This window comes from Melopsittacus undulatus, chromosome 3 (genome assembly GCF_012275295.1).
Source record: "Melopsittacus undulatus isolate bMelUnd1 chromosome 3, bMelUnd1.mat.Z, whole genome shotgun sequence".
In the NCBI taxonomy this organism is placed as follows: Eukaryota; Metazoa; Chordata; class Aves; order Psittaciformes; family Psittaculidae; genus Melopsittacus; species Melopsittacus undulatus.
This window is the reverse complement of record NC_047529.1, coordinates 82,931,605-83,973,890: the sequence shown is the minus strand read 5'-3', so window position 1 is coordinate 83,973,890 and position 1,042,286 is coordinate 82,931,605. Positions and strand designations below refer to the sequence as shown.

Genomic DNA, 1,042,286 nt, shown 5'->3' with positions numbered 1-1,042,286 from the left:
TGCTCAGGTCACAGAAGCAAACAATACCAAGAATGATGCAGGTTTTGCAAATTTATTTAGTAGAAGCCCAGGGGAGTGTGAAACCATTAGTGGGAATGTTGTTCTTTGCCAAATACGTTTATGTAAACCAGATACAATTAATTCTTTCCAATCAATTTTTTTTTATTTTTGTGATGCACTGTGTGTGAGTATTGTTGGACTGAAAATCAACTTTTAACACAAAATGTAGCCAATTATGTTAGAAGTTTTCCATTAAAAGAAATAAAAAATGGAAATGTGCAGCTATATTCCCAGAATTCAGAGTGCCACTACAAAGGTTGGTTTGAAGATAATTAGCAGGCAAGCTTTAATTATACAGTTGTCAGTTGTTTCACTATACATGATTTCTCCCTTCTGAACTACAGTGTGTGATATCTTGCAAAGTGTTTGAATTTAAGAGGATTTGATAATCATAAAGTTACTAAATTTTAGTATGGTAAATTATGATCTTTAAAATGTAATATTTCAGTTTCCAAATGTTGTACCTTAGGCCTCTCCCATCCTTTGTATTCTGATCAGTGCAAAAGAAGTAAAAAAAAAACAGATGACCTTACAAAATAAGGATAGAAGTTCATCATTCTTATCTCTACATAGAATAATTCATCAGCACTTTCTTGTACATTTTTTTTTATGCAGGACAAGATGAGGAATTCATTGCTGTGTATTTTTTTGAGGCAGACTTATTATGTTGTATTGCTTTTCCCAATAAACATGTTTATGTCTATATTAGTATTGTGAAAGCTTGACCCAGGAAAAATGGTAGCACAGAAGTTGTACTTTGAGGTGTAATAATGTCATGAAATAGCTATTAAAAGACAAGGGATGAATCATTGGAGTTCTCGCCAGCCATTAGCGAAATACTATATTTGAGTTCAGTGATCTTAAGGGTAGAAATTAATGAACAATTAATTGTGAGACTGGCTTTTATTTAATACTCTTCAGCTATTTGTGTGGTGGTAGCTGGTATTTGTGCTGTTAAACATGCATCTCTTCTGAATAAGGCAGTCTGATTAATGAATTCTTATGAATTCAGCTACAAGATTGCCGTAAATAACTTGTCACAATTATAATGCATTAAGTACATGATAGCTTTACATAGTACATTTCAGTGATGACTTCCTTTACAATGGCAACATGCTTATCATGGTTAAGCCACAAAATCTTCAATTCCTTCTAAATATATCACAACGTCTTCAAAAAGAAGTGGCATTGTAAATTATATGCTTCAGGGAAATGAACCATGTTAACTGTTTTTCTGCTGTGTAATCTCCAAGCAGTTACAGTAAATTTTTACAGCAAAAGCTCTGTCTTGGACTTTGGAAACCTTTGAGGCTGTTTGCAGAAATTAGTGCATCTCTTCATGCTAACAGTCTCAATGGAGGAAAGTTTTTAAACTTTAAAATAGTTTAAAACTTCCATCCTCTCTGGTGACCTGTGAAATTGTGATATTATATGCCATTATTTTTTTCTCCATTTATCTTTGGGGTGTGGTGTGGGAAAGAGTGACACACACGCACATCGAAAAGGAATGATGGAACATTGCATACAATTTTTAACCCACACCTCTCAGCTTTATTCCAGTTGTGATTGTTAAGGAAGACTGATGGTTTCCTATACTTTGCTGATTTGAGCTGAGTTGAAATGATGAGAGGAAGCTGGTTATCAAATCAATGATCTCAAGGAGTTTATTTTCTATATATGCCAGAAGTTCTTTCATTATGTAGTATTTGTCCCTATAGCATAGATCTTTTGGTAAGAAAATAGCAAATATTTTCGTGTGCGTTATTATATGCTTTTGGAAATTCTTTTGACATTGTCTCGTGATTTGAGGTCACAGTTCATCTTTGCCTCCAAGCTCTAAACCTAAACGCCTTTACTGGGAAGCCACACAATCCTCACATGAGTGTATTAAAGAAAAGCATTTAAAAGTTGATTTGATTTATTGTTTAAGAGCTTCAGAAGCTGGTAAAGATGAATGAAGATGTTAATTGAGGAAGGAGCTTGTCATTCGATGGCAGTTTAAAGGACAGCAAGGTTATACTGTATTAATGTGCAGGAAATGGAAGCAAAGCTTTTTAGAGAGTAGTTGCCATCAAAAGGTGTTGGTTGTGCTGTTATTTGTGGAGGTGATATGAGTAATACATTTGTTATCAAAAGAGTTAGACATCCTCGTTTGCTTTTAGTTTATCTGTGAAAACTTATTCATGTGATTACAAATGTCTGAATTTTTTTGGTGTACTACCTAAAACAGTAGACATACATACTAAGCTTGCTTATGATGGCATAGATGAGCACTGAAGCAAATTAACTTATGTTTGCATTTTTTTTGTGGTACATTAAATCACAAAAAGACAAATAAAGCAAACTTGTTTATGCAGAAAAGATACACTTGATTTTGTCCATCACTGTTTTGATGACCAATATGAGGATTACTTTGTTAAAAGAGTGAGGCTTTTCTGCATGATGACATAGTTCCACTACTTCCTTTGCTATGTTTTTCCAATATTTTCCTATTGTTTATGTTGCCATTTTCTATATGTTTTATTCAGCATTTCTAAATATTTTGCTTAGTGGTGAATTTCCCCTCTTAGTTTATTGATTTCCCTGGTAAATTCAGGCAATAGAACTGTATTGTGTCAGACCTAATACATCAGACTTTATAAATTTAAGTGTATAGAGTAAAGGACATTTAGTTAAATTCAATAGAGTAAGAATCACAAGAAATTCAAACATCTGGGCTTTTCAAGATGACTGAGCTATTTCTCTAAGACACCCTATCTATCATTGGAAACATTAGCACTGCTTGAATTTTTTACTTCAGTGTTTAGCTGCTTTTTGTCTTGGACATTTTCTGTGTGCTTTTTTTTCTCTTTTAAACATGCCAATCCTGTAACTTTCTGACTATGTGCTTGGAGGTCATGGAAAAACTATTTTCCATTTTCTTCACTGGTGTTAAATAAAAGGACTGGATGATGGAAACAAAAGTTGTTAATATTGAACATCATATTACATCTCTGGCATATGGTTCTTATTTCAATTTATTTTTTTTATGAGATTAAATATTTTGGTACATTTATGTTTGCATTTCTTCTCTTTTGTGAGACAGTGTCCTCTGTGGAATACTTTCAGTGGAAGCATATGTTCAGGTCTTCAAAGTAATTATGCTATTACTAAAACCTTCATAATCAGATTACTGAAACTAAATGTAGAAAAAATTTGATTTTCTTTTATCCAATCATATCAATTTCATTTCAGTCTGCTGTCAGGCTGATTGAAGAAACATGGCAGGTCAAAGTCAACGACTGTTGAGAATGTCTGCCTGGTACCAGAGGCTAAAGAAGAAAAGGGAGCTTAGAGCAATTTTAGTCTGAGAGGGCAAGATTAAAGACATATATATATATATATGTATGTGTGTGTGTGTATATATATATATATATATATATATATATATCCCATTTAAATGTAAACTTTTGGCTGTAGGTACCCGTGCTTGGCAAACTGGAGGGGAATAACTGAAGCATAAGGTTGTCCCTGTATGATAATTGACCCTCTTTCTCTGAAGTAATAGGCTTAGTATGTCTATGAGCTAGTTTGTTTACGAAATACTACATTTATTAGCTTTATTTTTTTCATTCTGTAAGCATAAATTTGCTGTTGTGATCAAATGGTTGTAACCTACGATACAAAAGCTGTTGATCACCAGGAACAGTTTTCAGATCTGCATTCCAAGATACTGATTAAAAAATTTAAAAAAACCCACCTTTTCATTTTGCTCTGGCAGAGTTAGGGCAGAAGACTTTAAAAATTTAGTCAGATTTACAAGAAGACATCAAGAGCAGGAAATATACCTAATCTCCCTTCTGTATTTTTTGCAGCTCAGCTGGAAAATACGGAGTCTTTTAAGAACATGAAACATCCTCTTAATGGTCTTGAATCAAAAGGTGTCTGTAATGGTCTTACCAGGCCCTGGTGTAGCAGTCTGTTGATATGCTACATATTTTTATTTCAAGCTGTGTGAAGTTACAGGAAGCTTTGTGTTGAGTACTTTTATTTACTGTACATCATTTTAAGGTATTTTATTGATACTAACCCTTACTATTGTTTGAGGTCTAGCTTTAGCCTGGTGCATGCCTTATGTAAGCAGATGGAGTTTTGAGGCAGATAAATTCTAAAATTGGTTAATGATTAATGTGAATTTTTAAATTTTCTGAGTGTTTCTTTTCATAAGTCTACTTTTCATTCTTTTTGCCCGCATTGTACACAATAAAATAGCAGATGAAGCTGAAAAGTTTCTTTTACAGTACTTTTAACAATTCCCAGTAGAATTCTCTTGTTGGAATCAAATATCCCATCTGGTTTACTCTTTAACACAGCAAAACTACTTAGTGAGTTGTGTGGTGAAGCCTAGCTGAATTCCACACAATGAGGCTCTTGGCCCTAAGCAAGATGAGCACAATCTGTTTCCCATATTTCTAATAAAGGAAAAGGAGAGTTTCTTCATTTGCTTCTTTGTTGCATTATGTTTACATTTTATGCCTTCCTTTCTTAGAATAGCTGCTTTCCTGCTGTTCTCCATTCTTTCCCCCTTTCTCCCCCCTCACTACAGGTAAAACAAAAATGCGTTACAGCTTCATAAAAGTACCAAATGCTGCTCTGAAAAAACATTAAAACCCCAGTTTTTAAAGTGTAGCACTCTGCTTTGGCCACATCAGTTTCATTAAAGATCTGAAGCTTAAGGGATGCACTTCAAGAGCAACAGAAACATTCTGTTGCCTTACTTGTTCTGCAAATAAATACCAGACTTGAGTAACCTGCATGAAAATCAGTGGGAACTGCGCAGCTGATCCCAGCATTGCTCTGAAAGTTTACCTGTGCTCTCTGAATTCAGTTGATTGCTTCAGTCCATAACTTTATTCTTCTGTTTGTACCTGAAGATTCCTAAGAATTATGTATACTTACTGCAGGCTGATTTGACCGTAGTGTTTGTTCTTAGGTGTTATAAAACTGCACCTCTGAATTAATCTCTGAATTAAGTTTACTATTTTTTGTTATTAATATGAAGATTAGAATAATTGCACATTAGAAAGTAAGTATCAGATACTAAAATTCTCATTGTCATCACAGAGTTAATGTAACATTATATCAAATTGGTGAACACATGCTGTATGCTCACATACTTTGGGTTCTTCTCCAGGTGCCCTGACCGAAGAACATGTAACCTCCATTAAAGTGAGCAGGTTGTTTTGTGATACGAGCTTTGTAAAATCATGTCACAAACACATTTAGGATTTATTATTTATATAAGGGTTTGCATTCAAAATGCCAGGTAATACTCAAATACTAGTAAATAACACATCCGTCAACATCGGACACTGTATCCCCTGCATACCGGAGAATAGTAATGCATGTCATGTGTTTCAATGGTTTGTTCTTTTGTCTGGGAAAGTAATCTGGCAAATGAAGTGCTCAGCCCTTTGTCCCTCCATACAGTACAGAAGAAACCATCTTTCATGCACTGCTGTGGCACAAAGTAAGCTTTGTCTTGTTAAATAAAAGAACGCGGACTTGCTTTCAATTGTTTCTAGGTATTTGATCAAGGTTTTACGGGATCAGAAGTCAACATCAATGGACATCTGACTATCTGCAGAAACATAACTCAGAAGTCTGAAGATTTGGGTATGATTAGCAGGTCTAGTTATCACTCCAAAGAAAAACCCACCCATGTGCTACAAAAGCAGCCTTCACACTGGATCGTTGTCATAGACTTGTGAGCCTTAGAGCAAGCAGCATGTCCTCATTTGTGGTGAGAATGTTGTTCACTTGCTTTGCTGAAGACACAAAATAGGGAAGATTCAGATTAGACATTATGAAGAAGCTCTTTACTGTGAGGGTGGTGAGGCACTGGAACAGGTTACCTCAAAAGTTGTGGCTGCCCCATTCTTGGCAGTGTTCAAGGCCAGGCTGGATGGGGCTTTGAGCAACCTGGACTTCAGATGTTTCTCATAATGCATTCCGCTTCTGAAAGCCTGGCATTTCCCTACTTTTATCTGACAGTGATAATAGTTTCAACACATGGTTTCCATACCCGATATTCCAATAGCAAGAAATCGGCATTTCTCTTTTTTGTAGGTAAAATGGAAAAAAATTAAGCACTCTCCATGGGCAATAGAGGAACTATTGCTATAATTCTGTTAAGGAGCTAATATATCCTTGCATATCACTATGTGAAATGAGTATTTGGTATCAATTTCCATTTAATTTAAAATCTGTTATTTTAGAACTGTTCATATAATCAGTTTCCTAAACTCAGGGAGAGCAGACGGCCAGCTGTAAACCATTTTAGGATGCAATTGCCACACACACACACACACACACAAATCATATAGTTGATTTCATATGAATACAGCTTTTAAAAGTTTATTCCATTTCTAGACATGAATATGATTAAGGCAGCCCTTTGAGGACAAAGAGCTGTGTGCACAAGGAGGAATTTTGATTTACTTTGCCATTTATGCAAATGTGGGGGTTGAGATACCAAATCAAGAAATGTTTGTTTTCTTTGTTCATTTTATCTACATGAAACTGTTGTGCACATCACTTGCTGTGTATCATTACTAGGGAAGTAGACTTTTTTAACAGTGATGGCATAGTTAAGTAAGACAATGCTGACTTCAGAAGGAAAGTTTGGGTTGCTTTTATTGGTTCTTAGCTGGATTTAAACATCAAGGAGAAATAAGTAACTTCTTGAGAAGGCTTGGCAACTGTTTGTACCATAAGACAGTAATGAAATCTTGTTTGGCCTTGGGGTTTAGTGTCAGGAAGGACAACCTTCTTAGGCTAATACCCTGCTGAACAGGGAGGGAATAAGAAACATCAGGGAAATATGTATTGTGTAGATAGCCTAAACCTCCTTGTTTTCTGCAGTATAATCGGAACAGATTTGTTTAAAATTTGCTTTGCTAGTATATAGGTAATGTGTATGTAGAATGATTGATACAGGCAATACAGATAGTCTTTTCTTGTACGTCAAAAGCATAGCAGGAAAACAATTAGTCCACTGTACTCTGAGGCTTTGTCCTTTTAGCCTTTATTTGTGCTAGACACTGATTGTTATAGCAAGTTTCAAATACTGTAACTACTTCTCCATATAGTCAGACCCAATTATTTGAGAGTTATAATGACAGATGAGGAAGGCCAAATCAAAGCCTATTTAAGCCTAGAGATGAGGATGGGTCGAAACTGTTTGCTGGAGGTGAAAAGCAGTAACAAGCTTCCTGGTGCTTTCTAGCTTTCTTTTCATTCACCGTTCATGCCAGTTTGATAGTGGTATTTAAAAGAATAAACTTTCTCCTGCCTGCTTTTTCCTATTTCCAGCACTTTTCCATAGGCTGTGTGGCCATTGTGGCTGTTCTTTGTGTTTATTAGAATTAAGTGATGAAGGTCTGGATGGGTTGGAGCTTCCTGTGAAGGCTTATGGGGGTCCGATGTTTTACATAAAATTAGTACAGTTGAGCATTTTGAGTTCTCAAAGGTGTATATTTACAAGAATTTTACATAAGCAATGGCTCTGCCATCCTTTTGTGGCAGCATAGGGGTTTATAGCTTCTTATGAAGGAGTAAACTCATATGAAGATATTAATCAGTTATAATTCATGCATAGCAGACAGGTCTGTGCTTCTTTTGAACCCAATGTAATTAGGAGTTTTGCATTTAGCTATGTCTGAAGTGCAGCTTCTTTCTAAAAATCGCATGTTAAAATTTTTTACAGTATTTCCGAAACTTAAACAGATGACTGAGAAGGTGCAGTCTCTGATGCTGCATGACCTACAGTATTGATGACATATAATTGGGACTTTTGTCTGTTTCTCAAACTGTCCTAGATGAAAAATTCTCAATAAGTATTTCAGTAATATGTGCTTCTGAAAATCAGTATTTGAAGTTATTAGTTAGAAACCTGAAGTTGGTATCGACTTTTTTTTTTTTGTCAATTGGGTTTTTTTTTGCTTTAACTTACAGCTTTTCTTGGTTTGTTTTTTTTTTTTTTTTTTTTTTTTAACCCTTCCTTTAGAGGATTAAATTGCCCAAATGTGTGTGAGTACAATGCTCTTCAGCAATTACCAGTCACACTGATTGGTCTCCTCAGTTCTTCAATCAGAACACCCTGTTTTATTTTTTTCATTCATATCTACAGGTGTGGGCCAGATGGGAGAATATTGAATGTACTAGGTATTTGACTTCAAAGCCCAGAAGATAAGTTTTGTAGGAAAACAACAAAATAATCAAAACTCATTAACAAGTACTTGTATTAAACCATCTCCCCACCCCCTATATGAACACAAATAAATACGAGCTGTCGTAAAGCTGAGCATACAGACAGTTCTTTCCATGCTGTGGATTAGGTTTTTCTCCTATCCAACTGGTTCCAAGGTTGTCTTTTGTCATTTCCTTTGTAACATCAGTGTAAAAGATAGCATAAAGCCTACATTAAGTAGCATTATTGCTCATACAAGTTAAATTCTGCAGTAGTGTAGCAGCAGATTAAAAAAAGTGTTGGGGGAAGGAGGGAAGAAGGCATTTGAAACAGTAACAGTGTTTTCTCTTGTTACTTAAAAGAATCAAAGATGGATTTCTAACTTGCATGCAACTAAAAGTTTTTAATGTCTAGGTCGTTGATTTACTCAAGGAGCAGACTAAGCTGTTGGAGTGCACTTGCCTTCCTTCCACACCAGAATTAACGAACTCTGTAAGGATAAATGGGGCTTTTTCCATGGTGCTTTACTGAAGTGTCAAAATTAATTTTATTTCATTGAGTAAATAAAAAAAACATATAGTTCGGGTGTCTAATCCCTACCTTAATGTACTTATATGGAATGCCATTTTTTTCTGAATCTATCTAGTGTTGTGTACTATAGTCAAACATGTTAGTAATTGCTACAATCCTATATGAGCCATCTAGTCTGTGACCATGATGAAGACTTGTGTTCTTTATTTATGAAACTGGTGTTGATTGTAGCTACTTTACTGGTATTTTTTTTTACCTATAGTATTCTAATTCATAAAGTTTTTCATCATAGATATGTTTCATGTGATATGCTTTGCTTTACTTAATCCTTAATTAAAATATTCTTGTTAAAGGGGTCTGTATCAGTATGATGAGAGCATTAATACCTTTGTGGTATAGCTAAATGTGTGGAAATTTGACATTTAAAATCTGCATATAACCCAAATCTCAGGAGATAAAAGGAATTTTGTCAGTTTTACTGATCTATTAAATTGAGTTTTAGAAATGGGTGTAGAATGCTGGACTTAGCCTGAAAATCATAAGATTTGAAATTCTTTAGGGCTTTGCATGTCCCCAGGTTCATGGTAGGCTTATTTTCATGTTCATGGTAACACTGTTTATCTGACTTTCCCTGTTAACGTTGTTTAAATAAGCATGATGCCTTAAGAGTAATGCCCCTGTAGTGAACTAAGGAAGTTGACATGAATTATTAATAACAAGCTGAGTTTAATGTGGTTTTATAGCCCCTGAAGGAGTTGGAATTGTGTACTCTGTAAAACTATTCAGTTCACCTGATCTTGACAAACTGGAAGCATCAAAACATACTCCTACTTGTTAACACTAAAGTGGGGAAAGGTGACTTGGGAATGCATCGATATTTAGCCTTCTTGTAGAATTTGAACATTATAATGGTGAATAGTGTTCCATAAATAACTGTCTCTTATCTTTGTGCTTTAATGCAGTCAGCTAATACTTTTCTGTGAAGTTAACCTTTGCAGCCTCATTTCTATTTCACTGAAAAGAAAAATGGCAAGTATGTGATACTGAATCTATTGTTTATGCTGATGATATGCTATGAGTTAAAAATGTTCTGTGTAGCAATATAAGAGGTAGCGAAAAAACCCCAATGAGTTAAAAAACCCATATTGTCTTAACAGTAGATAAACTAAACTAAATTTGTTTTATAAATGCATTAAGAGTTCCAGAATTGGTGGCATATACAAAATTTGTGTTGACATTTTAAAGACCTGATAAAAAATGCTTGTTTCTAGAACATTACCTTTGAAATGACTGTTCAAAATGAGATTTGTAGTATATTAATATTTAGAAATAAGTTCATCTTTCTCAATTTTGTTTATTTTTATTCATTTTTACATTAACTACTTATTTTAAAAGCATAATTATCTTTAATATCCAGGCTGAATTTGTCTAGTTTACCACTGGTCACCAGAAAACGTAACTGAAGAATCTGTGTATTCAGCAGTATCTTTCTTTTAGCATATACAGCCTTGCCTGAAGTGGAGATGGTACTGGGCAGTGCCCATCCTAACAGTTTAGTTTCCTCATAAGAAGCAGAATGTTTTACTTATGTGCATTGGTTAATGTTACTTGTAGTGATTGTTGACTGTAAATTACCATTCTTACAGCTATGCTGTGAATGTAATAGTGATTTTACTTCAAGAGTTCTCTTCTTAAACTACCTAAATTTTGATCATTTAAGATGAAGTAGTTTATAAATCTTTTCAGAGTGAGCAGTTAATTCACCAGCCTTGCTGGGATTTCTTTTCTGTCTGGTTATAATACCATGCAATTTCTGGTTCTCAAAAGCTGTATTAATTTTCCATTGACTTGAAATTACTCCTGTATTTACAAACATGCTGAAACTTGTAAGATACAAATCAACAGCAGTTGAAACAGAGGAAAGTAATTAATTGAAAAAATAAGTCACCCTTTATATAGTATGGTAGTTTTTCTTAGTTTTTCTGTCTTGATCACTTTTTAGGCTTTTACTACAAGAATTTTCTTTCGGTAAACTGATGTATGAAGCATCTCTATACAATTCCACTTTTGTACTTTCAGCATGTACATTTGTTCTTACGTGTTGCTGTCTGGCTTAGTTTGACTTTGTTTTTAGGTTGAGTAAATTCTAATGTAATTCATTTGTTATTACGTGTTGTTGTAATAATTTGCAAAATAGCTGTAGATCTTAAGACTTCTCAGCTGCTTTCATTACTGTTAATTTGTCTAATTGGAGCAAAATACATGCCAGTCCATTTCAGTACAAAAGAAATTTCCTGTTTTCTGCAGCTGGGGTTTTAGACTTCTCTCCTGGCTCTGGCAGATGAGATCTGGCCAACAGTGTTGCACGTCAGAGGTTAGTTACTCCATGCAGCAATCAACAATGTCCTTCTGCCAGGGGCTACTGCCCTCGAGCATAGTCAGCAGAACAAGTAGCATGTTTAAAGGCTCTCCCAGCCACTCCAATCCATGGATGGGCATCACCTAGAGGATTATCTCCTCTGAGTTCAAGTGGTCCATGACAACATGTGGAAAATGTGGCACGAGTAGCAAGGAGCTCCTGGTGAAACACTAAAACACAGGGAAGTATGCAAGAGCTGGAAACAGGGACAGGTGATACAGGATGAATAGCAACACTGTCTGAACATGCAAGGAAAGCTTTAAGAAAACAGAAGCCTAGCTGGGGTTCAATCTGTCCGGGATATGAAGGGTAAAAAGATGGGAGTCTGCAGGTGTATCAACCAAAGAAGAAAATCTATGGGAAAGGAGGGTGCAAAAATGCATGTCCTCTGTTAACCATTGCATGGTATTGATGCTTATCAAAGAAACGAAATAGCTCCAAGAAAGTAGTGTCTTAAATGTACCTGTGTGCTCAATAAATGCAAATCATATCTCTTATCCAAGCAAGTAATTGTAGACGCAGGAGTCACAGACAATGCGGAAACAATCAATGTGATCAAGCAGTTGCCAAAATTTATTTGGAAGCAGTGCTTTTTTTATACCCTTACATTATGTAACAGCCTCGGATAGCAAGATATGATTGGTTAATCTAGAGGTTATTACAGTTTACAAAGCTAAACTAATATTTATGATATGTCATAATTGTGGCTAATTAGCCTGTTCCAGAAGATACATTGGAGAACTACAACCTTGGCGGAAACCAACATCCGCACGTCCTTGGTGAAGAGTTACAGAGATACATCATGAATAACAAGACAACTGGCCTTGGCTATGTTGGGCAGAAATACAGAGGATCATAGGTCTGGTTACTGGCATCCTTACTGGAAAATTACAGAGACACACTGAGGTTTAGGGTACTGGGATCGCTCACCGGGTGGCCCTGGTCCTTTAGGAACCCCACAAGTAATTTTGTATTTCTCTGTACCAAGAGGAGTACCTTAGAACAGGTCACTTCACTCATTCTTTTTTCCCTCTCTTCCACCCTCTCCTCCACACTGCCTTTATTGAGAGCAATGCAGGTACCCTGTTAACTTGGAAACTTTTGGAAAAAAAAAGGTCTCCATAAATTATGCTGAAAACTTGCAAAATCAGCTAGCATGGTGAACTTCAGAAAATACTGCAATGCATTTCCAGAAAATTTTGCATCCTTCTTCATGCAGGGTGGTTTGCTTTTTGCCACTTGCTGTAGAGAATAAAGGACAGTTTCAAAGTGCCTGAGTAGTGCTGAACAAGACGCATTTTAATATTCTGTGGCCTATTATTGAAAACACTTTTGCATATGAAAAATGCCTCTGAAGATGAGGTATTGTACTCTAGGATAATTTGTAATTATTAAGCTAAACCAAGAGTTGTTGCACACATCTGTGTGTGATATGAGGGGATATTTCAGGTTGAATTTGCCATTACTTACAAGCCTGATTTCCTAGAATAAAACTTTTAATTCCACTTTTATGTGATGGGGAATATTATCCTAGTAAAGGCAGTTTTGATATTTATTCTTTGTATAAATAATGACCATTCAGCAGCTGTCAGCTAACTAGAAACAATATTTCTTTTCCTTTACCATTAGTACTATTTAAAAAAGAGAACAGAATGTGAGAAACATAATGCATGGTAAAAGTCATTACCCTGTTTTAGCAGAAAACTGTTACTTAAATTTCAACTGTTTAGATTTTTTTAAATTCAATCCAAGATTTCAGTTGAAATAATAAAAGGTGCTTTGGAGGAAATATGTTACACTGAACTACAATAGTTGTAGAGCTAGTACACATGATATCTCTGCTTTCTTTCTAAGGAGAAAGGTAGCTTCTGGCTGAAGATGAGGTCTGCAGAGATGAGCAGAAATATCTCAAGTCTGCCATCTAAGTGATATGGGACAGTCTTGAAAGTATTTCTCTGAGATAATGCAGGAGAGAGAGAATTGTCCGGCTGGAGAATCCATTGGATTGTGGATTTTGTTTCCTTCTGTAAATAACTATTATCCTAAGAGTAGTTCTTTATTTTATCATGGTTATTTTCGTTGTATGATTTCCAATGTATGCAGAATGGCATGCCTTGTGTCATATGTTCCACAGATAGTCGATAGATTTGAGAAGAATCTCAAATACTTTTAATGTTTTTTTTCCAAGAGGCTTATAAACTTGTTAGCTGGATTTGAAAGAGTACAAGTTGATGTACCTGCTTGCCATTTTTCAGTAGACACATTGATTTCAGCAAGGCAAATGCTGTAACTATTCAAATATCATCTGTTTCAGAGTTTCAAAAAGGATAAAAAATTTCGAAAATTGTCTTTCAGTTGCAATAGCATTAGAAAGTATACCAAAACCAAATAGTACATTAAAATTAACCATTGTTGTAGGTTAATGTTGTTTTAACTGAGTAAGTTTGTAACAGAGCAGTGCTTAAAGTCAAATCATAAATTGTCTCTCTCACACACACACACACACACACACATATATGTTGGAGTAGATGAGGCCCTATATAAAGCTTCTCTTATCAGACAACAGACACTAATAAAATGTAATATTTTCAGAATATTAACTAATTAGAACACTTGATTTTGGAAGTCAATGTGACAGAGTGTAGCCTCTTTAAAATGGCAATGCGGGGCTGCAGTAAATAATTTTAATTCTCAGTCTTTTATTCCTGAAGAAAAGAGATGATTTTGAAGTGGTAGAATTGACATGTGAAAACTAAAAATACACACAACCTTTTATTTCTTCCCTCTTGTTTTTTCTTGGTCCCATATGAAGACAGGCTGAGAAAGTTGGGGCTGTTGAGCCTGGAGAAGAGAAGGCTGCGTGGAGACCTCATAGCAGCCTTCCAGTATTTGAAAGGGGGCTACAGTGTTTCTGGTGAGGGACTATTCATTAGGGACTGTAGTGATAGGACAAGGGGTAACGGGTTGGAACTTAAACAGCAGAGGTTTAGATTGGATATAAGGAAGAAATTCTTTACTGTTGGGGTGGTGAAGTACTGGAATGGGTTGCCCAGGGGAGGTTGTGAATGTTCCATCCCTGGCAGTGTTCAAGGCCAGGTTGGATGAAGCCTTGGGTGACATGGTTTAGTGTGAGGTGTCCCTGCTCATGGCAGGGGGGTTGGAACTAGATGATCTTAAAGTCCTTTCTGACCCTAACTATTCTATGATTCCATGATTCTCATGCATTCTTCCATTTACTGTGAATCTACAGCAAGGAGAGTAGTAGATGGCCAGCAGATAAAATAAATATGGCAAAATATTAAACCAATATTGCCTCAGTCACATTAATTCCAAACATCAGATGTTAATTTCTTCCCACATTTCAAATTTATGATTAGATCAGGAAATGGATTAATAAATTATTTAACATAACAAATCTTTTACTGGACAGGTTGGTGAAATGAAATGTACTCAGCAGTGATTTTAATTAAGACTCTTTATAAAGAGGAACTTTGTTAGGGTAGTAACATTCATATGTGGTGTGCATATATACTTCTGTGTGTATAAGGAGTACCACTCGGATTTCGGCTTGTACTGAGTTTTGAAATATACAAAAACAATACATAGACCAAATTAATATTTGGTCCTATTTGTACTTACGCAAAACTACTTTAAATCAATTTGTTGATGCAAAGGTCCCTGAAAATTAACATAAATATGTTTACTCTTGATTTTTGGAGTAAAAAATAGAAATCAGGTAACAGTTTATAATGTGGTGGCTAATGTGTTGCAAAGCACCTGAAAGGAACTCTGAAACTCTGGCTTGTGTTTTGCAGTAAGGGTCACCAATAGAACACATGGTTCAGGGTTATAGCCAAACTTTACTTTCTACATGTACTTGGCATCTGTACAAGGATTTTAGATGAACACTAAGCTGGTCACCATAGGGGTGTTGTCCGAATGACTTTTTGAGGGTCTGTTCTAAACTTAGATCTTCACTTGTTAAGTACTTTGAAGCTTTCTTAGCACCTTTTAGCAGTCTTCTATGCTATCACAGCTGTTTTATGCAATATTAGGGTATTCCTGTTTCTATATGAATTAACTCATTTTGTCTGCTTTGTGGTCTGATCATGCTCGTTGAAGCCAATGGCAAAACTCCAGCTGACTTCTCAAGGATCTGAATGAGTCCCTTAGTCATGCTATGGAATTCTCACTCTTGGACATGTCTGTGATTAACATAGGAGCAGATTTGGATTTTAGATGTTTTGTAAACTTGGTCCTGAAAAAGACATTGTGTGTAAATCCTTTATGGGATATTGGCTTTAAGTTCTTTGAGTTTTGCTGGTACAAAACTAACAGTATTCGCCAGGCACTGTGGTACTCATTGATCTGGCGTTCACTGCTCTGTGCCCTCTTGTTACCTAAAGACCTATTGAATCCTAAAGCTCCAGAGCATTTCCATAGAATAATTTCTTTTAGCACAATAGAACTATTCTTGAAAGTGTTAAAGCTTATCTCGCTTGTCAGAGCTTTACTGGGAGATGCTTCAAAGCCACAGAAGAATTTCTGGAATGACTTAAACCCATCTCAATTTCTGCTTTGTGTGCCTAGCACTAGGTGTAGTTAGCAATGCATTCACTGACACCTGCAGAAAATAGCAATTGTAAAATGAGTAAGTAGTAAATTAAATGAAATGCATTTCTTGGGGAATACAAATGGAGCAATAAAGAATCACTGCTGATTTTTGCTGTTGCTTTGTTGATTCATATCCTCTTTAATTTTTTTGTGAGATTTTTATTTCTAACCTTTTTTTATCTTGGGAGTTGGTTTTTCTGGTTTTTTTTTTTTTTTTTTTTTTTTTTTTTTTTTTTTGCATGAGGCTAATAAGATCCTGCATAGGATTGAATGAGTGTCCAGCATAGGTCCTGATGAGACAGCCATATGCCAACAGTCTGATTTCAGATACCTATTATGCTTATTAAATGCTTTTTAAAAAACCCTACAGATTTCAATTAAATAATTGAATAATAACTTTTGTTTAGACTGTCTTTTCTCTTTCCTGACTTCTGGCTCTCACAGTAGCAGACTTCCCATTTCTTGTGGCTGTGTTTCACAGTAAAAGGAAGTCCTGTGGCTTCATTTCCATGTCTAGTCCTACCTTCTTTCCAGGCATCTCTTATCGAAAGCACTTTGTGTACTATGTGACTGTTATCCGAGAATTAGAACTCTGTAGCTTTCTTACCTTTTCAGTTTATGACTCAATATAAAATTCAGTTTATTTTGTTGCTTTTCTTTCACAATAGTGGCTGTTGGGTTTCCTGCATTTTGCACCTGATTTCCAAAATCATTACTAGAGTTTCTTCCTAACATTGATTCGGAGTGCTCTTTGATTAGACAAGTATATCTGTCTAAATATCTTATGTGAATAAACAGTATTGGTATGTCCTCGATTTTTCTCAAGCAGTCATGTAAAATCCACTCAGATTTTTCTTTTTCCTAAAGTATTAACCTAAAGTCTTTTAGATTTTTTTTCCTTTTTAATTATTATTTATTCCCTCTTGGAAAAAAATGACAAATCTGACCTGGCTGATGATGATAATACTTATGAGATGTATTAAATTTAGATATTTTTATTGTGTTTTTCAAGTTACAGCAATTTTTCAGTTTAGAGTGGAAAATTGCTTCATGAAAAAAAATTGCTTCAACTGTCCGTGGTGAGAACTGGAGGAATAGAAGGTAGATTTTCTTCTCTGAATGATATAATCCCTGCTTTGCATTCAGCTTGTACCTGTGTTTGTTCTTGTTGATAAAAACTGCCACAGAAGAAATTGTGGACTCCTTTAAATCAGGACTTGATGCCTTTCAAGCTAGTGATGCTTCTTGGACCTGTTATGTGTGAATCCATGGAAATGGGTATTTCTAAAGAGAAACAGAATTGGTGTTGGGAGTGGGTGGTTGGGATGGTGGTGGTGAAAATTTCTCTGCTGTACAAGCTTACACAGTATCCAGCAGTGAACACAATTAGGTATGCAAAGGTACAAGCATATTTAAATACTATTACCTGAAAAAAGTCAATTTTACACATGTACTTATGGGCACCAGTTGTTAACTGAGCATATCTTCATATTCAACAAACTGAATGTGTTTGAAACTTGATAAAAATCCCTGTGATGATGATATGCTTCATGCTATGAACAGTTGAAAGAGACTGGCTACTGTGTAATGGCACAGGAATTGATTTCTTAGTATTGGCTACAAATTGTGATGATTTTGAAAGAAATATATCTGAATATTCTTGACTATTTTGAATATTCTGACATGCTCAGTAGCATTGTGAGGAATATGATTTTTAAAGCCTCCTAGTTTCAAGAAATGAAGAAATACCTATAATGTTGCCAAGGTTTGAAGTTCCAGCATCTTTTTCCCACTTTTTCTTCTTGGATTTCCCTTTTATTGCATGGGAAAACAAAATTTTCCAATAAAAAAAGTAAAAAGACATGCCATGCCTTTCTCTTAGCTCTCACTCAGCACTCTAGCTGGTTGGAGTACAGGAACTTGACCCCTTTGTGTTGGTTGGCTTGCGTGTTTTATGAAGCCAGCATAGCTAAGCAGTTCTGTAGGTTTGCAGTGTAGTAGCAAGACTATTTTGTGACCATGTTCTGAAGGCAGACTGGAGGTGACAGTATTATTTACTTGTGTTGCTTGGGGTCCAAAGAGAGAATAAATTGCTATTGATTTTTGAGACATTACAGTGAAGTGTTTGAATGCCTGCAGAGTAGCTGGGTGGTAGGATAGTCAGTCTGCATGGAGACTGCTTTTGAAATGAAAAATCATTTTCTTGTGTGGGGCTTTTTTGTTTCCAGAAGCAGTTGTTAGAAAACTTTGTGGTGGGTGCCATGTTTATTGTGAACACATTTTCTCTCTCCAAAGAACAGAATTCAACAGCCATTATAAAATTGTTATAAAACAATCTGAAGTAGATGGAGTTTGGTATACAGCCATCTGTGTACATTACTGTTAAGAAGGGAATGCTGAGTCTTTGCGTTGAATTAACCACTTCATTAGAGGCATCTCTTCCAGAGGTATAATATTTTATAAGTAGAAAATTAGCTGTATGAAGGTGGTAATGGTGCACAAAGTTGAATTCTGCAGATTATTCAGGTTTGACATAATTAGTCTAGAGGGGTGGCTTTTATTCTCGTTTGGGGGTGGGAAAACCCAGCTGCTTTTCTGTTTGTTACTTCAGGGTTTTCTAGCAGTGCTACATCGGGGTGACATCTGCTGGGAGAGACCTAAACGAAACATCTGAAACGATGGCTGCTGCCTGTCAGCTCTTTTCCGTGAGTCAATGGTGTGTGCCCGTGGTGGCAGTCCGGGGTGACTCATGGCTTGTGGCTCCCCTGGAAGGCATCTGCTGTCATTCTTTTCCGAGGAGCCTGACTCCCCCGCCACATTTACTGAGCCTCAGAAACTCGCTAGAATGTCATTATACATTCAGATCTCCCAGCTAGGACTTCAGTGCGCAGCACCAAAGAGCCTAGGTGGATGTGTAAAGTAATGATGGAAGCTGTTCAGAATGGTGCATCACAGGAATTCATCTTCTCTGCTAAGGGAGGCATATATCAAACCAAGATTTCTCTGTATTTAATTGGTCTGCATTTGTGCATTTACCATTCTGCTGTGATAATTCATGACTGGATTCATACCTGTTTGGCTGTTTACCGTAGAAAGATTTTCCTGTATGATGAAGCTTCTCATGACTGTTTTCCAAATGTAAACTAACAGGAGCTGATTGCTTCTTCAGCTGAAATAGTATAAGGGAAGCTACAGCTTCTCTCACCCCCAAGCTGAATAGAGTGAAATTTCCAAGACTGCTACCAAGTTATTACTTTCAGTTCTACAATTATGTGGAGAGCTGTGAAACTTGAAAATATTTTTTGACAAAAGAAAGAAGCAGTGGTATCATTCCCTTGTTCCTGGGCTTCTGTAGTCCTATTTTGCTCACATCTAGCACAGTTCTCTGATTTGTAGTTCTGATGTATATGTCTTGAGATTTGCCTCAAAACAAGCTGGATACTCAAGCTTGAGAAATACCTGAAACTCAGGTTATTTCAGTCCTGGGTATTGCCTCTCAGAGACTTTGTGAAGATTTATGCAAAGCGGTTCTCTGGACAAGGCCTTGGTCTGTTCTTAAAGCTACAGAAACCTATTTTTCCTCTTCAAATTCTATGCAGTTGTTTCTCCATCTGATTCCAAAAGTTCTCAGAAGTGACACCAGAATTCTGGGTATTTCAAATAGCTACCTGTTTTCCCCCCTGCCCTTGTTCTGAGGGCTGTGTCCTGATGCAGTGTGATAATTGTGGGTGAAGTTGTATTTCCATTGATACCAGGGCCAGAATTTTTCTCCCTATGTCTAGGTATACATATTGTCCACCCATAAAATCTCTGTGATGTTCAAGATTTAGTTATTGCCGTAGACAAAGAAAATACATTTTCTGGCTTCTAAGCAGTATAGCTCTGGAAAAGATGAAAAACCTTGAAATTACCTCCCTTTATCTTTCCTAAGTAAGAGCTACTTTTATTTCCTAGACTGACGAACATTAAGCTAGCAGCCTCTCCATAACAGTGAAGCAGTGCAACAGTGAGGCTGTGCCAACAAAGATCAATAACTGACACTTAGTTGAAGGGTAACAGTCTGTTCGTACCTCAACCAGTAGTTTGCCCGTGACAAATAACCCTTGAAGATAATCAGATCACACCACTTGATTTAATTTACTTCCTACAGCAGGAGTATTTGTTCAATGGACCACAAAACCTCTGGTTTAGCATAGCTTCATATATATATTTGTTCGTTCATCTTATTCCAGACTATTACATTTTGTTTCTGTTTCTTATAACTAAAGTTTCTTGCTGTGTAGTATTAAAAATGCTAAAATTAAAACATTCCCTGTTTCAACTCCTCGAGGCAGCTCTCTAGCCAAGAATCACCAGCTTCCGAAGAGATAAAATACGTTTGGATGTTTTCATTTAGTATCATCTGGTGTGACTAGGGGTGGTCTGTCTGCTCCATTTCTGCTGCTTCTGGCAGACTCCAGGAAATCTTTTCAGTTGAGTTTGTGTGGAAGCTACTAGACTTTCTTGCCCTGTATTTTCTTGAGACCCAAGAGAAGGCTTAATCTGTGGGAGCCAGGCCAGCCTGTCTTCCTTACACTGATACTCTGTTGTGGCCCCTAGATTCATCATGGTTGGATAATGGGCTTGTAAACTCATGTAATGGTGCTTGATCTTTATGCTTGTACTTATTTATTGAATGAACGGTTTGCTTTTTAATATTTAACTTATGAAACAGCACAATGAATTTTATATGTCTTAAGTATAGTATTATCATTGTTTGTGTAGGTTATCATCCCTTACAACATACTGCCTGGTATTAAATGGGTTAATGCTGTCAATTTGAAGAGGAACTTTTTTTTATGACAAAAAAATTTTGAAAAAATGTAGTTTAATGAAATCCCATTTAAAGGGTAAAATTATGTTATTGATTATGATCAAAATGTCCCAGACACTGATGAATTCATCAGTTCCTGTTTTAGATGTGTTATAAATCTTTTAGTGGAGGCAGGGAAATGTGAATGAGATGAATATTTTCAAATTATAGTGGCATATTACTTTTTATATGTAAGTTCATTGCAATGTACCTGTGAATTGAAACGGCTTTTTAAAAGCTGCTCTAGAAAAATAAAACACAATGTTACACAGCCTACATTATAAATCAGGCTGAAATCAAAGTGGTTTATGCCAATAAAAAGTATGTTTAAAAAATTATGACAGACTGTTTCAAAGCTTGCTGAAAAGTTATTTCAGCAGTTGCTGTGCCAGAGGTAAAAACGTGGAGTAAATAAGTATAAAAGATTTAGCTTTCAAGTACAGTGAAGAATTAGACCGATATTTAGGTACTGTAAGTTGAAACATCTTTCATTCAAGTTTCCAGGTCATGATTCATACAGCAATATTTATTTTCTGCATTAATTTGAAGATTACGTATGGTGGATCTGTACTGTAGACCTATAGCATTGTTATTTGTGGTGATGAAAAAGTCTCAAGAATAGTAACTACTCACCAGTAATATTTTCCAGGATGTACAGCACGTTACTATAGGTGGGAGATCTTTGTTTTTTTCTGCAGGGAGGATGTGGATCATAAATTGCATGCATTTTGGAAGGTTACCTTACCTCCACCTAAATTCCTGGAATAATTGTGCTTCTTGGGCAGGCTCTGAGCATAGCTAATTGTCTTGGCATCATTTTCAATTCAAAACACTTCTGTGACGCCGACCTTTTATACAGGCAGTGGGTGTTTAGAAAGCATCAGCAGAAGTCCATAGATAGAGAAACAGTCTACATGTATAGTTCACTGTTTCCATAAATGTGTTCCAAGTTCCTAGCCAAGCCAGGACAGGGAAATGGGCCATCGTTACAGATGAAGCTGGGACCTTTTGTAGTAGTATGAGTTTCATGAGGCAATGGAGATGGCATCTTTAAGTTCTGAGGTTGATGTGATTTGTGTGCCTGGGGGTGATCCCTTTGTGTGCATGGTGAAACAGATGCTGTGGTGAGAGTGGAAGAACCCCCCTCCTGGCCATCTCTATGGCTGAAAGCTTTTTCCTAGAAAGAAGCTGTGGCTTCAAGGTGAATGTGGCTGCAAATCGGCACTTCTGCAGATGAGTGCTCTAATCACTGTACTATTGTACAAAAGGAGGAATCTTTTCTAACTGCAGTGCAACCAGTATCAGTGTGCTGTTAGCACAGTTTTGCATGGTCATTTTTAAACTATTGAGTTTTTTATGTTCAAATACTACTTAAAAAACTTACTGAGCTATGAGGATTGTTTCTTTGTGAACAGAGGATGAAATGCTTTAGGCCTCATGATGGAAGGTGCCTACTTAAGATATTGCCATTGTTTCTTATGCTGCTTGTTATCCCCAGATTGGTCTATTGTCTCTCTGTTGTAAGGTTTTTATAACTGTGCTGTATAAACTGCACTGAGACACTGCTGATGTTTTGAGAAAGTTTTTTTACAAGTTTGTGTTGTTTGTTTGTTTGTTTTAAATTAATCAGTTCTTTGCATCATAACCATGAGACAATCTTCTGCTGCAGCAGTGTGGAGAGTGGCAACTTCAGAATGTGATATATTAATCAGTGTTTGTATCATGAAGCTACAGGCAGACTGCTTTTTGTAATGGTGTCCATTATGATGGAATGTCTACAGCACTAAAATACTAAGCACACCTTTTTGCCTTCTACAGATATTTGGTGCATTTGAGTAAAGCTAAGTATACTGCAGGATGTGCTATTTAAGGAGGTGTCTGACTAACTAGAGGAGGGGGTGTGCATTCTTCACTGCCAGGATACAGGGAAGAGAAGGGAAATACAAAGAATTTAGTTCTTTCCTATTTTACTTGTGGCTGTTGGAGTTCACCTCCCAAGCCCCAGCATTTAGCTATGGGCCTTGTAAAGGTATTTGCTGTGCAATTCTTAAAATAATAAATTGTAAAAAATAATATTCCTGTGGGGGGAAAGCATTATAATTATTCTAATCTTAGTGAGAAAATTAGCTTCAAATTAGGGGAGTGTTTATAAATAAAGGAGTTTAAGATGAGTTCATGAGCAATAGATGTTCTAGGCATGTTGAAGGCACCAGTAATACAACTTGTAGATATTCTGTAATCATCTGAATAGATTGTGATACAGCTTATGAACAACCAGAAAATTAATCGTTTAGTACATCAGTTTTCATAGCCTGTTATGAACTATTTATAACATCAGTCTTGGAGTGTATACAGACATGTGAGTTCCTGAAGAATGAAAAAAGTAGTGTGACAACGTCCTAATTGTCAAAGATGGAGACTAATCAATAGTTTTGGACAAGAGCATCCGTTTGTTTAAACCACCTCTCTCAAGGAAGGGGCCAGAAACCTCCTCTGTTCTAGGAATTAGAGCTCCTCCTGAGTTTTGAGTTTCAGGCTGAAGAATTTAAGTTTCATTATTTAAAAAGTCATCTCCAGAAAAATGCATGTTCTCAGTCTTCTGAGCGCGCAAATCCTCGTCTTAGTCTTCTAGATTCTGCAGCAATTCTGTCTGCATGTGGCTGTCCACATCAATCTATTAGTTATGTTAGTGATACTTAGGAATGTCATAGAGCTCATAGTAACAGACTAAAAGTATTTGGCTACTGAAGTTTAAATTAGGAATGAAGTCAAATCTGGAGTTTGAAACTCCATAACTAAAAATATTGATAGCTTCCTTAATCTAATTGGAAATAAAACTTAGGTCTTACAAAACAGGATGCATTTTAGTAAAGGAATGCTGCTACCAGATATGTGGCTTCAAATGTGTATGTGCATGAAGGTTTAGCTGGCAGCCGTATCAGAAGTACTGTTCAGGCTTTACTTTTGCAATCAAACCAAGTTATCTTTTCTCTGCCAAAAGCAGAGTTCACAGTCTACTTACAGCTCTTGTAATCTTCAAAGATGTAAAACTGCCAAAGAAATGCTTTTTTTTTTTCACCTTTCTCAGGAAATGTTATGCTAGAAGTCCAAGGCAGCGTGTGTGGCCACAGAAGCTACCCTTTGGTGCAGGCTCTGAGAATCTGTTGTAGAGATTAGAAATCTTTGAGATCATGAGCAAGATTTCACTCATCTAAACAGTGAGAAGGGAGAGACCACAGCTAGCAAATTTTTGTACTTAATCTATTTTCTGCTGTGGCCTAGAGGATAACAAGCTGAAGAGAATCTTTATAATAGCCTTTATTTTAGTAGCCTCCATCAATATGTGTTTTCTTCCATGGAGGTAAGTATTTTCCCTGATTACTTCTGCATTAGAGTTACTGACTCTTCTAGTATTCTGATTATTTTAGACCAGGGTTGCCATTACTCAGGGACTGGCTGGGCATCGATTGCCTGGTGATGAACATTTGGGAGAGGGAATTTTTACATCATTTGGTTTTTGTTTTTTTGGGGGGAGGTTTGGGGTTTGTTTATTTGTTTGTTTTACTTATAAAAATGTCTTTATCTCAACCCATGAATTTTCTGACTTTGCTCTCCAGATTCTCTTTCCCATCCTGCTTGAGATGAGCAAGTAGCTGTGTGGGGTTTAGCTGCCTACCTCAGTTAACCTTACAGGAGTAAGTTTTTGTCTGTAGTCCCCATCAGCCAAAACAGAGTCAATATTGCCTTTGCAGTGATAATTGTACATAATGCATGAGACCATGTGGTTTTAAACTTTCTTGACCTACAAAGTAGCAAATTATTGGACAGCAAAGGTTAAGTCTGCCACATGATAGTTATCCAAATGTATTTTTCCTTTTCAACTAGTATTGTAATTCAGTCAGATCTGTCCAAACTGTGAACAAACTAGCAAACAGGAACACATGCATAAATTAAACTGAAATGAAAACAAATACTACTCTCTTACCATCAAAAAAAAAACCCCACACTTAACATCAGTTGGTGTTTTCAAAGAGCTGTATTGTCTCCTGATTTTCTGCTTCAACAGCAAAGCACAGCTTTGTGGGGTTTGGGGTTGGTTTTTTTTTCATTTGGTTTGTTTTGGGTTTTTTTTTGTGTTGGGGTTTTCCTGTGAGAATCAAAGAAAACGTTCAAAATTTCTCTTTTGAGTATGATCCCGGCTGAAAGAAGAAACACTATACGTGATTTTGTGGTCTTTGTGTGTTATTTACAGACTGTACTTTTGGACAGCTTGGATTGTAATCTGTTAAAAGGGTAAAACCAGTATTCTTGGAGAGGAATTACATAGAAAAATTACATTATTGAAAAGGAATTATCGAGATTGTAGTCACAGGCAGCACAAAGGTCACATGAGAAGTATTGGGAGCTTCATTAAGCTTTGCTCAGGGACTGGCAAAACAAAGTTCTGATGTTATAAAGCAGCAAAGGTATGTTTTAGTAGAGCTTAAAATTAGGTTTTTTACTAATACAACAGTAACAACTTTTAGTCATTATTGACTTGGATGGTGTCTGTAGCAGTGATCTAAAGGTGAAAGGCTCCACATCTCATTTCCAACCCTCTGAGCCATGTAGTCCTCCATAATTTAATTTGATGCAAAGCAATTATCAGCCAATTGATTTTCATTGATTGCCCTGTAGAACAGAAATATTCTTGTTGCAGGAGACAAGAACTTTTTCTGGGACAGCTTTCCCTCCCATTCAGAGTACACAGAGAAATGTTTAAAGCTATCTAATTGTAGCTCTTAATGATCTCAGACATCAGTATATAGAATGTTTCTTGCTTTACTTTTTGTGTCAGTGTATTCCCTATGACCATTCTTAAGCAGTACTTTGTCCTTTTGCTGTCCCTTTCATGTTCTTTCTTTTTGTTTGTTTTAACACTTGATTACTTTCTCTTTCCCACAACTCTGTACTTATTGAATGTTTTATAGTATCTCCCCCTTCCCCATCACAATATTTGCAATTGACTGATGACTTTTCAGTCTTCCTCTTACGCAAACTTCCTATCTCTCTGTATTAATTTCAGTCATATTTGATGACCCTGTATTGCTGTTCTCCCTGCACCTCTGTTCTCTAGTCTTTTGTCTTATGATTCTCTGCTTCTTTCTTGCTGCTTCTATTGGGATTTACTTCTCTGCTTCAGCAGTTGTCATCTCAGATGATGCTAAGAATTTCAACTCCTTTGTAAACCTGAGTTGCACCTGAAGAGCTCTCCTTAGAAAACTACATGTCTGATTGCACCATTTGACCCAGGTGTGTAGTTGCTTTTACAGGGGAGATGCTTTATCTAAAAAGCATTGAACTGAGAGTTATTCAGATAGTTTCAGATAAAAAAAACCACATTAATTTATAGCACAGTTGCTTGTCTTTTCCAACTAGCTTGTTAAGAACAAGAATATGTACCAGAAGATTCAGTGCTGGGATATAATATCTGACAATTTCAATATTGTGTGTAGGAAGCGATGTAACATAGATTTAAGAGTTTAAAACAAGGGGAGGAAAGAAACTTGGAGAGTTCTAATCTATTCTGAATAGTTAGAACTACACTTGTAAAACACTATTTTTTGTGGTTATCGTAAACACCAAAGTATCTTTGAGTGTATTCACTGTGCCTTGGTAGGTGATTTTCATTCCAGATTTTTATTTACATAAATTCCTATATGTTCATGTTATTCTACTTGGAGGTCGTTTAATTGTCATAGGGCCAATAAAGTAACTTGAGAATGAATTATAGCTCCTCATAAAATGAAAACAAAACAGTGAAAAGGTTTTTATCTGAGGACTTCCAATAAAAGGTTTATTCTGTGTAATTGTTTTGGTCTATAGCTCTTTGACAGCATTGTCAATGAAACTGGTTTGTTTTACTGTTGCTCTCTGATACAGGTGACTGAGAAATTCAGGTCACTGGTTTCAGTATGAGCAGTAGATGACGCATGGGCTACTTGTGGGAATTGATAAAGTTTTTCGAAAAGCTTTGGGAAATCTTTCCACTGAAGACGCTTCTGCTTAGAACATTCCCTTGCTGATTTTTGTAGATTGCTTAATTCCTTACCATTCAAAGCACACCTAAAATGTACTCTAAGGTAATACTGGCCAAATATTGTTATAAGGCTGACAGAGTTTCATTCTGCCATCACAGTTTTAGGGAAACAGATGTTTAAACATTATTGTGGTTGTCCCTTTAAATGTGTAGTACTGTTCTATGTTATAGTAGCTTTCTTTGGTAAATTTTCTGTGTATTAATAAAAGCTACTTAAAATCCTTTTAGAGCAATTTGAAGCAATGTCCTCTAGTTGTCAGAGTCCTGTAAAGAGTTTTGTATCTATAGTCTGGAGTTGTGGTATGGGAAAGGAGAAGAAATGATCACTAAGGATGTTAAATAGATTCTTGACCTGCAGATTTCAACACTGTGGTGTAATAGAGATTTCCATCCTCCATTTCAGTAGAGTATCTGCTAAAACAGTGCTAGCACCTTTATCTGTTCTTTTCCTTAACAAATGTTTACTCCTGGGCAGCATGATGTTAAACAGGATAATTCTATTGCTTTGTTGCTCTTCCCCAGGCATGTGTTTGTTTTTTTTTTTTCTTTTCTCTGTTATTTAATTTATTGTCTGTCTCTTTCTTAACCTTAAAGAAAGTGGCAAAGTGAGATTTTTTTTTTTGTTTTCCTTTCTCCTTTCTCTATTCTTTTAACCTTTGAAGGATGGACTAAAAGTAGTTCAGGTCTGAAAGAGAAAACACTTACTGAAGAGTCTTTTCACATGCCCCATAATAATTGGGTTTTGGGTTAGCTGTTTTAGATTTGTAATATTCTATTCGACTAAATAGGGTAACTATGGATTGGCTTTTGCCAATCTTTTGGATTTACAATATTTTTACACATACTTTGCATGGTATTAGAGCCAAGGGATTTATAAATCTTTCACTTGTATTTTCAAAAATAATTTAATGGCAGAGCTTGCTTTTTTCTCAGAAACTATTTGCATTTATAGTGTGCATTAATAATTTACAGTTGTCAATATATTTAAAATTATCTATAAATGTAAAGAATAAGACATTCCTGTGACTTATCTCCTTGGTGGTATAATAATGCAGGTGGTAACTAATGATATTAGATGGGTTCATTTTCTTTTTTTGTTTCATTGTTTTTTTTTCTAAGATTAAGTTACAAGCCTTGAAAAGGGGAAAACAAAGGCACACAGATTTTCTGTGAAGTACATGTTTCATGTAGTCCTAGAATAATTCAGATTGGAAGTGAACTCAGGCAGTCATCTAGCCTGGTAAAAATACAGTCAGTCAATTCAGACTGGGTTGCTGAGTTATTGAGTCCAGCCAGGTCTTGATAATCTTCAAGAATGGCTTTACTGCAGCCTCTTTGGGTAACCTGTTCCAAGGGTTGATTGTTCCCTTTTAGTAAGAAACACATCAAAAGAAAAAGGGTTGGATATGAAGACAAGCACTTCAATGTTAACCCATTTGGATGGTTCATTTCTTGCTTCTAAAAATTTATGATTTAACTGAGAATTGTGACTATTCTGTATGTAATGTTGTGATAAAATAAGTATACTCATACCATCCTCCTTGTTTGGCTGTTTTAGAAGACTTAATGGTAAATATTTTGTGACCATAACACCAGCTTCAGTTTGCCCATGTTCTGTCTCTAATTGAACTTGATGGTCTCTTCAGAAGTCAGTGAGCACTTTGACGTTATTCTTCCCAATGTCCCATTCTAGTCCATCTTTATTTAGTTGTAATCACTGTAGTTCTGCCCCTTGCTGTATTCCAAGAGTTTTCTGTTTTCAGTGTAAAAGGTAGCTGGACGTCATTTTGGAAGGACATTAGAACAAGGCATATGTTCAGTGATTTCTCAGTCTTTCCCTGCAGTTCAGGATTTTTTGAAGCCAGAGTTTGAAGCTGCACTTTTATTTGCTAGGCGTTGATAGAGGGTTTTCCCTTGTACTTGTCTAATTACCTTCTGACTCCTTGTGTAGATACAGAAAGGATTGATTGGGGGAGATCACGGTCATCAGAAACATGAGAAGGAGACTGTTCTGTATAAGCAATGGCAGCAGGGCACAGTTAAGAAAATCTTGATGTCAAGGGGGAATAAAAAGGTAAAGCAAATAACTCATGAAGAGATTTTAAGGAGAGATGTAGAAACTTCAAATGAAAATGTTAAATTCAGAAACTAATAATGTTTACCAACTTATTCACAGGAAAGTAAATGTTGGGTATAATTGTTTAAGAAGGATATAGCATTCAATGCTTCATGCTTCTGAGCTCCATACTGAAACCTTGAGAAACTGGGCCTTATATGTATAAATCAGGGCTAATGCATAATTAGTATAACATTTGGGTTTTCATTAGTTTTATTTATGATCAGCAGCACATCCAGCAAGTTAGAATCACTTTTCTGCTGTTTGAGCACGCAGAACTATTTCTCTGTGAAGCACAAGTGTACAATATTGGAAAGAACAGGAATGTCTGATTTAGTACCTAAAAATATATGTAGTTTTAGAGTATTATACAATTAAAACGGCAAAGGTGACAGCTATTTTATAAATTAAATATTGGATATCATAGAGACAGATGAAACTCAGTAAAGTAAGAATAACATTAAAACTATTAAAATAATCCTCCTTGACCTAGTAGATAAAAGGAAAAGTGATTGTAGAATCATAGTATGATTAGGTTTGGAAAGGACTTTAAGGTCGTCTAGTTCCGACCTCCCTGCTATGGGCAGGAACACCTCCTGCTAGACCGTGTCACCCAAGCCTCTGTCCAACCTTGAACACTGCCAGGGATGGAGCATTTACCACTTCTTTGGGCAACCTGTACCAATGCCTCACCACCATCATAGTGAAGAACTTCTTCATATGTAGTCTAAATCTCCCCTCTTTCAGTTTAAAACCATTCCCTCTTGTCCTATCACTACGTGCCCTTGTAAAAAGTCCCTCTCCAGATTTCTTGTAGTCCCCCTTTAGATACTGAAAGACTATTCTAGGCTGAACAAGCCCAGCCCTCTCAGCCTGTCTTAAATTAAACTCAAGTTGCAGAATTTAGCTTCTGCAGATAGATGCATTTAATTAAAAAAAAAATAAAAATAATCTGTTCTAAAAACCCAGTGAGGCTATGGCATATAAAAATATTCTACATCGTCAGTTTCCTTTGAACGCATGGCTTTTGAGAGTGCCCAGCAACCCAGGGGCATATCACAGAACTGAAATCCTATTTAGTTGTCTTGATCAGTCATATTAGGTGTTTAAAAAACAATCAAATCAAACAAAACAAGGCATGGTATTCACTAAAGATGGATTTTTTTGCCTGCTCACTGATTGCAGCAGAGCCATAAGAAAGGATGCAGTGTTTGCCACCCGGCATATTCTTACTAATGAGTTCTTGTAAGTAGAGCAAGGAATTAGTCACCTCAGTTAATGCCACATGTAGAATTTTAAAACTATCAGTAGCTGGCAAATCTTGCTATTTGATAAAAACTTTGTAAAACAGTTTCCAAAGGAAGACAGCATGATATTGGATAAAATATTTTGACTTTTATATTATTTTCCTAGTTTAATAGCATTCTTTCATCCAGAGGCTTCTGTCTAGTGAATCTTTAGGAAGCCTGTTTTTAGGTTAGGGGTTTTGAAATTCCATACTAAGAGTCCTAAGCAGTAGTGTGCAATGAAGAACTTAATTTGCAATAATTTGGGAGCAGAATGACAGATCAATGGCAAGATCAGTTAAGTGTGTAGGAGAGAAATTGATCTATAACAGATAAGTCACTTCTTGTTAATGAATTAATTAAATAGCCTAGATAATTCCTTAAATTATTTCTAGAATACAGTGCATTAATTGACAGTACTGTGATTTTTGTTGAGTTGTCATTTCTTTTTCTTATGTATTTGAAATAGAAAACTGCTTCATACGTAAGCAGAATTTAGTTTTATTGGTAGTTTATTGGTCAGTGAAGTTCAAGATACAAAGATTACGAGCATTAAACAATAGATCATAGAAATGAAATTGCAACATTGTTCTTGTCTAGCTTCCAGTTTTCAGTCATCATTAACATCAAATCATAGTCATCATTCCACATGCAGTTTAAAGTGTATTACTTTAGTATGTTAATATATTACATGCTAACTAATGTATCTGTGGGCTTTTTGCAGTATTATACCAGTCGGGTACAACTATGGCTTCAGGTGACAGCGGCTAACTTTCACAGTTTGCATACCCACACGTAAGGATCTGAATATGTAAGAAGAAAGAATTGCTGGTTTGCATACAAGTAGTAGGATCATAAAAACAAATTATAGGTTGTTTAGGATAGTGAAGAATTTACCCTTAAAAAGATATAAACCGTAAAACATAGAAAAGGACTTTTTTAGATGCTAAATGTATTTCAACAATAAACAGAATTCACTGTTACATAAAGTAGTATTTTAAAAAAGAATGATCAGTACCTTTCCAAGGCAATGTTAAAGATGCTTGTTTTGAGTTCTTCAGTTTCCCAAAAAGATAAATCTGGATTTCCACATAGGTTTAATGTCCAACTACAAATCACTTCAAATGAACCAATCCATTCCACAAGATTGTTTTCAAACTGTTCCTAGTTAATTTTGTCACATTTTCATAGGTTTGTATGATAGCGGTGATTCACATAAATGTTTGATACAAGTAGCTACCTGTTAATAATTAATTTTTGTTTTTCATTCTTGTTCCAAGTATTTATTTTGGAAGAATATGCACATAAACAACTTCCTGTGGCTCATATTTGTATAGTATGTTAGGAATAAATGACTAAAATTAATAGGACAATGGTGCTGTAAAGTTGTGTGAGTCAGATTCACTCTGTGAAAGTACAGCTAACTTGTAATATCATCACAGTATTTTTCTATATATATTTATTAATCTTTATGGAATTAAAACATATCTTAAGCACTCTTATTTACATATTTGCCCTATAATAATATATTGCTATTAGGGATCTTGCATAAATAGATGTATTCAGAAATTCTAATTTTTGTGCAAGTTCAGTTTTGCCAGTGAACACTAGGCAGACAATGAAAGTATTCCTAAGGTTAACATTTGCTTTTATTCAATTAATGAATAATTATGAGAGAGCTTACTTTGCTTCCTTAAATGCAGTTATCTCCTCATTCATTATGTTTCAAAATGAATAATAATACAAGCTGAGGAATAAATGCCATTTGGGATTACAGTTGATGATGACCCCCAGTCTGGCTGATCATTTCCAATATTTCTGTCTTGTGGTTCTAAAGATTTTCAAAGTAATTGAATCTTTCTTTTTTGTGACTGAACTCCAAAGAGGCTTTTTCAATTCCCCTGTTTTCTATTATAACCATAAAATTAAATTTTTTATCCCAGGGCCTCTATGTTAGTAAAATTTCTTTAGACACAAATTAAATATGAAAGCCTTCTAACTGGAAAGAAAAGAGATTTAGCTTTGCTTTACTAATTGGGTCTGATAAAAAGCAGCTCTTATAAAATTGTAGGCAAGGAAAGAAATTTGTGGATTTTCTGTTTAGAAAATAAAAATGAGCAAACCACAACAAAACAAATCTGCAGTTCAAACTAAAGGAAGCATTGTTGAGAGTACTCTGCTTGTATTTCTTAAAATGAGATCTCCTCTGAAGGTCTTAGAAGTTCTATAGGAATATCCAACTGTGATAAGTTGGGGAGGGGGTTTTACCTCTAAGGCAGCAGTTCTGAATTGAAAATATGTTCTCTGAATCATACTCTTCAATTTTTCAAGTCAGTTTGGTCTAGCCCTATCTGTCAGAAATGGCAAAAGAGACCACATTTCCTGAGTTTCTCAGAGAGTACTCCCAGTTCAGATACCTTGTGTAACTGTGCAGCACTCTAATAATACCTGATAGCACACACTGAGGTGAGGGCTCGTTTGAAGCATCTGAGTTAGAGTTCTTCGGGGCGTATCTCATTCGTTGGTGCTAGAGAACAATGAAGGAATATCTGAAGGAAAGGAGAAACAATTTTTCTTTTGCTGTCTTAAAGTAGAAGGTGCTTATGATGGACATTTGACAGAAATGGACTACTAAACCTAGATAGCTGAATATTTATTAGTAGAATATGCAAAAGAAGTCCTTATTTTAGATCAATCAATTTACTGACAGACTTATGACTCAACAAAATAGACTTCTGAAGGCCTTTTCTTCAGCTAGATTGTATAAAATTGTGGCTTTGGGGATTTTTCCACTTAGGGTGGTTTTTAGTTTTTGGTTTGATTTGGGGGTTTTTTTTTTAGCTTTTGTTAGTTTGTTTGTTTGTGCATGAGGCACTTCCTTGATGCCAATGAATGGAGGCCTGCTGTTGCCACAGCCCAGCACACAGATTTTCTTGTAACAAATTTATGGATATTAATACTTGAAGTAAATTTTCAGATGTGCATGATAAAATTAGTATTTCTGAGTTAGCCCTAATCTGCGCAGCCTTGAGATCATATTATCTTAAGCAATGTCAGTCTCTGCAACTTGACTTCAGTTAAGGTGATTTTGGTTCCCAATTTTTTCTTAATACAGTTTGAATTTTATGTATTTTTTCTTGGGCTTTTGAAATCGTGTTTCAGAGAAGTACTACATCAGCATTACACCTCAAATCATATGATGAGCTTTTGCCTCTCCAAGTTAATGTGAGAGCCATATTTAGCTCAGTGTTTCTGTAATGATTTATTTTAATATGAAAATGAACAGTGAGTGTCAATATCGGGATAGTATAAAATACTAGGGCTAATTCAGAGTAATGACTTGTGTAATGGTTAAGTCTTGTTTTTCTATATATATATTGTCCTTCTGACCTTTCAGTTCAGAAATCAGTTTTTTAATAATCCATTGGTCAAGCAAGCAATGCCAGGTGAAGAAGTGGGTATTAACTTGGTGGCAATGTGATGCTAATTTTAAAGGAACCAATTAACTTGAAGTGTTGAGCTTTGTAATGCAATATGGCAGGTGCAAGAATATGCACAAACTAATAATGATCTGATGCGTGTACATCTGGAAGGAGTATCCAGAAAGAATAATGATTATCGGACAGCTTTCATAACAATGTTCTGCTTTATAGCAGCCTTTTCAAAATAGGAGCCTGATGATTCCATTCGTTACAGGTTGTGCTGTGAAGACTGAGAGCCTGGAAGTTGCAAGGCTGCCGTTTCAGTTGCTTTAAAATACCTTCCCTCTAAAAGAAAAGATTAAGTGTATTTGTGAACTTCAATATTGTAAACATCAATTTTGTGCTTTTTCATCCCTTATTCTCATGTTCTTCTGTCATGATCCTTATGTCTTGTGTTGGCTGCTCATCACCACTGCCACTCATTTTCTCTAGGAACCAATGCATAGGATACAGCTGTCTGGCAGTCCACAGATGTGCTTCATAATTGCACTTTACTAGTGGGTTTCCGATGCAGGGAACAGATACTCTAATGTGAAACAGTTTGGTATCACAGCCCCCTTGTAGACATGGGGGTGAATCATAGAATAGTTAGGGTCAGAAATGACCTTAAGATCATCCAGTTCCAGCCCCCCTGCCATGGGCAGGGACACCTCATACTAAACCATATCACCCAAGGCTTCATCCAGCCTGGCCTTGAACACTGCCAGGGATGGAGCATTCACAACCTCCCCGGGCAACCCATTTCCAGTACCTCACCACCCTAACAGTAAAGAATTTCTTCCTTATATCCAATCTAAAGCTCTGCTGTTTAGGTTTTAACCCATTGCCCCTTGTCCTATCACTGCAGTCCCTAATGAATAGTCCCTCCCTAGCATGCTTATAGGCCCCCTTCAAATACTGAAAGGCTGCTATGAGGTCTCTACGCAGCCTTCTCTTCTCCAGGCTGAACAGCCCCAACTTTCTCAGCCTGTCTTCATAGGGGAGGTGCTCCAGTCCCCTGATCATCCTCGTGGCCCTCCTCTGCACTTGTTCCACCAGCTCCATGTCCTTTTTTATGTTGAGGACACCAGAACTGCACACAATACTCCAATTGAGGTATCACGAGAGCAGAGTAGAGGGGCAGGATCACCTCCTTCGACCTGCTGGTCATGCTCCTTTTGATGCAGCCCAGAAGAAGTAATCAAGATAGATGGTATCAAAATGCTTGAGTTTATAGAATCCATGATGTATGAGAAGGACAAAACAGGCTGTATTCGATCTTAGGAAGACAAGGCTAAGAGGTTTTACTGCTGTTCAGAACTATTTAGTGGGACATATGCAGTGAAACGGAGCTCTTTTCCCATGTGCACAGTGATAGGGCAAGAGGTAACAGGCAAAATAAAAGTTATACAACTAATATATATATCGCTATATGTCCCTAATATTAGGGGGAAAAAAATCGTGACAGTACTCAAACATTGGAACAGGCTGCCTGGAGAGGCTGTGGAATCTGCTTCCTTGATGTTTATACCTTAACACAGCCCGGAGCACTCTAGTATAATTGGGTCTGCTTTAGGGAGTGGTGTGGACCAGATGACCCCCATATGAAGGTCTCTTCCAGAGTTAATAACTCTGTGATTCTGTGACTCAGTCCTGTGTCCCTATCAGTGATGCACATACTAGGTGTCTATCACACTGTCAGACTGTTTTTTCCCCTTGTCTCTCTCTGATACTGGTCTCCCATGCATTTCAGAAAGTTGGCCTGGAGACTAGTGCAAGACTAATCTATTGATTCATACTTAAATTTCAAATGAAAAGGAATCGGGAATTCAATGGAAGTGAGGATGTCTGTGTGTTAGTTCAATCTTTCTGATGCACAAATGTATTTCAGAGGACCAGGCATAAAGCACACCATTTTAGTTGTTGATAACACTTGCATTTGTATCTTGGAAAGCGTAATGTATTCTGGGCAGTGGCTTTGTCACAGCCAGATACCTAACTCCAGTAAATGGGTTTTCTGAAGAAGCAGGTGCAGCAAAGGCTACTATGGAAAAAAGCAAAATCCTCTAAGTGGCCCTGCTTTGCAGAGATGACAGCCATTGTTGTCAAGGTCTTTACTCAGGCATCATTCTTTAAGATGAAAGCTAGTAGGTAACACTAAAGCCGGTTCCCTGGTTCCCCATACTAAGTTGAATGTTAGCTAATGCTGCACAGCAGAGCTGTGTTTAAGCTGTGTGAGAGGCTGCACACTGCTGAGTTGTGAGAGGCGACAGCCCTGTATCAAAGCCAACACTCTGAAGGCCAACGTGAAACTGAAATCTCTTGACAGTAACAGATACTGTCAGTAACAAGTCTGTAAGACAGGATCTACAGCTGAATGCTGCATCAATGTAAGTGTACAATTTTAGAAGACTTTTCCATTAATTCACGAAAACTGTCTTGTGTTGGTTTCTAAATAGATTAAACTGAAAAAGTGTGTCTTTTGTGTGTGGAAAGGCTGGGGGTTGGGAAAGTATAAGGCAACGAAACACATCTTGCTTCACGTAAGACCAAATCATGGCATTCTCAAAAGCCATTGGGACCTAGTGGTTATAAACACAGTTTTCAAATACTTATCTACAATAGTAAAACACTTGTTTTGGAGTGCTTTGTTGCATGAATTTCTTTGAAGCCAAAAGGCTATTCATGCTCTTGAGCACTGTACTCTTTAGAAGATGTTTACAAGATTGGGGTTTTATGAATACAGTCTTCATAAATACAGCTTTCATAATTTAAGTCTGAAAGCACTCTCTCAGAAGGGTGATGACTTTGAACAGTAGCCCTTGCGACGTGTGCTATGCAAGGAACAAAGTCGGAATACAATCTGCTTCTAACCTCTTGGCAGCAGCTGTTCAAATATTGTTTCTCTGCTTCCATCCCTGCAGAGAATTGGGCTTACAAATCTAAACATTGTTAAGTCTGTAGATCATCTTATTGGTTAAAAGTAACAACTGCTAATAGGTAGTAAGACTGTGTACTATTCTTTTTCCAACCGATTACTGTAATGTTTTCAGGGGGGCAATTGTCAAAACAAGTGCTACCTTGTTTTGTTACTCAATCTTAACTTTTTCTGTGGTTATTTACAAAGTGAAATTACTTTTGTGGTGAGACTTACTGGAGTTGGCTGCTGCAAATAGTGATAGGAGAGCTGGCTTGCAGGCTACAGGATCAGTTACTATGTTGTAAAACATTTTTCCTATGTACTTGGTGAAATGTTGACAAGAAAAAAGAAACCTGCCACTTTGGTATATATGTGCTGCTGTGTACACAGGAACTAATCAGCTACAATAATACAAAATAATTCAGATTAAACAAAATGGACTGCAAAGTAGCAAGGTTTAAAGGACCCTGGGAAACACCTTTGTCTTTAAATAACTTAAAACATACAAAATGAATATTCATGATCAAAATTAATATTCATATAAAGCATTTATGGCATGAAATGGGGGCAAACATAAAAAATTTATTATCTTCATGTAAGCCATGTCAATGGCTAGAAAGTAGTCAGTTGGCTGATTAACAATTAAAGACCTTAGAAGCAAGGCAATGTACACAAGGGTGTAAAAGCCTCTTTTTACATTCCATAGTTCTTTACCTTATTCAGCGAGTTACAAAACAAGTCTGCAGAATGGGTTTTTGATACATTTTTTTCCATGTTACATTCCAATAAAGTATTTTTCTTTTTTTGTTTTTTTTTTTTTTCTTTTTTTAATATGTCTGCTGCTAAGGGTTTGCAGCCATTCACTTGGAAGGTAGTTTGGAAGTCTAATATTACCAGTAGTTTGCGAATTCAGGATCTGAAATATTTGGAACGGGGATTTCTGAAAATTTCTTCTTGAATTGTTCTCATGTCATGTTGTCCTGGGTTCATCAGTAGAAGTAATTTTTCTCCTTCTTGGTAGCTGATGCAGTGCTGTGTTTTTGGCTTTCGACCTGGGAACAGTGCTGATAATACCAATGTTTTTAGTTGCTGTTCAGTAATGTTTAGTCTGGCCAGGGACTTTCTGAGTCTCATGCTCTGCCAGGGAGGAGGGGAAGCCGGGAGGAAGCAGAGACAGGACACCTGACCCCAAACTAGCCAAAGAGGTATTCCATACCACAGCACGTCATGTCCAAGTTGTAAACTGGGGTCAGTTACGCGGAAGGGCTAGTTCACTGCTGGGGTCGGGCTGGTATCAATCAGAGGATGGTGAGCAGTTGTATTCCCTTCACTTGTTATTTCCCTTCTCATTATTATTATTGGTGGTAGCAGCAGTGGTTTTGTGTTATACCTTAGTTACTGGACTGCTCTTATCTCAGCCCACGGGAGTTACATTCTTTTGATTCTCCTCCCCATCCCTTTGGGAGCAGGAGAAGTGAAGTGGGGAGGAGTGAGAGAGTGCGTGATTTACGGCTGAGCTTAAACCACAACACCTGTAAAACATACAATAGTGAAACTGTGAGTAAAGAGCTGTAATTAAAATTAACATTCACAGAGCAGGAATCTTCATGTTAGGAAACCTTGTGCTGATGGCCACACTGAAATATGAAGCAAATCGTATTATAGCTGGTTGTAGTTCGGAGCAGGCCTTGAAATCTGCTGTCACAGTGTTATTTTTCAGTACAGTAAACTGGATTGCAGATTGTGGCTAAACTATCAAATTTTCTTCTTTGGCATGGATTTTGCTTCCTCTTTCCCCCTCCCCCAGATCTGCAGTTCTCAGGGGTTTGTTTTTAAGTGATTGTCTGCAATTGAGGTAATCAATAGTAAATACAGTGAAACCAAACATTTATTTCATGTGTTACATATCTCCTTATCACATCCCTCAGCTACTGCTCTAGACACAAAGCCACAGATTACTGCGCTGTAAAGAAAAAAGAGGGAGGGGGTGGGGGTGAAAGCGTTTCCTCAGGGACACGTCAGTGCCTTTAGTAATTGAGAAACATGGTCAAACTTCTGCTTTCCTAGCGAGATGGTCATGAGCTATATTTGAGGGAACCCTCAAATACCAAAAATCTTAGAACATTTACACTGAGTATGAGTTTCAGTTCAGGTCCCTGGAAGTGCAGGTCTAAGAAATTCCTTGAACGCTCATTCTGAAAGCTTCAGACGGAATAATGCAGCAGGCTAAAGCTTTGTACAATATATCTGCAGGACACATTTATCTAGAGTCATAGATATACATATAAGTGTTTGAGATTTACTTTCTAAGAGACTGGGATTATTTATTAATTCACAAAATCTATATATCAGGAGAGTATTTAAATGCATGTTTACAATCCCAAGTAGAGATGTTCTTACTAAACAAAATGTACAAGCAGTGTAATTCAGGCTAGATGTTTGTGTAATGCTTGGCTGGAGATAGAAGTGCTGTATATCTGAGAATCCCAAGTCTGCAGTGTATTAAAATTTGAGCTCTAATTGATTTTGTTTTTTAAATACAGAGGTACACTGCATTTTCAACTTATATCTAAATGTGAAAAATTATAACATTAATGCTCCTAAAAATTCTGCAGCTTAATACAGAAAGCAAATATAGTCTAAACCTTAAAAACTAGTGTCCACATAAAGACACACTTAACATAAGAGATTTCATAGCCTTTACTTGCCTGATGCAGTGGAACGTGTATCTCCCTTTCACAAGAAACACCTTTGGTTTTAGTTAGCCATGTGGCAAATAGCGTTAGAACTGCAAACAATATACATAAACCTGCAGGCATAAATTAAGACTGCTGAGATGCACTTCCATCAAGTGATTTTATTTTAGAAATGAAAAAGTTTTATATTTTAATAATCTAAAATCAAGGAATCAAGAAATCAAAAGCATATTTTAGGCACTTGCCAACTAGTATGTAGCGTATGATTATTGGTTAATTAAACTTTACTTTGAAAACATTAAGAAAACTAATTTACTGGAGTTAGAAGTCTGGCTGTTGGTCAGAGCTGCTGCCCAGAATAGATTATGCTTCCTAAGATATGCTAACAGGTGTTATCAAGGGCTAAAATACTGTGCTCTATGCCCAGTCCTCTGAAATAATATATTTCGGATCATAATATAAGGGTAGTATGTCCCAACATTTTAATGAATAAAACCTGACTATTTTAAAGGTAGCTGTCAAGCGATTGTGTGCAGTATCTTAAAGGTAAATATTGTTTTACTTGTTTTTTGTTTCCTTTAGACTCTGGGTTTCCATAAAATTTTCCTTTTTATGTTCAGGAATCACTGTTATTCACTTCATCCCTTCAAATCTGATTATAGGGCTCCAGGGCTGTGATACGATGCAGCGAGGATGTTTCTAGCATTTTACAATAAAGACTAACTTTAATATATTACTTCTCATAGAATTGTACCCAAAGACCCTTCAAAGTATGACAGATTATAGGCCATAAAACAGTCTGTGGTATAAATCATGGGAAAGACTTGTGCAAATTCATTGGCTGGTGAACAAATTGAAACACTCATTGTATGTGGCCAATCACATTTTCATATATTAAACAGTTACGGTGTTTATTTCTATAGCACTAAAGCCTGCCAAGAGTGTGTTGCTTTTAGCAATGAAAGGTGACAGTATATCTGCTTCTCTGAAATAATTAGCATATTCATCAGAGCATATTAAGAAATTCCAAATTATGTTTTCTTGTAGAGCATTTTTTGTTTGTAGTACAACTGAGAATCAGCAAACTCATAAATCACATAGACAGCGGAATGCGCTGAGTGCCAGCCAAATAGGAGCAAACATTTCCTACATTAAAGTAATGAAAACAAATAGCATTTTGTTAAGTAAAATAGGGAAGCATTAATAAAAAAATAAAAGCATGATAGAAAGCTGTACTGTCAGAATGCGTTTGAGATAGATTATAAAAATGACATTGCTGGACAAGAATGGTCCGTAAACTCACAAGTTTGGTCCTATAGCCAGTTCTGTACCTCTTTCAAGAAATGCGTTTCTAATTGTATTAATGGGTTTACCCCCAGAGGGCCAATATTACTACACTTGATTTGAGTCTTATAAAGTCTAATTTTCTTCCTCATGGAATAAGAAAATAAGAAGAAGGGACAGGAGGAGGGGAAAAACAAACAAAACACCTATTTAATAAAAGCTTGATTACATTGTAAATTTGTAGGTTGCTCAGTGAAACAAATATTAGCTCCTACTTTAAGTTAAAGCTGCTGGAGATCATTTAGTCCAACTCACTGCTTAAACTGGAGTCAGGTTGCTCAGAGTTTTGAATCGCTCCAAGGATAGAAAATACACAATCCCTTTTAGCAACCTTATTCCAGTGTTTCACCACCCTTAGTGTGCAAATTTTTTCCCTTTCCCCTAATTAGAACTTTCTGTCCTTCAGCCTGTTGCCTCTTGTGTCATCCTTGGACACCAGTGAGGAGAGTGTCATTGCCTTGTATCTGTGCCCTCTGGTCCAGAAGCCAAAACACAGGAAGATCTCTCCTCAGCCTCTTTTGAAGTTGAATGGAACTAGTGCTCTCAACTTCATCTTTAAATAGTGTCTTTTACCGGTTTGCTTCTGTATGTCAAGTCTTTTACAAGGCTGGAAAGACCAAAACTGGTCAGAAAATTCCAGATACAGTCTCACAAATTCTAGAGAGAGTGGGGAATAATCACTTTTCCACCTTCTGCTTAGGCCATTGCTAATGCAGTCCACTATGCCACTGGGTTTCTGGATTTTGAAGAGCACACTGCTGACTCATGTTCAATCACTGTGCACCAGAACCCCCAGGACCTTTCTAGCCAGCTTGCTCACAGACTCCACTGTAATTGGGTTATTCCAGCCCCGGTGCAGGGTTTTTTTTACCTGCAGTACTACTGTCATGTGAGCTATGCTTCCACATTCCTCTAATCCAATGAGATCATAGCTCTACAGCAACGGACACATTTCTCATTCATCCTGGTTTTTACCCCATGTTTGTGTAGAGGTGCTTGAGATAACTCTCAGTCAACCTTGCTTTGAAAAGAGAAAATGTGAGAGTGAGTCTCCCTTGTTACATTGTCCTCTGGTTTCTTTCTCATTGAGATGATAAACTTTCTCCAGCATACTGGTTTAAAGACCTTCTTATCAGGTCAGTAAATCTATTTGTTCTCCTTTTCTCTTGCAGCAGATCCTCAAATACTGCAAAATGACATAACCATGCTGAAAGAGACTTGTACTATTTTTCAGCACAAAAGAAAATGATTGTTTCATTTTCAAGGTTCATATTCCCTGTGTTATTATCTTAAGGTGTAATTCAGCAATTGCATTAATCTGATTTTATTCCAGACCTAAAGTATAGAGCTCAGGATTAGCAATGCTTTGAATTTGGGTTTGAGTAGTGTTGATAGAGACAGGAACAAAATGACTACTTAGTGCTGCTAATGCAACCAATCTGTGCAGTGTGTTATTTCACTATAACTGCCCTCTCCTGAGCTAAGTTCACTCAGGAAGTAAGAACTCTCATGAAAATTAGTTCAGCTTGTTGTAGTGAAGCTTCATGCTTAGTCTTTTTTAATCTACTCATGCAATGTTTTCAGTTTCGCATGTGGGTGGTAGACCTTCCTTCCACTTTTTAAGCTGCCTTTATCCTGCATGTAAGCATTAAGAAAATATAGCATGGAGGTGGCTCTTTCAATTAAAAAAAAAGTAATTTATATACATTATATTTTATAGTTTTGTTTTAGGTTTTTGAATTCTTTTTGTTTGTTTTGTTTTGTTTTCCATAGAAAAGGACTCAAACTAGTTCAAGTTTATCACCTCTTTGACGGGAAATTTATTTCAAAACATGAATCAGGATTATGATCCCTTTTCAGTGATAGTCCCATACTTCATAATGAGGCCATCCCAAAACTGTTAATTTAAATAAAGTGATTTTATTCCCCCCAGCACATTGCTAATTAACCTAATTTTGGTCATGCTGTGGGAAAGAAGTAAAGCAGACACAAGAAAGATAATGCTTCCTCATTAATTGGCTCATGCCACAGAAGGCCTTTTGCAATGAAGTCAGACTTGGCTGTTTCAGACTGGCACTGCTGAACCCATCTGAGACACAGAAGCAGTCAGTTGGAGAAGTGAGTAAAAGAAGAAAGCTGTCACTACTCTTGGGGCTAAGGCACTACTAGTAGAAATATTTCATCTGGATTCTTTACTCTGCTCAACCAAAGACGTGGCTTTGGATTAGATTTGTTGAAATTAGTATCCACGCCATAAATATGTTCTTATTTTGAAGGATTTCTCTGTCACCTTAACAACTGGTACTGGAAGTGGTGGAGAAAAGGTACCTAATAATACTTAGGTAAGCTGTATTTTGGCAGTGGGAGCCATGTAAATAACCGAAACAATAGGTGTCAGGAAGGTGTTGGAAATTCTAAGCACATTTTGTCAGAATGCTGTGGAAAAACACTTGGGTTCACTGACATTAAGAACTGGTAGGGAAAGGGAACCTGTTTGGAAACAGGGAACAGAACACGGAGGTATAAAGCTGTAATATGGGAGAAGAAAAGATTAGAGAACATCTGGTTGATGAAGAGCAGATGTCTTTTTGTCAGAAATCATTTGCCACTTGAATTTGAATCATGTTTTTTTTCCTAGGCTCTGCTGGAATTTATGGTCAAAATATAATGGTAAATACTAACCCTATCCCAGGAAAATATCCATAAGTGTAATGTTCCCTTCTTTGCCTCTTGCAGACAACAAACTTAAATATTGTTATAATTTCCCATATTGAATGCATATGTTTAACTATTACATTATTATTTGTATTTCTGTCCTCCTTCACTCTTTTTCTAGCCTGAAAATTTTGAGCAAAGCATTTCTGAAATCTTGGACTTTTGCAACATGCAAATCTGTCTTCTGGTCATTTCAGTCAAGCACTAAATACTGGAGACAGATGGTAGGAAATAAAAGTGAATAGTAAAAATTAAAATAAGACAAAGCTCCGCCTTGAAGATTGTAAAGATCTTCAAGGCAACTTAATATGAAAGGTGATGTGATGCCAGAGTAAATATTTAGGTGATTGGAGGTGATATTTGGAGAACTGCAGCAGATACAATTTTAGTTGCAATAGCTTAGGTATCACAGAACTGTTGAGGTTCAAAAGGATGTCTCAAGGTCTTGTCCAACCACCCTGTGCAAGCAGGGCTGCCTAGGACCATGTACAGTTCACTGTACCTCCACAGATGGAAACTCTACAATCTCTCTGGGAAGCTGATGCCAGTGCTTGATCACCCCCGCCACTGTCTGGGTCTGGCCCTTCAGCCAGTTTTCAGTCCACCTCACCATCTCTTCATCCAGCCCTTACTTCATCAGCTTGTTGATGAAGACCTTATGGAAGGCAGTGTCAAAAGCCTTAGTGAAGTCAAGTAAGATACTTGACTGAAGTGCCTTCACAGTTAAGATACAAAAGAGAAGTCATAAAGTCCATCACTAACTGTGATGGTAGTAGAAGTAGGTAGAATTGTATTATAGAATTATAACTAGTAGTTTGCTTATGGTAATTTGCATTCCTCACTTAACCCCAGTATCTATAGGTTACTTTCTAGAAATAAAAAAAGAATAAATATTTGCAGATCTAGAAGTTAGTATCAGACAACTGGTTTATCAGTGCACTGCTGATGTGATCAAGTGGACTTCAAACAACTAAACAAAAGAAGTGTAAAGATATTACTGGCTTTTGACTTTATTTGAAACTTACCAATTAGTACAATTTATGAAAGTGAAGAAAAATTACGATGTGTTTTTTTTTTCTGGAAACCAAGGATTTTTATGATGATGCATTAGTTACACTGCTAAATGTAAAGTATCATAAAATCATAAAGTTTTGGTGCATGCATATCTAAAGGAAAAGATGTGCTATATAATACGGAGATGTTCCTTTTGGGAATGATTTAAAGCAGTGTTTTCAAATCATTGTCTTCTACTTAGCAATTTTGCCAAGCTAAAACCCTAGAAGTACAACTGATACACATGTGTTTAATAGTACATCAAAACTGTTTGGTTTTGGGTTGATTTTTTTTTTTTTCTGTGCTGATGTTTGCAGGACAGCTACGAGAGGAACATCTGAATAATATTGATCTTGGAAAATTGATTTCTTTCTTGAACAATATAAACATATGAAGGAGCAAAAAAAGTCTGTGCATAATCTAAATAAGCTAGGCAGAATCATTTATTCTTAGGTGTTTGGATTGTAATCTGAATTTACATAATTAGTTGTTAATCAAAGAGTGGAACTTCAAGGCTCTTCTGGGCTGTGGGGTGGTTGAAAAAGGATTTTATGTATCCCTTTAGTTTTGTCTAGTTGGCAAGAATGCCCCAGCTGTGTTTTGCGAGTGATTGTAGTTTCCATAATCGATAGTTATGTTAGAATTCTTACATTGCAAAAGCAATAATTAAGATTTAAACTCTAATACAGCGATGGTGAAGTATCGTTAGAAGCAGATGCCCTATATTAGACATGGCTTCTACAGAATGGATCATTAAAAAATGCTAATTGCTTTCTATATAAAAAATCATTACTGCATCGTTTTAATGCTTGTCAGAGTATATGCCCAGGGCTACATTGTTTTTACACAGCCAGAGAAAATTCTGATGCAAATATGACTGTGTTCAATATTTTGAACTTTCAGTTTTAAAGAAGTACAACATAGCTTTTGTTCAGTCAGCTTTTTTGTTTGGGAGGTGTCTCTTCTTTACAGAATTCAATTGTAGAAGGTATCATTTGCAGTTCAGTCCAATAAGCAGTGTGAATACTAAATGCATTCTCCCTGGTGAGGTTGAAAAGATGTGAAAGAGAAGAACAATACTCAAGAGAAAACATGCTCCAGTTAATAAAAACTAGCAGCGAAAAAAATTGGTACAGCAATTTGTAGGTAATTACCCAACAGGACAAAAAGACCATATGGTCAGGCATTATGCATTACTTAATTATCTGCAAAAAAATTCTTACAGACTAGGCCTTTTGTCTAATTAACTTAGCATTATTATTACTGTTTATGCAATATATTTAATACTAAAGTAAATTGTAGTTTATAAATTAATGTAAATATGTCAACATTTTTTGGTTATTTTTGGCTGTATTTTTGCTTCCAGATGGAAAAGATGGTGTAACTTCATTCTTGCATCTGATTTTAAGTAGCAGAAGACGTGTAGAAGTACAATTTTAGGTTTGTTTCTAATATATTGCCATTGACTAGAGACGTAGATCTGCATATTACCATTCTAATTTAAAGATTGGAAGTATTACATTCACAGTATATATCCACAGTATATATTCAATATATATTCACAATTTTACAGCTGAATTTAAAAATTTTAGGCAATTGCAGTGTAACTGCTGATCAGGTCTAAAGGAGAAGTGTAATGTCAGAAAAATGTATAAGCTTTCAATGGAGATAATATATAAGAATAAATCACTGTCAGATAATTGCATTACAATAATGGCAGTAAGAAGTGTTTCTCAAACATCTACTTGGTAGGTATATTTCATAGAGCCTTCTATTTATGGAGCCTCTGGGGTCATTTGGTGTTTCTGTGTCAGCTTTGCTGCTATAAAATCTGCAGGCTAGATATGTGAGAAGCTGTAGCTTATGTGAGCCAGAATAGAAGAAGAGCAGCTATGCATGTGTAACTACAGGACCAGGTCTCTTGTAGGTCATCAGCTGCTGGCATGCTGTCCTCTTCCAGTCATTACTGTCTGATTAAAAAAAACCCACAGAAGACCCACCTCCCTGCTTCACATGAGATTTCATAGAATCATAGAATAATTAGGATTGGAAATGACTTTAAGTTCATCTAGTTCCACCTTCTCTTGTTTAAGTTTTAACCGGTTACCCCTTGTCCTATCACTACAGTCCCTGATGAAGAGTCCCTCACCAGCATCCTTATAGGCCCCCTTCAGATACTGGAAGGCTGCTATGAGGTCTCCATGCAGCCTTCCCTTCTCCAGGCTAAAAAGCCCCAACTTTCTCAGCCTATCTTCATACAGGAGGTTCTCCAGCCCCCTGATCATCCTCATGGCCCTCCTCTGCACTTGTTCCAACAGCTCCATATCCTTTTTATGTTGAGGACACCAGAACTGCACACAATTGCCAAGTGAGGTCTCATGAGAGCAGAGTAGAGGGGCAGGATCACCTCCTTCGACCTGCTGGTCACGTTCCTTTTGATGCAGCCCAGTATACAGTTGGCATTCCTTCCCTCCAGTGTTATCAACCGAACCACACAGCTTGGTATCATTGACAAACTTGCTGAGGGCACACTCAATCCCACTGTCCAGGTCACCGACAAAGATGTTGAACAAGACCCTTCCCAACACCGATCCCTGAGTGACACCACTCATTACAGGTCTCCACCTGGACATTGAGCCATTTACCACAACTTTTTGCATGCAGCCATCCAGGCAGTTCTTCATCCACTGAGTGGTCTGTCTATCAAATTGATGTCTTTCCAATTTAGAGACAACATATTTCAACTCATCCTGCCACATAATCAGCTCTGGCTCATCTCCAGATGTGTGTGTGTGAGGTCCAAAGTGGTGTGAGGTCCAAGTGGTATGAGGTTCAAAGAGCCAGTGTTGCAGTGTCCTCAGGAGGACTAAGTATGTTGGGTGCCAACTTTATGCTGACAAGACTGTACTGTTCCATCTTCAAAGCTGGTTTGGACTTCCCATCTGTTCTGTTGCACTGTGTAGCAGAGACATTATGAGTTCAGGCACACTGACCTGCTAGCTGTTAATATTCCTCTCCAGTAGTAAATAATACATAATGTAGCTTTTCATAGAATGATTTGGGTTGGAAGGGATCTTAAAGATCATCTAGTTCCAACCCCCCTGCCATGCACAGGAACACCTCCCACTAGACCAGTATGTTCAAAGCCCCACCCACCCTGGCCCTGAACACTTCCAGGGACAGAGCATTTACAGCTTCTTTGGGCAACTTCTGCCAGTACCTCACCACCCTCACAGTGAAGAGCTTCTTCCTAGTATCTAACCTAATCTCCCCTCTTTCAGCTTAAAGCCATTCCCCGTTGCCCTATTACTACATGCTCTTTTGTGTACTTTCAGCTCTCTGAGATCAAGAGCAGTTGTTTGGCAGGATTTTTAATAGAAGAGGGATCATGTTCTTAAAAATTCATGAAGGGAGTTGATTTTTGTCTAAACCTCTTGTTTATGAAAAAAGAAACAAGAATCGTATTTTTTGTGTGTATGTAATTAATTTCTACGACTTTTGTCTTAGTAGCAGAGCAGCGATCATACTAATAGGAAGGTATTTGATCCAGAATGTTTACCTGCTTCACAAATAGCTGCATGCTTGTGGTATTTACATGTATGAATATACTCATGTATCTGGTGATGGAGTGACCTATTTAATAGATCACAATAAATAGCAAAGAATTAAAGCCCTGTTCCAAAGAGATTGGAGGTACTTAAACAAAATGTTAGATTTTCTTTGCAATAAATATACCCATCTTTCTGGTAGAGAAAAAATGCAAGAAAAAAAAAATCTTTTTCTGCTTCCAAGAGAGATTTTGTAATCAAGAAGGAAAGGAACCATGAGTGAGAAACATGCAAATGTATGTGAAGAAATTCAAAAGGTTTTGTGGAATATCTGTGACTTGATGCCTGTATAAGTATCTTATTGTTTCTTCTGCCTTCTGACAGGCAAAGAGGTAACACTTTTGTGGATGATACAGAATACCCTGTGTATCGCTGGCCAGAAGAGTTTACAGTCTGAAAGACCTATATGTGTATCACTTGAATGTAGGCAATTGACCTTTTTTAAGCTTTGACTATAGCAACAACTATTTTAACTACTTCTCTGTGTGTAGTGTAAAGCCTCAGAGAAAATACTCTAATATTATTTTAACACTGTAAATTAAATCCTAAATCAAAAGTAGTTTGGCCCTACTGAAGTTGTCCATTTATCACACTCAGATGAGATGTCCATTTCTGAGATTGTGTATAGCAAGGATTGTCTCACCGAGACTCTGTCTGTGCATAATTAAATGTTTTATTTAAAACTCTTGATAGCATGCATTTTATAACTTAGCTTAAATGTATTGAGAGAAGTAAGATTATTATGAGCTACTGGAGATAAAGCTATATGCCAGCATGGTTTTAATAAGCTTTTAGTCAAACAAAACTAAAGAAAATTGTCCTAATGTTATCTAAAATATTTGAGTTCTGAAGACTGACCCTATTTGTATTTAACCCCACAAAGAGTGCAAATTGTAGGTTAGGACTCAATGTTACAAACAACAGTTACAGAAATGAGCATTCAGTTCTTCTGAAAAACTAAGATGAGCTTTCTCTGAAAAAGTAAGATGAGTTCCCCAGTCATACAGAACAAAAAATTCATATTGCATTGTTTTAGTGTATTTTATATAGTCTGTAAATATTTTGTAAAGTTTGAGCCTCAGGCAATAAGGTAACATTCAGCACTGCTGTCCTAGAGTTGGGAATATTAAAAAAATCACTACAGGTGCATTTGTTAATCAGTGTTCAAACCTCAGAGAGCAAACTTGAAGAGAAAAACATGAGTAAATATTACAGTATCTAAGAGATGTATTCTATATATTAGGCATAACAAAAGGTGGTAAAGGTAATATTTTTATCATCAGTTGCAAATTTATCTTAAGCAAATACCAAGGAATCCTAATAACAAAATATAGTTCATAAAGAAATATAAGAAGACAGCTATAAGAAAAGCTATAAGTGGAATTTATCTAGAGCAAGTTATGACATAATTGCAGAAATTACTTCTAGGTCTCTGGAGACGCCATCTATTCCCCTTCATTAATCAGAGATTCCAGGAAAGGGTAATCTGAAGGGGGCCTACAAGTATGTGGGAGAGAGACTCTTCATTAGGGACTGTAGTGATAGGACAAGGGGTAACGGGTTCAAACTTCAACTGGGGAAGTTTAGGTTAGATAGAAGGAAGAAGTTCCTTACTGTGAGGGTGATGAGGCACTGGAATGTGTTTCCCAAGGAAGCTGTGAATGCTCCATCCCTGGCAGTGTTCAAGGCCAGGTTGGATGGAGTCTTGGGTGACATGGTTTAGTGTGTGTTGTCCCTGCCAATGGCAGTGAGGTTGGAACTAGATAATCTTAATATCCTTTCCAACCCTAGCTATTCTGTGATTCTGTAATAATTACACTGTTTGCTTTTCTTTATTAATTTCTTTAATAATTTAAGAAAACTTTCATTTCATCATAGAGCAACACATATAGCATGACAAAATTATTAATACCACCTTTAGGGGGCTTACAAATGAGAGAAAGTGAATATTTACAGTTCACGTAGCAAATATTCTTGCACTGCTGCACTTATGAAAGCTGACAGGATACTTTTGGATGATCAAATCATACTCTATTAAAATAACATGTAGCAGGAAAAAAACAGCAGGCAGTATATGCTGAATTATGTTGAAATTGAAACATAGCTTTCTATAAAGTGATATTAAGTGTATAAATGTGTGTAGATGTAAGATACGTGCAGTCTCTCAAAAGTAAGTAATTTATAATATAGTTATATGGCTATGTCTATGACTAATGTGTTTAAGGTAATTATACAATTATCTGTGATGGTACTTCTGCTATGGAAAATGAATTCACATAATTTTATCTTATGGAAATATGTTCTTTATAATCAAAAATCTTTCTTTTAAAATATACAGTGGAATCCTTTATATGGGAAGCACCATTAGGCCCTCACCTGAAAAAATTGCTTAAGATTTCATGTAATTCTCAGCTAGAGGAGGCTTTTAAAATTAATTTGGTACAGGAGGCAATCAACAGCTTAACAGTTCAAATCAAATAGAACTTATTCTATGATTTTATTGAGTATCTTCTGGAAAGTAATGGTTGTAGATGATACTAGATTAAGAGTACTTCTCACAAATAAGCTTTGCAGAGGAGTTGGTCAAACAATGGCATTGCAGCAGGGTGTTGACCAGTATGTATGTCTTCACTTCTTAGTCTTCAACATGGACCTGTTTTTGAGTCTGAGATTGATACAGGCAGTCTATAAATTCAATAACTGAAAAAAAATCAGTTAAATAAGTTACCTAACATATATACTGTTTCCTCTGTTCTTCAAAATCTTTTCCTGCTTTTGATGCTTTCAATCCTTAATATGAAAGGCTAAAACAAATTTTCAATATAGCATTCTCAAATACAAAGAACATTGATCTGTATATGACAGCCAATGTATTGGAACTGCCAAAACCGTGAATCGGTGCTCTTTATGTTTTGTAAGTATTGAAATGTCTTGGAAGTGATGTACTTCATTATTTTGAAAGCATGACTTTTATAAACCAGGTTTCTCTTTCAGATCTAATCAATTGTTTGAGTTGTTTGAAAAGACAGTGAAAGCAGACATGTATTCTCAGAATACAGAAAGCACTGGAAAGGGAAATATACAAGTCTTTGAATTTTGAAATGCTCTCTTTGAAAACTTGAATAAGTATTAGGCAAAAATGCATGTTGAGGTTATGAATCAAGTAACATTGAATTGTGGCCAGAGACAAATTTTCTTATCAGGAGAGCAGGTAATTGAAATAAGTGTTCAAGTGTGATCCCACTGCTCCGTTGTTTCTCCCAGTTTGTTACAGTATTCTTTGTTATATTAAAATTTTGCAGGGTACAAACAGGAAATAGTTTATAACAATTTTCCCTATCAGTACATTACTTTTAGTTTGTCTGAGATTAGATGTAGCCAAAGTTGCAATCCACTAAATGAATGTCTGTTTCTGCTCAGTAACTCTAATAGCAAAGCATCCATAGTTTAAGTGATGCAGAACTTTAATAAATTTCTTCCTTTATTAAAAAAATAAGGTGAAAAAATCATAGCTGTCATCCTTTTGGCAAAGTCAATGGAATAGTAAAATAATTCAAATTGAGATAGTCACCTTTTCATGAGGTAGCAGCTGCTTTTTGAGAAAGATTTAGAAGAATGTACACAGGCTGTTGAAGACAGATAAGAACTTGCTTCAGACTAGCTCAAACTGTGGAAGATGAATAGGATATAGACCATCACATCATAATGTTAGTGGTAACTTTTGCCTCTCAGTTGATTGTTGTAGCAGATGAGTTCAGATGTTTTATAGACTTCTTTTTTCTCACATTCTTTTGTTAAGACTCAACTGGGATCAGTAGGTGCTACAATTATAAGAGTCACCTTTGACTAGCTCTTTAAAATTATCTCATGAATATTCAGAAGTCCAAAAGGCAAGCAGACTACATCTAAGCGTTATGCTTCTGTCTTGCGCTTAATTTCCTTCCCTCCATTTTCCTTCTCTAGCTCTGTCCTCTCTGTGCTCTCCACTGGCTTTTGTAGACCTTCAGCCCAGGATCTATGTCCTTCATATTCTTTAAGGACTCTGGTGTACTGTTTGTTGGCTTCCAGGTGCCACACACTAAGGCTTCATCTCCTTTATTTAGATTGCTGGCTTAGAACAGAAACAATGATACTTATGAACATAATAGTGTGAGGAAATTTGATTTGTGAGTTATGTGTTATTGATTAGATGGATAAAAGAAGAAGATTCTTCAACCATGGAGATCTGGCCTTTCTTATGTGGTGTTCTTAATAAACAAACTCATGCTTGTGAAAGACACTGAGCTATCCTGGCAAGTGCTCTCTAAGTCAGGTCCAAAGTTGGGTTATATCACTGTTGCTTGATTGTCATCATTGTAGTTATGTTGATCTATATTGGTTTTAGATGATGCGTTTTGTGACTGAAGAACTAAAATGGAGCTGTACAGGAAATAGACCATTACAGCTCTAGGAGTAGATTGAGGAAATCAAGAATAGTCTTTCCTGTCACTTTTGAGTCAGTCTAGATAGATGATGATCTACAGTTTCATCCAAAAGCACTTAGCATTTATTGTGTCTGGGTATAGCAGACTCTTTTGGGGTTTCTGATTTAAGAAAAAAATTATCATTCTTTACAGATGACACTGCCTGATTACATTGTCTTGGTGGCAGTCTGAGCAGAGAGCAAAGTGATACAAATAAAGGTGGTCATGCCAAGTAATCTGTCCTTCAGAATTGTAGCTAGTAGACTGGTGCTAAGAGGTCTGTACTGCCAATTCTGAATCCATTCACAGGCATGGAAGAGTTGAGTCCCCAGATTTTTTTTTCCTTTGATATCATTCATATCCAACAATAAGAATAAAAGCCAAATAGAAAGCTATTTTACCTGTCGGTAATATTTACTTTTCATTTACTATGCATCAGCCACAAAAGATATTTTGAGTGCTGTGCAGTTCAGGGAGCAATATATTACAATTGTTACAGTAACTGTGTTCTGCCCCATAAAAAGGGAAAATATGGCTGAATGACTTGAGGCAACAAAGAAAAGCATGTAGAAGAGCAACAAGAAAAATAAACCACAGCACAACTCTACTCAGTTTATAAATATACTACATGCAGTGCTTGTTTTCTTAGGCTGTTTTGCCAAATTGTTACCTGGAATTCAGAATCTCTTGATGTTTCTCAACAGATCTTTCTCAAAGGCTCATCACTAGGCAGATATAGTCATCATTACAATGCTATTTGCAATTTGAAAGGTTGCTTGACATTAAAGAATTATAAAACTAAACAATATTTCATTCAAGAAAATGCATTCTTTTTGAAATATGCTTTATAATATTCTTAATGACTATATGCTGAAAACAGTTTCTTGTATAAACCTCAGATATCTAATATAAAATAATACTCATCACAGTTCATTGTGGTCAACTAATTTTTCAGATCCAACATTTTACTGTGATAGTAATTTCCAAATTTCTTCATTTGACAGAATATTGCTTCCAGTAAGGCAATGATTTTTTATTTTACTTTATTTTTAGTGATGAATGCTGGCATTCATTCCTCACTAGATATTTGAAGACACATTCTTTTTTATTCTTAGTTGGCTCACGTCAGCATTTCTGTGAATTTACAATAACAACATGAATTCTTCCATGAAATTGTGCATTAATTCAGGATATGACTTTAAAAGGAGGGTGATCCAAAATACTTTGGATTTTATTTTTTATTTTTTAAATAAAAATGTGGGGTTTTTTTTTGTCCCACCCGAGATGAAATTTAAGAACCTCTGACTTTTAACTGCATGAGGATGCTAGCAGATTTGGTACAGAATAAAGCCCAAATCTCAGTCCTATGCTGCTGTTTTTTCTTAAATGGAGACAAGTTTGCTATTATTCTTCTTCCTGTAAATAATTTGGAAAATCTCCATCCCTTTTTGTCACTAGAATCTACATTCTATGTTTCTGTTTGTAGCAGTGTTAGTGCTTGTGTTTCCAGAAGACTTTTTCCTCCATTCAGGTGACAGAGTGCCTATTTATAGCATTATGTTATCCATTGTGCTAATTGTTACTTTGAATTCAAGAGGTATCTTATCCTGTAAGACCAAGCTGTGTTTTTGCTATAGATTAAGGAAAAAAATAACAAGAAGTATAATAAAAGTAAATCTAAGTGGTTGAATCTTGGTCTGTTGTTGTGACTGAAAATAGAGGCTGGTAAGTGAAGATCATTCATCCAGATTTTATCATGCAACACAGTGCAATGAAGATTTAACTAAACATATTTAATGAGTACAAACAAATGAACAGGAACAATGAACAGAAAATTAAATAAATTGGTGTAGTTGAACCGAATACAAATTTAAAATGGCTAACACAATCCCAAAGCATGTTTGTCTTGGATCTGTTCAGCTTTTCTCTCTCCTTTTGAGCCAAACCTCTTACACGAAAAGCTGTATTTGTTCTAAGACCATGATGCCAATGAAAATGATGGTCAGCCACTCTGTAACACCTCTGTTTCCTTTCCTTGTCACCTTTGAGCCACTTCAAGGTGAATTCGATGTTACAGACCCCACTAAAACCTAATTTTGCAAAATAGGGGAAAAAAGACACTTTATTTTTCTGTGAATCAGCTTACGCTGTCCATGAAACCTATAGGAAACTTGGACTCTTTAGATGTCCAAACCAAAGTTAAGCCACTTTGCTTTTACAGCTAATAACTTGAAATGTAAGTTTAGAAATCCACCACATTATTACTTCCTTTGTCCACATTTCAGTGCAAATATGTTCTAATATTTAAAGATGATTTAGGAGTTAGACTTCCTAGTTTACCAGTCCTGAATTGGTTAAATGAAATTCGGCAACACTCATTTGCTCATGAGACTTACTCCATTTGTTTCTATATTGTAGTTAACTGTTAAATTGTTCATCATTTTCCATAATTTATCTAAAATTGTCACTGCCATGGAACTTTTTTTTTAACAAATATATTCATTGTTTTTAGAAAAATAGAAAAATTATATAAGCAAGTATGCCAGGTCTTGTAAATAATTGTTATGGCTCTTACTTGCTTATAATTAGCATTGGTAGTTAGAATTTAAGACTACCAAGTGGATTAACAGACGGGAGCTGGGCAGAAAAGAATATGTGTTTTATGATGAATTCGATTTATTAGGAATGAAAACACCTATGGGTCTGTCAAATTCTAGTTCTGCTGAATGCACTGTGGTTAATAAATTACTGTAGCCTTTTAAAACTATAATAAAACAGCCCTTATTTCATTTTCATGTGCTGTTTTCCTTTTAAGCCTGCCTTAAGATTTATGAAGTTTACAAGCTCACAGAGAATTCTTATTTGTGGTTTTAGAGGGTATTTTGTAAGGTCTTTTACTGAGATTGCTGTGTTAACAATACCAGCATCCATCATGGTTTTAATTTTTTGTTTGGTTTGGTTGTTTATTTTTACTTAAGCATTATGCATAAAGAATGCTTGGTTATGCTTATATTGGATATAAAGAGCTGAGAAAACTGACGACCCTTTGTTGAGGAAAGAGATACATTTACTTTAGAAACAGCTTGTTCTCAGCTGGTGTAAATCAAGCAATTTGTTGGCTTGAAGAGAATTGTGCTATTTAACAACAGCGAAGAGGTGTTACAAATTTTTACTATTTCCCAAGTCTGTATGAGTTTTCTTAAGTCACAGGAAGAAATAAGGAGGAAATAATAATTTTTTTCTCTCATTGGGTACACGTTCAGGTGCATGCATTTCTCAGTGTTAGGTTGTCACTGGGGCATGGACAAAAATATGACTCTTCAGGTGACTCCTCAAATTTAAGTAGGCAAATCATCAGTGAGCAAATCAAGTCTTTCTGTAAGAATGTGTCTCTGACACTGAGGGAGCTTTTCAAAAGCACAGCTACTGTCTTGCACCTTCAAACTGCTCTTTTTTTCTCCATGCCTTGAACTTGATGTCATGGTTGGAGTTCAGCCACTCAGTCATTTCCCTCTTCTCCCAGGACACTTGAGTTGTCACACAATTTAACATCTGGTTAAGCCAGTTCTCAGGTAGTAGCAGTAAGGAAGAGGCATTAAATCAGAATATTGCATTTAAATTCAGACCTACATGTCTTTAAACTTGTACTAAGTACTTACCCTGAGGTATACTCATTACAGAATGTAATCTTTTGACATAGACACCATATGTTCTTAGTATTTAGTGTTTTAGATTTCTGACTGGAGTTCATTATTTTATTCATAAAATGGAGTGATCACTCCAGGCCAAATATATTTCATCTTCTGATGGAAGTCTTTAGCTGAGATCTGTGGAGATGCTCCAGTGAGGATCTCAGGGTATATACAATATAGCTGCAAGCAGTTTTTCCTGAAGAACTATTTCTTTGAAGAACTACTGTACTGTTATCCCAGAATTGCTTGCATCACCTGCCTTGGTATGTGTGCTGTTAAGCTTACTTGACAAAAAATAAATGTACATATTTTCTAGGTCTTCCAATTTTGTAATGTATTACATTCTAAACCAAGAAATAACCATTTCCTAATATCAGTCTGTCTTTATCTCACTGAGACTTCTTCCAAGTTAATTCAAGTCATTTTCAAGACTTGTGAAGAAATTATTATACCTTTGCTTCAAGTGAACATTGGATGTTCATCATTCTATAGTTCTTTATATTTTAGAATATAGTAGTCACAAAACTTAAAAAAGAAGATGCATATCTTACTGATGGACAAGAGATTAATTTTTCTTTGAGGGGAGAAGAAAGTAAAGAGCAATAAAAGACATCTTTCAAGGTTTTGAAATATATGTTTTTAAAATTCATAGACAAATAATACAGCTTTGCGTTTGTGATGCCAATGATATATATCAGTACTTTTGTAATAAAGCTAAGGGATATATAAATCTGCATTAAAAATCCCCCAGAATGTCTTGATATTATTTAGATTCCTAACTCTAGGGGAACAAATATATAACATAGGAGAAATAAATTTTTATTTATTCTTTAAAATATATTTCATGTTTACATCTTTTAATTATAGTCACATAGAACTTTCAGTATGTGAACACATGACTGTTTAAAATGCAAATGCTGTAGGCTAAAGGAGAAAGGGCAGTAAGTTCTTAATGTATAATACTGGAAGCAGGAGAGGAAAGTTTTACCGGGACACTAGATCCTGGATAATCTAGGCTTTCCTCCCCTTCTCCCTTTAGTTTAGGGGATATCTTTAGAATATTTGCTAAGGTCACTTCTGAAAGTGTTACGAATAGTGGATTTGTACATTAAAACTTTGTGTTACGGCTTACATGTGGCCATAAAGAAGTGACAATTTCATAGCTTGCCTGTTGAAGTCCATTTTGAAAGACCCACTTTATATTTTATGTCCTTTTCATTTGTGGTTTAGTGCTGCTAAGTTGCCACTTAATGTTGCAATGGTGTATAAGCACACAATATATTCTCTACCAAGCACCTACAGCCAAGTACCTACAGGGTACTTGTAAGGGCTAAAAAAGGTTGTATGCTTTACTCTTCTATTGGAAACATCAGTTAAAATTTCTCTCTATGGAAAATTAAACCAATTTTCTAGGGAAGTGAGACTTGTTCAAGATCACTATCAGTCCCTTTTTCAGCTCTCTCCTTTTCCTCCCTGCCTCTCCATTTCCTGATTGATTTTTGAACATTCCGGCCATGAAGGCGTCTGATAGATTTTGGAGTAACTTCTTGATACAGTACTAGCTAGGTCAAGCAGGAGTGATGCACAGCTGGATCCTGCTATTCACTAACAAGGAAAGAAATGGTTGTGATAACACGATAATCAGTGACACCCTTGGATGCAATGGCCATAAAATAGAGTTTGAAAGCCTGAGGGGAGTGAGCAAGGAGAGTAGCAGAACGTTGATCCTGGTATACAAGCAAGCAGACTTTGTCTTTCTTGGGAAACTGTACTTGGGATCCAATGGGAAACAGCTCTGAAGGGTAAATGAATTCAGGAAATGGTCAGGTTTTTAAGGACAGCATCCTTCAAGTTAAAAAATAGTCCCTGTCATGGTTTAAACCAAGTCCACACACAGCTCATTCACTTGCTCCCCTCCCCTCGCTCCCCAACTCCCGGAAAGTTAGGAAGGAGAATCCAAAGAATGTAGACCCCATGGGTTGAGATAAGAATGGTTTAATTGCTAAAGTATAACACAAATCACTACTGCCACTACTACTACAAATAATAATGATAAAGCCAATAACAAGTGAAGAGAATACAACACCCCACCAGCCACCGACCCATAACTCACCCCACCCTGCCCAACCGAGCACCGACCGATACCTCCTCCATCCCCCCAGAGCTCCAGCCCTCTCTCCCGGTTACATCCTGGGCATGACGTGCTATGTATGGAATACCTCATTGGCTAGCCTGGGTCAGGTGTCCTGTCTCTCCTTCCTCCCGGCCTCCCCTCCTCCCTGGCAGAGCATGAGCTCAGAAAAAAAAGGCCTCGGACAAACCAAACATTTGAGCAGTAACTCAAAACATACTTGCTATCAGCAACCGTTCTCAGCTCAAAAGTCAAAACACAGCACTGCATCAGCTACCAAGAAGGAGAAAAATGCAGTACTGCTGAACCCATGACAGTCCCTCTCATCCCTGCAGACATAAGGCTAAGGTAATCGTTGTATTCTTTACCCTAATCTTTACTAACAAGGTTTCCCAGGCTTGTGTGCTTAGTGACTCAGTTTGGGGAGAACTACCAGTAGTGGACATGGATCAAGTCCCACCTAAATCCAGGGAACCCAGTGGCCTGTGTCCAGTGATGCTGAGAAAATGGGTCATACAGCATCTGTTTGCAGTATTTTATAAGGACAACCTACATCTGAAAGTAATCAGAATGACTGATTATGCATATGTGGGTATTGAGGTATATGTGTACCTATATGTACATGTGTAGTTTTAAATGTGCAGAATTATGTCAGTTACCTTACAGTTAGTCAGGAAGTGCCTTCTGCAGGTTTCTTTCTGCCACAGACATTTTTATTAGATTTTTATTAGATATTCCTGCATGGAATGTCTAACTTTATAAAGCACTATATTTTAGTTTAATATTTTTAATAGACTTAAGGAAAAAATAAACCAACAATCTAAGAAGCACTTATGGATCTGGAGGGGTACAGCAGTGTTTTCATAGATGCATAATCTAATATTATGTTTTGTTGATGTTGCTGACTTTAGACAATATGGCCAAAGTAGAAGAATTACAATAGTAGTAATAGTTGGACATGCCATTAGGCCAAACTCAGGTAGGTACCTGAGTCACTTTGGATATGCAATTCTTCAAGCTTAATATTTTCAGCAGTTGTATCAGTGTAAGCATTGGTTTTGAAACATTTCTTTCAAAACCTCTAGCATACCTGTTTACAAGGTAAAAAAATGGTATAAATTTCAGATTTGAGCATAACCTTATTTATAGTGCATCCTTTAAATGCCAGACATTGGGAAGCACAGATTAATAAAATATTTAGCAATTACTTGTAGAAATAATATCAGAAAAACACCTATAAATAATTTTAAAAGTAGTCCAATATTTTAAAGTATTAGTGAGGGCTTTAACATGAGGAATATGTGTATCTTAGATAATTTACAACTACGTAATTGAAGACTTTAGAGTTAGCCGCAAATAATATATTAGAATAGGACATGAAATATTGATGGTGATTCCCTGAATCTGTTAAAATACCTTGCAAGAATTGAATTTGGTTTTTTGGTTTATTCTCCTCATTAAGGCATAATGATGTTGCACTGTCATACCAGATAGCCTGTTAATAGGCTAGAATAAAACAAAAATCTATCAGGGGCATATATTAGGGTTGATTAAGCACTGCATTGCTCCGGTTTTACCATAGTGTGAATCCACTGAATGCAATTGAAGGATGCAGATAGACAAATATAATAATGCAGTGGTGAACTATGTTTTGACTATGCTTTGGTTATTGAAGAGTGAAGGAGCACCTGCTCTAAAGAAAGTTTCCAGTGCAGTGAATCATATTCTGAGAATTTTCTCATACTCTGAGAATCATACATCTGAAGGATGCAAATAGACAAATATAATAATGCAGTGGTGAACTATGTTTTAACTATGCTTTGGTTATGAAGAGTGAAGGAGCACCTGCTCTAAAGAAAGTGTTCCAGTGCAGTGAATCATACTCTGAGCACTGTACCCAAGACATTCAATTTGAGAAATAAACAAGCTTAATACAACTTCTTCACCATTTGGTTTAAGTTTGAGTTTTAAAATTGAATTGCCTGTCATACACTGAATGAAAGTTTAGTCTTTGTAGATGTATGTATTTATTAAAAAATAATCTAAAATCTTAGAAGACTGATACAGAAATATTTCCAGAAGACGTATATAGAAAGGTGGCAGTCATAAGACCCAAGAAAATGTTCTAGTAAAAAGTTATGTCATGAAAGAAGATCAGTGGATCAAAGAATACGAAAGAGAAGACTAGGGAGGAAAGAAAAAAAGAAAGGCAGTATGAAATTATAAGTGTCAAAGGGAAGACTTTCTCATCATGATGAGGATAAAATGTGCATTCATTGGTTAAACATGAATATGTTTGCAGGTGTCTTCTTTTTCTGAATTATAAAGGACACTGTCTTTTCATGTTCTTTAAAAAAAATAAAGATATTTCAGGAATATGACTGTATACAAGAGAACAGTATTCTGGGAAAGATTTTTGTTTCTAGAGAACTGGAGCAGAATTAGTGGCCCTAAACACAAGCAGAAGAGGAGTTTTTGCTGTGAAGAGTATGCCACATGAAAGAGAGAGGAGCAGGGCTGAGCATCACCTGCTGTGAATAGCACTGTGCTGTCAAGATTTCTGTCTGTGTATCCTCTATCTAATCACTGTCATAAAATATTCAAATGATGCCACTCATGAGTAGCCAGGACACGGCCAGTAGATGCTGACATGGAACGAAGGAGAAATCCTTATGTCGTATCTAGAGTATGTAATCCATCTGATGTGGACTAGTGTCTTGTTTCCTGACAGTTAATTTTTTTGTATGCTTACATATGTGCAACTGTACTACTCAAAGTACTCACCACCTAGGTATGCAGCAGTGGTACCATCTGTATGCCCCCTACTGCATACCTAAACCAGTTACGGGTTTTAAAATCAGATATTCCACTTCAAAGCAGCAGAAATCCTTGGACCATGCGTAATACATGTAGTAGCAGAACAGATTTTCAGCACATCAGTCACAGTAATTGTTCTGTCCACCACTTAGATCATAACATGGAGGTTACAGCATTTAATCAATAACCATGGTTGTAAGCATGCTTCAGCTAGTAGTAGTGGTAGCAGTAACCTTTTTGAGCACTGGCCACTTCTTGGCCACTGGGGTAGAGATGTGACTGTCATGGCAGAGACTGTCAAGCGGAAGAAAGGACATGGCACAACAAGAAATAGCAGAGTTGTGGGGTTGCTTTGGCCTTGTGATGTGTGTTCCCTGTTCTCAATGCTGTTCGTGTTTTATGTAAAAACCTTTTAATCTTTTGCCTCCAGATCTGTTACAGAAACTTAGACTCTGATGAACACCCTCTCCCCCTGTTGCTAAGCCTTTCTATGTTGTGCCATGCAGCACTGTGTAAAGATACTCTACCTGTACCAGTGCAGCACTGAACAGAGATAGTTTAGTTTATATTCTGGAAATTACATACCTTCAGTAGCTCAGCTTAATGCTTAGGCCAGTTAGCCCCGCATTTTGCAGAACTCTTCAGTTCTGGTAAACTGAGAAGTTTAACACGGCTTCTTTCGATTTCAAGTCTGGACACTTTTTAGTAATTGGTAGATCCTGTGTCTACATGGCATTGTATAACTCACGAACTACATGCTCTTAGTGTGTATGTCAGGAGGATTTCTACTTTTCATCCTAGGTATGAATGCTGTTTTCAGACTCTAAGCTTTCCTTATATAGGACATTTGCATGCTTAGCCTAGATTGTAAATTCCATCTTGAGATCAGGTGCCTCAGATATGAGATTCTACATCTAGTGGGACCAGGGCTTGAAATATGAATAGAGAAGTGACACACAGAAAAAAGGGAAAAGGGTGAAATATTGCTCAGAGATCAGAAAGCAGGACTGTGGCAAAGTATAGAATCCAGGTACCCTCAGTCATGGCCAGGGTCTTGATCTGTATTTTGCATAACAATTTGAAAGCGTATCTGCCTGTAGACACAGACACAGCAAGTATCTGTGAACATTGAAGGCAACTTGAGTTAGGGTTGAATTCTTTCCTCAGGCTTTCAGAGGACAGCTTAAGGCTAAAACCAGCTCCTTTTACTTAAATGTTTAACAAAAAATTGAGCTGTAAAGTTACTGAGACATTGTGGGTCTCTGATAATTTCTTAACTGATGCATTTTCCTTGGCTAATGGGATTTTATTAAATGTGATATGTAGCTGTAAGATCACATTTATCTGGGTAATGTTTCTTTATATCTGTATTAGAAATAAGTAGACAGACCAGTGAGTCAAGAATTATAGTGGGAGATAATTGCATAATGTGATAAAAAGTAACCAACAGTAGCCTATTATGCCCAAAGTAAAAGACATAGCTGTGTAAATCAGTAAAATCATTCCCTAAGAGGTTTTGTTACTAAGAAACTACTATATAATAATAATGCCATTTCATCCAACATTTTTCCACTACTCAGAGTTTTTCAGTGATAACTCTTTACTGATAGACTCCAGACATGGTTATGATGGTAAAAATGCAGTTTCTGAAGTAAGCCCGGCTGTACAAAACCATTTTTTTTTATTTTTAACATAAGTAGTAGTTTATTTTTAGTGCTTTGAGGAAGTGTTGTGAACTACTTTTAGAGTATTATCTTAGAAATGAAATGCTACAATGCTCAATGTGAATTTCAGTCATTTTATGCATATATGTGCTAAGACTTTGCTTTATTTCCTATTAGTAGAACTGGTATAAATTTTCAGTTCTACTAGAAACAAATCCCCTTTGAATATGTTTTTTTTTCCTTGCAATAAATGAATTTCCATGAGCTCTAAAAACATTGTTCTTATCATTTCTCTATGAAAAAGTCAAAATAATTCATAACTAACATGGAGTGTTATTAGGAGTTCTGTACTGATCATACTTAAAATAAGTGCTTGTGCATTCAGCACAGATCATAAAAAACTGCAGTCTTCCATCTTACTGAGTGCTTTGCTGTTCTGAATATGAGTAACTGCTCCAAGCTGCACGTGCTTCTGGAAGAGCAGAATTTTATAAACAGTATTCCTTTTCCTTCTGTTTTGACATTAATAGGGCGTATAAGAAACTGAAATAGAAGGTGGAAGGCCCATATCAGAAGGGCTTGTTTTGCCAGACTTTTCTGCACATTTTGTTGGGAAGTTTGGCATAATTTAAAATAAAAAGACAAAGAAAAAATCATAATGGTAGTATAAAAAAAATGTGATAATGCTGAAATACTTACTGGGTTGGCTACTAGTGAGAGATCTCTTGCTCCCTTCATGTACCCATAGAGTGATTTGATTGCTAAATAGTTCAGAGATTTTTGTTATGTAGTGTTTGCTGTTTTTCCAAGCTCAGTCTTCTGGGAGTCTCAGTAATTCATTTGGGTGAATTTCTCTTTCTTTTCATGGAAATGGTATATTGCTTTTTATAAAATTATGAAGAATGCACAGCAATGATATGAGCCACAAGGTTCACCTCTAGCATCATGTTACTCCATTAGGGGTGTACCCCTAAGCTACAGCTTCCAACACGTATTAAAGTTCAAGCAAGAATGTAAGGGAATTAACTATACCAGTTACCATTTCTAAAGATGGTTTATGGCTATCTTTTGTTATCAAACCATGTTTGTAATAATCTCATAATTGGAGAATATAGCTTACATAAAAATTAAGTAGGAGATATACTGAAACAAATTCAAAGATTAAATCTGACACAAGGATGTTCAATATTATATCTCGAATTAGCAAAATTAGCTACTGTTTTGTCTTCTTTATTTCAAGAAATTGTTGAGACAGGTCTTTCCTCTCAGAAAGAATTAAACACCTACTTCCTGTAAATACCTCCTAGGTCTTGGCAATGAATATTTAATTGCCTGTCAGAATCTGAGACATATGAAGTTAGTACGCACCTTAAACATAAGCCAATGCAATTAATATTAAGGTTTTATTAATTAAATCTTAATTTAAAAACTTTCAGTCTGCAGTTCTAGTGAAATTCCAGACATCTCCATTCTGCCATCGAGGGCTTAGCCGTGCCATTTCTCTTTTAAAAGAAATGAAGTGAGAGTTGCTTGATCTACTTTTTACCATCTTTATATTCACTATATATTAACACTATTTGACATTACTTCAAATTTTCCTATACTTTGTGTGCCTTTTTCTATTGTAAATTGCACTATAATTTGTATTTATTTGGAGTTTATGTACTGCATTAGATTAAGCTTCACCACAGGCTTTGTCCTTTCAACCAGTATTAAACTAGAATTTAAAGCATGTCATGGTGAGCTAACAGTGTCACTATACTCTGAAACAAATAAAGGCTTAATGTAGTTCTTGAAATTAATTGGAAGACTCACATTAACTTTCACCATGCATCAGATTGTCCCTAATTATTCATCATGAAGTTTGTTAATAGTGGAAGCAGGATATGGTATGACCTCGCGCACCTGAATGAATGTTGTATGGAGCCTAGACAGTTTGGTGGATCTTGGTTTTAACTTTCTGCTTTTTGCATATAAAGTCACAGCAACGCAGTGGGGCTTTTTAGTTCTTTTTTTTCTTTCAGTCTGTGAGCCATGAAAAATAAGGTGTGTGAGCATGGCTTTAAAGAGAGACATTTGATGTGTATTTCTTGTATCAATGTATGATACCGATAGAAATACCCAGTATATTTTATGTGGAATACAGAGGTGATTCAGAAATTACAAATGTCATAGTAAGGCTATATTCTTAGCATCAGCAGCTATTCAGTACTCGTGCAAAAATTAATTGCACTATTTTCTTAATTTGTTTCTTTTTGAAGCAAATTTGATAATTCAGCAAACTGCATTGCCTGACATTGCTATTCCATGTACACAAGGAATAGAAGAACTGTCTGTTAATGGAGACCGTAGTATTGTCATTTTCCAGCAGCAGAATATGGATGGATTTGAAGAAGAGGGAATATTTCCTGATTCCCAGTGCTTTAGCTGCAGGCTGATAAATAGTGTGGTTTGGAATCAATTTCAGCATTGATCTGAAAGATAATCCTCTTCACAACAACCACGTCCTGAGGATTTTACTGTCAGGTGTGAAAATGAATGTTAGGTTATAAATAAATAAATAAATAGAAATAGAAAAGTGAATGAGACCTACAGGGAGAGGGGTAGTTATTTGTCTGTCACACATGAGGTAATACTCTGCAGACATTTACTTAGAAAAAAAGCGAGCTGTACATGGAAAGCGTATTTATTTTCTTAATTGCCAAAACTATGCTCTGAAATTGAAGAATCAATCATGTTTATTGTTATATGTGGGAAATTAAAAATATACAGTATACGGTAATTTAACTTGCAGCGCAAGGAATCCATAGTGCACTTCTAATCAATATTCTGTACTTCATGCTAGCTTGGTCATGTAGGGCACTGGGAGGGGAAGAAAGAGCTATGGATGTAGCCTCAGCTGTTCAGCTTGGAATGATTTTATACTACAAACGCTTCGCAACAAATAAGGATTGCAAGAGGTATCTGAGATAATACATGTTACTGTTTGGAGTTAGAATATGTTTACTGCAGTCTCCAAGCATTTCTGGGAATCAGAAATGGTTTCAACTTTCCAGTTAAAGAAAGAAAAGATTTTACTGTCCTGTCAGGAGATGAAAAGCTCATCCTGTCCCATAGGCCCCAGCGAAATGGAGTGAAGGCACTCCATTCTACCTAAACCCTTCCCGTCTCCCTTAGTTTGTCTCATCATCATATTTGGTTGAAATATAGGGCACTTCTGAGTGACAATCAAGTGAATTACACTTCCAACAAGCTGTTTCTCCGTGATACAGAGTGTTTCCACACTGCAGTCTTTAGATGCTCTTTGATCTTAATGTCACAGCATGAACTAGTTAGCTGACATGAGAATTCAGGGACATCTGATGCCTAACTGTAGTTTTACTACCCTTATATAAAATTTCCCCAAGATTTTGAAATATTGTATATCTGCATACAAACAATTTAATTTCTTTCAGTCTCAGCAAATACTACTGAAATGTATCTAGTCAGGACAGATAGCTCATTACAATATATATATCTTTGTTATATATTGTGAAATTTTCTTTCTTGCATAATATAAAACACTTCAGAATCGAACAGTGATGATATTGCAAATGTCATGCAGCCATCTGAGTTTGTCCATCACCAAAATGAATTTGATGTCACATCTGAGGTACTGCATCAACATTCTGCCAGCACAGGTTGCCAGTATTGTACTGGCTGTAAATGTTCACATTTAAGGCTCTCCTGCTTCCCTGCACTTTTCAGGTGATCTTTTCACATATCATTCTACTTTCTAAAATGATTATTTCCACGTGATCCAGCTTCTGTTTAGTAGAATATCTTAATTGTAGACAAAAACTTGGCTTCTGTGAAATGAATGGGAATTTTGAATGGGAATTTTGTCACAAAGTAATGGCTATGATCTCACTACCTTTCCTACCTTTAAAGAGGATCCACTATGACAGAGAGAAAGGACAAAAGTACACAATTTTTTTTCTGATGCAGGTCTCAGATTTATTTCAGAGCATCCCACAAAGCCTGTAACAGTTGAAACTGCCATACTTCCTGAGATACTTTTCAGTAAAGCTAAGCATAGTGGATAAAACCTAGGTGATGATATGCATTGTTTGTACCATTAGAAATGTTTCTACCCAATCTTTTAATTAATACTTGCAGGGTATTACAAAATCAGTAAAGAAAGGGTAAAGTTAAGAACAGTACTGACTAGTGAAAATTATCTTTTTTGAAGTGAAACTGGAATATAGGAAACATTTGAGTTGTGCTGGATATGGGGCATAAATAAGGCAAGACAAACTGCTGAGGGATTTTTAGGTAGCAAGAAGACAATTATATCTTTGCAGTTTGGCCAGGATGAAAATCCTGGGAGTGATATTCTTACAAGGCACCATTAATTCTTCTGTGTTTCATAGTCTTCAGGACCTAATTTTTATAACCTCCAGCAGCAACATGCTCTTTCCGTTTTGGGAATATTAGATTTCTAAAATATCCAAATAAAGTTGCTACTGCTAAAGCCTAAAAGAGATGTATTTGGTATAGAAGATATATCTGCAAATACAGGGTTATTTCATTTGGCTGTAAACAAGAACTATTCCTCATCTATGTACCATACATATGAAATTGGTTAATAAGCTGCTGTTTAATAATGATATCTGAAGGAAGCAATTGCTTTCTGTAAGTATGAATTTATTGTTTTATTTTGATTTCTGTTGGAAAGTGCTGACTTTTGTTGGTGAGTGAAGTAGTTCATAAATGCCAAATTTTACTAATCCCACATAAGCCTCTCTGCAAACATTACTAAATCAAAATGTACGTTGGCATAAATAAAATAATGTCATTTCAGTAGTTACTTTCAAGGTGAAGTATACTGAAAACAATTTTATTGTTGCAAGAATTAATAGGAATCTATTGTGCTTTTGATTTTCAGTTCACTTGACTGTATTAGCGAAAAAGCTCATGAAAGGAAAGCAAAGGTAATTGTAGTTCAAATAATCTATGAGTAGTGCTGGCCAAAAAAACATTTTATTAGCCGCTTAACTTCTGTCTGGGTTTAGATGATGATATTGGCTTTTAGATACTGATGCAAATCCGGATTAATATTGCTGGGTTTATTGATTTAATTAGTCATGTGAACCTTCAATCCCATTAATGTTTTTTATTGACTAAATTGATACAAATTATGTCAGTGCTTCAAAGCATTAATATCAAATTCTAGGTCTTCTGCTAACACTTGACTTCAGGGATTATACAGAGGAAATAATTCATTTTTTTTTGAGATTTTTTTAGGAACTTTTCTTTCCTTCTGTGAAGGAAGTTACTTGTTTATTCAAAAATTCCCTTCTACAATAGGAACCATTTCTGAGTATAATGCTCTCAGCCTGCTATTTCAGATCAAAAAAACTCTAATTATTTTGAAGTGTTTCCAGTTAAGATTGTGTCTGAATTTTAATAATGTTTAGAAGAGGGGGGAAAAAAAAAAAGGAAGAGAAGTGGCAGTGTGGTGGAATGGAAACATAAGTTAAGAAAAAAGAATAATAAGAATGATGAAAATGTGCCAAGTAAGGTCATTACTTGAAAATACAATGAAGGTACTTGTTACTTAATATATTTTCATGGACACTAATGTTATATTGTTGATCCACCTCAATCTTTGCCAATTGCTTGAAGATTTCAGTGAGTTGCAGTGAACAATGTAGACAAAATTACAATCAAATTTAGACATGACTATTTAATAAAGACATAATAACATAAGACTGGAATAGTGATTTAAAGTAGGGCAATGTACAGCAAGTGCTGAGAAGTCATTCACCTAAATAAAAATTCCTGGACACCTTTGTTCGTGATTCACAGTGCCTTTGGAAGACTTCAAGAAGGGTAGTTTACATTAAAGAGAGTGAAGCAAACTCCTCTATTATTCACAAGCCTCTTCATTGTGCTTTGGAGAGGAGCATGAGCAGAGTCTCCAATACTCCCTTGTCTTTGCTATAAAGCTTAATAAAGCATATCGGAGACAGATTAGCTTAACAGAATTCACATGCTTTGTACAGTTCTTGCACACTTGCTCATTTCATCTGTAAGACAATAGGAGTGATACTAATACAACTAAAATGGAACTGTATATTTTTGCTGCACAGGTATACTATTATAAAGGTGTTTAAAAATAGAAAATTGACAAAGTCTTTTTGGAGTTATTAAAATTATAAGGGTTCATCTTTGTGTTTGGTCCTTGAACTGAATATTTCTAAGACAATACATTTGGAACAATTCACTCTTTAAAAGTCATTTTGTTGAGAGTCTTCGGCAGAACTGTGTTGTACAACAGCCAGAATTCCATGAATCTAATCCTGAGTTGACTTGCTTGCAGCAGTCACTTAAATGTAAAAGCTAACCTAGTCAGCTGATAAAGTTATTTCTTCTGGGTCAACTGTGGAATCACTTCTTTTATAGCTTGATAGTAAAAAAAATAAAGTTTTGCAGAATTGCCTTTTGGAAGAGAAGCAGCATGGAAAGCACGAACCAGTGTTAGCCATTAACAAACCCATCACTTTTTGAAACAAGGGCTTAAAACTCTAAGAAAGGTGTCAAATTCAAACTGTATCTATACTAAGGAAGTTCATTTACATTCTAGGATAAATTGTGACTGGCTAGGCAAGACAACAATGTCTCGAGACCTTCCCTCTGCTGTGTAACAGTTGTTCTCTGAACAGTGGCTTCAAGCCCACTGGATCTTTCAGCTTTTCTTGGGAGGAATATTTGTATTTCCTCTCTCCATGTCTAACAAGCCACCCAAGTGGCAGAGGAAGGGTAAGATACAACCTGAAAAGGCTGTACATATTTACATGAGAACAGACTGGGTGACTTCCAGAGGTCTCTTGCAGTCTATGGTTAAATGAATGAGCTTTCATGGCAGGTTGTTATGGCTGCTTTAGCAGATGTGTAGCATCTTGTGAGTATAGAAATAACTGTGGCTATCACAGACATACTTTAACTTATAACTCATCTTGAAAAAAATGGATAATTTCCAATAATGAAATATTGGGAGAAAGAAGGAAACAAGGGATATAACCCATACAAAAGAGTAATGAAAGTATTTTATTGGCATAGTTTCATTCATTATTTATTTATTTACTAGTTATTAATTTAATTTATTTTATTTTATTCAATGCCACTTCATTTTCTCAAGTCAGTCTTAAGAGTCCAGCCAATGGCTTGTTGGGATAAGCTCACACAATGCTTACTTATTGCCTGCTGCCTTTGGTCTGAAGGAGGTACAAAATACTTGTCTGAGAAGTTCAGAAACAACTGACCAGTTTCTTTTGCATATTGTTGGATCAGAGTTTTTAGCTGCCCCTATATCATAACACGCAAATACCACTGCTGCCACTTACAGGCACTTGCCAGGCAATTGGAACACTGAGCCACAGGCCACCTGACTGTCAAGGTAAACCAGTTTACAGGTTACCAGGACAGTAGCATAACATTTGTCAATATGAAAAAAAAATAAATATGACAAACACAAAATATTTTTATATGTATTAACTATATTAAATACATATTTATAGGCTTTGAGGCTATTTTTTGATTTACATAAGTTAAGTGAAAACTCTGGCTTCTCAGTTTTAATTACTGTCAGATTCCCAGCTGTCTTTGGTCTTGATATTATAGGAATGCTTTCAGTAAAAGAGGAGCAATAAACCAATGTGCACTTGATGTTACTTGGAAATATCATTGGTTATTTCCGTATTGGCAGCTGGCCTCCTGGACAGGATTCACAGCTTATGAATATGCCAAGACTGATTTTGCACTTCATATGGCTTACTGTTTTATTACAACAGAGCAAATAACCTTGGATATTTCTGTATGAAAACAAAATGTTCGGTGTAACTGATGAAACTGTTCAGATTTTAGGACTGCAGCTATCAACAGGTGCAAGTACGTTTTTCATTTAGACTCTAATATACTTAAACACATTTTTGCAAGACCTAACAACATATTGTACAACTTACAGCATTGCCTTCTCCTGTTCTGTAATATAAAATCTAGTTTAAGTGACTGTCTAATGCTGCTCTTATCTCGCTGTTATGAATAACATTCCCTTTCTATTAACTGAAAATAATTTTTAGAAGAGCAATTTATTCAAAGAAGTACATAGTGGAAACAATCATTTTCCTCTAACATCTTTGAATTTTTCATGAAGTTTAATGCATCTTTAATAGCCATATCAGTAATGTTCTAGAATAACTTCTTGTGATTCATCTGTGTAAGTACCACTGGCTATTCGCAAAAGAAAGATTTTTATTTTAACTCATTGAATGTACCCCCTAACATGTGCTTCAAGTCCGTTTGGAGAAATCTTTGTTTCCACAGTTGCACTGTACCTCCTGGGTATTTGTTTGAAAGCCTGTTGCCCCAGGTCTCTTCTTTAGCATGATCTCCCTGGCTAGACTGTATTTGCTGTTAGTTACACAGAATTATATAACTGGATGGATCATCAGATGCTGATCAGAAAAATTGTGTCAGGTCACACATGGTACAAGGTGTGGTCTTTCAGCAAGCTCAGTGTGTGTAAATGTGTTTGTAAATAAGTGAATGAAAGACACTCTGTTACGTGATGTTTCCGCTTATTCACCTGAAATAAAATCCTTGATTTGGATGGAGCTGACTCAAACCCAAAGATTTCATTTTGACTTTCCAAATGGAAAAATCACATTCTCTCATCAAAATGAATTTTCTTGAGGTAAGATTTATGATTATTGCACTTCCTATCAAGCAAATGTGACTGCAAGTTACAAGACAGCTCAACCCCTGATTGCAAGCAGGCACTAGATTCTCTGTCTCTGAGTAGGGCTTCAAGAGGTCTATCCCAGGCTCCAAGCTCAATAATCCCGTGTGGCTGATAAACTCTTATGACAAACTCTGTTACAGTCTCTGAAGATTTTGCTCACTGTTTATATTAATTTAATGAAATTCACTTTTCAGCTTTCCTGTTCTCGTCAAACAGCTTGGTAGATAATGTAGAATAGGCAGTTGTGTAATTGCTAAATCATTAATAGTTATCAACTATAGCAGTTTGCGATACAGTCCTATAAAATACATGATCTAACTTCTTTATCACTGTGGTTAGAAAATGGAGAACTATGCTGGACAGCTTGTAGTTCTAAAGTGTAATATCTTTTAATTTTTGAGTCCAGATACTCTTCAGAGAGCAAATACATTCACTTTACACTGACGAGTTGCTTCATGTTGGATTGGTAAAGACCTCTTGAGCTGGAGTTGAAGGAGAGGTGCTGAGATGAAAGCTGTACCTAACATACTTACCTGACAGACAAAAATATAAGGAAATAAAAAATGAAATGCAGCATTTATGTTGTAAACCTGTGAGCTTCCTAGCTGATTTGTGTTTCAACAAAGCTTGAAACAATTGCCTGGTGGCTTGGATCTTGGCATATATATAGGTTACATATCTGCTTTTGTAGTGTTGGGATAACTATATACATCTGGGGCAGGCAGCATAGATGAGAGTGGCAGCTACCAGCTCATCCAACAAATTGTGTACTTGAAACAGTAAATTGCAGAGATTGCTGATCGTCTCCAGCAGCGCGTATATTTTTAGAAATCCTTTTCTCTTCAATTGCTCAGTTCTTTGTGTAAGTTGAAGGTTCTGGTCTCAGTTTTTGGACTGTAGAAGGAGCATATTTCTCATAACATTTTCAATAGAATTTTCTATTTTTGATTGGATGCACAAAATCAGAAGGTCAGCTGTATTTGTGGTTTCACATGTGGGGCTATTCCACTGGGTAGCTTGTGTATCCTGTTCTTATTTTTCTCTGCCAGTGGTTTCAACGAATCTGTATACTTACTAAATGAACACTGGCCTTATTGCATTTGCCTGTCAGTGTTGACATGAATCTGTTTTATTGTTTTATCTGCATTTGTTTTAAGCCTTTTGGGGCAGCTATTGTAGAAGTTGGTTATTCACTTGTTTAGCACTTAATGCAAGAAGGCTGAGAGCACTAAGCAAAGCTAAGGCACCATCAGGTTTAATAGCTACTGTTCTGCCATTAGCTGCAACAAGTATTTACACTGCAGTTACTGAGCAGCACTTGAGAAAAGCTGTTTGTTACTTGGTTCCTTCTTACAGTATATCAAAAAGATGCTGGTTTTCTTTCCAAAGAAAAGCCACCAAAAAGTGGAAGCTCCAAAAATGGAAGCAGCCACTGACACAAAAAAATGCATCACAGAAGGACAAAACAGAATGAGGCCTGGAATATCCAAGACACCATATGAAGTAAATCCTTTTAGCATCTTTCTCTGTTTTACCTGTAATAGATTCTCATTGTTTCCATAGCTGCAGGGATAATAAGATCATATCCATCTCCTGATTGATTTATAGGTCAGACTGTCTTCTAAGCCATCCATAGTGACAAAAGACTTATTTTATGGCACAGCTTATTTCATGATAAAGCATTAGTTGTTACCATAGAAGATGAGTTTTTAAGGCTTTGTTAACATTACTTTCACATTTTCTTTTTTTATGTTTTGTTTTTCCATCTGTTATTGTAAACTTTCAAAATGCAAATGGCAAAGCAGAAATTTTGGTAAGTTCACAGAAGCATAGTGCCCTTGCTTTATCTCAGTTAAATTCTACTTAATTGCTCTGAGAGAAGTCCACCTTTTCCCATTTAGTAGATTATACTGACTAATCATGTTGCAGAGTTTTGTGAGCTTCCTCCTTTCACCCAGTACTTATCTATTCCTAATACTCTCTAAATAGACTGTACAACTAGAGAGAACTCTCTAGCTGGCCTCTGTCCTTCAAAACTGTGATCTCTTTTTTATCACTTAGTCAAAATAGGGACTTCACGAGATCATAAGTGCTTTTCTGTACCAGACAAGTCTACAGTGAACATGAGAAAGCAACATGTACTGGTATTACAGTCAGTATGTCTACTCTGATTCTGAGATCAAAGACACAAAGTTTTTCATTTGACGTTGCATGTACTTTGTGATATCATGACACTGAGAATAAAAAGGTTTTATTTTCCGCAAAAGGACAAAAATCATGCCCCTGGATCTTCTCAAGTAGAAAATATAAACTTAAGGAAAATAACTACAGATTAGAAAAGGAAAAATACAGTCGGTTTTATTTGTGCTATGTCTAATACTTTGGGTATTGGAATCATAAAAGCCTGGTGGTGTACATATCAGTCACTTTTTCCTTTTATTTTTCATTTGTTTCCTCTTACGTTCTTTTTAGGGGAAAACCAGTCTAATTACCTTATTTTATATTCACTTTGTTTTATTTATAGTATACTACCCACTTCTTTCAAAATAAAAAATACAATTTAAACAAACAGCATTTGCTCTCCAGTGTTTTGTTTTTTTTATTTTTCCTGGAGCATTATGCTCTTCTGTGCACATAAGTGAACAGGTGCTTAAAATGGTTACCTAGGAAAACCAGCACAGGAACATTTCAAAAAGGGAATTATCAAGATGAAGAGAAGAAATAAAAGCAAGCAAGAAATGAGAATATTATTACTGTAAAAAATTAAGAACTTTTTTCTTAATACACACGCACCTGGCTGAAAACATTCATATGAAGATAAGCAGCTGTGTGTTTATAAGAATAAGATCCAAACAAAAAAAAGGACATTCGAAAAAGTTGATCAGAATATTTTGAAGAATGAAAAATGTCAGTATAAAATTACTCATTAGTTGAGGAAGATGTTGGAAAGCCATCTGCTATCCCAGTACTTGAGCTCATGTTACCAAATTTGAGGCAACTGTGTAATTTTTAGTTTTCAGGAGCTGGAGTAAACAAACAGGTAAATAAAAAAAAAAAATTATAGTCTCTGTCAGAACTCCTTCTGGGAATGCCTCTGAGCTTTGAAGACATTGTTCTTGTGGGTCAGGATTCTTCCCCAAGAGTAAAACTTTTGGAGAACAATTAGAGAATACCCTCTTTTATTGTGTTCCTCTGCTCTTTGGGCATGTCATTTTGTATGGATATTATTTTATATTAAGAAAAATATACTTCAGCATCCTCTGGGTATAGATAATTAGATGGTATATTGAAGTTGTCTGGAAAAACAGGCCCTCATCTAACCAGCATTTATAGAACAGCATCTGTTGACTTCAGCTGCAGCTGTGTTCCATCCCTGTCTTCCCCATCCTAGGACCTAAATTAAGCATTAAAAGAAGAGTAACACAGAATTCCAAACCACCTCATAAAGTGTTGTCAAAGAGCATCTAGAGCACACAGTTCTAGAATAATTCAGTCGGAAGTGGATGTCAGATATAGAGTATGTATGCCTATGTATTTAAAAGTTTAGGAAAGCTATAGGAAGAGAACAGGACAGTAAAAAGGAAAGTGATGAGCAGACCCTCTGTCAGATGTAGTTTCTTTTCTCACTATTGACCCACTCTGTGGCTGAATTATCAGCTTAAGTGAAATTTGACATGAATTCACAATGCTCTCCATTTCACCCTCCTTGTTCACTGTCGCTCCAGCATTTGGCATGTTATGTGTCAAACTTCCCACAGTTCAGTAGATTTGAATGACTCTGGGTCATATGTTCATTAATTGTGATTTTCTCTCTGGAACCCATAGTGTAATTAGAAATCTACTTAATGTGATGACAACTATTAAAGTCAAGCCATTTGATCACTTCACTCTTGTTATAAAATTGTATAATTCTAAACTATGCATGCAGAACACTCAAAATTACTATTAAGTTAATTTAATTAAAGTTTAATTTATGCTTGCAGCAGTTTCTAGGGCCTAAAAGCTAAAAGAACAGTTTATATTGAAAATATTTTACAAGTTTAAGTGTTTCGTTTTCCTACTAGAAAAAAAACCCACAGATTATGTTGCATAGAACCTGATTATATTTTTTTTTTATAACTTAGGAAACACACAAAATTAAAGTAGCCAAAATTATATTTAAATGCTTATATTTGCAGCAGTATTGAGCAACAGACTGGTGCCCTTTGTGCTCAAGCATGGTGTGGAGAAAAACATTTCTTAATGGTTAAGTGTTTTGGAGTTTTGGAACTTTTTCTTGGCTGTGATGTTGACTTATGCTGTGTAGTTTAAGTAACTCTTCTGTGCTTCTGCATCAGTAAAGTGATCAAACCTGCAGATAATTAGTATTTGCAAAATCCCTTGGCGTCATTTGTGATCTCAATAGAGAAGTGTGTTGGTAAGTCTGTTGAAGATATATTCACTGTTTTTGGAAATCTGCCTTTTCTAGACAATGTATGTCTTTACACATCAGGCATGACTTTTGAATTGAAAGAGCTCTTAAAAATCTGATCCTAAATTGTTATTTGATATGTGCATTATACATGGAAGTAATATGGGTTGCTAGGTATATAAATAAGTCATGGCAGGAAAAAAACTGCTTGTTTTGAGAAGCAGCATTTAAGCATGCAATTCATAATGTATCGTAATGAATCCATGCTAATTTTTTTCATCCCACCAGGAAGTCCTTTCATATAAAACCTTTTCCTTAAAAGATGTGGGGAATGTGTGAATTTATTTTGTGAATAAATCTTCTTACAGCACTGAAAAGTATTTGAGTGCCAAACTGCTCTTTGCTGGAAAACTCAGTGCAGAGTGTACAGAAATGAAAGACTGTAAAACATTTACTTCCTAGAATAGTTGATGATGTGGAAATAGGAATAAGTTTTTAGTTTTCTCTTCTGCCCAGCAGCCAAGTGTGCTGTTATGTCAATATGACAATTTGTACTGTGTACTACATCTATATACATGTGTATATAGATATATATACATGTGTAATACATCTACTTTGCAGCACTACTGAAAATTTGTTGTATTTTGTGTTTAATTTCCCTCATTCTCAACTGTAGATGTCTTTGTCTTTGAAAGACTTGTCTTGGATTTTTTTCTTTTTTCATGATTCTTGAAACTGTGAAAAAGAGGATTTAATTGATTGGCATTAACATGATTTAATCTTCTGACCTTGATAAATGTTTTGTTTAATTTTGAGATGCCATCACAAAAAAACTTGTGATGTTCGGAGATTTTGTGTTTCCCATTGGCTTGAATTTCCATTTCAATTCATATTTCAGTGTGAATTTTTTTATGACAGTCCCTATTCATCCTGTGAATAGAACACTTGCAGAATCAGCCCTGATAGCTTTTGAGATTTCCTTTTAAAGTGCGTAAAGCAAAAGAGATGATTTCATTTTTATCTTGATTTGCACCAAGAATTTGAGAGTGGAAAGACTGTGAGCAAGATCAGCAAATGCTTTGAAAATTGCTTTTCTCAGTCACTAGTTTTAAAATTTTTCAGGTTTTCCCAATGAAGAGAATGGTAGCCATGCAGATACTATCAGTGATACAAAATTAAACAAGAATTTTTACTTGTTTTTTTTGCTCTTAGTCCTTACGGTAACATCACTTTGTAAGGAAAAAGGTACCTGCTTTGCGCAAATTGTCACTAACCTTTGCCATTTTTGATAATCAGATATCTGATAAGCACCTTTTCAAAGGGAAGTAGAGTTTGTTGTTGCTAGTATTTAAATTACATCCCTTTAGTATTCTTTAGGAGTTTGAGTAACAATAAGCTACCTAAAAAGAGATTCTTTGCATCGTAATGACAGACATCTCAATAAAAATATAATGGCTCTGCCATATGGACTTCCTCAAAGCAAATTAATTTAAGCAGACTTTCTAGAAGTTTGATAGAATAGGATCTGCTTGACAGTAATGCTATGAAATGCTGTGTAGTATTGTTCCTTTGTGCTAGTTAAAGGCTGCCTGCATTCATTAAAGAGAAAATTGTTATATTTCAGCATGAACTATAGGGCAGTTTCCATTCTGATTAACAAAGTGCAATCCTTACTCCTCAGAAGAAATTCCATCATTACAAAATGAAGGATAAAAGTCAATGAACACAAGGAGTCAGATGAAGATAAGAAACTGCATATTAATTTCACTATATTGATTCCATGGTATCCACAGTTTAGAAAGAATAAAAGAACACTGAAGAAAACATCAAGGAAGCAAGCAGAATTTATAAAGGCTTTTTCAAAGACACATGTGTGACAAAAGAAACTAAATTAGTCTAGCAGAGAATTGAGCATATCAAAATCTGAAAAGATAACTATTCATCTTCTAAAGTCAAGCAGTAGCCTGAAGCTGACAAATGAAAGTTTAGGTGAGTTATTAAGAGTAGGAACATAATATCTGAGTAGTAGAATAACCTACTGAAAGGAATGGTTCTACCACATAAATGTAGGTACTTAATAACAAGCTGGAAAGAGTTAAGTATTTGACAAATACTGGTGATCCAGGACCTGATCCAATGCGTATTGCAGTCATCATCTTTTTCAGATGCTGGATTAAATATGCGGTGTATCACAGCACATAAAGTACTTCTTTTTACTTTGATTAGATAATACTTCCATATGATTTTATTTATTTAATCATATGTAATTCAGATGTAAAACAGAGATCCAAGGAAACACTGCTACACAGGTCAGCATAGGCTGGAGCCCTGTGAAAGTCAAATGCATTCAAATTAAACACCATCTGAAATGCTTACCTAATTTGGATCCCAATTTTGCCCACTTTAAGATTTCACCTTGAACTATCTCTGCTAACTATCGTTCTGTAATATGTCAGTTGTGTAGAAATATTTGGCATCCAGCATATCTTTAGTTATGTTGTGTTTAATAAGTATTCCTTTTCTAATTTTAATGTTAGTCATAAACTGTAATTTGCATGTTAAGACATTTGTAAATGTATATATAAGAATTAGTCATGGTAAAGTTTGAATCACATAAAAATCACATTAATACATTAATTTCCAATCTATTAACTATTTTCATTTTGCTCTATGCGTCATATATATAGTTATATATATATAGTTCACCAGAACTAATAGGTAGTTACCATATTTAATTACTCAATTACCACACTTACTCGCCTCCCAATCCCCTGCAAAGCAAAGAAAGGTGCCATTTTGTAGTATGATGATCTAGGATCAAACAGAAAAGCTAACATGGAAATAGGATAAGGGTCATCTGTTCAGGATCATTCTGGAACATCCTCATATTTATATTATGTCTTCACTTCTGCAAGTTGCTCTTCTGCCATGGTTGTGTCCTGTGCACACAGTGCAAGGGATAACTTGGACCAAATTAATTCATATTGTAATGACGAAAGCATGCCATTTAGGTAAAAAGTTTTTCTTTTTTGCATCAGAATTGACAACAGAAAAGTCCATAACACTTGTCACTTTCCCAGAAAACTTTGTTATACAGCTGGAAGTGCTTTGTTGATTGTAGCTACACAAGAATTGTGTGGGGCCTGAGCCAAAGGGTGTTACCATGTGTCAGCTGAAGTTATTGACTACAGTGTAGACCTGAAACCACTTCAAAAGATGCTACAGTTAACCTGGCTAAGTTACAATGAAATGCACTTGCATTATCGGTGGTAACTAAGACAGAATTTAAGAAGCTTTTTGTATAAGTCTTTCAGTTCAGTTTTATTGTTCCTGCCTTCTTGAAGAGGACTTCTAGGGATGTATGAGAATGAGGAAAGGGGAAAGAATCTGTGCTGATGTTAACTGTTGAAGTTCAGACACATCCACAGATCACATTATGTGCTGTCAGGTTACTTTATTAAGATCTTCTGTTTACTTGCTTTGGTGTGGATTTTGTCTTCTGTAAGATAACAAATATATGACAACTGTCTTGGCATTCAGAAGAGAAACAAATTGTTTTAGTTTTATCATAGTTGTGGCATATCTTCTTGTATTTTATCCAGGTAGTCTTCACCGTATGTTTGTACAAGCAGGCCTCTGCCTGTCCAAAGGAGTGCATAATACCCACCTTCTGCTTGACTTTTTCCTGAGAAAGTAATGATTTAATGCTTTCTGATCCACACATCTTTCAGGTTTCTTTAAACTTCAGTTTGTTTTGTTTTTTTTTTTTTTTTTTATTTCTACTCTTCTTGTGAAAATAACTTGAAAATCAAAGAACTCAAGAGTTACTAGAGGGAAGAAAGTGCAAAAATTGTATTAATTTGTTTCCCTAAGAAATCAAACTAAACATTTTTACATGTGCTTAAATTATTCCTTTCATAGTCCTAGTGACTTACTTGCTTTTGCAGTCTGAATTTTCTAGTTAATATCACTAATGCAAGAGTAGCTGTCAATGGAAATGGCCAATACTGGTTTTGTCAATTTTTCATCATGATTTATAAACTCTGAAAGAAAAAAAAACCAGCTATTTTTTTAATTGGAATTGATCTGCCAATATGTTAAATATGCACCTCCAGACCAGCTCTGTCCCTGAAAGTTCTACAAAATGCCTAATTGTAGAGCAGTGCTAGCACACGTTTGCATCCTCTCTTTTGATTCAAGTTTAGTTTTAGTACATCAAAACTTTGTGTGAACTAATGAAGCTCAGAAAAAAATAAAAAAGTTAAATACATTTCTCTGTATAAAATAATCAGCAGCTCCGTTCTGCTGTCAATAATGTAGGCTTCTTTTTTTTATATTTTTACTTTTCAACAACTTGGGAATGCAAGTGGAAAATAGAATTCCATGTGCAGGAAAGAAACACTTTCTTCTAGCAAGCTAAGGAAAAAAGATGAATATAAAAGAACATGACCCATGTAAAGGTGAACAGTCTGGTCACCTCCAGGTGCAGAACAGAGAGATGATCAATATGAAGACAGAAGAATGTGAAAACCATTCTCTGGAAGACTTATGAATAGAAAAGCTACCTACTTAATCAGGCAGCTAAGTAGCAAACTGTAATGATTTGAGGGTTTTACAGTTTCCTTTCCAGATTTTAGAGGATTGTTTGCATATCTACCTTGACTTAAATAAGGGAATTTTTCTCAGAGTTCATAGATTTTGACACATGCAGTGAGGGATAATGCTTAAGAATGGTTTCCCCAGCAAGGAAGTTTGTGCTTTGTGAAGTCCAGACTTTGCTCTGTAGTCATTAGTAACTGTAAAGTGATACAGACAATACAAAATGGCAAAAAAAAAAAAAAAGAATTGGAAAAGAAAATATGTCAATTATACATTCAGAGAAGAAAAACATGTTCCGAATTCCATGATCACTGATCTATATTAACTTCTATTAGCATGGTTGATGGGTTTGAATGGAAGGAGATTGTAGGACAAAGCTATTGGCTTTGTTAGAACTGATGAATTAGTTCAATTACTGCAGCTGGAATTCAAATAGAAAGCCCTTTTTTCTGCTTCTAGGCTGGTAAATGGAAGAGTGATGTAGTTGAAGCAAGATTAATTTCAAACACTGAATGACAGCATGTAAAAAAGACACCAAGTAATGCATTGAGGTCTCTTAGATAGGAACCTTCATACTTCTTCCTTAGTACTCTCAAACAATGCAGAAAGTTAAATTCTGCTCTCCAGGTACACAACAGTTCCATGCTGCTAGGGATCTTATTTGATGTAAAGTCTTGCAAATCTTAGTGCAATTTCTCTTCCTGTGTATAATTCTCTGGAGTATTTGTACTGACCTCACTGTTTCCTTTTATGACGGTACCCAAACTCATCTTTATGGAGAAGAGCTGTCAATACCACTGATAGGTAACTTTTAACTTGTCTGTTGGAGAAGGTATTTTTGTTTCTTGGAAATGATTTTTTTTTCCCCCAAAGGAGGTAAATATTAATTTATATTCTGAATGATAGCAAGAAAATTAATTTTGGCACTAATGGAACAGAGTTGGATATCATTAGCTGGAATCACGCACATAGTATGTACTCATTATGCCTACTGTAAGTTCTTCCAAATGACTCCCTGAAGACTTGGCTGTATTGGAATATTATTTCAGATTAACTTTAATGCATTCAACTTGGTATTACCTGGCAGCCGCTCAAATCTTTTTAAAAAGTGAGTTATTTTGTTTCCTAGTGAGTAATCTTAGGTACAGCATGCCTCCTATAGTGAGTTTGTGTCCTTAAGATTTCCTGGCAGTCCCACAAATGTCTTGCTTTGCACCATGACTGGCATGTTTGTGTACTTATATGTATTGAGGACAGCTTGACCAGATGTCACTTCATTCACATGCTGACAGTCATACAAGTGTTCATTTTTCAAAACTAGGAAGTTTATATTATAACAACTGGGCCTTTAGTGAGATCCTTTATTGATCACTACAAGCTTGAAGTGTAGATTATCTTTTTGAAAACAGCTGGTAAAATAGGAGGTGCATTTTTGCATCAAGAAAGGTCACTAGAATGTAAAAGTACAGAATACAAGATAGTATACAAGGAAGAGCAGCTGTTCCTGAACTAGAATAAATCATAACTCAGAGTGAAGGGATGCAATTATAACAAATGCTGGTTTATTCATCTGCTAAGGAATTAGCCTGCTGACATTTTTCTGTAGATCTTCCAAGTGACATAGTTAAACATCCAGAGCATTGGCAAAAATGTATACTGTTGATGTGCAACTTAGAGGGCAACTAATTACAGCCAGCAACTAAGCACTACACAGCTTCTTACTCTGCACCCCTACTAGGTTGGGGAAGAGAATCAGAAGACTAAAAGTGAGAAAACTCATGGGTTGAGATGAAGACAGTTTAATAAGTAAAGCAAAAGATACCATATAAGCAAAATGCAATAAAAAATTCATTCAGTACTTCCCATCGGTTCAGCCATCTCCAGGAAAGCAGGACTCAATCACATGTGACGGTTACAAACAGCATCACTCAGGACACCCTCTCTTCCTTCCTCCTCCAGCTTTACATGCTGAGCATGACACCATATTGTGGGATACACCTTTGGTCAGTTGGGATCAGCTGTTCAGGCTGTGTCCTCTCCCAGCTCCTTGTGCACCTCCAGGCTTCTTGCTGGTGGGGCAGAGTGAGAGGCAGAAAAATCTTTTGCTCTGTGTGAGCACTGCTCAGCAGTAATGAAAACATCCTGGAATAATTGAAAACTCTGTTTTCAGCACAAATACAAAACAGCTCCATACTAGCTACGGTAGCTCTATCCCAGCCAAAGCAAGCACAATTACCCAACTGCACGTTCTTTGGAAATCAAGCTGAAAGGACTGGCTGTGTGGCCAGGCACTGTGTAACCTGTGAGATTACTAAACCTGTGGAAATTATGCAAAAAACCCCGCTGTTTAAATAGTCAATGTGACAGCACGGTGAAGTAAAACTACATTCATATTTTATGTTGAAAGAGCTGGGAGGAAAAAATCAATGGTGTGGAGCTGCATAATCAGTTTTAATAGCTGGGTTTCTCCTGACCCATTCAGTTGTAACTAAAATGGATAGGGAAAGACCAAGTCAGCAGTTTAATGGGAGATCAGATGAAATAGTCAGGATGATTCCTTTGACAAGTGAATGGTGAAACCACTGGGAATGGGGTACAATACACACACAGGAAAAGGAATAATCTCCTTTGCTGGGACACTTTGTTATGTGAGAACACAATAATCAATTATGTTAGCTGTAGAGGGCAAAATCTGCAGTGTGGGTGACAAAGCTCTGGATCAGGTTGCTCAGGGAGTTTGTGGAATCTCCATCTGTGGGCAGAGCCCTGAGCAACCTGCTTGGACTTTGAAGTTAGCCCTGCTTTGAGGTGGGCATTTTACTGCATGACCCCTGGGAGTCATGTCCAAACTAATTTATGAGTTGATTATTCTGTATTGCTGGAGTCAGTTACCAAACAACTAGAAGAGGCTGATTTTCTTTCATGGAACTGATTGAAAGGCAAATGGGACCATCAAAAAGGCCAAGTGGCCAGGGCTGGGGACATTGTATTTCCTGCTCATGGACAGATTAGCTGTGAGCAAGTGGAATAATAATATTACTGAAGAGGAAATCTATTCATATGTTCTGCTGTCTTTAGTTTCAGGGAGAAAAATAAATATCTTCAACCCCCTGAAGTTAAGAACTGAGTACTTAAAAAAAATTATTCCTAACTTCTCTAATATTTTTGTGCTCTATAATTCATGGGACTGTATTATAATAAAATTCATGTGACTATATTATAATACCAAACCAATTAGCATATCAGTATCTGTCATTATAGGAAGTTTCCTTGCAGAGCTACTGACTTGCCCTGTTACCTGTGTGAGTTGAGGTTATACCCTGCAGTCTTTTGATCTAGGATTTTTATAATAGCTGTACTGAAGGTGAGAGTTATTAGAACAAGGAGAGAATTTAATATTTCTTTGTGGAAATTATGCATGGAGAGGTAAGAATATGCCACTTCATCCCTTATTTCAACTCAAACCAACTGTGAAAAATCAATGGGAGAATTATTGGTACTTTGGCTGGTAGAAAGGATTTGATTGATAGACACTTTATTTTTCTTCATGTTTTTAGTTATTTTTTTCTAACTGTTGAAAAATAGTTTGGTTTGTTTTTTTGTTTTGGTTTGTTTGTTTATCTTTTCTTCATCTGGCTAGGAACCTCTCTTAGAGGTGTCACTTGTCTGATTTACACCAATGAAATGGATAAAAATGCAATTTCCAGGAAGGGCAAAAATGTCCTACCAAGTTAGTGCTCTAATAGTTATTGGTACTTGACAATTAGAGTGACTTTTGTTTAGACAGAAATCTTGCTGATGACCATATCAATGCATTTCATTTCAGATATCAATATGGTGTTACTTTACAACACCTAAAGGCTGATTGCCTGAAGTGAGTCAATGAGCAACTTAATGCTTAGTGATTACACTGTAAAAGAAATCCAAACTAACATTTCAACAGGTGACTAGGTATTTAAATTACTGTACTAAGCAAATTTAGTTATTGCATTAAAAATCAATGCTGTTTCTTAAAGAATTTATTTTGATGTGTTTGGTCCCTTGAAACTGTTTGAAAGATTGAATTACTCACCATAGCATACAAGAGACCTGATGAAATCGTATAAACCATAGTTCCACATAAATTAAATTTCCAGCACATAGGGATGCAATGTTAGAATCATAATGAGTTATTTAACATATGTGAACCATGACCTGTTCTTATAATTAAAGAGCTTATCTAGCCTGAAAATATAGCACATGTAGCTGTGCACATGTATGCATCCTTAATTACAGCATTTCCTGTGTGAATTATGTATACTTAATTTTGTAGGAAAACCTCATCTGTAGGTTCAGGAAGGGCTAAGCTGGTCTAAATATCCACTGGAATGTGTATGCTACTGATCATATGCCCCAGGTGATTTAGCTAGAGGCAGAACCGGGGGAGCCAGACCAATAATACAGGAAACTGCAGGTGGCTTCCTTAGTTTTATTTAGAAATCTGTCAGTGGGAGAGTGCTCCTAGCTTGCAAGGGTAGAAGAAATGGGCCTTGCCAGGTACTTCAGATGAAGGTTCATTCCCACTTGTCTTAGAAAGCAGATGGCAGGCCTCAGCTTACGCATATATATGTACTACTATTGGCCTAGCATGTGAGACATCTTTTTTTAAGCCTGAGCAGTTTTAGAAGTTGCTCTGCCCTTGATTTAATTACAGGATCAGCTTAAGTTGCAGACTGAGAAACATAGATTTTATTTTTTTTTTGAGCCTGGAAAATGGAATTCCCATAAAGAGAAAGGAGTTAGTGACAAGTGATAGAGGTAAGGCAGTCAGAAGAGGAGAGTCATCACTCTGGATCATGAAATATATTAGAAAGAGTAAATGGTAAAGTGGAGAGCCATTTAAAATGCATAGATTTTAATAAAAGGATTATTAGTGATCTTCAGGCTTGATCAATTGAGCAGAGGTCAGAGGGCTGCTTACTAGTTTCTGGTTTATACCCAAGCCTTCTATCAGGACTTCTTCAAGACAGTTGTCTGGTCATAATTTAAGGGCTTCAAATCATGGATTATCCCTGCATACCCTGGGTAAATTATTTCAGTGGTTAATTGTACTTAGCAGAAAAAAAAAGTCTTTAATCTTTATTCATTGGCAGTTGAGTAAATTTTAACCTCTTCAGGGATAAAAAAAAAAATAGATTGCAGTTTTGTTGTCTGTTCATGTTGGAGTTTATTTCTAATTTTTAATCATTCATACAGCTTATTCTTTCCATTTTTTTCAGTCTCCTTTTTAAAAGAATAACAGCAAAAATAATTATGGCATTGCAGCATTGATCTTTCTTATTTTGTATATTGCAGTTATAAGGTAGAAATAGAGGGAGTTATATTTGCCTGCTTATATGTTCAAGATAGAAATATGAATTCTACACATTGACAGGCTGGATTGAAACTGAACAGTTACACAGAGCTACAGTTAGCTGAATGGTATTTTCCCTCCAGTTTCTTATGTAAGACTAAATGGCCTTGTAACAAAGAATACTTCAGGGCATGATGATTCCTGATGTGAAGCCATCAGTTAACCAGTTGTATATATTGTATAAAATTGTAATTCTCTTTTGAATATGTTAGATTGTTAAGATAGATTTATGTAGGATAAATAAATTTTCATAATGGTTTGTTAAAAAATGGAGAGTACCAGCTAACAGGGCTTAACATTAGATTCTCCTGTGCTTATTTTCAGGTTTTTGTGTGGCAGTATCAGTCATTTTAAATCTCTGTTCTGTTAAAGATGAACCATTCTTCCTAATGAATAAAAAGTATTAAGGCTCTCATAGTATTATATTTTTTGCCTTCTTACCATTTCCAAGTCTCAGTAGAAAACTTATTTCATTCCTTTTTTTGTCATAAATCTTCTTCAAAGTCTAGCAAACGATATCTTTATGATGTATTATGCATCATCTTAGTAGTCAAGGCTGCAAAATAATGGGCCTAATTTTCCCTTTGCTCTGGTGCAAATCTCTCAAACTTCGTAGTTTCACATTTTTGTACCTCTGTGAATTTTAATTAGTTGCAAAGTTTTGCAAAATAGCGATTATCATGCAGTTATTCCAGGATGAAATCTTCTGTATTTAATGTTACTGTTTTGTATTCATTTGTAGATACTCAGTTTTAATTTGGCCAGATGCTGTTTATGATGGTGAGGGCTGCAGGGTCCGTGATGTATGTCTCGTTCAAAGCAATGTCATTTGCACTATGAAATAATGGTCAGACACTAATTTTGCACCACTTGTGGGGCATCAACCTTAACAACTTGTAGCAGAGTTGGATGAATTTCTTTTAGGCTTTACCTGAAGACTGCTCAGACAATAAAATGCTGATGAATTTATCCTCGAGAATACTAAACTGTCTGTCTTCTTCACGGAAACTCGTGTTTCCCACATTGGTTTTAGGGACCTGGAATAGAGATGTGCAATTGAGAGGATGAATCCCATTATCAATAAAAGTAATAGTATGAAAAGCCTCAGAGAACACATTTATCTGCTTTTTTAAAAAATTTCCTCTTATGATAAGAAAGTTCACACCATAGATCACTTTTAAGTGGCCTTAATCGACCAACCCACCTTTTTCCTCCAGCACTGGAAAGGTAAATTATCCATAAAATAATGAATATCAGAGGAAAAGCTTGGGTATGAAGGGCAGTCTAGCTTTTTTTTTTTTTTTTTCCTTTAAATCATTTACAGGTCAAAGGGGGGAAATGGTTGTATATTAATGTGATCACATCTGAAATTTTATTCGATATCTTCTGAGTGTGTTGTCCCATGATATTTCTGGATTTTGTTATAAAAAAACTGACACTGATACATCTCAAAAGCATCAACATACAGGTTATGTCAGTGGAATCAACATGGGTTTTATTTACACAAGATTTGTCCAACTCTGTTCTGATTTTTCTTTTTATACTCAATGTAGAAAGAAACTATATAAATAAAAACTTCAGAGTAGACCAAAGATGCACTTCTAAGTAATTGGATGTTGCATTAAAATGTCCCTGGGTTTCTTTTTTAGTGGTGCTTCTGCTTAGAATTGAGCCAATCTGTCTTCATATTTCCTCTTCTCTACCATTATAATTGATCTGGCAGTTCGCCACACTTAGACCCAGACAGTAATCACTTGGCATAGAGGATATTCTGCCTCCCTAATTTGACTGACAGAATAAATCCTGTTTTTAAACTGCTGTCATGTGGTTTTTATCAGTAAATAACACACATTTTACTATGGCATGTGTACATTGAGATAGACAGCTATGTCTTTTTAATGTGCCTACCCAGCAGCAGAGGAGGAGTCATGAAAAGCAATCATATTTTCATCAACTCTGCTGTAAAAACACAAACCTTGAAAGTGATTCTTAGGGAAAAAAAAAACAACCCTAAAGCTTGAAGACATCTGTTAAGTTTTCTTTTAGAGGAAGTCATATGTGTGTTATACAGTCTAAGAGGCTGAGGAAAATAGGCTTTACATGTACAGGATATTTCCCTATATAAAACATTGCAGATTTTATATATTTTTTAATATTCCATATTATAATGCAGATACAATAGCTGAAAAACATTACTCATTTTGGGAAACATAGCTGTGCATGTATAAATGATTCATCTATTAGTAGTAGTAAAGCTAGTATTGTACTCTGTTCAAGTTACATCCAGTTGTAGTTTGCCTGGATTGGACAAACTACTTGGATGGCATGTGTACTGTTTTCAGTTATGTTCAGAGAAATAATTGTCTGGTAATGAATAATCTGCTATCAATAAACAACAAAGTCACCACTGCCAACAAACATTATGCTAAGTGGAATCACTGTACAAACAAAATGTCTTCTAGAAGCTCAAACTGAACCTTGTCAACGCTGTTTGGGAATTAGTACTGCAAAAAATCAAAGAAAGGCAAAGGAGTTGTGACATGATTGCATGCGAAACCATCTTATAAGCATCAATTTTGTTTAAAACAGAAATATGTCATTGCAGTAGTAGAAATAAGTATATTCTGGAAAGCAGGGCAACACTAAAATGCATACATTTTTCAACAAATGCAAAAGATTTGGGTTTTCCAAGAATAAAATATGAAATTAATCACATCCTCCAGGGCATTTAAAAGAAGTCTTCTAAACCTACTGGAGTCAGAATCTACTGAATTTACTGGATTTTTGTTACAGTGCCTTAAACCTTGTTTGCCATTTGAGCTATACTTTTCAACCTAAATGACACATTAGAATTCAGCCTTAAATTTACAGCACGTTTATCAAGGAAGGCTGAGCCCAAAACTTCATTAAAAGTGATTTCTTTAAATTGCAGACTTGCAAACTGCTAATTCTCTGATGGTTCTGTCTTCTGTACTAACACATGCAAGCCTACTGGTACAGGGGTTCTGTTGGGTTTGTCTGCTGTGAGGTATTTTAGACATTCAGGCAGATTGCCATAACAATTCTGAATATCTGGAGGCATAATGTGCTGTTGCTCCATTGAATTAAGAACTTCTGTGAAAAGCTGGACTGTGAGAAATAGGAGGGGGAGGAAAGCGAGACACATTCATGATGACTGTATTGCTAAGAAATTGACACAGTGAATTTTGTTCCTGTTGGATTTCTTTCATCATGTGTTTTTTGGTTGGTTGATTTTTAAACGAAAAGTACAAAAGGTTGCCTTATCTGAGCTTAGAAATTGTGAATGTTTGGATATTGTAGGTTACTTTGTGAATAATGAATGAGAAGTTCATATAATTATTGAATAAGGGTAGAGAAGAGTGAGCCATAGATATTTTCAAGACTTTGAGATAGAGAAACAGTTTCCAAGTCTAAGGCTGGGTATTACTTGCATTACTCTATAGTCCATGTCTTCAACCTTAAAGTCATTAAAAATAAGACATCTGGTTTGGGTGGAAAGGTGTACAAGTGTAAGTGTAATACTAACAGAAACACTATTAGGTTTTTTGCTTTACTCATGTTCAGGTTTTCTTCCATTAAAGTGTTGTCACTTTGCACTCTGAGACAAGTCTGTGTTATGCATTATGATCAATTAATTACATAATTCCTTTTTGCAGAGCATCCCAGTGTTCAGATACTGGTGTGCGTCACCTGAGCAGTCAAATGTACTTGATGTGTATCTTGGTCTCTGAAAATCTGGCTGAATTTATCAGTGAGCAAAAGAGAATAAAATCAGAATCTCCAGTACAGGGCAGGATTCCCCAAATTCAGGAGGTCCCTAACACAATAATTTTATCAGCATTACCAAACTATTAGACAAATATAAGCTTCCCTTTACAGAGAGAAACCAGGAGATACCTGTGTTTAGCCAGATCTTCTCTAGTAATTATGAAATTAAGCTTTATTCTGAGACTCATTGAGTAGTATTTCCCCCTTATTGTCTTCTGTTCTTCTCACAGGTGGGGTGAGGTGGGTTGTAAACATGTATACTACTGGACACACATATATATGTCTTTATTTACTTATTTATTTATAAGAGGGCTATCACTATCACCAGAAGGTAATCAATTACATTCCCTTACCTAAAACCAGAATCAGTAATACCTGTTCATCAACATTGTCTGTAGATATAAATTTGAAAGCCTCCTGAAGCTTTGATCCAAACTGAAATGCGCCGTTTATTAGATTGTGTATAATTTGAGTATATAGAAAGCTAACTAAATTTGAACACCTTGTTTAGTAGAAAGAAGGCAGGAGACCTTCATTTTATTTTTCTAGCTTTATGGTTGTAGAATTCAGATTTCTAATGAACCCAAGAATAATTGAATTTCTGGAAGTGTCAGATCTCCCAAATATTACTTAGTAGTGATTTTGTAAAATATTACCTTATGTTTTTTGAGTTTTAGATATAGATATATCTATAGGATAGATATAATGATTCAGGATAGATATAATGATGACATGTGTGGTCAGGCAAATGTCAGAGCTGTACAGTCATTTTATCACAAAGAAAAGCATTGCTTCTGTAGCAGCAGTGAGTACTACTGCAAGTTCCGAAGTCCTTTGGGAAAACTGTGTATTCAACAATTCTGATATTCTTTTCTTTATGATAGCTTTAAATTACTAAAATAAATACATCAAAAGAATACCAGTAAAAATAGCTCTTAATGTGTTTGTTTCTTATTTGATCACAATTGATGACAAGTATTGCTACTTACTTTGCATGCTGATAGCAGCCATCTATATGGTGCTTTTTGTAGTATTGTCCATAGTTGGCAACCGTTGATAAAAACTTTATCTTAAAAAGAAAAGCCATAAAATAATTGTTTTCTCAATTTGTAATTATAAAGCTAAAATACTTTTCCTCAGAAATAATTTCTGTCTGGTTTTGATTGAAACTGTTTGAGTTTGTTTCTCAGGTGTATGTAATTTTATTTTAAAGAAAAACAGTGAGTAAGAAAAATTGATTTGTTAATCAGCTCAAGGTTTGTCATCATTTATCAAATCCTTAATATTTAATCTGAGAAACTGTATTACTCTGAGAAAATAGCATTTTGAAAGTTGCAAGGTTATTTTTCAGGCATTCAGCTCAGATGATAACTGAGAGCATCATAATGTGAGATTTTTCTTGACTGCATTCTGTGTGGATGATTGTATTTACTATACTATGGAAAAAAATGATGATGTTACACACTATTGTATGTCTTTCTTTGCCCTGAAGAAACACATAATTTCTAGTAAAAAATAAAAAAAGATTTCAGAAGCTTTAGAGCTGTTGCTTTTGTATCACATCAAATGTGTTTTCCATTGTAAATTATTATAGCAGGTCATATTTCTACTTTCTTTTTATTTTTGAATTTGTGCCTGATGTCATAACCTAAAGAAAAGCAGAATACAAAAAATATCTATGCATTTTTTTCGTAACCCAGCAATTTACAGGAAAAGGAGTGTACCTCTTCCAAGGTGATTTACACAAAGAATCAAAATTCTTTAATCAAAATAAGCCTTTATTGTAAAACCTGGATAAAAGAAATCTAGTTTGTTTAGTAGAGTTTAGCTTGTATGTTTTAGCTTCTTATACTGAGGTACAATTAGGACACAAATGATTGACAGTAAAGACAGAAATGTCCTTTGGTATTGATAATAGAGCTTTGCAGGATATGAAACCAAAAGCACATTGACTTAACTGTATTAAAATTGGATGCCGGAGAGGGACTTCTCATCAGTGACTGTAGTGATAGGACAAGGGATGATGGGTTTAAACTTAAACAGGGAAAGTTCAGGTTAGATGTAAGGAAGAAGTTCTTTACTAAAAGGGTGGTGAGGCCCTGGAACAGGTTGCCAAAAGAATTGGTGAATGCTCCATCCCTGGCAGTGTTCAAGGCCAGGTTGGATGGAGTCTTGGATGACATGGTCTAAAGTGAGGTGTCCCTGCCCCTGGCAGGGGAGTAGGAACTAGATGATCTTAAGGTCCTTTCCAACCCTAATGATTCTATGATCCTATGAGAATGCTGCTTCTATAAACAGTAAAATTGAATGAGTAGCATATTCCTTTTACAAGAATATCAGTACCAGAGTATGTTTCTAAATATATTTCTTAAGTAGGTTAGAAGCATGTCAATACATGCAATGAATATCTTTGACCAGAAAATGGTATTTAGCTTCTGGAAGTTTGGGAACTGATGCTGACAATACAATCTTCTGGCTTGTTTAAAGCAAAGCTAAGACTCTGTCTAGAGAACAGCATACTGCAGATTACATTTCCATCTCCCTCAAACCTGAAGAAAATGCCCTTTATCAGGAAACTAACTTAATACTGCACAACAAATATGTTATTTGCATTCTAATTCTTAAAAGAGTTATTAATAAGATCCAAAAAATAATTTTTTTGTCTTTTTTTTAAATCTCTTGGTTATAATAGCCCATAAATGACATTTCCGCTGTCCTCACTAGAGGTGAAAAGTTTGTGGGTTTGGAGAAACTGTAAATGCCTGAAAATATATGAAAATATATATTGGATGATTACGTATTTTTAAATAACATTCCTCTAAATTTTTCTTGTGATCTAGTAAGTTTTGAAGTTGTAGCTGTTAGAACTGTGTACAAGGAAATGGCTCTATCACTTGTGCTAACTGTCTCTCAACTATTCTACAGAAGGATTAAATATGAGGGGGTGGGGGCGAAATCTCATAGGTGTCTACAAATGCATGAAATATGAGACCTCTCATGATAAAACCACTTCTTAGCAGAGGCTGCCATATGCGTTCTGCAATAAAGATGAGGCATTTTCCCTGTCTTTACTCAAACTTGCCTGTACATTCAAAGCTGCTGAGCTGATAGTTTCTTCATTTAATGTAGTTTGACTATAAAGCCATTTGAAACAACCGGAGGAGCAGATGGTGGGATTTCTGTTACAAAAGTTGGGTCAGTAATCCTGGCTGTTCGTGCCATCTGCACAGAAGAAAGGGAGGTGGGAGTGATCAGGAACTCTGAATGCTATTAACAAACCCCTTCAATTTTCAAAGTGCCAGACAGTTTACCATAACCCCCCACAGCTAGTGAAATAAAAATAAAATGAAAAAAGGTTGAGGGTGGAGGTGGGAAGACAAGTGAAAGTGGGGTTGGTTGAGTGTCCCACATAGCCACAGCAATGGCAGGGCTCAGGCCAGGACAACACACCTCTGAGGGTGCATGGACATAGATGGACCTCTCACAGCTGTCTCACGCAGCTCAGTCTGGTCTTTCTGTGTTATCCTTCCCTGTGTTATATTCCCTTACACTGACTTTGGCTGGTAACCTGGAGTTACAGGTTTCCTTTTACTGACACACGTGGCTTATAAGAGCTCTTTGAGCGTTAGAGTATCTGCAATATCTTTGGGATGGTGTGCTTCAATCTCTTGCTCTGTGTTACTCTGCTGGGCATTCTGCTGCTTCTGGAAATCCAATCACATGGCCAAGGACACAGTGGTAGGAACAAAGACTATTTAAGACATGAAGATATATGGTATTTCTGATAGAAAATGTATTTTCAGGACTGAAGACATAGTCAGGATGTCACTTTCCAAACAAAAGAAGAATACTGCTGGATCTGTTTACTGTGAATTACTGACTTGATCCATCAGCTAGTTTGCTAAACAGTTTTCTCTTGGAATATTGCATCTGTTTGAGGTAATAAGAATACAGGAGCCTTGGTTGTATGGAAAAAATGGAGAATGTGTCCGGGGGAGAAGGTGTGGATGTTACAGTTGGTTTGAGGCAAAAAAAACTCCAGAGACACAGCAATTGCCCCATTATAGATCTGGATTAGTTGCACCTTCCTTTATTTTGTAGGTAAAATAAGTTGTAGGTATTTATGCTTTACCTTTTTTTTTTTATTTTTTTTTTTCTGTCTTGTATTATTCCACTAGAGAAAACAATACTTTGGTGATTTATCACAGTTCCCAGAGAAAGGAACTGCAGGTCCCAAATCCAGCAGGATGCATGAAGTGAAAAAGTTCATACATAAACTACTCTAGCCTGTGAAGCTCATTTAGGATTTAAAGGTAGAATTGCAAGCACCAGAAGTTTGACAGTTATGAATACCAGAAAGCCAGGATGTAGTTGTCTGTGAATGGCAAGAGGTGCCAGCTATGACCTAGGCTTATGTGTTCTTGCATGCACAGTTCTCACTATCGACAGATATATTGCCAGCTTCAACACTGTATCAATAATTCTACCACCTCTTCTGACTGTAAGGCTCATTTCTTTATGTCTCAAAGAACAAATAAAATCCATTCAGTTTTCCTATACTCTTTAAAATAACAGTCAAATATAGAATCATAGAATCATAGAATAGTTAGGATTGGAAAGAACCTTAAGATCCTAGTTCCAACCCCCCTGCCATGGGCAGGGACACCTTACACTAAACCATATCACCCAAGGCTTCATCCAACCTGCCCTTGAACACTGCCAGGGATGGAGCATTCACAACCTCCCTGGGCAACCCATTCCAGTACCTCACCACCCTAACAGTAAAGAATTTCTTCCTTATATCCAGTCTAAACCTCTGCTGTTTAAGTTTCAACCCATTACCCCTTGTCCTATCACTACAGTCCCTAATGAATAGTCCCTCCCCAGCATCCCTGTAGGCCACCTTCAGATACTGGAAGGCTGCTATGAGGTCTCCACACAGCCTTCTCTTCTCCAGGCTGAACAGCCTCAACTTTCTCAGCCTGTCTTCATAGGGGAGGTGCTCCAGTCCCCTGATAAATACAGATAACTGTATAGAATAATTCACTAGGTTTTAGTCTAATCCAAGTAAGAGATAGTGTAGTGGGCTGTACAGACCATGCTTTGCGGTGATGTTCAGTGTTCGATGGAGTCAGCATAGTGCATGAAGTTTTCATGGCAGATTCTAGATATATTATGAAGGAAAACATAGGATGTGCTCTGTTTGGTCTTGTCCATTTCCTTTGATTCTTCCATTTGTAACATCTAAATTTGTTTTATGCACCATATGGATACCTTTGGTTTTAGGAGACAAGCTAGGAAAATAACGTATTAATATACTTTGGACAGCAGAAATTGTTTTTAATAATTCTGGTGTTAAAAACAGTAAACTTAACAGTTTCAGAACAAATTCTAAGTGCTTTCATTTCACCCTGTCACACTTTTTTGTAGCTAAAACCCAATCTCTCAGTGTGCTGGGGAGGCTGAACCAGGGATTTTAGGTTTGCAGAGTTTATTAGGAATGGATGTTTTTATATTCTCTTAATAGCTACATCAACAACATCTGAAAACTGCAATTTTCTCTAAGTGTATCTCTTGGAGGGGAGTTTTCTTTCCCTCTATCCACTCTTTTTGTTTGGTTTGATTATGGACCAGTAAGGGAGTATAAGATTTTTCTCTTTGGTTCTTATTTGAATGTATTTAAGTACACAGAGCACTATATGTGTTTCTGTTACACATGAATATGAAACTTTTAATGAATATTTGAATAAGCACCTCCTCAGCTGGATGCATTATCAGCAAGTTTCTATCACCAGGAGTCTCTTTTTATTTCCCAAAGGAAACCCAGGCAGTGTGGTTGCTCGTCACCTAAGTGTTATCTGCCCCAAAGAAAGCATCAAAAAACAGAGCTGAGACTTCAGCATACCATCTAATTCCCTTTCACATCCTCTGTCTCTGTTCAGCTAACTCTACAAATGTGTTTCTTCATAGATTTTCTTTAATCTCTCAGTTGAATTTCTATGTTCACCTGAGTTTATCTAGTCCAGTAGCACTCCTCTACCCTTCCCATTTCTGATAATGTTCCCTAATGTCTAACCTAACCATTTCTTGCTACAGTTAAGCTCCTTTACACCTTGCTGGATACCCCATGGACATGGAGAACCGATTAGGCCTTTCTCTTTGCAACAACAGTCTTTCACAAACTGCCAGACTCTATAGCAGGGTTTCCAATGAACAACAGGTTCAAGGGCAGTGCTCTCTTGTGTTTGTGTTCTGTTGGGAAGCAGATCTTCTCTGAGAGGCAAAGGAAAGGAATCCTTAGGGGCAAGATCTTTCACGCTGGTTTACTGGAACAGAGATATAATCTATCTCCTGCTGAAAAAAAAGTGCTATCACTTAATTTTTCCAGTTTTCTAGGCCGAGAGCTCACTGCCTCAGTTAGTTCTCCTTTTGTCATTCTCCCCCACCACAAAATAGGTAGCTAAAAAAGATGGATTAAAAATTAAGATGCTGAATGAGTTACATTCAAATTCAGTTCTTTTGTTCACACAGATTTAGATAAACCATGTTGCCTAAACTCAGGAAGGGATTTTCTTAAGGTTTGTTTAAGGAAATATATGAGTGCTTAATTTCAAAAGAAAGCTATTGGCTGGTAAACCTTCATGGATATCAGTACTTTTGCTTCTGCATGGACTCAGAGGGGCTGCTTCTTTGAGAGCTTCAGGATGTGCTTTTGTAACTGCTTTTCTTTCCAGGTGTTTTGGAATTCATGAACTGGTAGATTGCCCCTGTCTATGTCCCTGGAAAAAAAAAAAAACAAACAAACCAATCTAATAAACATGCTCTGAGTATCTCTTGTCAGGGAGCGGCAAGGACAGGTTGCTTCCAAAGGCAAGAAAGATGAGAGCTCAGCACCATAGTGTGGAAGGCAGAAACTGTGGCTTTACTGGCAAGGGAGCAGTGCCACAGTACTCAAACAGGAAGCTTAGAGCAGCTCCAGCAACAGTAACTGTGGCTCAACTGGCTGACAAGGTCACAAGAAGATCATAGTCCATTTACAATTCAAAACTTCTCCTTTGCTTCTCCAAATACTAGCAATAACACCCAAGTGAACAGCACACTGAGCTAAAATTTTCCTGAAGACTACCTGTGCAGCTAACCAAACCTAGCAGTGACCCTGATGATGTTATATGGACAGTATTTTCTGCAGAGCGCATTATTACTGGGCACAGACAATGATTTATTTCTAACTTCAGGCATGCAAACAAAAGTGAATTGTTTTTTCACCTTCAGAAGACTTCCCACAGTACCTCTCCCCATTCCTCAGTGATCCACTACCATATAGATAGTGATGCATTAGACTGTCTAGCCCTGATGCTCACATCTGTTTCAGAAGTGAGCCATGATTTAGTCAGTAAGGCAGCTGCTTGACTTTCTTAGAACAGATTATGTCTGCTTTCATAGGAATTACAGCAAAATGGAATAGCCTCATTGCAGGGAAGAACTGCTGAACACATATTTTAAATCAAATCAGTATGGAAGAGTTTGTTGGTTTATTAATAACATGTAATTAACTGGCAGTCAGTAAACTATACTTGCAGGATTAATGTCAGCAATACATCAGATAAGCCACAATACTAGACACCTTGTGACTGTAAATATATTCTTACAGTTTGCTAAACACACTTCTGTACTCATTCTGAGGAAGTTCTTATCTCACCATACACAAACTCACAGCTGGATGCAGGCAACCTGCAGGCAGTGTTACTTGCAGGTACCTCCTTTTCTATGAGTGCCAGTTCCTATAATTATACACATCCCCTGTGTGCCTACCTTGCTCCCTACAATCAATTTCCTAGTGAGAAACCAGCCCCAGAGTCCCTTCTTGTCACACTCCCTACTGATAAACCCTCTCACTGGAGGGCAGTTCATGGATGGCAATTACCGGCAGATGTTGCAGTGCCAGTGGAGCAACTTTGGGAATACCAGACCCTGTGTGGCAGCTGCTGATACCAAGGTCTATACCCAGTCAGGAATTTTCATGCTTTTTTTGTAGTTCCTTCCAAAATCATTCCTCTTTTTATGCTCTTGATAAGCCTTGGCTACTGTTTAATCCCACTGGTGGTCAACTTAAGCACAATGTCACTCTTAATTTCATTTTAGTATTATCAGATTTGGGGCAAATACCCTCCCAGCTGTGACAGTTGTGAAAAACCTTTTCACACACACTGGCTGCACTCACACACTTTTCACATCACTTGCAGTTATCCAGGTCATGTTAACAAGAGCAGACTGTATAGACTCCACTACACCATTTCCAAGAAATGTTGGTCCAAAAGTGCTTTATTTCACAGAAATAAATGTGGAAGGAAAAAAAAAAGTGTGTAGAATCATACAGTGGCCAGGTAATCATGATATAAATACAGGACTGGTAAATATGGATTTAAGGACATACAGTAATGATTCCCAGATTTTAATACTGGCCTCTTAGCTACAGATTGTAATACTTCCTATAATGTGTTTGTTTATTAATATCTTTCCATGGTTTTAAGGTATGTGTGTAACTAAATACATCTCCAGCCTGATGCATGTTTCATTTAATGAGTTTTTTGATTTTGGCCTTTTTGAATGCTTAAGGTGGATTTTCTCCTCCCAGTATGTGATTAGAGATGTGAGGATACACGCTATAGTTTTTCATGTAAGGGTGTCTCATGATAAATGAGGACATACAAGAATTGTGAGGCTATAGTATTGCAAGCATTCAAATAAACAGATTTTTCAAAGTATATTTCTCTTTACTGTTCTGTTAATCCAACCTGGTTGCTGGCTACACCTTTAATGAATCTGAGCAGTATAATTCAATGATGAATTATGAATGCTTGAGTTACTCTTTTCCACTAGATATTCCCATTTCAGGCTTTGGGTTTCACTGTGCTGTCTTCCCAAGGCTTAGTGAGCATGTGTATCACCACACTGATGAAAGGTCCTGTGTTTTCTCTTGATGAATACTTTGGAAAAAAAACAAAAGGTGCTAAAATTACAACCTACATAATGATCAGTAGGAGGTTCTTTCCTGTGATTCCTGTAGGTGAGCCCAATAAGTTAAAATATTAGGGCATAGTTAATGCAGAAACTGTCATTTGAAATAAAGAATAGGGAGCTATGCAGGTTTTCCATTAGAGTATTTCAGTGTGCTGGGCAGAAGTAAAAGTTAACATTGAAATTTCTTGTTAGCCATCCTTCTTATTATCAACTTAATTGAAAACGAAAAGGACATTTAGAGCTTTTACTGGACTCTAACCTGTCATGGTTAGACATAATTATTGTGGTGTTTTTTTTCAACCTAAAGCAAACTGTGTGTCTCACATTATTCATCTGTATGTAAGTACAGTACATGGGTGGGGTGGAGAAAGAAAAATGGTAACTTTTTAAAAATTCAGATGCAGGGGCCTTTCAGATGTTTGTTATTAATTTTGCATAATTTCTTAAATTTACCATTAGTGTTTTACAGTTGGATGTTGTAGTCTTTATTTTGCTTAGAAAGAGAATTGTGCCTGTTCCCAGCCAAGATCTGTTGGCATGCAGAGAGTCTTGGATTTCCAGTTTTGCTGTTTTATATTCTGTTTACTTTAGATTATGAACATTTAATGGCAGAGACTGTCTATGTCCTTTTATATTTATACAGTGTTTCACATAATAGGAACCCAGTCCTAACTGGAGGCAGCTAGGGAAAGTACCATTCTTGAAGGGTTATGTAATTTATGTTGCACCATTTTCCCACCTGAAAATGGTAAGGTTTGAGATAAGCAGAATTAATACAAATTGTTTGCTTAATAAAGACAAGAGAAATACATTTCCAAGGGTATGTTACCTTCATGACTGTGGATTCGAAAAATGAATAATAGATGTAAGGGCCCTTTTTATTGCCTACCTAATACCTCCAACATAAAACTGTAATTGAGCATAAAAGCATAAATTCTCCTAGCACAAAACATTTCTTATTAAGATAAACCTGTCAGTATGATGATACAAGCAATAACCCTGGATTACAGAATGTGGGATAGAAATCTTTATAATTAATCTCACAAAAATCCTCCCTTATTGACTTATATTTTAAGAATCAATTGCTTCAGATTTTCATTGGATTGAGAAAATGGTTGAAAAAAGCCATAATAAAATGTATACAAAATACCCTTATTCCTGCTTTCTCAAAACCTCAATCGTCAAGTTTTAGTACAGGAATGACTACTTACTGATTTGGTCTTTTATTTTTTTTTTCCATAGCACTCATGCATCCAAGTGCACCTGAAAAGAACCAAAAAAAAATGGTCTCAGCCCAATTACAGATTTGCATCTGAAATTCTGCATTTGTAAATTTAGTATTTTCTACTCTCTTTGCAGTCTTCCTTGTAATTTACCGTTTAAGATACTAACATCATATATATAAAAGTAAATATCTGGTGCCATAATATTTTCATCACATGGATTCATTCACTTTTCTGAATGAAACGGTGGCTGGTTTGCTATTTTTTATATATACTGCATTACAGATAGACAAAGAGAAGTCCTAGTAGAACCATAGAATGGTTTGGGTTGGAAGGGACCTCTAAGATCATCTAGTTCCAACCCCCTCCAATGGACAAAGACAGCTTCCAGTAGGCCAGGTTGGTCAAAGCTGCAACCAGCCTAGCCATGAACACTGCCAGGGATGGGGCATCCACAGCTTCTTTGGGTAACCTCTTCCAGTGTCTCACCACCCTCACAGTAAAGAACTTCTTCCTGACATATAATGTGCATAGTAAGAGGCTATATTTTGAAAAAAGGTGGATTCAAGGTCTGTCTCTTCTGGTACTTAGAGTTCTATATAATGACAGGCTGGTAAGTTCTATATAACACAGTAAGAATAGAGACATGCGGTATGTTGGCCCTTGTTTCCATGTTACTGTATATGTGCTTATGTTTTTATTGCCTGCTTCTTGAAAGTAAAAACAGAATTTGTTTTTCATAAAATAGCAAAAATTCTAGCTACTATCATGTAAAACCAGAAAAGGGATATTTTAAATTTTAGATTTGTTATTGAAACATTTCAATTTAACTGTAATTTCCTGAAAGCAGAATTTTTAAGCACCTAAATTTATAGCTTGATTTTCTTTGAAAGTGCTCCTTAGTGAAACGGAGTCATTAGTTAGAAGTATGTAATGCAATTAAAGTCAAAGAAGGGTTGCAGCATTTTAATTGGAAAGATTCAGTTTGTATTAGAGACAATGTTTGGACTCTAAATCTTTTTTGTTGTGAGTTTAGTTGCTTGAAAAAATTTTAGCATATATATATTAATGTAATATATAATATATTAATGTAATCTATTAAGAAAAATATATGGCCTAGTCATTCAGACACAGGCTAAAAGATAATTCTACATTTTCTTTTGACCTACAGTATGTACATGTAAACAGTAAGATAAAAATTAGTACGTCTTTTTTGTTAAAGGCATATTCTTCAAAATTATCTCAGTCAGGTTAATCCTCTGTCTTGATATTTTGACAGTGAAAAAGCTTCCTCAAGGCTGTCCCACAAAAATACACTTTATCCTTGTTCTAAATGAGTTGCATTATAGAACAAGGAAGCTCAGCTCCAAACTTACAGAACCTTTGTGTTCTCTGTATTCCAGATTTTCACTAATAATAGATAGATATGTTAGTCTTGAAGTAAGCATTTAAATGCTTATTATGAAAAGGGCTGTTACTTTGTGTGTCTTGTCTATATAAAAATGCAAACCACTAGTAGCTCATTCCATTAATTAATTAATAGGGATCCCACTGCAGGTCACAAGTCTGAATAAAACTATATACTCTTTTCTTTCTCAGTGTCATAGAGAAATAATGTGATAGATCAGTGCATGCAGTATTCTTCATGTGTAACATTGGTTTTCCACATGTTACTATTTGAGTTTTGTACTCAAAGTACATGGCATGTCTAATAAAAATATAATGCTTGAGCCATACTTCAGAAATTATATTGTTAAAAAAACATAGAAATTAGGTTTCCTCCTGTAAGAGGTTTGAATTTCCCTCTTGTGTAAAACAGTGAAAACTTTATTTAAGTAGAAACTTAAGCATACAGCAAGTGTCAGGGTGTTCTTTTGCTCCTCTTGCCTGTTTAACCTGACAGTGGCTGTGAGCAAATAAAGAAGGTACTATGGGAAACTCTGCAACCCACTAAAAAAAAAAATAAAATAAATCATCATGTGATTCAATTCCAAATCAAAGCAAAAATGTTGCAGTTTGGGAAATTTTCTTCCATTTCTAATCTATGTGACTTTTTTTCCTTCTGTGATTTGATAGTTTTTTGTGTGAAGTTGCTGAGGCAGTTGCCTTTCCTTTTTAGTCTCAGAGCTCTCTGACTTGAAGTCATGCAGTCATGGCCATAAAGTTCCAGTGTTTCTCATGTTGCAGATTTCATGGCTCGCTTCAATATACTGAATTCATATGTATGGAATTAATTAGCAGGAGGGTATCAACATTTTAATTCCCCATCCACCAGTTCAGTGCTAGTCACAATTTAAATCTAGGTAAGAAAAAAATCTGTGTTACTTGGTAGGGAAGGACTTGTACTAGGTGGTGAATAGATAATGAGACTGCAGGTTCTGCTGGATAGCAACTGTTCCTTACATTTGTTTGATGTTAAACACACCATGCCCCTGTTCATGCAACAAAAATTAAGTTCAACTAAAATCCTCTTAAACCTTGTATCTGTTGAATTCAGTGGTCATTATGCTGCAGACAGCAGTGATGACAAGAGTAAATCCCCACTTACAAGCACAAGCCACTAATGTTTATGGAAGATTCTATAAAAAGTGTGGGGGTTTTAATATAAATATGGCTAATGATTCAGAGAAAACTCCAGGAACAAACTTGCCAACAAAGTTTTCAAGCTGACAAGCAGGTATTCTTTATTGCAGCGACAGGAGACACAGGGGATAGCTCCTCCTAACATGTGTCTCTCCTATTGCTACACAAGCCATCCTTATATAGTCCCTGGGCATACATACATATTCATGAGGCTACGTATGGATTTCATTATTTTCCAGAAAGTTCCCGCATGCGTACAGAATTGTGGTGGTGGTCTCTGAGGGTCGTTTACTTCTTCCAACAATCTTCATCACTTCTGGCAGCCTTTGAAACAAGCTCAGTAGATGCTTATACCAGTTTAATTGGTTCGTTAGCACCAGAGTCATAATCCTCCTATCCTCCTACTTATCAGTTAGTTTACCCGTAGCCTATCCTGGACACCTGCTATTCCCGGATACTTGTTATCCCTGTGTCCTGTTCTGCTAGACTGTTTTTCTTAAAACAATGTCAACTATAACGATTTATCTTGTACAAGAATTCTCAGTATGTTCTCTAGCTGTACTCTATTATTTTTCTATGTATTATGCATCTCAGTAATTTTCCATTGCTACTGTTACAAAGCCATCAAACTTAACATTGCTTAAAACTAATTCTAAAGGTTTATATATTCCATTTAGTGATTTGGTGCCCCCCTTGTTTCACTAATGAAAGAGAAACAATCAAAGTGAAAAGAAACAAATATTTTGAGAGGATCGGTGGTCATGAAGATGGTAGTACCAAAGTTTCTCACGGTGTCACAGCATCATTTACTGCATTTTTCTGAAATACCAGTTAAGAATAAAAGAAAGATTTGCCCTAGATTTTTCTACCAGTGTGTCACTGAATGTTTACGTTATAAGCTGAAAATAGCTTGCTAAGTAGTCAGAATTTAAGAGCAATTTAGATTAAACATATTCATGCTCATTTGTGCAATGCCTCTGGTCTTTTAGCAGTATAAAAAGATTTTCTTGGCTTCCAAGGATTGGATCAGCATGATTTTGACATCCTTAATCTCTCTTTAAGAGCATTAGATTTATTTTTTATTTTTATTTTAAAATCTGAGTGTTAAAAGGTAGAAAAAAGTAATTTTCTAGAAATAGTGCATTTTAAAAAGTTATGTCAGCAAACACTGTCTATGAGAAATGACTGAATTCTAAGCTAACGGTGCCAAAGATAGTACAGACAGAGTTTGTAAGGTGTAAGGATATGATTTTCTATAAAACGGATAGCCTTGAGCTAAGTAGTCCACATATGTATGTGTAAGGAATTCAGCCTCAAGCTAAGAATCCTTATTTCAAGGAAAGACAGTTCCAGAAGAAGTAGTATTTAGTGATCTGTGGCATGTTAACTCACAACTAAACCCATAATCTACTCAGTAGTAGTATTCCTGGTGCAAGAAAACTGTTACCAGTGTGGGAACTGTTCTTCAGTTGTGTGTCTTTTAGGTCCGTGACTCACATGTTCATTAGTTAATTATTAATATGTATTCCGCTGAATAAATGAATGACACTTTTGGAATTTTAGCAGGAGTTAAAGGTGCCTTCAGTTCCATCATTTAGCTATTGGTAGCACTCAGGAGCATGCAAGACTATGTTTTAGTGATGATGAGAGATAAAATTAGTTGATGAAATCTTCAAACATTGACATTGGTGAGGGGAGAAAGTTACATAGCTATAGTGAAGCAGTTCTACAAGGTGATCAGGATGTTGCATTAACATTGGCTAATTTGACCAAGATCTGTTTAAACAAAAATTAATACAAGGTCATATGTCCATGAAACAAAGACTGTGCCTCTTTTACAAGATGGTGACTTGGAAATCAGTCAAAGAACATCATAAAAGATCTGTTCAATTGAACATGAGCTCCAGTGTGATGTGGTGGCTAATAAGGCAAATATAATTCCTGTACACAGAGAACCATCAGTTGTAATTACTCCTGTATATTGCATTTAGAGGCCATTACTGGGATGCTGTGTTCATTTCTGGTATCTGTATTTTGAGAAGAAAGTTGATAATTTGATAAGAACTTCAAAACTAACAAATTTAAGTATCTGTAAAGTCTAAGTAAAAGAATTCTAATTATTAATCCCAAAGCAAATTCTTGGGAAACTCTAATAATAATTTATTCTTGCATACTTAATTGTTTTCTCCTTTTTTAGCTTTTAAGATTTTACATTAGAGAGAGTAATAAAAGTTCTATGCTTTCATTGCCATGTGTTAGCTCCACTGAACTCCAGACCAATTAAATATTTGTTTTCCAATTGTAAAGAAAAAAAAACAAACAAAACCTGCTTCATAGAAAGACACATATTTATCTTGGCACAGAGCTTTCAAACTTTGGAAACTTTTGCCTTTTATCTCATTTTTAATTTGCCTTTATGGGTTTAATTGTACTTTCCTTCAAAATGTCTTCTAAAGCCTTTTCAGCTACTAAGGTAAGATTAATTGAGCCTATAATTTCCAAGATCATTTTTATCTGTTTCTTAAATATATACATGGCACTTGCTACTCTGCAGCTATATGCTGTTTTCTTGGTTTTGTTAGATTTTTTTAGCAATACTTGGTCTTGGATTTCTGTTTTCATCTTCTAATTTGCCAGAGATTGGAGATGATCCTGTCCTACTGGGATATTAAACTCTTCAGGTACTATAACTTGCTGATATGTTGTATTCTATACACTCACTGAAACGAATCCAGAGGGCCACAGAGATGCTCAGAGGGCTGGAGCACCTCTCCTATGAAGACATGCTGAGAGAGTTGGAGTTGTTTAGCTTGGAGAAAAGAAGGCTCGGGGGAGACCTTACAACAGCCTTCCAATACCTAGAGGGCCTGAAAAAAAACCTGGTAGAACGACTCTTTAGGGGGGGCTTATAGTAACAGGACAAGGGGAAATGGCTTTAAACTGAAGGAGGGGACATTTAAATTAGACTTTATGAAGAAATTTTTCCATGTGAGGGTGGTGAGACCCTGCAACAGGTTGCCCAGAGAACTTGATGCCCTATACCTGGGAAGTGTTCAGGACTGGATTGGATGGGACTTTGAGTAACCTGGTCCAATGGAGTGTGTTCCTGCTCATGGCAGAGGTTTGGAACTGGATGATCCTAAGGGTCCCTTCCAACCCAAACTATTCTATGATTAATCTATTCTGTAAATCATCTATGATTCTTATTACTGATGCATATAGGTATCATTCTGATCATTCATATTCAAGACTAGTGGATGATGAAACAAGAAAGAAAAGACTTTTTGGCACTTCTGGGCTACTAGCTAGGATTAAGTCAGACCCAGTTCAACTGTCTGCCAAGTTGAACTGGATCTAGGAAGATTTAAATACTTAAGATGTATTTGTCTGGGCACCTTAAGGAGTGCTTGGCTGCCTGTACTCCTGTTCATGTCACTGGACTGCACAGACAGTGCAGTTTTGAGGGCTTAGAGGAGCAGAGAGGAGATGGTGACTGTGGCCCCAAAAGCAGGTTGCTGGGGCAGGATTCTGCTTCCTATACCATCTCATGTTATTCCATTCAAGGTCATCTTCTGTTTCTTACCTGGCCTCCAGGTGTCACCACCTGGTCAAGTGAATGGTCTCCCATGCGTTCGTTCTGTGCCTTGTTTGCAAGCCCCACATGCAAGTCTGACATCATCGTGCATTTCAAATGACGCAGGGTACCTACCCTAAAGGAAAAGAAGTACGTTTCAGTGAGTAACAATACTGTACATTAGAGCATATGCCTTCATACTAGGAGATGTCTGTCTCTTTGCAGTCTACAGACTTTTTGGCTTATGCATCTCTCTTCTTTAAAATTCTCCAAAAGTAGTATATTTGCTTGATGGCAACCATGAGATTGTGACAGCAAAAGTTAGGGTACCTCTTAAGCTTCCCCAGCTATTGATGAATGAAGTCTACCATAGATGCAAGATAATAAACTGTCTAAAGAGCAAAAAGAAGGGAAGGACAGGGTTAAATGCATTTCCTTATGTATGGAGAAGGAGGGTGTGAAAAGGAAGGCCAGAACAATATATTCAGCATGTTTTTGGGGTTTTTTTTGGCAGCTGTATCCTTTACATATTAGAGACATTAATTAATTTTCACTATTTTTGTTTTCCCAATAATTGTTTAATTCCATAATTCATTCATTGCATATGTACTTATTGATGTGACTGGTTCACTCCATTACTGATTATCTATGTTATTGATTCATAATACTTTATTTCTCTCTGTATCTGTTTCATACAATACTCAATTCATCATATAATTACTTCACAGCTTAATTGAATCATTGCACTATTGAGCAGTTCCACAGTAATTGCTTTCAAGATAATTGGTTACTTGTCAGTGTGACCGATCACAACTCACCTGTCATTCTTTACGGTCCACTTTGTATTTCTTCTTTCTTCCTCAAAGGTCCTTTTGTCCTCCTCGTTCTGTGGTTCCCATTAACTCTATGTATCCTTCTTTTCAGTATCTGCCAATTAGTTCTCCATTTCTTTCCCTTTTGGTTAGTTATCTCCTTCAGCATGTGCTTGATTTCCTGTTATCCCACTCCAGCTGCATTCTCTTCAGTCTGACATTTGCTTTTTCCAGCTTCCTGATGGCAGTATAATGCTAGAATCTCAAAAGGAGCAGACAGGGTAATTTCTCAGAGCCCCCAAGTAATTTTTCCTACCCTCCATCTGGATTTGGTTTTGTTGATCATATTAGCTTGGTGAAAAATCTTACCATGTATTAGCTTTAATGCTCTCGAGTCCTATTTTTTCTTGCAATCATTTCTTTGCTAGTTTGCTTTATATTCTCTATTCCATTTCTGGTCATACAAGCATCTATCAGTATCTCTTCTATTTGCACTTTGTATTTCAGTGATCATATCAATTTCTGATTTCAAATGTCAGATTTCAACTTGCCATTAAGTCTGCCAATTTTGCCCTGGTCTGTTTGCCTCTCTATGCTCTCAAATTGCACTGTTCCTTAAATTCAAATAACCTTATGCTTCACCATTTAACTCTTTTTGACTTTTTAAATTTTTTTTGAGAGCCGGGATACATTTATTCTGAGCTTGAGCTTTTAAACACTCCACTGATGCCGATGCTTCATTCTTTAGCTCTTCCTTTTAATTTCCTTTACTGAAAAATATTTTCTTATGGTTCCTTGGATTTTTTATTCTATTGTGTAATAGTAAAGGGATGATTTTGTTTAAGTTTTGTGCATTCTGATCACAGTTTGTATTTCAACCAGCAGGACTCCTTGGCACTCAGGATTAGAAATGGTCACTAAAGGTATCCAAAATTTAGGCATGACAGTCCTCCCATGTCTGAGACTATATTTACTAAGAGGATTCTCCCATTAATGTGTATTTTTTTTTCTCTTGCATCTCAATGATCTTTTTTTACAAACTCAGTCACTGTTGTTATTTTAGTCAGATAATTGAGTACTCGTCAAGCTATATTCTAGCTTTTTTAGCCACTCAGTTTCAACCTCTAGAAATCTGGTTCCTTAATGAACTTCATTAGTCTCAAGACTTTCTTGAACATATGTTAACAATTCTTCACAGATGCATCTTGCAGTCCATTTTAATATAACTCATTCTTTGGTTTTACCAGTCTCCTGCTTACTATCTTCTTTCAATTATGGCAGATATGCCTTTTCAGTTAATATCGTCAGTTAGAGCCATGCATTCCATTTTATTCCTTTATCTTTTTGGTGTCTGAGTAGAAACACACTGATTTTTGATCTTGGTTTGCTCAGATGTTTTAACTGGTATTTAAACTTCAGTTGATGAGATTGCTCTTCACTGTTTAATCCCTCGATGTTATCAGCTTTTCTTGAAGATGTTTTAATGCCTTCTGTCCTGAAGAATGTGTTGTTCTGAACTTGACTGTTCTGTACCAGCCTGCATTCCCCTTAGTTTATATCACTGTTCTTTCATCTGGAATACTTGAGTGCAAACAACTCAGTTTCCTTTTTGGTTCAGCTGAAGTTCATTCTTTCCATACCTGCTCTTTATATTCTAGAAATTCCCCAATTCTTAATAATTGTAAATTTGCTTCAGTTGCTCAGTTGTGCATTCTGGCCTCCAGCATGCAGGCGTCTCAGAAAATGCTGCTGTGACCTCTAATGTCTTAGAAAAGAGCTTCAATGTTCCCTCTGTCCTTTTTCTGCTTTGCGAGGTTGTCTATGTTTCTTTGCTTTAATCTCCAGCAGTCAAGTCACAGGCATTATATACCCAACTATACATTTAGTAGTCTTTTTCTATTATTTGAGATCCCGTCTTCCCAGAGGGATATACTAGATGCAGAATGACATGAAGCAATCACTTAAGGGAAAAGTCCTATTGATTGGTTTGTTTCCCCCTTTTAGATAAATGCACTTCTGCTTCAAGGTGTTCTCTCATCTCATCAACATGGAGTCTATGGAGGATCTGCAGTGTAGTCTTGGGAGCTTTTTACAGACTGAAACAGAGTTAATTCTTTCTTCAAAGCAGTTACTTTCTCTAATAGTTTTAATTTTATTGGTAAAGTTGTCGTATGATTGCAAGGATATAATATAATACTAATAGCAAGAAAACTATAAGAAAAAAGGTACTTCATTAAACAAAAGCATAATATTTCTAGCACAGAAAATAGATGGTCATGAGCAAAGGTACTGAAATGCTCAAACAACTTCCCTGTGTAAGAAAGTGCAGGTTCAAAGCCACTAGAAACACAAAGAACATTTGGGACCATGCTTCTGATTTGGCCACTTAACATTTGTTTGACTTAGTCCAGTTCTGGAAGATAGATCAATAGATGCATATCTATTAATTTGAAATCTTTTTAGGTCAAAGTGAGGCCTTTATGAACATGAAAGAATTTCTGTTTTTAGGTAAAGTTCTCCTCATAAGCATTTGTTAATGAACTCAGAGGAAGGCTGAGTATTAACAAAGGGAAGGCAGAGAAGTGCAGTGGAGTTTATTTTAATTGTGTGTTAAGGTGGATTGCTTCTTTCCAGTTAGAATTTTCTTATTTGTTTTCGGCACACACCACCACTGGTTTAGCAATGATGAATTTATATTTATTGAACACTCTTCATCTAAGTAAAACCCCAAAGGATTTAATAAATTTACTAAGAGCTAGATCTAACTGTAGATAGTTTAAAAATAGAGGTGCTTAAGCTAGCATGGAATTTAGTTACCCAAAAGGTGAGCAGTAAAATAAATAGTAGCTTAGGTGAGTGTGATGTACACACAGCTGTCTTTGAAAAATGTGCCAGACAACATCTGTATTTTTTATTCCTCTGGTTTGGTGTTTCACATCAGTGCTGTAGAAGCCCCATAATACTTTCTGGTGAAAAGATCATGTCCATTCTGTATGTCGGTGTTGAATGCTGGTGCGATTAATCTGTACCCTGGTCTGTGCTCTCGAGCTGTGCACTGTGTGAAGTCAGGCTGATCATGGGACAGTAACACTGAGGCAAAACAAAGGCTGTACCTTCAGAGCAGTATCACCAGCAAAAGTACCAGTAATGCAGGTTTGTTGATGAGCATGTACAAACTTCACTTGCTTAAGTGCTTGCATCAATCATTTTGTAACATTCCCACTGCTTTTTTTTTTTAATAGAAATGATGGTCCCATGAGCGAAGCTGTGAACTGGGACCCAGAGGTTCTGTGCTCACACTGAGTACAGACAAGCTTCCCAAAGGACCTTTTATAACTCATGGAATTTGTCCTATGCTTCCATTCTTTCTCTGTGACAATGAGTTGGCATTTATACTATGAGAAAATCATTGTGGTTTCGTGGGAATAAAACTGCTGATAGCTAAGGGCTATACATAAAAAGCAGACTATGCTGGAATGAAGCAAAGAGGGATATTGTTAGGAAAAATATCACCCTGTACATTTAATTTATTGATGGAATACTGTCTAGTGCTTTCCATCTAATAGTAAAATGCTTACATTAACATTGGAGGTCTTTTCATGAGAAAGTCTGTAGAAAGGTCAGCAACTGTCATCAGCTTATTTTGTTGATATACTGGTAACTGAAGCTTACTAGATGCTTATCTTTCTACTGAACCATATGCTTAGTAAGTGGCTTATACCTTATATTGAATATTTAGAAAGTAGCATCAAATTAACTTAGACATTTTGATTACTAAAGTTGTCTTTTAGGGTGGAGATAATATTTCTCTAAATAGACTGGAGATAGAGACTGATAATACATGCAGCAGATCCAAGCACACATAGGTTAGTATGTGAATGAGATGCAGTCAGTGAAGTGCCATTAACCCAAACATTGTGGTTTATACCTTGTGCCATTAAGATGAATTGAACCCTGTGACAGCATTCACAAAGATGATTCCTGTAATGTGTCACATAATCTGAAGATGCCTTTGTATTTAATTCCCAAAATTTTTTCAAATATCACTTCCCAGTATGAAGGATCTATGAGATGTATCTGTGGCCAACCTTAGTGGATTCAGAGGCATGAATGAAATACTATGCAGGATTTCAGGAAATGCTTACCAAGGGTAGTATTGATATCAAAACAGTTTTTTAAATTGAAAGAATTGAGTCACTTTGATAGACTCATTCATCCTACCAGTTTATCTCCATTGACTACAGATGTAGCCTGGGTGACTGTTGTGTTTGTGGTAGTTTAAATGCATCAAATACTTCCATGGATAAATGATTAAAGTTTTACATGGCTAAAACTAATCAACTACTTAGGACCGCGTTAGCTGTCACTTTTGCCAATAACCTTTACACTGCTAATACAATTTGCTCTAATTTATACCTAGACCTTTTAGGTGGGTCAAGGTCATCAAAATACATTCATCACTGTCAACTTCCATGTAGCTTCAAAGGCTGCAGCTGGTATTTCTGACCTGAGGAAGTGCTTCTGTGCCTGCAAGCCTTTCTCTTCTTTATCTGTCTATAGTAGCCTATAGGTATCCTGTCTCCTTAAAACTGTGTCATGATCATGTCTTTAGGCTATCAGCTTACTATAAGTGCATTGCTGTTACAGAAGGCCAACCTATTTGTCTGGGTTCCTGCTATAGCTAGTGGGGTGGATGCTTGCAGGTTCTAAACTCTCTGTTGATCTGAAAAGGAATTTAGAGAACTAATTTAGCTTACATGTGTTACTTTTATATCTGTAAAGTGACAAAAATACAGTAAGAAAATACTGTACATTTTAGTACTAAACTTCTACAGCAATCAAGGATAGTAATTTCCAAGACAATATGAGCATGCATGTTGATTTTTAGCATTCAAAACATGTCTATAAATCAGAAGCTCATCTCAGTTCAACTGTGATGGCACTCCACTAATTCAAACTGAAAAAATATGTAGTGTTTACATACAAGACTCATATATATATATATCTGTAAATAATAATCAGCTACATCCTGTATATGCATGCTAGTTACATGAAAATACATATTAGTTTTCTGGTCAGATGTTAGTTATGCATATTCTTTTTTTTTATTGTATGCATTATTCATAAGAAAAATCCTGTTTGGCTATTGAGTAAATTTATATTGTTACATGCATGATAATTTCTAAATCCTACGTTATTTACTGGATAGACCTGATAGACTGCTCCACTGAATAAATAGAAATCTTGGCACAGTCAACAATTTTGCCGATGCACGTTATTTACATAAACATTTTCACAGAAGTATATTTCAAGATGTGTTTGTGCATAGTGTTAATTAGAAAGGCAATTTATCTTCTAATGGACCCTAAAAGTGATTATGGTCTCCTCAATGTTTTTTTTTCTTTGTTTACAGATTGTGGCTCAAGAGGTTTCTGGGAATATCTCTTTTGTCAGTGTAGGTGTAGTGCTAAATGTCCATGCATGTTGTTTTCTAGGGTGTTAAATCATGTTTCCTCCACTTTAAAGATCTGTATTCCGTTAGTTTCAATATGAAAAAAATTTTGATATAAGTACATTGTGGAAATTTTTGAGAGGGCTGCTTCCCTATTCCCCCTCATTCTTTCAGTTATTTCTGTGACAAATGTGGATGTTAAATCTCAGACTTCTGGAAAAGTTTCATCTTGAGATATACCTCACAAAATGCAGATTTGTGTAATTCAGCTGTTGATTAATGAAGCTATGATATTTGGGACTAAAATAAGATTCTTTGATACTCAACAGTATGCAAGCTTTTTGGTTTTATTTTTTCCTTCTCTATCATGCAGTCTTTTTTCTGCCTTGCACCATAGCGATGAAAGTCTACATGAAATGACTGTAAAATACAGTGACTATTAATTTAATGTAATATATATTTTAAGTTTGGATAGGTTTTAGTTTCTGTATGAGGAGAAAAAAAAGGAAAAACAAAAGGAAACAAAAGCAGGTGGTGACATTAGTTTGCCACCTGTACTTGCACCTATATTTGGATCTGATTCGAGAAGGGGAAACTTGCTTTCAGGGTTCTGGTTCTGCCTTGCTTTCTCCTTGGCAGCTTGTTGGAGGAACGCAGAATCAAGTGGATGACTCAATATGAGTTGCACATCTTGTTCCACTTTATTGATCTCGATCACCTATTTATACCTATATTTATACAGTTACTGATAGCCCATGCACTACTAAACACTCTTTCATTGGTTACATTAGTTTGTCCACCTGCCTATCTATACATAGCTATTGGCTAAGCTAGAATTTCCATGTTAGTCTCAGCATCTGCTTACAATAGCTCAGTGTATTATACTTTGATACATACACAATAACTGGCTGTATTAAGATTGGATACATAATCAATAGCTTGCTGTATTAGTGGATACATGTACAGTGTAGCACACAGCAACTAAGATACAATTGGTTACATTAAGCGTATGAGAGCCTAGTCTCCAAAACTTGCTAACAGTTCACTATTGTGTCTTAACACATCCCAGTTTCTTCTTATCTTGCTTGCACTGCTACTTTTGCTTCTTTATCCACAGCTTTCTTCACCCTCGGTTCATGTCAAGCTCCACGTAGGCACTTGCTGCCTTAGGATTGTGGCCTGCACTCTCCATAAACATCATTTTCTAATGCTAAGACATCAGGATTGGGCACAAGATGCCCACTGCTTTGCAGCCAGTCCACAGCAGTTCACTGTCATTCACTCAGTTTCAAGCCTGGGTTGTGCAAGTCAAAATCAGGGATTATTCAGCCCTTCATAATTTGTGTGCCCACGCTCCATCAGCCATTGTTCCACAGCAGCTGAATGTGCTTACTAGTAGGAGTCAGTGAGGAGTGAGGCATGAACAAGAAGCCTGCACATTTATGCAGATTGCCTAAGGATAAACTTTTAGTGATTGCTGTCACCCTGTTGTTATCTGAGAGGATGATCATTCCGAAAGAGACAATTGCTGCCCCAACATTTCTGTTAACATGAAGATTGTTTCTGCCCTTAGGCATGATTTTGAGGTCTCTATGGAAGTCCTGAAGCTTTTTCTTTTCCCTTTTAGATACTTGCTTTGCTTCTTTCATGCTTGGCATTAGTAAATGTATTTCAAAACACAGGAATTAAAATTGTAGACAAAGGTGTTGCTACATACGGTATTTCTTCAGATTGACCTTACATGGAGCCAATGTGTGGGTATATTTTCAGAGAAAGGCTACAGGGAACAAGTACTAGTTGTGGCCTTCAAGTAGGAAATACTGTTGCCATCACTGCAGGTTATTAGCAGAGGGACATGTATTTTTAGATGGGAAAGATTCTAGAACAGGATCTTTTTTAGTATGTGGTTGGTTGTTTTTTATATGATAAAGGATAAACTTCCCAAGGTTATACATTAGTCCTTAGATAATCAGAACACTGGGAATTATTTGTACGACAGCTAAAGAAAACATCTGTAATCCCTTCTGACAACCTCAGTTATTTAGTATTTTTGAAATGAATTCTATGCTTCTGATTATAATCATCTTCAGAAATTCCTAGCACAAACCAAATCTGGAAGAATTCTGTAGTAGCTTATTATTTATTATATCTAGCTTCTCCATAGTAGAGGTTTTAAGGTTTTGTAAAAGAAGCTGGATGCTAGTGCCAGAGGCCAGCAGATAAGGACATGACTTATTCCACAACTAGAAGGGATTATTAGAAAAATTAATTTTTAAGATGTCAAATGCAGTAGATATGCAGTTAAAATTAACAAAAAGATGGCATGTCATTTCTGCTTTTTTTTTTTTTGCTGTGATTTATTTCTGCAAACAATAGTTGCTTGAAAAAAATGCAGTTACTCCCTGAGTTGTGACAATGATTGAGAGCTGGCTGGGCATCCACCTGCTTGAGTAGGCCTGTTTTGTCACCAAATGCATGCTTCTGTAGTCTACAAACCAAATGTGAGACAGTGGAATTTATTCAAGCGAGAAATACAAATTTACCTCTCGCTGGTCAGGATTCCCACCAATTCATCATTTTAATGTATGCTTTGCCTCAGCACAAAACCTTACTTACAGGGCTTTGACTTATTCTGATATGACATGTTAAACAAAGTAACACTACTTGGAGAACAAGTTCTGTTGCAGTCAGCACCACAGTTAACCTCATGAATTCTAATGATTAAAATAATTTACTGAAAATGACCTGTCAGAGTATCACCTATTCAATGAAGAGACAGGGGAGAGTGAAATCCACCTCATGGCACAGCTGCACAACCGAACAAAGGTCACAGGGTCACATTTCAATATTGATCTTGTCTTAATGTGCGTTCTTTGTAGTCTATGATCTTCTGACTTTGTTTTTAGTATGCTCAATATATTGAGTAGTAAAGGTTTTATTAGTTCACAGCACTGGAAAAGTAAGGCTAGAAATAAGCACCTCCTGTTTCTTACTTGCCATATTAAAAATAATCCATTAGACACAGTTTGTTATTGTTCACTTCCTTACAGCAGGGAAAGACAAACTAGATCTTCAAAGTTGATTTGGTATGAGTACAAAAATGGATATGATGTCAAGCATGTGAGAGTATTTGTTCCTGTTGGAGCCAATACTTTCTGACCATCTTCTTTGAGGTATTTCAGGTGTGGAAGGTTTAGTGATTAATGACAAATTTACTTATCTGAAGTTATATGCTGTTACAGAGGTGTTGCGGTTTAAACCCAGCCACGCAGTCTCTCTCACCACCCCTTTCTTGCCCTCCTCCTGCTCCCGGAGGGATGGGGAGGAGAATCAAAAGAACACAACTCCCACGGGTTGAGATAAGAACAATTTAGTAACTAAGGTATAACACAAAACACTACTGCTACCACCAATAATAATAATAATGATAAAGGAAATAGCATGGGAAGAGAATACAACACCTTACCACCCACTGACCGATAACTCACCCCACCGAGCCCTGATAGCTCTTCCAACCCCGCAGTGCACTAGCCCTTCTGGGTAACTCCCAGTTACATCCTGGGCATGACGTGCTCTGGTACGGAATACATCTTTGGCTAGTTTCGGTCAGGTGTCCTGTCTCTGTTTTCTGCCGGCTTCCCCTCCTCCCTGGTAGAAAATGAGACCCAGAAAGTCCTTGGTCAGACTAAACATTTGAGCAGGAACTAAAAACATTGCTGTTATCTGCGCTGTTCCCAGGCCGAAAGTCAAAAACACAGCACTGCACCAGCCACTAAGAGGGAGAAAAAATGACTGCTACTGCTGAACCCAGGACAATGGGATTTGAGTTAGCACAGCAATACAACAATACACACAAATCATAATGTCAGGACAAATTACACTTTGCAGTGTATAACAGTTTTAATATACAGTTGAATCATGACATAAATGTGCTGCTTCTTAGCAGTCTGCATAATGTGCTCACTGATGTGATTGGCTGTCCCCAGTAGTGAGGAAGGAATACATGGAATAAGAAATCAGCTCAAACCCATTGCTGTTCAGCATTCTTTTTGTACATTGTTCTCTTATTTTATACTCTATGTTTGGCAGAGGTGTGTATAAACCACCCTGTGCTAGTCTGACGCATGCAGGAAGACATTTGCTCAGTTTTGACTGATTCAGGGATGAACATTACACAACTGGTTGGTTGTTGTTGACATAACCAGTTGATCCAATAAACTTTTAGCAGCTGGCTGTTCCACTCAGCTGATAAAGCCATTTATCTAGATGAAAGCCACCCTCTGGGCCTCTTTGTACGGCACTAAGTTCAGTTCTTTTTGCAGCAGCTGTCACCACTCACTCCCTACATCCTTCCATGAGCCTTAGGACCACATTGCCCTTGGCCATCCCCTCTGAGCCTTCTTTCTTGTATTGTAGGGGTTCAATGATCACTGTTGCTCAAAATGGTACACAATTAAAATCTAGTATCTGTCTACCACCTTAGGAAATTCTTAGTGGCACCTTTGCAAGAAATCTTCTCTTCTGCAAGTAAGTTAAGCTGAATCCCTGGTTCTGCTGATGGTTCTCTGCACAGAAGAACACGATGGTGTCTCATGCAGTGAATTGCAGTGCTTGTTTCCTATATTAAAAACTCTTCAGGCAAGCTGGTCCTAAATATCAGGATGACAGCAATCACTGTGGATACCAATGCTGAGCGTAACACAGATCAGACTAAAAAGAGATAGTAATTTTTTCTGAGTAAATATTACATTCAAGAAAATAATAGATTAATAATATCATAATAAGTGAATAAAAAGCCACATTTAGAAGCTTAATTCAGGTCAGTCTGCCAACTTAGTTAGAAGGTTTTTCTTCTACATTCATTAAACCAGCAAGAAGGTTCCTGTTTTCTGTGTATCTAAAAACAGGTACAGAACTTAACTCAAGATACAGTACAGTCAGGTGTATATTTCCGCTTGTTTGATTTTATTGTTCGGTTGATGCATATTTGGACTAACAAATGCTTTGTGAAGTAGTAAAGGTGAATTCAGATTTTTGTCCTAGTTTCATCTCAGTTTTCATTGACAGTAAAAAAAAAAAGGCATGTTTTGACTTTTTTTGGTAGCATACTTACTTATTTATTGGAGCAGAACCTTGAAAAGGTTTTTTTGTATCACAGGTTAATATTACAGATACTCAAACAACAGTTAAGCATGAATTGTTTGAAGTTTTGTTTCAATGAATGACAAAATTCACCAGTGAGCTGGAGTGTATCCTATCTTGAAAAGCTCAATGGACTGATGAATAGAGCTCCTGAACAGTCCTTGAAATCTGTGTTTTCTCACATCTTTGAGTAATGTCCTACCTAAGCACCAAAAAGCAGATCCTTCCACCATTTTCAAAAACGATACTTAAGTCTATCATTCTACTTTCACTGCTTTGCATTTATAAACAGCAGCAGGAGAGAAGTAAAGTACTTCAAGTGCAACAAAACCGGACAGATGCACTTCCCTTATGCTAGACCATTTTTAGGTTTCAGAAGGCTAATTGTTTTGACAGTTACATATTATGTTTCCAGTCTGTATATTAAATATTATTCTATTACTTGGACTGACTAATAGCTATATATATATATATATATATATACATTATTATATCTGATATTCCTATGAATTACAGTATCAGTAATATTCTGTATGGTTTTATATCCACAGTATTTTTTTAACAAGTACCTATTTGTACTTACAGAAATATATATCCTTATCAAAGCCACAATATAATAAAATCTGGTTTAATATGCTGATATTTTCCTGAAAACATATAAACGTGTAGTTGGTGACAGACTTGGGAAAAGATAAATGTTAGAAAATTATATCAAAAGTACACAGAAGGGATAATTTTTAGTAACTTAATAGGCTAACAATCCTTTTTTAAAAAAAGTTGAGATTTCATGCTTATAAATATTTATGATCTGTGAGCCAAATATTTATTTGATAGATTCTAAAATATTCAAAGTTCTGTACTCTCAACCAGATGGCAATAATATACCCGCAGCATTTTATACTTTTAAAACCTATTTTAGGAGTATGTTACTGGAACACACTTTTATACCAAACACAAAAATATTCATTTTTTTTAATTGATCTGTATTCATTCTTTGGTTGACTTCAAATGAAAAAAATCTGTTCTATTGTAATATATATGTATATATATATGTGTGTATATATATATATTTATATATATATAAAATGCATTTTCTTTCTTGAAGAAGAATCGTGTACAGTCCTGGACCTCTTGTCTGAAATTTTGGCCAGGCTCTCTTCCAGTGTACCTTATTTGTCAGTCATGATAGTCCAGGCATAGCCGATCTGAGGCACTTTTGAGCCAGATGCCACTTGGAAGTTGAAGGCAGCATTTGTAGTAGGCCTGTGGCACATGATGGATTGGAGATATGCAGTTGCATGGGGGCTCCTGGATAATCCCTTGCTGTGGAAAATGAGAGGGTAAAAACTAGAGAGGCTTTCTGTAAGTACATAGGAATGTATTTATACATCCTACTCCATCCTGTCTTTCAGTGAAGAGATAGGAATCCCTGGAAAGCCCTTCTGATGTCCTGCCTCTGGACTGCAGCACACCTAGTGCAACCCCTGTGTCTCTCTCTTCAGCATGTGTAGTACGAATCTTGTGGCTCTCCATCCTTTTGTATTTTTGTAGTGTGGTTTATGGGGTCAGGATTATTGATACTATATCAGCTATATTGTTTTTGGTTTCAGTTTTTAAAACAATGCTTTCTCATTTAATCTTTCTCTGATGCACTGCTTCTTAAATTGTGTGGTTTAATGGAAATGTCAAAATGTTCAAAACAGTTTTCTCTTTATATTACTTAGTGACACAGAATCATCTAGCACTGGTGATATAATGAACTACATACAGGGCTAGACTAATCTGGTTGTTCTCCATATCACCAAAAGTCTTCAGAAAAGGTTATTTAGATATTTGGAGTTTAATTCCTCAAATCATGGCACTGACTGTAGGTCCTCCCTCCTCTTCCTGGAGAAGCATTTCCTTCCTCTGAACTCTTTCTTTTCCATTTTCAAACTTTTCTGTCTTAGCTTCATTATTTTCATTGTTTCCCTTCTGCCTTGCTTTGTTGGCACTGAAATTTATTTACTATGTTTTCCCAGTAATCTTCTATGGGTCACTAGAGTAATTATCTGGTGTTTTCTGGATACAGGCCTCAGGCTTTTGAGGTCTTCTGGGTTTTTCTGGTGTTTCACACTTTGTTAAAACATGGTGTTTGGTGCTCCCTTCTGTTTTACAACACATCCCTTTCTACATTAGTCCTAGTTATTTTTGTTATGAAAGGGCTTACCAGTATTTCATGGACCGACATCACTTTTGAAGATCCAAGGTTGCCTGAGTCCACCAATTGCTAAGAATTAAGGTCAGTATTAAGATACTATTTTGTACCATGTGCTGTGTTTCCATTGGTCCTGATGTCTGGAGCGTATGCTATGAAAAAATTTACCTATTTACAGTTACAAAACTGCTGATGCCCAGACCACTCTGAATTGGGTGGGAAGAAAAATTGTGATCAGGAGGACTTGGCAGGCTTCTACTCTATCTGAAAACACCATACAGTTTGTAATGTGAATATACTGCAAAGGAATGCTATGTTAAAATCCTTCCTTTGTATTTCTAAAAGCCTTGTGTAAAGTATACTATAGTCAGACCTAGTATTTGTGTTCAACTGATGTCTCGCTTCCACCATCTGCTTTTACAAAACTATTTTTACCTTAACAAGTATCCGTGGCTGCCGCTGAGTGGCCCTTTGATGTTCAGTCAGTCACAGACAAGAATAAAATTGCATAATAGACTATAATTTCTTGTCTGATCATAATCTCAGCCTTGTGTGCTAGGTGATTTCCTTCAAACTAATTGAAAAAAGCACTGGCACAGGGAGTGCTTGGCTGCAGCTGTGTGCCTGTTTTGTCAGAAAGACAGAATGAAAAGAAATCTTGAGAAGTATTGAGGTGTTTGTGAAATGGAGATGGATCTTCTGGGAATATTCATAAAATGAGGAACTTAGGTTTTGTTTTAGTTTGATTTTTTGTTGTTTTTTTTTTAGCAAAAAAGACTGCATATGCTTACAGGTCTCAAATCAGGTTTTGAAAATGAGCAAATCCCATAGAAGACTATGTTGCTCTTCTAGCATCATTCCTCCTGACCTCATGAACAATGGAAACACAGCACATGGCCCAAAATAATAACTTACACCAGCCTCCCACGTTTTCTTCAGAGAGCTGAAAGATGTCAGCACAGTCAGCATTAAAAACCAAAAAATGTTAAAACAGATTCTGCTGTTCCAAACTGCATTGTGCTTCATGTGCCTCACATAAATGATGATTCATTTGTCTTCCGCCCATGGATGTGAGGTATGCAAAATGGAATTTTTGCACGAGAATTTGTGCAACTTTGCTATGTAAGTACATTTTGGTAGCAGCGTGACCCACTACCAAAGGTTACGCACAACCTGTGTTTGCTTTCTCTCACTAAGCTTCAGCTTTCCCAATGTAAAGCAAAAAACAGGCCGTATATAGAGAATTACATTTAATCAAACACAGATTTATTGTTCTGCTTGTGCAGAAATTTTAACTTCATGCCTTGCTATTTTTAATGAAAATTCTGAGCTTCTGTTTTTTTTGGAAAAAGTATGAATTTTGATCTAAGAAAAACAATTTTTTTTAAATTTTTTTTTCCCATAAGCTTTCACTACAGCAAGAAGGAACCAATTCACCCCATCATCATCAGTTCAGCTGTTCTCATTTTAATTTATGTGGCTCTTGCTTTTGTCAAAGCAAATCTTTAAAATTATTTTCTTTATCTGATGTCAGAGGTATTTTGATCTATCATGGTGACAAGCTAAAACTTCAGATCGTGAGGCCTTCTTATATAGCCTCATAATATTATATAGCCTCACAATATAGCCATATTAATCCTTAATAAAAAAAATAATATTTTTTTTACCTTTAGTAAAATACACTGAGAAATTGTAAGCCTTCAGGCCTTGAAATGATAGAATGATTTGGGTTGGAAAGGACCTTAAGGTCATCTAGTTCCAGCCCTAGACCATGTCACCCAAGGCTCTGTTCAGCCTGGCCTTGAACACTGCCAGGGATGGAGCATTTGCCACTTCTTTGGCCAGCCCATGCCAGTGCCTTACCACCCTCACAGTAAAGAACTTCAGCCTTATATCTAACCTGAACTTCTGTTTAAGCTGAAATATCTAACTTCATGTCATCTATGGACCTAGATCTAACAAAGAGAAACAATTTACTATGTCATCTTTTTCAAAGTTGCTGATGTATGGGGCAGTAAAGTTAAATCCAGAAAAATAGATTGGCAGTGGTAAAGTGGCAAGAAAGGCATACAGTAAATATGTGGCACAGTATAGCTCCACATGGTTTTCACTGGTGTTCAGATCTGTAATATATACATGCCTTGGCTCTGCTTAGTATTGTTTAAAAAAACCCAACAAAACAGAAGCAAAGTTGCTTGTAGAGTATCAGAAATGTTTCACAACTTTTATTCCATCGTATTCAACTGATGTACTATATCCATCACCCTTTATCAGTCTAAGGCCTCCTGCTCTATTTTGGCATTTCATTATGATTTGGCATTTCTAATTTTTCATATTTGAGTAGTATTTGAGTCATGTTCACAGTAAGTATTTTTGTGTCCCTACTCTCATCGTGCCTAGCAAGTTCCTGTCTACATCTGCTTGGTGAATAAGGATTTCACTTTGTACTGAAATAACTACATTCTGAGTTGGGGATTTTATTCATACATATGTATCTCTCTCTATGTGTACACACCCACTTTTATGCATTTGACATAATTAAAGGGTGATTGTAAATGACTACATTGTATATATTTTAAATAGATCCAATTAATTTTTATGTGTTCAGAGAATATAGTGAATTCATAGAATTCTGGTGTGACATTGGGATATTTGAAACTGTGTTACTTTTTTTCCAAATGACTAGCAATTTTAAAGTGGGAATAATAGACTGGTTTTGGCAGTCAGTTCTGGCCATATGTTTTTGCCTGGCACAAGTGGCTGCTGTGTATTTTCTTGTGTCAGGTTCTTAGAGGTATTTAGTGCGGGAGTGTTTGTATTTGTTTTGTGGGATAGCAAAAGTAGATGTTGAAAAAAACCCAGCTGGCAGCTCTCTGCCTCACACACATACGCACACCCTCTCTGACACTTATGATTTATAGCATGTTTTTATACTGGTGGATTTGCTGTTTTTGAAGAGATGTTACATTTCCTCTTGCCTCCCTCTTGCCTTTTCCACAAGTGGCAATGGAACAAGTGGCAGCTGGGCCAGGGCTGGGCCTGGTGAACAGCTCTGCAGCCCGGAGCCCTGAAGCAGGCAGGGCAAGGCTGGGCATGTGATCATGAGGTAAGCAGGGATGGATCCACCTCCAGGTCAGCACGAAGTGGCACATCAAGTCATGTCCATGTAAGAAGCCCAGGCAGGAACAGCAACAAGCTGGTGTGGTCACAGACTCTGCTGTGCTGTCGCTGAGGCAGGGGCTGACAGACCCCAGGGCTGACTAATATGCTCCCTGGGCCCAGTGGGGAGCCCCCAGGGAAGCCAGGTATGGACAGTCAGAGCTGTGTGCCCCCAGTGCTCTCAATGTCTCTTTAGGCCATTCTGCAGAGCACTCACTCTCCTAAGTCTGCTCTGCTGTTACAGTAAATTTACTGTCAGGATGACAGGTCACAGGGAGGAGATATCCTGCCCACATTTCAAAGGTGAAGGGCAAGGATATGGCCATCCCAGAATATTGAAGCTTATTTTTCTGCTAGTAGAGAAAACATCAGTAACACAAGTAAATTGTAAAGATGCTAAAGAGACTGCAGCATGTAGCCTTAAATTAGATTGCTTAGTGATGAAATACAATAATTAGGGGGCTGGAGCACCTCCCATATGAAGCCAGGCTGAGAAGCTGGGGCTGTTCAGCCTGGAGAAGAGAAGGCTGCATGGAGACCTCATAGCAGCCTTCGTATCTGAAGGGGGCCTATAAGGATGTGGAGAGGGACCGTAGTGACAGGACAAGGGGTAACGGGCTCAAGCTTAAAGAGGGGAAGTTCAGGTTGGATATAAGGAAGAAGTTCTTTACTGTGATGATGGTGAGGCATTGGAATGGGTTGCCCAAAGAAGGGATAAATGCTCCATCACTGGCAGTGTTCAAGGCCAGGTTGGACATAACCTAGGGCAACATTGTCTAGTAGAGGTTGTCCCTGCCCATGGCAAGGAGATGATCTTAAAGTCCGTTCCAACTCTAACCATTCTATAATTCTATAATTTCACTTGCGCATTTTGTGTTTCAAAGCAAATTGGAACATGATTGTAATGATACATGGATCGCCTCAAATGGGACAAATAAAAGCAAATTAACTTAGACATTCAAAACCTAACATTAGACCTGTAAACACCAAGGAGAGAAGCCCTATTATGTGTCTGTTCTCTGGAAAAGCTGGTTTCATTCTCTTCCTTCAGGCAGTGCACGTGGCTGTACTGCATAGAGCCATCTAATTGGGCTAGCACTGTCCTGTGCTATAACAGTGTTCATTCCCTTGAGTTCTGGTTTGTTTTTATTTCTAGTAGCTCTTGTAGAAATTAAACAATGTGAAAACAAAGATTTCCATGTCAGTAGATGGGTAAGTAGGTTTTCTCTGAGACTTCTGGGTTTTCTATATGTGAAACTAATCGTTTCTACACAGCCATTCCAATGGCATTCCAGCATTTTAATTCATGCTCTGATATGAATTGTATAAAGTTTTATACATGTTTGCTGTATACTGAACAACTAACAAACTTCATGAAGTTAGAAAGCTCCTTCCTTAGTCAAGTCTGACAGCTGCTTTATTCAATTGTAGATTTGTTTGAGTGAATTGTCAGGTATCTACTAATGCTTCTACTACTTAGCAGAATGTAGAGGCCATGAGAATTATGTGATAAATATCCTGAGGAACTGCAAATGAGCGTAACTGTTGAAATAGTGGAATCTCACTATTGCAGTCTTCACCTTGCAGTCCCTTTTCTAGCCTTAAACCTGTTGCAGTAGTTCTACTTGAGATTTTCTGACCCTACAAATTTTATTTAACTCATGCAGTCCTTGCAAAAATACTGACTCATTCTTCCACAGGATGGGGGTAATTTAAAAGCTGCAATAATATACATTTTATTTTTAAATCTAATACTTCTTATTAATACAGAAAGCTGTAACATCTAGCTGGAAACATGTAGAGTTTAAAGCTGCCTTTACCAGTATCTGAGCACATTAAGGAATGGCGTAAGTCTGTTTTTAAATGAAACACAATTTTAGCTTAATTCTATATCAGGGAAGTTCAAGGCAGCTTTGTGCTGACATAAGCAGCCAGTAAATCAAGATAAAAATAGCTAGAAAAATAGCATTTTCAAGAGACTTTTAAAGGAAATGCCAACATAATTGTAGTGTTGGGTTAGCTAGCTTTGCATTCCTCTATAGAGAATTTGGGTATAGTAAAACTGAATGAATTATTCACAGGAAGTAATTCACAAATTTAGCTTCTGTCTTGGATTAAGAGGCATACTTCCTAGAACAAAATTAGGTTACTGTGAGAGTTGCTGAGTTTACAATGTGCCTTACTGCAATATAAGAAAGCAACTGCATGTACATGCATATTCCTGGAGGAAAAGTACTGCTGCACTCTCATCTTTTTCATTTGCCTCTGTTCTTGGTTTGGATTACTTGGTAGCAAGGAAGAGTCAGGAGGAAACTGTTAACCTGACTATTTGCTGAATTTTACTGTGTTACATTCAGGTAACACCGGTTGAAGTGCTTGTATGGAAATACAAACCCAGGATATCTACAAAGGAGCTGCCATAGTTGTTCGGAACAAAAGTTTGTTTAACCCCAGGTATTACTTTCATCAGCAACAACCTTAAGCAGACTGACCCTTCTGAAGAAGGATAACAGGGCAGGCATAGATGATATTTCTCCCTGATGTTCTTACAGCTATCTTTAATTAAATGACATGAGCTTTAAAATGTATTTCCCTAAGAATGGGAAAAGAAAATCTTGTGACAGTATCTGTTAATTTTAATGTCCTTGCAGTGATAAACTTCTCTTTGGCTCAGCATGTGACTTGAAGACATAGCATTCCTAAACTCAAAACCTATATATAAACTATTTATTTCATAACAATGTATATTATCCTGTCCTTTTCAGTAGGGAGATTACTGGGCTGACTATGCAGTAACTGCCAGTCTCTTTTCTCCCCATCAGCTGAAGTTATTAGTCCTCCATCTACCACTTCTCTGGCAGAGCTTTCCCAAAGCTCTGTTGCTTGTACTGTCAGCAAACATCTAATTTTTTACCTTTTTTGAACCTAGTTCCCATAAGCTTAATATGATGCCCCCTAAATCTTGCAGTGGAAGTGAGTGCCCAGCTCCTGCTCAACCTTTCCATGCTCCTCATGACTTGTATAAAACTGTCATCAGTATTTATAGCATTTATGAGTACTACTATATTGCTTTCCATAAACAGTTGTTTGAATAAAAGTCAATCATGATTGATACCCAATCTTAAAATTTCAGTTAATAATCAAGGAACATTTTTTATGATACTCATTTAGTGTCAGCTAGAACTAAAGATGTTTCCATCAGAGAGTTTATTCCCTGCTAAGGAGAGAAATAACTTCACCAAGGATGGGGTTTTATAGACATTGTTTATGTCAGATTACTACATTGCTCTCTATGTGTGACTACATCATAAAATCGTTTGTTAGGTGAAGGTAATTTACAAATGATCAGAAGCAAGCAAATTACTCTAGCTTAATGAGTTGCCAGTGTAGGCTCTTTTTCTGCTGCGGCTGTGAAGTTGGCTTACATTAATGTGCATTAATTTTATTGCACAAATGCAGCAATTGGGGAGGCCTAATGCTGCCAGTTATCATGGCTCAGCAGTGAGTGGTAACTCATTAAGTTGTGCTTAACTTCATGGCATATACCTCTCAGTCTGGACCTGGTGCAAAATACACAGCAGGTCATTTTGCCAGGAAAGCATCATACCAGTGCATCAACATCTGCAGTGGCAACTCATCTCAGCACAGTGTTTAGAACTGTTGATTTTCAGCCATACAGACTGTGTGAAATCATTATCTCTGAGATACTATCTTACTCCTTGTGTTGACAGCAGAGATTCTGCAGTTGGATTTCACTCTTTATAGAAGACGGGAATTGTTGACAGGATGTTCAGTGCAAAGGCATCAAGACTGGGGATCTTGTTATCTCAACGTTGCTCCAATTTGTCTTAATTTGGCAGCTTTTTTGATGAAAAGTCATCAGAGAGCTTTTTTGGAGACAGTTGAGGGTATTTTAGCTAATTGATGAAAGGGCTATATGAATACCACATGGGACTGCTTATTCTAATGCTGGTGAGATTCTATTTTATCACATATATATGTCAAGAAAAATATCAGGCAAGCCAGCTGATGAGAACTTCGGACAGCCTCCAAAGTTGGACTTGATGCAGTGGAAGCAGGGTAGAATGGAGCTGACTGAATCATCCTGCTTTCCAGTGCTCCTGGGAGCAAAAAGGGTTGGGAAGGTGTCCTGTTCTAATGGAGAACCTAGATACACAAATCTGTGAAAAAAAAGACTGCAACCAGTTCCAGGCTGCTGGAGCTGCTGTGGAAAGACACTTCAAAGAACTTTGCACAATGTTGTTTAACCATTTAATTGGACTTTCAATAACATGTGCTGACTGAATGTTTTATAAAAGCCTTCCACAGCTCTGAACTATTCTTTAGAGACTTGACCTCAGCTTGCAGAGTCTCCCCATCTCATCTTTTTTGTTCCTATTTAATCTTTTTCTTTACTTCTTTCCCTTTTTGCAATTCCCTTGACACACAGAAAACCAGGAAATAACAATAAAAAGTTGTGGCACAAGATTTACTGTCATTACATTATACTGTGTTCTGCTACTAGTTTCTTGTGCTACATATATCCTACAGTTATGTTTCTACAATTTAAGTTTATAGGAATTCCAGGCAGCAACTGATTTTCACTTGGGGCTTATAAAGTGCCTTCAAATGTACCTTATGTTCATTAAATATAAAGTTTAAAATAATAGAACAGTATCTCGCCATTAGATAGAGTATGCAAGAACCCCATGCATCTGAAAAGTATGTTCTTATTTTATTATTGAAGCAGAAAAGATACTTGCAACAGCTGCCTCCAGCCTGTTCCTTGAGTGGTGATGTGCAGTCATGCCATAATGAAGGGACTTACAGAACATTTCACAGTACTCTAGCAGGTAGCTAACGATTTTACGTTACCTTAATTTGTACTTCTCTTCCTTTAGCCTTTCTGTGCATTTTCCTGTTTTTAATCTGCACTACATTGGTTCATTTTACTGGATAAGTTATTAATAACAGATTATGAGAAAAAAATTATATTGAGAAGGGACAGTACTTTCTAGTGTGAAATAGTTTGGCTATGGGATTTTGAGCAGAGAAGAACTGTGTTCTGAAGTCATGTGCTGAGCCAAAGAGGCACTGATCATCACAGACAGATACTGTCACAGGACTTTTTTTCCCAGTGTTAGGAAAAGACGTTTCAAAGGTCTTGTCATCTGACTTCAGTAGGCAAAAAGGTTTTAAAAATAATAGAAAAAATTACACATTTTTCACACCATCCTTGCGTTAATCTTTGCTTATATTCTTTTTGTCTCTAGGAAGAATGGGGAATAAAAAGTACCTGAAGCAGCCATAATTATCATGGACACAATACAACTGCTCAGCAATAAGATCTCAAATATGTACATTCTTTTGCAACAGATCATAAATTGTAGGTTATAGCTTTGTTTTGCAGTGAAGCAAGATTGTCTGATTTTTTAAGAAGAAAAAAATTGAGTAGTTTCTGTCAAATCTAAAAAATGACATTTGTGTTTTGTATGTAGCAGTGTAAAAACATCAACAACTGTGCATTATTGGCACAGTTGTTTTGGTTCTATGTATTGGGTTTGTGCCTTCACAGTTTGTTCACAAGTAAGGCCTAAGCTTCTTCAAAATTTGATATTTGTCTTCTTGATTCAGAACTAGAAAACCTGTCAGATTGATCACAATGGGGGTTAAAGTGTTGTCACTTTTGGTATGAATTCCGAAGAAAAAAGGCTGCTGAATGCCAGGGCTCTGAGAAATGGCCTATTGAGATCCAACAGCTTTCTCCAGCCTTCACATGAAATTCTGCAGCTCCCCTACAACTTGCCCCATGTACTTCCGTCTGAGTTTAACCAGTTTGTCTCTACCTTTACTTAAATTTCAGTTGTGTTGGTACTAACATGCTGACTTGCTAATAGGCACAGCTGTTTCAGTATCCCAGTTACATGTGTAGCAACTTCCAGTGTAAGGGATCACAGAATCACAGAATCCCAAGGGTTGGAAGGGACCTCGAAAGATCATCTAGTCCAACCCCCCTGCAAGAGCAGGGTAACCTAGAGTGCATCACGCAGGAACTTGTCCAGGCGATGGACCAATAGCCAAGGCCAGTATTGTCTTGAACTAAAGATTGTCTTGAACCTAAGATTTTACTCACAATCATCCTCACTTATTTTCCCTTCACTAACAATCCTTGTGTTACTTCATGGGGAAAAGTTATTAATCATATTGTATCCTAAGTGATTGAATTGTGCTGCTGACTCAGTTTTAGTAGTGGGTAGGAACTGGAAAATTCACCTGAAAATATTCAAAACTTACTAAACTACAAGCATTCGCTTATGTAGCACTTGCTGATCCTTCCAAACAGGAGATTATTACTGTCCAACTGTTAAATGTAAAATAAAAATCATTGCATGAAGATGGTACACCCTACGTATCTGAAAGATGTAGTGAAATCTTTACATATTTCTTTTTTATTTGCTCTTTCATTTATACTGCTTTCCTCCATTCAGTACTGTGCTTAACATGTGGACTTGAAAGTGAGATTTTAAAGGTATATAGAGATTCAAGTAGATGCAAGAGAGATTTACAAAAGCACCTAGCTGCATCTTGGTCCCAGTGGGAATCAGATCTTTGTGATATTTACAGAGATTATCATTTGACATGACAGTTAAGTCTTGCAAAGTCTCTTTTATCAGACAAGCTTTATTGCTTGTCACCTCTTACAGATGTGGGAGTAGGGGGACTGATCCAAATGGACCCTCCTTTCTTCAGCTTTGTTTAGCTACTTCTTAATTTTAGTAATTTAATTTATTTCTTTTGGATTTCAGTCAGCAATTTAGGTCTCATCTTCTGTTAAACTAATACTAATTTCCAGTGGACTAACTTTAAATTCTAAGTCTTTTCAAAATATGTATTCTTTGGAAGAGGTCTCAAATGTCTGCATAACTTCACCTGTGATCTCTTGAATAACATGTTCTGTTAAATTTATCAACTTGATAGTGATTATTCGATTGAGGTGAAATGTCAAAAAGAAAGTAAGTTTCTTTTACTTAAAAAGAAGCTCAAAATATTATATTAATTAAATTTAGTTATATTCCACAGACTGAGGTTTTGTGTTTAATCATTTTATGCTCTGTGCAAGTAAGCAAAGGTCTCTTCTGTTCTTTTACATTAAAGAGACTTTGTGGATTTCCGACTTTATAATAGAATAAACGTGTTTAAGGGCAAAATATTTGCGAATTAGAACTTTCCAGGAAGCAAAGTTTGACATTCTAGCATTTTTCTGAGTTAGCTCTTCAGCCTTATAAGACAGTATTGTAATTTTTGCTGTGGTGTGCAAAGTGTTGGACTCACACACTCGTTTTCCACATTTGCTTGTGGTTACAATTGTGAGACTCAAACTTCCGCTACCTGGTACAGGCTGGGAAAAGGAAACTGTATCTGTTGGAAGTGGATAAAAATAAACTTATTCAAGGAAAGGGATGGGAATTGTTGATGATGAACATGAATTATGCTTGTGGTAAATGTGTTGGATTTATACTGCCCTTAAAAATAAGTACTGCTTTATAATCAATTTAAATGACACTTGTTTGTGCTTCTTTTGTGAAGCACTTTCCTTTTGCTAACATATTTGATTTGCAGTCAGTGCACTTGCTAACTATTTTTCATTTCCAAAACCAATAGCAGTGGATTTTGTAAGACTAAAGAAGATTATTTATTAGGAAGAAACCTTTGGAGATGCACATTGTGCATTTTATGTGTGTATGTGAACATATCTATATAAATGTCTAAATGTATGCATTTGTGCCATAGTCAGATAGTCAAAGCTTAGCATATTAAAAAAGTTTATTATTCTCCATTGATTTAACTATATATTTTGCTACTGGCCCAGATAATGTTATTTACAGCTGAGCATTATGAGCATTCCTGGAAAAGATGGGAACTGTTCAGTTCCCATTAGCTGGAACTTGTTTTTGTCATATAAATCCTCCTTACCTTTCTAAACCACAATTAAATAAAATCCAAATTCTGCTGATTTTACTCAACTGTCTGAATATAAAGCTTTTCACAGTTTAGCTATTTTCAGAACAGCTTTAAATAGAAAATCATAACAAGTAACTCAATGTACTACAGGAGACTGTGTAGCACACTGCAGGGCATATGTACTGCGACCTGCCTGACACAATATTATGCAATCTTACCCTCCACTTTGTCTATTAAGATGGTATTTTCAAGTGCTAAACTTAAAATGTTGTGTTAAACTTTACTGGCATATGGCCTTGTCCCTTAGAGATTAGACAAATCTGAATTGAAGATGTGAAATTGCAAATATTTACAACCTTCATTGCTCGGCAAGACAATGGCAGCATTCTCAGCCATACTGAAATGGTCTTAAAATATCTGATTTTGGAGTGCTTGGTGTCGTGGTTTAAACCAAGTCCCCCAACTCCCGGAGAGTTAGGAAGGAGAATCCAAAGAATGTAGCCCCCACGGATTGAGATAAGAACGGTTTAATTGCTAAGGCATAACACAAAACCCCTACTGCCATTTACTACTACAAATAATAATGATACAGCAAACAGCAAGTGAAGAGAATACAACACCCCACCAGCCACCGACCCATAACTCACTCCACCCTGCCTGGCCAAACACCATGTGCTCCCTCCTCCATTTTCCTCTAGAGCTCTCACTCTCCAGCTTTCTCTTTCCCAGTATGCATCCTGGGCATCACGTGCTATGGTATGGAATACTTCATTGCCTAGCCTGGGTCAGGTGCCCTGGCTCTCCTTCCTCCCGGACTCCCCTCTTCCACCTGGCTGGGAAAAAAACCTTGAACAAAAACACCCTCAAAACATGCTCAAACCATGACACTTGGGTAAACAGTGTGCTTAAAAACTCACAAGAAATACAGTTTTCAGTTTTAAAAAGTGTTGTATCTTGAAAGACTATAAATACTTTTGAGCTTATGCTTCTGTCAATCATCAAAAATGCAAAGGAATAACATCTTCAGCTAAAGGATTGCAGTGGGAACAGGAAATAAATCTTTAAGACTGGTTGTTACAATCAATACCCAAGTTGTTTAGGTGACAGGTACCCACTGTCTAATTGATATAAATGATTTTTTGTTTTATACTGAGTTTTGCTAATTCCTTTGCTTCCTACCAGTGGAGCTATTGGTTGAAGCAGTCCTTGAGGGACACGTCTGCTGTTCATACAGTCTCTGTAACTGATATGGATGTAATGTTTTTTTTTCCCCCTTTCATAGTTCCTGTATTAATTCCCCTGACCATGGTCTCAATGAGCACTTTCAGACTCCTTATGAAAAACACCTCTGCCATCTGAATGTCAGGAAGCTTGTGAGTTTGTTTGCCAGACTTCACTGGCTGCATAAACCAGTTGCTGCAGCTCTAAAAATGATATGACTGGTGCAGTAGTGATTTTCTGCACTGAAGGTGGATGCCAGCAGGAGTTATGTACTGCAGATATTTTAGTGAACTCTGAAAAGACCATGCTGTAATACAACACTCCCAAACATTTCTGCTAGCATGTGATTTTCTCTCCGTCATTATCTTCTGTAGAATTATATCTGTGGGAAGCCAGTTTGTATGACTGTGCTTTACTGTGTAACAAGGAATTGTTTTTCCCTTGTATTATTTAGTATTTATTTGGCTCTAAAGCTTACCTCAGTTCCCTGCAATCTTTTGTTATATGCAGTGGGCAAGAGCATGAGGGGGCACAGAAATTGTGTGTGGGCCATGCCCACTGATGTTAGGACTGAACCGAAATGTGTTTTACCAGTTAGCAACTAGTTAGACAGCTATCTAGCTGGGTCTTTTTTGATTCTGACTGTTCTCTGTCATTACTAACACTGCCAAGGGGTTAGAAAACGTGGTTTTTATTTATTGATCACGAACTGTGCTGTGATGGGTTTCAGAATGGTATACTGGAGTATAAATAGCTTTTCTCTGAAAGTAGTACATGCTCCCTGAAATAGAAGAGTAAGCCTCTTGTAGTCATTAGTACAAACTTGTCATGAGAAATGTTTGCTTTAAAAGGTGTTTTACTCTTCTTCAGTGTTCGTCAGGTTCAACTCCAGCCATGGTTTCCCCGTGGAGGTTGGTTCAGATGCCAGCATCCTCCAGCTGAAGGAGGTGGTTGCCCAGCGACAGGGAGTTCCAGCTGACCAGCTGCGGGTGATTTTTGCAGGGAGGGAGCTCAGCAATGCCTTGACACTGCAGGTAAGTCTCCCTTGGTAGCTTTTCTTCTGGACTGCTGCCAGCTACACTGCTCTGCCTCTAATGCTGCCAATCTGGCATTCATGCCTGAGATCTAATAGAATAAATAGTGCCTGGGGATTCCTTGAACTTTACTCCACACTGCTTCATTAATTCTGACCTTCTTAATTATGCATTAAAACAGCAAGCAGGGAGGATAGGGGAAGAGAGAGAATACGAGAGAGAGAACATGAGAGAGAGCTGTGCCTAGTGAATAAATGTTTACTGACTACAGAAGTAAGCCATGCACAATTTCTGTATCTGTTCAATTTCTATCTTACTTATTCCATTTGAATCTTAATGAAGAAGGATGTGAATAAATTGCTCTAAATCAGGCTGCACAGTCATCACATTTTATAGAATTTGTAACCCAATTGTGACCCCTGGAGGATAGCAACAGGGCTGCTGCTTCATGTGCGGCTGCGCCTTGGAGGTGAGTGTGCTGCTGCTGTGGGGATGGTTCCAGATCAGAGATCCCACAGAACTACTGAACTCAAAAACTCTATGAAGCTAAGAGAGGAGCAGAGAGCATGGAAAAGCGGCTATAAGTAGGTATCTGAATTTCAGCTCCTGAAGATCAGCTAATTGTTATCTTCCATAAATGCAGTGGGGTGTTCAGCTGTAGTAAGCAGTAGTAAGCATGGAAAGATAGGTTTAGCTTTCTCTTCCTCCGTTACCTTTGTTACTATTGCCAGTGCTGCAGCAGTTGCTTTATAAATATTTTTGTTTATCCTGTATGTTGGTTTTGGAGTTCACTCACATAGCCAGGGCTTAGCATAAGGTCACACATTTAAGACATTTGGGGAACTTGGGGAAACCTACTGGCCTCTCAGCGAAAGTACAGATACTGATTTAATGAAATAGTTGTCCTTCTGCAGTGGTATCAAAACCCTGCAGATGCAGTCTGTAGTAGTGCAGGTGATTATATAAACAATCCCCCACAGGCAGAATTATTAATTGGTGCTCATATTTCAGAAGTGCTGCTGTACTCAGAATGGCTGCTAAGCCTGGGTATAGAAGGTCACTACTGTATTGATGACCTATCACTGTTTCTCCTCGAGTATGGTATTTATTACTTTGCAAAGGGTTTTAGGGAGTTCCAACACACAAAGGAAGGTATGGAAATGTGAATTGTTGTCAATCTCCAATACATCACCTGTGGATAATATTGATACACATATTCATGGCATAAATAGCATTGTGCCTTCAATTACTTATATGTGAAAGCATATATGTGAAAATGCAAGAAAAAATAATGTGAATTCCAGAAATTGTCATTTGCTAAATTTAATGTCTGTGTTGTTCTGTCAGAAGCTTCTGAACCATGTAACATTTCCTGGAAGCTGTAGGCATTGCTGTTACTGCCATTTTATGTCAGCATGAAACAGATTTTGAGCCTACTTTTACACTTGCAACCAAGTTTGTTGTCAGCTACAACATACAGTCTGTTGTCAGGGTAAATTAAAAATTGCTTTTCAAGTATAAAAGTCTGCTGATGATTTAATTAATTTAATTTGAATGTCAGAATTACCATGTGTAGCCAGGAATTTTTATTACTTAGGAAACTGAACCTAGACCCATTGCTTTGACTTTCGGCTTCTAAAGCAGCTTTGAAGTTCAGAAGCTGTTTCAGATGGTATAATCCAAACACCTTTATTTAAATGTCTTCAATATTGCAAGCATTAATATAATCAGTGGCGTATCAACTGTGTTTTTATTCTTGATATTTAATGAAGTGTATTTTACTCTGCTTCTGTGTTTGCAGTTTTTTCTGTCATATCTCTGTGTATGTGTAGTTCTTTATTGTGGAAGTGTGTCTGCCTAAAAAAACAGTTGAGGGCTTGAGGTGTTTGAGTTCCTATGCTGGGCTGTTTGGGGCTTTTTGCATGAGAAGCTGAATGCTAGTAAAACTTGAGTGCTACTGAAACACTAACTGCTGGCATTTATGTTGCATCTGTAATTTCAGAGTGAACATCACGTATGAACAAATTAATTAGCTCTTGTTTTCTAGGCTTAGGGAATTGTATGCAGAATAAAACAAAACAAAACATAGATTTGTACTGAGTTGACACTTTTAAGTTATTTCATTTTATGGTAATGTAGAATTTCTAGTAAATCCATTTTATCCTTCCATTTTTCATAAATTACTTTTGAACTTATTTGACTGAGATACTGTGGGAGAATGTAGAGGTCAGGAAGGAGAACTGAAGGAATATTACAGATAATGAGATTATATAGGACATGGGAAAAGCTTGCAGGATAATTGCAGGATTATGGGGCAGGGATATAGGAAATACTCCAGGATAGCAAACTTTATTGGTTTCACAGCTCACAGAACAAGTAGATTTGGACTGTCAGCTACTTTGGGATCTCAGGCAGCTGATGCAAAACATAACTGAGAATGTAAAAGCTGTGTTTGTTTCTCTGTTTGGAGAGAAGGAAAAATCTTTCATGGTAGCTGAAACCTGTAAAAACAAACAGAAAAAGAAGCTGAAATGGAAAAACATTACAGGGAAATTATTATAAAAAAAGAAAGTTGAGGTCTTAAATAGGTAATTTGATACTAACAACAGCAGTAGAAAAACTATAGGAAGAAGCGTGGAGACAGTTAATTTGGTTCCTCAGATAAGTGTTTTGTCCTTGAAAAATGAGAGGAAGATTAGACACTGATTCAGCTCTGCACAGGGGAAATCAGTGTCTTAGCTAGTGACTAAGGGGCAAGTAGTGAAATTAGAGCCACGGTAAGGAAAGATTGGTAATGACTGGATGAAGAATGAGGCCTGCAAATTTGGATCTCATAAGAAGGAATTAGAGCAATAAGCTGCTTCCTAAAAGCACAGCAAATGGTGTCACTGTAAGGGTGCTAAATATTCTGAAAAATGCTGTAGAGCTCCCTGCTGATTACAGTTCACTTTGTCATGAAAAGAAGTAATTAATTAATATATGCCCAAAATAGGAATTCTTTCAGGCAGCTCTCAAGAGTATATGAGAACAGTGGTAAGATCTTCTTGTGCCAGTCATAAGGGCAAAAGAAGAACAGAGCCGTAACAGTCACCAAAGGGATGAACAGGTGGTAGTTGCATATCAGGAACACTGTAGTGTTGCAACAGAAGGTGACTGCTTATAATAATATTGTCCTTGCCTCCAAGAATAGCAAAATTAGTAACAAGCCTTCTGGAAGCAAAGTATATTGATTGATAATTTTGCTCAATGTGCACAATTTAGTACTGGTAATAGAAGCAGTATTATATTAATACAGGCTTCCCCTTTCTTGGAGAGCTCAAAATTCCTTTGTGTGAAGAAGCTCTTTGCAAACAGTTTGTCAGAGATATTCCCTGCCTTGCAGAGCTTACAGTCTAAATGAATAAGGCAGACAAATGATGTGATGAGAATCAGTAGCCTGGCTTATTCACAATCAGTAGCAAAGTAGAGAGGATAGAATTATGTGTTCTGTTTCCTAGTCCATTACCATTTCTTTTTGATGATGTTTCTGGTGTCCTCAGTCTCCACTGGGACAGCTTCTAAATCAGAGTTAGCTTACATTTGACTGGAGCATAGGCTCGAGGCTTGGAGCTTAGACTTCACCTGAATTTGTCTTTGACTGCATCCATCCATATATGTGCTTTCCTGAAATTATTTATACACACATTCATGAAACAAACAAACATGACTAGAAGCATTGGTAAACACTGGCATGTGAGCTGATGGGTGTAACTGGAAATGAGTGAAAAGGAATGGCATAACTGAAGTGGCGACATAGATTATAATCTCTAGAGAGAAGGGAAAAGAGCAGTGGTGGGGAAGAAATCACACTATAAGTAATGTTAGTGGGCTACATTTTGAAAGTGATTTGGCAAGAGTATACTTTGTTGTGGAAGGATTTCTGAATAGTAAATGTTAGAGGTCAGTCCAGAGAGTGCCTGGTTCTACTGAAAGCACTTTCTGCTGCTGTTGTGTGAAAAGCTCAAGGACAGAGAGGGCACTTTGTGACATCAGGTCTCAGTTTATATCTCTCACATTATAAATATTTATGAAAATAGGGTATCATTAATACCATTGTTCTCAGTGAACAACTTTTTTAGCAGGAACAGGTATTTGAACAATAGAGCATTGCATTTTATTGAAGAAGGACCTTGTGTACCTAAGTGTGTGGCACCTTTCTTACTCTAAGCATATCTCATTGTAATAGAGCTTCTAGAAGTTCTTGTATTTCCCTGTTTCTGTTTACTGAAGGTTCAACGGAGAAACCAGGTGAGACAGTGCAAAATATGTCCTTAAGCAACAAAAAAACACCCCTCCGTGTGCTTGAGTTTAGTTATAAACCCATGAATACTAAGATTAGAATGGGTCTTCTGGCATACACAAGTAGTGCTTTTTGTTATGACCTACAGTTTCATATGTAGGATACCAGATCACTCACAGAATGTCTTTGATATTTGGCAGTTTTATAAGATATGGAATACAGTTGAATCAACATTTGCTTATGTAAATGCTGTTTGGAGAGATTTGCTCACAGAATCAATCATCATATGTGAAATTCAAAGAGAAAAAAAAATACTTTGTGTGTGTTTAAGTCAGTATTTTTGATCAATATTTGATTGACCTGTGTATCTTTTCTTATTTGCAAAATTGGAAGAGATGTATATTGTACTTCGAAACAGAAAAAGCTAGCTGAAGAATATTTAGCTATGTTATAGTAATAAAGGAAATCTAGAGATGTCATATGCGTTGCCAGGTAATATGGACTTGGTTAAAAGTGTAGAGAACAGTAATACTCATTCCTGTCTTTTGATAGCTGCAGACTCACTGTGTGTGACAACAGAGACTCTGTGTGTTGACAATTTTTTCAAGATTTGCATTGGGCCTTTTGGTATTATATGTCCATAGTGAATATGGACAGATTTCTTATGTGTGTTAGTTGGTCTGCTGATGGTTGAGGAGGATGTGTGATAGGATTTTCTTTGCAAACATTTTGCAGTGTGCACTCTCTACAGATTTGTATTTAATTTCTAGAAGGGTTTGGTACCTAAGTGAATTCTGTGTTATCTGCTAAATCTGGTGCATTGTTCCCTGGAATAGGATTGTTGGTGCTAGTGTGCTTACAGGAGTCTTACTGACTCATAGTATTTATGAATGACCGGTGTTGCCCTTTTAGAATCAATTCCAAATCTCTAAATGAGTTTCTTTTATTTTCCACTTTGCTGGAGTTTCAGTAAGTTGGGAGTCTATTATGATTTCCATTCCATCTATGGTTGTTATTACTTTCTTATATGTGAAAACATGTTCAGGCAGCAGATGAATTTTATTTTTTTTTTTTAGCTTCATTTCTCTTAGGCAGTTAAAACTCACTGCATTGAGGCCATTAAGTGAATTTTACAAAATCCATTTCTGAAAAAAACAGTTGCTTTGCATGGGACTGATAGAGAAACTGCAATACTATTTGCATGAAATACAGTATGTTGATGAGAAGCTCCTCCAGCAAATCACTGTAGTTCTCAAGATATATAAAATGTTTCAGAATGAAATTATCTTGAAAATGGCACTAATGTTAGATGTTCTTTCATTTTGTACCTGAATACTTGTGTCAGACTAGCACTTTTTGAACTTTTTTTTCCTCATCATGAGTATAATCCAATTCATACGTTTACAGTACTGTAAATTTTTTGATTTGGAGCCCACTTTAGGTAAACAGAGGGATAACATGTGTGTAAGATAAAACTTCAAAAAGCTGTAGTTGTTGGAGTTGTGGCAGTGAGTAATAACTTCTGAGTTTGTTAATCATGACAGTAAAAGAAAGGTCAGCCCAAATCTTTCATGCATCACATTTCTAAATGTCTCTGATGTAAAAGTTCTTAGCATATTGCACAGCATTACCAAAAACTGTAGTTGAATTAGCAGAAGTTCAAGGGTAAGGGGGTATTTCCTTTCATCTTCCTCCCTTTTCCTCAAAAGAAAAACGTTGTGTTAACTGTTCTGGTAGACTACATTCGTAAAGATCGATAGATACTATTTATTTTCTAATTCATCACTGTATAGAGCAGTCACTGACAAACATTTCTATTGTGTTAAAAACAAAGCAAAAGCAGGATTTGTTTAACACATTACATACTGATAATACTGGGTTAAGAAATGAGAAAATGGGGCAGAGTATCTGTGAATTATTTTTTAACACTGATAATTTTGTGTCTGGAAAACAAAAGTATAAAAGAAGAATGGAAACTTCAGTGTAGGAAATATATTTAAAATAGCAGGTAGCATCCCAAATATGCCTCTTCAATATAAAAATGGAATGTAGTCGCTTGGCATTGTAATTTCTTTGCTTTAGTTTTAATTTTACTAATTTAGATTTTTACAGCTCTGCTCATCTGAGATATCATCTGTAATACTATAAATATTTGTGATTATCAAGGTCACACAGCTATTGTAGTGACAGAATTATAGAATCATACAATACCAGGTTGGAAGGGACCTCAGGGATGAGCTGGTCCAACCTTTCTTAGCAAAGCATGACCTAGACTACATGTCCCAGGACCGTGTCTTCAATCTTCAAGATGTCCAACACTGGAGAATCTGCTACCTCCCTGGGAAGATTATTCCAATGGCTGATCTCATTTTGAAAAATTTTCCTCTTCTGTCCAGTGGGAATCTTCTCTGGAAGTAACTTGTGCCAATTACCCCTTTTCTTTCCCATGGGACTCCTTGTAAAAAGGGAGTTAATCTTTGTAGTCACCCTTTAAATACTGGAACATAGTGATAAAATCTCCACCACGCCTTCTTTTCTCTAGGTTCAACAAACAAAGCTTTCTCAGCCTTTCCTTATATGGCAGGCTTCCCCGCAGTATTCCAGGTGTGGCTCCATTAGAACTGAGTAGAGTGGCATCTTTATCTCTGGTGGTGATGCTCTTGCTGTAACCCAGCATTCTGTTAGCTTTCTTGCGTCCTGTTGGCTTCTTTAAGCCCATTCTGGGTTTCCTTCTTGGTTTTTTTTTTTTTGTTTTTCAAGTTTTCTCACTCATTTTAATTGAAAATGTGGGAGGGAAAATAAAAGCTTCATAGCTGGCTCCAGTTTTCATCATAGATGAACCTTCATGCACTAGGAGACACATAATTATTCCTGTTATGAGTGGTTTTGATGGAGGGGGTAGGGAGAGAAGAAGAAATCAAAAGGACAGATTTTTTGCATTTTGACAGCAAAAACACAATGAAAGAAAATAACATTGGTCATCCTAAAAAAATAGCACCACCACAGGCTTAAAGAGAAAGAATACAATTATTTTAGGAGTTATTGAAGCAAAACTAGGCATATATTTCCTTATATATCTTTTTCATTGGAGCAACTCTCAATGAATTTACAATTCCTAGAAGCTTTCTTATGAATTCTAAAAGCCTGGTGAAGAAATAAATGTGAAGTGTTAAAAAAAAATAAAAAAAACCCAGCAATGAGTGGAACAAAACAATACAATTTTCTCTCCTCATTTAGACTAAATAAAGCAGGAAAAAGTATCTGTTCCACAAATGAAATAATTTTCACTTTCCTCATAATACATAGCGAGTTGTTCATTTTGTCAGGTAAAACATTGGCTCTATTGATTTAGTGAAAGTGATTCCATTGACTTTCTATGAGCCAGCATTCTCCCTCTCATTCTCTCTTCTTCTCATTTTATCTCCCACTCATTCTCTCCCTCTTCTTTCTTCCTTTGTCTCTTACACACATATGCTGTACCTTCCACTCATAGAAGTATGGATGTGACTCCTGCTGAGTCCGGTTTCCAGTGCTTTTCCTGAATGAGTTGATCATGGCTTTCCTCACTTGTATTGCTTTCCTTGTGATTAGTTTCTCATAGATTAAGTAATTTTTCTTGCTTCCATTTCTGCATCTTCCAATCAATTCCCGCTCTTCAAAATACTGTTCCCATCCAACATCTGTTGCCCATTGAGGTGTTAAACCAGCTTAGGATAGTAATTGTTCTTTCTAATTTTTCCCTCCCCAAGTCTATGAAATAAAGACGAGGGAGAAAATGAAAAAAAAAAATTGTCTTGCAGATCTGCTCTACCTGTTGACATTTTCTTCTACTTATGGTTTCTGTCCCTCGCTGGATGATGTGCTTCTGCACTAGCTGTTGACCTCCTTGTTTTCTGGTCTTCTTTATCTCACCATGAAGCTGATAGATCGGAAGGAGCCTATAGAGCTACAAGATAATCTGTAGGCAGGCCTGCAGGCTTTGTGGGAAATCTCGTGAGAATTGTTTTAGAGAGCTGTTTTCCCAGCAGGAAAACATCTAGGTCCTCTTGTGAGATACTGGAGTTAATGCATATCTTCATATCAGTTTATATGTATATGTGTGATAGTGCTTAAAAGATTATCACCATATTTCATGCTATCTTGAAGAAGTATGTAAATTTGGTATTTTTTTTGGTTGATGAGGTTGTATGTCTCATGAAAAGACTTTTACATGATACCACAGTTGCTAGTTTTATGGTAGAATTAATATAAAAAAGGTACCAATGATGAAACATCTTTAAACTTCAAAAACATTTCTAATACAGTTTTTCTCTATTAACTATTTGATATAAAACAGCATGATGGAAACATATAAAAGTTTTATTGCTGTATATTTGGTATGTGGGATATACCAGAGCTCTGACTTTGTGATTTGCTTCTTATACAGCTCATCCCAAATTATCCTATAAAATACTTTTACTGTACTACGTTAGCATCTTTAACATAGCAATCTATTCATTTATGTCTTTCACAGTATGCAGCACATTGAAAGTACAAAACGGGCAAATGTGTGCAAGTATGTTTAAGTGCAGGAAATAATAGCTACTTCCCTCTTTAACCAAGATCATATAACCTTTATTCCTGCCTTATATTTGTTACCCTAGAGGGTGATTTGGGGTCTTTGTTTACCATTTATCTTACAGCAGTGTGTTTATTACTGGTCTTAAGCACATGTAGTTTAAAGTGTCTGAACTTCAGGAAAAGAAGAATCAATCCAATTTTAAAACATCTTAATGTTTTTACTGTCAGAATTTTATAGCATAAATGTTTCAATGACAATAAATAAATTAAAATGACCAATCGGATATATAGCATTTGAAACTTTATTCTTTGTGTCTGTGTTCCCTTTTTCTTTGTTAATAGTGAAAACAGTAGTGCCTTTCTCCTGAATGTACTAAGATGCTGAGCGTTAGCATATGGGTTTTTTATGTAATGTTTTATGTAATGTTTGTTTCTGGGCAGCAAGTAGTAGTGGAAATTCTGTTAGCTTTCTCAAAATGATTTTATAAATGTTTTTGCTTTCTCTATGACAAACACAGGAAGAGAGGAAGTGGTGCAACAATGCAGCAGAATAACAAGGGGAAGAAAGGATGCATGTAGAAATAAATGCCATGCTGATAAAAAGATTTCAAGACTGAGTATCAGAAAGCTGGAAGGATTGTGGGCATTTGAGATAAAATGGGTTCAGGTAGACCTGAAAGGTTTGATGGACAGTGTTATTCTTAATTATATGGCATTTACTAAATGTGAGGGAGATTAGATAAGCAACCAAAGAAAAGTCTATTATACACCAGAGTTTGAGAAGCATCTCAGGCTTTCCTGTCAGGCAGGAAACCAAGACATAAAGTGAATGTTACAATATACTAGAGATGGCTGAAAAAGCAAGGGAACCCAAAATATTAGATTGCAAAAGCATACGAATTGATGGTAAGCCCACATCTAAAAAATTTCCGCTAACTAGTGGAAGGGGAAATTTTCTGTGTTTTAATATAATTTGCAGTGTAAGGCTACTACATAAAGAACTACATTCAAGGTCTGACACCTAAAATAACAGAAGTAAACAGGTTATTGACTTAAAAAGAGGTGTGGATTGCATTAAAGAAATCTACCTAAAGTGGCAGAAACACTCAGTGGGTCACCAGACCCAAGTGATTCCTGAAATATGTCATTAGGTGAGATTGAAGACTTCACCCTTGCAAAATAAGTGGGTATTTTTGTTGTTTTTTTTTTTAATGTTTTATTTTCTTTTAATTAAAAAGTCCAGGATTTTTTTGGTACATTTTAAAGCAGTGAAAAAAAAATCCAAACTGAAGAACAGTAATCCATGCAAGTCTATTGTCTGGGAAACCAATTTAGGAAATGCTCCAGCTCATTTACCTGACTTGAGCTATGTGGTGAATGCAACAATATATTGAAACAAAATATTACACTTAAACTTGCTCAGCATACTCAGTATTCCTATTTAGGATGAAGGCAGATACTGAAAATTGTATATATATCCTGTAATTCAGCAAGGCAGCTGAAGAATTTCTCAATGCAGATGTGTATGCAATTCTAAATACAATATAGGGAACAAGATTTGGGGAGGTTGAACTGGTAACCATTGTTGATGTGGTGGAATATATTTCAAACAGAAATGCTAGCCGTGTAAGCACTATTCAGCCAGGTAGGCACTTAGCCTTATTATAAATTAGAGCTATGAGTTTTAATTCTGATTTCAGAAGAGTGGAGAAACTGGCTGCAGTAACACGTAACTACCCATATGCCTGAAATGATTTGTGCACTTGCTTTTCAAAGGTCTATTCTGTAAATGCCATCCTTTATCACTGCAAAGGTAATAAAAGCAGCATCCCCAGAAGTGTTCATTTCTCATGGAATTCGTTGCTGATCTCATCTATTTAGGTGAATGCAAATGAGAGTTCTCTCTTCTGTTTCTAGGAAGGATTGATGCATTTCTAACTGGTGAGCTCTGCACAGTGTCAGTCTCCAGAAACAAATGGAGGAAGACTGACACAGAGTGGGTTCATACTTCAAGTAGCCACAGGATTTAATCTCCTTGCATCTCTGGGTGTGTATGTGTCAGTCATAAAGCAGAATGTGAATTACTTATCTCCTGACATAATTCAAAGCTTTCGGAAATGTTATTTTTCTGTTAAAAAGAAGGATTGACTTTGCAAGGTCCCTGTGGGCTACAGAAAATATTGAAAAAAATGTTATTGGTAAATAAATGAAATATAGAATTGGAGAGAAAGTTCACTTTGTTCGCATTCATGGAGACTTTCATATGTTCTGTTGCTTCACTGCATTAGGAGACAAGGTGCTTCCACTGTAAGGTAATTTAATGTGATATATTGTGTGTTTACAGTTAAAACTAAAAAATGAACTTTTTCCAGCAGCAGAGAACAGCAATAGCCCTGCAGGATATACACTAGCTCACAGTAAGGCTCATATCTGCAGTTTTGGAGTTGCACTGTTTTGGAACTATAAGTCAGCACCGGGGTTTCTAGTGCTCCTTACATGAGAGCAATTGCATCAGAGCTTAGAAAATAGAGGATTTGAGAGAGAAATAATCTTTCCTTTAAATGAGAAAAAGGTGAGATTTCCTTTTGAGGCTTGCTTTGTCATTGCCTGCTTTGAAATCTCTTTGTGGTACCTATGTTCAGTTGTTTTAAAAATGTCATTGGCATGCTGACATTTCCAAAGGTGCATTCCAGAAACAGTGTGTGAGGTCTTGTTGCTGAAGATGTTGCTGTGTGATGTCCTGACTTTGTATTGAAATCCCCATAATTCAGGCAGAAATGGTTAGCGATCTCCTGCTCCGCTATGGAAATATACAAGTCAAGAGGGGCTAATCAGTTATTGGAACAAGCTTCCCGGGAAAGTGGTGGAATCACTGTCCCTGGAAGTGTTCAGAAACTGTGTAGATAAGGCCCTCACTGATATGGTTTAGTGGTGGTCTTGTCAGTCCTGTGGTAATGGTTGGACTTGAATATCATAAAGGCCCTTTCCGACTTAGCTGATTCATTACAGTACTGGGAGGAGGCTGAAATATGTATTTTAAACTACCATTTAGAACTGTGGGCTTTGATGTTTTTTTTATCGTGTACTTTACCTCTCTGCAATTTATTACACTTTTATGTAAGAAAAGTCAAATGCTGCAATTAAAGCAATGTTTATGTTTTAATTTGAATGTTCTGTGGAAGAACTGAGGTGCTATACTCCTCCCTCTTGCCTACAACAATCTTTTTAGTTCAGTGGTAAGATGTGTATTCAGTCATTCAGCTTATTTTGAGGTATTAGTTTTGAAGCAGTAAAACAATGGGAAAATGAAATCATACGTTAATGATGATCGTATATGCTAAGATGCCCGTAAGCATTTGTGAAAATTAACATAAATATGAAAGTTAAAATTACTTTAAATCTACTCTGAGAAAAACAAGCACTTTTTTTCCTGCCAATGCCAAAAAAAGACACTCTTGACAGTTTTGGAATTGAAAGTTACTTTTGAACTATCATATTTTATAACTGATTCTACTTACCTCCATTCTGTGTTTCCTGTCTGCCCTAACTCATGAACACCAAAAATCTCCACAGAGAAATAAATAACTGTGTTTCTTACTTGTACAGTAAGGAAACTATCTGAAAATATCTTATTACAGTGTTGCAGAAAAATACATTGACATAGTATTGTAAAAGAATGTTTAATTGTAACTGTGGACATGATTGGTTTCTTTCATATAACAGTTACAGTTGGTAACTCTTTATAGTTTTCTTTAGAGGATGCCATACATTCAAAATGGTGTATATATGTGTCCAGAGAGTATATATAGAATATCTATATATTCTGAGCATTGTGCTGTGTAGTTCATTTGCATTTTGTTTTTTAAGGCAAATTAGCAAATTTGATAACCATGAGCAATTTTTACATCTGGTATAGTCTGCCCTGGTTGAATGTACAGTGTAACTATGACTTTCTTGTCTTTCTAGCTCCCAGTGAAAACTTAGGCCAAAGTCACTTTCATTTGCCGTGTTGTAGGTATTTGGAAGATTTGGGAGGGAACTTTCATTGCAAGTCATCAATTCTTGGTTGTGTTTTTATTCACAGTAAACTGCATCTCTTACATGATTTCAAATTTTGAATAATTTTCAATATGCATCAGTGTTGACAAAATGCTTTCCCAAATGGTTGCACATGTGCTTATGTTTTTGCTAGGGAGTTTCTGCACAACTGAAAAAGACTGGGGAGGCAAGTGCCTGACTCGTCTTGAACATTTGAAATCACATTAACCAAAACCAAAATAACCTAGGAAGAAATTGCTGCTGTGTTTATGAATGAACTCTGCTTGCAGACTTAGAAGGAGGGAGCAAACAATAATAATTAATGAGTTTAAGCAAAATATAAAAACAAGCAAATACTCTAAGTTTATTGATCCCTATTGCGAAGGGATCTCTCTGACACAGGAAATCCCTTTGCAAAGCCAAAAACTACAGGTTAAGAACTGTTTTCAGTCAGCATTCTTTTAGCTGTTTTCCTGTGGTCATAGTAGAAGTGTAAGCTTAAGAAAAAAAAAGTAGGACATTTTATATTATTATTCATAAAATTTTCTTGTTTTGTTTTAAGTTTTCTTATGTATTACAGAATCTGATAATTTCAAGCTTAGTTGTTTCAATTTGGATTCATGTCATGTTTCAGAAACTAATGGTGTTCAAATTCTAGATGAGCAGAAAAAATAAAGCTTTTAGATAGGAGTTGCATTGCTTGAAATTGAAAGCAATCATTTCCCCATCCTTCCCTTTTATGCTGATTTTCAATTGCTAACAGTTTTCAAGACAAGAAGACATGGAATCAATCTGTAGAATATAATACCCTGTCTTATTCTAAGTTTTGTCGCATAGCTGAGCACCAAATGAACGAAGTCTCTGTATTCTCCAGTCTTAAGTAACATGGAATTAATTTGGGAGCAGCTATATTTGCTCAAAATTTTACTTGAAATATTGTTTTAACAGAACACTGCAATTGTTCAAAATATATCTATCCAGACACAGGATAATCTAGGAATATCTGGAATGCTAAGTACTTAATGCCTGAGCTGTCAGGTAGCTCATGCTTCTGTCATATTAGAACAGCAGCAGAAAGTCATAATGGAACAGTGGTATCTCCTTCCATGCCCTGGAAAGCCTAGGAACCTCTAACAGATGTACCTTGTAGAGATAATTGCTGCCAGAGATGGAGAGAGGGAAGAAAACATCAAACCATGCACTGATTTATCACATTTTTGGTAATAGAGCGATTGCTGTTATAATGTAAAGTGTGTAATAGCTAATAGTATATTTTGCCTGCTAACTACAGCCATAAAATTAAAAATAAATTTTAATTTAAGGAATTTTAAATAGCTTTAACTGGAATTAATCAGGCAAAAGCGTGTGCATATTTAGCTTGAAAAGTCATTTTTTTTCCCAAAAAACATGCCTAATTAATTGACAGTTTCTGGATGTAAAAATTGTTATTTTAGCCAATTTCAGGTACTGCAAGCAAATGATATTTTAGCATGTTTTACTGCAAATTTCTAATGCAGAAGAACATAAACTTGGTAAATGCCAGGAAAAGAGTAGTTCAGAAAATAGTGAAATTCATGAAATATAGATGAGACCTGTATGTCTCTATTACAAGCAAACAAAAATACAATTTGTTGCTGCATGTTTTTTGCTGATTCTTTCCTGAACTAATAAATATCAGCTAAATTGCTGGTCTCAGTCCCTTGTTCCATATTCCAGCCACCATGCACACACAGAAACTCTTCAATTGCTCATTACTTCTTTCCATATTCATTGTCAGGATATGATGTATTACTTTACATTTAGTTACTAAGTCATTGAACTTGTTAATTTCAGACAAATATTATCTCAACTCCAGGTTGGCAGAATACTTGCATAATTTACACTATTTATTTTAGTTCTGCAGCTTCTGGAGGCTATGTTGGAAGTACTGGGTGACTTTTTTGCATCAGTTCATTGACAGGAGTGAATAGGAGAAACATGCAGACTTTAGGAAGTCTTTAAAGAACCTATAAAATCATCTGGGTAGCTGTGAAAGCTATTGTAATATTATGTTTAAGTCAATATACATACTATAAGTTTTATCTCAATGTCAGTTTTTCAGGTAAAGTTATGCCATTGCTTGTGACAACTTTGCTATTTTGCTTCAGGATAGAAAACAGGAACCTTCAAGTCAAAAGTGCCTTTTAGGAAACAGATGAAAAGTCCTGCTTGTTCCTTCTCAAAAGGTCTTTATTTTTATTTTTTCTATAAAATACCTACCAATCACTGAACACATTGGGTTTGTCTCCATTAGGTATTTCCCTGCAGAAAGTAAACATGTATTTTTTTTGTTTTAAATCCTGCTACCACACTTGGTCAGTTAAGCATATCAAAGAAAGGAATACATACTTAGATATTAATTTATACCTGGATGTGATTTGAAAGCAATAGAATTTAACAGGTAGTATACTCATTACTGCTATATGCTAAGTTAATACCCTTCTTCCAGTGGAAGAAAGTGTTGTTTTGGTTTTGCTTGTCTCACTTTTGAGATGGTTGACAGGTAGCTATAAAACCTTAGAAGCTTGAATAATTGAATTTGACTTGTTGTTAGCTTATTTGGTTGAATTTTTCTGAGTAGATAAACACTTAGACAGTTTTATCAAAATTTGAATCCTTTAGAGCAAAATGCCAAAGCTTAGGATCTGGTGCGAAGACCAAGATAAGCCTTGAGTTGAAAGTGATGGGGAAGATGGAAGATAACTAAAATTTGCACTCCTTTCTGTGATCCATTTGTGCCCTTTTTCTGTGTTAAATCCAGACAAAAAAAAAAAAATCCCATGCGACAGCATTTCTAAAGAAGGTCACAGTAGATTTCTGTTTATTTCAGACACTTTTGTGGCATATACTCATCACTCTTAAAGTATGCCCTCTGCTGATTATGAATAACTGAATAAGGATTTTATTTTTATACTCGCTTAGAGAGGCTATTATTTTCTTTATCCAGTATTAAAATCTAACCTCCTGAATAACGTCTCTTCAGCAGTGCTTGTTCCCTTTTCAATCAATAGCAGAAATACAACAAATAAAAAAGGAACAAAGTAGTTTTTCCCACACTAAACTCTGTGGTTGCTTTCAAAACAAACATGGGCACACATGTGCATATTCTGCTTCACTGAAAAGAAGTATTCTTCAGACTGCAATCCCCAGGCCCAGAAAGGCAAAATATGAGCTAAGGTTTTAGTAAGCTAACAAGTGCTTTCATTCTTCTCAGTAGATAACGAAATGCAAGAGCTAAAAATAGATGAAAATAATTTTACTGGGGCTGTACTGGGAGCACTTTGGCCACTTCAGCAGACTTAGGGCTTAGGAATTCCCCCAGTAAGCCCTGGTCTCTGGAGCTCATGTTCCCTCCTTTCTCTGGGTCCTCATTCCCCTGGCTTGCCTTAGTTGGCCTCTTCGCTCTTCAGCCTGGCCTTGTCTTAAGACACTTGCTATTCTTATGTCCTCTCTGTTCTCCTTGTTCCTACAGTATGTGGATTGCTGGCAAATATTTTGCCAGTTTGTCACAATAAATGTGTTTATGTTTAGTACTTTCTGATTCACCATAAACTATCCCTCATTAGACAATCATTAGAAGGTGTACATAAAAATTTATTTTTAGTAGGTGCTAAATGACTGGCTATTCTGTGTATCACATAATGCTGTTATTTAGTCTGTGATTTCTAGTAGCAGGCATTAATACTGATTAGTATAAACTACTTTTTTATTACGAGCAAATGTCATAGAATCATAGAACGGTTAGGGTTGGAAAGGACCTTAAGATCATCTAGTTTCAACTCCCCTGCCGTAGGGACGGACACCTCACACTAGACCATGTTGCCCAAGGTTCTGTTCAACCTGGCCTTGAACACTGACAGGGATGGAGCATTCATATTCCAGTGCCTCACCAACCTCTCAATGAAGAACTTCTTCTTTATATCTAACCTGACCTTTCCCTGTTTAACTTTAAACCCATTACCCCTTGTTCTGTTGCTACAGTCCCTGATGAAGAGTCACTGTCCAGCATCCCTATAGCCCCCTTCAGATACTAGAAGGCTGCTATGAGGTCTCCATGCAGCCTTCCCTTCTCCAGGCTGAATAACCCCAACTTTCTCAGCCTGTCTTCATATGGAAGGTGCTCCAGTCCCCTGATCATCCTCGTGGCCCTCCTCTGGACTTGTTCCAACAGTTCCGTGTTCTTCTTATGTTGAGGACACCACTGCACACAATACTCCAAGTGAGGTCTCACGAGAGCAGAGTAGAGGGGCAGGATCAAGTCCTTCAACCTGCTGGTCACGCTCCTTTTGCTGCAGCCCAAGATACATTGACTTTCTGAACTGCGAGTGCGCGCTGACACCTCATGTTAAGTTTCTCATCAACTAGCACCCCCGGTCAGGGAATGGAAATGTATTCCTTAGTGAACCCCAGTAAGATAAATTGTAATGCATGGAAAATTGCTATTATACAAAGAATTTTAAAATTCCATATATATTTTCAGTGGAAAGTCTTTGCCAGTATATCTGGTTAGTTTCATAATGACTTTGACTGTTTATGCAAGGTTCTGACATTGCATATTGAATACTACACTTTAACAGACATGCATTAATTGTGCAGTTTGCCACACATGCATCTTGCTGATTTCAAGGACTGGCACTTCTTGACTACAGTATGACTTCAATTTGCAGTGGACGTCACTTGGCATCTTTACATGTTGAGAACATAGAGCAGCCTCCTTCTTTTTCTAGATCAGTTAGGACCTTTTGAGCAAACAAACAGCCTAATGATGTCTGTGGCTGCCAGCCAAGTATCCTGTGTTAAATGAGAGGAAAAAGACAACTGTGTCCTGTGCCAAATGTGCTACATGTATGAGCTGTAGGAAGGCTGCCAGTAAATAAAACTTCAGAAACAGGGCATGAAGAAAGAGCCACTGGAAAATGACCACAGTTTACTTGCCAGACTGTTCAATTTATACTGTCCTGTTTTGTTCTCCACCTTTATTCTGTAATTGAGTATTCTACCTAGAGCCAGTTTCTTCTTTCCTTGAGCCAAGGAAAGCCAAGTTGAACATGATCAAGTTTGTGAGCTGCTAAAGTCCTTCCTGGATTTTAAGTACTAGTATTAGTAATGCAGTGTTTTGTTTCTTCTTTCCCAATTGTCACATCACTTGAATTTAAATTTGAAAAGAAAAAATCATTGCCTGAAGAACTTTTCTAAACTGTTGATTTTTGTTTGGTTTGGGGTTTTTGTTTCCCCATTAAAAGTTAAGATAGGACATAGGATGATATTCGAGTTGCTGAGCCACCTATTTGACAGTATTATTTCAGTTAAATGAAATTTCTTCTCAACTCTACAGTATTTGGTTTATTACATTAGTGTTTCTTCCAAGCTGCTCTATCACACAGCACAAGTTCCATTTTCTATCACAATTACCTATTATCAATTACATTATCTATCTGTTCTATATTATTGCATTGATGGGCCTGTGATTACTGCTTTTTGTTATTAATTATAAGAAGGACAAGAATTTGCTTCTTATTCCTGTCTTGTTCCTGAAGGAGTAAATCCCTGGAACCCTGTACAATTAGTAACCTTAACACTGGTGAGAAGAATAAGAGAAAAGCCCTTTTCCTCACTCTCTGTTGGTTATGTAGCCTCTTAGGAAGCCAAGTTAATGGATTCTTAGAAATGAGATTTCATATTCACTATCTTCAAGGAAGAAAGTTTGTTTAGGATGTAAATTGGTAAAAGCAATCTGTACTGAAATGTTACTCCAGACCTTCTATATGTGAAAGCCTGTCAAATGACTAGAGATTATGAAGTGATGGCAAGCCTCCTGTGACCACAGTCCTGCTTTACTAATAAGGAATCCCTTTTCTATCTTTACTGCTATTCCTTCTCATGCAAATTAGCTGGCCCCATCATCTGTTGTCTGTGACATTTCAAACATAAATTGTTTTTGAAACTCTTACCTATCACTAGCATTTTCCTACACTGTCCATACAGGCATTGTGAAAGTTTTCAACACACAATTTAAACCCCATTTCTTCATTAAAAAAAACTCTTTAAACCAACAGTCTTTTGGGGATCAACTGTTGAATTGCTGTCTAAAACAGCAGTAATCCAATTAAACAGGCCTCAACACGGATATTCAGCCAAGCTTCCCTGTTTCTTTCCAAGTACTTTTCTCATAAGAACCTGAGTAATTGGCAGGTGCTTGTCTGAGTAGCTCCTACAAAGCTACTACTAAGAGGAAGAAAGGTGATTAGAGCCCCATTTGAAAAATGTGTGTTGTTTTTTGGAAATTTATGGATGGTGACCCTGTGCATCAGGAGAACCCCTGCTTGAGGAAGAAGGTTGATTTGTGCTGTGAACCTGTAAAAGGGCTCACTTCTGAGACACGCAGCAGGAATACTACATCTCTTTAGTGTATGCCAAAAATGTGGAATTTATTGGACCTTTCTTTGACTATTCAGCCAATATGGTGATTGGAACAAGAGATTTTTTTTAATTAGCATATATTTACTTTTAGTGTTCAGCCTGGGTTATTTTGAACTACTGGATTAGTAATGGCAGGGTGGGATATCACTGCAAGAGTCCTTTTCCAGGACACATCTGCCACTTTGACACTTTCAGAAAAAGTCCATTTTCTGTTTCAGTTTTCCTGTCAAATACATTTTTGATTCCCTAGTGATTTTGCTAAAACTTGTTTCTCAGGTGCCTTCTCTGCCAGCACTCTACACAGTGTAAGGAAACATTCAGTTTGATTATGCTATTCCCAGATGACCAAGACATTTTTGTTAGCAAGATCTAGATCCTTGCCTCTTTATGTAAAAATGCTGAAAGGCCATCTTCTTCCCTCAGCCTCTACTTTCCTGGACAGCTTTGAAGACTAGACTACTCTTGCCAGTCCCCAGTCAGGAAAGACATGATTAATAGCAGGAAAAATTCCACTGGGTAAATCCAGATTGTTGGTGTAGTGTGTGTGTCTGTCAGTGTCCCCTTTTCATTCAGATTTGCTATTCTGCATTGGTTATCATGGTTGCAGCAGCATTTCTCACAAAATATGTTATCTAGCTGTATCTAGATATATCCTATACACTGGGGATTTATTCTTTGTCTACCCTAAGATCCCTTTCGGATTTGTTTGGAGGCTCCTCTTCTGTGCATTTCTTCCCTTGTACTGGTAATAAAAGACCCAGTCCTACTGTGGAACATTAATCTAGCTCTTGCATCATTAATGTACCCGCCCTTTGAATCTATGGTCAGGACAGGATCTCTATTACAATCTCCTTTAGAGCCTCAGAGTGTTGTTTAAATTTCAGTGAAGTCATGAAATTAACTACCAGCTTTTTCTGCTTAGCTGTATGCTTGCAGAGCTGAGACATCTCCTCACATTTAAGGTATCAGGCTCTCTTTTTGTTTGTCGACAGAAGAGTCCCTTCTAGAAGGCTCTTTTTCTGTTCACATCTGCAATCAGGAAAGCTAGAAAATGAGCACTTTCACCATGGGTGTTACTTCTCTGTCTAAATATCTAAGAAACAGTTGTAAACCTAAAAAACATTGTTCTGTTTCTGGCTACCAGTCCACTTTCCATGGAGTTTAAGAAGAAGGCTGACTATTTTTGTAGAGTATCACTTCCTCTGAGAACTGCAGAGCTGGTACTGGGGTCTTTACACTCAGGAAAGTCTAAAGCAGAGAAAAGCTGCAGCATACACTATCTTATATTTCAGTGAAAACTACACACATAGGGCAGATCCAGCGAGTATTGTTAAAGAAAAAGATGTATAAAGTAAATAAGAATGCACTAACAGCAACAACAACAACAAAAAAGTATGCACACAGAGAATACAAGTGAAAAACCAACCTTCCTTTATTCTTTTTCTTGGCCTAGAAAAAGGCTTGACCCTAGAACATTTCACCTTAAAGGTGAACCAAATGTTTTTATGGTTTACTTTAAAATTTTAGCAATTTTGTCCTTTTTTTTGTTCTGTTGTGGATTTCTTTAGGGGAGGAGAGCTTGAAATTACGCAGTCTGTTATCCTCAAGGAGCGGTTTTCCATTCAAATGAGCAGTGTCAAAGTATTTCTTATTCTAAGTTGTGTTTTATTATTATTATGATGGCTTAAGGAGTTTCAGTGTCTAAAGTAAATCAGTTGTGATTTCCAGGGAAAGAATGAACAGGTCAAGAAGACTCTGTACTTTTGGAAAAAAATAATTATCAGTAGAATTTCTGCAGTCTCCAAATAGGCTTGTCTCTATCAGAAAAAAATATAACCCAATAAGAAAATCAGCAAGAATTTATTCTTTGCAGGTCATCTCTGTAGCAGAAAAAAAAACATTTTTTTTTCTCTTATGAGAAGTCTGTATTCACACAGCTATCAAGTGGGAGATTTGTTAGAGTAGTTCATGAAAAAACAAAGGCTGGATTATGCAGTAACCTTATTTTCATTGATAATGTATTTTGCCATGTGTGCTGGCTCAATGAAAGCTGCTCAACTGAGAACTTGTTTTCAGTTATGAAATTAAGATTAGTTTATTTCTTCTTTTACAGTATGTATAATGCATACACCTTGTAAAAAGAAAATTCAGCCATGCTTTCTTGCTCTCTCAGAACTGAACTGTGTATATTAAATCCTTGATTCTGCTTGGGTGGATTAGTTTTGAGATGTCCTTATACAGCTAAATGTAAAATATATGTTTTTATTGGATTATTGCATGAAAAATTCATTGATTGGTGTGCATTTTTAGTGGTACTGTGAAGCAGACAATGTAATAGACTTAAATGAACAGAAACAATTGAGTATTCATTTGACAACAGTGAAGCTGTAAGTGTAAAACAGCAAGAAACTGTGTATTCCTGTGTAGACTTATGAACAGCTAGGATGCTGCAACTGCATCTACAAGATCTTGAACCTAGCATTTAAGATTACATGTGAGACTGCCTCACTAGAGCCAATTACACATTCAGACTTCTGCAAGATGGTTTGCAAGGCTTCACAGATCTTTTTTATTCAGTCAGCTAAAATTATGCTTTAAATGAAATTGCTAATACATACATACACACACACACACACACATATATATATATATATATGTAAAAGTACAGATTGCCTTTGAATTGTTGTTTTAACTCTGGTGTCCAAGTTTTAACTCTTGTCTCTAAGCCTATAAATTCCAGGTTCTTTCTCTTATCTTTCCTTATCCCTCTGGTGTTTCTTTAGCCTTTTTTTGTGAACATATATGTGATACTGAGTCACAGTTTGTGTATAAATGTTGCATTGTCATGTGTAGGCTCCTAAATCATTCATTCACCCACGGAGCTCTTCCATTTTTAGGCAAAACATGTCCTGTATTTGATCATTGTCTGAAGTGGTTTCTGACTGGCATATTCCAGGAGGGGTAGAGGAGGGTCATTTTAAGCACAAAAGGAAGAACCTTAAAGTTACATAGGAATAAGGCTACAACAGAGTCTTTTGCTGTCTAAAGCACTGTTTGACTCCTATGTACTGTGGCCTGTGTAAGATTGAGGGAGATCCTATGTGGTCATCTAGTTTTTTCGGTTAATCTGTTTCAGACTGTTACTGCTTTTTGAAGAGTTTTAGCTACAGTTTGTAAATTCCTATAAATCAGACTAATACCGCTACGGAAAGACTGAATAATAATCTTAGCAAGAATGTTTAGAAGCTGCTTTTCAAAAACCACTCTTTTTTTTTTTTGTTTGTTTGTTTTTTAAAGACACTGTTCAATTTTTTCAGTTATCGTTGGCATTAAGTATTGCAGCAAATTATTTTGGGCATGAAAGGCAGGGGAGTTTTTTGGTTTAGATTGGAGTACGAAATTGCAAGAGCCTCAGAAATCACTCTTCCTGATACTGGTCTTAACCTGCTGTTCTCTGGTTGAAGACACTGTTCAATTCCAGCACAGAAATGCTTACAGAAAGCAACATAATTTATTAGCATCATGCCACCTCATTCCTCCAAATGAAGAGGGTCCTGTAACAATGTGTGTAGTATGGTAGAGGATCCTTACTATTGCCAAGCTCTTTTCAGGCTCCAACTGCATTAGCAGTTGCTTTTGCATTCTGTACTTCACCAACATCTTACATGTCCAAGCGCCAATAACAACCATTCTTAGCAGCTGGGGAAAAGACATGTTTTAGGAACATCCCACCCAGAAGCCTGCATTTGCTATGTAAGGATGGGGCAGTGACACCCAGAGCCACTAGTGGCTCACTTTTGGGAGCATGGGAGTAGACACACTATATTGAATGGTGAATACTCTGCACATTTGGTTTGAGATTTTAATGTGTAGCAATCTTCAGATGAAACATCTGCTATAATGAACTTGACATTTGCAGTAATGACAGGATCAGTTTACTTAATGTCCTGCATAAAATTTGCTTCCCGTAAGAGTTGTCCTTTTGCAAAGAGAAGGATGAATTTACTATATGTGGTTTTACTAGCAGTGGAGGAAGTGGCCTGCTAACCATGTGACTGATGGCTGGCAGTGGGGTTGGACTCTGGGAAGTAGAACAGGAAGCTGTGGGATTGGCTGAGGAGAAATACACATAGGGGTGATGAGATCAAACTGAAACAGGGGAAGTTTAGATTGGATATAAGGAAGAAGTTCTTTACTGTGAGTGTGGTGAGGCACTGGAATGGGTTGCCCAAGGAAGTTGTGAATGCTCCATCCCAGTCAGTGTTCAAGACCAGGTTGGACAGAGCCTTGGGTGATATGGTTTAGTGTGAGATGTCCCTGCCCATGGCAGGGGGGTTGGAACTAGATGATCTTAAGGTCCTTTCTAACCCTAACTCTTCTATGATTCTACGATTTGGTGCTGACAGGGCAAAACTGTGAATTCAAGGAGCAGCAGTGCATGGAAGCAAGTAATGAAGACTGACTTCAGTCTCGAGTGCTTTGGATTGATTTTTTTTTTTGTTTTAATAAGGCTTGGAAGATGGGACAATTTATTAAAAACAGGAGTAGAATGACTGTATATAATTTAGTTCTATTTCTAATGAATAAACAGCTGCTTGTTTAGAAATTCCTGCTGGCTTTGTAGTCTGTTTGAAAACATCTCTCAGAGCAAGTTCTTATTTCACATGATTGTATCTCTAGGTATCTACTTGATTATTATTTATTTATTCTTAATCAATCTTTTTGTGTGTAGTAGAACTTGTGAGATTAAAAGTATCCATGGCAAGAGTGAAAAAAAAAAAGGTCTCAGTTACTGAGCTCTGTTCTCTGAAGGGAAATGTTTGAAGCAGAAGTCAGTGCTATATATGTAAAACTACAGCAGAGCAGTGAGGATTTGTTTTCCAAATGAGAGCCTTTTTATTTACATTTCTGTAATGTTTTTGTATGGAAGTACAGTTAATCACAGCATAATACATCATAGTAAGAAATGATGAGACGAAATGAGCTACAACTGATGTGACATCAGTTATGTGGCCTTGAATTTGGCAGAAATGTGTAAATTGGGGAAAACATTAGAATCATTCTGTGAATAAGCAAGAAAATACCATTTAAAAAACTCATTTAACCTGAAATAGCAATTTTAGTCTGGTAGTGATTATTCTAGCCATAGCTGATTTTTGCAAATAAAAGCATGAAAATGCAAACTAAATATAGCCTCAATTTTCCAGATGACTGACTATGCCATAGGGCTGGAGCTTTTGACTTTAGTGCATCTCTTGGGTCAGTTTCTGGTTCTTTTTCAGTTGTATCTTTTATATACAGATATTTTTGTAGAATCAATATTTTCCCCTTTCAGAATATGCTAAACTTGAAGGATAAGCAGTACATTTTATTGCTTACCAGTTTTCCTTTTTGGTCTTTATTATCTTTGTTATGCTTCAGTTTCTGAAGATTATCTTGGAAGGGTTAAGGTCACAAGTAATAATGCTGTGGGGTTTTTAAAGGTTTTGAAATTCTGAATTATGATGATGACTTTGTGAAGTATATTCAACCATGTAGATATTAACACCTCCTATTTTTATTAATTGCATTGATGCCATTCATACATAAATAATTCATCTCTCTCTTGCTGTATTCCTTCAAATCTATGTGTGTTTATAAAATTCAAATTTTATTCAGATTTGTGTCAAAAGAATGTAACTTCGGTTGCAAAGTCAAGAACTTGCAAATTAAAACCTCTATTTTTATGACTGTCAGTGCAATGTTAATTTAGCTCCCTTTTGCATTCATCTGGTGGGCTGAGTGATGTCCTGTGATAAAAATCGTATCCAATAGGGTAATTAAAATTTATCTCTTGATGCAAAGATATGAATGTAGTGAGGGAAGAATTCAGTTTATACAGGAAACTGGATAAGTCCAGCATTTCCCACTTGCAATGTGCTTATAAAGTATGCTATTGCAGACAATTCCTCATTTCTTTTAAGAGGCAAAAGAAGGAAGCTGTGATAGACTGTCCTACTGCAAACCCCTCATCTCACAGTGTCTTTATCCATGTTAAAGACTTGAATTCTTAGACTAGACAGCTGGCCCTCCGAGCTCTTGTACTCTCAGTGTATTAGTTTGCTGCTAATGCCGAAGGTGGAAGAGAGTGTATTGATACAGATTTCGTATTGACTAATCAGACTCTAGTCCTGTGTCCAAAGGAATGGATTTCTGCTGTGTTGGAAGGACAGAGTAAGTGCTGACTTATAATCAAGTGAAAATGGAACTACCTAATTGGCAGGCTTAATTAGGTTGTATTTCTACTTACTTACATAATACGTGGTAGGAATATCTTTAATGCATAAAGCAATAAATGCAGCACCCAAAGAAATTAGATTCTATCAGTGTGCAGAGTTTAAAGGTAGTTTTAGGCACAAAATTAAGAAACCCTGTACCCAACTGAAGTGAAAAAGATGTCTGTAAGGAATACATGGTCACACTGGGGTTTCAATTTGTGTATTCATTATTCTCAAAGTTCATTTAAGTTTCATGCCTGTTCTAATCTGAAAAACTCATTCATTTCTTTCATACCATGAATGTAATGATACCTTTTTTTTAATAAGCTTGACTATGTGAAGAAGGGTTAATTGTTGGTTTATAGGACACTAATTTCTGTCTGCATCATAACAAACAAGTTAGTACTGCTACTGTGGTGTGGTAATTTGCTATTGTTGTGGTTATTTTTTTTCTGAAGTTTAAAATAATAAATTAAGTTGGAGGTACCAGAAATTGTCCTCCTGAAGAAAAGTGTGAATTCTGTATATGCATCTATACTTACATATATACTGTCAATACATTGTCATGCACATAGAAAATGGAAATATTTATTTAATTTCTAGTAGAAAACAGAAAGCTGTGTAGTTCATGTATACCAGGGAACATTTGGGAGTGTTGAATGATTCCAGTATCTAAGGAGGCTGATTGGCAGTGGTTCTAAAACATTTTGGAACAACTACCTTGCATATCCTCATGATGCCTTCACTTGGCTCAGTATTTTCTTTGTAATTATCTTTCTTTTTTTTTTGTTAATTCTGTTCCCGTTTTATGTTCTTTTAAGCCATAACTATCGCACAGAATAATTTGCCAATACATATACACTGAGGTTTGCTCTGCTTTTAGAAATTCTAAGGGATAGCTGTGTAGGTTAAAAGTGGATAAAAGTATGAGTGATTCAGCAGGGCTGGTGAAGTCCTGATGGAGACACAAGTCTTCTGGGAGAAGAGAAAATAGTTCTTTTATTGATATTCCATTCAGAGAATTGTTTCAGTGTGGTATCGCCAAGAGTTTTTTCACCAACATAAGACACTTCTGTGTATTTGCTACAACTCTGCAAAGACTTATCAGAGTTGTCTTTTCCATTCACTAGGAGTCTAGAAAACAGCCTTTAATAGAAAATCTGAACATTCATGAGTAAACATGAGAAAACTCTTCTTTTTTTTTCAGTACAAATTCCACAAAGCATTTTCCATCTGCACATATATGTGCCATCCAACAGTCTTTCATTGAATTTGTATGCGCTGTTTCCACTGTGAACTTTTCCAAAGTTAGTTTTGTTTAAAATGTGCCAAACTATTTTCTTGTTTCCTTTTGTTTTCATAAGACAAAGTAGATTTTGCTGGTAATAGTGAGTGGAAGGGAATGTGAGGCAGGGCCTGAATCTGAGTCTTCCTCAGCTGACTGGCATAACCCTTAAGCTTTAGAAACAATCATAACATAGTTAATTGGTATATTAAAGCTTTGGGCATCTACTGCAAAGTGCCCCAGTGCAGCACTAGGCAGCTGGCTGGGACCTGCAGACAGATGCAGGCTCTGATTTGGGTGGGGATGTAAGAGCCTGGGCTTCCAGGGTGGCACATGGATCAATCTCATTTATTTCTTTCTTGACTGAAGAAACCTTTCCCTAGAAATGAATCATTGAAACTGTCATGCTACTGCAGTTTCTGTTTTTACAGAGTGACGTCCTCTAATAAAATGCATAGCTGAAAAATGCCTGGGAAAGCCTGTGTAGACCTTGTTGTCCTGTTTGGCATATAATGGTTACTTGATATGATATTCTAGTTTTGTAACTTACACTGTTTTATGCATACACTCTTCAAACAACCAAAGCATTTAGTGATGCTGGATGTCATTATTCACTATTGACTTGTATAACAATAAATAGTGTATTTTATTCCATCTTTTAAAAAAATAGCAATTTGTTTGCAGTAGCATGAGGAGCCACTGTGAATGTGGACCCTGACATATAAAACTGAAATTAAAAATATGTATACTGTATGTGTGAGGAGGTTTATTTTCTTCCAGTGATTTTCATTATAAATGAATTAGTTTTTCTTTTTAAGAACACATTTGCAATTTAATTTTTTCCAGCTATCAAGCATTAGACACTTGATTAGCTTAAACTAAGAGGATTCGAGGAAAATTCTTCATGCGTGATTTTCAGCTTCAAGTAAGATGTAATAGAATAAAATAGATGTTAATTAAGTACCTCTGGTGCTGTCGTGAGGTTATGCAGGGAGAAAATTGGAAGGGCCAAAGCCCAACTAGAACTTAATCTGTCTACTGTCATAAAACGCAATAAAAAATGTCTCTATAAATACATTATCAACAAAAGAAGGTCTAAGAATTTTCACCCTCTATTGGATGCAGGGGGAAACAGTGACAAAGGATGTGGAAAAGGCTGAGGTATTTGATGCCTTCTTTTCCCCCATCTTTAAAAGTAAGATCAGTTGTTCTTGAGGTACCCAGCAGTGAGCAGAGTGAAGCCCCATAAACCAAGGAGAAATGGTCAGTTATTTGCTACACTGCTTAGACACACACAAGCCTCTGGGGCCAGATGGGATTCACCCAAGGGTATTTAGGGAGCTGGCGGAACTGCTCACCAAATAATTTATCAGCAGTCCTGGCTAACTGAAGAGGTCCTAGTCAACTGGAAGTTAAGAAATGTGGCATCCATAGGGATTTAAAATTTTGAATAGAAAAAAAACCATTTGGTTCAGCTACAAATACAAAAATTATAACTGTAAAGTAAAGAGTGGTAAATTCAAATATTCATGGCTGTTCACAAGTAGTAGTTACATTTCTTCCATCAAAAGCATCCTAAGGGCCTCTGAGAGTCTCTTCATTAATCTCAGTTGAAAATAAGGCATACGAAAGCACATGACTGTCTAGAGTGTAGGGTATGATGCTCTGCTGAACTTACGGAGGCCTTAGTGGAACTTTTTTGTAATTTCCCTAGAATAACGGTAGTGTAGACCCATTTCCTAAAAGGTATGTATGTAGGTGAAGCAGGGCTGGTATTTTTCCCTACTTCTACTCAAATCCTGTTGTCATCCAGGTGGTGGAAAGTCCTTCTATTAGTGTTTGAGTTTAATTAGCTTTCTGTATTTCTTTAATTAGAACAAATTTTAAGTGAGTGTTTATCTAACTGTCTTGCAGTGTGGGAATGAGAAAGCAGGGGCTGATCAGACAATGACATGCTTGGGAAAGGCAGTTAAAGAAGATAAGAGGGGCTCCAAGAAATGTTTCTTTGGCTGAGTCCCCAGTCCTTTTTTACCTTACAACATGTTTGCACTGTTATAAAAGCATCATTTTTTTCAGCCAGTCTGTTGGAGGTAGATAGTCCATGCCTCTGGTACCAGTAACTCTGGTACTCAAGAGAGCCCATGCACTATGATCATCTCAGAGGCACTGATGGGTCTTGGCACTGGCAACTCCTTTCCCATTTAGTTTTTGTTCTGTGGTGCTGCTCTTCTGGGGTATTGAGCAGGGAGGTACCAAAGAGATGAGTATACCTGATCACTGCAAAAGAAAATTAAAGCTTTGTATACTCTCTCACCTTCTTTTCATTAGTACAGCCAAATATTGCATAACATCATGCATTTTCCATTGTTATCGTGGCTTAGGACTTTTTTTTCCAATTTTCCATTCATATTGCACGCTGATAGCCATGAAAGAGCATATACAGCCTGCAATAGCTCCTTGCTGATATTTGTCAGAGGATGTATTTAGCTGAATTGTATCCTGGAGGAAAGCAGAAGGGCAAAGATGCAAATTTGCCATTTTACTGTCATCCTATTACAGCTTGAGGGTGAGTTCTTGATACACAGTGCTACCTTTATGGTCAAATCCCAGGAGCTAGCTGTCTCTGGCATTTATCACTGACAAACGTTTAGCCATAAAAAGCTGGCTGTGTCAGCAATACAAAACATTGGCCAGAAGCCTACTAGAGCAACACTTTGACTGGTTAAGAGAAATACTCGTGCTGGAAGGATTTACTGATCGCTCAGTTTAATTGGTGTGCACAAAGGCACCAGTGGCAGAGTTGTTTAAACAGGAGGCAGAAGTGAATCTTTTTTGTTTGCTTGCTTGCTTATTTACCAGTATAGTGTTGTAATTCACTGTAGGCTCCTGTAAAACCTGAGCTTGTTGGATTGCATTTTTTTCTTTGCAAGTGTGCCAATATTTTCAGATGAGCATAAGAATAAAGTCAATTACACTGCATTGACTTCAAATACCAGATAACAGTATCAAACAGCACCTCTTACAAATACTTTTAATTGTAAAATTGGAAAAGTTTTTTAGTCTTTTGTTTGGATTTTTTAATATTCAGTGAGAAGTAAAGCCTGTTCTAGTAGAGATCTCTGAAAGGGAAGCGTCAATAACAATTAATTGTGTCTGGATTTCTTTATTTTTGTCATGCCTGGAAATAAAAAAACACCCTATATAATAGGTATTCTATAGTGGGGTTTTGTTATTGTTTCTACCCCTAGATCTGCCCAGGCACTTATTTTTTTCCATCTTTGATTTTTTCTTCATATGAGATACCCAGCATTTCCAGGCAAGAAATGGGATTCATTAACAAACATGAATGTGCTGTGAAACTGAAGGAGATATCTTAATGTTCCTCTGAAGCTGCGGAGCACAGGCATATCGTAACATGTTTCTGCACAATTTTATTGAAGCTATGTTTGATAAGAAGGACGTTTAAAAGTAATTATTAAGCATGACATTTCAATTTTTTTTTTAATACAGATAAATATGGAGCACCTACTGATTGATATCTGCATGTAATCCTGCTTACCGGGTTTAACTAAATCTCTCTTTGAAGTGTTGTTAGACTGAAATGAGATGCTTTCATGAAATTTCACATTAGATGGTAGTGGATTTTTCTTTTTCTAGTGTGTTATCTGTTGAATAAAATGTGTAAACTTAAACTCCTTAAAATATAAATGGAAATGGTAAAAAATGCACTCTATTGCTTATACTCAGTTTTTGATGACATCATTCTATACATGGTTTGAGAGTTCTTTATTTTAGCTTCTTAAGTGAGCAAATGTTTGCAAAATTAGAGTTTAATCAATGTACTGAGCTGGTTTTATAGATTTTGGCTTGTCTTTCTGTATTTTTCATGTTAACTTTTTTCCCCCTGCTTTTCACAGTGTTTTCTAGCCTTGTTTGTTATTTTTTACTTTACTTTCTGTTGATTAGTACATGAATAACTCTGTTGGCACCACACTCTGTTGGCACTATCTTTCCACTACATTTCTGATTCATGATTTGTTTACTTCTTTGCTTTTGAATAAAATTTTGCCTTCATAGTGTTTACCTATCACGTATAATTGTAATGATGGATTTCAGTTGATAAGACATTAAATCATAATCACTGAATATGTATTCTGTGTATCAGCTGAATCAATGCTTGACATCATCATTTCATTTCGCATAGTTGACTTTTAGTGTTGTGTATTTATTTTACTCATCTTCATTCATTGTCATTTTAGCTGGGCAGTTTTTAACCACCTCATTGATAATTCAGTCAAAATAAAATGGCTACTGAAGAGAAAATATACCCCAAAATATCTCCAAACTCTATGGATTTATTGATGCCTTTATGAAACATTAGATTGACCTGGCATTTCGAGTTAGAGATGTCAGCTTCTTCTGGCAAACTATTTGGAAACACAGTACATTAGCTAACAGCCGTTTCTGGTGGCTTTTCTGAAGCCCCATTATAAAGAAATGAAGCATATGTTTGCACATTATCTGGGTTACTATGCTAGTAGCATCTGGAGCCATAGCCTGTGTCTGGCTAGGGTGGATGATAGTCGCAATGTTAATTCTGCACGGGCAGAGGCTTCAGTGTGGGCAGAAGCTTGCCTGAGCAAATGGGCAGTACAAAACCATAGGCCTCTACAATTCTATTGTGATTGTTACCTGAGATAGATGCAATTAAAATGCATTTCAGGTATGGCTACATGTGTTACCCTTTTCTGGATGTAAATTTGAAATTCCCAGAGGCACTTAAGTGGATAGAGACTGAGTCCTGTGGAACAGCAGGAGAAATATTACCAAGAAATAAGCATTTTTTAAAAATATGAAGTCGGTAGGGTTGCTTCTGTGACAGAAGTATTTAAGAAGAAAATAGATGTGGAAAGCAGAGACTTTATGAATGCACTGAGAGCACAGTGGGCATTGAAACAGTACCTGTAATTGTACAAGAAGATAATAAGCTGGTGCCTATAGTGGCAGTAGCAAAGTGAAATAAGAGATGGGTTTTGCCCTTTGTGTTACTCAAAGAACTACTGGTTGAAAAACATTAACTGCTAGGAAGTAAAATTTGGTGAAAATGAGAAGCAAGAGCTAAAGTACGGTACATTCAAGTAGCAGCAGTTGACAGGTACATAGGAACAGTAAAAGATAAGAGACAAAATAATTGTTCTGACAATTATTTCAGGTAAATTAAATGCACTTTTGCAAAGAAGGAAAAAGAAAAAAAAGGAGGAAAAGAAGTCCAGTAATAAAGGAGGTGAGGAATGGAACTGCTGAATCCTTCTGTTTTCCTTCAGAAACTGATTCTGCCTTGCTGCTTTTTCAGAAGAAACAGCTACTTTTTATTTTTATCCACTTGCTGTCCCTGTTATAGCAAAGGAAATCGTTTCATATTTCTAGTTACTTATATTGTCAAGGATAATTTATTAAAGATTATAGTACTGCTCATCTTTCCCTACCTACACAGGTGAAGGCAAAAGCACTGCATACTGTTTTTCATCTCAGTGCCTCTCAAATTGCACTCAGCTGTGAGACCAGAGCTGTGGCTGGATGGAGGCCACATGGTAGACACACTGCCTTGTGTCTCTCTGAAAGCAAAGCACACTGAGCTTCACCTGCTATGGGAATCCAGAGTCATAGCTGCAGGCACTGTGTCTACCACATATACCTTCTTATAATCTCTGCTCAAACTGCCTTCCACCTTACTGATTCTTTGGAAACACTGTAAATCATAATAAATTTTATGAATTTCAAGATCTTTAATCTCAGAAAACTTTAGCCTGAGACTTCACAGGGTGAGATATACCTATACCTCTGATGGGAACATTTTAGCCCTTACTAGGTGGGATTTGATTAATTCACACTGCCAATATTTTGCGCTGGGTGTTTTCATTAGGTAGTTATCACACAATAGCTAATATGCCAGTGAGTTACTGTCAGGGTGCAGTGAGGCAGCTACCCCTGTGCTGTGCCAAACACCACGAGGTGAGCAGGTCAGCCTCATGGCAGAAGCCAGGGACAGCCACATTATGCAAGTCCCGACAGTGGGGCAGGTCGAGGTGGAGCCAGGACCTCAAGCTGTGGTCTAGGAGACCTATGGTCAGACACAACATAGCTGCAGCCCCTCAGGCCCGGATGAAGGGCAGCTTCCAAGAGAGCGTGGCTGGCCCTGCTCTTCACAGCAGCAGCCTGATCCACTTGTGTGCTGTGCTGTCTGATGTTAGCCACTGGGTCTGTCCTCCCAGGGTCCTTCTTACTGCCTGCTGATTTTTCAGATGCAAGGAGCTATGATTGTAGTCTCAAGGGAAGAGCTTTGTTAGCAGAAGAAGATATAAAATTTTCACTGTACAAGCAATAAAGATTGAAGAGGGTACAGTGGTTTTGCTCAGCTTCCCCATGTGTGCCTGTGCTGTCTCCACATCTTCAAGCTTTCACTGTTGTAGATGAGTTGCAAAATTCTCTGTTGCTTGCTGCAAATTGGCCCTGAAGTGCCACCACATCCCAGGAGCTTTGTTTATATCTCATCGGTCAAAACTAAATAGGCCTGATACATCTAGTTATTTTGAACAGTGATGAAATGCAGTAAATAAATATTACCCTTGATGCTAGTAGCAGTAATACAAGAATATTTGATAGGCATCTGCTGTGTATTCTGAAATGCTATCTAAGTTTAAGATAAGTTGAAAATTTAAAATACCACACAGGGATTTTTATGCTAAATATACAAGTGAAACAGTTCCAAGTAGTAGAATGGAAATGTTATGATATTGTGTAAGTGCTATCATGGCTTGATTAACAATGCTCAGAACATCCTTAGTTCAGAATTGTTCGAGTGAGATTTGATATCAATCTAAGTTCAGCAGTATGCTTGTATGTTTTCTAAGGCCCTGCATAGCTGTTGTCTGCATTAACAAATAATTGAGTGAAACGGGAAGGGATCAGTAAGTGAAGCATTTTGTATTGACATACCAACATCTTAAAATGTGTGGTTGAGGCGTTTTATTTTGGCCTAGATTTGGTCTGGTACATGGACTGAGGTGGTCTATACCACAAATATAATTTAAAAACTGTCCAAGGGACTGCTTCCCCTTAGGGAGTGAAGTGCATTTCGTGCACACCTTGTTCAGTTTTCTTCACAAGGATCAAAAATGTGCACCAAAACTGCTCTGGAAATCTGACCCATGTACTGAAAAAGAGAGAAATGAGGTGATTATTTTCAGGACTACTTTAGTACTGTGAGCCAAAATTCTAATGTAAATACAGTTTACATGTTCACTGTATCTGAATGTTTGAAAAATAATAAGGCTTATCTTCTGTAACATAAGACTTGTGATTAATGATAGCACTGCATTGGTAATAGAAACTCTGAGACTGTTTTCAAATATCATATTATCCAAATCCAAGTCCAATTTTGTCTTCAGAATGTAATTGATACATGTTTTAATGTTTATTTTAGTTCTATATTTAGTATCAAGGGGAATTGGAAACAACTGGCCTGGCTACTTGCTTTAATTAAAAACCATTAGAAAAAAAACTAATTATCTGGTGAAACATTATTCCAGCCTTTTTTCCCCAATAGGTTATTTTGGTTTTAGAGCATCACAGATAGTTTCATCTGTATATGGACTGTGTTGCAATCTAAAGTGAATATAGTGTTCCAGGCAATGGTGGTGGAACAGCAATATATCAGCAGTAAGAGAAGAAATTGGGCTTTGGACTAACAGGAAGTTGATGCTGAGAGGAAGGCAGTGTATCTTTAATATCCTTAAATAGAAGAACCTTTTGTTTTCTTAAATCTCTAGAACAGCTGCAAGTTTTCCACACCTGTTGAGGATTCAATAGGTACAATATACATAAATCATTGATAGCTAGTTGTTTTCAGCATAAGAAATGTTTTAGTTCTGTAAGACAGAAAAACTGGCTGACAGATCTGCTCTACACTCTCCACCTGTGGTCTATAAATAGAGGATAGCAACAGTTACTGCTTTTAAATACATCTTTTAAATCTTTGTCATTTTCTGTAAACTTCTTGTTGCCAGGCAGAACAGGATATTTGGGACTGGGGAAAACAAAATATCTGGAAGAATCTGCCTGTTCATATTGGTAAAATGAGCAAATCCATGGGGGTAGGATTTTAGAGAAACAAAGGAGATAAAGGAGCTGGAAGCTGCATTCTGCCCTGCCCTATTTGATGGAGTGTGTTGTGTTGCATGCTGTAAATTGGCAGCTGTCTCTCATCATTCCTTTGAAAGTCAAATGGCTTTAAATCAGAGGTTCTGTTATGTTGGAAGACATTTAAGCCTTTTTCTTTTCCTTCCATCATTCATGCAGCCATTTTCTGTTACAAATTTGAGACCTCTTCAGAGAGGGGCTGATTTCCCTCCATGTTAACATAATCCTGTAAAGGTCACCGTCTAACCAATGTGAGCTTCCAAGATAAGGTACTAAGAGTGAGTATTTTTTTATTATGCAGTCGGGTATTTGAGAGCTTGCTTTGAAGTTTGCAATTCCTTTGCCAGCTGGTCCCCAGTTTACCAAAGCTTGCTGAGTAACACATAGCAGGTAACTTCTGAGTTTGTGTTAATTACAGAAGCACTGGAACAAACGTCCTAAGCTTGTTATGTCTTAGTCAGACATTAGCTTAAACTCTGAGAGGAAAATTAATTGCCTGAAATATTTCAGATCCAGCTGTTTGTCTGACAAGTGGATGGCTGCTCTTTATGTTTTCTAAGAGGCCAATGGAGTTACCAGGCTTTGCTGGGATTTACGTTCTCCCTTAGCACTTAAGACTGTAAGCCAATAAAGGTGTGGATTTGGCTTTGTTACATTACTTTCAGAAATGAATAAGGGTAAAGAACATGAATTATATTGATTTCTCATTTAATAAGTGAAAAGCAAGCTCATATTTCGGTTTCCTGTTGGTACTTTTAGCATAAATTGCCACAGAGACTATTTGCTGCTCCAAAGCAGTTAGTTATCCTTACTTGGTGTCTGCAACAACTGCTATGACTGGATTTATTTAATTCCTTTGTGTTAACCTGTAATTTATTTGAACACCTGGCATTATTCTTGATTTGTGTTTAATTTATGTACATTGTACATTTAGAAAGAAAGGATTATTTGATTTTAAAGAGTATTTCTCTATGTCTCATTTCCTATTTTAATTTACAGGCAATCATAGAATCGTAGAATAATTAGGATTGGAAATGACCTTAAGTTCATCTAGTTCCAATCCCCTGCCATGGGGACGGACACCTCACACTAAACCATGACACCCAAGGCTCTGTCCAGCCCAGCCTTGAACACTGCCAGGGATGGAGCATTCACAGCTTCCTTGGGAAACACATTCCAGTGCCTCATCACCCTCACAGTAAGGAACTTCTTCCTTATATCTAACTATAATTTCCCCTGTTTAAGTTTAAGCCCATTACCCCTTGTCTTATCACTACAGTCCCTAATGAGGAGTCCCTCCCCAGAATCCTTATATGCCCCCTTCAGATACTGGAAGGCTGCTATGAGGTCTCCACTCAGCCTTCCCTTTTCCAGGCTGAACAGCCCCAACTTTCTCAGCCTGTCTTCATATGGGAGGTGCTCCAGCCCCCTGGTCATCCTCGTGTCCCTCCTCTGGACTTGTTCCAACAGTTCCATGTCCTTTTTATGTTGAGGACACCAGAACTGCACACAATACTCCAAGTGAGGTCTCACGAGAGCAGAGTAGAGGGGCAGGATCACCTCCTTTGACCTGCTGGTCACGCTCCTTTTGATGCAGCCCAGGATACGGTTGGCTTTCTGGGCTGCGAGCACACACTGAAGCTGTCTCATGTTCATTTTCTCATTGACCAACACCCCCAAGTCCTTTCCCACAGGGCTGCTCTGAAACTTTTCTCTACCCAACCTGTAGCTGTGCCTGGGATTGTTCTGACCCAGGTATAGGACCTTGCACTTTGCATTGTTGGTCTTTAGAACACTGGCATCTGCCCACCTCACAAGCTTGTCAAGGTCCCTCTGGATGGCATTCCTTCCCTCCAGCGTATCAATGGAACCATACAGCTTGGTGTCATCAGCAAACTTGCTGAGGGTGCACTCAATCCCACTGTCCATGTCGCTGACAAGGATATTGAACAGGATCTGCCCCAACACCAACCACTGAGGGACACCACTCATTACCCATCTCTAATTGGACATTGAGCCATTGACCACAACTCTTTGCGTGCGGCCATCCAGCCAGTTCTTTATCCACCGAGTGGTCCACCTATCAAACTGTTGTCTCTCCAATTTAGAGACAAGGATGTTGTGTGGGACAGTGTCGAATGCTTTGTACAAGTCCATGTAGATGACGTCAACTGCTCTTACGCTGTCCATCATTTCGGTAGCCCCATCATAGAAGGCCACCAAATTGGTCAGGCAGGATTTCCCCTTAGTGAAACCATGCTGGCTGTCACCAAGCACCTTGTTGTTCTTCATGTGCCCTAGCATGCCTTCCAGGAGAATCTGCTCCAAGATTTTGCCAGGCACAGAGGTGAGACTGACTGGACTGTACTTTCCCGGGTCATCCATTTTCCCCTTCTTGAAAATGGGGGTTATATTTCCCTTTTTCCAGTCATCAGCAGCTTCATCTGCTTGCCATGATTTTTCAAATATGATGGACAGTCGTTTAGCACCTTCATCCTCCAGCTCCTTCAGGACCCGTGAATGGATTTTATCAGGTCTCATGAACCTTTGCACATTCAGGTTCTTAAGATGGTGTTGAACTTGATCCTCTCCTACAGTGGTCTTATGGTCTTCATTCTCACAATTGCTGTGTCTGCCTTCCAAAACTTCAGTGACATGGCTAGAGCACTTGCTGGTGAAGACTGGGGCAATGAAGTCGTTGAGAATCTCAGCCCTCTCCTAATCCAGAGTAGCCGGTCCTCCCTTTTTCTTCCAGAGAGATCCCACATTATCCCTAGTCTATCTTTTATTTGCTATATACCTATAGAAGCCCTTCCTGTTATCTTTGACATCCCTGGCCAGACTCAATTCTAACTGGGCCTTAGCTTTCCTGACCTGATCCCTAGCTTCCCAGACGTTTCTGTATTCTTCCAAGGTCACCTGTTCTCACTTCCACCTTCTATAAGCTTCCTTTCTTGCTAATGAGTTTTCTTAGCAGCTCCTTATCCATCCGTGGATGTCTAAGTGTGCCCATTCGGCACTGTATCTTTTGATCCTTAGGAATGGTATCTCTTACTTTTTGCCACATTGCCCTAGGTAGTCTGTGTGTGGTGCTGACCTATCTGTTCATCAGCTATTACTTCATGCTGGAAGAAAGAGAAACTTTGCTTATCAGATTGATTTTGACATCAATTCCCTGGTCAAAAACCAGTCTCGAATTTCTTTGAACAGCTGTGGACAGAAAAACACCTGCCACACTAACATGAAAAACTTGTGAAGACAACTCCACAACTCTGCATATATTCTGAAGGTGAGCAAGGTGGTCTTTGCCTGCCAAATTCTAATGCAGCCTACAATCACTACATGCACATTAAATTCAATATTGTTTTCACTCTTTCAAAGCATCTGACATGGTAAATATTTATGCTAGACGGACTTTCAGGTGGATACGGATGTTCAAGATCAGACATCTCATTGGCTCTAGTATTGACTCTGCTGAAATATTGTGAAAAAAGTTAATCTAGTCATAAATCAAAATTTCTTTCCTGCATGTTTTTCTGATCTGAGTGAATTTTTTTTTCCTGCTGTTTTTTGCTTAGTCAGTGTTCCAGAAATACAAAATAGAAGAGGAAATGTTTTGAGCTGCCAGTAATGTTTAAATATCTTTCCATCTGAATCCCAAGTACTAAAAGACCCCATTTGTCTTGAACTGCGGTAACTTCAATACTGCTTGAGTATCTCATTAATAATAACTGTGTAAGTAAATTTGTAGGTAGTCAATTCAAATTCATTCAGTGGTGGCACCACAATCTTCTTGTAAGGAATGTATTCAAGTACTGCAAGAAGGAATTTAGTTTAAAAATAGAGATACAATAATTGAAATACTATAAGGATATTTTTGTACAGGTTTAAAAGATTGCATTGAAAAAATAACATGGCATTGACTAATACTGCACTGAATGCAGCACCATAGAATTACATATTCCTATGTAAGGAATGATATGACAGTTATGTATTTTAAGAAATAATAAATTATCTAGAAAACCTATTTTTTAACAATTTAATTTTTAATAATCTTCTCTGGAATGCTTCATGTTTTATTTTGATTTTTTTTTCTGAGCCTTTAGTTTTATTATAGAATAGTGTAATATCAGCTCTGGATGTGATTTCAGCAATTAATTTGGTAACATTTTCTGTGTATAAAAATGGTACTTGAACCCTAATTTAATATTAGTTCTCATTTTACCTCCTTTTTATGTGCTTACGTTCCATTTACCTTCAAAGTGTAACCTTGGTACTTAACCTTAATGCTCACATAGACATGAGCAATAGAAGAAAATAGTAGATTTTGGTGTAATAGTCTTCATCTATGTACACTTGGTCCAATGTTTAATAGGAGACTTTTGACTGATTGCTCCACAAATAGTCAATCAATGTATGTCATCACTTCATCACTGCTGGCTAAAAAGGTTAGCTCTGGAATTAAAGAATGCTCTTTAATGTCTCTAAACAAGTTAAACATACTTTTTTCATCTTCGATGTAGTAAGTACAAAGCCAGCGTACATAGTAAAAATGCAAACATTTCAAATTGACTGATGTTTGCATGCAATAGTTTCACCACTCTTTAAAGAGCATTCCTACCTAGCTATTAAGATGAATTGTCTTGTTTTACAGGCAACTTCAAAGGTACTGTATGAGATGCCAGAGTTTCTGATGAAAATATATCAGTTGTGATGAAAGGCTCTTTTAAAATGTTGGTCTTTCTTTTCCCCTTCTAATTTTCACTAAAACTCAAAACTGTCAAACTATTTCATTGTAAAAGTTGGCATTTATTTACCTTCTCAGGAAGACCAACTTCCAGTCTTTGAAAAAGGTGGAATAGCTTGTGAGTGGGAAAAGGAAAGATGAAAATAATATTGATGATTAGAATCAGGATATCATCCTACCAGGCTTATTTTATACTTTCAAAAAGTACCTTTGATTATTTTTCGTAAGTAAAGGTTAAAACCTGAAGTTGGACATCTAAAAAAATGTTACAGATTTTCATGGTCTGATTTCTTTCCTGCAATGTGTTTTACTCTAGTGCCTCCTGAGATCCCTTTTAATTTTCATGGCATTACAGCTTTCTCACTGATCTAAATGGATGTTGACATTTGAAGTTTGTTGATTTACAAAATGTCAGATAATTATAAGGAGAAAATGAATTACATCCTAGTTTCTCCAAATGAATGTTAGTATCATGAACTAACCTGGGATTATGAAAATGTTAGTTATAACTGGTGTGTTATAAAACAGTATCTTATTATGATCCTGTAAGTCTTCCTGTAGTCTTATGGGGAAAGCTACAATTTTATGTAATTCTTTTCCTTTTGCGTTTTATATATAAGTACAGCTGCTGGTAGTTTTTTAAGGAAACTTCCTTGTAATGCTTCAAAATAAGTAGGATTGGAAAAGTTTATGGTATTCATTCTGAAGAAAATCTTCAAAAACCTGTGGAAATTAATATTGTTGCAATGATAGGCTTAACAAGAGTAAAAGTGATTGGTTTTATCTCCCCCTTCCTGTTCACAACATGCTAAATGTATTATTACTTGGAGTGACTTCCCTTGCAGTTGATTTTTTACTGACCATTTTGTTCTGATCACTTGAGCCCTTTGCTGAATATGGTAGATGCGATACCTGATGCAATAATGTTTCCTTTTTTTGTTTCCACCTGGCTTTGCTTAGTGAACCACTCTGTGTATTTGACATTCTGTAGGATTGTTTTCAGCACTAATTTCATTCTTTATGTTAAAATGATATATGCATTTCTCTGACCACAGGCCATGCAACTGCAAAGCTGCAGATCTGCTGTAGTGTTCTCCCATCATAGCAGGGTGCGATAGGCTCTAAACATTCATTTCAAAATTTCCCGCTGCTCCAAAAATAACTTTTCATACTGTGGGAAGAATATAAGTAGGAGCTATGGTTGTGTACTGCTGTCCTTCAGATCATTCAGGCAGCCTGAAATACTATTTCTGAGATGGAGGGAGGGGGAATTCCTTATTTATAGGTAGTCATATGAACTGTGAATCCAAACTGTTGTCTTTGGAATGTAAAGATTATCCTTTTAAAATGGGGGAAGTAGCATGGACATGAGAATAGTAATGTGATCTAGGAGAGCTGGAAATTCACTTTGCCATTTGCCTTTTGTTGCTGTTGTCTGTGCCGTGTATTTTCTTATCACTCATGTATTGCAGGTTCTTTGTATCATTTTTTTTCCCTCTGATCACAGTCTAGTAAAAAGTAGCCCCAGTTTCAGCTGCATTGGTTAGGCAAAAATGTTAGGTGAATTCTTCAGAAGAAGAGCTGCCTCCCATCCAGAGCACCCCCTCCCAAGTTCACACTGGAAAGAAAAAGAGACATTACCTCTTTACAGCCTTGGTCTCTTAAGTGTCTAAGCTACATATCATCACTTGTTGGTAGCCAGATATCCAGCTGCACCCCTCCTGGCTGCCAAAATCTCCAGCTTCAAACCTGACAACTTGTACACTTATTCATAGGTTTGAATTTTTCTGTCTGTGACCTTTTGAAAATTTGTGGCAGCATGAAATGCAATTAGTTACCCATCTAAGTGAATAACAGAAGGGATTGTAAAGGGTTTATAAATGTAACTTGTTGGGTGTTATTTCTTTTTCTTTTTTTCTTGTTTGTCTCAGTATACTTGAAGGTGGGATGGCTGGAAACATCATTGTGTGTGTGTGTGTGTGGAACAGTGTTTGAATTTTATCATTTTACATGGAAAGTCCATGCAAAACAACTGGATATCAACCACATCAGTTCGTCCTGACGTGTTAAGTTTCAGATATCAGTATGACAGCTGTTACATGCTGACAGCAAACAACAAAGTGACTTGACGATACTTTTAAAGCATTGCTTTTTTGTTTTCTGTTGCATTTGTTGAATATCAAAAAAGATATCATTTGCAATTATTCCTTTTTTGGCTGGTGCCAAAACACTGTACATACATAAAATCTTAAAGCATTGTTTCCAGAAACGGTGCCCTTTTTCAGAGAATAAAACCAGGAGTTCAGCAGAAGGCTTGAAGCTTTTCAAATATGAGTTCATTTCTACAGCCTCTCCTGCTGGGAAACATATGGTGGTGTTAGCAGTGAAACGGGTTTTCACCAACTAGATTTATATGCTATACTAAAGGATCAAGCAAAACCAGAATGTTTTCATTCATCTTCTTCTGGGAAGTTGGTCGAGACCTGAAATAGCAAAAGCTTTCAGGTACTTCACTATTGGACGTTTTTGCAGAACATGAGGTGGCATTACCTGATGGTCAGGTGATAGGATTAGGTACTGAACACTTTAGGAAAGCTTTGCTATTGCTCATGGCATGATTTTATTCTTTCAGCAGGTTTTATTTTAGGAATGGCTCCTTTAAAAGTTCAAAAAATACCTCAGTGACAAAAATGTTGACTGGATATTTCTTTTCCATTGTAATATAAGAATAGTCTGTGAAAGCGACTAATTTTTTAAAAAATTAAAAACAAACAAACAAACAACCCAAAACAGCAAGTATTTCAAAATTAACAGCCAATCTGCATTTCCAGTAGGTCTGCACACAAACAGGAGAAGATAAAGGAAAATAAATCAGAAACAGATCTGTAAGGACAACTTTGAAATACACTTTAGGATTTTGAACACAGAGAACTAAGGAAAGTTATTAGTTTTGTCATTGTATTAAGAAAGGATAGGGACTAATGTGATATACAGTGTTTATACCTAATGTTTAAGATACTGATTTAAAAATTCCATTTGACAAATGTCTTTGACAATTACTATGGTTATTCCTTTGGCATTTAAAGCAGATTAGTTCTTCAGTAGATATACAGGTAATATGTTGTTGATTTGTTGGGTTTATTTTAATATTTGTATTCCTTTCTGTACAGCATTTTACTTACCAGTCCATTGTACTTCTTCACTTTGAAAATTCTTATCAGAGTTCTGTGAGATGAATACTCATGCACCTTCATCATTAAATAAGAGAAAAAACAGAATGACTGTAACAAAGATTATTCTTTGTTATTTGATTCTTCTCCCAGAAAGTATGATCTAGAAATTCTGGCATTTAGCTTCATGCTGAAACTACAATCAAACCAAAATAACTAAAAGTGGTTTCATACTAATAAAAGACCATTTTTTTTTCTAGTTAAACTAACAAGTTATTTTGTATTTCTGAGATTTTTGTTGTGTCTTTGCCTCTTTATTTATCTTAAAAAACTCTATATATCCAGTTATTCTATGTCAATTTGATGTTTATTAGTTGATAGTTGCTGTTAATATAGGTAATAATCTTGACATCATGTCCCCAGAACTTACTAGAGTAATTGAAGATCCATCTTTTAGCCAGATAAAATGCAAAAGAACATATCTTGCTATAACTGAGCATGAAAATCCTATTGAGTTTTATAACTTTCCTTGAATAGCAAGTTTCTCATCTTCATCTGTAAATAGAAGATTCAGTTTTGATAGAAGATTAAGACTACTTTCAGAGTACATAATGAAACAATTGGTAATTCTTAATGTCTTCTTAGTTCTATAATAAGCAGCTTCTAATCTAAGCTTTTTGATGTCAGTTTAACGTCTTCCAAATTATATTTACTGTCATTTGATAAAATGTAACATCTTTTACCAGAAAAAAAAAATAAATTAATGCAAGCACCAATGTTTTGGGGCAATGACATCAAAGACAATGGTACCCTGTTTCTGTGCAATCAAGGATGAATACCCAACACAACAATCTGTTGTGCAGCAGTAAAATGACAGACATTTGCTCATTCTAAACCAAGGGAAAAGGAGTGAAATATGGAATGATTCACTATTGCAGTTATTCCTAGGAGCCCTGATAATTTTAGTAAGTTATTTAATTTTTGCTTTATGAACTCTGAAGGAGAAATTCTGTTGATCACAACACATGCTTCACATTTTTTTCTCAGTTATTGTTAAAAAATAAAGGGAGAAGAGAGTGATCATGAGAAGTATAAGCAATATAATTAATACCAATGAATCTTTGGTTTGCATGCTGTACTCTTAAAAGTCTACTTTATTTCCTACTGATTTAGTAGTTGGCTTCACAGGCTGTTGAAATACAGGTCTTTGCTAATTCCCTAGTTTTCCAGATTCCCTCATTTGGTTCAGGGTTTTTAGGTTTGTTTCACATTCAGTAACTTGTCAAGCAATTAGATTTCTGGTTATAAAACATTTTTTGAGTTATTTTATGCTCTGGTACTATGACTCAGAAAAGTAAGAACAAACTGTCTTATGTAGAGATTGTAAGGCTTAATAAATGTCATAAAGAGAGAGTATTTCTTATGATTTAGAAACTTTCTATGGCAGGATTTGTACTTAACTGTATTCCATTCCCATGCTATTTCTGTGATGTTTATAATACTCCTAACAAAGTCAGATTTCTCGACTAACATACACTGACTTATTTCTCACTCTTTTTGCATAATAGTACCCACTCTGCACTCCCAAAACCCTGAAGCTGTATATTGGTTAAGATTGCTACACATCTGGTGGACCTAGTGCATTTGCTCAAGCATTTTGCTATATAGTTCTTTTGCTCCTTGCTTCTTTACCAACCTAGAATTGTTCCTTATCTGAGGAGAGCTTAATTCAGCCCTGACTAATATAAGAAGTGTTTTTTTTTCAAAAAATAATATTAAATTAGGCTTTTATTTCTACCCTTTTCCTCTTCCAGTCAATGCTGGGATGTATGTACACATTTGAGAGAAAAAATTCAGACTCATTCAACCTTGCCTACTGTCTACTTCCATTGGAATTTAGAGTAAAAGTTAGTGAGAACAGTATTCAACTGAAAGCAGAATTTCTAAGAATTCCAGGTTTGAGCTAAACATGTTTATTTTGTAAGAAGTAAAGGAGGTGCAAAGTTGCAGAGTTTAGCATCCTAACAACTTAAAATTTGGTTTTAGCTGGTCTATTTAGTTAAAGACTGTGTAATGCCAGTCCCTATTAAAAGTACCATTTTCCAAATTATTACTCCTTATTAAAGGCAGATTGAAAATATCATGCTTTTTATTGAACCTCTTCCTGTTTGGAGAAGAAGTCTCTTAGCTTTTACTTAAAGAGATGTGCATTAATACTGTTCCTAATAATTTTGTTTGATATCATGCTTGGAAATCAGACTCTCCTGAATCACATAGTTTCTTCCAGATAACTTAATCAGCAATATTCTACCACTATTCTGTGATACATAATCAATTAGTGAAGAAAATTAGGAAGCATAAGGCATGAGTACAAGCACTGGAAATATATCCTGGCACATCACAGATCTAGTTCAAGTTGGTGTGCATGCCTAAACCACAGAATAGTACCTACAAATGGATAGTGATTTTCTTAAAGCTATTTCCTAAAACTGTGGGAACAAACACCCCCAAGACATTACTGAAGGGTAAACTCAAAAAGACATTGCCTTAACATAGAGAAGATAAGACATTTGGTCAGAATCTGTGATGTCCCAAAACCCTTATGAGCCTGTTGAGTCTGCACCAGATTCTAGATACCATACTCGGGAATGCACATTGAAGCTTACACTTCAAGAATGAAAACAACAAGACAGATTTTTTTATTATTTTATTTTAGTATTTTTTAGCATTTTTACAGCTGAGTAATTATATTGGAAATAATAAGGAAAGTAAGCACACAAATTAAAATCTGTATGTGGGGAACATGTCCCTGAATGATGGAAAACTATATCCTCAGTATGCCTAAACATTTTGGGTTTTCTACCACATGCATTATTCTCATTCAGTGGTGGATTCATATTTAAATAGGGCTAGCCTTTCCAGTGGTGCTTGCTGATTCTCACTGTCTTGTTATAAAAATTGGAGAAGCACAAGCAATACCTTATTCACAGCAAGCCAAGAAAACCAGAAATGCTACAGAAATTTCCATAGAGCAGACATGGCAGAAGTTAAACTACAGGTACTGAGTATGGTAAAGAAGTTTCCTAAGAAGGAGTAAAAACCATTTTATTACTGAAACAGGCCAAAGTCAAAATGTTGCATTGATTGAAAGGGATACATGCATAGAACTGGTAAAAATAAATAGAAGAAATGCTGCAGATCTCATTGTAATAAATTTTGCTATATGATTTGAAATCCAGGTTTTCAGTTGAATGAGTTTACAGTATTGAATTTCCCTTCAGATACTAACTGAAATAATTTCATACAACCTCCACTATTTATTGAGTAGAAAGGTCATAAATTTTAACAGATCTGTTATATAAATGGTGCAACTGAGATGAGCAGAGTAGAAATACCTTTATAAATGAACAGATGTGGCTGTGCTTTAGATAGCATGGGATTGTTTTGTGTGAGGGAAGCTTCACCACTACCACTTTGCAACTAGTGATATCATGCACAGTATGAACTGTGAAGCCTAGAAAATGTGTACAACAGCATTTCCACCTATCTGTAATGAAACACTGATTAGTGTCACTGATTAGCACAAATTAGCACCTCAGTTCCACAGATTCAATTTTCTTCTATTGCCTGGATTCCAACTATTGTTTTAGGGACTGAATAAATGTTCTTGATTTTTTTTAATTGTATCTATGTTAGATAGCAGGTACCGCCTCAACCTCATTCTGTTTTGTTTATCAGCATAGTTTTTAATGAATTTATTTAGAAATGTTACATTTCTATATCCTTTTTATGGATCTTTATATATTGAGCCATGAAAGTCTTCAGGGGAAGCAGTTTTTGTTTTGGGAAACTGCTGTATCAGTAAATTAAAGCTATATAAGGAACATGGTTATTTTTCAAATTGTATCCATCAAAAAGTTAGATGTCTAACCTGAGCCAATTGTCTGTTTCTGATAAATGGAGTTTATTAGATGTCTCCAAAAGAAGACTTGCCTATCTTAGAAAACAGTCTTAGTGATTTTTTTTCTTCTTTAGTACAATATCTTGATGTCACATCTGAGTTTACTCTGAGTCTATGCTGCAATGTCAATCACCTTGTAGTGTAGTGTGGGAGGATGGAGCAGGAAATAGAAGCATACATGAGAACATGCATGCATGCATGCACACAAAACCTGCTTCTTACAATGTTGTTTACTTAACTCACTTATGTAGTAACAATATTCTTATATATGATTACAGAGTCCACAGGAGCAAAGTTTGGTGATCAGCAGCTGAAAAGTGATGGTCTTTTTCCATGAAAGTGGGAGAGGAGAAATACACCTTGCTGTTAGTGAAGTTGCAAAGTGGTCAGGTGCCGTGTCCTTAATCAGAGAGATAATGATGAAACAATATTTCTCTTGCTGTCTCCTTTTTCCTGTTTGGGTTGTCACTGTCTTATACCTCCTGTTACGTCCTTTGTGTTCTGAATGTGTATGGTGTAGTTTATCTGGTTTGGATATATGTTTTTTTTTTGTTCTCTTTCCTAGGTGTTAAATCCTAGTGACTGTAATTTTCCATTTGCAATTTGTACTTTTGGACCTTGATACCATCCTGTACTTTGTACTTTCAGGGCACGTGCTGTCATCCTGTGCATGTACGCATGGAGGCTTCTGCTATGGAAAAAAAGCTTGTTAGAACTTCACTCTTAAATGAAGTTAAATTAGATATTTGAGATAGAATTAGTTGATGTCTTTACCTAAATTAGCTAAAATGTCTTTTTATCTGAGGAAATGTCACATCCTTAGTAAGTGTTTTAACATTAAAGCTCTTAAAAGTGAATTTAAAAACTGGGAAAGCATGTTTCAGGTCTGTTTTCTTTCCTTTTTATTTAGATTATAAACTGAGATTGGCTTTAAATCCAATTACAGCAATTTCATAGATAATGTTCCAGCTAGAATGTTCCCTGTCAACCTCATCTTGATCAATTCTTGTGTCTTTACATTTATAGTTTCTGTGCTAGATCTGCATAAGGCTGTATCACTTAAATTTTCATGTGAAAAGTAACACTTCTCTTGACATGTGAAAACTGCAACCCCAGCTAGTGCTTCTATAAAAAGAGGTGAAGTTTATGCAAAGAAATACTTTTCTGAAGACACCTCAGTCTGACTTCAATACTTCAGCCAAGTCCTGTTGAGTCTTCTGTAACCACGTGCATCATAGCTGCATACAGAGATAATGTATGTTAGCAAAGCAGTGGCAGTGTTGGTACTGCTGTTTTAGCAAGCCACGTTCAGAGAGTCAGTACTGATCACCTACCTTGTGTATTTACAAGTGAATGAAACAGGGCAATGGCAAGGACTCATTCCTTTTTGTTGCTAGCATACTCTCTGGCATAGATTTGATCTGCTCCAGCCTAGCAAACTCCCAGACAGTTTTTAGGAGTGGCTTGAGTCAACAGCATATGCTAGGATCTATTTCCAATAAGCACTTTAGATGATATTGTACTATTTTGAAGATAAAATGATTCTGGCAAGTGAAGAAAATGGCAGTGTTGCCAGCCTAAGAACCAGAGATTAATCCCTAGCCCATTTTATTTACTATTTTCTTTCTCTAGGCCAATGTCAATCTCAAAAGTATCAAGGATTTAGTTGGAAGTGATATAATTTACCTGTGGGGCTTTTTGAGTCTGGTAGCTGTGTGATATATACAGGACATTACTCTTGTCATTTTGATTTGCTGAGACTATGTAGTGCCTTGAGATCCTTCACAGTTTGGTCAAATGGTATCCTTTATCTGAACAGGGCATTCCGTGACCAGAGATCCATCACTGAGAGCATTCTCATATTAATATATTTATATAATAGAAGTAGGTTTTATATTTAGGTCCATTTAGGTCAAATGGAGATCTTGAGAGTGAGCATATGGTTTTAGACTCCTTATCCTTAGAGGATCCCTTTGGTCCCAGTGGAGTTCCCAAACTACTGCAGGAGATGCATCTTTCACATTTCCTCAAAGAGTCCATCCATTACTCCTCTCTGAGATCTAGTTCCTGTTCAAGAACCTGAAAGATATAACAAGACTTAATGTTTTTTAAAACTTGGCTTTCAAACCAAGAAGAAAAGTAGCTCAAGGAAATGTGGAAATACCAAGAAATTAAAATAAAAGGTGGTGATGTTTGGAAGAGAGCAGAAAGCTACACACATATATTAAGATGTGCTAAAAAATCCATCATTTTCATAGAAGTTTTCATACAATCAGTTGATTATAAAAGAAAAACGTTTAAGATCATCAAGTCCAACTGTTACCGCAGGACTGCCAGAACCACCAGTAAGGGCCTCAGCTACACAGTTTTTAAACACTTCCAGGGTTGGTGATTCTACCATTTTTCTGGGAAGCCTGTTCCAACACCAGAGTACCCTTTTAGTGAAGAAATGTTTCCGAATATCCAGTCCAAATCTGCCCTGGTGTTGCTTGAGCCCATTTCCTCTTGTCCTACTGCTTGTTACTTTGAAAAAGAGACCGACCTCCAACTCACTCCACCTTCCTTTCAGGTAGTTGTTGAGAGTGATAAGGTCGCCCCTAAGTCTTCTGTTCTCCAGACTAAATCTTAGTTCCCTCAGCTGTTCCTCATAGGATTTGTGCTCCAGGCCCTTCACTAGCTTCACTGCCCTTCTCTGGGTGCTCTCCAGTAACTCAGGATCTCGCTTGTAGTGAGAGGTCCAGAACTGAACACAGGCTTCAAGCTACAGTCTCACCAGTGCTGAGTACAAGATGCATGATCACTACCCTAGTCCTGCTGGTCACACAATTTCTGATACAGAAATGGTTACCTGGGCACACTGCTGGCTTGTGTTCAGCCGGCTGTCAATCAGCAAACCCAGGTTCCATTGTAGGAACATGTTCTCCATCTGATAAACTTGAGTATAATTAATACGATAAAATGAATCAGCATATATTGCATAGACCAGTTTGTGCATCATCAGCTTATCTGCAAATACTATGTGATTGTAAAGAACCTAAGGATGAATATGTCTGGTTGTGGTAATGCAAATAAAACAATTCCTGTCCTCTGCAATGAGTCCTAATGAAACATGCTACTGAGATGTCTAAGCATAGTTGTGGATCAGTGGATTTGACAGCAAATGTAACAGACCAGGTAGCACACAAACTGTGGCACTCAGGCGGCCTGAAAACTAATTCAAAATCTGTAAAGATGCGGAGTTTTTTGAGAAGTAAAAGGAAATTTGTGTCCCTGTATGGATACAAAGCAAAAAATCCCTGCCTTACTGAGAAGTTTATATGAAATGGGTTGCTCTAAAGCTCACAGAACAAAGTTGCTGAAGATAGGCAGCATGAGTTTTGTTTCAAGGGAAGACTTGGCTTCAGAGCAACAGCCTGAATGGGAACTTTATATAATTGCCATTTCTAAATCTTGCAAGAAAGTAGTCATTTTCCTCATTAAATTGTGCATTGCTAATCAACTCTTAGGGGAATTAAATGTTGAAATAACAGGTAAAAAAGACAAAGACAGACAGAAACAATAATACCAAAGCAAAATGAACAGATAACTCAGAAGTTAAACCGAAAAAAAAAAAAAAAAAGCTAAGGCAATATGCACTGAAATTTCCTTCCTTTAGTTTAAAGTGTCAGACTTGTTCTGGTATCGATGGGTAATAGAGGGTGGCAATGCAAACTATGTGTATCTTTATAATTTAGTGTTTCTGAAGTGATAACACGGGAAATTCACAAAAAATGCTTTTCAAGAGTTCATAGCACATCTTGCTTTTAGTTGCATCTAATCCAAATCTTGTCCCTGTTGTAATTACAAAGCATTTTCTCACCTCCTATCTTCTGTCCTAAATGTCTTGCAAAGGAACTTCGTTGCTAGTATTATGTTAACATACATTTGTGAATTTTAAATGCACTGCCGTTGTTCAAGTGGTCAGTCATCAAGTATGGGAAAATGAAATGATAGAACAGAAACATGCTGCAGTTGTGATGCTTCATTAAGGTTTTCTGAAATAAGAACGTTCATAAGAATTTGACTTTAAGTCCTTATCCATAAAGGTGTTTTTCAGAAATACTGGCAGGACAAACTGATCTAGACAAGCCAAACTCTTTTAAGGCATAATAAAACATAAGAGTATTTTTCTGAACAGCTGTGCCAGCTTCCATAGGACTTAACAAGTTACGTAAACAGGATGTAGACAGGAGCTGGTATAAATTTGGATACCTTATCAGCCCTGTCATGTGCACTGCTACTTACAGTTATCAAAAAAAATAAACAACAGACTAGTGGAAGAAAAACATAGAAGGACAATTAGTTTTGTATCAGGATCTTGCCTAAAAATCAAAGTAGAAGATGTGCTTAAATGCACAATACCATTGCATCTGAGTGGCACTTTTATTATAAGCATCTCTCTACAGACACACATGACTTGCTGAAAAATTCTTTTAGCTGAAGTCTGACATGCTTATTTTCATCAGAGGTGATTTGTTTTTTCAAATTTATGAAAACTGATTTCATACATGAGTTGTGAGCTTAAGAAAGGATACCTCATCAGATGAGACCTTTTCCAATTTTTTTTTTTTATACACTTTGGGATAAATTACTGAGAATTTTTATATATATATATATATATATATATTTTAATGTACTTGGCATGCCACATTGGACGAAGTCTTGACTGACACAGGCTCATAGAATAGTTAGGGTTGGAAAGGACCTTAAGGTCATCTAGTTGCAACCCCCTGCCATGGGCATGGACACCTCACAGTAAACCATATCACCCAAGGCTTCATCCAGCCTGGCCTTGAACACTGCCAGGGATGGAGCATTCACAACCTCCCTGGGCAGCCCATTCCAGTACCTCACCACCCTCACAAGTAAAGAACTTCTTCCTTATATCCAATCTAAACTTCCCCTGTTTAGGTTTTAACCCATTACCCCTTGTCCTATCACTACAGTCCCTAATGAATAGTTCCTCCCTAGCATCCCTGTAGGCCCCCTTCAAATACTGGAAGGCTGCTATGAGGTGTCCACGCAGCCTTCTCTTCTCCAGGCTGAACAGCCCCAACTTTCTCAGCCTGTCTTCATATGGGAGGTGCTCCAATCCCCTGATCATCCTCGTGGTTCTCCTCTGGACTGGTTCTAACAGTTCCATGTCCTTTTTATGTTGAGGGCACCAGAACTGCACACAATACTCCAAGTGAGGTCTCACAAGAGCAGAGTAGAGGGGCAGGATCACCTCCTTTGACCTGCTGGTCACGCTCCTTTTGATGCAGCCCAGGATACAGTTGGCTTTCTGGGCTGCAAGCACACACTGAAGCTGTATCATGTTCATTTTCTCATTGACCAACACCCCCAAGTCCTTCTCCTCAGGGTTGCTCTGAATCTCTTGTCTGCCCAACCTGTAGCTGTGCCTGGGATTGCTCCCACCCAGGTGTAGGACCTTGCACTTGTAATGGTTAAACTTCATGAGGTTGGCATCAGCCCACCTCACAAGTGTGTCAAGGTCCCTCTGGATGGCATTCCTTCCCTCCAGCGTATCAACGGAACCATACAGCTTGGTGTCATCAGCAAACTTGCTGAGGGCGCACTCAATCCCACTGTCCATGTCAGTGGCAAAGATGTTGAACAAGACCCAACACCGATCCCTGAGGTACATCACTCGTTACTGGTTTCTAGCCGGACATTGAACTGTTGACCACAACTCTTTGCGTGCAGCCATCCATCCAGTTCTTTATCCACCGAGTGGTCCACCTATCAAATTGATGTCTCTCCAATTTAGAGACAAGGGTGTCATGTGGGACAGTATAGTTTAGTATGTGGTGTCCTTGCCCATGGCAGGGAGATTGGAACCAGATGATCTTAAGGTCCTTTCCAACCCAAACCATTCTATGGTTCTATGTTGAAAATATGTTTTTCATACAATGAAATATTTTCATTCAGATGCACCAGCATCATATAGTAAGAGTTAGTGTGGAGTGAGTAAGGATGTTGGTCTTTTGTCTGTGAGATTGCATATTAGGATTTCAAAAGAAGAGAACCAATTAACTGAAATAGAGAGGATAACTGGTAACGTTTGTTTGCAATACCGTTATGTCTAAAATCTCTCAGAAAAAAACTCTGGAGTGATTTATTTTAGTCTCCTAAGAGGAGAGAGAAAATGGAAATAGTGTAGGAAGGTAGGAAATCATGCTTGAAAATTTGAAATCCAACAGATAAATTCCTCCCCGAAGTAATAAATATGTTAAAAGTAAGTTAACTGAACAAAAAATTCTTTGAAGCTTTAAGTTGTGTTTCTACTTTCTCTCTGTTCTCCTTCTAAGTTACATATTTGAAATTTTACAGTTTACAGGGAGATTGTAATTGCTGTCTCTGAAGACACAGCCTGAGGCTGGATCTTTAAGCTTGTATTTTCTATATATTAGCATTCAGAAAGTTGGAGAGACAAAACCCACCATTTTCAAGTCTACATTCAATGCTACATATGTGATTCCTTTGCTATCTGCTGGTTTGCATAGTTTTGGTTTACTGGCAAGTGATCAGTCAAAATCATAATGCACAAAAGAAGCAGAGAATATTTTCTGCTTTTTTATACCTGTGCTGTAATTAACACTTCAAAAACTTTGAAAACCTACAAAAACACTTTTGCAACTTTATTCAGTGAGGTGCACAAGTCAGTCTTAGAGATGTAGGAAAGCATCTTTTTTTTTTTTTTTGGTCCTGATGGTCCTGAGTGGAAAGGTGTTCTAAATATACTGCTCACCAGTGTTGACTATTCTGTAAAGCTCTCATAATTTGTTTTGCACTGGTATTCTTAAACGATGCACAAGTTTCTACTCTACAATGATATCCCTGCATTCAATTGCACAACCACCTCATTTATTAAATGGTGAGAAAAGCTTTGTACTTTAGACTGTGAAATGATGGTAATTAAGTGACAAGGATACAGGAGAAAGTTTATGTTTGTATCTCTACTTTCTACCTTCTTCATAGAGCAAATAATTGAAATTTAGAGCCTAGTTGTATAAAAAAATGAACAACATTTGTTGCTTTCTGCACTCCTAATAAGAATGCATTGAAATACCAGTAACTCATTTTATATAGCTGAGGTATTAGCCACTTCTTAGAGTGTATTAAAATAAAACACTTCAAGTAGTTTGTGCTCTATTTTGCAGTCAAAAGATAACATTCTGCATTGTTGATTAATAGGCTGGGATACAACTATACAATTTGAAACATATTTCTTTAATAAAAAATGCAATTTTTTTTTGTGTGACAAGAAAATCAATGAGAGACACTGACTGAAAAAGCAAAATAGATGTATTTTCTTTCATCAGATCTGACAGGACAAGGTAGGTCTAAAGCAAGTGTATAAAGCCCAAGAAGCTGATGCTGTGCAACTTACTTGGTTCCAGAACCCATTTCCTTATGTATTTTTGTTTTATTTATAAATAGTACTTCATATTTTTCTGTGAGCAATACTACATCTGCATAGGGCAATTAGATTGCCTAGCATTGTCATCTCCACTGAAAAGCTTTGGTTTTTATTTTTAATGTGTTTTGTAACATTCTGTTACCTAAATGGGCACTGCTATGCTTTTGATAGTGAAGGGGACATTGCAGTGGTGTAGAATTTTCATCAGATGACGTGTAAACCAAGAAGAATGCCTTTCCAAAAGGTATTATTTACTTGCTACAATTCAGAGGTTGCATGCAGAAATTACTCTGTGGCCTGTGCTAAATCTGGAGCCAGATCTAAGAATCATAACAGTCTCCACAGACTAAAAGCTGTGACATTCATTTAATACAAGTCATGTACACTTTAACACCTGATGACATCTTTATCTTTTCTGCCTGCCACTGAATTTGAACTTATAACCTGGAAGTAAAGGCCCTGTTGTCCAATGCCTATATCCTGTATTCTACAACTTGGTATGAAATTAGATATTTTACTTCAATTTTTATATGATACATATAAAACCTTTATATAGAATGCTACTTTTTCCAAATATGCCCTGAAGAGCCTAAGAATAATCAAGTGTAAATAGTTTTTAAATTGAAATACCAATAATAGGAAAAATACAGATATAATAGAGATTTTAATAGTAACTAGAAACTGTGGTGATTAAAACTGACGTGACCTGAAGGTATCTATACAAATTTATTTCAATTCACAGTATTTTCTAATACTGTTTTGCCAGGGAATTAGAAAAATTCTACTAGAGAATGATCCAACATTTGCAGCTCTTGAATGCTAAGGATTATTTTTAAGAAAACTGTGGCAAATGAGATTCTGTATAAATCTGCACCTGCACATATGCTATTGTATGATACTTTAACAGTGTTGGTTTAATTATGGAAATTTGGCTTCATACTTATTTGACATTAAGGCATGATCATATCTTGAAAGTGAGAAATGTTTGGATGAGATTAATAAATTTGTCACTATTTAGAAAAAGATTAAGATAAAATGGGAACATACCATAATGAGAATGGTGTTGTCACTAGGTTCATTTGATCTGAGGCAGTTAAATTACAATGTGCCTTTCTTTATGAGGCAGTTTTGCCAAGACAGATACTGTTAGTTTAGAATGATTTGTGTGGAAATTTAAACACGTTGATCTTTGTTTTGAAATTAAACTACTGCTGCTTTTAACAACAGAATAAGGTATATTTTAAAAGCAGAGTGTATGGAAATAGTGCTAAAGCAAAATAATCATATCTGGTTTTATATTTTCCCTTGGAAAATGCTAATTTTACATCATAGAAATGTTTCTTAAGACTACAGATTCTGTCAAAATCATCAATGGAAGTCATGCAATCAGTAGTAATAGCAAAAATTCAGAAATTCCATTTTGTAAAAGTATGGATGTTTGGATAGCTGATAAAATTCAAATGTTTTAATGAAACATCAGCACAGTATTTGAGACAGAATTACATCTTTGTAGCATTTCATGTGGTACCAAAATCAGTCTTCCATGAGTACCCTAATAACAGCTATTGGCTCAGTTGGAGTGAGTCAGGCTCAGGCTCTGTCCTCTTCCATCTCATTCTAAGTTTTTGGAGGATTAAATTTCCTTTGCTTACCCAACTGTAAAAATATAATGTATGGTTTTATGGTTTTATATCCTCTAATAGTATATAAACTCAACCTCCACCTTAAAATAAGCACCTCCCATATGAAGACAGACTGAGAAAGCTGGGCCTGTGTAGCCTGTTCACACCTCATAGCAGCCTTCCAGCATCTGGAGGGGGGCCTACAAGGATGCTGGAGAGGGACCCTTCTCTGTAGTGGGACTGTAGTGGTAGCACAAGGGGTAATGAGTCTAAGCTTAAACAGGGGAAGTTCAGATTAGATATAAAGAATTTCTTTACTGTGAAGGTGATGAGGTACTGGAATGGGTTCCCCAAGGAAGCTGTGAATGCTCTGTCCCTGACAATGTTCAAGGCCACTTTGGATGGAGTCTTGGATGACATGGTTTAGTTTGAGGTGTCCTTGCCCATGGCAGGGGGGTTGGAACTGGATGATCTGAAGGTCTTTTCCGACCCTAACCATTCTATGATTCTATGAAAATAAACCATGCACGTTGGTTGTCATGTTACCATGGTCACCAAAATGATTATTATAATTTCCCTGATACATTGCCTCTTGGACAAACCATTCTCTGTTCCAAGATTCAACATTTTGTCTCTTCTCCTTTATGAGCTTCAGGAATACACTGAAACTTCAGGCTCTAGCATCAAACCACTATCCAGATCCTCATTTTCATAGTTGGTGGGAGGAAGGGCAGGGAGGGCGAAATATTGTCTCTTGACATTTTCTAATCCAAGGCAAACTTTCGCTTACTTAATTTTTACATATTTTAACAATATGATTCTATAATAAGAAAAAATTCTTACTCATATCTGACCAAAAGAAAAAGTTGTCATTTCTAGACAAAAGTATTGATTTTCTGCTTTTTCTCTTCCTCTTCATTTCTGGAAATTTTGAGTCATAAATGTGATAACCATTTGAAAATTTCATAGTCCAGTGGATTATGTTTTTTTAATAGAATTTTCTTACCAGAAGCTTTACCATTCAGTGATTATCACTTTCTGTAACTCTTAGAACTGCAGCACTCTGGCTGTGTGCCAATATATAAAATTGAAGTGGCCACAGTTCACTAGTTTTTCTATGTAGGAAATAGATGTAGATGTGATAAATATTGCTCAGTAATGGATTACACTGTATAAACCAAACAATAATTGGTTTATGGCAGTTTTTCAGATGTTCTTTAAGTCTGTGCCTAGAATCAAAGTTGAAATGGTTAATTATTTTAAAATTTGATGAAATTTACCCTTTGTAATTTAAACAAATTCCTGCTTCTTGACGGAGTACTTGAAGTTTGATGAAAATATTCTAAAAATAATAATATAATATAAACCTACCTTGAGGATAATAGCATGAAATAAATTATATCTATATGGGGACAGTTTGTTCACTGTAATCCTACAGAAACATGGGTTTTTTTTCTTCAGAGTTTTAAGTCAACATTTTCTTCTTCTAAGGAATAATCACAGGAATTTTTTTAAAGCTTTTCTTTTAAAATTTTCATGGTATCCATATTAGATGCTGCATTTCTTCCTTGCATGTTCTGTTAATGTCCCAGAAGGAATGTAGTTCTGCTATCACCCCATAATATTTGGAAGTTTTGGGGTAATTGTTGTCATCTCATACATCTCCTACAATTTTTTTTAGTTAAAGCTTGAATTTATTTTAAAGTTGTTCACCGTATTTTCCCATGTTTTATAGCACTTTATGTGAGTAGGAACATACGACTTTATAAGAAGAGTATGGATGGGGAGTGGTTGTAACTTGAGGCTCCTTCTGACATAATTTGCAAACATTTATGAACATTCATAGAAACAATGTGAGAGGCGACATTTGGAGGACAGGCAACTGGCAAACTGTGAGATATTGTGTAGTCTAGATGTAGTTCTCCTTCAGTGCAGCGGGGCCAAAGCAGCTCTGATGGGATATTGACATATATCCCGTATGGCTTTTCAGGTGACTGTGAGAGCAGCACAGATGTTCTCGAGATGGCAGCACGCACTATAAAGAACTAATGTTTTTGGAACTGTTAGAGAACATAGAATCACAGACAAACTTTGCCTCTGTGCAGGCCTGGATGATTCAGCATAGGGTGGTTTTAACAGGTTATGAATGTAAATCCATTATTAATTGTACTCAAAAGACTCATTTTAATAAATGTCCACTTTTAGAAATGTCCACTAATGTTTCAGGGATCTTGACATGGTTTTCCGTTGGGACTTTCAGTAGAAACTCAGTCATGTGGAATGCATATTTTTTTTATTTATTTAAATACATTGCAATTACCATGAGAATGTCAGAAGCTGTGATAAGGCTTACATTCTCAGTTACAAGTACTAATTATTTGATCCCGGACTCAAGTGGCACAGCAACAGTCATCATCAAACCCAGCAACTAATGATATAGGTGAAAACCTGCTGATCTTCCAGCTGCCAGTGATGAAGAGAGAAGGGAGAGTAGCAATTTTTTGTTTAAGACTGCATTGTACTAGGAATATTATCTTCATGGCTTTTCACAGCTATTATTATTATTATTTCAAAATCTATACCTTAAATATACATTATATAAATTTTTAATCTACAAACTTCATAACACAGAGGTCTCACATACTGTACAATCAAAAATGAACACTTAGAAAAGTTTGCTATAAAATTTTCTGTTGAGAAAAGGACTGCCAGGAGAGATGCCCTTTTGGCCAGCTGACTTTATATTCTGATTTAAAGAAAGACTAGGACAGTGCATATCAGCGGTTAATATTTTGAGACTGATTCTTAATGTTTATATTAAGCACTTGGCCAGCATATTTGTAAGATAAAAATAAATCAAGCAGACTCTTCACTGATCTGCAGCTGGAAAATTCTAGTTGTTTTAGACATGAATTATGGCTTTTTGAAAATCACATTCCAATGTTTTTGTCACATTGAGACTGAAAAGAGAAAAATGAAGAAATGATGAATATTTTTATTTTTATATATTTTTCTTCTTTTTTTTTTTACAAGAAGAGGGAACAAGAGCAACATCAAATCTTCACCTGTAACCATCTTCCTTAGGGCCTTCAGGGTGCTTCATGTCTTTTGAGCTTAGACCTCTGTTCTTCTTCGAACGTGGATTCTGTATGCTTACAGGATCGGCTGTATTATTAAAGGTCACTAAATGTTTAGTTTTGTCTTACACTTGGCAAAGAGTTGTTTCAATGTGCCTATCTCAAAGTACTTTAACAAGAGAGGAAGACAAGTAAAAAAAGGTGACAATTGAAACCAGCTGTCTAGAGTTGCTGTTAAACACTCACTGTATCATACTGTTACATTCTTTCATGCAACCTTTTCCTGGATAAAATAAATCACTCAATAGAAGGTTTTTATAATAAGGACAGTTAATAATTTAATAACACTGATATGCTATATAATTATCTTAATAAGATAGAAGAAATAGCTCATCAAAGAATCTGTGAGTAGTGTCAGGTCTTCTTGGAGACTGGGAGTGTCAGAGGCTCCCCATGGTGGTGTGGTTGGGAGGGTCTGGCATCCAGGGCCTGTTCCACCATCCTGCTCCCCAGCCAGGAGCCAGCAGCTGGGGATGCCCAGGCAGTCCCAGCCTGTGCACTCGGTACCTCCCAGGGAATGGGCTGAATACAGGCTGGAACATGGGGCTGTGGTTAAGCCAGGGTAGACCGGACCATGTCTGGCCAAGGCTGTGGAGAGCTGGTGACTGGCCCTGCTGTGGCATGGCTGAGGCAGGGGCTAATGGCCCCAGGGTCTGACACTGGGTCCTGAACAATGGGGGAGCCTTGGGGAGCTGAGCAGGGACAGTTGGGGCTGGTGATGCTATCAGGGTACCAGCTTTAATAGACAGTTTTATAGATTTATAGAATTCAAACTCCCAGACAGACCTTTAAAATGTCGCTTGATATCATAAGATGCTGTTCTGGAGATTCAAATACATCTTTTCACTTAATTGAACTTGCCACTTCTAAAGCAGGAGCAAGTTTTAGTACATTCATTTTAACACCAGCCAGATATTTCAGTGAACAGTCTTTGAAGGAGGGAATGATTTGACTTGGGTTTTGTGGAACTACTCATAAAATGAGCCGGAAAGCTGAAGTAGCTGCCAAATTCCTTACACACTTCCTGAAAATGTTGGCTTGGCATTATTTGAATAATTGACTTCAGTTAAGAGTAGGGGATGCTGTCGATTATGCAAGCTTCAATCATTTTCACATTTTAATAGCCTCCATATTCATTCTACTGTTCTCATGCAAAACATTAAGAGAATTAGCATTTTGTCATGAGCTTCTATCAGTTCAATGCTTAACAGTTGGCACCAAGTTATGTGCCAGATGGGTGGCTTTAACTTTTAGAACAGGAATGGATATTTGGTTAAGCTGTCCTGCATGTCATAAACACACCATTGAAACATCAGAGGACTTGAGCTTTAAAAGGGTTGAAATACAAAGCAGGGACTAGAAAAAGAATACATTGAAACATGTACATCCAATGGAAACTTTAGTTCAGTCTTTAAGAGCTGGTCACATGTTGTTTCATATGACTATCTACAGCAATGAGAGATTGGTCTAATCCTGAAGCTCTTTGTAAAAGGGCAGACAATAAATAGCTTTTTAAATAAAATTCTGTAAGAACACCATATTTATGTATGGTTTTCTTTTCTTTTTTTTTTTTTGCATTTGTATCTCTTCATCTTAGGGTAGGTCCAGGCCATGTTGACGTAAAAGTCAAAACATCTTTTTGACTTTGGTGAGATAGTGGTTTCACCTGTATTGAGCTTTTACAATATAGTGAATACTCCAAGAGATAGAGCCTGGAAATGTAGTATTTAAAAAGACCTAATCTGAGGGCACAACAATTTCTCTTGGAGAAATTTATGGAGAGCTCCCTTGATTTTATCTGTTATTGTAATGCAACTTACCCTCTGTTGATCTTCTCACTTTTTGAAATGTGTATTTATTGCAAATGTAAAAGCTAATACAATTACAATTCTAAATTCTTCCTTCTATGCAGTTACGAGAGTTTGTGATCTATTTTTTTTTTCTTTGAGTGATCACTCAAGTACTGAAAATCCACAAAGGAGGCACGTAATGCTATCTGCTGTGTAATTATGGAGAGGGGTTTTAAAAAACACAATGAGGTTGTGGAAAATGTTTTTGAAGAGTTGTGGAGGCAAAGAAGGAAAATTATTTCATGATGGAATACCTGGAACAAATTGAAAAGTTTATATGGCAGAATAGGTGCAGTCCTGAGATTAGAGATATTAGCATTAGATGTGCAGCTGCAGCTGATAAATTTATCGATATTCCTTAGACATAACTAAAGAAAATACCGATCGTTGTGCATGTGTAACATATCTATATTGCATTTAAATAATCTCATTGTTCAAAGTTCTGCTGGTTCTACTGAAGAGAATAGAAGAAAAAAAGTGTTGCATTTTTATGTATGATACAAGTTCAAGGTGGTTTTCATTTTGTTTTGGTCACAGACAGAAATGGGGTACTGGCTCTTAGAAATATCTCGGGAGTAGTGCTTGTTTACTATGTCTTGGGAATGTGCATTGGGTTGATCCTGGCTGGATGCCAGGTGACCACTGAAGCTGCTCTATCACTGCTTTCTGCAAGATGCACAGAGGAAAGAAAATACAACAAAAGGCTCCTAGGTCGAGATAAGGACGGGGAGGGATCGCTCACCAGTTACTGTCACAAGCAAAACAGACTTGACTTGGGGAAATCAGTTTAATTTATTACCCATTAAATCAGAGTAAGACAATGAGAAATGAAAACAAAGCTTAAAAACACCTTCTCCCCGCACGTCCCTTTTCTGGGCTCAACTTTGCTCCTGATTTTCTCTACCTCCTCCTCCATGGCAGTACAGGGGGACAGGAAATAGGGGTCAGTTCATCCCACATTGTCTCTGCCACTCCTTCCTCCTCTGGGGAAGGACTTCTCAAATTCTTCCTGTGCTCCAGGGTGGGTGCCTCCAATGGGACACATTCCTCCATGAACTTCTTCAGTATGAGTCCTTCCCACAGGCTACAGATGTTCACAGACTGCGCCTTCTTGGGTTCCCATGGGGTCACAAGTCCTGCAACAAACGTGCTCCAGCATGGGCTCCTCCTTCTGTGAGGCCATGGGTCCTGGCAGGAGCATCCTCCAGCACCAGTTTCTCACTGGTCACAGCCTCCTTTGAGCATCCCCCTGCTCCAGCATGGGGCCCTCCATGGGGTGCTTGTGGATTTCTCGCTCCACTGTGGCCCTCCATGGGCTGCAAGGGGACAGCCTGCCTTACCGTGGTCTTCCCCACATACTGCAGGGGAATCTCTGCTCCAGTCTCTGGAGCACCTCATTTCCCTCCTTCTTCACTGACCTTGGTGTCTGCAGAGCAGTTTCTTTTACGTATTCTCAAATATTCTCTCTGTCTGGAGCTTCTGCCACACAGGAACTTTTCCATGTTCTTAAATACATTATTCCAGATGTGCTGCCACTGTCACTAATGAGCTTGGCCTTGGCCGGTGGTGGGTCCATCTTGGAGCCATCTGGCATTGGCTCCATCGGACATGGGAGGACCTTTCAGCAGCTTCTCATAAAGACACCTCTGTAGCCCCCCAGCTACCAAAACCTTGCCACAAACCCAATACAGCACTTACAGATGACTGAGGTGAAGTTTTCATTCATGTTTTAGTTTAGATGTAAGAGATTTTCTGGTCTTCACTTGTAGCGTGGTTTAGTTCTTGTCATTGAATCACTCAGCTTCCTCTGCCTGTTAAATTCCCTTCTGGTGCAGTCATAGAACAACTGTATTTTCCATTATTTTTTGGTCCTCTTTTTTCTTTAATTTATTAGTATTGATACTTCTATTTCAGGTTTGTTTGTGGAATAATGCATTGAGGAAGAGTTCTTACTTTCAACATTGAAGGGCAAAGTAGCTTTTTCTAGTGTACGCTTCTGGATAAATATATGTTGTATGGTAGTCTGTTAAGGTGAGGGACTGCATTTGATAATCAGTTAATGCCAAATAACAAATGCTGCCAAATAACTCAGTTGGAAGTTTTAAATCTCTTGCAACTATTCAGTTAGTTAGCTTTATCTAAGTGACACTGAATATGTAGAAGTACTTCACCAATTTTGTTGATATATTTTTCAGTAGAGTGTTAACCATGCCTGAAGGAATCTGGTAAAATATATTGAAATTACACAGCATAATCACATCTGTGAAATTCTTGACAAAATAAAACTTCCCAGAGAGCAGTTGTCAACCTTGTACTATCCCCTGGCATATTTTGAAAAAGGCTTCAACCTGATGAATAATGTTCACGGTACAAGTTATGCTTCTTTGCAGCTTTTGAGCTTGTCATATTTGATTCTCATAAAACGTGTTGGTTCTCCACTGGAAATATTCTCACCACCTTTTTCTGATAACTTAGCAGCATATCTGCAGTTTAAATTCCCTTAAGATGATGGAATCATAACTGCAAATCTGTTGGGGAAACTCTGTGATTATTTCTGTCATCTTTAGTCTTTGTCCATCAATTTTTTTAAAAGATTTTCAGCAAAATTGAATGTAAATGTATTTTTGTGATGTGAATATTTGTCTCTAAGAAACTGCAGAAGCATAAACTGTGGCAATCCAAAGGTTTTTGTTCCCCTGTCATTTGAAGACTAAACAATGTGGTTTTTCTTGTGATCTGACTTGTTCTTTTCCTTCTTTGTAGAAAGAATATATTTGCAGGTTTGGCGAAAAAATGTATAAAGCATTTATAATTAAAATATGAATACTCAATTAATATGTCTATTCAATATAGATCTGCCATAGGAAAACCAAATATATATGACAAATGAAATAATAATTTAGCCTACATATAAGAAGTAAATATGGAAAAATCTGCTAGGCATGGTAATTTTTTTTTTTTTTTTTTTGCAGAATAGTCAAACTAAGGATATATAGAAAAAATTCTATAAGTCTTTCATTCTGTAATAAAGCCTAACTGCATGTACTTTTTGCCATGTCGATTGATACAATAAGCTAGACTAAATGAATGACCAGTTATCGTAAATGGGCTCCAAGTATAATTAAAAGCTTACATGACATTCTTTGAACAATTATCAGAGCCAAGTCATGAATGGCTTCTCATGGCAATGGTAAGAAAATGAAAAAATAATAATAAAAAAAGAAGCAAATTAAATCTACAGAGCTCTTGTGTTCTGTTTAAAACAAAATATTTGTAAAAGTAAATTCAACAAAACTCACTAATTAATTATGACTTGGAAACCCACTGTGGAATATGCAGTTTTTCATATTAACCAAATCAAAGATACTACATCACAAAATGTACTTTGTTCTTTCTTCTGACAAGTTAGTTTAATTTTAATTATATTTACTGCACTGAATCACAGTAAATGTGCTCTAGAGTATCTTGATGATACTTAACTGAAGATTTAAAGTCTTCTCCAGTTCATGCTGAAAGAGTAGGAATTATTCTGAGTCCATAAGGAATTGGTAGGTTTTGCTTCGCAAAGGTTACTGTGTTTACTGCTGAATGTGTGGTGACACCCAGGTTGGTTAAAAGGTGATTAAAAAGGATTTCCCTACATCATTTTCTGTAGTTATGTGTCTGAAGGGCAAAGTCTTTTAAACTCAGCAGTCCTCAGCCCCACAATAACTACTCCACACTCCAGGTTTTTATTAGCTTATAATCAAGATCAGCTTTTTAAATTATGAAAAATCAAGCTGGTCAGATAAAAAGGAATAAAAATAACAGCATATTATAAACATCTTTGCTCTTTCCAAACTGTTCTTTTTGAATTCAATTTAGTGTCAGCCAACTCAGTTTTCTAAGTGACAGGAATATGGATTTTCCTTCATCATGTCTAGAGCTTTCAACTCTCTTCTTTTAGCGGTCTCTTTCCTTGTTCTTCTCTTACTCTTTCATCTCCGTGACACACCTCACAGTTTAGTCTCTTCTAGCTTTCCTCCTGGAGCATCCCAAGCTCGCCTCCAAGCAGGAGCATTCTTCTTACCCTTCTGATGGGGCTCACTCATTCCAACCTGGGCTAAGTTAAGCAGATACCTGAATAGTATCTTGAATTGTGGCATAAACATTTCCTGTGCATGTGTCTAAGTAAAATCCTATGTTCTCTAGCTTTCTCCACAGCTGCAGCTGTGCAATTGCTTCTTCTTGTGGTTTAAATGCAACTGGTAGCTAAGCAACCACACAGCCACTTGGCATTATTGTGACTAAAGGAAAAAAACACAGCACCGTACCAGCTAGTGGGAAGAAAATGAACCCTTCCCCAGCTGAAATCAGGACACTTCTGAAGCCATTCTGTAAACTGAATTGCTAAGATGATTAAAAGTTCATTGCAGAAATTAGTGGCTTAGTTTGGACCATTCCAGTCATGCTGTTGCAGTGAAGGAGGTGGGCAAACTGCCCCACTAGCACAGGAATCATAGAATCATAGAATAGTTAGGGTTGAAAAGGACCTTGAGATCATCTAGTTCCCATCCCCCTGCCATGGGAAGGGGCACCTCACACTAACCATGTCACCCAAGCCTCTGCCAAACCCAGCCTTGAACAATGCCAGGGATGGACCATTCAGAACTTCCTTGGGCAACACATTCCAGTACCTCACTGCCCTCACAGTAAAGAACTTCTTCCTTATACCAATCTAAACTTCCTCTGTTTAAGTTTTAATCCATTACCTCTTGTCCTATCACTACAGTCCCTAATGAATAGTCCATCCTCAGAATCCCTATAGCCCCCCTTCAGATACTGGAAGGCTGCTATGAGGTCTCCACGCAGCCTTCTCTTCTCCAAGTTGAACAGCCCCAACTTTCTCAGCCTGTCTTCATACGGGAGATGCTCCATCCCCATGATCATCCTCGTGGTTCTCCTCTAAACAGTTCTATGTCCTTTTTATGTTGAGGACACCAGAACTGCACACAATACTCCAAGTGAGGTCTCATGAGAGCAGAGTAGAGGGACAGGATCACTTCTTTGGACCTGCTGGTCACGCTTCTTTTGATGCAGCCCAGGATACGGTTGGCTTTCTGGGCTGCGAGCACACACTGAAGCCAGCTCATGTTCATTTTCTCATTGACCAACACCCCAAGTCCTTCTCCGCAGGGCTGCTCTGAAACTTTTCTCTGCCCAACCTGTAGCTGTGCCTGGAATGAGGGCTATTTACATGATGGCCAGGACTTATGCAGGCAACAGTGTAACTGAAGTATAAGGATTCTGGACAGTTCAGAGGAAATAACCTGGAAGATACTAGGCTGATGAAAAAAAAAGACATGTATTTTTCATTATTAATTATTTAATTATTTATTCTATTATAGACCTGTAAGATTTAAGTCTCCAAGGAGAGCCCAAACAGAGAGGTACCTATCAGTCATGACTTTCAATACAGCCAACCATCAGGCAGAGCTGTGAGTGCTAGCTGTTTTTTTGACTGCAGACCGGCTTATAATAGATGTAAGCAGGAGCATTTCTGATATGCATCTTGGTTTGCAGTTTGAATGTGGAGGGAATTTCGGGCTACTTTGCTCCCAGTGCCATGCTTGATTTAATGAACTTCTACATCTGCTGAGTCTGCTTTCTTCCTCAGCAAACTCCAAATTTTTTCCTCATTGGGTACTTTAACCTCAGAAGATGTTATTTTTGAATTGTGAAATCCCACAAGTGATCATAATTTCTAGAGCTACTCACCCTCCTGTACTACCTGCTTCTACCATCACGTCATGACTATTTGTGTCTTCTGACCCTACAACACATGTAATTTGCAAAAAAGTCAGTGCGCAGGTACATTCCAAAATTGATAAAAAGTGTCAATTATTTCTGGCTATTTTTAAATTGCATCCTTGGATTTTTTAATCCAGTTTCAAACCAATTTTGTCTCTTAAAGAGTAGCTGAGGGGAAATTTTTCCAATTTAAGGATAGTTTGACAAAGTACAAAGAAGATACTTATCTGCTCTGTGTTACCCAATGGGTCTACCCCATTGGTTTAATAACAGTCTTGGAGAAAGCAAAAATAGGTGGACACATATACTACTTAAAAGAAACTTTTCAATTTTCTGTGAATTAGTGTACTTACTTTGCTGTCCTTACAAATGTGATTATGTGCACAGAAGTCTCTGCTCACTTGACTGTTGTATTTCAGCAGAGCTCCGCAGTCACAGTTTCTGAATCTTGTAGCATAGAGAGAATGGCTGATGTTTCAAATGAGGGCATTTTTTTAACAGAGGAACATCATTATTTTTCAAGTTCTTTACTGTCATTTTTCTTTTTCCTAAAAGCTGGGGTTGTTTTATATCAAAGAAAAGTTAAATGGTTTGGAGAGCTAGTTTTAATCTCTTGAAGTTTGAGTAGTAAGGACCTCAGGCAAGAACACTTCTCACTGTTAAGTAAAAGATTAGAGTCAAGGTTCAAGATTTGCATAATGTAAAAAGGTGTACATCATTTTAAGTATCATTAATATTTTTGAGTCCTTTTGCAATTAATAAAAAGACAACTTTAGAATTTGCATTTCGGTAATATCTTTTAACATAACAACATATAAAAAATATTATTTGTTTAATTATATTTGTCATACGTTTCCTAGTTATTTTTGGTTGTTTGTTTCCTGAGAGGAATTATCAAACCATCTAAATAGATTTTGGTGGCAAGGGTAATGTTTCCATAAAGGACATAAAATAAATAGTTCTAATCTTCAGTATCACCAGGCAGATAATATATAAATATTTATTTTTCTCTTGCAAAACATGCAAGATTTGGAGGCAGCCTGTGAAGCTGCAGATTGATAGCACTTCATTGTGACCCTCAGCATGACCCTTGATGAAAGGAATCTTTATCTGTTTGTATCTCAGTAAGCTCCAGATGGTTGTTTCCTTGTGTCTCGAAGACCAAATTCGCCCATTTCTATTTGATTTTGTTATAAAAATGAAATTAAAGAAACCTCATACTTCTTAAATCATGGGTCAATGGTCATAACGTTACAAAAGTTTTGCAAATCTGCCCACACATTTGTCCAGGCAAATGGGAGTGTAGTGGCATTTGGTTTTTGGGGGGATGGGGGGGAGGGTTAAGTGTGAAGTGGGAAACAAGAAAGGAGCAGAGGGATAAGTGGAATATTATTTTGTCTACCTCAGTTGGTATGATACAATTCAGGTGAGTCAATTTTATGCATAGACTTCAGTTTTCCTTGGCAACAGGGTTGAAATCACAATGCCTGATCATTTTGAAATTAAACATTGTGATTTCTAAAGCATTCCTGCCTTGCATAGATGTGCTGTGAAATAGGCTAAAATTATGGAATATGGAATATTAAAGTCGTAAATGGTGTTTCGTGCTGATACTAAGGAAACACACTATCACAGAAACCAAAATAAATAATTGAAGGCTGATTTTATTATATCCTGTAAATGAGAACCTAAACATCTTAATTGCTACCCCAGGTCTTAATCAAAGACTGGGCTAAACTTCTGACGTATTGGAGGGAGAATTTTGCTCTATTTTAATGTGTGTTATAGTCTTTATTTATGTAGTTGTAGTTCTGTCTTCAACTGATGCCACATTTTGTTTCAGACTATTGGCAGTAATCTTCAGAGAAGACAGAAAAGAGGAGATCTGAAAGTTAGGATGATTAAGGTTTTTTTTTGACACGCTTGAGAACATGTTTCTATATCCTGGTTCAGTTCTAGGGAGAATAATTGTGCTCTGTTGACTTCAGTTTTCTGTGGTTGTAACTAGATTAGGTTTTGTCCTTTTTTGTTCCTAACCTGCTGAGTCTGTCACAATAGTTGCCAGATTATAGCCCAGGTTTCACAGTACTTTGATGGCAAAAAGACATGAATTGTGCATATATTTTATGTATACTCTGACTTTAGGTACCTGAGCAAGTCTCCAGTAAGACCACCCAGAGATGTTACATCTTTTAGCAGTGCGTGACTCTGATGATAGTCTTTGAGACTCAAGGACAGAAGAGACTCTAATCGGCCCCTCTCAAACTGCTGTTTGGCTTATCTATTCTGACAGGCATCTCCTGAATTTGTGGGGATGAATTGTTCTATAATGTTTACAGTATGTGAATATTGATCTAGATGTCTGTAGATGTATGTTTTTTTAATAAGCACTGTTCAGGATCATGTTTTGATAAGGCCACTGCAACCTAGAAAAAAACATGTAAAATATTTTCCAACATAACATTGTGGGAAGAAAGAAGAAAGTGTGGAACAGGGTTCAAAGCCAGGAGGTAAGCTGGTTCACATACCACTGTATTCTTTTGTGTTTTACCCGCTTGTTTATCTTCCATCCTGTATGGTCTGGGAGGACCCATGTTGACCAAATTGGTTTTGCTTGAACAAGAGGATCTCACCATGTTAGAGAATGGGTAGAACACCCTGTGGATCCCTGCTTAAATAGTGTCCACAGATGTTAGAGAATTGTTGCAGTTCAGCCAGAAAGGTACCTGCACTATCTTTGGACTGTTTTGGGTGGGACTACTAGTATAGCTGTGGCAGCAAAGATAGAGCTTAGGGTGGGACTAACTTACTTCTAATGTTATCAGTAAGAACAAACACTGTATATGAAAACACATGCTATAGAGTCAGAGCCTTCTGCTCTTTCGCAGTGTCAAGGAGACCTCCAGCCAGAGAAAGCCCTTGGGATCATTTTGTCTCACAGTGTTAAATTGCTGTGTGTTAATGTAATTATCTATATAGGGAGCAAATTGAGGGTAAGTGCTGAATCATGCTGAGTGCAAATGTCAGGGGATTAGCCAGGAGCGTGGAAATGTTTTTCAGTTACAAAGTTCTATTTATATGTTACTCTTACACAAAATGTACAACTCTTAATTCCAAGAAAACAGTTAAAAATATTGGGGTAGCAGGATGGGTGATACAGAATGATTCAGGAAGTAGCTAATAAATATATAGGTCCTCTCTAATCAGTCTATTGTTAATAGGGACAAAAATATCGCTATAGTTTCTCATACAGCTAGAGTCTTGAATTTTATATATATACATATATATATATATGCATATATATATATATAAAGGTTCCAGATTTTTTTTTCTTTGCTTGTAATTGCTGTATTTTGCTGGTGGCTTATGGTTCTTACAATTTGTAATCAGATCCTAGTTTATACCTCCAATTCAAGATGGATAGAGCACATCACATAATACTGAAAAAAAATCCAGTTATTTTATTGCTGTATTTATGCTGGTTTAAAGAGCTTAGACAAGCAATAGTGTAACTGCTGACATCAGATTGTTCTCCGATCTTTACAAAATTGTAAACCTAGTTAATGGATTTGTATGTATTAAGCACCATTATTCAGTTTAATGAAAGAACTACATAAGGCTCTTTTATGCAGTGAGGTTGGTAAAAAATTCCTGTCCAGCGTTCAGAAGCTAAGTCTGACAGATCAAGAAACTGCTTGTTTGCAAACTCAAGAGAGGTTGCTTGGCAGGTTGCTTGAGTGGGAGAAAGAGAAAGCTGGTAGCATATGTGTAAGAAACAGCAGTTAAATGGCTTGACTGAGTTAGTCTAACTTCTTGTGACCAGCTGGGATCTAGCCAATTCCCTTCACCAAGTATACCCCGATGTTTTCCCTGCTCATAGTAGCCACATGCTTCCACTGCTCAACTCTTGAGCAAGTTGAACTTCTCTGCCATCTGGTGTAACACTGTAATCCAGAAGAAATTACTCCTTTTACTGTCATGTTCGTTTTCTGCTGGTTCTCTGAGGATGCACATCTCTGTGTGTCCTCAGCGTGGAGTCCAGAGAGGACCACAGCAGTGCAAGGGAGGGGCATAGGAGCATCTATTATTAAGGATTCCTCCTGCAATTGCATTGGGCTGATCGTTCAGAAAAATAGGGCTACAATGCATGAGATTTTGTTTGTTAGCATTACCAAACCAAATTACAGCAGTTTGGCCATGTTGAAAGATCATGAAAATAGGAATTGCTGTCAATCAGCAAGTTAGAAAAGCACAGCTGTGCAGCACTGACTAAAGAAAACTTTAAACTCTTGACACTTTTATAGAGGTATCCATCTAATTTTCTTTTGGTGGCAATTAGCAGCATTATGGGGACCTATAAAATATTAAAATGTTTCTGGCTTTATTAAAAAAGATAAGTAATAAAAAAAAATCATATGAGCTTTTGTTGCTCATGTACGTAACAGGTGTACTTACATTCCTTATTTAAAATCAATCTTTCCTTTAAAAGAAAGACAGTTCAACAAATTATGGTGGCATTTATATCTTTTCTCCTTAACAGCTTAGCAGGATTTCCTATGGACCTGTTTTTTAAAATTTGTATTATCAGGCATTCACCAGTGTTGACAATTCCATAAATGTCACTGAAGCAAACAGCAGTGTAAATGTAATGTAAGATTAAAAGGAGCCTTTCATTTTTACAGCCTGGCTCCTAACTTCTTTACAAAGTGGCTTATAAGACACAGAACCAGTTGATGTTAGAACCATTAGTTTTCTTTCTCTTGTTAAGCTCCATGGCTAGAATGACTTTTCAACAAATTCTGCATTTGCTATTTCTACTTTATACAACCAAGTCATATAGCAGTTTTGTTTTGAAGAGTTCAACAGATTGAACTCTGTCTTCTTTTAAGTTGTAGTTATTTCCACTAGTTGAGCCTTTTTATGCCTCTCCCTTGCATCCTTCCTATATTTCATTATCATAACAATAATTAAGAATAAGTCTGTACACATCAGATAATGATTGTCTACTTATTCGCATACTATTGATTTAAAACTGTTGCAGCACAACAGGTTTAGTACCAGTGACTGTGGAAGAACTCTTAAAAGAGCTCCATTTGACAATGAATCCTTACAACAACATTTTGTTGCCATAGATCAGCTAGATGGTAGTTCCATGAAATGGAGGCATTTGTGGCAATTTTAGGTCAAAGGAATGTACCTTTTCACCTTCAGTCTCTCATTTCTACACTTGCCATGATCTGAGCCTTTCATTAAAGTTTATGTAAATATCATTGAACTGGAGAAGGAAGTGTGGCAGAGCTTATAATTGAGATAGACGGTGTTATTTCAGATGTGGATAGAGTCTCTCCTGTTCACAGGGCAGCTCTGTAGGTTGTACTGGAACAGCAGCTGGGGTGCTGGAACAGCTCTGCAGCAGGGTAAGGAGAAGAGGCAACTTCTTAAGTTAGTGTTGCTGGCAAAGAATGAGCTTCTTCTCAGCCAAGCTGCTCATTTCCATGTTAACAAATGAAACGTGTTGTTCGGCAAGACCTACTTTTCCATATAGTTTTGTTGGCCCACATGAATAGGCCCACATATATTTTTAAAGTTTAATTTAAAGTACATCTTTTGTAATTATTTGAGTTTCTTTTTATCCACATTGAATTCCAGCTACCTTTCTTATACTGGAGAAAGCAGTTTATCTTGCTTGCTCGTTTTCAGCATTTCAAAAGCATGTCTCACACTTAAGCACAAATTAGCATAAGGAAGTCAGAGATCTTCACTGTCTGCTTCATTAGAATCCTTGAGTCTGGGCTATCCAAGTCTTTTGATATTAGAAATTGCTTATAGATGTTTCAACATGTCCTAGGTTTAGCAGTAGCAGTCAGTTTTCCTCCTTCTTAGTAGCTAGTGCAGCTCTGTGTTTTGACTTTCAGCCTGGGAACAGAGCTGACTACACCAATGTTTTTAGTTGTTGCTAAGTAATGTTTACTCTGACCAAGGACTTCCTGAGCCTCATGCTCTGCCAGGGAGGAGGGGAAGCAGGGAGGAAGCAGAGACAGGACACTTGACCCAAACTAGCCAAAGAGGTATTCCATACCACAGCACATCATGCCCGGGGAGGTAACTGGGGTTACCTGGAAGGGCATGCTCTTTTCTAGGTCGGGCTCATTTTGACGGGTGGTATCATATTCTCTTCTCTTGTTATTTCTCTTCTCATTATTTTATTGATGGTAGCAGTAGTGATTTGTGTTATAACTTAGTTACTGGACTGTTCTTATCACAACCTGTTGGAGTTACATTCTTTCAATTCTCCTTCCCATCCCTCTTGGAGCGGGGAGGGAGGGGGGAAGGAAACGTGAGGGGGGGGGTGTGTAAGAGAGAGACTGTGTGGTTGTGTTTAAATCACGACACATCATCCTTCTTGGATGGTAATAGGATAGAAACTACTTCATCCTTATATGATATGGTTGCCTCTTCATCTGTATAAATGGAGAGAAAAAATATTTTGTGAAGTTCTTTTGCATCATCAGTATTTTTTTGGTCTGCATCTGTAGGTGGGCTATGTCACTCTTAAAATTCCTTTTTTATCCCAAAATAGTTTTTAAACCCTTTGCTTATTTCCTCATGAAAAAACATTTCATTTTATATTTTTGGCATCTTTCATTGCTGTTTACATCAATATAAAGTGCTATTTGTCTAAATTTTTGCCCACTTCATTTTCAAGTCCTGTTGTCATTTCACTGCTGAGTAAGGTAATATACTTCAAACAATGTGAATATTCCTCTTCACTGTGAAATCCTCTGATAAACTTTTATTGAAGGAATACTACAGGTAAAGCTTTTGCAAAACATTCAAACCACCTGAAATCCATAGTAGTTTGCTAATGCATGACAGATACATTCATTTGATAATATTTACTAATTAATTTGCAGTGTGTGCAGCTGAAAATCTTTCCTTATTTATCTTTGAACACATGGGTTTTGAAATGTGTTAGATCAGAAATCAGAAGAGGCATCAAGGTAATTTTTTAGTGAATCCTCCTTCAAAGACTAAATTGTGGAGGTAGCATCATGCATCTATAAAGTATGCTTACCTGCACAAAACATGCTCACTTTGTATGAATAATATATAAATTAGATTGCAAATGCTTTTAAAAAATACATTAATTATTCCATCCAATTGTATAACTTATCTGATTATAGGCTAGAACATGGATGTGGAAATAGAAATTATTTCCTTATTTCTCATGTCCTCAGAGCAGTCATGGCAGTCTCAGAGCAGATTTGACTGAGAAACAGACTATTTTGGCCAATCATTTTCAATAATCTATTTCAGGAATTCCCATTCTGATATATTTGCCAGCAGAGTTTGAAACAAGAATTTATTAATTGGAAGTACATTTTGATCTAGTATCTCCATGTTGTATTCAGTTATATTTAGCCTGATTATAAATTGGAGAAATAATATATTGAAATTATAAATGCTATATATCACTAATACAGTCCTGGATATAGCTGGCAAAACCTATTAGTTGGTCCAGGAACTGAAAATTCCTCTGTTGGTTCTATAAATTTACTTGATCTTTCTTGAGTAGTCGATCAAGCATTTGATTTACATCAGGGACTGGAAAACTTAATAGCGCTCTTAGGTGCCTATGTCTATATCTGCATATAATTGTATGCAAAAAATATTTCAACTAGTACCAGTACTAATTTACATTGCTCACATTGCAGTGACATTTGGTGTATACAAGTACATGTATACTGTTTGTGTTCCTCAGCAAATATCCATGTGAAGTTACATTTCTCTTTGCGGATCCTGCACTGGGACATGCAGAGCTGAAGATAATCAGTCTTGAAGCACACAGAAAACTGAATAACACTAATTAAGATGAAAGTGTTTAATTTCCTCAAAAAAAACCAAACCAAAACAAGAAAGAGGGAGGCGATCACAAAGAGGGGCTGATTTGATTAACGCTACAATTACAAAAAGTCTTTAAATGTGAATGTCAGCAAAATTCAGATTGCCCAAAATACATATCCAAATCCACAGTGAACTGTTAGGTCAGCTAGTTACGCCAATTTTATGTGATGCTATCTTTTAGAACCACAGGAATTAAGGAAGATGGCAAAATTCAGATTTTCAGCAGTGAAAAGAAGAAATGGAAAGCAGGTGAACCATGAACAAAAGAGGAATTAAAAATACTGGGGAAAGAAGTTTGTGGATTAATTGAAGAATGGGAATGCTGTTTCCAAAGAGGAGGAACAGAATTTTTTTGTATGATTATAAAAAGATAATGGGTAGATAATGGGAGTGGGTAGACCTGTGTTATTTATACAGAGAGAAGGTATTGCGTCTAAGACCAGTTGGTGTGTATTGGCTCAGATGCATGACACCAATGTGGCAGAAACCCGGGTGCTGCCATGCTGTATACTGCTCAGCTTGAACATCTGCTGAGATTAAGCTTCTGCCCCCTGTCTCTTTGGCATAATTATGATTTTATGTCAGCTTGTTACATCAGAGTGTCTAAAATAATGAAAAGGCTGTGTCATGACCTTCCAAAGTAGTGATTTTGTAGCACAATACCTACAGCCTGCTAGGTTTTCATTTAGTCAGTCATGTCTCTTTCTACTTTGTCCATTCATTTCCCATTTGCACTACATACTTATAAAGTTTTTATCCCTTATCTCTTACTGCATTTTCTTGCAAAACTACACTTTGACCTTTGTGAGTTTTCCTTTTTTTAAAATATCTGTATCAATTTTTGTGACATATATTTATGATCTCTTGGATGTTCTTTATAATTATTTTTAAATATTCCATCCTCTTTTCCTCTATACACTGACTTTCATAATTCTTTAAACTCTAATTATTTAAAAGAACTGTTCTCTCAACACATGTGTGACTTAGATTTAAAGACTGACAAAATGAGCATCAAAACTGACCACTGAACTCAATTATGTCTCCAGTATCAGCTGTTTCTTTGCAAGATCATGATCCAGAATTACTTTTTCCCTTCTTGGACTGTGTATTCTTCATATAATACATTTAAGTAACCCAGAATTGTATGAACAGGAAGATAGTGAAGCTATTATAAAACTGAAGCATACAGAAATATATGTTTATCTGATTGTGTATCTTTCTATGCTGAGACAAAAAATCTACTGTGCTTGTGTGTAAAAATCAGGTAGCTGTTCATTCAAATAACTAAAGACCTCACCGGGGTCATGATAATATCTAAGAGATAAACTTCCCTATGGAAATGCCGTTAATAACCTTCCAACAGTTTTTTTTCAATCTTAGATTACAGTGAAAACTCTTTCTTAAGTGATATCCATGCTTCTTCCCTCTTTCTCCCTCACTCTGTATATCAAAGCAGCCGTGAGCAACTTTGTCGCTGCTGAAAACTGCTAATGCAACATTTGAATAAATGAACATTTTTTAAATTTGCTCAAACAACTGGTCACATCTTGAGCTAAGAATGCTCTTTTTTGTTAGATCTTGCTAGCTAGAATATTAGATTTTTAAATATAAGAATAACATAGTTTTGCTGATTTTACGCTTGATATAGAGAAACAATAACTTGTGTCAAGGAGAACAAAAAATGAAATAGATGTTGCTATACATAAACCAAGATATGAAAAAAAAACAGATAGGACCCCTTATATTGAAGTGTCTCTATTCCAGTCTTAAATAATACTAGCATTGGGCAAGTAATAGGAAAAAGTTTGTGTATGGGATGGCTGCAACAGGAGGAAATAGTACCTGCAAACGTCAGTGTGACAGACCCAACACTTGTGTCTCCAGATTGGATCGTGCTACCAAGAAAATTATTAGGAGATATTAAACAATATATACTGTGTGTTGGTAGACAGGTCAATGTATGCTGGGTAAATCTGGCCTGCTACTTTACCTTGTTTCACTTTTCTGTATCATCTGGGTATAAGACATATGCTGTTCAGCTCCAGGAGGTAGTTCTGACATGACTTCAGAATCAGTAGAGGCATACAAAAACAGAAGAACAGCAAAGTCAACTGACATTACCGTAAAAGTAAATGTAATTTATGGTGCAATACATCTGTGTGGTGACTACAGCTGCCCTTGTGTATACAGACAAGCATACAGAATGCATCAGCTTACCCCTGGGCTAAAGTCGTGTATCCTCAACAAAAGGATGCATTCCGTGGACATGATTTTAGTTTTGGAGCTAGAGGAGGGGCTTCTGCCCAGGTATGACATTCATTCCCACACAGGCATTGCATAAGTCCCCCTAGCATAAAGCAGTGTCTAATAGCTCAGGGATTTACCAGACTTTCTAAACTGTATATATTATGCATCAGCACAAGGCTAGATTATTGCATTCTTTAATCTTCTAAGTTTTTTTTTTTATCTAGTATTCATTAACTGGTTATAGATTACCCCATAAGATCTTCTATTGGTTTTGGGAAGGTCACAGTAAGCATAAGAAAATGCAATTATTCACTGTTTGACACAGAAAAATATATAAAAACATCACATTGTGGAGCATGGTGTCATAATTAGAGAACTGGCAAACACTTGACCTACCAAATTAAGACACCCAGCTGTTACAATGAAAAGTGCAATCAGTCACTAATATCCCTAAAAATATCTTTAAAAAAAGCAGTAGGCCCTCCTGTTTCCTCCTTAGCTACTGTTGAAGATAAATTACAGGTTTGCTGACGTTGGACTATAATTTTTAGGCTTGTTTTCTAAGGAAGTGCAGTTTATTGTTATCTCATTACCTTTGTGTAATGCCTATGCAACTGCCTGTCTGCTTTCCTGTTAACTTTCTAAACGGATGGGCAGTATCAGCCACACTTGACAGGAAGATAAAATTCTCAGGGATTAAATGCAAATTCATGGTTTTTTTTGGTAGAGGAGAAAAAAATAAGTACATGTCCCCACTGAGGAGAGGACAGGCAGAGCTCAGCTGCCATCCGCTCCTTCTGGCAGCAGGATCAGCTGGTCAACCTGTGTAGCTCAGAGGCATCCATGGCATATTCTGCCAACTGGTGGGGTCAGAGGATGTGTGAGTGAGCTCAGAGGAATGCAGCAAGATCTGTGGATGTGATTGACCTGGCATTGTGGAAGACAAGTGGAGAAAGCCATCACAGGAATGCACATAATAGTTATTAAAATCATAGTTATTAAAGTAGGATCAGTGGGATGTGGAACCAAAATCCTTAGGAAATCAGGTTTTATTCATTCTTTTCTTCATAGTGCAGGTTGGTTTAATTGTTGTGTTTGTTGCATTAAAAAAAAAAAAAAGTTTTAGGAATTTCTTAATAATTAAAACTCTCAAAAAGATGTCAGAGACAAAAGTAATCATTTCTATGTAAATAGAACTATAGTTCAGAACAAGATTTTATTTCTATAATATTCTGAAGGTTCTCATGGTGAATTGAGTTTAGCCAACTGCATGTTGTCTCTTTTGTTTACTCTGGATATGTGGAGATACGACCTTTTTTTGCTACCGATGAAGTTTGTGATTTGTATGTTAATCTGTGTCCAATTCCATAACAATCTGGTAACAGCTGATAAAAGAACATCCTTCTAAATGTGACCAATTCACAAATAAATATCATAAATAACCCAGATAACTCTGATGCAGCAAAACCCAGCTTTTTCTTATGTCTGGCAAAGTATCTTAAATGATCTTTTTTTTCAGATCTCCTTAACAAACAGATGAAAGTTGCAATTGCCACTGTCTTAAACACAAACAGGAAAGTGTCCATCATACCTGTTCCCCCAAATAAGCTATTTTTACTGTCCTTCATTCAAACATTAAAAACACTCTTGCCTCTCTGTTCTCAGTGAGGGACAGCCAAGTAATGTAGAAGGAAAGGAAGACATTATTTCTGTCAAGTTTCATTTGTCTTGGAATAAAGAATGAACAGAACAATGTGCTATAACCTGGTAAGGTTCAGAGGAAAACTAGATTTTTAGCTCTCCTTGTAGATAGTCCACATGGTTTATGATATAACCTTTAACACAGCCAGACTGCTGTTTCCTACAGGATAGTTATGGTTTTGTAAGGGTCAGCTCTTCATTTTTTTCCAACTTGCTGCACAATTATTTTATTTCCAAGAGGTATTTTTTACGCAGTATTTTAGTCTCAAGATAAACACATAGAAAATTTGGAGCAACCAATTAAAGAACACCTCTGAAATGTAAGTTAACTTGCTCACCATGACACATGTCTTTTTCATAGAATCGTAGAATGGTTTGGGTTGGAAAGAACCTTAAGATCATCTAGTTCCAACCCCCTGCCACGGGAAGGAACACCTCACACTTGATATATTTTCTTTTACATTACTAACACCTCACCTAGGAAGAAAAGTATCAGATCTGCCAACCTCTCCTGTAGGCATCCTGTCAGATATAGGAATAGTTAAAAAGAATGCCAGGAATAAATATAAATAGCATAACAGGAAAGGGTTTTTGCACAGTGCTGTTTTTAAGAGAAATGATCTGTCTAATTACCTGTCTGCTGACCTTCTAACCTGCAAACACACATCCCACAATCTCCCTGCACCTTGAGAGAAGGCAGCTACACATAAATAAAATATAAATTTCCATAAATAACAGCCTTCATCTTATACCTGGCATTTTCATTGTATGCTTCCTTATTATTTAAGAGTGAATAATCATTCTATGATTCCTTCACCTTCCATGTGCCACTCATTACTATATAGCCCTCCCTGTCTCTGGAATCTTTCATTCCAGGGTCAACACTGACAAATCATCAGCTTTTCTCCAGCGTTCTCTTGATATGCCACAAGTTTGCCACTTTTCTGCTGAGTGGGATCAAGTTAAAACATGTTCCTAAACCCCAGCAGTGCTTATATATGTATTGCCTGTGTGAAAAGACATCATGACAAGGTGGGGATCCATGATGATGGATCCTTAGCAGCCGAGAACCTGGTTGGGGCAGCTTGGGTATAGTCTGTCTCTACATCCCTAAATTTCATTATGGATTCATCTAAAAGAAGCACTTCATCTCTTTAGTGCTACTGTGTCTGTGATAGTCAAGGCAAGATTCTGAGAGGCAGGAGCAACATGATGCGCATACATACCTATAAAGTAAACAACTACATAGCACAAGACTCCAGACACCCATGAATTTAATTTCATTTGAAACATTTTTCCTTATTCTCTTAAGGTGTTTTCATTTATGGTTATTCTGGTTTTTTCTTCTCAGGAGTCAGAAATGGGGAACGTTGGAGCCTCCTCCTCTTTACCATGGAAATCATTATATATTCAAACTTTTATCACTGCTGCAGTTCACTTTGTTCTGGAGCTCTGTCACTGTGTGGTGGCCTTGGTGTATTGTGAGTCTTTTGGTATGACATTTATCTGTACAAATTGAGGATCCATCCAGATATATTCAAACCTTGGTCGCTGTCCAGGTTTAGCAGCAGAAAACAGATGGTATTTTTTCAGAATGTTTCCTTCCCCACAGTCCTAGATGTTTGAAACAAGCCTTCAGACTGAATAGCTCTCAGCATATTATGGGCTTAAGGAGGTTGAGCAAGTCTTGCAGGCAAAACATTCTGGACTTGGAATTTTTACTAAATATATTTTATTGTCAATCAACACAAGCATCTTATCACTGAATTGAGTTTTTAGTAAAAAATAAAACATAAACTCACCTCCCCTTTCCTCATCTGAAATCCCCTTATTTTCAGCTCAGGTTATGCTCAGTCCCTCCCGGTCTCTTTGGTGAGGCAATGGTCAGGGCAGGCAATTGGAGCCAAGTGTGTAATGGTTTCTGTCTGACACGCCTTCCTAGTTTTTCTTTGCCTCTCCTTCTTTCTTGGTGTCCCTGCCTGGCATGGTTCACCTGTGGGCTTCACTCCCTGAGAGGTGTCTCTCCCTGGTATGGGGTGCTCATGGGTTTTAGTCCATTAGGGTTCTCCTCACCCTGGCATGGCTTACCTGTGACCTGAATTCCCCAGTGAATAACTCCTTTTGCCATGGGGTCCTTCCTTCAAAGCAGGCCTCTGGTTCTGTTTCCACCATCGGCTCCAGAGGTGGCTGGGTTCAATTGTGAATGGAGAGGGCAGCTCATGGCCTCTTCCTTCAGAGCTCCCCACCATAGGTCACACTACCTAACCCTGCCATGTGTGTCCCACATGACAGGACTGAAAGCCCAAGCTCTGTGCTGTACTGGTGTTTTGATAATGTGTATTCTCTTTCAAGCTTGATGAACATATCAGGAAGGTATCTAGAAATCAAGTCCTTTGTTAAATCTTAATTTTCTCTTCTTAGAAACATTTGGCAATGGAAGCATTCCTTGGGAATAGGATTATATGCACAGTCCCGTGGACATGCATGCATGCTTTCCTCCTTTGTCACTATCAGGCACAGTGGAATTGTTACATACGTTTCTGTTGTTTGGAGTTCTGCAGGGTCATGACATATCCTTCAGCCTGATTTTTCATTTCCTCATTGATGGAGTTGCAGCCACAATCAAGTGTAAAATGATATTCATGTACTTCTGCCAAGAAAGGAAAAAACCAGAAAAAAACAACAAAAGAGGTAAAGTTTTTTTTCTGATAAGACTGAAATCAGAACAAATTTGCTTTTGATTGATGAAGAGGCATTCACTGCTTGCAGGAGGAAACATTTGTGAAAACAATTGATATTGGAAGCTTTTGATAAGACATGCAAAAAAAATAATTTTAACATTTATTGCTTGCTGCGAAATAGATCAGCAGCTTCTGTATGATGAGGTCATGAAATATGAGATTGGTTCAGGCAAATTCATTACTTTTGGGTTTGTTTTTTTTTCTGTTTTGATATTAGTTTGCCTTTTCCCAAATTTATATAATGTAATTTTTCTGTCATCTTTTATAAAATACTTGCGTGCCCATCTGGTGTGAGAGTAGGCATAAAAATATCTTTCAGAGCAAAGAGGGCCTAAGTTACCACACTAAGAATAAGTATTTGTAAACCATATTAGAGACAAGCTCAGTAGGATCAATCCTCTTTTATGGATTTGTGTTAAATTACATCAACTGGTGCCAGGGCAGTCTGCCCTATTTGGTTCTTCTGAAATCCAGTAAATAGACCTTAAGGGTTTAAATCAATAAAAGGAATTACTTATGAAGGTATTCTGCAATATTCTTGTAGAATTCTTGTGTCATGTGGGACTTGATTTTATGTCTAATTTAAACAAACAGGAAAATAAATACGAACTGCAAAAGCAGGGGAAGAAAAGGACTTCATGAAGCAGAGGTGTATCATCCATTAAAATTTCATCACACTGTATTACTGTTTAGTCTAGACTTTAGCAGTGCAGATGCTGTCACTAGTGCTAGAGACAACTTTTCTGTAAGAGGAGAGACTGAAAAGACTCGAACTGCTTATGCAAGAGACAAAATCAGTAAGGTCATAATAAATATATCTAACATAATAGCTGTAGAATGACTGTAGACTAGAAATTTTCATTCAGATGTTTTGTGTGTGTGATGTTGTGGGAGTTTGTAGTATGAGTGCTATAATTTGAGGACAAACATCACTACAGATATCATGTTGACAGGCCCACTGGAAACAAATGCAGTAGGATTTCCTAGAGGTTTTCCATATGTGTTATAAAACTATGCATCTGTGTACAAATAATAAAAATACCTTGAAAGATTAGGAAATAAATGGATCCTCACACTAATATTGCAGGTGTTAGGTAAAAAGGCTTTCCATCAGCAAATTTTGATGTAATTGCCTTCTGCAGAGTTTCTTACAATTTTCCCTGGAAGCAATTGATAGTTATCAAGATAGACTCTTATGGGTCTGTCACCCAGTGTGTGATCCACTGTAGCAATTCCTCTCTTCTCATCATAACACTGTTACAGAGCACACCAGTTATTTAATTGAAATTCATGTCATAATCCTCCTTGCTGCCCCAAAAGTCTTTCTGTGTACATATAATATTGTAGTATTCTTTAAAATTACAAAAACAGTGATAAGCAAAAGGATGTAAGCTAAAAATGATCGCTTCTTACAACTAAAAACACTATAGAGTGAAAATCATTGCACTTACTTTGATGGGGAAGGTTTTTGAAAATCCTGTTTTGTGGCTTGGAGGGGAAAGACCTTGCACAGGATGTTAGGAATTTATGAAATTAATTAGTGATGTTTTGCTGGATACTGGATTAATTTTTGGCTCAATGTCCGGCTGGAGACCAGTAATGAGTGGCGTTCCTCAGGGATAAGTGTTTGACCAGTCTTATTCAATATCTTTGTTGGTGACATGGACAGTGCTGTGTGGTTCAGTTGATACACTAGAGGGAAGGAATGCCATGCAGAGGGATCTTGACACGCCGTGAGTTGGGCTGATGCCAACCTCATGAAGTTTAACCATGCCAAGTGCAAGGTCCTACACCTGGGTCAGAGCAATCCCAGGCACAGCTACAGGTTGGGCAGACAAGAGATTCAGAGCAGCTCTGAGGAGAAGGACTTAGGGTGTTGGTTAATGAGAAAATGGACATGAGCCAGCAGTGTGCACTCGCAGCCCAGAAAGCCAATCGTATCCTGGGCTGCATCAAAAGAAGCGTGACCAGCAGGTCAAAGGAGGTGATCCTGCCCCTCTACTCTGCTCTCCTGAGACCTCACTTGGAGTATTGTTTTTTTGTTGTTTTTTTTTTTTTGTTGTTGTTTTGTTTTGTTTTTTTTGTGTTTGGTTTAGGGTTTGTTTTGTTTTTTTTTGTTTTTTCCTCAGGTACATAGGGAGAATTGTCACTGGTCAGTGCTGTCAGAAAATGAGAGCACAGGCTGACAGTTTTGGTAGTCTCATCTTTGAGAACACTGACCCCCTATAGTAGAATCTGTAAGATTTTTCAGGATTTTTGGAAGTTTTTTTTACACATAAGGCTTTATAGAGTAGAATTCCCCAATTTTTATGAGTGCCTTGTAGCTGTATCTTTGAAGGTGATAAATAACAACAATTTTGTATATAAAAGCTTTAAACATAAACTGTTGCTAATTAATACAGAAAAGAAAATCAGGTACAATTAATATGGTTACGCTTAATTAATACATATGGTTGCCTTACCAGTTGTCTTAATTATGCAGTGATTTTTACATGTTCCTTTTGCAGAGTTCTGCTAGCATATTACATGTATGCATAGGTGACCACAGATAGTTGAATGTCCAGATTCAAGACTGACAATTGAGCTGTGCTCATGTCCCTTGCTCAGTCTCCTTATGAACTAACATGTAAGATTAAATCTTCCAGATAATTTAACTCTTCGGAGTTAACTCTAGGGAAAATGCATAATTTTGTGTAGAGGGAGGCACATGCTGGCAAACCTCTGCTGTTTTGTGATCAGCTGCCTGCCTGTGGTCAAAGTGCAGATGCAGTCAAGGGACTGCTGATCACATCAGAGCAGCAAGACAGTATGTGACTTGTCCAAGCAAGAGACTGTAAGTGCACATAGAGCTGTGACAGTGGGTATGTGTGTGAGCCCCAAACCAGTTCTGGTCTGTTTGCTACTGGCAGGTAAGAAAAGAGGAGTCATGAACTGTGTGGGTCTGCAGTAGAGGTACTGTACCCAGTGTATCCTTGGATGTGTTTTTTGTTCATCTTTATGCTAGTGGGTTAACAAGTTACCAAGGAAGCCCACACAGGATGCCCAGCAGGCTTTATTTATGGCTGCTCTCACAGCAGCTGCACAAATTGATACATAGATGCATGCAGTGGGATTAGTAGAAGACTGAAGTGCTCTTTGTTTGGGATGTATATCAGGTGCTGGTCATAAAGCATGAAAAATACACCTGTAAATGACTAGTTGAAGTAATTGAAATAAATACTTATAGATGTTAAACTTTTGATGCACTAGGCAATAAATTAGTGTGGAAGTTCTCTTTCCACGATGGAGTATTAACTATGAGTAGGAATTCTTTCAGAAGTCTATAAAAGAAGGAAATTTCCCAAATTCCCTTCTGCAGCCCTACAGCTGCAAATGTAGTCCCCCCACCCCCTGAGGGATCACTGAAGTCTTCAGGACATTTTCAGAGTTCTGCTATATCTCATTTATGTCCTGGCATCTATTAGGTGTCACTTTGAGGCCACTTCCTCACATACCTGTTCTTCACATGCTCTCTAATGCTTAATGTATGTGTTAAGTAAAGACAGAACCATGATCAGACCGGCAGCTTCTACATGGGTGAGAAATGTTAAATAATTTAAAGAGAATTAAAAATTAAATCTCATGTTAATCAAACAACATACAGTCTGCAGTCCTGAGGCCCCACTGCAGACTGCTAACAGTGATGGCTTATGAGACCTATTAAGAGCTTAGTACCTTTTCTCACATTTTAACCCGGACAAAATACGTCCAAAATATACTTAATTCAAGCACTTTACAGCATAGACTTTTTACTTGTGCTTTTTTTGGTGTGGCTTGAGAAGAAATCAGAGAAATGGAAAATATGATTCATTCCTGGTAAATAATAAGTTCTCTTATTTTATGTTTACAGCTGGAGATAACATGTTTAGAGGGAGTAAGTTCTATCAGGGGTTTCAGTGCAGAAGATGGAATAATGAAGTACACTCAACTGCATTTAGAAGGCGAGCAAACAGTCAAATATACCTGTATTCATTTTTAATAAATCAGTATTATAAACTTTTCATTGATCTTTTACTTTCTATACAGAGATAATAAATTGCAATTTTAGAGGTTGTTCTTAGTGCACAGTACATGAAATTACAAGAAGGAGAAAAATGTTCATTTACTGAGGAGAAAAGTTGCATGTGAATTTAGTGTTTGAGTATTTCTCTTCCATTTTATATCAGCATGATATATTCTTAATGTCACTGTTGAGATCCTAATAGCTTTGTAAACATAGTATTAAAGTTTGCCTGCAGTTTTGCAGTTCGTTATGTGAAGTTTTAAAGGGAATGCCAATAATTAAGCAGGTATTTTAATGTTGCAAACTATCTCATATGCTGCCAATAAAACATTTTTATTTAGCTTAAAGAGTAATTCATCTTTTGGTAGTTTGTGCTAGAAGGCCTACATCCAGGTAATATTATCATATTAATAATGTTGTGATATTAGTAATGCCACTTGGAAATATGTATATAACATTGCTAAGGTCTTAGATTGTGTACAAAGAATAATAACCCTGCAACATGACTAAATAAGAATTATGTCTGCGATCATTCCAGTGAGCTAGAAATTAACATTAAAGTTTTGTGTCTTATAATATGAAAAGGATGAAAATGTAGCACAATATGATTTGTAAGTGAAGGAAGATGGGGAATTTTGATTTACTTTAAATTTAGTGTGAGAAAGCTTAAATGCTATTGGTTGAATACATTTCCATTTCCAGCAAATTATTAAGTCATTAAGGGACTAGTTGGTATAGAATTGTAAGTCTGGTAATTCTCTTTAAAGAGTATCATTCAAAGCAGAACCTTTTTAATATAGGACCTATTCTGTTATGATGTAAATCAGAGAATTTTATTTTTGTAAAGGCTAATCAAGGCATCCTGCTACACAGAGGGACATTAGCTGCAGAAGCTATAGTAAGTCACACAGTATCTACTCATTGCTTCTTGTCCAACTTCCATTGTTCTCTTTGCTGAAAAAAAAATTGGAATCTTAATTTGAAAGTGCATATATTAACATTTTGTATGGCATGACATAAAAAAATACCCAATAGAAGTTAAGTAGCAGGCAGTTCTTGTAGTGAGTATATCATGTTCCACATGGGAATTCAAAGTAGTGTTAAGATTTATGTTTTTAAGTAAATGTCTGAGGGCCTTTATCTTTCCTTACAAAGCATTGATGGATTTTCTCCCTCGCACCTGGCACTTGCATATGGGACAGTCTTTACGAAGCTCTTCAGAAAGTTCTGTCTCACAGGAAGAGAAAATATATAGCATTTTATACCAGTATTCCTCCTATACTTGCTGTTTGCTCTAATCCTGAATTATCAATTAGCAAACACAATTTACCATCTTATAGATCATATAAGATTTACATCAGAATGCACTGTTCTGCATTCTGAGCTGATGTATGATGCAGAGTTAGGAGGCACCTGTTAGCTAACCTGAACTAACCACTCCACGAAACCCACTTAGAAATCTTTTGTTTGTTCTCTTCTGTAGTCAGTTTGTCATCATACACCACACAATCACTAATTTAATGAAACAGATACTTTTTCTAGTGCATTATTGAAACTGTAGCTGCAATTAATAACTTAATTATTCACATTATTATTTGAATAGATTTGAAAGGATTCTTTCTAAAATATTTTTGTCTTAATAAATGACTGCTTAATTTTCCAGATGGAAGAGAGTTGAGAAAATATATTGTGTTCATTTCATACCTGTAAGGCTCTGAAGTTTCTAACCTTTAGAAAATTTGAGCCGATACGTTGTAATTACAAATTCTTGTCCTTTATATAGATATAATGGATCTGATTATCTTTTCAAAAGGAGAAAATCTGAGCACCTTGGCAGTTTCTAGTCTATTTTATTTGTGTAGCAGGAAACATGAATTAATAGCAATGAACAATCATTGGCAGAGATACCCTGATGCTCAAACAGAGTTGCAGTGGAGTTACTGATTTTTAATAACTTGTCTTTTGTTCGTGTTCCCCAGGAGGGCAGTGAGTGGGGGATGTCTTAAGGAATAGGTGTGGTATGGTCTGGTGGTTTGCTGGGATCATTGTAGTCAATGTTATAATGAAAATCCTGTCATAAATTTCTTATATTGGTATTTGGGGTGCTCCAAAAAAGTGCTTTTGCAACTGAAAACTAGACTGAGAATTGGAGGAGTCTCATGAAGAGATGATCCAGAGAAGTATACCTGTGTTTAAAAGAAGTTTACTGATTATTTTCAATTCAAAACTATGATCTTCATAACGCCCAGTGAGGCAGCATAAGATCTTGCCACCTCAAACAGCTGAAGGTGATAAGGTAACACACAGGTCAAATACCTCTCCAGTGGCTCCCATCTAAGTGCCATACTTTATATAAGCTTCATCTCCTCCCAAAATGTCTGCAAGTAACAAAACTCTCAGACTTTGCTCCAGATTTTTTCAGAAGTTACTTTTACCTGAATAAATAGTTTGAGACTTGCCACTCCCTAGTTAGCCCTGGATTTGCTAATGGGATAACAAAAAAGATATAGAAACACAATTAAAAATGTAAAGGGGGTGAGAAGGAGGAGGGGGAGATTAAACACCCCCTCATAATGCAATGAAGCCACTATGAATGCGGCTTATCTGGGAAACCGTAAGTTTATGTTGCTGTTTAGTGTGTCCACCTTTATTACCTGTCATTGCAGAAGTTTTAACCGTGATATCACTGTAAGAATGTTGTATCCTTATTTTAAAGTTGTTTTGAAGATATATTCAATACCCTGTTAAAACAAGGCAATTTATTATATCCCAACATCTTAATACTCTAAAGACCTGCCTCCCATCCACTGGTGTTTGCTGCTGGTTGTGTTAAAATTTCGTGATTCTATGTCACTTATTTGCATCTGGTTACTTTCAGCTTCACTGTTACCTGCTGAACTGAAAACTGAAAACTCCCATGCACTCATTCCTTCATTTGCAGCAGTAGTCTTCTTTTGGAACTCTAATAGTAGTCCTTAAAATGATACTAGGGTTTACATTTAGAAAGCAATGAATCCTTTTTCATAGAACATTTTTTGTATCTGTCCTTTTATTCTTTTTCTTTGGCACAGTCAATATTTAAACTATTTGAAGTACTGAATAGGAAGAGATTATAAAAATCAGGGTAAAATATTCTGCTAAGTTAAGGGTTTTTTGCCTATTCATCACATTTATTTGAATACCTGGTATTTTCAGCAATGCATTTTTTTTCCTTCTATTTCTATATGTTGCTTAGCACCCACAATAGTCTGAATACCAGACAAGTACTGTAATGTATAACTCTGAAAGTGTTGAATAGGTGAACTGAAGTCAAATATTAGGTGTATTCTACAGCATTATAAAATAGCAAATAGTTTCTGATTGCTGGACTATAGCTGCTAAGTGTCTGTGTAATTTAGGCTCACTGATGCGCTGGTTTTTTTTTGCTTTACCCATGTGGAGCAATATTTAGCTCAATGCCACTCAGCAGCCAAAATTCACACAAATGGATGGCAATATCAGATCAGGGTGCTGATTTGCTTTATAATTTTAACAGTGGATAATTTTCCCTTCAGATTTACCTGTGCCATGACCTGTGGAAGAGTCTCTGACCCTAAAGCTTATTTGGGTTTTCTTTCTGTATCAGCTGGTTAAATGAAAGATGTTAAATCTTCTTGCAAATATCGCTTCCCATTTCTTAAACTGTCATGGCCTAACTGAATGTTAATACCGTGTCTGTATTTTTTTTTCTTTTAGTTAATCTCTATTTGCAATTTCATTGATGTTTCAGCATTTCCTTCGTATGTAGAATCATAGAATAGTTAGGATTGGAAAGGACCTCAAGATCATCTAGTTCCAACCCCCCTGCCATGGGCAGGGACACCTCACACTAAACCATATCACCCAAGGCTTCATCCAACCTGGCCTTGAACACTGCCAGGGATGGAGCATTCACAACCTCCCTGGGCAACCCATTCCAGTACCTCACCACCCTCACAGTAAAGAATTTCTTCCTTAGATCTAATCTAAACCTCTGCTGTTTAAGTTTCAACCCATTACCCCTTGTCCTATCACTACAGTCCTTAATGAATAGTTCCTCCCCAGCATCCCTGTAGGCCCCCTTCAGATACTGGAAGGCTGCTATGAGGTGTCCACGCAGCCTTCTCTTCTCCAGGCTGAACAGCCCCAACTTTCTCAGCCTGTCTTCATATGGGAGGTGCTCCAATCCCCTGATCATCCTCGTGGTTCTCCTCTGGACTGGTTCTAACAGTTCCATGTCCTTTTTATGTTGAGGGCACCAGAACTGCACACAATACTCCAAGTGAGGTCTCACAAGAGCAGAGTAGAGGGGCAGGATCACCTCCTTTGACCTGCTGGTCACGCTCCTTTTGATGCAGCCCAGGATACAGTTGGCTTTCTGGGCTGCAAGCACACACTGAAGCTGTCTCATGTTCATTTTCTCATTGACCAACACCCCCAAGTCCTTCTCCTCAGGGTTGCTCTGAATCTCTTGTCTGCCCAACCTGTAGCTGTGCCTGGGATTGCTCTGACCCAGGTGTAGGACCTTGCACTTGTCATGTTTAAACTTCATGAGGTTGGCATCAGCCCACCTCACAAGTGTGTCAAGGTCCCTCTGAATGGCATTCCTTCCCTCTAGCGTATCAACAGAAGAGAGGTTATTTTTCTGTTGCTGCTTTCTTCTGCTTACTTTTTTGAGTCATTGGTCTGTGATCAGGGAATGAAAATTGCATGGTTCTTCCAGTTGATTTTCTTTCTGTATCTGCTGCTTTTGAGGCTTGGTCTCTGTTCTTGGATTGTTAGAGAATTATAGCAATAATAAAGAGAGGTTTGGTGTTTCTTCTGGGAACTCCTTCTGCTGCTTTTTGTATTTTTCTTTTTAGCAGTTCACCTTTAATATTTCTTTAGACTATTTGTGGAAAAAGACTTTTCCTGTTAGTAAAAAGCTGCTCATGGGAAAAGACTTCCATGGATAGTGGGTGTGCCATCTCCACTTTTACACGGGTCCTTTTGGTTTGAAGAGGTGTATGGTGCCATAGGTACTCTGGAGAGCTTTTTTATTATTTCATTAATTCTGCAGATTAATGAGAAAAAAGTGTTCCACTTATTTTCCCATCTGATACTGAAAAACAGCACAGTTAAGAAAAAGCCTAACTGGAAAGCCAACATTTTCATTCTTATTGATCATTCCTGGAAGTTTAAAATACCTTTTCTGGAGCATTTACCTTCTGTGAATCTCTTTCTGAGTGTCACCAGGCAGTCTATTATCTGCTTAATCTAACTAGGCAGCAATTAGGCAAACTGTTATTGTTTCCACTCTATAGGCCCCAGGGATTCATGGGCAAAGATGTGGTTCTCCAGATAATAACAACGGTTAGAACTGGATCTTAGGTAGTGGAATGTGAAAAATTGCTTTTGAGATGATAGGTGATAGAAAAAACCAAACATCTAACAAATACCAACTGATGGTTAGAATGGAATGAAAATATTTCATATTCCCTTTCAAGAGAAAATACCACAAGAAATTACCTTTTTTACATTCAAATCCATATCCTCAAATTCAGACTATTCTCTGTTGTAGTGTTTCTTTAAATAAAATGTTTCAAAATAAAGTGTGTTGCATATCAGAAAATATAATATGACTTCTCAAGTGAGCTGTATGTTTGTTAGATGGAGAACACTCAGTATTGACATATCAAAATAAGTTGTCAAGATATCAAGCAGAAATCAGTCAGAACAAGAGGGTTTCAGTTACTGAAACAGAGTCATCTTCTCCCTCTTCACAGTTTAGCTCAGTCTTTCAAAGTGATCTTACAGTTATCCCACTGCTGGCAGAACCAAAGGATATTAATAGACTCATAGAATAGTTAGGGTTGGAAGGGACCTTAAGATCATTTGTTCCAACTGCCCTGCCATGGGTGGGAATGCCGCACCCTAGACCATGACATGGTCACACCATGACTTGGTGACACCCAAGTCTTTGTCCAAACTGGCCTTGAACACTGCCAGGGATATCGTTATGAAAAAAAAAAAAAAAAAAAAGCCACCTTGAATGAAAAAAGTTTGTTTCACCTGCCACAAATTCATTGTTCCAAGTCAGCCAAAACCCATGCTCCGTAAATACCTAGTCCCTAATACTGGGTTTCATCAACTCTGGATCTTCTCAGCTCCCTTTGGTCCAGTACAAGGACATACTTCCTAATCTACACCATGTACACTTGCAGTATTTCCCTTTGAAATATGGGTCACAGGAATTAATTTGGATCAAGAGCTAAAACAGTAAAATATCTCTAGAGTAATTAATAATAGATACTCTCAAAAGAAATGTTTCCTGAGGCTTAAAACAAATATATGAATTGAACGTGACACTGACATAAACAATTGTATTTAGATTTGTGTTACAGTAGTAACCTAAGGCAAAATCTAAACATTTACAGAAATAGCTTGAATTCTACCTTTTTTTCCTCAGAGAAAAAAGCTGCAGATCTAGCCCACCTCCTGCCTACGAAGTATAGTCTGCTATAAAACATTACTCACCCTAATTCCATATGAAATATACGCATTGTACAAATCAAAGATGTTGTTTGGTTTTCCAAGCTGCTATCTTTAAAAAGTTATCCTGGAATCTTCTAATTAAGCTTTTCTGTGCCTATAATCTACATTATCGTCACTAGTAATGATGTTTAATGTTCTGAAGCTTGTTCCTGGTTTTGATAAAGACATACAAGAAAGCAGAGATAAAATACATTCATCTGCTCTTTTAAAATAAAACTTTTATTAAGTGAAATCCAGTAATATGTTATTTCTGTTATCATCTGGATGTATAATTGCCCAAAGTGCAAATTTCATATCTTCTTTTGAAATATGTGGCTCTTGACATGATTGTAGAGAGAATAGTAGATAAGATGGGGCTCTGTTTTGTCAGCCCTCTCTTTGTTCCTAAACTAGCCACATACCCTCCAGCCAGCAAAAAGAATTGGAAAGGAACTTGTACATTTTAAGAATCAATCAATTTAAACCATACATCTAACTGTGGACAACAGTCAAGATCAAGCAAGAGTGGTTGAAAAAAGTTGTTATTTTGTGAGGGTATTTTGTTTGATTTAAGCAGCCCTTTCCATCCCTCTTATTCTCTCTTCCTCACCATCCCCTCAATGTGGCTGTAGCACAGCATTAAGCTGCAAACTGTATCAGGGAACTGATGCAAAGGTTAAAAGGAAACAAACTGAGAAGAGTAATAGATGGTCACAAAAAATGAAGGGCAGAGGAGGGCCTGCTTAAGCAAGCAAAATTGCCAGAAGAGATGTTTATTAAAACACAGCTTGATGGACAGTTGATTACGAGTTTCCAAGGTTGTGAGTTATTACACATACATCTGTTTCCCTTTGTAATTCTAGTTGTATAGGGCAAATCACTTCTGAGTTCCTCATTTACCTAATTTATTAATAATATATTTTAGGTTATTACCTTCTTAATGGTATGCAGTATTCTCAGTTGGAGAAGTTTTAGAGTGACAGCGTGTTTTGGATTTTGTATTAATGAAGGACATTATTGAGCTATTTAAATGGATCTTGTTAAAATGTTATGGGTAAAAAGCTGTATGGAAAAAATGAGACCTTTAATATAAACATAACGTTTTAAAGTTGAAATCTAATAACTGCTTTGTCTGAATATTAAAAGTGCAGTGTCCTTGCACTGACAAATCTCTTCTGCCTGATTACTGCTTCACTAAGAAAAAAACTGTGTTATTAAAAATTCCATTTAAAAAACAAAGCCAAAACATATTTTTGTTTTTTAAAACTGCAATGCATAAGACAGAAATGGTGGAGGGGGAAGCATTAGAAAGAGAATGGAATGAAACCACTTTAAAATATGAGAGCAGAGGAGAAGAAGTGTTAAAAGAGAGAGAAAGGGATAATAACAAGAGTATATAACAGCACTAAAATATCTTTAAATTATTCTTTTTCGATTAAAAGTGCATATACTAATTGCAAATGCAAACTGAATGTTTTGAACATTGCATAGATGCTGAGACAAATGCTTCTGAATTCTCTTTCTGTTCCTCCCAAATGTAATTGACAGTCCTCCTTGACATTTCAGGACAGGTATGTCCAATGTAACGATGCTGCAAAGAGTTTTCTTGAAGGAAATGCAAGCAACTTCTTTGTTTCTAGGCTGATGTTTGCACAGGGCTCATTTGTGACACTGAAGAACTAGGTGTGGATCTTCTGGACGTACTACCCCCAAACAGTTTTTGTTGCATGGTACTGTGGAAGGATCAGTAATGAAAGTCTTGAAAGCCCTTCATTAATTATAAACCATCCAAAGTCTCTGTAGCTTCTAGTTCTGATGCAATATTTTTGTTTCCTAGTCTATTAGGAAAACAGTGAGCAAAATGTGAATTCTATCTCTATTTATGATGGATAAACCTTTTATAAGATACTTATTCAGCCTACTTTTTTCTTAGACCCAAGGTCTGGTAAGACTGTCTAATGCTACTGATGCTGAGAAAGGAAGTTATTTATGTAATATGTGAGAACTCTTGGGGCAAAGTGGGTAGGAAATGGTCTGTTTTACTATTGAAGACTATAGCAGTCATGGGATCTTTCACAAGCTTTCTCTAATTCTGAAGTCAATAGTTAAATATCACCTTTGGAAAGAACAGGAAACTCATCATAGTGAGTGTGCATCTAAACCCAGATTGAGATTGAAAACTACATTAGGGACAAGAAATAAGTATCAATCTTCATTGGTAGCATCATCTTCACCATTTCTGTTTACAAAGATGCGTTGGAGTAGCTTGCTCGTGAACTCTCTGTGATTGTCAAATTTGACCCTAAATTGCTACAACGAAGAGTGTGTATCAGCATTATCTGTGTAAATGCCTGTTAAGTGTTGAATATTAGCACTTGGTTTAGTGTTCCCTCTGGAGTTTTTACTTAGTGCCAATAAACTAGACTCAGAGATGTTGGCTTTGGTCCACCATTTCCTTGCTAAATGCTTAGAATTTGTAGGTGTTGTGACCCTTTTGCCAATGCAAGTAATTCCAATTCCAGCAATTTACACTTGTCACTTTGCTTTAAACTACATTACTGCACACTGAAATTCTACACAAGATGGCTTGGATACCGTTGCATGCATACCAAACTGGAGATAGAGGGATTTTGTCCTTTATGTCATAACTAATTATTTATTGAGATTTTGCTTTTGTGTTGCAGAACTGTGACCTAGCCCAGCAGAGTATCGTTCATATTGTTCAGAGTCCAGAGAAGAACAGTCCAAACAAGGATGAGACAGGAGATAGCTGTGCTGGAGGTATTCTAAAAGCCTTGGAAAAAGAAACTGAAAGTCTAACTCGCATAGACCTCAGTACCAGCATCCTCCCATCACTCTCTTCAGGATTGGCTGTTATTCTGGATACTACAAAACCCAGTGTTTCTCTTCCCTCAGAAAAATCAGGTAAATTTCTGATTTGGTACATTTCAATATATAGACCTGAATATTTTTCTGTTTCTTTTGTAGAGTGAACAGTTCTAAACCACAGGGAAAAGAAAAAAAAAAGAAAAAAGAAAATAAACCAACCAATCAACCAAACCAGCATATTTTTTTTATATTTATACTATTATTTATAATAATTTATTTATTTTAATATTTTTATAAATTTTTAGAAGCTGTCAAAAACCCCAGAGGTCTGTGGGAAGGCAAAACATAGTCTCTGTAAAATTTCCATTACAGAAGTTTCCTTAACTAGAATGTTGAGCATCTAATGCCTTGCAGATTTGCTTAATTCTGAATCTGTTGTGATGTTTTCATACCCATACATTTTGTAAAAAAATATTTCTATACAATAGATTAATTATTTATAAAAACATAGGTGGCACAAATTATCATGATGATTCATACTACAAATTATTGCTGAGAAGTATATTCTTGTCATCATGAAAAATCATCTGAGACACAAGTTGTTACTGCAAATAGATTGTGCTGTAATATTTAAAATTGTTCATGAGAGAAAAGCTGAAGCCAGAAGGAAATTAAGAACTTTTTAGCTATTACATGAATCTTTTCAGAGTAACCCCCTCCTCACACAGTCAAGCTAATCCTTCCTGACAACTGTGTTTCTCCCCAGTAAAGAGACCTAATTCTCTGCAATACCAGATTCTGCTGTGAATTATCATATTAGTATATCAGATATATCTTTTTAGAAAGAACAGTACACAAATACCCTTTATATACAATACAGAAGTTCATACAAACATATAGGTTCAGAACACAGAGGACAATTTGTGAATATGACAGAGATAACTCTTGTGACTGATCTGACCATGGAAATCATCATGCTTAACAAAATGGCTACTAAAACCATTAAAGTAACTCATGCAGAAAATATACAATTTGTGGGAGGGTCACAGAAGTATTCCACAACTGACTTGATCAACCTCTTACTGCCAACTAATGATGAATGAGTACAGTTTAGGAACAAATTAGTACCCAGTTTAATGATGCACATCTCCCAATCTGAATGAATAATGAGTTAAGGGGGGTATATGCTGATTTAAATCTAGAGATGTTAAACTAAAGACAGGGTTTCAGGCTGGGCTTATTATTGAAACCAAGGCAGTGGTTTGACCTTTTTAATGCTACTCCTTGTCTATCTTTTCGCTACTGCATGGCCAGGTTGGATGGGGCAACCTGGTCTAGTGGAAGGTATCCCTGCACATGGTGGGGGGCTTGGAACTAAATGATCTTTAAGGTCCCATCCAACCCAAACCATTCTATGGTTCTATGATACATACAGGGCTTTAATTGTTGCAATTGACTTTACAAAATAGTTTACACATATGTAAGGCCTTTTAAAATTTGTCATGTGATATGTTTTTCCACAGACTACAAACTCTGTGAAGCCAAGTACATGATGAGAGGTGTCTTCTATTGCTGCAAATATTTTCATGGCAGAGTGACAGCTAGGAAGAAAATGTATTGAGAATATATGTGCATGAGTGTTATCCTTGATTAAGTTAAATGTATTTTTTATCATAACAAAAAAGGAAGACTCAATCTAATGACTGACAGTTCCACCTGGGATGATGTTAGTAACAAGTACTTTTTAAAGGCCTGTTATCTTTTCCTTGTCTCTTTTTGACTCTCACTATGAAAAGTTGTCGTTGTGTGTCTTCAGTCCCACCACTTTTGTTCAATATGGAGAATTTTGATGTCTTTGTTATTAGGGTTAGGGGCGGGTTATTTTGTAGTCAGAATTCACTGAGTTAAGGAGTAGTCTGGATTAAAAATAGTGCATCCTGAATACAAGAAAAAAAAAAAAGATAAATCCAGAGATCAGTTTTCCAGTAAACTTTACTGTGTAGTGTGGATTTTCTTTTGCACAGCTGAGTGGGAATGAGTGGCTGAAGGTTTTATATGCCACTACTGCTGCTTGAAATTATACTTGTCAAGCTATTGTCTTAGAAGGTGGATAATTGCTGTGGTGGTGAGGGTACAGTAGACACCTGTACAGTTGAAGCAAATATGATCTTTTTTTTTTTCCGTGTGTGAGAGGTTGCAAACAATGAGTAGAGGATAAATTTAAAGTTACAATTTAGAGTCAGAGTATTCCTTCATTATTGTTTAGTCTAACATGTTACACAGCTATTCCATAACTGTAGCAGTAAACATTTGATCTCTTTCTGAAGCCCAAGTTTTTCCTCTTTGTTACCAGAGGATGCTGCCCCTATGTTCCTGCCCTGCTTTTATTTTATTTGCCCTCCTTTGAATTCTGATGAAAAATGTTTGTTGTAACTTTTGTATCACAAAAGGTTTTACCAGGAGCTTTTGCAGCATTTGACTGCAAAAGTAGTATCATTGAAGTATTGACTTGAATGTTTGAAGGTCAAACTGTCGAATGTTACCAGACAATTCAGGAGACAGACAGCTTTTGACCCTTGCATAACAAAATCTGGAATATCATGCACCATTTTAATGTCTAAATTTGAAGAAAGCTGCTGAAAAAAACATGTTAGAAGTTGCAGGAGAAGAGTCACAAGGATTGTGGAAAAGTGCAGTTCATGATTGGCTTATGTATGTTGTTGTAATCTTGTGACGTTTATGGGAGTGGAGATCTTACAAACTGTTTCAGGATTTAAGCTTTCATTGTCTAGAAGCTGAAAGCCAACAAATATAAATATAACATACGGAGATTTTAATTTGCCAGGAAATCAACAACTGACATGTTATCCAGGCTTATAAGAATTATCTGTATTTGGCCATTTAAAAATAAATATAGGACATTTTTCTGAAACACTTGTCCAGCAAAAAAGGTTGGACTATGGCCTAGAAGTAGTGTAGACTATGCTAGGCAGGAGATCAGACTACAGAATCACATTGCTTCCCTCTTTAAACATATTTATCATAGAATAGTTACGGTTGGACAGGACCTTAAGATCATCTAGTTCCAACCCCCCTGCCATGGACAGGGAACCAAATATCAATGTCAAGCAAATTTGTGGTCTAAAAAAAAAAAGTGTAGTTAGACAGTAGTTTGATGGCATTTGTTTTCTGTAAGCTAATAATAATGTTTTTTTTAGTGTATTTAATTCCTAGTTTAATCCATTATCAGATGTTTTATTTTTTTATCTGAATTGATTAGATGTGGTCATGATTACCTTAGGTCTTTTTCTTTACAACGTTTAAAATATGTTTTTCTGGTGAGTTCCCTAGACTATCCTGATGTTCTTCAGCTAGCCTTTTAGAAATGCTTGTGTACAAATTGCTTCTGTCTTGTTATCTTTCCATGTTTTTCTTTTCTTAGAAGAGGAAATAAGGTACTGGTATATATTGACTTAGGTGTGTCAAGCTATAAATTCTAGCAAAAAGAGGGATTGACTCTTTTTTACCTAGTTAGGAAATGCTCTACTGAAACTTAATATATGTTAAAACCTCCTGTCCTTACAAATGGCACAACTATGAATTAGGCAAGGTAAAATTGTCATTACTGAAACCTCAGTGCTTAAAAGCATAAAGTGATAAGCTGGTTCCCAGTCTATATTTGATATATGAAAGACACAGGCAAAAACTTTTAGAAGGAAAAGCCACAATTTAAGGTTTGGGTACTCAAAACTGTTCATACTTCCAAGAGAAGCTCTAATGAATTAAAAAAATCCAGCAAATCAGTTTAATTGGGGATATTGCAGACACTGTACAAACACTTTTTGAAAAGTGTTTTGTTGACTGTGTGTTTAAATTCCTGTGCTCTGTAATTGATATTACATTTTATTATTATTCTTTTAATGAAAAAGCCTAAAAGGATCAGACTTTTTGTGTCAGGTACGTTTGAAGTAAATGAGTAGTCTAAACTCTTGAAGTATTTCAAAATCATTTCACAGTTTTGTAAAACATAAAATGTCAAATTAATTACAGATCGTGCAATGGTATGGTTTGCATCTCTACCTCCCCATTTTTATGTGGTGTATTATGCTCAGTATCCCTACCCAGTACCAAGCTGAGCAGAACTGCAGGTTTTTTTCATCACTTTTTTGAGACTGCCATCAAAACGTGAACACTGATTGATCAAAAATGTCCTGAAGCACTGCAAGAACATCTCTGCTGTTACTCTGAGACATGAAGCTCTGTAAGTGTTCAGCAACTGCACCAGGCATATCTAAGACAATAATGAAGTTATTTTTCTCATCACCTAATATTCCTTTGCTACATCACAAAATTAATTATCTAAGAATTTACTATTTCCTTAGAAAAGATTCTTAAAATTTCTCTGCTATCATTTGGGTTCATGTTTACATGGGAAATGGATCAGTAAAAGGCTTTGTTTCCCTTGGTATCTATACAAATAATTTGTGGATTAATTCCCCTGTGACAGAAGTGCATGAGGGAGCACTGCACACCATCCAGGGATTTCAGGGCTTTTTCAGAATGTGGGTCATTTTTTGATTCTCCAGACATAAAGGAAAATATCCCTTAGAACCAGTTCTCCTTCCCTGAAAATGTTTCTTTCCTGAAGAATCAATAGGTGATGCTGCAAGTAAGATGCTTATGAGTTTGAGGACAGCTATGCTTTTGTTCCTGTTTAGCTGTGGTATCTTCATCTTGGATTGACCGAATGTTGACTAGACTGGGAGTTGGGCTCAATGATCCCTTCCAACTTGAATATTTTATGATTCTATTCTGTAAATTAATTAATTAAATGCACTTTAGGTCCACAATATTGTAAATCAGTAGTCTAAGAGGGGAAACGGGAGAGGGAAATCAATATTCTGTGCAATTTGCATTTAGTATTTAGGACATTTTTCTGGAGTTATCAACATTTTGTTCTAAAACCAACTGATCAGAGTACTTATACTGACCTTTCTTAAATGTCTTGAAATATTAGTACATGATTTAATGGTGGCTGCATTGTTCTTATAGTAGTTCTTTTTTGACAGACATTTATCTGAATAAGATTCAGACTGCTGTACAAGGAAAAGTGATAAATTTCTTAATATGCAACCAATGTATTGTTTGAGAGGACACGTTCAAATGTCAAGCTAGATTACTATGGTATTTTCAGATTTCATGCACTGACAATTTACTTTTCTATTAGGATTAAACCACTTTTAATTTAAATGAAAATGCGTTATGTACCATGCTGTGATTTAGTCTACATCTGATTCAGATTTTTTATAATGCATTATTTTACAGCCTTTAAAATATGAAATGCAATATCAATTTGAGAATCAGTCTGCATCCAGAAAAGGGAAGGTACTAATTTAGCTTTTTTAGAAAAGCAGAATAAAGTAACAACTCAGCAATAATATACTAGTCCTGATTTTGGCAAATACTTTTTAGGAAGCATGGCTGCATTTGTCTTCATTGCTCACTGTATAAATTTGCTGTATGGAAAATTGTGTTTTAAACTATAAAATAAAACTTCTTCAAAAATTTCTGAAACGAAATAAAACCCCTGCAGTAACAGCTTTCTGTGCAAATGTTTAGCTCCTGCACATTGCTAATCATTTTCACTATGCATTGATTACCTACATACACAAAACTGTTAGACAAAACTGTTAGAGCTTTTAACCTAAATTTGCTGTGAGTGCTCGATACCACAGAGCTGTAGCCGTGTTGCTTGCGCTGATGCATTGTAGTGACAGAAATTGTGTTGATCAGGCCTTAGAGTTCTTTGACAAGAGAAACTGGTACAGAACCAGACTTGTCCTCTTTCTTCTTCATTTTCCCTTTTCTTGCTTGGTATTTTCATACTACCTGCCCCATCCCAAAAGGGGATCATCATGTCCAACAGTTAACCTAGCATTTCCAGTCCACCCTAACTGCCACATCTATATGTCTTTAAATACCTCCAGGGAGGTATTAAAATACCACTTCTCTTGGCAGCCTGTTCATATCAGTATATGTTAAATTATCCCTCTGGATTAGTTGCCTTAGTTTCATATGTTATGGATGTTTAGAGGTAAGGGAAGGCGTGTCAACAATGCTTCCCGTTAGAAGTGATTCGTAGTATGAGTGTATTTCTGAAACAATGCTCTATTTTTCGATGCACTCCAAAAAAAAGACTTTTTCTGGATACAAGTCACATTTCAGTCACAAAAAAGCTATTATACAAGATAAAAACAATTGCCTATCTAAGTCCAGTTCTCTTTTTTATTACTTAACTGGTTTGTATCCAGTATTTCAAAAGAAAGAAAACACTCTTATTATATAATGTTATATTTAGTGAAGTATTCATTTTTGCAAGTAATCACCTCTGTCTCGTTATCCTTCCTGTCTGCTGTATGGGCAGGTTGAAAAGAATGATAATGGCATTCTTTGATCTGACCTTCACTGAAATACCACTTGCTAAACAATCTCCAGTGACAATTAAAGGGTTAATTGGGAATCAGGGGGAGAATTTTTAGCCCAGCAGTTAACTATTGCTAATTTTTTTTTTTTAAGAAAAATATTCTGGTTATTCTGTTTCCAGTAGGGTTATGAAACTTTGTCATTACAAAGTCCTTGGAAGTTTGCTTTTATGTATATTGTATCTTCTGTTAGGGTTATTAACCCTTGACAACTCACTGCTGCAATACTTCTAAGTTCTATATATAAAAATTGATATCCCCTCTTCACCTTCCAGCAACAGCAAAAAGTGATTTTATAGGACATTAGCATAATGGAACAACAATAAAATGATAAATTGAGCCCATTTCAGAAAACAGAACGCGCACTTGGTAATTTATTGCAGTCAGTGCCATGCTGAAGACCTCATTTGTATCATATGCTTTTAACACTGATGAGAATAGTGCCATTTCCCCACACCTTCCTGTCTGTGAAATTCATTTAAGAGGAGAAATGTTCCTTTCTAATAAAGCCAAAAGCACTTCTGGGAATGCTTATCTTTACATGACATAATTATCTCTCATGAATGTTTCTAATTTATTTTTTTAAAGGCCCTTTTCATGTTAATTGAAGTCAGGAACATTTGCTAGCTCCTCTGTATCAAGGGGTGGGGTGGGAGCACTATTGTGTCCTTGGAATATATTTTGATTGTTTATGGGTGACAGCATGGATGGATTTTCTTCTGCAAATGCATTGCTCTCGTCTTTATGACACCAGCTGAAGGTGGCATTTGTAGGTGGAAAATGTTCTGTTTTGGTTAAACAAAACTATACATGCTATGTCTTGCAAAATAATTGTTGGCATGAATTAATTACTGATGCCACTGGGGAAAAAAGGAAAGTACCACTTAGGAAAGTTCCCTTAGGTGTAAAGGCACAACAATAGGGGGATTTGGTGATTATTTTTTAACAGCAAGAGTCCAATTATGAGGCACAAGTAAGAAGAAAGCTTGTTTAACGTTCATCAGAAAAACAGTAGTTGTTGCGACTATGCAGCTTAGTGCTTGCAATGTATGGTTTATGCTATGGGCTGTTAGCACTTAAAATGACATGAGACATTCTCTCAAGTCACATGCTTGAGATTCATTAATGTCATTGGGAGTTCTGTACACACAGCAAGGACATTGGGAGAACAGATCTATTAGAAAAGCTTGATCTACAAAAAGTAATTACATGGAACAGATAGTTCAATAAATTCAGTTCACACTAGAAAATAAAACATAGTCATACAAAACATATCCTGCTCTCTCTTTATAAAGTCAAGTAGCTTCAATGGGACTAAACTTTAACTTCTATGGAAAAAAAAAACGTTTGTTGCATTTGGCATGGGAAGACAAATTTTTGGGTTTGTTTTTTTTTCCTTTTTTAAGAAAAAAATGGTTGTGATAGGAAAACGGAGAGTTAATTTAATTCAAAAGATCTAATTCAAATTCACAGAAAACCAGAATTGAAGTGAGTGCATGCTCTTCTGTGTCAAAAGTCTTTAGAATTTTGCAATTAGCTTTGTTTCGGTGAAGGTTTCACATTTTCACTGCTACCTGGGTTACTATTGTTAGAGATGCCAAGTTAGTGCCCTTTATGTCCATTCAGGTTTCCCTTCAGAGACTGCCAGCAAGGGTTGCAGTTTTGCTCATCTTTTGTGCCTCAGTTGTTTTTTGTTGTCCTTTTGTTTCCTTTTCTCTTTTAGAGAATACATTGGAACCAAGATTCTGCATCAGCTTTAGAGGATTTAAAAAATCCCTCAGTGTAGTGTTTATTTCCCATGCTCTGAGGTACACTGAACCTTATGCTTAAAACTCACTCATTGTTACATGTTCTTCATGAGACAGCACTACCGACATTATGCCCAGCAACAAAGATTTTATCCAGTTGGAACAAAATGAAGATCCATGCTGTGCAAACAACCATTGTCCTTTCTAATTATTAAATATTTGCTACAAGGTTCTGTAATGTTGATACTCTGTGGATCTATTGGCACTGGGCAGAAAGCTGGACTTTGGTGGGATTACAGCATTTGTGATCAAACTGAAAGGAAAAGAAATGAAGAAATCTCTTCCTTGATCTGCTTTTCATTTATGAGACAGAATGGTAAAGTGGACTGCAAATGAAACTGTCTGGAATATTTCTGAGCTGGATTAGGCGTGCTGTGGCACCATTTTTTGTACACCTACTATGTCAGAATTATAGTTTCCTTAGTGAGGCATCCTGGGTCTGGAAATCCCTATTTAATGGTTAACATTAAGATTCAAAACTAGCATTTTTGCATTCTAGTTAAAAAAGAAAACAAGCCAAAACAAAACAGGAATCTTTTTATTCACTAGTACACCTGAAAATGTACCTTATCTGTACTTCTGGCATCTATTTTGGTATTCTGTCTTAGGTTTTTGACCTTAAGAACATGTCAGATTTTGATTTGGTAGTTACATCCAACTGCTGCTGTAACTGGTATTTGCAGATGAATGCTTCAGATTTAGTATTGTCAGTCTATCTACCTGAAATAATTTGTGCATTTCTGAAGTAGAATATCTGTAACTTACTTTCCACTTAAAATGCAAGCCCATCTTGTAATACTTTTTTTCTTTAATATGTATATATATTCATATATTTTAACTACCCTTCTATCCAGCAAAACAAAGATTGAAAAAACAAAGGTGGCAGCTACATCCTGCTGCGAAGTGTCCCAGAGGACTCTGAAAGCCAACACATCTGCTGAGCACCAACACTCTCTTTCTGAGCTACTGTGATGCCTACTGGTGCCACAGTCAATTTTGTGGGTCTTGGTACTTACCTGTGAAAAGACAGACACAGAGAAAAAGAAATATTTGGGAACAGGGACTTGAAGTGGAGAGGAGGTGGAACACCAGGATATCATGCTCCTTGTTCAGCCTGTTCACCATGTACTGTTCAGTTTCATGGGACACTGCAGACCTTGCCAAGGATTTAATGATGAATGCTGGTGTCCTGGTTTCCAGTACTGGCTGACATTATTTTATTGCATATTTGCTGTGAAGATATAACAAACATGTAATAATGATCAAAAGTTCACTTGAGCAACCAAAGTACCGGGAACCCCCATCCCTCTTTTTGTTCACCACAATTTTCTTTTTAGTTTTGTCACACAAGAAAAACTCAATCCATATGTATCCTGGGTTCAGCAGCAGCAGCCATTTTTCTCCTTATTAGTAGCTGGTGCAGTGCTGTGTTTTTTGACTCTCAGCCTGGGAGCAGCACTGATAACACAGATGTTTTTAGTTGCTGCTCAGTAATGTTTACTCTGACCAAGGACTTTGTGAGTCTCATGCTCTGCCAGGAAGGAGGGGAAGCAGGGAGGAAGCAGAGACAGGACACCTGACACAAGTAGCCAAAGAGGTATTCCATACCATAGCACATCATGCCCAGTATATAAAATGGGGGCAATTACCCAAAAGGGCTAGATCACTGCTTGGGTCTGGCTGAGTATTGGTCAGCGGGTGGTGAGCGGTTGTATTCTCTTCTCTTGTTATTTCCCTTACCGTTATTTTTATTGGTGGTAGCAGTAGTGGTCTGTGTTATACGTCAGTTACTGGACTGTTCTTGTCTTGACCCATGGGCATTACATTCTTTTAATTCTCCTCCCTATCCCTCTGGGAGAGGGGGAGAAAGGGGGATGGGAGTGAGCTAGCGGCTGCATGATTCTGGGTTGCCAGCTGAGCTTAAACCATGACAATATGACTGGAAAAAAAAACTCTACTGGTGACAATCAGTTGGTTTCTTATTTAAAGTTATACCACTTGGCAACTGAGTTTTTATCAATTACAACTTTTCTCAGCCTCCAGAAATTATTTCTTAATTAGCTGAATCATAACTTCAATAATGTTTTAAACAAAGTCTGAACTGTAGATACGGCCAGAATGAATTGAGCCCTGAGACCTGGAACCTCAGAGTTCTGCTAGCCCTGTTAGTTCTGTTAGTTAGCATTAACTAACAGAATTCCCCATGTGCAGGTTAGCTGAGAAGCAGCAAGATTTATTGTGTTAAAGTTAATTGCACAGAAAATAGAATCATAGTAATCCTCACTGACGTATTTACATGTACAGACTACTAAGCATCTACATCTGTTATTTGATAATGGAAAAAATAGTCATCTTTGAAACAGTGATTAGACTAATCCTACCCTTGCAACTTCCACAATTCCCTCAACACATGTAAAAGTTCCCTATAGTGCTACTTGCCATCTAGTGAGCTGTCTTGCTTTGTCAAGATACATGATTCCACCTATGGAATCTTTGAGCTTCAGCTCATAACCATTCCACACTGGAATTTGAGGAAGCCCTTCACGGGTTCTCCATCCAGGAAACCTTCTGGCTTCATCTATCATCTTCATAAACAACAAAACTCACACTTTATTTTCCAGAAGGAATACAATAGCTAATCCATCAAAAGGAATTAAGCTAATGTTACTTAAAATAACTCCAGATGAAGTTCCTAAGATTATAACTAGATATGTCACTATAACTCTTTGATTTCCCCTTTCCCCATAAAGCAGACCCATGAACAAAGCAGTAATATGTAGGTCCTGTAGGACTATCAATAGATATACCAGATGTTTCATTTATAAATATGTTCCCTGATTCATCAGTTATTTTATATTTTTGATACTATATGTACAGTATCTTTAAATGTGGTATTTGTATTAAATGTTCATTGCATTTTAGAGACTAAAGTACATAGCAATTAATTTAAACTGAGTCTTACTATGATCCTTCAACCTGTCAGTTTAGGAAATCACTCTCTGCCCCACATTAGCGTTTCTATCCCATGAACTGTTGAGACTCCATTCTGCCACACTAGTTACAGAACAGAGCTTTAGCAGCTGGTTGCTGCTTTACAGCCGATTAGTGTGATGCTGAGCCAGTGGCTGACAGCTTAACTCTCAGTTGTTCCTATAGTGTCTCACCAATCAATTAATCCAATTGATTTTGGAGAATAGTTCTGTTGAAGTTAAACAGAAATGCTTAAAGACTATTTTGTACCTTCAACTTGAGAAGTACTTCATACCTCTTAATCTCTTCAGAGGCCTGTCCTCTTTCTCCCATCTCACATGAACTTAAGAAAGCTTTTTTTTTTTTTTTTTTTTTTTTTTTTATTTGTCATACAATTCTTTTGACATTTTCACAGTTGTATGTGCCGGGGGAATCTCCTTTCTAGTGCTGAATTCCCAAGTCATACTGTAAGTGAGAAGACATTTCTGAAACCTCTAAAGAGACATGATTTCATGTAGATGCCTCCACTTCCTTCCTCAGTAGCCATTGATTTCTAGGTGATTCTCATGTGCTATGCAATGAAGGATCCAAATAGTCTGTGAAACTATGAAAAGATTTGTATCTACATCTCCAGTACTTATCCTAGATTCCTGATCTGTTATGTATCTGTGCAGGAGGTGATCAACCCCGCAGTTGTGTCATGTTTATAGTATATTTTTAAGCCATTCAGTCAGAGAAAGAGATTTCATTACCTGGACACTAGGGGACTACAGGAGAATAGGACAAATTCAAATTCTTGCTAAATGATAGATGGGGAGTTTGAGTTATTTTGAGATTTTCAGATCTCAGGGAGATCTCTAATCTGTCAGTACAATTTTTATAGCTAGCAAAAGTGCTTTTACAGATGCTAATTTTTTAAAGTGGAAAGGTGTTTATGAGAAGTAACCTGTGTTGAAGTTAATTTCCATTGTCTTTATTACAGTATTTGTGTTGAAGCATATAATTGCTAATGTGAACTTTCTCTGGGGCCACTCCCAAATAAAGTTCTTTTGTTATGCTGGAATGTTCTAAGGTTTGATGCCAAGGTATAATCTTGCCTTACCTTATTTCCCTTAGTCTAAAAAAAATTGATTTCTATTTTGTGGAAGTGAGATGATAGCATTCAAACTCGGAGCTCCTTGCCAGTGCAGCTATCCATATAGTACCTATATAGAGTGACATACTTAGCTTTTCACCATTTTGTTGTAAATACGGAATACCATTATTCTTACTAAATGTATATACAGTTAGGAATGAGATGAATGATTAAGATGAAAGCATTACTTCTTCAAAGACCTCATCAACGGCAGGTAAATGTGTAATACTGTTTATCATGTTCTCTGGTCAAACCCTCAGACTGCTGTCATCTAGTATGCAGCAGGCCACATGAAATGACAAACACTTTTTTACATTTTTAATCACTCTGTTGCAGCATCCTTATTGAAAATTGCCAGTACTTCTGTTCTCTGTCAGTTCTGTCTTTTGTTGCTCATCTTTGATATAATGCAGCTGTTCAGCCTCATATGTCCTGTCAGGGAGAATATTCCTTTCCCTCATCATTCTTCCTTTATTGTGTGCCTTTTTTTGGAGTTAAAACATAAGTGATATCTTCATTGTTAATTTTCTCTACTTTTTTTATATTTCTTTGATCAAGTCTCTGGCTCTCATCTCCAACACTCAGCTACTTTGCTTATGCAAAATACTTCTTTGATAGTATGTCTGTTACTCTGTCATCCTGTTCAAAATCAGCAAATGACAGTGCTGCTGCCTGATTCTTCTTCTATATTATGAAAGGAGCTGTTTGAGTAGCAACTTCCTATGTTTATTGTACTGCTACTACTACTGTTCCCAATTGTTTAATTTATCTGTAGCAATCTGTAAAATTTTCCACCTGTTGTCCCTGGCAGCATCTCTTCACATGTAAGACTTTAATATTTTAATTTTGCTCGGTTAATATAATAATTTAAAAATGCTTGCCCTTGCAATTTTTTACCTACGCAACGTTGTTTACTCACTAAGGTTTAGTTCTGTGTCTTTCTTTCCCCTTTTCCTGCTGCTTCCATTTCCCTAGTGTTTCCTTGTTTTAATTTAAAAATAGCAGAAAATGAGGCAGAACAGAATATACAGCTGAATTAATTTATTGCAGATATGAGAAGGCATCTACATAACTAGTGAATATCAGGATGTAACTGTCATGGAGTTGATCTGCCAGTGGTCTATATTAGCTGACTCCTTGGCAGAGCATCATTTACATTTTCCTACCTGTGTGCGGTCTGATGTGCAACTCTGAACAAGAAATGGCTTTCCAAGTCTTCCCAGAGGTAGCAGTTATTCCAAAGTTTTTTCTCATTTCCTCTGTGTGTAGACATAGGGCAGTGGAATCATCAATTCATATAAATGTATAAAACTTAAAGTGTTAAATACCGTATTTTCTAACAGTTGTTAAAGCATATTACATTTTGCTTTTACAGTTACAGTGCTTTTGAACCTGAAAAAGTTCACGAGGAACGCTAAGTTGCTGCAAAATTACTAATGTTCTGTACGCTCAACCATCAGAATTGTCCATTACTACCATGTGATTTGGTATATGTTTCTGTACATCAGGTAGAATCTCTTTGAAAGTGTCTTTGAGTATAAAAAAAGTTAATAAAATAATAGCATTTCTTTATAAAAGTAAAACAAAAAAATAAAAATAGCTGGAAAGATCTTACTCTTTTGAATGCACAAGGGATTAGAACTAAGAAAAAGACTGAAAGCATTAGCAAAAGAACTGAAAATAAAGCACACTTTTATAAACAACATAGGTGTACAAGTTAAGTTATGATCATTTTGTAATAGATTAAGACAATACTTTAAAGATTATTACTGTTGGAAAAACACTCTTAATAAGATTAAGGTGCAGGGCAGGACACAAACAGTTTTTAAAGCTTAAGATAACAACTTGAAATTCAAAAACAGGCAAGGAGGTTCAAAGAAAATACATGAAGACTTACAATCTAGTTCAAACTGATCTAGTTCAAACTGTTGTCCTTTAAGCACTAAAGCATCTGCTACAACAGAGCTAAATATCTCAGTATTTGTAGATTCTTATAGAGAAAACCAAGAGCATAAATATATATCCTTTAAAAGAAAATTTTGAAAGTAATTTAGTAAAGACTTGTGGGTAAGGATCTTTTCATGAGCAGGAATGCCTCCCACCGGGGGCATGGTCTGGGGTAGCCAAGAAGCAGGACTGTCCCGTGTGTTCACCATTGCAGCCTGGAGGTCAAAATAGGCTGGACCACTGCATCTGTAACTACAGATCCACACTACAGTCTTTCTGAGGGCACACATCAGCACAATGAAATATAGTATCAGATTACTTCTGTTGCTTTCTCACGTGAAAAATGGCAGTGGCTATACCAGCTCAGATCAAAGATTCATTTAGCGTAGTATCCTATTTGCAGTCCATAGCTTCTGTCAGTAGCTTGTATAAATCAGTCTTGTAATGATATTTTCCAGGCTGCTGTCCTATTCCTGGTCACTTTCTCTATGCATCTTATGATTTGGTAGACCTCTGTGATACTCTCTTTTAAATGTTGATTTTCTTTTTTTTTTTTTTGTATGTTGAAGTGTTTCTGACATGGGTGCTATTGATTATCCATTCTCTCTTTCTTTGTATGTTTTCAGTTCTACCATATTCTGCTCTGAGATGGAAGGGTAGAATTGCACCTGCTATTGAAAATTAAGCACACCATGGATTTTTATAGCATTTGTACAGCACTGTTTTCTGTGGGGGGGGTTTGTTCTATTCATCTGTTAATAATTCTTAGCATTCAATTTATTTTTGTGATTGCTACTGAGCATTGAGTTGACATTTTCATAGAACTATCTAATATAACCCCAAGATCTTGTTTCCGTGTGGTAATAACTAGTCAAGACCATCACCGTTCATGTAAAATTATTTTCCCCATGTACATTACCTTACATTTATCTACAATGAATTTCATTTTTCGTTTTATTAGTAGTCACTCAGCATCCTGCAGTCTTCAATGTTTTTTCCAGTTGGCCTTCATTTTCACTTCCCTAAATAAAATCATATCACCAGCCAACTTTGTTATTTCACTGTTCATTTCTCTTCTTCTGACAGTGAATACTCAAGTCCTAGCACAATTTCGTTTTGGGACTGCACTGAGAAAACTGATCATTTATTTGTGACCTTTGTTTCCTGTGTTTTAACCAGTTACTTGTACACAAGGGAAATTTCCTTTTTATTCAGTAACAATGTAATTTCTATTAAGAAACTGCTGGAGAGCTTTTTTAATGTTTTAGTACATGGAATAATTAAATTATCTTCCATAAACCTTGCCATCTCATTACTTATTCCTTGGGTGCTCTAAAAAATCAACTTTTCCAGAATGTTTTGTAATAGGGTAGCAAAGCTAACAGTAATACTGTTGTTGCTGTTTGTTACCAGCCTGGTAGCTTACCTGTATCTGGATGGCAGTATTTGAGTAGAACTGGTGTATTTGGACACTAGAAGCAATAGAGAGCTAACACAAAGAATAAGCTCAGTAGGAAGAACCATTATTTTGGCTGAGGGTAGGCTGTTACTTGAACTTTCAGTCAAAAGAAACATATCTAATTAGATACTGTGATTGCGCACTAACACTAGGAATGCAATTTCAATCTAACCAAGAAAGCAAAATTTAATTTTACATTCTGTATTGTCAAAAAGGTGGCTGCCTAAATTGTGCATGATCCCCTATATAAATGAACCTTTGTGAAATGTCTTATATTGGAAATTATAAATAAACTGGTATGATTTCATCTTCAATTTGCAAATGAAGGCATCCATTCTATAAACTTAAACATAATTTCTTTTAATTCTTTTCCTAAATTCAGTGGTTCATTCTCCATTAAGGAGCTGATGATTTCCTGATATTTTACCATTTCCATGATCTGTCACTACTTCATTTTGTGTTGTACACAACACAGGTATCATGTGGTATATCACATGCTTGGTGTGAAGGCACCAAAGGCTCTGCAACTTCTTCAACTTCACTCCCTCTTTTGAAGTTTAACTGGTTGTGTCAAAGGCAGGCTGTGAAATGGGGCAGTTCTGTAACCTTGGATCAGACTTCTGTGAGAAGAGCTGTATGAGAAAGAGCTGCAGGAAGCCTTGACAGAAGTCACCATCTCACCCATCCTTGATTGGTTCATTGACTTGGGAGCTGCTTTTAAGTTCAAGTCCTTACCTTTGTTCTGTCTCTGGGTCATGTTTTTGGGTATGCTGTGTCTGGTTGTATAACTTCTTGAACCTGACCTTGACTTGGCAACTTGATTTCCTGGCCTGACCTGGGACCAGTGTCATCCTTACGAATTGCTTGGTGACCACTGGTCTGTGGGTTACCATCGCTATACCTACCCTGCTCACCTTACTCAGGTGCGGTGGGTCTGAGCCCCTCTTGGTCAGACCATGGGTGCTGTTTCCTGTAACATCCCCATTGACTTTTTGCTTTCCTGTCCTTCCCCTGCTGTTCTGTGCTCTGGTACCAGAGTACTCAAGATTTCTCGGTATTGAGCTGTCCAGTCGTGTCTATTTCCCAAGGCATGCTGCTTTTCACACAGAAATCTCAAGCAAGTGTTCACATTCTCCAATTCCACTAGGTTAGATAGATCAGAGCCATGCTGGAGCTGATCAGTACAACTGACTTTTAATTTGTAAACATTTCTTAGATTGTTTGCTGAAGTAGTGCTCAACTGGACCTGCTGCTCTTCCGGAAGCCTATGCTGCAGGATCTTTGCCACCCAAGCTTGGTTTTTGGGAGCAGCTTTTCTTCCCCTTATGTGTTTAGGCTTAAACGCAGATGTCCCTGCCTTCAGCTACAAATAAGCCAGTTCCAGCCAGCTGTTATTACTGCAGGTCACATTCAGTTCCTTTAATGGGGCAAAAAGCAGCCCATGGTGGGATTTTGCTGGGGATGTTGTGTTTAGTGTCTAGTGGTTTCCCTATGCACAAGGAGTACATATTCAGGGAGACCTTTTGCTATCCCTAACCTTGAACTCTGATGCTGTACAACATATCACTGTCTCCCATGTATCACTTGCTAAGCTTTCAGCAGTCTCATTAAATTATCTTTTTTCCTTTTTTTTTTTTTTCCTCTCTATGTTTTGCTGCCTGGCAGAATCATCACAATTGTTTTTAGCTCTTTTTTGCCGACTTCACTCCTTATTGTTAATATGAACTATGCTAGCTTGAATGTTTTTCTCCTTTGTCTGAAAATCAGAGAGCAAACCAAAGGAGAGAAGAGTATATTGTGAGAATTCAGAAAAGGGTGAAGTTTATGTAGAGGTCAGGAGAGGGAACATGAAGGGGGAAAGGTAATTACAGAAGTTAGCTGGGTAGCAAGATAATGAAGGGAGAATTTGGGTGAAATAAGAAAGCATGTGAATGTTAATGATGCTAGAGCTCAGAAAAAGGAAACAGAAGATTCTTTCATGATAAATCTTGAAAGAGAAAGCCTAATAAACATTGTTCCTACTCCATTCCAAATTAAAGACATTTAAAATAGATCAAATGGAATTTTTTTTTGCATTTTTAAAATTTTTAATTAGTAGAAGCCTCCTGGCTTTTTTGCACAGAAATGTTTTTCACTGAGAAGGAAGGAGTTAAAAAGATAAGTGTCCTGTCTGTCATCTTTGTTGAGTACTTTGATATTCTAGCTCTTGCAAAGGTATTACAGTAAAATGACAACTCTTAATATCCTCTCTTACTTTCATCTGTAGTCCTTGTTACAGTGGCAAGTCAATTTCTTTTTCTAAACAGCTGAGTCTTCCGTATACTTTAATTACCTGAGATCCATAGACACTTTGCAAATAGTATTTGAGTATCAATAAAAGGGTTTATTTTTTTTAAGGTTTAGTGTATTTAATATTGTTATCCATAGTGCAAAATACTGCAGCTGTTTGTCATGAGATCTTGTGCACATCATCACCAAGTGGGATTCATCTGACCTTATTTTAGAGGCTTGCAATATAGATGTCTCTAGCAAACCTAGTATTCCTAAATTCCCAAAACAGAGAGAAACAGACTCTTTTAGGCACAATTTATCTGACATATTTATATCTTTTTATATCTACTTTAGGATGAATTGAATCAAACCATAAAATTTCCCATTTTTCTTACTAGAATATAACACAACCTGTTTAGATGAGTCTAGCTGTCAAATAAATGCCATTTTCATGATCTAAATTAGATAGGCGTAATAAAGAATAAGTACCATCGTGATCAGGTAGAAAAATTTTATAAATGCGTGCATCTCCATATATGTGTCTGGGGAGGAAAGCAATGTGCTTTGTGAAATCTTTGCAGGTAAAGATGGACAGTTAAAAAAGGAAAGCTAAAGACAGAGCATACCAGTTTTATTTTTGGAAAGTAAACAGGATCTTTTAAGTCACATCTCTTTTTTTAGACACAGAAGTGCAACCTCCCCACTTTGAAAAAGAAAAGAAAATTTAGCTCTTGTCCTGGGTTCAGCAGTAGCAGTCATTTTTCTCCTTCTTGGTAGCTGGTGCAGTGCTATGTTTTGACTTTCGGGCTGGGAACAGTTGCTGATAGCAAGCATGTTTTGAGTTACTGCTCAAATGTTTGGTTTGTCCAAGGCCTTTTTCTGAGCTCATGCTCTGCAGGGGAAGGAGGGAGGCTGGGAGGAAGGAGAGACAGGACACCTGACCCAGGCTAGCCAAAGAGGTATTCCATACCATAGCATGTCATAACCCAGGATGTAACTGGGAGACCCGGAAGGACTGGAGCTCTGGGGAGAAGGAGGAGGTATCGGTCGGTGCTCAGTTGGGCAGGGAGGGGTGAGTTATGGGTTGGTGGCTGGTGAGGTGTTGTATTCTCTTCACTTCACTTGTTATTGGCTTTATCATTATTATTTGTAGTAGTAATGGCAGTAATGATTGTGTTATACCTTAGCTATTAAACCGTTCTCATCTCAACCCGTGGGGGCTGCATTCTTTGGATTCTCCTTCCTAACTCTCTGGTAGTTGGGGGAGCGAGGGGGGGAGTGAATGAATGAGCTGTGTGTGGACTTGATTTAAACCACGACAGCTCTATATGGAAATTTTTCACTACTTTGAGATTCCCGGGCTTATATTGCAGATGTTTTCCCTCCTACTGTGTTGAATCAAGCAAAGTCCTTAAAGTGAAGATAGTTAGAAAAATACTTTTTTCTTCACTTCTATGTATTTTTCATTATGTGGCTGCAAATTGCTAAAATGGTCTGAGGGGTCTGTGACAGTCAGTCTCCGTTTTACAAATCATAACTAGTCTAAATGTAAATATAATGGAATTTGAAACAATGTTAGCTTTATGTAATTTTCAATCTGTTGAAAGACTCCTGTAGCTGTGTCTGCTTTTAAATAGCTGAGTTAGAGGAAAGACTCTGTAATTGTTATCATCTATATGAAAATGTAGTTCAAATGAAAACGGTAGGTTAGCTCCTAATATCCCTATTCAGATTTCATTCACTTAAACAGTCGTGTGGATAATAATGGGTGTTTTGACTGAAGAGAGATTTCGGTATCAGGTCTATAGTAATTATGACTAATGTTTTCTGATTAACTAGTCATGCATATCAAAATAATTGGTCTGTGCTATCACTAACATGTATAAAGCTCCCACAGCATGTTCATCATTAACAATACATTTAAAAAAAAGGAGGTAATTCAGGTCTTAAGGAGCTTAACAACCTAAATGGGGAGACAGTACAAAAACCTGGGATACACATCAGAAAAGCTGCTTTCTCTTTTTATATAAAACACTGAGGGGAGAGAACAGCTAGTTTTTGTGACGGGATATTTGTGAAGAAATTAGCTTTGACGAGGTAGAAAAAAAGAGAGGGTGTCTCACTGGGGTGAGAAGACAGTTCCCAGCAGAGATCATAAATGAGCAGCCTTTGGCATTCACATCCTTTCCTTTCCTTTCCTTTCCTTTCCTTTCCTTTCCTTTCCTTTCCTTTCCTTTCCTTTCCTTTCCTTTCCTTTCCTTTCCTTTCCTTTCCTTTCCTTTCCTTTCCTTTCCTTTCCTTTCCTTTCCTTTCCTTTCCTTTCCTTTCCTTTCTTCTTTCCTTTCTTCTTTTCTTCTCTTTTCTTCTCTTTTCTTCTCTTTTCTTCTCTTCTCTTCTCTTCTCTTCTCTTCTCTTCTCTTCTCTTCTCTTCTCTTCTCTTCTCTTCTCTTCTCTTCTCTTCTCTTCTCTTCTCTTCTCTTCTCTTCTCTTCTCTTCTCTTCTCTTCTCTTCTCTTCTCTTCTCTTCTTCTTTCTTTCCCTTCCCTTCCCTTCCCTTCCCTTCCCTTCCCTTCCCTTCCCTTCCCTTCCCTTCCCTTCCCTTCCCTTCCCTTCCCTTCCCTTCCCTTCCCTTCCCTTCCCTTCCCTTCCCTTCCCTTCCCTTCCCTTCCCTTCCCTTCCCTTCCCTTCCCTTCCCTTCCCTTCCCTTCCCTTCCCTTCCCTTCCCTTCCCTTCCCTTCCCTTCCCTTCCCTTCCCTTCCCTTCCCTTCCCTTCCCTTCCCTTCCCTTCCCTTCCCTTCCCTTCCCTCTTTTTGGCCACTGAAAGCAACATAATTAAATAAACTTGATAGAGAAAAACACGAAGCATTTTCTTAAAACTAGCCTGTAATAAATGGCTTTATCTGATTATATTTAAAAGTGAAAAATGCAAAATAGGGATTGTTTTCTGAATTCTTATTAAATTTTTAAAGTTATATACCAACAAATTGTGTGCCTCATGCATTTACAATATACATACGTGTGTATAATTCACATATGTACAAGTATGTATATGTTCATACATATTAGTGATACATATCAGCTTGGTCCCTGTTAAATGTACTATGTTTAAAAATTAGTGGACATGTTTGAGGTATAAAATGCTGAATAAATTGTTTTTGAAAGTGGACAACAGATTTTGTCTATCAAGCAGTCCCACTCCTGCTTTTAAACTAGGAAAATTCTATCTCAGGCTTCTGATATTAAGTTTTGGGTAATTTATTGGATGCATCTCTAAAACTAAACAGGAGAAAGCGGTTGGTTTGTTCTCACACAACCTGCAGCGCGGCTTTTTCAAACCCTCCTAATTTCTTTTCTATGGATAATTTGAAAGTCTACATCAACAAATAGCTAATACAGAAAATACACTGAAGAGAAAAGCAGAATCTGAACTAACAGCAAAAATACAAAGATTCTAATGGAGACCAATGTGACCACATGAATTCTGTAATATGTGTGTCATGGATCATTAAAACTGTAAGCTTTCAACATACAGCATCAGATGGAATAACACCCTCATTTTTTTCCCTAGAGATTTTATAACTACCTGTGTTAGTATTTTTCCCCTTTAATTTTTGACTTGGTGACTTGTGGCTCCATCTCCACAACCACTTCTCTCTGCCATTTTACTTTTATCCTTCTACAAACTTTTTCACAGCTCTTTCTCATTAATTGATCATTTCCTTAGGAGGATAAGCCAAGGTTATAATGGTGGGCCGTGTATCTTTGACATACCTGAACATAAGTCTGAGGTGGAAATGTCAGGGAAAAAATCCTTACAAAGGACCTTGTGGAGAGGTGGCTACAATACTTAGGATATTTTTTGTTTCTCTTGATACTTTGTCTTGCTCCAACAGTTTTCTCTTGATTTTTCTGCCATTTTCTTACTCTAGTATTTCTCTCAGACATACTTTAGGTATTTCCAGGTGGGAAGACATCAAGTTTCTCCAACTGCTGCAAGCTTCACTCAAGTGAGAACATCGGTAGAAAAAAGTGGCAATTAGCACCATGGCACAATTTTAATTACATTATGTTCATAATGAGTATTATTGGGAATTATTTCTTATTTAGCACAAAAAATAGTAGAGAAAAAAAAACATTGTTTTTCTTGATCTGTCATCCATTCTTGACTGACAGAGATGCTGTCTCTTGGCACTGAAGGATATTAAATTTATCCTTAACCCCACCTCTGGTGATTTTGTTTGAGTAATTCAGTTTACACAGGGCTTAAACTCGGGTTTTTAAAAACATTATTTCTTAATGTATTGAAAAGAAGATGTGATGAATTTTGTTTAAAATGTCACTTTATCTCTTCTGTCCTGTTACTTGATGGTTACTATAGATAATAAAAATTTAAATGATTTATTTCTAATACTGTAGCTCGACCTGAGGCAATAGCTTATTACCGGAGTTATCTTAGTAGGTTAGCCTATGCATACTTCTGCTTTGAGTTCTGGAAAGTCTTGGAGCCTTCAGTAGCTGCTCTTGATCAATTAATTTCTGCTTTATGTTTTATTGCATTTTTTTGTTAGGAAATTTTGTTAGGAAAATATCAGTACTACAAATTTCTTGTAGTTTAAAAACAGATTCAGAAGCAAAACAAGAAAAAACCTTGAACAACTCAGACTTATTTTCTGTTTGCTCCCACATGGATGATTCTAAATTTGCTACTATGATGTGAGACATTAGTATAATTTGTATTCCTTAAAAGTAAATGGCCTCCTTATTAAATGGAATAACAAAACTATTGAAGTAACTTGTAGAACTGGGAGGGAATGAATAATAGGAAGAACAGAGTGGGGTATTTGAGGATATTTTTAAAAAGTAAAAGGAAATTTTACTTTTATTTTAGAAGTAAAAGGAAAAGTCTAGGAATTTTAAACCTAAAAGTTTAATTGAAGTTTCCAATAATGCTTGGAGGAAAAATCTAACACTTGCAAGTATCTGAAAGAATCCAAGAACAAGAGTAACAACTAGCAATTTGTCGAAAAATAGATCATATTTAACTGTGGAGAGAAGGAAGCAATAGATATATTAATCTCTGTAAGGATTTTCATAATTTAGCATGATACTGTCATTAACAAAATGGGAGTCCAGATATAGATAAAAATATACTAGGGCTGCTGTGGACTTGGTCTACTAACCTGTACCTGGGGAATAGTTATTAGTAGTTCATCATCAAAAAGGAGGGATGGAATAGTCGCAATACTTATTAAAGAGGCCACGAGGATGATCAGGGGGCTGGAGCACCTCCCGTATGAAGACAGCCTGAGAAAGTTGGGTCTGTTCAGCCTGGAGAAGAGAAGGCTGCGTGGAGACCTCATAGCAGCCTTCCAGTATCTGAAGGGGGCCTACAGGGATGCTGGGGAGGAACTATTCATTAGGGACTGTAGTGATAGGACAAGGGGTAACGGGTTGAAACTTAAACAGGGGAAGCTTAGACTGGATATAAGGAAGAAATTCTTTACTGCTAGGGTGGTGAGGTACTGGAATGGGTTGCCCAGGGAGGTTGTGAATGCTCCATCCCTGACAGTGTTCAAGATCAGGTTGGATGAAGCCTTGGGTGATATGGTTTAGTGTGAGGTGTCCCTGCCCATGGCAGGGGGGTTGGAACTAGATGATCTTAATGTCCTTTTCAACCCTAACTATTCTATGATTCTATGATTCTAAGATGTAGTCATCACCAAGCTAGGAGGGAATGGAGATAAACAGGAACACAGCCTGGGATTGTAAAATGATTACCAGTTTGAAACATAGTCTAGAAAAAAACATCATTTTGCCCAGAAGAGGCCAGCGTAGGTTATTGCACTTGGCTGGCAGTATTCAGCAACACAAATACAGAATGGACTACAGGTAAAAGTAGACAGGGGTTTGAAGGTTAATTTTAGACCATAGGCTGAACAGTAACCAGAAAGTTAAGCCTATAATGCTAAGCAAAATATTATACAGAAACAGATAAACAGAAATATAACCTTCAAGATATTTAAAAAAAAAAAAAAAAGAAAAGAAAAAAAAAGGATGGAGACCAAGAAACCTGTTGTGCTTCAGCATGGCAAAGGCTTCAGCTGGAAAATTATGACAAGCTTAGGGAGCTGCACCTAGCACGATTTAAAGAAATTTCTGAGTGGAATATTTTGATCTCTATGGAATATTACATGTAAGAATTGAATGACTCTATTAAGGTTGAGTAACCTATGCAAAAATGTATCTAATATATAAAGATATATCTGTGCAATACAAAAGCCTGCTTCCATATCTGTGGTGGAAAATAGAGAATGCAATTGTTAAATTTCAGCACAGAAAATTAGAAGTAAAAATACCTTCTTATAGATACAGATATTAAAATACTAATGCAGATGACCTGAGGAGGAAGGTTGTGAATTCTCTGTGACTGCAGGTGAGAGAGGCATTTCTCTTCAGACAGGAGACATTCACTTGCTTTCCCTGAAAGATTCAGTTCCATCAGTGTTGTCACCAAATGCAAAGAGTAGTTAAGGCAGACCAGTATCGCCAGGTTGTTGTGCATTAAATGTGTTTTGCTATATTGAAACAAGTTTTGAGAGGAAGTCAACAATGCAGATGGAAATTATTTATTTGGCTGCTAATTCATCAAGTGTCAGTGAAATGAAAGAGATTTTATTTCTGTGTTTCCAAGTCAGATTTATATGAAGCTTGACATATGGGAGATGGCTTCTTAAAAAGCTGATGATCATGTGTTGAAAATGGTTTTGGACCTATGAGAATCTCAGGTTTGTAAGGTCAAATTTTTCATGGCATCTTTTTCAGTTTACTCCAAAAAAGACTAGTAGTTATAATTTAATATATTTATGGCGTTAATGCTCATGTTCAGTATCAGAATCAGCATTTATAAAGGGAATTCTCTTTTTTCAACTTGTAATTTGCTTTGTCTGCACATTCTTGCTGAGTGCAAATATTATAAAATATTAATGGAAAGCTTCATGAAATCTTATAAACCATGACTGAGTGAGGAAATACAAGGTTCTAAGGTTGGTTATGTAGCAATTTCAGTGATTCCTGGCATGGTGCCATAGTTACATTTCTTGTTGATATTTCTGTGTCAGACCTGATGCATAAAGCATATTTCTTTGTTCCTGTTTCTTTCAGTTCCCCTCTGAAACGGGATTTAAGGGGATGAAATCGCAGCCAAGGGCCATGCTAAAATACAAAGTAACGTTAACAAGTTAGTAAAGGCTTTAATGCTGGCCATCAGTATAGTACTGTATGCTGACTTTCAGCATTTGCATTATTAATTCAGTATTTACTACTCCTGGTGATGCTGCTTGGGATATACACCTAATGATGTAACTGCATTTTGTGAGAATGAAATCAGCATATCTTCATAAAATGGTGAATGATTTGTTGAAAATCTCCATTTACACCTTCCTGCTAAAGTCTGGGGCACTTCTTCATGAAAAAAAAATGTCTGGGGAAAAAAAAAGTGCTAGGAAAAATGAGTATTGAGCTAACATAGTCTGTTTTTGCATGGAGTAAATATCAAGTTAATGCATATGATTTATCCTTTATAGTAAATCGGCAATATGACTCATTTTAGGCATCTCCTATGACTGCTGTTTTTTACTGCAGTATTCAGTCATGCTGATTTATGCCACGCTATCCTATAAATATTTTGCAGAGTATTATCAATAATATAATTCTATCTCTTGGCCCAGATGGAATGAATTTAGAGCACAAAGCAGGCAGAAAGCGTGATTCCTTCCTCAAGTAGTTTACTGCTTGAAATAAACTTGGTATAAAATGTGAGACAGGGTGCAAGACATCAGTGGTTGAGAGCCTGGATCTGGAAAAGTGAAAGCTCAACTAACAAAATATTTTATTCTGTACGGGCTTATGTACTCGATAACATGGTTCTGTTTGACTGGACGGATCATTAGGGTCATGGCAGGTGAGCAGGGCCAAATTAGAACAGTGAGTACTGGCAGACAGATCTACTCAGGTTAATACAAGCAGACATCTCATCAGTCTCATTAGACTGCCCATATAAGAAATTGCAGCAATGGGAGAGGACTGGTGATACTAAAATAGGAAAAGGGCTCTGGTCTCACTGCACTTGAGACCGAGTCAGGAATAATTGGCTGAAATAATCTTATTTATTGTAGGTCTCTACTAGAAATAGCATTCTTGCTTAAGGGGGGCTATAGGGATACCGGGGATGGACTATTCATTAGGGACTGTAGTGACAGGACAAGGGGTAATGGGTCAAAACTTAAACAGGGGAAGTTTAGATTGGATATAAGGAAGAAATTCTTTACTGTTAGGGTGGTGAGGCACTGGAATGTGTTGCCCAGGGAGGTTGTTAATGCTCCATTCCTGGTGGTGTTCAAGGCCAGCTTGAATGAAGCCTTGGGTGATATGGTTTAGTGTGAGGTGTCCCTGCCCGTGGCAGGAGGGTTGGAACTAGATGACCTTAATGTCCTTTCCAACCCTAACTATTCTACGATTCTATATAGCATTTCCTTTGAACTGTGCTATGGGTACTGCCCTTTTGTTTTATTGACTGACCTGCTTATCCTGCATATAAGAACCATCAAAGATAAAATTCAGTCATTTGCGAGTGTACTTGTCCTCATTTGCAGTCCTGTAGCTTACTTTTTTGTTCTGGATTCTAGCAGGATAGAGTCTAATCTAGATGTGCAATAAATCCTGTTTTTAGGATCCTCAGGCAAAATATGAATGACTAGAGATCCAAATGTCCGAAATGTTGTCATCTTTTGTTTGTATTCACCTCTCAACATTGTACCATATATTAAATAGTTTAGCGTAACTATTTTAATCTAAAAACTGTGGTTTTGACTGCTTTGAGAAGTGTGCTCTCAACCTTTTGAGTTGTACTTAGTTGAAAAGTTTAGATATGTGAATGTATACACATATTTTAATTTTCCACAAAACCTGAATTCACTTTAAATTCTGTTATGTTTTATGTTCTGCTGTGATCATTAATAATCCCCAGGGAGGCCTAGTGAAAACACTTGATGGATCAGTTAACTAAGTTAATATTGGATACATCACTGATGTACTCCTATGTAACTTACATTTCCAAATACTTGAAGTGTTATTTCTTCTTTCAGCGATGTGCATCTTCTTTGAAGACACTTACATACTTTTTCTTAGGAAAAAAAAGTTTTTTGGATGAGATGTTTCTCTGAAGTTGAGTTTTGGAAACTAGTTGCACATTTGTTCTGGCACAACTATGAAGAGGTGAAACATGAAATTGATAGGTATTTTCTGTGACAAAACGCAGGGTTGGACCCTTATCATGTGAAGAACATGTAAAAATAAAGCAAGTCAGTCATGTTTTAAACTAGTATTCCACATCTATTGTGGTAACATCTTAGGATTCAAATATACACTAAAAGTATGTTGCTGATAAATATAGGGAGAAGTAGGAGAATGGGGAAGAAGACAGTGAAAAACCTTTGATCTCTAAAGGGATGCTGTTGATTATGAAGTTCACCAATCTGCATGTATCAAATCTCCACAACCATTTCTTTTGATATGGGGTAAAATTTGTTGAAAGTTTTATTCTGGTCTCAGGTCAAGTTCAGGTAATAAACTTGAATCTCTGAACTCGGAAATGTCTAGTCTAGATTAAAACCATGAAGAGAATCTCTGTCGTTTTCTAATGGCACTAGCCATTCTAAAAATTATTTACTCAAAGCAGTGATCAGGATTGCATGTGAAATTAAATTCATTAGCATTGCCCCAGGCTTACACAATTCTCTGCATATCATCTTCTGTTCCGTAGTTTCAGAGAACAGAATGTGTTTCATTTAATTTTCCTTGAGAATTTAGTTGGCCTAATATCTTGGCAGCAGTTTACAAACTTTGCTAGGTTATACGGCTGCCAGGAAGAATAAAGAAATGGTTTCCAGTCTTCCATTAATAAAACTAAGTTTCCTAAATTAAGTACTTGTTTTCTTGCTGTGATAACAGTCAAACCGATCTCTTAAACTTTGTCAAAGGAAATTTTCATGCTACTTGAACTCAGTAAAATTTGCAGCTAGACAAATTTAGACTAGAAGGAAGATGCAAATTATGGGGAGCTGAGATAATTAATCTCATACATGACTTGCCAAAGATTATTGTTGGTGCTCATCAGTGATAAGCTCAAACTCAAGACAGGATGCATTTTCTAGGAGTTACAGTGTAGTTAACCCGTAACTACTGATCAAGAAGCAGGAGTTACTGAAGGTGTTAAGAACTAGACCAGCAAGATATGATCACAAAGCTGTTTTCAGGCCTGAAAATTAGTCGACTTTTTCTAATTTTACTTATCACTTACGAATCAAATAGAAACGTCTCAGAACAGCTTGTTGCTGATTTTCAGTATATATCAAAATCTTAGTTCATTTTTTTGTTGTTTTTTTTTCCTTCCTGACAGGTGTGTCTACTTACAACAGCTTCTATGTTTTTTGCAAGAGTATCTGCCAATCTGTGAAACCTGGGAAACTCAGGGTCCGCTGCAGTGAGTGTAAACAAGGAACACTGACATTGGCAAGGGTAAGATTTTGTGTGTGTTTGTTTGTTTCAAGGTTTTGGAGTATACGGAAATGATACATCTATTGTTACCTATTTACATACATGCGGCTATGTACATATACATTTCTATTTTTTTCCTTGCTCATCATAACTCAGAAGAGTAATTCAAAGGATCGTGAAAATTTTACTCACTTATCTCCATTATTTGCAGCTCACATAAGGAACGAATTGCAGACTAGAGCTCCAATACTCTTAGCTTTAAATTTTAAGAACATAATGATTAACCTGGTAATATGTACCACGTGTGCAAATACATGTATGTTAAAGAGTTGTAATTAGAGATGCTTAAAAAAAAGCTTGGAGCAGTTGTTAAGGCCACAGAAAGACCTCAGTTCATATCTTGATTGTGAATATTACGGAATGAGACAAGGAGGGATTAAGTGGCTGTGCAGTTGGGAATTTTAATCTCTCCAGCCTAGCTGCTGCATATGAAGTCAAGGGAAAGTTATTGTGCAGGGGCAGAAAGTTACTAGTTCTGTCAAGTTTGGTTTTCATTCTAGAATGGGAGAATTTTGTTTGACTTGAATATACAGTAGTGTTATGTTTTGGAGAAATGTTTCACTCTGTTGCTGAAGTTCACTGGTTGTACTACTGGGGAATGAGAGTCCTTTCTCTCTCATAAATCAGTGTTTGTCAACCAGGTTTGATTTGTGAGAGGCTTAAGTTTTGTAGGAGACTGAGCTTTACCATCTTATAGGTTGGGGGTAGACTTTCAAATTTGGCACATGTTTAAGTGTTTAAATTTGTCTTTTCAAGGTGGTTTTCAGTGGTTAATTACAGCTTCATGCCCTTGATGTAGCTCAGTGCTTCAGTGTCGTTACATGTAATAGCACGTGAGGGTTTAAAAAGACAGCTCCTATATTCTCACTGAAAAAATAAACTGTAGAAGAGGAGAAGTTTCCACTAACGCACATTTCCAATGGTATTATAATCAGGATGGATAAAATTACAGATGACATTGTATACAGCTTGAATACTAGCAGTGAGTGCTCCTGAAAGACATTGCTGTTATCATTAGGTGAGTTTGAAATTTATGTGTTGCACTGACAGCACAAAATATGTCTTTTGCTAGATAGTGGCTTTCTACAGCATGCTCACTTTTGGAAATTATTACTATCTAACTTGTGTCTTTTGGTTTGTAATCATTATATTCCTTGTATCAAGTAGATTCAATAAATTTCTAAACTTTGAAGTTTTTGCAGTATCTGCTCAATAATGTTCTTCATTTTGGAGACTTAATACAAAAGTCAAATCTCTTCACTGTCTTCCAAGAATCCCTCATAGCTTTATCATAAAACTCTATTATAAAAAGTTCCTGTATGGCATATTCTAAATACACTTTTTGTATCTTATTGTCTGGAATGTATGGGGGTCTACATACTTTTGGCAAACACAGAGCCAATAACACAATGAATATACACAAGCTGTTCATTTCTATTGAATGAGCAGAGTACAGCTACTTACTTTTTTCTATTAGCATATTTTACAGTAGCTGCGAAAAGAAAGTAACTGGAAACTTGTAGTGGAATCACTGATGATTTTGCAGATTGATTCAAAAAATCCCAGGTTTCAGAAGATTTTAGAAAGTACTTCAGCATAAGAGTACAAAAGAGAAAAAGGAAATATCTTTTAGAGATTATCAGATGGTGATTTTTGTCTGGTTTAGTTTTTAAATGATTGTCTACAGAAATAATTTTTACTAAAGGTTCTTGTTACTTTCTCCCCAGAACAAAGAAAATATTTTATTCTTTGTTTCCTATTTAATTGAAGTAAAGCACAGTACTAAGGACAGTGGATGTGCCATTCCAGCACTTTGGGCTGGCAGTCCTCAGGTCTTCCAAAGTGCAGTATTTACAATATGAGCACACTTACTATTGCGAATGTGCTATGTAACAGTCAGTTTGTTTTATAAACACATACCATCTACTTCAGTCCTGTGGTTATGAAATTGCATGCAGATTTGACATATCCCTGGCCCTTGTGACCTGTTTTCTTCTCACTTTCTGGTTCATCTTCCAAGGAGACAGAAAATATTTCCAGCTAGGGAAGCTTGAAATATGTACTAAGTCCTATTTATTTTTTTGCTAATGGTGTAGAGACCTCTCTGCATTAATTTTTCCCCAGTTCTCTGTGAACTGTACCCGACCTTTACATGTCAACACAGCAGTGTTCTTGATAAGCTCTCTTGTGCCATAAGCAGCAAAGCACCTTGTAAACCAGCACTGGTTACACTAATTCTTTTATTGAGATGAAAGTGAATACCTGTGTAAAACCCACACAAAGATTTGGACAGCCTTAACTTACTTTACATGCTAATCCTTTTCCTACCTAAGCCACAAATGACCAACCTGATTAAACTGAGCTTTCTTTTTTCATGGTGTGTTGACTGACATGTTAAATTATTACCTATTCATTTAAACAGCCTTATGCTAAAACCTTATTTAATTGTCATGCCTATTTGTATAGCATTATTTTAATATATGATGCTCAGAGTAAATTTATGATACTACATTTCTGTGAAGTTAAAAAGCCCAGTGTTTTTATTTTTACCAAAGACATCCATCTAAATATTAAATTTGTAATTTTAATTAATTTGTAATTTTCCAGTAGACGCTTAGGTTGTTTTTTATGAACATTTCATGAACTAATGCTTTATGGGAGATATATACCAGGTTGATTTAATTATAAGAGAACATCAATCACTGCAAAATTACCACCTCTCCATAGTTTCTCTAATTAATCAAGCACGAAAGAATGGAAAGACTGGGATGTGGGAGTCTTTTGTAGACCACCAACAAGCCTGTCAGCAACTTTGTTCAAAGAGTTTGAAAATGTTAGTCATTAGTTTCACGCTATTTTTGTTTTGTTGTTGCTTTTAAGCTTTTAAATTATTTACTTTATATATATGCAAGGCTGCAGTTTGTTTCAGAAACCATGATTCAGAAGATTAAGATGTTCCTTTTTCCAGAAACAAACTTAACCACAAAAAAATACTGATTATAGAGATCACATTTTCAATACTTTTTTTTTTGAACCATAGCAGTGTTAACATTCACAGTGTTTACTCTATAATGAAAATGCATATCTGCAAATAAAAGGCCTGATTCTGCAAACTGTTACACACCAAGCTATACACATAAAGCACACTTTTCAGTGTAACATACTCCTGGTATAGAAGACAGTAAAATTTGACTGATTTGTCAGGTATTCAGCCAGAGTAAGAATCTGGATTGAAGTGCAGAAAATAGACTTTAGGTCTCCATACTCAGCCACAGGTACTAAAGTGGGGCCATTTGTACTGAGGGGGACTCAAGATTCATTACTTGAAATCTTCATTGTGTCCTTGGTAGTACTGGTTGAGTTTTCAGTATATCCTCTATTGCAAGGACCAAAGGAGTTTTGTGCATCTCCTTCTATAGTTTTCAAGTGTTCTTTACAGCTCACATCATTATTTCAGCTCTTCTTAGACATGAGGAGCTATATTCAGATCTGATTTAACTTCTTGCAGCAGATATAAGACTTAGTTTCTGGAATTTGCAGCACATATGGATTTTATTCAGCAGTTGGTGCTGACAGTCCTGTAGCTGTCCCTGCCATCTGAGCTCCAGAGGAGCTTCTTGAGTTCATGGGTTTTGTTAAACCATCTCTGAGGCAGAACTGCTCTTTCAGTGTTTGTGATATTAGGGATATGGCTTTCATTTATGGCTTTTAATCTTAAAACTAAAGAGAAATTGACATTTACTGGTTTTTGTTTCTCTGACATTGTGAAAAGCTTGTCATTTAAGTACCTTGTCAGTCAGTGTGGGCTGTATGGTACATTGCAGCTGTGCAAGGGAAAAGTTGCTAGTCTTTTGAGTGCCTTTCAAGTGACTGACAAATAACAGGTCAAAGTAGTTTAAGTGGTCTTCCTAATAGATGGTAGTGTAGTATTTCAATTTTCCTACTTTCAGATTTTATAGGAGAAGAAAGATTTTTAATACAGTAATTTTCTTCAAGTTCTTACTTCCTGTTTTAATTGAGTTATATAAGTAGGGTGGTTTCTTTTTAATGAGTATAAACTTAGCAGAGATATTCAGCAATATAAAATAAAAAGGCAGTTTACTTCTGAGCTCTCTTTCTTTAATATATCACTGTGAAACTCCATTCCACAGTGCATGACCTCTCACCACTGCTCATTTCTGATCACATACTTTTTCTGGAATTAATTAGTTGTATCCTGCCTTGGTGACAGAGAAAGAAAGGAGTACTACTCACTGCATCCAATCAAGGCTGACTGAAAAAGAGAAAGGGACAAGTGGTCCCTCTGCAATTATGATGCCCTTGCTGCTGAGGCAGCTTCTCCCTACTGCTGCTTACCATTGCTGGGGTAATATTGCAAGCAGGTTACAAAAAATCAATTTGGCATTTGAAGCTAAACTGTAAAATAAACATCCAGTGGAGTGCAATGTGATAAAGAGTGATCTCATTAAAAAGCTGGGGAGATATTAAAAATGTGATTGAATTTTTGAGACTGGATGACATAGTTATTTGTCTCTCTAAAATACCATGTTTGCTGTGAGGATAAAAATAGTTTTGATATATTTTAGCTAACACATAAACTCTATGTGTTAAAATACTTTTCTTGAGTTCTGTGCATAAGAAAGGTACCACTGGAATATGTGCTCCTTTGTCAAACTAACAAATATGAAGCAACCATTTATTGTTGGGTTACGGCTAATTAATGTGTTTGTCAGTACAAAAATAGCTTAATTTCCCTGCACTAGGCCTACAAAGGCAGTACTTGCAAGAAATTATATGTATTTAACGTATATGCTTCTTTCTACATAAATAAAGAAAAATGTCTCAATTCTGACATCTAAACTATCACCACTGGGCACTGGTATTACTGCCATTTTGAGAAGACCAGTGCAGAGAAAAATGGCTCTTGGACCTCTTCTTTTCCAGGATGTCAACAGATTGAAGATATCCTTCTGCATTAGTTATATTAAGTCAACATAATCATAAGCCTTTTTTTTTTTCCATTGAAACAGTGTTTTTTGAGAGTCAGTGAACATCTGAAGATGCAGATAAGTTATTTTGTTGTGTAGCCCAAGCCCAGGTGTGCCAGGATACCAGAGAGAAATCAGACATATTCTGATCCCTTCCCTACCCGAATAACACAGGAAACTGTATTTTTTATGCACTTCTTTCTCTCATGACCAGATCTGACAGTGAAAGGCTTGCAGAATATGAACTGCTGCGATCTAGTGCAGGACTGTAGTATGATAGTAAGTCTTGCCTCCTAGTGGTGTTAGTAGTTCATATCCAGTTCCATGGTAAAGTAGAAACAAAACCTCTGTTATGTCTATTAGATAGTTTAAGCAGTTTCCAGTAACAAAATCTGTCCCAGAAATAGATATTTTTTCCATCATGGAAGAGTGTAACACTAATTGGCCTGACCAAGGAGGCCATTTTTTATAATATTTCTGCTGTAGTTCCACAGGTGCTATCCTCATGAGGAGTTTGTCATCCACTCTTCCTTATTCTCCTATTGCTTGCAGTGACCTGGTGAAGGGTATCAGTATTAAATAAATTTAGTCCTGAGCTGACACAGAATCCAGAATTTCTGGTGGAGCTTTCCTAAGAACAATCCTGTGGGGTCTACACATCTTATTCTGCCATTGCTCAGCCAGCGTCTCCATTGCTTTTAGTAATACGAGTATCAGAAGAGAAAAAAAGAAAAAAAAAAGAACCAAAACCCAAACAAAACCCTACATTTCTACCTTCAAAATCTGTCTTGTTTGGTAATATGTTAGAATCTGCAAAATCCTGCCACACCATGGAGAGTCTGCTCCAACAAATGTTCCTAGGGCCTTTCTAAAATACTGTGGCAGTAATTATAGGAATAAGAAAGCTCAATATTGGGTAACTGCAACATTATTTTATGGCCATTTTATTCTTTCTTCTACTCTTCTTTCTTTGGCTGCAAGTCTCACTTTACACTGGACACCTTAAAGGACATCCTCACTCTTGCACTTGCCTTACATAGTGACACTGCCATTGAGGCAGTCCTCCAAAGTGCTAGGCTCCATCTGAAGAGAACAGTTGGGAGGATTCAGAAAACTTGGTATAATTTTATTCGAGCTTTTGGCTGCCTCTTTGATTTCGCTTTCTAATATCCCTTGAGACAAATTTCACTGCATTGGACATCAATTGTTTAATTTATGTATATCCAGTAAATGAAAATCAATACATACTTTATTTATGAAGATTATTCCAACCATTCCAAAAGACAAAAACAGCATTTTTTTGATTCTGAATAAACTTTGCAAAGGAAACAGTTTTGCCTCTGTGTTGGAAAAATGGCATAGGTTTTTAATTCACTTTAATGGGGAAAAAAGTATATTTTAACTTCTAATTCTATTAGAATCATCAAGTTATCTGTGCATCATTTATAATATGTATTACAGTATGTGTTTTCAGTGAGATTACACATTATAAAGTGTCTTAAAAGCTGGTAAAAAAAATTTACCAATTATTGGAAAGAATGAAAATTACTTCAGTGCTGTGTATCACTTCAAGTCATGCTGTGAAATAAAACTGGCCTTTAATGCAGAGCCTGAAGTGAGTTACTCCAGCCTGGGTGACAACAGTCATAAATGAAAAGTAAAACAGTTACCAAGTTTACTTTCAGAGAAATTTTGCATTAGTTTCTGAATCAAATGTCTTATGAATCCTTTGTGCCAGAGAAGATAGATATATGCCTAGAAATACAGATGGTGTTCAGTATATCTTATCCTCTCAGTTGCAGTGATATCACAGAAGCAGAAACTCACAGACTGGTTAAGGTTGAAAGGGACCTCTGGAGGTCACCTGGTCCAGCTCCTCCCTGGTCAGGCAGGGCTATTTGGAGCTGATTGCCCAGGACCATGTGCTTTTGAATATCTCTGAGGATGGAGACTCCACAGCCTCTGTGCAGCCTGCATTAGCACCCAGTTACCCTCACAGTAAAAAAGGTTTTTCCTCATATTCAAGGCAACAGATTCTGTGGTTCAGTTTATACCCATTACCTCTGGTATTGTCAGTGGACACCTCTGAAAGGAGCCGTGGACTAGTAAAAAAATACCGTGCTCAGAGTAACACTTGTTTTGTCCAAAGTACTAGTTATGTTTGAATTGGTTTTGTGTAACATTGCATATTCTCTGAATTGTGATCAGGGATCCTTCAATAAATAGATCCTGTATTTCATAACTCCTGCTGCTCCTGAAATTCTTAGGAATTTGGAGCACTTAACATAGGGTGACATAGGATTATGTATACCTATAGATGAGAGTGTGGACTTTATCTGTCTCATTCCTTTATGAGGCTTGTGCTATTTCTATTTGTATTTCTTACATCTTTGTTTACATGTATACCTTCTGGAAAAAAAGAAAAGAAATGGGGGAGGGGGGAAGTACCAACAGATGTGATGAGTAAAATTTAATCAGCTTTAGTTTGGGCTGCTCTTGGGGGCAGAAATGTAACCAGAGAGTGACCACTCTTTCCCTCTGTTGGCGTATGTGCAGACAGGATGACAGCAAAAGTTATTTTGGCTAGGGAAGTTAAAAAATAGCATATCTTTAGGTTACATCTTCTGACATATTGATTATTGGCAGCTCTGCTGTCATTGTCTTACCAAGATGTAACAAGAGCGTTCTCTCTATGCAGTAACTCCTCCCTCACAAAGAAACACCCTCTCTCTGAAGTGTCTTTGCCTTTTCTGTTGAAAGGGGTTACAATGGCTGTTGATAGGCATTTTAAACATTAAAGGGATACCTACTCTGTTGACATCTTAAGCTGTATTTGTAAGTAAATCCTTCTCAGTCCCCCCTTCTCAGATCTCTCTCACTCATCCCTTTTTCTACTCAGTAAGACCATGATGTGTTATGCATGTGTTACTGGGATGTATTATAGTACAAATGAATCTTGGACTGTGTCAGTGATGTTTTTTTAATATGGCATCTGCCACTGAAATTCAGATATCCCAGTGTGTAACTCTCCTAATTTGCTTTCTTTATTAAAGTACAGCCCAACTTCTGTCTTCCCAGTACTATTCCTTGGGTAGCTGGTAATACAGAGAGATCATGCTCACAATACATTATTTCAACTTTTTTCATAATGATGAATATTAAACAATTCTAAATGCTCAGGATTTTTTTTGCCAGATTTTAAAGTGCTTGAACATCCGATGCACCAGCTGGCTCAGGAGGAAAAAAATAACTATATTTACCTAAGGTATTGTAGTACCAGAAGTAGCAAATACCAGACCACTTTCTCAAATGTGTAGCTTAATCTCTGTTAAGAAGATGATGTAATTTATATTTTATTATTAATTATAGTATTTTAATATTCTTGACAACTAAGATGACTAATTAAAAACATATTAAAGTAACAGTTTAGCTCTACAAACTTATAAACAGGTTCTTACATCATTTGGAATAAACCCCTCCAAATCTGTACATTTTTGCCTCATGTCTGAAGTTATGGTTTTTTTTCTTAGGTTTGGACTAAATTAATAAAAAAAGGTTTAGGTTACTATAATCTAATATAAATAAAAACTCAGACTTCTATACCCAAAAAACCAGCTTATTTTAAGTTACATTGTTTAGACTTGGTTGGATACGGTTGTGATCTAAAGGTATTAAGGACAAACTCATTAAACTGTTCCTCAGAGCTTTGTTAGTGTAATATATGATGGAAATCTCAGCAAATTTGACAGTGACACCAAGGTGTGTAGTGCAGTAGACATGCTGGAGGGAAGGGATGTCATCCAGAGGGATACTGACATGATTGAATGGTGGGCCAACACAAATCTCATGAAGTTGAACAATGTCAAGTGCAAGGACCTACACCTGGGTCAGGGCAATCCCAAGTACACATACAGGCTGACAGAGAATGGATTGAGAGCAGCCCAGAGGAGAAGGATGTGGGAGTGTTGGTTGATGAAAAGCTCAATATGACCAAGCAGTGTGTGTTTGCAGCCCAGAAAGCCAGATGTTTGCTGGGCTGCATCAAAAAGAGTGTGTCCAGCAGCTTGAGGGAGGTGATTCTTCCTCTCTACTCCACTCTTGTGAGAATTTACCTGCAGTACTGTGTTCACCTGTGGGGCCCACAGAACAAGAAGAATACGACCTGCTTGAGCAGGACTCCTCTGGACTTCAGAGAACACCAAATATGATCAGTGTGCTGAAGCACTGCTTTTCTGCCAATGGCTCAGGATCCTGTAAATAACTTTCTTCCATCTAGCTATGCACATAACCTGCCAGCTGAAAATGCTGCTGTCCCATCCTTACCCAGGAGCATTGCCAAGAATAATGTCCATAATTTTGAAAAAAAAAACAAAAACTAACACAGGCTAGTGTTATTTGTCTGATACCAATAGAGATGTCATAGATGGTAGGGCACGTTCTCAGAATATCAAGAAATTTTCGCTGAACTATGTTGGGCTGCGGTTTGGCTTCCTGCTCACCCACTACCACCTGTGCAGCTAAGAGGATGTACAATTTTGCAGTGTCTTCACCTGAACAACACTTTTGTTCAGGGTGTTAATACTCTTTTTATATTTTGATTTGCTAGCTTTAAAAAAAAAATTCTGATGAAAAAATATAAATAATAATTTCCCTGAAGTTAGGGGAAGCTTTCAATTCCTTTCATGTCTGATCGCTTTCTTTCTTCTCAACTAACAAGCTCTGGCAAATGCTCAAGAATGTGCTTAATGCAAACTTTGCCTGGTGTTTTTTACGGTGCTGAAGGGTGGGAGAATAATTTTCAATCCCTTCTGGATCTGTAAATATATCTACTTTAGCTCAAATCCAAAACTTCCAAGCTCCTTCTAAATGCAGTTAGGAATAATTTCACACCATTTTGTCAAAGCAATCACCAAACTGAAAGACTGTCTGTTTACTTGCATGAGTCTTGAGCCTCATAGAGCTTTCTGTCGACATCAAGTCACCAGATTAAACCTCTGCCTGAAGCATGACAGTATTTCTGGTGAGAAGCAAAATAGATTTAAACCAGTGCAGTCAGGTGCCACCAGAAGGAACAGTTTATATATCTCCTGCCTTATAGGATATAAACCAGTTCAGTCAATTGTAAGATGACAGGTTGAGGGTTGGTTTTATTCTGGGCTAATAGGATTGGATATGTAAGTGCTCTGTACTTTTGTGTACTAATAAAAATCCTTAAAAAGAAACCCAAGTAAACCTGAAAATACCAACTCATATGTGAAAATGTGCTTCGACTGTGCAGCAGTTATAATTTATCCTCTAGAATCTCACTTTTTGCTTACATTTTAAGTAAGTTATTTATTATGTGGAGCCCTACACATTTTTTTTTTGGTAAAAAACTATGTTGGAAAATCCCATCAATTCTTGATGTTAATGCACAGCATTACTTGTTGAGGATGGATTTTAAAAATAACAAGTGTTGCCTCAGTCTCAGGAGTTTTGAACAGTGACAAGAGAGCTTTTTTTTTATTTTTCTCTTAATTTGCCTGCAGGTCTTGACCTCATGATAATAATTCCTTAATGTGCATTCATAATTATTCAGCTGATGTTATAGTACATTAGACCTAGTTTCACCCTATCCCTGTGGCTAACCCAATTAAGAGGAATGCAGGAAGAGGCTGTTCAGGTTCTAGGCTGTGATCAGAAACAGGAGCCAGCAGGTCACCTCTTTGGTTCTGCTGTCCCCTTCTGCCTCACTGCTGCATTTTTGCTAATGTAAAAAGCTGTTTCCTGAAATTCAAGCCCAGTGTTGAAGGTTAAGATTGCTGTCTTTGTCAGAGCACTAATTTAAAAAGGAAATTAAAATTCATAGGCTTCATTTATTGAAACAATACCTAGAAAAAGGTTCTTCTAACCTACAAACTAATTTTAACTCTACAAATTGTGTAGTTTTATTTAAAATATTTGTACTTGGAAAACTTTTCCTTCAGTGTGACTCTTAAGTTTCTCTTCCACTTTTATGGCTTTGTCGGATATCTTAATTTGTAATTCCATTAAAGATAATTGACATTTCATAGCTTTCTTATTTAAAATATAACTGATATAATTGAATCTTAAGAATGTGCAGTAAGCAGAATCTTCCTGTATACATCAGGGGTGTCACGTCATTAGCAATAATTCCATTTTTGCTATGTATTTTCTGATAAAATGAATTAGGGGGCCTGAGTGTGTCTGTCTTCAGTAAGAAGGGAGGGAGGAGGTGGAAGAGTAAATAATAAATGGTTTACTTTTTGCCAGTACAGCTACTCATTTCTTGCTGCCTGGCTCTCTTTCTGCATGAACAGTAACACGTCACAAGAAAATGAAGGTAAAATTGGGTATGAGTCCCGTTATATTCTGATAAAATCATGACTATTCTTTCCTAATGCTAAATTTGTTGAATGCCAGCTCGTCCATAACTACAGTAAAACCAGATAATGCATAAATGAATTCTGCCAATTTTAAATAAAATTTTAAAACCTGATATGACAGGGAAGAATGCTAAGAGGTAACCAAGTGTGTAAACACTAAATGAAGGATTATCCTTATTTGCGAAAAATCCATTCCAGCAAGAAATTGAATTGGGGGCTTCTCTGAAAAAAGAAGGGCTACTGTAGCTAGTGAGCCAAATCAGCCCTTGATTTTATTCCTTTTGCAGTAATAAGGTTATGTGAGATCCATAAATGATATACTAATGAGAATAAATGTAATGGAGTACTCTCTGCTCCCTGCTTTTTAAAGATTCTTCTCCAAAGTACTAATTACGCCAAACTTTTAAACCTGGATGTGATCAAGCATGTTAGGAGTGATGCACTTCATTTGTTAGAGCATATTGCATGAACAGCTTCACCTCTTGCCTGGTATTTTTACTTCTCAGCAAGGATTTTCTGTACATCGCGTGAATCATCTATGCATAAAGTGACTAACAAGTATAAAACAGTAGATTCTGTATTTATTACTCTTTCAACTGAAGAAAAGAAGATTTTACCTGATCAGTGAAAACAGCTGGTCCAGAACCTGGTCTTTGTCAGTATTTTAAGTGACACAGAGGTTAATGATAAAGAAAAGATCACCAATCTTCGTGCCACTGATGCTGACTTTTAATGGGTCTCAGCAATGTGTAGCAAGCAATTTCAGAAACTAGACCTGTATAGATTGCGACATTCTTGTCACTAGTTTACTGTATATAGATGCGTCCCACTTAGAAAATCCATTTATATTAGACTTACCTGTCTGTATGTACTTTAATTATACATAAACATTCTCCAATTATATAGTGTGCATAAATCCAAAAAACTGCTGGTGAAGCTAGTAGATTAACATCTGAGACAGGTTCTTTTTAATAAGTAGACCCTAAGCTTCCTGTACTGTCAGGAATTTAATCTGTCTCAGTGTACAAAGTGCTCCCCCAAATGCTTTGTCTTATGCAAAAAAGACAAGTTTTGTAGCAAGGAAGAAATTCTTTACTGTTAGGGTGGTGAGGTACTGGAATGGGTTGCCCAGGGAGGTTGTGAATGCTCCATCCCTGGCGGTGTTCAAGGCCAGGTTGGATGAAGCCTTGGGTGACATGGTTTAGTGTGAGGTGTCCCTGCCCATGGCAGGGGTGTTGGAACTAGATGATCTTAAGGCCCTTTCCAACCCTAACTATTCTATGATTCTATGATTCGATGATTCGATTCTATGATTCTATGAACTGGTACAGGGCATGGCAAAAAAACAAAAGGGGAGGTACGGGGGAGAAAGAGAAGGAATAAAACATATGGATTTGCTCCTTTTCAAATGCAAATTGTTGAGGCTGGAAGTCTACCACTTAGCCACTGTGTTCTCCATTTGACCATATATGATTAGTGCAATGATAGAAAAACCCTAGTTCTCCTCCTGAAAACAAAATGCAGTAGAATAAAGTGCAAAAGGCAAAGTATTTTATTAATCCTTGCTGTTATACAATTTTGAATATGTTTTAAGGGGCTTTGTTATTTTGTGGAATCTATCTCTTGGTATTTGTATTGATTACTGTCTTTGTTCCTGAAATATATGGAATGAAATCAGTATGCCCCCTAAATTTAAGATGGAATTACAAGGATTTTTCTACCTAGTTCCAGTACTTTCATAGCTGTACTCCATACACAACTGAAACTCAGCAGAATGCAACACACCTACTAACAAGGTGTCTCATATTTGTGCAGAAATTTGAAGCACACAGGTGGAAAAAGGTTATTTTGTGATCCAGTACAACCTCATGTCAACCTCAGCTGTGCTGTTAAAATTCTGATTAATTTCTTGGTAATCAGTCTCCATATGAAATGAAAAAGGATAGGACTGTAGCAACTTCTTGGCTATGCTCCTACTCTTACTCTGCAAACAAGACTCAAGAGAGAAAGGATAATGCAGACACACATGAGGACTTTTTGAGAGAGGTGGGGGAAGATTTGATTTAGTGTGCCTGTAAAATCCCTTTCACATAGGGATCATGAAAGAAGAAAGAGGTCTTTTGATCTGCCTCCACTGTCACCATGTCTACATCAGAATAAAATTTCAGCTTTGGAGTATTTGGAGAGAATCATGTCGGGATGGTGTCTTTTGGACAAATATCAACAGATACGCAAACCAGATTTAAAAGAGCACTTTACTTAGGTTCAGCTGTGGTATTTTGCAGTTACAGTCTAATTTTAGTATAGTGTAAAATCATGTAATAAGATCCATGCAGTGCAACTTCAGTCTGCAGGAAGTCCCACTGGTTAAGGATCTCCTCAGGCGCCAATCTCATTGTGTGATATTGGGAACACTGATATGGAGAGACTTACAACCTGTTTACAGGGATGTTGTATAATAAACAAGTACATTGTTCTATATTTTAACAGATTATGTCTGTTCATGGTATGAAAATCACTATTACTGTGCATAGGCTCTTTTGAAGTATACATAAATATACAGTATTTCTTCATGGTTTGTTAAATATGTACTGTAAAAAATATGAGAGTAACACATTCATTCTCGCCTTTATTAATTTAATAGAAGGTATATATAGAGTTTGAAAGCTGGTGAAAGAAAGAGGGCCTTATTCTCCATCACTTATATCTATTTTACGTTACAGTAAAACTTTTAGATCTGTAATAAATTGACTTGAGTGATGTTATACCTCACCCTCACACATAAAATGGACAGAAAGATTAATCCTTCATGAAAATTTAATGTTCAAAAGTTTTACACTCCTCTTCATGGCCTTTTGAAACTATTTTTGGTGAAGGAACCCTTTCCTGCCTTTGCATTGTGTTAGAATCTTTTCACCATGATTTTGTATCTTTGTAATAGGGTTTAGAAAATTTGCTGCAGCAGTTACTCAGCACCATAACAAAGCCACGAAGTAGAGACAACTGCTTCTGTGACTGCTTTATCAGAGAAACTTACATGGAACAGTTAAAGAGCAGACCCCATTGGTTAAATTGTCCTGTTTGCTACACAATTTTTTCAGTCCAGGTGCCAGTAACAAGGATGGGATTGAAAATGTTTCACCTGAGAAAAGCAAATCTAGCATTAACTATGCCAAGAAATTTACAAAAATAGTAAAATTCCTAGATTTAGATTCCTGTTGCCACCTGCCTGCTTGGATTTTTATTTTCTTGCCTGTTGTTTTCCAGTGAGATGGTCCTCATGTATTATAGAACAGAGTAGAACTTTGTCCCAGTTTGGTGGTTATCACTGAGTTCCTAACCCCTGTGATGCATGCCAGCATTTTCTTCAACCTTGGTACTGAAGGGTCAGCTGTAAAGCACTTTCAAAGCATGCTGTAAAAGCCACAGTGAAGTATATCTGTTATCTATCTACCCCCTGCCCTCCACCCCCCAGCCCCAGGACCAAGCGTATGACTTTCAGAATATATGGTTTCCCTCAACAGATAAGGTACCATAATCCCAAAGTTACTTCTGTTCCTTCTGTATTACCGGTTCTGCTCTTCAGCCCATCAGGAACTTGTATTTCCTGTATTTGTGATTTAGGGATTTAAGGAGAGAGTCTATTTATTTATTTAAGAAAACTCTTTTTTCTTTCTCTGTGAGATAGTAGTGAAATTCTTGATAAGTTACCTAGTCTTTACATTTGCACAATATTTTTCTTTCAGAAGGAGAAGAAAATGTTTTATACTCTGGATGTCTTTATAAGGATACAATAAGCATACATGGGGAGAGAAAATCAAACTCAAATATTGAAATCAGTTGTGGGATGAGGGAAAGAAATCTTAACCAGGCTCCGTACACTTCTTCACTGAAGACGGCAATGTAGGGTAGATATACCAGTGTGGCCTTTAAACTTGCTAACCTGGACCACAGAAGCAGGTCAGGTACTCAGTACTGGCAAGCCAACTCCTCTGATATGTTTGTAACTGCTGTTGAGCTACCGCTTGCTCTGTCTGAACTTCTACCAGTACCTAACATAGCCCTTTTAAAGGTCTGTATTCTTACATCTAAAGGCCTGCTTATAGGAATAAAGCCTATTTTTTACGAAAAATAGAGTAGGATCTTCAGCATCCTGTTACTAAGGATAAGCAGGCAGTTCTTTCCTGATTAGAGTCTCAATTAAAAGTTAATCAATTAATTAAATGCACTTTATTGAATTTAACTACATTATCTCTGAGAGATGGAGACCAAGGAGATTTACAGATTCAGGGGAAATAGAGTTAGAGGATGTGGCTCAGTCCTTAAGCTTAGGCTTTTCACCCATCTTCATCAGGAAAGGAAGGAGCTGGTCCTTGGTTCCTCAGTAGTAAAACCCAATTTCCTCCCTTGTTAGGAACTGAGGCACTTACCTCAGAAGCAGAGTTTCTGTATTTGATGTCTTTACCTAGAGGCAAGGTGTGTAAGCAAAGAGACAATAGGAAATTTGGAATTACAAGAAGTAAAGCTGTTGATAGGTGCAAATAAAAATTAAATGCCCTCTCTTCTCCCCTCCTTTCCCCATTCCTTTCTCTCCCCACTGGTGAATTCTGAGGTATCATTTGTCTGTTCTTTGTGCTCTGCCAGCTGTCTGCATGTTATTTACAGGCATGGTGAACCATCTCCATTTCCTCGCACTGATTTTGCTTTTGCTTGACTGTCAAAATATAATCTGGCTAACCATGTAAGTTCACAAAGGAATATGCAATTTACACATGTTGTAATACCATCCCTGCCAGTGATGGGTATGTGATAACTACTAAAGAAGTTAACATTTTACAAAAAATACCCAAAATATTTATATTTAACAACAAACAAACTGGCAGTGAAGTCACTATCCTGTATTCAGAACCACAGCTTTTATAAGTAAGCAGCCCTTGCACATCCAGATTTCTAAAAATAAGGCTATTTAGTCAGAAAATTTTAGCTGTAACACATTATACAAAAGCATGCACAGGAGAGTAACAAAACAGATTTGTTTCTTGGATTGTGCTAAAAATGTCTATCTATCTCCTACCTTTATTTTGTCTCAGGTTTTAATGTGTAGTTGTAATTGGGGAGGAAAGGAGTACTAACGTACTAAAGGAAAGGAATGGTAGCAAAGACTTCTCAAGTGAGCTTATTGCTTTTTAATTAGTGCCTGTGGGAAGATGCTTTGCTATATCAGTGCTATTTGTACTAATACTGTCTTGAAACAGCAATGTGCAAAATTTCTCCCACATCTCCCACCATCTTGTCTAGTCCCAGAGCAGATATACAGAAATAAGTAATGGAAAGCCACAAAGCAGATTCAGTTATGCCTGTTTTGCTGATGCCTGATTAAGGAAAAAAATAAATGGAGGGACAGCACAGAGGAAGATGAAGAGTATACACTTCATAAATTCACTGTAACAGCTGTTGTATGAAATGCTGGGATTTGCTATTCCACACAGCACAGGATGAAGGCAAAACTTGCAAGGGTATATTTCTTTGTGTAATGAGGCAGGCAGCCATGCGATTACATTATTTGCTTTCTTTGGGACACTGCTGGGTTCTTTGCCATTGCATTTAACTGCTCTCAGGTACCAGACTGTCATTCTCACCTTCTTGATTACAATTTTTCCGCTTTTGCTTCCCAGTAAATGTGAAATTTTACAGTGGAGCAGCTGTTGGCAAAAATGTTATCCTAAAATAAAGCAAACACTTGGTTGAAGTCGCTTCAAACTTCTGGCTACAAGAAAACAAGAGGCAGTGGGACAACAACTCTTTGTTCAGGAACTGTTACAGAAAATCTTATTAGGGTTGTGAATGACTATTGCCAAATTAGTTTTTCTGTTAACCCAGCTGGATTGCCAAAGATAATCTTAACTATTTTGTGGAAAGCAGAGTAGAGCATTGAGAAAAGAATATTCTCGCTGAATTAAGTCTTGACAGCAGTAAAAAGTATACCTAGAATAATTTAAATGCTTTAAGATTTTACAGAGAAGTAAAAAAAGTTTGTCTTTTTTAAATATTGAATCAAATCACTAGTAAAATCTTAGTTTGATATTTATATTTGTGAGTTCTGAAAAAAAATCATCAGTATAACATCAATTTTATTTTAAAAATAAATAAACTCATTTGTTATATTTTCCAATGTGTCTTTGGCTGAAATATGACAACTTGAAAAATACGGAATCAACAGCCTTGTAAGGTGTCATAGACCTGAAAGATAACTGTAGCATGTCAAGTTCAGTGCAAAGTCTTGATTTAAGCCTTTTAGTTCAAATTGTGGTGTCACATCTGCTTGTTGAAACTATTTAAGATTCTAAGAATGTTTCTTTTATTCCTAACCATGGCAATTAAATTTAGTTCCTGAAAATCAGGAATCCAAAATAATCTGTGCTCTGTTGTTGCTGTGACTCAGTGTTGACCTCATTCCCTTCATGGAGATTTTCAAATAGAGACAGTAAACAAAGCCAGTCAAATACACAGGGGAAAAAATCTGACTGCCATTGTGGTTCCCCTGACAAGCATGTTTGCTCCATGTCTTCAGGTGTATTTAATGTGGAGTGCAGAATGTAAGAAACTGAATGATCCCCTCAGAGTGTTTATAATTAAATATTATTTACCCAAAAGGCCATACTCTGATCATTTGTTTAAATATGTACTTAGGGAGGTTTGTTCATATATTAAAAATCTCTGTGGACCAAATCTGGCAGATTTTATCTGTCTTTTGCAATGGAAATCTTTTCTATTGATGTTGTTTTGTATTGATCAGTTTTGACTAACCATCACATTATTCAGCTTTTTTAATTATATTAAACTCTTCAAGTGTGGATTCTCTATTTTATCAAATGCATATATTGATATATTTTAATTTTTTTTTACAAGGTACATATTTTAGTGATTGGATTGTTATAACCCAGGGATAGCAAAGGAGTATAAGAAAGCTTTTAAACTTCCAAATGAAGAGGGAAGCATATTAATCAAGTACTTCAGAGAAATAGCAGTAGATTTTGGAGTATTATTATACCATACCTTTTGTTAATCATAGAATGGTTTGGGTTGGAAAGCACCTTTAAAACTCAACTAGTTACAACCCCCTGCTGCAGGCAGGGACAACTTTCACTAAACCAGCTTGCTCCAAGCCGTGTCCAACCTGACCTTGAGCACTGCCCCAGGGGTGGGGCAGCCACAGCTTTGCTGGGTAACCTGTGCCAGGTTGCCCCAACCCCAACCCAGGTGTATGACCTTGCACTTGGTAAATATGTGATGTTTATAAATTCCCCTCCATACTTATTGTATGTGAAATATTTCTTAAAAATTGAATAAAAATGTGTGTGACTTAAAAGGATCTTTAGATCCTTTAAGAAATGTTTCTTTTTTTCCTCTGGAGGCAGATTCAATAAAGTCTTGGCATTTGGGCTGAGATGTCTAAGGCTCAGGAAAAATAGCATGCTTTATATCACCTCTGAAAATGCAGGTTTATAATGGAAGTTCTGATGGATCAATAACTGTGGCATCATAATAGCTATAGCATGATACTGAGGGAGATAAAATCACAGTTTTCATGTTAGTTCTGTGTTGCCAGAGCTATTAATAACTGAAAACCTTTTCCTGCTTTTCTGTAACTCTGTAAGCTCCTCAAAAACTGCCTCAATCTTTTCGGAAAACTGCTTGAGAAAAATGTGTGAGTTCTCTGGAATGTATTTTCATGAATGTCGTCAACTCCTGAGGGCTTCTAAACCATGACAGAATTTGCCACACAACACAGAAACATCACTTACTGTGTTTATTAATGTAGGTCTGTTTAACCTGGGGCAAAGACCTTCAGAAAATGCAGGCAATGTTGTGGAGTGAAATAGAATTTATTAGAGATGGGGGGTGTTATGTTTTCCACTGGTACATTTTCACTTGTTTCTGAACACTTTAGAAAGTGCCTGACAACATGTAGCTTCCTGTGAAACTGTGGGGTTTGAATTCTAATATATTTTGTCCTCTGATCTTTTGCTATATCTGAGGTAATGCCATTAGTATCCTATGCAAAGCTTTGGTGAGGTGTAGAATCTGCTGATGTCTACCTCTCAGATTTCCAGCTCAGGCCACCTACCAGAGCTTCTCATTCCTTTAGTTTAATATCCTGACATTCTCTGTTGTGCAGTGAAATACACCAGATAAAGTTGAGACCATGCTCTGAATGTTTCCACTGGTATTTTTGAAACAAAGGAAAAAAAACCTTTTGCTAATTGGTAACTTCAGTGGAAATTATAATAATGTGTTACACTCAGGGATCCAAAATCTTTTTCCTATACAGACCCTCTGCAAGAGCTCAAGGGAAAGCCTTAAGGGCCTTTCTTGAAGGGCATGTAGTGACAGAACAAGAGGAAATGGCTTTAAGCTGACAGAGGGCACATTTAGATTCGGTATCAGGAAGAAATTCTTTACTATGAGATTGGTGTGAAACACCGCAAGTTGCCCACAAAAGTTATGAATGCCCATCCCTGGCAGTATTAAAGTCAGGTTGAATGGGGTTTTGAGCAACCTGGTCTAGTGGGAGGGGTTCCCTGCCCATGGCAGAGGTGTTGGAACTAGATGAGTTTTAAGGTCCCTTCAACTCAAACCATTCTGTGATTCTATGATTCTGTGTTCAGTTTTCTTATGCCTGCTGGTGGTCCAGCAGTCAGCATGGCAAATTAATGTATTCCTTAGCATACGCTGCCTAGAGCATTCTTCCAGTACAGAAACAGAGGCAGAAGGAATCTTCTATATCAAAAGATTCACTGTGGTGGCATTTCCAACAGGAGAAGCCACTCCTCCAGCTCTGTTCCAGATTGACTGAACATATTCTTATTTTATTGTTTAGAATTAAATACTCATGAATGAAATAAACTATTGTTCATCTAAAGGTGCTATCTTCATGTTCTCAGTATACAAGAACCGTAGAAGTCTAGAATACCAGGTTGGAAGGGACGTCAAAAATTAGCTTGGCAAAGCATGATCTGGACTAGGTGTTCCAGCACCCTGTCCAGCCAAACCTCAAAAGTGTCCAATGCTTGGGAATCCACCACCACCCTGAGGAGATTATTCCAACAACTTTTCTTAAAGCTATTCTAAGCAGAATATCAAGTTAGAATAACTCAATTTGGACTTCCTTATGGAAAAAGAACCTCCTGATTATGCCATCTGAATATTTTCTTAGCAACTTCAGAAAGATTACGGCAAACTATGGGTGATTGCAAACCTCACATTTTCCAGGTACTCCTCACAAGGAACTCACATACCTTGACTGCCAGGTTTCTAAGCAGAGGGCTAGATGTTACTACTGATAGAAACAACCAGTTGAAGAAACTTCTTCTGAGTAACACAAAAGTCTTTTCTATTTGTCTGGAGCATGTGGACTTTGAGATGTGAAGAGGACTGAGAAATGAACCTAATCTTTCCTTAGTTTGTTCAGCATAAAGTCAAAATATGAATGCATACACCCTCAAAAATGTGCTTTTAAAAATGTTTTGGGGAGTCTTGTGTTCTCTTTTAGACAATTATGAAATTAGGCTTACTGTCAGCATGGACTCTTGCAAGGCAACATATCATTGCATGCACATAGGTATCCACTGGTTGATGCTTTTTGTTGTGAATGCACATCCCCATTCATTTGTGCACATATTGTCTGTTCATTTTCTACACAATTAGCCTGGAAAATGTTTAAGTATGTGCCAATGTTAATAGAGAGATGCATTTGCTGGTTAGTAAGATTAATAAGATCTGCAACTCACTGTGGGTGACAGTAATAAGTAGAAGCTACAGTGCCTAATGGAATTCGGTCTCTCATTCACAGAGGGCTTTATGGTGGCAGCACTACTGGACTAAATGTGTTTTTTGGAAGTATCACACTGTTTTATGGAGCTGCTTAGGAATGCACAACGTGCTATACTCATTTTCTGAGTTATTCGCTAGTTTAAAACCATTAGAATTTTTCTTAGCCTATTTGTGTAGTCAACTGAAGCACGATTTCTGGGTTTTATCAATCTTCAACTGCAGAAGATACTAGCTCTACTGCTTTCCTTCCACCTTACTTCTGTCAGCCTGGAACTCAAAGTCATTTAAGTTTTGTGTATATCTGCTAGTGGATATCGATTTTAAAACAGTTACTTAAGCTACAGAAAAAATGTGGGATATATAGTCAAAGTGGTAGTCATTAGGAAAATGTTGTAGGAGCTTGTGGCAGTTTTAAATGCTGAATTTGATTAATGAGAAAAAGCAGCATTTACAGCAGCAGGTTTTCAGCAAATATTTACTTCCTATGCAGATAAAAGGAGGCTTTTTCAAACTGGCAAACATTCAAATAACTTTTATCAGTAAATATACCTAAACACAAGCTTCTTCACTGTTGTGTATGTACATTTCCTAATTGCCTCGGCAATTTTCACTACTCTTAGTAGGTGTTTGGACCTTTGCCTTTTCCTCTCCTACTGCTAGCAAGCAACAGGTGTGGTTTTCTGCAATATCACCACCAACAAGAAAACAGTTTAATATTTGAGCACCCTGGAGGTGAAAAATTACAGATGCAATGTACCCAGCTCTGGACCTACTGGTCCCTTTGAACATCTAGAGTACGTGCTCTGCTTTTTTACATTGACTTTTCTCTGAGCATAGAGTCATGTTTGAAGTCTCTAATAGATAGTAGATAATTAACAGCTTTTATCTAAGAAACTGTTGTGATTCCATCTTTCATAGCAACACTGTGAATATACCATGCAGATCTTGACTTCACTTTTCAAGAATGCTTGAAATATACAAAGTCATTGTTTAGTGTATCTTGGTGAAAGCCAGCTGGTACATGGCAAAATATTTTTAGCACTGTCAATAATAGGCAATTTTATGTGTCAGTCTCGTTAGAGTTACAAAAATCCTGTTGTTTATTGTGAAGGAGTCTGTATGCTTGCACCTGACAAGATTTTGGAAGAAAATGAACCTTGGATTTTTAAGCTCTACTTTGACTAGCTAGATAGGTAAAAATTTGTTACTGATAAGCATAAAACTGGTAATAGATCAAAAGGAATGAAGAGATAGTCTTCATATTGGATTGGACAAAGTAACTTTGATGGAAGATTCTGGGATTCATGAGACCAGGCACTTTTTCAGCACTGCTTCTTGACATCTTATGTCAGTTCCTTGTGCACCAGTGCTCTGTGTTTCATTCAGGTTATGTGATTTCAAAAGTTCAGATTGGTCCTGAAATCCAAATTTAAAATAAACTAAGGACTCCATTGTAAGGTTGTAGAGCATAGTGCATCCCTTCTGAAAACTGGGAGTGGTTTAAGCTGTCTGTATAGGCAGAAGGTGTAGAGGAGGTAGGTGGTGAAACATAAAGTAGTGAAAGCTATCACATGGGACCGTTTCAGAATTAAATGCAGGACAAATTTCTTAAACAAATTCTTTTCTTTTTCTCATACAGATTCAAAAAGGTCTAGAAACAAATCAATTTTTTTCTCCTATGCATGAAAGAAAGCAGAAAAAAGATAGCCATTTTTTATCTATTTTTCAATGTTTGCAAAGTGTTCAGTACAGTGGTAATGGGGACTATGAAAGATGAATAGTTATGTGTCACTCAATTTTTCATTCAACCGAAACCTTCAGCAAAGACATTATGATTGATTTTTGACAGGACATTCAGTTATTGGTAAAGCAAAAAGAAAGTTCTTTAGAGTTTCAATCTGAAGCACTGTGTAGACTATAAGGAGGGATATTCCTGCTTGAAGTTAAGTATTTTCAACAGCTCCAGAGAATACACTGATGTCTTCTGATAAAACAAAAAGATAAGGTGTTTTTTTTTCTGCTTTTCACTAAGACTGAAGATTTTTAAAGGAAACTCAGTAAAGTGGAGAATTAAGTTCTCAGCAATATTTTCTAGTTTCTAAAAAGTTCTTAAGAAGTACTTTTATATGTAGCATCACTGGCACTGTGAATGTGATTTTTTTCTCATATTTTAATAAAATCAGGTTTTATTGAAACTCTTGTATTATATTAGTTTATGCAACCAACCAGCCTTGTTTAATTGTTTTGGGTAAACAAAGTAAAGAATATAAGCAAGAAACAAAAATGGTAAATAAAATTTGGGATACAATATTTATAGAGAGCCAGGATTTCACAGTGCCCTTTCTAAATTAGGGAATAAATTTACAAATTTAGTTTTTCCTGGGAGCAGTTAAGCTGACCAAAAGCCCAAACTAAGCAGGAGCCTGTGAAGCGGGAATAAGGGTCAGTCTGCTCATGATATTTTAAATGTCTTGTTACTCAGCAGTAAGAGACTGTCTCTTTTTGAAAGAGAAACACCATCACATCATTCAGAAGCAGTTTGTTCCAGTGTCACTGTCCTTTCCAGGCAATCCAAGACAGTGCAACCATAACAGAAAGGAAGAGGCACAAAGATCGGTGCTGTTAGAAAGTCCTTCATCAGGGAAGTACCATGGCTTTTATGACAGGAGATTGCTTTATGACATTAAGCTTCAGCTTTAATTATAAGACATTTTTTTATTTTTGCATTTACAATAACAGGAACTAAAATATTGCTCTTAGCATAGCAGCTATAAATTTATTTTTGGAAAGCCTCAGAGCAGAACTGCCTAAATAGATATTTAAAAAAATATTTTAGTCGTTTGTTAGTTTTGCAGTAAGTAGAGTTCTTTTGTTACTATTTGGCTACCCTGAAATAGCCCATTCTAATTTACTAAATAAAACAGTTCACCTAGTCTTTATTTTTTCTGCACTAGTTATTTATTTCAACAATCTGAACTATTCCGTAATCATATTAAAATATATTTCAAAACAAGAGAATTGGTTTTGCTTTTAAGGATGTATTAAGTCCAGGTCTCATGCTTTTTCCTTACTTTGCTTTTGAAGCTTTTAGTGCCTTCATTCCTGCTTGTACATTCTTCTAATGTATTCTGATTTTATCAAGCAAAAGATATTTCCTATACCTAACAGACATTTTGTGCGATTAAAATAGTCTGTTGTTTTATTGTAGTGTCAGTTTTACTGCACGTACTTGATGGAGCCCAAATGTTGGGCTGGAATGTGGAAATACAGTCACTATAATGTGGGGAGACCAAACCAGGATACCACTCCTGTTCTGAGAAATGGAGTATATTGATTATTTTACTTCTGGTTGAACTGTCCTGTAATTTTCCCGCTTGACAGAAGAGACATTTTGGGTGGAAGAACCATATAGAAAAGACATTTTTTTTCCCTGTTGGATCCATTCAAAGGACCCGAACAGAAAACATCACACAATTTAGCCTCAATAAAAAAACAACAACAACAAATCAAGTGTGCTCAGGGGATAAGGAAAAGTAGGATCTCAAAGTCTTTCTTCTTTAGGACAGTGTTTAATAATAGCATTATTAACGGCAGCATATTGAAAAAATACTGGTTAGAATTAAGTTTTGTTGAATTTATAGTATTAGAGGCTAGACCAATATTTTGGCTTCTTTGCCTTGTGACTGAATTAGGTCTAGTAATTCAGATCATTTTTCTTTTCTCTGTATGACATTCGTAGGTAAAAGAACTGTAGCTTGGGAAAAAAGCACCTCAGGTGCTGAAGCAAATCCATGGTGTGTCAACTTGCTATGTGATGAGAGAAAGTATTCTTCACCTTTTACCTTAATTTGTTAAACCCCCTGTGTTACAGTGCATGCAGGTTCTTCTTTCAGTGTCTGCATCTTAGTACTTTTCAAAGGCAGCCTGAAGGAAATAATCCATGTCTGTAACCAAGGAGAACCTCCCAGGATTGCTAAAGTTTTGCAGTGTAATCTGAAGTAAACTACAACAGGGATTTTTTTAATGAGGCTACTGAGAGGATGAAGGCAGTGGTTAGGCTATGTGACACTGTCAGAATGTTACTAAGCTTTAGAGTGAAATAATTCTAATAGGCAACATCCTCATTAATCATAGCTAATGTTAATGATAGCTCCCTGTAGTGACTCATGAAGAGGTGATGGCCTTAGTGAAAGCTGCCTTAGAGGCAAACAGATGGTAGTTGAATTTCAGTATTTTAAATACACAATTTTTCCATTCCTTTATATAAGTTGACTTCTTTTTTTTCCTGCTGAATAATACTGTGATAAACTGGGTATTCAGTCCTACTCTTTACTGATTTTTTTTTTTAATTGAGTACATAATAGGAGCAAAAGGAAAATATTACAGCATGCTTTGTAAATTCAGATACATTCATACAGGTTAAACATGTTTTCTGATCTATGTTTAATACTATAGATGTGATTATGAATGTACCGAATAACATAAGAGTGTTTACTGTTATATATAAGAAATATTGACTAAGATGTGGGAAAAAAACTCTGTGATAGTCTGCTGCTTCATTTCTCTGCTAACGGTTGATATTCAGTTTTTACAAGTGCTGCTAATCCCCTGGTCATGTTTATGAGTTCCTTTGGCTTCTGCTGCTCTTTTTGGGAGCTTAATGAATAGAAGGAAAAGCAGTCTTAGCTAAGGCATTGAGTTAGAACCTCTGAGAACTTCAAATTTTGGCTCTCCTAGCATTTCAGTCATGAGCCTGAATATGTAAGGTCTCTAGTCTTGAATGAGTAAGATACTTGTAGTTCAGTTAGAAAATTGGAATTAGTCAAGTGCTTAAACTTAATACTTAAGTAAACACTGAACTGAAACCCAATACTTATATTCTCTAACAGCAAAAGAGAAATAATACATCCCTATTTCACTAGAGTATTTGAGGATTAATATATTAATACTTGTTAAACACACATACTTTAAAACAACAAGAATAAAACTTTTAAAGGAATCTTCAGAAAAAGTTTTTTTTCATAATTTGCATTTCTCCTGCTTACCAAGTTACTCTTAGGTGCTTCTTTTTTCTGTTTAATCACCATCTTTCTGTAGCAAGGTACATCCTTACAATGTGTCAACGTTTGTTACCATGGTTGTTGAATGCATATTTGTCAGTAATATTCTGGAAACAGAATTAAGCAAAGGTGCTGTCATGGAAGAGCTAAGTAAGAAATGCATTTTATCATTCTTTCCAGTGACAGAATGCCTTTTGTGAACATAGTTGAAACGTATATTAACCCTTTTTATTTCTATTGCATGCTCATCTCCACATCATCAATTGCCATGCATCGTATCACATCAGGTCTTTCAGCATTGTCTTTGTCTCTGAAAGGGTGGGTGTCAGAAAAGATTCCTTAGAATATCATTTAGATAGGTTTCAAGGTCCATTGCATTTTATTGTTTTGTTCCCAGACATCTTTTAAGTGCCAGCGCTTCCTCCCAGTTTATTATATACACAAATGCCAATTTTTGAGCATTTAAAGTAGAACTTTAAAGAGAAATTCTCCACTTGACTGTATCAATAGCTTGTACTATGTTGAACTGAGGCCAGCCTCAAGTCAATTCACCTTCTTTATGTACTGGCACCTTCTTTATATACCTTTCAGTACTCTGTTGCTGTCACCTCTACTTGTCATTTTACAACCAGCTTCCAAACATGCCAGTGAGAAAGCAAAGCTTTTTTATATTTGCATGGAAATTTTCTGAGATGTTGTGTCAGAACTTTATAATTTAATGTCAAGGGACCTGTTGATTAAGAAATACTGTATGGAGTTACTTAGGCCTCTGAACATTCCTATCACTTGTTGAGCATCAGTACATCAATAATGCGATATTTATGCAGTAAAGAAAATACTAAAAGTACTGTAAAATACTGCTGTATTTGAATTCTCTTACTTTCTGAACAATTAAAGTATTTAGGGTTTGTTTAAGGATACAGTGTTTTGGCATAAGGACAAGATAAACCATAGTGCCTTGAGTTAATTCAGTGGAAAATCTGCAGGTTTTCTAATGATGTGAGCAAACTTCATTGCAAGCTTTATCTCTTTCTGTATGATTCCCTTTTGTCCTACCTCCTAATTTTCCTGCCATCACAGCACACTTTCAGAAAAGTTGAATTCTTCCCAGGTTATGGACTTAATTTTTATTGCTCTATTTTGGGGAATTTTCATATGAGAAAGTCAGACATCCCAAAAAGCTGCGGGGCTGAAGGTAAAGGGTCACTCTTATTTGTTTTCTTCCATCCTACATTTTTTTCCAATTGTCAGCTCCCATGAGAACACTGATATCTGAAGTAAAAAATGTGGCCTTCCCTATATGTAATCATATACTGGAAAACGGTGTAGGGGACAAAATGTCAAATATTAGAGGTCATTGGGATGGAGGGAGTGGCCACTTCTGTGGAAACACAGCATGTTAAAATCTTCTGTGGAGGAATTACAAGCTGAACTGGTGAGACAGAAAAATAGATTTAAAAGAGGAAAACAAAGGGCATTCATCATCCAGACAGATAGCAGCCTTAATTGTATTCCCTTTTAATTTGGTCTGTTCAATAACTCATCATGTTAGTCATCTACTTGCACCTTACTGTGTTGCACTGCTCCAGGTACGAAAGTTTGTTGTGCCTAGTCAAACAATAACAACGCAGTTCCAAGACAGGCAGTTGATGAAGCACTGAAATAATAAATTGTAACTTCCAAGTAAAAATTACAGATAAAAAAGCACACTGCAAAGGAAGGCCATTGGCTAAAATTAAGCCAGCTAAGGTTCTTTCCAGGGAGTCTCATATAACATCTTTTGAAGCTGTTTCCATTGTGACATCTAAGGATAATTTTTTGTGCCTCATACAAATTGGTAAGATACGTGGTTTGTATTACATTTCGAAATTAAAAAAGTAATAGTACTCTTTGGGAATGGTTTTGTTTCATAGAATCATAGAATAGTTAGGGTTGGAAAGGACCTTAAGATCATCTAGTTCCAACCCCCCTGCCATGGGCAGGGACACCTCACACTAAACCGTATCACCCAAGGCTCTGTCCAACCTGGCCTTGAACACTGTCAGGGATGGAACATTCACAGCTTCCCTGGGCAACCCATTCCAGCACCTCACCACCCTAATAGTAAAGAACTTCCTTATACCAAATCTAAACTTTTCCTGTTTAAGCTGTTACCCTTTGCCCTATCACTACAGTCCCTAATGAAGATTCCTTTCCCAGAATCCTTATATAGGCCCCCTTCAGATACTGGAAGGCTGCTATGAAATCTCCACACAGCCTTCTCTTCTCCAGGCTCAACAGCCCCAACTTTCTCAGCCTGTCTTCATATGGGAGGTGCTCCAGTCCCCTGATCATCCTCGTGGCCCTTCTCTGGACTTGTTCCAACAGTTCCATGTCCTTTTTATGTTGAGGGCACCAGAACTGAACATAATACTCTAAGTGAGGTCTCATGAGAGCAGAGTAGAGGGGCAGGATCACCTCCTTGGACCGGTTGGTCACGCTTCTTTTGATACAGCCCAGAATACGGTTGGCTTTCTGGGCTGTAAGCACACACTGAAGCTGGCTCATGTTCATTTTCTCATTGACCAACATCCTCAAGTCCTTCTCCGCAGGGCTGCTCTGAATCTCTTCTCTGCCCAACCTGTAGCTGTGCCTGGGATTGCTCCGACCCAAGTGTAGGACCTTGCACTTGGCATGGTTAAACTTCATAAGGTTGGCATCAGCCCACCTCACAAGTGTGTCAAGGTCCCTCTGGATGGCATTCCTTCCCTCCAGCGTATCAACAGAACCACACAGCTTGGTGTAATCGGCAAAGTTGCTGAGGGCACACTCAATCCCACTGTCCGTGTCACCGGCAAAGATGTTGAACAAGACTGGTTCCAACACCGATCCCTGAGGGACACCACTTGTTACTGGTCTCCAGCTGGACATTGAGCTATTGACCACAACTCTTTGAGTGCGACCATCCAGCCAGTTCTTTATCCACCAAGTGGTCCACCTATCAAATTGATGTCTCTCCAATTTAAAGACAAGGATGTTGTGTGGGACAGTGTCGAATGCTTTGTACAAGTCCATGTAGATGACGTCAACTGCTCTACCCCTGTCCATCAGTTCCACAGCCCCATCATAGAAGGCCACCAAATTGGTCAGGCAGGATTTTCCCTTAGTGAAGCCATGCTGGCTGTCACCAAGCACCTTGTTGTTTTTCATGTGCCTTAGCATGCCTTCCAGGAGAATCTGCTCCCAGATTTTGCCAGGCACAGAGGTGAGACTGACTGGTCTGTAATTCCCTGGGTCATCCATTTTCCCCTTCTTGAAAATGGGGGTTATATTTCCTTTTTTCCAGTCATCAGGAACTTCACCTGACTGCCATGATTTTTCAAATATGATGGCCAGTGGCTTTGCAACTTCATTCGCCAGCTCCTTCAGGACCCACAGATGGATTTCATCAGGGCCCATGGACTTGTGTACATTCAGATTCTTAAGATTTTTTTGAACCAGATCCTCTCCTACAATGGGCCTAAGGTCTTTATTCTCACAATTGCTGTGTCTGCCTTCCAAGACTTGGGTGGTGTGGTCAGAGCATTTGCCAGTGAAGACTGAGGCAAAGAAGCCATTCAGAACCTCAGCCTTCTCCAAATTCAGGGTAGGAACTTAAATAAATATTTGTGCTACCTTATACCACAATATGTACATATAGCAGCATGACGATACTGTCCTGCCATACTAATAGAGAAATGGGAATCAATAGATCTTATTTAATTTTCCATATGGCTTAGACTTAAATTATTATACCAGTACTAATAATTTTCCCTGCTGTTTCTCAAATTCCTTGAAATCAGAGATATTTTGTTTCTTTCATGAGTGGATCAGCCTTCTTCAAAACTCTTTCCAAATATTCCGGGAAGGTAGATTTTGCTTTATTAAATCTTCAATATTGAATCACTAATGAAGGCATATGGCAAATTTCAATCACCTCCCTTCCAATGCTCACTTGACAATCACATTCCTTCCTTTTATGTTCCAGACATGATTTCCTCATTCTGAGATAACATTCTTCAAGATGGTGTTATTGCTTAGGTTTCATGTTTCAATCCGTCATTTGATAAGCTGACAGTGGTACTGCCATTAATTTCATTGGATTTGAGTCAGGTCTTAACAGCAGGCCATGACTGACCCTAAATCAAATCATGTTCTCTGGTCTGCTAGAAGTTGGAAGGACTTCTTCAATCATGCCAGCCACAGGGCTATCCACCATATTTATTTTTTTAAGGGGTTTATTGGTTTCTGTCATTGTTACTGAGGTTTCACAATACTTCTGTAGTTAAGACATTTCATTGTTTCATTGGCTGTTCTCATGGAGACATAGCTTACCTTCCACAAATTATTCCTTTTCTTGAACACAGAATGAATTTTAAGGAAGTCTGTAAGCATGTCTGTTTAAAAATTAAATTCATTTATGCTGGCAGATTAAGAAATTTGGTATTCTTCATATTCTTCTTTTCTAGAAGTATTCAGAGTGCAGAATGCAATGCTTTTAAGTTGTTAAATGCATGTACTGTACTGTCAGTAATAATGGTACTAATTGTAAGAGAGAAAACCATACTTAATAAAGGGAAGATTATTTTACTGTATGTTTGTTTCCAAAATACTACCTAGTAAAGTCAGATCTAGGCAAAATTAATGTCTGTAGGTTTATAGAATTATAAGATCTTTCTTTGTAGATTTTTTTCAGATCTTTTTCTAAGCCACATTTTTAATCAGATTCAGTTTGTGGCTTTGGTTTTTCTTTTGGTTGCATCCAAATACATAAATATTTTTTTTCCTTGTTAAGTTTTTTGAGTTCTTGTTCTTTCTTGGTTTTATGTTCTGCTTGTATCTCTTGCCATGTCATTAAAAGTGCTCCTCAGAGTTAGATAAAAGCTCTTTCACTGACTGCGGAGCTGTTTTAATCCTTTGATATTGTTACAGTCTGCTCTTCAGTAGCATCTACTTTAGCATGAACTTTTGTGAGACTTAAAGCATATGTTATACTATTATATTCATTTTTATTCTAGTTGGTGTTAGATATTAACTAAATGTTCCTTCCATCAAATAGTCTGAGATACTTTTACAGGGAGCATAAAATGGAAACTACTAGAAGAGTTGTCTCAAAAGTTACTCTATACTGTTTTAAAACCAAAGCTCGTTCTTCTCTAGATTAAATGTTTAAAACATATGAAAAGATTCATAAGCTACAGATTTAGTATTATTATATATAGTGAAGGGCAAAATTCTCAGCAATGGTTCTATAGAAAGGAATCAGATCAATTCACATTTTGATAGTTTACATGTCTGAAGTGTGCTTCCTGCAGTACGGCAGTGCCAAAGACGTCATTTCTTTCTAGTGTTATGTAGTATAATGAATTGAAGTGATGTCAGAGGACAACATTAAATACCTTCTAGTTCCTCTAGTTCCTCACTAGTTCCTAACAGTTCCTTCTAGTTCCTCACTAGTTCCTCTAGTTCCTCCTTCTAGTTCACTTTAAGAGACAAAGCAAGCATTTGTTTCATTTGTGTGGCTATTGAACAAGTTACAATTATTATGTCTTCTGAGCAATTTGATTTCAAGGTTTGGATATCACTGACTTTGTTGAGATCAGTTGCATTTACCAGTCTGTTTTCTCTCTAAATGCTGTGCAGAATAACATCAACAGTAAAGGAAGGAACAGCGAAAGCTAATTTTGTCAAATCATCCTGAATAAAAACAAACAATCAAAACCAATGAGCCCTCTTAGGCAGAACATCCATGAAATTAAAAGGAAATTTGAATCATATGTTGCTTATTATGCATGACTGCTACAGTTTGATGTCTGTCTGATGGTAAAAATCAATAATCTATTTTTCTTTTCTGGCTTGTTCATCCCATCCCTCTTCTCTCCTGGCTCATTCATCTTGCTTATAGCATAAGACTGTGAATACCTCTCAGTTATTTCAAATACCCAAGTATTAATTTTTCTTCTCCCCTTTCATTCCTATAGAGAAAGTGATTCTTTTCTTTTTTTCTGCTACAAGGACAAAAGATTTAAAAATTAGGTACCCATTTGTAATTTCAGTCCCTTTGGAGACAGAGGTATTTTTCTTTGGGTTTCCAAAAATAATCACACTGTGAAAGATAATAAAGTATCTGTCCAGATACATTTAATTAATTCTTTTACTCTTTGGTGTGAGATGCCCTAAACATGATTTATACACAGATCTTACCTGTGACATAATTAAACCATATTAATCACCTTGGCAAGCAATGATGTTTTGTTTTTTGTTTTGTTTTTTTTTTCTATTAGAATGATAATCTGTCACTTGAATTCTTACATTTATTTTTCCTGCTTGTGCATGTTATTTGCCTTCCTATTTATTATCTAATTAAAAAGCTGACCAGAATAGATTGGCACTATGTTAATCTGATGCCATTCTGTGTTCTGCATGCATTTTCCCTGGACTCAGTCTCTTGTTGAGTCATAAGGTATTCGGAATTCCCATATAAGCAAAATTAATGAGAAATTTTGTCAGTACAGCAATGGCATAGTTTGCTAGAGAGAAAGTTGTTTGGTAAGCACAGCTGAACCATGTTTGCTAGAGCTAGGTTAGATACATGACAAAAACACAGTTGCATCAGTAGAGTAACAAGGCCTTGCTTTGGTTAAGATGTTGTCGTTGTAAAATGTAGGCTGTATTTCAGTGGCTGGTTTTATATTTTCAGAAGTCTTTAATTCTTTTCATTTTAACTTAGAAGCAAATGCACATTGTTTGGGTTTTGTTTGTTTGTTTGGGTTTTGGTTGCTTGGGTTTTATGTTTTTGTTTTTTTCCAAAGCGTATGAATATCTTTCTGGCATTCTTATGCTGACAGTTAGACAAGCTTGTTTGGGTTTTCTTTTTTTCTGTTAGGGAACCAGATTTAAACTGATGTGCTTGAAGGACTAGCAAAGCACAAGTAGAAGGATAAGACTCATATTGCTTTGTCTCATTTACTTCTATGATTGCAGCTCCAAAGAAGTCAGTAAAAAGAGGAACTGAGTGAAAAGGAGCCCTGTGAGGAGTCTGTGCTGCAGGCATGAGCTGTAGCATAGGTCCTGGTGAGGAAAGCTCACACTGCCACTCACAGTACTGCTTCTGGCCTATCAGTATCTCAGCCTCTAACTGCCAATCCAAAAGTTTATACAAGCTTGCAACTTAGTAAGAAATACTGAAAAAGTTATGAGGAACACCTTGACAGTGACCTTCTAAGATAAATATCTATATTACAGATTACACACATGAGTTATAAGTCAGATGAATATTTTCATTTCCACCATGTTTTGGTTATTTTCTGAATATCCATCTGTTTCCATGTTTAATTTATACTTTACCTACTAGCACAAATTTGGCTTATACACTCAAAAATAGGCTGTCTGCAGTGCGGTTTCTAGAACGCTTATGCCATCTCCCCCTGCCTAGCCCCTGCAAGCCAATCTGTGAACAGACTTTGAGGCATGTGTAAGATTCTATTTGAGACTTACCTCTGTGGTGGCCTCCAAGAACTCAGTCAGAAAGGAACGCAGCACTCTGTTTCATGCATCTGATAGATCCATGGCACATGACCTGCTGCAAAACTGGAAACAGCCTTTTGGAAACTTTTCATTTCTCCAGCAGTACCAGGGAATTGCTGGAGGCAGGCTTAGTGTTTGAGTAAAGTTTGGATGATCCTTAGTAGATTACAGAAGAAGTCAACTGAAAGAAGTCAGGAAGAAGCTGCTTCATTTTAAAATGGCTGTTGTTGGACGTCTGTCTAGATCCATACAGATCCCTACAGATCCTTACAGACAGGAGGACAGAACTGTAAATTTGGCTACAAGGTGTAGTGGTTCCAAGATTGTATCCTTTTGCTGTAACACTCTCTCTTCCATCTTACTTTAATTGCATTAATTATTAAACTTTGCATTAATGAAAGAAGACCACGAAGAAAAAAATGAAAATGTAATTTTCATAAAACAGTTTATCATAGATAAAAAAAAGTGTTTTGCTTAACATGATTAAATGGAATATTGGATGAAAATGTGTAGATATTTTAAAGATATTTGGTGGTAAGATTTGTAAATTGTTGTCTTTAATTATTGACATAATTAAAGGCATTAATCCGCTGAGGCATAAGCACACATTCAAATATATTGTTGAAAAGGCTAGGTTCAAGTACAAACCAAACTTTGCGTAAGCACTTTAATATTGGTTTTAGTAGTAGACATCTGAATCAATGTCTTTTTTTTTTCTTTCTTCATCATTAATACAAAGGCAAAAATTGATTGGGATTTTGTTTTTTCTTTTTTGTTTGGGGTTTGGGGGGAGTTGGGGGTTAAGCTTTAGGGAAAGTTTTTTGTCTTTTCAAATAGCAAGAAAAGGTTTGCTTTTCATTGTACTGGAAGGGCTTCCAATGCACCACTGAAGAATCTCAACTATGTCTTGTGTCAAGGGTTTATTACTCATGGAGGTCTCCATCTGTAGTGTATTGTACATATGTAGAACAATACTGGTCAAGGAAAACACAACTGCTGCTTACAGCCAATTTTTCAAATATTTGTATTGCACAATGTTGTACTTTATGAGAATTTATTATAAGTATTTTATTCCTTGGTTAACCTGTTTTCAGAAACAGAAAATCATCTCATATAAACATTGACAATAATCTGTTACCATTGGTGACATTTCTGTGTGTAGTTTGTAAATTTGTGGAAAATAGGGTGGAGTGAAATAGGCAGATTTACATTTTTTTTTTATAAAATGTGTTATATTTGGTATATTGTCAAGCTTTTTTGATGTGTTTAAACTCATAAAAACAAGCTTTTAAGTATAACACAGATTTAAAATTGAGAATGAAGACAACAGTTTTATTTGTGAGGTAAATTGTGATGATGGTGTAGCACTCCACACAAAGTTACCTTCTTTTCCTCATAGTTTTCTTGTGAAATTCACACTTCCCAATTTACTTTTCTCAGAATGTTTACAATACAGCCTCTGAGTCTAGGAAAAAAACAAACAAAATTCTTGTAGCAATAAATTTTTACTGACATAATTCATCTGTGTGTGCTGGGCTAAATTGCTTTCTTTTGGAAATGCTTGAGGTTGTTTGGTACCTTTCATAAATGCAGTAGTTGTCACTTTTCTTCCATTGGCAAAACTGGTTTTTAAAGGATGCAGGAAAGCTAACATAACAGTCTCTTGCTTAAAGTAAGGCTAGAAAAAGTAAACAGCTTTTACATTCTCATCTCTCTCTCTCTCTGCCCCCATACTGCGCTTTATTTTTCAGTTGTCATGATTGTTTTTCTTCACTGTGTGGCACAGAGCACCTTTGAAGCCAAGCACAATTTATATTGCCAAGACAGATGCTATAAAATGAAGCTGAACATGGCAGATGTTGAAAGAGTTGTATGTTTGCAAATGATTACCTGTCATAATATGTTTCTCTGATTCTTTGTTTTTTTCTGAAACACTGGACTAGAAAAGAAAGCAAGGTGGCCTCATCTTTCAGTACATGACTTGATGCCAAGGAAGAGTTTAGTTCCTCATTTTTAGACTAGAAGAAATAACTGATATCATTCCGAGTAGCATGTTGACAATAAACATGATGAAAAATCTTTCACATCTTTGAGCAAGGATCTTGTATTTCTTTAATGTAAATGAACTTTACCTACCTGAAAGTGACTCTGAAGGTCTGGTTAGAGAAAATCAATATGAAAATCTGAAATTGTTGTTATAGAGCCGTATACTGCATGAGCTCAGATTACAAGATACCTTTAGTTTGGTAATTTTGCTTAGCTAACTGAAAGTTTCCTGGGGAGCAAAAAATGGAAGGATGGGTTTCCACTGCACTCTCTAAGAATAAGTAAGTCTCAAGAAATGGAAGATAATGTTTGAAATTTATGTGAGACATTTAAAGCTTCTTTGAAGAGATTTCAGAAATTGAAATTGTTCGGTGATCCATTTTGTAGTTCAGCTGGGTGTTTTCTTTTGAAATAATGTGAGCAATTAATGCTGAGGAACCTGTGCTTCACCATGTCTAATATTCTCTTGATGGTGGAAAGTCTGTTCAGAGCAATGTTACAACTTGAGAAGTAAACTCAAAGCTCCACACTAACATCGCCCTCAGAAACAGATGATTCTCCTAAGAGAAAAGGAAGACTTGAGGGTGCTGGCTTTTTGTAAAAATTCATCCTCCAGACTCTCCTTCACAGTAAGGCATTTCTACTGTCAGTAACTTTTTCAGTGCTCCCCTGGAAGTCAGTATCTCCTTGGTACAGGTGGATGCAATTTGCATCTCACTTTGCCAACTGTTGTGAGGAAGAGAAGCTGGAAAATCGATTTTATTTTTATTAGTGCTAGCTGCATCATATTCAGTACAACCAGCAATATTGTTCTATTGTTTGTGACTAGTTTCAATGCAAAAATTGATAAGCAATTCAACATTGCAGAAAAACAACACATATAAGAAGTAATATAGCAGAACTGTATTCCTTTTTTTTTTTTGGTAGTTTTTCTGGGTTATTAAGGAGAAAGATTTTAGAAAGTTAGAAAAAATAGAAAAATAATTTTGGAAAATATTTTATTTTATGTGATCCCCTGTAGTGACACATTTTATCCCCAGAGAAAATAATGCACTCAGTCATCCTAGGTGATGCTAAGTACAGCTTACTTTGTGTAGTTTGTGCTTCTTGAACCGATTACTGGTGTCATTTCTTAGCTGGCTAGCCACTGGAACTTATTTACATTCTCACTATGTTGTGATTTTTCCTAGGGGAAGATGAATACGTTAATACACAGTATTTCTTACAGTAGAGATATCAAAGTTAATCAACAGGTAATCAACTTGAAAGAAAAAGTACTTTTTAGCCATAAGAACAGTGGCGTAAATGGTATTTACACCATAAAGAGATCTAAGGAGATATGGGAATAAGAGCAACTAAGGTTAAAAGAAAAAAATAGGGAAACAAGAACACACAAAGAAATGAAGGAATGAGTGAAGTTCAGAGCAATAATCAAAGTGTCTTTCTCTTCTAATAATTGGAGAATATATATAAAGGGTTTCAGTGTTTAAACTTGTAAATAAGACCCACAGGAATTATTTTAGTTGCATGCTTAGAGCATACTATGCAAAGGTGGATTTGAACAAGTAAGTAGTAATATAGCCTTCGCAGAACAGACAGATTTTGGGTCTTTTTGCTTTTTGTTCCCAAAATACCCTCTTGACAACCCAAGTATCTATGCCTGACCATGAAGCTCACTGCACAGGGTTTTTATCACCTCATTTCCTTTCAGTTTCAAGTTTAGTCAAATTTATCTGCATAATTCTTATTGTGTCCCACCATCAATATGAAGGAACAGGTATTTTGGAAAAAAAAACAACTGTAATTCAATAATAGAAACAACCTATAACAATAAAAGGTGAATTTAGTACAAACAAGTGTCTGTACTTGTCAGTCTTAATCCAAATACTCCACTAATGTTAAGTGGGCTTCAGTCAGCTTCCAGGCAGACTTTGATTTTCTGTCCTTCTCTCCTTTTGGGACCTTTTTCTCACTATTCTCAGGATCTCTCATTTATTTATTTATGGTTTGTTTGGCTTTTTTCCTCCCATAATTTCCTACCAGGCTTTTTCCTGTCTTGCACAATTGCAATATTGGTCTCTTCATGGCCTGAGCAAACAGCACTTGCACAGTTTACTGAGGGTGAGAGGATGGGGCTTTTGGAAGTAGTTATCTCCTTTCTTGTCTGCTAGCAATTAGCTCCTGTTGGAATTAAATCCTTGCACAGCAAACACCACCATAATGATCAAAGAAATGAGTGGATCATGTAACTTATTAAAGTATTATAGGCAAGTTCCAGATGTTTCAGGGTTGCCTTACCATATATATTAAGATAGCAGAAGCACAGACAAGATCAGGGATAGGTTGTGTAAGCAGGCAGAATAAGATCTTACTCTTAAAGAAAAAAAAAAAAAAGTAGTATGTGCTTATACACAGAAAACTTTTCTTAACTAAAAATATATTAAACTGTGTTTGATTTTGAGATTTTTAAACTACCTCACTGAACTCATTTGTTCTTATGAAAATTCAGAAACACTGACTTCTGAAAATACTAATTCCGAAAGGATCTTTCCTTAAAACAAGCTTCTCTCCAGGAGAATATTTTATAGCTTTGCATGGTCAAAGGACCAGTCTTTGCCATACAAAGATGCCACCACAAATACATTGTAGACTAAAATGTGAATTGAAAGACTGGATTTGTTGTTTTTTTATCTCCCTGTATTTTTTTCTTGTAAGTTCTTTTTCTCATTATATTTGAAGTTTTCTTGACGAGAAAGGATTGCAGAAATTAAATATGATTCTTTGACATACATATATCCTTTTCTTGTATTTTTTACACACTATGGTGACCTTTTCATCTTTCTGTCAAATACCTCAAATAGCTTCCCAGATATGATGTGGGTTTTTTAATCATTGCTCAGTGCTTAACTCAGATTGTGTACTCTTGTAATCATGCTGTGAAATAGAAATTGTTATCCTGTATTTTTTGCAGATGGTTAAGCTAAGGTGCAGAGAAATAAAGACCCTTTACTTTAAAGAACTGTCAGGCATGACTTTTCCCATCATAGAGAAGTGCCTGATTCATAGGTCAGAGAGCTGCAAACAGACAGAGAAATGGTGCATGAAACTCATTACTGCAGTTGGGACAGAGGAACAATTACATAAACTGGTGCAACTGCGTTTTATTGCTTTTTTTAAAAAAAGAAAAAAGTGTTGATTATAAAATCAAAGGCATGCTGAATGCTCCTAAGTGCCACATTACTGAGTGTCTTTGTAAAGGCATAAGGTAATAATTTTGCACATACAAATTGTGCAGACCTTCCTTGGTGTGCACACTAACTCAAAACTGGACTAACTTGTTTTTTTAAAGGTGCTGAGCAAGTGTAATTCCTTTTAAGTCTTTAAGAGTTTCTTGTGCTCAGTGCTCTTGATCATTACCAGCTTTTAATATTTTATCTGAAAGGTGCTTTTTGTAGCAAATTGCATGGAACACACTTCACCTTCTAGGTATAATGGGCTGAGACACCCTTGATGAAGTTTTAAGTGTTAAAAAAATGAATATGAGGTGAGGAGAAGTGGATGGAAAGCATTTCAGGTAACTTTTCTGGATTTTTCTGTTTCATATGTGTTTTTGTAGAATTTTATGTACCGTATACAAAGGAATTATGTTGAGGTCGTAGGACATATCATTATGTAGATTAGCAAATTATTTATAGGGTCATTCTCTATACTATATTTTATAATTTACTTTTTAAGTCTTATTGTTTACCTGTTCTTTGTAACTGTCTACTAAAAGATTACGTGGGATTTACCTGCCTCTTCTGGCTCTCCTTAAGCTTTTCCTTTCAGAACTCCTTAGGCAGCCCATAAATGTAGATGAAAACAGCCTCTGTGCTATGCATCAACAGCTAGCCCTTGTATCAGACCATTTCTTCTCCTCACTTGGAGGAGCAGCAAAAAATATGTCCAAGAATCATCTACACCTTGTTCCACTGTCTCCAGCAGTTCTTCTGATAAAATGTGAAAAACAGCTGAGTTCTTTGCAGGGTAATTAGGCAGCTGCCACATTTGCACTGCTCCACTGCCTCCCCCAAGCAGCTCCTGGGCCCCTCACTGCTCACCTGCCAGTAAACCCTCAAAAATCCTCTTTTGAAGGGATGCCTTGCATTTCTGTGGGAGATCTACGTGTGGTTGTGTCAGAGATTTGTTTTGCCTTATCCTGCAAGTGGGTCTTAATCGTGACAGAGCTCATTACCACAGAAAGGTTTCTGACATGCAGTGTCTGCCATTTCTCTGTTCTGTCCCTAAAAGGAACTGATGAAATCTTGTGGAGCTGTGGAAAATAATAGTCCCAGTTGAGGAGATAAGAAAGGAGAGCAGTGAGTGAAATTCGGGAGAGGAGGGTATTGGCTGTGCAGAAGAGGGAGAATACCTTTTCAGTGAGAAAGTGTGAGAGGACAGAGACAGAGAAAACTGATACAGTACCATCCAAGACAGAAGGGGAAGAAAAGAAGTAAGGTTTGGTGGGAGAAACAGAATGTGGAACAACGATTGTTGTGCAAGGAAGGGAGGAAGGGCAGGCAGTGAAGATTCAGCCACACTGGAGGGGGTGAAACAGATAGCAAACTGTGGGAAAAGGAGACCACTGTAAAGCATTGTTGTGGGAAGCAAGTGAAATAGTAAAACAGCAAGAGGACATATAGGAACAGAAAGATGAATATGAAAATACTGTAATAAAAATCACTGTAATGTTAGTGTTTAGCATTCAAATAATGTGTGTAAATATCTGATGGGATGGAATGAATAAGACATAGGTGTGTTTTTTTCAATGGTGTCCAATGACAACACTCGATATACTTTGAAACTGGCTGCCTGGAGAGCTTGTAGAATCTCTGAACTTAGGGACAGTCAAAACCCAGCTTAACAGGGCCCTGATCAACAAGCTACAGCTGATCCTACTTAGAGCAGGGGGCTTGAACTAGACCATCTATAGAGATTGCTTCCTGTTTCAGAACTTCTGTGGTTGTATGGATATTTTCAAGGAGTTATGAAGAAGGTGGAATTATTTCCACCTTCTGTATTATTTTTCTTTGCAACACATTCGATTTTATTAATATAATGCTTTTGGGGTTTCTGCTAATAATCTGCAAGGGCTTCTAAGGATATTTGAATTGTTGCAGTTGTCTTCCTCTTAAGAATATGCATAGTGGAAAAAGCTACACCTGGGTAAAAAAATGTATACAGTTGCTTTCTTTTATAATAAAATCTCTCACTTTGCCTATGTGATATATCCCACTCATGTGCTTGGAGGTAAAGTCATTGCCAGCTCCTGTGTTACAATATGGTTGTGGCTTTCCCTGGTTTTGGGGGTTTTGATGTTTGTTTTTTTGTTGTTTTTTTTATTATTTTGTTTTGTTTGGTTTGTTTTTTTGGTTTTTTTTTTGCTTTTTTTTTTACTGCACATCTTATGTTTGTTTTAGGACACCAAAGATATTTGTTGTTCATGGTCTGATAGCATGCAGAGTACATATTTTATGGATAGCTTTGAATATGACAATTTTTACGGAGATTTGCTGTTGCAGAGAACTGACTTTGCAATTCATTTGGTCCCTTTGCTGTCCTTTGTTTTTATTTCAGCAAGGAGATAATTTAAAGGAAATAAATAGGAAGGGATCCTTGTCATTTATGAGGGAAAAAATGTCTTTTCATATGCAGACATTTTTGGAAACACATTTTATGTGTGTAGGAAACAAATAACAGTGTGTGGTGATACATTTCTGCTGTGGATTTCAAACTGTCTCCATTCAACCATGTTTTTTACTCTGAGAACTCAGCAACAATGGTTATCAACTTGCTTGTTTTAAATAGTATAAGTCTTTGTTTTATAAATAGTATAAGCTCTTTGTTTTATTGTTGACTTTACCACAGTATTTGAGAAGCTACACAAATATTTTCATTAAAATACATTTAGGTGGAAGTTTATATGTTATAGGATAGACTTCCACCTTATTTTAATTACTTTAATGACCAAGTAGAAAGCTACTATAATGCAATTACAGATAAAACAAAAATAAAAATGGGAATTAATTAATTAATTAGTCTCCACTATGACTCTGAGTTATCCCTGGAAAACATAAATATTAAAGGATTAGTGAAAGCATTCTGAGACAAACTGGTATAAATAAAACAACTTACTTGGGGAGAAAAACAGAAACAATAGACCAGATGAATTCAGAGTAAATTTGTTAGGTCAGATTTTGATCTTTTGAGGAAATACTCCACCTGATTGCAGATCAGATTCTGTTAATTGTTGACATTGCTTTTTAATGTATCATAAATCATTACATCAGATTCTTTTTCCTTTGTTGGAATATATAAAAAAATTCATTTCCCATATTAGCTACATGGACTTCATATCGCCTTCAGTGAACTAGCATCCCTCACAGGTTCAGAGAAATGATAGAAGACACAGTGCTGTGGATGTTAGGATCCACAACATAGCTTACTGTGTATTTTTCTTATATCAGTGATATCTTGAAATGTGCAACAGATATGTAAGTTCCAGAATGTGAGTAATAATCACTAAACATAATTGGCTTAAGCCCATGTGCAGCAAACCTCATTATTTCAATAGAGAATGTTTTATGTTTGAAAGTTAACCCTGTGCTTGAGTTGCTGGGTTAAAGCTTTTAAGGATATACCAGTTATATGAAGAATGGCTTGCATTAGAGTTAATATATTGGTTGACAGTGCGAATGGTTGTCCAGGCTTTTGTGTGTATTATTTTGATAACTATGGAGTTACAGATCTAAACTATTTACCTTGAAAAAGCAAAATGAGATATGGGTTTATCTTTGGTACATGGTAACCCTTAGTTTTGACATACTATTACCCATTTTAGTAATGTTAATAATGATATCTTGAATTTACAGTCTATCATAGCATCTTGTGGTTATATATGTCTTGTTAAGAACAGACTGATTTGCATACTTAGCTTTTGTAAAATCTTACTTTGTGACAGTTTATGAATCACTACCCAATAACAGGATTATGGTTTCAACTATGTATTGGTAAATATACTGTTATACTTCTGAAGCTACTATGATTAGGTAATAGTTCCTTTTTCTTGAAGGCTGTCAGGTGTTCCTTTGTAAGCCATCACTACCATTTGACCTAGTCCTCCTGTATTTCTTGCATTAGTCATGAGCTGGTGTAAGAAGCAGTAGGTAGTTAAAGGGATCACTGTATTTTCATAGGTATTACTTTTTACCTTATTCCACTGAGGGTTGTTTTGGTTTTCTCTTTTGTAAAAGAAAACACAAACAAAACCAACATTATTTGAGTGTGAGAATTTTAGATATTATAAAAGCCCCTGGATGACTGAAAGAGAAACTTCTAAATAAAAGGGAGGTTGGCAAGACAGGAGAAGGAAAATTGAGAAGTGGTAACACGATTGCAAACCTTATTGTCTAGACTGTATCAGCTTAATCTTTTTAATTTGTTTGCTTCTTTGTTTGTCAATTATTTTTTCATTAGAAAACCTAGATAGATATAGTTTTAACAGATTAATTTTTGTTATGTATTAATAACACATCATTGAATAATTAACATTTCAATCTTATGAAACAGAAACTGATGAAATATTGTTTGCATGTTTCCAGAAACTAAGATTCTGGATAACTCTTTTTTGCTTGCTTTTGTTAGAGTTTTAGTCACAAGTTATATTAGGATGATACTGGGAAGATGCAGCCATTGACAGTTGTTTCATGTTTTCTTTACATATGTGCATTTTAAATTATATTCAGTTTTCAGCATATATTTGCCCAGTCAGTGGGACTAATCTTGAATATTCACTTGAATACTTCGCTAAATCGGGGCCATTTTCAGGGCACATGTTCCTCTGAAATGGCTTTATTCCACTTCGTTTTCAGGGCAGTTCTAATAGTACTAATTCTTCACAGGTGGACTATTTTTCTTCCACTCAAGTAACTTAAAACAAAGAGAAAACATGAACTGATCAAATTCCTCTCACTTCTTATTAGGAGTTAAAATTATTTATAATATTAAGGAATTTTACTGTAGGAGAAGGAAACAAAAAACTAGCAGATTGCAGCTACATTTCTAGATATGTAAACAAAAATGGAAAATGAGATTGACTTTTGCAAAGCGTCTGCTCACCCACTGACTTACCTTCTGCAAAATCAGATCCTTTTCATTAAGATAAGTAAACATATATGTTGATTCTAAGTGTTCAATATCTTAAGTCTGTTTTCTAGGACCAGCTAATCACAATTATTTTTGAATAGCTATTTGTAGTTAGCTTGTTTTGTAGTATCAAGCAACCGTGAAAGTCAGGATTCTAAAAATGAGTTTCAGACTAAGAAATTCGCCAAGTATCAGAGAGAACATTAGCTCTAAAGCTGGGTGTAGAAATTAGAGGTTTTGCCTTATGACCATGCCCATTGCTCCATAATGGGATCATCAAGATCCAGAAACATTGCAGCTGGAATTCTTACTCTAGTCACCTCACATTCTCCTCTAGTATGATTGTGTGTGACATAAATGTTCTTTTAGACAGTTTGCTATTGTCATGCTGCTCCCCTCCAGCATGCAAAGATAGCCAAAATTATCTCTTGAAACCTTTGAAATACTTTATTTTCTAATTTATAATTACATTCTCTAGTTAGCTATCTTGTATGAAATTCTTTGCAGAAATTACTTTTGGTAGTATATAATTTGTATTTATGTTAATCTTGAAGTAAAGATTTACAATCTATTTAAATTACTACCAAAGGATACCCAAAACCCATTTCATTGTCTTACACTGGCTTTTTCTCTTTAAAAGCTTTTTTGGTAGCTGTACGCTAATGTTATTTAATAATTTTCTCTCTACTATTAATGTTGGGCTATGAAAAGAGGGATTTTTTTTTTTCAAATCCCAGTCACTCTCCCATCACTATGTATTGCAAAACAAAGTCCTATCTCCTTGTCTTCTCCTAAAGTAACAGAAGATGGCTGGGTGAAGCGCCTGTTCACATCTGGCAGTAAACAAAACGGTGTCTGAGTACTGAAGCCAGAAGTAGTTGATGTGTTGAAAACAGGGTTTCACAAATTAATTTTTATGGATATCCACACTGAAGTGTTGTCTATAAGCATCTGTGAAGGGGAGTTATTTGGGGAAAAGATAATTTCATTCGTGTGATAAACAGTTTTTGGCATTTATTTCCCACAGTGCTAACTTAAGCATTCCCTCTCCCGTTACTTAGCCCATGCCCTTTTCTGGCTTTGTATCAAACATCGTTAAAGGCTGTTGATTCTCAAAAGAGTCTTTGAAGTGGCTATCTTCTGAAGAGCAGGCAAGGATATTTTTCTATAACCTTTAAGAAGTAAATAGAGGGGAGTGATGATCATGCATAGAGAGAAAAACATAGCTGCAGACTGACAGAAAGTAATGCTAAAGCAAGTTATAAGAAATTGTATTTATTTATGATAAACCTACCTTGACAAAACAAATACTAGGGGTAATACTAAAGTTTTTACATATTGTGTGAAGTGACTCTTCTTGTTGAATTTGTGATTACGAGCTTTGAAACAGCATAGGGATGGGCAGTTTTGAATGTAACTTTGCTATCAGTTATACTGTATGCAGATATAAATGGTACAAATGAAAGTATCATATCTCTTCCTGTTTAGTTTAATAGAAAGAGCTCTAAGAAATAACTGTAGATCATAATGTTGACTTTACAGCAAAGGCAACATTACATTCTAATGAAAAATCTGCCATGAATCATTTGTAATTTGCTCAATAATAATTTACACATGGCTGCACTTTATTGTGTTGAACAGAATGTAATCTGGCTTGATGACCTTTACGTCCTCTTTTAAGTTAGGTATCTAAAAATGTGATCTGCACTCAGCAAGGTCCCAGGATTGCATTTTGTACAGGCTTTTGAAATAAAAAGCTCTGCAAAGACACAATTCATATTCAGTGTGTGGCATGGCAGTACATTTTAACATTTATTCTCAGCTTTGTGCATAACTCTGATTTGTATTTTGTTCATGTCAAATTGTAATGTATTGTATTAGTGACTAAGAAGATGGTGCAGCCTGGAGCCAGAAATGACGGAGAGAAGAACACAAAATGTCTCTCCAAGAAAAAGATTTTAATAATTTAATAAATTAAATTATTAATATAATTTAATAATATTAATAATTTTAATATTAAAGAGTTTTAATTAATAATTATTAATTAAAAATAATAAGTAGAATATCAACAATGTGTGAGCTGCTTGGTAAAATACATTAGCAATATACCACCTTCATTTCTAGAAAAGGATATTTTCAGATAAAGTATGTTCTGCTGTTGAAAATGGCAAGCTATTTTGAAAGCAAAAACCTATGCTCCTATCTGTGTTGTCAAAAAGGCAGGGATCCTTGTAGTTTTGGTTTTGTTTTTTTCTAACAGCCGTGGACTCTAATATGTAACTGGAAAAGAGTACAATTTAACTCACCGTACTTCTTTGGGGTAAAGCATAATCTTAAGCCTCTGGTATAGTTAGAATCAGTGACAGCTTTGCTAACAGCAAAAGGCAACGATTACAAGTATTAAATTTAATTTTTCTCATCAGAAGCTTTTTCTAGGATACCTTAACCATCCTTCTACAAAGGCGTTCTATTTCTTTGCTTCTTACTTGTGAAAAAAACTAATGGGGCTGAATTTTGCCTTTCTCATCTCCTCTAAAAGCTTAATTTCTTCCCCGACATGCCACAGCAATATGTTCTGACTTGGTTAAGCAGCTGGACTGCTGTGACAGCAGGTTGCTGAGCCAGTGTTACCTCTCACAGGAATTCTCTGGATGTTTCACTATTAATATTAAATACATACACCTGTGCAAATAAAGAGGTATTGCCATGGCATTACGGACATGTAACTTAAGGCTCGAGAAAAATAGGAGTGCATATTGGTGCATAAAAGTTATTAACCATAAGCCAGATTCACTGTAGTCCCCTACCTTCCCGCATGGGAAGCCATATATATCTAGGCGAAAGAGGAAAGTGCACCTTTGCTCAAAACCATTCCTGTTGTCCAGGGCATGCTAGGATCCACTTGTTAATTATTTCAGTTCTGGTTTATGTGCGTTATACTATTAACTAATATAAGTGCATTGGCCACCTAACAGCTTGATAGATGATTGTGCTACCCTGACATTTGGTGTATTCATCAATTTGACTTATAGTATGTTGGCATGCAATTGCATACAAGACAGCCCAAACATTACATCCCTTTTTAATTTTGTTCAGAATATTGTTATGAATTAAAAGGCCAGGGTTTTGTCATCTTTAATAAAAAAAAATTATCATCATCTGTTCTGGGTTCAGCAGTAGCAGTCATTTTTCTCCTTCTTAGTAGCTGATGCAGTGCTGTGTTTTTGACTTTCAGCCTGGGAGCAATGCTGATAACAGCAATGTTTTTAGTTCTTGCTAAGCAATGCTTACTCTGACCAAGGACTTTGTGAGTCTCATGCTCTGCCAGGGAGGAGGGGAAGCCAGGAGGAAGCAGAGACAGCACACCTGACCCAAACTAACCAAAGAGATATTCCATACCACTGCACATCATGCCCAGGATGTAGAACAGGGGGCAGTTACCCAGAAGGGCTAGATCGCTGCCCGGTCGGGCCGGGTATCAGTCTGCGGGTGGTGACTGGTTGTATTCTCTTCGTTATTTCTCTTATCATTATTATTATTGATGGTAGCAGCAGTGGTTTGTGTTATACCTTAGTTACTAGACTGTTCTTATCTCAACCCATGGGAGTTACATTCTTTCGATTCTCCTCCCTATCCCTCTGGGAGCAGGGGGAGGAAAGGGTGGGGGGAGTGAGCCTGCAGCTATGTGGTTCTGGGAGGCTGGCTGGGCTTAAACCACGACATCATCAAATTAAAATGCAAGCCAGATAGGAAAGTGAAAATGGAAATAATTTTCAGATAATAAATTTTCAGATTTTTTTTAAGATACAACATCTGAGATGTTATAAAATAGAGGTTCTTTCAGCCTTAACTGGGTGCTCAATAATAGTTGTAATAAATTCATAAGTTTTGTATCTTTACTATGCTATGCCACGCAGATGACAAAGGTATTCTGTGGTTTAATATATAGTGACAATCTTACAATCAGTAAACTGACTGTTCTGTACTAGCTAGGTTTTGTCATGTTTTAATTGTAGTAAGACTAAAGATGAGTCACCTGCCTCACTGGCACAGAGTCATTTCCCTCTTGCTGACTACCCCTGTGGATTTAACTTCATTTGGATTGCATAGGCACAATGTCCTTTTTTACTGAAAGGCACCTAAATGAGCCATAAACACATCCTTGACTCTTTAACTGCAAACAGAAAGTGCATCCTCAGCATTTTTTGAGTAATTTTCTGACAACTGGTTTAGCGAGTTTAGGTGTGTGCACTCTGGGCATGGTTGAGGGTATAGTGCTTCCTAGACATACCACCAGAAAAGAATGTGCCTGTGCATCGAAGCAGAAATGATATTCATAGCCTCCCAATATCTGGTTAGAAAGTATAGATATGACTAACCTCAGTATATTACCCATATTCCCTATTCTCTAGCAGAAAGGCCTCCTTGGAACTTAGTCTCGCTAGTTGGGTTAAGGACAACAGAAAGGGCTTCACGAATAAACCTAACACAAGAGGCAATATAGGCCCACTGTTGAACGAGGTGGGTGCCCTGGAGACAGAGGATACAAAGAAGGCAGAAGTGCTGAATGCTTTGTTTGCCTCTATCTTTACTCCTGCAGACTCTCCCCAGGGGCCCCAGATTCCTGTAGCCCCAGAAGGAGTCAGGACAAAGGAGTATTTTGCATTGGTAGATGAAGATTGGGTTAGGGATCAGCTATGCAATCTGGAAATCTACAAATCAATGGGTCCGGATGGAATGCACCCACGGGTGCTGAGGGAGCTGGCGGAGGTCATTGCTAGGCCACTCTCCATCATCTTTGGTAAATCGTGGGAAAGGGGAGAGGTGCCTGAGGAAGATGGCAAATGTCACACCAGTCTATGAGAAGGGCAAGAAGGAGGACCCCAGGTAATTATACATCGGTCAACCTTACCTCCATTCCTGGAAAGGTGATGGAACAACTTATTCTTGACTCCATCTCTAGGCATATCAAGGATGAGGGGGTTATTAAGAACAGCCAACATGGTTTTATGAAGGGGAAGTCATGTTTGACCAACCTTACAGCTTTCTATGGGGAGGTAACAGGTGGAGGGATGATGGTAGAGCAGTAGATGTGTTTTTTCTTGATTTCAGTAAGGCATTTGATACTGTCTCCCACAGCATTCTCATAGGTAAGCTAAGAAAGTGTGGGCTTGACGATCAGGTAGTGAGGTGGATCAAGAACTGGTTGAAAGGAAGAAGGCAGAGAGTTGTGGTCAGTGGGGCAGAATCTAGCTGGAGGTCTGTGACTAGTGGAGTCCCTCAGGGGTCGGTGCTGGGACCAGTGCTGTTTAATATTTTCATCAACGACCTGGATGAGGGAACTGAGTGTACCCTCAGCAAGTTTGCTGATGACACTAAACTGGGAGGAGTGGCTGACACACCAGGAGGCTGTGTTGCCATTCAGCGAGACCTGGACAGGCTGGAGAGTTGGGTGGGGAGAAACCTGATGAAATTCAACAAGGGCAAGTGTAGAGTCTTGCATTTGGGGAAGAACAACCCCATGTTCCAGTACAGGTTGGGGGTTGACCTGCTGGAAAGGAGTGAAGGGGAAAGGGACCTGGGGGTCCTGGTGGACAGGAGGATGACCATGAGCCAGCAATGTGCCCTTGTGGCCAAGAAGGCAAATGGCATCCTAGGGTGCATTAGAAAGGGTGTGGTTAGTAGGGCAAGAGAGGTTCTCCTCCCCCTCTACTCTGCCTTGGAAGGTCATATCTGGAATATTGCGTCCAGTTCTGGGCCCCTCAGTTCAAGAAGGACAGGGAATTGCTTGAAAGAGTCCAGCGCAGAGCCACAGAGATGATTAAGGGAGTGGAACACCTCCCTTATGAGGAGAGGCTGAGGGAGCTGGGTCTCTTTAGCTTGGAGAAGAGGAGACTGAGGGGTGACCTCATCAGTGTTTACAAATATGTAAAGGGTGGGTGTCAGGATGATGGAGCTAGGCTTTTTTCAGTGATATCCAGTGATAGGACAAAGGAAAATGGGTGTAAACTGTAGCATAGGAGGTTTCATGTGAACAACAGGAAGAACTTCTTTACTGTAAGAGTGACAGAGCACTAGAATAGGTTGCCCAGGGAGGTTGTGGAGTCTCCTACGTTGGAGATATTCAAGGCCTGCCTGCACAAGTTCCTGTGTGATGTACTCTAGGTTACCCTGCTCTTGCAGGGGGGTTGGACTAGATGATATTTTGAGGTCCCTTCCAACCCTCAGGATTCTGTGATTCTGTGACCTAAGTATAGCCATTAGCATTTGCAGAGACCCGAGCTCCTATATCCAGTTCTAGATTGCCTCAGTCTTTCCCTGGATTAGCCTATTTGCAAGGGAGCCCAGGTGCTGCCACAGCACACGTGGTCAAGGCTTTATCCTCCAGTTGCACCTCATCTCAGCCCTCACCTAGGGCCCACCACTTGCCCTGGCACTGGTCCAGTGCCCCCAGCTGCCAGTCTCCCTTCTGATTTGATAACTCAGCTGCAGCTGATATAAACCATCAGTGATGAGCCTGCTCACCTGTTTATAAGGTGATCCTCAGAGTTTGGTTTGTAATAGTTTTTGGTGGTATGCTTTTGAGTGAAGCTCAGGGAGAACTTTATTTGTGTTATGCTATGCTATGATAAATATTTGAAGGTGGATTTCTGTGTCTTCCAAAGGCTTTTTGGGGTCAGTTTCTTGTCCTGGAAAGAAGAGAGGTGTGTTTCTGGTAGGTGATTGTCTTACCTGTCTCTCTCTAGTGTTTGAACAGATTGAACTTTAACGGATTGGAATTACAAAATCTAGACACTTAAATGTTTCTTCTTTTTTCCTACTTGGGTCTTTCAAAATCTGTTGGAACAAATTTCTTTCTAATGCTGGTGATTTCTGTGGGAATTAACTCTCTTCACTTAGACCCTTCTTGTTCTCTTTCTCTTGTTTTCCTCTAAACTTCTCCTTTCTCTGAGAAAACAAAATGCAATAACAGGAAAGCCTGAAGTAAATAAATCAGTGAAGAGAGTACTTTCCAGGATTATGCTGGGTTTTTTTTGGTTTTTGTTTTTTTTTTTTTTTTCCCTTAATTTGCACAGGAATTTCTCATTAGTAATTTACAGTATTTTAAGAAATTATTTCCTTTTTCCTCCATTTGTCTGAAAGGAATACTTGGGAATTATATCTTCAGTTCATTAAAATGAATATTGCATGATGAGTAGAAACTAAATGTTATAACAAGTTGACTTGAACTACTCCCTTTCAGCTTAACTACTTTCTTTTGGGTGAAACTACTTAACATGAGACATGCTGCGGAGTTACCTGATTTGAGGGAGTTTTAGTACAACTGATATCTAATACATATTTCTTCTCCCCCATGGTGTATTTCTGTGTCTGTTTGTATGTTTCACCAGAAATAAGAGCACTCAGGTAGATAGAGTACAGCTACTAAGTAGCTGATTCGTACAGTACTTAAAGTGGAAGTTCAGCCAGTAAATATCTGTGATGCTTTCAGCAGGAACCAGGCAACTGGAATTGCTGATAGGAGTGAAGGGGGAAAGTGAGTTTAAATAATTTGTAGATATTTACACCTTTGCTGTGTTTTTTCTTGTTTTTCCTTTTTTTTTTAATTCTATGATATGAAGGCATTAGCAAAAGTGACAGAAACGAGTTATGAGCCATTTACTTGGGCTATCTGGAGGGATTTAATCTCACTTGGGTCATGGAGTTGAATTCTCTGGGAATTGGTGTTACTGTGATAGGCTCTATCTGAAGGCCTGGAGTGTAGAGATAAGACTTTTAAGTCCAGCTGGAATTAAAAGCAATAGAATTAACTGGATTGTAATGCTGTAAACCTTTTGGTTCAGATTCTGAAATGCCTCTGGATGGTAGTTCAAATCTCTTTCAGATGGAGGTTTGGCTCTGGGACCTGTATGCATGACAAACATTAGCAATGTCAAGGACTTTTTTTGGAGCATGCACAGTGAAATCAGCCTTGCATGGTTCAGTATGCTTTTTGTTGCTTGGTCTTATGGTTTTCTTAATATGGTGAGGAGGATGGTTTACTTGTTACAGAAGACTAATTTTCCAGTTCACTGTCACTCACGTCTGTGGAATTATTTTTTGTTTTTCTTTTAAAGGAAGACTAGGAGGGTGCTTGAAAGGTTATTGCTTCTATAATAAATGGGGCAAGGCTGAATATAGCTGGCATATGCATAAATTTGAGATAACAGGGATTGCTATAATGAAAACCATAAACCAGCTATAAAGCAGCTATTAAGAGCTGGGGTGTTTTGGTTTGGTGTGCTAGGTTTGGTTTTTTGTTGTTGCCAAAGCTCCCCTTTGAGTTAGCTTTCCAAGAAAATGCTTTAAAATAGTAGGTGCATGGAGACCTATCAAACAAATGTATATCTTCCATTATGTAGTGTGCATTGTCAATTTCATCTAATTATACTGTATTATCACAGAAAATACGTGTTGATAGTTTGCAATGAACTTCTTATCTTTGAAGTAAATATAGAATTAATCTAACTTCTGCTTAAGTGCTTGTAAAAGCTTATTTGTTCTGATCTTAAAGTCAAGTGCTTTCCCACTTGGAGGAATATTGGTAGGAAGTAGAAGGAAGGTAGCATAACACTGATGGGTATAATGGCACTCTTATTAGTCTATATTACAGTTCTATGTATTTATAATATAACATATTGCTGATCTTGGTTGCTACTGACATTCTAAATTAATGAAGCTGTGAGAAGAAGCATTAGATCCTGGTTTAACTTCCTGACAAAAAAAAAAAAAAAATTCTGTGCAATTGTTTTATAGCTTTATTTTTGGGTACAGACAAGTAAAGAACCTCATAACTTGAGAGGTAGGGGCAAAGAAGCTGTATGAAGAGGACCAATTACTTGGTTTTCCTCTCATCCTGAAAGGGTTCATTGTATTCAAACCTTTTGGTTTTCATCAGAGGTGTTCAGGGTGTAGTAGCTGCTACCAGATTTTGCAACAAGGGGATACTCGGACTACATCGTAGCAAAGAAAATTGACTCAAATTTAAATTATCCTGTTTTCAGAGTTGAAATCTGGAGCTGCTCTGCAGATCAGTGTTTGTTCAGGCCAGAACAGACCAAAAATTGAGATAAAGAGCATAAAATAATAATGAAGAACAACTTGTGCCTAATATGGAAACTGAGTCTTGGAGAAATGTATGACATGGAATGGTGGGGATACAGTTACAAAGAACAGTTGTATAGAACTGAATGGCTGGGCTAGTGTTTGTGTTTGAGGAAGTTCAGCACATTTTCGTTAATATACAGTGTGATGTACTGCACATCTATATTGTGATTAAAGTGACAGTTCTGGGTCCTTTTCATTATAGCTAAATTTGTTATAGCAAAGCCTGTCTGATAAATAAAAAGTACTGATTAAACCACTGCCATAGGCACTGAACCGTGAGTTAGTCATAATACTAATTCTAGTTAATCACTTCAATTTTATTTGTTGTCACGATTTACAGTGAGCCATAAGCAAGGAAAACAACATCACAGTGATAGTTAGGATGTTTGTATTGCATTGTAAAATGCCAAGCATTCAAATAATGTATCTGTTGTCTTTCCTTGTGACAAAAGAAATGGATATTAAAAGAGATTGCAATAAAAGAAAAGGAAACTCGTTCTTCAGAATAAAATGTGATGAAGTGTGTGGAAATGCAGATTAGATTGCATTGATTGTCAGGCCAATGTGGACGTACCTTGGTTTTATGTCTGAGGGCCTATTTTTTAAAATTAAAATGCTTGGCAGGAATGGTTTGCAATAGTCTTAGACTGAAATGGGTTTGGTAATTTGAATGCAAGTTATAATCTCCATAAATGAAATGCAGATATCATGTCTAGAAAACTTTGATTTGCCCTGTTCAGAATTCAGTGGGAATTGAAAGTTTACCATGAAATTGATTTTTTTTTTTTTATTGTAGGTTCTTGATGTTCTATCTTGAGTTTTAAACTTCAAAATATCTTGATAGCTGTTATCTTTTAAGGTAACCTATTTCTACACATTCTAATGTTGGTGAAGTGATTTCAGACATGGCATCTACATGTGACTATAGTTACTGATTTTGTACCAGCAAGTATCTTCCTCTACTGAGTAGGAGGAAACCAAAAGCTTAATCTAGAAAAGCACTGATGAGCTTGAGGCAGGGTTGATGCAGAGTGGAATTATCCAAGTGATGTCTTGCTCAGCTGCTTTTTAAAATTTGCAGGTGTCTGTCTTTTCAGAACACTGGAACATAGGGAAATTCAATGCTAAAGCTTAAAATTCCTCTTATTTAAGCAATCAGCTCCTGGAATTAAATGAGTGATTCAAAGCAGTTATAAAGAAATGAGGCATTTCTCCAACTTTATATTCTTCAAAGACTGGTCCATAAGACATTCACAGAGATAACTTTGTACAGGACAAAATTGAGTTGGCACAAAATTCGGTCGGTAGCAGTGATGTTTGCATTTTATGAATTGGCCCCTACAAAACCTTCTGCCAGAAAATGGGAAAGTTGTGTTCAAATGCCCCTTTAGCCTGAGTTGGTTCACCTTTCCTTGATTTGCATGAAAACCATAAGGATTGACTTGAAGCATTTACTGTTGTGCCAATGTGTAGAAAAATAAAAATTAATTAAAAATAATTCAAAATTCATGCACAGAGATGTGGAGATTAAAAAAGGCTGAGCTAGTCATTAAAGCATTGCTTTAGAAGTAATCTTGGAATTTGATACTAGATTTTAAGAATATGCCTCTGTTATTAAATCATGTTATGCCACAAAAATGATCAGGGGAATGTAAAACTTCTATGAGGAAAGGCTGGGAGAGTTTAGGTTGTTCAGTCTGAGGAAGAGAAGGCTCCGGGGTGACCTTATAGCAGCTTTTTGGTTTTACTGTAAGAAAGATGGGGACAGACTTCTTATTAGGGTCTGTTGCAACAGGCCAAGCGGTAATGATTTTAAATTAAAGGATAGTAGATTTAGATTAGACATAAGGAAGACTCATTTTATGATTGGGGTGGTGAAACACTGGAACAAGTTAACCAGAGGGGTTGTAGATGCCCTATCCCTGGAAACATTCAAGGTCAGGTTAGATGGGGCTCTGAGCAGCCTATTTTGGTTGATGATGTCCCTGCAACTGCAGGGAGGGTTGAACTCTATGACTGTAAGAGTTCCCTTCCAAACCAAATCATTCTATGATTTAGTGACTCTTTGGATCAACTGCTCCTTGTACAAAGCAGTAAGATGATGGCAAAGGCAAGATACTGAACTTTGCTTTTGTGTCAAACTTCTGGAGGTCAGACCTCTAGAATTTACTGGGTAGCTGTATAAAGTTGGCTTTGTGTGTGGGTTTGCTTTTTATTTAATCAGTGCTTGTATTCAAGAGATTTAGCATAGAAGATAAGATTAAGAAAAAAATCATGTACCATAATCCGAAACAGGTTTTTAGCTGAAGGATTTTGTACTGTGAGAAGAGATCCTGTGCTGTCATGCAACACCAGAACAGCAGTTTTATTTTACAGGGGTGAGGGCTCCTTTGTCTTATTTTTTTTTTCTGTGTATGCGTTTTGGTCCTTTTTCCTTGTTTTTTTTTAGTTTGTTTCTAGGCTGTCATACTAACCGCTCCCACTAGCATTTATATGCTCAGATTTCTGCCTGCCAGCCAGAGGCTCTGTGTGATGCATGCGATCTCTCATAAAGCTTTTACTGACCTGCCTGGCACAATCTTAATTCTTCAGCAATAGCTCTGTGCTTGTGTAAAATGCTTAGTGAATCATTGTTTTATTTTCTTTGTATATTAGCGGGATCATGCTGGGTGAGGAAATACTGAAACCAAACACTAAAAGCATCGCGCTTGCAACATAACCTTAAATGAATCTTGAATGAATCTGAATAATCCACCTGATGCAGAGTTTCCTGGTTTTTTGATTAATTGTAATAAAAACGCATTCACCTGTGAATGCTATGATGGGTACGTGAAGTTTGTAGGAATTGCAGCACTTGAATAGCGATGACTGCAATGCTGTTTAATTTGGGGTTTGGTGTTTGTGGTTTTATTTTTGTTTTTTGTTTTGGTTTTATTTTATTTAAGAAGTCTTTGATAGCCTCTTAGCTTTCTTTTTGGAACATAAGAATATTATTGCTGAAGTTGGTATAGTTTTGTCTTTCAAGGTTTCTGATTATGTGTAAAATCAAAAATGGGCTATATAGCAATCTAATTTCTTCAGATACTATAGTGTGTAATCTTGATTTTACAGTTGTATATAACTGCAGTAACTGAAAAAATTGCTTGAATGCCTTATGAACTTAGTTTCTTGCTAGTTGCCCTTCTGCTTTAGACCTGTGTGGATTAGTTGAGATTTGCTCATAGTAAAATTGTGGAATGAATTTTTTTTGTTTTCTTCATTAATATATCTAGTATCCTCAGAGCATGGGTCTTTCCACAGGAATGGAAAGGTGACCATTTGGACAAAGTAAAAGTGGTGGAAATAAGGGTGCAGTGGATGATAGCTCAGAGAGGGAAAGGAAAGAGCAAGAACTTTTAGAACTCAATTCAATTTCTCAGTTACAGTTACTGTACTTGAATTTGGTTTTGTGGGGAAGTTCCACTGAAATAGCTGTCAAAAAGCAAATTAAGAATCACTGTGTAAAAGTTGTTTGCACTAGCAACACAATGTGCATTATAAAACACTGTTGCTCCTAGAAGTGGCTTCTGCAGGTCTGTGTAAACTGTGGATAAGCTTTAATTACCTCTGCTTTTGTGATAAGTTTTGTGGCTAAGCAGAGGATTTTAGTTATGAAGGTTGCTAGTCTGTCAGGTTTAACCTCCATTAGATCATTTAGTGTAATAAATTTTAAAATATTGTAAATGGAACATCCATAGAATCCAGCAAGCATTCCCAAGCTAAATCAGTAGTAATCTCTTTTATAGACTTTATTTTTACCTAATGGTGGATGCTGTTCGGCTGTGCTTGGGGAATTTGGAGAAATGTTTTTTGTACTAAACTGGATACTGATTTTCAGAGTCCTACTTTGGAACAAAATCATAACCTCTATATGATATTCTAGCATTCAGTAGAAGCATAGCAAGTACCTTATTTGATAACATAGCCTAGTTGTATTCATAATTGTCAAGATAAAGAATGCTGAAATATATATGGAACTTTGCATTAATGTTATGATGCAAATAGATTTATTTCTTAACTGAAATGAGATCCCCAATCTCTTTGCTATTAAGGAAGTGCCATATGAATTTTCTCTGCTGAGTGTAATTGAGTATTGCTTGCCTAACAGCTAGATTTTTCTTAGTAAGTGCTTCAAAAGATTATCAGATTGCTCTCCTAAATTAAGCTTGTTAAAAACTTATAAAATGTGGATTGGTGCATCAAAGTCTTAATTTTTCATCTCCATTACTGCACTAATAAAATAGGATGACAGCTTTTATTTCAATGTGTCATATCCATACTATGCTCAGAAGAAACAATTTAGCATTTAGAAATGCTGCTTTAATGACAAATGTGGAATGTGAAGAACAAATCATGTTCTGGGTTAGGGATGCTGGGGGAAAAAAAGTAAGAATGTATTGGTCTACTAATAGTAACATCCTGCTTAACTAATAGTATTTTGTCTGTCCAAGAAAAGCCCTATTTCTTCCTCCTCACAGGCTCTAGGCTTTGTCTAGTTCTTCTGAGGTTTACTAGCTGCTGACCCTTCCCCAGACTTACCTATCTGTTTCAAGGCATTCATGAGCCTCCAGGATCTGACTATTTGTAGCTGTCTTGCAAGTCTCTTGCTTTGTTATATTATAGAGCTACCTCTATCATGATAATACCATGATAAGAATAAGTCTTGGAAGGTGCTACATTTTAGAGAAGCGTACAAGCTTTAATCAGGTGATACTGAGAAGCAGCTCTGATTATTTATTAAAAATGTCTATGCAGTTGTAGGAAAATGAGTTTCCTTATGAAATTATTTTACTAGGCTGAAGTTTTTATTGTGAAAGGGAGCTCAAACTTGTACAGAAGAGTAGAACAAAACAACACAACAAAAAGATTGTATGATCTCCATAAAGGTGGGTTAGGTCTGTGACAGTAGGCAAGATCTAATTCTGTTCTTGTAATGTTAATTGCTTGTGTTAATGTGTTTGCATATATATATATATATATTTACTGCCAGAATACATTTTGATTCCTACTACATCTGGGGGGCAGAGTTGTCTGTATGGGCATGGGAAGCAGTGAACTGCAGTAGCTTGGTGTGGATGCTCATTATACTGCAAAAAGCAAGTCAGTTTTTATTAGGTAACCTTAACATTTTGGGAACTTTGCCTTGTTGCCTCAGGATACTAAAATAATGCTGAAGGGTCACCATATAATGGTTAGGTCTGCAAATACTCTCATGTAGACAGGTCAATAGTCATCATTTTAAAGAGGAGTCTGAGTGCTTGCATGTTTTACATTAGATTTAGCACTTTTCCTGTAGCTTATATGCTAATTTTTAAACCCTCTCAAGTACCTGAAGTTATTTTTTACATAATTTTAAAAATCCTTGTGCATTAATACTTATCCCTTGGTTGGGTCATTTGCTCAACATCTTAATGATTTATGTTTCTCATGTAGATATTAGGAGGTACAAAGATGTGTTTTAATGATATTCTGCTGCATGTTGTTCACTGGGGTTGAATATAAAACAGGGAAAATACAAAGTATTGAATACATGGATAGCTTCCAGCCTTTTAAATGATTCAGAGTCTTTCTGTTGCTGACCTCTGCTTCTGACCTTTCCCTGACTTCACAGGTCAACAATTATGTCAGCAACTGCATTTTGAATAATTTTCATGTGGCATCTCAAGGCAATATTTCTGCTCTTGAAGGTTTGTTTTTTTTTTTTTTTCTTGAGTGGTCATTGACCAAAATTCAGTTGTAGTCCTTCAATACAAAATCAGATCTTGGCTACTGCGTGGAAAGTACTCTGAGAGTAGAGGAGCAGAGTATATTGTCCACTGCACTGGGTACCGGTACAATATACTGGTGGAATGTGCATGGGTTTCTGGTACTTCCCTCATACATTAAAAAAAATCACATCAATCAACCCTGTTCCTTATATGGTGTATAGGAGCTTCATTTCAAATGTAATATGTCATTTACCGGCTCTTTCTCTGGTCTTCCCCCTGGAAAGCATAAGGAACAACTGCCATACATCCAAATAATACAAATTTCCATACCTGCTTATTTGGGCAATACACAGCTGTGTTTGACATGGCTTTTTCTGTTCAGTGATATACTGCTGTTCTATTTCTTTATTTATTCTGTCATTTTCCCCTTTGTACACTGGAAAATTCCTTTTTGCTAAATCCATTTTAATGCATAGCTTTCTCTGTGAGCCATTTGGCTGTGTACCAGAGGGGCAAGTTACTTTAATCTCGCAATCAGAGGGCTTTGTTCTTCTCACAGTTTGTTCTTGATTAATGCAAAGTAATAATTGCAAACACTACAGCTTGCAGTGTTACAACACCACGAGTGATTGGCTGGCCTGCAGCTTGACAAGCTTTTCTTAGACTCAAGAAAGAACGATGCCAAAATTGCCTTTCAAATTATTTATCTCACCAGAATTCCTAATTTTATTTTGATGCAATTATAGCAATGGCATTTAGTGCTGTTACTAAAGAAACATTAACATTTAGCGTACACAGTTTTTTGGGTTTTGTTGTTTGTTTTTTTTCCAGGGCAAATGCCTTTTTTGCCGCTTTTTTTGTTTTGTTTATATTTTTGTTTGAAGGTGGAAAACTAAAATTCTCAAGCATGTTGAAACTTTTGGAAGTGCATTACTTTATCAGTAGTGATAAAATATGGCCCTGAAGAATGCCGAGCACAGACATGGGGGAAAAAAAAAGACTTGCTCCTTCTTAAAACTTTGGAAAGTGAAGCATTAAGTTTTGTAGGTTTGGGGATTATTTTTTTTGTTTGGTGGTTTGGTTTCGTTTTTTTGAGGTGGGGGTGTGTTGTTTTATTACTCTTTTCCCTCAACTGCTCACTGCCAGGCAGGCACAAACTCAAGGTGCTCTGCCAGTCCACCTTGGACTTTTCCTGCTGAATTAATTTGTCCCATAAGAACTTTAACACTTGCTAGAACAAAGAGAAAATGCTGTTGACTTAAGGTGTCTCTGGTGTACTTTCTTATGGGGTTTATGCCCATCATAATAGTTAATGTAAAGATATGCTGGATAGGGTGGGTTTCCTGTAAAGGTAAAAATGAGTTGTTAGCTACAGCATGAATGAACAGCTGAGTAATCCCTGACAGTGTGGAACTGTGCTACTAGCTCCCTGTGTGTGTGTGTGCTTTTAGCATGACTTAAGTGGAAGATGACATATTCCTATTTTAAACAGATGCTTTATGCAAAAAGTACCCTTCTGTGCCTGAGAAGTGTCATGAGGAAACTGTTGCAGAGTGAGAGTGCTAGAAGTTTAGGTCTTACAGCACACTAGATTTCCTTCATAGATAAGACCTTGAGGTGACCACAAAATTCATACTATTGTTGTTACTATTAATAAATATATAGCTATATTAAGCATATTTGGACCTGATCTTTCACTAATTGTAGTTGAATTTTAGCAGTCAATATTGCATCAATTCCTTTCTGTTCTGGTTTCTTTAAGGATGCTTTTCTGATTCTCTTATGCGAGCCAGCGGCCTGTTTCTCAACTGTTATAAGACTGTAGCTTACTCAACATAGTGATGCAGTATCAAATCTGTTTTCAATGTGCACTTCTATAGACTCTCATTCAACCTTGTGAATGGTTCTACATGTGTTTTCTTTCTTGCAAAAGAATTACTGTGCTTTTTTACTTGCAAACTACTGAACACTTGGGATTTTTTCTCCTGAAATAAATTCAGTGAAATTGAACGATTAATTTTGTTAAAAAGGTAAGGTTGAAATACTTCCATCTTATGAAATCAACATAAATATTATAAGGGTTGATAACACAACAGGTGGAACTGCTTCTACAAGACATTTAAATTATTTTGGTGTGTAGCAATCTTGTGACTTTTTGTGTGTATATTGACATAGTGTCATTAAGTGTGTATTAATTGCACAAAGATGAAATAACAGGAAGATTTACTGCTTATGTTGTCATGACCAGGACTAAAGCGGTTGTGCTTGGGGTTTGGGTAGATTTTGTTTGGGACATTTGTGTCTTTTTAGCTTTAGGGTTTGTTTTTAGCTTGTTTGGATTTTAATGAGTGTTTCCTTCTGTGCCTGTCCCCTCCCTGACCCTGAATTTTATAAAGCATGCTCAATTTTTATTTCTCATCCTTTTTTTTTTTTTTTAGTGTCCTCTTTCCAAGTATGGGAAAGAAGGAAACTGTAAGGATTATCCAAATATACACAAACCTACTGATTTCCTCTAAACTGAAAAAAAAAAAGTTCTAATAAGTGTTTACTGACAAACTTGTATATGAAGGAAGAGGGATAGATCTTAAGGAAATATTAACTTGTTAGTCTTGCTTTTCTTTAGCAAGTCAGTGAGTTACACAGTATCCTTATGGAGCAAAAATCTGAATAGAACAATTAGGGTTGGAAATAGTATCATAGAATAGTTAGGGTTAAAAAGGACCTTAAGATCATCTAGTTCCAACCCCCCTGATATGGGTAGGAACACCTCACACTAAACCTTGTCACCCAAAGCTCTGTCCAACCTGGACTTGAACACTCCCAGGGTTGGAGTAAATAAAAAAACAATATGTTGGACTCCCATTAACAGCCACTTGATCAGATGATGGCAGTGACTCTAAAACTGCAGAAAAGTAAAAGCTTGAAAATGTAAGAAAAAAATTATAGTGGCATATTTGAATTGCTTGCATGTAAATTATTTAAGTATCGTGGCAAACCATCATCCCAAGAGTGAATTTTTTTAGTTTCTATCAGGTTGTATTATGGAAGTTGATCAAAGAACTTGCAAGAGAAGGTGATTCAGAGGACCTGGTTTCTAATGTTAATAACAAAGGCCCAGTCTTTTAGAATGACTGTAGTATATTTACATTCAGCAACTTCCCAGAATCTGAGAAAGGCACAAGTATTGTGCTTCATTTGTAGAAAGATACATATAAGTAAAGAGTGCTTGCTAAGAAGAAGCTAGAAAGGGCAGCTAAAGAGTTAAAACTCTGGAGGAGATGTGGGAGTTTTATTGGAATCAAAGATTATGAGCACAAAAACTTAAAAAGAACTGAACATGGCTAAATTATAGGAGTAGAAAAAAAGGATGGGGAAATGTTATTAGAATCAAGGATGCATCTTTCAGAAAATGAGTAATGAGAAATTTAAAATAGAACACAAGAAAACCTAGAGAGAAGAAAACAAAAACCCCACAAAAAACCATACCCACCCCAAAAAAAAACCTAACAACATAAGCACTTAATACCAGCACCTTCAATGTAAAAATGCAATTAGGCAAGCAGAAAGCTTATAACTTGTCAACACATGAAAATTGTTACTGAGCTCTTTTAAAGTATAAAAGGGGCAGAAAGCGTATGTGTCCTCTAGATTATTCCTATATAACAGAAACACTTGGTGAGGATGGAGTATACAGCTGGTTCATCCTTGTGAACAAACAGATGGGCTCAGTATGGGGAAGCCTAGGAAGCATCTATGAGAAGACCCTCTGTGGACTTTGGTATGCAGACTTCATCTGGTGTCAAAGTGGCAGATGGAATTTAATGTATGTTAATATTAAGGGATATGCACTGGGAAGATAAACTTGAATTTTATATGCACATGATGGATTTTGTGATAACTATTACATTCAGGAATGACATATAGCAGCTATTATAAATAATTTACCAAAATGCTGCCTCTGTGCTAGGTAACCACCAACAAATTGCATTTTAATAATTATAAAAAAAATTATCAAAAGAACAAATAAATCCAGTGACTGTTTTCCTATTTACTAGTCCAGCATGTAATTAAGTCTTGTATACTGTGTCATGTTTCTTGTCTAAATGTCAAGAGTAAAATGTTAGTCAATCTGCTTTTATCCATATGAGGAATGGAAAGGAAACTGCTTGAGAGGTATGCTAGAGATCTACGCAACATTTGGTAGCATGGGGAAAAAACAAATAAATGGGGGTGTGTTGAATTAAGCCTTTGGCTACTGAGTTGAAAACAAGAAAAAGTACATTACACAATACCTGAAGGAGGCTCTGCTCTTCTTCCTGTGAAGTCTCAACTTTGCAAGAGGTCAAAATCCACTGGAACAACTGGTGGGAAACTTGATTTGTATAAATGTTTTGAATAATTCAATGCAATTTTGGGTTGGAAAAGAAATTGATTTGGATTTTTTTGTTTGTTTGTGGTGGCTATTTTTTTTGGGGAGGGAGGGAATTTGTGGTTTTGTTGTGGTGTTTTTTGATGGGGTTTATTTCCCACAATTTCAAGTATTCTTACTTTTTACTAGCTGTACTATACTGTAGCTGTTTTTCTCCCAAGACAAATCTAACAGTAGTCACTGCTGTGTTTGTCTGCAATACAATTTACAGATGTTCAAGCTCTTTTTTACTATTCTCAAATGCCAGGACTTCAGCTATGACAGTAGCAAGGAGAGCTGTTTTACCTGGTTTTTAGGTAGGCTGGATCTATCTTTCTATAGCCAAGTTTATATTACTAGCTTAGTTCAAACCTATCTCACACATATCTGCACTATGCTGAGAAAATGCCTCATACAGAAGTATGAACAAGATGGATCTAGATATGGTACTAGATTACTTTGTAATCCAAACATGGTTTAAGCAGGGATTAATTTCACTAATGCAATTAAATGTCTTGACTGCCATATAATTTCTCTTCTGGGTAAAGTTTTCATTTTATTCCTGAGTAGTGACACTATCCTAACCACTGAGTAATCCAAGTAGCAAATATTTTTTTAGTTGTCCATATCTGCTATGTATATGGATATCCGTAGCTTAGTATTTCTTTCTCTGATTAATTTTTATTTTCTATTAATTAAATATTAGCTGGTATGAGATTACTATTAAGAATTTCTAGCATATTTTAAAATGTTTGTGCTGGGTAATATTTTAATAGATGTTCCTATCTATGCCATAGATATATTTAAATATTCCTCTTTGATAAATTATCCTGTTAACCATATTGTTTGCAATTCTGAATAATTAATCTTTACTCTGTGTTTTGTAATACACACATAAATTCTTTATATTCAAGAAGTGGAAGCAAAGTTTGCTTAAAGATTTTCTATTTTTTTTTTTTATTGTGTTTTAGGGACATGGGGGAAGTTATTATTAACAGTGACAAATCTTGATACTAATGTAAATGTCCAGTAATCTGCTAAGAATTTTCACTGCACACTTTCATTATGTTGTATTAGGGTTAGGTAAAGGCTTTATCTGGTGACAAAAAGTCTAATTCATTTACTAAGAGCATTATCAACATTGATGAAAATGAATGCAGCAGCCCATGAAAACAGAAACAGATTTCAGTGAAATTAGAGCCATTAAATACTTAGACTAGGTTAGCTTTTCTGTGCTTTGTTGTTTCTGTGTTATGCTTCAGTCTTTTTAACTGTGTATTCTACTTCCAATTATTGTATTTTTTCCCTTTTTCCCTCCCTACTCTGCTGCAGACCAAAGTGCAGACAATGTTGAACCAGGAGATGAGTCTTTGTAGTGGTTGGTTTGTTGTTTTGTGGGTTTTTTTTTTTTTTCAGTCAGAATTAAGTCAGTCCCTGTCTTAAGATGGAAAAAGATATATCTGCTGTTTCAGCCTCAGGATGGAGACGTAGTAGGTTTCATCGGTGACTGAGGTTTACTGATGAATATTGTCGTGTAATCTGATGGGGCTTTTTTCAGCATAAACATAATAAAATTGTCTAGCTGAAGTTTAAAATAATTAGGGCTACGAAAAGTGGCAATAAACCAACTTTTATATGTTTTCTTGTTATGTGGGTTAAAGCCTTTGCTTTATATATGCTTTGGTTTTATTTTGAAGGGTCCATCTTGCTGGGATGATGTGCTGATACCCAATAGGATAAGAGGTGTTTGCCAGTCCCAGAGGTGCAACGGAAATGTAGCGGTAAGATTTTGTCATATTTATGCAAGTATTGTGGCACTTACAAGTATAAGTATTTGTAGGAATTCTAACCATTTTAGAATTGCAGAAGTAGATGTAAACTGAGATGTATGGTACACTTCTGAAGAGCTGTTTGGCATCAGATAACATATCTCAAATGTTTAGCAAAAGGGAGGAACTTGGTCAGTTGCTGCTTGGAATGAAGGAGAAAATCATTGTGTATCATCTGTTTCACTGAATTAGAACTCTTAGATATTCGAGTATGCATAGATTAAATGCAGAATGTAATACTTAAACATTTATGTCCATGGTTATTTTATAAATATTGTAGAAATTTGAAGCTTTCAGGGCACAGATAATATACACACCTTCTTGCATATCAAATCTTTCAAATCAGATTTTCAGGCTTTGCCCACAGAAGTAGATTCTTCTCACCAGTTATTTTACAACCTGTTCTCCTACATGCTTATCATTGTTTCCTTTGCTTCTTGAAGTGACATCGATAAAAACCTAAGTAAGAAGCAACATAGGTAGCTCAAATTCTTAAGGAACATTTTTCAAAGAATTATTTCAGTAAACTTATATCTGTTAATGCATTAGATATTGTTTAATGCTAAAGAGGTCTTAAAGGTATTTCCTTATCAGAAAAAAGCCTAATTTGAAGTGATTGTTCTTGATGTAGCTTTTAGAGATAAGCCCAAAACTTTGTATGTATGAAAGGATTCTGTTCATCCAATATTTGCAGATTGAGGTGATGAGTGCCTTTTCACAGGCACTCATTTGATCTGGCGCAATCTTCTCTGTCTTCCCAGCAAAACAGTTGTGAAGTAACACATCTATGCAGGTTCATAGGTGTCTCCTGCTTGGCCGTGTTTTAACAGCATGTGATTTATGGTAGTCTCCATACATGGCCAAAAAACTGAAGTCTTGCAGTTGTCAGGCTTCTTCTTTTCAGTGTGCTCCATATAGTAGTTGCTCATGTAGCTCAACCACTCTTGAAAGTGGCAGGTAGTAGGCATACATATGCTATTCTCTCAGCAATACTCTGCTAGGTATGTAAGAGAAAGCACCACTTTGCCTTGGGGCAGATTGGCTGTATCTGCCTGTTATGCTTCAGGAACTACTCTATTTGTAAGAGCTGATTGCCTGATCACCTTTTGCTACTTGTTCATTGTCACTGTGCTACTGCCGTCACCGGGGAGAAGTCCTTCCTGTTTTCTTTAAAGACACAGGAAAGTTAAAATGATAAAGTGTGCTTTTGGCAAGGACAGGAGTTTCTTTGACAGGTATTCAGTTTGAACCCTTGTACACAAAAGCACATAATCAAGATTCTCAGTCTTGTCACATCCTGGGATTCCCAGAACACATCTGACTACTTACAGTGGGTTTTGTTTTTTTTTTTTTGATGTGGTATGGTGTTTTTTTTTTTTGCTTGTGATTTTGTTTGGGTTTTTTGTTTGTTTTTTTCTTTTTCTTAAATCAATCTCTGTGAAAAAAGATATTGAAATAATGCCATTTGGCAACCTTGGTTCTTGAGCTACAACACATTCCCTCGCAGAATCATTGTGTTTGGTTGGTTTTGTGTTTTCCCCTGAAAAGCAGAAACTGGAGCAACTTATCATCCTGGCTTTGTGGAAGGGTGGGAGAACCCAGGAAACACTGACCATAAAACTGCAATCTTAACTATCTAATGCTGTGGCAAACAAGCGATAGCCAGTCAACTAAGTCTCATGACTCCAGTTGCTGTCAATGCCTCTGACAAGTTGCATACTTAACAGAGCCAAGGATCAGTGTTATCTTTCAGTAAGGCATCACTGAGCAAAAATCAAGAGACAACCTGTTTTAGGCATGTGTTGCAAATACAGCTTCAGACCATCCAAACTACAGGTGTGAGGCTGTTATTGGAGAAATAATACCTAGCAAAAAGATTCAGAGCACCAGCAGTGCTCCAGGCTCTGGGTTTTCAGAAGTGCTTGTTTGCTTTTTCTTATAATTCTCTGTATTCTTTGGAAAGGGCAACTCAAAGGCCATGGAAACAGGCATGGTTCTCTGAAATTCCAGATACTGCTTTTACACAAGCATGATTTAGTTACAGCTTAAATCATAGAATCATTTAGGTTGGAGAAGACCTGTAAGATCATCAGGTCCAACTGTTAACCTAGTACTGCCAAGTCCACCACTAAATCATGTTCCCAAGTCCCACATCTGTATGTCTTTTAAATACCTCCAGGGAAGGTAACTCAACCACTTCCCTGGACAGCCTGTTCCAATACTTGCCAACTCTTTTGGTGAAGATGTTTTCCCTAATATCCAGTCTAAATCTCCCCTGCTGCGACCTGAGGCCATTTACTCTCATCCTATTTCTAAATAAACAAATCCCCCAAATAGGGGAAGAAAGTTTGATGTAGACAGAGGGAGATGAAATCTTGTTCTATAGATGAAGAGCCATTTTTTCCCTCCTACAGGAATGTAGTTCTAATTTCAGTGTCACAAAATTGTGAAGAACTGAAACAACAGGTATTTATTGTCCTCTTTTTTAATTATTGGCTATTTTCTAAAACGATAGAATTCTTTAAAGGAGGAAACTTAACTCTCCATTTTTGTCAGCCAGCATATTCTTTGACTAGAAACATTTCCAAATGGCTGCATAACCAAAGAGCAAAGTTTACTGCTATGTTTAAAGAAAGGAGTCATGTGAACAAGCTCCTATTCTTCTCCCCTAAAAAGAGAGAAATGAACTTATTCTCTTTGCACTAAAGGAGAACTGGGTTTGTAAAGGTGATCCAGTGGAGTATTTGAAGTAATTCATCAAAATTTTCCATTTTTGTTTGCTATCTGTAAGACTTTCAAATAATGTTGGAACTGTTTTATGTAATTTCTCCGTCCAAATCAATGCTTAAATTGTAATAGTGAGATCACAGTGCATTTTCCAAGATAAAAAGAAAAATCTTTGCAAAATATCACTAATGTAGAATTCAATGTCCATTGAATTAATTGTAAAAAGAATAGTTTCTTCTACTTCTGTGTGTAAAAATGCTATTACATTTTCCTTCTCTTCGTAAGCTCATGCTATTCAAAAGTCATCAAGAGTCACAGAAATAATATAGCTCTTTTGTAGGCAGGCAGAGACAGAGCTGTAGCACCACTGTAAACCACTGAAGTAGTGATTTCACAGAAATGAGCTCCACATCAGACTTGCACTCAAGTGAGCATATGTGAGTTTCTGAAACAGTGTAATGTCTCCAATGCAAAATATAGGGTAAATTGTTTTGAACTTCATGAACCTGTGAAATGTTCTTCAGATTCTCGGTTGGTGTGCAGAAGGAGTTGTAGACATTAAAATCTAAGAAACAATAATGGAAGGATTAAACAGGCCTATAAGTCATATATGGCTTAAGCCATTGTGAATAAGGAAAAATTAAAATTATTTTAATGGAAATAAAAATGTACTTCTATCCCAGGTTATGTCTCAGTACTGTTACCTTGATTTATTTATTCCTGGTGAAGACTGCCTCAACTGTCTATCATTATAACCGAATAGCATTTTTCTCTTTTTCAGTCCCCAAAAGATATTAGTTTTCAGCAAAGTGTTTCTAAAAGGAGCAACATAACTTCTATGACCTTATCGATCACCTCTAAGGACTGGGTTTCCTTAAATATCGGTATACTCTTCTGAACAAGCTCTATAGCAATCTCCTGTGTCCACAGCAACGATTTTTTCCTGTGCAGTCACTCATCTTAAAAACACATACGATTAGTATATAGTCATCATACAGGGTTTTAAGCAGTTGGATTCTACTGTAAAGTAGCCTCACTGTTCACTGTTCCAGTGTATGTTTGGAGTTAGTGTTTGCAAAGGAAGCATGTTATGTTTTGTGTTTTGGTGTTGGTTTTTTTTTTTGGTGATTTGTTGTGGGTTTTTTAAATTTTTTTTTTATTCATTATGTCTCTTTTCCTGTTATTTTTCCACATTCCTCCTGTGATTTGAATCTTGCAATTTTATTATACTGAAATTTTTGAACATGTCATGTTTCCTTCTCCTGTGAGTTTGCCATCATTAGGTTTAGCACTGAGGGCAGCAGTATTATGTAAGCTTTTCATAGCCAGCCTGTTCCACAGGGAGTCTGTGCTCATCTGGAATAGGTCGGACTAAGCAATCAAGGGAATAGCATTCAACTGGATTATTTAAATATACAGTTTACCAAATAATTTCTTTTTCCCTTTCGAGCATCCAAAGTTGTTGTTCTCAAATATCACTGTTCAGATAAAATATACTTCATTTTTTTTAAATCTCATTTTGCTTTGATCAGCTCAGACCTCATTTTATGTTGAGAAATAAATTCTGTTTTATAGCAGAGATTCTCTTTTGTAGCAGAGTATCAAAAGTAGAGTAAATTCAGTGATTTTTATCAGAATGCAATTGTAGCTGACTAAAGACCTATAATCTCATTATAGGAAGGCTTTGATACATTGCTATATTATATATTGTTGGGGTTTTTTTGTGTGCACAGTGATGTTGTTTGCTGCTTGTGAAATGAACCATACCATGTCTGTCTGTCCTTGGCCCCTATTTTCAAGGTCATAATATTGCTATGAGTAAGTCCAAGAATCCTGAAATATTTATTAATACCAAGAAACTCTGTGACTTTCTTTTATTTTCTTGCTGTCTATATTAGTTTGCCTTTGCATTACAGATCAGATACCACATGCTTAAAAAAACCCCACAACCTCTCCCCCCAAAAAACCCAACAAACAAAAAAGTGAATAAATAATGCCAAAAGTCTAAACCCCACAAAACCACGAATAAAGTAAAATATCAGTGAGTATCAGTTGTCTTTTATTCCTCCTTTATTTCCATGTTGAGCAGTTGCATCCCAAATATAATTTGTTACGGCAGTCTAGTATGTGCACTAGCATTTCAAGATCCTCTTTGGTCCTATGCAATTGTTTAGGAATTGCTGAGATACAAAGTATGAAGCCCAAAACACCCTCTGAGGCAATTTTTTGCAACACAGATTTCTAAGTGTGTAATTGGCAGGCATGTGTGAGAAGTGATTAATGGATATAGTATTGTATAATGGTTAGGGCAGGAAAGGACCTTAAGATCATCTACTTCCAACCTACCTGCCATATGCAGGGATGCCTCACGCTAGACCATGTCACCCAAGGTTCTGTTGTAACCTGGCCTTGAACACTGCCAGGGATGGAGCATTTACCACTTCTTTGGTCAACCTGTTCCAGTGCCTCACCAATCTCATGGTCAAATTCCTCCTTATATGTAACCTGAATATCCCCTGTTTTAGTGTAAACCTAATACCCCTTGTTCTAATGCTAAGGAACATTCTGATGACTTTGCCTAATGTCCTGTATAACAAAAGTTAGGAGCCTTTCCCGAAGTAATAGTTTTTAGGGTTTTTTTTTGTTTTGTTTTGGTTCATTTTTTTTTGTTTGTTTGGGGGGGTGGTTTGATTGTTTTTGAGTAAGAATATGTAATCTAGGAAAACCTATCTCCTTGACTTAAAGCTAGTGGAGAATTAAACAAGAAAACTCTCCCTTGATTTATGTGACTAATTAATTACCTTGCCTGTCTAAAATGCATATTAATAGTTAAAATGTACAAATTTTAGAAGCTGAAACTAGGAAAAAAAACGTACTATGTAATCTCCTTTATGAAAACTCCTCTGTTTCTCATGTTGGTATCCATAGACTGAAGTTTGGATATACCTTATCCATTCCTTTAATGTTCAGAAACTTAAGCAGAAAAACTTCATTTTACCAGTCCTTACTCATTCATTCAGCTATCTGCTGTACTTCTACCAATTTTCAACATTTTCACACATCAGGGTAAGGTGCAGTTATAACAGTAGTGCTATCAGTGGCAATTACAGGGATGCTACAGTCTGCTTACCTGTGTTGATATCCAGTGTTTTTATTACATAGTTTAACTGTAATGCAATTCCTGAGGGTTAAAGTTCATCCTCCAAAAAACCTCAGTCACTTAAAATTGCTGTCTCCATGGACAGATTCCCTCCTGTATGCATGACCCTTGCTTCTATAGATGTGACTATTTTTGGCTGTTTTAAAATGTACATTATGTGTTTGATCTCAGCTAAGTAAGCTGTTCATGTGGCTTTGTGTGTGAATCTCCCAGATTTTTTTGCCATCTGGAAACTTTGAGGAAATAGTTTGCTTTCTTCCAGATCATTAAAAAAATGTTTTCAATAGCATGGGTCTAGAAGGTGATCACTGCAAGACCACCTTGAAAAGAAGACAGTTGGTGATTCAATTACATATTGAACCATATCAGTTAAACCTAAGACTGATCTCATAATGTTCTAGTTTCTTAATCGAAATGTCAGTGCTGTATCAAATGCAACACACATCAGGGTAAGTTGCAGCATGCTATTATGTTGTTCCACTAAATTTGTGATCTCATAAAAGTGTTGGGTTAGTTTAATGGGGTTTAGTTACCATAAATCCTTGTTGATTGACATTAATTACACATCCTTCTTTTATTAATCAAGTATCATATTAGCTATTTATGTTATCAAGGGTTGGTATCAGCCTTATATGCCTGTGATTATCTAGATTACCTCATATAAAGCTGCCCTAAATGATGGTGTGATGTGGTTTTGTTCATGTAAATCTCTATATTAAATTATCTCTAAATGTGAGTGTTTTCGTTTAGCTACCAATGCATTTTTCTAAGAAGGAATGAGGAGGGGGAACAGCACTGAAAACAATACCTGTGGGACTTAGGAATAGTGTGCAATGGTAATGTGATTATACTATGGTAATTTTTGCTGGGCCTTTAAATTGAGGTACTTAATCACAATTAAAAATTAAAAATACCTCAAATGTTTGATTAGTGGGGAAAAAAAAACCCAAGCCCTAGGTGGTTGACTTCTCTTAGCATTTAAATTTCTTTAACATATTTTGGGGTTCTTCACACTAGTTACAAATCATCTCAAGTCTACATTTCTATTCAGTTACCTCTTTTGGAAACTATAGTTAGACTTTTTTTTTTTTTAACAGTTGTTCCCAAAGCAACCTTATTCTGGAATAGATAAATTTTTCCTTTATAAATTCGGCTATTCCACTTCTCAGTACAGAAAAGTCAATAATAGGCTAAAAACCCAATTCCAAAATAGAATTATTTCTATATAAGGACAAAAATACTAAATTATTTATCTTGGAAATAAAAAATAAAGCTTTTAAAATTAAGATTTATCCACTCTTTTTGAAGTGAACACATAGTCACTCTTTCCCAGCATAGAAATAGAATATTGCCACAGTATATTAGACATTTTCTGATGGTTCACAGTGTTGGCATCAAAACTCACCACTGGCAAACAATAAATATCATTCAGAAGATTTGGTTATCTATAAATTATTTTTTTAGCTGTTTCTTTAAGAGTTTTTTTTTAACCAATGCATTATTTTTGGCACCATAAAAATTTTAAACCTAAGATAAAGCCAGGTCTTTGGAATTGCTTGTGAGTTTTCTGATCTCACCAGTGGAGTAAAGAGTTGCTAGTAGCCTTTCATGAGCTGGAATTTGCATAGGTTCTCAGAAACCCAGAGGAACTCATTTGTTTGTACTGTGTCTTGGGAAGCTTAGGTCATCTTGCGTGTATTGCTACCACTGTTTCTGTTTACATGTCTGGAAATGTCACTAATTTGTATAAGATCCTACAAAGTATGCTGAATATTATAACGCTTTCTTCAAACAAATCCTCTGCTCTTTGATGTTCTTCTGTTGCTAACACTGCCACTGAAGTGGGTAGGGTATGGGGCGAATAAAACTCATTTGCTTGGTTTTTGCATCTGTTGTTCGGTTCTAGAAAACCTAATATTGTGAACATGAGTATTAATCATGCTTTTAGGTGAAAGTGGTGTCATTGTTTTATTCTGTCTTACATGAGCAGTTACTTAGCATGGTTGTGCTCAGCTGCTAGGTTTTGCCTGCTCCTTAAAAATTGCATTTTAAGAATAAGCAGTTGTTTCGTACACAACTTCACATTTCCCTCAATGAAAATTTTTTCAGATAGTGTAGATGCCTCATTGTTGGTGAGAGGCAGTTTCAGGTCAGTTGAAGATTTGTTCTGTAACAGGAATCGGTGAGTTTTGGCAAGACAAATACCTTCTGTGAACAAGTCAACAGTTTTTCAATTTTTTTTTTTTTTTATGCCCTGGATTCACTTAGGAAGCAGTTAATGTTTTATAAATGATCATTTCTGTATCATCCTTTAGATTCTCAGTGTTGAGGCTCTGATGTTATGGAAAGTGAGTAGAGCACAGTTTGTGTTCATCTGACCAAATCCTAGATCATTTACAGCTCTGGTAATAATTCCATTGACCGTGATGAAAAGTAGATAGTATTTGCAAATCAAAACTGAACGTAAAAGCCCCTCTAAAATTTTAACAGCGTTAGCTTCCAGAAATGTCTGTAAAACATATTGATGATGCACTGCAGTAAGGGATTAATTTGGTACCTGTGCTGAGTTAGCTGTCATTAAAGGCTTAACAACATTGTAAGATATAATGTACCTATTTTGGCCTGATACTGTGTCCTTTTTCAGTTATTGTAATATTCAAAACAACCACAAGGAGATTCCTCTTTGTATGGCACATAATTAAACTGCAGAAGTCTTTAACACAATACATGGTGGAAATTACAATGCATTCAAAAAATGGCAAACCAATGGAAGAAAAAAACGAAAACAAAACACCAAACAACAAAACCTTGAAAACTGTTAACTGGGAAGATACTCCTGGTTTAGGAAGTCTGAATAACAAGTTGCTGGAGATTATGAACATGTTCTGGGCAGGTACTATTTTGTTTTGTTCTCTGGTGGTTTTTGGTTTGAAGTCTTGTTTTGTTCACACACATCCTAAGCAGCTACTCTTAACTTCCTATTAGAGATGAGAGATTTGGCTGGATGGCTTGTTCTTTGATCTGGTGTGGTGAAATGGCCAGATGTTACCAGAACAGCTTTCTTAAGAAAGACAGATTTATCAGACTGCGATATAAAGGGTAAATAAGACCAATATATGTATTTGTTAAGCCTTAGTTACACCAAGCAAGATTGCAAAGGAAGGAGGAATCCCAGTTCAGTATATTGTATTCTTATAACAGGGAGGAATGTGGGAAGGTGTCACTCTGGCTGCGATGTTACTACCATAATATAGTCTGGAGTCTAGTAGTGAGACCAGCGTTACAGTTCTGTTGTATGTTGCTCAACAAGTCATTTCTACATATTATTTGGAGGTGATTATACTGTTCATGTATTCGATCTATTAGAATTTTAGAAAATATGCAGGCACTCAGGGATCTTAATCAAACTGGCAAGCAGTAATTGAAACCTATGAATGAAAAAAAACCTCAAGAAGATACACTAGAGTCAGTTCCAACCCCTAACGTTGTGCTTACTCTGCTCCTTGTTTCACAAATCAAACTGCATTTTCTTTCAAATACAGCTTGTTTGCTATGTTGTTTTGCATGCGCTGTGGCAGTACATCTGATGTGTTCAGGGATAGCTTTTTATAATTCAATGAATTTCAGTAACGCTTTCACTGAATCTTTTATTGTTCACTGCATGACATATAAACAATATGCTCCTCTCTGAAGCTGTTGCAAATTCATTACTGATGATTGAAACATTGGATTTCCACTCAAGCATGCAACATGTTCTTGCAATCATCTATCAGCAATCAAACCAGATGAAGGTGATTTTGCTAGGGTACAGTATGGTTATATAGGAGTCTCTCCTCAAATGTCAGGCAACATTTATATGGAAGAACACAATTCACATCTGGTAAGTACTGTTATTGAGTGTTTAATAACTGTGTCATTTTGCAGGCTGACACATTGTGTGAAATATTCTGTTAAATCTAAAAACTGCTATAAAATTTACCCTGGCATAAAATCTGTTTCCCACCTATGGTTTCCATGCTCAATGTTCTGGTCTGAGATTCTAAAATGTGAAGGTGTTAGGTTTTATTTAACAATTGCCTTCTCTGCCTTTGGTCTAGTTATTTCAAGGGAATTGTGCCTGTAACTGGTTTGGGATCTGTTTGTAAGCTCTTTGTCTTCTGTGTGGGCAGCTTATGAAATAAGCCCATATTTACAAATCAGAACTAAATTTAAAATAAGTATGCAGTGATTATAAGATGTGCTGGTATTAGATAATGTGGTGCCATCACTTGTAAGCTGGTCTCACCAGGGGCTGCAAGGTAGTTTGTGTTGGAAATGTTGCTACAGATCTACAGATGCTACAGGGCTCTGTCTCATGCTAATATGGTGGGGCAGCTTTTGAATAACTGCTGCCAGAAATTCCTGGATTCTAATAGCAGTATATTTAAATGAGGCCAAGCGAATGTGGTTGTCTTCAGTATACAACATATTTTTCTAGCTCAGAAGAGTCAGGTATTAATAAAATGTTGTTTTGACTGATTGAGTCTAGAAAGTTTAAATTGTGTTAATGAATGTCAATGATTTTGTTTTGTGTCTTAATAGCACGACTAAGGAAGATACTTAAACTATATATGTAGCTTCAAATATACAAATAGTCTGCTGAAGTTAACAGTGCTCTACGCTTTAAGTACGTCCCCCATTGGGACATTAATTTTAATTAATATTAATTAACTATATAAATAAAACTGGCTTAGTGAAGCTTGTAGTGTCATTAGAAATACTCAGCATTTCAATGTGTTTGCTGGGAGGATGTATAGAAGTAAGGTATTCCTCTTGCTTCAGGACAATGGAGGGTTAGAAATACAGTTTAAAAAAAACCAAAACAACAAATTTCCAACAGCTTAAAAGCGTATTATCCATGGTTTTGACATTATGTGTTGTAGGAGTTCTCTTTCACGTCTTTGTAAAATCTCATGTCTCTGAATAATAAGTCTGCTGATCAGTTGTACAATATATCATAGCAGCTCTTTTGGGACTTCAGTAAATGTTTGAGGCATTCTGAAATCAAATGCTTCAGTTCTTCCATCATGCTACTGAAGTGTATATGCACAACACAAAACAATAAAAATTAAATTAAAAATTGCAGTTAAAAAAGTTGTAGTTGAAAATTACATTTAAAAGCTGCTAGGGCTTAAGCTGTCCCTAGGAGAAGGAGAAAGAATGCTCTAGTGAAAAGTGGCATTTGTTCTTTTGATGCATAAAGCTGTTTGTGCTCCTGCTATCTCACCATTGTGACATCACAGCTGGCACAGGAGTCTTCAGATTTCATCAATGTTTTAGTGCCTTCTGCTTTTAAGAAAGTCATATACTTCTGGTGTCTGTGTGGTAATTACCAAGAAATAACTTCTCAGCAAGCACCCATGTTACACTGCTGTTAGGAGAAGCTGTGTGTATCTGTTTTTTTTTTTTTTTCAAACAAAAATATTGGCCCCATGTGAATTTGAGGTTCTAAAGAGGGAAAAGAACAAAATTCACTGTGGAGATATCTAATAAAGGTGCTGCGACTTTTATGTCTGTTGAAAGTGGCACCCACAAACAGATTGATTTCTGGAAGCTTTATCTTAAACACCGGTAGGCAATAATGCATTGCTTGCAGGATTGCTAACCTGTCAATAAGGATTTGCTGTGGTAACTTAATTCTTGTAATTCACAGTTTTTTCTGAAGTGTATATATATAGCTGGAACTCTGTAAGAATCCTCTACAACAGGTTTTTCTAACTGAGAAAGCTGACCTAATAAATCCGGGCAGTTAAGTTAAACTTCAATTTAAAATGCATAGCTTTTGAAGCAGCTGTAAAAGTCATGATTATTCTTTTGAAAATATATAGAAATAAATATTCAAAATATATGGAGAACCACCATGCTGGAAAATATTGAGTCTGTATTATACCACCCCCCACCACCTTCTCTCTCTCTCTCATTCTTGCTCTCTCTCTCTCTCAAAAGAAAAAAGGGCTAACAACAGACACAAAACCAACTCAACCCAACTTCTTCTCACCATTCCCCCCCCCCCAAAAAAAAAAATGGCAAAAATTAGAAGACTGTTAGAACCTCTTAAAAACAAGTAACCTATGTGCATTAGTGTAATGCTTGCCACTGCAATTAAAGTAACACTTTCTCCTGTTGCTACATGTGGTGCCTTTATTTTAAAGGCTACAAACTGTGTGTCAGATGATAATTTTGAATATATTAACTTGTGTCCTGGAACATACCTCTTGAGGGCTTGTTTCTCACTTTGTTTTCAGGAAAGATGCTGTGATTGGGGGAGTCTCAGAATAGAGAAGCGCGGGTTACCTAGGAGATGGCATATTGTAGTGAAAATATCTCTTAAGGGGAAAAAAAGCTTATTCTTGCATGAAGTTGTGTTCTGTATTGATTTTTTACATATTGCTCATGCTTGTAGAGAAGGTCAGATTGTTCTTAGCAACATTAGGTTGGATATGCTGCCTGTCTGGGTTTGGACTGGGGAGTTTCAGGGTACCTGTCAGGAATCTTTAGCTAGAGCCTGATTCAGGTCCCCAGGTATACAAGACTGACAGCTATTTCTACTGGTAGAAATCTACTTAATGAATCCTGGGAGTAGGAAGTGTTCTACCATGGAGAAAGGTAGAGGTGTCCCGTCCATAGTCAACTGTCTGGTCAGAAGGCTATTGGAAATCAGAGCAGGAAATACTGCCACCTAGAAAGAAAATGTGTTTCTGGTATTAGAAGGAGATACAAACCATGCCCTGCTTACTGTTCTTAGCCAGACCCCAACATCACATGAGCTGGTAAAATTCCTCATGTCTGAAAGCTAGATAGGACACAGCGTAGCTTATCTATAGCTAGTAGTTTTGGCAGTACCCTAAACAGGGAGGCCAGCCACACACTGTGAAATGTGCCTGAGTGTGCCTGCTCCTTAACAATGCCTGTGAGAAATGGCTCCAGCCATAACATATCAGGGACCTTTGCTAACACTGCAGCTGTATGGATTACTCTGCTCAGTCCCCCAGAAACGCTCTTGGATATTCTTTAACAATAAGCTGTTTGTTAGTGTGGATGTAGCTGTATTCTCCCTGGACATAATTTTTTAAATTGGGGAAAAAAACAATACTTTGGGGTTTGTGCTACTTGTTTTTACAATGCAGGCAGTGTAAATAGATAGTGGCTTGCTGCGAAAATGAGATTAATTCACTTTAGTGAAAATGGTGTATTAAGACACCATCAGCATTGTGTTAAACCTGTGCAAACAGCCATCTGCACTAGATAATGTCTATTTATTAAATCATCTCAGAAATAATGTCCATATTTTTCTGCTTGTAATAACAGAAAATGGATTTTCAGATCGGGTAGTGTGTTGTCAATTAATGGTAGATGTTGGCCACTTCTGTACTGCTATGCACATGAAATAAGTTTAAATGACTTTTTTTTTTTACCTTCTGCATTTTTTTTCAGATTTCTTATGCTAGAAAGTATAGATAAGAGTGCAATGCAAATGCTGGGGTTTTGGCTTGGTTTTGTTTTAGTTTTTGTTTTTTTTCCTAACAAGTATAGAGGAGACAATGGAATTCCCACTGAGACTTGTGTTCTTACATTCTTCTAGGTCATCTTACATGTATGTTGTATCTAGCTCATCTGTATATACTGAATACATATATAAAGAACACTAAATGCCAGAGAACAAATTTGGTTTATGGCTAAGATTTCAGTGAGTTTTGCAGTGTGATATTAGCAAAAAGGAAGAGGTTTTTTTAGTGTTTTTTGATGTAGTGTTTTTGTAGATTTTGGTTGGTTGTCACCTCAGCTCACTTCATTTACTGCAGCCATCTATAACTTTCAAGAACATCTAGAACCTGTAAGAACCTCCAAGGGACAAAATAACGCTTTTGCTATACTCTCCCTCTTCTCCTTTCGTTGTTTCCAATGTAGCTGGGCAGTGTCTTGCCTCGTTTGTCTTCATTCGTATTCTGATCTATGGCAGGCATAGAAAAAAAATGACAGAACAAGCCATTAAATTTTTCAGAGGTGAGATACAGAGATGAGACAAAGAGCCACTCCTGTAATATTGCAGCCTAATTCTGTCTGCCCAGCATCCTCATGTAAATACTAATGCTCCACCTGAGGCAGCCTTAGTGCTAAATGAAAGGTGTCTCACTATTTCCTTTCAGCTACATTACAGACTTGTAGATCATCTATATGGTTAACAGATAGATGTGAAGCTCTAAGACATTGATGATGTTAGCTGAAGGCTGAAAACCTAGAACTAAAAGTAACTTAAGATGGCTGTTGGGTTGAAAATACTTTTTTAACTATTATTATTTATTTTAAGCTTGGAACCTGACCAGTTCCTTTAATATTAAGAGATGGACAAAATTTAAATGTTTCAGCTCTAATAAGATTAGATGGATGTGAATCTACTGTATATACAGCAGAAACTCAGCAATATTTACAGACTAGACCATGGCAATGGTGTCATGCAGAATACTCGTGAAAAGTAACATTCAATTAAAGAACTTATGTAGTTATGTAGAACTTAAACATTTTGTGATTTGTTAATTCTGTGGGATTTTCTCTGAAGCTTGAGGTTCTCCTCTATGGGAGACCTTACAACGTAACGTCACCTGTGCAATGTTTACAGATCAAGCATGGAGTCCTGTTTCTTAGGCATTTCAAATTTATCCTCTAGTCATTTTGAGTACTTGCCATGATCTTTACCCCAAGTGCTTGTTAAAATGGTTGGAAACAAAACGAGTCAATCTAACCTGTAATTGCAAACAACTTTTTGGGCCATAAGAAATACAGCCTGAGGATCTGATATCAGATAGTATTTGAGTTTCTTGTCTCCTTGAACCCTTCTTGTGGTTTACATTCACATAAAAGTTCAAGTCTGATTGCCAGAGGAAATTAAGCTCAAAAGACTGATTCTCTACAGGAAACACTTGGTAACAAATTTAGGCAGTTGAATTCTACCTTAAAAGAGGCTTACTGGAAAGTTTAAGTCCTAGAAATCAGCACTAATGTTCAGGATATGATTACTATAATACATCCTAAGTAGCTACTCTGAAATTGAGATTTCTGTGTCTCAAGTAATTCAAAAGAGCTTTTCCAAACCAAAATGTTTTATAAATGTTAAAACCTGGTGAACAAATTCAACAGAACAGTTTAGGCTGGGCTCTGGAGGCTGGGCTAGGTAATTTAATCTTCCTGACAACTGCAGTCTTGGTTCACCCCAGAAGTTAGTGTTGATCAGAAATTGTACTTCTAAACAAAAAACTGATAAAATAAGTTAGGAGCAAAGAGAGGGAAGGATGGTGAACATCCAGGGTAAGGAAGTTGAACATTTTTCAGGTTATTTTATATGAAAGCATAGCCATTCTCACTGAGAAGTTGTTTGCTTACAATGATTTTACTGTATCTTTGTACACCACAGACATTATAGTACCTGTGATGTTAGTTAAGGAGTTCTGGTGATTGGCTAAATGTCTATAGGGCCTTTGATTCCACTACAGGGTAACATTCTAGGCAAAGAGTAATTTTCTAATGAGCCCTGATGCCATACAGCCTTCATATTTCTTTATCTATACTATGAGAAAATGGGTGCTAGAAGAGCTAGATCATGCTGGGGAGTCCTGTTCAATCTATGTTATGAAAATATTGCTATTTGAAGGAATGGCAGCAGAACTAGTGACAGGATTGTTTGAGACTGAGCCACTGCTTGCAGAGAAATGAAGCAAGTATGGTGTGTGGCTGCCTTTAGACAAGGAAAACAAACGACAAATGCTGCTGTAAAGTCACTTTCAGATGGAGTCCTTTCCTGGGTGGTTGAGGTAGCACTGTGTGGGCAGCAGCTGCAAAGAGATTCCCAAGGCAGTTGTGCACTGTCTTGTCTAGTAGACAATGAAAGAATAACACAATAGGCAGTGTGTTTCTCGCTACCTTTTTTTAATCACAGAAGTCCTACAAAACTATAATTGCACGTTGCATCAGAGGCCAGATGTTGCAGCTTTTTATAGTTAATAGCCCATCATGGCAGTTATTTGAACTTAACTTTATTTGGTTGGTTTTGTGGTTTTGGGTTTTTTTTCTTTTTTTTTAGGTTTGAATACAAATTATTAACTGAAAAGTAATACTTGTTAGGTTTTTTTTGTAGTGGAGATGATATGTAAGCTGTATGCAACATTGTACAAAAGCAACCAGGTTGGTATAAATCACATATAAGAACTTATGGCTCCTTCAGAAACAGATAGCAAATGCTTTTCAACCATTATTATAATCTTGGTTATGTTGAATTAGTCTGAATATTAAAACTGAGTTGTAGCTATGGCTGTCCTGTTACTAATTTTTTAATAATAGTTCTGTTATTCTTCCAGTGAATTCTGGAAAAAATGAAACATAGAAATATTTCCTTTGCAAAAGGAATAAATATGCAAACAAAGGATTGTTTCTTTTTTCCTTGCTTGTGAGTTGTTTGGTGGGGGGTGTTTTGGGGTTTTTTTCTTGTTTTTTTTTTTTGTTGTTTTGGTTAGATGTTTTTGGGGGGTGTTGTTTTATGGCTTTTGTTTGTTTTGGGTGGTTATTTGTTGGGTTTATTGCTGTTGTTTTTTTAAGAATATGGATAAGTATGAGGTATGGGTAGGGTGAGAATAGAGGTTGTATCTATTTTGTAGCCTTTAAAAATGTATTAAAATCATTTACCATGAGTGTTTAAATATATTAGGTGCTTAAAACTTGATTTTAAGTGACTTGGACAGGATGAAAAAATTAGGTTTTATAAGGAATTTTGAATAGCATGTACATTCCCCATTCCATAATCTCACTAAACTCAAAATGCTTGCTATATCATAAGCTATCTCTGCGGATATTTTCTGTGCAACAAGTTGGTTTTTATATCCTCAAATGAATGGTGAATATGTTTTGACTCTGAGAAAAAGAAACAAAACTGTATAGTTCTATAAGTTTTTCTTGCATGAACTTTAAATAATGTTGGCTAAGAATAAAAAAGAGATATTGTAAAGATATGTTGATATTTCTCTAAAATACTGTGTGTATTTTAGTCACTTGGACACATTTAGATTGCAATTGTTACTGTTGAACAGAAAAGAAAGTTTGGAAAAATGCAGGAGAGGAACATTTCTGCCCCAAAACTGGTGTTTGTCTCAAAAATGTAATAATTTAAACTGTTTATTCCCTCCCCTGTTATTCATACAGGTCAAAGTTAATGTATTGACTGAGACCAAGCCTACTCTGAGAGCCTCAGTGAAGAGCTGGCAAAGCATAATCATCCTAAAGAGCTTTCCTCATGAGTAACAGATCTTTATTCTTTTTAGCCAGAGGCATTTTGAGAAGGGCAGTGGGGTTTGGTCAGAAAGCAGACTTTTAGAGAGATGCTCATATTTCTTCTACATTTTTATGCTGCTTTAGTCTCTTGCCAGATTAAATATATGCTTATAAACTGACATGTAATGTATCAGCACTACACTGTCATTCTTCACATCAAAAGGTGTTTCAACTTATTTTTGAGGTCAGCTTAATTATCAATAGTTTTTTTAACAAGGCTTACTCTGACATTTGATCTGTCCTGGGGTATCTGTTTTTCTCCTTGCATCCCATAAAGGCACTTATTTCAAAGTTCACGCTTCTGATGACATCTGTGAGCTGCCACGCTGGCCTTCTGCAGAGATTCTGTGGATTTTGAAGTGTAAGGGTGGGGAAACTTAGGTAGAAATGTATATAAAATATACTGGTATTGGTGGCATCATTTTCTTTCATTCTTGTTGATTATTCTAACGCAGTTCTGAGTATGTAGGTCTGAGATCAGGTGCTGAGTTTTCCATGGGATCTTCTCTTTCAAATAGAAAAACTACTTCAAGAATTATTTTTTCTTTTTTTTTAATATATATATGGCCAAAAATATTGTCTGCATGTAGTGATTCTGCTTTTGAAAGATTCCTGTTAGCACTGGTAACAGTTGAACAGTTGAAGTGACCAACATTTTAAAGGTTTTCATGCTTAGGGAAGTCAGCTGCACTTTGGAAGAGTGTTTATGTATTGATATCATGATCAAGCATAGAGTTTATGAATTGCAGGAGATCCAGAGAGGTTTGATTGTGTTGGGGACCTAAAGTAGAAAAGAAATATTCTTGAATGGAGATCATCTTAACAGAAAGGAGTGCCAATGACAGGAGCAGAGCCTAGGGTTAGTTTCTCAGCTACAAATGTTACAATAACCGCTGGGCATGAACTTTAAGTATAAAAAGAAACAGAAGACTGCTCTCTGACATTTAGGTAGCAGTAGGAATGCTTTTGTTGTATTTATGTGGTTTTTGGACTCCAAATCCAATTATATTGCAAATATTTGAATTATGGTTAAAAATTTCTTCCTTTGAGCTTAACAGCTGTTTAGGTTTTGGAGCACTAGGTTAGTAGAAACAAACCATGCAGGGAAGCATTCACTAAGTAATTAGTCCTAGGTGATGCTCTCAATGTTTAATACCTGATCCAATGTTCTTGGCAGTGTATGCTGAGCCGCATAAGGGAACTGGGAATTTGGTAGTGCATGCCAGTATTTTGAGGAAGATGTCTTCCAGTAACTAGAGGTAGTCAAAGTATCATTGACACACAAAATTGGAGCAGTCTTGTGAGTAAAACACATTCCTGGGTCTATCACAAAGTTATTTCAGACTTGATTGCTGTAATGTCACAGAATTAATTTTTTGGCTGTACAACCTTCCTCATATTAGTCAGTTCAATTCAAGCAGCTTTTATAACACTTATTACTTATCTAACTTTAAAAGCAGTGCCTGTTATATATGCGAGATATTCCTGCTATGGAGATATTCCTATTCCTGAAAAGACACTGTCTGCAGTTCTCCTGGGATGTGGGAACTTTAAGGTGTCTCTGCTCAGAGTTGAACCTAGCCTTTTCCAGGACATCTCGGAAGAAATATTTGATTTTAGAAGTGTTCTGAAATGGATTTCTTTCAACCTGTCCTCTGACTCACTGAATATTAAATTTTTAATCTGGCTAGTAAAATGAAGCATCATCTGAGCAGTGTGCCACAATGGTGTTGATGTTTTCTCTCTTTCAGGGGAATTATTATGGTGATACAGGTGAAAGGAGATTTAAGAGTGTTAATCATTTGAAAAATGAAAACTACACCTTTAATGGCTCTGGTGTATTTATAAATGACTTTGCCTATCAATCCTAAATAAATACAAGTGTGTCATTTGGAGAAAAAAAGGTGTAGGGTCCCCACCTTGTTAAGAAAAGGCAATGAGAAATTCCAAGCCTGAGTTACTTAGGATCTTTTACAGGAGTGAATGAGAAACAGGGGTAGGAACCTGTAGCTTCATGTATATATGTTGTGTATCAGCAGAGTTGCAGACTGTCTTGGTACTTGTTAGCAAAGAGCATTGTTTTTTCTGACAGTGTAGTAAACTAGACTGGGGAACATGTATCAAAAGGGTAAAATTTCTTCTGGGCCTTACTCTGTTTCAGACCCAGGCTCTTCACTTTACGTATGACTGGTCTTTCTCTAATGTTAATTCCTTGGCTATATAGAAGTTCACTTGTCGGCAGGTAGGGGCATGCAAATTCCTGTTTATTTGAAAGGGCAGACTGTAGGGATATTTTTGGTAAAACATCAGAGAAGGTTTGGGTTGGGTTTGTGGTGTTTTGGGGGGGGGATGGGGGGCTTGGTTTTGGTTTTTATATTTTTGAGCATTTTCTTCTTGAGCTTCATAAAAAGTAGCTAGGACTGGCCATATGTCTTTGAACCTGTTCTTCCCCCTTGCACATTTTATGATGCTGTATGACACAAAAGTGATAACAGGAGTGAAGGATATGACAAAGTATGGAAGACCAATGCCTGCTCCCTTCTCTGAACAACAATCTATCAGGTACACTGCCAAAAGGAAGACATTCATAGTGTTTAATAGAATGTTCACAATTTCATGGGACCTGTGCCTTTAGGCAAGAAAGTGATCTAAAGGTATTTACTGCACTAGAAGGTGACCATAAAACTACTCCCTTTCAGAACTAAGAAAAGCAATAAATTTTGTCTTGGCTTTTGCAGTAATTTCTTGATGTTCTTACACATTGTGGAACAGAAATACTGAACACAACCTCCCCACACACATGTTTATCAGAATTTTTTTGTACCAAATGAGAGAACACAAGTGCAGAAAGGAGGAATAATGTGATTTGTTCTATTTTTAAATATTTCAGAAGCGATCAGATAGTGACAAACTGCATGAGTTTTTGCCTGTCTCTTTTAGGTTGACTATAATGACCCTGTAAAGGTCTTTTACTATAAGGTTAAAATTCTGAAGGTATTGTCTCAGATAGCATAATAGAGGACAAATATAGAGAGACATTTTGATGTCAAGCTTAAGCGACAACTGTTTGTATGACTGACTGTAGTAAAATTAGAAGGTTAGTCTTAAATTGGCTGGCTCCGCTGTCTCTCTGCTTGTTTGGAGATTAACCTTGGAATGTAAATGACTAGGATTAAATGATCCAGCACTTTTTCCTCCTTAGGCTATCTTACATTGGGTGGAAGACTAAAAGAATAGATGCACTTACACTGCCTGTTGGCATGCATGGCTGGAGAGTGAGAAGTGACAAAACTCTTCCCCCCCTTATATTTTTTTTCACCAAATCCATTGCTGAAAGATGTTAGATAACCCAGCTTGTGCTGATGGGTTGTCTTTCTTTATAACTTCATATGTATATGCCTTGCCATAAAAAAAAGTTGTGTTTGCATTACAAGAAGTATGTTAAGTCTCTGGGAAAATACTTGTGGATTTTTCATTTACATAATGTGTAAAACCAGGCCACATAAATCTTTATTTGCAACTGGAAACTTAATTGAGTTCAGGACTTTTAAAAAAGCCTTTGAACAATCAGAATGTTTATTACTGTGACTTACTAGAAAAGCAACCAATGTTATTTCAGAACTGTCAGGCACTCGGCATAAGGAGCTTTTCAGATTCCGGTCTCCACCTGTATTTCTGAATTCCCATCACAGCACTGATGTCTCAGGCCTGCAGATGAAGACAGTTATGTTGGTATTGCAGAACTGCACATTTTGTGAAATGCTCACCCTTGCAAAAAGAAAAGGTATCATTTTATAAGCTGGTTAGTTTTACTGTACTGCTAGTCTCAACACATTTGTTAAAAATGACCTTTTTTTATTCTTTAATCTTGAAGATTTCTTCTGAACAAATACCTGAAATAGTGTTGAGGGATTATTTTTTTTCCCTATGATTTTAATGAACTCTCTGTTCTGTTTGCATTCAATATTAAAATTTTGCTATTTCTTTAATCACAGCTTATTCAAACAGGGAGTTCAGTGAATAGTTTTGGAGAAGACAGTGTTTTTTCTTTTGTTATAGTATTTTCAAATTACTATTTTTATTATTTATTTATATTATTTTCAAGTTCTATAATGTCTCCCATTCAACAACACCAAAGCACGTTGTAAATTAAGGCATTTTCCAGCCTGATAAACAAAAGTATAGAGAAGTAATTTTCCTAACACTACAGAGAAAATATTTTGGTATTATAGCACAAGTCTCTTGAATTTCCTCCCTTTTTTCTTCGTTCCCTTCTGAGTTTTAGGCAATATCCCATATATCTTTGAGTATGGAATAAGAAATGTATTGCTTTATTTCCCTTTCATCTTCATTAAACAGGCTCCATGATGACAAACTTACAGCCATTGTTAGGTATTATCAAAAACAATTAAAATCAGAAACAGGTGCTTTATAGTGAAAATAAAAGTCTAAAGCTATTTGTAGTGTTTTATAACTCAGTTCCTCTATTATTCTCTTTGCTTTTGACCCAAAGGAAGTTTTATTATAGTGGATAACTAATTTTAAAGAAACATATTATTCTTTCGTATGCTTCCTTGACCATATTTTCTCTGCTCTGAAACAGTGAGTTGTCAATATCCTCTTACTTGTATGCAGAAGTAATAGTGAAGCAAGGAGATATTTTCAAGACTTCTGCATTGAAATAATTCCTTCTTACCATTTAATTCAAATAAAAGTAAAATCAAACTAAAAGGCAAAGAAAACCCAAGATCCAAGACCCATTAGTAAATAATGTAAGGATTACTGGATATATTTTTAAAGGTTGAAAATAAATTAAAGTTACAGATTTTTGTAAAGTTTTCAAGTACTCTGGGTGAAGGTGTAGTTCCACTGACTCATTCTTAACTACTGAAATGCTTCAAGTTGAGCTGATATTTAAAGTGTGTGTAACTGGGTCTTGAACAAAAGAAAAACCACGGAAAGTCTAATGTCTTGCCTAAGGGTATGTTCAAGAGTGTTTTCTTGTCTGGGACTAGTTCCTGATGTTAGAAAACTGGACAGAAAGACACTTCAGTTACTTGCCTTTAAACTCTACCATGACCCCTTAGTTCCCTTAAACTGCTACCACACATGCCTCAGACAGTGAGTCCTTAACTTATAGTGGAGTTTGAATATTGTGTGTCAAATGTATATTTTGGTGCTGAGGAGGGTTGACTTAAGAGGAAAGCTATATTAATACACTTCTCATATCTCAGTTACCAGTTTTCACCTCAGAGGTATTACTGCATAGTACTATATTTGTCTTATGTGGAAATACACGATATCTCTAAATGGTCATCACTGAGAAGAAACAGTGGTTGACAGCTGTTTTGCAGATGAAGAACTTTCTACTGTGGAGCTCAAGGCAATGGACTGATTTTAGTACAGTATTGTCATGGAATCTCAGTGCAAGTCAGTATAGAAGGGAAGGTAATTTTTGTATTAAAACACATTTCTTTCTGCTACACTCATTCCCTTGCTTTCATTATACTACCAAGCACCAAAATATGTGTCCAGGTAATCTAGCTAGGAACTTGGAGTGATGCTGGGAAACACTGCCAAACAAGTATTTTTGTACAGCTTTTAAGTTGTTAATGCTGAGTTTTGAATGTGACTTTTGCACCCTAAAGAAGTTGACAGTGATGGTAATTTTTTCCTTCTGTCCCGCCACTGTGAGTCACTTGAAAATGCTGCCGATTTTATTCGCTGTCACTGTGTCTTTCTCTTTTGCTGCACTTTATTATTTCCCCTTAAGATTCCTCTCCTTTTCCCTTCCCCTTCCTTCCCTCTGCCTGTTTTGTTTGTCCTGAGAATCACCTGTGATCTTAATATCTTGATGCCATCAACACCTGTCAGAAATTTATGCCACTTTCTTGTCATTTCTTCTGATGCTTTTATACCCTTACCTTCCAATTCACACTTCATTTATTCCAGGCTTAAAGTTTTCATTTCAAACCTCCACAGTTTGATACTGGGAAAAAAAGTCTTATAGGAACAAAGACTGCAGACTGTAATCTGTGGCTCCTACTGCAAATAACATGTCTTCAGACTGCCTTTATTTACATATGCATAGAGTGATTTGGACATTTAAAACAATCTCTTATAACAAAAGCTTATCAAAGCACAGCATGTTTGGTATGGCTCTCCCTGGGGTGCAGTGGAAAAGAGAACAAAACATGCAGTTGTGTAGAAAGGATTATGCTAATGGAAACAGTCTTAAGAGGCTATATAAAGAAGTATGGACTAAAGCAAGTTAATTCAAACACAATATAATATGTAATTGCAATGTAATATGAGTTCCCTTGAATGTAACAGTAAAAATTGTATAGATTTCTAACATCACAAAAGCAAGGCCAGACACTACTTACAGCTATAATTCTGTGATTTAGAGTTAAAAAATAGGTAACATCTGTAACAAAGAAACTGTGGCAGTATTTATATTTAATGCCGATGCTTAGTATTCTGGTCTTGACTAAATTTGCTTTCTATAAATCCAGAAAATCGTAGAATGTGCCACACTGATCCCAAATTAGTACGCAAGTACATCTTTTCTAGGGAAATCACTGAGCAAGATACTCACCTAGACTGGTATTATTGCAAAGAATTCCTTCTAAGTCTTTCCTAATGATTGTCCTTTTTCCGTTGGCAGCGGTGATTTGTCTGTTGTCTCATATGTCAGTTAGCCTAAGATAAAGAAAGGACATGAGCAGCAAGTGTGTGATCTTCTCTTTATCTCTCCTTCAATATTTCAGGAGTTTTACTTTAAATGTGGAGCACACCCAACCAGTGACAGTGAAACATCTGTGTCTTTGAACCTCGTTACAACAAACAGTCGCTGTATCACATGTATAACATGCACAGATATTAGGTAAGTACAACAAAAATTGTCAGAGATGCACAGTCTTGGTGCTTCAGACTACTCATCAATTTCAAGGAGCTTTTTTCCTCTGCTGTTTTTCCTTCTAAGCATTTGTTTTCCCTGGTATCATGGTGAATATGAGCCACATTTTAAGGTGTGTCTTTTTTATTTTGCTGGCATGATTACAATTTATATTTTTGTACCTTAATTGAGTAGCACATGGAGATATAACTGCTTAAATTCCTACAACCTCAGGTGCTCAAGATAGTAGTGTGCATAGACCTTTGATACTAATCTGTATTTAAGAGCCAATGAAAGAAAGCCTGAATCTTGAGGGGGACAAACTGTTCCTGTGGAAAGGAACTTTTTGGTGTTTGCTTTATAAATCAAAGTAAAGTGCATCTGTTCTCATCTTCATGTTTGCTGCAGTTTTAAATACTGTAATCCATCTTATCATATGGTATTTGGGCACATACTTTCAAGAGCACGGTTACTTGCAAATGCATGGATTAGAAACTAATTGCCCAAGAAAGACAGCTACCATTGCTGTGAAGAATTACTTGAAACACTTTTATCTCCTGAATAGGAGATGTTTTGGGGTGGAATTTCAAAACTAATAACACCATGTTATATACCCTACTGCTATTGTATTTTGCATTAGAAGGAATTCGGAAAAATGTTATAGGATAGCAGGAAGCGTGATTGAAATTGGTAGCAGATATCGTGTGGGGGAAGAAAAGTGGGGCTCCTGGGGGTAAACTTCCTGTTGAAAGTAATAGACTGTTCTGATTCTGTCACAGAGGTAGTATAATTATATTGTGCTTGCATGTTACTGTGCTGATAACAGCTGATTGCTTGCTGACATTATTTGGTTCAAGAAAATGATTGCTTGCTGACATTATTTGGTTCAAGAAAAAGATTAAAAGATAATTAGGCAGTACAGAAGAGTACATTGTCCATCACTTCCCGTATACACAGCATTTACAGCACTGCCGTACAGAGACTACCTTGCAGGCAGGACATGCAGAATTAGTTTAGATAGCTTGTCCCCAGTAGTTAAGTATGCAGCAGCATTAACCTCACTGTAATTAAGGATAATATGAAGTTCCCGTTCTGAGCCCAGCTTTCACTTTTTCCCAGGAGTACAAGGGAAGAATATCAGCCATAAATATACTTAGTTAGGCTTGAGATCTGGTTGTAATTATTTCTATAAGATTTGAAATGGTTATGTTGGCATTTTCCTGAATTGATATATCCAGTACAGACCTATTCACTCATATTCATGAAGTTGTAATTTTACCTCCTTTTTGTGGCAAAATCCTAAAGGGAAGAAAAAGATAAGACTTATTTTAATAGATTTGTTTAGCTGAACAGCTCCTGGAGCTGCTATTGGTTTTCAAAAATATATTAGTAAAGTTTAGTGATATTGTTGACATGTCACAAAATCATATCAATTCTCATTATTTTAAGGCATCAAATAACTATGGGAGACCTAAGTTTCAGTAGATTTCTAGCTCAGCACACGATCTGGGAGTATTTATTTATGAACAAATTTACTGGATTTATACACTGAACAGGGAAGGAAGACGCATCTTCCTGTTGGCCTCATGCTATTCACATTCTTTCTAGCTTACAGGACCCCTTCTGAGATGCCATTAAGTGATCTTGAAGTATTATATTTCTAAAAGTTTGTAGGAGATCTGCCTTAATACTCTAAGAAACAGGGTAGAATGTGGGCACCTGAGCATCTGACAAGCACCTGCAATTTCTAGTTACCTATCTATGATGCAGACAACAGTTTTTTTTGAAGTTATTCCTACACATAACAAGTCCTTCAGTCTTGTGTTTATATTATATAGCAGATTGAGTTGTTCATAAATAGGTTTGTCTTCCATTACAGAGCATAGCGATACTTTTTAGGTAATAAAAGTTCAGTTTAGTTTTCTGAATGACTGACAGATTTTATTTGATTGTAGCAGGATCTCAGAAGCCCGTGACATAAGAGGAATAGATGGCAGGTATCATACAACTGCTCTGTAGGCTGTCTTTATCCCTCTCAATCTCCATAAAGTCAGGAGAATATTCTGACTCAGTATGTCTTGTTGGCTGTGGAATTAATTGGTTGGCAGGCAGCAGTGAAATCAGTTATCCCAAGAGTGGGCAGGAGAGTAATCTAACAGCCTTCTTGCAGTTTTAATGGTTGTAAATGAACTCACGCATTGATGTATTCAGAATTTGACTTCTTATACTTCCTGGAGCTATAGGTGTAGGTTTCTCTTTTGTTCCTCAGGTGATGCAGTGAAATGAAGATGAGGGTGATGTCTCTTCTGCCTTATGGAATATTCCGTAAGATTTTGTGGATAGCCTTTATTCTCCTGGATACCTCCTAATCTCTTACTCATAAGCAGATGTTTTGTACTGTGGAACTAAACAAAATTAAGAAAGTAGGCAATATTATTTCAGTTATTTCTTTTTCATGGTTAACTAACATTAAACTCTTGTATCTTGATGCCATTGTAGTGCAGGTAGCACTGTTCCTTGCATGAAAATGCATGACAAAGAGAATTGTAAAGTAGTTGTTGGTCAAAATTAAAGTAGCAAGCCATGCGTGAACTCAGAATTGATTCTTATAAAGTGTCTTCTGGAAAGAGCTGATTTAAGCACTGTCTTCTTTGGTATATTTACGGAGGCTGGGTTCTAGGTACAGGTTAAAGGCCAAATTGGTACCTCAGCATTTTGCAGCAAGGATGCAGAATAAACTACTTAAAAGTGTCTAGTTCTCCTGTGCCTCCTAACAATTCCTTGGGCAAAAGGAATGGTTTGCCTTACTGCAGTGCAGAGCCCTGGTATGCATCTGTCCTGCTAAATGAAAGAGGGACAGCAGCTGATCCTGATTCCAAGCCAAATGGCAATGACTTACAGATATCCTACGCAGTACTGTGATAGGTAGCCTGGCTATTCATCACAGCCATCTTGGGATAACCTTAAAGCTGAAAATGTAAAGGCTCGTTGCAGAAACTTCTTACCCTAGTGGTAAAATGGCATGCAAAAGGATTATTCATGTAATAATATTCCATGTGCGGGGCTTGGAAAGCATCAAGACATGTCAACAAAAACTGTGAGTACAATGAAGGGGTAAAATTGCTGAACTAACAACCAAACTTTCTGGGATAAAGAATATCTCTCTCCAGGACCTGTGTCCACTAGCTTCTCAAGTACTTTAAGTATTTCTAGACTGCAGGAAAAGTCATCTGTTGCAGACAACTTACTGTGTTTTTCTTAAGCTCTCCTCTCTATTAAAAAAAAAATAATTCTATAAACACTTTCTCTAGGCCATGTTACAGTAAGTAAAATAGAAGAAAATCTATCTCACAGTGTCGAAATATTGATACGCATTTCCATCTTCCTAGAGTTGGAAATGAGAGTTTCATTTTGCTAGTGGTGAGAATTAGAAGTGTGTATGCCCAAGAGTAACTAAATATTTGAGAGTGTATCCATGCATTAAATGTTAATTATCTTTCAGAAGCTTGATTTTTTTTCTTTTTCTTTTTTTTTAAAAAGCTACAAGTCTATTATACAGTTTTGTGTGATATTAAACACTTGCAGGCAATACCAAGAATGGAGGTACCAAGAGGACCATATTATCTTTTGGTTTTGTTTTATATGCAAATCTTGTGAGTTTCTAAACTTCGCCTTTATGTTTAGTAAGTTCAATTATTTTCCAATTAAAGCTGTAAAAGAAATTAGTTAGTTTCAGTTTCTGGTTTGTGTGTGTGTTTGTTTTTTTTTTTCCTTTTGCAAGGATGGTCAAAGATAAGTCTATTTTGAAAAGAGCTAGATATTGAACAATGAAATAATTTATCAGTACTGCACAAAGGTCATTGTAGATTCTTGGGCTATTTATGAAATCTGCTGTACTTTAAGCTTCCAGTTCTTCAACCTAGTGTTTTTGGAATATTTATATATAACTTACATAAATTGCGCAAATACCCATAACCTTTTTACTTCAGTTAAAAATTTAAGTGACTGTCTCTAGTTGTGCTGGTGATTACTTTCTAATACTTCTATGCAATTGAAAAGTAGCAACCAGGACACTCTGGAGTTTGTAGCATTTTCTGAAACCTACTGTTGTCATTCTCTAGCATTCAGGTGCAGAAGGGGAAGAACTGTATTGGGTATATTAACTATTACTTTGTATTACCTTCACTACAGTAAAATAAAAAAAAAGTCAGTGTCTTCAAAATACTTTTTTCTTTTTGCCAACAAAATTTGTATCAGAAAAGATGACAACCAGGTACTATTTATGTATTTCTTAAGTATTGCTTGCAGCAAGATATACAGTTTCTCTAATTGTTTCTGTCCATTTATCATGGACAGTTAGTCCACCACAAGCAGAGCAATTAAGCTCCAAGATTCTTGGCATGGCTTTTGTATGGTTTCAGCAAGGTTTGCAGAGCTCATAAAAATTGAATTAAAGCAGTAGTATACTCCATGGTATATAGAAAAAACAGAAAGTGGAGGCAATGTTTATGTCTATTGCCAGTTTTTATTCTCAAGTTTACATTAGGCATGCTTCCTGTTTGCCTTTAGTTTATATTCAATATGAATATTTTAATACAGCTTAGACCAATGGAGTGAAATACTTCAGAGCCAAATACCCTTACAGGGTTATGCTAAATCCATAGGCAGTATTCCATGTAGTGTAATGCCTTCCAATGTATGCTGCTTATCTACAGCAGAGTTAGTGTGAATTGGCAGCCTTTATGCATTTATTTTTTTCCGTAGCATTCAAGGTGATGGGTTGCTCTTTTGTGCCTTTGAAGAAGCACTTAATAGGTTGAGCAAATGGCTGAAAGTTGAAACAAACACCAAGACTGTGCGATCCTCAAGGGGAGATCTGCTTTTGTCAACTGTTTCCAGTAGAAATAACATCAAAAGGGGTTAGGAGTACCCCAGGGTACCGATAAATCAGTCTCGGGAATAATAGCAATGTTAAGCAGTGTAAAAATAAAATGTGCAGAACAGAAGTGCCTCACATCATCTTTCATAAACTAGGTAGGCTACAATTCCTACAGGCACCATTATTTTTAGCTTCCAAGAGAATACAGATAAATGTAAAAGATAAATGGAGCTTGCTGTCACTGAATAGGTAGAAAGAATTCTCCAGAAGTAGTAGTATTTTCTGGTCTATTATTAGAATTACTTATCAAATAAAACCCTACTTCATAATCTTTGGGGGGAAAAATTATTTAGCCAATGGAATTTTGTAATGCATTATTCTACTATTTGGTCTTGCTAACACTGGAGTTGGAACTGAGAGCTTCATTTTGCTAGTGGTGAGAATTAGAAGTGTGTATGCTTCATGTTCAAGGGTAACTGCGATGTAAGGTCTGTCTTAATTCTTTTCAGCCAAACGAATTCAGACTGTGATCACCTTAGACTGCGTAGGCAGAAGAGTATTGGAAAATGTCAGTACTTGGAGGGAAAAACTCAAAGTGTACTGTAGGAAGTGCTGTTATAAATTCAGTAGGCAGTTTTCCTTCAGTCAATAAAGGATGAATGACTATACATGTCATTAGGGATAGCTATGCATTAATCTTTTTCTGGTGGGACTGCTTTGAGCTTTCCAAGCGTCTCCCCAGCTCTTAAATTGGCTTTTTTTTGGGGGGTGTTTTTTTTTTCTTGTGCCATCCACCTATTGCTCCTGCTCACTCATGTCCACTACTATATATCGTAGAGTTGAGACTGAGACTCATGTGGTTTTTTTTTTGGGGGGGTAATATTTCCAAAGTGACAGGGGATAGAATCATTTGCTTTGCAGTAAATATATATGAGAATGATTTTCAGTTTTGGACTTTTTCCATGAATTTCACCTGATGAAGATTCCAGCTCATTATGGGATTTAGGTATTTTATAATGTAGTAACTTGTGTTTTGATGTTTATGACTATTGTTGATATAGGTGTGACAAGTTCCTTTTTGATCTCTGTATGCTGTTCCATATTGCTCATTAATGTTGTACATTGATTTGAAGTAAAAATGTAATAACTAAAAATATTTTCGAAGTGAAGTTGTCCTACAAATTGATTCAGGTCAGTTTTGGTGTTATTTGAAGAAGAGTTTTACCAGGAGCTTCCTGTTCCCTTCGAGATCAAAATGCACATGGTGTCCATTAAAAGACATTACCCATGTGCTGTTTTTTTTTCAGAAAAGTAAATAGCACGTTATTCTTGACTTCTAATTGCTATTTCTCTTTGCTTCTGAGATATGGGATCCTAAAATTACCCTTTGGGCCCTTATAATCCAGGCAATTTATTAAATCTTTATTTAGCTCATCTTTTTAAAGAGCATTTTCCCTTGCTGTGGCCTGTGTTGATAATGTGGTCTCTGCTCCAAATCTCTGGCTGTTACATTCTATTGTCTTTATATACCTTGAGTAGTTCAAAGAGGAGTGGGAAAAGATTATGTTAAGAATTAAATCTACTTTGTCTAAGTACTATGACCATCAGGGAAAATGTGTTCTGCTTTTTCTCCTAATGTTCCTGAAATTAATGGGATTTCTTAAGAATCACTTATTTAAAGTAAGAAATTAATCAAATCTCAAACTAAGAACTGTTACTAATGGATTTAGAGCTTTTTTGCTTTTCCCCACTAAGGTAGTCTACAGAGTACTGATTGTTACGGCTGTAATAATTGAGTTGTCATACAAGCAAGAACACGTGAAGAAAACATTTTGTTGGCACTTTTGTTCGTATTTTAAAAAGTGAACAAAATCTAATAATACCCAGAATTACTATTACTATTATGCACCACTTCTTTCTTTAGTGGTGCATATGGTGGGTTTTAGACTCAAAAACTTGTACCATGGGCTTCTGGAACATATGCCTTATGCATGAAATCCAGTAGCCTTAACTTTTACATTGAATTTAACCACTAGTATACAGCAGCCACCTATGGCAGTTACAGGACAGCATTGCAATTCTTACTGGTTTACCTCTGAGTCTATTAAGATCTGCATTTCAACCGCATCTCAGTAAGAGAACTTATAGCTTCTACATGTTTGTGAAAAATAGATTTGTGAAGCTATTGTGCAATATGCTTCAATACAGTACATGTCCTTTGACAGGGGACAAAGGACAAGGATTTTATACAAACTCACTCATCAAATTTGCTAAACATAAAGCATTATCTTTGCTCTCCACCTAGGAGAACAAAGCATGCCTACTTTCCCTCCTTTTTGGTGCAGAAGTTTTTCTACCTTAGAATCATAGAACAGTTAGGGTTGGAAAAGACCTTAAGATCATCTAGTGACCAAAACCCCTGCCATGGGCAGGGGCACCTCACAATAAATAATGTGGCCCAAGGCTCTGTCCAACCTGGCCTTGATCACTGCCAGGGATGGAGCATTCACAACTTCCTTTGGTAACCCATTGCAGTGCCTGACCACCCTCACAGTAAAGAATTTCTTCCTTATATCTAATCTAAACTTTCCTTGTTTAAGTTTTAACCCATTACCCCTTCTCCTATAATGACATTCCCTAATAAAGAAGCCCTCCCCACCATCAGATACTGGAAGGCTGCTATGAGGTCTCCATGCAGCCTTCTCTTCTCCAGGCTCAACAGCCCCAACTTTCTCAGCCCGTCTTCATATGGGAGGTGCTCCAGTTCCCTGATCATCCTCGTGGCCCTCCTCTGGACTTGTTCCAACAGCTCCATGTCCTTTTTATGTTGAGGGCACCAGAACTGCACACAATACTCCAAGTGAGGTCTCACGAGAGCAGAGCAGAGGGGCAGGATCACCTCCTTTCACCTGCTGGTCACGCTCCTTTTGATGCAGCCCAGGATACGGTTGGCTTTCTGGGCTGTAAGTGCACACTGAAGCTGGCTCATGTTCATTTTCTCATCAATGAACACCCCCAAGTCCTTCTCTGCAGGCTGCTCTGAATCTCTTCTCTGCCCAACCTGTGGCTGTGCCTGGGATTGCTCTGACCCAGGTGTAGGACCTTGCACTTGGCATGGTTAAACTTCATGAGGTTGGCATCAGCCCACCTCACAAGCATGTCAAGGTCCCTCTGGATAACGTTTGCTTGGCATTTTGTGTTAGTGTACAGTTGACAGGAAGGGTAACTGAAAAGGAGAATCTTGACTACCTGCTGATTTGAATATAAATCTACATGACTTGTAGTATGCTTGCATGCTTTTGAAACAACTACTGCTAAGAATTTTTAAGGTAGTCAAGTGAATTTTATTTCTAATGTAAATTTGCATTTATTTCAGTAACGTGAGTCTCCAGTTTCATATGGGGTGCAATACATATAATCAATTTTATTTTTCATTTGATGTTTCATTCAAAGCCTGCAGATTGCAGATTATTACCAGTAGGCTCCATATTAGTTGTGTCTTCTCTGTGATTCTTAGCTATGGCATGATTAATACAGTAGGCTGGTTTTGCAGATTTCTTTGCTTATATATTTTAATGCATGTTGCAAGACACAAACTTAACAGTTTAAATATTTTTGGGTGAATTAATAGTTCTAAAACTGAAATGTGTCAGCAATCCAAGTATATACCATGTGCAAAATTTGGTAGACCTTACTTCATAATATTTTGTGGAAGCCTTAGATTATGTCTGCTTGCATACGAGCAATGAATGAAAATGTTAGCTAATGAATGTATATATATATTGTGCAAGTGCTGTAAATTTGAGTATTAAAGTTGAGAATTCATTTGCAATGTCTAAGAAAAGCAGAGTAGCAGATGTTTGTGAAATGTTCAAAGAGACATTTTTGAAACTTGCAAGCCAACAGTATGTTTCTCCTTCATAGGTATTTTCAGGTGTTGATGACTTTAATTTCTTACTTTTCAAAATTAATTACTTTACACACAGGACAAAACTATCAACTATGGTTGGTTTTGCTCCAGGCAAGGTTAGTAATAGCTGAACATTACACATTTCTACTAGAAATATAATGACCTATGAGAAATGTTATTGGAGGTTATAATCCAGCTGTCTTTGGAGATAAATTCACATTTCAAAGCCTTATCATCACAGGTGAAGCTAATTAGCAAGCTTAATAATTTTAAGAGAGACCTGAGGTCTGCAGGAACAAGAGGCACAAATAGCAGATACATATTCCTTTCATATCTCATCTGAGGTATTATGGGAAGGTTCTTGGGAGGAACTTCAGCTGTTGCTGTCTGCTGAGCATCTGTCAATTTGGCTAATCTTATAATTCAGTAAGCTGAGAGTTGTTGGACCATCACTTTTTGCTATTTCTAACTTTCTTTTATAATATTTTAAAAATGGGTAACAATAAATTTAATATAAATATGACAGCTGAAGAAAATTTAACAATATCTGGTGTAACAATGAGAACTCTGCCCTTTTAAGAAAAAGAAGCTGCTTTCATAGTTTTAATGAAATGATATTTAGTAATCAATGTTCAATGTGTCATTAATGAATCATTGATGGAAGATGGGAGACAGATAAATATTCGTCAGAAACAAAGTACAGAGTAATAATATGTCTGTGTGAAAATTTAAGTAGAGTTCAGATAGAGTGTTGATTTTGTGTACATATGCACAAAATGTGTATGTGCACATGGATTGATGGCATGTATCAAAAAAATGAACATATCTTTTAAACTTACATATATATGAATTTATTTCCTTAGAAGGTGATTTTATTAAGATGTTGCTCTGTTTCTATTTTATGTTTGTGTTTTTTCTACTGTATTGAGACAGATCTGAAATCTAAGACATATAGTGCATCTTCCCAGTTTCATTTCTCCAATTTCAGTTTTATCCAACACTTTTTGTTTTGTCCTTTACTGTCAGTGTCTTAGAGAGAATATATACAGAACAGATTATTTTAGTTGCTACTAATGAGTATCTATTTAATTGAGTTAGTTTTGAGAAATTTTTTAATGCATTATCATCAATTCTTCAGGAAGGAAGTGCATTCCACTAAGAAAAAAGTTTAGAAGATATAGACAACTCAGTGAACTGAAAAAGATGTAGAGAGCATAGTCTGTCACTGAAGCAGAAGTCAATAAGTAAATTCCTAAACACTCCTATAAAGAGCACTGAAAAATTATGAACACTAAATTGATCAAAACATAATTTTTGAAAGATAACTTAGACAATTGTTTAAAGTAAAAGAAGCAGAGCTATTAAATCTAACGAAGTCATAGAGTTGGTGATTAGCATTTGCATTGATAATTGAATAATCCTTTTAGGCTGCTATGTCTTCAATAAAATTTACAAGAATAAATGTGATTTAGTTTTAGATATATAGAAAAAAATATTCCTCATATTTAGATTTATAAAACTCTGTTTTGAAAAAAAAAAAAAGGAACCTGAACATTTGCTTTCCAGTGTTTTTCTAGGTCATTTTTGAGTCATAAAAATTATTGACATCTGCTATAGCAGTAGTGTCAAACTCTTATTATTGTAATTTAACAACAGTTGGGAAGAATAAAACGTATTTGTGGAAGATGTGTTTGGTATTTACAGCATGGAGAAACGAAAGTGCAAATATTAGAGATAGAATGTGGTAGCAAGGCAGAAAAAAAATAAATATGCACATTGCAAAATAATCTTAATTTGCAGAAACTTTGCAGAACTTGAGAACAGCTGCATGAGGCAAAAGTACCAGTATGTAATTTCTGAAATCAAACACATGAAGGACTACTTGTAAGACAGAGAACCTATTGTAATATGTCTAAATATGTCATATTTAATATTAAAAGTTGCTTGACACTTCACAGAGTTACTTAAGATTTAATATGGAACAGTAACTGTTGTCATAGGTTATGTTTTAAATAACAATTTAATTCCTCAGCTTACCAGGGATCATTATCAGATTTTAGAAAGGCCTAATTCAAACCAACATTTTAGGAGAATGTATGAAATTTGATAGGATGTGTATACATATGGCTTGCAATCTGGGGCAAGGTACTAATACAAATTCTAGAATCTGGAATATTTTTGATGTGCAGTAGTTTAAGGGGCATAGGGGTACAGAGTTTTGTCTGGGAAAACAAGAAGGGATAGAGAAATACATTTGAGAAATGTTATGAATCAGAGAACAGTTGGATTTAGAAGGGACCTTCAAAGCTCATCTAGTCCAGCCCACCTGCAATGAGCAGGTACATCTTCAACTACATCAGGTTGCCCAGAACCACATCCAGCCTGCCCTTGAATGTCTCCAGGGATTGTGTATCTACCATCTCTCTAGGCAACAAGTGCCAGTGTTTCACCATCCTCATTGTAAAGAATTTTTTTTCCTTATGTCCAACCTGAATCTTCCCTCATTTAGTTTAAAACCTGTTACCCCTTGTTCTACGGGAACAGGCCCTGATAAAATGTCTCTTAAAGGCCTCTTTAAGATATTTGAAAGCTGCTCTGAGGTGGCTGCTTGTGCCCTGCAGCTGAGGGGGGGAAGTTTTTTCTCCCTCCATAGTGGGTTTGCAAGTGTCTGTGGGGTTTTTGTTCCTTCCTCTACGGAACAGAGCACAGCCCCTTGATAGAGCATCACTGAGCCATTTGCTGCTTCTGCTCTGCTGTTTAGATTATGTATCTGCTGCTTAGCTTGTGTATTTGCTGCTCCCCTCTGCACCTCTGCACCTCTGCAACTTGCCTTTGCCAAGCTGCAAGGGATGGGTTTTTTTCAAGCTAAATTGAAGAATTCATCAGCCTACTCCTGGCTGTGATGTGTGCATTGTGTTTATGCTTGTATCAGCTCTGAAATGGATTAGGAAAAACAAAACAAAAAAAACCCCATGAAAACAACAACTAAAACACATGCGCATGCACACACACACAAACCAAACCAAATGAACAAACAAAAAATCAAACCAAAACCAAATTCCATCAAACAAAACCACAAGAAAAAAAGGACAACCCACAAACAAAAAGAAACACACAAAAAACCACAACAATCCAATACCATTTAAAACAAAACCACAAAGAGCAAGAACAAAAAATAAAAACAGAGAAACACCACCAACAAAAAGCACAACTAACCAAAACCAAACAAGAGACAACATTAAAACAAACAATAAACCCCAAGAAAAATCCCCTGCCAGCCCAAAACAAAGGTAAAAAAGAGGGGAAAAATAGGTATGTATAATGGGCACACACTTATTTCTCTCTATAACAGTGGTGTGGAATAGGCTGCTATAGGACTGGTTTCAGTTGACAATCAGTGTAAGGAAAATAGTTTGCATTGGTGGTTATAAACAACTGAGTGTACATTACAGTTTTGTAATTGTTCAGAAGTGATTGGTGTAATTTTAGTGGAAGCATTAGCTAGAAATATTTTTTTCTTATCAGCTCATTCAGAGCTGTTTCTTCTTCTCCCCCATTTTCTGGATGTTATTAAAGGTTGACTCTGAAGACAAGGCAGTTTCTGAAGCCAGTCTCTGCTCTTTAGTTTCTTCTATAAGAGAAACCCAGTAGTGTTCTAAGTTTCTTAGCTCTTTGGCAGAGAAATCCCTTCTTCCTCCAAATGATTGTATTTGCATAAAACTTCATTTAATGTACTTAAATACATATTTACTTTAAAACTTAGCAATTTTCAGATACTAAGTGATACAGAAATGGTATTTCTATATAATGATAAATGACAATAAGCATTTTAGTGAAAAATGTAATCTTACAGACTCAAGATTGTTATCAACAAAAATAGCAACAAAACTAAATTTTCCTTAAAGGGAAAATCCAGACCAAGGTGAGGTAGGGACAGTGAAAATAAATTCAGTCCCCTGGTGGAGCTTGAAACACCCATGTGGTTTGAAAATGACAAGAAATAAATCATAGGGATTTTCTTGTTACATTCCACCAATGTTTGTGACACCTTGAGGGAGCTGCATGAAGACATTTGAAGACTGATGACAATGGAGACCATTAAGAGAATGATCATTTTCCCAGTACAAGTTCATTCTTAGTAGTGATACTGTACTAGCAAGTCAATGTAAGAATACTACAAGAAAAAAATGACACCAATGAAAACGTGTTTTTATATCAGTACAAAGAAATTTAATAGTAATTCCTTACTAGTGGAACTGAAATGCAGTAAGCAGGATGGAAAAAGTAACTGTGCATCAAAATTTTTCATAGTTTTTAAGAAATAATTTCTCCCATTACACTCTAACTTCCTCTTGCAGAGAGGACCTGTTTTACATTTGATCCCTGGAGATCAACTGAGGCTCTGGTTGGAAATACTAACAAAAAAACTCACTATTTTAATCACTATTCGTTAATACTAAGCAAGTGTACATTGCTAGAAAGGAAGATAAGAGAAAAAATGGTGCCTATTCTGCTGCCTGCGTGAATTGGCATACGTGCAGCTTCTTTGTGTATAGATTTCAGGTCTTCCTCAGAGTTTTCCTAAAACTGTAAATTTCAATGAAAACTTACCTGAGTCAGTTTCAGTTCTGTGTCACTCTCAAATGTGTGTATGCCTACAGATTTATTAAGCAAAATAGAGTGGTGAAATTTTTTGTAGTTATTTACATATAATGCATATGCATACATATGTGAATATATGCACATATAAATACGTATATGTGCGTACTTTTCTTTCTTTGGCTTGCTTTCTTCTCTATAAGCAATCTTTAGTTATTTGAAACATTTTAAAACATTTTTCCTCCCCACTAATTACCCTATTCTTATTTTACTTTGCACAGAAGGCAAGTCTGTCCGTATTTCTGGTGAAATTAGAAACCAGAGACAGTGCTCTTTTGGCACGCAAATGCTATTTGCATTTTTCAGATTGAAAATTCAGTTCGTCTTTTTCCTTGCTTTGTTCGCAGCAACAAAAAGAACAGTCAAACCTCTTCCCATAAGGTACGTTCTCTGTGACCACTGAAGTCAGTAGCATACAAACAGCTGCCAAGAAATCCAGGGCCAGCCTCTTGAGATACCCTGTACTGCAAGGCTGACTGCACTCAGAGATGTTACCTTTATGAATCTGGCCAGCCTCTTCTTGCAAACGGATTGACAATGCTGATGTCAATCTTGAGCTATACTCATGAGCAAGGCTATGTCTTTGCTCCCCTACAGAGCCTCCAAACTGGCTGACTTGTATTGAATTTTCTAACAAAAGAAGTTATATTTATTCACTTCTGGCATATGTGCTTGAAAAGGAATCGGACCATGTCCTGATCAGAAGCATGTGGTGAAAGTGAAGCTACAGTATGATTCAGTCTGGTTATATAAAGATAAAACCGTTTCAAAAAGTCATTTATTCAGTTCAATGCATTTGTAATCTAATCCTATGTTTAAAGTAAAATACCAAAGTAAGGAGAGAGAAAAGACATTTCACAGATTTCTGTCACTGAGTTTTCAAAAAAGTAGTTCTTTTTCTTTCTTATATTTCAACTACTGGCTGAAATGATGGATATATAGTTGTTATATTTTTGTAGGAGCATATTCTTGTCTATCTGTTAAAGTAATTGTTTTAAAAAGAAATAAACATCCTGCAGTAGTTATTAAATCAAACTTGATTTTTCTGAAGAGCTTTTACTTCTTCACCATCTTTGAGAGGTAAGTATGATGGTCCCTAGGAGTAGAGGAATTTTTGACTAGGCATTCTGACTCTTAAGTGTTTGTGGCCTCTATGGCTAATGAAGAATGGTCATGATAATGTAGCTAGATACCAAGTATCCCTACCACGTCCTTCAGTTGTGAATGGCAAAGCTGTTAAGCTCCTTTCCAGGAAGAACTGATTACTGTCTTATGCCTTGGTCACTCTATTGGTTACCTTCTTGTATTGGAACTCTTCATCTCTTTTTTTGGAGTAACTGCTGAAACCTATGGACTCTTTCTTTTTTTTTCTTCCCTGAATTGCCCTCCCATAGAAATTCTGTGAGCATCATTAGGTATTAAAGGCTGTGTTGGTATTAATAGTCACTTAAAGCACCAGTAAAGTTTCCTCATTTTACTCACTCTTGGGAGCCAACAGGCTCTCAAGTAATGCCAAGTAATTCTCTCCCCTTCTTTCTTTATCAGCTAGGCTATGTGATCCATTTTTATTTCAGCTGCTTGTTTCATTATATTTCATTGATTGGCAGTTTTCTTCAAACAAAACCAAGAAAGCTGTTCATTGTTTGCTTGGTTGGTTTGTTCTGGCTTTGTTTGTTTTGTTTTTTTTTTTTTTTCTTTAATACAGCATTTTGTTCACTATTTTAATTTGGTTTACAATTATTCCACTATTTTTATAATGCCTGTATTTTCTTATTAGAACTTTATTTTTTGAAATCTAATATTTTTACTATCTGGCATATATTGATACCTAATAATGTGTTATGGTTCACTTTGCAAAATATAAGTCTCCTCAAAGATTCTCTGTAAAGGTGCTGTTCTAGGATTAATGGAGAAGCAGAACTGCTCAGAGCTGCAGTTTGCTTCCTGCTGTGTCCTCTTGGCTAGTTTCTCTTCCTTCTCCCACCTCTTCCTTTAATCGTAGAGGAAGCTGTACTGGACAACATAAGGGAGGAAGAAGAGAATAAAGCTGTATCTCTTACCATTCTTCACCTCGTTCTACCTATCCCATAGTTACCCAGATTTGAGTGGGAATGTCACAATGCTATGGACAGTGTACTTCCTTTTACCTTCAGCATTTTCTCCTGTCAGCTGGATACCCTGTAATGGGTGTGCAGGCACCTTGAACATCTCTCATTTGACCCTTTAGACTTCGATTTTGCAAACAGTTTTGTGGTGGTTTTTTTTTTTTATTTTTAATGATGTCAATGGGGATAAGTGTTTGCAGGTTTGGACTTCTGTGCTGCATAACAGTGTATCATTTTCACATAAATAGAAGTATAATTTTTCCAGAAATAATTATCTTCTACAGATGCACAACCAGGCTCTCTTGTGTTCAGCTGTGACCTTGAGAACTGATTAACAACATTGTACTCTAAGGGCATGCAAGGCTTCACATAAAGCAAGTGACGCATGTACAGGCCCTTGAGGGGTACCTACATTATCTCATACACTCTAGTGGTCATTCCTTTCTCTTTAATGCTATTAAGTGATTCTGGCTTATGGCCATCTGTAATACTTTTATCTTTATTTAATTTTTGTGCTACGGATTTTATGAATTATCCTATTACAATCCCTCTTTTGTGTTTTAAATGCAAAGTGCTCTATATGTCTGATCTGCTTAATATCTTCTCCAGCTATTACAATATTTTGGTTTACTTTTCTAATTTTACAATATTGTAAACTTTGCACAGTAAGAGGATGAAAAGTTAGAGTTATGATTAGCCAAACTCAAAAATTAAGTAGTGCTTGTGAAAAACATGCAGAGTGCTCTCAGTACAGAATACTAAGAGGAGAAAAACATTACTTTCAACTCACTGGCATTTCTTCCATTTTAATGCAGTAAGTTCTAGATACTATTGTTAAATACTAAAGAAAAAAACCCAAACAAACAAAAAAAAAACCTCAGGAAATATTCTGGGTACTATGTGTATGGCTTTTGATGAAAATCAGAATACTACAAAAGCCTAGCTTTTTTTCACTGATTCAAATAAGAAGATCAAGAATATGATGTGCTTGCTTGATAATAAAGGCACAGGAATTGTCTTCCACTCAATGTGGGGTCTATACATAAGTCAGGCAGCACTTTAATAGGCCTCCTCCCAGTATGAGATGTTCAGATTGGCCTACATTAGCAACAGAATAAGTGCTCTTCCACATCTGTCCTCTGAAAGGCCAAAATGAGTTCTTTGGTCAGAGGGAGAATAATTAATTTCTTGTTTCAGAATTTAGATATTCCATTATGTCTGGGTCAGAACTAGGGTGTCTTCACTTTACAAGAGTATCTGTGTTTGAAAAGATGTGTTACAGAACCCGGGTGTCTGAATTAAGTAACATGACCTTCATAACACTAAAAATTTGTTGTTCCTTCATTTAAATAAAATTGTTATTTTGTTTTGCTTATTTTTAAGCAGGCAAGTAAATTGATCTAGAAAGTATTTGTAGAGAGCAAAGGGGCTAGAGCTCTCTGTTCCTGCTAAAATGTCTCATCCTAAAACCAGAAAAATGCAGTTTCTGTTTTGATTAAAAGAAAGAAAAAGGGAAGTGTGTGGATATTGGAAATTAAATGAGTGTCATTCATCTAAAAGCTCATCTCAACAGTTTGCAGTCTGAGCCACTGGTGTCATCTCTGACCTAGCGTTAGTCTTCCTTGATAGGCCACATTTCACAGAATCATAGAATTGTCAATTGGTGGAGGTTGAAAGTGGCCTCTGGAGGTCGTGTGACCTCAAGCAAGGTCAGCTACAGCAGAATGCCTGGACCAGACAGTTTTGCAAGTATGAAATCCTCACTTAAAGACTTCTTTTGGGATGTTCAGTGTCCAGCCACAAAAGAAAAAGGGTGAGACTGTAAACACTTATTTTCAAACATTTTGGTATACGAGTCCAAAGAGAGTTATTTAAGACATTAAGAGCATCTAGGTAGCTATATTCAGTTAGCTAAATTATCAGAATAGTTAACAGCATACATTATGTTTAATTTAAGACCTCATTTCTTTCTCACACTATTTGAAAATAGCTAATTTGCTACATGCAAAAGTAGTACATTTATTATTATTTAGTGACAGTGGTAAGCTGTGAAAATCTTGTTCCAAAATTAACTTGTTATTTAGAGGGTCATGAATTATTGCATCTTTGGCTTTCTACTTCTGTTTGTATTTAGATTATGTTTTGCTTGATGAAACATCACTTTCTAGAAATCTGAGCAATTTAAAATAATGATTTAAAGCATTCTACACATCCCTCTCAATCTTATTCCCAGGTTTTGTGTCTTTGAAGTCAAATTTGTGTTACACAAACAGGGAAGCAAGCAATTATTTTAAGAAATCGTTAAAATTACAGATGATACTCAGTTTTTGAGAAAGTGACAAAAGGTTGAAGACAAGACTGAACAGTAGCTGTGTCTTGAAGACACTGTGATGTGCCAAGGTACAGGAAGTATTAGATAGAGTACTCCTCCTGCCTTATCTCTGCTTTTTATTCCTTGCTATCAAAAAGCCCAAGAACCAAAACCTAAGACTTGAAGGGCTTTTTGTCTGTCAGAATTAAGGTATTCCAGTGTTCCTGGATCTAGAAAGAATGGGGACAAAAAACATAAATGTGTTAGAAGTGATGTGCCCCTATGTGAGGTGATTGCTTCACGTGCCACTGTGGCAATGTGGCCACTTCTGCTCTGGTTGTAGTGCATCTCCCTATCCTGGGAAAAATAACAGAAATTGAATCTGAGAAAGAATTTTCTTTTCTCTGATGGCTTTCATTTAATACAAGGTTTAGCATTACCTCTCTATTTCTATAGAGGTGTCTGCAATATGCTGTTAGGGTCTCCATGGTTGTTTAAGGTTCTGTAGAACTTCTAGACCTAAACTGTGGCCTCAGCTCAGTAAGCAGTTAAACCTGTGTTTAGTTTATTGCATCTGAATAATCTCATCAAAATCAGCAGGATTTAAATGCAGGTGTGTGTGCTTTGCTCAGTCAGGGCCTAGACTCATCTGACCTGATCCTTTTACATTTTCTGAATGCTATCCTCACATCCAAAAATAGTACTGGAATATGGTTAACGAGTTTGGTTGTTTTTTTGTTTTTAATAAATAATTTAGCTAGTTTAGAATGTGAAGGGGCAATTGTGTTATATGACCTCATGCTTTGGGGAGGTATTGTTAATTTGATGAGATGTTTAAAGTGATCATTTAGTTCCGAATAAATGTATACCTTTTTGCCTCTGCAGACATACTAGTGTATTTGCTCTGTATCTGTGGAGTTAGTCGCCTGGAAACTCAGCTCAGATGTTTAGATAGAATGTGTTTGTGTTGACTTATTATAGTGTGGGAAGAAGAAAACCTAATGCCTACTTTGGGAATCATTTAGACTTCATATCACCTTGAAGCCTAAAATTACATCATTGCCTGCATTTCAGTAGTATGAAAGTGTTTTATTAGGCTGTTATATAAATGCCACCTTTGAAAAACATGCATGCTGTCCAAAATTGGTAATAATTTCATGGCTGCTTTTTGCACAGCATTAGTTTCCCCTCTCCTCTACTGCATGGAATTTGAGTGGTTTCTGCATAGCAGTGGCACAATTTGAACTCAAATTCTTTTTTGGAATTAGACCAACTAAGTGAGGTAGAAGACAAAATCCTAATAGCTTTCAAAGTTGACCTATATTGCTCTCACATGCTGATAGAATACTGGGAAGATTATCTTCTCAGTCTCTGCCAGCAGATTTGCTCAGGATTCATTCTGACTCCTGACTGATGCAGAAACAAAGGGTTTTGCATGGGTTACCTAATGTTGCCCTTCGATAAGCTGGTTTTGTACTTCTATTAATTTTGAATCAAACCTGTGTGTTTTCTCCTCTCCAGAAGCAACTGTATGTTCTGTCCTTCAGCTGACATCTATGCAACTTGCAAAACAAAGTTGTATTTATAAATGTCATTTTGATATATAACTTTCCCAGAAGACATTGCTGCATTAGAGGTGACAGCAATCTGTGCCACCAACTATGCTTTCTAGGATATCTCTGAAGAAACCTTTAAGGAGGCCACTGTGATTAGATTAAAATTGCACCTAAGCTACTTCATTTCTTCCTTATTAACTTACATCTTTTCTACCTGTTTCTGTTCTGTTAAAATTTGTTATAGTATTTCCCTCAGTGTGTATTGTTTTCCTTTTAAAGTGAAAGGTTTAGTTTTGAGGTTGTTACCATGAAAAAAACACCAGAATAATAGTTGGCTGTTCAGGGTACCATCTTTGTCACTGCGGTGTTATACTCTTTCTATGCAAAATTTCAGACCTTTATAGCAGTTTTGGTTCAAGTGATAGTATTTCGCTTAGTTTGCTTCACTGCTGTCAAATTTTTGATGCTTTGTTGTCTAAGTATATTTACCCTCACTGTACCAAGTGCCTCTGTCTCATTATATGCTGAAAACCCTGACTTAATCTCTTTTGAGGTCTGCAAGTTTTTCCTTTTTCCAGCACCCCGGCACTGCAGCTTATTTGTATTTGATTGGCAACCTTCAGTTTTGATTGTTTGATTTAAAAAAACACAATTAGAAAGGCTTACAGAGTGAAATATTTTATATGCTGATTTTATGAGTATAGCTATATTATTGTCATGATTTTAAATGGCAATGACATGATTTTTCTGTGCTGGGTGAGATATTAAAACGTTCTCAACTCCTGCCTTCAGAATAATCTTTCTTTTTAAGTTTTTTTTCCTACTTTTCTAAATCTCTTTTAATGATGCCTTCTAGGTAAGGAGATAATTTCATGGGACTTCTGAAAACACAGTTTTGTGGCTGAAGCTTTGCTCACTTTGTAAGCTACATGTATATTTTGACAATCAAGGATGTTTCATGACTACTGACATACTTTTGCCTTTCAAGAGGTTAAAATAAATAATTCACAAAGCTTATCTTTACCAAATACAAAAATAGAGAGATATTTGTCTCGGAATGTAAAGGTTTTTTAAATTCAGTGCTTAATAGTTGACTCAAATACAAAGTGATAGTCTTGTACCTCTTGGATGCTGCTAAGTAGTGGGGGTAATGCTTGACAAGGTTCCCGCACAAAGAAGGAATGAAGCAGATTGATTTACTGCTCTGTACTTCTTTACGTTTATTGCTGATGGATCATTTTCCTGACCATAATTACAACAAGGTTAGTGTCAATTACAGAATTCTACAACTTATTTTGTGTCCACTTTTGTTTCCTAAACTTGACCTTTCCATAATGTCACATATACTAAGCTTAGCTACATTTTGCTCAGAAAAGGAAAAAGAAACATACAAGCTCCCAAAACCCCATAAAACTGTTAAGGTTAGCAAGGTTATCTTTACTGTGTAAGACTGCTCTGTAAGAAAGCTCCTAAGATTTTGTCTAGATTGAATAGAATTTGAGAACAGGACTTGTAGAATATCCAGTTTAAGCTTATATTCTCCAGCTTTGAGGGATGCATGTTTTTCGTTGTTTATGCTGAATTTGCATTTCACCTGCTTATTTCCGTTTTATTATGTAATGTTTAACCCTTAATATTTCTTCCTTGTGTGCTTTACAACTTCAGTGTTTCAAAAACACTCTGTTCTTTCAGTACTCAATGTTATACTACCATATAAAGCAGAAGACAAGTGTCAGGCCTATCACTGAAGATGATGGTGTTTTACTTCTTCCAAAATCATTAAGTATTGAGGAAGAAGTGAGCAGTTAAACTTCAGTGTGTTTTACAGGCCATATCTGTCTGGTATAGATATATCCTAGGGTGGGAGAGAAACCATAACAATGTGCAATTAAAATGCCTCCTAATATCAGTCAGCTGCAGAAAAATACTTTTTAGAATTGGTGATTCTCAGTCCCATTTTCCAAACATGCTTTCTTTTTAAAGTATAATCTGTTATTTTTTCATCCCTTCTGTTTCTTATTTACTTCTCTAGGCTGAATTGTCTTCTTTTTATTTATTGTCATCCTAGACTTATTTTCTCAATTTATTTTCTTATTTCTTGAATTTTACATTAAACTTACGTTGTTCAAAGTGATTGGAATCTGAAGTATAATGCTTTGAATCTAAAATTTGGTCCCAGGTGTGGTTTATTTACTGCCTGTAGCTCTATTTACCCTGAGTGCATAAAAGTTCTTTCCACATGTATCTCCTTTGGCATGTAATATTTCGGTGCGGGGCTAAATTTGACCAACTGAAAGGTAACAACTTCTGACAAAAAAAAATGTTCATATTTCATTTTTTAGGTCCACAAAATTGTTTTTATCTCCAATAAACACCTTCTGGGAGATTGTGCACAATCTAGCTTCTGCTCACGTTTTGATAATTCATTCCACCAGGATGTTTTTGTTTTCTTTGACAGATTTCTTCTGCCCCATTTTCAGTTGAAATTCATTGCCGTGACTGACTGTTCCTTTCAGAAATTAAGTTACTAACAATTAAATTACCATATGTCCTATCTGAACTTTCTGTTCTTTACCGCTTCCAAGTTTCTGCAATAATCTTTCTCTAAATAGTTGATACTGTTGGATAGTGATTCTGAAAGCTCAGTTCTGTGACAATTTGGTATTAGAAGTGTGACCAATAAAAATAGCAGAGTTTTATGCTTGAGCAGTGAAAGGCAGGAGCTTTCATCTCTGTAATTCTGTGGGAAAGTACCATGCACAGTGAGTGAAAGTAGGAAACAGAAAATGCAGGTTGAATCATGAGGGACAACTTGAGTTATCTGTATCTCTCTGAGAGAAGGCTAGTTGCTTTGGATGGATAACCTGTCACACGGGAGCATATCAAAAAAGCTATCCAAAGTATAAGGAAATAATACAGTGAAAAAGAATCTTTGCCATGGCCTGAACAACATTTTATGAGGTTATCCCATATACATATATAAGCAATAAGAAAAATAGTTCTTTTTCAGCCTATTTAGGTTTAATGTTCCAAAATTTAAGCACAAAAGACTTCTTAAGCAGTGTTATCTTTTTTGTGATTCAACTTGAATGTGTGCAGTTTTAACTTAGTATACAGGAGAGGACTGAATGAGTATGGACATGAAACTACTATGTGTGTACATATGTATTTTTATTTATTTTTTTAATTATATATCCCTGTCGTGGATTAAAGTCTGTCGGCAAGTCAGCCACGCAGTCTAGACACACATATGCACACACACACCCCCCAGCTCCTGGAAAGATGGGGATGATAATTGAAAGAATGTATAACACAAATCACTACTGCTACCACCAATAATAATAATGATAGGAGAAATAACAAGGGAAGAGAATATGATACCACCGACCAAAAAAGAGCCTGACCGAGCAGAGAGAGTGCCCTTCTGTGTAACTCCCAGTAACATCCCGGGATGATATGGTGTGGTATGGAATACCTCTTGGCTAGTTTGGGTCAGGTGTCCTGTCTCCTTTCTCCCGGCTTCCACTCCTCCCTGGCAGAGCAGGAGACTCACAAAGTCCTTAGTCAGTCTAAACTTTAACTACTTTTTGTTCTTTCTAAAAAAAATTAAAGACTTCAAGAGAATCCCTCACCTCTCTCCCCCCTTAATGCTGTAGCCGTGAAACTTAATTTCCAACCTCATTCAAAGTTTGGCCTCAAATAATAGTAATATCCCCCCAAATGTTACTACTGTCATAGTAACTTCAGAAGTTGGGTGCCTTACTTGCTTCAGTCATTGATTTTTTTACTGAATTATTTTTAGGCTCTTTTTTATTTAGTTATTTATTTTTCATTATTTTTGTGTGTGTGTTCTTCTTATTGCTCTTTTCTAAAATACCTTCCACATGTGTTCTCCTGAAAACTAGTCACAGTTCAGTTCATTATCAGTGCAGGATATGTTATGATCCCATTAAGTGCAATGAGGCAGTCTCACTGACTAAGCAGCTATGCTAGTGCTGGCAATATCTGAAGAAAAATAATTTCTGTGTTACGTGCACAAGTCCATGGGACCTGATGAAATCCATCTGTGGGTCCTGAAGGAGCTGGCGAATGAAGTTGCAAAGCCACTGGCTGTCATATTTGAAAAATCATGGCAGTCAGGTGAAGTTCCTGATGACTGAAAAAAGGGAAATATAACCCCCATTTTCAAGAAGGGGAAAATGGATGAGCCAGGGGACTACAGACCAGTCAGTCTCATTTCTGTGCCAGCAAAATCTTGGAGCAGATTCTCCTGGAAGGCATGCTAGGGCACATGAAAAACAACAAGGTGCTTGGTGACAGCCAGCATGGCTTCACTAAGGGGAAATCCTGCCTGACCAATTTGGTAGCCTTTTTGATGGGGCTATGGAACTGATGGACAGGGATAGAGCAGTTGATGTCATCTACCTTAATTTGTGCAAAGTGTTCGACACTGTCCCACACGACATCCTTGTCTCTAAATTGGAGAGACATCAGTTTGATAGATGGACCACTCGGTGGATAAAGAACTGGATGGATGGCTGCACTCAAAGAGTTGTGGTCAATGGCTCAGTGTCCAGCTGGAGACCAGTAATGAGTGGTGTCCCTCAGGGATCGGTGTTGGGACCGGTCTTGTTCAACATCTTTGTCAGTGATGTGGACACTGGGATTGAGTGCATCCTCAGCAAGTTTGCTGATGACACCAAGCTGTGTGGTTTGGTTGATATGCTGGAGGGAAGGAATGCCATCCAGAGGGACCTTGACACGCTTGTGAAGGTGGGCTGATGCCAGCCTGATGAAGTTTAACCATGCCAAGTGCAAGGTCCTACACCTGGGTCAGAGCAATCCCAGGCACAGCTACAGGTTGGGCAGAGAAGAGATTCAGAGCAGTCCTGTGGAGAAGGACTTAGGGGTGTTGGTCAATGAGAAAATGAACATGAATCAGCTTCAGTGTGCACTCACAGCCCAGAAAGCCAACCATGTCCTGGGCCGCATCAAAAGAAGCATGACCAGCAGGTCGAAGGAGGTGATCCTGCCTCTCTGCTCTGTGCTCACTTGGAGTACTGTGTGCAGTTCTGGTGTCCTCAACATAAAAAGGACATGGAACTGTTAGAACAAGTCCAGAGGAGGGCCACGAGGATGATCAGGGGACTGGAGCACCTCCCATATGAAGGCAGGCTGAGGAAGTTGGGGCTGTTCATACTGGAGAAGAGAAGGCTGCGTGGAGACCTCATAGCAGCCTTCCAATATCTGAAGGGGGCTATAAGGATGCTGGGGAGGGACATTTCATTAGGGACTGCAGTGATAAGACAAGGGGTAATGGGTTAAAATTCAAACAGAGGAAGTTTAGATTGGCTATATGGAAGAAGTTCTTTATTGTGAGGGTGGCAATTCACTGGAATGTGTTACCCAAGGAAAAAGTGAATGCTTCATCCCTGGCGAGGTTCAAGGCCAGTTGGACAGTGCCTTGGGTGATATGGTTTAGTGTGAGGTGCTCCTGCCCATGGCAGGGGGGTTGGAACTTGATGATATTAAGGTCTTTTCCATGCCTAGCTATTATACAATTCTACTCTCTATGGTGCCAGAGTTGTTGAGTATGCACATATAGGCATAAACCCTGAAGCAAGACTTTCAGCATGTACTTTTCCAATTTCAAGGAGGAATGTCTCAGTTTCTCATTAGGGAAGCTGACTGCTCAGACTTCCTGTGCGCTTTGCAGTGTTCTACAGCTCCGTCCAGTATCTAGAGGTTCTTCGGATCCAAAGCCTACATAAATTGTTCCTGGTGTCATCCTTGGAAGATGACAGAACTCCCTACTTTGCCATGACATTTCCAGACTTTCTGTCCTTGACTTAGAATTCTGCTTGCTGTGAGGGAATGGGTCCATACTGGAAATACTGTGTTATAAGAATTTCAGTTGATGCTCACAATAATTTTTTTTCTGGTGTTTTATACTTGTACACTTTAGTAAATTAACATGGAATAGGTGCTTTTGAAAAAATAATAGTAGAAGAAGAAACTAAAATATTCACCATGAAAACAAACAGTGACTGTGACATGTCTCAGTTTAGCTATGAATAAATTGCCTTTAATGTGGAATTCAAGAGTTTTTTGGCCACTGTACAACTGTGTAGTTGTTTTAGGTGCAGCCTACAGCAAGCATAAGAACAATTGGATAGTGACTATTCATTTGCTGAGGCAAAAGCAGGTTTAAACAGCTGTTACTCTGACAGTGCTACAGGCAATGGTGTATCAACTAGACCATCTAATTTCTTTGTAAGTAGAAACATTCCCATAACAACCTTGTGTTGGGAAGTGTTAAAAATATCCCTCTCTGAAGAAGTAATTTCTGCTTTTCATTTTTTTTCCTAACCAGCTTGCAAATCAGTGTAAGGTTAATTCACACTCTATGTGAGTAGTTTTACACCATTGTTTCGTGGACATGCGAAGCAAGTTAAGTCTGCCTAATCCTCTCTTTAAGGTGAATTGCTGATTGTGAGCAGGCACATTCTGAAGTCTACATGTATGCCATTTTCTTTACATTAGTAGAAAATTAAGGAAACATAGGAATAGGGAGAATTAGGGTCTTTTCCACTAGGAATGAAGGATGCAGTCCTGTGCGACACTTTGCCTTCATCAGACAAAACACTGAAGGAGAGGCAGTGCCAATGAAGTTGGTTTTTCTGTGCTTTGCTTTTTCAGTAGGAAAATGGGGAGACAGCAAGCCCTCAAAAGGAAAAGCAGTAGACTGATTATATTTGCTCTCCCAGAGTCCATGGTTGCATTTGTTTCAGAAGTCTGTAAGACTAGAAGCGAACATAAAAAAAAACAGAAAAAAAAAAGTCAAAAAGCCCGAACAAACAAAAAAACCTCAGGTGAGTCTGGCAGTGGTGCTTTTCAGTATAGAAGGTTGAAACTGGTCTCGTTCCTTTTCATGACAGATGTGTTTGATGACCAATGTGGAAGGCCAGAATGGTCGAAGAGATGCATATCTTGCATATTTAGTTATACTTCCCTTGTGCTTTTCTTAATGATTTACTGTTAATTATGATGGGAAACAATAATGCATTAACAAAACATAAGTAACTCAGATTAATCATCTGTTTCGAAGGCAGACACTTCCTGAGTTCCCTGGGGTTTCTATCAGCAAATTGTAGTAATGATGCTGATTTGCACAGAGCTATTGTTTCAGCTGTAAATACCTGAATTGATTACCCAGGAGCCCTGGTCTCACTGTAGCATTGTTTTGCTTTGTTCTTTATTATGTTAGGTATCCTGCATAGCAGGGGGCCTGTAACCACGGCAGAGTCACCTTGGGACTTCAAGTATGGTAATCGAAATGAATTCTTTGTTGCTGTAAATTACAAACAGAACAACAGCAGCCTGCTCCCACTCTTATAAATATGCATGGTTTCCCTGCCAATGAAATTATGGTGAGGGATAGATCAAAGTGAATTAGTACCTGTCAAACAAATGTGATAGGTCATTTTGTACTTTAATTTTATTCCTTTTTCTCTGTACTGTGACACAATTACATAATTAACTGTTCTACTCTCTTTATAGCAAAGGCTGTTGACCATGCTAAATATTGTTTGTGGAAAATGCAGCACTGACAAATGATTCTTCTGTATAGACCAGCTTGATACCACATCTGGTGCATATGCGAAGTGCCCACAGCGGTGGCATGTGCTGATGATGTATGAACTCTGTCATCTTGTGTACATCTGAAAGAGTGCTAGCTGTTTCTGTGTAACAGGAAGTGTTTGATCTCCTCTAGTTCTTGTTATAGGATTGCCTTTTTGCGTGTGTGTATGTGCTTCCTGTCAGATAAAATGCTAGTCCTGTTGTGCCTGTGGTCACAATCATCATCATATTGCTGAATATTTCCCTGAGTATATGCATGCTCATGTGTGCACCCTCTCCCTCCCCCACCTCCTTTTCTCTCTTCTTTGTAAAGTAGGAATTATTGGATCAGCCTTGTTTTAAAGTGGCTGAAATATTCCAAGAAACTATCAACATTTCTTTCTTGCCATTTCCAGTTTCAGCCTTTAATTATCACCAAATGAGACAACTTCATAGCAGGTGGCATCTCTTCACTTTAAAATGGTCTCTCAGACAATAAATGGTCTACCAGACAAAGCAATTATTTTCTGCTGTTCCCACATGCCTAACAAAGATCTGAAGCAGGCACTTTAAAAGAAGCATTCATGTGAAGATCAGAGATGAGATTAAAGAAAACCCGTCTACATTTGGTAGGGACAGCCATGCCTCGCAAACAACTTTTTTACTTTGCTAATCCTGATATGCAGATACATCCTAAAGATCTATGCCAGCAAAGGGGGACTCTTTCCAGGAGAAGCAGCATAAGACTGGATAAATCAGATGAACTGGGACAAAATAGCAGGAGTTTCCTATTGCTTTTTTCCTTTGTATACTCTGAGGCTAGAATTCACTTGTCTGAAGATAAAATGAATGAAAAAAAGGAAACGTTATTCCTTATTGCTGGTATTGTTTTGCCAAAGCATTTAAATATTTCTATACATGCTTCCTAAGAAACAACATTCCTTTGAAATTAATTTTAATAAAACATGAATGGCTCTGTGATGGGTACATTACTCAACCCTACAGTAATAAATTAAGGACACACCCCAAGGTGAAGTCCTGCCCAAAATAATCATGATCCCACAGAGTAGAAGTCTAAGAAGACACTAGAACATTGATAGTGTGAGAAATCCCCTGTGGCAGGGGGGTTGGAACTAGATGATTTTAAGGTCCTTTCCAACCCTAACTATTTTATGATTCCATGAAATTGGAGCCTGATTCTACAAGCATATGTTAGCAAAATTAGTGCAAGTACTCTCTAGTAGCTTTAACGGATTAACTGCTTATCTACTATAGAAAGGCACACAGTCATGTCCTCTGTAGATATTTTTCCAGATCTAGCTCCTGATGAATTACTGGCTTTTTCAGAATAGCTGACTGTCCTCACCACATGCCCCACAATGTATTTTGGATGTGGAAGGTGTGCTTACTTTTGCCTACCTTCAAAGTATGATATGTTCTGTTATGCTGCCATTATTTTTTATTCAAATGTGTTGTGATAGTTGATACAAACCAACTACCGTGCCACCTGAGTATCAAATGCATCCATTTTACAGCAAGATAATTGTGAAACTAGTACATCCAAAGCTATGGACTTGCAAAGCAACACTGAAATAAGCAGCATGTTTGATATATGCTGAACTCTCACTCTCGAGGAACTTAGATATTTTCACAACCTTTATTAGTAAGATTATTTGTCAAGTTAACAAAAATACTAATCTTTATGCATTTATGTTTATAGCTACTAGTTCAGAGAACTTTAGATGATGCAGTGAATTGCAGAGTAGTAGCAAATGTCTTCTCTTGTACTCTTGGTTCTGCTGGCAACAGGATTCAGGAATGCTTCCTGCTGTGATGCACTGTTGGGCTTCCATGGTGGTGTGCTGCCAGGCCAGCTGCAGGGCAGCTCCTGTGGTCAGCAGATGGGAAAGAGATCCAAACCTCAGGATGCTCATATCTTTCATCCTGCTGTAGTCTAGTTCTTCAGCTCCTCAAGAGTAATATCATCTGTGCCTCTGCCTTTGATTTTATCTAGAGCAGCCATGTACCTCCCTAACTGAAGCATCCGGTTACTACAACACTATAAATAATAATTACATTAACATAGGTGTGTTCTGGTTTTCTTATACACCTCCTGTGGCCAAGGAAGGAGTTACAGGAATTTAAAATAAATAAATAAAATCTAGGGCTGTTTAATCCAGCTGTATATACTGTTCTGTCTACAGCTAAATGTTAGGCAGCAGGAATAAAGAATGCTAATACTGCAGCTCAAAATAACCCAGTAAATTAAACCGCGCTTACTTCAGATGTATTTTCTGTGGTCAAGTTACTTTTGTCAGGCTTTGGCCAGGATGGATCACAGGCATATGTTCTTTAGTGCTTTTTACTCCAGTAGTATGAAAAAATTCTTGCTTTCCAAAAGGTGATACTGTTTTCATAATTGGTACAGGCTTATGTATAGTTAGAATCAAAATGGTTTTGTAGGAAAGTTGTTTGGGATTTCAGTTTAAGAGTAAAATGGGAAGATTGCAGTGTTTGGGCATCTTCCTGCTAGTGTATATTAGAAAGGTTTGGTCCAGATTCTTCTCTGGTGTAATTTTGCCAAGCTCCAGTGATTAGACAAGAATTACTTTGGCCTACTGAGTCTGTATGATCTAGAAGTCAGTTTTCTGTGGGAAAACAAAAAAGTGGCTATAGCAGTTAAAAAAATATTTACTTTGACATTGAAAAAGGGATTTAAATATGCTTTTGAAGTTTAGGTTTGTTAAATGATGTTGGGAAGACAATCTTATTTTTAAAAGAAGAAGAATTATTTATATTATTTGTGTTCATTGGAAGAGCTACACGTCATCCTGAAATGGAGGTCAGGGAGTCTACTATTTTAACAGGAAAGAAAATAATTCTCTGAAGGGAAATCCCATGTGACTGTACTATATGGTCTGATTCATCAGTTAATGTGCCAGGTTAGGCTTGGCTGCCTACCCTATTATCATGGTTGTTCCTGTCTCTGCTGCTTCAGTGGGGCTGTGTTCTCTGGTCGTCCACAGCTGAGGAGTTGTAAACAGCAGCACAAGGACAGGGAAGTTGTATTATAAATGTCTGTTTACTAATTAGTGTCTAAAAATATTCTCTTCCAACCAACCAGGATTGCAGGTGGACAGATGATATTCCAATAACCACAGTGCATGAGACTGAGGCAAGTTTTCTGGATGTAATAAGTTAGCAGATGGCAAGGGAAGCAATTGGCTTCTTAAACTTAATGAACTCAATAGCTTATTTGCTCAAGAAGTGTGGGAGTGTTGGATTAGGGTTTTTTTGAGATACCTTGTAGCACAATGATGTGTTTCGTTAGGAGCTGGGGAGTTGAATCTGCATGTGAGGCTTTAGGCTGATGGAATCTGTGCTTGATGTAGAGGATATATATATATACTGCTAAGCCATTACACCTATGCTTGGCACATAGCATCCTCTACAGGTGTAGGCTGATGTATACCATGGCAGAATAATAAACTATGAAGTCATGTCTAATTTTATGATAGTGTTCTGACTTATTTGCATTTAGGATTGTATGACATAATTGTTTCTTTCATTAGCTGGATCATTTTAATGCTGGTTTCTGGTTTTGTACATTTTTAAGATTGCCTTTTTCATAACTGTTATTTTGTATATGAGACACTTGGGAAAAAATAGAAGCCATCAAACCCATATAAGAATCTTTGCAATAATGCTTGCTATAGTCAGTAAGTGTTGAGATGTCTGTGCTTTCCTGACCTTGCTGGTGGCAGAAATCTGCTGTGATACCAGATGTCAGGCTAAAATAGGAAGAGAGACAGACAGTATTAGAACAGAAATTGCTTCTTTTTTACTGCTAGCATTTAATTTAAAATACACTATGTAGGCTTATCTCTGAGATGCACACTCTGAGATTCTGGAGTGTATATTAGAACTTGAAATTTTGTGCTTAAAATTTTCAGGATTAAAACTGTTTTGTGTTATGCATACTCACAATCACATTTGTGCTCCAGTTTGGAAAGGTTGAGAATTTTGTTTAAGAATATAAACTAATAATGCTAGAACTTACAGTGTCACTTGATTCATGGGTGAAATTCTGATCACTTCTTTTAACTATATTGCTAAAATTCTTAATGTCTGTAGAAAAATCCACATGACTCTCCATCATCCCTAGACTAAAAGAAAGCAAAGAGACTTCATAGAATAGAATCATAGAATAGCTAAGGTTGGAAAGGACCTTAAGATAATCTAGTTCCAACCCCCCTGCCATGGGCAGGAGCACCTCACGCTAAACCATGTCGCCCAAGGCTCTGTTCAACCTGGCCTTGAACTCTGCCAGGGATGGAGCATTCACTACCTCCCTGGGCAACCCATTCCAGTGCCCCACCACCCTAACAGTAAAGAAATTCCTCCTTGAATCCAATCTAAACTTCCCCTGTGTAAGTTTTAACCTGTTACCCCTTCTTCTATCACTGCAGTCCCTAATGAAGATTCCTTCCCCAGCATCCTTATAGCCCCCTTTCAGATACTGGAAGGCTGCTATGAGGTCTCCACTCAGCCTTCCCTTCTCCAGGCTGAACAGACCCAACTTTCTCAGCCTGTCTTCATATGGGAGGTGCTCCAGCCCCGTGATCATCCTCGTGGCCCTCCTCTGGACTTGTTCCAACAGTTCCATGTCCTTCTTATGTTGAGGACACCAGAACTGCACACAATACTCCAAGTGAGGTCTCACGAGAGCAGAGCAGAGGGGCAGGATCACCTCCTTGGACCGGTTGGTCACGCTTCTTTTGATGCAGCTCAGGATACGGTTGGCTTTCTGGGCTGTGAATGCACACTGAAGCTGGCTCATGTTCATTTTCTCATCAATGAACACCCCCAAGTCCTTCTCTGCAGGCTGCTCTGAATCTCTTCTCTGCCCAACCTGTAGCTGTGCCTGGGATTGCTCCGACCCAGGCTGGAAGTGTTCTGTATCTGAAGATCTGAAAAATCTGAGATTTTTAATGCATATCTAATTTAAATATCATATTTTTCTCTGAATTCTCTTAATTAACTGCAAAGTCAGCCTTTTCTATTTCTACACCTTTTAGGTCATTTGTCTAAAGTTCTAGATGGAACCTTGCTTCCCTTTCTATAGTTACTGTTCATTTCTTACTGTAATAATTGTGCTAACCGAATAACTGTGTAAAAACAATACATTTTGCTCTTCTGTGGCTGCATATTTAAACAGTGTCTGTGCTTGCAAACAAAGGCAGGTGCAGTTGGCCATCTTTACATGTGTGGATGTATAGATGTTTATACTTCTATGTAGAAGTATGCATATCTGTATAAATTTATGACTGAAATTCTGTGATAGGGTGCTATAAATTTAAACTGTCTGGATTTGTTCCTCTTTGCTTTTGTTTTAAAATACACAGCAAAGAATGTTCATATTCTTTTACCTGTAAATTTCCTTCCAATCTCTGAATTAATTGGAAGATTGGATTACTTTGTTTTCTAATGCTAATCACAGTGTCTCTGTCCTTTACAATAGGAAGGTTAAGGCAGTGTAAAAGAAAACAAATATGATACATGATTGAAGGTTACAGCAGCCAAGAGTAGATGAGGTGGCCGCAGAACACTAAAAGATTAGAAGAGGGTAAAAGGCTAAGGAAGACCAGCTGGCTCCGTAACATATTGCTGTTCAGAGTGCATTGCTGCTAAATTGAAAAACAGGTTCAAGCTGCAGGTTTCCAGGATGCTGCAGAATGGAACACATACCAAATGTGGTTACTTCAGCCTGGGTAAAAAGCAGTGGAACATGAACTATTGAATGTTATTGGCACTGTTAGCAGCTGTTTACTCTTTCTGTGGGCGATAGGTTAAGGACAGGGACAAAACACAAAAATCAAGAGAAGGAGAGTGGATAAAACCAAATAGACTTTGGAGACACTGTAATCCCTTATCAGCTGCAAAGTAGGAATGATGTATCTCCCTTTTTCTTTTTTTCAAAGTTGTTGATTTTATATATATGCTACCAGAATGAACCTACAGGTCATTTACAGATTTTTGGTTGTTTTGTTGTTGTTTTTTTAACATTTACTGAAAAGTTGATTCAGTCTAGAAACAGAGATCTGTGGCTTCAGCCCCTCTCATTATCACAAACGTCTCTGTAACCTAGAGCCCATCTGTAGCCCACTGCCATGGATGTTGTAATTAATGTCAACAAGGAGAGGCAGAAAAATAATGATGCTGAAGTCACCAATCTAAATCTAGACAACCCCATATTTATGTTCCCTTCCCAATACAGACTTCTGTGACCTTCAGGAACTTGCATTGTCTCATCCAAAGCAAAGGTCCCCGTGAGCAGAATAGTACTGTCAGTCTGTAATAGTATTGTGAAGGTATCTGGCCCACGTACTTTGAGAAGACATTTTTAATAGAATTTATGGCTAGACAAACACATTTTCTTTGTTTTCTGGGGTACTTCTGTAATTACATATCAGTAGACAGAATAATAAAACAAAACAAACAAAATGAAATGAAACAAAAACAGAGCCCCACAGAACCCATGCAAAACAACTGTCAATTGGAAATAGTTTGTAAAGATCTGTTTCATAACTGTGAAATGTTTGCCAGTGTTTCCGCACACCTAGCAAAAGCAAGAGATCTTTCGTAAATTAGGATTTATATAGTTGTGGTTATTTTTTTCTGCATCCATTAAATGAAATTGAAAAAAGGTTAATTTCGAATCAAATCGGCTTTTTCTGTTTCAGACTTCACTTTCCTCTGTAGGTCCTTGCATGAATAACTACCATTTTGTGATGGTAAAAAAATTAGGTTGTATCCCTAGTTGGACACTTAGCACTTATTTTATGTTCCCTAAGAAAATTTATTACTTCTGATTATGTATTAAGACACTAGTAAGTCCGATTTTTAAAAATGTATTAAAAAAGAGAAAATATCCGCTATTTTCTTTTTATTTATGTGCTTTGGTGTAAATTGGCCTTCCATTCTTCCTGTGATTATATCAAACATTGCTGGAAAAAGACATCCTTTTATACTGGCACAATGGGTTCAAAGCCAGTTCCCCAGAAAAGCATCTTTAGTTGAATATGTATTTTGTGTGTTACAGCAAAACATCTGTTTGGCTTCTTCAGCAGCAATGTGGAAAGAGCACATTGAGTTTAATTATTTACACCTTGCATCATGTGAGGCTCAGCTACAAGTTCCTTTTCCTAGTTTTGTTTCCAACAAAGACTCCAATTATATATCCTAAATAAAATGGCTAGTGGATTAAGAAGGGGAATTCGTAATACCTTCTTTGCCTTAACCTGTTTATTTCCTGCAATGAATTAATCCTTAGAAGTTTTTTTTCCCTAAAACAATACTCACTTGTTATCATGTTTGTATATGCAGGAAAATCTTTTGAGCCGTTATTTGGAAACAGTTGTGAATTGCGAAATATTTTTGATCAAGAAGATCCTGTGTGCTGGAGGAATAATGAAGATAGAGTTATACTCAAAACAGATCTTATCACTCTGATAGAGTAACATAAAATCATGGTGACTTTACTACTGCAGGATATAGTGATTTACATGACTGCTGTATAGTTTTCTAAAAGACAAAAATAAAAGTAATACTGCAGGAGAAAAAATATTTGGTCATCTGCTCTGTTAAAAATCAGATTGCATGTTAATACACTTTTAATGCATTAATTGCCTTCCAAAATATCTGTCAGAGGAGCTAAATAAAAAAAACATCTCCAAAGCTAAAGTTCAAGAAGGCAAAACACTTTAAAATTAAACACAGCATTTAAAAATCACAGTACTAAATATTAAGTAACAAATTTCAAACAGATTAAAAAATAGTTTACTACTAATGTCTACTTATCTTACAAACATATTGTGCAACATTTTTAATGCCAGCTCTGTGAACACTTTGAAACTGAAGAGAAATTATAGCAGTTGTCTATGAAATTTTATCTGTTTACTGAAGTTGCAGCTTATTAGGGTAAGTAAATTGTCACTTATGAGAGGCTGATCTTGTAACCTAAATTAAAAAAAAATAAAGATCTGTATTATAGATTTTTTTTTCAAAGGTATTATCTTGTAAGTATTCTTTAAGTACTAGAAAGCTGTGTGGGTTTTATTATTCTGTATTGCAAAGTATATATACTTTTTATAATTGTAGCTTTTATGAGTTACTGTGCCTCACAGCCATGACAGGCACAACTGGCAATGTGATATCTTTGGTCTAGTATTTGAATGCAGGGTGCTGCACTGAAAGCAGTGCATTGATAGTTAGAGATAAGGTTAGGGTACAGAAAAAAAGAAAGGCCAGCTGAGACTTACTGGGCACAAAAAAAAGGGAAAGGCCAGCTGAGACTTACTGAGCCTCTTCTTTACCCAGAGTCTTTAGCATCTGTTTCAGTCTGCATGGGAAGATCTCTTCTGGCATCATTGTGTCTGATCTCGTCTTGCCATTTCTAAGATTGTTTTTATGCCTGTTTATTAGACTATACACACTGAATGATGGCAGATAGGTGGGAGTAAAGAGCAGCTGGCAATGCATTCTGGTCCCTTTGCGCCTAGCTCTTTTAACACAGTCTTTCAATGAATTAAAAAAAGGGGTGAAGGGGGTGGGTGGAACTAACTTTTATGTCATTTTTTCTGAGCAGCTGAAGCAACTCCCAGTAGTCCCTTCGGGTGTTCAGGAGCACAGTTGTGATGTTGTCAACAAAGGAAAAATAGCATAGCAAAGCGAATGCAGTGCTCTGCTCATCTGTGCCTGGGCTGATGCAGCATTGGAGCAGCACCTGCTGCCTTTTCCCAGCAGTGAGTTCAGCACTTCTGAGTGTGGGTAGCCCTGAAATTCCCTTGTTATCCCTTTAAAGAACACCATTTTTTAGAAATAAACTGATTGTGCTTTTTTTATTTTCAGTGTTAAACTGTAAGCACCTTAGGGTCCAAGTGAGTTGGAGCTGGGAAGTATAATGAGATTTCTGTTCCTAAAAATTGTTTCTGTTTGATTTCCTGAGATGTGGTCAACCTGACCTGCTGCTTGATTTCCAGCTAAACTCGTGACCATGAGCTAATGAATAAATTTAAGGCAGAAAAATGTGACAATAGAGAACAAGGAGAAAGGTTAAGTTTAAGTTGTGGAAGAAAAGGTACAGATAATCAGCTTTCCTTATGTTGTGGGCTTGAGGAAAACACGAAGATGGTTACAGTAATAGGGAGAACATAAAGAGATATTTAGAGCTAGAGGTGCTGGATAATTTGTAGAATCATAGGATGTTTAGGGTCGAAAAGGATCTTAATGATCACCTGGTTCCAACCCCCCTACCCTGCTATTTAATCCCACCCCCCACCAAGAAAAAACAGGAGAAAGAAAGCTCATGGGTCAAGATAAAGACAGGAAGATCCCTTACCAATTACTGTCATGGGCAAAAGTGACTCAGTTTAGGGAAAATTAACTTGGTTAAATATTTATTTTAATTAGCAATAAACTAACAAAGGCAAGAATCTGTCACAATCCGTCTTCATAGTGCTGCCTGCTCTTCAGATAAAGTGTATTTACCTGCTGCTGCGGACAAATATTTTCCTTTCTGTCACATGTAGCAATTAGCTTACCCCTGAGATTTGGCAGAAAACAGAGAGCAAATTTTCAGAAACAGCGATTGCATTCATGTGAAGAGTTAAAAATAAAAGCGCACGTATATTCTGAAGACATGATGAATGGACTGAAGCTGTTAAGAAGCAAGGGTAGGGAGAGATATTTTGTTATAATAGGCTGCAGAGGTTCAGCATAACTTCAAGAAGTAAATAATTCTAATTCTTGCCGAGTTTGCCCTTGCTGCTGGGTAGCTGTTGTATTCTCAGGACTGTGCTAGTAGTAGCACTGGCTGCTTTAACTCCATTAATTTCCCAGATTTACACCCAGCTGTAGAAGCTACAGTGGCCATTCTGAATGACTGCTGTTGCAAGCAGAGGTGCTTTTGCTACTTGATGCATCTCTTCATATTGGTATATGAGGACTGACCTTGGCAAGTATTGTAATCTTCCAGATTTTTCTCACCTGCCATCTGCCTTGGAAGCAGACTTATCTCAAATATCACTTCACAGCTGCAGATTTCTGGATGTCTCAATAATGATTAGCAGCTTCACTGAGTGGGAAACTTAGCTGTTTTCAGTGCTTGGCTGGAGCTATTAAATTCTTTTATATAATGATATTTTCAAGTATGAATGATTTCAGTATAATTTTTTTCAGATATATGTGCTTAATACTTGAAATCATTGTTCTATAAAAGGTGTAGAGTTCAATCTAATTATATTATGTACATGTATGTATATAATTCCAGATAACTAAGAAGGTAAATCGCATGTTCATGTTAGCGTATAAATTACTGTAACTGAAACCTGTCTTGTATAGAACAGCCTGAGATACCTCACAAGGGGTAATATACAGATGATGTCTTCCTGTTTTCATCATAAGACTATGAAGATTAAAGAGTCAAGCACTCCAAAACTGGAAAGTAACAAGACTGAAAGCAGGCTGGCCACAGTTTTTTCCGTTAACAACCTGTCATGAACTGTGACACATCCTTTGCAAAGTAATTTCAGTTTTCACAAATTTCAAGTAACTGTTATCTGTACATTTCTTGTTCTCATTAAAAATGAAGGATTCAAAATATTTTATCTGATAAATTCTTAAAAAAAAATCTCTTAAGAAATGTCGGTACAGTGCCTTGTGGAAGCAGAAAGTTTCTTCGCCTATTATCACTGTTGCTCTCTATTGGTTTAGAGCTGTCTTTCACAGGAGGCTGTAGTCCATCATGCAAGCATCAGTGTAATCATGAAGCTAGTGAATGCTTTTTTTGGGGCATAATAGTTGAATGTGGTGTTGTAGCAAAATCAACTGTTATTTACAGTGTAATCAAGCAGAAGTATTTGGTGTATTTGGTCTGAGTGAAAGTATCAGACTATGCTCTTGCTTAACTGACACCTGAGCTTCCATTTGAGCTCTACTTGAAGTAGCTTTTTTGCTACCTTTTATTTTACTTCCTAAATTGGAAAGATTAACGAAATCTGACAGGATTAATTTGCAAACAGAAGACCCAATACTGCTGACACCAGTTGTAATATTGGAAACTCCTATTTTTTTATTACTAAAAGCAAATATGTGTTTGTGTTCTGAGTAGTGTTTATCTTAGAAAAATACAGGGGAAAAAAAAAAGAAAAAGGAAAGCAAGGATTCTGTCTCCAGCAAAGAAACAGCAAGTAAACCACCATCTTGTGTGAACCCTTGTAATGGCATTTGGCATTCTTCTAGAAATGGAAAAGTCAGTGTAGGAGAAAAGTGAACAGCTGTTTAGCTGCACAACATAATGATAGTACTTTACGCTTTCTGTTTTTGCATGCATTTTAAAGAGATATGGAGTTACTAATGCAAGCTGGGCACTTTATGCTTGCCTCAATGAACTCACGGTGAATTTCAAACTGCAAAAAGTGGCAATTGCAAATAAATTGTAACTAAGAAAAACATTTTGGAAGATGAAATTTCACCTTGAATCCAAACGCAATATTACAGTACATTACAAGAACTTCTAGAGATGTTTGTCTACTTTGTATCAGTTTCAGATGCTTTAAAGTATCTTCAAAGGTTTTCCTTAATCTAAATGTAGTTTACTCATAGCAAGACATCTGGGACAAGTATGAAGCCTATTCCACTTCAATTAGAGCAGCTGTGCATATCTACTGTCTCAGTGTACAAATTAAGCAAGAGTTCTCTCAACAAAGATTGCAAAATATTTTAGTCCAGACTTTCACTTGTTCTTTTTAACAGTTTCCGACCCCATCCATGTTTTACCTTGTTCAGTATGTCCCACATCACAGAATCTTTCATCAGGTTGATTTCTTCAGTATTAGACATCTCAAATAAAGCCTTTCCGTTGTGATTACTGCCCACAGTACATTTCATTATTTGAACCGCATTCACCTGAAATCTGTCTTGTAATCTGTGTTAAGAATGCTACTCATCCCTTAACAATGTCTTGTATATTAATTTTAACACCTACTAGCACCAATTTTATTGTTGTTAGAAAATACATGAACTAGACATCAGATATGGATGAAGTCTGTGTTATTTCAAAATAAGGAAGGCCCAGTCATATCCTGATGCCCCTGTGGTAAACTGTTCAACAGATAAATTAAAAGCATCTCATTAGTTTCAGATATTTCATTCAGATCCTTTTCACCAATCAAGAGCGGTGCTTATTTTGCATTATAAAATATCTTCCCCTGAAAAGTTCTCCCATTTAAAATTCTTAGAGTGGCAATCTTTCTCTAAAATGGAGATAAATTTCATTCTGATGTAACAGTAACATCCATGAATACTTAAAATGTATTTCATATTTCATTTTGTAGGAAACACATACAACATAAACATAATTTCAAATATGTATTTCTGATCCAGCTTTGGCTTTGGAATTGTATCTCAGTATGGGGATTAAAATACCTGCTAAGTTGCATTTCCTGTCATATCTTTAGGGTTCCTGTGTGTGTTTGAAATGTATGTTTCCCAGATTGCATAAAGATACTCAGTTTGATCCAGCTCTCTACCCCAGACAGATCCAAGCCGTTCAGCTTGCTTACAAGTCCAGATACCTGGACTATTCAGTTTGGCCTCCTTATGTTTTGTTTCCTTTCCTTGATTGGATGAGCTATTTTTTAGAGACATTTCAAAGCAGATGACAAATTAGTACAGCTAGAAACAGTAGCATCCTTGCAGCAATTCTGGTGACTTTGTTGCAGTAATAGTGACCTGCACTCCCTAGTCAACCAAGGTGATTGGGATTAGATAGAAATAAGTATTACCACACCTAAACCCATGATTTGTGAAAATACTCACTGAAAAAACTGTGCCTCTTACTGGACCTCCCAGCTGCCTTGTTACGTCTCTTTGAATCCTGAAATACAATTAAATCTGTGTGATTCAACAGGTAGCTACAGAAGAGTTTTTATACATAAAGTAGGAATATTCTTTCTGTGGTAGACCAGCCCATAGTCATACTTTAGGATTATACATATGAGTCTGGACAAAGGTTTTAACAGTATCAGGATACAAGGAAAGAAATCCAGTAACATTTTTCTTTCTAAACTCTAAAAATTCTTCTGTTACAATGCATAATCCATTCAGGAATAGTAAAGGAATGCCTTCACAATTTCTCTCAGGTAAAAGTTCAAAAGGGAATTGAATTTCCATGAAATATGCTTGCTGTTCTGGGAATTTGCTAAGCATATTTTTACTGAATAAGTATCTTTTTGAATGAGTTTGAGTAACACAGAAAAATTTTGGCTTTGCTGTCTTCACCAAGGCAATGATTTCTGTTTATATAGATATGTTACTAGAACACCATGTCATGAGGGGCTTCCCCGTGAATCGTAAATCAGAAGTATTACCAGTACTGGTGGCAGGGCTACAAGCTCAGTTTCTCTGCTGTTCAGTTCAATAGATATTTTTCCATGGATTTAATGAGGAAAAGATTGAGTCCTTGTGATAAAGTAGAGAATAAAATGACAGAATAAAAATTACAGGGAATAAAACCATATCATTGACTTGTGTGGTCAGATCCTTGGTTTTGCAAGATGAAAGGAAGCTTAACAATGAGCATTTTGCCTTATTGAAAAGAATACCTTATAAAATTAGAGTGTCCTTGAGATAAAACTGAGGAATTTAATTTTCGGACATTATTTGCATGGTATATGCCTCCCTATGTATGTAACTACCACATCTGACAATTGAGCAAATAAGTCTAAAAGATCTTTTGCTAGCCATTGAGGTGAGTGAAGAAACTTTGGTCTAACTACTTTCAAGTGAACTGAGAGATGACTCTCTTGAGAAAATAGCAGAGGCAGGACCTTAGTGTTGTATTTTTGTTTGACCTGTGAGTTCAGGAGCTGTACGTTTTGTGTCTCTTTTGGAGTTCAGTTTCCTGTAAAGTGCTAAAGCAATAAAATGATTTAAGTTTTTCCTAGACCTTGCTGCTTTGCAGATTATTCTGTAAAAGAAAAAGTAGACGTCAGTAGTCCATATATTTTACTTAGCCATTGAAAACAGGTCACCATTAGGAAGACTTTCAGCAGGGTCTCAAATTGAAGAAGTAAACCAGAATATGGAAGCACCATCTATTTCAGGAATTTTGCTTGAAAAACAACAGCATGAATGGAAATACATGTTTATGCAAGAGTGGGATTTTAACCCTGGGATTTTAGCCTTGATGATATAGCAAAATTACCACTTCTAACACAACTTTGAATTAAAGATGTTTGACTTTCAATTTATGCAGTTAATCTGGAGGAAGGAGTGGCATTGTGTTTACACATCAGAATTCAGCTGTTCAGCAGTGATCATATCCCTGAGTTCTACATTTACATGCTGTGTCAATTAATTTTAAACCATATTAACTCCAACAAAGTTAAATTGTATAAATTCCTTCTAGTATGATTATTATGGTACCTATGAAGAACTCCACCCAAACATAAAATGTCAGGTATCATAGGATAAGTTTTTGTGTGGGCAGTGATACCAGTTATTCTTGTTGCAGAACATTTTTTACTTAGTTTTGCTTTGAATTTACAGCGAAAATTGTGGTCTTAACTCTGAAGGTGCAATAATGCATTATCATCTCTTTTTTACTTAGCAAAAAACATGGAAAGGGAAATATTGTAGCCTGTCCTGAACACCAAGGGGAAAACATACATGAGATTATACATGCTAATTTAATTGAATCCAGTACAACATATTTTTCTGTAGTTTTTGAGAAGTTTGACTACTTGATACTAACTCAAGCTAAAAGAAGACAGGAGTGGGGAAAACACAACAAAGATGTACATTTCATTGTGTGTGGCAATTCTTGCATTGTGTAATGTTATTCCTCAGAAAGGAGCAGTGGAAGATGTTTGAAAGAAAGCTGTAAAAAAACCTATAAGGCACTTAGTTGTGTAATACTGTACCACAGGGAGAAATTTCTTTCTAACATACAATTTTCATCCTCTTGAATGTGACTGCAGATACTGTCCTTACTCATCTAAAGTGTCATAGCAGTACTTCCTAGGGACAATATAGTACTGTACAAACATTCACCTAGGGCTACAACAGTTAATTACTATTGTCTGGAAAAGTAAAGATCAGGATAAATAGGCATTTATCTCTTCGCCTGCAGCAGCAACTCTACATCTAGTACTGGTACTATGAGCCTCCCTGTAAATGAGTATTAGTGTCAGTACGTTATTTTTCTGTGTGCAACAGCTGTGAGTAGTCTACTCCTAAAATCTGACCTAGAACTAACAAAAATAAAGCTAAAACATCTGTGCCATTTATGCACAGCTGTGTCTGTGGATATATCTGCAGAGCATTTGGTATGATAGTTGCCCGTTTTCTGTGCCCTGTTTAAAAGAATATTAATTCATAGGAGGCAACAGCTCAATTAAAAGTAAAATTTGGCAAATCAGTTAATGTTTTATTACATCTTTTCTGTTTCCAATGATTTGTCTCGCTCTTCCAGATTTCCATACTTCATTTATAACAGAATACCCATTCAGGCAACTTTGGCAGTAAGTAAACAAGCCAAAGTGTTTGATGAGAGCAGCCCTGTGTGCCAGGGAAGCTGTCTTATCACTCCACTCCTTCTTCAGTTCAGCAGAATGTTACTCAGTCCTGTTCAGGCAAGCAGCTGAGCATACCTAACAAGAACTTTGAGTATTCTCATTTCCTGTTGTGTTTCACCTGGATCTACATTTAGTCTACATCTATGCATCAAGTGATGTAAACTTGGACCAGAACACCTAGTCTGAATTCCCTTTTACTTGCAATGAATTTCGGATCCCAGCCTTGAATTTTTTAACACTGCTTCTTTATCATCACTTTTCAAGAAGTCTGAAATCCCCTTCAAAAGTTTTTGTGGGAACTTACTGAGGATACCAAATCCTGGTATACCTCATGTCATCATTACGTCTATGGGCCAGTGTAAGCTAGAGGCATAGCCATTATAATAAACTTTGAGCAAGTCTCCCATTTTATATTCCACTTCCATCCTCTTTTAAATTTTATTTAAAAACGCTGTTTAGGTTGATCACAGCATTTTTTCCCCGTTCAGTCACCTATGATACGTGCATCTAACAATTCTCATTTTCTGATAGTATGTAGTAATGCCTATTTAATATCCAGATTAATTCTCCAATCCTCTCAGCTATGTTAACACATGGATATCTGTATTGCTTCTGCTACCATTTTTCACTACACTTGTTGCAGATTCTGAATGACAGGGAAAGAAAAACCTGAACACAAAAGATAAAAAATTAACACAGTTCAACCTGAAGCAACCCCTGGAGTTGCTTTAAATGGCAATGATATCCTTATTGCCTTCTTTAGCCCTTGTAGCAAACAAAAATAGCACGTTTTTTTTTGCTAATAAATACTTCAGTATGTCTCAGACAAAAACTTCGACTCTTCCTCTGTTATTCTGGAACTATTCATAACAGACCTGTTCCATGTCTGCTGTAGACATTCTGCTTGGTGCCTTCCAAGTTTTTTGCAGTTTATTTAAATCAAAACTGATCTTCAAGATTTCCTAGATCAGTGTTGTACTTGAATCAAATTTAGAGTTTATTAATTTTATTGAAATTCATTATAGAAAATCAGGGAACAAAATACTTTAACTCTGAAGAAAAAACTAAACTTATTAATTTGGCAAAATAAAAAGCAATTTCACATAGGCTGGCCATGAATAAATTTTAAGCTAGAAATTCAGAGACTCCAGCCATGAGAGGAGAGCTTCTGAGGAAGAAAGATGCTGGGAGCCCTACCCCATCCTTAACTAATTTTAGGTTGGAGCTTGATTACTAGTGGGATAATATAATGTAATTTTTTGAGTAATATAACATATTTTATATAGTAAAAGATGGATTTTGACTGCGCTCTACAGACATATTTATGGAAAACCTAGATGTATAAATTAGATGTTCTACAGGGAAAGATTGTGTGACTTGTTTGTTAGATTTATGTTGATAAAGATCCTTTTCATGGCTTGCTTTGTGCTTCTCTGACCACCATGAAGGTACTGATAAGTCCTTGAACTTACACCTTCAGAATCAGTCTTTGTTTCTGTTGCTCTGAGAAGTGAACTTCCTCCTTGGTTTCTGCATAGATAAACCCAAGCAAGAACTTGCACAGAATCTGACATTGAATGTGACAGTAAAATGTTTAGTCTTTAATGAGAAAAAAAGCATACTTCCAAATGTACTTAAAGCATGGTTTTCCAAAATCAGCCCATTTCCCTTTACTTATTGCTTAAATTAATAATTATCTGACATGCAGTCATACAAAGTTGCTACACCTACTGTGCATGGACTGTGCTGAGAGACAGTCTCTGTGCTGGGACAGAATTTCTTCACCTCCACCTTTTGAGATAGCTCAGAGAATAATTGTCTTCATTTTTTTTTTTGGATGGTGCTGAAGTACATATGTATTGAGAATGAATGAAGATCAAAGGAGTTGTTTTAGGTTAGTGAATAAAGTGTATAGTATGAATATCTGTAAATATGTAGTATCAGTTGTGCTGAATCCTGATTTTTACTGCCTATTGTAATCAGCCTGGAGAAAAAGCTGTTACATGAATCACATAAAGGAATCATACATGCAAGAATCATATGTTCGATTTTACCTGTCTTTAAAATAACTTTTGTATATATTGTAGCACTTCTCTGTTCACTCTTAATAACACAGGATACATCATTTTAATAACTCAGATAAGTGAGTTTAACAAAGCTGAAACTGTTTACAGCCTAGGTGGCTGGAAAGTGGAGTTTTCAGTCAGTCACTTGAACATCTCAATATTCTTATTAAACTTTAAAAGTAAAAATCAATTTAAATAATTTCTATTGCATATTTGATATTATGCACATCTTCTTTGATAATAGCCTCAAAATGTCATAGTTTAATGACTTTTAGTATCAAACTGTCACAAGCACGGATTTGTCTGTTTTAACAAACTATTGACAAGTTGCCAAAGTCTGTGCAAACACAGAATTAGAATATACTGTTTATAAACTTAATCCAAACCAAATTTATAGCTGAAAAAAATAGATAAACTTCTGTTCTTCATGTTATTCCTCATGTATTAGGTTTGGTTCTAATTATTCTTGTAAAAGTTGTCGTGGTCAAATTTAATGGGAGTTATGGGGGCAAGTGTGGCTTGTTTCAAACAGACCAATTCTCATTCATACCAGTTATTATGACCTTGCTTTTTTTAATGCATCTGCCCAGCTTCATGGGTTAGTGAAATACATTTAGTGTTCTTAATTATTGAGGTTGGAGAGCATGATTGAAATTGTCTTTGAAAAAGTTTTTTTAGGGCTTCTTCATTGGTTGCTAATGTTCCCTCTTCTAGTTAATTTTCTTCACTGCTTATAGAAAAGATTATGATCATATAATGAAGGCATCTGGATGACAGAAGAACAAATGGAAGATGCTAATCAAAGATTTGATATAAAGTACTATTAGAACAGAATCTTTGATAAAAACAAGAGCGTCTACCTCAATTTCTGTTTAGTTGTCTAATGTTTACCTCCAAATTGCATCAATATTAACAGTTTTACAAGTTTCTGTGAAAAAATGAGGCATGTTTCATGAACAAAGTGAAATAATATTTGAAATAATTAAGCCGTTGTATGAAGGATCTCTTCATAGGGAGCTCAATCTGATTTTTCTGTCTCTATTTTAAGAAGTCTGATTTTTTCAGGAGTTGAAATCTCAAGTTGCTGGAACACAATTTCAAGGTGAAGTAATATGAACCTGTTCCCCTTTTGGTGCAGAGTTTATGTTGTTTATAGTTTTTAATTTTTGATTAATTACCTACTAGCCCTTAATAATAGATGTCATCTGTACATTGCATTAGTTCCCAACAACTGTGTCATTTACTTCCACACTCAGAGAGAACTACTTGAATGCTCAAATCATCTGAAAATACCAAAGATGGTTAACTTTTTGCAAGCACAGGGGATTTTTAACACATTACTGTTAGAAAGGGAAAAATAGAGTAAAACCTGAGTGAGTCTGCAGGGAGATAATGAACTAAAAAGTTATGGCTTCATTTGAGTAACAAAAATCAGAACGAAGACTGTTACAGAAATACAGAAGTAGATATACCTCATGAGACTACCTAATCAAACCTCTCATCCATGCCAGGATCAAATATGCTGAAATTAATCCAGGCTGATATTTATCTAGCTTACTCCTAAAAACCTCTGAGGATGGAGATATTGTACCGTTCAAGCAGTCTTTTCCATGGAATTTCTGTCCTTTACTCTGAGAAAGGATGTCTTGTCTGCTCTGGTAGGCATTTTTAGTCTCAATTTGATCTTCTGAAATTGCTCTGTTTCCTTTATCTGGTTCATTTGGGGCTATCTTCTCATCTCTCATCTTGTCCCTTCCTTTGGCATTTTAATCTTTCCAAAGGTAGTGTTAAAGGTGACAGGTATGTCATCTATTCAGTCCTACAAGATGTTTTTCAAAACGTTGAATAGATGAAGATTCTAGGCCTGATACTGATGATTGCTCTGAACAGAAGCATTAATTGATGTGTACACATCGTCACAGAGATTTTACCTGGACTGTGTTTTCCCAACTTGGTTGTGAGAATGTTGTAGAGGACACTGTTAAGAAAATACCTCATTTCTAAGCTACCCAGACTAGATTATGAATCCAACAGGCAATATTTCCTGGCAATAAATGTCTACAACCTTAATCAATTTTTAAGCTGTATGGTATGCTAGATGGATAACTATGGCTAAGCAGCATGTGAGTTCTGGGCTAAATATAGAACAGAACACAGGAAAAGAAACAACATAATTTATTTAGAAGAAAGAAAATAAATTTCAGGAGTTTTTAAGACTTGAAAGAATGGATGTTGAGATTCCATCCTAAATGAGACCAAGGAAACACTGTGGCTGCATTGTTTAGATGGATTGTTGGCTTTCCCTGGTTCCGGCTGTGTTGTCCTAGTATTCTGTGTTTAATGTTGTATCCCTGGAGATTTGTATTCTTGACGAGCTCACACGGGTGCTAAGCTTCTTTCTTTGTCTGACTATGCAAGAAAATATATATCGAGTAGAAAGCCTTTTTCATTTGATAATGATATCCACCAAAAGATTTAGAGCTTGCTTACAAAATCATGTGTTCTTTTTTGAAATCAAAATGATCAAAAACAGAGAAAGGAAATATACCAGAAAAACAAACAAAACCCAGAAAACCCACTAAGAACAAACCAACCCACCCCCCCCAAAAAAAAAACAAAACAAAAACAAAAAAACCAAACCAAAACAACAACAAAAATCCCCAACAAAAACAAAAGAATTCTTGTTTGATTTGTTTCTTGGTGTTTTGGGTGGTTCATCTACCAGGTAAATTGAGTTTGATCCATCCAAGGACTAAAGAGGCAGGCTAACCCATAAAAACCAGAGCACTATTCAACAACATTAATTTAATGAATGCAACAGATCTATGTGTAAAATTTAAGATACTTTAACATTTCAGAGGCCCACTATGGCCTGAGTTCCATTAACATCGATACCTATCAGCAGAGGTTAGAATAAAATGCTGTAAAAGAAACAAATCCTCAAAAGCAAAGGCAAAGATCACCAGGGTGACTTTATGGTGACCATACAGTTTCCCCTTCTAAGCTCATATAACCCTGTAAGGCTGTACTAGTTAACAGGCTGAGACTTCTGTTACATCTAATTCAGAAAATTGTAGTTAAAGCATGAGGGAAAATTTGGTTAAATAATATGTTGAGTAATTAGCTTGAGACTCTTTCTCAAAGGAGACGTGGGACTAGGAAAGGGGACTGCCAGCTCATACAGTCTGTAATTAGCAGTTTCTTTTTGCCCTGAAAGACTATGAGAGACTATGTTTTTTATCATACAAACTTCTATAGTATTATACTTTTAAAAGATACTGCAAATTTTTCTTGACCGTATTTGATATTATTTTTCTCATCATCCCACTGTAGCTGAATTTGAGCACATAAGCTACTTGCCCAGATAAAGGAGAATAAGGATAAAGGAAAACTGTTCCACAAAAAGATCTGGAAGTCTCCTCATAGGTATGGAATGCAAAATGCTGTAGTGTTATATGAAGATTTTTTCCACAGTTAATTTTGAATTTATTTAACAGTATGCATTCCCTCCAACCCACTTAGCCAGATCTTAAAACATACAAATTGCATATAGAGAAGGCTAATCATGCTTATTTTTCCTAGTGTTACCAGGCTCACGCTGATTTTATACCATAGGATTCATCAAGGAATTAAAAAAAATATGGTTGTGGCCCAATTAGCTACCACACTATTATTTATAGGCTTATCTAGTGCTATTTACAGGATACAGAAGAGTTGGACAATAAAAAAGTGCAACTCTGATTATATTACACCATGAAATACAGCATGTCAGCCTGTTACAGGCTAAAACAGTGTGAATCTCGGGCATCATCAATTCCTCTCTAAATGTTTTTTTTCTCATTATAATAAGGCACTGATGCTGGATAATTTATATTCTGCTTTCATTTTTTATCTTTTACTGGCTTCAGAATTTAGGTATGATAGTCATGTTCCACAAATCATTGATGGAGTTCAGGATTTGTTCTTAAATACAGAATCCATATGCTTTCAAAGAATCAAATTGGAGCAATTACCTTGTGGTCCATGGTTTATAAGATTTAGGGTAGTATTTGTAAATGGCTTATGCAAAATTAATCATACCTTGCAAACTGCATGAGGGGAATCGTTCACAGCAATGCAACATAATCCAGTAGATGAAGCACAAGTCTAAGGCAAGAGCAAGAGTGGTGCAAAATGCTTCTTGCTATTCCTCTTCTGTGTGCTATCATATAAACACTGTCATGTCCCCAAGTTATTCTTTTTTTAGCCATTTCTTACATTACATGGATTTTGGAAGAGGAATTGTCGTATAACAATGTTAAAGGCACCTAAGGCAGGTGCAGTGTCATAGCTAAAGGGATGTATAAACTCATGATTGGGATAGCTCACTGGAAATGAATGACAATTCAATGCAAATAGGTGGAAGCAACAGGATGGCTGCAGTCTTTTGGTTACATACCAATGAAGAATACTGCTGTGAAACACCATAGCAGCTTGATTCTCTAGTAGCAACAGGGGATAGAGTATTCCCAAATTGCAAATGTGGGTAATAAGTAGGCACAGTCTCAGAAAAAGGGTCATGTATAATTTTGACATTAACTCTGATATTTTCTGCCACTCTGCTGGTATCACATCCGTTTCCCTGGGATTCAGTTTTACCAGCTAGTCTTCAGCGATATGCTTTACTCTTGACCACGTGTTCTGTAAAATATTTGGCAGCATTTTCTGGGTTAGATGGAGAAAGGGGCTATGCAGCTGCTACCCAGCATTATGCAGAGATTATGAATAGCTTTGCATCCTCACTGTATCTTTTAGCACCCAGATATTCGTTCATGTTTGTCAATAGTGAGGAAAAAGCAGAAATCTTGTAGCATTTTATATAATAAAATTATTAGGAACAACTGACAGTTCTCTTTGGCAATAGTAAATACAAAATGATCAGAGTCCTTTAAAGAACAGCCGTGTTTCTTCCCAATATACAGTTTGTATTTGGAAATGTTGGGTTGGTGAAGGTGTTCCTTAATTTGGGACTGATGTTATCATCCTTAGAAAATACTAGAAACATTTCTTGTGCAAGAAATGCCATGAATTCAACCCTCAAAATCCTTGAAAGGGTCTTTTTTAGGCACTGCCAAATCTAGGATATTCAAAATCATCAGCTCCTTTCTAGAAAAAAGAGTGCTTCTTAATTGACAACAGTGAAAACAGTTGAAAGATTTGATGTTAGTATAGGTATCTGTCTTCGTCTGTGATGTCTTATCCTTGTCTAAAAATTTGCAAAAGGATAAAATAATTGTTTTAATATGCAGTGTTCATAAACTGTTCAGCAGTTTATTTCTTTAAAATTCTACGTTTGACTCTGTGAGAGAAAAGTTTGAGTCCAACACCGTTTTAGGTTAGACTCATTTTCCTTGTATAAACATTTGTGTGGCAAAGCATTACAGCATGAGTAGCTTCTTTTGTGGAAAGCACTTCTCTTGTGCTTGAAATAATTCATGGGTGCTTGTGCTAATAGCTTTAGGAAGAAATAACTAAATTATGAAGTATTACCTGTTATCTGTTTCACCAGGAATAAAAAATAAGTATTTTTTGTGAGCAAATTGGGTAATTAAATATGCAAAAAGGTCAAAGAGTTTTACCTGAGCTGCATATATAGATACACATTCTAAACTTACATATATGTGCACATTTAGACTAGACTGTTTAAATAGTGCTTGCCCATGTTTATAACAAATACATACGAACATGTTTCAGGAAAATGTTCCTGAGGTATGAATATATTTATATATTTTCAAATTTTTAATGAAGAGAATTGTGCAGACTGTGAAATGAAAGACCTGAATATTAATAAATGCTGAACAGAAGTGAATTCTTAATAGGTTCCACCTCCCATTGATAAGTTGGCTTCTGTACTTTTTGTTTGTTCTTGCTTAGGTTACGAATTACACTATTTGAGATACCAGTATCTTAGTTCTGCTGTTTGATCACTGAATAGTAGAGATAACCAGGGAAATAAAGATTCAGTGTTGTCAGCACTGGAAAATTATTTTCTGATTTTCAATATGTGCTTCCACGCTTTTCATTGAAAGAGAATTCCATATTCTTTGTATGATATTTCTACTGTGAAAATTGAGTATCCTTTTGGGATAAACGTGTCAACAGAAAGGCACATCACAAAAATAAATGGAATAATTGCAAGCAAACAATTTTCAGCTTGTGTTCTCAGGACTCTTTTATTTTTATTGATGTTTCACACACTCTGGGAATCTTTCTTGGTAATGTAATCTTGATAACAGTTTGGTTCTTCTCTGACCTTTGCATTCAGAAACATTTGTTGACGTGATTTTGCATGCAGGGTTTTTTCCCCTAAGGTGTTGCAGGAAATTCTGATCAGGGACAGTTTCACTGAAGTGTAAAATGGCTCTACGCAAGACTACAGTTTCAAAGGAGGCACACGGGACATCCTTCACGTTTTTCATACAACTACCTCAGTTTTATTATTCTGGCACTTTTGCATCTGTCTACCACTGTAAATTAAGAAATATAATAGCAACAAGGATGCACCATCAAAGAAAGGACATTTGGATTTAGTTTATCTCCAAGGCTACCACATCTTTTATGTTTGGATCAGTATATCTGTGTTCTAGATCCTTAAAGCCAGTTTGCCTTATATCATCAGAAAAACTGGAAGCTGATTTTACTTGCTTTTGTTAACTGCTAGGCATGAAAAGATAAGCTCAGTTCTTGTTAGAAACATGGAATAACAAACCTGGTTGCTTTTATAACTCACTTGTGGGCTTGAGGGCTCCAGGGAGGTGTTAGCACAACTCGGATTTTGGTCGCTTCTTTGCCCTATGTCACTTTCCAGGTCTGTCTGCACACTGGGGCTGCAGCAGCCTCACTTTTTTTGACCTGAGACTGGAGCTGAGCTGCCCAGCTGCCTCTTCCATTTCAGTTGAGGTAGTGCATCAGCTCTCTAACTCTTTAGCTTTTTTTCCTTTTACCTTACTTTTCTGGCAACGTAGTCTGAGCTACTTACTAGTAATGCCACCTTAGCATATAAATCACTTAGTGTTTCTAGGTCATTTCATCCAAAATGCCAAACAGCAAAAAAATAAAGGGGTCTTGAAACCAATTGTGTAGCTCTGGCATTTAAGTAGAAAAACTCTTTCTTCATGTTAGAATGATTCAGAGCTTTTTCCTCTATTAAAAAATAAATAATATCCTCCTGACACTTGCAATGGCTCCTCACATGACAAGTGTATTTTAATTAATTAGAATCAAGAACCTATTCTAGCAGAGGAAACAAAAAAGGATGAGTTAGCACTTCACCTTGTTATCTTTATCAAGTGTTTCCCAATACAAAGCTTTGAGAACAAACTGTCGTAAGTAAAAGTTTAAAACCCTTACTAACAAGGATAGTCAAGCCTTTTAATGACAAAGTCTTTACAAAGTCACTGCACAAAATTATGATTATGATTAATGTCCTTAGGGGCTGCATGACCGACAGCGACTGAAGCTGGCTATCACACAGCCATAAATTGAGATGTGGTTAAGTTGCACTGTTTGCTAACCAGAGGCAAAAAATACAGACTGGCATGTTGAACTGCACAGGACATACTGTATTTTTTTAAGTGTTTTGTGTTACCAAACTAGACAAACAGGGCAGGATTAAATCTTCAGTGTTTTTGCCCCAAACTCTTTCTGGCCTTTTGCTGTGTTCTCTAGTACATTTGACATTCCAGAGGAAGATGCAAAGCAGCACAGGAAACATTTTCAAGGTTTTCTGTAAGGAAAATAATACAAGTTATCCTGAGTCCAAGCTGATATTCTGTTCTGCCATTTGTATTTGTTGTCTCAGTTGCATAAATAGGCAGCCAAGTGGTTTAGTCAGACTTCAGTTTCTTCTTTCAAGTAAGGGCAGCTTAGACCTATCAGTCCTTTTTGGCCTTCCCTTGTCAAGCTACTATCAGAAAAGATAAGGCCAGCATGCATCTGTCAAGATGCAAGTGACAGGAACTTCTCATCTCTCTTCTGAGCCACTCAGCATTTGGTGTTCTGAAAAAGCTTCTTTAATATATGCCTTTAAGAACAGGACTGAAGCACCATGCATACCGTAAAAACAAGTCCTTTCTTCACAATTTTATTTCTTGTGCTTGGTTTGGGCTTGGGAATCCAGGGTAGGATTTTCTAAAGATGTCTAACATAACACATAATGAAAACGTCCAAGATTTTGAAATAATGTCTGAATCTTCATAGGAGCTCTATATAATGAAAAGTCTTCTTTTAGAGTGCTTAGGGACAAGCCCATCTGCAACAAGGATCTGAGTTGCCTGAAACAAAGACCTTTTCTTAAAAAAGGTGCAAGAAATAAAACCTAAGGAAGAGTTGCATTTCACAGCTGCAAAACACCTCCCTATCATCCATCATACATTCACTGTAAGCTAGAGAAAATGTTATAATATTTTTTTATTATTTTTTTGAAAGTAGGCTTCTTTTGTTTGTCTTTAAAAGAATATAGTGATTTTGGAGCCCAGGCAATGATTAACTTTCAGTGGGATTTTGATCATATATTACTTGAACCTTTTTGAAAATCCCATCCTCAGTCATTGCTGGGGCTGTGCTGCCGTTGTAGCTAGTCCTCTTTGCAGCATTAGGTGCCTTCACGCAGAGGAAGCAACCTGCTTGACAAAGAGGTGTCAAACCACAGCAGGATGGCTGGCCTGTTGTGGAACAGCAGCTGTCAGAAGAAAAGAAAAAGAGTTTGAGTCTTTCTTCCCTTTGTCACAGGTGACAGCTGAGGGAAATGGAGATAGATTTTAATGCTGGAAATAGGTTTTAGTTTAGAAACCCAATTGTGTTCCTTTTTTCCCCTACTATATTCTGTGCCAAAAATGTTACAGGTAGCCCATGGAATAAAACACTGTCAGACTTTCTAATTTTTATTTATGCAAAAATATTATATTTTTTTTCTGAAGGCTTTTGCCTTGAGTTAGTTTGCAATAATAAATTTATTGTAAAGACCAGTGTGCACACTGTTAGTATTTTTACTTTAATTCCTTCTCTTTAGGATGTAACCCCAGCAGAAAAAAGGTTTTATAGGGAAGTTGTGTACTGTAAAAATATTTTAAATGCTATCAACCCAGAATGAGAGTTACAAACTTCCATCAGTAATAAATCTCTGACACTTTTCCTTCAGTAACTGCCTATTGATAATTTCTGTTCAGACAATAATCTGACCCGGGCTAATCCGACCAGAGCTAATCTGACCCGGGCTAATCCCACCTGCGCTAATCCAACCCGTGCTAATCTGACCCGTGCTAATACGACCCGGGCTAATCCGACCTGTGCTAATCTGACCCGCGCTAATCCGACCCGCGCTAATCTGACCCGGGCTAATCCGACCCGGGCTAATACGACCCATGCTAGTCCGACCCATGTGTCGTGGTTTAAACCAAGTCCCCCAACTCCTGGAGAGTTAGGAAGGAGAATCCAAAGAATGTAGCCCCCACGGATTGAGATAAGAACGGTTTAATAGCTAAGGCATAACACAATGATAATGATACAGCCAATAACAAGCGAAAAGAATACAACACCCCACCAGCCACCGACCCATAACTCACTCCACCCTGCCCGGCTGAGCACCGCGTGCTCCCTCCTCCATCATTCTCCAGAGCTCCACCCCTCCTGCTCTCTCTCTCCCAGTTACCTCCTGGGCATCACGTGCTATGGTATGGAATACCTCATTGGCTAGCCTGGGTCAGGTGTCCTGTCTCTCCTTCCTCCCAGCCTCCTCTCCTCCCCAGCAGAACACATGCCTTAAACAAAAGGCACTTGAACAAAAACAAAGGCCTCGAACAAAAACACCCCCAAAACATGCTCACTATCAAGCAACTACTCCCAGCCCAGAAGTCAAAACACAGCACTGCACCAGCTACAAGAAGGAGAAAAATTACTGCCATGGCTGAACCCATGACACCCGTGCTAATCTGACCCGTGCTAATACGACCCGCGCTAATCCGACCCGGGCTAATCTGATCCGTGCTAATCCGACCCGGGCTAATCCGACCCATGCTAATCTGACCCGGGCTAATCTGACCCGTGCTAATCTGACCCGGGATGATCTGACCCAGGATAATCTGACACGGGCTAATCTGACCCGGGATGATCTGACCTAGGATAAAATGACCCAGGATAATCTCGCCTGGGCTAATCTGAACTTGGACAATCTCACCCGAGTCAGTCTCCCTCGGGTCAATCTCACCCAGGCTAATCACTCGGCTTAATTTCACCCCAGCTAATCTCACCCTGGATGGAGACTATGCTAGATTTCCCCAGGCTAGGTTACCCAGGCTAGGCTTCCCCAGGCTAGACTAAGCCACCTGGCCCTGGTAAACTAACCCAGGCTATGCTAGGCTAACCCAGGGTAACCCAGGATAGGCTAAACCGGGCTAACCCAGGATAGGATGGGCTAGGCTCACCCAGATTAAACAAGGCTAACCCAAGCTATGCTAGGCTAGGCTAACCCAGGCTAGACTAGTCTCACCTAGGCTAGGATAGGCTAGGCTACGCTAACCCAGGCTAGGCTGGGCTAGGCTGTGCTGGGCCAGGCCAGGCTAGGCAGGGCAAAACCTGTAAGAGGTCAATGGTGAATTTTAAAATGGAGACTGAGGTGCTTGTGAAATTTCTCCCCAAAGTGAAACATTCAGGCTGACTTGCGTGGCTAATTGAGGCAAAAAAAAAAACAAGCCTAAGCTTAGTTAACTGAAAGGCACGACTAAGCAATTGCTCACACTGCATAATACTGTTTCCATGCAGCCACCCACACATTTTACTTATCCCAAACACAATTGTAATGCCATTCTGTCTCCTTTTGAAATGAATAAAGAGAGACCTTTTAGAAGTATGACTTCATGGCATCCCCCCATCAGGAAATAATATGCTGCTCAAGAAAAACTTATTTCAAGATCCTTGAAATTCAGCTGAATTGTGATGGAGGGAACAATTATTTCTTATGTAATACTACAGTGGTTATGATTAATTATTTTCGATACTAACTACTTGTTAAACAGAAAGTGAATGGCCAGAGTGTTTTTAATTCTTGTAACAGTTTAAGTAACTCTTCAGTAAGTGATGTAGCTCTCCCTTGTACTGGATGGTCACTCTGCTAATATTTTTTTTACCTAACTTGCTACTGGGAGATGAATTGAGATAGTGAAGTGAGAAGTCAGCCATGATTTACAAAATCTGTTTGTTCTTCCTTGCGCAGAGTTAAATAAGGAACAAGTACTGAAAGTAGTGAGCATTACATAAGGATCAACTGGTTGTAAATGAAAGAAGAATCAGGCCACAGGGATTTAACTGGAATCCTTGCACTTCACAATGGGTCTGTGTGAAATTTTGTTGTAAATTGTAGGCAGCCTGCTTGAAAAGTTATTTCCTGTAACTTAGCCTTTCAAGGGCTGTGTCATGATGCTACCTGTAATGAACACTATAGTCTCTGGATAAATAGAAATTTATCCTAGGATGGTGATTTACAGTCTTGACAGAACTCAGTGGTAGATGTACATTAACCTGACTATCCATTAACCACCTTCCTGCCTCAAAAAGGCCTGATTTTAAGAGCTTCTTTGACTCTCACTGGTTTTGTAGTATTTGATAGAATGATAGAAATCAGCACAACTGCTAGCAGATGTTAATCATGTAGCTTAATGCACTGCTGGAGGGCATTCGCATTATGCTGGTGAGCATAGTGTATGTACCTGTACAGAACAGATTAGACCATGTTGCCCTCTGTGTTTTCAACAGATGCCATGCTCTCCACTCCAGAGAACCTGCTTGCAATGAAGCCATCAACTACTTTTTCCTGGCTTGGTGTCAGTGTTTTACTCTACCCTAAATTCATATAAACTTTTACCTGGTTCTCTCTTTCTGGGCTTCTTCTTTTTCACCTTCCTTGGCACCTTTATTCTGTAGCTCTCATGGGAGCACTCTGTTGGCTCTTCTGTCACTCCCTCCATTTCTTTAGTGGCTGTTCTTGAAGATTTTCCCATAGAAGTCCTCTTCCTTGGCATGCTTTAAGATTTTGCTCTCAGTGACTTTTGTTGCCTTATTTTCTATTTTCACCTGTGGGGGTCCTTGCTAATTAATTACAAACCTGCTTCTTCATTCTAAATCTGTCTCCTATGGGAGAAGCCCACAGTGTCTAGCTGACCTGAAATTTTTCTGTTTTCTCACATATAACATGGGTCCAAAGTAATTCAGATTCTTGCTTTCCCAGTTGCCCAGTTTATTCACCAGTTTTGCTGACAGTGCTTCCACTCCAACACCCTGGGCTTGAATCAGTCAGCCAATGGAACTTGCCCCAAAATGGAGGTAAAATCAAATTTGTCAAAAGTTCCACTGAGGAAACAATGTGTAGTAGAACAGTTCAATACTACAAAAAATAAGCATTTCACATAGGTATCTTTATTTTTTCAATTAGTTTTAGTGAACAGTCCCCCTGAACACAGGGAGGGATTTTTTCCTGTCTTGTAATGACAGGGAAGGACACAGTAACTTATGTAAGACTGTACAGTGTAGCAGCTTATACCTGAGCTAGGCAATTTTAGTGAGTCAGGCTAGCTGTGCTGTGAAACTTGTGTTAAAACCTAACAAGGTTATTCTTGAAATCTCCTCTGACAGCTATTTAATGCCTAACAAGTGCTGAGGCTATAAAAATGCATTTTGCAGCAGCATAAATATCATGAAGAGTTTAAAGTCACTGGTTTGTCTTTACAACTTCATGCTGTAACAACAGTTAGAGTTAACCTTAAGCCAGTTCTTTTTTTTGTTTAAACAGACTCAAGTTTAACCTGCATGATACAATATTCACAGTATCTTTTAGAAAACAACTGTGAAAAAATTATTATGCAGAACATGAATATAGCCAAGAGGAGTATTTAAGGAATATCACTGCTCCTCAACAGGTACTGTTCTGTTTGCACTACTAAAGTTTTTATTTTATTTAATTATGTTTTGCACCTGTGGTTTGGAACTATTGATTAAGAAAGAGAGAAAAAGATGCAGGCTTTCTTGTTTGGTTAAAATTTTCAGTGGAATGTTAGACTGTATTTAAAGTGCTTTGCTTTTTGAAAAGTTGGGAAATAGAAAAATTTGGCAATAATGAATACAGTTGAATTCTTTACTTATTGAGTGTGGTTTTAACCTAATTCATTAGTTTTTCAGCATGTATCTAAAACTAGGTGATTCCTCCCATGGGTGAATTTTCTATTACCTTGCATATAGGCAAAGTCTCTCCTTCCTGTACAGCTTTTCTTCCAAATTCTGTGCAACAAAATATATAATCTACTTAACTTGAACATCAGGGTGGTCCTTCATCTTCAGTGTATTTTCAGATCTGTACTGTATATCTTTATTATATAATGCAAATATGGTGGTCTTTGATTTTTCTTATTGCATATATACAAGGGTATTTGGCTGAGGCGTGCCTACCTTGATGGAGACAGTTTATTGTATGTCCATGAGTGACTCTTGATACCCCACAGTGTTTTTTAACTTTGCACAAACTTAAGGACTTTCCCTCAAAGCATTCTGACTGCTTCCACTGTCAAGCAGATATGCAGTGTAGCTCAGAAAATCTCCCCTCAGTGCCCAGGACTATATATTGTATTTTCTGGGGGAAAGAAGACATCCTCTGTAGCTCTATCTAAATAATGTAATTAATACAGTTATCAGCTTTCATTTTCATTTTCTATAACTTCATCCGGCAATACACAAATGTTAGAAAATTATCTGTATTATTATTCAGAATATTAACATTCCTGAGGAAGTAATTGAAGCTTTTACTTCAAAAATAAACAAACATAATCCCCTCAAAAAAGAAACAGAAAAAGAGAAAAATGTAGGTTCATTTGCATTTGAAAACTGGCAGCATTCTTGGTTACCTGAACTGCAGCCATAAATACCTTTATAACTGTAATTCAATGCCATGTATAAAGAGTTGAATTCAGAGGAACCAGTGAAGTAGAATTGAGGCATGAAAGAGGAAAGATGACAAATGCTGGCAAAAATATATAGTCTATTTTGTATAGTTAGTTAAAGTATAATAATATTGAAAAATAATCTGCATTAAAAAATTTTAAAGTCTGATCTGGTTAGAATCAATCCTTGCCTTTTTCTTCTTTCCTCCTGTCAGATTTCTGATGCATTTGACAGTGCTACCAGGCTGTTTATTGCTGCTACAGATATCAGAGCCCCGGAAGCTTCCATCTTCTACTCTTCTTTGAGCAGAAAGCCTATGCAAACAAAAAGAAATCTTTGTCATAAAAAGTTTAAAAAACCAAATCATAAGAACATTCCTTTAGGTTTTATAAACATCACCCTTGTATCACTACAGCAAATTCCATTGATAAATGTTTTATATCATGCCCACCCTCCTAGAAGTTTTCAGTCCTTAGCTTCTAAAATAGTGCAGTGATACAATGAAGTGTGATGTATTTCATGCAGTTTAAAGCAGTGATTTACTTTTAGAAAGTGAAAAGCTGGGGTTTAATGCTGTACCTTTCAGTTGATTCTAAGTAAGCAGCAGAAGTTGTACATACAATATCCTTTACTTCACTGTTTTCTTTATTACTTAAAATTCTTTATATTGGGTTCATTACTAAGGGAATTAAAACACACAATCTTTAATGTATATACCCTGCTTTTTGAGGGAGAAGAATATTTGCTTCAGCTGTTCATCTGTAAAATGTGGATAAGTGATGTTAAAGGCTTATTTGCAACAAGGGATTTAAGTGGAAAGGCTATTATAATAACTGCTGCAATCTACATGTCTTGCTGAATTTCTAAGCAAGAGCATATTTTTCTAGAACAGAATATCTGCACAATGCAGTCACTTCAAACATGGTAACTATATCAAGATATTTACTGTGGGATACTTGTTCCTGAGTATCTCTTCTAGTTGCCTGTGTAGAAAAGAACCTCCCTCCACGCATATCCAGAAAGTGTCTGACAGAAGATTGTCTGCATACCTCTTCCAAACCTTAAGCTTCTGCTTAGGTGCAGGAACACCATTCTTTTTATGAAAATTCTTACATGGTAGCTATTTAACCCTAACATATTGATATTTATCTATTTTACTGAGGAGTGTGGGTTTTTTTCTGTCTGGGAAAAATAATAGCTGTAAAGGTACAAGTTATTGCACTTTGTTGGCATAATTACTGTGATTGTCAGCTACATTCTGATTGCTTGTTTTCTCTTACTGGCATGATTATCAAAGACAGAAGTGCTGGGAGTTTTGGGTTCCCACATGGCTTGAAGAACCAGAAATTTAAAAACATCTTCTCGTTGACAGGTAATCTGAATATACTTGATAGGCAGTCATTAGAGAATAAAGCTGGGATTTACAGTCTCATTTTGTAGGCTCTCTATTCAACAGCATTATGTTAACAAAAGTCCTGTTGACAGAATATGAGTATGTTGAAAATGAAGGACTGTGAGCCCAAAGTGAGACATAAAGCAGTTGTGAGCTTCAAAAGTTTTCATCTGCTCTCTGGCAAGCTCTTTTATGCTGATCAACTTCCCACCTATTCAGAATTCAGGTCTTCAATGTGGAGCACAAACAAAAAAGGCTTCTCATCGTAATGAACTGTGGGGGTTTTGCTGTGCCTCACAAGGGAGCTGGTTAAACATTAATAAACTATTTTCATTAGTGACCTAAGCTACTGTCTGAAAAATACTCAAAGGTTTAATGGTGTAAAATCACACTGACATCATGGTTTCACTTCATTTTCTGTTTTCTGCTGACAGCTGTTTATCTGAAGATTTTCAAAGCCTTTTTTTTTCTTTAACAGTTGAATCTGATTTTCTATTTAGTAAATGCTACTTTTCTCAGAAAAACACTCTTCAAAGGTTTATATCTGAGTTCAGTTTCCCTCTGGTATGTGAACCCAGAGGAACCAGGAACCATTCAAAGGAAGCTTATGTAGGATCGTTTTCCTCCACTCACCATTCCTGTCTGATATTGGTGCAGATCTGTCTGTTGATAAAGATGGCTGTCTAATGAGATTTCCTTCTGCCTGTCTTCTCAAGAAATTAGTAAATTTTTAACATTTGAATGTTACTGAGAAAGGAAGATAGAGATTCCATTGCCTGAACTTGTGACAGTGGTAATCATGGTAATTGTAGGCTCTGGTTATTTTTCTCAATTTGAGTTTAATGTTTTGATTTAGACTGATTCTGAAAGACACTTGGTCTGTTCTCTCAGTGATGCTGTGAGGCACAGACATCACTCATTCTGATTCAGGACATCCATGTGCTGTCTCTGTTGTTCACTTGGTAAAAATGTGCCTGTTATTCAAGGCAAGTAATTTTATTTCCTTATGCTTTTATACCTCCTTTGTTTATTTAGATTCTTATCTTTGCTAAGTGAGGAACTGTATTTCATTCTATATTTTATATTGTGCCCAGCACAATGAGGTATCAATCTTCCTTGTGTCTTTTGGTATGACTATAATTCAAATAATGAAAAATAATCCTCTTTTTCTTTAAGCATCTTGCAGATAAATGGCATTTTCATCAGCTGAGAATTCAGAGAAGCTTCATGAGTACCTTACTTCTGTTGTAAATGAACAGTTTGATTTATCTTATTTTAATGTAGGTGATTTATACATTTAGGACTGCAAAATCCTGAAAAACTTTGGAACTCGGAAACCATCTTTGCCAGTGGTTTTTTGGTGGCCTTAGCACAGAGGATCACTGAATCCATTCAAAGACATGTTTCTGAGTTTAATGTCAGATTTCCTCTGAAGACAGCAAGCATATTATATTACTGTGCTTAACCAGAGACCATAGTATGGCTTCATGTACTGTTTCAGGATTATGGTGATTCATGATTGATGCAATCCAGGTGAAAATACCCTGTATAAGGACCACCTTTGTTATCCTTTTCCTCTTTTCTTATATATGTTGTTTGCATTGAATACACCTCTGTTCAAAAAAATGTGGACTCCAAAAAAGATATTTGAGATAAATAACAGATGAAATAAAAACTGGAAAGGTAATCTCAGCAAAATATAAACTGTAATCCTGAGCAAAATGAGTTCTTGGGCTCTAGGAGGAGTTTTGTGTACCTGTTATGAATTTTTTAGAGGAATTTAATTCACAAAAAAAGCCTTTTTTTTTGCTGATGGTGAGTTTAATAGAACAGCAGAAGTCTCCAGAAGTTTTGTCAAATGATTTAGCAACATGTAAAGGTAAGAGAAGAGAGGCAAGGTGCACATAATACAAAGGAGGTGAGAGAAGTGCGTATTAGAATCTATGCTCCATAAAAATTATGTCTGGCAGAGGCGGGCCATTTCTTACTAACTTCGCCTCTACAACAAACATGTAAGATATGCTCTGATGTTGGTATACCAAACTTTTCTTACATTGTTTTAATGCTTCTTTGGCTTTTCTGTAATTTACTTTAGTAATCTAGATGCCGCTCAAGGAGATTTCCATGTACAAGGTGGTTAGGAACCCTTGAGCTGACACTAAGAGACTTGGCAACCTTCACATTTTCCAGCTTCTTTCTATGCCTTTTCTTTCCCTTGTGGCTTATCTGGCATGCAGTGTTTCATAGTCCAAAACATGCTAAAAACACCTCCCACAAACTTCTACTTAATCAAGCTGTACGTAAATAGTGCTCTGATTTTCCTTGTGGAATTTACATCTTAATTAATTATGTTTAAAGTGTGTAATGTTTTGAGAACAAACACCTTTGTCTGTTTCCTGACTTGTGTTTAATTTCTTCACATTTCAGGTTATGTTTGGTATATTAGTTTTTCTCTACCATGACATTAAACACAATGGAGAAAAGATATAAAAAAAAAAAAAAAGGCAAGACCTTGCTAATTCCAGTACCTGCTTGAATCAGTATGCACATCAGATCCAGTCTAATTTATCAAGCGAAGCTCCTACCTCTACTCTTTTCATGGCAGTTTAGATTTTTTTGTAGTTCTTTTCTTTTAACCATGGATGTAGACAAGCTGAAGTAGATACTCAGTGAGAAAGCAAGAACCAATGAAGCTACTATGAAATAGTCATAAATAGCCTTCTTTTATTATGTATTTGGTATTTTCATTCTTTCCAGAGGATAAAAGATATTAGGAATGTGTGTGTGTGCCAACCTTAAAGTACTTCAAGCTTGGTACTGTTCAGTATTGCAACAGGAGATCCTTCAGTAAGGGTGGAATGTGTGTACATAGATAAATATATTTAATAACACAGTGAGCTAGAAAACTACCTCATACTTTCACTATCTTTTACAAACCAAATGTTGTTGTTGTTATTATCAGCATCATCTGATACAGTGACATAACAATTCCAGGAAAAATAAAAAAACAAAACAAAAAACATAACATTTATTTTTTGTTTTTAGAACAAGCAACTGAAACCTTTGGGGAGGTAGGAAGGCTCTGCAAATGCTTAAATTGAAACTTCTATTCTACAGCACTTGTAAGGAGACTTTTTCTGAACCAAGGAGTAGTGAAGAACTTTTTTTTTTTTTATTACAAACAGTTAAAAATCCTACCATAAGAAATTATTTCAAATATCTTTGTTTTGATACCACAGGGATTGGTACTAAGGGGTTTATTGTTTGTTTTGGTGGGATTTTTATGTGTAGATCGGTTTAGGTACAAAGATTCATTAATGGGAAAACCTAAAGACAGGAATCAAAGAAAAAGAATGAGAATACTCAGTACTAAACCTTCTAATTCCAGAGCTGAAACTGGGGAGTTAGTTTCTGATTTCAGTTCTGTAGGAGCTCTATGGTGTAACCTTGATTTGAAATAGGAAGTAAGAAAGCATATAATTTTTGACATTTTGGAGAATATTATATGTTTTCATAGAATTTCTGGTTTAGAATAAATTCAGGGCTTACTATGGGATGGGTGTTGTTAAGGGTCTTTCTATTTGATGGAAATATCAGATTTTCCATCTCTGAAATACATTTCCTGAGGACTGCAGTTGCACTCCTTGCTGTACTGAAGATGATGCATTTCATTTGAGAAGATAACTGACAAGCTGTCAAGCTTATTTTGGCAGAAAATTTAACATTCAACCTCAATGGTTTCAATTGCAGAAGTAGTTTGCAGATTACAATGGTGAAAAGGGAAATAAAATGAAATGTTAATGTAAACTCCCTTTCAGCTATTATCGTTGCTTCTAGTAAAATACATTTGCACAAAGGGAGATGAACACAGGAACCAGCTTAATTTTCAGTTGATCAGAAGTGTAGACATTTTTATTTCAATACATAGGTATTAATACAAAAAATATACGTTTTCTGAATGCCCAAACATTAGGCCAGATTAACTGGCCTAAAACCACTTCCTCATGAAATTACTGGTAGCTATGGCTGTTAATTATGGCTTCTTTTAAACATTTCCTTACCGTTAAAAAAATTGATCCGTGAACCTGTCATAAGAGTAAGCATCTTGACACTGTATTTTTCTTGGGTTTGGCTGCTGCATGTAGCCTGCTCCCTGGATAATCAGACAGACATGCTTCAGCTGCTGGTTTCCAGTTGTTGCAATAATGTGCTAACATGCTGGTCCCCTGAAACAGCCTACTTATTAACTGTGATGCCCAAATGCCATCTGGAGTGTTATTCAGACATCTATAATTATTCTGTCTAGTTCTGTTTGATTGCTTTGTTCTACTATGCATGCTCTTTATTCCTTTTCATTTTTTTCTTTCTTTTTCTTTTTTATTTAGCATGGAATCATTTCATCTTTTCATACAGCAGTACTGCTAACTCATCTATAAATTTCCTTTACGGAAAGGTGAATGTTCAAATTTCTAGAACTAGTTCTAGGAAGCAAACTGCAGAATCTCACTGTCTTCAAGTTAAAATGGAAAGAAATAGCATAAAAATCACTTTGACAGTAGCTAGTAATCATAGAGGACTGAATTCTTTTCTTCCTGTTTTTGTCCACTTACATAGTACATAATGAATGTAAAAAAAAAAAATCCAACTCTTATGACAATGAGTTGCACTCTCAGTGTAAATGGAAATGACTTAAGGGTGTAGGTCAGTACAGGATGTGTCCCTGAAGCAATCAAGTGGAAATGGACCTGTAAATATTCAAAGTAATTTTTTATCTGTTTCTATCATCACTGCTCATACTAGTATGTGAGATCACTCTTTCAATCTTTCTAAAATCACAAAGAATTCATTAAATTATTTTATTTGGGTATTAAACATGTTTTCTAGGTATTTGCTTTGGCTTTTCAATATGTAATGCTCATTGGCTGCAAACAGCTAGAACAAGTGGGAAGCTGAAAATAGAAAATAATATGAAAGAGAAGTTGCATGGCAATAAATGTGAAAGATGTTATGTGCCATGTAAGTTAAGCAGAAAAATTAAAATATGCTTCCCCTAGGTGTTTTCTACATTATTATATCTTGTTGAAATATCTCGGTGTAGGATTTCATGACACAATTGTCCCTGCATCACTTGCTGGCTGCTGCTAAGCTGAAAGCATCCAGAGCTTTCTCCAAGCAGTTGTTAGCTCTTCCTTTTTCTGTCTAGTTTTATGAGATTAGAAAATAGCTCTTATTTTATGGTAGAAAAGGGATCAGAGAGAGTTAAAGATTCTAATATGATCACTGCCGTGTGCCAGCCTAGGCCAAAGAAATATGTATGAAGGATGAGGGGTTAATAAATGGGCAGGAGATTAATAAATAGTCAGTATTTAATTTCAGTTTCTTGAGCTCGGTGAATTGAACTTGTATTCCCAGTGCAGCGATTTGTGGACAGTAGCCCCATCTAGGGGTATGTCTGAAGATTTGTGCTGTCTGGAGGCTCCCTTAATGGGGGAAGGGAGACTTTGGGAAATACCCAGATTCAGTCTGAGATACAGTTTCAGAACAGAAGCAAGTACAAGCAAAGCATGATGTCTTTGTTAGTAGGATGTGGTAGAAAAAGCTGCTTAAAGCAAGAATTTGAAACATCAAGAGGAATTCTAAACTTGCAAATATTGCAGTTCTGTGGTCCCATGGCACAATCAAAAGTAGCTAGTGAGACCGGTGTTCTGCCTTGCCAGCACCCAGCGGGTGATCTGCAGCAACAGGGAAAACAAGCAATTCACACTTTGGGTTATCAGCAAGGCAGAAGCAAGAAAGCAGAGCAGGGTGTTTGTAAAAAGCCAGCCGTTTCTCTGCAAAATGCAAGAGGGTATCTTCTGCTTTTTAAGTATCTTCCTTAGTATTAATTTTAAGTTTTAGCTGTTCCCTTTAGCTCAGCTCATGTAGGGGCCTATGGTGAGAAGAACACAAGACCTGAGCTATCACTTAGGCTAGATAACCTCATTTCCTTTGTGAAAATGGTTTTACAGAGGAAGGCTGAGGTCACAGGCAGGACTGTATGGAAAAGCTTGCATTAATGCCATATAAATAGTGCCTGATGTGGAGAGAGGAGCTTTTTTGCTTGTAGTCCCTTAACTTTCATGAGCTGCTTTACTCACATTTTTCTTATTGTTGTTGCTGTTTTTTCTTGCCTTTTTTCTATAAAAAATGCTTTGTGTGAAAATGCGTCTTTGGAGCTGAAAATATATACACAGCAAGGCAGTTAGAAAACAGTCTGTCGTGTTATTGAGTTGACCTTGTTGCCTTCTTTTTTATTCCATCCTTTTTTTTTTTCCTGAAATAAAATTATTTGAACAAGATAACCTCTTTGTATCTTTATAGAAGAATGTGACCTGCTCAGTCAGTTGCCTTTGTAGGGCTTTCTTAGCTTGGGGAGAGAGAAAAGGAAAAATGACTGTGTGTAAGACTCTAGATTTAAGGTCAGCTATTCCAGCTGATGAATTTAACAGAACATTTCCTCTCTCCACATTACCCCCCCCCCCCCCCCCCCCCCCCTCCTTGATCAAGTGAACCTGAGTAGAAGGAATAACCATATTCGGGCTTCAGTGTGACTGCATAAATGAGCCTGTATGTGCAACTGGAATGAACAGCTGAGGATTGGCAAAGCTCCAAAGACCCTAAATCAAAAATCAGAGAGAGAGACATAGAGGCTGGCATGAATACTGTATTCAGATACAAGATATTGGACAAATATTTGCACAGTTGTGTCACTGTGGGATATTTATGATAAAATAATCCCATTTAGCTATCCCACCCTAATAACTTTGCACAAGTTGTAATAACACAAACACTTGACTAAACTTTATATATATATATATTTTTTTTTTTTTTAGAAAAAGATATTGTCTCAGTACAGCAGAAAATTTCTAGGGCCTTTTGAAATAATAAGCATATTTTCCACATTAACACACAGAAAATATACTGCTGTATAGGAAAGCCAAAGTCCAAGCAAGTCTTCTTTCACCCATTAGTATTAGTAATAAAACTTCTGAGCTGTGTTGCTGGTTTTATGTGCACGTGTGCAGTGTGGCAGCCCATGTATGCATTTTCCACTGTGCTGGGGTTTACATCACTGTCGTATTAGTCTAAGCAGAATAGAGCAGATTGTTTATTTTGGTTTAGCTCTGCTTCAGGCTGTAACATCAGATGTAGCTCCTATAGTGACAAATTCCAATTGCAGTATCACAGATTAAACAAGGGTACAGAGGAGCCCTGCAAGCAGTTTTGTTTCTCATGGGAGGGAAAGGATACTGTGCTTGCTAAAATTAGTATATACGATGCCAACATGAACAAAATAAAACAATCTCCTCCCATAACTTTCTTCTGTTTAACCAGTATGTTGTCTAGAATCCCTCATGCACACTGTTCAGTTTGGGATTGCAGTCTGATTCCACCTTCTGTATGCTTCTTTTTTATGTCTGAGTTTTACTATGAGCTCAGGTTCATCAGTGCAGGCCTTCTGAGATTTTTTGCCTGACTTTCAGCATTGGGGTGGACCACTCTTCAGTTTGGAAGAGATGATCCTTGAATATTAACCAGTTTCTTGGACCCCTCTTCCCTCCAGGGCCTTATGCCACGGGACTCTTGCAAGCAGGTCCTTGAAGAGGACGAAGTCTGCTCTACTGAAGTCCAGGGTTATAATCTTGTGGTTTGCTCTGCTTCCTTCTCTCAGGGTCCAGAATTCCATCATCTCATAGGCACTGCTGCCAAGGCTGCCTTCAGCCCTTACATCTCCAAAAGCCCCTGATTTCAGAACATCTCATAGCTTTTCTACCCCTTTGGTCAAGAAGTTACACATTCATACATTTCACTTAGCAACCATATATTGCACTGCACATGGTTGGTCTTCAGGTTGATTAAGTATAGTCTCTATTATGGAGCATTATGGAGAGCCTTCGAAGAACATTTGAAGGCACTTTCTTCCCTGAAACAGGCACATTAGCTTCATCTTAGCTAGACTTTTCAGAAATATCCATCACAGACAGCGATAATGACATTTTATAATAAGAAAGCTATCCAAATAACTGTAACAAATACCAAAAGAAAAATAAATAACATGGTTTAAATGGCTAGGGATTCATTTATCAAACTTATCAAGTGGCTTGTTTGCTCAATTTGAAGACAAGGATTTTTATAATAGGCCTCCTTTTGTTTTATCTTTGAAATATGCACTGCTGTTACCTGTAACCACCAACTTTTAAGGTTTTGGTCTCTTTAAGACTGTTCCATTAACTTTATTTATTGAAGTGACATTTTTACTGCAATTTCCCCATTGTTCTGATTATGACCCATTATCGAAGAAATACTGCAAAGAGTTACAAGTATCTGGTTTTCCACAAAATTTTGTTCTTCCACTTTTTTTTACAGTTGACCAGTTTTACTGTCCTCAGCGTATAGTCAGTTCTGATTAATGCAGGACTAAGCAAGATTAAAATTAGGCCCCATCCTCTGAGTACAGATAAGAATCTTGACAAGGTTGCTGAAGCTCTTCACCTTTCAAGGTACAAAACAAATGCCTCCATACAATTAACAGCATGTGCAGGATTGGGAAGAGCATGTGTGGCTTTTAAAGAACAACAGCTCTTTAAAAGCATGCATTTAAAGCATAATAAACCCTATCATCCAGCTATTCGGTGAATGAAAGGTCTTCATATAACTTCTCAAATATTGAACATTAAAAGATCAAAAGCTTCTTGGTAGTTAATTGAATGTAAAATTAAGATGTGAGTAATGCTAAGAAAAAATCCTTTGGCAATGTACAATGTGCTGTGTTTTTCATAAATTAATCTATAGCTGTTACCTCTGTTTCTAGAAACTGGAGTTTGTACAGTAAATATAGAATGCAGACTTAGGCTAACGGGAAAAATGTCATGTAGCATCACTTTCATGGGAGGGTCATCTCTTTCCTTGCACTAGATTCCTAGCCCCACTGGAACCCAGGGTGGCTACACCAGCCTTGATATGGAAACGATAACTGTAGGTTGAACTAGAGGCATCTTGAATAAGGCATCTTGAGGCCAGAGAGAGGAAAAACAGTAGTAGGGAATTAATTCTGGAGCAAAGGAGCTGCTGCAGGGAGTGCTCTGTTTATTTAAATGATGGAAGAACTAGCTGCTGAAAGTGGTGTATCTGTTAATGGACGATGAAGGAAGATACATTTTAAAAGAAAATAGCTACAAATATATGAAATAAGCTACTGAGCTGTTTTTTTTTAGCTCTCTGGGATGTCTCTGTAAAGTAGAATAGGCAGTTGTACAGACATAGAAAGAGAAGACAGAGCTGTATCTGGGGGCATTAAAATAAAATTCCTCATGCTTTATTTATATATATGTATAATTGTGGAATGTATATATATATATAATTGTGTAGTTCATGATTATGTATTTTCATGCCTCTCTCTGTTACAAATAGTTGATGTTAAGAAAATCAGAATGCCTCAGCAGAGGTCAGAGATATTTTTTCAGTTGTCAGCTGACATGTCAAGGTGGTTTTTTTAGCTGTTATGTTCACAAAGTGCAGGACACAGATATTTCTACACTTCTGTCACTTCATGTTTAACTTTAAAAGGAATATGTGAAGCAGAATTGGAAGATATATAAGCAGCTGACATGTCATACGCACTTGGAAATGTGTCCTGAATACTAACAGTGTTGCTTCTAATCCGATAAACTTCACCCCTTGTAACAAGGCTGTCTGTAGCGAGGCCAACCCTCAAATAAAAAGGTCCTTTGCGCAAGTACACTGAAACCCTGTGTAGACACTGTTTATAAAACCTGAGTGGCTGCATTGTAAACTCAGCACATGTAATGTGGTGATTCAGAGCTCCAGGAGACTGCTAGCTTCCTGATGGCACATGACAATCACACTTTGCCAAAGCAGGTTGGGGTTCAAGGGCCGCTGTCTTCTATAGCTTGTGTTTAGAAGCAGAAGGCAAACCTGATGAATCACGCATGGCTGAACAGGTCAATGTCAGGTTAGCTAATGTAAGAGAGAATGGGAAGCATAACTGGTATGTTGTACAAGTGGGAAATGTGAGAGCCGGTTTAGATAAGAATTGGCCTGAACTTTCTTTGGAGGATCTATCATGCTCACGGGGTTGGTAGTTTCTGGAAGAATTTTGAACTGAATCCAGACACTTGGATTGTTGAGTATTTCTAATAGCTGTCATTTCAAGGGTTACATTGTTTTGGTTTGTTTTTTTTTTTTCTTTTTCCTTCCCAGTCTGTGCATTGCCAAGGGATGATTATGAAATTGCCACAAAGGAGGAATGAGGCAGACAGCTCCAGTACCTATGCAGCCAAAGATGTAACTGTTGGAAAGCCCAGCGTAGGTAGTAGCTTGAGCCATCATTAAAATGGTGCCTTATTGCACTTCCAGCTTTAATTAGGCTGATGAACTTTGTTCTCCGTGATTCTGAGTGCTAAATCAGGTCAGGTAGAGCATAGCACTGAGGCATACTGGCCTTAGCCAGTCCTTCAAATTCCTGAATAAGTGATGAACAAGGTGGAAAGCTTCTATTTTGACAGAAAAGGACATTCTAGTTAAGCTTTTATCTGATTTATTTCAGAACTGAACTTTCTGTCTTCTTCCACTTAAAAATACAAAGATGTCCAATGAATGCTAAAGCAGAATGTTTTCCAGGTAAAATTAAGCAGGTGTACAGATGCCAACAAATTTTCTGTGTACGCTGCTGCACAATTAGATTTTTTCGATGTCATTTAAACACCTGATCTGCCCCTGTCAGTTTCAGATGATATTATTTTTCACATTGAATTATATCTTTGTATTTATTCAAAAAAGTGTAAGTCTAAACTTTCGTTAGCTCAAGTCAGTGACAATTTAGCTGTTGATTATAATGAAAACAGAAGAACCAGACCTAGGAAAGAAGTGCAAGTCTTAACTTTTCTGTTAGCCATTTTGGGAACTTCCCCGTCAGTGACCTGTGTGCGTTTTTGTTGCTGTAATATTAGTTACTACTTTGCAGACTTCAGCCAAATGCATTTCTGTAGTATCTTCAGAGAAGCAACACTAGATTCCTATCAGCTTCAGTCATTGCTTTCATGCTAATCAAAGTGTGCGCTGTGTCCATCTGTATAGAAATGAGTGGGGCTGAGCACAATACAGCACTCTTTCTCTTGAAGAAATAATTAATCCCTTGCATGAACTACTTTCAAAGACATGAAATGACATTGAGAGCAGGATGTATGACTTCAGACAAGTTTGTACTCCTAGTAGCCCTACTTGTTAATGTAATTTGTACAGCTGCATTTTCTATGAGCCCTCCATTTCTCATCACTGAATTTCAAGGCTCTCTTCATCATTGCCAGAGAAGTTTCTGTCTTCATGAGACTAGAATTTGGCAGAGAAATCATATATATATTCTAGAAAACAGATGGATTAGAAATATTTGAAAATTAGATATCAATCATCTATTGACATTTTATTTCTGAGTATTGTTACATGTGAACTTGATAGCAGTGTAATTGAGTAATGTTTTACATGATTCATTATGAGCTTAGATTTTTTTGTAACAGAATAAAGAAGTGAGACTCCCTAATTTAAAAACATTTTTTTCACATAGCATTTCTCAAGGTTTTCTACTTGAAGATAGTGCGGTGCAGAGATTTGAGGCAGGGAATCTGCATTTCTCTGTTCCTTCTTTTTTCCCCTTATTTTATCTGATAGTATCTGTAGACTGCAATCTAGTTGATGCACTTTTCTCTTGATTACTAACATCCTAAAAAAAGTTTATTTCTTTACCATGCACAATCTTAATCCCAGAGGTTATTTCTACATAGCATCTAAATTAAAAACCAAAATCCGATCAAGCCATTCCCCTGTATCCTGGTTTGTTGTTTTCTGGTTGTGGTTTGTTGCTAGTTCAGGGTTTTTTTCTTATGAAAGAAAGTAGGTGCATTTCAGTAGGTCCTGTCTTTTTTTTAAAAAACACGAACTTAAACCCTTATGAGTGTAAAAACTTCAAGTAAAACTTTAGAGTAAATTTTAAGGCTAAAAAAATGTAGTCCAGAGTACTGTTTTCTTATATAATTTTTCAGATGATTAGAAAAAAGTACAATAGTTTGAATGTTTCACTGAGAAGAAAGAGATTGATGAGTGATCTAATTTCCAATGATTATTAGTAAATACCATTTAAAATAAGATAGCATTGCCATTTATTTCAGGTGCTGTTCTGTGATTTGAAACAGAAAATGAAGTAGCTTCAGATAGATTTCTTTTGAGAAATGTTTGTTGTTTTGTCTTACATTTTTAATTAAGTGATGCTCACTTGTTCATTTTATCAATATGTTTTGAGTAATGATGTATCTCTCTTTGTTCCCTGAACAAAACAAGGAGCAGAAAGCGGTTTGTCACAGAGTCCAAATGTGTTCCTTGGACACCTTTCAGTGGTGTACAGATTCTTAGGGCTAAACCAGCTTTTGGACTCCTGTACAAATACATTATCTTTGCCATTGTAATGGAAGAAATCCACCATTTGTAATGAAAGATTTGTCTATTATAGTTTATGCCTTAATCAGCCTGTGAATGAATGTAGGCAGACCATGAAATGAAGTAGTGATGATATCCATGATGATTGCAAGACATCAAGATATTCTGTCACATGTTAAATGTGTTTGAGTATGTTAAAAATGTTGTATTGCTTCTTTTCCATTCTGTTTTCTTGTTCTTTTTACACCTCCTTTTTTTCCTGATAGCTAGACTGTAATGCAGACCCTAGGTCATATGCAGTAAGTATGGCATGTTGACAGATGTGTCAAAAGGAAATTGAAGGCAGAGGAAACCTTAGTAAATGCCTGTTAATATTTCTAAATTTGTTTAGAATTAGTTTTTATGGATCAAGTTTCTACCTATATCCTGTCCTCCCTACTGAGACCAGGTTACTACTTCTAACAGAGAGTGTAACAGAGGAGTATGATAAATCTCACATGTGCCTATTTATTGTTTTTCACTCTTCTCTTTGCATCATTTGAGTATCAAGATCTGGAATTGAACGGTCCTACAAAGCCAGAAAGTTATATTTGGATGAATGTCAGTCTTCTTAGGTGTTGCACAGATTATTAGGTCAGGTGGATAAATGGGAAAAGATTTTTCCTGAACATTTCTCTGCAAAGAACAGTAAATTATCTGAGTTCTGATATATCCTGTAATTCCTTGAAAGAACAGACACAAAGAGGACAAGCCAGCCTCTAAGCAGGCGGTACAAAATGTACAAAATGAAAATGTACACTGAGATTAAACAGGAAATAGGCACATAAAATTATTTGCGCTTCCAGAATCTTCTTCTGAGTTGAGTTTAATCTCTAGAAATTAAAAAATCTTGAATTTTGTGCAAAATTTTGTTTTGGTTTAGGTTTTTTTTCTCAATTAAAAATTCAGAATTGATACTTCTCAAACCTTGTAATAATGCCTGTTTTTTACCTGTGTGGTTTTTTCTTTTTTTGGGGGGGGTTCTTATTGGAAAGTTGGTTCCATTTACTCTTTTGTGCAATTAATGGAAGTTGATATGTAGGGATAAAGACGGAGAAGGCAAATGAAATTTAAGCATAGAGCTGTATGGGTGCTGGGCATTTAAATTCCACACTTGTGGCAAGGGCCATAGAAAGATCAGAAAAAAAGAAAAATCACAATATGAATATCTTATGATAGTTTTTGTAAGCAGTATAGAAAAATAGCATAACCAAGGCATTCTCACTGTTAGAACAATTTTCTGGTGGACATTGTAAACCATTTCCTTTAGACTAATAAGGGGAATTAACTGCTTTGTACACTTAAAAAGTCAAAATGCATTCAGTAAGATTTGCTAGCCCAAAGCGTGTTCTTCTTCCCTTTGACTGGAGGTGCTGATGTAGAAAGTGTTCTCAGATAACTGCATCTTGACATTTATGGTAAGGTATTTGCCTTGAGGAAGAAAGGGTAAATGTTATCTGTAAATTATGATGATAATAAGTTGGAAAAGGGGGGTTTCTATAAAGAAATAAAACAGTAACTTGAGGGTGTTTTTGTTTCTAAGATAAAAATAATATTTTTGGTTGAGACTGAAGAGTCATTTAATGGGAAGCACCCTCAAGCTATTGTTTGGATGAACATATAAACTGAATATTCATATTTGACAAGGAAGATGAGGAAAACCATAAAACAAGGTGGTAAAAGATAATTCTCTAGGAGAAAATAGAAGTGACACAGCTGGTGTATCTCCTTCTCCTCTTGCATCTTTCCTTTTTCTTCCTCTTCCCTCCCCTTCTCTACCTTATCTTGTTTTCCAGTCATCTGTTCTTCTATACATGTTAAGAAACACATTCTAAAGGGATAACTGAAGTTTACACAGTGAAAGATGCTGTGTCCAACAGTCATAGTCCCTCCTGGAGCCCCAGGGAACAAAGAGGATAATGTGACAGCATCCGTTAAGATGATACCCAATATTTTTTTCCACTTTTGTCTTTTCAGGGATTTCAGCATCCACAAGAAATCTGAAAGATGTCATGATTCTGTCTTGTCTTTTGTGTTGGGAAACTTTTCTTCTGTGCAGTGTGTTTACATACAGGGTAATTTTCACAGGCAGTCTTAAAAGGTTTGGTTTGTAAATGGAGGAGTGAATCTAAAATCAAGAAAGAGAATAATTCAGTAAGTTTCGGGGTTAAGAGAAGTGTCCCAGAATAAAGCTCTTCTACTGTAAATTTGTACTATTAAACTCTCTTAGTTTTTAAAGCAGGGTGGCCACATGCAGCTTACTGTTGCCTGTTGGAGACAGCACATGGTAAACCCTGGACTGTGCCCAGAAGCTGTTTGGGACTAGCAATTTGGCAAGCTTAAAACCATGCTGGGACCCATTTTAACAATTTAAGAACATAGACAACTGAATCCCAGTGGCATAAAAACATTTGCTGACAAATTTAATTTTACTAACATAGATGTAGGGACTAAGACTAAATAAAGTTTAAGTCCTTGAAAGAAATCAATGGGATCCTCAGCAACCAGTCAGGGAAATAAGAGGTCAGTAGGGTGCAAAGGCATTTTGGCTTCATTCATTTTTAATTACTGAAGAATTGCATGGTAGTGCTTGTGCAGATGCAATTAGACCTTCCTCCTCCTGTTGTGATATCACATCATTCTCCCAACTTCATTGGTTACCTCGCTAATGGTTTTGGGTTTTGGGGGTTTTATGGTTTTGGTTTCCTTTTCTGAAAACCAAACTAGGCTGACTTCTTACTGCATGTCTCTAGTATGTATAAGTTGAGTATCTCTAAACAGTAAATTAGGAGCCTGTGAAAGGGAGGCTCTGGGCAAAATGGAGTGTGTGGCTGGTGTGGACTGCCCATAATAGCAGTTTTGCCTGTGATGCTGAAGGCGGGGTGCTGCCTCAGGGGAGAGGAAAGTCTGCTGTGAGCCAACTGAAATCCATGGGAGGGTGAAAGAAGTATTTGCCACCTTTTGGTGACAAAGGCTTTAGTAGATCACTGCATGCTAAAGAGCCAGTATTGATGGATCCATTCACAGTAAGCTGGTGCTCAGCAAGCTATAAAGGTTCTGAGTTAACATTTATGGAGGCTGCTCTGCTGTGTTCTTACTGATAATTACAGTCTTATTGCTGGTGTTCTACTGAGTGCAGTTATATATGTGTGGAAAAAAAAGCATGAGCCCTATGCCAGGGCAATCCTTGAGCTCCCAGAGGATTGCAGGGAGGAATAGAGTGGACCAATATCCAAGGACCAGTAAGCACTGAAGAGTCACATCCATGCAAAGTCCTCCACGCTCTATGAAAAACAAAGACTTTCCACACTTAGGTTGGTCCTATTAGTTGTTCTTGTATTTCCACTGTCAACTGGCATTGGGGCTTGGGTTAGGACAATTTAATGAGCTGCTTCATTTGTCATCATTTCTTTCCATTACTGAGGTCTTTCCTTTTCTCTCCAATGGAGCATTACATTGGTTTTAAAAGCACAGATGAAGGGAAAGGAGCAGGTTCTTCTGATCTCCTTTCAAAGCATGACTGATTTATCAGTTATTTGCTGTGCAGAGGAGTGCTGTAGACAGCTAATCTGATAGATTACAGGAAAAGTTTCTTCTCCAGCCTAATTACTGGCCATTCCTGAATATCATAGGATTCAGCTGTTAGTGCCAACAGTAGTTATTCTGTCTGAAGATGGAGCTCAGACAAGGCATGTCTGAGCAAGCAGGCATAGCACATATTTAATGCTGGGTGCTCATATGAATGTACCAGTACATGTGACATTGAATTCCTTTGCCTGTGTTGTCAGGAGGCAGATGCTGTTGCCTGGCACAGTGATCACAGATCTTACAGGCAATAATGTGTGTCACTTCCACAGCACGAAAAAAAGCCATTAACAATAGAGTTAACAGGAGCGCTGGTGAAAAGAGCACTTGCCATGATGAGTGCTAATTTAAAGTGTGCCTCTTCTTCCCTCTTATAGTCTGGTTTATTACTGTAAGGCTGTTCCTGGGTTCTGGCCTCACGGTGCTGCTTTCCAATAGAAATAAGAAACATGAAAGCACATTTTAGAGGAAAACATGTAACATAATACAGGAGAAAGTAGGTCAGTTTTCACTTGCCAATGCCCCTTTAAGTTAACAGCTGTGGGTCAGAATACATTTTTTATACAGAAGAGCAGCCAGAAAAGGTAAGCTCGCACAGTGATGTCTCATGCTGTTCATAACCTTCACCTTATGACCTTTGATGTGCTGTGTGGCAAGTGATCAAAGACACAAAACCGAATTTGTTTTGGTTGTTTTAGTGGATTTAATGTGTCAGTTTTCTGAGAATACTGTATTTATATAATACTGGGGTTTTTTTAATTGGCACAGTCTGTAAAGATTTATTTTCATCCCTTAGGGAAGGGAAGGCAGGAATGTACTTACTGTGTGTTCCTAAAAGTCCTTGAAATACGGGTTCTTGATTGCAAACTAGTAACTGTGAGATTTCTTAGTACTTTATCATTATTTCTTTTTTATTGTAAAGTCTAGATACCCATTTCACATACCTACCCTTGTCTAAACAATTAGAGGTCTGCATTCTTATTTGCAGGTTGTCTGCAATTGCTAGGTCACTGTTTCTAAAACCCTTAATAGCGTATTGCTCATTAAAAGGCAGGATTTGTTACTATGCTTTCCTTCAAACAGCCTCAATTCTAAAAGAGAAATCCCTGTGATTTTTTTTCTGTGCTTTCTATATTTATATTTTATATAATTAGTAGCATCTTTCTAATGGAATTTAATCTGCTCTATACTGGAGGTACTTGGAAGTATTTTCATGATAAGAAAACCATGCACTTAAAGCATCATAAATGGGCAATTCTTTCAGTAGTTTTGCATAAGACTGTGGACTGTACACATTAGACAGGAAAACCACATGTGCCACCAGCTTTGTATGAATTAGAACACTTCCTGTAACAGCTCTATGAGGAGGATGTAATAGATGAATAATTTGGGTAATTAGGCATTGTAACTTTGTTCTGGTGAATGGGTAGAGCCAAAACTGCTTGAATGCTGCTTAAGGAATGGCACAGAAATTTGTTTATAAATGAAATTATTTCATGGTACTTGGAGAGCCTTTTGAAGTACAGGAAGACTGCCAACATGGAAAAATGTATTAGAAATGCAGAAGTGTGTTATGATAAATATAGCACTCCTAGGTGGGGTTAAAGGCTGTGATATAGCTGTGTCCATTCAGATTTATTTACTGCACAGAAATGAATCTCAAATGGCTGTTTTTGCTGCGCTGACTGTAATCCCAGCAAGGCAGCCTTATAGACATCTGCTAAGGGTTTTTTATTATTATTTGGTTAAGATTTTGAGATTGAGGTGAGAAAAATCCAACTGTCACCTAGAAATGACCCCGAGGGGGTTTCACAGATTTGTCCAACATGTTTCTCACAGATTTCTACAGGCTTAGAGGTATTCTTTGCTCTGAAGTGCTTCAGGCTGTGGCAACTCACATTTGCTAAAAAATAATGGATTGATATACGTGGTGTGCTGTTTAACCTTTACTCAGTAAAGCTTTTTTTCAAAATAAGAAGGATAAAGACCAAGCAAGGGACAAGTAGCCCGCATTTTTCTTCAGCAGGCATTGAAAGATACATCAGTTAATCCACTGTTATGTCTGCATATAATTCCTTATGCTAAGTAGCCCCTCACGTTCATAGCCACTGGGCTTAGTCGCAGCATGTTGATAACTGTCATGAGATTTATTTCACAGTGGGCTTTTTATCTAAACAAGATCAAGTCTTTGTATGTTTATTTAGTTAGTATACTGTTGTAGTCTGGGAATTGTCTGCAGTGTGATGCTTCTCAGGAAAAAGAAGAGTGTGTAGACCATATAGCACTTCCAGCTATGCTGCTGTTGTGCCACACAGATATCTGACAGCAATAACATGAAGGAGAAACATTTTAGATTCTCCTTTCTTTCTCATTTAAGTAAATGCATGCTGATAAAATGCTGACGAAAAGAAATCAGAGCACAGGAGCAACTTATTATGGGAATTCTCTGTGATGCGTTGTAATGTTGGATTTTCAATTTTTAAAGGTGGTTACATTCGTAATTGGTGAATAAAAAGGACCAATTTATCCCTTGCTGTGAGAAACATTTTTCTTATATATTATTCTCATGAAGCCTCTAATTCAGCCAAATGTATTATGTAAATGGAACCTATGAAATACTTTCTAAAATATATACCAGACTTACATTACTAGACTGTTATGTTAGATTGAGCAAGGGCCCTTGTTACATTATATGGCAAATTTTTTGATTTTCATAATACTCCTTTCTAAAATAAATTGTGTTTGGTGCAGGCAAGTCTTCTATTAATAACTCTTGGGGTTATCCTAAATGGGTACTTACTAGTTTCATCCAGGCGTTATGAATGTAATCTACCTCTTTGTCTTTACTGATCTTAGGGACCAAACTTCTGTATCACTTTTAAGCTAGAAGTACTTTCTTTTGATACAAAATCTGAAAATGCTGAAATACAGTGACTGTTCCAATGCGAAATGTGTTTGAATAAATCTGCATTGCATACAGATTGAGTTTCTCAAAGCCTTACGCTACAGATACTGTGGGTTGCAAAATTAGCAGACAATATAATAGCTGTGAAAGGTTAAGCTGATTTTTTGTGACAGAGTCAGAACCTAGAGTTATAGCTAGTTCGTGTGCATTGCTTGCAAGTTTGGTAGTGTTAAAAGATAGCACATTTGAAGATTAATGTTGTTCCTAAAAATGCACTTTAAGTGTACAGGTATATAGCTGTGCTTTTTCTGGACTATAGACAATAATAGAATGGTTAGTGTTGAAAAGGGACCTTAAGATCATGTAGTTCCAACCCCTCTGCCAATGGGCAGGGATGCCTCACCATGCACCGTATGACCCAAGGCTCTATCCAACCTGGCCTGAAACACTGCCAGAGATGGAGCATTTATTTTAAAACAGTTGTAATATATTAAGAAGCAAAAATATTTGTCACAAAATAATTTACTTTAGTAACTGACAGTAGCAACTCATGGGCATAATGAAGTGCTGTCAGTCTTGGTTTCCTACAATTTAGGTGGAAGTGTTGATAATGCCATTTTTATTTCTGGACTGGTTTTTTTTTTTAAGACTTTCAGCTTCTGATGGTTTTCTGTTGTGGATCTGTTCTTATACGTAAGATATGTTTTGTCTTTGAAGTGAAAGTAAAAGCATTGTGAATTAAGATCCCTTGAGCTTCCCATTAAATTAAAAAGGATACTCAGATACTGAAGAATAAAAATGGGCAGTTAACCCTAAGAATGATGTATCCATTAAAGTTATATGAAATTTTGATTATATCTGCATTTCAGAAAGAAATATTTGGGTTGTTTTGGTTAAGGTTTCATTCATCTGGTGAGCCCTGGGGACTTTTGCCCCAAAGGACAAGATAACTTTTCCTCCAGTTCTCTATAATGATTCTGGGACCACCCAGAGCTAAAATGACATAGGTCAGCTTCTCATTTTGCCTAACAGCTGTCTTTTAAAAATTATTATTTGTTACATTCAGAACAGCAAGTGGGTAACGAATAAGGATTACTAATGGGGAGGTTTTATTTAATTCAGTTTCTAATCTGCTTTATTCAACAAAATCCTTAAAACACAGAAATTGTATTTTTGGAGATACCAACACACTGCCATGAATTCTATAGTATTTGCAGCTCTAAAGCGTATTTTCATGGGAGATTAAATGCATATATACGGTATCTGAAATTATTATCGATTACATTTTGCAGTTGTATTCTTACATTGAGGGCTTGTTGATTTACTATTTCAGTGGGTTTTCAAAACATCGTCTAGCAGGATTTATAGAAGCTAAAGGAGTATTGTTAACTCTAATGTTTTTATCACAAGTCCTACTGTATTTGTTATTGTATTTTAATACCTGTCTCACGGAGTACCATGAATATGTGAGAATTTGTCCTTTTGCTTTTAAAAATAATTATTTTTCTTCCTAGTTACTAAAAATGTTAACATGTAACGCATTTGTTTGTTTGCCCACAGACAAATAAAAGAAGTTCAGCATTTTTCTCAGTTTATACATGTCTCAATTTTTCCAGTTTTGGTACTCAAGGTTGATAATACTCTTCAAAAAGGAGAGATAAGCAAGCAGTATAGTATAACAGAGCACAAACAGTGCTTTATTAAAGCGTTCATAGTCGTTGTTTCAGAATTAACAGTTAAGGTACACCCATCAGTAATCAGCAGAAGTTATCTTGTATTAGAGCAAACCCATCAGGTGTTCCTGCAGTGCAGACTGCCATGAAGGCACATTTCACCTGTATGTAATATTTCCTAAACTACTCATTTTTTCTTTCACCTCCAGTGTCCTAGTCCTGAGCAGAATACTGGGAGGTGGTGCCTCTCCTGGATGTGGCCAGTTTTTGGATTTGATCCCATCCTTATTCATCATTTTAATTGGATTTTGTTTGGTTTTGGTTTTATTGTTTGTTTGTTTTTTTTTTTTAACAGGAGCCCTGTGCTTGTGTTCCAGTGTGTGCATCGCCATGTCATCTGCCTAGACTGTTTCCACTTGTATTGTGTGACTATGCTGAATGACCGCCAGTTCATCCATGACCCGGAGCTTGGCTATACTCTCCCTTGTGTAGGTATGTTTAAACTAATTTTTTTTTTTGGTTTTTAATTAATGTGATTTTGATTTCAGGTCAATATTTATTTATTTTTTTATCACCTATTAGTTTTTAATATATCTGTGGAACAATACTGTTTTCATATGACTTGTTTAATTTCATGGAGAAAATATTTGAATATCGAAGTCTTTCGTCCTAGACATGTGAAGTGCAGAATTAACTGGATTCCAAAGGGCATTTCTTTTAAAAGCAGATGCATATTTTCTATACATTAGAATTTTATAATCACGAAGTGCTAGCAGATGATAGCATTACACTCTGGTTAAAAAATATCACCTTGACCTCCACATTTCCACTTTCAAATTAAGTAAAGTGTTAGCTTTCTTGGCCTGTCTTCAAGTACTAATAAAAAAAGGACTCCAATAGGAATTTCAAATAGCCTTCCTGTTGATGAAGTTATTGCTACTAATTGTCAGCTTGAATGTCATTGAATGAAATGAGATCTACCATCTTCTTTATGGTAGATTATCTGTTCTACCTGAGTAGGAGATGGTTTAACTTAACAAAATAAAGTTTTACACTGAACCTGAAGATATGTTTTGAGAACTGATTCCATTGCAAATTCTCAAAAATTTTGCTGTGGACAAATGTATTTGAATTTATTTTTCCTGTTGCTATATTTGAACATGTGCTTATATGTTTCTCACAAGTACTGTATAATTTTCCAGCATATTAGAAACTGAATAGAAAACAGATTTGCCTGGTTACATGAATGGCTAGATAAGTTACTAGACAGGAGAAAAAAAGAGAAAATTTCTTAGGAGAGTGGCATTTACTTACTGTGAGAACGTGTTAAGGATATTGAAAGAACAGTAGTAAAAACCAGTTAAACTCACTTGGTTTTAATTGCTTCAGGAGCAATGTAACAATGGTCATCACCTTTCACTTGAATTGCTGTTTATGTGCTGTCTCTCCGGGTCTCATTTTACTTACACCCCAACAGTTTGCTCTGCTACTGCATTTACACACTAATCTCATACTGCACGAAACACTTTATAACCTTGTGTAAGAAATTTTGTCATAAAGAACCTGACAGGAACCTAACCCTAACCCTAACCTAACCCTAACCCTAACGTTTATACCCAGTTCTCTCTCCTTGACCTTGACATTACTGTAGTACTGTGTGTACTGTGTGGCAGTCTGTACGCTGAGCCTCCCTCCTTGCTTCTCCAAAAGTTAATCCATTTTCTGCTCCCACACAAATTAATCAGCTACTTGAGATGGATTCATCCTTTTTTCCCCCTCTTTTTTTTTATCTGTTCTCTTCCTCTTTTCTTTTTAGCTCCCTGAGTAGTTGTTCCAGTGGTGCGGCAAGCAACTCATCTTTCTCCTTTCTTGTGAGCCTCCTTGCTGCCATGGCTAGCATCATAGTTTCCTCCAGTTTAGGCTGTTATGTTAAACTAATGACTCTTACACAACTTCTCTCTGTAAACCCATTGCTAGTTGTGCTCCACAAAACTTGTATTAGGACTTTTGTATGTATTTTACAACTCTAATTAACTCTACTTCTGTTCTGAAGTTTTGTCTGTGTTTTTTTTTTTCCTCAAAGAATAGACTAAGAAGTTTGCAAAAGTTTTTAGCCCTGCCTGGTGGTAGCAGGTTAATTTTTTTCTCTGCTCTATGTGTTGAACACTATGGGAATTGAGCAGCAGAAACAGAGTAGGTATGGGATGAGGGGAAGATGGAGTGAGATGCTCAGAGATGCGATTTCAGTCTTTGCATGGTGAGAAAGACATTTGCTTGGCCTGAGAAAGTAATATTGTAAAGGATGCGCAAAGATGAACGGTACTTCTGCTGTTCAAGTGAGATAGTGTTCAGCTGTGGGAATGAAAAAGCAGCTGCTGCTGTGAATCTAGCCTTAGCTGTGTTATACTTTAAGTGTTAAAATAGCTAAATATGGAAGTTCTAAAAGTTTCAGGACTCCCCAAATCAGAAAGTTGTTTTTAAAATACTATACATTAAGGTAGTACTAATAGCAGTAGTAGTAATAATAATAATACTATGACTGATACATTTTCTCTCTGATCTCCTGTTAGTAAGAAAGTTTCTTAGAAAAATTTCTGCAGAGGTGCTGTCCTGTGCCAGTGGAGGCCATAGTTTAAGTCTGGCACAGTGTAGTGCCCTGCTGTGCAGTACAGTTTCTAGAGCTAAAGCTGAATTGTAATGCTGAAGGGAAGGAAATATAGTTGTGTCAGTATAGCACATATTATGGGCCCTTTGACACTTCTGGTAGGCTGATGAGGACTGACAAGGTAAATACTACTTTGAGATCTGTGCTGGTGTCTCTGCACAGTGGTGTGTGGTGCTGTCTAGGCATATGTGCTTGCTCAGAGCCAATCTGATTATCTTTAAGAAGTATTGACATTATACTGTGATGGCATGCTTTGTGTTGGAGAGATTCTCAGTCACAATGTATGAGTATTCAGCAGTTTTAAATAATATTCCATCTAAACCTAAAATTGATTTCCACCTCCATCAGTTTGCTGTGTTATCAGTTCTGTATCAAAAAAGGCATTTGTAAGCATTACCTTCCAGAGTGCTTTGCAGGATGAAGAATTTAAGCAGTGCTGTTATAACTTTGGTGATTCATTTCTGCAGCTATGTTCTGGTATGCAAGAAAATTGGTTGTTTCTAGAATTAGGTTACATTGGAGTTAGGAACCAATAACTGTTCTCTGTTCTTTGTTTTTTGAGAAAGTTATGAGTCTGAGGTCGCATCAGACCTGTGAAGAAGAGTAATGCATGAGTTGCCAACCCCTTCTTTCTTACTGTTCAGCTGCAGAGGATTTAAGCCTGCTTCATAGCTATGGATCTAGTGGCTTTCCTCAGCAATGTGTTCAATTGAGAAACATTTTAATGGTATCCTGTTATTTTCTTATTCACTTATCTTGGCATTCCTACTGAATAGTATAAGATAGCATTTTTTGCAGTCTGCAGTTTGCAATCTTAATTTTTGCAACTACACTTTCAGGTTTGCATTTGCATGTGAGGATGGTAAAGCACTGTTGACACAACTTTTTCTAATTGCCTTAGTTGAAGCCTAAAATGAATTCCCTTGACAAGAATGAACATCATGGGACATGCTGAGAAAAGACTTCTCTTTCTTACTGTGTCAATGTTGGTTTAATACATGTTATCTCTGACAGAGCATGACTCAGAGCAAAAGGTATTAGACCTGAGCTTTGTAGAAAGGTTAGATGTTGATTTGAGCCTGCTTCTAAAAGGAATACAAAACAAAGTTGTATTTACTGTAATGAGATTCATGTCATGGTAGGTGACCATGTTACACAGACAGATCAAAACAGTCTATATTTTTACGTGTATTTTTAAACATCACGGACTAATACTGAAATAGCATTTATGGTGTCTTGAATAGAAAATTCTAATACTCTGACTTTGGACTTTGTAAAAATTATTTTACTTTTCCATTTTTAGGTAAGAGCAGATTTCCTTAAAAATTACCCCATTTCTTCAAGGCATATGTTCGCACATTGCCCTAGAACTGTACAGGAGGGTTTGGTTTTGTAAGTAAGTCTATTTAAATTGTTTGCACTTCCAATTAGTTCCTTTCATTCTTGTGTTTTTCAAAAATAGATATCACATAATGAACATAGCCTGAAGTTTCTGTTAACATTTGACTCACTGTTCCTGATTTTTATCAAGGGAATGTACCAACATAGCAAGTTTTTAATATCTTTTATTGGATCAATCTAGAGGTGAAAGCACCACACACAACAGAATAAAAATAAGCAGCAGCTGCTACAGCAAAGGGTCACAGTGACAGACAAGATCAGCATTATCATCACATGTGTATGATAACTTGAGCTGGAAAGGATCTAGGGATTTCAGATAAACAATGCTTCTCAAGTAGGTTCAGTTTCGTGCTTCCTGGCACAGATATAGCAGAAGATAAATTTTTTTTTTACTGCGTTCAGGTATTTTGTATGGTTATATCCTCGCTTTTCTTTGATTTCTATTATGTGGCCTAGTTAAGCAGGAGATAATACATGCTTAGAAGAAGGCTATCATCTCAGCTGATGAGCTGTGATATATCACCTTGATAATTCCATAGGTTCACTTTGTTCCAACGCAAAATGTGTCATTGCTGTAATTTTTAGAAGAAGAACATTAATTCCTTAGTGCTTAGCTGCTAATGCTGCCAGGCAGCGGTACTCCAGCTGAGAACAGCCAGCGTTGAGAACTGCGGTTCTGAGCATGATAACTGGTGCATTGATAGGATTAGCTGTTCAGAGTAGTGTAACAGAAGCCCCAAGATTCAAGCCCATTGTATCAGCTCCAAGCAAGGACTTATAGATAGGAGCTGGCTGGATTTCATTGGTCATTAAAATAAAAAAGCAAACGTTACAGATTTTACTCCCTCTGCCCTTGCTAAATGGCAGCAAAAATCTATCCCATCTCTCTGTATGGTGTCTTGTACTAATGAGGCTTCATGCATAGAAATTTCCATGAGTGGTGACCTCCAAGTATCTTTGAAATAATTAATAAGGTGCTTAGAGGGATAGATTTGCATATGCATGAAAGATCATTTATGGTTATTTAGTTACTGTGCAGAGCAAAGAATCTCATAACATTACCTCAAAGCAGGAATTGTATACAAATATTAAATGTATTAGCCCGTTTAAACACATGCTGTTCTTATGAACACCATTTCATTTTTAAAATAACATTACAGCATTATAGGTCTTGGTCCCCAGGGTAAAATAAACTTCCACAGATCTTTGGTAGAAGAAAAGGTGGTGAGGCCAAGGAAAGGCAAGGTTTTACACTGCTGTAGGCACTTTGCAAAATGTCTTTGCATCACTTTATTTCTTAGTAATCATATGCATGATGTATTTTAAAGGAATCCAGATAAAAGATGTGGTTCTCCTGATGACTGCAAAACCCTGTTGTGTCTGGAAGTAATCTGATTTTACCACACAGATATATAAATAAATAAGTGAAGTTACCACCAGTTTGTGTATAGAACTGCTAATAAAAAGGACTAAAGCTTTAAAGAATAATAAATTGCCTTGAGAGCCGTGTTCCATTGAAAGAAAGCTTCTGGGGACTGATTAAGGAGGCATATATATTAAGATTAAATTCCTTATCCCATTACATGATATCTGTATAATAACACTATCTTGTTATTCCTGTGAAGGATGTCAATGCAGTGGTGGATCTGAAACATCTTTCAAATTCATAATACCCAAAAAGAAAAGGGGAGAATAAACAGGTAGGCTAAGCACTTTGCATGTAAAAGGGAGGAGGAAAACTGTATTTGATTTGATAACTCCAAATAGTATGTTTGATTTTTTTCTATTACAGACAAAATCTCTATTAAATTTAGGAAGTCTGTGTGTGCAAGGGGTTTTAATATGAAGGTCAGTGATCTATGACAGAGCCTTCTCAAGAAGGCAGTGAGGAAGCAGGCATAGTTTAGTGAGGCCTAAAATGGAAGAGTGTACTGGTTAGTACAAGCAATAAGATTTACCTGCTGTGAAGCCTCAATAGATCAACACTTTCTGAAATCTCTGTTCAATAGCCCTGCTTAAAAAAATATTTGAAGTAACTTAGGAAATCAGAAATGAAGGAAATATTAGTGATTATTAGAGGAATAAAATAAAAGGGATTGAAACCACACATATTTGCAGTTTTATGGAGTTCTTCAAAGTGCTCCTGAAGTTGAATATTTAGGGGGGAGGGATTGTTAAATTCTTGGCAGCTATAAACTTTTTGTAATTTCTTGTTGGTTTGATATATCTGAGCAATACAAAAGCAGTTGTAAGATGCTGGAGAAATGCTTTTTATTTTCCTTGTATATTGTACAACTTAGAAAAGGTTTTTTCTACTTTGAGGAATCAATAAACAAGCAATTGCAGTTTTCAGAGCATTTGTGGTGACAGTTCTAGTTGACAGTGTGGATAGTGGGACTGAGTGCAACCTCAGCAAGTTTGCTGATGACACCAAGCTGTGATGTGGTCAACACTCTGGAGCGAAGGGATACTATCTAGAGGGATCTTGACAGGCTTGAGAGGTGGGACTGTGCAAACCTCATGAAGTTCAACAAAGTCAAATGCAAGGTCCTACAGCTGGGTCAGGGCACTCCCAAGCACAAATACAGGCTGGCAGAGAATGCATTGAGAGCAACTCAGGGGAACGACTTGGGGGTGTTGGTTGACAAGAAGCTCAGCGTGAGCTGGCCAACTGTATGCTGGGCTGCATCAAAGGAAGCATGACCAGCAGGCTGAGGAAGGCGGTTCTCTCCCTCTACTCAGCACTAGTGAGCCCCCACCTGGAGTATTGTGTCAAGCTCTGATGTCTGCAACATAAAAAGGACATGGAACTGTTAGAACAAGTCCAGAGGAGGGCCATGAAGATGATAAGGGACTGGAGCAACTCCCATATGAAGGCAGGCTGAGAAAGTTGGGGCTATTCAGCCTGGATTAGAGAAGGCTGTGTGGAAGCCTCATAGCAGCCTTTCAGTGTCTAAAGGGGGCCTACAAGAAAGCTGAAGAGGGATTCTTCATAGATGAGCTTGTAGTGATAGGACAAGGGAAATGACTTTACAAGAGGGGAGATTTAGATTAATTATAAGGAAGAAGTTCTTCACTGTCAGGGTGACAAGACAGTGGGACAGGTTGCCCAGAGAAGTTGCCCCATCCCTGAAAGTGTTCAAGGCAAGGCTGGATGGGACTTTGATCAACCTGGTCTAGTGGAAGTTGCTTGTGGCAGGGGGTTTGGAACTAGATGACCTTTAAAGTCCTTTCCAACCCAAACCAATCTCTGATTCTTTTTCACCTCTTAAGTTTTGAAAATAGATTCCTCAAATTACCCTTCTTTTAACTTTTTGTAACTCTTGGTCAACATGCTAAGATGGGTAATGATTTTTTTCTGTAAGACTGTATGCACCCTGAGCAAATAGCATAGCCCTATACAGCACAAATAGAGAGCCTTGTTGACAAAATTGCCCACTTATTTTTAAAATTTTTGGAAGTTTTTCAGGGAATATGACGACTGCTTTCTGTCCTCCTCTAGCAAGTGAAGCTAACCGGACCTTGTTCAAGTAATTACAGGTTTATTGCAACGAGGCTTTGGTGGAGAAGGAAAAAAGCACATAGACGAATCAAATTTTTATTTTCAAGAGTTAATTGAATTTGCAGCAGTTCACTGAACAATCTTTTATGGTCTTCTGCATTCTGCTGTCACTGTGGGCATAAAATAAACATGAACCAACAGTGTATCAAGTAGGTTTTTTTGTGTTCTTTACTAGCGCAAGCACATGAGGCTAGCTCAAAGGATACAGTTAGAACTCACAACAGCTGCTTCATTTCCATTTTCAGTGTTGGATAAAGTTCAGTCAGCAATGTCTGAGGTTTGTTCCCTCAGGTCTGCTCTGTTTCTGTAGCATCAGATTGCCCATTCCATATCTAAACAGCTTCAATCTATAGAACAAGCAGAGCTTGATCCCGTGGTGTGTTTGATGCAGGCATTGTATTCTTCTCAGGGAACAACCATAGTGAAATCATGTTATGTGATCCTTAAAAAAATCTGAGTTGAAGTAATTAAATTCAACATGAGATGTCTTATCATAGGTGGTCTACCTTATCTCTTAGTAGATCTTCTGTTGAAATATATTTCATTTGTAAATTTCATGGAGATAGGCTTACCTTGGTTAGCAGTAATGAAGGATAAGAGGTAACAAAAAGATCTTGCTTAGAAATCAGTTGGCTTTAAAAGGAACTAGGAATGAACTTTTAAAGCAGACTTCTTTTCCTATGTAATAAGATGTCCACTCTCAAAGTAATGTAGAAATACTGAAACAATAACAGAAGTGTGTGGGGGTCTGTCTGTCCTTCATAATATCCACATCCAGCTGAAGTGGATGTGAATTTTTCTCTCAGATTGAGTCAGTGAATGCTGTGGCTCTGTCTTTGGAAATGAAAGGTATTCTTTCTGACTGGAAGTGTTTCTGCCCATATTGGTTTATCTTACAATAATCACTTGACATGGGTGTATGGTTGGCAAGTCACTTCTAAGCTGCCATCTGACTGAGAAAAATCATCACTTGCATGGACAATAAAATAAAGTAATAGTCTTGATAGTAATCAACTTTACACTCAATTACTTGAATAGGCTTTTAATTCAAGCTATTTTCTAATTTGCCTCATATAAAGCGCTGTTATAGCAAGTTTAGTGATTTAGACTGTATCTCCTTGGAGTCTGTCTTCTCCAGAAAAACATATTTTTTGAGAAAGAAGAATCAGCTTTTTAACAGGAAACTTTTGTGTTCATTCATGGCTGCAGATTTCATGTTGAACCAGGGCTAGATTCATTTGTCCCTGAATAGTGCATAGATGTCCCAAATCAGCTTTCTGGATGCTCCCATTCTAGTCCATGGGCAGTTAATGTTAATGAGGAAGAGTCTGGGTGAAATGTGGTGGTAAGGGAAATAAATAGAAGAAAGGAATCATATACAGGGAAAAGGGGGCAAAGGGGCTGAGAGAGAGGTGAAAGAAGCAGTGCATTAAGAACTGTTAGTATCTATTCAAGGAATGAAAGAAAAGTTCTAAAGAGATAGAGTGGGTAAAGTGAGAAAATAATGCCTCCAGCTTCATTCACATTTTGGCAAGGCTGGGAATTTAGTTTTTAATGACAGTAGTTCAGTGGTTTATGTGTGGACTGTTCTTCCACAGACTGGACACCTGAGTGTGTGTTCTAAAAATGTCCAATGGACAGTAGAAGATGCTGGTTTTCACAGCTAGAATGTGCTTGAAGTGTTTGTCTTACACTAGAGCAGCAGGAAGGGAAGCTGACCTTTCATGGCTGCCTGATTAGAGATTTCCTAATGTATCAGTTTTACCTGAGCAGAGGAGGGTCGCTTTCAGTATAGCGCTATCTCTGAGGAGGGCTGTGCAGCGGCCTTTATAAAAATTATCACTGTCTTCTAACTTATACTCCATGTATAACCTGCTGAGACCAACTGTGGCACATTCAGTATGGGTTTAGTCTCTGAAGCCTGGTGATTAATATTCCCTGAGTCACTTTCTAAGCCTTGGTCTCCCACATGGCAGCGTGTAGAGCTGCTGCCACATCACAGAACCAGCTAAGGACATTCTCCTTCAACCAGGAGTTGGTTTTAATTAAATTTCTGTGTCTGGAAAGTGAAAATCTAATTTTCTTTTTGACATTTTCTATATTACTACTTAGACAAAATTATGAAAATAATTAATCCCCATGAAGCAGACATGAGCATATAAGGGGTACAAAAATATTGCATATAAATAATACTACTGATCACCAATCTGTTATAATTTATTGATTCAAGTTCTTATTAAAACTCTAAAATCAGATTTGTTCTTGGTACAACAGATGTGTCAAATGATTGCACAATGTAGGTGCAAGTGAGTGTTATGAAAAGTAACATGGCTAAACCTGCATCTCAGTGTATTCTATCTCCCCAGAAATGTATTTCAAGAAAAGAAAGATGGGGGGGGGGGGGGAAGCAGATAAGGTGCACCATTTAGAAAAGAGATTTTAATTCTTTATTTGGGTCAAATACATTCCAGTGTAGTGGTTGCCCAAAAGTGGTGGTGGATGAAATAACATTCTCATTCTGGTCCTTGGGGAATTTGTGTTCACATTACAAAAGCTGTCATGTTATCTGCTGCTAGTTGGTAGCCTTGTTTCCTCCCCTAAGAACACAGAAAAGGATCCTGTAAGTGTGGAAGTCAAACCAGCTCTTTGCAGCTGAAGCACTTAGTAGAAATCAGAAGCAAAGGTTGAACAACATGGTGTTGTTTGCACTAATGAGATGCCACTGAGATGCAATCTGCAGTGCTTTTATCAAGATCCTTTCATACTAACTCAAGAGATTGATTTATTTTTTTTAATGAAATCTGAACATCTGCACATTGCACTGTGTCAGTCTTGGAGCTAACTGAAGTTATTGCACCTTAGTATTTTTCCTTAGGATTTGACACCATAGGCCAGTTTCAAGAATTGGACCTTTGATATTGCAATGCATGACATTTGTTGTGGGTTTATTGCTGGATGATTTGGAAGTGCTGTTGCACAGAGGGTAGATGGAGCAATGGCACTGAACACAGGCAGTTGGGAGAAGACCATGGAAAGAGGTAATGGTCCAAGTCAGTGTAGATTTCAGGGTCCCAGCCTGTTACAAGAGGCCACTAAACTGTCAAGCTGTTGCTAATATAGATTTGCCACCATATAACAGAGTAGTATTATTTGTAAGTAAGTCTAGATTCTTTAAGATAAAAATGCACGTGTTTAGCAGATGGTAAGTTTTAATAAGGTCTTATAAAGGAATTACTCAGACGCTTACAGTTAGCTTTTTTGTACTTTGACGCCTGATAAATCTGGGCTAGTTAGAAATGTTTATGTTTCCTTTTCCAATTTTAAAAACAATGTAGCCTCATTATTTCAATGGAAGCAGCAGGATAATAGAACAGATTATTCTGCCAAAACAATTTAATATTTACTGCAATATTTTATGTTTTGACTTTTAAATGTCTGTAAAGATAGTAACACTGCAGTTTGCAGAGTTTAGGTGGATAACATGGCTGGACAGGATCAGGGACATCTTCTAAAAATGAGCCTTCCTAGTGCATGATTTAGTCTTACTCTTAACCAGAGTAAAGGTTAGAAGACAAAGAGATGCGATTAGCTAAGAATTACTATGGAAGTTTTGCTTTTATGTTATTTCAGTGGCTTGAATATGAGGGTGAAAGAGTTTCTCTTCTAAGTCTTTCCCATTTCTGAAATGCTTATGGAAATTAATCTTGCCAGACCCCTGCTAGTTGTGTCCTTCACTAGCAGTTTAAGATTGAACAGTATTCACACATTCCATGTTAATATCTTTGCATACTTTGCTTACTGCAAGTGCTCATGGATAAATTTCAACAGTAAATAATAAGTTGTAATACAGCTATGTTCAGAAGATTACATAATATGTAGAATATTATGTGTTATAGGCCTTGAACAGGCTTAGCAGGATGCAGCACCAAGATGCATCCAACAGTCTGTTTATTTGTAACAGAGATCAGAATGTTCTGGGAACAATTATATTTGAAACTGAGAGCATCTAGTAGCATCCTAGTGTGCTCAGTCACCCAGTGTCTGCCTGGCAGTACCTCTTTTGTTCTCTTCCCTGTTCCCCTTTGCCCTAGATGTCTCTCTTTAAACCTCATAAAAAATGAGGCACCTGCTATAAAAGCAATGACCTGGCAAAGTGTGCAGTTGCTGGAGTCTGGTGCACACCTCATCTACTCCACATTCAGTTTTGTGTCTTACAATGCATGAGATGCTCACCAATGCTTCAAGAATCCTTTTACTGTTAGATCTTTACTGAAATGCCAAAACATCCAAGGCAGAATTTAACATTAACTTCAGATTAGAATTCCAAAGAAATTCTCACCCCCTTTTAAGTTATTTGGTTGTGACTGTGAATTCATTTTATATATGTGCAAGACATAAAAAGCTTAATTGAAGGTGTTAAAAATAAAACAACAGATAAATGACACATCTTACTGGGAAATACAGAGAAAAAGGTATGCATAGTAAAAGTCTCTTTAGTAGCTGGTCTGATTTCTTTCTCTCTTTTTGTGTGTCACCCACTCAAGAGCAAGCTTATCCTGATTCTACTTTGTCTTTTCACAATTTTTTTTTCTTTTTTTTTCTTCTTTCTGAGAAGCAGAGTATTTTCTTTTCTGTACTTCACTGCCATTCCCTTTGTTGTTTGCCCATCTTTGTTGCTTTATTTGCTGATACCTAAAATTGCTGGTTCACCCACTGATTCTTTCCCATCTTTTACTCTTGCTTTTCATTTCTCATTTCTTCTTTTGTCTCCCTCACTTTGTCATGCCTTGCTGTGTCTTCCTGCCCTCTTTTTTCTAATTGAGATTCCAGTCACTCTTGATCTCTTCTGTAAGGGCCACAAAGCAGTAAGGCCTCTGGGCAGATAAAATTGACTCTGGAGGTGAAGTAATGTAAAGGGGTCACTTCCAAGGGTCAGTTTTATTGTCTGTGATAACTAGGAAAAGGGCATTTGGTATTGTTCCTTGGCTGCATAAGTGAACCAGCTAGATCTTATTGCCTGACATTTTTCTTTCCCATCTCTTTGTGCCCAGTTTAGACACCAGCCAGTGAACAGCAATATTCACATTCACTTGTTGCACACCTGAGATTGTGACTGTGCATCCTCTAGTGAGAGGCAATGGGAGAAAGTATAAATGGAGGTTGGTCCTCTCTGATAATTTGGCCCAAGACAGCTCCTTAGGAATAAAAATGCTGTGTCAGAAGGAGTGTGGGGCTTGAGGGGCTTTCTTATTTGTTTTGTGACAAACACATGATGTTTCTTTCACTAGGAAGAAAGCAGATGAGAGTTTGAGTCTTTCTCTCATTTTTTCTGTAGCCATATGTGCATATAAGCATACATGCAAACAGCCTTCAGCAGGATTTCTGGACAGCTAAAATGCAAAGTACCAAAAAGTTGAAAAGTCTTTTTGTTTGCCTTCTACTGTGTTTTGTAATATGAAAGAGTGCAATGCCAGTTACAAAAGATTCTCAGCTTGTTAGTTAAATAGGCTGCCTGGCACAGTCGGATTTTGCTTTTCATGATCCATTGCCCCAAGTAATATCCTCTGTTTACATCGCTGCTGGAGGAAGGCTGGAAATTATGGAGGTGTTTTTGGTAATAACTGCTAACAGGGAGACAGTATTTACCAGAGTCTGCAATGAGACTCTCAGGTAAATAATAAGCATTTTAGAAAAACTACCTAATTATGTATTTAATCGCTTGGAGCTGTTCCAGTCACTTGGGAAAATAATGTGTATTTTGCAGATCTGCCTAATTATTTATTTGTGAAGGAAGTCATTCTAGCTACTGGGGTAAGTAGTGTGAATTTTATGACTTTCCATGCAGAGCTGTTCTGCTTGAGAATGCTGATATTAAGAAGAAAACCACCCCACCACCCCGAAACACCAGATCAAAGAATGTATAAATACATTATTAGTAAATGCAGTGGTTTGTCTACTTTTCTATCAAGTATTTAGGATTTCTATAAAGGCTTCAAACTTTATTCTGCTCTAACATAGCTGCCTTTTGATGCACAAGCAGCAATATTTATAGGAGAATATTGTCTGAATAGTGAGTCACAAATAAATCAGACCATCACTAGTCAGCAGTTATTAAAAGCTAGAGCACAGTTAAGATCAGAAACTGCGTAGCATTGTTGCACTAGACATGATGGTTTTCTCTTATAATTGTTTGAATAATGAATTGCATACTTTGCCCATAACTAGCTATTAGGAAGAGAACAGAATGTCTGATACATATCTGTCAGAATTGGAATTTTATCTGGGCTCTTTCCATTATTCAAGAATTTATTGACTAGTTTCCATAGACTATCATGAAAGCTATTCTGAATTTACTCGGTGTGACTCTGTGCATTTTTAGGTGCTACAGAAATCCACTTAAGAAATCAGTTGTTTTGTTTTGCTAAAATCTAGAAATAATTTTCATCAGAAAATACCTCAAGCCAGAAGTATTTACAAATAGTATATTTACCTTATTCAATGAAGAGTAGAATTTTCATAATAATAAATCTAGTCGAGGAATTATGTGAAGAATCAATTTCTTGACATTGCATGTTATTACAAAGTAAATTAAGGTTTATTTCTAAAAATCCAAAATACTGTCAGGATTTAGAATATTTTGATTATCAAACCAAATGTAGAATATTGGTCAAATATTCTTGAAAACTAGTTATATCCTCCTTATCTCTGCCTGACTTCATCTGGATTTATGGGCATGTTACATAAAGTTCTTTTCCCATCACAGAATCGACATCAAAAGCTGAGGAGAAAACAGTCACATTATGCCTATAATAAATGTCACCCCTTAAAGGCCTAACCTCATGTGCTCAGTTAGATGACTTCCACAATAAATAAGAGGAAGAAATTGTAACAAGGTTTTCTTCTGTCATTCTTCTCCATTTCTGTGTTTCATCCCAAGGTAACCTAGGTCTCCCCCACCTTTTACTCATTGCTCTTACTGCTCACTCTTTTGCTTCCGTCTTGTCAGAAAATTCTGGATATGCTGCTACTTAGCTACAGTCTTTCATCAATAGAAAACATATTGCTCATCTGCAGTGCACAGGAACATACATAACTAGCTGCACATGCTTAACCCGGTTGGTTAGTACTCACATGCTTATGTTTATGCATGGACTTGCATGCTTGCCTGGATAAAGGCATTTCCATGCATTAAAATCACTGCTAGATAACATTAGTGCTATCAAGATGGACTGATTCACTGAACTGCTTTATTACTTCTAAATTAACACACTTTATTTGCATTTTTACAGCATATTTGGAAATGCATCCTAAGCTGAAAAACACATTGTTTCAAAACATTGTATTTAAAAGTAATTTTAAGCACTCATATACAATATGACTATCCAGATGCACAGAAAGTATTACAGTGTATTTTCTGTACTGAATGAAGCTCATGAAGGTGTTTTCCCTCCTTTGTTCTACTGCTTTTAATTCTAAGTCCCAATTAAGCATCATTCTAGAATAGCCTTGACATTTTAATATTGGACATAAAAAATCCAGGTCGATTATGGTAAAAAATCCCAAACGAACAATAAAGCAAACAAGAACCAAAACACACCAAAACAAAACAAAACCCCCCACAAAACAGAAAAAAAAAAAAAACAAAAACTCACTCAAACCCAAACAAAGCAACCTTGGATTAATCTGTATTTTTTTTACAAAATAGTAGGCATTCACAGCATTTGTAGAGCTGAAAGAATATATGACACAGTGAATAGATCTCACACTCTGTAGCTACATACTGAAGCAGCACAACACTGTGATTTAGTGCAAATAACAAAGTCCAACCTTAGAGCAAATGTAAGATGGTTTAAACTTCACTTTATGCTTTCATTTTACCCATGCTGGACCCTGTACATTAATTAAAATTTGGGAAGTCGACAGTATACATCTGGTATAGGCCAGCTCTATGCTGGGTTTGTTCTTTCCATACTGTGCAGTATGGACCATGACCATGAAATTAAGGACAGCCCATGCTGCTCTTGAACCGGGAGAGTTTCCTAACTTTAGCATGATATTCCTATGGCTGCTATGTGCATGTTAAGATCACTTTCTCTGTCTCTCACAAAGCATTCAAAAACTGGCAATAATCAGTTTGTACGGATTGACAGGGAATTAGGATAATTGAAGTGATATTATATGCAACATAAGAAAATTTGTACTCATACTTTTGGTTTTCCGAACTCAGGACAGATAGCCATTTGAATCCTGAAATTGAAAAGTACCTAAGACGGGGAGAGGTGTTAGGTTTTAATGGTAAACCAGAAATTCTTTATCATTAATTCAGCCCAGTAACATAACGCTCACAAATTTGAAAACTTAGGTTTTGGTGGGCTCTCTGTGTGTAGGGAGTTTCCTGGCCAGAAAACAAAACCTATTTCTTAGATAAATTAAATGTCTTATCTTGGGCACTATTGGAAAATGTAGATTTTTGACAATAATAAAGATAAAATGAGACGAAATTCTGGTCTTCAGAATTCAAAAGTGCAGAAGAGTCTTCTTATGAATGACAATTCTGTATTTTGGGGAAGTTGTAAATATAAAATGTTCTCTAGACCATATGTTGTGATATATCCAAGGAACCTGAAAATATGGTCCTCTGTCTTTTTTAGTTTCTCACAGTTCTGGTATGATGACATTCTTTTTTAATTCATTCTTTGCTCTATTTTGAGAGGCAGTTTTACATCTGAAATTAAGGCATAGTACTAACAACATGACACATACAGTATGTTATTGTTTGCAGCCAGAAAGTGTATACTAGTGCACCAGTAAAATCTGGAAGAGATAACACTGAAATCTTGGCTTGCTGTAGCCACCCACTTACAAACTGCTGATCTGGCAGCATGTAGACATAGACTTACACCCAGGAATTTGGAAAATCCAAGCAGAATGGAATGATTTCCACCTATAAAGAGTAGTCCTGGTTTAGTTTGCTGCTCTGTTACTTTGAGTATTTATAAAATGAACTGAAAGGACTAAAGTTACTCTAGATTCATGATTCTGTCCCTGCATATCAAATTCAATATGCGTACAGATATGTTTACATATCTGTATTTTGCTTTCACTTAATGTTATGTAACTTCATCATGATGAAAATTTTATTTTGGGAAGATAATGCAATTCAAATGCACAAGTACATTTTTATTTAGTTTTACATTACATTTTTAAATTTTTACATTAAAGTACGTACATTATGTAGCTTTATCAAAGAAATTTAACTGTATCGGCTAAAGCTTATTCTGACCACTATTTCGCTATAAATCAATCAACTTTCCAGAATTTTTCAATCCACTGGTGAATATCTTTACACTGTAGTTCAAATCTAGTAACCCTACTAGATATTGAATATCTGTATATAATTATCACAGCTGAAAGCAATATATGATTACAATCAAAGTGACTGCTTTTAACAGTGAATTATTACTTTAGTTATCCATGTTTAAGCATGTATTCTTGAAAGACAGTTCTCTTAAGTTCATTTTACAGGTTAAGTTCCATCACATGAAGCTTTCCCCTTACTGTAAAAGCCCTTCTCCCTTCTAAGTGGCTAGAGAAATGTAACTTTTAAATGTAAATTTATTACTTGGCCTATTAGCCTTAGAAGAGTTTTTCTCTTGCCCCTGGAGAAATGAGATCATCCAGGCTTCTTGAAACAATCATCACTCAGAAACTGGCCTTTTCTGGCAGTGTTAACTCATTTTGTTGAGGGCAGAGTTGAAAAGTTTACTGCCAGAGCACTTGTTTCCATTTCCATGTGTGTAAACTAGACTTCTAATTTTTGTTTGTTTTCTATAATACATGTTGGTAGCCTACACGTAAAGGAACAAATTTAAACTCTGCTTGTATCATAAGCTTCCTGTGTGGCTTCTGCCACATACCACCCTGCAGTTTTCCTTTTGTGTTTGCTTAGCCAGTCTGACTCCCCAAAATATCCCTAATTTTATTCATGCGTCGCATTGTATAATACCATGCACATTAGTTTTCTGTGTGATCATTTATATGCTTTGTGGTTATGTGTAGTTATAGCCGCTTCAATCAACTCTCCTGCCCTTGTCCCATCAGGATTTAACTGGAACACCTTTACAATTCCAGACTCTTGAGGAATATCAAATGCAAAATGTTTAGTACAGCTTGCAAAAGAAACATTTCTTTTTCATGTTTTTGTCTTCTCAGAATGTGCACAAAGACAGCTAAAAGTTATATTTCTTGAAGTGCTGCTCTGTGCACAGTTTAGTGCTAGAGTTGTGCCAATTAGAGTTATCTTGCAAATCTAAGGAATAAAAATGGAACGTTTATACTTTTAGGGAAGAATCCTTGATTTCCATTGGCACATGCTTTTAGCTCACAGCAGACTTTAAGATTATTACACTTTTTATATATTGAAAATCTATTTTGCATAATTTGAGAGGTTTTAGAAAAAAATTATACTATTGCTCTCCCTCAGGGCCCTCTACAGTTGGAATCTTAGTACTAAGAGAGCCCGCTTTTACAAGTAGATAGATATGAAATATAATCCTAATAAAATTTATAAAACTCATTTAACATTTTTATAGGAATATATTTGTAAAATATATATAGAATGCAGGATAAATGATGTCTTTTTACGGCTTAATATTGCACAGTTAGAATGACTTGCACAGCATCCTTCATGGTTTTGCCACTGTTTATTTTATCCCTTATAAATTCATATTATGCATTTTATATAATCATAAATATTTGTATGTGTGACTACTATGCATACATATTCCAAACCGTACATGTATGTATATACTCACACATGCACATAGGTATACAGAAAGGTAGAGTTTCAGGTTAGAAGTTAAGAAATGTCAGAAATTGCCAGTGTTGGCTACTTCATTTACTGAAGTCAGGTTTTCCTTTTAGATATTTTCCTGCAGCTCCAAATGAAGTAATTTTGATATTATTCTTTATGTTACATTAGAAGAATTGAGCCCTTGACTATTAAGAAACTATAAACATTTAACTTCATAACATGATGCATACTCTGCAAATGGCTCAGTTGCAGTAGGAATTTCTGACTCTATTTTTCACTATTTCTTTATGTAGTGTTATTATGTTCTTTTCCCTACTGTGAGTATTCTGATTTTTTTTTCTGTTTGTTGCTTTGTTTGTTCATTCATTCATTCATTCATTTGGTATTTCATTAAAAACAAAACAAAACATTTTTACCATAATGTGATACAATAGACCTAAAACTCATGTAGATATGGGAAGAGGAATGGAGGTGAGAATAATTATTAAACTAAATCAGCAAACATAGAGGAAATATGGAAGTGGACTCCAGCCAGTAGAAACAGCTACAGAAGTAAAAAAGACTGTTGGCTGCATGGAGAAGCCACGGAAGTGGCAATATAACCTTCTTCCGCACTTCAGAGGGTCACAACAGTGCAGGGGAGATGATTTCCCCACCCTAGGGAGAGCTTCAGTGTATGTGATATTCCCATTCTCTCCACATTTGGCCTTCAGGATTAAAACTACAGAGACGTTCAAGCTAATGCGCCTGCTCTGAGAAACTGAAGAGGACTTTCAGAAAGCTGTTGTTTTGCTGTGAGTGCCTCTTCCCTGTGCTGAATGGCTATTTTCTCAAGCCTCCTCCTTAATTTTACTCCATGGCTGCCTGATTACTCCTTTTGCATACTCTGTTAATTCCCCTTTTCTACTGGACTACCTGGCCATTCACTTTTCCTTCTTTTTATCATATTTCTTCTCAATGACACTTTTCTCATGACCTGAAACAACATTTAAGGCATATATGATATTTGACACTAGCTATGCTAGCTCTTTGTGATGTTTATGTCTCATCAATTCTGTACCTGTGTGCCTAATTTATATAGAACCTGTATTGTTTGCTGAAAGTAAGGGTTTGTTTGGCAGTCTGCCTCAAGGGCAGTTTAGTTGGTCCTTAGTATTGTAAGCTTGGGTCTTCACAAGAAATTTAAAAGGCAGTTAAAGGAGTTTTAAGGGAGAAAAAGATTCAGTTTGGAAGATTCTGGAAACATTTTAAAAGCTGAAGACTCAGTAACTAAGACGTTAAAATATGCATAGGGAGATTAGTCAAACAATGCATAATGTTGCAAGACTTAAAGATATTCTAGGTGAGTCACTGAACACAGGTGAAAAACAGAAGCAGAAATTCAATATCACTAGATATTGTGGGAATTACATTTGAGATAAATATAAGCACAAGAAAAAGTTGGTAGAAAATTATTCTGTCATCTAATTTTGCTACCTAGTGAGAATCTATATGGCTATTAAGGTCTGGGTGGATAGCATCTTGAAACCTTGCTGAAGGACAAAGAGATCGCAGTTATAAGTGAAATGGGACACAATAGCTCTATTAGAACCCCCATTTCTAATAGTCCTTTGCTGCTCTCTGAAGCAGTCAGCATGGCATCTGTCTGTTTCTTCACTGTAAATGCCTGAGTATTGTCTGCAAATAATGTGATCAACTACATTACTGATAATGCTTATAAAATCCTTGGTGACCAGGAAAGGACCTTTCTTACCTCAGATATCAGCTGTAGGGGAAAATAGTGTGGAGATGTGACAGATGCAGTTGTATATAGCATTACAGTCCCTGATAAACCAGAATGGAACTAAGGTTTACAAAACTGTTAATACCATGACTCTAAAACCTGGATTCAGATCCAAAAAAAAACCCAAACCAAAACAGACTCTGTTAGAAATTTGGATGTCTGGATTAGTTGTGAAATAAGACACTTCTAAATAGTGATCTTGCTGAGAGAAAGAACATTAATGATTGCTGAAGCATCAATGAGATATGTAGTCCTGAAAGAGTTCTCCATTGAGAAAGATGTATTGCTTTCAAAGAGTACTGTTAGAAGTAATTTATTCTGAGAAGAGAAGGCTGTGTGGAGACCTCATAGCAGCCTTCCAGTATCTGAAGGGGGCCTACAGGGATGCTGGGGAGGGACTATTCATTTTGGACTATAGTGATTGGACAAGGAGTAACAGGTTGAAACTTAAACAGCAGAGGTTTAGATTGGATATAAGGAAGAAATTCTTTACTGTTAGGGTGGTGAGGTACTGGAATGGGTTGCCCAGGGAGGTTGTGAATGCTCCATCCCTGGCAGTGTCTAAGGCCAGGTTGGATGAAGCCTTGGGTGATATGGTTTAGTGTGAGGTATCCCTGCCCATGGCAGGGGGGTTGGAACTAGATGATCTTAAGGTCCTTTCCAACCCTAACTATTCTATGATTCTAAGTGGTTCTTGAATATTTCACTTTGTGTGCCCATGTGTTTCAGGCCAACAATGTGAATCAATCATGAAATATTAGTCAAGTACATTTCAGATTTCTTCTGAAATCACTGTGCAACTTGCCTTTGCAGATTAGGTGTGGGATCAACACTATACACTTGAGAGGATAATCTGAAAATATAATCACTTCTATTATTTTTTCACAGAAATTTTATTGTGTCTAGTCACTCTATAGAATTTATGGTGCACTTTATATGAATTATGACTTACTTGGCTTTTAATATCACTTTATACTTAAGAGTTTCTTACTGGAAATTCAGTACTAAAACTCAAGTTTCCTGCTTGAGCAAAAGTATGCATTGATAGATTCAGATCTCAAAGTCACCCAATACTGGCAAACTGCAAACCAAACTGCAAACCAGCAAACAGCTGATAGCTCCAGAAGCAGTGATATTGCTGGTTGTTGTATTGGAAACATCCTTGATCATAAGCTACTCTAGCTTCTAAAAGGAAATCTGCTTGTGGGGCAAAAAATAAAGGTGAGTAAAATTATTCAGTGTTAAAGGCGACTTTGCTGGTATTCCTAGCGCTGACTAGATCATCTTATGAGTCATGCAGACGTACACACATCCTGAAGTCCCTTGGTCTCACTACTTGGCATACTTTCCCTGTGTTTTGATCTTGCCAGTTTAGTGTTTCCTTCAGGTTTACTGGAATCCTTAGTGGCAGATATTGTTTCAATTCTTTGGTTTTAACATCTCATTCTTCCCTCATTATCTCTCTCCTTTGTTTTTTTACTTCTCACCTTTAGTCAGCTGAGCTCTCCTGATGTCCTCAGTGCAGGGACACTGTCCTTCCACTCCTTAATTCCCTTCTCTGTAAGTCTCTTTATCTGCACTCTGTGTCTTTGATTGCTCCCTGCACCATCCTCCTTTCTTCTATCTGCCAGTCATTTTATTCTAACTGGGCTATTTCACCTCCATTCTTGATTGAACATCACCAATTTTCTCTCTTCTTTTCCAGACTCTCACTGTTCTATTGCTTTGGCAGCATGAGGTATCTAATTTGCTTTCCATCCCCTCTTTTTAACTCCATCGGCCAGCTTTACCTTTCACTCTGCTCTTTGGCCTTGTTATGCCTCTTCCCTGCTTTTATCACTTCCCACCTCCACTCCAATTATAAACACTGAATAGGGAAGCAGTCGGCAGTCAGCTTTGCAGCTGCTAATGTACTTTGAATGAGTCAGAACCCGCGGAGTGAATGAAACAGACCAGTTTAATTTGGTGAAGCTGTCTCATTTTATAAGAGCATGTGTCCCAACCATATATTCCTGGTGTCATCATTTCCAGTGGCCTAGTGGGTGAGTGGAACCCCTAACACTGTTCCTTAGCACTGACACTGTCATCTGTGTATTTCAGGCTTTGGGTTGTTGGTTTGGGTTTTTTTTTTTCTGGAAGCAGAGGTAGGTTGCAGGGAGGGGATCTTTGTTCTCTCTCTTATTTCCCCCCACCCCAAGTCATAAATTTCCTTATTCTCTTTCTAATGCCTTTTTTTTTGTTTGTTTTTTAACTTTTTCTACCTTTAAGGCAAGAACTTTTGAAGATAGGTTCTATTCTAGAAGCTGAAGAAGAAGGTAGTCTGGGGCTTGGCATTGCAGTGATTTCTCTCAACTGCAAGAATGCATGAAGAGTGGTTTCCCTTGGATGTGTGAATCCTGGTTAATTGACTACAGTACCTTAAGAACATACAAGCACTAACTGAAAAGTGTCTCACAGCTGAGACATTTTGTCAGTTGTCTTTGTGGATTCTCTGCCATCTAATACATTATGAGCTCTTTTATCCACCTTTCCCTTGGACACTTACAAGGTCCCCTTCCTCTGTCCATCTGCTGATTTTCACAGGTCTTGTGATAATTTTAATTTGTACTCCTCTGCAAAATCAGCCAATGTATTAAAAACTGGGTAAATGGGTGGAAAAAGAAAGTAAGGAAATAGGCTGTCAGATGCTCAGAATAAGATCAATATTTAAGAGTCCAACTCCTGAGGCATATGCCAAATATGTCCTATATGTCTTAGCTGCAGCTGAGTTTTTTTCCATACTGCCATTCTGCTGATGCAGGGAAAGGCAATTGCATTACCTTCCCAATGACTTACGGTAGGAGTAATTGCATATATGATGTTATTAGATTCTCAACATCCTGCATTATGACAGTTATGATTGACTTATTGATGAATTCATTAATTCAGTCCAGAGGACAGAAGTTTAAATATGACTTTTTAAGTTTCTCACATATAGGTTTGACAGGCTGAAAAATGTCTTAATGTCTGATTTACGGTTCTTTGAAATCACCAGCTTTTCCAGACTGATTATTTTCAACAGTTATTAGGAAATAAAAGTCAATTAGCACTTCCAGTGTATGCCATGAAAATATATTTCCCCAAGGTATAGATGTGTTACTTGATAAAACTGCTAGCCAGTTATGTCCTGTCAGTACCCAGGATGTGAAAGCTTTGGATACATCTAAATAATAATGAGAAAATCAGTTTACACTTCACATACTGCAATAAGTCAATAAGTAAAACTTCCCAATGTCCTTTGGAAAGCTGTGAGATACTCTGGGCTGTCATTCCCATTAACAGATGGATAACTTAAAACAGTGTGAAACTTTATTATGTGCATGTTGAGTGGATGAAAGGAGTGACTTTCAGTGAATATCTTTGTATTTTATAACCTCCTTAAGGTGAGGTATTTACTTCCCAGAGAGAAAACCTCTATTTTACTGAGATTCCTAAACATCTCATCCTTCCAACCATCTCACCTTTCTGCTGTGACATCATGTGTTGGAGGAGATGCATATGCTTTCAGCCTAGTTCCTGCTTTCATGCAGTTTCATCATTCCTATTGACTTCTTCATCCTTTCATCCCCATTCCCTCCTTTGGTCCTTTGACATTATTTTCATATCAAATGAGAAGATGCCTTCTTTTCAGAATAAGTCCTTTGGTAAGAGATGGCAACCCAGCTGCTTTCTCTGTTTTTAACTCTGTGCTTTAATGTTGGGAAAGATGTTTGTTTTTCTGAAAGCCAACAGTCATTCAGAGTGAATTTCTCTCCTTTTCCCTGTTATTTTTCTTCTATTTTTCTGTCTAGGAAAGAGTTCTTTCATCAATTCATTGAAAAATAGACATATGGAATTTAATATCTTTTCAATATTTTCATATGGAAAAATAGGCACACATGGATTTTCATATCTTGCCAGCTTTTGCTTCCACAGCCATCCGTATGCATTCCAGCTTCATTAGAAAGATCTGCAGAAGGTAACAAGCTGTTAATTAATATTGAGTTAAAATGGCAAAATAAACTTGCTTTAATCAGGCCAGGATTTAACTTTCACAGAGAGGAGTCACCATCATGAACTAAGCAGCAGCAACCGTTACCTTGTTGTCACAAATCAGAAGTCATACTGAGGTGGGCAAGATGATAAGTTAAAAGGTCATGGACTCAGAATCAGCGTAACAAAAAATAGTTGCTGTGATTAAAAGAAAGAGCTGAAAAATACTAGGGAAGCTTAGGATGTTTGTGCATCTCTGTAGTTATTTGCTTAAGTATAGTAATAGCTATAGAATACACGTGTTTTAAATATATGTATCTAGACAGTGAGGACTGTGCTTTTTTAAATTAAAAACTTAAGTATTAGGTGTTCTTCAGAATTATATAAACTTCCTATTAATCAGCCTGACATACAAAGCTGAAAGGTGTATTTTACTGATGGGATTGGGTAAGGAAGATTAAATGGCAGTATTATCATTTAATAATGAGGGAGATCTAACCTTGCTCTATGCTTAGCTATCTACCTTTATACAGAGAGTTCTGTGAAAGACTGTTCCTAAAGCATTGTGGAAGACTGGTTCTTCAGATTTAATGTTAGCCATCATGAACAAATGAGTTATAGCAACAATCATGTAAAATGTTAAGATGATGTTTAGAGATGGATTCTCCACTACCTTCCTTTTTGTCTAGTAATTTTCATCTGTAGTGTTGTATATCCACTTCACAGAGTTGTAAAGAAAAGATTCAGAAAGGCGGGAGCCTTGCGTCAAGTCTTCCTACTCCTCCCGAGCAGTGGTATATGTGAATGGCTTCAGAACTGCAAAATTGTGTTTATAATGTCCTAGCTATATAGAAGAGAAACACTAGGGACCACATTTTTCTTTCCTGTTTATCAGTGTGAGTTTTCAGTAGTGTCACTTAATTCAATTTCAGATACTCCAAACATACTCTTTATCTTATAATAAATAGCATTCTGCCTCTGTATTTGTGCATACATTTAAATGAAATTAAAAAGCCAGTAATGCTGAACTGCTTTTACTACATAGTTCATGGCTGCAGAGCCAGGAGTATAAGCTTGAACCTTGCTCTGAGCTTTTGCTTTAACACCACCTTGTATCTGTGGACTTTGTCCATTGAATTCAGAAATCAAAGACTTCTGCACACAGTATGAGCCAAATAATTTTGTTGTGTGCTATGAACCACAGAAAGGGACCTAATCTTTTTTACCAGTGATAGATGGATTGTCAAATGGCCTCGGCTTGTATAAAACACCTTGTGCACAAAATTGAAAAGTATTTTGCATTAAATATGTGATCAAGATTTTTTAAAATTCTGTATAGATCTTGACACGAGTAATTTTTGTTCACATAAATGTCATGGTGCAATATAACTAGTCTTCCTTCACCAGCTCCTGAATCCCTATTAAGATATTTCTCCTACCTTTTATCTACATTTGTCATTGGAGATTTCCACTAAATTCCATTAAATGTTGGTACTCTGCACAGTAAATAGCCATGAAAACACCATGTTTCTTAGCACAAATCCTCAATCCCCTGCTAACACCTTGTATTACAACTATCTAATTACCATGTTCTGCAGTAACCTTGTGGGACTTCCATAGGTAATTAGAACTCCAGAGTGTTTCTGCAATAATCTGGTAAGGACCTCTTAACTACAAAGAATTATGTGGTACTAATATTTTTGCACCACGTGTTCTTCACGGTTAATTGCTTCAATTAATATTGGCAGCAATGGAGAAATTCATAAAGCTTCATAAACTAAGACAACTCTTAGGAAAGTTTTGAGGCAAATGAGTTGTAGTTCTAGTCTCTTAAAGATACAGGGCACTTTAGTAAATTAAGCTATTGCAGAAGCAGAGTTTTACTTCTGGGAGAGATGCCTTAGCTTGATATTTCCTCCCTTTAAGGACATAGAATTTGGATAAATCTCTTTTCTTTCCTCGGGAGTTTTAGGAAGTAGTTGTAGATGAAGAATACTGTATGAGAAAAAGCATAGTGAGTATGCTCTGATGCTGTTCTACAGACAAGTCTGTGATTACAGGAAATAGTAGAAATATCTATTGAGATGTTTCCTTGATTCTGGGTGGCTTTATTTCACTTTAACCTCACCTTTGCTCCTTTTTTTTTTTCCTTTGAGAGGAAAGGATTCCACATACTGTCCAATTATACAGGTCCTGTGTACACTGTATACACAGCACAGACAGGCAGTTACAAAAGTCCTTCGAATTTTGGATTTATATACTACTTACTGGTTTTAATAATTATTATGATTCTTCACCCCTTTACAGTTAGCTTCAGGCCAGTGGTATTTCTGTAGAGTTACAGCAGTGTAAAAACTGTGCAAGAAAGAGAACTACTCCATTATTTATGAAGCACACAGGGATGTAGAAAGCAACTTTGATCCTAAGAGTACTTGTCTCTCCTCCCTGCCTCTTGCTCCCATCAGACTTTGGGCAACTCTCCTCCACCCCCCCCTTTGGTGCTTCCAGTGGGATCCTCTTCCACTTTGGAGTGTCTCCAGACACCCAGTTATTCTCATGCTAGGATAGAAGCAGCAGCCCTAGGAAGACCACCAGAGAAGTGGGCACATGAGGGGCATGGCAGGGATAGGTGCGTTTCTCTCCATTTAGCCTTGTGCACAGCACTGGTTTCCATTTCACACTCTCCTGTCTACATCGTCAAGCACATGCATTTCAGTTAATTATCTTTAACTGAAAGACCTAATGCTTTTTAAATTTGCATATGTGCATTGGGTTTGTGTGGCAAGGAGAAGGGAGAAAGGGGGCTACAGAGATGTCCCCCTGTGCTGCTGTGGTAAAGAAAATCAAGAGTCAAGTTGGGCCCAGGAAGAAGGTAGGGGTGAGGGCAAGGTGCATTTGAGCTTTTGTTTTATTTGTCATTATCCTTTCTTATTTAAGTGGTAAGAAATTTTCCCCACTCTAGTCTGTTTTTCCTGTGATAATAATTGGTGACCGATCTCTCTGTCATTGTCTGGACCCACTAGCCTTTTGTTTTATATTCTTTCCCCTGTGCACCTGAGGAGGGGAGTGATAGAGCAGCTTTGATGGGCACCTGGCATCCAGTCCAGTCTCTCATCATAGGTGCCAATCTATTTTATTACTTACCTATTAATAGGGTAATGTCTCCGCTTTATTACTTTGCTATCAGTCAGATACTGACTATATCTTATGGTAATCTAGCTGTACCCTTTTAGTCTTGAAATGTCTAAGATTTTTTTGTTCATTGCTTTTTTCTGCTTTTTGTGCAGCATAGTTGTTTTTGTTGTTTTACTGTAATACCCTGTAAGGTAAGGAGAGGTCTGGAAGAAGTCACCAGATGAGTTGATTAGAAGGCCACTTCTTTTTCTTGCATTAAAAGGGCAGAAGAACAAATGCCATACCAATTTATCATCATATGCAACCTCTGATTAAACAATTTTTTACTGTAGCAGTGTGAGTGGCTTTTGGCTTTGGAAGAGATTACTGAAATTAAGAACTTTAGCATAAAATAAAGAGTCGTTTGTTTAGATGATTATTAAATTAAAAAGTCCAATCTGGAAGTCACCTTAATCAAATGTAAAATCGAGTCCACTGAACCTTTGTGCATTTTTGAATCAGAGCATGATGCTTCCCTAAAATATCATAAATTGCCCCTATTCTGCCACTTAGTTTTGCTGCCAAAATTATGAGTTAGACTTGATTAAAATAAAATGAGTTATTCTTTAGAATGTGAGCCATGAGCCCTAGTCAATACAGTCTTTCCTTAATGGCCTTCTGTCCTGAGTTCAGCAGTAGCAGTCATTTTCTCCTTCTTAGTAGCTGGTGCAGTGCTGTGTTTCTGACTTTTCAGCCTGAGAACAGCGCTGATAACACCGATATTTTTAGTTGCTGCTCAGTAATGTTTACTCTGACTAAGGACTTTTTGAGTCTCATGCTCTGCCAGGAGGAGGGGAAGCAGGGAGTAAGCAGAGACAGGACACCTGACCCAAACTAGCCAAAGAGGTATTCCATATCACAGCACGTCATGCTCACTATATAAACTGAGGGCAGTTACCCGGAAGGGTTAGATCACTGCCCTGTTGGGCTGGGTATGGGTTGGTGGGTGGTGAGTGGTTGTATTCTCTTCCCTTGTTATTTCCCTTATCATTATTATTATTGGTGGTAGCAGTAGTGATTTGTGTTATACCTTAGTTACTGGATTGTTCTTATCTCAGCCTGTGAGAGTTACATTCTTTCGATTCTCCTCCCCATCCCTCCAGGAGCAGGGGGGAGGAAGGGTGAAATGAGTGAGTGGCTGCATGGTTCTGAGTTACTGGTTGGGCTTAAACCACGACACCTTCTGTGTATTATCAAGTTATGTTTTTCATTTGATTTATGTTGCAAAGCTGCAAAGAGAATACATTATAACAATCTTAAAAGTATAATAGATTTTTTTAAGTGAGTTCTTATTCTTTCTACAACTTTAAGAAGTAGTATATTTCCCTCTGCTGTATCTAAGAGTGTAAACCAGCAAGTACATAGTTGAGTAGGTGCATGCACAAAGAGAACTGCATGTAGTTTTGCCGTGAGAATAGACAGTCACAATGTAAAATTGTCAGTGCAGTCTCAGAAAGGTAGTACAAAGTCTTCTCAGAGAGAAAATATATCACCAAAAGAATCCCTCTATGTGGACAAACATTGGAATAATGTCCTTACAAATCACTATTGTTAGTGAATGGGCTGTGGCTTCTGTTTCTTACTGAACAAAAGAAAATTTACTAGGTGTCACACAGTGTGGGTAGCATTCAGATTTAGTGATGCCAACAGCAAAGGCAGCAGAATCTACATGTTTCCACAGGGTAGGATTTTGACACAGCTGTTACAGATTTTTGAAGCCTAAAGCACGGACAACAGTCACTACTGTTGTGTTGTTGAATAAGTTCCTCTGCATCCAGTGTTTTATTCCTTTTTTCCTTTTTTTCTTCTTCTTTCATTTTTAAATTTGTTATTTATATCCGTTGGAGAGAAACTATTTCCAGAAAATAGGAAAAATCTTTAATACTCTGTTTTCTTTCTTTTCCTCCACTTCTAAAACAGATCTTTGAAAGACAAAAAAAGTCTGGTTTTAGGTGTGCAAGTTTTCTAATTCTCTTAATCTCCATGAAATCTTAGGTGAAGATACAGGCTATTTTTTTCCTAGATGTAGGCTTATTCTCCTATGACATGGAGTTAAAATCTCCACAACCAGTAACAAAGCAGTGCTTCTTTGCATAGCAAAAATTAGTGTATGTAATATGCCCACAGAAAGATTTTGCCTTCTGAAGAAGGCAAAGTGTGAGAAGAAAGGTTCTCACTTAATTTAAAATTGGGTCTTCATTTCCCCATTTTCTCAGAACTCTTTTAACCATAAACAGAGGTTACGGACATATAATTTCTTAAAATTTGGGGTGGGGTGGGAGGGTGCTGATGAATAGACATACATTGGTGATTCTTTTCATGTATCCATACTAAATATGATGGTCCTTGGCAGGCCATAGATATAACCCATGCCAGCTCCATCACAGGCCTAGACAGTTGTCTTCACAGGACCAGAAAAAAGTAGAAAAATGCTGGTTTCTTCCCAGGGAAGGCAAACCTCCTTGGATGGGTTGACACTCTGCTATGCAGAAAGTCTGTAAGGTCTCAGTTTTGGAGGCATTCCAATGTTTTTGCAAGGGCTCAATGAACTACTCTCTAGACCCAGCTTTGTACAATTTGCTGAGCTCAATGGATTCCTTTCTTTTTCCTTTCCTCCTCATACTTTGTTACTTTTAACAATGTGTAGTAGAAAAATTGGCAGTTACTCAATGAAATCACTGTTAAGCTTACACCAAAAGGAAGACTTTTTTTGTGAATTTGCACTTCCAAGAAGATGTCACAGTTTTCAAATGAGATGGTGAGACTCTGAGTTAATGCTTTTTGAATAGCTTGAATAAAAGGCTGTCCCCAAGTCTGTAAAACAGAAGCAGTGAGGCACAGTACCTCCTGGAGTTCCCTTTGGACAGTTTGTCTTTGCACTGCCCTTAACTTGGGTCTTTGTCTTGGGCACAGTCTTGTGCAAAGTAGTCTTCAATGCAGCTTAGAAATATCAATGGAATGGAGCCTCTGACTGATTTATTCTTCCTCCTTTTTGTTTGTCTATATCAAAACAGAGTTGGCTCACAGTATTTCTTTGCCCCATCATTAGTTTTCGTCAGGGCTTATTCATTTAAGGTTCAGGAGGAAAATGTCACATTTACTTCTTTTTTTCTTTTGTCTCTTATTGCTGTACATCACAGCTGCTTGTAGCATGCCAATTCTATCACAATTGTACGTGGCCACCAGAACAAACCTGCTCCTTGGCTGTAATATGCAAAAAGCTATACAAAATGTAATTAATGGAGCAAAGCAAAGTGACTCACATGTGACATCTGTTCTCCTGAAGATTAAATGTATGTTATGAAGACTCTGATGAGGATGTAAGAGAAAAAGGAAAAGAAAAAAAAATAGTTAGGATTTTGGTAGTTTTGTATGTGTGCTAAAATGGAGATCTTCAGCAACATGTACCAAGGCCTTTCCTTTTTATTTAGCATTCCTCCCGCCCCAGTCTGTGAAATATGAATGGGTAAATTTTCTTTGCTAGAATGAATAATGAGCTTGATGTGCAGTGACTGTGATTTTCATTAAAGTTATAGAAATCTTTTTATATATAGAAATACCAAAGTTATCATGTTACCATTTGTAGTGCACCATTGATATTATAATGAAATCTGTCATTTTAAAACTGAATTGATGCTAATGAGGAGGTATTTCCAGGAAACCATTATAAATGACACCAGCGGTCCTTTTCTCAGCAAAGCATTAACCATCAGAGATGACTTCAGAGTGCCTCCTCAATCCATTTTTATTCCTGATATTGTGAAATTAAAATATGACAATTGTCCTTACACAGTACTTTTGGCAAGCTCACTTTATTGCTAATAAAAGCTGAAAAAAGAAAAGAGATCACAGTAACAAGTGATCATGTCCATGCGCTCCCTGGGAGCATTGTAGCTTTTCCTGAAAGAATAGGTAGATAGCATATAGTGCAAAATAATTATATGAATAACCTTGCATAAGTAGTTTTATCTTTTATTAAGATCGTCAAAAGGATGGTGTTCTGTCATTTATGTCCAAGTGCAAACTTGTGCTATTTCCTTCTGTTAAAAAATAGTTACCATAACAACTTGGTGTAAAGTTATTGTGGCTTATATAGAATATTATTCTTAGAACTTTGGTTGCTTACAAACTGAAAAATATTTCTATGTAAATAGCAATGTTTTGTCTTCTGTTCTTCTGCTTTTCTTGAAAAGAGAATCCAGTGTATTGTTTCCTTCAAAAAGCTGATGCAATTAGAGTTAAATATATATATATATATATTCCCAAAACCTCAGTTGAATTAAGCAATTGTGTTTTCAATATAAAAAGATAATCTCGGTAGTCTTTGAAAGGTCTGAATGTTATCTTTTGTTACAATGAATCAAAAACAGTGAGTAGTGAAATTAGGTTGTTGTTCTCAATGATTTTTAAGTGACTAGGTTACCAGATGAATGGTACTATAGTTTGGGTTTAGATTTCAAAAGAAAAAAAGAAAGTTCCTTTTGGGAAGCAAGATTATCAGCTGTGTGTTTAATGTTTGTATGTACTAAGAAAATTTAGCATTTTCCTATATCCCTAAAATTAGAAGAAAAAAGAAAATTAAAACAAAGGGCAAAGTGGGTGTTTTTAGGTACAATTATTAACTTGGTTGTAATTTTCATGTTAGTGCAGTTGTGAAGCTGAACTTTCTGGTACACTGTATCAATCTCCATTGGATGCATTCAGTTGTCACAGCTTTGAATGTTTATGGACTGGGTTTTGTTTCGAAGTTCAGAATAATTGTGCCTCTGCACTGTAACAGGAAACATGCTGGAGGCTTATCTTTGATTTTCTTATAACTGTCCACGTGGAGAGTTTGGTTCTAGGTTGTCAGAGGGTATATATATAGCATCTCCAATACTCCTTTCAGTATTTTCTCATGAAAATGAATATATCATCTGAGTTTTTGTCATTGCTAGCAGTAAACATATAAATAACTTTGCAAAGTTCACTTTTTTTTTGGGGGGGGGGATGTTTTTCTTTTTAATGTGTAATAGGTTTATTAAATTCCTATTTTACTTGCTTAATGTATTGCTGATACTTTTATCTACTATGAAGATAACTGATGAACTTTCTTCTAAATGTTCTGAATTCTACACTGCTTTTGTTTTTGTTTTTCTCTACGACTTGTCTTTTACAGTTTTGCTTTTGCTAAGAAATGAGACCTGTTTTCTCCAATTTTATTTTTGACTTCTAAATAGTACATGCCATAATCCAATGACATGAATATTAAAAAAACAATTTGTAATTTGTCATAGTTAATGTATTTTGTAGGAAAAAAAATTAATCTCTATCTTTATGGTGTGGGACACCATTGATTTTTTCAAAGCAAACCCCACTGAAATCAATTGGGAGTGCTGTTTATAAATCCATTCCACACTGTGATTCTTTATTTATGGGTTTTAGTTAAAGGGGAAGGACACTGCAAATCTCAGTACAACACTATAGTGGTCTCTGGGATTTTTATTTTTTCAAAGTTCCTCCCTTGTTATGATCCTATCAAAATGCCCAAACAAGATGTTTATCTAGTCATGTAGCTGGCCGTGAAAATAGATAAATGTAATAAATTGAACTGCTTACAGTATCACTCAAGTGATTAAATGGATTCTGTATCACTTCTTCCCTCCTCTGTATCCTAGTCCATGTTATTCTTATCTGCAGGATTAGATTCCCTATTAGATCTTCTGATCAGAGTTCTTGTACCTTCTGAGAGGCTTACAGTCCTCAGGGCACAAGGGCAAAGTACTGTTCCTGCAGGTTAATGTATTATATCATGTATTAATTTAGGTTGGGGACTTGGGTTGCAATAAAGACTGAGCATAAGTAAACCTTTAAGAAGCAAGGCACGGAACATCACTCTGAAATCTGTGTCATGTTTAGGTATTGAAGCATGTGTGCTATGTTGTGCCAAAAATACACTTACTGGCTACAAATCAGACCCTTACCTTTGAAAATAAACCAGACCATATTTTGAATAAAATTAGAACATAGAACAATTGTCTGGGACCCCAAGTGAAAATACATATATTGAATAAAATGTTTTCTTAATGTAGTTACAAACAGGGTTTTATCTGTGGGGTTTGGTGGGTTGGGTTTTTTTTTTTTAACTACTGAGCAGAGTGCCCCAGGTGAGCACTTGAATCTCTTGCAGCTATTTAGGTCACCCACTAGGTCCGTTGCAGTCAGATGGCTAAGGTCAATCCTTACAGATAAAAGATCTCTTGACAACCTAGAGTTCTCAAGCTGTGACCAGGGGTCAGCTTGTAGGTGATTGGTAGGTATTTAACCTTGAGGAAAATGGATGAATATTTCCAGATTCATACAGCCTATAGCTCCTACCTCTTACAAACATAATCCCTAAATAAACCAGAGGACTTTCAAGCATTTCCTGACCAAGACACATCAGAGGTTGGCCAATATCCACATATGAGAAAGAATTTATGCTTTCTTTATATATGATTATATAGTCAAAGGTATCTGTACATATTTATATGCTTTCAATCATATATGTTGTGTATATATAACATCATATATATCAAATATGTAGAATTCACAAATGGTGCTTCTTTCTGCTGTTTTGAATACCACTGTACAGGGCATGTGTACACTAATGAGTAAAGTTCTCCAGCTGAGCTCTTGATACTGTTTCAGCTATTTAGGTCTCCCATTTGATGACCTTGTATCACCTTCACCTATGCGTTTGGGGCCACTAGGTACAAATGTTTTCCTTCATTTCTGTGTAAAATGGAAGACTCTACACCATCCATGGATTTCAAACAGAAACTTGTTCTTGTTTGACAGAAATAGTGTGATCCAGTCAATATTTCTACAGAAATTTTAACTAATGTCTCAGGAATAAAAGCACTTTGTTTTTATGGTGATTAAGTTGCTGTGAGGCTGCTGCTACCATAACTTTAAAGGGAATGAGCACAAGTTATCTACAGGCCAGAACAAATTAGTTCCAGTGATTTTTATATCGAGAATGAATAGGCTAATATATTGGTTTCCATTTCAAAAGGGCAATACTGCTTTTATCGCAATGGTATATCATGCCAATATGAGTCAGGGAAATAATGTTTATTTTTATCCTTTACACTTTAGGGTTTGAATTACTTTTCGGAGGTTCTCTCTACCCGTAAAAAGCACGAGTCTATTGAATTGCTCCTTAAATCAAACCAAATAATAGTAATTTTCTAACAAAGATATATGTTCCAAGTTGTAACCTAGAACTCCATTTTTGGTTTTTTTGAATAATAGATGATATAGACTTGTCAATAGAGATTTTGCAACCAATCTTGAATTGCTGCATCAGAAATTTATGGTTTAAAATGTTGGGAACATCTGTTTTTTAAATCCAACTTTTATAAATATAGCTAAAGATATTCCAGGTACCACATGACTTCTTACTATCACCTGAAACAGGTGTACAATACCTGAGGTACCAGTATTTCCCTGCTTAACTGAGATTGATATAACTGTTTTTGCACTCACACCAAATGGAAACTGTGTATTTTTTAAATAAATGTAGACTTTTAATCAAAGGATTAGCAGGCTCGCAGAACTGTGAATAAGGATGAAAGAAAATGAAAAAGTTCATCAGCATTAAAACTGTTAGAAAATGAAAGGATAAATGCTTGGAAAATTGAAATTTCAGTTTGGATGCTGTTCAGGGAAAACATGTAATGAAGTCTCACTGTCCTAGAAATTGGATTTCAAAACCTTTTTTGTTGCCTCAGCTAAAATATGGTCATGTTTACTCACTAAACACTTGCTTCTCCACCTGTCTTTAAGGCTAGGAAATAGATGGTTGAAAGGAAAGATGAATACATAATGTACATTTGTAGGTCAGTGTTCAGTTTGCACTGGATGGCAAGTCATTATTTTACTTTAATTACTGCACAATTTGTTACCTTAGAAAAAACCCTGCTTCTCTAGGCCTGTAATTCAACTTTTTTTGGGGGGTATATTCCTATTAATGAATGTTTGAGTGCTTCTTTCAAAACTAAAACTTCGCTTTTTGTATGGAAGTGCAGTCTTAGGGTTCAGAGAACATGGACCAGTGTGGTTTTGGTCATCTTACAATAAACCTGACTTTACCATAGGGTAAGATGGAAATGTGTGGTAGTACCCACAGTTCTAAATCTGTGCCATCATAATTCATAAATGCTGTCATTTGAGGCTTCCTGAGAGCATGCTATAATGAAAAATGTCCAAGAAGTTTTAGTGGAGAAACTTCTTCCCAGATTCTGCAGCAGGCTATAATGAATCATTTCCAAGAGGATTTCAAATTAATATGACTTCCCCTTTTACTCTTTCACTGATGAGATGTCTCATTATGCTCAGTCTTTTCTAATACATGGACCATACCACAAGATTTTATTTATTCTGTAGGTGATTTCCATTTTCTTTCATTTACCCTTCAGGCAAGTCAGCCTGCTGTACAGCAGCCTCTGCTATTTGGAAGGGACATGAATGGATTTCTGCAACAGTTTATTTGGCATAAGAAATTGGGTCACTGAGTGCAGCTGCAATGTGGGTTCATAAAACAAGTAAATGATAGTAATCTTAAGGTTCAGCAGGATTCATTTCACTGGGACTTTCAGTAGTACTTTTTTATCACAGTATGATTTTGCAATATTTTTTTCAATCATTAGCACCCCAGCTAAGGAGCTGAGGAGCCTAGGGGCAAATTTACTGCATTTAGTCACAATAATAATTTTTTCGCTTTTTACTAGTACTGTGAAGTTGTAGTGCTTGCAGGGAGTAGAGATTTCTTCAGCACAGAGCTGGTCAGTTTTTCCTTTTCCTTTTCAAAGTTGCTAATGCTTTGAATGTACCAATTTCAGAAAATGACCAACTATTTAATGATGCCCATTTAATTCACTTGGAAAGTTTCAGTAGTTTTAACATTTGCCATTCCATTGATATGATATAATCATGCTGCAAATGCATCAAACTCTTTCTGTTTATTTTTCACTCTGGAACATATATGTTAGTTGAAACAGAGGAAGCAGCTCACTTCCTGGTTACATTCTTTTAAATACATTTTAAAGCCTAGTTTGGTCTATGTCCATTATGGAACTTTTGTTGAATGCTTTATGGCAATTTCTGAAAGAGTCCATAAGCTTTAGACTCATCAAACATGAAAAAACATACTTTTCTTTAACAAAAGTACATAATTATCTATTAACTAGGTTCATTATCTCTCAATGTTTCATTACATTAGTAGCATTCTTTTCCCTAGTGGCACATTTTTTCTCCTGATGATGCTAGTTGTACTGTACCTAATTAACAAAAAGTTGTTCATCTAGTAAAAAAAGAAACAGACATGGTATTCGTAGTCTCCTTAGTAAGCTTCCTAAATAATTAATGCAAATAGACTTCCAGGGTTGTGAATTTTGATGAGATGATACTCTCAAATATGAATTATTTGTTTTAGGATATTTTCACTGCTAATCCACGGGGTTTTTTTGTGTTGATTCACGTAAATCTTTCTTGTCTTATTGTGGCATGGAAGATGGGAGCTTGAAATTTCAGTCTTTGAAAAAATGAGAAGTGAACAAGTGCCAAAAAACAATGGGAAGCTAGATTAGGTTAAAACTCTACTGCAAAACTGTAAGGTAATTTTGATGGAGTTTGCATGTGTAATAGAACATGTATCGGCAGCCCTGGGAATTCTCATAGCATGAGCAATTTCTTTATGTTACTATAATATTTGAGTTCCAACTGTATGTCCAATTAAGGGAAATTCAGTGCAAACACAAAATAAAGGACTGTGAGAGATTTACAAAAAAGATCACGTTTTCCTCTTCTCTTGGGAAGGGAGGAGGAGAAAAGGAGTGCATTTTTGTGGGATGATGCATTCCATCTTTTCATCCATATAGTTTGTGGAATTGTTCCAGCTTCCCTAGTGTTGCACAAAAGCACACAGTAATACACTTGTGCAGCTCTGGGGTCTGAGAGGAAAATGAACCCTGCTGATGCCAGCACCCTATCAAGCAACATATCCTGCAAGCTCAACATTGCACATTCACTTTGCTTCCTTCCTGGGCATTCAGGCGCGAATGAACTCAAAACAAATGCCATCAGTCCAAAGTGTTCTAAAAGGCTTAATATAAATTTCTTGCTTCTGATGCTGTTATTTAGTTGAACTCTGGGAATTTATATGTATATCTATTACCATTTATTTTTTTTCTCTTCTTACACTGAAGATGGGGGCACAAAGTTATTTTCTATTAGCCCTTTTTTTAGTACTCATCTCTTTTTTTGCAGGCAGAGATTGTTGGAGGAGTGTTATTTTATGTGCTTTGAGTTTTCTCTTTAGTAAGCCAGCACACATCTCTTTGTGTCTTGTAATATCAAATGCAGTACTAGTAAAGCAGCTGATTTTACAAGACACTGCCTTCATATTTGAGGGCAGGATCAAGCCTTCCCTTGATGACTGAGGACAGAAGCTCACTGCTTATTCATGATGCTGTATCTAACTGTGAACAGGAGCTAGAAGTTTAGGCTCTCTTATGCCACAGGCCATGTACTATATGCTAATCCCATCCTGTCAAACTACTTGAGTCCATTTTTTAATAAGTTGATAACTGTTGTTTTGGAAAGTTCACCCTTAAAACTTCTCTTCACAAGTTACACATGCATCTGTACTCAGAAATGCAAACACATGCAGAGTAACTTTTACCTAACACAATATTGTACCACGCGTCAGCTGTCTGTGTCACGTAGCTGCCTGTGCTCATGAAATTTGCCTATGCAAAATTATTTCCATAGGAAGGCTAAAGATATGTATTAAAGGGAGGCTTTGCTTTAGAGTGGCTTTTGTTTTTAATGTATTTGCTTTCCACTGTTAACCATGTTAAGAGCAACCTCGTATATCTGTTAAATAAGTGTGAAAATCTTCCACTCATTTAGTGTCCCCTACTGGTAGTTTATACAGGAACAGCCAGTTGAAGCAGGGCTTGAGCCAACATGTATTTGTATTCTTTTCTTGTTTTCTAGCACAAATTAAGAATTATGAGAAAATATGAGCACATATTTTAAATTTTTACCTATTCCAGACGTAACTTAGCTGAAGTAAATTTTTATCCTGATGGAAGAGAGAAATTTGTGAAAATCTTGGCTACAGTGGAATGGAAGAGTAGTACTTTAGATTGAATTTGAATACAACCTCTTTTTTTCTCTCTCCCTCCCCCCCCTCCCCCTTTGAAAATTGTCATCCCTTTCAACTTGCATGCAGTTTCTTCAAGAAACAAAAGGCAATTGATTTCTCTTGTTGATGCAATTATCTGAGATGTAGGAAATTCTATTTTTCTTTTAGGACAGAGGCATGCAAAAATAACTGTGTTCTGTCTATTATAAGTTAAATAAATAAGTGATGGATAGCTGCAATAAGGAAAAAAAATCTTCTCCTTTGTTAAAGAAAATATGAACATTTGCTTTTCTTCAGTCCAAGTCGCACAATGTGAACTCTGAAAGATTTCAGATCTGGGAGAAAGTTAGCCAGGTTTTCAATTGTAAGATGTGCAGAAGTGCTGCAGAAAACATGCTTCATTGATATGTTTTCTGAGAAGTAAATAAATAGAACTTCTTTCAATTACCAGAAGGTTTTATGTGTTGAACACTGTAATCTATGTTACTGTACCTATGCAAATGTGGGAAATGATCAAAGGTCATGTATCAAAAGTCCTTTCTCATATGATACTCACATTAGTTTTTGCCTAGTAAGAAATACAGAGTTAGGACTTCAGGACCTGTATTTAAGGCTACAGGCATCCAGAAAGCTTATGTCTTAAAGTGCTTCTTAATCTGACTATAACTGAGTTCTGGGACATAACTTCTTTCTGTTCCAGAAGAATCTCTTTCCCCCCAGCCATTATATTCATGGTTGCGTCATGCAATGGGGTTTGAAGCAGCAGGTCCCAGATCCATCGTGAGTGCTCCCTCTCCTTTTCTCCAACAGAGGATGCAGCCCTCATTGGGAAGGGCAAGGGACCAGAGCATTGCCTCAGCAAGAGTTAGGTGGCAAAGATGTAGGCCTTTTTAGTTTGTTCCCTCCCTTTCTTTGAGATGAGAAAACAGGCCACCAATTTAGTGGGAACTGAGACTGGCCAGGCAGCACTGTCAGCTTTGTCTGTTCTGTGGCTGCCTGCCATTTCCCAGACCATCGGCAGCCCTCTCTTACTGTTTTCTCTGGCTGCATAAAGAGAACATTGTGTCTCTTGGTAGCTCTGGCTCATACCCTGCCCTCTGTGTGAGAAAAGGAAATGTTCCCTCTGTTCATGACTTAGCAACGGTTGGCAAAAATGATGTCATATCCATGGCAGCAGAAAGAAAGAGAGAGACTGCTTTTTTAGACAGATTTTACACACCACACTGTTCCATGGAGGGCTGAACAAAGAACAGGCATTGTAATGCTCCATTTAGAACAGAATACCAGCTTATTTTTTCAGTGTGGAAAAAAAATGGGGATTATTCATGACTGTGTTTGAGAGTCCCATTTAGTAACACTATAGCATAGAATATATGGGATTATTTCTCTCTAGGTTTACATCACTTTATTGTTTGCTACGGCCCCTCTGTTACAAGCATATATGCTAGCATGCCTTCCTTTACTCTCTTTCTTTATTGTTACTAAGTATAGGTTCGTATTAAGTAAAAGAATGCTGCAAATTGTGCATGAAATGTTGCAGACTATCACACAACTGCAGCATTTTACTTTCATGGTCGCTCACTCTATATTTTAATAATATGGTGTTACTAACATATCGATATGGACTTCAGTGAATTGAGCATTAAAATGAGGTCTTTTCTTGGCCTGCATTTTTGGCTCTCTCTGTTCAGATATGCTACACAATTATCAGTGCTCGTGTATAACCGATAGGTTTTGGAAAAAGCCTCTTCAGGAGGTGTGTGTCTGTGTATGTGTTTAAGACTGAAAGGGAAAGAGAGGGAGAACCTGAAAATTTGGGAAGTCCTGTTGTTAAGCCAAGGACCCTAACCTCCACTTGAGAGTGGAAGACACTCTTAAAGCTGGTATGATCAAATTAATGCCCCTCCCCTAGTTTTGTGGCAGGTGATACTGTATGATTATCGCTGGGTAGTTATGAAACCTTTTACAGATTTATAATGAAAACATGCATGTTTAATCTCCCACTCCTCCATTCTGTTGGCCTTTCCATGGAGAGTGAAGGGTAACCCTCTTTGCTTGACAGCAAAATCTGAAAACATACACAGTGACGGGTCCCTGGGTATGTGAAGTGCTCTGATGCTGAGCATCCTTCACTGACTTGGGACACTGACTCCTAGCATAGATTCAGTGCAAAGTGCAAACTAATGCTCTGCATGTATAAATGCCAAACCTGAAATTAAATAATTTTCTTTGTAAGGTTTTCCTCTTTTCTTTACATGTCATATTTTTGTCATGTCTGTTCTCACTTCTTGTTCATTATAGATGGTGAACTGGGGATATAGATGTTGTCACTCGGGATTCCCATACCATGTGCCCAGATGCAAGGTATCTGGGTTATCGGCAGATGTTAGACATTGTCATTGTTACTGTCATGCTCACTAATTCCTCTTTAACTTTCTCTAAGAGTGAGAAATATTGCATGATTGTAATTGTTTTCCAAAGTCATTCTTTTGGGAATAAAATGAAATAGGATAGTACAGCTTTAAACCGAAATGGAAGCTTCCACTGAGCTTCTCTGAAGAATGTAGTAATAATCTCTGTTAGATGCTTGTCCAGTCTTGCTCTCCTTTGAGCAACAAGGCATGGCTTTGTTCTGTGAGTGATTCAAGTATTTTTAAGAGCATCTTTTTTTGAAGTCCACATAGGACAAGGTAGTGCCATTTAGATTCTGCCAAATGTATACAGATGTAGTCAAACAGTATCAGTAGGATGTTGACATGTTATTGTCTTGAGATGTTAGGTCTTGCTATCTAACCATTTTTAGACTTCATGAGTCCAAACTTCCTACAGCTGCATCATTGAGCTCTGCTTCATGTGAACTTTTGTGTCCTCCCACACAGATCTTCATATTTTTATTTACTTCCTCTCTGGTCCCAGTATGTACACTGGCTTTCTTTTTATGTTTCTACTCCTTACTACCAAATACAACACCAAATCTGATGCCTCTTGACTCACTCTTTGTTCTGGCCTTCTCTCCTGTGATGCCCATTCTTTTTTGGATGTTGTAATAAATCCTTGCTTATTAGCATTTACATCTTTATTACCCACTTGTGATATATCACTTGTTTTCTTTGACTTTAAAATGATCTCTGCTTTACATTCACATTTCCTTCTTTCTTTTCATGGCAACATACTATGATAGGAATGTAAACTCTGTGGGACAAGAAGCCTATTCAAAAACTATGAAAGTAGTGTGAAGAGCTATGCTACTTCAAAAATATTTTTTTAGCAACCTAGTGAGCTAGAGTCTGTCAGGGAGCACGGTGTACTTTCTCTGCTCTTGACCATAATGGTTTTCCTATTCCAGATTTGTTGCAGAAGTTCTCCACAGTGTATAAAGTACCATGTCACTAGCTTGAAATTGCAACCTAGCGTGTCCGCAGCTTGTACTCAGTTTTATAAACAAACTTTTGTTCGTTTATATAGCTCTCTGATATAAATATTCTGAGCAATGTTGCTGGTGGTTAATTGTCTAACTTACTTGGCATGCATGTTGTCACCTTCACAAGGGATGCCAAGAAAGACATGCTGAAAAAGAATACATCATATGTTTATTTTCAGGAGTGGCCCCTGAAGCTTTAAATTCAGGAGAAAGGAAGCCAACTTTGATCATTAACCTCCATTCATTTATGAATTATTTTTTTAGAAGGAGATCTACAGTATCCTATCTTGATGACAGGTGTATCTGTCATTTGAGTTACTGATACACTGTTCAGTTGGGCTTCACAGTGACATGACTTTGAAAGCCTTCAATAATTTTCCAGTTTGTTTGCTTGATGGAACCAAGGCTCTGCTTATTGCCAAGCATATCAAAATACTGTTGCATGTGGCTCTGAGTTTACTTAAACCTGCTGTTAAACAATTTGTTTCCTTATGGTTTGCTTGCTGTGTCCAGGGCCTTTCAGTTGTTTTTCAAAAAGTTCACAAAATTAACAGAATTCCCTCACTTGCAGAACAAACACCCGATGTTTAATGCTTGCGATTTCAGTATTGGACCAAGTATGATGTATTACCAGTGCTTTCTGGATTGCTGCTATTGTTTTTCCCAGATCAGGCCAGTATTTCAAAACTGAGCTTGCCAGTACCTTTGGCACTCTATTGCCCTGGCACCTGATGCCTGTATTGCTAAGTGCTTGGTACCTTGGCAGCACTTTTAATATCTATCAAATATCTGGACCGGTAGTATCAAACCAACAGATTAATGCTTTGTGGTAGTTATTCTGAGAAAAGGAAGAGTAGCATTTAATGAAATCATCTGATTACCAATATTGTTAAAACAGCTGTGGGTTTTGCTGTTGAAATCCAGTGTAGAATCTATGTATAGCTCAAAGGCTCACATCAGTCATAAGAAATCATGTAAGCTTAAATAAAAGCCCATAAAATGTCTAATTTTAGTTTGTGTTTGTAATTGTTACACTATGACATTAAAGTGAGCAGATGTAGACCTACTCAAGGGAGCAGTACTAGTTTCTGCCTAGACTTAGTTATTAGGTGGCTTAATGAAAAGATAGAAATGACATTGGGAAACATAGGTTGCTGTTTTTAAGTAAACATTTCAGCCTTGGCATTCAGAGAGTCAGCTCTGTGGGAAGCCAAATTCTGTAAACTTAATATCTGGAAGAAGAAAAAAAGCTCAAGGAGTGTTTCCAGCTATGTTCAGCTTGTGTGGCTCTGAAGTCCTTGGGCAAGTTTGACATTACATGAGCACATGTTCTGTTGTATCATCTATAAATCAAAAGCTATTTGTTGTGATTTAACACCAGCCAGCAACTAAGCACAACACAGCCTTTTGCTCAGTCCCACCTACCATCTCGATGGGGCAAGAGATTTAGAAGGGTAAAAATGAGAATACCTGTGGGTTGAGATAAGAACAGTTTAATAATTGAAACAAAATAATAATAATAATAAATTGTAATGAACAGGAAAATAGTAAAAATAAAACCAAAGACAGACAAGTGTTTTAATTTTCATCACTAACCAACTCCTGCCTACCCAGTCCCCAAGCACAAGCCCCTACGCCAACCTTCCCCCTAGTTTTACTGCTGACCATGATACCTATGGTATGGAATATCCCTTTGGTCATTTGTGGTCCCAGCTGTATCCCCTCCTAGCTTCTTGTGCACGCTCAGGCTCCTCACTGTTGGAGCAGTGTGAGAGGCAGAAAAGGCCTTGGCTCTGTGTGAACACTGCTCAGCAGTAACCAAAACATCTGTGTATTATCAACACTGTTTCCAGCACAAATCCAAAGCATGGTCCCACACTAGCTACTGTGAAGAAAATTAGCTCTAGCCCAGCCAAAACCAGCACACTGTTGTAAGCAGGGCGTAAGTTCTTGCTGAAATTCTCAGCCAGCACCAGACAGCTGTCCTTCTGATTTTGTATCTTTTATTATTCTGTCCAAGTTATCCTAGAATTAATCGTTAAAATGTTAATTGACATAAATTTGTGCCATTATAAGGTGCTTTTTAGGAGAGGTTCCTCCTGAGCTGTTTACCTAATGCTGCTTAGTTCACTAAGAAATACTTGGCTGCGTAAAATAGTTAATTTTAGACAAAGGTGAAAACTGTCCTTTATTTTCTTGAACAGGAGGGTATATTACACTTTGAGATCCTCTGCAGCTCCCCATTTTTACGCGCATGGCTACAATATTGTTTCTGCTCGCCATCCACTCCCCATAGAAGAGGTTTATTTATTTCTCTTTGTAATTCTTTTGGACTCATAGTACTGCTTCACTTTATAAGATATTAGGTGCAGATTGTATGTATATTCTATACGCATATTCTGTGTACTTCTGCATTTGTATTCCCTACATGATCACTACAGACTTGGCAGCACTATGAGGCTACTATTCTATAATATAATACACTGCTATCAGTGTTAACACATGTTGGCTGATATTTATTATTCCTGGGATGAGGTGATAGGTTAGGGAGTTCCTGCAGTAAATGTGAATACTTGCATGTACTTCATAGTGATCCGTAGACATTCAGCAAGATGGAGTCATTCCTACATTAAGGATAGAGGGTTATCTTTTTGTCCCATAAAGTTGGGATCCTTGTAATTTTCCTCGAGGGATTCTTAATGTATTCTATTTTATCTCTACCACAGTGTATGTAGAATCGCATATTTGAACACATTTCTTATGATTCCATTTGGGGGAGAAGGGCAAAAAGAAGGAAATTTTTATGGAACAAAAATGTTTGACTAAGAGAGGAGATTCCTTTATGTGGAGAAAAATTCAAGTGAGCATTAATGTAAAGATACCTTCATCTCACTTTATGAAAGCAGTCCCATCTATAGAGTATGACATGTGTAAAAACATACTACCTGTATGCTATAAATGTGTTTATACAGTTTTATCTATAATCAGTGCATACCATTCTATTTACTAAAGTAGACTAAGAATAGGATTAAAACTAGAGAGTGGAAATATCTATCTCTTGTCAAAGGGGAAGGATTAGATAAACTGATGGATCAGTACAGCTCTTCTATATCTTTTATTTGTTGGATCCTTGTATCACTCTGGTAGTAAACAGGAGTGTGTAAAAAAATAAAAGCTGGAAGCACATTGCCCATCTTAGGTTCTTCAATTTATTTATATGCTCATGAATCTATGCCTAGGATACATCACAAACAGAGCTGTTATTCTTTTATTATGCTAAATAAGCTCAGTTTTTCATGCAAGTTAAGTAAAAAAACTAGACTCAAGCTCGAGTGCCATAATGATTTTACAGAACATAATTTTTAAGTGTTTTTTTCCTAATTCTGTCTCTTCTCATAAATATCAGAAAGAATTCTGCCAAAAATGTCAGGTTTAGTGCAATTCGTATCTGCCTTGCAGCTGAAAACAGATTGCTGCTTTCTTTCAGAAACACAATTCTTGCATTTGGAGTAACAATAGGGGAAATACCTCCTTTTTTTGCCTCAGGCTTCGCAGAAACAGAGATCTGTTCTCCCTTATCCCAGACAAACACTTAAGTATAAGGAAGCTCTAAGTACCTGCTTAGTAGACATGATCACAGTTAGAAATAAATCAGCCGCAGGTGTAGGCTTATTTCTACCTATTAATAGGTAATAGGACACAGTATCTTTTTCCAGGTGTATTTTCTATTTTGTTTACTTGTAATGCTTCCGATATTGCTGTTAAAATAGATTTCTAAAGAAGGAAAATATTAATATTCCTACTTTACTGATGGGGAACTGAACCATAAAGTCTTTGACTTGCCCAGGGTCACATAGGAAGCTGAGTAGATGTCCCACAGGGTATTTTTGTAATTCCCAAATCTGAAATCACCATTTTATGGCCCCTGAATTATTCATTTCCCATTGGAAATAATTACCACAGAGAACTTATGCATGTCCAAGGATGCTACCAGGTAATATACAAGCATGTTGCAGTAAGGCTGTTTTGAAGCTTATCTAAGAATTCCTTTTAAACCAGCTAACATTATTTCATGTGTTAAATTTATGTATATATTATGCACTGGCCTTTGTTATTTCCATATATTGTGTGTGAAGTAGGAACACAAGAAAAGGAATAATGAACACACACATCTCATCAAAGAGAGCAAAAGCATAGTCAGACTTCAAAAAAGTGTCTTGAGTGGGAAATTACAGTTTTCCAGCAGCAGCAAACCAAACAAGCCTGATTCCAAGGGAAATGTGTCCTTCATCTCTAACACTAAAATTGCAAGCTTTTTGCTGAGGTGTGTTGGTAGTAATAGATGAAAATGTAGTTCTGTGACTCAGTGAACAACAATTTTACCACACAAATTACTAGTGAATGTTTCTCTGGTATATATGTCCAATATGTGCTCTTAGATGACAGCAGTGGAGATGCTTTGCTTAACTTTTTCAAGTGTGTCCAGCACTGTTCTGTGGAGACTGGGTGTACAGGCAGTTATCATACATCAGGTCTCACAGCTGTTGGTAGCATGTCTAGGTGTACTAACTTTGTGATATATTTGAAGTCTTATACAGTAAGGGACATTTAGAGTGCCAAACAGTAAATAAATATGGAAATATAAGAGGTTGTGACATTTTTGGGGTAATCTTTCATTTTATGGTAGTCTATGCAGGTGCTCACATCATAACACGTTGTTATAGTTGCCAGTTCAGGAAATCTGATGTAAACTGAAAGAGGTGTAACATACTGTGAGGATGAAAGGGATAGTGGGAGACAAGTCAAAGGAATTTGGTTCGTTTAACCTAGAAAAATGAAGATCTGAGAAGAGGATGTAACTGCTGCCTAGAACTATCACAGAGATGATAAATATTAGAGCATGAGAAGAGCTAAAGTGATATGTTCACATAAAACCATATGGCTATAAACTGTCCAAAGATCAGTTTAGGATGGAAAACATAACTTTTCTGATCACTGAAAGCTGCTGTTCTAAAGCAAATTTTGTGGAGGTTAACAGCCTTAACACTTTTATGATAAAGCCTGATAAATTTCATATAGGGGTTGTAAGAAGTAGCTGCCTATAGAAGTGAATATCTATACTTGGTGACTTAAGAAATGCATTTCTGTGATATTGCTCAACTTTTGGTTTTATATATATTTTACTAGTTTCTGTTTTTTGCTTTAAGTCAAAACATACAGGGAAACAGATAAGAATTTATAGAAGCCAATACTTAGATTTGTGAATTCTGTTTAGAAGAGGCACAGTAGTAAGTTCTCCTGCATGTTTGGGGCTTACTGGACATTATTTTTAATTATTTGTTTTGTTGTTAATAGAAAAGTTACTCCTTTAAATAAAACAATATATCAATACATTAACAAAACATAAACAAAATATGCCATATAATTAAAATATGAATGGGCTAGTACCAAATGAATACAATATTAAATCATTTTTAAATCCTGCATTTGATCAAGTTAGTGATATTATCTGTGATAAAATAGTAGTGAAGATGGGTCAAAGACAAAATATTTGGACCTCACTATTCAGAACATGGAGATCTGAACTTTGTGGCTCCAGTTCATTTTTTAAATAGCAGTTCTTAGAGCTACTATCCTGGTTTCAGCTTAAACGGTTATTTTTTTTCTTCCTGGTAGCTGGTGCAGTGCTGTGTTTTGGCTTTAGCCTGAGAACAGCGCTGATAACACACCGATGTTTTTAGTTGTTGCTAAGTAACGCTTACACCAATCAAGCACTTTTCAGTCTCATGCTCTGCCAGTGAGGAGGGGCAAAAGAAGCTGGGAGGGAGCAGAAACACCTGACCCAAACTAGCCAAAAGGGTATTCTATACCACAGCATGTCATGCCCAGTATATAAACTGGGGAGAATTACCTGGAAGGGACTGATCACTGCTTGGGTCAGGCTGAGTATCAGTCAGCAGGTCATGAGCAATTGTGTTGTGCATCACTTGTGTTTTCTGAGCTTTCATTTCTTCTCTTGTAATTTCCTGTTATTATTGTTGGTATTTTTTCTATTTTCACCATATTTTACTTTATTTTAGTTATTAAACTGTTCCTATTTCCATCTGTGAAGTTTGCACTCTTGATTCTCCTCCCCATCCTACCCTGGAGTGGTGGGGGGAAGGAGTGAGCAAACAGCTGCACGGTGCTGAGTTCCTGGCTGGATCTAAACCATGATATGCTATTATCTAGAGGTCCATTTTTTGTACTGATAATTATCATATTATTCTGATAAATTTAACCATTTTCAATTGCTGTACAAAGAAATTTGTATTCTGACATAAATCTTCAAATGCAAATAAAATTTTCTCAAATCACTGTTTTAATGTAACTATGCTATTTTATATTGGGAACAATCAAACTGTTACATATACTTAGTTCATAGTATAAAAGTATTAGATCAAATTTCTCCTTTTGTTTACACTCATGTAACCGCACTAAATTAGTTACTAAGCAGAGTAATATTTAGAGTGGTGCTCAGGGACTTCGTTGCATAAATCCCATTAATGTTAATTCCTAGGCACAGTGCTGAAAATGTACCCTTAAGTGTCTGGCAGACCAGCAATTCTTATAAAAACTTATAAGCCAATTTCATTTTTAAGTAGCGGTCTAACACAGTGCAAATGCAAAGTTATTAAATATTAATGCTTTAAGAAATCAGTCTCAGGCTTTTCATCTAGAAAGTAATCGTTGCCAATACATCTTCCATTGAATGCTCTCTACCTCTTATTTCAGATGCTTGTTAGGGTTTTTTGAACCTAAGCTTATCTTTTATGTTGATTTAACATATCTATCATACCTCTTTTCTCAGAACTTTTTTCTTACTTCATTATTTTTGAAAATGTAAAGAAAAATCTTCTGCAAATGGCATCTTTAATTGGTTTTGCCATCTTAAGCTATATTAATAATAAATCTTTTATTGTTAATATTATTGCAAATTTTTTTTCCTGATTTCTACATTTTTGAGAAATGGACAGTGTATCAGAATATATCCCTTTTTTTTGTGATTTTAGTCAAACTGTAGTTATATCTTGTCCTTTAGAGCATGTTACGCCAACAGACATGTAGCAATAAGGTGACTCAAAGCTTAGGTAAGGAAATAACTACCATAGTAATTGTGTATTTGCTAAAAAAAAAAAAGCAACCAAAACCAGCAGATGCTACTGATTATATTGAGAATTTCCAAGGAGGAAACCACAGTAAATGCTACTGCACAAGAATAAGAGAGTTATCAATTCTACTTGCACCTGCAGGAGTGTAATTGTATTGAAGTTTAGAAAGTGCAGGTAGAAAGATCTTTAAAAGAAAAACAGAACCCTAAGTTTTGTCTGGACAGAGTGAATATAGTTTTACAGTTTATCCTAAACTCTTGGTCTGGTTTGTTGTCTAATGTAAAGCTTAATTGCAATTTTTCTGACATCATCTATTTACTAAAACAACTATTTATTTATTTAGTTTTTGACATTAGTCTTTTGGAATGATGTCTGGTGTCACAGCCAGAGCCCCTTGCTGCACAGCTTTGCTTGAAAGGAACTAGCTGAGAAGCTTTGCAGACTCTTAACATTGATACACAATAGGTTTTAGACAACAGTTTTGCAGGAAAAAGGAAGCTAATGTGCTAAAATGTTTCAAAAAGGAGAAACCAGAAAACTCAGGTAACTGAAGGCCTGTCATTTTGCTTTCAGACTCAAGTAGTGAAGAGGTAGAGAAGGATAATGTTAAAAACAGCTAAAAATGAATTGTGGGAAATATGTGCTTCAAAACTAATATTTATAATTGTCATGAGATTACAAGTTTTGTTAGAAAATTAATAATGTTAAAATAACAGGATTCTGAAAGCCTTTTTTCACAGTTTAGTAAGACAGCATATCTTGATGCACTAGAAGAGCTCTAGAAACACTAGAAGTACATAGCGTGAGTTTTGGTTATGTGAAAGATCATGTCAAATGAGGAATTACAGTTAAGATAATAAATTATAATAGAAACATAAGGTATAATAGTGATATATTCTTGGTTGCGTTTAACTTTTATGAAACAAGCAGTTGCAGAAGACATAAAGTTTGAGTAGTTGTCAATAATTGAGAGAAAATATTATTGATACAGAACAACCTGGCTAAGTTGACAAATTGAGAAAAGAAAAAATTTCATTAGGAAAATATATCTAAAAAAAGGAACATGTATCATATTTACAGAATATAGGAATCCATTCCTCAACAGCAGCTAGTCTAAAAAAGATTTAAGAGGTCACATTAAATAGTCAGTCTGACACTGATCCCAGTCCAATGCCATGGCATATAGGGCTAAAGTAATCCTGTATAATCAGATGAATACACACAAAGAAAAAATTACCATTGCTCCCATTTTCTGGCAGTGTGGTGAGAGCTTCTTCAATGCTTCTGCAGAGAGCTTCTGCACTTCTGAATTCCGTGCTTGAAGTAGAGGGTTTGGTAAAGAGTCTCATAAATCACGAGAGGGATAATAGATATCCCAGGAAAATAGTTTCATGGAGTACAAAAAAATAAGTGGCCACGTCATCATAGTTTAATAGTGAAAATTATAAATTATGACTTTGTAAAAACTGTTGCATCTCTGGGAGACAGAACTTTGGCAGTAGCGGGTTTTCGCAGTATTGGGCAGTGGTGAAGATAAGCAAATACAAAATTTTTAACATTGAAGGCAGTTAAACATTGGATTGAATTATCAAGGATTTTGATGGGTTCTTCATCACAGGCACCTTTAAAATAAAAGCTAATTGTTTTCCTAAAGGACAAAAGTGTGTTTGACTTGAACAGGTTGAGGGATGTTTTTCAGAAGATATAACAAGCTACATGTACGCAAAGATTCCTTCTCATTTTCAAGTATATCAATCAGGTAAACTTAATAAACTGATTTAAGTATTGCACATTACTTGCATCCTGATTTGCTTCATAGACTTTCTACAAGAAGCATATTTATAACTTCCTAATTTTGAAAGATCGTGCTTTTTCTGCCTTTTCTTGTTGAAAGAAATTGTGTTTTCTATTCTCACTTTCCAGTTAAGTATGGAGAGGGGAAATTACTTTCCCCATGAAGGACAGTTTCCCTTATTCCCAGACATGTTTCCTGTCACAGCTGGTCCCCAGCACCCCAATTCCAAAGGATAACAGTTCTTGCTATTTTTGTAGAAAGTGATGGCCCTCAAAGGAATAAGGCATTTATGTATTTTCATTCAGCATATTTCATGTAATAGTAATTATTTGCAGGGAAGATGTATATACATTTGGGAGTTGAGTTGAATAAAAACATGCTATTTTATGCAATGCATGGCAGAATGGACAACATTAACAACTGAAACTCTGTTTTGTTTACTTTCTTTACCCATTAAAGTAAGAAAAAGAAACATAAGGAGATAATATATATGGCCACTTCAAAAAATTAGTGTAATTGATGAAAAAGAAATATTTCTAAATTGGCCAAGCATTTATTCCTGTGTGATATTGAATGGTGTAGTAGTTTAGCTCATGGAAGTAAATCTCTTCTATGTACAAGAAAAATTGTGTGATCACTTTATCTTATTTTAGTAACAGACATAGTCACACATTTCTCATTTGATGGGTTCTGTGTGTGTCCCTTTACTAGCTTTTTTAATTTCTTCATGTCGTTGCCAACATACTAGCTTTATGTAGTACTGCTCATGTTATCCTCCAGCTTTCCATTCAGAGCTGTTGGAAGATGCTGGCAATCTTTCACTGTGTTTTTATCCTTTCGTAAAGTAAACTACACAATTTGTGGAAACAGTATTTACCTGCCAAGTTGTTATTGATCTCACTCAGTGCTTGCTACCTTTGGCACAAGTAGTAATCATGCAGACTAAAATAGCACTCCTGAAGCATTTCCTCACTCTTTATAATCCCCAAAGTGGTACTTGCACAAAAGCAAAACCACCAACTCTTAATCATTTTGCTTCTTATACTTCTTACCTGACAGGCATAAGTTTATCAAAATTTCTCTGAAATTCCTTGGTTTCAAAGAAATAGAAATCTAGTCTATCCAGACATTAAATTACAAATTCTCTTGTTGCATATTTTAAAGTGGTCTTTGGATGTACCCAACTTTGATTAGTAGTGTTTTAGAAGACACTTAGAATTGTCCCAAGGCAAAAATGTGTTTGTACTAGTTAGGAAGAAAAGCAAGATTTTTTTTTTTTCTTGCAGAGTATTTTGTGTTTTTCCATTTTTTACAAAAGCTATCAAGTTTGCATTTTCATCAGATGCTTCATGTGGGTTATCTGCCATAACAAAGCTTTTTTTTAGTTTTATGAAACCCTTTCATTTTAATTTATACACACACACACAAACCCCACAGAGTAACATGGGATAAATTCTTGAGGAGTTAAAAAATAGCAAACAGCAAAACAATCCTACTAAGCATTCTGTAATCTTAAGAATATTAACTGTTCTGTGTTTTGGGCTACAGTCTCACTCTAAAGCAGAATTTGCATTTCTTGGTCTAAACAGAAGGATAAAACTTACCTCTTTAGAAGTACTCTGTTTATGGAATCTCTCCCTTTCTATCAGCATCTCAAACTTGGGCCATGCTTCTGTTGTCACTGAAGTTCTGTTTTTTTCACATTTTTCTTCATAGTTTCTCTTTTTTAATCGATATTATTAACACATGGCAATATTTCTTCTCAACTTAATAGCTTTCAAATAAGTCCTGTTGTTTTGTTCCCTTCTGGGCCAGTCTATTAATTTATTCATTCTCTCCTGTAAAAGAGAATGCTTTGTATCAGAGTTCCTTGAAAGGTACTTAGATGGTAAAGAAGACAAAAACATTTATATGATGAATTACAGACATGGCTTTTTCTAGCCTCTATAAACTTACACTTTACTGAAAAATGTTTCAGTATGAATTCTAAAATATAGTTCTTATATCTATATATTAATCTCTGTGAGTCTCAAAGAAACCACCTATGCATTTATAATGGCCAGGTTCTAGTACATTTAGCCAATTGTAATCATGATGTTAGAAATGGAACTATGTTTTAACCAGAGTGGTTTAGTGGATTTTGTTGGAGTTTATTTGATTACCCTTATCCTTGTTGATAACATTTTGGTTTGAACAGTGAAAAAAAAGGAAGAGGGAGGGAAGAGCAAACTTTGCAAACACATAGACCTTACAATGGAAGAATGTATTTCAGGTTGAAAATTACAGACGTTCACTTAATTATTTCCCTAGCTGATATTTAATTAAAGTATACATGCAATTTGAATTAAAATGCCTTCTCAATTTAAAGGTCATGTAAGATTGAGGGGTTTATAGGTAACGGACTACTGAAATATGTTTTAGAGTAATTGTTTACTAATGTGACTGATTAGAAAATGATGCATTTTGAATTGACCATTCACATATGTATATGCTGGACTCTTTCTAGGTTTTAGAGGGATTAAGCGTAACAAAGGTATAAACCAAACAGTGTAATGTGTCACAAAAGGACCTTTTTCTGTAACCAAATTCTTGGCATGTAGGCAGCTTCCTGTCTACAGCTCCTATGCAAATGCCAAGTCAATTGTTAAAGCAATTAAATGTCAGTACAGTGTCCAGCATAAAATTCCTGCTTTACAGTGCTCCTGTTACCCTAATGTAAGGTCCTTGGTATTTCTATGGCTTAATGTACACCAAAGCAAATATTTTACTGAAACCACAAATCCTACTCAAGTTGGTCTTTATGAAAGTAATCAGACATGGCCTCTATGGAGAGAGTTTTGTACAGAGTAGAACAACTCTCCCTGCCTACTCGTGTTAGTTCTTAGTCTTTTTCACTTCCCATAGGAAACCCAGATCACACTTTATCCTACTAAATACCAGGTGAAACATTATCAGTGGAGTTGCAACTAATTATGAAATGCTTTAGTCTATTAATTCTGAATTCTCTGGTTTCTGGGAGATCCTAGCTTGCTTCCTTTTTTCCTTGTCACAGTGCTATTTACAAAGCTATGTACATATATAAAGTATGTGGCCACCACTGACTATTAACAGGAATTGTGTATCTGGCACCCTAAGACACCTGATAGACTCATTTAGAAGTGGTTTCCACCAATCTCTGGAGAAGCTAAAATCTGTTTTCTCTAGAAAAGCAATGTAAGCTGACCCGAGAACAGCCTCATGGATTCTAGACCTTATTCAAATGCATATTTAATTCTGAAATATCTAGCCAGTAATGGAGAAGAAAGAAAGGCATGGGAAATAAATTAAAACCAAGCTTGCAGCCAGCTGCTTAAAATTATCAGAGCAAGTGAAAACTAAGTCAGTGGCTGGTATCCAGAAGCTAATGCTCATTAAGGTCCATGCCAATTAAGAGGGAGTGTTATGGGCTTTGGTTAATAAAGTTAAACTTGATCTATTACAAAACCTCTGTACTGAGAGTTTTGCAGAACTGTTTCTCAGTAGTTCATTTGAGGTTGGATCTGTATGGGATACCTTCTGATAGTAACTCAGAAGCAACTCCACTGAAGCTAGCATTATGAAACGATGTTTTCAAATGCGTGCACACAAATTACAGATCTGGGCCTAATTTTCATTTACATGCATTTAGAAATGCCTACCTTCCAAATATTTTTGATAGGTTTACCTGTGCTCTAAAAAATAGTAGAATGCACATGCTATTCAGTCAAGTAAGAGTCTGAGGCTTAGTTTTCCATTTGAGCTGACAAAAAAATCTTTTATTTTCTGTGGTATCTTTGAAGCCATGAATTAGCCAAAGCTCAGTAAAAGGTTTGCAAGCCTTAGGACACCTCTCGTTGAATTTGATATGATATTTTAAAAAATAAAATCAGGTGAAGTTCTGTTTGCACTGAGGTTTCCTTGGAAATACTTCATCAGTAGTTTAGCACAGTACATTTCACAGAGTTCTACCAAGAAATAGGGATTTCTGATTCTTCCTCTAGAATCTCAGGTTTTCATTGCAGGAGCAGTGAAATTACTGGGGTAGACTAGAAGAAAAGAGGCTTATTCCTGATTAGACAGGTTGGAAAGAAGATAATTGTTGAATCCTGGAGGTTCACTGTTGCCCAGAGCCATAGTGAAAATGAGAAGGGTATTATTTCTCCAATTATAAGTATGTACTTTGTAAAGTTTTATTTTGACCAAATGACCAAGAAGAATACTGGGGAAAGGTTTACAACAGGGCCAATATTTCTGAGGTTTTGGTCTCCTACAAGAGGCCAATGTAATGTGGTATTTTAAAGGCCTTTTTATATGCTAGGTGATGTCCTAGACATAGTTGTCAGAAAAACAAATTGCTCTTTGCACTTCTGCTTTCAGCAGGAACAAGGATTTTAATATGTGCATTCTATGACACTGCTGGCTCTCCATCTGTCCAAGGAGCTGGCAGTCACAGCTAACACAACTATTAGTTCGTCACTGCATAATGAGGTCATGCATACAAATCACAAAGCTGCGAGTTCTCTCAATATGCAGGTCGTGTGTCATGCCAGGCGCAGAATTACCGGTGTAGTTGCCTCATTCCATAGTTTGTGTTATGATGCATTCCCATGGAGTCACTAAGGAGTATGAAACTCATGTGACACTGAACAAAAAATGTGGAGTTTGTGCATCACCTGTATACTATGATTACACTCCAAACAATGAATGAAACAGTAGTACTGCAGTGCAGAGTTTATTGTGTTTTTATGTACTAGTAAATACACTTTGTCCGCTACTAAAATCAGCATTTTCTCTATCAACTCTGAAAATTAAATAGTTTGTGTATGATATGAAAATAAAGGTCAGTTGGATGCCTCTTTGCTGGTTTTTGCTTCCTCATCCCATGTTCTTCTTGCCTCATCCATAAGATTCCTCTGATAGACTTTTCGGATCCTCATGTTTCTCTCGATGAAGAATCACTGTCATGACATTTACACATCATAGAATAGTTAGGGTTGGAAAGGACCTTAAGATCATCTAGTTCCAACCTCCCTGCTGTGGGCAGGGATACCTCACACTAAACCCTGTCACCCAAGGCTTCATCCAACCTGGCCTTGAACACTGCCAGGGATGGAGCATTCACTACTTCCCTGGGCAACCCATTCCAGTGCCTCACCACCCTAACAGTAAAGAATTTCTTCCTTATATCCAATCTAAACCTCTGCTGTTTAAGTTTCAACCCGTTACCCCTTGTTCTATCACTACAGTCCCTAATGAATAGTCACTCCTCAGCATCCCTGTAGGCCCCCTTCAGATACTGGAAGGCTGCTATGAGGTCTCCATGCAGCCTTCTCCAGGCTGAACAGCCCCAACTTTCTCAGCCTGTCTTCATATGGGAGGTGCTCCAATCCCCTGATCATCCTCATGGCCCTCCTCTGGATTTGTTCCAACAGTTCCATGTCCTTTTTATGTTGAGGACACCAGAACTGCACACAATACTCCAGGTCTCACAAGAGCAGAGTACTGCAAGAAAAATTTAATTCAGTCTCACAGGATTATTTTTTATTCTGTGTTATTTGAAGACTAATCAGTAAGCACATGTGGTGAGACTTGAAATAGTGGGACTGGGAAAGAGCTGTTTATGTTATTCTGATTTGCAGATTTATGTTTTTTTCTAAGAACACATAAGTAAACGATCTTATGACAAAAAATTTTAGCTGTGGTTGTGTGATTATGCGCTCTCTAAACCTCTTTATTTTGATCAGTGACTAACACAACTGTAAACCTGTGGCAATGTTTTATTAAATAATTCTGAGAACAAATAATGAACATAAGGTAGTTCATTCATTTAAACTGTGCTTCAGTAATGAGTTAAGAGCTGAAAACTAATAAAGATAGAATCTGGGTAAGGTGGTTGTGGAGCAATATAAAATTCATATGGAGTTGCTTTTGGATTACAGAATTACACTTTGCAAGTTTTTTTTAATGTCCTTAAATACATTTCACAGTGGCAAATTCAGTTTAATAGACACCTGGTAAAATTAGATTATTCAAATGCATAAACAAAGAATTTGTGCACTTTAATGGGTAGAAGGAACTATTACAATTAAAACAATGTAGGGTTTACATGTGCAATTAGCCATTGATTTCACATGCACGTTTCTTTTCACAACTTATTTGGGAATGAACAGATTAAATCCTTTTTATGAGGTGAATGGAGCATGCAAATATTATTTCTTTTACAATGCAATAAGAAACAAGTAGCTCATTTACTTGCATAATGTTAATTAGATATGTTAACCACATTCATGAATGCACATTTTATCTTTGCTATATGTTCCTATAATTCTTTGTAGTACTGTAAAAATATATGTACAGTGCATAGCCCTAGACAAAGGATCGTATCACCATTCCTTACAATACAACAAGAAATAATATTAAGCCAGGTTTTAAAAATAGCTTCAAAACCCACAGCTCCAAGTGCAGAAACAGATTTTTTCAAAAGCACTCAGCACCCAGGAGCTCCCACTGAGAACATGAAAGCTGATGAGTAGTGAGCATTTTTGAAACTCTGAGCTGTTGTTCATATCAATTGAATTTAAATTGTATTTGCCAAGGAAATTCTGTGCTGTCATCTGTGCAAAACCTCTTCTTCCTAAAGACAGAGTATTCCAGGTATTACAGCTGCAAAATAACCTCATTCATTTCTGTTTGAAGAACTAACTAACTAGTATAATGGATGGTGTAGGAAGAGGTGAAATAACTGTAATATACCTAATGCAGAAAATGAAAGAAAACTAATTATTTCGCCAGAAGCTGTTTCTTTTCCTGTTCTGCTTTTGCAGATGTATACCAGATCTGTCCTTAAATGAAGTTTTAATTGTGCAAATATCCTTCATTCTAAGTACTTTTAATTGCCTTTTTTATTCATATGCATAATTTATCTCAGTGCATGGTCATCTTCCGTTTTTCAAAACTTTTCAACAATGCTGTAGGTTAGTGAAGCTAGATATTTATCATGTAAACCTTGCATTAGAAAACAGGATCAGAAAACCTTGGGGATAAAGATGTAACAAAAAAGAGTAACAACCATGGACTCCAAATAATTTCCTGCACCAGTCAGTTTCAGCTCTGAACAATAACTGTCTTCTGCAATGAAAGAAATTAATCTATTTACAGTCAGTAGCTGGCTTCTTCACTGAGTTGGCAGCACGCAGGGTTGAAGAAATTTTTTTGGCTAATGAAAGACAAAGAATACCTTCAGAAAAACATAGTGAAACCAGCATTCATGATCCAGCAGTGTCAAATTTTGTTATCTGTGCTTGGGATTCTTGGCTTAAAATGATAACTCTTCCATTTTATCCTGAAAAAAAAATGGAGTGTTCAACCACATTTGAATTAGCAAAAGCTGAGATGGAAAATTGCCATCTGATGATTTTGTTTTCAGCTAAGTCACCAAAACTCTGATTTTGTCTCTCTTTCCTCTGCTTTCTAAGGCTGAGATAAAGTAATGAGATGAGCATTTCTTGCAGTTACTGTTCATCCTGTATCTTTGCTTGTGTGACAGAAATGTGTCGTGTCTGTCCTTGCTGGTTTTAGCCTGCCATTGTATTCATTAAGAAGGCACTGAAAAAGTGCTAAATAAAAGGAATAAATATCCTGATTTACAAGAGGTGACAGCAATTACTCTGTATGTGAAATAAGAAATAATTTATGAAACAAGAGTTTGAGTTAAAAGGAACATAATTCTGTCCTCACATTGTGTAGCTGCCTCTCAAAAGTTGCAAAAATTTCTTTTCAAAACCATGGTTGAGATCATTTTACTTTACCCTCTTGCACTCTGCTTTCAAGTAATTCCTCATTTTTGTTAATGTTATTCAGTAGAATCTATTTGCTATTGAAAGAATAATACTGAACTAAACTACTGAATTCAGTCAAGCTCTAAAGAAAGTATACTTTTCTTTCATGAAGGATTGCAACATTATTCAAAAATACAATTTCTTATCAAGAAACTGAAAGATGAGTAATTTGTAAAGTTTAATTGCTCTCTGTTTAATCATGAACTAATTAAAAATGAGGGCAAACAATGGGTATTTAATTTCAAATTAATTTACATTTTAGAGTTTTACATGTCAGTGGTCACTTATGTGCTCTATAACCAGAAAAAAATCAAATGGAGAAGCAAGATGACCAGTGTTTGGAATGCTAAATCATGTGTGTCAGAAGTTTTGGCACTTAACATATCCAAACAGTTCATATTCAGTACATTTGGAGATATAAGAATTAATTTTACAGTTAACAAAAATATAGCAAGAAATTTTAAGATTCTTATTTACGTATGACATATTTGCTAATGGAAACTTTTCCTCTTTGCAGTGAAAAAAGTGTTGTATAGTTTTCTAACTTTGTATCTAAATGTACAAGCAGTTCTGGAAAACTCGTTATCTTATTATAGCACTGCTCTTACAGTAAGTAAATTTTTCTCTGGAGAGAAAGAATTCCTAAACAATTGACTGACACCTGCAAAACACAATTTGCATTCTCTTTTTTACTTTATTAAATGGGAATGAAAAAAAAATTCAAACAGCTCAATTTGAATACAGTATTGCAATTTCTCTAAGGTATATAGAAATTATTCCACCAGCTACTCATCTTTAGACTGAGAAGCACTGAAGGTACTATTTATTATTATTAAAAGCTGTGTCGTTTAAGAATTGTGCAATTAAGTCTACAATATTAATTGTATATCTTGCCAGGTATGACCCCAGCTACAGTGTAAACTTCAGTGGAGTAGGTTTATTTTTTTAACAACCTACTCCAGTGCTGTCGTTTAGATTGAAAAATTCAGCAAACTAAAGAGATGAGAAGCTCTTTGTATTCTCTAGTGATTTTTCTCAATAGAAAAAAGCATTTTGTGTCTCATGAAGCAAATATTCTGCCATGGTGCTGATCCTAAGTACTCTGTTTTATAGGAAGCTCAAGGTAACAGAGCTCCCTCTCTGTTGAAGATGCCCTTCACAGAAATGCAAGGACTTTTAAAGTGATTTCCAGGCTTTCAATCCTCCTCTATCAGCTGCTTAGTGCCTCGAGCTAATCTAACTATGATATATGGTAAATATTTTCCCTGGCAGGAAAAAGTGCTTAAAGCTATTTCTGTGCATTGATTGAGCACATTAGGCTAATATTTATCCATTTGAAACTGAAGGTTTAGCAGTACATCACTTAATAGCTATGCACCGATTATAAAAAGTAATTATACATAAGAATATCAAAGAATATTAAGGGAGGAACCATCATAAATGGTTTAATGGTGATTAAATCTGGGGAAGCTGGAGTAGTTTGAAACACTGATTATTAATTTTAGAAGGTGCATGGCTCTCCGAGCATTACAAATAACTAGAAGTACTAACATTTATGCATTTATCATAGAAACCTTAAACAGTGAGGGTTGGAGAGGACTTAAGATCTTCTAGTTCCTAAGGTTTTCGTGACATTTTGAGCTTCAGGAACGTGGTCTTCAGCTTTTTTCTGCAATTGGGTAGATTTGTTTGTTGCAGACGCTGATCTTTGTGCGTTAAGTTCACATTGTTTCAAAGCAGTATCATTATGGTGTAAGTTCTCACAGAACAATAAAGTTTATCCCTTTCATTTGTTCTTGAAAGGGTTCTTCAGCCAGTGTGATCTTCTCTGAGTTTTCGAGACCTCTTCTACCTCCTCTGCTCTTTGAAACAAAACTGCTGCCTTTTGTCTTTGCTATTACTGCTCAGTTTTCTCTTGCTTGTACAAACCAAGGACCCATTACAGGACAGATTTATGAGACCTATACCCTTCCAAATGGGCATACTTCTATTATACATACTATCTTTGAAATTTTTTCTAAGATCAAAGGGTCAAATTCTGTTGTTCTCCGTGGAATGGAAGTCTGTTCTTGATGTTGTGAGTTTGGTTCAACTGAGTATGACAGGCAATGCCTTCAAGTTTGGCATCATATATTTAAAAATTAAAAAAATTAAAAATCCAGTTTAACTTTAGTTGCTGCCATGGCATTATACTGTGAAAACAGCTGAGAAAAACATGCAGTATTTGTTTGCTGAAATATTGTTCAGTTTTTATTGTGGCATGAAATTAATGTGATTTAACTGAAGCTACTATTAAAACTATAAACACAGTTTGGAAAACAAAGGCATAGAACAATTCTGTTGATTTTTGAGTCTTCTTGCACACTGTCCTTGAAATCCAACCTGTTTTCTTTCTGTGTGCTATTTGGCCAAATAACTTCTTTTCTAATTCCATAGAGTTACATCAGAGATAACATTGACATATGTACAAAAAATGTATGCCCTTTTAATTCCCTTACAGAATGGAGGACATGTTATTTATTATGTGTGGTGATGTCAGACAATAACTTAATTTTTTTGCAATTTTATCTTGTTAGGTTTAGACGTAGATGGAACACTAACTTGCAATTACAGTCTTTGGATAGTGTATGATAGAGTGATCTATACTCCTGAAATTGATTTTAATACACTTTAGAGTCTAGACACTCTTAATGTTATTGTTTAAGGTGCAGCTCAGCTTTACAAAGTGACTGAAAATGCTGCAGTATGATTCTGTGCTTATTCTCTGCTAGTAAGTCCAAAATACAGCTGTATGCATTTAAAATTTGGGTTTGGTTGCTGTCACTTTTTTTGGATCTGGAAGTCTCTTTTATGTTAAAGCATGAGTTCTTGACTGCTGTTTACCATCCAGACCTCTCCTGAAGTTGATACAGAATGTACCACCATCTTCCATTACCATCTACCACTGTCTTAGACACAAGGATGCTAAGTCCCCTGATGTGAGGTGTGATATGCTGTCACTGGCACAGCTCATGTGAGACAGTGTTTAGAGAACCACCATTGTGCTGGTCCCTTAGACCAGCTTAAAGGGATGCAGTGTTGGAAAGGGCTCTCTTTTCTGTCAAGAGGGGATTCTGTAGTGATGATGCAGTTGTAGACCAATAGAGTTTCATTCTGACTACTCCTGTGCAGTCCTGGTAGAAGGATGCGTAAGAACTGAGAGGAAAACATAGGGAAAAAAATGCTGTTGAGAGTCTGGGAAGGTCTGCAATTCATAAGTTCACATAATTTGAAGTGTAAATCTAAGTTGATTGTTTACATAAATTAACCTCAGAATATTTAATAATGCTACAAATTATTGTCAAAAGCCAGCTTATAGAGTAGCGAAGAATCAAGGTATTTCAAAATATTATATCAAACTTTCCCTCAGTTTGGTCTGATTTTCTCTCTTGAATGCCTTAAAATTCTCACTTCCCTGTTGGAAAACAGGGAATGAAGAGCATGGGTCAATCCATGAGACTTCTCACCTGTAGGTTCTTGATTTGTTACAAATGAATTTGTGGGAAACAAGGGCAAGGAATATTCAGGTGGCTGCTTTTATCTTGTGGATTAAAAAATATAATATTTTGACTGTATAGAAGAGACACAGAAAGAATATGCTGTGCTACATATATATATTTTATTATTTCCTCCTGAAATAATTAATGGGAGGCATAGAAATCATCCGTAAAGCCTGAAAACTCTACAACTACATCACAGAACACAAGACCATTGTAGTAGTAAAGACATGAAGTTCACCTGCAGTAGAGTGCCAGGGTCTTCAAGAGCCACCATTCACCAGTGCTTCAGAAAAGAATTAAGAAAAAAGCAGATCAATCATGCTATATCTATTTGCCTTTCAGAAAAGGTAGTGCTGGGCCTTCCTGAGCTCCAGCATCCTTTGGACAAGGTATTTTGGTCCGGTTTGTCCCTGTCTTCCAATATCCTGAGTCACTGAGTCCCAGGTTGCATGTATTGTGAGAAAAAGGGGTAAAACCAGTCCTAAGTACTGATTCTTAGAGTTTCACACAGAGTTAAAGATTATTTCTCACAGTTACGGACTATTTTAATTGCAGATAGATTAGGAATTTACAAAACAAGACAACCAATGCCCTAAACCATCTCATAAAACAAAACTGCCAAAACAACTTTTATGAGTTAATAAAATAGAAATGAAGAAAAATAATAATTAAAAAAATGTGTGGGCAGAATCATTAGATAAGGGATTTTATTAAGAAATGAGTGTTTTCAGAGGATCAATTATATGTTTATGATGTATGCATATTTATAATCAAAATTGCTCAGTGTTTAAATTATAAATATCACATCCTATAATACTGCAAAATACTGAGCACAAGAATGTAATACATTGCTGGGTATGAAAATATGTACAATTGTTATGTTGACCAAGCAGTAATACCTGTTTCTCTTGCAGAAATACTGGAAATAAGTATATATGTGATTGGGAGAAGAGTGGAGGATCTGTCACATTTCCTAGAAATATAATCTGTGTTTTCATGTTTAGCTTAAGGCATTTGCTACTAAAAAGCTCTGTGATAGGTTTTGATTAGAATTACTAGGCAAGTTTAGATAGAGGCCCACTACAGCTCTCTAACACAGGACCTCCACTGAACTGTTAACTGAAAATATTTGCCTTTTTTTACCTGCAATAATGACAACTTCAAATCTACCTTTTTCAAATGATAACTTAGGTACCTCCCTGCTACACCTCATCATTCTTCAACAACAGTGCTTCTGTCTTCCTTTCCTGGTAACAGCAACACCGAAGTGTCAAGCTCTCTAAAACACTGTGAAGTACAATAAGCCGAGATGTGTATTTCTGATATACTGCATCATTTGTAAATGTGTAGATCTGTAGCTTTTGGCAGTAGAGCCAACCACAAATCTTGGATGCAGATATAAAATTTCATAATTATTTGCTTATTTAGCACTAAAGGACCAGTTCAGGTTATTGCTGCTTCTCTACCATCTCGTTAGAAGTAAGTAAGGGATTGCAATCTGCTGATAATATGGTGTCTGCTTTTTTCATTGCCTTAACTAATAGTCATGCTTAATTACTTGGTTTTACATTTTTTACATATCTTAATATGTTTACACATTTAACAAGTATTATTTAGAAGTGTTTTGTCAGAGTTTCACAAGATTTGTTTTACCCTGACATAAATTCACTGCTTTTTCTGTATTGGTCACTGAAGAAATAGAAATATAATTATTCTGAGGGACTTTCAGCAATGGTTGTTCACTTCAGTCTGTAAATCCTAAGCCACAGTTATAGGAAAAGTCAATATTTTTGCTCAACCCTGCAGTCTGAGAATTCATAAAGCAGAAACACTCTTCATCAGGAATAAAATGCAAATGCATCTGCAACCAAAGTTTTAATTACACTTGCCATCTCACAGCAAGAAAGCTGTCACCAGCCAGAGGCTTGAAAATTATGTCGTCTACTACTGACAGGTAGTGATCCTCTTGTAGAAGACTGTAAACAAATTTCCAACTCTATAATACTGATTTGGCAATCAAGAAGAAAAGTTAAATCTTTAATATTTAAACAATATGATAAATATTTAGAGTAGAATATTTTTCTGCAGTTCATCAACCAGTATTAAATAAGGATGGACGCTTCTTAAAGTAGTTTATCTCTTGCAGCTCTGTAGCTTATGTCACAAATCTTATTACTTTTCAGGCAGATGAATGCCATCAGAAGGTGACTCAGAAATTCCTACAGTAATTACCTTTATTTTCAAGCACCTTTCTCCATTTATTCATGTTATAAATGATGATATAGATTTCGCAACTTTCATTTTATTGAAATTGGGGTCTGTTTTTTTAATGACTGAAGCCAGTGCTTACAGCCATTAGTTACAGAAAATACAAACACATAAACATTTGTCATGCTAGTTTAATCACTTCCGTGCAGTATTATGTATTACTTAGTCATAACTCAACAGCCACTGATTCAGGGAAAATCGGAGCTAAACAGAGGGCTTGCTCCATTGATCTATATGAAAATACATGTCTATTCGTACCATTTGGGCTTTTCTCTCAGGCTTACCTGAAGCTGTGGTGTTTTCTGTGCACCCTTTACATTGCTGTACAGTTGCAATAAATGAGATAACTGCCCTACTTTGTGAGAGACTTTTCCTGTATCCATCACGTTTTTTTGTAAAAATGCAGTTTTCATTTTCATCCGATGCCCAGATTATCTTATCTCCTCCCCTGGTGAGGCAGAAGCAGAGAAGACAACCACTATTCTTGAATAGTAAGCACCAGAAGCAAATATTCTTACTGTTTCTAAGCAGACTAAGCAGTAAATTCTGTTTCTAAGCAGAAAATACTTTGTAGTGAGGTGCCTGCATCATCTTGAGATGCCTGCAAAACTAGATTTCAGGCAAACAGAACTAGGCTTTAGTTACCTGATGTCAATCATAGAATCATAGAATAGTTAGGGTTGGAAAGGACCTTAAGATCATCTAGTTCCAACCCCCCTGCCATGGGCAGGGACACCTCACACTAAACCATATCACCCAAGGCTTCATCCAACCTGGCCTTGAACACTGCCAGGGATGGAGCATTCACAGCTTCCCTGGGCAACCCATTTCAGTGCCTCATCACCCTAACAGTAAAGAATTTCTTCCTTAGATCTAATCTAAACCTCTGCTGTTTAAGTTTCAACCTGTTACCCCTTGTCCTATCACTACAGTCCCTAGTGAATAGTCCCTCCCCAGCATCCCTGTAGGCCCCCTTCAGATACTGGAAGGCTGCTGAGATCAATGGAACCATCTTGATTGCATTGCTTTTTTCCTCGCTTGTACCCCATTACTCTTTTGAGACATCTAAAATGAGCAGTATTTGGGGGTATGAGGGACCTTTCATGCACTATCACTTATTATATGTATTCTTATTTCTTAAAGTCTCCTCCAATTAGTCCGTTTTTTCCATCTACCCTTGCCAATGACTGCTATAGTAGGTTTTTTCCCCTGCAGTATACTAGCAATTTTGCTCTGTGTTTAGGGGGCCTTGGAGTCTGCTTATGACAAAAGTGAGAATCTTCATTAGGTACTGTATTCAGAGAAATTGCTAAGGAAAATCAGCCTCCCAGTGGAGGAAGCAAAAAATGAGATAAAAAACCTACAATTGCCTTTCTTCAAAAGTTTACTGTAATGAATCTATCTAATTGGTTTTGAAAGCAGAAGAAATCAGCCAGGCAGTAGTTTCAAAGTCTCTGTTACTGTAAGTTTAGGGAACAGTAAATGATTGTCATTCACAGACTGCTCAGATTTGTAGTGAAGAGTTTTATTTTGTATGATTGCTTCTAGCTCACTTGTTAACCATCTGAATGAAGATACTATATATATGACGGATGGGCTCTCTGCTCAGCAAAAGAGTATGTTTTTCCCTATTAACTGTAAAAGACTAACATATTTTTTATGGGTATGAAATCTCTTGTATTCTGTGCAGTTGCAGTGTACATTGCCAAAAAAAAGTCACTCTGTGACCAAAACCAGTTTTACATAATGACTGAATGTTTGACATGTTTTAAGTAAGTTCAGTCAATGGCTTAGTTAAATTAAATGCCCAGGGGGAAAAAGGGTAGTGGAATTTTAGTGTCTTGTCATCTTGTAGGTTTCAAATGGTGGTGGTTTCTGGACCACCATTGTTGTACATTATTGTAAAGTAAGAAATTTTGCTGTACTACCAAATGTTAAAGGAAATCCCTGAGGTAATACATTGAAAAAAAAAAAACAAAAAAAACCAACAAATTATTTGCATGGAACTGAGTGGCAGCTTTGACTTCATATTACTGTAGTCTTCCAAAGCTTTTAAAAGTCCAAAGTCAGTTAGTTGATCTCTGGTTTTTTCTTGCTCTGTTTTTCCTCATCTCATGCTTCCTCAATCATGATATCTTGGATGACCAGTTTTGTTCATCCATCTCTTTCTCTGCTAGAACACATATTGGCTTGAGTGTATTGAACTAAATTTCCATGTTTATGAATCTGTTTCTATGAAACAGGTTTACAAGTTCTATAAACTCAAAGCCTTTTTAGCAGATCTTGTGTTGAACTAATTTAGATGTATTTTGCACAAAAACTGGAAAAGTTTCATGTAGTAAGGTTTTGTTCATTCTATTCTGATCAGTATATGTTTTACCATTAACTTATGTGGGAAAGGAGTTGCAGCAAATTTACACCAAAAGAAATATGCTTTCTATAAGCAGAAAGAGCTATTTCCCACTTTATATTCTTTCTCAGTAGATAACAGTGGCTGATGCAGCATAAAACATTCTTGTTGTGTTTTCAACATAGGAAACTTGCTGAATAACTGCAATTTGTTTTCCATTGTTCTGAAGATGTATTTCTAGTACCTGGTGGACCCATGGTTGTCTTGTAATGCTGATATTAGCCTCAATGTTTCTTTGCTTGAGTTGATTCTTGAAAATTAGCTGCAGGTCTTCTGGCTTTAGGCTTGATCCTGTTTGCAGTGTCTTGCTACATTTTTAAAAATCATCCAAGCAACCCCCAAAGACCTAAATTAAACAGTCAAAAGCTTCAAATACTAAAACCACTAATAAGAATATCCATGATGCCATCCACTGCTGCCTTGTAAATTCATATCCCAATTTTCTGCCTAACTGTATCACTAAGTCAGCAGCTAGTGTCTTGACTCTTGTTTCATTGCTAGTCAGAATCCAGGTGTGTATAAATGGTAAGACAGCTGCTAAAAAGGAGTAAAATAAGATATAAGAATTTCTTTTAGTAGTGCACAAAGGAAGAAACAAAAAAAAAATTCTAAATGTATTCAAAATCTGTGGATGAAACTGAGGCTGGATCATAAGGGAGTAAAAAAACGTGCCATATAAAGCCATGTCAGTGGGGACAGACTCAGGCTGTTCTTATTCAAAAACTTTATTAATTTAGTTGTTCAACCATTAACAGGCTGTTATATTTTCAGTAAGTGCTGTGTGACAGAGAACAAATATATATTTTGTAATGTACATGGTCAGAATGTGGGATAATACCTGCATCAGAATGTTGTGACGGTAGGTAGATATATTGCTTAAAATGGCAGTGTGCCTATTTTAAACATTGTAAGCTTCATATTCAGGAAGTGTGATATTTTTCAACAAGAAAATACATCACACCACAAAAATAAGTTGTATGTATTTAGTGATCTGAATTACAAAGAAAAACATTAATTGTGAATCACCAGTGTCTGAGTGCTGTTCAGATTTGAACATTCCTATTATTTGAACATTCTTATCATTTAACGCTGCGGAAAATTGATTACATGTCTGGCAAATTGCAAAGCCTAAGTATTAGGAAACTAATATTTAAGTTAGTTTTTATTTTTTTTATGTTTTCAGATTATCCACTGATTTTATTTGTAGTTGAGAAAGCTAAAGATATTTAATAAATCACACAAAAGGACTTATGTTTCTCTGCTTTGATACCTGAATTAGTGATTAGTTTAAATGATCAATTTTTTTAAATTGATTTCTGTATGCTAAATTCTGAAATTTGCCTTGACTCTCCAGGTTTTCTGGAAACCATGAGTTGTTTAAGTATTCCTGGTGTATAGCCCGTTTCCCTCCCATGCAGCTTATTTCGACATGAGTTACAGTCATAGCACATGTTTCTCTGGACTATTGTCATGGTTTAAAACCAAACCCACATAGCTTCTTCACTCCTCCCCCCCTTGCTCCCCTGACCCCTGGAGAGTGAGGAAGGAGAATCCAAAGAATGTAGCCCCCACACATTGAGATAAGCAGAGTTTAATAGCTAAGGTATAACATAAATCACTACTGCTACTACTACTACAGATAATAATGATAAAGCCAATAACAAGTGAAGAGAATACAACATCTCACCAGCCACTGACCCATAACTCACCCCACCCTGCCCGACCGAGCACCGACCGATACCTCCTCCATCCCCCCAGAGCTCCAGCCCTTCCAGGTCTCTCCCGGTTACCTCCTGGGTATGACGTGCTATGGTATGGAATACCTCTTTGGCTAGCCTGGGTCAGGTGTCCTGTCTCTCCTTCCTCCCAGCCTCCCCTCCTCCCTGGCAGAGCATGAGCTCAGAAAAAAAATGGCCTTGGACAAACCAAACATTTGAGCAGTAACTCAAAACATACTTGCTATCAGCAACCGTTCCCAGCCCGAAAGTCAAAACACAGCACTGCACCAGATACCAAGAAGGAGAAAAAATGACTGCTACTGCTCAAACCAGGACAACTATGATGAGATAAAACCTCATAATGACTTGTGATCAGTTCCTTCTATCTAGTGATTTTTCATTATTTCTGTTAGGTGCTACTTTTCAGTAGTATTTATGGAATTCTTTGATAAATAAAAAGCACAAAATAATGTTGGCATTGATCATTTCTGCAAACAGAGCATTAGATACATTAGACATTTCCTAACCGGTCGGAGAAAGACAAGCAAAACTAGCTTTTTGATGTTTTCCTCAGCACATAAGAGATTCTTCCTGCAGGTTTATTTCACAGCTTTTTATGTGGAACAGTTACAGTGTTGTATGTGTAGTGAGAGTTCACAGCATAGCATCTCGCTGCGTACCAGTCATTCAGTTTTTAACATGAGTTGGATACGGCTCTTTACTCCTATTGTCTTCTCAGAACACAGGTCATTGCTTTTTCCATTGTCTTTTTAGCTGGGTAAATTGTGCACTGATTTTGTAGTACGTTTACCCTGACTGTGCACTTAAACCTGCATGGCACAGGAATTGAACCATTCCAAACTCCACTAAAGTCAGTAGAAATACTCAGATTTCCATGCGTTTAGATGGTGCTCATAATATTCATTACACTTTTTAAGAAAATACAAAAGATGGGGGAAGCCTTATAAGCAAGTATGTTATATTTTTGCTATTTAGTTGTCTTAATTCCAGTTCTATTCTTCATTTTGCAAGAGCATCAAGATTTTTCCCCCATGGCTTTTGTTGTTTCTGTTTCCTAAAGCTGCTGAGATTTCCTGTCTATGGATAATGCATGGCGATACAAAATCTTTTTTGTCATTGTTTGTTTCTTTGTTGTTTGTTGCTTAGCTTGTTTTGTTGTTTTTTTTTTCCCCAGCAGAAAAGGAGGTATTGTTTGTTAAATAGGCCTTCTAACACTTGTCCCTGCTAGTTCTGCAAACCAAAGTAATCCATTTTGTTTTTAAACCTAAACATGTGCATAAAGCTGTGACTTTTCTTTGTTTCCCCAGGGTAGAGTTGTCTCACAGGGACAACACAACTCACCTTTGTATTTAAGTCTGACGATATCTGAGACTTTAAATTCGTATTTACCATTTTAGCACTCACTGGTGCACTCTTCAGCATGTTCACGGTATTAATCACAATATATCTTTCATGAGAGAGAGGCATCTCTGTCTTTGTCAGGTATCAAAACAACCAGTTTTTGACTGACTGCTACAGCTATGCAATTTATCCAGGACTTTGAGAAAACAGAGTAGTTTCATAGAGATCTACTTGTTAAAGCATGGTGCCATTTCCTATAACTTGATAAAGACCTATATTCTGTGGTTTTCTGGGTCACTCTTGAAATAGAATGAAATAGGTAACAGAGGGCTCCATTCCACCTCCCTTGGACAGCAGTGCAGTTGGTCCCTTGCTGAGTAAGATGGAGTCAACAGAATACAAATGGCTTGTATTATTTTTCCAGGCATATGAACGTGAGTACTTGTATGTCCCTTTGATCTCCTTCCTTCCTCTTCTGACCCTCAAGAGATAGCCTGTGCCTTGCAAGACAAAAGAAAGAGATTGAAAAAAAGAGGCAGAGGGAATTTAGGAAGGAGTGTGATGTATACAGGCATAGACAGCATGGGTGAAAAGTGTTAACACCAATCAAAATAATTCATGCTATGCCTTAATTCTTTTCCTCTTAGAAGTTACCATGAAATACAGTAATATTACCAGAAATTCAGTAATCCTGCTTGTACATATAACTATTCTTTGACGATATGGTTAATGAGACTATTACATTTTCTTACGTAGGACCACCTACACAGAACTTAGTTGTGCATCCACCCTGGATTTTAAGCCTGTCTGTAACAGCATAAAAACAAAACCAAAGCTATTATATAAGTCTTTGAATTTGTATTCATCATGTATAAAAGCATCTTGACTTTTTTGTTTTGGAATAACATCTAAAAATAGGTCTGTGTATATGTAGATTTGAGGACATAATGGATGTTGGTTGTCATATCGAGATATAACCCCTACAATAATACTCCCTTAGACTTATAGATTATGCAACGTTTTTTTATTAATAATCATGCATTTATTAATGAGAAGACTTGGTCTGAATTGTATAGCTTTTCAGTAATAATTACATAATGTTTCTCTTTCTTACCACTGTTTCTGCTGACTTTATTATGTCACTCCCATTGGTGTAAGAATGTCCACGACGGTCTCTCTCAGCAACTAGTAATACCATTGTTATAAAAAAACCATATTTTATATTCCAGGGTTCTGACAAATATAATCAGTAATAATACCCAGCAGTTGGAATTTAATTTGTTTCCTTGAACCTATGTTCTTTTTATGCATACGCTGCATTAGACAAAAGGGAAAGAGCGGAGGAGGCCTAGCATCAAATTTATGCTGAGTTTGGTTATTTCCTATGGAGAGATTTTAAACTGCTTGGTATCATACGAGAGTATCCTCACTATCAGCAGACAAATTAAGCATGTTTAAATCAGGTCTTTTGTGAAACAAATAGAACAGCAAACACATGGGAATTTACTAGAAATGGCAGATGAAATCTGAACAGGTGCAACACAGAAGCTAGTTAGGCAATGTTGCCCTGAGGTTTCTCTTTAATAGTCTTCCATCATTCAAAAAGGCCTAGGACAGATCTGTACCAGAACATGTCCTTGTCTTAATATAACAGAAATCTTAGTATTACATATTACAAATCTATATTTCCAGTTTTTTTCTCGTGTGCAGTTCTCCAAGTCACACCTCTTCCTCTTCTAAATAAGGGAAAGAAGTAATTATCCTAGGATATAGGTGATGAGGAGAAACGTTTAGGGTTAGAAAATATTAGTGGGTCACAGAAAAGGAAAGATAGATTAAACAAAATTGTGGGTGGGAAGGGGGGGGGAGAGAGAGAAGCACAAAAAGGGAAGTATTTCAGCAAGTAATTCAACTGCCAGATACTTAGTTGATACTTGGCAATTGATAGTGCTGACATATTCTATTCTTTAGCCTATATCCACCCACTCATTGTGTCCTTGACTTCTTTGCAATTTTGTGCTTATTTGTGCTCTTGTTTTCAAATACAGTTTCATTTTGATATGCCAGTTTATGAAACATCTGGAAAACTTATGGTATCATTAAATCTTCACTGGAATAATGTGGAAAACACACACTGTAGGTAAATGTTTGGAATTTGTTATTAGTGATACACATTCATTCTGATGTTCTGACTCTGAAATTATGGTGTTTTGTTTCTTGACTTTTACCTTATATGTCTTCCACCTACGTATTGCTGAAGAGGTGGCCAACAACAGGACAACTGCTATCCTGAACTCAAGGAATCTGGAACCCAGGAGCAGAGTTCCTGATTAGGACCCTCTGTCACCATTCACTAACTAGAGAAGGAGCCTTAGAACACTGCCTGCTGTTCCTAAGATTATCCTTGTCAATACTTTTCTTATTTAACAGTAAGACCCCTTTCAACTGATTCACTAAGGTTATTTAATGCTACCTGATGCCTGTGGCATCAATATACATTCAGGAAAATTCAAAAGCTGCTTAGCTGGTTGCAAGAAAAAAATCTAGATGCTTATTCAGTTGTCTTGAGTTTATTAAATGGCATTGGAAATCTCTCTACAAGAGGCTTTTGAGAGCAAGCCATTAATTCTTCAGCCTGTATTAGCAAAGCAAAATAAAAATAGCCTTTCTCATATGAAAAATATTTCACATTAAAAAATATATTAAAAAATTTCAAATCTCACTAAGACTTCAGTTCCAAAAATGGAAAGGGATTGGAACCTAAAATTTTGTAAAAGCCTTTAGTAAAAGCAGAGGATGAAGAGAAGGTTCTTATAGGTTTTTTTTTTCTCTAGTCTTAGTATTTTTTGCATCCCAAGATTTTTTATCAGTGAGCTAATATATATAAAATCTACGAGTAAGGGGAAAAGGAACATCTTAATTTTGTAGTTGTTGTTATTATTATTATTATTATTTTTTCCAAACCAGGCTATTTTTAAAAATTAATACTCTTAATTAAAAAAAAAAAAAACACATTCTCTTCCTCCACCTTTAACATTGTTTTTTTCATGTCTTCATTCACAAAAATATTTTCTCACATCAATATAGTGGATAGCTACAAAGGGTAGTCCTGGCTTTGTGAGGCTGAGTGTCTTTATCTTCCCATATAAGATTGAATAGCAAGTCCTCCAGTAAATGACACAGAGCATCGAAATTAGGCTTGTGCTTTGAACTGATCTCTGGAGACATGAAGCTCTCATCATCAAGCACAGAGAAAGACTAATACTCCATATGAAATTTTTGAATATATTAAATTATAAACCTATTTGTTAACATCCTCTTTCATATTCAGTTAAATAGCAAGAAGAGCAGACTGTAAGCTTGTGATTGTGAGGACAGCTCAAGGTCTCAGCTGATACACAGGATCAGTTGGAGATATCACCATATTTCCTTCCATCCAACTGCAAGGGATATTTTCAGTTATGGAAGTGATTAGAGAGTCCCTCTTACCAGAGTCCTCACTCTTTCTAAATTGGTAACTTATCATCTGAGTCAGCAAATAACTCTTTTTATGGCATAGTGAAAAACAGCAATATCTTTTGATTGCAGTAACAACTCTGCTTGGAAGTGAACTTCATTTCTACTTGCCATCTCTCCTTAAATCTCCACTTAGACTATAGGAGTTTTTCCTTTAGAACTGGATTGATTTCTGTTAGGCTATCTGCCAGATAGTAATGCTTGAGATTTGGCATCTTCATTCCTCAGCTGTTCCCTGAAGTACAGTGCTTATAATTTAGTAACTAAATTTCCTGTTAGCATTTTAACAGAGGAGAACATAAGTGTTCTGCTGGTATTTTGGAGTATGTTTCCAAGGATTTAGACCTATATTGCCAAGGAGACTGGCGATGGTCAATGTAGCCTTTCTTATGATCAGCATCTGAGACAGAAGAAATTATATGTCTTCTAATGTCTGTTGCACAATTACAGGGGCTTTCAAATGGGAAATAATCTTTCTTTTAGTCCATATTCCTCTTGATGACTGCAATTGCTTTGTAGAGGGATTGACTCATGCAATATCACAGGCTCAATTTTACAGCATTTAACTCAGTGAGACATCTCTGTAGATCAGTCCTTATACTTTAATAAGTATGCATACAAAATAAATGTAATTATCAGGAGCAAAAGTAAATCCTCTCTTCACCAAGGCTGTAGAAAGTGATGCAAAAAATTATTTGCAATACAAATGTTTGACAATATATTTTTCCTTTTGTATTTCAAGATGAGGATATTTTTCTTCAGCTGCTACTGTTTGGATATTTTTACAGAAATGTATTCCTTATTGTTAAAAATCATCATCTAATTTCCAGTGTCAGCATATTCATAAGCAGCTTACGTCTACTTTTTCTACAGGAAAATTACCATTGACTTTTTTTTTCTGCCTGGCATTTACCTGTCATTTATCATGTCATGTCACATATCCTGCACAAATTGCTAATCTTTCTCTATACTTGCCCAGATTTTTTATTGATACTCATAGAATCATAGAATCATTTATGTTGGAAAAGACCTTTAAGATCATTGAGTCCAAATGTTAATCTAGCACTGCAAATTCCACCACTATGTCCCTAAGCATCCCAGCTACACACCTTTTAAATACTTCCAGGGATGGTGACTCAAGCACTTCCCTGGGCAGCTTGTTCCAGTGCTTGACAACCCTTTCAGAGAACATACTTTTCCTAGTATCCTCTTCTAGTACAACCTGAGGCCATTTTCTGTTGTCCTATCACTTGTCACTTGGGAGAAGACACTGACATCCACCTTGCTACAACCTCATTTCAAGGGTTTCTAGAGTGATATACAACCATACTGGTAATTTCCACTTGTCCCTACCCAAATTACTAATATTATTCTGTGGAGTCCTACTGTACCTATTGTTAAAAATATTTCTTTCCAGATTCACATGTAGGATAGCATTTTCCTCAGAAATTGTAGGAGAGCTGCCATTTAGAAGTTCTTTTGGGCAATTTCAATGAGATAGTTTAAGAAGCAGTCATGACAGATAAAAGAAAAAATAAACAGGATGAGATATGTGATAACTGTAATGCAATATGAAGGGAGAAATACAGAACAGCGCAGCACACAGTGTGAGATAATATAACAGAGTGAGTAGCAAGGAAGATTCATGCTTTCTGCTCTGCACCATTGCATGTAAACCTTGCTCACCATCACAGTGCAACAAATTAGGTGGCACCATTGTCTTTGTTTTTCTCTTTGCAGAGGTATTAAATTATAAATTTTATAACATAAATTATTATTCTATTTGCAAATAGTGTAACTTCTTATTGTCTTAGAAGATATTTGCTGTTCCAGTATGAAAGCTGATGTTGAAGTGCCTCTTTCTTTGTTTCCTTGGTGACTGTGCTTGCTGTCTGATCATGCCACAAAAGGCAGTCTTGCAAACAAGATGAGCAACTTGTCCATTATATTTGAACGTCCTTCTTATAAGTGGTCTGCTTCTAAAGGTGAGACAGAGATTCTGATAAATCCACATTATAGGGATAAACTTTTCTGATTAACTGTGTGCTGGTTTGGAAACTTGTGAAAGATACACATTAGCAATTTGCACTCAAAAGGTAGCAAATGGAACAGCCCATTTGATAAGAGTATTAGCAATCAGAATGTGGAAAGAATTACAAATCAAATCATATTACTGCTCTTCATCTTGTTTAACTCTTGTTTCATTAGCAGCTAGATAAAGAAACATGCATTGTGATAACAGAGTAATACATTATAGTTCCATAACCCAATTAAGCTGCAATGATTACATGGAAATGAATCCATAAAGTATTCAGATTATATCGTCTCAATGTTGTTTACATTTGATTTTTAACCTCTTTTGTTCATTGTGTACTATTAGCATCTTTGACTTAGTAAGATGACTTTTTTATTTCTTAGTAGAAAATTGGCAAAGTGATGAAGTGATGTGTTGTTTTTTTTTATGTCACCTGCTCATGCTACTATTTATTCACTAGTGGAGGAAAGCAAATGAGTCTTGTAAACAAAAATAACATAAAATTGCCTCTATGTTACTAGATTCTCCCATGTCTGTGAACCACAAAGAAAAGGGATGCTACCACATAAAGCCAAGCCAGAAATGTTGATTGTTGTTGACAGAAGTTTTGGGAGGGATCAGAAACATCTATCCCTTCAGTTTCCAAAACTGGAACTCAAACTAGAAAATCATGAGTTTTTATTAATGTTATCAAACTAAAGTTGAATTTGATTTCATTTCAGTGCTAGGAAAGAGCTACTTATTTGGGGAAATGTGTAACATTCTAAACCAAGAATGTATGAGTAGTATAAATGGTGGTTTTTGGCTTAGTGATATCACCTTTGCAGGTCTAGTGTCTCCACTTTTATAGTATCTGGAGTTGCAGGGGAAAATGTTATCTTTTTATAGTGTGATATGAAAATTTTAATGCCTAATATATTCTGTGAAAGACTGTAGTAGTTTTACTACTTTGATCTTTTCAGTGTTCACTATTTTCATTGGCTGGACATTTTGCTTCTTCCCCACAGGTTTTTGAGACTGTAAACAGGGGAAAACTTAGAGTAGCCAGTCAGTCAAATTATGGAATATTGAAAAGGTCAAAGCCATACAGAACTGTACTTAACTTACAGAATATATGAAGCATTAAAACTCTGATAGCTTGTTCTTGTGCCATGGGTTGCAACAAGAGAGAAAAATGCTGCAGTTTCAGTCTGTAACTATGATGGTACTTCTAATGAGAATGGAAAACAATACAAACATAGCCTACTATCATTCTGACAGCCTTTTAAATTTTAATACAAAGGCCTTTTTAAAAAGTGCTCTGCATGTAGAGCTAGAAATATATTTGTAAGTTTATAGAAATAATTCTCATACAGGCCCAAACTGTAACTTACTTTCTTTATAATCAAAGAGAGACTGTGAAAACACAGTGACTATAAAAACAAAGTGACAGAACAAAAGCAGAAAAGTCCACTCTCTCATTTTATAGCTCTGTGCAGTGGAAACAAAGATGTCATCATGATTACAGAAATTAAATTCAGAAAAAATATCTGTTCTGATAGCTTCGCATAATATCTTTAGGAAAAAAATGATGTTTCAAGGGAAGATAAAATATGTCTAAAATACTGCACATTTGCCTTTACAATGCAGATATTATTTTACAAACTAGTGGCAAGGGAAATGAGTGGTAGAAACATTTTATTTGAGAATTGAATTTAAAATTCTAATTTCATTGTTTTTTTCTTAGCATAAAGAACAAGACTGTTTTCCTAGTCTAGTCCCTTTTAAAATCCACACACACTACTTTTTTTTTTCTTCTAGTTTCTTTTCAAGTGTGAACAGTATGACTCACTAATGTCTCCATGTGGGCCTGAGTTGCAACAGAAACATCAAGATACAGAGTGAAACTCTGCCAAGCATGTTAAGTATTTCGAAACTACTTCTTAAACTTCTAGAAACTTGCAAATTCAAGTGCCAGCATAGCCAGCTCAAGGACAATACTTCATCAGAACCCAAAGCAGTTAGATACTAATTGGCTTCCCAATTACTAATTATAAAATTCCAAGCATATGGATTTTACTTCTGTATTCTCTTTTAAGACATTTCAGGTGGGAAAACTAGAGAGAGATGAGAAAAGTGGGGTATAAGGGAAAGGAGAAGTGTGAAGGGGGTTTCTAGCCATATTAGGTAATCTTTCATGCCAGTTCTCTCAACTTATTTTGAGATTTTTTTGCAGGTAGCAAAAGTTGATATTTCACCACCTTTGTAATGTCTTCTTTTATTACAATGCAAAAGCTTCTGGACTAAAGAGATTAGTGATATATTTTAATATAATTTTATACTGTAGTATTATTCGGTAGAATGTATTATGACTGAGAAGAAGTAACTGGCATATCCTGTTTTCTATCTTGTTAATGAAGATACAGACAGGATTTTCACATTATTTGCTTCTCTACCATTTTTGATGACATTACTACCCCACACTGAGGTATTTATATCAAATGGTGATCTTCATGTTGGCTGGCTAAATCTGTGAATGTTGTGAGTGTTAGGGATAAAATCTTTTTTTCCATTAAAGGTTTATACACCCAGTAGAACCATAGGTTGGGGAAGGCCAACTCAATAGCCACTGTATTTGTGATGTCCTTTTGCATGCCCTGACTTTTTATTAGAAGCATATAGTGTCATTATCTCATATTAGGAAATAGGTATTTATAGGAACTAGTGTCTGCCCATCTAAGTTGATAACTGATGTCTATTAAGTAAAACATACAAGACTTTTCCTGTTCCCTCTTAAAATATCTATTGATACTATGAGAATAAGAATCATGTGCCACATGTACCATCATCTCCATATGGGGGTTTATGGAAACCTACTGCCTCCTATTGACTGTTGAAACACACCCTGTTTTGTTTCCATATCTAGTAATCTCCTTTTAGCATTACCTTACCAAAGGAATTTTAATAACAATCCCTGTCCATTCCCTACCTCCTCTCTCTCTTGGAGAATTGATGTGACAGTTGTTGGAACTGCAATGTTTATGCACATAGAATGGGGTCCATTGTCAGGCAGCTCAGGGACACTACTGTAAAATTGGATGAATATGCATATGAATATGAAACCTTTAAAGAATTCAAAGCCTTGCATGCAGAGTTGGAGACTATAGTCTGAAAAAACTTGAAGAGGTCTCTGACCAACCACCTTCCCAAGGGCAAGTCAGTCGTGCCATGCCATGCTTTTAAGGTAGTAATCAGGTTTGTTTTACCGAAAAAAATCCAGTGACATAGATTCTACCTCTCCTTCAACGTTAAGCTGTCCATTACTCAACAAGCTTCCCAGAACAAGTGAAATGGATCTCTTTTTGCTATGCTCATTTGTGTTGTTCCTCTGTTGGCTGTGGTCACAGAGACTATACTCTTGCCTCCTTGCAGATCCTTTAGCCACATTTGTATATTCCCACCTTCCTTTTCTTCAGTCTTAGTTTTTCTAGACAAAACCAAGTAAAACCCAAATAAACAACCATTCATTGCTTTCTACACTACATCAGTCTGCTGTCTTGGACTGCATTACACAAAACATAACACAGTCCATTTGAGTCAATCTTGTCCAGGCTGAGTAGTCTGGAAGAACTACATTATGTGCTCTGTGCATGGCATTTCTCTTCACATAAATTATGCCATATGAACTTTTTCTGGCTGCAGCATGATATCAGATATTGTTGAATTGGTCTTCACAAATTTAGAATATCTATGACTCCATGACTAAAATCATGAGGCACTGTGGATACTCAGATACTCCGAATAATGGTTCATTTTATTTAAATTTTCAAATGAAGTGAATAAATTCAGGCTAGAGAAAATCATGAGGAGCTCTGCTGACTGCTAATGATGTTGGAGGGTTAGGCAGCATGAAGGCAATGAAATTCAACATGCCAAATACAAGGTTATACTTACTGGAAGCAGGCTGAATCATGCAGCAAGGTTCTGAATAGCAAGTATAGACATTTTAAACCTAGATATAGCTGTGTTAAAAAAAAAATATGTAGCTAAACTTGCTTGCTAATTTGTGGTTCTTTCAGCTTTATTAGTTTCTTCCTCTTTTGGTCTCTTAAAACATCAGATTCATCTGAGTTTTCAACTCAGATTTTTAATATAGATGTATTCTCAGCAGTCTTCTAGCAATCGCAGAATTGTAATTTAACGTCTTTCCCTTACAATAATATAGAGGTATGACAAATGCCAGTTTACTGTACTTAAATATTCTCAAATGAAAGAACAAGTGGAGGAATGACTGCATATGTTGGGCTGATGAGTTAGCTACACTGAAATTAGAAAAATATATGTGCAAAAAACCTCTACTGCTTGGAATTCCCTGTAATTCTTACAGCAAAAGGCAACAGATTTTTAGGAGTTGAAAAAGATACAGAATTAATATATTCTGTAAAAACATATATGTCAGAGGGAAATAGGCAGAAGAAACTAACCATTAATCCATGAATAGGATTCAGGCAAAGAACCCGAAAATTCACAAAACAACAAATAATCTCCAAATTGATAAACTAGGAGGCAGTTCTGAGTGTTATTTATGAAGTATTTGAAAGAAGAAAATTTGGAGAAAAAAACTCCTGAGAGCTGTCTTCTGTTGCGGGGGGGGGGGGGGGGAGGGGAGGGGAGGGGGGGTGGTTGGACACTAATGTTCCCTAATCCAGCCACAAGGAACGTTTTCTTCCAATACCTCCTCCATTACCCACATTTTTCATGTTGCTCTAAATTTGTAGCAGACAATGACAATGTCACTGGACCTTCACAGTATTGGCTTGGGAGCTGATGGGTTAGTGGTTGCAGTGGATTTTTGCTAAGTTAGGGATATAGTCTCTGCTTCACTCTTCACGTGTTGGTCACCTTGTTCTGTAAATGTAATGAGATATTTTTCGGTAAAATTAGTCAGAATTATTTATGTAATCTGTTTACTGCATATTATTCTAGAGAACGTAATAGTTGGTGGTTTCTTGATGCCAAAAGTATTAGATAAAATGTACGAATATCAAAATTCACAGTAGAAACTAGAAAAAATAATCGTATAAAAATAGTGTTAGTGGCCTACAACTAAAGATGTTTGTAAATTCTACCCATCAGTCTTTTTTTACCCTTTGATTTTAATATTAAGTATAAACTGGTCACTTCATTTTCAGCTTTGGTCTTAGGATTTAAAGAGATTGTATGAAATAATGATTTGAGATCTTCAGTACTCAACATCAAAGTACAATTAAATATATTAATCCTGTCTTCAGGTATAATGGCACAAGGGGCAAATTCTTTTAGATCACATTTCCTAAGTCTTTTTCAGTTTCTTAAATTCTTACACATTGAATTGTTTAGCCTTCATTCCTAAGGAAGTCTTTGTCAAAGAAGACATCATATTAGCATACAGATCCTGAGCTCTGTTAGATATATACTTTAATTTTACAGATTTATTGGTTTGATTATTTAAAGATGTATATATAGGTTAAAATGTATGGGGTTTTTTTCTTGTTATTATTACTATATTTATATTGGTAAACCACCAGATTCTTTATTTGGCCTTAATAAACTGATTTATTAAGTGTATCATGGAGAAATCTAATAAAATTAAAGGGATTTTTTGCCTTAAAGAGCATTTCACAGGAAGTGGCGTTAAGTTTAAAGAATGACATTATATTTGTTGGAAGAACACTCTGAGAGAAATAAATTTGATTATTTTTTTCTGTTTAAACTGAATCAAGAGACAGAGAGGGCCTCATCAGAAAATTAACTCCCAAGAGTTTCATTTTGGCTAGCTTTACATACATAGCCTGTTTGCCTCCCAGGAAGAGGCTCAGTATGGTGAAAACAAATCAGCAGTATAAGAAATGCTTTGTGCAACCAAAGTGTTAAGAACAGCGAAAAGTTCTGTTTCAATTAATGGCTAGACAAGTTATACCATGGCGGAAGATGGTGGAAAGCAAGAAAAGGAAGTGAAAAGCAGGGAAAGAATAATCACTTGGAGAAGTTGGCACAATCTCTCCTTTCCATGAAAACCCCTATATTCCTTTTGTTAGTGTATTGGCTTGATGTTGTGCCTAGGAATTATTCCTTCCATTTCTTTTTCTCTTGTTTTCCACTAAATGGCCTAAGTTAGATTTTACCAGCTCACAGATCATTTAGGAGACAAAGCAACATTTCATAAATTGACAACTATAACAATAAAGTAAACTGATGTCAAATGTTACATGAGAATCTGTTTATTTCCATGTATAATTTAGGTCTCCTAAAACACAGATGTCTGACAGACTTGAAACTGGAATACTAGTATATATATGCAGGTAATTTTTGTATTCTCAGCATCTTCATTGCACAATAGCAACAGCATCAACATCCTCAATACTAAAGCTAAATAGGGAGCACTTTAATGTGCTTATGCATAACATGGTTTACTATGTTCACTGCATTTTGATACAGTAAATTTCTTTTTAAGTTAAAAATCAGAGATGTGCTTAAATCTTACTCAAATTTGGTTTCTGTCTCAGTATAAGAGAGATTTGTTGTTGTTGACTGGAATTTTCACAGGCATTTTACGGTGCTTGGGCATGAATCAAAGGAATATTGAGTATCCTAGCAATGCATTCAAGTCAGTGGTTATTTAAGAGCCTAAAAAGAAGTTAGTCATCTTAAGGCTTCACTGGATATATGTGATGCCTCTGCTTGGATATCAATGGCTGTCTATCCTATATATTCACATTTAAGAATTCCAGACCTATTTAGGTAAGAAAGAAGTTTAGAAATTTTTGATCATGAATCTGACGGTTTCACAGTATCAATTGATTACAGCTGCTCAGTTTGTGTCCTTTGCTTGATCCAGCCAAGGACATGCTCTAGCCCTGCTACAAATCTCATCCTGGAGAGGCACATCCATCATTTGTGGCTGAGAGAGAAATGCTAACATATTTATTGCAGGATGCTTTCTCAGGAAAATTATCAGTAATTGAGATGTAACTATGAGGGTTGAAACAAGTTTTTAAAATGCTTCTTAAAAATGTTTTCATTACTTCATTCTACCAAGTTAACATACAGATCTGTAAGTCAGCTCAGTTAACAGACAGATGTTATCTTTCAGAAACAAGGTTTAGGAAAGGATTTGAACCGAAAAAATCAAACTAAAGTCTAATCCTATTGCCATGATTGGAAGTGGTAGTAGAAAATCCTTTCTATATTGTGTTGATGTCAGGCACAGTATATGTGCAAACAAAGTTGCAAATACTGCCTGCCTGACAGCTGTAATGGTTGATAACATAATAGATTTTCTCATGCTAAAACATTCTGCTTGTTCTGTATGGATGTGTGTATTCAATATACTTGATTTTCTAAACCAGAAGAGAATCAATGACTGAAAAAAAATTATTTTAAGAAGAATTTACATTATATTTTTGACTGATTTGCCTACCAAATAGATCAATATTAATTTAAGACATCCTCAGAATGACAAAAAAGCTCAGTTTTAAAAATCTCAGCTTCAGTTTCATCCATGATGTATCCTTAACATGCTGAGTTGCAGTATTTGACACTTTCCTTTCTTTCATCATTTCAGTCTTGTTATCTTTGACAAAATTATGTATTTCTGGTTTTGCAAATGAAACCTAATCAGTTATCTCAGTGTATGACAAATAAGCTATTACAACAAAACGTGCCAAGTACAAATTTTTACCCACCAAGATCTGTTTGATCTTTGAAATACTTACATGTGAACAGCAACATAATAATACCAACTTACTGCATGGTATTTTGATTATTTTAGAGTGCTTTGTAAATCCCAAAATTTTTGACAAGGAAAGCTAGTACTTCTGTTCATATTTTGCTAGTGAGGGAAACTGGTGCAGAAAAGTCAAGCAGTGTGTTCATGGCCAGAGCTAGCAGCAGAAGCAAGAGCAATAAGGGACAAGCTGCTTGAGGGTTCAGTAGCTTGCTGCTTAGTCTTCATCTGCCCTAGGTGGCTTGAAGAGCACTGCTGACCTACCATTGGGCTGTTGCAGGTTTTCTTATGACTGTGACTAGATCACAAGTTTTTGCAAGCTTTGTTGCCCATTCTGCTAGATACTTGCTTTTGTCACACTGCTATTTTTACTAGCAGGACCCATTCATTTGAACATGTGAAACAGCATGTACTATGTCTCCTCTGCTTCTGAATAGCTTTCTTTCCCATATGATTGTTGTAGCAAAAGTAATTTCAATGAATTTCCTTCAACTACTTTATTCAGTACTTATCAGGATTTTTCTTGGATGATTTTCCCACCACACCTATGACACAAAGTTATATTAAAATTTAGCTTCATCCAAAACTTTGATTTTTCTTTCTTTTCCTCTAGGAGATAGCTGGGCTGAAAAACCAGTTTTGCAAGGGTGTGATCTCTGTTGATGTTCCTTGTGGCATAGGTTGCTCTAGCAGTCCGTAATGCAGTAATCTGATCTACACATGAGAGAACACAGCTTCCATGAGCCATAATTACCGCTTCCTTGCATTTAGAAGGTGCTTCTGCAGCATGCACAGGCATTTGTTGATGTTGCTGGTCTTCTTACCAAAGTCAGAAAGGATGAGTGTTAGACCACAAGCTTCACTGAAAGAGGAGAAATAACCCTCACCAGAATATGGTACCTACCAAAAGAAAAACAAAAGCTTATTTTGGTAGTATTCCTTTCCTTTCAGTGTAAGTAGATATTTTTTTTAGTGAAGCTGATAAAGGGACTGCTCCAGCTAATAAAAGTTACTGGAGGATATTAATTTGAACTTACATGTCTTGGGGAAGTCTTGCCTGTGAATATTCTACTTTAAAGTACAGTGGACTTTATTTGCCTATATCTAGTGTAGACCTGCAACTGAAAAATGTTGTGTAGACATCTGAAAGAATGTAAACTGGAAGTATTTTATATTTGTGTACTGAACTGCTGTTGTGTGCACATGCACAGAATGCTGAGTGAACTGGTATTTGAAGAAAGTACACAGAACTTAAAAAAATATGGTTTTAGTTGTTGGATATGGTTTTAAACCTATATGTGAATATTTGGACTTCTCTCCTCTTGTTACTGCCATGAAGCATTTAAAGAGAGGTTGCCATGGAAAGTGGTTACTTTTTGGTTTATACTTTCTGTTCTGCTTCCTGGCTTGTTATGGTTCAAACAAAAGAAAATTCCTTTGGATTGAGGAGAAAGTACCAGGTACCACTACTTTCAGTTTACTTTCAAGTTGTTTTTTGTTGTTGCGTTGAGTGGAATGATAGAAGCAGAGAATGGGGAAGAAATTAAACTGATATAAAAAGAGATAAATTCCTTCCTATGAACACTAAGGCAGTTAGAAATGCATGGTTATATGACACCCAGAAAGGAAAGACTTCATGGACATATTTATCCACATAGTACTTCTGATACAAAAAATACTTTTGTGTATCACAAAAGCTGTTATAAAGCTATTATATTAATAGGTGCCAGAATGCTATCTCTTTTATCTCAGGTTTTAGGAGAAGACGTTCTGATGTTTTTTGGTTTTCCATCATCACAGTATTTTTTTAACTTGTCCACTTTAGAAAGCATACCATTCATTTTTTATTTTGCTGATAGCTGCTTTTTACCTACTTAATCTTTTTATTATCACTAGAAAACAGTATCTCTAGTGCATACTGTGACATTCATTAAGAACACTTGACTCTCAGAGGTAGCTGAGTACTGTAAGACACAGACTGCCCCCAAGCTACTTCTTTCTGAGCTTTGCCCATGTGACAGAAGATAGTAAAGCTTCACATTTCCTTCTTGAAGTTGACACTGAGAGTATTCTGGGAAAATTATTAGCCTTTGAGGTGATGCTTTGCACACCAGCTGGGTCCATCAATCAGCTTTTACTCTTCTCCTAAATTTTAACACCTTAATAACATTAGAGGTTCAGAACACCACAAAAACCGCTGGCTTAGCTCATTCTCCATCCTTGGCAGTGTTCAAGACCAGGTTGGACAGAACCTTGAGCGACATGGTCTAGTATGAGGTGGGAGGGGGGTTGGAACTAGATCATCTTCAGGACCTTTCCAACCCTAATTATTCTGATCCTATGATTCTCTATGTTAATTCTAACAATGAAAGGAATCTGTGATTTGTACAAATGCATAACTACCCTAACAGAAAGTGTGACCTTTGTCTAAATTCTTCTTCATGCACTTAGAATTTCTTCTAAAGAGAAAATTCTCCAGTTGTTATTGTTATTAAGGGCATATGCACAAGTAGCTTTTCAAGTATAATTTCTGTTTTAAAAGACTAACTTGATTATACCACTATAAACCAATTGCTTTGGGTTAATAGAAATTCTAGTTGAAGCAAAGACTAAAAACAACACCATGGAACAAGAAACCATGTGATCATCCTTTTATTGGAATATGAAGCTATAATATACTGGGTAACTGGCCAAAGTTGCCGGTGAATGTAATGCCCATCATTCTCTCTAATGACATCAGAAAATCTAATATGGTTAGCTGAAATCAAGGACATTAGAATTATCTTTAACTCTTTACAGCTCATTAATTTTTGCAAGTGAATTTATTGTTTACTAACAAGACTCAGTTAATATCAATGGAGATAATGTCCATATCAATGTCTGTGGCATAGATACATTGCTGTTATCAATATACTACTGTCTGGAATTAACGTTCTTTCAAAAACCTCAAATACTCATCAAAAAATGGAAACTGTGACTCTATCCATGCTCTTTCCTGAAAATGCGATCATTCATTAGTGTTATTAATTTGTCATTTGTCATGACTTTGAAGAAGGAGATGCACAGCCATGTGTTACTCCAGATAGTCTGCAACTGCATCCAGACCAAAATCTGAGAGAGAAGAATTTTTTAGCTAATATTACAGTGCATGTGATTAACCTGAACAGCTTTGAACTCCCACCAGTTCAATGAATAAAAGAACCCCCATTTTTCTGGGCATTAAAATAGAAGTTTCCACCCTGTCTTTTGAGAATGATTTATATTAAGCTGCAGATTGATATTTTTTTAGTTAAGTCTAGAATTCTGTAGCAGACCAATTTGATGCTGCTTTTATTCTGAGCGGTTTAAGAAGGACACCAAGAGATTGAAGGGGAAGTTCTAGGACTTTTATCTAATATAACCTAACTAAGAATCACTTATATGACTATCAACATGAACTGTAATAATACTAAATATCTGTTACTGAGTTTTAAGTTGTTCATGGAACCATCCAAAGTTGTATTCCTGGAAAAATACAATCTTATAGAAATGTTAACCGAACCCCCAAAACTCATGAATGGTAGATAAATATTAACTGAGAGGAGCCTTATGATGCTGCGGACTAGCTGTTCTGTAGCTCAGAACAGTTTTAAATGACCTCCTGTAAAGCCGTTATTTTATGTTACTAAATGACCAGAAGGACCGTTTAGCGGTAATTTATTAAATTGAGATTAAATAAAGGATGAACTTAATTTACCATTATGAATTAAAGCAGAGCTGAAGGCCGTAGAGTCTTGACAAACAGGAGAAAGGATGATGGATGCCAGCAGATAGAATCTATTTTAAAATGGCTATTTCTCTGGTTTTGAGCTGTGAGCAGTTTTCTTCCTAATGAGATTTTAGGAGAGCAGAATGACTGGTTTTTTATTCAGTGCAATTTTCTTATTTTTGTAGTTGGAATATTGCCTACCATATTTGTAAATTGATCTTTGTGCAGTAATAAAGAGCTTGAAAGAATCAGAATTTGAAAAGTTTGCTTTAAATAATGCCTTCTGTTGTTTATTGTGTCCTGGCCAGTCGAAAGATCATGTATTGATCTGGACAGAAAAAGAATACATAGGATAATAAGCTCAAGGAAAACCACAAGCATGTTTCACACACTTGTTTTACACAGCAAGCATGATTTCTGTGCACATAAATGTCAAAATTCCAGAACCGTGCCTTATTGACTAGAGAGAATCAGGGTTACATGTGGTTTCTGAAGGGGAGTCAGCAACCAGAGTGCAGTGAAAACATCATTTTTGGTATGCAAGGAGTCCGTGTTACATCAAGAGTTTTTTAAGTTATTTCCTTTATATTTAGTAATTGAGTTATGCAGTAGATACCTGCAGGAGACTTCAGACAGAATAACAGGAATCCTGTAGTCATTTGACTCACATCCAGCAAAAGTGTCTTATCTCAGAAACCCCATGGAGAGGCAAGACCCACAAAATCTATGTAGCAGGAGTCTCATTTGGGGGACTTGGGAGCGGCAATAGGTTTCTCCTGTATCTCCTCATGGAACTCGCAAGTTTGTTCTGTAACCAAATTTTTGCCCTTGGGTACACCTCCTTCTTAGTGAGGGCCAAAGATACCAGATTTATTCACCCTGCTGGTTTTAGAGCTCAGTTCTTTCTGGTAGTCTTTATGCGGTTCTCTCATCAGGTCCGCTCTGTAACAAACAAATATAGCAGATTTCTTGATATGACTGATACGTACATCTCATCAGTATATGGTCCTTTTTACATGCAGAAAAAAAAATGCTTTATATTAGTCTTACTTTCATTCCAATCATCTTTGGCATAGTTAAACCTTAACAAGTTGTAAAAAGCAAATTGGTAATTTAATTTTCTGAGCAGGCAGAAATGAAAGGAGAAGGAAGCAGCTGTAGCCGCAATGCCAAAAAACAAAATGGCATTGACGATGACACTGGTGCAGGTCCTTGAAGTGAATACATGTTTTAGCACTCTTAGCTGGTGTATACAAGTGCTATATAAATGGGGTAAAATAACTGGCTATCAAACTGGTCCATTCATCTTTCTGACAGTGTTCATTACCTTGTTCTCTTGTTCTTGTTTTGTTGTGTTTTATTCTCTTGGGGTTTTAGATTTTTTTTCGGGGGGGTTGTTTTTTATTAGATTGCAAAACCTATAGGATCTTTTTATTCAGTGTTTTTGCAACATCAGTCCCTTGGTCTGTAGTTAGATGTTATGCTGATGGTAGTACTAATAATCTTAATAACAGTAATACCATAAATAATTGTTAGCAATGATCAGTCAATATCTGGCAATTCAGCTGTTCCTTTTTATGGCTAGAGTAGCTGACCATATGTTTGATAGCACTAGTATTTCTGTGGGCCTTGGATGGCAATTTCGTCTGTAGATTTTGAAGTGCCCTACAAATGTTGACACCACCAATTTTCAGTTAAGGAGACTGAAACCCAAAGAGGTGAAAATTAAAGGTCATTTAGCAAGTCAGAGCTAGGGTGTGGAACAGGTCCACCACTGTCTTTACTGTGAGATCATTTGCCCCATCTTCTACGTTTTGCTGTAATTTCATGGAACCTAGCTGGAGCCTTATTATTCCCATCTTAGAATCATAGAATCATAGAATAGTTAGGATTGGAAAGGACCTTAAGATCATCTAGTTCCAACCCCCCTGCCATGGGCAGGGACACCTCACATTAAACCATATCACCCAAGGCTTCATCCAACCTGGCCCTGAACACCACCAGGGATGGAACATTCACAGCCTCCCTGGGCAACCCATTCCAGTGCCTCACCACTCTTACAGTAAAGAATTTCTTCCTTATATCCAATCTAAACCTCTGGTGTTTAAGTTTCAACCCATTACCCCTTGTCCTATCACTACAGTCCCTAATGCATAGTCCCTCCCCAGCATCCCTGTAGGCCCCCTTCAGATACTGGAAGGCTGCTATGAGGTCTCCACGCAGCCTTCTCTTCTCCAGGCTGAACAGCCCCAACTTGCTCAGCCTGTCTTCATATGGGAGGTGCTCCAATCCCCTGATCATTCAGGACACCAGAACTGCACACAACACTCCAAGTGAGGTCTCACGAGAGCAGAGTAGAGGGACAGGATCACCTCCTTCGACCTGCTGGTCACACTTCTTTTGATGCAGCCCAGGATACGGTTGGCTTTCTGTTCTGGGAGTACACACTGAAGCTGGCTCATGTTCATTTTCTCATTGACCAGCACCCCCAAGTCCTTCTCTGCAGGGCTGCTTTGAATCTTTTCTCTGCCCAACCTGTAGCTGTGCCTGGGATTGCTCCAACCCAGGTGTAGGACCTTGCACTTGGCATGGTTAAACTTCATGAGGTTGGCATCAGCCCACCTCATAAGCATGTCAAGGTCCCTCTGGATGGCATTCCTTCCCTCCAGTGTATCAACCGAACCACACAGCTTGGTGTCATCGACAAAATTGCTGAGGGCACACTCAATCCTACTGTCCATGTCACCGACAAAGATGTTGAACAAGACTGGTCCCAACACTGATCCCTGAGGAGCACCACTCGTTACTGGTCTCCAGCCAGACACTGAGCAATTGACCACAACCCTTTGAGTGCGGCCATCCAGCCAGTTCTTTATCCACCAAGTGGTCCACCTATCAAATTGATGTCTCTCCAATTTAGAGACAAGGATGTCGTGTGGGACAGTGTCAAACACTTTGCACAAGTCCAGGTAGATGACATCAGATGCTCTATCCCTGTCCATCAATTCTGTAGCCCCATCATAGAAGGCCACCAAATTGGTCAGGCAGGATTTCCCCTCAGTGAAGCCATGCTGGCTGTCACCAAGCACCTTGTTGTTTTTCATGTGCCTTAGCATGCCTTCCAGGAGAATCTGCTCCAAGATTTTGCCAGGCACAGAGGTGAGACTGACTGGTCTGTAATTCCCCGGGTCATCCATTCTCTCTTTCTTGAAAATGGGGGTTATATTTCCCTTTTTCCAGTTGTCAGGAACTTCACCTGACTTCCATGATTTTTCAAATATGATGGCCAGTGGCTTTCCAACTTCATTGGCCAGCTCCTTCAGGACCCACAGATGGATTTCATCAGGTCCCATGGACTTGTGAATATTCAGGTTCTTAAGATGGTCTCGAGCCAGATCCTCTCCTACAGTGGGCCCAAGGTCTAGGTTTTCACAGTCCCTGTGTCCACCTTCCAAGACTTGGGTGATGTGGTCAGAGCCTTTGCCAGTGAAGACTGAGGCAAAGAAGCCATTCAGAACCTCAGCCTTCTCCAAATCTTGTGTAGCCAGTTCTCCTCATAGCTTCCGGAGGGGGCCTACATTGTCCTAGTCTTTTAGCCGCTACATACCTATAAAATCCCTTTCTGTTATCTTTAACATCCCTAGCCAAGTTTAGCTCAAATTGGGCCTTAGCTTTCCTAACCTGTTCCCTACCTACCCAGACAACATCCTTGTATTAATCCCAGGCCACCTGTCCTTGCTTCCACCTTTTATAAGCCTCTTTTTTCCTGTGAAGTTTTCTCAGCAGCTCCTTATCCATCCAAGGAGGTCTCTTGGCCCTCCTGCTGCACTTCCTTCTAGTTTGGACACAACACTCCTGAGCTTGTAGTAGGTGGTCCTTGAATATCAACCAACAGTCTTGGGCCCCCTTACCCTCAAGGGCTATATCCCATGGAACCTTGCTAAGCAGGTTCCTGAAGAGCCCAAAGTCTGCTCTCTTGAAGTCCAGGGCAGTGAGCTTGCTGCATGCTCTTCTCACTGTCTTGAGGACCTCGAATTCAACCATCTCATGATCACTGCATCCAAGACTTCCCTGGAGAGTCACATTTCCAACCAGCCCTTCCCTGTTGGTGAGCACGAGGTCAAGCAGGGCACCTCTCCTCGTCGGCTCCTTTGTTGCTTGCAGAAGGAAGTTGTCTTCCACACAATCGAGAAACCTCCTGGATTGCTTGTGCTGGGCCGTACGGTTGCCCCAACAGATGTCAGGGTGGTTGAAGCCCCCATGAGAACAAGGGCCTGTGAGTGTGAAGCTTTTCCTATTTGTCTGTAGAGTTCTTCATCCACAGGTTCCTCTTGATCAGGCGGTCTGTAACAGATCCCCACAGTAATGTGTCCCGTCACCGATTTCCCCTTAACCCTGACCCACAAACTATCTGTTAACTGATCACCTGTCCCCAGACAGAGTTCCATACTCTGCAGCCTATCCCTAACATAAAGGGCAACTCCCCCTCCCCTCCTACCGGGCCTGTCTTTTCTAAAAAGCCTATAACCCTCCATTCCAACACTCCAGTCAAAGGAGCCATCCCACCATGTTTCTGTGATGCCTATTATATCATAGCCCTGTAGATGTGCCCACATATCTAATTCCTCTTGTTTATTCCCCATGCTACGGGCATTTGTATAGAGGCATCTGATCCGAGCTCCAAATGAAGCCAGCTCATTGGCTGGAGTGGCTAGGATATCAGTGCATTGTTCAGAGTATTTATTATAGGTGCTGGAAACTGACTGCGTGTGTTGGGATGGAATGATGCTCCCCAACACAACTATTTTAAAGCACCCTTGACAAGTCTGGCAAGCCTCCCAACAAAGCCACTCTTCCCTTTCTTTATCAGACCAGCTCCACCAGCCCCCAGTAGGCCTGGCCTACAAATGTGGGCCCCATGTTCAAGACACCCAAACCCTTGACTAAGACACCACCCTTTTAACCATTTATTAACCTGTCCAATCCTCCTTGCCTTTGGAAGGTCCTCCCCTGTGTCTTGGAGAATTGTCAAAAAGACTATCTGAGCTCCAGAGCCTCTAACCACCTCTCCCAGGGCTCTGTAGTCCTTCTAGGGAGGTCTGCAGGGCAAGTGATGTTTCATTACCTAGGAATGGGAAACTTACCCATTTCCTCTCTTTAAGTACTTCTGTTCTTGACACAGATACAGCACAAATCTGGCAAAGGTTCAGCTCATTGGTAAACTCATTTGGCTGATAAAGTTCAGATTAGCAAAATGCCCTATGTTGTGCCTTAGTGTTCAGCTCCATAAATCACAGAATCATAGAATGGTTTGGGTTGGAAAGGACATTAAGGATCATCTACTTTCAATCCCCCTGCCTTTGAGGTTGCTCAAAACCCCATCCAGCCTGGCCTTGAGCATTGGCGGGGATGAGGCAGTCACAGCTTCTCTGGGCAACCTCTGCCAGTCTCTCACCATCCTAATATCTAAGTTTCCCTAATATCTAAATCTAAATCTGCCCTCTTTCAAGTTAAAGTCATTCCCCCTTGTCCTGTCACTACATGCAGCTGTAAAAAGTCCTGCTGTGGAATGGACTCAGTCAGAGACCAATATGATCAGACAAAAAGCCATTTATTGCAAAGCATTAACTCCTTATATACTATTGCTTACACACACCTGCAGCAATTTGACATACCATGATTGGATACTTGTCTTGAAGACCCTTAGTGACTAACATATAATTGGTTAAGCACAGGTGTAAGAACTTGACCTCGAACGCTTGCCAACAGTCCACAGTTCTCATCACTCAGTGAATTACAGCTTCTTCTTATCTTGCTTGTGTAAGCTTCCTCGGGCCTCTCATGGCCTTGCTGTATCTTTCAGAGTTATTCAGAGCTCATGGAACAAATATTCATTCTCCTGTGAGAACACTGTCTCCACAAATTCCCTCTCAAGATTTCTTGTAGGCCCCATTTAGCTATTGGGAAACTGCTGTGAGATCTCATCAGAGCCTTCTCTTCTTCAGACTGAACAAGCCTAACTCTCTCAGGTAAAATAAATAAATATTTGTAAATAGATACTTGCTATATTAACATTTCTGCTGATGGGAGGTCTAATGACATAATATCTATATATAAGTGAATTGAAACTGCAGAATATTGCATGTCATATGACTGAGTAATACATACACTTTTCTCAGAATACTCTAATTCAGTTTACACTCATGTTCCACCCATTCTAATGGGTGACAGTAGCATAACTGGTTTCAGATTTTTGCAAAGAAGGGCATAAGGTATGTACAGAAATGCAGACACCGACTGATTTCCCAGTCAACTTTCAAATAAAATATCACGTGTAAGAACATTACCATAAGTGGTGCTAGGAAGTCTCAGCCATTCCTGATAGCCTATTTAATAATGGGAAAACATGGCTTCTTCTATACTTTGTGGCTAAAACAACACTCTAGTGGGTTGGCCACTGTCAGCAACTAGGAACTCACCCAGCTGCTTGCTCACTCACTCACTCAGTGGGACAGGAGACAGAATAGGAAAATCCAAAGTAATAAAACTCCTGGGTTGAGATAAAAACTGTTAAGCAAAGCAAAATAAGGCATTTACTCACTACCTCCCATTCTCAGGCAGATGCTTAGCCATTTCCTGTAAAGCAGGGCCTCATCACACAACCAGTTACTTAAAACTTGAAATGCCATTATTTATTTTTGTTACTTAGAAGTTAATATCCCCATTTCCTCCTCATACCTCCTGAGCATTTCTTGCTGAGCATGGCATCATACAGTATGAATGTTGGTCATTTCAAGTCAGCTCTCATGGTTGTTTCTTCTCTCAACTTCTTGCTCACCCCAGCCTATTCACTGAGGTACAGAGTGGGAAAAGGATAACACCTTGATGCCATACAAGTGCTGCTCAGCAAAAGCCAAATGACTGGTGTGGTTTTACTCACAGATCCAAAATCCAGCGCCATCTGGGCTGCTCTGAATGAAATTAACTCCATATCAACCATGCTAAAATAATACCTACATCCCAGTACAAACATTTTAAAATCCCAGTACAAGCATTGCAATATGATGTCTGTAAAAGAACCTCTTTCTTTCAAATGAAAAGGTAGATTTATAGAATAGTTATACATTCTCTCTTTTTATTAGTGTTGCTGTTACAGAAGTGCTTTATGCATGCATTAGGGAAAAATCATATCATACGGTGCTTTTCATGGAAAATAAAAGAGGAAATCTATTTCTTAAATATATTTCCACATTTCTGGAATCTGATGCATGCTCTTGACTATTATGGATAAATTACTGAAGAGGCATATATTGCATGGTAGCTTTGATTTTTGCTTCAGGACATAATGTTACACTTGAAACTGTGCTGAAAATATCACTGGCAGAGAATTGAAATTAAATATGAAGAATTGTGCCTTATAAGAAATATAAACATCTGAATCAAAGCTTGAAATGTAAATGATACCTTACCAGATACATAGCTAAGTGTCAGAGCAGTTTGCTCATTTATGTAGGCCTTTATTATCTCTTTATGAACATTCTCACATTCACCATTCTCTCTGAGAGGATATTGGAAATACTGTGTCCAGTACCTGGCTATGCAGGTTTGGAAGCTCTTATTCAAATCCTACTGAGCTGTCTGAAGACAGACTGTTGGTAAGTTGGCAAGAGCATTATAGAACCCTCATGCACAGTTTGGCACAGCTTGAAGTCCACATGAGGGTAAAAAATTCAGTGAACATGAAACCTGACTGGCCGTTTTGCTCTAGAAGAGATGGCACTGTTAGGTCAGGTGTGAAGTGGATCTGCACTGGTGGAATAACTTTGCATTGCTTCCACTTGAACTGTTGCTAGCTAGTGCGTATGTGGGGGACTCAAGGCTTCTGTGCTGTCATTTCTTCACCCATCATGAGAACCACACTGGTAATAAAGGCTTAAGTATACAATGAGGGGGAAAAAGCAAGACCTTATTGAACTGATTTTATCTCAGTGAGCTGTAGAGCATATTAAATTTCTTAGATGCATGAAAATATTAGGATCTTTATTGCTCAATTAAATTACGTTTTTTGCATACTAACTCCGCTTTTTTAAAAAAGGGCACCAAAAGGCTAAAAGCGTAAGATAGAAAATGTGCTCAAAATATACAAAATTTGCAAGAGACATTTCTATGATAAAATGTGCTTAACACTCGAGTAAATAAAGAAAACCGATTTATTTGCTGAGGTTGAAAGATTAAAAGCAGTAAGCAAGCCTTTCATCTAAAACTTAATATCTGTTCCTGGAAATTATAGAAAAAAATATGTCTGCATCAGCATTTCAAACATTTGAAAATCTTCAATATTTATATTGATTAAAGGAAACACCTATTTGCTGTTGGCACTTATCATTTTACTCCCTACTCAGTAGTGTTTCTCAAAGGAGGGGTGGATTTAATTGCCTGGATTGTCATTTTGGTTTTCAGTGTCATCTCTATGCAATTCCTTTTCTTTCCAAATATTCACTGATTTTTTTTTCACTGCTACCAGATGATTAATAAAACTCTTCAGAACCAAACGATAAAATGGTGTTTTCAATATTAAACTGAAAATAACAGCAGCTACTACTTCCCTCACATTAACTAATCTGCAGTATTTTCACTAATACAAAAAAAACCATAAATATTCTGTAGGCCTTAATATTTAGAAAAAATTTTGAGTTTTAACAAGGGTACCAGTTGAGGACCAATTGAAAATATTAAACTACTGTAAATTCCCTTTTTTATTGAAAAAAAAATCCCAACAAACTAACAAAATAATTAGTAAGCGTGAGCTCTCCAATCTACTTTGAAATGAATTCTTAACTTTTAATTTGAAAGTTATGATCTTATTTCTTTATCAGTCTTTCTAAGATGATATTTGAATCATGCTGCAGGTTTTGGTGAATCTATGCTATATGACCTACATCATTTGTGCAAGGAGTGCATGGTTAGCTATCTGATGATTAAAGTATTTCTGATTTGCATTGTTTCATCCAGATAGTATAGTTTTGTTTATTTTTTAGTAAGTGTTTTGTCATTCACATCAGGAATGGTACAGTGCTCTGCTCTGTACTGCATACCTCTTGAGATTTTATGCTTTGCTTTGTCATCTGTCTGCCAAACCCAGTATAATCCGGGGGGGCTTGCATGTCAAATGTAACAATTCTTTCAATTTTTCTTCCTTTCATTTTTCTTTTTTTTTGTGGGGGGTAAGTCAATTCTATTTTCAAATTACTCTTGGTAAGGAAAACATCAACAATCGCTGTACTTTTCAGATGATGAATCCAAGCAGACTGCTTCAAGCATATTTAAATTCACTCACTAGCTTTAGAAACACAACAGGAAAAGTTCCTTTAAGGCAGAGAGAGGAAATGTAACAGAGTTTCCCTGTTTATGTATATGCATATTCACACTGCAGAGCATGTGTTTGCTTACACCATTAGCCAGTGTTACGAGGGTCATGCTCTAAATGCCTTGCCTCTGATTATTCTTCTGTAGTTTTAAAAGGAAAGGGGCATAATGTGCTTCTTCTCTCTTTCTTCCAGTGTTCTGCTGAACGGAAATAGTCCTTCTGTGCCTGCCTAAAGCAGAGTACCCTTAACTTTTCATTTATTGTTGAAACCCTCTTATAATTTCTTTGAGGACCTGTCTGTATTCCTTGTAGACTAGCACAACTGTTAAAGTGGCCCACCTTTGACAGTACTGCAGAGTTCTAAATATGCATTTTTACTGTATATTATGACCCCATTTTATTCAGATTGTTCTGTGGTATTTTATTCTGATGAAAAGTCCTTTTCTGTCACACTACAGCTACCATGCTTCATTGCACCTACTCTCAGTGTACCAATACTAAAGTAGGAGTTCTCAACTATATTGTCAATAGCCCCAAAGCCTTTAGATTCTTTCTTCTGGGAAACCCTACTTAATTACTAATAGGAACTGCAGTAATTCATATAATGGCATATGGCACCTATTAGTCATTCCTGGAGCTTTTAAATAGATTAGCTTCCTCTTTTACTGTTCCCCATGAATAAGCCTCTGGATGAAACATAGTCTTGAACTTCCACCATTATTCAGCTTCTAAACTTTTCTTGGCTGTTAGTGAAGGGCTTTTTATATCTAGCATGTTTAATTTGACACAGTGGAGTTGATAAGATGGGCAGGGGAAGAATGTCTAGCTGAGAGGGAAGAAGGTCCTGCATTCCTGGATAAAATAACTAAATTTCTTGTAGCTCTTCCTTTCTGAAAGCTGCTGCATCTGCTAAGAAGATCAATGGAACTGAGACTTCACATATTTGTTCCTTGCGGGGAGGAAGTTTTTCTGCAGCTGTACTGCAGTTTGAAGCTGCACATTATGAGGCCCTCTTCAAATGTTATTCCATAAAGTCCTTGTTCACTGTCTTTCTGTGGGTTTCTGTTGCAGGAATTTAGGAAAGGACTCTGATAATCTTTTTACAGTTGCGACTGCAGCTGTTTTCCAAGATCCCTAAATTTCTGTGAATGATCATCAGGCTGTGATTCTTAGAAGACATTCCTAGTAACAGATGCAACAGATTCCAGAAGGTAACATCTTTGATTCCAGATCTGCAGTTGGAGAGCAAAGACTTACCCATTTCTTGCATGCTGAAGCATTCCATTCACATGGAGATTTCTGAGCACTCCGGGGCCCATTAGCTATTTTACACCAGCTAAAATTAGCAGACTTAACTGTCAGTATTCTCTTTGTTTCAGATCCTAAAATTTCACTGTATCATTTTTCTTGCAATTGAGGCATCAAGAGTCTACAAAATTTGCAAACTGTTTAGTTGCTGCTGCTCACTAGGAATAGAGTAATACTGACCTTAATGAGGGACACACCTTTTGAAGTCATATCAGTAGGCACAAAGTATTGTTCCTTTCTTCAATAAAATCTCGGTGTACCTTAAGCCAGTAACTTCTGGTGAGCAGACTGCCATATATTTTAACCAAGTTAGGTTATGTGTCCTGTGAAATAGATGGAAAGTTTTGGGGGTTTTGGCATTCCCACCTTCTGAAGCTTCTTCCCTCCTTCTTCAGTGCCCTTCTCAGGATTGTCAGTCATGTTTGCACCTCCAGTATAAAAGAACTGGTGAGAGTTTGTTTCTTAGAGGAAGGGGCTCCACAGCAAATATGTCTGGTTGCAGAAGAGAACAGAGGGTGGAAAGCAGCCTTAGATACTAAAAAATTATTTCTCTTTATCAGAAAAACAACATGCAGAAGATAATCTCAATGAGTTATTCCATTGCTGTAGAAGGGTGATGAGATCACATCTTTTGCCCTGCAAGAGATTATCAAATTGTTACACTGGATTATGTCTAATATTGGAATCAGAGTGGGATTGCTACCAAATTAAGATCTTTCTTTTCATGGCAGAATCTTTAAAATACTTTGGCTCTGATTGTTCATAGAAGGCTTTTTTCATCAACTGAGGAATTCTTTCAGCCTCAATCTAAATGTCTTAGATTTGCTGAGTTTGATAGCTGGTTCACTGTCAAGTGCTTGGCATTTACAATAGCAAAAATTTACTTGATAGTAACCTCTTTTTGGTAGCTAGAACCTCTTTAGTAGAAGGTGCTTTGTTTCTCTCTTTTCAATCACTTTTGAATCTTTTAACACTAGCTAGCATTAAAGTCCTGCCTTGCTTTGATGTGTCATATGATTGTACAAATGTAGCTACGTATACAAGTCTTTGAATATGATGTTTGTAGCCATCGCGTCTTTTCATCAGGAATCCCTTAACGAAAAATAAGCATCAGTCAGACCTCTATTTGCTTGTTACAAACCACAGTAATTACTGTAATTAATATTCATAGTTCCATATGCTCCTGAGAGATACTCCATCACATCTACAGAGGTATGCCATTTTCTTTTCTTACTTTGTTCAGGATGACAACCAAAGATTCTTTCCTTTGAAACTGAAGAATCAATTTGACTGGACCAAGAGCTCAAGGATTATATGCTTTGAGCAAGTTCAGCATGCCTGAATATATTTTTGTCAAGCTGCTATAGCATGTATTGCAGAACAGCAAATCTATAAGATGATAGGCAATACTGCTGTCATTCTCCTACATCAAATAATGGTACTGGGTTTTTTTGACAAAAATATCTGTGGTCAAATACTATGAATTATAACTTTCCAGTCTTTCCATGTCAGTTGGCTTACATATTTTGTCACAGAGGCTTGCAGATAAATGGTTGTGTAAAGATATAACACAAAATGCAACTTTAATTCTGACAAAATTATCTACAGAAATTGATGTTCATTTCCTCTGTTTACCCCGAGAGATGCAGACTCTGAGGTTACATCTTTCTTTTCATTTACAGTGTTGATAAGGTGCATGTTTCCATGATTCCTCCCCTCATGTCTGTATCCAAGAGAGTACTAACAAGGGGCATTGTCAGGGGAGCCCATTAAATGTGCCGGGTGAGCAGTGAGATCTTTTGCAAACATATGGCTTAGCTAATCATAGTAGCTGTTCAGCATACAGGCTTTTCCCTCAAGTCCAATAATTGTGTTTATATTCATAGATTGTCCACAGCTTCTTTCTTTTGCCTGCTGGACTGAATCTTGCCATTGCCCTCTTTCAGTTAGTATAAAAACACTGAAAGGTTTGAGTTTTGCCACACGATTAAAAAGCTCTTACAGCAGCAATGACGTAAGTGCCATGTTTCTTTGAACATGGAATATGGCTTTGTCATCTGGAGTTGAATCCTAAATGGGCTGAATTCTAAGGTCCTGTATGGGAACATAATGCTTCTGCAGTGGGCAAGAGTATTGTAGGAAGTCTCTTGAGAGAAAGATGCTGTCCTTCAGGAAATTATACCAGATATTTCTCAGCCTCAAGATTCAGTGTCTGAACTACTTAGAAAGTAACTTATCAGTCATAGGCTAAGTTTCACTCTGAACTGAGATTTTAGTTGTTGGAAGAGTCTTATTAAAAACAGAGTCTGGTATAGCTTATAAGAACTTCATGACTACACGCCTGCCTTAGTAGCTGAAATTTTCTTTAGATAGATGTGTCCAGCTAAAATCAGTTTCCCTTGGGCTCCTAAAAAATTAATATTTAAACAGAGTTGAAGAATTGGGTGTAAGAGAATCCATATTATTCTCTTTACAAGAAATACAGATATGTAAACAGAAAGATGCAGATATGTATTTATGCAAGAAATTATTGCCTCAGGCACAGGTAATTGGTCTTGCAGTCCTACCTTGCTATACACCCCAATATTGTATTCCAGCAGGTGGCTTTACTAAAGTATGGATTATTACATAGAAAGTACGTTTGTCACTTAATACTGAATATTTGGCTCCTCATTTTGAACTCAGGGGCGAGAAAACCAAACAATTGTAACAGTTGTTTAATCTATCACAAGAAAGCTGCTGTACTGCCAAAAGGTCAAGGGTTTTTATAAGATTTAAACCAAAGACTCTTGAAAGTGCTGGTGCATATTTAATCTTAATTCATGTAAATGTTAGAAGCTGTGTTTTTAATTCAACAGCTGAAAAAATTATATCATTAGGCCAGGCCTTGCTCTTTCATTTCGAACCAATATCATCTAATTGGCTCTAATAATCACATCTGTTTTTTCAGCATTGCTGAGTATAAAATGACTTCTGCATCATCTGCATATGTCTCTATGGCCATTCCAATATATTCTTTCATAATCATATGAAATTAGAATGCCCCATTAGAATGCCCCAAGTCCTTCAGACTTGTATGTCAAATTTTGTGAGGTTTTTTTTTTTATTTTCTTGAATGCTTTTGAGAAGCAGAAATGGCGCTAAAGCTGTGAAAATGCAAGTTGTTGAAAGCACAGTGTTTTTTCTTACTTTCTTCATTAACTTTCCATTACCAAAACCTGAAGAGGTGAATTAGTAGTGTACTGATTTTGTAAGCAGAAACTTGGCTGGAAAAAGTATCATTGAGTCATATTTTCTGGTTTTTGGGTTTGTTTTTTTTTTTTTAATCTTTTCAGGAACATTACAGTTTGTAATCCGTTGAGGTTTTTTAACCTACTTTCATTTCTTTCTCAGTTCTCTGATATATGGCTTATGCAGATATCTATGGCATTACGCAATTAGCTCTCAGAAACTAAATAGGTTGCATGATTTTAAGCTGTATTAGCAACCGCCTATGTTAATTTCTTGACAATAACAAAAAAGTGATATAGTCTGATGTATGCAGTGTCTATTCTTGCTATCTATTTTTTACTTGTCATAAATTCTATAGGTAATGTGTAATAACTTGCCCTGAGGCAACACTAATCTTAATGAGACAAATATGTTCTAAGAACTTAGTAATGGCATCCCAGTCCTTCAAGTTAGCCTATATTTGTGCTATATTTTTTTCTGTCTTAGAAATTTCATCTCAGTTTTCTAATCCACTTAAGCTTTAACCACTGATACTGTTCAATTATTTTGTCAGGGTTATGTTGGAGTTTGCCTTGATGGAAGCTTTTTTATCAAAATGCAGCATTATCAGTGGTCAATGGCAATAATAGCAGTTGTTATATCAGCTGGTTAGGGGAAAGGATGGATGACATTTTTATTGCTCTGATCAGGATTTTCAAAAAGGCTTAGTTCCCAGATATTTCTTTGAGAAATTCCTTAGTGCTATTGAAAATTCACCCTCTTTTTCTTTTTATTTGAAAAATGGGCACAGCAATCTTCCCAATAATATTTCCCATTATGTAATAATTTTGGAAAGATGGGTCATAATCTGTAAAAATTTATAGGCTATTTTCTTTTCAGAATGTGGAAATACATGCTTATGGGATTGCATGTAGATTTCGCTTTTTTTCCTTCATTGTACAGTTAGCCTCCTAGTAACCAAGGTACTAGACAATTAAGAATGTCCCAGATATTTGAGGTATGGCAAGATAAGATGAAGATTGCCTTGGAGATTATACATTTCTCTTCACAGAGTTTATGAATATCCATTAGGACTTACAAGATTAGAATCAATGCCACACAGACCCAGGCTATTAGCTGTTGTGGGTAGCTTTGACTAATAGTTGGATTCTCACACAGCTGCTTGCATACCTCCCTCCATCAAACAAGAGGAGAAAACAGGATGAGAAAGCTCATAGGCTGAGATAGAGAGATTGCTTACAAGTTACCATTCATGGTATCACGGAATGGTTTGGGTTGGAAAGGATGTTAAGATCATCAAGTTACAACCCCCTTGTCATGCATGGGCAGGGACACCTCACACTAGACCATGTCACCCAAGACTCTGTCCAACCTGGCCTTGAACACCACCAGGGTTGGAGCATTTACCACTTTTTTTGGCAACCTGTTCCAGGCCCTCACCATCCTCACAGTAAAGAATTTCTTCCTTATATCTAACCTGAACTTCTCATGTTTACGTTTGAACCCATTACCCCATGTCCTATCACTACAGTCCATAATGAATAGTCCCTCACCAGCATCCTGATAAGCTCCCCTCAGATACTGGAAGACTGCTATGAGGTCTCCACGCAGCCTTCTCTTCTCCAGGCTGAACAGCCCCAGCTTTCTCAGCTTGTCTTCATACAGGAGGTGCTCCAGACCCCTGATCATCCTCATGGCTAGGATGGAGTATAGGGTGTGTGTGTGTGTGTGTGATTATGGTTACAGGGATAGTCACTCACAAAGATTGTTCAAGACTGAGTCAGTGGGATCAGCCAAGATAGGCTGAACAAGCTCAACTTGCAGTTCTCCCTGAAGGAAAAGAAAGAGCTTTTCTCCTCCTCTTACTTCACACATTTTCCTATTCAGGTATACACCTTCCCAAATGCCCATATCAATTAAAAGCTTTTACTTTTTTTTTTTTTAAGCATGGTAATTATGCTGTATTAATATTCTGAACTGAGGCACTGCAGCAGTCTGATGTAGAGATGGAAGCTTTCTTTTGTCTCTCATGTCCAGTGTTATAGGATAGGCTTAATACAGAGAGGATTTTTTGGGGGTTTCACTGTTTGCTCTGTTGTATGTGGAGCACTGCACGAGGCAGGTAGTGGATGGGCTAGGTGATTCATCATTTTCCATGGGGCCAGTTTCGCATACTGAAGTTAAAAACTCATTGTGTCTTATATTGTACACAGTGATTGTTAATATGAGTGACACAAGTGAACAGCAGGGGCTAGGCACAAGATGAATAATATATCAGGAAGCAAAATAAAGATTGCAAAACCAAACTGAGAAATGACCTAGAAGACAGATCTGTAAAATCAATACAGCCATATTATACAATACTAACTCAGAAGCAATTCAGTATCTACATTAGTCTGATAACTAAACCAAATCCACCTCCATTTACAGTGAATATGCTTCAAACTCAGCCAAAAGCAAAGTTTATGCAAGAATGGTGCACCGCTAACTCTAACCTGTTGAAAGTTAGATTAAGCCACTGTGCTCATCAGCTAAAGCCAATTAAAATTTGTAACAAGCAGGGAGCTGTGTATCTGGGACAGAAAAGGTGTCTGGACATAGGCAGCACAACCATGAAAGCAGCTGTTGGAGGGTTTCTTCTTTGATAGTTTACTCACTGTCTTTCGTGGGCTGCCCTGGGGCCAAGATCAGAAGTGAGCTACCATTCCTGTCATTCAGAAATCACATCTTTTGTTCCTAGTATGGCGTTGTACTCTCCTGTGGTGCCTCTACTGAGAACTGTTTGCAGCTTCTTTCCTTGCTGATGGAATCTATTGCAACCAGGAGATAATCAAAATCCAGCTGCTGTTCTTCCAAATCTTCACATTTTGTTTGGTTGGTTGGATTTTTTTGGGTTTTTTTTTTGTTTGTTTTTTTGTTTTTTCAAAACGACCTAATTTAGGATTTAGCTCAGAGATGATAGTTTGGAAATAACACCAATTTACTGTATTTATTTACTTAATGTAACTGTACTTTGCCTTAGGCAATTTTGATTAAAAGAACACATAAGTTAATGATACTTCCAGTTTGAAGGACTGCATCTCCTTTAGCTAACCCTAAACTGTTATTTTTAATCCATTTACTTCTGACATTCTGTCAGTCCACTCTTTCTTATCCATAATGCATGAGATGAATATTTAAAGTACACTTGTGTTTTGACACTAATGAACAGTACTCATAATAGTTGTATTTTTAGAAGTTGGAATGAATGGTTGGGAAGATACACATGCACAGTGCAAGTCACAAGTGCTATATTGCTACTAGAAATCATGTTTCTGAATTTCTGTAATGAATTTCAAAATTAGCATTACCACTTAATCACATTAATCTCCAGTTCTTTATTTATTTAATATAAGTAAAGATTAGTATCATGAAAGTGACTGTTTTGAAACCTGAATTTTTTTCAAAGTTCTGTTTCTTACACTTGGGGAACTGAACATGTGTTTCCAGAGGAAAGATTGTGTTTTGGTTGAGACCTGAGCCAAGAAAAGCAGACATTGACAGCTGAGCCTGTCACTTCAAACCCCTTTACTGTCAGAGGTGAAAAATAGATGTTTCTAGAGGACTTCGAGGTACTAAAGCAGTAAGAATAATTTATGAACAAAATTCTTGGAAATACTTTCGCCACTTTAAGAGAGTGAATTCTCTGAGCAAGCATGGTATAAAGATGCCAGAGCTCTCCGTATTTTATTTGGGATAGCTAGGGAAATGCAAACACGGTTTTCTTCATAAACTGGGGGGAGGAAAACTTGTTACAAAGGTTTGAAGGTAGCAAAATATGATTCAAGTTATGACTACTCAGTATATTGGGTGTTCAGATTTTTTCCAGAAGCAGAATTATTTAGTTGTTAATGAATAGACTACTAGGTCAATTTTTGTCTTTGAGAAGTATCACCTTACTTTTTCTATTGTGTAAAGATCATTTATGATTACTCTTTTTTCTCCTTTTTTTAATTGTTAAGAGGATTAAAACAAAAGACACACTTGTCCTCCATCTTCTTGCCCTTGATAGTTTAATCAGAGAAAATTTATTTCAGCCATTTGACATTTATTTATGGTAATGAAATTGATTCAGATTATGTAAGCTCCCAGAGCTCTTGGAGGTAATGTGCTTTTGGCTTTTAGATGTAGTAAATTTAAGTGGACAACTGGGGGGAGTAATATCAGCAAGATAAAAAGAATGTCATGGATCCAGCTTGCAAAAATATAACTACAAAATAGAAATGATCAGCCAGCAAAACACGCCAAGCAAGATTTTGAAAATCATTCTCACTTTTATTCAAGAAGTTCCATTTATTCTAGAATCATATTTCAAATCCTGTTCTTGGTCATGCTCTACAAACTCTTACAAAAGATCTCATACTCCATCAGTTGCTGTTTATTTCAGATAAGACACTTGTGTGAGATGACATGGCACACCTAGTAAAGGCTGTTAATTCTGTGTGCAATCTAATCTAAAATCACAGAGAGAGATGATAAACACTAATTTTTTAAAAGTTCATTGCACTGATTAAGTATCCCTATGCTTTGCGATTTTTTGTTTGTTGAATTTTACTTGAGTGTCTGGAAATTTCATGAGAGATTATGCTTCTGTATTTCACACTTTGCAGATGCACAAGGCAAACTGGATATTGGTACCGATGTCCTGTATTGAACCTGATCCCATTTTAAAAATTTTGTCACTCTTTGTCTTCTCAGTATTATATACCAAATTTGAAGCTTTGTGGTTTGAGAACTTGTGTTACTAAGCAGTCATTGAGTACAACTGTAATACATTTATTTTTATTTGCATTCAAGGATGAATGTGTCAGGTAGGTATTCTCTAAAGCTGGACAGAACTAACATTGCGCTGCTGTTTTGTTCCATTGACTAATTATATAGCAACACATCACAGTATTATATGATCAGTACAGCACTTAGCTGTTATGAATGTCTGGGAACAGTGTGTTTCAGGTTGTTTATCATTGTGCAATTATTTGACTTCCTCGTTAACAGAGGAAGGTGCAGAAAGGTAGGAAATGCTTGAATTTTGGCAATTATGTTATTTGAATTATATCTCACTTGACAGAATAGGACCTTCCTTTATTGCTTTATGAATGCATGACAACTGTATGACCCTAAAAGTGCTTTTGCACCATGGAAGCCTATCTGCTGCGAGTTCTGTGCTCCTGTACAGATGTGCTTGTTGCTTTAGTGCGTGGCATTCCAATCAGCTCCTCTCAGTCTCTGTTACAAATACATAATGCTAATTTGTTTGATTAATTTCAAAAGAGCCCAGCCAGATTATCCCATTAAGTTAATGCCACTGATTTTTACAGATATTCAAAATAGAGAATGCTACTAAGGGGAATATTGAAAGAATTGCAATAGTCTTTTAGAAGCTGAATTTTCATTACAATAGACTATTTTAAAGCCTCAGTCTATAGGTACTCTAGTAAAGAGCTCTGAACTGTGGATTTATCTAAGATGGTAATGGTTTGTCTTTAAATCATGTCTAGAGGGTGTAATTTGTTTTTAGTGTGAGACTATTTAAGTCTCTCAGCACCTTCAAAGGAAGGTCTAAGAGGCCTAGATCACTTCCTGAAAATGTCACTCTGATAGTGGCTGAGAACCTCTTTTTAAAGAACTCCAAGTGACAAGTTTTCAAGTGTTGCCATTTTGTTCATGTGGGGAGTTGTTGGTACCTCTTGGAGGGAAAGTGTGGGAATGGTATCAGAAGAAGCAGATAAGTCTGGGAAATAGTGCCCCAAATATTCCCTAAAATGCAAAATATTAAAGCACTTCACATTCAGTAGCATCACAGGTTTTTTCTAACTGCAGTGTAGGGTAAAGATTAAATCAGGGCCGAATATGTAACCATACAGGATTAGAGTACTATTGCTTAAAAGAGACATAAAAATTTGAGAAGTGCTGGGAGATAGTAAAAATAATCAAAGGGAACGTAACCCACACCACACTGGCTGGGGTGATCACATATGCGCTGATTAGGATTTAGAGGACTGAGGGAGAATTGGGTCAGTCCACAGTGTCTTGAGTAATAGGCCCCAGGTTGTGCAAAAAGCAGTACATGTTAAGTGTAGAGCATTTTCAAAAGCAGTTTTTCTTGTGCAAGGATCTTATTTAAAAAAATATGTATTTCACAGAGCCATCTTTGAGTCAAATGAGTTCTGTAAAGGACAAAGGTACCATACTTGTGTATCTATGTGAAAGGCTGCACTGTGGCTAGGTGCTGCTTTGTCATATTTTAGAGCACAGTGGAAGATGAAGATGAGATTAAGCCAGATGGAGCCCCAACTTTCTCAGCCTGTCTTCATATGGGAGGTGCTCCAGTCCCCTGATCATCCTCGTGGCCCTCCTCTGGACTTGTTCTAACAGTGTCACGTCCTTTTTATGTTGAGGACACCAGAATTGCACACAATACTCCAAGTGAGGTCTCACGAGAGCAGAGTAGAGGAGCAGACAACAATGCCATGGAATGGGTTGCCCAGGGAGGTAGTGAACGCTCCATCCCTGGCAGTGTTCAAGGCCAGGTTGGACAGAGCCTTGGGTGATATGGTTTAGTGTGAGGTGTCCCTGCCCATGGCAGGGGGGTTGGAGCTAGATGATCTTGAGGTCCTTTCCAATCCTAACTATTCTATGATTTTAAATCAACAGAGGGTCACAAATGTAACCTAGTAAATCCGTGCATCAGGTACTTGCGCTCTAAACTGTACTACAAAGAACGTGGTCTTTTTTATGTTGTGAAGAATGAAGAAAATATTGTCCAGGTCCTTCCAATATTTTTTTTTCATCCTTCTTCCCTTTTGCTTTTGAAACATCAAAATAATGTAGTTTGTAATTTTCTTTCCCATTAAACTGAAAAGGTACAGTGCAGCAATTGATTAGTGAAGACTGGAGTTGAAATGGAAGGAGCATTTCTCCCAGCCTGTGTATTCGTTTATAACACAGAAAGTCTATTCACTTCTTACTGCAGAGGAATTTCATGGCAGACACAGAAAAACATTCATTATATTTGTCAACTCTTCTGACTGTACAAATACATGCCTTCTGTAGTTTTGTTTCTTCTTTTTGCAATGATAGGGTTATTTACATAAAAATGAGTTTGGATTTGAAATGTCCATCTCATTATTTCAATAAATGTAATGGATACAATATGGTTGATGTGGAAATACCTGTGATGTCATAAGAACATTATTGTGATTCCAAGTATTTAATAACAGGCAGGAACAGATAAGCTCTTTAAAAGAGTGTTCTTTTTTCATGTGACTATTCCTCACAAAATTATTACAGATCATAAAAGAGAAAGAATATGCATTGTGTATGTCTTGTGTCAAATATTTGTAAAAGAAATTTTATATAAAATACATTAATTTTTGCTGGTTTATTAGACTGTTAGACCTCTCCATGAAGGACAAAAACCTCAGGCCTGTTAATAAGTAATGTTGCTCATCTATAAGTTTTTAACTTTACAAATTTTGGCTTTAGCCTCTTGCCTTACTCTCTGTGGGAAAATGGGGGAAGCTAGAGACTACTGCCCCCCGGTCCTCCAAAGCTGTATTATAACACTAAGGAAACCTTAAGGTAAAATGCAGCTGCTATTTCCAGGATGGGATTCGGTTGGCATGTATGGAATCTACTGGTGACAGTTCCCCAGACACTCCTGCAGCCTTGGCATATGCTAAGAGAAACTTGAACAGAGGGTGGAGTGGAGCGAAGGCCCTGGGGCCTGGCTCTGTTATAGTCCCTGCAGAAGCACCATGTACTGATAAACCACACAGCAGCTGCCAAACAAGGAAACTAGATTTGTGTTTCTAAAAGCGAAGTGAGGGGATTTTGCATGCACCAGGAACAGTATGTATGACTAGACTCACTCAAGCTCCATAGACACACTGTTAAAAAATTGAAACCTGTGTTACTATGGAGAAGCCTGGACAGATACAAGGGCCTCCTACAAGGTCAGGGTGAATAACACAGACGAACAAAGAGCTGATAGTGGGAGAAGATGCTTTGCCCTTCTGTAGGCAGATTAAGAAACAGAGCTAACGAATCTCTACTCAGGAAAGCCTGTCCTTGAAGCCTGGTACAGCACATAGGCATTGTCAATGTACGGCTTCACACGTCATCAAAACATGACTATGCTGTACGTTCGATTATAATGATGTAACCTTATGCAGGTTAACTGACCACTCTGTACATTGGTGGGAGGGTTACAGGGAGTTACTAACCTGAAATAAATTGTATAAATATGTGAAATTAGGAAAGGGAAAGCAGGGAAGACTCCACTGTAACTTCTGGGATCAGTCAATGAGGTGAATCTGTCTTCTCCCCCTTAAGGATGCCTGTTGGGTAAGAACTTTATCTTATATGTGCTAAATAACTAACTCATGCTAGCTGTTTTTAGTGATTATAGTCTGGTTGCATATCACATTAAGCTTGTTTTTGCAAACAGTCCCTATCACCATCAATCCCTGAACCTTAATTTCTCAGGGTTTTGTATTGATAAAGAGTGTTATTCCATAAACTGCTAGTGTTAGTCCTTCATAGGCGCTAGCAGTCTCTGGCAGACAGTAACATATTCAGATAAAGTGAGCAGACACACTGAGGGATCTCCCTTATACTACTGGCTCATTTCCATGAACAAGTCAGTTGAATTGCCCTCTGATTTGGTTAAGGATCCCTGTAATGTGACACTGATAGTCTGGTCGGACACAAGGGTCTTAGCTTTCCTTGGGCACCGATAGACAGATCAGACACTAGGACTTTGCTGTGGAGAAGATTGAGGAAGAAAATCAGGATATCCTTGGAAAAAATTGTAGAGGGCTCTGTGTCACATATACTTCTGCCTGCCTCCACCTGCTCATACAAAAAAACTAAAGTCCTGTACAGCTTTTGGACAAATCAGCTAACAAATCGATCCAATAATTTGTAGCAGAGATATTCTATGTGACAAGAACTTACAGAGTCTGTCCAGTTATATAGTACTCACCTGAAAGTTAAAGAGCTGTTTGTGTTTCTTTTTGTATTGTCTTTTCCGGACAAATCGCATAGGCACAATTAAGTTTTACTTCTTCCATAGCTTTCATAACCTTAGGCCTCATCTATATTAATGAAAGGGATGTGTAGAGATAGGGAAGCATTGCTAAACTGAATCTATTGGTTTGGTTTTGGGTTTTGGTTTTTTGGGGGGGTAGGATCTTCTCACTGTCAGCTTGCAAGTCATGGTGTTGTGAAGGTGCACATATTGTTTCTAATTGGTGAAGCAGTTCTTGTGCTTCTGTATACAGACATGATCAATTTAATTTTAACATTTATCAAATGTTCGTGGCAACAGCCTTTTAGAATATTGTTTCTGTTTCCAAAGGAAAACATAATTACCAGATTAACTGTTACTTACAACAATTGCAGAATCTTACCTGGGAGAAGGAGTTCTGGGTTTTGCTGAGATAAGCTGCTCAGAGTTGAGGTCACCAAAAATGTGACCTATGCTCAAAAGTATGTAAAAGAGAAATTAAGAGCTTATAACACAGAAGAGAAAAAAAGAAAAGAAACAAAAAAACAGGAAGCGTTGTGTATGCCCTACTGTGTCATTCTAGTTCTGTCTCAGTATCTCCATGCTTCTTAATGGTGAGGAAGAAGATTAGCTGGAGCAGACTGGAGTATAATTATTGTTCTGATATGATAAGTGGGTATGTACCTCTCGAAGGACAAAATATATCTAATTTTAGTGCTAAATTCTATATTTCAGGACTAGTGTACAGATGGGATTTATCAGCAGTCTGATGGTAAACATACTGTTGTTTGTGGGCCCTTGTAAGGGGTAAGTGAAGGTTATGTCTCAAAATGGATTCTAAGGGCAAAGGTTAGTCAAATGATAGCTGTACTTTCTCCTTTCGCTTTTCAGGAGATGAATTTTCCTGTCCACCAAATAGGGAAAGAAAATGTTAGCCACATTCATTATGCATTTAAGTACTTATTTATTGAAAATAAAAGGATAACCCTTCCTCATGTAGAAAAATAGATCATCTTTGCCATTTGCAACAACTCAGAAATATAACCTAGAGAGCAGTCCTTGTTTAGCAAAAGTTACTGCTTTGCTTTCTTGGACTTGCTCACTGATACTAAATTACTGCAGCCTGTTCATTCTTCCCTTTCAAGCAATTCAGATGCATTAAGCAGAGTCCATTTAAGCCACAAAGATCTTTCGATCTCATAAGAAGCTTGGTACAGTGACATAATTGTAGGTAACGTCATATACAGTACATGATTGTACATAAACCATGTAAGACTATTTAAAATATTATTGTGTTAATATGATTAAGAGAAAACAATAATATGCAGTCTAAATTATCTATAAATTGGAAATCTGCATCAAATGTTAGATACAAACAATGGCCTTCCAATAGTTTTTTTTTTCTGTTTTGTAAATTACTTCTCAGTACCAATATATGAACAAATGAATATGGCAGTTATACTTCAGCTTTTGTGTAATGGCAAAACATTTTTGTTAATATATGAATAAGCAATGTGATTTCACCCATTTGCAGTAACAGAGATATTACACATATAACATGTTCAGATTTTTAATCCAGGAATGGTAAAAGAGCAAGGTAGGTTCTGTTTGGGTTTTGTGGTTTAGAAAAGGCTAGTAGGGCAAGCCCTTCTGATTTTATTTTTTTTCCCATACCAGAGAAGTAACGTGGGGATAGGATCCTTTCTGTCTGTTCTTTTTCTGATAGTCTGCTGACAAACTGGAACTTGGTTTCTTCTAAATGAACCTTTTAATTTGCCACTGCTCTGACAAGCAGATCTGAAAGGATGTGCCACAGATGTTGGTCTGTATCATTAACTCTTCACATGTGGATTTATGGACACAGTTCATTTCCGTATAAAAGGATGGCTATTTTACTAGGTTCATTTCCCTCTGACATTCATATCCTCATTTCTAATTACCCGGCTTTTTCACCTTTACCACAACCCAGCTTTTCCCCATTTCCTCCATGAGTTCTTTGGAATTGAACAGTGAAGGACCTGTACAGGTTAATTAATTCTTACCTGCAAAGTCTTCCTTTTCCTGCCAAAGGAGCATTTACTAGTTAAGGCCTCTCTGGCTGAATATCTGCAAACAGAATAAAGGAATAGGGGAAGTTTGTAATGGAGTAGAGGGAGATAGAAATTAATATTGTCCCTGTAGGTTGGTTGTGACTCAAATGATTCAATTCCACACCTCTTCTGTCTATGGTTTCAAGTTGTTTTAAGATAGAAAAATGTCCACCCAGTTTCTTGCTACCCAATGCTTGTAGTAAGCTTGCAAAGGCACACAGAACTGTTAAAGTGCACATACCTGTGAACAAGGAATATGGGATTAGATATCTAGTGTTCTGCACCAAAACTGGACCTGGTTTCAGCAGCATAGAAGGTGTCAGAAGACTTGAAGTGGCCTCTTAATCATACCTTGATGTTCCTAGGTGAGAACACCTAGTGGAGATAAATACAGTTTGAAACAAGACCCCAGTGGCTGTGAATTGCTCTGTTCATCTGTGTTCTCATTCTCTGAGTTCTTCTGAGCCCACAATACTGCCAAGTATGTCTATTACTTTGGGTGAAATCTTTCACTTTACCTCTAATGTTAGCATCCTCAATAGTACCAAAGCAAAATCTGTGTAAGCCTTTGAGCTAAAGAGCTGATTTACTCAAGCGAGCAAGATCTTAAACTAGCTCAACCCTTTACACCCTGACAGGCATGAAATGTAATAACAATATGATTCAGGATTTTCAGAATAATTTGAACTTGAAGAGCATCTTTTATACAACTAGCAATTCCCTTTAATGGGAGCAGAGTCACTAATTCTTTGTAGTTCTTTTGAGATTCACTTATACAAAACTGTGGTATGGCTTCTAGGCTCACTTAATATACTTCACTTTCTAGTGACAGAAAGCACAAATGAAAGATTTCTGTTCTCTGAACCTTTACAATAGAAACTGTTAACTTACTGGGATCTCTCTCTTTTTTCTTTTTGTTTTAACATACAGCATCAAACCAAAGTTCCTGTCTCTGGTGGTGTTCTACTGTAGAGGTGGGCACATCTTTCCCTCAGAGGACAGTAAGGGAAGACTATGACAAGATTGTATCAGGATGTAAAAGCAAGTTGTGCTTCCTCCTGTACAGCTTTTCAGATATGGCTGGGAGATAAATCTCCAGCCATCTGCAACTTAGGCCACCCTGATTAGGGAATCTACTTTCATTTCACTTCATCTCTGCCATTGCTATGTCTAGCAAAATGAAATTGGAATTGCAATGAATATTGAAGCTGGGGGGGTTGTGGTTTGTTTTGAGTTTGTTTTGGGATTTTTATAGCCTTCTAAACTTTTCTAAAGTTCTTCAGAAGTATTAGCTAGTCTAGAAGCTGGTAAGTGAAATTTCAGTATGAACATAGGTATAGGGGTCTTAGAATGTTAGATCAGTGAACCAAAACTATGGTATCATTATGTAGTAATATATTAAAATTATAGACTGTTCAGTCCTTCTAATGGCAGATTTTTATGCAGTAACTACCTTCATCATAAAACTTTGGACTTTCTTTAGTGTGGTGTCCAACTTATTTTAAAAGTTAGTGTTTTCCCTCTTGCTTTTTGCCTGTCTTGCTATGGTCATGTAATGGACAAGTATTTCTGCATGAAGGGCAGAGCTACAAATGAAGACATGATGCTGATGGCCTCCACTCACTGTAATATGTGTCAAGGAATACTGTTATTGTCTTAAGTGGTTCTGTCATGTTCAGCTCCTGCTCTTGAAGAAATTTCTGTTCCTTTCAAAGCAGCAGACTGACTCAAAGAGTCAATTTTGTACTGTAAAAATAATGGAGAAGATGGATATTAGAGGAGGTAACATTCTGTATTTCTCTTCAGTTTCTTCTTTGGTCATTAAAAGTTGAAAAGCTTGTTATTCAAGTCCTACTCAGGTGTACTTTTAGTACTCTGCTCACTGTGTAGTTGAAAGGCTGACAATTTCCTAAAGACTGTCAGAGAGCACAATACCTGCTCTTTTAACTGCATGGCATGGGGAACATCCCAAGCTTGTAATGATGAAATGTTATGAATTTTCATTATATACAGTTAAGCTACTTTTACCCTAGAGTATGAGCAGATAGAGTAGGCAATTAGCTGCCTAACAGCTGTGTTCCTTGTTAGCTTTTCCTGTGGAAACCCATACCCTAAAACTACATCTGCATGAGGCTCATTACTGCAGTTTTCAAATGGAGTAAGCTGGTTGGTGGCCAAAATGGGCTAAGAGTGTTTACAGATCTGCTGCAATTTTATGCTGCAGCTTACTGTGCCTTACCCTCTTTGTGTGGACAAGTGGACACAGACATTTTTAATTTTCTGATAATTAAGAGGAGATGACTGGATTTTTCTGTTGGTTAATGGAGATGAATACTTGTGCTCAAGCCTACTTCTACTTATAACCATTTTTTATTTTTATACTGCAGGCAAAAACTATCTTTTAGTCCCCCAGAGCAATAAAATATTACCATTCTTTATTTGCCTTAGGAGAACAGATCCTTCACTGTGCCCCACCCACAGCCAAGAAGCAGTAGTGTTAAGTGGCACATAAATTTGTGTGGTGGCTGGTTTTGCTGATGGGCTTGGTTCTACTGGCTACATACATCATGCATAAGAGTGCTTTCTGTAGCCCATAGTGTCTTGAATCAATTTCAGGTAATGTGTAGAACACAAAGCGGTATGTCTTATTACTAATGATATGTATGCAATGTCCCTAAGTCCATTTCTGAGTCACCTATTATGCTATTTTTGCATGAGTTCTAGTGAAAACACTATACTGTTTTGCTTCTCTGATTCAAGAAAAAGAATTGGTGTGTAACATACTTTAATAAATGAGGTTATCTCATTCTGCTTTAAAATGCCATAACTACTGATCCATGGCTAGTCTGCTGCTTCTTGAGTCCTGCTTTTTCTCACGTGAAGACTCACATTTTCCTACTGATATCTTGAACATCATTCCTTGTGGTCTTTTAGTTAGCTATTATTCAAAGTACTTAATTTCAGAAAGAAAAAGTTAAAGATATTTTTAAAGTCAGATTTGTGATATATCAAGGTATAGCTCTGTCTTCAGAGGTTTAAGAGAAAAAGAGAACGGTTCTGGAAATCATGCATATCATGCTTTTTTAAAACAATACATGGCTATTCCACTACTGAAAGGTGAAGAGAATGTGGACCTGGATACAGACTTAGAATTATAGGGAGGGTCTCATTTTAGTGTTTCTGGACTGGTGTATTTTTTCATGTTTAATGCCTGTTAACAAAAGTCTTATAAGCATTTAAAGTAAATAAATATATGGAACTAGAGAAAACAAAAGGAATTTTTGCAGTACCCTGTACATATATGTTGCTAAATGTTTTAAAATGAAACTTATTAACTAGAGTATTGGAGAAACAATATAATTTCAGTTACTTTAAAGATCACTTTAACTTTTCTTTCTTTTTTGTAGACGTTTTCAGACTCTTTTTTATAAATGCCTTTAGCCCTTTTTATTAGCTTTAGTTATAGTTATTGGCTCTGTTAATGGATTTTATTTGTTTCTGCTTGTGTCCCAAAACCAAATTACTGTAACTAATGTACCACTGTAACTTTTCATAACTGTCTGCTGCTGAAAGCAAAAACCAAATTCATCAAGTAAAAATATTAACACTTCTATGTGCTATTACATATCAAGTCAAAGAAAATTGTGCTAGTGTCTACAGGACTCAGCATTAAACCTACAAAATTTAATGTACTGTAGCAGATTGAGATTTGAAACAATTTCGTTCTGTGGAAGTTGTCCTCACAGTTACAATACCCATACTAAGCAGCAGAACTGGGATATAGCACAACAGAAAGGAGCCCCATTTGGAAAATATGTTACTAATTCCAGCAAGTCAAGAAGTTTAGTAACCACAGTTTAAAATAGTCTAGGTTGTACCTAGAAAACTTTGGGGCTGTCTTTGTGGGCACAGAAGTGATGCTGTTTCTTCATGTTTAACAAGCTCTCTTCTGCGTTTTTCATTCGAGAATCCTTTTGGTTTTCCATACAAATGGACTTACTGAAGTACTAAGGAAATAGTGGATGGATTTCAGCTTTGAGCGCCTATGCAGGTGTTACAGTAATTGGTGAGAAAAAAAATGTTTTTCCAGCTCAATATCAGTGGAATTGTGGCATTGTACACAACAGCATAGTATAAATTGGAGTAAGTTTTTGGGTTTTTGTTGGGTTTTGGGTTTTTTTTTCTGTCTCTGATTGTACTGGGCGATAACACTGAGGAGAATTAGCCCAAAGTCATCTATGTCGAGCTAGAAAAGGTACCTTGTTTTCTGTTGCTGAAAGAGGTTATACTGTTGTAGTTCCCACTAGTTTCACTTTATTTTTTAAAAATGTTTTTAGAAATGCATTCTTACGTATCACTGCAGTACAGACTGCAACACAGGGGAAGCCAGAAGGCTGGCACTTATTATGCACTTACCTTACATGCAAACAAGGGAGAAATTGCTGCAGATTAGAAGACGGTAAAAGTAAACATATTCCATGAATAACCAAGGGTGATATTGCTTATGCATGAAGGCTGCTGTGGATACCTCAAGCGAATTTGCCCAGATGCTTTTGAATAGAAACAATTGTTTAGGATTTTATCTTTCTTGCATTTTATCTTCCTTGATCTTTCATTTACATTCAGGCATTTCAGAGCATGGCAAGTAAGTTTGGAGACCGGATCCTTATGGGGCCTATTTTCTTTATTGCAAGTGTATTAAAGAGAGAAATCCTAAATTTGACTGATAACAGAAAAAGGGACATAAAAGAGTAGTTTAAAGTTTGAATTTAATTTTCTGAAAGAGAAAAAACAAAATCAGTATTTAATAGTCTAAAGTTGGGCCTTTGCCGCATGTTTTTCAGAGTATTTTATGTGAATAGGCACCATATTTTATAATTTAAACTCTAATTTTAAGCTTATGCAAATGTCTTTTTAATTCTTTCTTTTGTTCTCTAGTCTTCATAGATGCCTGTGTATGTGCATGTGTTTAATTTGTATGTTAGATTTTAGAGACAGTTTATTAGTAGTAATGAGAAAATATCCTGTACATAGTGGCTGACTGTGCTAGGGTTCACAAGCATCACTGTCATAAAGCTGATTTTCATCCAGTATGAATGTTGTAGAATAGACTGCTTACAATCAGATTATCCCAAGTCTGGTAAAATGTAATTCACACTTACTACTTCTATAAGGCTCAACTCCTGTTGGGCATGCTAAAATTAATACAGAAAATTCCAAGCAAACTTAAGAGGAAATGAGGAATTATTTAGTGCTCTCTTTTTATAAAGCCAAAGAAACATTCCTGTGAAGCCATATCTTGCTAACAATTTGTTCCCCCTTTTGGGATAGCATATAACTGTTATCCTACAGTTTTCTTGGCCTGGCAGAACAAGGTGACTGATAGCTGTTAAAAAAAAAAAAAAAACAAACACTTTTTTTTAAGAGCTCCAAAGTGTTATTTTTTAAACATGCCCTTTCACAAACAGAACTGTCTAAATGAGAGATGTTTCAGTATACATTTTCGGTGCTTTATTCCATTGGTTAAAGAGCAACATATTTACATTTTCTTCCCTTCTGTACCTATAACTTCTTTTAGATCACAGTGACCTATTTAATTCAGTATTTTATTGAAATCCTCTGTGGCTACATTGACTGTACTTATATCTTATGAAAATCTTTGGTATAAGCACAGCCTAGACTACAAATACCTTGTTAAAATATCTTACTACAGTTTTGCAGCACTTTAAAGACTTTTCAATCCAGCAGATAGCATATAACAAGGCAGTGTGTTTTATCACCTTTCAGCCAATTAGAAATGTTTTCTAATGTTTGAAACGCAAACTATTCCTATTTCTGTCACACCAGCCAACAAGATTTCTAGTCAGCAAGGTATGTCAAGTTCTATTTTTCTCTTTCTTATACTACTGTAGTACAAAAGCCCTTTATATAATCAATTGCACTGCTTTAACAATGCTTATCACAGCAATCTGTGTGCAGGTTAGTGTGGGTATTTTTCCCCAATTCAAAGGCTAAATTATTGGCAATGAGCAGGGTTGGTGATTACATTATTTTATTCCTCAATGTCATGGAAAATAAAAATTACTTCACTGGACCAATAGGTTCAAACACCCTAGTTTTTAGCCTGGGGAGTGTCTTCCATTCTGAGGCTGTAGATCTTGGGGGAACCTTGTCTTAGTCAGTGATTCTTAATCTGTCAATAGGCAAGTAGTGGCCCAGACAGGCAATTGTCTTCAGGTGGTCTGTGGAACAGTATTACCTACTTTCAATTAATACATTAATATTACAGTTTTAAAATAAATTTGGAAGATAGGTAGTCTATGATCCAGAAAGTTTGGGAAGGACTGATTTTTAAGTCATTAAAATATAGAGGGCGGAGTTTGAACGCTTAGGTTTCAATTGATATTTATTCCACAGTGGTATGTTCCTTCATGTGATGAAGTATATTTTCAGCTGTAAGAATAAAGGCAGACCATCAAGATTGTCCTGATAAATTTATTTCTCTAGTTAATAATTTGTTACTAGGGGTCTTTTTTTTGCAGCAAATGGTTTTATATTTTATTTGCTTTTGGTTTTGATTTCCAAAGTCCAACAGATTATAAACACATTTTTCATTTAGGTTCCCTATCTGTTTCCCTAGTCTGTTCAATATCAATTGTTTAAATATGAATATCCAAGTAGGTAATAGGAACCAAAGTTGGCCAAGGGAGGAAAATGTTCACTCTTGACTTGACAATTTACAGTCTACCTTAAGGATTAATGGGGACATTAAACAATTAATGTTATCCCTGCCTTGCAAACGTTTGTAGTGATGGGTCATGTAGTTCTCTTAGAAACGCCACCTGAATGTTTCTATAGCTCCGCAGAGCCATCTCTCATGGATTTCTAGTATCTTTTTGCCCTTTTGCATAGCTGAGTCACAACAATTTCACTGCCAGGGAGTCCTCTGTCCCCATCAGCTTCTGAATCAAAGTCTTTAAACTGTAGCAACAAAGACCAGTATTCTGATTTCGTAGATTTTTAGATTTTAATTTTACGGTACATAAATAATTTTGTGTGATACCCTGTATGTCACAGAGCATTGTATTTTGCACATTGTATGTGTATTGCTCCTGAAACCCCCTAATCTGACAAAGCATGACTATTTGACAAAAGCACACCCTTCAGAAAGGCACTGGATTTTTAATGTGAAGTCGGAAAGGAACTACCAGTTTTCTTACTAGTTAGTTCAAGGTGAGTAAACCACCACCTTCTTACAAAAGAAATTGTGCTTCATCCTGCTCATTTGGATTTGCCTGTCTTTAGCTTCCACCAATGGTTCTCATCAAGTATTCCTCCGCTGTAGCATCATGTGCTATCCAGGTTGGGTATTAGTTTCCTTATGAAGATACTTACCTGTTGTAATCAAGTCAGATCTCAATTTTCTTTTCCAGTAACAGATTAACCCCATCAGTCCGTCATTGTAAGATATTTTCTTTAATCCTCAGTCATTCTTGTGGATCTTCTCTCCACCCTCTTCATCTTCTTAACATGCCTTTAAGACTAGGAACACTACATAGATGTGGATTTTCAGTGTTAGCTTGTAGCTGCTGTATATAAAACTGAAATCACAGCTCTTTCCAATCACTTTCCAATCCACTGCTCATCCCTATTAATTTAAATAGCTGTAAAAGTGCATTTCACTGCAACTAGAAACTCATGTTCACATGCTTTTGCCTACCATACCCCTTTGGACCTATGTGCCCTTTCATTTCTGGAAAAGAAAAAGAAGTTTTCTGAGATATTAGTAGCTACTAATATTTAGTAACAACTGAGACCATCTTCTCAAAATCTAATTGTTTTATATTGGACTGGAAATGCATATAAATTTTTACATGCTGTTACTGTAATTACTGTTACATAATTCAGCAAGCATGCTTCCTCTCATGCTCCAAGGTGTCTCTAAGACTTCTAAAAAGTACTTGTTTATTTCACTTCATGTTATTATTTCCTGTCAAAAGCTACATCTAAGGTGCATTTCTATAAAACAGCTCTTAGAAGCATATTTAGTTACCTAAAAACCTCATAATTAAGCCACTGGGATGAGGTAGCTGGAGTTGACTCATTTAATTTCATAGGATTAGTCCAAAGATTAGATGTGCCACAACACAGCACAGGTAAATTACATTGTCTTCACTTTACATGCATTTACAATGTCTTATGAGTTTACTGTGCTTTGCAATTACCTTATTTCATCTCTGACTGCGAAGGTTAATAAATAAAAATTATAACATAATAAACACAATATAAAATAACATAAAAATGGGTGAAGTTGAGAAGCGCAGCAGTCCTTGCAGTTAGGAAAATTTTCAAAACCAAGTAAAGAGGAAGAGAGCGAGATGGCTACAGAAGTCTACAGGGAATAGGCAATAGGATAAAAGTCCAAGTTCTAATGTACTTTGTAACTCCATGAGCATGTTGGGAAACACACTTTCCTACATGAAGTTGTGTGTTGGGAAGAGAAGACATACCTACACAAAGCATACTATGGAAATGGAGAATCAGCTTTCATTTGCTAGCCCTTCTTTATTAGAGTTAGGGATGAAAAATTCTATCTTATACAGGTTATGTTTTGAAACAGTTTTGTCTTTTTATGTTTGTCAGTATAGTTTGAACAATATTTTACTACATTTGCTGGCAGGTAATGCAGAATGAAATAAGCCTGAAAAGGTATTTCCTTTTGAACTTGGAAGCAAAAAAATTGCAGTTGAAAAAGAATATTATAGGCCATAAAAACGTTACTAATTTACAGTGACAACTGTAAATTGACAGAGTTCAAAAATTCTGTGTGTTTTTTTCACAATGGTAATAGAAAAATCATCATCATCAACATAAAGAATATCATCCAGCTGTGTATTTCACTCATTTATTTTTGAGTTGTTAAGTTCTGGGTTTTTTTTTTTCCAAGAACCATTTAATCTATGTCCACTTTTGAACTAGTAAATGAACTATATATAGTGGAATTATTCATGTTTAGGTTTTTAAACTTTAAACTCTGTTTTACATGTGCTGAGATTTGAAAAGGGTCCTCTTTATTTGCCTGAAGTTATCAATCAGTAGATTAATAAAATGAGAATTTGAGGCATTATAAATAGTTTAATAAACAAAGTTGGAGAATAGCGAGAAGAGAGGGGAAGACATTTTAGATATGCCATCCTTTGAAGATCACTTTAAAGAAAGTAACTAACTAAATGCTTTTGCTGATTCTTGTGTGTTTCTGTTTCTGTCCTTGTGGTCATTTTGGCTTCAGAAGTATTTGGATACCTCTTTAAAATTCAGAAAATACTTAGAACAAGTTCTTTGAAGGAAAAAAAAAAAAAAGATGGTGTTTGGGATGAGGACCACAGCACTTTGTAAGTTGCTTTTTCTTCCTGGAATTGGTACAAACTTTCCTTAAGATTATTTTCATTTCAATTTTCATTGTACTTTTTATTATTGAAAAATGGATTCCTCAGTATTTCAGCTCAAACACAACTGGAATGAAATTTCTATCCTTTCATTTTTCTGCATTCCTGAGACCTAGATAATATATTTCCTTGGACACGTATAATAGATCCTTACCAGAGAACCCAAAATAACAGCCAGGAAATCGGTGTGCATTTTGGATGGGTTTATTAAAAACTGTTAATTTTCAATAGGGATTATCAGGATAGCAGTTATTATCTGTGATTTGCCTTTTCACCAGTCAAGAGGACTGGGTTGATAGAAGAGGCTCTAAAACCCCTTGTTCATGCTGAAGGAGCAGGTCCATTTGGCACTGGAATAAACTCTCTCCCCAGGCAGATCATAAGAAATTATGGGATCCTACAAAGGAGTGCCAGATCAAAGCAGTAGTCTGTTCCATTCCACATCCCACTTGGTTGGGAATGGCACTTTCCCTTTTGTCCTTGTATCCTAGCACTTTTCTGCACAGGCTTTTACTCTGCTCTTGCCTTGCTGACAGAGCCAGTCTGGCTCACTCATTGTTTCAGCACTTTCCATCGTCAGTCACAGTTATGTAGAGTGAGTATAAATGCTGCCTGATCGGAATGCAACTACTCCAGTCATCAAAATGACTACACAGGTTGCAGGGCAATGAATATTCAGTACTTCTGCCTGCCTTATTGAAACAGGGACTCTAGTCCATAGTCCCATTTCCACATTGCCTTCATCTGGACAATGAATACCCCTTGCTCCAGGAGGAAAGGGGAAGGAAAAGAGAGAGTGAGAGAGCAAGTGAGCATATTGAATCTAAGCATTTGTTTTCTTTCTTCTAATATCTGTCTTTTATAATTTAAGTTGTGGGCAATATCGAGCTCACCCTTGCATTAGAATCATTCCTCCAAGACTAAATTTTTAAATATCTTTAATTATAGTTAGTGAAGGTAAGACACGAGTACTGCTTTAATCTTCTAGATGGTCTTGCGGATTAAAATTAGATTTATACATTTGCATAATAAAAGTAATGTTGTGAAAGAATGCAGTTCGAGTATGTGAGAGGTAATTGCATTTGTATGACTTGCCTTGGGGCAACCCTTATTGGATTGAGCTCAGCACCAGCCATTATACCACTGGAGCATTTTGCATTTTTATGTAGCAGTGCAATAGCATTTAAATTTTATGCACAATTAGTCTTGTATTGATGTATAGTTTGTAGGTAGGCTTAAACTATAAAACAGAGTGTAAGTCTCTAATGCAGCTTTTTGCTTAGTGGAAGGGGAGGGAGCAGACACAAAAGAAAAAATCAAGTTTGTGAAGGCAGTGAAATTTCTAGGAGTCCAACAATATTACTTCTACAGTTTTCCATCCAGTAGCCTGAAGTACCAATTTTCTACAGTAGCTCCCCTGTTACAGTATTTCATACACAAGAAGTTCAACATGAGTATTGACAAATCTTGTGACAGCTTTATTGGCATCTCTTAAATTTGAATTTCTCCCCTACCATTTGCTTTTACACACTATAATATTTGAGAAGAGAGCTGAAGCTGATGTATTTACAAGTTGAGTGCATAAAATAGAATGCTGTTGCTGCTCAGTGTGTTCTAATAAGCAAACAGTATTTAGTAGTTTGCTCAACTATGGACAGCGATATTAGTAATATTAGTTTAGGAAATGGCTATTAACAGTTTTCAACTCAATAAAGCAGAACACAAAAACACAACTGCAAAATGAAACCTCTTTTTTAAACTAAATGAGGGTAGACTCATACTAGATGTAAGGAAGAAATTTTTTATTATGAGGGTGGTGAAACACTGGAACAGCATGCCCAGAGAGGTGGTAGATGCCCCATCCCTGGAGACATTCAAGGTCAGATTGAACAGGACTCTGAGCCGCCTGATTTAGTCTGCAATGTCCCTGCTTGTTGCAGGGGGTTGGACTAGATGACCTTTAAAGATGCCTTCCAATCCAAACTATTCTATGATTCTAGGATAAATGGAAGGCTTTCTTTGCAGCAATGACATATTGGAGAATTTTGCAATATTCCATCAAAGCTAGCATGACAATAGAATGACCCGACTGTGACACAATTTTTTACACAGTATTCACATTTAAAGGTAAATATTCAATTTCTCTGTTCATTCTGACAGGTCTTAAGTAAATCAAATACCCACTAAGAAAGCAGATATCCTTACAGCAGCACAAGAATTTATAACACTCTTAGCCTTTCAAATACACCTTTCATTCTGTGCAGAGTGCGGCAGAAACAGAATGCTAATGCATCTCTTAAGTCTCATAGTTTGTTCTTTTAAATTTATCCTCCTGACTCCACAAGCCCTGTCTTCACCAAGTGCTCTCCTGACATGACACCCACCAGATCCCTCCAGGGTTTTTTTATGATGAGCCAAAAAATGACAAGGAGTCAGAAGTTGCCTGCATATAAATAATACCATTGAAACTAGTGTTATTGTTCTGGACTTCACAGTCTCCATACTGAACACTTTTATCTCATACTTTTTATTGTCTTGAGATACTAAGTCTTTTTGCTGCTTCCTGCTGATCACCTCTTCCCTAAACATTCTTTGAGGGGTTTTCGCTGTTTTGTTGTTTGGTTTTGTTTTTTTCTTTCAAATGCACTGAATCTGAACTAAAGAATATTCTGTGATTAAGTTTTAAATGCATGTGAAAATGCCTTTTGAGATACGGGAGTGAAAAGGATTTTTGTTGGAGGAAGTGTTGGTTCCCCTTAGCAAGAAAGTAATCTTTTAATTAAATAATTGTTTTATTGTATTGCTGAAGTTAAACAAGACCTCTGTCATTCTCCTGCTGTATTTGTTCACACATGATGGCTGTTACAGAGACCCTTCACTTAAGGCCTTAACTTTTACCTGTCCTGTGACTCCCTTAGTTTAAGAGTATACATAGATGGAGTGATGTGTAGCAGAAACATCTCAAGAAATTCATATGTGCTCCCCTCCCATCATGCCAGCCTCTTCTTACCCTTGCACCATGTTTACTGACTCTTCAGTCAGTACAATTCTTTCTGAGCCCAGAACTAAACCAAATCACTATTTTTTTAAGAAGCAAGAAAGCATAAGTGATCTGGACCTCTCAATAATCAGGTTTACAAGCCGTTGGACTGATATGATTGAGAGGATAATGGACTGGAGAAGCCTATTCATCTAGCCTTGCTACTGCAGTTTCTTTATGTAGTCAGTCCGTAGAGAATTCTAGGGCTACAGCATTGTATAGATTAATTGTATTGGTCCAAATCAGGAATGACTATGTAATGAATTCTTTGATGTATTTGTACAACATGATGATTGTGTTTATAGTTGAAGTCTTGCTTGCAATTATACATAATTTAGGATTATGCTTGGAAGTGTTTGATAGCCCTTCACTGAAAAGCCACTTGGGGAGCACTTGTCTTGCTTGTTCCTGTGAGTTTTCTGGATAGAAGAAGAATGCTTACAGCTTCAGGTGCTATCTTGGGAGAGTTTATCAATTTATGAAGAAAGCCCTCTTTATTTGGACACGACAGAAGATAATGTGTTTTTCACAGTGTCTGGTGCCTTTTGGGGAGCACTCATCCCAAAATATTCCAGGCTGTTCTCAAAGCTGTATTTTCCTTGGATTTATCTTGCTGCGTCTCTCTCACATTGCATTTCTGTGTACCAATTTTTTTACCTCAGTGCCAATTGCAGCCATCCATGTAAGTGGGTCAGTGTCATGGGTTGAGCAGTAGCAGTCATTTTTCTCCTTCTTGTAGCTGGTGCAGTGCTGTGTTCTGACTTCTGGGCTGGGAACAGTTGCTTGATAGCATGCTTTGAGGGTGTTTTTGTTCAAGGCCTTTTCTGAGCACGTGCTCTGCCGGGGAGGAGGGGAGGCTGAGAGGAAGGAGAGACAGGACACCTGACTCAGGCTAGCCAATGAGGTATTCCATACCATAGCACGTGATGCCCAGGATGCAACTGGGAGAGAGAGCTTGAAGGGGTGGAGCTCGGGAGGAAAATGGAGGAGGTAGCACACGGTGCTCGGCTGGGCAGGGTGGAGTGAGTTATGGGTCGGTGGTTGGTGGGGTGTTGTATGCTTTTCGCTTGTTATTGGCTTTATCATTATTATTTGTAGTAGTAATGGCAGTAGTGATTTGTGTTATGCCTTAGCAATTAAACCGTTCTTATCTCAACCCGTGGGGGCTACATTCTTTGGATTTTCCTTCCTAACTCTCCGGGAGTTGGGGGACTTGGTTTAAACCATGACAGTCAGTGCAGTTTTTTGGGTCTGCACTCATATGTAAAGCAAAGGAATTAGCTGGGTTAACCACAACAGGATCATGGTGAGAAACATGCAGTGTTGATTTTAATATGGATAGTTCCCTTGTATAATTCACAATGTAGACTCACAACAATTGCACTAACATGGCTTTGAAGCAGCAGAACTCTTTCACCAGATGTTCAGACTTGGAGTTCCTAAAGTCAGTTTTACTGATGAAAAGATGTTGTGTGGGATAGTTCACTCTCCCTCCTTCTCTGTTCTACACCCAACCCTTCACCGAACAGTAAACAGGAAAACTCTTCCACTAACAAGTACTGATGTTGTTGCCTTTGGTTTGCATAGTCACCTGTGATTTTGTTTGGGTGGGAGACCAGTACTGAGTCTGAAATGAGCAAATATTTCCTTGAATGTCTTTTTTTTAAAAAAAAGAAAAAAAAACGAAAAAAAAAAGGCAGATATTTCTGCAATCTTTTTCCTTCATTATGAGGATAACATAAAGGGGAGGAAGGAAGGAAAAATGGCTCTCAGATCTCTTTTAGACCATTATGGATACAGTGGAACTCAGTTGCCCTCCAAATTTTGGATGGGCTTTACAAAACTGTCCTTTAGAAAAAAAGCCCAGAAAGAAGGGAATTGAACTCAATTTTATTGTGTATTGTGACAAGATAATGATGAATTTCATGGCACCTAATCTCAATTAGGTCCTTCAAACCTAACTGCATTATAATTCAATACTAATTATTATATCCATTAACTAAATTTTCCAATGGCAAATGTGAGGAATTCAGGTTTTCAAGGGCTAGTTGTATTTGAAATGGATAGATTATTTGAAATGGATATTAGAAAAGAATACTTCATTTTTTGTGTTGTTTTTATCTTTGGGAGTGAAAATAATACAGGTACAGCATGCTGTGTCACACAAGCTGTCTTCAGGTGTACACAGTAATCACTTTAATAACGGGTAACTATATTTTGTGAATATTAGCAAAACTGCTTTGATTTTCTAGTCTGAACTCTTTCTGAGGTTTATGGGGTGGATTACAATACTACACTTTATTGTAAAAAGGGAAATTTAACATGTGTGATATCATGACTGCATATCCTGTCTGCAGTGTGGAATAGGGGAAGAGGGAGAGCAACTGCTGGGGAAAGAGACAATATCTTCAGACTCATTTCTGAGTTTTAAAGTCATGGGTTAACATACATGGATTAAAGCAGGGAATTACTGATTTTCTGTTGGTAGCAGAAAGTGAATTCAAGGTCATGATATATGATGAGAATTTTCCATCTAAAAACAGCTTAAAAATGAGTCAAGTACCATTTTGAAATAATTGTCAAAATTTGGGAAATATAATGGCATTTAGAACTATTTTGGTAGCATTCCAACATTTGATTAGGGAGCTTTGGAATGACAAATGAATGTTCTATAAAAACATCAGCTGAAATATGTGGGTAGTTTTACTGAAGCGAAGGTTTTTTGTAGGTGAGCATCTTCATTAATACTTGGAAAAAAAGTAAGGCAATAAGGATTTTTAGCTAATTTAGCTTTATGAGATTCTAAACATAATATTTCTATTTTGAATATCCTGGGTTTTCAGATTTTTTTTATTGTTCTAATAATGGCAATATATTTAACTTTTTATTCTAATTACACAGGCATCCAATGTTATTTCTAAGCTAACATAACACTATAGTTATTCTAGAACCATTTAAGTTATGTATTTATGAAACTTGTTCCTATGACAGAGCCAAATCTGTTGCTTTTCTGCTGCAGGCTAAGCTTAACCTTTGAAATTAGACATATTCTTATTTGGTTTTCCTTAGAAATTTACCCGTTCCACGTTTGTGACTTGCCTGAACCAGCACATGGGTAGCTCGAGATTGCTCAGGAGGTGACAGTCCTGATCGGACACTTCCTGGTTTCCTAAGCACCCTTTTCAAACCAGATTTGCATATCCAACATGCCCTCGGTCTTTGTGCTTGTAGTAAGCATGGTTAAAGCCCTTCCCAAATCTTTGCTCATTAAGCCAACCCATCAATGAATTAAGACCCTTGTTTTTCAAACCTTTGGACAACTTCTTTGAATGATGTCACTCTTTGTATGACTTATAAGCAGTGGAAGTGATTATTACTCCAAGTTTGAAGTGTTTTGATTGCTTCTATGATATCTGTTTTACCCAATTATATAACAATAATTTTTAAATGGAATTTTTTATGCAATTGCTTACAGTTCCACTTTAAAAATATATTTTTTCACAATGCTTCTAAAATATTTATTTGTTCTTTACTTGTAAGTGCAGTTTCCAGGAGTGTTGTGAAATATTCATAAACTTTTTTTTTTTTTTACCAAATTTGGTGTTCCAGGAGATGAATGAAGTTAAAATAGAGTTCATAGTAAGATTATTATCATCATTTCCTAGTATCCTGAATTATGGAGATGTCTTCTTTCCAAAAATGCTTTTCTTTCCAGATGCTTTCTTCCAAAATCAAGCATTGTAGAGCAGAAAAATTCAGCAGTAAAGTTATGTTTAAAGTAAAGCATGAGAAATGAACCTAAGGCATCTAGAAGCAACCTTTATGCAGTTACTTAGTGTCATAGTGCAGTAGGCAATCCATTAAAAAATTTCAAATAACCCTTAAAAGCATACAGCTCTGGTTATGTCTTAAATAATTGCATTCTCATTTCTGCTATCACAAAAAATAACAGAGCAACAGACTTTCGTAAGAGCGCAGATTTTAACAGACAGTATAGGTCAATGAAAGTTTGTGTCACTGTGAAAGCATTTATGTGGAACAGAAGGTATAATACAAAAGTATTATACTCAAAAACTCATATCTCTGAGAAGCATGTTTAAAACATTATTTTTTAAATATACATTTTAAACAGGTTCATATGCAGCCCCTTGACCTCTTGCTTTTCAGAAAATATATATGAGTTCACCTGCTAAGAAAATAATATTTCTTATGTGATGTTGCTTATTCTATTTGGAAAGTGACCAGATCTGCTGCTTTGCTTACAAATGTACCAGCTCAAGCATCCACGTACTTACTGAGCACTAAGCAGTTCTGTAGTGTCCTTGGCTTGCAGTACCATGCTACTTTCCAGTTATGTATGTTGTGCTCATGTATTTCTCTTTAATTCATTGTGATATCATTTATCGTTTTTAGTCTTTTCTTCCTCTTAGAAAGGGAATGATAGCTGAACTCTTGAGTGTATCTAATGATCTTCTGTGCAGTCAAGAGTGAGTTAAGGAGTTTTGTGTCAGAGTTTCTGCATCCCTTCATTGCACAATTACTGGAACACTAGATGAAGTATACAACTTGCTTTTGCTCTCATACTGATGATTATGTGTATTTTGTACATTTAAACATTCAGGAACAGAAAAGAATGCACAAAAATAAGTTTCACTTTAGGCTATTTTAGGAAATTAGCAGTCATTTAAACTGCTTTTGAAACTTGATACTGCTGCATATTTGCTGCCCAGTGGAAGTGAAGCCCTTATTAAATCTAAACTTGTACATTTCTTTTCTATAATAAAAGCCTTTCATTATAGACAACTTAATGTTAACAATTTGTAAGGGATGATAGTAAGTCTTAACTGAATGTAAGTAACAATTCCCAAAGTAAAGCTATAAATCTACTGCAGTTGAAGTTCACAATGTCTCCAAGGAAAGGGAACTTATGACCACTGAAATGAATAATCTGTAAACTGCCAGTAATTCACACTGTTATTAAGACTAGTAATTTCTTTGATAGGAACCTTTGAGTTAGAACATTAAAACAATTGAATGATAAGCTAATACAGCAGCTCGTACACATGAAGTTCTATTATATCAAATGATTTGTGTTTCTTCTTTTCCCTGCAGCTCTAGCAATTATTGTAAATCTTAAGTAGTAGCTTAATCCCCAGGACATACCATAAATCAAAACTTAGATGTCAGGAATTGTCACCCAGCAAGTGGGGTTGTACAGAATCTCACTAATAAGAATTGACAGATAGCAAAATACGTTTCCACTCTTAGCTTGGACTGAGATTTTATTTGAAAGGAATTTATTATTTGCCATTAAGTATCACATCTCTATTGGCTTTTCAAAACCACTTCACTCTACCTTAACTCTGCTTCCATTTTAGGACAATGAGAGCTTTAACTTTGCTTTCACTTAATTAAATAGTAACTTAATACAACTAAGGGAATAAGTCACCTTTTTCTAGTCCAGGTCTGTTCTTGTGTTATGACACTAGAGATCAACAAAAGAATAGAACATTCAGGAGGATTTTGTACATGGTGTTGGACAGAAGCTTTTTTTTCCACAGACTTGGTATCAAAAGCAGTGAATTAAAACTGAAAAGGAAGATACTTGGGCACATGAAGACTACCTTGCACAAAAGTAACTATGTCTATGCTGAGAAGCTCTTCTAACTTACAAACCAGGGCAGCTGCATGCAGAAAGTCTTCGTGAAATGGCCCGCGAAATGTTATTGTTCTGAAACCATTGTGACATATTTTTGGAGACAGTGCAAGGGCCAAAAGTACACCAGGGACCATTCTCATGGTTTAACTACATAAATAATCGCTGTATTTATCTATGAATACAGAAGTAGCCTATGTGTCACCTAGTTTGCTGTTAGAGGACTTGAGCCCATTTCACAGCTGAAAAGCAGTTTCTATTTCTAATAGAATAAACCCATTCATTTGTTTTGTTTGGGCTTTTGGTTTTGTTTTTTTTTTTTTTTTTTTGTCCTAGCATGATTATCTGTATTAGCAGCCCTGATAATACAAATATAACATCCACAAATTGTTAAACCTGCTAAAGCTCCCTTTAGTAGTCTTGTCCTTGGCCAGCTGGGTCCTTTGTAGAAACAAAATTTGTATCTAGATTCTCACTCTCCCCATATTCAAGTCTAGGTTCTGGCAAATTTGGCAGTGTTTAGAAAACGTTGCAAAGAGCATTCAGGCAGTTTCACGCCCAAATAAAAAGATTCTCTGTCTGCTTACACTGCTGTCTCTTTTCAAGAGAGACTAGTTCATCATGGTTTACATTACCTGCAATCTTTGAAGGGCTGAAGTACCCAACTGCTGCATGTACCAGCTGTGTCAGCTCAGTGTAGCCCTGCACCACCCTCCAATGAATTATTATAACCAGCAGTAATATTCTTCACAGGATTATAACTCCTATTTTCTCTGTGTCTGATCTTTTGATATCTCGTAGGTTATTGAATCTTCTTTGGGGCATTTGACATCATGGTGTTTATTTGATTGTAATGATTATGCTATCATTGCTTAGGGCAAGGACAGTAGAGGTTTCATGGTGAGGTCAGCAGACATTTGCTTCTGAAACAATAAAGTCAATGCTATGTCCCTGCCAGAATTTACCCCTAAAATAGCTTCCAAACTCCGTTTAATCCTTCTGTTAGACCTGGACTCGTGTAGAGACTTCCTCTGATCTGGAACAGGCTGAAAGCATAATCACATCTGATCAGAAGAAATTTGCTTTTGATTGTAAAACATCCTCTTATTTTCTTGTGAATTTGAAAGGATAAAGGACAGAAACTGAATATTCCTGAGCTAGTGTCTACCTGAAAAGATAGTTCCTTACTCTTAAAATATTTTACATGTTTCCCACTTGGCAATATCCTGAACTTTTTTCCACATAGAGTTTGCAGGAGTTTGGGGAGCATTTTCAGGTATGCATTAAAATACTGAAAATAGTTCAGGTCCAGGGGAGAGATTTTCTCTCCTGTGTCTTTCTGTTTATGTAGATATTGATGCACAGAAAATTGTTCCAGTGTTCTTCATAGACAGGGTCTTGACTAAAATGATAAAGCAGTATTGAAATAAATGATACTTTCCTTCACACATTTCTTGCTTAAGAATTAATCTTCCAGGTATTCTTGACAAGCCAAACTTTCAAAATTATTTTAACTGTCTTGCTCAACTTTGCATCCCTGTAGAAACTTTAATCTTCCTCTGAAGACTGTAACAGGATTTGGCTATATTCGATCAGCAGTCTTGCCTCATCACTTCCAAGGCCTTCATGCCCACCAAAGCAAGGCCTTCATGTTACAAAGTCCTTTGAATTTTACCTAAAGGGAACTAAAGCACTTTCACACTTCAGTCCTGTTTTTTGTTTCACTTGACATTACTCAATGGGTTTTGCTATGTCTAAATTAGAACACTAATAGCTGTCTGATTGCATTCATCATTGCTACAGCTTGACAGGTCTGCAGCATGAAGGTCATATCAAATCCCAGTTCACATAAGGCAAAGTTCTAATTTGTTTCTGTCCAGAACTCTTGCAAGGCAACCACAGGCCCCTGGACTTTTTTACACATATGCTGTGAATTATCTATTGGAATCAGACTTCTGGATGTAAGTATTAGGGTTTGCTTAGTTGAAGTTGTATGGTACTCACCCTGCTATATATTGATAGTTGGTTTTATTATTTCTTTGGGGATGAATCTTCAGTTTTATTTTTGCTGTATGTATTTTCATACCACACATTTATTTTAAAACCATTGTAAGTTTATTATTGCCAATTTACCTCTAGGTTAGTGGTGTGCCCTTCTAAAAGGTTTCCTTTTAGAAGATAAATTTGTTAATGTATTGCCTCATAGTGGTACAAATATGATTCCATTAAAAAGTCCTATATGATACACATGAATGTGGTTTTAGACCTCTAAAGAAATTATTGTACATCCTTTTCTGCAGAGACTGAGTGGCTTTCTCAGTGATGGGCAAACTTGTATGTAATGTATAGATAAGTCACCGTACTTGTAGTAAGTGTGGGTAAAGCCCTTCCCAAATCTTCGCTCAGGAAGCCAAGCTATCAAATAATAGTGTTGCTCACATGCATATTTAGTAATCTCCATTTACCTTTTTCTATAACAGCAGTGTTTTTTATCTTTTTAAGTGTTGACATGCTGTCATGGAGCATATCCAGGCCCTCATGAAACTACAAAACTGAGGTGACATCAAGTAGTCAGCTGAGATTTCCCTTCCTGACTTTCATAGCACGGAGCTATGGAATTGCCATTAGAGACCCTAGAGAGGGAGGAATAGAAAAGGATGTCTATAAAGGGCTCATTTAGCAGTCTCTCAATGGCAAAACATCCTTAAAATGCTGCAGGTGGCAAAAAAGAAGATAAATTATTCCTTAGGCAGCACTAAATTGTGACATAAACTGAACAGTCCTGTGTTTGGCTCTAAAAGTTAGGGATGGAAGGGGCAAGGACTGTACCTCTTAATACCTCTTCCATGCAATGGCTCTCTTCATTCAGATTCCCTCTGAGTTCTTAGACACTGTGTGAGATGCTCAAATGTTAATATATGTCACTGCTGGAGAAATTGTATGTGAAATATGGAGAAATGGAAAACACTGAACGCAGACCCTGAAGCTATCACCGTCAGCTGGATTTCACAGAAGATCTTGAGTGATAGGTCAGCCCAAAATTCTTCTTAGGGGCAAGGATCTTATCAACATTGAGCATACTGTCAACCCAGCTATTTAAATTTGTTATTATTTCTTATAAGTCAAGAACTAAAGACATTTTTCTCTGTTTTTTACTGAGGCAAACCTGTTTTCCCTATGTTCTCAAAGGAAACTGCAAGAAGTTGTGAGTTTGCTTCACCCACTTTTTAACTAACCTGAGATGAACTTTGGGAAGTTGCATTCGTGGAACACCATTCCATGGTTGAGAAGATTAATTATCTTCCTGTGAACACTGCCTATACTTACCTCTAGATCATATCTGTCTTTATCTGACTTTTGACAGTTGTCCAAAAGGACTAATCAGAATAGCCCTAGAACTGCCATCTGTTCACATCTCAGAGCTTTCAACCCCTTTTGATGTTCACAAGATCATTTTGCAGTATAGCTCCTGTCCACAAAGGTTAATATGGACAAGAGCAGAGTTCATTTGTGTTGTGCGGTAGCAATTTTTCCGTGGCTTCATACTTCTGAGAAGTGACACATCCACTAGTGTGCCTAGCATATTTGGCAGGGGGCTCCTTTTGTCACTGTCATGCTTGTCACCAATTCTTGGTTGAATTTTTTGCTTGCTACTAGTTCCTTCCACATAGCTGTTACTGCTAGGGAGTATAAAAATCTACATACAAAGTGACCAGTTGTATTCTTCCCTGCAGAGGAGCCATTTTCTCCTGGGAGATGTGCATTCAGCTCTTCTGTCTTTGGACAATTCCCCACATACTCTATGAATGATACCATCTCAGTGAGGTCTCAGATTACAGATGTATCTCAGTGCAGCCCCTTGTTCTGAACCTCTCCCTGTATCAGTGAGATGCTGTCAGCTGTCAGCTCCTTCAGTGCAACCCATCCCTTTCCTGACCTCATTTGTCAGAAAAATGTAGGCCACTGTCCTGCAAATGCAGCCCAGTGCCTGGGTTGAGGCAGCATGGTCAGTACGCTAATGGGTCTGGCCCTGAGAGCTTGCAGGTTAAAGAAAATCTGACATGAAAAATAGCTCTGCTGGTGCTGAGTGTCTTCAGCGTCCTGATTTTTTTCTGCATGCTGCAATCCCCATCTCCTCTTCCTGTACACCTACCTTCAATTTCCTAGTGAAACTATCCCCATTTGCTCTTCTCTGTTCACCAGACACAAATAATTATATAGGTTGTTGGTTTTCCAATCTATCCTTCAGCCCAACTAAGCCCTTTTTCCTTCAAAGCAGAGATAGCTTGTTCCTGAGCACTGAACTCACTCATCAGAACTAGTATATGAGAATATTACAGCTGAATAAACTAGAGATTGCCTCCTGCCAATGAAGCAATATATTAGCAAAAATTTGCTGTAAAAATAGAGCTACCCCAGGTCCTAAAGTTGGTTTTTGTTTGTTTGTTTAAATAGTTACATTGTTAAAGCAGAAGAATGATAAGAGACCTGTTACTTAAATGGCATCCTCTGTGGTTTTGTGCAGGCTTTAGCTCTAATAACTCCTTTCACAGTAAGCCAAATAATAAATCTGAGTAAAGGAAACAGGCTGTACTTAACATACTGAAGTCGCTAATTTCAACTGTTTTGGTCTTTTGAGCACATAAAAAAGGTGGGGATTTTTTTGCTTGTTTATTTTGTTATTTTGTTTGGGCTGTGGGGTTTTTTTCTCTTAAATCCTGCCTAAACTTACATTTATGCAGAAGGCTGAAATGTCTGTGAAGAGAAGACTTCAGTCTCTTGAGTAAAATGTACATTAGTATATTCCATAAAAGGTTTTGTGGAAGCCAGATCTGTTTTTTTCAGTCGCATAATACACGCATTAAAGTGAAGTGAGGCATATTTAAATATTGTGAAGACCTTGAGAGTAAGGTCAGAAAACATGAAACTGATGTTTGTCACCCATCTATGACTGTTCTTTCTTCACAAAGTCGTAATGTGAGGATTCAGAGCCAGATCTTATAACTTTCAATTGCCATTGCCAGTTGAAGTTTCCAAGGTATTTTCAGGGCAGCATTGGCTTGTCATTCTCTAACATTGGTTTGAATCTGCTCAAATTGTTGGCTTATATTCTGTAAATTCAAGTTACAGGATTTATGGTTTTCTGCTTGTAAAAGGTAGCTGTTTAATTATCTTTGGCAGTGTAATATTTTTCTTTGTAAGATCACTAATTTAGGCCAAACTCACATCGTGTCATGCTGAAAGGCAATTAAAATCCCAATTTTGCGTTGGTCATTATATCCATAACATAGAAGAAAATAGAATTCTCTTGTACTTCTTCAGCCCCCTCCCTTGGGGAATCTGCCATAGATTCTGCATCACCCTTGCACATGGCAATGACTGTATCATCTGTTTCATTTTATATGTTCAGCTGCTGTTTAGCACAGTGGGGTTGTTAGCAAAAGGGAGGCTTTCAGCTCAAATGTAATATAAATAAAAGTAAAGACTATATCACCTCTGCACAGCTAGATGCAGTGTACTTCACATAAGTTAGATTTTCAATTGCAAAAGAGCTTGTTCTGAGAGCTACGGAGATGAAAATAAACCCCAAACAAAACCAAACCTGTAGTGGGACCTGCAGATGAAAGATTAAGCTAAAAATGGAGATTTCTTTTTCCATTTATTGTGGGTCATATGTTGCCTAGGTTTGAGGTCCTTGTTTCTCCTAGTACAGACAAGAAAAATGAGGGCACCAGACAAATTGTCTTATCCTCAGGAATTTTCTGCGTGAGTTCAGTACAGGCTTTACATAAACACTGGATGCTCCAGCATTATGGGAGCACAGGTAAGGTTGCAAGGAATCATGTCCTCTTTATGAAACTTCAGGGTTTCGCATCTAGGGTTTAGAAAAATCATTCTTCACAGTTTGCAAATTCAAGTCTGTAAGGTGCATATAAAAAAGTGCTTTCTGTTTCCATTTCTCTTTGCTTTGATGAAAAGAAGCTGACAATATCATATACAACATACAGCAGAATACAGTACCTTTGCAAATATTGTGTAGTTAAGGGTTAATTACACTTACTTACATGACTTAATAAAATGCTTTGGGGACTGGGAAAACTCCACTGGACATCAGTTATTGTCTAGTATTGAATTTCCAATCCAGTGCCTTGTCATCTGTCAGAAAATAAAATGATTCTTATAATTTTCTTGTTATTGCATGATCTTTATAATGAAAATTACAAGGCTACTTATTACAGAGTAAATATAGTGCTCTTTGATAAGTATTTGTACTTTAGAAGATGAAAAGGAGGAGGCTGATGGTCGTTTTCTTTGTTCTTCCTTTTTGTTTGCTATCCCAATCTTTTTTGTTCCTTGGTTTCAACTTTCACACAAAAGCTTTGAGTTGTTCATTGTCATGTGTTAGTTTCAGAATATCAGATTTTTGTCCATTTTGTTTTCTTCCATCATGTCTCATGCCACAGCTTAGCTCCCACATCCTTAACCCCTTAGAGACTAGGTAAGACATTCTGGAGTCTTATCATAGAATCAGAATAGTTAGGGTTGGAAAGGACCTTAAGATCATCCAGCTCCAACCAGACACCTCACACTAGACCATGCCACCCAAGGCACTGTCTAACCTGGCCTTGAACACTGCCAGGGATGGAGCATTCACAACCTCCCTGGGCAACCCATTCCAGTACCTCACCACCCTTACAGTAAAGAACCCAGGTGTAGGACCTTGCACTTGGCATGGTTAAACTTCATGAGGTTGGCATCAGTCCACCTCACAAGTGTGTCAAGGTCCCTCTGGATGGCATTCCTTTCCTCCAGCGTATCAACCGAACCACACAGCTTGTTGTCATCAGCAAACTTGCTGAAGGCACACTCAATCCCACTGTCTGTGTCACTGACAAAAATGTTAACCAAGACCGATCCCAACACCAATCCCTGAGCCACACCACTCGTTACTGGTCTCCAGCTGGACATTGAGCCATTGACCACAACTCTTTCCATGCATCCATCCAGCCAGTTCTTTATCTACCGAGTGGTCCACCTATCAAACTAGTGTCTCTCCAATTTAGAGACAAGGATGTTGTGTGGGACATTGTCGAACACTTTGCACAAGTCCAGGTAGATGACATCAACTGCTCCACCCCTGTCCATCAATTCTGTAGCCCGATCATAGAAGGCCACCAAATTGGTCAGGCAGGATTTCCCCTTAGTGAAGCCATGCTGGCTGTCACCAAGCACCTTGTTGTTTTTCATGTGCCTTAGCATGCCTTCCAGGAGAATCTGCTCCAAGATTTTGCCAGGCACAGAGGTGAGACTGACTGGTCTGTAATTCCCTGGGTCATCCATTTTCCCCTTCTTGAAAATGGGGGTTATATTTCCCTTTTCCCAGTCATCGGGAAACTTACCTGACTGCCGTGATTTTTCAAAGTGGCTTAGCGCCTTCATTCTCCAGCTCCTTCAGGACCCACAGATGGATTCCATCAGGTCCCATGGACTTGTGCACATTCAGGTTCTTAAGATGGTCTAGAAACAGATACTCTTGTACAGTGGGCCGAAGGTATTCATTCTCACAGTCCCTGTGTCTGCCTTCCAAGACTTGTGTGGTTTGGTGTCCTGGTTTGAGCAGTAGCAGTCATTTTTCTCCTTCTTGGTAGCTGGTGCAGTGCTGTGTTTTGACTTTCAGGCTGAGAACGATTGCTGATAGCAAGTATGTTTTGAGTTACTGCTCAAATGTTTGGTTTGTCCAAGGCCTTTTCTGAGCTCATGCTCTGCCAGGGAGGATGGGAGGCCGGGAGGAAAGAGAGACAGGGCACCTGACCCAGGCTAGCCAAAGAGGTATTCCATACCATAGCACGTCATACCCAGGATGTAACCGTCAGAGAACCCAGAAGGGCTGGAGCTCTGGGGGGATGGAGGAGGTATCGGTCAGTGCTTGGTCGGGCAGGGTGGGGTGAGTTATGGGTTGGTGGCTGGTGAGGTGTTGTATTCTCTTCACTTGTTATTGGCTTTATCATTATTATTTGTAGTAGTAGTGGCAGTGGTGATTTGTGTTATGCCTTAGCTATTAAATCGTTCTTATCTCAATCAGTGGGGGCTACATTCTTTGGATTCTCCTCCCTAACTCTCCGGTAGTTGGGGGAGCAAGGGGGGGGAGTGAGTAACGAGCTGTGCGGATTTGGTTTAAACCACGACATTTGGTCAGAGCCTTTGCCAGTGAAGACTGAGGCAAAGAAGCCATTCAGAACCTCAGCCTTCTCCAAATCCTATGTAGCCAGTTCTCCCGATAGCTTCCAGAGAAGACCCACATTGTTCCTAATCTGTCTTTTATTTGCAGTGTACCTATAGAATCCCTTTTGTTTTTCACATCCCTAGCCAAGTTGAATTCTAACTGGGCCTTAGCTTTCCTAACCTGGTCCCTAGCTTCCCAGACAACATCCCTGTATTTATCTCAGGCCTCCTGTCCTTGCTTCTACCTTTTATAAACTTCTTTTTTCCTTCCAAGTTTCCTCAGCAGCTCCTTATCCATCCAAGGAGGTCTCCTGGCCCTCCTGCTGCACTTCCTTCTAGTTGGGATGCAACACTCCTGAGCTTGTAGCAGGTGATCCTTGAATATCAACCAACAGTCTTGGGCCCCCCTGCCCTCTAGGGCTATATCCCATGGAACCTTACTAAGCAGGCTCCTGAGGAGGCCAAAGTCTGCTCTCTTAAAGTCCAGTGCAGTGAGCTTGCTGCACACTCTTCTCACTGTCCTGAGGATCTCGAATTCAGCCATTTTGTGATCGCTGCATCCAAGGCTGCCCTGGAGCATCACATTTCCAACCAGCCCTTCCCTGTTGGTGAGCACGAGGTCAAGCAGGGCACCTTTTGTATAGTAACTTCTTGCTGGCAGGATATGGTGAGCAAAGTGATCCTTACAACAGTGCTGTGCCATGCCATGACAATGGGGCACAATGCGTAGGGGCAGCTGTAGCCCTGTCATCAGCAGGGAAGTTCCAGTGCTGAGGTGAGCTGAGATGGAGCCTGGAAATCAAGTCAGGTCGATTGGTTGCATAGCCATGGCCCGTCATTGGCTGGAATGCATTGGTGCATGACTGGTGTAACAAAGTGATTCAGTTTAAAGAGCTCTCAGCATGACACAGCTAGTATTTTTGAATATGCTTTCCATTAAGGCTTCTTAAGAAACAGGGGTGGTATCATTTAGAGTGTACAAGGGCAAAGTAGCCAGTGTGGCCCTGGTCTCTGATCTGCTGCCTCCTTTATTTGGCATCCTCTTTGGATCTTTCACTGAAAATATCACCTGAGCACTAAGTGGGAGTCAAAAGGGCAATTAAGATCTTAGAAACTCTGAGGAATGACAAAATGCTATTTATCTGTGTTAAATTGAGAGCACACCTTCTCTGTGCATGTATCAAGTGCAGTTTTGGTTATCGCCTCTGAAAAAGGAAGTGCTAACTATTGTTTAAATGTAGGGCAGCAAAGATGGTCAGAGATATGGAATAGTTTGTATGTGAAGAGGTGCTTATTTTTCTGTTCTGACAGGAGATACCTGGATCAAGGTGTGACAGGGCTTTCCAAAATCATGAGAGTAATGGAAAAGATTAATTGGGGTTTACCCATTCTTATGCAAGAAGTGGAGATAGCCATACAACTGTGTGGCAGCAGATACGAAGAAAATAGAGGAAGCTCACTCACTGCAAATTAAAATTGTGGCACTTATTGCTTAAGGATATTGTAGAGACCAAAACTATTTAGGATTCCCAAAGTGACTAAATTGAGAATTCTGAAGAGTGCCAAGGGAAAAAAGTGGTCTGGTTGCATCCTCTACCACAGAATGTCCCTAAACTTCACTCTGCAGATAAGGGTGGTATAGAGAGATATTTAACTCTTTTCTTTTTTCTTTTGTATTTCTCATAGCATTTGTGCCAGAGACAGGATACTAAGAGATGGACCTTTTGTTAGGTTCAGTGTTTTGTTTGTGTGTAGTACCTACTGCTTGCTCCAGCTTCTCCAAACCCCAAATTATGTTTTCTTTCCCAGAAGGGGGATGAGGAGGGAAAGGTAAAAGGAAGAAGCAGGGCTGAATGATTTGTACCTTTGTGTATTGTGGAGCACAGTGTGTCATCTGTGTCACAAGTGTATGTTATGTCCAGCCAGTATTGTGGAGAGCACAGTTCCACACAGTCCTTTTTTGCACTTGCTGACCTCTCAAAGATTATTTTCCCAGCTTTTTCTAGCAGACAGTATTGCAAAGAGCAGCATTTCTACAATATTGTCAAGCCTATTATTTTGTGGCCAATAGAGATGGATTACTGAGACCTAACTTGGAAGATAGTTAGCTTTTCAATTGTTTGGAGGGAGGATTAGCTCAGCTGAGGAAAAGAATACAGGCAATTATTTCTAGCACTAGGTTTCTTCTTTACCTAATCTGCAATTTTCTGAAATGCTGCTGTGTCTTTTATCAAGAAATAGAGGCTAGCTGGCTTGAAAAATTTAAGATAAAGAGTCTCTGAAGCAGGAGTGATTGGTTGTAGACTGGGACAAATTAGAATGGTACTCAGCAGAATTATTTACTGTACTGTGCACATGCCACTCATTTCAGCCACTTCCATCATGTTGTGCTTTGCCTCTATTTATTTATTTATTTATTTAATATTGAGATAGTCATTGACATTAGCTTATTTTCCTACATGAGACTCTCCTGAGCAACAAAGACACAAAGCATTAGCCTGAAACCTGAAAATGTCTCGTCTGCTTACATTACATACAGCCTGTCTTTAAATGTTAGCATTAACCTTCAGTTCAGTTTGATCTGTAGAGACAAGACTGAAAAAATGCAGACTGACACTGTGTCTTTTTTTATTGCAAATATTTACATTTGGCTTGAGATCGTATTTTCCAGGTACAGAAAAAAGTTAGGAAACTATTATTAGAATTGTTGGAGATTCAGTTGATTAAGCACCTGTCACCCAAATCAGTTTTATATCACAGGTTTTCTAATTCAGTGGTCATTGCACAAAAAAATACCATTGTACCTTTCAGGTGTTTTCTACTTTGTTTGTTGTTGTCCCAGTGAAGGAGGATATATTCCTAATGTTCTCAAGTGTGCTGTGTTCCCGCAACCCACTCTCCATCAAATTCCAAAATTAACAAAAAAATAAATAATGCTCCACAACCTTCAAAGGGGTGCAGTAAAGACATAGAGAGAAAGGGGGAAAGAGAAAGAGAGAGAAAGGAGATGTGCATGCACATACCAAGGAATTTGTTGCAACAAAGCTAACTTTTGCATTCAATGCCACAGACTGCTTGAGGGCAGCCACACTGTTGACTCTTTTATAATGTGTGCAACAAGCGTGAGCAGAATTGAATTGGTAAAATGGATGAAAACCCCATAAATGTAGCATACGTACTTCTTGGCATAACCAGTAAAGCAGGGAAAAGCTCTCTAAACTTAAAGCCACAGTTAGCTGTGGAAGCAGAGACAGGAGAATGACCAGTGACAGCAGTCTGTAGCCAAACATCAAAAATCCTGCTTTGCTCTTTTTTTGATCCTCCCCTGTTTCCTTCAATAGACATCCATCAAACTGCAGTAGGATTTCTGCAGGCCAGTGTGTGTCTTGTACATTGACAAGAGAGGGAAGAATCACTTTGCCTGGAATCCCTGCTAAATTACATGAAAACAGGATTTATGCCACATGTGAACTCTGTAGATCCAGTCAGCTTTTAAGTGGAAACCAATTTTGTAGTGTGTAAGTATCATTGATTTGTTAATCTGACATTTTTTTTAAACAAGATGATGCGGATTACCCAGTTCTGATTGTGTGTCTCCTACAAGTCATTTGAGTGCTGGATACCTTAGTGAGTAAAGCACTAGAAATTAACCTTTGAGGCCCTTGCCTATAAATAAATTATTGATCCTTAAAAAAAAAATCAGATAATCTCATTAGATGTAGTTTTCTGTAGCATGTGTCCAAATCCTTCCATACAGGATCATTTATCATAATTGATGATCTTTTTCCTGAAGCTGGCAGGAGCTAAACTACAGTCCTACAGGAACTGGTACAGAAGCACAGTATGATAAATTTCCAACCCATTTAATGCTTAAGGGATGTTTTGTTTCCTCTCCAAATAATTTTAGGGGCTTTTAGCTTTTATGTATGCTTTTATAGCTGTATATCCAATAATTCTTAGTCAGGAAAAAACGTGCCTCTGAAATTTCATGCACGATGGTATTCTGGAGCCATACAGAAGTAGAAGGAATGAATTTCTGATGCATGACATAACAGACACAAGTGGAAAATACATAGCAAGCAGTGTAATTTTGAAAGGCAAAAGTGATAGAGTTCACTACTTAACATATAAATGGCTGCTCAGAAGTACTCTACAGAAAAAATAGTTAACGTGGTGTCAGAAGGTAAGCATACAGGTGATGAGACCTAGTGTTATTTTTTTACAACTGCAACTCAGTGATCTACTTGAAATGAAGCAAAGTCAAGTGATCATTTTAATGACATGAGAAAAAGAAATTGCTGAACTGTATGATTAGTTTCAATAGCTTCACTTTCCATCTTGGAAAAGGAAAGAAAAAGCAGAGGACATTCATGCCTGAGCTCTGTTTCTCTGTTGCCAGGCAAGGGGGAGACTGCATGTGTGGGAGGGAGAAGGGATGTCTGGGGGACAGCAGTTCTGTCTTGGTTTATCAGCCTGCTTAAGTATTAGCATCGAAGGGGGAGACTGTATGTGTGGGAGGGAGAAGGGATGTCCGGGGGATACCAGTTCTGACTTGGCTTATCAGCCTGCTTAAGTGTTAGCATTGAGGTCAGAGACGTTCCAGTCCTGATTTCTAGTGTCTGCATCAGCATTCATAGTGCCAAGCTATGTGACTCTAGGATCCCACTAGATACAAATTTTCAGAAAGAGTTCTTTTTTTTTTTCTTTTTTCCTGATTGGAAATCATTGATACAGCAGTACCTAAGGTGGGAAAAACCCCAAATATGTGCACCCCCTGTCCCCCAGCCCTCTGCAGCTGAACTCTATATCCTGTGGGCTTTCATATATGCAGTTAATAAGGCTGGAGATCTCCTCCTCTACCTTTCTATTCTGGCTTCAGACTCACAGCTTAGATACTCTACACTGTTGAAAGAATACAGAAAAAGGGTTGCAAAGGGAAAAAATAGACGTGCTTTAGACTGGGAAGAAATTAAAATATTAGAAGAAATAGTGTCACATAGACTATCTAATTTAATGAAGATATATTGGGCTTGTGATAATGGAATTATTGTCTGACTGTTAGACAAGACCAACTAATTACAAGACATAGCATATCTCCGTGTAGGGTGGTAAAGACAGGCGATGTATGCTGTTGCTCTGGATTAACTCAGAAGTTATTTGTGGCTGTGTAAGTAAAGACTAGAAGGAGTATCCTCTAGCATGGTGCAACAGCTGCTCTGTACTAAATTGCTAGCGTTATCTCGTGAAATTGCTTGCACTAATTCACTTTGGTGTCCTGATGAGTCTGATGGCATAATGCTGAGCTGTGGGGGTCTATGTACAGGGTCTCTCCTGCCCTGTACATAGTAAAGCATTTTCATTTTCCCCTGTGTTCCTAGTCTAGTGGGACCACTGAACCTGGGGTAAATTGGAAGAGCCTTGGAAATTTATGCCCACAGTGCAGGCACAGCATCCTTCTCCAATGCATTGTAAGGGCCTGTTCACCTAGCAAGGGCTGTTTTCTTTTTTATGCACAAGGGACAAGACTAAATCAGTTCTTGTATCAGCATGATGACTAACTAGAGCAGAATATTTTTCAATATTTTTCAGAAGTCTATGGGTATTTAAGAATAAATATTCCTCCACCTGGTAGAAATTGTTCAGTATTCCTTCACTGGTGGTGCTAGTGTACTGGTTTTACCCCTCCTGATTAAAGTGTTTATCCCCATTGATTAAAAACCCCCACACTGAATTGGACTTCAGCCACACAGTAAAAACTATAAGGATTTTTTTTGTTATTGTCAATATTTTTTTCTTTCAGTGCTGCAGATAGCTGGATGTTAGTGTTTTGTTTATGTCATAGGCAGATAATAAGTTGTGCACTATAAAAACAGATAGGCCATCTTTGATGTTCATTGGCAGATCCAAAGCAAAACATTCTTTATGAAAAAACACTGCATTGCTAATAAAGTGATTCCAACAGCCAAGTTTGTGCTGCTTAATTTGTTTCCATGGAGTGATATTATAATTCTGACATACTGAAAAATCGCCTCGCAGAGACTCATATTGCATTTGTTGCTGAGTGCATCTTTGATATAACATTTGTTATTGTAGTGCTTGGGGTGTCTTCAGAGGAGTAATATTCTAAATGAGCCTGGCTGTATTATCCTTTTAATGTAGAATAGAATTTTGCATTAAATTTTCAGCTTATTTCAAATATGTTTCACCAGCTATTCATCACAAGTGGTCTGTTCGAGAATAGGGACAGTATATCAATATAAAATCAGAAAAATCCTTAACTCTCTATCTTTGGGGAACCTCTTAGGTCGTTCCAATTCTTTTCTGTTAAATGAACAGACAGCATGATCTCTTGTATTTATGCCTGCCTGTCACATTTTTTTTATAGTAGAAACACAAATCACTGTTTGTAATGCAAGATTAGCCTGTCTCACATAATGCTATTAGAATTAGACTATACTAAAGAGTGAGTTAATTTCTTTTTTTTTCTGTATTTAACTTTAGTTTTCATCCCATACCAGCCTTTGCACTCCCAGGAACACTCTGCCTTTTATGTTAGAGTAAATATTGAAGAACGTTTGTATTATTTGTCTGGATTTGCACAGACAAAAATGAAAGCAGCATGTAGTCCTCCCCTTCTGGGGGCTTCTGTGTTCTGAGCTGCCAGTACAATGTAAGAAGATTGTACTATGATGTCCTATTAGACCTCAAGACTGGAAGGACAGTTTCTATTTGAACACAGGCATTTTTCATAATTATGTTGCCTGCAGGGTTACCACCTGCCCTAATTTGATCTGGTTAAGGTAAAATGCAAAACCATCCTCATTTCACAAGTGGAATTTTACCATGTTCCCTTATGGAGAACAATAAGATATGCATTCATGTATTGCTCTTGAGAAGGAGGAAGAAAAATATGAGAATTAGGTAAGAATTAAGATTTCAGCTCCATTGTGAGAGTGCAGGTTACTTCTAGACAACTAGTTCATTCTTCAGTGTTCTGGAAATGGTTTTCTGTCATAAAATCCCTATGAAAAAGAGAAAATCATAGCCATTCATCCAGATATGCCTGTACTATTCTGTGAGACATAATACATTCAATAGCTTTTTAAAATTCCTTTTTTGGTTGGATGGGCTTATTGTCCATGAACATTTATTTTTAGAGTAGCCTGGGCTTGCCTTATAGCCTGAGTCATTTATGTAGCAATTTAAATATTTGTCTAAGCTCTCAGTGAAAAGCTCATGTTGAAGTCTTATGAATGCTGCATAGATTAAAAGAATAGCATTTTTTCTATACTGTTTATACAGAATGACGTCATATCCTGTGGGAAAAAAAAATAACAATAATTCAAAAGTAGAAAGAAAAGCATTGCTGTTTCTGGGTCACTGGATATTGTTTGCCATTCTCCTTCCACCAATAGTAATTTTGTGCATGCTTATGTATGTGTGAGTAAGAGAGTGAGACCTACATGTGTGCATCTTGTTTTCTCTGATAGATTTTTCTTTAGCTTGGCATATTGATTTTCCTGTACTGTGGACAGAAAATAACCTTTAAAAACAGCATTTTAATATTCTTGAACACCAGTTTTGTAATTAAAGAAATGGAAAGATGTGTTTGTTTTCTGTCACATCTTTCTTGATGGCTTATTCTATATTACATCATCTACATTGCATAGTGTAATAACCTCACTTGGTAAAATATGAGTGAAATGGAAATTTATTGCAATATAAATTGCTGAAACTGTTCTTTCTGTCTGTTATCCCAAAAATTAAAGGAAGACTTTTTCTTTCATTCAACTTTTAAGGAGAAAAAGAAGCAGTATTTACTCCCCAAATCTGTTTCTTTGCACTTAGGGTTTACAGCAAACTTCTGTTATCAAGCCATTAGATAGAAAATGGCTGTGTTAACTTCGGTTTAATTTCAGCTTAGAAATCTTTAAGTGTTTTCTTTATTTTACCTGCTTAATTCTGGCGTTCAGAAATTATGGTCTTTTAAAAACTTGCCCTTCAGTAACTGGCAAATGAAATTCTTCTATAGTTATTTTTGTCATGTGTTGACTTTTATTGAGGGATAAGTTGGATTTTTCCTGAGAGGACAATCTCCTCTCTTATAAAGTCTCCACCACATGCTGAAAGCTTCTGACCTCTCACTTACCAGCTCAAAGGTACTGATCATCATCAAAGGCCCATGCCAGCATGAAGGTGGGAATTTAAGAGAACAGTTGCTTTAGAGATTTCAACTACTTTTTGAATAAAAGATGAGAAAACCTTTCATGAATTGAGCTGATTGAGGTAAAAACCTAGCATACTGAGACTGAAGCGCTCCTTTCAGCCCAGATCCCTGCAATGAGATTTTCATAGCAGAAGGTGTTGAGTCTTCCAAAAGTTCAGAGCAGCCCTGTTGTATCTCATTTAAAAGAAAAAAATGAGAAAATCACCTGACTATGTTAGGAGCATTAGATTTGCTGATTTTCTGACTTATGCTGTAACATGTTATGGAGAAACTTCCATTAATTAAGAAGCAAATAAAGTTGTTTCTGTAAAATTTAAGTCAAAAAAAGTCTGTATTTGAACGGAAAGAAGGGAGTCTCCTCTTTATTTCTGCCCATGCAGCTGCTGTATTCAAGCAGTAAAGGTCATAGTTCAATTTCTTATTACAGATAGACAGGATTTTGTTTTATTGTGTGAGCATAGTATTCACTGACTTTACTGAGAATTGCATGGATGAATTTACACCTATAATTTAAACTTGAATATCAAGCAACCAGGTAGTACAGACTATTAGTCATATATGTTTGCACTATTCCATTGTTGCCCTGAAGTCTCAGTCTCTTGGTCAACAGTGAATTTTTTCTATAAGGTTTCCCCACTTCTGACACTCTTTCAACATTTGGTCACATAGAAGTGCAGCATATACAGAAAACACCCAACAAATAACAAGCAGTGGCATGCTGGTATTGTTCAGTTTAGTGCAGTTCAGGGTTTGAGTGCTGATGTGATTAAACAGTGCTTGTTGAAGTCTAATTTAAATATTGTTTTAAATGTGCAAACAGCAAGTAAGGAAGCAAACTGAAATGGCAGGTCAGTGTTCCTGCTGATATTTTCTATTGTAAAGATTAAAAGAAAGACCCTAGTAGAAAGTAGTGGCTACTAATAACGTGGTTCATTACTTCTGGTCGTTTGGCTTTAAAGCATCATTACAAAAAAAGCAATGAGTAACACACATTGAAGGCCAGAACTGTGTGCAGTGGGATAAAGCGCCAGGCCAGCAGAATTTTCTCTATTCTGAAATGTTTCATTCTGCTGCCAGTATTCAAACTTTATGCAATACTTTCCCAACTCTATCACAGCCCCTTTGCAGAATTTTTGCACAAGTACTTTATGAAGGCAAAAATGCTTGTGCTGTTAGATGATTTTGAAATTAAGTGCTTACAAACAAAACCAACCATTCAGGTTGGCAACTAACATCTCTGATAACTGCTCATAACATGCAACTACTGCTTGTCATGCTCTCTGCTTTAGCATTTCCCAACTGCAGAAATGTGTTTTGCAGCCTAAATACATGCCTGCTGACTTAAAGGCCAGAATTCGATACTTTTTGCTTTTGAAAAGACCTCCTTTTGTATTATTGAGACACTTTAGTATATCTCTTTCTGGGCATATACCTTGTATCTACTTATCTAGAATACTGTACAGAAAAACAGCATCTGCAAACTGATGTTATCAAAATGGCATGAGTACAAGTAAAGAACCCAAAGTAATATTTTACATTACTTTTTTTTTTGCTTTTACTGGATATGTTATTCCTTACAGCAATTGAAAGGCAGCCAGTGCAAGATATTTGAGTACTGAAGGGTTGTCTCCCAGTTTGTAAATATACTGCTGACTGCAGTCAACAATATATTTACAAAAAAAATCATCAGATGTTTTACTGTGTCCAACAGGCTGAATGCTTCATCTACTGCTTCAAAATAACAGCTAAGACATATTAAACTTGCTGAGAAAAGTTCTGATACCTATAGGTAAGGCAAGAGAATAAGCACTGTGCATCTGCTGAACAAAAAGTCGTTTGGTTTTCTTTCTTCGTAGAAAGATATTTCGTGACTGAACCTACCCCAGTTACAATAGATCATTAAAATATGTGTGGAAGGGCAAGCATGAGTTAGTGGTCAGAGAATTTCAGTTTGCAAATGTGGCTTAAATGCATGATCAACTTTGAGAATTCAGAAGGTAAATAAGGACTTTCGTTACTAATAAATCAATAGGTAAACCTAGTGATTGCAAGCTGATTTTATGAGAGGGTTTTGACTCTGATGTGTAATTTTATGATTAAGCTTGGTTAGCAATAATTGATCTCAATCTTCCAGGTAAAGTTGTGTACCCACATGAATCCTCTGAATTTTAAGATCTACTGATATAAGGCTTGGGATTTGAGGTGACAAATTATCCTCAGAACAGCTTTATCACCTTTCTTTCTTTAAAACGTGAATCTTATACAAGGGAAGATATCTTGTAGGCACAGTGTACATCTATAAATGAAGCTTTAAGTTTGGTTGCAGTAGAAAATTATCTGGGTAGCAACAGAAAAAAAAACAAAACAACAAACCTCAATAATTTACTGTTTACATAAGTATTGCTCGTTCTCATGAGTTCAGCAGTAGCAGTCATTTTTTCTCCTTCTTAGTAGCTGGTGCAGTGCTGTGATTTTGACTTTCTGCCTGGGAAACAGCGCTGATAACAATGATGTTTTTAGTTGCTGCGCAGTAATGTTTACTCTGACTAAGGACTTTGTGAGTCTCATGCTCTGCCAGGGAGGAGGGGAAGCCGGGAGGAAGCAGAGATAGGACACTTGATCCAAACTAACCAAAGAGGTATTCCATACCACAGCATGTCATGCCCACTATATAAACTGGGGGCAGTTGCCCCAAAGGGCTAGACCACTGTTTGGTCAGGCTGGGTATTATTGATTGGTGGATGGTATTGTATTCTCTTCCCTTATTGTTTCCCTTATCATTATTATTATTGGCGGTAGCAGTAGTGGTTTGCGTTATACCTTAGTTATTGGACTGTTCTTATCTCAACCCGTGAGAGTTACATTCTTTCAATTCCCCTTCCCATCTCTCCGGCAGTGGAGGGAAGAAAGTGGCGGGGGAGTAGACTGTGTGGTTCTGATTTATGGCCTGGGCTTAAACCAAGGTACTCATGAAGACTGTGAAAAAAGGTGAAAATGGTTATGATAATACCCTTCTGTGGGATCTGTGAGAAAACATTTCTGTATCTTTCACAATGCACAAGCACAGGCAGTATTCCAAAGATAGGTTTATGTGTTTAGATTCTGTAAATTAAATACTTCACATTCTTCATTATCTATTTCTCTTTTTAAAAAATATTTATGTATTCCAGACACTCTCCTTAGTTTTGTCTTTGTTCATGTTCACATAACATGAAAATGAGAAAAGGTCACTTGAAACATCAAGACATTTAATTAACACAAGTACAGTGATGTCACTTCATACTTTGAAATCATTGTCAGTTCCTGTAAGAGTGACTGCACTGTCAGCAGTACAGGATTGCTTTTCACTGGAGGAGACAGACAGCAGAAAGGTGTATTTTTTACACCAGTATTCCAATTAGTATACCAGGTTGGAAGAAACTGGAGAAATGACATAACAAACCATGCACACTAATGATGGGATTTCAAACCTGTTTTTTGTGAAGGTCTAGCCTGACTCCATCTTATTGTTCCCCATTACCATTCCTTTTGTTATCACACAGAGTGCAGGGCTGTGCTCTTCCTGTCATTCCTACTTGCCCAACAGAGTTATCTGGGCTTGGCTGTGCTGACCACTTGTACCTTGCATACGGAGTCCCAGCTGCTGTGTCCCACCGTAGCTGGTGGTTTTCTGTGCTCTGGATGGACACCTGATATAACAAGCACCTCTGAGCTGCAGTCTTCCCTTGCTAGCATTCCTTGCTGTGCATGGGCAGCAGACCAGGGTACACTTTTTGCATATATATATGTGTATCTGTAATTGTTGCTGTATTGCAAGTGTTGCCATTAGAGTACTGCATTTCCAAACTTTTAGAATTTTATTTATTTTTTTTGTAATATGGAGTATTTTTCATAACTGTAGTCAAGTCAAGTATGATTCTACAAGGAGCAATCAGTTAAAAAAGGACACACATCCATTTATTTTCTAAGGCTGAAGTAGCTATTCTCAGGTATTTGAAACATTTTTCAGTCACAAGCTTGGTTTAACAATTAGCACTGTGGAAAGATATACTTTGAAGGACACTGATAAATATTTGTACATGGTTTTGTTCACAGCTCACATAAGAATATGTACTTTTCAGAATTACCAAGTGTTGATGCAGACACAGATTTTAAGTGAGAGAAATGGAAGTTACTCTGTGTTCACAGTGTAAATGCTCAGTTTGAACAGACCTAAATATGATCGGAAAAAATACAAGCTCAAAGTTAAGCACAGAATCATAGAATGTTTAGGGTTGAAAAGGACCTTAAAATCATCTATTTCCAACCCTCCTGCCATGGGCAGGGATGCCTTGTATTAGAACTTGTCATCCAAGGCTCTGTCCAACCTGGCTTTGAACACTGGCAGTGATGGAGCATGTACCATTTCTTTGGGCAACCTGCATGTGCAGAAATTATTGGGATTGTAGTTGTTGGGTGAAATTAAGATTATGTAAATTTAAAAGCCTAAATATTACTTATGTAAACATTACCTAATCACCTTACATTCCTAAATTAATGGAGATAGTGGGATACCTTTGTTGGGCCTGTCTTAGATGATGGAAATTACCCTGTGAAGGTGTGTATTTCCTTCTATTGGCTAAAAAGGAAGCCTGTAGTGAATATATTATAAAGCCAATATTTTGATGCTTAAATTCAGTGAATTGAATCTCACCTAATCATACAATTTAGACAGAAAGATTAAATTTAAATGCAAAGTAGGAAGTAATGCCACAAATGATGGTAGAAGATGTAGCACACGGTCCTACAGCAGACATATAAGTACTTGTAACTACAGTCAGTGAAGACATTGTATAATTTTTCTATGATTGTCAGAGGCTAAAATTTGGCCAGGGACCTTCCCATCACCAGCCAGGAACAGGCATCTGGGGGAACCAGGTCTGCTCTAGCTGTGGGCATTGGGCACCTACCTGGGGATGGGGATGAGCTGAGGCCAAGCCTGAATGTCAGACTGCAGATGGACGTGGCTCAACAAGGCCCATAGCTGGGCTGGCCAGGGCTGTAGGGAGATGGAGACCAGCCCTGCTACAGCATCACTGGGGCTGATGGCCCAAGGTGCTAACATGGGGTCTTGAGCTGTGGGGATCCCAGAGTAGCCGGGCAGGGACAGTCAGGGCTGGTGATGTCATCAGTGCCCTGGCACTTCCCCTGGTTCTCAGTTGGCTCTGTTTGTGACAGCAGTAATTTTTTTGTTTCATTTTGCCAGTTTATGCACTATTAAGGGGTTAATTTTTCCTTTGCCTTTTCACTGGAGAATGTAAGTAATGCAAAGTGATAATTTTGAGCAAAAACAAAACCAGAAGCTAATTCTGTCTGAGAAAAAATATGTGAAGACTCAGGTAATTAAATTGGTAGTAGTTAGAATCATAGTTTAATTACAAGTGAAGCTGAAAATGTGTGTTCAGACCAGTTGAAGTCAGGGGATTTATGATATTAGGAGACATTAAACTGTCCTTCCTAAATTTTGCTTCTTTATTCTTCTATTAGAGATACATATATGAACAGGTTAAAAATATCTTTATAGGTTTATGATGAGAATACCACAATGTAAAGTGTAAATTTACAGTTGAAAATTTCTGTAACTTTGAATGTACCTTTTATTCATAAGTGCAGCATTTGGAGTTAAATAATAAAGCAATATGAGAATTTAGCAATAACAAAATTATTCAAGTAATCTGGGGTATGATGGAACATTTAGAAGCAAACAGTATGCTTAAATTGAATTTAAGTAATAAATGCTTAGATAGTAAGCAAAGAAATTACTTGTGATGAGTTTATAAAGCTGCTGATGCCATGAACTGGGTATCATCCCTTCATAATTTAAGTTCCTACTTAGGCTCATAAGACATCATATTAGTTTTATGGGTTTTATTGCTTTGAGGACAATAGCTATATGTCAGAGTAAAAAATGGTATAAATATACTAAATATTTGCATCAATTTTATACTTTTTAAATCTTGCTCTGCCTTCACAGTTAGCGAAAACTTCTAACAGTCGTTATAGCAAGAACATATGAAACACATAGGTTTGAATGTGACTTGAAAGAAGGACCTAATAAACAGTTTAGTTGCCTTTTTATCAATCTGCAGATGTCCTCAATCATAAGTTTTGGCTTCTGATTAAAGACAATTATTCATGATTTTACATATTTTCCTTTTAACACTCCTATGTGTAGTTGTCATTGATCGATTTGTTTAATATTCCTATGGTTCGGTTTATGTCTGTGGATATTTTAAGTATACATGTACTTTTTCAAGTAATAATTGAGAAGAAGGGAATGGAAAGTTTCAGTGATTGCTGAGACCATTGATTATAAGGGTTTCTGTACTACAGAGGGCATAAAACCTAATCCTTAAAACATTCTACACAAAATAGCAGAAATCTGCAAAGTGCAGATTATTTATATCATGTGGCATGTGTTATCTGCACATCGGAGACTTAGAAAATGCATTTTTCTTTTAACCTTTGCTATGCACAGCCACTGGAGTTTGGTGCTTAACTTGTAATAATTTTCAAGTCATCACATGTGCTTACATATGCATGAATATTGAGATACATATATGGGTAGTTTTGTGGATGAGATAACAAATAGTTCTTAATGCTCTAGTGACAATGCAAGAATTCAACATCATCCAAGACTCCCAAATAGTTGGTAAAAACGCGTCAAAGCATTAGAGCATGTTTTACAAAGTTCTACTTACAAAACAGAAGAAATTAAAGTAGAAATAGGAAATATCAGAAATAAATCCATGAATATCCAAAAAGAAAAGAAAATATTCCCATCTTAGTTCCTTTTTTGTTTTCCATGTTTCTTCTTTATTTCCTTTTTTTTCCCCTCAAATTATTGCTTGACGACAATAATTTCCATTGTTTCCTCAAATTATTGCTTCTGCAATGTGAAGATCTGAAACGACTTGTTACAGACAGCAGACTCTTTATGTGTGCCAGTGTAATCCAACATTACACACATTTGACATTTCTGAACTTATTCTTGCTGGAAAGCATCACGCCAACAGTGTCATGTTTTTTAAGCATTGTTTTCTCCTTCGTAGTAATTTCAGGATCCCTTGTATAATCAGCTTTCAAGATCCAGTGAAGGTCTGGACTATTAAAGATTGAAAACTAGATTGCCAAGTATTTGAAAAATAGACTATACAAAATACTGTATTGGGAAGAGGATGCAGTAATGAACAACTAGTATACATCAAATAAACATATACATGTTTATATAGAGATGTCTATATATATCTTCACACTTTTTCACAATGATCCTTGGTTCCAGAGTGTGGAAGAAAGAGAGAATGCATATAGGCAGTTCACATAAGAGAGATTATATAAATTATGCATGAGAGCAGAATGGGATGGATTTCTGGGAGAAACAGGCATTCAGGAAATAGGATTTCAAGGAGAATGGTAAAACAAAAAGGCAAGAAAAAGGAAACATTCCCACCTTAAGGGATATAGTGAATAATAAATTGTAAAGGATAAGAGGGAAGAAAGAAATGATTGGTTGAAGAATAAGCTGTAAAGACTGGAAAAAGCAGAGAAAAGCAGAAAACAATGTGTAGTTGGTGTTAACAAAGCTAATATCCAGAAAAGATTAACGCAGTGTTACATGAACTCATAATTATCATCTACACATAGAAATACCTATAGCAGTGTACAGTCAATGAAGATACTTTCAGAGAAAATTATATGTAATTTATTAATTACATAAGGGCTTGAGGTTAGGAGGGAGGGCCTATGCTTTATGCAGTGAGTTATAATCTGAAACACAGAGAAGTCAACAGTTCTGGGCTACAAATCAGGTCAAGAAGTTAGTGAGGCAGAGATATATTCAGGGTTCGGATGAGCTGGAAGATGAAGATGTAAATCCCAGTGAAAATTGACAGAAAAATTCTGCATAGCTGCGTAACATGAAGTTGTGTTGATGGTTCATTCTCCACTCATACCTCCTCTGAATAGAGATAAAGCATTTACCAGCAATAAGGTGATCTAAATATAATTTCAATCAATTCTCTAAGTAGCTGAAGTTATACTAGTAGAAGATTTGTCTTGGTAGAACTCAGAGCAGCCTTCCAGTACCTAAAGAGGGCCTAGGAGAAAGCTGGAGATGGACTTCTCACAAGAGCATGCAGTGAAAGGGTAAAGGGTAATGATTTTAAACTGAAAGAGGGGAGTATTAGATTAGATGTTAAGAAGTTCTTAGCTATGAGGGTGGTGAGTCACTGGAACAGGGTGCTCAGGGAAACTGTGGCTGCATCATCCTAGGAAATGTTCAAAGCCAGGTTGGATGGGGCTTTGAGAAACCTGGTCTAGTGCAAGGTGCTTTGGTACTATATGAGCTTTAAGGTCCCTTCCAACCCAAACCATTCTGTGATTCTACGATTCTCTGACAATTGTGTCTATACTAGGGGTTTTGCCCTTTTTAGTTATGCTGCTTGCAAGTATAAAGGCTATTCTCTTTGTATCCTATGTGAAGAGACAGCTATGCCAATAGAAGTCATAAGTGTAGGCCATGCCTCATTGGCTTTGAGTGAAGCCACAGTGCTGATGGAGATTTCCTGACAACTGCCTCCAAATTAATTGCCATCCTTTTAATGGCAGTCATTTAGAGTGAGAAGTAACTATTTGTAGCTTCATCAGCAGGAAAGGAAGTTGATAAAAATCATAGTTCCTCCCATATTCTGGGGAGAGCTATGCTCTTTATTCCTTTTAAGGAATTTTATCTATTCACAAGCAGATGCTTCAATTTATGGCAAGAAGAATAAAGCACAGATTGCTTTCACAGTCTGTACTTTTATCCCATGCCAGACATGAGTCTAGTAGTATACAAAAGTGAGTAGCAGCCTTGCTACTTTCATCACCAGGAAGGTAATCACAGTCTGAACATCTCAGTAAAGTGCATGGCATCTAACAAGTCATATTCTTTCTTACTGACTGGTACAGATGCAAGACTCTGTAGTAATTAAATCTTAATCTCATTTGCAAAATTCTGGCAAATTACTCCCCTGCCTGCATAGTTGGTTTGTATATTACACCTGTGGGTAACAACATGTTTGTGAAATGGGTTGTATTTATGACAGCCAAAATTAAAGTGATCTGTGGAGCCTATGAAATCCTTCAGGAAATAAAGGAAAGCCCGTATTACGCTTAGAAATGAGTCCAGACCTGATCTGTGAATTAGAATTCAGCTTTGGGCACCTCCAAGGTGTTGATGTGAGATCCTTTTTTAACGCATTTTGGCTTACACTTGAGAGGCTGGCAGTATCTGGCAGACAGTGCTGCCCTTTTCATCTTGCTTTTGTTTGTAGTTCTTTGGGGAAAGGGCTAAAATATTCTGAATATAACCTTTCTAAGCATTCTTGGTAGCATGCTCAGAAATGTAGAAGGATTATTTGATAGATGGTTTTCAGCATTCTGGTGCCCACAGAACCATGGCTAATCTTTCTTATCTAAAGTAATCTGTATATTCTGTCCACTCTGAATCTATGTATTTTATGCTGAAACTGTACTGACAGGAAGCTCTAAAATGCATATTTTTGTTTTTTTTTTCCAACAGCTGGCTGTCCAGACTCCCTGATTAAAGAGCTTCATCACTTCAGGATTCTGGGAGAAGAACAGGTGAGTTAGCAGCATCTCAGCAGCTCAAAGGCAGCGTCTTAATGTCATGAAAGATAGACGCTAATGAGACAGTTTCATCTCTCTCTAGGGAGGTAGAGTGTATCTCATGACCCCCAGTGACCTGAAATGTGGGGAAAAAAACACATGGGAGATATATGTGAGATTTCCTTTTCATTCTATCCATCAGCCTTGACAGGTTATTAATTGGTACATCTGCTATCTGCCACAGCTTTTCAGCTTTCAACTACAGCAGTTGAAAAACTGCTTTCTAAAACAGCAGACAGGCAAACAATCCAACTAAAGGATTGATACTTACAGCTATTCATGATATTTTTGTTGTCTTTTTTCTCTTTTAGAAGTGTCTCATTCATAATTATTGCTGTGCTTTGCACTCAGAAAACTATTTCTGTAAAGGGATTTTAGGAAAGCATTAATGAAGTTCACTTTACAATACTCACAAGACAGTCATAATTATTATTTTGTCACTAATGAAATCACCATACAGATATACTGAGTAATGGCCTCATATTTTGAGAGATAGGTTGAATTTTCAAATGCTGAATGCTTCTGAAATTCAAGTTGTCTTTGTCTCTGAAATATCTCTGAGTTGCAAGTACTAGGGCCTGAAAGCTTAGCATTAACGTGTTGTACATGAGAATATGTGCATTTCTTAATGAACCTGGCACAAAGAGACTTGGACAAGATTTTGTGAGGGCTGTGACAGAGGTAGGAGCAGCTCCTGAAATGTTAATTCAACGACTGTTTCTTAGTTTTTAGGTCAGATTCTGTTGTCAAGATCACCCTGTTGCTTTTCTTTTCCTTCACTCTCCTTTTTTTTTTTTATCACAGCTGAGGATGCTGGTACGTTTTCTAGACTTCCAGTTTTCCCCCACCAGCCCCCACTTCAGTTGTTACAGAAAGTCAAAAGCCAAATTCCTCAGGGACTCAGCTTTTACTCAGCAAGAAGGCAGCATGATGAGGAGTGTGGGAGGGTTTGTCTGACAGGAATGGAAAAAGACAGAAAACAGACTAGGACAAAGGAGACACTGGAAGCAGGAATCTGGTGAGACTGAGGATTTAGGAAGAGGTAATAAAAGAAATTATGACCAGGACTGATGGGGCAATAGACCAATTAGAGCCAGATGACAAATGGAGGGCAGGGTGGGATGAATCTGGGGGACACTGGAGACATGTTTCTGCCTGGTGAAAGAGGGTAGGAGGAGAAAGCAGGCAAGAAGCTGGGATGAAGGGCTGAAAGGATGAAGGGCTGAAAGAGAATAATGAATTATGCAAACTTGCTGAAGAGACTGGTAAATAAAGGAAGATCTGTACTTAATGAGCTGCACAAGGAGGTGAAGCTATGCAGAGTAGGAAGAGTGGGACAAAGGGAGACACTTGAAGAGAAAGTAAGGAACAGCTAAACCAAGAGACTGAGTACAAGTGGGATGGCTGAACCAGGCAGACCTTGATAGCTCAGAGGAGCTCTGAGGATGGGGTTGTAGACCTCAGACTTGCTAATGACCACTGACAGAACAGTATAATTTAATTGATGGACTTTTTATTTTTCCTGTTTGCTTTTTAGAAAAGAAACTGATAGATATAAAAAAAAATAAGGCTAAAAGAGTTCAGAGTGCAAATGAAGAATTCAGACATTACAAAATGTCAGATTTAAGGTTTTTTATTTAATTTTAATGCTTTCTTTGCACTAAGAGAGCATTAAATTATATGGTTACACAAACTTCAGAAGTGGGATGATGTAAGCCATGAAGAACCACAGGAGAAAAGATAATTAATTTCTGCCCAATAATAAGAGAAGTCTTGAAGTTAGGAGTTTGATAAGGAAAGCCTCGCTAATCAAATAAATACAGTATTTTTGCCACTTGGAATATTTTTGGTATTTTTTCAGACTTTCATGATGAAATTACTCCTCTTTTTATTGAATACACCTAAAGAGATGAAAAATTTTTGTCAGCATGCGTTGGGAGCATAAAAATGTGCAGATGGAAAGTTGTTTGCAGAATGGGTCTGACCTGTAAACAGTTGCCTTTCTCAGAAACTGGCTACACTAACAGGCTGTTTGCATACAATGATTATCATTAACGTCTTTGCAAGTAGTGAACATTGCCATGATGCTTTATTTATTCTATATGCCCATACAAGTATAAAGAATATTACAATTATATTCTCTCCCTACAAATACATTGTTGTCTTGAGTCCATTGATGACCATATCTTGCTTGAAGATAATGCACATTCTGACAGGCAGAAGTTGGTGCAAAACCTAGATAAAAAATAAAATAAAATTCAAATACATCTAAATGAAGAAAGAAAGTAATTTCAGGTAAAGTCTTTATTCACATGGCTATTTTTTCCTTTTATTTAGTTACATATTTGCTTTTTAAAAAGATATAAAGCATTTTCTGTTTTCATGCATACTAGATGGGAAAAAAATCATAATTATAGCAATATTTTATTCAGACTGCTTACAGTTTTGGTATTATCAACCAACAAATATACCTTCCACCCCAAGCAACAGTCAAAGAATAATAGGGTCATGTACTGCTTCATGTCCAATCTTGATTTATTTTTAAAATGCTTATGTGTTTAAGGCCAGATTATAAAAGCAGAATGGACTATTGTGATAATCTGTTCTGATCTCCTTTAGAATTCACATTACATTACTTTCTTGGATTAATTCTTGTTTAAACTGGAATATATTGCCTAGGAAAACATCAATTCTTTGTTTACAAGTCACTGCAGACATTAGATCCTATTATAACTCTCCATAGTGAAAGATGAAAAATTCCCAGCCTCTTTTCTTTCCACTACCCTACCAGTACACTCCCTACATTGCATATCTCCTGTTCCTCAGTGTTCAGATCCTTTACATTTCCAATTCCCTTTGTCCTGTCACAAGGCAATAGGTGATCATCATAATAAAAAATTACTTCAGTCTATGAATGCAACTCAGAAAAAGCCACTATAGCCCTGAAACAGAACTAAAATAATTGCTTATACAGTAAAATGAGGCTGTTTGTCAGCTTTCAGCTAAATCTGTGTCAGACAGAATAAAGGAACCTTGCAGTTTGAAGTGGATATTCCCACTGGAAGTTTTGGATTCTGGATAAACCAGTGGCTGCACAGGAGAAATATAATTTCCCTTCTAAAGATTTCTATTTATTCATCTAAGAGGTGCCTTAGTGCTTTTGGATGTGGATGGACACAGCTCAGATTCGGCTCACAGTCCATCACACTGCTTCCCAGCTAGAAATCCTGTTCTGTAATGATGGGTAATAGATTGTGTCCTAGAAAAATAACTTTACATGTGACTGGGCTGAAAAGTTGTTTGCTTAAACAACTCTGAAAAACAGTTCAGGTATCTCTGTAGCATGAACTTAACCATCCAAGGTATATGTTCGTTACTTCCTCTTATCAAATTGTTGCAGGCTTTATAATGTTCTATGTTCTTTATGATGTTCTATGTTCTTAGTTTTCTTCCAAGTCAATGATAAAAACTTTAGGTGGCATAAGGCCAAGAATCAAAAATTTATGGACCTTTTTGGGAACACACCTGCTTAATACTGATTGCCCATCTACAATTATATTTTAAACATGCCAGATAGATAAGTTTTCACTCTCTTCATTTATGGCATGATAATTTTGTACCATTCTAGATATTTAATCAAAATGCCAGGTGGCATCATGACAAATGCCTTAGAGAGGTCTGCTTCATCAATTTTTTCCATCATTCTTTACCTTTATCAAACAAATTCCAGTAAAATTATTCAATAAGTCAAGCAACTTTTTCTAATACAAAGTCCTGGTCAGTACAATTAGTTCATCAAGTATTTTCGTCAAGTCTTAAGTTTCATCGAGTATAAGTTTCCTGCAAACACTTAAAAAATATTTTTTTTATTAATATCCTTAAAAGAGAAAGGTTTTGAGCAGCTTTCAAGATCAAACAACTCAGGACTTTCTATCTGCCTGCCAAATAAGTTTTTTTCCTATCCTTAGCTTTCCTAACCTGGTCCCTAGCTTCCCTGACAACATCCCTGTATTCTTCCCAGGCCACCTGTCCTTGCTTCCACCTTTTATAAGCCTCTTTTTTCCTTCCAAGTTTCCTCAGCAGCTCCTTATCTATCCAGGGATGTCTCCTGGCCCTCCTGCTGCACTTCCTTCTAGTTGGGACACAACACTCCTGAGCTTGTAGTAGGTGATCCTTGAATATCAACCAACAGTCTTGGGCCCCCTTACCCTCAAGGGCTATATCCCATGGAACCTTGCTAAGCAGGTTCCTGAAGAGGCCAAAGTCTGCTCTCTTGCAGTCCAGGGCAGTGAGCTTGATGCATGCGCTTCTCACTGTCCTGAGGACCTCAAATTCAACCATCTCATGATCACTGCAACCAAGGCTGCCCTGGAGCGTCACATTTCCAACCAGCCCTTCCCTGTTGGTGAGCACGAGGTCAAGCATGGCACCTCTCCTCGTCGGCTCCTTTATTACTGGCAGAAGGAAGTTGTCTTGCACACAATCAAGGAACCTTCGGGATTGCTTGTGCCAGCTGTACCATCCCTCCAACAGATATCAGGGTGGTTGAAGTCCCCCATGAGTACAAGTGCTTTCGAGTCTGTCTACAGAGAGCTTCATCCACAGGTTCCTCTTGATCAGGCGATTTTTAACAGATCCTCACAATAATGTCTCCCATCACTGTTCACCCTTTAACCCTGACCCACAAACTCTCTGTTGACTGCTCACCTGTCCCCAGACAGAGTTCCATACTCTCCAGCCTATCCCTAACATAAAGGGCAACTCCCCCTCCCCGTCTGCAGTGCCTGTCTTTTCTAAAGAGCTTCCATTCCAACACTCCAGTCATAGGAGCCATCCCACCATGTTTCTGTGATGCCTATTACATCACACCCCTGTAGATGTGCCCACATCTCTAATTCCTCTTGTTTGTTCCCCATACTATGGGCACTTGTATAGAGGCATCTGAGCCAAGCTCCAGATAAAGCTGGCTCATTGGCTGGAGTGGCTGGAATATCTCTACATTGCTCCGAGCATGTATTATAGGTGCTGGCAACTGACTGGGTGTGTTGGGATGGAATGATGCCACCCTCACCCAAGACATCTAGTTTAAAGCATCCTTGACCAGCCCGGCAAGCCTCCTACCACAACCGCTCTTCCCCTTCATTGTCAGACCAGCTCCACCAGCTTCCAGTGGACCTGGCCTACTAAATTGAGTCCCATGTTCTAGACACCCAAACCCATGACTATGGCACCACTGTTCTAACCATTTATTAACCTATCAGATCCACCTAGCCTTTTTTAGGTCCTCCCCTTTATCCTGGAGAATTGATGAAAAAAACTATCTGAGCTCCAGAGTCCCTAATCACCTCTCCCAGTGCTCTGTAGTCCTTCTTTATGTTCTCCAAGCTACTGCTATCTATATCCCTAGAGCTCACATGGATCACTAGAAGTGGGTAATAGTGGGACTTACTAGACCAGGCAGCCTCTCTGCAACATCCATGCCCCTGGTAGGCAATGCACCCCCCTTGAGACTGGGTCAGGCTGACAGATGGGTGCCTCTGTTCCCGTCAAAGTAGAGTCCCCTACCACTATGACCCACTGCTTTTTTCCTGGCAGCACCAGTAGAGATCTTTACCAGTGCACCAGCCAGTTGTTTCTGGTGAGAGTGCATTTCCTCATCAGCCCCCTGCAGGACAGCAAAGTGGTTCTGGGTGGGTACAGCAGATTTAGGAGGAAGCCCCTTACTTTTAATTGTCCTCTTCCTCCTATTTTTTTTTTATTACTATTTCCCACCTTCCTGTGTTAACGGCCTTCTTCTTTCCTCCATGAGCTACAGTGGACACTTGAGGCCCCTGTGCTGTTTGGGCCTGTAGCAAGCAGTGCTGCTTCCTCTCAGCTTTCCTGACATCTTGCAGCTTACTGACAGCATCCTGTAGCTCAGCCACCTGCTGCAGGAGGACCTCCATCAGGGAGCAGCGAGCGCAGCCCTGCCCATTCTGCACCTTTCCCTCACAAGACCAGTGCAGGCACTCTCTACACTCCAAGCTCTGCACCGCAACCTCCCCACTTACTGGCTCTGTCTGGGTGCCTACGCTGGCCACCACTGGGGCAGCTGGGGCAGAGCTCCCAGACCGGACCCTGGTCATACAGCGAGTGCTCACCATCCCACTCGCCTGCCCGCACGAACTGCCTTGACCCTCGCTGTTGTTTGTTGAATGGGACGTTCACCACACTCCCTCGGGGGGGACTCAGTCGGGGCTGGTGCTTTCCCTCATGGCTCCGTCCCCTGTGAGTCCCTGCTCGCATGAGCTGAGCTACTGGCTCCTGCGTAAGTCGAGGACTTGAGGCTCCTTCGGTGGCTCTTGTCGCTCTGAGGTGAGGCTCCTGGATGCTGAGCTTCCCCCCACTCCGGTGTTGAAGTCATCTTCTCTCGAGGTACTCACCTCAGCAATTCACCACAGTTGTCCGAAAAATTGACACAGTTGTCCAAATAGTCAAACTTTTTTGGTAGTTTGCTGGACATGTAAACCTCCTGTGTCTTCTGTTCCCTCAGGAATGTACATTATTGGAAGTTCATTCCAGCTGAAAAGTCTGTCTTTTAAGGTTTAGTTGGTGGCAATAAGAGGGTTTTTAAAGATGGAATTGTTTTTAGACCTTATAGAAAGAGGTGGTCATAGTCTGCATGGTGAAATAGAAGGGTATAACCTTCCCTGGTATATGATATGCATTTTGGATACCTGATTTACCACATAAGACCAGTTTCCAGAGTTAATACGCAACACAAATACATATATCAATAGATTGCTACCCTACTTGATACTTGATGCTTTGAGGAAGTGCCAGAGACTCTGACCTAGAAAACTCTCCAAAAGCAGTTTTGGCAGGTTTGGTTTGGACATCCTTTTCACAGACATTCCCAGTCCACAAAGGTCTATACAAGGCAAAGAGAGTCTCCTGGGCATACAGCCCCAGGAAGGATAAAACCTGAAGCTTTCTAATTGTCCTTAGCTCTGTTGATCTTTTTTTTCTTGCAATTTGATCTCACTGTTTATAATCTATCATTTCCCCTAGCATAATAATGGATGCAGTTCAACCTGCTGGCTAACTGTTTCACTTCATAGGCTCCTGAGATACACTCAGGATTGGGATAAAAGATTTATTAATTGAGGAGCCACTGAAAAATAGTAAAATATAAGAAACTGCAGTAGCCATTTGCCCTCTGAGGCTGGCTGTCTCTGCAAGTAAATGCAAATGGTTCTACAAGTGTTGATAGTATAAGCTGCTTACAAAAATACGTTCAAGATGCACTAGATATGGGCTCTGGCCAAATACAGGGGAAGGCAAGTGAGTCAACAAGCCAGTGCCAGAAACAGCAGAGAAAACACTTTAATTCAGACCTAAACGCTACAGTATACCAATATAGTAAGATGACGCGCAGTGAACTGTTATGGAGTCTCCCTAATGACTCTCTGAGAAATTTCAGTCTTCTCCCCAAAGTGATAAAAAAAATCTTGTTTAATTGTTTAAATGGAATATTGTGAATCATGAATAAAATAGCAGATACATCTGAAGGCTGGAAGGGAAAACAACGCAATAGCAAGCAATCTGCTGCTATACCTGAGTGCCCCCAACAGGTCACAGCGCGGATAAAGCAGATGACATGCTAGTGGCAGGAAAAGAAGCTGCTAAGTAATGTATAGCTGCGCTTCTTTGCTATATCTTGTGCACTGACAACTTTGCAGAATGTATTGGCCAGTTTCTTGATATTTTGACAGGGGAGTGATCAGTTTTAACAGATCTCTTCTATCAGCTGCTGCTGCAACTCATATTATTGCTCATTTTTTCTTTAGAAATGTTGTGGGTGTTTGTATCCCTGGAATCTGAGCAAGCCCGGATGGGGGCACTCCTTTTTATTTTTTCACATTTCCTTGCCAGCTGGGGAAAACTTATGCAAAGCAATACCCTGATTTGAAAATCTGCAGATGCACATGCTGATGCTGTTCAAAGGTGTGTGGGCTTTGCTATGAGCTGTAACATCAGGAAATGTGGAAATCTAGTATTAAGAGATCACAGTGTGGACAGAAATAATTTAACATTAATTGAGGTTTTGAAGGAATGATGTGTGTGGCAAGTGGATTTCAAGTATGTGCTACAGAATATTAATTTAAAATCAGTCTTAAACTAATTGCTATGTATTAACCCATTCTGGCAAAAGTAATGTCATGTGACAATTCTAATTAATCAGCTGAGTTCAGTGCAGGAAGCTGTCAGATATGATCAACAAAGTGCTTCTGAAATATTTGTGGGTCAAGAATTTTTGGTAACTACACTTGGAAAAAAGTCACCTCTCAATAATTCACACTTGGGGAGCGGGGAGGGCATGGGTGTGGGGGGGAATCACTGCATATTTTTCCCAGTTTGTAATTACTAAACCAAACCTATTTTGTTACCATTCTCAAATCTCTCTTTCCTTACACCTCTGCACTTTTCCACTCAGTCCCCTGGCTTCAGCTGCTACTTAATGTGAGTGATGCCTACATGTATCTCATTTTTTCCCACTTTTTCTGTCTAATATCTGAATTCTATCTATCTCATTTGTCTTAGCTTTTGGATTTGTTCATCACCAATCCATCGCTTGCCCTCTAAAATTGAACTCCTGATCCTCTTTACACCACTTTTTTTTTTTTTATAGCTGGAATTACTCAACAAAATATATTGTCTTGCATTTTCATATGACCAATGATGTTTGACTTTGCAGACTTTGATCTGCTTCCATAGGATATTAATGTATTTATTCCTGTGACCTGAGAAGTGGAATTCCTGGGATCCATTATCTACTTAACTGAATCTGTTGCACAATTTGCAACAATATCAATAGAAAATATTTCCTTGCACAGTTAGAGCCATGGTGGTTGTTACTTGTAGGGGAGAAAGGAATATGGATTTGAGCTCCACAAGGAAGGGAAGGAACTGAATGTTTATCTCCAACATTCAGTCTGTTCAGTCTGATCCCCCAGATACCAGCTGAAAGACCTCAAACTTCCAATGTTCTGTAAATGTAGTGCCAAGCCACATGCTATGTTTAGTCCACTTTCTTCATTGCATCATATTGCCTCTCATATATTCAGTTTGATCTCCAATTTAACCTGCTTCAGTTTCCTCTCTTCTCAGTATTCTTTATCTTCTATTTTCATATTCATCACCTTTTACTCTCTTTCATATCATTCTGCAAACTGCAGTCTTTCCTTTCTTTCCCCCTCTCTATTCCAGTTTAATTTCATCAGTGAATTGTGTTGCATTGATCCAGTCAGGGGTTTCTTACCTAAATATTTTCTTGAGACTGCCTCACCCAGTTTTCCATGACTCTCCAAAGTCAGACAAATTCCAGCCTTCTAGAAGGTGCTTGTCTTTCTGGTCTCCTTTGTGGAGCTTCTGCGGGAACAACAAAGAGCTGATGTTCTCAGCTTCCTATCCTACTTCTGGCTAGCAGAGGAGCCCAGTAACTCAGGAAAAATTAAATAAGGGTCCCTCATAGAGACCCATGTCAGTCCACATCTTTTTAATCTATATTTTAGTTGACATATTTGTAAATATTTTTACTAGTTGTCTGGTTTGTACCAGGTTGTATCTTCTTCCGATTCTCCTCCCCATCCCACCCAGGAGAGTGGGGTGCAGGGAGTGAGCAAGCAGCTCTATGGTACTTGCCAGCTGGGGTGAAACCATGACACTAGTCCAATAAGTACTAAGGGGTTTATACTTTAAGTTGCCTAATTACATTACAGTACTAATTCTAAGTTTTTTTGTGTGTGTATAATTCGTATAAATAAAGTGCTTAGTCTACATTATGGACTAATAGCCTCTACAATCTAATTTTGAAACACACAGATGGTTATTTGATTTATAAAAGCAGTAAAAACAATCTGACACCAGAAAGTAGATTTTCTTTCATTTGAGACCATTACATGCGGTTAAAAGAAACAAGTGATTGAATTACCTTTCAAAGATTAGAAATTTTGGCTGTACATCTACTATTAAGCTTTTGTCTGAAGTTCCCTGCAAGGCTACTACTGAGCAGATGCCTTCAGGTGTGAGGAAAAGAAAAAGGAAAATAAAACTGTGCCCAAAATGTAAAAGCAAAAGCAAAATAGCACAAGGCATATGGCAGGGAAGGTTGGAATACGGATCTTTTAAGGTCCCTTCCAACTCAAACTGTTCTACAATTCTAGGGTATTAAAGCATATTGCAAATTTAATATGGTAAAGAATCACTGTGTTCACAAAGAGCATTTTGCAAGTTTTGTGCATCCAGGTGCATATCTATTTTGCTTAGTATCTGAATCTCAATGTAATTATGCATTCTTAACTATGCATTCCATAGTTAAACCTGTTTTATTCCTTTGTCAGCCCAATTATTTCATTTATATTACCCTTGATTTGCAACATCAAGTGATTGAATTTCCACTGGTTGAAAACCAAGTAGGTGCCATTCTAAGACTCAGGAAAAAACATCCTCATCTGGAAAATAGGGAACAGGGAATAAATGATTACAGTTATATAATCTCCATATCTGTGTCATACTATAATTTATAATCACTTATAAAAATACTTTCTAAAGGCCGTGACAAGTCTTTGTGAGCAGATTGTGCAAAAGAACTTCATGATATGGTTGAAATACCATAAGTAGAGCTGTGAATTTTTTCCACTTAGAATTTTATTCCATGAAAAGTATAGCTTTGGGTTGACTGAGACAGTTCACGAATTGAGGGGAAGGTTCACAAGACTAAAAAAAAAATCATAATGTTTTGTCTATCTTGTTCATATGCTTTCAGCTGTCTTAGCCCTGGTGATTCGGGGTAAATAATATTTTTTAGGTCTTTTTTTTCCCCAAAAAATAAGCGTTGAAATGTATGGTTCTATGGTGAATCCAACAACTACTTATCTACCTGTATTTCTGAGGTCCTTATTACAGTAGCATATAAACTGCTGACATGCTTTGCTCAATAGCTACTTTCTAGCAGCAGTAGATGGCTGGTGTTATCTGTGTAATTTTATGAGCCTCATTGTCATACTATTTGATGTTCTCATGACTATTAATGGCTTTTGCCTCTTAACACTACAGCGAAATCAGCAAGTATCATTCTCCCTCTTTAAGAGCAGGCAACTGATGAGAAGCATAGATTAAGTGCCTTATGTGAAAACCACAGGAAGTCTGTGCTGCTGCCAGGAATGAAATCAGGTGCCATGAATACCAGTTTAGTCATGTTCCCCCTATATTAAACTTTCGAAGAAGCTTTTCCTAAAAATAATTGGGGATATTTTAGCTTCTTGTAGAATGCAGAACCATTTTACACTGTGATGATGATGATGAGCGTATCTCTAAATAGGAGGCACGTTGATATTAATTGACTAATAAATACTGTGAAATATTTTGAACATACAGAAGTCTTCATAGAATCCTCTTTAATGACAGCTCTTTATGTGTCAGATATCTAGCATAAGTTAGTTTTCTTAGCTTCAACTATAGCACTTCTACAAGGAGATTCATCCTACCTATCTTAGACATTACATGTAAGCAAGGATAAATTCCCTATTCCATTCTTGGGATCTTGTTTCTTCTCATTTAATGTCTTTGGAACCTATATGACTTATTTAGGTTAGATGTTTAAGTTTTCAAGAGCTATAATAGTGTAAAGTGTTTCAGTCCAAGCTACTTAGGTACTTAAACCTTGTTTTCAAAATAGTTTAGGCTAAGTGATTTAGGATGGGGATTACTGGAAGTGAAACAACTGTTGTGGGAGTCACTTAATTTCAGGTGTCAGTATCTAAAAATTGTCTGATCTCTCTTTATTGTTAGTAGAACAGGGCATTCCCGTGCTCAGTTCTCACGTACAAATCTAAAAGAAAAAGATTAATTGAATCCTATCTCTCCTGTTAATTATAAAAGAGGTCCAGGCAACCAGCACAACTATAGGCATTGTCACCGCAGAAATCCAAACTAAATGGATTGGTGGTGGCTGTCTGCTGAGTATCTTTAAATATCACATCTAGGCATGTGATCAAAAATACATCATGGGCTCCAAAGACATTTAAGGGCTTTTGAAAACTGACTTGCTATAAGCCTGTTGATTGCATCCATCTTGTGATATGTATAGATGTGATATATAGGAAAAAAAAAATGCCTCTAATAGACATAATCTGTCACTATATGCAAATAGTTATTTAATAATTAATTAATAAGTGATCTGGTCCTTTACAAGCCTTTTAAAAATGCACTGTTAATGTAAAGTGAGTCATTTTGTTTCAGGACACTAAATAAAGAATATAAATCCATGTATGTTATGTATGACTGTGTTATGGCAACAAATGTATGTGTATTCTGATACTACATGGTGTAGTTGGTTGCTGGGCTTTAAGTGAGCTGGTGTACAGGCACAAGGAAAAAGAAATTGGAAAATGACACCTTATAAATGTATCTGTACTTTGAAGGTAGAAAACACGCTGGTAACTAGATGTCAAAATGTGCAAACACATTCAGTACGATTTTTCGTGTGTTGAAATTAGATCATCTTAGGGGGATTTTATAGTGTGAAAAACACTGATGACAATGCTCTACTGATTTGATATAAGTCCTGTCCTGAACCAGTATAAAATGGCAAATTTTTGGACAGAATATAATGGCTTTGTCCAGTTTGCCATTAGATAGACTGGATATTTCCTTTCTGTAACTTTCTTTAACAAGACAGATTGATTCCCAGATTATCTATCTTACATTTTTGTGTATTAAAACCATGAAAAGGAGACCAAATGGGAGGAAGCTCTACATGTCCTTTTTTGATGTGTTAATGACTGGAAAGCATATCCTTTTTTTCTACTGAGAGTTTATAATGGAAATGCTGACAATCTCAGCTACAGTGTCACTGGTGTTTGCTGCTGTAATGAGAAGCTGCTAACAATCCCACATCCAGCACAGTGTTCCCTCTTAACAGAGTAAGACAGTCACCATCCTCACCTTCAGGTCCAGTGTCTGCCCTGAAGAAAAATTAGGTCAGCGGGGAATTTTGCAGCTGTGGTTACCCGTATTTCTGTTCAAGGTGAGCAGAACTACTCGGAGCACTCACATGTATATAGTGCAAGGATTACAAACTTTGCTGAATAGAGTCCAACATTAAATATTTATGCCATTACTCTATGTTCAAGCATAACAATAACATAGGAAGACACCAGTTGACTTGTTGAGCCCCCGGATTCTAGGAGATTCTGCATTTCTCCTACCTTTCTGAAAATACTGTTATTTTCCAGATCTGAGATCCTTAATTCAGGATTTCTGTTGTTCGCACACTGAGTGGTATATTGAAGGCTTTCTCTCCTTTTAGATTTTGTCCTCCTTTTATTTGGATTTTTTGTAAATTGACTAAGGCAGATACCTTCAGTTTGTTAATTATTTCTTCCTGTGATTGAACACTTTTGTGTCTCTATATTATAATGGTTTAAGATGTCATATACTGTTTTTAAAAAGACAGTGTAACAAGACACGTTATGGCACTATTTGCAGAAAAATTTCAAATGTACCCAGAAAACGTGCAGTGGAGCCCCTGTGTTGTCATTTAAAATGCTTCTTTGTATGCTTTGTGTATGAGGTTTTGGTCCTAATGTTTGGTCCTTGAGTTTTCCTTGTGGGATTTCTTTGGGGAGGGCTGCAGATTGAAGAAAGAATTTTTTATTTGTTATCGCCCCCAAAAAGGAACAAGATTTTCATGAGCAGTTATAGGATAAAAGTTTATGAAGCACTAAATACTGCTGTGAGTGCTGTAACATAAAGCCCCATTTTGTTCCTTCGGCTCACCATAAAGTCATTCCGCTTGCAGAGAAAATTCATGCTACTTCCTTCCTCTTTGGCCTTTGGATTTTCCTGTTTTCTTTGGAGCTGTTAGAACCAAATTCATTCATTTATTTCACTCTACAATAGGCCAGATTTATAGGCAAAGCTGGAGCCTGGTTTACAATGGTTATATAGCCACTAGTGTGGAACTGCACCAACACAGAACTTGAGAGTGGATGTGATTTACATGCACACAGCATGATTTGTACTTGCTCAGCTTATCTCCAGCTGAAAGCAGGGTAAGTTAGACCAGTGAAAATTATTGCAATGGCATCAGTCATTTCAGAGTGGGCATTTTTGTCAGTGAGGATACACCGAGCATGTTATTTAATATTGCTCTGTGTCAGTGTCTCCATCATTAAAATGGAGGCATTTCCATAGCCTTTTAGGCTATCAGGATGGAACTAGATGAAAACTGCAAAACCTACAAAAATTTCCTGGGAGACCCTGGAAAAAGCCTACACCTAACATTGAAATAAATGCATGTCAGAGAATTATTTTGCCAATCAGTTTCATGAAATCCGTTTTGAAAATAAAATTGGCTGCACAGTTGTTACTACACTTTAGCTCTAAATCATTATGTGATATTTCTAGCTATAGATCCTTGAGGGATTTTGTGAATTTCTTTTCAATCTGTATTCAGCATTTATCAGTATCTGCTGTTGGATTACATTTATGATGCCTACAGTATTTTTATTTTTATAACACTGTAAGAGTTCTTGAGGTTACTTACAGAAACAGTCTACTATTTTCTTGATTTTAATATCCCCCGCAATTTTCTGGTAGTGCAAATGATAGTTGTGAGTCACAAAAAGAATGTGTATGATGTGAGTTGGCTCAGAGTGACACCCCATTTAACAACACTGTGAAATATTACACTTTCTACAAATCACCTGACCTTAGCATGTAAGACATAGAGTCACAGAATGTACAGTTAACATTAGAATGGTTGACTTGGTTATATGGGATAGATTCAAGCTCAAAGGTTTGGGACTGGGGGATGTATTTGTGTGCTGTTGAAAGTTTAACACCAGTGTGTTGTATTGTAGTACAATCGCTACCAGCGCTATGGGGCTGAGGAATGCGTGCTGCAGATGGGAGGAGTGCTGTGTCCAACTCCCGGCTGTGGAGCGGGTTTGCTTCCTGAACCAGGAGTAAAGAAAATTGTATGTGAACCAGGCAATGGAATAGGCTGTGGGGTAAGAACATACATTTTTCTACTCATGTGGGAATCAATTGATATTGTACGATATTAGAATAAGTGGGGAAATGTTTTTCACTTTTCCATCAGTGACAGAATTGTCCTTCACACCAGAATGGGATACTGCAGCTCAGTAAACTATTTAAATATAGCACCATGGCTTAGGAACAATGACTTCATTGCATAGACTATGTCCATTCCAGAATTCTTTGCTTTATTTGGTTTAAGAAGTTGCTGAGTAGTTATAGTAAGAAATTGAACTGTGCAAAAGACAATCTAAATGTGCTTTGACCTTCTCCTTGCACTTAGCAAAAATGAATGGGATCTTGAGCAAATCATTATTCTATGAACACCAACTTTCTTTATAATTAAGACATTGCTTATATGTGTTAAGCTACACAATGAAAAGAAACATAGAAATATTTTTGTTTGCTCATGGGGAATGCACAAATAATGGTGGATTTCTGGAAAATGAAACCACATGACACATGAAAAAGTTTTTGCTAGGAGGTCAGATCATATTTTTTTGATAGTGATTTTTTTTGGCAGTATTAAAAACAGGTACTTTTAAATAATCAAGCTTTGAGGGGAAATAAAAATGTGTAGAGAGAAATCTCTAAATAAAAGATGTGACTGATGTTTGTACTAAGTGACTCCATGCAGGCTATGAGAAAATACCTATATTTATAAAATATTATGCTCTTGCTGTTGTTCTTCTTGTGGAAAATGCACTTTTTATTGCAGTTTTGGTGTTGCCCAAACTGACACCATGGAAAAATAATCGTTTGCTGAACTAATAAGTTGCAGTAGCTAGTCTTCTATGAGTAGGTTAGCATCTGTCGACCTTGGTCAAACTTCCTGTCTGTCCATGCAGTGGTGCATGTAAAACAGGGTACTCTCCGAACTCACTGAGCAGACATAGGTCTATAAAATAAAGTAGAAAGTGGGACAGTAATAAGAAGCAAAACTGAGTAAACAACAGGAAATTCTTCTGGATTAATTATTAGGGTTTGGTTAAAAAAGATAAAATCACAGATGATTCTTACTCTGCTCTCCGCTTTGAAGTGATGAAAATCAAACTGTTTTGCAGCTTCATTCATCATCATTCTGAATCTGCAAATGCCCCTTAAATAAAATGTACATAGCATAGAGGATTATGTATTGCCTGGTTTAGCAAACTGTTCTGTTTCCTTTTATGGACTCCATGCTGTGCTGGTTAATGACAAAATCTGCAGCCTTGAGTATAACCTCACCCTTTGTTTTGAATTACGTGACATCTTGAACATTAAGGGGTACAATTCACTAATACTAAAATTAGAAGCAAGAGGCCTGGTCTGCAAGCCAAATTTTGGTAACATTAAGGCCCTTCCTCAGAATCTGTAACGGAATAAAGTGAAAATACATGTCTTTAAATCTTTCTTTGCACCCTGACAAGTGATAACCTCAAGGAAGATTTGTCACAGATAATGGTGAGGGTCCAAACACTGAAGTCAGTTGCCAGAGACAAAGCTGGCTGCAGGTAAGGATCCCCCTGCAAGGACACCAAGACAGGCAAACTGCTTATTTCTACTTCATTTTCTGAAGTCATTTTGATTTTTTTTTGATTCAGAAAGTTAAACTACGATGAGTTTTCTCCCCAACCTGGCCTTTCCCAATGTGAACTCTTTATGGAATCCAAGAACATCCACTTCAGAGCTCTGGGCTTCCTCATGAGTGTACACAATGATTTATAAGCTCAAAGAAAGGCCAAGATGAAGAATGTCCCTTTTGTCCATCCCAGTTAAGGCTGCGAAAGATGCCTTGAAATGTTTACATGTAATGCTTAGGTTTCTTGTTGAAGCTGGTAAGCAAAAAAATAAGGATGGTAATGTGAACGAGGAGGTTCTCTATGAATATCCATGTCATTCTTTAAGCTATACTTAAGATATATGGAGTCTTTTGGGGGGTATTTGAACCTCTGTCTTTGGGTAAAGTTCAGAGTTGATAACATATTTCTGATGACAGAATTTACATCTAACATCAATGGTCTGTTATTCACCCAAAAACCCTTGTAGTGAAATAGTTGTCTACTGCACAAAACAGACCAATTGTTTGGGTCTGAATTGCAGTATAAGGGTAGCTAGCAATTGTTAAATAGATGGGGATTTTAATTAACTGATGAGAAGGATCAAGGGGGGTAGGAGGGATAGGTTTTCAAGAGAGAGTAGAGAAGTAAATTAAAAAGGATTTTCAGCAGCCATTTTCAAAAAGAAGAGTCAGAAAAAACAAAATAGAGAATAAGCTGGACACTAGGGTCTGAAGCAAAATAGATATTCCATTATTTAGAGAAAAATCTGCGAGGCAGTCCCAGACATGTAAGGACTCCGACATGAAGGAGCATTGAAATATGAACAGGTAACTGAGCCAGGCTAGTATACTGACATTTTGCCTTCCTTAGTTTCTTTCTCTGGTATTTGAAATGAGGAACTAGAATCTGTTTTTGCAAAGTCATGTCTATTGGTGCCAAAGCTAAATGTGAGTCTTCAAGAGAGGGCTTGTAATTTGCCACAGGGGCCTTTGGGAAAGCTAATGATAGTGGATTTTGCTTTGTCTCAGGAAATTTGGAAACAGAAATACATGGGGCCCAGAAACAGCCTGGTAAGACAACTGTACCAAAAAAGTGAGGAGAGAGGTTTAAATTTAAGCATCCCTATATTTACCCACTGCAGTCAGACTCTGCTATCTATTTAGGCTTTCAGGCAAAGAAATAGAACAACAGAGATCTATTTTGACTTGAGAAGTAGCATGCAAATATGTTTTTAATGATTATGAATAGTCCTCACCAAAGATATGCTGTACCACTGACTACCCTCACTCTTGCCTAATCTTTCATATTTTTTATCATTAGCCATAAACATGTGAATTGATTTACCAAGATACTACTATTATACACTGTTGTTCAACCTTAATTGCTGTGCATCAGACCTACATTACTAACTTCTGTTGCTGAGATATAAAATTTTGACATATTTAATATGAGAAAGCAGCAACAAAACCTAGAAGACAGTACATATTGTACCAGATGGCCTGTGTGCAGGAAGAGCTATGGTAATCGAGGCATACAAAAGCTCTATGAATAAAACATTTTTGTCTTGTTTTATATTATACTGGCATATTATTTCCTACATATTAAAGAAAATAATTTGGGGTTAAAAGTAGGTTAGAAAGGAGCTTGAAAACGGACTGTGCTACTTGTTTGTTTCTACACATGCAGCTCATCTGTCTTGCAAAACATCCCCTGTCAATATCTTTCAGTGAGATAACTGACTAATGAGGGACTTGCATCCCAGCTCTTGTTCCACAGTTTTGCAGCATGCCATATCAGTTGACATATCCTCTGGTATGGGGTGAGATGGGAGATTGGGGATAGTGAAAATAGAGCCTCTGACAGTCTTTTCCTCTCGAGTTTACTTATTCCTGTCAAGAAGAATATATTTGCAGTGATCCTCTGTTGCTTGAAAATCCCTTGCTAGGAGACTTGACTCTTGAAGGTTCATGGAAGCCCTGAGACCACTCTAAACTATCCCAAGGTCTGGGTGACAATTTAAACAGTCTTAGAAACAAGCTGTCACAAGTGATGTTTTTGTGGCACTTCATTCTATCTCCTAATGCAAAACTCCAGTCTGCAAGCATATACTGAACGTTAGTGTAATAAATGTGCAATGATAAAGGAAGTTTTATAAACTTGCAAAAGGAGCACAAAACTTGGGGTTATTTCACCTCTTTTACACTCTATTTACTGTTCTGTAAGCATAATACCATTGAAGAACAGCAAGATTTCACTAAGGATTTGTTCCTTTCTCAGACAAGTGAAATTTTAACGTTGCAGACTGCAAGAAGTCCCCAAAAATAGTGGATAGAAATACCTTGTGTTCCTTATAAATACGATTTCTAGATCATTGTATTACATAGAACAAAATCCCTAAGGAAATTTCACTCTTCTCAGCAATTTTTCCCCATTGATTTCTTCTTGCATTCTTCATATATGCAATACACATTCCTGCTGTTTGCAAAGCTATTTTTATGGTCCATTATCTCCTGTTCATGCATTTCCTAGCATGCATGTTTCATGATCAGTGATGTCTTTGTTAAGCACAGTAATATGCATATAGGCAAACTCTGACTAATTGGGAAAAAATGTTTGGAGAAAACAAATCTGAGTTATGAAAATTCCAAGCAACAAGTTCTATCCACTTTATTTTGATAGTGCAAATCATGATTTTATGAGTTGGTTGTGTCCTTCTAAATTTCTGGAGTTGGGTTGTTTATTTTAGGGTTTTGTATCTCAATGAGTGTGCTATATGAGTATAGCTATACCCCCCCTGGAATCTGAACTTACTTGCAATTACTTTTTCAGAACTATTTTGTATATATTAAAGTGCATGAGAGTTTGTAAGTGTACTACAGTCTAGAAGTGAAAAGGAGTTTTCACATCTGGCAGTTTTAAGTAAGTCTTTTGGTGTTAAAGTCCAGCTCTAATGTAATGTATTGTCATGGTCAGCATGTAGTTTCTTTGTGCGCTTTCTATCCATCTTGTGCCTAGCTTTGGCACATTATTCCTTATATGTTGCCTGATCAAAAATTTGAAAGTCTGACTAACCTAAAAGACTTTATTTTCAAACAGAGATGTAGGTATACATGTTTGATTCAAGACATGTGCTTTGCTTCTCCATTAGCAGTACCAGGAAAATCTTGAATGTATGTAAAGAAAAAGTAGACACCTTTGAAAATATTTCAACATATAAAAATAGTCAAGATGAGTAGTGGTAATTCAATACAATCTTTGAAGATGATTGCACTGAAAAAATCTTTTTAATTTTATAATGAGATGACTAAAAGGGCATGGGTGAAGAAGGGCTGTGTGCACAATTATTTGAATTTTTGTCTCAGTTTTAAGATTGGGATGAATGTTGAAGCACAAGCAGAAACAAGAGGCTGTCATGTTTTGAATAATGTGGAATAATTCAGAAAATAAAAGACCTTCAGAAATTACCTTTGTGCGATTTGCAAAACACTAAAATGGAAATAGGAGATTGCTGCTATCTAGTACGCATTGTAAAATTGAAGGGTTAGTCTTTGTTATTACATTTCAGGTATCTGTCCTTGTTCCATATGTCATCAAAGTTTTGCTTTTTAAGAAAATTCACTAGAAAGGTATTACCATGGATAAAGTAATAGCTGAAGATATTGCTGAGATTAAGAAACCAACTCACAGTGGGAGTGTCTCATAATATTGTGTAGGGAGTTTTTTCAAGGGGAATGAAAATGAGACAGACATTTTCTATTATTGCTAAATACTGAGTTGCTAGCATTGTTCCACAAGCTCTAAGCTGTAATCATGTATTGCTTTCTTCTGTTGAGTGGGCACTCTAGCATTTAGAAAGTGGAATTCCATCTTGTTGACAAGTTATGCTTCAGCAGCTAAGCAAGATGTTTCATTGCTAAAATATGACAAGCTTTCTCAGGCTGACCAAAATTCTTTTTGGATTTGCAGCTTTTTTCTTTTTTATGTGGTTTGAAATTGACTTTGAAACCATGGAGTTCTTTTTAAGATACAGTAGAATGTTGGTGTTTTAATAAAACATTTAACCTGTAATAGCACTGTATAATTAACAACCTCTGTATTATTGTCAAGGTGCATTATTTCCATTGCCCGTGTCTTGCCATGCTGCATTTCATTGATCTGGTGGTTGATATGAAACTCAACTGTCAGCAGTGAGTTGATAAAGCAATCTAGAGAATGTTTCCATTATTAATAACATGGATCACATTAGTTCATAAGACTTGCAAAAGCAAAACAAATACTTTTTATATGGAGACCAAATCAATTTACTGCCTGCCTTCAGTAAGTTATTACTGCCTTTTCCTTTACATCCCAAAGCACAGAGAACTAGCTACTAAAATAATGTTAGAAAACAACATGTGAGACTTTTCAGCTCTAAATGAGCTAGAATTGAAACTTTGTTAGTTTTGTCTGCTAGATGTTTGGAATATTATGGAATGTCTCATTATGTGAGCAAATTCTGTATCCCTTAGCTTACGTAGGGTTTAGCTTTTCCCTAACTTTTGCATCATGCAGACATCTGAACATGGCTGTTGTACATGCACATTGCAGATTTTATACTGAATGTGTGTCATCTTCATTTTTTTTGCTTGATTTATTATTCTGTGGCTTATGTAATAGTTCACCATTTAAAATCTGTCATATGTGTTCTGAGAAAAAAGGAGCAAGGAGATAGGTAAAAGACATAGTTAACCAATAAAAGGATGGAGGCTGCTGGTCTCTGTAAGATAGCATGAGAACACAGATAGTAGAATAACACTATATTTGAGCCAGGGAAGTTGTATTAGAGAAAACTAGGATAAAATCAAGTTCCTGCTTGTAAAGGTAGTCAAAGTTGGACATGTGGACCTAGGAACTAGTGAAGATAAAACTGGTTTCTATTAATGTAAATCAGATTAGACTGGGATTTGTAAACCAATGTTTTGCTGAAGATAAATGGTTCCAATTTTGCCAATTTGTCTGAAATAGAAATGAGCTAAAATTGCAAGCATGTGAGACCCATTTTAAATTGAAGGCTGAGATAAAATAGGAGTGAAGTTTAAAATTACTCTAGTAGTTGATTTTAGCATTTATCAACTAAATCTTATCCTTCTAAACTGCTGGATCAACCATTCCTCTGGAAGGGTGCTAGGGATTTTCATATTAGAGATAACAAACACTTGACTTTGCCACTCATTCAGTATTCAGATTCCAGAGCTGAAGGTACTTTGGCTTCCAATTTCTTCACCTGTGGAAAGAGAACAACATTTTACAGTAGATGAAATTCAAAAATATGCACATTTTAACATGTCCACAACTTACTGGAAATTAATTTTAGCACATAGACTGGGAAAAACAGCTTTTAAAAAAAACACCTTCTCTGGTTGACCTTTTCTTAGGTACTGATTGAGTATATTGTACTCTGATGCTCAGGTCAGGGTTAAATAGATCACCAAATTTGAAAGAGACCTCAAAATTTTCTCTCAGGTCTTACTGACATGGACTTGACATTCCATGCCAAACTTGATGGATGAGCGACACACCATCTCCAGGAATTCTGAGGCCTTTCCTCACCTAGAAGTTCCTTGTAATTGCAAGAGCCTCAGGCTTTGATGACATCTTTGACTATTTTGGTCTGTGCCAGTGGCACATTACAGTTTAGTCTCCTGATAACTGAAGTGTTCTTGTCTAATTAAAATAATTGGTCTCCATGTAGCAGTATCTGGGTGATATTTAATAGCTTATGATGCTCAGGAGATTATATTAGGTGAACTCATAATTCTGTCAAGCCTTAATAATGGAAGTTATGACTGGAGAGGATTTGGAACTACTTTTTCCTTACTATTTCTTTTCAACAAAGTGCCTAGAAATATTTCTGACAGCAGACAATATTTTATCATAAGGCCTATCGGGAAGTGCTTGGAGTACAACAGTGGGAGATAAGAAATAAACTGTTTATAAGAATCTCTAGTTAACTCTGCAGGTATGAGAAACTGAGCTCTGTCTTCTGACTTCATATTCCACTTACATGCAGGGTAAGTTTATTCTCCCGTTAGAGAGAGACACTTTGCACACAATGGCAAAGAGTAGCCATTTTAAACCAATGTGTAATTCCTTCTGTTAACAGATTAAACTATTCTGGTTGTAACAGTCTGTCCCAGACCACAAGAAAGAGGTGCTTGAGATTTCCTGCTTCCTACAGTTGACATACTGGCTGCAGTTTCTAATAATGAATACAAATAAATTTGTAAGTTAGCAGAACTGGGTCTAATGAAAGATTTGGTATGAATAAACAGATCTATCACTGAATCACTGGAAGGGGAATAATAATGCAGCCAGCAGAGGATGTGCTGCTTGAGAACGGCAACCACCAAGGGCAGGATTTTAACTGAACAAAAGACTTATTTGACCAGTCTTCTAAAAACTGTCTGTAATTGAACAGGAAAGAAAAACACAAGCTGAGTGCAGAAAAATCACTTATAAATTAAAAGAAAAATAAATATGAATTAAAGTAAGCTTATTTATTGCCTTTCATATGAAATCTCATATGGAGGTCTCCTCAGACACTATATCATTACATTATTGTAAAATGCAAGAGCTGCTTAATCAATGAGAAATGATGGAGTAAAAAGATAGGACCAGAACAATAAGATCGTAGAATAGAATGAATCTATTGACTGGTATTTGTAGCTTAGCCAGGGAAAAAACTCAAAAGTTCAAAATGCTAAAGAAAAAATGTCCTCATTATGTGTCTGGTTGTGGTGCAATTCCTGCCCATAGCCCAATTCAAAAGTAAATCCCAAGGCTCATAAAGTGAGAAGCTTACATAGATCAAAAAAAAAACCAGTGCTATCTACAGCTTTTGTGGCACTTCTAGTCTTCATGTCATTTGATGTAAGAGTGAAACAGTGCAATAGAGATTTGGGATTTAAGCCTCTTTTGTGTAAGCGCAAATATGGAAAGCATCAGTTTATGTCAATTTGGAACTTAGACATAGTGACACCTCTCTTTTTTTTTTTTCTACAAAAAGGAGCACCCCAATTAAAAATGTTTTCAAGGTTTTATATTTCTCCATTAGATGATCAAAGAAATTCCTGAAGAATTTCTCCTCAGTTTTACCTCAACTCTCTGAAATACATAGTCTCTGTTGGTCAGCCAGGCTCTTGATTCATTCTTTCAAGGCTGCAACAGCATTATCCATGTAGAGGGCATAAAATGATTACTTCCTGAGATTGTGCACCCTTAGTGACGAAAAAAGGAATGGCAACAAATGCAGAGTACAAGTATACCATAGGCAGGGGCCACAGAAAAGCTAGGGTTAGTCTGCATTAGTTCTTCACTGAAGAGCAACTTCGTGAAGACAGGCAAGAAGCTCTCTACAGCATACCAGTGCTCCTTTTCTGCTCACAGCTATATAGGATTTCTTACTGGACTTTTAAGCAAAAGCTCCTTCCAGCACCTTTTTGTAATTACAACAGTATGTCTGTACAATGAAGCAAAACAACTGCTTGTCTTTTCACCAGTACAAGAGAAATGTTTATTCTTCATTGCACATGTTGCATTATTTCCATATACTATATAGACCCCAGACTGACTGAGCACTCTGTAATGCATCTGATTTGGCTACATTCCTGGAAAAGTGGGAGGAAAAAAGCATTAAAAAGATTTAAAATATAACTAAATACCATTTTTTCACAGAAAATAAACAGCTCTTCAAAATAATATGAAGTAGAACAGGGTTATTCTGAGATCAACTTGTCACTACTACTTCAGTAAGTTATTTAATGATGATGTCACACACAGAACTTTATTATTTCAAAACCATTTCAAAGAGATAGCAAAGCCACCATTTCACAATCAAAGCTGATTTTGAAGTGCTGAAACAAGGCTGATGTTCAATTATCAGAGTCAAAAAGAAACATCTGAAAACTATCTTGATTGCTGAAAAACTGCTATGTTTTCATGTTGGACAATTCAAAACAAATAGATGAAGCTTCTGAAGCTTCAAATAAAATCTGCTTCTAACAAAGCATGAATATGTAAAAATCCTCAGCCTAAAAGAGAGTATCTGGGAAAAGTTATAAGCTTGTAAAATTAAGTTTAGAATAGAAGTTGCATCTTGGCCTTAACTGTGTTATTAAGGTCACTAAGCCATAATACAGGGAGTAAAGAAAATGTTGCAAAGTCAAGAGAGGGCTATGAAAATAAAATAAAATGAAAATATAATGAACAAATTAAATAAGACATCCCTTACACAATAATAATATTAATGAAAGGCAAAGACATAGATTTGGAGAACAATGACCAACTATAATTCAGAGGGAAATAATAGAAAACCAGAATGCAGTATGTGTTCATAAAACCATCCTGAGGGAAAAATACAGGGAAAATTGCGATAAGGATATCTGTAAATGGAGGCCTTGGCTAAGGGTGGAAGATCATGGGTGGATAACTAAGTCCTAGTTAACTCAATTTTATCCCTATATTTCTCAAAAAATTAAATCATTCATATCAGTCAATTATATTTTTTTTCCAAGAGCTCTCACATTAAATTGGGTGACAGTCACTACCACGATGGAAAATCTATTCCACTGACACTTGAAAGTGAAGAGATAAAGAGTAAGGTTTAAAGGTACTGGTGGCTCACTTGTTCAGAGTAAGTGAGCAGTAGAAGAGGCTGGTTTAAGCCGGTCGTACTTTCCATCAAGAAATATAAAATAGCAATGGTATGTTTTGTACTTATGTCTGTCATTTTCTCTTTTATGCCAATGAAAATGCTTACATATGTAATACCAAATAATGACAGTGATTAAGTGTTTTATGTACCTCTGAAATGGTTTATTAAAAAAGATGGACTTTTAGACCACCAAGATAAGGGCAATGCTTAATATTAAATATCATCTGCAAATAAAAAAATACGCATGTAGCATGTTCTACAACATTATTATATATAAAGAAAGCTTTACCACACTTTGCTACTTACTTTGCCCTTCAAAATAAAATGAATGTAAATTTTATTTCCTCATTTTTTTAGGGAACTACTTGTAGGTCTCCTAAATGTGCTTTTTGAAATTTCTTAATCTTTATGGTAAGGATGCTTTTGTCAAAATCTTATGGAGGAGAGTAGTTCTGAAAAAAAAAAAAAACAACAACAAAAAAAAAATCCATAAGATCCCCACTGGAGATGGAGAAGTAGTAAATAGTAAAATGAGGGCAACAAGGAACCAGATTCAAGGTTAGGTCTGAGAAGACCTAGTGGGATCTTACTGAATATTCAGAACTCTCAGAGGAGCACCAGTATCCTCACCCCCTGTCTTGACTTGAAGAGTGCTCCTGCATTTTGTAGGAACAGCCTGGAAGGAGTTAACTGGAACCTGTATTTTCAGGTATCTACAGTTATTGTATTTTAAAATCCTTTTCATCGACAGGAAGCTTTTTCTGGGCATTAAGTAATTACCTAAGGTTATTCAGGAAAGTGTTTCAGATTTGGAGATGGGCAAAAATGTGGCTGCCAAATAATGGCATTGTTCTGAGCTAGTAACTCACCATATCCTCCCATCAGAGGAGTGAAAACAACTGTTAAGTGGTGAGTTAAATAAATCAAAGAGGAAACAAACTTAGCAATAAATGTATAATACAATAATGGCTTTTATATGCTACTGTGGTTCTCAACAGTGGTGTTTTCATAATATGCATCACAAGCTTTCACGGAAACACATTAGTGTTTTTGAATTGTTCTTATTATAAACCATGCAAATAGTGTTTGTCCCAGTGGGATGTGACATTATTAGCAGAAGATCTCTTACATGATTTCAGTCAACAGAGAACTAGCAGCTCAGTCTTTATTTTCAGAGTGAGACACTTAACTGTTCAAAACTGCATTAGAAAACATTTAACCCATGCAGAGTATTCCTGCTGAAGAGATGACACATGACAGAAATAAATTGCCCTATAACATTTGCAAATATTTCCCTATTGCAAAAAATGTTATCTGTGTAATTCAAACATGTTCTCTCCTTCATTTTGTTTCAGAAACAGTATTGAAATTCTTTCATATTGATGGCCAGTGGTCAACTCCTGAAATAAAAGAAGTTTGATTCCTTTAGAGATGGATCTTTGTTAGAGTAAGTCCCCTAGACAAAAGCAAATAAAAATATCAAACACAACATAATTCTGCAAGTGAAACAAGAGATAAACAGTGACTTGTGGAAAGCAGAAGTAAGCAAGCTTGGGTAGCTAATAAGAAATCAGTTGTAAGCAGAAAGAGGGAGCTTCAGTAAAGAAATCATATTAAGGGCACAACAGTAAATTATCTCCATGTAAAGGAGAACTAGGAAAGGTAAGGAAAAACCATCTTGCTGGAACAATAATGTTTTTTGTGACCTGAAAAGTAAGAAGGTCTGTGAAAAATTTAAGAAGGTTGCATCAGTAGGACCAGCTAGAAAAACAGAAAAAAACAGAGACAAAATCGTAAAGTGGAAAGCATTAAATAAAGTACTTTTAATGTAGATTCTACCAAAGAATATTCAAAAAGTTTTCCATAAAGAAGTAATAGAAACAGGAACATGAATGATCCAAGGAAGCTATAAGTTAGCTCCTCATGAGAGAGGAAAATGTGTCATTAAACAACTCCAAGAAGGCTAAAGTTTACTTGGTTTCTTTCAATCTTAATTTAAAAGGTCAGACCTGCTCAGATGGTTAGCAGAGCTAAAACCAGTGAAACAGTTAAAAATACCAGCTCTAGTGGGGAAAGGACAGAACGGAGACATTTCAAATCAGCTGGGCCTGATGGAGTTTTTCCTGTGGGAATGGCTGAAGAAAATCCACAACATTAATGGTCACTTCTAAGAATATGGTTAAGGAAGATTTTGAAAAAGGCAAAAACATGAAGTTTGTCTCTAAAAAGATGAAAAAAAATCTCAGACTTATAGATCAGTAGGCTTAACTTGAATTCCTGAAGGAAAACTGTAGCAAATAATCAAACTACTGGTAATTACCTGGAGGACAAAGAAAGAAAGTCTCAGGGAGCATGGACTTAGCAAGAGTTTATAGCATCAATCTAGACTTAAGGGTAGGAGACAAGTAGCTGATGTCATCTGTATTGAATCCAGTAAAGCTCCTCACATTGTTTCATATGAAATTCCCATAGGCAAATTAGGAAATACAAGATTAGATGATAATTTTATTAGGTGGATATGTGACTAGTTGGGAAATTGTGTATAGACCATTTGTCAGCATTTTGCAATCAAAGCAGAGGGATGTTTCAAATCCGTCCTGAGGTTGACAGGTTTTAATATTTTCTCTGATGCCTTGATGAATGGTTATGCTGTAAGGTTATTAAAATTGCATAGGATATGTACCAAGGGGATAGCAAACAGTTTGGAACTTGAAAGCAATTCAGTTAGGATAAATGTAAAGTTTCTATACTTAGACAAATACCAGCAGCCATATGTTATGAGAAAATAAATGCTTAAAGAGATAGCAACATGCAAAAATTGATCTGGGAACTGCAATGGATCACAATCTGATCTGAAGTCAAGAGGATAGCAGTGAAAAAAGAAAAAAAAGAAAATGCTGGACTGAGGTGTATAAATCACAGTAAATTACTTCTCCTAATCCAAAATAACAGATTAAATGCACAGTGAGGAAACACAAACCTGAGCAGTGTGCCCTATTTTCATTTCTGATGTTATGACTCAGTTAAACCAGGTAGATATCAATTTTAAAAATGATCCTTATCCAAGAAAAGGGTCTTTTTGCTACCCTTTTCTCAAGCCATTTGGTTTTGTGCAATCAACACCTTTCTCTATATCTGCTTGATTCTCTGCTCATTCCAGTCTCTAGCAGACTTTGCTCTAGAAATACAAAGTCCCGAATAAAAGCCAGCTGAAAAAGATAAAATCTAATAAGTGCAGAATTGCAGAATGCTTATATGCTGTCAGCAACTAACATACATAAACCTGAGGAGAGTTCGCATCCCTCGTGGCTTTCTAAATACTGCTATACAGAAAGCAAATCCTAGCTCACAGTGACATTAGTTCTTTCATCTCTCCTGTGAGTTCCCACTGCCAGAATTTGATTAGATAATCTTTTTCCTTTGAATAGCCAGCTGCTTATGAAATGACACTGCTGATACTCTATGATAACACAGAATAAACTAGCCACCATGTCATAAAATCAGTGTGGACATTTAATGAGGAAAGAAACATTCAACCTTTTAAAAAGAAATCTTTCTGGTGTCACTCTGTTCTTTGTATGAACCAGCTCCTTGTAGGAGTCTTTCTCAGAATCAATGATGCATACCTGTGCTCTGTATGTGTGTAGATGCATGTGGGTTTTCCATGCCTTTTTGTACCACTTCAGTTCTATCATTTGTCTTGTGGTTTCATCCTCTCATCTAAATGTGGGTCTCTGTGAGTTTCCTTGTCCTGTGGGGCTTGTTTAACCTAAAACAAATAAAACAAAATTGAAAATCAAATTCAGTCACTTTGATATTAAAATTATGGGAGTTTTTGCCATTGCCAAAGACAGCTTAACATAAGTGGAAGTTGCAGAAATATTTGAGTGACAGCAATCAGAAGACAGTTTATTTTCAAAGCTTCTTCAACAAATTAAGGTGGTTTTGCACTTCCACATATTGATATGGAAATATGATATTAATATTTAACAAAATTATGTCACATTATAATTGTTTCAGATGAAGTTATGATTATTGTTTTAAACTTTGATCATCAGGCAGATGGAAAAAGCTAATGCGAATCTTAACTGGGAGTTTCCTTTTGCCTTAATGTCACTTTTGGCATTGGCTGTTTTAATTTGTCTGATAGTCTGCTTTGATTGATTGATATTCTAAGCAATTCACAGTGCTTAATAGTCTTAATAATGCTAGGACCCCCTTGTATGCTATGCTGTTTTCACTCAGGTGGGAAGAATCTTTCCTAGAAAATGTTAGCTTTTTTAGGTCTGATCTCTTGTGACTAGTCTTGGAAAGCTTTCTTCCTTTGTACACTTTTAAACTTGAAAATATCATATAGTGAAGAAAAATTAAAACAGATAGTTAAAAAGCTGTAGATTAATCCTGCTATGTTTCTTTTTCATTTAAATCTAATATTTTTTTTTAAAGTAACAAAGGCTATCTGATAGGTACAGTCAGATTAAGCAGGTATGTTATGTTATTCAGTGGCACCATCATGTAGCACAGCTTAACTGTAGCTGTCATATCATTAGAACTTGTACTGCATTGTTTGCCACTTGATTGTGGATCAAGGAATTGGAAATAGTGACAATTAAGTGCGCTGTCAATAGATTAAAGGACAGAGGAATGGAATAACTTCACATTAACATTCTGTTGTTGGGCATACAAGTGAGCCCTGTAAACAGTGACAGAGATAGCACAAGATCATTCCAGTAAAATATTGTCACTGGAATTTACAATTCATTATTTTCATTATTAGAAATATTCTGAAAACATAGCTTCAGATGTTTTTAGTTTTACATTTTTCAGTTGGTGTTTGTCAGTGAAGGAAATTGGAAGATTTTTTTTCTGGTGTCTTGACTTGCTCCACCACATATCTAGAGTAAGTAGATATCACTTTGAATTAGTTTCTCAGAGTGCTGTTTCATTCCATGTACTTTAAAGCAATGGGGGAAAAAAACAGAGAATATCAGCAGCACAGAGAACTTTGTGTTGTTTCCTGGTAAATATGGTGCCATTTGTAATACAAAGATTAGTCAAGATTGAAGAAACCAAGTTTTACGGCATAATTTCATGGGTGACTTCTGTGGGTGACACTGTGATTTCTAATATTTGGATGTCTTTCTCTTTTTTGCTTTGAATTGCTCTTATAATCTTAGTAATGTTTTGGGGGACTTCCAAAAAAAATCTTTTCTTCCACACATCTGTATTCTTCACTCTACACAAGATCAGTTTAGAGATATATAATACTGAATGACACCACCTAACTTAACACGTGTGACACGTAGGAGACCAGTAACAGCTTCAAGCAGTGAAGCTACCAGTAGGATCAGGGATTCCCATTTTTGGCACTGCAATCAACAATTATCTGCATTCTCTTTCTTCTTAAAGAAGAAAGCTGCCTTGCATCATTAATTGGCTTGCAATGGGCTTGCAATGTGTAAAGCCATCAGAGCATCCAGCCTTCTATTTCCTTGTAATTTTAAATGAGAAAATTGTGAGGACCATAGAGAATTGTAGTCAGAAAGGCCCTCTGTCTGCTTACACTCCTGAAAAAAATATTTGACCTTCTATAGCAGCTGCTGATCTTGTCAGAGTAGTAGCTATCCAGACATCATATAGCTGCTTCTTGAAGTGGTCAACACATGCTGCTGATTCTGGTCATACCATCTTTATATGGTGTGCGGATGAACCAGTCAGAGAAGGGACCTTGAGCAGGTCTTCTGAAGACAGATGGTAAGACTCACCCTCAGCACTTCTGTGAAACTCCATGCACACTTAGAAAATTTGAAATAGTATATCTGGTGTTGGTAATGTCTTTCTTGGTGAAGCAAATCTCCCTGTAATGTCTTCCTGATACTGGTTAAAAGTCTGGACATGTGCCGTAACTCTACACTTGTACCAAGAGTGTGCACTGTCATGCACAGATGACCATCTTCAGGAACTGCAAGTGATCAGGAAGATGGGCTTTCATTGCTGATGGAAACATTTTGAATAGCCACATACTTTAATCATGCTTGGAGATGGATCAAGTCAGACAGAGTTTGCCTCTGCAAAACTGGGATAGTTGATCAGGACATACATTCTCTAAAGCATCCTTGATCAAGGTATGCAGATAACGGGTCATAGCTTTGCTTTATGTGTCATGTAGAACTGATACTTGTGTGTAGCATAGAGGAAAAACCTCTGTTTTCCAGTGATGACACATTTGCTTACTCCCTTTCTCTCATAACCACTTCTAAATTCCCTCCAATAGCCCTGTTTTCGACTTCCTTATAAAGCTGCCTTCCAATATAGTCTGTCTGCAACACCACTTAATCCTAAAATATATTCCTCATATTTGGAGGAGGTTTTCTTCCTAAAGAGTCAGATTCAGAAAAAGTCTTGTTATTCGCTTATCAGATGATCCCACTATTTATCCTTCCCTTATCGCATACAACCAAAGACTCATTGCCTCCCCAAACTACAAAAGACTTGCAGGAATACAGGTGCTGGTAACTCAGGAAATCCCCAGTTTTTCTCTCCACATAGTCATGGAGACTTTGCTCCACTACGCTGCCTATTGTTTTCAAGTATGCACTAGAAAAATATTTTCCTATTTAGATTTACTGGAGATTGCAATGAAGAGCACACTTGTGAAAAAATAATAGCACATTACTGAAAACAGCCACAGATTTTAGAAGCATTCACTATCAGAAAGTGCATATTAAAAATTTCTGTGTCCTTCCTGTTACTTAGCGCTGTGAGCACTTATGCCAGACAGCTATCTGAACTGGCAAATTTTTTGTTCTGAAATACGCCTCTACCTAAAAGTGAAATGCTTGCAACCTGGTGTTATTCCTGTCTCCTCGAGATTTTTTCTCTTTTCTTTCCTTGAAAATTTTGCTGCATTTCTCCACAGAAATGAAAGCCTTTGAGTTGAAACTGATGCTTCTAGACAGTGCAATGCTGTTTTCATCTATGCATTTACATTTTCCATTCTCCTTGGCTTGGCTATTTACTAGAAATACCAGCTTTCTATAGCCTTAAGACAGACAGAATGTCTTGCACTGTGTGCTTCTAGAAGCTGTTGCAATGCCCTGTAGGGCATCCTAACTGTTGTCCTAAATTGAGATGACAGTGTTGCTCATATTAAATTGCCTTCTTGCTTGGCTTGGCATGCTGGGATCCATATCTATTAATGCAGGAGTGTCCAAATGTCCTGCTAGGAAAGCAATTTGTTCCTCAGTAGGGTGTCAGGGAAGCAGCTGGTCTAAGAAACTATCAGAGGTGATGTTAGGGGCAAGTTGTGTTTTTCTTGACTTAATGGAAATTTTTACTGATCCATCTCCTTGCCAGTCCCCACCACTTGTCAACAGGGCAGCACATATCCATCTTCAGCCATCTCCTATCCCTCCCAACAAGCCTGTCATACCTCTCTTGTGGAGAGACAGGCTTTCACACAGCCTGAGCTGCATAATAGACACTTCAACAACAGCAAACATGTTATTAATGGATTTTTTTAAAAAATGCCCTACAGAGACACAATTTAAGAACATTTTTGCTAAGTATCAGGTTTTTAACCTCCACTTGGAGAGACTCTCACGAACTGAGGATTATTTTTGTCCCTCTTCTCCTCTTTTTGTGCACATTCCATAAAGTGCTTTTAACCCCTTGAGTAACTTTCATCAGTTTGTCTTTTTTTCCATTCATATTCTGGACTGGATTTTAAGTCATCTAATGAAGGAGAAATGTGATGTTTCTGGGGTTTCTTTCAGTGGCTTATTAATGTATGCTAGCTGATCTATGAGAGCTTTATTATGGGGGTGCTTACATTTATGAAGCTAGGCTATTGTTATGGCAAAAAATAATTTTCTGGTGATCTAAAGAGGAAGTAGTGTACAAGTATGGTGCGAAAGTCTATATCTTTATGACTATGGTGACATCATTATACAGGTAAATACAATCTAAGGTGTATGATACAGCCTGCTAATAAATAAGGTGCATGCATATTAAAGCATACCTCTTAATTAGATCTCCTTGAAAAATTCATGAGGGCTCCACATATTTAATGATACTGTCTACATAGGTTAAGCTGAAGGAAACTTCTTTACTTAGAGTCAATGATTTTTATGTCACTGAATTAATCAGAACCCTGTCAACAAATTCTGGGATAAGGAGAATGTAAGTGTCTGGTTAGCGCTGAACTCATTTTCTTTCTGAGATGCAGCAAAATAGTTTGGGTTCTCAGTGTAATTCAGTAAAGAAAACAGCTCTAACCTTAGCTTACTTAATTGTTCCTCAGTGCTTTCAGATACCTCTTAGCACTTCAAAAGCTGCATCATTTTTCAGAAGGTAGCTGCTGAGAAATAGTTTGTAAACATAAAATGGATCGTCAGATTTTAATCTCAATTAACCCCAGTAGGATATGACCAGGATATGTCAACTTTTTTTTTCCCTTGTTATCTAAATCAGCCACATACACTATCTGTATTATAAAATACACCAGTGAGGCTAATAAATGCTTTCCTCCTAGTTATTTTTATTTCCAACATCTTTCTGGAGTTACACATTATAAGAGACTTTTGCAGTTGAAAGTCAAAGAAAGAAAAGTTTTAACTTGTAGAGTTGACATCATTCACTGAAAATTCCTGGCCCCACTTTTTCCTGATATCAGTGACAAATCTTTGGTTGATTTTATGTATATTATAGTTGATATCATATTATGGAGGTGGCATAAACCTCAGCCTGTAGTTTAGCAAAATGGATAGTGTGGTGCAAGATAGGAAGGACCTTTATTTCAGAAAGGAAAAAATAAAAGTTAATTTTACTATTTACTCAAATTACATTGAGAAACTCTTTAAAAAACATCATGTAATCACCCTACAGTCCTCTTCTTCTATCTCATTACATATTTAGACATAAAAGATATTCATTGTATATGAAAGATTGTGATGGTTCATTTTTTGAAAATGGTTTTCAATGTCATATTTTTTATATGTTTAATCAGATAATTATATGATTTGTTAGTTAATTTTCACAGGCAGTTTTTCATAGCAGTATCTTTTTAATTTTTTTCCACATATTTTCCATGGTAGGATCATTTTAAAAATACCAAACATTACCAAACATATCATTTAATCTCCAAGTTGTTATATTTTTAAGACACTTTGCTTTGGAGATTTATTTCTATGGACATTATAAGAACAAGGTTTTGCCAGCATTAATACATTTACCTACTGTATCTTGAGAGAATCCTGTCATCTTCATGGTCTGGATCTAAGATTAATATTAACACAATGAGACTGATATAAAGGTGTCAAGGTGACAGTAATCTAAAAGAGAAGTCCTTGGAAATAACAGCTTGATGGGTAGGGTGCACTAGGCTGTAGATGTTTCTTACGTGCTTGTGCTTATTTATTTGCTGTTGTGCTTAGAACAAACTTTAGGTACAGCATATAGCTAAATAATCAAAATAGAAAGAATCTGAACTCAGAAACTGCATACGAATACTTTGAATTTAAGTACTTACATAACTTTTAATGGAAATTACTCCTGACTTGATTTTGTGTTTTCATATACAAATTAATGGAATGAAAGAGAATCTGAAATATTCCAGGCTGTCTTCTTAACTCCCCTGTTGATCTCTTTGTACTAATCCATCCGTTTGCAGAAGTAAAACTGGATTAATCAGATTAGCACTAGGGAAAGTCAGTTTAAGATAAAGCAGCCCCACTGAAACTTTACTATGTTTGAAATTGGCCTGAAAATGATCGGATCATGATTTGGTGGAACATGAAATCACCTTTCCCACTCATCCTCAGCTATGTCAACCCATCTCAGAAGCTGAGTAAGAATTAAAATATGTTCTCTGCTAAATCGCTTCTCAAATTGAGCTTACTCTTCTTGTTGTCTCTGGAAATCCTTTAAATAAAGGCAATATAAAGCTAGGCATAGACTCGTTATTCATTGTACACAGGAAAAGCTTTGAGTCAACTTTAAGAAATTTTGCTTGCAAAGTGATGAAATAGACAATAACGAAAGTAGGAAATCTTAATTTATCTGAGGACAACTGAGTTTCTGTCCTGGGTCCAGCAGTAGCAGTCATTTTTCTCCTTCTTAGTAGCTGGTGCAGTGCTGTGTTTCTGACTTTCAGCCTGGGAACAGCGCTGATAACAATGATGTTTTTAGTTGCTGGTGAGAATGTTTACTCTGACCAAGGATTTTGTGAATCTCATGCTCTGCCAGGGAGGAGGGAAAGCTGGGAGGAAGCAGAGACAGGACACCTGACCCAAACTAACCAAAGAGGTATTCCATACCACAGCACATCATGCCCACTATATAAACTGGGGGCAGTTACCCAGAAGGGCTAGGTCACTGCTGTAGGGCTGGGTATCAGTCGACAGGTGGTGAGCAGTTATATTCTCTGCCCTTGTTATTTCCCTTATCATTATTATTATTGGTGGTAGCAGTAGTGATTTCTGTTATACCTTAGTTACTGGACTGTTCCTACCTCAGCCAGTGGGAGTTACAGTCTTTTGATTCTCCTCCCCTTCCCTCCAGAAGGGGGGGAGTGAGAGAGCGACTGTGTGGTTCTGAATTACTGACTGGACTAAACCACGACAGCAAAATTATGTGAGTTTGTACATGAGGAGGTAGCATACAGACATTTGTCATGCAATTCTCATTTTAGAGTCTGAAAGTGAAAAAATTGAGAAGTAATTTAGGAATTCACCTGTGTTTTGATAAATAGTCTGCATGTATGCTTGTATGCAAGTGGATACCCTTCCACAGAAAGATGTAAAGGGCTTCTTTTGTGGTTAAGAATCTAATTTTCAGTAGATCTACTGATGGTGATAATTCTACGGGTTCACAGATTTTATGTAAGAGATTACTTTTGTTCTACTTTGTTAAGGTGTTTTAACTCAGCCATTTGATTTTTCAGAGTTTAGATGCTGCCCTTTTTCAAAGTGCCCACTCATTATGAACATTTATCTTATTAATAATCTCAGCATTTTTAGATGTATCTCCTCTCTCCTCTTTCTTTCTTGGATTTTCTTATTGTTCTTTTCTTTCCAAATTCCTTTATAAATGTGAGTAGTATGGGCTGTGGGCCAGACATAAGTACAGAGAATGATATTTCAGTGCCTGAGATACTCATATAAGTCATTATTGTTGAAAGTCAATGATAGTTACCATAATAAATGTAGTAATGTACATTTTCTCAGAATCACAGAATGGTTGTGGTGGGAAGGGACCTCTGGAGATCATGTAGTCCAACCCCACTGCTGAAGCAGGTTCACTTAGAGCAGGTAGCACAGGGTCATGTCCAGGAAGGTTTTAATATCTCCCGAGAAAGCCTCCACAACCTCTCTGGACAGCCTGATCCAGTGCTCTGCTGCCCTCAAAGGGAAGTTCTTCCTCAATTTAAAATGGAAGATCCTGTATTTCAGTTTGTGACTATTGCCCCTTATCCTGTCGCTGGTCAGGACTGAAAAAAGTCTGGCCCTATCTTCTTGACATCTACCTTGAAGATACTTGTATGCACTGATAAGATCCCCTCTGATTCTTCTCTTCTTCAGGCTAAACAGTCCCAGCTATCTCAGTTTTTCCTTGTAAGAGGGGTGCTCCAGTCCTCTAATCATCTTCACACCCTTCCCTGGACCCTCTCCACAAGTTCCTTGTCTTAAACTGGGGAGTGCAGAACTACACACAGTACTCCAAATGCAGCTTTACCAGGGCAGAGTAGAGGAGGATAACCTCCCTTGACCTGTTGGCCACCCTTTACCTCATGCACCCCAGGATATCATTTACCTTCTTGCCCAGAAGGGCACATTGCTCACTCATGGTTAATTTGTTCCAGGACTCCCAGGTCCTCTGCAGAGCTGCTTTCCAGGCCACCTCCTGACCTGTACTGGTGAGGGGGGTCATTTCCTCCACAGATGCAGGACCCTGCACTTACCTTTGTTTGAAGTTCATTAGGTTCCTTTCCACTCACCTCTCCAGCTAGTCCAGGTCTCTCTAATAGCAGCACAGCCTTCTGGTGTTTTCAGCCACTCCTTCCAGTTTTGTATCATTAGCAAACTTGATGAGGGTACGCTCTGTCCCTTCATCCAGGCCACCCATGGCAGGTTGAACAAGTGGTACTGACCCTTGGGGAACACCACTAGCAACAGGCCTCCAAATATACTGTTTCACTGATCACAACCATCTGAGCTCTGCCATTCAGCCAGCTCTCAATTCACCTCACAGTCCACTCATCTAACCAACGCTTCCTGAGTTTACCTATGAGGTTGTTTTGGGAGACAGTGCCAAAAGCCTTGCTGAAGTCATAATTCATTTTTGTGTGTGAATTCTCATTTAAATGACATTAAAATACTCTCCTAGAAATGTTGACTTTCAAACAATGTATCTCATCACTATGCACAGTTACAGCGCTGCTGGTTTCAAAGCATTAAAAAGTACCTGTGTATTAAACCTTACTTGAGAAACTGTAATTTGAAGCTTTGGTACCTGGAGATTAAATAAATTCAGAGTATGTGAGCAAATTAATATTAATATGAGATTTAATATTAAAGAATTATTGTAGTGACATTGAGGATATGTGTGTGTGAGAGAGAGAGAGAATGAGGGAATAAAAAACATTCTTCCCTGTGCTGCAGCTGAGAGCTGACGGTGAGACAAAGTCCATCTCGTGATAAAATGAGTGCCACTGCAGGAGCTGTCACCACAAAACTGAGATATTGTTTTTCCAGTCTAACATTTTTCCTGCCAGTTGGCAGATTCTTTTTTTCAGAAAGCAACCCATCTGCTGCTTGAACCACATAGAATCTTTGTAACTCACTGCTTGTGCTTTTGTTTCTGACCTTGACCTGTGATCAAACGGTGACATTGCAGCTGAGTGATAAAATCAGAGTATTTTAAGCAAATAAAGCAGTCCAGGGAATAATTGTGTATATTTATTTTCAGAGCAGGGTATGTGCAACTGATGACACTAGTAAATATCTGAGGTTTTAGAGGCTCCTAGAAATTAGTGTTCCCCTAAAGACTGTGCCCTGTTAACACAGGCTATCCGTCACAGCACTTTTGTGAATTTTTTAAAGGAATAGGTACCAAAAAGATTCATTACTTTTCCATGAAAGGTGGGTCACTAGAATGAAAAAGATTGATATTACTGAGATTGCTTTTGAGATTATTGAGATTATTTCCCATTTGAGGGATATTATTTTCCATTTTTGTGATAATATTTCTTATTGTGAACATATATAGCAATGGATACTTTTCACTGTCTCTCAGTGCTTGCTGTAAAAAGTGTTTCTGATTGCATAAAGGACAAATTTCCTGCTTTAGTTTAAAAACTTCTGTACTTACAATACAGTAAAGACTCTGTCCTTTATTGGCCTTTGCTTCCATTACTATTCAGGACAACTGCTGTTTTCCCCTTTGAATCAAGGTGATCACTTTACATATATGAAATCTGGTCAGTGGAGCTTGGTACTTGTATGAGAGAGAACAGTCAGGGATGGATCATCTTTCTGAAGTGTGTTCTGAGTCTGGATTAATTTCTTCTTTCATTGCTGATGATTCCTCTGATCAGTAAAGGGACCATATCAAGGACCAATCTTTTGGTTCAGCCATGTAATGAAGATTTTTTAGAGCCACAAAGATGATGAAGGGAGTGGAACACCTCCCTTATGAGGGGAGGCTGAGGGAGCTGGGTCTCTTTAGCTTGGAGGAGACTGAGGGGTGACCTCATCAGTGTTTACAAATATGTAAAGGATGGGTGTCAGGATGATGGAGCTAGGCTTTTTTCAATGATATCCAGTGGTAGGACAAGGGGCAATGGGTGTAAACTGGAGCATAGGAGGTTCCACATTAACATCAGGAAGAACTTCTTTACTGTAAGAGTGGCAGAGCACTGGAACAGGTTGCCCAGGGAGGTTGTGGAGTCTCCTACGTTGGAGATATTCAAGGCCTGCCTGGGCAAGTTCCTGTGTGATGTATTCTAGGTTACCCTGCTCTTGCAGGGAGGTTGGACCAGATGATCTTTCGAGGTCCCTTCCAACCCTTGGGATTCTATGATTCTGTGATTTTGAGTCATCAAAGAAAAATATATAAAAATTTTATATTTGGCCCAAAACAGTCTGTTTCGCTCCTGTAGCAAGAAATATGTATGTTATAAGCAAAGAAACAGAATGCTGGTCTAGATTTAAGTCACATCAACAAGGAGGAAGGGGAACTGAAACTTCCCATCTTCCCAGGAGGTAGGAAACACCTGTCTGATCTATTCATCTGATGATCTTTGAAGTACTTTCAAGGAGAGTTCTCCAAACATGCAGTATTCAGGGTATTTCCTCTGAAAGACAAAGGTTCAGGGCTCCTCAGGCAGAAGAGAGAACTGCTGTCTCCTTGTCATCTTCTCCTACACATTCTTGATTTTGTGAATATAGCCTGAAAAAATAGAATCCACGAAACCTATGTGCCTAGCCCAGGCCAAATCCATAAGTAGTGTTGGTGGGTCTGAATCAAATTTTCTAGTGAATAAAACTCATAGCTAAATTTGTTTTCCCTATCCAGCATGCAGAAAAGGATTTTGGTTTCTGTCATGTCATAAAGTAAAAATGAATGGCAACACTATTTCCTCTGTAGTTTCAGCAGGCTCCTAACATCCTCCCCCCAAAAGAAAAAAACCCACCACCCCAAAATAGCCTTTCAGGCAGTCCTGTCTGTCCAGTAAATATCCCAAAGGTGTCTAAGAAATTTGAAAGAGGAGCAAATGAGAGAGACCATGCTGAATTTGTTAAAGCAGACAGATGGCTTGAACAGAAAAATAGCTTATTTTCTCCTTCAACTATAATGTTCTCAGCAAGTGTCTCTGTTGAAAGGATAAGCATGAGAAGAGATAATAGGGTCTTAAGATAACTAGGAACATATCAACGAAGCCAGTCTGGCACAGAGTTATAAACAAAAATTATCTTGGTATTATTTGAAGGCCCTCTGCATGCTGGGAGGTACAGCCCCTGCTTTTTCATTTGGAAATGGTATTCATCATACTTTTGGATAAAATCTATCAGGAAATAAAACCTGCTTGGTTCACATTAGTCAACTGCCTGAGGACTATTCTAAATATTTTTGGAGAAATTTGGCACAAGTGTTAAACACCCACTTTTGTAAAACATATGGTGTAGTTTAATGGGTTGTCTAACTGATTTTTAACAGATTGTTAGGTCAAAGAGATTATAACATCAGCCTTTTTTTCTCTTCTGAACTCACTGAAAACCTATCAGAGGAAAAACAGATAATATTATGGGGGTGAAGAACAGAACAAAAGACCATTTAAAATTGCATACCCTTGAGAAAGACAAGTCACTGAGACATTAAGAACAAAGAAATCTAGTTGTTTATTACTGTATCTTGGGAGTTGGGAAAAAGCCTTATGTAGAACATTCTTTGGTTTCCAGAATCCCCCAAAACCATGCAGCAGACTCCAATGCCACTCGTTTAAAAAAGTAGGAATGTTTGAAAGTTGCTATCATTTATTAAAGAAAAGCATAGTTCAAGCTATTAAACATCAGGTGTAGACTGTCAATGTTACTGAACAGCTAGATTAGGTTAGTTCATTGATGTTCAGTGAGTGCAATGTGGTACATAGGGATGTTGGCAGTTACTATAGCTGGTCTACAGAGTCATAAATACTGCCATTCTAGTGCTTGCCCCTAGAAACTGAGGATATACAGGACATTTTGAGAGCTGATGGTGGTTTGTGACCTCAAAGATTCGAGACACCATGATTTTTCGATGACTTTATATGCTAGACAGAGTTTACATAGGATTAAACTGACAAAAATAAGTTGGGCTGTTTTGAAAGGGCTAATTATATTCCCAAGAGTTAAGAGTATGGTGGCATTGTTTACAGTGATGCCAGCTTGAGTCATCCTTTTATTTATGATTGTTAAATGTGTGGCAGGTTTTGTGTTTGTTCAGTGACTGATGCAGCCGTACATGCTTGTGAATGGGGTTCCTTGACGTTACTACAATAAATTCTTTTATGTTTTCAGTGTAGACAATAACAGGAACTATATTGACTCCAGTCTATTTCTGTCTCTGAATGCTATTTAGTATGTGAACGTGACCAAAACCATCTCTTTGCTAGAATTTTTTTCAGATTTTAAATTATCTTTGATACTGTTGTGCTCACGTCTGACCAAGTTTAGAAACCTTCCTCTCTGTCAAAGCCTCAAAGACAAAAAAAAAATTATTGCTCTATTTTTTATCAGTTGTTATTCCTTTTTATTTCATTAGGAATTTTCTTCTGTTAAACAAATGGATGAATACTTGCAGGTTTTGGTACTAAAACATTTTTTTCTTGATATCTCCAAATGTTGAAGGGAACTGAATATTACTATTTCTTTTGTTTCGTGAGCAAAGATAATTCACCTGACTGCAGTGTATATAGTCACTGTTCATCAATCTAGAGACAGAAAACAGCAATAAAAACATTAGGGTGAGCTTTTCTAAATCTCATGTAGGGCAACAAACTGAACCCTGTGCATTTGAAGAAGAATCACCATTATTAGAGAATAAATTTAATACCAGAGGTACTACTAGTGTTGAAATAAAGATTTCTCAACCTGTTGTTGTGTTAATGTATCAGAACATTGCACTTTATTAGTCAAGGAAATAAAACCTATTGTGAGAGCTAAATAGTTAAGTTTGGGGTTTTTTTTGAGTCTTTCTTACAGCACAAAGATAAAAGTTATAATCCAAAAAAATTGTTAAGTCTTCCAAATTGCAGAGCAGTGTCTAACGCACCTGGTGATTTTTAGATGTTATTTGCAGAATGATGTCTGGTTTTGCACAGCTTGTGCCATGCAGTGTTAACTGTGCTCCTTGTTCTTGCTCTTTCAATTTTCTGCCTACTCCAGTCACATTGCATTTGAAAAAACATCTACATCAAAGCCAAAAACAGGGGTGAAATGGGAGCACAGCTGCCAGAACTATACAGTAGCACTTACCTGCATCAACTTTTCCCAGTGTTACATTTCTCCAAGGTCTCGTAAGAATCTTTTTAACTATTTGAAGCTGTTGGTTTACATTTGCTCACAGCAACTTGCAATCAACTTCACACAAAGTAAATGAGCACATGCTTGTTCACATTGTGTGGTGATAATTCTTTTCCTAATTCAGATAAAACAGTGTGATAAAGCAAAAATTAGGTTCCAGTGGCCTAATTTGTTGTTCAGTTAATCTAAATAGAGATCTTGTATCACAATGGCATCAGACTATCTGCTTTCATTAAAAGAAAATTATAAAGCACTTAGTAAAAAAAATCTAATAAAAAACACAAGGAATGGAGTGATAAATTATTGTTAGAGTTTATTATCTAATCTGGCCAACATTTGCATAGGTACAAATATATGTCTCACTTGTGGAACCTTCAGTTTCATTGAACTTGATTGGTACTGGACTGAATTTATGAAGTAACAGAGTGGTTTAGGGGATGATTGAACAGCATTAGGCCTCTGTTACTGTGCAGGTGTTGGAATAGCATAGTCATAATTCTAATGGACAATTATGAACTTCTTGTATTGGGATATTTACCATTTTACCTGCTTGCCTCTGCATCAACACCATAGAAAACTTATATTCTTGCCTCAGCAATGAAACTTCAGAAGTGGAATGCTGAAAGGAAGTGAAGGGAAGGAAGCAAGAGGGTTACAGTAGCAGGTAATTCCAATTATCTAAGTAGGTTTGGTTTGTGCTTAGTTATTGCCCTTTCTTTCAAGACTTGCAGTAAAGGTTTCCTAGGGGATTTACTATGGCAAGTGTTTTAACTGTCATACCAGGTGCAGAAATGTTTTAGGAGATCATTTTTCTAGTAGCTAAGAAGCAGATCCTCAACTTTCCACTGTTTTGCAGTGCTTGGCAAGGTAAAACAATTGGGAAATACCCTGAGGACCTTTGACATGCTTCTGCACTTTGGCTGATTCTTGCCTATAGTCCCTGGCAGATTATTATGGTTCATTTTGAGTCAGGTCAACCCTGCTTAGCTCCTGAAGATGTTCAGAAAATTCAGGAGATGTAAATGCTTTCTCTTCTTCATTCTAACATAGGAAATGAAATTAAAAGACCAACAGATGATTCACAGAAGCTGCTTAATGAATAATTGGAATTGGGAAGCAGGGAAGAACTCAAAGGGAAAGAAAGTAGATATCTTTATCTATCTATAAAGATAGATACTATCTGTCCACAAGATAATAACTGATGCTATCTATAGAAAGCATTATCTATAACCATATTTCTTTCATTATTTAATTTAGTGATCATAATTGAATCTGCAGTATACATTGCAAAATACATGGACCTGACCAGCTTAGCTAATAATGCTAAGGAATTTTGTGAATTTCAGACATTTTTCTGTTTTAACTGTGCAAACTTAACATTACATTGCTGTACTTTCTGCTGCTTATTTACACATGCTGCAGAAATGTACAGAGCTTTGCAAGCTGGAAAGCCACAGCTATTAGTTTAACAGATAAATATATGAAAGTTTACAGCAGTAGTAAAAGCCTCTGAGTATAAAAGAATATACAGGAAGAATGTAGTAATGATAATTAAGGAATACAGAAAAAATCCCCATACTTTTCCCTCCTTCTCTGGAGAGGCAAAAATTTGTAGTAATACGTTTTAGCCTTTAATGTTGCATCATTCAGAAACAAATCAGCCACAAGGAACGGCTATCACAGCCAGAATACTTTAAACCATGATAAAAGAATAGTAAATTGCTAATGTTACTGTATTCCAGGAGAGTTGCCTGTAGTTTCTAAAGTAAGAGGATTAATTAAACTCCAGCTGCTAATGGAGCAGGTATTTGACCTCAGTGCAATCTGAGTCAGTCAGAAGCTTGCAGAGGCTAACCTGAGGCTATTTTTCCATCATTAGATGAGCTGTCTTTGTGTACTAATAAAGTATTACTCTTTCAGGCTGCCAGCCTGATACAGGTTTACAGAGAACAGCTGTAAGGCTGTCTAAAAGAAGCCTTTTGTAAACCTCATCATAAAAAAGGAGGAGCTTCTTAAACAGAAGTTTGTCACATCCTGGAGTGCCACAGGTACTCTGGACAGTGCTGTAGATCACAGAATAATTTATAGAACCCCCTGTAATTTAGACAGACCCATATTTCTATGTTCAACAAACACTGAACTAACTGTATAGGTTTTGTACTTCATCTTTTAGAACTGCATCTTTCCTTCGAGCAGGGACATGCTGTATTATGACCTAGTTACATGTAAAATCAAGGTGATTCAATCACTAAGTGACTACAAACTTGCTTGTATTTTCCTGAATATTTGGTTCTTGCAATTGTCACCCTCTATGAGACAAGGAGAAACACTTCAATGGTCAGCACTGGCACATGGTAGTGCAGCTGTAACTAACAGGGAGTAACTAACATCCATTCTAGTTCTTCTGAAAGTTTGCACAACCTGGTTTTACTTTTTCAGTAAAGGAAATATTCCTCACTCTTAATAGACTAAATAAAAGGAAACGTCAGTGAGCGCTCCTTAGTGCTTTATTTATATGTGAGAAACCCTTATATAAAGCTTTCTGGGGTCTGTTTTTTTATGTTTTATGAACTTAACCAGATTCTATTTTCTGTGGTCAGGAAAAGAACTGGTTTATTGAATGACCATTATAGAAGTAAATTGCTCTTTTGGGTTGCTGGAGGTCATGCAAGTAATTAACTTCAATCAACAAGTAGTGTCAGTAGTCCAGGGGAAATTATGCAAGTATGTTTCTCAGGATTTAGTGATAATTGTCTACTCTTCATGCACCAGTTCTTTAAGGAGGTTCTGAAGATACCTGAAAAAAGTTCTTGTCTGTTGAAAAAAGACTTTGTTATTCTGGATATGACTTAGTACAGTCTTCAGCAATTAATTTATTTTTAATTAGGAAGTTAGTGTTATGCTGCCTGAAAGAATATTGTCCACTTTGATGATGGCTTTTTATTAATCAGTAATCAAGTACTTCTATTAACAACCTGATTTTTGAATCATTATTCTACAGTTACATCATGTTTCCAAGCATTTCCAGGAAATATTTTTATTTAAGTCAAAACTAATCAGGTGGCTCCTGGTGCTAAAGCATTTAGATAAACTTTACTATTACTAGATTCCAAATTAGTCACATACTTAGCAGCCTTGAATAAATTCACAGAAATTATTCCAATTTGGCAATTCCAAATTAATACCGAAGTGGAACCATTCTATGATTCTATAGAGCAAGTTCTGCTTGTTACACTCACACTATTATCTATTATCTATTAAAGACCTTCATTTACAAAGCAACCTGAGCTCTTTGGCACTTGGCTTTATTCAAGCTGCTGGGCTGTCCTGTAGTGAATGGCTCTTTAGGCACTGAAGTTCAATTATTTTGAATAATCTGCTTTTTGTCTGCACCAAGATTTTCAGGCCTGTGTATAAAAAGTATGCAAAGTGTTCTGCTGTTTCAAAAGTTTAATTAACTGTACAGTTCCTTTCAGTGTAGATACAATATGAAATGCAGTTTGTAAAAATGGCACTGTGGGAGTCCATGTTTAGTACTGCATAAAACTTTCTGAGGCAAGGAACTGCCTTTATACTTCACATCTGTAAGGTGCCTAGAATGCAAGCTCAACCACGCCTTGTTACTGCTTATGTCACTGCCATACAACTGATACTCCTCCCCATGAAGTAAACACATTGAACTGAAGAATCTATTTATTGCTAACTCAATCTGCATTCAAAATATCAACATGAACATGCTACTTTGGGACCATTTCTTGGGATGAAGTTTCTCTTGGAAAGACCAGTCAGCCCCATCATGCAAAGCATTCACTCAAATGTAGTTTATTTATGTAGTTGGTGGGAGCTCAGTGAACAATTCTGTTTATGATGTACCAGAAGCATTAGAAACATGATTACCAAGGTATTATCTGTTACAGCCATTATCTGTTACAGCTATTATCACTAGTAGCTATGTTGTGTCCTAAAACTCTGACAGCATTAACAGTTGGAGTTTTTCCATTGAAGGCCACTGATACGACTGAACATCCACAAGGAGTGGTTCAGTTGAATGAGATGGCTCTGTCTTAGGGAGTCACTTTAAATTGTACAAACAGATGATTAGAGTTAAATATACAGCATAATAGACAAAATATGCAAGATAAAAGATGCTTATATGAGAACACATTGCTGAAAGCTAGCATGGAATACCATAGTGATACATCAAGAAACTGGCAGGAGAAAGTTTTACTCACTAGAGTTCTTAGTATGTATTAAAATAGTAAAACTTTTAGCCAGTTGGCTTAAATCTTAACATGGAATAAAAAGAAGCAACTCATTCCCATTTAGACTCACATCCAAACTTGGCTTATTATTTTGGAGCCTTACCTGGACCTCTTTTTTTATAATCCTCAAATTTTAATGTGAAGAATCAAAAGGAAATTATCTAGGGAGTATTATTAATGGACTTCTAGATCCCATGCTTTCCAATAGCAAAGATTGGTTTTATGTACGTTCAATTAGTATAAAGAGGTGCTTTTAAAGTACTTCTGTGTTAAATGAGTGTTGGTTTGCTGGTGTTTCCACAAAAAAAAAAAAAAAGATTTTATCAGACCACCTTCTTCTCTTTTACGTCTATGTTTCCCATATTTATAGCTGAGAAAACAAATCATTATTTGGTAGTAGCATTACAGTCATTCTGTGACTTGCTCACAGTTTGTTTCTATGGGTGAATGTGCACTTATGCATACTTTTTTAGGAAACTGGACAGAGATGTAGGAGAAGCAGAAGCACAGGCTAAAAATAAAGTCTGCCAACCCCAACCAACTAAGAACAAAGACATGAAGAAGCATGCATATATATTAATTTGCTGAAAACTTTGCTCCCAATAAATGCTGAGGAAAAAGATTATTCAGGTATGCTTAGGCAGAATTTCAGTGTTATGTGCCTGTGTGTGGAGATTAATACTGCTACCACCATTAGCCTATGATGAAACGGATGTTAGATAAACAGTAGAGAAATGGAATTTCATCAAATACATCCTTTCATATAGAAACATAGAATCCTGTCTTTGGTCTTTGATCCTTTACAGCAAAGACTGCTTCTTTTTATGGCTAATGAATAAGAAATCAAGCTGCTGTCTGTTAAAGGTAAAATAAAGTACATGAAAAATAAACATGGTTCTTATTGATAATAATGCATTAAAGACAGCAAAATCATGATGGAACAATAGGAATGGTTTTCAAGTGGCTTCTGAGAGCCAGTGGACCAGATATAAAATGGAGAAAATAAAACATACTTATAAGAATGAAATTGTAATTATCATAAAGGAGTAAGAAAGCTAGTTAAGTCATGAAACAAGTACCCTTTTTATAAAGCAGTTTCCTCATTGGAAGAAAGAGTGGAAGTAGATAAGATTAACTAATATTTTTCACTAGCCTATAAATAAAGGGAAATAGCAAATGAAATTTTTTTCTAGAAACAACATTTTTTGTTGTTTGTATGTAACTAGAGCATAATACAGGGGATACCCCTTGAATTAATAAATTCAATGAAATTAACTTTTGATCCTAATAGAAAAATATACTTTTGGGACCTATAAGTCTTGCACATACTGGAAAGCAATACTCAGTTTTCCTTGTTATTAAACTATCTATTGATAGTGACCTTTTGATGTACTCTCTGCTTTCAGGGAAGGGAAAAAAAATAAGGGAAGAATACAAGTCATTATATAATCAGAGTTGCTGATTTCTAACAAATCACAGTAAATTGTATAGGAGCAAAATTTTAATTAGTATGCTTTGATTTTCATGGTGATTGAGGTGTTGAAGTTGATGAACAAATGTGGATACTAGCATCTATTATTCCATCTGGTCAATTTTGTACTCCGTAGAATCAGTCTTGTAATAAATAACAGAGTCAATAAGGAGTCGAGTTTGCATCAAATGTACTTTTTTTAAGAGTGAGTTTTTAAATTTTTTTATGGTAGAGAAATGCTGTCTCATCACTTGAACTTGTCTTTCAATATAAATTACAAGGTAGTCCTAGTTCCCTTTGCAGTATCTTCTTTAAAGGTAATGAGTTACTGTCTCTTAAAATTTGTTTCTCCCTAATAAGCCAGTTGCAACTATTGTGAACACTGTCAAATGAAGCTGGTACTTGCAGTATGAACCCTTGTCCTCCGGAAACTAAATCAGGGTAGCAGTTCATTTTATGCAACTTACTGAATAAAAATCAAATGGTAATGATTTGACTGTTACCTAATAGAAATAGGATGGTTCCTTGAACAACCTAGGTCCAACATCTCTAGGCCACAGATTTCTATAATTTGAAATATATTTTATTGCAAAGTATAGGACAAAAGAAGAGCCTTTTTTTTTCCCTGGAAATTTCTATTTGTAGCCTTTAGGGTGTCATTTTTGCATATTTATGCAGCATTTAGAATTTTTTTTTTTGCTGGATTATTAATACCCCCTTACAAATGAAAGTTTTTTTCTTATTCCATTACTACTTACACTTATTAGCATTTGGGGCTTAATCCATCAATGATACTGGATTTAGCAGCTTGGTATTATATTATACCATGTTATCTCAGTGCAAGAGAAGGGTCTTCTATACATTATTTTAGCCTCCCTGCTTGTGGAAATACTAATGTGCATGAATGCAAGTAATGAGAGTTCACAACCTAAGCAATTCTAAGTCCAGTTGTATATTGGTGGGAGACAATGTGAACTGGAGGAGCTGGGTACAAGTTTGCAAATTATACTTTCAGATGTGGAACTGATATTATTTTGCCTGATAGTCTTACTTGAGGTGCATGAGCTCTGTAAGGAGGTGTGTCTGTTCTGACATTTCAGTGTACTAGGTATTCAGATGTTCATGAAGCAGAGAACACTTAAAAACCTTAGATCATAATCTTTAAATGTTTATTAGTTAGTTTTTTATGTTAAAGTTACTTTATTATGTAGCAGAATTTCCTAAAAATAGTATTTAGTGTGTTCTTAGATGACTGTATGTTTTATTTTCACTTAGTTCAACTGAAGTCTAATAGGAGCTTTGTAAAACAGACGAAAATTATTGTATTGAAATGCATTTTACTTATGAAACTCCTGTCCCACTCATGTCAGTAGCAAAATTCTGACACCAGAATTTAAGTGGGGTTGACTGGGGAGAGGATTTTATTCCTTACTTCCTGTGGGACTGGAAGGCATATGAAAGAGCAGATAGGACTCCAAGGCAAAAATGTGGAGCCAGACTTTCAGCTCACATCTAAACTTCTTCAGGTGGCAGCACTATGACTCTCAATCTGAAGTAGTTTGGATTTGCAGTTTCTGTAATCAAGTATTTGTATGCACACAAAACTAAAATTTAAAATTCTACAGACTGCAACACATACCAATTTGAGGTCTGCATCAAGAATCATTCCCTGCTTGACATCTGTATAGTTTGCAGTCCTGCCAGTATACTAAAATTATATCTGCATTATCAAATGTAGTTGCAGTAATGGATCTGTAAAGTGAAATAGTTGGTGCTAGAGACATACTGATGATACTATTAACATTTTAGTTCTACCTCAGGTTAGCACTAATCCATCCTATAGATGTAATACCCACTAGTAGCATATGGCATTAAGTGAGATCTTGGAGTATATCTTTCAATGCAGTTATGTCAGAAAAGAGTCACGTTCATGCTCCAGCCCATGTCACAACATGAATCAAAGCCTGTTAGATGAATGTGGCTAGGAGTTCTGCTTCAAAAGTGTATTTTTACTACAAACTGCAGTTCTCATGTAGGTGCATCTTGGTGATTTTTTTTTTTCTCCATTTCATGTTTTTATATTCTTTTGTAGATTCAAATCTGTAGCATCATTGGTACAAAAGCTTCCAGAATTGAGTATCAAGAATTCATTTCCATGCTTGTTTATTCACTCTCTCAAACTGTAGCATATACTAAAGCTGACCTTTCCTCTGTGCAAAGAACTCTTGCTTATGGAGTCATTGGTCTATAAATACAATGCAAACATGTTGGGCAATGGTTTTGAATTATTTAATACTGTTTATATAACTTCTCTGAAATATGTACACAAAATTGTAATATGCAAAGAGAATCCTGCAACAAGGGTTTATCAAGCTTGATGATGTGCACACTGTAAAGCAGATAGACTGTGATTACAGTGATGGGACTCAGCTTGAATGAGTGAAAACCTCAGGTACATGAGTGCAAAGTATTCAGCTTTTTCCTGGAAAAGTTGGCTGTTCCAGTTAAAGCAGTACTTGTTAGCAGTCATACACAATGAAGAATTTCACACAGATGAAATGATCTTGAAAAATTTCAGGGGCCTATCAAATAAGCATACTTCCTTCAGCATTAGACATTCAAGTCATCATTATTTAACAATCACACATATTAATTCAAGGTTCATCTCTTTGGTTTTGTTTGAATTCCCATAAGAACCTACCACAGCTTCCCAGAGGATTAATGTACTATTTTCTCCCTTGCCTGAATATCAGCCTACTTGAAAATGTTTTGGACTGTTATTTACCACATAGTGGTGCAAGGATGACAAAAGGCATTAATTTCTTCTACAGAGTCTTTGAAAAACTGCAAAGCTTCCTTGGAAGAGTCTAGGTTTACTAGTTGAACCATAAAGAGAGTTCAGCAATTTCTACGTGTTTTCTTGGAAAAAGTGCTTTCACTCATGAATGAGTCCAGCTCAGTTTTACAGTTTCTTTGTTAAACAAAGTAGAGCTTAAACTTTTTATTTTTAAAAAAAGTTCTGAAAGCTGTACTAGCGAGAAAACCAAAAGCCACTGCCCTTGCACATATTTATATTTTACCTACTTTGTCAATATTCGCTCTATATATTTAAGGTATTTTTTAACAGGTATTCTTCTCTACCAGGAAGGCAGGAAAATACTTTTTCTTAAGGGGGCATAAAAGGTGTTTTAGCATATCTTCAGCTCTGCAATAAAACCATTTCTGGAAGAGTCGTCGTTCCTTGCCCTAAATCTCTGGGGGAGAGCATGATTTCTCCACCTCCTTTATCTCTAGGAGAGCAGGAACTGCTCTTTTATGTTAGCACAGGAGCAATTAGGTGCAATTTCTCCAACACATCCTGTAGTTATACACTGGATTTGGCAGTGCAACAGATTCCTTGTGTGGTGTTTCTTTTTAAAAATCTAAATTAAAAAGACATACAAGACTGGCTTATATCAGTAGAAGGTAGAGCCAAAAGGAATGTTACATTATTTTGTGTTCAATTTTCTCAAGTACTGGTATCCAACACTACTGCAGTACTCAAGGGAAGTTATTACAAACAGTATTCAGCTGAAGTGTACAGTAGGTTATTGCAATTTAAGAAAGATGAACTCTGCTTGATTTCAAGGATTTCTCCATTTTCTTTCTATCCAACTTAATGTAGACTCAGCATTATTATCATAAAAGTGGTCTGTGGGGACTAGGAATAAAGGCTGAACAGATAGATTTAAAATTAAAGGAGACCCTTGATAGGATTTTGTGACTACAGAAGAATTTAATAAATAGTGGAATGATGATTCACTGATGTAGTGGAGGATATTGAATCATAAGATTCGTTAGAAGAGTTCCCAAAGACAGTCAGCAGCTTCTGCTGATAGATTTATTTCCTGCTGTTATTCTGCTCCTACTTCACAGCCTTGTTTGCATCCAAACATAGACCTTTTTTCCTGTTTAAAAGTTTAAATTCAGGAGTGTGGGATTTCTAAAATATGTAAGTTTCAAAACATCCTAAATTCTGTAATCTTGAGCCTTAGTGGGGATTCTGCAAAAGTTTTTTAAAAATCAAGATATAAAGTTTCAACTTCTTCAAGCTCTGTGGGATAATTAATATAGATGGGGATTTAGGCAGCCTTCATACATGCACTAGTAAGAATGTGTTATTTGTCAAGTGTTTCAATTTGGAAAAATAATGAAGTGCTTTGTGATAGTGGTACTTTTATGTCATGGCTTTGTCCCACACAGTCTGAGAACAAATTGAACTTAAATTAGTTACTTTGGCAAGGTTCCTGATTCTCACTGGGAGTTTCTTGACATCTTAAATACAGGGCAGGAGGGAGTTAATATAAATGCTAAACTAAATGGTGAGACAAACAACAGACTAGCATGATTTTCATTTTAGTATTTAATACTGTATTGGGTTTGCATGGCAAGGTTTTGGTAGCTGGGAGCCTATAGGGGTGGGTTTTATGAGAAGTTATAGAAGCTTCCCCAATCTCCAATAAAGTCTGATTCCAAGATGGACCCACTGCTGGCCTAGGTCAAGCCTATCAGCAGCAGTGGTAGTGCCTCTGGGACAAAAGATTTAAGAAAGGTAGGGGTAAAGCCCCAAAAATAACTGGATTCCCTTGCAATCTGTAATGGAGACCATGGTGAGATAGGCTGTCCTCCTGCAGCTCATGAAGGTCCATGGTGGAGCAGATATCCACCTACATCCCCATGCTGGAGCAGGCAAATGCTGTGTTTACCACACTGGAAGGGAAGAGGCCTATGAAGAGAGCTGATCTAAATACCTAGCTCCTTGGCAATAACTACTGAGCTAACAAGTCTCTTCACTTAAGTGATTCTTTCTGTCTTAGGTTATACATGGTTATGATGCCTAAGCAGAAATCTGTCTCAGGGATATGTCACTGATACAGTGCTAGGGTGTGGTTTTCTGGAATACAAATATTGGTCAAAAGCCAACAGAATGTGCCCAGCAGGGCATAATATGGAAGGTAGTTTTTGCTGAAGGTGGTAAAGGACATGAACTGTGAGACCAATTCAATTACTTCAATGTCTCAAGTAACGCAAGAATCTGCTTTGAGTTAGGAACTCAGATGTGCTTACTAGGAACTAGTAAATGCATTTCCCAGTGGTGCAGTTCAGGTATGATTCTGTGTGAACCTACGTAACCTTATGTCCTAGGTTCAGCTTAAACCATGACACCCTTAAGAAACAAATATGAGAAGATGTGTGCCCCCCAAATTTAAAAAATTATTACATCTTGCGACTAGAACTGGAAAATAATACTGAAATAAAGTGCAAGTTAATGCAGTATTTTTACACCTCCAAGGCAGTACTTGTATTCAACCTACATTCTGAATACATCGCATATTTGAATTACAGAATGGCATTTGTTGTAGGCGTTATGAGCAAAAGTGCTGGTAAGAAATCCCTTTCCTTTTCTTGGCCCAAGCAGTAAGACACCTGTCACATGGCAGGAGGCAGCAGGTACTTTCATTATTTTCGATTTGTTACTGTGCAAGAAATTATTATCCCTTTTTTTTACAGATGGAGAACCTGGAATCACAAGATTCAGAAACTTATTCAAAGCCTCAGGGGTTCCACACTCCCATTTCCGAGTCTGAGCATTTAAATTATAAACTCTCCCTTGGAAAAAAAAGGAAGTTCTTTTGTCATGTAGAGATAAAGGGTATGATATTCCTCTTATGTACTGCACTGTGAATCACAAATTATTTCATTACAGTGAATGGAATTGCCTGAGTAATTCTGGAAAAAAAAAATCAAAACTGTGGGAAATTTTTAAAAGCATCAAATAGATTTAGGAGCACAAATTCTTCTGACTCTGAATGTATCTTGTGTTCCTAAGTGATTTTTATGCTACAGAAGCTGCCGTCCCCTGTCACATTATCTTATTCTAGGTGGTCAATTTGTCTTTATGGTGATTATTATTTGGTTCAGAGCAAAAGAGACAGAAAAAAAGCAAGTTCTTTACTTGCCTATTAAGGTTCCTTTCTGTAGACCATAATAGAAATTTACAGTATTGAGGTGATAAGCTAAAGATGTTTGAAGTAGCCTCATCTTGGGGAATGATACTACTGTGGCTGTTTCAAAGATGGCAATTCTTTTTCATACATACATAAAACATGCGCCTGTGTGTCTTTGTGTGTTTGTGTGTGTAAACAGATTAAGATCTTTTTCCATTCATCACTTCTAAAAATCTTCACTTGCTGCTGCTCATTTTATCAGGAATGAGCAGCAGGAATACTGCTTACCATTGCAAAGGGACAGTTCTCTGACCTTTTTCCCCCTGGCACTTATATAAATTCCTATTAATATAAACAGCAAAAAAAAAAAAAAAAAAGAAGATTCCTACTGGAACATGACCATGTACCCAGTTCCCTGTGGGGATACCCTAGGAAAATAAGTACAAAACATTAGCTGCATTGTTCCCTGAATTGATAAAAGGTACTAAAAAACTGGTGTTGAGCAGTGCATAAAATCTAGCAAAATGGAAGAGAACTGTTTGAAACTGTATTGCTATGTGCTGAAAAAAAATATATATTTAATTGCAGTAATATTTAAATTCTCCCAGTAAGCAGTAAATGAACTCTTAAGCAGATAATGGAAAATCTGATGATCAGTCCTTTAACTGCCTTTGTGTCTCTGGATGTAAACAATGTTGTTTAAGTAAACAAGTATGACTTAAAATCTTCTCAAACAAAACCAGAACTGGTTTTTAATGTACTTGGTTAAGAATTGTACTTGATGTTTTTGAAAAGAGAAAACATAGTTCTTTCTAAAAATTAACTACATTGGAATATTAAGTGCATTTGGCTTTTCCTCAGGAAAAAGCTATTTGGCATCCTCTAAGTTAATTAAGAAACCTCCTTGCTTCCTTGAGTATCTCACTGTTTAATTAGGGTAAAGGATGCCAGTTTGTATTTTGAAATTGAAATTGACCTTAGGTCACCCAGTAGCTTTCAGTTAATAATGTGTAAGTTGACATACAGTTTTTGACTTTTTGTCTATTTTGTGTGTGACGGATGGTGATACACAACTGTGAAGCAGGAGTTCATTCCTCTGTTACTGTGGCACACCCCAGTAAGAGTCAGGGAGGAGAGTGGCAAAGTTACAGTAGCTCTGGTTTTTCTCTAGCACTCTCACAACTCATCACTGTGTGATGTCAGTGGCAGCATTCAATAAGTCCTGCAAGAGACAGCAACCATTTCATTCACAGCAATGCTTTGGGTTTGCTGCCATTTTAATCCTTCAGTAGTGAAAAGTGGGAGGGATTTCTCTTCATCAATTTCACTTCTATTAATACTTGCATGGACTTAATATCATAGATCTTTTCTGTTCTCTCATTCTCCAGTAGGTTTCCTAGGAAATAGAAAATTCTGTTGTCTGAAGATGTTGGTTTTGTAGTGTATTCAGAGTAGTTTTCTTCCTGAATAAGTCCCTCAGATATTCAGCATATTGATTATTAATTGTTGACTTTTATTCCATATTCAAGAAGAACTAACTCAAATGCTCCATGTTCTCTACAACTTAGTTGACTGAGTTTTTAAGTCACCCAAGGCTGGATGAATCTGATTTGATAGGGAGTTAAAGGGGAAGGATTTCTAGCAGCACAGTTCTTTTCTGTATTGTAAAATTAGGTTCTCCTTTGGAGAATGACAGTGTAATGTTTAACCTACTCCTATAACACACACACACACATTCATACATAGAGTTTCTTCCTTCAAACCTGCACTTACATAAAACCATGACAGATACAACCTAGGTGACAAAAAGATAGCAACCAAACTAGTTAGCTTTATTGTGTGCTCAGAGGAAGCTAGGGTTTGGTATTTGATCACCTTCCAGTAAGTAACTTAATAAGCTAATTATTTTGCAGAGCAAAAAATTCCCAGAACGGTCCCTGCATAAGCAATTTGGCTGGGATTTCTTTCCATTAGCACTCTATGCAGTCAAACATTTTCTGAATTGTTGGCAATTTTACATCTTTTCTGCACAGCTTGTGTACACATGAAGCATAATGGGGTAGTTGTCCTGATTTTACCAGTAAGTATGAATACAAACACAGGTAGACAGCATGTTAGGTGTGGTTCCCTATGTGCTGATATCACACTGCAGTGTTTTGAAACAACAGATTAATTTAATTGGACTTGTCACAATGAGGTCAAGCATGCTAAAAAGAGACATTATGATTGTATTGAGGAGTCCCTGGAGACCCTACAGTTTTGAAGACACCTATTATTTTTCTGATATCTATATAAAGGAGGGTTTAATTTCCTAGGTAGATGAGTTCCTGCCTTGCCTAACACCATTTGAATGGTCATTTATTGCTGTGAGGATTTGTCTGGGGGAGGAGGATTTCTGTAAGCACCAACAGGTGCAGTCACATGTTGGATTGAAAGTAAAGCCAAATATGCAGCATTGTCAGAAAGGATAGGAGTTTTACAGAGGAGCCTGCACTTACCATATTATGTATGCTGCCTGTCTAAACCTACAGTCACTTGGCACTGAACCCCTAGCAATACTGGCCAAGTAATTTAGATGGCACATGTGTTCAGATGGCACAGCTCCACCCAGGTTTAGAGTCAGCCAAGAGATCATCCATCTAGGAGCATCAAGTGGTGCTGTAGATAGTAGTGTTTCAAACCAGAAAGAAGTTTTCAAACAGCTGTCTGTCCCTGTGTCATATACCTATAGTTGCAATGCTATGTGATTGATAACCTAATTTTTGCCTGGATTATTTTTCAAAGTATAGCCCCTCTGTAGATGTAGATACCTTGACCCTGCAGTGCAGAGCTGGTGCTTTGGTGGGTCAAGAGAAAGAATTAGTCTGATGCCTTTTCATTTTCTGATAGGTAAGAAAGCAGAATCATCCCTGTCCTCCTTTTCTAGAACAAATGACATAGAGGACTTTTGATGAAAAATTATCCATTATTATGTGTCAGAAGTAATTAATAAGAATAAAAAATGCATGAAGCAGTTTAGGGGTTTGAGTAGCAAAGTTTTTTACAGGCCTTAAAAATCCAGAGATGGTTTAGGTATCTCTGGTACACAATCAGGGAGATCAACATGTCAGTAGTAAAATTCATGTTCATGACATCCACACTCATCCTTGAGAGAGAAAAGCTTTTAAATACACCCTGGGGAGTCGCCTTTGCTGTGCAACCCAGAGCTCTAGCTCTTTGTCCTGAATTTAAGGGGTTATCATGTGCCTGATTCTGAGAAGGTGAAAGATGGCAGACCTGCATAGACTTCAGTGAAACTGCTAGTGTAGTCCAGGCAGCACCTTGATGCTTTAACAAGCAGTGAGAAAGGAAAAATATTAAACTAACTGTAAAAACCAGGACTGGTGAACAGATATACAGGAAAAGATGTTCACAATGTGAAAAAAATAGGGAGCTTGGCCATATAATGTGCATAACAATGTGAGTTCCTCTGCAGTTTTTTCATTTTAGAACAGTGGAAATGTCATTGTCCCGCATAAACAACATGAAACAGAAAATAGACAATAAATTGAACACAACTGATAGGGATGAATTGAATATTAGGGCCCTAATCTCTAAATATATCCTAAATCAATGGACTAACTAACCAAAGCTCTAAGCACAGAAATTGGGTAGAGTTTAGGCAGCTTAGTTATGATACTAAATGGGCTTTAAATCTCATTGGAGATCAAACTCATTATAAATGCATCAATGTCTTTTTTTATCATTGATCACGGTGTAGTAAGTAATGGGAAAATTAGGATCTGAATGAGTTCAGAGTCCAAGTTTCAGCTGGTTTATGTACTACCAGCCACTCCTTCATAGTTCTCCAGATGTTCCAGGCAACACTGGGTAGCCCAAAAACAGGCCGAATCATACCATCATGAGGTAGGTCCCCTGGCTCGATGTAGCTGATAAACTATTTGAACACAAGATTTAAACCATGATCAGAAGATACGAATTATGCTGTTTTCCTTTCAGATTTCAGGGCACCTCATACAAATTGCTTCTTAATTTTCTGTGTCCCCATCTTTTTTTCATATCAGAAGGATTTTAAAAGATACTGTTTAGAATATCATACTGATACAAAAATGTAATTTATTTCTTTCCTTTAGTTAAGTATTTGGTCAATTCAAAACTATCCACAAAGTGACAGGATGAATAAAGGTGGGAAGGAACAAGGGTAGAAAAATCTTATTTCCATTAAAAATTTACAAACTTCAAAGTGGAAATAATATTGTTTAAAATTCACAATACCTCAGATATCAGGATGTGTGCTAGCGTTAGAGTTTTCATCTCAGCCAAGCACATCTGAAGCAAACTCCTTGATTGTTCCCACTCACTGAACTTTGATTCACATCATAGTGTGATAGAATCAGAATCATAGAATAGTTAGGATTGGAAAGGACCTCAAGACCATCTAGTTCCAAGCCCCATGCCATGGGCAGGGACACCTCACACTAAACCACGTCACCCAAGGCTCTGTCCAACCTGGCCTTGAACACTGCCAGGGATGGAGCATTCACAGCCTCCCTGGGCAACACATTCCAGTACCTCACCACCCTAACAGTAAAAAATTTCTTCCTTACACCCAATCTAAACCTCTGCTGTTTATGTTTCAACCCATTACCCTTCTCCTATCACTACAGTCCCTAATGAATAGTCCCTCCCCAGCATCCCTGTAGGCCCCCTTCAGATACTGGAAGGCTGCTATGAGGTCTCCACGCAGCCTTCTCTTCTCCAGGCTCAACAGCCCCAACTTCCTCATCCTATCTTCATACAGGAGGTGCTCCAGTCCCCTGATCATCCTCATGGCCCTCCTCTGGACTTGTTCCAACAGTTCCATGTCCTTTTTATGTTGAGGATACCAGAACTGAACACAATACTCCGAGTGAGGTCTCACAAGAGCAGAGTAGAGGGGCAGGATCACCTCCTTCGACCTGCTGGTCACACTTCTTTTGGTGCAGCCCAGGATATGGTTGGCTTTCTGGGCTGTGAGTGCACACTGCTGGCTCATGTTCATTTTCTCATTGACTAACACCCCCAAGTCCTTCTCCACAAGGCTGTCATGAATTTCCTTTTTGCCCAACCTGTAGCTGTGCCTGGGATTGCTCCGACCCAGGTGTAGGACCTTGCACTTGGCATGGTTAAACTTCATAAGGTTGGCATCAGCCCACCTCACAAGCGTGTCAAGGTCCCTCTGAATGGCATTCCTTCCCTCCAGTGTATCAACCGAACCGCACAGCTTGGTGTCATTGGCAAACTTGCTGAGGGCACACTCAATCCCATTGTCCCTGTCAGCGACAAAAGTATTAAACAAGACCGGTCCCAACACCGATCCCTGAGGGACACCACTCGTTACTGGTTTTCAGCTGGACATTGAACCATCGACCACAACTCTTTGTGTGTGGCCATCCAACCAGTTCTTTATCCACCGAATGCTCCACCGATCAAATTGATGTCTCTCCAATTTAGAGACAAGGATGTCATGTGGGACAGTGTAGAACACTTTGCACAAGTCCAGTTAGATGACGTCAGCTGCTCCACCCCTGTCGATCACTTTTGTAGCCCCGTCATAGAAGGCCACCAAACTGGTCAGGCAGGATTTCCCCTTAGTGAAGCCATGCTGGCTGTCACCAAGCACCTTGTTGTTTTTCATGTGCCCTAGCATGTCTTCCAGGAGAATCTGCTCCCAGATTTTGCCAGGCACAGAGGTGAGACTACATCAACTGGCCTTTTTCCTGAAAAAATTAAACAGAACAATGAGGCCCGAGAGCTTATATCATGCATTCCTGCTGCTAATGAGCACTCAGTCTGCAAGACAAACTAAAGCTTTGAAATAAAACTGCTGAAACATAGAGTGTGGACATTGTGTCTCCCACACCAACAGCTGGACTTTTCAAAACTGTTAGGTTGCAGTACTGAAGAAGATTGTTCTAAGTGGAGAGAAGAAAAGTAAAAAGCAATATGGTTACTGGCAATAAACTTATCCTGTTGAATTAAAATGGTTTGGGGTGGGTTGGTTTGTTTGGGAGGTTTTAGTGACTGTGGTTTACCTCTATAGAAAATAGGACTATCTCCTTTCTTTACTGGAAAAGTCCTTACAGCAGTCCTTAGCATACAGTTTGGATTTCAGGATGTGTCTTCTGCTTGCAACGAGGTGAAAAGAGGATTTCCTGCCTCCTCAAATTTTTACAGAATTATTCATAAGTTACATATTACATAAAAATTTCGGAATATGGATTGGGTAGGCTGCTAGTGTAAAACCCAAGTATAATTTTGGCTTAGAGGGTTTTCTTTCCAGCAAGAGACACTTTAGTGACTGGTCAAATTTACTAACCACCCACTCCTTGCCTTAGGCCTTCGAACTGATTTAGAAAGTCATTAACCATTCAGTAACAGGAAAGCGTATGCCACATTGTCCAGTGTGTGCAAAATCAGATAAGAACTTCTACTCTACCACTGGAACTTTAAAATAAATGAATAACTAAAATAGCTCACAGTTCTAAGTCTGTGCCATGTGAAGGTGAAGCTGCAGCATCTGTGATAAAGCAAAACTGTGTGTATGTGTTTTGTTCATATATATGTAATTAATTGTGAGAGATGCTCAGTCTTGCTGATGATTTGATCCATTCAGCAAGAATGCACTTTTCACAGTATCATACACATTGCTAAGTCACAGAAAATGCCCCTTTTTTTTTCTTTCAATGCTGTGAATTGAACATTTATACATTTGCATCTTGATTATGAGTTGAAACCAGTCTTCCAATTCTGTTGGTGCCTATGAACCTATTCAGATTTAGTGCATTACCTTTTATCATTGCTTGCTATGCAACTTGGATATTCCCATAGACTAAATGATAGAGTAGCATGGAGTCTTTCTATTTAATTGCATAAATCCACATGCATTCTGACCTCAGCATGTCTCCTGGAAAATGTCAACAAGCATATAGTCATATGGGGGTACACATGAGAAAGATTAAAAATTGTCTTAAAAAATAGCACTTGGTGCTTTCATTTACCCTCCTAGAACTTGTTTAAGAGAGCATTTTTAAAACAATTTTTAGACAAGCTCTAGCAAAGTAAATGAAGTAACTTCTTTAAGTAGAAATATTTTTTCATTTGAAACTAGTTGCATATATGGTATAGAGCTGAAATAGATTTTTCTGCACTTGTTAGATGAAAAATTACTAAATGTTTCAGTTATTAATTATCTACAGTAACTATTTTCTGAATGAATATTAAATTTTTATTAATTATGTATCCAAGATCCAAGAATGCTTTACCAGCTGTAGATTCAGTTCCCAGTTGCTGTAAATTGGCTTTGCTTCCCTGAAAACAAAACATCTATATCAGTTTACACCAGCTGAAGATCTGGCTCCAGAAATGCAGAACACTATTGAGATTTCAAATGTGCTGAGCAGCATGCTGCTCTCCATATTAGAATATTTAATATTTTCCAAAAAAACACCAAAAAGGGCCTTGGTTTTCTGAAGTAAAATCTCAAAGCCACGTGCTTCTGAGAACCCAATACCAGTTTAAGGCTGAACCTTCCAGGTTTCTCACAGGGACAGGGGGAATGTGTTACAGTAAAGTAAATCTCTTGCTGCACTGTTCCAAACATTCACTTGCTCTTAGCACCTTCATAGAATCATAGAATACCAGGTTGGCAGGGACCTCAAGAATCATCTGCTCCAACCTTTCTTGCCAAAGCATGATGTAGGCTAGATGTCCTATCACCCTGACCAGCTGAATCTTGAACATGTTCAATGTTGGGGAGTCCACCACTTCCCTGGGGAGATTATTCCAGTGACTGATAGTTCTCATTGTAATTTTTTTTTCTCGACTGTATAACTGGAATCTCCCTGGGAGTAACTTGTGCCCATTACCCCTTGTCTTTTCCATGTGACCCTTTGTGAAAAGGAAGTATCCACCTTTGTAGCCACTCTTAAAATACTGGAACATGGTGATAAGGTCTCCCCTGAGTCTTCTTTTCCCTAGGCTGAACAAACCCAGTTCTTCCTTTCACTCACTCAAAAGTGGCATGCCACCACTTTAAAAAAAGGTGATACATCAATTTACTTAATCTAAAACAATAATAGTTCATGAATCCAAGAGTAACAAGTAGTTATCTTTCACCAGCTCTGGCATGGATAGTGCTTTCCTACTCTTTTTTTTTTTTTCCTAACATCTTGTAACAAAAGTTCTACTCAATATACTATCCGAAGGTCCTGATTGTGTAATTTCATTGGTGACTTATCATTTAAAATATAATTTGGATCTTTTCGTGGAGAAAGGTTAACATTCTATTCTACCTGTCCTGTAGCTTCTACCTTAAAGGTAATAGGAAAAAATGGACTGTAAGTAATTTTCCAAAGATTATTTGATGGCAATGAAGAAGGTATAAATTCATACGGAACTTTCTCTGCCACTAAAACAAATTGCAGAACTGAGACAGGTCTGTTGGGTTTTTTCATTGTTTTGGGGCTTCCCCCCCCCCTTTTCTGGTATTTGTGCAGTCTTCATAGCTCAAAAGTGAGTTGCAGAGAGTGCCTTGAAAAAGATTGAATTATATGGGCCACTACTAAAATGGCACTGTGGCTTTGCTTGTACAACTTGATTGTACTACCAAGAAAATGCAACTTGAATTTAAAAAGGTCAAAGTCTTGGTTAAGCTGGGGAACCGTAACAGTCCTATTCCTTGTTTCCTGCCACTGAGCCTAGTCAATATGATTTAAGTTGAATGCAAATAATTTCTTCTAATTTAGACATGATGAAGGGCAACTTAGGCATTTTTAAGAAGAAGGTGTGGGTAGTAGGTAGGCAGGCTACTGTTTTGTGGTAAATAAGAGTCATATCGCCCTGGTAACACACCAGGATTTCAAAGGCTGTAGGAAGCACAGCTAGATTATGTCTTACTAACTAGTGTTTTAGCTGAAAGGTTGTTTTATATTTTGTTTCACTCTACAAATTAAACTCTCAATCTTCCTTTCTCACAAAGGTGTTGAAAATGAAAGGACATTTTTAAATTCTGAAGACATACGAAGTTTCAACAGTCAGAACTTTTTGTAAATAGCTGATACTGTTTATCACCTGGGTGTCCAAGTGCCTGGCACACTGTAGAGCTAAGTGCTGCTCTTCCTAGCAGAATGATACTGCATGTATAAAATTTTTTTTTCTTTTGAAAGATTGTAATAAGAAAAAAATGTTTCTCATTTTTCTATAAAGCATTCCAAGCATTAAAGGTAATACTAAAGGTAGTAATTTTCCATATGATAGTTCTCCCTGTGTCAGATAATGATTTTCCAGTCTTTGAAATCCTGACTCAAAATTGCTCTGTATGTTTTTATTATTATCATTTTTCCCCAAAAGCTTTACAAAGGAAAGACAACATGAGCACACCACTTTTATTTTGTGGGCGTGTGGTTTCCTCAGTATAATAGACTCCCTAATGTTCTTGGTTGTACTGTGTAGCATTCCACATGTAGAGCTTTGGATTTCCAAACTCTATTTTCAGGCTCAGTAATAGCCTTTCATTCAGCCAAAGGATTTACACCTAATTACAGAGCTGTGTGCTTTTTGTTCTGTTGTCTGGTCAGAAAGTATCCTGGGCATCTCATTGCCGTCATTCAGGGCAAATACCCAGTGCATGTCAATGTGCTTTTGAAAGCTTTTGATTTTTCTAAATATGCAGCTATAAGTTTTAAACAGTGTCTCCTATAGAGTTATTAAGGATAGTGATAAGCAATTGCCAAGGCAGTAGTATTGCAATAACTGCTTTTGGGGAAATTGCTGGTATTTACTTTGTATCTTCAATAGTGTTTTGCAAGAATGGATGGGGAAGGAAACAGAACTGGTTTGGGGGGACTTTCACCCCATCACCTGTCTATCTCACTTTAAAAATGAACTTTAATTTGTTGAATGCAGTTTATATCTTAATGTAAAAATTTGGTTTTATGCATTTTAAAATAATGCTGTCTTTCTGAAGCAGTTGTAGTTTTGAATTGTTTTGAAAGGAGCTTTGCACTTTAAACAATAGTAAAACCATAAGTATAATGCTCAGTTTGAAACTGTTAACTTCATTATTTCTTTTCCCCTCTGACCTTAAGTATGATGTTGCTACGAACTTACACCTCTATTCAGACTTACGCAGTTATTCTGTGGACTGACCAAGAAACGAATCCCACTATGAGAGATATCAAAATAAAGGTAACAAAAATAAAAAGATAAGACGCAAGACAACAGATAGAGGTAGAGAAGTGAGAGTGCTCGGGCAGTAACACAACAGGACAACAAGCAGGAGTCTCAGCAGATGAGTGTCCTAACTGTTCTCAACCATTTTTATAGACAGACATTAAAGCAAACGTGTGCTTCACTGTCAAAGATGTGAAACTGAAGAAAAAGCATTCTGTGTGGCTTTTTGTAGGGAGCTTTTCTGAGCTGCAAATGCACGAAGGTAGAAAGCAATAATGCAATTAGATGATTGAGGCTGATATTGTCACAGTGGGCTGATAAGAATCAGTATTTTGCATTGGTGAATGACAAATGGTTTGTAAAGAAACAATAGTCTATGAAAGGTCTTGAAAGAGATGACAAGTAGCTTCGGCTAAATATGGTAAAGAAAAAAAGATGAAGGAGGAAGCAGAGGGAGAGTGACATAATTAGAGGTACTGGTTAGGTAGATGATCTGTGCAGCAGCAATCTGAATGGAAGCAAGAAAAGAGGATATTTTATTAATCAGAGCACTACCCAACACAGCTCTCATCAAACATTTCCAGATATGTGTATGAATAGGAAAAACACTTCATAGCATCACAAAGAAATGAAAGAGGGGCTGATGAGGAAATGCACTTGCACCAGAAACAGCCAGCTAGTGCACTGGTACAGAAAATCTCTACTGGGAGAAAGTTGGGTCTGTTCAGGCTGGAGAAGAGAAGGCTGCATGGAGATCTCATAGCAGCCTTCCAGTATCTGAAGGGGGCCTACAGGGATGCTGGAGAGGGACTATTCATTAGGGACTGTAGTGATAGGAGAAGGGGTAACGGGTTGAAACATAAACAAGCAGAGGTTTAGATTGGGTGTAAGGAAGAAATTTTTTACTGTTAGGGTGGTGAGGTACTGGAATGGGTTGCCCAGGGAGGTAGTGAATGCTCCATCCCTGGCAGTGTTCAAGGCCAGGTTGGATGAAGCCTTGGGTGATGTGGTTTAGTGTGAGGTGTCCCTGCCCATGGCAGGGAGGTTGGAACTAGATGATCTTAAGGTCCTTTCCAACCATAACTATTCTATGATTCTATGAAAGGTGAGTATCAACTCACTCATCTAAAGATAGTTCTCTTACCCATGGTAAACAAAAGATAAACTAGGGAGAAAAAGGAAGAGTTCTAATTTAAACATATTTAACTTCATGGTATGGCTAGGAATCTGTGAGGAGATATTGGAGATATATGAAGAATTTCATGTGGATTACAGAGGCAAGTAAGGAATAGAAAAGGAGATCTATGAATTGTCAGGTTAAATGTATGTCTATGGATTAATCACCCCAAAAATATTATGCAAAGAGAAGAAAACAGAGCTAAGGACAAAGTCCTTATTTCACAAGAGCTCAGAAGAGGCAAACAGATGAAAAACACCTTGGTTTGATAAGAGGAAGCGAAGGGAGGGTTTTGATAGTGAAAATGAGGAGAAGGTACATTGTATTTTTCATAATAAGAGAAGGCTGAATTAATAGGTTTTCTATTCATTCATAGATTTTCTATTTCACAAAATCCTAAATGAGCATTACAGTATTACTACTGATAGCAATCCAGTGAATGTATAAGAAATAAAATTGAAGCATTAATAATTGACAGTATATTCTTGCACCACATAGTCAGCAGGATTAAGATGTGGTTTTTGGTGTGATGACATAAAGAGATAGAACATATTAATCTTCTTTAATGCTTATTGTAATGTAACTGTATCATGCTTTGTATACTGCCATGCTATTACAGATGCCAAGCACTTAATACACATGTCAATATATTTAAATCCAGTTTCACATGTGTCTGTAACAGAGTTACTTTATTTTATATCTGAGACTCAAACCGTCTGACCCTGCTTAATGTAGGAATCACCAAAATGTGGCAGTTCAACATGCAAAAATGGTAGCAATAAGCAACTATAAATTGTGCCAGTAGAAATATGTAACACAGAAGAAAGGTGAAAATGAATATTCAATTACAATATGAAACAGCAAATGATCATTAAGAGGCTGATCATGACCGAGGTCTCATAAAAGTGTCTGGAAGACATATATGTTGGAATTTACGTGTCAAAAACACAAGAATGGAAAACAGAAGAAATTCATGGCTTGTGGCAAGGGTTACGACTCAGATAATCTGTTTACAGTCAGTTTCCGAGTTCTGATGCTGAGAATTATTAGTTTTCATGTGATCCTGAGAATATTCTTATGTTCTTGTTACCTTTTTAACTTATTTTAATTGTGTGGGATGAGAGCTCCAGGAAGCATGGTCATCGGACTGACAAAATGAGTCTTTGGTTTCAGGTGTTCTGTACCAGAAAATAATTGATTCAAGGCAATAGGTTGGCTTATGTGCAAGACATGTAGCTTTGCAGGGATGACATGCCTATAAGTGATGCATATTAACCTGTCAAAGTAGATCACAAGTCTATGACACAGAAAAGTGACAGGTTATAAAAACGTAAAGACAGTTTTACGTCTCTGACTATTTTCCTGAGTAGAAATACAGATTATTTGGTTTGGGACACTATTGAGGCCGGGGAAGTCCCAGCAGTTTCATCAAAATGAATAATTCAACACATCATTCAAAGGAAGGAAAGGCAAGAGTGAATACCATTGCACTGAAAGTATTTCTTACTAGCAAACATCTATAAGCTTTTTTACGTTTCATGTATTTGATAAAAAACAAAGTCTCTGTTCCTTTGTTACAGAGATAAACCGTAAACTTTTAGCCTCAGTCCTTCAGTGAGATGCTGAGGTATTCACGCTGTTGAGGTGAATGTGTAGGTATAAACACAGGAACAGTAACATGAGACAGCAAGCAAGGCCATGTGGGTTACTGTACAGCAGTTCAGCAGTTCTCTGTGAAGGAAGTTGAATCAGGACTTTGATTATGTACACAGAGATAAATCCACCATTAAGTTTAGTCATGCTACACTAATAGGAATACAGAAATATATTTTAGATTTTCTGGGGTTTTCCTTCTAAATTACGCAGTTGCTTTCTCATGCTTTTTCTAATGTATTCCATGTAATTCACACTTGGGAATAGGTCTAGCATGAAGATTTAAGCAGGACTTAAGTAGTACATAGGCTTTGTGCTCACCACTTCATAAGCAACAGATGTGTTGTGGGGTTTGGGCGGGGGGGGGGGAGGGGGTGCATTTTACAATACATGCGGTATCTGCTGGGAAAGTTGTTTTGCCAGTGGAGTTATGCAAACTCCTGTGAAGATAAAGCTGAACCAACCAAAGTAAGAAAGGGATTGGATTTGGCCTTGGCATGCATGACCAAAGAACGCTATCGAGATGTATCTAGATGGAAAAGCTTTAGCACTCCAATGCTACAGCTATCCACCACTGTCTTTCAGGTTTCAATAGCACAAACATTGTCATTATTTGATATTTTAGACCTTATCTTGAGTACACGCTGCTGTGTGACCTTGCTGTTTCATGAACGTTTTTCTCTGGGGCTTCTGGGAATCTGTTTTCTTTTTCACTGCTGACCTCTAATGATAGATGTGTCTGAGCTTACGTGACAAATACTTTCAAGCTCACATAGGTTTGTAAACTGTATTCACTGGGTTTTTCATTACTTCTTTCCCAGATCACAGAAAGGATTTTAATATAAATAGGTAGGCTTTTATGGTAGCATTTCTTTGATACTTATTACCACACATGATTTCCTTTTCAGACTGCAGTTAGAGACGCCTGGGAATAGAATGTATATAGCTATACCTTTTTGTCCATTTTGACAGCTACACCAGCAAAAGAATAAAATTGTGTACCCATCATATTGCTTCAGAATGCGAAAACTAAGTTACCTTATCTAAGCCATTGTGTCCTGGTTTCAGCACATTGTCAGGTTTAGATTATTACAGTAATTAATTATTTTATTATTTTGAAGTCAGGAGTCCATATTAGTCCTTCTCTTCTGTGCTTCTATAAACTTTTAAATCTTGAATTTATTGATCAAAAGAGGAACATTATTAAAGAGTAAATGTGGTGTAGTTTTCAACACAAAGGCCCTGAGGTTTGGGTTGTTCTGCTACAGTCAATATATAACCTGACAAGTATCTAAGGGATGTATTTTCAATTAAGTGTCTAAAATAGTCACTAAAATCCAAATTGTGGCACAAAAAATAATAGACTGTTATTCACTATTATAATAAGTAGGTATTTGTCAATAGCTTCTTGGTGGTATTTGTCACGTTGGCATATAGATACATTTTTCACATCTGATGGCTTGTCCTGAGCCTGAATGGTAAAGCAATACCACTGGGAACTGTGGCATAGCAAAAATATTCTCAACAAAATGGAAACAGCAGGGGGGTTGGAACTAGATGATCTCAAGGTCCTTTCCAACCCTAACTATTCTATGATTCTATATTTAGTGCCCCAAACAGTGATTTAATTGCAGGAACATCTTCTTCTGGGAAATATTAATTCACATAGCCCTAAAATATAAATGCAGCAACAGGTGTTCAGTTTCAGATGCCCACATTTAAAAATTTAGCCTTACATAATCTATGCCTCACTTCATGACTGCTGAGTTTGTGAAGAGCTTTTTTCTTATGCTCTTTATATATTATGCTCTTTTAAATATATGTATAAGATATCAGCAAAATTACTTTCAAATGCTTTAATATTTGTTATATTAAATGCTACCTACTTATGCTATGAATCATGAAATGGCTATCTCCTCTTAAAACCTTACTGCTAAGTAGTTGTGGATCTGTGAAAAAGAAAAGTTAATAAATTAAAGTTTTAGATACTTAGATGTTTAGAAATATTTCAACATTCACCCATCACAGGTGTGGTGTGTCAGTAGTGCAAAAGTACAATCTGATTATAAAACATGCTGCCCAAGTTAAGTATCATTAAAATTAATTTAGAGCACAATGTGGCCTTGAAAGAAAAAAAGTTATTGGCAGTCTTCCTATTGCCTTAAATGTATGGCAAAAGTCTGTTACGAACACATCTAATATTATTAATAGATCAAAAGTGAGTTTTAAATTCCAGTTGTGGTATGAGTAGAGAAAAGTGGCTTAGTGGATTAAATAGAGGATGAAGAAGCATGGTGTGATGAGAATTCAGATTCCAAAGCCATGCAGATATTGCAATCAGCTAGGGCTAAATGTTTGAGGTGAGGAGCAAGTAGGAATAAGAAGTAGTTAACAATTTATGTTAGGAATCAAAATATGTGTGTTTTAATGCTCTGTTGAATTCTGTTGAAGAAACTGAAGTATCAATAATTGTTACTTATGCAATACAGTACATTTAACAGGTTTTGTACTTAAGCTGATACCTCCACTTTGTTAGATGATCAATCTAGATGAAAAAAGCTGTTTCTGCTGATATTAATTAAGATAGGAATGCCATAGGTTGTCATCTCTGTCCATGAATTTGCAGTCCTCAACTGCTGAGTTTAGGATCATGCAGCTCTTCAGCAGTGGCTTGTGTTGCCACAGTGGGGGCACACTTCCCATTTGGTCCCAGCCCTCTCACATCCTTAAATCACTCTAGAGCATTGCAGTCAGCAAAAATTCATCAAACGCTACATTTTCACAGGCATTGTCCATGTGCTGTCCCCCAAAAGCAAGCAACATCTGTGACTGATCAGCAATGAAAATATTACATGTGTTTAGACTTGAGTTCTGTCTTCTTGCATGTCCTCATAGATCCTGATCTCCCAGAACTTTCTTGCCCTACCCAGCCCTTTCTGTTTCACCTTTTTCACAGCATCTCCAAAAATGCAACTTATTGAAGGATGACTTTCCAAGTCATAGTACTATTAAATATGTGTTGATTCTTTGAGGCGTGGGTTAGATGTGTGATTGTACAGTGTAGCCATCTTTAGAATTACAGCAAGACCTTAGTAAAAATCCTATTTGAGCTGATCACAGTACATTTCCAAGTAAAAGTAGAAGCCAACCATATACTGGCAAACAAACTTAGTTAAAAAATAAATTTAAAATAGAGAAAGAGGATCTCAAGGAAGGAGCTGATTGCACAGTAAAAAAATCCCCAAAGGACAGTTAGAAATGACATGGACCTAAAAAATACAAAACTGCAATCTGCACTGTCCATTAGTTATAGCATACAAAATAATGTTGCTTTATTGCTTGCTATCCACAAAAAAAAAATCTCACAGTGAAATAATGTTTTGTTTCTTTCTATAACTTTATCAGAATTGCACCATTTTATCTCTGTAATAGGCTATTGTACAATACTAAGTGCTTTCTTTCTGTGTGTAATACCTAGACAAACTAGATCACAACTGTTCAGATGCCAGCAGTAGAAAAAGTTTAATTTCTCAGCTGTAATGCAATGGGCACAATAGGTTATTCTAGACAGAATAACGTTGTTTTTATCAAAATGGTGGGATTGTATCAGGAGGAAGCATTAGCTAGAAATAACAATATAGTCCATGCTACCTCTGCCAAGTACTTCTTTTGCTAAGCTATATAGAGATATCATAAATTTTTTAAGATGCTATTGTGATAAAGAAACGAAGAAAACAATTTTTTACGTAGGCGTTCCAAACAACTCAGAAAACACTAAGGGTGTTTTATGTTGAGCTTGCAGTGCCACAAAGAGGTTGGATTAAAAAACAGAATCTGAATATAATAGATAAGTGTTTTGAATGTAGTGCTTTAAAATTAGTTACATGGAATTATATAAATAGTAAGTAAGCATATTTAATTGGGTCAGGTTAAACCTAAAATGCCTTTTAAGCATCTTAAGATATAGTAGAACTTCAATATTTCTCAGTTAAGCTATCAATAATACCAGTCCCTGACCTTCCAAGCTCATTTCCAAGCCTATAGGGTGTCCTGGTTTCAGCAGTAGCAGTCATTTTTCCCCTTCTTAGTAGCTGGTGCAGTGCTATGTTTTTGACTTTCAGCCTGGGAACAGCGCCGATAACACCAGTGTTTTTAGTTACTGCTCAAATGTGTCTGACCAAGGACTTTGTGAGTCTCATGCTCTACTAGGGAGGAGGGGAAGCTGGGAGGAAGCAGAGACAGGACACCTGACCCAAACTAGCCAAAGAGGTATTCCATACCACAGCACGTCATGCCCAGGATGTAGAACTGGGGGCAGCTACCCAGAAGGGCTAGGTCACTGCTGTAGGGCTGGGTATCAGTCGACAGGTGGTGAGCAGTTACATTCTCTTCCCTTGTTATTTCCTTTATCATTCTTATTATTGGTGGTAGCAGTAGTGATTTGTGTTATACCTTAGTTACTGGATGTTTCTTATCTCAGCCTGTGGGAGTTACATTCTTTCAATTCTCCTCCTCATCCTTCCGGGAGCTGGGACAGGGAGGAAGGGAGGGAAGTGAGTAAGCGACTATGTGGTCCTGAGTTACTGGCTGGACATAAACCACAACATAGGGTTTTCCTGTAGACTTTCCTACTAAGGCAGCTCTAGAAAGGGAGCTGCAGAACATGGGATGTTTTGTAGTTTGGGAGACTCCTACTTCCCTTAACAGATTTCAGCTCACTATACATATGTAGTTTTAAAGCTATATAAGTACACAATTCTTAAATGAGGTGGTCTCTGGGTAAATGGCAAGTCCTGCTAGCAGCATTTGCAGTGTTTGCATGCCCATTCAAATTTTTAGTAAGAAAAAACAGACAGCAACTTCATGAGCAGGTTTCTTAACACACAAGGCATGTCGTGAAACCATTTCCGTCTGCCTTTCTAGGGGAAAAATTCTTTGGTGGATGAAATAAATCTTACTCCTTTGAGAAAGAAGACTGTGAGAATGATATCTTTGTGTTGCCAACAGTACCTCAGAAAAAGAATACAATCATGGCGGCTGACTCTGGTGGGAAGAAATGAGGAGCTCAGTTCATTATCCTGGTGATGACTTCTTTTAGCAATGACTTCAAAGTTACTCTACAAACAGTAGGCAAAGATGTATGAAGAAAATATTTTTTAACACTAATGGACTAGCCTGAGAGTTTTTGAAGTGCACGGCAGCATGAAAGAAAAGCCTTATAATCCATCCAAAGCAAAATCACATCAGACCTTTTTTCGTTTAGTAGTAGTAATGATGCTGCTTTGGTTTAGTCCATCAGAGAACAAACCTGAATAGCTGGATAATTATCTCTGGAATAAGGAATTGGACATGAAAAGGAGATGTTAAAAAGAATATTGGGAGCAACATAACTACAATGAAGGAAAATGTTTTTCAACACTGCCTTGGAACAAAGTTTCTATAAGCAGTAGAAAGTGGATGAGAGTAAGTAAGTCCATTGATAAAGAATCAGGGTGAAAAAAAAAATCAGGTTTTCTGCCTTGTGAAAGAATCCAGTTCTATATTGTTTTTTCACACAGATTGGTATGAAACATGGATTTTTATTTCTGTACTCCCAGGAGGCAATATTCAGCTATATGTCAATGCAGATGTGACAAATATTTCCTGAATATAAATAATCTGACTTTTTTTTCAAGGCAATATATGTAAATGTTGCAGTGATCTGAGAATCCAGCTGCCCACAGATGTGGATCAGAGATAAATAACTTTTTAAATGTTCATTATCAGATTCTGGATCAGTATTTCAAGCAGTGTCAGGCTTGAAAAGCACTACTCTGTCACTTATAATTGCAGATATGGCAAGCTTATATAGCGAAAAGCTAATGCCTCCTTTTTCTCTGCTAAATTAAGTGTCTTAAACCAAGTTTTAAGTAAGCAAGAGCCTTACACTGTGGAATAGACCTCTTTAAGTGGTGTAGGAAAAACACCAGATCCACAGGATGGTTCCTTTTTAGGTTTTCTCCTTTTAAGGGATGAGTTGTTGTAGGAAGCTTAGATGACTAAATGTAGCAGGAGTGGTAATTTCATGGTGTTCTTTAGCCTTTGAAAAGAGGTGGGACTTGCAGCACAACTTTGGAGCATTATTACTATTATTACTATAATATTATAGTGCATAGAATCATAGAATAGTTAGGGTTGGAAGGGACGTTAAGATCATCTAGTTCCAACCCCCCTGCCATGTGCAGGGACACCTCACACTAAACCGTATCACCCAAGGCTCTGTCCAACCCGGCCTTGAACACTGCCAGGGATGGAGCATTCAAAACTTCCTTGGGCAACCCATTTCAGTGCCTCACCACCCTTACAGTAGAATCATAGAATAGTTAGGGTAGGAAAGGACCTTAAGATCATCCAGTTCCAACCCCCCTACCATGGGCAGGGACACCTCACACTAAACCATGTCACCCAAAGCTCTGTCCAGCCTGGCCTTGAACACCGCCAGTGATGGAGCGTTCACAACCTCCCTAGGCAACACATTCCAGTGCCTTGCCACCCTTACAGTAAAGAACTTCCTCCTCATATCCAATCTAAACTTCCCCTGTTTAAGTTTTAACTTGTTACCCCTTGTTCTATCACTACAGTCCCTAATAAAGAGTCCTTCCCCAGCATCCTTATAGTCCCCCTTCAGATACTGGAAGGCTGCTATGCTGAGCTTGTGGCTGCATGCTGAGCTTGTGGCTAGAAAAATAACTTGGAAATTGAAACACAGCCTTTCAGACTTTTATTCCTAAACGATCAAATGCAGCTATATAGTTCAGCACATTTAAAAAAAATACTTAATAAATTAATCACCTTCAAGGCTGCAGCAAGAAGTGTATTCTTTCAGAATGAATGCTGAGCAACAGAAGGATCTGGTGTTATGGAGTCCCATCTGTTAAAGTCAGCCAAAGTCACACAGGGTCTGTCTACTTCACCCAAGTGCTCCAGCTATATTTTCTGTCTTCTTTTCTTAGATATGCTGGTGAAAGTGTGAGGCTTTTATATTTTTCACATTCTTGACATGTCACATGCTAAAAACTTAGTGCACCATTTGGGAAGAAAACAGCTAGATTGCTTTGAGAAGGTTTTAGTTGCTTTTAATATGTTTGATTCAAAAGGAGAAAGTGTCTGTTCTCTATATTGCCAGGACCAAGGTTCATGACACTTAGGAAGTGCTGCCTGATTCAACCATGCAAGACTGCAGTGATTGCAAAGCATCACTCATGGTTTTAGCTTATGTCAAAACATTGAATTTGAAAGAGAGGAATTTGAAAACTCCCAGCAGCAGCCCTTTAGAATGATGGATGGGTTTTGCCACTTGCTAGAACCTGTAAACCGTTTATAAAACTGGAAATCTACTATTAAATATCCCAGACTCGATTGAGAGTAATTTGTTTGTCACCCTCACTTAGAACTGCCTTAGAGAGAAAACATTTCAAAAATTCTCAAGGAAATTTCAAGACTTCAGTTAATCAGTAGTTGGGGTGTACAAGTTTATATAAAAGACACAGCCATTTTTGCAGCCTTTATAAGATTTAAAGTTCATGGTATGTCTGCCAAATGTCCAACATACACAAACCTGCAAAAAGAAAAGGAGCAGTGATAACCTTTAACTTTTTTTCTATGTAGCAAAGTGGTGTCATCGGCAAATCTGTCAGCCTGCAAAATAACATTCCTAAGTGACAGATGTGGATCCATTTTGCTAGAAAAAATAAATAAATAGCTCAGGTCAGTGCTTATGTCAGAACTCTTTAATTTTGTTTAGTTGGTCCCATTTGTATTATAATTAACAATAAAACAGCTTGACCATATGGACACATGTACACAATAGACCATGAAACAAAAAAGCATTTGAATGGATAACACTGTCCTTCTAAAAGTCAGATTACTTTGAATTCCTGGCGTGTTTTGCAGGTTCACTATGTCCATTTTAACTTGTGTCTCCTTCTCTTCGTTCTCAGTTGGAACAACTTTCAAAGAAAGGTCCATTCTCTAGGACATACATTTAAATCACTTTAAGCCATGTTCCAAAACCTTAGGAAAAAAACTTTGTTAAACCCTGTAAAGAACTAAGAGAAAAATATTAAACCAGTGTTGAATATTTTTTTATCTACCCACACACATTTTTGGACTGGGCTAAGAGGAAAAGGACAACTTTACCTTTCAAATAATGAAGGCCAAAGTAAAGAGGCAGGGACCTCAAACTAGAGCTCTGATATTTTCCAACGATATTTTGAAGTAGTCCTGGAAACTGAGGAAACTGCAAAAACAACCCATTTTTATCTCTTTCATTAGGAAAGAAAACAAAAATGAGATTGAAGGTAAACCTGAGGAAAACCACAGTTCTGAGAATAACTGAAAGGCATCCTTGGCTTGCAACTCAGATTTAGAATATTTTCATTGCTTTTAGCAATGCCAAAAATTAGATTTTCATAGTGTAATTTCTCTTTCCCAAAGTTGTTTCCAGTATTGTGTACATTTGCGGCAATACAGATCAACTTTAAAGAATACAAACTTATTTGGGATTTCTTTGAAGCAGAAATTTGGACAATCTTTATGAGGGAGACAGAGTACTACCTTTATTGCATATGTAAGCAGAAATTTTCTTACAAGATCAGTCTTGATATGGACATCTTAGTATATAGGACAGCTCAGCAAGACTAAGATAATACTCTTAGACAAGTGTTCAAATGTCTAAAGAAAATCCAGTCTTGACACTGCACTCTGAAAACTGTGAATTTAATAAAACAAGATTGCAATTTTGAGGGCATCTTTTCTCAGCTGAGGGTATCAAACTAAACCAAACCTATGCAAGGTGTCTGTAAATTGAAGATTCTCATATTCCCAAGAACGTTAGTGCTGTCAAATATCTTCCTGGTATGCCACTACTTCAGATGTATCAAGGACTTTCTAGCTGTCACTTCATCTCTCAGAGGCTTAATTTAATAAGATGCTAAATTTAAATGGCAGCATAGACAAAATCCAGTAGTTTAAGTAGCTGGGGGAAGCATTAATCTGTCCTATGCATTCCCAATTTTGATTTCTTCCTAGAAATCAAAGATGATGCACAAAAGTCAAGTTGCATTAGTGTGAGGACCTTATGTGCAAGTGCTAGAGAGTAGCTATGTAAGAATGTTTTTTCCTAAGGAATATAGTCAGAACCTTTTAAGTGCTTTCATTGTTTTCACTCATAAAGTAAAAAATGTGTTTATTTAATTTAATTGGAAATATGATCTTATGCAATCAAACCTCAAAACTGAGAATTTTGGAAGCTGGATACCACACATGAAAGCAGCTTGCAAATGAAACGTATTTGGGGGGTGAAGCACATTTTATGCAGTCAATTTCAGTCACAGATTGTTTTCGCCTTTAGATATTGTTAAAAGTAAAGGGAGATTCTGTTTTTATCTTCTTTGCATATAACTGTGAATAAATGTAATCCTTGAAATTCGCTTGGTAAGTGTATGTAATTTTTAGCCTTCTCAAAGCTTTAATTTCCTTTAAACACAGTGTGCAGAAGGATTGTTGTCTGTCCTGCATACCATTGCAGTTGATTAAAAGAGAAACAACTTGTCCTACTTGATTATCTCTGCTTGCTATGTGGAACTTGCATAGCAATGAGAGGAAGAAGTCTGAGTTGCTGGATCATGTTCTGTTTCTAAAGCAGCAGTGCTAGAGAGCCACATGAATTGCTACCTACACAAATTAGCATAGATTGTAGAAAGCAATCAACCACAGGGCTTAGTTCAGTCTGGATTAAGATGTGGGATAGGTTAATGAAATACAGTGACACAGCCCCATTCTCAGTATCTTCCCTCATGCATGGGACTGTGGTAAGGCCATGGCAAGCACTTTTAATAATTACAGATAATTTTATAGTGTGCTGTTCCATCCCAGATGACTGTCAGTTTTGACACTTAATTGAAACACGCTGTCATGGACTACACTCACAGTACATGATACCTCAAGCAGCAAAAATGTAAGCAAAATTGTTCTGAAGCTGCCTTGATTCTGAGATACATGGTTTGTGATCATGGGTAATTACGACTATAAGCCTTGCACATAAACTGCACTTCAAAATCAAGAAAATTTCTCATTTCTTGGTAGATGAGTCCTGTTATGTATACATAAGCACTTATCTGTCTCACACTCACTGACTGATCATTTTAGTATATGATTGTTTTATACATTGCAGAGCCTCTGAAATGGCACTTGGGAAATGCCATCCAGTCCACCCCTCTGTCCATGGAGACTCCTCTTTACTGATCCCTGTTCTTTGTGCAGGCTCACTTCAAATAGCTTCAAAGGCTATCGTTGCATTATCTGGTAGTTATTTGTGGTCTGTTCAAGGAAAGTCTTAATAAATGGGGATTTTGGTGGGAAGTTGCAGTCCTGCCTCAAACGCTGACCATCTCCATCAAAGATACAGTTAAATTTATTTATAAATATTTTTTTCTCTGTGCTCAGCAGTTTTAAGAAAATTCCACATACTTTCATTAAATAAGGTATTAAGTATATTTCTCAGCCTGTTGTCCTGACAATCACAGGTATAGAGCTGAAGTTCTTAATTGAGCTTACAAGGATAAATTGTGAAGACATGGAAGAAAACCATTTAAAGGGAATTGTAAGAGATTTTACTGATGAAGCTGGTTTGTGAATACTTTGGAAATGACAGCAGAATGTCACAGTGACCATAGTAATGAAATGCACAGGCCAAAATCACCAGGCTTGTTCGTGCCTTCTAAGGCTCTTCATTCTGTAAGGTTTTGCAAGCACTGCTGCTTACATAAACATTAAATGGTACAAAATGTATTATGTATTCACTTGAGCCCAATAAAAAATGAGTATTTTTATAAAATACGGTTGCTAAATTTGCAGAACAAATATGTTTTCAAATATAAATAAGAAGATAAGAATAACAAAAATTAATATATTCATTGTTAAAGAAAGCCTAAGTTGGGTAGTCTCATCTTTAGATCTAGTCAGCAAAATTATCAATAGTGCACTATAAATATTTTAGCTCTTTATTTGGAAAAAAGTAGCATAAGGCATTTTATTTCACATGCAGGCTTTCCAGCCTTTTACTAGCTTGGAAGGACTGCAGAAATGTGTACTTAGCATAAATATTTCTAAGTAAGTACATTCAATAATGTGTATTCAGAAGTCCCGAAAGAGACAGATAAGGAGATCTAAAGTCTGCTGATGCTCTTTCTAATAAATCTTGGAAGAGAGGAGGTTCTGGCAAAATGAAATAACAACAATGATGAAGTGGTAGCTGTTGTTGCAGTACATAGTATCTTCTCCCTACAAAAAATGTCAAGTAGTATGTCCCAGGGAAATATTCTGATTAGTCAGGGACCTAGCCCTGACAAAACCAAGCAAGTGCCATTGAAATTAAATGAATAAAAAGTTAAAGGGCAAGAAAATAATCCATTTCAGACAGGATGACTTTATATAGAGAAGATCTTGTCAACAAACTCGATTTAAATCTCAGACGTAATGACATATTTGGTTGATGAATATAATTGGGTAGAAACAATGCACTATGATTTATTGCAAGGGGTTTGACTTCATAACTTATGACATTCTAATGTACTGAACAGATGTCAAAAAGCTGTTGCCAATGAAAAATTATCCTGGATGGGAGTGATTTCATTAAGTTTTCATAGACATTGGTACAAAGCTGCACTTTAATCATTGATCTGGAGGTGAGTGGAAATGACCCATCATAGAACTTGTGCATGACACAGACTGGTGGGAACTGTAAACAAAGACACAGTCATTCTCAGAAACTGATATAATAAAAAAGTGCACTTTAATATATGGGTACAGCTGTACAACTGCCTGCCAAATATAGGACTACATTTAAGAAAGTGGTGGAGACCTCGATAAGGACCTGGGGGTCATAAGGGCCATGCACTCCCGGGATGATGCAGCAGGAACATGTAATGTGAGAAAAGGGATGTCATGACTGGGAACAGTGGAAAATACAAGGAGGATCCTATAAGAGCCACAAAATTTATTCTAGATCTGGAGAAAATGCCTTAAAAAGTGAGACTGCTCAGTTAATATAAGTCAACAGAAGCGTCTAAGGGGTGATTTTTCCCTTTCCTGGGAAAGCTGCTAAAGATGTTCTAATTCATCTGAGAATTTGAAAACCTAATAACGTAAGAGTTTAACAAGAACCATGTCTTAAAACTGAAGCGAGACACAACCAAATTGAACTAAGATTGGAAAATCTTTCACACACTGTAGCTTTCCAAAACCAAAGTTGTTAAATTTGCACAATTAGTGAATCAAATATTTTTACAAACGATGATACAAATATTGCACTTACACAACCAGTATTGTTAGACGTCATATACTGAGCTTATCAAAGCAGTGAATTTTTCAGTCTATCGCATTCTCTTCTACCTTAGCCTCTGTGAATGAATGCTTATTTTAAAAGGAACATTGAAAATATGGCAAATACTCTACAGCTGAATTTGTTAATTATTGCCCAATTTGGAAGGCATATTTTTATGGTAGAAGTGATATTTCATATTAGAACTCCAATGTTATGCAAAGCTTTTTCTTCAAAAAGCAACTCAGTTTTAAAGTTAATATGGCTTGATCATACCTATGTTTTGGGCCTGTTTACTTTCCCATTGCAAACATATAATTCCATCAAGTTTTATTTGTGCTAATGTTCACAAAAACTGTGTGTCATATTTCACAGAAATAGTTGCAGAACACATTGAACTGTTTAGCAATAAAGAGTCCCACATAACAAATCCTATTGCATTGTGAATGAAGTGACCTCCACTACAAAAGTCAGAATTTAGAAATTCATATTTATTTTAGTTCTGGAGAACTTATTTGCTGTGGTGCAAGGAAAAAACATTTTTCCTTTCTCTCTCTCTCCCTCCGCATTATCTGTAAAAATCAAACAACTCTACTATTAAAGCCTATACCACTATGCAACTTTTATGACTGAACAATGTTGTAATTTTTGATGTCTTAATTACAAATGGAAACAAATGATATTTTACTTGGAAAAGACAGTAAACAGGAAATTGCCATTGTGGGTAGGAAAGAGATCTATAAAAAGAAAACCCAGATAAGTCAAATTATACAAAAAACACCCAACTACACTTTGCTTGTCAAAACAATTGCAGTTTTCATCTATAAAAAGATGCTTCTGGGTAGTGACTCAAAACCCCTACATTTGCTATTTCAGATGTAATTTCCTTCATTCTGTTCTCCTCTGGTGTCAAGAGTGTAAAAAGAGGTACACAGATTGTACACTGCCTCAGCAGACAATTGCCAGCACAATTCTTTCATCATACTTGCAGCTGGGTTAGGCACAAGATTTTCCTCTACATGAAGGTAAAGATGTGCTACAAAGTGAAGAAGGACACTGAATATGGTCATTCTTACAGTAACTTCTACCAGCCAGGGGTATCTACACTTTGTCTTTAGTATGGTGTGAGAGCAGGACTGCACTGCCAGTCTTTAATGAATAGGGAAAACCTCATCCTCTCAGTTTTTCTCTTTTCCCTTTTTCCCTTGCCCTTGGCAGGGGAAGCATTGGTTTGTTTATTATATTGGTGCAGGGAGAAGGGGCTGGTAACTCAGTTGGAGACCTTCCCTCTGGGTCCAGAGTTCCTTCAAGGGAAACTGAAATCCTGGTATTTCAAATCTGTGACATAGATGTACTCTCAGCAACATGTCTGTCTATTCCCCAGCTGTGCCCAGAGCTGCATTCACCTTCTGGGAAGCTTCTTTCTTCAGCTCTGCTTCTCTTTAAGACTTTCTAGCAGCTGGTGCTCTTGTAAATTCAAGGGCTGCCCTAGGCCAAGAAAAGCCAGAGGCAAAAAGCTCCTGTCATCTGCTTTCACTGTTATTAAATGTCTTGTGAGGAAGCTTGACCAAGTCATGTGGGATGACAGCAGCTCCCTGCTGCCCATCATCCCGATCTAGAAAGGGTCACCTTGATGTGTCCCTGCCAGGCAGGCCTGGCACAGGAAGTGCTGCAGAATCGTTCTAGCACAGGGACAAATGCATGGTTGAAAACAGAGACAGAAAGTGATGAACAGAAATAGAAATGATTATCATGAAGGAGGAACTCTTCTTCTTCATTCAGATAAGCTGCTATTATTTTTTATTCAGTCTGCATTTTGAATAATCTGACAATTAAGAGAATTGAGTTGACCCAAATTTAGAGCAAAAGATGTCTGAATTTTATAACTCAAAGCAGGAATTTTCCACATTGGTAGAGATATGGCAGGAGGGGTTGGAACTAGATGATCTTAAGGTCCTCTCCAACCCTAACTATTCTATGATTCTATGATTCTTTCCTTAATGTGAGCCGATAAACAGCATTTTGTTTTGACACGAAAAGTGATCTCAGACCACAGTAAGAAAACTCCCTACAAGTAGCTGTCTGTAACAGTGGAAAGACATGGGAATGTTGAGAGGGACCACATTTGTTCTGTATTTCCCTAAAGACTTTGGTCAAACTATAGGTGAAAAACACAACAAAAGTAGCTAGTGCATGGCACTAGCATTTGAATAGAGTTTTGTGTTGAATCTCTATGAGAGAGATTCATAGAGGCACTTATAGTCATAAATACAGCTTTATAAAATAAACAATACAACCATTTCTATGTACAAGAAAATTCAATCTAGGGATATTTCTTCATATTACTTCATCTGTGGTCCTCAACACTTGCAATTAATCTTTCTTGATACTGTAGAGCCTCAAGAGTAAGAAATCATAATTAAGACCCTAAAATGACATAATTTTTTTATGGATAAATAAGTTCCTTTTCAAAGTCTGTTACAAAAATATTATGGATGAACAGCTAGGAAGTCAAAGTTAAGAAAATATCATATTAGCATATACAGCCTTGACTCAACTGCACAGGCATAGCTAATACGTACTCATGACGTCTTAGTCACAGTCATTGGCAGTGTATCAGAAGTGGGCAGGATACTAGGTTTTGTGTATGCTGATGTTGTTTCTGATAAAGTCTGCTCCATCCATATGGTTTTATTAATGATGTGAATAGTGCATTAGTAACATTCAGGTGACACAGCAGCTGTGGCTTTCACAGATTTTCTGAGGAACAACAGGCTGTATGTCATTAAACAGTGAAGCTGTCAGATAATTTTGGAAAGAAAATGAATCCTCAATATTTCTCCTTTTTGGAATAAGTTTCATTTTCTGTGAAGGGAAAGAGTTTCTGAAATTAGAACCAAAATCCATCAATTTCACAACCCATTTACAATGTAGTCTTTGACAGCCAAAGAATTTTACCACAGTTCTCTGTTGATCTTTTGATCTGTAGGGACCATCCAGAGACCATGAGAAACTTAACATGAGCCAGCAGTGTGTGCTCACAGCCCATAAAGCCAACCGTATCTTGGGCTGCGTCAAAAGGAGCATGACCAGCAGGTAGAAGGAGGTGATCCTGCCCCTCTACTCTGCTCTCGTGAGACCTCACTTGGAGTACTGTGTGCAGTTCTGGTGTCCTCAACATAAAAAGGACATGGAACTGTTGGAACAAGTGCAGAGGAGGGCCACGAGGATGATCAGGGGACTGGAGCACCTCCTGTATGAAGATAGAATGAGGAAGTTGGGTCTGTTGAGCCTGGAGAAGAGAAGGCTGCATGGAGACCTCATAGCAGCCTTCCAGTATCTGAAGGGGGCCTACAGGGATGCTGGGGAGGGACTATTCATTAGGGACTGTAGTGACAGGACAAGGGGTAGTGGGTTGAAACTCAAACAGCAGAGGTTTAGATTGGATATAAAGAGGAAATTCTTTACTGTGAGGGTGGTGAGGTACTGGAATGGGTTGCCCAGGGAGGTAGTGAATGCTCCATCCCTGGCAGTGTTCAAGGCCAGGTTGGACAGAGCCTTGGGTGACGTGGTTGAGTGTGAGGTGTCCCTGCCCATTGCATTTGGCTTGGAGCTAGATGACCTTAATGTCCTTTCCAACCCTAACTATTCTATGATTCCATTATCTTCTGATGGGTGAGAGAATAATTTGCCTTTTATACAAAATCAGCCTTCAGCTTCATCTGAAAAAAAAAAACAAAACAACAGACCCAAGCATCGTGCTATGTGCGTATAACAAATCCTTGTTCAAGCAATTTCATGTTTGCTTGTATTCCAGTATGAAAGCTGTTTAAGGTAATAGTGCAAACAACTCCTTTTGCCTGCTGTTGGATCTGTTTTCCCACCACAGTTCAAAAGGTTCAGCAGCTACAAGAATTAAATGTACTGTATATTCCAGAACCATGTATTCCCAACAATGTTTATGTGCCAAGTTCATATGTGCTATGTATTCCCAACAATACTCAGCATAGAAATGGGTCTTCGGAGCAAAATTCCACAGTTTATTATACTACTAAGTATTAAAATCTGAGGGCTCTTATGATAACCCTAAAGCAAAAGTTTAAGTCCATATCCAAACTTTACCATTTTTTTCCTGTTCTTATAGCCTCATAAGAGCCTATGCTTCATTTGGTTGTAGGAAATCTTTGATGTCTGATTTTCTGTTAGCAGTCATTGTAACTCCAAATTTCTTTGTTTTATATATTTCAAATAAATGTGTGCACCATTAGTGCACTTTTATTTTCCACTTGGGGAAGAAAGGAAAAGAGACTGAGAAAAATATGAAAAGAATGGTTTTTCTAATCAAAATACAGATTCTAGTTCTCTTCTGTATTATTGTATGATAGGCAATCATCGGATTTGTTCCTGGTGGTCAAATAGAAGAAATAATAACATTCAACAGTATCTTACTTCAAAAGTGACACCACTGAAAACAAAACGAATATTTGTAGTGAAGAGGATTGCTCAGAATAAGTGAAGCTGCCAGAATTTTGTGTGTTTACAAAAGGTTAGGAAATTTAGAAGTCTAATAAATATTAAATTTTGCATGTGGCAAATTTATGTAGGCTCAGAATTGCTTGGTGACATTGAAGAATTTACATGTTTTATTATCTTGGGCATTGGGATATTTTATCCAAAAGATACTGAGTCCTTCCAAGTTCTGGGAAATGCTCTCCAGTTTTTTAAAGCTTCTGTTGAGGTCAGCAGGACTCCTGAGATTAGTAGGTAGGGAAAGGCTGGGGAGTCTGTCAAATCCAGAAATTAGGGGGAAGGAAGAAAATGCTCCCAATGAATATCCTAAAGCTTTGAAATTCAGAGTTACTTACACCTGCAGAAAACCCCAGCTATCTAATATGAGAAAATCTGCTTAAAGATGTCCAGACTGTATTATGTATCTTTCTTTTGCATGCAGTCTACATATACCTTTCTTTCTCTTACAGCTATTCTGTTTAACATGTTCATTCTGGGTCAAGGGCTTTTTCTAAAGTTTTATGGAGTGCATACCTTGTAATATAAATTTTGAACAACTGCTTTTCAGCCTCACAGGTAAGCTGAAAATATTTCCAAGGCCCTGAATTAAACCTGCTGTCACATATCCACTGGAGCCCCCACTCCCAGAAGACTGCGAAGCCCCAGATTTCTGCTATGCACAGAGCACCTTCTGCTCTCTGCTGAGCAGCCATGGGTCAAACTCCTAGTTCTGCCATATAGGCCCTTTAAAAGCTTGTTAGTGAGAAGCTGAGGAGGTTTTGGTAGCTTATACGGCAATTTACAGATGTTGAAGTCTGTGCAGATGTAACCTATGCAGCAGTTGTGCTCACTTGCTCTGTCACTATTTCACAGCAGTTTCCTAGGTTACAGTTGGCTCCATGTTGTTGCTAGTTTCAGCTTTCTTATGAAGGCTGGTAAATAATCACACCTTCTACATCACCTCAACCAGGATCTGTCTGTCTGTGTGTCTGTTTCCTTGATGCCCCAGACAACCCCAGGGTGGCTGAGCTGTGCTTTGCAGAGGGAGGTTCTGCTCTCTCCACATTCACAGAGTGCAGATGCTCAAGTACACTTGCCACATGAGGGATTTTAGTCTGCACAATTCAGAAGTTTCTGAATTACTTCCCACAGTCATTCAGAAATGCAGGGGACAAGACTGAGGAGTTGTGACTTGCTGGAGGTAGCATGGTGAGTTAAAAGCAGAACTGAAAGTCGATGTTCCTCTAGTTTCCATGATATAGCAATGATACGGGTGTCTCAGACTACTGTTAAGTACCTTGGAGATTATTATCAAGGTACTAGTTCAACAACTGATGTTAAAGCATTATTCTTTCAAATGATTTAATAACAATAGTATTAGTAAAATAAATTCTTTTTATTTAGATTTTATTATTATTACTACTACTGCTATTATTATTATTATTCCAAGGATGTTTCACTTGTAAAAGCAAACTTACAGGTCCAGAAATGGACATAGCTGTCATAATGGCTTCCACACATAAAAGAGGCTTTGCTACTAAAGCAAATTTAGTTGCAAATCTGTGTATGATATCTGACTGCCTCAGCATCTTGTCAGAAATTCCTCTGTTGTCTTTGAAAAGACATGAGGTGGGTTTTTTTAATATTTCCAGTAAAAGGAGACCAAAGTATTTCACTTGTTTTCTTGTCATCAACTAACAAATAAGCAAGTTGTAAATCATTCTGTAGCAACTTGCATTTTTGCTTAGCTGTCTGAGTAGTTATGTTATGTTCCACTGAAGTACATTTACCTGTATTTATAGTTAGTGGTGCATACAACTGTTAGGTATCTTGGGAAACAGGCTTTTCATTATCCTATTCACTGTGACAAAGTTTCTACAAAACCCTTACAACAAGGAGTGGGCATACATGCATAAGCATCCTGGTGTCCTCCATTTGAGAAGTATCTACATAGAAAATGCTAGTATAAAGTAGAGCTGAATTTTAAAATTAAATTATCATATTAAATTTAGTAAGTACCAGGATTAAATTCAGTAAATACTAGGATTACCCATTTTTGCGTGGGAGTTGGGTGTAATGTTGAGATTTCAGGGACTGAGGCAGTGGGAAAAAGTATAAACAGTCATGAGATCTGGTACAAATTATCATGAGACCTGAGATAAACGGTAAGAGCTTTACTGCTGGAATATTATATGGAATATGATGAGTAGCAACATTATTCCTACTCATTGCAGGAGGTTTGGACTAAGTGACCTTCAAAGGTCCCTTCCAACCCAAACCATTCTATAACTCTTATGAAATTTGATTAGCTTACAAATGTTGTAAAATCAATCTGAAAAGAAACTTAAAATCAATATACCCATTCCCTAGTGCTTTTTTTCTTTTGAAATACCCGTTGATCAGTGAAAAATCTGTTTGCTTTAATATCTACATTAGTCCTTAGAGCACAGAAGGAACAGCTTTATGCTGGTATAAAAGACCTTGAATAAAAATGTGGTTTGAAACTTACTGGAAAGAAGAACAGATCTGCACTGCCTCATTTACTTACTCAGGCTGTTTCTAAAAGTAAACTGCAAAATGTAAAAGCAATGTCAGTTTTATAAATTAAAGGGGTTTCTCTAATAGGTTATGAAATACAGGCACCTTTTAACCTAGTCAATTCACATGAAAAACTTTCAGGATTGCAAAAAGCAATGTGAAAAAAAAGACGAAAATAACTATGTTCTGAGGCAGTTCAAGGGTAAAACATGTACCAAGGAATGTAGCATTCTTTTTTGGCTTTTATTCATGGTATAACTAAGAGAGAATTTAATCTTCTTGTTTCAAATATCCCTTCAAATACATTTTGTTTCTGCTTTTCAGCAGAAAAGCAAGATGGGGTCAACTTTATGAAAATGGATCTGCTACTCAATTTTATAAAGACATATAGGAGTGCTATTGATCTGGAGGAACTGGGAGAGCCCCAGTAATGAAGAGAGAGGTTAACTGCTGTCAAGAACTGCTCTTCTTTTAGGCTGCTACTGAAGGCTATATAATTTGTAACAGACTGGGAAGAAGAACTGAGTTTGAAGCCCTTAATTTTAAATTTGGTTTTCAGTTCTCTTTTCATGTATAGTTTTTCATTGCTTAATGTTGTGCTAGAACTGTTTTTATATAGTCAGAATCTCACATATGAAAAACAAGTTTCTGTGCTGCTCCTCCAGCAGGGGCATCACCAAAGATGCAGTTTACTGCTGAAACAAGGGGAACAGAAAATCACAAAATGGAATTTATAAACCTTTAGAATTAGTTTTAAGCAATGTTATGTTCAATGGCTTTGTAACAGTAGCAGTGGAAAATTACTGAGGTGCATAATACATAGAAAAAATAGAGTACAGATAGAGAACATACTGGCACAAGATAAATCGTTATAGTTGATGTGGTCTTAAGAAAAACAGTCTAGAAAAACAGGACACAGGGATAAGGAGTATCTGGGAATAGCAGGTGTCCGGGATAGGCTGTGGGTAAACTAACTGATAAGTAGGAGGATAGGGGGATTATTATGTCTCTGGTGCTAGTGAACCAATTAAACTGGTATGAGCATCTACTGCGCATGCTTCAAAGGCTGCCAGAAGTGATGAAGATTGTTGGAAGAAGTAAACGACCCTCAGAGACCACCACCACAGTTCTGTACGCATGCGGGGAGCTTTCTGGAAAATGATGTAATCCATACGTAGCCTCATGAATATGTATGTATGCCCAGGGACTATATAAGGATGGCTTGTGTAGTAATAGAGAGACACACGTTAGGAGGAGTTATCCCCCGTGTCTCCCGGCGCCGCAATAAAGAATACCTGCTTGTCAGCTTGAAAACTTTGTTGGCAAGTATGTTCCTGGAGTTTTCTCCGAATCAATTTGGCACCCCAGATGGGACCCTCTCTGCTCGGCTGCAGGACCCGCTGAGGACAGGGCTCCCTAGGGCCCTCGGGAATTTTTCCCGGAGGGACCCCTCGACTCATTCGGATCACTGCGGGAGCAGACAAGGACCATCTTCATAAAAGGTATTCTTTTCTTTTCTATAGTCTGTAAGGTGCAGGGGGCATCTTGCATAAAGACTGCATTGGTAATTGGGTTGGTTTGGTATGCGTACGCAAGGTTTGGAAGCCTTCCGTAAATCGAGATAAGAAATCTCGTAGGTAAAGGCGTATACCCGGCTGCTAGCGTCCGTTTGGTATACACCCACAAGAAGCAGGGGGCTTCTTGTGGTTTGGGTTGTACAAGACGCAGTGGGAGTCTTGTAGAAAAGGTTTTGGATTTTACTGGTATACACCCACAAGAAGCAGGGGGCTTCTTGTGGTTTGGGTCCTGCAAGATGCAGGGGGTGTCTCGTGGAAATGGTTTTGGATCTTGTTGTGGCTTGTGACATTAAGGATTTTGGTCTTGTGATTTTGGTATTGGTGACAGGATATTATAACTGTGTTATTAACTGTGGTTTGTTTGATAGAATTTTAGTCTCTGTCTGTTTCAAGTGTTGTAACTGTGTGGAGTGTGTCTGTGGGATCCCGTGTGTGTGTGAGTGAGAGATTAATAATGGAAAATCAGCAGAGTGAAGAGATCATGCAAAAGAGTCCTTTAGGGTGCATTTTGGCACACTGGAAAGAACTGGGAGGGTCTCCTGGGGGTTCGCTAAATAAGAAAATGTTGTCCAGCTGTTTTGAAAGATTTTGTAACCGATGGTGGCCTTTGTATACTTTGGAAGATCAGGAAAAATGGTCTAAAAATGGAACCTGAACTATAATACATTGTTTCAATTAATGTTGTTTTGAGGCTGCAAGGAAAATGGCATGAAGTAATGTATGCCGATATATTCTTCACTTTAAGAGACCACGTGGAGTGACAGACGCAATGCAAAATTAATATGGCTCCACCAGATCCCTTAATTTTGGCTTTGGAAAAGGACAGGGAAAAATTGAAAGTTAAGATGGAGAGATGTTGTTCAGCCTGTGGTACTGGGGAAAGATGTTTAAAGTTAAAAAACAGTAATCAGGAAGATAGGCTGTAAAATTATCTATCACAGGTACCTCCAAGGAGCACCCTCTGCATCTCTCCTCTGATATTCGTAAGGAGCGAGAGATCACTGTCACTGGCACCAAGCGGCAGATGCACATTCCGAGTTCAGAAAGGGTTAAAGCAGCAGTGCTGTTGCAGAGGCATCTGCAGCCCCTGCAGAGCAGGGTGAGCAGCTGTGAGGAAAAAAAAAAGGAAAACCAAGGGGGAAAGGAGGGGAGCTCGCGCAGCTCCTGTGTTTGAGCGTGGGATGCTGGGTGCTGGGGCAGGCTGTTGTGGAACAGACATGTGCACGGACGGGACTGAGGGGTTGTTGAATAAATGTGGACAGGAGGAAGCATGGAGAGCGTATAGGAATCAGGAACGAGTAGAAAAGAAAAAGCCGGGTCGTGCTATAGCCACGGCTGCGGTGGTTGCTTTGAAACTGCGGGGGGAGAGTTCGGACGCTGGAAGCGAGACTGCCCTTGGGGGGGGGAGTGCCATAGTGTGGCTCCAGCGACTGAATTGGAACCAGACTGACAGGGACCTGGGGAATCTACCCTGGCAGATCCACTGGTTAAATTAAAAGTAGAAACTAAAGGAAATAAAGTGGAATTCTAGTGGATAGAGGAGCAACTTATTTGGTGTTAAATCTGAGAGAAAGGAATTTGTTACAGATGTGGGAGCTACTGGCCACCAAGAAAAACAGAAAAAAAAAAAAAAAAAACACAAAAAAAAAAAACAACTCACAACCAACCCGAGGCATTCTTTCTGAAACCCTTAAAGTACAAATTGGGAAAAAAAATAGGAATGCATAAATTTTTATGCATGCCAAATTCTCTAAAATATTTCTTAGGGTGAGAAGCAACATTTAAAGAAGGCAGAATGGAATTTAGAGTTAAAAACAAACAGTTAATTGCAGTTTTGAGTTTATCTTTAATTCAACAGAAAAGCAAACACGAGAACCTCCCTGAAATAGAAGAAATCCTTAATCAGGTATGTCTGGGAGTATGGGCATCTGAAATTCCAGGTAAGGTGAAAAACGCTTTGCCTGTTAAAGTGGAAATAAAAAGGGGGGCCTGCCCAATTAGAATAAAACAATATCCCTGAAAATTAGAAGATCAAAGGGAATTTAAAAAAAAAAAGGTCATTGATAAATTTTAAAATATACATTATTAATTGAATGTGAATTGGAATATAATATTCTGGACAGTAAAGAAATAGGATGATAAAAGTTGTAGATTGATTCAAGATCTCAGAGCAGTCAACAAAACTGCAGAGGATGTTTGTCCAGTAGTAGCTAATTTGTATGAATTATTGACTAAATTGAATAATAATCAAAAATGTTTTGCCATCTTGGATTTAAAGGATGCTTTCTTTTGCTTACCATTGGCCAAAGAAAGCCAAAATTTATTTGCTTTTAAATGGGAAAATACTGACACAGGAAGGGAAACTCAATTAACTTGGACAGTATTACCTAAAGGATTTAAAACAGTCCAGCAATTTCTGGAAATCAGCACGAGAACTAGGATCATGGAAGCCACCTGCTCAGATGGGGACTCTGTTACAATATGTGGATGACCTATTAATTGCTACAGAAATAAAGGAAGAATGTATCCAGTGGACAGTGAAATTATTAACTTTTCTGGGACTGAATGGTTATTGGGTATCCAGGCAAAAGGCCCAACTAATCCAAACCCTAGTTTCCTACCTAGGATATGAAATAACAGGAGGACAGAGAGAACTTGGAGCTTCTAGAAAAGAAGCCATCTGTCAGACTCCACAACCATCAACTGGCAAGGAGCTCCGGACATTACTGGGAATGACTGGATGGTGCAGACTTTGGATCCATGATTACGGTGTTCTGGTAAGACCACTATATGAACTGTTGAAGGGAAATCCTCCCTCTTTAGAATGGACTAATTCAGCAGAGGGGGATTTTAGAAATTTAAAAACAGAGCTAATGAGAGCTGCAGCTTTGTGACTTCTGGATGTAACTAAATCCTTTTGGCTATATTCCTATGAAGAACAGGGAATAGACTTGGGGGTCCTTGCTCGAAATCTAGGACCCTACAGAAGGGTAGTGACGTTTTTCAAAACAGCTGGATGAAGCAAGCAAAGGACAGCCCAGATGCCTAAGGGCTGTGGCAGCAGTTGTCATGAATATTGAAGAAGCTCGCAAATTCACCTTGGGACAAAAATTACTGTGCTAATGTCCCATGTTGTATCAGCAGTCCTGGAACAGAAAGTAGCCCACTGGTTATCTCCTTCATGTTTTTTTAAATACCAGGCCACCCTTGTGGAACAAGATGATATAGAAAGTGTGGTCACTAATGTTGTCAATCCAGCATCCTTTTGCAGGAACAATTGACAGAACCACTAACACAAGACTGCTTGGCCACCATAGAGACTGTATATTTGAGCCGACCAGACTTGAAAGAAAAACCTCTGGAAGATGCTGATTCTTGGTTTACTGATGGTAGTAGCTTCATGAAGAATGGTAAACGAAAGGCAGGATATGCCATTAACACCACTTCACAGGTAACAGGGGCTAAACCTTTACCCTCGAACACTTCTGCCCAGAAGGCAGAAATAATAGCATTAATGAGAGCCCTGGAATTGGCTAAAGACAAAAGGATAAATATTTGGACTGATTATGTACATGTTGCTATCTGAAAAGAATGAGGACTTTTGAACAAACATGCTGCAGAAATTCTACAATTACTGGAGGCTGTTCTGCTACCTGAAGAAGCAGCTGTTATGTACTGTAAAGGACATCAACAAGGTGACTCTGATCAGGAAATTGGAAATAATTTGGCCAATTCTGAAGCCAAACAAGCAGTTGAACAATCACAAATCATGTCCTTAATCCGTGATGGCAAACTAACAATTGAAAAATCTAAACCTAGGTATTCAAAAGGGGATAAAAATTGATTGAGGATCTAAAAGGACAGGAAAATAAAGAGGATTGGGTTCAGATACCTGATGGGCGAATTGTAATCTCCTATAACCAACTCTGGAAGTTAGTTCAGGGAGAACATAATAAAACTCATTGGGGTAGCAACTCTTTATATAAGTATTTAGACAAACAAATTGTAGGAAGAAATCTATACAACACAGTTCAATCAGTGACAAAACAATGTCAGCTATGTCTTAAGGATAAGCATAAAACTGAAAATAGAAATCAAATTGGGACAATTGTAAGAGGAAGTTTCCTGGGACAGCAGTGGCAAATAGATTTTTCTGAATTATCAAGAAAAGGGGGTTATCAATATTTGTTGGAGTTAACAGATACTTTTTCTGGCTGGCCAGAAGCATTCCCTTGTAGGATAAATAATGCAAGACAACTCATTAAAACATTATTTAATGAGATAATACCTTGCTTTGGAGTACCAGCAGCAATTTCTTCCAACTGAGGTTTGCAGTTTAGTGCAAAATTGTTATGAGAAATAAGCAAAAATTGGAAATTGATTGGCAAGTACATGCTCCATACAGGCCTCAGGCCAGTGGGCATGTAGAAAAGATAAACCATCTGATCAAACAACAAATTAGGAAAATATGTCAGGAAATGAAATTATATTGGCACCAAGGTTTACCACTGGCTCTATTAAGAATTCAAACTAAACCTCGGTGGAAAGAAGAGGTTAGCCCGTTTGTAATTTTATATGAAAGACCATAACAGTCCCAAGTTAAAGGAGAAAGTCTGCAGGAAGTGGGGGAAGGCTATCTCTGAGAGTTTTTGGTCAATGGGAACCAATTTTTTTGGGAAAAGAATTGGAAGAGATAAATAAGAGAGTAGCAGGGACAAGAGCAAGAGGTTTGGATTATCTGATTCACCCCTTCAGATCTAGAGACTGGGTTTATGTTAAGAATTTTTCAGGAGATCCTCTACAGGACAACTGGAGTGGACTGTACCAGATATTACTGACCACCTTTACAGCAGTGAAGATAAAGGAACAACTTGCTTGGATACATTATTCAAGAATAAAGAAAGCACCAGAACCAGAGATGTGGCAGATGGAACCTTCAGTACTCTTACGTATGAAATTGCGTCGGTGATAATTTGGACTCATACGATAACTGGTGCATAAGCTTGAGACCAGAATTTATACCTGAAATTAATGCAAAATGTTACTGAAGTTTTAATCGTAGTGACTGTCGGGTGTGTGCACAGTTGCCTAAATCAAGAGAAAGCCTGGAACTCCCATTAATTGGAGTTCCAATTCCTAACACTGTTTCATGGACAAATCTGTGGGTGAACACTAGCAATTTGTATTCAAGTGAAAGGTTAAAGTTTGGAATAGTTAATCCTAATCCAGATAATAAATATTACACCTGTGCACAAAGATGTATTACACCAGGAACCAGGGTAGGAGACTATACTTGCTTAAATGCCACAGATGTAGGTCACCGTTCAAATTGCAATTACACTATTAATATAGATGGCATCGTAGTTCAGTGGTGGCCCGTTCCTAAAGGGAAAGGATGGTATTGGTTATGTGGAGAAAATGCTTATAAAACTTTACCCCCAACTGGAAGGGGGCATGCACCTTAGGTGCTATAATACCCAATTTTGCTATTATCAACAGGTATCCTTCCGGAACCTGGATTAGAAGTTTTGTTAAATGGATTAAGCAAAGGTTTAACCCTATTATTGAACGGCACACTGCATTTCATAGTTTTGTGAGAGGGCTAATTCCATCTTTGGGAGTAAGCGAATTAGAGAAAGCAATTGTAAATATCTCAGCAACCATAGAGGAAATGGAAAGTAAAGATATTGATATAATGCAGGCAGAACAACAAAACATAACGAGCCTATCTAAAGTGGTATAAAACCGAATGGCTCCAGACATGTTATTGGCATCAGAAGGAGGAGTTTGTTCCATAATCAATGAAAACTGTTGTTCCTACATAGACCAAAGTGGCAGAATTGAAACATATCTGGAGGAAATTTGGAAACAAACTAAGATATTTCATGGGATGGCCATGGATGACACCTCCTATGGTTTCGAAGAAATATGGAAAAACTACATGGTTACCTAATCTCTCCTGGTTGAGGCAACTGATGGCAAGAATATGGATGTTAATTATTTTAATATTGTTTACTTGTGGTATGATACAATGTTCCCTCTGGTGTTGTAAACTATCTATGATAAATTATGAAGATTGGAAAAGGAATGAAATTAGGCACCGAGTAGAAATGGGAAATTATTTCAAAGGACTTTTGATGGTAATGGTAATATATAAGATGTTGCAAAAGAATTTGCAAAAGGACAGAAAAAGGGGGGAATTGAAACAAGGGGAACAGAAAATCACAAAATGGAATTTATAAACCTTTAGAATTAGTTTTAAGCAATGTTAAGTTCAATGGCTTTGTAACAGTAGCAGTGGAAAATTACTGAGGTGCATAATACATAGAAAAAATAGAGTACAGATAGAGAACATACTGGCACAAGATAAATCGTTATAGTTGATGTGGTCTTAAGAAAAACAGTCTAGAAAAACAGGACACAGGGATAAGGAGTATCTGGGAATAGCAGGTGTCCGGGATAGGCTGTGGGTAAACTAACTGATAAGTAGGAGGATAGGGGGATTATTATGTCTCTGGTGCTAGTGAACCAATTAAACTGGTATGAGCATCTACTGCGCATGCTTCAAAGGCTGCCAGAAGTGATGAAGATTGTTGGAAGAAGTAAACGACCCTCAGAGACCACCACCACAGTTCTGTACGCATGCGGGGAGCTTTCTGGAAAATGATGTAATCCATACGTAGCCTCATGAATATGTATGTATGCCCAGGGACTATATAAGGATGGCTTGTGTAGTAATAGAGAGACACACGTTAGGAGGAGTTATCCCCCGTGTCTCCCGGCGCCGCAATAAAGAATACCTGCTTGTCAGCTTGAAAACTTTGTTGGCAAGTTTGTTCCTGGAGTTTTCTCCGAATCACTGCAAATGAAGGAGCAGTAGTATAGGAATGCATTCTGTCTTGAGTTACTTCTGGTATTGTCATGGCTCTCAACATAGTTTAAGCCACAGGGTAGATCAGTTTCCTGTAGCTCCTGCAGTCAGCTGGCATAGCTGTCATGGCATGCTCTGGGGCCTCATTTTGAGTCTACTCCCCAGCAAGATCCTACTGCCAGAGCTTTCTGGCAGCAGGGGTAGGTGGTACCAGTGCCAGCCCCATTGCCCTGATACCAGTACCACAATAATGTCCCATTCTAAATCTCTGTGACAGTGAATTACAGCCAGTATTACTGTGTTTCTTGTGACATCCTGGACAGCCCACCCAACCTCACTGAGTCCCACCTGACCCTTAAACACCCCTAGCCCCTGCCCCAGGGCCAAGCGCCAGCACACGCCTGGGCTCTGCACTTAGCAAAGGCAGAACACACTCCTCTGTGGAGGACAATGACCATGCTGCACTGGATCTGGGTTCCACCAAGCCTGTATGGTGTCCCCAGGAGTAGCCATACGCAGGTCGCTAGGAAAGAGCAGGAGAAGAAGAAGCATCTATGATACTGTCTCTTACACCTCAGACTCCAGATAGCTAAGGATGCTTCCAGCACCAGCTTGTCTATAATTACTTTCATTGGATTTCTCTTGTACTTGACCAGGCTTTCCTGAAAAGGTGTAGATTTTTATCTTGCATAACATCATTTGACAGTAAGTCCTCAGATGTATTGTGCATGGTATGAGGAGCAGCTTCCTCCCAATCAGCTGCTTTAAATTTCATTGCTGTCTTCCTTGATACCCCTTATATCTTATATTGAATCAGAGAAATCAGACACAAAATAAATACTGAATTTAACCTGATGCTGTATCATCCAGTCTTATAAGGTTCCTCTACAGTTCTTCAGAATCAGCCCTCATCCTTGCCTCCCTAAACAGCGTAGTGTCATTTGCAGACTCTCACCTCACTGCAGACTCCTGAATGGGCATAATGAACAGCAGCTCCCAACATGCATTCCTGTGGAATTCCACTCCTGTTTCTCTGGCACTGCAAAAACTAGCTGTTTAGTCCCTGCTTTGTGACTGCCTGCAAAGTACCACCTGTTCATTTCTGTGTAGGCCTAAGCTCTAATAGTCAGTCTACCTAGTCCCTTTGTGGACACTATATAGTCCCTATGGGGTAACAACACCTCTGTCCGCCAGCAGCTCTGAAACACCTAAATAAAATTGCTGTTCATGTGCAAATTTCTGTATTTCATTCTAGGACATCAAATACTGCTGTATTTAACTTCAGTGCACTCAAGTCCTTTATTGGATCTAGCCTGAAGTACACACCAATGCTGTTCCTTTGTATAGAAGCAGTAGGATAGAAAAGCATTTGAAGGTAATACCTTTTTACAGTCCTTTACTGGGAAACCCAGCTATGCTTCTGAAAGAATGATAAACGTTGGGCTGAGGTTGTCTGCACAGTCAGGAGACTGAAGTCTTTCGTTTGCCCAGTCTCATGTTTCTCTCTCATCAGTAAATCTTTGAATCCCTGATGAGATCTCTCACTGAAATGAGGAAGCTTATGTGGAAGACAGAACTAGACACACTTTGGACCCATGGTGAAACCTGATGCAGGGAGTCTCACTCTCAGTTTTTTGCAGGTGGATCTCAGCTGTGTCTTCTGCACTTGAAACTGTAGGATCCCCTTTAAAAAGCCATTCCCAAACACACTCCAGAGGGGTTTGCAAAGTCCTAGAGGTTAAGTCAGTTTTGATAAATGGCTTCATGCTGTTCAGAGGATATTAAAACCTCTCCCCAGTGATTTGGTTGCAGTAGAATTCATTTATTTATTGAAACACGATTCTCATCAGGAGATTGAAAGACAAACACTAAGAAGATTAATTATTATGAAATGGTAATGACAGGAAAAAAAAATCTAATTGACTTGCCTTTTGAACCCAAGAGGCATTTACCTGACCAAATGGTAATGCATTCTTGCTGTATATTATGGCTGGACCTTCTGCTATCTAGAAGCCATAAGGTTGAACTCTCCCACTTTTTTTAAGCATGGTGAAAAAAGAATTTTCCATCTCTGGAATTTTGTTAAAGATATCTCAAACCAGATACTACATATACTGCTTTCTATAAGAACTTACCATTTGCTTTGCTACCTTCTTCAAGCAAGTCACCTGTACCTCCCAAGTGAGTCCTACCCTGTATCGATGCCCTAGCTGTCAGGTTCCACTCTCTGTCCACTCCATACTACCGCAGCTTTTCCTGCATGATCGAATCATAGAATAGTTATGGTTGGAAAGGACCTTAAGATCATCTAGTTCCAACCCTCCTGCCATGGGCAGGGACACCTCACACTAAACCACATCACCCAAGGCTTCATCCAACCTGGCCTTGAACACTGCCAGGGATGGAGCATTCACTACCTCCCTGGGCAACCCGTTCCAGTACCTCACCACCCTAACAGGAAAGAATTTCTTCCTTATATCCAATCTAAACCTCTACTGTTTAAGTTTCAACCCGTTACCCCTTGTCCTATCACTACAGTCCCTAATCAATAGTCCCTCTCCAGCATCCCTGTAGGCCCCCTTCAGATACTGGAAGGCTGCTATGAGGTCTCCACGCAGCCTTCTCTTCTCCAGGCTCAACAGCCCCAACTTTCTCAGCTTGTCTTCATATGGGAGGTGCTCCAGTCCCCTGATCATCCTAGTAGCCCTCCTCTGGACTTGTTCCAACAGTTCCATGTCCTTTTTATGTTGAGGACACCAGAACTGCACACAATACTCCAAGTGAGGTCTCACGAGAGCAGAGTAGAGGGGCAGGATCACCTCCTTTGACCTGCTGGTCACGCTCCTTTTGATGCAGCCCAGGATATGGTTGGCTTTCTGGGCTGTGAGTGCACACTGCTGGCTCATGTTAAGTTTCTCATCAACCAACATCTGTACATCCATACGTGCCAGAGCCCCTGCTCCCCTAGTAGTGTACAATAGGACACAGAGAGTAGCAAGGCAAAATGTAGCTTTCCTTTTCTCCATTCCAAACTTTTTTGACAAAACCACAATATTGTAGTGACTACAGAGTCAACTACAAGCAAAGTATGTATTTGTACCTTCTGTTACACACTTGATGGGAAAATGGCTCAAAAGCATGGTAAATGGCCTATGTTTATGTGTCAATATGATTGCCTATATATCACATACAGTAGTCAATGTCCTCTGCTGTAGTTGCTGTAGTAGTATATCAGATCACAGCCTGATCAATCAATAAACCATAAAACAAATACTTTTAAAATGTTACTGTTTTGTCATATCTAGGGGAGAATCTACATAACTTATAAGTAAGTAGTATTAAATGGACACAGATGCTTCATGGCTTACCATTAGTTAATAATGGTGTGACAAAAAGCTTATTTTTAGCTTTCTTCTTTGTAACTGGCTTTTTCTTGATAGCTTTTGTGCATGAGCTCACATTTGTTTATGACATCAAAATTCTGCCTCTTGGAAATAGATGTGGTGTCACAAGCACCACATTATCATCTTTCCACAAGTGAATCTGTAGGAAGGTTGAAAGGAAACAACTTACACTCTGCTACCTTGATAATCAGCACTCACAGGAAAAAAAATATTCTTCCCAGAACAGAAGACATTTAATGGGAGAGAGATTTTGAAGCTGTTTACAGAAAAGTCCCTAAAGCCTTTGGACTAAAATACAGCTGCAGTGCTGGAAGCAAATCAGATTCTGGATTGCATAGCTGGGGTAAACAGAGTGAAGCAAAGCCTGGGAGGTGATGGTCTTGTTACATAAGACACCAGCTTCATTGCATCAAAAATGCTATAACCCCTGTCGTGTCCTGCACCTCAGGATATAATCGCTCTTCAAAAAAAGGAACAAATCAGAACAACCAAAATGGTAAAAAGTTTAAAATATTTAAGCACCACAATATTGGAAAATAGGAGTTTTTCTTTCCATGGGGAAAAAAAGCAAATGAAAAAAAAAAAAACACAACAACGACAACAAAAAACCTTTAATTTATGGAAAGTATTAGTATACAAAAAGCTAAAAGCTTACCTAGATGTAGGTGTAGTTCTTTTTTCACAGTCACAGAGAGCAAAAAATGAAGCTAAGTAATGTGAAAATCAGATGATGGAAACATAATGAAGGCTAATGATCATATAAAATAGGTTACCAAAAACCTATTGAGGGCCTTTAAAAGATATCTCTCTGCCTTTCAGAACATACAGCAGTAAGAAGGATAAAGAGTTACAGGAGCATGAAAGAAAATTATATAGAGAGCACAAAAAGGAGCAGATTTAACAATGGGACATGTCACTCTGTTCTCTGCTCTGTAAGTCCTTACCCTGTATTCATCACTATGTATCTGCTCCACATTCCTGTTCTCTATCAGCAGACTTTGCCTGTCAGAGAGTGCGAGATGAGCTCATATTTTTTTATCCTGATTTTGTATGGAAATAAGTCTTGTGCAATAGCACTATTTCTGTGTATTTGCAGATCTTTCCCAGCCCTGTAGTAACTTGGTAGCTTGTGGGGCCTATTTTAACTGTACGTTACCAGGTACATTTCCACAAATTTCTTGAATAAGTAATGGGATGGAAGAGAAAGAGAGAGAGACCTTTTAAATGTCCTGAGCGGCATTATGAGCTCAAGTGTGATGAAAATCCATATCATCTCTCAAACTCATTATACAAATGTCTGTAAAACTGTCATCCTGATTGCTAATGCTTATAGAAAAGCTTTCTTAATTTCTTTCATTCTGGGTAACTCCTAAAAGGGAGAAATTTTTGGGTTTGGATCAAAATGAAAATGACTATATATCCCAGTATGCCCTGCTCAGTATTCTAGCTGTACCAGCTGGTGTAGTAAAGGGTGTTACCTGTCTGTAGAGATCTTGCCCTTGAACAAGATACTACTGTTCAGCAAATATACTATGAAATAAATAATACCATATGAAATAACTGCATAAATATCAAGGTGGATTTATAATGTATCTTTACAGCTAAAGTAAGATTTTTAAGAAATTCTAAGTATGTGCAGTCTGATGCTGCTGTTACACTGTTTGAATGTTGATTCATTCCTTCCCTTTTGTATCAAAGGTGTATTATAGTCTGGCATATGAATTTTATATAACCATTTCTCACAGAAAAAACAAGAGAAACTCCCTCTTGAATGTAAAGTACTTCACTAAAGGGGAACCCACTGCTTCAAGAAGACATTAAGACATGGAGTCCAGCAAGACATTTTTAAAAGTTGAGTTGCAATCAATATTTGGTCAGTTATGCCAGACAAAGCCAATATTTATTTACAGATATGACAAAGAATTGAGGCATTAGTTGTCATTGTGGTGATCTGGACAAAAATGTGTTATCTGTAATTGGCTGTCCAACAAAATTAGGAAGGATTTTCGGCTTTGAAAGAGTATGGTTGACAGATTTCGTTAACAGCATTTTTGAAAGGTTGCTGCGACAGACAGCTGGAACTTGCTGGTTTGATATCTCTTAGTAGTTAATCCCATATAACTGAACAGGCTTTTTTTCATAAATGCAGAAAACAAACCACTGTAAATCTGGAGTAGTACCTGATATTTCCTAAACATTGTGCAGGGTGCAACATTTCAGAACAAAATGATAAATGATTTTCTGTCCTTTAAGAACTGAATAATAATGATTATTGTTTTGTAAGAATACTTTAGGAAAGGATTCCGTGTTTCCACTGAATTTTGTTTGATATACAGATTATTGGAAACATTGGATTATTCTAGTTATATGTATCTATATAAGGTAAATTACAGGCTGAAAAAAATAGTATTCCAAATCCCAGTCAGAATTATAAATAAAAGGGTTTCTTGAGAAAAATTAAGGTGCATGAAAAAAAGAAAAAAATATTTCCAAACTATCTCTTCCATTATTTCATTTTTGTTTTAATGAAGGACCTTTTGGGAAATTGCTATGCTTGAATAGCATGAAGGATGTACATGACATTTTATTTCATTCACCTGTGACCCTGCCTATTATTCCCCTCACCAGTCTAGAAATAAAACATTTCATAAGCGATTTGCTCTTTACTGGCCATTTAATTATTATGCACCTCATTTCTTTTGTTTAGTTGTTACATTAAAAAATAGATTTAATTTTCCATGAGTTTGGGGCTATTTTATAATTTCATAGGATATTCCAAAGTGTGTGTGCTTCTGTAAGATAACACTGGCAGGTCACTAAAAGCATTTGCCTCTGCCTCATACTTAACAACACCCACAAGGCATGCGTTATCTCGGAGTACCACACATCTTATTGAGCCTTACAGTTTCTGTGGCTAATGGACAAGCTTACTGTGAGGGTCTTGACAGAAATACTACTTTTATATGTTTATAGCTCTCCCATTGTCTACAGTTCAGGGCCAAGATGTGCATCCATCATGTATCGGATGTGTATAATTGGAAGACTCTTAGACCAAAGTCAAGAAAGGAATAGGCATAACACTAGTTTCCTTTGAAAACCCTTAAATGTGTGGACAGATTTGAATGCAGAGCTGCTAGGGTTTGAGATGGCCCAATAGCAACACCAAGAACACCATAAATATTTCAACTAATTTTCTTCTTTCAGAAAAAAAAAATAGAGAAGACATTAATAAAACAATGTTTAATGTTTAATAAAACAATAGAAAGACTCACTGTAGGTTGACTTGTCAGTTATCAGGTGTGAAAAAACAATGTATTGGGAAAGCCTTATGTAAGTAGCATGTGGTTTAATTGCTTGGCTTTATATGTTACTAATACAAGCTCTTAGTAAAGTTGAATTAAATAAATTTGCTGTGAACTGGGAGTAAAGACTTAATGCAAAATTTCACTTAAGCATCTGTTTATACTTGAGATCCATTTCAGTGAGACTATTCAAATAGTTTAAATTAAGCTCATTCTTAATGGGGACCTTATGCCTAGATTGCTATTCTCAGGCATTAGACATTGCTCTGATTAAGACTTATACATCTTAATTCTTTGTGCAATGCCATGTGTACATATCTTTAGCAGTCATTATGCAAGACAAAAACATCTAATTGGATCCCATAGCGACAGTGACATCTGTCAAAAATTTCTTTAGTTTAAATTAAGCTTTTTTAAAAAAATAGCAAAGGTGTACATTATTATTTGACTTAAAGGGCAATTCCTTTCTTTTATCTATTGTCACATTACTAGTTTGGATGGCATATACATTATTATAAATGCAAAAAATCATGGCTTTGTATCTTGTAAAGTTATTTCCCTTTGGAAGCTTGTATGTGATTCATCAAGAAGAGGTGCTGTCACATAATTCCACGCATGCATGTGTGTGTCTGTGTGTGTACTGAGCAGATGGCTAGGTATTTACTACAATCTAGAGCCAATAATTGTTAATTCTGACTTTCTAATTTTATCTTAAAAAGAGATGAGCATTTACCATATTCCTGGAAGTGGACAGTGACTCCTCAAGCACTAGAGTCCACAAGAAGAGGATATATAAAATGAGCTGAGACTAAGCATGGATTCATTTCCAGCATGTTCCTTGAACATGAGATTGAACAAATTGTTGTTACAAACCTTGAATTTTGTAACTTAGGACCACTTTTAATTTGAAAACATAACACTTTCTGGTAGTGGAAAATAGAGATAACTTGAACTGTAAGTCAAATTGTATCCTTTTCCCATTAATACCTGCGAGCTTTCCACGAACTATAATTTTTTCATATAGCAGCTGAGAAAAGTAATGCACACTTGATTTTCCAGTGGGAAAATAACACATATCACAACTTGCAAGGGCAAATTAAAGTCCGCCTCTATTTGACAAATGTGATTTTGTCACTTCAGTGCAAGCAGGCGTGCTTTGCCTCATTTTGTTTTGCTGCCTGTAGAAAAATCCTGACCTTCTATGTATATTGTTGCAGTATGTATCCATGTTGAAGCCAGAAGCATCTTGTGGCACACAGCCGCAGTAAGCATACAGCATAAGGGTAACGCAACATAAGACTTAAGGTTTGCTAATGATGCTTATTTAATAAAAAGCTACAGTAACAGCCCCAAATACTGCAATAAGACAGATAGTGGTTTGGGGCCATTATTATCGAATGCTTTTAATATGGTTTGCAAAAGTAACCTTTCTTTGTTTTCTGTGTGAGCTACAGGTTGCCTTTGAAGCTGAAGAACAAAAATACAGTGGGGTCATACACTAACAGTGGCTATTTTGTTATTTCTTTGCATTAAATTCCCAGTAGCAAAAAGCTTTCAATTTTGAGGGGAAAAGAGAAAAAATATGACATTTGCTACCAGATTATAATTATTTTGAGGTAAATGATACCTTTCTGTTTATCAGTGATCCATTAGTATGCTTCTCTCTTCTTTGAGTTATGCAGAAATAAACCCCAAAAGGGGCCAAAATATCATGAATAGAACCACAGGCATGTAGTGGGGATTAGATATATAGTAAGAATTTCTTCAGGCTCAGTTTTGTAATATATAATTCTATATAATTAAAATATATAATTTCATAATATATAAGAAAAAAAAGTTTCCTTCTTTTTTTTTCCCCCTTGATTAATTATCTGCTTTTTATGCATGTCTTGAATACAGAATATAGCTCATGCTAGGCTACTCACTTGACTCATTTGCATAGAATACCTTAAGGATACCTTGGGAGGCAAAAAAGGTAAATGTTGCCAAACATACCTTTTTGTTCCTGCCCCAAGAGCACTCCAAAGCCATGTGGCTTCATAGCTGGAAGGCTTCCAGGTGTAGCTGCTTCTGAGCCTTTTCAAAGCAGGGAAGGTGATGAGAGGAAGAGATGATACACCTTGTGTTAAACAGTAGCATTGTTCTTATTGGTGTTGGTTGGTAAGGTGATATTGTTACCACTGTTAGAAGTGTATTACTGTTTTTATTGAATTCTAAGAAGCTATTATGAGGCTCTTCCTGTGTTCAGGAGCCATGTGAGGAGAGTAATATTTGCAGATATGAACTGTCATATTGTGCAGAAAGTCCCGTTCAGTGTAGTCCTGTACCAGTGCACATGCAGATAAATGTTTCCATGGGATTTAAGAGTCGCATCTGCTTTGCTGACTGTGCTGAGAAAAGGGTGAGCATCTGGGCTTAGGTTTAAGCTTGTAATCTGTTGTTCCATACAGATTGTAGTTACATATCATGTGTTTACTAGCAGCAAAAATTATGCTATTTGTACATCCTAGGGATTCACTGTACATCCATCTATACCAACGTGTGTGAGGAAGATTTTTTAAAAATTTCTGGAAGATTTCTATAGTTTTTATTGACTTGCTGATGGTCAGGGTGGATCACTGTTGAGCTGGACGAGACGATCCTTGAACATCAGACAATCTCCCAAATCCCCATTTTCTCCAGGGCTGGTTCCCACTGGATTCTTCAAAGCATTTCCCTGAACAGGCCAAAGTCTGTTTTCCTAAAGTCCAGGCTTATGGTCATAGGATTATAGAATCATAGAATAGTTATGGTTGGAAAGGACCTTAAGATCATCTAGTTCCAACCCTCCTGCCATGGGCAGGGACACCTCACACTAAACCATATCACCCAAGGCTTCATCCAACCTGGCCTTGAACACTGCCAGGGATGGAGCATTCACAACCTCCCTGGGCAGCCCATTCCAGTACCTCACCACCCTAACAGGAAAGAATTTCTTCCTTAGGTCTAATCTAAACCTCTGCTGTTTATGTTTCAACCCATTACCCCTTGTCCCATCACTACAGTCCCTAATGAATAGTCCCTCCCCAGCATCCCTGTAGGTCCCCTTCAGATACTGGAAGGCTGCTATGAGGTCTCCACGCAGCCTTCTCTTCTCCAGCCTGAACAACTCCAACTTTCTCAGCCTGTCTTCATAGGGGAGGTGCTCCAGTCCCCTGATCATCCTCGTGGCCCTCTTCTGGACTTGTTCCAACAGTTCCATGTCCTTTTTATGTTGAGGACACCAGAACTGAACACAATACTCCAAGTGAGGTCTCACGAGAGCAGAGTAGAGGGGCAGGATCACCTCCTTTGACCTGCTGGTCACGCTCCTTTTGATGCAGCCCAGGATATGGTTGGCTTTCTGGGCCGTGATTGCACACTGCTGGCTCATGTTCATTTTCTCATTGACTAACACCCCCAAGTCCTTCTCCACAAGGCTGTCATGAATTTCCTTTTTGCCCAACCTGTAGCTGTGCCTGGGATTGCTCCAACCCAGGTGTAGGACTTTGCACTTGTCATGGTTAAACTTCATAAGGTTGTCATCAGCCCACCTCACAAGTGTGTCAGGGTCCCTCTGGATCGCATTCCTTCCCTCCAGCGTATCAACAGAACCACACAGCTTGGTGTCATCGGCAAACTTTCTGAGGGTGCACTCAATCCCACTGTCCATGTCAGCAACAAAGATGTTGAACAAGACCGGTCCCAACACCGATCCCTGAGGGACACCACTCGTTACTGGTTTTCAGCTGGACATTGAGCCATTGACCACAACTCTTTGTGTGCGGCCATCCAGCCAGTTCTTTATCCACTGAGTGGTCCACCTATCAAATTGATTTCTCCAATTTAGAGACAAGGACATTGTGCAGGACAGCGTTGAACGCTCTGCACAAGTCCAGGTAGATGATGTCAACTGCTCTACACCTATCCATCAGTTCCATAGCCCCATCATAGAAGGCCACCAAATTGGTCAGGCAGGATTTCCCCCTAGTGAAGCCATGCTGGCTGTCACCAAGCACCTTGTTTTTCATGTGCCCTAGCATGGTCCTGTTTCTTCCTTGTTCTTTCCTCTCAGGATCCTGAATTCCATCAATTCATGGCTCCTGTAGCCTGAGCTGCCTCCAGTCTTCACATCTCCAAGCAGTTCTTCCTTGATGGAAGTATAAGGTACAGCAGACTTTGTCCCCTTGTTGGCGCCTCCATCATTTGTGTCAAGGAATTGTCTTCAGTGCAGTACAGAAAACTTCTACATTGCTCATGCCATGTGTTGCCTCCCAGACATGAGAGAAATACAGTGAATGTTGGGTGATTTGTAGATCTATCAGAAATCCAAAGTAAGAAAATTGATGAGTTGTAAAGTATTTTTTATCAGCGTTAAACATATTTTTCTGTAGACAGGGATCTTGTTACCTGTCAGCATATGCTGATATGGGACAGTATTTTTTGGCTTTATGCACATATGTATATGTATTCAGAATCCAAATTACAAAGTTTCTTTTGCTAAAATGTTTCTTGTGTGTTCATCAAAACAATGCTGAGACAAGTGCCAAATTGTTTGCATTTCCTGTAAACCAGGTAATATTCTGAGCTCACATTTCAAAGCTCATTTTTTGGTAGTTTGTATAATTACTTTACAGAAAATGTCTAAGATCAAGAAACCAGAAAAGGATCAGTTCAAAAGGTCACACCAGAAGTCACATTATTGACTAACTATATACTCTGTGAATGTAATTAGCACAAATTGTGCAAGTTTTAAAAACCATTCTTGTTTCAGAAGAAAATCACTTGAAACCGCACAGCTGGCCTTTGCACTGAAAAGAACATACAGAAATTGAGGATCCTTAATGGGAGCTCTGGGCTGTGACAGGGTACTGCTAGCTTGAACCAGCCCAGCTACCAATGACTTTTTTATCAGGCCTGTGTCTCTCAGGAAGCACTGCTTTTCCTCCTTGAAAGATGAAACGTGATATTTTCATTATCATTCCAATACTTTCTCCAGCTGTTTATAGAACATTTTGCAGAGATGATGCCCCATTCAGAAGAACCAGATATGAAGGTTTTCAAAACTTCTTGCAATTTCTTTTGCAATTCTCTCCTAAACAATCTTTATTCTCCTTTCAGGTGACTTGCAATTGCAGATCCTGAGTCTAAATCCATCCTTCAGAGCTTGGAGTTGATGGAGTTCTGAGGTCTGGCTGCATCTAATTTTAGACTGAGGCTTAACACCAAGTTTTCATCAGCTTTTGAAATTTGCCCAAAGTTTCTCAGATCTGTTCAGCATCAGTATTCAGGCTTAGAAACACCTCTAATTAGAATCATCTAATGCAGGATTTTTTTGTTTTTCAGTAAAGTACTACTCACACTCGGAATTTGAACAAAGCGGTTGTTGAACTGAATGGTGCTGGTCTTTGAAGAGAACATGGTTTGGATTTAACTATTGTAGTTTAGTTATCACCTAATTTTAAAGTATTCACTTCTTCATAAAACAAACCTAAACAAAAAGCTGAATAGAGGCTTAAGAACATTCTCCTTCCCCAAACCACCAAAGAAAAAAAAAGCACATTTCTCTCAGGGAAATATCCTAGTGTCTTGCTTAATCTTATCACTGAGAGGAAAGGCACTTCACTGGGTCCTTTGCAGAAAGTAGGCATTTCCTTAGAAGAGAGAGGTTTACAAAAATCTGTTCATTATTTTGTGCTCTCCCTAGCACGTGGACTAAATGTACTTTTATAGTTATGAAAAGCAAGTGCTACGCATAGGAGATAGCATGAGCCAAATAAAGCAGCACCACAGTTATCCAAGATACATTATTTATGCTATTTCATTTGCTAGGTAGTCATATTTAGAAAGATATTCTTTTCACAGGGCTTCTTCAGCTGTTAGCAGATTCAAGAGAAGTAAAATGCAATGCCCTTGAAACAAGAGGCACCCCTTGCTCCTTTTTATGTGTTTCAGTGCATCTGAATACCATTTCTTCTTTATGAAACTGTCTTGTCGGGGCTGGTTTTGCATGTGTCAGCTGTTAGTAACCCTGAACAGGATCTTAGCTATCGACTATGATTTTTTAGAATCTTTTTCAATTGCAAAAGGTTAGCAAAGCCTGCTTGAGTCAATTCCTGTGTCACTGCTGCCATCCTCTGGAAAGTTTTCAATACTGCTGGATGGGCTTTTTCTAATGTAGATGAATTCCAGCAGCCAGGAGATGAGCAAAATATGTACTTCTTGCAGATGGCTAGAGGAACACAGTCTGAATGGCATAGAATAAGAGTTTGTACTTGGGGTGCATTGGTTCTGTTAGGAATATTTTAAAAAACATTCAGGGAAGTGAGTGACCTGATTTATATTACAATTCAGTGTGAATTAGGCACTGGATAATTGCTCAGCTCTCATCAGCTTCCCACACTGCATGTTCAGTAGTTCATTTCAAGAACCACGTTAATGAATCCATCAGATTTCCAAGTCTGTTTGCACATATAAATGTGCAGCTAGATGCTCAAATGCCCAGGGCATGCATTCATAGTAGCAATATTATCATATGGAAATAGTTTTGTTGTACTGTTTAAGAGCATATTAACTGAACTCCAAAGCTTCTAGAGCAGGAGCTAAAGCCACAGGCAATAAAATTCATTCCTTATGACATCCCTTGTGAGCTGATCTATGCATTCAGCAGCAAAACATCTTTTTCAAGCTTGTAAGAAGTGATATTTTAATGTAGCTTCCAACCACTTCGTTGCAAAAAAAGCAGATTTTGACATCACACATGTAAAGAAGCCATGCATGTGCTGCAGGAAGAATATCTTCACAGTGTACACTGTTGCAGTTGTTGTAAAAAGCCTTGTCTCATACTTTCTAAAGGCATCCCAAGATAGCTATCATTTTCTTTTTTTGCATTCTTGTTCCTTAAAAATAATGCTTTCTCCTATATAAAATTTTACTTCTTATTCTTCTTTGTATCAATTTCAATGGTGACAACATGAATACTAGCTTTATTCCTCTACAACATAGCTCTACGGTAGTGTATTGTTCCAATAGGGTTACAGTGGATTTGTACTACAGTGACAGAGAGGTACATATTTTGTGTTTTAATATATGCCTTGTGTATATCATGTATTTAGGGGTTTGGTTCACTTTTTCTTTTTCTCTTTTTTATTTCTTATGAGATATGAGTGGAATGCTACATTCTTCTGTGAGATACTCAAAATAGGGAATAATATCCACTAGCTTACAAAAATGGTATTGTTTTTTTTTTAAATCACAGGTTTGGTACATTTTACATCTCTGACTGTTTTAAAAATATTCCTCATATTCAAAAGTGACTAATCCCCTTGTCCCTTGCATTTAGTTTCCAATATATTTCATTAAATTAAAAGGTGGCAATAATATTGATCTATTTTCAGTGTTTCCTCATATAAATATTAATTAATTTATTATGTAAATAAGTGGTAGAAATCTTGCATTTACCAGCATCCACTTGGCATTTTGTTAGTAATCCAGGCATAAATTGCTCAAAATTATACACTAGATAGATGTGGTTGGATGTCTGTACCACTTACGACTTACTTAAATGGGAACAGAATTAAGTCATTTCACAATTGATTTTTTTTTTGCCTTTGGTGGTGCCAGCAAGAATGTAATACTGAATTGCATTTTTTTGTCATGTCTCTACTATACAGGGAAGTCAGGGATCTCTGTTGCTCTTCACCCCCAAGCTAGGTACAAGCAGTACTGAAACATCTTACCCAGCGCAGTACAGCACCATGCAGATACAACAGTCCAGGTACCAAATGTGCTGTAGCTGCATTATCTACAGATTACTGACATGGCTGTAAGGCATCCAGCAGGGCTACCTTAAAGCTTCTCAGTAGTGTAAAATACAAATAAAATTCAATTTTGCCACCTGAAGAAGTAAAGGGGCTAGGCTATTGCTGTGTGGAAACGAGAAGGCAGAGAGAAGTGGGTATGCAGAAATTAAGAGCAAAGGAAAATGCCTGTCTGTGACAGCTGGTCCTGAAGAACAGGTCAAAGTCCGTGGCAGCAGCATTTTCTGGGGTTAGGAAGAACTCCTAAAGATAGTGATGTTTAACATCTGAGTTCTTGTCGTAGTCCCTGTAGCCTGACAAGCTAGAAGCCTTGCTCTCTCTGATGGCTGTCCGCAGCTCTGGCATAGGTGAGGTAAGTAACAAGGATATTAATGTCTTGCAGTGTTTAGCAGCCTGCCTACTTTGCTGGAGCTTGTTTGGCTTCCCTTTCCAGAGGTAGCTTTGTTTGCATCAATCTGGGAATCCCTTCCCAATGCTTCAGGGCACAGTATTGTTCTGCTTCCAGTTAAAGTTGTGCAACTCTGCCAAGGCCAGATGTGCCTGCTCAGACAACCAAAACCATGGTCTGCTTTGAAAATTTGCAGCGTTTGAACTCATGTTTGCTTGTGTAGTCAGCTGTCAGATGGGATTCTTCAATGATAATAAGACCTGACTCTATTATGTACACATAATAGCACAACAAATAACAGGGTTTCATGCTTTCAATATACCACATAATCTTGTTACTAACTCTGCTTTCATTCTTGTTTACTGGAACAGGTTAGTAAGTTTCATATCTCAGCCAACATGCTAAGAACAAGACTATGCAATACCCTTGTGAACCTTCTGTTCTATCCCTTGCAGCTCTTAGTCCACAAGGCAATTCAGAAGTGGTCTGGAAAGAAGTGAGATTGCCTATCCACATAAATCAGCAAACAGGATTTGGGGAGGTCTGAGACAGGTTCTCTGAGCTTAGGCTGCCCATTTTACCAGTCCATCTTACAGGATAATGCTGCCTGATATAAGGCAAGCTCCAGGAGAGTCTGTTTGTCTGCAGACACAAACTCATCAACACTCTCTGAAGAGCCTTGTGATGTACGTGTCATCATCTAGATCTTAGGGAATGAGCCCATGGGTTGTTTTTCAGAAGTCAGGAGGGAGACTTTCACTTTCAGATTCAAAAGAAACACACTGAAATGTCTTAAAATGTTTTGATGCATCCTACACTTAAGGCTTTTAATGTTTATAGAAAATTGCCTCTTATAGTATTGATGACAAATTGCCCAAAGATTTCAAAAGCTGCACAGAGACTGCAGCTAGATTTTTGACACCATGTTTTGACAGATTGTTGTGCTTCTCACAAAAGTTTGATTTTAGATGAAATATGCGTAGTAAATATGTTCACTTTATTATAAGGAGAGAACCCAAAATTGCTCTGAAAGTACTGCCATGCTTTTCAATTGCCTTCTATCTGATAAGACTGCTATCATTAAAAATGGATACTTTTTCTACCGTGGCATTTATCTTCATTGTAGAATTTGCAGGGTTTTTTATAACTGACAATTGGGGAAGTCACAAGTCCTGAGTAAACGTAGCTACTACGGATGGCGAATATACCGCTTTTAAAGTTTCTTGCTGTAAGCACAAGAAACACCAAAAGACAAGGGTGTGCAGATGACAGTCTCATACTTGGTGCTGGATATAACAAAATGCCAGAGGCAAAGCTAATCCAGTACCCAGACATGTGGTTCACAGCAGTAACACAAGGATTGTGACATTCGGGGGAGTGTGGGAGGTGGTTTTAATTGACTTTGTATGGATATAAGTATCAAAATACATAGTTTCATGGTAAAAAATGCTTAGTCTGTGTGTATGGAGGTTTGAACTCTAGCTAAGAATCCAAATGCTCTCTTACTCAAAAGATACACTGTATGGTGAAAACTTTCCCAGTGAAATTTGGGGGTTGGAGGCTTTCTTTAAAAAAAAATTAAAAAATAAATCTGTAGGTATGTATCACTCACTATAACAATATAATGTTATAATCTGTACTTTGGAAAGTGAATTTGGAAGCTATATTTTGCTAACCAGAAACACTTTAAAGAGATGCCTTTGGATATTATGGCAGTGCTACTCTGTATGTCACTTTCTAATAGCTTTGATTTCTCTTTTGTCATGCTCATATTTTCACTATAAATCCTTGCACTAATCAGCAGCCTGTAGTTTGACTACAAAAGCTCATTTAGGATTGAAACTTGGTGCTTTTTAATATTTAATATTTTCAAGGGGGTTTTTTTTTGTCCAAGTGATCAAGTTGTCAGGTGAAAAGAAGGATTGCTTTGCCTTTCCAGTGTTTTGTTTATGTTAGTATTTAATAGAACAGTCTTCGGGTAAGAAAAATGTATTCAAAACATCCTGTTAGCCTGATAAAAAAAAAACAAGCAACTATACATTTGCTATATACAATATAAACATTGCTGGTTAGAGCTCACAGGAGCTTCTGTGTGATTGGTGACTCGTTATTTGCAGTCTCCCATTGTATTTTCATTTACACCTCAGAAAAATAAAGGGCATGGAAATACATTAGTGATTACCTTTATTAAGCTAAGTTGTGACCTTCTGAAACCGCTGTCTGGTTCTTTTGATGAATTATCTGAGATGAGTACTGGGGACTCCAGTGTTTAAAAACAGGAAATCTCCCTTAAAGTGCTGCCCTGTGATCTTGGACAAGACTCTTTGGTGTGGATCCTCAATGGCATTTGGTTTTCCACATCAACTTAATTAAGATCCTCAAATTTTAGGGATCTGTGGCCAAGGATTTCTCTGAATGAGGCTCCAGTCACTAAAACAGAAATAGGAGTACTTTGCTGCTTTACAGGAGTATGGTGAGAGAGATGATGCTCTGGTGATCAAAGCCACACACAAGTATCTTACAATGTTACATTATTTTGCTTTGATGTGCAATATATAACCAAACTGGTTTTGAAGGCATAAAAACAAGTCTGTCTAGTTCCATGTATATCTTCGATTATACTTGGCTTCCCTTGTATTCTCTTTAGAATATACTGTAGCCTTTTGACATTACAATAGCATTTAATGTGCATTTTCTGGCTGCTCATTAAATAATAAAATTAATAAGCCAGCTGTGGTTTATTTCACCCTTAGAATGAATTATGATTACAATGTAGTGTTCTTTTGGGTTGGTTTTAGACTTGATTTTAGAGGAAATAGTGAGTAGAGGCTTTGAAGGTTGATTTCTTGAAGAACTTGCTTGCCTGAGAAGGCAGGATAAAGCTCATATGCTACATTTTAAATGAAAGTTGAAAATATCTGTGTTGATTTTCTTTGTTTATGTAGTCATGGTTTTGAGGAACCTTTGCGCCTCCTCTGTGCTAATTTTGCAGTACTGGCAGAAAGCTGCAGTACTTACAGAAGTGTTGATCCTGCCTGCATTCAGTAGATTAAGAATTTGTGATTCACATTCATAGTAAAGTGTCCAGACAGCCACCATTGAATGAAAAAAAAAAGGGAGACGAAAAGGTAGAAGAAAGAGAAGACAAAACAATCTCAATAGGATTGCCAGTCAATTTATTCTTAATGACAACATGTCATATCAGAAGAAACTGATTTCATTCTATGATGAGATTACAAGTTTGATAAGAAAAAGTAATTGTGCAAAATCATTTTTTTTGTAAGATTTCAAGCTACAGAATGTTCTGATTAAGAAATTATCACTATAAGATATCAGTAAAAGGCTTTAGGAGGCTGGGTTCCAACTGATGTGTTTGGGGTCTGTGCAGCAGCATTGTCTTATCACTATCAGATGATGCAGTATGCATGCCTCACTGAGCCATGGTTATGTGTTGAAAGAAATATAATTTTAACAGTAATATTTTATGAGTACTACAGGGAGATATTATCAGAGACAAAAGTGCATCTGTCCTCACCTGATATCTTTAATCTGGATGTGAATGTCTGTTTTGGAAGATACACTTTGGCCATAACATGCATAGTTTAGCTAATAGTAGTAATTGTAGGAGTGAAGATGTGGCAGTCCAGATTTCAACATGGACTGCAGAAGCCTGGTAAGAAATTTGGGTATGTGCTTTAGTTGTTAGCTCACACTGAAGTCCCTAGCAGTGTACCTACAGTGATGCAGATTAAACCTTGGCTATGGATACCTCACAACAACCTTGCCTTCATGCTGCTGTGTAGGCCCATGCAGGAAGGAGGTAAGGGTGAAAAAGAAAAGGAATATCTGATTTGAGGAGTAACTTTAAAATAACAGTAGGGAGCTCAAACTGGAAGCTTTGTATATGAATTCAGAATGGGAGTATTGTATTGAAGTTGGAAGAAAGATAATTTTAACAGTCATATTTTATGAGCACTATAGGGAGATACTATTAGAGATCAAAGAAGAGGCATTTGCAGGAGGCAAGAGGGAGAATGAGAGCTCTGGTGCTTAATCCAAGGAAAGCAGATCTTTGAAATGCTGGGGAAAAGAAAATGACAAAATCTTGTTTCCAAAAGAACAGCATAGCATGTAAATGACAAACTTGTTCTCCTTTCATCCAAACAAAAAAAAAATAAAGCTACATTCTGCTGCCACTTCCAAACATAAAACACCATAAATAGGCCAGTCAGGAATAGCTTAGTCTACAGCTTGTTTTCACTATCCTCATTTTTTATTCAGCATTACTGTTGGCACTGCAGATCTGTGGGGTTTGAATTCCATATTGCTGACCAGAGCTTGATCTGATTTTACCTGTTGTTTGAATGATCATAAAGATGGGAGGATTTGAAAAACATGATCTGGATCCTTGTTGAGGTTTTAAATACCTCTTATTCTAAGGTCACTTGGATTCAGGATTTCTGCTTAGGCCTGTAACATACATTTTTACAGATATTCAAAAGCCTGTAATAGCACACACACAGGTTATATTAATTTCCAGTGCCTAAATCCCTTAAAAGCTTTGGGGATTTCCCTGCTAATCCTCTTTTTACTGCATAAACCTAGGGGATAGGTTTGAGACCTTTGGTATTTATTCTTTGTGTTGGTTGTTTCCAACTGAACAATCTTTCAAGGGTAACAAAAGTAAGTACTAAATACACAAAGGCATAGAAAGTTTATATGCTGCTTATCACAATAATCTGCCAGTCTTTTTTTTTTTTGGTAAATGAAAGAAAGTGTAACTGTTATTAGTAATTATTCTACTTATAGTAGTTTTAAACATTTACTAATATTAAATTTATGCAAAAGTCTTAAATCCTGACTGAACCACTTAAATCATTTTTTTCCAAGGACAAAATAAATGTATTAATATTAATGAAGCCACAAAGCACAAGTTGACTGACAGCATTTTTGCAGTTGCTGTATTTTATTACTGAAACTTTATTATATTTTTTGTATCAGAATGTAAAAAATGAATAAAACTACCACAAACTGCTCTTTGCTGTGACATGCCTTTTCTTTATGATGCATGCTTTGCCATAAAAAGGGAGTGCTTACTGCATTTCTGTTGGGAGATGCCTATTTATTCTGACAAACCGATCAGCCTCCAGGGTGTTCTTTTGCCACAGAGCTGATTTTACATCTCATCCATTTTCCAATAATATGTGAAAAGAGTATCCTGTCTCAACCCCCCAAAAAAAACCCAGGCCTTCTTTCATTACAAGGATGTGGCAAGCTCGCTCATGGACTTACTTGCAGGATATACAGTTGTTAGTGAAAGGCCCAGTTATAAACTCACGCATGCTTCCAGGACAGCAGTCCTATGGGGAAAACACTGGTAACATTGATCTTGTGGATTTTCCATTTTAAGGTCAAGTATAAAAAGTGGGCTCCATAATGAGAAAATGCATTTCACGTCTTTAAATAATACAGCATGAGTTTATGAATTTTATTATTATAATAAATAGCAATGCCACATAATCTACACTGTGAGGCAGATGGAATGTCTTTGCAAAATGTATGGCCGGGGAGGTAGGGGAAGTGGGGGGTGGTGTTCTTTCTTCATTATTTCCCCCTTTTCAGTGTTTATGGAAGGTGAGAGAGACTGGAATGCAGAAAGCAAGCTGAGGCATTGTGTGATAAGGCAGTGATAAAACAAGTGTACACAAAATCCCTTCAGCCAGAGGTGTTCGTAAGGAAATACAATCACAAAGGAAACTGAGGACACATAGTAGGAAATACAGTTAAACCTGGCCATAACCTTCTTTGTTAAAGGATAACAAGTCTTTGAGATACTAGGTATCCAGACAGCGAGTACCTCTCCTTATGTGCTTGAACAGTGTTTAACATTGCTGAAACTTTTGACCACTAATGTAGTGCAAATTGTTGTATTCATATGATTCTCTTTTACAATAATGCAGCCTCTCATACAACATACCTTACAAAAGCGCTTTCATTATTAAGCTGTTTTCTAACAAGCACAAGTGAATTAACAAATCAGTGTTACCTGAAGTAAAATTGTCATTGACAAAATAGTGCAGAGAAGTGATAAGAGAGCAAACAAATGATTAGGTTTGATATCTCTGGAAGTTACAACACTAACTCCACCCCTCTGCTCCAAATTTCTCTGGCTTTCTGAACAACAGAGTCAGTCCTTTCAGACTTGCACAATGCTCCTCTTCATAAAAGTGCAGTTTCTTTAGCATGACAGTGAAATACCATTTTCAATGCTTCTTAGAAAAGTGACAGCTTGAAAGAGTTCAAAATGAAATTGCAACAGCTGGAATTTGTGGCAGACAAATGTTCTAGTGCCATGTCCTCCTGATATCCTTTATTCATTACATGTGAATGCAGCTCTGTATCTAGAAATCAAGGCTGCTATATCAGTCTTGCTTATAATGCCAGTCAGAATGGCTTACCGCTGAGAGATCTTTCAGAGTCTGGAGTTGCATCAAGACAGCATAGCTTTAAAACAGCATAAGAGAAGCCCATTTTACATTATTGACTTTTCTTCTTACCTACAAGGACACAGAATTTAATGCAGCATTGATGGGTCAAAGATTTTGACACATGTCAAGACAGATATCTTCATTTTCGAGTTCAAAAAAAAGGCATCAATCTTGATACATATGAATCAGTTTAGGTGGCAGAGACAGCTCAGACTGAGGTAGGGACAATTGTTTTACTCATCTGCAAAAGACATTACTTTTCAATGAAGCCTTAGATAAAGAACCATGCAATTTAAGGAAGATGAAACCAAAACAATTGCTAGAAATGAAGTAAGTGTCTAGAAATAGTCACCTAAAACCTATGTTAAGTAACCTATCATTGTGTTCCTTCTATGGATTTTTTTAAACCATTCTATAAAAGCATAGATATCATTTTCTCAAGAATAGTATTTCATATGACCTATATAAAGTCAACAATAGTTTTTCATAGAGAAATTATTTGATTCAGAAATATCAATAGACTATTTCCATTAGCAAACACTATAAAGGAGAACTGCTTGTTTCAGCCAGCATTCTTTGTATAAACAGATTTCACTGCAGGAAAAACACACCCAAAAGTATCTAGTACGCCTTTATGTCCCTAAATGGACCATGTGGCAAAATCTCATTTTTAATAATGGCATTTATGTTGCTTCATCAATGAAATGTATAATAATAACAGCAAATTGTTGTGTTAATGATCAGAGTGTATAATAAGATGCACAATTAGGATGATTATGGGAATTTAATGGGATGAGAAGGGCTAGAGATCATCTGCTGTATGACTCTTCATGATTGTAACCTGCTGTCTATATCCCTAATGTGTTTTTATGACTTGTATGCTTTGGTTTGTTTTCCAGTTTGTGTTCTGCCGTGAATGTAAAGAAGAATACCATGAAGGGGAATGCAGCTCTCTCCTCAGCCTGCAGGGAGCCATCGCCCAGAAGGTAGGGATCCCACAACTCCTGATCATTATCCCTGGCCCAGCTAGAGTGACATTTGTCAAATGGGTTCTAATTATAATCCTAAGTAGAAGCAATTATGTTCATGCTGAATTACTCCAGCCATCAGAGTTGCCAGATTGGCTTTGCAGTGGATTTCAGTCGCTTTGATTGATAGAGTAGCTGAGTTCTGTCAGGAATACACAGGCTCTGCCATCAGCTGATAGAAAAAAGGCTTTCCCAATGGGCTTTTGGGGTTGTCTCTAATATGAATATGTTTGTGTTTCTGTAGCCTTGCTGCCTTTCAACTTATTTTCAAGTGCACCAATCAGGAAATCATGTGGGTTTGGACTGAATAACTGGGGGTTTATATAGCCTATGCAGAAAATGCTGATAATTTGTGTTTCAGCTTAGAGAAATAAAAAAATGGATTGCCTAGGCTGGAAGCTGTTAGATGATAATTACTCTAGGCTGCTCTATAATCTTGTAGCTTTTGTAGCTATTGCAGCTATGGACCTGCACAGGAAATAGTTTTTCGCTCCTGGCATTTCTCTTTGTTTGAGGTTCAGGTTTCCCTTATCTCCATGGAAAAAAATCACAGTCTTTCAGAGAAAGGGAGAGAGCAAAGAAAAGAATGGGTTGCCCAGGTAAGCTGTGAATGCTCCATCCCTGGCGGTGTTCAAGGCTGGGTTGAACAGAGCCTTGGGTGACATGGGTTAGTGTGAGGTGTCCCTGCCCATGGCAGGGGGGTTGGAACTGGATGATCTTAAGGTCCTTTCCAACCATAGCTATTCATGATTCTAACAGGAGAGATACCCCATAAGTATCTCATAGCTTGATGCCCAGGTTATGCTCCTAGGAAGCAGAAAACTGATGTCTGGTATATTTGATGCTAAAAGGAAACTCAAATCCTGAGCCCCCACATAGTCCAGTGTGGCAGATACAGGATTGTGGGCAGGTGCTGATGGACTTGCATCTAGCCAGCTCCCAGCAAGGCATGTCCAGCTCCTGTCAGTGCCTGCAGGTAGGCTTTATCTGAGGCAGGCTTCTGGGGCCTCTCTCTGTTTGACTACAGAGACTGGGGAGGGAGCTAGAGGCCTGTTGGAAATCTTTGCTATGTGCTACCATGGGACAGTTCATTTGCCATACTTTGGACACACTGCACTAGGCTATGAGCTGTGTAGAGATTGTTCTCTTTACCCTTTCTTAGTGAAGCTCTTCTAATATATAAAAACAATTAACACTCATTGAGGCAGAATTAAAACAGCCTGTATCCTAGTAGTCAATCTACCTCCTATGCTCTGAAACGTGTACTGTATGAGACCCCAAATCCATCTACTTTTCCAGCCTCTTGTGATTTGTTGTTCAGATTTGGGTTTTTATGTTCAGCAACTATCAGCGAATTTTAATTCCATGAATTTGTGCAAACCCCTTTTTTGAAGCCATATGTATACAAGGAGATTTGCAGTTTAACTAGCCTCTCTAAAGAACAATCTCCTTTTGTTTGCAGTACACTTAGAACAGTCTTCCAGCTCCTATTCACATTTGTGGAAAAGCAACTTCAACGGAGACATTGAAAGATGCTTGAAGTACCCAAAAGCCTAGTAAAGTAAGAGACAAAGGCTAAATGCCTTACCTGAACTAAATAGAACTAGAATTTGAATACATCTCAACAGGAACAGTGAGGCCTATTTATGCCTAAAGTTTTTGCCTAGAGTACTGAAAACCATCATGGAACCTTACAAATAAGTTCAACGATGTTGGCTCTGTGGATATTAGTTTGTATAATTTCCATGCTTTAGGGCAGAAATGTAAGTGTGCCAGGAAAAATGAGAATACAGTAGGAAGAAATGGTTTATTTTAAATGTTTGCACATTGCCTTAGCTTCTCCTGAATGACAGTGGGAGACATTCATCCCTCTGGTCCAGGATCTCAGCACATGAATTGCACCCTGTTAGATCCATTGACTCAGGGAAGTTAACTGATTTTGTTGTTTGAGTGTAATGTTGATACCTTTGCTGATCCTGAAAAATCTCCTGTACTCTCAAAGAGCTGTTCCAGAAGAGCAAACTGATAGTACCAGAATAAATCTTGCAACCATGCAAGCCAGTTCCCCAGTATGAACAAGACCACAGAGTACTCAAAATTCATTCAGACTCCAATATAAGCTGAAATTAAGGGGCTTCCTTTCCCAGCTGAGAGCTGCACTAATTAAACTTCTCCACAAGATGGTGATGTGCCACTGACAAGAATGTTTTCCCTCACTTTCTGTAACCAGGCGAGCGGACTGAGAGGTAGCTAAACCAAGGCAAGCATAAAGATGCACACAAATCATTCGTGGAGCATATATGGAACGTAGGGCATGTGGGACGGTCGTTGTCTCTCACTGGGATTAATTTAAATATTTATCCATCTCTGCTTCCAGCCTTTTTGTTCTGTTTGCTCCCCCCCCCATCCGGATAGATGCACAACCCTGTGTGTCAGAGTTAACTTGCTGGTATTGCGCTGCTTGTTGAGGCAGTAAGAACGATTGTTTTATCTTTGACCATCATCTGCTTCAAGGTGGGAATAACACACTTCCAGGGTTGTCTTCATCTCCTGCAGCTTGTCTCCTCTCTGTATTCTTTCCGTATCATTTATTTTAGAAACAGATCTCATTGTTACAATTCCTGCCACTTGGATTTCAGGGTCAAAAAGACACTCTGCCACCAAACTGTTCCTCTCCAAAACTGGTTCAGGACACATGGCCTCATGAAAATACTTTCTACAAGAAAAATGCAGGTTTTACTTTAGCCTCTAGCAGCTATAGTAGTGAAAGGACTTTCTGTTTTCTTCACATTTCTGCAAGTGCCTGCATGTCTCTAACATTCCCAGTATGAGAGGAAACACTGTGGGCAGGTCAAGGCCTAAATCAGAATTATAGCAATACATATGGTGCAGCATTAGGGGTGTGAAAGTGCTGGAAGAAAAGACAAAAAGGAGTGGTGTTGTGAAGGATCTGGGTAGCCAGGAGAGAGGGAAGAGCTGTGATGCCACTCAAAGCAGCCTGTGTGACCCATTTGGGAAGTCTTGGAGAAGGAAATCTCTCAAAAAGAAAAAGAGAGCCTGATACAGAAGCATTCAAGTGTCCATGAAGGCCAAGAGCTGATGGAGTGACTGTGACCTGTCAGAGTTACCCTGGAAGCTCCAGAAAGAGGAAGATAGAAGAAAGGGAGTAAGCCTGTTAAATGACATAGGACAATTATGAGGGTCTAGAAAGCAGGAATGGTGGTGGTGAAAGGGGCCTGTGCTTGAGTAGGTATCAGAAGGACTAAGGAAAAAGCCTGAGGTCAAGAGTGGGGAGCAGAGCTGGTAGACTTGTGAAGGGAGGGAAGGCAGCAGGGAAGGGAAAATGGAGTCAGTTGGAAGGAGGACAAAAGGGAAACAAGAGGGATAAAGCAGGTACCACATGTGGTGCTTAAGACTATTTGAAACAAAGGTGTTTGAACCTTATAATGGTGGGAAGCTAGAGGGTAATGCTTGCTGCCTGGGGCAGAAAAGGCAAACTCAGCAACAGCTGTGCAGAGAGGAGCCTAGTTCTAAACACTAGCGTATCATATTCTTTCAGGTCTATGCACAGATATTGCATGGTCCATTGGTGTGGACAGAATGTTCTCTTTCTATCAAAATGCCCACTTTTAGCTCTGATAGACCATCGAAAGTTCATCTTAAGCATTTACTTACTGCTGCAGGGCTGATTATAACCCTTCTTAGTGTGACACTTACATAATTCAGGGAAAAAATAATGTTCCTGTGGCAACTCCAGTCAAGAAGCTTTCTTTTAAAACCACTGCAGCCTCTTGGAGCTGTTTGACATTTGGGATGAGAGAAGTAATCATATTTGATGGATTAAAAGGCACAGTGTTCATGATGGAATCAATGACACAAAAGGTTACTCCGTCCAGATTTATGTTTAGAAATAACCACATAGTCCCTGCTATGTACACCACAAAACCAAGCTTCCTGGCCCCTTTTGACCTCACCCAGAGACAGTCTATGCTGGTGGGGAATCTAGCCATAAATCAGCTTCCTCTTTTAGTCCCCAGCTTAAAATTAGCCCAACTTTCCTAGCACAAAACCTTTCTAGACAGTTTGCTTTTTACCACAATAAGTAATGCATCTTCTTGCTCAGTGGCAACCGGACAACATATAACCACATTAGATTTGAACACATACAGAGTAGCTCCCAGGACAGTTTTGGTGCTGGGCATGTCGATAAGACATCTGCAAGGTAAACCATAATAGCGATAGCAATGACACTTAATATGAAAGTAGTGCATATATAATAAGTGACTACAATGTGGGGCACAGAGACATAAATGTTTGGGGAAAAAAAAAGACAAAAACTGGATAAAATAGGTTATAAAAAGGTATTTTAAGTTGGTTCTATAGAAAAAAATTCCCCAGGACGGTTTAGTTGCTGATTGTCTGGTTCTGCAAAGCCACTGAGTGTGTGATTATAAAAGGGTAACAGCTCTTTAGCAAGTTTGCTTTTTCAGAGGTTGCTGTGAATTAAGAGAATAAATTAAACATCATGGTAGATTTCTATAGTACAGCTGTGCACAAATCTCTCCAATTACCTGCATTCAAAAGCTTGAACCTAAAAGAACATCTGATGTCTAATTCATCATCCCACAAAACCAGTCTGGCAGTCTTTGTAGGACCAGATATAAATCCAGTTCATCTCATTTGAACAAACTCTGCAATTAACCCTGGGAGAGCAACAGCTGTAAATCTAAGCTAGATTAAACGTCTATGGTGGCTGAAATCTTAAGCTTGCCCAGTGGTCTCTTCTGCTCCAGGATCCAAACCAAGCTCCTTAAAAATCCTCTCAGGCCACATCTAGTGCTAGTCCAAGCCTTTATTCCAGCTAGCCCTAGCAACCCTGGCCCTGAAAACTATGCAATCCAGCAAAATCCATCACTAAACATGCACTTTTAACTGCTGATGCAGCTAAAAATTGTAGCAGTTTTTTGGTGACAGGTTATAGAACAGGTTTTCTGAATTTCTGCCATTTTATTACATTGAAAATCTCATTATCTGGTAAAGGTCTTCAGACAAGGTTGATTGTATATGCAAAGTAAAAGATTCATTGTTAGTCTTATAGAAGTCTTAGAAAGGTAATCGAAGAACTATTTTTAGTCCATTTACAATAACACTATGACTTATAGTTCAATTTATATATAGTTAAAATAATGGACATGTAAACTTTCTGGTAACACCCATTTCTTTGGTGTTGTGTTTAACCCTCCACTGCCCGTCTGGGTCCTAGGCTAAATTCAGTCTGGGATGGCCTGACATAGTGAGTCCTTTACCAGGAAGAGAATAATGTTGATATTGATGTTTTATTTCCTTCTCACTGTATGATCTGCTCAGGGTCACTTTTATATGTAAGCACACTCCTTCACTGGTCTGCAGGTTGACACTGGATCCAGATTTACTATCTATGGAATGTTCTGCCTGAGTCAGAACTGACTTGTTCTGCCTAAGTCAGTTATATCTTTGTTCTCTTTGTTCTCCTTAAGACTCTTTTTACTTGTTTCTCAAGGCTGGTTTTGGGCAAATGAGCATTGGAGTGTTGTTAATAGCACCAGGGCCTCCCATATTATCCTGTGCCTGTGCTTGCAAGGCCTCTGCTATCATCCTATGCCTTTACTCCTCTGCATGAGTTTTCACTGTGGGGTCAGAGACAGTTCATTCTGCCCATACTACCTATATTTGTTGTTGCCATCTGTTAGTTACAAAAATACGTGTAACATTGTTAAACCATGCAATTATAAAAGTTATACAAGAGCAAAAGCAAAATAGGCAATAGTCACCTCATAATTAGGTAACTGCTGTCACTCACTAAACCAAATCTCTAGGCAGGCCAAGACAAGTCCAGAGAAAGCCTGGTGGATCCTGAGGCTTTTGGTGCTGGTTTGGCACAAAAGCTGTGGCCTCTTACAAGAAAGAGCGACAGCATTTTTACTAAGCCACAAAGCTACATGTTCTAAACCTTTGGTGTAATTTTACAGCTAGTGCTGTAAAATTTCAACTCCAAACCTGTGGGATGCTGCCTCTCCCAGCTGTAGCCCTAAGATGGAAGCCTTGGTCACCAAAATACCAAAACCTATCTCCAAACTTACCACCTCCAAATCAGACCTCAGCTGTTTGTTATTTGGGACCAAGTTCTTACAGTACTAATGTAGCTAAAGCAGGATTCAGACAGTAACTTTGATTTTCTGCCACTGGAGTGTAAAAGGTATCCAGAACCCCTGTGAGCCTGGGAACCCATCAGACCAAACCAAAAGGCCTCAGTAGAATCGGTGCAAGCTGATCCTGTTCATCAGCATGTGCCACTGGGGCCCTGACTGCAACCCTAACCATAGTTTATGGGCTCAAACCTAACTCAGTCATGAGCTTTCAGGCAAAGAATCAGCTCTTAAGCAGATCCATTTGATCACTTCTCAGAAATGCTTTTTGCTGCACAGATGCAGCATAACAGCACATCCATGTGTGTGCACACATCCAGGAAAGCCTGTCACATCACCGGTCACGCTGCTGAGTGCTTCTGTCATGTATTCCTCTAAAGCTCGCAGCTCACTTGGGCTTCAAGTGAGCTTCCAGCCCATCTTTCCCTCCCATTGCCTCACATATGCAGGTCTCGAAACTGCCAGTAGGTGGTATAAAATATACAGTCATTACTTGCCAGGCTTCTTTATCCATCCACTAAACATCATCTTGTCTAATCTCTTATGCCTGTAGATTTCCAGCAAGCACGCAGGGTCTCTGTGTGGGTGGCGGTTTGCTGTAGTTATATAGCAGAACATATTTGCCCACTGTAAGAACAAGATATTTCAAAATTTGATTTTAATGTGGAATTCCCAAATAAAGGTGCTTCCAAAATGTACTTAGCTGAATTATTGTAATGCTAAGACATGAGATATTTTGCTAACACTTCAGTAAAATCAGTCTTGGTGCAGTGGATTTCTTATAATGTTGCTGTGGAATTGAAATCTATGCAATGTGTATATTAAATTGTAACAGAAAGCCATAATGCTGACAAAACTATGGAATTGCTATGTGTCCCCTGAATTACTGTATGAAGGAAGCAGCAAGCTCCTTTTTGGCTTGAACCTTCAGTGAAAAGTGAGTTGTTAGGGAAAACATATATTATATTGGAATCCACAATTACATGACCTTCTGAATCGGTTCATGGCTGTCAGTGTTTTGTATATATGCTCTAAATATTGCAAATATCACTTTAAGAATTGTTCCTTCACAGTTTCGGCAAACTTTCCTTACTGCTTTTAGAACATGGAAAACAGATGGTGAGGTATTGGAAATGGTGTACTATAGGCAAAAGCTAAAATGAGAAACACACAGCATTTGTATGGAACTTCTTTCTCTACTCAAAAGAGAGGTGTAATTAATCAAAATTATAAATAGTTAATGCTGACCATGAAAAACATTAATAATTTCTCTGCATTTTAGTGAAAGAAAGAGCTACTGAAGAGGTTCATAATATATAACATCTTTCAATGAGTCCTCAGTCACAGTATGAAATATGGAACAACTATTATTAGACCATTGTTTTTTTTTTCCCATCAGATAAATTTAAAAACTTAAATAAAACACGGCTGTAAAAAAAATAATGGCTCACCTAGCTTGATGTCTAAAGTATCTTAAGCAGTTGTAAAAGAAAAGCTTGGTCATCTAGTAGCTAGTATATTCACAATGTCAAGAACAGGACATTTCAACCCATAGATGCCTAATTAAAGGAGCAAGAAAAATAACTATAACCAGGAAATGTCCTGTAAAATTAATCTCTCTGTTATAAATAAAGATGCACTGGAGGAAATCTGAGAATAGGTCTTAACTTTCTGTCTAATGAGAAAGGGATGGGAACTATAGAGAGAGAATTTTAGCTTTCCTGTTTTGGGCAGCAATAAAGTAAAAAGACTTGACAGGCTGCTTTTGTTCATGAGGTTAAGCTGACAGTCATTTGCAGCTTTTCTACAGTTTATGGGAGAAGACACATCTTTACTTCACTCTCGGAAAACAGTTATACAAGAATGACCTGTATTAGATTAGATTTTCTGCTGTCGAGCAGTGTAAATTCAATATTCACAACTACCTGAGTTTAACTCGTGATGATTATGAATGGCCCCAAGAGGCAGTGTGAGAACCTTGATGTACAGTGTGACCAAACCAAACTATGATTTTATTCCATAGAAGTCTCTTTCATCTGTATCAGACACAATAGCATGTGTCTATCACTTTGATTTTAGCTAGTTGCTGCCATCACAAAGTGACTTCTTTTTACTGGCAGAATTACCTAGGCACACCAGACAAATTGGCTTGCACAAAGCTGCTTTGTGTGAATTTAACTGGATCCCTGTGGCACTGATACTTCTATTTTCTTTGGAAACATATTCCCATTGGTAGATATCATTCCTGTTCCTTATCTATAGATATATTTTAGTGGTTTAATTAGCCCAAAGCTTTCTTTAGACTAGAACATTAGTCCCATAGCTATGTACACCTCTGTGAGATTTTGACTCCTAAACAACTTCATTTAATCTAAAGTCCCTCCAGTTTATCTAGTGCACTAGATATCTGCTATTTTTACCCCCCACAACTGAAGTAAAAGACACCACTAAACACAACAGGAAATTAATTCAAGTGAATGTGTTCACAAAACAGGCCAGTAAAAGCTGAGAAAACAAAGGAAATTCAAGTCTGACTGTCACCATCCTTCATAGATCAGGTTTAGAATCATAGAATATCTAGGGTTGGAAAGGACATTAAGATCATCTAGTTCCAATCCCCCTGCCATGGGCAGGGACATCTCATAGTAAACCGTGTCACTCAAGGCTCTGTCCAACCTGGCCTTGAACTCCAACAGGAATGGAGCACTCACAATCTCCCTGAGGAACCCATTCCAGTGCCTCACTACCCTTACAGTAAAGAACTTCTTCCTTATATCCAATCTAAACTTCCCCTGTTTAAGTTTCAACCTGTTACCTCTTATCCTGTCACTACAGTCTCTAATGAGTAGTCCATCCCCAGCATCCCTATAGCCCCCTTCAGATACTGGAAGGCTGCTATGAGGTCAACAGAGGCTTCAACAGATGATTTTTTTCTGCTTAGAGCTCTAGTCCAAAATAATTAGTGGGTTGTGATAATCTAAATGTTACGGTGGGCTGAACATTGCTTTGTGTACAATGAATTATTTTTTGTTTTCCTTTCAAACACTTTCAAATATCCATAGTGATTCTCAAATCCGTGGTATAAAATGAGTAATATGCTCTGTTTTGAACCTTTCTAAAATTCTGTTATCACATAAAGTTATCATTTTACACATTTCTTTCTCTCTTTCTTTTTTAATCTTACTTTTCCAAGGAAAATTAACTTAAACCTGAGCATTTCTGATCAAAAGAATAGGTATTTCTGATGTAAAGGAAGCTGCACTAGGATGCATTTTTGAAGTTATGCATGACCAGTTTTGCTTATCAGAAAGGAATTAAGCACTAAAAGCAAAGGAGCAGAAGTCCAGAAATTACATGTACTGAAGCATAACATGGAACACAGCATAATGTTAACAGCTTCATATTCTATTCTGAATCAAGGGTCTTCAGTTTTCAGATTTTTTCCATGCTAGGTAAAATAAGCATGATCATAAAAAGGTGTGCTTACGTAAGACATTATATTCTGCAGTAGATATCGCATTTAAATATTATATAACTAATACTTCCAGAACAGAAGTTTTTCCATAATTTTTTTTTTATCTGGATGGTACTACTGTAAGGGCAGTGAGGTACTGGAATGGGTTGCCCAAGGAAGCTGTGAATGCTCCATCCCTGGCAGTGTTTAAGGCCAGGTTGGACAAAGCCTTGGGTGATATAGTTTAGTGTGAGGTGTCCCTGCCCATGGCAGGGGGGTTGGAACTAGATGATCTTAAGATCCTTTCCAACCCTAACTGTTCTATGATTCTACTTAGTAGCTGACTCTGAACACATATTTGGTTTACTTTATGTAGTTCTACCGACAAGTTGATGTGTCCTCTATTACCTGAATGAGATGCTGCTTTAAAGACACTTTATTTCTATTTCAAGACATAAGACTCTTTCCAGTACTGACTGGTATTGATTAACTCCATAAAAAGCTTTTCATATACATGCTCTTGTATTGCTGCATGGTGCTCAGCAGTCTCTGTGGTCTCTTTATCCCTGTTAACTTTTCCAAAGGACTCAGCATAGAAACAGAATAGAAGTAACTCTATGCCCTTCAGTGTGACCCAGAGATAGCAAGTCAGACTTTTTCCACTGTCTCACTCAAGGAATATTGCAGAGGGGATGTAGAATAATGCTTGCAATAGCTTTTACTGTAGCTTGCTGTTATTTTGGGGTATTCATTCCTGGTCATAATGTGCAGCAGAGTTAAGCATTAAAAAAAAAATAATTCATAAAGTGGCATGGATGGAGTCTAGTAGCTTTTCACTACTAGGGCAAACATTTTGTAATAATTGGGGAGCATATTGTACGGGGTTAGTATCACAGGTGATTAAAATCTTCTCTCCTTGGCAAACTGACATGTGCATCTCTGAACTTCCTACCCAAGACCAGGAGGCCAAATAAACTGAGAGCTACCTCTGCTTGATAAAACTGCTCTATTACCTAGGCCATTGTCAAGGAGAAGACTAGGTTTGCTATCTTAGGATGAAAGAATGTGATTTAAATAGATACTGGTAATGGAGAACAGCCATACACCTTTATTGTTTGAGGAAAAAATGCAGATAAATGTATGTGTGTCTGCAGTGATTGTATGTGGAAAGCTAAATAAAGCACATGAACACTGGAGGCTCATAGGTTAGTATGGTGTGATTTCTTTATTGAATCAGGCTTCCATCACTGTACTACTCTGCATTTACTTCCTGCAGCAGGAAGTTTTTAACTTAGCATTCAGCAGCTTTGGTCTTAGGAGGGACCTTTTAGCTCTAATGCACCGAAAACATCATGCTGCTGCAGCTAGTTCATGCTAGAACTTTTGCAAAGGAAAATATTGATATAATAATTGACTGCTCTTTCAGCAATTTGTTCTTTCTTGGTGAATTGCACACGAGCGCTTTGAAGTTGTTTATTTTAGTTCTTCCTAAGCTTTCCCAAGTTTGCATTTGTTTTCAGAACTAAAATCAAGTATCTTTATACAAATCAAATTAGCAATTTGTCACGTGAAATTTTGCCTCACTCTCATTTGTTATTAGGGCACACCAAAGACAAGAAGATGGAGAAAAGGTGTGTTTCCAAGTACTGAACTACACAGTTTGGATTTGCACTATCTGGGAGAAACAGAGCCACTGTGAACCTCTTTCAGGTTGACTACAGAACCTAAAAATAGTTCTGGTCTCATATAGCTATTATTCTAAGAATAATAAAGTTTTACCACTGCTATAGTGATTTTCATCTTAAATCATCTGTATAGATGTTAAGTAATTAATTTCCATTATAATGAGATTAATGTCATCTTCATTCTGTCACTGAGCAAAATAAGGCTCAGGTCAGGTGCTCCCCACTCTCCCTGTATTGTGTTCAGGACTCTCTGAGTTAGCTCAGATTGCTTACTAAAGTCATCCTTTAAGACCAAGGTGTTGCAAGATCAATACTAGATAATGTTCTTTGCTATTAGCCTGAGCTGCTTTTTCTATTTCCCAGAATTTACTAATGCGATGCTGTATAGAGGTCATCCTTTTGCCAAACTGCTGAATAATCCAGCAGGGTGCAGAGCTGAGTTCTCTCTCCAGATGCAGAAAGACAAAAGTCACTTCTAAGGATACAGATGAGAAGACTATGTTCACTTTTGTCACCTTGACATCAAAAGTAACAGCAAGTTGGAGAATATTAAGTGAGGAGCAATAAAAGGGATTCAAGATCTGAGGAGATGGATGTTGGTAGTAAAATGAAAAAAATAATACCATTGTTGAGCTTTTCTGATTAAAAACACTTGGGGTTTTGGTTTTTGTGGGTTTGGTTTTCTGGTTTGGTTTGGTTTGTTTTGGTTTTTTTAATGTATCCTGCAATGGCAAGCAGATGAGCTGGAAATTAGTTTCTGCAGATATTGCTCTTTGTTATTCCATTCTAACTCAGGTGACTTCACCTTAGAAATAAAATCTAGGTCTTACTTACTGACACTGCAACAACTCACGGGTTTTATCTAAGTAAAACCTGTACTAGCTGAGCAGAAATCAAGGAGTAATGGTTGTGCTGCATGTTTCAGAGCTGGGTCAGTTTTATTTTTCTGTCTTGATAGAAACAAATATATTTTTAAACCCCATGTAAATAGATATTAAAAGTGTATCCACATCACAGCCTACAAGTATGTTGAAGATATGCACAAAGAAGTTATGGGGATTTTTGCAAATGATGTTATTTAATTTAAGCTCATTATTTTCCCACATGCTCAAAAAAAAAAAAAAACAAACCACACCATGAATGGAGAGAGCAGAACTTCAAGGCTGGAACCTCCATACATTGTTTGCAGCTGCTATTCACATAGTTGCCAGCCTTGTGTGATATAAATGATCCAAGGCATTGCCATCTCCTTTGTCCTTGTACTACCATTTTAGGTAGGAAATTGCCAAGTAGGACACTTGTGTGGATTACGTGATTTTGTCCCAGTCATAAATAGGACAAATGCAGGAGTCCCTTTTAAAACACTCTTCATGATGACTTTTTTCATCTGTGTCGTTCTGTCTGGGGAGCTACTTGCTTTCATTGTTCTCTACGGTTGAGTCTTTTTACCTTTTCTCCAAATTATTTGTGTTTTTCTTTGTGCCTCTTAAGGCCTCTTAAATTTATAGGGATTTATGTTTGAATGACATTTAGACTTCTGGAACAAATGATTATGCTTTATTATGAAAAGCAGTTTCCTTCCAGGGACCCCACCATTTTGTGTTACCAAGTGTTTCATTGCCTTGGTGTTTTGGTCTTCCTTGCAAGAAGGGCTTTAATTCCTGAAGCAGAAACAAACCTGTGGTGTTTAACATGTCACGCCTCAGCTGGGCTCATCTGACTCCTGGTTCTCTGTGCCTTCTGCTTTACCTTTGTGCGTTTGCAGCATGGTTTGATGCCTTCTGTGTCTTACTGTGGGCTCTGCCTGCCACTCAGGGCAGGGAGCAGGGTGGAGGAAGGAGCCTGTACTGCAGCTGGATGCAAGAAGGACCCCTGGGATGGCACATGCTCCAGCTGCTGCATCTCCTCACACCATCCTGCAGCCCAGGATCTAGCCCAATACACTGAGAGAAAAGAAGTTTGCATTTCGAAGCAAAGTTCTGCATCTCTCAAGAAGTCCAACCTACCTGTCCTGGCAATCACTCCTGTCTGTTTCTCATGGACATATAGTTATTGCTTCAATGTAGATATTGTGTCCCAGCACAGCCTTTCGATGTTGTGCCCACAGGTGATTTTTCTCTCTCTTTGCAGGGATATGTAGTTGATGAACATGCAGCCATGCAAGCTCGATGGGAAGAGGCATCTAGAGAAACAATCAAGAAGACAACGAAGCCATGCCCCAACTGCAATATTCCAGTAGAGAAAAATGGTAAATTTGTTAGATATTTCATACTTGTCTTTTAAAATTCTTTTTATAATATCAGTGTATGAATGTTCATATGTACACATGTACACTGTTATTCCAAGAGAACGCCTGTCACTTTAACTAAACTATCTTGAAATGACTAAATCTAAATCACTTAGTTCTAAAGCCACTAATTAAGCCTCACAAAATGTCCTGCTGTTTTATAGCTAAGGAAAATAAGGCATAGAGAGACATTGGATGTAGCATTCATATGAGTGAATTTTCAGCTAGTAGAAAGCAAGTTAGAGGAAGAAACATGAACTCTGACAGACTGGTTGCACTAGTCAATGCTTACTGTGTAGGAACATCAATAATCTACTGGCACTTGGGTGGTTAAAATGGTGAAAAGGAACCCTAAAGGTTCATACTGTTCCAAAATTTAATTGTATTTATGCTAATTAAAATATGCTCAAATTACTGCCTATATATAATAGAAATATTAAGTATGGAGGATGCTTCTCATTTTTGTGGCATGTACTCAAGTGGGATGCTGAAAACACCAAGTAAGACACTGTAAACTGCGAGGAGAGAACACTTCAAATAGTGATACCACAGTAATATTACTGAGGAAGAAATAGGACAAAATCCTGAAATCTAGGGTTTGATGAAAGCAGAGAAGGCATTTGGCAGATGGAAAGTGGGAGACTTCTTCAAGCACAAGAAGCAGAAGGAAAGAAAGCATGAATTCAAGAGTGGGAAGGTGCGATAAGATTTGGCAAAATGTAGAGAGCAAGGTAGGCAGCAGAGGAGAGATAACAGAGGGGTAGGTCAAAAAAATTATTTACAGACTTGTAAAATGGGCTAGAAAACAGAAGTTGAACTGGATTAGAAACAGACAAATAATAATCCTGAGTTTTCATACTTAACAGTTTGTGTGCAGCCAAATAAAAAAGACTTCTGGACAGACTTGAGGCAGTAATTTACTTTACCTTAGACTCTACTACAAAATCTTTACTGTTAAATTTCAGGAGGTTGTCACTTGTCACAGACAGGATATCCCTATTTGACACCATTTACACAATTCCCACAAATGTTTAGAGAAGTTGCTTGTAAAATCCCCAATGTATCAAAAAGGAAATAAACGCCATTATACTTTTTATCTTTGAAAGAAAATATTTGTTGAAAACGGATAATGAGCAGGAAAAGACCTTTGCTTGCTTATACCCTGATCCATGTCAGAACAATGCCTCATAATGCAAAATGCCAAAGCCACAACAGTTTCAACACAATGGAATCAGTCGATTGTGCTGCCATTTAGAGTGACCTTGGCAGACTGGGAAATGGGCTGAGAGAAACCTCATGAAGTTCAATAAAGGGAAATGTACTAGTACAGGTTAAGGGCCAAAGGGATGAAAAGCACCTGAGTGTCCTGGTGGATTGCATGTTGGACATGAGCCAGCAACATGCCTTTGCAGCAAGGGTGGCCAGCAGCACCATGCAGGAAGAGCATCATCAGCAACAGGTCAGGGAGACACATCTACAGTGGTGGATCCAGTTCTGGGCTTCTCTGTGCACAGACTGGAGTGAGTCCAATGAAAGGTTAGAAAGTCAAAAAAAGGACTGCAGAAATACCTGATGTGGAGAGCAAAGGAGACAGAGCCAAACTTTTCTTAGTGGTGCCCTCTAAAAGGACAGAAAGCAATGCGCACAAACTGAAACACAGGAAATTTCACTTGAACATAAGAAAATTATTTTACCGTGTAGGTGATTGAAGGCTGGAACAGATAGCTCAGAAAGTGTCTCTATTCTAGGATATCTAAAACTCACCGCACACAACCATGAGAACCCTACTTTTGTTGTCTCAGCTTTGAGCAGTGGGGTTTGGACTGGATGATCTCTAAAGTTACCTTTCCCACTTCAGTGATTCTGTGATCTTGCGAATTAAGGCGTGAAGCTTAAAAAGTGCGGTGCTTGCTTTCTTCTCTGGTCATGGATACTGCACCTGCCACCTTCTAGGCTGACATTTATAAGCTGAAAGGATCACCTCACTCCTGCCTAAGTACAGCTGGTGTCAAGAGTCTGACAACTGTACACTGTCTGCCAGCAGTCCTCATTTGGGAGGAGTACACTGAGTCCACACAATAGAATAATTGAGTCTTCACTCCCCAAATGCTTCTGTGGACACTTTCACAAGGGACAGTGGCAATGCCAATAACTTTTCTGTAATAGCCTATATTTCTCTATGTCAATAACTTTTCTATAATAGCCTGTATAGCTATAGTCAATGTAGAATACTTCAGCATGCCAATAACATTTCTGTACTAGCCAAAGTGAAAGTGAAACACTTTCCCACTCTGAGTGAGTTTAAACACCCCTCCATATCTCTCAGAGGACAGCTGAACCCACAAAGCTGTACGCCGTGTTGCTTAAGGCACTCTCCACTCTGACTGCTAATCTCAGCTGCCATGTAGCAGAGAATAACATGATTTATGTAGCTCAGCGGGTAGAGCACATGTTTGACCACAGGGTACCCAGGGGTCTAGGTCCTACACCAGAAATGAGATGCACTTTACCCAGTGATGGCATAATACAAATTGTAAGAGAAGATTGGACCTAAACCTTAAGTAAAGTGTGACATGGAGGCTGGCCATTGGTACGCTTGCATTTAAATAAGATTAAAATGTCTGGTGAATTGCATCTCTTACAAAAAGATATAAATAGTTAAATAGACCTTGCTATCACAGCTAGTTTTCTCTTTCTGTCAAATGAAACAGGCAGGCCTATTTTAACAAACCAGTTCTTGTGTCTCCTGCTGTTTTTACCTTCTGAGGATCCTTCTGGGTTGGTATTTATAAAAATGGTGGTGTAAGGGTAGCAGGTCATACAGTAGGGAACAAGCACTCCTTGTACCTCCTGTCACCATCTGGAGTCAAACCAAGATGACATTTCAGCATTTCTTCATACTGTATGCTTTTCTTTCAGTTTTAATTAGACAAGACATCTCTTTGTGTGGTAAGGAACATAATTTCCATTTGAAGTGTATTTCTGTAATGACCTTTGACAACGTTAATGTTTTATATATTACAAGATAGACATTTGATCAAGGTTGTGTGCAGAGTGATTAAAGCCACTCTCACAGTATGGGCAAGTAAGGAATTCAACGCACAGGAAACACAAGATCAAAAGACTGCTTCAGATACTAAGAAGGTCAAATCAACTTAAATTACTACTGTCATTTTTATATAATCAGAAGTCAGCCACCAAAGTCTGTATTTCCTGATTTACTCTCTGCAAATCCCTAAGTTGTTGAATCCCGTTTCAAAAAATAATTGAATTTTGTTCAGCTGGACTAGAATAGAGTATCCTTGAGGAAACACCTCCATGTCTGCTTTCAGAGGCCACAGATTGTCATTGTTTTTCGCTGACCCTAGCACAGTCATTTCTAATTTCCTCCTGCTCTTGCAGTCCCTTAAGTGAGACCAACACATTACACTCCAATATGAAATGGAGTAGCAAGTTTTAAAAAGCTCATGAAAAATATTCTTGAGGTTTGTACTTCTCTTTTGTTAAACATTCTACTTGGTTAATAAATGAGCACCTAAGAAAGTTGATTTTCACAGTGATAATTCTCAATTAACACATCTAATTCTGTTGCTGTTTTGCAGGTGGCTGCATGCACATGAAATGTCCTCGCCCTCAGTGTAGATTTGAGTGGTGCTGGAACTGTAGCCTGGAGTGGAACAGAACCTGCATGGGAGATCACTGGTTTGACTAGTGGTGCTGAGGCCAGCCTGTGTTGCTGCTAAAGCTTGTTTTCACCAGGGAAAAATTCTGAACCCTTTGCTTAAACGAAATTCCCCATGGTTTCAGGGTCACAGAGTTTAGAAGTTGGCCAAGCTTGTTGGTTTTTGCTTTCTTGCGCATGCAATCATACCAAATTCACACTGAAGTTTTAAAATCCACTAAGAAAAAAGAGTCATTGTTTTAATGGACAAACTTGCTCATCGTAGTGCAAAGAGGGATAAATTACACCTTTCTGAACTTTTTCATTCTGTCGCATGGTGAGCAGGCAAGGTTCCATTAGGAACTTTGCTTGACATTTACAATTAGGAACCAACAACTCTTGCAAGAGGGAGCAGCCTGTATATGTGTATGTGTGAGTGTGCGTTTGTCAACGGGGTTGGAGGATGTCCCCTGCATCAGCTGTTTTTTCCTTTGACTGCTCCTTTGCTCATTTAGCACGTTTTTTGATTTTGAGGCAGTATTTAATAGCTCTTTTGGCCAGGGAAGGCTGTGGCTCTTTAGTGTTTTCTCAGGGTTCCTTCCTAATTTTAACAGGATTCCTTCTGTAGGGGTCTGGCTTTCTAGCCAAATTCTAACAGAAAACATCCAGCTTTATGCAATATTTGTGCTTGTGTATTTCTAACACACCACATGAAACCTGCCTCCATATTCAGTACAGACTTTGTTACCATCGGAAGATTAGCTAAGGATGCAGTTTCAGTTCTAACCATGACCATTGTTGCAGTGGTTCTGATTAAGTGTTGTGCTTACAGCAATACTTTGGACATGGCAAGGGGAGGCAGGACTTCTCAGGGTTTTTCTCTACCATCATTCTCCAAGTAGAATATGGGTGTATTTCTGAAAATACATTCACAGATAAAACACTGTGGGGAAGAAAGACATCTTTCATTTTACAATGTTAACACAGTAAGTAAAGCTTACTAGCATTTCCAAGCCTGAACAATCTTACTGTTTTATGTGCTTTACACACTGTCTATTCTGAAATGAAATGGGCACTGTCTGTATCCAACATGCCATTAAGGATTTACACAATTCAGTTTTGAAAAAAAGAACCAAAACCAACACAATAAATGCAGTGGTCAAAATGTTAAACTTTATTTCCTTTTTCATTTGAATAAAAAGTGAGTACAAAGATGTTGGTCATCTGTTTCATTGACTGATTTGAGCTCCCAGCTAAGAAGCTAGCCCTTTGATTAAAACATACTATTAGCACACAATAAAGTCCAGGGCCACGGACTTCTTTTACCAACTTTGAATTAATATTTTTTATGGCATGGCTGTAGAGTCCTAAAAATATGTGCCTGGTATCACTCAGTGCAGAGCAAGAAGCTTCAGGTATAAAGAAGTCCAGGCTTACTACAAAAATGTCCAATTGCAAAGAAGTGGAGTATTCAACTATCTCAGCTAGGAGTGACATTAAGAGTCTGAGGAAACAAAAGGATGAAGGTGTGAGGTACCAAAAATGAGAGAGTGATCAGGCAGAATTAAGAAAATGAGAGGAAAGGAAGTGGCAGTGAGAGAACAATGGCCATTTCTTAAAGGTCATTTTCCTTTTTGGCACTGGTGAATTAATATAAAAACTGACAGAATGAGTCAATGTAGCTCATTTAAGTACATTATCTTAATAGCAGTATTTTACTGTGAGCCCTGATTATTTCATTATTTGATTTCTTATACCTGGGTCTATTTTATAATTTATATGGCTTGTTGCCAACAGGCTAGGGACATAATCACAATGCTTAATTTTACTTTGATAGTGTGTTACCTGGGCGCTCATCACTATATTTCATATACACAAACACTGGGAATAAAAGAAGTCTGAAACTTTCCCCTTTTTTTTTTTTTTGGTGTGTTTATGTCTTTCTTATAGAGGAAGAAAAACTTGTTCACTGTAAGGCAGCTTCACTGGGTTAAAGCCTGCACTAACAAGTTAATGTTTTAATTGTCACGTAGAAACATGTAATTTATGCCCCCGGATCAAGGTCTATTGAAGTCGATGGACTATAGATCAGCTCCTGTATTTCTTTCTGGCCTGAAAAGGGTATGGCAGGTGTGAGTCATAAGGCTAGAATAGAAACATCTTTCTTGGAAAGAACTTGTCAGAGAACGGGATTATGAGCATTCATCTGAGACATAAGCAAGGGCATGGAAGGTGAATAAAGAAAGGAGTTCCAGCATTGACTCAAGATAATCCACTTTTAGAGACTGACTTGATAGGCCCTTGTCACATATATTTGCTTCACTCAGTATAGATTTACATCCTGCCATTAAAAAAAGAAGTATGGATCCATCAGATTTTAATAGAACACATCCTGATCTTCTCTCATTTAATGCATATACATCTGTATGCATACATCCACAAAGTTTGAGGTGGTATAGGCTGTAAACCTGATTTCTGTTTACAGTGAATTTCTCATAGGTTGCACAATTCACAGGACATCAAAAATCAGTTTTAATCCTCAGATGACACCATAGGAATGTTCATTTCCTACAGAGATGTGTGAATTGGATCTAAGACTTCCTAAACTGGAAAATGCTTTTTTTGAAAAAAAAAAATCTAAAACTTAAAAAAAAAACCTAATTAATATTGTGATTTGAAATGAAACAAAACAGAACAAACCAAGTCTGCAGTGTTTATTCAGGCTGTTACTTTTATTTCAGAGTGGAATTCATCTCACCCAACTTTAGGTACCTAGTTGGTTCGATAGCCTCAGAGGCTTGCGCAGAGACCTGTTGTGCATGTGTATGATGGGACCTGCAGAGTTTTAAGTAAACTTGGTTATGGCTAGAAGTGTGATGGCAGCATCATTGCCAGAGACAGGGTGCAGCTCCTGACAGGACGAACAGGACTGCAGAACTCCCACACAATCTTGGCTCTGTGGCTTGTGTGCCGAAGGAAGCCTTCCTCTTTTTGAAACTTACGAACTGGCATTGCTTGCTTAGCGTCCACGAAGCCAGCCTTGGCAAACATTTCCTCTGTGTGGGCATGCGTATCTCTGCAAGCTGTCCCAGGCACCCATGGGGGTAATGCAGAGAAACAGGACCCAAGCACAAAACAAGAGTGAAACCAGCCTGAGGGCATAAGTTTCCAAGAGCTCATGGGTTTGTGTTCTCTACTAGCAATACACTCTGTAAACACTAAAATTTAACTATATGTTCCAAGAAGATTATTTATTATGGTGACATAAAACAAAAAAAGCCAGTATATTTTTACATCTAGGTTTGTCTTTGTTAATTGAATTCTCTTTACCTTGAATCTTCTTTATCTTTCAGATTAAAATAGAGTTGATCTTGGTACTGCAATCTGGGATCCTTTTAGTGTGTTAAATGGATAAAGTACAGTATGTGTGCTGAAATATTCAATAATAATTATCTTTATAATAATTCAGCTCTATAACAACAATGAAAATGTCTAATATTTAATTACAGCTGGCAGTGAAATATGAATACTGAGTAGATTAAGAAGATAATATGTAACAGCTTGGCTCCCTCAGGAAAAAAACATATCTCAAAGCTTAGCATAAATAAAACTCTGGGAGCTATGACTGTGAGTAAAATATCATTTATATGTCTGCCTCATCTTGTCACAAACTGCACACCAAATAATTTAATTTAAAAATGTACACTTTAAAAAAGATTCAGTAAATGGCACTCCAGAAGAAACATTAAACCACTCTTGGGAAATAAAAGCCATGCTTTCAAAGGACAGCAAGCAGTGAGATTTGCTTTTTGCATACGATTAGTAAGGTACCACCTAGAGTGCAAACCAATATGGTAGCAAAGCCTTTTGCCTACACATCTTGTAAATTGTGTAAATGGAAGTAAAATTTGCATTTACAGAGGAGAACCTGGGGCACTTGGAGTTGAGAAGCCAGATTCCAAGAGATTCTTCTGACCTGGAAGACTAAGAAGATTTATCCTTCTGTGCCAAATTTTCTCACACTTTGAGGTAACAACTGCTATGTTCCTCATGTTCACAGTGCTGCTCAAACCACTACACAAGAAGTGCAGTAACCTCAATAAGCAACACTTTCAGCAAGATAAGGATAAAGCATACTACTGTCAGATCCAAAGACTGATTCACTCTATGCTGACTTAATTTATCTGATTTAGCATTTGACTAGTATTGTGATGGCTGCTCTAGGGAAACTCTACACAGAGGTGGAGGGCTGCAGCATAGCTCTTAACAGCTAGATTTTCTTCCCAGGCAAAATTCTTGTGCTTCCTTCCTTTCCCCTTCAAGCAACAGAAAAGCCTGAAGAAGACAGCACTGTTCCAAACCCCCCATCTAACTGCTCCCGGTGGTTCTTCAGCAACGTCACCCAGATATAGCTGACAGAACAGCACTGACAGTGATTCAGCAAAAAAGGAGACAAATTTACCACTTTCCATTTTATCATACTTGATTACAGTTTGTAAGGAAATATTTCTATCTCTAACCAGCAAATTTAGAAAAATGCCTCTCTGTTTTCAAAAATGTTTCTCTACTGATTCCCATTATGTTTATTTGTGCATGTGTGCCCATGTGGTTCCCCTTGTGTATCACCTCTTGATTGCCAGATACGTCTCCTCTTCAGATAGTTCATGCTCCAGAAGTCTGCAACTTGATTGTCTGGGAACTACTAGAAAACATGCACTGGGTAGTCTTTCTCATGTTCTGGGTAAGTATATGCAGACCAGAAAAAATGTAAATGGCTTTAAGCAACCAGTATGGTAGGCAAGCTGAGAGAAGCTCATTTAATCATATAGAGAATCATATTTAATGTAGTGGCTTGTGTATCTGCAGGGATTTTTATTGTTTTTTAGAAATCAGGTCATATGCCATTTCTTTTTTCTTCATTATTATTAATAGGGCTTTTTTCTTTGCTTTTAATTTGTTTTTCTTGTCTGTGTCTCCATCTTTCTGAATAATGGAATAATGCTTCTATGCCAGTAGCTAAAATATGCAGCAAGACACTACTTTTTGGCTTTTATCCCTAGAAAGCTTGAGGAATACACATAACCCCATGTAGGCATGGAAGTGCCATTATCTGTATTTTACAGTCAGGGAATTAGTCCAGAGAGCATAACCAGACTACATGGAGGCAACAGCTCGAATGTACAGCAGCCCTTTCATCACAGCTGGGGAAATCTGTGGCTGCATCAAAACGGAGTCCACCTGTGTGCCAGCACAGTGATGAGACAAGCTTAGGGAAGCAGGAAGCAAGTTTGAATTTTAAGGCCCAGAAGACACCAGTATGACACTAAGGAAACAAAGACATAAATAAAATAAAAGGTAGCATTTTCAGTTGCCTAAAGAACAGTGACCTAACCTGATGTCCTTTGCAACCACTGGGAGTTTTACCACTGGCATCACTAAGAGAAGGCTAATATAGAGACTTCGAAAACACCATTTAGTTTGACTTCTTAGCGATACATAGGAGATCTCTGGAAGAATCTGGCGTCCCAGTTTCCTCTTTGTCTCTTTGTTAGTTGAATATTTTATCTACAAAGCACATTCATGCTCACTCTTTCCACCTTATTTTAGTGTAAACTAAAATCCATCAAGCACTGATATCAGAGTCCATGATTGTATTGTCTGCTTCATAATCCCAGGCAATTTTCCAACTTCATTTGCTGGTTACCAGGCCAAAAGCTTGTTGGATGGAGACCTTAAGTTACGATCAAAAGATAGTGCTAAAATGAAAAGAAGCAATCAATAAAATGAAATAGTATTCAGGCACTACTTTTGTTAGGGCCAATATAATGTTTTCCTTGGAATGGATGCTAAATGCTCCTGAATAGGTTCACCCAACTGAGTTTGTTTATGCCTGGAAGCCTTGGACTGTTCTTTTTCAACATAAAGAGATCACAATATGGTAAAAGAGGTTTGAATTTTTTTTAATGAATAGCTGAAGTCCATGTGTTCTGGAGCTGATGGAATTAAAGCACAGAAAAACCAAACCACCTCACTGAGCTACACTGACATTTTTCAAGTGCTCAGTGACACAGCAAATGCCAGGTTTGCTTTTTTTTTTTTTAAATCTGCTTCTCAAAGGCAAAAATGACTGTGATATTTACATTAAAATCAGTCAGTTAATGAAGCAGAAATCAATTCTGATTCAAGCCTGTAAGTTTTAGTGGTGATGTAACTGAATCTAAGACTATACCAAAATGTTACGCTGGCTTTGCTTAGCAAACATTAAGGTGCTGAGTTGCAATCATTCAGGTCCTTATTTTATTTCGAAGTACAATGATCAAGGCTCTTCCTTCATTCTGTTGGATTTTGCAGAAAGCAAACACAGGCTTCCAACCAGTGCTAGCAATAAGCTCCTGTGTGGTAGGATATCTTCTCCTGGACTAGTCATCTCTTCTCGTGTGACATTTACTGTGCACAAATTAAAAACAATCAGTGACATTTCATCTTTAGTCCTCTTTACTGTGTAAGCTTCAGGGTAGAATTGAATAAATAAAAATATAAAGCCAAGTCTACACAACAGAAATCCTACTTTTCTTGCTGTTCCAGTACAGCTATACCACAGACCTACCCGATACAGTATAGCAGCTTGGTAGACCAGCGTGGTATACAAAAGAAGCTGTAGATCAGCACATTTATATATTTATTCATGCCATTATATTGCACTATTTTTTTAAGATCTTTGCAAGTCTAGAAAACTCGTAAGCCCCTTCCCTCCTCAGTTAGGGTCCTATCCAGTATATCCCTGCAATGAGCGAAGACTGGGATAGTCCAACTGCTAGCACATAAACTGTATTGTCATCTGGGTGAGCTCCCACTCACGAACCCAAAAGAGGCCAGGTTGTCAAATGTCACCACCAGATGTACTTTGACACCTTCTTTTGGTGTCTAAACAAAGGTAGTGCACATACTTAAAAGAACAGTCGAGATCTTTTCTGTGATTGTGGATGCTGAGTAGTATGGAAAAATCTGGCCTTGAGAAAATGTGAATCAGTAAGTTTGCTTCCTCAAAAAATGGAAAAGTCTGCAATGCAGACCCCTTTGTAATGAGTGTCCTCAGTGTCGCTTTTCTGTTACATTTCCAGTAAACAGTATATACATTGTGCCATTTTGCTAGTTATTTAACCATTTGTGTAGATTGTAAAAGGCCTTAGCAGAGATTTAACAAGTCTTAGATAAATTATTTATACTTATTATTATGCAACACTGCTTTGTGCACAGAAAAGTGATATTTCTTATTGCCTTCACTCCACTATGGAAGAGAGCACTATTTTTACAAGCAGTAGGCCTTGCCAGAGAAGATGTCCTTAAGAAGTCCCTTCATATATGTTCCTACAGCACTATGTTGGCCTAATCCCAAATGAAAATTCCAACTTGGAGAACTATACAATCAATTATTTAATTGCTTGCAGGAAAAGAGAGACATTCAGAAGCCTTTCTTATTCATGTAGTCATTGTCTCAGATCCTTTGCTAGTCAGTGGCATTACTAGATAGATCTCTATGCTAGGAGGTTTTTCTGATGCTTCATGCCACCTAGTTTCTTTCCCTTTCATGCATTAAGGAGTAATGAGGTATTGTTAGTTTGTTGTGTCCAGCCTACCATCACAGTCACCTTGTTATGCAAGTCTCCATAAATTCACAGAAAGCTGTGGCTTTCCTTTCATGGCAATGCAATTCTGGAACCTGATTCCAGATGCTAGCATTGAGAAACTGTTTCATTCCAAGGTATGAATGGCCACTTTATAATTATGTATCATTATATAGATAGCATTTCTAAGCTTAAGGTTTTCTTTTTCCTGCTTACGTTTCCTATTCCCTTTGTTCCCCAATAGGATGGAGTAGACAGCAATCATATTTCCACTCCATTTATTTCATTAAGCTTAAGAGGCCAAGCTTAAAAGCTGAATCAACATTTCTCTAAACATCTTGGAGATGCACTTTTTTCAAGTACAAGTGATGGACTTTTGGATACCATGGCAGGTGTGGTTGCATCACCACCTTTTGTGGCATTCAGGCCTCCATGTCTTTATTGGAAACACTTCTGACACATGCCAGGTCACAACACATTGTTCACAGACACATCATGCTGGCAATTCATAATCATCCTGTGATGGTCTGCCTTACCCAACACCTTCTTCCCTTTGATTTCAAATTATGTGCTTCCAATTTATGTGGTGTCTACACTTTCTTTCTGACTTTGTCTCAGTTTCTACATCTTAGCATCTGCTGCTGTGCATCTTAGAACAGGTAAGTTACTGCAAAGTTAGCAGGTACTTTTGGTAACCACCCCTGTACACATTTGTATTCTGTTATGATTTTTTTTTCCCCAAGTGATAAAAGAGCATTTTTTACTACTTTACACTACTGTAAATCTGGTATGTTCAATGAATCTGGGAGCTTGATGGGTTTGAATACTTCCAGTTTGGTAACTTATTTACTTGTTTGCCAAATGTGTTTCAGTTTTTTATCCTTGAGGTTTATCTATACTGCCTCTGCTAGACCTCATGTAGAGGTAGATTAATGTAGTGGGCTGACTGTCCAGCAGCTAAGTAACCACCAAATACACATTCCCCTACCCAGCAAGATGGGGGAGAAACTAGGAAGAGCAAAAGCAAGACAAAACTCATGGCTCAAGATAAAAATAGTTTAATAACTGAAGGAAAGAGGAGAAAAAAATAGTGATACAAAAGCAGTCACTCACCCCATCCCACAAGCAGAGAGATGCCCAGGCAGTCTCCAGGCAACACCCTCCCAGGTTTTATTGCTAGGCGTGATGCTACATGGCACAGAATATTGCCTTGACCAGTTTGGGTCAGCTGGCCCAGCTGTGTTTCCTCCAAACATCCTGCCCAACCCCAACCTACTTACTGAGGGGGCAGACTGGGAAATACAGAAAGCCTTGATGCCATGCAAGCCCTTTTCAGCAACAGATAAAACACTGGAGTGTTAGCAACACTGTTTTAGTTACAAATCCAAAACACAGCACCATACAGGCTGCTATGAAGAAAATTAAGTCTGTACCAGCCAGACCCAGTACAAAGAGCTTGCTTTAGCTGACACAGGATACTGCTGTACATGTGGTCACGGCAGCATGAATTACCTACTGCCTTGGTGCCCCTAAGTGATCTGATGCTTAACAAGGGTTAAACTAGTGATGAAGTATTTTTCTGAGTGCAAGTATTGACAGGTTTTCTGTACATGACTGGCAGCCTATTTTTATAAATTTTTGCTTTGACAAAATCTGGTTGAAATAGGCTAACATTGAAAAGCTTCTGTGGGAGGACTGACAGACAGCTGCAGAGACAGACAGATTTGGACAGTAAGGAAGCTAGGCTAAAACCCAGACAGCTGTATGAAATTCTCACCGAGCTACTGGTGAGTGTGCAGTATAGTCAGAGAAATGAAGCTAAGGAGGCTACACAGCCTCACTATATCATTAAATGATGGCTACACAAAGTATTCAGCATTCTCCAATCCAGTCTTAATTTCTACTTTAAATTGAGATCAGAAGTTCCCCATTAACTTAAAGGGAAAACTATTGCATAGATTTGGACAGGTGACTGTGATAAATGGATTAACTCCCCACTGCCCACCAAGTCTGCCTTTTGGGGCTATAGAGGGAGCATGAAGAAGTGGATGTTGTTTCTACTGACTCATGGGGAGAATGAGGTTGGTATTAATTAAAACACATCAATGATGAAAATTACAGAAATTATCTGATTCATTTTCACCAAGTGTCTGCCTGTCTCTCTCTTGAAGTTCACAGCAACCATGATCCTAACTGGGGTATCTCTATTAAGTGTCTCAAATTGGTGAGATGACACCAGCTGCAGACGGCTTGCTTTTGGCTATTTAAAGATCACCAGGATACGTGCAACACAACTCCCAGCTGACTAGAGAGGATGTTCAAGTTACAGTTGATTACAGCCAAACTTTTTCTATGGTGGCAGTAGTCCAGTGGTACACGGATTATGGAACCAACTTTCTCCCTTCTTGCGGCTTCAAAGCAAGTAATGCTCCAGGGAAAGATGAGAGAAGGAGAGATATTAGGTGGCTTTCAGCGATCATGGTCTTTGGTCTGCCAGATTCCAGGCTGGGCCCAGTTTATCTGTAAGGAGAGAACAGGAAGAGTTTTCCAGAAGGGATTATAATGGCTTTTTATCACTAAATACCACTGCTTGAAATAATGCCACATAATCACATCCTTTTATTTTCCTGCTTAGTTTAACATCTCATGGGGGACATTCAAAAGTACATTTTGCTTCTTTTTTTATTAAAACCATTGTACTCTGGTGATTGGCAGAATATAAACTGTATTGCTAGATAATAACTTTTAAAAAAATATTTAAATGGGACACATTTTAAAAGCTTTTTTTTTCACTCTTTATTGCAGTAGCTAAGAAGCCTAATTTTAAAATAAGATTTGGTCTTCTCTGCCATTGATGCACTTTTAAACATTTTCCCCAGAATTAGTTTTGTCTTATACCACCTAACAGGGACTAAATAAATCCTCAATAAATTGCATCCCATAGCTACTGAGTAAGTAATAAGAAGGTATAGCACATAGCAGGTATGATTTTATTTCCCATATAGGCTAGCTGGAATATATACTACACTACAGCATGGACAGAATTTTCATTTATATCTGTAGGAAGGAATTAAAAATAACTCTTTCACAGGATTTTTTCCTTTTTGCTGAAAGAAACCAAAAATAAAACACTTCACTGGTCAGAAAATTGTTCAAATACACACAGAACATTTTAACAAACTGCTTAGCGGAAAACCCAGAAGCAAATGCCAGCACCACTGGGTAACTGGCCTCACTGCACCCTCTCTGCAGAGAGCAATGGCTTGTCAGAAACCATTTCAGCAAAATACAGTTTAATGTTTGTGGAGACCCTGAAACTTCCATACTCTGAAAGCAAATATAATATTAAAACCTCCTCCTGTAGCTATAGATCCTGTGTGGTTCATATCCTACTTAAGTGAGAAAGGGAAAAATAAATAACTTTTTATACACAACCTTGTTCCTTTGTTACTTCCTAGTTACAAACATTGTGAGACTTGCATTGCAGACTTCATAAAAGGTGCTGAACTGCCTGATGAATGCCACAATTACAGGAGCAACACTTAGGTCAAGATTCATTTGAAAATAAAAAAAACCCAAGCAATCTTTGCATCAACAAATGACCTTTGTTTTAAACATGTTAACCAACAAGTCAGGAACACTGGAATATGCCTCCTGACCTGCCGCTGATGACTTGTCTGGCCTTGAGCAAAATGCATTAATGTGTACTTGCAGAATTTTCTGGCAGAATTATTCTGTGACAAAATACCTCCTTCTGTAGGAAGCTGCTGAAGAGCAACAGTGCCTCCAAATATTACTCAATAGTTCTTATTTAGTATATGAAAAAAAGCCCCAAACAAACAGACAGAACAATAATAGGTGCTTTTGCTTCAGGTTTAGCTTCTTATTATCTTAAAAGAATAAAGCAAGCACCTTGTCATTTCACCAAGACTAGAGTTTGAAGAGTGAGCACTGGTAGGGAATTTCAGTTTGAAAGCCAGAAGTTTTCTAGGGCCATACGCCATTAGAAGAGCTTTGCTATAAAGTATTAGGCATGCTTTTCATTTTTGCTGTTATAATCTCTTATATCCCAACTCTGCAGTTTTCATTAATTACAATAATAACTATTCTACCCCAAGAACAGTGTTTTGACCCTGTACACACAAGCAGCTGGGTTATCAAATGTCTTGTATTACAGTTCAGAGGAAGTTGTTAAGTAGGATGATAAAACAATTTCATCCTCTTTCCTTCACTGCTCTTTCAGGCTGCCTCTGCATATTTCAGTCTCTTCCAGCCAGGAGTGCCATCCACTGTGACTGAAGGAGGCTGCACATAAAGATTGATGTGGCTAGGAACTATACATAAGGTAATGGAAAAACTACATTTTCAGAACAAAGTTCAGACTTAATAACAAATCCCTTTCTCATTGACAATCCAGATTCCTCCTCTTTGAATGTGATACCAAGCTCACTGCACATCTCTCTGCTGAGAAACTAACTCATCCCAGCTGATACCACGTTCTCACATACCTTTCTGGTAAAGAGGGTATTAGAAAAAGCACAACTACGCTGACTGTGAATCAGGCCCGAATTTTCTTTCCTTTTTCTGAAGAGCAGCACCAGTAATCATGAAGGAAGTTACTCACTACTTAGGATAAAGGTGGCAGAATCAGATTCATGCCCCTGGCCTCACTTCACAGGTGAGTTGTGAAAATAAACACTGTATCAGTCAGTATAATTAACAATTCCCATGAGCGTTTAAACAGCATGCAATAAATATTAGCCTGTGTTGCTGCCACACATATTGAACAAAGAATAAAAGTTTTGAATAACTTCTCATTAAATTAGGCCTCTTTGGTCTTTGCTCTGAATATGGGAAGGGGTCTGTGGAAAAAGAACTGGGCAGCCATGTCCATTGAAACCTACGTGACATATGAAGAACCACAGAGGAGGCAGTAAATGTGCACCAGTCACTTTCATTCTGACACTTCCATATTTGAGGGGTTGACTTTGCAGCATGCTGTTGCTGTTTATGTGTGTAGCATATAAATCTAAACTGAAACAGTGCATTAAAAATACCAACTTATTAGCTCTGTAAGGCTTGAAATCTTATGCTGTAGCCACATTTTGCTACTCAGACTGGAAGATCTGTTGTACATCTGTGCCCTCTCCCCTCTCCTTAGGAGAGCTAATTATGCGAATCAAGTTACTGTACCTTCCTGTCGTGGTTTAACCCAGAGAGCAAGAAGTACCCACATATTCCCCCTGCCCCCATATCTTTCTGCATAGACCTGATGTAAGCGAGGACCTTGGCAAATGTCCTCTGGAGAATTTTGCTGAAGTAGCTGAAGACACTACCATGCCTGTCTGTGTGCCCTGCCCTTCTTCTGTTACTCGCCTTATACCAATGAACAGTTGGCATTAAGCTGTTCTCTTTTGGAGAGGATGTTGTTGAAAACTTGGGATATGCCTTGGAGCAGTTAAGACACAGACACGTGTTGCTCTTTTGCCTTCTACAGAATCAATAACCCAAGAGGGTGGGAAGGACAGCTAGGAGACTAATAACATCTGAAAGTGCTCCTGCAAGATTTGCCAGAGTCTGTCTGCTAAAAAGCCCCTTGGCTATGTTAGTAAAGCATAAAAGGCTGCCGCCTCCTCTACTGTAAACCAAGTGTCATGTAAACTCATGCAGCTACACCAGATTTACACCAGTTAAGAACTTATACTTGTTTGTAGCTCATGCCCTGATAAATATTTAGGCAGCAGAATCCAAGGCTCCCTACAGTCTACACCGACCAGATGTGTGTCAGGTTAGGGTGCAGCTTCCTCTCTAGACAGATGCAAATCCTTCCCATTCCCACCTGCCCACTTATCACTCCACAGCTGCCACAGCTTTCCCCACAGTGATCTGCACTCAGGTAGGGAGCTGAATGCAACTTTAAGGAATTCAACTCTTGTCTAATTAAGATGATGCAATCAACTGATCCATAAACACTTAAGGATCTTATTAATAGCTCTATTTTTATCAGCTTGAGTGCCAGACACAGTAGTGTGAGGTGATCATTAGTGCTGATATTTGAAGTCAGAGAAGTTTTCGCTTACTGTATTTTCCCTCATGAGCATTTGCCCTCTGCTAACCTACTCCCTCTGCCATTATACTGTGCTGGATCCCATTTGCTGCTAGCATCCAATATAAAGTAATTTGCTCTAAATTACTTTAAAAGTACTGACAGCCACGCTTCCAAAAATACACTGTTAGTAACCAGCTTTTAGGCACAATTTTAGGATACAGGAAACTAAAAGAAAAAAAAAAAAGGAACAAGTTTGAATTGCTTTTAAGTGAAAAAATTTTGGAAAGAAGGTTTTCAAGAGCTACTTTCTTGTGGGAAAATGTGTATTCTCTATTTGCCTGCCTTCTTTTTTGAATTCAGAAATGGCTTTTAGATTCCCAAAGCTATTTATAATAAAATAGTTTATCTCTGCTACTTCTGCTACCCCAGCCTGTCACTTCTTGCCTCCAAGAACTCCCTTTAGCAGTTCTTACAAAGCTTTACTGTGCTTCATACTGTCTAGCACTATGGCAAAAGACAACTTTTTGTGCCCTTAAGGTATCACGACCCAAATGGCTGGTATTTCCTCCCTCCCAAACCCTCTTCTAAGCAGTATTGTAGTAACAGAGCAACAGTCAGAGAGGAAGACACATCATATTCCCACAAGGTCTTATTTCATTAAGAGAAGAAGAACTTAAACTTGAGAGCAAAATCTACAAAATGCTATGAAGGCAGCTGGACCCCTCCAGCTATGAAACACAGGAATTTCTTTTTGCTGTTGGATGAAGCATACCACTCTATGCAGAACTCTTTACTATGGAGTTCTGCAAGCTTCCCTTGTTTTCTTGTGTGATGGAGAATCCTGCACACACAGTGCATTGATGTTTGGAAGTCCATATATCTTGGTGAGTGAATGTAACACTGGCTATAAGATCCTTATGCTGCACTAAACTGAGCACTAGCAAATCCCCTTGTCTTTGTAGAAGCCTTATTAATTTCAAATGGATTTTGGGAAATTCCCCTTGGCACAGCTCAGTGCAGAAGGGAGGGTCCAATTAGGTTTGCAACCGTTTGACCAGTGCCACTGCATAGGATTTGTTTTCAGAGTTAATATATTTGCCTAAACAAGGTATTTGTATTAAGACACAAAAAAGCATTTTATACCTGTCAGGGGCAAAGCTTTCCCTCTGTCAAAAAAGGGAAACTCTTTAATTAATTGTATGACATTGCCACACTGCCTGATGTAGGTGTTGTAACAGTGCTAGTGTGAGGTGGAGATTTTTGCAATTCTATTGTCTGTGTTGAAAGAAATACTGTTGGTTTTTTTTAATACATTTTTTAATTGTTTGTGATTCTCCTCATGAAGAAAAATGGACAGGAAAAGAAGATGACAAGACAGAAAACACATTTCCAGTGTATAAACAAGCTCAGACTTCTAGGTCACTTATGTCTCAGATGCTACAACTCATTGGAGGTGGCAAGAAAAAGTGATGCTTAGGGAATCAGCTGCAGCCATCTGTCTCCAAGGAGCAGCTGGTGATGAGATGCTGTTATTAATGAAATGCGATTGCTCACTGCTGCCCATTTACTGCAGTTAGTGTAGCCAATTCTGATTCATGCTACTATTACAGCTACTGTGCCTGGGAGGCAGCAGGCTTTGTTGGTAGTACTGATAAAACTTGGGACACCTGTGTTTTAAAGGTGTGAAAAACACTATATTCAGAGTGCTTACATAGACTTTCGTGGTTGAATTGCCAGGTAACTGACTGACAGATCCCAGAGCTCAGAGCTTCCTGAGCTAGTGATCATTAGTCATCTAGAGTTGGTGAGTAGGAAATGACATTAGCTGTGTTAATCAGATTGGAAAAAATATGAATCACTGGGGTTTGTAGGATTAATAATATACTGCTAGCATATGTGAGCATGCAAATAAGACAATGCCAAATCACACTGGGAACAGTTGTGCTAAACCAGGTACATCAAACAGCTGGGGCTGAGCTCAGTGTTGCAGGAGCTGGTAAGGACATGGGCTTATCGGGCTGTAGTATGCACAACAAGGCTTTGTTTGCTAACATTTGTGGCTTGAGTTTAGAAGCACCTGAACTCCTGCAATAAATTACAGTTACTAGGATGACATTGAGGACTCTCTGCAGAGCAAGAGGCGTCTCAACAGCAATCTGGGCATCTCAGCCCAATCAGTTTTTAACATATCACAGAGAAAAACACCTGACAGGTATGTCACTCAGTTTTGGTGCTTCTGTACTTCCTACTGCATTTTCTATAAAACTGCGTTGTTGACGTTTTTAAGCCTTCTTCTAATACAAACATATGCCTTGTCAAAGTAATCCTGATGCTGGGCTACAGAGTCAGTCTTTTCTCAGAAAACAGTCCATTCAGAGTACTGTATCTAACAGTTTTCATGAAGGATTATCTAAACTTGTGATTTTGACACTCATCTGACACAAGGTGCTGGGTGTTTGAGACCTGTATATGAAGCAGGCAGCTCTCTGAGGAGGTCTTGCATAGTGACTGTTCTCAGGTACTCCCTTAGTACCTTAGTACCAGTTTTAGGTGGCCATCCCCAGGAGCTTTGTTCCTGCAGGGCCAAGTGTGAGAACTGCCCAGTTTCTGGCTGAGCCTTTTGGACACTTAGCCATAAAGTCGCTTAACACAGTTTCCTACTGAAGAGGTATTTGGAGCAGGGCCTTTCCCTCCAGCAAAGGAATGTATTAAATTGTTGACAAGGGACCCAGCAGTCTCAGGCAATGCAATGCCTAAGGAACTTGAGGACTGGTTTCAGGACAGCCTGCCAATGGTTTGTAAGAGGTTGCTAATCATTATCAATTGCAGTGATTTTTCCAAAGGAAGTGAATTGCAATTGCAAATTCACAATTGCAATTTCACATAGACCACAAAGGAGAAGTCTGAATAACAGCCTTTGATTCACCATCTTTTGCTGGATTCAGCTTTGTTGACTAGCTCCATACCCTGTTGCCACTCCCCTCACTATTCCCTAGCCTCAGACCTTTTCACAGAATCAAAGAACAGAAGGGAGGCAGATACAATGGGGCAGCCTGTGCCATGAAGCAAAGATGGATGGGTTGATTTCTTATGTATGAAGAGAATCAGGGCCCTTACACAGAGACAGTCCTGGGGGTTGCTGTGTAAGTGCATGAGGTCACACTTGAGACCGAGGTGGACAAGAATATAGACAAATGGGGGCAGCTGGAGGCAAAAGTAAGCTTTTACAGAAATAGTGTGATCTTTTGTGTCTGATAATAGTTAGGGAGAGGTTCTGCTATGGCAGAGCCATGGCTGAGACTGTTTGGGAAGGGAAAAAGTATGGCATTGTCACTGATTCGCACCTATGAAAAAGCATCCCGGTATTACATGCCCTTCTTGTTTGCTAGATTACATCTCTGGCAAATCCTTTTAAGCTTTGCCAGATTACATCAGGTTTTTTTAAAAAACAAACTGTCAGATTATGTCTCTGGCAAATCCTTTTAAGCTTTGCCCCATGCACAGGCAGCAGGACAGCGGAGCATGTTACAGAACTGGAACCAAACATGTCTCTAATACTGCAGTTAAGGATTCAAAGGTAAATAATTAGTAGATGCCAGCAAGGCACCCAGAAAATCTTTCACACTGAAGCAATTTCACTTCAGAATTTATAACATCATCCTTTCAACAATGGTTTCTTTTCATTACAGCCTAAGAGCAGTGTGGTGTCTGAAACAGCCTAAGCACTATGAGGCCTGGGCTTCTGAGAATTATGCTGTCATTTTTCTCACAGGTGTCCAACCTGCCGTTTCCTGGCTCCTTTCCCTTTTGAGTGACTGCTGCTGAAGAATGATCAGATGTCTTCATAAATTTCCAGCTATTTTATGTAAAAATATCCCTCTTTTTAAGGTTTTCATGATCATTTAAGAGTTTTATATTCAGGAACTATTTTCTTTTTCTCTTGAACTTTATTTTTTCCTTAATACAGCATCCTTACACGATAGCTAGTTCTGGAGCTGTGTCTGCATCCACTGAAATCAAGGAAATGCCACTGGGAGCAAGATCAGGCCAAATAATAGAAAACTGAGAAGTAAGGGGTCAATGGAAGAGACCTATCTCCTGCTGTGACACTGGTAATATTTAGACTCCCAGACCAAATCTACAGAGGGGGAGCAAGATTAACTAGGAGAAATTAGAGAAAAACTAGTGTCCTGTATGCTTTTCAACACAGGACACAGATTTGCTCTACTTAATGGGATAAGACATTCTAAATGTACAGTGTACTGTATTTTTTTCAGTGGTATCACAGGTATTTGGCAGACCAAGGCAATACCAGTACTAAATCTTATTTGACTTCTTCACCCCTTTTCTCTAAGTCCTGAGCTTCTAATGCCTTTTTCCCTCTCTATTCCTTTTTAGCACATCTTATGCAATCTGGTTCAGCAATTTAGTATCAGAGATGTTGTCCCAAATTTTTTCATTCCTTAATGTGCATAATAGACATTTACAAGAACTGCAAGTATCCAGCTTTTACCCAATTAGCTTTTAGCTAATGCCTTTTTATTTAAAAATCTATTTCATAAACCACTGCCTCCTTTTAAGAAAGAAAGCAACAGGACAGAATGCCAGTTATCTCCATTTTTGAGGGGTCAAATTTGCTCACACCAAGTGTCTCAGTCTACAAGGTGGACTATTAATTTAACCCTTAAGTATTCAGGAGCCATACTTTCCAGAACATCTCTAAAAGTGTGGGGGTTTTATGAATAATCAGTGGGCTTTATTAAAGTATACAGAATAAAATTTGAAACAAATCTGTTCTTCAAATAGATCAGACTGCACAGAAATATTTATATATATATATATATATATATACACACCATCCATATGAAGACTGCTGTATAGTGGATATTTCCTGCTACATAGCCAGGATTTATCCCGTAAATTTATTGGGAAACAGATGGCTCCCTGATGTTCCCTTCATATAAAGCAGTCTTTACAAAAGTAGCCCATATGACAACATTAGATAGTGACTGCAACATCTGATTAAGACAAGAGTCATGTCCCGTCTTGTGCTTCCAGTATGGACAGGGTGGTGCAGGGTTGGAGGAGCTGCAGCAGGCAATATGTTTTTCAGTGAGCAGTGTCTAAGGATGAGTATTTTGCCTGCCACTTCTCAAAAGTTCAGTTTCTTTTTTCTTCATGACCTTTCCAAATCTGTACAATTAAACAAGCAGATAATAAAATGCTAACTTCCATGTAAATTTGGCAAGGGAACTAATGTTGCTCCCTGGCAGAATGTAGATGAATGCTTTAAGTGTGGCTTAAAGCTGCTGTCTTTTTATGGGCAGGGTGAGTATGCAGTCATTTGCAGTATGAGGACACTGCTACAGAATTCACTAGGAACTAGACCAAGCAGCACATATTTATTACAAGGATTGCCATTTTCTGCAAGTGTGTAAAAGCTCAAAATGCAAGGCTTGCATAGTTTGTCTCTACACATTATTGCAACAAAGCAACCTCCTCCTTATCATTTTGAAATAATTATTTCCTTTTCTAAGGGTGGAAATATACATATATAATCAAAATTAATAGTTGTGTGATCTGTTTCCGTTAATGCATGTGTAACTATATATGCAGATTACCTATTGCCCTTGAAGACCTGGAGAGCAGCCAGTGTGACTCTTCCCCAGTAAACTTAATGTAAACAGAGATATGCAAAAGCAGCATTTGTTATTACAAGGTCTGAGCTACTTCAGGTTCCAAGTCGTTCAGGCAAACATTTTGGTTTGCAGTTTCTTATCTCTTCTTCTGGAAGAGTGACAGTTTCCTGAGTGTCCTGGATTCTAAACTGCACTCACCTTTGCAGCTCCAAAGTGATCTTTCCTCCAAGATCTTGAAGGAATTTCACCCTCCGACACACACCCATGACCATGACAGTAACAGACATAGGATCTCTGTGTTTCCAAGGTGCCATTGAAGCCCTCATCATTCTGTCACTCTCTGAACTATGATCAGAGCTGCAAAATTTCCTCATATCACAGACATGTGTGGGTGCGCACACACTGGCACATGCCTTTGCATGTGTAAAAACATCTGCTCTGTCATCTGCACATTCAGGTATGCCTAAAGCCACTCACCTGAGCCACCAAGTTTTGGCCTGAAGTGGTCCATGCAGAAGCCTTCACTTTAATCAAGCTTTAAGAAATCAAGGAAAACAAAAAAACAAATCTGTGGCATTTTGTATTAGACCAGTGTAGAGAGAAACAAAGGCCCCTCTTCTCATAGGGTAGGCTCAAGCTGAATACTTAATTGTGGAAACTACATTTGCACATATGTAAGCAGTGAGTGCTTATTTTGTGGATGTCAGTAGATGTGAAAATATTTTGTCCAATTCTGCAAAGAGTACTTTAGAAAACTTTTTGTATGGTATGATCTTTAGTATTTATTAAAGGGATAGCATTATTTAAAACGATAAATGCACCATAACTTATTAGTAGCCATGGACTTGTTGCAGAAAGAGAAGCATGCTGACAGAAGGAACACGTTTTTTCTGCATCTCAACCAGTATTCTTTCTGTATGTGCTAAACTTAGTAAAGGATCAAATTGGACAGTCTGGAGCTGAAATTCCTGTAATGCACCTCACACAACACTTTTGCTAATGTGTACTCAATTAAAGAATGAGTCTCTTCTAAAATTAACTGTGGCCCCAGGGTTTAGTTTTAAGAGGATGTTTCCATTTGTGGGTACTAGGTGGCTTCTGTGCAGGAAAGTGGGTTTTTTGATTGAAAACAGTGGATCCACTGTATAGCTGAGGTATAAACAAAAAGCTGGAGAAGTTAGGGTTAGTCCACACTAGAAAAAAATTACCCACAAAAGATACTTACATGGGCTACCAAGTGTGTGGTTTTCACCACCCTCCCACACATTGGCCTATTTAAACTGGTACACCTGCATCTGTATTAGGGCTTTTATCATTACAACAAAGCATTGTATCAGTACGTTTCATTTTTTTTGTTTCCATATTTAACTACACCATTAGCATATATTTACCCATGTACATGTACTTTCATCTGGCTTCCTAAAACAGAAAAGGTGCAGTCATGCTATAAGCATCAATCCTTACAATAATTCCTGAACTTGTTAGCTGAATTTAATCAAGCCCAATAAAGCAGCAGAAATCTCAGACACAATTACTTTCCCACAGATTTCACAAAGATGGATACGACAAGTACAGGAAAGACTTCCTGTTATTGCCTGCATGGAGGGACAGCCTGCAGTTCAGCCTTCATTACACTCAGCCTACACAGAAGAGGAACATTATGAATGCTTTTAAATACAGGAAACATGTGTTTTATAATCTGCACCTTATTGGATATTAGACAATCTAACTGTAAGAGATGCAGCAAGAGCAAACAGGGTTTCAAGAGTCTAGCTGCGCACGGCAGTGTATCATAGCATATCCCTATGTAGTATCCAGCCTGTCAGTCTAGCAGCATCAACACTAGCAGTGCTTCTTCTTCCTCTAGGATGGCATAGCTAGAATTGAAGAACTTTCCAGAATAGAGAAGCTTTGGTTTGCAATTAAATTTGTGAAACCAAACTCACAAGGCACTTAAAAGTGCAAGTGGTGAGCAGGACTGGGGTCCCGCTGTTAGAACCAGCACACAGCCATGAGAAATACCTGCATTCCTTGCTGACTGGAGTGTGTGCTCTGCCCAGCAGGAATCTTATAGGGAAGCTCACTGAAAGTCATCCATTTCATACACAGTGAGAAATCACCCTCGGAGAGCTAGGATCATTGCCTGATCTAAATTCCTGACTCAACTCTTCAGTCTGCCCCAATGCAAAAAAGCAATTTGCATGCCCACAGGCAACAAGGAAATCACTGAGGTTGCAAACTCAAGCACTTAGAACAAGGAAATTCCAAAACTGAGACCTGACGGAACAATTTAGCTGCCCGTGTTCATAGAGGCTTGTTGGGGTTTTTGTTTGTGTGTGGTTTTATTTGTCTGTTTGTTTTTAATTAGCTGCACAAATCATAGTTATTCTCTATTCAGTGCTCTGGAGGATAGAGCTTAAGGGAAGATAATCTGATTCCTTTTCATTGTCCTTGTTTGCAGCAACTAAAGAAATACACAGTGAGGACCTCGCAAACCTTGCTCTTAAGACAGAAGTGTTTTTTTTTACTACGGGCTTTCTAGTCTCAACTTTTACCATGGTATCGAACAGCTCCATAAGATTAATCCATTTACCTTTTAAACCCCAATTTAATTAGGAAGGGTTTATTATTCACATTTTTCTGGTTAGACTTTTGAGAACTAGATGTGTGGTATCAAAACTATGGTTTATCTCTTCACTGGAGAGTTTTCTCAGGCGTAAAGCATCCATAAATCCTATTATATTCAGCTGCAGTTTAACACTAAGGAAAGCAAGAAGCCAGACTTTTATTATGGTTTCCCAGAAAATGGGGAACATACAAACAAGCAGCCACCGAGAGTTTCGTCTCAAGTCTAGATATGTAAAAAATGTTCAGGCATGACCATACACAGCATCAGGGGGCCTGACTTTTGGACCTTTGGCTCTCAGGATAACACCTATACCCTGACTGAGATGTCTTGGAATAATACCCAAAAAGTCTGTATGTGTAGTACACAAAACAGCTTCAAGTAGCTCGTAGGGGATGCTTAGGACAGAGCTGTGCTATTCCCAGCCACTCTCCAGAATTAAATGCATTTTCCAAATGCAGCCACGAGGTCAGTCTATTGAAGTATGGCTGCAGAAATGCCCTCTACCTATCTTTCTCTATGTAACTGTTCAGCAGTTAGACCACTGGCCTGAGGATGTCGAGTGAGCTGGATTCAACTCCTTCATGACCAAATGGGAGGTAGGTTGCCAAATCTCAGCCTCCTAAACAGCACACTCACCCACCCCACCAGCAGTAACCTGTCAGGGCTCTGATGGCACTGCTAGCACTTAATGGCCCTGACCAGCCTCACCTAGGTTCCCCATCCACCCACCCTGCATATGGACCATGGCTCCATTTATGCCCACGTCTGGGACTTCAGTCCTTGCCTGACCTATCTAGTAGATGGATGTGCCTTCTGTTTAGTCTCCTGGCTTGTTTCCTGGATGGATCTATGTTGTAGCCCCATTTCCAGCTGTGGTGTGACTGGATTCTCTTTATACAAACTTTGCACCTGATTCATTGCTTCATCTTGCCCAGGACTGTCAATGGACCCTGCACTCTGCTGTGACAGCTCTGTTCTGGTGTTGTGGGGCAGTGCTCTGGCTGGTAAGGATACTGCCTGCCCAGTGGTCACCCAGAGTTCTAGGCTCGTCTCCCCTTGGGCAGCAAGCAGCCTTGCTCTTGCTGCTCGCCAAGAGTTGTAGCTTCTTGTTCCTCCCAAATGTGATAGTCAGGACACTTCTTTCTTGCAGCAAGTAGTCTGGGAAGTCTTGTGTATACCCTCTTTCTCCCATCCTTAATGCATAGTACAACTCCCATTGTTCAGTGTTTGCTTTAAGTCCTTTAAAAAAAACAAAACCAATTCACACTGAGGGTAAACAGTGATGTGATCTGGCTGTCATGGACCAGGACTATAGGGCTCTGCTCTGGCCAGCTCACCCAGGTCTCCCCTAGTTGTTCCCCAGCTTCTGGAGCCTTCCTGACCTAGTGCAATCACACACCCTGCAGAGGTGACAGTACTGTCCTGGTGGTACATCATCCCAGGCATTACCACCTTACAGTGCTTGGGGTGTTTAATGGGCTCGGTTCTTGCTATTCTCTATTGAAGGAAGCTGCTTTTCACTTCACAGTCAAAGCTTCACAGCAGATGTTCGCATTTTCAAAGAAGGAATATCGTGAATAAGGGTACACGCTGCTTGGATGACTGCCATGTGCATTTATTTTTCTCCACAGCGCTCTGGCCATGGCCTTGGTACTGCTCTCCAGGTGCTGCTGGAAGTGGCAGGCACTCACAGGTGCCCCTCACCACGCAACAGTGTGCCCTATAGCGGTACCCGCTGCCGCCACGGCCCAGCCAGCCCCCTCCGCCTTTACCCCGTAAAAGGGATGCCGAGTCCCTTTGGGGACTGGGGCCGCCGCTTCCCCCTCGCAGCCTCCCGTTCCCGTCGCTCCCCAGCGGCAGAGCCCTCCCGCTTCGCCCCCCTGGCTGCCTGGCTGCACTCCGCAGGTCAGCGGGAGGCGGTGCGGGGCAGCGGTCGCCCCTCTCCCGCCGCCCCGGGAGGAAGTGACATGGCAGCGCCGGTGGGGAGGGAAGGCGAGGGGCGCCCTTTTCTTCCTGGAGCCGCCCGGCGGGTGGAGCCTGGCGGCCCCGCCCGAGCCGGCCGCCTCCCGGCGCGTGCAAACTAGTGGCAGTCGGTGCGGCTCGGCTGCCGCCCTGTCGCTCCCGGTGCCTCCCGCATGTCAAGGTCCCGCGGCGCCAGGTACGTGCTCTTTCCCTGGCGGCCAGCGAGCTCCTCAGGTGTGGGGCCGCCCTTCTCCACCCGTCCTGGTGCCTCCTTCGGGAACAGCAGCCCTGAAGCATCCCTGTCCCAGCCCCCTTCCTAAACCAGCCACCTCCTGGCGCGCTGGAGTGGCAAGCCGAGGGGCCGGCAGCCGCCGGCGGGATGTGCGAGCGAGGCGAGGCGAGGCGAGGCGAGGCGGGGCGCGGCGGGCGGGAGGCGGGCTGCGGACACAAGTTCCCTGATTTATTCCCCGCTGGCCGGCTCTCCTCAGCCGCCGCCGCCTGGCCCCGTTTTTCCTGCGGCCGCCCAGAATTTTCCTGCTGTCCGCGGGCCCCCTTTGTGTGGCGAGCGCGGCCCGCGCCGGTGTTTCCGTGGAAACGGGGGAGCTGCCGCGGTGGCCTTTGCACGCTGGGGGCCCCCCTCTGACGGCCGAGCCGGATCGGGCGGTCACGGCGGCCCCTTCCACTTTCCTTTCGGGCTTGCCCCGGCGGGGCTGGCGGTGGGGGGAGGAGGGTGCGGGCAGGGCGGTTGCTGTGGAAACGGTCCGGTGCGGTCGCCTATTCGCTGCCTGCTCCTCGCCGAAGGCACTTGTCCGTGGCGGGAGGGGGTCGTGTGGACTGGTGTGCAGTGCACAGTCACAGATAGCGGCGGCTGATTTTAACATGGTACCGAAGATCGTGCCCATGAGGTGAGGTAACGTGAGCCGTGGTTGGGTGGAGGACTGGGGAGCCTGCCTCTCTGGTGATGTGCTCACGTGTTGTAGGAGCCCTTCAGCTCACTGTGTCTCTTAGAGATATTTAAGCCGAATTAGATAGCGACCACAAACTGATTTAAGGTGTGTCGACCGCTACCATGTGGTGAAAGGAGAAATCTGAGGGTGGTGTCGTTTAAATACGAAGTAACCCTTTGTAACATTTGTTTCAACAAGTGAGCACTATTATAGCTAAAAAGAAGCAACCAAGAAAAGCGTCTGTTTGAACAATGTCATACGGAAGCTTCTCATCTGTATCTTTGTTATGCATTTCTAAGAGTTGTGTTTCTGGACCATGTGCAGACATTTAGGAATGATGTACCTCATGCAGGTACTTGTGTTGCAGAGCAGCTGTGTTGCTGTGTCAGAACTGAAAACACAAGAAGTGGAAGGATACAAGAAACATTCTCAAAAAACCCCAAAACCAACAACCCCCCACCGCCAAACCACCCCCACTGAATCCTCCCCCCAAGCATTTTGTTAAAGCCAGTGATGTGTCCAGCCCAGGAAGTTGTGCCAGGTGATTGCAGCCTCAGCTTGTACTGGTAATCACCTCACTCTAAATTGCAAAAGAATTAAAAGCTGGTGGAGTAGAGACACTATTGCAGCCATCTTCTCTAACTTCTCACATGAATGATAAGATTACTATAGACATACAGATGTCTGTTTATAGTATACAAGGCCTAGCTCTGTATAAAGGCTTGACTGGGTGGATCACTAAAGCAGTTGCTGTGCTGTAGATGTTTCCTGTCATTTACTGACCAACAGCTTTCTCAACCTGTTATCTGATCTAATGCTCTGTTTTTCCAAATACAGTCGTTTAAGATACATTTAGACCCATTTTAGGAATTTGTGTAAATATTATGCATAGCTTCACTCTTTTCTGTTAATGTTTTGCATAACAATGCCTAAATAAACTGTGTCTAAAAATGTAGCTTCAGCCGCATTTTCCGGAAAACAAGAGGGACAGGATTCATGTGTAAGAATAAAACAGAAAGCCTGCAATGAGCAGAGGAAATATTGTAAGCTGCTGATGGAGAAAGGTTGCTCTTGAGCAAAGTTTAGTTGTGTTGTTGGCAAGCACTTTAACAGATTTTTAGTATCATATTTTAGAAGTGGAGAAACTACTCAGTGAGGTTAATGCTTGCCCAAAGTCACAGAACAGAGAACACTACATGCAGAGCATGGTAACGAAGTGTGTTGAGGCCCAGGAGGTGTCAGTTTGGTGGGGAGATTGTTTTCTTTTAGCAAGTCTTGTTCTTGGGTACTGAAGCAGTGTTCATCTTTGCTTTGGAAAGAGGCATGCTTTCCGGGAATGACAGTTGTACATCATTTACAGTTTAGTGCATTTCCTGTTCCATAACAGAGAAGACCTGTGTAGGAGGAGGATTCTCTTACAGGAACTGGATGAGAATCCTATGCCTATGCTCTGCCCTGCTGAAAAGAGGCAGCTTACTGTTCTCAGTTGTATACCCTGATTTTATTGTTGGAAGGTGAAGGCTAGGAGTAATACCCCTTGAAATCTCTTCAGTGCAGGAAGACACTGTCACAGCTGTGGTGAGGTTACCAAGATGATATTCCTGTATCACAAATATGAACTTGTGGGCCTTAGAACTTGTGTTAGAAATTTGGGTTTAAATTTTAAAAAGACAAATATCCATTGCATGATGTAGAAGAGCACTTCCCTAACTAATTGTGTCACTACTACTGTTGTGGATATGCCCATGGAAGGGAGCAGATGAACAAGAGGGCAACAATGCATTGTAGTGCAGTGTGCATATGCTTTAGTCAGTAAAAGCTTTTGCAACTCTGGGCCTCCTTTGTTAGGGAAAATGTTACGTGGGTCAAGGCAACCTTCTTCTGAGGTGTGTTTGATTTAGCTGTACTGAATGCAGTGGGCTTTTTTTTGTGAAGAAACTAGAAATGAGACTGAGGGCAATACCCTATACACTTTGTTGTGTTTTGGTGCTGGTACATGGCAGCCTAGTATGTGTTTTTTCCACAAGTGCTTTGTCCACAGGCTGGCTTTGCCCAGTGATTCAATTTCAGGTGTTTAGGAAAGTTTGCCCACCAGTCTGGTGGTTTTAAACTCATTCACATCTGACTGTGTGGTGAGTACCCTGAGCACCTCTGACTAATGTTTGTGTGCTGCACAGAAATTGCTGACTCACTTAATTTTCATACTTTTCCCCTGTCTTCCTCCAGAGCCTTGGACTAGAGATGTGGTAGGGTGAAGGTAAGGTCAGGGGAAGAGGAAATAGAAATGAATGAGAATAACTGTGTGTGTGGCAAGGATGAAGATGCTGAAAAAAGCCTTCTTTGGTATTGTGAGAAAAAGATGATGGCTATAATGGATTTCCTGAGAAGGTACATAATAAACCATATGATAGGATCTGGACAAAGCCGTTGAACAACTGTAGCGAGCCCACAATTGGGAGATGCTGGGTTATGGTCCTGTTAGTGGTATGCTCTTCATTTTGAACATAAAGCCTTTTTACTCCTTTGCCTCTGTTTGCACTTTCAGCTCTTCTGTCTGTCTGGTTATATTCTGCCATGAAGAGCTTAACACTGAAGTCATTTTCTGCTACTTGCAGAAGAGCTGACCTGGCTTGAGGTTTCTGCTGTAGCATAAATAACAGGAACAGAGAAAGACAATTAACCAGTTCTAGGCTGGAAAGTCAGAGGTAGAGGTCACTTGGCAGAAGAAGCTGCAGGCAGGGACAAGCACACTTATTTCCTATGTATCTGTGACTGTTTATTAATGCCTAAAAAATTTCTGATGTGCACCGGATTTCTTTTTAATCTGACCAACGAAAGTTAAATTTCAATCACATTTTCCCAGCACGATTCAGGTGAACGAAAAGGTCTGCCTGTGCAATTCAGTTAGCAGGTTATGCAGTTTTTTTTACCTATCAGGAAAAGGGGAAGAGCTGACTTAAAACCTGCTGTTAAAGATGGGGAAAGAATACATTTGGGGGAAGTCTCTGTGTAGAATTGGCGTGTGACTTTTAATCAATTTAAAGTGTCAACTACTGCGTGAAAGTTAAGCTGTGTTCTGTTTTTCCCTGTCTCCATGTTATGCCTCTTTTTACACATCACAGTTTGCCTCTTAATCATGTTTTTCAGCACTTCAGAAAATACCATTACTACAGATGTTGCTTTTACAGTTCTGGAAGGTCTGGAAGCATTCTGTCTGCAGCAGCCTACACCTGCACTTGAATCATGTATGAGGTTTCCCTCCTTTGAGTCACAAAGGCTCTAGTTTATTTTATGGTTGAGGGTATGTTTAAACAGTGCTTAAAATTGCACAGACATTTACATTTTTTATTTTTATATTGAGCCTTCAGTGTGTCACTGACTGGTTTTCACACGCCTATGCCTGTACTTCTGAGAGTGTACATAAATACTGCATTTCACCTAAGATGGAGGCAGAGAAAGGATTTATTCTGAATTTAAGCCTTGCAAAATGTCTCAAATTTATTTGGAGTTAGCAGGACAAATGCTCAAAGCAAGGCTTTTAAAAAGATTTAGGCACCTGAAATGGTGCAGAGATGTAAAAAATCCAGGTAGGTGTTGAAGCACCTGATGCTTAATATATTGCAAAAATTATAAAAATGTTACTGGATTCTTATCAGCATGTTAGGAACTGTAACATCTGCACACTTGCCATCTGGTAAGGTTAAATGCTGTTAGATCAAACACTATCTCTGAATGATTTTTCTGGAAGTTTAAGGTGGTTTTGCCACTGTAGGCCTAGCTAAGATGCTGAGAATACAAGTTCATTAATTAGTTGTATTTCATTTGGCTGGTTTTGAGGGATAATGTTTTCTGAACAACAAAGACTGTTCAAGCTTGTCATTTTGGCTTCAACAGGATTTGAATTGGGTCCAAAATGAAACATCCCTTTATTATTTGACTTGATAAATCCAGGGATTGCGATGAAGGCTTTTATTCTCTGAAGTTCTCAAATTAAATAAGGCTGTTCGGGGACTGATGGTCAGGAAAATGAGGAGCCTGAAAGTATTTTGAGTTCATGGTATAGCAAAATAATTCTGAACACTTGTGTCTTAGAGGCAGAGGTGAGTGAAACCTGGTGTAGAATGGGACCACTGAAATGTGGTGAGGCAGCCACCATGTTTATTTGGATTTTTGCCTGGCATCTGTGTTGTGGTTTAAGCTCAGCCATAAATCAAGCAGTTGCTCTCTCACTCCCTCCTCTTTCTCCCTTCTTTTTCCTTCCCCCGCTCCCGGAGGGATGGGGAGGAGAATTGAAAAGAATGTAACTCCCACGGGTTGAGATAAGAAGAGTCCAGTAACTAAGGTATAACACAAACCACTACTGCTACCACCAATAATAATAATGATAAAGGAAATAACAAGGGAAGAGAATACAACACCTTACCTAGAATGGGTTGCCCAGGGAGGTTGTGAATGCTCCATCCTTGGCGATGTTTGAGGCCAGGTTGAACAAAGCCTTGGGCGGCATGGTTTAGTGTGAGGTGTCCCTGCCTGTGGCAGGGGGTTGGAACTAGATGATCTGAAGGTCCCTTCCAACCCTAACTATTCTATGATTCTATGATAGAAACACTTCAGTCAGATCTGTCGTTATCTCAACCCTTTGTGCCCTATGTTAGGCACCAGAAAGAGCTGTTGTGGTTGAAGGTCAGCCATAAATCACGCAGTTGCTCTCCCCCCCCCCCCCCCCCCCCCCAACCCCAACCATTTCCTTCTGCTTCTGGAGGGATGGGGAAGAGAATCAAAAAGAATGTAACTCCCATGGGTTGAGATAAGAACCGTTTCATAACTAAAGCATAACACAAACCACTACTGCTGCCACCAATAATAATAATAATAATAATGAAAATAAGGGAAGAGAATGCAACACCTTACCACCTGCCAACCGATACCTCACCCCACCCAACAGTGAACTCGCCCTTTTGGGTAACTCCCACTTTACATCCTGGGCATGATGTGCTGTGGTATGGAATACCTCTTTGGCTAGTTTTGATCAGTTGTCCTGTCTCTGCTTCCTCCTGGCTTCCCCTTCTCCCTGGCAGAGCATGAGACTCACAAAGGCTTTGATTAGTTACTGAGCAGCAACTAAAAACATCGGTGTTATCAGTGCTGTTCCAGGTCGAAAGTCAAAGCACAGCACTGCACCAGCTACTAAGAAGGAGAAAAAATGACCGTTACTGCTGAACCCAGGACAATCTGGATGTCTGGTTGTTTAGTGTGTAGGTGCAGCTGAGCTTTACACTGAAGCCAGCATTTATTTTTGGAACCGTATCAATCACATCTCATCTGTAAGACATGTGTTTTCCTAAGTATTGGGTATTACCTCTTTAAGGCGGGAGTTGGTTTTCTTTGAATAATAAATCTGGAAGCTTCCCTGCCACATTCATTCTGCAGCTAAACTATTTTCTACAGAAAGAAGCATTAGAAAACACTTAATGAATAAATATTAGTATTCTGCTTATCCCGTCTTGGTGTAGTTACATCTTGTTCATACTCTGAAGTGTCATATGATAGCATACAGCCAAATTAAATTAATACTTGGAGGTTAAAAAATATCTTGTGTTTTTTTTGTAACATTTACTCAGTATTCAAAGAGCATGCTAATGAATGTTATTTCATATAAGTTAAAAATATGCAAATGGATTAGCTGAAGGAGGCAGTCTACTGTAATAGGAGATCAAAAAAACTAATAGCTCACTTGGAGTTGTAATCAGGTGGATGGCACTTTTTGTTTCCAGGACTATCAACAATATCTTGTGATTTGTATTGGAAGCTTTTGCTCTGTCCCCTCACATTTCAGCACTGTTCCCTCATATCCCTGTGATTCAGAAGCATGGAGGATGTGGTCTGACCCATGTACCCCACTGCGTCTGTGGCAGTATTGTCAGTGGGGCTCAGATTCACCAAGTGGGAGAATGTGGTTTTTGCCAACAGGCCATAGAGCTGCTCAGTGAGAGTTGCTATGTTAAAAGTATTCATACTGTTTTTTGGGGGGCCAGTAGAAAATTTTTACCAGTTCACAGGCTAGTGGTGAAAGTCTCACTTGTAAACCAGTAGTACTGCCACCATGGTGTTTATTTCAGTTTGTTGATTTATTTATGCTGGATCTCTGCCAATTTTCAGATCTTTTTTAAGATTTTTGCTGCCACAAAATTCTGTATTATTCATTAGTTGCATTTTACAGCTTTCTTAAGTAAACGAAACAACAAAACCACACAGGTTAAGAATTAGACTTCTAGGAAAAAGCTGAAAGAGGCTATCCAGAATTACTAAAATGTAAATCGCAGTTCTGGAAAATATAAAGAGGTCCAGAATACAGAGGAAAGAAAATTACCTTTTTCCCAGTGCAGATGATTGTTGTCCTTGAAGCACCTAGCAATGTCTTTAATTCCTTCTTTGGCAGGAGCAATGAGAGATGTGTTTGTGTGTACATGCACAGAATACTGTCAGTTTGATACTAAAGTTGTAGCTTTTGGTTTATAGTACAAAGCCATTCAAGTTGATGAATACTTGATTTTAATTTCTTGAGGAATGGAGAAGGGAAGGGAAAGTAGAGTTTGTTAGAACAGCACATCTGGTTTGAACCCTAATGCATTTACACCTATTGCATTATGCGCTGCCACCGAAGGTCCTTGTGGGGGGCATCCATTCACTTTCTGCTCTCTATACTGGCCTGTCAGAAGCTGTTGCAAAGGAAACTTGAAGATGGACAAGAAGGGAAATAAAGGAGTATGAAAAGTGCTGGTCTGTGTTGAAAGCTGGAGCCTGGGTAACTGGCAGGTTACAGTTCTGGAGCTGGGTGTGCCTTGGATTTGACATGTGACTGTCACAAGCTCTTGAAGTATTGCTCTGAGTTCCCCATGTGTGAGATGGGGACAGCAAGACAGATCTTGTTAGGCTGACTTCACTAGCCTGTTCTAAATGGCTATAGCTTTTCACATGAGAGGGATGGATAAATCCAGGAAAGAACTGACAAAAATCTACACCATTTTCTAATCTTATCCATAAAGTGTTTGATCTTGCATACAGAAATTGACTTGCTCATGCTACTAAGTCTGCTGAGGGGATGTGAAACTCCTCTTCCTGGATACAACTCCTTACATGTGTTAGCGTTGTGGAAAGCTGTGTATCGCAGAACTGGAGTTAGAAGATGATACTTCTGTAGTCTAACTTTGTAACTAACTCATTGTGGGTAAGAATAGGAGGATTAAATATTTAAAGCTTTGAATTAAACATGTTATCCATGTTTCCTTGTTGCCTCACACCTAAAGCTGGTTTGGATGCGGGGAAAATATTTTGTCTGTTGAGAGTATAGGCAGTTCCTAGACCTTGTGCTGACCCTTGTGTTGCTGTGAATGTAACTTACAGACAAGATGAGAGTGATGAGTGTTTGGCAAGCATGAAGCATGAGTCTTCATAGGAGACACCTCCTATTCCCAGAGCTTCCCTATAATCAAGAGAATGTTTGAACTCCCAGCACAATTAAAAGAAAAAAAAAAAGAAACAACCCTGGTTTTATATCAGCTCCTTAATAATCCTTTGTCTGCCTTCCTCCCTTCCCCTATTTCTTTGGGATCTTCTAAAATATATGTTTTAATAATAACCACTGGAGAACTTGGTATCTGTTCCTGTGTTGGATCTCCTTCTGAAATGCCCAGTGCAGAGATGATCAGCCATATTGCTGTATGTCTTTGATGCTGGGTAAATACCATGGTGCCGGTGGCAGCATCCTTCTTCACTGCCCCTGCTGCATCGGTAGTTTTTAATGTGTTAATTTATTGAGCACAGGAGTGATGGTGTGGATCTCACCATTGAGAGATTCTCACAGGTCATGCATTAATGACCAATGGCTTAACTAGGCAGCCTCTGATCCCTGTTTCTCAAATGTACAGTTGCCTTAAATGGTCCATGACTGTTCTGTACACAATTTCATGTATCATAAACACAAAAGGATCTGTACTTGTGCACATACATGTCTATATTTATATTTGAGAAGGTTTATTTATTGCAGACATGCAGGTTCTGTTATTTGATAAGCCATGTGTACTTTTGCAGCAAGCCAGATAATCCACTGAAGTGATTTTGTAGAAACATTTTTGGGGGTTTGTTTTTTTGTAGAGGAGGATGCTAGATGACAGTAATATGTGGGCCTTATTACCTTTGACTAAGCACTTAATGTTGCCTATGAGAGCAAATATTAAATTGGCTATGAGTATGATACAGTTGCTTCTCTTAGGCTTATTGCTGTTGTTTACTCTGGTTATTTTTGAGGAATTATCCAGGTTGCTTGTATTTGTGTGACAGCCTAGCCCACATCCTGCTTAGATTCTCAGTATACTTTCTGGTAAATTTTTGTTTGCTGTTTAGTCCTGCTCACTTGCCTAGTCCCTAAGTTTGACTTGTGTTGGTTATGTTGCTGTTGTTGGCAGCACAAGTAACTTACTAGATTAATGAACTCACATAAAGTAAATGAGGAAACAGAGGGACTCGGTGGTCCCCAGGACTGAACACTGGGGCTGATCTCTGATAGACTCCTCCAGGTTTTAAGTATCTTCATGCATCTTTGTATTTTTCCCAAGCAAATTGCAGATCATTGTGCTTTGGAAAAAAAATATATATATATGTGTTTATTAAAATACAGAAACTTGAGTGGGAAACAGTTGAAGCACAATGTATGACATGCTGGGAAGAAGCAACTTGCCTTCCACAGCTGTTTTTGTGAACTTGGTGTTCTGCACCTGAGGTAACTGCTGTACTTTACCCTGACATAGTTTTTGAGAACCTTTCTAGGAGCTTGGAACAGAAGTGCTCAAATTCAAGGGGTTTACCGTCTTAAAATAAATGCTTCCCTCAGCATCAAGCCTGCAGTGCCTAAACGCTGCACTTCCAAGGAGTTCTGTATTGCCTTGTGTTGAAGCCCAGCTCCCTATGGCTTCCTTGTTCATCTCTCTTGTCCTTGTACATTTCATGCTCCTGGAAGAAGGAGCAAGGCTGAACTGCTTCTTACCAGAACTTGGGCAGCACCTCCCCATCTTTCCTGCTTCTTCCCAGACCAACAGAGAGTATGCATACACAGATAGAAAGTATGTCTCCTGGCAGACATGCAGGGTTTGTGTAGCTGTCTTAGATCACAGCAGGAAGAAAACAGAAAAGGGGAAAGCATTACAATATGGTGCCCTTTTCAAAAACTCCTGTGTTACTTTCATTTCTTCAGGTTATACTCTTACTCTAATTATCTCTGTGCTCAACAGAAAATAAAAGACTTTTACAGCAAGTCTGTAAATTTGAAGCCTTCGAAGCTGCTGGTAGGTGTTATTCCTTCTTCAGCCTTTGAAACAGCCAAACTGACCAATCTCTCCTTTGTAGTGGACTGTGTTACAAAACATGCAGTCCAGGAATGCATGACTCCTCGGGGAAACCTGAAAACATTCTTAAGTTCCCTTCACTTTAGGAGAAGGTCTTAAGATACACTCAAATTCTTCCCCCGTTTGAGACTTTTCTGAGGAGGTGTGGTGGGTTGACCTTGGCTGGCTGCCAGGTGCATATCAACTACTTTCTCAGCCAGGGAGGGGAAGCAAATAAGATGAAAAAGCTAACGGGTTGAGATAAGGACAGGGAGAGATCACTGATGCGTTTTCATCATAGGCAAAACTGACTCTTTGTGGGGGAAGATTAATCTATTGATGATTGATAATAGAGTAGGGCAGTGAAAAAACAGAGACAAAACTAAAACCACTTTCCCCCCAAGCCTCTTCTTCCCAGGCTCAACTTGAAGCCTAACTCTTCTACTTCCCTGCCTCTGCTGCACCTCAAGTCATGCAGAGGAATGGGGGATGCCATCAGTCCGTAACAGTTTGCCTCTACTTCTTCCTTGCACTGATGCCTTGCTCTTGATGGGGTCCCTTCCACAAGGTACAGGCCTTCAGGAACAGACTGCTGCAGCCTGGATCCCCCACAGACTGCAGTTTCTGCTAGAAAACCTGCTCCTGAGTGTGCTTCCCTCCATGGGTTTCAGCTTCCTTCAGGGCATCTGTTGCATCATGGGCTCCTCCACAGGCTGCAGGATTTGTGTTCCACCATGCTCCTCCATGGGTTGCACTGGGACAACCTGCTTTGCCATAGTCTTCATCACAGGCTGCATGAGAATGTCAGCTCTGGCACCTGGAACATATCTTCTCCCTCCTTCTTTACTGACTTTGGTGTCTGCAGGGCTGTTGGTCACCTTTTTCTCACTCCTCGTTCACAGCTGCTGTACAGCATTTTTCATCCTTAAATATGTTGCCACAACCATAGCACCCGTGTTGCTGATGGGTTCAGCTTTGGCCAGTGACTAGTCCGTTCTGGAGGTGGCTGGAATTGGCTCTGATGCTCCTGGTGTCTTCTCACAAGAGCAGTCCCTGCCTCTTCTCCCCCCCCCCAAAAAAAAGTGCCAAACAACAAACCCAAACAAACAAACCCAAACCAACCAACAACCTTGCCATGTAAATCAAACACAGGAGGTAATGCTCTAGTGCTTCTTGGGGAAAGTGAGAAGCAGTTCAAACCCTAATGAAGCATGAGGCAGATAGATGGATACTTCTTCCTGCAAACCTGGGGTTTCTTTTGTGTGGCATGTACACATACATTCTCCTTAAAAATTAATACATACATGAACACAACCTCACTTTTGCTAACACTTGATACTCAGTGACAGAAAGTGCTTCCTGTGACTTGCCTTACATATATGTTTGATATGCAGAAGAGGTGTTAAAAGGGAGTCCAATATGAAATACATTGCTGCTGTCTGTGCTGTTCTGGTGGCAACTGAAATTCACTTAAAGAAATTCACTACTGAAACTGCTGTAATATAACCTGATCATATTTTCGTAGTTGTAATCTCTGTAACACATCCAGCCAAGAATCTGGTTTAGATGAGAAAATGAAAGAATGAGCAGCATCATCATGTTCTTGGTTGTTCTTAACTTGCCACAAAACATTTAAGGACTGTATCAAATTGTTGACATAAGTGCAAACCTTTGCATAGACTTGAAACATACTGTCCTGAAAAAATGGGTATAGTGCTGTTTTGCTTCTATGTGTAAGTATGGACAGTACTAGCTTAGTCTAGTATCTACCAGGTAGGTACCATGTTCAAGGCCAGGTTTGACAGCGTCTTGAGCAACCTGGTTTAGTGGAAGGTGTCCCTGCTTGTGGCAAGGGGGTTGGAACTGAATGGTCTTAAGATCCTTTCCAACCCTAAGCATTCTGTGATTCTGTATTGCTTTCCACACTCCGAGGACTAGTTTACTACCTAAACTTTGAACAAGGTTGGTGACAGTTCTTCGCTTCATTGTGCTTTTTATAAAAGTGCAAACAGTTGTGTTCTTTACAACTATGTTTGTAGCCTTGAAACTCTTACAGACTTTGAAGTACGAAATAGCATTTTTAATTGGCAGCAGCCTCTGCTGAAGAGAGGTGTTCACCTTGCATATCACTTCTGTGTCTTGGTCAGTTATTCTAAGCAGAAGGAAATGCAGAGAGTAGTTGAAGTAGAGAGCACAGTGGATCTTGCTGAAGAATGAAACTTGGAACAAAAAAAGGTAGAATGAATAGTTGTGGAATTAGCTTTTAAACCTGATTGATCCATCCGGTGATCTTAGTTGCATGAATAGATGCTTGTTGACTTGCTCCCTAGGCAGACATTTGAGGTTTGAGTATTCTGTTTTGCATCCAGAGGAAAACTGTTATTAAAGAATGACCCTATCTGTTGTTGATGTTCTTGCTGGCCATTTTTTCCTAATTCATTTTAAGGGGTGTTTGATAGAAGAGAGCTTCTTGGCAGCTCTCCGATCTTAATAGCTTCTGAGAAAATGCATTGATTGGCCATTTTGTTTTCAAAAGATTGCTGTGATTTTCAGTCATTATCTGTAAGGAAATCAGTGTAATTTATTAAACCAGCATCGTGGATTAAGAATTAAAGACCTGATTCTTTTATCATTTAAACTGGTGTTACGTTGATATTACCCATGAGGAACTTTAATAAGACAAAGAGCAAGTGGAAGAAGCTCCTAAGAATTCTTAAAAAGCAAGTTTCTGGACCTGTTTAATAATCTCAGAATGGATTCTTGAAAATAAAATTCTGTTTTTTTTCTGTTGCTTGTACCAAGGACAAACTGCAATTTTTGGAGTGTGGGTAATGAAAGGAGTCCAAACAGTATAGTAATAAAAATATCTTACAAGAATGAGCTAATTCTTATGCCTGAGAAAGAACACTTAGCTAGCACTCTGTATACAATGTTTGCAAATTTTGCAGGGAAAACAGCTTGCATTTAATCAGAAGAGAAAATTAATCTTTCTAGTCTCCTGTTTTTTTTACAGAAGGAAAATACAAGTAGTGGCTCTAATTTCTTGTTCCTTTTGCAAGCAGGTTAGGTCAGCTGTATTTCAGTGGTATGGCTTAGATAGATTTAGTTTGCCTGTAAAATGTGTCTTAGAAGCTTTGCAGAATTGAAATTTGATGATTGAGGTGTGAAAGGAATAAATTACTTCCAAACATTCCATTGTGGCTTCATAAAATTGTAAGACAGTAATTATGTTTTATCAGGGTCATCTCATCTTTGTTTATTTTAATTCTGTGAAGTTTTGTTTTAAAGACCCAGTGTGGAGTAAATGAATTCACTTAAGCATAACATTTTAATGCAATATAATGCAGGAATTAGTCCACGAAGCCTGTTGATCAACTACTTACTACAGTAGATTTCTTTTGATTATATCAAGTAGTGACTTTCCAGGTCTGCACTGTAAGTAGAGAGCGCTTTAATCTTATGATAATGACAATAGGATAAACTCAGTCGTCAGGGGATTTGGGTGCAGTGCACAGTCTTTTAAACCATTCAGTATTAAGTAAGAAGTAATCTAATCCCACTGTTTGTGAAGTATGGTAGTTTGGATTACGGAAGTGAAATCTGTATCTTTCACTGTAAATTCATTCAAAACTCGGGTTCACTCTTTTTTTTTTTCTGTCTCTTGTTTGGTTTGTTTGTTTTTGTTTGTCTCTGTCTTCAGAGCGTGCAATGGAGGAGCTGGGACATGAATCACTGCAGTGGTTCCTACTAGACACCATTTCTCAATTCTACTTAGCCTCCAACAAAAACAAAGCCTTTGGTCAAAGCCCATGCTAATAAGTTGTCTGCCACCCTCAGAAACGTATCTTTAATAGAATGGTTAGTTAAAGCTGGAAAAGCTTTTTCAAGTATCACGACAGCAGTTATTACAATGAACAGAGGCCTGTTCTGCGGTTCTGAGCTACAGATGGTGTCTCCTTTGGTACTGAATAGTACTGCAAGATTTAAAGGGAACAAAGCCTGTGATACACAAAGGGCACATTTTCCCTGCTAATAATAGGCTTGGGACTGCCATAAACTCTTTATACAAACAATGTATATCATCTTTCTTAAATTTTTTTTACCTTCTTTGTGGTTGAACACCTGGCTAAATAACTTCCTAGCACTTTGCAGCAATTCTTGTGTGTGCTCTTCACTGTGGTAAGCATAGTCAGCAAGGTCAGTAAAACAAATGTTTCAGGACACTGATGTAGACTCAATGCCTCATGTAATGGGTCTCATATCAACTAAAAGGATAGGCATAAAGATTTTTTGGATCAGTTAATTCCCTGAGATGCTGACAGCTGCCATTTTGTTATTGCCTATGACTGGCACATTCAGAAGCAGTGTCTCTGGGCTTCCTCCCTGGGCAAGCTCTCGTATGCCTTGGAGGGAGAAACAGTGGAGCAGGATGGCAGCACCTCCTGCTTAACTGTGTTTAAAGTAGAGGTGTGATGTTTCCTGATAACGCAGGTCTTCACATTTTTTCTACTAACAAATGGGACTGGTGGTGGTGGTAGGGATGTTGGGGGAGGTCAGTGCAGTATTTGGTAGGCCAGTATATTTGGCAGAGAACACTTCCTCTGAATGCTCAGCTGCTAAGGTTGGACCAGTCCTTTCCAAAATTATACAAATGTTTCTTCAGCAACCTAAGAGTTGATGTTTTCCTGGAAACACTCTGGGTCATGTGTTAGTACTGTTATTGATGTTTCCTTTCTGGGCTTATGTAGTATAACTGACAGAATTACAGTGTCAGGGCATAATTGAACAAATTGTGTGCATTGTGCATAGCCAAGCTTTTATTTCCTTGCCAAAGTCAACTGATTTTTGAATATGACAAGGGAACAAGACAGCAAAGCTAGAATTAAGGGGCTTCAGCTACTTTATGGGGAGCATGCTGGCATAGCCTGTAGAGGAAGGCACAACTTCTAAAAAAACTGCAAAGATTGTGTTTACTTTGGAGCTGCTCTGCTATCTGCTCTGAAGATAACAAAGGCCACAGTATATGTCTTATGAAGTACAGAAAATTCATATCCAAATATAAGAGAATTATTTTCCTTGTATTTTATCAATGAGCTGATAGAAGAGTATTGTGATCCATGGAACAGTCGTATGCTCATGGGTTTTGCAGAATGTGAAATTCTGTTTCCCAAGCCAAAAGTAAATTGATTCAGAAATGCTGTATTCTCTTTCCATGCTTAATTTTGCAAATATTGTTATCAGGCATTTTTCCACAATAGAATTAAACTTTCATATTAGTGTGTTTAGTGAATGTAAGTGTAAAATGGAGAACTCTGTCTTAAATGCACACTGTAACCACTGATACTGTTTGGTTTTGCAGGTTGTCTTCTGGATTTTGGGTCTGAAGGTACCCTCTTACTTTCTCAGCAAATCATGGACATCGTTGGCTTTCTGAAGTCTCAATTCATTTGCCACCTTCTGATCTGCTACATATTTATAGTGTCAGGACTGATCATTAACTTCATTCAACTTTTTACACTTATACTTTGGCCAATCAACAAGCAACTGTTCAGGAGGATCAACTGCAGGCTGTCTTACTGCATTTCAAGCCGTAAGATTTCATTTTGTTTTTAAGAGTATTTCATATTTTGTCTTGAGAGAACTGGTAGAAAAGTTCTGAAACAGATTTACAAGTGACATATGTAAAGGTCATTACTGGTTCCTACAGCACTTGTTTGCATGAAGAGGTGTCTGCTTTGTTGAAATGTCCTGTTCTTCTTAAATGTTTTGCTCTTTTATATTGGATACTTGCTTGACTCAGGATGTTGAAGAAAGACTGCCTCTCATTTGGCTATCCATCATGTTCCATTAAGCCAAATGAGAAATATTGACCAAATAATAGCTGGACTTGCTGAGATGCATTATCTGTAGGCTTACAGTGTTAACAAGTCACTTCCAATAACACTTTCAATCTTTTTATCATGATTTTGCTTATGGTCTTGGTTTAAGTTTTTCATGTGTGAATACTGTTCAGGACTGAGAAATAACAGTAAAATAAGGGAAAATCTTTTATTCCATGTGCTTCTTTCTTAAGCCAGTTGTAAACTGTTGTTTCTTTGAGTAGACATTATGGACCTTATGCTGCGTCTGTGTCTATTCACTGTATGCATATAGTTATAATGTAGAATACAGTGTAGTGTGTAAGCATTAAAAAAAGCAGAGGTTGCAATTACTTTTATTTTCTGGGGGAGACAGGAACATAAGCATAGGATATTACATGTAGAAAAAATGGATCTTTATAACTGCTGGGACATGACAATTCACTGATGCCTGACTAAACAGGTAATTCCATTGGAGTGAATGACACCTGTATCCATTCATTTCTTCTCTGTTAGTGTGAGGCTGATAGAATCTCTGCCCATCAACACTGAATTATCAGAGCATGTGTAGTTTTCTTGGTATCGCCCACCAGTCTACTTACGTATTTCTTTTTTAAAGAACAGTGGCAGCAGTTTCAGTAGTGATTTATTGCAGTGCAACTTCTGACTTCCACGTAATTGCTCTCAACTTAAAGCAGGGACCATTCCCTGCAGAAGCTGTAAAGAAACATGCTGCTTTTGTTCAGTTGCTGAGTGCTTGGTAATAAAAGTGGCCACCTCCCAGAGAGATTCCCTTGGATCTTTCTGAAACCCGAAAGTGCTTTCTAAACAGCATACTGTTGTAAAGTGCCTGCCTTTCGAGGCTCCCTAAAGATTATTCAAGTGTGATGTCACTGTCAATGCCAAGTGAGTTATGGATGGTTTCATATGGGGGAAATACAGCCCTCCAATGTAGTGTTTAAGAGTTGTGTTGTAGAACTGCCACAGAGTGGTTTCTTTCAGGACATTTGTTCTGCTACTAAGAACCTGAAAAGGGAAAGCATTTATTAGTATTCATAATGAACTGCTTGAGGGAGATACCTGCCACAAATTGGAGTCCACTAGGGATTATTTATCTCTCATCAGTGACTCTGATGTGCAAATATTCAAAGCATTTTTTTAAATGTATTTTGACTTAAATGTCAAAGCTGCATCAGCAGGTATAGGCCCAAGTAAATTATGGGTGCTGTTTTATTATTTCTGTATTAAAGAGAGGACGTTCCTGCTGAAAGATTTAATTGTGTCCATGTGTATGCCCCTGAAGTAAGGAGTTTGCAAGTAATATTCATTTGTATGTACAAACAGTGGCATGAATATTGTCAGGTTTTTGCCTTCTGATTGGTAGCACAGTATATGTTTGAAGCCATGGAATGTAGAAGATACAACTGAACATGTAAAACATACAGCTATATACAGGTATGTACAGGTGTATTATTATTTTTCATGCAGTGTCTTCTGCCCTGTTCTTCCTTTTGGCTTCTTAGAGCAGAGTTATGAGCTACTCCAGTTTCCAGACTGAGTTCTTCAACTGCCTTCAGTGTAGTCTCATCTAGGGGCTAGTCACTGTTCAAGAGCAAATGCATGCTTGTCCTTGGTTGGGCAGATGGCTATGTACTCAGGGTTTGCTGATCTAGTCTTCAGTGTTGATGGCAGTGGAAAAGGTTGTGTTGTGAGAATTTTACCCAGCCATGCTCAGAACAAACTATATTTAGGTAAAAGACAGTTACTCTATCTTTAAAATAGAACAAGTCTATTGGTGTGTTGAGTAGTAACTTGGGTCAGTATGGGTCTGCTGAAAGTCATAGAAGCAGCCTTCAGTTTGAGGGAATGAAGTTTAGCCTTGGCAAGTGTAGAGAGGCATGTGCTTTGCAATGGTGACAAGCATCATGTTGCTTTGAGTGGCTTTGAGTGGTACTGCTGCAGTCCCTGAGTCAACCGAAGAGTGAAATGGAGCAGCATGGTTTAACTTAAGAATGGAATGATGCTGCAGCTGCCTTTAAAACTTGAAAGTATGATGAGTTTCCATTAGATGTCAAAGGTAGAGATAAATGATTCCATAAAATCAGGAAAAGTGTTTAATCTCTGAAATGATGCTCTGATATAGTTATTCTGTGTTTCAGGTAGTGGTGGTGTTTTATTCTACCCCTCTTCTTCCTACCTCTTCTGTAGTACAAGAACAAAATATTCTTACTTCACATGCAATATCTGCTGTCATACTGCATATGGGAAGCTAATTTGCTGCTGTGGTTAATGACTTATTCTAGCTTCAGTAGTTCAGCTAGAGTTGGGGGTGCAACAACTTGCTTTTAATGGAACACAGTTACCAAGTTACCTTCAATAATTGGTATTGAGAATTTGTTGTCTTTCTGCAAACCAGTTGTGAATCCTGGATTGGTCAGATAGGGTGAGTTTAGCTTCTCCAGTGACCTGCTTCATTGTGTATTAGCTTTGGGGAGAATTTTCTAATGACAGCATTGAAAAATGAAAATAATACTGGATCTGATAAGCTGCCAACTTTTAATAAAATTTTAATTGGGCAAATGTTCTTTAATTGCAGATTGGAAGCCTTATTCAGCTCAAGTCTCCTGCTCCCCAAAGGCTGTTAGCCATTCACCAGATTGGAGTTTGGGATGCTTTTAAATCTACATGATATTTCTCATGTTATACTATGAATACACTCATCCTGTTTGATCCTATTATCCCATTTGACAAATATCTACAAGGTAATGGTTAGTTCTAGTCCTCCTTCCTCTGTGTGTGTCAGAAGAAAGTGTTCTTTGGAGACATACAGAGCAGAAGAACACTTTACTGAAGAGTGTTATTTGCAGAGAGTGGACATTCAACTTGAACAGGCTTTTGTTGTGTTGGTCTTGAAATAAGTTAAAAGACTAGTAAGGGTTACAAATACTCTGTTTTAAGTTTACAGAAACAAAATGAAACCAAACAAAACCCCAAAGCCTTTGGACTTCTAGCTTTCAGAAAATGTTTTCTGGCTCCAAATATGTATTCAGTGCCTGGTTCAACTGCCTGTTAATCCCCCTTTTGTAAAATGGCAGCCCTGATAAACTCTCACTAAACAACTCCAGATTGTACCTCTAGCAAGGAAATTGAACACTGTGAAGCTCAACAAGGTGGTAACTAAAAAATTTAGAAGTGTGCTTGGAAGATGGCATTAAAACAAAGGTTGGGCAAGCAATCAGTGTTGTTTTTTTATTTTTAAATAATTTAGGGTAATCTTGTCCTCAGTCTCTTTTTCAAAAGGACTGAGAGCCAAGATGTATGGCATGGAAGGAAGCACTTAGTGTGGAATACATCACAGTTTTTGTGGATGCCATGATGATAGGCTGAGAAAGTTGGGGCTGTTCAGCCTGAAGAAGAGAAGGCTGCGTGGAGACCTCATAGCAGCCTTCCAGTATCTGAACGGGGCCTACAAGGATGCTGGAGAGGGACTCTTTACTACGGACTGGAGTGATAGGACAAGGGGTAATGGGTTAAAACTTAAACAGGGGAAGTTTAAATTGGATATAAGGAAGAAATTCTTTACTGTAAGAGTGGTGAGGCAGTGAGGTACTGGAATGGGTTGCCCAGGAAAATTGTGAATGCTCCATCCCTGTTGGAGTTCAAGGCCAGGTTGGACAGAGCCTTGGGTGACATGGTTTATTGTGAGGTGCCCCTGCCCATGGCAGGGGGGTTGGAACTAAATGATCTTAAGGTCCTTTCTAGCCCTAACTATTTTGTGATTCTAATTGGAAGAGGTTGGAATACGTTTTCCTCTGCCCTCCTTATCTGAGAATAGCAAACCACCAAAAAGGGTATGCACAGCTTTCCTGCACTATCTTAAAAAATTGGCTGAACACATAGAGGAGACAGATTGTCTTGTCTATTAGTGACGTGTGTGCACATGGTTGTGTAGCTTGCTGGGTCAGTGAGAAAATGGTTTGTACTTCATGAACTTGGTGTGCTTGGTAGGCTGGTACAGTGCTAACCTGGGGTGAGCAGAGAATGCTGGGCTTCTGCAGGGTGTCTGGGACATAGCTCTGCCATGGGTGATGACTGTGAGAATGGGACGTACACATAGAGGACAAATGGTTTCTTTAATGGTGCTGGGTCTTTATACTCAGGAGGGTATTTGCTTATGATTGGTGCAGTTTTTGATAGCTTGTCCTGTTGCTGCCACAGTGTTGGGGAAAACTAACTTCTTGTGCTGAGATCCATCTTGCGCTCCCAGGGTGAGTGGCAAACTGCCCTCCTGCTGATTTGTTGCACTTTGAGGTGAACTTTGCATAAACAAAAGATCTGGCAACAATGGCACAGTGCTGTGGACAGATGCATAAGGGCTTTAAAATAGATTGACTTAACTTCTATTCTGCCTTCATAAATAAATTACAGTAGTACTAACACCAATTCTTGTGCTATGAAAGGGATGTTATTACACCTCTGGGTAAAGTTACACTACGTGGACTGCAGTTTACAAATCCCTCTGAGGGGAAGGCCTTTCTTCGCTTTGAAAGAGGCACCCTAATGCCTGCTTATTGCAGCAAAACCAAGATGGAAACTTCTTATTCTTATGACTGAGCTTTCTAGAAACAAAACCAGAAGAAATTGAGGATTGCTTCAAGTTCATCATCTTGGGTGGCTGTTATGAGACAGTAAAGCTAATTCCTTCCATGTATAACTGTAGGCTTCGCAATGTGAGAACTCAGCATGCAAATAAGGCTCTGTGGTTGTACTAGGGCCATGTTAATCGTCAAGCCATTGTTTCCCTCCATGCAGCACACCGCCCACTTGGAGATCAGAGGAGCCCTTGGCCATTTTGCTTGTTGTACCAACGTGGTACGGGCAGAAAGAATTCTTTTTGATGCAGTTGGGCAGGTGGGAACCTAGAGGGTCCTGGAGAGGCAGGGTGCTCATCTTCCTCCACTTTCCTCTCCTGCCATCTTGCATTGCAGAGAAAGCAGTCTGCTGCTGTTCAAAGTATGCCATAGTGTCCTTAATAGGATCCTATAGTGTTTTATTTATAGGGCAAACAGAGTTATGCATGTCAAGGGAGATGTAGCAAAAAGCTTTCATAGAGCACTGTGGAACTGTTTGCTTAGCCTGTTTGCAACACTGATTTGAGTAGTCTGTGTGAAATTACTTTTTCTCAAGTGCTACTTGTGATACACGGGTAACCAATGTACAGGGGGGTAATACAGAGAAATTGTACAAGGGAGTTAAAGGAATTCCTTTGCTTAAACAAAAGTATTGTCTGTCCTAAATACCTGCCATTGCCATCTTGCCAAGGCATTGATTACTGCTGGAGGGGAAGAAACAGATGCTAATTCTACTGACAAAAGCAGATGAAAGGTCCTACTGATAAGCGCCAGGAGAAGCAGACTGGGTGACCACCATGACAAAAACACAGATGTTTGGTCCTACTGATAAGCAGCAGGAGAAGCAGACTGGGCGCCGACTAACCCTAAGTCCATGTCTGAAGATTAAAAGGTGTAAAAGTTAAGAAGAGGAAGACTCATTTACTTCATCCTGAAGACCCCTACCCACAGGAGGAAGACTCATTTACTTCATCCTGAGACCCCTGCCCATGATCAGAAGGGGCACTGCGCAAGTGCAAAGAACCTTCCGGCTCATTATAATACGAAGCGGGGATAGATAATAAATATGTATACCTTAAGAGGATAAATGTAAAGGGACAACAACCCTGAGGTGTGCATGCTTTGCAGGAGCTATCCCCATGCACCTCAGCGCTGAATAAAAGCATACCTACTTTACAACTTTAACTAGTTGTGGAGTCTATCCACGCATCACTTGTATGTATAAGCCTTGGTTCCACATACCACATCCATTGGTAAACACTACGAAAAGTTTACAACAAACACTGATGGCAAATTGGAGGCCAGATTTGATAGTCATGCAAAGAGGAAATGTTGATTTGAACCTTTGGAGTTCTTAGCTCAAGCTTTGGAATTCTTACCATAGTTTTCTGGTTTCTCTCAAGCCCCACACCATGGAGATGACTGTAGAAATAGAGTGTCCTAAGGAAATGTCTATATTAATTTTAATCTAGTTAAACTCAGCTACTGATGGCAGGATAGTTAATGGTGTCATGAAGACCTGAGTAGAGAGGTGTCCAAGTACCTGTCTGGGTAGTGAAGTGTTTGTTGCAGCCTGCGTTAAGTTCCATGTTGCTGTGGCACTTTCATTCTCAGCACTTGGTACTTTGGTAGCTCTAGACAAACCTTAGACATATCTCTTTTTTGTAGCATAGCTTTTAGGTTTCCTCCCATATTCCCTGCAAATCTGAAGTAGGGATTTGCATGTCAGACTAGGAGGGTGTTCTGCTTGTGAGTTCCCATCTTCAGTGTTGATCACTGAGCTGTGTACAAGAAGTTAGGTGATTAGCTTTCTTTAAAATTTACTTTTGTTAGAATGATGGATATCATTGAATCTTTGGATTCTTTTGCTCTCAAAAATCGAATTCATAGGGATAAATGGTGTTCAACAGATTTTGTTAAATACAAAATATGCTTGGAACAGAGGAAAGTGTGTATATATATCATCATATAGTAATGTTTAATTTTCTAACTTGCTTTGTTTACTGTCCCTTACAAGTAATGTAGTAACTTACATAAAAAGAGATGTAGTGAAAATGACCAAAGAGACAGGAGTGATCTCACCTGTCATTGCTAGCAAGGACAACAGAATTAGAAAGTAGTGTCTGATTCACTGAAGCCATTGAAGTAAGGTCAGCAGGAGGTATTCCTCTGACTTAAAAATAATGTACAACAAGTTTTTAACTCTGCAGCAAAATGGTGTTAGCTTCTACATCTAGATTGCCTTTTATTGTTTAAAATAATAATAATTCCATTAGTGTGGGGCAAAAATATGCTTCAACTTTAAGCAGTCTGTGTATCTAAATTTTATGACTTCAAGGTTTTGGTCTTGTTTATTCAAAACATACTGGTGGTCAGCAGTCTCACAAAGAGCTCCCTGGATTGTCCCTCTCCTGAAAACATATCTGTTGGTAAATGTCCTGGATTCAGCTGTAGCAGTCATTTTTCTCCTTCTTAGTAGCTGGTGCAGTATCAGTATTTGTTCACAAAATAATGCTGAGAGATCAGCAGATTAAATGTTTCCAGGTATGAAATACACTGCAGCCTATATTTGTGTGTTTTCCAGCTCTTGCTTGCTTCATTCTGGGGAGTGAGCCTTCTTCTAGGGGCAGGAGGGCCAAAAATAGACCTACTGAAATACAAGCCTCTTGACTCTTCAAGTGATAGGCTCTGTAATGCCATTCATAAAATCTGTCAGGATCTATTCTGGGGGTAGCAGGGAGATCACACCATGTTTGTTTGCGGGTGTGATTTTTGAAATGTTTTCTCTCTGTTTCTGAGCATTCTCTTGTTGTATGTTGGCATGTGCCCCAGTATCCTCCTGTTCAGTTGTCTGAATTGCTGCCCTGCAAGTCTGTGTGTGCATGTTCACATATGAGCATGCATAGTTTCCTTCTGGTAGATAAGATTTGCGCTTATGGTTAATTTCCCTTTTGAAGACTTCCAAAGGGTCCAGTTAGATCTCCATCACCCCAAAATGAGTTTTGTTCGCAAAAGTTTTAGTTTCCTTTGCTTTGACAATGTAGATATTTTGTTAGAGTAGAAATGTGCTCTAAAGTGTCATCTACTCTAATTTGTTAATGCCTTCCTCCAGCCTACTTCCTAATACCCTTTTATATCTGTTACGTACTTGCGGGAATGCCGCTGGTGATTTGTACAGTTCCCCACTGAGACCAAACTTTGAGCTTCTCTGCTTTAATTTGGAAAGACTGGAGGAGCCAGTCACTGCAGTAGGTTCTCCATTATTTTGCTGGTAGAGTAAGATAATGTTTTTGTTCTCTGCATACATCACAGCTTGAGCTGCCTTTTTTCCAGATTGCGTTAGCGGAATTATATTCATCTGTGAATAAGTCCTCTGCAGTGCCTAGCAAATGCCTCTCTATTTTTCCTACTACCAGTAACTTGCTGTGTCAACTAATGTTGTTTTACTCCCTCTCATTTTATGCCACTTGCAGGCGTTGTTACCTAGTTTTCATAGTGGTTTAGGTATTGACAGTGAGCTTTAGTGGATCAAACAAGACTATGCTGATTGCAGGCATGCTGTGTGAGTGTAGTGCTGTTCTATTCATGAGGGTGTAATTGAATGACATTTGTGCATGACCTTTAGCAGAGTTCCTAAATCAACCAAAAAGAGATATGGTCTGTTATGACCAGCTCTTAATTTAGAAAGGGACTGCTTTCTGGGCAAATGGATGTGTGTGGATCAAAAACTTTTGATACTGATGCTTTCTGTCCAAGACTGAAGAGCTAGAGGGGCATGTAGTCCAATCTTTAATGAAAAGAGCATCTTCACTGTCACTGATACTATTTTGCTGTTGCTGGAGCCTTGTAGAGGTTACTTGTCTTCATTTTCCCTTCTTTCTTTTTTTTTTTTTTTCTTTTTTTGCCTCAGATTCCTGTTCTGAAGAAGGGTGATGGTGGTAGCCTGCAGACTGGAGAGAGGGATGGCAGGGAAGCAATAGAAGGTGAACCACATTCTGTTTGGTGTCTGGCATCTCACATCGCAAGGTTTCTAGCACCTCTTGCTAGGCATTAGGTCTGGCCAGTAAGCTTCCTAGATTTCTGAACGGGGGTAAATCTGAAGTATTTCTATGGAAGTACTTCCACCTGACACGACATATGTCAGGAACATTATATCTAGTGATCTAAGCCATAGCACAGTGTTAGGAATGTAATGTCTAGTGATCTAAGCCATAGCACAGAATATGAAGACATTAATGTTTGTATGAGTTTGGTGTTACCATTGTTTATTCATTAAAGGTAAATATTATAGGGTATCAAATTATTCTTAAGAGACATTGTATATTTGTAGATATCCCATTTTAGCTATAAGCCCAATTTTAATTGCTAAAATGGTACTAAAATTGGAGGATAGCCTCTTGTTCCTATGTTACCTTCCTGCAAAGATAAGGAGGAAGCTTCCTGGTCACCACCACCAGTTCCAAGCAAATACAAACTAGCAGTAATCCAGCCATAATCCAGCCATATCTGGGGAAGAACAGTACCTTCATAGGCAGTGCTACTGGGGAAAATTTGAATTCTCCTGTGTTTGGTTAGGGAATACATGCACTGGTGTAACATCCAAGTGAGACACAGCGTGCCTTGTTTCTTTTGTTATTGGTTGGCTACATCTTATACCCCTGTACTTCCTTCTGAGTAATATGTACCACTGAAAGTGTACAGCTTGGCAATTCCCCCTCTCCCAAAAGCATGATATGCAAGTTGTGGAGTAGGTTTTCAAGCTCATCCTGCAGCAGGGATTTCAGTAGCTGGTCCAGTGAAAGTATTTGGTGTCTGATTAACTTTGTGCAGGAGGATTTCCAAACTGGTAGGAAGCAATATCGTATTTGAGCAGGTACTTGAGGTTTCTCAGTGTGACACTTGAGGTGAAAGAGCTGCTGAGTACACACAATTGTACTCCTGTATGGCTAGGTGGCTGTTTCCTGTAACTTGTTTGTGACCTTCAGGTTAAGTCTTCTTACTTCAGGGTTATGTTTTCTCACTTTGGAGACTGTTGTAAGGTAGCAGTGTCTTGTTGGGCAATCTAAATATATGTTGCTGAATTTTTAAGCATGCTTCTTCCAACACTGTGTTCAGAAGTAGGAATCCTTTAACTCTAGAATAAGAAACAAAATGGAAACGTGTGAGAAACAAAATGGAAATGTGTGCAAAACAATTCTTTCATCTGCTTGGTTTTGGGGAAGCAGTTACTCTTTTGCCAGACCCATTTTGGTCCTTGCCAAAATAAGGAACCAAAAAGAGATTACAGTGCAATTGTTTGTGGGTAATTTGTTTTGCTCTTCTGTTAACCCATTTTTATTAGCATTTTACATCTGTGTGCCTTTTCTGTACTCAAGCAAATTGTATTGGAGTGTCAATAACTAGCATTTCTTTTCTCTTATGGTTTTAAAGAAGCGGGAAGTACTCTTCAGTGTGATTATTCTTCAGTTCACTTAGCTGTGTTTCTAAATTGAATCTCCAGTATATTCAAACTCCAAGTGTGTGGTTTTCTCTGGCAGTTAAAAAACAAGTGATCTTCCTAATACATAGGAAAAGGGGATTTTTTCATTGTACATGGATTTCTTACTGCTCATCAGTATTTATTTGGCTTTGTTAAAGTACAGAAAAAATCCAGGAATCAATATGTACTGCTAATGAAAGATTTTGATGAATGAATGTATGTGCTGCCTGTGTAAGGCAAAGGAATATAGAGAGTGATTGTACAGACTTAATTTCTTGCTGTCACTTCTAAAGAAGCTTACCCTTGGTTTTTGGGAAAGCGTGGGAGATGTGCAGCTGTGAGTCTTTTGACAGGGGCTCTCATTAATACAGCTTTGCTGCTGTAAAGGAGCTCTTTTCCTGTACCATTCTTACATGCTGTGGAGAGTCTTTTATTGGCTTTTCTTAATTCTGTTTTGTTGTTGGTTTTTTTTTTTTACCAAACCAAACAAACTCATACCATTTTCTGACATTTTTCAGGCTTTTCACTTACCACATATGGTGTCTCATCTAAAGGTGTGCAATGTGTTAATACTCTGCAGGTCGATGAGGACTCTATATTGGTAAGCTAGCCATAGAAAACTAAAGAGTCTATTACTTCCTTCAAACTCAAAACATTTATCTGTAGGGTCTATGTGATAGACTTTTGTAATGCTATTTTTTGTACAAAGGCAAAAAATAGGGATGTTAACCTTGCAGTATTCAGAAAAGTGCATTCATTGTCTGGATTGGGTGTTGTTTTCAGAAATTAAATGCAAACTGATCTCAGCTGAATTTTTAACATCAATGAGTTGTCCTACCCACCAAAATATATCAATTAGAGTTGTATTATTTGAACATGTATTGCCTTTGTGCTCGTAAAGGAAGAAGAAGATAGACAGTCAAAATAGATGACATACCTCTTAGTTTCCAGAGGTTTTTAGGACTTGATATGTGCTGCTACTCAATGTATATGCCATGTTTATTTACATATGAACTTAAAAAGTTTTGTTTCTGTGTTGGATCTCTGTTAGGAGAAGTGGTACTCTAGGTTCTTCCTGTGTTAGGTAGGATATTGAGGTGCCATAAGACTCATGACTTCAGGACTGTTTTTTCAAAGGTGGTTCTTGTGAACAGTATGAGAAGGTTGAAAATCCTGTTGGGTAATTAGTCTCAAATGGGAAGGGAATGATAATGCTGTCCCTGACCTTCATACAGAGAGTCAGAATGCTCCTTTATTTCCAGCTTGTGTCATTGATTTGTTGCTGTAGGAAAGTCCTGTAATCGTGATCACATTTTCAAACAGGGAAGACCAAAAAAGGGTTAGGAGCATTGTCTGTTAAGGGGAGATACTTTTTCAGGATGAGTTCTACAAAATAAAATTGAGATACAAAAAAATAAGTGCTAGTAGAAGAAACCTGTGGGACCAACTTGTCTGTAAGGAAGGGCTCTTTACTGAATTATGGTATAACAATTGGAAGGTCATTCCTGCTGCTGTCTTCAGTGTCCATTAGGTCTTCAGCAAGGAGTTGTGTTGGCCTTTGGGGACAGCCCTGGTGAATGGAAGAGTAAGAGGAAATGTTTGATTGTTATCTGCAGTGACTGTTCTGTTGCCACAAGGAACTGCTAGCTTGTTGAAATGTAGGAATATTGCTAAATTCCTTGGGGAAGAGGAGTAAGGGGAGCCTTCAAATGTGAGACAGATATGTCTGACACGTGGCTGTTAAATAATTAATTTCTCCAAAGGGTTTGAAAAAAGCATTTCAAAACACTGACTACTGCAGATCTGTGTGTTAAGCGTGTTGTAGTTGCAAAGCTGGCTTTGTTTCACACACTGTAACTTGGAGAGAAGAAGCTGTTTTGTAGGCAGATTGTGTAAGGATAAAAGAAAGAAAAAACCTGTGAAATGTTTGAAGTGTGCAGCTGTTTTTTCTGAAGGGAGGGTTGCCTTTAATTTTCAGCATGGAGATAGTTTAAAAGGAACAGTGGCTAAAGAAATGATGATAACTTGTTTCTCTGTTGCTCTACCCTTCTAGCTAACGACTGCGCTGGAGGCGGCAGCATCAATTGAAACCTTATTTCATGAATACATATGATGGCTTAAAATTCCTTCTTCACCTGAGATAAAAATGTGGCTTACATTTTGTGGGTGTGTCCTGGGTTCAGCAGTAGCAGTCATTTTTCTCCTTGGTATCTGGTGCAGTGCTGTGTTTTGACTTTCAGGCTGGGAATGGTTGCTGATAGCAAGTATGTTTTGAGTTACTGCTCAAATGTTTGGTTTGTCCAAGGCCTTTTCTGAGCTCATGCTCTGCCAGGGAGGAGGGGAGGCCGGGAGGAAGCAGAGACAGGGCACCTGACCCAGGCTAACCAAAGAGGTATTCCATACATAGCACGTCATACCCAGGATGTAACCGGGAGATATCCGGGAGGGCTGGAGCTCTGGGGGGATGGAAGAGGTATCGGTCGGTGCTCGGCCGGGCAGGGTGGGGTGAGTTATGGGTTGGTGGCTGGTGAGGTGTTGTATTCTCTTCACTTGTTATTTCCTTTATCATTATTATTTGTAGTAGTAGTGGCAGTAGTGATTTGTGTTATGCCTTAGCTATTGAACTGTTCTTATCTCAACCCGTGGGGGCTACATTCTTTGGATTCTCCTCCCTAACTCTTCGGGAGTTGGGGGAGCAAGGGGTGGGGAGTGAGTGCACAAGCTGTGCTGACTTGGTTTAAACCACAACAGGGTGTTATATTAGAAAGAGAGAATCTAGTTGGTCAAACCTGAACGATCAGCCTGCATTTTGAGAAGGAAGGTAATATGGGAATTGTAGCTGGGGAAAAACTGGGAAGTGAGGTGGTGTGCCAGTACATGTGCAGTAACTGTAAGGGTCCTGTGCAAGGCTTGTGCCCAGATGAGTCTGCTGGCTTAGAGGCATGCCTTACAATACAGGTTTTAACCACAAGTTCTCAGTTCCTGTTGTAGTCCTTGTGAGGATCTGAAATACCCCAACTTGCAGGGTATGTTGAAGACTTGTGCATTTAAGATCTTGCATAAATCTGATTGTGACCTTGGTTCCCAAAGCAATTATATCTTGGCTGTGTTACAAGAACATAAACTTGACCATATTAAACTGTCTGTAGTTTATCTCGTTTGATATGTTTCATCTGAGGAAACACTGATGACACTCATCAAAAAGGGTGAACCACTTTATATCAATAAAGTCTTTGTTGTCTTCATTCTGTGAGAAAATGAAGTGGATTGTGTTGATGGAGCTGAGGCACAGCAAGCGCCAGAAGTACTGTTGTGTAATGTCAGCCATCAAAATTACAGCCATAATGTTTCAGTAGACCAACATATTTTTCCCTTATTACAGAAGTCAGTTCATGAATGTGTACATGCAGGTTTTAATTCTGTGACTAAGCAAGCATTGAGGTTAAATTGGCAAGAAGATTAAACCACAGATAGAGCTTTAGCTTTGAAATGGGTGTGATGAATCTAATCCTTATTTTGTGTAACTCAGCTTGGTGTGACAGTGACCATACTGGAGCTGAGGATTACTTTTGTGCCAGTTGAGTCCAAGTTAAATAAATGTCAATGCATATTTTGGGGGGGAGGGGAAAGGGAAGTAGGGAAAAAAATAGTTGTATTGTCATTCTTCAGTTTGGTTTCACAACATGGTATATTATCCTTTCTCCTAATCTGTGATTTTTACCTTGAAGTTATGTTGACAAATTAATAAGTGTTAGGAAGAGGTGGATGTTATCACTTTAAAGTGGTAACTTTGTTTGTACTTTAATATCCCAGATGACACACCTATGAAGTGTTCCTTTTAGCATATTCTTTGCCAGTCACGGGCTATCTCTGCCTAGAACATGCCTTTAAGCAGTTATCAGTGAGCTCTGCTTTTAGCAGCCCTTGCGTGCTCTATAAAAGAACCCACCTTATATGCTTGCCTGGGAGCTATTTCTATACACTGCATAACCTGACAGCTCACTATATCTGAAAGATAAGCAATAGCAGTGGACATTGTGGCCAGCTTAGGGCTCCTTTTGTGGCAGCCATCTAGTGATGTTAGATGAAACCTTGCTTCCTGTACACATTCCTTGTTGAGTTTGTGGGCTTCTTTTTATAAATGGCCAGCTTTGGTTTGAAAATTGAAGTGTATCTTAAAACTGAGTTATGCATCTTGTTTTAGATTTATTTTTGCTTTGCTGTTTAAGCTATATTTTCTCAGCTAAGAACAGAGAGGGACTTCCTCTAAAGGTTTGGGTCTTGCCCCTTTTTTTATAGAATATGCTCTACTCCTTTCCATGCATCTTTTTCTGCAAGAGGATGTACCTCTTGCACAAAGTTCATTAATCAAAGTTTTCTTTGCTGAGCTTTACTTGGTCCCTTACTTGGACCGCTGCTGTACTGTGTCGGGGAGTGATCCGATGTGCTGCAATGCCTGGATATGGAGGACCCTGGTTCAGTTCTTCCTTGTAGAAGCCTCCATGAAAGCTTCATCCCATCGAGCCAGGTTGTTGGAGGAGCATTTGCATGCCATCTGGCTGAAGTGTTTTCCTCTGCTCCTGTTCTGTTTTTTCACAAGCTTCTCAGTCACACACCATGGCAGTGAGAAAAACATTGGAAGGAATGCTGCTCACATCATCCTAGGTCATAAGTGATTTCCATATTTCAGCTGAACTTGCTGACATTGCTTCTTCCACTACTATCAGCCTACATGGCAATCCCAGTTGGAGAAATACCTGAACTGGTAAACATTACAGTTTCAAATAACCGGCCTTGTCGTGGTTTAAACTCAGTCAGCCATGCAGCCTCTCTCATTCCCTCCCTTCCTCCCCCCACCTCCTGGAGGGATGGCAAGGAGAATTGAAAGTCTGTAACTCCCATGGGTTGAGATAAGAACAGTCCAGTAATTAAGGTCTAACACAAACCACTGCTGCTACCATCAATAATAATAATGATAAGGGAAATAACAAGGGAAGAGAATACAGCCACTCACCACCTGCCAACTGATACCCAGCCTGACCTGAGCAGCGATTTAGCCTTTCCCGGTAACTGCCCCCAGTTCTACATCCTGGGCATGATGTGCTGTGGTATGGAATACCTCTTTGGTTAGTTCGGGTCAGGTGTCCTGTCTCTGCTTCCTCCTGGCTTCCCCTCCTCCCTGGCAGAGCATGAGGCTCAGAAAGTCCTTGGTCAGAGTAAACGTTACTGAGCAGCAACTAAAACCATCTGTGTTATCAGTGCTGTTCCCAGGCTGAGATTCAAAACCATAGCGCTGCACCAGCTACTAAGAAGGGGAAAAATGACTGCTACTGCTGAACCCAGGACAGGCCTGTAATGAGAGAGGACTGGAGTACCTTTATACTCTTCCTGTCCCTTCTTCTTGGTCCTGTTGTGATGCAAGCTGTTGCAAAGAATTAAAGCGGCAGTGTTGATATCACAGGAGGTTATTGTTTAAACCTTCAAATAAGGCCAGTAAATTGAAATGCTAATAGTGTTTGTTTACACTGGCTTTTCACTTTCCAGCTTTTTAGGCAAGACTTTTTGAGAAGATCCAGATGGCCTGCACAGAACCTCAGAGACCTCAGGCACAGCGCCAGCTGGCAACCTAGCAACTCTGCAGTCTGCCTTTGGTGGGTCTGATATAGCAACTGGAACTGATGCTAATTCTGTGCTTCTCTTAATTTCAAGTGGCTGAAGTCCTGTGAAAAGACCATATATCCATCAAGAAGGGTTAATCTTAAAAAGCTGCAAGTCTTCCTAATGCAAAAAGGAAATGTCAGTTTTCATGAGTTGAAGCACAGTATTTCAATCAGTTGTAAATCAGTAGTGTGTATGGCCTAGAGGCTGGGAAGAGGATAACATCACCTTGCAAGCATCAGTTTGAGTCATATGGGTCCTGTGTATCTCTAATTTTGAGAAAACCGGGGCAATGAAGTTGGTAGAGATAATTCAGAAAGAAATTCTCTAGCTAAGTTCAAGGAAATCACTGAGTCTTGCAATAGGGTGCCTTCTTTGTTCTGGGATTTCTGTACTGTTCTGATCAGTTTCAGAGAGAAAATTCTGGTACCTGATAATACATAATGTAATATTGTATTACCTGCTTAAATATTGAAGTTTTTCCTCTTTTTTAATGTGAAGCAACTGGGCTGCTGAACCGTGTGCCATGCAGGGTCACCTGAAAGAACCAGAAAGTGATTGTTACCATCTACTTCAGGGGGACAGACGTACCAACCCATCTACCAACCTGACCACTTTTCTGGAGAGCTTTGTTGTCTGCTGGGGGCTCAAATTAAAGATGCCATGAAAAGACTACCAAGGCTTGTCCATACATCCGACTATTACACCCCACTGATATTTCAGGTGGGCACCAATGATACCAAGGATAATTTGGGAACTATCAAATGGGGTTTCAGAGCTCTGGGGATGCTGGTAAAGGGTCTGTGCTCCTAGGTAGTTTTCTGTTTGATCCTACCCATTTGGGTGAGCTGTAAGGAGAGCAGTAGATGGATTCACCAATTAAAAATTGCCTGTGTTGCTGATGTTGACAACAGGGTCTTGGTTTCTATGATGATGGAACCCTTTCTGAAGATTGACAACTCAGTGGGAGAGATGGCATCACCTCACTCAGTGAGGCACCCATGTCTTTGCCAGCAGACTGGCAACCCTGGTAGGGAGAACATTAAACTAGGAAAGATGGAGGAAGGGGAGGTTTATAGGGACCTTGCACACAGCAGAACAGCTTTTTTGCTCCATGCAGCCAAGGAAGAGCCTACAGGACATGATTCAGGAAACAAGGGAGAAGGTCTGGAGAAACAAAAGTCTTTCCCTTGGCTGAAGAGGATATAGTTAGAAATCATTTGGACAAACTTGACAGCTGGAAGTCCATGGGCCCTGATGGGATGCACCCACAAGTGCTGAGGAAGTTAGCAGACATTGTTGCTAGGCCACTCTCAATCATCTTTGAAAGATCATGGCAATCAGAAAAGGTGACTGAAGACTGAAAGAAAGCAAATATTATCCCAGTCTTCAAAAAGGGCAAGAAGGAGGACAATGGGAACTATAGGCCAGTCAGCCTCATCTCAGTCTCTGGAAAGGTGAGCTCAGTCTGGAGGCTATCTCTAAGCATGTGGAAGTCCAGAAGGTTATCAGGTGTAGTCAGCATGGATTCACAACCTGAATTGCCTTCTACAATGGGACAAGTGGCTGGATAGATGTGGGGAGAGCAGTGGATATTGTCTTCTTGGACTTTAGCAAGGTTTTTGACACTCTCTCCCATGGCATCCTCATAGACAAGCTCAGGAGGAGTGGGCTGGGAGAGTGAAGAGTGAGGTGGATTGAGGTGGCTGAATAGCAGATCTCAGAGCATTGTGAACAGTAACACTGTAACTAGCAGTGTCTCCCAAGGGTCAGTACTGGGGCCAGTATTTAACTCATTCCTCAATGACCTGGATGAAGAGATCAGGGTGCCTCCTCAGCAAGTTTGCTGACAATATGAAACTGGGAGGAGTGGCTGGTAGCCCACAGTGCTGTGCTATCATCCTGAAGGATCTAGACAGGCTGGAGAGACGGGCAGAGAGGAACCCTTTGAAATTCAGCAAAGACACCTGCACCTTTTCCTGCACCTGGGGAGGAATAACCCCATGCACCAGTACAGGCTGGGGGTTGACCTGCTGAAAAACAGGAGTCCTTGTGGACAGCAGCTTGTCCTTGAGATAGCAATATGCCCTTGTGGGCAAGAAGGCAAATGATATCCTGGGGTGCATCAGGAAGAGCATAGCTAGCAGGTTGAGGAAGGTTATCCCCCAACTCTACTCTGCCCTGGTGAGGCTGCATCTGGAGTACTAAGTCCTCTTCTGGGCTCCCTGGTACAAGAGGGAGAAAGAACTACTGGAGAGGGTCTAGTGGCATACTGTCAAGATGATTAGGGGTCTGGAAGCATCTCTTATGAGGAAGGGTTGAGAGAGCTGGGCCTGTTCAGCCTAGAGAACAGAAGGCTCAGGAGGAATCTGATCAATACATACAAATGTCTGAAGGGAAGAGTGTTAAGAGTGTAGTGCCAGGCGATAGGATGAGAGGCAGCAGACAAACTGAAACACAGGAAGTTCCACATGAACATGAGGAAGAACTTTACTGTGAGGGTGACTGAGCATTGGAATAAATTGTCCAGAGATGTTGTGGAGTCTTGTTCCCTGGAGATACTCAAAAGCTGTCTGGACATAGTCCTGAGTAGCATGCAGGTGACCCTGCTTGAGCAGGGAGGTTGGAATAGATGACCTTCGTTGGTCTTTTCCAACCCCATCCATTCTGTGAAAATTGGCAAAGCATTGAACAGGAAAATGTTACGGGTTACCAGAAAAGCACAGCCTGCCTTTTGTAACTGGCAGAGGCTGTCTTTTCAGAAACTAAATAGAAGAGTGTAAGCTTGGAGTGTGTTGATTATGCAAGGTTACCAAGTACCACATAAACTAAACCTGTGTTTCCTAGGAAAACTATTCAACACAAATAATTCTAAGAGTGCACCACTGCTGTATCAGATGAAAAAGCAAGAAGCTAATTACCTCTGTGTGCACTATTTCTGCAGTGTTATATTAAGCCACTGGGACGATGAATCAGGAAGCCAATAATCCTTTTTTTGTGGGGACTTTTTTAGTTTGAGCAGTGAGAGGTTAGGTAGATTAGTGGTATCTTGGCATTCTCACCTGCTGGAGCACATGATCTGCAGGCTGTGCAGGTCATCAGGTTGTGCTTGTGGGTTTGTTTTCTAACTTCCTCTAACTTAAGCTTTAAGGAGATATTAATACAAGCACAATCAGACTAGATGTGAATTGAGAAGCACTGGTGTACTGACTTGTGGTATAATACTGTTTTATACTTTCTGTGCCAGTTTTTCTTAAGAGAATGTACTATTTATGATGTGAATTTCATTCTTTGGTAAGAAAAATGTTTTTTTTTGTATATTAATTTATTTGGATAACTTCAGCAGAGGGGTTACACACTGTACCTGGTACAAAAATCACAGCTTTTTATATACTTGATAGGTATATTTGATCTGTAGTACTTTATTATTAATTCATGAGAGCCATTTGTTTGATTTGTAGTTTCTGACCTTATTGTCCCTTTAAAGAGCACTTTGTGAAAGTCACTGTTAGGGATAAAGAAGCTAAAATAAGCACTGGGACATAGTTCTTGTCTCTCAAGACCTCACGTGATGAAATACTGTAAGATTACATGCAGAGACAGGGAATTCATGGAATGCCAGTGAAAAATGAATAATGGTTTTGTTCTGAACAATGTTCTCAAAATTATAGAGGTTCTGTGACTATTCAGCATGAAACTCCCATGATGTAATGCAGGTACTCGGTCAGGTTTTTGTTTCCAGTCCTGAAATTCAGATAGAATCTTGTGCATTAGAAGACTAAATAGAAGTTATCTGCCTTATGTCTAAAAATAAAATGTACCGTATTATTTCTGGTAGTATGTGGGTATTTCTTATGAGTGCAGTAGTTATCTGAGATCAAAAGCCAAACACAGATACTACTAGGAAAGTACAGAAAACTTAGATGCCATTACTCCTAGTTTTCTTATTCTGCTGTTCTGCAGAGAAGATAATTCCTTCTTTTTTGTGTGTGTTTACACCTCTGTGAAATATAACACTGGTAAGTACAAGCTTTATTTAAAAGCATTGCAGATTTTCTTAGGATTTAAATTAGCTTTTGCTCAGTTTCCTAATTAAATTCACTTTTGCAATTTGTGTTAGAGACGGCTTTCTTTAGCATCTGGTAGTCTCTTTTCTCATCAGTCTTTTTTCTCTGAAATGAATTCACATCTTTTCTCTTTAGTAACTGAAAATGCAGATTAGACACTTTGGTGGCATGGATTTAGAGCAACAGAAATAATGGATTTTCTGTCTTGATGTGTAATTTTTTCCCAGAAATGCTTTTGTTCCAGAGTCCAAATTTTTGTTTGATTTGAAGGTAAAGAAGGTAAACTTACTTATGTAGAAATTAAGACTATTGTGAGAATATGTTCTAGAAGGAGAGAAATTATGTGAAAATAGTTTACCTCCCTAAATGCATGAATTAAACATGAAAGATTCAGTTAAGGGTCAAATAACTTCCCTAGTCTTTAGATGGTCTAATTAGTACATAGAAGCAATACATATGGAAAAAAACACAGTCACATGAGTGTGTGGGCTGTTGTTGAGTCGAAGTATGAGGTAAGTATGGACAATGTCGATTGCCCTACAGTTAAGGAAACACTAATGATTCATTATGTCAAAAGAGTCAATGAGATTGAATAAGTACTACAAGTTAATTATGACATGTATTAATTTAGTTCACATTTACATTTGTATGTACTTAAATTTTCAGATCCTTAGACCCTGGCAAGTGATTTTCAGCCAAGAAAATCTGGGAAAGGTTTCTGGCTGGTGCCACCCTGCTTAAACACCCTTTGCATATTGCTGCAAGGTACTGGCTCCCTCCTTGTACAGTGGGTGCTTGAAGCAGCCTGTGTAGTACACCTCTGCAGTGTATGTCTTGAGCAGTGATGGAAGGGCCTTATTGACCTGTAAGACTGGCTCTTTGGAAAATCTTACTCTTTTTTTTTTTTCCCCCCAGTGACAGGACTAGAACAGAGTTCCCATCTCTTAAGTAAAATCATGCTGTTGCTATCAGCATTATGATGTACTCTTCTTAAGATGAATCTTTTTCAATTTGTAAAACTCACAGGTATTTTTAATCTGCCAAAGCAATGAGAAGATGCTTCAGAATATCAGATACCCATATTTTCAGTCACTTTAGACACAGTTGTTATTGTCGTAGTGGTATTTTGCTTAAATTGTGCTTTTTGTGCACTGCTAACCTTCTGCATCCTTAAGCCATCTTTGTGGAGAACAACCCAGTCCTCTTTCAGCATTTGTTTGATGGCTTGAGGAAACCAAGCTTTTCTATTTTCCAGCCACCCTGATAGCCCTGATCTGCATCTGCTTTGTCTCAGCTTTTTCTTCCTGAGCATGGATGTCTGGTACTGATCTGCTGGTCCGGAGATTAACTCAGTGGTGCAATGTGCTATTCCCTTTTAGGAACAAACATCCTAATACCATTTTTTTTTTCTTTCTTAGAGCTGCATATTATGAGCAGAACAGAAACTTTCAGTGGCAAGCTGATGTTCCCAGATATCTTTCTTCTCTGTCATTTTGAAATTATGAGACCTTTTATTAGTTCTCCAAGGCATCACACAGTGAGCTGTCCTATCAAAATTAATTCAATTTCTGTTACCTTACCTCTCAAGGTCATCTAATTCTTAAAGTGTGTTCTGACTTCGTATCATCCACCAAATTTATTAGTTTGCATTGAATGTCTTAGTCCTCAGAAACACGTCAAGGAGATCTTTCTTTATCCAGATTGACCAGAAAGACAACAAAACCAGATAGTCACACTTCTCAGTTTGGTCCTTCTTTACAGCTGTTTACTAATCTTCAGTTTCCTTTTGGTTTAATAGCAATTTCTTTTATTGCATTAAATGAATGGCTTAATATAGGCTGGGTATGTCAGATTTGAAGTCTGTCTTTTGTCAATGAAATCGGAGTTATGAGATAGTGACAAATAGACCTTCCTCTGAAAAATCAGTTTGTTTTCCTAAATTCCAGCTGTTGCAGACGTCTCTCCTGAACAACTCTGTGACTTTGTTTTGTTCTCATTCCTGTGTAGTAGTGGGGTCTGATTACTATCTCTGTAGTTAGCCTGATCATTTATCTACTTACCAGTCTAATTATTAGCACTTTCTGCTCATGGTGCCATGTTCAGTCAGAAACTATTTTTTTTTTACAAAACGTCATTTCTTCTCTGACTCAGTATTCTGGGAGGTCATCTGGGTCTCCCCAAGTTGAAATTTGTTAGGTAGTTTTGCGGTACCTCTGTTTTTGCACTGCTTCCTTGCCAGCAGTCTCCCTTGTTGCTTTCTCACTGTTGATAGGGGGGCAAAAATGTTTGCTTTGTTGTTGGGGCACTCTTACTTAACTAAAAACATTTCTCTCACCATGGCTGGGAATGACTGAATGACTAATCATGAACTGTAGTCATTAGTCTGCACACCATTCAAAGAAACAATCATAAAGAGTGAATTCTTTATAACTGTACTTGGTCTGTATGGTGCTGTGTTTTGGATCTGTAACTAAACCAGTGCTGGGAACACACCGGTGTTTTGGCTATAGGTGGACAGTGCTTGCACAGCATCAAGGCTTTCTCTTTTTGCCACTCTTGTCTGCTCTCCCCCAGCAAGAAGGTGTTTGCAAGAAGTCAGGAGGGGATGCAACCAAGACAGCTGACCCAAACTGACCAAGGCTGTTTTCTGTGCCATATTATGGTATGCACTGCAGTAAAAACTGAGGGGAGGGCATTTTTTTTTTTTTTGGAAGGCAGGCATTTCCTAGAGACAAGGCTGGGCATCAGTTTGCCTGTGGGAGATGATTGCTTTTGTGTCACTTGCTTTGGGGTTTTTTTCCTCTTTTTTCTAATTCCTCTTTTCTTCATTTGTTAAACTTCTGTTATATCAGCCCATGAGTTTTCTTGTGTCTGCTTTTTATATTCTCTCCCCTGTCCCACTGGGGATGGGGGGAGTGAGGAAGGGGCTGTGTGGTGCTTAGCTACTGCTCAGGGTTAACCCACAGCAGTCCTTTTTCACACCTAGTTTGGGGCTACACAGCTGAGGAAGTGTTTGAGAAAGGAAAGAGAATAATCCAGATTGTTTTGAAAGCTGATTTCAAAATAAAGCAGGGTCAAAGAACCTTCATGAGAGATCCATGTTTTGGGGAGTAATGCATCAAGATGGACATCCCAGACCTCTGGGGGTATAGAGAATCTGAGCTCGCAGCACCCTGAATGAAATAGATATTAGGTAGGGTTGAACTACTTCAAAAATTGTTGGTACAGAAACATAGCTCCTCCTAGCACCTTGGCTTTAGGTGTTGACTGGGGTTAACCCATGATGTATATTTTTCGCAAATAATATGAAACAAAATGATTTAAAAAAAAATCCTTCTATAATTAAATGCAGCAGGGAGCTCATCCATCAGACTTCTGGGTCTGTCCCAGTGAAATTGATTATTTATCCATTTCTCTCCTCTCCTGTTTATTTAAATCCAAACTAACCTGACTTATTCCTGCTGTCTTTTCACAAAAACAAATATCATGGCCTCAGTTATTGAGGAACAAGAAGCAAAAATCTACTTTGTTTAAAACTTAGGTTGCAGTCCTGACTTGCACATCTACTTCATTTCTCCTAGCCTCTTCTGTACTAGCAGGTAGGTTCTGGTTTGGCTTGTACCATGAAAAAGTTTACAAATATGTCAGGTGTTTCTGTCTGATCTTTGAAATCCTGGTCAAAACTGTAAAATTATTTAACTGACTCTGCCCATGTAATGGCTCCTGTGTTTAACAGTATTTGTAATTTTTTCACATTACCCAGTGATATTTTGTATGTGTGTTTTGCATCCTCAATTATTTATTTTTCTTTCTTCTGTCTGTACATGCTGTAAGTACTGTAAATAGCTGATGTTTCTTCTGAAAGCTTATTAAGTTACATCAGATTCTCAACCTCTAGAGCAAGTTACTCCTAACTCTTCTGATATCAGGAAAGAGCTTGAAAAGAAACTATAGAGATTCAAATGCCTGGTTGCAAGGATTGTGCATTAGGTGTTTTATAAAAATTTAGGAGCAGATTTGTGACCACTGCATAATTATTGGATTTGATTTTTTGAGTCTCTCAATTTAAGTTGGCACTTGCTTATGCTTAATATAGGTCACCTTGTTCTCATTTAAGCTTCTGTTTTGGGATTTAGACAGTAATATGCCACACTAGCCATAAAAATGAGAACTGGAGTAACCTCATATGTACTGCTCAAACAAGCTGTCGTTGCTGCAACACCTTCAGTGGGATGCAAAATTTAGTCCTTGCACACTCTCCTGAGTAAGGCATGATGCAGGGTCAGTACTTGATGAAGGCATGTCAGGAGAGGGATGTGTGTAGGATCAGGTAGTATTTTGTTTTGTCTCAGGATGGGACTGTGTTGCCAGAGTATGAAAGCTGTTTGGTTACCTCTTCAGAAAGCAGTTGATGTGCAAGGCCAAGCTAAGCTAACTGATAAGGGCTATCAAACGCTATATTACTCATCACTGCAGAATGCTTCACAACTCTTTTAAGTTGTTTCTTACCTAGTCTTTTCATGTTTCCTCTCTTAACACCAGTCAGTGCTTGTACAGATGAATATACTAGACTTCCTGGTTTGAGAACATCACACACTGAATAATTTAATAAAAAGCATAATCTAATATTCATGTAAACTTGACCTTAGCTCCTGCTTGCTGAGATAAAATGGTTCCTTCTAGTAAGGGCAGAGCAAAACTTTTCCTGATACTCCTTGTGTAAATTTCTTATTCAGGAAGGCTACTTCATAGTACAAACCTTGCGTAGCAGCTGGGACAGAACCACTGTGAGCATGCTTTTCCAGAATGTCTACTGCATCCTAACAGGCCACCTCAGCAGAATATATTATTGAAGTGCATGCCAGAAACCTACGTTAAACTTCAAGAAGATGATGCGTAGTATGTAAATCCATCATTTTGAAATTAAATTTTGCTTTAGAAATAGTTGCATATAGCAGTTGAGATAGTTGATGATGTTGATTGCTCAAGATAGACAGAAGAGTAGGTTAAATCAGTACTGACATCTGGAGTCCAGCCTGCTTTTCTTGGGGGTGGTGGGGATTACTTGTGTAAAGTGCTGTTTGTTAGGCAAAGTGTTATTTGTTAGGCATCATAAAATCATATCGTAGAATCATGAAGTACTATGACAGATAATGCCTGCCTACGTGAATAACAGGAGGCTGTAGTGTATATAGTCTTTACTGTTTTGAATGATGTTGTCTGATTGGCTGAAGACATAACTAAGAAAAATGGGTAATATAAATGATTTTCAGTTAAAAGTATTGGTTCTTAGACTAGTTGACTTACCTGGAAAGCTGAAAAGGATTTGCATGCAGAAAGCCTTATTCAAGCTTAAAAGAGATATTTCAATCTTCAGGTTAAATTCAGATTGAGAACAGTTGTTCAAAGGTTAACATATCTATTCACCCATTAGTCTATGAAAGGAGGAAGAGTTGGTACCTATGGACTTGGGGAAAGTAGAATACAGGACAGAGAAAGACAGGGAACAGTTTGTGGAACACTGATGTTAGTTGGACATACACAGGCACCGTGGAGGTGACAGAAACCATAACTTTATAACCGTTCTTTCCAGCTATCTTCTGACTGATTTTAGTATATTATAGACTAGGCTTTCTTTGAGAGGAAGCAGAAGCCACTCATATAAATCCATCAATATGGAAAATATGAATGTGTGCCCAAGACAGATGTATGTGGTTTCTTTTTCTCAACCTTCCCTTGTAAGAGCATCAGTAACTTCCCAAAATCGCTTTGGGATTGCTTGCAAACTGGAGTTGGTAGCTTTTGGACTTTGTTTCGGGTTATTATCTCTTTTCTGCTGATAACCAATTCCCACGAGGAGCTGAATGCTGAGGTCTTTATAATAAATCTAATGCTCATAATGTACCTTTCTTAACAGTGAAAGGGTTTAGTAGGTAGGCACAGTATTTCTTAATGATATGCAAGCTTAGAAATAATAAAAGCTACAAGTAGGCCAGGGATGCAGGGAGAAATCTTTTGTTTTTCTGGTGGGGGGAGAGCAGTGAGCAAGCGGCTGTATGGCTGCTGGCTGAGGTTAAACCATGATAATAAGAAGTTGCTTCAAAGAAAATATTGAAACAAAACTGATGTTCTTTTTGCATAGTGACCTGCAGTAGACGCACTGAAACCATTTTCTTTGCTAAGCAGTTCCTCTGTAGTGGTGCTTCTGTGTACAGTAGGAAAAATCCGGTGATGTTTTGGGCAACAAGAAACCACATCTGGAAGAGATGTGTTTGTCTGGTTTCATGCCCATACAAAGCAAATGCTAGTCTCATAGGAATTTGCCAGGCGGCATGTTTTCTTTCACTGTTTGTAGGTACTAACTCCTTTTATCTGTTCTTGCGGTACTGACTTCAGTCATTTGTGGCAAAAGCAGCACATTGTCTTAGTTGGAATATAAGATCATTGAAAAAAAAGTAGATTAAAAGAATTACTTGGAAGCAGATGTTGAAATAAATGTGTCTCAGAGCTTGAATGTATGAAAGGGATGGGCTGTATTTGTCTTTTTCCATGCAAGCACATCCAGCAACTTAGTGTGATGGGTGGGGAACTGGGTTATAATTTCTCTCTTCTGGTGATTTCTGTCCCTAAAAGCCTAGTCATGTAATTCATGGAAGTGTTGATCAAGGCAGTTGCTTACAGGATCTTCTGTGGAGTCTGGGACAAAAACCTCCAAAAGCAGACCTGCAGCCAGTAGAGAAAGGTTTTGTTTGGTTCTGCTTTTAAATTTGTGTGCATGTTTTCCCCCACATCAGCTTTACATGTTTTGCTGCAAAACAGCTTTAAAGGAGGGGAAAAGAAGTCCAAAGACAGCAGTGATTGTATCACCAGCTAGGGTGAATGTATGTGGGGTAGGTAATGGGTGGTAGCTCTGAGGCAAGAGGGGGCTGGATTTTGGGTTTCTCTTCAGTTTGAACCAGTCGTCTTAAGCATTTTCCTACAGGTTGAAGACCAGGACCTTTATCTCAGGGTGGACCAGATTACTCCATTACACCTCATTGGTGCTCACATTTATATCTACGTGTGCTGCTCATGCAGAATAAAGAATGGAAGGGAACCTGCTTGCAGCTGGAGAGCTGGTGCCTTGTCTGGGTCTGTGAATAACCTCACACTCATGTTGGGGAAGGGGGAAGGCATTGCTTTACGTTCTAGCTCCAGGTTGTTTCCCAGGAACCAGTTTTTTGTTCCCCTCACAGAAAATACATATATGCTTTTTTTATAATACCGAGTTATTTTAAGTTTTTTTTTTCTTGTAGACGTGTAATAATGTTCCAGCTCTGAGCTCCAATTGTTTCATGTATCTAATTAGCTCAAGCTTAAAACAACTCTTGCCTTCCAGTTTTTTTCATAATTACTTGTATTCCTGCAGAGAAGAAGGGAGTAGAGACCAGAAATAAATTACTTTTCAGGTTAGATTGCACAGTGAAGCACTAGAATAGCCTTTGTAAGGAGGCAGTGGGGTCATCAATGCTTAGAAATGTTTTGAAAACCTCCTTCACGGTTAATATATTAGGTAAGTTCCTGTGTGATGTACTCTAGGTTACCCTGCTCTTGCAGGGGGTTGGACTAGATGATCTTTCGAGGTCCCTTCCGACCCTTGGTATTCTGTGATTCTGTATCATTCAGGGGTTTAACCCTGTCTGTGGTACACAGAGGGCTTTTGAGTAGTCCAGAGAAGATAATAGACTTGCTTTTCTTAGTTACAGAATTCATTTTCTATAGAATGAATTAAAGTCTTAGTTACCCGTAGACTTTAATTCATTCTATGGAAAATGTTTAGGAGGTGCACCTAGTAGGTATGGTCGGAAAATCTGGAAAGATAGTAAGTTATTCTGTAAGTCATTCCACATACAGGCATGGACCGGTCTGCAGTGTCTGTCAGTCTGTAGCCTTATTTTTACTTGTGTTTGGGGTTTTTTTTTGTTCCCATTTTTTAAGGCTTTCCCCAGTGTTCAATCTAGTCATCATGGAGCCATTCATCATGGAGTCATTTACCCTGTCAGGTGTTTGTGATGGTGGTCACAGCTTGCCCACTTGTCTTGCTTTTTAACTGAAGAGTTTACTATGCTTGCATAATATATTCTCAGTAGAATTTTCTCTTTCTTGGTGTTGCCTTGAAAAATAGGTTAAAGAAAATGAAGTATGTCATAGAAGAAAACTGTTCTGTTGCTCTTCAAAACAGCTTACATACTTACTTGAGATCTTAAAATTATTGTACTTACAGAGACAATACATAACAATGCTTTTAGTTGCACTTTAAAATAGGCATTTTATGGTTAATCTTGTAAACAAATGTTTCCATAGCTCAACAAGAATAGTTAGCTAAAGGAATTACTAACTTCTAAGTATTAACTGTTTTAATGACTCATTCTTTCAAAACTTTGAGGTGGGAAATAACAAATCTCAGTGAACTCTGTGTGTGTTTCTTTCTTAGATGTTTTTCATATAACTAGCTCAGGTCTGCCTTGGAGATGTTTTCTCATTCATTATTTGTTCTGCTGAGGCATTGAGGCAGTTCAGGTTTGTGCAGTGAAAGGATAAGAAGCAGTCTACTCTCACAGGAGGTAGGGGCTATATTGTATGACAGGGTGCAGGGTTTTTAGTTCAACAGACTATCTGTATTAGACATTTGAGGGCATGTTTTCTCCCTGTCATCAGCCTCTTCTGAAGCTAGCTGTCATATACTGCAAGGACTCTGCCTTCAAAGCAGTGATGAGAAATTTCAAGTTCTTTTGAGTTTTCTCCTTCCTTTTAAATGTGTGTAAGTGTTGCTGGAGGAGATGCTTTTAAAGGCAGGAACCCTTATGACCTTTACGACCCTTATGGGTAAATATGAATTTACCAGCTTGGTTGTGATGTGCAAACTCCAAAACCTCATGAAAGGGAGTGGAGAGAAGCCTTAGAAATCTTGGACCAGCCCTGTTTGGGAGCAGGAGAATCCTTTTTCTCCCTTTATAAGTTGATTTTTAGTTATACATTCTGATTGGTGTACAAAGAGGAGGAAACTTGCACTGATCGTCTGCACTGTGAAGGAAGGAAGGAGGGTGTGTATGCGTGAACTTGTGCTGCTGAGCCACCACAGCAAGTTGCTGGGTGATAAATTTCAGAGGCAGGTGGTGGAAGTAAGCTGGGTACGTGATGCAAGAGTAGTGCAAACTGATACTGCTAATCACTGCTTGAGAGCTGCAAAGAGGATGGAGGCAGGGAAGAAAGAGAAAGAAAGAGTAGAGAATATGAGGGGAAGAAACAGGCTAAGAACTTAAAGGCTGAAAGTTTGTATTTATTGTATTTAATACAGAGGTGTTTGCTGCCTGCTTTATGTTTCTGCAGCAACTGCCTGAGCGTACCACTGACCAATGGGCATGAAAGGTCAGGAATAGAATCACAGAACCATAGAATGGTTTGGATTGGAAAGAACCTTAAAATCATCTAGTTCCAACTCCCAGCCGTGGGCAGGGACCTTTTTCTGCAATATTTATTGAAACAAAAGTCCTGCTTATATGAAGCCTGAAGTATCAGAAATATTTTTGTCTATGCTTTTTTTGGAATGTATTTGAGACTGAAAATATATAACCAAAGAACTCGGTGAATGTGTCATGCCTGTCTGCTGAGATTCGTGATGTAGTGTTCGTTTTGTTGAAATTTACTATCAAAAGGCAAAAATAAAACTGACACACTCGAAGAGGGATGGCTTTGAAGTTGTTTTTTTTTTTTTCTGGTATAAATCTGGCTTTTACTTCAAAAGGGCTGGCCTGATAGTCATCATCTCTACTTGTTTGTATTAGGCAATATGTCTCAGGGCAGTAGAGGTTAAAAAAGAGAAAATCCCAGCTGGCAGTAGTTTCTTGTCTTAGTTAGATTCCCATTTAAGCAAAAGATAAATTAATCCTGTCACTAACTTCCTTTCTTTTCTGTGATTGTTTTCTGCCTTGGGTTATGACTGTAGATTCTGTAAAGTTTGAAAATGACTGTGTTTGGGTTAGTTCCTCCCCCCCCCCCCCCCCCCCCCCCCCCCCCTCGGATCATTATTCAATTTTGCTATGTTTTGGGAGTGGACAGGTTTTCTTTCCAATGCAAATCTTAATACATGCTTAGAAAGATGTAAAATTGTGAATGTGTGTCGTAAGGAACAGATCTTAGCAGGGAAAGTCTGGAAGCAGAGCCATGTATATACATTGCTGGCAAAGGACTCTTCATTAGGGACTGGAGTGACAGAACAAGGGGTAACAGGTTAAAATTTAAACAGGGGAAGTTTAGATTGGATATAAGGAAGAAGTTCTTTACTGTAGGAGTGGTGAGGCACTGGAATGGGTTGCCCAGGGAGGTTGTGAATGCTCCATCCCTGATGGTGTTCAAGGCCAGGTGTCCCTTCACATGGCAGGGGGGTTGGAACTAGATGATCTTAAGGTCCTTTCCAATCCTAACTATTCTATGATTCTATGATTTTTGTGGAGATATTCACAGCTCTCTTGCTGAGATATAGCCATTTTTTGGCTTTTGCTAGGAAGTCAGTTTCCAACCAGTGAGGTTGTCATTCAAATAACATATGGCAGTTTAGGTCTCCCTCTGCATCTCAGACTGTTGTTTTGATGCCTAATAGCATGTATTGAATATTATGTACTCCAGCCATGGTAGTAGTCACCTGCACTGCTTAGAAATAAGCAGATGGATAGACAAGTCAGTCATTTATCTGTACTAGAAACATGGTTTTATCACAATAATGTAATGTTATTTGAATAGATTGTTGTTAGCCTGGCTGTAACACCGTTAGATAAATTTATTCATGTCACTAATGCCTATTCTTCAGTGTGCAGCACAATGTCATCACAAAAGCTTCAGCCAATTAATTTCACTGATGATGCCTTGAAAATGTAGATGACTTCTTCCGAGCTGTTCTCTGTTTTTGGTCACTAGTTGAGGCCAGTAGGGGACCAAAACTGAAAGGTTCAAAGACTGCTCTGGTTTTGATCTTCCCTGAGGTGAATGAGGTTTTGTGGTGCTTTTGGAGTATCTCAGATATCCTTCCAGCAGAGACATTCAGATAGCACAGGCTCTGAGAAGAAGATATGTTTCACTTAGCAAAGAACAGCTTCTCACATTAGACCTTTACTTTGGTGCAGAAGTTTTGTGGTAGCTTTGACATGAAGCAAACATGTCTCTTAACTCCTTTTCCATCTTCACAGATTTAGTCCCATGGACCCCCAGTTTAGGACATAGGTTGTTTGAGGAGAGCCACTGCCTTTAGATTTTCTTTTTCTGTCTCCATGGAGATAGAGCTCTCCAAGCTTATTGGCTTTACTGACTTACCTCAAATTCCATACCCCAGACTGGAAAGACTTCAACAAATACAGTTTGATTGACAAGTCTTGTTGTCAGGCTTATAGTGAGAAGCAAAACCAATACAAAGCTATAGGACTGGTGCCACAGCCAGGGGTTCAGCTACTTACGCCATGGGACTTGCTTTGAGAAACCTGGTCTACTGGAGGCCATCTGTCAGGGAAGGGGAAGAGCATCTTTGGTCATAGGCTTGCCAAGACAGTGAAGAGGGCTTTAAACTTAAGCAGCCAGAAGGGAGAATCCTCAATCCATCCCACTCCTACCAGTTTGGTGCCAGAGACAGCAAGAGATGCCCAAAGCCTGAAAAGGGATCACAGGTCAGCAGGAGAGCACCTGAAGAGCAGCATAAAGGAATTTCTGCCCCTCTGTCCAGTCAGTCGGGTTCACTGGGGACCCAACTGAAATGCCCCTGTGCAGACACATGTAGCATGGAGAATAAACAAGAGGAGTTAAAGACATGCACACACCTGCAGGGCTATGATCTTATTGGCATCATGGAGACATGGTGGGATGGCTGTTATGACTGGAGTGTTGGAATGGAGTGATACAGGCTTTTGAGGAAGGACAGGTGGGTAAGATGAGGAAGGGGTATCACCCTCTATGTCAGTGACCATCTGGTCATATGTCATGACCAGATGGAGCTCTGCCTGGGGATGGATGACCAAGAGCTTATGGGTCAGGATTAAAGGGAGGGGAGGGACAAGTGATATTATAGTGAGGGTCTGCTACATGCTGCCTGATCAGGAGAACCGAGTGGATTAGGCTCTATACAGATAGGAGCAGCCTCACATTCACAAGCTCTGGTCCTCATGAGTGACTTCAACCACACTGATATCTGTTGAAGGGCATAAGCAATCCAGCAGGTTCCTAGAATATATTGATGATAACTTCTTCCTCCAAGTGACAGAGGAGCTAGTGAGGAGAGGTGCTATGCTGGACCAACAAGGTTCTCACCAACAAGGACTGGCTGGTGGAGAATGTGAAACTGGAGGGCAGTCTTAGTTTCAGTGACCATTAAATGGTAGAATTCAAGATATTTAGCTTGGTGAGGAGTGTGTGAGCAAGCTTCCTGCCCTGGACCTCAGGAGAGCACACCTTGGCCTCTTGAGGGATCTGCTTGCTGGAGTACTATGGGATAAAGCCTGGAGGGAAGAGGGTACCAAGAAAACTGGTTAATAGTCAAGGATAACCTCCTCCAAGCTCAGGACTGATGCATCCTGACAAAGAGTAAGTTGGGTAAGAAGGCCTGCGTATATGATCAAGGAGCTCCTGAACGAACTCCAGCATAAAAAGGAGACCTACAGAAGGCAGAAGAAAGGACAAGCAGCATGGGAGGAATGCAGAGAAATTGTCTGAGCAGATAGGGATATGTTAGGAAAAAGAAAACCCTGACAAAATTATGGCCAGGGATATCAAAGGCAACAAGTAAAGCTTCTGTAGTTACATTGATGATAAAAGGAAGATTAGGGAAAAGCTGGGCTGTCTCTAAAAGGAAAGGGGAGGCCGATTACCTGGAAAATGGAGAAGTTGAGGTACTCAATGAGTTTTTTGCCTCTGTCATCAGCATCAAGTGCTCCAGCCACACTGCCCTAGTTGCAGAAAGAAAAAGCAGGGACTGGGAGAATGAAGAACTGGCCGCTATAGGAGAGGATCAGGTTCAAGGTCATCTGAGGAACCTGAAGGTGCACAAGTCAATGGGACCTGGTGAGATGCATCCATGGGTCCTGAGGTAACTGACAGATGAAGTGGCTAACCCACTGTCCATCATATTTGAGAAGTCGTGGCAGTCTGGTGAAGTTCCCACTGACTGGAAAAGGGGAAACATAATCCCCATGTTTAAAACAGGGAAAATTGAAGACCCCGGGAACCACAGACTAGTCAGTCTCATCTCTGTGCCCAGCAAGATCATGGAGCAGGTTCTCCTGGAAACTGTGCCAAGGCGCATGGAAAATAAGGAGGCGACTGGTGACATCAAATGTGGCTTCACTATGGGCAAGTCCTGCCCAACAAATTTGGTGGCCTTCTGTGATGGGGCTACAGCATTGGTAGATAAGGGAATAGCAAATGATGTCATCTTGCCTGGGCTTGTACAAAGCATTTGACACTCTTCTACATGGCATCCTTGTCTCTAAACTAGGAAGATCCCTTCCAACCCATTCCATTCTGTGATTCTGTGAAAGCCTACTTCTTGCCTGTGCTTGATAATGGGATAGGCAAATAGGAAGGTGACAATTATATGTGTCACTAGGAAACTGCTGAGAAACCACACTCCAGCTTCTAAGTACACCTGTGTTTTAAACAGCTCTCACTGTCCTCCCGATCCTTTTATCATTTCTTACGGTTAGGTTTTTGCAATTCTGTGTGCAAATCCAGAGTGGTTTTGAGGTATTTAACAGTCATTTATTTGACTGTCATTAAAACAGTCATGTTTTCTCCCCTTCCCTGTTCCATCCCTCACATTCCCCAGTTTACTTTATTAGTTCATCAGCTAAAGGATATGCAGACAGTTATGCTATATCTAAATATGCTATATTAATAACTATCCTTGGCTCTGCACACTTTGCCAGCCACTCACCTTACCTTTGGTCTGGGCATGGATGTTCTTCATCCAGCCTGATCTATTGGCTTTGCTGTGGAGGATTGATACACCCCTGCCAAATGTAGAGTGCATCAGTTGTAGCAGGTTGTATGACAGTTACTTCTGACAAGTTAACAGGACGACGCATAAGGTGTACATGTAATAGAGCTGGTTGCAGATGTCTTGTCCAAACTGCTCTGTGGTCTAAAACTGTACAGTTTTTAGCAGAGCATGATGCCTGTATATGGCAGGAATAGTTGTGTTCCTTCCTCCTAAAAGCTTTTTCTGTTCTTCATCCAATTTTGTTGTACTAGTGAATGCTAATTTTACATGTCTTTTGATAATTTGAATTTTGAATTCAAATTATTGATTTTTGAAGCATTGAATTTGCGGTTTTCAAATAAACGGAACTCCTTTTCCTCAGTATCACTGTGGAAGTTTTCTGCTCCCTGTTTCCATGCAATACCCTTATTTTCCTTCTCTCCTCTATCCCTGCCTTGCTGTACCAAGATGTGTGACCGTCTGATTTATGTTCAGCATTTCAGCTTCGTTACAGCCCTTTTTTGCTGTGCTGGTAGAGGTGACTGATGCTTTTTAACATGTTACTAACTTGTGGCTTTGCATATACTATGTACATTCATATATTTCTTGTTCTTTATTCCAGAGATGGTGATGTTACTGGAATGGTGGTCAGGCACCAATTGCACCCTCTACACTGACCCACAGAGTTACCCCAAGTATGGGAAGGAGAATGCCATCGTAATCCTTAATCACAACTTTGAAATCGACTTTCTCTGTGGTTGGAACTTTTGTGAAAGATTTGGGGTCTTGGGGGTGAGTTTTCTTTAGCATTTAAAATAAACTTCCTGTTCTTAAATGTGGGGAAAAAAACCCACAATGAATTCTTGTGTTTTTGAAAGGTAATGGATCTGTGCTCAATTTTCCCTGTCTAGAATGAGAGAGGTGAATGTAAAACAGTGCAGTGCAAGTATGGAATACTGAGACGGGATTGCTTGAGTGTTCATGGAAATGTTAAAAGCATTGCAGTTAAAGCTGGTGGAGCTATTATTTTAACCTGAGGGGGTCATTACAGTTGTTTCTTTCTGTGTGCTTGCTAAATAACTATTACAGTTCATTGCACTGCAGAAGGATGAGCTGTTCTGAGACTCTTTCCCAGTAAATCGTAGACTGCTTTCTCCAGTGTAGCCTTACAAACCCACAGCTAGAGTTTCCATGATGTAGTCTCTGTCTCTCAGAATGAAAGAGCTGTCATCTCAACTGAAAGCATTAACCAGGTTATAGCTAGTATGAGATGGGGGAGGAATGACTTAGTCATGGTTAAATACACTATTAGGTTAGGCTAGGAGTACATGTGCATTTGTTTTCAGGGTGTTTTTTGTCTCCCCTGTCAGCTCATGGGGATGATTCAAGCGTAGTTCCTAAGACAGCTTGACTTAATTATTTGGTGGTGATGACATTCCCTGCCTACAAGGAATTTAGATAGGAGTTTCTTCTTGTAAGAAAGCAGACTAATACCTCATTTTGCCATAACTGCAGCATCCTCTTCCAACTTTGCTGCTGGCTGCTGTCAAGTCTTGACCTTGGACTATGTGAACCTAAGACATCTTGTGGCCTTTCCTTTGGACTCTGCATTTCCTGGACATTTGGGCACCACTCCAGTCATTTTCAAATTACAATAATAACGATCTACTTAAATAAAAAAGGATTCTTAAAACTGGAGAAAAATCAACCTAAACATTACAGGCCCTGCATATTGCCAAAATGGCTGCTGGCTCCTGATCACTGAGGAGCAATTCTACTATAATGTCTAGGACTTAATAACAAAGCTGGAGTATAGCATAAGGCAGCTGGAGATGTAAGAAAACCTGTCTTAGCAGGCACATGTACATGCCAAAAACATTCTCTCTTCTGTGTGCTGGTTATAGAGGGGCTCCTGAGTATAGCCTGTCTGATTTTGTAAGCCGAATGGCTGCAGTTCTTTAGATAAAACTGTGGTTTAGCAGATCAGGTGGTGCTTCAGAAAGCACTGTTGTAGAAAATTAAAGGATTATTTCTGTACAAACTAATAGGGACTTACAAGGTCAAAAATCTACTGTTTGCATTGGTGCTGTGTGATTGGATTGAATCTCATTAACTTTAATCATTATTTTTTTAATAGTTTCCCAAGGTAATCAGGATCATGTTTTATTTTTTTATATGGTTCCCTATGCGTAAGAAAACCACCATGTAGAAGCATAAATGTTGAACAATTACTGTGCTGCAGTAACTGAAAATAATTTTAGGGTGTTTTTAGATGCTTACAGTCATTTCTCAGTTTGTTTTTTTGCTCATCTTAGGGGTTTTAGAAATTGCTACGTGCTTTTTAATTTTTTTCCTATTTTTATTTTTTTAAACTATTTCAGTCTTGAGTAATGTGCTTTTGTACTTGAGTAATGTGGTTTTACTTCCCAGAAACTGCTCCAGGAAGAAATAGTTCCCATGTGCTGTCATTTGCATAGATGTCTTTACCCACCAAAGCAGTGCATTTCCCTGTTGGGGCAACCAGTTGAGATTAATCTTAATCCATTTTAAATTGAAAATTATGCACAATTGGTTCCCTGATGGAACTGTAGCTTGGCCTGCCTTTGTGCTGCCTTACGTAAGTTTGTGCTGTGCAAAGCTTCAGCGTTTGGTGTGGCAGCACAATTAGGAATGTAGGAACCATTATCCTGAGGGATGATGGTTGGGAAAAGGAGTTAAAAGAAAAAGACAAGTGTCCAGTGAGATTCCTAAGTGGCGTCCCAGCCTCCAGCATTTTGTAATCTGTGCTCCAGCGGTGTTTTATATTTAATGCTCTTTGATTTTATACTCCATGAAGTTTCTATGCAAGCTTTAGGTATCTACCAATAACTTACTAAGCTGATCTTTTGTCTACTGTTACTGAAAAGAAAATCTTGCACATGCCATCCTGTCTCCTGCATCTGTTCTGGTTCCTGTCTGCTCTGTTTTGGCCTGTTTCAGACACCCCTTCTCTCTCTCCTGCCTTGACTAATACAATGAAGAAAGGAGAGACTGGGGTCAGAGAAAAGGGTGAAGATGAAGATCTTTTAGGGTCAAAGGAACTGGGACTGATTGTGCTTGGCTTCAGCAGGCAGACAGAATGGCTTTGTTGTGACATCTGGCTGTATCCTGCGGCCCTGGCAGACACCACCAGTGCTTTTAACAGTGTCACAAGTATGTGTCCAAACTCAGTATTTTACAGCTTGAACTTTTATTAAATGAAGCTATTAAATGCTGTTTTTTCACTTGGTCATCCCAGTTTAACCCAGCAGACAGCTAAGCACCTCACAGCCACTTCCTAAGTCCCCTGCACTGTCCCCAGTGGGATGGGATAGATAATTTCAGGGGACTGGGAGAGGGGAATAGGCAATGCTAACATTGATGCTATTTTTAAATATTTTTCTTTAATATGATTCTTCTGGAGTACCCATTGAAAATGCTCGGAGGCAATGGGCTGAAAGTGCTGAGAGACAGAGACCTGTTTGTTTATAGTGGAGAAGGAGAAAACCACATGAAGCAGCAATTGTGTGCTCGCTTTTACTCTTGCAAGGTATTGTAGCCACTGTCTTGCTAGCTGCAGTTGGGTTCTGTGCAGCAAAACTTACTGCTGTGTAAGTTTGCAGAACCAAGCCTTAGATTTTTTGGTTATTGCTGGAAATTAGAAGGAAGTAAACTTCAGAAAACATAGAAATCAACAGGGATTTGAGGCAAACCTGTTGTTCAGCCCAAACTATTAATCCCTTACATTTGTATTCCACATGTGGCTTGTTTTTTTATTTTGTAAAGGCATCTTCCTGTTTTGTTTTGTTTTGTCTTTGACACCCATCAGCCACACATACCCACCTCCTTGTGCTGCCAGTCCTTAGTGATGTGTGCAGAAAGGAGAGAATGCAGGGATACTTGATGACAAGTCAGCATCATGCTGCTGTGGGCAGCATAGATGTCCACAGGGATGATGGAGTCCCAGCTCCTCAGACAGAGGTGTATGCAGCAAGTGTGAGGGAAGGAGGAGCTGAGCTTCTGACTTGGCTTTCTGTAGGGTTTGAAGTAGCATAGCCCCAACAGATAGAGCTTTGTTCACACAAGTGTTTCATAATAAAAGGACAGGTCTGTTATGACCCTGAGCCAGGATGACTGTGATGGCTGTGTTGTGGATGCTCTGCTTTTCCACCCCACGCTTGGTGCAATGGCTGGAGGAGATGCTGACTGGTGTTGCTCTGTTGTGTAAATAGAGATGTGGTCTTGGTGACAGGTCCCTGAACTCTCCTGTGCTCTTTTCCTTTTGTAACATTCTAGGACTTACCACCTTCTTAGTGATGGACAGCCTAGCTACTGTATAAGCATTTAAACACATCAGTAGCATTAATTTCTTCAATGTGTAGGCTAAGCATCTCTTTAAAACAGACCCACTGGACACAAAGAACTTGCAGTCAAGACATAGGCATGTTCTGAGCAGGGAGGTATTCTTCAACATTTAGACCAAAAGCACATTAATACACTCCTTGCTAGGATTTACTTTACTCTTCTGCATCATTGGTTGATCTGACCCAGCAGTGATAAAACAGCTCTTTCATTTTAGTAACCCTTTTTCCTGAGATGAAGTCAGTTATATTAGCAAAATTTATGTGTTCTTTAAAACCGAATCTGCTGCTTTATCTGTTCATCTTCTGCTGTCTTTGAGTTTTAAGCCATTAATGTGGGTGGCCTTTCTACCTTGGCAAAACATAAACATTATTCTGAGTGGCTCAGTGTACTGATAACAAAATCAGTGCATTTCCAAAAGAGGCCATAGTTTATATTCCTTGGCAGCGTAAACAAGGCAGAAAACCAATATGAAAAACTAGTTGTTAACTACTTGGCTTTTAAGTTTCTCATAAAAAATAGCCAAGCACGTGTAATAATTTTTAACTCTGTTCTATGTGCCAGGAAATCTAAATTTTATTTAAAAGCTGTTTATGTTGAAACTTGCTGTTGGAAAAACTGAGTATGGCTTTAAATATAGGTGTGAGCAATTTTTGTAGGTTTTGATATGGGACTGATAGCTATATGAACACAGTAGTTCTTTCGCATTTTAATATGTTAGTAGATTTAAACTAGATTCTTGTGGTAAAAGGGATAAAACCAGGTAGAAATAAGCCTTGGGTATGGCAGGCAGATGTTTGAGGGACAGTGTGCTTGCGAGGTCCTTCAGTCTGCCATCTCATTCAAGGTGGGGGTTGGAGATCCATGCAGCAACAAAGTTGCCAGGATTACTGATGTATTAGAAACCATGGAAATGCCTGAGAATGGTCATGTAGGAATTCGGGCTTCTCTCCCCGTAAAGGTGGTGGGATCAATAGCCCAACTGAAGTGCACCTACACCAGCGCTCACAGCATAGTCAACAAATGGAGGAACTGGAAGCTGTTGTGCAGCAGGAAGGCTATGACATAGCTGCAGTCACAGAAACATGGTGGGATTACTCACACAACTGGAGTGCTGCAGTGGGTGGCTAAAGATCTTTCAGAAGGGACAGGCAAGGAAGGAGATATGGCGGGGTAGCCATGTATGTCAGGGAATGTTTTGACTATTTAGACCTTAATGATAATGATAGGGTTGTTTATGGATAAGAATTGGAGGAAGGCCAGCAAGGCAGACATCATGGTGGCAGTCTGTTATAAACCACCCAACCAGAATGAAGGCAAACGGAGTATTCTGTAAGCATCTGGGAGAAGTCTCATAATTGCTAACCCTTGTTCTTGTGGGGGACTTAAACATACCAGATGTCTATTGGAAATGCAACACACCAGAGAGGAAATGGTCTAGGAGGTTCCTCGAGTGTGTGGAAGATAACTTCCTGTCACAGCTGGTGAGCGAACCAACTGGAGAAGGTGTACGGCTGGACCTGTCATTTGTGAATAGAGGACTTGTGGGTGTTGTGACAGTTGGAGGCCAACTTGGGCATGATCACAGAATTCCAGAGTTTACAGATAATTCTTCGTAAAGTAAGAGGGGGGGTCATCAGAGCTGCTGCCTTGGACTTCCAGAGAGCAGACTTTGACCTGTTTAAGGTACACAAAGTCTGAGGGGAGGCACTCCTAAAGGGCAAAGGAATCCAGGAAGGTTGGACATCCTTCAATAAGGAAATCTTAATGATGCGGGAGCAGGCTAGCCCCATGTGCCAAAAGATGAACCAATGGAGAAATGACTGGCCTGGCTTAACAGAGGGTTTTGGCTGGAACTCAGTTAAAAAAGAGTTTATGACCTTTGGAAGAAGGGACAGGCAACTCAGGAGGACAAGAAGGATGTTGTAAGATTGGTTGTTGGCAGGGAGAAAATTGGAGGGGCCAAAGCCCAAGTAGAAATTTATCTGTCTACTGTCATAAAATATAAGAGAAAATGTTTCTATAAATACATTAGCAACAAAAGGAGGTCTAAGGAGAATTTCTACCCTTTATTGGATGCAGGGGAAACACAGTAACAAAGGATGTGGAAAAGGCTGAGGTATTTTATGCCTTCTTTTCTTCAGTCTTTAACAGTAAGACCAGTTGTTCTCGGGGTACCCAGCCCCATAAGCTGGAAGACAGGGAGGAGGAGCAGAAGGAATGCCCCATAATCCAAGTCAGTGACCTGCTACACCACTTAGATGCATGCAGGTCTATAGGGCCAGATAGGATTCACCCAAGGGTACTGAGGAAGCTGGCAGAAGTGCTCACCAAGTAATTTATCAGCAGTCCTGGCTAATTGGAGAGTTCCTCATTGAATAGAGGTTAGCAAATGTGATGTCCTTCTACAGGAAGGGCTGGAAGGAGGATCCAGGGAACTACAGTCCTGCCAGGCTGATTTTGGTGACAGGGAAGAACAGATCACCTTTAGTGCCATCGTGTGGCACATACAGGACAGTCAGATGATCAGGCCCAGTCATTATGGGTTTGTGAAAGGCAGGTCCTGCTTGACTAACCTTATCCCCATCTATGACAAGGTGATCCATTTAGTGGATGAGGGAAAGGCTGTGGATGTTGTCTTCTGAGACTTTAGTAATGCCTTTGACACTGCTTCCCACAACATTCATGGCTTGGACAGGTGTGCTGTTCACTGGTAAAAGAGCTGACTGGATGGCCAAGCCCAAGGAGTGGTGGTGAATGGAGTTAAATCCAGTTGGTGGCTGGTCACAAGTGGTGCTCCTCAGGGCTCATTACTGGGGCCAGTTTGTTTAATATCCTTTATTAATGATTTGGACAAGGGGATTGAGGACACCCTCTGTAGGTTTGCAAGTTACACCAAATTGGGTGGAAGTGTTGATTTGCTTGAGAGTAGGAAGGCTCTACAGGGGGATCTGGACAGGCTGAATAGATGGGCTGAGCCTTTTGAGGTTCAACAGGCAAGGTGCAAGGTCCTGCACTTGGGTCACAATAGTCCTTTGCACCATGCAACACTACAGTGTGGGGAAGAGTAGCTGAAAAGTGGCTTAGTAGAAAAGGACCTGAAGGTGTTGGTCAACAGATGGCTGAACCTGAGCCAGTTTGTGCCCAGGTGGCCAAGGCCAACAGCATCCTGGCCTCTGTCAGAAATCGTGTGGCCAACAGGACCAGGGAAGTTATTGTCCCCCTGTACTCGGCACAAGTGAGGCTGGATCTGAAATACTGTGTTCAGTTTTGAGCCCCTCACTAAAAGAGAGACATTGAGGCGCTGGAGCATATCCAGAGAAGAGCAAGAAAGCTGGTGAAGGGTCTGGAACACAAGTCCGATAAGGAGCAGCTGAGGGAACTGGGGTTGTGTAGCATGGAGAGGAGACTAAGGAGAGACCCTACAATTCTCTACAACTACATGAAAGGAGGTTGTAGTGAAGCAGGTGTTGGTCTCTCTTCCCAAGTAACAAGCAGTAGGACAAGAGGAAGTGGCCTCCAATTGTGCTGGGAAAGCTTTAGATTGGATACTAGGAAAAATTTCCTCATTGAAAGGGTTGTCAAGTGCTAGAACAGGCTACCCAGGGAAGTGGTTGAGTCGCCATCCCTGGAGGTATTTAAAAGATGTGTAGATGAGGTGATTAGGGACATGGTTTAGTGGTGGACTTGACAGTAACAGGTTAATGGTTGGACTCTGATCTTAAAGGTCTTTTCCAACCTAAATGATTCTAAATTATGTAATTGTTCATGTAGGCAGCCAAAGCTGCATTATTATTTATATTTAACATGTCATTTTACCATATGCTTGGGCATATGTACTCTAAAATACTGTTGTGTCACCTTTCCATTATGGAAGAGTTTTATTCAATATGAAGCATTAGTAAGTAGGAGCCTAAGTAAATTTCTGGAACAATGGCTTTGAGGGAGTAAGGAAACATCTTTCCATCTTGATATCCCAGAAAGTATAATATGAATGAATACTGCATTTCAAAAATAGAGCAAACAGAATCATCAGAAGTATGCCAGTGCTGAGGGCAGCCTGTGGAGCAAATCGCTCGCAAGACAGATTGTTACTGTAATAGTTTACAACTGCAATGAATTTGTTTAAAAACTGTAGAACATATTTTCTTAGGCATCCTCAGCTTGCAGGTTGATTTAATGCTGTTTGCTGCATTCTGTGTTCAAGAAGTATTGAATAACTGAGGTTGGATATATAAATCAGGATTTTCTTTCTGTGACAGCATAGCTGTGCAAGTGCATCTAAAGTAAGCTTGTAATAATACATTTTTTAATGTTATGTTAATGCAGTCATTCAGGAAAGGAGACCTGCATGGGTATTTTCATCTGAACAGACCTGTGCAGAAGAAATTAACCTGGATTAAAATGCTATAACTGTAGACAAATTGTCCCCATCCAGTGGTAATTTCATGAAATATCTGTTGGAATTGCAGAGTTCTGAGCACTGAAAATATTTTACTTCATTCAAGAAGACAATTTACATGGAAGACATCAGGCACTTTAAAATGAAATTTGCTCTCTTAAGCAAGCTGAAGTTGAAGGTTAGAGGTGATTGTCACATTTTTGCAAAAGCACATTGGTAAAGAAGAACCTAGTGGCTAAAGTCAACTAAAGCTGCATTTTCCCCTTCAGATATTTACGCGGGAGCTGTGCGTGGGTGGTTGACCGAGACAGAACAGATTGTAGCTCTGGTTATTGTAAGAGAGATGATAGCTTCTGAGGGGAGGCCTAATGTATTCCTCCCACACCAGAGCAGTCTTGCCAGTATAATGCACTGAGGAGTTTCCTTTCTCTAATTAGTTCTATGTCATTAGCCTTCCTTCTACTCCTAGGATAGATGAGATGCACAAAATAGCATAAGGTGATTTAGTTTCTTTTTATGTGCATCTAAGGAGCCATACTCTCACGTGTTTAGAAGAGTACTTTAAATTTTGAAAATGAGTTGGCACAGAAAATGAGTAAGAATGTGCCCTGGGGAAGAATTCAAACATTTATTCTGCTGTGGTGGTTATACTTGTGCTACGCGACACCTTAGCTCACAGCATCATTTCTTTGTTTCACTGGGGAAAGAACAACAACAGTGGCCCCTTGTTTAGCTCACATGCTTTAAAAAATATACCCAACATTAGAAAGCAGCTATAGTGAAATAGTTACTTTAGCTTGTTTTTTGGACTAGGATTCCTGTGTTCTAAAGTCTAGGAGGGCGGAATAATAGTCTGCCTCTGTGCTCTGGAGGCCTTGTACATTCTATGAAGAGTACACTTATGGTAGGTCTTATGATACTGAGTACTTACTGTAAATAAACTTTTAACAGCATGGGGGTTCTGTTTTGGGAGGCTGACACTGTTAACTGTTTGCCTCATTGTGTAGTGGCTTGCACTAGGCTGTGGCTGATGGGTGGCCTGGTTGTGGCTGAGGTGGGTAGTGGTTCCCTAAGGTTTTAGGCCTCCCTGCTCAGCTAAAACCACTTTGCATCAGTTGGAGTTTCTTGGCTCAGCTTCTTCCTCAAGCATGTATGGGGGAGAAGAATGGAAGAGCATATGAACTGGTCTGAGAGCTGGAAGAGGAGGCTGGTCTCAGTGTTGCTGACATCCCATCACTGAAATTCTCAAATGACCAAGAGGCAGCACTTTATTACAAAGTGTTTAATCATTTGACAATGATGGTTCCTGCATTTTTAGAAAAGGAATTGTCTCATGTCATCTTCCGGTCTGATTCTGTGTAACAGTTGCTAGTGAAGCTGTGTGACGTGCACTTGCCTTCTAGTCTTAGGAGCTTTTAGATAGCTTAATTATTTAAGGTATTTTCCTTCTCAAGGGAGAAAAACAGATGAGAGAAATGTGCTGAGATAAAGAACTAGGTCAACTCTCTTCCACTAGTAAACAAATGAACAGCAGTGACAAAAAAAAATAGAAGTAAATACTTTCTATTGATGTTAATTTCTACCAGTAAATAATTCCTACTAATCAAATGTGATGTCCTGGAACCCGTCTGCACAGCATTTTGATGGGATAGCTTATAATGATATCATGGATAGAAACTGAACTGTAATTGCTCCATCTGGCCTCTAAGAAAATGTCAGTTTTGCAGGAAATGCCAAAACAACAATTTCTGTATACACACGCACACAGGTGCCATTTTATTCATTAAATAACAAAGTGAAATGTAAGGCAGATAGCTAGTGTAAGTATTAATGCCCTTCCATAAACAAACCAAAACACAAATGAAGTATTTCTATTGCTGTTGTTTCTAGTGGTTATGTTTTCTTGCACTGGTAAACCATGTGTATGCATCAATATACCGTTGTTCAGCAATGGCTCTGGGGCTCTGCTTCTCATTCAGAATAGTGGGGTTTTTCATCATGGTGAGGCGTACCAGCCTTGGGGACAAGTTTAGCTGCACGAGATCTTAAAAAAAAAACGGAGTCCTTTAAGACTGGGCTACTGCTGAGGTTCTGTTTGAATTAAGAATTTCATTCTGTATGGTTTGGGTCTTTTGCATGGATTTCTCAGTGTTTGAAGGAATTTGCCTTGTGTTTTGAGTTTCAGTGTCTGGGTAGCATAGACAAACACATGAACAGACACATACGTGTATTTAATTCTAAAATTTTTCTTTCATGCTGACATCTGAGATTAGGTTTCTGTCATTTGAGGAAACTTTTTTTCTTTGTTTTGCTGCTGTTAAAACTGGGACTGGTCAATATGAATCAATGTATTAGTGTCTAACTGTTCATGTGTCATACCCACAAAGAACTGCAATTGGTGTAACTGCTTCATTTGCTTTAACTCTGTCTTGCAGAGTGCCAAAGTGCTTGCAAAGAAGGAGCTCTCCTACATGCCCATCATTGGCTGGATGTGGTATTTCTTAGAGATAGTCTTCTGCAAGCGTAAGTGGGAGGAAGATCGGAAAACAGTCATACAGAAGTTGCTGAATCTCCGGGACTACCCTGAAAACTTTTGGGTGAGTGATGACTAACAAGTGGAGTGTGAAATGCTGTAGTGCTTGGAGTAGTATGAAGGGCATAGACAATATGTGACTGTCACCAGTTTGCTCCTGAGAACTCTGTTTCATAAGCTTCCTGGCAATATCAGGAGAGTGTTTTCTAAGAATTGAATTTTCTCTTGTATTTTTTGTGTAATAGTCTGTCTTGTCTGTATTCTTCCTCTGTAGTATGGAGCCCTACAGATGTTATTGCAAAATTACCTCCACTGCAGTCATTCAGAAAACTTTGTAGTCCTCCAAGTACAGGACCTTGAGAGTGGTAGATGCAGGGGTTCATAGCAGTGTATCAGATGCATGCAACAATGTTGTATTGAAACACATTAGCTGTATTCTTTACCTAAGCTTCCCTCTCACCTTAAGATTGCAGAGTTCAAGCTATTATCTTCTCCTTTCACTTCCCTGTGATTCTTCCATTCCTGTGAAGGTGGTAGGTCAGACATGGCCCAGTAGAAGTGAAAGCCACAGATAAGTGCTTGTCGGAGAAATGGCCCTTGGGGCTGTTGGCTGTGTTACAAGGAGAGGATTGGGGTCACCTTTCAGTAACAGGAAAGTGCTATGTTTTGCATCACCATTTTTTAGCATGGAGCCTGTCTGGCATTTCCTAGTCCTAGAGGGAAAGAAAAGCCTTTGAATTTTCTCACTTCTCGGTATTCAGAAAAATCCTACTTCTTGTGAGCTGGGTAATAAGAGAGGGATTCAGTTAAGGAAATGGTATCTTAAGCAGCTTTACAAGGGCCTACAGAAACTATTTCTTAAGAAGCAGTTTCCTAGTGAAGACAGAGATACTCTGTCTTTCATTCTTTGAAACAAAACCTTTTTTTTGTTCTCCTTTTTTTTTTTTAATTGTCACTGATTTTTGTGAGCACTAAGCAACCGAAACACAGCTCTGTGCTTCCATAACGATTAAGTGACTTCCAGGCAGGAGGCTGTTCAGCAAAGGGACGATTCTTAGTTTCCAGTTCCAGTCTTTCTCACAGGGAGAGAACTCACAAAGCCTGTGCTCTGTGATTCTTCAAAGGTGTGAATGCCTATCTGCACGCCTAGGCAGGTCAGTTTTAATTGTGAGCACAAACTGCCATCATTCTTTATATGCTGTTGTAGGGGGATTACTAAGAAGGAGCTATATCTGTAATGAGAGACATACAGTTGTTAATGTACATCTGGCGTTACTGCAGTGTGGAGATATAATTTGCCTGTGTATGGTGACATAATGTCAAAATGCACAGCAATACCACCTGGGAAGGTAGAAAGACAGACCAGAAGGATTTTCTCTTCAGTTTCTTATGTTTCATCTGACTGTTTAACATTATGTGTGTGATACATGAATAAAAATGTTCTTTTACTGATGAGCTGGAACTGAAGCTGGCTGCTTGGCTAGTTTTCTAAAGTCTTTCTTTGTTGGCTAAATCTTTGCTGTGGGTTATGAAGACTTAGCTTGTGCAATTTGGCAGTGCTGTCTGACATGTTAGTTTACATTCAAGCTTGGCAGAAAGCAGATGAGCAAGTGGTTAATCTCCAAAGATCTGTCTGTTCTTCTCCCTTGCCTGCCAGTGGCAAAATTATAATTGTTCATGTTTGAGCACTTTCACTCATAAGGGAATGAGGCTTTCAGTTGTCCTGCATCTACTGCCATGCATCTCTTACCAGTTCTGTTGCTGGCATCATAGTTACTGTCTGCAGTTGTCAGGAGTCCTGATGCAGTAGTGATAGCAAGCAGGTTGAAGTGGGGGAAAACAAGCAGGTTGAAGTGATGGGAAGCAGGCTGGGCACTGACGCATTTCTTAGAAATATGTTTGGTTTAGACAGTTACCAAGGTTTAGATACCATGACACTCAAACTCTACATCATCAGTGAGAGATTTGCAACAGGAGCTATGTTTTGAGTGTTTTCTAATCTCTTATTAAAGATGGAGTGACTCATTTAGAGAAATCAAGTCATTCTGATAGCAAGTAGCAGAGCAGATGTTAAAGCCTAAAGGGTAGAGTTTAAACCAGAGGATGGCAAGTTAGGTGGGTGGGGGCAGTTGAGACTCCAGGGCAATTAAATTGGCTAAATGTGGATTTGGCTGGAGGTGTCCCTGCTAGCAGTGTTCATTTGGGCGGTGGTGGTGCGAATTAGAGGCTCCTCTGGTCAGACAGATACAGAAGACATGAGCTGCTGTCTAACTGTAGTTCTCTCTTGGTTTTAGTTCCTAATTCATTGCGAGGGCACAAGGTTCACAGAACAGAAGCACCAGATTAGCATGCAGGTAGCTGAAGCCAAAGGCCTGCCCAAGCTCAAATACCACCTACTGCCACGAACGAAAGGATTTGCAGTCACCGTGCAGTGTTTGAGAAATGTAGGTAAGGAAAGTCACACGGAACAATGCTAAATGGTTATTTCATGTAACTGCTGTCACTTTGCTCTTCCTTTCCCTGTAGTATGTGTTATAACAGAAAAGCCTTGGGAGCCTTTCTGACTTTTCTTCCACTAGCCTGCAAAAATTAAAGATTAGGTTTTACTAACAAAGTCCTGGGGCACCTTGGTGGATTTTTTGGTTGTTGTGTTGTTTTTTTGTGTGTGTGGCTTTTGTTATTGTTGTGGTTTGGTTGTTTTGGTTTTTTGTGTGTGTGTGTTGGTTTTTTGTTGGGGCTTTGGTTTGGGGTTTTTTTTGTTTGGTTTGGAATTCTTTTACCCTGTTTTTGTTTTGGTTTCTGTTGCTGTGACTCTGTATTGGGGGCTCTCAGGTTGCGTATTTTGTACCTCTTGTCAAAGGGCAGTATTTCTTAGTATTTACTAAGCAGTCCTGTTCTAAATGAAGCTAACCCATCACTAGAGAATCTGAAGCAGTGTGTCTTAAATATTCTCTTCTAGTAAATGTCTGCCTCAGTACCATTTCAAAATCTATTCTGCTTTAAATTTCTGTATAAACACGCTCTTTAGTTTCTTTGTGGAGCTGGGTAAGAGTACTTGCATTTGCCAGCTCTAAAGTAACATCAGTAAGAACATGACACACATACCTCTGAAGTGATTTTCTTTGACTAATAAAATCCACCAAAGTTTTCTGCTGTATACTTCATGGGCAAAGGAAAGACAGTGCTAATTAGCCATAGTGCTACAGTATCTTTGGGGTTTGATAGATTTGTGTGTTGTTTAGAAGGCTGATACGTAAGAAAGACAAAGTGGTTAGTGGTTCAGAAAGAGAATGTTCTAGTTTGACAGAAGTTAATGTCAAAACCTCTTTTGTCTTTGAAGATATGTCTTCATGTGGCATATCTGGGATAGCTGCTTTAAAAAATAAAAAAAGCTTTGAAATCAGCTGTCTTGCTCTCTGTTATTTTAATTCTACATGTCCTCTTGCAAGTCATGTAGATGGTATCACTACTGTAGCTTGTCAGGCATCCACAACTTCCCGTCCCCAGAATGGGCAGCATAGGTTGGATCTTTTCTGATATGTGGAAAAGAGGTAAGTTATTTGCAGTATCCAGCAATGCCCTTAGGGGCACAGTTTAACCTTCCCTTTTGAATATAGGCAACTGTTCTGCTGAGAGTGGGGGTAAGTAGACGGCACTGAAGAAGAGCTGAGTCAAAACTTTGTGACCTTCAATGCCTGAGCTGGGAATCAGGGACAGGTTATTTTGGTGCTTTTTTTCTTTTCACTACTGTCAGTAAAGCAAGCAAAACACGTTATGATTGTGGACAAGTAGTTGATTCATGGGAAAATGTTTCAAAAGGAAACATTTTTAGGAACACGAGTGAGCTTTATAAAATGTTTTGGGCATTCATGTGGTACAGTACAGTAAAGCTTCTTAGGATCCTGAATATTTGAAATACCTTCAGAAAAAGAAGCCTGTAATTTCTGGATTACGTACATACTTAGAGAAGTGTATGTTGCTATCAATCCAGAAGCTGTGACTTGCTAGATCAAACAAGGTACAGCTAATAAGAAAGTAATATTTCCCTTTGAGGGTTCAAGAAGAAGCACAGAGTCACAACTTCTCATAGTTTTTGTTGAAAAAACATACCTGAGGGAAACAGCTGATGACCCCAGACTGGTGTTGCAGAATCTACTGGGTATGTTGCTTTATCTGCCTTGTCACTTTTTGCAATGAGAGTGGGATAATAAGATCTACTGTGTGGGTTACAATAATGTTTGTCTTCTTTAGAGACAAGGGGTACATGTGAAGAGTATTTGAAAGGCTTTTGTAAACAGAGCTCCTTGTAACATTCATATGTACAGGTAATAAGGAAGTCTGGAAATGTTTTTTTGGATAGAGAATGTGATAAAAGTCTGTTTTGAAAGTTCATAATCTAGAAATGTAAGTTCTGTCTAGAAATTGCTCCTTTCTTGCCTGTATACTGATAGGGTTTGACCACTTATCTCTGTTAACCTGCACGGACATTTTATACCCACATTATAAGCAGTTACATGCAGGTGTCAATATATGCAGAGGCTGTATGCTGTAATAATTTGGGAGATTTTTGTTTTGAATATTTACCTTGTATAAAAGTACTTTTTGACTTGTTCACTGTAAATCCCCTAAGTTTCCTTGTTATGCTCTGCCTTATAATGCAGACCTGCCAGTGACTGTGTCCCTCTATTACAGCCTCAAATTACTTCTAACAAACAGCATTGGTGTGACTGCTGAATTGCTGTTCTGCAGAAACAGCAATGGCAACAAACAGATGTTCATAACTTCAGTCACATGACTAGCAACCTACAAGAATGACTCTTGCAGGCTGACCTATCCCATGTGGCGCTATTCACACCCATTTTGGTGGCCAAGTCTGCAGTGGGGTATATATATATATGTATCTGAAAGTGTGAGACTGGTTCTGAGTGCTGCCTGAGCCTATTCTGGGGCCTCCCACTTAGGCTAATGCACTCCTGCTCTTCCGCAAGGGATGGTGGGCCTGGCTGGAATGCGTAAGGGAGATAGCTGCAGCATGACATAGCATTGAAGGCAAACCAAATGGTTTGGATCCAGTTCCAAGCTGGGTGTAACAAAGATGTCAACATTTCCTTTTCCTCTGTTATTTGTTCCTCCTTTCTGACAAGGGTGTGATTCAGCCTGTGAGGCTTTAGTACTATAGGATGGGTGGATGCTGGTTTCTGTGGCTGTAGCTGTAATTCAAGCACAAAATGGTCCTTTTCAAAATTTTGTGTCAACTCTTGATGCTACCTGATGCGCTAGTTCCGTATGTTGGAAACAGGTATTGGTGACAACCTGACAAGTCCGTCTGTTTTGGAAAACTTAGCTTCAGAAGGAGTTTAATGTGCATACATGGGAAACTGCTTCCATATTGTCAGAATAAGCGCAAGATAAAAATACCTTTCACACAAAATAACAAGAAAAGAACCTTTCCTCCTAACTAGTTTCTTTTATAAGTGATAATGGAATTCTTTTCTCTTCAGAGACTTGCTTTCACAAATTCATATCTCTTCACACAGTTTGATTCTTAAAGGAGTGCTCTTAATACTTTTTTTGAACTTGTTTTGATATTTTCATCAGTGGCCATCTCTACCAGTTTGTTAGTACAGACACAGTCCCCAGGAACTTCATTACTAGAAGCTGTTTGCTGTCTTAATAACTTGGTGTTAGGTTTCTGAGTTTGCTGCCTATACTGTTCATGGAAGCAAATGAAAATACAGATCTGTTTATAAAACTCTCATCCATTACTTACATTAAAAATAAATGTCATAAATATTGCAGAAGATATATTTAACTGTTACTTTTATTGCCTGGCTGTATATCAGGCAGTTCCTTTCAGCTGTATTTATTTAGTTAAGACATACATTTAAAGATGTGCCTCATGATGGATTGTAGATAACTCTAAGTTGCCAGCCTTTTCCTCCAATTGTGTCTGCTGGGAACTACTGTCCAAGAGGCAATGTGTGAGAATAAATTCCAGGATGATGGGCTTGTGTAGTTCAATATGACAGTGTTTGGGGGTCTTGCAATGATGGGATTTTTTTTTTGTTTCAATGTTGACTGAAGTTCCTGGTCATCCTCCTGAGCAAGGTACTAATTTTAAGAGGATGAGTGATTTTTGACCAAGAGCAATTAAATGTTGAAGGATTGTGTCAAGGTGGCTGTTGTACCACCAGCACAGTGAACTCCACTGTCTCTTCCTCTCTCTTTCCAAGCAGTCTTCACTTCAGATAATGAGGGGCTAGTATAAATCTGTGGGCATACTTGTTGCCCATTTGTCATGTGATTGTTCTGGCATAATCCACCATGCTCACAAAATAATGTGTGAAATACAAGAGGACAGATGAAGTAAGAAAAATCCTCTCCAGAGAGTTAATTTCTTGGGTTGAAATTAAATCTTAAATTCTCAAATATATATGTCTCTGTCAGAATGCTGTATGAGGAACCAAAAGTTGAAGATATATAAAAAAAAAAAACAAAAACAAAACCTGGACAGAGATTAGAAAACAGAACAAAAAACCCAGCCTTATTTGTCAGAAAATAGCAGTGTAGCTGGAAAAATGTTGTTTTCAGTTAGGATCTGTTCTGAGCCGTTGAAAAGGCTTCCAAATACTGAACTGTGTTTGGGTTTTAATTAAAAACATGTTTCAAGATAACTCATTTGAGAAGGCATTTGATTTTGCAATTGAAACAAAACTTCTCCAACATGGCCCAAATTAGTCTGAGAGTGAAACAGTTGTGATGCTGTCAAGGTACTGTAGAGTTGGGTTTTTTACTAGGTTTAAAGCGTGAAATTTCTGGACTCTTCAGCTTTCAGATGAGACAGTCATGAGATACGCAGTTCTAATTATGTAATTATGAAATACACTTTTAATGAAAAACAACCCCAGTGTGTCACACAGCATGCTAGTGCTGCTTTGGCTGTGGAAGCTTTCTGGCAGGTTTTAATTCTGTGCAGTCTTTTTCTTTGACATGTCTACTGTTGTTCTTCTGAGCTTACAAAATGGAAAAGCTTAAGTCTTATTTTCTATCTGGATATGACAGAGGTCTGTTTGCGCCTGCATACGCTGTCATTGTCTTGGATTTAGCACTGCTTTGCACCGAAAGATTTCAGTGCGATATTAAAAAAGGACTGTACTGAATATCAAGTTACAGACTGGTTAAAATCTGGATTGGATTTGGGTTTGTTTTTTTTTTGGTTTTGCCTTGGAGTGGGGAAAAGCTCTGTGTTATCAGCACATACAGATGTTCCTGACCAATTCTGCAGGAGTTTTTTCAGAACAAGGGAAGCATCTTCCAGTATGTCTGAACAAGCACCCAATCCATATAAAAACTCAAATGTAGGTGTCTTACAAGTGCTGTGTGCATCATACTTTCCCTTATTGTGTTCCTTTTGTCATTAGAACAAACTCAGGCTATTAAAGAATAAACTGAGAAGCTTACCCTGTGTAAATCAAATTGTGCTCTTGTCTTTTTTCAATTACATAGGATTAGTAAATTAGAGTAGATTAGTAAAATCCTTCTACACTAAGCAGCTTAAAAATTGAGGGAGGTAGTTTATTCAAAATACAATTTACTTCTTACATTGCACAACAAGAGTAGTGTGCTCGAAGTAGATTTTCACTTACGTGTTGTAGTTTTGAGTTTGGGATAAAAACCCAACTGTAGTAGAAAAAGAGTAGAGTTGTTAATGAAGGATATAGTCTGCATCAGTGACAGTGGTTTGGCCTCTGCTCTCAGGATTTCCGTGCAGAGCCGAAGCCAGGCTGTTCTGTTTTGCGCTATGAATTCTTTTTTGCAATAACAAATGATGTGGTGAGTTTCGGGGGGTGAATGTTGTGACCAAGCTATATTTATCTCTTACAGCTAAAGAGGTTTCAAAACGAAAAGCAAATCTGTCTAATAAAAGGCTTTCCTAGGTGGGTCAGGAGCTCTCACAATAGTTCATCTATCTCAGTGTTTGTTACTGCAAAACTTCAGAGCAGAAAACCTAAAACGTTTAGGTTCACAACACTTCACAACGCATGTGAAGTGTTATGTTAGTCGCTTTTGTGATAAAAAAAAAATCAGTTTTGTGGCTGGCATTGACCGTAGTGTTCCTACCACAATACGCGATTGGTTTCAGTGTCAAGAGAACAAATTGCTATCTAATAGTTTTGTGACACCAGGAAAATAGTGTCTCTCAGGATGTCTTCAGAGAAACTTTTTTGAAACACTTTATGTGGTTTTAAGCAGTGAGCACTATTTCTGTAGAAACTACTTGTCAATGTTGTCTAGTTAAACTATGAACAACCATTGCAAATACTTTTACTGTTACACACAGTCCTGAACTGCAGAAAGTGTTTTCTCAAGGCTTAAAGCTTGGCTGTGAAACTTGTATGTTATATCTCTCACTGCTGCGCATCTTCATAGCAGCAACCCAGCTCGCACAGGATGTGGTCTGTTACTGTGTCTCTGCCTTTGCTGTATAGCAAGTGCCTCAGTTATCAAGTAATGAAGGTGAAGGGGAGGGTGTTTTGAGCCACTGTGATTCATAGTTGCATTAAGCCCTCTTGCTGTGGGATGTGCCTCACACACTTTACCCATTCTTAGTCAATACTGAAGTGTGTATGTGCCTGGTTATTTACACAGATTTGGAGGGGAGATGTGTCATTCACAGTGAGTTGAGAATGCTAATAGTTTTTAAGCCATTTGGTTCGTAGGATGTCCTAGGTGTATTAACTAACAGAAACTGTAACTGTGCTCCCTGTGTCCCAACATCTAGACAAGGGTGGAGAGCAAACCATTCTATTCTACTGGTGCAGTTCCTGAAAGGGTCACTGGTTATTTGGCATCATAAAACCTGCATGTTGAATATTCCATTGTCATTGCTTTGGTGACAGCTCAAACTGTGGTGCTATTGCTAATTACTTCATATTTAAATATGCTACTTGTCTGAGAGAGAATGACTTATTTCCATTCTACAGTAATAACATAACTTGTTTCTTTTCTTGTAGTTTCTGCAGTCTATGATTCTACTCTCAATTTTAGAAATAACGAGAATCCAACATTGCTGGGTGTTCTAAATGGAAAGAAATATCATGCAGATTTGTATGTAAGGCAAGTAATCCATATTTTAATTCCTTTTTGCCATACAGGAATGTGTGCTTGCAATAACAATTGCACAAATAAGGAAGTATTTTTGAGTACATAATGGATAGCAAATCTCTACCAACCTGGCTTCACACAACTGCAGATAAATCTCATATGGGATGGGAAGGGTTTCCTGTAAAGTCCTGTGGCTCTAAATATCTGAGGACCCTATGAATGTCTGCAGGATTTTTTTGTTATTTTCTTATTCACTTTTGTGTCTTTTTGTCAGCTCAGCAATAACAGTGGGGCCTCTTTTCACTCACTTGGTCAGAATACCAAATACCTGCTAAGTATTCAGATGGAGTGGCTTTACACCTGTCTGCCTCAACAGTTCCCACTCAGGTGGAGGTCAGGCCCAGGGCTGTTCCTATCTCTGCTTGATGTAGTTGTTAATGTATTTGACTGCTGTTCCCTCCCTGCCAAGAAGGGGTATTTTAAATGAAAAGAAAATTGCCTGGATTCTGTATCATAAATGTTTCTATAAGTGATGAATACCCCAAAGGTTTTCCCATAATCCTCATGGAAAAGGGCCAGTTCCAAAGCCCTTATTCCCATGCTAGGTTCTACCAGCAGCACCCGTGCTGCAGGCACTCAGGGTATGTGGTGGTTTAGGGTTGGAGCATAGGAGCCTAGAAGTGATCCCACAAGTTTGTCATAACTCCTTTATAGCTATAATTGGCTAGTCCAATTATTTTATCTTGGGTACCAATGTCAAGTGGAGTAGGGTGACCTTTTCTTCTTCTGCCTGTTTGAAAAAAAAAAAAATTCTTCAGAACTACTTTGCCCAAGGGTAAAAGAAAATTTTCTTTTGATTCCTCATGGGTGCAATATGAAGTTGCGTCCCCACTTGGGTCTCATAGGTAGATCAGCCTAACAGGCTTTTGTTTGGTGTACATGGCCTGGCTAGCCATGTGTTCATGGAGAAGTAACTGCCCCTACCTGCCTGGGCCATTCCTCCAACATTGCAGAGGTGTGCATCTTACTATGTCTCCCTTTATGCCCTTGCAGCCTGCTGCAAGTCAGTCTGGCAGAGCATGGAGAGTGCTGTTCACAACTACTAAGGTCAGCTATTTGCTCTTCTGTCCTGAGCTTCCTGAAAAGCTCTTACAGACATGGTAAATGGTAAACCTCATGGCAAAATTTGTTTTGGCAATTAATTAGGGCCCATTACAGATGTTCTTCCGTCTTCCATATTTGCTTATTGAAGTGCTGCAGGTGTTGCACTCAGGAGAAGTTTGCAAAATTTGGATGCTCTTGTTAAGTCTCTGCTTAAATCGTGTTGATGTCTAATGTTTGTCATCTTATGACTTTCTTAAATAAAGGAACAAACCAGTATTATTATACCTCTTAGTTTATTAACTGCAAACAGGAGTATCCTGACTGTAAAAGTGCTCTTTCTTGTGCTGAACGAGGTTAATTTGATGTTGCTCTTAATGGATGTTAGTTACCATATATGCTATATTGAAAAATGTGAAATTGTTAAGTATTGCTATTAGCATACCTAAATGAGGATGACAAGGGGATTTTTCTTTTTTTCTGTTGCAGGATTAGTGAGCAAAATTCATGTAATGTGATGAAATCTTTGTTTTGTCAAGAAAGGGTTTTTCAGTGATAGGAGCTGTTTTGCTGGAAATTTTCCAACCATGCTGTGCGTAACAAAAATTATAGAAATGGGAAATGTTAGTACTAGATTGCTTTACCATAGGTATAAGAATAGTTTGGTTTTAATCTCTCATATCTTGCTGATTAAACGCAGGCTTGAACCCCACAGGTGGGGTAAGAAATTGGTTAATTCAAAACCTTTGTTTGAAAGCAGAAAATTGCAAACCTCTATCTGGAAGGTGGCTCTAGTGAGCTCAGACATATATGCATTGCTATTTCAGAAATCTAAATCTCTCAATTTCAGATACATCTGAAAACCGAAGGTTTCTAGAAGCAAACTGTGCTTTGCTGGTCTGGAATCTGTTACCACAGATTAAAAAAAGGTGGAATATGGAGTTGAGTCTCCTGTCAGATTGATAATCTGTGTAATGTAAGTGCTGTTCATGGGAGCCGAAGTATTTAATATTCTTGAATTTCTCTTGTTTACCATTGGCAGGCGGATTCCACTAGAGGAAGTCCCAGAAGATGAGCAGGAATGTTCTAACTGGCTTCACAAGCTGTATCAAGAAAAGGTTGGTTGGTTGTCTAGACAGCACTTGTGAGCCACTAGTGCTCAATTGTTTGTACTGCTGGTGTATGTGTGGTGGTCCTGCTTTAGAGGGTTGGGGCTGGTTTGTTTGTTTTTCAGGAGCAGTGCTCTGTTTCTCCAGGCAAACTGGTCTTGTGCTGTCAGTCGTGGTTGCTTCTATTTTGCAACAGAAAGAAAATTCAAGGAAGCCTTGATAGAACAGTTTTAAAACTCTTCTTTAGAAAGTTGCATTAGGATACATAAAACCACAACTACCTCCTGGTTGGTAGAAGGCCTCCCTTCCACTGAAAGGCACCTCCTAAATCAAGTAATTTGTGGGATAAATGAGTATATTTTGCTTTAGTGTATTAGAATTTTTGTACCTTGTTTTTCCCTGTCTTTTTTACCAAAGCCTAGCTTCAATAGGAATAGGACAGGCTGATAAATTGCTTTCACATTGTGTGTGTAGAAGGCATGCATCTAAGATTCCTAATTACATAAGATGGGTGCAGAATAATAATGACAATGTATTTGTAGATGCTGCTGATTTTAATTTTTATTTTCCAAATACTTCTACATGCATCCTTCAGACTTTCAGAATCTGTTTCTCATGGCTTTTGTTTTTATGAACATAGCAGATAATGGTTGGGGGATGCACTCTTTGAATAGATGCAGCACTCCCATTTCAGCCAGTGGGAGTCATGGGTATGCAGGGCATGAGGGCCTGGCAGCTCTGTTTGTTTCAATAAATTGATCTAACTTATGTATTCAGACTGGAATGCAGCAGTGCTTTGGATTTAGAAGTGATACAATGTAGCTCCTCTGGTTTCCTCTCACTGGGGCAGCAAAGTTTCTGCTGTACCATTTGCTGTACTCTGCCCAGAACACCATGTTACTGGACATTGCAAAAAGTCCACTTTCTGCTACTGTGACTTGATCTGTAACCCTGCTTCATTTTCCAGAGAGCTGTTTAGACCTTTGCAAGACAAGAGCACATCGAATGAGATGATTGTTTTCCTGAGTCCCTTATTACATAGTTTGCAGTAATTATTCCATTTTTGGTGAACACTTAGTTATATCTAGTACAGAGGGTACAACTGTCCTGCTTTCTTCATAACAATTGCTGGTTGGTTAAATCCGTAATTTCCTATTTAGTATAGGAGGAAGGAATGTGTGTTCAGTTTTCCTCTCCATTAGAACATTTTTAGATATGTCTTTGTTTAATGTGTGGGGTTTTTTTGTTTGATGGTTGTGGGTTTTTTTTCTGAAGGTGGTATGTTCCTCTTCAACTGTTTTACATTAGTGAAACTATTATTTCATTGCACTCATTCCCACTCTATGCAAGCCCATGTCTCTGTAAAATCAAACTGTGAGACTATAGAGCAGGGGCAACTTCATCAGGAGTTCCAGGATTATGAAAGCCCATCTGCAGGGTAGTACTGCAATTCTGTTTCACCTTTCTGCCGTGCATCTCTAAAAAGATAATTGGTCTTAGGTTGGATAGCAAGCAGCATTGCCACCTACGTGTTGTTTCCAAAAATGAAATCTGTTTCAGGCTAATGTCTTCAGAGTCAGTAAATATTTGTGATAAAATGTAACAAAGCTGTCTTCAAAGGGCAGTAATTAATTGCAACATACACACTCATCCCCTGCTTTGTGTATTTTGGTTGTAACACTCCATTTTCTGTCTCAAAGTAAGACAAGTATGCACACTACTGAAAAAACAGCCCCTCTTTTATCTTGCATTATGGTTGCATGTACCACTGCTTGTTCTCTGTGGGTTTTATAATTTTCTGGTACCTTCTCAAGACTTACATACTGTGTGCTGAGTTATGCTCTAGTAGCATGATTTAGTAGTAGGGTTGTGCCAAAGGTAGGCAGGTCAAGGCTGGAGTGCTGTGTACTAGTAGTGACAGGGCCACAGTGCTGTTTGAATGAGTAATGAAATCAGCTGTTTAGTGGATGTGAAGGGACATTACTTTTATTTTTTTTAAACTATAATGACTATCGTGAGAAAAGCTTGTTCTGTTGGTTTTACCTCGTTGCCTGATCTCAGTTGCATGTACCTCAGTCTGAGATACTGCTCTGTGGGAATCTGGTGTGTTTATGTCCTTGATACTTACCTTCAATTTCTGCTTTAGGCATTGATGAAAATGTAGTGAACAAGGGCTTTGCCGGGTAACAGTGGCACTGTGCTGTTCTAAACCAAACACATCCACCTACCTCTTCCTCACCCTGGGTGAATTTTGTAATTTTTCCTTCCACAGATGGCCAGCACTGTATCAGTTAATGCCAGATTATGACAGAGGTGTGATTTGAGTTGCACATTGCCTTTTCTTGGGGTTTTATTCCTTTTGATGTTGGGTTTTTTTGAGCTGCCATTGTTAGAAAGATTCCCTTTGTAACAAGGACCAGGCTGAGCATCTTAGTGCCTCCACTGAAGAGGTACTGTGTAATAGTCACAATCTGGCAAGCCCTTGCATGTTTGTTTTCTTTTTTCACCTCCTCTCAACCTCAGCACCTGAAATAGAAGTTCTGCTTGAGAACCTTCATTTCCAGTAAAAAGAAATTGAGCTTCTAAACTCTTCTCACTTGTAAAAGAAGCATATAAAGCAGGGCATGAAAATATATGCTGAAATGCCCCAGGGAGCTGGCAAAGCACAACTGAAGAGGGGAAGTGCAGAGAATGCCTGTGTTTGGGAACAAAGGACGTGTTTTTGGACACTACATGAGCTTCATCATGAAAGACCAGTGGCATACCTCTGCAGTCAGACCTCCCTGGTGGGAGCGGGGAAGAACCCAGATAGCTTCTCATAGGGTGATATATGTTTCCCATTTTCCCCCACCTGCCTTACACACCTCACTGTTGAAGTAACACAGATTTGGTGGGGGCATTAGAGTGAGCATGTTTCAATGTCCGGATATGGTACTTGGTTGGTTGGGATTTATTACAAACTGAAAACAAGTTCTGTGTGCTGAAATTAAATTAACTTGATGTGGGCAAGGTGACCAAGGGAAATTTTGAGATCCATCATGGGTTTAAATGCTGACTTGAGCTGTTGATGGGAACCATAGGCATTCTTGCAAAAGCTTAGAAGACTGATCAACTTACAGATATCTTCTGCGAAAAACAGGAATGTTTTTAAGGGTAAGGAATCATAACTGAATTGAAGAGCTATTCCCCAAGATGTAAAACATGTAGCGAAGGTGATGGCGCTGACATTATTTTGCCCCTGCCTCAAATCTCTTGGTGAGATGTGGTCAAGGGTTTTGTTGCTTCTAATGCTGCGCAGAGCCAACAAAGAAAACTGCTGCTTTTTTGAAGCTAGACTGCCTTGCTCTCTGTAGTGATAGGCCCCCTAATGGTGATACAAATAATAGTTGGAAGTTCTTTCCTGCATAATACTGGTGTTTAGAAACCTAATTGTATATAGTAGAATTCAATTTACTGATGATTAGTAGTTCTGTGTTAAACCAGTCATAGACCAAAATCCTCAAGGCACTGTAAAGAAAACTTCATACACGGTAATTTCTTGAAGACAGCTAATTAATGTGCCATAGTGATCCCACTATAGTCTAGCTCCCATGTGCAAAACACTCATAATCTTTCTAATCTCAAAAAAGACAGTGCAATGCTTTAATTACTGTGTAATCTCTTAAAAGTTGAATGTTCTCTTTGAAATAGATAAAATGGTAGCAGCCTGTAATTGCTCAAGTTGCCATTAAATAAGTAAAGAATTGTCAGCTGGAGTGTAAGTAAATGTAAAATCATAGCACAGTAGAAATAATCTTGTGGTTGATTAAGGGAATCTTGGCTTTACCAGGATTTTTGGAAACCGTTCTGAAATATTCCTTTTTTTGAAGAAATTTAATACTTCATTCTGACTAAATTGAGGTTTCTTTTTTTGTCTAATTCCAAATTCATTCATTAACCAGATTTATTTGATAACACATATTAATAATGTTTGCTTTTGAACCAGTAGGAAGTTTTTTTTCCCCACCTACTGTGGTATCTTGAATTGATCACATCACTGAAGGCCTTGCTGTTCACTCATATGACCTCTAGAGGAGGATACTCAATTCTGTATTCTGTGCTTTAAAGAACACACACCACAATACAAAAAAAACCCCAAACCATGCCCCATTATCTTCCTCATATCAAAAGGGATAGTCCTTTGGTCAAAAACAGTGAGAGATTCTAACCTGTTTGCATGCTCAAGTGTCTGTAGAGAGGTGCAGCACCCACACTTTCTTCCTGTAAGCCTCATAGGAATAAGACGAGCAAGACTGCATCTATGGGGCAAAGCAGACAGGAGAGGGTGATGTTCTTTGGAGTATGGGACAAGATGCTGTGTGCTCACAGCACAGCACAAGATGCTTTTCTGACAGGGGTGCGGATGCTGTTTTAGAGCAGTGGTTGGAGAAAACATTATCAAACAGAGGGTTGGCTGCAGAACATGTAGCCCAAAAACCTTTCTGTGTTACTGATAGTATTTGACCAGTGGCTGTGGCTCTTGCAGGAGGTTCAAGGGTGATGTCTGCATTGCTGCAGGAGTGTACATCCCTCACCCTTCATGTTTTACTGGGCTTGTTATACTCTCCAGGCACACCACTTTTCAGTCTTTGTGTAAGAGAAGGAAAGGATGTGCACATCCAGTGTAAGCTCTTTTTTTTTGGTTGTATGTTCATTGACTTCAAAGTACAATGATTTGGTCTTTGATCTGCCCCCTATAGTTACAAGCCTGCAAAAAGAGGAACATGGCAAATGGAGATTTAATTGTTGCCCTCCTTTGTTCTACTAGGATGCATTCCAGGAAGAATACTACCGAACAGGAGCCTACCCAGCAGTCCCCATAGTACCACCCCGACGACCATGGACGCTTTTGAACTGGCTTTTCTGGGCCTTATTGCTGCTATATCCCTTATTCAAGCTGCTCATCAACATGATCAGCAGTGGATCATCATTGACACTGGCTAGTTTTGCATTTGTCATTGTAATGGGTAAGTTTTCTGAAAGAGAAAGATTACTTACAGAGTAACTGTTAGATAATTTACTGAGGCTTACTAAATATAAATGTGTGAATTCAACAAACCAGCTGATACTATATCCACTTTAGCCTGGAATAGGTTAAATAGATTATTTTTGTTTCTTTCTTTGTTTTTGAATAGTTGTATTATTTTTTTGTAAGAGCTGCATACAAAATTTTGTTTTCCTGTAGAAATCAAACCAGTAACTTTCCAGTGGGTTGCCCACAAAAGGCTTTCTTTTCTTGTGTTGTGTATTGCTGGGTGGCACTTTCAATGCCTCGAAGAGGTATTCAAAGATAATTTGTTCTGTTGAGAATTCTTTCAGCTAATCATAGTTCGATGTGTTGTCCACTGGAAATCCATGAATTTGTGACTTAAGGACAACCTGTTGTGGCCATCTACTCTGACTTTATGTAGCAGCAGCACATAGACTATCACAGGTTACTTCTACAGTTCCTGTGGTAGTTCTGGACTGCCTTGATTTGGGTTTAAACTGGTATGTTATTTAAGAGGTGGAAGGAAAACAAAATGAGGAGCTGACCAACAGAAATGGAAGGAGGTCTTATTTGGTGTCTTTCACAGAAGCAGGAACCAGGTCAGTCTGGGAAATTTCATCATATCTGGATGTATGTGCTTTTTGGTATACTGAGTGCTGTTTGAAGAGTAACTTCCAGAATAATCCATACATTTATAAAGCAAATATTTTCTATGGCTGCACTGACCATCCCATGTATTTATGGCTTCATCATCTTAATGCCTATGTGTGTTGCAAACATTCTTTGAAAAAGAAACAGTCCTTCTGGCTCTGGGTGAACTTGGATGCAGAGATATTAGAGTTGGCTTAAAAAGCCATGTCCAAAATAGCAACACAAAGGAAATGGGAAAACATTGCACATTTTCTTGTCTCAGAAATACATCTTTGCTCTCTACCTAGGAGATTGTTCCTAACACATTATATTTCTTTGCATTCTCAGAAGTCTGAATCTTGAGCAGGTCCCATGCTAGTCTGCTCAGGGTGAATTACCTACTGTCCTTTTGTCCATCTGTGAAGAGCTTGGTATGGTAGGCACACAGTATTCTTTTTCAGAAGATGCCAACCAAATCAAACTCTACATAAGATGTTGTGGAATCTGTTTATAAAAATAATTGGAGAAGAATTTGTGTGGTATACACATTCACAGGCAGTTTGCTTTATGGTGCTTTGGACCAGAGGAAGGAAAACAAGAGCAAGTAACATAGTAGTTGGTACATTAATATGGACAAAGTAGAGGGAAAAGGAGGGTAATCCTGTGCTGCTCTTCTCACCTGGAGAAATTGTTGGTGCTTTTTACCCTGGGAATGTTTTATGTAAAACCATAGAATCACAGACTAATTTGGGTTAGAGAGGACCTTAAAGATCACCTAGTTCTAATCCCCCTGCCATGGGCAGGGACACCTTCCACTAGACCAGGGTGCTCAGATGTGTAAGAATTTCTTGGAGTAGTGAAGCACCTTTCCACCAACTTGTGCTTCTCCCCCCCCGTTCTCTGACCAGCGAATAGGGTGGAAGTGAAGAGTAAGCACCATGGTTGTGGTGTGCCCCTCAGGAACGGGTGATGTTAGGTTCAGATCCCTTTCAGTTGCAGAGAAAAGTCAGTTGGTCTCCCCTGTGCTCTAGGTCAAAATGGGTACACAGCAGGGTGCAGGATGAAGTATGACACCATTGCAAATACTATGTCCCTGGCAATAGCACTCATTACAAATATAAATACAAATTATATATATACTATATATTATGTATAAACAAAATACAAATACAAATTATATATAAATACAAATTATAAATATAAACTGGCAATAGGGCATTTGTTCTGCCTTTGGAAGAAATGCTAGCATAATCTATGTTTGGTACTTGGCTGTGGAACGATGGCCTAATGGGGCACTGAAGCTTAGCCACTGCAATTTTGTTTTTATTTTCTCATCTTTCCTTCAGCATTTTCTTCTTAATTCAGTCTCTCCACTCAGCAGGCTGGTTGTCTGGGGGCTGTTCCAAAGTGCCTTATGCCTTGTGTACCCTCCACAGGGAACTTTGCTGCATAATTCAGATTTCTGGATTTAAACCTCAGAGCTGGATGCTTTAATGCTTGGCATTGTGGCATCTGTGATGTCTTTGGATATAGTCTTCATTAATTTAAGTGACACCACAATCCTCACCACCCTCCTCCCCCACAACTGCCCCCACCCTCCCCCCACCAAGTCCACTACCATCTTGCCACTAAGGACCCATACAACTAGGTCACATCTTCTCTATCAGGAAGTGTGTGAAAGAACCTGTATTCCTTCCTTGCTGTGTTACTCCCCACTTAGATTTTTTTCTGCTTCTAGACACAAGGAAAGATTAATAAGCAAGCTGCTATGAATCTTCTTTTGAATGTAGTGATTATCCAAAGGACTAGTTTGCAGGTTATCAGCAATGCTGGAGCTAACAGAGAACTACAGCAGCAAGCAGTCTGCTGCCAGAATGAACATACGAGCTGCCAGGCTGCAAAAGCACAGCTGAAGAACTCAATAAGAATGGTGAGATTAATGGCCCACTGTGTGATGTGCATTGCTGCCCCATACGTACCTGCCACATTTGTGGGATGGTGCAGGTCGCAGTCCTCTGCAACCTTTGGAAGACCTCTGTGCTTCGCAACAGCTCTGTTCTCACTCTGAATACCTGGTGTGATCAAACCCAAGTGTTTGTAATTGGCCAGGATTTGCAGCACAGTGGAAGACACTGCCCTGCTTGTAGTAGAGGCTTGTTGCCTCATCAGACTCGGCCAGCCATCTCTTGCTTACAAGCAGATTAAACAGAAAGATGCTGTTGTCAGTTATTAGCAGATAGCAGCCACCATGAAACTGTGAAGGAGGAAAATCTGTGTGAGTGGAAGGAAGCTCAGTCTTCAGTAAAAACAAACAGGAAGCAGAGCTGGTTTGTCCTGGTCACTTATAAGTGGATGTGTCATAACTTGCCAAAAGAGAAACAGTTCACTTTGTATGTTACAGTCCGTTTCTGTTTTACTGTATCCCTTTAAATGCAATCCTAATGCATGGTTCTGAGTTACTGGCTGGGCTTAAAGCATGACATGGTTGGGAATCATTGCTCTCTTTCTGTGGAAGCATCTCAAAACTTCAACCCAAGCTGCCACATTGACATTTCTAGCCTATAGCTGGGTTTTTGTAGCAAGGCCATTCTCCCCAAACTGTGTTTTATATCCCAAGGCCTATCTCTGTCATGAATGTCTTGGACCAGATGCAGCCACCTGCTGACAGAGGAGCAACCAATAATGTTATTTTGCTTTATGTTTTTGCTTATGTTATCTCCAGCTTTAGGTAAGGTCTCAGAAGTGAAGTCTGCAGTGTCTGGGCAGTAGTGGTACATGAACACAAATGTACCTTGGAGGTTATGACTCTTGGTGCCAGCTGGAGCTGTCTCCCTGGCAGAGCTGGTTTGTAGCAAAGCAGGGAGCACTGTACTCACTGTCCTTTGCAGGGTGAGCAGTAATTGGTACCTGGTGGCTTAACAGTGCAAAAGGAAGTTTTTTTCTGTGAACCAGAGGGATTTATTTAGCATTGGGGTTCGGATGATGGAAATGTGGTTTCACATTGTTCTTAGCAGATTTCTTCCTGCAGCTTAACTGAAGCAGCACAGTTAGTGTTTGGAATGTTGCTTTTTATATGGCAATTTGATAGCTCACTTGATTACTCCAGAATCAGGAAGCTTATTGCAGCCCTTAATAGCCTATTATAAGTAGTCTTCTGTTTCTAGGAGCAGACTTCAGTACCTGATAACCTTTGTTATAGCACAAGATATGCATATACCTCCTGTGATAGTGAAGAGGGGAGGAACGAGGAAGTCCTTTTATCTGGTACCCTCTACTTTGTTTCGAGAGTGACATTTGTCTTTTGGAGAGTGTCTGCCAATTGTGCTCTCCAATAAAACACTGGACTTGTAAAATACTGTACTTGTAAGTAACTGGCTGTTGAGGTGGAAGGAGCCATAAGAGGAATGTCCAATGGTGGTCAAGCTGGAGTGAAAGCACTGTGGTCCCTCAGACCTTAACTCTTGGGTCCAAAGAATGAATAACCAATGTATATATAGCTCTGCTTGTTCAGCTCAAACACTATCAGCCCTAAATAAAACAATGTCTCCTCTTTATACTGAGAATGCTGAGCCATCTGCTCTTGCTTTGCCGTGCAGCATCTTGGCTATTTATACACCTAATAATCACCACATTGTGCGAATATTGAACTACTGGTCTGGAACCAGGAGCCTTTTATGATACTACTTGAACCAACACAAGGCCATCCCTGCTGCAGAGGAGAAATACTGAAGTAGTCTGCGGGCCAAGTCTCTTTTGAAAACTGGCTTTGGTTTCATAGGATGCATGGCAAGACATTTATGTACTTAGCTCACAACTGCTGTTTAAAACTTGGGGCTGATATTTTGGTGTTGAAGTAGTGAGCAAGTCTGTCAAATGCCAGTAGTTGACAGCAGCTTCTGTGTTTTTTCCTCACTCCTGTTCCCCAGTTCCATTTGGCTTCAAAGGACCCAGTGTTAAGTTGCCTTTCATGTTTTGGTAACGTGCATGGAAGAGGACAGCCTTCATGCTCCAGAAGTATTTTATTATAGAGCTGTCAGCAGCAGTTAAAAGGGAAATGTTGGCTCTGCATGCAAAAGATGAGAGGGCTTCTCTCGGCTTTTAAATGAAAAGTAGCTCTTATGCATCTAATGCTAAAAGCATAATGGCATGGGGCCAGCCATTAAGTATCAGTTATAGGCAAGAGAAGTATTTCATTTGAACCAAGTGTAAGTAGTAATGAGGCAGCTTTGATTCTGCAGGAGTTGTACGTCTGCTCTACAGTGTGTGCATGGCGCTATTAGAAAACCTGTTTCCATGGACCACAATGCAAGCTGTAAGTCCTTGGTGACTTGACAGCGTCCAAGTACCGAGTGTGGACTGATGGGTTGGAGCATGGTGTGATCCAGGTAGCAAGGCTGGACAAGAGGTCTCTGGGTGTGCCAGGGGAGTTTTAAACAGGATATTAGGAAAAATCTGTTCCTGGAGAGGGTGGAGAGATATTGGTACAGGCTGCCCAGGAAAGTGGTGGAATCACTGTCCCTGGAAGTGTTCAAAACACATGTAGACAAGGCCCTTAGCGATGTGATTTAGTGGTGGTCTTGGCAGTCCTGGAGTAATGGTTGGACCTAATGAGCTTAAACGTCTTTTCTAACCTACTTGATTCTGTGATTCTAAAGCTGTTGATGTCTATAAGGTGAGTGGGAGGTGAGGAGAGCATGAGCCAGCAGCATTTTAGTAAGATGTACAGCTGGATACAAACAGTGAGCAGGATTCTGCCTGTGTTGATTCTGCCTCTTGGCCTTTCAACCTGGTGCTTAAAACAGGTATTTTTTTTTGTTACTTCCTTGTTTCTTCTCCATCACAGTGGGCAAAATAGGGCCTTGATGGAAATTTCTACCATTCGTATAAGCTTTAGCTGTACAAATCTGCATTTCAGTGTGTAACTCAGATATTCAGCAGAAAATATAGAGAAAATTCTTATGCCCCTACCTGCTGTGCTGTTTATAGCACTTGCTGTGTTGTACAAACCCCAGGTTACAGATAAGAAATCCTGCAGATTGAGAGAAAAAGGTGGGAATCCTCTGCTCTGAGATACGGTTTTGCTGAGGAATGTGGTACTATCTGTGGATGTGGTGGTTTTCTTGGAGCATTACTGGCTCTGTCGGTTTGTGTTAGCTCATCCCTCCCTCAGCCCCAGCATGCTGGCAGGCAGAGCAGGTCCAGCCTCCTGCTTCTCTTGGCTGGTGGGTAATGGTGGCAGAAAGATGGCAGGAGCTCAGTTACCTTCTTCAGTTTGCTGTGGAGCAGTTAAACAGCCTTAAAATGCTGTTTTGTGGGCTTAAGATACCTTAATCACAACAGTATCAGTACGGTATGCTCTAAGGCTCCAGGATAGCTGTGGAGAGGAGGCTGGCAGTACAGGGAGAAACCACTGAGGGCTCAGGGTGAAATGAGGACATTGGGGCAGCAGCAGATTCTGTCAGGGAGCAAAGGAGAAATAAAAACCAATAAATCTGAATTGTTGAACCATGTATTTTTTGGTGTCCAGGCAGTGGCACTCTTGGAAGGGGATGAAATCCCCAATGTGCTGTGTGGTTGCTGTAACAGCTGCTCTTTATTTATGCTCTGTTTCTATTTATATGGTGTTTCTATCCCTTGTGGTTAAAATCTCAATGATTTCATGCTTACTATTATGCTATGATCCCAGACTGCAGGTCATCTTGGATCTTCCTCTTGTCTTCCTTAGCTCATGGCCAGTTAAATGTCAGGGATGTTTTTTTCTAGCCTATTTGTAAGAGTGAAACCCTTCACTGTCCCAGCTGTGTGTATTTCCATTCATGGACTAACAGTGGAGTGTGAGAGTGGCTCCCAAGGAGCCATCTCCCTTTCTGGTCTGTTTACCACTCTCTGGTCTGCCCCTGAGAGTGCCCTGCTTTCCTGTTGTTTGGCATCCAGAAGACCCGAGGGCAGCCCCACAGGCAGCCCCACTTCCCCCCTCCAGCTCTATCTTTTCAGCCATCACTAAATGGACTATAAATTAGCCTGGCCTCTTATAATGGACTGGTTCATGAGCTGTAGTTAAAATTGCAACAGTTCTTTTGTTCATCAAGATCTGAAGTGTCCTTGCACTTGCTCCTACTCTTCCAGGCATGGGGGCTGTTGAAGGCAAGCAGAGTTCCCTTCCCCATCACACCTCACATGCAGACACAGTACATTTTGACACTCGACTGGGCAGCCAGGTACCCCCAACAGCCCCATTTCACACCCAGCCTTGTGCAGTGTTTAATAGGGCCAAGAATACCAAGCGCGTGCCTCTCACACTCATGTTGGTCCATGCAGCAATCTTCTCTGCTGGGGGAGAGGCTGTGTGTAGGGACCTAGGACCTTCCTTAATGAAATACTGTAGGGAAACTACTTGATGGTGAGGAATAGGGCTCTACCTTTCATCCAAGGTCAAGTAGGGGTAGTTACCTTTAATGCTGTGCTGTTGGAAGGCTGAGAACACTTAACAGTCTTGTTCAAGATCCTACACATGTACAGATCTTCAGTCTTTGCAAGCAGCTTCTAATTTTATTGTTACTTCTTTTGCAGCTTCTGTCGGTGTCAGATGGATGATAGGCGTTACAGAAATTAACAGGGGTTCCACCTATGGCAACAATGACAACAAGCAGAAACGAAAGTAGTATCTTCAGAGACTGCTTCAATCCAAAGGGAACAAATCCAACTTCTGAAAACTCTTAAGTGTGTATCATGGTCCTTCAAGTGAGAAAAGAGGAAGGGTAGGATGAGCAATTGCCATGCATATCTGAATTTGTGCTCCTGTTATTTTTCTCTGGGGGTTTGGGCTGGATGACACACTTGAAAGATGCACTCCTTTGTCCACTTGCCACAGCGAGTTTGCATTTGTTTGGTTGGTTTGTTTCCCTATAAACTGTCTTGAGTTTCGAAGAAGAAAAAAAAGTAATTCCAGTGTACTTTATGATGAGAGATTACCTGGAAACTAACCAGAGGTGCAGGCTTTATCTTTCCTAACTTGCTCTAAGGAATGGACAAATGTCAGAAGACTGTTACAAGATGATTAAAATTGGTAGTTGTCTAGCTCACACGTTAACAGTTTAACAATCATAATCTGTGTTTAAATACAGTAAGAGGCTCTGCTTGGTTATACCAGCACTAGACTGAAGCAGCTCTGCTGAACTGAGAAAATTGCAAGTAGAGGTTTTTCTACATCTAGAACTTACTCCCATAGTGGGCACCACATGGGGCTTTTGAAACCTCAGCCAGATCCCAGACTTCCCAACATCGGAGTCCTGCAGTGGCATAACCTGGAGTGGCATTTCGCCTTGGGGCCATTTGCAGAGCTAAGAGTTACCCACTGCCACGTCTTTCCCCAGGTGATATATCAGAGGGACAGCTGAAACCTGTAATTCTTTTGTGAGTAAATAAATGCCATTTATAGTTTGAAAAAATTGAGGTACTAAAATTCTTTTCATCTTTAAACACTGATAAAAATTCCAGGCCTTTCTAACAGTGGAGAAAACAGAACAACTGGGTATGCTGTAACTAAGTAATGCAAAGCACATTGAAAGTTACGCCCCCACACCCCTACTACTGTTGTGATCCCAGTTAATCTGCTTGTCTGTCATTTTTGGTAAGTTAGTTTACACAGTACCTCGTAATAGTCAGCCTGAGGTAACAGCTAAATTATCTTTTGCTTTTCTTTTTGGGAGAAGAGGGGAAGTAGTAGCCAGACCTAGGATAGCGGCAGTGCTTGGGACTTTTTTATGGACTTTGACACCCTTCTCAATTAAATAAAACTAGGATTGAGCTCCTTGGGAAACCTGTGTTGCTCTGATGCCCCAGGGCAGCCTTCTCCTGGTTTTGAACTTTAGGAGTTATGGGTATACAAGTTACTAAAAAGAACTCATTAAAAAAAAAAAAAAAGAAAAAAGGAAAAGCGCAGACTTCAGCTACTGGTAATTATGATTTTAAAAACTCCAAGTATCTGAAATCTAAAGATACAGATGCCGAGCAGGGGCAATTAGGATTGGCACTTTCAATGACGGTATATTTTCATTGTGCATAGGACTAAACCATGATAGACTAGGAGTGAACAGCCTGTGTGAGTCCAGAGAAGAAAGTCTTAGTTCTAGCAGTTGATACTAAAAACACTTCTCTTTCCCTACAGTAAAACAGAGGCCAGAAGAAATGGGGGCTAATACAACACCATATGAATCATTCCATGAAATACGCATTTGCTCTTCATATGTCAGACCATCTTGAAATTACTGTCTTTAATATGCAGCACCTAAAGAGCAGGTGCAGTAGTGCTTTTAGCATGGGGCAGAAAGTAAAGATTTTTGATAATGGAAGCAATAAAAAGTATAATGTGACGGAAGGAACAGGCCTTGGGACATGTGAGGGACTCCTTCTGGGGGCTTTTTTCCCCGTCTTGTGTACACAGGCATACCCTGTGCTCTGAAACTTTCTGGAAGAAGTGTATGAGATCATGAACATAAACATGGGCTTTAGTGCAGTTTTTCTAGCACAGGAGATAGAGCCCAAAATCAGAAAATACTGCCATGCTTATAAAGCTGTTCTTTTAATCCTGACAGTGGAAAACTGAGTATTACAGCCTGTAGTAGTGTCTGACAATCCAGCTACCCCACAGTAATACAGCGGGCCATGTTACAGAGCCAGGCCTGAAGACACTGTACACAAGACACTGAACATGGGTGGGACGGGAGAGAAGAGCATTCTCCAAGCTAGTGTTTTACTATAACTCTTACCTGGCAGATACAGTGGACTTGTATCAGGATTAAAGAATGACCCCGTATGCAGAGCGAGTAATTCTGAGCAGCAAATACATATTCATGCAGTGACAAAGAGTAGCTTTTTGCCTTTTTCAAGAGCCACTGATGAAACATGCTGGCAGGGTGACATTGAACATTCCTTATGACTCTTAGTCCCTTCCTCTCCAACTGCATGTAGTGCCACTTCTCCCAGAGGAAAATACCAACCATGTAAATACTTCTGAGAAAGTATTTAGGCTATTCCTTATCTAGTTCCCTGGGACATACCGCTCCTGGATCCATCCTCCTAAACACTTGTGGCAGTCCCAGCACCCAAGGACTGCAGCACTGGGCCCTGTCAGCATCTACTGGCAAACAGAGCAAGAGTACGGGAACTTGCCAAAGTAGTTAGTTATACTAGTCCAGTTCACTGTATTAAAAGAATGACATATGTCATCAGGAAGCAGTGTTTGCCCCATGTCCCTACAAGCAACTATATGTTCTACAACTGCCTTAACAAAAGTAGTCTTAACGTTTGTTTATACAAAAATAAAAGTATAAAAAGCTAATGTGGAGTGAAGGAGTTTTCTTCTGGTTGGCAACAAGGAACTAGTTAAGAGTTTACTTTTCACCTTCATCTTGACTCCTAAGAGCTGGCCACAGTTCCTGTTTCTGTACAGGGACACCTGAAATAAGGAAGATAAGGACACAAACCACTTGGTCACTTCTGATACACCGCAAAGGGAAGCACACAGCAGGTCAGAGGGGTGACTTTTACCTCTGGTCACAGTCTGTTGTGGAGGATGACAACATACTTTCTCCTGTCATAACTGAGAGCAGAGACCTGAAGAGTGGGGAGTCTTAACCTTCAGTGGTGACCTGCACAGTGAGACTCATCCTTTTCTAGATTTAAATGTCAGATTTCACAGTACCTTAGCAACAGGTCATCTACCTGCTAAAAGCTACTGGACACCTGAAACAAACCAAAGTGCTGTGGGTTAAGAGGAGAAACGGGACTTTAGAATAAAGCCAAGCAAATAAGTTCTCCGTTTTATAAGCAAGTTACCCATTTTAAGGTCTAAAGCTGAACAGGAGTATGGAAACTTGCACTAATACTTAAAAGTAACAAGTAAGTTTTAAGTAAGTCATCTGTTTGTACTAGCACCTTAAACAAAATAATGTAACTAGATCCACTGTTACAGACTGTTTCTTCTAGTTGTTAACCACTTCTAACCTCTCTGTATTTTCTCACACCAGTGACAGCTGGGGGATGGTGGGGGCAAAGTCCAGGATCAGAAACCGGTTTTAAAAAGCTAACAGTAAGTTCTTGGTTTTGCCACACGAACCACAGGAATAACCTTAACTTGGCCACAGAAGTGCTCCCTGTTCACAGTACTTTCATTCCAGAAGAAAGTTACTTCAGACCATGACTCTTTCCCTCAGATACTACATAGTATCAGGAATTGCACATCACCTTATTTCCTTAGGAGAGGACGAAGGGGTGGGGACACACCTTAATTCTATTATCACCTATATAAGAAGGATATCTTGAACTTGACAAAATGTGGCCACTGCAATATAAAAGAAGCTTATTCCAGTTGGGTTAGCTTAGCAGTCTCAAACAGACATTGAAAAAATAAGTTTAAAATGTGACACAACCCTACATGCTTATTTTCAGAAGAAAACAAACCCCTTCACCAACAACTCCTAAAATAAACCATTTATTGAGAAAAAACTTCTTTTAAAATTTCATTAATCAGCCTTTTGCATAACAAATCTGAAGCTTGCCAAAAAACAAATAAACAAAAATCCCAGTAAAAGTTCACAGTCAGTGCACTCAACAAACAGATTAAAAAACAAGGTCCATAACGCCTGATAACACTACAGCATTTTTCTGAACCTAAAGAGTTCAAAAATACTAGGTATTAACATTACAGTTCTCAATCAAATGAGAAACAGGAGCAAGAACAAAAGGGGTATGGTCCATATACAGTAGTAATGGCACTTTCACTGAAACATGCAGCTTCTTCCACCTCGCGGACACTGTCACGTGAGCAACATGTGCCAAGTAAAACATCCAGGAGCAGCAGAGAAAGTGACGCTCGTCACTTGTGCAGTCTTCGTAAGTTCAACTTTTATACTGTTTCTCAGCACAGTCTTTATGTAAATATTACATACAGTAGTGATTAAAAGATATCTTGACAGAATATAAAAGGCCAGAGGTTGAATAACTTCATTCTTCATCTGTGCAAACCTGTGAAGGGAACAGAAGGCAATTAATTCCATTGTCTCCCTGCTACAGCAAGATGACAATAGATCAGTTTCTTCAGCATCTTCACTGAACATCTTTGAAGCTTTCTTCATTCTCCTTTGTTACACAGATAATGAACTACAAGTGTCTGCACGTGAATACCCGTGTTTGCACTGCCATGCAACTAAACTTTAAGCTGGAAAATGAGAATTCAATAACCTGCTGTGCTCCCTGTTCTTCAAAAAAGTTACTAATACACCTGAATGTGTAGCTGTGATTACCTGCTTGTTCCTATGCTAAGCATTAAACTCCAGTTCATGCAGGAACTGCAGATTGTTATGCCAACTGCCAGATGAACATTCAGCATGAATGTCACGTTAAGTATGAGCTTTAAAGAAAAACAGGCCCTTGCACTGAACACTGGTCAAGTTCTCATGCATGTGCCTCTTTCCCTTTTTCTGGAAGGGACCCTTACTCTCTATACTACCCAAGTTATGCATCTGTACATGCTGAAGTTTTAGGGACAGAGCTCTTCAAGTAATCATCACTGAGTTGGAAGTTTGACAAGTCTTTTCAACATAAAGATATTGCTTCTCAAAACAGCAGGAAAAGTTCATGACATGGCATGCACCAGGTCCTTTCAGTCAAATGTTTGCCAGCAGCGTCACATGTGCTTCTGAAAAGTCGCCAAACCTTGTTTTCTGGACAGCACCAACCTGATACCAGCCTCCCACTGTGATCCAAAGCCCTGCAGCATAGCTGCAAACAAGGAAGCCAAAACATCTGGCTTTGATTCTATCTACAGTCTTTGTAGCCAAAGCAGCAAGACAAACCTTGACAAAAGGATGGTCGAGGAGCTGGCTGGCCGTCCACCTCATCTTTGGGTCGCTTTCCAGGCAGTGGCAAAGGAAGTCTTTCCCTTCTGGGCTGACTTTGTCAGGAATAGGAGGTTTATGACCCATCCCCACTTTATACATGATCTGGAAGTTGTGCTCATATTCGTGCCAAGGCCTCTGCAACAGATAATAGCATTGCAAGGTTTAGTGAGTAACCTGCTATCCAACAGAGTATATATTTGTGACCCCAGGAAATTAAAAACCACCCCAGTACTTGCAGACTTCAGTGTGATAAAGGCCAGAATTTGCAGAGGAACTGCTAAAAACAATCTGCAGTCATCCCGTACGTGAAATATCCCTACCTTGCCGGTGACCATCTCTATAACAACACAGCCCAGGCTCCAGATGTCTGCTGCACGTCCATGCCCTTCTCCTTTAGCTCTAGTAATTACTTCTGGAGCCATGTATGCTTTGAAACAACACATATGATGTCATCAGTACATAGGGCAGAGGAATGGTGTACATTAAGTGATTAACTGGGTAAGCCAAATGCTTTTTAATACATCTGTAATGAGTTACCACTCAGCTTTTCTTGCTAAGTTTTGTCATTTGCTCTCTCCTCGTTCTTTGACACATCAGCAGCATAACTCTCTTTCAGTTTGAAAGGTGGCTATGAAAATGCTGGTACAATAACATGCTTTCAGTTGCTGCCATTTTAAAAAAGCAGATTCAGCAGCTGTTCAGTAAGAACAGCACTGTTCCAGTAAGGCTGCAGAGAAAGATGCAACCCCAGAAAACACAAGCTCCAGCACTTTTATAGTTACCAGACAAACACAACTTTATTTCTCCAGTGACATCATTCACTGATTGTTTTGGCTTCTGGTTGTAAAGCACATCTAACTAGCTACTGTAAAACCAAGTTTCCCCCAAACACAACATTTCACTCTGGCCCAGACTTTTGGCAGAGGTAACTTCATTTATGGTAACTAGACAAGTGCCTGCCTAGCACAGGCTTCCTTACCTGCAGTCCCCAAGGTGCTGTTCACTTCTCCAGGCATTGTCTGGGTGTTGTTCTTCAGTTTCACTGAGCAGCCAAAGTCTCCTAGTTTAATCAATCCAGATGAGGTAAGAAAGATGTTGGCTCCTAGGAAACACAACAAAAAACAGTAACACTTGTTAAACTGGTGCTGAATTGAGGAATGAAGGGTTCTCAATATACGCTTGGAAGTTACATGGCAGATAACAGCCGAATTCACACTTGGGTCTTTACCTGTGGATTAAGTATGAAATATGACAGCATTAGAGATGTTCCCCAAAGGGTACGCTACCAGGATTTTTGGTGGGTTTGCATAAACACTAAGTGTACTGGAAGTTAACAAGAAGTGTTTAAATCACAGAGCAGTACAGCAGTCAAATTCATCAGCTTTCCATACATGCTCGTTATGAGAAATGACTCCTCCAGGAATGCATGAATTCCAATGCTTATCCTTGTGAATACTGCACTGTGTAAAAACACCTGTCCTGAAGGAGCTTCCTGGCAGAGGCCAGTGCTGTGCACCTCCCACTAGCCATCTCTCCAGTTCTGCTGAGTCAAGCCATGATATCATACAGCTGTGTCATCACAGCCAACTAAAAAATGGAGCTTATAGCACTTCATTACATGTACTATCAAATACCCACTCCTGTTGTGCTGTACTTCCAGAGGAACTTCTGGAGAAGGGCTGCCACTACAATAGCTGCCAGTTTACACCAGAAAAAAACTTCCCTAGTGTAGCTGAAAAGTCTCCAAGAAGAATCTGCAAGTGCCTTCAAGTCACTTGCTCTACACAACGGTGCAAAATAAGCCAAGTGGTTTTCTTCTGTTCAACATCCTGCCAAAACACGTGTTGAGAGCCAACAGAGAAGAGGTAGAGCAGAAGCAGCTCACTATACGTGTCAGGCCAAGTCCTGGGCTCTGAAAGTACCACAATGAAACTACAAGTAGATTGCAAGAGTCAATACAGTATCAGCTGTGATCTCTATTAAAGCGAGATGGATGGTAGCACAGAACAAAAGCGTATGTCTGCTGTAGGAGCAGGCAAACATTGGGGACTTCGTTACAGACAGCCTTTTCCCATGTCACACAGAAAATTCTTTCAAAAATGGCTCATCTGAATACAGCCTTCAGAATTTTCTCCCTTTCATCCCACCCTGAACACAGGTCAGTGCAGGAATTCCCGGCTGTTCCTCCTTTGTGTTATGTTCTCTTAGTTAATGATTTTTTCCAGTTAGCTTGGCTAAGCATCCCTAAGATATTCATAGAAAAGAAAAAGAATCCTCAAAAAGCTCAAGTCAAAGACAGCCATGAAGGCCAATGATGCCAAAACCCTGCCTGCTTTTCGAAGGGCTTCTCTAACTACTATGAGAATGCTTGCTATCAAGATTTATTTAGTCCAAGAAGCATTACACAGAACTGCACTAAAAAGAGGAAAGAAATCAGTAACAGAAATAGATGCCAATCTTTAATTACTACAAGCCTTCTACAAGTTCTGGAAGAAGAACTAACTTTCGGTGAATACAACTCCTGTACACACTGTCCATAAGTTTTCCACTCCCGGCATTCAGGTGCCTGCTCATACTCAAAATCAGAATTCCTCGGCTGGATTCTGCAGTTTGCCATCAGAGAGACAGACATGTTCATAGTCACAACATGATCACAGGCATGTAATGGGGATGGGTCAACCATCCCTCTGCTTCTTCAATGCAAAAGAATCCAGGAACGCACCAAAGCAGTACAGGAAGGGAGCTCGATGGAACACCAAGTATGGGCAATGCACTGGAAGAGAGACAGTTACTCTTTCAGCCGCTTTTCCTTTGAAGTACTGCCCACAGCTTTTCTAATGGTTTTCAAGCAATCACTTGTCGTATAGAAAGTAGGCGCACGTAGCCCACACAAAGAGCTCTGTGAGAACAGCCGTCACTAGCAAACACTTTCACAAGGGTGTTTTGGAAACCTGTGTTCCTGTTCCTCAAGAAAGCAACATGCAAATCTCACAGAAGGCTACAAAGCTGTTCCCAGCTACTGCAGTGGGTGGAAACTGGCAGAGCTGGAGTGCAAGGATCTCTCTTCTTGACTGAACCGAAAGCTACTGTGATTGTTTGGTTTAACACAGTTCAGAACTGACTTACAAGACCTTTCAAACTAAAGTCTGTCCCTTTTAAAAGAAAGTAGAGACAACTTTGCATAAATGTTACTGTGAAAGCTCCTGTGAGCCGTTTTCCTGAAAGCACCTGGAACTGCCAAATGGGACAAAGCAACAAACTGAAGTTTCACCATGAAGAAACAGGCGGCACTTGAAAATTGAACACTCATGTTGCTCACATTTTCTGACACCTGAATAAGGTTTCCACTGATGTGTTGTCTGCTGGAGCATCTGTTTTGTAGGTTGTTTGGTCTCAGAGACTCAGCACTTGGTCTCAGAACCAAGCTACTTCAGAAACCAAGACCAAACTCTAAAAGAAGTCTTTAAAACGGGTGTCCTTGTTAGATGACACCTTCAGACTCCAGCAGGACCTGGGTAAGAGAACAGGGGATAAAAGGGCCTTAAGGACACTTGATGCCTTTAATCTTTTGACAAGTTCATGTTACTGGGAAAATGACAGAATTTGTACCATATCTGCATAGTTAATGAGCAAAATCCAACCAGAGACAATGGCTAAAACGGCCAAAAGGAACACCACACCCATCTGGTCCTTCTGTCCTCCTACACATACACTATCAAAAGCATCTTCATTGGATATACTTGGCAGAGGCAAGAGGCAGCCCATTTCACAGCCTTACTGCCATCTATGCCACAAGACCTTCCAGGCAGACTGCAAACAAACAGCAGATGTCAAAAGCTGTACCTTTGCTAGAGAAAACAACAGCTATGATTCAAAGTATTTAAGCTGAAGTTGCATGCCTTGTATCTCTGTGCCAAGTCAGCCCCCTATTAAGTGCAACTACACTGGTGTGATATTCCAAAGGTGCTGGTGTAAATACCGCACACCCAAGGAGTGTTACCAAAAGCCCCACTAGACTGTAGCATCATTCCACAAAGAGGCGCAGCTCACAGACACTCCTCAGCCACTACTTCAACAGTGCAGCAGCCAAATTCATTCAAGAAACAAGCAGGCCAAATGCTACCCTTTGATGAGAAAATCAGCTTCCGCATCCTCTTTTACTCAGTCTCTTAGAAAGCATGACACATGCCCATAGTCTCCCGTTGAACAGCCTTTCATCTTTGGCTGAATGACTTTCCTTTCCTTGTGCTCATCACAAAGACATGAAGGTACAAATGGCCTTCATGAAATTTTGAGCTAACAACAAAGTTAAGAAGAGGACAGTAACACAGTAACACTTTGATGAAGACTTCTTGGCCTGAAGCATCTCATTCACAGGTTTCTCATTACTGAAGCATCAGATGCAACCCCTTTATTTTCTGTGTTCATCCTGAAAACACAATCCATGCACTCTTCAGGAATATGCCCTTCTCTCCCAGATTGAGAGCACAGGGCATGACCTCAGTGACTAATGCCTCTCAGTTCAGCACTTGTGAGCCCACACATGGAATACTATGTCCTGAGTTTAAGCAAGTACAAGACAGAGAGGGACATACTGAAACAAGCCCAGAGGGGCACCAAGATGGTCAGAGACTGGTTCACACAAAGTACAAGAAGAGGCTGTGAGATGGGTTTGTTTAGCTTGAAGAAGGGAAGACTGGAAAGGTGTGTGTGAGGGGAATTTACTGCTGGTTTCAGCTGTGTAACAGAAGTATACCAAGAAGATGGAAACAGATTTTTCCTCAAAGGTGCAGTGTGAAAGGATATGGGGTAATGGACACAAATACCTCCAGGGAGGTACAGGAAAAGTTTTTCACAATGGGGATAGGCCAGTCACAGGGACAGGGCCCAGAGCATATCCATCCTTGGTGACAGGAGTATCTCAATTCAATGAGGTCCTGAGCAATCTGATCTACTTCGAAACTGGATCTGATGCTGAGGTGGGCCCCCCCAACCAGAGTTGTTCCTTCAGCATTAAATATTCCATCACTCTTGATCATTTAGCAGAACAGCTTCTTGCAAAAGATTAATGAATTATAAGTGAGGAATCTGGGCTTAGCCACAGGGGTTAAAATCCAATACCCAGAATAGAGATTAAAAAAGTATCCCGAAACACTTCACCATCACAAACTAGCCCCAACTATGTATCAAAACCAGTGCAACCAAGTGTAACAACCAGGCAACACTACCCTCAGTTTGCTCTCACAAGCAGGGGGTGAATAGGATTCAAGGCAGCTGTATCTTGCATCATCTTTTACACTTTAAGAACTGGATGCTGTAATAGCATCTGAAAGACAACAGTGGCACAAGTGAACACTACTAACTGAAAGACTCACGTTTTGAGCACAAGATACTGGCAGACACCAACTGCAGAATAAACAATTATGAATTTGTTATGTGCTGGTAAAAGAAAGAGATCCACAGAGATGTTCAGCAACCTCCGATCTGACAGCAAGATTTCCATAGGAAAACAGTTTTAACAGTCTGACTGACGTGTTATCATTCCGATTTCCTATCAGAAAAATACCTGACTACAGAGGAGCTAAAATGAAAACCAGAGCTTTCTTTACTGCTGTTAGCCTGAAAACTTGAGGATGCAATGTTAGCATAAAAGGAGACAGCAAGAGACTCCCAACATAACATCAGACATCCTTAGCAAAAATACCCTCTGTGCTGTCTTCATATTCTGTCATTAAATTTCAGGAAGGCCTATACATAGATGTGTCTGCAGTGACACTCTGTTTATAGCTGCTGCTATTCTCAAGGAACACCCCAACATTTGATATGAGGAACCTGTTGCAACAGAAATGCCTTCAAATAACGCTGAATTACAGTTCTGTTAAACAGCTATTCTCACTTCCCTGCATTTCCCTGATGAGAGGAAGACCGATTTGGAAATCTATCAAAAAATCAGCAGTGACAGAGAGCCGCACAAAAGAAATCCCTGTCAGCCAGCCTTGGTCACAGCCTTTGATCACATTAAGCTTCCGGGAGAGCATAATCCAGCTAATCAGAACCTGGATATGGAATGATCAAGTAAAGGACAAGGAGGGCATTGTGAATAGCACAGAGGGAAATTCACAACTGGAGAGAAACCTTGGGTGAGGAAGGAGAATCAGAAAAGGCAAGATTGCTGGGAAATGGGATTGAGGGAAAGTGTTTTCTAGGAAACAAAAGCCAAAACTGACTCAAGAGTGGCCTACCTGGGTGGGAGGCCTCTGGATCGTAGATAGTTCTTTTCCCAAATGAGAAGCACGAGGCCAAAGGACCAAGAGCAACTGGGAACCTCCTACACTGCTGCGGTGATTCAAAACCCTGTGAGCAAGAGGGACATAGAAACCCAGCATCGTTGGGTTGCACTGCCTTGACACAAAATGAGCATTCGCAGGGCATAGTCTGTGCATTGTTCATCGTTTCCCCTACCTTCAGTTAAGTTTCTGTCACAGGTGAGCAAAATATGCCAGACTAACAAAATCAAGATAAACCACATATGGAGGATGTTCTTGGAGGCGCAGGAAAAGAAAAATGAATGTGAAATGTGGACTGACACAGAGTGCTTTAAGCAAATGTCAAAACCAAAGCCCCTTTGGTTACCGTAGTTCCAGTCTGCTCACTTTGTAAGCAAATGCTGAGAGACAGGCATGAGTAGATAAATGTATGACAAAAACAAAAACAATACATAAGTAATTCTACCATATCCCTTTGACTTCTTTTAACAAGGCTTTTATTATATTATTGCTTAAACAATGTTTAAGCAATCCTCATCTGAAATCCTAAAACTCTTCTGGAAAATGGGAATCACCAGGAAGACTTCTGTTGAACAACTCTAGCACAGTAAATTGCTTGTCATCTCCCAGAAAACACTGTTTCTTGCATAGTTAAGAAGAAAAACAACATTACATAACTCAATATATTAGTACTAAAAATACAAGGACCAAAATTTGAGTTTGGATGAATCCCCAACAATCTTAACCTCCACAGAAACTATATAAATCATGGGCAGAATTGATGAGTTTTCAATGCCAAGTGTGAACACTTTTTATGTTCGGCACTTAACAAAATGCAATGTTACTGGCCAATCACTTGTAAACTGAAAACTGAAAAATGAGTGGAAGGCTTCATACACTGAAAGGCTGTATAGATAACGTGCACTAAATCTGGGCAAATATGTCCCACATCCCTCCCCACCATCCTCATCTACAACACTGAAACATTACCATTTTCAATAAACATTACCTTTAATGTCTCGATGAACAATACCATGTTCATGTAGTACATTGATAGCAACCGTGATTTGCTTTGAGTAGAGCCTAATGACATGCTCCTGAAGGCCCAGTCTTGATACCTCTTCCAGAGTTCCCTCATCACAGTACTCCATGAAGATGTACATTTCTTCCTGTTGTGGGAACCAAATCGGATATGATTAGTGTTAGTTTGATTTTTTTTAGGTTTTTAACACTGAATTGCGATCAAGTTTTCCTTCCATCCTTCATTGTCTGTGACAAGAGCAATGGAAATACCACGTAATGTTTTGATAAGTACCTCTTATCGTGGAATGTCTAATAAATCATATCTTCAGAACTCTGTTCTCTTCAGCAGGCTTCAAACTAATATATTCTATTGCACAGCTATGGAAAATCTGTGCTACATGTCTATCTGTCTATCTACTTGGTGGTATAAAACTATTATTAAATATTACCTTGACATCAACCAAAAACTATTTTGGAAATGTTGTAGGTATATTACAAAGAGTTTCTTTCTTTGCATATTTAGACAGAAAGGTAAAATGATGGTTTTTAATGAGGAGGTTTTTTTCCCTCTCTCCCAGTTCCTGCAGTATCTTGTGTTGGTTGCTTGGGCAGGGCAAGTTTTTTGCTGTTTTCTGTGGCTTGAACAAGCATGCCAATTCTAACTCACATTAAGAAGTTAGGTTCTTTTCTCTCTGTTTCCAAGCCCAGCCAATTTCGGACAGCTTCAATTACTACAAAAAGATGTTAAAGACACCAAGTTCTTAGAACTACCCTGAGAACCCAATGACCCAGTGACACAGACACCCACAGTTTTGTCCTCAAGTACAGAAATGTAGACAGAAAGCACCCCATGCCCCCTTCTAAACTAGCAATGGGTCAGCAAATCAACTCATTCATATGACCAAATCAGTCAAATCCACCACCACTTTCCAGCCAGACACCAGGCGTTCTGTTTCCTGCCCACTTTACTCAGTAGGGAAATATGAAAGACCCAAGACTCACCAGGGGAGGTGGGAAGGGCACATGGGAAGCAGGACTAATAAAAAGTGGGGCTCTGGAATCCAATTCCATAAGAAAAGCAGGCTCCAGCAAGATAATTTGTTTTTCCTTCTGAAGAGATGCTAGCTGAAGATCTGCTTTCTTCAGATACCATTCTGGCATCCACATTTAAACACCAGCACAAAATTTTTCCAGGTATCAACAAGATATTGGTAAAACCTTTGCTGCTAACAGTGAAGGGTTTTAGGCTCTCTAGTCTTTACCTACAGGCAAAAGTTACTGTATTGTATATGATACAGCTTGCTCTTAGAGCACTTAAAACAGCAGCAGCATAAAAAAACCTCCACTATTACTCAGTCTATTCACTTACTGGGAACTTTCTCTGTTTATGTACCAGTTCCAAAATATTTCTCCAAATTATGTTTCAGAGATCTCAACAGTCAGAGCTAAAAAGACACTTTGCAAGTTCAAATATCAAGAGATATCCACACAAGCTAAACTAGAATGATCCAAAGCTTTGTAAATTTTTCTCTCTGCCCAAATTATTACTGTTTTCTTACCCTATGGAGCTCCACACCAAAATAACGAACAAGATTAGGGTGTTTGATGCCTTCAAAAATCTTCAGTTCATCAGCTGTCTCTTTGATGGTTTTGTGATCATTTGGTTGAAATCTTATCTGCAAGAAAGATTTTTCATTATTTCCCACTATTTCAAATTGCTAAGGAACAACAACAACTACAAAAACAAACACAAAACAAAAAGAAATAAACACAAAACCCAAACACTTAAACAAAAACCACAACCGAGCTATTTTTGGAATATTCTGTGGAAATACGATGAATTATAAACTTTGTGAGAGCGAAATGCCCTAACTTTGATGTATAACTACACATATGTGTGCACGTATCTCTCTTCCAAGCTTGCCTACTATCTTAAACATGGTAGACAGAGAGAGTACAAGAGAATCTGAAAGTAGTATCAGTGAGAGCTATCGTTCAAGAAAGACTCGTTACCAGGTACTTCATCAACTGAGATTCTAAGGGTTTTCACTGAGGGGCTCTTCACTGAGAATGAGGCAGCTGCAAGGAAAAGGTGAGGCATGGAACAGATACAGTGGTAAAGGTTGTAGTGAAAGAACCAGGTTTTCGTTAGCTCTCCTACAATATCTCGTGATAGATTTTTCACGGAGGAAAAATTTATCAAGCCTTGTAATTGTTTTGTTCTGTATAAACACTACAGGATACAGTTTGCACTCAGTGGTAAAATCAAATACATGGAGGTTACAAAAAGGTGACAACTGACATTCAAGTATTTTACATATTTTGTAACACTTCAAAGTTGCCATAACTCTGTATTTGTAGTAAAGCTTCTCCACCATACTTTGAAGAGATTTTTAGACAGTAAAGAAATCTCAGGAGGTGGAGAAAATGCAGTATCTTTAACTAGCTTAAAAATAAATAACCCTGGAAGTTAAAAAACGACAGGAAATGGCAGCACACTGCATATTCAGCCTCCTAGTAAAGTGTCTGTGAAACAGGATCCATCTGACTTGAGTTTCTGCTAAACAGCACATACATGCTAACTTGTAAAAAGTACTTGCACTTAGAGAGCAACTTTGAATTCCAGAAGCTGAGTGCTACCAATGGGGGGAGAAATATTATTTAATTTTGAGAAATGTTGAGAAAAATTTTGAGAAATGTTGAGAACTTTTGAGAAAAAAAAAAACAACTCAACAAGATTTCAAGTGGTATTGGTATTACTGAATGACTATGGTACAAGAAGTTAAGCGTAAGCCCAGTCTTGCTTGTCCAAACCTTTCAGATCACATATGTATTGGGGGAGGGAGGGGGGAGAGAGAACTGGCTCATAAAACATAACTGCTCCAGCATCAAATGGCTGGCATGGCAACTGCTGTGAAGAGTTGATGCTCACAGTTGTCTGAAGATGTAGAAATGCCATAAAACTAAACAATACAAATATTTTAAATGGTAAGGTGCTGTAGGAAAACAGATCTCTGCACCTACACAGCTTTACTTGCTTCCACCCTGACAAATTTTCCGTACCCACCAGGTTAGTCAAGAGTTCTGTGACTCAGCCTAGCTTCCTTAAACTACAGGAGAAGCTGAAAAAATCTGATGCCACACTTCTGCTCTAAGGAGTGAAGAAAAAAGGAATAAAATGTGAAAGGAAAACCTGCAAAGTAAATAGAAGTTTGTGTACAGACTTCACTAACCAGAAAACTCTTTTCCAAAATAACTGAAGATCTCTTAAGGGGAGCTCTTATATATTAAGCAAGCTTTCATTAAGTTCACAACATCCCTCTGAAACTCATCCATTTTATGTACATTTAAATTGGAAGTTGTAAACTGAAAAGAAAAAGCTTTAAGTAACTTAAGAGGAACAAGTGCTAAGACCCTATATGTGGCCACATGAAGAAACACTTGCCTTCCCACCCTTTCTCAGTTAGATAGCAACAATGTTCAGAAATCCTTCATATCTGCTAAGTCATGCACATTCAGTTTAAAAATACCCCCAAAAACCCACAAGGGCAGCAGTGATTCTTGTACAAGTACTCACTTCCTTCATAGCCATCAGCTCTCCAGTGTCAACACTGATACACGTATAGACTTTCCCATACTGGCCCTCACCTGCAGAATTAAAATAAGAAAAATGATACTAAATTCAATAACCAACGTGAACATCAACTGCAATGAGAAAACATCACTGGAATCAGCTTGCCGAGGTTATTTACCTTTCTTTCAATTTAAGAATTTAAGTAGCTTTTAACCTGTTACACCTGTTCTTACATTCATAGTCCTGAATTCAAGCTGATTAAAAGTAAAAACATTACATTAAGAGGCTGACCTGAAAGGTCATGAATACAAGGGTTTTCCCCACAAACCCCAAGCTGGAGTCAGCAATGATCATATAGGGGAAACAACAATAATATTGGCGAATTAAGCCCCAAAGTTTGTGCTCATTTCCATTTGTATTTCTGGTTCTTCCAAAAGCAGAACTCGTCAAACATCTCACAGAGTTAAACACATGCAGGTATCACAGGGTCATACCTAAGTAATCGTCCTAACCAAATCCTCCTCTTGTTATTTGTTTCTTGCTATTTGAGCAGTGAACACTGAAGTTCTACATAAAGGAAGTCCTAGCTGCAGCAGTATTTTAACCTTCTGATTTCAGTAAAGTTGGTATTACCTACATGGAGACCCAAGATTTCGAAAGATAGCCCTAGATTTCCTTCAAAAATACTAAGGTTGGTATTTTAGCCTGACAAATGAAGGTATAATGAACGTACCAATTTTGTTTCCTCTCTGCCACTTGAAAGTCACTTTTCTCAAACCTACATGCATGACATTATCATAAGATTTCGGTGTGTCACAAACTTGGCCAATGATGTTCTTCCTCCTCATCTCTCTGTATCTCCTTTCTTCAAACAACTGAACAGACTTTTGAACAGCTTCAATCGGTGCTTGCTTGGAAGCAGTGTCTAAAAAGAGTGATGAACAATTTCCTTGATTGAGAAATATTCGCTGTGTTTGTATTTTGTTACCTTTTGGTATCACATGAAGTGACCTAAGTTAGAAGACAACTATTTTGTGAGTCTAATTTCAGGTGCAGGAAAAGCATAAAACATTTTAGCCATCACATATTAAACTATCTCTTACAAATCAAATATGAAACTAAAGTAAAACGAGTACTGGTACTTTTCCAGTCATCTCTTACTTGATTCAAGGAAATTAAACGTACGAAATGGAACACTTGTCTGCACTTAGCCTGTCTAACCACCGACAGCGGAAATATGTTAAGGTCACTAAGAGTGGCAAGAAAAGAAGGATAGGTTAAGTTGTGCTATACAGAGATATAAGAGGTTTTTTTGAAAACTCAGTATCTGTTACTTCAGAGATTTGGTGGTACTAGATAACTCCAGCTTTCAAGTCTCATCACAAACAGAATCCTTATGAGTGAGGCTGGAAGAAATCTCAGGGCAGCATGAATTTATCCCCTCCCTGTAAAGCACCAAAATTACGTATCTGTCACTGTTGATTGACAGTAGTCCAACCTGTTTCTAACAGCCTCCAAAAGCTGGAGATACTGATACTCCTAAATGACATATTCTAGTGCCCACATATAATTAATGCCATTTCATCTACACCAAATCTGCCTCGTTGTTTTAAACCAAAATCTTTGAGCAGTAAAATCAGTTCCCATTGCAACAGCCTTCTTGAAATTCTCAGGTTTTCCTTCACTCTTCTAGTTTAAACAAACTCAATTCCTTCAATGTTTATCTTCTGAACAAAAAAATAAGCCTTTTAGATTTCAGGGAAAAAAAAGAGTACTGTTCCTCCTGTGTTCTGCCTGAGCCACCTAATGAGACCAGATTTCATGTGACAGAAAGCTTTTTTCTAATGTTTCATGAGATTCCTGCCAGAATCACAGAATCCCAAGGGTTGGAATGGACCTCGAAAGATCTGTTCACTATAGGAGTCTCACAAGTAATTCAGTTAATTTATGTTTCATGAAAAAAGCAGCAGGACAGAGAGGGCCCCGCAACAGCCTTGAATTCAGGAAACAGTCAGGATCACATGCTGTTAGACACCCACAATAAGAAAATCCCATACTAGGGAAGAGATCTCAGAAAGTGAGGAAGTGCTTCCTAATCTCATACAATTCATAACTGGGCACTGAGCAGGGACAGCAAATGTCCTCAATTCCTATAGTAATAAATGTACTAATTTTGTAAACACAAGCACTGCTAGCATCTTTCAGGAACTGAAAAGATCTAACCTTCATGAAGTTTAATTTCTCCTACCTCAGACAGTACACCTTGTGATTTTGTTAGCAATTCTACTTGCAACCAGGATTTTGGTTTTTCCCTTTTCTATCTACACAGCAGTGAAAACCTCTTTACAATCAGCATTAAGATCCAGCCTTTTATTGCAGCATTAGTTTGATAAATATTACATTAAAGTGACTCCTGAATACCTACCTTTGGTCTGGTTGATTAATGTTCTGAGCTCCCAGCTCCGCCGGGAAGAGCCACTTGAATCTCCTTTTGGATATGATGGTTCTAGAGAAAAAATACTGTGAGCATAGAAGTGGCTTTATCTCATACTAAGAATTATGCCACTATGTTCAGCAGAACCTGAGATGTTACATATCAGGACTAATACACCCTACAAGTATATGAGGCAACCATATAGCAAGGTATGCTGTTGAACTCACAAGATTACTTCTCTTTAGAAAACAAATTGTGAAAGCTATCCTGAAATAGGATTTAATTTATACAGGAACAGGGATCTCCTTCCCAAATGAGGAAAGCTCTGTGATTCAGGCACTTAATTAATTATGTAAGAAATCTGAAGGAAAAAAAATCTTTTAAAGTTCCTTAGAAAAAGACCTGTATTAATTCCAAACTCAGCCAGTTTCCTATTCATACAGATACATAAAAGGAAATAAGCATGAGGCAGACAGTATTTTCAACATCTGCTTAAAACAAAGCAAACAAATCAACCAAAAAATCCCCACATCTCTTAGTATAAATTTTTAAGGCCATTCTTTCTTTGAAATCCACTTCATTTTGCAGGATAACCACAGTATCAACTCTACTTCACTTGGGATTTTGTACTTCATTTTAGTTTGTGCGGAACACACTACCTTAACAATCAACATTTCATGGTATTTGATGTAATACCATATACACAGGGACTGGGGAAACCTGAAGGAGAGGCTCTGATTCAGTACCTCAAGTCACACACTCTGTCCCCTCTTCCAGAATGCAAATAATAGCAAGTATTCATCAGATGAATATTGCAGTGGAAGTTAAAGAACTGGATAGAAAACTTCACTGTCCTGATAGCTCCAGTTTATAGCTCCTTAACAACATTTAGAAAGTTACTATAATTTAGCAATCATGTTACTCATTTCATTTTGGACACTGTAACTTAGTAAGATACCAGGAAATTCCTTCTGCTACAATTCAGAAACAATATGAAAGGCAAGAGAACAGTGGATGTTTCTGAAAATAGAGGAACTTACTCTGACAATATAAGCCTCAAAGTTATAAATCTAAGATTTCTGAATGGGAAAAGGTGAAAAAAAGATTTGGAAAGGGGCAGAACTGGAAACAGAGAGAAATATGTAAATGGCATAAATCATCTGCACATCAGGGCCACAATCTGTTACTGTGACAATCACCTTCTCGCTCTTCAGTGGGACTGGAATGACGACTAAGAGATCTGAACTGCAACTCGGCTGCTATTGAAGCCAGTCGATCATTTTCAGGGACACTGGAACCCCTGTTAAAAAGAGCCATTGTACTAATTAACTTAGCATTGCACTAAATAACTAACAGTGACAATTTAACTGCAGTTTAAAGAGAATCTCTGAAGCCTAGGATATGAACCATGGAAGTAACATGAAAGAAAACCTGATGCCATGACATAAATTAAAAGCTCTTTGTATGAATTTTTTTTCCCCCAAATGAAGACTTTTTACATTATTTTAGTCATGCCACTCTATGAAAACCCCCTAAGCTTCAAAAGCCCAAACTACTTGCAACTGTTACTTTCCCATAACACAGAATGCATTTTAATGACCTGGAACATACTACTAAGACAGCTGCTGCAGGACGCAGCTGGTGCCAGGTTTGGATATACAATCAGAAATGATTCAGCTGGATGACAATGTGAGCAACATCATCAGATGAAGGGTGGTAACTGAATCCATATGCCCTAGTGAGCTGCAAATACAGTCATAGTCCACAGTCATTAAGAAAAAACTACTGGGAAAAGCCATAAGGAAGCTGACAGGAAGGACAGTGTTAAATGACAGCAGCTTGACTGTTTGGAAGCCCTAGCTCTTCCAGACAGCACCGAGTAGAATAAGATACCTTAGAATAAGACCCAGATGAATAAGCATGCTGAACAGAATGGGAAAATAACACTGAGAGAAATGAGTCTTAAACCCTTAAATCTTCAGGCACCTTTCTCCAGCCCAAGACATTAATCAATCCACTCATGTTTTAGACCCATCATTTTCTTGTGACAGTATTCCTACATTAAGTCCCTTTTGGATAAGGGTCCCTTTCAATTTTTAAAGTATGGTGGGGAAGATGTGTGACTGATGCCTCCTTTAACATAACGCTTTAGAGGTATGAGCTAAACATTACTGGAAAGAGAAACACTGTTAGTTTTCAGTGAAGGATTTAACAGCTACAAAAGGATGAAAGATACTTGGCATCACAAAGTGCACACACCTATGAGAGGGCTTCTCTGCAGCTCTAAAGTTGCTTCTGAATTGTACCCAATTATTATCTAATAATAGTTTGGGGGGTTTATTAAAGGAAAAAAAAAAAAGAAAAAGAGAGAAAGAGAAAAAGAAAAGATGCAGTGTTCACAATCTTAAGAACAGAAGCCAAAACCCAAGATACCCTATTATTGAGAACATTCTCATAGGAGAGTGTTTGCTTTGCATTCCCTACTACTGCCAACTAAATCTTTTAAGTTTGAGAAGGAACTGAACCTGAACTAGTGAGAATACTCAGTACTCTTCAGGATGTTGTGGTTTTAATCAGCAAGAAGGCTGAGGTTATTCTCAGCGCATACAGAGAAACAATTCTAGATGCACAAAGACCTTAAAAACAAGCAAAGCTAAACCACCTCTAAAATGAAACAGCAGCTAAACAGAGGAACTTAAGTATTATAGTTTTGAATGCAGGTGTTTAAAATCCATTTCATGCTCATCTCTGTCACCCAGATCTTTCATTGTTTGTGTCCAGAAACATTGTGTGCATGTTATAAGGCAAAGAAATAGAGTAAAAAAGATGACTTGCTAAATTTCTGCCCAGTCCTGGACAAATATAAAATGATGAATAATAACCCCCAGCTAGCTCAGAAAATTAACATCAAATGTCATTAGTAAGAATACAGTGCAAAATGAATAACCAACAGAAAGTTTACTGAAAACACCCAGAAACTGCTACTTTGAACTTTGCTTTCTCCTTGTATTAAATTGATTTTTAACTTCTTTTTTATTTTTTTAAGAGAAACTTCAATAGAACTATGGTGGCATTTGTGCACTACACGCTGCCTCCTGCCTCTGATTTATCAAGTTCCTACATTCAGCTTTTTGTGCATATTTAATGTCTACAATCATGTCATAGGCGCCTACAGAAATTCTGGAAAGTGTACAAAGTTTCTGTTTCTGTGGTAGTGCAGCAGCTGGGCCCCCACACCTTGCATACAAAGCCAAAAAACACTCTCTTGATCCAACAGATTCCATTTGCAACTTTGCCTATATTAAAAACAAGAATTTGCTATAAATACATCACCTTGCAATATTTTGCCTTCCTCAATAAACAACCCCCCTAAAAACCCACAAGAGCCTCCAAAACTCTGTCTCTGTTTTAATAATTTTTAATAACTTTTTCTTCAAATTCTCCCAAGATAATCCAGGGGGATTGAGCAGCCCTAGTTAAAAATCCACGCAGTGCTTAGGGAAAAAAATAATGGGACAATTTATTAACAACCATCAGAAAAGTAAAAACTGAGAGCTCTGAGAAAAATACAAGTCCTGGAATTCCAGACCTAGGCAATTTGACTAAAATGCTGCATTCACATCAGCTTTTGTGTTACATTCTGTAAAAGTATTATGTATTTGATTGCAGCTAAAGAGCAGAATTCTCATTTCTTCCTAATGACTATTTTCTTGAACTAGAAGAAACTGTCAAAATGCCAGACTTTACACTTTGATCAGTATTTGTGTAGAACAAATATGCAGAAAACATTAGAAGAATATAACGTTGTATTCAAGTGTGTCAATTTATAAACTCGACAGTTGTGGTATAAAATGCCACCTGACAGAGTGGTACAAAATTATGCCAAAGCTTACAGTATTAAAAACTAGCTTCCTATCAACCTCTTGAAAAACTAACTTCAAAGATATTCCTTGGCTCAAAGTGCTCTACATATTCTAGGAAAAAGATACCCTTCATACATTGTGTAGAGACTAATAATTAAATGAACAAACTCTGCGTTTTCAAAATCATAAATTCTAATTAACCATCACCCTGTCAGCTTCTAAAGATGCCAGAATCTTCTCAGTGAGAATTCTCTACATTACTTGAAAAGGCCTTTTCAAGTGCATAGAGCTGGAGACTATATATACATATAATCCATACAGGTAGTTTGAATGACAGATATTCTGGATGTATTTCCAACCAAAATAAAGGGCCCAGACTCACAAGGTGTACTTCTGGAAGCTACTGTAGGGTGTAAGTCACATCTTATCATGAAAATTAACTGAAAAGACTTGCAGAAAAGAATTTTATAGAAAGTGGTAACTTCCCTCTTAAGAACTTACTGTATGCTTCTGCTGTGCATCTGGAAACAGATCTATAAACCACGATGATTTTGTGCCTAACAACTGAAAACTATTTCTTAAAATAATAGTAATTAATAATCAAGTCATATCTAAGTTCACTTTGGTCACCATCAAGCTGTTGTCCTTCACTACCTGTTCTCTTTTTCTTCTCTATGGCTGTGTGAAACAGATCATGTGTCTCCATTCATAAAAATTTCTTGCACAAGTGAGCTTTTGGTACTCTACAGTAGAAATAAAAATCCAAAGAGCTATTTACAAACCCTAAGATGATATCTTTGTGTGAACAGCAGGACTTTCACAGTCGGGAGTGAAGGGAAAAAAAAAGAGAGACTTGTCAATGGTCTGACTGTGGCACAGGAAGAAAGAACACCAACAGTCTGAAACATAACAGCCAAATCAGAGGCCAAAAAGTAAGAAAGATACTAACCTAGGTCTGCCAAAAAAATTCACTTGTGACTTCTGAAAACAGACAATACCAGAGTGGTTTCTGTTACATATTCTGGTACAGGAATGGTTTCTTTCATATTAACTTTATGCTGCACAGCCCTAAGAAGCCAAAGGCATAGCAAGAAATAAAAAAAACACCTTTTTGAAATGTTATGTGTTTAATTCTGGGTTTGCCACTACATAGTACTTCCAAATATTTATAGCAGACAATAGCAAAACTGTTAGCTCACATAAAAACAACAACAAAAAAATCCTTGGGTTTATTTGCATCTCACAGTCATCTTTGTGCAAAGTGTTAGTTATCAATACTAATTATTTAGTAAAGTTATGCCAATGAACTGACTGCCATAAGTTAATTTCACAGGCATTTTTACTGAGCAAATTTGTAATCTACATCAGAACTGCACACTCTAACTACCATACGGTTCAGACATTGTAAATCTGAAAGCAGTCTTATCATCTATGTCTAAGAAGATTTTGCTCAAGTCAAACATGAATGAAGGAGCCAGTGGAAGACATGATGGGACGGAAAAACACGGTGCAAATGATCTACTAGGATGCAAGTATGTGGAAAAGTTATATGGGTGATGTAAGTAGAATGAGGCTGCTACATCATGGAGTGGAGCTACCTGGTATCATTTGCACTGCTGACGGGTTTGGGTTGAGCTGAGTCGCTACCAACGGGAGAAGGGCGACTGACAGCTATGCTGCAATGGTTCCGTGCATCACAAGGGACACTCCGCGTGCTGTGGCAAGAAGAAAAACTTCAGGAAACAGTTTGGCAAAAAAAAAAAAGTATGGAATTGAAGGTTTATTTTAAAAGTTAAATTTTGAAATGTGCATAATAAGGCCTGATTTTAAAGGTTTTTCTAGTACATAAAGACGTAATTCTGGGTCTCAGGACCTTCAGGGGCTGTCAATACATACAATAATAATAATTATAATCTTTGAAAGAAAAATCTGTCTTTAGAGTAGTGCTAGCTGCTGCCAACAGCTAAGCAACTTCAAACAAAACAACAACAACGAAGTCAAGTGTAGAGTATGACACTGTGCTGATCGTCTTAAAAAACAAGGCCCTCTGATTGTGTAAAATATGTATGGCAATGTTCTTTTTGAGACTTTTAAAACTATTTTTGTATTAATTCTCATGTCAACTCTTTCAAAGGTAAGCAAAACCATCCAGTGTTTTAAGCTGCTTCACATCAGGTTGGTAATGAGATGCAGAAATGCCACCATATTCCAGAATGCTACATTTTAAAGAATCTACACTAAACCACATAAAGCACTGTTTGTGGGCACATATGCAGACATGCAATCTGGGGAAGGAAGTAAAAGTCTTGTTAATGACCAGGTTTCAGTGAATAAAAGCTTGTTACATTGAAACACAGTTCTCAAGAAAGGCGAAGAGGATAAGAATGACTTCAAAGACAGAAAGCATACACCAATAAAAACTGTAAAATAAAGGGGGTAGAGGAGTGTAAGAAACTATATTGTCATTAAAAGCATACTGATACAATTCAGACTGACAACATGCTATTTTTTAATACTTTCTTTGTCTTCAATAGAAAAGGTGTTACCCTTACTGGCAGTTACACAGCAAGAGAGGATAAGCCAATGTACAACTCTGTACTAATAATGCTAAATACCTGAAGCCTTCAGGTGTGGGGATGATAAGATGAGGATTTGGTGGATCGCTATGGCACCGAGGTACTTTTACAGGACGGGGACTGTTTCGATGAATAGCTGCAAACACAAAAAAGGTAGAACATTTATTCAGATGTCAGAAACACTCTTAGGGCCATTTCAAGACACAAAATTAAAACAGATTCCTAGTTGATAAAGCCAAGTATGAACTGGCACATAATTTTTTCCTATCCTTTAAGAAAAATAGGAATTATTCCAATTTAAAATAAATCAATTGTATGAATACTTTTCATATTATTGTACCATGTAACTCATCTATAAAATAATGAAAATTTTCCAGAGAATTAAAAAATAGTAATTAGAAGAGCTGTAATTACTTAACTATATCTTCACTATCTCAGCTTCACAGATTAAAGATTATTGTAAAATTAAAGATTATTGTAAAATCAATATTAACAAACAACTGTTTTAAACAATTTAAAAAATTAAAAAGCAAACAGCATTATTATGTTCCTTTTCATCAGGATTAGCTTTCTCAGACACTAACAGAAAGCAAAATGAGCTGGGAAAAAAACCCACACATGACAATTCTATCTATATTAATGCCCAACACAACAGTCTGCCCCAAGGAAGGTACAAAGGGAGAGGGTCAAACCTAAATGAGCCATCACTATTTTCATGCCTAGCCTGTAAGAGTATTCTGCAGCATCTTCTGCTTTCCTCAACTCCTCCCTCCTCAATTAGCCAGAAAAATATTGTGGCAGTCACATCACAGGATGCCCATCAAAATATGAGCCAGCACTTTTTACCAGGCTAGGTTAATCACAGCGAGCTGAGTTTCTGCTTTGTTTGCATTACCAGTAAAAGATACTATGGCCATGTCCTGGCTGTCCTATAACAATTCACAAGGAAGAAGATCCAGAGGCAGAACCTAACCCAATTGGATGGACCACAGGCTGTTTCTCAAAGGAAATAGACAGGATAAACCACAGGAGATCCCCTACAGGCAGCAGCATGAACACAGCTGGATCCTCAGCTTTGGGAAAAGAGATAGAGATCACCATGGGTTTAAGTCCCTAAAAGGGTAGGCAAATGGAACTAGGAATTCTTATTTTTCTCTTGATCACAAAATAGAAAGGGGCATCTGCAACATCTGCAGCCAGGATACAGTTTATGTTTAGGTACATATTAAAGTTTCAGCCTGCTGTTCAACTCTGCACCATCCTTCTATGTCACCCTCTCTCCATGCCTCTGGGCCAAAAGCTGTCAAGCAATTTAGTTTGCGTGATCTGCTCTCTCTGCAATAGCATTTATAAGAGCTTCCGTACTTTTGAATAATCATGACAGTGATTTACCTAACGTGGGCCTTTCTCTGAACAGTATCAAAAGCAAATATACAGATTTTACATCACTGTACAGAATTCACCTGAATTATTTTAGACTATGCTTCTTTCCACAGAAGTGGACTGACTTTCATTATGAAAGGTTTCTCAGCTGTAAGGGTTTCTCATCAAAATTATATAAAAACTGAAACTTTCCTGAAATACTGAAAAACCTCCTCTTGCCCAAGTCAAATTAACATGCCTCCTGCCATCAACCCTGTGCAGGAAGCGGACATTAGGAAAAAGAAAAGATGACATGCTATTTTGAAAGCTTAAACAGTCAATGGACTTGGGAGTAGGAAGAGGGAAACGGTGCTGAGTGAGGAATACAGAAAAGGGAAACACAGCTTAGGAAACATCCTTTTCTCAAGATAAACAATGAAATATGTTGATTACACTCTAATGCCAAGGATATTTTTTACAGTATGACAAATTTTGTGATTTGGAGAACTATTTCCCACAGCTCTACTGTCAAGCCCCCAGGTATAACTCCTCTGTAGCCTTATAATACAAGGTCCATCAGAAGTGTAAATATCTACAGCACCATAATGAAATTTTGGGAGAAGGAGCTACTATTGCCTCCTTAAAGTTGTAATCACTTCTTTAGCCAGCCTTTAAAAAGCACAGTCCTTTTCTACAACATCTGCAAGACTTCACAGGAATTCAAGGACCAAATCAGAGGAAAGCATCTGTAAAGCATTTTAACTTCCTGAGTAAAACCACCATGCATTTACATGTCAGGCAATAATGGTTTTGCATCAACATCCACAAAAAGCTTAAAAATATTTTTATTGTATTTGTAGCATTTTCCAAGTACTTTACAATCAAAATCCTGCAACCATAGCAGCAAAGCTCCAGAACGAAGGCCAGTAACTTCTGCCTTACCAAGGTACAAACCTGTTACAGGACTGTGAGGTTTTCCAATAACATGGCCAATGCACTCATTCATCAGTGCTTGTAAACTCTAAAAAAGACAAACAGAAAAAGTGGTGTTTTCTGCTACAAGAGAGTTAACAGTCATATGCTAAATCTCACAGCAACAAAATTACACTGGTTAAATATATAATCTGTCAAGTAAGCACCCCTACATTCTTTCAATTACATTAAAATTTTGGATCCACGTTAAGAGTTTTGACTTCCTAGATTTTTTCTTTTTTTAAGCTATGAAGTCTTAGTTTTGCCTTGCCTTTTGAGCTTGTCAAAACTATGTAAGAACTGAACAACGATACATCATAAAGAACGTTTCATAATATAAAGCTAGTGGAACTTAAAAATATCCATTGTTAATAAAATTAAATACCAAGCCTACTGGAAAAAAGCTGCAACTGCCTTCTCTCCCTACCCAAGAAGAAACACCCAAAGAAAACGGGCAAGAGTATCTATCACAAGACAAGTCTGTAGGACAACAAATATGAAGCACTACGTATTAAAAGAAATCTACTTATCCACCCATGAAGTTAGCAAATCTTTCATGAATCTTTAATAGTTAAAACCACTGAACTGGTGGTGCTCAGGCAATCTGAGTGTAATTACCAGGTGTACTATTGACTGTGTATGCAACCTCAGACAAGTTACTAAATCTTCCTCTAATTCAATTTGCGTGTCAGAAAACCAGGGATAAGATATATCTTCACAATAAGGAATCAGAATTGTGTTCTTTGGTATAGCTTTTATAAAGGCCATTTCTATACACCAGTCATTCAGACTATCAAAACTGCTTCAGGAAATTCAAAAACTTAGTGAAGACCAGGAACTTGAAGCTAGTTAAAAAAAAAAAAGTTTTTCCAACCCAGACTGAGCAAGAATTTCAGCTTTAATTCCAGAGCTTTAAATCCAGACTGCAATTCTTCTATGACACTGGGTATTATCTAAATAAAGGATTAGGACTGACACAAACACTTCTAGGTGAAATGCTGTGGCCTGTTTTATACAGGAGTCAGATTAATAAAAGAGATTTCAAGTGATGCTCTCCAAAACTGAAATCCAGTTTAAGAAAGCAGGGGTTCAGAAATGCAGCTAAGGTTTTTGGTTCCCCCTTTCTCTCCCACTTTTTCAAAGCCTTGTTTAGAAATTGTGTCAACACAAATAGTTTTGAGCGGCTATTTCTTGAAGCTAAAGTATCAGTGTATTTAAAATACAAGCTTAACTCCATCATCTAGGCAGACAACCCTTTCCCAGCAACACACACAGGACTAAAACAAAACTTAGTTGAGAGCTCTTGATAAAAATACATGTGAAAAAATACTAAACTATATAATTTCTGTATTATGCAGGATTAATGTGGTTGGCATTTCATAACACATCCTGGAATTAATAAAAATCAGAGGTGCTATCACTCACTTTCTGCTATTTTGTGCTTTCTGTGCAACTGTGCTTTCACTTCTCTGTACGACTGTACCAAGACCAGAGAAATAAATGCTCAGAATTTTACTTCCACAAGAAAAGGAGGAAGGCAGAGCACAGAAAAAAGGCAGTTTTAGTCTATTGGGGCTTTTTTTTCCACAATAAAAATAAAAGAAAGATGCTTTAAAGTATGTTTCACATTGGCACAATTTGAAGAAATACATTTAAAAAACTGTCACTTTGTTTTCATACCCATAAATGAACTCCAGGTGTCAACTGAGAGTCAGAATCTTATTTGAAATTTATTATGACAATTATAAACTGTAATTCTAAAAAAATCTGCCATCAAATTTCCCAAGAGGCAAAGAAAAATAACCTCCTAAGATGTACCAGCAACTTGTCAGCAATTTGAAAACATTAATGGCAATGGTCAAAAACATACCCTATTTACTACTCTACTCAGAGTCTTACAAAATAAAGAGAGAAGTGTTCTGGAGAAACTGGCTGCTCATGGCCTGGAGAGATATATTCTTGGCTGGGCTAGAAACTGGCTGGATAGCCAAGCCCAAAGAGTGGTGGTAAATGGTATCACATAAAGTTGGTGACTCATCACTAGTGGTGTCCCTCAGGGCTTTGTGTTAGGGCCAGCATTGTTTAATATCTTCACTGATGATCTGGGTGAGGGAATTGAGTGAGAAACACAGAGGAAACTGGGCTTCTTTAGTTTGGAAAAGGCACAGAGGAGACCTTGTCTCTCTCTACAAACTACCTGAGAGGAGGCAGTAGTGAGGTGGAGGTAGGTCTCTTCTCCCTAGTAACACGTGATAGGACAAGAGGAAATGGCCTCCAGTTGCACCAGGGGAGGTTTAGATTGGATATTAGGAAAAATTTCTTCACAGAGAGGGTAATCAGGCATTGCAATATGTTTCCCAGGGAAGTGGTGGAATCACAATCCCCATACGTGTTCAGAAACTGTATAGATGAGGCCCTCAGTGATATGGTTTAGGAGTGGCAGGCCTGGGGTACTGGTTGGACTTGATGATCCTAAAGGTCTTTTCCAACCTTGCTGATTCTGTGATTCTACAATTTTATGAGATCAACATCAACAGTTATATACAACAGTAATTGTTTCAGACAGCACTTATATTCAGACATCGTTTTATAAAAAATATCTCTGAAAACATATACTGATAGCTTCACAAGCACTTAGAAGTAATCAACAAGGAGAATAACTTATTCCATACCAAGAAGTCATCTTCTGGGAGAGCTGAAATAAATGCTGGCTCAATGGCTTGAAGAAAATCAAAACCTTGAGTTGCCCACCTATCTCAAAGAAAAATAAAAGACAGAAAATTAATTGCTCTTTTGCCAAAGCTATCATAAGAGTTTCGACAACATCTAAGAACAGTAAATGGCAGTTAATTATTTTTCCTCTGGAAAATATGATAAAATCTTTGCAATAAAATGGATCAACATAGAAGAGGTAAAATATTTAATCTGCATTAGTATTTGCCCAGTTATGTTCAGGTAAAGTCTAATTTTAGCAAGGACACTGCCAAATAAAGTAAGCAGGCCATGCTATATATCTCAACCTGTATATGTGCTATCTACAGGAATAGTATCATCAATTCCCTTGTAGCATGTTTCAGAGCAACAAGACAAACCACTACGTTCCCTGCCTAAATTCTCCTTTCTGAAACCAAACTACTAATGATTTCATTACTATCTGATCAGTAGTAACTGGGCATCAGTGGTTTCAGGGCCTGCATTCGTAATGTAAAACAAAAAAGTAACTTGGCTAAGAGAAAGTTGTGTCTTCAGTCACCTGCTCTCCCCCTCACTGCCTCCTCTTAGGCCTACTAGAATTAGTAGCTGCAACCTACAAAATGCAAGTAGAATCATAGGATATCCTGAGTTGGAAGAGACCCACAAGAATCCTCAGAGTCCAACTCCTGACTCCACGCAGGGCAACCTAAAAATTAAACAGTATATATAAGAGCATTGTCCAAATGCTTCTTGAACACTGACATGCCTGCGGCCATGACCACTTCCCTAGGAAGCTTGTTTCACCCTGTCAGTGAAGAGCTCTTTCCAGTTATCCAATCTGAACTTTCCCTAACACAGCTTTAAGCTGTTTCTTCATGGTCTACAATGCCTCCCACTCTGCTTCACCTCACATGAGGAAGTCACAGACAGCAAAGAAGTCATCCCTCAGTGTCCTCTTCTTTAAGCTGAGCAAGCCTGGTATCCTCAACCACTCTGCATTAAGTCTTACCTTCTAGTCTTTTCACCATCTTTGTTGCTCTTTTTTAAACACACTGTAATATTTTTACATCCTCCTTACACCGTGGAGCCCAAAAGTGCATACATATTCAAGGTGAGGCTGCACCAACGGTAAGTATCATGGGACAATCACTTCTTTCAGCTGGTTAGCTATACTGTGCCTAATGCAATCCAAGATACGGTTGGCCGTTTTCACCACCAGGGCATATTGTTGACTCACATAAAGCTTACCATCAACCAGAACTACAAGATCCCTTTCTGCAGGGCTGCATTCCGACCTCTTGGCCTCTGATCTGTATCTACATACAGGATTACACCACCCCAGTTGCAAAATCTGGCACTTGTTAAATTTCAGATGATTGCCCAGTACCCATAATCTATGAAGTTCTTGTAAGATCTCTGTACCTTCAAGGGAATCAACAGATCCTCCTAATTTAGTATCAAACTTACTTATTAGGGATCCAACTCCTGTGTCCAGATCACTGATAAAAGCATTGAAGAGAAATGGCCCTAAAATTGAGCTCCAGAGAACATCTGCCAAATCTTACCCCATTTGCTTCAATTCTTCCGAGCCCAACCATTCAGGCAATTGTTCACCCACCATATTGTGCACATCTACCTGTATGCTGGACATTTTGTTCAGGATATTGTGAGAGACAGTATCAAAAGCTGTCAAAATGATAATTAAGACACAAAAACCCAACCACGTCTATTGCCTTCCATTTACTTGGCATGTAACCTTGTCATGAAAGTATATTTAGCTAGCAAGGCATGGCTTGCCCTCCATGAACCCATGTTAACTTTGACTGATGATGACACTGTCTCTGAAGTGTTTTTCAGTAACTCCCAAAATGATCTTCTCCATAATTTTGCCAGGAACTGAAGTGAGACTGATAGGCTATAATTACCAGGGTATTCTTTCTTGCCCTTCCTGAAAATTTGAGTAATGTTTGCTAGCTTGCAGTCAAGAGGGACCTCCTTGCAGATTTCCAGCCATTGATAAATAACAGAAGAAGGTCTTGCAATAACACTGGCTTCTTCAGTACCTTGGAATTAATTCCATCAGGCCCCACAGATTTGTGTGTTTTGTACTGCTGCAGCAAAACCTGTTTAAGTTTAAAGTCAGCCAGGGGCTCATCACTTCCCTACTCATGGTACTCCAACCCAGCACTCCAGGAGTCACAGGGTAAACCAGTTGTGTTAAAGACAAAGGTGAAGAAGGCATTAAACATCTCTAGTTTACCTTCATCCTCCTTTTGCTGTTAACATATTTGACAAGCCCTTTGTTTTGGTTGGGCTTTTCTTTTGTTTGTTTGTTTCCTTTTGTGTTTTGAAGATTAGCACACCACCCTAACTAGCCTATCCACTTCAGGCTATCCACTCTTTCCACCTTCCAGCAAGCAGAGCAAACCACCTCCAGGACATAGTGATCAGCCCTATACTTAAAACAAAACTGTTGCCGATACATAAACTGCTAGCACAGATCAAGATAAGGCATCTATTTTAATGCAAAAGAATTCTATTAAATTTCTGATATACCAGCTGCAAAACCACCTAAACAAATGAAGTAAGTAATGGTATCATTTTGCTTGGGCCAGTTTCCCAGTTCCTCTGCTTACATCCTCAAAGTGATGTAAGATTATAACTTTTTTTGTTAGTGTCCAGGAGTAGTTTCATAGCACCAGCTGCAAGCAGTTTGAGAGACTGCTGGACACAACACTACTGACAACAGACAGCAAGCACTTGAGACAACAAAACAAAATCCACAAATCCATCCATTACTGCAATCATAAAACTGAAGAGTTTTCACCAGAGTGGAAATACTTCTACCTCATCTGCAGGCCATACTTCAGATGCTTTCAGAAGGACTAAACAGAAGGACTTCTACAGGAGGCTAAAGCTTCCGTACGTACATTTCCACAACTGGCATGGAATTCTCTGCAGAATACCCAGAGATTTACTGTTGCATATCCTGCAATCTTTATTGACTCCTGACCACACAGCACTTTTGTTCCAACCTAATGACCCTTACCTAAAGTCTTTAGTTGTCTGGGTCTAACAATCTCCACTTTTTCTTCCCATTTTCTGTCAGCTAACATAAAGCAAAATGTTCCACATTCTTCTGCTAAGCAGCTGGAGTGTTCACTTGGCTTTATGCATTTACTATTCCAATTACTTTCAAAATTTAAGGGCCATAAGAATCAATAGTTCAGAAGAACTTTTAAACAATAAAGCATTATTCACAGTGTGCAAAATCCTGCATGGTATTTAAACACAAGCTACTATGGTAGTAACAAGTTGGCTGTTACCTGGGTCGAGTGCCTCGGCCACTCTCACATTTTGTTAGCACATAATTCATCCATTTTCTGGCAAAGCTGATGTATTTGTCTCCAATTTTCTGCCTGAATTCTCCAGACATCAGGCGCACAACTTCTTTATGGTACTGTAAGAAACTAAAGATTACTTTTCACGTCTTAATTAGTAAGAACAGGAAGACCATCTGCAATATACACTGGAGTATTTGCAGTCTACCTAAATTCTGTAGTATGGCAACAGTCACAACCTAGTCTTAGACAAAATCATTTTATGCAAGCAGCTGCATATTTATAGAAAAAAAAAAGCTCAATTTTACAATTAGAGACTGAACTGCAAAGTAGCATCTATTTTTAGTTACAGTGCAGGTAGCATTAGGGGATTAAAAAGCTGTATGTCTGCATTTAAAAAATTAAACAGAAATGCCAGCTGTTTTGTTTATTTTTTTAAAGATTATAACCTTAGAAGCATGCTAGTGTATAATACAGTCTTAAAAAAATTTACAAAGCTCACTGGAATCAAATAGTGAACCTGTATACAAAAGCAACATGAACATGGCATTTCCTCATCATCACTCTAAGGCAGGCACTCAAAAGCTATACGCAGCACATCAAAGAATCACCATGAGCTTTTTAAGAATGGCTCATTTATAACATTATGCTATCCTAGGATGAAAAAACTGTAAGAAGCCAAGTTACACATTACAATCACTATCAAAAGATACTTCTGATTTCACTTAAAACACTGCCAAGTAGCAGAGCTTACATGACTACATCTGAAATCATTAAGTTCTTAAAAGTTTTTTGAAAATTCCAGGCATTGCTAATTGGAGTCTGCATTTAATAGAGCTCTTTGTTCTTTTACAGTCATTTTCTTATAAGATTTCTGCACCAACATATACTTTATATGATGTTCTGCTAGAATTGAGAGGATCCAGTTGACTGGAAGTTAGTAAATGTGTGATGCCCATCTACAAGAAAGGCTGGAAGGAGGACCCAGGGAACTACAGGCCTGCCAGGCTGATTTCGGTGGCAGGGAAGAATAGATCACCTTGAGTGCCATCATGTGGCACGTACAGGACAAGTGATCAGACTCAGTCAGCATGGGTTTGTGAAAGGCAGGTTCTGACTGACTAACCTTATCCCCATCCATGACAAGGTGATCCACTTAGTGGATGAGGGAGAGGCTGTGGATGTTGTCTTCTGAGACTTTAGTAAAGCCTTTGACATTGTTTCCCACAGCATTCTGATGAAGAAACTGGCTGCCCAAGTCTTGGATGGGTGTACTGTTTGCTGAATAAAAAACTGGCTGGATGAACAAGCCCAAAGAGTGATGTTGAATTGAGTTAAATCCAGTCACAAGCAGTGTTCCCCAGGACTCAGTACGGGGGCCAGTTCTGTTTAATATCTTAATCAATGATTTGAACAAGGGGACTGAGTGCACCCTATGTAAGTTTGCAGATGACACCAAGTTGGCCGGAACTGTTGATCTTCTTAAGGGTAGGAAAGCTCTACAGGGGGATCTGGACAGGCTGGATCAATGGGCGAACACCAACTGTATGACGTTCAACAAGGCTCAGTGCCAGGTCCTCCATTTTGGTCACAAATGCCCCACTGTTTGCCTGTACTGGGCACTGGTGAGGCCACACCTTGAATTCTGTGTTCAGTTTTGGGCCTCTTACTACAAGAAACATATTGAGGTTGCTGAAGTAGATCCAGAAAAGGGCAACAAAGTTGGTGAAGGGTCTGGAACACAAGTCCTGAGAGGAGCAGATGAGGGTTGTTCAACCTGCAGAAAAGGAGGCTCAGGGGAGAACCTTTCACACTCTATAACTACCTGAAAGGAGGTTGTGGTAAAGTGGGGGTTGGTCTATTTTCACAGTTAATAAGTAAGACAAGAGGAAATGGCCTCCAGTTGCATCAGGGAAGCTTTAGATTGGATATTAGGAAAAAATTCTTCACTAAAAGGGTTGTCAAGCACTGGAATAGGCTGCCCAGAGAAGTGGTGGAGTCACCACCCCTGGAGGTATTTAAAAGACATGTAGATGTGGTGCTTAGGGACATGGTTTAGCAGTGGACTTGGCAATGTTAGGTTAATGGCTGGACTCCACAGTCTTAAATATTTTTTCTAACCTTAATGATTCTATGATTTCTTCTTATTCCCACAGAGTTACAGTTACCTTATTTGCACCAATACAAAACCAGAAATTTCAACTAGTTCTTACCAAAAGTAAAAGAAAAATGTGTCATTAAGATTTTGTTTCCTTACCTCAAACCCAAAATTATAACCCTGAATCATGGCTTCCCTGTAGTATTGCTGCAGAGTGGCAGATTCAGATTCATCAACTTCAGCATCAAACTCAGATGTGAACATGTGATCAACTCTATCAATGGCACAGCTTATCTTACTGCATAGCTGTAATGCATCACTCTGAGTAACAACAACAAAAAGAGATGGGTGAGGCATCAAATGAGTGTTTATATTCTACAGTTGACAAGACTAAGGCAAACACAATTTTAACAATTACATTACCTTAAATGGAAATGTATTTTAATGCCATCACAATTCATTCAGTCTTTCGCAAAAAGAGTTTCTAGCAGTTGCAGTAAGCAAATCTTATTATTAACTGAAGCATTATAATTTTGTTTGCTTGAATGAGATTAACTTTAAAAAGAAAGACAGCAGGAGGAGGCAGGGATGACGCAAAATAAAGACACTCTACCAAAACCAGACAGACAAGAAATGAGTTTTACTCTCTACAAGATGACCAAGCCTTTGGTTACTTTCACTCTGGTATGTGTGCAGAGCTTCTGCTGAACTCAGGGGGAAATGCAGGGACGATATTGCAACTTCAACCTAACAAATCTTTGGTTTTTTTGGGTCCTCAAAAAAAAAAAAAAGGAAAAACACAAAACAAAAAAACAAAAAACACATTCTAAAAAAAAAAAAGAAAAAAAAACAAAAGGAAAAAAAACACAAAACCAAAACACACCCCACTAAAGAGTGGGGGAAAAAAAGTTGTTTCTTGCATATCATTAATAGAATTCTTACAGATTTTGACAGAATTAATTTTTATGAAATCAAACTCTTTCTTTCAGTTCAATAGTGCTCTCACAGAAAGATGTATTCATTCTGGTGCTGTTATTATTTCTATTGTATTACGGACTAGTGTCCCACTTACACAGTGCAAAAATGATTACACCAATATTGCTCAAAAATACACTCGGAAATCTTGCAAAATCACAATGAAAATTGCACTGACAGTAAAGGCCACAGAGGTTGCATACATTACAATTGCAGAATATGTCATTAGCTCTGCAATCAAGTCTCCTTACACATATTTACTTTTCAGTGAGCAAAGTACCGTGAATTTTGATTGAGGTATTACCTTTAGCTGCTGTAGAGCTTTGGCAATGATTGGTTGGCTGGATGTCTGTTCCTGGTGCAGAGATATGAGCCCTTCAATAGACTGCTGGAAAGCTTTTCTCTGACTCACAAGGTGGGCAGATTGAATGACTACAAGGAGGAGGTTATTAACCTAGGAACACAAGATATCCCTCGTTCTTATAGTTACACATGAAGAAGCAAAATCTAAGCAAAATAATTCTATTTTCTCAGAGCAGATGGAGGTAACAGCCATTCATAAATAAACAGGTTTTTATCCAAGTAATGTAATACACTTCAGGACAAAAAACTACGACTGAACAAGGAAAGTCATAGATTACCACACAGTATTTGCTCCCATTTTGAAAATTATTAAAATGGAAGAATTTGTTTTGGAAAGCAGAGCTCTGACATTGCAGAAGCCTGTAACAAGTACACAGTCACAGTCTTTGCTGTGGCACTATGAGTCATATAGTAAGTTCTGTTGATTTCAAACTACAGACAGCCCATCTGCAACAAGCTACTCACAAAACAAGACTTACTTCATCCTGATTTTCAGTACCTCACCCCCTAAGAATATTTTCATGCTCAAAGTTCTTTAAATGCTGATGGGATACTTTCATGAGTATTTTTTAAATAACACCTTACACTTTCTCTATTTCGCAGTCAAAACCTGTTTTATTAAAAATACACAGGACACCATTCTGAGACATTTTACTTCCTAATCTTTCAAAATTAGATTAAATAACTTAATAAACAGTGTTATACACATACAAACACATTCACAGTGTTTTACATGCACTTACATATGTCGGAGCACCATCCACAAGCCAAATTTCATCTTTTGCTGTTTTCATTTTCTGAATAAAATGTTGACTTCAAATGAAGTCAAATGAAATTCTAAGCACTTAATAAAAGGCTATTTTTTTATTGTTTAGTCCGGACAATAGACAAAAAGTAACACACTTGCACATTAAGAACACCAGTACGTGCAGGAGTGACCTTTTCAATTGCTATTAGCCCTCTAACTGCTAGAAGCCAGGCACAGTGACAGGGAAAATCGCTCTGTTCATGGGCAGTAGAACCCACTTATGGTAAGGATTCAAGGAACTGCACGACATACCAAAAGGAAAATTCACTTAGCATAATGTAAGGATATAAGAACAGAAGGGGCAGGGAGCTGCAGCTGGCTCAGTTGCTAAAGCATAGCAGAACTGCTGGTAGGGAACCCCTGTTAGTTTGCTATGAAGGAAAGTACGACTGGAAATATTCCTGCATAACCATTGAACATCCAGTAGATTCCACAGAAATTTAAATGTCACAAATCATTCAAGATCAAAAGTAACTGGTCTCACTGTGTGTGGAAAGCACACAACCACCACATGTTCTGAGAGACGGGTGACTGCTTAATGCACAGTTTTCAAGACTCATGCACACTTTTAATTTTGAAGCCCCAACTAGATATTTAAAGTATCTCTTTATTGTAAAAGTCCAACCCTGAAAAATGTACATTGTAGCAATAAATGTTAAAATCCACTGAATTTAATCTTGTATTAGCACAACTTATGAATCAATCCTATCCTTGAATTTTCTTATTACCTATAAAACACAAGCCTCACTTGAATTAGTGTGGCTAAGCTGAAAGACAAGCATTCACAAAGAAGTGTGAGTATCATGTAAACAGGGAAAAAAAAAATCCCCAAAACTAACAAAACTCACCTGCATGGTGCGTAGGGTATCAATAGTTTCTACATGTGGCACAACTTTGACTGGCTGACCTTCCCATGCACTCCAGCTGTCATCTAATTCATGCTCTTTACCACTGTGTTTGGTCATTAGTAAATAGGCCTCATATGCAAGCTCATCTGAGTCTTTTGAGCAATCCTTTCCAGCAGCTGCATTGAGGAGCTGCAAAATCACAGATTTTTCCCCTGCAATATTATTTGGTACAAATACTTGTAAACTCTCAAGTCCAGGGATTTGTACCTATAGCAAAAATAAAAACATAAACAAGTGAATCTCACTGTCTTCTATGATAACATACAACAGGTAAAATAGATCTATGTCATCTCATTTAAGCAACAGGGAGAGTTTCCATTTTAAACAGCTGTACAGTGTATATACTAAACCAATACATTCAGCTATTTTTGCACTAAAAGTCAAAATGCATCTAAGAAATTACTGGTCTTAAAACCTGCTAGATCGCCAACTTTCAATGACACCTTTCTTTGCACCTTTAATTGATTCTTCTACATATTCTTCTAAAAGAAGTTTGCTAGAAAGAAGTCTGATTTCATATATATATACATATACACACATTTAAAAAGTAAATTAGTCAACACTAATATAAGAGTTCTGAAGCACACATTTTTATGACTGGAATATTAAAAGAAGAAAAATTCCTTTAGGATCTTTAATAATCTATATAGCATTTCCCAATGGCCACATAAGATTAAGAGTAAGCAAAAAATATTACTAAAAAAGTATCACTCTTTTACTATTCATGTAAGAGAGATTAATTAAGTCCAATAAGAGTGTTCTCTTTTTAAAAAATACTACTCAAAATTATATTACTTATTATGATTATACTACTTACAATACTATTTAAAAACAATTTCTACATTATATCTGTCATTTATCTGTCATTAACCAAGTCAGGCATCAGAATCAGACTGTGAAACCAGTAAAATGGTTGATACCTGTGATTTGACGTGAGGTAACTGACTGCAGTGGAGTTTAATTCTCTCTTTTTCAGAGTCTGATGTCACCATGCAATGATGAAACACTGCACTCGATTTTTTTACCATTGAGCAGCCATATTTTATGACGAAAACAATTCAGTTTTCACGTTAGGTCAATGTAAAAACTAGATGGTTATTACTGAAAGCTAAATAGTCCCAAAACTAATATGCATCTGAGTTTAAAACCTGTTGAAAAAATTAAACTCCCTACATGATATTATATACCTCCAGTATAATACTGTTGCCTTATAAAAGCACACAGAACACAGGTCCACAGTCTTAGATGATCTTCTTAAACATGTCTATTTCCTGATGTATCTCTTTACCTTACAAACTTTGAAGTGCTTATGTTTCACAACACTATCTACTAAGGGTTATTTCTACCCTCTCACAAATGAGTAAGTACTATTGAAGCAAAAATTCTTTTCCTAAATCACAAAGATAATCTTTGGAAAGGAAAGGAATTAAGACACCTATTTCCCGAAATACAGACAGCGTCCTCACTCACACAAACGCAGGTATAGAAAATAATTTGACTACCATAATTCAACATTACATACAAAGTTTTAAATGTTGAGTTATAGATGCCACATTAAAAAATTACAAGTATGCCAATAAATATCCTTTGACATTTTGCTTTCTATCTCCACTCTGCTTCCATGCCTCTAAACTGAATTTACCTTTACATATTCTTTTGTTTTCAGAACTTTCAGAAGATCTTGCACAGGGGCTGAAAATGCAAATTCTGCTGCTATTTCAAGGTCCTACAAACAATGACAAAAGAATATGCTTTCAGACTCTATTTCTTTAAAGCATACAAATAAGATGAAACTATACTGTTAACTTACCTTCCTCAGCATTTTAGCAAAGCCAAGAGCTTTGGAGGCCCTTTCTCTAGCTTCATGAAACAGCTCTTTGAGTGCTCGGCTGGTCTCTATAACAGACCTCCTGAAACATTGGTAAGAATGAAGTGACAATGTTTTAATAAATCATATTGCATTTATATAGGCATTAGAAAATAAGAATTATTTACATATGTGTCAGTAAAAAAACATAGAAGAGATAATATTTACAAACAGTGACCAAAATAAATTTAACTTGCACAGGCACATTTTTTATAACGGTATATAAACTGAATTTAAAGACTGCTACATATACAATCTCTCATACTCTGAACTAAAAAGGTTATTAAGCTTTAAACAAACAAGATGATGGTCATTACCACTGCATACAGAAGTATCAGCAATAAAAGTCTATGGAATCCTGCATTTACAAAGTTTTCACTCTTAGAAATAAAATGCAATTATGTACCTGTCAGGGGTACAGAAACATGAATGTGTTTGTTATTATTAAGCTGAAGGGCTTAATACCTGATTTCATCTGATGCAGTACTGTCATCGGCACTGGCCCAAAATTCATCACAACTGTCTTGTAGTCCAGAATCTAAAAACATTCCTGTAGATTTCAGCAGCATTCCTGCAATATCACTGTAGCAACAGAAATGGTGGAACTTCAGAGTCTTATTCAGGTAGCATGGCACCATACACTTCTTCCTACTATGTCCAACGCAAGAGAGCCATGTTGCCAAGTCTGCCTGCAGAAACAAGCAGCATCTTGGGGGCCCTCAGTAGTTACTCTACATGCACAGGGCTAACAAGAACAGACTTCCATAGAAGCAGTCATACCTCTTACAGCTAGAGTAAGAGCCATCTGCACATACTGCATCCTATAGCTACAGTCACAGTGTAATAATCCATAAATTCACAAAAGCTATCAGCTGCTTATTGAAGTCTTCAGAAGTCCAACCTGAGAACCCTGTGCAAGTGCTGACTTGAATATCTGCCTGGTACAAATCCAACACCACAAGCGGAATAATGAAATATAACCTACCAGAACAATTTTCCAGCTTGAGCTTCACCTCCTCTTATATAAGGAGTTATTTCTTTGGTGAAATTCCATTCTTCCTCCAACAGATTTTTTAAACTGTGAGAAGCCTGAGGTAACTGCTGCAGCATTTGGATCCAGCTTCGCATATAATCAAAGTAAACCTGTGCATGGAAAGAGATAATTTAAACAGAAATAGTTACAATATGTAACTAAGGATTACAACTTCTCAGATCAACAACCTCAGTATTACACATTTTGTAGAAAATATTTCTACATTTTTCATTTGCTATGACTGAAAATTAGCTACATGCTTCCATAAAAAGGGGCAATTTATGGCTTGGGAAGTGGAAAGTGCTACTGAAATATTAAATACTACATCTCCCCAAAACTTCTCTGAAAATAATGAGTACCACCACATTGCTTGCTGTGTTGATACTCAGCATTGTATCAGTAAGTACCCACAGTGGCCAGAGTTTTTAAAGCTGAAATACGGTATCTAAACCTTTTATTACCAGGATTACACCAAAAGATTTTATCTGCACATATCCTCCTGGATAAAGGTAAGTGCAGTCAACAAGTTTCTCAGGTTCTACTTTATACCTTGCATTCCTTTATGTCAGGTCTTAACCCTCACTTCTATTTAATTATTATTGTTTTAAACCAAGATAAACAGTCGAGTACAATTCTTCTTAAAACATCCACCATTCAAGATCAGCTACAATTTCTTTAATAACCTGCAATACAAAGCAACGTCCCTCCTTAGAAATGGTTAAGACACTTCCTATTGGTTTTAGGTATCTTCAGACCACACTGTAATAATGACAAGATCATAAAATCATGGGCAGGGACACCTTCCACTAGACCACGTTGTTCAAAGCCCCATCCAACCTGTCTTTAAATATTTCCAGGGATAGGGTTCTCTGGGCAATCTGTTACAGCGCTTCACCACCCTCACGGTAAGGAACTTTCCCCTAACTTCTAATCTAAATCTCCCCTCTTTCAGTTTAAAGCCATCACTCCTACCTCTACACTCTCTGATAGAGCCCCTCCCCATCTTTCGACAATAGACGGTATCAACAGCTGGAAAGCAGCTCTGTGAAGGAGCTGGGGGTCCCGGTAGAAAAGTCAGCTATGAGCAATGTGCCCTTGTGGGCCAGAAGGCAAATGATATCCTGGGGTGCATCAGGAAGAGCATAGCCAGCAGGCTGAAGAAGGTTATCCCCCAACTCTACTCTGCCCTGGTGAGGCTGCATCTGGAGTAGTGTGTTCAGTTCTGGGCTCCCTGGTACAAGAGAGACAAAAAACTACTGGAGAGGGTCCGGCAGAGGGCTACAAAGATGATTAGGGGACTGGAGCATCTCTCCTCTGGAAAGTCCAGGCCTGTCTAGCCTAGAGGAAGAGAAGGCTCAGAGGAGGTATGATCACTGTGCCTAAATACCTGAAAGGAGGGTGTCAAAGGGATGGGGCCAGACTCTTTTTGGTGGTGCCAGGTGAGAAGAGGCAACAGGCCAGGGAGTTCCACTTGAACATGGGGAAGAACCATTGGGGTGACTGAGCATTGGAATAGGTTGTCCAGAGAGGTTGTGGAGTTTCCTTTCTGGAACATAATAAAGAGCCATATGGACAGAGTTCTGACTAATGTGTCCAGCAGAGCCCTATCAAGATGATTAACAGACTGAGGCATCTTGCTTATGGGGAAAAGCTAAGAGTTGGGCCCGTTTACCCTGGAGAAGAGACAGGGTGGGTGTCAAGCGGATGGAGCCAGACTGTTCAGTGGTGCCCAGTGACAGCATAAGGGGCAACAGACACAAACTGAACCAGAGGAAGTTCCACCTGAATATAATGAAAAACTTCTTTACTCTGAGGGTGGCAGAGAAATGGAACAGGCTGCCCAGGGATGTCGTGGAGTCTCCCCAGGAGATATTCAAACCTGCCTAGATGCAATCCTGTGCAACCTGCTTTAGCTGAACCTGCTTTTGCAGGGGGTTGGCCTAGATGATCTCTAGAGGTCCCTTCCAAGCCCAACCATTCTGTGACTCTGTGAGCAGCTCTGCTGACAAAACACTAGTGATGAGGTACTGAGGTGTAACTTTTGTCATCTCCCTCCACCTCCCACAATACTGGGGACAAAGCTCAAACAACTCACAAAGAATAAAAATCAGTCACATCCAAGAGAACAGAATTTAAACTAAATTTACTAAAGAATATTTCATTTAATACCTTTCTGAGGCCAAGTGTTAGTCCTGAAAATACTTCTTTGTGTTTAACTTATAGAGTACGAATATACATTAGAAGGAAGGTATCATTAATGAATGAATGCAATAGCAAGATATCAAGACATGATGTTACTCAAATAAGTGGATTTATTTTTATATTTAATACCAAAATGTTACTAAAAGTTTAGTTTAAATGTATGGAATTTACAGTTCTATATATGAATCATTTTATTGTAAATACAATCAATTTACAAGTATTCTGTACCACAGTACAGTAAATAAAAATCAATATTGCTAAAACCACTGCTAAAAAGGCAATGGCTACTGCATTACAAGTCCATTAAAATAGCAAAATTATGTTAAAGTAGCACAAGAGCAAAAAAATTAGCAAAACTTACACACAACAGGGACGATATTAGCAGCATTCAGATTAATAACACTTACTAGGTCTCCAAACATTTTCTCCTTTTTGAAGCTTACCATTAACATTTTATGTAGGTCCTCTTCAAAAGAGTCAATGTTGCAATCAGTCTTTTGTAAGTCATCTAATACCTCCTGTAACATAAACTGGTAATATTGCTTCATTAACAGGCCACCCTTCAGAACCTCTTTACACTCTCTCACTAGCTGCAAAAGAAAAACCCGAAAACAGCCATCAGTCAAGACATTAAGAAAGAGATCCAGTAACACAGGATCGTAAGGATTACAAGGGCTACTACTAAAACATGGATGAGATGGCTAAAAAAGCAGCTAGTGAGAAAGGATGGGAGAAAAAGCACACTGTAGGAAGAACAGAATCTGTGCTGGTTTTCTTTTTGTGAGTATACTTTTCCTTGCAAATCACTTTTTAATAAAATTGACTTGCTAGTAATTCAAAATTTTAACCTCACCCTGGAAAAGCCAAGTATCAAGACTTGCATGCCTGGTACAGTCAAACAGTACTGCTATGCATTTCAAATGGTACCAAAACGTAAGAGACACTCAAAGGTCTCAGTGCCCTAAATGACACCCACTAGGTCAATCACTATAGAAATCAAACTGCACCATCCTATATGCATATAAATTACAGTTCAAGAGATTGGGTTTGTTCAACCTGCAGAAGAAAATATGCACAAAGAATTAATCACAGTTTACCAATGCCTACTGAGCAGCAGCTACAGGAGAAAGTGGAGGTATTCCTTTCACAAGGATGCACAGTAACCTGAGTAGAGGCAACAGTACAAGCTGCTTCAGGGAAATTGTGTCTGGATACAAGGAAAAAAAAATTCTTTACTGGGAGAAAAAACAAATGCTGGAGCAGACTGGCTGGAGAAGCAGTGGAATCTCTCTCACTTAAAGTATTTATGACCTGGCCTATCAAGGCCCTGGATAACGCAATATGAGGCCCAGCTTCTCTAGGTTTGGACGAGAGAATATCCAACCCAGAATTCCCTGTAATTCTGTAATACCTTGTGAACATGCAAAAAAAAAAAAAAAAAAAAAGGTTTCAGACCCACAGACTCCATTTCAAGCCTGCTCGAGATTTTAGGAATTATAATTCTTCAGGAAACAAACAGGCTTATTTGTGAAATATCCTCTACAGCTCCTTTGCCTGTTCAGAAATGTTGCGTGGGACAGCAAGCATTTGCTGAGTTGAATTCACTTTTATAATGTAATTAGCAAGAAAGTACACACCATCAAAACAGTCTGTAACAAATAACATTGTTTTCCAGGAAGAAAGTGACATTTTTACTTATATCAAAGTCCACGCAGAGAATACAAAATGTAACGGGAAAAAAAAAAACCCAGTCTCAGTTCTCCCAGCTATTGTTCTTTACAATACAGTATGCTATACTATATTTTACTATGATTCTTAAGATTGAAATTTTAGGCATTGTACTTCTGGACACAAGGACATCCAAAATCCTAGCATACCCAGGAAACAAAAAGGGGGCAGTAAGGGTGAGTCAGTGGGGTGAGAAGCGACTGAAATTTGTTTGGGACCATAAAGTGATTCTGGAGCAGCAGATTAATTGGAATGTGAAATCATAATCAGCCCCAAAGCTTATTTAAGTGTTTACCCTTAAAGACCATCTGATAAAACCTTGATCTGGTTATGCCTGCCAGGGAACAGGGAGATGACTTCAGACAACTGCAGGATGTCCTGGACTAGACTTTGAAAAATGGCATTGATCTAAACAGCCTTCAGTATCAGATAAGCAGCGGAAAAGGAATCCTTACACAACATTCACAAACAGTGACAGGACTGATAACCCTGGGTTACTATCCACAGAAAATGTCATATATAAAATAATATCCCAGGAAAGATAATTTTTTTTCCATTTTAATTCTTGATCAGTTTTCTCTATGTGACCACTGTATGTTGGCAGGGATCTTACATTTGCAAAGAAAAAAGGATCAGATCAAAGAAAAAAAATACACAGACTGCCTAAGAAACCCAAATGGAGAAAGATGTGCTGGACACTGTTATATAGTTTATAATGCAAATGGAACAAATAACTTCACTGGTTGATAATTCTTTAATCACCACTTTTGATCTGGAAATCTAAATCAGAGAGGTATATATGACCAGTTGTTTACAATGCAAAAAAACAGATCTCCATATGAAATAAAAGACTATTTATTAAAAGTTGTTACACAATTACAGATTGTCATTTACCTAATCCTCTTTAAACTGACAACCTTATAACAAAATGACAAAATAATTTCAAATAGCAAATATATATATTAAAAAAAGGCAAACACAAAACAGTGAAGCAAACCTGTTTAATACTCAAAAGAGATGGTTCACCAGCAGGTCTCTGTTCCAACCTTAGCTTGAGACATTCATGGATAACATTGAGTAGGACTCGGCAGAGGACCAAGAATGCAGGTTCAAAAGACGGTAAATCCATGGATTTCAGCTCCTCCCATGATACAGTACTGCATTTTTGCTCACAACAAGGTGGAGAATTTAATAACTGCACGTAATCTGTACACAACATGTGATCTGGAAATTCTGAAAACTGTAACAAGAAATAGGTATCAAGAAAAGGATCCTTAAATTCTTTGGGATTTAGCATTTGTTTAAAGTAGATGACAAAATTATTTTTAAAAGGTAAGATTCTACTAACAGGCAAATCAACCATAAAAGTTTTAATTTCTCTTTTTTATTTTTTAATCTGAGCAACACCAGGGTGAGGAAAACAATTATGGAACCCCTGGGAGCAAACGAAACAATCTCTTAATGTTTCTGTTTTAAAATTATTAAAACATCCATTAACGCTGGAGATCACCTCACTACACAGAAAAACTGCTGTTTGAGGTTATTATGAACATGTAAGTTAAGCCTAACAATATACACAGGAACATATATTAATTATAAGACACAGTACTTGAAAACTCCAAAATGTTAAAAAAGGTCTAACAATAATAACTATATGTAGAGAAACAAGTTTGCAAGAGATGGTAACTTCTTTCCTTTCAAATACATAATGCACATATATAAAGCTCTGTATTGTAAAGTAATGAAATATTCAAGAAAGTGTCATTAGCTAAGCTGAACAAAACTGTTGAAACTATTGAAAAAAATAACTTAAAAACTTTGGTAAATGTTAAGAAATTGACATTAAAAAGGGCAGATGAAATAGAAAGAGATCAAGCTTCTTTTTCAGTTAATAAACTTATTTTTCATTTAGATGAAATGCCATTTCTATGAGTAATTGAAACTATCTGAAATAGATATGCTAGATATCTAAACTATATACCCTGTAATACAATTCAAAGTCTCCATATATGGAGGTACTCTTTGATTTAGGAAGAAAATTTGGCCTACAGTATGTGTACAGCTCAAAAATAACCACACACTGTCCATCATCTAAGGGTAAGATTTGTTTCAGGTTGTTTTATTCTAATTTTCATTTCACAGCTGCTAGCTACACCTGAATATCCTTCACTCGTGTATTAGACATAACTAGCATTTTTTATTCTTTCCTTCAGTGCCAGGTTTAAATAGTATAACTACAAATGAGAGAAAAATATTCTCATTGATCTAATTTCTGGTAAAGTGCTGCCTAGAAAATTTTACTTTCATTTTTTAATACTGTGATGTTTCCCAACTGTCATGGAGTATGGAACAGCTTATTCATCATTGTATAACACTGGCACATAATGTACTATGCGCTGCAGGTTCTTAAGTAGTTTATAAAACCAGTATCTCATTATGGAGAGACAGCAAACACGCGTGAGCGGGGATTTCCTCCACACCTAGTTTAGTTGAAGCTTAATCACTAGTTGATCTACAGTATAATAACTTAATCACCAACTGATTTACAGTATAAGAACGTCTCTTAGATGGTATATTAAAGTCTTCTTTGTACTATTTCTTAAAGAACCATATAGCACCAGAGCTGAAGGCTTTTATACAAGAAGTTTTCAGTAACAACAAATTATGAAAATACCACCCTTCTACAGTACAACAAAATACATAAGAGATACAATCTTCACTGTGATGCAAGTATAGTGATGGATTTTTTTTTCTTTCCTTATAAAAATATTTAAAAAACCCTTGCCTATGAGCAAGAATAAAATGAATGTTATTTCATTTTCTAACATTAAGGATAACAGCACATGACATTAGGACTTGGTATTAGACACCTAAACTTCTATTGCTCAATTTAACTAACTAATCGATCTTCAGTAGGCCCAATATGAAATGTTTCAAGTGACTAACCAATACTTCTTAAAAAAAAACCCAAGAAATCAAAGTCTGAGCCATTTATTGAGATCATACATACATCAAATGTCAGCTACTATCCTTTGTTTACCACTTCATAATTTGGTTTTTATTAACTCACAACCAAGAATATAAAATGACCCAAAGAAAGAAAAACTAAGCCAGCTGAAGAATGAAACATTCTAACATGACTTGCTTTCATATATTTCAAGGTTAAGAGAATCTGTTCATTTTTCCCATCTGGCCTCAAGCATAACGTGCCAGAGTATTTCATTCACTTAGATGAATAAAGCCTCAAAGCAACAGTAACATTTTCATAAAGGATGTCCTGCAGAAAGATACCCAGTCTTGGAGACAAGAAAAGGAAAATGATGCTTCCATATCTAATTCTTCTCACATTTCAGTTTTTGTGTCTAATTTTTCATTGCAATTTTTCTGACTTTGTAATAAACATTAGAAAATTTAATGAACAAAGATGTTAGCGCAAAAATGTCATTTGAATTACAAACAAGAATAGAGAACTAGCTTGTGCTTCATACAAATTCTGCTTCAAGTCAAATTACAGATTAATTTCAGTGAAAGTAGAACGGGGTTCTTAATCGTAACATACACTATCAAAAGCCAACGACGCAACCAACACTTTCAGATGATCCCAATTCCTCCAGTTTCAGTTAGAAACAATACAGCAGGGGAGGTACTCCTGTTATCCATTTACACTAGTAGCAACCTACCTCCAGCTGGTGATCACTCTTTACCAACGCCATACGGGCCCTTTGCAATGAACCATGCATTAGCTTGTGCAGTCTTAAAATTAGCTTCCTCAACCCCATTTGCTTCAGTGCTTTATCTACAAACGGCCTGTAAATAGAGGTCAAACAGTGTTGGCTGCAGCTTGCCTCAGCACTGCATTCTGGAATAACCCAAGAGGTGGAGTCATCCTCAGATTCAAGCCTATCAAGTCTCCTTGAAAAATGGTCCTGAAAGTCAAAATTTGGCTTATTAGAAAAATTGTTCTTGATGGCTTGTCTAAGTTCCTCAACACTCTTTTCAGAGATTTGTTCTTCCCCATCGCTCTCCTCTGTGCAAGTTCCTGAGGATTCCTTTACTTCTGTTTCCCCATCAACTTCTTCATCCTCTGGATCATTGTCCTTAGACGGTCGAGGAGAAGGAATTTCAAACACTGGCCAGCCAATGTCAGAAAGATTTTTGATGCCCAGTACAGTTCCCATAATCCTTAGTTTTTGATTTAAGTCTTTTGTAATATTTAACCATAAACAGAGTGCCTGCACTCTGTCCTGGAAGTCCTTTGCAGCATACTTTTCATAGTCCCTTTGAAGAGCCTGCAGAGATGGATAAAGTGCTTCTATATACTCTAACAGCTCCATTATCCTCTTTACTTGCTCAAAAGAGACCCGCTGGCGATGGAGGTGTTCATGGTAACTTGAGTAACCCAAAGTACTAGTTCCACATGTTGCTTTGCAAACTCCTTCTCCTGAAGTACCATTGAGACTGGCTCCATATTTTACATAGGAGACGCTCCCGTAGTTCACTTTGAAGGTGAGGATTTCATTTATGATATCGGGGATAGCTTGTCGTGCTGCATAGAGATAGAGGTCTTGGTCATTAATGCTCCGGCCAGCATGCCAAGCTTGTAGCTCCAGCCAGATCAGTTCATTGGATCGGTTCAGCCAGACAGAAGAGGTGTTTTCCTGTCCTCTTTGCTCCCTGTCCTTTTTCTTTGAGACTGAGGTAAGTTTTAACAAAAGCCGCAGGGTTTCAAAGAATTTTAAGCGATCTGCCGGGCAATCAGTCCTAGAAGTCTGGCGTGTAGTTCTGGGTATTGGCATGGGCACTGAGACTGGAAGCTTAGCATTGCAACAGCCAAGGCTGAGGTAAGGCTTATTGAGATCAACATCTGGAATTGTTTTTTTTGGCAGAGACCCACCAACTGAGTCTAACATAAATGAGCACTGAACATTTTTTTTATGATCTCGTTCTGTAGTCCTTAGTGTGTCTCGGATCTTTTTCCCTTGCTTATAAGTGTGCTCCTCCACATTATCAATGGTTTTCCCATTGTCTTTATGCACAGACTGAGTTGGCATACTCATCTTTTCTGTAAGAAAAAAAAGAATGAACATGACTGCAGCAAGAAGAAAAAACGTTGTTCAATCCAGCTCACAATCACATTTCATAGGGTTAGCATATAGCATGGTTTAATACCAACAAAACAAAACAGGCATGGGTAGAAGTAAAACATAGTCCTGGAAATTACCATCAGTACAGCTAAATCAACAGAAGCACCAAAGAAATTTTTTTTCTCCTCTTTCTTTACCTCTTTTGTAGAAAGGACTTCAGAGAACTGCCACTGTCCTGAGCATGCCATCTACTGAAAATTGGGTATGATCGAAAGGAAAAGAATGGGTTCCAAGTTCATTTTCCATACATTTGTCACACAACCTCCCAAACAAAAACCTCAAAATGCAACAGCGCATTTGAGTTTCCAAGGCAAATAGAATTAAAGAGACTACATTGCACATGCAATTTCATAAAAACTGAAGCATGTATGGATTTTGAAATCTAGCTAAAATGACCTAACCCTGGCCCTTGGGAGGCTTGATTTTAGTTCTGGGAAACCCTCTGTAATCTTGCTACACTGCTTTAACACCAGGAGCCTACCTTACCACTCTCCCAACACAACAAACACTTGCCTTCTCCCATACTACATAACAGCCCTTTTCTGTACAACTATGCAACCTCTTTTCTTCCTGTTCTTTCCTCAGCAGCAGCAGACCTTATCCCTCTTCTGCAGCAATAACAAAAGCTCTTCAATATAGGCTTTGCAGATCAGGACAGGAGGAACTCCTTGGTATTGAAATAGTGATTTTCTCTCTCTCAAGTACTTGATGACACGCTGGAGGGAAATGCCTGTAATGTAGACTAGCTGTAATCCAGGAATCAGGAGTTGGAACACAAGCAGCTATGCAGTCACAGGGCCTCTGCTTATTCAAGAATAAGAAGTGGCCAAATACCTTGTAATTTTTTCACTGTTTACTATGCTGCTAAGGATTATCTGCTGCACAGGGCTTGTTTCCCACTCTAGAAGTAGTGATTTCCTTAGAGTTTTTGCTACAGTGCTCCTCATGATGACATCCATTAATACCAGAAATACTAATAAGCCTATTTGCAAAAAAGGCCTCCTCAGTTGAAGTATAATATTATTCCTTTTCTGTCTATGGAAAATCATGATAGAGAATGATCCACCAAGCCAACATACTTTTGGGTGCCAAAAATGGGAAGATCTATTATTGCTCAATATTTCAGAACATTGAGCACTTCATGTTAAGATGCTCTCTGACTTAAATTTGCACCCTGACTTCTCAACAATCTGTAAACCACATCCCAGAATCTCTACCTTGCTTCTAGGAAAACAAGAAACAGACAGACATTGAAGATATTGACTTTGCAGTGGGTTAGAGGATAGCAGGGTTAAACAACAGCTCCCTATTTCTCATACAATTATAGAACCTTAATATGAGCTCAGCACCAAAAGGTAACTATGAAGTGTTATGCACTACAGTCCTTTAGTATCACAATTTCTCTGGTTAGAAACCAACCTTGTTTTTTTTTTAAAGCACAGAAACAAAAAATGGCAGAAAGCAGGAGAAGTTATTACATAACTGCCATATAAAGAACTAAATAAGGTTAATGTTGCATTAGAGTTTAACGTAGCCAAAAGGCACAATTTAGAGTCAGTAAACAAAGCTTAATAATTCCAATGCTTACACAGTATAAAAAGATGTCACTCTGAGGATGAGGTCTTCTGGTGAATGCTCTCTTCACAGTGACAATAATCAGAAATTGTATGAAACAGAAGGGAACCAAATGCTTTGGAAGATGCCCGTATGGGCCATTCTTTTATTATGAACTTGTACTCTACAACTCCATGCAACTGCAGAACAGACTGTATTCCTTTATTTATGCTGAAGCACTTACCTTGAAAATTTAATCCTTGCAAGTAAACGTGCTCTGTGATACCACTTCCTGTGTTATGTGAACCAGTTAAAAAATTGCTTCGAAAACATTAACTGGCAATACTTGAGCTGCCATAACAACTCTGGAAATTCACATTGTCAGACACAGTGGTGGGTGTTTTGTGTGGTTTGGTGTTTTTATAAAGTTAAAAGCCTAGGTATAATTCTGTATGAAAATACTGAATACACCATCTTAAAAATGGCTTTTCTTCACCCATCACAAGCTCAGCAAAACCAATGTTACACATTTTTTCTCTTTCTCTTAGAAGGGCAGCTTGAAAAGATGTAGCTACTGCATGTTTTTAAAAATTTCTTTTCAACAAGTAATTACCATATTCTTTACCTGCTCAAAATTAAAGCAAAAAAAAGCTTAAATTCATACTTTAACTTAAAAGTGTTTTATTATTATATATCAGTATTTAGTAACATTACGAAAAAACCTGTATCAAGTATCTTTTGATACTGCAGTACCTGTCTCCAGTTTCTATGCATCTCCTCCACCAGGGAATGAAAGGCAACTACTATGACTTTATGGTCATTTTAGGAAAAAAGCCCAAAACACCACACCTACCTCTCGAAGTGGAGCGGCTAGCAGGTCTCCCAACGTTATTTTTCTGATGCTTTGTTGACATACGCTTCATCTGTCGGGGTGTACTAGGAGGAGAAGTTCCATAGAAGGTGTCAGCACTTGCTTCATCTGATAATTCCTCAGGGTCAGATTCTGAGATCTTACAAGCAGCATCTTCTGACGTGCAGGCTTTCCTGTAGAGAACAAGTTAAACCATTATGTTAAAGAATTTTTACTTGCAATATCTGTTTAGAAAGCTAATCCATTGATGAATCCCAACCACAGTCAACCTTCTATATTTTCCTGCCACAGCCATGTGTATTTATCCTGTTTTTTCACATTCTTAAGGGCAACTTTCCAATCAAGCAAAGTACAGGCTACATAAAACAAAGGGGATGTATGGCCAGTGTCACTAGAATACAGTGTAAACATGCATGCATATGTAACACCTTCATTTCTGAGAAAACCTGGGGCAAGCCTAAATTAAGAGGAACACCAACAAAGGTTCAAATATACAAATATAATACAAGACAATCAATCTAGTCAGTGGCAGAGACAGCAGCAGAGGCCTTTCTCTCCATCCTCCACCGCCTCACATGTGCATACCATGAATGCAGTTTTCAAATTCACTGGAAAGCCTCTCTACCCTTCACAAAACTTTATGTAGCATAGGAGAACTAATGTACTTTATGTATCTTCCACTGATTTTAATATTAAGTGGATTTAACCTCAGAACTTCTTTCTGGCAACCAGAAAAGCCCAACGAGGTCTCCACAGTAACTTTCAATTAGCCTTGATTACATTGGCACTTTGGAAAAAATACTCATAATACTTTAAAACAAGTCAGAGCTCACACGGAACCAAAATTAAGATAATGTATATATGTTTTTCAAACCTCAAATCCAGATGGTCAGCTTAGCAATTGGATGCTGTATCTTTGCAGGATTAGCACCTATGTCAGTACAGAGTCCAGCACAGTAAGTTTCCAACGCCAAACAAGACATTTCATTACTCTTACATTTGGTAGTATCAGCAAATATTATAGAGTAGCATTTCATGCAGTATTACAAAACATTCCATTACTTTAAAAACACTGACTTGTTTCTATAATTTTCAAAAACTCTACACTACTTTCATTTAGACTAGTAGAATATAAAAGTAGAGAGTAACACCTTTTTCCTTCAGTGAGAGTCAGGACTTCAAAACAAAAAACTACCAAGCAACACCTAAAAACAACCAACCAAAACTCAACAACAACTGTATGGTATCAAGTAGTTAACCTTAGCAATGGCACAATTCCACTGCAGAACAAGACGATCAAAGTCCACACTGCTATGATTCGGGTCTCCCTTTCTCCCCAGCCAAAAACTCATATAGCTTTTCCTTCCAGTCAGTTCTGGCACTTACACAGTTGTCCCCTAAGCCAGGATCTGATCTATTTGTAAACTCACATGAGGTGGGTGGGTGGGTGTGCGTGCATGTGTGTAAATAATTAAAAAGAGCCATTAGTTTTCACATGTAAACTCTGGGCCAGTTCAAAGACAAGTTCTAGTACCAGCTTCCTCTCATAAAAAGATGTCAGATGTAAAACCACCAGAAAAGGGGGGCATGCATGCAGTCTTATAGTAGGACTTGCTTTAAAAATATACGACAAATATAATATATAAGTAATCATGTTGGATACCCCTTTCTCCCTCCTGGATGCTTGCACTGTCCTACCAAGTAAGATTACTTCAGCAGAGTTGCAGTTGGGCACAACAGCTAGATCCCCTCTGCATGATCAAGTGACAAACAAACAGCAATGAAATTACTCTCAGACTCTGAACAACCAAACTTCAGTACATTTTATGCTGCTCACTGACATACTACAAAATTTCAGATTCATACCTGGAAACAACCATTTTAAGGTAATCTGTGAACTCATTGCCCCACCAAAACCGTATCATTTGAATTTTTCACAAAGCTAAAAAAGCTGCACAAAATAATGACAATCCTCTGGTTAGTTCAGGCTTTAGAGGAAAGTAGATGGCAGCAAGAGAGGGTTTTAATATCTCTCACTATCCTTTTATACCCACCTGATGTTTATCTACTCTGGGTAGAGAAGGGAGAAAAAGGGTAGGAGGAGAGGACTCTAAGGCCAAAACAAATCTCTGCGTGACTGAATCCCATGGATAGGCTAAAGCTCAAAGTGACAGAGAGATGTCTGCCTTCTCCCAGAATACTGGACCCATTACCCCAGCACAGTCCTCCTATCACCACCACTCCCCACTGGAGCCATATGTGTAACTCTCTTGCTTTAACATACACCTAGGAGAAGAACATGCACTACTAGCTCTGAGGAGGGGAAAGAAAACTTGTTTGCCTCCGTCCCCTCAGATATTTTATTCCTGAAGCAAGTGTGCAAATAACACCATCTTCACCCTAGTACAAGACACGGAGGCAAAGAAACATTCAACCTAAATCAGCCAGTGCAAGACTAGCATCAGGAAGAGGTAACATCAATTTCAATTTCACTTGAATCATAAATGACAGTTTACTTTCTCCTATTTTTGAGGCAGATGAGGAATGTTACTCATATTCTGGTGGAGCGAGTCCAAGTGTCTGCAGGAAGAAATATGCCAGAATATGGCCAGCCAGTAGAACAGCAGTAAGGTTAACAAAAACCAAACAAATCTGATACTGTACTTTTGCTTTGCCTTTAGATATAAACATGCAGAACAATTATGTTCTCTACAAAGCCATGGAAACTTTTTGCATGTTAAATTACTCGTCTCATACTACAGCTTTGAAAAGGCAGCAAGTTCATCAAATACTGTAGATAAACTTTAGAAGTTACCTAAGAAAAATTATTCAAGTGTTACCATAGCACCACCTGTAGCCTAAGGAGAGCTCTGCAGTGAATATGGACATTGACCACCACACAGAATCACCAGTACTTTTAGCCTAGGTTCCTTGCCTTGGGAAATCATGCTGTTTGTGTGTTTTTTTGCAATCTGATTTAATTAACCCCTACCGGCTAAATATAACAAAGAGGTCTTAATTAGTTCCTACAGATCCTGTGAAAATAGGTGGATGAATAACAGAAAAGGATCTTGTAAGTGCTGAACTGGGAAAATGGAACTCAAGTTTACATCAGGAAAAAATTATACTTGAGAACTTTTGCAAACAGCCTTACTGTAGAAAACACTCCAGGCAGAGCACAACCCTCTGATTTTGCCAAAGACAAATCAACCACAAGAGACTAAACCACATGAAACAGAAGTCATTAGTTCCAGTGCTTATGGAACTATTTAGTTTTTCAGTGATCTCACTGGTCTGGCAAGGCACAGGGTGGGGTGCTGATGCTCTTGGCTGGGCCTGGCAGAATGGATCCTGCGGCACTTGCGTTCAGCCTCAGTTCCAAGGCAGTTTTATAATGAGGTAACTTGTCCTAGTTTAAAAGACCAGTGAAAACACTGCTTTCCTTCTGTTTTACAGTGAGTAACCTTTTCTAAGAGTATAATGATCAAACCTCTTCACCAGGCTGAATGAGCTGATCTTTAAAGACCATAAGCTAGTTCTTTCCCTAGCAGTCACTACCTTGTTTGTTTCTTGATATGTCTGAGGAGAAGGCATGAAGCCCCAAAGTATTCAAAACACCCTCCAATCCTGCACCTGAATTACACATACGCTATACAGTGGGATCACAATATCACACAATCATTTGGGTTGGAAGGGACCTTAAAGCTCTTCTAGCTCCAAACCCCCTGCCACGGGCAAGGACACCTTCCACTAGACCAGGTTGCTCAAAGCTCCATCCAACCTGGCCTTGAACACTTCCAGGGAAGAGGCATCCACAGCTTCTCTGAACAACCTGTTCCAGTGTCTCATCACACTCACAGTAAGGAATTCTTTCCTACTAAGTTAAATCTACCCTCTTTACACTTAAAGCCATTCCTCCTTGTCTTACCACTATATGTCCTTATCAAAAGTCCCTCTCCAGCTTTCTTCTAGGCCCCCTTTAGGTACTGTAAGATCTCCTCTGAGCCTTCTCTTCTCCAGAATGAACAAGCCCAACTCTCTCAGCCTGTCTTCACAGGAGAGTTGCTCCAGCCCATTGATCATTTTCGTGACCCTCCTCTGGACTCTCTGGCATCATGCTGGATCCAGTACAATTTACTCAACATTCAGACTTCTATTTTTTTTTTCCTGGGTGACTTAGTAAGCTGGTTTTTAATTTGTTAAGAACCATAGCATATTTATTACAAAACATGCAGTACTAGATGTAGTATCACAAAACAGCAATAGTGCTCTACAGAATCACTCTTGTTAGCAGCTAACTAGATGATCTAACTGGAGCTGGCTCATCATAGAGGGAGGAAGCTAACTCAAGTTTAAAAACACATCATGCTCAGTTTAGGGTTTATGTGCTAAAATTGTATCTCAGAGCTCAAATCACTGCCAGTCAACACAAAGATTCAGTTTCACCAGTGAAAGCCCTAGTGTACAACAATGCACTTAAATACATAGGGCCTGAACTAAAGCAACTGCATCAGCTTAGTCACGCTGGTTTCAATTTTTCTCATCCAGACAACACTAGACGTATATGATCATCAGCAGAAACCCTCTGGTATTAAAACTAGTTAACAGATTACTGACATAGCATTTGTAATGTCCATGTGCTATTCACTTTTATGAACTTAACCAAAGACTAATTAAATCTGCAAACCTATAAAATGCAGTGCTGGCTAACCTAAATCAGATTATAGTATTTGTTATTACACAGAATTGCTGGTTCCTAAGTACTGTTGCAAGCAGAGTTGGGAAACATTAATCAAAACTAATTTCTTGTTTGCTACCAAGAATACAGACTTTCTCCCCCACAGCCAGTGAAAGCCATCCTAATCCTCATTACGCATACATCCAAAAAGTAAAAGCTAAAAGTATGATAAGTGAAGTTACTATTTGCCAAGGACAGTTTAAACCCAATGCTTACATGGAAAACTGGAAGTGCATAGTTTTCACATCAGCCTATTTATAGAAAACTCCCAGCTTCAACTTTAACGAGCAACATGTTTCTCATCAATTTTGCCTTGATGATTATAGAAGGGACTGTAGCCAGGAGGCATAAATCAGGAATACTGGGAGAGTTGCAAGAGCAATATGGTAAAAAGAAAAACAAACACAAAACCACCCACCAAACAAAACACCTTGACAGTTCAGAAATGCAACAAGAAAAAAATAACCAAGAATGCTTCCAGCAAGTAACTACTGTATGTAATACCAGTGTGCATTTCAACCAGAATCTGAAAACACAAAATACAGGATTTTTTTTTTAATTTGCCTATGTAGATGACAACAGGATTTTTAGTAATTTTTTTTCTTCAGTAAATCAAGATGTTGGCAATGTATCTACAATTTCAGCTCAATCATGAAAGCTGAGTTAAATCACCTACAATTTCAAAGGCATGCAAGCAGAAACAGGAGAGATGGAAAACTGAGGTACAGCATTTGGAGCAGCAGGGCAGGGAGCAAGAAAGCCTGGTAACCACTGCTGTTAATAAAGACCATGAGTCTTCAGAAAAACAGTCATTTATCTTTAAATATATATTAATAAATGAAAAGACCATTGAAGATCACATGGGGGCATGTTAAAATTAAGCAGGCTGAAGTCACACTGAAGAGTATGATTTTTAACCCCTATAAATTTTTTGTACTTTACCAAAGCATTACTCAAAAACCTTTCAAAGTTTGTAACAAGCAATCATAAGAGGTCATGCTAAAAACTGTGACATCTGCATGGGGGGGAACATTTTTTTTTTATTTTCCCTTTCTACCAGCTAGCCTTGATCCTCATAAGCAGGAGTCTGAATGTATTAGACACATAATTAACTCAGGTTCAGCCACTGGTTATCATCCCACACACAGTTTAAAAGCTTGCTGGGAACCAGAGCAGTAGAGGTCAAATGACGGGACTACAAGCACATAGTAATAAATCTGAGTTAGGCAATTCCAACACAGTAGCCAGGACAATCACCCACCACAACAGTTAACAAGCTGCGCACTCCACAGGCTGCTGCCGTAAACAGCTTTCCTCAGTTTCAAAGACATTACACCACTCACCCATCAGCAAGGCTCTTTCTCCACATTTCCTATGGCACACTGCCATTTCCACAGAGAGAGTTGCAAGATCTGCACAAGGTCCACTGCCGAATTACCAAGTCCTAGTTATTGACACTCAGTGCCTTTGTTTTAAAGGCAAAGTGTCTATTTTTCAAATATATGCTCCATTAGCCTGTACACTGCCAATTAGATAAAGAAGCAGAAAACATTGACACTACACACTATCAATCAAGTAATTTTAAAACTAAGGTAGCCTTCCCTAAATGTTGTTGCAACAATTTCAAAGATAAACAACATTCTGACAAGAACATAATTGCAAATTGTCATCATCCCACCACTGCTGATAATGCAAAGAGCAAACAGGATTTTTACATAACCACCTCTGCATCTGTTAAAACCGAATAGGAAATGGTATGCAGTTAGAGCTGCTGAACACCACACACAATACAACTATGGAATCAGCAGCTCTAACTTCTGCGGGGAAGTACAGGGTTTTGTTTCATCTGCATAGCACTAGAAAATGTGATGGCACTCCTGGACCACCAGCACAAGGAACTTCATTAATCTATCAGCAGTACCTCAGGAAACTAAGACTAATGATTAGACAACCTAATCAGGAAACCAAGTTAAGATGAAATGAAGTTCTACTAAACTACGGGACTGTTATCTGGTATAAACTCCTAATGTGTCATTCCAGCATCATGGAAGCACCACACCCGCCCTATTTTTTAAGCACCCTTTAAAAATTCCTTGTTCTGAGGGAAGCTGTAAGCTTACATAAATGGACTTGGTTCTGAAAAGTTTCTGAACTGAAAGTAAAAAGGACTACAGATCCAATTTTGTATACAGTGGTCTGTACATTTGTCATTCTGCTACACTTGTCAGTACTAAAATAAGTACTTGCAACTACTGCATTCAAAGAAGTTATTACAAACTGCTCTAAGGAAGCAAAAGAAACAAAAAATCTTGAGGAAAGGGCTATAAGCACAATTCTGAGGAAGCCCTCAACAAAAAGCAAGAAAAAAAAATCTTGAGCTTTTTTCATTATTTTGTATTTTTATTCTAGAGAAAGAGGAATTTGCTCGTAGTTTATACAAATAACACTGTAATTTTTTTGCCAAATACATCCTGTGTAAATCTGGCACAGGGAATAGCCTAGTTAGCAAGATAACAAAAAAAATCTGTGACTAGCATGTACATGTCACGTACTCCTGTTGTGACTATGCCTCCAGAGACTGTAAAAAAACCTAAAACATACTGTTCACATTAAAACCCAATACTGATACACAGTAATGAAGACACTTGACCTTGTATTATTCACATTTGAATCTCTTAAGCCCGAGCTCAGCTTTTCTGAGCAGTCAGTATCAAATCTTAGTCACCAATAAATTGTGATAGCTGCTAACATATTAATAGGATTTACTGTTACAAACTTAAGTAATATGCCAAGATTTTTAACAGTGTAATTAAATTCAACTTGAAGCTCAGGATATGTCTGGCTTTTTATTTTATTCAAGATAATCTGGGTAAGCTATAGGAAAGCAACAAGCTTGGCATTGGGCTTTTCTGAATGAGCATCACTATCATAAAAATAAATTGCAAATACAGTCCTTTCTAAGGTTTTTCTAGTATAAAAATTTTCTAAGAACAGAAAACTTCTGAAATTATTAAGGGCAAATGCAGTTAGACTTGTACTACATTTCTATTAAGGCCTGGATCATCTCCCTCCTGAGAAACAAAATCTTACTACATTTGGAAAATATCACTGCTTGGCAAAAAACAAAACAAAACAAAACACACAGACCCCTCAGATGCCACATCTCACCAGTAGAATAGCAACTTTAAGCTGGAGGAATGATCAGGAGGAACAAGAGCTTTGGAGTTCCAAGTTTCCAGCTCACACTGATCTTGTAGATACTACTTTACCCTAGAAAAGAGGCATCTGGATAACTTGACAATAAAGCCTGGCAGAAGGAACACCTAACAGCAATCTCACAGTGGAAAAGGGGAACTTCAGGGAATCATCTCTTGAAGGCTTTATAAATAAAAAGGCATAAAATAAAAAACACTCTTCTCTAAAGCACTTGTTGCCCTTGCAACTCTTCCTTCAGTTAGTAAGTAGAAAGCAAGACTGCTAACTCCCGTCACTTCTCAAGATGTTTTTCTTCTCTAACTCAATTTGTGTATCCCTGTGATCACCATTACACCTGCACTATCTTCCTTTCTACAGGAGGTGGCTAATCCTATATAGTTAAATGCATCCATTTTCCATCTCTTCTGAAAGCTAAGACATAAATATTTACGAAAGTCACATCAACCTTAAACTGATTTCTCAAACCATAAAAGCAGGTATGATGTAAGGCACACCAATGGCAAGGCTAAAACAAACTGGGACAGAAAAAAAGAAAAGCGCAAACCCAAAGATTATATTAAAATTAGAGGAAAGTTTAAAGGAGAAACAGATTCTAAAAGTAATGCTTGGAAGTAACATGAGGAAACAAAAGAATGTTTTGCCATGTTGTCATCTTAAAACAACATCCTAAGGCAGAAACCTGAGGCTCTAATGTATCCACTGTCTTTCAAAATAACATTTAAAAAAAGAAATAGTACCAGCATAACAATTTCAGTTTTACAAAATATTTGAATTCAAATTCAGTTGTATATAGCTACTTTTTTTCCTCCCAGAGAAATTAGGGGAAGGCAGGATATATGATCAGTTATCTCTATAGTCTAGGAATGAACAGCCAGAGTACTGGAGATAAAAGGTAGTGGGTGGGAAAGTAATTTACTTATAACAAAGATAGTAATTTTAGTATTTACTCCTGATATTAACTGAAAAAAAAAAATCCAAAACAAACACTTGCATCTTTCAGCAAGTAAGATTCTGTAAAATATGCATCTGTAGACTAAGTTTACATCAGAACACTTTACAGCAGAGAAGCTTGTAAAAACACAGAAAATGTGAATACTAGAACTTTAAAAATCAAGTATGACATGTAATGAAGCTTATTCACACAAATTTCTACCAGGATAAATAGCCACAGCAATTACCTACACTATACTCGTAGTAAGCTGACACAAAAGGAGAACCACTCCCAAGTGCATTTTTTGTTCCCCAGGTTGCATACCTTTGCCCCCTCTACAGAGAAGCCAACAATCATATTCATCACCAATACAATGGGGAAAAAACAAAACATTCTCATTTTTTCTTGCACCAGTTACCCATCAGATCAATAAGCTGAAGTGAAAACCACAGACACGTGACTACTAGATCTGGAAAGAATGCAGTGAAAGATGCTGGCTTCCTCTTGAGGAGATGAGGGGGAAGAAAGCAACCTGCCATTCCAACACATGGAGAAATCATGTGAAATCATGCTCTCAGTCACTCTCTTCTAGCTGCAGCTGAAGCCATTTATAAGATGACTGTCCTTTCTGCTTTCCACTGACTCTTCTCCAGATGTTACCAGCCCCCAAGTTGCACAGGTGCAACTGAAAATACCAACCCTGGTTCTTCACTGGTGCTGCCAAAACAATCCAGCTCAGATGGAATGTCTTTGTTTGCATGATTTTTCCAACTTCAACCACTTTAATTTTCATTAAGCAACCAAATGTACTTAATGGTAAGACAGCAAGTGTCATATGGCAGATATTCCTAGCTGGAGGGGGAAGAAGAGAGGTATGTCCAGAAGAGGGCCACATGTATGATAAGCTTGCTGAAGCATCTCCCATATGAAGACAGGCTGAGAAAGTTGGGGCTGTTCAGCCCGGAGATGAGAAGGCTGCGTGGAGACCTCATAGCAGCCTTCCAGTATCTGAAGGGGGCCTATAAGGATGCTGGGGAAGAACTCTCCATCAGGGACTGTAGTGATCACATGTTTAAGCTTAAATAGGGGAAGTTCGGGTTAGATAGAAGGAAGAAATTCTTTACTGTAAGGGTGGTGAGGCACTGGAATGGGTTGCCCAGGGAAGTGGTAAATGCTTCATCCCTGGCAGTGTTCAAGGCCAGGTTGGACAGAGCCTTCAGTGACATGGTCTAGCGTGAGGTGTTCCTGCCCATTGCAAGAGGGTTGGAATTAAATGATCTTAAGGTCTTTTCCAACCCTAACAATTCTGTGATTCTGTGTTAGGAGATGAGACTACTAATTTCTAGTCTGGGTCAGCTGCAAAACTAATGCAAGTTTGTTGCTTTTTTTTTTCTTTTTCTTGCAGCTATGACAAAATTGAAGTACTTGGCCAGGAAGATGCTTAAGGTAATACCTATATCACTACCAAGGAGTGATTGAACTACATCATTCCAGGAACTAGTTTATAAATTAACTATGATAAAGGGCTTGTCAACATAGAAATAATTACAGAAACACTAAAACTCAACTAGTATATAGTTAAAATGTAATAGTAGCCCTGCAATAGCCATGCTTTGCTCACTATGCCTTGTTTAACCTGCAGCATCGCCACAAAAATGCAAATACCAGATGCTGCTATGAAGCCCTGACTTACATCTTGCTACCTGTTTGCAAACTAGAGGTTTATGCTACAACTGCCCTGCCAACAATTAAGCACCAAACACAACGAATCCCAGATTAGCTAAGGCCTGAGAGAAGTACACAAAGTATTTCTGCTGCAAGACGAACAGTGATTTATAGCAAGACTTCACTGTGATAGAGCATCCACTATTTCTGCAGAAATATAAAAGGAAAAAAAGTCATTATTGGGAAAAGACTAATGTAAAACTTAGAGATGAAGAGTTAATTTTTAACTGATTCCATCAACATCTTTTCTTTCTTGGTAACTCTCAATTAAGCTGTTTAATGAGAACAGAAGGACCCAGCAAGTGTGAACAAGATTTCTACAGTACACCTCAAGCATATTATCTGACTGTATCCAGTTGCAAACTTCCTCACACTGCTACTAACTAACAATATTTATTTCCAGAGAAGTTACAACCAAATCTTCCACTTCTCAAGATGTGTAAACTCCCACACTCAGCTTTGTGAATTACTAATACTTCCGCACTTTTCCCCAAATTCTCTTATATTCTCTGGCAGAAGCTTCTAAGTACTTGATTATTATATTACGAGAGAAAGACAGAGCCCCAGAAAAGCAGCACTGAAAGAGCAGAAAGGTGCTGAAACACATTTTGTCTAACTATAATCATGTGTCTAAAGAAAAAAAAAAAACCTTGAAAAGACAGAAGCTGACAATTAAAAATCAATTAAGAAAAAACGGAAATTAGTATTCATCATACTTTTTACTGCAAGTGGAGATAAGAGCTATTGAGACCTACTTAAATAGTCTAAGGAAGAACTTTTTCCTCTGCAAGTTACACCAACTAAAAATAACTCAAAAAATAAATAAAATATTATATAAATATTTTAAATAAATACGTAAAATCTCTTATAACAGTTCTGGTAGTTCTTCATGTTCTCATCTCAGAGAAAAATAATCAGAACTTCCCACTCTTTTTTACTGGTAAATGTGGAAACACAGAAAGGCTAACTAATTTTCCAATCTTGGAATACTGTAGGTTTTCACACAAATTTGGATTATGATACAACAGCATTTACAGAATATGCATATACATTCATCTCTGACTTTTCATTTTCCCATTCACAAATAGAGTATTTGAAAAAAAACTAAGCCATATTTTATTTCAATAAGAAAGAGCAACAGACCTATCTAATTCTGACATTCCTCTTACAGTGTTACAGATGTGTGAAAATGTTGATGGGTTTGTCAGGTTTCCACATCTACATTTAAGCCTACCAGGTGAGGCTGCAAATGGATTAAAGATTAGAACTGTAGAAAAGGAGATCAAAGCTACACCCACAGCCCAGGCAGTATCCAGCTTTCTTCTCATCATCTCAGAATAACTAATGGCAAAATATTAACTGGTTTCAAACACCTTGCTTCATCCTTAGTACTGTCTTTTCAACCTCAATTAAATTCTAACTCATCTTGGGGGGAGAAAAATATTTTAAACTGTAACTTCCAAGAATAGCACTTTGTTGGGTTTTCTTTGTTTGTTTGGGGTTGGTTGATTGGTTGGTTTTAGGTTGGGGTTTTTTTGTTTGTTTGTTTTGTTTTTTTAATGAGAAACTCCAAAATATGAACCATAGAGTAAAGACTGTTGAGCATTACATAGCCCCGTATAAATCCACAGGATAAGTGTTGCAAATAAGTTCTTGGTACCTGCACAGATCAGATCCCAAAGTCTCAAGGTACACATACTTTATTTTTTGGGTATGCAGCTTATTTTAGTACTTCTTATGAAAAATCTATACTAACAAATCTGGACAGATTTTCAGGAAAATTTAAGCCACACCAGGAAAAGTTACACACTGCCAGGAAAAGGGATATTATGACAAAGTGTTAGGCTGCTAGGCTCAGCTGCAGATATCATTTATAATGGTGATAAATTGCAAAAGACACAGACCTAAGAAAATAAGATGTGTAACAGCCATTCTCACCCAGCTACCCCATGCTCAAACTTCAGCCTTATGGCAGAAGGTTCAATTCTTAGATAAGAAAAAGTTATAAAGTGGCTTTGATCCCAAAGTTTCAGTTCATGTTCTAGATGAAGTCAAAGTCTACAAGAATCCTGATGGTGAAACATTGTAAGTTAAATATGCTTTTAGCGGAAGCTGGTGCTGAAGCACTGAATGCTGAATTAGTCTATGACATCTGGAAAACCCAGGCAATGTAATGGACCTGCAGTATTCTGCACTACTAGGAGCATCCCAGATGCTCAATGGACATGCGCACATGGAGTTTTATAGTGTAGCCAAATTGTTAAGAGAAGCATATATATCTGTAGCCTTCTCATCACTTACTGGATGGATGTTTCATAGCTAAAATTAAAATCCTTTACAAATACTGCATTCAGAGAAGTCATCAGCAAGTAAGCCAGCAGCACATGTAAGCCAAGAACAGAATAAATCATAATTTATACAACATCAGAAAGCAATACACAACAATCAATACCATTAAACGTCAGCAGGACACGGAAGGAACAGAATTAATTCCCTCCTCCTATCCCATGACAGCAGGGGACATTCATCAGGGCAATGAAGTTATAGCCCATCTTGTTTGGGTCCAGAATAAACCTGATCAAGGTTCATGGAAAGCTGATGTGATTTTACATACAGGACTCTTGAACTGGGCATGGGTGAACATTTGACAACACAGTAATGCACAAACTCGTGTGTTAAGAGCAAACATCCTGGTTTGGCTTTATATTTCCAGTTGACCAAGGATGAGCATAGGACAATTATCAGGTTTTTAAATTACAAGCTTCTAAGTTACTTTTAAAAAATCAAAAATTATTTTGTTAACAGATTACAGGCTAAAAATAGCATCAACGCAGAAACACAAGAGAGGAAGAAAACCTGAAGAAAGTAATAGCCCTGCAAACATATAGGGCATATACAACAGCAGATCCACCCAGACAGCTGAAGAATTAAGAGCCAAGATACCTCTCCTAATGCAGATCAACATACTACTTGACTAGCAATTAGCAATACAAGAAAATAGTCTTCTAAATCTGTTTTAGATGCAGTTTAAACAAATGATTTCTGAATAATTTAAGAAATGTTGTCATGGAAACCAAATCTTTATAAGCCTCTAAAAATCCCAATTTGCTCCCTAAAATAAAAATCACTGCATATCGCTTATCCTTTCCTTTAAATTCTGCAGATCTGCTTTTCATCACAGCAGTTTGCATTCCACAAGGGCCAATATCACTAGCTTACATAATAGTAAAACCAACCTTGACACAGACAGCGCTAATTAACAGACATAAAAACAACTCAAGCAGTCACACAACGCAGACTAATCCTTGCTCCTACAAATGCCAAAGACATCTCAGCCAGGGCTGCATGTGTTTGTGTGTAGGTGGAGCAATCAGTCATTCATCCCAATCTTGCACATGTAAACAAGAAAATGCAGTACATGGGGGACAGAGATTACATCTTGCCTCATTTAAATGCATGAAAAAATAGTAACAAACGGACAAAAAAAGTATGGCAAAACTGTACACACTTAAGTAATTTCTCCCACTGAAGCTGTGATCATAAGTTAATAAAATAAGTTTAAACTCTTTCTCTCCTGATATACTATATGTCATACAGACAGTTTGGCAAACAGAGTAATAGGTTGAAGCACACAATCCATGACATGACTTCAGGCTTCCCCCAAACAACAGATGCTGCAGACTGACAGCCCAATTCATTGTCAACATAGAGCCAACAAATTTGATAGACAGACCACCAAGAAATTCCCCAGTGTGTAGGAATCCTCCACATTATTCACAATTCTGTCCCACTTTATTCATAGCTCTGCTGCTTCCTTCATCCCTTGCACTGGATGTATACTAGGAAAAAAAGGCTACAACCTAGGCACAAGTTAACACAGCCCTATGCCTCTTTATGCTTTTGCAGTGCCACCAAAATTGGCATCCCAACAAAGAACATGCTTAAGGCCTCATTCTTCTCTGTAGTGTTTTTTGTGCCAGAAAATTCTTAGGAAAGCCAAAAATTGGTCTCAGAAAATGTAAAGCCTATAGGCCATAACCAAGAAGCACCAAACATGCGCCTGTTCAGTTGAGAGCTACCTCCCCGCTTTCCCTATCCCAAAGCATATTTTTCAAGAAAGAAAGACATCAGAAAAACAGTTTACTTATGGAAAAGGATTCTCAATCAAATGCTCTGGACTAAGAACTACATAATTCCAAAAAAGCCATGAATATATTGTATGCTTGCCTTTAGAGTTAGAAACTGGACCATCACATCTGTATTCTGACAAGACACAGAATCCTTACACAAAGACAAAAAAGTATCTATTTGTCTACCATAAAGCAATCCCACAACAATACATCAATAAACTTTCTTTTTAAAATAAATGTAGGTACATTGCTGAAGAGAACGACTTGAGTATTTAACTTGAAGAGAATGCACTACACCAATTCACTTCTGTGCTGGCCAGAAAAACATTCATATGCTACAAATAGGAATAAAGGCTATCTGCCACCACATGGATTTCAAATTCCCAAGCCTTCACACAGTCCCACTGATTTCAACAAGATTCTAACCTCACACCCACAAGACTGCACACCTAATGATAAGCCCAAAATTTAAATGAACTTTATTCATATTTCAAAAATCTTAAGATGCTTTTTCTTAAGTATAACACAGGAATAAAGTAAGTACTGCATAAAGCCAGAGAAACAGTTCTGCTCTAAAGCAGTGAAGTTGGTACACAGAGTACACACAGAAATGAATCACAGTGGAGTACATGCGTTACCCTACCCAAATTAAGGCTACCTAATTGTTTTAAGACCTCTCCTTCCCACCCACCAGCTCACTCTGAAATAACCAATTCAATTTTCATTTGCTGGGTAAAGTTGCCACCACACTGTCCACACCCACATCCGACTCATATAAACTGTCTTTTAATAAGCAGAATCCAGCAGAGGTCAGAAATGGCCCTAGACAGGAAATGCCTGGGTGTTTTCCATCCAGGGACTGCATATTACTCTTCTACATGAAGACAGCCCAGGTCTAGGGTCATGCTGTTGAACAAACTTTAAATCATTTTCTGCTTAACCTGCAGTATTATTCTTTGAAGATACTGTAACAAGGAACTTGGAAGCTTACGAATGCAGTTGCCCCACTGGCACTTGTGTTTCATAATATTTCTGTTAAATCTAATTAACTGTTATGTACCTTCTGGTTTTGGAATTCTCATGACTTAAGAAAAACAAATCATTAAAATACATTAATGAAAATTCAAACCAGACATTGTTCAACTCTGTAGCCTCGATCCAAACTGGAGTGCATCACCACTTCCCTTTTATTACATCAGTAAAAAACAGTAGCTTGCAATATCCAAGAGTGATCTAAGGAACATGGCAGCATGAAGCTTTTCTGCACAGCACACCTGGAATAGAATGTGCCTCACAGTACTAATTGATCACTCAAGCAATTTAAGAAACCCTTCCTGAATGCCTCCTAGTGAGAAGTGAAGTGCATCAACAGGATGTTATTTTAAAACAAGAAATAATTGCCACAGAATTAATAACTTGGACTTATGCAACACTTCTATAGCCAGTTGGAAACACTAAACCATGAAGTAATTTGCATCCCCATCTCTCAGCAGGGCACAGATGGAGACTTGCAAAAAGCCAATCTGCAGGTCAGCACATTCAGGAGGTTAACAGCAGTTGCAAAAAGCTTGAGGCATCATAGCACTAGCTCTTTCTGTGGAAGTTGTTTTTTAACTCTGTCTTCTGCCGAACATAGATCGCAGCGCTGCCAGAAGCAATACTCCGACATCCTGCTGTTTTATCAGCGAGCCCGAGAGAACCAAACTACTGGGGTTTAACCACGGCCGCTGCAAACACGAGGCACCCTCGCAGCAGCGGTGTTTTTGTCCGTGCAGCTCAAAGCCACGCAGCACAAGTCGTGCACACTTCGCCAGTCTGCCGGGGGCTTAAGCAGCTGCTTCCCCCCATTTCTGCACGCTTCCTCACCACCGGTAAAAGTTGTCCCCGGGAGCTGGCCTTGCGAATGTCCAGAAACACCCGTTTGCTCCTGCTGCTCAGCGAGGGGGGGTAGGAAACGATTTGGTTCTAATTGCAAAGCACTCACAAAACACTGCCTTACCCACCGCAGCCACTAGAGATTCCTTATCGCAGCGCTTTCTCACTCCGTGGGCGCGCTATTAGAAACGCTGAAGCTGCAGCAGCCACAGCCAGAGCTTTCGCACTGCGCACGGGCCGGGGGTGGGAAGGTTCGGAACGCACCCGCAGCCACACAGAGCTCCGACGCTGTGCCCGGCGGCCGGGGGCAGGCAGGCTGCACCCGTGCGCTGCAGGAGGGGTGGCCGGCGCTCGCACTCCCAGCCCCGCTCTGCACCCAGGCAGTAGGCGGCATGCGCTTATTTGGCAGCGCTGGATACTGACCTCCCCGGCGGCACCGGCGGCTCCTCCATGGCGGCAGCGGCACGGACCAGCGCGGCGGCGACGTCTCTCATGCATGCACCGAAGCCGGCATGGCGGCGGATCGCAGTGCGCGGCCGGGCCCGGCCCGCTGCGGCGCCGGGGGTGCAGCGGTGAGGAGGAGGGCAGAGGGAAAGGGGGGGCTCTCTACCCAGCTGCAGACACACAGCCGCACAGAGCCGCCCGCGCGGCCGCCATCTTGAATCCAGCCTCCGAGGGCAGAGGAGCCGGGAGCATCGCTACGGCGCGCCAAGAGGGACAGCCCGAGACAGAGGAGCGCGCGCGCGCGCGGCTCCGGGCGTGGGCTGCCGTCCCGCCGCCGCCGCCAGCACCAGCAGCAGCAGCACCAGCAGCAGCCGCTGCCGCCTCGCACGGGCGGCGGTGACGGAGTGCGCGGTGGGGCTGCGGAGTTCCCGAACGGGCGCTTCACTGCGGCTCCGTGGGACGGGACGGCGCCGGGCGGTGGTGGCGGCGCGGCGGGAGCTGCCGCCCCTACAGCTGGCGCCGGGCTCCCTCCCCACCCTGACAGAGCCGCTGTTGGCCGCTATGGAGTGAGCCGCTGCGGGGTCTCAAAACTCGCAGGGTCAGCGAGTGAGCCAATGAATGTAGTTGAGGAGAAGGTGGCTTACCTCGGCAGGTGGCAGCGCGCCGCAGCCTGCTTGCGGGGTGGCCCGCTGGGGGTGGGACCACCAAAGCTTTCTCCAAGGAGTTGGGAGGCATGGAATGCACTCAAGGTCCCCTGGAAGGGGTACAGGGTAGAATGAACCGGGGTGCTCATCGGTTTGCAGGCAGGCGAACAAGAAATAAATCATTTATCCTGCTGCCTATGGAGCAGTTTGTTTCGTTTCGTAAGCACCGGTTATCAGCCTTGAACAGAACTGGAGTCACGTTATCCATTTGGAAATACAGGGAGGAATAATGTAATTTCCTGAACTATACCCTGACTGGAACACCAACGTCAACGCCCTTCACATGCAGAAAAGTGCCATGAGTTATTTAATTGTTATGGTTGCAGAGAGAGAGCCTCATCTTTTGTTTTAGAGCAGCCAGCCCTGGCATTGGCAATGTGTGTACAAACAGTGTATCTTATTTCTGAAGAGTGAAATTTGAACTTGGACAGTAATCAGTGCTGGATTCTGCTTTAGGTGCACTTCCTTCAGCCTAAATTAACTGTGCAAGAAGTTGACACAGATTTCGAGCCTGACACTACAGTTACAAAGTCACTGTTCATGATATATAGTTGCCCATGTATCTGTCAAATTTAAGAAATGAACTTTCTACAGCTCAATTTTAACAGGTCCTCTGAAATAAGACTTACATATATATATATATAAATGGAACGCAAATTACTTCTACTATACATTTATCATCTTAATAAATACATGCATGGGACCAGATGAATAGCATTATGCAGGAAGCCAATTACATGTTTTCTATATGTCAAGCAAAATAGCTGGATCATCATGACCCTGACGGTCATGACTTTTAAACATCAAGACACTCAGCATTTATGTGCAGAATTGTTACCTAAAGTTACCTCATACAATGAAAAAAAAAAAACCCAATATTTAGCATATTAATGATTTTTGGCCAAATACTTGAGCCCAAAACTGAAAAGAAATTCTAAAGCCATATATAGATGATATATTCCTACTGATCTGTCATAGTGAACAAAACATAGAAACTGTGGGTGAAGAAAGTCAGCATTAGAAATTCTGAAGAAATTCTGAAATAAATTACTTATCATCTCCATAAAAACATAAATTCTTTAAATCAAAAGCAAAGCTGCCTATTTGACAATATGCACATTTTTACTATGGCTGCAAATAAAGGCTCAATGTCATTGATGAAATAAGTGCGTAACAATGGCTTTTATCATTCTTTTCAGCTATGTTATGGATCATTGTCTGATACCATCTCTTCAGCTATTTGCAGGGCAGAGAATTCTTTATGTTTAGCCATCACAGCAACATTTTTCAGTTTCTTTGCTTCTTCAATCAAAACAGTGTAGTGGTGTGTTAGAAGCACAGAGCTTCCATTAACTGGGAAAAAAATAACTAGTAAAAGTAACTAAGAAAAATAAAAAGGCAATATACGACATTGCCATTTGCCACACATTGTGGTGGCATGAAGGCATTGGTCTGCAGACATCCCAGGGGCCCTTGGCAAAAGTGGAAATGGGGGCTGCCCACTGACACTACTTTCTGTGGATATTCAGAAGTGCACTGGGGCTCACTGCAGCCTCTCAAGCAGGGAGGTCCAGAATGAGCTTCCTTGCATGCTTCTTCTACTTTCCCTTTAAGACAACCCGGCATATTGGGTTGCATCACATTCTTGTGGTACACCATAGAGAATATGCTAAAACTACAGATAACTGGCCAAAGAAAGCAAGGCTGTAAGCTTGATACAATGGCACTTCTTTGTCTGCCGTAGGCCATAGTGAGCAATTAGCTCCTGGCATCAAGGAGAAAATTGTAAGGGGAGGTGGTTTATGAATGGCCTGCAGAGAACCCCAAAGGAAAGGAAAAGAGATGCAGGAATATATGGAACTGAAAGTACAGAAAACAGCAGATGACACAAGACTGTCAAAGCCGATATAGAGATAATATTTAGGAAAGACAGAATTTGAAGAAGTTACAGAGGTCTTACAAAAATTGAAGTGCACAAAATTGTTTCAGTTATTTTTGGTTTCCTTTAAGGAATGTAATTTTGTTTCAAAGATTCCCTGACTGCCAGATGGTGAGTCTTAACATATCAGCATTTCACAGGTGTGTGAAAATTGATAAATGAAATTGTTCATTCTAGTTCTATTATTGGAATAGAAACACAAAATTAAAACAGACATCACAATAAACAATATCTTAATTTTTCAAAAATTTATGTTAAAATATTAGTAATTTTAATGGATTTTATTGTATGATGTAGCAAAATCATTATCTCAAAATTCTAAGTAAAATAAAGGAGCAACTACAAAAAAGGCAACTGTCAAAGCAAACAAACTTATTTCTATTTATCTTCTGTTTCCTAAAGATTCAGGATTAGTTTTCTTCTTTCCTTAATTGACTATGCAGCTTCATATTTATAGCAGATACCACAACTGCTTAGGAATTGCTTTTTATTTCAACAGTATGCCTCTTATTACAAAAGGAGTCCTAGAAATTGCAATAAAAATTTGAAAGATGACAATAGCATCCTGGTAGCAAAAATAGGTATTTCGAATACCTTTTTAAAATCTCTACTGCATCTACTCCTAAATTTCTGTTTCTCTGTTACTCCTTTTTCTTCATTTCTCCTCTACAAGTATCAGACAGTACATGCAGCTGTGCTTTTGCCATATGTGAGTTCTACATCTCTTTTCTATATGCAGCAAACACTAATAAAGAGATAGAAAGACTGGTTCTATGTGGGTAATTAAATGTTATAAAGGCATCTTTCAAAAAATTTCTCCCAGTACCTGTCACAAGGCTGAACTTGTATTTCACATTAGGGAAGTTTGTGGAAAAAGGCACAACTTGTTATTTTTTTTGAAGAGTTAATGAAACATAGTCATCAGATGGTTCTTCACTGTGAACTTCGTGCAAAAATTAAATTCTCAACAAAAACAGCTTTGTAGGTTTACTTTTTCCTGCCAATAGAATTGTTAGTTCTCCTAAAAGCTATTTGGAAGAGCAAAGTTAATTAGACACAGTCCCCTTTTCAGCAGTAGACACTGGAAAGCAACCTGTTAAGTACAGTTAGTCTAGATCTAGTAAAAGGTTCTGAAGACAGCATTTTCATTTTTTCTTAGTAACAGGTTAGAAATGCTCTTCTGCAATAAATAAAGAGTAAAATAGGAACAATACTGCATTTAATATCTAGAAGACAATCATTATCTTTCTTATGTAGATATTGCAACTAGCTACTCAGAGACAAAATAAAATACCAAGATGTATTTCTACCTGGAAATATGAAGGTCCTTCCATCTACAGTTTTGTGGCTTTCACAGAAGACCAGGCTGGGGGGGGTGAGGGGAGGATTGAAAGAAATGGAACTCGGTTTTCAGTGTCATATAATTTGAGCTTTGCTGCATTTGTCTGAAGTGTGAAACTCTGAAAGAAATTGAGGAGTCATGCTGTATATACCCCTGTTCAATCATCCGTTACTACTGTGATTCATTCACTTCAGAAGCTCGCATGATAGCTGCCAAAGCTTGTTCAGCAGCATGGTTTAACACCCATGCTATAATAGGAGCCAGCTAGCTTGACGGAGGTGGAGTATTTCTGTCTCAACGTTGTCATCTCACATGCTGCCTGTCAGATCACATAGGACTTGATACCATTAAGTCATCACTATTAAAGGAGTATTTGTTAGTAAGAGTAGCATGATGTCAGAGACATTTCTGGGATTACTATTTTATCACTTCAACTGGGTATTATTTTTTTTTACACTTCCTGTCCTAAAAAGCCATTCTATGTAACACTGCCTCTGCTATTATTAAAATGGCATGACCCACAGAGATGTATAAACACAAATTGTATTAAAGCAGTATGCTTTTACTGTGCAAAGCTGGTCTTTGAGCTTAGTGTCTGTAAAGCTGGGTGTAGCTAAAACCGCTGGCTGGTATTCAAAGGCACCTAGGCACTGGACACAGAAATTATTGTCCTGAGATATAAAGAGACTGAAAACATTTCTGAGTCAACAACATATGTAATTCAACAGTCTGGCTACAGTAGCTTATTCCTTTCTTCCCAAGAAATTACTTTGGACCTGTGAAAGTAAGCTGCACTGAATTTAGTGCTACTTGCACTTGGCTATCTACAACAGAGTAAGTTGCTTAAAGCTAGCTTGGCACCTCCTAAATCACATTATAATTCTTTCCCCAGCTGTGTAATAGACATACTTAGTGACCAGCCATGGGATATTTATAAACACAACCAAGATCATTGTAGTGCTTGTTTGCATTTGTGTTGAGTATTATGATTTCATGTTCAAAGAAGGTCTACTGAAGCATTGGGGCCCGTCCTCCAAAACCATGTTTGTAGACCCAGAGCATATCCGTCTGTTTTCTGTGTGTGTCTGACAGTGCAATTTAGTGCATCATCTTGTGCAACACACTGTTTTTTTCAAGCATCTTGCAAGTTTGAACACCTGCTTAGATTACAAGTTTGAAAGTGATGCTATTTATTTTCATCAGCCCACAAAGCAAAAAAAAAAAAAATTCCAGGCTGTATCTTTTAAAATATCTGGTTGTGCATCTGATATTCTTTCTATATCTGCCTTACAGCAGCTGCGTTATCCAAGCAGAAAACAGCTGTGAGATCTGTATCAAAATTCCCTGCCTAGGGATATCTTCTACAACTCCTGTCTATCTCTCCTCCTTCCTACAGCTCTTTCTATAAAGTGAGAGTATTCAGGGAAAAGCAGCATAGATGTCATATTCCTTTACCCCTACAGTTCCTGGCTGTTGCCTCAGCTGTATGGAGCTATAAGCCACCATGAGAAAATTTTAATCTTTATTTAATGTTAATCCTTGCAAACATCTCTATACACATCAGTTCACTTATGTAATAGGCATAGGACAACCCTGGGAGAGCAGTTACTCATGTATATAATATCTATAGGATTCATTTCCTCCTTTTGCCCTGAATCATCTGGAACAATTTAGCACTCACAGCTTCACAAGGTGGTGTAATCCCGTTGATGGTTCAGTCCTGGGGAACAGCAGTAGGGACTAAGGTATTTTCAATTTGTTGCAATGTCTCTCTAACTAGAGGTTAGCAAGGTAGTAACTTGTTCTACAACTCCCAGTTGTCTCCAGTTATGCAGTGTTCTAGGTTTTATCTTACACCTTCACTTTCATCCACTTAATTACATTAAAAAAGCTGCCGCCTCATTGTGAACATAACTATTTTCATCCTTCTAAATACTTACACAGTTTCTACAGTATAAAACACTATGAAGTGATAGTTGCCTGCCGTTTGACATTTGGATGCATTCAGTTTTCTATTCTCATTTGAGTCGTACTGGCCCCTATATTTATTTCTATAGTTGTTTTGCATTTCCTCTTCTTCACAGGTATTGATGCTTATTTTAAGGCATATCCATGCTAGGAAATGTAGCACACAGCACTTGAAATAACTGAAGTATTAACAGTTACCATGGAATTCAAGGGATAAAATTAGTCCAGAACAAATGCTTTTGGTACAAAGACAGGGAATCAGCTTTTTAATTTTCTTTTTCCTGTGGCTGCAGAGTCTTCTTACAGAGCTCCACTGAAGTTTATAGTTGAGACAAACACAAATCTTACCCCAGTTACACCTTTTTCTAACATCCTCCTTCCGCTACCCCATTTGACAGGATAATGCTTCATGCATTCATCACACCTGCAGAGGCTACACAGAAGCAGCAGAACAACCTCTGTAAATAACTTGAAAAAGTCTTGCCTTTGCTGTGGGACACCCTGTGGAGTTTCATATATCCCTGATAATCCTATTATCCCACACATGGCATAACAGTTACTTCTTTTTTCGTTGCTGACAGGAAAATATGTTACAGATAAATGAAGTATATTCTGCTTCTACTGTCACAGCTAGCACATGATTTAGATGTATCCATGTAACCATGACGTTTTTGAAACAGGAAAATAAATTTTAGGAAAATGTGAAATATATTGTTGGGTTTTATTTTCATGTGTTTTTAATTACCATAGCAACGCCCTTAGTGGAAGTGTGAGAGGGTGCATTGTTTTGCCTTTTTTCCTAGGCTAATAATTTTCCAAAAATCTTCACAATGAACCAATACTTTCCAGATTCAAACTCCATCCAAGAAAGCCTTTTGTCAAAATTTGGATAAAATGCACTTAGCAAATTAGAATCCCATTCACGTTCTTACATTCCTGAGAAAAAATATTATGGATTGTTTTCCTTGTCTTTCCTATAAATCAAAATCAGAAACCCCAGTGAAGAGGCATCAAAATAATTTAGGTGTAGAGGTGAAAAATATCATTTGCTAAAGGAGCCATGCATACATAGGTAAAACATGTGAGAATTCATCTAACTCTAAGGCCAGTGCAGTTACTGCTTTGCAGCTGCTACCATACAGGGAAGAGCAGAATATAAGGGAAATAATTATTTCTAGTACATCTGCCAAAGGGAAGTTCAGTAGCAGAATCCAAGGCAGCAGTGTCTGTCAAGGAGCATGATATTGTTTAGGTTTAAAAGATGAAGTTCCTATTCTCTTTATGTGTATAAAGTGTTAAAATATTAGGTAACCCAGACATAACTTGCATCTTTATTCTGTTTTTCTTAGCACTGTGAATACTTCTGAAAATGCTGAAGATGCTATCAGCATCTTTGTGTAAATTTCACTTTGACTGTGAGGGTACAGTGGGCTTTGTTTTTCAAGAGTAGCTATTTTAACTCCAGATTGCACTCTGAAGATATTCAGTTCCACAGCAGTTCCTCTGAGATATGGTCATAACCAGAAATACAAAGGTGTCAAAACTGTATTATTTCTTTTTTCTATCCAGAGAAAACAGAGTGAGATAGTATGTTGGTGTTGAAGTTGGGGATCTGTCATTACCCAGTTCCTCCTCTCTTACAGGCTATGGCATATTTGAGCCCTATTTCTGTTATTTATCTATGGACAGTCTGAAGTCTGGGAGAGAATTTTTCTTCAGCCTAAGTCCCAGCAAAGACACCAGTCAATTAACCCTACTTCTTACCCTAGACATTGGGACACTAATGTAAAATATACTAAACTCAGAAGTCTCCAGCTTTCTAACAATGTGTGAATGTTGCAGCATACAGAGCTAGGGAAAAAATGCTTATCTGCATATTCAACACTCAGTTTTCTACAGGGGGAGCGCCCATTATTCTTTCAATAGTTGTGGACAAGGACTGATGACTGCAGCTTGCTTATTCACCTGTCAGCAGCATTCACTATGGGTCAGTTACAAAACTTTATCACATGTTGTATAACTATAACCTGCCTGAGATGAGATCACAGAATTATTTATCTTCTAACTAACTCTTTACATGGACACTAATTCTTTAAATGGACATTTGAGCTATAGCCCATCTGTCTGATATGGTCTCATAGTTTTCATTAGGCAGAGATGAATACTCACAGAATGGGAAGATATGTATTCTATAAGCTATGAAAGATGACTGTAATACATACTGTATTTCTAAAGCAACAGTAAGGTTAAGGTTAATAGGACTGCTATTCTTATCTGGATTTAAAATTTCAAGAATAGCACTTGAGTTAAAATTTTTGCACTAAAATGTAATATTTACCCCTTTATAAAACACTTCCAAATGACCTCTGAGTTCTGGGCTCCCTGGCACGAAAGAGACATGGACATGCTGGATTTTATACTTGGACAGTAGGTTAGTTGATTTAAGGAACTTTTAAAGAGCAATTATCAATAAGAATGCCATTCGTACTTCAAGTGATGCAAAGTCCTGATATTAAAATTGTGTAAATTCTAAACCATTGTATTCTACATGTCAAATAAATCACACTGCCTATATTTGAAAATTGGCTGTAAGCATGGTTAGTGTGACAAATACCTAAAATCTAGTTATATTACCAATATTTTTCAGAGTTAGATTTCACGCTACATTTATTACAGCTATACCAAATCTCCTTGTATTATCCACAACAGCCTGTCATATAGTGTTAAGTAAGAGGATTTAACTGTGAGTGGATCTCTCTCCCTGAAGTTACTAGCTCACATAGACTTCAGAAAGGGATATTTTGCCTGCCTCATCACTTCCCTAAAGAGGGTAAGGCCAGAGCTATCAAAAGTGCTCTGTGATGTAATGCAGTGAGTATAAATATCCTAGAAAGCTGCAAGCTGTAGGTGTCAAAGTCACAGCTTGTAGGGTTATCATCACAGTCCAGTAAACTAAGGACAAATGATCTTTATTTGAATTTTTAAAGATTTCTGCCTGAAAAAGCAGTAACAAGCAACCAGCCTCTTAAACGTGCCATTGAATGTCTTTCCTATTTGATCATCAATATTTTCGTCTACAGATCAGTAACTAGAGTGCACTGACAAGTTTTCTTCATAGTATGCTATTTGCAATTTTTAGTGCAAATCAGAAGTGAATCTGATTACCAGCTTGACATTCACAGAGCCTTATATTCAAGATCACAGTTTAAGATTCAACATTAAACAGTTCTGCTTATGTTATGCAGAATCCTAGAAGCTGATTATGAAAATGTGGCTATTTACATATAAAAAAAAACCCTGGAAGATAGTGTTTAAATGTACAGTGTCTGTATTCAGAGCTAAGGAACACATAAGGAATCAGCCAGCTTATCTGCATAATGGTACACAGCAAGTTTGCTAGATTTTCAAGCTACCTTTTTTTAACATACTTCTTCCTTTGATTGTTTTTCTTTTTTTTTAAATTTTAATTTAGAAATATATCATTGTTGTTATCTAATATGGGAACTGTTAACAAATATCCTTAGATAACTACAATTACAGCCAGAAGAGCATATCCAGATGTTACGTTTAATGGGAGGTTCTGTTCGTAAATGTTAATAAATACAGCAGATACAGAAAGGATGGAACAGCAGAAGCAAAAGGATGTTGTAGGTACTGCCTTTTTGGTGTAACCTGAGCCTTATACTAAGCTGGTTTAAGTATTCATTTAACAGTGGTTGACTGCACTGAATTTAACTGATTTTTTTTCAAAGTAAGAATTCTGCTGTAAGAATAACTTACTGAGGTTTATGTCACTTATTGTGATGTGTTTGTGAGCCATGCTTCTCACTTTTGTATATTGCTTGATTTTTCTGCTTCCACATGCTTATATTACATGGCAGTTGGTTACAAAGCACCCTCACTCAGAGTGTTCTTCATTTCTGTATGATCTGCCTAGCTGAAATAGGTTTTCTTGGTGTATTTATAATGTGAAAAACTGGCAGAACTATAAATACAGCTCCTGCAGTACTTATAAGCATAATTGAATCTCTTCCCATTACAGCATAAAACTATGATAAAGTATGCACCTTCTTTACCAGTATAACTAAATCAATAGTAGAGCTGTGACTGGCATACATCACAGACAATCATCATTAGCTTGCTGTGAAAGTCTCATTTATTATCTGTAAGAAAACAGGAAAAAGTTTATTCTTGTCAATAAAATACGACCCATTTTCAGTGCCAGAAAGATGCACTTTTTTTTTTTTTTTTTTTTTTTGCCAAGGGCAAGGAACACTAAAGAACAGGCTGCACAGTTTAGCCGTTGAATGCTCATCCAGCTGCATGCTCCCTGTCTGCCAAATATATTGTCAGAGCAGTACTCAGCTTCCTTGGCTGAAAACAAAAGCCTGGATGTTCTTTTCAATGCTACCAGCAACCCTTAATATTAAAGGTTTGATTTCCTTAAAGTACTACATAAGGAAAAGATTTTTCCCAAAGCTCTAGCCTCCATCCATGCAAGATAATTAATATTAACATTTTCAGTCCAGTTCAAGGTCTTTAAATACAGCTGGCCTGCTTTGCATTTTCTGAGTAAAATGGCAAGTCACAGAGGGAATTGCCATGTTTTGTATCTCTGAACACTTTTGCAAGGGTATGTAGGTATGCATTTAAGCTGCTTTTGGTAGGGCTGAATCTTAAAGAAAACATTGGCATAAAGAAAGCACTACAAATTCAGCAATGACCCGGTGAGCAATCGCTATGGCTTTGCAGGAGAGTGAGGTCACAGCAGAAGGCCAGACATGTCCTAGGCCAGCCCATCTTTGCTGCTGGCTGCCTTGCTCCTGGTCTGCGGAGTGCTGACCTGCCACAAGCCTGGGGGGAATTGCGCTGCAGAGCTTCTGCTTGTGTCTCCCTTGCCCTAGTGTTCCATCCCCTTACCTCCATGGGTAGTGGCAGAGTGTACTGCCCATACGGACTAGATTTTCAGGTTCTTGTGGTGTGAGTCATAAGCATGCTGCATACTGCATGATACTTACAAGGGTAAGGGTGCGAACAATGATACCTGCGAAGTGCTTTGCCTCTTGGTTGAACATCAACACTCGGCCACAGAAAGAAAGCCCGATGAGATTTTTTAGGGACTCAGGTTCTTTCCAGCCAGCTCTCTGCTGCACTTGGACAAGTATTCAAGTTACACCTGTTTAGGGAAGGTGTAACATCTGACTTGGGCTGCCTAGCTGGCTCAACAAGCAGGAACGGGCCAGGGTGATGCAAGCCCTGCCCATGCCCTTCCCTGTCAGACTATTTGTTCCCTTATAGGTATCAAGCAGACTCTGAAGCTTTGAAGCAGGGGGAAGGGTCAAAGATACACACAAACATCTTTGAGAGCTACAAACAAAAATAACCTTGCACTATTGCAGTATTGTTACACAAATGTACTTAGTTAATTTATTTAGCAGAGGGATGTCCCTGAAAGGCAAAACATGAAGTTCATAAAAGCAAGTAGAGGACAGAACAGGCGTTTGGTGAATAGCTACTGACCCAATAATCAGATATTATGATGCTAATTTTCAGCAAAGACCAGCTGTCATTTTTGCAGTAGAAAGGGATGCTATAAAAGTATTTTATAGAAGGGAAGCTTGTTAATCTGTACTGCTGAAAAGGCCAAACATATTCCCTGTGTTTGCATTCTATTTTGAGGTATTTCCAGGAAAAATACAATAGCGAATAAAGGGCACTTCATCCACAAAAATATATTTTCAAGTGTTCTTAGAAATTAAACAGTCATCAGCTCTTATGACAGCGATTGCTTAAAAATAGATCCTTTCAAGGGAAGGAGGACAATAAACCATTCTTACAGGAAGTCTCAGTTGCTAACAGCATTGGACAAGTTTAAAATTTACTGGTGAGAAGGATCTGAGGATGTGCTAAATCAGATTTGGCTTAAGGTTACAACTGGATAAGCATTTTTTAAAATCTTAATTTCACGGGACAAAGACCCTTGTTCTGCATATGAGCTGCTTTTAAAATTGCAAAACAAAAAAACCCTCCCAAATGCGTCACAAGTTGGAATTACTTGTACAAAACATTCATCAAACAAGTTTAAGCTAATGCCTGTTGCAAGTATTCCTTGGAGTGTTTGACATTTGTGCCATGATATTTGTGCGTTGTGTGACATTCATGATGCATTTATGCAGCATGAGCAAGTGGCTCACTCAGAAGGTTGCGGCTGTTCTGCCGTGGGTTGACTAATGTCACCCCTGTACAGGGAGGCACTGTGCTTCCCTTATATCCAAGCTCTGAAAACAAGGGATGGTGGGAAATGAATGGTGCCTCAGTCCTCTGCTGATCTGTCTGCTCACTGGTAACATTTCCATTTCTGATTAAAGAAATTTCAGCTACCAATGTAACACTTTGGCAGAGAAGCGATTGAAGTCTCTTGTCTCAGGGCATTAGCAAGAATTCTTTAAGTCCAGGAATCGTGTGAATTAGAGGCAAATATAAACCCAGATTAAATTTCTATCTTCAATTTTGAAGCAAAATGTTTGAACACGTGATCCTAAAATACTCTAAAGTTTCAGAAAGCAAAACAGACAGCAAATAAGGCCAGCCTTCTCATTCTGTGGACCTGAATCATGACTTCTGAATGCTTGGGTTAGCAATTCTGTATTTAGCAGTGACCAAAATGTTCAAAGATAGCTCCTTACTGTTTGTGTAGCTATATTTATGCTTGGTAAAAGCCATACTAAGCTGCTAAAAAAAGAAACACAGAACTTGGCAGTTAGCAGGGCATGTCCACAAAGATCAATATGCAACATTGCCTCTTGAATCTGCAGTTCTCTACTGTAATCTTTACACAGTGACAGATTAACAGGAGCTGCTCTGAGGGGCTTTTCCTCTTCTATCATTTGTCCTTTAAGTATGATGCATAAAGCAACAAGATTCAAACTGTTTGGACTTCCAAAAAGGACAGGTTCACCAGGCAAAAGGTTTATTTCCTTCTAAAATGAAAAAGCTGTGATCTCATAAGCTGCCTATTTGGAAAACTGTGGAAAGTGTTCCTGACTGAATGCAGACAAGCATTAATCAATTATCTTCATTTTCTGCTCTTGCCTGCCCCAGTGTGATTTATTTGTTGATCTTACCCACTCACATATGTCTTTTCTTTCAGACAGCTGGTTCTCTGGGACAGAAACCATCACTTTCCTTTTTTTTTTTAAAGGCAGCAGTAGATAATCTGGCTGGACTTTTTTACTTGCTGTATTGTAAATGTTAATTAACTAACAATTTTGATTAGTTCATAGTCAATTTTGACAGTTCCTAGTTGTATCCAAAGAAAGCAAAGTACTGGAAATCAATTTGTTTGAGTCTCTATCTGGGAGGCTTCCTCATTCCATAATACAGAGTTTGAAAGCTGATATCTGGAAGGATCTACAGGTAAGTTTTCTTCTCTATTGTATGTACCTTCTGACATATGTATGTACTTTAGTTGCCAATAAAAGCTAGTCTGTTCTTCTGTTCTGTGTTGGTAACAGAAACGCCTTAAAACTCTTCCAGCCCAAATCCGATATGTAGGTACTTTAATGTCCAGTACCAGAACCTGGCCAACCCTTACTCAGTGAAGCAACCGGCCTCTCTCACCATGATGCGGCTTGTGCAAGTGCCAGCCAGACACAGCTGCGCCTCCTCGGGGCACCAGCTTCTCCCTCCGTGCCAGCCCAGGAGAGCAGGACAGATCGCAGCTGGGTCTGTCATTGTATTGACCAGTACAAAAACCTCTAACCGAGAACCAAAAAAAAGACTATAAAAAGATAATACATAGTGCTCTAATCAGAGCTGGGAGCTCTTGTGGGAGACTACTTTTCTCTAAAACAAAACAGAGAAATATTGCAATACACTGGCCTATGTGCAAGCACTATTGCCCTGGAGATACTATGATGGAAACTTCTTCATGTCTCATTTTGATTTTCAAGTGACTTATTCTGCCTAGAATTCCTGCATGTCCTTCCTTCCTAAGACTTGTTTCATCCTGTCTCTGTGGTGCAAAAGCATAACACTATGTTGTGTTACTTGAGCTATTTATTGCTTTCTGTAAATTTCTTATCTGTACATACCTATACAAAGATTAACAGGTTTAAAACTGTGTCCAAGGTGTTTTGGATGACTCTAATTGCCCAATGTAGCTAACTGCATAATGATGTTTTGATAGCTCTGTGTGGCAGATCCCTGCACATTATTCATTAGAGCATAACTTAACTTTTCATTAAATATGTAAAAGAAGGATATGGATGAATATCCGATTTTTATCTTTCTAGTGTCCTTCAGGAATCAGCTGCCATTGTTCTGGATTATATGGGAAATGTGGTCTTTTTTACGATCACTGCATTTTACACCATTAGTTTATCAGTGAGAGGTTAGGACATACTGCCAAGTAATTTTTCCAGTATTAGAAATTATGGTTCTGTATAAGATGAAAACATCTGCTGAGTGAAATACACAAATAACCGTGCAGTGTGACCTGCCACAGCAGTCCTTCTGCAACAATGCCTCCGAAAACCTCTGTCACCTGAGGAGCTCGCTTCCTCCCCACTTTCCACCTTCCCTCAGGGACCGCAATCTGTCCTAGCAGTGAGACACTGAAAACAAGCCTGAGCTCCACAAGAAACAAAATGGGTTTTCTGTCCTTCTACAGGTTCTAGCTCTGTGGAAAGGAAATGCTGTCTTTCAGTCCACATCCACATCAGCTACCTGGAGAAACACCCATTCAGGAACACCTACATAACAATAGTAAGAATTTTTTCAGTTGAGTTCTTTCAGCCTGTTGCTGATTGAAAAAGATTATATGTAAAGCTTGAAAAATAGATACAAAAATTGCAAAATACTTGGCTGTACTTTTTGCACATTTGCATATTCTGTAGCTCTGTCATTTTACAAAAAAGACGAAAAGTATTTCATTAATGGCAGCTGCTATTATGCTACTCAGTTGCCTAATTAAATGCTTCAGAGTGAAATGCAAACCCCATATGCTCTTCCAGATGATTTAAAAAATGTGATTATAATAACACACAGTCTGTTTGTTAGTGCAACATCCAACCCTGTACCCAGCAGGAAAAGTCACAGTGAACGTAAGCATGGAAAAAAATATGTAAAAGGTCCTTGCTAGTATTACATTTGTGCATCTGTAGGGACAAGGATGACAGTTAGCCAAGTGCCCTGAACACTCAATTTCTCCTTTGAGAGAAACTGTGTTCACAGTTTTTTCTCTACAAAGACGCCTCTGAGCTTGGATTCTTTCCTATGGTGCTGAATGCCAGCTTGTTCTGCAAAGGAAGGGATTTAAAAGGACATGAAGCTAAAAGGATTTCTGGATAGCCGGCAATTCTAACAAAATAAAGTTTGAATTATATACAAGCAGAGCTTCTGACTTCATTTATAATTCCCTTTGTTTGTAATGCCCTTCTTGTGCCTAAGTGACCTCTCTACCTGCAAAACTAAATAGCTGCTAGAATGGCAAGAGGAGGCACTCATAAAAATTGTATGACCCTTTATTTTTTTTGCCTGCACTAAGACCATATGCCCTGGAGAGACTGGGTGAAAGCATAGAGCACTTCTTTGCAATTCCTGATGTTTGCAAGTGTTTGCACTATTTATTTTTACTGTCTGTGTTAGACCTTTTGGTTCCCTGCCCCTTTGTTCTTCACAGCTTGGCCCTGGGAAGGAACGCCCTGAGGCAGAACTAGCACCAGCAGCACAGGCCAAATGAAAGGCTTTTCTTGCCCATCCTTTAAACAGATGGGCTTATTGGTTCAGCTCACCCACCGGACTTCCCTGTGCTGGCTGGTGAGAGCACTCTAACAGGCTCTGAGAGCTGCAGGTCTGCACTCAGACCAGGAGAAATTGCACCTTTTCCCATTCCCAGGATGTTTTCACAAGCCAAATAAAAGCCAGGCTTGCTGTATGTTTGCTTGTCGTTCTCTAGGGAATGGTTTGCTGCCCGACTTGTTTATGGGGAGCAGCACCCCGAGGCAGAGGGAGGCAGCTGGGGCACCCCAGGCAGTTGGGCACCCCCTAGGTGGCTGGGGCCAGCCAGTACTCACAAAACATGCTGGAGCTGGAGTTAAGGGACCAGCAGCAGGAGGACAATGGAGTAAAGATGATTTACAGAGAGGAGACTGCTCCTTCCCACGCTTGTCTGTATCTGGGGGCTCCGTAGCCAGTGCCAAGGCCTGGCGGAGGTGACTCGCGGAGGTGACTCATGGAGGTGACTCAGAGGTGACCTGTGATGGAGCTCACCTCTGACAGTGTCTGCTTTCTGACCAAAGCTATTACAGATGGTCAACTGAGAACAGTACTGTGGGGCATTCCTCAGTGTTGATGGGAGCTGTGGGATTGTGTTTGGAGCTGGAGAGACTTCACTTTCCTTGCCCATGCCACCCTGCTTTCTCAGGTCTCTGACAGCAGGTCTCTCCAGTTAAACTGTATGTGTGGCCTCAGGTTTTGTATGTACTGAGCACTCACAGGTCTGCTGCTGGGCAAGAGGTGTGGGAGCTCACACAAGCACCCTCATCAGAGGTGTGGGAAGCAGTCACACCTCTGGCCATCCGAGAATGGCCTTATCCCACCAGTCTGTTAGTCACAGAGCACTGCAGCCACTGACTGTAGCGGTAGTCATGTCTGCTGCCACTGCCAGTTACACCATAGTCTCCACTGCTGCCTTAGTCATCTCAATCTGCTTTGTAAAGGGAACTCAGGTGAACATAATGAGCTGGATTAAAAGATTGTCATCCCAGCTGTGTGCTGCTGCTTCACTGTTACAGTGTTTTTTTTTCTGTGCAGCTCTTCTGTTCAGTGAAACTGTGTGAATGAGAAAACAAGCCAACCCACTAATGGCAGAATACGGAGGGATGGGTTAATGGTGTGAATAGTCTGGGGGATAATCTGGCTCCAGGACAGCTGAAATGTTTGATCTGGCTGTGATCTAAGTCAGGTTTTATTTGGAAACAGCTGTAATGGCTTAAAATGTTACAATTTCCTAGCTGTCCCTTGTGGTGCAGTGTTTATCTGCAGGCAACTACTGCCAATCTAACTGAGCTTCACCCCCAGGTTGCTTGCCTAAATGCGAGGCAGGCAGTTTAGACTGAGCCACAGCAGATGGGGCCTTTTAAAGCCAGCCAAGCAACTTTGCCCAGAGGCTGCTGTGCAGGACTCAGATGATGTATGCTTTGAGGAGGATGACCCCTTGGAGCAGAGTGCTGGAAACAGGCAGTCAGACATAGGCAATAGTACCATATTGTGAAGGTTAAGCCATACTATTTGGCACTTTAAGTGCCAGGTTATCTGAATTGTCTATGTACTTTTAAAAGGAACATTTTAATAACTGATCAATAAGTTTTGAATATTTTGTGGCTATAAAATAATTTGTTACATTTGCTTTCATATGTTTCTGAAAATTTCAAATTTGCACATATTGGATGTATAACTCAGGGAAGCTTCAGCTTTTGTCAGACAAAATTATTGTCTGACTACCTCTAAGAAGCAGCTCCCAGCCTATCCTAAAACACCTCTGGAAACTTACCTTACCAGCTGGGCTTCACAGATTAGGAAAGTGTGAACAATTATATCTTGATCAGAAAAGGAGAGCTCACTTTCTACTGAAAATACAGAGGTATTCTATTTTTAAGTTAAACTCAGTCCTGCAGTGATCTGGACAAAATCATAGAGGCTAGGTATTTAAAGTACCAGCTCCCCCACATGTTTAGTAGGAACATGCCTTGAAGCTCACCAGTAACTTATATAACTGTAATTATGAGCAGATAGAAAATACTTTTCATTTTTAAAGGTTTTAACAGCACAAACTCACTACCCAGAAATCAAGGAAGCAGATAGGCAGGTGTTGTCACCCTTACTTTACTCACAGGGAGTGCAACCACTGCTTTACCCAAAGTGCATCATCAGGTGCTGCACCTGACTCCCCTCACCTCCCCTCCAGCCAGCAGTGGCCTCCCCGTAGGGGCACCTGGGCCAGGAGTGTCTGTAGAGGATAGCAGCTCTGCTCTTCTGACAGAGGTGGAAAGGGAGGTGGCCTGGCAATGTGAGAGATGCTATGCGAGAAAAATGAGCAGAGCTCTGCAGGGAGCACAAGTGACGGAGGGGTTTGGCCTTGCCACTCTTTTGTTCCTTAACTGTGGTCAAGAGTTTTGTATTCTTCACACCTCCATTTCACCCCCAAAGCCCTTTCTCCTGGCCTGATTGGCTGTATGGCACCTAGACCTGGGTCCCAATCTCTTCCAGGAGAACCCGTAGATGTACTAATTAAGATGATAGCCATGATTAATAAGAAACAATTCTTTTGAATGTGGTATCTTGTATAACAAAATCAAAAAACAGGCACCAAAGCAATCAAAAATTCCAGGCTAGGCTGGAACCCAAATAAAGCAAAAAACAAAAGTTTAAAGAAAACTTCTCTACTTACTGCATATAATGAACTGTTCCAGAACTGTGCTGTGCTGAATGTGTACTGGGGTCCAGTGTTTTGGGTGGAGTAGCAGTGGATAAGAAACAAACTGCAGAAGCAGCAGGAACAGATTTAAAGGTCATCAAGCTCATTCACTTTGGAAAACAAGCGAACACTGCGATACTGTGAACAACACTGTGCCTACTGTCTGTTACACCACTCCCCGTGACTGTTAACCTACTCATTTCTCACTGTCATTACAAATATTTTTCAGTGGAGAACTGTGAAGCATCAGATATCGAAGAAGAAATGCAGAGTAACAAAGTAAATAGCTTATGTACCTGTCCATGGTTGAAGGGTGATATGCAGGTACTCCCACTGCATGGAGCCCATGACTTGTTGCTGGATCCATATAGCAAGTCAGCCCAAGAATGTATAAAGAGCTGGATATTGAAATTATTTTTCCTACCTAAAATACATTTAAAAATGGAAGCCAAATTTTCCATTTGCTTGTCTAAAAAATACGACTGTTTTGTTTTATGTCATGGCATATATGTGTTAGAACTGAGTTAGAAGACCTTGGAGATGTTGTGGTTTGAACCCATCCAGCAACTAAGCCCTATAGAGCAGCTCGCTCACACCCCCACAGTGGGATGAGGGAGGAAATCAGAAAAGTGAGAAATCTCACGGGTTGAGATAAAAACAGTTTAATAGGGAAAGCAAAAGCTGTGCATGCAAGCAAAGCAAAGGAATCCATTCACTACTTCCCACTGGCAGGCAGATGTTCAGCTATCTCCAGGACAGCATGGCTCATTAATGTGTAATGGTTGCTTGGGAAGACAAAAGCCATCACTCCAAATGTCCCCACCTTTCTTCTCTTTCCCCCAGCTTTATATGCTGGGCATGATGCCATATGGTGTGGGATATCCTTTTGGTCACTTGGGGTCAGCTCCTTGTGCACTCTCGGACTACTCACGGGCGGTGTGGTGTGAGAAGCAGAAAAGGCCTTGACTCTGTGTGAGTACTGCTCAGCAGTAACAAAAACATCCCTGTGTTATCAATACTGCTTCCAGCACAAGTCCAGCCTTACAGCAGCTACCATGAAGAAAATCAGCTCTATCCCAGGCAAACCCAGCACACCTATTGATATATTCTTCTAAATCTTCACCTGCCCTATTACATGCCTCATCATATACTTCACCTTTTTCATTTGCTGCCGTTATTGCAGTATTTATGCAGTCAGATTTTTGCAAGCAAGGTTTAAGATTTAATAAAATTGAGACCCTCAAATACATGTCTAATCACCCCCCTGCTTCTTTTCCCTAAAATGGTCTTGTACATTAAATAAAATATTAATGTATCTTTTATAATTAATGGGTACTGAGGTCTTTTAGTGCAAATTGGTGTGAAAGCTTGATTTTTGGCCTGTTGTGGGGTTTTTTTACATGCATTTCACAGCATTTTTATAGCTTTGTCTTTCATTTTCCTTTTGTCTGTGTCACTGCTTTCCTAATTAATTAGTGTTACTCCATGTTTTATTTCAGGTCTACTCCTCTTTTGTCACCTGGGCTTAATGAAGCAGGAATTTAAACATGCAGTTAATGGGGTCAAACTTTTGCACCCACAAGAGTAGGATGAATTCAAGACAAAGTTACTTTGAGCAGTTCTTGTTTCGATAATCAATTACTTTCCCAGGCAAAGAAGGAATGTGCCAGTGGTTTAATTATCTGGCTTCCAAGCTGCAAGATATAAGTAAGACATTGAGGGATCTTTTTACCTTAATTTGGACCTTCCTTGTCACTGTTACTCCATTTATTGTTGCAGGCTGGTTTAAATTAGCAAAGCACCATATATGTTAATGGAACAATCCATCTTTGGAAATAATGGCTACAGTTCTCTACAATGTTTCTGTGACTTTGCAAATGAAAACAGGTGAAAGTATGTCTCTGGTTATAATGATTAAATTCTCCATTGCACAGGTCTCCGGTCTTTCCATAGGCGTTGACATTTCAATCTTGAGTCACTTCTCCTTTTCCTTTCTGGTCCTTTTAATCATTTCATCAAGGGAGAAAGAAGCATAGGGAAAAGAGCAGGGACTGAAATAAAGTTTCCATATAAATTTACCTCACTGTAATGGGCAACGAAATGGCAAAAGAACTAACTCAGTTAATAACCAAATACTTCCTGCCTACATGCAACAATGTGGTTACTAGGATCTTTATTATTTTGGAAATTGTGCTGTTACGCCTTTTTTCAAGCAAAATATCACAAGTAGACTCTTCCAAACATCCACAGACCAGCACTCCTTTAAAGAAAATTTGTACAGATACATAGAAAAATCAAAGGATGTATTGGATCAGAAAAAATTGAGTTTTGATGCTTCTAAAGGTAAATCTTTCTTTAACTTCCAATCTTCTGGCTGATCTGGACACCAGATTCAGTGGCAAAAAATGTTTCAGTGCTATCTTCTGCCCAAATTGAAGTAAGATTTCAGATCACACGTCTATACTTACACTGGATGGGTTTTTGCTGCCTAAGGACAAAAATATGTTTCCCATGTTTCTTATATAATGCTCAGTTAATTGTAACCACAGTATAATATTTTGTAAATTGAGGTAGACCAATTAGAAGGTACTGGAGGGTACATGCATTTCATTCCCATTTTTGCCTTTTCCCTCAGGAAATGAGAACAATTTGTGCAAAAGGAAAAGGTTTTTGTTGTTATCACACATTCTTGAGCTGTGATTTTCAGCTCTCACTGTCTTCATGATAAACAGCAAATACAGTGAGTATGACAAAGTGATATAGGTAAAAAGGGCATAACTGTTAAAATGCAAGAATATCAGTGGGAGTGAGCCATGTCTGTGTTAATGCCATACCTGTGCAGCCTTAAATTGAGAGATCTCCTGCTTCTTTGAAAAAAAAGGATCTTCTTCCTTACAGACTTCACAAGCTGCCAACTACAGAAAGACCCTGAACGTGTGTGTGTGTGTGTGTGTGTGTGCGCTTCCTTTTGTCCTCAGACTTGGTTACTGATCTTTCAGTATTGTGAGGATTTCAGAAAGATGTATGTCACTTCTCAATTCAGTATCCTACATGTAGAGTAAAACAATAGATGAAAAGGTCAATTGAGATATTTATCTCATTTGTGAAGTCTGGTTCAAGGTATCTTGAAACACAAACTGAATTTCTCCACAAAAAGGAATATTATTAATATACTAGCCGGTTTAATATCAGGATGTATATTCTCAATAGCAGCAGTGTACACTGTTATTCTAAGAAAGCAAGTGATGGATGATAATGCCCTAGAAATCTCAGTGGACTAACTTGAGTTTTACAAGGGTGTATGAGTTTAGACTTAGATGCCAAGCATAATTAGCAGATACATTCTTGTGAAAATAGAGTCTTTTTGTTAACTGACCCATAATAATTCTTTATAAGAAGCATAAAAAAGTTACATTACTATGAACTTGACCAAAGACTTTTGGGTGGCAATGCTCCTTACATATTGCAAGCAGCATAAGCAACAGCACAGTACCTCAAAGGTCATTGCAAAAACCATCACAAACATGCACTGTCCTGTCTAAAGGAAATGTCAAAATGCTGAAACTTTAGCTGAAAACTTCTGGGGCTCTTCATAGCCAGGTGTACGACTCCTGCCTACAATATAAAACAACTCTACACCCCTGTAGAATTATCTTCCACAGAGTCTCCTCCTTTTACAAACAAGGGAAGGTACTGCAATTTTTTATTCTCTCAGATAAATTCTGCTACCTGACTGTCAGCATTTGTCCCCTCATAACTTAATGAAAAGGGCGAAGCATTAGGCTACCTAAGTACAAGAAAGAAGAAACATCGATTAAAATAGAAAGGTAGTACACAGAAGAGTCTGTAATCATATATAAAAGCTTGCACTGTGGCACAAGAGATTGCTTGACTACTTTGTCTGAAGAAAGCATGTGTGGTCACAGCCCCCTAACCACAAGAATCTTTTTGACAAATCTGTCATCTCATGTACTCTCTCAGAAGCAAAAAAAGAGTAAATAAAAAGGCCCAAAGCTTCTCTGCTTTTCCCATCCCGTTAATGGTGAACATGTTGAAGTGGAAGAAAAACTTCCTCAGCATACTCTTGAGAACAGATGGAAGTGAAGCAACCTCTCTTTCAATGTATACACTGTAGGAGGATTTATCTGATCACATGCAGAGATCTCAGTGTAGATGTCTCCTGCCAAGTTCATCACATTGAATTGCTTTTGTAGTCAATGAGAAAAATGAGAATTCCCAGTATGTGGCCCATCCCAAAGTAGGCATATATATTTAGTCAGACAAACTGTTTCTAAATGTCTATCCCTGAAATGATTGGAAAGGGGATCTGAAGGATGACTAATTAGTCACAGACTAATTAGAAATCAGTGTTTTCCTAATATCTTAACTTTTAGTTAGATAAGTTGAATTCCATTCTGCATTTATTTTCTAAGTAGGAGCAGTACATCAAAAGGTTTTCATGTATGTTCCCCAGGAATGGTGCTGCCATTTCACCTTAGTGTATGCCAGGGCACAGGGGAGAGGTACTGAGTTTCAGAAAATCCCTCTATTAATCTGACTTTTGGAAAATCCCTGCATCCTCCTCTTCATTTCGCATGTCCCCTGTAGTAAACCCAGGCTTCACTATTTGAATGTGATGACTACAATAAAAGTATTTTATTTTGGTTGTCCTTTCTGAAGGGTGTATTTTATTTTTCTGCTAATTTAATTTCCCTGATATCCAGTAATTCTATAAATGCTTAAATATCTAAAATACTTGAGAACATTTGGTAAACTCTCAGTGCAGAAGAGATAAAACATTAAAATGGCAAAATCTCGTAGGATAAGATATTTGGATTATCAATGACCTTGAAAACATATCTGGGCTTCTTGAAATCTGATCAATAAGGTTCAAACCTTCTTCAGAGGTTCAAATTTTGAAGTTTGAACTTCAAACTGGAACAGAAAAATGAGACATGGGGAAATGACCTAGGACTCAGGGGCATTTGTTTTGGAGCTTGTGGTCCCATCCTTGTTTCAAGTGCCAGATGACACAACTTCCAGGACATAAGAGATTATAGAGAGCTGAGGTCCAAGATACTAGAGACCTTCAGAGAAAAACAGGTTATCAGTTCTACCCATCCATCCTGCAACAGTACAACTTTTTATATATTAGCCCTATGAGAGGTTCGTCTAACCTGTCCTTAAGACATCTTTTTAGCTGATCTATTCCAGGACTTTCTTGTTATGCCATGGCAAATTGTTCTTCATGTCTATTCTGAGTCTTTCAAACTTAAAATAAGTGTTTTTCATCATGAGTACAGAGCATCTTACAAATCTGAAGATTTCTATTGTCTACTTATCCACTACCACAGAAATGGAAGTTTTCTCTTGATTACAAGAAACCTGTGTCTTGCAGGCTTTCTTCACAGATAAAATTTCTAGCTAAGTGACCATTCTTAATGGTCAAATAGGACCACCTCTCACAAACTGTCTTTGGAAATGCTCCGACAAAATTAGATGATTTTGGTACTAAGCCTTCTTCAGCTTGTGACCAACTGGAATGCTCAGGCTCTTTTTCACAGACTTGCTACACATCCAGCTGTTTTCCACTCCATTGTATATAACTGTTTTGTCTGGATAAAATTAAGGTCTTGCACTGACCCTTTCTCCTGACTGCTTCTCCAGTTTGTCAAAACTGTGTGGAATGCTACTTCTGTCCTCAAGGGTATCTGAACACAGTCAACCTTTGGGTCAGTGTTAGGTATTCCATTATACAGCTGAGCCATGCAGACTCTAAGTGCTAGAGAGTTACATTAGTAAAGAAATTTGACTTCTGTCGTCAAATGCCAGGACTGCTGTGCATTTTGCAGTGTTTTCAGTCCTCGTTTCTTGAAAACTGCAGTTGCATAACAACTATACGTTGTCTATCCAAAGGACAACCGAACACTGCATGCTGCTTTTTCTCCCTCTGCTCAGATGTTTTTCCCTGTCTGTGATGAGCCTGGCTTTCAGGTGGCACCCACCTCCCTAGACTAAAGCATTTCTTCTCTGCCTGTGAAGCTAGGAACTTCCACAAGTGAGAATCAGTTTTAATAAGCCAATGGGACTCCAGGCAGAGCCTGCCTCTAGGCATACTGAGCAGTTCTAAGTTTTGCCAGTGCTTTCAGATAGTTTTCAGTGCCAACAAGCTTCTGTCAGGAGATCCTGTTACAGAAATTTAAGTTAGAGAGAATTTACTTTAAATTGTGAAATTCTGCAGTCTTGTAAATGATCGTTCATCCAGCTCCTTCCCACTTTGTATCAGTCCTTATTTTCATGTTTTCAACAGAGCTGCAAGCGTTAAGAACAGCCTTCCTCATTGGAGTAATACGTAGGAGATAAGCTTCCAACATACAAAACTAAACAATGGACTTTGGTAATTTTTTAATGTGTGATGATGGCATGGTACAACTCTCCAATTGCAGGGAACTAGATGGAAGGTTCTTTTGGGTCCCATATTCCTTATCTTTTAGGTAACACTTTCACAGCACAGAGAATTAGAGTTGAACATACAGAGTCCAGGATTCTGTTCAGGGACATTGTCCATGGTTTTCAGCAGTATTATCCATAACTTTGTTTAAAAAAGACAATGAGGCATAGCAATTTCAGAATAACAGCATGTTCGGTAAGATGAGAGCACTTTCAACTTTCCCAGCACCCAGTACAAACATTTATATATTATTTTGTAACATCTTATGTTCTAGGTCATGTTTGAAGTTTAAAAAATGGAGATAGCAACTGAGGAAATTATTAACTTCATTTACCACATTTGTTTGCTCATGTGTAACTCCAGTGGGAATCAAAGAAACTTTATGCACTTAAACACAGAGCTTCCAGTTCCAGCTGGCTGGGCAAAAATGGAGGTTAGCAAAGCTCGTTTTTTTTTTTTTTTGCATTTCCATGCTCCAGTAAGATTTCTTTGCCATACATTTGGATTAGTAAAGTTAAAACCAAGTATTTTCAGTCTTTCTGATGTTATTAGAACTACACTTTGAAAAGACTGAAAAAAGCCCTTGGAATTGTACTAAACTCCATTGAAAGGTAGATCTGGTCCTGTATCTGCTTATTGCTTCTGTTATGATGAAATATTTCACAATTTAGCAATCCTAATTTTAATGCTCCTTTTCTGAAATCCAAACTTTTAAAAAGCAGCATAAGAAAAGCCACAGAACATTCACTCTTTTCTATGATGAGGCCTTCTTATTGCATATAAAAATAGGAACATAATAGGCTTTCAGCAGATTAAAATGTAATTTTCAGTTGCTTAGATGCTGCAGAATTTGTTTTTCAGGGAAATAAAAGTGAATTTACAAAGTGCTAAGCAATATAATAAACATTTTAAAAAACTGTGTTATTTTTAGCTATCTGTAAAAGCTTTTGGCATTTGGGGTAAACAATTCAGTGAACACAGCACATAATTAGCTTTCTTGCAACATCAAAAATGTTAGTGTGTTTTCATTTAAAAATTAGATAAGGTTATTTTATTGTTGTAGCTGCATTTTTAAGATACAGTAACAGGTATGTCAATACATTTTGTACAATTTTGTAGTTATTCAAAAAATCCATATGAAAAATATATAGAAAAATGATAAAATAGAGCAAGAATGTGCTGTGTGCAGATTGGTTACCTAAGAGTTATTTTACCTGATCATCATTATTACTTCCAGGAGATGTGGTATTGTGTCTCTTAAATATTTTTGATTACTGAAAGTTCATTTCTTAGAGAAGTGTCTGCAAAGCAAATAGGTGAGTTTATTTTTATGGCTGTTCTGATTAATTCTCCTGTGCTATTCCCATGTTTTTAATAGAATGGGTTTCAAACCATGGCAGCGCGTATTGCTTATATTTTGAAATCAGTTTTTAAATATTAATTTTGAAATCCTTGTCAGACCACATTTTTCTTTTCTTGCTGCTACTTAGAGATTCAGTTGTTTCACTCACATTTGAGTATGCATCCCACTCAAGCAGTCTTCTATTCAACGTGAGCCAGCTAGAATGTACATTTATTTATGTGCAAAAATGCAGGAGTACCTGAACTGGAACCCTTTTGAAGAACACAACGAGTCTAGGATCAGAGATGGAGTCACAGATGGCTCACAAATTCCTTGCTTTATAATCCTGTAAGGGGGTGTCAAGAGGTGTGTTCTGCCTCACTATCTACATGCTTCCAAGGACCTCCTTAATATCACATTTTATTAATTCATAACTACATGTATTTATCATCATTTACAAGATATTACAAGATAAGGAGCTAACATACTAGAGAAATACAAGTGAGATCTAAAATGGAATAGTGCAAAGTCTCAGGGCGTTGACTGATAAAACCCTTCTGCCATCCACTAAGCTAGTATTTGTCTAAAGAAGCAGTACTCTGTACTGCTGAAGGTCTTTACCTGCCTTCTTGTGTACTCCTCACTACCTATTCCAGAACATTACCCTCTACCACTTCCAGAAGAATGAACTTTATTGTTTGACACCATTAACATACGTGAAAGAAGCAGCATTTTAGCACAAATGCTCCATGGGAAGCTGGAGATAGTCAGACTCTATCAGAAACTTTATCATGAGATGAGTTTGAACAAAATGGCCTATTGCTCTTCATATTCTGTCCCCTCTTAGGGTCTTCATGTTGATAACAGCACAGCTTTAATGAGTTTCCATGTATAAGATAATAAGTTATTAACTCTGTTAATATCTCTAATTTTCTTTTATTGATGATAGTTGAATAACATGCATGTTTGTGCATGTTTGAGGCTTGAAATCCACTAAATATGTTATAACAGAAGGGCAGAATGTCAGGTAAGACACATGTAAAGTGACATTGATTCATTGGCAATGCATTTTCAGTTTATCTTCTGGAATACAAGAAAAGAAAGGGAGAAGATTACAGAGGAATAAATTACAGAACTCAGAATGGGGTGTGATGCCAGAGATGGGTGGGTAGTACACACCACACATCAAAGTTTGTTCTTCCCATATTTGTCTAAATATTATGAATGACCATTTCTAAACTCTCTATTAATAGAGTGATTTAATCAATTTTATGCCATAGATTATCAAAGACAGTTACTTATTGCTGAGGTTAATTTATAGTGGTTTCATCAACATATCTCTTACTCTGACTTTTATCTCTTACTACAAAAATTAGCAAGAAAGACATCTTTTAAGACACCATGTAATTTGTCTCATTTTGATTAAAATGGTATCATATGCTTCTAGTTTTTGTGGTCCTTGTTCAATCAAAACACTCACTTGGAAAAAATAACACAATGAACATTTCATTCTCAAACGGGCAAGGATTTTGTTGTTTAGGTAGAAAGTAATACATGAAAAATTAAACTGAAATAGTATCATTAATCTGATGAGCTTTTCCACTGCTAATATGTTTATTGTTGCTATATGAGAACATGCAGGAAATTATATCTGCTCTTCAGGTAGATTCACACAGGTACGACATTCATGTTACTGGAAACCCACTCTTGTTTAATCAGTGTCCTCTCTCCGTATCTTCCAAAAAAAAAAGTCATAGTTCTGCATTTGAACCTAGTAGGTTAGAAATGATCGATATGGCAATAAAAGTCAAATAGATCAGCTGCATGGAAATACAGAGGAGTACTGTTGCCCTTTAAGACTGTTTAATTTCCTGTGAACTGTGGACATGAGGCTGGTCGTTCTTTGGGGCATTCCAGTGGTGATAGAGAGGCTTTTTATGATAGCTTATCTTATAGAAAAATGCTCAGGCAGAGACACAGATCCACAAGAGGAGTATCCATTTTCTTGGCTTTCAGGTTGCATGAACTGAGCCACAAACATCTGGAAAAAAGAAAATAACCAACAACTTAATCTGTAATGCTATTTTTCTTTCTATTAGTGCATCACACATGAATTTTTCATTCATGTGGAGTTGAAGAAAATTACTGCAGCAGTCCTGATGGGAATGGAAATAGGCCATGGTGTTTCATGACCAGTCCTGCTGCCAGATTAGATTACTGTGGCATCGCAGAATGTAAAGGCCAGAATATGTATGTTTCTTCCTTCAATTCTCCCCACTATGTTCTCTATCATTATATTTATTTTCTATTGTGAGATATTTAAGTAAGAGAGAATTTTCATATTCTGTGTTTATTTCATTTTGAATCAGGGATTTGTTTTATATGTGAATTTAGAACATTTTTATTGATAAGGCTGCATTTGTTCTTTTGGACTTGTAGCATAACCCAGCCACTAAAATGTAGTTTGATAAAGTCCAGCTACTGTGCATAGAATGGACTTTGGTTTGGCTTCTCTTAGGGATGGGTCCCTCTATTTCGCTGTACCCTGCAGTGCTCCTGCTCATTCCTTATTCTTGTCTCTTACCCTCGCTTTTTCCTGCTCTCTCCAACTTTGCTCTTCCAACTAATTTTTCACATTTTCCTGTCCAGTACTGCTGCCCATTCAATCTGTCAAGGCTATATGCTCTTGAGCCTGGTGGTGTGGCATCATGTTCGTCTTGGTCATATCTCTGCCTGACTGCTGTTAAAAGGAAGTGCAGAACACCCTTCAGAAGTCCCATTATGTTTGAAAATGTATTATCAGGAAAAATCCTCCCCACAGAAGTCAGAGCCAGTATTAGTGGTCAGCTGCCAGTATACATGCCATAGAGTAGGCATGTTTAAGTGCTAGTGCAAAGAAGAGAACCTGAAACATGAAAAGCTAATCATATAAAGGCCAACAAAAGACCCTGTTTGTTACAGGGTTTGTTGATCACTTCCAAAATAGTAATTTATTGAAATGACGTGTCTCTGTTGTGAATGAACAGCAACATGGGATGATGTTTTACCTGTGATGATGACTACCCAGTAAATAAGACTAATATTAAACAGGTCAGGAAAATACTTTATACATTTACACAACAGCTGGTTTCAGATTTCTAGAATGCTGTTATTTCCACTCTATGTGCCTACTTCAGGAGTGTAGATATAAATCATTATAGGAACCCAGATGGTAAGAAGAGGCCCTGTTTCTATGCTACCACCAACATAATGTGATGGCAGTATTATGGCATTCCTCAGTGTCCCGAGACAGCATCAAAATACCCTGGGAAGATGGGGGGCATGTGTAAAATATAGCTATGCTACAGCAACACAAAAATACAATGGAAGGTGTTGTAAAAATCCTAGAACTCTGCTCAGTACCATTGAGTGTTCATGGATCTATCTCAGCCATGGATAGAAAGTAGAGCTTCTTGGTAACAGAAGAACTGATGCTGATGGTTTTACGCTAGAGAGTTCTAGGTTTCTTTTTAAATGTAAGTAACTATAAGAACATACCAGAAGTGAACACAACTAAAGATATAATCAAAATACTGGCACCACATCTCCTTTTGGATGTATTGACAGGATGGGTGGAAGGTGAAAATGAGGATGAAAGGAAAAAAAAAAGGAAGGATAGCAATAAATTTTTTAAAATCCTGAGCATTTATCTCCTAAATCTAAGTAATGAAAAATTACATTTGAACAAATGTTAGAGCTGCATGTGAAGTTTTTGCTTCCCTAATACAAACAAATGCGGTGTGCAGAAGTGAAATTGAAATGCAAGTGCTCCTACCAAGTACCATCTGTTGCACGAAATTGTTCCAGACACCCTTACAAATGCCTTCTGGTCTTTATTCCCAAACATTCCTGTGACTGCTTACCAATCTGTCTGATTTTTCTAACTCACTTTCTTGAAGGTTTTGGGAGGTTATTATTAAAGTTTATTCACATGAAATTAAGGTATTGATTTCTGCTGTTCATTACAGACAGTGATATGTCAATGCAGTCTTTAAGACCAGAGGAGTGTTATTAGGAGATACAGGGTTGGATTACCATAGAAGAGTTTATTTTGCTGTGAGAGGAGAGAAATGCCAAGCATGGAGCTGGATGATGCCACATCATCACAACAGAACAGTAAGGGATTTCCCAAATATGTATGCTTGTTTTGTATTTTTTGCATTATGTTAGGCAGTTGCTTTCACTTTCCTCACAGTTTAAAGTAGAAGGGAATGTCCTTGATAAAAAAATCACGTGTCCAAACATTAAAAATTACCCTTTAGTCATGTTTTTATTATACTCAAATTGCAGACTAAATGTAAATGAAGAGAGTCCTTTTAAATAGTCCTGAAAAAATTGAAGAGTTGTCATTAATCTTCAAGAGCATGTTGAAGAACAGCCATTCAGACATATGGCAGAATAGCTGTCTGCTTTCCAAAACTGTTTCTTTATAAATATTTGAGAGAGCTGCAATAGCCTTTAAAGTGCTTCAGGGAGCAATAGATGGAAGAATAGAGCAGCTTAACATTTATCAGTGGCTGGGACAATATTTCATATGGCAAAGCAAACACAATGGTTAGCAAGGCTACCCTTAGTTGTAAGGTGGAATAGAAACGAGAAGACTAATGTAATTAACTGATTCCTCTCTTCAACAGCTTTCTCATCTGTCATTTTTCCCCATATCCTTCCAGTGTATCGTTACTTCTTCCCACATAAATCTCTGTTCAAACCTGCTAACAGCTCATCTCTTATTTTCTGTTCCATCCCAAATCACACTTTTTTGTTGTGTGTGAAAGGTTTCTGTTTGTGGAACTGTTGGAGACTTTGTCACTGTTCTGATTTAAGATGAAGAAATTAATTGAGCTCTTTAAAATGCTTTGGGAGAGAAAAACAGTTACCTTTACTGTCCTATCCAGCTTTCATTGGGCAAACACTTATGTGGGGAAATAGTTCAATTGCTAGATAGGAAGCCCTACTTAAAATCACATGCATATGTGCTCATGGCTCCTTGGACCTAAAAATTATAGAAGACTCACTTGCTGTTTTCTCAGTTTCTGATAATGAAAAATAAAATCTTTTTGATTTTTATAAGCTCCTACTTAGGAAAGATATGGTTCAGTTCCAATGTGAGTGAAAAACAGCATGGTATTTTCTGCAGTTGCATATATGTTCTAATGAATGTCAGTAAAGATGAATACTACATCATTCAGGCATTACTCAGCCAGTCAGAACATTTGTACAGCCTCCAGTTAAATCTCTACAAACACTTGTTAGGTTTTATCAAGAACAAAATGGACAGTTACACTGCCTGCTGGCAAAGTCCCGAGACTCTGTCAGCCCCCAGAATACGTCTTCACACTGTGGGAGACCACAATAGCCAGCACTGGTCAGAGTTATGCTGGGGTTTGTGCTAATAATAGAACAGTTTGCACAATCATGGAACAGTGTGCAAGTACAGACCCTGGCCATGTTTAGTTTACTAGTATAGATGTAGCCTTTGTCACAATCTTCAACAGACAAAATATGCTAATAGAATCATAGAATAGTTAGGATTGGAAAGGACCTCAAGATCATCTAGTTCCAACCCCAATGCCATGGGCAGGCACACCTCACACTAAACCATATCACCCAAGGCTTCATCCAACCTGGTCTTGAACACTGCCAGGGATGGAGCGTTCACAACCTCCCTGGGCAACCCATTCCAGTACCTCACCACCCTCACAGTAAAGAATTTCTTCCTTATATCCAGTCTAAACCTCTGCTGTTTAGGTTTCAACCCGTTACCCCTTGTCCTATCACTACAGTCCCTAATGAATAGTCCCTCCCCAGCACCCCTGTAGGCCCCCTTCAGATACTGGAAGGCTGCTATGAGGTCTTCACGCAGCCTTCTCTTCTCCAGGCTGAACAGACCCAACTTTCTCAGCCTGTCTTCATATGAGAAGTGCTCCAGTCCCCTGATCATCCTCGTGGCCCTCCTCTGGACTTGCTCTAACAGTTCCATGTCCTTTTTATGTTGAGGACACCCAGATGAGCTGTAAGGACGAGGATAACTGCAAGCACATTCTAGCATTGGGATGAGTGGGGGACAAGGAAAAGACTGCTTTTATTTTTCTACCAGCCCTATCCACATGTCTAAAGAATCTGAAGATTTCTAGTAGTACATCCAGTTTGGGACATGGACACAGATCACTCTCTGAGATGGGTTGTAGATATAGCTGTTGAGATTAAGACAGTCTTTTTTGTGTACTTCTGACTCAGTAAGAGAAAGCATGATTCTGGCAGCATGGCAGGTCACACTAAAGGTCTGACAAGAGTGGCAGGTGATTTCGGATTAAGGAGTGCACCAGGGCAAGGGAGATACCAGAAGGCACAGACAGACAAAAACCCTTGCCCTTCCTCAAATTCACAGGAGCAAAATTCTCAATGAAGGGGAAAGGGAGGAGAAAAGTAAAATTCTCTGACAAAGGACAACACAGCTAACAAAATGTTCACTTCAAGTACTGCAATAGAAAAAAGTACTCAAACTTAGTCTTTGTTATGCACATGTATTTACATGCTATAAGTAGTTATAGCTGTCCATCTAGACCATACATTCAACTACTGTAAAGTAAGACCAAACATACTGTTCTGTGGTCATTGCTGCCCTTTGGAGGATGCATCCCCCTGCCTATAAAATGCACTTGTCTTCAGCACTTGTCTCAGATTCTGAAGGAACTTGTAGAAAGTGGATTTGACTGCATCGTGAGTAGATGGTGAGATAGCAAATATGCTAAAAATAATACAGAAAAGATCTAGGTCCAATTTCCAGCTAATATAGTGAACTGAGATAAAATTCCAAGTTTCATATGTATTTGTAACCTAGTAACACCTTCCTAATATAAACAACCAGTACACTTCCCTTACAATGAACTCCTCTGTCTTTCAACTCTGTAGTATGAAGTTCTTCATCCTAATGCACTGAATAAGCTTATCTTTTTCTATCTGTATCACAAACCTGTAGAAAGTATATTGCTCCTAGGAGTTCATTTTTCTAGTTCTTTGTTCCTGTCAATATATTCACTGATTGCCTGTATTATTGTTTATAATTGTTATTTCAAGTTTCTCCTTAATTCACTAAATAAATAAAAGTTCTTTGTTAGTATTTTTAGTTCAGTTTTTTGTTTATTACTGAGGTGATGTATGCTCCACACTCCATCTAAAAGATCTGAAATGTACACACTGTGCCTGGTACTTCGTTTTCTAGCACTTGAACTACATGACTGCACACCACATTACGCCATTATTTTTATTATTAACCAATCAGGAAGGCACACTGTAAGAAAAGACCACCTCATTACAGTTCTTGACTCCTAAATGATATAAAAGATCTGTCCAAAGACTAATTAGCCACTGCTAATAAAGAATAACCCCAGAGACTCAGGAGCCAACATCCCTTGTGATCCTGGGTAGACTGATTGGATGTGTAGAGACATAGTGCCAAGATGTGCTTGAGGGCATGCGGGTATAGAAGTGTGAGCAAATAAAGTTTACAAGTGAATGAGTTTGAATAGGTAATATCAACTCCTCTGTTAAAGAAATCACCTTCTCCTTCCTTGAGTTTGTTACACTTATCTCCTGCAGTACAGATTACAATGCAGTGCAACAATAGCTGCAGGTAAACTCATGTCAGCTGATAACCTGAGCTGCTGCAGAGGGCTCACTGACTCCTGTTGAACACCACACTAGTGCTGCTGCACCATGTCAGGAGAGAAACCAGTATCTTTTGTGTATTTCAGTAACCATGAAATATAATACATTAACATACTATCTCAGACAAGTTCAGGAGTGTCTGTGCCAGATGCTGTTAAAGCTAATTACTTCAGCTGCTGTATCCTGTTGATGTGGCTACCCTACTTTTTACTTCAGAGCAGAGTTCAAAGCTCTTTTGGATGAATCACATATCTGGCAGAGAAGGGTAGAGGGAGGACAGGAATTCTAAGTGAAGAAAAACAGTCTGACTCATTACATGCTGTTTGCAGAAATAACTCCTCACATTGTTCTATAAAAATATGAAATAAAAGTATGAAAAGTAATGAAATGAAATGAAAAATGAAATTACATGAAACAAAAGCCCAATCTTAGTTCCTGGCTGTCTCCAGAGCTTTTATGGCTTTATAGCGTAAAGATTTACAATAATTGTGTAATAGGGAGAAGTCTTCCCTAGCCAAAGTTCAGGTTATGCTATTTATTTGTCCTTTTACAGCTGCGGTGATATATTCTCTCCACTTCTGTGCCTCCTTTTTGCACATTACTGATTACTGATGTACTATCACTAGCATATTCATATTTTTTTGTTCTTCAGGGAGACAGTGAAGAGCCTTCAGTTTGTCTTGTCCAAGAGAGTTTTGTCTAAAATGGGATCTTGGTTATGCCTCCCCAGAGAAACTTTGTCAGTTTCTAGTTAACACTTCTTAGTCGAAGAACGTGGTGGGAGCCAACTGATCCTGGGAATGGACTGCCCTCTCCTGGAAAGCAGTATGCGTATTCAATCATAGAATCATAGAATAGTTAGGGTTGGAAAGGACCTTAAGATCATCTAGTTCCAACCCCCCTGCCATGGGCAGGGACACCTCACACTACACCATATCGCCCAAGGCTTCGTCCAACCTGGCCTTGAACACCGCCAGGGATGGAGCATTCACAGCTTCCTTGGGTAACCCATTCCAGTGCCTCACCACCCTAACACTAAAGAACTTCTGCCTTACATCCAATCTAAACTTCCCCTGTTTAAATTTTAACCCATTGTCCTATCAGAATAAAAAAGAACATAATGCACTATAAATTACTGTAAACTCACATTCTGATAAGTAGCCAAACTGATGGCTTATTCCCCTCTTTCAGCATGCTCTTTCAGTATGTATTTCAGTGCATTCTACAATAAAAACAGGTGAAGTACGCATTCAAAACATCCAGTTCTCTCATCAGCTGAATCTCACACCTATTTCTAGATCTCATAGAGGTTGTATTCTTCTAGGTCTTTTGTACTCTTAATATTTTCACTGACATCATACATTATTATGGCCATACTTTAAGTTTTCTCTCAGGGCTCCCCATAGGTCATGAAGATATCAAGCTAGATTGTGGGAGACAGGTTCTCCATCAGTGGGCTTTGAACTGTGAATGCCTTTCATTCAGCGGTACGTGGGTCTGGTAGTCTCTATGCTCTTGAACTTACCTAACAGCCATCATGACGATTGCCAAGCATGAGAGTTATTTTCACCTCTGGGTGCTACGCAGGTGGAAGTGAAGAGTGAACAAAGAACCTTTCTGGTTTAGAAGTTTCTTGTCCTTGATAGCACATCTTAGACATGATTTTCCCAGGATGTGGGTAGGTGGAAAAGGAAAATACTTTTTGTTCATGTTTGTGTATCGCAAATTCAGGAGTGCTATTGATTCTTAGCAGGGGAGTGCCCATAGCATAGTAACATATGAGATGGCAGGCTCAAAAACTTCTCCATTTGGTAGGTTGAGGCAAGTCTGCAGAGCTTTTCAGCACTGCTGTTGACAACAAATTACAATGCAAAGTAAAAATGGTGTCAGATCCTTAGTACCCACCTTGTCTCAGTGTGTAAACATTGGAGGTATGGTTTAACTGCCCCCAGACAGATGGCTAGGGCAATTTAGATATCTTCAGGTCCTTAAGACATGTGGATAGGGCTGGTAGGAAAGCTACAGGATATGAAGGAGACTGAGTCCTTTCTGAAGCAGTAACTGTAATACCCATAGAATTACCTAGGCAGTCTAAAGTGATATTAGAGGCTTTGCTTGAACAATCCCAGTCTAGCTGTAAATTTTCTGCCCTATTTGGAAATAATTCATAGAATCATGTAATGGTTTGGGTTGGAAGGGACCTCAAAGATCACCTAGTTCCAACCCACCTGCCATGGGCAGGGGCACCTTCCACTAGACCACATTGCTCAAATATGCAAGAATTTCTTGGAGCAGTGAGTACACTTTAGAAGCACCTTTTCATCTACTTTACCTGCTGGAAGGCACAAGAAATGCTTTCACATCCCACTTCTCTGTAAATAGGGAGGGAGTGAAGAGTATGCACCATGTCAAGGCTAATGAAAGGTTTTCCCATTAGCTGTTAAGATACATACATTTTACTGCTCCATGATAATTTAAGACACGCAAAATGGAGAAGCTGTAATGTATTTGAGTCTTTGCCATGCCCTATAATGCTAAACTAAAGAGCCACCAGATCTCAGTGCAGATATTTTAATGTTTCATTTTGCACTTGCACATTTTTTCTTTTGCAGCCCAATCCATTATGGTTGTCCCTGCATCCAACCAATACTTCTTCTCCCACAATATGTCATAAATAGCATTGCTTTTATTTCTGACAATATAATGAAGGATCATGTTTAAGAAAAAGACTGACAAGCTGTCTAGAAATGCCAATACACCTAGAAAATCATCTGCTTTCATAGCCCCAGGAAAAAATTTCACCATGTGTTTAAATAACAAGCACCCTGGACTAGATTCAAATACCCATTGCACAGGACTTTCATCATCCTTCTCCTCGGAGAGCAGAGAATAGGTAGAAATCATTTTTAAGGACTTCAAACTGTTTGAGCAGTGAATTTTGCTGTCTGTGGTTCAGCTACATTAATTTACTTTTTTAAAGATGCATGCTTCATTCATTTACCTGCAGAGTCAACAAAGATATCAAAGGCCAGCCTGACTCTTGTTTTTCCTCTTCAGCATCTGTTTTGCAAATTCCAACAAGAAAACTTTATTGCTTGCAACAACATGTATGGCGAGAAGAGTGCTGTATCATTCCAGTCCTAAAGCCAGTTTGGCTGTGTAATATTATCGGTTAAAAAGCTGTTGTCTTTTATTCCATGTCATCACTTGCTACTTTTTCTTGCTCAGTAGAGCTGAAATGCTTTTGAGCAAATACTGGAGTTATTTCCCACACTGAATATTCTGTACAGATGAAAAAGAGCAATTGTACAGTTATTCCCTAAAAATGTGTGTAGAAGTTGTTAGAATTATTATAGTAAATGCACACTGTACAGTAGAAAAAAAAATAATGGCATAGAACAGGTATTAATGTTTTATAACAAAATAAAACCCTAAAAGTTGTTACCATGCTTGTTATCTTGACAAGAGCTGAGCAGATGGTATATACCAGAAAGAACATTACTGCAACAGTTCATTTTCTAACTGAAGAACAACCAAGCTTGCAGTTTTTATTGTTAGAAGTATCCACTTTATATGCATATTTATATGCAATACTCATTAGAAGAAATACCCAGTAGACTCTGATTATCTCATTTGACTGAATAACACTGTACTTCATCACTCATATTATTAGAAGCCTAACAGTAGTCCAACATGAAGTTTGCAAGTCTTGATTTCATTGTCTCATCAAGATGCAAAGCTAAAACTGCTCTATTACTTCACTTACAAAGCTTTCAAACTCAATGCACAAAGATATTACAAAAGTAATTGTCCATACCACTCCCCTAAAAATATTACCCCTGTTTCGTCAGTCGCTGTTGTCTATGGTTTCACATGCACTGTGCTTAATAATCTTACATGCATACATTAGAAACTGATAAAACTTCAACTAGATCTTTCATTTGTTTCTATGTTCATTTTTTCTGCTATTTTTGCTATGATACTGCATCTAAATAGCAAAGATAAAGAGTGTAGATATTGTTACTTTTTTATATGGAAATCATATGAAATGGAGAGTTTAAATTACTTGGAAAATTAGAAGAATTTGACAAAGGGTGGTTTGCTTACTCAGGCTGGTTTTAGCGTCATACTATAAAATTCAGTAGAGAACTAGATAGATTTAATTATTTTTCTGACTATATTTATTTTCCATTCTATTTTGCCATTAGAGACAGTGCAATGTATTATGTTAGCCTGCATATTTCTCTGTTATGTCCTGGTTTAGAAAGCACAGGCTGCATAAGTCTGTAGTTTTACTTCCCTATAGAAAACAGACATATTTGACAGGTCAGTGTTATATTAAGGATTTTATACCTTCCTTATAACCCCTTTCTCCAAAGTAGGGGCAAGGATACTAGAACATCAGGAACTAGTATTATTATTCAATTGAGTTGTTGTGTTCTCAGTCTCACCCTTGCCTGTGAACCAAGTTTTTTGGTTTATCATAGTTCTAAATGTGAAATATGCAAATATTTTTTACAAAGATTCTAGAAGGTTCCTGGTGGATTTTAATGTAGTTAAAAAACCCGAAACCATTATTGTACTGATTTCTTTACAGCAGCTATTGTACATAAGCCACAATATTGTTCAAAACACTGTTTGGTTCTTAAAAAGAAATTTTCTAGCATTACCCTCTTACAACCAGATGTTCTTGTTTAAAAAATTTTAGATTCAATCCAGTCAGCAGTTTGGTGTTCTGTGCATGAGATCACTTCCATTAGGGACAAAGTAATGATCTGTTACAAATTCTATTTATCTTAGAAAATGAATAATAATAAAAAAAAGAATTTAAACCAGCATTGAAATAGTTCTAGTTGACGTGTAATTCCAAGATTATATCAACAGTGTTGGTTTCTCTATATTTCTTATGAAATGGAATTAATTAGCTCAGATTAGATCAGGTTTTAGTATTCTGAGTAGACCTATAGAAGACATAGGCTTAAAAGTAAATAATAATATGCTGTTATAGTGTGTATGAACCAGTCTGCTCTGTCTCATCCTTGTCTTGATTCCCCTATTATCACCCTTTATTAACTCAACCTACCACCTTTATCAGCCCAGCTGACATGGCTGGAAAAGCTAGATGAGTTTTTAGGCAGAAAGAAGAGCTTGTGTGCACAAAAACATGTTTAATTTTTCCAGTTATACTAGTTGATCTAACACAAAATGTTAACTCCATCTGTAAACCTTATCTTCCCCATGACCTTATACCACAATCACAGCAAGAACAAGAAAATAAAAAGCCTTTATTTGCATGGAGTAAAATTCTCTTCTGCAGGATTCTCAGTCCACAAAATTATTTCCACCTGTTTAGAATATAACTGAATTGATAGACTTTTCCACCTTAGTTGCTCTGATCCAGTGAAACTGACAAAAACATCCCAAAGTATATTTAGTTACAGAATAGCTCATGTTAATGCAGATACTGCCCATGCCCTGCCCAGCATAAGCTGCACTTTTATGTACATTGTTTACTCCTATATCTATATCTTTTTGAAGGTTTTTAATGATGTGGTTTGGCTAGCAAAGCTTTCTAAATTAGCACTAGCTATAGCTTACCTTAGACTTTTGCTTAAGATGCACATAAATAAATTGCTATTCTGATCATTAAAAGTAGGTCTGCTAAAAGTGGATGAAAAAAATCCAGTCTTTGCTTGGTGTGAGGAACAATTCAGTGAATAAGCCACACAGCCGAGCTGTTGAATTTTAAATAGTTTCCCAATCCAGCTACATGCTCTATTTGCCAAGCATATTATCATAACAATACCAAATATCCTTGACTGTGAATGAAAGCCTGGATGCTGCTTCAGTAGTAACCCAGTTTCCTCCCTTCTTTTTAGCAGTAGATAAGGTCATTGAAAGAAACGACATTTTTCAAACACAAATAATTACCCTGTGTAAAGGGCGATTAAAGCCAATATGCTTTCTGGATGGATTTCCAACATGGACAGCTAAATCTGTTTCTAGCTCTCTAGAACAAGTGGGCTTGTTTTGCTCCGTTAATATGAAGTCCAGGTGCAGCATAGGAATTGCATTTGCACAATGCCTTTGGACATCAAGGACTCTTTCACAGGGTACCTAAGCACGCATTTAATTTGCAAATGTAGGGCTAAACCTTAAAAAGGCATTTGCAAGCCCCCAAATCTGCAACTTTGGCACATGATTAAGTGGCCACACTGTAGAGCTCATGCTTTCTTCAGCATTGCCTTAATGCTCTGTCCCTGGGTTTGTTCCCACACATGGAGGCATGATTGCAGGGTAAGAGGAAAGGGATATTTGCTGTAATTGTCCAAAAGGACATCTTCTGCAATGTTCTACCTTTAGGTAGACAGACCTCTCCTTCCTCTCATCCTATGCAGCCAATTCAGATCTTTTCTTACACAAATACCTCCTCCTTGTGTCAATATCCAAGAAACAGCAGAGCTAAAGATTGTACTGTTTCAGTCACATCCAGAAAAAAGCATAATGTCTTAAGAGGTAAATCTGCATAACTTGATAGTCTGAAATTCCAGAAGCAGGGAAGAGGCTGGACGAGAACCTGGGCAACAGTTGCACAGAGGATCGTGGTGCTGGGAAGCTGTTTGCTAGCTCAACAGGGAAGAACGTGGCATGACCTCATGTCAGAAAAGGGAGGAGAATAAAAATAGTTCATTACAACATGGCTTGGCCAGCATGTCTTAATACAAAGGCCAGTAGCTTCTGCCTGTAGGAATTTAATGTCAAGCTGTTTCCAAGGAAAATAAAACTGCTATTAAATGGGACTTTATCCAAAAGCACACAAGTGCTTTTAAGAAGTGGAACAGTTTCAGTTGTTGTGATTTCCTAAAAACACATCCCTTACAGGAAAGAAAGTAATAAGAGTTTGCTTTTTTTTTCTTTCTAGAAAGCACAGTTGCCAACAACATGAACTGAGTTTCAGGTTTGCTGCAGAGCAGGAGCAGAGGATGTCTGAGGTAATTTTAGACTTAATGTTACAACCGGACAAACAACATATTCTCTTCATTGTACTGGACAAAGTTAGCTCCTACCTGCCTTCCGAGCTGACTGCTGACTGTTTATTTAAATTCAATGTATGCAGTTGCCACATTTGTTTTGTACTAATTTTATGCTAGTGAATCTCAATCACCAACAAGTGACCAGTTACAACATGTGCAGCTGATCACTGCCACATCATCAGGGGGAAAGGAGAGGTTTGGGTGGGAGAAGTTCCCCATAGATGAGAAGGAACAAAATTCTCTTCAAATGGAAGCCTAGTTTAGGACAGAAAAATAAAATGCAACATAATACCTGAGAAATATGGAGGAAACAAGGCAAATGTATGGGTAAGCATCCATACCTTGGGCATGTAAGACATTGTCCAGCACTGTAGCTTGCTGTGTTCTTATGTACAGTTTTGACATTTACTTTAGACCCAATAAAACATGTACCAATAAATGTCATAGAAGATTATTATCTCTTTGCTTGGCAAAACGTCTCTGCAAATGTGTAAGTTCTTCTCAATGGCTGTAAGCGATGATTATGCCAGTGCTGCCTGTGCCAGTCTAGCTCCCAGCCCTGCATCACGCAAGAAAAATCACAGTGGATGTAAGCATGGAAAAAATCAGGAAAAAAGGTCCTATTGGTCCTATTACGCATCTGCATGTGCAAAGATACGAGGCAGCCAAGTGTCTTGAACTTTTGGTTTCTCCACTGTTATAAACTGCATTTGCAGATTCTTAACATAAATGACTGACCTTAGCCTCCTCCCCATGGGAAGAGATTCCAGCTTGATCTGGGAAGAGCAGGAAGGGATGTAAAAGACACAAAATTGAAAGGGCTTCTTCTGGACAGATGGTGTTTATAATAAAAGAACTAAGTTGTGCAGAGGAGAGGGGTGACTTAGTTATGACATGAGTGCAAGACAGGGAAATAAGTTCCTGTTACCTCAGTTGCCTCTTCTGTAGCCAGAACCCTGGCCTGGGGGCACCAACAGCCCTGACTGTCCCTGCCTGTTTGATCTCCTGCTCACATCCTGGTGGTCTCCAGGCAGTGATTCCTGCAGTGGGGATGGTGGAAAGTCAGTCCATATAGGAGGAGGTACACAAGAAGTGTCTGTCTTGTTCAGGTAAGGCAGGTGGGGTGACTGGCTCAGCTCTCAGCAAAGCATCCTCCCAGCCAGCTGAGCAGACACTTTGTCGACTTCAGGAGCTGTCACATTCTACATTCAACTTATGCTGTCTCCAACTCTGTCTGAGCATTTTTCCTACAGCAAGAGTAGGAGAAACATGGAGTCATCCTGAGACAGGCTTTTTCCTGAGCTACATTTCTGGAAGAGAGCTCCTTAGCCCTAGGTTTATCATCTGCTAAGAGGCAGATCAACTACCGTGCTAGAATACCAGCATGTCTAGCTTTGCTTGCAGTTACAATGCAGATGCTCGAGGACGCCTTCTAGGTGAAGGATAAACATGAACAACATGGGAGAGAGCAGGGATGTAGCCCTTCTTGCGTTGCCGGTGTTCAAGCTTTGCTGGGATAAGGAGCAGCCTGCCTGCTACACCTGGAGCAAAACTGGATGGGTAAAGTTTGGGGCCACATGGCACAGAAGTCACCATAAGACTATGGCTCAGTAGAGGGCTGTGGAGACATCAGTCATCCCAATAATGTCAACTCAGATACTTGTTCTCAAACAACTTTTTGAGCCACTACTGTCATGAGCTTTAGCAATGCTGAAATTAATCATTAATATTTAAAGAATATACATTAGTTATATGAATATCAATTAATAGGCACTGTGTTTTACTTGAGGTCTTCTGTATGTAGGTCAAACTTAATATTGCATCAAGTTGTCTGAATGCTTTTCAAAAAAAGCCTGCCACTATATTCTTCAAGTAAACATAATCCATCATGCATAGGAACTATTAGGCTTGTACTATCCTGGTTTATTTTTTACAACTCTTCTACTCTACTTGATACTCTGCCAAGTTCTCACATGCTGTAAAATGTGACAGAATTATACTACAACAAAAACCTTTAGATTAGATATCAGAAAAGCCTTAACAGTAAGGGTAATTGGGAGCTGCTTTCCTGAGAAGGGTGGGGAGTTGTCATCCTGGAAAGTTTTATCCTGTGGTTGTCCAAGCAGCAGTTAGGAAGGACATGGTAAAGCTGATTTTGTTTGAGTGAAGGGAGATGGACTATATGGCTTCTGGGGACCCATTCCAGCCTTTCACTTATTATAGTAGAGGTCACAAACTCACATTTTCAGTGTATGCAGTACATTTCAAATTAAAGATTCAGTAGTAACCACATGTAGAGGAAAATATGGGACCAAACAATTGCAGAAGGACATGAGCTCCAGGCCTGTTCCTCAAACCTTCCTCAGAGGTAGCAAGCTGTAGAGACCTTCAGTTTTGGAAGGAGTTAGGCCTAGACAACCAGTTGTTTATGACCATTAACAAGGACTTTATTCCTCTGAGTATGCTCCATCAGAATACTCTGTCCTTTAGGTTGGTCTCAATCATATGCCAGTATGTGCAGGTCAGAAAGACTAAAGTGAATATTGGTCTCTAATTTAGCAAAGTTATTCAGGACAAGATGTTTTTCTGAAGTATTTGCTACCTGATAATTCATAATCTGGCTATCCCGTATAAGGAGCTTTCAGCACTGCTGGGAGCATGCAGGTAATGCCTGTGGCACTGGTGCTGAGAGCTTGGGTGGATGAGCACCTGAGGAACTAGAACAAGTGCCAGGTGGGAGCCAAAGCCCCAGTTTGGTGGGTGCCAGAAGGACACAAAGTCTCCATCACCAGCTACAGAAGAACTGGCAGAGGCCAGGAGATCAGGCCTGAACAGGTTTGACTTGCGTGCATTTCTCGTCATAGCTGGGGGGCACTCCAGCTAAGAACAACTGAGCTGTCAAGGTGAAGCAACTCCAGAAGTTGCTATTATATTGTGAAAATCAGTTGCAAACCAGCTGTGCTCAGTGTACCCCTGGGGCATGGGGAGCTGCCACTTGAGTGAAATGATGGTGCTTTTAGGCTCATACTGGAGATGTTTTGAGAAAGGAGATTTCTAAGTGTTCCCAGAGTGGTTTGGAAGAGATTTTTCTTCTTTGTCTGAAGAGAGCTATTCTGTTCAGTCAGTTCCTGGGGCAAGGACTCAGTGTGTTGTACTCTTCCCAAAGGAATCAAAAGTACTCTAAAAGATGACCTACAGCACTGAACTGCAGCCTGCCAAGAGAGCAGGGCATGTAGATACAGCCGAAGTGATTAACGGGGACAGTGGCTGTGGGAACTTGAGCACATAAAGCTCTGGGTTCCTGGAAATGCAGTATTTCCTCTTTTCATGTCTATGAGCTATGGGAGGAGATCAGTGGAGAAGGAAGGCGGAAGGTGCAGAAGCCATCCTGTGGAGAAAAGAGGAGGATTACTGCCAGTGGCTCATGGTGAGTTGCAGTACAGCTGCTTAGGTGTCACAAATCTAATGCACAGAGTTCAAAAAAAAGGACAGCAAAAAAGGATTTTCTATTTCAGCCCTCATGGTGTAGGAACACACGCAAACCCAAAACATTCATCAAATGTCTATCAAACTTGTTCCTGAAACTTCCAGATGGGAAGATCCCACTACCTACCCAGGCAAAATTCCAGTTCTTTGCTCTCCTTTGCATGAAAGAGGTTTTAACAAGAGTTAAAGGACACTGCGCTCATTCCCCTTGGAAACCAACTTGGAGTTGGGAATTCTGTGACTAAACGTGGAAAAGTACAAAAAACTAAACAAATTGGCCAATCAATACAAAAGCAGTGTCCGCCACTCACTGTCCTCTTTATTAGCTCTGGTTGTTCATCTCTCACTTGCTATTCCTACCAATGTGTCTTTACCAGGAAAGGAAAATTAGGGAAATTTTCCCTAGTACTTTAGAAGCTGGCTCTTCAGAACAAATTTGCATCTGATGGGGAAACAGTAACATCAGCACAGAGTACAGGGGTATTAAAAATTGTACAAAGCCTGTATAAAAGCTCTCTGAATATTTATATTCCACTGACAGAAGTTACTGAATCAGTGCTTGGAAGTACCTCCTTGATTAACTGATGTCTCCTGTTCATCACTTCAGAAAAACACACACTCCAAGCCAGAGAATCAGAGCTGCATGATGTTCCCTAGCGAAGGTACACAATGAGCAATAACGTACACCTCTCTTTCTCCAAGGTGAAAGCCTAATGCAGCTATTTCATGATCTGGCACTTGACATTCAAATTATTTTTTGTTTTGATTACTGTGCAGTTCTGTGTTTTTCCAAATTAAGAGCACTAATTTGAACTCAAAACTCATTTATTCATTTTATCCATATTTATTTTCCTTTTCAAGGGAGTTGTTTTTTCTTCTAGTTTTTCTAATTTAGATGAAATCTGCACAATGCTTTCACAAATATGTGTGTGTGTGTGTGGGGGGGGGTGTTTTTCCAAATAGATGCCTCTATTTTTCACTGAATCATAAACTTGATTATGTTTTTCAGTTTCTTACAGTGATAATGTTACATTTGGCTTTTTTTCCTTGCTCTTTCCCAGTATTTCATACTTGCACTCTTCCTTTCTCACATGAAATACAGCTTTGAGAAAATAAAACTTCTGAATCTATTAATATTGCTAAATTCAAGTGAACCACCTTTAAGTCTCTTGTATTGTGGTCGGAAGGAAAAAGGGGAACTGAGAAAGAAAAGGAAAGGAATGCGTATTTGAGTAAAACAGATTTTCGTATAAGCTAGTGCTGTGATATGAGCAATGAAAAAATAAATCCGTCACGATCTTTTCAAGTTTATGGACAAATATCTCTGGCCTATTTATCTTGACGGCTTACTGCCAATTTATCTTGAGGGCTAATGCTAGGGATTTAATGGCACTCCTCGTCCAAAAGGTATCATCTGCTGCACCCTTCTGGACGTTACCAGCACGGCACATTCATTCTCTAGAAAATCATAAGCAAAATCAGGTAGGATTACAGAAGAGTTTTCATGAGCAAAGATGTGGCTTCCATTGTTTCTAATAGAAAATGGGCATAAAAATCTCCCTGCTATAAAAATCTCCATGCTATTTACTAACAGATCTAGAGTGACTTGTGACTTCTGCATTTATAGTCTCTAACATTTGCTAACTGAGAACAGAACAAGTAACGCTGTCAGTGGCAGAACAAGCAAGGCATGTTTTTGTATCCCTGCTATAATGTCCTCCTGCATCTCTTGGTGACCCCTTCTCTCTCCTATATCAAACTGTGAAATCTTCAGGTCCTCCATTCCCTCCTCACTCTCAAATATTCCTCTAATCCTGCCTCTTCCCATCCATGTCCCCATAATCTCCTGATGGACATAAGGACAGCCCATCTCTTCCACATCCATGTGTATAAGGTGATGTTCCTGGGATTCACCTGTACATATGCTGACATGCTGGTTGAAACGTACAGACCTGCTGACTGGTCAAGCAGAAATGAATGGTGTTTTCTTCACATTTCCCAGTATCCAGTACAAATGATTGAGTCTGATTTGGTAATCCATCCAATTCAAGGTTGTTTGAATGGCCACACTACGGTAAAGGGGGTCACAGCATGGGAGAATGATTAACTTCATCTACCTGCCTTGTTTGTTTGATGCTACCTCACTGCAGTGCGAGTCAATAAAACTTTGTGCACCGACACACACAACTTCCAGCACCCGCCAACTGGGCCAAAATGGGGATTAGCAAAGCTGCTTTTCTCTTTCTTTTCTTGCTCAGCTCAGGTAAGAGTCTTTGCCTTCTGCTTGCCCAGGTGAGATGGGGGCCACACACTTGCATTTGCGGAAGGTAGGTCCCCAAATCTCTGTGTCACCACTGACGTGGATGGTGATAGATTTAGGTCTTCCTGACCAGAGAGAGTTGCTGTTTAGCTGTGGTTGCTCCAGCATTGTGTTTGTTAGAGACACCAGAAGAGCAACTGCCTTGGTATCTGCATGGGGAGCTAATGACTCCCTCCAGTCATGGAAGAGAGCCCCAAACGCCCTGTACAAAATCCATAGCGGGCAGTGAGACAGTAATCTGTTTTCAGTGATCTTTGGATTGAATGCCAAAGCTGTTTTTACTGCCAAGAATTTCTAAGCACAGTGATCCTGATTTTCACCCTTTATGATAGGAGTTTTAAAGTTTTAAAATTAAATATTTAAAAAAATTAAAAATTAAAATGCTCCTTTATATTCCATCAATTTCTCATCTCTGTTGTCAAGCACTTATAAAAAAATGTTCTCATGTTTTCTGGAGGCAGTAAGTAGAAATTGTATCTTCAGTAACCGAGACCAGCTTCTGCAGCCATACGTTTAGAATTCTTTACAACTCCAAAAGTAGATAGGTATTCCACTAAAGGTAATATATGAGTTTCAAGCTTATTTACAAATTCTGTAAATAAATATCCCACATGTAGTATACACTTAAATCATATTTCAATCAGATATCATATTCTCTAGTACTTTAACACTGCATGTCATTGTATGGCAGTTAAATGACTTTTAGAAAGTACTGGTAAAAATGTATCAGTGCAGTTTCTATGACTTTCTTATAGCTTAACCGTTTAATATATTAGAATAACAGGGACATACCAGTCTTCGGTTGTGCTTGGTTATAAAAGACAGCTGATAAAGTTATTTTTGTTTGCTTATTGTTATCAGCTGTAATTCACTTGCTTTAAAGTGATGGTCCACAAAACTGCCTGCAAATAATTTTTTATGTCTTCTGGATTAGTACTGGTCAAGTCTGGAAAGATACATATGTAAAAAATAAATTGGTTTGCTCACATATATATTTTAATATACTGTTCAATTATCATGTGTCATGTCTGGGTTTATAAAGACTTGGATTTTGTTCAGACTAATACATTCCCTGATGCATTTTAAACCTATTGTATTCTTCTGCAAGTTTTTACATTGCAGTGTTTTTCAAGCATCTTACTTCACATTTTTCAAGCATCTTACTTCACATTTTCTTTTCTGTTATCTAAGCTTCTCCCAGTCTGCGTCCCCTTTTATCTTAGGCATGTCATCCAAAATCTCATGTGTTTGTTCTTAAATCAACTGAAATATATCTTTTTTTTTTTTTTCCTATGGTCACTGAGAAGGAATTTTATCCAAAGTAGAGCTGTTTGGGCAAACATAAAGTTTTAAGAAGGGCCAATAAAGTTAGAAAAGCAATATTTTCCTCTTCTGGTCCTCGCAGTTCTGAAACAGTAGCTTCATCTTATGAAGAAAATCAGGGTAGGGAACACATGTTTGCTGAGTCCATCAGGAGAAATTGGTAGGCTATTGGTGCTTCACACAGTCCTACTAGAACTGTAGGATTAGATACGGGAGGCCTCAGTGTCAGGGATTTCTTAAGACATGCAGATTTTATAGCACTTAAACAACTATGCAGTCACAGAAGATAGCCCTCAGGCAATTAATAATCTTATTTTCTTTATTGGCCCAAATACCTTTTATTTTACCTGAATAGGAGGTAGGTGATGGATGACCTTTATGTCATGGGAATTAATTACACTGGAGTGATTGCAATGAATTGAGCCTAATATTGAGTGTTTGCATAAACAAAAGATACACACCTTTACTTGTGACAATGCTGCACAAGATTATTAATTTCCTGTGTCCATCAATAATAATAATCTAGTTTGAAAAATTAAATCATTAAACCATATCACTTTTATAACCTTGTAACCTGGTGCTGGATATACCAGCAAACTTTTGCAGAAATTAGGAACATAGAATAGGGTTTTTTTGTCCATATAGAAAAACAGACTCTTTATAGACATGAAAGGAAAAAAGCAATTAGATGTCAAACTCCATTGAGAACAACATTTTAGAGGTGTTAAATGAATTAGCAGGTACATCAAATACAGATATCTTATGCACCTGTAGCTTTCAGATATGATAATACTGATTCGTTAATTTAAGATCTTGGGTTAATTTGTTGCCACAGAGATGCATCCTGGCAGTTTCATTAATAAGTCTGCTCAACCCATTACGAAAGAATAATGGTGGCTATTGTAAAAAGCTATATAGTCATCTTATGATGGAGACGAGAGATCTTAAGACAAACAGCTATTCAGTGACCAATAAAACTGTAGTGATTGTACAGTCCACATGGGAGGTCATAATCTCATGTCTTCTGAATTCTTGCTTCTCCAAAACTTTTAATAGTGGTATAACTTCCTTTCATCTTTCTCTGACTGGTGTTTGTTTGACATCATTTACTCCCTCTCCCCAGTGTCTCTCATTCTTGTTTCACATTTCTTGTTCTCAAATTCAAACCCATGCATAACTCCATCCAGAGCTGCTTTTCTATATCACTCTTCTGCTGTTTTTGTCCTGTAACGTGTTACAGTGATACAGCTGTGATTGTGTCAGGAGACATAAATTGCTTCAGTTTATCATCTTTTACTCAGAATTACACAAAATAGATGGTGCCTTCACCTGTCAAAGCTACACGGAAAATGGGACTCGGAGTCAAAGATCTTTCTAACTGCAGCATTCTCATTTCTTAATGCCTTATTCCTTTCCTTCCCTTGCAGTGAAAGGAGATATACTGGATGACTATTTAAGAACAGATGGTATTTGGGTACTTACTCGAAATAAACAGTTTTACAAGACAAATGATGAAAAAGAATGTGCAGAGAAATGTGAAGCAGAGGAAAATTTTAATTGCAGGTAATTTCTGTTGAATCTTAAAATTATGTTATTGTGGGTGTCCGCATATCAATGTTTTCTTACTGTTGCTCAGGACGAAATCCCCACCCTGCTTCAGCTCTGCCTACAGCAGCATCCCCCATGATTTTGCCTTTAGCTTGTGGCTTACCTCTATACTTACATTAACATTGCTTCCTTCTCAATGTCAACAGGGCCTTCCTATTCACCCGGAAAAAGCTACAGTGTTTAACACTGGCTGAAAATGCCAAAATGACAGTGACATTCAACAGTACGGATGCAGTTCTTTTTGAGAAGAAAAGTATGTGCATAGTAATATGCTACACATTTACACGTTAACTCTATTTTAACTTGCATTCTCTGCTGCAGTGTTAGAGTGACCTGTTGGGGGTGGTGACAGTTTCAGTGGAGAGGAGCCTGCACCCATTATTAACTGGGCTGAAAGTGCAGAGAATTCTATATAGAGCATCAAGGCTTATTATATTTGAACTTATATTTCACTCCTTTAGTTGTCTATTATTGGGACCAGGAAGAATAAACATTTATTTTGTAAGTTGTTTCATTTATGCTTAATTCTTACTGTATGCCAGCCTCAGATAAATGTCTGTCTGACCTGTGAGTCTGAGGCTAAGAGCAATCAAACAGTCAGGGGCCATCATGTGACAAACATATTTTGATAAATAAAAATGTTCTGTCTTGAAGGTATAGTTGCATGGCACTTGTATTGCAGAAGTGCTTATGAACAGTGCATTTCAAATAATCTCCAGCTGCTGTTGAAAGACCTTCCTTTTTATCCCAGTAATAGGATAACATAAGCATATATTTTATACTTATCAAAAACAAATGTAACTTGTTATATGCGTTTTCTTAACTACATTTTTTTTTAGCTTTAAACATATGCTTCAGGACTTTTCCTGTGTAGTTGCCAGTAGCTGGTAACTGATCTGTTTTAAAATATCTTATGGAATCACATATTTGTTTGCATGCACAAGAGGTCCAAAACATCCTTAAAACATAGTTCAGTATGAACTACTGAACTTTAGAGTTCTATCTGCACATTCGTAGTGTTAAGAGATTCTGTGTTGTAATACCATTGAATTAACAAAGCAAATTCCATTTCAGTTTACCTTCTACAATGTAAAAAAGGGATTGGGAAGGACTACAGAGGAACAGAATCTAAAACTTGGAGGGGTATTCCATGCCAGATGTGGGCAGAAAAAACACCTCACAACCCAAAGTATGACCTTATTTATGTTTGTCTTCATGTTGTTCTGAATCTTTTCCAAGCTTCCCCTACTTCACAATAGAACCACAGGTCATAAGGAGTTGACTAGATTAGCTAAATGTAAATATTAAAGACAGTCATTTGGGACTGTCATAGTTCTTACAGGCTCTAAGCATCATTGGCAACTGGGACCTAGGGAGAAAGCTACTAATAATCATAGTTACGGAATGTGTTTTCAGATTTCATTTTTAGGTTGCAAAAGGGAATCTGTTTCTCTCATTTTTACTGTGAATGAATAGATCTGCTAGCTTAGCAACTTAGACATTTCCCTTCTGCTCCACTAAATTACTGGAATTAAAATAATTTTAATACTGTTACAGTTATACTCCTGAAAAACACCCCAGAGCAGGGTTAGATAGAAACTACTGCAGGAATCCTGATGGGGATGAAAATGGACCCTGGTGTTACACAACAGATCCTGCTACAAGATTTGATTACTGTAACATCCCAGAGTGCGAGGGCCAGGTCACGCACACTGGAGAAGGTATGTTTATTAGTCATGGAAGCAGTGTTTGAGTAGGTTCCTGCTATTTCTTCTTGCTTTATTATTGCAGATTGGTTTCAAATATTAATTTGGTTCAAGCTGGAACTTAAGAAGCTCTCAACACAAAGGTTGTTTTTCTAACTGGCTCCACTTATCAAAGTGGCTTTGTAAACATGGAGGAACTGAACTTTTTTAATAATTTTTGATACTGTCCTGCTGTTAACCCTAGCAATTTATTTAATTTTAGCAAGAGTAAAGGTTGACCCAAGTGCTGTGTTATGTACAAAATGCCCATTGCTATCAGTACATACAGATATGTGACAAAGTCCTCCCTCCAAATGACACGTATCTCTGAAGCTTTATTCATTTGGTTAAACTATAATGCATGGTCTTCTGGATTCCTTTCATCATTAGCTGGAGCAAACCCCTCCTTTCCTTTCAGTGTAGTCTTGCATGTAGATCAGGATCAGAATTCATGGGCTAGCGCAAACCTTGCTTTGTTTTCATTCTGCTTAGCCCCAACAGTGGAATGCATAAGATGTAATGGTGAAAACTACCATGGAGAAGTTTCCAGAACAGAGTCTGGGCTTGAGTGCCAGCGCTGGGATGCCCAAGAGCCTCATATGCATAGATTTACCTTGAAACAGTGAGTCACACTCAGTGCTGAATTCTTTCCTGCAGTGCCTGGGAGTCCCTGCCTGTAGACAGCCTAATTGCTACAGCTGGCCATAGCTGACTCACAAGCTTCTCTTTCATTTGCATCGTGCAGCTTTCCAGAGAAGGATCTGAAGATGAACTATTGCCGTAATCCCGATGGCGAACTTCGGCCCTGGTGTTTCACTACCAGCCCTACTAAACGCTGGGAATATTGCAACATTCCTCGTTGCAGTGAGTCTGATTTCCTAAGATCACTTTGGAGGGTAGCTCTTCTCATTCAAATAGTGAAGGGAGAGGAAATACAAGAAATCACAGTTCTGAATAACCTGAGGAAATCCTTGTGGACCAGGAAAAGTGCACAGTAATGAGCAGTTACTCACTAAATTTCTGTTACATAAAATCATGTAAGGTCAGCGAGGATGCAGATCTCACAAAGAACAATAGTGTCAAAGATGTTATGGAAACCTTAATTTTTCTTAAACCACCTTACTTTTCAATTTACCTGACAGACAGGGCATTCAGGTTAAATCAGGTGTTAGTTTTCAGCTGACTTGCTAATTCATGTAAAACACCTAAATCACCATGTGGCCACACTGAGATATTTTACCTGGGTCTGGCCAGCACAGCCAGAACTGCCTTTTTCTTATCAAGGCATGAATTCTGACAAATAAGTTCAGGCCTCAGGAGAAAAACCTGACTTATCAGTGAGCCAGCTTAACCCATTAAGCTGAGCACACTAAATCTCGACAGTTCCAAAGCACTGAACAGTGAGATTAGCATTGTTGTTTGGAGAACCGGACTGGAATTTGGGGGTTGTGGAGTCTCCTACATTGGAGATATTCAAGGCCCGCCTGGACAAGTTCCTGTGTGCTGTATTCTAGGTTACCCTGCTCTTGCAGGGGGGTTAGACTAGATGACCTTTCGAGGTCCCTTCCAACCCTTGGGATTCTGGGATTCTGGGATTCTGTGAAATTGCTGTTGGTTTCATCTCTAAAGCTTGCTTTCTTATGCTTCTGCACTTGCCAGTGCTCTAAGTAGCAGCGTGTGTTTTCTAGATGTAGTTCACCTTATCATGCTTAATTACAGATGGAAGAAGGATTATTTATAGACTTCTGTATGATAATGTAAATTGTGAAAGTTACCATAGGCTCTCCATTTTGTGCTTAAAACTTAAAGTTTAAGGAACAAATGAATAGGCCAACCTTTCAGAGTCATACTTGTCTCCTTGTGAAATACCATATATAAGGTATATATAATCGGTATGCACTATAAATTCATTTTCTCTCTGCCTTCTGCAAGTTCTGTGCCTCTGATTGTTACTTTTACTTGCTTTGCAGTTCCCTGTATTCCCAGAACAATTCACTTTCTCCCACTCCTCCTTCTGCAACACTTTCCCAATTCACTGGCTCCAGAAGCTCTGCTCTGAAAGGTTGTTTTGCTTTCTCTCACAATTTTTTCTTGGCCCTTTCTGTGTTTCCACCTTCCCCATGTGTATTATATTCATGAGCTCCCTTCATCCCACTTGTTTCTACAAGACTGTACAGGACTGTTTACTGCCTTTCCAGCTCTGCACTCAGGGGACTGCAGGCACAAAGTCTGTCTTGACCCAGCAAAGTTATTTACTGACTGCTGCAAAAGGGCAGACACAAGACTCCTGTCTGGCAGGAGTCTTGTGCACTTCAGTTTTGCCATGGCTTCCAACAAATGTCACCTGTGCTGAAAATAAAAAAACGCACTTCCGACATTCTGGAAAACAAAGGTTTTGTAAATATATTTGAAAACAGGAATTAGCAGTGGTTTTCTTCTCCTTTTTTATTTTTTTTTTAATCCTGTTACAGCTACACCTCCCCCCGTCTCTGGATCGGGCTCCCAGTGTCTTTCAGGGAAAGGAGAAGACTATAGAGGCAGGATATCCATCACCGAATCAGGAAACGCCTGCCAGCACTGGAACACGCAGTTTCCTCACAGACATGGCTGGATTCCTGGCAGATATCCCTGCAAGTACGCTGTACCTCGTCTTTTTATTAAATATCAAAGAATACAGTTATTCCTTATCGATTCAGGTGCAGAGGAGTACAGGTTTTACACCATTATGTTGATAAACTGGTTTCTCACCTTTTGTCAGCTCCCAGTACTTCCATTCAGGTCTTGCTCTTCATTTTTTTTCTGCATTCCTTTTTTTTTTTTTTTACCAGCTGCTTTATTTACGTGCTTTGCCAAGAAAAGTTGGCCCTAATTATCCTTGAGGTCCCTTCCAACCTGGTATTCTATGATTCTATGATGCTGTGGTCACCTGTTTTCTTCACTGCAGAGTTATAAGTATTTACTATTTTAAAGTTAACAATCTCCTGGCTGTGTTTTAGCACACTTTCAATGTGTTACTCTTCTGAAGAGTGATGCTCCAGCATCCAAGATGCTACAATACCTCCTCAAGCTCCAAGGTCAGAGGAGCTGAGTTTGTGGAGCATTATCAATAGGCAAGGTAGCTGTGACTGATCAGGTTTTCAGCTCTGTATCTTGATCCTGTGGGTTGATAAACCCATCCTGCAAGGTTTCCTGGGTATGTGAAACCCTGTTCATTATCATAGGGCAGACAGCATTGTGCACCGGTGCTCATATGCACACACTTCCAAGATCAGTCTCTGATATCCAGCCTTGCCTGGTTCTTACCATAACGGTCAAATGCATCAATGATTTGTGTTTTGAAGTCAGTTTTTACAGCTGTAACTTTGCCTCAAAAACAAGAGCACTGGAAAAGTTCTTCATATATCATCAAACTTCAGACTGTAAATTTGAAGGCTGCTGATTAGTTTCAAAATAGTTGAGCATAAGGTGATTAATCTCCAAAAAGAGTGAATGTAACCACTGAGTTCTGCATGCAGCAGTTGTTAATAGTAGTTGTGTTGCACACAACTCTAGTCAAAGAAATACGGAGATTTAAAGCTGTTTTTTCTGTTTCAGGGGCTTAGAGGAAAACTACTGTAGGAACCCTGATGGAGAGAAGAGGCCTTGGTGCTACACCACCACCAGCAGCGTTCGGTGGGAATATTGTGCTATTCCCCACTGTGATGAGACAGAACAAGTGACTGTTGGTATGAGTAGTGGAGTGTGTTTGAGCTAAGGACTTTAAAACAGTGAGAGTTTTATTGTTTCTCATTTTAAATGTGATAAATCTTTTTTCAGTCATTTTGTTACTGTTGTTTATGCAGTTTTTCTGCTTGGTATGTTACAAAACCTGCCAAATATTGGACTTTCAATAGTAAATGAAGTGCAGTGAAGGATGTAAACCACCACTGACCTAACAGAAAAAATACAGGATAAAAGAAGTTTATTTTTCTAATGTTCCTTCTTTCCCAAAGGTAGGGAATTTTTAGCAAGTTAATTGAAAAATTAAAAACAGGTTTAGAGACATGAAAAAGGGCTAAGTAAAAGGAAACCTCATTTTTGGAAGGTAGCCACAAAAGAGAGGGCAGATGCTTCCAAAGTAATAAAAATATCATCTGAAACAGACATCATTTAAGCACAAAAAATAACAAGAGATTCTTAGTGCAATCACAAGCAAAATAGAGATTAAAGTTTAATATCATGTCCATTTTAGAAATATACCGGGGCAAATCATTAGCATCTAATCTTTGAGGACTTGCATGTGAACTTGCTGATCTTTAATTCAAGCATATTCACATACCAAAATGAAACAAGTGGTGAATCCTCCAATGAATGATATCTGACATATGAAGCTAATCTGTGAAAGCTTTCTAAGCATCTTTGGAAATGCCCTTCCACTTTTCATGCTGGCCATGATGCTCTCCCTGGAGGCTGCCTGTATAAACAAGTCATTAATTCATGTCATCCTGTGTGTTTGATGCTTTCTTGTGCCTACTCAGTAAGAACATAAAATCATGATGCAAAAGACCAGTTTCTGTTGTTCATTGCAGATGTGCCTATGAAGGTTCCCCTGGTAGAGGAGTGCTACCTAGGCAAAGGCCAGAGTTATCGTGGCACAACTTCCATTACTGCATCAGGAAAAAAATGCCAGGCCTGGAACTCCATGTTCCCACACAGGCATGAAAAAACCCCCGACAGATTCCCAGATGCGTATGTTTATCTCACCTTTTCTTGCTTTATCTGACAATGACTATTGATGACTGTATTACCTTTGCACACTCGTGCTTAAAAACACTGCCAGGAGATGTATCTGTGAAAGAGAATTTTTCAAAGATGCAGAAACGCTTCCTGTTGGTCTCATTTTTAAGTGCCACCTTTTCCTGTTGTTTAAAGTCTGACTAAACTACAGCTATGTACCTTTACTTTTAAATCTGAGCTTCTGTAACCAACACCAGGAGACTTGTATCCAGGGTCTGTACACCTGCTGAAATACATGTTTTGTTTATGAATTTGAGACCTTTGTGGTGGCCTTTCTACTAATTTTATCTGTGGAGAACACAGCATATATGCTGCAAAACACACAGTCAGATATACTACAGTTAGAACTACCATTTAAATGTTCTTTCTAGTTGGAACTGGACACACAGAATTGCATACACTGAATTTTCCCCTTGATTTGTCTCTGTCAGAATAGCAAAACTGGACCAGCCATAACTTAAGGGAGCTGATCATAGTTACTAATATGCCAGCTTTTAATAAGCTTAGGAAAGCAACAGGATGACAATTTCTAGGAAATCCATCATTGTTTGGTGGATTTGTAATCTTTATAAGCAGGAAGGTTGATAGTTTTCTATTTTTTTAACTTTTTGATGATGTCACCCTCAATAAAGTTTTTGGAAATTTTCAGTTATATTTTGGCATCAAAAATACTGATGTATTGAAATCGGAACATCCTCAGAAGGGATGATGTTTTCCACAGACATCTAAAGAAATTGAAGTTAAGCTGTGAAAACAAAGAATTAACATGTTCTAGCATATTAAGAAAAAAGAAAAAAACAAAGCATTCCAGGCTTTTTATTCTGTGTTTTAATTCAAGATGAGAAAATACTGTCACTTTGCAAATTATTGGAGAAGTTCTACTTCACCCTGGCCCAGCAAGCATAGGCATGGGAGTACTCACATGGAATTCAGTAAAGTGTTTTGTTTTGGCTTGGTTTGGTTTGGTTTGTTTGGGGGGGCCTGTCATTTTCATAAATACTTATTTGCCATTCTTCTAAATATGAGAAAGAATTCTTTGACATTTAAAAATAAACAATTTGGAAAAGCGTAATTGCTCACTAACAGTATGGATCTTTCTGTATATTTATTACTAATTCATATGTTCACACAATTGTATGTTCTTATTCACATATACTTATAAATTAAATTATTTGCATATCAGGCATTTAGCTACATAGCACATTGACATATTACAGCCAGAATTTAAGCCAGTTGTTAAATTAGGCTTCCTTATGCATAAATATGTTCATGACTGCTGTACATGTGAAATATAACTCTCCACTCATATTGCAGCCATAAACTTCTTGCTGGTAAAGGGATATCTAGCAATAAGTAAAAAAATAATTTATGTATTTCTACATAGCACAGATCCTCATCTTTTTTGGCAAGGTATTCATATGATTACTTTCAGTCTTAAACACCATGACTATTGTACTGATCTTTGCAGTGATCTGAGGGACAACTATTGTAGAAACCCAGATGGTGATAGCAGCCCATGGTGTTTCACCACTGACCCCAGCGTGACATGGGAGTACTGCAATCTCAAGAGGTGTGATGATCATACACAGGAACACATACCAAATGACCCCCCCGCAACAGTGGCACGAAACGTTGGCCTGACTACACCCAACACACCTGGTAACAGCTGGCTATAAGTGTCACCTCCAGTAGAGTGTGGGTAAAGGAAATACTAATCTATTAAAGCTGTTCTTGAGTAGGGCTGCAACATAACAGTCATATCCCTCTTTTAGTTTTCAGATCTATACTGTCGAATTTTGCAGCAGGTACTCTTTAGTCAGCTCATATCAATATCCTATATAATTTTACAATACACTCTGTAGGATATCTATTTAATTTAGGGGAAAAAGAGGAATGTAAAATTTCTAGTGTTTCTGTAGCTGTGTGTTACTGAAATACAATCATAGTGAAGGTTGTTATTATAGGAATATTGCTTGTGCTGGCTTTATGTTTTCAGGAGGTTGACCTTAGCTTGTATTGTTCATAGGCAACCATGCTTTGTAAAATGTATGCGCCAAGAAAAAACAATGTTTCTCTCTGTCCTGCTTTCTTGCTTTCTGAAACAGTCCTTGCTGGTCAAAGTGGTGTGACAATTCTTAATGTATAGCAGATCTTTCAATGGGTTGTTTAATTTGCTAAAGAAGGTGGCAGGGTTGGATAAAAGATATGTTCTTAAATGGAGCTGTGTACTGTTACCTGTGTGCAGAAGTACCTGAAGCATTGTCCTTGGAAGCAAAAACTGCTCTTTCAGTCCAGTGGGCTGCTAACTCTGAAATATGCTCTCCATTGGAAAGTGCTTACTGATATCCATTTAGCAAGGATCGTGGAGTCTTTTCAGATACTTGTAACATGTTACAAAAAAAGTTTAGCCTGAATTTCCTGGAATGGTCCTCCAATGCAGTTACTCTGTACATCCAGGAAAACATCCACCTGGGCAAACTAAGGGATCCCATCAGAAGGTACGTTTTTTTCTTTCTGCTGTAGACACTAGAAAGCATGCAAGTCCTAAAGGTACTTACTCTGGCTTGTTTCTGCTTACCACCACCACATACAGATTCAGCAGCCAACAATTATTTCCTTTTCCTCTTTCTTCACAGATTGCATTAATGGTGATGGTAAAGATTATCGTGGTACAGTGGCAAAAACTGCAAGGGGCAGAACTTGTCAAGAGTGGAGTTCTCAGAAACCTCATAGCCACAGATATTTCACTCCCATGACTCATCCAAGAGCAGGCCTGGATAAAAATGTAAACAGCTCCTAATGCCATTGGTGTCAATGAACGTTGTCTTCCATCTCCATGATGCCTCAGTAATCACTTCAGGTTCAGTCTTTATAGATAAGGTTAAGTGTATCTGGAAATCACTGAGTTGATAGCCCAGACCTATAACAGCATTGAAGAGAGAAGGATGCACTTTTACATTACTTAGGCTGTTGGTACTTCAAGTACAGATGTATGCCATGGGGTTTATGCTGACAGGCAAGCAGCACAAAAGAAACCAGACAGCGCTTCCCTGCTTTCTGCAAACCCAAACTGATGTCTTTTGTTGTGTGTCACAAAATAAGTAGGCTTCTGGCAAATTCTCAGAGGTGACCTAACTTGCTCTCACTGACTGGAAGAAGGATTAGGCCAACAATGAATGTTTTAGTGCAAAGCACTTAGTCATCTTAAGTCAAACTTTACTTAAGAGGCTTTAAAAAGCACTAGAGCTAGGTGGCTTTTGGTGGATTAAGAAAATAATAGCAATTTTATCATATTTTCCTAATTTCACCTAATGGTTTTGAGATACAGGAAAGACAGATTTTTTTTTTGTCAGAGGAAATAGAAAGCATTTAATATAGAATCATACGGAAATAATTCAAAGTTTTCATTTAAAAGACATGCACTGACAGACTTCTTCATTCTGTGGCTGACATTTGGAGTCTTCATTCTCTGTTTTTGTAATTATTACAGTATTGCAGGAATCCTGATGGAGATGTAAATGGTGTTTGGTGCTTCACAACAGACCCAGAAAAAAAATGGGAATACTGTGAAATCCCACGCTGCTGTAATTATCCTTAAAGACTCTTCTGTCCTCTTTTTCTACGACTTGCTATGATGGTTACAAAATGTTTTCAGTCTGACCATAAAAAATGGCAGTAGGCAGTAGATTTAGCTTTGAATTTAGTTCTGTATGGAAGTTGGGCACAATCATGCACCTATAACAGTTAGCCAAAGTTTAGATAAACTGGTGCTAAGAATCATCAGTAAGATTTCATAGATAATAATCTGCATGCATTTTATCATCAGTGAAGCTAAGCGCTCAGAGTTTGAAATACCCAATGAAGCTGCAAAGAGATATTCCTTCTCTGGGCTCCCTGATGTTCATGCTAGCCTTTCCACGTACTTTGTATCAGTACTAATGCCGTCACAGCATGTTCATATGCTTTTCCTCTTAGTTGCAAGCACAGAGATTACATCTTTTGAAATCCTTTTCATTCTTGACTGACTTAAATGTTATGCTGATCAGGATATTAAAATAATCTGTTCCTAGCTATTTTGCCTTTCTTTTGGGGTAGGGATTGATTCTGGTCCTGGATATTTTACACAGGTTTTCTAAATGACTTTTTTTTTAAGTTATTATTTAGGGACATTACTCAGTGCACTGAACATGTGCAGTGTCTGCTGAAAAATTTAGCACTGAAAGAGACTTCGCCTTTTTTGGTCTCCTGGCAGTGGGGATCAATAACAACTGTAATGCTGTTTGCACACCTGGCAGTCATCTCGCTTGCTTTGCTCTTCCCTTCCTTGCCTGCATTTTGATATAGTTATATTTTATATATATCTGTTAGGGATATGGAGTGTCTACTCTTCATCTTATGTGCTATTATTACAACAGCAACACCCAGAGGCCAGGTCCCTGCTCTGTTGAACTGTGTAGTAATACAAAAGACTGAAGAGTGGTCACTGTCTCAGAAGTATACGACATTCTTCATGCTGGCCATTTAATGTATTCCTCTGTGCAGCAGTGCATTGTGATTGTTCGCATTAATTTTGTTAACCAAACCTAAGAGTTGCACAGACAAAAAGAATAAGGAATAGTATACGAACAACGCATACCATAGCTGTAAAATCCCGCTCCCTGGAACTGCTGTGGTGGAGCTTCACTTTCATCTCTTTTCAAAAGAGCTTTTGAATACTAGATTTTTAAATTAAGATGTAGGGGAACCTTATAGTCTCTTACTTTTGATTACTTTATTAATTGCCTCATACTGGAACTAATAAATTTACACTCATAGCACCATATGGAGCTCTGGAAAGAATTACTCAAGTCTTATGGAGCACCCAAGCTCAATCCATTTTTAAAAGTTCAGAGAGCTTCAAATTAACAAGAAATTAGAATGAGGGCAAAATTAGAATATTTTATGACAAAGGGACAGTCATATTAATATGACAAGGGGACAGATTTTATTTGTAATCTAGGGATTGGTTTAAACTCAACGAAGGTGTACACTGTAATGTTCTAAAATTTAGAAATTGTTCTTATTGTCTGGGAAAAAACTCTTCCACTTTCTTTAGCTCTTCAGCTTCCCTACAGATTTTCTTTTGAATGTGGGCTAGGGTTAGGGTTAGAGTTTTACTGATGTTATCTGACTATGTCCAAATACTTGACATAGTTAGCAAGTTTTTCTAGGTAAATTAGTATTTTCTGATGTCAAATGTGATATATAAGCTCCAGGTTTAAATGCTCAGGTAATGATAATATAATGGAGTCTAAAGGTTCAGCATGTTTCTTTACCTTATTTTCTATTAACCAATATAAAGTAAAAAAAGTCTGATGCCTTTCCCTTTCCATCTGATTGCACTGTGGATGGCATTACAGAACTGCTTTAAAATTCTCCATTATATCTTTTTTCATTCTGTAGCTACTTCTGAGAATGAATGTGGTAAAGTCCTAGTGAGGAGTGAACGAGCCTGTGAGCAATATAGCATGTGCAACGCACCTCCAGGGTCTTGGCCTTGGCATGTCAGTCTCAGGACAAGGTACTGGTGTTTCAGACTATCACCATCCATGGGCGCTAGGGTTTCACAAAGACCAGGCATTAGAAAGAAACTAACAAGAAATAATTCATATGCTTCTGGAGGCTGGCCTTGGTTTCTATATAAAATGCCTTAGCAAGTAAAACATATAATGTCCACATATAGCTACTTATTGGGTCATGGATCCCTAAATCCTCACTTTCTCCTGAATCTCTAGAGCACAAGCTTGAACTGCAGACATTAAGTCAACCCTTTTTTACTGAAACGGGGAAGGAATAATTCCCACTGAGGACAGTGACAGTTAATTGCATTCTGCTTTGGGGGATTTAAGCCCAGGCATATAGCCACCAGACTGTAATGTACACAAATGGATTTTGATCATTCTTTTTTACTCAGCATCCTGTCTGGTTCAAATGTAAATTGATGCTGTGACAACCATGGTTGTGTTAGAAGTCATAGGAAGACCATCATAAAAGACAACTATGTGTAGCATTTCCATAGTCAAAATCAGAGTGGCTGAACAGGAGCTGAAGAAGTGCTTACAGAAAGGCTAATGAAAATTTCTATAGAGTTGTTGACAGTCACCACATTAAATATAATCTCAAGAAGAAATACAAGCCCATAGTAAAGTTTATTTAAAGAACTAGTCCAAAGAACCCTACAAATCAGAAGATGTATCCATTTATGAATTGGTCATCAGGACAAACCTATGTGAAATTGTTAGAAAATACAGTTGTTTTTATTAAGTTCCTGAAAACAAGTGTGTCCTGCTGCAAAAATTTTGCCTGTGTGTCAATTTGTTTTCATGTTTCTCCTTCTAGAGAAGATAAAGCTTGTCCTTTGAAAATCTACATTTGATTTCTCTTGCCATTGGCAAAAGACACATTATGACTGGTAAAACATTTGAATAAAGAGCATATTGCTAATTTACTAATATTTTCCATTGTGCAAAGCATAGATGGTGGAGAATTGTCTTAATGAATGTCATTGTCTTCTCTATTCTAGTATCAATGAGCACCATTGTGCTGGCACTCTGATACATCAACAGTGGGTTCTTACTGCTGCTCGGTGCTTGCAAGAGTGAGTATCTGCTAGAATGAGTGACAGGCATTTCCTAAATCTGTACGAGAGAAATCAACAGAAGAGCAAGATGTACTCAATAATGTGCTTCCTTTACTCCTTATTTCCTGTCTGTCTTGCTAGAGACCTAATTTTTATCTTCCTCTCTTGTCCCAGGCAAAAATGTAGCAGAGCACAACTAGGGTAACTTCTGTTGCCTGCCTTCTCCCCACTCCAAAGCATGCCAAAAAGGGTGCTGATGATGTCCTGGTGCTAATTGCACTTAGTAAAACTGTGGATATGGGTGCTGTGAACACTGGGAGAAGATGCCAGGTTATTTACAGCCCATGGGATTTTTCACCATCATAAAAATCAAACTGTTAAAAGTGCCACATTTTCCTTCTCCCCAGGAATAAACGAGGGCATCTATGTTCAGAAACAGCAGACCTACTATCTTGTTAATTGCAGTTCTCCAGGGAAATCATGAGTCATTGAGTAACATTCCTAATAACATGTATGGGTGTATAACTTTGCCACTGTTGTTTCTTCCAGGTCAACAGAGCCTTCTTCCTACAGGGTGTTTCTTGGAGTACAGAGTCTCAACACAGCAGAGCCATCCCTGCAAATACAAAGTGTTCAGAAAGTGTTAAAGGAGCCAAGTGGAGCAGACATTGCTTTGGTGAAGTTGAACAGGTACCATTTCAGTCCAGGTTTTCCACCCCTAACACCTTTATTCTATAGTCACAAGTTAGCTTAACCTGGAGTTAGCTCTCAGTGGTGGTTGTGGGTGGTATGAGAGAGTGTGAGAATCCCTTTGAGCGCTAGTGTTGGCATCTGTTCAAGGGTGAACTCTGAACATCTCTTCTGGTGAAGGACCCCTTTGGCAGAACCCATGCTATCTTCTTACACAGTTTAAGGAAGGGAAGGACCTTTTATGATGGGAGGGATTTTCATGAGGAATTCCCACACCAGAGGCCTCTGGGACAGAGCCAATGTCTACTCTGTGTTTGTTGCAATCCTATTTTAATCATAGAATAGTTAGGGTTGGAAAGATCATCTAGCTCCAATCCCCCTGCCATGTACAGGAACACCAAACACTAAACCATGTCACCCAGTAACCTGGCCTTGAAAACTGCCAGGGATGGAGCATTCACAGCTTCCCTGGGCAACCCGTTCCAGTGGCTCACCACCCTTACAGTAAAGAACTTCATCCTTACATCCAATCTAAACTTCCGCTGTTTAACCCATTACCCCTTGTCCTATCACTACAGTCCCTAATGAATAGTCCCTCCCCAGCATCCCTGTAGGCCCCCTTCAGATACTGGAAGGCTGCTATGAGGTCTCCACGCAGACTTCTCTTCTCCAGGCTGAACAGCCCCAACTTTCTCAGCCTGTCTTCATATGTGAGGTGCTCCAGTCCCCTGATCATCCTTGTGGCCCTCCTCTGGACTTGTTCCAACAGTTCCATGTCCTTTTTATGTTGAGGACACCAGAACTGTGCACATTGCTGCAAGTGGGGTCTTACAAGAGCAGAGTAGAGTCGAACGCGTTGCACAAGTCCAGGTAGATGACGTCAACTGCTCTACCCCTGTCCATCAGTTCCATAGCCCCATCATAGAAGGCCACCAAATTGGTCAGGTAGGATTTCCCCTTAGTGAAGCCATGCTGGCTGTCATCAAGAACCTTGTTTTTTATGTGCCCTAGCATGCCTTCCAGGAGAATCTGCTCCAAGATTTTGACAGGTTCTAGGGTTAGTAATGTGTGCGATACTGTGTGTCATCTACAACTTTATCACCCATGTAAATAGAGGAGAAAGGAATTTTCTGCAGCACCATCTTTACCTGCTTATTTACTCATTCATTCATCCTTCTCTCCTGCCATGAAGTCCCTGAAAATGTCCATCATCTCTGAGGCAAGGATGATATAAGTCAGGCTCACACCACCTACAAGGTTTACTAAAGGGCTGGGCTTGGACCTGTGCATGTTCCTGTATGCACCCAAGGGGTAACCAGAAATTAGAGATTAGTACTAAAGTACTACACTGCAAACACACTCACACTGAGACTGCACCCACAGAAACATCCCAGAAACTTTCAGTTGCTGTAACTAACCCCTTTATTTTCACTAAGTAACTATCTTGCAACCATCTATACAGTTGTAGGGCACCCTCAGCTTCTCCACCCTTCTCCACAGGATTTCTATGCAGAGCCTTCTGCAAACAAAGACTGAACCAGCTGATGGCCATTTTAATAAGGATCTATTAATTATTTTTTGTTTTCTAGTCCTGTAACAATTACTGACCGTGTCAAACCAGTTTGCTTGCCTGAAACCAGCCTGATGGTAGGAAGAAACGCAGTATGTTTTCTAACTGCCTGGGGGAAAACAAGAGGTAAAGCATGTTTGGTGCAATTGCTAACTTGGGATTTTCAAATCCTACCCAAAAATATGTGGTTTATTTCTTTTATTTTATTATTTTTATTTCTTGCTCCTCATTGGTCACATACACTGAATTCACTGAACAGGAGAAAGAGAGATGAGAACTACCACCTTTTATCCCTGTCTTATTTAGGTCTTTCTTCAGCTTAGATACACACTATACTTGTCCAAATAAGCGCAATACTCAAATAATGCCCTTGCCTTTAATTTTTATCTTCAGATATACATTTTTTTAACATCTGAATGAAGCTTGCATTTGCTTTCCTCTAATCTAAACATTACTGTCTGCATTAGCTTCTGCAGGGACCTACATTCATTTCAGACTGATAGGATATATGGGCAAGCATCAGCTTAAAATCTTGTATCTGAGATAAGATAGCACCCCAGGAACCATGAAGAGGCTAAGTCAGACCTTACTCAGGTCCAGCCACCTTTTGTGGCAAAATGAGTTCAAACCAAAGGTTTTTAATGTTAGTAAAACCATTAACAGATTTTTATTCACAGTGTAGCTTTAAAAACTGACCTTGGGGTCTCCTGCTGCACAGGTCTCACTCCCCCTAAACTGTAGGCTGAGAATACCCAGTTTTCTTTGACCCATTTTTTACTGCAGTATGAGGCAATTCCTCATCCCTGCAACTTCCAGCAGTGATGCTGGCATCTGGCTTCATTCAGTCCCAGCTTCCATATACATACTTTTGGCCTTGTTGAGCTATATGCAAGTGATGCCCTTCCCATCCCGTTTGCCAGACAGCACCTTATTAATACTCTACCCGTGAAACAAAGCCAGTGGATTTTATTTTGTGTGTGCATCCATGGAATTAAAAGAAAGAAACACAAATTAACAGGACATGTACCTGTCTCTGAGTTTCACCATACAAAGCTTACACATATACTGCAGTACCTTTGCCCTTTCTTGTGTTATTTAGCCATAAAACTGATGCCATGAAAATGGTACTTAATAATAATTTCTCTATTATTAGTGTAACTCATCAGCATTATCAAGAAACAATTTTCTCCAGCATAATCAGTATTTACAGGCTTTCTTCTCACCCATTTTCCCTTTTTTACCTTGCTTTTTTTTCTTTTTTGTTCAGCTTGCCACACGATGGCAGCTGTTTCCTATGTTCTAGTGATCCCAGCCACAAAAAATGGTACAGGCTAGATTTCTTCTGGAAGTGCATTAGGATGGAAAACTGAACAGACCATTGTTGTATTTAGGCAGTAGGAGAGAGGGTCCTGCCATGTCATACAATTAGTTCCTGAGATCTGCAGGGAAGGGAGAACAGAGCCAGAGTCCCACATCTAAATAAACCCTGTTTGGGAAAATTCAGCCTTGGCATCAGGAAAATTCTCCTTGCCTGGAGAACACTTTATGCTTGAAAGAATTCAAATTAAGTAAACCCAGGTTAACATTTTTCATCCTGAAACAAGCCATTGCTACTGCACCCTATTGAAAGCCTGCAAACAGCCACAATGGCTCAGAATACCAAGAATTTGTTTTTATTTATTAGTAACACTTTACAAAGACCACTGACCTCTGCTTGTTGAGGTAGGTATGATCCAAGTACAAAATAGATTTAATAAGGCCCCTCAAGGAGCTCAGAGACTACAGCAGAGATGGGGATGGATCCCAGTCTTTTCATTATTGATGCTTCACAGGATCAAAATGCCCAGGCTACCATTTATAACTTATATTTTCTTGGTTGCTCAAAAAGGTACTGATACAGACAACAGATTAAAAGACGTTGAATTTCCCGTGCTTGAAAATAGAATATGTAATCTCCCTGAATTTCTGAATGGAAGTGTCAGAAATCATGAGTTTTGTGGTGGATTTACCTTTGGAAGCATAGATAACTGTGAGGTAAGAATAATCTAGCTGTGAGCGTAAGCAGCTCAAATGACAATTTGTACTTTCAAGGCTCAGAAATAGCTTCAGCAACTCAAGGCTTCTGCCTGAAGCATAAAAATTGAGGCTTATTTACCATGTTTTCTTCACTCACACAGTTAACTACAATAGCAGGAAAATTGTGTAGGGCAATTTTGCCTTCCTTTCAGAACTGCATGTTGGCATATTTTACTCATTGTAGCCTAGTGTTGTGAATGCCCCACCTCACGTGAAATATAAAATATACTTCAATATACTATCTGGACTTCCCTTTATTCCTAGAGACAGAGAGGAAACTAGTTGTTGATTCTGGTGCAGCCTGGAGTTGTATCACATCTTCATTTATGTATCATGTCTTCATTTAATCCCTTGATTAAATAAAGCTTGAAGTGCTTCCAGTTTTCTCAGTAGGTGAAAAGACTTTTAAAATGTGGTTTTCTTAATGGAGGCCATCATGATGGGGGCCTTTCAATAAAATGCTGGTAACTACTTGGTGACAGTCAGAAAGAAAATGCTGGTCTGTCTGAGCATGTGTTTAAGACTTTGCAAACGATATTTCTGACAGTGCATTTATTGATAGGCTTACAAATTATTGGACATAGGTATTCTTATCCTATGATGCCTGGATTTTAAGGAACAGCATTAAAACAATTAAACTCATTTTGACCAGGGTGAAGTAGGCCAGAGGATGTGGAAAATCAAGAAACTTCCTTTTTGTGTATGTCATTTGCCTTACAATGATCTTGGGATGTTCCTACATCCATGATTAGATCTTCAGATGGTAGATCTTCAGAGCATGGGTATGGCCTGGATGCTTGGAAACAGCTCTGGGGTTTTTAAATTGCTTTAGTCCAGCAGGTCTAATAAAACACTCTTCCTCTCTCTACATCCCTTGCCTCTGTCATATTTTGAGACCTTTGGAGTTAGCACAATATTATTCCTGCCAAACATTTTGCTCTTTGTGTCTAATGTCTCCACTAGAGAAGTCACCTTATTCTCTCTCCTCCCTAGGCTGAAGCTGGAGGACCTTTGGTCTGCCAAGATAAGGACAGATTTGTCCAGTATGGAGTCACCTCTTGGGGACTGGATTGTACCCAGGCATCAAGGCCTGTTTTTGTCCAAATTCCTCGTTTCATTTCTTGGATCAAGAATGCAATGCTTGCCCACTGAATCTACATGCAGGCTAGCTTTTCTGGAAAGCATTCCAAGCATGGTTTTAAATTGTAATAATTCATAAGAATTTTAAATAAATATAATTACTGGCTGAACTGGCTGAAGTAGTTATTGCAAAGGAATAGCTGAGTTGGCCAATTATTACTGTCTATCAGTGTGTCCGTGTTGTGCCTGGTAAGTCAAACATGTCGCATGTGGCAGCAGCTGCAAGGTTCCTACTTCACCCCCCTCTTTAAGACATGCTCCAGCTCCTAAAAGTGGCTTCTTCTTTGTTGAGAAATCTGCTTTTCTCCTCTGTAAATGCAAACAGCTGGCCTAGCTCTGTGTGCAAGGTCTTTTCTGTGCAAGAAACTTTATCCCAAATCAATCTACCCATCATTAGCATCTGCTCCCCTTTCTGTTGGTGGTCCCGGCACTGCCTAATGGCAGTTTCAGGTGTTTGTTATCATCTTTTGCTAGTAGATACCAAATTGTGCCTGCTGGGGCTCTGCCAACCTAGATGATACCATTGCCTGCAAAGGTTTTGTACAGTCTGCCTCTAATTCACATGTCACAGTAGCAAAACATGTGCAGCTGCGTACTCCTCATGGAACCCAGCGACCCCACACATTTGTCACTGAAGTGCTGCTGCTGTTTCATGTAAACCAATGGCTGTTTTTCTTGATATCAAGGCTTAAAAAATGCCATTCTTGCCAGACACTCGTCAGTGTACCTTACGATACTATTTGGTTAGATTTGGCACAAACATCAGTGTAGCTCTTCCTGGACATTAATAAATATGGCAATATTCATGTCACTATGCATCACATTTGGAAATTGGGTTTCTTTCCCAGAAGTCCATGTGATTCATAGCAGTCCTTCCTCTTGCTACAGGGTGTATTCAGGGGCTGAACAATCTCTCTCTTTTGCCTTCACTCTAAAATATTCTCTGTATCTTCTTTGACTTGGTTCCACATTGATTTGAGTCTTTTCTGGGTGTCATTTTGTAATTTGGGTTTTTTTAATTTAGCTTTTATGAGAATACAATCTGGAAATCCTGCATTATTTTCTCCAGATGAGAAAATGACTGCCATTTCAGCTGTCTTCTTGCAGCATAGGAATTCTTGATTTATTATTAGTCATCTGTCCTGGTTTTGGCATACAGTGAAACACTAGTTCTGGCAAGGCTTCTTGCAATTTCCGGCCTTTTGATGTGTCTAAATAATAAATCTATATTTATATTTACAGTGCAACTCATTAATACTAGGACTGTGTCAATACTTTGTCATAGGAGTTAGGAAGCTGGACTCTGATTCTGAATATAAGACCAATACTTTGTCATCAGATGGCACCCTGCATCTTTAGCACACAAGTACCATCCTCTGTTTCATCCATGCTTCTTGGGTCTGCTTCAGTGCACTGTATATTCTTATTCTGTCACAATTGCAAAAGGATCGCTGGATTTCTTTTGTTTCCTGTACCTTAAGCCTGTAGATAACTGCAGCATTTCAAACCTTTCAGAATGCTAGAAGTGCATTTTCGGCTAGAAGTTATTTTATACAAGATGTTACAAGATTAATGAGCAGTTTGTAACTAGAGAAGGTGTTGCAGACTTTGACAAAAAGGCTGGGAAAAAGTCACGAAATAGCTCCAGTTGCATTATCTGTTTAAGTCTCCACCCCACTTTTATCTACCTTCCACATTGTTGTTTGTGATGAATCATATATTTCTGCACTTTCTTTGACAAAAATAGAGCATGGTATGCTACAGTCTTTTGGACACATATGTAAATGGAATATCTTTCAGAAATTTACATTACATTAAAATAGAATAAGAGTAAACAATAAAGCTGATCAGCAAATTTTCCATGATTTCTAATGAAAAATGTCCTAGCTCAAGAGTTTACATGAGTCAGAGTTAAAAGCAAACCAAAATTCCAACAACTTTTCCAATGCTTCCTCCAGCAAATGCAAGATGTGGAAAATTATAGCAAGATCTTTTGCATGAAAATTATTAAAGAATAAAGGATTTTTTTTACAACATCTATTAAACTGGAACTATTGTAAATACTTTTAGAAACAGCTTGTAAACAATGAAGTTGTTATTGTATGTTATACTCACACATAAGCATACGCACTCACACAGTGCACATACAAACTTAATCTGCCAAAATATTAATCTAAATCTGAAGGCGATATCCCCTCCTCACTGATAATACCCATCTTTCATGCAAATTAGTGAGTTGAGAACAATCATGGAAGTAAACCTACATGTAAGTTACAAGCAGAAACTTCATTGGCAATTTCAATATACACATTGCACAGAGAATGGAGGTGGTTTTTCCCTCTTTTCTGAAACTGTCAGGAGCAGGAAGCTATGAACATTCATCAGCTGGAACCAGATGTTCTTAAGGTCCTTTCCAACCCTAACTATTCTATAATTCTATGATTCTATGATCTTATTTCAGTGACATTTTTAGACAGCTGATTTCATCACTAGCTGGAACCATCAGTAAGCAATACAGTGCTGCAGGCTTCATTGTATGTAACTGTGTAAACATGTAGAAAAATAACAGAACAGCACCTTACAAATAACAGACATTTTCTGGGGTCTTTGGAGGCACTTGGGCAATTGTTGGGTAAAATGAAACATCACTCCACACATTATCTCTTCTGCTTTTCTAACCAGAAGTGGACTCGGATTTACGCTTTTCTTCACTTTCTCTTCCACATTCTGTTGCCATATGGCCTCACCTTCATCCTGGGACTTCCCAGTCGCTTAAGATGTTTTGAACAGAGGGTTAAGCTGTACCATTACATGTGAGAGGAAGGACTGATAAGAGTTCAACAACCCTTCCTCCCTGTGGGCTCCAGAACAACAGTCACAACTGAGTCTTGTGATCTGGGGCAGTCGGGACAAGAACTGCTTGCTTGCTAAACCCAAAAAAGGCGTAGCCATGATCTTCCAGGCACCAGCCTTTTAAAGAGCCTGAGTATAAACAGATATTCACTTCCTTATGGACTCTTCCAAAAAGAAAATAGTATTAAAAAGAAAAATGTACATATAGGTTGAATTTCAGGCCCTACTGTATGCTGCTTCTCTGTTTCTGATGTGCAGCTCCACATGTAAAGAGTGACTAGCACCTGCATTCAGGGTGCTTATGGAAGTACATTAGGAGAATAGCAAAATCAAGAAAGGAGAAGGTTGTGTGCAGGACATGTGCTCCCACTAACAGAAATGTGATTATAGGCTACAGCAGATCACCGCAGTGGTTTTGCTGAACCATTTCCCGAAGCGGTGCTAGTGCTGGGCATTAAAAGCCAAGACACTTGAGCAGGACTCAAAGCTGCCCACTAGATGGGTCACTGCTGTATGCCATCCTTTGGTTTAGCTGTGGTTTCTCCAAAGCACTCTGTCTAGGAAATGGAGAATGCTGTTGCTCTCCTGCCTAGCAGTGACATGATGAAGTTGTTCCTCATGTGCAAAGAGCTCTAACACACAGTGTGCTTGAATGCCATGGCTGCTGAACTGGGCACTATTTCTGAGTATTTACAGCTGAATTAACACTTCAGCTGCTTACTTTTAAGGTGGGGAAAGGACTGCATTTTCTCTTAATCTCCTCCAGTAAAGGCTGCTGTCAGATTCTTTATGCAATAATGCTCTTCACGGCTCTGTTAAGCTCAATTGCAGGGTCCCTGTTTTTCCACTTTTTTCAGCAACACAACCCCCCCAGTATTTAATTCTTAAGATATTCTATAAAGACTTTCCATAAACATCTTGACATCAGTCTACTCACTTCCTAACCTCTCTGTTTCCCACATGTCTGTCTGACTTTATTCTGCTGGTTTCTTATATCTGGCAGCAGCCAGAACAAATGAACATCTCAAAGACTAAAATTTCCACTATTGGAAAGACATCCTCCCTGTTTCATCACCATCCTTTCCTTGGATACATTAGCATCTATGGCAAAAATTGCAGAGATAAGCTTATCCATCAGGTCTTCTGCCCTCTGCATTCCTTCATGTGTAGAGCAAGGACAGAATTTATTCCTAAATCAGCTACCTTTTTCCTTCCTGAGCTCCTTCCCACATTACCTGCAGCAGCTCCTGCTGTTGGAAGCTGAGCACATTATCCTTCTGGGGTCATAGCCCAAAGTTCCCTCTGGCTCTGTGAACTAGGGCTATGTCACTTCTGTCACTTGTTCTGGTTGTCTTTGGAAAGAGAGTAAAAATATTTTCCTTATTACCCAGATACTTGTGGATCTCTGCCATAGCATTACCCTCTGGAGCTCTGACATGAGCTCCTTTAGTTCACGCTCCCCCCCGTCTTACAGCTGTGCCTTTCCTTAGAGCTTACTTGAGATCTTCCCCTCCAAGCGAATGAATCTTGCCTTTAGTCCTTTCTCCTCTTATGAAATAACTGATATCTAATTGGCTGTTTTCTGACTTATTCTGAATCTGAGATTTAGGGAAATTAAGTCTGTGTGAGTTCTTCAGTAAGGTGTGACCCATGTTCTAACACTGTTTGCCATTCCTTTTCAGGGGATTTTTTCTGAGCTTACAGTAAACCCGATTTCAAGGGTCAACTTCTATTTAAAAAGCCTCCTACTGTTGTTTATATTTTAACCACTGTGCTAACTAATGTACCCAGACTCTGAAATAAGGTCTGATAAACTTCCACCTGTGGTAGGCCTCATAGTGGTCAAACAAATAAGAACAAACACCACAAGACCAGAACTGTGGAAGGATTTAGACACTGTGTGGATCTATAAGGGAAAAGAGGAAAGAAGGAAAGGTATGGAAGGAGACAGATATATCAACAGCTTGTAAGAGATTCTTTCAAACATGGTGCCTTGAGAGATCACGTACTTGTCACAAGATATCAGTGAGAAGTGCCAGATGAAAGACATTGCCCCTTTTTTGACATTTTCTCGTGGAAAACTTACAGAATGACATTTTTGCACCAGGAACAATTGCTGACAATATCCCTTTGATGTTGTCTTTGAAAGAAAAGCCAATACAAGGTTTCTTTCCTCAGAAATGAATCAGAAGCATCCACACTGCAGTGTTCAAGGCAATGAGTCTGAGAGAAGAATCAGACCCAAGCCTAAAAGTGGCAACTGCTATAGACCTGAAGGAGTATATGTGGATCTTTAACATGAGGAAAACTTGCAAAGGAGTGCAACTAAAACTCAAGGCTTTTCAAACCTCACACATGCAGCAGAAACAATCTCATGTAAACCATATATGCAGCTTTTTCTTAGACTTTAACCACCATAATGCACTAACCAGAGAATACTTCAGTGGAAAGGGGGGATGTAGAAGGGTGGGGAAGGTGCCAGTCATGCTGGGGTGGGGGGGGGGGGGGGGGGGGGCAGGGATGTACAGAAAACAAATTTTGCATTGGGATAAGTATAAAAACACTATCTGATAATATTTGATGGGAAGGAGGCATGGGGATTGGCAAGCAGATGCTGGTGTGGCTGGGGACAAAGCAGTAGCCAGGGAGTCACGGGGTGTGGAACAGGAGAGAGGGAATCAAGGATCTGGAGTGAGAATCAAAAATGGGGTTAAGATTGTTAAAAACATGTGGGACTAAGCCAGACTTGAGTACCTCTCTGAATCCTGCTTGCTAGTGAAGCCTACTTTGTATTCTGCTCCTTCATGTTTTCTTTCCTTCCTAACAAGTAATTCTTCCTAAAACCCGATAAACCAAATCCCACGTATAATTTCACAGTATCCAACCCCTTCTCCCTGTCACCCTTCAAGTGTTCCCCTGAGCTGTGTCCAACTTCCATAAGCTCCTCTCTGGGGACCATTTGCTTTGTTTCCCTGGCCTAACATTAGTGATCTTCCAGGTCTCTGCAGATATCCTGTGCCTTGCTGTTGTTCATAAGTGTGTTAAAACAGCTTCAAGCACAGAAGACAACCAGGTAACATGGTATTAATAGAGAAAAATATCAGGGCTATAAGCAAGATCAACTCCAGATTTTTCACGTAACTGCTAATATAGCAGTTAATATATATATATGCTATGTAAATGTTATATATAATAATATATAACATATCGTATAATAATATGATAGCAGCTAATCTGGTTCCATATTAGAATGCCTCTCTCACCTATGTACTTCTGCACCCCTAGCTTTATCTCAAGTCCTCAGTTGCAGAAGGCAACTTCATGACCCAGCAGCACCCATTCAAACCTGTTTTCCTCATCCAATATTCAGCCCCCTGCAGCCTTCGGTGAGTCACCAGCATATTTAATTCAACAAGTTGTTTTGAAGAAACACCAATGACCTAACATGCAACAGAAGCCATGAAATGGTGCTGCAGTGCAACTTTCCAAGGCAAAGGCCGCTTGGGAAATGCAGAGTGAGCTGATGTTGAAATCAGGATAACAGATGGATGAGCAAAGTCTGACACCCTCCCTGGACAAGTTTGTGCATGTAGTATGAAGTTAAATGTGTGGTAAGGAAGAACATGAAATAGCTATCTGTGGGTCTTAAACCTGAAGTTATGCTATTGAACTAAATTTAACTCTAAGTCTTACTCCCAAATAGAAAAAAAATAAAGCTTAGGGCAAGAAAATGTAGTAAAGAAGGAATTCTTTAATAAAAAAGTAAAATTTAACTATTTTACAGAGTTAATATTATCAAGATCAAATAATTGTGCTTACACTGAGTTTAAATGGAAGTTGGTGCTTGTAATATCAGTAGAGGTATAACTGGCTGAAATTATCATTGGGAGTATAGTGCCAGGAGAAATTAAAATTCTGCCTGGACCCATGATTTCCTATGCTTACCAACAAAATTATTCTATTCTTTAAAGAAAGGCCTAACCATTTGAGATCAAAAATGCCTCACGAAACAAGAGAGTGCCTTCACATTTCCCCGTATCCAGTACAAATGATTGAGTCTGATTTGGTAATCCATCCAATTCAAGGTTGTTTGAATGGCCACACTACGGTAAAGGGGGTCACAGCATGGGAGAATGATTAACTTCATCTACCTGCCTTGTTTGTTTGATGCTACCTCACTGCAGTGCGAGTCAATAAAACTTTGTGCACCGACACACACAACTTCCAGCACCCGCCAACTGGGCCAAAATGGGGATTAGCAAAGCTGCTTTTCTCTTTCTTTTCTTGCTCAGCTCAGGTAAGAGTCTTTGCCTTCTGCTTGCCCAGGTGAGATGGGGGCCACACACTTGCATTTGCGGAAGGTAGGTCCCCAAATCTCTGTGTCACCACTGACGTGGATGGTGATGGCTTTAGGTCTTCCTGACCAGAGAGAGTTGCTGTTGAGCAAAGTCAGAGCTGTGGTTGCTCCAGCATTGTGTTTGTTAGAGACACCAGAAGAGCAACTGCCTTGGTATCTGCATGGGGAGCTAATGGCTCCCTGTAGACATGCCCCATTGCCAGAAATGGGGGCATGCTTGGAAAGCAGCCTATCAAAGGCTTCCTACAAAGACATGTCTGTCTCTCATTTCAAGAGCCTTTTATCATAAAAGTTGTTTCTTTTCACTGTTACTGCCAAGAAGTGTGAACCTTATTTTGGTTGGTTGATTTAAAATTTGTAAATGGATTGTTAAAACCAAAATTACAAAGAAAAAGAAGAAATTGCTCTACATACTAGTTTCAGTTTTTTTCATAGCCACAATCTTAACAGGAAATTTTTAATTCTTTGTGATAGGTAGGCCCAAATCTGATCAACAATAGTTTCTGCAGTATTTGTGGTGCTGCAATGCTATTTTTGCAGAAGACAGTACAAATAACTTGTATCACACAAGAACTGAGTAAAGCTCTTTGCATATATCTTTTTTGGGTTACTAGATTGTAACTCTTACAGAAATCTCAAATAAATATTCTCTGTTCTGAAAACTTTAAAATTCAATGTCACAACTTCTTTCAGGTCTTCTGTATTGCTACACAGGCTGTTGTGACTGCAGTTAAAAATACAGTTGTGAATGTGCCAACACATATAAACCACCCCAATAAAATGCATAAGCATTTTACATGCCCCAGCATAAATAATTCTAGGTATTATTTAATGTAAAGAATTATCATTTTAATTTAAATTCTAGTTTCTAAGCTTTATTTTTGCAGAAAACCAGACTCATTGAAATCAAATGCACTTCTCAAGTAAGAATTTTATATGGTGGAGGAAAATACAGGATTTGGGGTTTTGTGTGCAAGACTGATTTTGTCTGCAAATCTTTTATCAAATGGCAGAAAATATTTTATTTCTGAATAAGGCAGTAATATATCTTTCAAACACTGAAAAATTCCTTGGACACTGGGAAAATATTAGAAAGAAAATATAAAGCGTTTTTATCCAGCTTGCATATGTTTTCATTTTGCTCTTTGAGTATTATGCCCTGCCAAGGAATTACAACAGAAAGGGGGGGAAATATTTTTATGACGCAAATCAATTATGACCCTGTCAATATTTTAAAAATCAAATGCTGTAATTACAATGACAATATTACTGCAAAGTATCAAAACAGAACAAAATTAAGGTTGCATGGAAGTTGTATCGTAATAGGAATTCTTTACTTGTATTTCTTGTCCTTGTGGAAAGCATTGCAGCATCCTTATGATATTGTTCTAACCTAGTTTAATATTTTCTCTCAAAACTCATTTCTTCTTAATGTCACTCTTGTTTTGAAATAACTGATGGAGTCAGCGACTCCTGTGCTTGTCACATGAAAATTTATTATATACCTTTTCACTTTATATCTTTTTTTCTAGCAGGCATACTTTTCTTTCATGCAGACTGTTGAACTTTCAGCTTTTAGGTTCAAAATCTTCTCTAGTCTACATGCAGGAAAAAAAAAAACAGTAATTTCTCTGGGTTTGAAGTGATAGGAGAGGAAGCATGATTTGCCTTTTGTGCCTATTTTATCAGTTCTACCTTGTAGGTGCAAAATGATCTTAAAGAAAATATTCAAGTGGAGGCTGAGCTAGCACTCAGGTGATGGAATTTTACTGTACCAGGAGGTGTATAAGCCTGCTTCACACCACAGAAGACTGTTACTCAGGAAAGGGTAGAGTAGTTGACTTCCTCAACCTGAAAGACATTTAAATAATGTCCCATGGAGCAGCTCAGTTACAGGATGTGGGGCTGAGTGGGACAAAGCTGCTTTCTGTCCCCCCTGCTATCACTGAGCTGCAGCTGAGAAAGGAGGATCAGAAAAGCATGATAAAAGAATAAATCCTTCTCTTCAGTGTGGCTGTTATGCATGAAAGGGAAAGCCAGTGTCTGGTGTGCTTTTTTATTCAGGAACTGCAAAAAGCTAGGTATTAAAACAAGTATTATAAATAAGTTCAATACAGAGTTACTACAAAAACTATACACTGAAGATGAGAACAGTGATAACCCCAGTGATAGAGGATGGCTTGTTTCTTGCAAAAGCAAGAGCATTTTGAAAAAAGGCAGTTACAGGGTGGCTGATATACCTGAAGTTGTTCTATATGGGTAGATATCAGAAATGGACAATCATTATTTCATGTCCTTCTTAAGTCCCATTTCTCCACTTTCTCCAAAATATAGGAAACCAATGTTTTCTTTGTCAAATACCTCACTTTTTTCACTCCTTGGGTCATCATCTCTGTTCCCATCACTTTAAATTGTAGGCCTGTGCAACTTATAATACAACTTTTAGAATTATACAGAGTATTGTTCAAGCCATTTCTCTGTCCTGCTTTTACACTGGGTTTGCAGTGACGCTGCCCTACATACTAGGAAGTGAATACTTCCTAGTCATATTTTCTCACCATTAACCCAATTATTCCTTCAATTAAATGATGATATTACTCAACTAGATGACAATTTAATGTGAAAGTTAGAAATAAGTCGTACCAGCATTTGCACTTTCACCTCTTTCTCTCCTTTTTCCTTTTAGTGCAAGGAAGCATACTAGACAGCTATGTGAAAACAGAGGGAGCTTGGCTGCTTAACCCAAGGAAACAAATTTATAAGACAAATAGTAACGAAGAATGTGCGGAGCAATGTGAAACTGAAACAAAATTTATTTGCAGGTAATTTTCACTGGTCCCCATATATATATTCCATTGCAGATAATGGAGAAGTCTGCCTTATTTATCAGCAGTCTGAACTTTTGAGGGATTTCTTAGAAGTATGTGTCTGAGGTTTGTTGGAAAAACAAAAGATGGATAGAAACAGAATACCTGGGACATATGAATGAAGACAGTAGAAATAAAAAAACCTAAGAAAATTATGCTGAATTTTTATTGGAAAATATTATGATATCTTGGTGCACAGCTTGGCACACTGAAAACCATCTTGACATGGTTTTATCAAGATTCTTGCACTCCTTTTGCAATAAAGAGTCATAATTTCTGGGAAACTTAGGACAGCAATAATGGCATTTCTTTTGTTCATTGCATTGCCTATTATCTTGCAGATACATCCATTATTCTGAATTTTGCTAGAATTTGAGCTTATGTAACTTTTATTTACTTTGGGAAAGAGACTGCCATCTAAACCTTAATAATCTTAAATCCTGTTTCCAGTCTGTACCACAGGTATTTGCTTAGGCTCCTGCCTCAGGAGAGCCTATTGCTTTAAGCCTATGTCCTCTGTACCAAAGACAAAGGCTTCAGCAGTCAACTGGAGTAATGGGGAGAGACATTTGTTACTGTGATGGGAGGCAGTCTTCATGAGTTCTTTATCTACCACTACTGCAGCATACCTTTCGAACTCAGCAAATTGAATGTCAGCAGGGCTGTTTCCAGCACTTGATTCTCCATCAGGAGTACCCTGGTGCTGAGTTTTTAAATGTTTTATAGCTTTGTGTTTTAAATCAAAAGGGAAAATTATGCTTATTTCAAAGAGGTGTAACCCTGAAGAGTAGCAGGGATTTGCTGACTGTTCTCTTTGATCACATGTCTCTTTGATCTGACTCCCCTCTCTGAAAACCACAGAGGGTAGAGCTTCAGTTGTATACAGCTTAGGAGCATGGGGAAGAAGGCAGAGAGGGCAGGTCTGTGTATTCAGGTTATATACTTACAGTTTGCAGAGTATTATTGTTCCCTTTCAAGCCATATTCAGACACAGTATCATTCCTTAGCCTCTGCCTCAGGTCTGAGACTACCATCACCTGACACTGAAATAACATCAGGATGTTTTGTCCTTGCTTGCCTAATTAATTATGTGAGATCTGTGACAATCAGTAAAGGACAGATGTTATCTGGCAGGGGAAGATCTAGGGGAAGAAAGGTCAGTGTTAGGCAGAGCTTTAGGGTCAGGCCAGCACTGCAACACCTTCACATTAGTGCTTCAGACCAAGTTCAAATCAATACTTCAGACTTGTTATCTTACCTTAGCAGTGTGTTGGACCATACTTGTTAACTGCACCCCTACTTACAAATGTAACATTACTGAGGGCTGGGCTGAGGGGGGAACTGTCCCCAGTGTAATTTTGACCCAGAACAACCAGTGCTCCCCAGACAACTGATGGACATGGTTGCCAGTGGTAAGTCTACATGTGATCCCTCTCCTTTAGGGATCACATGTAGACTTACCACTTAGAAGTAAGACTTATTACTTAGAAGTAATAAGACTTAGAAGTTAGACTTATTACTTAGAAGTACAGGCACACTGGGACCATGACCGTTGGTGGCAAGGCTGCAGAACGGGCTTTGTCAGTATTCGCTTTCCCAATACAGACCTACCTACTGAATGCTATGTTGCTATTGACCTTTTTTGTGCTTCAGAAAAGCCGGCTGTAGAAATTGCTTAGCTTGTCAGGAGTCTCCTTTAGATGCTATTGCAAAGGTTATACCATCTGCTCCAGTTTTGTAGACTTACAGACTAGGCACTTGCTGAAAAGACAAATGTAAGCATTTTCCAAAGTGCTTACCTTGCTTCATGTGTGATGACTCAGAACAGTCACCACAGGATAATATAAGGTCCTGGCTTGTGTGTTTTACTTGTTTGTTGGTAACTGATGAACACTGCAAAATGTCTCATTCATTGAATGAACACTCATTTTTTTAAAAATACGGTCAAGGTCCCTTGTACATATATCCTCTTCAGCATGCTCTTTGGAGTCTCTGGCACATTTTAAACCTCCTTTTTTATCCCTTGTCATAATTTGTTCATGTAGCACTCTTTCAGTCTAAGCTTAGTATGAAGGCTTAAGAGTCAAAGTCATTGCTGAAAATGGGAGAATCAATACTCAGAGATCTGTGAAACAACACTCAATGTTGGATATCACTGAAGTGCAGTGCTTACTGAAACTATAAATGAATATTAGAGAAGATGTTCAGGAAAATACCGCACACATTTGGCTACTGTTTCTTCATTGTTTTCGTCTTTTGATTTCAACAGGGCCTTCTTATTCACCAGTAAAGACCAACAGTGTTTGACACTGGCTGAGAACACCAAAACAGCAGTGCTATTCAGAAGAACAAATGCAGTTCTTTATGAAAAAAGAGGTATGTCTATGTCCTTTTTATACTATTTCACCGAGATACGTTTTCCAGTGGGACTCACATATGCTATTGTATGAGTGCTAAGCCTTCACTGGGTCAGATGAAGTGGGTAGGTCAGCCCATACCTGATGCCTGGGTTTTGCCACACTGCTGGTATAGCAGCAGTACCATCTAGAGCACCAGGTTAGTGCTCTAGCATCTGTCCTGCTCCCTAAATTCTAGGATCCACAGGCAAAAAAGAGCACTGTTGCTCTGGGAACACAGAAGATGCTGAGAGTAATGGAGATGCTTAAGGGTGCCTTCTCTCTTTATAAACCAGTCAATAAACTAAGACATCTTATCCTATTTTTAAACTAAGACATCTTATCTTTATTTTTTTTATTTCTTTCTGATCACTTTTGTCATTGATGAGAATTATTTGATTGAAGTGTATTTGATCTATTCTTTCTGAAAATAGGAATTCTGTCTCTAAAGAATGCCAACTATGCAATTTTTCATCATCTCTTAAAAAGCTACCACATTATGACAGATACAGACAAAAATCTGTGTTTTAATACTATTTCTGAATTACGTAGTCAAGCAAAGAGCTTTTGTTGTATGCGGGGAAGAAATAACGTGTTTTATTTTTGATGTAATTTAAGTTTCAGGGTATTGTTCTCCAACTTCAGTAATACATATGGGAGAAAGAATCTCCTTAATGATCATTGAGATGTAAGATAATGGGGCAATCTTTGAACAGAATTACTACTCTCCTGTGTTAAACGATTAGTGAGCACTGGCTTTCACCACTTGCTTATTTGTAAATTAAAAAAAAAATTAATACATTCGAGAATATTCAGAAATTGGAAGCTATAGTATCCACCAAGAAGGTGATCTTCTTCAACAAATAAAAGTGCACGAAAAGGAAAAATGATCCAGGTTCTCATTTGCCGCATCATGCAAATCATGCAGTGATTTCAATATGCCAGTTCCAACCAAAAGTAGAGAATCACAGTAACTCTACTGCAAATACACATGAGCATCAGAAAACTGCATCCTTACTTCTCTGTTGACCTGCAAAGACTTGTAGGATAAGATAATGTTATTCATATGGCACCTGCAAGAAGATTTTATGTAGCAGTTCAATAGCTTTAGCTCAATTTGCAGCTGAGCATCTAAGTGAGATTTTGTTCAGACCTTGTGGATATAAGGAAAAAAAATTTCACAGGGAGGGTGGGTAAGCACTGGACTGCATTGCCCAGACAGGCTGCAGATCCTCCACCCTTGCAGATACTGACTGGACAAAGCCCTGGGTGGCCACATCCATCTCAAAAGCTGGCTGTGCTTTTTATGTAGTTTTGGACCAAAGACCACTGAGGGTCCTTTGCAGCCTGAAATTTTCTGAAGCCTTCAGCCAGCTTCCTTTGTATATATATATATATATGTATAACTGATACATAATTTAATGTTTTGGACATATTTTTATTATATCCAGAAGCTGGTGGTAATATCCCTGAATTATAAGTAATGCTAAGAAATCTTCTTAGCAATTCCTATTGTAGAAGGAAAACTGAATGGATCAATTGGCAATTAGCAAAGTTAACAAATAACTTCCATGTAAATAATCCTAACTGATTTTGTTTTAGTACTGTGATTAGGAGCTAAAATGTGATTCTGGTTTATTTTTGAGACATCCCTTGGATTTGCTGAGGTTAGAACCTGGATGAGAGTTCTGCAATATCCAGAAAGGATTTGTTACAGCAGCTTTTTTTGGTCACTGGCATGGATTTTGTTTTCTTGAAAAGCAGAATGCCCTCAGTAATAATGAGGACTCTCAAATTATTATCTGTCCATTTTAGTGAGGGCATCCATTTAAACAACTCTTACAGAACAGAATGGAAAACATAGCTTTTACCTAGTCAGATCACATCACTGTCTCCAGCAGTTGCTGCTGTCCTGATACTTCAAGGAAATTCCTTTCACATGCCCAGATGCTTTTGCAATACTATTGCTGAAACCAACATATTTTTTTTAGTTGAAGCAATTACTTAATGAGACCTAATTGCTCTTTATCATTGCATTCAAAGAAAAAGGTTGATAATTGATATAAAATTAATACTTTAATTATTTTGATATGGTATGTGCTATAAAAGGGAAAGTTAAACTTCTCTAACTTATAGAAAAAAGTAATGAGAATTTAAGCTAACATTTGGGAATTGTTATCCACAAATCTGTAAATAGTTAACTCAAGGGACGTGGTTTGAGTTTGGGGATCAAAGTCAGTTATTTGTCATCAGACAGAAAAACCCTAAAGGTTATATAAATGGTCAAAAGTTTATGCAAACAATAAAGAATTAGCTCTTGACTGATTCAATGTGGAGTTATTGAGGGATTTAATGCTAATTTTTTGCAAAATTGGGGGATTCAAAAGGCTTTCAACTAAATTTTCTAGAGTAAACTTGTCTATATATATACATTGAAACAAAGATGTTCCTAAAGGTACAACTGTAAATCCAGATTTAAACTACCTATCAGTCAACAGGAGAGCTGAACCTTATTTCAGGTTCAAATGTTAGTTCTTTTCAATTTTGATAAAACAGATCTGTGTAAAATGGTATTCTTTCCCCAGATTTATATTAATCTTCTGCTTGTATGTTAGCTTTGATATTACTTTGATACTGAGAAAAACAGATGAAAAACAGTTTTCACAAGTATCTGATTGGACACTACTTAGAGACATAGAGACAAGGCAGGTCACAACCTAAAATACAGTTTTTTTCATTGCAGCTACAAAAGAGGAATTGACTGATGAAATATGTCCTGTGCATAGAGAAATATTAAATGAGTTTCCTGCTTAGTTTTCCAAGCCAGAGGACACATTGCCTGGTAGTGGCTGTCCCTGAACTTCAGATATAGAAGCTCTGAGGGAATATGCCATGATCTCAGTTCTTTCCGCTGTGCCTTGGCAGAGCTGCCCCTTGCAACCCTGCTCTCCCCTCATAGTAACCAGATCTTCACTGGGAAGACTGGCTGTTCAGTCCTCCCAGGAAAACCTTTAAGGCTGCACTGGTGTTGTCGTTGCTCCCTCCTCCTAGGAAAAAAAAATAAAAACATTGAACTTTCAGTTCTCATTTAGTTTAATTCTTAATAATTTAAAACAATTTAATGTTTTTAAGGCAACTGATACAAACCCCAGGCTTACTCAGTGTTAAAATTCCCCTAGGCTTATATAAAGACAGGATTTCACTGCTAATTCTTTTATTCCTTTTTTTCATTAGGGTGCTATTAAGTTCCACAGTCCAAGAATATAAAAACATATATAATTTACACCTTCTATTTTATCTGGTGCAGCAGAAAGTCATTGCTCTAGAATATCATTCATAAATTAAATCTCATTTATCATATGGTGAACTTTAATGAAATTATGTCATCTGCTATTTTTTACTTCATAAGAAAGTCAAAATATGACTAAATGTATTTAAATATATTAGTATGAAAATGGATTTTTTATGTACTAAAATACAATGGACACACCATGATACTGATTAACTAAACATATATCATTTCAGTTTATCTTCTGGAATGCAAGGAAGGAAAAGGAGTAGATTACAGAGGAACAGAAGCAAAAACTCAGAAAGGTGTACCATGCCAGAAGTGGGCTGATAATGCCCCTCATAAACCAAAGTAAGGACTTTTCATATATTTTTATATATTTTATAAGTAATTTGCTTGATGTTCAAAGTCTTCTTATAAAATATTTTTCTACACTTATGTAGAATAAGATCATTCTCTAATCTGAGTTGTAACTCAGAGACGTGCAATAGGGGCAAAATAATCAATAGGGACATTATCAGTCTTGGCAGTTGCATTTAAATTCTGTGGTCCTTACATGAGCAAAACACTAGATAGGGAAGCATTCTGATTAAATCAGAATTTCCATTAATCTCACCAGGGCAAGAACTTCTCTTGGCTAAAGCTATAATAAGCAGCACCTGAGACAGAGGTACATCATTTAATCAGTGAACCTACAGACAATTGTCAGGGCAGTGTTTCCTGTATTTAATGGAAATCACCCAACTGGGTTTATTTAGTAACCTCCTATTGAGAAGGCATACAATTCAGGTTACAGAGGACTTTCACGTAACAGCAAGTATCTTCTCGTTGCACCTCCCAGGGAATATGACCTAGAGGAGACTTGCCTCTACATGCTACATGGTACTTCAGCTGAAGCAAAAAATACTGGAAACTGAGTATGTGGAGTATTAAAGTATTAATTAGGTTTTAATACTCAAGTATTAAAGACATGACTGACCTTAGAGGCAGCATATTTCCTGACATCTATAGCTATGGTATGACTAATCCTTCAGCAATGGCACACAGTAGCAATTAGGAGACATCTAATGAACAACATCTACAGAATAGTCCTCAGATAAAGATTTCATTTTTAGAGTCCTCAGCTGAACAACTGGGACACTTTCCTTATTCTCTAATCCCATTAAAATTCTGTTCCAGTTACACACCTGAAAAATATCCCAGTGCTGGACTGGAGGAAAACTACTGCAGAAACCCCGATAATGATGAAAAGGGACCCTGGTGTTACACAACAGATCCTGCTACCAGATTTGATTACTGTAACGTCCCAGAGTGTGAAGGTCAGGATACACATACTGATTTTTTTCCCTTTTTGGAAGGTGTGTTCAAGAATATAAAGTTATTCAGATATTTTTATTTTTAATTATTTGTTCCAAATTTGATTGTAGTTCAACCTGAAACTTTCCAAAGACATTTTCAACACCAACAAGGGAGATATCAAGAGACCTTCAAAACATCTATACAGTCTTTTTTTTTTTCTTAGCTAAAAAGTGGTATATGACTGTATTCACATATCTTAATCCTAGGATTGAACCAAATGGCAGTTGATAGTGCAAAACTCAATAAAACATGACAGCAGCAAAGCACGGGTTTTAAACTATAGTTTTATAACTTTAATCTAGCCCTGTTAAGAAGTATAGTCTATAATGTTGGCTTGAATTTTTTAATGGAATGCTATAAGTATAATCTATTAGTTGAAGTTATCTTACCACAAAAAATAAGCTTGTACTTTCCAAAACAAGCCCTGTCTTTCCGCCCTGTGCTCTAGTAAGGGTCTTGAGCTTCATGTGAGTTGAGTGTTTCTGCACCAGTTCCCCAAGGACTTTCTGTCTCTCTTGTCCTCACTGTGCCCTGTTCCTACAGTAGAGTGCATGCACTGCAGTGGAGAAAACTACCACGGAGTAGTTGCAACAACAATGTCTGGGCTTGAATGCCAACGCTGGGACTCACAGCAACCTCACTCACATGGATACCTCCCAGAAAAGTGAGTCAGACTCTGTGATAGGTTGTTTATTTTCAATGGTGACATGCAAACCACCTTTCCCCAGACAGGACAATTGTTACAGACATTATTGACTCTTTAAAGCAATTGTTTTCCTGTTCAGTTTTCCAGAGAAGGATCTGAAGATGAACTACTGCCGTAATCCCGATGGTGAACCTCGGCCCTGGTGTTTCACTACCAGCCCAACTAAACGCTGGGAATATTGCAACATTCCTCGTTGCAGTGAGTCTGACTTCTAGACTTGTAGATAAAAGGACATCTAGGCAGCTTGGTGCAAGGAGCTAAAACAAATAGAAGAAGTTCCCAAGATGAATGAAAGAATAAAAGACTTCAGACTTCTATCTGAAAGAAAAAAATTAACATCTGTCCGTTCTTCTGAGGCCAGACATTTGTGCCATAATCATTTCTAATGGTTCTGACTGGAGCGCATTTCCCTTGATGTGTTTTACCATGATCAGTCATTTCAGTGGTTCTGATATTTCTTCTGATGTCCTCTTTTCATGTCCAACAGTTTCACTCTTCCTGAAAATCTTTTGGCTTTTGTTTTGCTCTTCCAATTAAATTCTCCACTTTCTCAATTTCCTTTTCCTCTGAGGACCTGTCCTGGCTGTGATATTTTTCCTTGGGGCTTCTCAATAGATCTCATCCTTGCTGTCCCTAACTCTCACAAGTTAGAGTACATCTCTTTTATACCTATACCTATACCTGTACCTATCACTGATGGGTCTGCCACTTTCACCCCAGTTTTCTTCACAGTATTACAACTTTATCACTTTAGGCTTTGTTCTGATGGGGCTGTAAGCAGTTGTGTTGGCTGTGTTGTATCCTGGCTGCTGTAAAAGGGCAGATCCAAATAATCTTCTGGCAGTCTGACTGCTCATGAAGATGTTAAAGTTGAAGAAAGAAAACTTCATATATTTTTGAGTGTTTTCTCCACATTTTGGGCTTTGCAAAAATCCTTGTCTCTGAAATTCAAAGCTGAAAAACCCACCTAATTATGAAGCACAAAATGGTCTTGCCTTTGTTCCTTACTATGTCTAGAAGGCACTGCTTAATTTCAGTTTCCTTTTTTTGTAATAGCAACACCCCCACCACCTCCTGCACCAGGTCGTCAGTGTCTATCAGGAAGAGGAGAAGATTATCAAGGCAAAATATCTGTTACAGAATCAGGAAATACCTGTCAGCACTGGAGCTCTCAATCTCCTCACAGACATGCTCGCACTCCCGAAAACTATCCCTGCAAGTAAGGGAAACCTCTCCATTTTTCAATGTCCATGAGAAGTACCAAGGCACAGAATTTTTCTTCAACTATATTGTGAAGTTCTTTGGTTGTATCAGCATCCAACAGTTGTTGGATTCCATCTTTTAAAATTTTTTGCACATTTCTTTTTATTAACTTCTTCATTCCTGGATACTAGTGTCTCCCCAGTTCTGACCTTCAAGGTCTGCTTGATTGACTTTCTCCCTTTTCAGTTCATCAGTTCGTCCTTTTACTGTATTTTGCTCAGGTGAAGCAATGTGGAGTAAGAAACTTACAATAATGCAACTAGATTATTTCACCCTATGCTTCTGCCATGTTGCTCTTGGTCTCAGTTGTGAAATACAAGCTCCTAATTCATCTAGCAATCTAGCAGGTGTCTGGTTTAGCACAAACACTAGTGCATTGCAATTATTCATCTAGTAAATGGCATCACTAAATGACAGCAGAAGTTTCCCATCAGTAAATACGACAGTAAACTAGACAGCAAGGTACATTCTCCTGTTATTCATAACCTAGGTTGCCATGAGTGGCTTTTCTTATCTGAGTTTCTTGTTGCAGGAACCTAGAGGAAAACTACTGTAGAAATCCTGATGGTGAGAAGATGCCATGGTGTTACACTACCAACAGAACTGCCCGGTGGGAATATTGCACCATCCCCCGCTGTGATGGGACAGAGGCAGAGGCCCCTGGTAAGAACCACAGGAGACATCTGGAAGTGAAGGGTCATCATGGTATATTTGTAAAAATCTTGGGTGCTCAGTTGTATTAGTGCTGTCTCTCTAACTATTGCTATGAATCAGTTGAATTCCTCAGCCCAGTACAGAGCCCAGGCTGCAATGTTCAGTCTGGTGGATAAGTGCAGAAGATTTTAAGTCAGCTACTGACCCAGCTAAAGAAGAATTGCAGGTCTTTTCCTTTTGCCAAGTAGTGATTCCCTCCACTTCTAAATTTTCAAATGCTCCATGGAACAGTTAACTAGTGTTACAAGCCAGCTCCTGAAAATGGAATTCATAGCAAAACCCAAGATGATTTCAGAGCACTGAAACAAGACTCAAAAAAAAACAATCAAAAGAAAATCCTCCTTACATAAAGCAGGTTTGTTTCACACATGCATCTGTGGTGAAGGCCCAGGCATTCCCTTACTATGGAGAAGTTTTGATCCATATGTGAACAATTTGCATCATTAGCTGAAATAAACCCCCATGCAGGACAGTAAAGTTGATGTACAAGTGCTTTTAATCTAGCACATCATTAAATTTTTACAAACATTTTGGAAGGCTTCCTTTTGATCTGCAGTCTGAGAAGGATTCTGTTACAGAGAGCATGCTGTGTTTATTAGTGAAATACTCTGGCCTTCTGTTTTATGTTAGATTTCTAGGGTTATGTGCAAATATCAACATATTAAGATGCAAGGGACTGGTTTCTGTTATTCACTACAGCTGTTGATGTGCCTGAGCAGGCTCAAATTACTGAGGAATGCTATCAAGGCAATGGTGTGACTTACCGTGGCACAGCTTCTTTCACTCTCACGGGAAAGAAATGTCAAGCCTGGAGCTCAATGTCACCACACCGACACAATAAAACAGCAGACCAGTTCCCAAACGCGTATGTGTTTTTCCCATTTCCATGTTTCATTGGATGAGTATTCATGATCTTGTTTTGATTTCCAGCACTTTTCCTTACAATGATTTAATGCTGGGAAGGGAGCATACTTGATAAAAATAATCTCTTCCCTTTCTTCTCTTTTACTTTCTTCTCTTTTTTCTGTTAACCTCATCTTCAAACAAGCCACAGTTGTCACTATTATGCTTTAAACTAATTAATTATGTATGTCTACCTTGGTTCTAAGGAATTAAGAGTTATTGTAAATTTTCCCTTATATTGAAATGAACTGTGTCTATACATGAGCTTATTCATGAGTTCAAGTCTTTGCTTCGTGTTCTGCAGTTCATTAGAGCTTTGAGGAAATAATGGGTTATTTTCTTAATCCTAATATTAACTATTTATTTATTTTACAATACTGTTTCTTATTAAAAGCTGCTAGTGGTGGACGTGGCAGTCCTGGTGTAACGGGTTGGACATGATGATTTTAGAGGTCTTTTCCCACCTTGTTGATTTTATGATTCTATGAATGTATTTGGAAAAGTGAAAGTAATTACATCTTTAATATACATATGTGCATTTATTTATATGGATTTGTAAACAGTATTCTACTATAAGCATTAATCACTGAATAAGTATTTGATATATTTCAATATTCTGCATATGTTTCTTGATTGCTTTATTCTGAAAAAAGTATTTCTGTCGCATATTGTATGTGACACGTGGTAGTGCTAGCTGTGTAACACACCTGCTTTCTAAAATGTTGTTTTAGGTTCTCAGAGCAGTGGCATGGATAGGAATATAATATGCTTACATTTGTAGGGACCTGAGGCAAAACTACTGCAGAAACCCAGATGCCGATAGCCGCCCATGGTGCTACACCACTGACCCCAGGGTGAGATGGGAGTATTGCGATCTGAAGAAGTGTGATGACCATGCATCAGTGACTTTACCAAAACCTCCTCAGACAACCCTGGAGCCAAATCCTGGTGAGACTGCTTTCAGCTTCCCCCAGAAATGTCCGTAACCAGCAAGCTGGTTTTTATAGAAATGGCATAAAGAATTTGGTGAGGATGAAACACAAGAAACTCTAGATAATTAGAAATTTACTGTATCTTCATTATCTGAACTTTCTTGTAAAACTTTATAGCAGGGTGATTTTAAACTAGTATCACATCTTTCATCTGCTACATCTGGCAATATTGGAAACACAAGGAAACAGATGGCTTGTAGTCTCCACACTACTGTGGGAGGGCTACCAGCAATCACAGCAAATGCAGATGTGATGGCATTTTGCTGGCAACTGTTCCAAAAAAAAGTCTTTTCCTGGGCCATGCATTCATATTTCCCACCAGAGAACAGCTGGCTCTTTTAATTCAGTTCAGATGCAAGTTTGTTATGCAGTAGAAGGTTAGAGATCTTCAATTTTTCCTTTTTTGCTTTAACATTTTCTTTGGATTAGAAGGTTAATTCTGCCTGAACATGTATTACTGCTTTTTACCTACTGTAAAATGTGGCTTTGGACAGATAGCAGTGTCTATAAGGAAAAGACTTTATGAGCACATGGTCTTTGTGGTCCTTGCTTCTAGAGTCAGATGTGTGAACTGAATCTAAGATTCTTTGATTTCTGACTTTCAAAACGAAATGCTTAAAATACAAAGATGAAAATGTGATTGATAGCCATCATTGCCACTATGTTGTTCTTGTATACGTAGTAAGTCCTGGTAGTGTTTTTTCACCTTTATTTTTGCTTCATTGATATCAAGTATGGATGTGGTCCATTAGCTCACATCTAACAATCATTTCCTTTTCCTTTTTCTTCACAGATTGCATTAATGGTGATGGTAGAGATTATCGTGGCACAGTGGCAAAAACTGCAAGGGGCAGAACTTGTCAAGAGTGGAGTTCTCAGAAACCTCATAGCCATGACTATTTCACTCCCATGACTCATCCAGGAGCAGGCCTGGATAAAAATGTAAGCAGATGTTCATTTAGAATCATAGAACAGTTAGGGTTGGAAAGGACCTTAAGATCATCTAGTTCCAAACCCCCTGCATGGGGGGCACTAAACCATATCACCCAAGGCTTTGTCCAACCTGGCCTTGAACACTGCCAGGGATGGAGCATTCACAACCACCCTGGCCAACCCATTCCAGTGCCTCACCACGCTAACAGCAAAGAATTTCTTCCTTATATCCAATCTAAACCTCTGCTGTTTAAGTTTCAACCCGTTACCCCTTGTCCTGTCACTACAGTAAATTTAATACTTGTTGTCCTTTGAGCTTTGCCTGTCATCTCCACGGTCCCTCAGCAAGAATTTCATGACAGCTCTTTGTAAATTATTTTCCTTAGCTCAGCCCAAGAACCTGATCAGGTCAGTTCTTGTTGACATGAGCAGTCGGTACTTCTGTGGGACAGACAGACATTCTGTTGAACATTTCTGTACCCCAGACAAGGGGCTTCAGATGAGCACTTGCTTCATCTTACTACTGAGGACTAACTGAAGTTGGTCTGTGGTCAACATCTCTGCTGTCTCTGCCAGAAGGAGCACTCGGGGTCATAGGTTTCAGTAGTAACAGTGAGTGAGATGGATAGGAATACAACATTCAGTGCAAGTTCCCTGAGATATACAGCTGATGGACTGCAGCCCCCATCCTCTGCTAATTCACCCTCCAGCCCTCCAGCTTCTGTTGCAGCCTATCATACAAGGATATACATGCACCTGATACATCCTGTAAGTCATGTGCCATCTCTAACCTTCATCTGCATAGTCCCAACACAGGTACTCATCACTGGTTCTCTAGACTTTTAACATCCTGTATACAATACTTGCCTAGTTTATGGCAAGCTCTGTATATAATATAAAGAGCTTGTTTGATGCTGCCAGTTTGAACTATGTTTTTCTGCAGGCAAATGACTTTAGAGCTTGCTTTAGTTAATCCTCTGACGGCATCACATACCCTGTACTCAATTCCAGCTCAGACTGGCGAAACTCCCTCTGAAAAACTGCCTATTGTAACTTTTTGGTTCTCACATTTGTCAGGACCTCTTGGGAAAGGAAACAAATATTTTCTCCTTTTTCCTAAGACATGGGTTATATTTCAAAATAAGGAAAGGAACCAGAAAAATACCTGGTAGCATGCAGTTGTGTGGGGTGTCTGGGCTGAGCAGAGACTAGTCAATGTGGCCAGTAAGACAGAGAGGGATTCAGCTAACCAGGCATCCCACGTCAGGGAAAACATTGCACCCCTGCTTCTGGGACTCATAAGCATCACCAAGTTATGCAAGAGAAGCTTACACAATACCCATGCAATCAGAGTGGGTGTGAAAAGACCTCAGGGCTGACCTTACTGCTCCTACTGTCTGCTGTGGAAGCAGGAGTAGACAGTTTAGTACCTTAGAAAATACCATCCTACATCAAGATCTCTTATTATTTGAGAGCTCAGAGGTCCAGACTTTCACTAGTGAAGCTTACTAGGTGAACACAGTTGAAAAGGTTGAATTTTTATTATCTTTTTCTAAACTCACAAAGCAAATAGAAAAATGAAACAAATTTTCACAAAAGGAATTGGAAATCACTTATCAGAAAGGAAGTAGAAAAGATATTTCCAAAATTTAATTTTATTTTACGTTTAAGCATACATTAGTAGGCTTTTTCCTCCCCTGGGTAACAGCTGGTGATTTTATTCTTTGTTACAGTATTGCAGGAATCCTGATGGAGATGTGAATGGGCCTTGGTGCTACACAACAGACCCAAGAAAAGCCTGGGAGTACTGTGACATTCCCAAGTGCCGTAATTATTCTTTTAAAGACTACTGTCTCCCCTTTCTGTAACTTTTAATGGCAAATGGACGACATTCAGTGATTAATCTGAAAGACTGATCAAAGCAATAGCTTTAGATCGGAAATTAAGGCTGTGGGGGAGTGATGCTCAAAATCTGTGTCTGAAGTATTAAGAATGGTGCTGATTCCCTTGGAAGCCCTGAATGCCAGATGTACCTGGAACCTAGTGAAGCTCATGGAGGTTTTGCCATGTGTTTCAAATCGGGGCTGTTCCTGTGAAGATTGCCCATGCTCCTGCCTGGTCACCTAGCGTAACAACCTTGTTCAGCATGTAGCTGAACAAGGAATGCTCTTATCCCAGCAAAATTTCTGCTACCCCTGCTTATGTAGCTCTGGTTCTGTCCTGGATGTAAAACAGATTTCCCTTCCTCTGATACTGTACCATAACAGATATCTGAAAAGTGCATCTGTCCCAAAATATTTAACCAAATGTCTTTGTCTTTGTTACTAGTAATCAAGCCATTCAGTACCCTGAATGAGGTGGTGCAACAAATGATGTTGCATTTTACAACATTTACAATGATTTCATTTCCATCAACAACAAAAACTATGCAAGGAAGAGAATAGTTCCCATTCCGAAAAAGGGTGATTTTCTTGGAGCTCTATACTCTCAGCTGTGAGCAGCAGAAAATGTGCTCTGATCAAAACCTCAAAATGAAGCAAACAAGAAAAAGAAGGATGTTCTATAACATGGACATACTGTAACTGTAAAAATACTACTGCATTAAAAGTGCTGGTTTGGGACTCTTAGGGTTAAAAGATGGCATTTTCATATGGTTATTGTTTACAATCTGAAGATCCCCATTTCTTTTAAAATGAATACTTTTTTTATTCAAAAGTTCAGCTAAAGAAAAGAGAAAATGTGGATTTTGCCTTCAGTTTCATTAGTTAGTTCCTTTGCTGACAACAAATTCTAAATACTTTGTTGATAAGAGTCAGTTTCCCAAGGCTACATAAGAGTTACCTTGTCTCAGTAACTCAGCGACATCTGAAGTACCAGAAGATCCTGAGATAAAAGCAGACAAAATTTTGTTCCACACAGACAGTGGTGGAATTTCATGTGCTCTACCACCAAGTTTCATTTAAAACCAGCTGCCAGTTCAGCTTTTGCTTTGCTGGTACCTGTAAGAGTCCATTTAAAGAAGTTGGAAGAATTTATTTTTTCTTTCTCTGTGTTTACTTCTCCTTCCTCTTCTATTTTTTTTTCTTCTTTGCTGTCTGACTGTGGATTTACTCACGTGTGATTTGCTGACCACTAAGAAGGTTATGCGAGAAAAAAATTGCCAGGCATGCTTAAATATTCCAGATGAAGGTAAACTTATGAAAGATAGGTGGTGCATGGTATATAATTGCCTGCAGTGAACCAAAAGCTGAAGTGACAAATGTAACAGGTTCACCTTCTAGTTTTCTCAGTTCACAGTGAATGTATAACAAAAACACTAAAGCTCATTATAGTGATTTTTTGTTTTGTTTTCTTATCCTGTAGCTCCTGCCCAGTATGAGTGTGGAAAAGCCAAGTTCAGACCAAAGCTGTGTGCTCAAAGGATTGTTGCTGGGTGTATTTCACATCCACACTCCTGGCCCTGGCAAATCAGTCTCCGGACAAGGTACGGCCATTCCCTGTTACATTAGACTTTGCACGCAAGGGAACTTTTCCTCTCATAGGATGTTATAGTGTGTGTTTGCAGCATTCTAAACTTGGTATTAATTTAAAAATACCTCCAGGCTATATTATGTGTGCTAATCATAAAGAAGATCATTTAGACAACCAAGAATGCTCTAGTTTGTGATAAATACCTATAGAATCAGTGCAACTGCTATTTTCAATAAAAGGCAGATTGATTTTAAATCTGCCACTACATTCTATGTTAAAATCAGCATCCTATGAGTAGAAGCAACAGTTTGAAGTATGGCTAGTACAGATCCTGATCAGTCCTTCCACATAAGTGTTAAATCTTACTGGCAAAGTTATTAGCAAAACTAGGAATCTAGGCCAGTTGCAGAGCTTTCTGACTATGATCCAGCTAGATAGAAGTCAGAATCTCTAACATGGTACACATCACTGAACATAAGGTTTTCCAGGAACAGAAATACTGGCTAAGAGCAAACATCTAAGTGTTTTCATACAGAGTCTTATAAAAACCATCCACAGAACACTACCATCACTGTAATCAATATTGTTTGAGAAATCTGCTTCTTAATGAAAATGTTTAATAAACATTTAGATTGTTCCTTTAATTTGTAAAGGTATACATGTTAGAAGGATCACCTCATGAACTGCAGTAGAATTAATGCCCCACCTTAAACCAATGCCGTTTTCATTACTTTTTTCTCTATTCCAGTTTTGGCCTGCATTTCTGTGGAGGAACTCTGATAGACCCTCAGTGGGTTCTTACTGCTGCTCACTGCTTAGAAAAGTAAGTATCTGTTACAGCCTCCACCAGCATTTTTTTACAGCAGGTAGAAAATCAAAGGAGAATCTAATCTGAGCTGTCTCCCAACTCAGCTTACAGCAGTTGAGAATTGAGGCAAGTTTAGTCATCATTCATTAAAGCAGAGTTTTGACTGAAGAAACAGAGACATAGTGATAAGTTTTGCCAACTATATTTCAGGTGCCATAATAGGGATTGAGAAACGAAGCTTGTACCAAAGATGTTTTTTTTCCTGGCTTTGCCAAGCAAGGTACCAAATAACTTGTAAGTGATCTATGTCCTGGGTGTGTTTTTGTCAGCTCACCATGTGCAATCATTTCCAATAGGTCCTCAAGGCCATCTGCATATAAAGTATACCTTGGATTGCACAGAGAAAGAGCATTGGAGGCATCAGTACAAAAACGAGATGTTGAGAAATTATTCAAGGAGCCACACAGGGCAGACGTTGCTCTGCTAAAACTGAGCAGGTACTCTTTCACCTGAAGTGTTCCTTCATTCTGAGAGGACAAGCTGCCTAAATAGTGGTTGCTGGTGTTATGGAAATGTGTGTTTCTGTACACACTGTGTTCAAGCAGTGATTTAAGACCCTCTCTTTTTTCCCTTTCTACAGAATTTCCAGTGGAAAATAAGGTGATTCAGCTGCAGGGCTTCAGAAAGGGAAAGGGCTGCCTTGGGAGGGGAGGAGAGCTAGGGACAGTGACCCAGGCTAGCAAAGCAGTGGGTACCAGATGCTGAGAGGTGAAGCAGCAGTAGCAGAGTAGCACAAGTTAATGCCTAGATGAGCTTTCAGGCTGTATTTCTGCATGCTTTTACCTTGATAAGGTAATGAGTATTGAAAGCTGAAATATTAGCATGATATCACACTATATGGTTTCCATGCTGTGGTAGGAACATTTCTTCTTCCAGCAAGTCTGTCTAGTGTGCAGGCAAACCGAAAGCACATTTGATGCAATACCCAGTATGTCCCTTCTTGTATCTGTTTCCATTCATCTGAGACTCTTGCCGAGGCAGCGTGCAACCAAAAGGAATACATCCATACAGCTGCAAGCAGATGTTAACATATGGTGCTTGTGCTTTGATTTCTGTCGCTGCAATGCAGGTCCAAAACAGATGCAGGGACAGCGCATTAATGTGTCTTATTAGCTGAGCCTAGCTTTAGCTGCGTACAAAGGCAAGTCAGACTGATTTGGGTTTTGCTATGTGCTAAATGTCCAGTTTGAAAGTGATCGATAGTCAGACTGGATGCAGGTAGAGCAAACTGATACCTGTGAGTTAAATACCACTAATTCGTACTGCTAAGTAGTTTTGTAATTAGGTGTTGCTGGCTACGAATTAGCCAAAGTCAAAACATTCTCTGTCATTTAGGTTAGCAATTCTAGTATCACAAGCCTTTAACTGTTCTCCATTTCAAATCTTTCCCTTTCATGGGTCATGTTCTGAGGGATTAGAGCCTAAAACGAAAGTAGTTTTGTGCATCAGGAGAAAAATCTTATCTGGCAAATGCTCCATCCCTGGCAGTGTTCAAGGCCAGGATGGACAGAGCCTTGGGCGACATGGTCTAGTGTGAGGTGTCCCTGCCCATGGCACAGGTGTTGGAACTTCCTGATCTTAAGGTCCTTTCCAGACCTAACTATTCTATGATTCTATGATTCTATGGAGCTCAGGATTTCAAGGAAAAAAGGCTGACTGTATATAAAATCTCTTTGGAGGGTTGAAGGTGGTATCAGGGAGAAATATGCTAATGATTGTTCCTGTATGAGTCTCTTTGTTTGTTTCTTTCAGCCCAGCAATTATTAATGATCATGTAATCCCAGTTTGTTTGCCTAAAGAAAATGCTGTGTTAGGAGGAAGAGAGGAGTGCTACGTGACAGGCTGGGGAGATACAAAGGGTGAGACAGTATTAACACATCTGAAAGCCCTGTGTTTGGAGATTGATACATACTTGTATCCAAACCTCCCCTCACAAGCTTGCATGCATACATATTTCTTCAAAATTCATCAGGTACTGCCATCCTTTCCACTGTCTCCTTCTGATGTAGATTCTCCCAAATCTTTCAGAGCTATGTAAACTGAAACCCCCTAAACAATATTAAAGGAGGAGTATCAGACTTAAAAACCTGCTAACTCTTATCTGTCAGTCCTCTCTGCTTTTCCCCCAAGTGGGCTTTTGCAAAGTCAGATGGAAAGTTTTTTCTAGACATAGTCTATTTCTTAATCACATGAAGGTAAGTTTGCTCATTCTCTTGAATGATTTTTTTTCTCTGAACCAGCCTGGTTCACATCTCACACAAATATAAACATAACTTTCATTTTCAAACCTCCCACTCTGTCTTGGTTGATAAGGGCATCAGTACCTTCTCTGCCTTCTTGTTTCTGCCCAACGGATTACTTCAAACCTCCCTTCTTCCACAGAGAAATAAACTCAGATACAGAGAAATAAAACAGTTTGCTAATGACTCCTAAAGATATCAGTGGGTACTGGATACATATGGACGTAATGTGGAAGCAGGAAGGTCAATCAGTGCAGCACAGTTGTTGATGGATGGTGAAAGGTGACAAGTACCATAATACTGATAATGCTTACTGATTCTGCTATATCGTCACATTACGCGTAAAAAGCATATGCACAATGCATAAACACTATGCTTATTTTACTGCTTATCCATATCCTGATGTTTGTTTTGTGTAGATGTTCATTTAACTTTGTCATGTATTGTGATTTGGTTTTACTTTTATTTGCAAAGGAACTGGTGGTGATGGCTACTTAAAGGAAACTGGCTTCCCTGTAATCGAGAATAAAATATGCAATCGCCCTGAATTTTTGAACGGTAGAGTCAGAAAACACGAGCTCTGTGCTGGCAATATTCATGGTGGCACAGATAGCTGCCAGGTAAGAAAGTCCATGAGAACATCAGAGTTCATTGTGAGCACATTCAAATCAAATAGTGCTTTGCTTTCTGGGATTTAGTGGCTCAGAATTGAACTTCAGATGTTGCTACACCACGTGGCATACAAGCTTGAAAATGTAAGTAGACAAGTAGATTCTGCTCTTCTCTTTCTCCCTTGTCTGTGGGGCAGATCATTTTTCAGATAAGCCTGAACTATAAGGCACATGGTAATACATGGCTGTCCGAGCCAAGTGTATTGAAGCCAACTTAGAATGACTAACAATCTGATTTTTTTTTCCAAGAGCACTTTGCTTGCCTCAGTTAGACTAGCTCTGATGTCCAACATAGCTCAGTTAACAACCTGAGATATCTCAGTTAGGAGTCAAGGAACAATGCACTGGATCATGCCATGCAGGCAGATTCCAAGGGCCAAAGAACTACTAACTTTCAAGTGTCAGTGCCAGTGCCTGTGAAAATCACACTGGATAAGGCAAAATGAATGCTGGACTTGGCTTTTGCTGAAGAGGAGGAATACGGTTGGAAATACCTCATCTCACAAGTGTTGCATGAAGGCGTTCTTCAGAATTCTAGGATTTGAAACTGAGTTCTTCAGTTTCTTTAAATGAAAGGGCTTAGAAAACATACTGAATCAAGATGGAAACTTTCCTCCCTGAAAAACTAGAGATGACTCTATAAAGAAGTGTGAGAACAGCAGACTGCCTTCCCCAGCCAACAGGTCAATGCCATTGCCCCAGCACAGCACAGCTACCCTATGCACAAGCACTATGGCAGGCAAGCTGCACTTGTGTTAAGATGCATGGCTTGAAGGCATGCATTTGCTTGGTCTTGGATCATGTAGTAACAACAGGAAACAGTGAACACATCAGAGAAGAGATTGAGGGAGGAAGTGCAGTTTAAGTTACTGAGGGCAACGAGATTCCTTCCCACCAAACCTTGCCTATACAAGACTGAAAATAATACCTGGGTGGGAGGAAGAGATGACGTTACAGAAGTGTGCAACAACATGCATAGAGGGCTCTTCTCTAGCTAGAGTTACAGTGTTTTCTTATAACTTGTGCAGTCCTCCCATGTGGGAAGTACTTCTGTCTCTGTGCCTCCTGTAAGAAGGCCACTCTAGCACATGGATCTGTCCAATCATCCTGTTCTTTCTCTGTTTAGGGGGACAGTGGAGGACCTCTAGTCTGTCTGGATCAAGATAAATTTGTCCAACATGGAGTCACCTCTTGGGGCCTTGGCTGTGCTCAACCCATGAAACCTGGTGTTTACGTTCGAGTTTCTACTTATATTCCTTGGATTAAGAGTGTAATGGAAAGTAATTGATCCTGGGTATGGACTGCCCTCTCCTGGAAAGCAGCATGCACATTAGACATACAAGATCCCAAGTGCAATATTAAAGCTACAATCATTCGTAAGAAAGTAAAATAAATATGATCATCCATTTTAAATTGTTATAAATTAAGAGGTATTGCCAAGAAACCCAACTGGCAGTGTGTTACCCTCTTTCTATATATTCTATGGTTTGCTGTGTTTGACAGTAGACTTACCCACCTCTGAAACAGGTGTCCAAAATCCCAACCTCAACTGTAACTAGACATCTGCATTTCAATCTTCTGTTAGGCTCTACAATAACCTTAGAAGGCTGACTGTCCCAAGGTGTTGTGCTTCCAACAAATTAAGAAAGGAGCATACTTCTCATTTTCTATGAGTTTCAGAACTAATTAATGATACAAACCAAAGAAGAATCTAATTGTACATATCTTTCTTATATATACAGATTTATTAGATATATCCAATAGCATTAAATGCATGGGATGGAAAAAAAACCAACAAAAAACCCAAACACAAACACATTTGCTTTGTACTTTCATATATTTTATTGACAATGAAATCTGTGTGTCAGCAAAAGTACAAACGTTGCATCAAAGATATAAAACAGTGAATAAAAAATAGCCTTGCCCTGAAGTTAGTCCATAGTGAATACAGAGAACAGCTGTCAATCATTACAGCAAGCAATGGCAATGCATTGAACAAATTATAAAATTCTGTTGTCCATAGTACCCACTCATTTTACTATATCACTTTATCTCACTATAGAACCGCTATGTGTACATTTTACTCCTCCAAAAGACAGTTATGTACACATGCCTGTGGTTATACGAAGTGAAAACTTAGCCCTTTAGAAATGCCTTCCAAGGAAAGCTTGGCTTATAATGCCAAAGTTAAACATTTGCTCACTGTGAGCCCCTCCTCTCATCCTGCACCCCCTGCATATCAGCTAGGGAACCTGGGGAGCCCCAGCTCTGCATGATCTTCTTGCACCCCTGGTGTGTGCTCTTCAAGTGTGTCATGGTTTGAGCATGTTTTGAGGGTGTTTTTGTTCAAGGTTTTTTCCAGCCAGGTGGAGGAGGGGAGGCCGGGAGGAAGGAGAGACAGGACACCTGACCCAGGCTAGGCAATGAGGTATTCCATACCATAGCACGTGATGCCCAGGATGCATACTGGGAAAGAGAGGGCTGGAGGGGGGAGCTCTGGAGAAAAATGGAGGAAGGAGCACGCGGTGCTTGGCCGGGCAGGGTGGAGTGAGTTATGGGTTGGTGGCTGGTGGGGTGTTGTATTCTTTTCGCTTGTTATTGGCTGTATCATTATTATTGTGTTATGCCTTAGCTATTAAACCGTTCTTATCTCAATCCGTGGGGGCTACATTCCTTGGATTCTTCTTCCTAACTCTCCGGGAGTTGGGGGACTTGGTTTAAACCACGACAAAGTGACATAACTGGTACATGAGGTGAGGTTTGTCTTGTTCCACAGTGCAGAGATCCACTCCCAGGCATGCCAAGTTGCACATCATTTAATTTAGATTGTCTTTTCATTTTTTGTATGCATGTACCTGCAAAAGGGATGGGCTGCATCCTAGGAGGATTTGGGTTTTTTTTCTCCCATAGCTTTGAAGGGAGATGACACCTATAAAACAGGTGAGTGGCAGGGCAGTTTTTGCAGCTTCTATGCCTGGAGTCTGATTCTGGGAGAAGCAATGATCTCAGGGCACTGCCTTCCTCATCAGGAACAGCTCTGATAGAGCATTCTCTAGTGACCTCTTTGGTAGGGGGGGATTCACTGAGTTCAAATACCCTCCTGCATATTTTCCATATCTACTAATCTGGATCATTAAGCCAGACAAGAAATTTGCACAATACTTCCCTGACAACAGAAATTATGTGTTGCAGCTTCATTTTTTATTTGTTAAGCTCCTCAGATGTGAACTCTTTCAGACGTGTTTATTACCTGGCTTTTAGGCAGACAAACCTGTTTCTGCTTCCTTGGTAAACTTGTGATCGTTTCCTCCTGTGAGAGTACCAGCACCAATAACAATCACCACTTATCACTAAACACGCGTACATCCTAGATGAAGTAACCTGGTGAATTTGGTGGCAGCAGCAAATAGCACATTGACCCATTTGTTGGTCTGAGACACTTCTTTGCTGGCAGGAAAAATACAGCTCCTGGGTTTCTGCAGTGATACTATTTGTGTCTCTTTGGTGATAGTAAGGTGATCCTTTGTCTGCTATGTGCATCACATATGTTGCTGGGCCTCTGAAGCATAACACATGCAAGGCAACTATAGTTGACAGTGTTTGGTCCCTCCTTGACGAGGTGCCTCTCAGTGAGTGAGCTGGGTCACAATGGCCTTTGTAGGGTCAACCCATTCAGTTTGGGAGAACACATCTTTGCCTTCTGAGAAGTTTGTAGGACTTCCCTATAAAACACAGTGTATTAAGTGGATTGAGGCACATATGAATGTAGAGTAACATTTTTCAAACAAACATCTCAGAGACAGGAGGATTTTCTGTTAGGATTCCCATGTTAGGGGTAAGAGTGCAGAGACATTACCAAATACAACTGTTACCTGAAGCTGTCAAGTACAACCATATTAGAAATCAAAACACATACACAGGGTTTTTTCTGCTGTCCTTTACAAAATTAATAAATACATTAAAATGTCTGGCACTGCTACTAGCCTTTTTACATATGAAACATTTCACTTACATTCTGTTCTGGAGCTATGGTGCTATGTTGCTATGCAAAACAAAGCACAGTCTGAAAGGTCAGAAACAAGTCTTTGTGTCTCACATCTCAGCACATTCTAGTTGTCCATAAACAGCAGCAACTGGTAAATAACATTGACATTTCTTTGGAAAGTCATAGTTTTAAATGATCTCTATGGTGCTTCTCAGACTTCTGTAGTGCTTAAGACACCGATTAAAAAAATGTAAAATTCAAAAAGAAGAAATGTTAATAAGGAAAGGGAGACTCAGCTCACACAGCATCACATCTGAACTCCTCACCCAGGCTTTCTTGCAGTTTGGGCTGGCTGGCTATGAGGAAGGTAGTACTGAGTCATGTGCTCCCATTCTGCACTGAGACATGGCACCCAGCCAGTGCAAGCCCCCAGCTTCCAGTTCAGGCTGGTATCTGCCAGCCAGTCCCACAGTGTGTCTTCAGCTATCTGCAGAAGGGCACATTGGTGTAGAAGTATTCTCTCTGAAGCAGTAGATCTCCAGTCTTCTAGATATCACCCATCAGTTAGATATGAGATGCTTGCTTACTTTTATATCTTTCAATCACCAGTGACTTTTCCTAAGCATCCATTTGACCTTTAACTATACTTCAGAGGAAGTTAGAAACAGCCTTGAAAGATAGCCCTTTATCACTAACTGGTCAAAGTCTGCAAACATTAGACCAAGATTACTATTAAAGGTACTGTTTTGTTCCTGCAGAGTTGGTCATATAGGCAGCTGCTGGGAAAAAGCAGTGAGAGTCAGGAACTGTTGAAATGCCTCGCTGTAGGAAATCCCTTGTGCAAGCATCTGCCTATGTCTATTCTGACCTCACCATCCAACTCTTGGAAGGCAGACGCAGAGATTGTGAGAATGAAGACCTTGGGCCCACTGTAAGAGAGGATCTGGCTCGAGATCATCTTAAGAACCTGAATGTTCACAAGTCCATGGGACCTGATGAAATTGATCCATGGGTCCTGAAGGAGCTGGCGAATGAAGTTCCTAAGTCCCTGTCCATCATATTTGAAAAATCATGGCAGTCAGGTGAAGTTCCCGATGACTGGAAAAAGGGAAATATAACCCCTGTTTTCAAGAAGGGGAAAATGGATGACCCGGGGAATTACAGACCAGTCAGTCTCACCTCTGTGCCTGGCAAAATCTTGGAGCAGATTCTCCTGGAAGGCATGCTAAGGCACATGAAAAACAACAAGGTACTTGGTGACAGCCAGCATGGCTTCACTAAGGGGAAATCCTGCTGACCAATTTGGTGGCCTTCTATGATGGGGCTACAGAACTGGTGGAGCAGTTGATGTCATCCACCTGGACTTGTGCAAAGCATTCGACACTGTCCCACATGACATCCTTGTCTTTAAATTGGAGAGACATCAGTTTGACAGGTGGACCACTCGGTGGTTAAAGAACTGGCTGGATGACTGCATGGAAAGAGTGTGGTCAATGGCTCAGTGTCCAGCTGGAGACCAGTAACGAGTGGTGTCCTCAGGGATCAGTGTTGGGACCAGTCTTGTTCAACATCTTTGTCAGTGACATGGAATTGAGTGCACCCTCAGCAAGTTTGCTGATGACACCAAGCTGTGTGGTTCTGTTGATATGCTGGAGGGAAGGAATGCCATCCAGAGGGACCTTGACATGCTTGTGAGGTGGGCTGATGCCAACCTCATGAAGTTTAACCATGCCAAGTGCAAGGTCCTACACCTGGGTCAGAGCAATCCCAAGCATGGCTTCAGGTTGGGCAGAAGAAGAGATTCAGAGCAGCCCTGTGGAGAAGGACTTGGGAGTGTTGGTTGATGAGAAAATGAACATGAGCCAGCTTCAGTGTGTGCTCGCAGCCCAGAAAGCCAACCATATCCTGGGCTGCATCAAGAGGAGTGTGACCAGCAGGTCAAAGGTGGTGATCCTGCCCCTCTACTCTGCTCTCGTGAGACCTCACTTGGAGTATTGTGTGCAGTTCTGGTGTCCTCAACATAAAAAGGACATGGAACTGTTGGAACAAGTCCAGAGGAGGGACACGAGGATGATCAGGAGACTGGAGCACCTCCCGTATGAAGACAGGCTGAGAAAGTTGGGTCTGTTCAGCCTGGAGAAGACAAGGCTGCGTGGAGACCTCATAGCAGCCTTCCAGTATCTGAAGGGGGCCTACAGGGATGCTGGGGAGGGACTATTCATTAGGGACTGTAGTGATAGGACAAGGGGTAATGGGTTAAAACTTCAACAGGGGAAGTTTAGATTGGATATAAGGAGGAAGTTCTTTACTGTAAGGGTGGTGAGGCACTGGAAGGGGTTGCCCAGGGAAGTTGTGAGTGCTCCATCCCTGGCAGTGTTCAAGTCCATGTTGGACAGAGCCTTCGGTGACATGGTTTAGTGTGAGGTGTCCCTGCTCATGGCATTGGGGTTGGAGCTGGATGATCTTAAGGTCCTTTCCAACTCCAGCTATTCTATGATTCTATGGGCTCTTAAGATGGTGAGACTGGAACAACAGTAATTCAGCTGCACTGACTGTAATGTTAGCACTATTCATTTATGGTAAGAACCTTCAAAACCCAATCCTATATTTGCTTATGCCAAATATGCTCTTTTCTGAGCTTATAAGGCCCTTTATGAGTGCTCACTGGCTTTCTTCTGTTTATTTAATTCTCTTTTGGTACAGGATACCTTTTAAACACCACATCTTGAAAAGTCCTTCATTGTAAGGAGTGTATCATTTACCTATCAGTGTCAAGGACCCAGTGCTTAATGAAGGTCATACAGCTGAAATGGAAGGCAGGCTGTCCCTGCTATCTGCTTGCAAAGCCACAGATTCTAGCTCTTCTGTTACACATCAGCTTCAAGCAATCAGGACCAGTTAACCTTTAACTCCATAAACAAAGATCTTCTCTCATCCCTGTCCATCTTTCCAAGACAGCTTAACATCCCTGTCAACAACCCAAATCATTTATCCCCAAGACAGAAAGATGACAAATAATGGTGGATGAAAGACAGAAATTGCAAGTCACCTTGGCAGTGGACAAGGAGAGAGAATGTGGTTTGTATAGGTGGGCAGAGAGCATGTTTTAGAATGAAAAAAAAACAGCATGCTCTTGAAAGGGAGAGCAGGCAGAAGTCCTTCCCTTGGAAATATTGAGTCCCTGGCCATGGGACAGGACAATGGGGTGTCACATGAACCACAGTTGGGTCTGGGGGGAGGCAAGGACAATCTGATCTGCAGACCTAATGCTCTGTGTAGGACATGACACATACATAAAGCCTTGGGAAGGAAAGGAGGACTGCTCCCACATTTCAGACAGCCCTTGAAGAAGGAGGGAAGCAGAGGGTTTTTGGCAAAAGCTCTCTGCATAGAGAATCAGACCAGGGCAAGGATGTCCTGACGCACACCTCTGATTCCCATCCCTCCTAACCAAAGAGCTTCCCTGGTTAGCACCCTCCATCCTAAGCCACCAGATCTTCTGTTTTTCCAGATTGCCCAGGGCCAAAGGAGAACAGGTTGAAATACTCATCCTCTCCTCCTCAAAGTCATCCAAATCTTGAAAGAGCAGTACTGTGTTAAACCCTCCCCACCCAAAGGTATGTGTTAACAACAGAAATAAACAAATGGCTCAAATAAGTGAAGAAATAAATAAGAGCTCACTGAGCTGGATAGTGCTTCTTTCTAAGGCTCTTCTGTTCTCTACCAAGAATCACAGAGTGCTCTCTTCTTGTAAACTGTATACTCAGAAAAAAAATGAATTTATTAATATTTATAGAAAAATACACTGCTTGTTTTAAATGTCCTTATGCTTAGAAGAACATGGAGTTTAACCCATACTCTGCAAATTTTGAAGTGGTGGCGGATGGAGAAAAAATTCCCAGTATAAGAGCATGGTTCTTAGCTTAGTGCTGTCCTTCGAAGTTCAAATATATGAGTTGGTATCCCGGTGTTTCCGCTTCTTGCCACATTTACCAAAATGACTGAAGAAACAGAAGGGGAGAGGTGTATGAGGGTTAAAGAAGAAGAAAAAGATGTAGCTCAAGTTGCAGTCCAACCCACAGTACTAAAACATTTATTTTCTGCATGAAAATTTCCTCATTCTTTAGTTTGTGTATTTAAGCAGGCAAAAGTTATTGATGCAATATCCAAAGCCACTGCTTGAAACACCAATGCATAATGCTATCTCCTAAAGAAATTAAGCCAAGGTGTAAATGTTCCCTGCATGCCTGCAGTGCAATGAAGAGCCTGGCTTGCTGTGTGTTGGGAGTGAGAAAGACATGCCTGCAACTTTTCAGCTATAAATTCATCCTGTACATGACTTTTTAATGACTTCACAAACTGTGGAGGTGTTCCCATGATCAAGGGCCCTTCTTCACATGATTGAGGTTATGGCTGGTTTTCCTGATCAGAGAGTTGCAGGCTGTACTTTGAAGTATCTCTCTTGCACAATCTTTCTGCTTCTAGAGGTACACAGGACAGATTTCTCATGTCTCCATGAGAAAAATACATATTCTATCCCCATATTTTTTCTTAACAAACTGCCTTAATGAATGGTACTGAAAATTTCAAATGCATATTGAGGGAAACATCACATCAACCTGACTAAGGAATTTACTTTGACATTTGGAAAACATCAGTAATTTATGACAGCTGATAAAGTTGGAGAAGAACACCATCAGGAAACAGCACCTAAGTAAAAAGGAATAAAATACGTATCATACCTTGAAAGCTGTTCCACATCCTCCACTGTCTCTGGTAAGGAGATTCCCTTTGTCTCTGGTAAAAGGAGTACCAGGAGCCCACAGACAACTGCAAGAATACCTACAGTGAACATTGAAGATATACAGAAAAGATAAGAAAATTGCTTTTCTTATTTTCAGAGTTTATCCACTGAGGAAAGTTTATTCAGATTAAGGTTGGCTTAATATTTTTGAAGCACAACAGTAATTTCTGATTACATCTGCAATGTCACATTAATCTTATCAAACACTTGATGCTACATAAATTTAACCTATTATAAAAAACCCTTAAAGCTAGAGCTTCCTTTGCAGCCTGCATTGGCCCCAGAAGGAGATCTTAAAAGTCAAAAGCCTCAGATAAGTGCACATGGACAAATGCATACAAACTACGGTGTAATCAGAATGTTATTTCTCACATTAGATAAATCTGCTTTTCTTCAAGAGGCTCTATCTTGTAGATGCATCTACATTTCTTGAGACCACTGAGATTTTCCTGAATTACCCTCTTCATGTATCTATGACCAAAGTAAATTATGTGATTCAGACTAAGAATTCATCCTTGGGAAAGAGCATTCAGATACAGAGACAGTTTGAAATAGTTAATTTGGAATTGTTATTTTGGAAAAAAATCATGTGTAGTATAAATTCAATAAAGTAATAAATGAAAAATAGAAGGGCTGGAGCAAAAAGTGAAATGCTGCCTGACTGCTGCACAGCCCTCCCTGATTCCCTCTGATTTTGCAGCTCTTTACTCAACACAGAGGGAATTCAGCAGGGGAATTTCAGAATTAGGTAATGTGAACACTGCACTGCTGTATATGTCTATTCTTGGGTTAATGGTAATCTTTTAAAATGTCTTGTGTTCTTTCCATTTTTGTTTTCAGCTAAAGGTGTCATTAGCACCAATTTCCCTACTTATTCTATCCCTTTTGCATTCAACGGAGTCATGTGTATCTCCTGGAAGTCTGGTTTAGCCATGAGTCACATTTCCTTGTGGGAAATATGTATTTTATTTAATTTTTTTGCCCACAGAATTACTCCACAGGGATAATTTTTTCTAAAATGCAGCTAAGAGAAAGGGTTTGTCAGTAATATGAAGTTATGGTTAATACAACATCCATGGTCTTAACTGTACCTGCCAAAAAAACCCAAACCAAGTATTTTTTAAAAGACATTAACCTCTGCTCTGGGAAGACTAAGCTTACTTATCTGTAATTACAGAACTTAGCTGTAAGGTTTCTCAGTCTTAAAGCACCTCACATAGTTTCTTTTATGCTCCTTCAGCCAAGTTAGACAAGCAGACCTGAGCAAATCCATGGCCTGCCATGAAATCACCCACACTTCACCCATTTGCCATTCAGACTCTTGCTCTAGGTATGAGGGTTGAGAGGAGGTGGTCTGAATGGGAGATGAGAACACACATTACAGTTTTGCCCTGAAAGATAAGCTCTGTTAGGAGGAGGATATTTAAACCAAAAGTTGATCTTACAGAAAATTATTAGAGGTAGCTCCAACCAAATGGCTGCTAATCGGAAAAGCAGGAATGGGGCTATGATCCCTCCTAGGTCACACAGACTTGAGCACAGGGAAACACCAAAGTTTCTGCAAAAGAAAAATAGTGCCAGGTATTTGCAAGGTGCTACCAAACAGATGAAACAGCAGTTTAAGGAGCAGAATATAGACTTAGCTCCAAAATTATCTTGCCAGTTTATGCCATTCACATTGAGCAGTGGTTACTCAGTTAGGAAACTCTGAACAAAATTAAGTTTTACCAAACAGTGGTGAAATAGGGAATGGGGAAAAGCAGAAGGAGACATTGAAAGATTCCTTGGAGCTTTCAACATACCTCAGTGTCGTAGGGTACAATTCAGTGTTCACAAGATACACAATTTCAAAAGCCATCGTGATGCCCAGTCTTCCCAGTGTAGCAATTGTCATTTTAAGCCATAGGATATCTATTTATTCAAAGAGAAACCCTGGTGAAGTGTGCTTTGCTGCACCAGCAGAGCATTTCTGAGAGCCCCAGGCCCTGTCAGCAGAAGCTGTATCACAGAAACACTGGATCAGTGCAAATCAGAGTGAAAAGCCACAGCTGTAGGTATCAATTTCTACTGTCATTTATTGTTTTTCAGCACCGTGCCAGGCTGTTTTGGAGAATCAGAAATCACTTCTTGTTGACTGATTGAAGATGCTGGTGGGGCATAACAGCGTGGGTGGGAATAGGTTTCCATGACCATGTCCAAACTGCTCTGGAGAGGAGCATTTATTTATATAGAGATGTCATGCTGTGAGAAACGCATGTGAGTAACTCAACACATGTTAAGTGACCACATGTTAAGTCACCTCCCAAAGCCTTCTGACCACAAAGAATCTACCTCTAAAAGTCCATAGAATCAGAGAATTATATAGGTTCTGAAAGACCTCTAAGATCATCGAGTCCAACCACAACCCTAACTCTGCCAAAGCCCACCACTAAACCATGTCCCTAAGTGCCACATCTACCTGTCTTTAAAATACTTCCAGGATGCTACAATATAAAATAAAAAATAATTCTCCCTAAGGTAGGCCAACTACACTTTCTAATTTGTCTAGCCATTGCTCGTTAGACACACACCTGATAATGCTACTCCTGGCCATCCTGCCCCTTCCCTCCCCTGATGCTTGACTTTGTACCTAGCATGAACAGGCCAGGAGCCTTATCCTGCCCTGGTGGCTCTTCCTAGCTCTCCTAGGTCTGCTTGAGCTTTGTGATGTGGCCACTACTCTGTACACATCAGCAGGAACCCCTTATACATCAGTATGGAGTGTAAAGGTCACATCCACACCACAGTGCACAGCCACTCCATCTGGCTTTGTGTCAGAGTTCCCTCTCTGGAAAGACAGTGTCCTCTGGAGGAGCATCACAAGGAATGCAATAAGCACTTCTGCAATGCCCTTGGGAGAGGGCAGTTTCCTGTATGGTCTGACTACGAAGAGACAGATAGGGAGGAAAATGAAAGAACAAGTGTGAAGTAAGCACAAAGGGGAGTTCTGCCACTGAAGAGGGCTCTGGCAGTGATTGTGTTTTCTCAGAACTTCAAGAGAAAGAACAAGAAAACATTTCAGTTTGCTCTGTAGCAAAAACAAGATGCTCAGGGTTATTTCCCTTCCAAAATAACCAAACAAACCCCCATTAAATTTCACCCCATGCTGCAAGACACTGAAAACTTCTGGCTTATGTTTGTATACTTTTCTCTTGCATTTGCCTACAAAAACAGTACAAAGACTTTATACACGTTCTCTCTAAGACTACACCCAGCTGTTGTTCACCACCCATCAAAGATACAGCCATTACATGTCCCAGGGCACTCTATAAGCAAATGAGATATGTTGTTCCATGACTGCAATGCTGTTGTATCACCGAACAGTTTTCACTTTTATTTACAGTTTTGTGTGGCCTGCTGTCCTTGCTTAAGGGGTGTCAGAGAGAAGTCATTGACCTAAAGACCCTGACATTGGGAAAGGAATTACCTTCTGGCAAAAAGGCAGTAATGAGGCATGCAATTCCTGCCACAATGTTGCTTATAGCAAAAGGAAGGCGACGGCCGATGCGATCAATTGTCACTAAAATTAGGAGAGCAGCAGGCAGCTCTACAGCTGCTGAGATGAAGAAGTCTAGGTAGAGGTTTCCTCCAACAATTCCTAGGCGCATGACAAGCCCTTGGTAGATCAGGGCACTTGTGAACCTAAACAGCAAAGGGAAAAATGTGTTGAGAGGCAAACAAACGGCTGCAAGCAGCTGGAATGACCTTAAACATCACGACAGAATTTTTCTTCAAAACCCACTGCCCTGGTAACAAACTGGACTGAAGTGGGCACTCACCAGGCATACATGAGGATGAGAGTGTTCCTTCTCATCCGGGGAGTCCTCACCAGGCTGAGAAAGGAAGGGTTGCTGACCTCCTCGTTGTTAACAGTGATCTGAGGAGAAAAGTGAGCAGTCAGCTATCAGGAGTCAGGCAGGCAGTGCAGCAGAGTTTCTATGTAAACATGGTGCTCAGCAGTATTCCAGCCCAGTGAGCTAAGGTGCTGAGGAGCCAGCTTCGCTGCTATTAGCACTCCAGAGCTGTGTAAACATATGGAGAAATAACATAACTGGGCTGTGGGCTGTGGTCTTTCATTAAGGATGGGCATATAAAAGTCAGGAAAAAAGTCCCCAATTCTGACTTCAGAGTGGAACAGTGATTCCCTTTATGTAACCTGAGAGAAGCTGACCTGGAATTTCTTGGAAGGCAACAGGCAGTTGCTGTCACTTCAGGGTCAGGAGCAGAGTTACATTCTGCCAGAGGTGAGGGAGAGGAGCAGACCATGGCAGAAAGCACAAAGCGATAGGCTGGGGGAAGGAGGAAGACAGAAGGTGAGTAGCAAGCAATAGACCTGGGAACATAACACAGCTGGGCAGCAGGAAGAAAAGAATAGTGAGAGAAAAAGCAGATTTGTAATGGCACTTGGGTGCTACAAAACATTCAACTGGTGAAAGGAAGAGGGTCTTAAAATAAACAAGCACTGTGCTGAACTATACTTTTAAAAGTACAAACCGTACTTTAAAACTGACTTTTACTCTGTAAGAAAAAATCCTGCAAAGTACAAATTAATGGTCCTCATACTGCCTACAAATTATAGTAAATTTGTTTACAGCTTCCTCCAATACAGACACAGTGAAGGACTTAATGAGGTGATTAGAAAGTTTAGCAGTAACAAAAAAGGGCAGGGTTTCACATAGCCTGTGTTTGCAAGCTGGAGTTCATATTGCCACAGGATATAGTGGAGCACAGATATATTAGCAGGGCCAGAAAGAGTTTAGGCACATTGATGGAGGCTGTTTTTAACACTGATGGCCAACAGCTATTAGTAGTGATGCCTAAGCCAGATGGCAGTCCTTTTGTTCATATGTTCATTTGATGGGTGAGGAACATGAGAAAGAGAAGATGGAAGTGACCTTATGCAGGGACAAACTGTGACACAACCAAGAACTAACAGCCACATCCAGGATTGCCATCAGCTCTCTAATCAACTGTGGGAAACATGGGGTTAAGCCTGCTGAGTCCTTTCTAGAAGGATTTCAGGCAGCCCGGCTGCTTTGACTCTCAATTACTGTCCCCCTCCTGAGAGGAGGCCTAAAAGAAGCAGAAACCCAAGGAAACAATATGGATAGTGGGGAAACATGGGTAAAAAGATGGAGAAGCACGTGGGAACATGCAGATCCATGAGAACACAGGTAAAGCCAAAGGTGTTGCCCAAGGTTCTTGTCAGCTCAGCCAGGGCTATGCCCGAAGCTTTTCCTCTGTTTCATATCATAAGGTAGCATAGATGTTTTCAGTGAGATTTGGCTGGATGTACTTAAACATGAGTTTTTCATAACTGAGTGACACAAAACTTTGTAAGTGGACAGAGAAATCCGACATTTGTTTGAACTTCCTTTCTACTCCCCCTTGCTTTTCTTCTGTAACCAAAGCCAGTTTTCTTCAAAGCATTGCCACTTCTGCTGCATGCCAGAGACCTTTATGAGGCAGGCAGACACTGCTGAGTTTCTTCACTGCTCTTGGACTGTTTCATGTCATACTCATAAAGCTGCCATGACTATGTTTATAAGAGCAGGCTGCCAGACATCAGTTTTGACTTTGTGCAAATATGGGGTTAGTTTTCCAAAGGACTAAAGATTAATTCAGCATAGCTGCTACCATATATTTTTATGACTTAATAAAGTCATAATGACTCCAAACATGACTGAGCATTTTTTTATGGATGAAGAAAAAAATCACTGCAGAGAGTCAACTCTTTGTAGGGAAAAAAATCCTCTTTTTGTTGTTTTTAAGCCAAGGAGAGCTTTGCTATTCACCTCAGTGCAGTCAGGAATTCAGTGGCAGAGCCCATGTTTCTAAAGATAGACTATTCTGCTCTCTTAAGATGCAGCTCTTACTCAGCTGTTTGCAGTCCAGTCCTGTCTGCTTTGGACAGAGACCAAGAAATCAAAAAATATCTTGGGAAAAACAAACAAACAAAAAAAAGGGTTTATAATTTACAATTAATTTAATGAGTTCTGGATGTAGCTGTACCAGTGTTGCAACTCACAGAGCAAAAGAAGCACATGTTTATCTGCTTTCATACAAAGGTCATCTGTGGTTCCTGAATGCCAATAAAAATTCAATGCAATGCTTCTACACCCAAAGCCATGTAAGGGATTTGGCCAATGTAATTGTTACAGATGTGCTGGAAAATCTAAACCAAAATTCATAGATGGGTAATGCCTCTCACTTCTCCCTGTCCCTTCACACCTGCAGTGCTTTGCCTGAAATTCTGGGGTTGCTTCATAAAAGACAAGTCTGATGAGAGTTAATGTGAGAAATAGGCTTGATCTGTGACTAATGTGCTTCCTGGAGATGGCCTCTTTCCACTGGGCACAGCACCAAGGATAAAAGACACTGTTTATTGAAAAGGTCCCAGGAACAGATCCAGCAGGAATCTGGGTGTATGGAGGTTAATCTTCTGCAGCTGAGTGGCTTAAGCTCATAAGCAGGGACACTTGTGAAAAAAATTGAATATAACTTCAATAAAGCAGGGAAAGACACATCTCCGTCCTGCCATGACACTGTAAAAATGCTGATGTTTAGAGAAGGAAGTGGGCGCAGGGACATAAGGCTGAAAGTGCAGGGGGGGCTGCAGAAGCACAACCGCCCTGCTATATGTCTCCAGCCACACTCAGCACTGGGTAATGCTGACCAGGATGGGGGAATCTCACCAGTGTGTATGCCCAACAAGGACAGTAATTCATAGAATCATAGAGTCATAGAATAATAGAATGTTTTCTGTTGCAAGGGACTTTAAAGATCGCCTAGTCCCATTGCCTCCCTCTGGGCAAACAGGATTGCTCAAAATCCTGTCCAGCCTGGTCTTGAACACTTCCAGGGATGGGTCAGCCACAGCTTCTCTGGTGAGCATGTTCCAGTGCCTCACTACCCTCATAGTAAAGAATATCTTCCTAATATCTAATCTAAATCTCCCTTCTTCCAGTTTAAAGACATTCCTTACGCTGTCACATGTCCTTCTGAAAAGTCTCTTTCCAGCATTCTTGTATGCCCTCTTTCAGTACTGGAAAGCTGCTATAAGGTCTCCCCAGAGCCTTCTCTTCTCCAGGCTGAGCAAGTTGAACTTTCTCAGCCTATCTTCATACAGGAGGTGCTCCAGTCTCCTGATCAATCTCATGTCCCTCCTCTGGACTTGTTCCAATAGTTCCATGTCCTTTTTATATTGAGGGCCCAAAAGCTGACCACAATACTGCAGGTGGGGTATCATGAAAGTGGAGTAGAGGGGGAGAATTGCCTCCCTTGACCTGCTGGTCATGCTGCTTTTGATGCAATCCAGCATACAGTTGGCTTTCTGGGCTGCAGGTGACACTGCTGGGTCATGTTGAGCTTCTCATCAACCAAAGCCCCAAGTCCCCCTCTTGGGGCTGCTCTCAATCCAGTCTCCCCCAACCTGTAGCTGTGCCTGGGATCGCCCCTACCCAGGTGTAGGACCTTGCACTTGTCATGGTTAAACTTCATCAGCCCACCTCACAAGGCCCCTCTGGATGGCATTCCTTCCCTCCAGTGTATTAAATGAACCACACAGCTTGGTGTCATCGACAAACTTGCTGAAAGCGCACTCAATCCCACTGTCCATGTCACCAGCAAAGGTGTTAAACAGATGACTTCACAAAATCATTAGTCCAGAGTCATATATCCTAAGAGACACAGTACAGGTTAGGGCCCATCTTATCTGTGGAACTTGTTGGGTGAACTCTACCTTGACAGAACTGCCATCAACATATACTTAATGAAGTGGAAAGATAATGAAGATTGGTATTAATCAATTGGCCATTTCCATACACCATCTGTTGCCACATATGTCTTCCTGTGTGCACTTTTATTTTTATCAGAGGAATGGTCCTGAATAAGCGCAGCTGCTTAGGCTGGATGGCTGATTTATGAACCCTTTTTCTCACCAGGTTAAAAAATCCTACAGATTTGGGAACAGCTATGTGGTGTTTCAGAAGAGTGCCAATAATTACTGCCAAAAATTAATCCAGAATTATACTCTAGGACTTTGGTGAAGCAATCCCCCTTTTTTGGATGATGTTAAATTCTCAGGTTCTCTCTTGGTTAAGAAGAGCAATTAGAAAGACATAGGCAAGGTAGCAAGCAGTGGGAACTCAAGTTGTCAACTACTGGTTACAAAGCACACACATCATGATGTTCCTTCCTGAAAGGATGGGACATATCAGTGTCCTTCAGACACTACCATCCCAAAGTCTTTGCTTTTGGTATCAGTGAAAATTCAATTAACATAATACTTTTATATACATATAAAAATGTATGTACATACATGTGTGCAGCCATAAAGGATACTACTACGCACTAATAGACAGGCATTTTATGTAGGTTGTTTGTTTTCAATAAGAAAATCACACTTTCTTTCTAACACACTTGTAGCACATTCAGCATGACAGCTCTGGGCTGCTGTGTACTAACAATTTGCAGCCATTTTCCTTAGTTCAAATAATGATTCCTAACATTTCTGTTGCTAGAATTTAGGCTCCAGACAGAGTTTATTACAGAATGGGAACTTTGACACATCTGTTGTCACTGAAGCATAAGACTAATGCCATAGCAACCCAATGAAGAAAAAGGCAAATGCTGCAATGACATGACAAGTATCATCTGAAATGCATCAGTCCTTTCAGTTCCATCAAAGGACTGTAATTCTAACATATATTGTCCTGTTTTGTAAATAGTGATCTTAGAATGTGCCTCCCCTATTTGGGATTTTGGAGCATATTTTCCCCCTACTGGGACAGAAGCAAATTCTGATTTCATTTTCCTTTTGGGTTGCAAAAGGAAGTTCTAGCAAAGGAACCACAAAAGTGGATCCTGCTGTCTCCACTCCCTCTGTCAGCTAAAATGGCAGCTGCTGTGAAATCTGATGGGCCCTCAGGCTATTTTCTGGTATTTCCCACAGTTTTTAAAGTAGGAGTGTTGCAAATGAAATGCCTGATTCATTGTTTTGCAAACTTCTTTTGTCAGATCATGTCTTTCCAGCCAGTTCACTTTGACTCTCTTGCAATTAACAAAGTAGGTACAGGACTGACAATCTTGTTCTGGTGTGACACATCAAGAGTGCTGCCCATCACATAAAGAGAAAGCATTTTAACAAAACTGAACCTTCAGAAGAGTAAGAAAGTTTAGAAAAGAACCTCTAGCTCAAACAGATAACAATACCTCTGAGTAATGTGGTGAGAGATATTTCCCATTGTGTTTTGCAATGTTGTGCATGATTTTTAATGCTTTGTCTCCCTTCTTGCGTGTCAGGAGCCAACGTGGAGATTCAGGAACCACCCTGTAAGAGCACAGAAGTCATGAACAGAGGTTTGGCCCTTTAACATTGTAAGTAAACTGAAGCTCTTTGACTTTTGCCTGTGTTAATACACAACATACAGATTTTTCAATCTTTGGAATACAGAAACTCTTTTCTGGACTGCTTTTCCAGTCAGTCTGCTGTAAAATACCTAATCCTTGTGGGCAGGAAAGACGGAAATAGGCTGTATCAGTACTCTGCAAAGTTGGAAAATGAGAAATCTAACTATTGTATTTGTACAATTGATGTCAAAAGTAGGATAACTAACAGACAAACAGGTGCTTTGTTTGCAAGGAACAATGGAAGTCAGCACTAAACACATGTATTACCAAGTAAAGACAGATTGGGAAACATCTAGCTGTATTATTATGAGATAGACATGCAAACACATAAACCTATACATGTTTCATAAATTGAATACAAAGCAATAGTACCGATGGGTGTTTCAGCTTCTGCTGGCCAAGGGTTAATATAATTCACGATTTAAAAGTTCACAACAGGCAATGTTTAAGGAAACAGTGTACAAGAAAAGGCTATGTGCATCAGTTTCCGTGGATCCAGCCCACAGGATGGCTACACTCCACCATGGCATAGTGCTCTGCTCTCATACTAGCTGAACTGCCCAAATCAAGGAAGGACCTTCAGGGCAAGTTCAGGCTTGAACTGAGTATATAAGCAGAGGTAAAGGTGGAGTCCCATGAATTATGGTCAAGCAGACTTTGGTCAAGTTAACCAGATATACAAACCCATGTTAAGCAGGGTAGGGTTCTGTGAAGCTGTGGCTTACAAGGGAGGCAAACTCTGGACAGAAAAATGAAAGAAATGTGTGTCTGCAATTCACTAAAAAGAAGTAAAAATGTCAGAATCAACAATATGCAAATATCTTCTTCCTAACCTACAACATCTTGCACACCAGAGACTTCAGACCACAGCAGGACTCTCAAGGTGCTTGAACAGCAACAGAAATAATGACAAGAGCAATGACTGCAACATTACCAGTAGTACAGCAGGAAGAGGAAGTTGGGCAGTGATATGGCCAGCTGGATCCCTTGCCAGGTGGGAATCACGTATGCAATTCCAGGGAGAATCATAATTCCCAGCGTGAAGAATATCTGAATCACAATCCCAACAATCCGCTGGTCAGAACCAACAATCTCTGTCACTGATCAGAGAGGAAGCCAAAATAAACAACACAGAAACAAAACTAACATGGAAGAAATATGTTAGTGGTGGAACATAAGGAAGGATAGTACTGCATCAGGTCACAAGTCTGATGATTTTACCTTGCTTTAAAATATACAAAAAACACTTTTTCTTTTTTTTTTCTAATTTTGCTGAAAGAGACATGATTTTGCAAGTAACAGTGATTCATTTCAGCTGGCAACGCAGAGAGATAAGACACCATTACTATCATTATTGACTATTCATCATGTCTGCATGCGTTAAGGGCAACTCTTGCCTAAAGGTAGCTCTCAGCGCTGGCTTTGAAAAAGCCAGGTTGTATGTACAGGTTCTTGGGTCAGCCTGTTGTGGTTCTGAAGCACAGATCAGTAGCTTGGGAGATGTATTAACAACAATAATCCTCCTGGTGCAACAAAACCAATGACCTGTATATGCCTCTTTAAATGTGTTAGACTGGTAAGTACTCTGGGTAATCCTGAGACATAAGAGTAGATCCTTGAAGAGATTTAGAAGGAATCACTCTCTTCAAGAATTAATCACCTTGCTCAGGGCTGAGATAACGCATTAGGGCAGTGCCATATCTCTGAACCTTTCGCTGAAGTCAGGCAGTCTGATACGAGCATTGCAAACCATTTCTTTCTGTTAAAACTTGTCCATTTTAAGGAACATTTTGCTGGTTAGAACACTCACCAAAGTTTTAGAAGAAGATCTCAGTATAAAATTAGGCCATCTGCTTGGAAGTGAGGGGAAAAACATCTTTTCACTCTTTCCCTGGATCTTGGACCTGAGCTGTTCAGCAGTGTAACTTTGCCCACAAAATTGAGGTGTGTCTGGGCTTTAGATCCTGAGAGGGCCAGACAGGCATGTTTGCACATACATCACCACAGTGTACTCAGGTCTCACTGTAACTGTTTACATCTGGTTGCAATTCTGCTCTCACTCATCTAGATTCCACTAGGAAGTTAAAAACATTGTCCCAGCCCTTACAGACTAAAGTGATGGTACATTTTTTGCACTATATAATGGTGTTATCACTGTGTTTTGAGTAGACTATTGAATGACTGTTTTTTTTTAAAGTAAATCTGATGTCCCAGCTATAGTATGATGCTTTCTTCAATGTGCTATTTCATGCTTTAAACAGGAGTTTCCTTTTCTGAACCTGGCAGTCCTTCAAGATGCCACAACAATACCCTTTTCTCATGAAAAGTTAGCTTGCTACACAAGGAGCTTCACCACTGGGAATGACAAGTAGCTATCAAATGATCTGGATCTTTGCTGGTTTGATGCTATTTATAAAATAGCTTCCCATCTTTTTTCCTTTTCAGGAAATCATAATCTTAATATGGACCCTGGTGTCCAGCTGCACTATGAAAAGCCTCCCAGCTGAATAATGAAGAGCAGACAGCCAAGTGTCTGCCTTTCCAATAAGAAAAGGCAGTTGACTAATTCCTCTGAGTATCTATGGAAGATATTCAGACTCTGTCAAAATTAACCATGTCCTTGTTTGTGTATCCAGGCTTGCTCTGTAGGTTTTGATCATCTTGGTGATTTTCAGTGCAATAAGTAAACCTCTGTATATACACATTCTACTTCTCCACCCCTTAATTATTTATGTTAATCCCTCCCCATCAGACTCCAGAGATGGGTACTGAAGGAGAGCCTGGACAGTTCTGAAGGACACATCACTCTTGTTAGACTGCCCTCTTGAATTACTTCCTCACTCTTCTCCATGGGATTCTATGAGGTCAGGCAGGCATGTACACTGCTGCTCATTTCCATCCTATATCAGTACTGAGCATCAGAAAGGGTTTGCACTTGCTGCCCTTCTTAGAAGGCAACTCCCTACCAATGAATGAGCAGACCTCACCAGGTAAGGAAGCACTGTACTGTTCAGGTGCTAGAAAGATCCCTAGTGTGGTCTGGAGAAAGGCCAGTGACTGCTTCCTCAAACATTCAGTTCAGGCATGAGTCCAGACCATATGCAATGTCAAGGAACAATTTGCATGCAGGCGCCTTGTCTTGGAGGACAAATGCATTAGCTAGGATGAATTTGAGTTATTCATTGTCTGCTGATCCCAGGGACAGTGCTTTGTTGCCAGGAAAAAATATTATCAAGAGCACATGTCACCAGACACATTGTCCTCCAAAAATCCCTTGCTCTTCCTAATAAGAAAAGAAGAAAGATAACAGCTCTCACCAATCACATAGCATGTCATCCAGGTTCCCTTGCCAAACACGCCTTGGAGAAAACGGAAGATCAGAAATGTAGTAAAGTTTGGTGCAAATGCCACTATGATACCACATATCCCTACCCCGAGACAGGAGAGCAGGTAGGTGAGGATTCTGCCATATCTGTTGAAAAGGGAAAATAAAGTGAAAATTACAAAAAGACACAAAGGTGTTTTTTTTCCCTGGCATCTCATTTTAATGCTAGATCTGAAAGTGCATTTATGAGGCCAGTCTTGTTCCAAAGGGAGGCTGCCTGAAACATTGTAGTGTTAGCCCTTGGGATATGGGAATCTTTTACCTGTGGTAGTTATCACTGCCTTTATGTCACTGACTTTAAAACTGGTGATGTCCCCACCAGGGTCCTTTTTATGTTAGAAAACAGTTTGTCTTTTTTTATCTAAACTATGGTCCATATGTTACAGTTCAGATTCGTGATCCAGTTGAAATAAGGGAAACTTCTGTTGGGGATTTCTGTTTTCACAAATTAGTCTCCTAAAAGTAGTTTAAGCCACCTCTGTGAAAGTAAGTATTTTCTTCTTTAACTACTTTATGTGGTTTTCCAGTGTTTTGTTTAGGTTTAGACTGTTTGTTTTCAAAGACAGCTTAGTGTATTCATGAGTCCCGTTTTCCAGCACAACCCATCATTATTAATAGACATGCCCAAGGAAAGCTGCAATTAAAAAAAAAAAAAAAAAAAACAAAAACCAAGAAAAACCCAACAAAACCTGCCTGTAGTCTCATGGAAACTGTGTCCTTGGAACACAACTGAAATTTCCATTTTGATCCATTCTCAACTGTTAGTGCTGCTACATTAAGAAGAAGAAGAAACTAAAAATTATGTAACTATTCACCTTAACAGAAATTATTTGAGAGAATATTTGTTTGATCATTTTGTTCAAAAAGTTTTGAGAGAATTTATACAGGACAAAAAAAAATAGAGTATTTTCAGCCAAGTCTATCATTTTAAGTGCTGCCAAGGAGACAAGAACCAAATGGTCTGGCTGTATCACATTCTCCACTGCTATCAATGCATAAATTCATAGTTGTACGGTAGTCATATTATGCTTAATACACAAGTACTCCTATTTTAATAATTAGCTGTGATATCTCTATTCTTACACAGTCTTAAGGTGCTGGTATCAACTGCCCAGCCAGACACTGAGCAGAGGTATCTTAGGCTAGCCAATGCCAGAGCATCTTTTCCACCTTACTTTTTCCCCTATTGCTATATCCCTTGGAAAGAAGAGGTTTTCCTTGCTAGTTCAAACTTTGTTATCTGAGATGATGTTCCAGATAATTCTGTAAATATTCATGCCTACAAAGAAATTGTACTTTAGTTATTATTAAGATTATTGCAGGTAGCAAATAAAACAGGTAGAATGAAAATGTTCTGCTACTGAAATCATTAGTAGTGCTCTCAGCCAGTGCATAGGTTGACTACTGTTACTTATCAGCAAAAGCACAAACCCAGCTTCCTCCTTTACCCTAAGAGCGAGGTAGAGCTTATGGGAGCTTCCCGCTTCTGGGCAGGGTGGCTACTCAAACTTGAGTATCACCTACATCTTTTCCTTGGTATTCATCCAGGTCTAACAGAGTTGAGGGAGGGATCTGGAGGGATCTATGACCTTGGTGGTAAGCATATGAGTCCAGTCTGTGAATGGATAGAGTTAGCATACTTTGTGCCTTCCTTCTTTCCTCAAGTAGTTGCTTTCTTCATCAATAACGCCTATTAAACACTCTTTGGTATAAGAATGTTGAGTCCAGAAAACTCTAATGAATGCTTCCTTTTAATTTCTGTGTCCTTCTGCCCTTCCTGGGTCCAGATGTGCACAGAAAGCATGAGAAATGGCAAGAAAAGCTCTTTTCATGACATTTTAAAGTCCAAACAGGATCAGTAAGCATGATGGCATGAAGTTTCCAGCCCAAAAGGAAGCGAAGATTACATTGGTTGATGTTGTTAACCCAGTCTGGGAAAGTTTATCCAAAGTGAATTAAACCCCCAAAATGTTGACCCATGCTTATTGGGTAATAATAAAATACAAGTAATTTCACCTCCGAACAAATCAAAGGACAGCAGTGCTTACACAGTACCTGTCTGCAGCGTAGCCCAGGGTGAACGCACCAGCCAGAAACCCTAGATTGAGGACAGCTTGCGAGAGATCCAGCATCCAGGCATTGCCGCACACGAGGTTATACTGTGGGAACAAGGGAGAGGCATAAACACCCCAGATGTTTCATTCATCATCCTCAGGGCAAAACATTATAGAAACTGCATAGAGCCATGGTAGGAAGGGGAAAGGGGAAGGAGAAAGTGGAAGAAGAAAAAGGAAGGGGAAAGGAAAGAGAAAGGGAAGTTCAACTATGCGTGTTTAACAGCAAGCACCAGTGGGCTAGGGAAGTGCAGCCATAGTAAGCACTCTTTGAGCTGTTGTGAAGGTAAAGGAAGAGCTCCTCCTTGCCAAAAAGATGCTGAGTTTCATGCATCAGTTGTCTAGATATGGAAAGCAAACTAGTTTTTTGCAAACCAAACACAACTTTGTTAAATTCGTTGCCAAGGCAATGCCTTGACTTTGTTTAGTGCAGAATAAGGGTGCACAGCTACAGCCAGTGAAAATACCAGTTTAGAGATAGAGGTTTAACTATTTTTTCTCAGTGTTTTCTAGATAAAAGCACAAATGTGTGGTCTCTGAGGAAAGGAAACTAAAAACAGACCTCAGATTCATTTCAGACACACAGAATATGTATTTTCCTGGTGTAGCTTTCCCAGACTTTTCTATTCCTTATACTGCAATGCAGGCAGATAGGGTCTGACGGCCAGAAGATATCGTGCTGTATGGAAAGATAAGACCCCTCTCCAGGTAGCCAATAGCGTTTAGGTGATGATACCAGTTTTACAATGCAAGCAGACGGAAATGACATCATAAACCTAGGCTATATAATGACGTGTTTTCTCTCAATAAATGCCATTTGCCATCCAACACACTGGTGTCTGTGATCATTTGGACCAAGCGGCCAAGGGTGAGCTGTCGCGCTGTTCCTGAACCAGGTCGTCGCGCCTTTCGAAGGCAACACTGCAGCAGTCATAACTCCCTAACAATTTGTTATATTGGTGGATAGCTGAAGAATTCATTAGCATGGATGGGGATGGTGACAGGCAGAGATGAAGGGGAGGGAGAAGGGGATGAGAGGAAAGAAGACAAAGACACTAGGAATTAAAACTCGAATGAAACTAAAGTAGTTATCTAGACAGCATGTCAGTGCAAATTACTTTAGAGGTTCTTTGAGAATAAAGAAATACCAGCCTCTGCCTGCCAATTTCTGCAGACCTGCTGAGAGTTGGGAGGTTTCAATCCATGCCTGGGGTAACCTTAGGAACAATGTGACTTCAGGACCAAGGGAAGCCACAGACAACTGCAGCTGCCACCATTTCCCTAGAGATACCTTTTTGCTTACAGGCATGAGCTGTAAGCAATATTTTAATCACTAACAAGGCACTGGTTGCTGAAGCACACGCACAGTGTGTCACATCTGTGCTCACCAGCATATGTACCACAACACCAGTGCCCAAACACTTTGCTTGGATGGGTGGCCACAGGGTGGGTTAGAGAGAAGATTAACAGCCTCTTTTGCCACTCACCATTCTCCAGACTCTGAAATATAATGCCATGAGCCTGAGCTCCGTCTTAGCCCATTTACATGCTGTAATGCCCAGAGAGTATTCCCTGGGCCTAGGATTTCAGAGGTGTCTACAGAAGGCACCCAGATAGGGATTGCACTGAACCTGAATCTGGGCCCATAAATTTAAAGTAATACTCTTAAATGTTTACTTATGTACCTAAATAAGAAACCATTTCTTGTAATATTCTGAACTCCAAGCACAGCACAGGTCTTTCACTCTCTGCCTGTCTCGCCACATAGCTGCACTCTTCCCTGTGGGTTTCTGATCAGACCAGTGGCAGCAGTAAAGACCCCAGGTTCTGCTGTGTGGGTGACAGTTATAGTGAGAGCTCAGAGCCTGATGCCATTGGCTGTTTTACAAAATGCTATGTTATTTCATACCTTTTCCTACTGGTGGCTTCAGAGCTGGCTGTGATGTACTGTTTTTTCCCAGCCATTTACAGCAATGGAGTGTGACACAGGTCAGCGTCTACCTGCAGCTGTGCTCCAGCTTTGAACACTGTTTAACGTGAACCTTCACACCATTATTGTTTGCTTCCAGCAGATACTTGTGGAGTGACCCTGGGAGCACCATTCCCCAGAGAGGCAGGGAGGAGCCTGCACAACTCTCTCCTAGCAGTCCCCAGGAATAACTGAGAGGTCCAGCCTGTGGTCTGCAGAGGGAGTTTTTTCCCAGTGAAGGTTAAGATCCCTCTGCACCTTACAATTGGTTTGGTGCTTTGAAATATCAAAACCTTGGAGAGAAGTATCAGGCTGATTGATAGATCAACAGAGAGGGCTTCATACAGGACCCGGTTTAAGAGCCCTTCACAGAATTGCCTGGGTCAGGGAGAAAACATCTTCCAACACTTGCAATTGCTCCTGAAGAAGGTGGTCAGGGGAGAGAACACCCCCTCATAAGTCAAAACAACCAAGGAGAGAATGGTGAAACAAGTAAGAGAATTATTGTGTCACCAGAAACAGCAATAAATTAGTGTGAGAACAAAACTAAGAAGTGCATATAATAACAAAAGAGTTGAAGCAATGTCAAAATGCAATGATGCTTACACAGACATAAAATCCATAAATAAAAACACTGTAGATCACACAGAATCCACTTGCCCATAATTTCAGTTGTTGATTTCAGAGACCAAGCCCCACATTTCTAATGGCTATAAACTGCATGGGTACTTTACAGCTCTCCCTGAGCCAGCACACCAGGTTTCCCAAGACCCAGGATGCTATCCCTGTGATATCCCAGGTGATAGCAAAGGGAACAACACTGCAGCTGCCCCACAGGAAGGGAGGTGGGCTTCCCACCCTGTGATAGCCTGGCACCCTCAGCTCACTGCAGAGACACTCTCTTGGGGAAGGCACCTACCCTTTGAGGAGCAGTGGGAAAGTCACACAGGTAGCTGAGGAGCTTGTCTCCCAGGGTGGTGGTGGAGTCATGTCCTGAGGGACCAGCTACAGTGCCTGCTGCAGGCACTGACCCTCAAGGTTTATATGTTTGATAATTCTTCAAAGGGTATATTTATTTTTTACATAGTTTGATCCCTCTTTACTGTAATCACACAATGGATAAACTGTCACGAAAGAGGGCAAGAGAATGAACACGTGCCAAAAAAAGGGAGGGGGAAATATCTTTACCAGAGAGGACTCTTTTATCTGAACAGACATTTCAGATGATTCAGGTGGCAGTTGAAATGTAGTCAAATAAATATTCCAGGAAATAGGAAAATACAGAAAACTTCTAAGAAACTCTTAAGCTCTTTGTGAAGAGATTAATGACAGAACACTCGTTGTACTCTCCTAAGTCCTGTGCTTTGTTATTTTCTAAGTATTTAAACTGCTTCTGGTACAGATAAGCTTTCTCAGACCTTTTCTGTTTGCTTGACATAGCACCTAGCATTGAAGTCATCACCCTGCTAATGTCTTGCTTTTCGTTTGCAAACATAACCTTTAGAGGGGAATGTAACCTTTAAAAGAAAATTGCACACCCTGCAGAGATGTGTTTCTGACCTAAGCTCTCCGTCAGACCCACAGCACCACTTCAGCTGTGACCTGGTTTGGTTGTGCCTGATAGCTATCCCTATATGCATCACGTGGAGGAAATGCATCTCCATCTGTTTACCCAGGATCTCAGCCTGTCTCCACTTAGCGGATAGAACTCCCCCAAAACATCTCCCCTGTGACTTTCCAGTAGCCCCCACAGAAGGAAACGGAATGGTGCTTCCTGTCTGTTTCTGAATGGGCGCATGTCTGTCCATGCATGGGCTGATGTTTACATTCCTGCCACACAGGCTTTTCCTATGCCCAGGCAGATGCTGCCCATGCTCACTGAGCAGGAACACCTCCATGCAAGTAGCCAGTGACATGAGGGATCAGTATCCCTGTCAGTAATCATCTCACACTGTGAGTAATGGGAGAGCTCACTCCCTGAAAGTGTAAGTTCTTCTCATAACATACCCAAAAAAATCCCAGCATATGGTCTCTAAATGTCACAGACTGCCCTCCCTGGATCCCCTTGGTTTCCAAATTTGCAGCCTTCAGAATCAAAAGCTCTAGAGCTCACTATCTGTCTAGACTTTAACTGTCTGACTTTGGTTTTATTTGGTTTCTTCCTGACCATTACACTTTGGCACCTTCAGAGAAGACCTATAGCTCACATCAACTGAAAACAAGCTGTGGAAGAAACCAGTGGCTCATTGCTGAGCATCACACATCTCAGCAAGCTGGGACGCAGCTGAAGCTTCCCTTCAGAAGTGTCACCTCTCTGGCTGCAAAAGCACACCCATGCTGCTGCAGAATTTGGGACATAATCTAGAGAAACATCTGGGAGACACTGGAGTGAGGAAAGCTTAATGTCCTGTCCTACATTTGTAGGTATCTGTCCACATGTAGTGTCCTTGTAGCACATACGTACGCAGTGAAGAAAACATTTCTGCTTTCACTTGAATAATCCTCCCCAGGTCAACAAGCAGAAACAGAATGTCACCATGTCCTGCATTCAGTCCCCTTTCCTCCATAGACTAGAAATCTAATTGCTAAAACATTTACTGCACTGTGGTGAGAAGGATATGGAAAAGCAAAGGAAAGCCTTAGGGGGTTCTGACCCTGATCTGTTGACCCATACAGCACCCATACACACTGTTAAAACCTAGCTAGCCAGCTCCACATTACAATCACCAAGTGGGTGAACTAGCTCAGCTGGCCAGCTCCAGCTAAGGGCACAACCTCTTCCTCATCATTGCCATGCTCCCAGCTAAGCCCCTCACTGCACAAGTGCATGCACCCACCACAACCTTGTAATCCATCTCTGCATCCACTACCACACTTGTCTGCATAGTGAGATCTCTCTGGGGGAACAAAGAGGTTTTGCACTAGCTCCCTGTAGTTCATTAGTCTAGTAATCACTACAGAAAGGAGTGGAAACTGGCTGAGATGGGAACAGAAGAAATGCTTGTACATGAGTGATGACTGGAAAATGCAAGGACTGTGGCAACTTCTCTTTTCTTCACACCTTTGGCAGAAGGCAAACATTTTCTATTTTTGTTTGACATGCAGACTAACCACAAACTTGTAATTCCTGGACCTCAAGAGGCCTTTATGCACTGAGAAAGCCCACAAACACTTCAGCACACCTATTCCTGTAGAAATGCATTGCTTTAAATGACAACGCTATTAAAAGCTCTTAAAAATGTCGCAACTTTGAGTAGGAATTTGATATCACTTTACTGCCTCTTACAATTAATTTCAAACTGATGAATGAAACTCTTTGGTCAATGCATCTGCAGTGATTCCTCAGCCCAATTACAACCACACAGGTTTTAAGTGACATTCATACGAGTGGCCAAGCGGAGGCTGGTTTACCCTTTCGCTCCCAGTGACAAAGGGGTGAAGCCCCCATTAGGAGCTGTCCTAAAAGCAACGAATAAAACCAAGGCCTGAGCCCACAGCCAGTACTACCCGGCTCGATGGCAGTGACAGAGTTGTTGCCCCACTGGTGTAACCCATTCAAGGAACTGCTCCAGTGCTTCTCATGGCAAAAGCTTAGTTAGAGGGTCTTAAGAAATTCAGCAATTGCTGTTCCCTTTGCTCCTCTGTCTGCCCTTTCCCCCTTTCCTTCCACTACTTAATATTAATCCCACCCTGACAGTTGAAATAAGACTGGGTCTTGCCATGCCAATGGCAATAATCACACTAGATCAACACTTTGGGGTTGAATTACACTGTTTATTGCCTTGGAGGAGGACAGCAAAAGGACCTTTATCCACCCTGAGCTTGACAGACACGTCATCTCCTGCTCTGAGGACTGTAAAAGCTACATGACAAACATTGCTTTGCTTACAGGCTTCTCTGCAAATGCTGGCTGTCATTTTCTGAAACAGCTGGCAAGCAGAGGAGTGGGAAGATTTATTCCCAGCAGGTGCAATAGGATATGTGCAGATGATCATTTGTCCACGTCAGACCTCACACTTTGGCAATAAATCGTTGGCAGGTCTTGAAATGACATCATCTATGGCGTGGAGACTTGCTACAGACAGGGCATACTGGAATCACTCCCTCTTGCTGAACTCCTGCCAACGGAGGCTTCTAATAAGCCTAAAATATGCCAGCTGTGCTGTAGCTGCTGCTGACCATGTAGACTTTCCTCTTCCTTTCATCCACCACCACAGGCCAAACAGCCTGCAGGTGTGGCTGAACCTCATGCACATGCCTCTAAGAGTCATCACCGCCAAAAATGTCTGAATAAAACGATTACTCCTTTGCAAAATATCACCAGCCGCCCTTTCACAGAATGCTAGACTTTCTCTGCTGGGATGACAGCACATAGTGCAAAGACCAGTTAAAGGCTGGTGAGACTCTTCTTCTTCACAGTTTGCTGGGAATATCAGTTTTATCGACCTCCCTATGCCCTGGGTATGTCCATCCCTCTCCCGATTCACTTGGCAGGAGATGGCTGGCAGCATGCTTCCTGCTTCAAGTGTCATGGAGTGCAGGGAGAGACCTGGGCCCCCTTCCAGACCCCCAGGCTAGAGCATGAGGCTGCGCCCTCCCTGGTTCACTGCAGCCCCTCAGTACCCTTCTGCTGCACAGAAACATGGTCCTTTCCTGACATTCTCCCCCTGTAAGAGGTGCTGCTGTCACCAGCCTTCCCTCCGCAGAAGTCCTGGCCACCTGCTACAACCAGCATCATTTCAGACGGCAACAGCGGGCATGAGCCAAGGGTGGATTTATGTTGGTGATTACCCGTTCAGACTCCCTCTCCAAGTAAAACATGAGAAGCTACTGCATTCCTGCCCCCCCCACTGACGCACGCAGCCGCCTCTTCCAGTTTCACAGGGAGCTGTACAAGACACGATCAATTGGACAGGGGCAGATTGCATGGGCCAAAGTCCTCTGCTCAGATCCACCACCTGCGACACCATTGCGTCGGAGGGGGCGCTGCCAAGGTTTATGCATAGCACAGGACTTTGCTGGTGTCTCCAAGCTTGACATCATCCCAGCTCCAGTTTGCCCAACTCTTAATTTGGGCACCAGAGTGCTGGGCTGTGTGTGCAGCACTAGTGGACAACTCTTCCTCTGATCTGTATTGCCCTCATGGAAAAGCCTGACCTAAAGCAATGGAGCACAGAGACCCTTAGGCATGTCACTGCAGAATTAGGAACCTCCTCTCAGAGTCTGTTTGGCATCCAAGAAGATTTTTAAAGGGAATCTCTATCAATACTTTGACTTGTCACTAGATAAAGCTAACTGCCTTTGCCATGTGTTGCTCCTGGGATGATTTCACTTTTCTCAAATGCTGAAGGAGGAAAGCCCTGGTACATTCTCCCAGCATCCCACTGTACCCCAGCATTAAGATTCAGGAGCCATGTAGCAGCAAATAGGTGATGCAGCAGGCACTCCAGGTACTGCCTGCAAAGCAGTGGCTGCTTTTTATCAGTCCACATTCCCCTTTTTACCACTGCTTCCTTCTACTGATGCTACTGTGAATACCTTTGCTGAAGTTATTTAGGATGAGAGAGTGGCCAGTGAGCAACATGCTCCAGTCATGTGCAAATCAGAGCAATGAAATAAGTACAGCAACACCATTCATTTCACAACTCCTCATAAATCAGTCCCTCCAGCCATATGATTTAGCTTATTTTGGATCCTCAGCACCAATTACAATAGCCTGTGGTTTGGCTGCCAGACCTGCTCTGTGATTCCATATCTTTTCCCAGCGAAGGCTTTACATGCCTGCATTTGCCCTTTGCCTACCTTGTAATGCTACAAATCCACACCAGGTCTGTGTTTGCCATAGACCTGGAGAACACCTTCAGTACACTGACCCTTCCTTTTTCCCCCCTTCTCCATCTTTCTCCCTGAACATATGTCCTTCAGATTGTCATGTAACTCATCCTTTTATCTCCCTGATCACTTCCATGGTTGATTCAGCCAGACATAAAAAGTGCAAGAAATCTTAGGTTGTTCAAAGAAGCAGAAACATTTATGAGCAGACGCATGAGAAAAGACATCTTTGGTGAGCTGATTAAATGGAGCACAAATCTGCTTAAATTGAGTAATGATTTGTTAGAGCCTCAGCTGAGTGGTAGGAGACTAAATTAAATCTGTGTTTTAAATTATCTTTGCTGGACATACAACACATTAGTAAGATACCAAGCTCCTTTTAATAGCTGATCTCAAAGCAATTGAGGCAGGATGCGTGTGCCACAAGCTTTCTTTTTAGATGAAGAAACCAAGCCCCTTGGAATGTGATTTATCCAACAAATGTTGCAAAACTGGGAACAAGATGTATGTGACACCGGTCAGAGGCCAGCGCCCTTTATCTGAGGTGCCAGCAAAATTCCTGCTGGGAGCCATAGTGACACTGGTGATGGAACATGCTGCCTTGGCATAGGAGAGAGACAGTCCCAGCCTGTTGCTACTTGAAGACTGTTACTCTCTGTTTTTCCCAGCATGCACCTTTGGGAGCACAGGTGGAAAGCGCTTCCCCAAGTATTCCTTCATTCCTCCTCCATCCCCTGGTCCTGGAGGGTCTCCCCAGGAGAAGAGAGGAAGAAGATGCAGATGGATGAGATGTTTGCCAGAGAACATTGAACCTTTCACTCCCATTTGCCACTGCAATACAAACCTGGTTTTGTTTTCTCTTAGCTGTACCCAGTAACTCAGCACTGCTGGAAAATCCCAGTGGTTTTGCTAGATACACAAACTGCTGCCATAATCGGACTCTGAGCACTATCTTATGGACACAACCTACATGCTTTCACCTTCAGGAAGGCTGAATGGGGGGGGGGGGGGGGGGGGGGAGAGCAACAAAAGGAAGCTCTCTAGTTTTATTTTTAAGCTCTGAGGGGAACAGCTGGTACAGACCACTCAGGTAAAAAATGCCATGATCTAACTCCTTGCAGTGCCACAACAGAGGTACCTTGGAGATAGCAGTATCATCTTCCCATCACAGCTACTTTGCGCAGCTTGCTCTGGAGCCAGGATGTGGTTCTCAGGCAGCATTCATCCTCCTGCCCACCCAGCCTTGGCTGCCACTGCCAACGTGGGCAGGGATACATAATTCACAGGGACTGAAATCTGACACCAGCTCCCTGTTTGTCAATTACAGCCTTCTGAGCACCTTTGATTCCAGCTATCACATACAAAACTACTTCTCACCTTTGCTCTAGGGCCAGCCAGGTGCTCTGATTTTTCTCCTGAGCAGAGATCCTGGCTAAAGCTGCTCAGGTCAGATGTGGTGCTCAGGGCAGAAAGCTGATGCTTTGTTGTGCCTGAAGCCTGTGAGATCAAGCAGTCCCAGCTGGATGAGGGAAGGATGGTGAATTGAAAGGTTCAGACAGGCACCACTTTTTAGTCCAGTGTTTACTCAGGGCTTTGCCAGCTGTGCCCTGCTCCATGTTTTGGAGGGCAAAGCTTCAGTGCAAGCACCCAGTCAAAAAAATGCAATGGCAGGCTCATAAAACAGGCAGGAGCCAAAGCCCATGGCCAAGTTGCAAGCTTTGTGGAGCACCATGATGATTTCCTAGCCAACCCCTCTAAGCACACTTCGTATTTTTCATCACTGCTTTGGTGACAGTTACTGTTGGGATGACCTTAAAATAAGCACTTCAAGTGTGCAGACTGTGTGCTGAAGCCAGACCACAGCACATCCACAGCATGATTACAGATTACACAGAGGATCTCCTAGGAGAGCATCCTAAATGGCCTTTTGCAGGTTTATTATTGCTCATACTACACTTGCCAGCACTTACCATTATTGGCAATAGTTTGTGGTTCTCTGCCACTGACATTTCAGGAAAAGCTGAATAATAGCTTTGGGCAAAACTGTGTGTTTGTTGTTTTTTCTTTAGTAAGCACAATCATTTCTGCTGGCTCCTGACAGATCTCAGGAAGGCATTCTGACACCAGAGTTTTTTACTACCTGCAGACTTAAATGTTCAGTACAGGAAACAGAGAATGTATAATATACAGTACCTAGAACATCAAGTGGTGTAAGTCAGCTACACTTGGAGTTTACATCGACAAAGTTGCTGGCCCAAACCCGAGCACCAGAAGCCTCAGCTACAAGCACTTAACTCTTTATTTTCATCTGACATCCCTCTAGTGACAGAGCAATCTCTGTGTGTGGTGTTTGGCTTTGTGTGGGATGATTAGCTTTGGAGAGCCACCGTTCAGATTAGCACACCTTTCCCTAAAAGCTTGATGCTGACACTTGATCATTCTCATTGTCCTTTGCTTGTGACTGAGAACAAAACAACTGCAGAAAGGAAAACCAGCCACCAAAGCAATGAACCTTGCAGGGGCAATACCATTTTACTGCCACAATCCCGCACCGGGATGGAAGCACTGATTAGAGGATGGGGATTTTCCTTACCTCGCTAACGATGGATGAGTGGGGCTGTTTGTACACCCAGTTATCGTGGCACGTGGTAAGCGGCAGGTAGCCCGTGCTGCCATTGCTGTAGTGTGTGAGCGGGCTGGCACAGCTGACGGAGGTGTCCCACACAACATCCAGCCTCTCACACTCCCCACTGGAGGACCCGTTCCCAAGGCGCAGGGGTAGTACTGTGAAGTTTCGCTCCTCTTCCAGTGTCCAGCCACATAGTTCACTTTGTTCAGCTGCCCCAGGGATCCTGCACCAGTAGCTGCCTGGTGCTTGCCCAAGGAAAACCACGCTGGCAAACAGGAAAGAAAAAGTTATGCCGGTCTGGCAAAGGAGGAAAAAGACCCTCTTCTGAAATCTTCCAAATTCACCAGCTTCCTTCAGAACCTCATCAAAACTTGGCATTGTGTCAGGCAGTTTGTCCACTTGCAGCACTCCAAGAGATGACAGAGTTTGCTTTCACACCGGGCATCGGCTGCTGGCACTTCCTATAAGCGTGTCTGCCTCGCCTCCCCTCTCTCCTCTCTTCTCACGTGTGTGCACACACACAGAGACACATGGGCGTGCAATGCTGCCGGTAGCATGAGTGAAGCCAGGACAGGGCAAAGCTGCTGGTAGGCATGCAAGTGCTCACCCAAGCACACACACACAGACTCAGGGCATGCCAAGTGGCGTGGGGCTTACACACAGACGGGGAGGAGTGCGATTTAAAGCGTGCAAACATACTGTAGGAGAGGAGGGGCGTGCATTTCCTATTCATCCCGAATGTTAAACAGATTATGTAATAAACCCAGTTAACTCCTTCGAGATGGGTGAGCCACAAATGCCAGCTCCCACCATGGCTGAGATAAATTAATAGGTACAAAGATAAAGCAGAGAGTTAAATGGGAAACAGCACTGGAGCTGTTGCAGCGAGTGATGCAGCTTCTCTGCAGGACGGCAAGGGCAGGAAGAAAGTTGTTTCAAAGACAGCTATAAAGTCTGTCCTCCAGCAAACAGAAATTAATACTGTGGCAATGTTTAGTTGTTTCTCCAAAGAGCCACTCACCATTTGAATTTACAGACTTAATTTGCAAGTTTAATTTTCCTTTCTGTGGTGTAAGTGAAGTGAGGTTCACAAACTGTGCCAAAATCCAGGGTTTTTTTCAAATTGGATCTACCTGTTCAAGAAGGCTTTTCTATGACCTTGTTAATTTTGTCACAGTCTTCCAAATATTTAAGAGAAATGACCAGGGTTTATTCCTCAAAAATGAACGGAAAACAAGTTTCACTTGTTATTTCACATTTCTGTTCACCTGTTTGAGTGGGGGGAGATGGGAAGGAGAAGCAAAACTGGGCTGCATTTTGTGTGCATGTGAGCACACCTTGTCCAGAACTCCCTGAATCAAAATCAGACAGGCAATAGCAAGTGTTCTGCACTGTGTTCAGGATCCAGAGGTCCATGGCCACTCTCTTTTGCGAGAAGGAGAACAGGAACAGTACCTATCAAAGATGTCTCCTGCAGTCCCTTGTCCCTGGTTACCTACAGTTCTGCCTGTGGGTGTCTATGATTTTGAAATGAAGAATACTTTCTAAACCAGTTAAATCAAGACCAAGGAAGGATTTGATTACTGTACAGACTCTCTGACATGGACTTTGTAACAGATATGAAGACCTGTGCTCTGGTGTGAGCTTGGAGAAGATTGAGGTTTCTAAATAGATCCACTGCTGTGCTTGCAACAGACAATTCTTTTGAGGGAATTTTGTTTGACCACTGGTTAACCTCTTTTGCACTAATCAAGCTTAGAGGCCATGACTGCAACACCTTTGGGTCCACTGCCTGAGGAGATGAGGCACAGTCTGCTGGCTGATTTCAAACAAGAGAAGCTGTTTTATCCCGACAGGACTAGCTGCAACATCAGTCATGCCAAGATGTCAGAGCTGAGAGGGTTTATGCTGACAGCTTCCTGCAGCAGGGGAGGAGATTGTCTCTGTATAAACCACCATAAAGACAAATAAATGGGGATAGGGCCTGATAATCAACCTGTGCACTGCTCTCACAGCTCTGCTCGAGGGTGTGTGAAATCCCTACTGCTCTTCAAGCCTTACCCCAACTAAAAACATTGCTTTTATCCTATTGGGTATTAATTAAATTTTAAATCATAAGGGTTAGTCCTTTGTAAGCCTTGTACTAATGTAGCTGTGCTCAGCATTTTACCCATTTCAGAAACCCATTGGTGAAATTATCATGGTCATCTCTTTGCTAATCAGTGGAGCTAGACCAGATACAGTTGAGTGAAAATTTAGTCCACTGCTGCAACATTGCTTCAGGAGCTACTTTCTTTCCCAAAAGAAAGCATCATCTAGTAGCTGGTTGTCAGCTTGCACACACCTCATCCATCATGCTCTTGCCATTTACAGCGTGTGCCTCACAATCTGCCAGACCAGAAGCCAGAAAAGCTAGCAGCTGAGAGAGACATCAGCATTAATGTCACAGCAGTGCATATCTGGGAGTCTCCTGACATTCACCACAGTTACACTGCTGGTCATACAAGTGAAGATTCATTCAGTGAAATCCGTTCAACTGTCTGGCATGGGTGATGTCAAAGTGACCTTGGTTCCTCAGCATTCACCCCTGTATTCATTTCTCTGTTCAAATTAGTTTATCAATATTTGCCACCATATCAGTGTGCTTCAAGACTCTGGTTTGTCAAAGAAATTCAAAACAACCCCGTGACAGATGCATGTGAGTGTGCATTAGTGAATTTATTGTATGGCAAACAATTCCCGGTTTCCCCAAGATTTTCCTGGAACTTCAGCTCTGTGCACTGCGAGAGCTGAATACATCTAAGGACAGGAAGATGAGGGGTTTGTATACAATGCCTCTAACTGTAACCTCTTGAGAGAATGTTTTTAAATCTTTAAGAACAGATCTCAGGGTCAAACCATCATTTTAAACATTTTATCCTATACATATAGTAAAAAAAAATATGCTCTTTGATACTAGGAAAGAAGCAAGGGAAGAAAGCCAAAGAAGATGTTGACTGATGAAGAAGGCAGAAGCAGTGAAAATACATGTGTAGAAGAGAACAGAAAGAGGGAAGGCGAAGAGTGAGAAGGCAGCAAGCCAGCGAAAGAGCAGAGGCAGAAGTGTGATGAAAGGCGAGCAGAGGAGAAAGAGATATAAAAGTACAACTAAGTTACAATCATGAGCATCTTCAGTTGGAGCTCTGTTTAGAAGCCCAAATGTCACAGCTATTTTAGACACAGAATGAAAACTATGTAGTCTAGAGGGGAAGGCACACACATTCCCTATCCACCCATGGCACTAGACTAGCGTTTATACATGTCTGGGTGAAAGCATTAGACATTTGGATCAATGGCTACACTGACTCAATCCTGGAAAGTCATCCTTACTGCAACACCCTGGATAACCCTTGTCAGTGCTTCAGACAACACTTGAAAACCTCAAAGTCCTTGTCTGGGACACTGTAAGCAGTGAGGCAATGACATCATCCAGTTTGCAGACACCTGAGGGCAGCATCCTACATAACAGCACCTTTTCTGTGATAAAGTTACACAGAAAACTATGGCCTAAGTTTATGATGCCCTATAGGTACATGCCTCTTGCTAAATAAAAGAGGACCTGTAAACAAACTTGGGCAGTGGTCATTCACCCTGCCTGTTATCTTGCTGCTTGTTGAAGCTTCATACTGTGGCAAATATTTGTCCCCCAGACAAATCTGCTACGGACTATAGTCCTAAGGAGCAGGGGTGCAAATCAGCCAGCATCACACCATTCCAGGGGCAGAAGACTGCCTACACTATCTTTTTCTTCAGCTCTTCATGCCAGGAGAAGGGGTAGAGATCCCCACAGCTCTTCACTTGGGGCTTACTGTACTTCTGCTAACTGGTGTCCCCATGGCAGAGACTACCACAGTGATCCAGGCAGTAGTAATTCTAAATAGATGGCACAGATCTTTCATGGCAAAGCTTGGTTCACAGCAGAATATGGCATCATTCTTCTCCTTCATTGTTCTTCTCCACTCACTTCTTTCATGAACCTTCCAGCCGCAACCTGTAGGTTTGGCTGTCCTGTGCAAAAAACTTTGCTCTTCCATGCTGGAGTGCAGAAGCCTCACACCAGCCCCAGAAATACCACATGTTCATAGGGCTCACATTGTTACAACATGCATCATTAAGAGCCAGGTTGGAAAGGACATAGGAACTCAGATATAGAGATTGAATAAATAATGGATTTTTTAAGATCAGTGAGAGACAACTTTGTGGCTCAATTAGAGAAGTTTATGCTCCCCTGTTCCCCATATGGTACAGTTACATCCCAGCTCAGGACACTAAGTTGCATGCAGCTTTTCCTCTGACAGCTCCTGGGTTTTGGTTTTTGTGGCTGTTGGTTTTTTAATGTCACTTCATTAATTTTTCTTCTTCCTCCCACCACCCACTTTCGTCTTCTTCTTTCATCTCCCCCATCTTCTCCTTCTAGATTTCCTTTTTCTTCCTGAAAAGTAGCAACTCTGCTCAATGAGGTACATCCTTTCCCAGGCCTCCAGATCAACTCTGTGAGCTGCAGGCTAACTTTGAGACATGGGAAAAGTCAATTCCAATCAACAGGGTTTCCACCTTTTGGCAATTCATGAAAGCAATGCACAATGCATTAAACTCCCCTCCCTCACTATTTCCATGGCCTTTAGGCTATTTTTACCATATCAATTCCAAGAACAAATACAAACAAATGTAGTTCTAGGAACTGTGGAGTACAACAACCAGGGAATCTGTACTCACCACTTGGACAGCAGCTGAAACAGCAGAAGGAAATGGGAACATGGGAGAGAAGAGAAAATCCAAGAGAGAAAAAAAAGTGGAGAGTGAAAAGAAAACAAAACAGGCACAAAGAGGCTCCCACAGGAGAGGGGATAAAACACCAAAACCAGAAGAACAAGTAGTGACCGCACTGGAGACAACCTGTATCTCTGCCATTCTGAATGCACATAGGCAAAAACCATTAATGGAGAAAGCCACCCTCCACCTGCAGCCTGAACTTTACTTCCTGCTGCCCTGGTGCAGAGGGTGGGGGAATACATGGGGTTTAGGTTCTTGTAGCTCCAAGGTTCATCCTCACCAGAGCAAGCAGCAAGGGTTCCCTCCCCTCTGCCCCACACCTTTCCTTGCACATACTGTCTGGGGGCAACGCATCCTCTGCTGCAAAGCCAATGAGATCCTGTAGAGTCTGTGTTTTCTTACCCAAACCCAGTGCTGCTTCACAACCATGGTGCTTGCACACTGCTCCTCTGCCTGCTGGTCAGGTGCCACACATTTTGGGTGACTGCAGATAGCCCATGTCTCTTCCCCACTGACTTTAATCCCACTTAGAGAAAGCAGAAGAAACCTGTGGCTCTCCAGCCACATCTGGGAACACTTGCTCAGTAGGATGCTTAGGATTTCAGCTCAGTATCTGAGATAGGCCAAGGAACCCAAAGGGCTCATCAGTTTCCCCAAGGCCAGCTGAGGAAAGGGCAGCCAGAGGAAGAGATGCTCATGCACACACATTTTTATAGTCCGCATGTGACTTCCCTCATCCTTTTCCTCTTCACCCAATCACTCTGGAGGCCAGTGGAAGAGACTGCACTGGGCTTTACCTTCCTGTTCAGATAAACATGACAGAATCCCACAGCACATTCGTCAGGACCTTTGCTAATGGCTTAGAATAACCAAGCATTTCGGCCATGAGATAAGACAAGCCGAGTTCACCAAAGGCTATTTCACACAAGAGAATGAACAAGGAATATTTCCAGAGATGGGGGTAAAGGCCTGATAGAACGAAAATGCCTCCCCTCTCCTTGTTAACAGACACAATCTGTTGTGAATCACAATCTCGCTTTCTCTCTCAGCCACACCTGCCTCAAGTCCTGACTGGAAAAACAGGGTTTAGTCTGTGATTCCTCATGATCACACATGCCTCCTTCTGTGACTCAGTTTCCATCAAATTTGGAAGCAAACATTCCTAAATGCTCAGAAAAGGGCTTTGCATGAAAGTTTCCAGCCCCATTTAGTGAGGATAAAGGTGAAACTTTTGAAACATATCAAGGAGCTTGATGCAATGCATCAAGACTTCTGGGGGTGCCACTCACAAGCTGCCTGCTTCCCCAGATGTTTCTGAAGTGGGACTTTCGCTAAAAAAATTAAACAAAAACCCCCACAAAACCCAGAAAACCCCACAAAACCAAATACACGCACACACCCCCTTGCATAGTTTCTAATATTAGTCTTTTTTATCTGCTTCCATGCCATTTCTCAGTTTGCTGCTGTATCAAATATTCCCAACAAGCTTTTTTTGTGGCCTTTCTATTGCATTGTTTTTATTGCTGAGAACTCTCAGGAATTTAGAAGACACTAAGCTGGTCAGTGTAATAAAAATGTTAGCATTCATGCATATGAGATGATGTTAATAGAACAATTCTAGACCACCACTGTCCATTTTACAGACAGCTTTGGGTAGAATCAGCATGACTTAATATAGAATACTATTCAGGTTCAAAATATCCCATTAGCTGAATAGCTATCGGATCAAACTCTGTATGGGAGATTTAATGTACATTGCATATTTATGTGCAAAAAGATTTAGTCTCAGCAAATTCCTATTTCTGGCTTTCCAAGAAAATAACCTTATCTTTTCTAACTGCCACTGAAAAAGAGCAGCCCTGCAGTAAATAAAAAAAGGCTGCAGGAGCAGAATAAATTCAGAGCAGCAGTAGAGACCCATTGGACTTCAAATGTACCAAAAAAAGTTTGAGTCACCCTGAAAGGATGGATGGGAACTAGTAATTCCTCAGCGCCTTTCCCTAATCTCCCTGTAGTTGTTTTTGGAAGCCCTTAGTGGTAACAATCTATTTATAGTTGCCTCTGTTTTTGTAGTTTATCTCTGCTATAACATTGTGTCCTTTGCTCTAACTGCACAATACCAACCTAAAGGAATTCTTTACAGCTGGGTTCTCACCTCTTAGTTGATTAGCATGCTTTATTAATAGGAAGAGGGACCAGGCCACTTTCATCAGGCCGCTTAGCTGGGTGTACACACCCTGTTCACAATCCAGCACCTAGCACATTACTTAAAATGGGCATTTTGGGATACGTGGTCCTACCACAGCGTACTTCAGTTGCTCAGAACTTTCAGTTGTTTAATGCTTATTTGCTTTTAGATGTCAGTATATTTATTACACAGAGTTTGTTGTATTTTCCTCTCCCTAGTAACTGTTCCTGAGTGTATTTAATTAAAAAATATACAAAGATGTAAATATCTGATGTGGAGAAGCAAAGCAAGAATGATTCAACAAACAGCTGAAAATCAAGGAATTGTTTACATTGATCTGAGATCCTGAAAGCCTGAGCAACCAGATGAGCTGAAACAAAAGCCAGTTCAAGCTGAGTTTATCTGAAAAGAGTGCATTGTTTTTACCCAGTTTCCCATGAAACTCTCCTGCGGTGACTGGATGGAAAGTCTAACATCTACTTCTTGGGAAGCTGGACCAGTCAAAATAATGCAGGTGGCAGAGGGAGTCCTTGAGATGATTGCTGTATTTCTAGGCTGAGCTTTCAGTCATCAGGGTCTACAGACCAAACCCATACTTTAACAGAGGACCTTATGTAAGGGGGGTTCAGTGATCAGGTAACTCAGGGAAGCAGACCATGACAGTATCACCACAATGTAAAGTACAGCAGTAGATGGAAAGCCCTGGGCACCAGGAACTGCAAGGCATTATCTGCAAAAGACTTTTCTTCCTATCACAAGATTGCTCCCCTTAGCATCAGGTCTCAGCAGAAGGTGTGCAATCCTTGACTCAGCCCCTGTAGCCATGCAGTAGCCAAGAGCTGGAGCCACAGACACGGAATGGGACCACAGGTCTGACCCCAACTCCATGCTGCCCAGCTGCAGTGGAATAGGAAGTTGGGGAGGCTTGGAAAGTCTGGGACAGTGCCATCCACTGCCATGAGGAACGGCTTTCCCTGGAGGCAGGCCCACCATCAGTCCTCCAGGGCAGCCAGTACTTCCAGTCCCAACTGGAAGTGTGGGACTGATACTCCATGCTGAGATGAGAAGACAGGGAATGGACTGGTTTCAGTAATTAAGCAATTACTGGACTAACTGCCAGCTCCCTGAAACTTAGATTTAGGAGACTAATCCAAAGATGAGCTTTATGAAAAGGTTATCGAGAGGATTAGCTCATATGGTATTTTTAGCAAATACATAGCTGAAGAAAATCAAAAGGGATTTACATTTGGTTTGTTTAATAAATGAAAACAGCAATGTTACCACATCATTTCTATATATGCATCAGTACAGCTGCTGGTGTCATCCTCACCCCTCAAATTACTACTCCCTCCCATGCTCTGTACAACAACAAGCTGTTAATGCTCATGCATAGTGAGCAGGCACAACCATGGACCTCATCCACTCCTCATTTCCAGCAATGCTGCAGGCCTCTCTGCCTTCCCACAGGGACAAAGGGGAGCGGAGCCCACCCCAGCCCTGCTGCCCATCCAGCACAGGCTGGTGGAGCAGGGGTGCAAGGGGATGCACATGTCAGAGTGGTTTGTGCACCGGAGGAAGGCTGTCACACCCCTCATGCTTTGCGGGTCCTGGCTCTCACTCTCCCAGCCCTCACCCCAGCTTGGTGGGGACTTAAAGGCATCTTCACTGACCTCTTTCTGCTGCACCGTCATTTCCTAAGGGGGTGGCTGACAGCTTTGCGTCAGACAGGGAAGCCTTGGCACAACTAATCCCTTCCTTTCCACTTGTGATTAAAACGGCAGTTTACTCTGAAGTACCAGGAATACCTCATACATGATTTTCGTGGTAACAGCTTTTGCTCAGAGCAGTTGCATTACCTAAGCAATAGGTCAGCTTTCAGCAAGGAAGTCCCTTGCTTATTTCTGGAAGTCTCTGGTCTTTCCAGCTAATCCTTCACTGATTTTTCTATATTGAGGGAAGTTTCTCCCTTGGTTTCCCCATCACATCATGGTTTGTTCTTATTTTATTCTGCTCCACCTTAATTTTACTTCCTCTGGAAGTCAAGTCTTCTCCAGGACAAATCAATAAACTTGAAAAACACTGTGTATGTATGAGAAATCCCTGCTCCTGTTACTTTCCTCATCCATAAAGCCACCAGTCCACAGGCAAACACCAGTCTTGTGAACAGCATAAAGCAGCCTCAGACCTTGTAACCACAGCCCTAGCTGTGATCCCTGTTGGTGCCCAAAGAGGTTTTGGAGTCTCCGCACTTGTAGATATACAAAAGCCATCTGAACATTGTCCTGGGCAACCTGTTCTAGGTGGGCCTGGTTGAGCAAGGGAGGTTGGACCAGGTGACCTCCAGAGGTGCCTTCTCAAACAGTCTGTGATGACTGCTTCAACCCCCATGGCAGGGGATTGGAACTTGATGATCTTAAGGTCATTTCCAGCTCTAACTATTCTATGATTCTGTGTTTCCTTTTCCCTGCAAAACAACCAAAGCCTACCTTTCCTGTGCTAAATCATTCCCCTCACTGCTGCTAGGAAACAGGCAAGCTGGATTTGTGTAATTTCAGCTCTGCTTTCTAATGCTTTTGTCAGAAAATTCTGTGTGTGTGTGCAAAAAACTACAGTAGTGCCAAACAACAAAATTATTCCTGACAGCTGCGTGCTGTGGTGGTACCACACCAGTTGTGTTCACCAGGCCTTGTGTCTAACCCCCACAACTCCCATAGAGATGGTTATACTAACAGCACCTGAGCTAGACTAACCCACACTCACCTGCAGGCTGTCACAGCTTGCTTGCTCTGTTGAGGTGTGCTGGCAAAAGGCAAACTCTGACCTATGTTTGCACAAACAAAATAACTCCATGAGAAATTATAAGGTAACGACATGAGAAATGGCAGAAAATGGAAGCAATCTGTATATGGTAAAAGGAAAGCAGTTGCTTAAAGGAATTGATGACCTGGGTAGAAAATACAGAGGCTGTACTGTATGCTATCATACCATAGATACCACTGTAAAAACAGCAAAACTGGGGGCAGGGGGTTAAGATGAAACAGGGCACTCTGTTTGGAAGGGGGTGAAAGTGGTAATGACAGGAGCTTGCGAAAGGGACATAGTCTGATGGTGGTTTGCTCTGATGCAGGGTGGCTGGCTGGCTCTGCTCACCCTCACCAGGTCTCCTTGGTTTCTTCTTGTCCCAGGCTGGTATTTGCTGCTGCCTCTGCCTCTTCCCCTGCCTGCATGTGGGTTTGGCCATCAGATGCTTTGCTGAGAGCAAAGAGCAGCTTGGCGAGCAAAGATCTGTTTAAAACACTGTGAACCTACATGAGCTGGGCAAATGGAAAGGTGTGCAATGCAGGCAGCAGGCACAGAGGAAAAGGAGAGGGAAGATGTTAGCTGGCACAATGACCATGCAGGTCCCCATGGGAGAGCTGCCAAGCTCCTCTGATGGCTCCATAGCTCTGCTGGCCCCAAGGAGACATGGAAGAACTGGGCCAATCAGGGGAGAAAGCAGTGGCTGCTGTGAGAAGCTGGTTGTGGCAACCTGGCGTGGGCTGCTCCCAAGGAGCAGCTGTGTGACAGTGGGAGCACAACTTGATCTTTGTTTGGATGTTTCCAGGGATTCTCCACTGCATTACTCTGAACCTAGTATGTTTTGCTTAGGTCCATGGTGTGCCGAAGTCTGATGCAAGATGAGGCCTGAGGCAAAGGTCCCTGGCTGGAAAAATTTGATCATGGGGAATGTTTGCAGAAGGAATGCAAGGCACTGAGCTTGAATGGGGACATGACACATGGGCAGTGTGACCCCAGGGTCAAAGAACAAAATGAGGACATACAGCAATGGCGAGAAAGCCCCGTGGGAGTTCCTGGGCAGCATGGGTGTCAGTCCAGCTGGCACCAGGTCACATCTTTCTAACAGCTAAACCTTCCCCACAACACATTGACCTCACAGAAAGCTGCAAGGGCAAGAGCAGGGGTTTGCATCACCATGTGTCACCATGCCACTGTGGGTACCATCCAGGCACAGGCTCCTGAGGCTGCCATGCCATGGGAGCACAGAGGTCTCATCCCTAGGAGGGGACCAAAAGCAGCTGCAGGAGTGAGGGGAAGCTGCTCATCCAGTGGCTGTCACTTTCAGATGCAGATTAGCAATGCTGAAAGTCAACATCATTGACTGTTAACGCAGAACTAACATTGCCACCACCTCCATAGGATGACCATGGGGATGTGGCATTCCTATGCGCTTGCAGTCAGCCTGTGTCACTGATTACTTCTGGCACCTGCTTAGAAAGCCTCAGCCCATTTCTTTGGAACTTCTGAGACTTTCCAGACATGTTTCAGCTTCTCACTTGCTATGCAGCAGTTTTATTTAGCACATCTAGAGGCTATTCTATTAAGATTATTTTTCCATAGAGTTCCATAGAGCCTGGAAATCCCAAGATAGCCACAGCACAGACAGAAGTTTAAACAAAGTTCTTGCATACTATCATCTGACTTACTTAAAAGCTTTTTTCTTAACAGTTGCCACCTGTAATTATCCAAGTGCACACACAAGTGTTACAGGATGTTCTTGATAAGATCAGAGTTTGGGAGCCTGCAGTATGTTTTTTCCCTGCTTGGCAACTGTCAGAATTGTTTGGCATTGAGCATGGCTTTGCAGCCTGTGGGCAGCATGGATCAGTCCAACAGAGCACCTCTGTATGAACCACCACAGAGTACATCCACTCTGGGATCTGCCTGGAAAGGAGTCTGATGAGGCCCACCTAGCTGGCTGGACATACCCTGCAGGTGCTCTCTCTGACTGGGTATGACCCTTAGTGGCTGTATTTCTACCTGCTATTCCCCTTCTGCCTCTGCAATTCAAGAAAACAAGAAGTGAAACCACATATCCCAGACACCAGACATGCCTGGTTCATGGGAATGCCTGTGCACTACTAGGAGAAACAGCAGGCATGGAGGTGCTGGTCAGTGCGGCTGTAAGGCTCCTAGGTGGGTAAAAATGAGGCAAAACACTGAGCTGGTGTCTAGAAAGTATTGAAGAGACCTTCTAAGCCCTATCTGTGCTGGCTGAGGTCCCTCACTCTCTGCTGGATTGGGTATCACCTGTAATCATGGGGATGGCCTTGGCACCAATGTAAAGTCATAAAGCTGGTGGAGACCCTCTGTCATGTGCACTAATTCAACAGAAACATCCTGTTTGCCTCCCGGTGATGCAGGGCAGCATCGTGTGCTGTGTGATCAGTATTGGTATTACTAGTGTGGGACAATTCTGCTTCAGGATGTACCACTTCAACACCTAGAGACTCATGGAGATATATTTAGTGATAATTTAGTCTCACAATCTTCTAGTATGCTCACAGTCCGCTTTTGTATTTATGGGAGAAGCCAAACAGTTCAGAAGCCATTGGGAACCTCTGGTACTGAATGGGTGGCTTGCTCCATCAGAGAGCTGGTACATACCTTTTACAAGGTCAGTCAGTCTGAAATTCCTCCCTGGAGAACAGCCTATGCACTGTATAACTGCCCACACAGTCGACTCTGCTGCCTTGCTCTTGGAAAACAGGAGTGGGACCAGCACTGTTGGCCATGAAGGTTGTGGGGCACCTGTTTGACCATCACCTGCTGAGTAATGCAAGACCCTCCCTGCACACACACTGCTCCCATATACACAGAAACAGAGACACGTTCCTGTTCTTGTACTTCTGTAAACACTTCCTGCACTTTGTCCTTGTTTTTATCTTTATTTAACTTACAGGCTGAGCTTCCGCCATCATTTCATTAATGTGCTTGACTTAAGGCCTTAGTTTCAGTCCGCAGAGAACAGCTTTACCACAGGGAGCTCCCCTGCTTTCACTTGGCTAACTGCTCCCAGCTTTAGAGCAGGCCTGCTTTAGCCTGACAGCGTCCTTGCACTGGATTTATGGTTCACCCAAGTGCCAAGTCCAACCATCCTGTTCCACCCCTTCCCTTAGCTGTAAAGTGGCTAGGCTTCCCCATTGTTATTTCACTTTAAAAGCTGCTTGCTCAAGAGGCAACCAACCCTACAGATGCTCAAGGGTAACAGCATGGTCTCACTGAAGCATGTGGGCAACTTCTCACTGACCGCTGCCCCACACAGGACAGTTAATGGTGCTCATCACTGTTTCATTGCTTCATCCACCACCAATATCCACCCACTGCCTCATTTCTTACCTTGGAG

The 1,042,286-nt window shown here is 38.1% G+C and overlaps 6 protein-coding genes and 1 long non-coding RNA gene across 14 annotated transcripts; 5 read left to right on the top strand and 2 right to left on the bottom strand.

Annotated features, from left to right (window-relative positions):
* Positions 1 to 227,521: 227,521 nt before the first annotated feature.
* Positions 227,522 to 719,060, top strand: PRKN (parkin RBR E3 ubiquitin protein ligase). The gene is made up of 11 exons (XM_031049876.2): positions 227,522 to 227,596; positions 227,775 to 228,015; positions 256,447 to 256,565; positions 321,647 to 321,730; positions 345,791 to 345,906; positions 427,061 to 427,197; positions 583,089 to 583,150; positions 598,102 to 598,251; positions 700,510 to 700,596; positions 714,093 to 714,210; positions 717,852 to 719,060. The coding sequence occupies exons 1-11, from the start codon at positions 227,522 to 227,524 to the stop codon at positions 717,959 to 717,961; spliced, it is 1,299 nt and encodes a 432-aa protein (XP_030905736.2). The 3' UTR covers positions 717,962 to 719,060.
* Positions 719,061 to 741,892: 22,832 nt separating this feature from the next.
* Positions 741,893 to 829,412, top strand: AGPAT4 (1-acylglycerol-3-phosphate O-acyltransferase 4). 3 transcript variants are annotated; one of them, XM_031049852.2, is made up of 10 exons: positions 741,893 to 742,010; positions 757,501 to 757,731; positions 792,453 to 792,622; positions 803,048 to 803,209; positions 805,440 to 805,589; positions 807,199 to 807,304; positions 812,160 to 812,262; positions 814,394 to 814,469; positions 819,268 to 819,466; positions 826,690 to 829,412. In XM_031049852.2, the coding sequence occupies exons 2-10, from the start codon at positions 757,554 to 757,556 to the stop codon at positions 826,779 to 826,781; spliced, it is 1,236 nt and encodes a 411-aa protein (XP_030905712.1). In that variant the 5' UTR covers positions 741,893 to 742,010; positions 757,501 to 757,553; the 3' UTR covers positions 826,782 to 829,412. The 3 variants fall into 3 exon arrangements, with proteins under 3 accessions (XP_030905712.1, XP_005150174.1, XP_033917007.1); XM_034061116.1 differs by lacking the exon at positions 741,893 to 742,010 and adding an exon at positions 742,643 to 742,719; XM_005150117.3 differs by lacking the exon at positions 807,199 to 807,304 and having other exon boundaries at positions 805,440 to 805,593.
* Positions 829,413 to 830,595: 1,183 nt separating this feature from the next.
* Positions 830,596 to 896,978, bottom strand: MAP3K4 (mitogen-activated protein kinase kinase kinase 4). 6 transcript variants are annotated; one of them, XM_005150116.2, is made up of 27 exons: positions 896,714 to 896,974; positions 879,658 to 879,848; positions 875,787 to 877,168; positions 873,104 to 873,346; positions 870,822 to 870,968; positions 868,129 to 868,286; positions 867,609 to 867,725; positions 867,087 to 867,186; positions 866,919 to 867,002; positions 865,217 to 865,483; positions 863,502 to 863,651; positions 862,382 to 862,543; positions 860,110 to 860,243; positions 856,762 to 856,840; positions 854,060 to 854,138; positions 851,795 to 851,891; positions 850,778 to 850,894; positions 846,516 to 846,616; positions 845,308 to 845,388; positions 843,616 to 843,807; positions 842,886 to 842,956; positions 840,868 to 840,984; positions 839,295 to 839,454; positions 832,999 to 833,121; positions 832,340 to 832,446; positions 831,975 to 832,154; positions 830,596 to 831,144 (listed from the first exon to the last, which is right to left on the bottom strand). In XM_005150116.2, exons 1-27 carry the CDS (start codon positions 896,782 to 896,784, stop codon positions 831,124 to 831,126), a joined length of 4,731 nt encoding a protein of 1,576 aa, XP_005150173.2. In that variant the 5' UTR covers positions 896,785 to 896,974; the 3' UTR covers positions 830,596 to 831,123. The 6 variants fall into 6 exon arrangements, 4 of the variants coding, with proteins under 4 accessions (XP_005150173.2, XP_030905643.2, XP_030905644.2 ...); XM_031049783.2 differs by having other exon boundaries at positions 854,072 to 854,138; XR_004080718.2 differs by lacking the exon at positions 830,596 to 831,144 and adding an exon at positions 838,262 to 838,373 and having other exon boundaries at positions 832,109 to 832,154; positions 896,714 to 896,978.
* A 46,421-nt stretch (positions 896,979 to 943,399) lies between these two features.
* On the top strand, positions 943,400 to 965,064 carry LOC101874873 (plasminogen-like). Its single transcript, XM_005150115.2, has 19 exons — positions 943,400 to 943,448; positions 946,256 to 946,391; positions 946,583 to 946,689; positions 947,511 to 947,625; positions 947,994 to 948,157; positions 948,674 to 948,803; positions 948,927 to 949,045; positions 950,653 to 950,815; positions 951,776 to 951,906; positions 952,750 to 952,909; positions 954,426 to 954,616; positions 955,594 to 955,742; positions 956,448 to 956,541; positions 958,400 to 958,517; positions 959,520 to 959,594; positions 960,126 to 960,266; positions 961,856 to 961,962; positions 963,725 to 963,870; positions 964,906 to 965,064. Exons 1-19 carry the CDS (start codon positions 943,400 to 943,402, stop codon positions 965,062 to 965,064), a joined length of 2,454 nt encoding a protein of 817 aa, XP_005150172.2.
* Positions 965,065 to 976,674: 11,610 nt separating this feature from the next.
* LOC101874700 (plasminogen) lies at positions 976,675 to 997,290 on the top strand. The gene is made up of 18 exons (XM_031049875.2): positions 976,675 to 976,713; positions 977,325 to 977,505; positions 981,051 to 981,165; positions 981,994 to 982,133; positions 982,717 to 982,837; positions 982,959 to 983,077; positions 983,936 to 984,098; positions 984,675 to 984,805; positions 985,556 to 985,721; positions 986,541 to 986,707; positions 987,545 to 987,693; positions 989,418 to 989,511; positions 991,048 to 991,168; positions 991,904 to 991,978; positions 992,320 to 992,460; positions 993,776 to 993,882; positions 994,738 to 994,883; positions 996,061 to 997,290. Exons 1-18 carry the CDS (start codon positions 976,675 to 976,677, stop codon positions 996,220 to 996,222), a joined length of 2,337 nt encoding a protein of 778 aa, XP_030905735.1. The 3' UTR covers positions 996,223 to 997,290.
* A 5,389-nt stretch (positions 997,291 to 1,002,679) lies between these two features.
* Positions 1,002,680 to 1,029,748, bottom strand: SLC22A3 (solute carrier family 22 member 3). Its single transcript, XM_005150113.4, has 11 exons — positions 1,029,067 to 1,029,748; positions 1,018,614 to 1,018,717; positions 1,016,491 to 1,016,645; positions 1,014,108 to 1,014,273; positions 1,012,976 to 1,013,093; positions 1,007,542 to 1,007,639; positions 1,007,190 to 1,007,404; positions 1,005,526 to 1,005,634; positions 1,005,169 to 1,005,281; positions 1,003,662 to 1,003,761; positions 1,002,680 to 1,002,920 (listed from the first exon to the last, which is right to left on the bottom strand). The coding sequence occupies exons 1-11, from the start codon at positions 1,029,478 to 1,029,480 to the stop codon at positions 1,002,863 to 1,002,865; spliced, it is 1,650 nt and encodes a 549-aa protein (XP_005150170.2). The 5' UTR covers positions 1,029,481 to 1,029,748; the 3' UTR covers positions 1,002,680 to 1,002,862.
* LOC115946682 (uncharacterized) lies at positions 1,012,845 to 1,014,186 on the top strand. The gene is made up of 3 exons (XR_004080735.2): positions 1,012,845 to 1,012,928; positions 1,013,066 to 1,013,140; positions 1,014,028 to 1,014,186. It is a non-coding gene; the product is annotated as an uncharacterized lncRNA (long non-coding RNA).
* Positions 1,029,749 to 1,042,286: the final 12,538 nt, after the last annotated feature.

What these genes read in the sequence shown, in the direction of transcription:
- SLC22A3 (XM_005150113.4), bottom strand. Translation starts at nt 1,029,480, where the DNA reads ATGCCAAGTTTTGATGAGGTTCTGAAGGAAGCTGGTGAATTTGGAAGA. An exon ending in CTGGGCTACGCTGCAGACAG is followed by an intron (nt 1,016,646 to 1,018,613) that starts GTACTGTGTAAG and finishes CCTTTTCAACAG; the next exon opens with ATATGGCAGAATCCTCACCT. An exon ending in TCTCACCACATTACTCAGAG is followed by an intron (nt 1,007,640 to 1,012,975) that starts GTATTGTTATCT and finishes TTTTCTCCTCAG; the next exon opens with ATCACTGTTAACAACGAGGA.
- LOC101874700 (XM_031049875.2), top strand. Translation starts at nt 976,675, where the DNA reads ATGACCGTTGGTGGCAAGGCTGCAGAACGGGCTTTGTCA. An exon ending in TTGCAACATTCCTCGTTGCA is followed by an intron (nt 983,078 to 983,935) that starts GTGAGTCTGACT and finishes TTTTTGTAATAG; the next exon opens with CAACACCCCCACCACCTCCT. An exon ending in GCTGCTCACTGCTTAGAAAA is followed by an intron (nt 991,979 to 992,319) that starts GTAAGTATCTGT and finishes CATTTCCAATAG; the next exon opens with GTCCTCAAGGCCATCTGCAT.
- PRKN (XM_031049876.2), top strand. Translation starts at nt 227,522, where the DNA reads ATGTTGGCTTTGGTCCACCATTTCCTTGCTAAATGCTTAGAATTTGTA. An exon ending in TGACCCTTTTGCCAATGCAA is followed by an intron (nt 227,597 to 227,774) that starts GTAATTCCAATT and finishes TTTGTGTTGCAG; the next exon opens with AACTGTGACCTAGCCCAGCA. An exon ending in GGTGCAACGGAAATGTAGCG is followed by an intron (nt 321,731 to 345,790) that starts GTAAGATTTTGT and finishes TCAATATTTCAG; the next exon opens with GAGTTTTACTTTAAATGTGG.
- LOC101874873 (XM_005150115.2), top strand. Translation starts at nt 943,400, where the DNA reads ATGGGGATTAGCAAAGCTGCTTTTCTCTTTCTTTTCTTGCTCAGCTCA. An exon ending in TTGCAACATTCCTCGTTGCA is followed by an intron (nt 949,046 to 950,652) that starts GTGAGTCTGATT and finishes ATCCTGTTACAG; the next exon opens with CTACACCTCCCCCCGTCTCT. An exon ending in GAGCAGGCCTGGATAAAAAT is followed by an intron (nt 955,743 to 956,447) that starts GTAAACAGCTCC and finishes TAATTATTACAG; the next exon opens with TATTGCAGGAATCCTGATGG.
- AGPAT4 (XM_031049852.2), top strand. Translation starts at nt 757,554, where the DNA reads ATGGACATCGTTGGCTTTCTGAAGTCTCAATTCATTTGCCACCTTCTG. An exon ending in GGTGTTGCAGAATCTACTGG is followed by an intron (nt 807,305 to 812,159) that starts GTATGTTGCTTT and finishes CTTTTCTTGTAG; the next exon opens with TTTCTGCAGTCTATGATTCT. An exon ending in TGCATTTGTCATTGTAATGG is followed by an intron (nt 819,467 to 826,689) that starts GTAAGTTTTCTG and finishes CTTCTTTTGCAG; the next exon opens with CTTCTGTCGGTGTCAGATGG.
- MAP3K4 (XM_005150116.2), bottom strand. Translation starts at nt 896,784, where the DNA reads ATGAGAGACGTCGCCGCCGCGCTGGTCCGTGCCGCTGCCGCCATGGAG. An exon ending in CTCTTTTGAGTATTAAACAG is followed by an intron (nt 870,969 to 873,103) that starts GTTTGCTTCACT and finishes TTTCTTTTGCAG; the next exon opens with CTAGTGAGAGAGTGTAAAGA. An exon ending in ACTGCATCAGATGAAATCAG is followed by an intron (nt 867,187 to 867,608) that starts GTATTAAGCCCT and finishes CCAATGTTTCAG; the next exon opens with GAGGTCTGTTATAGAGACCA.